Here is a 938,232-nt window from a genome sequence, read left to right as displayed (position 1 = left end):
AAGAAACGCTGCAAATAGAATACATAGTATTAAGATTTGATCAAAAGAATCTGAGATACATGAAAAAAAAAAACACTGCTGCCACTCACCTCCAGAGGGTCCGATTCAGCTTTGCTGTGAGTACATACAACACTTCATTCTGGTGCAGCAGAGCGATGATGTCCAAAACAGACAGGAGGGTCACACGAAGTGACTCGGTTGTTTGTTGCGATGCGGACAATTTTGTGTTTTCTCGAATGCTGTTTCTCTCTGTTGTGTTCAGAAGGTCAAGGAAGTCTCTAATGACCTACAAAGAAAGCAAAAATTGTGCGGAACTTATTGACAGTGATGGTAATGTATTCGAGTGAAATCGCATCTCTGTATTTTACACGAGAAACGTATGGAAAAGGATAGAAAAGAATGCCACAAGTCAGCTTTTCAGCCTGCCTGTACTGTTTAAAAGTTTCAGGTACAATAATCATAGAACAACTCACTTTTATCTTCGGAGAGTTCCTCCGAATGCCTTCAATGGGACACTTAGCATTTAGAGCATATCAAACAACTCATTCATCAGTAGCGTAAACTTCTCTGCGCCCTCTGTCCCTTCAAACCCTGGTTCGCGTTGTTCTCTGCAGAACTTCAGTCCCATGGCAACGCTCCTACTGAAAAGCTGAAATAAAATTCAACACAATAAATTTTCTTAAGGCATTTGATGAGTAAATATCAAGTAAGATTCTCCTATACTAAAGAATTAAGGCATGCAAAGAAATATTAAGAGGCAAAAGCAACACACCTGTGTTGCGAGCCACACATTCATTTTTTCCAATTTTCCCGGATCGACATGGGAGGCGGTGAGCTTAGGGACCACTTCCTCTTTTTCTCAGTTTCATAAAGTTGCTGATAATGCTTGTAATTGATGCAGTCAGGGCCCGCCTAGAAACAATTAAACAAAAACCGAAAAATGCACAGTACATTTATGCAGTTCCAAATTCTCAGCAAGTTTTGTGACTATTACCTTTGCATATGTATGCGACAGGAGATGGTTTCTCACACACTTGATGATATGCGGCACATCAGAGAGAAAGTGGAGAAAACGTCCATCTTCGAGGGTAGCGTGCGGGATTTTGTTAACTGGACTGGCCAGCTTGCCTGAAACTCCAACATGGGTCCACATTGATCTATTGTTCCCTGCACCATCACTAACGACTGCAATAATTGATGCACTGTGCCGTTCAAGCTGCAAGACACATTCTAGAACTAGCTTAGCAAAATTAAGCACAAAACCAGGAGCCGCTCCTCTTGTGGCAAAACTTGCCACTGGCTGCACCCATTTGTGAAACAGAGGGATGAACATAATAACTAATGCATGGCCAGCAGATATGGCTCTGTTTTGTCCTGCTGTAGTCGAAAAGTCGACAAATCCATCGAACTTGTAAGTTGACCTGTTGAAGTCAACTGACTCTTTTAGTTTGGTTTCATCTAGCACAAATGTTCCACACCTCTGCACAGCAGAGGTGTGGAACATTTGTGCTAGATGAAACATTTGTGCGCATGCCTGTGTTTTTCCTATATTTGCTGAATTTTCGATGAATAAAGTTAGATGAAGTTGGCGCTTGTCCTGTGTCGTTCTCCCCTCTTGTGATCGTCTTAGTTGGCGCTGTTCCTTCCTAATTCTGCACAGCAGGCTTGTCCTTAAAGAAGCCGCGAATTGTTTCAAGGGCAACTGCGTTGTAGCCATACTCGCAAGGTACGCCTGAAACTATCTGATTGAGTCGACTGCTTGTGGGAAGTGGGAGAAGCTTCATGCTGCGCAGCAAGCCATATGCTTTCGGACTTGCAATTCGAAGTAGCAGGCAGTTCATCACCCACATCCTAGTGTACCGCATCCCTTGTGGGCCTTGGGTTTGCACTTGCTTCAGAGATGTCTCGAAAGCCAGTCACCGTACTGGTGGAAGTGATCCAAGTGCGTCTTTCAACTGCACTGAATCCTTAGCTGACAACTGCTCTTTCAGCTTCTTGATATTGTCCAAAAACGCAATTCTTGCAGCTGCTGCCCTCATTGCCTTCCTCTTGAGATTTTTCATGTTTTTTTTTGTATCCGCGCTTGTCGTTCCTTCTTTCTAGACGCGTCTCCTTGCATGCGTTTCTTCCGAGTGCGGCAGAAGGCGCAAATTGCCTGCAACGAAAGGACCTTGCACTTGCGAGACGTGCAGCAGCTGCTTCTATGTGCATCTTCTCCTTGACAAACATGAAGTCTGTCAACGGCGCTTAGTAGGTTTCGCAGGTCGTCAATAGTGGTGATGCTGACACGCGAGTACACCTCATGCGCGCCCGCGTGCGCTTGCTGTGGCCAGCTTCTCGTCTCCTATGCAAACGCATTTTTCTATTTGTAAAATCCGGCTAGTCGAGCTGACCGTGAAAAATGCAATGAAGGCACCACTGCTGTCTCCAAGCGTTATTTTCTGCCACGAAGGCGGCAGCTCAACACGCTCTATGTCAATCAATGAGAGCTCTTGAATAGCTGCAGAAGCGATGCCAAGATCGAGCTCAACGTCTTCACTGTTCGACCCATTGTGCTCTCCGATACTCAATGAGAGCTCTTGAATAGCTGCAGAACTGATGCCAGGATCGAGCTCAACGTCTTCACTGTTCGACCCATTCTCTCCGATACCACGCACAGTACTTTGCAAGGTAGTTTTCCGAATGTTCTCTCTTTTTTCCGCATCCTCTGTGGAGGCTTGGAGAGGCAAGAAGGTAGGTTTGGAAAAACCTTTGGGATGGCACCTTCAGCGAGGCTCCATTTTCCACGGGGCAATTCAACAATTTTTCCATTGATGACATGCACGTAGTCTTTCAGGATATCTTGGCCGTGAAAGTGGATGTCGCAAACCTTAGACTTTGCCGAGAGCTCTTTGTCGGCTCGCGGAATGGCCCTATTCTATGCGGAACAAAGCGTCTCGTCGCTGGGAGCAGAGAAGAAATGCCGGGCTGATTTGTTGTTATCCGTCGCATAGCCGCTCTTGCAGCCAGGTACACAGCACGTCGGCATTGTTCACATGCTGACCGCAGTCAGCATCATGCACCTAGACTACGACAACCACAGAAAGCAGTGACAATGCAGCAAAAAAAAATTGGAGGACGCTTAAGCTTCGCCTTCAAGAGTGGAACGCGACAGCGTTCCCGTCGACCCGCCAAGGGGTGTAAGACAATGCGCTACGGCGCAGCGATCACTTACGAGGCGCCCCGCATCGGACTTTGCGCCCACCTATCACGCGGTGAGCGTCGAGCAACGCAGCGTTCGGCGCGGCAACGAAACGTGCGCCTGAGTAAACGGAACGAACCAAAGAACTCGGTGTCTCGGAGGGGGGAACTATCTACGCCAGCCAAACGTCGTGATCAGCACGGGCAGAGGGATAGATAGACGGTAATCCAAAGAAAGGAACGGCGCTTGATTCTGCAACCTTGATTCTGTGGGAGCACGGCGAAGCGTCGTCAGGGGAGAGGGAGTCGGGGCCGCGACGCGCCTGGCACCGGTCCCCGCTCAGCCCCAATGCGCGCGTGGCGCGCCACCTGTCGGGGCAGCGCCATACATTGAGAGGAGGGGGTCTTCTGTGTTGTTTGCCGCAAGATGGCTCTGCGTGTGCGGTAAGCGCAGAAGAAATGTAGCGGAAACGTACTTCGCTACTCGTGTAACTGCCACTTCTGTAAGTTACATGCTCATAATTACCGATATACACCGCAGTATAACTTTCTACGGTACGTTTCTAAGGCAACACCCCATTCACTAGAAGCGCTTTTGTACCTCTTTCAATCATCAAACTCGTGGCTGAGTATAAAGAAAAAAATTCGTGGCTGAGTGGCAGCGTCTCCGTCTCACACTCCGGAGACCCTGGTTCGATTCCCACCCAGCCTCTCTTGGAAGTTGTTTTTTATTTATAAAGTGCCTGCCGTGGTTTATTGCTCACGGCCAACGCCGCGGACGCCGATGACACCGGCTTTCCTGCGACACGAGCTGCTTAACGCTATCGCGTTAATAGACAGTTTTAGTGTAGCGTGCGCTATACCATTGCGTACGCTAAAAAATAGCGGGTCGTCACTGCGCCTGCGCTGAACGCTAAAGGAAATAGCGGGTATAGCGGGCTTACGCAACGCAAACGAGTTAGCGTTTTAGGCGGCCGTGGTTTGAAAACCGTACCTATTCTAGTAACGTTGTCCTAGACATACTTGGCCGAAGTGGTGGTCACGCGAACTAGCGGCGCTGCGATTGCGTCTTTTGTCACTTTTTTTTGTTTCGCTTCTGGCAGAAGTTGCTTAATTTCCGGTAGATTTCCGGTTTTCATTTTGAGAAGTAGTTATTTCACAGTTCTTAATTTTGAGCCTCTTGGTCAAAATTTGTCATATCTGATCTATGTATTGTAAATGCGTTTCTGGTAATGTACTTGAAACTTGACTTCTGCTTTCACTTCTGATTTCATGTTGGTTGCGCTGCATCGTCTGCCGCTATCCTTCTCCATTTTGTAGGTGTTGTGTGATGTTTCGCGATTTGCTCTTTTGAAAAGCTTCTTGAAGAAGCATTTCTGCGTCTCATGACAGCAAGAAGTTCCCTATGCCGTACTGTTTTGCCCCCGGCTGCACCAGCGGCCTGAGACCCGAAGCCGCGGGCTGGTCACCATTTTTTCGTGCCACTGCAAGACGCTGGAGAGTTTAAAAGTTCGGAACGCGTGCTACACCGAAAATACAAACGCCTCACAAACAAATCAAAAGTGTGTGAACGCCACTTTGAGGACGACGACATTTTGAAATACTACAAGCATGTTGTGGGTAACAAAGAAATATTGATTCCTCGCGGGATGCTTGTTCCCGGCGCACCTCCTCAGCTCTTCCCTGGGCTGCCCGAGCACATCTCAAAGCCAAAAAATGTGAAGCGAAAGCGACGTCCATCAAAAGAACGAGCGCAAGTGCCGGCAAGTGCATCGGGCGAAGCTTGTAGTGACAGCGCTTCAACTTCAAACCGGTTGTTGGGCTTGGAAGAAGGAACTTAGAGAAATATGCGCTGCACACTTTGTGCTGAACGAGCTCACGAACGTGACACTGCCTTCCGCGCTCTGGAAGTTGGAAATTTTTGAGGACGAGGCAACACAGAAGCGATGCGGAGTATTCTATATGATGCAACTGGTAGTCGGGCATCTGTGAGTAATAAAAACTGTTGTGCTTGAAAAGGATGGTACTTGCTGTATAAACGGCTACAGCAAAATTCACAAGAGGCTATTTCGAGCTGCGACTAGCATTGCAAGTGTGGAAAGAATCCTGAGAGAAGCAGACAGCTTGAACACATGCGCGGGCGTGAAAACAGGCCAGCGTGACACGGCGACATCAGATATACTCCGCTGCGTATACCTCATACCTGCGTTTACATCAGCGTATACCCTGCTGGAGTATGCACGCTGAATGAAGATCACTTTCCGAAAACATATAAGCGGCGACGCGCGTTGCCGAGACGAACCTCGTTACTCTTCTTCAGTGCCCTTGCTGTGCCACACCATCATATGTGGCCTTGCTCCCTCTTCAAACATAGCCTTGACGTGAGAGCGTCGAGATGGTCTAGGACGAATACATAGGCTATAGTCACAATCACTGTGGTGTGCGATATAGTCACAAGGCACTGAGGGACGAGCAACAACAAAAACTAACCGAAGCGGCTGAAAACGTCGAATATTAGGGGCTATAGTACGGTTTCAACCGCACAACGTGCACAATCTCAGATTGCGGTTGTCAGCGTCGGGGAGGCTGGCTTCCATCAGGAGGGACTTCGTAATTTACGTCGCTAATTCGCTGCAACACTCTGTAAGGTCCGAAGTAGCAACTCAAAAGCTTCACGGATAGTCCTTTTCGGCGCACGGGAGCCCAGACCAAACCTTGATCACCAGGTTGGAACTCGACATGTCGATGGCGGAGATTGTGCGCATCGATGCTCTGTTGTTGCTTTATGTGCACTCGAGCAAGCTGACGGGCTTCTTCCGCTCGTTGCACGAAGAGTTCGGCATCTTGGGCGAGATCGAGGTGATCGATGTTGTCGCTCGGCAGCATTGCTTCTAACATAGTCTGCACTTCACGGCCGTAAACGAGGTAAAACTGCGTGAGGCGCGTCGTTCCTTGCGTAGCAGTATTATAGGCAAGTCAGTGCCATGTCATTGCATTGTGTAAACCATTAGAAGCCTTCAGTTTCTTTTTTCAAATTTCTTTTACCATGTGTGTATGGCTTAATTTTGTTTAAAAAATAATTATGTACCAGATGTAGCCTTTATGTAACATGTTTATATATTTTTCTGTAGTGCAATGTGACCGCCGTGAGCAGTGTTTCTTTTTGTGTACCTCCTTATTATGTCACTTTGTATGCTACTGCCAAATAAGGAGGGCCGTTGCTCTGTCAAGCTGTTGAAAAACAGCTTTTACTTCGGTCCCCCTGCATCATCATGTATGACGTGATGGTCGAAATAAACTTACTTCCTTACTAAACGTTACGTAAAGGAGTATCTCGTCCCACGACTTGTGCTGTACGTCCACGTACATAGACAGCATATCAGTCATTGTTTTGTTCAGTCGTTCGGTCAAGCCGTTTTTCTGCGGATGATAGGCATGTTGTCCTTCGATGGGTCATGCAGATGAGTTTAAAAACGTCTTCAGTGAGCTGTGCTGTAAAGGTTTTGCCTCGGTCTGTGATGACGTGTGATGGGGCGCCATGCCGTAAGACGATGCTCTCTCTGTATGAAAAACTGGGCAACTTCGCAAGCTGTGCCTCAAGGCAGCGCCTTTCTCTCAGCATACCGCGTTAAATAGTCCGTGGCGACTATTATGCACATGTTGCCAGAAGATGACAATGGAAACGGGCCCAGGTGAACCACGCCGACTTGGTCGAAAGGTTTGCCAGGGGGGTCAATCGGATTCAGCAATCCCGCAGGCTTCACAGCTGGCGACTTTCGGCGCTGGCATTCACGGCAGTCTTAACACACTCGGCAAGTTTCGGCCAGTAGTAGGATTTGCGCACTCTATCAAGCATTCGCGTAAAACCCAAATGGCCAGACGGAGACTCGTCATGACAGGCGAACAAAACGATCGGCACGGAGGTCTGCTGACCAAAAGGTAGATCTTGTTGGTGGCAGCGGAGTTCTTGTACAAGACGCCATGTCGTAAACAAATTAACAAGACGACAATCCTCGAGCGATGTGCCGGGGTATCGATGCGTTTCGTCCTTCCAGATGTTCGAATATAGGTCCTAGTGAGTTGTCTGCGCGCTGCCGTGTGGACAAATCATTAACGCTTACGGCCCAAAGGAAAACGCCGTCGTCCTCAATGTCTTGGTCGGTAGTGTCGATAGGGGCGCGCGGGAGTGTGTCAGCGTCTTCGTTTATGCGGCCTGAATTGTACACAATGGTCATGTCGTACTCCTGCAAACGTAGACTCCACCGTGCCAGTCTTCCAGAAGGGTCCCGCAGATTTGAAAGCCAACATAACGAGTGATGATCGGTTATAACTTTGAATGGGCGGCCGTAGAGGTAAGGTCGAAATGTGGCCAGTGCCCATACGACGGCAAGACACTCTTTATCCGTAGTGGTGTAGTTGGTCTCTGCACGCGATAGTGTGCGACTTGCGTAGGCGATCACTCTTTCAATACCTTCCTGCCGTTGTACAAGTACCGCGCCAAGACCAACGTTACTGGCGTCTGTTTGAACTTCCGTGTCCGCCTCCTCGTCAAAGTGGGCCAAAACTGGTGCTGACACCAGACGCTGTCGAAGTTCAGTGAAAGCAGTCTCTTGCTCTGAGGCCCGGACGAACGATACATCGTCCCTCGTGATTCGAGTCAGTGGCTCCGCCATCTTCGAAAAATTTTCGATGAAACGCCGGTAGTATGTGCAAAGGCCCAGGAAGCGTCGGACACCTTTCTTGTTGGTGGGTGTTGGAAATGTGGCTACAGCGGCAGTTTTCGCAGGGATCGGGGCTAATGCCTTCCGCGCTGACCACGTGTCCCAGAAACATAAGCTCCTTATAGCCAAAGTGACACTTCTGTGGCTTAAGGGTGAGGTTAGCCGATCGGATGGCTTCAAGAACTTGCCGCAGTCATTTCAGGTGGTCGTCAAATGTCGCCGAAAAAACGACCACGTCGAGGTAGACGAGGCAGGTTTGCCACTTCAGACCAGCGAGAACGGTGTCCATCATTCGCTGGAAAGTTGCTGGTGCCGAACAGAGCCCGAAAGGAAGTACCCTGAATTCGTAAAGGCCATCTGGAGTGACGAAAGCAATTTTTTCACGGTCTCGTTCATCTACCTCAATTTGCCAGTAACCGCTCTTTAGATCGAGAGACGAAAAATACTTAGCTCGCCGCAACCTGTGTAAAGAATCATCGATACGTGGTAGTGAGTACACGTCCTTTTTGGTGAAATCGTTGAGGCGTCGATAATCAACACACAAACAAAGCGTTCCGTCTTTTTTCTTGACCAGAACGACCGGAGACGACCACGGCCTGTGCGAAGGCTGAATGACACCATCATCTAGCATCTCTTTGACTTGAGCTTGAATTGCCTCACGTTCTTTCGGCGAGACACGATAAGGCTGTTGTTTGATGGGGCGTGCGTCGGCGGATGTCGTGATTCGGTGCTTCGTGATTGGCGTTTGGCCCACCTTAGTAAACCGAGCGAAGCACGCGCGGAATTCGTTCAAGAGTTCCTGCAGTGCGCTATTTTGGTCGTCCGTAAGCTCGGAGTTTACATCGATGTCTCTGAGCGAACCGTCGTCTGTGTCCACTTCAGATGCAAAGCACTCGACGATGTCGGTTGATGGTTTGGCGTAGGCGATAGCAGTGCCACGAAAAATGTGCCGATGCTCAAAGGTAAAGTTGGTAACGAGGACCGTTGTCTGGCTATCACGAAGTTCCACAAGGCTTCGCGCTACCCAAATACTTTGGGTCAGCAACATAGAAATGTTGCCTTCTACAATGGCTTCACCGTCTCGTAGCTCGTCGGACTTGACCGGGACCATAACACTCGCACGCAGCGGCTTCGTGATGCTGTCGTCCGAAAGGCGAAGTGCGGATCTGTGTCCAATGGCGTCGGTCTGTATTGTTGCCCTTTGTGTCGAGAAAGTGATGCAGCTCTCGCGGAGGTCAATAATGACGCCATATTCCCGGAGAAAGTCCATCCCAAGAATTATATCGCGGGAACACTCGCGTAGAATTAGACAAGTGGCGAGAAAAGCAGCACCGCTAATTTCTACTCTGGCCGTGCATATAGGCCAAGCGGTGTGACGACGTGGCCACCTGCCGTACGAACTGGTGCCCCATTCCAGGGCAACGTAACTTTTTTCACAACGCTCGCCAGTTTTCCACTAAGAATAGAGTAATCGGCGCCGGAATCTACGAGTGCACTCATTTTTCTGCCGTCGATCAACACAGGTATGTCCAGTGAAATCTTGTTGGCGGGAACTGGTTCTGGCTTCATCGTGTTTTCGTTGTTCTGGGGTAGGCACGATACGAGGTCTTGAGCGCATCGAGCATCAGCGGTCCCGCCTCGAAAGGTCGCTGACGTCAGTTTTCCCGGCGTGGACTTGGTGATCGCCCTTGCGTCGTCCTCGAGGTGGTATCACGAGCAGGGAAATACCGCCGCGGTGAGGGTGAGCGTGACTGTCGCTGCGATGTACCCGGCCTGCGCTGCTGTTTGATGAATTCTGCGATGTCGGGAGGCCTCTGGCCAAACCTAGGTAGAGGCGAATCGATGGAAAAACCCCGCAGGCCGAGTCATCGATAGGGGCACTCCCGATACACATGACCAGCTTCGCCGCAGTGGTAGCACAGCGGTCGTCGGTCGGGTGCTCGCCAAACCTCTGATTTCCTCGCGGGTGTTCGGCGGTCGTCGAAGTGCGGTGGCGGAGTTGAAGTGGCTTGCGCCGATTGCAACGCGACTGGCGGCGCAACATAAGTAGGTGCGAAAGCTTGGGCGGGGCTCAGTAATGTTTCTGCGTAAGTCTTGCGCCGGGGTCCGCTTGGCAGAGCTGGTGCTTCACTGCTGGAAAGAGATGCCTGCAATGCCTGCTGTACTTCGTTGCGTACGACGCTGGCGAGGGAGCTGACTGGTGGCGGCGACGTACCGTGGTGCTTCTGCAGCTCGTCACGACCCACTGAGCGAATCAGCTCGCAAAGCAAGGCGACGTCGCACCCGAAGCCTACCGACGTATCCGGAGTGCAGGCGGCATTTACTTGTCGGTTGTACATGTTCGACCGTTGCTGAAGGGTCTTCTTCATCGCGGCGGCTTCGGTGAGGAACTCCGCGACAATCTTCGGTGTATTCCGAACAAGGCCGCCAAAGAGCTGTTCCTTTACGCCTCTCATCAGATGACGCACCTTCTTCTCTTCCGACATGCTCGGATCGGCACGCTGAAAGAGACACGTCATGTCCTCCGCGTGCATCGTGACGCTCTCGTTGGGCTTTTGGACGCGTGACTGAAGGGCTCGCTCCGCTTTTTCCAGGCGATCGGAGCTGGAGTAAGTCTTCAGTAGCTTGTGCTGGAACTCAGGCCAGGATGACAGGGCACTTTCGCGGTTCATAAACCACGTGCGAGCACCATGCTGGAGGCTGAAGTAGACGTTCCTGAGTTTGGCGTTATTGTCTCACTCGTTAAACGCAGCCACGCGCTCGAACTCCGCCAGCCAGTCTTCCACGTCTTCAAGTGTGTCGCCATGAAAAGCCGTCGGCACTTGGGGGTTCAGCAGCGTTAGGTAAGTCGGTGTCACTCGTTCCGTAGAAGTCGCAGTGGTCGCAGTCATCGCTTTTCCTTGGACGTTTCCAAGTTCCGGGGCGAGGCCTTGGATTCGCCGGCTTGTGCGGTGAACTGCAGTCGACTCCAATTGTGGGGCGAGGTTCTTGCTGCCCAGTGGGGTCTCCTGCATAAGTTGAGCGTACCCGGCAAGCTCCACCAAATTGTTGCGTATACGCCCTGCTGGAGTATACACGCTGAATGAAGATCCAGGCGGTTGCACTTTCCGAAAACGTAAGCGGCGACGTGCGATGCCGAGACGAACCTCGTTCTCCTCAGTCCCCTTGCTGTGCCACACCATGTGGCAATATGCACCACAAGCCGTGCAATGTACTTACAAATCAATTAGTTTGCGCGCGTTGCCTCCGTCTACAGAGGAAACCTCGACTGAGCATTAACGATCCTAGCGCAACGCTCAATCGATATCAGAAACTACGCAACTACGCAAGAGGTTGCTTAGGGCGGCTGCAGCGCATCAAAAGCGAGAGAAGCAAATTTTGGCTCTGAAGAAAAGGCTTTCTGAAATGCCCGATAACAGAATCAAGGAAGCGTTGGCCGAACTTCCGCCTTTACAGCGACTTGCATTTATGACATCTTTTAAACAGAATTGAAAGCAAAGTTTCCGCGTGGCACGCGGTACAATGCGGACTGGCTTCTGAATTGTTTAATGCTCAGGATATTAGCGAGCCCTCGAGCATATATGCTTCTATATGACATGAACATGCTGGCCTTGCCCTCCCTGAGCCGTCTCACACAAATTTTGAAAGAAATACCATTCAAGTATGGTTTCAATCCTCTCTGTATAGAAGCTAATGGAAAACAGCTGGGCGACAGAGCATATGGGAAGAAGTTCGGCACTGATTTTGGATGAAAGTAAGTTACGCCAGGCGTACGATTTCAACAAGTCAACCTTCAAACTTGATGGTTTTGTGGACTACGGTGGTATTTCAAATGAAAGAACTGACCAACTTGCAGATCATGCGCTCGTGCTGATGTTCGTACCTCTTCTGGAGAGCTGGGTGCAACCGATTGCCACATTTGCCACGAAAGGTGCTGCGCCTGGCAGGATTTTAGCAGAGCTGGTGTTGCAAACAGTAATGCAAATGCATAAACATGGTGCTATGGTGGTCGCCGTTGTCAGTGACGGGGCTGGGAACAATCGCTCGATGTGGCAGCAGATTGGAATCAGCGGCAGCGTAACCTCACCTTCTGACAAGATTCCACATCCATGCCTGTCTGAGCGCGTGTGCCTTTATTTCCTGTGTTATGTGTCACATGCCCGGAAGTGTGTACGCAACCATTTGCTCAAGCACAAATATGGACTAGGTGAGCTAGCGTAGTTTATTTAATAATAACCTGTGCTGATTGGCGTCCATAATTTTTTTTCATGCTGGAGATTACCGCATAAACTTTGCCCACTATCAACTCCTTTATCACTCTGAGAAAAGTTTGCACCCTTTGGGGTGTATATATGCCACACAACGATAGTCGTCGTTTGCCTTGGTGCGTTGCCTTTCTTGAAAAAGCCGCGCCCGCTACTTTCCTGTCGGGAATGCAATGTCATGCGGATAACGCGCATGCCGTTCGTTACTGGAAAGTACCGGGCTCGCAGCGTTAAAGAAAGGAAACGCATCAACGCAGATGATGGTTATCGTTGTGTGGCAGATATACACTCCGAAGGGTGCAAACTTTTTCTTTACAGTGCGAAAGAAATCCTCCTCTCAATGTCGTCCCCAAGCTCTCGATAGCGCACGTAAACTTCACAACCTTGCAGGGAATAAACTTGCGACTCGCTGTACAGGTGAGCTATTAAAAATAGTAATATGCCTAAATATAGAAGGAGCTCTTTGTTGCTTTGTAAGTTTTTTTCAGTTACATGCCTTCCACAGCTGTTCAGCCGTAGTACTCTATTGGATTGCAGTTATACAGGGCAGAAAGCGTTGAAGGCCTCCACGACTCGGAGAGAACAGAAGCGTTTACAATGACCATGAATGACGTCTTTGATGCATTCAGCACAAAACATCCTGCAGAAGGAATGCGAAAGGGCCCACCGAAGATTGAGGTACGCTTAAAGCCAGTGCACATGCGTCCAACTCAGCGTAATAATATCTTAATGGAAGCCTTACAGTTTAGTGCAAACTATGAATTCATTTATTTGCGCAGATAATCAAGAAAATTCTCGACCTGCTGAACATCACGCAACACAACTACCACCATGGAAACATGCTTATGTTTGCTTCGCGACAGACAACCGGAGCTTTGCGTGTTACGCTAATGTCGGTAGGCGACATAATTGATGAGCTCCAGGAAGCTGATGTCCCCTACATACTGGCAGTGAAGCCCAACCAAGATTCCCTAGAGGTAATGCGCAAATGCTTGTTGAAAATGTGGAGAGCTGTGGAATTTTTAAAATCTACATGCATGCACAAACCGCAAATGCACAGTTTGTTATATAGTGATTGATTTTATCACTGCACGCTATAGGACCATTAACTTAAAAAGTGCGTAGGCAAAATCACACACAGAATGCTTTCTTTATTCATTTCAGAATTTGTTCGGTGTCGTCCGTTCATTTCATGGCGGCGATGACCAGTGGCGTAGCTAGGGCGTCTGGCATAGGTCTTCTGTCACCCCCCCCCCCCCTTGATGAAGGCGAAGATATCGACAATTTCCGGGTTTCAGAACCAGTACAGCCGCCTTGGATACGGCGCACGTTCCCCGGGTCCCCCTCCCCTTCGCTTTCTTTCCGAGAGATCACGAATGCAGCAGATATACACGCTATTTTTCCTGCACCAAATAACACAGGGTGCTGCACTGATAACGTGTGATAAGCCGATGTGCACATCTTCTGTCAGACTGTAAGGCTTGGCAGCCAATACAAATGCGGCATCGTGGAAAACATGACTCACGTCACAAGCAACAAAAATATCTTTATAATAAAGTTTTAATTACCAATTTTAGCGGGAATATTGCATTTGCAAAAATGAAGCCCGACATTCATATCTTGCCCAACAACAACTTCACAAAAATCTTCGTAGGTACTATGGCACGCAGTATTTTGTCTGTGGGCAGCGCTGAACGAAAACGAAAATTAAATTGTTTGTCAGTAACGCTGGTCTCCCCACCCTATTAGAAAACGCTACCTGCTTCCCCGCTGCGCGGGCGCCAATGCTATGACAATTACGAGTTCTCTTCATTCTTATCAATAAAGCCTTGTTTTCATTTGCTGCCATACGGACAAACGTGATTATCCGAGCTGCGGTACCACAGCAAGATTGGGAACAGAATAGAGCACGCGTTGCGTCGATTCTTGGCGTCACCATAAAGAAAAGAAAGAAAAGGCCGCGATGAAGCCCGTGCCAGCGAAAGCTTGCACTAATTTTGGTCTGCACTCGCAATGGAGAGGATTATGTTATCAACGTCACTGGTCCACTATTTCAGATTTATTTCGCTGCTGCTATATACTGGGCGCCGCCCGCAGTGCCAAAGTACTGTAGGTTGTAGCACCGAAAACGATTTTGTTTAAGACGTTTTTGTTGAGTTAATAATATGACTTTGAGTCCTTAATTCTCGAATTGAAGTGCTTCCTCTATAAGTACTAATTACGGGATTATTAAGGATATGGTTATTACTTATCTGCCATATTTTTCGCGCTACCGAGTTCCTAGTAATCAGAAAAAGACATAACTTCATAGAATCTCGATCGGGAAATATCCTTACAAAATTCACCTTTTTTTTTATAAAACTCTGTGCAGCTGATACAGACACTGTACTTGTGACATGAAGTCACACAACAACAGTTTTCTGAAACTTTCGTCGGTAAGAAGAAAAGCGTGAAACATAACGGCAGGTCTCGCAGCGGCTTCTCGCAGCGAGCGGGAGAGGGGAAGTAAAAGCGAGTCGGACATCGCGACGGGCCCGAGACTACAGCCTGTCGAGTCATACGCCGCCAAACTCTTCGGCCGAACCGAGTCTGAAGACGATCCAGAGAATCACATTCGCGAGTTTTGACGGCCCCACTTATGCAACGTCGCTCTCAACCAAGGAGGTTATATAAACTCCTTGCTCTCAACGAACGCTTCGCCGTAAACGGGCGCGCTGGTTGAACGCCCTCTTGCTGCTGTCTTTGTTCGTCTTCGCTGCGCGTTCTGAACGGAAGAGGGACCCAAGAGCCCCGACGCCTTACAACGCCTCACTGTATGTTTCGCGACTCCTAGCTTCTCCCAGCATGAACGCACAGCACGAGCGCACCCCACATGAAACGTTCCGCTAAGGCGAATAATTTAGCGACCATTTCACGAATTAAATTTGTTAGCCCGCACATTCGTGCAATTATTTCGTGGGGTGTTGTTAGAGCTTAAGCCGACAATTCAGCGGCGCAACGCATTGGGTGCATGAGCTCGGGCTACTGGATACCGGAACATTCTTAGCAATTTGCGCCCAGTTAAGCCGGTGGAAAGAGGGGTGTCTTCAGGCGTATATGACACCCCCCCCCCCCCTAGCCCCTTGCACCCGGGGCCCACGGCCCCCCGGCCCCCCCTGTTGCTACGCCACTGGCGATGACCACCCATCCGTAGTTCAATTCAGCCAGATTTATAGATGGTTGTCTTTGTTAACACCTGTGAAAACTGCAGTGAGATGAAATTGCTCTGGCGCTCCCGATGGTGTTCTGGTGTCTCTTCACGACAGCCTGGGGCAAAAGGCGAAGGCTGCTGCTGAGCTGAAAGGTGCAGTTGAAGCAAAGCTGTACAAGAAGCTCTGTGGGATGAGTCTTTCAGTAGGCCACATGGATGACTTGAGTGACCACGGGTACCAGAAAGCAGGAACACAAGAAATGGTTGTCTACTACCTCGCTGGATATACGTGTGCACTGAAGAAAGTTACCAAATCCGTGTCTTGCGAACGGTGTGTTGAATCACTGGGAAGTGCTTCTGTGCCACCGAGTGCGCGTGACTCCCGACCCTCGCATACCCTTTTGACAGAGCTGAGGTCATTCAAGCCACGCTGCTTACGTGAACCGTCTTTCAGAATGTTCACCGTCATCAAACACATAGAAGAAATAATTCGTCACACACTCGACAGTAACGCAGTTTTTGGCAACTTATTTTGGAGCATCCTGGACGGGCTAGACAAAGCATATGTGCCGGCACTAGGATGTGACACTGATAATCATTATGAGGAGGTGACTGCTAATGTCATCAAGTTCTATCTTGTCATGCGCATGGACTTCTTTAAAAAAAATAATCAACAGTGACACATCGCTGACAGGGCAGGTGCAAGCAGCCAGAAAGCGGGCAAAATTACTTTGAGCGAAAGTTGTTGAGAATAACTTTTTTGTGCACAAAGTAAATAAAAAGTGTTACTGTGTTTGATGTTTGTTTTGTTCGTCAAAAAGAAAATGAATTAAGCTTTGGCCTAAATATGTTCATAGTATTCAACTTCGTCCTTGCCTCTCCTCGCAGATCACTTCCAACGCATTTGCACGTCCCATAAATCCGCGGACACTTATAAAAAATACATGTGTCAATTAAATTTATTAGGCGAAGAAGAGTTGACGGGGGTGGATCAATTCACCACAGTGAGCCGTTGTTTCAAGCGACTGCTGGGCGTGATGCGTTAATGTCGCTACGTCTGCACAGGCACTCGCCGTTTTTTATTAGGATATATCTTAAGAATAAACAGCAAAAGTAAAGGCCCCGCTGAAGGGAGCACCGTGGCGCTTTAATAGGGAAGAAGTTCGTTGAAAAGCGGAATCGCAGTGCACGACCGCTCATTTGCGGTGTAGTTGCAGCCTCTAAACACTAGCTAGACATATCATTCGAGGGTCCCTGGCATAAAATATTGTGCGGGCAGCCAAAACACAGTCGTCAAAGAGCGAACGGCACAGGCCAGTTGGGGGAAACGACCCACCGCAGAGATCACTTCGCAGGAGTAGACAACGCGCGCTGCGTGAGAGATATATACTAGGGTGCCTCGATGTGCGCCCGCTCTCCGCAGAGGGTGGCGCCACTCTTTGAAGGGGTCGTCGCCGCCAAAACCAGTTTTCGGGAGGCGCCGCCGCCATTTTCTTGCAATCCGTTCCCGCCGGCACGCCGACTCGCTCCCTACACGGAAAGCGGCATTCTTCACGCAGTCCCTTTGCAGAATGCCTGGCTGCTGCGTTCCCCAGTGCACTAACAGCGCTAAGAAAGGCTGGAGAATGTTTTCATTTCCTAGAGACCAAAAAAGACGACTTCTGTGGACTGTGAAAATCAAGCGGGACAAGTGGCAGCCGACGAACTACTCGTGTATCTACAGTGTAAGTACCCAATTTCTCAGCAACGCCAAATCTATGTTTAGGCTTACGTACAGCTTGTCTGTGCAACTGTTTCTAAAAACCAGACGTACGATTTTATGTGTTCATGTTAGAGCCGTCATCATGCTTTTGCGGCCTTCTGATATTTGATCGCTGCAAACGGACGTAGCCTCTTAGAGCTGGGGGCCGACATGAAACCCCAGTCACATTTGCAGCTCTATTTATTTCGCTTGGCATCACGAAATAAGGCACAGCCTTATAAAAATGTAAACGATCTTTCTCAGCCACGCATCACGCTTGCTTCACCAAAAGCCCTCGCTACCCATATTTGACAGGCGCATATAGCAGTGTGGAGGGCGAATCCCGGAGCGCAAAAGAGCATGCGACGCGTTATGCTCGCGCTTACTCCGTGTTGTTTCAAATAAAGGTCTTTTATACTTTTTCTTGTGTGCGAAAATTATGCTATTCATGACATTTATTCCAGCTTTATATCATAAGTCACGGAAGTAACGCATGGAGGTGAAAAAATTTGTGAATGACGCCTTATTTTGTGCATGTGTGCAGATGTGAGCCCATATGTGTGCCGGTGTCAGTTCGTTCGGTTTCCTTCTTTTAATGTCATTTAATCTTATTTCTCGGGTGAATAAGGCACCTATATTAACAATACTTTTTCGTGCAGGCTCACTTTGAAGAATCCTGTTTTGAACAAAACCGAGCAGATGGATGGAAGAAGCTGAAACCAAATGCTGTACCAACGGTTTTCCCATTCAGAGGTAGGTATTTCCCGTTTGATTCACCGCCTCATTCTTTGAAAGTGCATACATTCGTTACCGAAAGAGTGGTGGTCGCTCGGAAACATTTCAGCAGTATTTGAGCCGCTGGCCCGACATGCGTCACTTATTTTGATTTTAACAGGTTATGTATGTATGTATGATTGTACGTATGTATGTACGTATGTGCGCGTGTGTGTATCAATGCTGCTTCTGCCGCTCATATCGAGAAGCATTTCTACCTAATCAGTTGTACTGTCGATCGGTTCGTGCAACAACCTTAATCTCAACGCACCCACTTAACACATTTCCTCTTGAAAAAGGGAATAAGTCGCGTTGGCTAATTAATGTGTAATTAACCAAGTCGACATTGTAATTATTACAGGGAGCGGATACCTAGTCAGGTACTTATGTATACCTATTTGCCCTCCTACCCTTAGGTTTTCTTTGTGGAAAACTGAAAACTCAATAAAGATTGCCGAGACGCTGGCCATGCCTTGTTTCCGCATTGTCTTGATTTTCCATATTCCTTGATACCGCGTTTTCCCTCATCTTAGTGCTTAGTTTGATAATCGGTTTGTGTACCTTTCTGCTTCCAGTTGCTCTAAGGAAGCGAAAGCCACCTAGAGACAGAACGCAGCCTGTTCCCATATCCACCAATGAAGAGGTAATCAACCCTGAAGTACCTCACGCCGGATCAGAGGCAGGGGAAATGCTCCCCGAGTCAACTCACACGGTATCGCAAGAGGCGTCATCGAACAACTTCCAAGTCAACAACCCAGGTGACGAAGCTTTGCACGTCAGAATTCCAAGCTCGACAGATGAAACTCCCACAGCTAGTGAGGCGCAAAGGAATTGTGCTGAGTTGAAAAAGCAGTTGGCAGACATGGAAAGAAAATACGCCACTCTTCAAGAACATCACACAATTGCTAAGAACGCAATCGAAAACCTCAAAAAGCAAGTGCAAAAGCTTGAAAGTAAGGCGGATAATTTCGCAAGAAATACGCGGTTCTTGAATTCAGATCAGATTTCCGCTCTTTCTAAAAATAGCACCCAGGGTCACACATGGTCTGCGGAGACAGTTAAACAAGGTTTGCAAATTAAGTTTGCTTGCGGAACGACCGGCTATGAGACACTGAGGAAGTTGGGTTATCCTCTTCCGTCCAGCAGGACGTTGGCGCGGAGAATCCAGGGACTGAGGTTCCTTCCAGGAATTCTTCAAGAAGTTTTTGACGTCATGAAGTGCAAGGCAGAGACTATGGAAAACGTGGAAAAAGACTGCGTGCTGTTTCTAGACGAGATGGAAATAGCTACGGCGTTTGAATTGGATAGAAGTGAAGACATTCTCCTTGGAGGTACAACACTTCCTTCAAAGCCAGAGAAGCCCGCCAATCACGCGTTGGTGTTCATGTTGGGCGGAATTAATCAGCGGTGGAAGCAAGTCATCGGATATGAATTCACTGGCCGACACGTGGAAGGTGCCCTGCTCAAAGACTATGTTCTCGACATCACCCGGCGCTGTAGCCAGATTTCCCTAAGAGTCCGTGCAGTGACATGTGACATGGGATCAGCAAATCGAGCAATGTGGCGAGAATTCGGGTTTTCGAGCCATAGAAATTCCACCACAGTGTGCTCGATACCACACCCATGTTTGGACGGTAAAGAGCTTTTTTTCACTGCCGATGCAGCACATGTGTTGAAGAACCTACGAGGGCAACTTTTAAGCTCCAAAGTTTTTACACTGAGCGCTGCCACCGTGCTCGACAACAACCTTCCGTCACCGAACGTGAAACTGGAGCACGTCCAGGCAGTGGTGGACTACGACGCAGAAAGGGAACTTAAAGTAGCCCCTGCCCTATCGGAGGTTCATGTCAGCAGCGGCCACTTCACAAAAATGAAGGTTAGTGTAGCTCTCCAATTCTTCAGAGAAGCTGCACCGGCCATCCGATTTTTGGTAAAAGAAGGGCTGCTTGACCCATCTGGGGAAACGACAGCATGGTTCATGGATCTGGTGTCAAAGTGGTATGCCTTGATGTCGTCACGCCATCCCACTTTAGCTTTAAGCAACCGGAATATGGACAAATATTATGCCGCTCTGAAAACATTGCGCCTTGCAGCAGAAACAATTCAAGGGATGAATATGGGCGCCACATCTCAATGGAAACCATCCCAAGCTGGGCTCCTCATTTCCACGACAGTCGTCCTTCGCCTCCAAGAAGTTTTCCTGGGCAATGAACGCTACGAATTTTTCCTAACGAGCAGGCTACTTCAAGACTGCCTCGAAAATCTTTTTTCTGTAGTACGCCTAAAGAAGCCAGTGCCAACGGCATATGACTTAAAATGTGCTCTGAGGCTTGTGAGCGTGAGCCAGTTTCTACACACACCGCGAACAACAAACTATGAGCTTGATGATCGAGAGTACCTCGTCGACCTCCTTTCTCAAGCAAAGAAGCAGTGCTCAGAAAATTTGTCCGAAGAAATAGACGACTCTGAGATTTTGTTCATTGAGGAGCTGACGTCAACGGAATGTTGTATTTTATACTACCTTGGTGGCTTCATCCTGAAAAGCATCGTAAAGAACGTATCCTGTTCCCAATGCAAGGATGCCCTCCTTGGAGCAGCAAGCAATGAATATGCCTCTTTGACAGTTCTCAAGGAGTATGTAAGGGATGGACGGAACTTGATCTATCCGAGCAGTGAAGTGATCCGCACTCTAAAGAACTACGAGGAGCACTTCACGGGTGTTATCGCGTGGTGCACAAACAATATACACACTATGAAGTCCCCGCTGAAATCGCTTACGGAATACCTTGCGAAGGTAGACCGGCCATGCCTGAACACATGCGCAGACCACAGGGAAGCAATATCTAAAATGCTGATAGCCACCTACACAAGACTGCGGCTACGTATCCATTTACGTCAGTACCCAGCCACACGTGCCGGAGGTCACGGAAGCAAAACTTGTGCTGGTGTTAGTTTAACTTAAAGACGCTGTATTAAGTATGAACTTTTCGTATACATGCACATAAGCATGAGAAAAAGTTAAGTGTAGTAATCATAAGCAGCATTACAACTGCAGTGAAGTGTTTTCGTTATCATTTTAAACATCACGTATTTGTGGATCAAGGTATTAAATCATTGTTTTTCCTTGCGCCTAAGCCTTCATGTTTTAATTGCATGGTCTACGCATGACAGTTTGCAGCCAGGTAATCCTATGTCACCACGGCGAAGAATATTACTAGTGGACGTAAACATGCCGTGCATCCGTAGTTGAATATGCAGCAGTTCCCTTCCTTCGCGTACTTCGCCTACTTACCGCTCTGTCCATATGTCAGCGCAACGACAGCAAGTGCACGACGGCGAGAAGTTGCCCGCCGTGCTCATCTAACGTTAAAAAAAAAAAGATATCCGATATACCTTCACTAATCGTCTCGAAATAGCGAATGCGTCACCAAATCTTTACTCCTAGTTTTCATCTACCCTAGAAAAGGTATAATTATCAAAGGTAAAGGCCCATACAAGCCCCCACTGCCAGCGGGGCCAGCACATTCAAGGCGCGTCACGCAGCCAACGCGCGCACCGCGACCAGCGTATGCAAGAAAATGGCGGCCGCGCTAGCAGACGACGTGGTTGTCCTCACCCTAAACGGAGCGCGGGCGTGCATCAGCGCGGGCGTGAATCGAGGCACCCTAATATATACGTCACTGCAGCGCCGATAGTGCACAGACACCGTGAAGTCACCGTTACTTAAGCGCGGCAGGTTTGCCACAAAACTCAGACTACGTATCTAAACTACATTTACCGACGGATAAGCGTCTACAGGCCAGATGATGCAAACGACGCGACGCAGCAGGAGCAGACGACCCGCGGCTCATGACAAAAGATGCGACTGCAGCGCCGGTAGTTTCAGTGATAGCCGTTGCGGCCCCATTGGCCAGTGGGCTCGCATTGGGAGCTGCGAAACTGAAGTATGCTTTTGCTATTATGCGACGCTACGACTGTCTAGGACGCTACCTATGAGCCGTGGATTTAGACACCACCTGTATAATTTGTAGCATCTATTCATATATTGTACAATTTAACTGAAATTAAAAAAAGAGAGATCAATTAGGAGTGCTCTAAAAGAGATAATTTTGTAACTGACAAAACCTTCGCGACACGAGCGTGTTTTTCCCTAGGATGTGACGCACGTCAACTGATCAACTTCCGGCGATCAGTCGTCTGCTCAGTGTGTTGTTGCTGCCCGCACACCAACCGGCATTGGAGCTTGCGCACTCGGTTCGTCCAGACTCGTGTGCATCGCCGTCGTTCCACCGCCCGTTCGAACCTGCGGCCTCAGCGGCAGCGTGTGCTCCCGTCCTGAGCCCGTCGCACGCTTCAAGCTGTCGAAATGGATGTGCAGAACAATTATTCTGACTTTTTTGAAGGAACTGAGAAATTACTGGAGGTGTGGTTCAGCCGCAGTGACGGAAAGGATGATAACTGCGACCTCCGCAGGATCTCCAGGTAAGCCGTTTCCGCGCATTTGAAGCTTTCTTGTTGCGTTATTTAAGCAGACCACATCGCAAATCTACTAATTAGACCTCGGCAGTTAAAGTAGGCTCACTTGAGGCGCACCGAGTGCGTGGATGCATAGGCCTACGCCACTGCTCTGAAGCCGTGCAGTGGAGAAGGCGGGCGCTCTGCCCTACGCGCCCCCCATTCATTACTGGCGTTTGCGTACCTGCACACTGCAAGGCTGGGGACCTTTCGAGTGCGCAGCCTTTCTCGTAGTTACAGTGTGCGGTTGATAGCGGACAAGACTTTCTGTGCGCGAACGTCAGGCCTTCCGCGCATATATCGCACGGTCAGTGCATGCAGCTACGAACCCGTCCGACTTGATTCACGTTTCGATGACCGTCGTATTACTACGTAGGCAGCCGAGTACTGCTATCGCGCGCTGCACGTGCAAGCTTATTTTTGAGCCATCGTTCTTATCGTCTGCGAGAGCCACACGGCCGCCTGAACAAAAAAGTATCTATAAACGTTGGCCTGAACGGCGCTGCCCGCTTTTTTTCACGCACCGGCTTTCGCCGGCCAGAGTCGAATCTGTAACTATTCGCCGGGACTCGTAATGGCCAATCGCCGACCGAACCGGTGCTGGCGTCATGCGTGGCGCTTATCGCTCGCCTATACTCACTGTGCCCAAATCGGCCGTTTCTCGGCGACACCTTGGAACGTGTATCGCGCGATTGCTCGCGAGCCTGCTGCTCGTCTCACGGCTTGCACGCTTCGTGTGGCGCTCCCGGTGCCACTACTCGCATCGTTCGATAGCCAGCAATCGCGAGCTCGCTGTATCTACGAGTGGCTTTACATGCTTGTACTGATTACGGCTATCGGCATTCTCGATAAGGAACGGCCCACCATTGTCGCACGCTGCTAGCCTTGTGCGTGAGCGCCCATCCTGAATGCAGCTGCGCATTGCTGACACAGGGAGAACCGCGACGCCGTTCTATCTCGTCGCGGGGATCATGCGCGCTGGCGGATCCCGAGGCAAAACTCAGCCCCCGCGGGTTTCGATGAGCCACGTGCCCTCGACTTGGCGCTTTTGACAGACTGCACTAAGCCTGCGCCCCAACAAATTTCAGGTCGCGTGCGCTATCAGTCTGCAACGCCAGAAAAATGCGTTTTCAAGTTGGTTCAACTACTGGATGTCTTTTTTACGCTTTCAGATAACCCCCATCTGTATTTTCCGCCATATCATTGAGTCATTTTGCTGTGGGCTTCCCTATACTGCCCTGCCTCGTCTGTAGGTCTTCCTTGCGTACCCATAGCTAGCCTTCCAGCACCCCTTTCAATAAACTCCGGACCAGTTTCGGGTATCTCCCTAGATGCGTCACGCCATCTTGCGACTGGTGGACGCCTTCTCGGGTTACCGATGAAGCAAAGGCTCGTTCGTACTGGTGACATGCGCGCCTGAGAAATACGCAAAGCGTCAACAAAGAGCAAACGCGTGGTGGTCTGCTTAGGTAATCACACGCTGGTGCGGCTACGCCATGTCTCTCATTGGCGTATACCAGACGATCGCCATAATGGATCCGTAGGAGCGAATCTGTTGCTTTCCTGGCGCGCCTTTGAGTCCGCACTTGCTCGGAATGGCCGGTTTTCCCAGCTCATCCATCTGCGCCTCTCGCACGCGCAGTCTGCGGGGGGAAGTCGCCCGCCCGGACTCGCCGACTGTGGGACGTAATGTTTGCTTCGCGCGGCGCAGGGTTGGACCAAACCGTCGTCAGAAACATGGTGCACGCAACTGCCTCATTTGAGTGCCAACCCGATGTAAACTTGCGAAGTGAAATCCTTTTCTGTATGGAATGCCCTTGTGGCGGCTGCTAGAAGGGTTTGATGTCTACTCGATGCACACGTGCAGTGTAACAACTGCTTTCTTAGGACCCTTCTTCCGCGCCGCTCGTTAGTCGGTTTACACGAACGACATGAAAATCGTAACAGCGCCAACACATGCATCCACAGAGTAACAAGGACGAGACACAAGCGCTGACTGTCAACTACATTTTACTGACGGAACACGGATACCTTACATAAGGGGAAAGGCAGAAGTAGTTTTAATGAAATTACACGAACGAGACGCAAGAAATCGCTCGCAACTATTTCTTTGCCATATTACAAACCAAGTTGATTTGCGTATTAATAAGGCGCGCAGTGCGGCACCGTGATGGGCCACAGGGGCGTAACAATGGGGTGGGGGGGGGCTTATGGAGCTTCAGCCCCCCCCCCCCCCCCCCCCCCCGGAAATATTGTGCTGTTATGCACCGCCGACAAAAACGACCCCGGCGCCGGAAATCATTCTGGGTTTTGTCTAGAATGTCTTTTTGATACTCGAAAAGACTTTTCGGCGCGAACATAGCGAACTCGGGCTGGATTTCGTCCTTGCACCTGCGGCCATATAACTCAAGGAGCCGAGCACAGTTTCAGGGGCGTTTTGATGGCGAGTGGGCTCGTCGCGGCATCCCGCAGAGGCCGCGGAATCTACGGAGGGCATGGATTTCAATTTCGAAACTTTATGGGCGCTAAGTTCTCAAACTTCTGATGCAAAAGGACCATTGACATTTCCAAAGTCGTGCTTTAGATTTTTAATTACGGAACATTGGAGGTTTAATGTTCTCATAAAACATTTGATGCCAAAGGTTGTGACTTCGGGGTGGAGGACGAAAGACGGGCTCGTTCCGCAGACGAAGAAGAAACGAAAAACTTCGCACAATAGTTACGGACAGTGGATGATAGCGCACAGGTAGCATCAGACTGACTGCGCGGCTGGAAGCGACTCTCTCTCCTCACGATGGGCCGGTTCTCCCTTAAATCCCTTCGGCGACCCCTCGTCGGCAGCAACCAGGCGGGGCAGGCTGATGACGTCGCCCGCGTCGAATTCTTGATTCGTCGCGAAGAAATGGGAGCTCCCGTCGCCTCGTGGTAGCCACGTGGTGCTCGTAGTATGGCACAAGGTCCATTGACTTTTCTAAAGTCGTACATCGGACCATACAACGAGACAAGCCAAATCAACACCCTATCAGACAAGTTGGCAAAGCACGCAGAGAGGTCCGATGAGACAAAGTGTTGTGGTGGTTCATTTGTGCCGTCATCTCACAGAAGTGAATATCATTTTTTTTTCTCCTGCGCCAAAGCATACAGCGCAATACGCTAAAGCTAGGAAAGATAACTACACTTTTTATGTATTTTTCTACTTTGACTTCTATTCGCGAGGACACATTCAGCCTCTTCAATTTTCTTGTTCTCGCTACCCGCGGCCTGCCAGAGACAGCTAGAGCACATGCGTTTTTCTCGTGTTACCCCGACCACCGCGCGGCGCACTTCGGTATGCGTGTTCCTCTGGCCAAGTGGATTTTGACCTGGCAGTGTTTTGGACGCTTTCTGGCTAACAGATTAGAAAAAGAAACAATGGTCGCTCGCCGTGGGGACAAGACGGATTGCAACGTGTTCGCTTGAGGGCATCACCTTCACTTCGATGTTATTGCAACCTCTCCGGAAGCTCTTTTGTCGTAGGGCACTCATCAGTATGCGTATGGGTCTCTGTGGGCCAAGCGTCTCTCGTTTTCTTCGATATTCCTTCGGTAGCCACATTAGGTGCCCATAGTAGGCATTCGATTGTGGCCAACATGCGTTCTTTCGCGTTTTTTAAAAATCTCGGTGTCCCCGCCTCACAAAAGAAGAAAGGACATTGTTGCGGCGCAGCAAATTGGGGCAAGGTTAAAGTTCAATTTTGTTACTTCTTTTGCGGAAGCCAATGGGGGTCTCTCCATTTGCAGGGTGCTCTTTTATTATTGCGATAGTAATTGTACGTACAGTCCAGGCGCGTTCCTGCCGTCGTGTTGAGTATAAGCTCCAAGGGCGGTACGCGCGAGTGAAATCGTTGGGGGGACGGGTGAGCCGACGGCTGTCCGCAAGAGAGAAAAATTGGAAGACGTTTGAGAGTCGCCTTTAAAAGTGGAACGCGATAACATTTGAATATCTCCGACTGCTTGGCACGCTTCCCGGCAACGGGAGCGTATGTAAGCGTAATGTTTACCGGGAAACGCTGGCCGCGATGCATCGGGGATCTCTGATCTGTGATTGCGCAACGTTTGCCTTTTTTGACGCATTATATACACTGGCTTTCGCTTAGATATGTAGGTTTATTGGAAACTTTAAATATCTTGTTGCGAGGTTTTATGTATACATGCATTAAACTTTGTTACCAGTGAGACCTTTTTGCCCTTTATCAAGCTGTATGTTCACATTTGTATATTACATTGTATATTCGCATTTCTAATGTATATTTTGCAGAATTCCTTCTTTCTATATGTGATCTCTGTTGTCACTATATTTTTGGTGCAGTTAATCGCAATACACGACCGGTGACAGCTGCTCCTGCGGAATACATTCGAACAAAGGATAGTGTCGTTGAGATCTTCCCATGGCCGTTGCATATGTACAAAAATACGAAGGGAAGTCAAAAAGTGAAGGGACTTTTGCAACTCCTCGCACTAGGGTTTGGTAACACTGCTAGTATCCAGCGCTCTGCAACACTTTTATGGAACGTGTCACTCTTATTCCCGCGTCGTTAAACATGGCGGCTCCATTGTCGATCTGCACCATGGAGGAAATGAAGGCAGTGATTCGTTTTGCGGAAGGTATTAAACCTGCGGAAATTATTCGCCGAATGCAAGCGCAGTATAGTGAGAGTTCGTTATCGCGAAGCGGTATCTACGAATGGATAGAGCGTTTCAGACAGGGAAGAACTTATTTGTGTGACGAGGAAAGATCGGGCAGGCCATCGATGGCAAAGACTGAGGACAATTTGAAAGTCGTTGAGAGGATAGTGATGGAAAACAGGCGTATCACATTCGACAAAATCGCTATTGCTTAACATATCAGTCATGGTTCAGCGTATTCCATCTTGCACGACAGGCTAAATTTTCGGAAAGTGCGTGCAAGGTGGGTCCCGAAAGAATTGTAAGCGCAGCATCAAAGGTTGGACTACTCTAGCCAACATTTGGCCCTTTATCGTGCGAGGGAGATGCAGTTTTACAGCAAATTGTCAATGTAGATGATACTTGGATACATCATCATGAACCGGGTAGTAAAGCCGCGAGCATGGTTTGGAAACACTCATCACCAGAAATCAAGAAGTTTAAACGTCGACCACCAGCGGGTAAGTTTATGCTAACACTATTCTGGGACATGGAAGGTGTGGTAGCCGTTCATTTCACCCTACTGTGGACAGTGAGAACTATGGCGATGTCTTGCGAACTAAACCGAAATTTGCAATCAGATCCAAACGTCGTGGAAAACTGCGAAAAGGTGTCATCCTGCAGCAAGATAACGGTCGCCCACATTCCACCAAATGGATGGCCGAAACAATAAAGGATCAAGTTGGGATTCGAATTGATAGAACACGCGCCATACAGTCCAGACCTGGCTGCAAGTAATTTTCGTATCTTTGGACTATTGAAGGGGACTTGAAGACGATGCAGAAGTCATTGATGCGGTGCAAAATTGGTTACAAATGCAACCAAAAAACTTTTTTCCGACGGAATAAAACATTGTGGAATGTTGGGCAAAGCGCGTTGAAATGCAGGGTGTTTACGTGGAAAAATAATGTATGTTTCAGTTTTCTATCGTTAAAGTAAATGTACCTTTTGTCCAAAGTCCATTTGCTTTTTTGCTTCCCCTCGTGTAAACAATTAAGGTCATTGAATTACAACCTTCTTTAAATATTTGTCCTCAATTTGTTCATTTCATGGCCTTCACGTTTTTCATATCAGCTTTATGCACTGCCTTGCTGGTTTCGAACTTGTATAGTTCTAAAGTTCGTGTGATATTTTGTTTACTTATTAAATAGACAAAAAGGTGGAAGCATTGATATCAGTTATTTCTAGCACAATTTTTGGGGGACGTACGAATATATTCTTCTATGAAAAAATACATATTGTACAGGTCTTGACAGTGCGTAGCGTTCAAGAATTCGTTTAGGGCATCTTTAGCAATGACGATGCAGTTATTCGTGTATTTGATCCATCGACAAAGTCTATAAGGAGCAGGCCCAGCTGGAACGTGAGCCCCCCCCCTCCCCCCCCCCCCGATCGAAATATCTGGCTACGCCTCTGATGGGGCCCCCCCGTGCCGCTGTTTCTAAACTGAATGTTTGATGTTTAATGACGCAAAAGGTGGCCAACGAGCGCCAAACTGTTTCTAAACTCGGCCAGTACGAGTCTTCACCGGCAGTGACAAAGGCGCTGATTGACACTACTCAAAAAGGGGCGTAACACAATTCGTCTGTGCGACATCGTGTCCCAATAATCGTGCAGCGTTTTGTAGGCAAATAGGACATCCGTCCAATGCCTAATTTGGGGTGCATCCCACTACAGACGTCCCCGGAACGTATTTCGGCCAACGCTTGAATAGCTGTGCTTCCAGATGGTTTGGCGTTCACTTTCTTTGTGACAGAACTGTTTTCTACCGTGTTAAAAAGCTAAACCAAAGCTATCCTTCCTGCAGATATCGTGGACATCGTACCTTGCCTATTTTTTCAACTAATTCACCTCAATTAATAACGTGAAAATTAGACATCTGCCTAATCGTAGCAATTGCTACAAAGGAAACCCATACGGGTTCCTCGAAAGAAAAGCCTCGCAGTTGAAGAAAAATTCATCCTGATCCGGTACTCGAACCCGGGACCACCGCCTTTCCGGAGCAGCCGCTCTGCCATCTGAGCTAATCAGGTGGCTAGCAGATGGCAGGGCGAAGTCAAATTTGTCAACTCGAAGCAAAGGCAAGAGTTTGACGTAATAATTATGCGGAAACGCCCTTTAAGAAGTGTTCAAGCCAGGTAAGCAAGCTATTTGGGATTCCGATAGATGCGAGTTTTTGTAGTAGGTGATTGTAAGAAACGCAGTCGAATGCTTTCGGATAATCGAAGAAAATGGCTTCAATCTGCAAATGAAGGTCCATGAATTGCAGATATAATGGGTGAACTCGGCGAATTGGGTCTCGCATGAAAATAGTTTTCTGAATCCGTGCTGGTGAGGGTGAAAGAAGTTGAGATTCCAGGTGAGGCATTAGGTTAGATGAGATTATATGTTCTAGTAGTTTTGAAGGAATGCTGGTCAGAAAAATTGGGTGATAATTTATAGCGCGGGAGTGGTCGCCAGTGTTAAAGATTGGTACGACATGGGCCTTTTTTCAGTCGTCGGGCAAGTTCTTGGTCTTTAAGGATTGCGTAAATATTATGTATAGTACCTGGCTGGATATGTTACTGGTGTTAACAAGTAATTTGGCGTTAATGCCATCACACTCAGCTGAGGTGGTTAGTGAATTAATGAGGCTACATATGCCATCAGGGTTGATCTTGATGTCTGGCATTTTTTAAACTGAAAGTGGTGGTATTGGTTCAATGGCAGCGTCATTAGAGTCACTGAGGTGAAGTAGTCGTTAAGAGCTGACACGCATTTCTTAGAGTTAATGAGATTGCCATCCGGATCTGTTAGTTGTCTGCCTAGTATGTGTCTTCACTGAAAGTAAGCGCCAGAATTTATTGGGATATGATCGTAGAATAGTCAGAAGGTCATGATTAAAGAAGTTATCTTTGGCTATTGTCAGCTCCTGAATATATTGGTTAGCGCACAGTTCGTATTTTCCCGATGTTTCTGAGTTATTTGTAAGTTTGGCTTTTCTGTAAAGCCTTTTCTTTTTAGTATAAGCAGAGCTTTGAGCCGTTTATCGAGCCAAAGTTGAAAACTACCGCCCTATAACAGTTTTACCTTGTATAACCCAAATTTTAGATAAACATATGCTGCTCACTATGAATAGCTTCCTTTATACTAGCAACATGTTATCACCGCAGCAATACGGCTTTATAAAAGGCACTCAGGCACATTTGGATGATTTTTCCGATTTCCTGAATTTCTGTTTCGAAACTAACCAGGTAGCGTGCGCATTGTTTCTTGATGTAAGCAAGGCATTTGACAGTGTCTGCCCCGACTTGTTAAGGAAGCTTTCGATGATGGGATTCCGTGGTTTGTTTCTGTCTCTTCTCGATAGTTTTCTCCGGGACCGGTTTCAGTACGCCTCAGTTCAAAACATTCACCGCAGCCTTTCGCCAATCAAAGCCGGTGTTCCACGAGGTTCAGTATTAAGCCCTCTTCTATTTAAATTTACGTTAATGATCTGTCTTATGCAGTCCGCATTAAATTATTTCAATATGCAGACGATACAGTGTTAGTTTCTCCTGCAAATTGGTATTCTGATGCAGCTTCTCATTTACAAGAAGCAGCAACGAAGGCAATGGACTGGTTCGCAACAAATTTAATCGACATTAACGTATTAAAAACGGAACTTGCCTGCTTTCGAAGTCCTTTAAAGAGAGTACACTTGACTAGGTAAGTAATATTACATAATTCAAATTGCAATCCATGTTCTTGCGATCCTATGGACTATAAATAATCCCTAACATATGTCGGTTTGAGTTTTGACAGCCATCTATCTTGGAATCCGCATGTTATGTCTGTCAGAGGATTCGCTCAGTGCTTTGTTTACTCTATAAAATCCGTCGCCTCATGCCGATATCAGTCAGGAAAACCACAGCGCATGCGTTGTGCTAGTGTTGTCCGAATCCGCCTCTTTCATGGCGCGACGGCGCATGCGCCCTGCCCTAGCGGATTAGTGAAACGTTTTGGAAGGGTCGCTCGCCGGGGAGTCCCCCGAAAGAGAAAAGCGCTCGTGCCGTGTACCGCGCTGAAACTCCACAGCTCGACGTCGGTGCGCGGCCGAAAACGCGCGTAGACCGCAGCTCCACTTTAAAAGAGAAAGTAGCCAGGGCATCGTCCGAGTTGTCCGGACTGCACCGTGAGCCAGGTAGTTGCCGCCTGTCATGAATGGCTCGCTAAGTTAACGAAAAACCCGTGCGTTACACTTGGGCGACACTTAAGTACATCACGTTGCTGACGAAGTCTTTTTGCAGAGCCGGTCCTCACGTGCTGGTGGTGGCAGCGCGTTGCTGACTGCACGTACTCGTAAGGCGCGGCAACACTGGGTCGATACGAGACCGACAAGACGCTCACTCCAACGATTGATCGACTCTTGTGCGTCACTGAAGCCTTTTTATCATACCACGTCGACAATGACGCAACAGACGAGCGGAAGTTCTACTGCGACGGGCTTTCTTGTCGAAGGCAATAGCAAAATCAGCGTGCCGACCATCGTTCGACGGAACCCCGAGCGATGGGCCGTCGAACCGACAACACAATAGCGACAGCGTCTTCACTTGTATGTATAATTAGTCGAACTCAAAATGAGTCAAGCACGCCTACCAAGTTTAAATGCACAAGATTTAACTCACTCAAGCCGTGCCCACGAAGTTTGAGCCAATGTCGATTCTGTTCAGCGAAGGTTAACCTGGCGCCGTCGAGTTCGTGCACCCGCTACCAGCGGACCTGAACTGAAATGTAACCAGTTAGGTCGAACGAAACTGCTTTTATAGTTGAATTCTGGCCTTAGCGATTTGAAATCAGCTACACTTCACTTCGCACGGCGCGTACACAATAAGCGGCAAGCGGCGACACAGCGCTGTGCCGACATCTGTACGTCACCGTACCTGCAGGCCGCATTCGCTACGTATATGGGTGGGCCTGTAGGTGTTGCTTTGCCGACACATTTCTCAATTTCAGAGATGCACTGTTTGCCTCTGCGTCAAGCGGCAAGCAAGAGACGGTGTATTCAGTGTACAGCAGCATAAACAACCGCCCCGCTCATTTATACCAACGCCGTGTGCGCGAAGGCATCCGCGCGTTTTTGTGAGAGAACAACATGGCCTGCAAATGAGCACTTATGCGGGCACAGCAAACATACGAATCTGAGAGGAAACATGCAATGAAGGATCGTTAATGTATATTAGGAACAGGCGGGGACCCAAAACTGAACCTTGGGGGACGCCTGATGTTACGGGAAGAAATTCTAAGGTAGTATTGTTAACACTGAGGGACTGTGATCGGTTACTAAAATTTTTTTATCCATGTTAGGACATTGGGGTGGAAGTTCAAGCGAGAAAGTTTTAATAATAACCGTTGATGAGCTACTTTATCAAACGCCTTTGCAAAGTCAAGAAAAATAATATCGATCACAGTGTTAGTATAGAGGTTTGAGTGTAGGTCTTGAAGAAATGTAGCTAATTGAGTGTCACATGACAGGCCTTTACGGAAACCATACTGCGACGGATGGAAAAAGATATAACTGTTTAGGAAATTAATTACGTGTGAGTATATGACGTGTTCCATTAATTTGCAAGGGATACTAGTTATGGATGTGGGACGATAATTTAAGGGTGAATTACGGTTACCTCATTTGTAGACTGGAACGACCTTGCTCTTTTTTCACTTGTTTAGGAGCGTGCCTGATGATAGTGATTGGGAATACGGCAGGGTTAAGTACATGGCAGAGATGCGCTTCGTCTTTTTTAAAAGCTTTGAGGTGATATCGCCAACATCGGCTGATGAGGATAATTTGATTATCAATGAGTGCGAATATCCCATCTGGTGAAAAAATATCCGGCATAGGAGACATGACAACAGGGAAAACCGGAAGAGGCACGTGCAGTTCGGTAGTGAGAACAGATGAAAATGCATTGTTAAGCAGTTTGGCCCAGTCAATATCAGGTAAAATTTCACCACATTTAGAAATTCTGACACCAGGGGATGACTGGGGATTGATTATCTGCCAAAAATTTTTTTGGGTTACTGCTGAGCATGCGGGGTAGGTCTGAACGAAAAAAAGCGCTTTTGTGGCCGGATAGCTATCGGGCAGGCGCGTTCAGATACGTAGTATTTTTCCCAGGAGCTAGGGCTTGGCCTCAGTTTAGCGAGGCGAAATAGACTTTTCTTTCTTTTTTTGACCCGCCGTGGTTGCTCAGTGGCTATGGTGTTGGGCTGCTGAGCACGAGGTCGCGGGATCGAATCCCGGCCACGGCGGCCGCATTTCGATGGGGGCGAAATGCGAAAACACCCGTGTACTTAGATTTAGGTGCACGTTGAAGAACCCTAGGTGGTCCAAATTTCCGGAGTCCCGTACTACGGCGTGCCTCATAATCAAAGTGGTTTTGGCATATAAAACCCCATAATTTTTTAAGACTTTTCTTTTTGTTTTCTGGTTTCCTTAGTGCGTTCGTGAACCATGGTTTGTTGCGATTAAAGCGAAGTAAGATAGTTGGTATAAACTGCGCAACGAGGTTAGTCTTCATATTTTGGAAGAGCAACCTGTTTTCTTGTACCGAGTGATTTTCAAAACCTAATTTAAATAATGATCGATAGAATGCGACTAGTTCGTTTATCGTGGCATAATCCCCTTTTTCGTACAGGCGGATTGTCTTCTGACCCGAATGGTAGGTGAAATTGAGAAAACAGCATGAATCACTTTGTGGTCACTCATTTCGCGTAAGACGCGCTTTCCGGACGAGGATGTTGGCAGCAGCGCCACGAGCTGCACGCGCTGGCTCTGTTCTCATCTGGGAGAGGTTGAAATGAAGGCGAATAATTCCCTGTCGTGCTAAAAGGGATTGTAATTGAGATCCCCTACAAGCAAGATGCAAGCGTTTGGGATTTTTTCGTTAAATGGTTCAAGGTGTTCAGATCGCGGGGGAAGTCAGGATTGCTGTTGGGGGGGTGGCGGTAACAGACACCAAGAAGTAGTAGCATGCGGATTAGTGCGAACGATAAGCCATATAATTGCTAGGTCAGTGGCCACACGGACTGTGGAGCACACTGTAAGTCGGATACAACTTTAGAAAAAAGGGGGCGTTTACTCCTCCGAGGCGGATGCACACGAACATCCACCAATGGGCGCGCACTCTGGACCGACGTCACGCGCCGGACGGCCGGTGACCCCGCCGTCGGAGAAGACCGCCGCCCGGGCTTCGAACTGGGCCAAATCGCGTCAGCTGTGCGCGTCAACGCCTCGTCACAGTGAATTTCCAAACTGTTTGTGATTGTCTATCATGCCGGAAATATTACTGCGAGCTTACGATGCGGCATTTGTGCCGCGTGCGTTTATTCCAAGCCGTGATCCGGCGAACAAACATTGCAGCGAGCATCACTGACGCTGCACTACGCTTTGCCTGAAAACAGGATCCCACGGTGACCGCTGCAAACACACATCCTGCCTGTTTGTTCCATGTCTGTTTTATTTCGCTCCCAAGGGAAGTTACCACGAGAAAAGTTTGAAAAACTCTGGTGCCTACTATCAGCCGCGGATGTGTTCGTGAACTGTGTCGCTGCGTTTCTCGTCGGACATGGTGAAGTGATGGAGCAAAACCATTCTCAGGAAAAATGGGAAAAGCGTGCGCGCGTGAAACAAACCTACGAGCGTCTCTACAGAAAATATTTGCAAAAGAAGCCTCCAACGCAAAGATTGGTCGCCGTCGACTTAGCGTGAACAATCGTTTTCAGCAGTGAGATGGCCGAGCGTCTAACGGCGGTGCTCGTGCGTTGTGTGGCACCGTCGATTGATTGCTTTCCACCAGTGCTCACCGCGCGCGCAAGCTGTAGAGTGCGTGCTGTGGTACAGTCACGCATAAGTTGTGTTGCCAGCGCTCGATATGGTTTCCCACAACATAGCTTCGCGCTGCTTTTCAATTCTCGTGATATGTTGCATTAAAAATTCCCCAGACAGTATTAAAAGAACGGTTAAAAAAAAAAACATACGAGAAGGTAGGCACAGCAGCTTGTGAACCCGCTCCTTTAATACCTCTACCCAGGTCTGTTTGTAAATGTGTGTTTTCTTGCGTTTGTCAATATTTTTTTATTTCCCACGTTTCTTTATATTTGAGTTTTTCTTAGTTTTCGCGTTTGTGTGCCTGATTCCATGCATGTTTGCGCATACTGTTATTTCTGTCCTTTTATTTTATATTAGCATTTGTCTTTGCTAGTTCTTTCAGCAAAGTCTTTACACATTTTCATTAACGAATCTCATTCAAAGCACTAACTCCTGTACACTGCAGGGATGGCCTCTTCCATCTCTTTAAAACCTTTCTCACTGGTCTACCTCGTCTTGTCAATCTGCCTACTCGCTGTGTTTTCTGTGCTTGCTTCTTCTGTTGTTGCTTCAGTGTGATTAACCAACTTGCTCAAAACAAATTTTGATCGCGTATGAAGAAAGGTTTCGAGATACATTTTCTTAAAAGCGTCATATGGGTTGAACTGCAACTTTGCCTCTTACCTCTGTTCATGTTTATGCATCAGTACATGTGGCAGCTCGCCAGAAGTGAAAGTGAAAGGCTGCATATTGCGAAGCAACGTTTTTCTATGCTGTTGCATTTTTCATGCATTCTGTCTTAGTAAACACAGTTTTGCTGCCCATCACATATGATGGTAAAAGTTTTCAACACGAATAACATTGTGAAGTGGGGTGTCATTTCCTGCCTGACGCTTTCGTCGTTGCGAAAACATTTTTCTGTGAATGGAGCCGAGCGAAGCAGTGCACTGAGAGCTTTTGGAACTTTCACCATTTATTACTTCATAAATGTCATTGTCTGAACCTGGCTGTCCATCACTATGCCCATGGCTTGTGAATTAAATAATTGCCTCAATAAAACACGTTCAACTTCACTCAGCATTTTTTAGTACAAACAATGCTAGCAGAGCTATTCAGGGTGAATAATTGTGCTTACATTTGTGTTACTTGCCCGGTCAGATAAACAAATACAACAATGGCTGTGGCATGGCTGTGATTTGATGTGCAGGCTGCGAATGGTGCCTTTCAAGCGTGCCCTTGACTACTGCTATGAATAGCCACCCAAATGAATATTTTGGGCCTCGCTAAGCTAACGATGCTTGATAATTGTTGTCCTATTCGCATTACTTGCCTGGGTCAGATAACCAGGTTAAACAATGCCACCACATGAATGTGTTTTTGCATGCAAGCTGCCAACAGTGGCTGTCATTTTCGTATTGAGTGCTGCCACTTCACCAACAGTGGCGACGGCATGACCGCGCTTCGACGTGCAGGCTGCCGATGGCGCCCTCCGAGCGTGCCCCCGACTACTCTCCAAGAAAGGTTTGCACCCTTTGGAGTGCCCCTTCTGCCACACAACAATCGTCATCTGCTTTGATGCGTTTCCTTTCTTTAACGCTGCGAGCCCGGTACTTTCCAGTAACGAACGGCATGCGCCTTATCAGCATGATAGCATTCATGACAGGATAGTAGCGGGTGCGGCACTTTCAAGAAACACATCAAGGCAGATGACGATTATTGTTGTGTGGCAGAAGGGGCACTCCAAAGGGTGTAAACTTTTCTTAGAGTGTACTGCTATGAATGGCTACCCGAATGAGTATTTTGGGCCTCACTAAGCTAATGATGCTTGATAATTGTTGTCTTCGCATTACTTGCCTGGGCCAGATAACCAAAATAAACAATGCAAACACATGAATGTGCTTTCGCGTGCAGGCTGCTAAGAGTGGCTGTCAATTTCACGTTGACTACTGCTTTTTCGTGTGAAGCTGGATAATGGCTGCCCGAACGAGCATTTTGGGCCCCACATATTTATTCAGGGTTAATAATTGTATTTGCATTCAGATTTTCCAGCATTTCAGCACGTTTCCATGCCGATACTTATATTGAGCATGATCTGTGCAGGACGTTGCTTTTTCAGAATTGAGCTTCCATTAAAAGGAATGTGTCACCAAATGAACTGCTTATTTATTTGAGAGGTCACGGGAGAATGCTTGGCTGCTGCGAACCCACCGGTAAAATTTGGGTAGGCCTAATAAGGGCTGTTCTTTCGTTAATAAGAAGCTGTTATGCTTCATCGAGTGACTCAATGCCGGACAGCTCGCAGTCGGAGTCGCTTTCTTCACTGTCATCTTCACCCAGCTGGATGATGATGGGTTGGATGTGGTCACTCCTAGATGTATCAAGCCTGAACTTTGCCTCCAGATCCATCACGTGGTGAATGTTCTCCTTCCATTCTTCTGCCGTTACATGGTTGATTTTTTTCCCTCAAGACGTCTTCGACCGTGGACAGCTTTAAATCTCTGTTGCCCGCAGCGATGCCATTTTTCACCTTTGCCCACACGAGCTCAAGAGGATTAAATTCGCAGGGGTACGATGGGAGTCTGAGTAAAATGCAACCGGACCTTTCAGCTGCATTGTCTACGATGTAGCTCAGAAAGCGCGGCTTTACAGATGCTACCAACTCAAGCAGCTGCTTTTTAACCATGCTTTCGCTGTAGGTGATGTTCTTGCTTTTGAGCCACTCCTGTATTTTTTCCTTCTTCCAAGCTGTCGTCGGTAATTTCTGTTCTCGCCAGGAATGGTAAGGTGCATTGTCCAAAACAATGACGCTACCAGCAGGCAACTTCTGCAGAACGGTATTAAACCATCCCTCGAAGCGATTGCCCTCCATTTCTTCGTGGCAGTCGCCCGTTTTTTGGCCTCGGAATATATCGAAGCACCCGTCGACGAAGCCATCCTCGCTGCCGATGTGCGTCACAATCGGGCACTGGCCTTTCCCAAGAAGGTTGTTTCAAACCCGTCGACAGGCCATTTGCTCGAGCGCATAGGCGTCCGCGCTTCTGAACACGGTGTCCGTCCACACGATCGACCGAGTGTGTCCCGCCGTCACCCATGTCTCGTCCAGGAAAAAGATCTTTCGGCCTTCCGCCCGGTAGCGCTCCACGTCACGAAGGTAGCAATTCCGCCATTCAGCGATGTCATCCCGGTCGATAAGCAGTAAATTGCGGCTCCTCTTCTCGTGCTTGAATCCGATCTCGACAAGCAGACGACGCACAGTACACCACTTCAGTGATGGGAGATCCATATGCTTCGAGAACTCGTTAGTTATCTTCTCGACCGTCGGTATCTCGTTGCGGCGAAAGAAATCGTGCACACGACCTCAGCGCACACAACGTGAAGCTGTCATACTTCGTGCTGCATCTTCTTTCTCCGCATTTCGTGGGCGCTTTCGCGAGGACGTCGACAGCTTTATACAGTAGGTCGGGGTCGACAGTTTGCCACCCGAAATATGCGACTCTTTGTCCTCTCTCCTCACCTTGAACACTGTGCTTTCGCTGACACCGAGCATCTCGGCAACAAACTTGGTCGTGGCCTCCACGCTGTGTTCAGGCTCCCTGTTACGCCAATACGTGTAGCAGTGGAGGATCATATTCCGTGAATCGATGTTGAGGGTGTGGCCACTCTTGTTCTTGTCGAGGTTCCTTGGTGGTGTGGACATCGAGGCGACACAAGGCTTGTTCGGCAACAAAGAATCGCATTCCGATGTCACCTCGTTGGGCTCCATGTCGGAAAACTCGGACGGAATGCCTTGCGCGAACTGGCGAGATTTCAGGTTCGCAAAAAAAAGGAAAATATTTGTGAAACACAAAACCAAAAAAAAATATAAATTCTATGCTATTTAACACAATGAGTGTTTATTTAATACGATGAATGAAGCATTTTTGTACCTTTCCTGCCTCGAGTATTCACGCCCCAGGTTTGTAATGGTTGCGATAAATGCATTGTTTTATATAAGTACTTGTCCAGTAGCAATTGATTCATTTTCAGCTCGGAAAAAGAGTAGTAAATGTGCCGTGTACATGTAAACAAGCGCAAAAGCCATGCCGAGCTGCTCTTTCTACTTTTGTCAATTGCCATGAAGCGAAAGAGCAGACGACAGGAAGCGTTGTGGAAGGCACGGGGTTATTTTTTTGTCGTGATCCGGCACGTGCTGTTGTACATCAGAGCTCTACTAAACGAGTCATCAAAATACAAGTCTTCGTTTATACCGAGAATTGCGCGTTTCAGAAGCACGATTTTTTGAGCGGGATTATTTTAGGCGCGGACGCAATCGGCTGTCGCCCTTCGGTCGTCTGGGCGGGGCCAGCGGGGCCTCCCCTTTTTTCTTAAGTTGTATCCGATGTTTTTTTACTGCGATAAGAACGCCACCGCCCCGAGTACCCCGCCTATCTTCACGAAAAACATCGAAATTCGGTAGTTCACTAAGAACTTCACTGTCAGCGACATCATTGGTAAGCCATGTTTCAGTTAGTATAAGTAGATCACTGCCAGACGAAGATACTAGATCTCATACTTGTTCTCTTTTCGAAAGAAAGCTTCTTATGTTAGTAAAAACAACAGATTGAAGAAGATTCGGGGGGGGGGGGGGGTGCAGGCAGAGCATGTCGAGACGAATGACAACGCGGTAGCTATAGTTCTTTTACGCATCGGGATGCTCCATCAAAAATGTAGCGTTTTGAACCTATGAATAATGTTTTAAAGCGAAGAGAAAAAGGAACTGATTGGCTTCGTGCAAAAGCGACTAGATGTTTTCGCGCGTTCTGTACCGGCTTAGAAAAACCCGTGCTGTAGGAAGTGTGTTTAAGCTTGCGGCCATTCGGCAAGATGGCTTCTTTTGTTTGAAAGAAGGAAAGTTTGACAACGATGGGCCGGTTACGACCAGGGATGTATCGACCAAGGCGTCGCGCTCGCTCGATTTCTCTTGGCTCTAGGGAAACATTTAACTGGTCAGAACACAGCCGAATGACCGGTTATTCTGGCTGAGCAAATGCTTCAGATATGTTAGCATCCGTAATGCCATAAAAGATCAAGTTATTGCGCCGACAGCGGTTATCGGCATCAAGGCGAGTTTCAGGGTTGCAAACTCGATGGGCCGTCTCAGCGGTGTTGGTTTGCACGGTTCCGAGCTGCTGCCAAAAGGGCTCAATTTGCTGGCAGTTTGTTTCAACGCTTGTTAGACGTTTACTGAGCTCGATCAGGGCGTTATTAGTTGCGAGCAGCTGATGTGTAAGATCCTGGACTTCCGAGAGACGTTTGGACTGCCCAGAAGATAATTTCTCTAGCTCCTCTAAGACTGCCGCTGTATCGAGTCCAGGACTCAGCTCAATATCGCCTGATTGCAGCACCAGGAAATGCGCAACAGCAAAGCACTCACACGCCATAGAAAACACACTGGTGGCTCGGCAGCTGTACCAAGAGGTAATTGCTCGTTCTTTTAGCATATAAACTGCGTGGCGGACCAACCTGCATGGCGAAGAGCAGCGGGTTAGTGGACACAGGGTTCGCACAGCCCCTTGAAACCCTTGAATATCCTTGATATTGACACTATAAGTTCAAGGGCCCTTGAAACTACTTGAATACCCGTGAGCTCCTTGTAATCCTTGAAAATCCCGAGGGATTTGTTCCGATAGAGAAAATTAACGACGTACCTCTGCAAGTCACGCTGAATTAAAAGGCCCTTTCGCTTACGAATGCCCATGAAAACAAGCTGTGTTGACTAAAGGTCAACATCAAGAAGTTTCGGTTTTAAATCCCGCAGCCCCTACATCGTCTAGCAACTAATATGCATCGGAAATTGAATCCAATCCAATGCGAGGCATATCGCTCGGTCGGTTACAGTGCCTAAAATATACTCTAGTGCACCGTCCACCGAGCGTCTGCAACGCGCGACGTTGGCACGGGCAGCGATGCCTGTCGGCACCATACTAAACCGTGGGGAGTTCGAATGGCGTTCGTTTGCGATGCGTTGATTGCAATGCGTAGTTCAGTTCGCGCCTTGCTGCCGCTTTCGTTGCAGTCTTTTCTTGTTGTGAGTGGGTGTTTTGCGTCTATGTGTGCGCTCGTCTGTCAAAAGAAACTTTAAACAGGTCGCGAAACTGCGATTTCCCAGACAGCCGTGGAAAGAAACGGCTCCTCTCATTACCCAGTGCGTCCGCAGACCCCGAATGTATCGCGGATTGAGACAAGAACATAACAGAGGCAGATCGCCGGGCAAATGGGGAGGCTCGCGTCGTGTCTCGCTGATGTCCGCCCATAGGCAGGTTGCGAACGTAGTTCCCGCGCCTACTAGGGCGCCCCTCGCGGCGGCGAGCGCAGAACCGGCAGGATACGACCGGCCCGCTTGCGTTCGGAAAGCCTGTATGCGCACTGTTTCGCGCGTAGCTGTTGCCTTTTCTGAGCAATGCCGAAGTGAAACCCGAGCTGTTGAGTAGTGGGCTGCAACAGCACGTACACCAACTCACTAGGAACAAAGTTTTACAGGTTTCCAAGCCGACCGTATGAAGCAGAACGGCGTCAACACTGGATAGCGCTCGTCCGACGGCATAAGCTGTTTTATGTTCCGGCGTTATGCCAAGTGCGTTATAACGCTGAATTCTTTGCTTTTACAGCAATGATGGCAGCAACGGGACACCTACAGTCAGTGGCGTAGCTAGGTCGTCTGGCACCCGGGGCCCTTAGGTCTTCTGTGCCCCCCCCCCCCCCCCCCCATACCCCGGGTTTATTGGAGGAAGGCGAGGATATCAACAATTTCTGTGTGTCTCCAGACGTATATGACCCCCCCCCCCCACTGGCCCCTTGCACCCGGAGCACACGCCCCCCCCCCCGCCCCCCCTGCTACGCCACTGCCTGCAGTGCGTACCAGGATATTGTTCCTACACTGTACCGCAGTAAAGCCGTGGAACTCTTTCCCAATCCTCTCCCATTCGAACAACAGCGCTAGGGCTTGCTGAGAGATTTGAGGAGGGGTTGCAGCCGGCTGAGCTGGCATACACTCTTCTGCGCCCATGGCAGCATATCAACGAAGGTGCAGATGAGATCACCAAAATTTTTGACAACGTGGTTTATTGGAACCTCCTTTGCACGCACTGAAAAATCGCAACATAAAAGTATCGCACTTCCAGTAACTTGGGTGAAAATATTTTCTCAGCGTAGTCTAACACAGCTGGTAAGTTCATCCCCCTTTTTTTGTGTTTGGGGAGAGCAACGTTCGAATACCTCTGGTACGTCTTACGAGTCGTTCATACGCCCCACGTTCTTGGATGAGATGTTTTGGATTCGTATTTGCCGTCATGTATGTACAGGGAAACTACCGCGGCGTCCTTGCACTTCCCTGCGATGCCAGCACGGCAATCGCAGCTCCCCGCTAGGATTTGTCTGCTGTCGCCGATCTTCAAGAATCAATTTCGCCTACAATTTCATGCGTCCACACCGTAGATAACGAAGTAAATTACGCTGAGCTTCACGCATCTCGCTGGTGCATTATTTTTCGTTTGCGGAATAAACCTAGCAGTCACTTCCGATCAGTGCGAGTTCAACACTTCCCTCACGTCGTAGACGTGCCCCACTTCAAATAGACGACTTCCTTTCCCTAGATTCTTTTCACGAAAAAAGCTATGAAGATCTTGTATTCCCAGAAACCCGGTAAAAATTAATATCGGCACGCTGTTTCGCGCCATCGCTATCGTTTGACAGGACGCCAAACACGCAGTGCGGGCTGCTGACGCCGTGAGTAATCCTACCACATTCGCGCAACTATTCGTCAGATGGCGCTAGGGGTCGGAAAGACGGGGCGCCGCCTAGCACTTGCAACCTGCCCATGCCTCAGCATGGTCCGGCACACTCGTAGTACAGCGCACCAAGCGGCCGGCGGCGGCAGGCGTCACTCTCGGTGCTACCGCGACACCCGCGCTCGGCGCACTAGTGAGTGCTCTTTTAGGCACTATAGTTGGACCGTCTGTCGGCCTCGTGCGCGCCATTTCAGCAAAGTTCGCGTTTGCGTTGTGTGTTTGCTTTGACAAGATGCCGGGCGGGAAGTGCAAGTTTCAGTCTGCCTGGCTGCAACATACGGAATATCGTCACTGGGTGAGACCGGAACCAAGCGATCCTTATCGAGCAAAGTGCGCGATATGTCAGAAGACGCTCGACATTGCAACGATGGGGGAATCTGCCTTGAAGAGCCACCAGAAAGGCGCGAAGCACCGATCCAAAACTGCAGCAGGTGAGGGCTGCTCATCCGCCGTCGCAAGTCTGGTGCAAGCGGGAAATCTGACGTCCGCGGCTCCTTGTAAGCGTGAAACCACGGCAACTTCCTCTCGGGCTGCGACACTTGACGAAGACTGCAAAAAGCACGATTCCGTGATCGAAGCCGAGATTTTGTGGACGATGAAAGTTGTGTTGTCACACTACTCCTACAGCTCCAGTGGATCCATTTCCCAGCTATTCCAAAAGATGTTTCCGGATAGCGAGGTCGCGAGAAGCTTCACTTGCTCTGAGAAAAAATGCGCGTATGTAGCGTGCCACGGTCTACGCCCATTTTTCACTTCGCGCCCATTTTTCACTTCGCAGGTACAACAAATGATGGAGAAGTCTGACAATTTTGTTGTGCTTTTTGACGAAACCTTGAATGAATACCTGCAAAGAAAACAACTTGATGTTCACGTCAGATTGTGGAACAACTGTGAGGTGGCAACCAGATACCTGACTTCGACATTCATGGGTCACAGCACAGCGGACGACCTTACGCAGAAGTTGACGGAAACACTCGCGTCTTTTCCCCTGAGCAAGATTGTGCAGCTCTCGATGGACGGCCCGAATGTCAACTGGAGTCTTTTCAACAAGTTGCAGCAGCACATGAAGAATGACTTTCAAGTTCAGTGCTTGGATATTGGTTCATGTGGCTTGCACACAGTGCATAATGCTTACAAAGAAGGAATGCATGCGACGAGCTGGCCAGTTGACACCTTTCTTTCGAGCTTATTCTCACTCTTCCATGATGCACCGGCCCGCCGTGAAGATTTTGTTGAAGAAACAAGAAGCAAGCTGTTTCCACTTCCTTTCGTACCCCACCGTTGGGTCGAGAACGTGCCAGTACTGGAGAGAGCCCTGGGTATGTGGGAGCATTTGAGGCACTACACCGAAGCAGTGAGCGAGCATAGGCTACCCTTGCCGAAATGTAGAGCGTATGAGAATGTCAGTGATTTCCTAAAGGACCAGCTTGCACTTGCGAAACTGAACTTTTCCCTAAACATTGCAATGGTTGTACAGCCTTTCTTGACTGTTTTTCAGAGTGATTCTCCAAATACATTTTTTTTTTAGCGAAAGAGCTCGAAACTGTCTTGAGGAGCCTCCTTGCAAAGTTCATGAAGCGCTCGGTGTTGACAGAAGCCACGAGCATCACGAAACTGCTGCGAATTGATGTTCATGACACTGCCAATTACACGTCACTTGAGAAGGTGGACGTTGGACGAGTGGCTGAGAAGATCTTAAAGAGCGGAAAAGCGAGTACCAAGTGTGTTTTTGAATTTAGGGGTGAGTGTCGGAAGTTCATTGTGAACATGATCCTGAAAATCATGGAGAGAAGTCCTATTAGGTACCCTCTGGTTCGAGGGTTGTCATGTTTCGACCCCAGGGAGATGTCAAAGACAGAAATGTGCCTTGGGAAGCTGAAAGTTGTTCTTAACTGTTTAATTGACTGCAAGCTTCTTTCTGAGCACAAGAGCGATATTGTGTGTGCACAGTACATTCAGTTCTGCCAAGAAAAACGGCATGAACTGCAAAACTATGAAAGAGACCAGGAACGCCTTGACGTTCTCTTCGTGCGCCTTTTGAAGCATTACCCGGCGTTCTCGATGTTGTGGGAAGTACTGAAGGTCCTTCTCTTGCTTAGCCATGGGCAGGTGTCAGTAGAAAGAGGTTTCAGTGTAAACAAGCAGATCGCGGTCGAAAATATGGCAGAGCTCTCGTATATCTCACAACGAGTCATCTGCGAGGCCGTGAAAACCCACGGTGGGCTGCTTAACGTTCCGCTGTCGAAAGAACTGAAGTCATCAGTGCGCCAAGCCAGGCATAGGTATGTGTTATACATGGACGAACAGAAGAAGCAAGCTGTAGCACAGCAGGTAACCTTGAAGAGAAAAGAACTCGAGCTAGAGCTACAGAGCATGCAAGAGAAGAAGACAAAGCTCCAAAAAACTCTTAAGTGCTTGCAGGAGTCAGCGGATCGCTTTTCAGAAGACGCCGAAGCAAAAAATGACCTGACTTGTCTTGTCAAGGCCAACAGTTTCCGTCGAACAGCCAAAACAAAAGAAGCGGAGATAACAGCTCTTGAAAGAGAAATTAATGCGAAAATAGGGCTCCTTTCCTAAGTCATGTGAGGAAATAAAATGCTAACACTCCTTGAATTCTGCCTTTTTGCATCCTTGAAATCCTTGAAATGTCCTTGAATTTTCAGTCAAATATTGTGTACGAACCCTGTGGACACGCTAGAGGCACAGCCGCTGAGCCCACGGAACGAGTCGCACAGGTGCGGTGGATTCACAACTGCCGGGACGATGGTGCTTGACTGGCCTGACCAGGAACAGCGAGGGTGCTTGGTTGTGGTGCTGATATTAGTTGCGAGAAGATGCGTCGTAATCGCCACACGGTCATCATCAGCGTGGGGCCATGCTGCGCACACAACTGGCGTGCACGAAGGTGACGGGCGTCTGGATGATGGCCTCGGTGAACACCTGCATGGCGACGGGTTAGTGGACTCGCTAGGGGCACGTCCACTGAGTCCAAGTAAGACTGCCGAAAATGATTTTAAAAAGTTTCAGTTCGTTATTTATGGCGTCAAAGTCTGCACTTTTGTAATCTTTGATTATTTTTGTCGTGGGTGACTTTTTGTTAAGCGGTATTGTCATGCAGATATGGATGAGGTTATGATCGCTAAGGTGTGGCAACGCTCTTTCAGCTATCACAAGCTTTGTGCTTCGACGTTGCCTTTTTTCCCCTGTAAGATATCCTAAGGGGATCGTGTAAAATGAATCCGACGGTTATTTTTTAAGGACGTACTTTCTGCAAAACGGTTGAGTGCGCGCCATAAGGACGGGAGTAACAGACACCTCTCCATTCAGGAAAAAAAGAGAGAACACGCCGCAACAAGACCTCGCATGATGCGTGCTTGGACTATATAGAAGCACACCTATAACCCGAACACTCGCCATTTCACACTGCATACGGAATAGCTATTTTATTTGTGGGTTGAAACATTGTCCGAAAACGAGGTAACCGCGCAGTGCAACACAAGACCACAATTTGAACGCTTGTCAGCATAAATTGTCAGCAGTAAAACAGCACAACTTATCCCGCATCAGAACGGTACTCACATGTCATCCGTTTTGCAACTGCCCATTTCTGCTAAACCACAGCATAGGTCGCATTCGTGCAGCGAATTTTCCGAAATGCACGAGTGATCTCCGAAGCTGACGCGCGCACACCCAGCAGAAACTGCCGACTTGAATCGGGCGCCTCGGTGCGTTTCGCAGAAGCGTTTCCGAGACGTTGCACGATCGCGAAAACGACTCCGCCGCCGAGCACATGCATCAATTAAGCCAGCATGCGCGGACTGCCCACAAATGGCGCCACTGCCTGCGCCAATATGGCGGCGTCCTCGAGGCCATTCTTGGGCGGAATCGTGGCGATTCGTAAAGCGAATGGCTCGCCGCTTACCAAGTGGGCCGCTCCCAAGGCGGAAGGACGCCGTAGGACGCGGCCAGGAGACGAGAGACCTTTCAACTGCGCGTCGTCATATCGCCAGCTAGTCGTTTCTGCTTGCTCACTAAATATGAAACATAAATGTTATCTGGAAAGTTTTAAGGTGTAAACGTGTGGTGCAGGCGTTTACGCAATGCTTGCAGTAATTTATTAATGTCATTCTTTTTCCTTCACATACGGTATCGCAAGCGTAAATGAGTTGATAGAGCGCAGCGCCGTCTGCTACCATGAGCTTGCACGATGCACTGCCAGCGCTTCCTGAGTAGCGAGCGCCACAGAACCGTGAACTGACATGAGCCGCCTTTACGAGCGGCCCATGTCACTTCGTTGTTCGCACGTCGGCTCGGACAGGACTTGCTCGCCGCTGCTGCGATCTGCCCCACGGCGCGTGGTAAAAGAACATGAGATCGAACCATGTACGCTGCCTGCGCCAAGTCAAATTGAAGAGCGTGGTGCTGACGGCGCGCGCTAACTGACGGCGAAAGTCGCGCATTGCCGAACTGTAGAGGGCAGCCAAATAAGAGATGTCCACAATGTTCCTGTCCTGACTCTGCACTTTTATCAGCCGAACAAATGAAACGCTGGAGCTGCCTGGGTTGACGCTGGCGATAGCACGGGCGATTCGATTTCGCCGTGCAGATATCTTCTGGGTTTCGACGCCGGGGTCACAGGAAAGCTGACCCTTCTACTGGCCGACACAGTAATTGCAGGAGCAACGTCGTGGACGACGAGTGCTTCTGACAGGCCGGTGGCGATGAACCGTAGCGCGCTATTCCTTCCTCTCCGTAAAACGGCCGCCGGTCTCATCCAGTTCGTGGCGTGTATGACCTGCAAAAGGTCTGCTTAAAAAGCCGACCGGCGCAAGTAATTTCCCGTCATCGAATGCGCCTGCCGCACTTCAGCCGACACCGAAACTGCCGAGCCACCGAAGCAACCAACGCGTGACGCCCGCGTGTCTCCGGGATCGCAGGCCAACAGCCAAACCACTGCAATCGAACCTAAAGTGAACTACCTGTTCGCTGGTTCCGCTCTTAGTCGACTATGGGTTCGCTTCGAATGGGTTCGCTATGGGTTCGCTTTGCCCCGTGCGGTCCGTTTATGGAACGCTCTACCCGATACCAAGCGAAACACAGTGCATTTCGCAATCTTCTAATCGATCAACATGCTGTTTACGCGTCCAGTAATTTCTTTTCTGCATCTTTCTGCAAGTTAAAATAATTTTAGGGATCTTTTACTATACTTATTACTGTTCGCATGCAAATACGTTTATAATGTTATTATGCTATTATGTTTACCGTTCTTTCGTCGATTTTTTAATCAGACGATTTTCTAATCATACTAAAACTTTCACTAGACAACCTTGCAGAAGTGGCTCTCGAAATTTTGTCACTCTTTTCCAGTTGCTCAAGCTAGTTGAACTTACTCACGAGCTTCTGCGTAATAGATAAATACAATTTTTAGATTTAAAGTTAGATTTTTCGTCCGCTGACCATGCTTGCTGCGCCTTCGAGCGCAGGCCCCTCCCCCCCCCCCCCAAAAAAAAAAATCTGCTGCCTTTCGATTAATCTCATTCTTAAAGCTTATAAAGCGGGGTATAGCCTCATCATGTTTGAGATCAGCGCTTTTAAAATCATGTCACCACAAACAGCTTTCTAGTTTTCAACTTGAAGTGGGACGTCTGGAAAAGGCGGGCTTTCCGAGCTTTCTTACCTTCAGTTGCCGAATCATTGCTTGTCAAGTTTCGGAAAAGGGACAAAGGACCATCACTTTCTAATGAGTAGGCTAGTGAGAAAAATTGTGTAGTACTTCCCCACTCATATAAGGTCTCTCATAATCTTAAGAATATTTCTGGATGGGTTGTCCTTTCAGCACCTTGTAAACTTTCGAAGTTGTGCAGCACGGCGGAAAAGGGAACCGCGGGCTCGGCCTCCCGTGAAACGAAGCATACAAATTCGCACGTGCCTGGCAGGACACGTGTCGTATAATTTGAGCATCCACTAAAGTGCGGCATATTGGACAAAGGTGCATTCGCCTGCGTGAGCACGAACGTTCTCTGGGGGCTGCTGCTGGAGGGTCGAACTTGCATATTCATTGCCCTAGTTGCTTGGGCTGCTCTCCTCTATTTTCCTAGACTGAGAATATGCGCAGGAGGAGGAGGATGAAAGAACTTTATTGTGTGCCCTGCGAGTTGGTGGGGAGGGTCAAAGGCCCCGCCTAGATTACGGCCAAGAGTTCGTGGGTCCTGGCGGCGTCCTCGGGCCGCTGGACGGCCCATAGTTGATCCTCGAGCGCGGGGCTGAGCAGCGCGGCTTCCCAGCGCGTGCGAAGGCTGCTGCTAGAGGCCGCGTTTTAACGCGACAGCGTTAAGGAGCTCGTGTCGCAGAAAAGCCGGTGTCGTCGGCGTCGGCGGCGTTGGCCGTGAGCAATAAATCCCGGCAGGCACTTCATGAATAAAAAAAACTTGCAAGATGGGCTGGGTGGGAATCGAACCAGGGTCTCCGGAGTGTGAGACGGAGACGCAACCACTCAGCCACGAGTTCGATGCTTCAGAGCGGTACAAAAGCACCTCTAGTGAATGCGGTGTTGCCTTAAAAACGAGCCGTAGAAAGTTATACTGCGGTGTATATCGGTAATTCTGAACATGTAACTTACAGAAGTCGCAGTTACACGAGTAGCGAAGTGCGTTTCCGCTACATTTCTTCTGCGCTTTCCGCACACGCAGAGCCATCTTGCGGCAAACACAGAAGACCCTCTCCTCTCAATGTACGGCGCTGCCCCGACAGGTGGCATTGGGGTTGTGCGGGGACTAGTGTTCCTGTATATGCTCCCTGCGGGAGCATATACAGGAACACTAGCGGGTACCGGTGCGAGGCGCGTCGCGGCCCGGACTCCCTCTCCCCTGATGACGCTTCGCCTTGCTCCTCTATCTCACTGCCCGTGCCGATCACGACGTTCGGCTGGCGCGCATCGTTTCCCCCTCCGAGACACCGAGTTCTCTGGTTCGTACCGCCTGCTCAGGCGCACGTATCGTTGCCGCGCGGAACGCTGCGTTGCTCGACGCTCACCGCGTCCGATGCGCGGTGCCTCGTAAGTGATCGCTGCGCCGTGGCCCATTGTTTTACACCCCTTGGCGGGTTGACGGGAACGCTGTCGCGTTCCACTCTTGAAGGCGAAGCTAAAGTGTCCTCCAATTTTTCCTTGTTATTTATCCCTCGGCATTCCCATAATATATGCTCCAGAGTGGCTCTGGAATCGCATGTTTTGCATTTGTCCGTAGGATAAACATCCGGATATATGATGTGCGAGAGCGCAGGATTCGGATACGTCCTAGTTTGTAACTGCCGCCATGCGACAGACTGCTTTTTTGTCAATTTTGCGTGAGGTCGCGGGAATATGCGCCTCTGTAACCTATAATGTTTCGGAATGTCGTTATATGTTGTCATTCTGTCCTCCCACTCATTTACCGCACCGTCAAGTCCGGAGGGTGTCAGGGCGTCACTTGCGACTGCGGCTCGGTCCGTAAGCCGCGTCGTGTGCCGCCTCGTTGTTGCCGTCCTCCGCGAGGGTGTAAGCGTGTGTCCAGGTGATGTATATCTTTCTTTTGTAATTTTGGCCTCCTGCAAGAAGAATGCGTAGTGCCTCCGGGGAGATTCGGCCGTTGGCAAAGTTTCTTATTGCCGTCTGAGAGTCGCTGACTATCACGGTTGCGTTAGTCTGAGCTTCTGCGAGCGCTATGGCTACTTCTTCCGCTATCTCGTTACTTGTGCGTATCGTCGCGCACGTCTTGCACCGTTTTTCCCTATCGATTACGGCTCCCATAAACCCCCGCCTGCGACTGTATCGAACCGCGTCCACGAACACTGCGTCCTTGTCGCTGCCGAATTTCTTCTGCATTTGCTTCGCTCTGTTCTCTCTTCTGTCCTTATTGTGTTCTGGGTGCATGTTCTTTGGTATAGGAGGTATTACCAATCTTTCCTTCGTCTCGGGATGTCCACCTTGACACCGTGCTGTGTGTGGTAACCTATGTGTAATCTCTCTAGGATGTGTCTGCCTGTTCTAGCCTTAGAGAGGCGTTCATATTGTGCCGTACATTGCGCTTCAATGAGCTCGCCTATCGTGTTATGTAGGCCTAATTGCAGCAACTTGTCCGTGCTGGTGCTGATCGGTAGTCCTATGGCTAGTTTGTATATTTTCCGAATGAGGCATTCTAGTTTGATCTTTTCCGCGACCTGCCATTTTAAGTACGGCGCTACGTATACTATTCTACTTATTACGAAGGCGTGTGTTAACCTGATCGTATTTTCCTCTTTCAATCCCCCTATGTTTATTTGTTATCCTTCTGATTAGCCTCATGATTTGCGCTACAGTTCCCTCCAGTCTTCTGAGGGTTGCTCCGTTGTTGCCCTTGGCTTCAATGAGGAGCCCCAATATCCTGATTCTATCGACCTTGGGTATGGGTTTCCCATCGGCCGTCTTTAACTGAATCTTCTCTCTATCGGTGAGATCTTCCCTGTAGTTGCCTGGTTTGCGACCTCTGCGAGTCGGTCTGTACAGCAACAGCTCCGATTTCTCTGCCGAGCATGTTAACCCTGTCCCCTCTAGATATTTTTCGATTGTTTCGACCGCTGTTTGAAGCGTTTTTTTCCATCTGCCCGGCACTTCCGTTTCTCACCCATAGGGTGATATCCTCAGCGTATAAGGTATGATTTAGACCCTCGATTTCTTGTAGCTTGGCTGGCAGCCCGGTTAGCGCCAGATTGAATAGCATCGGTGATAAGACCGAGCCCTGTGGCGTACCTGCGCTGCCTATCTCGATCTCCTCCGTAACTAGGTCCGCTATCGTGATCTTTGCGTTTCTGCCTGTTAGAAAATTGCGTACATAATCGTACGTGCGTTTTCCCAGTCCTAGTTCGCCTATCTAGTATCGTTGCATGTGTTACGTTATCGAAGGCCTTCTTTAGGTACAACTCGAGAATTGCCTTTGTCGATCTGCCCGAATCGACTATGATCTGATGTTTTAGTTGCAGCAAAACGTCCTGCGCTGAGAGGTTTCTCCTGAATTCTATCATCGTGGGCGGGAGCGCGTCGCAGTCTTCGAGGTAGGTAGTTATCTTCGCTAGGACCACGTGCTCCATGAGTTTCGCCACGCAAGAAGTGAGAGATATGGGTCTCAAGTTCTCAATTTGCAGTCGCTGGCCGGTTTAGGTATTAACACGATTTGTGCAGTCTTCCATTGCAGCGGAATCTGCCCTGCCTCCCAGCATTCGTTAATGTATTCGGTTAACTTAGCTATAGACTCATCGTCCAAGTTCCTTAACGTTTTATTCGTTACACCGCCTAGTCCGGGTGCCGACTTGGTATTGAGTTTCTGTAGGGCTGCCCTGACCTCTGACTCGCCGATTTTGCTGTCTAATTCGTCATTTACCTGCCCTGTCTAGTCATGGTGTATGACGGGCAGCGCTTGCGAGATGTATCTTTTCTCGATTTCCTTGAGGAAGTCCTGCTCTGTCCCTCGGTACGTTTGTATTAGCCGATCTATATTTTGCCTATGTGCCGACTTTGTCCCGTCCGGGTCTAACAAATATCGAAGGATGTTCCACGTTTTTGCCATTCTTATCTGACGGTCCATGTTGCATTTCTCCTCCCACTGTTGTTTGCATAGCTGCTGGGTGTACTGTTCTGTGTCCCTGTTCAATTTGACTATCTTTCTACGAAGCGTCCGGTTGTGTTTTTGTTTTTTCCATCTCCATTTCAACCCTGCCTTAGCTTCCCACATGTGTAGAAGCTTACTGTCTACGTTCTCTAAATGCGCCTCCGGCGGGACCGTTTTCGTAGCTGCCCCCACATCTCCCTTTAGTTTTTCGGTCCATTCCTCAATACGTTGTGTCGTGTCGTCGGCCTCCTCCCTTATTTTCCTGAATTTGTCCCAGTCGACAATCTTAAGTGGTCTACCCTTTGTCTTGCGCGGTCCTGCCCTTACCGTTATTTCTAGTATATTCTGATCGCTCCCAAAGTCGTGTTGCGTATTTGTCCACTGCGTGTCCCGTATGTTCTTGGTGAATGTTAAATCTGGCGTAGTATCCGCGCAAACGCTGGTACCTATTCTCGTGGGAACCGATGGGTCGGTCATGAGGGTCGGGCCTTCCTGTTGCGCCTCTAGCCATAGGTTCCTGCCTTTTTGAGTTTCGATTTTGTAACCCTATGCCGCGTGTTGGGCGTTAAAATCGCCTCCGATTACTACCGCTTGGTTGTCCGTTATGGCTAGCGTTTTTTTAAAGAGCGATCGAAATTTATGGTGTCTGCACTTTGGACTGCTATAAATATTTAATACAAAGAGGCTGTCCTTCGTTTTCCGCATAGGTATGAGTTATAAAAGAATGTGATCGATTGACTTCCGTGTCATGTTGAACGACCGAGTGATTTCGCTTTACCAACGTCGTTAGCGCCTTCGTCTCCCCTTCGGCAGTACCAAAGGACTTGTAACCCGACAATTTTGCCAGTCCATTTGTTTCCTGCATCATCATAATATCCGGGTTTTCTTTGTCTTTAAGGTGTTGCAAAATGTATCGTTTTCGATCGTATCCTCTACAATTCCATTGCCAAATCGTGTATCTAATTCGTCTGTCCATGGCGGCGTTACAGGTTCTCCATTCCCTCGGCGGGTACCGGGGGCCTCGTGTACGGCTTGATGGCCGTCTTAACCGGTCCCCCCCCCCCCCCCTCCCCTACTTGTTTGCGGTCCCCATATTGCTAGTTTCACTTCGAAGTCAGCCATCATTTGTTGCACTTGCTGTAGTATCGCCTTTCCCAGCGCCTCTATCTTTGCCTCAAGCCTCACTTCCAGGTTGTTCTAGTTTAGCTTCAAATTTCGTTTCGTTCTGTTTGATGCTGGTTTCGATTTTTTGTTCAAATTCCTCCTGTCTTCCTTGGAGCGTCGTGGCTGGCTTGGCTTTCTTTAATCTGGTTTCAATCGAAGCGTCCTCGGTTTTACGTTTAATGGCGGTGAGGGCTACGTCTTCCATTGCTGTGTCTTTTTGCTCCCTTATAACTCGCGAGGTTTCCTCGTTGCGTGGCACTTTCCCGCTCCTCAAACGGTCGTTTTCTTCCCCGTTTTTTTTTAAAATTTCATCCATAAACGCAACATTACTCTGCCTGCTCTGCGCCAATTCTTTCTCTAGCGTCTTAACTCTATTTTGAAAAGCAGCCTCTGCCTCCGCACGTGCCCCGGAAGCCGCGTCCGCCCAGCTCCCGCGGCGCCGTTGACGTTGCTCTTTCCTTTTGGGCTCTGGGATCTTCCTCCCCCCTGTGCTCTGGGAGATTCGGTATTGCTGGTCTTGGGTCTGGATTTCGCTCTGGACCGCGATCTCGATCTGGTTCTGTTGGACGTCGAGCGGCCCCTTTCCCTTGCCTGGAGCTTGGGGAAATCTTCTAGTCCAGATCCGTCCCTTGTCCGATGTTCCGACCGCTGTCTCCAGTCCTCCCGTCCTGGCCTGTACAGTCTTTCGGCTTCCCTTTCGTGGTACATCGCTTCTTCTTCCTCTCGTCTGACTCGCTCCCAGCGGCGCCTCTTTACCAAGTACGGTAACTTGTATCTGGCATTACATCGGCGATCCGCCGTAGGGTGGTCTTTGCCGCAGAACTGGCATTTTGCTTCGCACTCGTGGTCCTGTGGCGGGTTCTCCATCCCGCAGCCTCTGCATATCCTGCTGTTCGGGTTCGGGCAGACATCGGCTCCGTGTCCGAGGCGCCCGCACTGGTAGCATATGTCTATTTGCTTCCGGTATAGTGAGCACTTGACAAGTGCCCTTCCGCATCTCACGTAGTTTGGGACGTGATGCCCGTCGAAAAGGATGATGACGTTCGTGGTGTTTCCCATCTTTTTGGCCATGAGGACCGTCCGATTCCTTAGTGTTACAAGCATCTCCACTATTTCTCTAGGAGACACCTCGTGCGTTAATCCGCTCATCATTCCCATAGATGTATCATCCGGAGCCGACTCGTACGCGTTGGCTTTGAACTCCTTGTCTCCCATTCTCAGTCGAGTGATAGTCCTGTATTTTTCGGCGTGCTCCTCCGATGGCGTGCTGATCACTAGAATGTTCTGTTTGTAGTTGGCACACACCGTGTCATCTTCCGATTCCTTCCTGGGGATTCCCGCGGCGTTGGCGATGCAGCATTCTAGGCGATTGATCCCATAGTCGGTGACCTTGAAGCTGTCACGTGGGCGCACTATTATCTTGTACTCTGCCTTCGGCAAACTGGGCATCCTGCTTGCCGCCATGATTTGTCTTGCTTTTTGTCCCTTGCTCCACCTATTATTGAATGCGTTCTCGCTGGAGAAGCGCGCTGCCTGATCCTTGGTTCCGTGAGATTTTGTCCGCTCATTGGCACATCCTCCTCTTTTCACAACACGCCAACCTGCTTCGTCCTCACTCTTCGCTCGTTATATCATCCCCTTCGACGCTCACCGCTGCCATCTTGCAGCTCTAACCCGAAAAGAGGCGGCGCTCCAGCCACCAGATTTGTTGGGTCAGGCTTAGCGGCCGTGTCGGAGTGGCGCTATATAAAGTGGTCGATGTGCCGAAAATAAACGGTCCACCTACTTGAAAATGATATCAGGGTGGTCCGTGGAACTTGCACTTCCTTCTCGATAATAAGGCGTCGGTGAATTCTTCGTATGTATGCCGAGAATCATTCAAAATCTGCGGAGCCGACGCGACACATCCGCGCTGTGCGTCTTCTTCTTCCCATCTGGAAAGAGATGGCAGAGGCCATGCGGCGCTTTAGCGATGGTGATTGCATTTGCTCGCCGTCAGTGGCGGTTTCTCAGAAATTACTTTTGTTCCTTTCCACGTGACACACACGTGTTCGGTGCGTCAGTAGTCTGTCAGCGTTTTCTTAGCATATGTATGGCGCCCCTGTTTAAGGTACATCTGTGTTCTTTTACGTTGCTTTCCGGGTGCACACGTGTGCCCGATCTATGAAAGCTCGGCGAATCGACCCGTTGTCGGTAGCGCTGCGTGTTGTCCCTTCCTTCGTGTTTTGCTTGCGGCAAACATCGCCAATCGAGACGTTTGGCTGCGCCTCCTTCAGACGCTTCTAGCTGGCCAGTGCGCGTCCCTGGCGTTTTTCGCTGCCGGTCTTGCCGCCTTCAGCCGGTCCTCTTCTAGCTAGGCAGTGTCCGTATGGACCTGTGCATCGTGGCGCGACGGGTTACGAACCTGCACGGCGCCCATCTTAAGATTGTGGCTGTAGTATCATCTCCAGCCAGTCTGCTTCGCCGGTTGCCATTTCATGCTTACTTCTACTCTCGTAATTACGGGAGAACCAGTTTTTAGAAGCCCAAGTCTGGCGTGACTCTCGCGTCTTTGTGGACACCACAGAAGCGCTGCTGCTAGGAAGGAGGGATTTCATACGCCTCACGGTGCTGTTGTCCAGGACTGGCGTGTGGTAATCCGCCGTTAAGGACGCGGGTGGTGGTGGAACCAAGTCCTTTTCGCTGACCAGCAGCCAACGCCTCTAGCCTGCTACGCAGACACAACATTCGAACATCTGCCACTTGTGAACGCAGTTGCCTTTTGTTCTGAAAACGTTTGTAACCATTAAGCTTTTGCAAGAAGCTCACTGGTAAACGTGTTCGAAAAAGCGTCTCCCTGTGATAAAATGTGGAAGCAGCTGCGATCGATCACAATGCGAATATGTCCAGCGGGCGTCCCTCGGAGCCTTTTTCTCGGTCCTCAGATTAACGCTCTTTCGTTGAAGTCAACGAGGTGTTCATTCCATTGTTTTCGCATCCTCTGCGTAATTGTCGCACGTATTTAAGAATGCGTTGCATGAATAATAAATGTAAGCTATTTTACTCAAGTTAAAATTTTTCTGTAAATTAAAAAAAATCCTTTAAAAAAAGGACGACAGCTTCTTTTTCCCGGACATCCTTATGCAGGAGAGTGCCTGGAAGTCCTCCTCGCCCGTAGTGCAGACAACCGCGGCGTCTGCTACGGCGTTGGGCACGCGAATGGCCGATACACACGAGCGCCGGCAACGCGTCCGCCAAAGGCGACATCGAGGCACCCTAGCCTAAGGTGCTCTGTGGCGCACCCTACACTGCTTCACTGCGGTCCGGGTGGCGTTCGATTCATGTCTTCCCAATGGTGTTTCGGCGTATGGAACGGCACATACATGCCTCGCTTATGTCCGTCATATGAGAGACAGAAATCGCTGGGAACTATAATGGCAGAATTAATGCGCCCATGATATGTGCCGGGGGCATCGCTAGTCGTCACGTGGCCGCCCTGAAGACGTTGGCGCGCACGTGTTGCTGCGTGTCGCGGGGAGGAGACGCTGGCGGCCGTGTGCACCGCAGCAGCTGCCCCACGGTCTCGCGGTGCGGCGTGAAGGCCGGCGAAATTTCCTCATTTCATTGTGCGCCTGTTTCTTTGAAAGACAGGTGTTCTCGATGGCGTTTTTCTGCAGCTGCACAGTGACGCCAAGTTTGCATTCCCCAGTGGAGTAAACTGCGTGGGCATGGCCTCCGAGATTTGCGCGCCCCGACAGGTTTTGCTCCGGCCATTCGCTCCGCACCGCGGCTCTCGCAACTGATCAAAAATGGCTGGAAATTAAAACGCAGCTGAATGACCAAGTTATTAGCGTATACGTCTTGCCCGAAACCCTTCTACGACATTTGTAGCAGCCGCCTGCTATTGGCAATATTGTATGGGATGTGTGCAACACAATGACTGTGTCAAAGAAATGCGTAGGCATGCTGATTAGGCTAGGTGTAAAGTGACAAAGGCCAAGAGGCTTGTAAGGAGCCGTGGAGGAAGGAAAAAACTGAGAGGCCCTACACCCTCCACGCGCTAGTAGAAAAGTGTGGAGTAAGTGACGTGTAGTTGCTTCTTTGTGACTTCTTTTTTCTTTATTTTGCTGTATCGGCCATGTTCTCGGGCCACAATAGCGGCTTTGCTATGGCTGTATGCGCTCACACGGGTTGCTCCGTAGGTTTCGTCCGCGGCAAAGCCGTCGTGTGGGCAGGTGAAAATTTGCAGCTGGGAATGCAACTGGTTCATGGAACAATTCCCAGCTGATCCCCGTTGCAACTGGTCTCAGTTGGCCCCTTTGCAACTGGTCCGACTTAGTCCCCACCGGAACAGGTTTCAGTTGTTCCTATTGCAACTGGTATCGATTGTGCAGTAGGGATAGTGAGCCATGGCCAGAAGGAACCGCAAGTAAACGTTTACGTACAAATGGGATTCAAGCTGGCCATAGCTTGTATGCTTCTTTATGGTTGCCATCGCATGTCGCAAAGGACGAGCGGGTTTAGTGAACTTTATGCAGCCGGAGCAGCTTGGTGTAGAAACTTGACATTTATTGGAACACTTGCTGCTTTTGTTTAGCGATGAAACAACTTTAATGCTTCCTTGAAGACGTGGAACACGTTTACGTATTTCGTAGCTTTTGCACATCACCATCTGAAAGAAACGGTCGTCGTTCGCGGCCTCCACCCAGTACGGCAGCTTGCGCTCGACGCGGACGATTGCTCTCGCATCAGCTCTCGCTGACATTCTTCGACGGCACATTCTCTGCTTCCGCACGGACACGTTGTCTCTGTTGTCGACGCCTCTCCTCGTACTCGACTTGTTCTTCGGCCGTGCGCACAATGCGTGGTCTTCCCATTCTTGTTGGAGTTGCAAGTCCTGCAATAGCACAATCCTGTTCTTGCACATACCGCGCGGCGGCTACTGCGGCGCACTTCCCGCGTTTTCTCGCCACAGCTGCCGCGCACTTGCATTGAGGGCAGACGACCGCAGCTGGCAACAACGGCGGCAGCGCGGGCGCACTCCCCCACTCCGCAGGTCTGGCGCGCGGTGAAGCCACGTGCCCTTCTGTTTATTCTACGCCATACTACCGTTCATTCTACCCTATTCGGCGCTCGCGCCGCCATATTTCGTTCACTTTACGGACGTTAGCCAACCCAGATAGCCCCCTTACGAGACCACGTATGCGGCTCATTCATACAGGTCCGTCAGGTAAACAGCTTCGCTGTAAAAGGCGGATTGCTTTACTGTATTGAGAACTCCAGAAATCGTTACTTGTGGTGGTTGCACTGTCCAAATAATGACGGCATCCAGGTTCACGGCGGCTCTCTGGCTTGATGCTGTGGTCACGTTTCTCTTTTGTATCGTCTGATTGAGGTGTTTCGTGGAAACCGATAGGGTGCTTGCTAGCGAGAACCTTATTTTTGATCGCGATCTCAATTTCGCCCGATAGGCGAAGCATCTGTTGCGATAACAAATTAGCAGACAGCCATATCAAGTAAGAACAGCACTTATGTCGGCCGTATCAAGTGGTAAATATTGGCTTTCTAACTAAATTAACAAGCAAGGTTTCAGCGCGCACAGCAAACACGAACACATCATACTCGATGACCGCGCGCTGTCGGAACTCTGGTGCGAGCACGCGCGGCAGCAGCAGCAGCGAGCGCAGTGACCTCCGCCGGCGCTTGAACGCACTCGGCGCCGAGAACAGACAGCACGCGCGAAGCTTCGAGCCACTGACCAATTTAACCGACCGGGCTGCCACATGCAGGAAGTGTAACACGGCAACCGTGACCAAGTGGGATAGCGTTGAAACGAGACACTGCAATCAAATCGCCTAAATGTACCTGGCACAAACCCAGGCTATCGAGCAAGGAGAGGAATGAGACTAGGTATGAAATTTGGGAATAAGAAAGCTTACGTTCAACAAAGAAACCACTCGGCTCTGCAAGCACTGAAGAAAAAAAAACAAGAAAATCAAATGCCATATAGCACACGGTGCAAAGGTTGATGCAAGACACATGCTGATACCGCATCAGGTATTTTGGGAGCGAAATTGCACATGGCAATGTACACTAGAACATACTACTGCAGATATGTTACCATGCTACTAGACATTCAGTGGTATTAAGGATGAGCAAATAATTGGTTGACCTTTATGTTTGGATGAGGAAGGAGGATGATTTCGAATGAGAATAGGGAATGAAAAAAGCTTGCATCTAATAGAAAAAGAAATATACTTGGTACAAATGGAATAATTTGACAAGGCCAAGAAGCTGATTAAAAAAAGGAAACCGAAAACCAATAGTCATTGAAGCAAAAAAGAAAGGAAGTATTAAGCTTAGTTTTGCAAGGAGCCCTGACAACTACCTACTGCCGCTTCTTCAGTTTTCTTTTGGCAGATCATTCAAGTGCTATTGGCAATCTTAATTTGCGGTTTTTAAACCGCAAATTCCAATGAAGCCGGAGGCGGACATAGAGCTGCAGAAATTGCCGCTTGCAGTCTGAACTGCAAAATGGGGCATCGCCAGTCTCCTCGGCCACAGTGGAGAACAATTCACTTGTAACACCATGAAGGTGTGCAATAGCATCCATTGCATGTGTAAATTTGTTCTCTAGCGTCACGACATACCGTGTCGTAACTTCATGAAGTGTGTTTGTGTAAACTCCCCGCAGGGGCGTCTGCGTCAGCAGGCGTTTGGTGTGTTGCGACACCACGTACCCGAGCACACGAGGGTTGGACCCTCCCGCGTGTAGCCGTGCGCGACTTAGCCTTGTCCGGGGAAAAGGGGATCCTGGGGGTTGAGCCAATGCCGGGTGTTTGGACCTTTACGGCCCCTCGGCGGCGGCAACATACCCCTTTGGCCTCGGCTTCACGTGGACGGCACCCCCGGACTGACCCACCCGGGGGAAATCGGCAGTTGCCTCTTCCTGTCTCTTCCTCTCGAATCTTCGTCTTTATCTCTTACTTTTTGACCTTTCCTGTCGTCTCCTCTCTTCCATTTACTTCATTCTCCTCGGCGGCACGGGTTAACCTTGCGTGGGATAGCCAACCTTGGTTATAACAGATTTGGTTATAGTAGTGTCGTACAGCTGGCGCATGCAGGCCGTCTTTTCACGGTCCTGCAGCGTCCCCTTGTTGGGCTCCATGGTGGGTGGCTGGCGGCGCTGCCGAATTTTCACACATACCTATGGCAAGTTCTTTTCCAACACTTCCTCATCGCCCTCATAAACGAGGGCGCACCGAAGAAGTTTTCAAATTTTTTGGCCGAAATAATGACAATTTTCCAAGATTTCATGTACATTCAAAGAAAAAAGAAAAGGCAGCGAGCATGATCTCACCTTTTCTTGTTGCGAAGACACTTAGTGAAGCTTTTGGCCCAGGTTATAAAGTCTCTAAGTTGGCAAGTGGCGACCTCCTCTTAGAACTGCGTGATAAGACACAGTACGAGAAACTCTCTAATCTAGTATCCTTTGGGAATCTTCCAGTGACGGTCACACCACACCGCACAGTGAACACCACCCGCGGAGTCGTTTCCGATGCCGATCTCATGGAACTGACTGAAGCCGAACTACTGGAGGGCTGGAGCGATCAAACTGTGACCAATGTCAAGAGAATAAAGATCAGGGGCGATGGCAAGGAGATTGAGACAAAGCACTTAATTTCCTACTTTTGCATCAAGTATGCTACCTGAGACCATTGAGGCTGGCTACATAAAGATCCGAGTCACACCGTACATCCCCAATCCTCTCCGATGCTTTAAGTGTCAAAGATTTGGCCACAGTTCACAGAACTGCCGAGGCCGCCAGACTTGCGCAAAATGTAGTGCCCAAGAACACCCATCTGACAATTGCGAGAATGTTCCATACTGCTTGAACTGTGATGGGGAACACGCCGCGTACTCGCGGTCCTGTCCATCATGGAAAGAACAAAAAGAAATAGTCACAATCAAAGTTCAGGAAAATATATCGTTCAAAGAGGCGCGCAGGCGGGTAGCATACCTGCCAAAGAAAAGCTTTGCCGAAGTGGCGCGTCAGGGAGCAGCGTCACAACGGCCTGCGGCGGCTGTCCGACCCACAAGCAGTGAGTCGGCAGTTACGCCATCTGCCGCCATGGTGGTTGCAGCTAGCGCTGCTCCGCCAACCGAGCAGAAGGGACCATCGACCCCGAAGGTGGGCGCAGCCGAGGCTGCTCCAACCACCCCGGCCCCTTCCAGCGCTGGCAACAGCCGGCGCAGCCAAATCCCTTAGGGAGCCCCACCGACCTCCGGGCTGGTGGGCGCAGGGGTCTTGCCCTCCAAGGCGGGACTCCCTCTGAAAACTTTTAGCTCGCAAGAGCACGTGTCCGGAGCCTCACTAGAGGCAATGGACACAACACCTATCCTCAAGGCGCACCAAGCGCCTAAGGAGCGGCCATGCTCCCTCGAACGCTCCAGAAAGGGCAAAACTCCCGTTACAGGGCCTCGGGAGGGCTCTGTAATTTAATCTCTGTAATTTTCATGATCACTTCTTCTGTTTCTGTACACACGGCGCCTCATTAAAACTTCTTTCTGGGCGAGTTGGTGCATACTTGACATAACAGTTGTTACAGCGCAAACACATGCAACCACAAAGTACGAAGGACGAGACACAAGCGCTTGTGTCTCGTCCTTCGTACTTTGTGGTTGCATGTGTTTGCGCTGTTACAATTTTTATGTCAACACAGCACCTATTGACCTCCAATAAGGATACACAAATAATTCAATGGAACATCAGAGGTCTTCTTAGGAACCTTGATGATGTGCAAGAGCTTATCCAAAAACACAATCCAACAGTGCTGTGTCTACAGGAAACATACCCAAAACCACAACATACAAACTTTCTCCGACCGTATGTCAAGTTTCGCAAAGATCGCGATGATGCTGTCGTATCATCAGGCGGTGTTGCCATTTTGATTCATAAAAGTATTTCCTGTCAGTGTTTACAGCTACAAACGCCCCTTGAAGCAGTGGCGGTTCGAGCTGTTCTAAATAAACTCGTCACCATTTGCTCGCTTTACGTACCTCCACAATACAAATTAAACAAACATGAATTTCAGTCATTTATATACGAATTGCCTTAACCTTATGTTGTTCTTGGCGATTTCAATGCGCACAGCTCCCTGTGGGGCGACACTCGTACAGACGCGCGAGGTCGTCTTGTTGAACAGTTCCTTTTTTCTTCAGGTGCGTGCTTCCTGAACAAGAAGGAACCCACGTATTACTCCCTAGCAAACAGAACCTTTTCTTCAATAGATATTAGCATAGTTTCCCCGTCCATACTGCCCGAACTCGAATGGGAAGTTACGAGCAATCCTTACGGGAGCGACCATTTTCCTATAATAAGAACATCTAAAGAAAACGAATATCCTCCACAAGCTCCTAGGTGGAAGATAGACACAGCCGACTGAGAGAAATTTCGAACTCTCACTAACATCTCATGGGCCGACATGCCATCTTTAGAAATTGATGCTGCTGTGGAGTATCTTACATCATTCATAATAGATGCCGCATCAAAATGCATATCCGAAGTGAGTGGTCTGGCATGCAAACGACGTGTACCGTGGTGGAACAGCGAATGTAGGAACGCCCGTAAGAATCAGAACAAGGCGTGGGGGTTGCTACGCGCTTCTCCTACTGCAGAGAATCTTATGAACTTTAAAAAGTCCCAAGGCAGGCGAATTCGCCGACAGGCCAAAAGAGAAAGTTTGCACAAGTTTTTATCTTGTATCAACTCGTTCAGAGGTGAGGCCAATTAAAGCCTGGAACAGGGTTAATAGGATTAGAGGGCGGCAAACATATTCACTCCCTCTGGTAAACACACAGGGTGATACACTGCAAGACCAGACAGACTCACTTGGGGAGTATTTTGAGAGCGTGTCAAGTTCAACAAATTATTCACAATCCTTTCTCAAATACAAACAAATAGAAGAATGTAAGCCTTTCATCAGAAAATGTCGTCAGAATAAACCATACAACCGTCCTTTTAGTATTGCGGAGTTTAGAGCTGCCTTGAACGTATGCAATAGCTCTGCACCTGGATCTGACAGAATAATGTATGAAATGATCAAAAACCTACACTATGACATGAAAGTTACACTAATAGCACTTTTTAACACTATTTGGGCTGTGGGATACCTTCCAACCGCATGGAAACAAGCCATTGTGGTCCCTGTTTTAAAACAAGGCAAAGACCCTTCCTCAGTGGCAAGTTACCGCCCGATAGCACTCACAAGTTGCCTTTGTAAGGTATTTGAAAAAATCGCAGACTCATACATTACCTTGAACTGAACAACATACTTGATCCCTATCAGTGTGGCTTCAGAGAAGGGCGCTCCACAATTGACCATCTTGTGCGCATCGAAGGAAACATCCGTGACGCATTTGTGCACACAGTTTTTCCTATCCATATTCCTCGATATGGAGAAAGCATACGACACAACGTGGCGCTACGGAACCTTAAGAGACTTGGCAGAAATGGGCATTCATGGTAATATGCTAAACCTCATAGAAAGCTATTTGTCCAATCGCACATTCCGTGTAAAAGTCGGCCATGTACTGTCACGTCCTTTTACACAAGAAACTGGTGTACCCCAGGGAGGCGTGCTTAGCTGCACGCTCTTTATAGTGAAGATGAACACGCTTCGTGCTTCATTACCACCGGCCATTTTTTACTCTATATATGTGGACTACATTCAAATAGCTTTTAAATCCTGTAACCTCGCAGTGTGCGAGAGACAGGTACAGCATGGTTTGAACAAAGTATCAAAATGGGCAGAGAAAAACGGATTTAAAATCAATCCTCACAAAAGTTCTTGTGTACTTTTCGAATGAAAGAGAGGCCTGGTCCCGGATCCTTGCTTAGAACTGTGTGGGCAACAAATTCCTATCAACAAAGAACACAAATTCATAGGTATTATACTTGACGATAGACTAACTTTCATTCCACACATCAAATATCTGAAAGAAAAATGTCTAAAAACAATGAACTTAATGAAACTTCCATCTAAAACTATGTGGGGTAGTGACAGAAAGTGTCTAATGAATCTCTACAAGAGCCTGATACGGTCACGATTGGATTATGGGGCCGTAGTGTATAACTCTGCCGCCCCGAGCGCGCTAAGGATGCTGGATCCTGTCCATCATCTAGGTATCCGCCTAGCCACTGGTGCTTTCAGAACAAGCCCGATCGAAAGCCTATATGCCGAATCGATTGAGTGGCCGCTACACTTAGAGATCATACGTCAGCTTTACTTAGTTCCTTAAAGTGCATTCCATTCCTGAACACCCATGTTTTAATACCATTACCGATATGACGTATGCTACTTTTCCGCAACCGTCCGTCTATAAGACAGCCTTTCTCGCTGCGTATGAAGGAGCTTAGTGATGAAATGCATGTCCCACTCCTGGAGCACCGCTTAATGCGTCCAACCAAGCTAATAGAGAGTTTTAGAATAGGGGCCCCAAACGTTTTGGGGCCCCAAAGAAATAGCGTCGAATCCACTGCGCATGCGCTAGACGCAAACTGCCTTTGGGTTTTGCGTTGGGAACGCTGTTTCACCGATTTAGCGGGAGCCCAAATAGCGGCCCCAAAAGTTTTGCGTCGGCAAACATGGCGGCACCCATCGAAGCGACGGCTCTAACCTAGCACCAAACTGCGTTCGATTCGCGGTAACGCGTGAAGTTCGCAAGCTAGGAGAAGTGACTGCGGTTATCGCTTTCTCTCAACTAGCGTGTGTTATGAAGATTGACTCATTAGACGCCGCTGATTTTGAATTCGATTGTGGATTTTATGGCTCGTAGGCCTAACACGGCTAAGCTTGGCTGGTGAAGGCTAGTAAAGTTGGTTTGCTCAAAACTAAACGCAACTAATTGTTTGTTACTTACAGAATAGCCTCTAAATTGTAATTAAATGCGAATAAACGCAAGTCAAAATTATTATTCCTATCATAAAATGGTATATTTTATTTAATTATTTCTAATAGCTTTTCTTTGACGCCGTAGTGGCGCTGTCAACGCAAGACGCTATCGCAAACGTAAAACCCTATTCCAAAACTCTTCACTCCTACGTGCCCCAACGCTAAAAGCTCTTTGGGGCCCCAAACTATAGGGGCCCCTATTCTAAAACTCCCTATTACCTCCTTGGGACTAGCAGGTCACAGAATGTGACGTATCCTTTCTAAAAGTTTCAAAGCATGGTCCAGAGGTAGAAATTCGAATGCATTTCCTAGAACTTCAGTACAAGCACTCATGCACAGAGTTCTACACAGACGCTTCCAAGTCACATGCCGGAGTATCCTATGCAGCCGTCGGTCCTTCTTTTTCGGAATCCGATGTACTACATCCAGAAACAAGTATCTTTACGGCAGAGGCCTACGCTATATGGTCGGCTGTAAAGCATATAAAGAAATCAAAACTCCAAAAAGCCGTTATATATACGGACTCCCTAAGTGTGGTGAAGGCCTTAATGTCACCCTACAAACATAAAAATCCTATACTTACTGAGGTCTATTCCGACCTGTGCAAAGCTTATCTAACAAGCAAATAATCATATGCTGGGTACCCGGCCACCGGGGAATCGAAGGTAACGTTTTGGCCGACGAGATGGCTACGTCAATTGCACTCCTTGATGTTAATAATACTGCTTTGATGCGTCTCACAGATCTGAAACCTTACATACGAAAGAAACTGCGAAACCACTGGCAACGCATGTGGGACGCAGAGATAAATAATGAACTGCACGTTATAAAGCCACAGTTAGGTTTTTGGCCCTCCCCAACAAAATCTCGGTAAACAGATGCCCTATTCCGTCGCTTCAGAATAGGACACACATTTGGCACCTATAATTATCTGCTTACTGGAAGTGAACCTCCAATCTGTGGTAGATGCGGTGAGAGGCTTACCGTCCTCCACGTGCTCCTGGAGTGTCGGGAAGCCGAAACAGAGATAAAGAAACATTTTCCGCTTGCTTACAAACATCACATCCCTCTACACCCGGCTATGTTTCTTGGTAAGGAACCGCTTTTTGACACCAAGGCAGTCCTCAGCTTCTTAAATGATGTCGTACTACACGTTATATGCCCATTAAATTCGTAGAGCATCCTCGCTCCAGAGGATGCCGCTGCGATAACAGTTTTGCATAGCACATGCCTCCAGGCCCTTGTTTTTCAAGGGCTCTAAAGAGGCAGTAGTGCTGTAGCATATCTCATAACCTTATATATTTTTACGCATCGTATCATTCTATTTAAATGCATCTTAATGTTCATAGTACACGTAATAAGTCATCGCCATAATCTTATTATACAGATTTTGCACACTTTAGCGCGACCATTTTTAAGGCCCCTCTACAGCCACGTCACACCAACTTCATCGAACTCATGATTTCACTGCAAACTCATTAACACGGACATGGCGCTCTTTGGCCATACTTGGCCCTTGCGCCATTCATTCATTCATTCATTCATTCATTCATTCATTCATTCATTCATTCATTCATTCATTCATGTGTTTGTGTAAACTTGCCGTACTTACCAATTAACGTCTCGAAGAATTTGGTCTCTGTAAGAACACTTGCGAAGCGCCAAATTCGGGAAGGGGGGTGGGATGCGATGACCACCCATTAAGGAACATTCCGCATAAACGCAGGATAAATATTGTATTCCTTGAAAACCTTCAAAGTCTGCGTCTTCCGACGCGCTGTCAAAGGAATTCGCCGACGATTACGATACTCATTAATGCGAATTTTGAGCTCAGCTGTTTTGAATTCGCGATATGTTGTGGCAGAGAATTTGATTCTGAACGACAGAGTCCGCTTGGGAAGATAGTTTAGCAGCTGCGGCAGGCGAAGCACTTTCACCGGTTGTGTCGCTCATTGTTCAGAAAGAACCGGCTGACACTATTTTGTATTATGATTATATTGACACGTGATATTGAAAGTGAAGAAAGGCAGTGTCGAAGCTTTGGGTTAAGAATTGATCTCTTTATTGGGCGAACTTGTGCCCAGCAAGACAACACTCAAGCACAGCGATAGCGGCACGGCGAGCAGAGTCGGCAATCGTCGGAAATCCGATCTGCAGGTCAAGTGCGTCGGCTTTTATACATGAATTGTTGAAGGTTCCAGTGTAATCGATGGTGCCCGCGTGGCTTCCAGAAAGTACTAAACAATTCGCTTCGTGTATACAATCAGATTACAAAAATCGCAAACCATGTCAATCGAAACAAGCCCGCACGGTATCCAAACCAAAAGAAACGCGAGCAGACGATAGTACGAAACCAGTGGTCGGTCGAGTCCGCATGACATCAGTTTCCAGTTACTGGGCTTCGATTTTCCACTTCTGGCTATCCGCGGGCTGCCAGAGCCAACCAGAGCGTCTTCGTTTTTCTCGGGTTGCTCCGCCCACCGCGCTACGCACTTCCGCCGGGCGTTTGTTTTGCTTGCGCTGGACGGTTCTGGCTACCTGCGGGCTGCCAGAACATGCCAGGACGATTTTGGTCTGGCTGCTTTCTGGAAGTTCTCTGGCTAGGAGACGACTAAGAGGCGATGGGCGCTCGCCACCATCTTTACGGGGACTTCACGGATTGCAACGCGGGCGCTTGAGGACTTACATTTACCTCGCTCAGCCAATTATCTACGCTCATCTTCGGATTTTCTTACTTCTCGCTTTATCTTTTTAGGTGCTAACGCTCCGTTCCGCATCGCGAAGCGGTGTAATACGAGCCGTGGTGAACCGTTTGAAGTTTTTGTGCGTGTCCCCTGATTGCTTCTTCGCGGCGGTGAACAGCGCGCCGCGGTCTCATGCGTGCATGTTATCTGCATCGTGTTCCACGCAAGTTGTTGACGCTCATTTACACATTGCGGTACATTTTGGGTTCGTCCTTCTGTGGTGGCGTTCCTTTTCACATATCTCGCGTATGTATATCTCCTTTCTCTGCAGTTAGCGAAGGCTTTGCAGCTTGCCCGTGTTCGCTCCGTCTCTCCGTCGTATGTTTGGGTGGCAGCTCGAAACCGATATGTGTTCGAACTGCAGGCCGTTGATTTAAGAATACATGATTGCACTCGGTACATTTAGACACGTACATTGGCTTATTGCTCTCATGATTGCGACCAATGTTGTTTTTCGTGTGAAACTTCTGGCTGGTCATAGGCGACGTGCATTTGCACGCGACAGCCGCGTCCCCAGCTCCTTAAATGAGAAGCACCATCAGCCACAACAAACTTTCTTAAATCGAAGCCCAAGCAGGTCGGCGCGAAATTTCATGCATATGAGACGTACACGATAACCTGCTCTTTCATGTCTTGCCAACTCGTCAATGTCGCCGGTGTTCGACGTGATCGCTGCCAGCAGGGATACTCCAGCTATCGCTTTCGAGTATACAATAAAGATTTCGCGTCTTGTCATCCGCCTCGTCGGAGGCCATCTGTTGCGCTGCGCAAGGCGAGCTTGATCCGAGTACGCGTCCTGCGCCGAGTCGCGCGAAAGTGATCGTATCCCTGAATGCAACTATATATATTTTGAAGCTGGCAACGCATAAATGGGCCGACTACGCCGAGCGCGCGCCGGCCTCGCCGGGCGCTGCCATGCTGGTAGCATGTTTACATTTGGCCAGCTGTACCGGCGTTCGATTTTGCAAACTTCGGCCAGGTTCGGGTTGTCTTGGGATCCCACCCCACGTGACTATCTGTCAGAACCGGAACTAGCTGGCTGCCATCTGGCTGCCAGCGGGCTGCCAGAACTCCGAAAATCGAAGAGGCCCACTGAAGGTCGGTCTCCGCCGTTCGCGGCTGGCGCCTTCCACCCACCGCTCTTTCATCTCGCTGCGCTCATTCGCGACGCCGCCGACGCTCGCCGTAGGAGCGGGCGCTGCACTGGGCCCGAACGACGGCATGCTGCAGCGCCGGGCAGCCGCCGTGCTCGCACCGCCTGCCGGCGCCACCTACAAGTGAGCGGGTCCCCCTTCGGACTTGACGTTCCGTAGGCGCCACCACCGATGTGGACCTGCTCGCATGATGTGTGTGGCCTCGGGGATAGCGGGTCCATGTCGTGTGTCGCCACTCATGTCGACCTCGGCAATGCGGGTGGCCATCGCCTGCTTGAGTGTCGCGGAGATGGGTCGATTGTCGTGATCCTCGTTGGCCGTGGCTCCGAATCGGAGCCCTGGGTGTTGGTCCTCATCCACGAGAGAGCGGCCGGAGGTTCGAGTGGGCTGTGTCGCAGGTTAAGGTGGTCCATTTATGTTCGTCACAACCGTACTCGGACATAAGGAAGCCGGAGAAAGCTTACTGCTCGACAATTCATCCTCGACCTCCACTCAGGATTTCGGAACAGCCGGTAGCGACCTCATATTGAGGTCGGGTCTTCAACCTCATTTGAGTCCACTGTCCTTATTGCAGGTAGGCCCAAGGTCATGATACATTCTTTGACCGGGCGCCTAATCGAGTATACGTATCTAAATGTGTACGCGTATATTTCTAAAGATGCGAAAATGTACAGCATTTAATATTGTCTGCACCACCGACTCGTACTTAAAAACACGATATCGCTGAGCTGCCTCCCCAAAGTCGAAATTGTTGACCTCACCCTTCGAGGTTGCACGGCTGCTTGACCAGAGCGGAGCACGCCTGAATGCGCGATGGAACAAAAAAAAAAAAGAAAGCGTATCGTGTAAAATAAATGCCGCCGTTGTACCCGCAGTCACAAAGGGATTGGTCTAACTGCCAACGCTTAGATCATAAACGATATCATTGCAGGCTTTCGTGGTAAACAGCGCGGATGGAACAAGTTCTGGCACGTCCAGTCATGAACCCCGTGACAGTCCATCCTCGTGGCATCAGCAGCGACTGTGAAGCGAGTCGGAAAGCCTCCTCTTATCGACCGTCATAGAGTGCGCCACTTGCGCCTGCCGGTCGATGGTTGGCATTTCGAGGTTCTTTCATTCACGACAGCTGTGCGCGTGTCGAGCAGTCGCGCCGTGGTTGCCTCACAGGCGCGCCACTGTTGCCACGCGGCCGTCGTGTGGGCGGGAGCGTGCACGCCGAGGTGTACTGTAGGAGATATGTTTTTACTTGTTTTAGAGCGCAGCTCTTTGGCGTCCGTTCCTGGGTTTCGCGTCGGCGTTGTCGTCGGCCTCGTAACCAGCTCCGCCCCCCTTTCATCCCCCCAGCGCTAGCAGCGACCGACTGATACCGCTGGATGCCGCTGACGCCGCTAGAGAGTCAAGATAACGTGACTGCATAGAACACCGTCGCCGCCATGCAGAAAGAGGAAAAAAGGGTCCCCCCCCCTGGTTCTTAGCGCTGCGGAAGCGAGGGTATCATATTGTTTGTGTCGGCATCGGCGGCGTTGTCCCTGAAACCAACTCCGCAGCTGGGGTTGACTCACTATCGGCGTCAGCGGCATCAGTCAGTCGCTGCTATCTCTTCCCTCCTCCCTTTATCGTGTTGTCCGCTTGCTGCACGCGCTTCTGCCCCCATCGTTTGCCGCTGGGTGTACACGCCGCCCCCCTCCCACCCCTTCCGGCGAGTCTCCGGTTGTCAAAGCGCCGGCTCGAACTTTGAAGTTGGCGAACTGTGCGCCGCAAAGTTGCCCAACGGCTTGCTGGTAGTAGCTGCCTACTTCGCCCCTACCGCACTCACGAAAGACGTCGTGCACTTCCTGCAACTCGCATTAACCGTCCATCGATCCACACCGATGTTAGTAGTGGGGGACTTTAATGTTGACATAAAGACAAACAGCAATTTCCTAACACTTATGCGGGAGAACATCCCGTTCCTCTCGCTCGTAACGCGTCCCACGGCTGTGACAACCTCGCGAGGCACTTGTATAGATCTCGTCTTTGAGAATCAAGCATTGGTGTACCAAGTCGAACATATATCAGTCTATTTCTCCGACCACAAAGCTTCCTTCATGACTGTCAAGAACTGTTAGTGGAGTCTTTGTTAAAGGAATACGTGTGAAAAATAAAAAAAAATTCTGTGATAGCGCATACATGTGTTGCTCGATTTCTTTGCCTCAATCTATCGAAAAGGTGAAACAGCTTATTTGCTGCGCTCAAATTTCGCATTAGGAAGTAACGTAATCGTCGGTAATTTTTTTACTTGGAAAATACTGGCAATGTGGCCAAAGCGGCGTGCAAATGCCTGGGGCAGCGTTTTCCGATAAACAGCCGCCACAGGTGCTGCAGTGTCAAGTCTGTTTTTCAGAGAGATAGGAAATTCCGTTTGCGTTGAATTGTAAGGGATGGGGAGCGAGAAGCAGCTTGATATCAACAGGGGACTGAGGCAGGGGTGCCTTCCATCCCCACCGCTGTTTATGATGTACACGGTAAGGATGGAAAGGGCGCTAGAGGGAAGTAATATCGGGTTTAATCTCTCATACAAACAGGCGGGTGCAGTAGGAGAGCAGCAGCTTCCGGGTTTGTTTTATGCGGACCACATTGTGTAGCTAGCTAACAAGCAAAGTGATTTGCAACGTCTGGCTAATGTCTGTGGACAGGAAGGCAACAATTTAGGTTTGAAATTTAGTGTTAGAAAATCAGGTGTTATGGTATTCAATGAAAACAGTGAACAGACAGTGTAGATAGAGGGCCAAGAAATACCTCGGGTAACAGAATATAAATACCTTGGTATACGGATAAACGAAGGCAATGGATATATGGAAACACGGGAAGAAACCGTAACAGTAAAGGGGAAGAGAAATGCAGCCATAATGAAGCACAGAGCGCTATGGGGATACAATAGGTACGAGGTCCTCCGAAGTATGTGGAAAGGTGTATTGGTTCCAGGACTTACTTTTGGAAATGCGGTTGTTTGCTTGAAATCAGGGGTACAATCAGGACTCGATGTGATCCAAACGTCAGTGGGTCGCCTCGCATTGGGTGCTCACGGGAAGACTACAGATGAAGCTGTGCAGGGTGATATGCGCTGGACTGGTTTTGAAGTGCGGGAAGCTCGCAGCAAAATTGAGTATGAAGAACGGCTGAGGAATATGGAAGAAAGTAAATGTGCTGGGAGAGTGTTCAGGTATCTGTACAGGAAAAACATTGATTCACAGTAGAGGGGAAGAACTAGGAAGCTTACCAGCAAGTATGCGGCCTGCAGGGTGGGCAATACAGCAACAAAGAACGTCAAGCGGAAAGTCAGAGGCTGCAATAATCTCATGGGTGGCGGCAGTGGAAAAGAAACCTGCCATGAGTAACCACTTAAGAGGAAAAAACGAAATTGGCAAAGAAACAATTTATGATAACTCAAAGGGAAGATCATTACTTTTCGAAGCGAGATAAGGATGCCTTAGAACACGCACCTATAAAGCGCGTTACGAGGGAGAAGAATCTGCTTGGTGCAGTAAAGCTAGGGAAACTACGGAGCATGTTTTATTAGAATGTGAAGACGTCTATCCAGCGGTCGATTTAGGCACCACTGGCCTCCTTGAAGCACTTGGGTTCACCGGGAGCAGTGGAAAAGTAAACATGTCCGCAGTGGGCATTAGTAAGAGGCAATTGGAGGATTGGTGGACGAAAAGTAGGGAACCGACAAAAAACGGAGACGTACAAAAGCAAAGTTTGCAACGGGGGGTCAAAAAGTTGGTTGTGGGAGTTGATAGTGTTTTCTTTCCTTTTCTATTTTTTCCTTCTTTTTAACACAGGTAGGACGTTAGGCAGTATAATAAGAGCCTGGTGGCGCAACCCATTGCCCCGTTGCAAAGGGGACGCTCATAGCATACATCCATCCGTGCAGGTAAGAGATTGATACGACCGGATCCGTTACAGGTATATATATCGGCACACGGTAGATAAAGGAAGTTAAGGAGATGAATACAAAAATGTATACAAAATGAGTACACAAAGCAGGCTAGGTGTCACCGCCTCGTTTCAAATGCGGTGCCAGTAAATCTAGGCACTGTAAATGGTAACTTATTTTAGGTCAGCTGATCTGAATTAAATTTGCTGAGTGCGGGCACGCGTCCGTAATGTCTTGAAAACATCAGGCTGTAGTTGCGCAGGTTTTTTTACGACTGAATTTCGTTGATTCCCTCGCTGCCTTGCCTGCTTCTCAGTTATTGACCACATTGTGTTATGACGTACAGGCGGTGTGCGCAGAGAACGCTGGCAATGAATGGCAGACAGCGGGGCCCAGGAGTGAGGTAACGCGGCACTGCCAACTGATGTGTACCCCCGCAGGTAAACGGGCGTCGCGAGCGCCAGGTTATATCCCCTGGTGGACGCGAAAGAAAATCCCGCTGTCGCGGTCTGGTTGACGAGCGCCCGTTTTTCTCGGCAAACTTAAAGAAAGCGTTTGCTGTTGCAGTCTGTCTCGTTCTAACAGCTGTCATTTTCAGCCTGTTTCGTGTTGTAATGAGTTTTTGTGTGTGTGTTTATGGTTTCAAATACAAGCAGCGCAAGCGTGCCTAATTTGCCCCTTCGAAAGCAGCGCGCCATTGCGTGCGGCCTTCGGCGGGGCATTTTTAGGAATGTGCTTTATTCTCGTTTTTATTGGCAAAGGTTGCACAGCAACACATACGATACACAAAACAATATTGCGCAGCTGGCTACTCTGTCTCTACAGTACCAACTGCACATTTTATAGGCGCATCAGTACATACAAACTTGTTACAATTTCTGGGTAGCCAAGTATATTATTTTGCTTTGCCTGCGAGTCCTACAAAAGCAAATAGTTTGCCGTAACACTTGTTTGTCATTACTTTTTGCAAAAAATTATCAGTAAACAAGACGGGTTGAAAGGCTGGAACATTTCGCATATCCAGTCAGACAAAAGATTCAGGGCACGTGCAGTTGTCCGTTCTGGGGCTGCGCTCTGAAATAAGAAACAAATGGAAGTAATAAGTTACATATGCTTAGACTCAATACGATTGCTGGAATGAATTTCAGTGCTGTTACCACAAAATGGGGCTTTCAATTCGTGCAGGTAAACTCTCATTATATCTTGTGGGCTGAAAATGAGGCACAAAAATTTAACCAACCAAAATCTCATCTCCTAGAATATTGAAGTAACATGTTTGCTAATGCTGCTTTCTGTCTATACAAATATGCAGATGAGCGTTGTAAATGAGGCACTGGCGCAGGCACTTACCCAAGGGGGGGCCTGCCCCCCCCCCCCCCGACATTAAGTGGCATACCCCCCCTCCCCCCTATCCGCCCAAGGCAGAACTCCTCACGCATATTCCTAAAGCGTCGACAAATCAATCTACTCGGCGGTCAACATTTTGCTGCCTTTTACTGCGAAAGCAGTGTATGATCAACTTCCGTAGTTTTTTTCGGTCTCCGTTAACAGAAAAAATCACCAAGTGGGCCGATCTTGGTGATAGCGAAAAAAGGGTCCAAGATCAATGACACATACCCCTGTGGACTCAGGAACCTATAACGCGCCGTTTGGAATCTTCGGAATGGGCCCACATATGGAAAGTGCTTAATGCCTGCTTCACTTCCACAGCTAGTCGGCCCGGCATTGTACCAACTTCGGATGGACCCACGTGAGGGGAGCGCTTAACGCCTGCTTCACCCCCTCCGCGGGTGGGCCCGGTATTGCAATATCTTTGGGATTGGCCGACATATGGGGAGTTAATGCCTGCTTCACCTCCACAGCTAGTCGGCCCGGCATTGTACCACCTTCGGGATGGACCCACATGTGGGGAGCGCTTAACGCCTGCTTCACCCCCGCCGCGGGTGGGCCCGGTATTGCAATATCTTCAGGCCGACCCGCAGCGGATGTGAAACACTTTGGTTTTCGTTTGAGAGCCTTGACTGTCGTCAGCTTTTTCTGCCATTCCGTTTTCACGGAGTGGAATGGTTGTAAATATTTTCACTCCTGTTGGATGGCGGTAGTTATCGGCATCTCTTGCGGTGTGGAGGCCTGTGTTGTAATCGATTCGTGCCCGCGCAATTAACTCAAGATGAATTCAGTTGTCGCCATCTATTGCAGCAGGCAGGGCGTAGTTTGTTGTTTTAGTTATATTTTATTTTATTTATAATGCCCAACACAATTTTTATGTCACGATCTATTCAACGATCACACGCATCCCTTTTGCTTCGTTAGTTCAACCTTCTTTGTTTAGACTGATCCAGGGGGCCAGGAAAGGGATTCGGTTCATAGTCGGCTGGTCTGTATGCTCGTGGAACGAGTTGTGGCCGGAGAAAACGTCAGTTGCGTTTAACTTTTCCTTTTGCTTCAGTATTTCCTCGAGTGACAGCTCGCCGCGACGCTGGCAGATCCTCGGAACCATATATCCGTGATATGGGTTAGATAAGGTGGAAAATAAAATATTGCGAAACAGCGTCGATCATCAGACACTGCAATAAACCTTAAACCCATAAGAAATATGACTGTCATCCGTTACCTCGTCTGGTTTTTCCCCTTATTGTACAGCACTCTTCGTGCAAAATTGGCAACCGGAAACAAGAGTCGCAAGGAGATTAGAAGTTGAGTGAGAAAGCCAAGGCAAGAGCCAAACAGGAGGGAAAAGCGAAAATTGTTTGTGAGAGTATTTTTGGATCAACATATGTTTATTTAAAAAGGAAGTAGACAAAACGCTGCCGGAATTAAAGAATAATTGCGTGTGTTTTAAATGACGCTTCTACAGTTATCAATCGAGCAGCCTGACGTAGCCACTTCCCTGCTGTGCTAATGGGGGAGGAGTTGTAACCTTCCGCGGTGTGCGCAGTACGTCTAGAACCGCAGCGTCCTGCGCTCTACGCTGTTGTACGGGACTGGTGACGACGCATTGTTTCGCAACTTCCCAAATAACAAGAGTCGGTTTGGCTACTTGGTAGAGCAGTAAACGAGGGATACAAAAGAACTGTAGCCATTCCGCAAATATACATTTCTCCAATATTCTTCCAGAGCTAATTTAAAACACGTTACTAGAAATCTTTATTTGGCACTTTCGCTTGTTAACTTGTTCTTGGCAAGGTTCTTTCTGTGCATCTTTCATGCGCGAGTCCATTTGATGTGGTGCTTTGTTTGCCAAGTAAAGAGGAGGTGTATCGCACAGGCGTACCTGTGAGGTACAGGTTATTTCAATTCTATCTTGCGGTTTTACGCGTCTTTATGGCAAATGGTGGGCATTATTCACATTTGTACTAGTAAAAGTACCCTCCACCTCATTTGCATATAGTTAAGTTAGCTTGGGTTGCCCCCCCCCCCCCCACCCCCGTAAAAAAATCCTGCGTGCGTGCCTGCACTGGCGGATTAGTTGGTTGTTGAACTTTCCTCGTTTGGCGAATGCCAATTACAGGAAGACTGGCTTGCAAGCCGTGAGCCTCTACTACACCGAACAACGCATGCTGACCAACAACACACCTGAGCGCGTGGCTCTTTCATGGGCGTGTGTGCAGCCATCACTGAGCGGTCGCATCTGGCGATGTTCGTTTCTTTTTCAGATTTCGCTCCACAACGTAAAATGCGCCCGGCGTCGGCAGCAGACAACTGGAAGCAAATCGTGCTTGCAGTGCTTTTTGCGTTGCGCAGGACTCCTTCGATTGGTTGTTGAGAAAAGCTTCAGGCATATAAAGACAGGCGGTTTGCGACGTCGAACCAAGAACAGGCAAGCACAGTGTTTTCTAACCTAACGGCCTCGTCCGTGCAGCACGTATTCAGCAAAGACAAATTATCCTTAAGAAAAGAAACGCGAGCGAAGCGCAATTTCCGTCATTTAGCTCTAGCACTCGCTCGACATGGCCGGAGTTGCTGCCGTCAATAGCTTCGATGTCCACACCACCAGCAAATATACCGCGTACGGTAAACTCCTCATTTCGTCCTTTAGCCGTTTCAATAAGGCTATTCGCTGCATATAACGACTGCTATAAAGTGTGCTTACCTTTCGTTTTCTTAGAAACGAAAAAAAAGGGGGCTTTGCTGTCCCGTGTTGGCGCCCGTCACAAAGCCGCGTGCACAGGGTGCCCCACGTAACGAGAACCAAACACTACAGATATGCAATTACCACGTAACTGGACAGAACCATGGTAATGTTGTTTGCCATCGCTTGGAGATGCAGAGATTTTTTTGCATTCCGCCTAATTAGAATGTAAGTCTTAATTAGATAATCAACTTCCGAATTATTATAATTAGATGAAAATTGTCAATGAGAAAATTTTAGAGAAACGCAAAAAACTCCTGATACAGCTTTCTATTGCTCGATACGCGCTACATAAAAGTGTTTCCATCACATCACCAATCATGGCATCACTCCACTGCCTGACGAGGATCAGGCCATCGCCGACTACCCGCCACCAAAGTCCACACGTAGCTTGCGACGTTTTCGCGGACTCAACTTTTATCGCCGTTACATCCCTGCATGCTCTTAGTGCAGCCTCTTGAAGCACTCCTCTCCATTTGGAAAGCTGAGCCTAGCGCACTTCCTTGGGACACGGTCGTTAATCAAGCTTTTGCCACCGTTAAAGGGACCCTGAAACGATTTTGGCGATTTTCTACAAACGTACTGAGTCGTTAGAGTAGGTCCTTCTGATCATTAATTGATGCATCTAAATGCTCTGCGTAAAGCGTGTAATTTATTATAAGGTTTTAAAAATACACATCGCTGCCGATCGTAGCGCACTGCTCGGCGGAGTTTTAAGCCGCCCCTACCCATATGATGCAAATAACCCATATGACGTCACGTGGGCGAGCTATCTGATTGGCTGACCAGGGCGCGTGGTCGATAATTTTTCCAACTGTATGGTAAACAAATAATCTTCGTAATAGTTGGAATGTTAGTTCATTTGTTTTTATAAAAAGAAAGTAACATAAAGAGAATGCACAAGAACAATTTTTCAGTACACTTCAGCACTTCCGGCACACAGCAAGTGTCGTCTGCTTGTGTTACAACGTACTCCATTTTGACGAGAGCTCCGCGGTCAGAGTCGGTCTCAGTCTTTTCGCGAGCACTATGATTCGACTTTGTTGCCTTGTGGACTGCAAACCTAGCGACTGGCAATATGTCAAGCTGCGACATCGTGTCCCTCTGCAAGGCAGTATACAAGCGAACTGGCTGCTGCGCATGGGACTGCCGGTATCCGATCGGCGCCACGCGTTTGTGGCCGTCACTTTACACCGGAAGATTCCTAACGCAATACCGTTTCGCGAGTCCAGTATTAGGGCAAACGCAAGCGCAAGGGGACAGGGTCTGGCCGCTTGACTGTGCCGGGATGAGTCACGAGATGAGCAGAAGGGCAAATGCGAATGGTCTGCACGGTGCAGCCACCTGGTGGCACAGAGCTCAACCATACATAGTAGCAGCAACGAAGTGTATTCTTCATTGCTGCTGGTGTGTATTTTTCGCAGGAGTGTAATCATCAACACGTTGATTTATAAATGTTTAAAATGCTTTACACTTGGTTAGAGCAATATTAGCGCTTTGTTTGACTGGTTAAGCGCTGCGCCAGCAAGTGTCTGGACCGTGCAGACCGATCAGGCTGCTCACGTACGTCTACGCTAAAGTTCCTTCATCAGCTTGAGTTTATGCCTCCAGTCATTTGCCGAAATGACCAGCTTGCCTATTTTTAGCGGAGTACCGGACACGTTCGGCGCTACGACAGAATGCTCGCAACGCACGCTGCTTCGATAGCTCTCGGTCGACGGCCAAGCGGCTAGCGGATAAGGTCTCGCGCGGGAGGGGGCGTGCTCCTAAACAACCGGAAGTGAGCGATGTGACGTCGCATCTTGACGCTGAACCAGTGAAGGCGGAGCTTAGAGCCGCTCGCTCGGCGAGCGAGTTGAGGAGGAAAAGCATAGCTAGGGAGGAGGGTAACTTCTAATCGCTTGCAGCTCCATTAATACGTAACATTTCACTTAAGTTGTGGTGCGAATGTTCTACTTAAGCTGTACCCTACGCGCCTACAAAATTTGTCCGAACCGTTTCAGGGGCCCTTTAAGACCGAACTTGCACAAGCCGCCCTTCTGCGTCATCCTTCACAGACCGCTCCCACTAGCCTTATGGGGGACGCTTCTTTGGAAGCAGTCGGAGCCGCTCTTCATCAGTGGTGCATCGGTCCCCATCTCCTTTTTTGCCGCTAGTTGCATGACACTAAACGCCGATACAATGCTCTGGGACGTGAGACAAATTATAATTCTTGCCGACCACAAACCACTGTTTCGGCTTTACGTTCCTGCAGTGCCACCCATACTCTTAGAGAGCTCCGGCATCTTGCTTTTATTGCCCATTTCACGACAGCCATATGCTTCGTCAAAGGCAGCCTTAACAGGGCAGCGGATGCTCGCATTACGGCCGCCACAAGTTCTGTCCACCTTTCCACCGCTCAAGCATCTGACAAACTCTGGTTCACCTAACAGTACCCGCATTTATGTTCCTGCTCTTCTTCGTCGTGCTGTTTTTGATACACTGCACTCAATGTGCCATCCAGGCGTACGTTCCATGCAACATCTCACCACCGAACGTCACGTTTGACCGCGCGTACGCGCTGATATACGCGACTGTATTCGCACTTGTACACCGTGTCAACATATCAAGGTACAACAACACACCAAGCCTCCATTGGGCAAATTCCCTCTCCCCGATACACGTTTCGACACCATTCATTTGGACATCGTTGGACCTTTGCCACCATGCCGTGGTTATACGTATTTGGTTACGTGTATTGAGAGGTGCACACAGTGGTCTGAAGCAGCTCCAGTGCTTGACATAACGGCGGGGACAGTTGCTCATACTTTTCTGCCTACCTGGATTAGCCGCTCGGGTGTTCCATCAACGGCGAACACTGATGGAGGCAGCTTGAGTCTGTAACACCCCTTCTGTGTAGTGCGCGCATTCGTACAACTGCTTACCACCCTGCATCGCAACGGCATCGACACGTCAAAGCTGCACTAGCCGCTCGGCCTCACGCAGAGGGTTGGGTATCGCACCTTCCAATCGTGCTGCTAGGCCTTCGGTCAACTATCAGACCAGAACTCGCCTGCTCTTTAGCGGTTTACGGTGGCACCCTCCTGGTTACCTCGGCAACCCCGTATCTACACCGAATGTTTCGGATCCATCATTCGTCCAGCGTCTACGCTGGATGAATGATGGATCCGAAACAGCGTCCAGCGAAACAGATCCGAAACAGCGTCCAGCGTCTACGCTGGCCCTCTCCCCTTGCGCTATTGCATTAGTAATCTTCCGGTGTAAAGTGACGGCAGCAAACGTGCAAATCCTGGCGCCGATCGGATAGCGGCAGTCCGATGCGCTGCAGCCAGTCTGCTCGTCTGCTGTCTTGCAGAGGGACATGATGTCGCAGCTTGACAACTGCCAGTGTCGGGTTCGTCGGACGATCCTACCGCTGTCAAGCAGATGTAGGAGTCGTCGGACTAACTTGCCGCTGCCACCATTTGAAGGAGTCGAAGGTCGTATAGATGAATTCGGTGAACAGGATTTATTTACAGATTAACATATTAAGACAAGATACATTGGCAGTGTAGCGCGACTCCCATATGGAGCCCGCAAGATTAACATTCAGCAAAACAGCATTCGAGCACACAGCTCACTACTACATTTTTAGCATAACAACGAGCACTCAGCTCCTTACGACGAGCACGACACGAGCACGCTCTAGCAGCCGGCAAACGCTGCTTATAAGCCTCCGCTTGACGTCATAGTTCGACGTCATCGCTCGGCGTGGGCGGAGTGCGAGTGGTCGGAAACGTTCGTCCATTCATTGTAAACTTGCCGCCGCCCCGCAGTACAGCCCCCTCACACTAAGGCACACACGTTCGAGCCTACACACACAAAGGCTAACACGTTCGAGGGCCCCGTGGACGGAAATGTTCGTGTTGCACACACACACAGCTCTCAGTGCTGCACAGCTCTCAGTGCTGCACAGCTCTCAGTGCCGCACAGCTCTCGGTGTTGACGTCAGCGGGCTTCGTGGAACTCTTGGTACAGCATAGCCCGCGGTGTCGTCGACCGAGGGCCTCGTAGAACTGTGCGCCGTCCCGGGTGGCGCGGCGGCGCACCACATTCCAGAGCTGACCGCGCGCCACGTGGCCGCCGGTCATCCGTAGTTCTCAGAAGGCGCCTCGTCCGGGGGGCTTGGAACACGCGCAGCGCGCTGAAAGCTGGAACGTTCCTAACACCTAACACCAGTCGCTACGTTTGCAGTCCACAACGCAACAAAGTCGAATCATAGTGCTCACGAAAAGGGACAGACTGACCGCGGAGCTCTCGTCAAAATGGAGCACGTTGTAACACAAGCAGACGACGCTTGCTGTGTGCCGGAAGTGCTTAAGTGTAGTGAGAAATTGCTGTTGTGCATTTTCTTTCTGTTACTTTCTGTTTATAGAAAAAGTTAACTTTCCAACTATTACGAACATCATTTGAAGTTCAGAGTTTGACGGAAGCCCGTCTGGTCGGGATGAAACATGGTTAAAAGGGTAAACAAATGCTGTCGAACGACAATTGGCACGTCCGCAGTTACCCCATGCTGCCTCTAGTCAAAAGCGCGCCGGAATACCCTATATCCCGTCCACGAGTGAGGCTCTAAGCCGTATTCTGCGTTCATACAATGTTCAAGTGGCACACATTCCAAACCAGAAACTACGGCAATCACTCGTCAATGTTAAGGACAAGTTACCAAAAGAGAAATTCCCAGGTGTTGTGTACGTTGTCCCATGCGCGGATTGCGACTACGTGTACATTGGCGAAACTGGTGACTTTGAAAGGCGTCTCAAACAGCACAATTATGACGTCAGAAAAGAAAATGTGAAATCCAGTGCCTTGGCTGAGCATGCCACTTCAAGCGGCCACGCAATCGACTGGGGGAAGGCACGTGTCCTTGCCAGGAAAAAGGGCTATCTCGACGCCTTTATCTTGAGTCCCTCATGATCCAGACTACGCCACACACTCTGAACAGGAGCGATGGCAATCTGCCGTCAGTGTATGCGCGCTGCCTGCGTCACGTGTTCTAGACTATTTAAGCGAGCTGCTCGAGCACCTTTGTTTATTTTACCAGTGAACAAGGCTCCCGTGTGGGAGCCGAAACGTCTTCTTTTCTTTTAAATCTTTATTTGGTCGGCGAAGTGCCCCGGGTTTTTGTTTACCCTTTTAACCACGAACATCATTTGTTCACCATAAAGGTGGACAAATTATCGATGACGCGCCCTGGGCAGCCAATCGGATAGCTCGCCCTACTCACGTCAATTGGGTGATTTACGTCATGTGGGTATACGGGCGGCTCAAAATTCCACCGAGCAGTGTGCTGCGATTGGCAGCGATGATCATTTTTAAAACAATAAATCGCACGCTTTACGCGGAGCACTTAGATGCATCAATTAACGATCAGAAGGACCTACTCCAATGACTCAGTATGTTTGTACAAAATAGTCAAAATCGTTCCAGGGTCCCTTTAAGAGACGATCGAAGAGGAGTTAGAAACGATGAAGCAGATCAAGTGAAGGAACGTACAAATAAAAGCCCTGTGATCTTAACTATGCTTAGTTGTTCCACACTAATGAACACACCTGACCACCGTGCCATCAGGCGAATCCTAGGGTTGCCTGCTGGGCGTGATGATTTCTCAAATAACGTCGGCGCCCCCATGGACCGGTATGGAATGAGTTCTTTCAGAAGGAACGTTGACGTCTCCGTCGACTGTTATGCAAAGTACGGCCACAACAGCACCTCAGTATCTACTTCAGAATGTACAAGTGCCGATAATGTTCCACGGAGATATCTTCGAAGATATCTCCAGAAACTGAGCCAACCAGAAAACTTGTTGGCTCAGTTTGAGCGCATTGCAGATATCAACGAGTGTAGCGACGTGACGAAGTTGAGAAACGTGTACTTCAGCTGGGAGGACCCGGTGCTCGCACTTGGTACGAGAACCGGAAAGCGCTCATCAAATCGTGGTTCTCGTTCTGCTGTTCCTTGCTTGAAACGTACTGATCGCCGCAGACGGGCCAAACCGGCACGTCCAATGAGAGCATAATGTCGTACGTGGAGGATATGATGCGCCTCTTTCGTCGGCTGGGCGCCCAGAGGAAAACAAGCTGCGCCATTTGATGCGCGGAGTTAACATACAGCTTTTTGCTAGCCTTATTCGCGCGAAGCCCGTGGGTTAATCCTTGACCAACGCCACCACGATGGAGAAGATGCTACAGCAGCGCTGAGCTCCGAACGCTGCTTCACCGACGGACGGGATTGCCTTCGGAACCTTGTACGCTCTCTGGTGCGTGATGAGCTTCAAAGATTCTGCTGTCCGCTTCAGCCCCCGCCTGGGTTCCATTTCTGCTCTCGTGAGAAATGAAGTTCAGCAAGCCACCCAACGCCCCCTCCAAGCAGCTACACGCCGCCTGTGTGAGCACAGCGTGCATCAAACGCGGAAGTTTTGGGGCGAACCTTTGTCCCCGCTCCGAAGCCCTTCTTCGCCGTACGTCATACGGCCCGCTCCCATCAGTGCAACCGGCGCACCGCACGGAGGATCGGCGCCCGCTCCAGAGGAAAACTGACGTCATGTACACCGCCATATACTGCGGCCTCGGACTCGAAGGTTTTGCCGCAGATTCACAAACGCCCCGATATGTCGAAAGGCCTAGGGTCATTGAGGAATACTTGAACCAGAGTATGCCAATGTTCCAACGGCGTCAGTTGCGCTCACGGTCTCCCAGGCGATCTTCCCCAGCACCTCGAATGCGCTTCGGGTTTACGCCGACTGTTACGACCACGCATCCTGGCAGCGGTCGTGTGCGACGATCCACGTGACGGCGAAGCTGAGGGCAGTTTCTCTCTTGTGCTGACTCGTGGTGTGTATGGGCAGCTCGCTGTCTCGTCGCGCTTGCACGTTTTGCGCTCCTCGTGACGAATTTCAGCCAGGAACATGGGCACCTATTTCTTCATACTGCTATCGCTGAGCCAATAGCAGACGCTACTGAATGCTTTGCGTCTACGACAGTGGACAGCCTAGCTCCAACACTCGGCAATATCGACATCAGACGTTTCGCAGGAAAAGCAGAAAGCGCCGCGCGTATTGCTACTTTGGTGCTTCGCATCTTCTAAGGTGTGCGAGATGCCCATCGCGATACACTGAAATAATCACGTACGACGACTCGTTCTATACAACTGCTTTACCGCGTTCCGGCGAAGGAGCGCAACGTGATTAATGCACAAGTTAAATAAATTCTTGACGGCTACAACCATCCCAAAGCCCTTGGTAGTTGCCGGTCAAAAAGAAAGACTGAGCGCTTCGGTTCTGCATTGACTACAGAAAGTTGAATAACGTCACACACACACACACACAAAAATGTTTATCCGCTTCCGCACATCGACTGTGGCTAAAGATGTTTCTCATCCATAGGTCTGAAGAGTGGATATTGGCAAATCGAAGTTGACGAACTAGATCGCGAAAGAACTGCTTTTCTTAGCCCAGACGGACTGTAAGACTTTACAGTAGTCCCATTCGGCCTGTGTTCTGCACCGGCCACATTCCAGAGATGATGCACACGCCACCGACTGTATATATACCTAGAACGATACGCTGAGACGATAGGTGTACAACGTGCCATGGCCTACGAAGTCGCCCAGTTTTTTATAGATCTCATAGTCCTCGGACATGGAGCGCCATTATACGTCACCACCGACAAAGGAACTGCTTTACAACCCAACTGATCGAGGACATCTTGAAGTTGAGCTGCACGCAGCATCATCCACAGACCAATGGACTGACGGAGCGGTTAACCAAAACCATTGCTGACATGATGTGTACGTGTGTGTGTCTAGACGTTTAGCGTAAAATATCGGATCAGGTCCTGCCGTACGTCACATTCACGTACAACACCGCTGTTGAGGAAGCCACACGATTCACGCCGTTCTGTCTTGTCCACGGGCGCGAGGTCCAGACCATGCTAAGCGCAATGCTTCCGGACGACATAATACTTCCGACGCCGAGCTACTTATTCAACACGCAGAAGCAGCTCGTCAACTCGCGCTTACACATCACAAGCAGGTACAGACACCCGGCGCTACAAATTTAGCCAAGTCGAATGCCGGCCAGGCGACCAAGTCTGGTTGTGGACATCGCCGGCCTGACAAGCTGCTTAGTCGATACTTTAGATCTTCCAAAGTGCTACGCCCGCCGTTAGAGAACGGCGTCGACATTCCGGCGTCGACAGCATAATTCAGAGATGGTCCACGTTGTTCGCCTTAGACCGTATTTAGACCGCCTTAGACCGTATGTGGGCGCAGTCTCGCGCGACTTCGCAGAATGGCGCTTCCTGTGCGCGCACTGCTTTGTGCTTTCTAGTTTAGTAAGCATAGGGTCGATGCTTTTCCTTTGGTGGCGGAATAATGCCACCAGGTGTCATGAGCCAGTTACGACTGAGGACGCAGGCTCTAGCGGCGTATGTGCAGCTCTAGTGACCCGTGATTTAGCTAAAGCGTACGACAGTGTCATACTCCTTAATGTTTTGAATAACACCAAGTCTTCCTCGGTATAGTATAAATTGGATATGAATTTTTAAACGATTGGAAATTTTATTCTTATCAACGTGGCTTATTGACGCAAAAATACAATAAATCAAGACGAGTTCCCCATTGATCTGTCCTTTCTCCTATTTTGTTTAACGTTTTATTAAGCTCAGTGACATTGTGCGATACCGTACAAGTATGTCTATGCAGGTGACACAGCATTCTTTGCGTCTGCGACCCGCCGTGGTTGCTCAGTGGCTATGGTGTTGGGCTGCTGAGCACGAGGTCGCGGGATCGAATCCCGGCCTCGGCGGCCGCATTTCGATGGGGGCGAAATGCGAAAACACCCGTGTGCTTAGATTTAGGTGCACGTTAAAGAACCCCAGGTGGTCAAAATTCCCGGAGTCCTCCACTACGGCGTGCCTCATAATCAGAAAGTGGTTTTGGCACGTAAAACCCCAAAAATTATTATTATCTTTGCGTCTGCGAGCGATATTCACTCATTACAAAGAACACTGCAGTCACACTTAAGAATTGTTTGATCCGCACCGATGGCACCGGCTGTTGGAATCTCAGCGCTGCCACCAGCTGTTGGAACCTCAGTGCTGACACCCGTTGTTGCAACCGGACCGTTGGCGCCCGTTGTTGCAAATGGGTCGCAAGCCCCAAGGGTAGCGTTGGCCTGGCGGCCTGGGGCACACTGGAAGCATCCGAAGGTCCCAGCAAAGCATGAGGCGACTGCTAACAGAACAACTTGTTTATTCTAGCATCGCAAAGAGCGGGCGGTCAGGTCGACCGAAGTAGAGAGACGGGAGAGCACGTTACTCAACAGAAGAAATCGGAGCCTCTCTCCTGGCGTCCGGGGGCAGCTGCTCTTATACTCTCGGAGTTGAGGGCAAGAGGGAAGGTCACGAGATGACACCACGTGACAGCGGCGACGGACGGACTGAGAGACACGTTGGGACAAGGAGGTGACGCATCAGCCGGGCCGGCGCCGGTCAGACCTCCTCGCTTCACACTGGGGGAGCTCCTCTCCCCGGCTGCCGCGCTTTGACAAGCGTGGGCACACACACACACACGCACACACAAAGACACGTGGCACTGAACATGCCGGGACGCGCTCGGCGGGGATGCGTCGCGGCCGCTCCGAACGGGCCAAAATGTCCGCCGCTTTGAACGAAGCCCAGACGTCCGTTGCATCCGCGCCGGCTTTAACCGCGTGTCGTAGGCGAAACGTAACAGAATGCTTGAAGCTTGGTTCGCAAATATTCTGACATCGCTTAATGTTAAAAGTTCCTTGATTGTGTTTCCATTGAATGTACCGGTTTATATCTCTCCAATACCGTCGGGAAATCATTCCGCAAGTTGACTTTATCACATATCAATAGGTGTAATATACGACGCAAAACTGAGCTGGCGGTATCGCATTGACCATGCCAAATCCAGGTTAGCACGCGCCGTTGACATAAGTAAAATTGGCCATCACCACCTTGGGCTACGCAGGGAAACTCTAATAATCACTTATTGCATGTACGTTCTTCGACCAATACTGTAATTTGGGTGAGTGCTATTCCCTGATGGGCCAGCCAACAAAATTAACCCCCTGATTCTTCTAGGCTCTTGGTATACAATTGTCTCGGTATACCAAAATTTGTTGCTAACAATGTCTCAAGAAGCCTGACTGCCTAATCTTCCCTGCCAATTCCGCATTCTAACAGTAAACGCGTATTTAAACATTTACGAATCTTCTTTAAGAAGAGTGAGATGAGTGCATTTTCCGATTAGCATTTGACCAGCTCACACAAGCTGAGCTGTGTAAGCGAGAGAAGCCAAGCAGATCCACTTGAGATCATTTGCCCATACAATCCCTTGCCTAGTAAAGGTTGAATTCCATCGAATGTCAAACTCCTGCCCGCTACATAACATGCTGCAAGATCATTTCAAGCAATTGGGAATAGATCATGTGATCGTCACTGACGCATCAGTGAGTGAGGAGAAAGCGGGTGTGGGTATTTTCACCAACTCACTGACCTCGTCGTATACATAGCACCTTCAGGATCCATATTTTTGGCTCAACTATCGGCTGTTATCTTAGCTCTTTGAAAACTTCATTCAATGTATTCAGCAGTGGTTGTAGTGACTGATTCACTGTCAGTGTGCACATCACTCACTTAATCTTCAAGCACTGCTGTGGCCAATAAATCATTAACTCCTCCAAACTTAAGCCTGGTGCGGTTAGTATGGGGTCCAGGTCATCGTGGTGTATTCTTTAATGAAATGGCACACACTTACACAGTTATGTCCATTATGCCTACTTCGGCTTATGTCACTGCAGTTAGGTTTCTTTCTTCAAGTTTCTACAAAAGTGAAAATCAATGTAAGAATTTAATAATTTGTCCTTTTCATGGGGACAATAAATGGTGTCCCACACGTCAATTATAAATCTCCATAAGAAACTTACGCTGCCGCATCCCACCATTAAAGGGACCCTGAAACAATTTTGACGATTTTGTAGAAATGTACTGAGTCGTTAGAGTAGGTCCTTCCGATAATTAATTGACGCATCGAAGTGCTCCGCGTAAAGCGCATAATTTATTATGTTTTAAAAATGTGGAAAATGCGGCACATCGCTGCCGATCGCAGCACACTGCTCGGCGGAATTTTCAGCCGCCCGTATACCCATCTGACTTAAATCACCCAATTGATGTCAGTAGGGTGAGCTATCCGATTGGCTGCCCAGGGCGCGTAATCGATAGTTTTTCCACCTTTATGGTGAACAAATGATGTTCGTAATAGTTGGAAAGTTAGTTAATTTGTTTCTATAAACATAATGTAACAGAAAGAGAATGCACAACAGCAATTTCTCACTACACTTAAGCACTTCCGGCATACAGCAAGCGTCGTCTGCTTGTGTTACAACGTGCTCCATTTTGACGAGAGCTCCGCGGTCAGAGTCGGTCTCTTTTCGCGAGCACTATGATTCGACTTTTTGCGTTGTGGACTGCAAACGTAGCGATTGGCAATATGTCAAGCTGCGACATCATGTCCCTCTGCAAGACAGCAGACGAGCGGACTGGCTGCAGCGCATCGGACTGCCGCTATCCGATCGGCGCCAGGATTTGCGCGTTTGCTGCCGTCACTTTACATCGGAAGATTACTAACGGTTTTGCGAGTCCGGTATTGGGGTAAACGCAAGCGCAAGGGGACAGGGCCTGGCCATATCGCCTTGCATGGCGTTGCACGGGAGGAGCAGGAGCGCAAATGTGAGTAGTCTGCAGGGTGCAGGCATCTGATGGCACAGAGCTGAACCGCACAAAGTAGCAGTAACAAAATGTATTCTTTGCTGCTGGTGTAAATTTTTCGCAGGAATGCTATCGTTAACACGTTTTTGTAAATGTTTAAAATGTTTTACACTTGGACCGTGGAGACCTATCAGGCAGCTCACGTACGTCATCAGCTTGAGTTTATGCCTTCACCGTTCCATCGAAACGGCCAGCTAGCCTGTGCTTACCGGAATACCAGACGCGTTCGGCGCTGCGACAGAATACTCGCAACGCACGCTGTTTAGATAGCTCTCGCTTGGGGTCGACTGCCAAGCAGCTGGCGGAGAGTTTGGAGAGGCTTCGCACGCTCGCTCCTAGAGAACCGGAAGTTGACGACACGACGGGCCGTCATGATGCAGTACCAGTGAAGGCGGAGCTTAGCCCCGATCACTCGGTCAACGAGTTGAGGAGAAAATGCATGACTATGGTAGAGGGCAACTTGTAATCGTCCGTAGCTCTCTTAATATGAGACGTTTCACACAAATTGTGGTGCGAATGATTAACTTTAACTGTACCGTACGCGTCTACAAAATTTGTCCGAACCGTTTCAGGGGCCCTTTAAGTTTCTGCCTGTACAGGTCCTGTGTAGCACTGTCCCCTCTGTCTCTTGCCTGCTTGAGAACATTGATCACTTTCCGCTAGCATGCCGGTGATTTAGGAATCAAAGGAATTGGAATTTTCATTCCGAAAATTCGGTATTTAACTGTTCAAAATAATCCTCTCCTTCGGGGCTTCTTCACTGAGCTTTAGCCAAAGGAACATGTCCGTCACCATTTGCGACTCTCTGACACAATAATTGGATAGCTCATTAAATCGCTGATTGTGTGATCGAATCAATCTAATACCACCAACCCCCCCCCCAAGGTTTGCTGTTTAAACATATAATTAAAGATATCTTTCTGTTACGCCAGGTAAATCTATTTCCTAATTTTCATAACCTTCACCCTGATGTACTTCATTTCGGTTTTCCTCTCTTCCCTTTAACCTCTAACCATCAGCTTCTTGGCACTGTAGTGGGTACGCGCCACAAATGGAGGCACAAGCAAGGAAGTATCCACGCCACCTAGTCTGTCTTGCCGGCGCTGTGCACATCTTCAAGTGTCATTTCGTGACCGTGTACCAAGCGAACGAGGAGCGGTCACTGTACCCGCCGATATGAACAAATGTAACGGTCGGTGCTTTCGGCTAGGCGTTCTTGAGGCATACAATTCTGAAAGTCGGGCTCCACAACGCCTTGTATGCGAAGCGCTTCCATGAGAAGGGGTAAAACACCTAAAATAGCAAGTGGCACATATAAGATCGGTGGTTACCCTTGGTCTTCATGTTGCGTGTGGGCCCTGGCTCCCGTGGTGGTGGGTCGAATGCGAACAGCGATTTGTGGTGATTAAATTCGTCATAATCGTAGGTGTCACTCTTCGACAGATCCGAAGAGCTGGTGCAGTCTACATTGTCACCCGAAGGTGCGGCGCGGTCACAAATCGGCTGAGCGCCTGTTGCAGCGTACGCATGGTAGCGAAGCTGCCACAGAAGCCTGTATGTCCTGCAATGGCAGCTTGATGATTTATTGGCATCCCCTTGGAAACGGGGTGGAGACAGTCACCTAGCCTGCTTGAGTTACTCAGGTACGCTATACATCGTTCTAGCATTTTATTGCGACAGCAGTTACATGGACGCTCTAGGCGCAATTCTGCCGTCGTCGCCGTGATGTTCCGCATAAAGTGCAACACCGTTGACACGCGCCCTGTGCTGTGTGTGCATGCGAGGGCAGCCAATGATAACGGCTCAATCTCGCCCGTGCGAAAGGGAGGAAAGCGGGGAGGAAGTGCGCAGTCTTCCATCGCGCAGGAGGCACCCAAGGTTTCGAGGCTCCGGGAAGAGTGAACGAGGGAGGCGGCGCCCTACTCCAAGGAGGTTTCAAAAAACTCCGTGCCCTTCCACTCTGTAAAGAAGCATGACCAGACAAGATGTATATGTGGGCCTCTTAATGGCGAACTGCACCTCCACCGCGGGTCGGCCTTCATTGCACTACCTCCGGTATCGGCCCACGTGTGGAGAGTGCTTGCGTCTCCTGCGATAGCTTACCGGTATCCTGTCTAACGAAGTTACCACCGACTTCTATCGCACACTCCTTAATGACGCCCATAAGATTGTCGTTCATTGCTTCAACACTAGGGTCCTCTTCCTGAGTTAAAGCCGAATACTTCTGTAGCTTAATCCGAAATTCCTCTATTTTCCCTCTTACCGCTAACTCATTGATCGGCTTCTTATGTACCAGTTTCTTCCGTTCCCTCCTCAAGTCTAGGCTAATTCGAGATCTTACCATCCTATGGTCACTGCAGCGCACCTTGCCGAGTGTAGTATAGTGTCGCTCCCTGTCAGATCTCGGTGTCATCGTACATGTATGTTTTGTAGTTGTTTAGCTAGATGGCGCACCCCCCCTTCTGTCATGTGACGAGCTTGGGCCAATCTGGAGGTGTCATCTGGCGTGTGAAGCCTTTATTAGCAATAAACGGCCGCGGGTCGGCCAAGTCTTCGTTCCGGTTTTCATCGGAAGCAGTTAGCTCCGAGTCTCCTTCACTGCACCGGCGCTCGCGCGCGTTCGCTGGCCGGGGGATTCCCGCAGCGGTTCCGACCGAAGCCCCGGGAAACCAACGAGCTTCGTAAGTGAAGCGTCCCTTCCTGTGTCCGCACGGCACGCAAACGCCGCCGACGCACTTGGCGACGCGAGGCTTCCAAGCCTAGGCCTTTTCGACCCCCTTTGTTCTTCCTTGCCTATTCCTGCGGCGAGCTCCGGCTTGCCTCCTGCACTGTCTCCTGCACGCTACCCGGCATGGCTTTTACGGCGAACCTTCCCATTTTTCTTGAAGTGCCCGGCCCACCGTTAATTCCCTGGTATCGCTGGGAAAAAATTTTTCAGGCCCACCTCGAAGCGGCCGGCGGTGGCGACTGGACGGACGCGCGACGAGCGTCCGCGCTCGTCAGCGCTCTCGGGCGTGAGGGACAACGGAAGTACTTAGCAGACGAGGAGCAGGAAGCAGCAAGGCAGTTAACCAGCGCAGCGTCAGCTTCAAGCGAAGCAGCAAGGCAGTCGACCGGCGCAGCGTCAAGGTCAATTAAGTGATGCGGTCCCGCCAGCGTCAGAGTTTCCGAGACTCTTGCAGCGGCTTGACCGGCTGTTCGCCGCGTCAACAAATGTCCCGGCGGAAAGACACGAATTCACCAGTCGAAAGCAGTTCGAGGGAGAAGGATTCCTGGAATTCGTGACCGCATTGAAGGAGAAGGCGGTACAGTGCAACTTCGGCACAACCTATGACGAGCGCGTCCGAGACCGAATCATACATGGGGTAGCGAACGTCAGCGTTCGCGAAAAGTTGCTGGCTCATGGCGAAACCCTGTCCCTGGACAAGGCAGAAAGAAATTGGACGCTCGTTAGAAGCCCTGCATCGAGCGAACCGCGCGTTCGACTCGGAGAAAATACAGAGTCGAGGCAGCTCAACTTGGCGCTCCGTCGACGAACCAAGATGGCCGACTTCTTCCGGGGAGCCGCCAAGATGGCCGACGTAGTCCGAAAGGCCATGAAGATGGCGGACTTCTTTCGGGGAGCCGCCAAGATGGCCGACGTAGTCCGGGAGGCCATGAAGATGGCCGACTTCTTCCGAGGAGCCGCCAAGATGGCCGACTTCTTCCGAGGAGCCGCCAAGATGGCCGACTTCTTCCGAGGAGCCACCAAGATGGCCGACGTCTTCCAAGTGGCCGCCCAGATGATCGACATTTTCCGCGAGGCTCCTCCGGGACCCGCAATGAAGCACAGGATGCGAAGGACCCTAATTTCGACCGTAGTTCATGCGATCGGTGTGGCAGCACGAAGCATATTGCCACATACAGGAATTGTCCCGCAAGGAACCGGCGGTGCAACGCCTGCCACACGTTGGGCCATTTTGCATCAGTATGCCGAAAAACCCGTACTGTTCAGCACGTCTCTTCCGCAGAGACGCTGTCTTCAACTTCCGCAGGACAGCCATCCGCGTCTGTCTTGACGGTGAGCACTTTGGAAGCTAAACGGGATTTACAAGTCCCGGTCGTGGTTGACGACGTCGCCATGCGGCTGCTCGTGGACACAGGAGCGTCTGTCTCATTGATGATGGCTGAGGATTTTGGAAAGCACTTTGGTCGACAGCACAGACTGTCAAAAACAGCTGTGGACTCTAGGAATTTCTCCAAGCAACGCATCGACATTCAAGGCCTTTTCCAAGCCACTGTCCAGTTTCTTCAAAGGTGGTGCTCAGTCACGTTCCATGTAACGTCTACAGGAACATCAGTGCTGGGTCTTGACGCCATCCAGCGCATGGGGATACAAATCGACGGTACGTCGCTGACATGCTGCCTGGCTACGCTTCCTCCAGTACAGAGCCCCACAGGTGTGCCTCCAGGTTTTGATCACCTCTTCAGTGGCGAGTTGGGACTCGTCAAAAACTTCGTGCACCGAATACATCGGCGGCAAGGTATGAAACCGGTATCCTCAAAGTTGCGCTGACTACCCCTGGCTCTCCGTGACCAGGTGACAAATGAACTGCGATGTCATCGAGCACGTCGAGGCTTCTGAATGGGTGTCTCCACTCGTCGTGGTGCGCAAAAAGGATGGAGCCATCCGGCTCTGTGTAGACCTACTGGAACCGAATAAGGCAATTGTCATTGATGGGTATCCTTTGCCGCACGTTAGAAGAGTTATTGCAAATGTTTCATGGTGTCACATATTTTTCTAAGCTGGATCTAGCATCTGCTTACCACCAGCTGTTACTGGAAGAAGGTAGTAGAGATCTCACTACATTCATAACTCATGAAGGCTTATTCAGGTTCAAGCGTGTCTGTTTTGGCTTGGCATCCGCGCCAGCAGTGTTTCAGAAAATGTCGCAAATCTTGCAGAGTTGTAAGAATGTTGTCTGTTACCTTGATGACATTTTGGTATTGGGTCGGACAAAACCTGAGCATGATGCTAACTTAAGAGAAGTCTTGCTTTGCATTTCAAACAGTGGTATGAAACTGAATGAAAAATGTGTCTTCTCTGTGAGAGAACTGACTTTTCTGGGCCATAAAATTTCAGCTGAAGGCATTTCGCCTACAGAGAGCAAGGTAAAAGCAATCCTGAATGCGCCTGCTCCTACAGATATTAAGTCATTGCAATCCTTCTTAGGATTAGCTGGTTACTATGCCAAGTTCATTGATCATTATGCAGAATTTGTAGAACCGCTTCGCCTCATGCTCGGGCAAGGGCAAAATTTTGCTTGGTCTGATGATGCACAATGTAGCTTCAATCAGTTGAAAGCTCGTCTTACATGTTCCCCTGTCATTAAGATTTTCAACCCTGAATTGCCTGTGGTAGTCACGACTGATGCATCTGATGTGGGTGTTGGTGCTGTGTTACAGCAACCGTATGGTTCTAAGCTAGAAACTGTAGCTTTTGTACCTAGAACTTTGTCTGTAGCTGAACGAAAGTATTCTGTAGGAGTGCGTGAAGCGCTAGCATGTCTGTCCGCATGTGAAAAATGGCATGTTTACCTCTGGGGTAGACGGTTCACTCTTCGAACTGACCATCAAGCAGTAGTTGCATTACTGTCCGCTGGCGACTCAGGTCGTCGACCTCTTCGCATTTCAAGATGGTCAGCCAGGCTCCTGTATTACAACTTTCAGATTGAATGTTGCAAAGGATCAGAAAACCTAGTCGCTGATGCCTTGTCTAGACTTCCAGCAAAGGAGTCGCAGAATGTAGTCCAGGAGGAAGAAATAGTATCCTTAGTCACATCAGTCGTTGACAAGGAAACAGTGCAACTTGCAACGAGTGCAGATGAGACTCTTCAGAAGGTCAGTAAATGCCTAGCAGAGGGTTGGCCTTCTAAGGAAAACATGGACAATGCTTTAATAGCTTACTTTCATGTGAATGAAGAATTGTCGTTTGTAGATGGATTACTCATGCATGGTGATTGTGTGGTAATACCCAGTATCCTAATACCTACATTTCTACAGCTCGCACATGAAAATCGTCAGGGCATAGTACGTACTAAGCAGCTTCTTCGTGAACGCTATTGGTGGCCCCAGATGGATAGCACTGTTGAACAATATGTAAAGCATTGTCATGTACGTAAGCTGGCAGACAAGTCTGCAAAGCCTCATGTAGCTCCATTGCAACCAGTTGCAAGGCCGAACGGGCCTTGGCAGAAATTGGGAATGGACATCGTTGGCCCATTAAACACGTCCTCCCCTAGGTATCTAGTCACCCTTGTTGATCACTACTCAAAGTGGCCAGAAGTACTTGGTACTAATTCCATCTCCACAGATGATGTCATTGGGCTTCTTGACTGGGCTTTCAGCCGTGAAGGGTTGCCAGACTCTATAGTTACAGACAATGGTCCGCAGTTTGCCTCAAAACAATTCCAAGATTACCTGAAGGAAAAAGGAATCGCTCATTTTTTCTCCTCCAACTATTATCCTCAGGGAAATGGTCAAATAGAAAGGTTCAACCGAGTCATTAAGGAACACCTGCAGGTAGCCAGGCTTGAAGGTCGAGATGCTTCGAAAAGCATTTCAGAATTCTTGGGTTCTTATAGCATTACGCCACATGCTACAACGGGTCTCTCCCCAGCTTTCCTACTTCATGGTCGTCAACCTCGTTCAAAGATAGATATTAGCAACTTCAGGTTGCATAAGCACATAACGGTTCAGGACAGTTTCCTTCCACAAGTTCGCGAGAGAGTCTCGCAGAAACAGCGGCAAACTAAACAGTATGTAGACAAACGTAGAGGTGCTCAGGCAACTCGTGTCAAGGTGGGAGACACCGTCAAAGTAAAACTTGCCAAGAAAGGATTCTTTAAGTACAGTATGCCTCGTACAGTTAAAGCCCAGGTAGGACCATCCTCTTTTGTACTTAGTGTGATGGGAAGATGTGGAATGCGTCTAAGTTAACCACAGTAGCAGATAATTCAAGCCATAGTACATTGTCCATGACCGATAAAGATTTTTTGTACTCGTATTCAAACCTGGATAGTCATTCCGATGACTCGTCTGGCGTGACATCGTCCTTTCCTAGGCATCACTTAAGTAATGCATCTGACTGTATCGCTTCCGAGTCTACACAGTCAGCAATCGTTTCTGATTCCGTGGGGGAATCGGTAGCATCCCAGGACTTGTTGGGACTTCGAGAGGAGCTTCCTGGGCAACCCTCTCCAGCTTCGAGCGACAACCACATTCAATTTTCTAACCAGGGGGAGGGAAATAGTAGTGGGACGACTGGGTCTTTAAAGTCGACCGATACGCGTCGCAACCCCCAAAGTTCTTCTGAGGTATGCACGCATCCTCATCGTGTAAAAAAACGGCCTCCGTGGCTTGACGATTATGTTTCTTGAATGTAGAGCGTTTTGCCGTCTTCGAAATGCCACGGCTAGGGGCCTCGTTGTGACATTTAGGAGGCAGTTTACATTTTTCGTTCACACAGGTAAAATGTGTTTCTTGTTGCGGGGCAGTGATTTTTGTGCCGTGTTCCTTGTTGGACTTTGTTTGAGTGACTGCCTGTGTTATGGTGCCCAAGACTGGTGCGCGTGTATGTGAACTTGGGTGGGGACGGAATGAATTTGTTGTGGACTTAAGTGCGTGCTTTGTGTGCGGCTGGCGCGCGTGTGTGAACGTGGGGGGGAACGAACTGAAATCGCCTTTGGACTTAAGTGCGCATCTTGTGTGCGCGTTTCACTGTATGTTTACGTTGTTTCCAGGGGGGATGATGTAGTACAGTGTCGCCCCCTTGTCAGATCTCGGTGTCATCGTACATGTATGTTTTGTAGTTGTTTAGCTAGATGGCGCACCCCCCTTCTGTCATGTGACGAGCTTGGGCCAATCTGGAGGTGTCATCTAGCGTTTGAAGCCTTTATTAGCAATAAACGGCCGCTGGTCGGCTGAGTCTTCGTTCCGGTTTTCATCGGGAGCAGTTAGCTCCGAGTCTCCTTCACTGCGCCGGCGCTAGCCGCGCGCTCGCTGGTCGGGGCCCCCCGCTTGCCTGCCGCTGCTGACACAACACCGAGCACGTCCACATCTTGTATGATGCCAGGGTGAGCGCAGAGTATAAAGTCTATTTCATTTCTAGTCTAGCCGTTCGGGCTCCTCCACGTCCACTGTCAGTTATTCCGCTTGCGGAAGAAGGTATTCATTATCCGCAAATTATTCCATTTTGCAAACTCTACCAATAACTCTCCCCTGTTATTCCTAGAGCCTATGCCATATTCCCCCACTGACTTGTCTTCAGCCTGCTTCTTGCCTACCCTGGCATTGAAGTCGCCCATCACTATAGTGTTTTGTTTTCACTTTACCCATCACCAATTCCAAGTCTTCATAGAAGCTTTCGACTTCCTGGCCATCATGACGATGTAGGGGCGTAGACCTGTAGGACCTTCAATTTGTACCTCTTATTAAGTTTCACAATAAGACCTGCCACCCTCTTGTTAATGCTATAGAATTCCTGTATGTTACCAGCTATATGCTTATTAATCGGGAATCCGACTCCTAGTTCTCGTCACTCCGCTAAACCCCAGTAGCACAGGATGTGCCCGCTCTTTAGCACTGCATATGCTTAGTTTGTCCTCCTGACTTCACTGAGCCCTGTTATATTCCATTTACTGCCTCTAATTCCTCCAATAGCACTGCTAGACTCGCCTCACTAGATAACATTCTAGCGTTTAGCGTTGCCAGGTTCAGATTCCAATGGCGGCCTTTTCGGATCCAGAGATTCTGAGCACCCTCTGATGCATCACAGGTCTGACCGCCGCCGTGGTCAGTTGCTTCGCAGCTGCTGGGGACTGAGGGCCGGGGTTTTATTGTTGTATTCATATAGGAGGTTGTGGCCATTCCTTGCCCTGGTGAGGGAGCGCGCGTTACCGGTTCTGGTCACTGGGATCGGGCCGCACTCCAGGCCTGTTTATGCAGTTTTATTACTACGCGGATTTTTTACAAATCTGGTGGAAGATTGTGCGGCGCCGGGATTCGAACCACGGTCTTTTGCACGCGAGGCGGATGCTCTACCTCTAAGCCACCGCTATATACAGGAACACTACTAGTGGCAGGGGACGGGACGCGTCGGCCGACCGGACGCATTTTCTACGATGATCCCAGTTAATCAGTCCCGGCTCGTTGTGCCGCGTCGGATGACACCGTTTTCGATGCACGCGACCGGTCGCTCGTTTTTAAATAGCGAAGCTGTATACGACTAGGTTTCCGTTTCCTCTGCGTGCGTATAAGAGGTTCGCGTAAACCAAGAAATCGATATAGTTAAATCCAGCACTCGGAGGGCTAGGAGGCCCCAGTCCCCTCCGGACTTTTCTAGGGGGGGGGGGGGGCATGCTGGAGCCCCGTTACCCCCTCCCAGTGACATTACGAGAGCTTTGTCATCCATCATTTGAGGTTTCGTTTGACTTTCCTCGACTTTTTCACTTTAAATTTTATTGGGGCTAATAGCTTACTGCATCATTGTTGACACGAACGTTCATGGCTTTTAAAGCATACTTTAGCTTCATTTCTGCAAATCCTCATAATAGTAAGGCAAGCGCAGCATTAGAAGCACTAGCGGCGGCTGCCTCATCCATACTTTCTAATTTCTACATTGTTCTAAATTTCCACTGTAAATACCATGCACGTATACAATGTATACTTAATTATACACACAGGACAAAATTTATATTTTTGAAAGAGATGGAAGTAGCCAATCAAAAATTGTCTCTACAGGTATGGATAGCCTATTCCTAGAGAATGAATATGTTCCTCTATGTCCACCACGCTTCATATTGCTTTGCATGCTTTTTTTTACCATGAAAAAAACCTATAGGCTTCAGTGACCCCTTCGGCAGAGTCTTTTATCAATGGCATGTGAAATGCACGTGAATGTTGTGTGTCTCAGTATTGCTCCTTTTTCCTGTAAGCAATGTTTACGACTCATGAAAAAAAAAAACATTTCTAATAATGTACAACATTTATTAGGGATGGAAACATCGTCAGTAGCATGCAAAGGTCATAAATATATACAGGGTTTTCCAATCAACTGTCATGCACCAAAATATAAAAAAGAGCAACGCGTTACTCAAAGAAAACCTAGTGCATATTGTTTACGGTACAGTGGAGTAGCTGCCAGTAACTTTTTTCATTACTGAGATTTAATTATGTAATTGTAATTATGTATAACTTGACATACTATCCTAATTATCAAATTGTCAATGAAGCAATAGCCAGACACTCCTTTCTCTGGGATGGTGTAGTTCCGCTCAGCTGGAGAAAGTGTTCGGCTGGCGTATGCTATAACTTGCTCTTTAGAGGCCGCGTTACATTGCAGAAGTACTGCTCCAATACCTTGTCCACTTGCATCAGTAAGGAGGTATGGTCGGGGCTCTTTCATGGAAGTTGCGAAGCACTGGTCTGGAAGTAAGGTGTTGCTTGAGAGCTTGAAAAGCAGACTCGCAGTCTCCAGTCCATGTGAAAGAGGCACCGGTAACCAGTAGTTTGTGTAAGGAGCCACTATTGCAGCGATGTTGCGGATAAATAGACAAAAATAGGATGCTAAGCCGAGGAAACTACGTAAGCTTTTCTGCTGCTGTGGGCAAAGGAACTGGAGAACCTCAGTAATCTTTTTGAGGTCTGGCTGGATTTGAGATGACGTGGCCCAATACATTTATACTTTTGCTTGCAAATGTGCATTTTTTTGTGTTGATCTGGAGACCAGCATTTGCAAGGGAAATTCTGCCATTTCATCACGGCAACACTGTGGGAAAAGGCCCGCAAGGCACGCACACACAATGAACCAGAAAAGCAGCGAGACAACTTACACTTTCGCCATCTTGTCCGACGACGGCATAAGAGCCTCTGATTGGCTGTCTGAACAAGTGGTGCGGGCGGGCTGGGATCATTTTTTTGCAGGGGGGTGTCGACGGTTCGCTCAAGGCAGCGCAGTCACAGTAGGGAGAGTGGTTGCATGGAGCCGCGCCACCGGATTTCCCCACCGCCACGAGGGAAAGCCAACTTCTGGGGGAACTTTTCCGCCGCTTGTCGTTCAATATATCGTGAGTCGTGGCTATTTATGTTCGATGTAAGCGTAATTTTTGCTCTATATACTCATTGTAACCATACAATGTCCAGGAATGGTTCGATATATAGAGTAATTCGATGTAAATGGGTTCAATATAGTCGGGTTCGGATGTAATAGCAGAACCATCGGTTTAGATGCGGTTTGTGGCCACAGAAGTCTGGCTCAACACAGGAACAGCTATCGAATCAGGCTTTGTGCTGTGCCATGATAGCCAGTAAGGCTTCGGACTGAGCAGCTGTTAGGTCAGAATCAATGGCATCTGGGAGAGGGGAAGAATCATCCAAACCTGAAGTTGGTGCTGGCGATCAAGAAGGGCAAAGCGTGACAATAGGGATGGGTTGAGGGTCAGTGAGGGTTGCCACAGTCATCCTTTAGGGCAACATCACCGGATCTGGGGTTGTGTTGCAGGCAGACAGAAGAGCACGGCCACACGAACACCAGATGAGGCAAGCGGCGATAAGAATCCTGTGAGAAATAGTGGGGAGAAGGGTTGACCAGAGTGTCTCCATCAGCAAAGTGACTGGACGTGATGGCTACAACGTCTTCGTGACCAGGAGTTAGGACATAGCCTCCAGCGGCAGCCGAATTCAAGCATGAAGATGAAGAGTCCGAAATAGGTGCAAGCGCTGTATGTGTGATATGTACAACTTTTTCTCTACATGGATGACGGTTGAAGCAGAATGTACAAAGTCCGAGCTCAGGATAAGTTCATGAATACATGTAGGAAGCACAATAAACTCAATGTGGCGGCGAATGCCATCTATAGAAACCTGAGCAGTACACTGCCTGTTGGAGTAAACGAATGTATTATTAGCACCGCACTAAATAGGTCCAAGATAAAGCGTTTTGACTTTTTGGAGCCGCGAGCACAAATCACTATGAACGTACACGGCGGCACCGGTATCAACGAGAGCTGGCATGGGAACACCTTCAACAGTTACAGAAAGCATGCTGGCTGGGTGAACAGGAGAAATTTGTGAAGACCGATATGCAGCAGTTTCCTCTCCAAAAACTGCAACAGTTAGTTTTCCGGGTGCTGGGCTGCAAGATGGGAGGTGGGGCGAAGCCATGACAGAGCGCTGGTAGGGTGAAGGAGAACGTCTGGCTTAACGGGAACTGTGAGGTGGAATTTATTTATTTTTATTTATACACTACTGCGGACAAGAAGTCCAAGCAGGGTGAGCAAAGAACAAAGATGATATACACAGAAGAACAAGATGAAACAAGTCTGTAACACGTTTTTCACACAAATTGTTTGGTCGTAAGGTAGACGATTAAGAAAAATTTAACTTGATTGCAATACAACTATAATTAATTCATGAAATAACAAGATTATTTACACAAACGATATACAGCTCACAGGCGCTGGGGGTATGCTTCAGTTAGTTTATTCCAATCATCTATTTGTGGAAAAAATGAGTACCAAAAAGTGTCGGTTGTTGCGAAAATAGGTGTTAGAGAATGAGGGTAGTGGTGTCGAGTGGGTCTGCTTATCAAGAGGGATACATATTTTGCGGTGTCTAAGGCTATTTTATGATTAAGTTTGAAAGAAGCTCTAGTTGACTTTTCTTTCTTCGAACTTGTTATAGTTAAATGCCGTTATCGGTTAGTAATGCAGTGGGGGAGTCAGTAGCCTTAAATTTACTGTAAATAAATCGTACTTTTTTTTGAATTCTTTCTAGGTTCGCAATGTTCATTATTGTGTGAGGGTCCCAAACTATGGAAGCATACTCAAGTTTTGGCCTAATTAAGGAAAAGTAAGAGAGTAGTTTAACACTAGACGGAGCAGTCTTGAGTTTGTCACGCAGAAGGCATAGTTTCCGGAAAGCGGCAGAGCAGATGGTATTTATTTGCAAGTTCCATGATAAGTCACTCGTTAATGTTAAGCCTAAATATTTATAGCATGTTACTTTCAGTAAAGGTGCTGCAGCTAAATTGTAAGTGTAGTCTAAGGGGACTTTTTTGCACGTTATGGGGAGATACACACTTAGTTGCATTAAGAAGCATTCCCCATTGCTCACACCATTTCAACACATTGTCTAAGTTGGAGTTAAGGTCACATTGGTCAGTAATGCAGGTAACTTCTCTCAACAAAACACAATCATCAGCAAATAGACGAATCTGAAATGGAATGTTAACAACATTGACAATATCATTAATATATAGTAAAACAAGTAGAAGGCCAAGTACGCTCCCCTGCGGAACGCCAGAAGTTACTGGAAGGCAGCCAGAGACTTGTTCTCCCACCTGAACGTACTGGTTCGGTTGTACAGATAGGCTGAAATCCAGGAAATGAATAATTCTGGTATGAGGGCAGCTGGGGGACACGGTGAATGATGCTGAGGAAACGAGTATGGCTGGGGATTGTACCTGTCAGATCGGCGGGTACGGTCGCTCTCAGCATAACCTCGTATTTCATCCTGCTGGCAGTGGTGACAGAAGCGAGATACATGGCCTTGTATACCGCAGTAAACACAAACCCGACAAGGTTGACACAACTGACGGTAGGATGGCACAGCAAGCACCCAGGTGCCCACCGAAGCCAAATGGCCATAGGTGACTTCAGTAGGCACACAGGTCACAGTAAGGGGTGGTAGAGAAGCAACAGCCACGTACATGGGTGTTGTTTGGTGCACTATCGGAGTAAGCAGCATCATGGGTGTAGTCATCACTGATAACTCTTGTTTGATGACCTTGCGCAAATCAAAGGTTGGGGGTTGCGATGCAGGCAGCAGAACGCCGCAGGTCTTGTGCTTGAAGCACTTCGTGGATGATGATGCAGGTGAGAGTACACAGATCAGAAGAATAGGAAACTTGAGGATCACTGCTCTCCTTTTGAAAACGAAGACTGCAGCTCATCTAGGCGTTGACACGTGGAAGTTATGCCATGGATGAAAGCTGGATTTTGCATGATTAAGTCGTTCAACGTTACAGATCCAATGCCTTTTAATGTGTTGAACACATTTGGCTTCCGTCATGCTAGAGTTTGCACAGTGGCACAGAGCCATGACATTCTCTGTTGTCGCGTATACTCTGCTGAAGTATACACACTGAATGGGGATCCAGGCGTTTGTCCTTCACGAAACGAAACCGTTGATGCGCGATGCCGAGACAAACCTCGTCCTCTTCTTCTTTAGTCCCCTTGCTGTGCCACTGCATGTGGCACTACCCCCTCTTCAAAAAAATAATAGTAAAAGAATGAAAACATACATAGGCTTGACGTGAGAGCGCTGAGATGGCCTAGGACGAACACATAGGCTATAGTCACAATCACTGTGGTGTGCGATATAGTCGCAAGGCACTGAGGGACGAACCACAACAAAAACTAACCTAAGCGGCTGAAGACTTCGGACTTTAGCGGCTATGATACGGTTTCAACCGCACAACATGCCCAATCTCAGATTGCGGTTGTCGACGTCGAGGAGGCTGGCTTCCGTCAGGAAGGACTTCGTAATTCACGTCGCTAATCCGCTGCAACACTTTGTAAGGTCTGAAGTAGCGACTCAAAAGCTTCTGGGATAGTCCTTTTCGGCGCACAGGAGTCCAGACCAAAACTTGATCGCCAGGTTGGAACTCGACTTGTCGATGGCAGAGATTGTAATGTTGTGCATCGATGCTCTGTTGTTTCTTTATGTGCACTCGGGCAAGCTGACGGGCTTCTTCCGCTCGTTGCACGAAGAGTTCGGCATCTTGGGCGAGATCTTGGGCGATGTTGTCGCATGGCAACATTGCTTCTAACATAGTCTGCACTTCACGGCCATAAACGAGGTAAAATGGCGTGAAGCGTGTTGTTTCTTGCCTAGCAGTATTATACGCAAACGTTACGTATGGGAGTATCTCGGCCCACGTCTTGTGCTGTACGTCTACGTACATAGACAGCATGCCAGTCATCGTTTTGTTCAGTCGTTCAGTCAAGCCGTTTGTCTGCGGATGATAGGCAGTTGTCCGTAGGTGGGTTGTGCAGCTGAGTTTAGAAATGTCTTCAATGAGCTGCGCTGTAAAGGCTTTGCCTCGGTCTATGATGACGTGCGATGGGGCGCCATGCCGTAGGACGATGTTCTGTATGAAAAACTGGGCAACCTCGGAAGCTGTGCCTCGAGGCAACGCCTTTGTCTCAGCATACCGTGTTAAATAGTCTGTGGCGACGATTATCCACCTGTTGCCAGAAGATGACAATGGAAACGGGCCCAGGTGAACCACGCCGACTTGGTCGAAAGGTTTGCCAGGGGGGTCAATCGGATTCAGCAATCCCGCAGGCTTCACAGCTGGCGACTTTCGGCGCTGGCATTCACGGCAGGCTTGGACGTACCGCTTAACACACTCGACAAGTTTCGGCCAGTAGTAGGATTTGCGCACTCTATCAAGCGTGCGCGTAAAACCCAAATGGCCCGACGGAGGCTCGTCATGACAGGCGAATAAAACTTCGGCACGGAGGTCTGCTGGAACGACCAAAAGGTATGTCTTCTTGGTGGCAGCGGAGTTCTTCTTGTACAAGACGCCATGTCGTAAACAAAAAGACGACAATCCTCGAGCGATGTGCCGGGGTATCGATGCGTTTCGTCCTTCCAGATGTTCGAATATAGGTCCTAGTGAGTTGTCTGCGCGCTGCCGTGTGGACAAATCATTAACGCTTACGGCCCAAAGGAAAACGCCGTCGTCCTCAATGTCTTGGTCGGTAGTGTCGATAGGGGCGCGCGGGAGTGCGTCAGCGTCTTCGTGTATGCGGCCTGAATTGTACACAATGGTCATGTCGTACTCCTGCAAACGTAGACTCCACCGTCTTCCTGTCTTCCAGAAAGGTCCCGCAGATTTGAAAGCCAACATAACGAGCGATGATCGGTTACAACTTTGAATGGGCGGCCGTAGAGGTAAGGTCGAAATTTGGCCAGTGCCCATACGACGGCAAGACACTCTTTATCCGTAGTGGTGTAGTTGGTCTCTGCACGCGATAGTGTGCGACTTGCGTAGGCGATCACTCTTTCAATACCTTCCTGCCGTTGTACAAGTACCGCGCCAAGACCAACGTTACTGGCGTCTGTTTGAACTTCCGTGTCCGCCTCCTCGTCAAAGTGGGCCAGAACTGGTGCTGACACCAGACGCTGTCGAAGTTCAGTGAAAGCAGTCTCTTGCTCTGAGGCCCGGACGAACGATACATCGTCCCTCGTGATTCGAGTCAGTGGCTCCGCCATCTTCGAAAAATTTTCGATGAAACGCCGGTAGTATGTGCAAAGGCCCAGGAAGCGTCGGACACCTTTCTTGTTGGTCGGTGTTGGAAATGTGGCTACAGTGGCAGTTTTCGCAGGGATCGGGGCTAACGCCTTCCGCGCTGACCACGTGTCCCAGAAACATAAGCTCCTTATAGCCAAAGTGACACTTCTGTGGCTTCAGGGTGAGGTTAGCCGATCGGATGGCTTCAAGAACTTGCCGCAGTCATTTCAGGTGGTCGTCAAATGTTGCCGAAAAAACGACCACGTCGAGGTAGACGAGGCAGCTTTGCCACTTCAGACCAGCGAGAACGGTGCCCATCATTCGCTGGAAAGTTGCTGGTGCTGAACAGAGCCCGAAAGGAAGTACCCTGAATTCGTAAAGGCCATCTGGAGTGACGAAAGCAATTTTTTCGCGGTCTCGTTCATCTACCTCAATTTGCCAGTAACCGCTCTTTAGATCGAGAGACGAAAAATACTTAGCTCGCCGCAACCTGTCTAAAGAATCATCGATACGTGGTAGTGGGTACACGTCCTTTTTGGTGAAATCGTTGAGGCGTCGATAATCAACACACAAACGAAGCGTTCCGTCTTTTTTCTTGACCAGAACGACCGGAGACGACCACGGACTGTGCGAAGGCTGAATGACACCACCATCTAGCATCTCTTTGACTTGAGCTTGAATTGCCTCACGTTCTTTCGGCGAGACACGATAAGGCTGTTGTTTGATGGGGCGTGCGTCGGCGGATGTCGTGATTCGGTGCTTCGTGATTGGCGTTTGGCCCACCTTAGTAAACCGAGCGAAGCACGCGCGGAATTCGTTCAAGAGTTCCTGCAGTGCGCTCTTTTGGTCGTCCGTAAGCTCAGTCTATATCGACGTCTCTGAGCGAACCGTCATTTGTATCCACTTCAGAAGCAAAGCACTCGACGATGTCCGTTGATGGTTCGGCGTAGGCGACGGCAGTGCCACGAAAAATGTGCCGATGCTCAGAGCTAAAGTTGGTAACGAGCACCGCTGTCTGGCTATCACGAAGTTCCACAAGGCTTCGTGCTACACAAATACCTTGGGCCAGCAACATAGAAATGTTGCCTTCTACAATGGCTTCACCGTCTCGTAGCTCGTCGGACTTGACCGGGACCATAACACTCGCAAGCGGCGGTGTCGTGATGCTGTCGCCCGAAACGCGAAGTGCGGATCTGTGTCCAACAGCGTCGGTCCGTGTTGTTGCCCTTTGTGTCAAGAAAGTGATGCAGCTCTCGCGGAGGTCAATAATGACGCCATATTCCTGGAGAAAGTCCATCCCAAGAATTATATCGCGGGAACACTCGCGTAGAATTAGACAAGTGGCGAGAAAAGCAGCACCGCTAGTTTCTACTCTGGCCATGCATATAGGCCAAGCGGTGTGACGACGTGGCCACCTGCCGTACGAACTGGTGCCCCATTCCAGGGCAACGTAACTTTTTTCAGAACGCTCGCCAGTTTGCCACTAAGAATGGAGTAATCAGCGCCGGTATCTACAAGTGCACTCATTTTTCTGCTGTCGATCAACACAGGTATGTCCAGTGAAATCTTGTTGGCGGGAACTGGTTCTGGCGTCATCGTGTTTTCGTTTTTCTGCGGTCGGCACGATACGAGGTCTTCAGCTCGTCTAGTATCAGCGGTCCCGCCTCGAAAGGTCGCTGACATCAGCTTTCCCGGCGTGGACTTGGTGATCGCCCTTGCGTCTTCCTCGAAGTGGTATCACGAGCACGCAAATATCGCCGCCGTGAGGGTGAGCGTGACTTCCGCTGCGATGTACCCGGCCTGCGCTGCTGTTTGATGAATTCTGCGATGTCGGGAGGCCTCTGGCCAAACCTAGGTAGAGGCAAATCGATGGAAAAACCCCGCAGGCCGAGTCGTCGATAGGGGCACTCCCGATACACATGACCAGCTTGGCCGCAGTGGTAGCACAGCGGTCGTCGGACGGGTGGTCGCCAAACCTCCGATTTCCTCGCGGGTGTTCGGCGGTCGTCGAAGTACGGTAGCGGAGTTGTCGGAGCGGCTTGCGCCGATTGCAACGCGACTGGCGATGCAACATAAGTAGGTGCGAAAGCTTGGGCGGGGCTCCGTAACGTTTCTGCGTAAGTCTTGCGCCGGGATTCACTTGGCAGAGGTGGCGCTTGACTGCTGGAAAGAGATGCCTGCAGTGCCTGCTGTACTTCGTTGCGTACGACGCTGGCAAGGGAGCTGACTGGTGGCGGCGATGTACCGTGGTGCTTCTGCAGCTCGTCGCGAACCACTGAGCGAATCAGCTCGCAAAGCAAGGCGACGTCGCACCCGAAGCCTACGGGCGTATCCGGAGTGCAGGCGGAATTCACTTGTCGGTTGTACATGTTCGACTGTTGCTAAAGCGTCTTCTCCATTGCGGTGGCTTCAGTGAGGAACTCCACGACAGTCTTGGGCGTATTCCGAACAAGACCGCCAAAGAGCTGTTCCTTTACGCCTCTCATCAGATGACGCACCTTCTTCTCTTCCGACATGCTCGGATTGGCACGCTGAAAGAGACGCGTCATGTCCTCCACGTACATCGTGACGCTCTCGTTGGGCTTTTGGACGCGTGACTGAAGGGCTCGCTCCGCTTTTTCCCGGCGAACGGGGCTGGAGTAAGTCTCGAGTAGCTTGCGCTGGAATTCAGGCCAGGATGACGGCACTTTCGCGGTTCATAAACCACGTGCGAGCACCATTCTGGAGGCTGACGTAGACGTTCCTGAGTATGGCGTTGTTGTCTCACTCGTTAAACGCAGCCACGTGCTCGAACTCCGCCAGCCAGTCTTCCACGTCTTCAAATATGTCGCCATGAAAAGCCGTCGGCACTTGGGGGTTCAGCAGCGTTAGGTAAGTCGGTGTCACCCTTTCCGTAGAAGTTGCAGTGGTCGTAGTCGTCACTTTTTCCGGGAGGTTTCCAAATTCTGGGGTGAGGCCTCGGATTCGCCAGCTTGTGCGGTGAACTGGAGTCAAGTCCACTTGTGTGAGGTTCTTGCTGCCCAGAGGGGTCTCCTGCATAAGTTGGGTGTACCTAGCAAGCTCCACCAAAATGTCGCGTATACTCTGCTGAAGTATACACACTGAATGGGGATCCAGGCGTTTGTCCTTCACGAAACGAAACCGTTGATGCGCGATACCGAGACGAACCTCGTTCTCTTCTTCTTTAGTCCGCTTGCTGTGCCACTGCATGTGGCACTATGTATGAGATGCAAGACTCATGTGGAAGTAGGAGTCGTGTGTCTACCTTATGTTTTGCAACTTGTGCATGGTCACATGAGGATGCGAAGATTTGCCGCAGCTGGGTGGTAAACGTTGACCAATCCGTGATGTTGTATTCGTGGTTAAAACAACCCCCTGAAAGGCGAGTGCCAGTTTCAGTTTCAAGGAACATGTGCGCACCAAGTGGTTGCTGGACACCCTAACTTATCTTATTTCTCTTTTTGTGAGCTTTAAATTGGGTGAAGTGCGGGAAGCAGTCTTCATGGGTCCGGTGAGCTTACCTTCACTCAGCAATATCACAAGTCTAATTGCACTTGGTCATCTGCTTCGGTTGTCTTCCCAAGTATGAAGAAAGGAAAGATAAGACAGAAGCTTGATCAGGCATGCAGCAAATGGAAGACCCAGGAAACCAGGTCAACCAAGCATTAGATGAAGATGGCTGAATCGGGGCCTCATTCTGCTTGCTGTTTGTACAAAGGATCAAAGAGAGACACACGTGCGTAAACTTCCATCTGTTTATTCATCGCTAGCGCACGTCAAATATATACACAAAGGGTGACGGTGAATAAAAAGAAAACAAGATCAAAGACGAAAAAAGAAGCCAATTTAAACACATCTGATTTAACAATTACAAGTATGGCTTGATCTAACATCCGTCTATGAATTTAAAAGCCGTTTCTCCCAGTGCCACAAAGGTGTGCTAACATGTTCTCCCGAGTCATTTTTGAACATGAAATACGCTTCCAAAATTTCACGCGCTTTTTTAGCATCTAGCCAACGCCTTCGTTTCTTTCAAGATAGACTAGCAGCCGCATCGTGCGCACTGCGTCGCCAAATGTCCTGGTGACTGTAGCATTATTGTCGCATACTCATGTTCTCATATCTAAATATTAATAAATCTGCCTGTCTGGCCTATGTATGATTTTCCACATGTGAAAGGTATCTTGTACAAAGGTTGTTAATGCAATCCAAAAACCTGTTTTCTTTTGTGTGCTTTATTTTGCATTAGTTTTTCTCAGATTTTGTTTCGTTATTTACTTCTTTACACAAAGCTTTCATCTTTAAAGGAGCTGAAAAAATAATGCGACCAAAGCATCAACAATAGTATGCAGCGGCATGTCTCGAAGCTTAAGAACAGTGATTATCCTGCAACAATTATAACGCCCATCGCTGAAAAAGTTTTCAGAGGCTTAAATAACAAAGAAAGTAGCTACAACGGGCGGCGAGGATCAGAAGGTAACTGTCATACCTCATATGCATAAAATTTCACATGGTCTCAACATTGTTGGCGAAAAGCACGGCTCCAAAGTTTTTTTTTTCAGCTCCTTTAAAGATGAGAAGCTTATGCAAAAAAGTAAATAATGAAGCAAAATCTGAGAAAAACAAGTACGAAATAAAGCATGCAAAAGAACAGGTTTGTGGATTGTGTCGACAACCTGTGTACAAGATGCTTTTCACATCTGGAAAATCATAGGCCAGACAGGCAGATGTATTAGTATTAAGTTAAGAGAACACAAGTATGCGACCAAAATGGTACAGTCACCTGGACATTTGGCTACGCATTGTGCAGGATGAGGCTGCAAGCCTATCCTCAAAGAAACCAAGGGGTTGGCCACATGTAGATCCAAAATATCACATAAAATTTTGGAAGCGTATTTCATGCTCAAAAATGACTTGGGAGATCATGTTAGCACACCTTCTGGGGTGCTGGGAGAAACAGCCTTTAAATTCATAGACAGATGTGAGATCAAGCCATACTTGTCAGTGTTAAATCATATTTGCGAAGATTGGCTTCTTTTTTTCGTTTTTCTTCCGTTTTATTTTTATTTAGTCACCCTTTGTGTATATATTTGACGTGTGCTAGCGAATAATAAACAGTTAAAAGCTTGTGCACATATGTTTCTGTCTCTTTTTTGTCCTTCGTATAAACAGTAAGAGCAGCAAGCAGAACGATGCCATACCAGCCCCAGTCGAAGCTTTATTAAATTGGGACATCATGTGTCGCGCGTCTCTGTTGTGCTCTAACACCGGGAATTCCAGTTCTGCAAAGTTTTTCAGGTTTCCTAATGACAGCTGGTAAGCACAAATATTTTACTTTATTTTCTGAGCAGGTACTCATTTTGCATGAGTAGACCAGTTTTATGCAAGCCTGGTGCAGCGATGGCGTAGAGGTAGAGCATCTGACTCTTGTGCAAGAGGACCGTGGTTCGAATCCCGGTCCTGCGCAATTTTACACCGGATTAAAAAAAAAGCGTGTTGATAAAATTGCATAAACAGGCCTGGAGTGTGGCCTGATCCCAGTGACCAGAATCGATAATGCACTCCTTCACCAGAGCAGGATTTGCCACCCTGGTGCAGTACTTGGCCACAACCTCCTATATGAATACAACAAACCCTGGCCCTCAGTCCCCAGCAGCTGCGAAGCAACTGACCACGGCGGCGGTCAGACCTGTGATGCAGCAGAGGGTGCTCAGAATCTCTGGATCCGAAAAGGCCGCCATTGGAATCTGAACCTGGCAACGTTAAACGCTACAATGTTATCTAGTGAGGCGAGTTTAGCAGTGCTATTGGAGGAATTACAGGCAGTAAATGGAATATAATAGGGCTCAGTAAAGTTAGGACAAATGAAGCATATACAGTGCTAAAAAGCGAGCACGTCCTGTGCTACTGGGGCTTAGCGGAGTGACGAGAACTAGGAGTTGGATTCCTGATTAATAAGAATATAGCTGGTAACATACAGGAATTCTATACATTAACAAGAGGGTGGCAGGTCTTGTTGTGAAACTTAATAAGAGGTACAAAATGAAGATTGTACAGGTCTACGCCCCTACATCCAGTCATGATGACCAGGAAGTCGAAAGCTTCTATGAAGACGTGGAATCGGTGATGGGTAAAGTGAAAACAAAACACACTATAGTGATGGGTGACTTCAATGCCAGGGTAGGCAAGAAGCAGGCTGAAGACAAGTCAGGGGGTGGATTTGGCATTGGCTCTAGGAATAGCAGGGGAGAGTTATTGGTAGAATATGCAGAACAAAATAATATGTGGATAATGAATATCTTCTTCCGCAAGCGGGATAGCAGAAAGTGGACATGGAGGGGCCCGAATGGCGAGACTTGAAATGAAATAGACTTTATACTCTGTGCTAACGCTGGCATCATACAGGATGTGGACGTGCTCGGCAAGGTGCGCTGCAGTGACCATAGAATGGTAAGAACTCGAATTAACCTAGACTTGAGGCGGGAACGGAAGAAACTGGTACATAAGAAGCCGGTCAATAAGTTAGCGGTAAGAGGGAAAATAGGGGAATTACGGATGAAGCTACAGAACAGGTATTCGACTTTAACTCAGGAAGAGGATCTTAGTGTTGAAGCAATGAACGACAATCTTATGGACATCATTAAGGAGTGTGCAATACAAGTCGATGGTAACTCCGTTAGGCAGGATACCAGTAAGCTATCGCAGGAGACGAAAGATCTGATCAAGAAACGCCAATGTATGAAAGCCTCTAACCCTACAGCTAGAATAAAACTGTCAGAACTTTCCAAGTTAGTCAACAAGCGTAAGACAGCTGACATAAAGAAGTATAATCATGCTCTCAGGAACGGAGGAAGCCTAAAAGCAGTGAAGATGAAACTAGGTATAGGCAGGAATCAGATGTATGCCTTAAGAGACAAAGCTGGCAATATCATTACTAATATGGATGAGATAGTTCAAGTGGCTGAGGAGTTCTATAGAGATTTATACAGTACCAGTGGTACCCATGACGATAGTGGAAGAGAAAATAGTCTAGAGGAATTCGAAATCCCACAGGTAACGCCGGAAGAAGTAAAGAAAGCCTTGGGAGCTATGCAAAGGGGGAAGGCAGCTGGGGAGGATCAGGTAACAGATTTGTTGAAGGATGGTGGGCAGATTGTTCTAGAAAAACTGGCCACCCTGTATACTCCATGCCTCATGGCCTCGAGCTTACCGGAATCTTGGAAGAACGCTGACATAATACTTATCCATAAGACAGGGGACACCAAAGACTTGAAAAATTAGACCGATCAGCTTACTGCTAGTTGCCTGTAAACTATTTTCTAAGGTAATTGCAAATAGAATCAGGAACACCTTAGACTTCTGTCAAGCAAAGGAGCAGGCAGGATTCCGTAAAGGCTACTCAACAATAGACCATATTCACACTACCAATCAGGTTGTAGAGAAATGTGCGGAATATAACTAACCCTTATACATAACTTTCATTGATTACGGGAAAGTGTTTGATCCAGTCGAAACCTCGGCAGTCATGGAGGCATTACGGAATCAGGGTGCAGATGAGCCGTATGTAAAAATACTGAAATTTATATGGTTACGTGTAGAAAGACAGAGGAAAGAGGCTATTTACAGGCTGTTTACACTGGACTGGAGCCAGAGCGCCAGGCCGACATTCACTCGCGCCAAGGGCACAGACCCACTTCGTCGTCTTTCTCGCGGCGGCTCGTCCCTTGAGCATCGCTCGATGATATCGTAATACTATCTGTAGCGGCTCCACAGCCACCGTAGTCCTCCATAAAGAAGGCAACAAAATCCCAATAAAGAAAGGCGTCAGGCAGAGAGATACGATCTCTCAAGTGCTATTCACAGCATGTTTACAGGAGGTATTCAGAGACCTGGATTGGGAAGAATTGGGGATACGAGTTAATGGAGAATACCTTAGTAACTTGCGATTTGTTGACGATATTGCCTTGCTTAGTAACTCAGGGGACTAATTGCAATGTATGCTCACCGACCTGGAGAGACAAAGCAGAAGGGTGGGTCTAAAAATGAATCTGCAGAAAACTAAAGTAATGTTTAACAGTCTCTGAAGAGAACAGCAGTTTGTGATAGGTAGCGAGGAACTGGAAGTGGTAAGGGAATACATCTACTTAAGACAGGTAGTGACTGCGAATCTGGATCATGAGACGGAAATAATCAAAAGAATAATAATAGGCTGGGCTGGGGTGCGTTTGGCTGGCATTCTCTGATCATGAACAGCAGGTTGCCATTGTCCCTCAAGGGAAAATTTTATAACAGCTGTGTCTTGCCAGTACTCATGTGCGGGGCAGAAACCTGGAGGCTTACGAAAAGGGTTCTGCTTAAATGAGGACGACGCAACGAGCTTTGGAAAGAAGAATGATGGGTGTAATGTTAAGGGATAAGAAAAGAGTAGATAGGGTGAGGGAACAAATGCGAGGTAATGACATCTTAGTTGAAATCAAGAAAAAGAAATGGGCATGTGCAGGACATGTATGAGGAGGGAAGATAACCGATGGTCATTAAGGGTTACGGACTGGATTCCAAGGGAAGGGAAGCGTAGCAGGGGGCGGAAGAAAGTTAGGTGGGTGGATGAAGTTTGCAGGGACAACATGGCCACAATTAGTGCATGACCGCGGTAGTTGGAGACTATGGGAGAGGCCTTTGCCCTGCAGTGGGCGTAACCAGGCTGATGATGATATGACGCAAGCCTCAGTGGACTAACGTAGGAGCAGTGTGGCTCAACCCATTCGTCATGATGGTAGCCCATCTGCTGTCAGTGAAATACTTGTAGTAAAGGGCTCGAGTGCGTGTTTTTTCCGCTATACATGTTATGCACTCTTTACTTTGTCAACACATACGGCCAAGGCTAAAGTAAAAAAAAGACAGCTGTGAGGTTTTATCAAATCTCAAGAGCGATGACGGCAAAAGGATGCTTGCACATAAGTTCTTGTTGCGTTTTGATGCATGATTACTAAGATATCGTACTGAAGAAGGTTGAAGCTTTTTGATCTAAATTTTGGAGCTTAGACGGTATTGTAGGCTTCATTAGCTTGCTTTAGGCTCAGCTTCGGTGTGGGCAAGTTTTTGAGCACCTGTATTATAGAGGAGGCACAATGTATTTGTTTTACCGTCAAAGTCTATTTAATCATACCAGTAATAGATATATAGAGTATTTAATGCTAATTAAGTACGAACTGGTAATCCTCCTTGCAGTGAAGAGTGCTATTAAGTTTTTTTTTTTAAATTGTCAGTTTCTTGCATTGCTCTAGTGTCAAAATAGCATCCTAATACTCGCCGTGCATTTCTGTATACAGTAAAACCTCATTAATTCGAAGCCATCGGAACCGCAAGGTAATTTTCGAATTAAGCGGGTTTTTGAATTAACTGAACACAAAAAAATATTCAATCCAGGCCTGTAGTTCGAGGCTCCAAGGGTCATGTTTTCTAGTTTACCAACTACGTGCAGCATTTGAGAACTTCCACCATGGCACTCAATAAAACTGCGGATAACGTTTGGCGATCCGATAACGTCCTCGAGAGTAGGTGCTCAGGAGGGCTCGTTAGCATCGTCGTCACTATCATCACATATGGTCGCATCAGCGGTAGCTTCACTCTCCAAGTCTGAGTAGCACGTTTGTTGATCATTTTCAACGTCCAGATACTTGGCGAAGCTGACTGCACCGGATTCGCTATTCTCTGCGCAGAGTGCATTGATGTGGTCACAATACTCAGCTCCTTCATCCAGCACATATGAATACTCAGCTTTAGCATCGACAATGCTTTCATTCGAGAAGCCAGCGTGTTCAAAACACCACATGATCAAAGTGGGTTCGACTTGCTTCCATGCATACACAATAAGACATGTGGCCCCGAGGAGGTTGATGGAGTACTCCTTGCTGTTGTCTTAACAAAGAAACATGCGCTTGAGCAGGTGGTGGCAGTAAATCTTCCTTTTGTGGTGAATGACGCCTTGGTCCATTGGCTGTGTGATCGACGTGGTGTTCGGAGGAAGAAATACCATCCTGATAGCTTTCAGGTGTGGGAGGTCACCATGCGCCAGGCAATTATCAACAACGAAGAGTACATTCTTGCCTGTGGCCGTGAACTTGCGGTGAAGCTGCCGAACATGATCTTCAAATATTGCACCTGTGACCCAGGCTTTCTTGTGCTGGTAGATAAGCTCATCCCTTGGCGGCAGCCGTGCATTTGTACAGCAGCGAGGCTTCCCACTCTTTCCAACTGCGAGTAGCGGCAGCTTGTGCTTACCACACATGTCCACGCCGAACGGATTGGCAATTCTTTCCTTGCCGTGCTTTCGACCCTTGACCGCGGTGCCCTTTGCTGCGAACGTTTTTGTGGGCAACATCTTGTAAAAAAGCCCTGCCTAGTCAAGGTTGTACACATCGTCTACAGCGTACTCGCTAAGCAACGGAGCCAACGTGCATTTCTTCCAGCCGTTGATGACGCTCTCGTTTGCGCTGCCATTTTCGCCACAGACGGCTATGAAGGTCAAATTACTGTGCTCTTTAAAACGGCTGGACCATCCATTGCTACACTTGAACTCTTTGTTCCCAAGTTGTTCACCTTTTACCGCAGTATTGTTCCATTGACAGGAAGGTGGGCTGTGTTTGCTTTTTGCAGCCAGCGAAGTAAAGCTGATTCCACATCTTGGTGCGTGGGAGCCCGTACTCACGACCGCTTCGAAGAATATGTCTTGCTGTGGGCCTCCAGTACCCTCGACTTGTTCTTTTATATTGTGGACAACGTCGAGAGGGGCACGCCATGCCTTTCAGCCAACTCGGTCTCGGCACACGTGTTCTAACCCGCTTCTTGGATCAAGCAGCACTTCTGCTGCAGCGGTGAAGTCTTATACTTTGGCATCTTCGCTCACTGGCACTTCTGCACAGTTCAGAAAAAAAAACACCACGCTAGCTGCAACACCCCTAACCACCACACACAAAGAAACGGCGCAGACTGGCATTGCGCATACATGTTGGCGCAGGTGCGGAGAGAATGGACGAACGGCAGCCAGTGGCAGTGGCACGGAACACGTACTAACGCTGCGACAGCTGCAACTGCGAGGAACGTGTGGAATGGGGAACGAGAGCGCGCGACAAAAACCGGTATTCCCGCTGTGTTGCAGGGAAGCACGACTTCTCTGCAGGCGTGCGTTTCAGTGGTGCGTGGGGCATACCGTGGACTGACTTTTGTGCTAGCAGTACTATGGGTAGGGCGCTTCGTTTATCAATAATTGAGATTGCTATGTGGCGTCGCCTCGCGGCTCCGAATGGTCGTTTCGTCGGGTTTGCGGGGAAATGGGGATCGGGAATTGCCGCATAGCACCCCAAATCATCGAATTAACCGGGTTGGCCTAGGCCGCCAGTTCAAATCATCCAGTCAAATTTGGGAAAATACGGGACCGCAGAAAACCTTCGAATTATCTGGTATTTCGAATTAACCGAGTTAGAATTAACGAGGTTTTACTGCATATGAATATAACGCAAAGTATGACAACAGGCAGATTATATGCACTTGTAACCGCTATATAGAAATATGCTCCCTCATTTGGCATGTAGTTCAAATAGTGAGAGCAATCATAGGCTAGTTCCTGTTCCTGCAGATGCATGTAGACAGTTTAAAATTCCATGGGTCCTTACTTCTCATACCATCAATGAAATACATGTATTGTACACTACCTTCTTTCTGTATGCCACAAAATGTGTCTGTCATAACATACGTGATAGTCAAGTTCCATGTGAGCAGTCCGTGATGGTTAATTTTCGCATTGGTTTAGTTCTTCTGGAATCTGTTTGCTCATTACATACAAATTTCAGTTGTGAATGAAAATTGCTTCTGCAGATTGACACTTTCAGACTGTGTGGTGGTCAGTCTTCTTCCAGTACGGAATCTGTGAATAACAACAAAAACGTTCAACTTTTACTTGTGTTGAGTTTTGGCTGACTGAAAAATTGGCCAGCTTTAGTTGACCCACTTCGCCACGCGTGAACAAAATTAATGATTGATGGTGCCAGGAAGTTACTTTATTTATACTATCCCCCGCTATATCTGTGGACTAGTTGAACTGTTTTTGAATTCCCCAAAAGTTGGGAATTTCAAAGTGACTACTTTCACAAAATGTCGAAATGTAATCTATTACCTGCGAATATTGGTAATGACGGTTTGCTATATAAATATTTTTCTTTATAATTGCTTGGCACTGGTGTGTATGAACGCTGCCCCAGTGCTTTAATATATTAAATTAGGCTCCCAAGGTAAACGTGGCAGAAAACAAGCGCACTTTAGTAAAAACGGCACACTTCAGCGGGTTCTGCTTCGCGATTTGGCCAATGTCACCAGGCGGCCAGCAGACCTGCAAAAGAGCACGAACACAGCCTGCCTGCATGCGAAGTGTGAAAGGAGGGCCTCACGGCAAGCTTTCCCCTTCCGGCTGCGCGCCCTCTCCCTCTACCTTCTGACTTCATCAGTGATGTTATGGGGGCATTGTTTTGTTTGTGAACTATTTCCAATTGTATATCCGGCAACGACAATTGGTGGAAGCGGCGCTGCCGCTGCGTATTGGCATGGGACCGAGTGTGCCAAGGGAGGTATTAGTGTTCCTGTATGTGCTCCCGCAGGGAGCAGAGTAGTGCATAGGTCTGCCGTTATGTTCCAGCTCTGCAGTGAAGCAACTTGTTCCACTTTCACTGCATTGTTTTCCAGCCAGGCCTATTGAGTGGTACGGCAACGGCTACGTGCGGGAGAGGGCGGCCACTATTTTGCAAGCTGCCTATCACTCAATCGTGCTTTTGGTGCTTTGGGCATGTTGTATCATTCTAGATTTTAAAAAACGGGAGCAAAGCGTTGCACTAGAACTTCGATAGTATCGTATATGCAAGTTTCATTCACTTTTGGTGACCTACTGGCTGGCTTGTTTGAAAAGATGCTTGGATGTAACTTGTGATCATGGTATTATAGTCGTCACGCAACGCATATTGTTACTTGATCACACTCGGGAACTCATGCGGCAGACAGTCCGAAGCAGGGCTGCTTCCTGCTTAGAAGCCTTGTTGAAAATTCTGGCATCCATTGTTAACAGTAAAATTAAGGGCCAGTGTGGCCACGCCTTTTATACTTTTTATAACATCTGTGATCCTTCCAAAGTAGTGCCGCGCTGCGACTGGTCCATGCAAATGGATCACGTGGAGCATGGCCTCTGAGATCGCAATCTAGGAGCACTTCAACTGAGACTGGTTCGTTTGGGAGGCCAGCACCCCAGATTACAGCTCCAGTAATGGCCAGGATGGGGCTCTGTCATTTTTCGACCATTTAAGAGTGCAGCTTTTACATCAGAGTGTCTTTTGAGTCATGGATGCACAAGTTTCCTCAGCTAGACATTCGGCTCAGATTGGTGCAGCACATCTTGCTCTTTCAAAACAGTCGATAGTATTGATGATGAAACATCAAATTTCATGATAGTGTTAAGTTTAGGGCAGTCACCTTTTTCAATGTCGTGAATTAAGGCTACTTTCTCTTCAAGGGACAAACATCTTTGCAATGTCTTTGGCAATGGCTTGGTGTCGGCTTGACTGTTCTCATAAAAAGCAGGCAAGCTGTGTCAGGTTACATTTTAAAAGTGTACATAGTATGTGGCCAAACGTGTCTTTCAAATCAGTTTAAATTGTGCCTCTTAAATCCCATAAAAAAAAAAGTACAAAGAGAAAGAGGAAATGGATTGGCACCGCTTGCACTATTGTAAAAAAAAATGAATAGGCAAGACTTCATTGTCTGATATGTAAAAATATACAGTACACAAAGGAACCAGTGTTAGAGACACCTCCCCCCCCTGCCCCACTCACACTCCCACTCACACTCACACACACATTGTGTGTGTGTCTCATGGGTGATGTTGGTCAGTTTGCAATAACTGGGGCCCCTGCCAGTGCACTTTTAAACTTTGTTTGAGACCATATATAATTTAGATTAGTGACAATTTCAGTAAAGTGGTTTCAGTGTAGTTAGTGTTGTATAAACATTTGAAGCTTTCTAAAAAGAATCAAATAGTGCCTTGTTCGATCTGCTCTTTGAATCGAATGCACTATTTGTAAATGCAAATATCTTTCTAAAAGTTTTGAAATATTTCTTGACATCAACTGCGCCCAAATAAACATAAAATTGCAACAAAAGTATGGTCAATTTTCACGCCCGCGGGCATAATGGAGAAATAAAACATGAGAGCTTGAATACTGGAACAGGCTACGTCATTTAGCAGGCTGAAAAGTGATCATTCGCACTCTGAAGAGCCCCGTGCATGTGAAGAAACTACTTGTTTGCTCCTAATGCTCCATTTGTGCTTTTAATAAACAATGCTTCAATAACATACTTTGTAATGACAGAAACTTAACTTAAATATAGTACTGCAGTGCGAACATATTGTGATAATGGCTATTCATTATTCGAAAACTATTTGAAAAGTATTCGATTCGATTCACTTCTGGCGCTATTCGATTTGTGTTCGAGTCAGTCTCAAAAGTGACTATTCGCACATGCATAGTTATAATGGATAAATGTACAGTGCTCAGCGATTGAAACGCGATACTCGTACAGCATGGCAGCCAGCCCTTTATGCAGTTATGATGCTGAATGCAGTTACGATGCGTCAAAGCTTCTAACTTTCATGTGATACAAAAATGCATAACCGCAGTGTCGCCAGCACCTACCTGTGGCATAAGAAAGTACTGGCCGCCATGTTGTCTGCGTATCGTTTCAATTGCTGAGCGCTTTTCAAGTGTTCTTGTTATAGTAATGAAAATATCTTCAGCAGCTATTGGCACTCAGTTTTTTTGGGCCCTTGGTGAATGTCTGCTTCTATATTGTGTCATGAGATTGAGATTGGGCTTGCATGCATTCTTTAGAAAAAATGCTATGTGAATTATCCTTGTGGTGTGCATTTCAATAGTTGGATGTTACATGGTTGTGGATAAACTTTGCGGGAATTGTGTTAAACTACAGGTATACAAAGTTCTTGTTTTTGTGTAACCGTTTTACTGTGGCGTTCTAACACCTACAGAAACATGCACTGACTGATCCCCCCCTCCCTTCTCTCTTACACTAGAGACCATTGGGAGTCGCTGCTGCAAGTGGTCAAGTGTGAGATCATCAGCTTCAAGAAGAATGAACATCTTGACTCGTATGTGCTTAGGTATGTCCATCCACAAAGACCCACTGAGCCATATATGTCATCTCTCCTAGACTAGCCTTTAAGCAAGCCTTCACTTCATTTCTAGTTTGCCACAAAGCAAATAGGTGCACTCCCATGCTGTATTCATCCCTGGTTATTCCTGTCATTTTTGCCTACTGTTAGTGACAAATTATGAATGCAGGCCAACAACAGCACTCTTGCAGGCTCACAACAGCACTTGAATGCAGGCCCACAACAGCACAATAGTCTATGGCCATTAAGTGCTACTGGAATGGCAAGGGCCAGTGCTGTTGTGAATAGTGTATTCATCCTTTGTTCTTGTAATCAATTCGTCACAACGTAAAATTAAGCTGTGGCAGTACATGGGTGACTTCAGGGTTCAATCTTGTTGTACCATCATTGGTCATGTATGCCAACCTGCTGCATGAAATGCATTGCATGTCATTTTTGTAGATCCAGAGAGAAAGTTACCTGTGCATATAATGCATTCTAAGGTAAATGAAGTGTTGGCCACTGCTGCAAGATAAACACAAAGCAAAGAGGGCAAGCAGCTCATACATTCAGCCTAACTGAATTAGTCTACACCTGAAAATTGCTACCACTACTTATCAGTATATTTGCTTGGTGATTTCTTTGATACTTCCTTTCGAAGCATTTTTTTTTTGCCAAGTTCGATATAGCTGTCATGTGCCTATTACTCATGCATTGGTTTTTCATGTCTTGTGCCTCCATGTCATGTGTAACAGATCTTGGGGGCAGGCGGATGTTACGGGAGATGGGGTTAGGAGACGCAGAGCAGCACAGCAAACAGATTTTAGTTACCCTCTACCCCAAACTCAAAATAGAACTCACTCAAACCAAAACACAAACATGAAATACCAACACTTTTGCAACCTACTTAATAATTACTAAGCATGGCCTTATTACTGGCTACGTTAGTCCTGGGCATTTGCTACGCGAAAGTCGGGACACCCTAGCCTATGGCTGCGGTGCTACTAGAAAGGATCGTTCTTACTGAATTTTGTTGTCGCATGTATCTTCAGAGTCCGAAGTGTGTCTGATCTTCATCATAGTCGGTGTTCCCGCCGACTACGTAAACGTTACTGCTTTGGTGTTGGTCAGTCAACTCATCCGTCTCTAATGCCGGTGTCCCAAACTCGATCAGTGACGTGGCACCCCAGCCTACCAGTTAGTCCTAACTAATCATGGTAATCATGGTTAAAAGTGGGTTCCGCTGCTACTTCAAGTGCCAACGAGACGTCCCGGGGGCTATCATACACGCTGGTCTGCCTCCTTGCTGTAGTGCCAGGCACTGCCGTGAGAGACTGCAGCAAGTCCAAGGAGCCTCACTCGAACGTCACCGAGGTCGACCGCCACACCCTGGACCGCCAGCATCACGGGCTTGACCAAACCTCCATGGCTCCTGTCACCAGTGTGATGCTGATGCTACAACCTTCTTGGCCTAGAGCCATGTCGATAATCCCAGCTCGGTGCCACTTCTCCCGCAATCTTAGCTCGGGTCACATGCCTCGAGGGCTCGTGCCGTTCGGACCGATACATGCACATCGTCCTCTTCTTCATTTCTGCGCCGCATGCCTCTTACATATGACACTCCATGAAAGGTTGTCCCCTCTCCATTGGTCAGCTGTGCCATCAGTAAGTTGTGAAGATGGTTATCCTGGAAGCATGCCATCATGCTTGGTACACCATTGAATGAAGCTTGATGCTACTGTGGCCGTACCTTAAAGTCTGTATCATTATGTGCACTGTTTGATGCAGCTACCAGCATAAGAACATTGTAGTTAAGAAATTCATGAGGCACCATGGTTGCTGAGCAAGGCTGCAAACCTGCCAAATCTTCAGACTTTCTGTAAAGCTTCAGAATTAACAACTGGATCTACCATTCTGTGAATGTTGCATCAGGTTTTACTAAAAGTAAATACTGTTTGAAGGAATTATGTGAAGGCGTTGAAAGGTGTGGCAGTGCAAGACGGCAAAAAGTGCACACAAAAGCTTTCATTAGACGTATTATAAACAAAACAAGGTCTGATGTGCAGTGGGCACCAGTAGGAAGCATTTGAGTTGTGCCAGTGTTCCACATTGTCACTGTGATATCAACTTAACCCCTGAACAGATTTAAAAAGGCAGCAGCACAACAGACACACGAACAGAGACGAAGATGACAAGAGCGAGCCCTGAGCTTCTAACATGATTCTGAATGGTTAATGAATGTATACGTGCTGTCCGAGCAAGTGGTTATCATCTGCGCATGCGTAAATGTGCCAGCTCTTTGTCTGAAAGTGTAATGGAGGCGATGCTGACACATCGCTCCCCAAGTCTACAAATCCGTTCAGATTCTGCGATTTCCTGTGTCACACACGTTTTACTCTTCTTGATAATGGAAGTGTTTTCGAGGACAGGCAAACAGTCCTTGCAGGTCAGACAATGACTTGCCAGAAAACCTTCAAAATCCTTTCCTTCACGCGCATTTCTTTAGGTTGTTTGCATGCTCCCTTAACCTATTAATTATGCATGTCCCAGTTTGGCCAACATACACTTTGCTTCACCTTGAAGGAATTTGATAGACTATACCTTCTGCGCATTAAACAAAAGACTGTCTGTGCTTTGTGCCGCAGTCACGCTGCTGGGTTGGTGCCGGGTCGGTCAACCTGCAAAGCTTTGAAAATTTGGGGGGTAGGGGGGCTGAGAACATGACTTTCACATCGCAATGCTGGGCCACTGTCAAGGTCTCAAGGTGTAATAGACAACGCAATGAACATTCAAACCAGGAAAAGAATTTATGGAGCATGAACGTAAAAAAAATATATCGATCTACAAGGAACACACACTACAAACCAAATAGCAAAACATACCAAACAACAAACTATATACAGAGCGTGTTAATTAAACGTCTAGTAGACCCTTTAGCAAACTTGTGAAGTCCCAAAAGTGTGTACTTTGAGATTTTATACGTTATTTATGTTAAATAAACTTTCGAACTTTAAAAATCCTCACACACGATGGGTTAGGAAGTTCAAAATATTTACATTGCATCCATTGATGTGGCCACGTCGCCTCATCATCACTGCTTCTCACAACACATTGATAGGCCCGCCAATGCGCCATGGATTCGACGCCTCTGTCCGATGTTCGGCCCACGGGTGACCTGGTCAAGCGGTCAGGTTAGCGTGGTGACAGAGGCACCTGGATCGCCCGGCCGGCTCTGCTAGCCTGCAGGTGTAGTTGCAGGGAGTCTTGAAGACGGTGCCGTCAGCCTGAAGCTGCGTGCTCTAGTGGGGCACCCACTTAGCTCACGAGTCATAGCTGCGGCAGCTGAAATACAGCTTCCACTAGGTTGCCGCTGTCTCCACAATCCCTCCACTCCGTTCGGCCTCCAGCTCCTTCTTTCCCCATCATTCCAGAGTATAGCTGTGCTGCTCTCTCTTTTGTTAAGTGTCCTTTTTGTCTGTTGTCCACATAGCTCCGCATACATGTTTGTGCTCCTTCTTCTTTCATATATACAATTCTATATATTCGGACACTTTCTTTTATTCTCAGTGTTTTTCTTTTTTTCTTCCACAGCCTGCTCGTGCTTTCTTGTCCTCTTCATATCTCCTGCTTTTCCTTCTTCTCCCCTTCTTTCTTGGCTCATGACAGCCACCTTTTTCAGATTGTGCAATAGCACAATCTGAAAGTCAACCTCCCTACTAGCTATCGACTCTTCCTTCATAGCAACTTACAGACAGAAGTCTCTTGTCCTTGATCTGTCTTAAGAGAAGGTTGCGATGGCTATTTTGGATAGCAGACGCCGGCTATGCCATCTTGGGGGCTGATTTCTTGAGCCATTTTAATCTGCTCGCAGATATGAGCCACTGCAGTGTACATGAGCTTCACTCATTTGCAGCTTTGTGCACATCTTTTCTAGAAGGCCCTTGGCGGCCGAAATGAGGTGGTTCTGAGGATACCCGGCGCTCGGCAGTCTTTCAGCTTTATTATTGACTGCAACTGAGATACGATGCAGGCAAGATCTGCCAAGAACGTTCTTTAGAGACAATGCTGCAATAGCTTGTTTAATGAGCTTAGTGTGGGCAGACTTGAAAGGCAGAAGTGGTTTGTTGGCGTGCAGTCATAGCTCCAGCAGACACCAACACATTTGATGGGCATGTGGTAAACTTTTCTTCTTCTGGTGCCTCACTAGTGTTAGGCATGAGCGAGTAGTGGGGTATGGCTTAAGAGATGAGGAAGAGAAGTTAAAAACGATGAAGTAGAGCAAGTGAAGAGACTTACAAATAAAATCCATGTGCTCTTAACTGTGCTTGGTGGTTCCACATTAACTGGTGACCCACACTTCAAATGCGACCTTCAGTGGATCAAACCCAGACTCCAGACGACCTCAACTCTGCTCCTACTACCTCTGTAATCCGTCAGGTACCTTCTACAGGTGTTATAGGAGATACAGCTACCATTACGCTACTACAGCTATGGCTCGCCAATCCCTTTGCTGTAGGTCATACAAGCTGACAACAAGTTCTAGTCATTGTGTCACGTTTGAGTTTCGCAAAAAGGAACTCCTGCTTGAAGCTTTGCCATTGCAGGCTATGGCCGAGATACATCCGACATCATGGCCGACATCCTTGTTTAGCCACATCAGGAAATGCCATATATGACAATCAAAGAGGTTCTTCTTCGCCGTCTCGTCCCGCCTGTGCATTGGCATATTTAGCAGCTCTTGAACAACGAAGAGCTTGGTGACCGACGTCCAACTAAGTTTCTATGTCACCTGCAATACCTCATTGGTGACCAACTAGACTCCTTCGACATGGCCGTATTACGCGAGTTGTTTTTACTTCTTCCAGCCAATGTACACATGGCTCTCATCACAGCTCAGCATAAGCCCTTGTCAAAACTTGCCGAACTTGCCAAACTCGCCGATGATATGGACGTCGCTGTGGCAGTCATAGAAGTTGTGCATAGCTCGCCACTTCCTGAAGTGGATTCAATTCAGGAAACAGTAATGGAGCTTGCTACTCAAGTTGCCGACTTGTGTCAGGAATTGCACAACACTCGCAATTTCAATGACCGACCCTATCCAACTCGTCAGCCACTCACGCTGCTTTCTATGCAATGCCTGTTTCAACAAACTGAGCGCAGTTTTCCTCACAGGGCCTGTGTGACAATCACCACCCTTTCCATGCCACGGTTCGTTGGTGTGTGGCACCCTGTTTGTGGCACATGGGAAACGCTCAGGCCGGTCGTGAATAACATTGGCGGATGATCATGGCCATACGTCAGGCCGCCTTCTCCATATAACCGACCGAACCACAGGACTGCATTTGTTGGTACACACTGATGTAGAGGTCAGCATAATTCCTGTGTCCAAAGCTGACTGGCGTCTCTGCGCAAAGTCAACCTCCCTACTAGCTATCGACTCTTCCTTCATCGCAACTTACAGACAGAAGTCTCTTGTCCTTGATCTGTCTTAAGAGAAGGTTGCGATGGCTATTTTGGATAGCAGATGCCGGCTATGCCATCTTGGGGGCTGATTTCTTGAGCCATTTTAATCTGCTCGCAGATATGAGCCACTGTCACCTGGTGGATAGCATCACGGGCCCATCAGTGAAAGGGTTTCTGTCGCACGCTACTGCTGTCAACCTTACTTTCATCAAACTGGCTACCTCACCATATACAGCTATAAACAACGAGTTTCCAGAGATTACTACACAGTCTTTGATGGCTAAAACCCCTCAACACACTGTAACCCATTGTATTGTTACTGCCCATTCACTGCCGCCCCCACCGAGTCGGTCCTGATAAACTTCGAGTTGCCCACAACGAATTCAAACATATGTTGCAACTAAAAATCATTCATCCGTCATCAAGCTCGTGGTGGTCAGCAATACACATGGTGCCTAAGAAGAACAATTACTGGTTGCCCTGTGGTGATTATTGTGCACTGAATGCGGTCACTGTTCCTGATTGATATTCCCAACCGACCCAATATTCAGGATTGCGCTTCCTTTGTAACTGTCGCAACAATATATTAGAAAATCGATTTTGTGAAAGCTTATCACCAGATACCGGCTGAGCCAGCCGACATTTCAAAAACTGCTATAACTACTCCATTAGGCCTTTTTGAGTATTTACGCATGCCTTTCAGTTTGCACAACGCAGCTCAAACCTTTCAGCGTTTTATAAAGAAAGTCACCAGAGGCTTACCATTTTGTTTTGCCTACATGAATGATCTTCTTGTCACCAACAGCGATGCTGAAACCCACGAAGCACATCTACGTCAACTTTTCACTCAACTTGCGATTATGATCTCATCATCACTGTTGACAAATGTCAGTTTGGGGTTCCGGAGATTGATTTTTTTCAGACATCACATAACCAGTCATGGCATCACTCTGCTGCCTGACAAGGTTCAGGCCACCATCCACTACCCGCCACCAGAGTCCACACGTAGCTTGAGACGTTCTCTCAAACTCGTCAACTTTCATCACCGTTTCATCCCTGCATGCTCAATGTTGGTGCAGCCTCTTGAAGCACTCCTCTCCATTTTGCAAGCCGAGTCTACTGCACTTCCTTGAGACAGTCATTGATCACACTTTCGCCGCCGTTAAGAGTGCACTTGCACAAGCCGCCCTTCTGCATCACCTTCCACAGACTGCTCGCATTAGCCTTTTGGTGGATGTTTCTTTGGAAGCCGTGGGAGCCATTCTTTATCGGTAGATGAATGGCACATGAGCCCCCATCTTCTTTTCCCACAAGTTGCGCAACACTGAATGCCAATACAGTATTTAAGACCGGAGATTCTCACAGCCTACCGCACAGTGAAGCATTTCAGGTACTTCCTCGAAAGGCAACAATCTATAATTCTTGCCAACTACAAGCCGCTTATTTCGGTTTTACGTTCCTGCAGTGCCACCCATACTCTTAGAGAGCTGCGGCATCTTGCTTTTATTGCCCAATTCATCACAGACATACGCTACATCAAAGGCAGCCTTAACAATGCAGCGGATGCTCACAGTCGCATTACCACCAACGCCATGACAAGTTCTGTCCACCTTTCCTTGTTTTCACTCACAGTGGCTCAAGCATTTGACAATGAACTTCCACAACTCTAATCTTCTATGTCCCTCTGCTTGGAGCAAGTCAACTTTCCTGTCCATGGCGTCGCACTGTGGTGCGACGTTTCACCTAGCAGTACCCGCATTTATGTTCCTGCTCTTCTTCATCGTGCTGTTTTTGATACACTGCACTCAATCTGCCATCCAGGCATATGTGCTTCGCAACACCTTATAACTAAACATTTCATTTCCGACCCTCAAACCTTCAAACATCCTTGTACATTTTTGTCCGTGTTGACACGCGTCGTCGTTCTCTTCAGCCCCGCTACAACGGTCTTTTCTCCGTCATTAAACATTCTGAATACCACTTCACAATCCTGTGCAATGGGCGTAAAGACACTGTTGCTTTCTCAAGGATCAAAGTGGCTCCCATTATAAACACCTCCGTCTGACCATCTCTTCATGTGACCACAGCCACTTGTCCGCAGGGGAGGCCCACTTGTGGCAAACTTTTCTTCTTCAGGCGCATTGCTGGTTTTAGACATCGGCAAGTAGTGGGGTACAGCTTACTAGATGAGGAAGCTGTAAACGTTTGAAGCTCGCGTACAGCGTAGGCAGAAGGTAGCTGATACCTTACGTTCACACGCTATCGCGCAATCTGAAGGTGACCCGGCATTACAACCTGAAAGTCGTGTTCTCTGCCCCCTGCAAGCTGAACCCAGCAGCGTGACTGCGGCACACAGCACAGGCGGTCTTTTGTTGAATGCACAGAAGATGTAGTCTATCAAATTCTTTTATAGTGCGGCAAAGTGTATGTTGGCCAAACTGGGAGATGCATTACTAGTAGGTTAAGGGAGCGGGCAAACAACATAAAAAAATGCACGTAAAGGAAAGGATTTTGAAGGCTCTCTGGCAAGCCATTGTCTGACTTGCAAGGACTGTTTGCCCGACCTTGAAAACACTTCTGTTATCAAGAAGAGTAAAATGTGTGTGACATAGGAAGTGCTGGGCAGTACAAAAATACATGTATCTTAGATACTCTTTGGGTATCTTGTATCTGTATCGTGATATGTCTGGCAAGACTTGTATCAGTATACAACCTGCACTTGTATATAGGACTTGTACCTTAAGATACAAGATACTGCTATCGCGACATCACGGTGCAAAACTATAAACGTTGGCTGAACTCTGTTTCTCAAGCTAATACTGCTACCACTAAGCCGCCTGAATTTCCACATGCACTGCATCTTCTATTGCCTGACCTTAACAGGTAAGATGACAATACTGCATGCTTAAGTGTCATAGCTATTATTGGTGCTGCCTGTATCGTGTTTCTATGTATTCACTGTGATATTGCAATATGGAACCGCCTTTCTGTTTTATATAGATATGCTTTTTTTAGCTCGCCTTAAATTTCTTAATCGGTAATCTTAGGTAATCGGAGCTACAAGTGGCAGTAGTGTGAATAGCGGCGGTATCCTGCAATGCTTTGCGCCACTACAATACGTATAAAACGTTTTTTGGCTGCACAAGTTCTTATAGTAGAAGAAAAATCATAGGATTGCACATTAATGAATATGTCCCTAACAGACGCTTTACGCCAGCAGATAAGTAGAATACGAAAAGTAATTGCAGCTTTGTGCTCTTTAGATACACGATGAGTCACAAAAAAATCATGCAGAAACTCCTGTGGGAGTTGTCTAAGTATGCATAAGCATTCTGCCACTTGCTAATCTCTACGCAGCCTGGTGTCATTATCAATGTTATGAAACTTGATCCGGCCAGCGCAAATGACAGCGCTGCAGTGACATGAACCGGTGCGGACAGCGGCACAAGGTGCATTAATAACACAAGGAAGGTACTGCAAGTGGCGGCGCCTCATGCACTGATGACGTTTTGATCATTATATAAGCCGTCATGGAGGAAGGAAAAGCTACCTTGCCCTATCCCACCCCCTCCGCACGCTAGGAAGAAAGAATGGAGGAAGTCGTGTGGCACTTTTTTTGTTGCTTTATTTCTTTCACTCTAGTGGCCATGCTCTCGGGCCACAATGGCTGCTTTGTTATAGTTGTGTGCGCTCGCACATATTGCTCTGTGGGTTTAGTACGGTGGCAAAGGCATAGTGTGTGCTGGATTGCGTTAGTCTCCGTGTTTTGTACCGCTGTGGTATCTAGATTGTGCTCTCCCAGCTATTGTGGCCGGGTGAGACTGGTAGAAGCAAAATGCGTGGAATGAACTTGCATGCAATGCTGTACACCACGCTACGGACGAAGGACGTGGTAATATTGTTTCTGTCTTCAATGGATTCATGCTAACCTGTCATCACAGACTGAAACCACTGTGCTTCAAATTATGTACGACAAACACCTTGTACGTCTGTGACAGCTGTGCAGTGTTCCTGCTTTAGACAGCGGATGATGCATTTGTGGCACGTAAAACAGCCAAGTGGAATGATGGGAAAGAAGCAGCTGCTGTGAGTAACAAAGGGAGGAACTCCTTTTACTGCAGTAATCTTATATGTGCACTCAAGGGGCGCAGGGAAGTGAAGGTTGGTGGACAAGAGTGAACAAGGCTCGACAGCAGAGTGTACCCGTGCACGTATGGAGGAGGGGGGGAGTGCAGCGCTGCCATCTTGTGACACTAAGCTCTGCTTTACCCGTCACACTTTTACTGTGAGTGGCCATCCGAAACGTGTTCAGTAAAGCAAAACGATTCTGATGAAGTGACAACCAGCACACGTTTGTTCTCATAAACTGCAGATGGGCTTGCCATAGGTTGTATCACAATGGAATACACCGCGATTGGACTGTTAGTCAGATTGCTACAGTGTGCAGCCCGGCGTGGTTACACCTGTGGCAGCAAGCTGAAGGCGAAAAACTTAAATAAGAGAGGAGAATCTGACCCGATTTGATGGCAGAGTAACGCAGACTTCCGGCATCACTTTGCTTCACAAAGAGTGACGTCAGGGCCCCTCTTTAGATTTTTCTTCCTCCATGTAAACCACTATCGCTCTTGAGTCCCTTATCCATCTTTTTCGAACCATTATAGTGTTTTAGTTTGGAGTTCTTATGCTCTGCTCAGCAGCTAAGCGGAGCGGTAGTGCGAATGCACATGCAACCTCCATTTAGCTGCAAACGGGCTTGTGGAGCGACAAATGTGGTCCGCTTACAAGCTGCCTGAGCGGAGCGGGCTGCGCAGCAGGTTGGCTAGCGTTGGCGTCGGAAAGGATTGGTTTCAATGCAGAAAGCAAGCTCACTGGCCATCACGTGGCGTTCCCCAAGATGGCGCTTTATTTTCCGCTGGATAAAATGGACCGGTAACTCATTACAAGCGCACGTCTAGATGCTTCATGGACAAATAAGTTATATATATATGTATGTTTTACTTTATAAAAGTGATCAATGGGTGTTTTTATTTTCTTTCATTACCCTGAATTTGGCCAGAGGCTGCTGCAACTATGAAAGGTCCTTGAGAAAAGTCCTGCAAAGGTTCTACAAAAGGGTTAGCTTGAGATTTTGTGGCATAGACGTGCTTTTCAGGGCTGTGTGGCGGCGATGAAATCATAAGTTTTTGCTGTTTTTGTGCATGATTTGAGCTTGCTTTTGTTTTTAATTTCCTGATTTTTTTACCCTTTGAATAATAATTGGGTAGTTTTTCTTTCTTTTGTCTCTCTTTTCGTGTGCACGGGTGTGTTTCGTGTACACTTAGTTTTGCAGGATAGTGAGAGCGTCCTCTCGTGCCACGCGCTTCAACACGTGCAACCGGGTGGGACGTTAAGTCTCTATAGTCTTTAAATAGTAGCTTGGAAGTGGCAAGACTAATAGCTATTAGCGGTTTTATTTTGTCTGTTTTGGTAGGAAAGTGAGAGCATGGCCGCGTGGTTGAACATGTGTGAAAATGTCATACCTTAAGTCTCTGTTGCATTAATTGCTTTTAAAACAATGGGGACGATTTGCGACATCTTAAGGATTTAGACCCGTATGTATTTAGACCCGTATGGGGGGCGTTCCTCAAGGCAGATGAGGGGACAAATGAGAATGAAGAGGGAGTCGAGTCAATCGGCACACGCTGTGATGTCGATTCTAGGCTTAAGAAAATGGAGGCTTTCTAGGAAGAGCTTGTCAGACAGGTTGAAGAGCTCAAAAATGAGCTAAATAGGGAGAAGGGATGCATGGGAGGTAGTGGGAGAAAGACTTGAAGCAGCTGAGGAAAAGCTGAACAGGGGCGCCATTGTGAATGAGAATGGTTGTGACAATGCAATGCACTCTCCCGACGTGACAGGAGCGGGAGTGCCAGCAAAGTACGTGGAACGCATGCAGTGTGGCGAGGGGTTAGCTGGAAAGAGCGGCACCCACCTTGAGGCCGCCATGGAAAAAAAGCAGGAGCACAGGGGTCAATCCCCCTTGCCGAATCTGAATCACACGGAAAAGGACGAAGAGAAGCAGGGAGAGGTAGGAGAGTAAAATGGTGAATGTCGCCAGCGACTGCTAGACGCTCAGAAGCAATTGTGGAGAGGGTGAATGGCGATAAAAGAGTGGTGGTAGGGACATTTCCAGGGCGGACACTGGGTTCTGTCATGGAGCGAGCAAAAGAAAAGCTTGCGGAAAATGCCCATGTGTGCAACCTTGTCATAGTAGCAGATGGGCTAAATAACGTCCTAAACAAGAAAGGGACAGGACTAGCCCAGCACTTGGCGAAGGGGTTAGACGACTTGCGCGAGCTATCCTCAGAGGTGCAGATTGTGGTGTGCATGGTGCCAGAAGTGCCCGTATGTAACAGTCACGCATAGAGAGCTGTAGTGGCTGCTAATGAGGTGATATGGAAAATGAGCCTAGAGAAGGCTTTGAGGTTGTCGAAGTAAACAGGGAAGTGAGAAGGTGTGGTGGTTCTCAACGAGACAGGGTCCACTTCAATTACAGGCTTGCACAAGAAGTGGGCTGGCGACTTGCTGGTCGTGCTGTTGCTTTTTTAGGGGGCCCACACGTGCTAAGGAGGCCCCTAAGGGAACCTCAGAATAGCATCGCTGTCAATAACAGAAAAAGGAGGAAAGCAAGAAAGAGAGCTCGCTATGCAATAGGCTACATAAACATACAGGGCGGCAGAAGAAAGGAAAAGTGGGGAGAGATTGAGGAGCAGTTAAATAAAAAACATAGGGGTGTATGCGATTAGATACCCACCTTAGAGACTCAAGAGCCGCCAGTGATCGAGGATTGTTTGGAAAAGGTGCAACATAACTAAGTTCGAAAGAAAGGGAGGGAGAGTCAGAATGCTCATCCATCAAGGAGACAAATGGAAAAGAGTAAATTCAAATTATCAAGAGCATCTTTGGTTATCAGGTACAATGAGTGGGGAAAAAACTTAGCTGGGCGTTACATAATTGTGGACTGAAAATAATTGCACAGAGAAGAATGAAAAGTTAGTGGAATGCAAAAGTGTTCATATTAAGGATTTCAGGAATGACGCTGAAATTATCCTAGTAGGTGACACGAATGCCCACATACAGGATTTAGATCGCTATACTGACAACAATGGGGAGTCAATGCTATACCTTTGTGAGCAACATAACCTCGTTATTGTGAATACAGGGACTAAGTGTGAAGGGCAGATCACGTTAAAGAACGGTGTACCATATGATATTCTTGAGACCGAGAAAGCTATGGAAACGGTCTGGATCAAAACAAAGTTGGGTGAACATCAAGTCCTTATTGGTTGTATTTACAGGGCACCTAACTCACCCGTAGATGTTATTTTGCATTTAAGAAAATTTATGGAGTCGAACATGCATCAAGGCAATAACATTATACTTTTAGGTGATTTTAACTTGGCCGGCATTGATTGGCCGACACTTTCACCGGGACAGACTGAGGTTTCAAGTTGTGACCAGCTTTTGGAGCTAGCTTTCTGTTTAGGCCTAACCCAGGTAGTGACAGATTATACAAGAATCTGTGAGACTAAGTCATCAATACTTGATTTAATTTTTCTGTCAAATTCTTTAATACCACATCTAGAAATATGTAAAACGGAGGATGGTCTTTCGGACCATAAAATGGTGCAAGCATTTCTAAACTTAGGACCTGTACCATACCCATGTGCTCTTCATGAAACATTTTTGAAGTTTTCCTCTGCCAACGATGTTGGTGTGTTAGACTTTTTAGAGCGTTCTTTCGATCATTTTGTTCATCTCGTTGAGTCAAATACTAGTACAGATAATTTATGGGACTACTACTTTGCAACGGTCATGGATTGTATTAAAAACTACATACCAAAGTGCTATAAAAGAATTAAAAGGAAAAATCCTTGGATTACAAGGGAAGTTATACATCTAAAGAGAAGATTAAGGCGAAAACGTGGGGACTGTTCGAGGAATCCAACCCCCGATAAGAAAATCTCAATTCAACACATGAGCCATGACCTGAAATGCCTTATAAAACAATCTAAAGACAAGTTTTATAATGTGACACTTACGAAGTTCCTTAAAGAGGCACCGCAGAAGTTCTGGCGGTACGTCAACCCATCTACAAAACCGTTATCCTCAGAATCCTGCAGTACTGCTGCAATGCAAGCTGATAATTTTAATACTTACTTTGCATCCGTTTTTACTAAAGATAATGGTCATACACCTCATATAGCCTACACAGCTGCTAGACCACCCATTGCAGACATTGAAATCAATGAACAAGGCGTTTTAAATCTTCTCCTGAATATTGATGTTAAGAAGAGCCCTGGTCCTGACGGCATTCCAAATGAATTTTTACGTAGATATGCAGAATGGAACTCTAAATACCTAACTAAAATTTTTCAGTCCTCTGTTGATAGTGGTTGCTTCCCGGTAGCATGGAAACGCGCAAAAATCATACCTATACACAAAAGTGGCAGTACAGCAGAAGTGGCAAATTACAGACCAATTTCTATTACAAGCGCGTGTTCTAAGCTCCTTGAGCACATTGTTAATAAACAATTAGTTTCTTACTTGGACCAATACAACTTGTTTTTTCCTGGACAGCACGGTTTCCGAAAACGGCTTTCAACAACTACCCAACTCATTGAAATTGTACATGACCTCTCTGAAACGTTAAACTCCCGTGGTCAAACAGACATAATCTTCCTCGACTTTGCGAAAGCATTCGACAAAGTGTCCCATCCGAAGTTAATCATAAAAATTGATTCTGTATTTCAGAGCCCCGCAATCACTCAGTGGTTTTCATCTTACCTTTCTTCTAGAGAACAATACGTTGAATTCGGGGGGTGCACATCACGCCCTTCCTGTGTTGTGTCCGGAGTTCCGCAAGGAAGTGTCCTAGGTCCTCTTTTATTTCTGATCTTTATAAATGACTTGCCCAGTAATATTAGTGTCCCTGTCAGACTGTTTGCTGACGATTGTGTGATGTATAATAAAATTCGGGATAGTAATGATCAGGCCAATTTACAGTCTAGTTTGCAAATAATTAAAAAATGGTGTGACGACTGGCAGATGGAACTAAACGCAGCTAAGTCTGTTGTTATGTCCATAACGAGAAAGAAAAAATTTTGCGTTACCCTTACAATATAAATAGTATAACTATTAGCAGAGTCGATAAACATAAGTATCTAGGAGTAACGTTCACTTCTGACCTCAGATGGAATCAACACATTGACGCTGTATGTGGTAAGGCCAGCAAAGCGCTCTGGAGCCTAAGACGGAATATAAGTGCGTCGACACCTGAGGTCAAAATTTTAGCCTATAAATCGTTAATACGTCCTATCTTGGAGTATGCTAAAGCTGTATGGGATCCCTACACTAAATCCAACCAACAAAAGATTGACAGAATCCAGAGGTTAGCCTCAAGGTTCATATTTAACAAGTATCGCTACTGCCAATCCCCCACTGAACTTTGTAAGCTTGCCGACTTACCTCCGCTAGACTTACGTACCAAGTATGAGCGACTGAAACTAATCTACCTTATCATTAATGGTCACTTGCTTGTCGACAAACACAACTTCTTCAAAATCTCGACAAATGAAACATCCAGACATCGTCATAGCCAGTACATCACACCCCCTCAGGTCAGAAATGACTGTTTTAAGTACAGTTTTGTCCCGAGAGGCATTACGGAATGGAATGCGCTTCCCGACTCTGTCATGTCGGCCTCATGCACTGAGGAGTTTTTGCAATGTGTACATGTTATTCTTTTCGCCGCTAACTAATATGTAACTTTGTCAAAGGTGTATCTGTTCATTTCGTTTCTTATTTTGGGGGGGAAGTTTGTAAGGTGCATAAAATCCAAACCGATTCGCGTCCCTGCTGAAATGTCTGCTGCTGTTCATTTACTTGCTTTTGTTGTCATACTGTATCCTTGTATGTGTTTGTATTTTCCACTCCTGTAAAGGCCCTTCATGGGCTGACAGTATTATTAAATAAATAAATAAATAAATAAACGTGGGAAATGCGAAACTGACAATCACCCATTGATTACTGTTTGATGACAGAAGGAATTGAGGACAAGTTGAGAGAAATGGTCATTGACAAGGAAGGGTATAGCAGTATAGGGAGTGACCATAAACGCATCATTTTAAAATGGGATATGTAGTTGGGAAAGAGAGCAAGGAGAGCAAAATGGCCAGTCAAAATTTGAATACTGAACAAATAGCAAATACAGTCACTAGAGTTGAGGAAGAACTTGGCAAATGGCCAAGAGTGGGAATGTGATGAGCTTCTAAGTGTAATAATGACAGAAATACGGAACGAGAAACATGTTCGTTGGAAAGGAAAAAAGAAACCGAAAAGCTGGTGGAACAAAGAGATACGAGAAGCGATCACCGAACGACAGCAAGCATCTCGAGAGCACAGGCAGGCAAAGAAGGCGCAGTTGCTGCACGATGAAGTAACGAGTAAATGAGAAATATATTGGGAGAAAAAGTCAATGGTTCAAATAGTAGTGCAAGCAAAATTAAAAGGTGAAAATGAACGTTGGTTGTCAGAAATATGTGAGAAAAAGAAGGCCACACCTAGAATATTTTGGAACATAAAATTATTAGGCAGGAAGTCAACAAACGTACAACAACATATCCTAGACGAAGATGAAAACAAACTGGAAGGGGAAGCGGCAATAAATTACATCCGAAAAATAAGAGCCGAATCTTTCCAAGGCAATGACGATGTTGTATTTGAAGAAAAGAGCATGAAAGAGACACGGGTGAAAAAGGAGCTGGTGCTGACAAATTTCAACTGGAAGAAAGTGGAAGAAAAAATCCCTTAGCGCACAGCCACAGGGCTAGATGAGGTTTATCGAACTAGGACCAAAAAGTAAGGAAGCTCTGCTGAAAGCAGTGGAAAAAACTTTAACAAATACAAATACCAGACAGTTGGTGACAAAGTAGAATGAATTTAATTTATAAAGGTAAGGGGGAGAAAGATGGAATTCACTCGTATAGACCGTTGACCATTACATCAGTAATGTACAGGCTAGCAATGCAGGCAATCAAATTAAAGCTGCAAGCATGGACAGAGAATAATGGCATTTTGGGAGAACTTCAGAATGGCTTCAGAATAGGTAGGAGTTTAGATAACTTATTTGTTCTTACTCAATGTATTGAAATATCAAAAGTAGAAAGCAGACCATTATATGTGGCCTTTTTAGACATTACAGGAGCCTATGACAACGTAGATCGCAACATTTTGTGGGATATGCTGAACAGGGAAGGCTTAGGTGACGATTGTCTATAGCTTTTGAGAGAGATTTACCTAGAAAATACCGTTTGCATTGTATGGGAAGGGATGAGAAGCGAGGAAAAAGTTCATATCAACAAGGGACTGAGATAGGGGTGCCCTTTATCCCCGCTGCTGTTTATGATGTACATGGTGAGGATGGAGAGGGCTCTAGAAGGAAGTAATGTCAGGTTTAATCTCTCAAACAGGCAGATACAGTAGTTGAGCAGCAGCTCCCAGGTTTATTTTATGCGGATGACATTGTGTTGCTAGCTAACAAGCAAAGTGATTTGCAACATCTGGCTAATATCTGTGGACAGGCAGGCAACAATTTAGGGTTGAAATTTAGTGTTAGAAAATGAGGTGGTATGGTATTCAATGAAAACAGTGAACAGACAGTGGAGATACAGGGCCAGGAAATACCTCGAGTAACAGAATATAAATAGCTTGGCATATGGATAAACGAGGGCAATAGATATATGGGAACACAGGAAAAAACAATAACAGTGAAGAAGAGAAATGGAGCCATAATGAAGCACAGAGCGCTATGGGGATACAATAGGTACGAGGTCCTCCAAGGTATGTGGAAAGGTGTAATGGTTCCAGGACTTACTTTTGGAAATGCGGTTTTTTGCTTGAAATCAGGGGTACAATCGGGACTTGATGGGACCCAAAGGTCGATGGGTTGCCTCGCATGATGGGTTGCCTCGCATTGGGCACTAACAGGAAGACTACAAATGAAGCCGTGCAGGGTGATGTGGGCTGGACTAGTTTTGAAGTGAGGGAAGTTCGCAGTAAAATTGATTATGAAGAACGACTGAGGAATACGGAAGAAAGTAAATGGGCTGGGAAGGTGTCGAGCTATTTGTACAGAGAACATATTGATTCACAGTGAAGGAAAAGAACTAGGAAGCTTACCAGCAAGTATGCAGCGTGCAGGGTGGGCAACACAGCAACAAAGAACGTCAAGCGGAAAGTCGGAGGCTGAAATAATCTCATGAGTGACGGCAATGGAAAAGAAGCCTGCCATGAGTAACTACTTAAGAGGAAAAAATAAAATCGGGAAAGAAACAATTTATGATAACTGAAAGGGAAGCTCATTACTTTTCGAAGCCAGATCAGGATGCCTTAGAACACACACCTATAAAGTGAGATACAAGAAGCATGTGCTTGCTGTGGTAAAGTTAGGGAAACGATGGAGCATGTTTTATTAGAATGTGAAGACCTCTGCCCAGTGGTCGATTTAGGCACCACTGGCCTTCTTGAAGCCCTTGGTTTTAGCGAGAGCAGGGGAAAAGTAAACATGTTTGCAATAGATTAGTAAGAGGCAATGGGAAGATTGATGGAAGAAAAGTCTGGAAACGTCAGAAAACTGAGATGTGAGGAGTTTGCAACAGGGGGTCAGAAAATTTGGGTGGGGGAGTTCATAGTGTTTTTTTTTCTTTTTTTTTTCTTTCTTAGGTAGGACATTAGGCAGTATAATAGCAAGCTCTTGGTGGTGCAACCCACCGCCCCAATTCAAAGGGGACGCTCATAACATCCATCTATCCGTCCATCCGTCCGCTCCGCTAAACGCATAGAGTTTCTCGTTATATTACCTAGAGAGAAATCTGGCGCTGCTGCACTGTGGCATGCATGGGAATGCCAGTATATTGTTACTTTACTTCGAATTGGCTTTGTTCTCGGAGAGCAGGACACCTGCCTGGCAAGCACCGTTCCGTCTGTCACAATAATTCAATCTGTACTAAAACAGCACATAAAAAGCTGTTTTAGCTTTATTATTACACAAAAACGTGTTTTGTTTAACTATGAGAACTTGTTATTGCATGTACAATTAGACGAAACGTAAAAACTATCAGCGGGCCGCTAAAGTTGGAGGACAGACAAGATTCCCACTTGCTTTGGAATAGTTTATCGTGTGTTCGTGCTTTTTTTCGCTTGGTTATGCATTGTAGGTGAGTAAACTTCACTGGAAGATGTAATATGCATGAATGAACACCTTTTATGAAAATTTTACTTTAAGAAAGCGTTATTTGTGTAGCCATATCCACGTTTTAGACGAAGCCTCTTGCAACCCCAACCAACACAATAAGACGTTCATTTGGGGGATCGCCAGCCGTTTGTGCACAGGCGCAAGTAAGAGCGGCGCAAGAGAGAAAATCTGGGGGCTTTTGCTCCTTGAATATACGGCTCTGCCTAGGCACTACCGATGAGGTTTCTTAGTGCGTGTTGTAGGCATTTGTCTCTAGGCATGCCGGCATTGTGTAGTGGGGTCAAGTTTCTTTATGCTCAGACGCTGGCTGCCAGCGTGGTGAGGCAGTGGGCGCGGACGCCCCTTGGTGATCGCTGTGTCTTAAGGGGCAATGTCCTGTTTAGTGTTGTATAAGTCACAGGTCGCTTTTTTCGTCGCGACGATAGATTGTATTTTTTACAAGCACTGCTCCAGGAGGGCACATGTAATATGGAAGTAGCATGTAGCCGGCATTCGAGCTGAACGCATCAAACTAAGAGCATTCTAAGAGCTACAGGGAAAGAGAAACATGAAAGCAGTGTCTGCTCTTCCATGAACTATTGATACTGCCTGCAAGCATATGCCTGCAAGCGCTGCCGCGAATGGAACAGTGGCACTTACATAAACTATTGACTCCCCCCACCCCCCCCCTCCCATGAGTGTTGTGTGTGCTGTAAAGCTCTAAAAAATGTTGAAAAACCCTTCTGAGAAGCGAACACACGCGGGATAGGAAAAACTACGGGTAGGGTCATAGAGCAAACATAAAATTGTAACTACGTTGTAGTTCCACTGATAATCTCGTTGGTATTGCTTTTTTGCCAGTGACATGTTTAGGTTTCGATTGTAAGTTGACCCCCTACATCAGATTTTCAAATTTAAAAAAATAGGTCGACTTACAATCATGTATTCAGGTGGCGGCGGTGGCTTCGTATGGCTCCGTCGCGTGGGCCATACCTACAAAGCGATCTGCAATGCTGACAAACAGTGCCGACTGCTCATAGCTTCACGTGCTGTGTTCTCGTCACTTACTTGGTGTTGAGAGATATGCGGGCACATATCTTGAAAGTGATCTGTGCAAGTGGTAGTGTGTGACACCTGCTGAGAGCTCCGTGATCCCTGTGTTCTCGCTGCTTCGTCGCTGTTGGAGCAAGATGCAACAGGAAGGTGAATTCGCTTGCTGCTGTGGGTGCTATCTTGAACGTGGTCATTTTACGAGACGGATGGAGGGACGGCTTTTCTCATTAGGTAGGCATAGAAATGCTTATGAATTCAAAATGTTGCTACCAGCGTTGCTGCTGTACACCTGTCTGTTTGGTGATCTGGCATTGTGTAAATTGCATTAAGTTTTGGGGCAAGGTAAAACTCTCCAGCGGTATTTGTGCCATTGTGCGGAGACTTCTTATAGACTTCAGACTCTGCCCAGGCGGCGCTGCGGAAAAACCTGTCACCAGCGTCCCCTCGCCCATCGCATCTTTGGCATGAACTGAGTAGTGCAAGAAGAGCTGTCCGCAAGCGAAGGTACATAGGCCACAATGGACCCTCCTCTTTCTTTTGTGTTGAAGCACAGTTTCCTAAAAATCAAGGACCTGGAAACCTTCTTCCACCCATCAACGCTTCGGAAAAGAAGCTCAGCAGGGCGAAGTACGTGTGCATTATAAAAGAAGTCTCGGGTGTTATTTTGGCTTGCTGCAACTCGCAAGTATAGAGAGCATCAGGTTTGTTTATAGACATCTCAGCCTAAAAATCTAAGTGTTTCAAATTGGTGCATGTTGAATATGTCCTTAACAGAAGACTTAAGTATCTCCTATATTTTTATGCTTTTTATCGTAATGTTTTTTCTTGCAATTATTTAGAGAGTAAATCCTTCCATAGCCTTTTTCAGGGCAGCAAACAGAAAACGTTTTCCAAGGTAGCAAACAGCATGCAAACATAACGAAAGTAAGCTTCCTAAATGCTTGCGCGCTGCATCTTTCTGTCTCGCAGGAGCTACAGCGTCGCTCAGTACCTTTGAGCTTTTCACCGACTCTCCAAGCAACACGCGCACAAGTAAATGTAAATAAAGGCGACATGTTTTTTTTTACACACGTGCGTTACTTCGCAATTACTCATCCAGTGCTCCTACAGCAACTTTATTGCTCATATTTGAAAAACGCAGTCGAGCAGGCTCAGCACATTGCGAAACATGCTTGTTGTATTGGTGCAGGACATACAAAATACCGAAACTAGCAATGAGCTCGCGATACAGCAATGCTTTAGAACAGCATTTTGAAGTCGTAAACGAACCAATATATTTGGTTAAACTGACCAGCCAAATCTCTCCGTTCCACTTGAGTCAAGCATAGGTGGACGGAAAATATTGATGGCCTATACGCAGGATGGTTCATGACGTTGTTTTTTCTGTTGCCAATGAAGTGGTGGCTGCAGATTCTTGAGTTTTTGCTTGGTTGCCACGGTCCTCCATCAGGGCTACCCAATGCAATTACAGCAGGACAACAGTATCGCGCTTTCTCATGCGAGTCGCTGTGTGGCGGGGATTGCAAGTAATTTGATTACCCAACATATTGAACGACCCGTATCCAGCGCTTCGCCTTTCTCCTTCATACGATTGTGATGGAAATCGGTAAAACTGAACGTTGTTATTCAGTCCTTCACGTTTATGGCAATTTACAACACAACAGTAACACCAATTGTGGCGTTTCTTCGTAGCGAGCGAAGCTATCAAGGATGCCGTTGCTTCCACCATCAGTCTGACGATTGATACAGCAAGCGCTTTATGGCAGTTCGGCGGTGCGTCCGACTAGCGGAGAAATTTATAGCTCTCTGTCTGGGTGTTAAATGTGCAAAACACTCGCAATATGAACCAAAATCTAGTTAAATCGTTGTTTTGCAGTCGCTAGCTGCATAGGCAACTTAGCAAGAGAGTCGGGCTTCGCACTACTCAATTACTGCCTCTTCGCACCGGTAGGTGGCGCTACGTGTCTTGCAAAACTCGAGTCTGACGTCTATTGACGTTTTTGTAATTAGATGGCAACCCACTAGCTGGTCGGCCGGCAGAGCAGCGACTCCCATCAGTAACAAGCGTGACTGATAAAAACCGCTGCCAGCGCAGCGTATAAAGAGCTTTCATGTTAAACAGCTAAAGCAATCACAATAAGTTGCTTCAGGATAAAAATATACTTTGAGCAAGAAAGACCAATATTGAGATGCTAACACAAATGTCATTCAAATGAGTCAAAATTGGTCAGTGCTAGGAAATTTCCAAGCAAACATTTTTGTGCATACACATTTGCTAAAACGTTATGTAGATCTGTAATAAGAAATTTGCTAATGTATCGAAGTATCTTTACAAATGGAAAGTATCATATCGGATACAATAATTGCAGTAGTATCTTGTATCTATCTCGTATACGTGTTAGCAGAGTATCTTGTATCGTATATCATGATAGAATTGTAGGGTATCTTTGTCCAGCCCTGGACACGGGAAATCGCAGAATCTGAATGGATTTCTATGCTTGGGGAGAGATGTGTCAGCATGGCCTTCGTCATGCTTTCAAAGTGCTGGCATACTTACCCATGTGCAGATGGTAACGCCGGGCTCAGACAGCATGTATATATTTGTGAACCATTCACATTGTGTTGTTCCCCGCAGGGGGACCTGCGTAAGCGGGCGTTTGGTGTGTTGCGACGCCACGTACCCGAGCACACAAGGGTTGGACCCTCCCGCGTGTAGCCGTGTGCGGCTTACCTGTGTCTGGGGAAAAGGGGATCCTCGGGGTTGAGCCGATGCTGGGTGTTTGGACCTTTGAGGCCCTTTGGCATAGGCAACACACCTCTTCGGCCTCTGCTTCGCATAGACGGCACCTCCAGACTGACCCACCTGGAGGAAATCGGCAGTCGCCTTTTCCTTTCTCTCTCTACCCTCATCTTCACCTTTCTCTTCCACTTTTCTATCTTTCTTGTCTTCTATTCATTTCTTTTACCTTCCTATTTTCTGGGCGGCAAGGGTTAACCTTGTCTAATATATCCCGTCTCGGGTATTTCTATATTAGGTTATAGTGGGAACGTACCGCTGGCATACGCAGAATAGAATTTTTCTAATCCTGTGACGTCCCCAAGTTGGGCTCCGAGGTGGGCGGCGGGCATTCCTGCCGAATATAGTAATCCGATATATGGCTTCTAGTTTCCCCTCACTCCCTGATCGCTCACTGAAGAGGGGGTGCACCGACGAAACGTTAAACTTTCTGATGAAACCAGAAGAAATATTTCCCAAGTACCACGTAATACATAGTCAACATGAAACCAAGACAGTCCGTAGAATATCCCCATTTGTGGTCGCAAAATGTCGTACAGAAGCAATCGGCTCTGGTTACAAATTAACTAAGATGGGAAGCGGTGACCTTCTGGAAGTGTGTGACAAGCTTCAATACAGCAAACTGACTAAACTTGTTGTGTTTGGTGACATTCCTGTCTCTGTGGGCCCCCGCTGGTCAATGAACACTGTGCGTGATGTCATTTCTGACGACGACCTCCTTGAACTCAGTGAAAGTGAGCTGTTGGATGGACGGCAAGACCAAAACGTTGTAAAGGTGCAACGAATTAAGTTAAGACGTGATGACAAGGAAATCCCAACAAAGCATGTAATAATAACGTTCAGAACAAGTGAACTGCCTGATTCGATAGAGACCGGATATTGTAAACAACTTCGCGTACGACCATACATCCCCTTCGTGCCGATGCTTCAAGTGTCAGCGTTTTGGGCATGGGTCTCAGAGCTGCCGAGGGCATGCTACTTATGCAAAATGTGCATCTAAAGACCACACATCAGATAACTGTTCTTCCGCAACCCACTGCGCTAACTGTGACGGAGACCACCCTGCCTATTCGCAATCGTGCCTGTCATGGAAGAAAGAAAAAGGAATAATCGAACTGAAGGTCAAACTAAACATTTCTTTTCCAGAAGCGCGCAAGCGTTTTTCTGTCCACCACCAATCGAATTCGTCCTAGTGATGTGACGCGCCGGGGGGCAGTGCCACATCCTCTGGCGGCCGCGCAAGTCACACGGAGTGTGACGGCAGTTACACCATCAGCCCCCCTGGCGGGAGCAGCCACTGCTCTTCCGCCCCCTACCACGAAGGGCCAGCAGACCCCCGAGCCTGCCGGTCCCAGGGCCACTGCTCGTGTAGACAAGCCCGAAAAACCCCCGAGAGTGCCTGCTGAGCGGGCGTCATCCAGCACCTCTGAAAAGGTGATGGATGTAACAAAAACTTCTCTGGCGTCTCAGACGCCGAAGGAAGGGCGTTGCTCCCTGGAGCGCGCCAACAAAAAAGAAATACCCCGCATCAAGGGGCCTGCAAAGGTCTCTTGAGCCAACCTAATTGATCTCTTGACACACACCATAAAACACTTCCGATATGGACACACAGATAATGCATTGGAATATGAGAGGTTTAATACATAATAATAATAATAATAATATAATAATAATAATACCTTTATTGCCAATGATCAGAACAGTACATTCATACAGGCCTGCCAAAGCCTTTGAAGGCTTGAGCGGCAGCGCCTGGCAGGCAGCAAAACCATACACGGTACATTGATATACCACTTATAAGCAGCGAACACAAGTATAGAACACCAAAAAAAAGGTTATTAGAATTTATACATTGTCTATGAAAAGAAATTTCATTGAGCATAATGGAACACAGAAGTACAGCAATGCGTGTGAACAAAAATTACCATGAGATAATGCATAACCATATACCAGACTGACCGTCATGGTGCAAAGGAATTGCATAGTCACATGCACGAACGCAAGCAATAACGGCAAATTAAAGGAACAAGTACGCCTTTACGAACAGATACGCCTTAGCAGTCTCCTTAACTTATATTTCGTGAGATGTTCCTTAATATCTTGATGATATTAAGGAACTCCTTCGCAAGTTTAATCGAAGCGTGCTGTGTGTACAAGAGACGCACCTCAATCCTTCACATACTCTCTCAAACAATATGCCATTTACTGCAAAGATCGCAGTGACGCTCTCGCCTCGTCAGGTGGTGTTGCTATTATAGTTGATAAAGGTGTCGCCTGCCAACATTTACATCTACAAACGCCCCTTGAGGCAGCGGCAATCAGAGCCATGCTATTTGATAAGTTAGTCACGGTTAGCTCTCTGTACATCCCTCCATGCCATCAACTTTCCACAGCGGAATTCCAGAGCTTTATCGCAGAACTCCCCAAACCTTACATTGTAGTAGGTGATTTAAACGCAGATAACACCCTCTGGGGAGATTCTCGTTATGATACGAGAGGGCGCTTATTAGAAAAGTTCCTTTTATCCTCCAATGCATGCTTACTAAACAAGAAAGAACCCACATTCAACAGCGTGGCAAACAAAACGTTCTCATCCATTGGCTTAAGTATAACATCAAGTACACTAGATCCATACCTGGAGTGGGACGTGATAAAAAATCCATATGAGAGTGACCATTTCCCAATTGCCTTAAAGTTAACAAAAGGCGATAAGTGTTCCCCACATCTGCCACATTGGAAGGTCGACTGTGCTGACTGGAAACGATACAGAGAGCTGACACATTTGATCTGGGATGACAACTGTACTCTCTCAATTGATGATAGAGTATCATATTTGACGGCATTTATAACTGATGCTGCATCAATATGTATCCCTCAAACGAATGGATCACCCTCTAAACGGCATATTCCTTGGTGGAATGAGCAGTGTAAGGAAGCCCGCAAAAACCAAAATAAGGCTTGGAGTCGCCTTCACGACTGCCCAACTACCGAGAACTTGATCAGCTTCAAGAAAATAAAATCGGAAGGTAGAAGAACGCGCCGCCTTGCCAAAAGAGAAAGCTGGCAAAAATACATCTCTTGTATTAATTCTTATAGAGACGAAAGAAAAGCCTGGAACAAGGTAAACAAAATAAAAGGGCGCGAAACTTATCCTCTACCATTGGTAAGTACACAAGGAGACACACTCATTGACCAAGCTGACTCTCTAGGGGTACATTTTGAAAGGATTTCTAGCTCATCCCACTATTCAGATACATTTCTGAGATACCGGCAGCAAGCGGCACGACTGCCTCTGGGTCGGAAAGGAAATAGCAGCCAACCTTACAACCGCCCATTTAGCATGGTGGAATTTCAGGCTGCGCTCAATGGCTGTAACAAGTCCGCTCCAGGAAGTGACAGAATATTGTATATAATGATCAAACACCTACACGCTGAAACCCACATAACACTACTGTCACTTTTCAACTGTGTTCCCTGCAAGGAAGCAATAATTATTCCAATACTAAAAGACAGCAAGGATCCAACTTCGGTCAACAGCTATAGGCCTATAGCGTTGACAAGTTGCCTATGTAAACTCTTTGAAAAAAATGGTTAACCGGCGTCTCCTCCATTTTCTTGAAAGTAACAAACTAGTAGATCCCCTACAGTGTGGTTTCAGGGAAGGTAGATCCACAACTGATCACCTTGTCTGCATCGAGATGAATATTTGCGATGCTTTTGTGCATAAGCAGTTCTTTTTGTCAGTATTTCTTGACATGGAGAAGGCTTACGACACCACGTGGGTGGTTCGGAATTCTCCGTGACCTGGCCGAAATGGGAGTCCGAGGTAATTTGCTGAATGTCGTCCAAAGTTACCTGTCTAAGCGCACGTTCCACGTCAGAGTTGTTAATGTGCTATCTCGTCTATTTACAGCAGAAACAGGTGTACCACAAGGTGGCGTGCTTAGCTGCACTCTATTCGTTTTAAAAATGAACTCGCTTTATACTATCATACCACGTACAATGTTTTATTCTGTGTATGTAGATGACATACAAATAGGTTTTGAATCGTGTAGTCTTTCCATCTGTGAGCGAAATGTACAGCTTGGGCTAAAAAAATTGTCAATGTGGGCTGACGAGAATGGGTTTAAATTAAACCCGCAAAAAAAGCATGTGTGTTCTCTTCTCGAACAAGAGGTATATTACCTGAACCCTCTATTTACCTTAATCGACAATAGCTCCCAGTGAGCCATGAACATAAATTTTTGGGCCTCATGTTGGACACTAAATTAACATTTATCCCCACTTTAAATATCTGAAGGCGAAGTGTATGAAGACAATGAATCCTGGGGAAGTGACAGAGATGCCTTTTGAGCCTGTATAAAAGTCTGATAAGGTCATGCCATGACTATGGTGCTATAGTTTATAGCTCTGCTACGCCTAGTGCCTTGAAGATGTTAGATTCGATTCACCACTTGGGTATTCGTCTTGCTACAGGTGCCTTCAGGACTAGTCCCGTAGAGAGCCTGTATGTTGAATCCAACGAATGGTCTCTTCATCTACGAAGAGCATATTTATCTTTCTCTTACGCCTTGAAAGTTAAATCAGATATTCAGCATCCATGTCATTTTGCAATTAGCGACTTGTCCACTGCCAGGCTATTCCATAGCCACCCAGCCATCAGGCCTCCTCTGTCCCTCCGAGTGGAAGCACTGTCAGAAGAAACAGGCGTCCCTTTTCTAGAAAATATCCCAATGGCTCCTACTCGGTTCCCACTGCCTTGGGAGTGGCGAACTGTCCAATGTGACGTATCTTTCTTAGAAATATCGAAACGAGCGCCTGAGGTGCACATACAATCACATTTTCTTGAACTAAAAGAGAAGTATTCCTGTGCTGAATTTTACACGGATGCTTCGAAGTCTGCTGATGGTGTTGCTTATGCAGCTCTTGGACCATCATTTTCAATATCTGGGACACTAAACCCACACACAAGCATCTTTACAGTGGAAGCATACACTATACTCTCGGCTATTAAACATATCAGGCTCACAAACGTAGCTAAGGCTGTTCTCTTCACAGACTCATTAAGTGTCGTGAGAGCACTAATTAGTTTATAAAAACATAAGAATTCCGTTTTGAATGAGCTGTATAACTTATTGTGCGCCCTATATATGTGCGATCAAGTGATTGTTATATGCTGGGTACCCGGTCACAAAGGTATAAAAGGGAACGAAGCAGCTGACGAAAGCGATCAGTAACTTTTAGCAACAGAGATGGAAATATTCCCATCCCTGCCACAGACCTAAAGCCTTTTCTGCGCCATAAATTAAGGAATCATTGGCAAGGCAAGTGGGATACACAAGTAATGAATAAGCTTCACATAATAAAACCAAAACTGGGGAACTGGATAAGTGGGAAAACAGCACGTTACAAGGAAGTAATTCTTTGCCGATTAAAGATAGGCCACACATACAGTACTCACTCTTATCTCTTGACTGGAGGCGATCCCCCGATTTGTGGTAAGTACGGCAATAGTCTGACAGTACTCCATGTCCTTATTCAGTGCCCTGCAATAGAAACAGAGAGCAAAAAGTATTTTCCTTCTGCATATCGTGAAAATACACCTCTTCACCCTGCATTTTTTCTTAGTGATGAACCACTTTTTAACCTGAAATTAGTCTGTTTTTATTGGAAACAGATACTCTCAAAATCATTTGGACAGGTAATTTTTAGCACACGACTAACAGCCCTTCTAATAAAATGGCTCTTTTCAGGTTCTAATCACTGTGATGTGTTGTCTTGTTCCATCATGTTTTTAACGAAACCCAATTGCCATCGTCCATGCCCTAATCAGTGTCATTATTTTAGTACCTATTTATTTTACGCCATTTACAGCGACAGTTTTTAGGCCTTTCTACAGACATGTCACATTTACCATGATGAATCCACTGCCCACTGCATTCACAATACATTTTTAAAATTACCTTTTGGCATGGCGCTCTTTGGCCATACTTGGCCCTTGCGCCATTGAACACCACATATCATCATCATCATCACATTGTGTTGTTGGAAGTTCAGCACTTGTCGTCTTGTCTCTGTCCATGTCTTTTTTGCACTGCCGCCTTTTCAAATATGTACCAACATGCCCAATTTGCCACATCAATCCCCGAACAGAGCTTTGCTCATGTGATGGGGAAAGAGGGGTGCTACTTATGTGCTAAGCCTACAGGTAAATCTTTGCTAATAAAGTGTGTGTGTATTTTGCAAAAAGTATGTGCTCAGGGCAAACATAAAGGTGTGCTTTAGTCGCCTACCATGGTTGTCAGCCGAGCAAAGTGCACAGTGGCATTTTGCTTGGTGTAGGGCACTACTACATACATTACGATGAAATACTTGAAGCTCGCACATGCTGTGTTTAAGCTGCGTGCTTTGGCCCATAGCTAGCACCTCAGTGCAAGAGTCAATGAATACCTTTGCATTTAGCAGTTCCTTTTTAATGTGATGTCTTATTGGCTCTTGCTGGGCAGTGAGTGAACAGAGGTGCTGGGAAAATTGGTTGCTCTGAACTCGCTGCTTTTGGCTGTTAAAGAAAACGGCATGAAATAGTGTGGTGCCTTATTTCAGTGAGAGCAGCATGTTTGTGTCCAAGAGGTGCTTCATTCTCAAGACTTGTGGCTCCACCACATTGCTGAATGCAGTCCAGCCTCTGCTCTATATTGTCCAGGAGCTAACAGGCTTCAATGAAGTGCTGGTGAGTAGGATAGCCTGCGGTATTCCTTGTCCCAAGTTTTACAAGTTCACCATGAGATGCCTAATTTTTAGGGTTCCCTTACAATGGTCGTATGAAACTAATAATTCTAACAATTTTCATTTGCATCCAGTTTAGGGTAAGACTGATTTCAATTTGGCCTACACTGATTTTTAAAGAATAACACTCTTTGACTGGCTTTTAGAGCCTTTCTTTTCTTTTTTTACTTGCTCGGTTATTCTGACCTAATCGTAGCAGCTCTACCCGCAAATAGAAATATATCAACTGAAATTTCTGCTGTTGTGTCAATGCTTAATGCATAAACTTAATGTTTCTGTTTGTCTGTGGCACAGATTCAGGGTGTGCACCAACCAGGAAAACCGGGAAGTCTCGGGGATTTCGAATAGTCCGGAAATACTCTGAGAAAACTCAGGGAATTTGTGCTTGTATCAGGGAAAATTGGGTGTAATCTTTTTGAAATAGAACGAAAGTTGTGGTATTGCTGGCTCGAGTAACAGAGAGGAATTGTGAAGAACCTACTTTGACGCCTTTTTGTCGGCTGGAGGAGTTTCCAGTGTACAGTCAACGACCGGCTTTCCGGATGCCCGATAATTCGGACAGTTTCACGGCACCATCACCTACCCGATAGTCAGTGTGTAAGAACATCTGAAATTCCAGATGCAAGAACCCCTAGAGTTTCTAAATAAATACCCCAGAGGGAAATGGAGTGCTAGTGTCTACGGGGCTTTCATGAGTATGGTGTCTAGATAGATATCATGAGCGTTGCCTCAACCTACAGGGCATAGAGTTTCTAAAAATACCCTAGAGGGAAATGTGGCGCTAGTGTCTACGGGGGTTATCATGAGCGTCGCCTCAACCTACATGGGAATGATGGGAAGTACAGGCTTCGGATTGACTTCGGTCTTTAGACTAGTGGCGTTTGCTTTTGGCGCAGTAAACAGCGCTATACTCAAATATTATCGCGTAAAATCTAATTATATTTCTGCAGTATGTTACATAATGCACAACACGCTACATAAACTTTGCATGACTTTGAGATGGAAGCATGGTTTACTATAGTTTGTCAGCAGGACACACCAGGGTATGCATACTTGTGCAATTCTGTTCCCAATTTAACGCCAAAGAATAATTATTTATTCACTTTTGCAACAGCAAAACAACCGTGCATGTACTTATATAAAAATACTCATCAAGTAGTTCTGGAAATAAAAATGTTGTATTGTGACAAAGCGTTGCGCCCTTGAGAGGAATGCCAAGGTCGGGAATGCTACAAGTGTCGTCTGCTACGACGCCTGCTCGCTGCAAACGCGAGACTTTTCTCGCAGACGACAGGCACTTGCGAACTCTCTCGCTCTTTCGAAAGGTTGCGTCGGCTGTCACAATTGCTGAACGTCTTCAAGTACTTTTAAGCAGATCTGCTGCAGTGCTAGCTAGGACGCTAGTGGCGTCCTACGAGTATGCTCCATCATATTTTATATTGGCGTACCGCTTCCGAAGCGTTACAGCGCGGCTTTGCGGGTACCCATTGTGCGACACTAGACTACAGCTAGGAAGCAGCTATCTTTTCTACCACAAGTAAGTTTGTGTTCTCAAAGTCCTAAAACACGCATTTCAATGAGCACATAATGAAGCCCTCAATAAAATTTGATTGTCAAGCCACTAGAAGTACAATTGTATATGTCTTGTATCAGTAGTGCCTTCTTTGTTCTATTCTGAAGTTTCATAAAGCACGTAACGCTACAGTGCCAACCTAACACACTTAACAAACAAAGGTCTAAACGCTCAAAACATGTTCTTTCAACGTTTACGATGCCGCCGCTTTCTCGTCACGGCTTCGACGCCACACCGCGACCCAAGCATCGTCCCAGTCACTGACCCAGCGCGCTATCGCCACTCCGAGCAACATAACAAACGCAGAGAGCTTTGCGTTGCACTGTCGAACTGCAGGTTATAGCAATTGCAGTTGGAGCGAAAACGAAACTTTTAAAAAAATACTTGTGCACTAGTTCGCCAGTCAACAGAATGCCAATCCGAAGCCTGTACTTCCCATCATTCCCATGATGGTTGAACGATCGCAGCGCCAGATTTGCCTCTAGGTATACTAATATGAAACTCTATGCTACAGGGGAATGATGGGAAGTACAGGCTTCGGATTGACTTCAATTTTTAGACTAGCGGCGTTTGCTTGTGGCGCAGTAAATGAACCTATACTCAAATGTTATCGCGTAAAATGTAATTTCATTTCTGCAGTGTCTTATGTAATGCGCAACACGTTACATAAACTGTGTATGACTTTGCGATTGAAGTAAGTTTACTATGGTTTTTTTACCAGGACACACAAGGGTATGCATTCTTCTGCGATTCTATTCCAGATTTAGCACCAGAAAATAATTATTTATTTATTTTTACAACAGCAATAACAACCGTGCATGTACTTATGTAAATATACTCATCAAGTATCTATGGAATTACAAATGTTGTATTGTGAGAAAGTGTTGCGCCCTTGAGAGGAACGCTACAAGTGTCGTCTGCTACGACGCCTGCTCGCTGCAAACGCAACTTTTCTCGCAGATGACAGGCACTTGCGAATTCTCTCGCTCTTTCGAAAGGCTGCATCTGCTTTCACGATTGCTGAACGTATTCAAGTACTTTCAAGCACATCTGCTGCACTGCTATCAGGGATGCTTGAGGCCTCCTACGAGTATGCTTCATATTATTTTATGTTGACGTACCGCTTCCAAAGTGTTACGGCGTGGCTTTGCACCTAACCATTTTGTGACACCAGACTACAGCCAGGAAGCAGCAACTTTTCCTACCACAACTAAGCTTGTGTTAACAATGCATATAATGAAGCCCTCAATAAAATTTGATTGTCAAGCCACTAGAAATACAACTGTTTATGTCTTGTATAAGTAGTGCCTTTTTTTTCCATATTCTGAAGTTTCATAAAGCATGTAACGCTACAGCGCCAGCCTACCACACTTAACAAACCAAGGTCCAAATGGTCAAAACATGTTCTTTCAACGTTTACGATGCCGTCGCTTTCTGGTCAGGGCTTTGACACCATACCGCGACACAAACATAATCCCAGCCACTGGCCCAGTGCGCTATCGCCACTTCGAGTAACAGAACAAAAGCAGAGAGCTTTCCGTTGCACTGTCCCACTGTAGATCATAGCAACTGCGCTTGGAGCGAAACCAAAACTGCCAAAAAATACTTGTAGACTAGCTTGCCAGTCAACAGAATTCCAATCCGTTGCCTGTACTTCCCATCATTCCCATGATGGTTGAACGATTGCAGCGCCAGATTTCCCTCTAGTTACTATACTAATATGAAAATCTATGCAAGAACCCTTTGCCATCCGGTTTCACGGACTTTTTGCCGTGACTGCAGGCCTGAAATTGCATTAATCATAGCCACGACCAACTGAACTCCAGACCTGCACAGATCTTCCTGCTACAGCACGCCTAGTCTAGTTCCAGGGTGTCTACCAACCGGGAAAACCGGGAAAACCGGGAATTCTCAGGGATTTTGAGTAGTCTGGAAAAACTCGGGGAGAACTCAGGGAATTTGTGCTTCTATCAGGGAAAATTAGCTGTAATTTTTTAGAGGGTCAAAAGTCGCGGTAATGCTGGCTCGAGAAACAGATAGGACTCGTTACGAATCGTCGTCAGCTGGAGGAGTTGCCAGTGTACAGTCAACGACCGACTGTCCGGATTCCCGATAACTCGGACGGCTTCGCGGCACCACCACGTACCCGAAAGAGTAATGTATCATTACGTCTGAAATTTCAGACGCAAGAACTCTTCGCCGTCCGATTTTCTAAACGTTTTGCGTGATCGCATGTCCGAGACGGCATTAATGAAAACCACCACCGTTGCTATTTTGATTACCTCGCCGCCTTAAACCGACCGGTGCTCTCGCACGCGGATCCGCTGGCAGCCGTAGCCACCACTGCGGCAACGCTAGGCCTAGCTGCTTCGACGTTCGCTGTTAAGCTTCTTGTCGTTCGGTGCCGCGTTTCTTCATTTCTTCGCTGACAGCAATAATTTTGTCTTCGAAGCTCGGAAAGCACAGCGCATTGCATAATGCTCTTTCCCGAAAGTCTGCTTCGCCTCATTAGTCGTGTAACGCGGTGAAGCGTAACAAGCGTAGGAAGGGGCAATTGTCGCGGGACACTGTATGTATTCCTTAATTTTACACGTGTGCAGTCGACCTCGCCTGTCACAGTAGGAGCACCGATATGCCTAATAAGTGCACTGACAGGCATTCAGAGCTTTTTCAGACGTACATGTGTCGATTTTAGCCCTTAAGGGCAGTAAAAGACATGCATTTATTTTTTCGGACTGCCTGATTTTTCGGAAGCTTTCGCGGCCCCTAGGGGGTCCGAAAAATTGGACGTTGACTGTAAATTGACCAAGAGTATTCTTCAAATGGTCCGTGGGGCGAACGCGCGGCGAAAGGAGGACGAGAACAGAAAGGATCGACGCACTGAGGAATGAACGGAAAATTAAGTATGCGACCGCTTCTTTGAAGGAGCCTGCGCTCAAAAAACAAATTGTTGGCTGATGCTGAGATGCAGGTGTCCCTCATCCAAACCAAAATAAACTCTTTAAAGCAGTGAAACACAACACTGAGGCGTCTTGCGCGAGCTGAGAGTATGTCAGGACAGTTGCATGACACTGAGCATGCTATCAGTTGATAGAAATAGCTCATATTCGAAAATATTTGCTTCTGTATGCATCTCCTTTTTATTTGTACTAGAGAATGTCCAACCCGATTTGAAAAATTTTTCGAAGACATTTTATTTGCTGTGCATTTTAATAACCCCTCCCTTATGTTCTTTTTTTGAATAACATAAACACTACTCCTTAGTATTCAAATTTGATTAAGTCGGTTATCTTTAAAAAATTTTTCATATAAGCTTACTAGAGATTGACAGCATAGGGTGATAGGGTTTCAGCGCGACTTGACATAAAACATAGTTCTGTATCACTCAGGGAATTTTGCAAAAGCACTCAGGGAAAACCTGGAAAACTCAGGGAATTTGGAAATGTCAACTTGGTAGACACCCTGAGTTCGCCCCTTTTGCCGCTAGAGATAGAGTGTACGAGCAGAGTGGCGCTTGTTATAACCTGTTTGCTGTAGTCTGCTTCTGCGTTCGTGCTGCCATTTTGGCAAGCGCAAAGAGCTTGTATTGTTAGTGAATGAATAAATTCACAAATATAAAAAGAAAACAAAAATGTGCCAATGCCCTGCATTTGAATAGTGAAATTAGAGGAGGGGAAGGAGGAGCGGTGCAAGAAAGGTAAACGAGCATAGGTGGTGGCTGCAATGCTAGATGGCCTAAATTTCCCTTTCCTAGTCTCCGTAAGAGACTAGAAAAAGTGTTTTAAAAGATTCATAGGATAACCTAGTTTTCTTGAGTTCATTACAGATAGCATAATGTCGTAGACGACATTAGAATTTACTGCGGTATGCTGTAGTGAAAGGCAGATGATCAGGTAAACGTATTCGCAAGCAAGACCTGCGCCCGATATGTGCAATAGGTTGATCGAGTCTGTTTCAAGGAAAGGCGAGCATAGCTTGTTTTTAATGTTTTTGGGTGTCTAGCTCAGTAGAAAGCTTGCAAAAGATTCATCCCAGTGCTTTAAACCTACTACACCCGTTCTCTGTCACATTTTGGCATAAAAACGACTTGCGGCTCTTGCCCGCTTTTAGTGTGACCAACTAACTTGTACGGGTACCGAAACGCCGGTGTTATTTTCACCTTGACTTGGTCAGTGACCCCAATTTCTTCATCATCGTGTTACCTGACTAGACGAACTTTCATCGAACTCTTTACTACTGCTTCGGATGTGCCTGTGGCGATTTGAGTCCTAAAGGACTCCTCACCATGTCTGGCCATCTTGAGTTTTCAAGCTTCACACCGCAGCAAGAGAGATGCACTTTCATTTCATCTGCTTGTTCCCACATCGTGCAATCGCCCACACAGGCACCAAAAGCGCGGGATCATGCTCTGTGATCTGCTTGTCTGCCTCAGTATTCGTGTAGCACTGACTTGCACAGCTAGTCGGGTCTCCTTGTACACAGTGCGCAAAATCGTGCACTGCACGAAACGAGACAATCGCAACAGCTCACACGCGATACTGTCGACGCAAGTGTGCAGCGTCGCACACAAAAACAAAAAAATTGAGGAGAAAAAAAAAAATGAAGGCGCGGCCCTTGTCGTATGTGTCGTGCAATCCTCGAGGTCCGGTATGGGAGAACGCAGGGAAGGAATTTTTCTAGCAGAGGTTAGATAGGGTGAGCAGAGAGAGTGTCTTGCTTGGCAGTGGAGCTCACCTCTTTAAATCATTAGTTGGCAGTACTAAAATATTTGTCGGCTATTAATGAGCAGATTTGAAAATTCTTTTGCAGCAGAACGCTCCCTAGAGGACATGTAACAACTTCTAGCATATAACCAAAATTTGTTAGCCGGTGTGGGAGCACGCAGGGAAGGAATTTTGCTTGCAGAGGTTAGATGGGGGTGAGTGGAGAGAGTGTCGTGCTTGGCAGTGGAGCTCACCCTCCTGAAATCATGGGTTGGCGGCACTAAAATATTTCTATCTCAGCTATTAATGAGCTGATTTAAATATTTCTTTGCGGCACAACGCTCCCTAGAGGACACATAACTTCCAGCGTATAACCAAAATTTGTTATGGGACCTGGTGAAGGGCATTTTAAGGGCAGTAAAATACATGCATTCGTTTTTTCGAACTGCCCCATTTTTCAGACGTTTTCATGGCCTCTAGGGAGTCGGAGAAATCGGACATTGACTGCACAACTGACCAGGAGGATAGTTCAAATGGTCTGTGGGGTGAACACATGGCAGAAGGAACACGAAAATAGAAAGGACCTACACATGAAGAATGAACGGGAAAGGAAGCGTGTCACTGCTTCTTTGAAGGAGCTTGAGCTTTCATAAAAAAAAAATAAAATGTGGGCTGATGCCGAGGTGCAGGTGCCCTTCGTGCAAACAAGATACTCTTTGAAGCAGTGAAACGCATCACTGAGGCATTGTGCGTGGGCTGAGAATATGTGAGAACAGTTGAGGTTTACTTAAAAGCTTTTGTGAGAGGGAATATTACGTGAGAAAGTTCTGATCTCATACGAATGAGCTTGCTATCAATTGATAGAAATAGCTCGTATTGAATATATTTGCGTCTACATGCATCTCCTTTTATTCGTATTTTAGTATGTTCAAGTTGATTCGCAATGGATTTTACCTTTTTTTTTGAAGGTATTTTATTTGCTATGTATTTTACTAACCCCTCCCTTCTGTTTTCTTTACACTTCTCCTTACTGTTGAAACTGGATTAAGTAGTTTTTCTTTGTTTTTAAGATACTAGAGAGTGACAGCATCGGGTGACATGGTGTCAGCACGTCTTGAAATAAAACAGTTTTCTGTCACTCTAGGAATTTGACGAAGCCACTCGGGGAAAACCTGGAAAACTCGGGGAATTTGGAAATGTCAACTTGGTAGACACCCTGCAGATCATTCTTGCTGCAAACAGAATACCTGTTCATAGCGTCTGCACAGAAGAAAGTCTGCAAATTTTTAAATAAATGGCCATTTGAATCGTGAAACAATATTAAGTGTTCTGTCTACAAATTTTAGTACTTCTTGGCTTTGACTGCAGTATTTTACAGCTGCTGTGGTTACTAGGTCTGCTTTAACAACAGCAGTAATTTTCCAGTTTATTATTTGCATTCACTTCAGGGAAAATCTGAGTTCAAAAGAATACAAACACAGTCCCGGAGTAATTTTCAGGGCAACTTTTTTTTTTTCAGCTATCGGTATTTTCCACCAAGTGCTTCTTGACTTCAACTGTTAAGGTTGGTAGGTCTGCTAAGGCAAAGTTAGGCACCCCATCACTAATGGTCGTCAGAATAGTTTAGTGTAGTGCAGTGTGTGTGTGTGTGTGTGTGTGTGTGTGTGTGTGTGTGTGTGTGTGTGTGTGTGTGTGTGTGTGTATATATATATATATATATATATATATATATATATATATATATATATATATATATATATATATATATATATAGTGCAGGTACAATGTAGCTTCAGTGTTAAGAACATGAAAAAAAGAAAACAAATGTAAAGTTGAAATGCATTGATAGCACTGAACAGTGCCAGAAAGCAGTTACAAGGGAACAAATGCTGGCAAGAACTTCAAACTGAGCATGCCAAAGACGGCCACAAATTTCTGTCATCACTGCATCAGAAAGTGCTTTGAAATTGAAGAGTTGCTGTTTGTTTGCTTGTGCCAATTTCTTTAGTTACATCAGGCTTTGCTTCGTATAAGCAAAGTGTAGGAGTCAAGCAAGCGTTTGAAAACCTCATTATTTGTCCACCTGCATGTTGGTTGCATAATTCGTTGCTGCATTTTTTCGCAATAATTTTTTCAATGCTGCAGAACGGTTCGCGCAGCAGGCTCTCGTTTCCGAGAGTGTGGCAGTTTGTTCGTGAAGTTTGTTGTCAAACTCTTGCAGGATATTTTCTACTCCCGCAAGAACTTCATGAGACCAGAATTGCAAACCAAGCCACACACCAGCTTTGAGGATGAGGTGAGGCACTTTGTGGCTAAAAAATGAGTGCATCACTCACTTCTATCCAAGTTGTTGCCTGGATACATATGCATGCAAGGCACCATTTGAATACTGGGTTACTTGCACAACTTGAAAAGCATATGCACGCTTTTTTTTAATGCTAACCAGAGAGAAGGCTTCAGCACATGCAGCGAAATATGCGTACGCACTGGGTGCTGTCATAAAGCAAAACTGTTCTCTTTTTCATGACAGGTTGAGGTTTTGGATCGCCTTTTTCAGGGTAAGTTGATTTTGCTTCATGATGCTGTAGTTCGGACTGATCTGATGACCTCCATGTCGCAGATGGTGCAGCCTACTGCATGGGCAGAATAAACCACGACTGCTGGTGAGTGCTGCTGTTCTCAGTGCTGCAATATCAACGTTGGTGCCACAAGTATGATTTGCAGTACCTTTTGCTAGGACTTGAATTTATGTTGCAGTGATGAAGTGAAAGATATGAGCAGTATTGTTCTTGGCAATGCATTAGTGAGCTTCCGCGTTTAGTTGCTGCTCCGTGAGCATGCTCCTTGTTCCCACGGGCGGGGTAGTTCCCACGGACGGGGTACCACTACATTGACAGGGTCAGTGTAGTGGTAGTTTGTTGTGAAACCAAGGTAGGAAATAAAGGGCATCATAGCTGTCTCACTTCTCAGTGGGCACCTGAGCTGTCCTGTAGAGATAGAAGAAAGTTGCAATGAAATAGATGCATAGACAAAATAGAAAATAAGCGGAAAGGGGACTTGCGTATAAATGCATGACTATACATGAAAGAAAGAAATACTCAGAAATGTAGCTGGTGCTCTCCATAATGGCCTTTAACTTTGAGAGTACATTTGGCTGAATGTAGAATCAGGGTGTCTACCAGCTGGGAAAACTAGGAATTCTCAGCGATTTTGAGTACTCTGGACAAACTCAGGGAAAACTCGGGGAATTTGTGCCGCTATCAGGGAAAATTAGCTGTAATTTTATTGAAAGGGTTGAAAGTCTTGTAATGCTGGCTCGAGTAACAGACAGGAATTGTAATGAATCGTCTTTGACACCCTGTTGTTGGCTGGAGGAGTTGCCAGTGTACAGTCAACGACTGACTTTCCAGATTCTTCATAATTTGGACGGCTTCTTGGCACCACCACGTACCCCATAGAGTCAATGTATCGAAACGTCTGAAACTTCAGACGCAAGAACTCTTCGCCGGGCGTTTTGCCATGGCCGCATGTCCATAACAGCGTTAATCAAAGCCACCACACTGCCATTTTGATTACCTTGCTGCCTCGAACCGGTGCTCTTGCACGCAGATTTGCTGGCAACCGTTGCAACCACTGCGGCAACACTAGGCCTAGCTGCTTCGACGTTCGCTATGAAGCTTCTTGCCGTTAGGTGCCTTGTTTTTTATTAAAAGAACTCGCTGCTGTCAGCAATGGCACGGACTCCACCTTTGTGGTACTCGCGATTGGCTTAGAAGCTTGGAAAGCACGGTGCATTGCATAATGTCGGTTCCCGAAAGTCAGCTTCGCCTCTGTACAGAAATCTTGGTGAAGCATACGCAAAAGTATAACAGTGAAGCATAACAAGCATGGGAATGGCTATTGCCACTGTACACATTATGTATTCCTTAATTATACACGCATGCACACGGTTTTTCCTGTCACAGTACGAGCACCGATATACCTAATACGTGTACCAACATGCCTTCAGAGCGTTTTTGAATGTGCCTGTGGCAGTTTGAGCCCTTAAGGGCAGTAAATGACATGCATTTATTTTTTCCAACTGGCTGATTTCTCGCACGTTTTCGCGGCCCCTAGGGAGTTTGAAAAAATTGGATGTGGACTGTGCAAAGGACCAAGAAGATGCTTCAGATTGTCCGGGGGGCGAACGAGTGGCGGAAGGAGGACAAGAAGAGAAATTAAGGTCTTGCGCATTGAGGAATGAACGGGAAAGGAGGCATGCTGGCGCTGTTTTGAAGGAGCTTGAACTCGGAAAAAAAAAGCAAATTGTTGGCTGATGTCGAGATGCAGGTGTCCCTCATCCAAACCAAAATAAACTTTTTAAGGCAGTGAAACACAACACTGAGGCATCGTGCACGGGCTGAGAGTATGTCAGGACAGTTGAGGTTGACTTACGAGCTGGTGAGAGAGAATCTCAATTGTGACAAAGCTCGGGCCTAATACCACTGAGCCTGCTATCAGTTGATAGAAATAGCTCATATTCGAAAATATTTGCTTCTGTATGCATCTCCCTTTTATTCGTATTTTAGAATGTCGGACTCGATTTGAAATTTTTTTCAAAGACATTTTATTTGCTGTGCATTTTACTAACCCCTCACTTCTATTTTCTTTTTTAATAACATAAACAATACTACTGAGTATTCAAATTGGATTAGGTCGCTTTTTCTTTAAATTTTTTTTATATGCTTACTAGAAAGCGACAGCATCAGGCGATATGGTTTCAGCCTGTCTTGACATAAAACATAGTTCTGCGTCACTCAGGGAAAACCTGGAAAACTCGGGGAATTTCGAAATGTCAACTTGGTAGACACCCTGAGAATGTTTTTCCAGCCACTGTTGCATGTGCAGGCAACTGCCTCAAATAGTAGGGATGCAGTCAGGCTGTTGCAGGTTTTTTTATATCTGCAAGTAATAAAGGCCAGCACTTGTCTCAGTCCTGCAGAAGCATGTTTGTTGCAACATCATGGCCTGGAGCCTTTGAGCCATTTTTTGGCTTAGCATGTTGGGGGGGGGGGTGCCTGGTTGTTGAGCCAATGATAGTATAGCAGTTTATTCAAACATTGCTAAAATGTCCAAGAGCACAGCTTTGCCTGACGAGGCCCTTTAAGCACTCGCGCAGTCATTCCTAGACTCCTGAAGGTGTTGCAATGATTGTGACCAACAGCGAGAGCCACATTGCAAATTGTTATCATAATGTGAGAGTCTGATAATAAAGAGTATGGTTTTATTACATTTAATTTGGAGATTTCATGTCATGAGACACAATGTGTGCAAAAGGGAAATGGTCAGGAAAGATAGCCATTGCACGTTTGCTTGATTGAGAACCATGCTGAATTGCGGTACAATAAACTGCGCCTCCCTGAAGTGTTGAGCATTACGTTCCACATTTATGCATAAATGCCCGAGGGTTGGTGTAAATTCGAGTGAAAAACAATCCTAGATCAGTGCTGTGTATTTTAAGTCATCAGAAATATTGGTTGCACATGATGCCTGCTGCGCCTTTAGTATGCAAACATGTGAGAGGCCTTACTGTAATCACCATTATCAGCCTTGTTACGCCCACTGCAGGGCAAAGGCCTCTCCCATACTTCTCCAACTACCCCAGTCATGTACTAATTGTGGCCATGTTGTCCCTGCAAACTTCTTAATCTCATCCGCTCACCTAACTTTGGACCCTTGGAATCCAGTCCATAACCCTCAATTACCATTGGTTATCTTCCCTCCTCATTACATGTCCTGCACATGCCCATTTCTTTTTCTTGATTTCAACTAAGATGTCATTAACTCGCATTTGTTCCCTCACCGAATCCGCTCTTTTCCTATCCCTTAATGTTATACATTTATGCTTGCACAATGCTTGCACAATTAAATTCTGCACTGAAAAGTGCATTTCACAGGCCTCCACTGTAACTAAATGTGCCAGTGAATGAAGAATTCCTAGGCATCATATTTGATGGGATCTTGTGTTGCACTGTAGCTGCTACAGATTTATCTACTTCTAGTGTAGCTATGGTGTTCAGCTTTGATTTCTAGTCATTGTGCTTTCTTTTGAATAGAGGCAGAGTGCTAATTTACTCATGCAATCAGGTGCACATTAAAGGTGGTCAGAACTGATCTGGAGCCTTCTAGCCTCTATTTCTTTAGAAGCTTATGCGCACTAACAATAACAGTGCTGTAGTTTGTGGGTTAGCAACACATCTGTTAAGTGCACTACATCGGAACTACAGTTGTCAACTGGTGCCTCCTTATGGCATCCACAGATGACAGCGTACATCAACAGTGCTTGAACAAGAGACAACACCTGTGTCAGGGCAACCACTGCCAATCATTTCAAGTCCTCCTGTGAGCTCTGTTACACTTTGAGCTGTTTGAAAGACTTGTTGTTATCAAGACAACAAGGTCTTGCTCTGCAGGAAGTGGAATTTTGTGTGCATAAGTTGTCGGGGAGTTGTGTAACTAAGTGGTGGATTACTACTATTTCTACAGCCGAGGTATGCACACTATGGCTTGGAGTAACCACACCTTTGCATTTGTGAGTTCAATTGGGCTGGTTTGTACATTACTGAACTTGAAGGAAACACTGCAACGAAACAGGACGTGATCAGAGTAGACAAACTCGGTGCTGACAAACAACCAATTTTTATTGCATGTCAGCATTGATATATACTGGAAGTACAATCTGTAGAAGGGGAAAGAAAGCAAGGGCATAAGATATCGTAATCTTGGTCTGCTCGTATTCTTAATCTGTGCTAGTAACTCACCCCTGCATGTAGCCTGTAATACTATATGCACATTTGCCTATAAGTGTATTATCATACGATACTCAATGCCATCATCTCAGAATGGTGTAACACTTAGGTAGAGGAACTAATTGTTAACAAATGCAAAACCATGTTTATCTGCAGTCCCAATTCTCTCAGGTTTTTGTATTCAGTAAATAGGCTCCCTCTGGAATCAGTTGATATGTGCATGTTTCTAATACCACTTTATCTGCTGCCAAAATGCTAGGCTTCCAGAAACATACGCAACAGTCCAAAACATGCCTGCACTTGTATGACCTAAACTGGAATATGCCTCTGCACATGTCATTGACATTCTCGAATCGGTTCAAAACTGCATTGCTCGTTGATTTTCTTAATACTGGCATGACAGCAATGATGCATCACGGAAATTAGTATTTGGTCTTCCAACACTGTCTCTCCATCAGTGCATTGCTAGCCTTTGTTTTTGTGACAAATTATTTTGCAGTACATTGACACCCTGTATCACCCTCACATTGCTCATATCGTTTTGGACCTGCAGATAGTTTTGTGGCCACAAGTTGTGGGGAGCACATGCATGTTATGAGCGCATTAAGAACTGGCATAGACACAGGAGAGGTGCACTAGCTATGCCCTCTCCCAGTTCTATCCCATGCTGATGCACCCTTCCCCCGGCTTGCAGGAAAGGAAAAGGTCCCCGACACGGGAGGGCATTCCTCTCACAAAGGTAGAAAGGTATAAAAAGCGTCGCCAGGGGAGACGCTCTCTCTGGCGCCCCAACCTTGAATCTGGCCAACAACCTCTGGGTATACCTGCTATAACCCGTTAAATGACCTTGTTGCCCGACTATCATTCGCAATGATGCAAGCGTATTACCTATTAGAGAGTGGACTTTCCCTCTGTAAGTGTTACTTTCAAGCAGTTACTTTCAAGTTCAAACATTCTTTGCCTTTTTTCCTTCATTTTTTGGCTTGGTGGCAGACTGGAATGGCCTCCCTTTTCCCATTGTTGACATCACCTGCCCATCCTTATTTTAATTTGTAAGCATTCTTTGCCAAGTACCCCAGCCCTGTCACGTAAAAAGTGTAATGCCTTGTATCTGCACAAAAATGCATGATTTGCAAAGTGAAGACATTTAATTGTTATAATAGTCTAAATGTAGATGATTGGTAGCTTTGTAAGTGATAAGGAACGATTTAAGCCAAACATATAAATAAACAGAGAATACCTATAGGGATACATAGGGCTCCTTAGAAAATGCATGGGGAAGCTTGTAGTAGGGTTGGGCCAACTTGAAATTTGCGGGTGGATCAGCTAATAGCTTGAGGGTGGGCCAACCAGAAGTTCGGGGTATGCTTAGGCAACCACAGTAGAGCTTCTGCGTTCTTTTTACTTTTTAGATTGGCAGTTGTAGGCAGATTTACATTGGTTGTGCAGGTACCTGTACACTTTGAACACTCCTCTGGGCTATCGTGGATTTCAAGTGGCTGATCAGACCCTGGAGGTGATCATGCAGGACTTGGATCAGAAAGTGATGAGTATCTTCACCCGAGAGGGATCTTCAAGTGCCAGGGATGCGACACAGAAGTCTGGCATTGACCGGCTGTACCCAACAGCCACACTTGACGAGTATCTCTTCACTCCCTGTGGATACTCGGTTAATGGTATTCTCAAAGGAGTACGTACACCTTGTTTGCTTAACTGCACTACCTATTGCAAATGGTGGCAGCTGCAGTTTGAATGCATGCCATGCGAATGTTTCCCACATACAAGTGAGGGATTTTTACTGGCTCATGTCCAAAGAAAGGATGGACATTTCCCATGATTCATCAGCTGACCTCTCTATCCAAGCATGGTGACAATACGGAGACTGTTGTATGTCATCCTGTTGAACAATGTGTGCTCCTACAAATGTAAATTTGAGTGCTGAAGTTCAATCAAGCACTGTTGTTCCAAAAAGAAAAGCAGTCCTGCCAAGGAAATTCATTGTAGAATTAGCAGATGTCAGATCTCTCCAATCGCACCATATGCAAAACATCCCATGGGCCACGTGCTTCAAAACCCAGACACGTTGATTAGCAAATGCAAAACTTACTGGCTGTTGTGTCCTCTTTTTGACCACAACAGAATAAGATGTCTGCACACACTGTAAGCAAATGCAAATATTTTCAGTCTGTATAAATTGCTGATCAGTACGAGTATCAATTTTCAATCGCCCATAAATTCTCAGCGTCTGAGCAGACTTTTAGAAGTGGCCATGGTGTATGTTAGTGAATTCCCTTTCATAGTAGCTCGTTGGCTCACAAATTTAAATGCAGTTATGTTCGCATGCATGATGACTCATACTGTTTTTCAGTTTGCACAATAATGCATACCAAACCCACATTCGTACATTGTGCTAGCATTCACTGCAAATGCTTGAGGCAATCGTGGAAAGACAGCAGGGATTGCTGGCAACAGACATCCTGCTGCACAATATCCCAGTTGGCAAGTTTCACATTGCCCAGGCTGCCATGTGGAAATGCAATTTGGGAACGGATCTGGAAAGCAACCTCAAGGTTTCTAACAATGGGCCGCAGCTTAAAACTCGCTGAACGTAGAAGTGATTCAGCAAGCAAGAGGAAAGTTTTTTTTGCTGGGTATCCGAAATGTTGCAGACAAATAAAGTAAGTCAGTGTGTTTGAATAGTGCCATTTTCTTTTCCACTACACAAATATTTAATAATAATTACCTTGGAATGTTGAATCAAATACCAAACATTTTCTACCTGTCTACACACTGATATTGGTGAACAAAAATTGATTGGCCAGCAAAGGGTACCTGCGGATATAGTGTCTTCTTTTTGGCTTGCTGTGCCGATACCTGGCAGGGGGACATTAAATTACATTGGATTTGTATCATTGCTAATATGCAAGAAGGATCAATTGTTGGGCTAGTTGGTTCTGCATAGTTGAGCAGGTAAATTAGCGGGATAAACATCATAAGAAAGGGAGACAAAGACGAGCATAATCAGAGCTGTTTAATGGCAAGGAAAGGTTCTACATACTATATATCCTCTGGTCAAGCTTGCACATACAGAACAATATGAATGGGCAAACGTACATCAAGGGCAGTTGTGCAAGAAGTAGAATTTGGAATCAAGTAATGCGATAAATGGCTCTCGCACACCATTCTTTTTGATATATATCATGTCATATATCAGCTAAACCGAACATTGTGTGAATGACCTCTTAAGGGAACGTGTGCAGAAAAAAAATGTTAGGCAGCATGTTATGCTGCTGTAGCACGTGAAGGCAAAAGCCTGCTGCACACGTGGTAGTGCATTAAGTTATACGATCAGCGGGATCAGACTTCTTGCGAGGCATTACGAGTGGCAGTGTGGTGTAAGAGAATGGCGCCGTAGGTCGAACCCCTCAACTACACCATGCACTATCTAAAGGTTCTTTCTTTCTTCTTTCATTTGTTCTTTTACAGCAAAGCTGTTTGTGGCTAGAGTTCCGTGCATTTTTTGTGTCTGTCAACAAATCTGTAGTGACTATGCATGTTCAGTCGTATTGGCCTCTGCATTTAGATTGCTGTATAGATTGCTTTGCAATGTAGGCCAATATAAAGGCAGATAAACTGGCATAAATTAGAAAGCCACAACCACGAATATTGTCAGACCATCCCACGTAGTACTATCCATTTGTATTCAGCTGAAGAATTGCAGCTCTAGAGTTCCCTCTAGTGAATTTGAGTACAGGAAAGTCAAGGGATAAGCCACAGGGGAAATCTACATCATTGCATAGGTCTGAAAAAATGAGTTGGGGAATATATTTGCAACTAGAATACATCTTTTGAGCCACATGCAAGCCAATATTTCATGATCATCAGCAGCAGCGGCCTATTTTATGTCCACTGCAGGTCGCCAATATTTGCTTTGATGTAACTGATCCCACATCGTCAGCATTGCTACAGTGGGAGTCATTATTTCTAGCAGCATAGCAGCAGGCTAAATAGGTGTAAATTGAGCAATAAATCTTAATGATGAGCCCCCCAAAAATTTATGTAGTATCCATTTATGAGAAATGTTCAAATTTGATTTTAAATGTTGGTTTCCATGAAAAATTCGAGGGAAATACAATTACTTGGTCATATGTTATATTACTGCATTTCTTTATTACATGGTTTGGCTGCACATACAATTCGTAAAAAGTGCAATTTTCCATTGCTTGTACCTCTTGTGATCGAGGAAGAACTCTGCTTTGTCAGAAAAACGAATTTATAACTATTAGAAGATGCTTTGTAATTCTGCAATTATCCTCTTGTCTGGCATAGGGGCAGGCATAGGCCAGATATGATGTGAGGTATGTTCGTTAAGTCATAATTATACTAATTTGTACTGTCATTGTAGCAATAACTATTCTAATCTTTTAATCGAACATGCCCTACCTCAGTGTAACAAATGTTTCAAAGCCCAACTGTCTAGAGCATTACCTGTATGCAAACTAACACACATCACATCTACACCAAGCATAAAAGTGGTGCTTTGATTGACATCTGCTTATGGCATTTGTTACAGCCTGCAGGCAGGAACACATAATGTGTCAATCACTTGCATGACAGCTAGTATGCAGAAAGTGAAACTTTGGGTACAATAGTTTAAGTTTATCGTGCCTTGTTTTCTTTAACGCGACCTTTAAAGTTATGCTTGCCTCGAAGAAAGCCATGATTCTGAAACATTGAAATAGAAAAGCATCTTTCCCCCTCGTACTGCAGTTGGCTTGTTACATTTAGTATTTCAATTGAATGCAATTTCTTTTCAGGGTTATTACTTTACGATCCACATCACGCCCGAGCCACACTGCTCCTATGTGAGCTTTGAGACCAACGCTCCACAGGTGAGCTATAGTAGCTTGACAAGAAATATACAATACCTTTGACAATTGTATAATCTTTTGCATAATCTTGATATAATAGCTCCATCCTATAGAAGCCGTAAATGAAATAATAAGTTCACCTAGATTACAGTTGTGGAATCCCAAATAGGCTGCACAAGTCTGGAGGAATGCTGAAAGCAATACAGCAGTAGTGGTAGTGCTTACATCATTGTCATGTACCGCATTTATTTGAATCTAGGCCGTATGCCAAACTCTAGGGTCGGCTTAGGTTCGAGAATTTTAAACAAACGCGCCAGGTTGTAACTTAAGATGATAAATATGGTGCATAGCTAGTATAATGAACTAGAATATTTCTAGTTTACTAGAATAGCCAGCATCATCTAGAAAAGTCAGTATCACAGCCGTTATTAGCTGTGCCAGTAACCAACTGAACTACACGAGCAACGTCGCTATTTTGACCTGCGTTGTATCGGTGTGTGGTGTGGCCCATAGCGTGGTGTTATTGTAATGGCACCAAACAGGCGATGTCACTGTAGTGCCGCTTTCAAACCAAAAGTTGTGTTAGCCGCAAAGGCATCGTCAAACGTTCCAGCCCGGCGAGACTTCAGCATCGATGAGAAAAATTTGGAGGACACTTAAGCTTCGCATTCAAGAGTGGAATGTGACAGCATTCAAAGAACCCCGACTACTTCTCACGCTTCCCGGCAACTGGAGCATATGTAACCGTAATGTTTACCGGGAAGTGCTTGCTGTGAACGCTATGCATGAAGGCAGGCTTTGTGGTGGAACCACGGCCTCTTGTGTGGGCCGCAATGTGGCAGAGGCAAGCCCCAGCTGGAGTTATTGCAAGGAATCGGATACACCGCTCTGTGGGCCCCAAGACACCCATCACGCCTGCACACGCAAAATGTGAAGGGGTTTCTTTGAGTTTTTACGTAACAGAATTATCTTTTCTCGTATAGTCAAATTACAATCCGAGAGCTATCATGTCTGTAGGTTGTGTGCAAGTCGTAGTTTACGATTTTTCTACGTATTGTCACAGTGCCACGAGAGGGACAAAGACGACGATCACTAACAAGACGAAAGAGACGATGTAGTGGGGCTAACCTTACGTTCGGCCATACTGGTTGTACTGGCCATACCTTCTGCAGAGTAAACATGGTCCCATTTAACCTTATATATATGCCCGTTTCATTTTTGGTGGAGGTGCTGGGTATTGCACAATACGGAACTCCGCAGTGGGCCCGTCCTCGGCCGTCCTACCATGCTGACAGACGACCAGGCTGCTGGATTAAGTATGGCGTCGGCACCCGGTGCACGCGGGCCGTCAGCATCAGCGACACCGCAATTGTCAGTTGTCTGGACCCATCCGCGCGAACTCGGCACCTTCTCTGGTAACGGCACTGACAAATTCGACATCGAAGAATGGCTTGGCATATACGAACGCATCGCTGCACACAACCGATGGGACCCGACAGTGATGCTTGCGAATCTTCTCTTCTACCTCCAGGGACCAGCATGCACCTGGTATGACACACTTGAAGAAGGGTTGTCCAGCTGGGACGTATGCAAGCAAAAACTTCGCGACCTCTTCAGCAAGCTCGTTGGTCGTAAGTGCGCCACTGCGAAAGACCTATCCTGTTGAGCTCAGACAGCTACCGAGTCGTACGTTGTGTACATCCTTGCTGTCCTAGCTCTTTGCCACCGCATCGATACCAGTATGCTCGAGGGTGACAAAGCGAGGCACATTCGGAAAGGCATCACCGATGATGCGTTTAACTTGCTCGTTTTTAAGGACTGCTCGATGGTAGATGAAATTACCTGTGAGTGCAGACGTTTCGAAAACTCGAAGCCGTCGCACTGCTGGACAGTTCATGCTGCTTCCCATCACCGGCGCCTACCTGTCACTGCCCTGATCAACACTGGAGCACACATCTCGGTCATGAGCGCTGATCTCTGGAAGTGGCTCAAGAAAGCGCTCACTCCTGCCGAGTCCCACGTCGTACGCGTCGCTAATGGGGCAACTCCCACTGTGCTGGGAATGTGTGCCGCTTGTGTCAGCATCGCCGGTCGCCATACATATATATTGTTCCATGTACTTGACCATTGTCCTCACGGCGTGATCCTTGGCCTTGACTTTTTATCTGCCCACTCGGCTATAATTGACAGCTCGGCTGGTGTAGTCAAACTTGATTTCCCTGATGTTACTGACACCGTACCGATCCAGCTCCGTTGCACTGACTTTGTTCGTCTATCTCCGCAGGCACTAACCTATATGACTGCATGACTGCTGCACCCAACCCCTGTGTACCGGATGGTGACTATGTCGTCACTCCCTGTGTCAGTGCCTTACTTTCACACGGCATGCCATTTTCTCACGAAGTAGGCACCGTATAGGCTAACAAAACTTACCTTCCGCTCCTGAATTTGCCCTCAGGTAAATTGTGGAATTGTAAATTGTGGACAGTGTGACGACAGAGGTCCCAAAGGGACCTCTGTCGTCACACTGTCGTTGTCATGCGAGTACAACCTTTCTTCCCTCTTGCCCACCCACCGTGGTTGCTCAGTGGCTATGGTGTTAGGCTGCTGAGCACAAGGTCGCGGGATCGAATCCCGGCCATGACGGCCGCATTTCAGCCCCACTGAAATGCGAAAACACTTGTGTACTTAGATTTAGGTGCACATTAAAGAACCCCAGCTGGTCGAAATTTCCGGAGTCCCCCACTACAGCGTGCCTCATAATCAGAAAGTGGTCTTGGCACGTAAAACCCCATAATTTATTTTAATTTTTCTTCCCTCTCACCCCTTCCATCTTCCTCCAACTCTTTCGCCGCCTGCAATTCACATTCCGCCACATCGCCTCCAGCGTGCGACAACATTACTAAGATGATGGCCCTGGACCTTACCCCCACACAAAACCAACGATCTTCATCATCTGCTCACATCTTATTCCGACATGTTTTACCTTGACGGTTGGCCTTTGGGACAAACCTCCTTAGTTCAGCATCGCATGCATACTGGCGATGCACCGCCTATTCACAGACAGCCCTATCGCATGTCACACGCCAAGCACAGATCATAAGAAGCCAACAAACACAGAGTACTAATACAACAGGAAGTTAAGATGCTTGCTAAAAGCATTATATTAAGAAGGGTAAAAAGAAGCACGTCCTCGATTTCATTGTGAAAAAGGCTCCCGTCAGGGGTGCCGAAACATTTTTTCTTGTATTCTTTCAGTGGTCGGTGTCCTTCTTTTTACCCTTCTTCATGATGCCTCCCGACCAGACGGGCTTCCCTCAAAACTTTGACTTCAAGAGCATTATTGAACCATCGTTGAGCCCGTGGGCTTCTCCTGTTGTCTTGGTAAAAAAGGATGGCACCTGGCGATTCTGCATAGAAAACTGCCATCTAAACAAGATCACAAAGGATGTCTATCCACTGCCATGCCGCCTGTGTGTTGACACATTCGATTGCCTGCAGGGTGTGACATATTTTGCATCGATAGGCCTGTGCTCCGGTTACTGGCAGATTGCCATCGATGACATCGACTGTGAGAAGACTGCATTTGCTAAACCAAATGGGCTTTATCAAATTCAAGTCATGCCACATTCGGCTTGTGCAACACTCCAGCCACCTTCGAGTGCATGATGGACACGCTCTTGCACAGCTTTAAGTGGTCTATATGCCTTTGTTACCTCGACAATGTCATCGTGTTCTCGCTTACCTTTGCGACACCTTGAACACCTTTTGTCTATTCTTTCCATCTTCCATGCTGCTGGGCTACAATTAAATTCTTTGAATTGCCACTATGGTCGCTGCCAAATTACTATCCTCGATCATTTCGTCGACTCATCTGGCGTCCGCCCCGATCCCGCAAAAGTTTGTGCTGTTGTCGATTTTCCTGTGCCGACCTGTGCCAAAGACGTCGGCAGCTTTGTAGACTTATGCTCTTATTTCTGGCCATTTATCAGAAATTTTGCCTAGATTGCTCGGCCTCTGACTGAACTGCTGAAGAAAGGTGCACCCTTTTCATGGGGTCCTGACCAAGCTGCTGTCTTCCATCGCCTTATCACCCTGTTCACTACTCTGCCAATTCTTGCTCACTTCGACCCATCTGCCCTAACTGAGGTCCATAGGTCCATACGGATGCTAGTCGCTATGGGATTATCGCGGTTTTAGCTCAATGTCAATGTGGGCGTGACAAAGTTATTGCATACGCAAGTCACCTGCTTTCACACGCTGCATGCAATTACTCCATTACAGAGAGCGAGTGCTTGCACTCGAATGGGCAGTGAGCAAATTCCAGTCGTGCTTATACGGTCAACCTTTCACTGTTACCACGGACCGTCACGCTCTCTGTTGGTTCCCGACACTTAAGGATCCAACGGGTTGTCTAGGTCGCTTTTCACTACATCTTCAAGAATTCACCCTACACAGTGGTGTACAAATCAGGTAGGCATGCTAGCATGCCGATTGTCTGTCTCGGCCCCCCATCGATGCTCCTGACTTCAGTGATGCAACTGCTGGAATATTTACGCTCCACCTTTCACCATGTCGGCGAGGAGCAAGCACGTGATGCATCCTTGCGTGACCTCATTAGCTGCCTCCGTTCTGGCCCGTCAGACCCCTCGCTTAGCTTGTTCCTCGTCTTGGATGGCATCTTATACTGTCGAAATATGCGCACAGAAGGACATGAACTGCTGATAGTCGTTCCTTCTCATCTCCGGACAACTGTACTCGTGCAACTCCATGATGACCCCACCGTTACCTGGGTGTTTCCAGCACCTGCGACTGTGTCTAGTAACCACTTTCTGGCCTGAACTCTACTGTACCATACGACGTTATGTTGCTGCTTGCTAACCATGCCAACGTTGTAAGAAGCCTGCTTTGCTTCTGGCTGGAGCTCTCCAGCCAATTGTTATACCCACCGAACTGTTTTATCGTGTTGGCCTCGACCTGCTGGGTCCTTTCCCTACCTCCAGAGCTGGAAATAAGTACATCGCCATTGCAACGGATTATTCAACTCGCTGTGCCATCACACGAGCGATTCAGACCAGTTGTGCTGCCGACGTTGCAGACTTCCTGCCCCAAGATGTCATCTTGCACCATGGAGCTCCTCGCCAGCTTCTCACAGACAGGGGCCGCTACTTTTTATCTCCGATTATTGAAGATCTACTTTGCTGTTGTTCCATGAAACACAAGTTCACGACAGCATACTACCCTCAAACAAACGGCCTCACTGAACGCCAGAACCAAACACTTGCAGATATGCTCTCGATGTATGTCTCCTCAGACCAGTGTCACTGGTACTCTGCGCTTCCGTTTGTGACGTTCACGTACAACCTGTCACGTCTCTACACTGCTCTCTACTCCCCCTTCTATCTCCTCTTTGGTCGTGACCCGACATTGCCTTTCGACACTCTCCTGCCAACTGCTCTTGCGTCCCCGTCTGAGTATGCTCGCGAGAGTATAGCTACAGCTGCCCAGACACGTCACATTGCCCACCATCGCCTTTCTGAGTCTCAGACAAGATAGAAGTCTTTTTATGACAACCGTCATTGTGTTGTCCAGTCTGCTGGCGACCTTTGGACTCCTCCACGAAGTGTGAGCCTATCGGGAAAACTGCACCCTCGGTACTCTGGCCCTTACCGCGTCATCTACAGCTCAGTGACTGATGGAGTAGGACTTATGAAGTAGCTCCAGCCGATGCTTTCCCATCATCCATGTCAACTGATATTGTCCATGTGGGTCGTCTCAAGCCATATCATGCGGCCGCCATCTAGAAAGTGCCGGGTGGGCGCTTTCACCACCGGGGGTTATGTCACAGTGCCACAAGAGGGACAAAGACGACAATCACTAACAAGATGAAAGAGATGACATCCATATCTTCTGGCCATATCTTCTGCAGAGTAAACACTGACCCATTTAACCTTATATCTCTGCCTGTTTCAGTATTTTAGCTTCAGAAATTCAGTTAGTGCAATCAATTCCATGCGTCACATGGAAGGTCTGGGTATACGTGGTGGTCCCATATAACCTTATATCTCTGCCCGTTTCAGTATTTTAGCTTCAGAAATTCAATTCCTGCAGTCAATTCCATGCGTCACATGGAAGGCCTGGGTATACGTGGTTCGAAAATCTTTTTACCGAAACGACGCCGGATGCCGGCACAGGATGCCGCCGCCACATTTTCTGTTACATTAGCTCCTCCTGGTGAGGGGCCCCCTCACCAGACCCCATAGCAAATTTTGGTTATACGCTGGAAGTTGTTACGTGTCCTCTAGGGAGCGTCCTTCCACAAAAATTTTTAGGATGAGCTCATTAATAGCTGAGGTAGGAATATTTCAGTGCCGCGAACCCATGATTTCAGAAGGCGAGCTCCACTGTATAGCGAGACACTCTCTTCACTCGCCCCGGCTAACATCCGCCAGTGAAATTCCTTCCCTGCGTTCTCCCATACCGGACCTTGAAGATTGCATACGTCACGGGCCCTGCCTTCATTTTTTTTTTTTTGCTGCTCGCTTTTTCTTTTTTGTTTTTTTATTAATTTTTTTTTGCCGCTGCGTGTGAGCGGTTGTAATTGTCTGGTTTCGCGTTGCGCACGATTTTGCATGCTGTGCACAAGGACACGTGACTAGCGGTATAATTCAGTGCTACATGAATACTGAGGTAGAACAAGCGTATTGCAGAGCATGATCACGCTCTGGAACATGGTAGAAAATGGCATAGTTTGGGTACCTGTGCACATGACTGCACGACCGTGGCAACAAGTAGATGAAGCAGAAGTACATCTCTCTTGCTTCGGTGTGAAGGAAAACAAAAAATACACAGATATTCCATTTGTGTGTGTGTTTATTTCTCTAAACTTCAATTCGTCAATTCAAGCAACAGATCATACAAATAACAGATGTTCCCTTCAATAATTCTCGAAGTCACTTGTCACCACGAGCGATGTCACACTGCGGACATGACTACGGAGGCACAGGGATGCGACTATGTCACCGTCCGGCTTGGAGTGCGGTTCCCACGAAGGAAAGGGAAAACTGCATCTGGATTGAAATTTCAGACCTTCTCGCGGTTCGTAGCGATGTAATTCTTTGCAAACATGATTGTTAGTGTGCATTGTATGCTCTGCGCTTGTAAGCTCAAAATGGCCAGACCTGGTGAGGGGCCCTTTAACAATCTCGCTTTAAAATGTTGGTCGTTGGAGGGGGGCAACGGGAAATGCTTTTTGCGTGTGCTGCAACAAGAAAATGGCAGCGATAAGGAAAATAAGCGCGTGATAACAGAGAGGAGCTGTTCACAGAGATTGCGCGACATTTTGATGCATGCGAGCCATGCCACACCTGCGTTTGCGCATGCATGGGCGTGTGAACGCGAGCTTGTGCCCATCCGCAAGCGTGCATGTGGTTTGAGCTACAGGCTACCTTCAGTGGTCGGCAGGTGCAGCGATCAGCTCAGCCGCCAGCGCCGCCGTGTTAGTTCCGCAAAACACCGAGGTGGCCACTGCTACAGAGGTATGCTTATACGGCACTCATTTGAAACGTATCGATAGTTCTAAATTGGGGTTTTAAGGCAATCGAATGCTTTGAGGCCCATTTTGGACTACCGATGCTTCAGAAAGGATGTCAAATTTACAACTGCAACCATGTATATTTTGCGAAAGAAGTAAACAGCACGAACATCGCAGTGAAGTGCTTAAATTAAATTACGGGGTTTTACATGCCAGAACCATAACCTGATTATAAGGCACGCTGTAGTGGGGGACACCCGAATAACTTGGACCACCTGGGTTCCTTTAACGTCCACATAAATGTAAGTACAGGAGTGTTTTTGCATTTTTCCCCCATTGGAATGCAGCCGCAGTGGCCCGAACTTGATCCTGCGACCTCGTGCTTAGCAACCCAATGCCACAGCCACTAAACAACCACAGCAGGTCGCGAAGTGTTTGTCACAACAAAGCAAGCATGCTTTCGTCGTTGAACTCAAAGGAAGCTAACAAATCGTTATTTTATTCCACTTAAGTGAGCAAATGCAGCCGTAGACATTTTTCACCTTGTAACTTCATTTCATTTCATTTCATTTATTGAAGCCTTAAAGGTCCGGAGGCATTACATAAGGCGGTGGCAAACAAAGTATGAGGAACTCTTCATCACGCTAAAGAGGGAAAAGAGGAAGAAAAGATAGATGAAGAATAGAAAAGGAAACAACGCTCAGGAGGGAACCGAGCAAGCAGTACTATCATCAAAATCACTGTAAAGAAACCATAATATACAACAAAATACATACTACATAAATACTATTAAAAACATATTATGCGTGCGAACGAATCACTATCAATTAATTACTTAAAAGGGGTCAATAAGCAAATGCATTTGAGACGAACCATTCTAGGTGTAGTGGATTGTTAGTTTCTCACGGAAACTCGTGTGGTCAGCGGAAGGGAGAATACAGTCTGGCAGAGTGTTCCACAGCGCTATTGCATTTGGAAAAAAAGAATCCTTCATCGAAGACGTACGGCATTGAATGTGCGCGATTGGACAGCTGTGGTTGAGGCGGGGAGAGATTCTAGGCGGGGGTTGTAGTCGAGGGTGTCTGGCTATTGGGTGATAGTAGTAAGAGTGAAGCATGCAGAGACGCGAGATGATATGACGTGATTGGAGACTGGGAAGATCGAATGTGCGTTTTAGTTTAGTTATGCTGGTTTTACTTGAGTAGTTTGACATGATAAAGCATGCAGCACGATTCTGTGCTGCAGCACGTGCAGCAAGTCTAATTCGTAGGCGAGATATGCTTGCAAGGGGTGCCAGATAGATGATGCGTACTCCAGTTTCGGCCAAACGTATGTCTGATATGCAAGTTTTTTTATAGCGGGCGATGCAGATTTCAGATGGCGACGCAAGAAACCAAGTGTGCGCGAGGCGTTTGCGCATATTGTTTCAATGTGAGTAACCCATGATAATGATGTCAAGTGAACACCTAGATACTTATAGCAGTCTGTTCGTGGTATTGTAGTTGAGCTTATGTGGTACGCGTAATTTGTTATGCTGCGCTTACGTGAAAAGGACATACATTGGCACTTATTAAGGTTAAGAGGCATGAACCATTTTTCACACCATGAAACGATAGTGTCTATGTCTTCTTGTAAGTCAATGGAATCACCAGGGTTATGGATGGCATTGTAGATGACGCAGTCATCAGCAAAAAGACGAAGTCTAGTTTTTGTGTTACATGGCAGGTCATTGATATAGATTAAAAATAACAGCGGGGATAAGCCTGCTCTCTGGGGGACACCGGATGTAACATCAGAAAGGTGTGAGTCATGAGAGTTAGCGGATGTGTATTGTACGCGTCCTTTTAAAAAATGTTCGATCCAAGTAATCAGTGATGGGGGGGATTCCAAGAGTAGATAATTTGGCAAGTAGGTGATTGTGAGGGACGCAGTCGAAGGCCTTCGAAAAGTCTAAGAAGATGGCGTCAATTTGTAGGTGATCGTCCATGTGTTGCAAGATTTCATCGGTGAATTCAGAGAGCTGAGTTTCGCAGGATAATAGTTTTCTAAAACCATGCTGATATGAATAGAAGTTAATTGATTCAAGGTAGTGCATTAGATTGGTTGCTATGATATGTTCCAGCAGTTTAGAGGGGATACTGGTTAGAGAAATTGGACGATAGTTACATGCTTTTGTTTGATCACCAGATTTATGGACGGGAATGATTTGAGCCTTCTTCCAATCGTGGGGAACTTCACCAGTACTGATTGATTGCTGGAAAAGTAAGCTAAGTATTGCGCTTGACAGGGAACTGGTGTTCTTAAGTAATTTGCTGCTGATTTGATCGCAACCAGCCGAGGAGGATAATTTTAGAGCCCAGCTTAATTAATTAGCCCAGCTATTCCATCAGCGTTAATCTGGATATCGGGCATTGTGGACAGCGAGTGGCATGGTAATTCGTCAGAACTGAAGTTTATAGCAGGAGAAAATACTGATGTGAAGAAATTATTAAGGGCTGTAGCACATTTTTCAGTGTCAATTAGTACATTGTTGTCGTCTGATAGTTGTAGCCGAGTTTGGCGCTTAGGCGGGGAGATAATCTGAAAGAGATTACGAGGGTTGGACTGAAGGATTGATAAGAGGTCGGTTGAAAAAGATTTGTTTTTGGAAGCATTCAATTCATTGATGTATTTTTTGACGCTTAGTTCGTACCTATCCCAAGCTCTGTGGTTATTAGTTAAATTTGCTTTTCGATAATGGCGTTTTTTCGTATTAAGTAGACGTTTTAGGTGTTGCGTAAACCACTGGTTATTTTTGTCAGTATTTATAAGGATAGTAGGGATATATATGTTTTTTAAGTTTAGCATAGTGTTTTTATATAATTCCCAATTGGCGTTGACCGAGCGAGCAGAGTATGACTGTCGAAAATCTTCGTAGAAGAGTGCAAGTTCGCGGTTAAATGCATCGAAGTTAGCTTTCCTGTAATCAGTGATTAATTTTTGCGTTGGGGCTTTCTTTCTTAATGGTAATGAAATGCCGATATGAAGTACGTTGTGGTCGCTAAAGCCAGGGAGCGAAGTCAAATTTTTAATGTTTTCCAGGCTAGATGTTAATAAGAGACCCAGGGTGATGTCGCCCCTAGTTGGGCATGTTATTGCTTGGTCGAGGTTAAAGTCTAGTGTTAATTCAAGAAACTGTTTGGGTTCACTACAGGGTGTTCTGTTGGGTACTGAAAGTAGTGGCCAATTGATGCTGGGATGATTAAAGTCTCCAAAAAGGAAGATAGGTGAAGCGGGCATATCTTTTTTTATTTGTTCTAAAGAGAGGCGTAAGAAATTGCAAAATGTGGGGTTACTGTCTGGTGGACGGTAACAGATTCCAAACACTATTTTGCCGATTGTACTCTGCAGGCTTACCCATGTTAGTTCGATGTTGTCGTCGTGATTTATCAGGGATGATGGTAAGCTGTCTTTAACGGCGATTAGTACACCTCCTTCACGCCTATCATGCCGATCGTGTCGGTAAACTGTAAAGTTGCGGTAGGATGGAAAAACTTCGTGGTCGCCGATGTCCTTATTTAACCACGTTTCCGTTAGTAAAATCATATCGGCTGTGGTGTCGTCTATGAAGCTTTCGAGTTCGTCACGTTTTGGAATTACACTGCGGATGTTAGTGAAAACCACGCTAATGTTAAAAAATGAATCGGGGCGATTTTTGAATGAAGCAGGCACGGAATTTCTTGTTTGTCACTGCGGCTGGTCAGATAAGGTATCAGTTGGAGCTGGCATTTGATTGCTGTTAGTTGTTGTGGTATGTTCAATGACTCTATCGGATGTAGTATCAAAAATAGCATGTGCTGCCTACATGCAGCTTATCCAGGCTGAGCTTATACGGGCATTTTTGGGGCTTGATAAATTTTAACAATTTTGAGCGTGCAAGGCGCGTACTTGGGGCAAAATCTTCTGACGGCAAAACGTGTACCTTTTAGCTTATGCCCACATGCCAATATGTTTTCTTTCGTCTTGAAGTGGGCCAGTTTTACTACTATAGGACGTTTTTTTGTTTCGGAGAATCTTCCAAGTCGGTGTGCACTCTCAATATCGCTGGCTTTCAATGTTAACCCAAAATTATTTTTGCATAGGTCTAGAATTTTGTTCTCTGAATCACTCCAAGGTTCTTTATCGGAATCGTCAATGCCAAAGAAGAGCAGGTTGGCTCGCCAGATACGGTTGTTGGCGTCAATGTTCGCGGCTTTCAGGGTAGTGATGTCGTGCTGTAGTCGGCCGATAATGTTAACAGCGGTTGAGGTGGTTGGATCTTGTTGGTCTGAATCTAAAATGTTTGAGTGGCTCATAATTTCAGCTATAAGTTTGTCTTGGGTAGTTTGGGTTGATTTGATTTGCTCAAGCTCTACACGAATTGCGGCTTGAACGCTTTTTAATCGTTTGATAGCGTCGAGGATAGGCAGGAGTTCAGCAGTACGGGATGGACTGGGGTTAACCTCAACGTCACCGGATAATAACAACATAATTTCACACAGAAAATCGAAGGCAAACGCATCGCGACAAAACAACACCACACCGCGACACTTCAAGTCGTAGGGGCATGACACCGCCACTATACATCTATTATCACTTCTAAATTCCTTAGAATGGGTTAGATAACAAACCTGGAAAGTTAGGAGCGTTATGAACATCGTTGTTCTGGCGGTGTTGTGCCTTGTATAGTCGGCGATTCCTTGCTGTTTATATTGCGCGCAATGTGGTTGCTGACGTAGGAGAGTTCCAAGGTTGCCAGGCAGTGTGCCGGGCTCGTGCTGGAAACAGGCGGCTGATGCCATTAGGCTTGATAGGAGGCAGGGGGGTTGGCGGAGAACTTGTTTCGTGCAGGTAGGCGGTTCCAGGCGGGCTTTCGGCGGTCAGGGAAGGGCATACGGGTCCAGGTATCAGGTACATCAGTACCTGGAAAGTTAGGAGCGTTGTGAACATCGTTGTTCTGGCGGTGTTGTGCCCCCCATTTGTAGCTTCATTACTTGGAGCCTGTCTTGTACTTCACGAATGTAGAGGTTTTGGCAAATTGGCAAGTGCTTTTTCTCCATTGACAAAGTGCCTCGAGCATATTCTCTTATTGTCGTTTGGGCTCCAATGTGAGAGGTCGTCACCACTTGAAAATAAGAGAGAAATTAGCTGAGACTAAACAACCTGAAGATTGAACAAATGTGCACTAGCATGCGTGAGAGAAATGCTAATTTGCAAACACTTGACATCTGCTACGGTGCATTCCAACCTTAATTCGGTTGTTTTAAGGGCGAGAAAACATCGGCATGAATGATCCCGGTTCCAGCATACACGTCTTGATCTTGGCACAGAAAGAAGCTCTGCATTGACTTACTAATGCACAACAAAAAGCACAGTGCATTTAAGTTCCAACACGGAGTGCTTTCGAAGCTGGATTTGACACAACAACCACTGCACATTTGTATCGGAGCAAGATGAGCTAAAGAACTATTCAAACCAATTTGCAACGGCGGGAATCAGTTCTTGCATTTTTATGCAGTTGTCGCTTTGTTGCGCCTTTTTACGGATGCTGCCTGCTGTTTTTCTTTTCTTTTTGCATTTACGTCTTAGTTAGTTCAACAGAAATTCGCAAGAGCGACACGAACTGCGATGATCCACTTCAGCCGCCAGGTTGCTTCCCATATGGTTTTGACAGGAAGCGGCAACATTTGATGCTGACGTGCATCCCCTTTGCGACTGTAACAACCCTTAACGCAGCAGTATCTACGCTTGTTCTTTCTGTTCACACTTCTCATGGAGGAGCTGCCGATAGGCTGCGGTGAATCCATTAAAAAATTGGAAAAGGAGACTTTCAGGCGGGTTTGAGTACAGTAGGGTTAATGGTGAAATGGCGGGAGCGGCCTACTCGCGGGTGCTAACCGCTGCTGTTAAGTGGCGCGACATGTACAGCCAAACTTTACTGCAGTGTGCCTATAGTGACGAGGATAGCAGTGATGATAATGTTGAGTGAGCTCGGCATGTTCATATTAAATACATGCTGTTTCCTTTTGTGAACACTGTCCTCACTTTTTTGTTCAGCCTATATTTGAGGTAAGTTCTCTTATTCGGCGGTCGGCTCAGAATTGGGGCTGGCCTGGATTCAACTAAATGTGGTATGCTTTGACAGTGCATGCTCTACACTAGCCAATTGTTTACTGAAACAGTAATGGTCAGAGCGGGTTCAGAAGTAAGCAAGGACTCAGTGGAAGCTTCTAGAAAGTGTGTGCACAAAAACGTTGTAAATGTGTGAAAATACAATGAAATAGGTGCAGATATAGGCAATTCTATAAGGTGTACTTGAATATCAAGATGATGATTGGCCATCACATCCTGCATTAATAGCTTACTTCTCCTCCTCCCCCCCCCCTAAAAAAAAAAGAGATGCAACAGCAGTTCCAAAATGATTTTACTAGTCTAAACTGATTTAGTGTTTCTTTTTAGAGTAGTATGTTGAAGACACATGCCAGTTTCTGATTTTGGCACGCTAGCAGCATTTCAGCACCGTTGTTGCTGTAACCTTTAATTGTCACTTTCATGTGCTGTCGTGCCATCCTTTCACTGTTGATCTGTTCAGTTAACTGCTGAAAGTTCACTGGACTGTGTAGGGCAGACGCTTTTCAGTGGGACAGCTTCTTGGAATGTTGCATATTTGTCACTGAAACCACTCTGCACAGACATAACACGTAACCTAAACCCCTATACTGTTCAACATAATCTTGCATTCAGGGTGTCAAACTGGGGCAACAGTTTCAGTTTCACTTCACTCTGCTTTGGAGAAATGAAACGGAGAGTGAACAAGTTCAGGGCAGTGCACCTGGTGCTGAGCCTCCAAGAGTGGCATGTTATACTCTGCACACGGTGAGCAGTGCAGTCATGCAAACACAGACTTCTTCCCCTGCTTCTCTTCTGCATCCGTGCCATTCACTGGTAATGTGATGTGACAGACAGCAACATTTCCTAGGTCATTCTTAGCAGCCATGCACTGCTTTTGGATGCAGCATAGCTGGCACATTTGTTGCACTGTAACCAAGCTCCTGCAGTCGAATAATGTGTGCTGTGCTTTAAATGTGAATACCCGAGCGCACTGACCATAGCTGAGTTGTGCAGAACATTTCAGTCCTAACTCCATTTTATTTCGCTAGAGTTTTGGTTTGGGTTCAAGCACATTCAAAATATCAACTCAAGTTCAGTTTGTGGAGATGGGTTTACGCAAGGTTCACCCTACGAGTGGGAATGAGGAAAGGGCATGATGCTCCTCCACTCTTCAGTGCACAATGGATGCTACAGCTTGGTTTGTCAACTCACTGAAACAGTGCGGAGAATTCTCCGGAGTCAGAGGGCCAACAGACAGCCTTGTTAACCTAAGGAACACCACACTGCGACAGTCGCGGCTTGGATCGAGTGTGTACACCCACTGTGCAGCCTGTGTTGGGTACACCAAGCACTTTGATGTAATAGTTGTGCGGAAACCCGCATGGTGGAGAGAAGTAATTAATTAAGGGAAAATGAGACATCCACCCAATCGTAGCAATTGCCACAAAGGAAACCCGTACAGGTTCCTCAAAAGAAAAGCCTTGCAGTTGAAGAAAATTTTTTTCTGGTCTGGGACTTGAACCTGGGACCACTGCCTTTCTGGGGCAGCCGCTCTACCATCTGAGCTAACCAGGCAGCTTTCTTTCTTTCTTTCTTTCTTTCTTTCTTTCTTTCTTTCTTTCTTTCTTTCTTTCTTTCTTTCTTTCTTTCTTTATTCATTTATTCAAGACATTCCTTACAGAAATGCCTTGGGGGACGCGACAAAAGGCACTGAACGTGGCCTGACTGGGCCTCGCCACCCTTGGCAGCAGCAGTCACACAAGAACAATAATAACAAAAGTATTGACTACAATAGGCTCAATTTGGAACACGGTAGAACTTAAACATCAATAAGTGTTCCTTATCAATAACATAAATCAATAACATAATAACATAAATACACATACACATCAATAACATAAATGCACATATAATTTGATACGTTGTACATGTATGTCGCAACTATCGTCCTAGTACAGAAAATATATCGGACTTTAACAATGAAAAGCCAAGACACAGAGTAAGAGGAAACCAACTGGGATCAGTCCGGCACGATTTTTAGTCTGTGTTAAGGAAAAAATTTTTGAGCATTTTTCTGAAAATGTGCACTGAGGTAGCTGTAACGAGCGCTTCAGCAATTTCCGGATATTCGTTGAGAAGGTCTGGTATCATAAAGCTTAGTTTTTGATCGCCATATTTTGTACGAGAACGTGGCCTGGGTATTAAATTCTTTCGTAGGCAGTACCGACCAGGTTTCACTTGATATTTGATCGCAGATAGCAGCTAGCAGATGACCGGGCAAATTTGTCAACAATTCGAAGCAAAGGCAAGAGTTTGGCATAGCAATTTGTAACAATTGCTACGATTGGGTGGATGTCTCATTTTTCCTTAATTATGTCCACCAAGCATGATAAGTCGCGGGAGTCCCACGTAACCCACTCGTCAGCGGGCCGGTGAGCAATTTGCAGTGACGAGGAAGCACTCTACAGTGGCCAATCGGGGTATGTCCCAGTGGCATGTGCTTTCACGTGTGGCTCAATGCCAGGAGGGAGGATTTGTCCAGGAACATGGCACTGTAGGCACTAGCCGTTTTGCCACCAGGGCACCTGGAGCTTCGCAAGTCGCCATCGCCACACTGCAGAATGTGGCATGGGGAGAGAACTTGTTTGCCACAAGTTCCGACTAAAACTCCACTTTAGGTTAAACACTGTGCTTATGCATTGCCAGCCATCTGCAATGCTTGACTTGCTCAGGCAAGTGTACCAGTAAAATTCTGTTTGCCTGTTTACCCTGCCTGTAACTGGCCATCAAGTGAGAACAACCTGCAATGTTTTCACATCTTGCAGAAAATATATCATGTGTGAGTCATAACTACATTGTGTTAGAATGGTACTGATAAATCATTGCTATTTCTTTTAGGACAACTACCATGACTTGGTTACTACTCTGCTGAAGATGTTTCTTCCAGGCAAATTTGTGATGACACTGTTTGCAAACAAGGTAAGTTGACACAGGAGCAATACTCTTTCTAGAACAAACTTCTACGTGGAGCTGTGCATGGTACAAATGAATGTCAGAATGAGGACTTTGCACCAAACCCGGTTTTTGTGAGCAAAATCCATAAGAAGGGAGGCAATAATTTGGAGCTTTATAGACCCATTTAGCTGGCTTTCTGTATTATGCGACAGTCAGCTGACCCTCATGCTGTTTGCGAAGCATTGTGTCCACATGGGGACTTTGGGAAGTTTTGGTGTAATCGAAGAGCTCTGTTAAAAGCTTGGTTATTGCTGGAAAAGAGGGGTTAGTTGTCGGAGAAGCAGATATGGGGGGGCTTGTTTTAGTGGCTCTTGAACTTCTGGCTCATCTGAAGCAAGGAAGATCAGGAAGAAGATGCATAAACAGCACTTGAGCTGCGTGCAGTAAACAGAAGAGAAGCAAGACAGACCAATGTTTACACTCATTTTGTAAAGAAATACGGGAAATATAATTAGGCAGAATATAACTGTCAAATGAAGACAGAAAAACTATTCATGTTACAGAATAGAGTTCATAAAACAACTTTTGTTCTGACCAGAGGGCATAGGCACTCTGGTATACATCTTCATCATTAGCAAAAGAAAGATTCCCAAGCTTCCTTTGAAGCCTGTTGATTGCAAGGTATTAGAACTTGTGGGTAGGGCACGGCTATACTTTCTGTGGCTAGGGAAATGAGTTCGTCAGCAGGATTTAATGTATAGGGATTCCCATCTAACTTTCGCCCAGCTGTCCAATGAAAAAAAGTACGAAAAATCACAGCACAAGATACGATTATAAGACCTACGGTTGTCAGAACGACCAACCACCGTAGGTCTTGAAATCGTGTCTTGCACTGCATTTATTCAATCTTGCAGCGAATGCAGCAGAAATAGGGCAAACTTAGATGTCACCTGTATGTTTGTTCGAGATACCTGCAGCTGATGGATAGTGCATGCTTGCAGCCATATCACGATTTCAGTGATCCCGACAACTTCACAGACAGGCTGTGTTGTGCTGCATTCAACCTGTATCATGTGATAACAAAAACGTCGGCCAACAATGACAAAATATACAATGCAAAAACTTATGCCGGGAACTAGCAGCATATCCTGTAAGAAAGTTAGACGAAAAAAGGCATGTTGTGTTGAAAAAGGCAGGCCAACTAAGCTGCTTATTTCCGGGATGCTACTCAAGTGTTGGTACTGCTTTGTTGCAAATCTTGCTGTGCAGTTTTGAATGACTTCCAAGTTCTTCTCCAGTACTTTAGTATGTGGTTCTCAACCTACGCAAACATATTCAAGAATGGGCCAAGAAGAGTGTTTGAAGTTTATTTTAATAAGATTCACAACTCATCCAGCTTTAGCAGGTTATATATAATGTCCATGTGTCCAATGTGTAATGTCCATGTATAATGTGTCCATGTATAATGTCCAATGAAAACATTGCATCTAAATAAGTTGTATGGTTAACTTGTAGAATTCTTCTATTACGTGGTCTGTTTGCAAGTGAAATGTGCCTATTTACACTTCTGTTTAACTTCATGATCCATTTTTCGCACCATGTACAGATTTGATTGAAATTGAACTGTGATGTTGTATCAGAGTAATCCTTAAAGTTGCCCTGAACTACTTTTTATCTAAGTGGAGAAAGGCACTTGAAGTAACAGTAGGCTACTTTTACTTGCGTTACCACAAATACGTTACTACAAGAAGCGCACCAATGCGTTCAGTAGAAGCGGAGTTGTTGGTGGTCAAACACTGCCTCTGCCATGCTCCCGCTCTTTCTTCAGTGCCTTGCACTGCGACGGCAGAGGGGGGCATGCCCACACAGCTCTTCCTCCTAAATGTCACCACGGGGCGCAGTTCAAATTTCATTTATGATGCTAACGTAGACACCATGACTTACGCCTTTGGTGCCTATGACGTGCTAAACATAAGCCAAATGCGGTTTGTGGTTGTCCCCAGTGAGCCGCAGTGCGCTTCGCCGATGGACTCGTGGTGGCACCCCGTGGCGACCACAGTATCTACGCCATGTAGCCGACCGCAGCTTGATATCAGCTATCGGACAGTAGCAGTCGTGTAAGGGAATGACGAAATAAAGCATCCAGAGGGGAGTGAGGACAAGGATTTGAGAGAAAGGGGACTTCACAATCCACTTGTGAGGTCCACGCACCGCGTACCGCAGCAAAATTTGGCTGAGATGTTCACAGCAGCGTATGCTACCCGTGGACTATGTTATTTGACCAAGCCCAAGGGCTGGTTCAGGGCCACTTTAATCTCATGGTATACAATGCAATCATCTGCGTGTAGCCTAATCTTTGAGGCAACTTTTTGCTAATATTGTTACGTTAATATAATACAATATAATTAAATTTATAATATTTTTATACAATATAAACTGTGTGTGTGTGTGTGTGTGTGTGTGTGTGTGTGTGTGTGTGTGTGTGTAAACATTAATATAAACCACGAATAACAGTTTACCGAGCAGGTATTCTCACGGGACGCCAGAAGTAACTGAAACGGAGTCAGAATGGGTACCATTAATCAGTACCTTTTGAGATCTATTAGATAATTATGGAGCTGAGAAAGAATGCTACTGGGCAGACAGATAGATTCGGTAAAAAATGGGTGCGAGACCCTTGATCGAAAACTTTATGAAAATGCAGAATAATGCAGTCAGTGTGTAAGTGGTTATCAGATGAACAGGATATGTTGTGTGGAAACTAGGGGTGTGCGAACATAAAAATTTTTGGATGCGCATCGAATAAAAATACTTAGTCGGGTACAACTTTAGAAAAAAGGGGGCGTTTACTCCTCCAAGGCGGATGCACACGAGCATCCGCCAACGGGCACGCACTCGGGAGTGATGTCATGAGCCGGACGGCCGGTGACCCCGCCGACGGAGAAGATGGCTGCCGCGCTTCGAACTGGGCCAAGTCGCGTCAGCTGTGTGCATCAGCCCCTAGTCACAGTGAATTCCCAAACTGTTTGCGATTGTCTATCATGCCGGAAATATTACTGCAAGCTTACGATGCGGCATTTGTGCCACGTGCATTTATTCTAAGCCGTGATCTGGCGAAGAAACGCTGCAGCGAGCATCGCTGATGCTGCGCTACGCTTTGCCTGAAAACAGTATCCCACGGCGACCGCTGCAAACACACATCCTGCGTGTTTGTTCCATGTTGTTTTATTTCGCTCCCGAGTGAAGTTACGACGAGAATAGTTTTCCAAAGACTGGTGCCTACTGTCAGCGGTGGGTGTGTTCGTGTAATGTGTCACTGCGTTTTTTGTCGGACGGGGTGAAGTGATGGAGCAAAACCATTTTCAGGAGAAATTAGAAAAGCGTCCGCGCATGAAACAAACCTACGAGCGAGTCAACAGAAAATATTTGCAGAAGCCTTCAACGCAAAGCTTTGTCGCCATCAACTTAGCGCGAACGATCGCTGTCAGCAGCGAGATAGCCAAGCGTCTAACGGCGGTGTTCGATCGTTGTGTAGCACCGTCGATTGACTGCTGTTCACCAGTGCTCACCGCGCTCGCAAGCTGCAGAGTGCGTGCTGTGGCACAGTCACGCATAAGTTGTGTTGCCACCGCTCGATATGGTTTCCCACAACATAGCTTCGCGCTGCTTTTCGGTTCTTGTGATATGTTGCAATTAAAAATTCCAAAGACAATGTTAAGAGAACGGTAAAAAGAAAAAAAAAACATACAAGAAGGCTGGCACAGCAGCTTGTGAACACGCTCCTAATACCTCTACCCATGTGTGTTTTCTTGCATTTGTCTAATTTTTTTTATTTCGCACATTTCTTTACATTTGAGATTTTCTTAGTTTTCACGTTTGTGTGTGAATGTCCATGCTTCCATGTGTCTTTGCACTTACTCTTTACTTCTGTCCTTTTATATTAGCATTTGCTTTTGCTAGTTTTCTTTCGGCAAAGTGTTTTTACACATTTTCATTACCCAATCTCATTCAAAGCACTAACTCCTGTGGACTGCAGGGCTGGCCTCTTCCATCTCATTAAAGCCTTTCTCACTGGTCTACCTTGTCTTATCAATCTCCCTGCTCGCTGTGTTTTCTGTCCTCGCTTGTGTTGTTGCCGCAATGTGATTAACCCACTTGCTCAAAACAAATTTTTATTGCCTGTGAAAACAGAAAGGCTTACAGATACATTTTGATAAAACCGTCACGTGGGTTGCACAGTAACTTTGCCTCTTACCTCGGTTCATGCTTATGCATCAGTGCATGTGCCAGCTCACCAGAAGTGCACATGAAAGGCTGCATATTGTGAAACACCTTGCTATGCTGTTGCATTTTTCATGCTTTCAGTTTTAGTAACCAGATGCTTTCGCTGCCCATCACATATGCTGGTAAAAATTTTCAACACGAATAACATTGTGAAGTGGGGCGTCATTTCTTGTCTGACGCTTTCATCTTTACAAAGGCATTTTTCAGTGAAAGGAGCCCAGCAAAGCAGTGCATTGAGAGCTTTTGCAACTTTCACCATTTATTACTTCACCAATGTCATTGTCTGAACCTGCCCGTCGATCGCTATGCTGATGGCTTGTCAATTCAATAATTGCCTCAATAAAACACATTCAACTTTACTCAGCATTTCTTAGTCCAAACAATGCTAGCAGAGTTATTCAGGGTGAAAAATTGTGCTTACATTTGTGTTACGTGCCTGGTCAGATAAACAAATACAACAGTGGCTGTGGCATGGCTGTGATTTGATGTGCAGACTGCAAACGGTGTCTGTCAAGCCTGCCCTCGACTACTGCTATTAGAGCTACCCAAATGAGTTTTCTGGGCTTCACTAAGCTAATGATGTTTGATAATTATTCTCTTATCTGCATGACTTGCCTGAGCCATTTAACCAAAATAAGGAATGCGACCACATGAATGTTCTTTTGCATGCAAACTGCTAAAAGTGGCGGTCAATTTCGTGTTGATTGCTGCCGTTTCACCAGCAATGGCTACGCATGGCTGCGCTTTGACGTGCAGACTGCTAATGGTGCCTTTTAAGCGTGCCCTCGACTACTGCTATTAATAGCTGCCTGAATGAGTATTTTGGGCCTCGCTAAGCTAATGATGCTTGATAATTGTTCTCTTATTCGCATTACTTACCTGAGCCAGATTACCAAAATAATGCAACCACATAATTATGCTTTGGCATGCAAACTGCCAACAGTGGCTGTCAGTTTCGCATTGACTGCTGCTATTTCACCTACAATGGCTACGCATGACTGCACTTTGAAATGCGTACTGCCAAAGGTGCCTTTCAAGCGTGCCCCGATCCCGGCCACGGCAGCCGCATTTCGATGGGGGCGAAATGCGAAAACACCCGTGTACTTAGATTTAGGAGCACATTAAAGATCCCCAGGTGGTCGAAATTTCCGGAGTCCTCCACTACGGCGTGCCTCATAATCAGAAAGTGGTTTTGGCATGTAAAACCCCATAATTAAAATTTTTTTTTTAAGTGTGCCTCGACTACTGTTATTTCATCACAGGGCCCATCATGCTCGATGGTGGCTGCCCAAGAGAGTATTTTGGGGCTTCTGACAATGGCATTATTCATCTCAGCAGGCTGGAACAACTACCTGTAAGCAGGCCTGCCTAACAGGGGCATGTCACTCTGCATTGCTCTTAATTTCATCAAGCCATTTGAACAAATAAGTGACTGTGTGGTGGAGTAAACCAAGCCGACAGTATGTTTTAGTTATTGCTTGGTTGCATGTATTGGCCTTTAGGGGCATATAAACTTGACGATGGCTCCAACACGACTGCTATTGTTTTCCTTTCGACACGCAGGCTGCCGACATTGGTGGTCAATTTCACCTCGGCTGCTGCTACTTCACCATAGGGCCTGTCAACTCGAGAATGGCTGCCCTAGTGAGCACTCTGGGCCTCGCTAAGCCAATTATGTTTTATAACTGTTCTCTTATTCACATTATTTGCGTGAGCCAGATAACCAAAATAAACAATACAACCACATGAATGTGCTTTGGTGTGCAGGCTGCAAAGAGTGGCTGTCAATGTCACGTTGACTACTGCTTTTTCGTGTGAAGCTAAACCGTGGCGGCCCAAATGAGCATTTTGGGCCCCACATAGTTATTCAAGGCTAATAATTGTATTTGCATTCATATCTTCCAGCATTTAAGCAAGTTTCCATGCCAATATTTATATTGAGCACAATCTGTGCAGGACGTTGCTTTTTCAGAATTGCGCTTCCATTAAAAGGAATATGTCGTCATATGAATTGCTTATTTGAGAGGTCGCGGGGGAATGCTTGGCTGCTGCGAACCCACTGGCAAAATTTTGTTAGCCCTAATAAGGGCTATTCTTTCATTAATAAGAAGCTGTTATGCTTTGAGTGGCTCAATGCTGGACAGCTCGCAGTCGGAGTCGCTTTCTTCACTGTCACCCTCACCCATCACCCTCACCCAGTTGGATGACGATGGGTTGGATGTGGTCACTTCCAGACGTATCAAGCCTGAACTTTGCCTCCAGGTCCATCACGTGGCGAATGTTCTTCCTCCAGTCTTCCGCCGTTACGTGCTTGATTTTTCCTTAAGACGTGTTCGACCGTGCACAGCTTGAAGTCTCTGTTGTCCGCAGCGATGCTATTTTTCACCTTTGCCTACACGAGCTAAATAGGATTAAATTCAGTGGTATGGTGGGAGCCCGAGTACAATGCAACCTGCCCTTTCAGCTGCATTGTCTACAGTGTAGCTCAGAAAGTGTGGTTTTACAGATGCTACCAACTGAAGCAGCTGCTTTTTCACCATCCTTTTGCTGTAGGTGATGGTTTTGCTTTTGAGCCACTCCTGTATTTTTTCCTTTGTCCAAGCTGTTGTTGGCATGTTCTCTTCTCGCTGAGAATGGTAAGGTGCATTGTCCAAAACGACGACGCTACCAGCAGGCAACTTCTGCAGAATGGTATTAAACCATCCCTCGAAGTGACTGCCGTCCATTTCTTCGTGGTAGTCGCCTGTTTTTTGGCCTCGGAATATATCTAAGCAGCCGTTGATGAAGCCGTCCTCGCTGCCGATGTGCGTCACAATCAGGCGCTGGCCTTTTCCAGAAGGTTGTTTCAGACCCGTCGACAAGCCCTTTCCTCGAGCGTATGGGCGTCTGCACTTGACTGGGTGTGCCCCGCCGTCACCTATGTCTCGTCCAGGCAAAAGATTTTCGGCCTTCCGCCCGATAGTGCTCCACGTCACGAAAGTAGCAATTCCGCCATTCAGCAATGTCATCCCGGTTGATAAGCTGCGAATTGCGGCTCCTCTTCTCGTGCTTGAATCCGATCTCGACAAGCAGGCGACGCACAGTACACCGCTTCAGTAATGGGAGATCCATACACTTCGAGAACTCGCTCATTATCTTCTTGACCGTTGGTACCTCGTTGCGGCAAAAGAAATCGTGCACACATTACCTCAGCGTGCACAACGTGAAGCTGTCTTACTTCGTGCTGCATCTTCTTTTCTCCGCATTTCGTGGGTGCTTTTGCCAGGGCTTCTACAGTTTGCCACCTGAAATATGCGACTCTTTGACCTCTCTCCTCATCTTGAACACGGTGCTTTCGCTGACGCCGAACATCTCAGCGACAAACTTTGTCGTCGCCTTGACACTGTGTTCAGGCTCCCTGGTATGCCAATACGTGTAGCAGTGGAGGATCATGTTGCGTGAATCGCTGTTCAGAATGTGGCCACTCTTGTTCTTCTTGTCGAGGCTCCTTGGGGATGTGGGCATCGAGGCGACAGAAGGTTAGTTCGGCAACAAAGGATCGCATTCCGATGTCACCTCGCTGGTCTCCATGTCAGAAAACTCGCACAGAATGCCTTGCACGAACTGGCGAGATTGCAGGCTTGGAAAAAGAAAAAAAAAAGAAGAGAAGGAAAAAAATTTGTCAATAGGCAAAACCAAAAAATATAAATTTTACGTTATTTAAAACCAAGAGTATTTATTTAAAACGATAAATGAAGAATTTTTGTACCTTTCCTGCCTCGAGTATTCACGCCCAAGATTTGTAATGGTTGTGATAAGCGCATTGTTTTATATAAGTACCTGTTCAATAGCAACTGATTCATTTTAAGCTCTTAAAAGGAGTATTAAATGTGCCGTGTACATGTAAGCAAGCGCTAAAGTCATGCAAAGCTGCACTTTCTACTTTTGTCACTTGCAATGAAGCTAAAGAGCAGACGACATGCAGTGTTGTGGAAGGCATGGGGTTACTTTTCTGTTGCGATCCGGCATGTGCTGTAGCACATGAGAGCTCTACTAAACCAGTCATCAAAATAGTCTTTATTTATACCGAGAATCGCGTATTTCAGAAGCATGATTTTTTGAGCGGGATTATTTTGGTCGCGTAGGCAATCGACTGTCGCGCTTCTGTATTCTGGGCGGGGGCTCCCCTTTCTTCTAAAGTTGTACCCGACTATAGTATCGAATATAGAATAATGATATGCACATGCATTTATTAGGAAGTTGGTTTATTTTAACATAATGTTGGAACATTGCAAATACATAGTCTTTGATAAAAAATTAAACTAGTAAGTTGCTATGCTAAATGATGGTATATTTGGCTCATGGTAGCTTCGGAAAATTGAGTAATTTCCGCTAGTTGCCTGTTTCCTCTAATTTGTGCCTTATTATACTGCATCTGTTTCCCATAAACTGAGAGGCATTTGACTCTACGTCATGCATCGCATTCGCTGCCAAGCGATAAGCTCAGGAATGGGGGGTGGAACTTTAAAAAAAAAATATGCACCCTCGCTGTTTGCAAACTCGTGCTCCTTGCTACTGAGAGGCTGCTTTGTTTGCGGAGCCTAAGTGCCAGTGGCTAAGCCTGTTTCACAGACAAAATTTTGTCAGCAGCATGAAATTATTGTAAAATACAGCACAAAATCAAACACACTAGACAGTTTTAGTTTAGTGTTTGCAATCGAACGTAAAAGCATTAGGTACGTAAAGCAAGAGCGTTGTCCTAACTGTGCATGCTCTGAACGTTTTTGGGTTTCGGCAGTTTATGTGCGCTATGGTGACTTGTGTTATTTGGCGAGTTTAACATCTGTAATGTTTACAGACGCTAAGAAATAATGTTGTCAAACATGGTGGCACCCATGGCTCCCACTTCAGTGTGAATTCTCATGGCTACGTTCTCACTCGCGTTGATTGCCAGTAACTATTGTAATGAGCTTTCGCGTTCTCTAAATTCACCTAAAAGGTTAATTATGAGCGTATAGTATGTCCATTTTCTGAGATCGTTCGGCGATTCTGGTGCCCATACGCCTAATGAGACGCGTCCGCATAGCAACAGCAGGGTAGTTGTTAATGGATCGTCTTGGCTTGGATACGTTTGGCATGAGACAGAGCCCTGTTTTATAGCGTTTTTTTAATGTTTGTGTTCCTATAAGGTAAAGTAAAAGACTTGAAAGGACACGCACCGTAACGTCCCGCAAAGGTGTTACATTTAACGCACGTAAGGCGACGAATGCTATTCTAAAGCTGTCTACTTTGTTAGGCCGGCACTAGTTCCTACCTGTGCCCCTAACCCTTATGAATGGGCGCTGCATTCACAATTTCCCATCAAGAGACTTGTGAATTAACTTGCACCGCAGTCATATCTGAATTCTGTCAGGCATGGGAGAAGAGTTGTTTTATTTCTTGAAGTAACTTGTATATTCCATTGCTAGGTAACAGTAATTTCGGAGATGGAATGAAAAGTGCAACTGGAATAATTCGGTAGATCAGTTGCCCCAGAAGTAATGAATACTAACACGTGTACTTAACCCATTGGACCACCAATGTCCCGCAAATGTCGACCACATGTCCCATATGGGACAGTTCAACATCCCTAGGACATGCGTAAGAAGCCTGTGGACGATCCTTGGATGTCCCTGGGATTTTCAAGGGCAAGGCTCTCCCTTCGCTTGTCAAGGTGGGCAAGCGAGGGGAGAGCATACCCTGTGCGACCATTTCTCCCAAGGCCACTCCAATGCCGCAATTGTATGAGGCTGGGACACCTGAGTGCCGTGTGTAAGAACATGAGAGTTTGCTCATGCTGCAGCGAGCCCCATGCTGCAGACTCCTGTGCAGCCACAGTTCTGAAATGCACCAATTGCCTTGGGTCCCATGATGCTTCCTCGAAGGAATGCCCCAAAACGAAGGAGGGAAAGGCGGTCTTGAAGCAGATGGCGAGGGACTGCTCGTCTTGTAGGGAAGCTGTTGCGGCCGTTAGAAAGCGACATTCCCAGCACCGTCAGACTTCAAAAAACGCTGTTGCCTCTGTAAAGAGTACGCCCCATCCGACAACGCCATCTCCTTTGCCCCCTAGGCCTGGTGGAATTGAATCTAAATCTGGCAAAGTCATGGCGGAGACTCGTACAACTTAGTCTGCCCTACTAAAGCCACAGCGAAAGCCACAGCGAAAGCCACAGCCAAAGCCGCAGCCACAGTGGAAGCCACAGTCGATGCCACAGCCAATGCCACAGCCGGAGACACGTCAAGTGATACAGCTGTGCACCGCTGTAGAGTGCACAGCGCGGGTTCCTGACAAATTGCCTGAAGAAAGCCGGCGAGTGGTTATGATGTTCTGGTCTCTGATTAATACTTTTCGAATGCTCTTGAATAACCTGCACACTTCGTTAGTGCGAAGTGCAATGCAAGTGCTGGTAGCTCTCAATTCAGTACTTGCAAGTCTTGAGTAGGCACATGGCTCACCTGCAGCATTCTATTCGCACTGAAGTCAAGAAAGCTGTGTTTTACTTTAACGATGTACTGCCATGTACAGCAACATACTGCTGATGACCAGTGGCTCCTTGGTCTTCACAAGTGACTTCAACATACATCACCAGCTATGGGGAAGTACCAAGATCAGCTTCAGACATGATGGCAGCCTAAAGTATCAGCAGGGCACTTGCTTGGGCTTGACTGATTTCCAGGCGCTTTGGTGTGTGCACACACAGTGTTCCCTCTATCCCGCTTTCCTCTTTCTTTTCCCCTTTCCCAGTGTAGGGTAGCAAACCAGACTTTCGTCCAGTTGACCTCCCTGCCTTTCCTCTCTTTGCTATCTCTCTTTCTCTCCATGGGATCATCTCATGCACACGAATCAACATTCCTAGAAATGTCTCGTGAATGTCATAATGGGATATTGGGGCATCCAAGAGGTGTTTAAATATAGATTATTCTTACTGTATAATCCAGAGTACATCTTAAGGACATTTTTGTATGGATGGAGGACGCTTCTGGGACATTATGTGTCAGCAATTGTACAAAGGACGTTTCTTGGACATTTGGTTGTGGATTTAGGATATCCACAGGGGATCCATATTTACTATAAATCAACATAACAGAGACCTTCCTCAGATTGTACACTAGTAGTGCAGCAAGCCTGCTGCATTTTTACATACCATTAACAAAGTATGCTTGGCCTGGTTTTGTGTTGGCTTGTGGGGCAATGATGAAACGGAACTGCATGGCTCATGAAGATCCATCCTAGCAGTCCAATAAGGCGACCAAACATTTTTGTCATTCATAAGCTGAAGTACCGAGAAAGGCCAGGAATGCAGCCTACCGCATCTCAAAGCATAATAAAGAAGGCTGCAGTGAATCTAAGCACTGTACATAATTCCCTGCTACGGTAAACTAATACATCACGTAGAAATTGATAAAAATGCATATCAGAACATATAGTATAAAGTATAATCAGTCGGGACATGCAAGTTGTACCTTTTTTGTTCTAACACAAATGAAGCTACAGAACTAACTTCCGCAGGCTGCTGAATCATTGAGTCTCTGTAGAAGTACAACATTTATTTCAATAAAACAGCTGCAGGAAGATCACAAGTTTCACTCCAAATGCACTCATTTGTTTGCATTGATGTGCTTAACTAAAAACTGCTAAGACTCAATAATTTGATCATACAAGCTCAGCCATTAGAAGTTACGGCACACCATAGCCAGTAAAAGAGTGAAGCAATTCAACTTACAGATGCACTTTGGCTAGCAAGAAAATTTAAAAACTCGCGGTAAGGCCACTATGGAAGTTATCACGAGGCTTGCTACAGGCTCACTTCAGCGGTCGTAGGCACATCAACGAAAAATTTGCTGGAAAGTTCAGATATGTTCAGGAAAGTTCAGTTTTGCTGCTGCAAAACTTTAGAACACATCATAGTCACTTACCTGAATAATTTTTTGGAGAGAAATAATATACTCACGACTAATCAGCATGCTTTTAGACAAGGTTACTCCACAACCACACAGTTAGTAGTCACTGTCCATGAGCTCGCTTCCGTGCGGGATGGGGGTGGTCAAGTTTATGCTATTTTCTTAGATTATTGTAAGGCGTTCGACAGAGTCCCTCATTCGAAACTAATATATAAAATGAAACTTCTCAGAATACCACTACAGATCATAAACTGAATAAATTCATAGCTGACTGGTCGTAAGCAGTATGTAGAAATAAATGGATCATGCTCCCAGTTTTTGGGGGTAACTTCAGGCGTACTTCAGGGATCGGTGCTAGGTCCAGTACTGTTTAATATTTATAATAATGACCTAGTTAAAATTGTGGAATCGCCTGTTTGTGTCAAATTGTTTGCAGATGATTGTATTATGTATTTAGCAACATTCGAACGGTCTCTGATCAGCTTTTGCTGGAGGAAACCTTGGATAGGTTGGCAGAATGGTGCAAGGAATGGGATATAGTTATGACAAAACAGTGCATATGTGTATTACAAATAAGTTATGAAAGCTAGAATACTTGTACAGAATAAAGAATAAGATTAGGAAAGTAGAAAGCTGCAAATACTTGGGGATAACTTTAACTTCATGTCTATCCTGGGTGCCTCAGACAATATAACCTGTGCAGCCCGAAAAAGATGAGGATTTCTAAGTTTAAATTAGGCGACTCCACATCCTCATTAAGATTGAAAGCCTATAAAACATACGTTAAACCTCTCTTAGAATATTCGAGTATCGTTTGGGATCCTCACACAGTGGTAGGTATTGAAAAACTAGAAAGAATTCAAAGGTTAGCCGCGCTTTTCATCTATAAGCGCTTCAAACGACGTGATTCCCCAACGAGTATGCTGGAAGCCGCAAACTTGGAACCACTAACTGATCGAAGAAAGACTGCCAGATTAAATTTCTTTCGCCAGCTTTATTACGGGAAACTAAGAATACAACCGCATGACTATATTATTAAGGACACATCTCGAATTTCCTGCCGCAAACACAGCCAGTATTTAAAACCGATCTCTGCATGAACAAACCTTTTCAAAAACTCATTTTTTCCCACTGGTTACAGCCACCCACTTGATGAATCTTGTTGGCTGTAACCCTTGTATATATTTGTCTGTTTTTTTTTGTATTTGCTCACGTAGCCCCCTCCTGCTTAGACAGATGTCTGCAGTATTGTGAAAATAAAAATAAAATAAATAAATAACATATGTCAGCCACTATACAGAACTTACAAGAGCCTTTCTGCAGGCTGTCTTCAGTAGTTACACACAAGTTATGCTCAAGATGTCACCACCACATTAGGTGATAACGAAGTTACTTGATACTATTTCAGCGGTAGTAGAAACACAGCTGCTGCGTGGTCACCCATTTATAGTGCAAATTCACTCTGCATCCCTGACACATTCCGGTGAAGGTAACCAGAGAAAACATTTTGGAGTAGTGATGAGACTATTCAGTTGAGCTAATATTTTGCAGATGAACCTTGGCCAGTAAAAGAATATTAATCTCTTTGTAAGGGTGGAGAACAAAGATAGTTTATAGGAGGCCTACCGCAGGCTGGCTCACTTCAGCGTTTGAAGGCATATACAGTCGACGACTGATTATTTGAACTCCCGAGAAAGGCTTCAAAGTGGGGCACCAGGATGGACAAACATGATCATTGGAACGTGAAACCATTCACATGACTGTACATGCAAATGATTAGTCGCTGGTGTCCATGGTAGTGAACATATTAGTTCGCCAACATGGACGTCTGACTTTGATTTGTTGTGCCCCCATCAGGATGCAGGATGTTCGATGGGTAGTCATTCGGCTACCAGGCATTAGTGTATGAAAAGTGCAATGAATGCCCTTTTCATTGTTTGCACTACTGTGTTGTCGTTCCTTTGTCCCAAGAGCACGTTTGACACCCACAAATTAAAGGCAGCATGCAAAGAACGATAAAAAAGTACCAATGACTTGTCCTTCCAGTGAACGTTGGGCATGTTAAAGTCCCCTCTAAACAGAAAGTAGTCTGTTGGTACCCTTTGTGGCAAACCAGAAAGCAGATTGGAAGACTCACCACTACAGTTGCACCCACTTACAATATTCAAGTGCCATGAAAATTGCATTGTTATAGCCAGTAAATTTTGTAGCTGGTTGCATGAAAAGAAAGAAAAGGAAAATGGGGGATTGCAGGGCTGTTGTGAGAAAACTATAATAGCGCTGAGGCCCGTGGCCCTTCCCCAGCACCTTCCTCCATCCGGCTGCTGAATGTGTTGACTAATTTAACTGCTTAACGCTGCTTCCTGCATGCTCCAGTCGCATGTAACAAGCCTTCGCGGCTGTTGGTATTAAAAAAATGGCACTGCTTTAACAACTGCAAAGAGGTGTCATGGGCGGCAAGCGACATGCAAGCTTTGCCATGGTATTGCTTTGGGGGCCGCAAAAGTGGCCCTTTAAGAAATGTAAGAAAGTTGCCACAGCAGCCTCTCAGATCGAGAAATGCAGAAGAAACGCTGGGGAAAGATCACCACAAGCACTTCGCCATGTACTCCTCACTGGCTTGCATGAAAAAACCCCATGGCCTTCGAGCTTGCTTGCTTTGTGCAGAGCTTGCCAACATCCTTCTTCCAAGGCTTCCAAATAGTCCATGTAGTTCCATGCTCCATGTAGTGCAGCGAAAGGTCCCCTCGTAAGACGAAGCCCCAGAGGGACTGAATCATCTACAACTCTGAGTCCTCGAGCATCCTCATTGACTGCAGACTGAAGTTCGGGCATCACTTCATCGGTGGAAGCTCCACATGCTTTATATAAGCCAGTGCTGTCTTAGACAAAGTGTGCTTTCCTAAAGCAGTCCCACACCGTAGACTTCGGACCATGCACCGAAGATAAACTGAATGGCCATCAATAGCTTGATCTTCGTTTGGTTGCTCCCGGCTTATGTGGCCATGTTCATAAACAAGACTAGCTTAACTTGTTCAAGAAATGGCGATGATACATGATCTCAAAATTGGTGATCACGCCGGCATCCATGGGCTGCAAGCCTGCAGTCGTGTTCAGTGGCAGGAAAAAAAACTTCCACGCTTAAGAGCTTATGGCCATGGAACGGTGGGCACTACAATGATCTAGGATGAGTGCCACCTTCATCTTAGATCGCTCAACATGTTGGTTGAACTCGAAGAGCCACTTGCGAAACAGTTCTCGCATCATCCATTCCTTGTGGCTGTGAACGGTAGTGTACCGGTATCCTGGCAGCAGTGGGTGTTTTTCTTTTTCCAAATGACAGATGCGAGTCACTTGTCACTCCCGTTCACGTTGGTGCACAAAAACAGCAAAGCACAGCTAGCTGTTTCTTGCTGCCCTTGCACATTTCCTGTAAGTGCATGCGTCTTGGAGAGCAGCATCTGGAAAAAGTCCTGTTTTGTTGCCATTATATTCGTCGGTGTCAACGTAGATGTCGAGAATGCAGGGTAGCGTTTCCTCCATTCACTTCTGCTTTCACCTCTATGTCTAGCGAAGCTCCCTCACCATTACAGCTTCGATTGAAGCGCTGTACCCAACCACCAGCTGGCTGGAAGTCCACATTGTTGATGAATAAGGGCAAACAGCTTTGCCTTTGTGGCCAGAATTGGCCCAGTGATCGGCAAGTTCATGGGATGGGCACCAAGAAACCACTCGCGCAGGGCCTTTTCCAGCTCCTTATAGGCACCTTGTTGAACGTGTTTGCGCCTGTTGTCTATCGAGCAGTTGGTCAAACTTCTCTGCTGAGCAGATGATTGTCGACATTGTTGGTTGCGATAGTCCGTACTTCAAGTCAGGCACCTTTTTACCGTCTTTGTAATCTTTCACGATACTGCACTTTGTCCCCAAATGTATAGCAGTGCACATTATTTTCACTGGCAATGTCGTGCATTGCCAATGATCAGTGGGCAGATCAGCCATCTTTCATTTCGGCGGTGATTTAAGCGAGGCAGAGGGACCACATGGCCAGGAATGACTTCAACACAACCAGCAAAGACGAGCACAAGCGACTTAATCTGTTGACACAACTGTGCAAAATGAGGAGCGTGCAATCTGGGAGTGGCGCTGTTGGCGCAGTACATGGGTGTTTCGGTGGGCAGCGCACATCACAGAGCTATGGGCCCAGCCCATTTGTTTTCTGAGGGGTGAAAGGGCAATGGAAGAGAGGCTGGAAATGCGGAGAAGGTTGGAAAAGAGGTTCTATTGGAAGAGTGCGCGGCAGCCATTCGGTCAGCGGGCGAGGTTCTAGCGGCTTGAAATTCATTCTCTTTTGAAGGATTTCGCATTCCATCACCTCTCCGCACAGACACCCAGCAGCCAGACTTCATTGTTACAACCGATAATGTGCAGGGTGTCTACCAACCGGGAAAACCGGGAATTCTCAGGGATTTTGAGTAGTCTGGAAAAACTCAGGGAAAACTCAGGGAATTTGTGCTTCTATCAGGGAAAATTAGCTGTAATTTTTTTAGAGGGTCAAAAGTCGCGGTAATGCTGGCTCGAGAAACAGACAGGACTCGTAACGAATCGTCGTCGGCTGGAGGAGTTGCCAGTGTACAGTCAACGACCGACTTTCTGGGTTCCCGATAACTCGGACGGCTTCGCGGCACCACCACGTACCGAAAAGAGTCAATGTATCATAACGTCTGAAAATTCAGACGCAAGAACTCTTCGCCGTACGATTTTCTAAACGTTGTGCGTGATCGCAGGTCCAAGACGGCATTAATGAAAACCACCACCGCTGCTATTTTGATTACCTCGCCGCCTTGAACCGGTGCTCTCGCACGCAGATGCGCTGGCAGCCGTGGCCACCACTGCGGCAACGGTAGGCCTAGCTGCTTCGACGTTCGCTGTTAAGCTTCGTGTCGTTCGGTGCCGTGTTTCTTCATTTCTCCGCTGACAGCAATAATTTTGTCTTCGAAGCTCGGAAAGTACGGCGCATTGCATAATGCTCTTTCCCGAAAGTCTGCTTCGCCTCATTACAGTCGTGTCACGCGGTGAAGCGTACAAGCGTAAAAAGGGGCAATTGTCGCGGGACACTGTATGTATTTCTTAATTTTACACGTGTGCACTCGCCCTCACCTGTCACAGTAGGAGCACCGATATACCTAATAAGTGCACTGACAGGCATTCAGAGCTTTTTCAGACGTACATGTGTCGATTTTAGCTCTTAAGGGCAGTAAAAGACATGAATTTATTCTTTCGGACTGCCTGATTTTTCGGAAGTTTTCGCGGCCCCTAGGGGGTCTGAAAAATTGGACGTTGACTGTAAATTGACCAAGAGTATTCTTCAAATGGTCCGTGGGGCGAACGCGCGGCGAAAGGAGGACGAGAACAGAAAGGATCGACGCACTGAGGAATGAACGACCACTTCTTTGAAGGAGCCTGCGCTCAAAAAACAAATTGTTGGCTGATGCTGAGATGCAGGTGTCCCTCATCCAAACCAATATAAACTCTTTAAAGCAGTGAAACACAACACTGAGGCGTCTTGTGCGAGCTGAGAGTATGTCAGGACAGTTGCATGACACTGAGCATGCTATCAGTTCATAGAAATAGCTCATATTCGAAAATGTTTGCTTCTGTATGCATCTCCTTTTTATTTGTACTAGAGAATGTCCAACTCGATTTGAAAATTTTTTCGAAGACATTTTATTTGCTGTGCATTTTAATAACCCCTCCCTTATATTTTTTTGAATAACATAAACACTACTCCTTAGTATTCAAATTGGATTAAGTCGGTTTTTTTTTCAAATTTTCTTCATATGCTTACTAGAGAGTGACAGCATAGGGCGATATGGTTTCAGCGCGTCTTGACATAAAACATAGTTCTGCATCACTCAGGGAATTTTGCAAAAGCACTCAGGGAAAACCTGGAAAACTCAGGGAATTTGGAAATGTCAACTTGGTAGACACCCTGATGTGGCTTGGGCGCATGTAATAAGCAGGTTATTCACCATAGAAAATATACAAACGTTTATGCTGCAGCAGCTTTCTCATTGTTATGACCGATATGTTGTTAAAACCAGTATCATTATATAAGCGGGTTCAACCGTAGTGTCACTGTGTGGACAAACGAATACAGCAATATTAAGGTCTTCTGAATCTATTTGGCACAAAGTAGTCCTGGGAAATGAAGATTTGACGTCGCTAAAGTCTAGTGGTAAGTCCTTCGCAAGCAAGAAGCCTCTGCCACCACCATGCAGATTGCCGTCAGTCTGAAATTTTTTTTATTTATTTCAATACCCTAAAGACCCAGAGGGCATTACATAAGGGGGGGGGGGATTATTATACAATCAAAAGGTACAACAAGATTAGACACCAAAAAGAATAACAACTATAATGAGTACAATAGAAATGGAGCATTTACAAATCAAAGCAGAAGAGCACTACAGATGTCGTCTCGCAATCAAGAGGTATACCATATAAAATATCGATTTCATGCATATTGACGGATTAGGGTTACTCGACCCAGATACATCAGCAATTCTGTGTTAAAGTATGACACATCAGTAAGAATAACTATTTGTTCCAGCAGATCATTCCGCTCTTTTACCGACAACACAGTTGGCAAGTTCTGATATTTCAATGTTCTTGCAAAAATTAGTTGTACTTTCGGACGATCTCTGCGTGAAGAGATACAATGCACCAGGAGAATATTCCTAGTTACAAAATCTGTATTGCTGTAGTACATTGACTATTAGAAAGCCAGAAAGCTGAGCTGGTTGGCTGAGCTGAGCTGTCTAGAAATTTCTAGACATTTCCTTGGTCTTCAAACAAAATCACGTTTGTTGGCAGTACTCCCCAAGATCTTCGACGCCGTTGTTAAACTTTCAATTGAAGCATTCCAAAGTAGTAAAAGACTGAATTGCCATGTCGTGCTTTAAGTCTTCTCTCACCAGATCCTGCATGCACAAAATGAGTGCCAGTTTTAATGCACAGGTCTGGCGTCTATTAGAAGTACGTTTTCCTAGCGTAACAGTGGCCACTGTGGCTGAAAGCCTAAACAAGCCGGTTTCGAGGAGAACGGACGTGATTACAGAAAGCAGTAATAGCAAAAAGAGAGTAGTGGCTATTCCATACATTCATTCAGTATCGCACAGGCTTAAAAAAGTTGCAAGTAGATGTGATGTTAATGTTGCTTTCACTGCTCCCAATAAGCTAGGTAAGATATGCGCTGCCATGCAAAGGAAACAGGAGCAGGTGAAAGGCAAAAAAAAAACAAAATTTTGTCCAGTGCAGCACAATAAGAACAACAGTTTTACTGACTGTCATATGGGTGTGATTTATAAAGTTCCCTTTAGCTATGGCCAGTTCTACGTAGGGCAAACGGGGGGGTGTATCAATCGGAGGCTAATGGAACATAAAAGTTCGTTAACCGGTGGATCGCCTTCTAATCTTTCCTTTCATTGCCAAGATTGTAACTGCATGGCAGAGTTAGATGAATGCGCGATATTGTACTGGCATAAGAATGAAGATGCACGTCTTATGGTAGAGGCATGGCATATCTATAACGGTGGAAGTGCGTGCGTGAGTCAGCCTTCGATTACTTTACATAAAGAAGAGATTAAGTGCCTTAACAGCTATCTCTCTCGTGGACCGGTACATGTACCTGACCAACATGTGGTGATACCATTCCAGAGCTTGTGCAGATGAGTTTTGTGTCTTCCTTCTTTTTTCACCTCGGTGCTCCCTTCAGTTGACAGTCGGCGTTCGTGTTGTCCACTTCTCTTCTCTTATGTCCTGTCTGCACGCCTCACCTTTTTTGCATGATGAATACATTGACTCATCGCGTGCAAAAGTGACAAACGAGATACCCTGCGTCGGGTGTAAAGCTCGGAGAGTTTTTAGAATAAAAACCAGAACAGCGCAGCATAGGACGAGCTAGTAAAGAGCACAGGGCAGAGTGCTGGCTAGCTAGTCATCGCTCTGTCCTATGCTCTTTACTCACTCGCCCTGTGTTGCGCTGTTCCTGTTGTTAATATAAAGATGAACCAAGCAGCCCCATTGAGCACACTGCCAAGATTAGAGAGATTAAGATCAAAAGATTAAGATTAAGTGTAAAAAACAGACTTTGCGAAAAGCAACCGCGTTTTACACTACGATGCAACAAACTACACCTTCACAGCAAGACTTACACATCGGATGCGCAGTATTCAATGCACAGTAGAAATAAAAAACGGTAGAAAGTTATTATCCTCACCAACTTCTGCAGCATACTCCCAAAAACTGTTTTAGTAAATTCAATGACAAACAGGTGTTCTGCAGATATCATTATCGTAACTGAAACGTGGCTTTCGGCAGATGTTGAAAGCAGCGAGCTATCTCTGCATGACAGCTTCTCAATATTTCGTAAAGATAGGAACAAGGGTAGAGGAGGTGGTGTGATGGTTGCCATTGTGGTTTGCCTCAATATCACCAGTGCGAAGAAGTAACAAGGCAAAGCAAGCGGCTGAGAGCAGAAAGCATGGTTATGGCAGTAGCAAACTAACAAGTGGGGCGGCTACGTGACACTGATTGATTCCAGTGCCTTTGCCGCACTGCCATAGTCCATGGGGAAGACATCTTTGGTTCATACTGATTCGTCTAACCATGTCTCGCAGCCAATAACAACATAAAGATGTAGGGAAGATAAAAATCCTTCAAGTTCATCTGTTTTATTTCTGATACTTCGAGAGTTTATCTATAGTACGCTAATATTGACGGCATGACTTAGAGAGGGACAGCGGAAATGTGATGTTGGATGAGATGCAGAGGCTGCTTTTGTGATAAAACAACGAAGCTCGAAGAAGCGCCATATGTGTAGCGGTGGCTGCCAACAAGAACCTTGTAAACACGCAGTTTGAACTGCAAAAACTGTCTCTTGCCAAGTTCAAACAGTTCTTCTTGAGTGTAGCAAACTCACTTCGAAAAGTAGTTGCATACAGAAAAATCTGTTCCCTTCAATCTATCGCAGGTCACCAACACCACTTGCGTTTCTTTAAATCTGATTTTTATTTCGCTTTAATGTGCCAAGTCTGTATGATTATTGTTAAAGGGATCAATCGATACTTCAAGAGTGGTTTCCCTTTTTGCACCATCTGAAGTGGCCTTCAAAACAAATATTTCTGCTTGCTTGTCATGGAAAATGATGGCGCCAGTGATTACATCATTGCCTTGCTCTAAAGCAATCACTCTTTCGGTAAGGTTTTTAGTCTTGTTGAACAGATCGCATGTTAGATAGGTGACATAAAATTTTGACTTGTCCTGCCTCAATCGTTGCTACAGCCAATATAAAAGCAGGTGTATCAGATGATTCGGTACAGCAAAGTATGGTGTTTAAGTGCAAAGGTATGATGACAACACAAGAACATGTGCTGCTTTTCTTTACAGCTTTCAGTGGCTGCCAAAGGGATGAAGGAGAGCTGCAACACCGAGTTCCGCAACTACAGCCGCAAAGAGCTGCAGGTGTGCCGCTTCAATGCGTACGACCTGACATATGCACTGTTTGCCAAGGCCCCTAGTTGAGGCCCATTGAGCCACCTTGTCTGGACATGCCTCTTAACTGCCAGGTGGCAGCCTTTTCTTGTCACCACAGCAGATGGGTGGTGAGTGTGTCACCCTGCTGTTCCAGCTGTAAGCGACAAGCACTGGCGTTCCTCACCCACCCCAGAAAGACCCAGGACCATGTCCGTAGGATTTTGGACGCCGTGCTTCAAAGACAGGGCGGGCCTTGGACAGGCTCGGCCTCATTCTCTTCTCGGTCCTTTTCTCCTTTTGCGATGTTACTTTCGGGCATTCCATTTTGGCTCTGAAGATGCTTGGCATGGTAAATGAATTGGGCATTCGTGAGAATGTTCATGATGCCCAGTTAAACCATCCCGTGGTCTTTCACTAGGCTGTTTATAGCAATCTGGCCCCACACTTTATGTAGTTTCTCTGCATGTGTCTAATGCGGGTTTCTCTCCAGCCACAATGTGCTGGCTGTCGTGCTGACAGGGACTGCTGCACCCCAGTCCCACGTCGGAAGCTCCTGCGTGTGAGCAGCCTTCTACTATAAAGATCTAAAAACCAAAGAAGTTTTTATGTGTCTCATGCCAAGCTCTCTGTGCCAGTTACAAAACATTTGTTTCTCTACAGTGTATCTTGACATCCCCCCCCCCCTTTTTGGTTTTGTTTTCTGCATCCAAGCTGTTTGTGTGTGTGTGTAATATATATATACACACACACACACACACATATATATATATATATATATATATATATATATATATATATATATATATATATATATATATCCTGCACCAAACTTTCTTTATTTACGTGTAACACCTTTACTTTCTTTGACTTTTTTTAATGAGCGCAATTTTTGCCCCACTAAAGCTGTTCCAAAGGTTCACGAGGAATGGCTTGCAGACAGCAAGGCAAGCATTGTGTGGCTGCAGCCAGCATCATCCCATTTGCTCACCAATTACCTTTCAGTCTAACTTGAACGAGATGCAGGTGCCTGGCTCACGAGGTTGCCAGGTCATTTTGCGAGCGCACTGCTTCCTCATCAGTGCGAACAAAGCAAATGATGGGGATCCACATAAAAGCCAGAATTAGCATTGGTTGGGCATTATTAGCAGGTGGACTCTCATATAGGGATTTTCCACAGGATACATTGATGGATGCAGCCATGCACTGTCAGCATTGACCAAACTACTCAAGAGGCACGGCTTTTTAGATGAAAACCTGTGGAGGATGTCAGCAGAGCAGTAGGGGCCTTGACACAGTCCAGCACAAAAACAATGCCCACAAGCGTAGCAGTTGTTTTCCAGGTTTTTCTGCTCAGTCTTGACGACTTATAGCTGCATCAAAGCTGTTCCTAGGAACACTGTCAAGCAATAAAACATAACATACAGGGCATCTTGATGCTGACTGTGCCGACATTCCTCCTGACACTTCTTGAGATCATTGTTCCTAGATTTTTAGCTTGTGTGTTTGTCTGTTATATTTTCAACGTGAGTGTTCTGAAACGCGAGGCATGTCCAGACGAGGTGATGAGGCTGATGAGGCATTTTCGGGGGAGCTTAATGTGTTCTTCCTTCTCGAATAATTCTCTTACTCTTAATGTGGTATTTTTATTTTCTAGTGATAGTGCATTGGGCCTGTATATGCATAATGCATATACACAAGTGTAACCTTGATGATGAAAATCAAAAATGTTCTCCATGGTACTTGTATGAGCCTTGTGTTTCAATAAATGACAAAAGCAACTCTGTGCAATTTTTTATGCTGCAACCCAATACGGTATTGTTAGATTAATTGCATTGTACTACAGGTTTTCCTGCTCAGTTTAATCCAAGCGCCATTGAAAATCCATGTGCCAGCGAATTTAATCTGAGCACCAGCCTTTTTAATCCAAGTGCCAACAATATAATCCAGATGCTACATTTAATCCCAGTGGCCTCCGAATTAATCTGCGTGCCAATTGATTTGATCCTTGCACCAGCCATTTTAATGCAAGTGCCACTGGTTTTAATCCCAGTTCCAGTCAATTTGATCCTGTTAGAAATTAAGGAACAAATAATTCTTGCTAAAGAGGTCGTAACAGCCGTCATGAATGCCATTTGATGTCTTCACTGTATTGATGTCGGCACTATAGGACCACAGTACCCACGCTACCAGTGTTGTCATGGCTGCCTTACAAACACTTCCATGTGGTGTCTCGCTAATTTCGTCCTTTTGTAGTCTTGTTTCCAAGTGACAAGAGTTACTCGCATTGTGTGACTTGGGTTGCAATCGTTGCATGCGATTTCCTTCCGTATCGTCATGCATATTGATCAAAATGGTTCCCAAGGGTAAAAACTTGCTCATCCTTACTCAGGCACTTGACATAATCGCTAAGCGACTCGCAATGGCTCTCTAAGCTTTACCTTAGCATGCACTCCTATGCTTCTGACACGCATATCAAACTAGATGTCTCCGAGTCTAACATTTTATTCTTGAGTGACATGATTGGGTCACTAGTGACTCGCTCAACATCGCCACCTTTGCATCTTTGCTAGCCTCTCCAACTAGCATATCAAACGAAATTACTTTCGAAGCTGAACAACCTGTTCACTATCAAGCAGTCAAGCGACATAATCGCTAGTGACTCGCGTGACGCTGTCACGGTTCTCACCCTGGTATGCACTGTCCTGACCTGCTGATGTGCATAATGGCTTTCAAAGGATAACAACAGGCTCACTATCGCTCCCATGACATGATCGCTAGTGACTCGTGTGACGTCGCCACAGTTGCACGCGAGCATTGCTCCTGTTACCTGCAGATATGTATATCTAAAGAAATGGTCTTGAAAACACGGGTAGCTGCTCACTTGCTCATTAACGTGACATGATCACTAGTGACTCGTGCTGCGCTATTCCGGGCACTCGCTTGGGACCGGGCTAGAGAAGAGGCGAATTGACAGGTGCAATCCGTATTATGGGGACTCATGTGACGTCACATTGAATACTTGGCATGCACTCTCCCATTAGGGTGGCATTGATATAAAACTAAGTTATTTAAAGGGCAACATGCATGCATTTAGCCACACGTTTGTCTTACAAATGACTTGGTTATAAGAGAACCATTGTTTTAATATGACCAGTAACCTTTATATGCTACCAACCTGATATCAAAGCTGTAAAATGATATTTTGTTGATTGCCGTGCGTTAGTCAACTACAAATGAAAAATTAGCTGAACTAGCTGAATCTTGGATGTGTGGGATTGAGTGCGCATTCTTGCAAAGCTCAAGGATGGACTGCAAGAAGGTCGACCTGCAAAATAGCGTCGTGATGTGTTTATCGAGACATCTCCCTCGATACCAGATGTACAAAAATATGGTGAGGTCTCCTGAACCGAAACATGTAAATTATTAAATGTGGTATTTGATTGCATGAGAGACCAGGACACTTTTATTTATTTATTTATTCATTTACCTCACAGGCTCCCGAAGGAGTATTGCGTGAGGGGAGGATACAGGGAATTCAGCAAAAAAGTTCCTGGATAAGTTTATACAAACAAACTAAAAACGACTATGTGTCCTCCTCTCTGAATGCACCCTGAACAAAAGAAAAGTGCTTATCGAATGCCACGCAATCCACGCATTGAACAAGTGTCATTACGTGTTGTGCAGCATTCACAAGCAATGAGCACTTGTGCTCCTTTTGTGCGACTCCTTGTGGAGTCACCAGCACTGCGTCGCGCTGCTCACTGAGGTACTCTTTCACTTGGCATTTGAATTTGGTGAAAACTTCAGTTGGATTAAAAAAGGACTGCATGGCGGTAGGTGCTTGATGGAATGGTTCGAGTCTGCCAGGTTTGCCTGTCCTGCACGCTTGTGAGCAGGAGCGTTGTTGAAAATGAAGACAGTCTCTGTGTCCAACTCCTCAGAATCAACATGGGCAGACACGTCGGCGAGAAAGTCATTGAATGCAATCCAACAGACCCTTTCAACAATTTGCCAGTGCAGCACACTGTTAGCCGACATGTAGGTGATGATATTGATGTTCATGCTTTTTGTCAAAGTTGTCATCTGGAGCACTGCAGTGCCCTTTTATTTTGCGGCCGAGATTTCTTGAGCACCATATATTGTAATTTCTACCGTCTACATAAAAGCAGCAAACGCGGAGCCCATCCGTCTGTAACCATTGCGCATACTTACGTCAGATCGGAGCAATTGCAGTCCGCCGGTCTCTGAGTGGCTAATTTTATGGAGTATGTGTGTGCGTCGAAGTGGAGGTCGGCTGAACTAGTGCCGATTGTGAGGCCAGGTATTTCTTGTTAAACAATTCACGTTATCTGTTTTAGTGTGAACGCGACAACCAAACGTTGTCGTCGACAGTTCTTGTTACCACGGTGACAACGTTGAAGCCAAACTTTTCTGACAGAGCCCCCAGTTTTCAGAGGCACTTCACTGTCTGTTGTGTCAATTGACCTGGCAGTTTTTACATTTACACCGAGCGTCTCGGCGAGTTCTTCCGCATATCTGCCGCACCTAGAAGCATCAACGATTCTTGCTCAGTCAACATCGGACACCCTGCTGTTTTTCTTTCGCAGCTCATTTTGGTCCTTGAACGGAGTATCCCGCTTTCGTGCGACGCTCGCATGTTTGTCTGCAGGAGTCCCATCTTCCATGGTGGTCAGCTGAGGCAAAGAGCAAGCACAGAAGTAGCACCGGGAGTACAAAAGTAAATGTCAGACCCCCACTATTACAGAGGCACCATGAACGCCATCTGACAACTCCCCTGTTTTTGTCTGAATGCCATCGCGGGAGAATGGCGGGTGCAGTTTTGTCTGCAGTGACGCAGACAAGTTCCCAGGAAGCTCGCAGCTAGCTAGTAGACGTCTACCTGCCAGCTTGATCTAGGCAAGGCCATAGTCAGTAGCCACCTTTTGTAAGCTATACTCTACACCTAGACATATACAAGCCAGCTGGTAGCTCAGCTAATGCTCCCTCCACATATGGCTAGCACCTTGGGAAGCATTGCTGTAGCTGCAGTGTAGACATTCAATATGCAGGCTTGTGTTAGCTTCACAGGTGCTATAATTAGCTCTGCTTACCATGTTGACTATCCTGAAAGGTTGAATTATTATTTTACATGACACTACGATAGCACAAGAAAGGCAATGCATGGCCACAGTAAAATTTTCACTTTGTGGTCAGTGTCTTTCTTGTGCCAAGTTCATTCCCAACCAGATGAGCTGTTGTTCGGTTCTTGATTTCATGCCGCTGAAATGTTACCCAAATACCAAATTTATAATCATTTAAAGGAATAGTACTGAAATAGTTATCCCAACGTCCCAAAGAAATATATTTGTGTATTGTTCTCCCTCCTTGTAAACTACAGGACAACAGTTCTTGCTTAAGTTCGTGCAAGTATATGCATTTCTAGTGGTCAAATGTCGTAAGCACTAACCAACTTTAATGTGTAGCAAAGTTGCTAATGAAACATAATTGGAGGTCTTCATACAAAGTATGACATCTGCCGCCACACATGTGCAGCAGAACAAGCGACTCTACATTATGCTCTCTTAAGGGGAGATGCGGGGCTAAAATGCAGATTTGGGTGAAAAAAAAATGTGTTTCTTGTTCTGGGTTCTGAATTGCTTGTTTAAATAAAGAATCTTCTCACCAAGCTTGGTAGTTATCTGAGCAGTAGAAAGGAAGAAAACGTATTTTTTTCATAAGTTGGTGGTGCGCATTTCCCGTCGAACGCGACTCTGAACGCTGTTTTTCCAGACGCGGTCGCACAGTGGGCAAGAAACGAAACGCAAAGTGAATGCAGACGTTAGGAAGTTTGTTTTTCGCCCTTTTTAGGAACGGAGGACCTTCTATCGAGAGTACACCGGAGCACCAAAGAATAGCAAAAAAAGAAAAAAAGGCATATTTTTAGCCGCGGCAACTGTAGAGTGGCTGAAAAATCGAAACCGAAAATCCGATTGGCGGAAACACGCCACGTGACCAGGCAGCGCTGTTTTCTAGCCATTCGGCTTCTCTCTCGCGTTGGATGCGTTCTGCGCTGGTTGTATGCTTCTTTTTTCCTCCTACGGCTTTGTTGGAATGAGTGAGTGGTTGGTGGTTTGACAGAGATAACCGTAGGTAACCATAGGGTAACCATAGTCATATTACGTCATATTACGTCATAGTCATATCACGGCCGGTCTCGAGGGGTGCGCGCGCTCCTCTTGCGGCCTTCGCAATGGGGTCTGTTTCCGCCTCCCACCGCACCGCGGTGGGGTCGCCACTGCCCCACTGCTCCTAAAGTCCCTTGATAATTTGAAAGTAGCGACACTCTTTGAACTCTGCCGCCGCGACCTCCTCGCCTCCTTCTCGCCCCTTGCGCGTTCCCCCGCGGCAACCAGTTTTGCCCCCGTTTTTCTACACCACGATTGGTCTCCCTGCCTTTGCTCTTGGAAACGCGCGGTTCTTGAGTTTTGCTTGTGTTTTTCTTTTTCGTTCGCGCGATTTTCCTCCAGAGCACGGCTGGCTCGGCGCTTTAGCTCGGCGTAGCGAACGTTGTACGCTCTGTTTCCTGCTCTTTATGCTAACGCTATGCCGGGCTGTTGCGCATATAACTGCAGCAAGAAGCCTGAAGATTGTTATGCCGTTTTTATGATACCACAAGGAAAGCGTGATGGCTTGCGGAGGAAGCAGTGATGCATGACATTGGCCGAAAGAATTTTGTTCCGACAAAGAACAGCGTTGTTTGCGAGCTGAAGGCGCCTTTCTTATAGCTCGTGGCAAATTATCCCGTAATGCTGCATTTTTTTTCATTCTCGTTTTTGTTGCGGTTGTTTTCAGTATGCTTAATATTCTGGGGCGGCTCCATCACCTCCGACGTCGCTACTAACTGTTATTCAGTCGGAAGTGCAGCATTATGGATTGTGCTTTGCGCCCTGAAAAAATTAGTGGCAAGTATACCCGTGGTATTGCAGGTGAACAGCGTTAGCTAGTCAACATTGAGTTTTTTTAAGTTTTAAGGCGAAAGCCTTTAGATCTCCATGCTTCAAACTGGAAGTATCACGTGACCCAAGGAAGGCCAGAGGTAACCCAAAGCATGTCCACCCCTTTATAAGAGAATGATTACCCAAGTTAATTAATAATTAGTGATTGACATAAGGTCGATTAGGGAGGATTGAGGTTGATTAGAGTGTAATAAAGAATGTTCAGGTGGATTGGAGTGTATTAGGAAGGATTACGATGCATGAATAAAGATTAAGATGGGTGGAGGAGGATTAAGGTGGATTGAGGTGAAGGGTTGATGAAAGGGTATTAAGATTGATTAGGGCGCATGAACAAGGATTAGGGAGGATTAAGGTGGGTAAAGGTAGATTAAGGACGAATAATTTGGATTAAGGTGAATTAGGGTTGACAAAGGAGGATTAAGACCGATTAGGATAGATTAAGGTGGATTAGCAACCATCGATCTCGATTAGGTTTGATAGAGGTGGATTAGGGTATATTAAGGTAGATTGGGACTATTGAGCAGGATTAAGGTGCATGAGTAAGGATTAAGGGTACCTTAGCTTACCGTATAGGGTAAGCTAAGGTGCATTAGGAGCGATGTAGGTTGATTAGATTGTGTTAAGGTGGATTGGGAGTATTAAGCTGGATTAAGGTTGATGAAAGAGCATTAAGGTGGATTAGGGTGGACTAAGGTGAATTAGGGTTCATTGAGTACTAAGACCGATTGCTCTACCATAATCCTCCTATGCACATCAATCCACCCAATCCACATTCATCGACCTTAATCCCCCTGCATTCACTTTAATCCACCATAATCCACGAAAGTCTTCCTTAATGCACCCTAATCCACCTTCATCGACCTTAGTCAAAAGCGTGGCAGTTTGGGCGAGTTGGTATGTCTAATACAGTCATGACCTTAGTCAACTCTAACCCTCCTTAATACACTTTGATTCTCCTTAATCAACCCTAATGCTTCCTCATTCACTTTCATCCACCCTAATCCACTTTATTCGTCCTTAATTCACCTTAATCCACCCGAATCCACATTCATCTACCTTAGTCGACCCTAATCATCCTTAATCCACCCCAATCCTCCATTCACTTTAATTCACCCTAGCCCACCATAATCCTCCTTAATGCACCTTAATCCTTCCTAATCCACCCTTATCCTTCATGCACTTTGATCCACCCGAATCCACTATAATTGTCCTTAATGTAGCTGTTACACTGCAGCTGTGATGCCACGCTCACTTTTCATGCTTGTGCACGTGTTGATGGCGATGCTCGGATCACCGTCGGCCGTCGCACTACAGCACCTGGGTTATCCATCGGAATATACCGGACCTAATGAAGACACCGAGCTGAAAGGCTTGCGTTGGATGCGCAGTCAATCGTCGAGTCCGTCATCGGATTAACCACCAGTTCTGGATACGACTGCATTACGCGGCTGGCAACATTGAACCTTATCTTCGACAAGCACAGTACTAATAAAGCACCCCCCATTTCGACAGCACTTCGGGCCACGACACTGCAGCTGTGATGCCACGCTCACTTTTAATGCTTGGGCAGGTGAGCCTAAATGGTGCTTATTCTTTTCGTAACAACGATGTGTTCTTATTAGCCGTGTCGTGGCCACCCGGTTCAATGAAGTGTTTTCGTGATTGTGTATTGCATCTATGGCGCTTTTTGCTGCTTGGGGGCGACGTAGAGGCAAATCCGGGTCCGATGACTAAACCACATGAAGAAAAACTTGAATTTGTATTCAGCACTGTTCAGAGACTAGATTCTAATAGTATAGGTATTTTAGAATCTGTTAATAAGGTACTGCAAATCCATATCGGCATAAAAAGTGACCTAGACCAACTAAGTCGACGTGCTTCTGAACTTGAAACTAAAATCCTGTCCAATGTTTCTGAGAAAGCAGCACATAACTGCGAATAACGCTTTTCTAAAATGCAGAATCAACTCGATGATTTCGAGCGAGAGATAACGCCAGGGCTTTTGTAAGGGGAGGCCAATGGGCACTCACCTCCAACCCACAAAGTGAACATCTTCAATATAGAAGATAAGGTCAACGCTTAAGAAAACCGCTCCCGCTGGTGTAATTTACTATTTTACGGGCTTTCTGATTGAACAAAATGAGAGATGGGAAACTTCTGAGTGCCGGCCTGGTTCAGGAATTTCGCGACAATCATCTTGCTATGAAAGTGTCCTCCATAGCTCAATAGCAAGAGCCCACAGATGAGGTCGTTTCTCTAACGATAAAAAGCGACCGATTATTGCAATGCTTTTCAATGACAAAGAAATTTATGCACTACTTGGCTATGGTTACAAACTGAAAGATAAACCTTTTAGCATTTCCCGTGACTACTCTGAAACAGTGCGAAATAAACGCCGCAACCTTCTGCTATTTTCCAAAACAATACGAAAGGAAGGCGATCGTGTGCGACTCGTGTTCAACAAGTTGTTTATTAATAATGACGTTTATATGTGGGATAGCCATCAGAAACGCGCGAAGCGAGTGTCTGAACAAGCTACAGAATGACGAGTGCCATGTGATCGCACCAACTATCAATGCACTGGACCGACGTCAAGGGAAAATGACGTCCAAGACTACATTCCTTTTCTTTACATGACATAAGAAGTGTTATTTCTAAAAAAGTACAGCTATCATCCATCACTGACTCATGTTCAGAATCGATAGTGATACTAACTGAAACATGGATTACCGATACTGTCCCCGATACCTGCATTTTGGAAAGCTGGACTTCATTTAACTACTTTCGATGTGACAGGAAAAATCGAATAGGTGGTGGCGTTTCGGTGGCAGTGCGAAAAAATCTTTTCGCCACATCTATTCACCTTGACACTTTTTTAGAGTGTGTGTGAGTTTCAATAAAACAAAAAGCAGGCCTTGTAATCATTGGTGCTTTTTATCGGCCTCCTGACATGGGCAATACGTTTTCTCGTGAATTCCAACGGGTCCTTGAAATCATTACTGTTCGTTTTCCTAAAGCTCTAGTACTAATTTTCGGCGATTTTAATTTCTCCGAAGTTGATTGGGCCAACCTTTCAACAGCAACCTACCTATCTGAGGCCCACAGTTTCCTGCAGTCATGTCTCGACTTTTCTTCAACACAGCTTATCACCCGTCCTACGCGACCTTCGGCTACATCCGCTAATATTTTAGATTTAGTATTAACCGCCGATCCTGACGTGTGCTTCGACTTCACTCATCAAGATGGGCTATCTGATCATGATATCATAACAGGTAGTCTTGCAGTTTCCCTTCCAAGACGTCCGCGCTCTGATAAGTACACCCGTTGTTACAATAGAGCGGATTTTGACAGCATAAACTCCGCGCTGTCTGACTTCTCTTTACATTTCCTCAATAGATGCCAATTTCAAACCATCGAACATAACTGGGCTGAACTTAAAAGCACTCTTAGTGAACTAATTAATCGATTCGTCCCTCTAACAAAAATAGCCTGCACCCCGACAGCCCCGTGGTTTACTGGAAAGCTTCGGCGCCTTAATAATACGAAAAAGCGTTTATATCGTAAAACCGATAAAGCCCGTGACTCAGATTCCTGGCACCGTTATAAGACCTGCGATAAGCAATATCAGTCACTGCTAAAATAATCTAAACGACATTTCTTTGCCGATGACCTATATGCTATGCTCACTAACAATCCTCAACGTTTTTGGCGCGTAATGAACCCGAAGAGCTATCCCTATTTAACACTATTCAATGAGCACGGTGATATGGTCCACCACTCGGAATGTGCCGATTTATTGAATAGCGCATTTTCATCTGTATTTACACAGGAAGACACCACATCAACACCAACCCTTGACAATCTCAGTAAGATACCAATGCCAGAAACAATTGTTAGCGACGCAGGTATTTCTTCTTTACTAAATAAACTTAATGTTTCTTCCGCATCTGATCACACTGGCATTATTAATAAAGTGTTAAAACATTTGTCACCTAGTTTATCACCTATATTGTGTGCACTCTTCTCGCAGTCTTTATCAACTAACACTATTCCGCACGACTGGAAGGTGACAAAAGTCACACCCATTTTTAAGTCCGGAGACCGAACTCACCCAGTAAATTACCGTCCAGTCTCCTTAACTAGTACTATTTGTAAATTACTTGAACACATCTTGTATACAGAAATCATTACCTTCTTAGAAGACCACAAAATTATTGTTGATTACCAACATGGCTTTCGTCGTGGTTATTCATGCGAAACACAGTTAGCCGGCTTTTTACATGACCTACATTCATCCTAGACCTAGGGTTTCAAGTTGATGCTATCTTCCTGGATTTCTCTATAGCTTTCGATCGCGTTGCTCACCATGGACTAGTACTGAAGCTAATGAACCTTAGCATACACCCAACCGTTATTGGATGAATTAAGGATTTCCTCTCATTCAGAGTACAATATACGTCTGTTAACAACAGTAAATTCTCTCTACCAAAGTAACCTCCGGTGTTCCGCAGGGCAGCGTTCTTGGCCCTTTACTTTTTTTAATCTATATTAATGACCTGCCTAACTGTGTGTCTTCCCACATCAGACTTTTTGTCGATGACGGCGTAATATATCGATTAATTTCATGCGACAATGACAAAGAGATTCTTCAAACCGATCTTAACGCTATTAACACATGGTGTTCAACATGGTTGATGACTCTTAATACAGCTAAAACGAAGTTATCATTTACTAGGCGCTACCACCGTATTCCAACATCGTATGTAATATATAACAACATAATTGAACTTACAACTTCATATAAGTACCTTGGTGTTCACTTACAGTCTGATCTAACGTGGCATCATCACATCGGCCTGACGTTGGCATCAGCTAAACCGCTCCTTAGGCCTCCCCTAACGCAACCTTAAACATGTTCCTGCTAAACTACGCAGACTAGCATACATCACATTAGTACGCCCCAAAATCGAGTATGCATCAGCTATCTGGGATCCTTCTCAAACATATATCCCCTAAGAAATCGAATCACTGCAAAACCGCACGGCTCGTTTCATTTTTTCTGATTATTCACCCTATACTAGCATTTCAGCACTAAAAGCTCGCGCTCAGCTTGACGTCTTATCTCATCGCCGCAGAATTGCCCGCCTCTCGCTGCTGCACAAACTTTATCATCACCCGCACCGTCACCGTATCTTCGAACTAGCGACAGCCTTCTTTCCACGCACAGACCATATATTCAAGATAAAGCGCATCAGTTGTCGCTCAGCTAACTATGCTAACTCCTTCGTTCCCCGAACAATTGTTGCGTGGAATAACCTACCATTACACATTGCTACTCAAACCGATTTCACAACCTTTCAGGAACTTTTACGCAATACGCGCCATGCACGCCGACGGACGCGCCACTGGTGGCGGCCTTGCGCAGAACACGCGGGAGCGGAGCCTGGCGCGCGCCGTAGTTTGTTGTGTCGTTGATCGTGCTTCTCTGTCTTATTCACCTTTTCAAAACAAGATAGGCAACACCATTCGCACGTGTGGGGTGGCGAAAGCTTCAGGGAATGTCGAAGAAGAATTGTTGCAGGGTGGGGGGCTCAAATACCGGTGAAAACGTGCCGGCGATACGGTTCTAATCATTCCCGGCAAAGCCTCATCAGCGGGAGCAACGGTAGCAAAAATGGATCGTCGCATCGAATGGAAATTTCTTGTTCTCATCCTTTCCTTTGTCTCGTCGGTGTTTTTTTCCACTAGATCATAGACGCGTGAGCAACGAAGTTCGTCTACAGTGCAGCATGAGGTTTAAAGGCATTTCGCTAACGTTTACGGCGTTGCGCTAGCTAGGCAGCACTAATGCACGAGCGCATTGCGTTGTATGTTAAAGCTACTGAAGTTTGCACGAACTGAAATTGTTGGTTTCATGTGGCGCGGTAAATACTCGCACCAGCTGTCGGCACTTCATGTTTTTACATCTATTTTACGCGTGGCTTTGCACATGTTTAACTGTTGCTAGTTGCTCCATGCATAACTCTTGTCGATTCTTTTGAGCTGCGAAGTTTTCACCCTGCCTTGTTTGTAAAGGGTATAAATCACGCTGTGTCTTATCGGAATGATACCAAGGAAGTGCTTCTTTAACAGCTTTATTCTTTTCGCCCGAGGGCATCTTAGATATTTGCATTTTTGGAAATGTGTTTAGAAAATAGGTAGTTCTGGGCGAGAATTGCTAATAGCTGCTGCACATGGTATTTTTGTTCCATTTCTCGCTGAAAAGTTCGCGTCCCGTTTGGGAAGTCATCACACCTCGATACTGCCTGAGCAAACTGAACACGCCGAGAGATTTGTTTGTTTCAGTCCCTTCTTGCATGTGAGTTTTGTACACAACTGAATTCTTTCTTATACTTACGCTGCAGACGACTAAACCGGGCCTTGCCGCCAGCGCTCATCTACTTTGACTGGCGCTGCTCAGCCTTTAAATATATTATGTGGCACCTCTCTCTAGTAATATAAAAAGTACTGAAAAGTCAGTCAGTCTTTAGCTTTGTACGTTTCCAAGCAGCTCCCTTGGGGAATTTGAAATTGCAAAAACTGCAGCGGTAACGGTAGTTCATCGGCGTATGCAGCAGAATTGCATCGGCGGTACAGTACTAACACGCGCTTTTATTAACCCGTGTATTTGGCGACTTTGTTGGCTAGTGTACGCGTTTCCATCAATAAATTGGCAATTACTCTTCTTGAGGCGACTTCGATGCACTTATTCGGCGATGTCGCATGTATTCATCGGCAGAAAAATCACAACGGCATATGCAGAGATTGCACCGTGCGGATTTTTTTTATATAAGTCTGCACTAACGACGGGTGCTTAATATTCAGGTACAGAAGCAGCATTGCGGCAAGGGTAGAATAAAAAAAAAACCATCGAGAGATCGCATCACTCAACAAAATTTATCGGCTAGTGAACATGAGCTCCCCGTCATGTAAATGGGGTTCATGGCGTTTGTCTGCGGGACACACCTTGCACGTATGTGGACCATGTTGCCCCCAACACCGGTAACATCGTGTTCGTACCTGCTCGCCCAGAGGTCAGCATCTCCCCTACAGCTGTCACCTCAGAAGAAGCAGCCTGGAACCCGAACAAAGGAGAAATCGCAGCCGCGAACTTCAGCCGTCCTTGCTGCAAAGGGTTGTCGTCTGCTACTGCTCCCGCGTGTACTGTTGGAAGCGTCCGCTAGGTGGCTTTCAGTGGCGCCTCTATAGGCCGTGCACGAGGCGTATAGTTACGTGTAAATATCCATCATGTACTGTTTCTTCATACGTTGTTCAGTGCATATATTGTTTTGATCATTTGTCTTACCGTTCTGCGTGCACATTGTACAAGTGTATTCATGTCTCATCAATATGTTAAGGTGGCAACTGACGCAGTTTCGAGCAACACCTCGTTTTACTTCTTTTACATTGTGCTTATTTAATTCCCTTAATTTGTTTTCTCAATCAGTTTTCTATTTTCTATCTGAGTTTCACTTGACTAATGCATTTTGTATATTGTTTTACTTGTGCATTTTGCTAGACACCTTATTTTTGTATAACTTCTGTGTTTTTTTGTAAAAATGTATAACTTTTGTGTACTTTAGTTCATTTTTTGGTAACGCGCAAAGCTCGCATTTTTTCATGTATCGGTTCCGCCTATGTAATACCCTTCGGGGGCCTTTAGGGGTATTATTAAATAAATAAATAAATAAATAAATAAAATGCACCTCAACGAATCTTCATCCACCCTAATTCACCTTCATCGACATTAATTCAACCTAGTCCTCCTTTATACACCTTAATCTAATTTCACTCAACCTAATGCACGTTCATCGACTTTAATCCACCTTAATCCTCCTTAATACACCTGAATTCATTTTAATCCAATCAGTAATCAATCATTACTTTGCTAATCATTAATCATCGCTTATACGTGGCTGCACATGCTTTGGTTCGCTTCCCGCCTTCCTTCGATGAAGTGATATTTTCTGTAGCTCACAACGGGACCTTGAAACAGCTAGGTCTAAGGCTTTCGCTTAAAAGCCACACGCAAAGGGATGTGTCCCAAGCAATACTAGATCAGACGCACGAACTAAGCCATCTGATCATGTGGCAGAAAAATTTTCTGGAGTATAGAGCTCATACAAACTGAGATACATAGCGCAGGAAAGACACAGGGACAAGCAGGAACACGGGACTTGCGCGGTATAGAACTCGCCTCAAAACTCCCTTTTCATCAGTATACCCCGTTCATACGGCTTTAAGAAAAAGCAACCTCCTCATAAACGTTGCCTCCAGCATTATCGATGCTGTTATTAACATTTCTCCAAATTTTCAGCCCCACTAGGACGAAGCTTCCCCTCAAGTCTGAATATTTTAAGGCAGCTTGTCGTGTGCGTATCGTGGCCACGCATGCATATATCGCCTTCCGTTTCTCTACCACGGTTGCGCTTTAAAACCACGGCGCTGCAAGTTTGCTTCAGAGACTTTCCTTTCCTTCCCTCTTCTCCGCCCTTATACTGGCTCTCTTAACTACTACACGCAGAGACAAAGCAACAGCGCGCGCGTTAGATCCTGTAGATGAGATGAATATTTACAATTATTATTAGGGTTATAATTATATTCGGGTGCTGATTGTCGTGTTATAGTTTGTTAACGAAGCTTCCCCTCAAGTCTAAATATTGTAAGGCAGTTTGTCGTGTGTGTATCATGAACACGCATGCTTATATCGCCTTCCGTTTCCCTACCACGGTTGCGCTTTAAAACCACGGCGCTGCAATATTGCTTTCCTCTCCTTCCTTCTTCGCCCTTAAACTGGCTCTCTTAACTACTACACGCAGAGACAAAGCAACAGCGCGCGCATGCGATCCCATAGATGAGATGAATACATATATATAGAAAAGTATCAGTCATAGCTCTGGTGGTATAGCCTTCTGAGCCGTTTCCTTTTTTTTTCTTTGAAAGAAGTCCTATTAGGGTTATTATAATTACACGAAGGTATTTCGCCCTCCCAGCAGCAGTACTTGAGATAGCTATTCTGGCGGCTAGCTTCCCACGCTATGCGTGCCGCCCTCGCACCTGTTTAAGCTTTTCCTAGACGCTAGAGCTATACTATGCCCGCGCAACCTTGAGCGATCGGAAAGCGCGTTTTCCACTCTTGGCCGGCGGAGAGGGGAGGCTTCGTTCCGGCCGTGAAGCTCTCCACATCTCAGTAAGGTGCCTGGTGGTGGTCTCGTGCTGACGATGCCCTCTTGGTGAGCGCATATTTCCCCCCTCATCTTTTAAGAGGTTCAATACATACAAGCATTTGTCTCGCAGACCAGATTTATTTCAAGGGAATTTTCCACGTCTCAATAATTTCTCTCGTCGCATTCGAGTGCTCATTGCCGTGTTATGGTGTGTTAACGAAGCTTCCCCTCAAGTCTAAATATTTTAAGGCAGTTTTCCTAGTCTCTAAAGCCGCTCGAGTTCATGCTACTCCTCTGGCGGCCATTTTTCCAAGAAATTATGCCTTCAAACCACTCAGAATTAGCAAAACTCGACTGTCGCGGACAACATCAGTTCCTTTCCACATAAGTATGAGGCTCGGAGCAGGAGCTATGGCGCTCGAAAGTAACCGTTGGCTTGACGAACCAACCGACTGAGCTACCTTTCCGGGCAACATTGAAGGGTCAGGAGTTCAAATCACATGTTATGTTCCTTTTTTTCTTTTTTTTCTTTTTTCTTTCTTTTTAATGTCTTTTCCTTCATTTTATCACTGTACGGAAACCCTCCTAAAAAAATTATATATCCTCAATTATGTGTGGCCACACATGTGCAGGTCATAAATACCAGGTTCTCTAGCCGAGTGCCATCCATGCGGTATAACCGAGCTCAGATTGGTCCACATTGACTGATCAAATAGGGCACCACTGTAGGTTAAATGAGGCGTACAACTCCTGCGGGACCCGCCGTGGTTGCTCAGTGGTTATGGTGTTAGACTGCTGAGCACGAGGTCGCGGGATCGGACCCCGGCCACGGCGGCCGCATTTCGATGGGGGCGAAATGCGAAAACACCCGTGTACTTAGAATTAGGTGCACGTTAAAGAACCCCAGGTGGTCAAAATTTTCGGAGTCCTCCACTACGGCGTGCATAATCAGAAAGTCTTTTTGTCACGTAAAACCCCATAATTTAATTTTTAATTTAACTCCTGCGGGGACGGTAGAGTATCCGTCTCCAGTGCAAGAGGACCGTGATTCAAATCCCGGTGCCGCACAATTCTCCACCGGAAAATACAAAAAAAGAAACCGTTTGTTGAGAAAATTGCACAAACAGGCCTGGAGTGTGGCCTGATCCCGGTGACCAGAACCGGTAACGCACTCTCTCACCAGAGCAGGATTGGCCACCCTGGTGCAGTACTTGGCCACAACCTCCTATATGAATACAACAATCAAACCCCGGCCCTCAGTCCCCACCAGCCGCGAAGCAACTGACCACGGCGGCGGTCAGATCTGTGACGCTGCAGAGGGTGCTAAGAATACCTGGCTCCGGACAGGCCGCCATTTGAATCTGAACCTGGCAACGTTTAACGTTAGAACGCTATCTAGTGAGGCGAGTCTAGCAAAGTTATTGGAGGAATTAGAGGGTAGTAAATGGGATATAATAGGGCTCAGTGAGGTTAGGAGGACAAAAGAAGCATATACAGTGCTAAAAAGCGGGCATGTACTGTGTTACCGGGGCTTAGCGGAGAGACGAGAACTAGGAGTCGGATTCCTGATTAATAAGGAAATAGCTGGTAACGTACAGGAATTCTATAGCATTAACGAGAGGGTGGCAGGTCTTGTTGTGAAACTTAACCCCTTACTGCATGAATTTCTTTTTTCGCGTGAAAGAATTTCAGTAGCCTTGACTTGTAACACAAACACCCAAGCTAAACTTAGTTTTTAAAAATTAGGAGCGGTTTAGATTTATTAGAGCTTTTTCTTCGCGTATCACATATGATACACCATGCAGTTAGGGGTAATATTTTTGGACGTGGAAAAAAACAGGATACGAAGAGAAAAAAGAAGCGGCATTGAAAAACGAATAGAAAATTGGTGAAATACCATTTATTGCACAATGGTGTTGCAGCTTCCCTCAAATGTCATCGCTAAAGCAAGGGTGAGGATATCATTTGCTTGCATGATTAGTACACCTTGCCCTCCTAGTGAAACGATGCGAAGCAGTTTCTCTCCCTGTTGAAACAGAGGGCCGCATTGCACTTTTTGCATGATACATTTGTGAGGTGCTTGCAAGAGGGCAGCCTGCAGCGCACTCGCTTGTCAAGCCAATGCGGCATGTGGTCCATTTTATCGAGGCGAACATCAGCAGTTGGCAGTGGCGCCAGCGTCGTCCTCTTCTTTGCTTGAATGAGTGACTCGATTTCAGTACTGGGTCTCCCTGCGCGCTTCCTTTCATGTAACTTCCCTGCCCTGCAGAGTCCTTCTGCGACAGAAGACTTGAACTCAAGCAGGGGTGTCTTGGCACTTTTTTGCCTTCGCCAGAGTAGCCAGGCATTCACCACAGTGAGATCCATCAGGTGAAAAAATATACGGTGATACCATTTCTTTGATCGAATCTTGATTCGGTAATAGCCTAGCATCGAGTCAAGGAGGTCTACACCACCCATATGTGTGTTATACATCAACACAACATTTGGGCAGGGAACCATTTTGTGCGCTTTTTCTTTTGCGAAGTACCGTTTTACTTCGCCCGCTGGTTCACTACCGGCGAACGTGGAAAGCAATGTGACGGTTTTATTGTCGTGCCACGCTACTGCAGACAGCTTGGTTCCTGACACTTCGCATACCCTTTCTTCATATGTTCCTCTCTCTTTCTTTTTCGTTTCTTTCGGGAGCGTGCAGCCAGGTAGACGGTTTCGCCGCACAGTGCCAAGGCAGTGAATCCCTTCGTTCTCTAAAAATACTTGCAGAGGAATAGAAGTAAACCAGTTGTCAAAAAACAACTGGTGACTATTTTGCCTGGTAATGGTGCGAGACAACCTGACGACAACATTGCTACTTGCGCCTAGGTCAGGCTCACCTGGTAGCTGCTTGTTTTCCGCGGCGCCACTGAAGACCTCAAAATCGTAGCAGAAACCCGACACCCCACTCAGAGCAAAAACTTTATATCCCCAGCGGTGTGGTTTCTTCGGATTGTATTGCTTCAGGGAGCTTCGTCCCTTGAACGGAACAATTTGCTCGTCGATGCACAGTTTCTCTTCTCGCGGAATTATCTTCAGCTGCTCAAGCAATTTGTTCAAGAGGGGTCTGACCTTGTGCAGCTTGTCGTGGCCAATTTCTGCAGGGGCAACAAAAGTCTCATTATTATTGAAGTGAAGAAACCGTTTTAGTTCTTCCCAGCGGTTGAGGCACATCACGTCTGCAACCTTGTGATGTCCGATGCTGGAGCTCCAGTAGTCTCGGGTGCTTGGCAGCTGAATGATTGACATGTAAAGAGCCATTCCGACGAACCTTTCGAGTTCCTCTACGCTCACCGTAAGAGGCTTTTCAGGACGACACTGAACTGAGTAGCGCAACGATTCCTCGCGAATCATCTTGAACACTTCAACGGGACAGAGGAATTTGAAAAACTGGAAGGGAGTGTCAAGGTCCTCGATAGTCGATGGCATCACGGTGCTCCCAGTGAACTCAATTTCCTTTGGGTCTCTTTCAAGGCATGTGTTCGTCCAATTTGGTGTACATTTCGCAGGTCCTTTCTTGCCTCTAGAAGTCGATGTTGAAGGAGGTGCTTTATCTTCACTATCATCCTCGCTTTCAGACGACTCCTCTGCTAGCGCAGATGGAGCCCGGCACGGCAGCAGTTCCTGCCCATCGTCGTCCGAGAGCTCGCTATCGCTGCTTCTGTCACCATCACCGGGAATGGGCCGAACTCCCCGTCTTGTTCCACCGTAAAAAGTGCCGACATCCATTGCCTAGGACAAAAAAGGATACTTCACTTTCCAGCAACAACAAAGCACACAAAAATGCTCCATTACATTGCAAATGTAAGTTTTGTGTGATGACGACACCGACGTGCTTCTGAAGAAAAAAATTACCCCTAACTGCATAGTGTATCATATGTGATACGGGTCTAAATGTAGTCCTCGCGGTGCATTGCAAAGGTGTCGGGCGTTCAAATTGTCACAAGAGGAAGACAAGAAGCCATATAACGCGCTAATAATTTTTTTGAAAGGATAGTATATGTCAACAGCACGAAAAAAAATTCATTCACTTACCTGTTCGAAGCCTTGAGAACGCGACAATGCGTCCACGTGTTGTGGCATACAAATGGGATTCAAGATAGCTTCGGAAGAAGGAGCCACTGCGGGTGTAGTTGCCAGATAGGATATAAGATCAAGCAAAATGTGGCAGAACGTTTTTTGTTTCACTCTCTCTCCGTGAGAAAAAAAAGTTTGGTGCGTATCATATATGATACGCTATGCGATAAGGGGTTAATAAGAGGTACAAATAGAAGGTGGTACAAGTCTATGCCCCTACATGCAGTCATGATGACCAGGAAGTCGAAAGCTTTTATGAAGACGTGGAATCGGCGATGGGTAAAGTCAAAACAAAACACACTATACTGATGGGCGACTTCAATGCCAGGGTAGGCAAGAAGCAGGCTGGAGACAAGTCAGTGGGGGAATATGGCATAGGCTCTAGGAATAGCAGAGGAGAATTATTAGTAGAGTTTGCAGAACAGAATAATATGTGGATAATGAATACCTTTTTCCGCAAGCGGGTTAGTCGAAAGTGGACGTAGAGGAGCCCGAATGGTGAGACTAGAAATCAAATCGACTTCATACTCTGCGCGAACCCTGGCATCATACAATATGTAGACGTACTCGGCAAGGTACGCTGCAGTGACCATAGGATGGTAAGAACTCGAATTAGCCTAGACTTGAGGAGGGAACGGAAGAAACTGGTGCACAAGAAGCCAATCAATGAGTTAGCGGTAAGAGGGAAACTAGAGGAATTCCGGATCAAGCTACAGAACAGGTATTCGGCTTTAACTAAGGAAGAGGACCTTAGTGTTGAAGCAATGAACGACAATCTCATGGGCATCATTAGGGATTGCGCAGTAGAAGTCGGTGGTAACGCCGTTAGACAGGAAACCAGTAAGCTATCGCAGGAGACGAAAGATCTGATCAAGAAACGCCAATGTATGAAAGCCTCTAACCCTACAGCTAGAATGGAACTGGCAGAACTTTCTAAGTTAATCAACAAGCGTAAGACAGCGGACATCAGGAACTATAGTATGGATAGAATTGAACAGGCTCTCAGGAACGGAGGAAGCCTAAAAACAGTGAAGAAGAAACTAGGAATAGGCAAGAATCAGGTGTGTGCGTTAAGAGACAAAGCCGGCAATAACGTTACTAATATGGATGAGATAGTTCAAGCGGCTGAGGAGTTCTATAGAGATTTATATAGTACCATGCAGTGGCACCCACGACGATAGTGGAAGAGAGAATAGCCTAGAGGAATTCGAAATCCCACAGGTAACGCCAGAAGAAGTAAAGAAAGCCTTAGGAGCTATGCAAAGGGGGAAGGCAGCTGGGGAGGATCAACTCAACAATAGACCATATTCACACTATCAATCAAGTGATAGAGAAATGTGCAGAATATAACAAACCCTTATATATAGCTTTCATTGATTACGAGAAAGCGTTTGATTCAGTCGAAACCTCAGCAGTCATGGAGGCATTACGGAATCAGGGTGTAGATGAGCCATATGTAAAAATACTGGGAGATATCTATAGTGGCTCCACAGCCACCGTAGTCTTCCACAAAGAAAGCAACAAAATCCCTATAAAGAAAGGCGTCAGACAGGGAGATACGATATCTGCAATGCTATTCACAGCATGTTTACAGGAGGTATTCAGAGGCCTGGAGTAGGAAGAATTGGGGATAAAAGTTGATGGAGAATACCTTAGCAACTTGCGATTCGCTGATGATATTGCCTTGCTTAGTAACTCAGGAGACCAATTGCAATGCATGCTCACTGACCTGGAGAGGCAAAGCAGAAGGGTGGGTCCGAAAATTATTCTGCAGAAAACTAAAGTATTGTTTAACAGTCTCGGAAGAGAACAGCAGTTTACGATAGGTAGCGAAGCACTGGAAGTGGCAAGGGAATACATCTACTTAGGGCAGGTAGTGACCACGGATCCGGCTCATGAGACTGAAATAACCAGAAGAATAAGAATCGGCTGGGGTGCGTTTGGCAGGCATTCTCAAATCATGAACAGCAGGTTGCCACTATCCCTCAAAAGGAAAGTGTATAACAGCTGTGTGTTACCAGTACTCACATATGGGGCAGAAACCTGGAGGCTTACGAAAAGGGTTCTGATGAAATTGAGGACGACGCAACGAGCTATGGAAAGAAGAATGATGGGTGTAACGTTAAGGGATAAGAAAAGAGCAGATTGGGTGAGGCAACAAACGTGGGTAAACGACGTCTTAGTTGAAATCAAGAAAAAGAAATGGGCATGGGCCGGACATGTAATGAGGAGGGAAGATAACCGATGGTCACTAAGGGTTATGGACTGGATTCCAAGGGAAGGGAAGCGTAGCAGGGGGCGGCAGAAAGTTAGGTGGGCGGATGACATTAAGACGTTTGCAGGGACAACATGGCCACAATTAGTACATGACCGGGGTAGTTGGAGAAGTATGGGAGATGCCTTTGCCCTGCAGTGGGCGTAACTAGGCTGATGATGATGATGATGAGGGCGCGCAACTGGCCCAAAATAGCACGCCTCCATTGAATCCTGCAGCCCGTCCGCGGGAGCCCAGGAGGAAAAGCGCGCCGTGCGCAGCCGGCGGGCGAGGAGAATAGCGGAGGAAAGCGCAAGGGGTTTTACAGGATGGATGGTTGTATGGATGGATGTTATGAGCGTCCCCTTTGGAACGGGGCGCTGGGTTGTGCCACCAAGCTCTTGCTAGTGTACTGCCTATTATCTTACCTAGCTTAAAGAATGAAAAAAAAAACACTATGAACTACCACGCCCAAATTTTCTGATCCCCTTGTGAACTGTGCTTTTGTACGTCTCCGTCTTTTGTCGTTTGTCTACTTTTCTTCCACCAATCCTCCAATCGCCTCTTACTAATGTCTATTGTGGACTGGTTTGCTTTACCACTGCTCCCTCTGAACCCAAGGGCTTCAAGGAGGCCAGTGGTGCCTGAATCGACCGCTGGATAGACGTCTTCACATTCTAATAAAACATGCTGCGTAGTTTCCCTAGCTTTTTACCGCAGCAAGCGCATGTTTCTTTTTCCTTCTTATACCTCGCTTTATCGGTGCGTGTTCTATGGTATTCCGATCTCGCTTCGAAAAGTAATGAGCTTCCCTTTGAGTTATCACAAATGGTTTCTTTCCTGATTTCGTTTTTTCTTCTTAAGTAGTTACTCATGGCAGGTTTCTTTTCCATTGCCGCCACCCATGAGATTATTTCAGCCTCTCTGACTTTCCGCTTGACCTTCTTTGTTGCTGTGCTGTCCACCCTACAGGCCGCATACTTGCTGGTAAGCCTCCTAGTTCTTTTCTTCCACTGTGAATCAATGTTTTTCCTGTACAGATACCTGAACACTCTGCCAGTCCATTTACTTTCTTCCATATTCCTCAGCCGTTCTTCATACTCAATTTTACTGCCAACTTCCCTCGCTTCAAAACTAGTCCAGCCCGCATCACCCTGCACAGCTTCATTTGTAGTATTCCCGTGAGCGCCCAATGCGAGGCGACCCACTGACCCACAGCCCATGTTCCTACGGCGCCATCTTGTGCTATCTACATGCATGAAGCGTCTCAGTGGCGAGCGCTTCCTCAACACACTGGCCCTATTCTAGTACAACCTACATGGGAATGATGTATAGAGGCTAGAAGGTTTCTAGCCTTCTAGAAGGTTTCTAAAACCTTCTAGCCTCTGTAAATGATGGGAAGTACAGGCTTCAGATTGACTTCGATCTTTAGACTAGTGGCGTTTGCTTGTGGTACAGTAAACGAACCTATACTCAAATATTATCGCGTAAAATGTAATTTTATTTCTGCAGTGTCTTATGTAATGCGCAACACGTTACATAAACTGTGTATGACTTTGCGATTGAAGTACGTTTTCTATGGTTTTTTTTACCAGGACACACCAGGGTATGCATTCTTCTGCGATTCTATTCCAGATTTAGCACCAGAAAATAATTATTTATTTATTTTTACAACAGCAATAACAACCGTGCATGTACTTATATAAATATACTCATCAAGTATCTATGGAATTACAAATGCTGCATCGTGAGAAAGTGTTGCGCCTTTGAGAGGAACGCTACAAGTGTCGTCTGCTACGACGCCTGCTCGCTGCAAACGCAACTTTTCTCGCAGATGACAGGCACTTGCGAATTCTCTCGCTCTTTCGAAAGGCTGCATCTGCTTTCACGATTGCTGAACGTATTCAAGTACTTTCAAGCACATCTGCTGCACTGCTAGCAGGGATGCTTGAGGCCTCCTACGAGTATGCTTCATATTATTTTATGTTGACGTACCGCTTCCAAAGTGTTACGGCGTGGCTTTGCACCTAACCATTTTGTGACACCTGACTACAGCCAGGAAGCAGCAACCTTTCCTACCACAACTAAGCTTGTGTTCTCAAAGTGCTAAAACACGCATTTCAATGAGGACATAAACGAACAATGCATAATGAAGCCCTCAATAAAATTTGATTGTCAAGGCACTGTCCATGTCTTGCATCAGTAGTGCCTTCTTGTTCCTATTCTGAAGTTTCATAAAGCACGTAACGCTACAGCGCCAATCTGACACACTTAACAAACCAAGGTCCAAACGGTCAAAGCATGTTCTTTCAACGTTTACGATGCTGTCGCTTTGTCGTGAGGGCTTCGATACCACACCGCGACCCAAACATCCTCCCAGCCGCTGGCCCAGCGCGCTATCGTCACTTGGAGGAACATAACAAAGGCAGAGAGCTTTGCGGCTTTGCGTTGCACTGTCCCACTGCAGGTGATAGCAATTGCGCTTGGAGCGAAACCAAAACTGCCAAAAATACTTGTAGACTAGTTCGCCAGTCAACAGAACGCCAATCCGAAGCCTGTGCTTCCCATCATTCCCATGATGAACGATCGCAGCGCCAGATTTCCCTGTAGTTATACCGCGGCCGGTCTCTAGGGGAGCGCGCGCTTTCCGTCTTACGGCTGTTTCACATGCTGCGACTGCAACGACGAAAATCGGTGCTGTAGCACGCGTTGCAATGCGATTTTTAGAGGGCTCATTTCAGATGAGTGCGATTTCAACAATGCGATGGATGGATGGTTGGCGGCTATACCCTTTGTAACGGGCGGCGGCTGGCGCCGCCTAGCCTGTTGCTCCCCCTCCTATTTTATTATTATTATTATTTTTTCCTTTCTTTATATCCTCTTTTTCTTAACCTAGTTTTTACTCCGTTCCTCCCCCCAAGATAACTATCTAAAACAGTACAGGAAACGTTATCTCCCCGATTTATGGTATTATCTATCCCTGGACTTCCTCCACCAATCCTCTAGCCTCCTCTTCGTTACTGCCACTCTTTTCTCGTCTATTTGCCCTCGTTCCCCGGGAAAACCTAATGCCCCTTCCATATCTGCCACTGTTCCCTCTGCCAGGGTCGGGCGAAAGTCTGTGCATCTCAGCACTATATTCCCAGTGGTCTCTATTTCGGCTCCGCAAGCTGTGCACCGAAGGTCCACGTCTTCAAATTTAGCCCTGTATGTTTTCGTTCTCAAAACCCCCGTCCTAGCCTCGAATAATAGTGAGCTGCCCCGCGAGTTATCAAATAAGAGCTCTCTCTTAATCTCCTGTTTTTGTGACCTATACATTGATAGCGCTGGCTTTCCGAGCATTCTTTCTTCCCACATTTTTCTTTCCGTCTCCTTCACCTCCTTTCCCACACTAGAACTGCACTCCCTCAATTGAGGTGTTCCCGTGTGCTCCTAAGGCCAACCTGCCTACACTTCTCTGTCTCGTTTCCATGCATGCCTGAACTTCCGATTTCATGCACAGTACTGAATTTCCGAATGTGAGGCCAGGTACCATAACCCCTTTCCATACGCCCCTAACCACCTCGTACCTATTATAGTTCCAAAGTGCCTTGTGTTTCATTACAGCTGAGTTCCTTTTCACTTTTTCAATCACAGTTTTTTCCTGTTCTTCCAAGTACGTTTTGCCCTCGTTTAGCCATATGCCCAAATACTTGTATTTTTCAACATGATCAATCTTAGTGCTTTGTATTTCCAATGGTTCCCCCCTTTCTTCATTGTATACTATTATCCCAGACTTCTCTCTACTGAATTGCAGTCCCAATTTTTCTCCCTCCTCTCCACATATGCTCATTAGTTCCTGTAGCCCTACTCGGGTGTCAGCAAGCAGTACAATATCATCTTCATACATCAGTCCGGCTAGTACTTGAGCTACCTTCTGCCCTTCCAGCATATAGCTTATGTCAGTTCCTGTTGTGCTCTGTTCTAGTCTATTTTCCATTTGGCTCATGTAGATTATAAAAAGCAGAGGTGACAGTGGACAGCCCTGCCTGAGACCTCTTCTTATTTTAGCTGGCTTTGTAGTTTCCCCCTCCCATGTTATCTCTACCTCATTATCTGTATAAACTTGTAGGAACTCAACCATCTTTCTATCTAGACCATATGCCCTCAACTGGCTCCATAACTTTTCTCGGTTTACATTGTCATAAGCTCCTCTAATGTCTAAAAAAGCTATCCATAGCGGTTTCTGCCTGGCTGTCGCTATCTCTATGCACTGTGTTATAACAAATAAATTATCATCTAGCCTTCTGTTCCTTCTAAATCCATTCTGCAGTTCTCCCAAGATCTCTTCACGTTCTGCCCATTCCTCCATTCTCTCCTTCACCATCTGCATTGCTACTCTGTATATGACTGATGTGATAGTTATTGGCCTGTAGGATTTAATGTTGTTCTTGCTTCCCTTACCTTTGTAAACTAATATTATTCTGCTTGATTTCCAGTCCTGTGGAACATCTCCCCCTACTACTATTTGTTCAATAAGTTGTCCTAATTTTAATTTACTTTTCTGGCCTAATATGCTTATCAATTTCATAGGTATGCCATCAGGTCCTGTCGCTGTTCCCACTGGGACCTTGTGTTCAATTATGTCCCATTCCTTACTTGTCATTCTTCTGTACTCCTCCTCTAATTCTGTCCTGCTGTTGTCCTTGTTTCCATTTCGCTACCCACTGGCTCTGCAAATGCTGCCTCTATTGTTAACCTAATATATTCCTGCGCTTCCTCTCCCTCTACCTTTGTTCCTTCTGGTGTGGTCAGTGAGTGCTGAACCACCTCTGTCTTCTTACTCTGTTGCCTAATGTGTTCCCAAAATTTCTTAGAGGCATTTGTCTTTTTTTCGTATCTCTAACATCCACTGTACCCCAACTTTTGCTATCTTGGTTTGAATTAATGCCAATGCTTCTCTTTTAATTGCAAGGTAATCCTCCCATTTTGTCTCCACCTCTTCTGGTGTGGCTCCCCTTTTCTTCGCTGCTCTGTGTTTTCTGCACGCATCTCTGCGTTGCTCTATGGCCTCCTTAACTTCTCGGTCCGACCAGCTTTTCGGTTTATATTTTCCCTGCTTACTTCCTAGTTTCCTAATCTGTCCCTTCTCTAGCTCTCGTTTAAAAATACCTATTAACTGGTGTGACGCCCAGGGTTGCTTACTGCCAGGTTTCATGGCACACGCTGCATAATTCTTTTATTGTAGTGAATAAAACGTTTACACTATAATATTATTGACTGCTCTTGATTAAAAGCAAATAATGTGTACGTTTACTAGTTTAAAAACGTTAGTTAAGATTTGTCTTGGGGTGCGCGACGGCGGTTTCTGTAGTTCAGTGCGACATCGCGCACGTAAACAGCTGTTCGCAGGTGGTTCAGCGATTCTTTATTCTATGGTTCAGCGCTGTGTGTTGTCTTATCTACCTTCTATGACCGTTTCGTTCTGCCTGCGCTACAACAATCTACAAGATGACCTATCGACAAGTTCATATAGCTACCCTCACCGTATATGCAGTATTTGGAATTCGGCTGCCACGAAGTTGTCGTGTCAGCCCAACAAGATCCTCGCGCTACCCGTGCTCGGCGTCAGCTTCTGGATAAATGATGCGTGTATATTGCCCGTCATTGCGCATATGTGGTGCTTGCTCCTAGCCATATTCTTACGCCAAACGCAACAAGAAGCACCAACCCGAATGCCCGCGTGTGCTTCTGAACGAAGCCTCAAACGATCTGTGTGATTACGACGTGGAATGAAAATTGTGTCGTGAAATTCAACCTTGGCGCTAGCCTGGTTCGTCCATCGCCGTGCTTGCGCTGCGAATATATATATGGGAGCCCTCTCTAAATATTTCTAAAGGCGCAAAAGCCGACGCATCAAATGTTTCGAGCAGTTACCGTCACTTTTGTAGAAACCTATACGTTGTAACATAGCATTCTAAAAGACACGCTTCTCGTCCACTTTGTTGTCCCGTGTCTCGCGCCGGTAGTACACTCGGAACTTCTAACAAGAAGACCATATCAATGCGCGCTATTCATAATGCAGGATCGTAGGCCCACGGCAGGCGCACTTGCCGTAGAATTTTTCAGCTTTCTGCTCAGCCTCGCACGCCTCTCACGGTTAGCCTGTTTTGTGGAAATAAATATTATTATGATATTGCTACGGCACAATATGTGCGATCACGAAAGGCCAGCAGTGTGAAGACGACGACGACGGTTAGAAGCTTGCGCGGGCTGTCGCCTCTTGGCCAAGCGCAGCGTATTTTCCTTGTAAATATATTTGTACATAGCTTTTCGTCTGCGTCTTCCTACGTAACATATCTGGTGGAGGTGGACGTTCCCTGTACCTCGTCACGGAGCTTCGCAGTGGACGGTACGTCGAGCCTTCCTTCATGGCTCCCGGTGACGACAACCCGACTCCGCCGGCTCCGACACCTGCTGCCACTTCGCCGACCTACATCACTCTCCCCGCTCCCCGTGATCCTGGCGTATTCTCGGGCCACGATGGGGAAGACGTCGATGACTGGATCAGCCTGTATGAACACGTCAGCCGCAATAACCGGTGGGACCCTACTATTATGCTCGCCAACGTAGTCTTTTACCTCGGTGGCACACCTCGAGTTTGGTATCGTACGCCCGAAGATGAGCTCACCAGTTGGGATTCACTTAAGACACAGCTTCGAGACTTGTTCGGCAACCCCTACGGTCAACAACTTGCCGCGCAGAAGGCGCTTTCCGGCCGTGTGCAGACGTCAACAGAGCCCTATGTCACGTACATTCAGGACGTCTTGGCTCTGTGCCGCAAAGTTGACACCCACATGACTGAGTCAGACAAGGTTTCCCACATCCTCAAAGGCATTGCCGATGACGCCTTCAACTTGCTCGTTTGCAACAACGTAGCCACGGTGGACGCTGTTATAAAAGAGTGCCGCCGCCTGGAACTCGCCAAAAGCCGACGTATTGACCAGCAGTTTGCCCGTCTGCCCAACACCCCAGCGACATCTTCCTGTGCCGACGCTCCTCGTCCCAACAACACTGCCGATGTTACCAGGATCGTCCGGCGTGAGATCGAGGCCGCCTATCCGGCTGCCTTCGACTCCAGTCCCACCAACACTTCTGCAGTCACGGTCTCACTGATCCAGGCAGTTGTCCGCCAGGAGTTTGAAAACATGGGTCTTCACACCATCTGCTCGGCCCATCGCCCTGATACCCGCCCGGCTTCTTCGATTTCGCCCCGTCCCGCATCTTCTTACCTACCATGTTTCCGCAACCCATCTGAATGGCGCACTGCTGACGACAAGCCTATTTGTTTCCACTGCCATCGAATCGGGCACATTTCTCGGTACTGTCGTAGTCGCTGGAGTTCCCCGATCCGGTCTACTTATCCTGCCTACTCTCGCCCCTCAGGTGGCCCTTCTCGTCCCTATGCCGCACGCTCCGATAATGCCGCCACTGATTCTCCTGCAACGAACCGCCCCTATTCTCGTTCGCCTTCGCCCCAACGACGACAATCTCGCTCTCCCCAGCCCCGTCGCTCCTACTCGCCGACTCCCTTCGGACGCCGCTCCCAGCCGGAAAACTAGACGATGCAGCGCCTCGAGGTGACGCTGCATTGCTCCCTACGCCGCCAAATCCTCTACTGACTTTGCCCACTCATCTGAACCTTCTTGACGTGCAAGTCGACGGTGTTTCTGTGTCTGCTCTCATAGACACTGGAGCGCATTTGTCCGTAATGAGCGCTGACCTTCGTAACCGGCTCAAGAAAATTATCACGCCCGCCACGACGCCTGTTGTCCGTGTCGCCGATGGCGGATCAGCCCCCGTAATTGGTATGTGTACCGCCCGCGTCTCCTTCGCCGATCGCTCAACAATCGTGCTATTCACAGTCATCGCCCACTGTCCCCACGACATCATCCTCGGCTTAGACTTCCTCTCCGCACATTCTGCCCTCATCGACTGTTCCGCCAGTACTCTCCGCCTTGACCTGCCTGTTCTGGATCCTGCTGAACCCCACCCCAGTCGCCTCAGTTCCGCCGACTTCGTTCGCTTGCCACCTTCGGCACTGACCTACGTTGACCTAGTGTCATCCCCACCAGTCCCCGACGGTCACTACATCGCGGCTCCTATGCAAGACGTCCTCCTTACACACGGGATCACAGTACCCCATACAGTTTTATCTATTACGGCGAATTGCGTCTGCCTGCCAGTGGTCAACTTTGGCTTGACGACACAAGTGCTGCCACGTGGGATGTCTTTGGCCCAGCTTTGTTCATTCGAGGGTCACTCAGTAGCATCCATTGCAGTAGACGACACTTCATCCGATACTCCTCTACCATCGCAGTCGCCAAATTGTACCATCGCTGACTTACGGAAAATGATTGCCCCCGACTTGCCCTCCGAGCACGCTCGTGAACTCTACCGCGTTCTGTTTTCCTACCACGATATTTTTGACTTTAACGATCGTCCTTTGGCCCAAACTACAGCTGTTAAACATCGCATTAATACCGGCGATGCCCCTCCTATTCATCGCCGCCCGTATCGAGTGTCCCCAGCTGAGCGTCAAGTTATTCACGCAGAAGTTCGCAAAATGCTTGCCAAGAACATTATTGAACCGTCATGTAGTCCTTGGGCGTCACCGGTTGTGCTGGTGAAAAAGAAGGATGGCTCATGGCGCTTTTGCGTGGATTATCGGCACATTAACAGGGTTACCAAAAAGGACGTGTATCCCCTACCTCGGATTGATGACGCCCTTGACTGCCTCCACGGTGCTCGCTATTTCTCCTCTATTGACCTTCGCTCCGGCTATTGGCAGATTGCCGTCGACGATCTCGACCGCGAGAAGACTGCCTTTGTAACACCCGACGGTCTTTATCAATTCAAGGTGATGCCGTTCGGCCTATGTAACGCTCCTGCCACTTTTGAACGCATGATGGACTCCCTTCTTCACGGTTTCAAATGGTCCACGTGCTTGTGCTACTTGGACGACGTTATCGTATTCTCCCCAACGTTCGCTACGCACCTCGAGCGCATCTCAGCAGTCCTGGACGTTTTTCGGCGAGCCGGTCTGCAACTCAACGCATCGAAGTGCCAATTCGGCCGTCGCCAGATTACCGTCCTTGGACATCTCGTTGACGCGAACGGAGTGCAACCGGACCCAGGCAAGATCCATGCTGTTACGCACTTTCCTGTTCCGAAGTGTGTCAAGGATGTGCGCAGCTTCATCGGCCTTTGTTCGTACTTCCGCCGTTTCGTGAGGAATTTCGCCGCCATAGCAGGACCACTAACCGACCTTTTGAAAAAAGACGCTCCTTTCCAGTGGGGCGATAACGAGGCCTCTGCATTCTCTCATCCAATCGACATTCTCACAACGCCTCCCGTTCTGGCCCATTTCGATCCTTCTGCGCCTACCGAAGTCCGTACTGACGCCAGCGGTCACGGAATTGGAGCAGTACTGGCACAACGCCAGCGTGGCCACGACCGTGTTATCGCTTACGCCAGCAGGCTCCTCTCACCCGCGGAGCGCAACTATTCCATCACTGAGCGTGAGTGTCTGGCCCTAGTTTGGGCGGTTGCGAAATTCCGCCCATACTTATATGGCCGATCCTTTTCCGTTGTCACAGACCATCACGCGCTTTGTTGGTTATGCTCATTGAAAGACCCTTCAGGAATACTTGGTCGCTGGGCCTTACGCCTCCAAGAATATTCGTTCTCTGTCACCTACAAATCTGGCCGACTGCACAAGGACGCTGACTGCCTGTCTCGCTACCCGGTAGACGAGCCTGACGACGCCGACAGTAGTACCGCCGACGGCATTTTCTCTGTGTCTGCCTTCGCTAACATCGCCGATGAGCAGTACCGAGACCTATCGCTGCGAGTACTCATCGAGCGTCTGCGCTCTACACCTACCGACGCATCCGTTCGCCGATATGTCCTCCAGGGCGGCATTCTGTACCGAAGGAGCTTCCTCCCTGATGGCCCTGATCTTCTTCTTGTCGTGCCACAACATCTACGACAGACTGTGCTCTTTGAGATGCATGACGCACCCACTGCAGGACATCTTGGGGTAACCCGCACGTACGACCGCGTCCGCCGCCGCTTCTATTGGCCTGGTCTCGCTCGCTCCGTTCGACGCTATGTTGCTGCCTGTGATCCCTGCCAGCGTCGGAAGACACCTCAGGTGCTACCTTCCGGTCATCTCCAGCCGATCACCGTCCCTGTGGAACCGTTCTTTCGTGTTGGATTAGACCTGCTCGGTCCCTTTCCCACGCCATCCTCTGGGAACAAATGGGTAGCCGTCGCGACTGATTACGCCACCCGATACGCTATCACTCGGGCTCTCCCTACCAGCTGCACCACTGACGTCGCGGACTTTCTCTTGCGTGACATTATCTTGCTTCATGGCGCCCCGCGACAGCTGCTTACTGACCGCGGTCGAAACTTCCTCTCGAAAGTTATCGCTGACATTGTGCGTTCCTGTTCCATTCAACACAAACTGACTACTTCATACCATCCTCAAACCAATGGCCTGACAGAGCGGTTAAACCGTACTCTTACCGTTATGATGGCCCAGTACGTTTCCAAGGACCACCACGACTGGGACATTTCCCTTCCTTACGTAACATTTGCGTATAATTCTTCCCGGCACGACACCGCCGGATTTTCTCCCTTTTATCTACTGTACGGTCGCGAACCTACCTTGCCCCTAGACACGGCACTTCCTCCTGCTGCGGTCTCAACAAGCGAGTATGCGCGCGACGCCATCGCCCTCGCCGACCATGCACGCCAGCTTGCCCGTGCTCGACTTACGGCCTCACAGACCACTCAGCAGTGTCAGTACAACGCCCGCCATCGTGACGTACAGTTTTCACCTGGTGTGCTCGTGCTCCTGTGGTCGCCCTCTCGTCACGTCGGACTTTCAGAGAAGTTTCTTTCGCGATACACAGGGCCCTACCGCGTGCTGCGCCAGGTGACGCCTGTGACTTACGAAATTGCTCCTGTGGGCTCAACCTTGGCCTCTCCTGTGGCATCTAGTGATGTCGTACACGTCAGTCGGCTCAAGGCCTACTACACTGCTTCCGAGTCCGATCTTTAGTCGCTCCGGGACGGCGCTTTTGCAGCCGGGGGTAGTGCTACGGCACAATATGTGCGATCACGAAAGGCCAGCAGTGTGAAGACGACGACGACGGTTAGAAGCTTGCGCGGGCTGTCGCCTCTTGGCCAAGCGCAGCGTATTTTCCTTGTAAATATATTTGTACATAGCTTTTCGTCTGCGTCTTCCTACGTAACAATATTATTAATGTTATTAGATATTATAGTTTTTCACTGTAATTTATAGCAATCATCCAGATTTCTTAAGCTAGTCATGAATTTAACCTGTATTAGATGAACATTGTTACGACATGCTTATGGGAGTCATTTCAAGCTAGATTGCTCAGCCAGAGAAAAATAAAAATCCAAGCCTCAATGTTTATTCCAATTTAGTATTCCTAAACAGATTATATTGGCAGAATTTTATGCCTGCTTGCATTTCCTGCAATTCAATGTTCAGAACTGGAAAAACTGATTCCTTTTCTTGCTGTCGAAAGGCTGCTTCATTGTCGATAGCAAGCTATAATTGTTCATTTCGAAAGTGTTAAGCAATGACTATATGTCTAAGCTTATCAATGCGTTTTTGTTCCACGAACAAAATGAATGAATGACGTGCTTATGTACTTATTTATTTATATACCTTGCAGGCTGCAAGGTTGGAGTATTATGTAAGGGGGAATAAAAAGGTGTTACACAAGGAAGAAGGGCACAACATTAAGAAAAAAACAGCAAAAAAGCAATACCAATACATTGCATCAACTAGCCCAACCTGTTTTACTGGCACAACATTATACAATACTTAACAAACAATAACAGAAAAAGTTACTGCCCATGCACCCTGTACAGACGGCTAACCAGCGAAGCTGAAATGTGCAGCCCCGGTGTTTATCACTGGGTTAATTCCAATGGTTTATTCAAGTCTTTCTATATTATTGGTTATGTCTGTGTTTCTTAATGAGGTTATGCACATGTTTGGCTTGGGTTTATCACATTGTTTATTTGGAATGCCACACATTGCACTTTGCAAGATCACCATCATGGAAAGTGCAATGAGTGGTTCATTGTGTTAATCCGAAACGTCTTTTAGATTTTTTTCATTTTTTAGCACTTCTATGTTGGTCGGTGTCCGTTTTACTTCTTCAATTAATCCAGCGGGTCCATCAAAGTCTTTCTGAAATATGTTACGCACTTGTGTTTTGTAATGCGTTAATCATAATGTTTATGACTCAGTTATGCACTGTAGTTACGAAGTGACACACCGGTGCTGCACATTTCATTTAATTAAATACAGGGACACATTTTCGAACCTGGTGGGAAGTCGGAGAGGCTGAAGCTCTGCTGCGAGAGAGAAACGACATCACTATCGGTGTAGCCAATGGCCCACCACACCTTTGCTGCGAGATAATTATGACATCATGATCTTGTCTTAACCCCGTCCCACTCTGTGTCCCTTCCTTGCAATAATGCGTAGATAATTTATACGTTTTAAATGCATAAGCATTTCTATGTCTACCCAACAAGAAATTTCTTCGTCCATCATGTCAGATGAATAGTGGCTCACACACCCCAAAACAATGGCGCATACCCCTACAATAGGGTTTTTGGGATTCGACCATGAGTGTTTCGCTTAGGCATATACAGCTTCACTGTAAAAAGAATGAACACCTTTCTGCTAGAGGCCAAGACAATCATGAGGTGTATTAACAAATGAAAGTTTATTGAACATGCCGAGTTAATGCTGTTCGACAAGCAACAAATCTAATTTACACAAAAAGCAGAAGCAAGATCTGATCTGTGTCCATATTGATCCCAACAGGAAACGCATCCATCTCTGAAAGTGTAACAGCGGCCACGCTGACACAAGATTCTCCTAGTGTATTTGCATGTACAGCATCCATAATTTCTCTAGGCAGCCGATCTCCACAGAATGCTAGCTTCTTCCTCTACAATGCACTCTCCACATCTGAGCGTGCATTGTAGAGGAAGGAGCTAGCATTCTGTGTAGATCGGCTGCCTAGAGAAATTACGGAAGCTGTAGATCTAAAAATGCTGGGTTAATCTTGTCAGCACGGCCTCCGTTAGAAATGGATGCATTTCCTGTCAGGAAACGCACATGAATTTTTCTTCTTTTTGTGCATGTTCAGTCTATTGCTTGTCAGCGAGCATTTACTCGGTGTGTGCATTAAAGTTTTGGTTGTTAGATCATCTCGGTTTTCTTGTTGGTCCTATGTGTTCTCTGGTGCCATTTTCAGCCAGGCTATTCACTTTTGTTTTAGACTTAGACAAGTCACTTTAATGGCACTCATGATACCTTATAAAATCTTTTATTTGGCCAATGTAACAAGAATGTACAGTATGAAGCAGTAAGAGCAGGGTATGCTAACTTCTAATTAAAAGGTTTATTGTGAAAATGCAGTGATCTATAAAGGTTACCACAAAGTAGTACAGCAATAAAGCCTGGTAAAGACTAGTGCTTGATGAAACCAAACATAAAAGCAGGAAAGGGAGAAAATATATAAAGATATACAAGTCCAGGAAAAAAAAACATTGTGATCACCAAGTGTGCATGTGGCTACTTTCCAGGAAACTCATTTTTTTCCCAATGGCATGGAACTGGAAGAATGTGCTTGCATAAGCAAGCTGTCAGTCTGTCTATTGGAATAACAACCGTGTTTCTCGAAAGGTGCTGGCATGCAGGATTGGCAATTGTAATGATTTTTTCCTGCACTTGGAATTTTTCTCTATTTTCTTTCTGTAGCATTTTTATTTATGTTTGGCTGCATCAAGCACCTATGTTTATCTATCCTTCAAAGATGTCTCTTTTTCTGGGGAAAACTCGGGGAAGGCAGGAGATGGAAATTCAACACGATGAGCAGCACGAGAACAAGGTGAAAGTAGGAGCCAACGTTTCCACACGTGGACCTTGAAGAAGACAAGTCCACTTGTCGAAACGTTGGCTCCTGCTTTCACCTTGTTCTCGTTTTGCTCATCGTCCTTTCTTTTTCTGGTAATTTATATAACTCCCCACATTTTTACAAATGAACCTCAGTTGAAAGTTAGTCCTCATCTATAACTAGTGTCATCCTGTTGATACTGCTTCATGCTATGCCCTCTTGAAACATTTGTGTGAGTGTGTGTGCGCACGCATGGATTTGCATGCGGGATCGGGCCCTTGGGCAGAGGTATCATTCTTCGCCTGTGCAGGCTTATGAATTCATTAACTATAGTGAAACAGAAATGCGATGGACAGGAACGAAGTGAACACACAGGGCGCTTCGTTCTTGTCTGTTGTCTATCTGTTGCACTTTAGTTAATAATGAATACACACAAACTCATCTAGTTTTCAGTTATTATGTTGGGCTTATAAGCCTGCTTGTGTCCTGGAATATCTGCATGGCTATGTATCCTGTAATTTAATTTCTAGCCATGTGCTTACAAGCCGCGTGTCAATCTCCTGATTTTCCTGACAATTTTGTGTGATGTGCAGGCCCAGACAGTTTCTGGTGAATCCATGCAGGGTGTTGTGCAGGGTGTATTCTGCACTACAAGTGCTGCTTTGATTGCTTTCAGTTCAGCTTTTCTAGGTGTAGGATGGCCTGTAATGGTACTCACTTATATGGGGTTTAGTTTTATGTAGTGTCATACTACTGTTACACTGCTATTACCAGATCAGTGTACTATATGTGCCTTATGTTTGCTTGCATCTTCATGATTAGCAACCTGCGCTGTGTATTTGGCAGTTGCATATAGTCTCCTGGCCTTATTGTTTGCCCCTGTATTTCACGGTATGGGCCTGTTGTGTTTCAAGTTCAGGTATTCTGGAGGTTGTATTTCTGAAGGGAGGGGTAGTCGTCTTTGCATCTCACATGCTAGCTGGCATAGTATCTTGGGACGAGGTTCTGAGCTCTTGAGACAAAGAATTTGTGCTGCAGGCTGCAACTATACTGTGTCTAAGTGCTTGTTCATTAGCTCTTTCTCATAGAGGTCTTCAAGCATGGTAAAGTTGGAAAGACCTGTTATTACTACCCGATGCCTGTATTCGATGGGTTGTCTTTTTTGTGTGCTGCTGGTAATTCATAGTGTACCATACCTTGGACACAAGCACAGCATCTGCGATTTTCGATAGTATCCACTTGTCCACCCCCATGATTTCGAGATTATTCTTTTCACCAGGTGTGGAAGTTGCGTCCAGGCATTGCATAATTGTTTCACCCACGTGCTGGCTCTGTCGTCATTGTCTTATACTAGCTGAGGATTTGTGGATGTTGACTTGCGGGCATATTTGTCCAGCTATGTGGATCACAACGTGCAATCTGGGGTAGTTCTTGATTCTAGTCTTTCTTTTTTTTCCGACATCAATATGAGCTGACTTATCAGAAAGCGAGAGGCCAGACTGGCCAAGAAAGTCTGCAGTGTTGTCAAGGGCTTGTTGCATCATTCTTGATTTCTATAGACGATAGCTTTCCCATAGACTGTAATACACCATAGGCTGTAGTGTTTCTTGTAGTATGCCCGTGTTGTTGGTGTGTGTGGGCCGAATGTACCTCCAACTCTCACCTGGAATTTTCTGTCTTTCAGAAAGTTGCTGTTTAAGTGCTCTACGAGAAATTTTTTTGCTCATCTTTCCTCTTATTAGAGTAGCATGAAGCAGTACTGCTGTTAAAAGCCTCTTCACTCTCTTCATTATTTCATAAGCGGTATTACACAATGTCCTGCAATAAAGTTTCTGCTGCTTATGGCCCACTCATATCTGCCAGAAGGGACAACTCTTGAAAATGGTTTTCTTTGTGCTATGTGTGCGACGTAGTATGAGCATTCATGCCTTGACATTTATACGTCTGTAGAACCAGCTTCCTGACAGAGTACTTGCTATACCTGATTATGCTTATTTGTGCAGAGCTGCTGAACAATACATATTGATGCAATGAATATTTACACACTCGAATTATCACGAAAGATGGTTCTTTTACAATTCTGCCCTTTGCTTTCTATTGGTGTTAGATTTTGCATAAGTATGCCCCCCATGCAATAGTGTTTTGAAGTTTAAGGGTTCAATAAAACGTGATGAACTAAATCTTAGTGCAAGAGCTTTTCTTTTACCTATGACTCCCATCGAAATGCGACTTCCATGGCTGGCAAATCAACCCCTCGCCTTGTGTTAGCAGCAGAATGCTATAACCGCAGTGGCAGGTGAACAAATTGAAGAACAATATTTCTGTCTATAATTTTTTATCTTGCCTGTATGTAAGTAAAGTTTGGAATAAGTTTGTCATTGCAAAAAAAGCCCAGTTTGTGGTCCTTTATTAAATAAACCACATATTGTGTATAGTTGAAATGCAGAAATTTGTTCTAAGATCCTCAGGTGATATATGATCTTGCAAGTAGCATGGTATTTCATTACTTATAAAGATAGTAATCGCAGCGGATATCGCTATGTGGGTTTACACACTAATATATGTGATCACAAACTTATTATAAACTTACTAGAAACATGTAAGGCATGAATGTTTCTGCACACTTGATCAGCTCTTAACGTGCAAGGACTGCTTGTACTGGCTGACTTCACTGCACAGTTTTGATTTAATTTTCTTCAGCGTGTCGTTTTATACTGATTTATCCCCACAAGAACAGGCCGTTTGCCTGCTTTTCGCATTGTTGCACGAGTTCTACATGATTGTGCAGGAGGGTACGTTGTCACTGTGCCACTATAGCAAGCAATTTACTTAATCTACTAGCTCTAGAGTTAATTGCCTTTCAAAGCAAGTTTTAATACAGTTGCAGTAAGGATACAAAGTCCGCAACATAGTCAATGTTTATTGGTTTCTGTGCAAGAAAAAAAACTATTCTCCAGAGAAGAGCTGCAAGTTAACGTGCATGTAATAATTTATTCAAGCCATGGATTTAATGCTATCGTAGCAAATTCGTTACGATAGCCGACACTTTTGCTCTGTCAAATTTAATAAGAGGTACGATAAGCTTTCAAGATGCATCGCGAAATTCACGCTTGAAAACCGACAAGAAAATGCAACTGAACGGTACCGCGTTCAGCGCAACATTGAAACTTCGGGTACTTCAAGGGTGCGATCTTGTACGCGTTCCAAAATAAAACGGAGGCGGTCCGTTCCATCGAGCCGTACACGATTGGTCAATTTGAACCGCGACGAATGCCATGACGTCAATTGTCACGTGAGCCGTGACGTCTTGCTGCTCATAATTATTCCGTGTCGTCTGCTAACGGACGAACGCCACGGAACGGATGGAGAGTCCGTCCGCACCGATAGAACGGATTAGAATGGCTACCAAACGGCTTGGATTGGATTAGAACGTAAGTGCTTGGGACAGTTAGCATCTTTCGTATCCGGTTCAATCCGATTCCGCGCTCCCAACAGTTGGAGAACGTGGCGTTTTTCTCTGCCGTGCCTTTTCGTGTCGCCTGTGCGGCTGCTACAGTCGCGCAGAGACGACGACCCGAGGTAGATGATGCATTTGAAGAGTTGACGGAAGAAGAGTTCCGGCAGTATTTTCGTCTGTCCAAACGAACAGTGCGTAGCTTGTGCGACGAGCTTGACCCTATCATTGGATGCCAGCGAGCGAGTGGCCTTTCCACAGAAAGGAAGGTGTTGTGCGCGCTGCGATTCTTCGGCACCGGAAGCTTCCAGAGGAGCGTTGGTCGCGAGGAACACGTAGGCATGGCACAGTCGGCCATGAGCAGCACCATTCACGAGGTGACGGAGGCCATCATTTCCGTGTCTGCCCGGAGAAAGTTGGTGGACTTTCCCTTCGCACCGTCTGCCAAGGATGAGGCTAAGGCGGCGTTCGTGCGACGCGGCGCCATCCCAGGTGTGCTAGCGTGCGTCGACGGCACAGAGGGACTCAGCCCGGCCGACACGGCGAGCTTCATGTCGAGAAAGGGTTATTACGCCCTAAACGTCATGGTCGTAAGTACCGTTGGAATGTTTTACTTCAAACTGTTGTCGCCATTTTTACTCGCCCATAGGTGCAATTGTTCAGTTTAATGCCCAAGCTGGCATTACAAGTAATGTAACGATTAAAAGAGGACATGCGGGGAACTGTTTACGAGCTCGTTGAAATCTCACATGTCGGGAGTAATGGTGAGTGCCATGTGCTGTGCATAATCAGTCTGCCGTTCCAAAATTATGTTTTAAATGGGCAGCAGTCGTAGCAGAAATGGATACACTGTAGGGAAGACATGATGGAAGCATTTTGAACACGGAAGTACTTACAACCATTGCATGGGCTGGCTTTGGCTCGTATGGGGTTTCTTGCGCAATATCGGCCCTGAGTTTTCATTTAGCTACCAACTAGTGCGAACCGTAGGCGTCCACACAAGGGGGGGGGCGCATTGCCCCCCCCCAATTTCAAGACCCTGTGTACGCCTATGGCTGAAACAGTCTGCTACTAGTACCAGCGTACGTGTATTCTTTTGTGCATATGAATGGCAAAACGGATTTCGAGCATATCTGCAGCGGTATTTTGTATTGCTCCCCATTGCAGGTTTGCAACGCGGAACTTCGCATTCTTGTTGTGGACCCCCGGTTCCCTGGTTCGTGCCATGACTCTTGGGTGTGGCAGCATAACCCACTGCGTGCACGCCTAGCCGCACAACTGCAGCCTAGCGAGTATCTGCTTGGTTAGCATTCGTAATGCGTACCCCTAACTAGGGCAGAGCACTCAGCTGTCACTTTCTGTAATAGGAAACTCAGGATATCCTCTCGAGCCATGGCTGCTTGTTCCAGTACCTGGCAGCCATGCCGGCACCACCTCTGAAGGCCACTACAACCAGGAGCACGCATCCATGCGCAATGTTGTGGAGAGATGTATCGGGGTGTTGAAAAGCAAGTTCCGCTGCTTGCAGCGCTTTCGGACACTGCTATACAGCCCCGACAGAGCAGCGCGAATCATTTATGCATGCGTTGCTCTCCATAACATTGCCTTGGACGCGGGCGACTGGACATAGGACGATTATGGTGGGGAAGTGCCACCAGCTGAGGAGCCAGAGGAGCCAGGAGACATCCAGGTGCTGGCACCACGCGACGTGTTCCTCAGAGGAAGGCAGCAGCGCAGCGCCGTTGTCAACCTTTTCTGAAGGAGACGGGAATGGTGAGCTTTCATAATACATAATTTATTTATACAAAGTGCAGTGCCCTTAGGCTATCACAGGGCTGTGTTTGTACAGCGGAAAATACATTAAAAAATTTGTATACACAACAAGTGCACCTCCATACGGATGGTCAATGTTCCCAATCCACACATCCGACAGATTATGATAATTTAAACACAAACGAAGTACACTTCCTTTCGCCAAAGACTTGAAAAATTATAGACCGCTCAGCTTACTGTTCGTTGCCTACAAAGTATTTACTAAGGTAATTGCAAATAGAATCAGGAACACCTTAGACTTCCGTCAACCAAAGGATTAGGCAGGATTCCGTAAAGGCTACTAAACAATAGACCATATTCACACTATCAATCAGGTGATAGAAAAATGTGCGGAATATAACCAACCTTTATATATAGCTTTCATTGATTACGAGAAAGCGTTTGATTCAGTCGAAACCTCAGCAGTCATGGAGGCATTGCGGAATCAGGTTGTAGACGAGCCGTATGTAAAAATACTGAAAGATATCTATAGCAAACAGACAGCAAGCTTATCGGTCTATAATTTTTCAAGTCTTTGGCGTCCCCTTTCTTATGGATTAGGATTATGTTAGCGTTTTTCCAAGATTCCGGTACGCTCGACGTTATGAGGCATTTCGTATACAGGGTGGCCAGTTTCTGTAGAACAATCTGCCCACCATCCTTCAACAAATCTGCTGTTACCTGATCCTCCCCAGCTACCTTCCCCCTTTGCATATCTCCCAATGCTTTCTTTACTTCTTCTGGCTTTACCTGTGGGATTTCGAATTCGTCTAGACTATTCTCTCTTCCATTATCGTCGTGGGTGCCACTGGTACTGTATAAATCTCTATAGAACTCCTCAGCCACTTGAACTATCTCATCCATATTAGTAATAATATTGCCGGCTTTGTCTCTTAACGCATACATCTGATTCTTGCCAATTCCCAGTTTCTTCCTCACTGTTTTTAGGCTTCCTCCGTTCCTGAGAGCGTGTTCAATTCTATCCATATTATACTTCCTTATGTCAGCTGTCTTACGCTTGTTGATTAAGACAGCTGAATAGCTGAACGTTGAATAGCATCCCTTTATTTTCAATTCTACACCGTCACCGCTAACACACCTAGGTCATCGCCTCGCCCACCCGCCTTAACCCCTCTCCCCTTTAGAAAAACCCTACCTATATATACTATGCCGAGGAAATCCGAGGAAGTGTTTTTCATGATTAGACACCCTGATCAGTAAGCTTTGTTGCACTAAAGGAAATAGGTACCATTTAAGCTAGGTAAGATAATAGGCAGTACACTAGCAAGAGCTTGGTGGCACAACCCAGCGCCCCGTTCCAAAGGGGACGCTCATAACATCCATCCATACAACCATCCATCCTGTAAAACCCCTTGCGCTTTCCTCCGCTATTCTCCTCGCCCGCCGGCTGCGCACGGCGCGCTTTTCCTCCTGGGCTCCCGCGGACGGGCTGCAGGATTCAATGGAGGCGTGCTATTTTGGGCCAGTTGCGCGCCCTCATCATCATCATCATCAGCCTAGTTACGCCCACTGCAGGGCAAAGGCATCTCCCATACTTCTCCAACTACCCCGGTCATGTACTAATTGTGGCCATGTTGTCCCTGCAAACGTCTTAATGTCATCCGCCCACCTAACTTTCTGCCGCCCCCTGCTACGCTTCCCTTCCCTTGGAATCCAGTCCATAACCCTTAGTGACCATCGGTTATCTTCCCTCCTCATTACATGTCCGGCCCATGCCCATTTATTTTTCTTGATTTCAACTAAGACGTCGTTTACCCACGTTTGTTGCCTCACCCAATCTGCTCTTTTCTTATCCCTTAACGTTACACCCATCATTCTTCTTTCCATAGCTCGTTGCGTCGTCCTCAATTTCATCAGAACCCTTTTCGTAAGCCTCCAGGTTTCTGCCCCATATGTGAGTACTGGTAACACACAGCTGTTATACACTTTCCTTTTGAGGGATAGTGGCAACCTGCTGTTCATGATTTGAGAATGCCTGCCAAACGCACCCCAGCCGATTCTTATTCTTCTGGTTATTTCAGTCTCATGATCCGGATCCGTGGTCACTACCTGCCCTAAGTAAATGTATGCCCTTGCCACTTCCAGTGCTTCGCTACCTATCGTAAACTGCTGTTCTCTTCCGAGACTGTTAAACAATACTTTAGTTTTCTGCAGAATAATTTTCAGACCCACCCTTCTGCTTTGCCTCTCCAGGTCAGTGAGCATGCATTGCAATTGGTCTCCTGAGTTACTAAGCAAGGCAATATCATCAGCGAATCGCAAGTTGCTAAGGTATTCTCCATCAACTTTTATCCCCAATTCTTCCTACTCCAGGCCTCTGAATACCTCCTGTAAACATGCTGTGAATAGCATTGCAGATATCGTATCTCCCTGTCTGACGCCTTTCTTTATAGGGATTTTGTTGCTTTCTTTGTGGAAGACTACGGTGGCTGTGGAGCCGCTATAGATATCTCCCAGTATATTTACATATGGCTCATCTACACCCTGATTCCGTAATGCCTCCATGTCTGCTGAGGTTTCGACTGAATCAAACGCTTTCTCGTAATCAATGAAAGCTATATATAAGGGTTTGTTATATTCTGCACATTTCTCTATCACTTGATTGATAGTGTGAATATGGTCTATTGTTGAGTAGCCTTTACGGAAACCTGCCTGGTCCTTTGGTTGACAGAAGTCTAAGGTGTTCCTGATTCTATTTGCGATTACCTTAGTAAATACTTTGTAGGCAACGGACAGTAAGCTGATCGGTCTATAATTTTTCAAGTCTTTGGCGTCCCCTTTCTTATGGATTAGGATTACGTTAGCATTCTTCCAAGATTCCGGTACGCTCGACGTTATGAGGCATTGCGTATACAGGGTGGCCAGTTTCTCTAGAACAATCTGCCCACCATCCTTCAACAAATCTGCTGTTACCTGATCCTCCCCAGCTGCCTTCCCCCTTTGCATAGCTCCTAAGGCTTTCTTTACTTCTTCTGGCGTTACCTGTGGGATTTCGAATTCCTCTAGGCTATTCTCTCTTCCACTATCGTCGTGGGTGCCACTGCATGGTACTATATAAATCTCTATAGAACTCCTCAGCCGCTTGAACTATCTCATCCATATTAGTAACGATATTGCCGGCTTTGTCTCTTAACGCACACACCTGATTCTTGCCTATTCCTAGTTTCTTCTTCACTGTTTTTAGGCTTCCTCCGTTCCTGAGAGCCTGTTCAATTCTATCCATACTATAGTTCCTGATGTCCGCTGTCTTACGCTTGTTGATTAACTTAGAAAGTTCTGCCAGTTCCATTCTAGCTGTAGGGTTAGAGGCTTTCATACATTGGCGTTTCTTGATCAGATCTTTCGTCTCCTGCGATAGCTTACTGGTTTCCTGTCTAACGGCGTTACCACCGACTTCTACTGCGCAATCCCTAATGATGCCCATGAGATTGTCGTTCATTGCTTCAACACTAAGGTCCTCTTCCTGAGTTAAAGCCGAATACCTGTTCTGTAGCTTGATCCGGAATTCCTCTAGTTTCCCTCTTACCGCTAACTCATTGATTGGCTTCTTGTGTACCAGTTTCTTCCGTTCCCTCCTCAAGTCTAGGCTAATTCGAGTTCTTACCATCCTATGGTCACTGCAGCGTACCTTGCCGAGCACGTCTACATATTGTATGATGCCAGGGTTCGCGCAGAGTATGAAGTCGATTTGATTTCTAGTCTCACCATTCGGGCTCCTCCACGTCCACTTTCGACTAACCCGCTTGCGGAAAAAGGTATTCATTATCCGCATATTATTCTGTTCTGCAAACTCTACTAATAATTCTCCTCTGCTATTCCTAGAGCCTATGCCATATTCCCCCACTGACTTGTCTCCAGCCTGCTTCTTGCCTACCCTGGCATTGAAGTCGCCCATCAGTATAGTGTGTTTTGTTTTGACTTTACCCATCGCCGATTCCACGTCTTCATAAAAGCTTTCGACTTCCTGGTCATCATGACTGCATGTAGGGGCATAGACTTGTACCACCTTCTATTTGTACCTCTTATTAAGTTTCACAACAAGACCTGCCACCCTCTCGTTAATGCTATAGAATTCCTGTATGTTACCAGCTATATTCTTATTAATCAAGAATCCGACGCCTAGTTCTCTTCTCTCCACTAAGCCCCGGTAGCACAGGACGTGCCCGCTTTTTAGCACTGTATATGCTTCTTTTGGCCTCCTAACTTCACTGAGCCCTATGATATCCCATTTACTGCCCTCTAATTCCTCCAATAGCACTGCTAGACTCGCCTCACTAGATAACGTTCTAGCGTTAAACGTTGCCAGGTTCATATTCCAATGGCGGCCTGTCCGGAGCCAGTGATTCTTAGCACCCTCTGCTGCGTGGCAGGTCTGACCGCCGCCGTGGTCAGTTGCTTCACAGCTGCTGGGGACTGAGGGCCGGGGTTTGATTGCGTTGTTCATATAGGATGTTGTGGCCAAGTACTGCACCAGGGTAGCCAATCCTGCTCTGGTGAGGGTGTGCGTTACCGGTTCTGGTCACCGGGATCAGGCCACACTCCAGGCCTGTTTATGCAATTTTATCAACACGCTGATCTTTTTTTTTCTTTTTTCTTTTTTTTAATCCTGTGGAAATTTGCCGGCACCGGGATTCGAACCACGGACCCCTTGCACGCGAGGCGGCTGTTCTACCTCTACGCCACCGCTGCACCCGTAGTCCTCCATAACGAAAGCAACAAAATCCCAATAAAGAAAGGCGTCAGGTAGGGAGATATGATCTCTCCAATGCTATTCACAGCATGTTTACAGGAGGTATTCAGAGACCTGGATTGGGAAGAATTGGGGATAAGAGTTAATGGAGAATACCTTAGTAACTTGCGATTCGATGATGATATTACCTTGCTTAGTAACTAAGGGGAGCAGCTGCAACTCATGCTCACTGACCTGGAGAGGCAAAGCAGAAAGGTGGATCTAAAAATTATTCTGCAGAAAACTAAAGTAATGTTTAACAGTCTCGGAAGAGAACAGCAGTTTACGATAGGTAGTGAGGCACTGGAAGTTGTAAGGGAATACATCTACTTAGGACAGGTAGTGACTGCGGATCCAGATCACGAGACTGAAATAATCAGAAGAAGTAGAATGGGCTGGGGCGCGTTTGGCAGGCATTCTCAGATCATGAACAGCAGGTTGCCATTATCTCTCAAGAGAAAAGTGTATAATAGCTGTGTCTTACCAGTACTCACGTACGGGGCAGAAACCTGGTGGCTTACGAAAAGGGTTCTACCTAAATTGAGGACGACGCAACGAGCTATGGAAAGAAGAATGATAGGTGTAACGATAAGGGATAAGAAAAGAGCTGATTGGGTGAGGGAACAATCACGAGTTAATGATATCTTAGTTGAAATCAAGAAAAACAAATGGGCATGGGCAGGACACGTAATGAGGAGGGAAGATAACCGATGGTCATTAAGAGTTACGGAATGGATTCCAAGGGAAGGGAAGCGTATGAGGGGGTGGCAGAAAGTTAGGTGGGCGGATGAGATTAAGAAGTTTGCAGGGACTACATGACCGGGGTAGTTGGAGAAGTATGGGAGAGGCCTTTGCCCTGCAGTGGGCGTAACCAGAATGATGATGATGATGAAGTACACTTATACAAAGAATCCTTTAAATAGAATGCCACAGCCGTGCAAACAATTGTACCCTCGTCACTATGCAAGAGTCTCCAAGGCTGCCACTTTTTAACAGTAGTACTCGCGAAGCAGTCGTAAGGCAATGCTTCATGCCCCTTCATCTGTGAAGAACTGCATTCGCTGCTGCTCCCAAGCTAGCATTGTCTTATGCAATATGCACATCACAAAGTACTTCTTTCCTAGTGGAACATGAAACGCGGTAGCAACGTGAAAGTGCAGCTTTTCTTTAAATATCACATGAAATGTGAAACAAAAACTTCCCTTGACCCATCATAGTCATGACAGACTTGATGGAAGCAATACATATGATTGGCACTCTGTACTCATGGTCACCATCAGCAAAAGGTGCGAAAAATGTTCATAAAACACATCAGAATGAACGCAACTGCCGCATCCTGTGCATTTTGACGCTCAGTGTACGCTGGTAGGAGTGAGGAAATATGCTTGCTAGCCATCTCTTGTGCTAGGTGTATCAAAACGTCTGTGCAAGCATGAATACGCAGGCGAGGCAAGCAAGTAACGCGTAATGAATGAGGATTCAAACACAAACAAAATGTAACGCCGAGTGTAGTGACAGCATTACACTCGTCACATCATGTCGAAATGGGTAGATGTAAATTAACGTAAAAGCGCAAAAAATAGATAGGTCAACTTTATCACACTCTGTGATGACAAGTACATCACAAACCTTGAAGTACAACATGCTTCAGGTAGCAAAGCATGTGACAACATTGCAACATGAGCATCACACAATTCGTTTTCACCACGGCATGTAAAACTTGCAGTTACATTTACGTGACCTTGCAAGAAAGTATGACTATCCCAGGTATGTCCATTCCCTTGTGAGTGTTATGAGTCACTGACTAGAAGCATTCATTTCTCGACAGCAATTGTAGCGCAATGCTAAACAACAGGTGAATCATAATTGTAAAAAGGTGAGTGCACTTGCCAGCTCTGATGAAACATGTTACATAAAACATGAATAATTGGCTCTACAATCTCACAGCACCCAGAAAGTGTCACGCGTGAAAGTTATTCTTGCAATGACTCCCTTGGAATGAAGACTAGAGGAAACCAATCACTGGTGTGGTGCAATGATGATGGTCATTTTCATTTGTAGAACTATGCAACTTAAAGAGTGACTGTTTGGTGCTCTGAAAAAAAGACGACACTGTAGTCGTTGCACCTTAGCCTCACTGTGCGGAAATGAAAATATCACAGTGCAAACATTATGCGGTAACGCTTCATAATGAGTGCAGTAAGGTACAACACAGTCAAGCAATATAAATATCGTAGTACAAAACCCATGCACAGAAATCGACAACTATTTGTAACGATTCCAGTGTGAATGACTAGGCGCCTTCGAAATGTGTAAGTAAAAAAAGCACGCTGGCATTGCAGCTGTATAAGCATAAATAGAAAGAGGCAAATACAACAGAACAAAAATGGGTGCGCGCATTGCACCTCTTAACCAAAAAATCCTCCTCTATTACTCAAAGTAAACTCAAACAACAGAACAAAAATGGGTGTGCGCATTGCACCTCTCAACCAAAAAATCCTCCTCTATTACTCAAAGGAAACTCGAACAATATATAAACAAAACAAACGGAACTGGTGAAACAAATGAATAAAATGATAAAAATATATAAATAAATATAAAAAAGATAAAACAAAAATAATTTCTCGCTTGCTGCAGGTGCTCAGCGATGTCCTGCGCTATGGCGCGCACCTCCTGCAGGATCCCCTCCTGGGCTGCTGCCGTCCGCTCTGCCGCGACAGCGAGGCGGGTTGTGGAGGCCTCGATTCTGCGCAGCACCTGGAATGAATAATCATGGTGGAACTGTTCGCATCAGTTGCTGATTCCTCGCAACCAGCTCACGGCTGCAAGCTGCTGTTGTGAAGAATCGCAACGTGCACAACGATTCCCTCTCTGCTGAAGAGCCACTGGTCTGATGGCATCCTTTGGAAGTGTCAAGCGTCGCGTACAAGCTATGCCCTCTTCGTTTGGACAGACAAAGACCTGCTGGAACTACTCTTCCGTCATCTACTCTAATGCATCTCTCACCACCAAACAGCCTTTTTCAGGGCTAACCAACCTTTTGTCCGGCGGCTGATCGGTGGCAAGACACGTTACCGAGCCCTCTATACAACGCATATTTCTTGTTTACATCCCAAGCTGATTTGTTTGTCAGATTCATGATTTACTTATAACAAAGCATAGAGAATATTTATGTCCTTCATGTAAAATGACACCAAAGGGCCTACCAACCTGCAGCACCTCGTCGCCCTGTTCCAGGCTGCGGGCGCACTGCGACGACATCGTCGTCAAGGTATCCACCCGTCGCGGTCGCTGTCGACGTGGTGGCCGAACAGGGTGCTGCAACACTGAAAGCATACAGCATTTTCTACAGTTGCACTGCATTTTATGGTACGAATAAAAGTGGCTATGGCCACGTTATGGCTTATTGGGCTAGTTCAATAAAATACAAGAGCTCATTTTATTTAACAGCTTGAGGATCAATAACTTACCAGGTGCAGCGGCCACCCTTTCGGCAGGCGCCGCGCCGCGCGGTGGATCCTCTGCCGCTGTAGAGTAAATACATTAATGTTTACGAACTGCACACACACGGCGATAATTACAACACTCATTACTCTGATGCTTACGTGTCAATGTGCTCACGCCCGCAGCCTCGTCTTGGACGACGACTTCCATCGCGTAGGTGGGGACGTCAGCCTGCTGGAAAATGTCATAAGCGTGGCTATTCGTTACAATGCCTATGTTACAAGTTTTCGTACTAATTTGCGAAAATATTGTGCAATTATTGAGTGCTTAATGATGCCATGTGTTACCGTCCTCGTGCACTTCCGTGAAGGCATTTTAATTCTGTGTTAATCACTTAACCCCCCTTTTCCCGAAAACGCAGCCAACTGGGATTCTAGTTGAATAACCTACCTGCTTTTCCATTCTCTCCTACGCTATTTTCCTGTTCACCAACGGTGTCGCGTTCTGCTAAAGGTAGCACTTACAGATAATGGCAAACTCTAAACCGGCACCATTCAGGAACCCATGATATTACGGCGGCAGTGTGCTTACCTCTTGGTAGGGGAGGTCGGTCACGCCGTGGAGGCGGACCGTCCCGGTCAGCTGCAGTATTCTGCCATGGAAGCCATGTAGCCGTCCCCCTCCTGCGCTTCTGAAAATACACGCCAATGTCGAAGGACAAATCGCCCAGGCCATTGGACGGTCACTCACCTTTGTTCTTGGACAAGTGCGGCAGCGTTGCGGCGGGCCTCGAACACCTGCTTCCGCCACCACTCTTGCCACTGCTCCGTGGTTTTCACGACGGGGCCTTGCGTGTTGAGCTGGTCGGCTAGCTGCTGCCACAGCCGTCGGCGGTCGCCAGCAGTGAAGCGCGGCCCCAGCTCGCTGGATCTTATAGCCAGCTGGGGATGCTCTTGCATGAAGGCGACCACCGTCTCCTTCTGAGCCTCCGACACGCGCGGCCCCTTCGCCGGTGCTTCAACGTTAAGCGCCATGGCTTCAACTGAACGACTATCCACCGCTTCACTGAACCAACCGACTGAACCAACCGCTTCAAAATTCGCGCCGTGTGCTTGAAACGGGGTGGTAGCTAGCGCCACCACTAAACGTTTCGCAAAACTGCGACACCACTTAGCGCCATTTGAAGACATTAACCGCAATATTTTCTTTCAGTCGTTTTGCATTCCAAATTGAATCTTTGAAAAGCAACACCAACACATATTGCTACTCACTCATACTAGCAAAATATTTCTCAACATGCTGCAAACGCTTCTGAATATATTATACGGTCCCCAAGCAGACGTCAAAAGCGTGACGCAGGCTTCCACTTCGCTCATTGGCTGTTTGCTTCCTCTCGTTCTCGCGAACACTGCGAACCGCCTATTTCGTGACGTTTAGAACGGAGGCGGTCCGTTCTATTTTGGAACGCGTACAAGATCGCGCCCCTGCTGTCTTGTCATTTGCCTTTGCCGAGATTGAAATAATTCAAGCTGCTCCGTAAGCGCGATTTTTTGCATGCTACTCAACAAAAGAAAATTGTGACGACCTCGTCGTTCTGCTGGGGATCGAACACCTCCTAGCACTGACAACTCGCAAAGGCGTACGAAGCAAACGTGAAAATGCACTGTATTTGCTGCGTAGCGTGTCAACAAACGCACATAAATGGGAGAATCGAATATGCGGTACAAGTTATTTATACTCCCTTCGCGTACGTACCGAATTCGACGATCCATGTCTCCGCGCATTGCACTCGTCGTGCGAGACGCCATTTTCCAAAACAAACCGGCGGAATAGCTCCGTTGACAGCTCTCCGCGCAATTTCGACGGAAAATCGCAGCGATCGGTGCGACGGTGCGACTGTGCGACCAACCGGTTGGTCGCAGCCGAAAATCGGTGGGTCGGCACTGCGACTGCGATTTTCATCGCAAACGACGGAAATCGCACTTCCGGTGCGACGAAAATCGCATCATGTGAAACAGGCTTTACGGCCTTCGCATTACCTCAATCCACCATAATCCGCCTTAATCCTCCTCCACCGACGTTAATCCTTATTCATGCATTTTAATCCAGCCACTGCTTCCTGCGCAAGCCGTCACGCTTTCCTTGTGGTATCATAAAAACGGCATAACAATCTTCAGGCTTCTTGCTGCAGTTATATGCGCAACAGCCCGGCATAGCGCTAGCATAAAGAGCAGGAAACATGCGTACAACGTTCGCTACGCCAGCCAGCCGTGCTTAGGAGGAAAATGGTGCGAACGAAAGAGCAAAACACAAGCAAAACTCACGATCCGCGCGTTTCCAAGGGCAACGGCAGGGAGACCAATCGTGGTGCAGAAAAATGGGGGCAAAACTGGTTGCCGCGGGGGAACGCGCAAGGGGCGAGGAGGAGGCGAGGAGGTCGCGTGATGGCGGCAGAGTTCAAAGAGTGTCACTACTTTCAAATTATCAAGGGATTTTATCCATACGTGTGCCGAACCCTCAAATAGATATGCAATGCCGGGCAGATCTACGGGCAGGCGTTGCAGTGTCCACGCTAGCCATCCTGCGCCACTAACTACCCCATGCTTACGAAATCTACGCTCTAAAAAGTTTAGACCCATTGAGGCTTATCTTGTCCCCAAACAATAATGGTCCTATGTCTTGTTTGCGGTTCCTCTTTAGAAAACTCGGCGCTCGCTCCTCTCTTGTCGATAGATAGATAGAAACTTTATTGAAATGGAAAAGTTTCGAGAATGCTGTGTAGAGCCGACCACGCGCAAGCCGTTCGTGACTAGGAAGTAGTGGGCTCGCAGCGTTAAAGAAAGGAAATGCGGGCAAGTGAGATGACGATTATTGTTTGGGGACAAAGTACAACCCATAGGGTGTAAATTTTTTTTGACTGTAATACTTCACAATGCAAGGGGTCCCGACTTGTTGTTCGGGCAATGTCCTGGCTTGAAACTTGCATTGATTGCAACCACATTGAATAAAACGTGTCCTTTATTTATTGTGTTTCATCTTTCACAATCTATATCGGGAGGTGCGAATAGATATCAGCTTCAGTGTTCTCGGTTGATCTACTGAAGATAGGCGAATGCCGGTAAGCTGATAATGTGCCAGCCCAGCGCTGCAAACGCGCTGCTGCGATGATCCGAATGCCGGTTGTCGAGCCCAATATTGTTTGAAGCTTTGAAGCAGTTTATGGTCGGTGACTAATGGGAACGAACGACCGTAAACGAAGAAATGAAACTTCTTTACACCAAATATTGTTGCAAGGGCCTCTTGCTAAAGCTGGCTGTATTTTTTTGGCATCGGTGAACGTACGCGATGCGAAAGCTATTCGCTTTGTCATGCCATCATCCAATAAATGAGAAAAGACCGCGCTTAAACCATAGTGCAATGCGTCGCACGACAGCTTCAACCGTTTGCACGGGTACTTGTGTGCCAAAGTCGGCGGAGATGCTAGCAAGCTATTTATCTTGAACGCCCCCTGGCAACACTCATTATAGCACCACGGGGCCTTTTTACGTAGCAATCTGAAAAATGATTGCGCCACCGTTGCTAGGTTAGGAAGGAACTTGCCGTAGAAATTGATGACTCCCTGAAACGACTGTATCTGATGCCTGTCTTTAGGGGCTGGAGCCTCAAGCAGTGCATCAAGCTACACCGTCATTGCCGAGATGTGCGCCAATTCTGTGTCCAAGGTAGGGAAGTTCCTGTTGGAAAAATGAACACTTCTCTTTCTTGACACGGACGCCTCTTTCAAAAAGTCGTTTTAAGACAGCTGTGAGACTGATGGAATGCGCTTCGTTAGTTTTGCCATTTACCACAATGTCGTCTGGGTAACACCAAACCCTGTGTAAGCCCTAAACATGGGGTCAATTATTCTTTGGAAAATCTCAGGTGCGGATGAAATTCCAAACGCGAGTTGATTAACCGCAAAGAATCCTTTCTGCGTATTCAATGTGAGGCATTGTATTGACGACCCTGACACGACCACTTGCTGGTAGCCCGGTTGAGATAAATCCTCGAGAACTGCCTACCTCCCGACAAGGCTTTGAATAGGTCGTCCATCATCGGTGTTATTATCATTATTATTATTGTTGGTTTTGAAGAGATATACACATTGAACCGGAAAGCCAAAGCGAGGAGCAGGCTCGAAACTACTATAGGAAAGGGTATATTGCCTGCATACTCTTCAGAAGGAAGGTGACCGCCAAGCAGAAATGGAAGATAGGAAGGAGGGGAGGAAAAAGGAAAGAAAGAGCAACAGGACAAATCTAAAAGAATAAAGTATAACACACAGAACAGATCAAACACAGTGGGGCCGGTCACTGAAAGTCACACAACTGCATAATGGTAAATAGAAAAAATTATACGATACTACAAACGTGAACCTAAGTTAACTCTAGAAAATTATGTAGAGCGCGATGAACATCATCACGTTTAGATGCACAACCACTGGGGAAAAACATTCGTCAAGTGCCGTACACCGCAGGCCAAGGAAATGATAGTCTCTTACTAGCGACATGCGCTGCCCACTGAAAGCGGGACACTCAGATAGAAGGTGCTGAAGTGTCTCGCAGAAGCCGCAAGACGTACACTATGGACTGGCCACATGTCCTTGTCTGCATGAACGTCCTGTTGGCAATCAGGAACGACGTAAGCCGCTCCTCGTACGAAGCCCAATCGCTGGTGGATTCGTCGAAAGGTTCAAGCTGGCCCAGTCGCCCGGCGAAGTGCGTCTCTGCTGCCTTGACCGCAGTCACGACGTCAATCACGGGTTTGCACGCTGCACAAAGACGGTATTATTCACCTAGCAAATTTCGGAAACACTTGCTTTCCAAACTAAGAACGACGCCCTCATATCCCATCTCCGGCGCCAGTTGTGTTCATGTGAAGGAGCACACAAGTTTTCAGGGGGCGAGCGATGTTTATTGCCATATGTTCGTTGCTGCGTGGCTGGCCGAGATAAAGAGGCTGGCTAGTCGCGGCGCACGCCTTTTATTCGTTTCGCGCCCTTGCGCATTATCGACCTGACGACAAACTGCGGCGCTAGGCCGGACACTACAGTTGACATTTTTCATGTCCGTCCGTGAACAAAAAAAATCTCAGTGCCATTCCACTCTGTGAAGAAGGATGACAAGCGAAGCTGTGTATGTGGGCCTCTTAATGACGAACTGCCCCTCCGCCGCGGGTCGGGCTGGTATTGCACTATCGCAGGGATCGGTCCACGTACGGGGAGTACTTAACGCGTGCTTCACCCCCGCCGCAGGTCGGCTCGGCATTACACTATCTTCGAGATCGGCCCACGCATGGGGAGTGCTTAACGGCTGCTTCAGTTCCGCCGCGGGTCGGGCCGGTATTGCACTAGCATCGGGGTTGGCCCACGTATTGGTAGTGCTTAACGCCTGCTTCACCTCCGCCACGGGTCAGACCGGCATTGAAGAATCTCCAGGATTGGCCCACATATGGATGGTAGAGTTAGTCCTAATTTCCTTGGACGATAGACCTATACAGCTTCGCTGCAATTATCATCATTACCGATTTATCATGCCACCCAAAACCAGCAAAAATGCAATGGCTCAATGCTCTCGTAATGCAGAAGCTGCAAGCGCTCAGCAAAGTATGGAGCAGTGCCTACATTCATTGGAATCACGCATACAACGTACAGAACATCGTACGTTTCAATAAAGAAGCTCAAACCAAGCATCTGTCATCACTAGCAATGGTTGATACCCGCTAAGAGAGAGGCTACAAGCGCTCAGCAAAGCAAAGCGAGCAGAGCCTGAATTCATTGAAATCACTCATACAATACACGGAACAGTACACGCTTAAATAAAGAATAAGCTCAAGGCAAGCACCAAAACCATCAATAAAGCTTTGAATATCTCCCTCAGTAGCTGTAGTGGTGGTTTTGCAGAAGCTTCACTGGGCATCTACTTTCCCAGAGCGGAGATAGTGAGTCACTTTTGCAGCGATGCTATTAGCCTCAAGGTGGTCGGAATTTTTGTGTGTCCGTGGGCAGAAATTATCATCATCAGCAATGGCTCGTATCCCCTAAGCAAACAAAAAGATTATGGATCATGGCCCTCGTAAATGCGTAGTGTACAAGCGCTCAGCAAAGAGAAACGAACAGTGAATGCATACATTGAAATTACGAACACAACGTACAGAACAGCGTGCCTTTCATTTAGGAACAAGTTCAAGACGAACATCTCTAATCATCAGTAATGGCCCATACATCCGTAAGCAAGCAAAATGGAATCGCTCATACTCCCTAAGCAGTAGCGCATACCCCTTGAAGCAAAAGAAAAATACAATGGATCATACCCATGTAAGGCAGAGGCTACAAGCGCTGAGCAAATTGAAGCAAACAGTGCATACATCCGATGAAACCACCCATAAACATACACACACTCACAAACACACCCAGAACAGCGTACGTTTTAATAAATAAGCTCAAAACAAGCATCCGAACCATCAGTAAAGCCCTGCATACACCCCTCTGCAGTTGTAGTGGTGGTTTTAACGCGAAAGCGTTAAAGGGCCCGTGTCGAAGAAATTCCAGCGTCGGACGCCGCTTCGGCAAAAATAATTTCGAACCGAATACCAAAGCAGGCATACTGAACCACTCTTCTACCACCAAAGTTGCTCATACCTTTTGCTGGGCATCCACTTTAGCATGGTCGCGATGGAGAGTCAACTTTTTTATTAGGGGAAGCAGTATCTGTGTTGAGATCACAGACCAGAATTATGTTGTCTCGTTTCTGTAGTGTCGCTAAGAGGTGCGGCAATTCATCCAGGAATGCGCCTGTATTTTTTTCTGGTGGCCTGTAGATTGTAGATCGCCGAGTTCATAAATGATGCAGGTGCGCTTTCGATTGAAACCAGCAGTACCTCTGTTTCTTTGTTCTGCACGGTCGTTCGCATAGCCAATTGTTTATGGCAAATGTTATAACGACTCCTCCTTTTTATTCACAGCGGGATTATTTATTTGATATAATTTACCATTGGTATCACCTACATTCACCGAAGTCACAATAATCGCATCTAATGAGCTTTTGTAGGGCTCTAAATAAAGCTACAGCAGGTCCGAACCTTTATGTTAATATGAATCGGATCAAGGCATCAACCTTTTTTTCTTCTCGCAGATGTATATCTGCCGATAAGTTACCAGTTTGACTGAGCTGCAGTATACTTCCATGTCTATGGCATTTTGGTTAAACTCACTTCAGTTTGAATTCTGATAACCCCGGCTCTTTCTTATTTTCGTACAAATACATTCTTCAGCAAGAAGAATGGGAATGAAAATCTCTTCGAAGGAATCGGGAATGACCAGTCCCTTTGAGGTGATGTGTTGCTGCTTATTACGGGACGGGTTATTGCGACGATCTTCGTGGTTCTCGAAGATCGTCGCAATAACCCGTCCCGCCGATATCACCTTAATTCCGAAACCCGGGAAACCGCTGTCCCTCCAAAATCTCAGACCCATTTCCTTGACTTCGTGTATTGGCAAACTCTCCGAGCACGTAGTTCTAAATCGCCTCCAGCCTCACCTCGAAGCGAACCAATTCTTTCCCAATACCTTATTCGGCTATCGACCAGGCCTGTCTGCGCAGGACATACTCCTACAACTTAAGGAGGATGCTGTGGATGGTCCAGGTAAAGCTCAAACAAGAGCCATTCTGGCGTTGGACCTCAAAGGAGCCTTCGATAACGTCTCGCATGACCTCATTCTGAACAACATTGCATTCTCCCGATGCGGAAAACGCATCTATGATTATATCCGAGCCTTTTTATCTGACCGCACAGCCACCATCGGTCTAGGTGATATTCGGTCGGATATCATAAAACTTTCCGGCAGAGGGACTCCCCAGGGTTCGGTTCTCTCACCCACCCTGTTCAACGTGGCGATGGCAAAGCTACCACCGCTCTTCGACAAACTTCCGAACGTGCAGCACGCCCTGTACGCCGATGATATTACAATCTGGGTGACCACAGGGTCAGACGGCGCCATTCAAGACGCACTACAGGAAGCCGTAAATATCGTTCAAGAGTATGCGGCAGCTGGAGGACTCACATGCGCAGCTGAGAAGTCGGAGCTCCTGCTTGTATTCACAAAACGGAACAAGGACGATATTCCACTAGCCATCACATTGCATCTCAATGGCAACGTTATTCCAAGGGTAGACAGACTACGTATACAAGGACTTCACATACAACACAAAGGGAAGGCCACACATACCCTACACGTGCTTTGCCAACATGTTACCCAAATAACGCACATGATAAAGCGCATTAGAAAGCGCCGACAAGGACTGAAAAAAAAAGACGTACTCCGAATCGTGCAAGCCCTCATAATTAGCCGATTAACCTACCACCTCCCCTATCATAATCTGACTCAGACTGAGATGCACCAGATGGACACCCTCCTCCGTACGGCACTAAAGGCAGCGCTGGGACTACCCCAACATGCGTCTACGCAGCTCCTACTACGCCTGGGGGTGCACAACACCATCCGCGAACTAGTTGAAGGACATTTTAACAGCCAATTGCAACGTCTGCAACGAACAATGCAAGGGTGCCACATTCTATCCCGGCTAGGATACCAAATACCAAGAAAACCACAACAGGAAAACCGCAAACTTCTTCCGCTTAGCATTCGCAACAAAATTCACGTGGCCCCAATTCCCCGGAATATGCACCCTGACCGTTATAAAGGTCGACGAAAAGCAAGAGCACAAGCCCTGGCTCGCCTATTTGGCGATGACAAATCAAACACTCCAGTCCTATACACCGACGTGGCCCGCTACCCAAAAAAACGTGCCCTATGTCTAGTCGTACTAGATAGTGCAGACATACTGAGAGCTTCGGCCACGCTCAACACTGCGGACAGTGGCGCGGCGGAAGAGGCTGCTATCGCCCTAGCCATCGTACACGCTTCAACCATGCCGGCGCCGGATGGACCTATCACAGTGGTCACTGATTCTCAGACCGCCTGCAGGACTTTGGCACAAGGGAGGGTGACACCCTACACGCACAGCATCCTTACATCATTACACCCCTCAGCGTTACACAGGGTGCGTATCGTCTGGACACCTGGACACGCCTCTCTCCATGGTAATGAACGCGCTAATGCGGTAGCCCGAGAGCTCCCTAACCGGGCGCCATTGGAAGAGCTGTCCAACCCAGATGACGCACCGACAGAACCACTGAACTACACTGAAGCTCTACAATATTACAGAGATACCAGGAGACACTTCCCTCCACCACATAATTCCCTTAATCGAGAAGATGCCGTCGTGTGGCGACGGCTTCAAACTAATTCATTTCCCTGCTTCTATTATCTTCACCTCTTCCACCCCACACAATATCCCTCATACTGTCCCAATTGTGGAGCAAAGCCCACAGTATATCATTGCACCTAGGAGTGCCCACACCCTCCGGACTACTCCCCTATTCCTTCACCTTCCCCTTCCTCCTGGGAGACTGCGCTGACCAGCTCAGACCCGCAAGAGCAGCGACGGCTGATCCGGCGGGCACGCGGAGTGGCGCGAGCCAATGGGGCCCTGAACTAAGGGCTCCACCCTGCGAGGAAGTCGCCCAAACTCATGATAAAGAAATGTTTTCTCTCTCTCTCTTGCGACGATGATTGCCAGTGAACTCCGCTCGATCACGAAGATCGCTGTGGAGAACCTGATTTACGGTTTTTATTTCTTTGTTCCGCGGCGTGAATTAAATGATCGCGGGAAATTCGAAAAGATTACCATAATGCGGCACGTTGTGGCCCACCTATGTGGTCCACCATGTGGAACGTTGTCACACCCGTCGTCCTCCTCTTTAAGCGCATTTACACAATCGTAACTTGTGGCACACACGTGAACCAATGTCTAGGAAAGCTGGATATAATGCAGGGCGCTTCATTCTATTATACAACTTTATGGAGTACAACTACTTAGGCGCTCTTCTAACAAAAACAAATTGTTCTGCAAACCTTACGTTGACAGCAATGGCATGCCGTGTCCTGAACTTTTTTTCGTAACTTCAGACAAGTGCCTGGCAGTGAAAGAAAAACTGAGTATGATTAATGTAAGCCCCATCTTTCGCCGGCTGCAGGCGGTATCCTTCAGCGATCACGTGTGTTGATGCGCTGGAGCGGGTTAAGAAGCGGACAGCTGAGTTTGTAACGTGAAACTACAAATATTGAAGAAGCTAATTAAATATCATCAAATCAACAGGCTTGCTCTTGTTCTCTGAAAGGCGCAAATTCTTAGGGGTGACATTGTCTTACAATATAAGAAACAACAAAACTTATATTGATAAGGTCCAATAATTCAAAAAGCCTACTTAGGTGTCCTAAAGTGTGGACCATGCTTTTAAATTAAGAGAGTATAACTGTCGCATTAACGCATTCAAAGTACGCATTTCCCCCGGTATTGCGCATGACTGCAACTGCTTACCCGAAGAAAATGGAACTGTACCTGCTTCGTCTTTTGCAGCGAAGCTTTGTATGGCTAGCCGATTTGTCCGTACGTCTGTCTGTAGCCGGTACGGCAAAAACTCCTACGGCGGAACCCAACGCGCATACGCGAAAGAAAGGGAGAGATGCGTGCGATTGGCTGCGCCAGTAGTGATGTTGCTCTCCGTCGCAGCCGGGCGTGCGCTCAGCAGTGGCTGAAATGTGGCTCCGAAATGGCTCAGTGGCTCCGAAATGTGTAGGCCACGCGTCATAGGTACTCCTGAGGAGCAGGTAGCTTTCGATGAGCAACGCCGCGAGGACAACCGGGAACGAGCTCGTCTACGCCATGCCGATACTGCACTGCATCATTCCCAAGCTGTGTCGAAATTGCAATTCAGGCGGGTGCAGTGTAAAACTAACGTACACGGATTGATGTTACGAGCTCGAAGACGACGCTTGTTGAATGAAGAATAGTGACGACAGGTGTATGCACAGAAAAAAAATATCAGCGCCCTTCCACTCTGTGAAGAAAGATGACAAGTGAAGCTGTTTATGTAGGTCCCTCCTCAATGATGAACTGCACCTCCGCCGCGTGTCGACCCGGCATTGCATTATTTTCGGGATAGGCTCACGTAACGCCTGCTTCACTTCCGCCGCGGGTCGGCCCGGCATTGCACTGTCTTCGGGATCGGCCCACGCATGGGCAGTGCTTAAGGCCTGCTTCACCTCCGCCGCGTGTCGTGACGGTATTTCACTATCTTCGGGATCGGCCGGCGTATGGGAAGTGTTTACCACCTGTTTCAGCTCCGCCGCGAGTCGACCCGGCATTGCACTATCTTCGAGATCGGCCCACGTATGGGGAGTGCTTAACGCCTGCTTCACCTCCGCCGCGGGTCGGCCCGGCATTGCACTGTCTTCGGGATCGGCCCACGCATGGGGAGTGCTTAAGGCCTGCTTCACCTCCGCCGCGTGTCGTGACGGTATTGCACTATCTTCGGGATCGGCCCACGTATGGGAAGTGTTTAACACCTGTTTCAGCTCCGCCGCGAGTCGACCCGGTATTGCACTATCTTCGAGATCGGCCCACGCATGGGGAGTGCTTAACGCCTGCTTCACCTCCGCCGCAGGTCGGCCCGGCATTGCACTGTCTTCTGGACCGGCCCACGCATGGGGAGTGCTTAAGGCCTGCTTCACCTCCGCCGCGTGTCGTGACGGTATTGCACTATCTTCGGGATCGGCCCGCGTATGGGAAGTGTTTACCACCTGTTTCAGCTCCGCCGCGAGTCGACCCGGCATTGCACTATCTTCGAGATCGGCCCACGTATGGGGAGTGCTTAACGCCTGCTTCACCTCCGCCGCGGGTCGGCCCGGCATTGCACTGTCTTCGGGATCGGCCCACGCATGGGGAGTGCTTAAGGCCTGCTTCACCTCCGCCGCGTGTCGTGACGGTATTGCACTATCTTCGGGATCGGCCCGCGTATGGGAAGTGTTTACCACCTGTTTCAGCTCCGCCGCGAGTCGACCCGGCATTGCACTATCTTCGAGATCGGCCCACGTATGGGGAGTGCTTAACGCCTGCTTCACCTCCGCCGCGGGTCGGCCCGGTATTGCACTGTCTTCGGGATCGGCCCACGCTTGGGGAGTGCTTAAGGCCTGCTTCACCTCCGCCGCGTGTCGTGACGGTATTGCACTATCTTCGGGATCGGCCCACGTATGGGAAGTGTTTAACACCTGTTTCAGCTCCGCCGCGAGTCGACCCGGTATTGCACTATCTTCGAGATCGGCCCACGTATGGGGAGTGCTTAACGCCTGCTTCACCTCCGCCGCGGGTCAGCCCGGCATTGCACAATCTCCGGGATGGGCCCACGTACTTCCACGTACGGGCTTACAAAGACACGACAATTTCCTTGGGCGGTAGAGGTATACTGCTTCGCTGTAATACGACACGTATGAAGCAATATTTATGGATTATGTACCCATTGTTGTGACAGTGGGACATCTATCTATTTGTGTCACGTTTAGACATCGTTTAGATACCGTGGTGGTCAAAATTATTCCGTAGTTCTCCACTATGTCTTGCCTCATAATGAAACCGTGGTTTTGGCACATGAAACGCCACAATTCAGAATTCACATACTAATCCTGGATGATTAGCTAAAAACGGGCACACGAATAATGACACGTATTGAGGGGCTAAATGAAACCAATGAAGTAAATAAAATTATCGCTTAATTCATTTTATTAACAGATTCGTGCACTTTAGAGATTTCAGAAAACAATTTGCATAGATGTAATCCGTGAATGGTTACGTGGTGACCCACTTCGTCTAGAGAGTGGTGATGCTATCGGGATTGATCTTGCAACTGTGGGGCACTAAAAGACCAGAGACGACAGAAGCAACATGGGCAGGCGCCTCCCCAGTTAGTGATGTCAAAGAATCCGGACGAGAGCTGCAGCGAAGCTCTCCTCGGCGATGACATTCGCGTAGATGCTGTAAAAGGCTAACTGCCTCCCCTGTATTGAAAAAAAAAATTTGCGTGCCCCACAACTCTCATATCCAATCACGCAATGTGAACCATATAGGATTCCATAATATAAAAACCCATTTTTCTCATATGATGTTATTGGATATAGAGGCTGTGGGGTACGGGGTCTTTTCAATAGGGACACCAACTGACTTCCAGCACAAGCTTAGTAAACGTTCATGTCGCTAAACCTTGTCGAGTCGACATGTAATTAAACGTTTTGCTACGACGTCGCCCACCCTCTGCTGCAGGGTAAGCTGCAGACAATTGGGCCGACGGTAGCTCAACGGTCCTACGTGTCCGTCCGTAACATCCTGAAGTGTATTGCTGGTCCCTTGCCATGTCGTCATGATGGGTCGCAGTTAAGCTCAGCGTGGATATTTTCAGCAATACGACAAGCCAAAAGACTGGCGCGCCCTTTCCACGAGAAGAATGGCATGATTTGTCCACGGAAATATGCTTGCGATGAGAAGTTCGAGAGTTACCGTTGTCTCCACTTTTTCTGGCGAAAGGTAGGGGAGGAAGGACTTAGTAATGGCTCTCTTGCTCAATGTATATTGATGTGACCCGAACAAAGCCATTACAAATGGCCGAATTGCCTGTGCTTGCATTTGCGTGAATAAAGCGACAACAGTAACGCAGGGAATGGCCAGCAATGCCCATTGCATGCAGTGTAATCATAATTTTTCAGTCAGAGACACAGAAACAAGAAATCAAGTAGGCAGGCAGACACTGAAAGCATGGCCTTTGTAATATATATGACAGCCCATGTGGCTGTCGCAACTATAGTGAAGAAATTTTATTGCAAAATGCGGTAGCGGTGAAATTCACTGAAGCCTAGAGATAGGCATGAATTTTATATCAGGTACCGACGCATCTCATCGCCGCGCAGTTTATGCATTGCATAATGAACAAGCTGAAGATTTTGTAGCCAGCACTTTGTGGCGGGGCGGGTTTGCAATTGCATCGCGTTGAGTCTCAGTCATCGAGCTCAGCTCGTGCGCATTTTACTTAAACAATCCAGGAATCTCTGACGCTGGCTTTCACATCCGCCCACCAGGTGAGGACCATGTGACGTGGACTCGGCTACAGCCAATGTTGGCAGGGATCGAAATGATTGCGAAATTTATCAGTGCGAACGTTGATTGGATGAGAGGGCTGGCGGCTCCGGTGGGGTTGCCGACATGCGCAGCTCACGAGGGTGCCAGGGGCTCGTTGCGCATCCTGCAGGCGCCGAGAAAGAACGATAGTTTGCCACCAGTTTACAGGGTGTCTCACATAATTTGAGCCAAGAATTTAATGATGATAGGCACGTTGGAAGCGAACTGAACCGAACGCATACTATTCGCAATAGCCTATACTAACTCAGACATTCTTTTGCTTTCCCCTTAACTCACTAGTGAATAAGGTTTAATTGCATAACTTTTTAATTATTGGCTGAGGACCCCAAGTATGATCGCAGATTTGTAGAGCACCTTGAGAGACCAACGATGGAGTTGTTTACTTTACGAAACGTCTCACGTGGTCCTTTTTCCCGAGTTCTAAAGAAAGTCCGCGAGATATGAAAGAAGAAAAACCACGGCACGGAGCGCTTGCGCAGTGGCATCGTGCTGTTCACAAGCGTGGGTTCCGTAACAAGGTCGGCTCCCGTCGACGAAAATGCATGCTGTTGGCCGAGCGCTGCCGATGAGCGTTGCCCTGCTGCTTCCTCGTCGCTAGTCACGATGCAGCCGGCCTTGTTCACGGAACGCACGCTTGAGAGCAGCACAATACCACTGCGCAAACGTGGCTGCGTCACGTGGCTTTTTCATATTTCATGGGCTTTCTTTGCAACTCAGAAAAAAGGACTACGTGAGACGCATCGTAAAGGAAACAAATCGAACGATGGTTTCTGAAGGTGATCTACAAATTTGCGTATCATACTTGGCCTCCTCAGCCAATAATTAAAAAGTTGGGTGATTAAACTGAATTAATTAGTGAGTTATGGGGAAAACAAGAAAGTTGTCTGAATTACTATTTTAATAGTATGTGTTTGGTTCAATGCGCTTCAGACGCGCCTTTCTTTTGCGAATTCTTGGGGTAAGTTATGTGGGACACCCTGTATATAGTTTAACTAAGAAACGTAAATACAAAACCAGGAGAAAATGCAATTGAATGTATTGCTAACTCCTAGGTCCATTTAAAAAAGAACAGCATAGGGAGAACGGAAAAACAAATGTGGTAGGCATGTAACGAGCGTGCATGCGCCGGGAGAAGATAAGCGAGGCAGTGACGTCACATCCGCTCTGCTATGCCCAGTCTGTGCAAGGCAACTGTTTTACGATGTTTAGCTGGTTAAATGTCATGCCACCTTGTTGTGTGTGATGACATTAGTGACGTCATTACTTCCGCTTTCTATTTCCGGCTTTCCAAGAGTTTAGCCAAAGTCGTGCTCACGTGGCGGGTTTCTAAAGTATACAATTCCGTGCTTTGGTTTGCGGTAATTATTAATTTATAACTATTTATAATAATTCCGGACACTTCAGCAACTCAACTTGTAGCTAAATTTATGGTCTGATATATCTTTAATAAAACCCATGAATTTTGTACTGCACTATTGTTTTGTATTTTTTTTCATTTATTTTGAATTTCGTCCACAGGAGATGAAGGGCTGCGAAGGAGATACGAGTGTCAATCGACGTTCGTGCCACTAAAAGACTTTTTTGCTTTTTGCGGGAAGAAAAAAAGTGAACTCTGTCCTGCTGTCTTTTTTTTTCTTCTGGTAAATTATTTTTCTCGCTCTAGAAGCTATGTCGCAGGAAATGATACTAGCCTAGAAGGTCAGTTTACAAAGGGTTGTCTGATGCTGGTTATCTCAGGCATGTTAAAAGAGCAGATGCAGAGTCAGTGCTTAGAAGAAAGATGTTCCACAGAAAGTTCTACGAAGCCCCACGTAGATAAGCAGAAGAGAAATGTAGCAGTTATAATACATTTTCTCACATTCTGAAGCAAAGACGATAGCTGATTGATTCAGAGCTAATGTTCTTTCTCTGCCTTGGTAATATGAGCCAGTTGAGGATGTGTAGTAGTAAAAAAAATTATTTATACAGAAACACCAAGTGAATTTAGTAGGCTGTATCTGTAATATCCTGTAGAGTTAGAGCTATTATATGTGAAACGGTATATAGGTTTCACGAGTGCCTGAAGCAATGGCCGCCTCAGAGAACATGCAAATAATGTTAAAAGCATTTGACTGCTGGCACGCGCATCATAGTAGCATCATAGACTTTTTGTCGCTGTTGTAAGCCATCCTTTAATGCATGCACCATTGTTAATGAGGACGGTGGCAAGCTGATGAGTGAAACTGCTCAAGTTAAAAACATGGGTCAGCTTATGTGAGCTGACCTTCTGTATTTTTGAAGTTGAATTTTTTAGAATGTGACGCAAGCAATCATGTCACGGGTTGTCGTGGAATTGCATAAATAGCTGCATCCAGAAATAAAGTGCAGATTGAACTTAGCGCGCTGTCTTCTGAAAAATTTCTACTTTTCCAATCTAAATGCATTAAAGAAACTTTTCTTAGGAGCTTTCACGTACTTGTCATCGTGGTTATATTGTATGGTGACCGTCTTCATTACATCCCCGCTGATGTCTTCTCGTCGTCGTCGCAAAAACAAGTTCGCGCTGCACACACGTTGCGCCTTAAACGGACACGCTGTGCCATTTGGTTACTGAAGCTGTTAATTCGTGCACGCTGAAGTTTCATTTGCCATTTCCAATAGTGACATTCAAAAGGCGGATACAGGGCGCCATGCACTTGAATGTCATCTTTCAGCGCCGAGACAGGAGACAGGAGACAGTGGTCGTGAGTTCTGCGGCGCGGGCTTAAGCGGTGGTGCCGCGCTGTGTGACCAAGCCGGCCATCGAACACTGTTTGATGGGAGAAGCAATTTGCGATAAATTGAGAGAAAGGGTCATTGACGAGGAAAGGTATCGCAGCATAGGGAGTGACCATAAACAGATCACTGTGAAAATGCGATATGCAGTTGGGAAAGAGTGCAAGGAGCGCAAAATGGCCAGTCCGAATTTGAACATTGAAACAATAACAAATATTGTCAAAAACGTGGAGGAAAAGTTTGGCAAATGGCCAACCAGAGCTGCAATGTAATGAGCCTATAAGTGCAATTACGACAGAAATACCGAAACAGAAGCAACATGCTCGTTGGAAAGGAAAAAAGAAGCCAAATATCTGGTGGGGCAATGAGATACGAGAGCAATTGCCGAACGACAGAAAGGATCACGAGAGCACACGCAGGCAAAAAAAAAAGCGTAGTTGCTGCAAAATGAAGTAGCCAGAACATGAGAAATATACAGGGAAAAAAAAATCTGTGGTTCAAATGCTGGTTGCAGCAAAGATAAAAGGTGAAAGTGAACGTTGGTTGTCGAAAATAGGGGAGAAAAAGAAGACCGCACCTATAATATTTTGCAACCACATACAAATATTAGGAAGGAAGTCTGGAAAAATACGACAACATGTCCTAGAGGAAGATGGAAACGAATTGGGAAGAAACTCGGCATCCAATTACGTACGAAAAATAACAGCCGACTGTTTTTAAGGCAATGACGATGTTGCACTTCAGGAAAAAAAAGACTATGAAAGTGAACCAGATGGAAAAGGAGCTGGTACTGACAATTTTAACTGAAAGAAAGCCGAAGAGAAAATTCCTAAGGGCACAGCCATAGGGCTAGATGAGGTTCCCATTAGGCTGCTTAATGAACTAGGAGCAAAAAGTAAGGAAGCTCCGTTGAACGCAGTGGGGAAAAATTTCATAGATGAATACTGGTGAGTTGGCGACAAAGCAGAATGAATTTCATTGATAAACGTAAGGGGGGGGGGGGCGAAAGAATTCACTCTGATAGACCACTGACCATTACATCGGTAATATACAGGTTAGCAATGCAGGTGAATAAATTAAAGCTGTAAGCATGGACAGAGAACAATGGCATATTGGGAAAACTTCAGAACAGCTTCGGAATCGGTAGGCATTCAGGATGCTAAATTACCTGTCATTACTCAGTTGAAATATGTACAGTAGAAATGAGACCGTTATAAGTGGCTTTTTTAGGCATTACATGAGCGTATGGCAATTTAGACGGCAACATTTTGTGGATTATTCTTGAAGGGGAAGGCTTGAGCGACGATCGTATACAGCTTTCGAGAGAGACTTACCTAGAAAATACCGTTTGCGTTGAATGGGAAAGGCTCAGGAGCGAGGAGAAAGTTGATATCAACAAGAGACTAAGACGGGGGTGGCGTTTATCCCCATCGCTGTTTACGATATACATGCTGAAGATGGAAAGGGTGCTAGCAGAAAGTAATATCCGGCTTATATTTCTCATACAAACAGGCGGGTACAGTAGTAGAGCAGCAGCACCCAGGTTTATTTTATGCGGACGACATGGTGTTGCTGACTAACTAGTATGCTGCAGCTGATTTCACCGACGGGAAGGCGTACAACGGGGACTTGAAAACAGTTCTGCGGTGGTTACTTCCAGTGACGATGGATTAACGAAAATGCCCGGCACTGACGGACTTTTTCTCGCTGTTCAACTGCCAACAATGGACGCTGGGCGGCCCTGACAAAGCTGCTGGCATTCGGCTACAAGTTGACCACAGCGGCTCACTGTCAACGGGGCATGGAACCGGAGACATGGCAGTGGTCCTTATCTCTTTCTTGCTTCTTACGCAGGTTGGTTTTTCGCACCACATTTGGAAATGGTACCACTCCATTACGCTGGTTCTACCCCAGTGTCCCATTTTTTTGTCTTTGAAGTGCTATTATGGCGAAATGCCACGCAGGGTAATTCGCAGACGGCAGTTCTTGTAGTTTCGAAACGCTGCCTTTTATTTGAATATTTTGCTATTGTGCGGGGGAGACGTTGTGGGAAACCCAGGGCCTTCTACTGCACAGATTGAACAGTTGCTCGAAGTACAAACTACAATTGTTTCTAAATTGTCACCAGTTGAAGATCATCATCAGCCTGGTTACGTCCACTGCACGGCAAAGGCCCCTCCTATACTTTTCCAACAACCCCGGTCATGTACTAATCGTGGCCATGTCGTCCCTGCAAACTTCTTAATCTCATCCGCCCACCTAACTTTCTGCCGCCCCCTGCTACGCTTCCCTTCCCTTGGAATCCAGTCCGTAACCCTTAATGACCATCGGTTATCTTCTCTCCTCATTACATGTCCTGCCCATGCCCATTTCTTTTTCTTGATTTCAACTAAGATGTCATTAACTCGCGTTTGTTCCTTCACCCAATCTGCTCTTTTCTTATCCCTTAACGTTACACATATCATTTTTCTTTCCATAGCTCGTTGCGTCGTCCTCAATTTGAGTAGAACCCTTTTCGTAAGGCTCCAGGTTTCTGCCCCGTATGTGAGTTGAAGATACCCAAAGGCAAACCGATGCTGATATAACTGAGTTGATATCCCGTCTGGCTTCGTTAGAAAGAAATGCCCCGAACATAGAAGAAATGCGAACAGTAATAGATAACATAAGAGAACAGCAGAAATGAGACGAAGATGCGATCTCCTTCGTTCTCGAGAAATTAGATGATCTTGAAAACCGGGAAAGGCGTGCGAATTTGGTTTTCTAGGGATTACAGGATTCAACGGCCGGTGAGACTAGCGCTTATTCTGAAGATCTGATTCTTAATTTGTGCCGCACGAAACTTGGGCTTACTTCCGTAAATATTGAGCGTGCCCACAGAATAGGGCCGGATCATGCAAATAAAACACGGCCAGTAAACGTCTGATTTGCTTCCTTCAAGACGCGACAGCAGTTCTTGACGAAAGCGTATAACCTAAAGGGGACGGCGTACGGAATACTAGAAGATTTTTGACGTACAGTCAAGGAAACAAGAAAGCAACTTTGGGCATTTGCAAAAAGAAATAGGAAGGAGGGAGAGAAACCGGTTCTAAGATTTTATGCCTTATACCGCTATAAACGATATCCCATATAAAGCACAACTAGTGACGTAGTCGAAACGTGGCCGTTGTCGCAAACTGTGGTGACGCATCAGCTCAGACTCCTGATTGTCAATTGTAGAAGCCTTAGAATAGAAACAAAGTTGATTATTGTCTTTTACCATTAAATTCTCTTGAGCCCGCAGTATTGTTAGGAACTGAATCATGGCTCGATTCTACGGTCCTCGATAGAGAAACATTCCCTCTCGCCTATCACAGTTTTGTGCGGTACTACTAATAAAGGGGAGGAGGCGTATTCATTATTGTAAGATCCCTCTAGCCCTGTGTTCGAGTTGATTCTGATTTGGAATGTGAATCGGTATTTTGCAAGGTGCGGGCCGAAAATGGTAAGATTTCTTATTGAATCTCATTAGCGACCTTCTGGTGCTTCTTATCACGAGTTTGCACAAATGATTACATTTCTTGAGACAGTTCAAAGGGATCACATTATATTGGAAGGAGATTTAATGTTCGCGGTATAGATTGGGGATCGGGCAATATACTTACACGTACTGCCACAGGCAGTTTATATAGAGCTTTTTTTATTTTGTGCACGAAAATATGCTCCATCAGTTCGTAAGAGGCCCTTCGCGTAATGATGGAACTGGTAATGTGCTTGATCTGTTGTTTTGTGATACCCCAATCATTGTATCAAATGTATGTGTTTTGCTTGGTGTAGCGATCATAATGTTGTAACCGACACTATCTTTCCAAGTGTTTGTGTATCAAAGAAACCTCCTAGAACTGTGTATGCAAATAATAGGGCTAACTAGGCTGAACTAAAATAAGGGCTTGAATCTTATTTTCCTGCTTTTAACACGTTGGCCAATGAATTAAACGCAGAAGAGTTATGGGGGGTACTTAAAAACAAGCTTTTGGAACTGCGAGATGACTTTCTTTCCCCGGAAACTCTGTTTTTCAAACGTGCAAAAGATAAACCATGGTCTCACTGTCGACTCCGTTCCTTATTACGAAAGAGAGAGAGAAAGCACTTTATTTGCACCCGTCAGGGAGTATGGGTGATCGGGGTGAGACGCCGCTCCCCTTTCTACGCCTACCTCCCCCCTAGACGTCGGCGGGAATTAGTTGGCTAACGGCAGCGGCCTAGGCTTGACCGATGACTTGGTTTTGGGCTTGTTCTTCATGGCTACGGAGGGAGGATTCCCGTGACTCTTTATTGGCATGTGGACCGTTTAGTGCTGGGCAAGCCCAGAGCATGTAATTTAGGGTCGCTGTGCCTTCACAGTTTTTGAATTTGGAAGAGTGCACCTTAGGATGCCATTTATGTAGGATAAACGGGTTCGGGACGGTACCCGTCTGGAGTTTTGGCCAGATTAATTCTTCCTTCTTTATGAGAGACCTACGGGGTGTATGTGGTTAGGTCTCGCTTTTTGGACAGGGAGCAGTCTGCCTGCGGTGGGGACCGGTGTGTCAGTCATAGGGCGACCTCGTTGGCGATCTCATTCCCTGTGAGTCCACTATGGGCGGGCGCCCATATTATTCCAATTAGGTCGCTGGGTACGTTCTTCTTGCCTACCTGCAGAATTTTGCCGGCATCGAACAATAGAAGAATCTATCGGCAGATTAAAACTAAGAAATCGGATAGTCGTCACGTACAGTTAGTCGAGTTAAAATGTAGCTTTAGAGAGCTCGCTGGATCTGCTAAACGCACATGCTTTGCGAACTTGGGGCAGAGATTAGTGGACGATCCTGAGGAATTTTTGAAATATGTTAAGAAAACGGTAAGGATGACAATTCTGTTCCACCCTTGCACTCGTTCGACAGAAGTGTTAATGATGACTCAAGCGAGGTGGAAATTTTTGTTAATGACCTTTCATCAGTATTTCAGTCTACTCATTCAAACGTTAGTTGGGTTAATAGTGTCGATTATTTGGTCGAAGCCGACGAAATATCTGAGGTTCTGTTTAACGTGACGGGCATCAACCGATCATTTATTTATTTATTTATTTATTTATTTATTGTACATACTTTCAAGGCCGGCAGGCACAACAGAAAGGAGTGGTAGAGTACATTATTTGCAGAACGAGAGAAAAATAAAAAAAATAATGAAGGAACTATAAGGCACTTTGAACAGCAAGCTTGAAATTGGTGCTGTCACAAATGGTGACTAAGGAGGCGGGAAGGCGGTTCCATGCAGTGGCGGTTCTTGGTAAGAATGAAGAATGGTATAAATTTGTGCGGCAAGTTGGCACTTCAACTTTGTGTTGATGATCGATGCGAGATGAGATGTAACTGGGTCTGGTGAAGAGATTTTCTTTCAGGAAAGGATTGAGGTAGTATATTTTATGAAAAAGGCAAAGGCGAGAATGCTTGCGACGTAGTGAAAGGTCAGGTAGGTCTAATGTTTTTTTCATGGATGTTGCGCTAGAATGACGTGAATAATTAGAGAGGATAAAGCGCGCTGCACGGTTCTGAATGCTTTCAAGTGAATTAATGAGATTGGAATGAGTAGGGTCCCATATGGCACACGCATATTCCAATTTTGGACGGACGAGCGTTTTGAACATGGTAAGCTTTAGTGAGGTCGGAGCGGATGCAAAGTTAGGTCTTAGATAACCTAATGTTCGGTTAGCATTGTTAGTGATATATTCAACATGTATGTTCCACGAAAGATTGCTAGTAATATGCAGGCCAAGATACTTATAAGAGTTAACAAACGACAGGACAGTACCATTAATAGAATAGGGGGGTGGATCAGAAGGGGTAGAGCGGCAGGAGACACGCATATGTTTGCATTTATTTGTGTTAAGCTGCATTTGGCATTTGTTACACCAATTTGATACACTAACTAGATCATCTTGAAGCTCACTGGAATCATTAAGGTTAGTTATTTTGTGGTAGATGACGCAGTCGTCCGCGAACAGCCTAATGATTGAGTTAGAGATACAGTCAGGAAGGTCATTAATATAGATGAGAAAAAGCAGGGGCCCCAGTACGGATCCTTGCGGTACACCGGAGGTAACTGAACAAGGTCTAGAGGTATAATCATTAGCGGTTACATACTGGGTCCTGTTAGAGAGAAAATCCTTAATCCATGCAAATACGTTTGGGTCAATATTAAGAAGCGAAAGTTTGAAAATAAGTAAATCATGAGAAACAGAATCAAAAGCTCGCGAGAAGTCCAGAAATACACAGTCAGTATCAAGTTGCTGATCTACATTAATAAACAAGTCATTGGTAAAAGACAAGAGTTGGGTTTCGCAGGAAAATAATTTTCTAAATCCATGTTGTGCGTTGTTAAAGAAAGAATTCATCTCGAGGAAATTAATGAGGTGTGAATAAATTATGTGCTCTAATACTTTACTTGGAATGCATGTCAATGAAATTGGTCGATAATTATTGGAGGAATGAGTGTCACCTGATTTATGGACCGGAACCACGTTTCCCACCTTCCAGTCTTTGGGCAGCGTAGAAAGCTGTAGGGACTGGTCAAAAATCTTTGATAAAATAACACTTGAAAAAACTTCAGTACACTTTAGCATTTTTGAAATAATGAAGTCGGGACCACAGGATGAAAAAATTTTTTGATTTCTGATAAGTTTGCCGATGCCAATCCAGTCAAGCGAGATAGGATCCATAGGCGGAAAAGTTGGGGACGATAAGAATGGAAAATTTGGCTGTACTGATCGCTGAAAAAGTGACGAGAAGGTATTATTCAGAATTTCGCAGCACTCGTGAGTTGGAACTGGCACGTCTGATTGGATTAATTGAAGAACATTCTTTTTAGTACCTGCAACAATAGACCAACACTTCCGTGGGTTAGAAACCAGAAACGAGGGCAGAGTATTATTTAGGAATGTGTTTTTGGCACTGGCTATTGCCGAACAATATTCACTGGCAATGCGGTGATATCGAGACCAATGATCAAGATGATTTGTAGCTTGAGCGCGGCGAAACACCCGTTTTTTTTTTGTTGCGCAGGCGCTTTAGTGCATTATTGAGCCATGGTGATCGGGGGTTAGAAGGTATTAGGTTAGAAGGTAGAAGGTTTTAGGTATGTAGCGGTCGATTATCGATATAAGTTTGTTTTTAGAGAGACCAGTTTTCATCAACTGTTCGTTGCGAAATGTTCATTAAGTAATTCGTAATGAAAGACTCAAATTCGGCTGTTATTGACGAGGCATCAGCTCTGTTGTAATCTAGTATAATCTTTGAGCTTTTTTTAGTAGTAATATGCGCGTTAAGAGTGAAATGGATCATTACATGGTCGCTTATACCTTGCAGGAACGTTAGAGGTGAAACCAAGTTGGGTAAGAATGAGATCCAGGATATTGGCAGAAGTCAGTGTAGTGCGCGTGGGGTAGTGCACAAGTTGAATAAGGTTAAAATCGCGGCACAGGTCCAAAAATTCTAAAAATTGAGGACAACTCTGTTTCACAACTACGTCATCCTTCGACCACACAACATTGGGAAAATTAAAGTCCCCTAGTATAAACAAGGGTGATGTGGGGTATCTAACAATGAGGTTATTAATCACATCATGAAGTTCATGGCAAAACGAAATAGGGGCAGCGGGTGGTCTATAACAGGCACAGAAAATAAACTCGCGATTGGAAATGACAACCCGTACGCACACAAGTTCTAATGACGATGTAATCGGAATGATGTGAGAAACAAGAGTATCTTTGACACCGATAAGAACTCCCCCTCCTGATCGAATGTCGCGGTCATATCAGTATAAACTATAAGTGTTTTCGCAATCCAGTATTTCACTGCTGCTTATTTTTGCTGACAGCCACATTTCCGTAATGATAACAATGTCAGCAGAAGAGGAATCAATGGCTGATGATAAAGCTACGCGTTTGTTAAGTACACTTCGTGCATTAGTGAATAGTATTGATAGGCTTTTGACGTTTTGGTGTACGGCAGATAGCTATGAAGAATCATTCACCTGGGCGGCAGCGGACTCATGTACGGCGGCTGGCATGTGTGAAGGGGGATACATTTCACAGATGCTATCGGTGGCTGCGCAGTAAACGTATGTTTTTTTATTAATGATTAGTTTATTATAACGAAGTGTAAAATTCTGTTTGCTGTCGTTCCCGAAGTCTGTAAGTCTCTTACGCAACTGCTTAGTTTTTTTGCAGAAATCCTCACCTACAGATACAAAAGAGCCCTTTAGCTTTGCCCTCAAGGAAAGGATGCTTTCTTTAATCTTAAATGCCGAGAACATAACAATTATGGGGCGGGTTTTATTCGCAGAAAACGACACCAATCCGTGCGCTCTAGATACAGCCGTGTCTGGAATAGATATATCGAAATGCGTTGACAGTATGTCCCGAACATGGGTTTCAGACTCAGCCCAAGTCTCTGTGGGACTGTCAGTGATACCGTAAAAGAGCAGGTTATCCCTCCTTGATTGATCCTCAAGGTCGTCAAGGCGAGAGGCAAGGACACTGTTCTCTTTTTTGACTGCTTCCTTGATTGCTTCCTCTATTTCGGGCATAGGTGGCGAATTCTCGAAATTCTCTACAAAGGATTCTACTTTAGTTAGCCTGGTAGTTAAATCAGATACGGTTTGAGCGAATGCGTCTTGTTTTTGTTTAAGTTCACCTAGTGCACCCATAACTTCGGCATGTCTTGAGTCAATTTTAGACGACAGGTCGCTGATTACCGCAAGTAATTGTGTATACTGTGCACTAGAATCATTGAGAGGCCCGGGATTCGTCTAGACATCGCCACAAACCAGGAATGCCGTTGTCACTAGTACACAATCACAAAAGCATTGGAATAACACACTTGGGCACGGGATAAGCAGCAGACAGAGATTGTTCGATCGCTTGATAAGAAGTGATGGTTTTTTACCAACCTGCATGTAGAACAGAAACGGGTTTGTGAGCGACGAATGCATTGTCGCCGCTATCCCGTGCCCACTGAAGGCCGAAGTCGGATCCGCCGCCCTTTTGTACTCTTCTGATGAGACTGTCGGTGACGATGCCGCTGGCCAGCCGCTGACTGAAGGGACGCCGTAATCCAAGTAAGGAAGATAGCATGCTCAATCATGGTCGGAAGTTGGCGCCGATGGCGGCGTTATCGGTGAAACTGCTGATGCTTCGGACGAGAGATATGCTCCCAGCAAAGTGACGATCTGCATGTAGAACAGAAACGGGTTTGTGAGCGACGAACGCATTGTCGCCGCTATCCCGTGCCCATTACAGTGTTCGGAACCAACAAAAGTGTGTGGTCCGGATGATACCTCTGCATCATTCCTTATAAATTGCTCGGGCATTTTATGTTTGAAGTTGTGTCGCTTATTTCAAAATTCATTAAATAACAGCGTTGTTCCTGGTGATTGGAAACTAGCGCGAGAGGTGCCAAATCATACGAGCGGACAGAGGGACACAGTTGAGGACTACAGACCAGTATCGTTAACTAGCATTGTATGTAAGGTTACGGAACAAGTTATTTATAGCTGCACCATGTCTCATTTTGATAACAGTAACCTTCTTCATTCTAGTGAGCATGGGTTTCAGCAGGGTTTTTCGTGTACTGTTATGGAATAGGAGACGGAGAACTTTAACTTAACGAAAAATGACAGACATTCGTTCGCTTCGAGCTCATCAAGAAGTCTCATCCTTTTTTGACTAGATGGTATGGGAAAGGGGAGAGAGCAGAAAGAAAGGGAAAGTCACAATACACTGTGCCAAACCGGCTTTCTTGCACCCTGCACGTGCAAGCAAGCCGCTCCAAACCTGAAAGGCACTACCACCCCACCGGTCGCTGTTCGTAGAACGCGCCCGCCAGTAATTTGCACCCTGTTTGAGGGGTGTCCAGTGCCCGGTGCTTCTGCCACAGCGATCTCAGCAGTGCCATACTAGGTGGGGGAGTCACCCTCGCCACATCATCAGCGGCCCGCAGCGCCGGGTGCTTTGGCTCCAGAACGGAGGATATAAATAAATAAATAAATAAATAAATAAATAAATAAATAAATAAATAAATAAATAAATCTTATTTACCAGAAAATAAAAGGAACTGGGGGGACACTTGGGCAAAAAGCTGTCGCATCAGCTTGACGGAGGTCCAGGGTGCCTTACGTGGCAGTAGCACTCACGTGATATATACACTGAAGGCTTTATTTTATACACAGCAAACATTACACATCGCACGTATGCATAAAAGTGACAATTTACACTTGAATGAAATATACTGAAGTGTCACTATAGAGAAAGAAAGTAGTCACGCAAACCATTTTTATTTAGCGGAGCTGTGTGCTTATATTTGTTTAGTACAGTCGGTATATTATGTGTTAAGGACTGTAGGCAGTAATTGTTTCGAAACCATGGTATACCTTCCACACCTCGGGGTTTCGTGTGAGTGCAGAGTTCTAGCTGAGCAAGGGATGTAAAATAATTCTTAACATACTCAGATGAGAAGTAAATTGTTTCTAGTAGTCTATGTTCGTATAATTTATCTACGCGGTTTAGTCTGCATTTGAGAATTTTATTATCGGTTGGTGAAAGCTGATTAACGTTCTCTATATAACGAACGATTTTCTTTTGAAGTATTACCAGCTTTTGCAAGTTAGATTTAGATGTTGTAGCCCAGACAAGGTAAGAGTAATTTATATACGATAAGAAGAGACCATAGTATATTTGAGTTTTGCCCTCGTAGGTAGAAATGTGCGGCAACGTGCCATAGCACCGGTAACCGCCGAGAGTTTGCCGCAGAGATGTTTGATATGGGCATCCGAACGTAAATGAGAAGAAAAGTATACTCCAAGAATTTTAAATTCTTCAACCAGTTCACTGCGTTGGCTCTGAAAATAAATAGCATGAATAATGTTAAGCGGTTTATTTTTTGCGCGAAATATTAGAACTTTTGTTTTCTTTGAATTTCTTTTAAGCTTATTTGTCTCTGTCCAATCGGACAAACTTGCCGTACTTTTATGACATTTTTGCACAAGTTCATTCGCATCAGGGCCTGAGGCACACAATGTGCAATCATCCGCGTACATAATGAATTGAACCTCACTGTTTATGGTTACGATGTCATTTATATAAACGTTAAACAAAAGCGGCCCAAGAATACTTCCTTGAGGCACACCACATACAATACTTAAGAGGGACGAGTTATGTTTATTAATAGAAACGTACTGACGTCGATGTTTCAGATATGATTTGAGTAATTCTAGCTGTTTCCCACGAATTCCATACAAACAAAGCTTCCGAATAAGGGTCTCGTGATTGAGGCTGTCAAAAGCTTTACTAAAGTCTATAAAAATGCCGACTGTGTAGTAGTTATTTTCAAAGCTCTACAAAACGTATTTTTTCCGCTTAAGAAGAGCCATTTCTGTGGATCTGTTTTTCCGAAATCCATATTGTGAACCAGTAAGCACACTCTTTTTATTGAAAATTCCGTCATCTGAGCAAAAATAAGCTTTTCCGTTCCTTTTAAAAAAAATTGGGAGCACCGATATCGATCGATAGTTAGACGCAGTATTTAGATCACCACCTTTATAAATAACCGACACTTCCTCGTGTTTCATTGCATCTGGAAAAACTGCAGTCTCGAAAATGAAATTGTAAATGCGCGCAAGCGGAAGTACAATAAATTGCAAAACATGTTTTATAGGGTTAATCTGCAAATTATTTACACCTAAAGTTTTACTGTTTTTCAGCCCCATGCCCACACTTCACATTCATCAGTAGGCACGAAGAATGCACTTTCGCGAACAGCATCGCTATGACAAGCCACGCTATCATTGCCGTCAGCTACATCGCTTTGTGCATTTACGAAGTGGTGGTTAAAGTAATCGGAAAGCGCTGTTATCTCACGTGAGCACAGCTTCATAGATGTCAGATGCGTATCGTCCTTACGGTGACCTAGAACAAGATTAATCGTTTGCCACGCATCCTCTGGGCGTTGTCTAGAAAAATTTGCAAAGAAGTTCTCATAGTACGCCGCCTTTGCCTTTCATAGTTCTGCATTTAGCCTGTTTCTAAATTTTTTTGAATGTTTGTAAGGCTAATTCGCACCGCGTGCGCAAGAAGAAATGATAAAGATTATTTTTTGTTTCGATCATTTTCGCAAGCTCATGAGTACCCCAAGGCTTTCCAACTTTTTTTGGAATATTTAGCTCTCCGCATTGGAAAATTGCTGGCGTACAAATGGGTAAAAGCTCTAATAAATTCGTTATAAGCCTCATTTGCATCTCTTTTGTCATTCTTGTCATTTTTGAACTGATCTAAACTTGCTTGTGTTGTACCCTGATAAGTGAATTGTTGACAGTCATCAGCTGTTTTCTTAGAGTCATCGGTGTAGATTAAACATATAGGGCAATGGTCGCTTATGTCAGACACCAATGGGCATCTTTTGCTTACAGTAGTAGAAATATCAACAATGAGTAAGTCAAGTAAAGAAGATGTATGACTTGTAATGCGTGTTGGTGTGGTGATTGTATTTACAAAACCTGCAGACTGGAGGCACGTGTTCAGTCGGAAGGATGAGTTACTCTGCTTAAATGCATCTGTATTAAGATCGCCGCCACACACAAGCTTCAAATTGTTCATGCTTACATAATCTAGGAATGGTTCAAAAAAATCTAGAAAAGGGACAACATTGCCGCTCGGTGGGCGATACAACAGAGATATTATCCTGTTTTTACACTTTACAGTGAGTATTTTGTAGTTATCTGTTACTGTCGTATAGCCTGGTATTAATTCATATTTTTCATGGCTTTCAACAAAAAGTGCAACACCACCGCCTTTTCTGCTCGGCCGATTAACAAAAAAGCGGTGACAACCTTGCAAAGTCAGCATAGCACAGTTACTGTAGTGCCATATTTCCGATATCATGATCACATTAACTTAAAAGTAAATTGCGCAAAAAATGGATGATATCGTCACTCTTGTTGCATGCTGAGCGCGCATTAAGATTCAAAACAGCCGTGGCCGATGCATCCTGCTTAGCAATGAGATGCGGGAGAGCAAGCGCTTGACAAGCCATTTTGACAATGGTGAGCAGCCAAAGTTGTGGGCTACACAAACTCGCACTGCTCCCTCACCTTACACCTGCGCCTGCCCGTTATCTTCTCGATGTCACTCTCGTTTCTTACGTGGAGAACGGACGTGTCGTCCGTTTGTCTTGAAAAAATTTTGCCGTTAAACGATCACACCAATTTCCCGTGACGCGCGTGTTTTTTTTTCACGGCCATCGCGAGAAGCTTCTTCAGGGCAGGGCAAAGGTGTTCATTCGCATACACGGAAGAAGAGCCTTTCAACCCAATATCTGTGTTTGTAAGACGCATTTTTCTGGCTTTGCGGAAAACGCCATCCCGCTTCGCGCGACTCTTGAACTGTACGATTATATTTGTCCGATCACTACTGCGTGTAGGTACACGATGGCACGTTTTAATGTCCGATACAGTGATTGGTTCATTGATCGTAGAGCCAAGTTTGGAAAGTAGGTCGCTCAAGCCCTCATTCTCGGTCTTCAATACACCCTGAATTTCTAGGTTGGTCTTACGAGAGTATTGCTCAGTTTGCACGAGTCGGTTTTCTAAGCTTTGAACAGTGCTTTCTAAAAAGGAACACTTAGCGTGCAGAGCCACGTTTTCACTCTCAAGTTTAGCATTCTTTGCAGTACATTCCACCAGTTTTGTTTTCAGTTCATCAATTGCGTGAAGTGCAAAATCCAGACTTTTTGCCGTGTTATTCTGCTCATTTTTGAGCTCACGGTTTTCTGTTCGTAGATCCCTTTCTCAACATCACGAAACAATTTCAGTTCATGCCGCATCTCGGCTCTTATTTTAGCAAAGTCAGACTTTAGTTCATTCTTCATCTTGGCCAGTTCTTTCGACATAGTTTGGCAGTCGTACTTAGGAATAACGGGCGAGAAAAATAGAAATTCAACAAGTAGCCCCAATAAACCTCACGATACTTGGCAGCAGCGACGAAAGAAGCACGAATATATGCAAATACAGTAGCTTTGCACTAGCCTTAACCTCCTCAACCTAACAACAACCTCCCCCGGATGAGCGCACTATTATTGAGCTCATTGCTCCACAGTCTCTAAGGGATACATCAGCTGTATAGGTCGCTTCACCTCTGTTCCCTCACTTAATACCAATTTGCAGGACCACACCCTGCCGTCTCAACCCGTAAATGTTTCCTTAATTCTGGCGGTCTTCCACATGTGGCGTTTCAAGCGGTCTTCCCTCAGGAGCACTAAGGCGTCTTTCTTCAGATCGCTCGATGTCGTTGGTCGGCACATATGCGCCGATCTGAGCTCCAATAAGTACTCTTTCCGCCACCGTCTTCAGAAACCATCGGCCATGGCAGTCCGGTACTTCCAGCGTCGTGAGATATGCATGCCATCACCAGGAATTTCGTCCGGCAGCAGGTGCGGAGGAAGGGTCGTCAACTTACTTCCGACAAGGAAGTGCGCCGGTGACGGTGGTTCTGGCTCTTGAACATCATCATATATGAAAGTCAAAGGGCGTGAGTTGATCACGGCCTCCACCTCATAAAGAACGGTGGTCAGTTCTTCGAAGCTCAAGCTGCTCCGACCTGAAACCTTTCGCAATGCTACGTTCACAGATCGCACCATCCGTTTCCAGACTCCACCCCACCAAGCTACCCGTTCAACAATAAACTTCCATCTGATCGGGTTTCCGGTGAAGTATGACTGCAATTCCTCGACTTGCCACAGCATGAACATGGCCTTTAGATCCCTGGCTGCACGCTTGAATGTGAGCGCATTGTCCGAATACACCGTCGAATGGATTCCCCAGTGTGTCACAAAACATTTAAAGAACAAGAGGAAGGCTGTAGCCGACAGGTCGCACACGAGCTCAAGGTGGACGGCGCATGTCACCACACAGGTGAAAATAGCAATCTAGCATTTTTTGCTGTCGCGTAACTCTTGACAAATCAAGGACCCTGCAAAATCGATGCCAACGATATCCAACGGGTTACCTTTTGTCACTCTGTCAGCTGGAAGTGGTGCTACTGGTTCCGTAACTGGAGGGCAACTTTGTGACAGACGATGCACTGCTTGATAACTTTCTTTACTGCCTGACGTCCTCTGATAATCCAATACAATTCTCGCAGCTGTGCTAGCGTGTCGCGTACGCCCATGTACAGAATTCTCAAGTGTTCCTTCCACAAGAGCAGTGACGTGAGGAGGTGATTGCCAGGGAGAACGTAGAATGCTTAGTCTTCTCGCTGTTATCACTGAAGTGCAAGCGTCCACCAACTCGCATGAGTCGAAGTACGGGTTGAAAGGCAAAACTGGAGAGCTCTTGTGCAGCAGTCTTCGATTCTTCAGGTTTTAAATGTAGCCGCTGAACGCATCTCCTTGAGCTTTAGCCAACCAGTCTCTTTCGGCGCCGACTACTTCTTCAGCTCGTAATGGGCCGATCGTCTTTCCTTCATTGTTATGGCAGTTGTGAACAAAGCGGCGGACCCATGCGGTTACTTATACGACATTGCTGAATGAACTATAATTCTCAACATTGAGAATTGCCATGGATAATGATGATATCATGGGCATCACTGTCACCTTTCGCTGTTGCATTTTGAACTTCCCAACCTTCGAGCTCGGCTCACTTATCGTTGGCCAATGCGTGTCATCCTCCTGATGCCGACGGGGTTCTCTCCACCACAATTCGCTTTCCCGCAGAGCTGATGGGAGAATGCCGCGAGTGATTAGGTCAGCGGGGTTGTCAGAACCTGGGCAGTGTCTCCAATCCTTGGAATCTGTCAGCGCTTATAACTCAGACTTGATTTGCTACGAAGTGCTTCCATCTGGCATCGTTTCCCTTGATCCAGTGCATAGCTACCGTAGAGTCAGTCCAGAGGATGGTAGCAACGTTCTTCAGGTTCAAGGCTTTGGTTACGTAATGTCATAGTCGCGTGCCAACAAGGGCTCCCATCAGCTGCAATCGGAGTAGCGAGAGGTGTTTCAAAGGAGCCACTCTTGCTTTGGCCATGACCACGCTTACATTAATAAGTCCGAACGGAGACTTGGTAACAATATATGCGACAGCACCATATGCCTTCGGGCTTGCGTCACAGAAAATATGCACCACTTTCTCCGTATCATTGTTTCTAAAGTTTGCTGCTATCAGTGTTGAATAGACACTTCTTCAATGCATGGAAGCTCCTTACACCAGCAGTCCCACTCAGGCTGCAATGTTTCAGGCAAGGGATCGTCCCAACCACTTCCCAACTCCCACAAATTCTGGAACATTACAATTACGCACAATGTTGTGGGAGCAATAAATCCAAAAGGGTCGAAAATTCTTGCCGAGACCTGCAGCCCAAATCTCTAGTTGTCGTCTCTTGCGGAGAGGAAGTCGATGAGTGAAGGTAGGTTGTATTCAAATTGTTCAGTCTGAGTATTCCAACCAACTCCCAATACCTTTGTACCAGCAGCACGTCCAGCATCAGCGTTCGTTCTTTCCACATCGCCATTTTCTGAGAAGTCGACGAGATCGTGGTCGTTAGACATTCACTTGTGTAGCCGCATCCATGCTTGAGACAATATATCTTTTGATTCTTGGCACAAACAACACTTTACTATAGTGAAGGCTGTCAACCCCAGTGACAAGGTCGTCCACGTAAAGATGCTTGCGCAGGATACCCGCAGTCTCAGCATACTGTTCCGGCAGGCCTTCAAGATGATGTTGCAACGTTGCAGCCAAGAAAAATGGGCTCGACGTGACACCGAACGACACGCGAGTCATCCGATAGGTCACCACAGTTGGAAGTTCTTCCCCTTTTCTTGGCGTCATAGCGTACCAGAGGAACTGCACAGCGTTCGGATCGCCCTCTGATAAAGATATTTCGAGAAAGGCCTTTTCGATATCCGCAACGATGGCAATGTTGTAAGTGCGGAAATTGATCAGCAGATCAATGAGCTCTGGCTTTAGGTTTGGACCACTTTCCCAAAAATTGTTCAGTGACAAGAGATTTTGGGCACTTGACGATGCATCGAATACCACCCTCAGTTTTGTCGTCTCGCTTTTGTGACGAACAACTGCTTGATGTGGTATACAGTACACGCGACCTTCCGAGAGAGAGAATAAGAGAATAAACTTTATTCAAGAACCCCGGTCCGGGTTCGCCCGCTTTGTTCTAGTTGTCTGCCAAGCCGAGCGTCGTGATGAGCTCGATCATGGCACGTACGTAGTCGGAGGAGGAGTCCGCCAGCCACTCCTCAAGTGTCGTAGGTTTACGGGTGGGTGAGAGTTTGGCAAGGCTAGCCTGAATAGCGAGACGGCTCCCCGGACAATCCCACAGAATGTGAGCATTATCCGGGAAGCCGCCGCATGCTATGCAAGCAGGTTTACCAGGCAAACATTGCATGTAGTGTTGGAAGTGTGGGGACAAGAGAGAGTGCGTCTGTGCACGCCTCCATAGTACCGCCTCTCTTCGATTCATGTGTGTATCCGCTTGTGGATACTTCATGGAGTTGTTTAGTAAATCATCAAGTTTTTCGCGCCTTTCCGCTCGCGCGAAGGCATATTGCTCATTCAGACACAGTGAGACCGGCCACCACAGAGGAGGGCCCGGGAGATTCGCGCGGGATGTGGCATGTGCCACTTCGTTCCCTCTGATCCCTGTGTGACTCGGAATCCACTGAATCCGCACTCTAATGTTAGCGTGTGCGTTGAGGTGCGTTGTTAATGCTGAGTGTAGTGCCGCGGAAACGTTTCTGGCGGCGAGTGCCCTGCATGCAGCCTGGCTATCTGTTCGAATGAGCAGATTTCGTTCGTGTGGATTTGGCATGGTCGCGGCTTACACGACAGCTGTAAGTTCCGCTTGATGTTGTGACGGAATATTGCAGTATAGGCCCCATGATAAAGGTGTAGAGCCGGTTGCCACCACTGTGCAGAAGCCTCGATTATTTGGAGAGGCATCCGTGTATATGATCCAGTCTTCGGTGTCGTCCTTGAGGTGTAGTGCTCGACTTTGTCGTCTTTCTGGTTATGTGTCTGCCCCCATATTTCGAGGTATTGGGTCGACGGTAATATGGTCTAGCGTGTCCCACGGGGGATATTGTTGTTCCCTGTCTGGGCATTGTGGGACATCGTAGCCTAGATCACGCATAAATGCCCGTCCCTGTCTAGATAGCTTCAGGCGACTAAATTGTGCCTCTTGGTGGAGTTGTTTCAGCTCATCCAGTTTAGGCAGCACTGCCGTCTCATCAACTCGGTTGGATCGCGAATATGCAGAGGTGCCTAGAATAACTCTCGATATCTGCCGGAGCATGGTTTAAAGTTTGCCTTTTTGTGTTGTGGTGACTTGTAAGTATAGATATTGGTACATTATTCATGGTATAGCCAAGGCCATGGTGAGTCTTCTGAGTTGGTACTCTTTGATACCTCTCACCCTTTGTGTTGTTCTTGTAAGTAGCCTCTTGACTTCATGGAGCTGCCGAATTGTTTGCCGCACCCAAACGTCGGCCTTACCATTGTCCTGCAGCCAAAAGCCCAGGACCTTGATATGCGTTTTTCTCGGGACAATATGTTTGTTCACTTGTAGTGTTATTAGTTTTCGTTCCTCTTCTGCCTGCGGTTCTCTTTGGTTGGTTACCACTATGTGCTCGCACTTGGCACTGGAAAGGGCGAGGCCCCTTTTTTGAAGGTATAGCGCCGTGACATTAATACCTGTTTGCAGTGTCTCTTGAATTTCAGCTGGAGATCCTCTGCTGGCCCAGAGCGTAATGTCGTCCGCATAAATTGTAAAGTGAAGGTCTTCTACACGCCTCAAGAGAGTTGGCAGCTTGCTTAATGCTAGCGAGATTAGTGTGGGTGAAAGAATCGGCCCTTGGGGTACACCTCTTGTCAGGTACCTTTTTTCGGACTCTTCTTCGTTTACCTTCACGGTAACTGTGCGGTTTGTAAGAACCCCTTTTACGTAGTTGTAAAGCTTTTGACCTGGTTGCATGGTTTGCAGTCCTTCGAGTACCGCTTCATGGGTAACGTTATCAAATGCTCCTTTGATATCCAACCCCACTACGGCTCTGAGTTGGCTGCTGCTCTGTGCTCTGTATATTTCTTGTATGGCAAGCATCGCATCCTGTGTGCACATGTGTTTTCGAAAACCAATGACTCGAGGATCGACAGAAGTGCAACTTTCCTGCTGCCATAGGGGTCGTGTTAGGGCCATTCGTTCCATAATCTTTCCCGGACATGATGTTAAAGAAATGGGGCGCAGGTGGCCGATGGCGCTTGGGGTCTTGTTGGGCTTTGGTATTGGGATCACAGTAGCCATTTTCCAGGTCTCCGGTATGTCACCGCTTTCCCAAGCTTGGTTTATGATAGCCAGGAGCTGTTCCAGTTGTGTGTCTGGCATATTGCGTAGCATCTTGTTTGTGATGCCATCCGCTCCAGGTGTCGTGTGTCTTTTGCTTGCATTAATGGCTGCTTTAAGCTCCCCAATTGTAAATGGCTGGTCTGCAGGTACCTCGCTGCAATCTTGTGTGGATGGTAGTTGTCGCTGATCTTTCTGTAGGGTGGCCGAAGGGAAGAAATGGTTGGCTATTTGTTCTGCAAGATCATGCGCTCCGATTTCCTCCCTTAGTTGGATTGCCTCCAGGTGGTTCTTTCTCCTGGGTTGCCCAAGAAGCACCCGAAAGAGCGACCAGGCTCGGCTTGTGTGCATGTTGTTTCCGGCTTGCTCGCATATCTGCATCCAGTTGTCAGTTGCGAGTTTGTCGGCGTATTCTTGCGCCTCCTTGGTGATGCTATCTATACGGCATTTTAAGCGCTTGTTCAGCTTATTCTTTCGCCATTTTCTAAGTAGCTTGTGCCTATTGTCCCATAGATTAAGTAAGTGTCTGTCTATTTGCGGGTGGTCTTCAGTTCTTTGTACGGTCTTGGTTGTGCCCTTGTCCACGGTGCGTAGTGTTTTCGCCCATTCTTCCGGGTTATCAGAACGCGCTCCTTGGAGAAGACTCCTGAAAGCATCCCAGTCTGTGATAATTGTGGCTGTAGTGCGATTTCCTTTAGTCGTGCATTGCTTCTGTGGTACGGGAATGATTATTAACGCGACAGCGTTAAGGACCTCGTGTCGCAGAAAAGACGGTGTCGTCGGCGTCGTCGGCGTTGGTCGTGATCGATAAATCCCAGCAGGCACTTCATGAATAAAAAACAACTTGAAAGATGGGTTGGGTGGGAATCGAACCAGGGTCTCCGGAGTGTGAGACGGAGGCGCTACCACTCAGCCACGAGTTCGATGCTTCAAAGCGGTACAAAAGCGTCTCTAGTGAATGCGGTGTTGCCTTAGAAACGAGCTGTTTCTAAGGCTCAGGCGTGCGTCGCTTGCTCAGGCGCACATTTCGTTGCCGCGCCGAACGCGGCGCTGCTCGACGCTCACCGCGTCCGATGCGGGGCGCGTAGTCAGTGCGCCGTAGCCCACTGTCTCGCACCCCTTGGCGGGTCGACGGGAACGCTGTCGCGTTCCACTCTTGAAGGCGAAGTTTAAGCGTCCTCCATTTTTTTTCTATGATGCTGTGATCACTACCCAACGTTTCCCCGGTGTTTTTCCGCTCCACTTCCTTAGCTGTCCGGCCCCAGGTCAGGTCTGGGTTTGTGTCTCTTTCCACTGAATTTCCCATACGAGTAGGAGTTTCTATGTCATTCAGAAGCGATAGGTGGGCATCACTTGCATTTCGTAGGAGCTGCCTTCCATTTGGCGTACTATGATTGTAGCCCCACGCCTCATGGTGGCTGTTAAAGTCGCCTACCCATAGCAAGTCCTTCTTGCCATGCTCTTTGAGCAAGCTCGTCCATGCTTTGCGATAAGCCCCTCCTTTAGGAGTACGGTAGGTGTTAATAATGGTTAAGTCGTATCGTTTGAAGAAGCGGCATTTAACCAATACGCTTTCCTCTTCCCCGTTGTTCATATGACTGAGGTCCTCGTGTAAGGCCGTATGTTGATTCGCCACCAGTGTCACCGTCATTGTAGGATAACTAATCGGATCATCATTGATTCGCCTTCGGGACCGGTGTGTAATACTTGGATTGTGGTAGGCCGTGTAACCCGGTAGGGAGATCGGTGCATTGGTCTCCTGAAGAGTTATTACGTCCGGCTTATGCGCAGTGTGTGTGAGGTATTGTATTAGAGAGTTCTTTTTACGGCGTATTCCTCTACAATTCAATTGCCATACGGTAACGGCCGTTTCGTGTAGTGAGTTACGTTTGCTGTCATTAATCTCCATAATTGCTGGAATGACCTTGTTTATAGGGGTGCGCTTCCTCCCTGGCGGGAATTCGCTTTCTAAAGGTTCGTTGTAAAGTTTCCACGCTTTGCGTTAGCGCGACAAGTTGTTGTGTAATAGCAACGAGTTGTTTTTGCATTTCCGCTACTATTCTGTCGCGTTCTGCATCTTCTTTTTTGAAATCTACATGTTCTTGTCGAATTTCTGCTATCTCATTGAGAATGTAGGCAAGCGTGCTGTCATTGGTTGTTTCGTGGGTTGGGTTTCGCTGTGTGTTCCTGTATGCAGCTTTCCTGACCATGATTCTTGTCTTGCATGTGACTGAGTGGGGTTATGGGGAGGATTAGTTTTGTTTTTGTCGTCAGTACGGCTCTGAGGAGTAGGAGCTGGCGGACTTACCTCTGCCCGTGACCTCCATGCTCCTTTGACTTCTGCACTGCCTTGTTGAGGTTTCTTGTTTGCCTTAGTCTTGGCGTTGTTCGTTGCTGGTGTAGTGCCCTTGTGTGGTTGTCGCCTACTGAGGTCAGGTAGGCTACCGTAGTTTTCGGAGCGCCTCAGGACGTTCTCAGGTGATGGTTCTCTTAGGCAGTCGAAGCGATTCTGTGTCTTCAGCGGTGGGTAGTTGGTGTCGTTTTTAGGGGGTGGCTTATTGCGGTATGCTTTCGGGTGTCGATTGCTCGTGTTTTCTTTCCTTGATGTGTGTTGCTTGCGTTTTTCGGCCGCCAATCTGGCCATGTGGTCTGCTTGTTGTTTCTTTGGACAATCGGGATCTCTTGCCCCATGAGGCCCGCCACAGTTCGCGCACTTCATTTCGCACTCGTGCAGTGTTCTGTCCGGTCTTTGGTCCGGTGGGAATTGAAGCCCGCATTGTTCACACCGCACAAAATTCCGCGCGTTGGGGCAGACGTCGGCTCGATGCCCAATGGTGAAGCATGTTGTACACTGGACCGCCTTGGGACGGAATGGTTGTATTTTGGTGACTGATCTCCCAAGAAGGGCTCTCTTGGGTAGCTCTGGTCCCTTGACAGTGATGAGTATAGCTGTTAATCGGCCCAGTCTTCTCGCTGCTAGAAGTTCCCGATCTTCAAGAGTTATGACTGTTGTCAGTTCGTCGTCCGGGACGTCAAGTGGGAGCCCTTTAACTATACCCCTTGCGTTGTCCGGCTCATGCGCCACGTATGCTGTTATTTCGTGTTGTTCCCCTCCGAACTGCAACGTCTTGAGTGCGGCGAGCTTCTGCATCGCAGCCATGCGGACATCATGCTAATTCCTAAGCAAGGCAAGCCACTGTCCCTCCAGAATCTCCGACCTATATCCTTAACTTCATGTGTAGGTAAACTCTTCGAGCGCGTTGTACTTTCGCGGCTACAACCCTTCCTCGAAGACAGCCAATTCTTCCCTGATACACTCTTCGGCTACCGCCCTAACCTCTCTGCGCAAGACATTTTGCTGCAGCTTAAGGAGGACGTTGTGGATGGCCCCACTGCGGCACAAACCAGAGCTATTCTGGCCCTGGACCTCAAAGGGGCTTTCGACAACGTCTCCCACGATCTAATTCTCGACAATCTGGCTTCTTCCCAATGCGGCACACGTACCTATAACTATGTCAGAGCTTTCCTGTCGGACCGCACAGCCACTATTGGCATAGGAGAGCTCCGGTCGGACGTCATCGCACTCTCAGGTAGAGGAACACCACAGGGCTCGATCATATCGCCCACCCTCTTCAACGTGGCTATGGCTAAGCTCCCCCCCTTACTAGACCAGATACCCACCATCCGGCACGCTCTCTATGCCGACGATATTACGATCTGGGCAACCCAGGGATCTGACGGGGCCATCCAGGATGCTCTCCAGGAAGCTGTACGTGTCGTGCAGAACTATGCAGCCACGGGAGGCCTTTCCTGTGCAGCCGAAAAATCCGAATTGCTCCTCGTGCACAGGCGGCGCCGCAGAACCGACGAATCCCCTAATATCTCCCTGTTCTTACTCGGCCGCCCCATCCCTCAGGTCGCAGGACTCCGCATCTTGGGCCTCCACATTCAGTCGGATGGCTAAGCCTAGCACACTACGCACCTTTTGAGTCAGCAGATAGCACAAGTCACACATATGATAAACCGCATTACTAATCGTAGAAGAGGCCTTCGCGAGAAAGACGTCCTACACATAGCACAGGCTCTGATAATCAGCCGGCTCACATATCACCTCCCCTATCACAATCTCACCCTCACTCAAACTCAGAAGATGGACGCCCTTCTGCGGAAGGCAGCGAAAGCGGCTCTTGGGCTGCCTCCACATGCTTCCACAAAACGGCTTCTTCAGCTTGGTATCCACAACACCGTAGGCGAGCTTTTGGAGGCTCATCGCAATGGTCAGCTCCAACGTCTCAGACGCAGCCGTCAGGGCTGCGCTATACTTTCTCGCCTTGGCTACCCTGTCCCTGAGACACCCACACACGTCCCACAATATCGCCTCGCTCCTGCTCTACGCGCTAGCATACAAGTAGCTCCAATTCCCCGCAATATGCATCCCGAGCGACACGCCGGCCGTAGACGCGCCCGAACTCAGGCCCTGGCACGCATTTTCGGAGACCGCACCACAATTACACCGGTTTTGTACACGGACGCGGCCCGCTACCCAGAGAGGCGGGCCATGTGTTTAGCTGTAACTGACAATACAGACTCGCCAAGGGTGTGTGCCACAGTACTAACAACGCACAGCTGTTCAGCAGAGGAAGGGGCAATAGCCCTGGCCATTGTCCATGCCTCGACCCTCTCCGCACACGACACCCCCATCACCATAGTGACAGACTCGCAGGCTGCCTGCCGGGCCTTCGCGCAAGGACTCGTGACTGCACACACACATCGAATTCTCCCCTCTGTCCCCCCTCCCACGTTACACAGGGTGCGTATCGTCTGGACTCCTGGACACGCCTCTCTCCATGGTAATGAACGCGTTAATGCGGTAGCCCGAGGTCTGACAGGCCGGGCACCATCGGAAGAGCTGTCCAACCCAGACGACGCATCGCCAGAGCCCCTACAGTACACTGAGACGCTCGAGTACTACCGACAAAGTCGCCATAACTATCCCCCTCCTCATCCTTCGCTTAATAGAGCAGATGCCGCTGTCTGGTGGCAACTGCAAACCAATTCATTTCCTTGTCTCCACATGCTACATATCTTTCATCCCACCCTGTACCCTTCCTATTGTCCCCACTGTGGGGCCAAACCCACGGTGTATCACTCCATATGGGAATGCCCTAACCCTTCAGGTGTTCCTCCTATACCCAACCCTACCCTTTCCTCTTGGGAGTCTGCGCTGCTCAGCACAAGCCAGCAGGAAACTGCAACGGCTGATCCAGCGCGCTCGCGAAGTCGCGCATGGCAATGGAGTCTTGGACTGAGGGCCCCACTCATCGAGGAAATTTTCTACTCGCTTTATGAAATAAATGTTTATTCTCTCTCTCTCTGCGTCGCAGATTCCCGCCGGCTTTCCGCAACTACAAGGTTCTGCAGCTGTCTAACTTGGGTAGTGACGTCCCGAGATTCGGTTGTGGTAAGTCCAGCTGCTGCCGTGATGGCAGCGCTAACATGGTAGGGCATGGCTTCTCTTAAGTTGATTTTAGTCCCCAGCCGCAGAATGACGATCTTGGGCTTGGCGTGTCGTATCACGGTTGGAATAGTAATGAATTCTTCCTCGCCGTTTTGATCGTGCGGTTCCATGGCTGCCTCTTCGTCCATGACGCTTCAGCAGTCGACGTGCCCAGCCGCCGGCGAGGCTCCGGTGGTTAGGGTTAGCGACTCCTTTACACGTAGTCTTCGGAGGAGCAGCCGTAGAGCTTCGAAAAACCATTCAACTCACCCCAAATTGCGTCCTGAGGTGCCGGTCCACTACGCGTTGCTTTGTGCCGAAAATGGCACCAATGCTGTTGATATTTCTGGTGTTTCAGGTGATTTCAACGGAGCCGTTCCGTCGCGCGTCTTATCGCCTCGAGCCGGCGTCCATCCTCTCGGACCTTCCGAGGTGCCGTAAAGGCCCAACCACACGCGGTGAATCGTGCGCGCCTGGCTACGCGTCACGCGTCTGCGAGGCCGTACACGCCTGTCCTACGCGTCTAGAGAGGGCAGACGCGCAGCAATCGCGCGCGTCAAGGAGGTCTTGATCTTGGGCGTCATTTTGAGCGTACGCGACGGAAGTGGCAGCTTGTGCACCGACGTCACGTGGGCCGCATATACACTTCCGGCGGTTCGGAAAGGATGTTGAAGTTTCAGAATCGTGCGGAGACGCCGTGAGTCACTGCTGGTTTCGTGTCGATAGAGCACAGAGGCTATGGAGGCGATCAACAACGAAGCGCTGATCGCCTGCGTTGAGGCTCGACCTGCGCTTTGATAGCAGGCGAAACACAAGCGCCACTACAACAAGCACTTGACGAGGTGGTCGTGGATCGGCATGCCCAATGCTGCCGAACAGGTGAGTGCTCGGAATTTTATACGTACGTCATGCCGGAGCAGTTTCAATCGCGATCGAGCCCGATCGGGGTCGGATTTTGTGATCACGATTGCCTGTACAGCGCAATCTGCGTAGAACCGATCGTGATCGAGAAATTTGATCGCGCTCGATCGCCATCGAAAGCCTAGCTGTGTGGCACTGGTATAAGCTGCCTCTCTCATCAGCCGACTCGCAGATGTCCAAAACGCGTTTCATCTGCGCAGATGACGTTATCACAGCGCTGCAGAAGTGATGGAAGTCCTTGGGGAATCAATTTCGGCACCTGGGAAGACGTTTCAGAAAGAAAAGAGCCGCGCCGTGCCAGTCGACGTTCACGACGACGTCATCTGGCTGTTTTTCGACCAGATGATGTTTCTGCGCTACACAATGGAGTGTAGACCGTAAGTGATCTTGAAGTTTCCATCTTAGTCGGCGTGTTAAAAATGAAACACGGGATTCTAGTGCTTTCCCTTTACCACTTTGACCGGCGATGCCGTATGTTCGTATTATGGCTGGCAATGCACCGCACTTATGGGAATCGACTCAAAATTGTGCTTACACAAGTCGACGCACAGTATGCATTATATTCAGCTTTGTCTAATTGGAGATAAAATATTTGTGCTGCATCGCCACTCCGATTGTCGCATATTTCGTTAAATGCGATCCGGTAAGGGGACATACAAGCAGTACAAGGATAGCTTTGTATATTTATTTATTTAGGTACCCACAAAGCCAGTTTGGCTTTGCAGTGGAGAGCAGAGAAAGCAGAAATACAGGTACAAAATAACAAGTAAAATAGCACTTAAAGACCTCCCAATAAAGCATAAGACAGAAGTACAGCGAATATCACATACAAATTAGCAGGATGAATAAAAAGAAAAGGGCTTGCATGATGTACACACAAAAACAAAACACAAAACATGCAAGTAGTTTTTTTTTATTCTGTGCACTTATCCTAGAAAGCAGCGTGCAAGTCAATGGCCAGTATTTAACCGAGTATTGAATGTTGCTATATTCACGTGTACCTTGGGCACTGCAATGCAGAGTTTTAATTTTGTATTTTGCTGCTTGCCAGCAGTGCGCAAATCGGTGCTTCATCAAAGGCCCTCAAATATTACCTAGCTTGCTTAGGGATTCATTCAGTGTCATCATGCTGTAGGAATAAATGCACCATAGTACTGACGACATTGTCAGCTGTGTAATTGATAATTCTTTTTGTGTCTGCTCAGCAGTGTCCTTACGTAATTATCAGCCTGCGGTTATTCTGCAGATCCCAGGTGCTGTGGTTACTGGTTTAAGCGAAGCTTTCACGACGTTTCTGGAGAACGCTGTTCCTGCTTAGCAAACTTTCCAAGGAAAGACTAGATGATCCAGTTAAACACATTCGCACTGTGCAAAAAATTATTATTGAAATTTTACATGCCGAAACCACGATCTAGTTACATTATTTTAATTGGCATTTGCATTACGTCCGGTACTGGTCACTCGTGCAAGACAGTACGCAGTAGTCAGCTGGGATGACAGTGGTTCAACGACTACGTTAATATCAGTATGAGGCATTCAGTAAGAGCTATTTGGCAAGACAGTAGGAGCAGCGGTAGGAAAGTCCAGAGAAGAGGCAAAAAAGCTTGGCTGTAAGAAACCTTCTGGAAGGGTTTGCTCGCTAAGATCAGCTTTGCTGGGCCAAAACACCCTTTACGAGGCAGATGGCAAGGAGACAAACATTATTACACGTAACTTCCTAAATAGAAACAACAAATGCACTGACTACTACGTACACAGTTTCACACTGTGTTTAGACATACATTCAGTTAAGAAAAACAGTTTAGAATGACATGAAGTTTACAAACAAGTGAAAGGAAAACAAAGTTACAAGCCAAGAACGTTTCAAGTAGAAAAACTTGAACAGGAGAGAGCCTTATGCTAAAGCAAGACCAAACAATACTACTACTCTATGTTTAGAAAGTGCAAGCATAGGTCTTTCAACATGAAATTTATTGAGTGGTTTTACTGAGTAAATGTAGTGGAATGCTTCCTGCTAATTATTTCAAAACTGAAACATTCCAAATATCATGCACTGTTTTGAGTAGAAGTAATCACTAGGCTTTAGGCATGCAGATCTCGTAAGAACTGCTTAAATGCATCACAAGCAAAAACAGAAAAAGATACAAAAGCTACACTTAGGCGCATGCAGAAACTGTTCATTCTGGTTGTGTAGGCAAGCCACTTTTGTCCCTACAAAACTGATTCGATAGCTTCAGTGTACTCTAATAAAATCACACACTAAAACAAATGTGGACGGATTTGAGCCTTCATAATTTTTTGCATCCAGACTGGCACATTATTTACACATTGACAATATGTGCAAATCTTATTACGCTCACATGCAGGATGTCCGCCAACCTTCCACTAGTGCCACCGTCGAGTCTGCAGACGCCTTAACAAAAGTGCAACAGAAGTGCTGCAGACGCCTTAACAAAAAATGTGCCAGTTTTCCGATCTGGCAACACTTGAAGTGCCATCACCGTCAAGTGAAGAGTCACAAGCGCCAGCATCAACTCTGTCTTCGGCGTCGCATGAGTCTGTGGAGTCTCAGGACATTTGGGAATCTCTTGAATCACCGATGTTTCAAGTTCTGGTTCCTGAGGATTCTGAGGCACACCACAGCAGGCCGCAATCACAAGCATCGCTGGCTTCAGCAGGCAGTCCTATGCTGGATACGTTGGGAAGCATTGCTTCTGACGCAAAGTCAAGGGGAGGAAAAGTAAAAAAGGAAAGATTAGAGTCAGTTATATTAGAGGAATTAGGCAATGTTTCAAGTGCAATCAAAAGATGCAAACTACAGGACGACCTCGAACTTTTGCCATCTCTCTGCTCAAACACATTAGAGAGGTCAGTGAGAATACGCATCTCAATTTGAAAATTAAATTGATGCAAGTAGGAGGGTAATTCAAAGATTAATGTTTTTTAATGTATACTTTTTGCATAATAAAGCCAAGAGACAATGAAACAAAAGGAAATCATTGATGAATTTATTTACTTTATATCGAAATGGAAAAATAAGGAGGAAAATGAAAGTATATGAAAAGGTAACTTCCCATTGATGGGAGACGAACCCACAACCTTTGAATTATGCTTGCATTACTTTACCAGTAGAGCTGCAGCAATGGCTGTCTCTCTGCAAACTTTCTTGGGCCTGTATGTGCATGTACCAGATCTCACCCTGGTAGTGTTAGCCAGTGTTACTCGTGCAAGGACACTCCAAGAGCCTAATCTGGTACACATAAACATTCGAAGAAATTGATTGTGGTATAGCCTCCAGCTCAATTGGTTTTGGTTTTAGCTCCCACCAGTGGCAAGTTATATTTTGTCCACTTTCATTTCCCTTCTTCTTGTGATGTTGACATTACAAATAAAACGACAGTTATTTTCCTTTATGCTTTATATACGTTTCCTTGTCTGTTGTTGTCAAGTCAAAGCCCCTCAGCTCTTCTTTTTTGTTCATTTTACATTGTGTTGTGTCCATATTTTTGTGCGGTATTCAAGAATTTCATAAAGTTGGTATCTGTGGGCCTGGTTGGCTGGCCATTGCTGCTGTAGAGATGTGTGAACATGTTTTAGTAACACACCTACGATAAAGAAGCACTGACTTGCAACTAAAGGTTTGTTGTTGCAAGACAGATGTTTATCGCTTTCATCTATGTTTACTCATTCAGCCTGTCTTGCAGCAATGAACCCTTTTGAGTTCACCACCTGTGCATGTAGAGTTTGTGCATGCGTCTAGAGATGCCTGTACATGCCTGTAAATAAAAAGAAATGTAATGAACCTTTAACCAGACCTCATTGAAAATTTCGGTTATATGCTGCCAGCTGTAAAGTCTGTCGGGTCGTTCTAGCAGCGCAAGCATTTTTCAAATTGTTTTATTATTCTTAGAAGAGGTATCAGAAAGGGAAAAGTCTTGCCACCACATAGCCAGGAGGCGAGGTTCTCTTCCAACATAGACAACCTCTACCTCTGCCACAACTATCATCCACAAGCCACAGTCCTTGCATTTTTTTTGTGTTCCGTGGCTCAGTTCCAGAGTTGGTTTTGCATGTTCTGCATTGGATGTTTGGCTAAAGTCTTTGTACGTAATCAGTGACATTGAAGGCAGTGTGTAAATGAGACATTTATACGTATGACCCTGCTTCTCTGGCAGGAAGCAGGGCTACCTGACGGGAGCCGTGAACAGCATGTGAGCTTTGAAAAAATTAAGCTGAAAAAAATGTAACAAATTTCTGCGGCTGTCGTGCTGTTCTGCAGTTGTTTAATATTTTGCAGGCACGATCGCCACTATATGACTTACACACCACTGCAGAGTCTAGCCACCTCAATCCCCACACAGTAAGTCAAGGCAACGTCTTTTATGTCTTACCGGGATGCCAAGTAGCTTGAATGCAAGTTGAAAAAAAATTAGTACGAATGTCTCAATTGTTTGAATACTAATTATGATGACATGATTTTTCTTGACAATGATATACATGGCTGTGGGGGCCCTTTTCGGGTGACATACGATCAAAATTCATTTGTGTAGTTAAGCTACCACCTTTGTTTAATACTACATGTGTGAGCATACCTCAGTGCATGTTTTACAGGTTGCGCAAGGTCAAAAGCACTGAGGTAGCGTTTGTGCGATGCCATTCGATGGCAGTTTTTTTCAGGTTAGCCGTATCTGCTACACTGGTGATGCAGTAAGTGAAAACTTTCAGTCTCTGTGATCATGCGATAATTTTTTTCTTGTATTCCTTTTCACGCGCATTGTCAGTACCATCATTACTATTTCTCGTTTTGTATCAGCATTTTGTGTCCCATTTTTTTATTTGTTTATGAGTTAATAAATATTTAGTTGCGTATATTTCTGTATTCCGTGGAAACAGAGAAATAAAGATTATTATTATTATATTATTATTATGTATTAGTATTTTTTATGCATGCTCATTGTCATTCGTTTCCTTCTTTCTTTTGTTTTGCTTCATTGTTTTGTGACCCCTTCCTGATTTGGCTCCCAAAAGGCGGCGGGCAGTAATATGTAAATAAAATTAATGATGCATTAAATGACAAAGAAACGGTGTTTTGTATTCCTCCAATCCCAAATTATTACTCTAGGGGCAACTGTCCTTTACAAACCTCAATGCTACAGCAAGTCGTTGTCCAGGCTCCAGGGGCTTCTCGAATGTGGTGCTGCCATGTGAGGCCCTCTGCGACAAAGCTCAACAGCTTGTCCAAGAGCTGTGGCGCCTTGCGAAAGAACTTGTAGAAAAATCCCTGGTCATCCTGACGTATCCGTTGCATCTATAAAAAATGCTGCATTATTACCTGGCAGCAAGACCATGCCCTGCCCACATACACGCGCAGGTATCAGGAGCTGTACACTTTTCACTGACACACACGTATAGCCACTAGCCATCATTAATTTTACCCCCTGATTTGTTTATATGCTTGAATACATACAGTGGTTCGGCAAAACAGGAGAGTTAGTGAACGGTGTATTAGAAATCGTGCGGCCACTGCCAAGAAACATCCGAAATTAGTCGCACAGAATTTTAACCTGCCCCCAAGGTAACAATTTAAATACATTACACTTCATATTCTACAGTCACACTTCTGATAGACAGGAAATATAGGAAATCGTATCTTGTCCACAAGCTTCATATAAGACAACCAACACGTGTAAAAAGGTGTTCTTGAATCTATGTGCTATACTAATGGCACATATATAACCAGCAGTCCTTAGCTTTTTGTAGGGATGTGCTAATACCGAAAAGTAGATTTAGAATCGAATATCAAATCAAATGAAGAAAAAATAATCTGGATATCATATAAAATATCGAATAGCCGAAAATGTATTACAAAACTTAATCCTTACAAATTTTGTGCAAGAAAAGAGGGTGTAACAAGTATGGTCCACTGTTAATAATGAAGGGAGCTCCAAATTAGTATTACAGAGTGTCTGTTAAATAGAATCAAGTGCTTCTTCCCCTCTGAAGCTGAGCAGCTATTGACCGTATGTTGTACGGCATACACGGGTTAGGCAGACGGCTGTTGAAACGTCGTGAGGTGTCGTCACCACGTATCCAATATACGATCTGTATGCTCCCGACGGCTAATCAGCCCGATCTTCGCCTATGCTTTCGCGTTTTCCGAACTTCAGCCTGCTCTTGTCGTTACCCCTGTTCGCGTACGTCACGTTATCGTTTCGATCGGTGCTGTCAACCTGGACGAACCTTGCACTGAAGACGCGATGCTGTTCTGCGAATTGGGCGTTCGCGCGCTGCGAGTACGAACCCCGCATTACTACTTTAACCCTTTCACTTATGCGCGCACTTAAAAACGCTGATAAGTAATTGCTGTCCTAACGAAGATAAGTCCCCATGTCGAAACACTGGCTCCTAGTTCTACCACTGTAGATAATTGAAAGGAAAGAAGTTACTCACAGCCGTAAAGTCCTTCTTCTTTAGGCAGTTGAAAGACTGGCCGGACCCACCAACGTCGCCGCAGAGGCCGCAGACGCTTTCTGCGCTCCCGCCGCCTTTGCAAGAGCATCAGCAGCAAAAGCTTGTTTCTCATGTGGCACATTGCGGGAAGAGAACGCTGCTGACGGCGAAGCAAGCGGCTAAGCAAAAGCTCGGCAGCAACGTCGTGCGTGGTCGCGCGCAGATGTCAGCTGCAGTCGTGAGCAAGTAGACGCTATCGCGCGTGATGTTGATAATTGATGTAGTTTTTCTTGCCATAAGGATGTGTAGATACGAACATCGTGCATTTCTCAACTTAAAAACACTGTTCTAGCTCTAACATTGATAAATTAAATAAAAATGGCTAGCCATGATGAAATTACAGATAAACTTTGCTCAAAGCCAAAGGCGACCGTTTCCGCCATCGCTGGGCCGCTGGTATGTCAGCCCTGTGCTACGCACAGCGAAGCGCGCACGTGTGCGCGTATCATATGGCTGGACGCCCTTCCCTTCATCACCCGCGTACGCGCACGTCCCGTTTGTACAACGCACAAAACGGGACAAAATTCTGCAAAAAGCAAGAAAGCAAAGGATGACTACAAAAGATCTTGATTATGGTGGAGACGGCACACCCATCTATGTGAACGAGCACCTGACCCGCTCAAACAAGATAATTCTGGGTGCTGCGATCGCTCAGAAAAAAGTAGCAGGATGGAAGTTTGTGTGGGTGACTGGCGGGAAAATTTTTGCCCGTAAGGACGAGCGAACCACAAGCCACAGAATTAGCAGCGTTGCTGACATAGAGCAGATAATTGTATAGAAAAACTGTACAGTCGCCCAAATCTTTAACTGGTGTGCGGGAGCGGCGACTTTTCCGGGCGTCAGCGCCGTATGACGCGGCGAGGCTGGAAACAGCCTAGTAGACGATGGGCCCAGCTGAGCGCGCTTTGTCCGCATGCGCTTAGCCTCAGACTGTTTCCAGCCTCGCCCCGTCAAACGGCGCTGACGCACGGAAAAGTCGCCGCTCCCGCACACCAGTTAAAGATTTGGGCGACTGTACAAGCTGTACAGTGCACAACAGCTCAAATGGAAGACATACCACAGGAATGCCACTGTTATAAATGTGATCATTTCAATGAAAAATACAAAAAAGGCGAAAGAAAGTTTTCAGCAATTAATCTAAATATGAGAAGCCTTAAAAAATAGGGTTCAAGATCGTGAAATGTTTCTGCAGTCATTTAGCTTAAAATTTACCGTTATAGTACTCACGGAAACTTGGCTGTCAGATGAAATCGAACCCCCTTACCTTCAAGGTTACAAATGGGAAAGCATAAGTAGAAAAAACAAAAGAGGTGCTGGGATAGCCATTCACCTAAAAGATAATTTACCGCATAAGGTATTAGACAGCATGTGCAGAATGGATGAAAATGTCGAGAGCTTATCGGTGAAAGTGCTTACCACCATTGTCTGCGCCGTGTACAGGCCACCTTCTGGCTGCGTATCTGAATTCATGTCATTTTTTTAAAATTCACTTAGCTCCTTTAGCTCGGTGAATGCGCCGTTTATGATCCTTGGAGACATAAATATTGACACAATATCCGGTAACTTACATGCTAACACATTTCGAGACGCCGTTCACCAGTACGCGTGCAACAATGTGATAACGCTGCCCACTAGGGTGGCCGTTGACACGGCCACATCCCTTGACATCTGCGTCACAAACATAGATAGCGATGGTCTTTCCGCTGGTGTAATCTTGAATGACATCAGCGATCACCTGCCCGTGTTTTGCGTAACAAATGCATCCTGCAAGAAACAACATAATGATGAAGAAAACCTCTTGCTCCGCACGGTAAACGAAACTACGCTAAACATGTTCAGCTGCCTTATCAACCAAGAAAACTGGCAGGCCGTTTATGATCAGCATAACCCCAGAACTGAGTACAAGATCTTCTTGGATAAATTCAACCAGTGCTACAATACAGCCTTCCCTCTGCGAAAGCAGAAAAAATAAAATAAAAAAGTTAGAAAACCATGGATAACTGCGGACTTATACAAACGAATACGTAAAAAAATAATTTGTACCACAGTTTCATTAGCTTTCGTAATTGTGACATATTGACAGAGTTTAAAAAATTCAGAAATAAATTAAACTTCGATTTGAAAAAGGCAAGGGATGATTATTACGAAAGAAAATTTTACAAAATTCAAAACGATCAACGTAGACTGTGGAATACAGTGAACGATTTAACTCGACGAGGGCGAAAAATGCATATTGTCACGTGGTAGTGACGTTAAAGAACACAGTAGCAGTACTGTGAAAGACAAAACTCGCTTTTATTGGGCGAACCTGTGCCCACAAAACAGGCTATACTTAAAGCGCAACGATAGTGGCGAACACAGTCGGCGATCGTCGAAAATCTGATCAGCGGGTCAAGCGCGTCGGCTTTTATACAGCAGTCGTGGAATGTTCCAGACTAATCGTTGGGACCCGCATGCTTTCCACAAAGTTCTACACCATTCGCGTCACGCGATGAAATCAGATAACACAAGGTTCGGCGACAACAGACAGCCGGGTAGAAGCATCGATAACTTTCCAGAAACGTCGGATACATGCAGGTGCATCCCTCGCTGTGCGATTACAGTTGTTAAGCGGCGAAACGTGGTCGCCCGATAAAGATAAGTACACGTGTCAATACCCCCCTCTTAAGAAGCATCGACCCGTTGCTGCAAACAAACGAAGGTAATAAACAAAAGCACTCGTAGCAAAGAAAACAACACAATAAGGGAAGTTCGTTAGCATTCGTAAAAGGGTTTAAGGCACACCACGTGGACCACTTCAGATCGTGCGCGGCGCCGCTGTGAATGCGAAATGCCGTCTGGCACGAGCTCATAGTCCAGAGCGCCAATACGTCGGATGACCTTGTAGGGTCCAAAATAGCGTCGGAGTAATTTCTCACTGAGTCCTCGTCGGCGTATCGGGGTCCAGACCCAAACACGGTCGCCAGGTTGGTACTCGACGAAGCGTCGTCGGAGGTTGTAGTGTCGGCTGTCGGTCCTCTGCTGGCTCTTGATTCGCAGGCGGGCGAGCTGTCGGGCTTCTTCGGCGCGCTGGAGATAGCTAGCGACGTCAACATTCTCTTCGTCAGTTACGTGCGGCAGCATGGCGTCAAGCGTCGTCGTCGGGTTCCTGCCGTAAACCAGCTTAAACGGCGTGATCTGTGTTGTTTCTTGCACCGCCGTGTTGTACGCAAAGGTTACGTACGGCAGGACCGCGTCCCACGTCTTGTGTTCGACGTCGACGTACATTGCTAACATGTCGGCGAGGGTCTTGTTCAGGCTCTCCGTGAGACCATTCGTCTGCGTATGGTAGGCAGTTGTCCTCCTATGGCTTGTCTGGCTGTACTGCAGAATGGCTTGGGTGAGCTCTGCTGCAAAAGCCGTTCCTCTGTCGGTGATGAGGACTTCTGGGGCACCATGTCGCAGCAGGATGTTCTCCACGAAAAATTTCGCCACATCGGCTGCGCTGCCTTTTGGTAGAGCTTTAGTATCAGCAAAACGGGTGAGATAGTCCGTCGCCACGACGATCAACGTATTCCTGGATGTTGATATCGGAAACGGCCCCAACGAATCCATCCCAATCTGCTGGAATGGTCAGCGAGGAGGTTCGATTGGCTGTAGTAATCCTGCTGGCCTTGTCGGTGGTGTCTTGCCTTGTTGACAGTCTCGGCATGTCTTGACGTAACGGGCGACGTCGGCGGTCAGACGCGGCCAGTAATACCTTTCCTGTATTCTCGACAGCGTCCGGGAGAATCCGAGGTGCCCAGCGGTTGGATCGTCGTGTAGGGCGTGCAGTATTTCTGGACGCAGCGCTGATGGTACAACAAGAAGGTAGCCGGCGCGGACTGGTAAGACTTCACGAGCAGGTTGTTTTGTAGCGTGAACGAAGACAACGCGCGCCTAAATGCCCTAGGGACAACGTCGGTGTTCCCTTCCAAATACTCGATGAGGCCTTTTAGCTCCGGGTCGGCTCGTTGCTGTTTAGTGAAGTCTTCCGCGCTTATTATCCCGAGGAAGGCGTCGTCGTCCTCGTCGTCTTGCGGCGGCGGATCGATGGGGGCGCGCGATAAGCAGTCGGCGTCGGAGTGTTTTCTTCCGGACTTGTATATTACCGTGACGTCATATTCTTGTAGTCTGAGGCTCCACCGCGCCAGCCGTCCTGAAGGGTCCTTTAAGTTAGCTAGCCAACACAATGCGTGATGGTCACTGACGACTTTGAATGGCCTGCCATAGAGGTAAGGGCGGAATTTAGCTGTAGCCCAAATGATGGCGAGGCATTCCTTTTCAGTCGTAGAATAGTTGCTTTCCGCTTTTGACAGCGACCGGCTAGCATACGATATCACCCTTTCAAGTCCTTCTTTCCTCTGGACTAGGACGGCACCGAGGCCTAGGCTACTGGCGTCAGTGTGGATTTCGGTATCGGCGTCCTCGTCGAAGTGTGCAAGTACCGGCGGCGACTGCATGCGTCGTTTGAGTTCTTGAAATGCCTTGGCCTGCGGTGTTTCCCACTTGAACGCGACATCACATTTGGTTAGATGTGTTAGCGGCTCTGCGATGCGTGAAAAGTCTTTGACAAAGCGCTAATAGTAGGCACACATGCCAAGGAACCTACGCACTGCCTTCTTGTTGATGGGTTGCGGGAACTGTGCGATTGCAGCTGTTTTTTGCGGGTCTGGACGGACACCAGATTTGCTGATTACGTGGCCTAGGAACAAAAGCTCATCGTAAGCGAAGCGGCACTTTTCCGGCTTCAGAGTGAGCCCTGATGACTTGATGGCTTCTAACACTGTCGCAAGCCGCCTAAGGTGATCGTCGAAATTTCCGGTGAAGACAACGACGTCATCCAGGTAGACAAGGCACGTCTGCCACTTCAGTCCGGCTAACACCGTGTCCATGACGCGCTGAAACGTTGCAGGCGCCGAGCACAGTCCGAATGGCATGACCTTGAACTCGTAGAGGCCGTCTGGCGTGATGAAGGCAGTCTTTTCGCGATCTCTCTCGTCGACTTCTATTTGCCAGTAGCCAGACTTGAGGTCCATCGACGAGAAGTATTTAGCGTTGCAGAGCCGATCCAATGCGTCGTCTATCCGTGGGGGGGTACACATCCTTCTTCGTGATCTTGTTCAGTCGACGATAATCGACGCAGAAGCGTAGGGTTCCGTCCTTTTTCTTTACCAGGACTACAGGAGAGGCCCACGGGCTTTTAGACGGCTGGATGATGTCGTCGCGCAGCATTTCGTCGACTTGTTGTCTAATAGCTTCACGTTCTCGCGTCGAAACACGGTAAGGGCTCTGGCGGAGTGGTCGAGCGCTCTCTTCGGTTATTATGCGATGCTTTGCAACTGGTGTTTGTCGAATCCTCGATGACGTCGAAAAGCAGTCTTTGTATCGTCGGAGAAGACTTCTGATCTGTTGCTGCTTACTCATAGGAAGACTTGGATTCACGGCGAAGTCTGGTTCGGGGACAATGCTCATCGGGGTAGATGCGGCTGAATCCGAGAGGACAAAGGCATTGCTGGTTTCCAGAATTTCCTCGATGTACGCGATCGTCGTGCCCTTGTTGATGTGCTTGAACTCCTGGCTGAAGTTGGTTAGCATAACTTCCACTTGCCCTCCGTGGAGTCGAGCGATCCCTCTTGCGACGCAAATTTCACGGTCGAGCAGTAGGTGTTGGTCGCCCTCGATGACGCTTTCTACGTCAGCGGGTGTTTCAGTGCCGACGGAAATAATAATGCTGGAACGCGGCGGGATGCTCACTTGATCTTCGAGTACACTCAAGGCATGGTGACTACGGCAGCTCTCCGGCGGTATCGCTTGATCTTGTGACAGCGTTATCGATTTCGACTTCAGGTCGATGACTGCGCCATGTTGATTCAGGAAGCCCATGCCGAGAATGACGTCTCGTGAACACTGTTGGAGGACAACGAAGGTGGCAGGGTAAGTCCGGTCATGAACGGTAATTCTTGCCGTGCAGATTCCAGTCGGCGTAATGAGGTGTCCTCCAGCGGTCCGAATTTGGGGGCCCTCTGATGCAGTCTTAACCTTCTTCAACTTGGCGGCGATGTGTCCACTCATTACGGAGTAATCGGCCCGTGTCGACTAAGGCAGTGACTGCGTGGCCGTCGAGAAGTACGTCGAGGTCGGTGGTTCTTTGTCTGGCGTTGCAGTTGGGTCTTGGCGTCGGATTACGGCTGCGTCGCGTTGAACTGAAGCTGGAACGTCGCGTCGTCAAATCGTCTTTCATCGGTGTAGTCTTGACTTTCTGATTTCGTCGGGACGGCGGCGTGTCGTTATGTCGTCGAGGTAGTTTCTTCGGTGTCTTCGTCGGCGGCGGAGGATCTTCGTCAGTTCGACGAACAGCAACCGCACCTCCATCGGTTGCTGCTTTTAGTTTTCCGGATATGGGCTCACTGACCGGCCCCGGGCAAGGCTAGTGTATGGTCGGCGCTGCGGCGACAGGTAGCGGCCTGGTGATGGCGAACGCGACGGTCGTCGAGAGTTCCACTGAGTAGCGGCGAGGTAATCGGCGATGTCGCGTGGGCGCTCGCCAAGCTTTGGACGCGGCGCGTTGACGGGGAACCCTCTCAGTCCCAAGTCGCGGTATGGGCATTGGCGGTACCCATGGCCGGCTTCTCCGTAGTGATAGCAGAGCGGCCGGTGGTCGGGGGCTCGCCAAATGTCGGTCTTCCTCGCGTAGGTGCGCTAGGCGACGGGTGGGTGTGCTGGTGGCGGCGGACGACGGAATTGCGGCGTCACAGGGCCCTGGCGCGGTCGCGGAGGGGGGCCTTGACGGCGTGCGACGGCGGCGTAGGTCATCGTTTCCGGCTGAGGCTGTGGTGATTCTGGTTGCACCTCAGGAACTCCAAGCGATCGGTGCTCCTCTTCTTTCACGATGTCGGCAATCGAGGCCACTTGAGGCTGCGACGAAGGCAAGACCTTGCGCAGTTCTTCGCGCACTATGGCCCTGACGGTGTCGCGCAGATCGTCCGTGGCCAGTGATTGAATTCATGCGTAGTGGGTAGAGCTTGTACGGCGGTTGAATTGCCGGTTCCGCATTTCGAGTGTCTTTTCGATGCTGGTGGCCTCGCGAAGGAACTCTTCTACGGTCTTCGGTGGGCTTCGTATCATTGCGCCGAAATGATCTTCCTTCACACCACGCATGAGAAGGCGGACTTTCTTCTCCTCGGGCATATCAGGGTCGGCATGGCGGAACAGACGTTTCATTTCTTCCGTGAAGATGGCAACGTTCTCATTAGGTAGCTGCACTCGGGCGTCCAGCATGGCTTCGGCCCTTTCCTTGCGCACGACGCTCGTAAAGGTGCGCAGGAAGCCGGTACGGAAGAGGTCCCATGTCGTCAAGGTCGACTCCCGGTTCTCAAACCACGTTCTGGCGGCATCTTCTAAGGCAAAGTATACATGCCGCAGCTTGTCGTCGGTGTCCCAGTTGTTAAAAGTCGCGATTCGTTCGTAGGTCTCCAGCCAGGATTCTGGGTCTTCAGTCGCTTCTCCATGGAAGGTCGGTGGGTCCCGAGGTTGTTGTAGGATAACGGGGGACGCTGGGGCAGCCATTGGGGTTGTTTTGACCACGATCTTCTTTGTCGACTCAGGTAGAAGTCCGTGCTCTGGGCGCAGTCCTTGCAGTCTGCGGCTAGCACGCTGGTCTTCGGCGATGTTAGTTTTGTCCTCGGGCTTGGATCGCGGCTTTGCGGGGGCGTTTGGTACATGAACGCACAAGCACCTCCACCAGATGTCACGTGGTAGTGACGTTAAAGAACACAGTAGCAGTGCTGTGAAAGACAAAACTAGCTTTCATTGGGCGAACCTGTGCCCACAAAACAGGCTTCGCTTAAAGCGCAACGATAGCGGCGAACACAGTCGGCGATCGTCGAAAATCTGATCAGCGGGTCAAGCGCGTCGGCTTTTATAGAGCAGTCATGGAACGTTCCAGACTAATCGTTGGGACCCACATGCTTTCCACAAAGTTCTACGCCATTCGCGTCACGCGATGAAATCAGATTACACAAGGTTCGGCGACAACAGACAGCCGGGTAGAAGCATCGATAACTTTACAGAAACGTCGGATACATGCAGGTGCATCCCTCGCTGTGCGATTACAGTTGTTAAGCGGCGAAACGTGGTCGCCCGATAAAGATAAGTACACGTGTCAATATCGTGAATGAAATTGTAATCGATAATGCCAGTGTTGTTGGGCAACAGCTTGTTGATGAAATGAATCGACACTTTGTAAGCACAGGGGTATATAGTGGACAAGACTTGGAAGCGGATATTTTCGTGACTACAGGGCACGTTGATTCCATTACGCTTACACCAGCGACTCCTACTGAAATTGAAGCAATTATCATGACCCTAGAAAACAAAGCTGCAGGCGGAGAAAACGAAATAAAGGCCTTACCTGTGAAGTATGTCGCTCATATTATGAGTCCTGTATTAACCCGTATAATAAATGAGATGCTTACACGCGGCGAGTTCCCAGATGAATTAAATATAGCTAAGATCACCGCTGTCTATAAGGGTGGCGATGAGAAAAAGCTTACCAACTACAGGCCGATATCTGTTTTGCCGGTGTTTTCCAAGATATTTGAGCGTGTTAATAATGATAGGCTTACATCTTTTTTCATAAACAAAAAATAATTACGAAGTCGCAGTATGGCTTTCAAAAGGGTAAGTCTGCAGAACTAGCTTTAACAAACATAAAGGACAAAATAATTGAAAATATTAAGAACAAACTGCTCACTCTGGGAATTTTCTTGGATTTAAAAAAAGCATTTAACACTGTGCAGCACGATATCCTTCTTAAGAAGGTTGCTGTGTATGGTGTTCGAGGAGTAGCAATGAATTTAATTAGATCATACCTCTCAAATCGGTATCAGTATGTATGCGTCGGCAGTTGGGTCTTGGCGTCGGATTACGGCTGCGTCGCGTTGAACTGAAGCTGGAACGTCGCGTCGTCAAATCGTCTTTCATCGGTGTAGTCTTGACTTTCTGATTTCGTCGGGACGGCGGCGTGTCGTTATGTCGTCGAGGTAGTTTCTTCGGTGTCTTCGTCGGCGGCGGAGGATCTTCGTCAGTTCGACGAACAGCAACCGCACCTCCATCGGTTGCTGCTTTTAGTTTTCCGGATATGGGCTCACTGACCGGCCCCGGGCAAGGCTAGTGTATGGTCGGCGCTGCGGCGACAGGTAGCGGCCTGGTGATGGCGAACGCGACGGTCGTCGAGAGTTCCACTGAGTAGCGGCGAGGTAATCGGCGATGTCGCGTGGGCGCTCGCCAAGCTTTGGACGCGGCGCGTTGACGGGGAACCCTCTCAGTCCCAAGTCGCGGTATGGGCATTGGCGGTACCCATGGCCGGCTTCTCCGTAGTGATAGCAGAGCGGCCGGTGGTCGGGGGCTCGCCAAATGTCGGTCTTCCTCGCGTAGGTGCGCTAGGCGACGGGTGGGTGTGCTGGTGGCGGCGGACGACGGAATTGCGGCGTCACAGGGCCCTGGCGCGGTCGCGGAGGGGGGCCTTGACGGCGTGCGACGGCGGCGTAGGTCATCGTTTCCGGCTGAGGCTGTGGTGATTCTGGTTGCACCTCAGGAACTCCAAGCGATCGGTGCTCCTCTTCTTTCACGATGTCGGCAATCGAGGCCACTTGAGGCTGCGACGAAGGCAAGACCTTGCGCAGTTCTTCGCGCACTATGGCCCTGACGGTGTCGCGCAGATCGTCCGTGGCCAGTGATTGAATTCATGCGTAGTGGGTAGAGCTTGTACGGCGGTTGAATTGCCGGTTCCGCATTTCGAGTGTCTTTTCGATGCTGGTGGCCTCGCGAAGGAACTCTTCTACGGTCTTCGGTGGGCTTCGTATCATTGCGCCGAAATGATCTTCCTTCACACCACGCATGAGAAGGCGGACTTTCTTCTCCTCGGGCATATCAGGGTCGGCATGGCGGAACAGACGTTTCATTTCTTCCGTGAAGATGGCAACGTTCTCATTAGGTAGCTGCACTCGGGCGTCCAGCATGGCTTCGGCCCTTTCCTTGCGCACGACGCTCGTAAAGGTGCGCAGGAAGCCGGTACGGAAGAGGTCCCATGTCGTCAAGGTCGACTCCCGGTTCTCAAACCACGTTCTGGCGGCATCTTCTAAGGCAAAGTATACATGCCGCAGCTTGTCGTCGGTGTCCCAGTTGTTAAAAGTCGCGATTCGTTCGTAGGTCTCCAGCCAGGATTCTGGGTCTTCAGTCGCTTCTCCATGGAAGGTCGGTGGGTCCCGAGGTTGTTGTAGGATAACGGGGGACGCTGGGGCAGCCATTGGGGTTGTTTTGACCACGATCTTCTTTGTCGACTCAGGTAGAAGTCCGTGCTCTGGGCGCAGTCCTTGCAGTCTGCGGCTAGCACGCTGGTCTTCGGCGATGTTAGTTTTGTCCTCGGGCTTGGATCGCGGCTTTGCGGGGGCGTTTGGTACATGAACGCACAAGCACCTCCACCAGATGTCACGTGGTAGTGACGTTAAAGAACACAGTAGCAGTGCTGTGAAAGACAAAACTAGCTTTCATTGGGCGAACCTGTGCCCACAAAACAGGCTTCGCTTAAAGCGCAACGATAGCGGCGAACACAGTCGGCGATCGTCGAAAATCTGATCAGCGGGTCAAGCGCGTCGGCTTTTATAGAGCAGTCATGGAACGTTCCAGACTAATCGTTGGGACCCACATGCTTTCCACAAAGTTCTACGCCATTCGCGTCACGCGATGAAATCAGATTACACAAGGTTCGGCGACAACAGACAGCCGGGTAGAAGCATCGATAACTTTACAGAAACGTCGGATACATGCAGGTGCATCCCTCGCTGTGCGATTACAGTTGTTAAGCGGCGAAACGTGGTCGCCCGATAAAGATAAGTACACGTGTCAATATCGTGAATGAAATTGTAATCGATAATGCCAGTGTTGTTGGGCAACAGCTTGTTGATGAAATGAATCGACACTTTGTAAGCACAGGGGTATATAGTGGACAAGACTTGGAAGCGGATATTTTCGTGACTACAGGGCACGTTGATTCCATTACGCTTACACCAGCGACTCCTACTGAAATTGAAGCAATTATCATGACCCTAGAAAACAAAGCTGCAGGCGGAGAAAACGAAATAAAGGCCTTACCTGTGAAGTATGTCGCTCATATTATGAGTCCTGTATTAACCCGTATAATAAATGAGATGCTTACACGCGGCGAGTTCCCAGATGAATTAAATATAGCTAAGATCACCGCTGTCTATAAGGGTGGCGATGAGAAAAAGCTTACCAACTACAGGCCGATATCTGTTTTGCCGGTGTTTTCCAAGATATTTGAGCGTGTTAATAATGATAGGCTTACATCTTTTTTCATAAACAAAAAATAATTACGAAGTCGCAGTATGGCTTTCAAAAGGGTAAGTCTGCAGAACTAGCTTTAACAAACATAAAGGACAAAATAATTGAAAATATTAAGAACAAACTGCTCACTCTGGGAATTTTCTTGGATTTAAAAAAAGCATTTAACACTGTGCAGCACGATATCCTTCTTAAGAAGGTTGCTGTGTATGGTGTTCGAGGAGTAGCAATGAATTTAATTAGATCATACCTCTCAAATCGGTATCAGTATGTATGCGTCGACAATCTGGTATCACAAACATTGAAAGTCGAATGTGGCGTTCCTCAAGGATCAATCTTAGGACCCCTCTTATTTCTTGTATACATAAATTATATGACGTCCATACCAAACTCCCCTGAAATAATAATGTATGCTGACGACACTAATATCTTCTTTACTGGCACTACAAAAGAGGTCATAGAATGATCAGCTAACAGTTACCTCTTACACCTCTCCAGGTGGCTTAAAAGCAACCGGCTAAGTTTAAACACAAGCAAAACCAAATGTATAATTTTTAAGCCAGCAAATAAAAGAGACCCCTATTGTGTTCATCTGCACTTTGAGGACACGCTACTGGAACAAGTTACAGAGCAAAAGTTCTTGGGCGTATGGTTTACAGAGGACCTTACTTGGAATACTCATGTTGACAAATTAAAAAGTGAGCTCTCTCGAGTTACTGACTGCATGTATAAAATACAAAATATACTACCCACCTGGTTGAAACAAACATTATATTACTCACTTTTCTATTCAAAACTCAGTTATGGCATTTTAGTCTGGGCAACTACGACAGCTTCAAACTACAACAAACTAATCATTGTACAAAAGAAAATATTGAGAATGTGTTAAAATTATGTGGGTGACAAACGAGGACTCCGAACAAAACCGCTCTTCATTAAATATAACATGCTTAAAGCAGATCAAGTTTATTATTTCAAACTACTCCAGTGGATATATAAATATAGGCTGCACACAATACCTGTCGACAGTTGCACCTCATACCCAATACGTAACCCACACTATGTAAAGCCCGCCACAAGAACTAATTACGGAAAGCAAACATTGAATTATCAAACGATTAATATATTAAACAGTGATCACTTTAACGTACAATACACACAATCCTTCCACAGCTTCAAAAATGACTGTAAAAACCTATTAGTGGGCAGTGACATTGCATTTTCATTTTGAGTAACTTGTGCTCATCCCTGATAACACATGTAACCTCAGTTATGTTAGATTTTTCTCAGCGCTTGTAAATTATGTTTGCCATTGTTTCGGCATTTACTTTGTGTATCAGTCTAAACCTTCGTTTTTTTTCTGAAATGTTTCAATGTACTGATCTACTTACTGTATGTGCTATTTATTTTCGAGCAAGTGATTCTATGTTTTTTTTTCTTTGTTGACTTCTGGTGTAGGCCAATTTTATTGTTATATAATACTTATTGCATATGTATCTTCTGCTGTTTCGAAATCTATCCCTTTGAAGCAAAAGTAATGCTTTGGAGACATGTGTTCTGAATAATTGAATTTTTCGTTGCTGTGTGCTGTGTGTTAAAAATATGTTCGACAAATATGTATGTGAATGATATGTCATGCTGTCAAACTGTAGGGGCGCAGAGGCTCTGTCAGGCATTTTGCCTTTACCTCTGCCCCCTACACGGAGAGAATCCGTGAAACAAACAATAAAGGAAGAAAGGAAGACGCGTACGCTTACGTGTACGCGTAGCGAGACGCGTGTCCCGTGCTGCGTGTGGTTGGGCCTTATATTTGCTGGCTGGCTCTGCATAGCCCTTTTCTATGTAATCTCTTATGCGGGCGTCCTATTCCCTAATCAAGGAGGAAAGAACTTTATTGGGTCCTGAGGAACCCCTTCCCACCCACTATGGGTTTAGTGGTCGGCAGGGGTCGCGGGCCGCACCCACGTTGGGACGGGAAGCCCGTGAGCCTCCGCCCTTTCGTGAGCCCTCTGGACGGCCCGGGTTCAATCCCTAATCAACGTATCTCCTGTCAAGAAGCGCGTTGCCTGTGCTTTAAGACGCCTTGCTTAGCAGTCGCAGTTGTCGCCAAGCTCTTAAACCATCGAATTCCAAGGGAACGACACCTTATAGCGGCCATTTTCGGAACGACGGTTTCTTTATAGTGCTGAAGAACCGCGTACTGGTCACGAACTGGCTCATGTTCCGTGATACTAATGTGCTCGAGCTCCCGGTGAATGACTTTAGCTGTGCTGATATTTCCTTGTAAATTTGTCCACTCACTCCTATCCGCATCACGCTAGCAGCCTAGGAGCAGACTCCTGTTGACTTTCTTGTGCCGATCTAGCCCTGGACTGTCCATCCGAATATAGTCTCCACTGCCATCAATTTGGCGCTGAGGCGCTTATTGGATCCCGTGACATTTTCGCAGTAATGATCACCGCCTATCAAAAGCTTAGTATTTTCGCTTTCGTTACCCTGCGAGGCGTCTGCGACTTGGAAGTGAAATCTTGAAAGTTTAAGTAGAACAGAATTTGATGGAGTAGCCATGATATGTGCACAGATGGAGGGAACTTCCATCGCTTCCACTCGTACCCCTTTTCCGTGGTACTGGCTTCTGAGCCACAGTTCTACACGACGCGTTTTTGTGTGTGTTATGGCTGATTGCTCCCCAAAAGCAAATATTCTAAGCTCCTCTTCCCCAGGCACCTTTAACTGCAGCTTTTCGGACAGGTTGCGATGGATGAAGGTTCGCTGACGGCCACCATCAAAGAGAAACCTGACAAGTGTACATTCAAGTGGACCCTCTGTCCCAGCTCGGGCTGTCTGTAGGAGAAACTGCTGCGCTCCGGTGCACATCAAGTTATCTCCCGTGCCTAATGAGGACTTCAACACCGTGGCTTGCTCAATCACTGTTGACGAAGACGCATCCCCTTCATAAATGTTGCGGTGTCTTCTAACGACAGGGTCGCACATTGTCGTTAAGGGTCTGCCGTTGCAATGCGCGCACCTGAGCCACTTAGCTTTACGGAATTCTCTTGCCGCGTGCCCCATTGTTGTGCACCGGAAACACCGATTGTCACGCTTCAGCACCTCTCTCTTATCCGCCACAGACACCTTTGCGTTACAGTTGCCGGTCTCATAGCCGTTCGAATTACAAAATAGACATTCTGTGCTGTCCTTAATTGTGGTGTGCAGTGCCGCTGCAGTAGGCATGTTCGCCGTTTTAATGTTGCTGTTGCGCCTTTCCTTTACCAATTGGGCACTGTTGTCTCTCGGTGCTTCGGCCCGCTGTGTGATCTCCCGCGTCACAACCTCTATTGTAAAAAAAAAAAAAAACGCAGGAACACCTCCAGCTCCCTTCCTTCGTTCGTAGCCTAGTTTTTTGTTGCAATTTCAGACGAAGTTCGGCAGGCACCGCTTTCTTTATTACGGTAAGTAACAAAGTTCCATAAGTGCTGACACTCACGCAAAAAGAAGTGAGGCTGCGTACACCTGTCTATACTTGGTCGTAGAGGCTGCGCAGTTGACAGAGTTTCCGTGAGTCACGCACTGGCTGCATGTCAAGTAGCTGTGACATGTGGTCTTATATGATTACTTCCTTTCTGCCGAACATCTCTTTAAACAGCGAGAGAGCAACTTCGTAGTTGCCTTCCGACAAGTCAAGCCCTGCTACCGCAGCCGCCGCCTTTGCTGTCAAGTAGCTGTGGAGGTATTGAACTTGTCTACGCCTGAGAGGTTCTGGTTAGCGTTGATAGTCGACTCAAGCTGACTCCAAAACCCTTGCCACTCTCGAAGCTCTCCGTTGAATTCGTTGATCCCCAGATTTGGCAGCTTTACGGTGGGGCGTATTTGCGAATGGTTTGCTAGATTCTCTTTGATCTGAGGAGTTTAGTGTGAGATATGATAAAGCATTTGTGCAGCTCAAGTCGCGTTGCATGCGTTGTTTCTTAGTTTTCGCCAGGGTGATCTTCTCTCTGTACATTTCGGAGCATGTAACTTCCTCTTCGAAAGCTTCAACTTCGACGCTTTTTTCTATCTCCCGATCTAGCTGTTTCAGTGAGTCCTCTTTAAGATAAAGCAGATTTATCTTTTCTTCCAGCTCACCCATTGATTCGCTGCCGTTCATGGTGGATACCTCATTGAGCAGCTTGGTTTTCGATGTTCGCACCACGACCCTTCTTCGCATGGTTCTGTCGACATCCATCTTTTGACGTCCCTATTCCCTGGTTTCGGCCCCAAAATGTTGTGGAATAAGAGACGGAGAACTTTTAACTTACGGAAAAATGACAGACGTCTTTTGGCTTCGAGCCCATCAAGAAGACTAATTCATTTTTGATTAGAAGGTACAGGAAAGGGAAAGTCACAATACACTGTTCCACACAGGCTTTCTTGCACCCCGCACGTTCAAGCAACCCCCGCCAAACCTGAAAGGCACCACCGCATCGGCGGTCGCTGTTCGTAGAGTGCGCCCGCCAGTAATTTGCACGCATTTTGAGGGGTGTCAAGTGCCCGGTGCTTCTCCCACAGCGACCTCAGCAGTGCCGTTCTAGGTTGGGGAATCCAGAAAAATGTTGCTGGATGTGAAAAAGAGCGTCCATGTCATCTTTACCAGGAAGCGCTCATACGACAGCAATCATTACACTTTAAGTAAGTCTACTCTTGAACAAGTGACAGAATATAAATATTTAGGTGTATTTTTTTCTGCTGATCTAAGGCGGGACCGACATGTTACTCATGTTAGGAACAACGCTGTCGGATCATTGGGTTTCTTGAAACGTAACTGTAGTAGTTTGCCACAGAAACTTGGGGAGCAACTGTATTACACACATGTCCGCAGTAGACGGGAGTATGCGTGTGTTTGCTGGGATCCATATACTACAGAACTCAATTAACAGAAGTCATACACGATCTCGCGCTGGGTATTGACAATCACGGCCAAACGGACATAATCCTACTTGATTTTTCTAAAGCGTTTGATTGTGTTTGTCACACCAAACTAATAAATAAACTAAAAAGCATAATTGGAGACACAGAAACTGTTGCTTGGGTTCGTGGGTTTTTGTTTAATAGGTGTCAGTTTGTTATTTTCGAACATACAACATCAGATATAGTATCAGTTACGTCAGGAGTACCCCAGGGCTCCGTGCTTGGGCCCTTGTTATTTCTCGTGTATATTAATGATATAACCACTAAAATAGACTGTAAAATAAAGTTATTCACGGTTGACTGTATCATTTATAGAGAAATTAAAAATGATCAAGATCACTTCTCCCTTAACAAATCACTTAGTAGTATTACAGAATGGTGCTTAGACTGGCAGATGATAATGTAAAAAAAAACCAGCATGTATGACTATAACGAGGAAAAAAGAATCTTCAGACTTTTGCTGCACCATAAAGGGTACAGTTTTGACTAAAGTACAAAAATATAAATATCTAGGCTTAACAATAACGTCAAACCTAAGGTGGGACGAGCATATTCACCACATTACTTCATCTGCTATGCAAAAGTTATTTTTCCTTCGCAGATCACTTCAACTCGCACCCTTGTCAGCAAAACTCCTAGCACACAAAACATTCGTTAGGCCGATCCTCGAATACGCAAACACTGTATGGTTTCCTCATACCCAGACTAACATAAAGAAAATAGAAACAGTACAAAGGAAGGCCATTCGAGTTATCCATAACAAATTTAGACGTGAAGACTCTCCCTCTAACCTTCTAGCAATTTCTGGGCTCCTTACGCTCGAAGAACGAGTGAAACAGGCACCTTTGAAATTTCTTTATCAACTCTTGCATAATTATTTCAAAATTGACATTTCAAATTACATTTCTTATTCACAAACACGACCTACCAGGCCCAAACACACAAACACCTTAGTAGAATATAAATGTAAAAATAATGTGTTTAAATATTCCTTTTTTCCGGTTGCCATCCGTGAATGGAATATGTTATCGCCTCTCACCACTAACACAGAGTCACTGTCCCAGTTTGAATTAAACATTGAAAAAATTGGTTAGCAGGTTAAAATCGCTAGTGCTATTATTGATCGTGCAAACCACCATGTACTTGTGACCTGTGTATGTAGTCGGGTATGCAGCGTACAATACCTCAATTGCCATATTTTTTTTGAAAATTAGCATGTACTTGTGTTTGGTGTATACATTTTGTAGTGAAAATTGTTTATGTTTAAAGTGCAAAACTGACGTTATACATGTACTGATACTTAACATTATCAGTGTTCTTTGTATATGTACATATTGTTACGCTCTTAGGTGCATAGTGGGTTCACGAATGTGACACTGTTCGGTGCCCCCGCATACTGTTTGTTGAGGCGTGAACCCACTACGCACCTAAGAGTGTCACATTCGTGAACCCACTATGCACCTAAGAGCGTAACATTATATATAGTGCCCACCTGCTATGGTCACAGTAGAGACTGGCAGTATTGTAAATAAATAAATAAATAAATAAATAAACTAGTGGATAAACGCGAGAAAGTGCAGAACAGGGCAGTTCGGTTTCTCCTTGGCAATTATGACAGGATGCTTAGCCTGACGGAAAGCAAAAAAAAGGATTTCATTGGCATCTTCTTTAACACCGTCGTCGAAATCTCAGATTAAAATTTCTTCCTAACATATTGACACGCGTACTTGTTTCTTTATCGGGCGACACATTTCATCGCCTAACAAATGTTGTCGCACAGTGCAGGGCGCGCCTGCATGTATTGGAAATATCTGGAATGTTATCGATGCTTCCATCCGCTGTCTGTGATCGAACCTTGCGTGATCTCATTGCATGAGTGTGCGACACGAATAATGTAGCACTTTGCGGAAGGCATGCGGGTTCGAGCGATTACTCTGGAACATTCGACGACTGATGTATCAAAGCCGACGCGCTTGACCCGCTGATCAGATTTTCGACCATCGCCGGTCCTGTTCGCTGCTGTCGCCGTTATTTGACTGCTGCCTATTTTTGAGGGCACAAGTTCGCCCAGTAAAACGCTAGTATCGTCTTTCCTAATTTGACTGCTTTCTTCACCGTCACTACAACGTGACATTTGGTGGTTGTGCTTGTGCGTTCATGTACTGAACGCCTCCGCAAAGCTACGATCCAAGCCCGCAGCGCGAGGACGAAACGAACATCGCCCAAGACCAGCGTGCTACCCGCAGACTGCAAGGACTGCCACCAGAACACGGACCGGAGACGACAAAAAAGATTGTGGCGAAGACAACCCCAATGGCTGCCCCAGCGTCCCCCGTTATCCTGCAACAACCTCGGGACCCACCAACCTTCCATGGAGCAGCTACTGAAGACCTGAAAGCTGGCTGGAAACATACGAACGAACTGCAACCTTTAACAACTGGGAGTCAGGCGACAAGCAGCGGCATGTATACTTCGCCTTAGAAGACGCTGCCAGAACATGGTTTGAGAACCAGGAGTCGGCCATGACAACATGGGACTTGTCCCGTGCGCAAGGAATGAATTGTCACTGTCACTTTTTCGTCTTCATTCTTTTTTCGTGCAGCAACAGACTGGAACGGCCTTTCCAACGAAATCACAGTCATAACCTGTCCTAGCACATTTTTAAATACCGTAACAAATTATCTTACCCTGTAATAAAAATATGGCCTTCAATTTCTTTATGTATGTATGTACCCACCCCTTATGTAATACCCCTTCAATGGGGCATTTAAGGAAATAAAATGAAATGAAATGAAATGAAATTCAATCACTGGCCACGGACGATCTGCGCGAGACCATGAGGGCCATTGTGCGCAAGGTCCTGCCTTCGTCGCAGCCTCAAGTGGCCTCGATCGCCGACATCGTGAAAGAAGAGGTGCAGCTATCGCTTGAAGTTCGTAAGGTGCCACCACAATTACCTCAGCCCCAGCCAGAAGCGATGACATACGCTGCCGTCGCAGGCAGTCAAGGCCACCCTCAGCGCCAGGGCCCTCCAACGCCGCCATTCCGCCGTCCACCGCCGGCAGCACGCCCAGCCGTCACCCAGCGCACCTACGCGAGGAAGACGTACATTTGGCGAGCCCCCGATCACCGCCTGCTCTGATATCATTGCGGAGCAGCCAGCAATGTGTACCGCCGATTCCCATACCGGAAGATGGGACTGCGAAGTTTCGCTATTAACGCGCCGCGAACACAGATTGGCGAACGCGCTCGCGATATCGCCGACTACCTCACCACCACTCAGTGGAGTCCTCGACAACCATCCCGTTCGCCGTCACCAGGCCACTACATGTCGCCGCAGCGCCAACCATACACTGGCCCAGCACGGGGCCGGTCTGCGAGCCCATATCCTGAAAACTAGAAGAAGCAACCGATGGAGGTGCGGTTGCTGTTCGTCGAACTGACGAAGAGCCTCCTCCGCCGACGAAGACGCCGAAGAAAATACCTCGACGACATAACGACACACCGCCGTCCCGACGAAGTCTGGAAGCAAAGAATACGCCCATGAAAGACGACCTGATGACGCCACGTACTAGCCACAGGTCAACGCGACGCAGCCGTGATCTGACGCCAAGACCTAATTGTAACGCAAGACAAAGAACCACAGACCTCGGCGTGCTTCTCGGCGGCCATGCAGTCACCGCCTTAGTAGACACAGGAGGTGATTACTCCGTCATGAGTGGACACATCGCCGTCCAGTTGAAGAAAGTAAAAACTGCATGGGAAGGCCCTCAAATTCGGAGCGCTGGAGGGCACCTCATCACCCCGACTGGACTCTGCACGGCAAGAATTTCCGTTCATGATGGGACTTACCCTGCCACCTTCGTTATCGTATAACAGTGTTCACGAGACGTCATTATCGGCATGGACTTCCTGAACCAACACGGCGCAATCATGGACCTGAAGTCGAAGTCGATAACGCGGTCGGAAGATCGAGCGATACCGCCGGAGAGCTCTCGTAGACACCACGCCTTAAGCGTGCTTGAAAGTCAAGTCAGTATCCCGCCCCGATCCAGCATTGTCATTTCCGGCGGCACCAAAACACCTGCCGACGTAGAAGGCGTCATCGAGAGTGACCAACGCTTATTGCTAGACCGTGAAATTTGCGTCGCAAAAGGGATCGCTTGACTGCACGGAGGAAAAACTAAAGTGTTGCTGACAAACTTCAGCCAGGAGTGGAAACATGTGAGCAAGGGCACTACTATCGCGTTCACCGAGGAAATTCTGGAAACCAGTAATGCGTTTGTCCTCTCGGATTCTGCCACAACTACCCCGACAACCATATTTTCCGAACGAGACTTCGACATAAATCCAAGTCTCCCCATCATTATGCAGCAACAACTCAGAAGTCCGCTCCGACAATACAAAGGCTGCTTTTCGACGTCATCTGGGATTCGACAAACACCAGTCGCAAAGCATCGCGTAATAACCGAAGAGTGCGCTGGACCACTCTGCCAGAGCTTTTATCGAGTTTCTACGCGAGAACATGAAGCTATAAAAGAACAAATCGGGGAAATTCTGCGCGGCGACATCATCCAGCCGTCGAAAAGCCCGCGGGCATCTCCTGTAGTCTTGGTGAAGAAAAAGGACGAAACCCTACGTTTCTGCGTCGATTATCGTCGGCTTAACAAGATCACGAAGAAGGACGTATACCCCCTTCCACGGATAGAGGACGCATTAGATCGGCTCTGCAACGCAAAATACTTCTCGTCGATAGATCTCAAGTCTGGCTAATGGCAAAAAGAAGTCGACGAGAGAAATCACGAAAAGACCACCTTCATCACGTCAGATGGCCTCTACGAGTTCAAGGTCATGTCATTCGGACTGTGTTCGGCGCTTGCAACGTTCCAGCGCGTCATGGACACGGTGTTAGGAGGATTAAAGTGGAACACCTGTTTTGGTTACTTGGATGACGTCGTTGTCTTCGCCGGAAATTTCGACGATCACCTTAGGTGGTTTGCGACAGTACTAGAAGCCATCAAGTCGTCAGGGCTCACTCTGAAGCCAGAGAAGTCCTGCTTCGCTTGCGATGAGCTTCTGTTCCTAGGTCACGTCATAGGCAAATCCGGAGTCCGGCCCGACTCGCGAAGACAGCTGCCATCGCAAAGTTACCGCAGCCCATCGACAAGAAGGCGGTGCGTAGATTCCTTGGCATGTGTGCCTACCATAGGACTTTCACGCATTGCTGAGCCGCTGACACATCTAACGAAATTTGATGTGGAGTTCAAATGGGAGACGCCACAGGCCGACGCATTTGAGGAACTCAAACGACGCATGTAGTCGCCCCCCCATTACTTGCGCACTTCGACTAGGATGCCGATACCTAAATCCACACTGATGCCAGTAGCCTAGGCCTCGGTGCCGTCCTAGTCCAGAGGAAAGACGGACTTGAAAGGGTGGTATCTGATGCGAGCCGGTCGCTGTCAAAGGCGGAAGGCAATTATTCTACGACTGAAAAGGAATGCCTCGCCATCATTTGGGCTACAGCAGAACTCCGCCCTTACCTATATGGCAGGCTATTCAAAGCGGTCAGCTACCATCACGCGTTGTGTTGGCTAGCTAACACAAGGGAACCTTCAGGATGGCTGGCGCGTTGGAGCCCCAGACACCTCAGACAGCAAGAATATTGTTACGTAGGAAGACGCAGACGAAAAGCTATGTACAAGTATATTTACAAGAAAATACGCCGTCCTTGGCCAAGAGCCAACAGCCCGAGCTAGCCTCTAATCGTCGTTGTCTTCACATTGCTCGCCTCTTCGTGATTGCAAATACTGTTCCGTAGCGCTATGACGTCACGGTAATCTACAACTCTGGACGAAAACATTCTAACGCCGACTGCCTATCACGCGCCCCCATCGATCCCCCGCCGCAACACGACGAGGACAACGAAGCCTTTCTTGGAATAATAAGCGCGGAAGATTTCACTAAACGGCAACGAGCACACCCGGAGATAAAAGGCCTCGTCGAGTATTTGGAAGGGAACACCGACGTTGTCCCAAGGGCATTTAGGCGAGGATTGTCTTCGTTCTCGCTTCAAAACAACCTACTCGTAAATAAGAACTTCTCACCAGTCCGCGCCAACTACCTTCTTGTTGTTCCCTCAGGGGTACGTCCAGACGTATTGCACGCCCTACATGACGATCTGGCTGCTAGACACCTCCGATTCTCCCGGACATTATCGAGGATACAGGAAAGGTTTTATTGGCCGCGCCTGACCGCCGACGTCGTCCGTTATGTAAGAACATGCCGAGACTGTCAGCGACACAAGACACCACCGACAAGGCCAGCGGGATTACTACAGCCAATCGAGCCTCCTTGCCGACCGTTTCAGCAGATATGTACGGACTTGTTGGGACCCTTTCCGACGTCAAAAACCGGAAATAAGTAGATTGTCGTGGCGATGGACTACCTCACCCGCTTCGCTGAAACGAAGCCACTGCCGAAAGGTTGCGCAGCGAAGCGGCGAAATTCTTTGTCGAGAACATTCTGCTGCGACGTGGCGCCCCAGAATTCCTCATCACCGACAGAGGAACGGCCTTTACAGCGGAGCTCACCGAAGCCATTCTGCAGTGCAGTCAGACAAGGCTGTTGCAACTGAGTCGCAAGCCCCAAGGGTACCGTTGGCCTGGCGGCCTGGGGCACAACTGGAAGCATCCGAAGGTCCTGGCAAAGCATTAGTCGACTGCTCACAGAACAACTTGTTTATTCTAGCATCGCAAAAGAGCGGCCGGTCAGGTCGACCGAAGTGGAGAGACGGGAGAGCGCGCTACTTGACGGAAGAATTCTGAACCTCCCTCTTGGCGTCCGGGTGCAGCTGCTTTTATACTCTCGGAGTTGAGGGTAAGAACGAACGTCTCGGGATGAGGACACGTGACGGCGGCGCTCGGGCACGTTGAGACTAGAAGGTGACGCATCCGCCGGGCTGGCGCCGGTCAGACCTCCTCGCTTCACACTTGGGGAGCTCCTCTCCCCGGCTGCCGCGCTTTGACAAGCGTGGGCACCAACATGCACACAGACACACACACACGCACACACGAAGACACGTGGCATTGAAACGTGCCTGGCCGCGCTTGGCGGGGAGGTGTTGCGGCAGCGCTGAACGGGCCAAAATGTCCGCCGCTTTGAATGAAGCCTCGGCGTCCGTTGCATCCGCGCCGGCTATACCGCGCGTCGTAGGCGAAACGTAACAGACCGCCCCGCCGGGGAAGGAGATCCCGATGGACAGGGGACTGCATCCGCTGTCCGGAGGGATGTAGCTCGATGATGCTCATAACCGAAGTCGGTCGTCCTTCGGCGTTTCTTGAGCGCAGCGCACAGAAAAGGCCTCGTTCTCACGTTCAGGTTCACACAGGACACTGCAAAGTGACTTCGGGAGAGTTGCCATTTTTGTTCTCGTTCCGAGCAAGCGTTAGAACTACGCCGAAACTCAACCGCTCAGTCAGCGAGCACGACACAACCCTCACTAAGCCCTGCCAGGCTCTTTCCCCTTTTATACTACTGCCTAGTTCCTTACCGTAGTCTAGCAGCACTCAGAACGCGTCCACAAATTGAAAAATTGCACTAGAAAGCACGTCATCACTTTGAAACACTAAACAAAAGCAATATGTTAAAAATCCTGCCTCAGGAAGAAAAACATCAGTAACAAACAATTTTTAGGCTGATTCCTACGTTAGGGGCTTCGACTTAAGCCATCGGCGTTACCGTTGAGACTCCCCTTTTTGTAACGCACCTCAAAGGAATATTGTTGCAAAGCGAGACTCCAGCGCAGGAGGCGGCCATTTGTGGAAGAGATGGTCTGCAGCTATTGGAGAGGGCAGTGATCCGTCATTCATGTGCTGGGGCCTGAACAATGCGCTCATGTCTAATATCCATACGCGTTCGCCACACACTGTGCATGCACAGAAGCATTAACAGATCGACAGGCACTCCCTCTGGTTCCGCGCATGGCAGGAAGCGTATTCCGAAAGCACTTAACGGCAATTCCTTTTTAAGGCTACGTTTTTGAATATCCCACAAAAAACACTACGTCATCAATCGTCTCCGGTTTTTTGCATATGAAGCAATTCACAGACCAAGGTACAAAAATGCCTTTGCTTTGCAGCCACGGTTTCACTGGGTGAGTGCCTGTATGTAGTTGAAAAAAGAAAGATTTAACAGAAGCTCTTACCGGCATTCGTTTCTCGTTCTGAACCTAAAACAAAAACTGTACGATACAACGGTACAGGCAAGAATACATCAACAAGATCTTTGTACAACTTCGTACTAGTAACAACGGCCAGATATTCACTGGAAAATCTTGCATTTAGTATTCGGAAAGACGCGACCACTTCACGCAAAAAAGCACTTAAAGGCATTGGCCCCGTATACATGGACGACACTACATAATCAGGCAATGAATCACGCAGTCTAGCTTGAATCATTGTTCTCAGAAAAGCATCCTTTTGATCACGCAAGAAAAGAAACCTGCTTACAATCTGTTTGAGGAACAAATGTGACAACCCGAGCCCCCCATTCAACACTCTATGGAACAGATTACTACGACTTGTACGTTCCCATGTTGAGGCCGAAATGAACATCGCAAATACTCTATGTAGCTTTTGCACGGACATCCTCGTCAGACATAACGCTTGCATCACATAAAAGATTTTCGCGACTAAAAACAAATTGCACACTGTGGCTCTTGCAAACATTGAAAAGTTATGCCCTCCCCATTTGCCGGTCTGGGTTTTCATTCGCACTACTTCATTGTCCCAATATTCTTTGCTTTCTCGATAATGTTTGAGGGGAACACCTAGGTAGGTGCCTGGAGTTACCGCCCATTGCATGTTACAAAAAGTGTCAGGCTTGTATTGCCAATTCCCATGCCAAAAACCAAGACACTTGTTCCAGTTAATAGCACTTCCACTTGCAGTATAAAATTTTACAGCTTCTTGTACAACTGCTTTAACACTGTCATGGTCCTTACAAAACACTGCTACATCATCAGCATATGCTAAAACTCGAACTTCAGTTTTATGGAAAGTGTAACCCCGAATATTTGGGCTCTTGAGCAGCCGCAAACAAAAGGGCTCGAGGTAGAGAGCGAAAAGCAGGGGGGATAAAGGGCAGCCTTGTCTCACAGACGACAGCACAGGAATACCATCACTTAACTGCCTATTAATTATCAGCTTCGCTATACAACCATTGTACATCATTTTAACAACTTCTGTAATAACAGTTCCAACCTTGACATGGTCTAGGATCAAGAAGAGAACTTCGTGTACGACTTTATCGAACGCCTTGTGCGGATCTAATTGCAACATGGCCACGCGCCCATACATTCCGTCACAGCATTCAAGGACAGTTCTAGCTGTGTGAACATTGGTAAAGATTGACCTGCCTTTTATGCCGCATGTCTGATGTGGCCCTACAAGTGACCTAATAACACTTTGAAGGCGTCGAGCTAAAATCTTCATGAATATCCTATAGTCCACGTTTGTTAGACTGATGGCACGGTATGATTCAACAGACTGCAACATAATCGGATCATTAGTTTTAGGAATTAGTACTACGTGGGACGCTCGGAAGGATGGAGGACTTGCTTTCATTTCATAGAATTCGCTAATCAGCCTTTCAAGTGCGACTGCCATTTCTGTTCTAAAGGCTCTATATAGAGATGCACCGAGACCGTCTGGCCCAGGGGACTTGTTTGAACTAAGCTCCAGAATCGCTGATTCAATTTCCTCAGCCGTAATACTGGCTTCTAGAGCGTTCACAAGGTCATCCTCTAATCTTGGCATCAGCGATAGGAATTCTGTTCTGAAGTAGTCAGTGTCCGGAGTATTAAGGCTGAAAATATCTGTGTAATGTTGGACGAATGCCTGCTTGATAATTTCTCTTCGATTTGTGATTTCGTTTTGATAGCATATTTCCGTTATCTCTTTCGACAAAGCGTGCTTTTTTTCATCACTGAGCGCGCGTTTGGTAGGCGTCTCTCCGGACCACAGTTTCTCGTTACGGGCCCTTATCACTGCGCCACGGTACATTTCTTCGTCTATTGCCTCTAGCTTAGTTTTAGTCTCTATAATTTCTCTTGTGAACAAACCCGGCTCGTAGCACTCCGTACTTAGCATAAAATCTAGGGCACTCTGCAGCTCTTTAACTCGTTGTTTTTCTTTTCGCCGGAGCGCACACGATCTATCAATAGCGGCTATTTTAATATCACATTTGAACTGCTCCCATACTTGCATAAAACTTCCGGAGTTACTTCGCAGCATGTTCGCTATATAATCCTTGACTTTAGTCACGTACTCTTCATCTTGCAGTAATTTTTCATTAAACTTCCACAAGGCCCAATTAAATTTCGCAGCTATTCTCTTCGTACCGATTGTAAGCATGACTAGGCAGTGATCACTAAAAGAGACATAGATCGTCTGGTAGTCAGAACATAACAGCGAACATTCGACAGGAACATATATACGGTCCAATCTAGCATGACTGCCTCCCTGAAAGTGAGTGTACATTGCCTGGCCTTCACGCGTCGATATCAAGCCTACATCTTCAAGGTCGTGCTCACCTACAATTTCGGAAAGTAACTCGGCGCTTCGATCTCGAAAGGAACGGTTTGTTGTCCGATTCTCTGCTCTACAGACGCAATTGAAATCACCAAGCAAGATCTCCCGCCTTTCAGTAAGCAGGACAGGCTTCACCTGTCGGAAGAAACTCTCCCTTTCAGCAATTGCATTCGGAGCGTACACACACACAGCTCTCCAAGCCACTCCATCCGATTCAAAATCACACATTACTAGACGCCCACTTTCACACGAGAACATTTCTTAAAATACCATTTCTTAAAATACCATTTCTTAAAAAAATAACGCAACCACCCGCTCTTCCAACAGCATGACATACGCAAACGCTGTATCTGCTACGAAAGATCTCTACCATTCTGTCTGTTTGTTCTTCGTCCTCAATTTTAGTTACCTGAACCACGAGCAAATCTATTTCGTTTTCTAGCAGAAGGCGGCTCAGTTGCAGTTGCCTTCTACGCGCCGACAGGCCCCTCACATTAAGCATAGCAACACGTAGGCTGGACGTGAGGTTGGTAGCCATCTAAGGAAAAGGGAGACGCCGATCAGTCTACTCACACATCAAACAGGGTGAATCCACATTCATTAAGGCGTTTGAGCTTAGTACTGACCCGATCAAAGACCGGGCTTCAACCGTTGTGGCAAAAGAAGCCTCCGCTAAGGCGGGGAACGCCACCGTAGGCGTCTCGCATCGGCCGCGCGACGCATCGGCTCCGTCAACTTTTGACTGGATCCGTGGAACTTCGGATGTGACCCTCCTGAATTTGATGCTACTGGATCCCCAACATCACGAGGAACCTGTCGACAACCGTCTCGTACAGGTGGGCCGAAATTTGGACATTCTACGACAACTTGTTACTTTCGCCACGCCGCGGACAGCTAACCCTCAAGAGGGCTAGCTTTGACTCCGTCGGCGTCGGGGTTTCCCCGGGACTTACCGGCCGATGGCGACCACCAAGACGGCTGGATACGACCCTGCCACCATGGCCTGGGCAGAAATCGAGACTCATGGGCAAGACGAGGACCTGCCACCCACGGAAGATGAGTGTCTTTCCATGATGGTGAATCTACGCCGGAGACGCCAGCAGAACAAGGCGGCTACAAAAGGCGACGCCGCAGCTGCGTCTCCCACGTCAAACACGGCAGATAGGAATCCCAGCCACCCGGGTAAGCCCGGCAATGCTCGCGTTGCGCTGCCGCTGAACAAGAAGACAGCAACCACCTGGCGCCCGAAGCAGACGCCAAAAATGAATTCGGAGGATCTCATCGTGGTATTGAAGCCGCGTGTGACCCTGGACCTCAAGACGGCCTTTCGGCATGGAGAAGTGGGAGCGGCAGTGGCCCACTATGTGGGTGGGGCGGCAGGAGCTGCTCTCAACGTCTGGCCGGTCTGGGACCAAAATCTCATCTTCTGTGGAACACAAGTGGTGCAAGCAGCGGACAAACTTGCCAAGGAATTTGACTTGAAAGTGGGTGAACGCTCCTTCCCCTTTCGGGGCCATGTGAAACTAAATGGTGAAGTGTGCCGAGGTGTGGTCAGTGTACGGGCTGACGAAACCTCCGCATCGCTAAAGGCTAAGCTTGAATGGCGAGAAGGCGATATTGCCTTCATACGGAAACTTGGTGCATCCAATGTGGCGGTGGTGACCTTTGTGGGCCGGCGGTTACCACGTTACATACACTACAACTGCGAGTGTACCCCGGTCAGGGAGTACAAAAAGACGATCCCCGCCTGCTACATATGTGGCACGATGGGGCACCGCGTGGACAATTGCCCCCACCCAGTCGTAGGACGGTGGGGCTACTGCGGCCAACACGTTGGAACTGCGGACCAAGGCCTGGCAGAACACGAGTGCACCCCGACATGCATGATCTGCGGAGGGGCCCACCTCACTGGCTCCAGAGAGTGTGTAGATAAGTTTCGGAAGCTACAGCGACCGGGACAGCCTACCCAAAATGAACGGGGTCAACCACTGAAGACGGGAAAGAAGGGACACGTCACCCAGCAGGACCACGTAACCCCGGCCAACAAGAAGACGGGCAAGTCCGGGCAAGCCAACCGACATCAACCTTCTCAGAACCAACATGTGAAGTCCGGGACCAGTGCCAAGCCGCCAGCTTTCAAGGCAGAAGATTTTCCACCGCTGGGAAACAACCCTACTGCAATCCAGGTGAGCAACTGGGCGGGTGTTGCCTCTACTTACTCTCAACCCTCCCCCACCCCCATGGTACTGGAGCTGAGAAAAGAATTAGAAATTCTCAGAAGTCAGAACGCGCAACTAGCAACTAAACTCAATGCACTGGAAAAGGCTAGAGCAGAGCCGCTTGTTCCAGGTACAATGGATGAGGGGGACGACTCGGCATCTGTGTGCTCGAGCTTTGCTCCGATGTCACGCTCCCCTGTAATCGCTAACTTGGAAAGCCGCATAACGGCGCTTGAGCAAACCATGGCCGAACAAATGGCGCAGCTTCCCGCTCTGATTGCGGAGACCATTCAAGCTCGGTTGCAACAAATTGCAGCCACTATAACTGAACAGGTGACTGTACAAGTAACTCAAAACATCAAGGCCTGGATCCAGGCCAGTCCAAAATTGTTTAGGCGCGCAGGGCCTGTCAAGGAGGTGAGCCGCCCATCAAAAATGTTTCGGTCTGTCGATGACGATGAAAATGATGGTTCCCCCCTGGCAGCTTTGCAAAGTGCTGGATCAGTTGCGGCAGTGGGCGGGTTAGACCAAGCAGCCTCGAGTCAGCAACATGGCTCAGGGAATTAATCGGTCACCTCGCAAACCAAAACGGGAACCGTTATCATTAATACAGTGGAATTGTAGAGGATTCCGTGATCGGCATAAAAGAGCACACTTCAGCCTCTACCTTGAAACTCTTGAATTCCTAGCAGCCATTGTAGCTCTGCAAGAACCTGGTGCATCTGCCAAAATGTCGGGGTACAACACATTCCAGAAAGACCCATCCACCTGTATTCTTGTACACAAATCGTACACGGCACAGGAAGTGGATCTAGAGATTAATCTGGCCTACTCGTACACAATGATCACCGTGCTTCCCCTACGGTGCTCTGACTCATCAGTGCATATTCTTAATATCTATTGTCCGCCCAAACTCAAACACGTTAATTTCTCTGACATCTTTAGTCGGGCGCTGAAGATAGCGGGTCGAGACCCATTGTTGATTGTGGGCGATTTCAATGCTCCCAGTCAACTATGGGGTTACAGGAAGGAGGAAGCACGTGGGCGTAAGCTAGCGGAGCTTATCTCAATGCTAGGCATCACTCTGCAAACCGACCCGGCACACCCTACGCGTATGGGGAATTCCGTCACCAGGGACACATGCCCTGACCTGACGCTATCCAAACACGTACAAAACATTGAATGGCACAACATGGAGGACACTCTCGGCAGTGACCATTGTATCATTAACACATTAATACATGTACGACCTCTAAAGCGGCCACTTACTCACGCCCGACTCCCAAACTGGCAGGCATTCCGCAAGTCCTTACCAGCCACCGATCTCTTTGAAAATGGATATGAAGCATGGGCACGAACACTCACCTCAACCCTCAAACAATACGAGAAGCACATCCAGACAACGGAGGACTGCCCAGCTGTGGATAACCATCTACTCCACCTCTGGGAAGCCCGCCGCAGTCTTACCAAACGCTGGCATAGACAGAAACACAACCGTGCCCTCAAAAGACGAATTGTAGAGCTCACCCAAAAGGCCGCGGAATATGCCTCTCACCTGTCTGACACTAACTGGGTGGACCGGTGCAACACAGCAGCCACACAAATGTCTGGTAAGAGCACATGGAGATTTTTCCGCCATCTGATTGACCCCTCACAATCAAGAGGAGAAACACAAAGACATTTACAACGTGCACTCCACAACTTCAAAGGCACCACAACACACCTGGCCGAGACATTACGGGACAAGTACTTGTGCCAGAAACAGGACCCCAAAGGCACGGAATATCTTTATGCAGGCAAAGATAATCCGGAGTTGGACCAACCGTTCCAACTCAACGACCTCAAGGCGGCTCTGGCCAAGATGCGCAGGGGCACGGCGCCAGGTAGGGACAAGGTCACAGTCACACTGCTAGCCAACCTCCCTGACCAAGCATATGAAGCCCTGCTCGAGTACATTAATGCAATTTGGAAAGGGGAAAAGCCGGTTCCATTAGATTGGAAGACAGCACTAGTTACATTCATTCCTAAATCAGGCAAGACAATAAACACAGACAACTTAAGACCTATCTCGCTCACATCGTGTGTGGGCAAACTGATGGAAACGATGGTGCGCGATAGACTCTCAGAATATTTGGAACACCGTAACACTTTCTCGGACACGATGTTTGGCTTTCGCCCCCACAAGTCAGCGCAGGATATCCTGCTCCAACTTAACAGAGATGTATTACAGCCTATCGAGCACCCTCATAATGACAAGGTTATCTTAGCCTTGGACTTGAAGGGTGCTTTCGATAACGTTAAACACAGTGTCATACTGAGTCACCTCAGTGAGACACACTGCGGCCGCAACACTTTCAATTACATAAAAGATTTCTTGACAGATCGGGTTGCACTGATCCGTATTCAAGACACCGAACATGGACCCTATCAAATGGGCACGCGGGGCACGCCACAAGGTGCGGTGTTGTCCCCACTGCTCTTCAATTTAGCTATGCTGCACCTTCCGGCACATTTGAATGATATTGAAGGCATACGGCATGCGCTGTATGCTGATGATATCACGATCTGGGCCACCGAAGGCAACTTAGGGCACATGGAGGAGAGCCTGCAAGCAGCAGCACGGGTGGTAGATCGCTACGCGGAGCACTGCGGCCTCCAATGTGCACCAGAAAAGTCAGAATTTGTTCACTTTAGGGCTTCCCCTAAGGATAATACAAACATCCACTTATCCCTCGGCAGTGGCGCCATCCACGAGTCTAAGGAGATTAGAATTCTGGGACTCTTCGTACACCATCAGCGAAAGGTCGACACAACACTTGCAAAGCTCCGGAAGATTGGAGACCAGGTGGGTCGAATGATCCGCCGGGTCTCCAATAAGAGAGGAGGGTTACGAAGCAAGGATGCGGTGCGGCTCGCCCACGCTTTCGTAACTAGCCGCATCCTGTATTCAGTACCCTACCTCCACTTGCGGAAGCACGATGAAGACAGGGTAGAGGTTATCCTCCGCAAAATGATGAAAAGGGCTCTTGATCTCCCGGTATCCACTTCCAACGGACGATTTCTCGGTCTTGGAATGGTCAACACCTTCCAGGAGCTCAAAGAAGCTCATCTAACAAATCAATACACAAGGTTAGCCCAAACACGATCGGGCCAACTACTTCTGGCTCGGCTACACATCCAACACAATTTTCACATACAAGAAAGAGTCAGAGTGCCAGAACTATGGAGACGCGCCATCGGAGTTCGACCCCTTCCAACCAAGATGGATAGAGAAGACCATATTGGACGCCGCCAAGCAAGGGCGGAAGCTTTGGAGCGTCACTATGGCAACAAACATGGAGTTTACTATGTAGATGTCGCTGGGCCAAGCCACGGGGGATGGTATACAGCAGCAGTCATACATCAGGGAACACAGGTGGATGGGCTCACTTTTCGTGCACCAGGTACAACACAAGCAGAGGAGGTAGCGATCGCCCTAGCTGCCTCGGACTCTAATTCTAAATATATCGTCACGGATTCGCGTGGCGCGTGCCGTAATTACGAGGCTGGTTGGGTCACCCTATTGGCCGAGCGAATACTGAGAAACTGCAGCAAGGATGTCGATCCTACCACCCGCTGTATAGTTTGGACTCCTGGCCATCAGGGCCTTCAAGGGAATGAAGCTGCTGATGCGGCAGCCCGAGCACTCACTTACCGGGCGTCCCCTTTGGCCCCTGAGGTCCTGGAACAAGAAGGCGAAATTCTCTTAACTTTCAAAGACATTTCTACCTATTATAAGGATAGCCATCGCCGGTACCCAGCCCCAGCTAAGGGACTGGAGAAAGCAAACGAACGCGTTCTCCGTCGCTTATACACCAACACAATGCTGTGCCCGGCAGTAATGAAACATTTTGATCCTGCGATCACTGGCAGGTGCCAACACTGTGGCGAGGTGGCTGACACTTATCACATGGTGTGGGCCTGCCAGCAAAATTCGGCTCTCACCCCCCACCCCAACCCTACCCGAGAGGACTGGGAGGCAGCCCTGCTTGGTTGCTCAGACCTTCAGGCCCAAAAGGCCTTGGTCAAGAGGGCCAGGCTGGCGGCTTCGACCAATGGGGTCCCGGACTAGGGACTCCACCTAGTATGTAGGGCTCCTGCGTGAGTCCACACCTCTCTTTCTTAATAAATGCTTTCCACCACCACCACCGCTAAGGCGGAGGGAGAGCAGACGCAGTACTGCGTTCCGGTGGCAATTTCGTTTTGGGTTTGAACGGTCCGCGGCGCGTTGAAGGTGCCTTCGGCGGAGGGTCCTTGCCGCGTTCACCGACCAATCTCGGTTCCTGATTATCCGAATCCTCGTGAGCCCGCTTCACTGGTACATACACTTGACGCTGCGGGCATCTCGGTATCGGCGTCTTCCTGGTTGTCGTCCTGCTGCCCAGTCGTAACCAGGCTTACAGCAGTCACGCTATCCGCTTTTTCCGGAAGGAACGCTGGCTTTGATGCGACGGCCGGCTGGGTTTGGTCCTTACCGGCTTGACTGGTATCTGCAAGGGGTGCGGGTGCGGTTTCCTTGGATGTTGACTCCTTGGTAGCATCATCTCCCCCACTTCCGCGGGTTGCTTCGACCGCGTCTGCTTCATCCATGATGTGTTCGGCCGCTTCATCACTTCGTGCCTGGCCCACAACATTAGCGTAGCTACGCACGCACTGGCTCTCATCGTGGCCGAAACGCCGGCATAGCCCGCAGCGTGGCACCCGACACTCACGGCGTATATGTCCTTTTCCACAGCACCGAAGGCAGAGCCTACCAGGAACATGGACGAGAGCAACGTCCTCACCAACGCGCAACTGATGGGGCAAGTCCTCGATGGTAACAACCACCTTCAGTTTCAGAGTAACAGACCGTGTTGTTGAAGCCTTGTCGACACAGCATTTAACCTTCCATTTATCACGGGTTATTTCGGTCACTTTTCCGAACGATGCTAATGCCACGCGCACGTCGTCGTCTTGCACACCGTGGAGCAGCCAAAACAGCTTCAGCCTGACGCCTCGGTTGGTCGGGTCAATAACCACGCAGCAGTGCTCTTTCACATTGAAAGCTTCGGCCTGCAGAATCTTTGCCTTCGCTCCTTCGCTGTTGAAAGTAACGGCCCACAGGTGGTTCATCTGATATGCCCCAAGGGCAACCACATCCGGCAGCAATGACAGACGCGCTAGGGCGTCGCGAAAATGCTCGACGCGATATGGCCTGGCGGTGACATCACCATGCAGAAATACTGTGTTCAAAACACTCGAACCTGATGGCAGATAAGGGGCAACCATTTCATAATGCTGGGCAGGCATTTCAGAGCTCCTGATACCGCGACCCGGCTGGGCCGCTAAAGCCGCTCCTTGGGAGCCCATGAAGCACACGTCCGTCACGCTCGGTACAAAAGCGCCTCTACTGAGCCACGAGTTCGATGCTTCAAAGCGGTACAAAAACGCCTCTAGTGAACGCGGTGTTGCCTTAGAAACGAGCTGTTTCTAAGGCTCAGGCGTGCGTCGCTTGCTCAGGCGCACATTTCGTTGCCGCGCCGAACGGTGCGATGCGGGGCGCGTAGTCGCTGCGCCATAGCCCATTGTCTTACACCCCTTGGCGGGTCGACGGGAACGCTGTCGCGTTCCACTCTTGAAGGCGAAGCTTAAGCGTCCTCCAATTTTTTGTGCGAAACATACTAGCCGCACAACCACGCTCTTCGTTGCTGCGCCGCGCGCGGCCGCGTAGCTACCATATGACGTCATAACAGCTGCAAAAGCGGAGGCTCAATCGTGCGCTCGCTTGCGGCCGCGTAGCTACATAGCCGGGTCTCAGCTCGTGCGCTCGCCTGCATGAGTTGTTTCTTCGTCTAGCCGAACCAAATATAGCCAAGCAAGAGCAGTTCACCAGGCTAAACAGTGGTTCAACAACTAAAATAAAGGCTAGTATGCTTCGCATCCTGGGCTTAACCTTAGCTAAGCCACAGCCATTTTTTTTTATGTCTACTGTAGCGGCGTGAGCCTCTGCAGAGGTCACGACCGCTGAAACGCTGAGCGTGTCGTGAAGCGTTCGCGAGCTCAACTGAGGTAGGAAAAGGCCAGTTGGCGGACGCAAAATTAGCGTTGCAACGTGATCCGTACATTCTGAATGCTTTGATACTCGGTAGGTCCATCCATAAGCGTCGGTGACGAATTTTGGGGCCATTGCTGCCGCAGGAGTTCGAGCCTACTTGACGGTAGGCCTACTCTCCTAGCCGTTATGGCTAGTTCAGCGCCCTGTCAGGTCCGAGACAAAAGCACACAAACTCACAGTAAGTTTGTCAGATCACAACAGAAATTGGTGAGAATGTTCGGATAATATTCTAGACGAGCTGAGCTGTGTCTGAGCACTGGTCCTTGTCGAATAAGTTGGCATTCGGGTCTTTCATCTGGAGCGATGAGAAGGCACGTATGCTCGGGCAGGAGCGACGCTCGCCTGCAGCAGAATGGGAGGTCTAAATCATTTCTATGAAACGTTGACGGCAGGACATTAAAGAAGACGCCGACGAGAGGAAGTCCCACTGTAAAATAAGTTCGTGAACACTCGAGAATAAAATCGCAAACTGAATGTGGCGACGGAAGCCACCAATGATGACACGTGCAGTACATTGCGCGGAGAGTCGTATAAGTGCGTCACCAACTCCAGGCAGAAATGATACAATGTAAGGCGTCTTCACTTTTTTCACGCGAGAGCACAAGTCCGCATCCATAACAGAAATAGTAGCTCCCGCATTAACCAAAGCCAATAACCGCACACCATCCACAGACACCTATAACATACAGATAAAAGACACCGACAGACACTCTGGAGGAATTATATCAGGTCGCGAACATGCAGCTTTCCTTCCAAAAACTGAACTGGTTAGTTTTCAAGACGCAGGAGAGGGAGCTGAGAAGCCGCGCGAAGCGGAGAAACAGCCTCTGAATGGCGATGGCAAGTGGCGTCTCGAGGTACGTGAACTCGGAGACGTGTTGCAGAAGCCGACCGGAGACGGAGTTCGGTGAGTGGACGGATTATCAAAGTATCTCTAGTATGATCTTGGGGGAGAAGGCGCGTCACGCTCAAAGGCAGCGTAGCCGGGTCGTTCGTTTTGTTGTGGTGTCTGGAAAACCGGGAGATGTGCTTTCGTATGCGGGAGTAGTAGCATATCGGGCGTGACTGAAGCGAGGCAGAGAAGTCAGGTGGATTGGGCGCTCGTGTAAGTAAAGGCGCTAGCTGGCCTTGAGCCGGCACATGCAGCGTGGCGCAGAGAGATACGGGATGCATTGCAGCAGTGTGGGCGTACCAAGGCGGTGGTAGGCAAGGAGAAGTGACTGGATGGTTGGCACTGTTCAGTGAGGCCAACTTCTCTTTAACAATGCCGAGTATGCCGGTAGCAGTAGGATGAGCGTGAAAGCTGCAGGGAGGTGACAAATCGTCTCCTTGCAGTTCCTCCCGAATGAGGGCTCGAATGAGAGCGCTGAGCTCAACACTGGTTGTCAGGGGGTGGTCGGACGGGTCGGGCTGCAAACGGATTGATTGCAAGGCATCGAGGTGCTGACACACAGAGATGACGTCGTGCTTACTCGTGGGATTTTGGGCTGCAAGGGCGTTAAAAGCGTAAATCCGACGCCTTTGAGAAGGTTGCGGGCCCGGTCAGTCTCTGGCGTGGCGCTGTCGACGCGACGGGAAAGCGCGAAAACATCCTCAGTGTACGACGTGTAGCACTCGCCGTAATGTTGCACGAGCTCAGAGAGCTTCTTTTTCGGAACATCATACACATTCGGAACATTCGGTTGAACAGTGGTCCCAATTGCACTTATAAGCTTATATCTTTAGGCGGTACTGTCTCCAGGATCCGATCTACGATAAGAGACTTCTAACATACTTGATAAAAAAAAAGTTGTGATAACTCGGTAAAGAAACCTTTGTACTATGATTACACTGAAGGGTCAGATTGTATGACTCCTTTTGTGGCAAGAGCTGGTTATACTGGGCTGTTTTGCATAGACTCCCATGGTGCTGCCGTAGAGGCGTGGCCGCTTCAGTAGTAGTCACTTACGAACACATATAAGAATACACGCCCTCGACTGTTCTTTGTGAAGCCCTTTCAAAGAAAATGCCGGACCTTCTCGTTCAAAAACACATGTAGCTGGAAAGAATTTCCGTTACACGCAAGAACAAATGACTGAAGCATAGAGCAGCACAAGAGCCTGTGTGCATGTTTTTATAGCTGGTTTGCTAATAAAACGCTTATTAAAATAACCATTAAAAATTTACCGACGATTAGCAGACTCCCTAACGCGAAATTTGAGCGCAGCTGTATACGTGTTTGATTTCGCGATATATTGAGGCGTCGTACCGATCACAGCACCGAGTTGCAGAGAGAGCCGCGACATGCGGCGCTGTACTACATCGACCGGCCACACACTTGCAGTTTCGGGGCAACTGCAGCTTTCGCAACCATATTCATTACCGGGAAACGCTTGCGGCGAACGCTATGCGAGAGGCGAGCTTTCTGGTTCTTTCTTTCGTCCTGTTCGGCCGCCGCCGCCGATGTGTGGCTTTTATCGCCCACAGCGCTCCGCGTTCGCTCTTTCTTTCTTCACTGTTCTCGGTCACTCGGTCACGCCGACGGACAACGCCGACGCTTGTCGCGGGAACTAGGGCCCACGAGCTGAGCTCTAAAGGTACCCCCACACTAGCGACAAAAACGCGCACGACACGCCGCACGTGGCAAGCGCCCGCGCGGCAGACGCGTGCGGGCAAGTCCACAGCCGCGTTCTGCGGCACGCGGCAACGGCCCGTGGAGTCCCGCGTTGTGTCGTTCCATTCGATACTTCTCGTGACAACGCGCTCTCTGTTCTGCCCATTTCGTGTCCCATCGGAAGTGTCTGTGCTTTTTCTTTGCGCCACTGCCGGCCACGCTCAGGCATGTCGGATACGGACGAGGAGCTACTGGTGACTGTAAACACTGTAATACTTATTCGTTCTTTACTTGTGTGACACCGACGTGCCAGAAAGCGGACGAGAAAGTTTTGGGTGCGGTACAGTGGCACTGAGGGCCAGGCGCACACTCTGCTTCCCAGCCTTCACCAATTACTCACCTGTCATGCCAAACTGCTGTCCAATAATGTGCCAGCAGTTGGCACGCAGCTCCTTGTCCGACGTTCTATTTATCATAGAGGCACGCATATCCGCGGACGGGTTCCAAAAACACCTCCATTGCGAGGCGACTTCTTTGTCGACGTCTCGGTGGCGGTGTGGTAAGGCTCAACAAAAACAGCCCCCTTGACTGTGAGCAGCCTCTGAGGTTTTACGGCGCGCGTGTCATTGCTCAATCTCAGAGCCCATAGATTATGACCCTTTGCTTATGCGACAGGTGGCGCCACAACAACGAAAGCTATCCCCGCTGTTGTTTATGATGTACAGTCGCGGACAGAATATTATGGACCATGAAATCTAAGAAAAAGTTGAATATCTCCGCAACCTCACAACGCAATCTGGTATTTGCATTTTGGACTTCGACTAGATTATGCTAACAACGTTGTCGTGGGCAGTTTTACTGGTTACTGCTACAGGCTGCTCGGGAATTGAGCGTTTTCGGAAATCCCGTGGTCCATTTTATTCTGTCCGCGACTGTACATGGTGAGGATGGAGAGGGCGCTAGAAGGAAGTAATATCGGGTTTAATCTCTCATACAAACAGGCGGGTACAGTAATAGAGCAGCAACTCCCAGGTTTATTTTATGCGGACGACATTGTGTTGCTAGCTAACAAGGAAAGTGATTTGCAACGTCTGGCTAATATCTGTGCACAGGAAGGCAACGATTTAGGCTTAAAGTTTAGTGTTATAAAATCAGGTGTTATGGTATTCAATGAAAACAGTCAACAGACAGTGGAGATACAGGGCCAAGAAATACCTCGGATAACAGAATATAAATACCTTGGTATATGGATAAACGAAGGCAATGGATATATGGAAACACAGGAAAAAACCATAACAGTAAAGGGGAAGAAAAATGCAGCCATAATGAAGCACAGAGCGCTATGGGGATACAATAGGTACGAGGTCCTCCGAGGTATGTGGAAAGGTGTAATGGTTCCAGCACTTACTTATGGAAATGCGGTTGTTTGCTATAAATCAGGGGTACAATCAGGACTCGACGGGAACCAAAGGTCAGTGGGTCGCCTCGCATTGGGTGCTCACGGGAAGACTACAAATGAAGCTGTGCAGGGTGATATCGGCTGGACTAGTTTTGAAGTGAGGGAAGCTTGCAGTAAAATTGAGTATGAAGAACGGCTGAGGAATATGGAAGAAAGTAAATGGGCTGGGAGAGTGTTCAGGTATCTGTACAGGAAAAACATTGACTCACAGTGGAGGAAAAGAACTAGGAAGCTTACCAGCAAGTATGCGGCCTGTAGGGTGGACAACACAACAACAAAGGTCAAGCGGAAAGTCAGAGAAGCTGAATTATTCTCATGGGTGGCGGCAATGGAAAAGAAACCTGCCATGAGTAACTACTTAAGAGGAAAAAACGAAATCAGGAAAGAAACCATTTATGATAACTCAAAGGGAAGCTCATTACTTTTCGAAGCGAGATCAGGATGCCTTAGAACACGCACCTATAAAGCGAGATATAAGAAGGAAGAAGAAGCATGTGCTTGCTGTGGTAAAGCTAGGGAAACTACGGAGCATGTTTTATTAGAATGTGAAGGCGTCTACCCAACGGTCGATTTAGGCACCACTGGCCTCCTTGAAGCCCTTGGGTTCAGAGGGAGCAGTGGTAAAGCAAACATGTCCGCAATAGACATTAGTAAGGGGCGACTGGAGGATTCGTGGAAGAAAAGTAGGGAAACGACAAAAGACGGAGACGTACAAAAGCACAGTTCGCAATAGGGGATCAGAAAATTTGGGCGTGGTAGTTTATAGTGTTTTTTTTTCTTTTTTCATTGTTTAACCTAGGTAGAATATTAGACAGTATAGTAGCAAGAGCTTGGTGGCGCAATCCACCGCCCCATTCCAAAGGGGACGCTCATAACATCCATCCATCCATCCATCGTAAAACCCCTCAATATCCCAAAGTAGCGCCATTCGCTTGCCTCCTCCTCCGCTTGGCGTGGCCTTGACGGTGGCGCCGCCGGTGGTGGGCCTGCCGTAGCAGACGACGGCTAACACGCTACGGGAGGAAATTCGCAGAAAAGTTCGTTCGAGCCCTGCGGAGCAGTTTTTTTTATCGAGATCTGTCTTCGTCAGTCGGTAACTGGCCTTTAGAATTTCGTGTTGGAATTGCGGAAGAAATAGAGAAAAGGACCATTATTCAAGGTGTATTTAAGGTGTAAAGCGCGCGACGTTGAGAGTTCGTGTTGCTGAAACACGACGCAAGCACGGGGTGTACTCAAACACGCGCATAATTACCAAAGTTTCAGGTGTTGACAGCGTGAAAGTATGTGTACAGCCTCCCTGATTTTTAATAATATAGCGCGAGCGTCGACTGAACTGCTGGTGAGCGCTTTAAAACGGCGATAAGCGTGCAAAAAGAGCGTGCAACAAGGCGAGTGCAACAAGGCAACAAGGCTCGTGCGCGAACTCTCGCCTTGTTGCACGCTTATCGCCGTTATAAGCAGTTATAAGCAGTTCAGTCGACGCTCGCGCTATATTATTAAAAATCAGGGAGGCTGTACATGGTTTCGTAGGTTCATTCACGTACCTGCAGGACACTTTTGTTCGGTCGACGCGTCAGAGATTCCGGCTGTCTGCGGTCAGCAATGCATGGCAACAGGACCGCTTTTTTCATTGCGGGTGCTTTGGTAATCGTGATCATATTGACACGTGTACTTATATTTATCGGGCGACCAGGTTTCGCCGCCTAACAAATCTTATCGCACAGCGCGGGACGCGCTTTCATGTATCCGAAGTTTCTGGAAAGTTATCGATGCTTCTATCCGCAGTCTGTTATCTGATTTATTCACCTGACGCGAATGATGTAGAACTTTATGGAAGGCACGCGGGTCCCAACGGTTAGTCTGGAACATTCGATGATTGTGTATAAAAGACGACGCGCTTGAACCACTGATCAGATTTTCGACGATCGCCGACCGTGTTCGCCGCTATCGTTGTGCTATAAGTGTAGCCTGTTTTGTGGGCACAGGTTCGCCCAATAAAAGTTAGTTTTGTCTATCACAGTATTGTTGCTGTGTTCTTAACGTCACCACCACGTGACATCTGGTGGAGGTGCTTTTGGTCCAAGTACCGGACGCCCCCGACAAGCCGTGATCCAAGCCCGGAACGCAAAGACAACACCAACGCAGTCCCGGACCATCGAGCAAGCCGCCGTCTACAACAACTGCCCCCGGAGCACGGACTTTTGCCTGAGACGACCAGAAAGATCGCCACCAAGTCCACCCCAATGGCAGCCCCGGCATCGCCCATCGTGCTACAGCAGCCCAGGGAGCCTCCGACGTTCCGTGGTTCAACTTTCGAGGACCCGGAAACTTGGCTCGAGACGTATGATAGGGTCGCTACGTTTAACAGTTGGGACAGCGACGACAAGCTGCGGCATGTCTATTTCGCACTGGAAGACGCCGCCAGGACCTGGTTCGAGAACCGAGAAGCCACTTTAACGACATGGGACCTGTTCCGAAGCGGCTTCTTACAAACGTTTACAAGCATCGTACGAAAAGAGCGAGCCCAAGCACTACTAGAAACCAGAGTGCAGCTGCCAAAGGAGACGATCGCGATCTTCACGGAGGAGATGGCCCGTCTTTTCCGGCACGCCGACCCGGAAATGTCATAGGAGGAAAAAGTCCGCTTCCTGATGCGGGGCGTCAAGCAAGAACTTTTCGCAGGACTTATTAGTCACCCGCCGAAGACCGCAGCTGAGTTTTCTGCAGAGGCAACGACGATCGAGAAAACTCTGGAGATGCGCACCCGGCAATATAACCGCCAGGCGCTCACGCCGCAGTACGCCATCCAAGGACTGGATTCCGGCGACCTTCAGGAGACCGTCAGGGCCATTGTGCGCGAAGAACTGCGCAAGGTCCTGCCTTCGTCGCAGCCCCAAGTGGCTTCGATCACAGACGTCGTGAAAGAAGAAGTTCAGCGATCGCTCGGAGATCCGGAGTTACAACCACAATCATCGCAGCCCCAGCCAGAAGCGATGACCTACGCCGCCGTCGCCCGCCGTCAAGGTCCCCCTCCACGACCGCGCCAGGGCCCTGCAACGCCGCAATTCTGCCGACCACCGCCGCCGCCGCCATCGCGCCCACCCGTCGCCCAGCGCAGCTACCCGAGAACGACAGACATTTGGCGAGCCCCCGACCACCGGCCGCTCTGCTATGCGGAGAAGCCGGCCATGTGTATCGCCGATGCCCATACCGCGACATGGGACTGAGAGGGTTCGCCGTCAACGCGCCGCGTCCACAGCTTGGCGAGCGCCCACGTGACATCGCCGATTACCTCGCCGCTACTCAGTGGAGCCCTCGACGGCCGTCCCGTTCGCCGTCACCAGGACGCTACCTGTCGCCGCAGCGCCGACCATACACCGGCCCAGCCTGGGGCCGCTCTACGAGCCCATATTCGGAAAACTAAAAGCAGCAACCGATGGAGGTGCGGTTGCTGTTCGTCGAACTGACGAAGATCCTCCGCCGCCGACGAAGATGCCGAATAGGCTACTTCGACGACACAACGACACGCCGCCGTTCCGACAAAATGTGGAAGCAAAGAGTATGACGACGAAAGGCAACTTGACGACGCGACGTTCCAGCTTCAGTTTAACACGACGCAGCCGTACTCCGACGCCAAGACCTAACTGCAACGCCAGACAAAGGACCACCGACCTCGACGTGCTTCTCGACGGCCACGCAGTTACCGCCTTAGTGGACACAGGGGCTGATTACTCCGTCATGAGTGGACACATCGCCGCCCAGTTGAAGAAAGTTAACACTACGTGGGAAGGCCCTCAAATTCGAACCGCTGGAGGACACCTCATTACGCCATCTGGAGTCTGCACGGCAAGAATTACCGTTCATGACCGGACTTACCCTGCCACCTTCGCTATCCTCCAACAGTGTTCACGAGACGTCATTCTCGGCATGGACTTCCTGAACCAACACGGCGCAATCATCGACCTGAAGTCGAAGTCAATAACGCTGTCGGAAGATCAAACGATACCGCCGGAGAGCCCTCGTAGTCACCACGCCTTGAGGCTGCTCGAAGATCAAGTGAGCATCCCGCCTCGCTCCAGCATTGTCATTTCGGTCGGCCCCGAAACACCCGTTGACGTAGAAGGCGTCATCGAAAACGACCAACGTCTACTGCTCGACCGTGAAATTTGCGTCGCAAGAGGGATCGCTCGACTGCACGGAGGAAACACGAAGGTGTTGCTGACAAACTTCAGCCAGGAGTTCAAGCACATCAACAAGGGCACGACGATCGCATACATCGAGGAATTTCAGGAAACCAGCGATGCGTTTGTCCTCACGGATTCTGTTGCATCTACCCCGACGACCGTAGTTCCCGAGCCAGACTTCGACATAAATCCAAGTCTCCCCGTGATTAAGAAGCAACAGCTCAGAAGTCTGCTTCGACGATACAAAGGCTGCTTTTCGACGTCATCGAGGATTCGACAAACCTCAGTCGCAAAGCATCGCATCATAACCGAAGAGTGCGCTCGACCACTCCGCCAGAGCCCTTACCGAGTTTCGACGCGAGAACGCGAAGCTATAAGACACCAAGTCGACGAAATGCTGTGCGACGACATCATCCAGCCGTCGAAAAGCCCGTGGGCGTCTCCAGTTGTTTTAGTGAAGAAAAAGGACGGAACCCTACGTTTCTGCGTCGAATATCGTCGATTGAACAAAATCACGAAGAAAGACGTATACCCCCTCCCACGGATAGACGACGCATTGGATCGGCTCTGCAATGCTAAATACTTCTCATCGATGGACCTCAAGTCTGGCTACTGGCAAATAGAAGTAGACGAAAGGGATCGCGAAAAGACCGCCTTCATCACGCCAGACGGCCTCTACGAGTTCAATGATGATGATGATGTGTAGTGTTTTATGGCGCAAGGGCCAGGTTTGGCCAAAGAGCGCCATGACAAGTGGTAGTGTTAACGATGTAATATGGGAGATGTGACTTGGCCGTAAAGTGGCCTAAAAATAGTCGCTGTAAAGTGCGTAAAATCTGCGTGCTATAAAATTATGGCGATGACTAATGACAGATACTATGTACATTAAAATCCATCGTAAAAGAATGATGCAAAATAGAAAATATATAAGATTCTAAAATTCACTAGAGCACCACTGCCTCGTTAGAGCCCTTGAGACACAAGGGCCTAGAGGCATGTGCTACATAAAAAAAATTATCATAGCGGCATCCTCTGGAAAGAGGAGACGCTACGAGTGTGTGGGGCTTATAACATGTAATACAACATCTTTCAGGAAGCCCAGGACTGCGCTGGAGTCAAACAGCGGTTCTGGGCCTAGGAACATTACTGGATGAAGGGGGATGCGCTGCCGGTATGCTAAGGGAAAATGCTTCTTTCTTTCATGTTCGGCTTCCCGACACTCCAGGAGGACGTGGAGGACGGTCAGCCTCTCCCCGCATCTACCACAGGTTGGAGGCTCGTTTCCGGTGAGTAAAAAGTTATGTGTGCCAAATGTGTGTCCTATCCTTAGACGACAGAATAGGACATCTGTCCGGCGTGATTTTGTTACTGAAGGTCAGAATCCTAACTGTGGCTTTATCACGTGGAGCTTATTATTTGTTTCCGCGTCCCATAGCCGTTGCCACTGGTTCCGTAGTTTCCTCCGTAAGAAGGGCTTCAGGTCTGTGACAGGAACTGCAGCGGTGGGATTAGCAGAATGCGATGTAACTGACGTGGCCATCTGGTCCGCAAGAACGTTACCTTCGACGCCCCTATGACCTGGCACCCAGCATATGATGACATGCTGATTACCTATATACGCTTTACACAGAGCAGAATAAAGTTCGTTAATTACTGGATTTTTGTGGTTAGAGAAAGCCATCAAGGCCTTCACAACACTAAGGGAATCCGTATATATGACTGCTTTCTGGAGTTTTGATTTCCTGATATGCTTCACAGCCGACAATAGTGCGTAGGCCTCAGCCGTAAAGATACTAGTTTCCGCATGCAGTACATCGGTTTCCGAGAAGGATGGCCCGACGGCTGCATAGGACACCCCGTCGTGTGACTTCGATGCGTCTGTGTAGAACTCCGTGCAGGAGTGTTTGTGCTGGAGTTCCCGGAAATGCATCTGGATTTCAATCTCTCGAGCGTTTTTTGTAACTTCCATGAAAGATGTATCGCATTGTATCAACTGCCACTCCCAAGGAGGTAGCAGCTTGGCTGGATGCATTAGGCGAAGTTCGAGGATTGGAACATGCATTTCATGACTAAGCTCCCTCACACGCAGCGAGAAAGGCTGTCTTACGGAAGGACGATTACGAAATAGTGTAGCATATGTCATATCATTAATGGTGTTAAAACAGAGATGTTCGGGATTAGAGTGGACTTTCAAAAAATATGTTTGGCTGATGTATGTTCTCTGGATATGAAGTGACCACTCATTCGATTCTGCATATAAACTTTGTACGGGACTCGTTCTGAAAGCTCCTGTGGCTAAACGGATACCCAGATGGTGAACAGGGTCTAGCATCTTTAGTGCGCTCGGGGTGGCGGAGTGATAAATGACGGCACCGTAGTCTAGTCGTGATCGAATGAGGCTTTTATATAGATTCATTAAACACTTCCTGTCACTACCCCACGTAGTCTGGGAAAGAAGTTTCATTATGTTCATTGTTTTCAGACATTTTTCTTTAAGATGTTTAATGTGGGGGACGAAAGTGAGTCTGTAGTCAAGTATGACACCTAGAAATTTATGTTCTTTGTTTACAGGTATCTGTTGTCCACACACTTCCAAGCAGGGATCCGGAACTAGGCCTCTCTTCCTTGTGAACAAAACACAAGAACTCTTATGAGGATTGATTTTGAATCCATTTTTCTCTGCCCACCCTGACACCTTGTTCAAACCATGCTGTACCTGTCTCTCGCACACTGCGAGGTTACAGGATTTGAAACCGATTTGAATGTCGTCCACATAGACGGAATACAAAATGGCCGGTGGTAAGGAAGCACGAAGTGTTGTCATCTTAACAATAAAGAGTGTGCAACTGAGCACGCCACCCTGGGGTACACCGGTTTCTTGTGCAAAAGGACGTGACAGCACATTGCCTACTTTCACCCGGAAGGTACGATTGGACAAGTAGCTTTTTATTATGTTTAGCATATTACCATGAATGCCCATTTCTGACAAATCTTTCAAGATTCCGTAGCGCCAGGTCGTATCGTACGCCTTCTCCATATCGAGGAATATCGATAAGAAGAACTGTTTGTGTACAAACGCGTCACGAATATGTCCTTCAATACGTACAAGATGGTCGGTTGTGCAGCGCCCTTCTCGGAAGCCACACTGAAAAGGATCAAGCACTTTGTTTTGTTCAAGGAAATGGATGAGTCGCCGATTTATCATTTTTTCAAATACCTTACACATGCAGCTTGTGAGGGATATCGGGCGGTAACTTGTCACTGAAGAAGGGTCTTTCCCTTGTTTCAAAACAGGGACCACAACGGCTTCTTTCCATGCCGTTGGAAGGTACCCTGCGTCCCAAATAGTGTTGAAAAGTGTAAGTAGTGTTTCTTGCGTGTCATTGTGTAAGTTTTTGAGCATTTCATAGATGATTCTATCGGATCCCGGTGAGGAGCTTTTGCATGCGCTCAAGGCAGCTTTCAATTCGGCAATACTAAAAGGGCGATTGTAAGGTTGATTCTCTCGGTATTTATTGATGAGTGGCTTGCATTCTTCTATTTGTTTATATTTTAGGAAGGATTGCGAATAATGTTTTGAGCTTGATACACTCTCAAAGTGCTCCCCAAGTGAGTCGGCCTGATCTTTCAGTGTATCGCCCTGTGTATTTACTAGAGGGAGTGAATATGTTTGTCGCCCTCGAATCCTATTAACCTTGTTCCAGGCTTTGGCCTCATCTCTGAACGAGTTAATACTCGATAAAAACTTGTGCCAGCTTTCTCTTCTGGCCTGCCGGCGGGTTCTCCTACCTTGGGATTTTATTTTTTTAAAGTTGACAAGATTCTCAGCGGTGGGAGAAGCTCGCAGCAACCCCCACGCCTTGTTCTGATTCTTACGGGTGGTTCGACATTCGCTGTTCCACCACGGTACACGTGGTTTGCATGCCAAACCACTTACTTCGGGTATGCAATGTGATGCGGCATCTATTATGAATGCTGTAAGATAATCCACAGCAGCATCAATTTCTAAAGAAGATAGGTCAACCCATGAGATGCTAGAGAGAGTTCGAAATTTCTGCCAGTCGGCTGTGTCTATCTTCCACCTAGGAGCTTGTGGAGGATATTCGTTTTCTTTAGATGTTCTTATTAGTATGGGGAAGTGGTCGCTCCCGTAAGGATTTTTCATAACTTCCCATTCCAGTTCAGGCAATATACACGGGGAAACTAGGCTGAGGTCAATTGATGAAAATGTTCGGTTGGCGAGAGAATAATATGTGGGTGCCTTCTTATTCAGCAGGCATGCACCAGAAGAGAAGAGGAACTGTTCAACAAGACGACCTCGCGAATCTATACGAGAGTCGCCCCACAGGCTGTTGTGCGCATTGAAATCCCCAAGTACAACGTACGGTTCTGGCAATTCATCTATGAAGGACTGAAATTCATGTTTGCTTAGTTTGTAGTGTGGAGGTATATAAATCGAGCAAATAGTGATAAGTTTGTTTAGCAAAACAATTCGAACCGCCACTGCTTCAAGGGCCGTTCGTAGCTGTAAATGTTGACATGCTATGCTCTTTTGGATTACAATTGCAACACCTCCCGATGATGCGAGTGCATCATCGCGATCTTTGCGAAAAGTAACATGCTGTCGGAGAAAGTTTGTGTGTTGTGATTTGAGGTGTTTCCTGTAGACACAGCACTTTTGGATTGTGTTTGTGTATAATCTCTTGCACATCATCAAGGTTCCTAAGAAGACCTCTGACGTTCCACTGTATGATTTGTGTATCCATATTTAAAGTAAGTTGGTGCTGTGTGTACGGAAACTGAAAGATGTCTTAGATTACAGAGCTCTTTCGAGGCCCTGTAATCGGGGTTTTGCCCTTTCTGGAGCGTTCGAGGGATCCTCGCCGCTCCTTAGGCGCTTGGCGCGCCGTGAGGACAGTTGTAGTGTCCATTGCCTCTTGGGAGGCGCTGGACACATGCTCTTGCGAGCGAGTTTTCTGTGAGGGTCCTGCCTCGGAAGGCAAGATCCCTGCGCCCACCAGACCGGGGGTCGATGGGGCTCCCTGATGGGTCTGGCTGCGCCGGCTGTTGCCAGCGCTGGATGGGGCCGGGGAGGTTGGGGCAGCCTCGGCTGCGCCCACCTTCGGGATCGATGGCCCCGTCTGCTGTGTTGGCGTAGCAGCGTTAGCTGCAGCCGCCGAGGGGGCGGATGGCATCACTGCCGCCTCACTGAGTGTGGGTCGGACAGCCGCCGGAGGCCGTTGTGGCGCTGCCCCCTGACGCGCCACTTCGGCAAATGTGTTCTTAGGCAGGTATGCCACCCGCCTACGTGCCTCCTTGAATGATATATTTTCTTTCACTTTGATCGTGACAATTTCTTTTTCTTTTTTCCAAGATGGGCACGACCGCGAGTACGCGGCGTGCTCTCCATCACAGTTTACACAATGCAAAGAGTTCGTGCAAGCTTCAGACGTGTGTTCATGGGCACTGCATTTTGCACACGTTTGGCGGCCTCGGCAGCTCTGCGAGCTGTAGCCAAAACGTTGGCATTTGAAACATCTCAGGGGGTTTGGCACGTATGGCCTAACACGGAGCTTAATGTATCCTGCCTCGATTGACTCGGGCAGGACACTCGAACCGAAGGTGATTATCAAGTGTTTCGTTTGGATTTCTTTTCCATCTCGCCTTATCTTAATTCTTTTGACATCTATAACATTTTGTTCACTGAAGCCCTCCAAGAACTCAGCCTCAGTGAGCTCCAGCAAATCATCGTCCGAGACAACGCCCCGGGTGGTGTTCATAGTACGGTGCGGGGTTACTGTTAGTTGGTTATCCCCAAATGACACAAGCTTAGACAGTTGCTCGTATTATTTCTTATCGCGGAGCTCAAGGAGGAGATCACCGCTTGCCATCCTGGTCGCCTTATATCCGGCTCCAAAAACATCAGTCAAAGTCTTTGATACAAGGATCGGTGAAATAGTGCGCACTGGTTTGCCGGGTTTTTCCGAGTGAACTACATGGAAGCGTGGGAAGTTGTGGACTTGGCGTCCGAAAAACTGAAAAACTTCATCGGTGCGCCCTCTTTTCTGAGGGCGATCAGGGAATAGAGGAAAAGAGCTATCCATAAATATATGTGAAATTTCGGCAGTAACGCCAGCCACCCACCATGGAGTCCAACAAGGGGACGCTGCAGGGCCTGAAAAACAGGGCCTGCAAACGCCAGCTGTACGTTGCCGCTATAACCTAATATGATATAACCAAGGTTGGCTACTCACACAAGGTTAACCCTTGCTGCCAGGAAGGTCGGAAGTAATAAAGAAATGAGAAGGAGACAGGAAAGGTGAAAAGTAAGGAAAAGACGAAGGTTGTAGGTAGAGAGAGACAGGAAAAGGCAACTACCGATTTCCCCCGGGTGGGTCAGTCCGGGGGTGCCGTCTACGTGAAGCCGAGGCCAAAGGGGTGTGTTGCCGCCGCCGAGGGGCCGTAAAGGTCCAAACACCCGGCATTGGCTCAACCCCCAGGATCCCCTTTTCCCCGGACACGGCTAAGCCGCGCACGGCTACACGCGGGAGGGTCCAACCCTCGTGTGCTCGGGTACGTGGTGTCGCAACACACCAAACGCCTGCTGACGCAGACGCCCCTGCGGGGTACGAGTTCAAGGTTATGCCATTCGGACTGTGTTCGGCGCCTGCAACGTTCCAGCGCGTCATGGACACAGTATTAGCAGGACTGAAGTGGCAGACCTGTCTCGTTTACTTGGATGACGTCGTCGTGTTCGCCAGAAATTTCGACGATCACCTCAAGCGGCTTGCGACAGTACTAGAAGCCATCAAGTCGTCAGGGCTTACTCTGAAGCCGGAAAAATGCCGCTGCGCTTACGACGAGCTTCTGTTCCTAGGCCACGTAATCAGCAAATCTGGTGTCCGTCCAGACCCGCAAAAAACAGCTGCAATCGCACAGTTCCCGCAACCCATCAACAAGAAGGCAGTGCGTAGGTTCCTTGGCATGTGAACCTAACACATCTGAACAGCATGTGAACCTAACACATCTAACGAAATGTGATGTCGAATTCAAGTGGGAAACACCGCAGGCCGACGCATTTGAAGAACTCAAACGATGCATGCAGTCGCCGCCGGTACTTGCGCACTTCGACGAGTACGCCGATACAGAAATCCATACTGACGCCAGTAGCCTAGGCCTCGGTGCCGTTCTAGTCCAGAGGAGAAACGGAGTCGAACAGGTGATAGCTTACGCTAGCCGGTCGCTGTCAAAAGCGGAAGGCAACTATTCTACTACCGAAAAGGAATGTCTCGCCATCGTTTGGGCTACAGCTAAATTTCGCCCTTATCTTTATGGCAGGCCATTCAAAGTCGTCAGTGACCATCACGCGTTGTGTTGGCTAGCGAATATAAAGGATCCTTCAGGACGACTCGCGCGGTGGAGCCTCAGACTACAAGAATACGACATCACTGTCACCTACAAGTCCGGACGAAAACACTCCGATGCCGATTGCCTATCACGCGCCCCCATTGACCCGCCGCCGCAAGACGACGAGAATGACGACGCCTTCCTCGGAATGATAAGCGCGGAAGACTTCACTGCACAGCAACAGGCAGACGCGGAGCTAAAAGGCCTCGTCGAATATTTGGAAGGGCACACCGACGTTGTCCCCAGGGCATTTAAACGCGGATTATCTTCCTTCGACGGATACGGACACAAAATCTGAACATTTTACGATAATACAGAAAATGAGTCCTCGGTGTGCGAGTACACCGAGAACAAGTAGTCACTTCGCTCATTTTTCAGCGGATGGCCTTATTTTTGGCGTTTTTGTGAGCGCGCGCAACGCCGCCCGGCCCAAGCGAGTTGGAAGGCGTGACGTCACGAAACCCCCGTCGGATAGCCAGCCGGCCGACCACGGTCATTTGAGGCGCGCCGCCGCCGCAATCGCGAGCATGGATTCGGGTTCTGGTGCCTCTACCAGCGATGAGTACACGTCTGCAGACGAGGACCGTTCCAACTTAGCAAGAAATATAACCGCTTACGGTTGCGAGCCTTCCGCGTCAAGCGGCGAAGAAGAGCAGGCGGCCTTGAACGTGCCGGTCAGGCAGTCCGGGCAAGCAACATGGTAATTGCTTTTTCTAGTAAACTTGAAGTGCTGCAGCAGCAGTTTGTAAAATTATGTTATGTAGGATGCAAAATGCCTAGTTTCGTGACCCGCGTTGAGGCAGAAAGGGAGCTATTACGGTTGAAACGTAGGTTGCGTAACTCGTCGCTTTGTGCTTACCTACGCTGTCGGCTTTCGATCGCTGCACACTTCGTTTTTACGCGACGAGGCACGGCATGTGTAGAATTTTCCAGCCGTTTCATAGCCCTGTGTTTACGGCTACATTCACATTCACGCCATTAGAAGCCATTTACTGGTTGAACCCGTTGAGATAGGTGGCTGCGCTAGGGACCCGTCGACCAGATCACTTAGCTACATCGATTCTGTGGACATTGACAAAGGAAAGTCTTTTACTGTGACATTTACTAGGGAAATGCTGCGCGAACAACCAAGTCATGAAACCCGACGCATGATTATGCAGAGACCTATGGAAATCCGCAATTTTTTGCTTGAGGTTGAAAAGCAACGTGTGAAACGGCAATGTAGATAAATGTGCTGCGCATTTTAGATTACTACACATGTATGCTGTTGTCTGGCGTTCATTCACTGGCTGTGTTTTGTATATTTGATCAATTAAAAGAGCGCTCGTATGCTGTCGTTCAATATTAGACGCAGCGAGAGTGTACACAACATGACTATTTTGTTTTGTGATAAACACATGCATCCGCAGGGTAAACAATTTCTGTCACAAGCCGAGAATATCTGTTCTTGCACAGCCAATGAAAGGGTAATTTTCCTTCTTTCAACAGGCACTCCTGCTGTCACCGCTGCGGCTACATGCATACAGAAAGAGAGAGGGTCTGTTGCCAGAACAACAAAAGTTGGCGAACACAGCTAACAGTTACGAATGCATCACTAAGCACCCGCTCTTTGAATTGCATTGCCTCAACAGGAGCCTTTTGAGCGGCATGCCAAGGCTTTTGAGTACAGCCGGACTGGTCGCATAAGCATCGTCGACGAAGTGGTCCGCGCAAATGAAGCCATTTTTTAGAAGTCTCCATGCTGGGTGTAGTGGCTGACAGAGTTCACGCACCTTCTTGTCTCTGGGAAATGTGCGCGACGGCGTGTCACGACCGATAATGCTGTTATAAAAGCCGTGGGTGCAGTAATGTCTGGGCATTTTCTTCCGTCACGATGAATGCTTCAATACCGATCGACGACCGTGCGAACACGCTTGTAAGATGCACCACCTGCATGTAGCGCTGACGGGGATAATGTTTCAGACAGACCACGTGCGAACATAGCCGACGGCGATAAACAAACACTGCAAGGCACTGACACTCCGGAAAGACTGCGCCGGCTGTGGCTGACCTCGGCCGCGCGCGCCCGGGCACGCGGGGGTATCATGACGTCAAGTTTCAGCTTCTCCCGGCGGCCGCTTGGAGGCAAGGCGCAACAGAAAATCGCAAAAGAAAGGTGTTTCTCGTTCTTTTTTTTTAAGCAGCTTGTTGTATTTGTCATTTTTAACAGTTCAACTTTTCCACCAATTTTTGTGTCCGTATCCCTTTCACGCTTCAAAACAATCTACTCATGAAGAAGAACTTCTCCCCAGTCCGCGCCAACTACCTTCTTGTTGTCCCGTCAGGACTTCGTCCAGAAGTATTGCACGCCCTACATGACGATCCGACCGCTGGACACCTAGGATTTCCCCGGACACTATCAAGGATACAAGAAAAGTATTATTGGCCGCACCTGACCGCCGACGTCGCCCGTTATGTCAGAACATGCCGAGACTGTCAGCGACGCAAGACACCGCCGACAAGGCCAGCCGGATTACTACAGCCAATCGAGCCTCCTTGCCGACCATTCCAGCAGATCGGGATGGACTTGTTGGGACCCTTTCCGACGTCAATAACCGGAAATAAGTGGATCGTCGTGGCGACGGACTACCTCACCCGCTTCGCTGAAACTAAAGCACTGCCGAAAGGTAGCGCAGCCGAGGTGGCGAAATTCTTTGTCGAAAACATCCTGCTGTGACATGGTGCCCCAGAAGTCCTCATCACCGACAGAGGAACGGCCTTTACAGCGGAGCTCACCTAAGCCATTCTGAACTACAGTCAGACAAGGCACAGGAGGACAACGGCCTACCACCCGCAGACGAATGGTCTTACGGAGCGGCTGAATAAGACCCTCGCCGACATGCTAGCGATGTACGTGGACGTCGAACACAAGACGTGGGATGCCGTCCTGCCGTACGTAACATTCGCTTACAACACGGCGGTGCAAGAAACAACACAGATCACGCCGTTTAAGCTGGTTTACGGCAGGAATCCGACGACGACGCTCGACGCCATGCTGCCCCACGTCACTGACGAGGAAAATCTCGACGTCGCTAGCTATCTTCAGCGCGCCGAAGAAGCCCGACAGCTCGCCCGCCTGCGGATCAAGAACCAGCAGAGGACCGACAGCCGACACTACAACTTCCGACGACGCTTTGTCGAGTACCAGCCCGGTGACCGTGTTTGGGTTTGGACCCCTATACGCCGACGAGGACTGAGCGAGAAGCTTTTGCGTCGCTATTTTGGACCGTACAAGATCATCCGACGTATTGGTGCACTGGACTACGAGGTCGTGCCAGACGGCATTTCGCTGTCACAGCGGCGCCGCTCACGACCTGAAATTGTCCACGTTGTGCGGCTCAAGCCGTACCACCAGCGTTGACGAACTTTGGGACTTCGCGTAACTGACCTTTGGACATTATTTCTTTTCGTTGTTTTGTTACTTATGTTTAATAAGCGTCCCTTTGTGTTTCGCTCTCTTTGTAGCATCGGGACGATGCTTTTTAAGAGAGGGGTATTGACACGTGTATTTATATTTATCGGGCCACCAGGTTTCGCCGCCTAACAAATCTTATCGCACAGCGCGGGACGCGCTTTCATGTATCCGAAGTTTCTGGAAAGTTATCGATGCTTCTATCCGCAGTCTGTTATCTGATTTATTCGCCTGACGCGAATGATGTAGAAGTTTATGGAAGGCACGCGGGTCCCAACGATTAGCCTGGAACATTCGACGATTGTGTATAAAAGCCGACGCGCTTGAACCACTGATCAGATTTTCGACGATCGCCGACCGTGTTCGCCGCTATCGTTGTGCTATAAGTGCAGCCTGTTTTGTGGGCACAGGTTCGCCCAATAAAAGTTAGTTTTGTCTATCACAGTATTGCTACTGTGTTCTTAACGTCACCACCACGTGACAATATATTGTTATTTTTTTTTCAAGTACTGCTCCAGGAGGGCACATGTAATGGCTAACGGAGGCCTCTGAAGAGCACGTAACATTACACTGATGCAGGCGTCGCAGGGAGTGTTCGCATACAAAATTGGCTGTCCGCGATCTTATACCCCCTTGGCATGCACAGGCTTCGGCGAGCCCCATCCAGCCCTGGTTCTAGTTTTGGTGTTCCCGTTGCCGCTTTGGTGCCCTGGAGGCGCCGTCAATAATACGAAATAATGACAAGTTGTTACAACTAGTAAATAAAATTTATTGAACAAATACAATCGCGCCGAGGCGCCAACTTCTAAAGCAGCGCTAGCGCGCGAGTATGGTGAGACGCCAACGAGGAATTTACCGGCCCACGTACGACTCTGCGATCAAAGCGCACGTTAAACATCCCCAGGCGAGCTAGATAAAGTTATCCGGAGCCATCCACTACGACCTCCATCCTAGCTTTAGTCGCTTCGGAACGTTAAAAACGTTAATCACCACAAACCAAAGCAATACATGCGGGCGCGCATTAGAAGCTAAAAGACTGCATCGTAAGTCATAGTGAGCCTTGCAAAAGCGTCGAGAATGTGCCAACTTCTGGTGGAGCTCAAAACACACCCTGAATAGAGTAGCTTTTATTTCACAGGCCAGCTGCAGATGCGTGCATTTCACCGCAACACGAAACTACATGAAACAAAGAGAGCACATTCGAAAAGCAAAAGTAAAACAACGCGCTAAAAACCACGCAGAGCATGAACACACACTTTTTCGAAGCGGAAGGCGTGAACTAGGCTCAATATAAGAGGTTGTGAGCAGCCGTGGCCCTTACTTCACTAAGCCCTGCGTTCTTTGCCACTTCCTCGAAGTCAGCCCGGCCGATCCTGCGAATCCACACTTCTTTTCGCGTTGCGCCCGCCGGACGGTAAAGCAAAAAGCTTTTGACCCTCGCTGTGTCTGTTGCGGCAACCGAAGGCGCAGCAGCATGGCATCGCAATTAAGTTCTCGGCCCTGCACATTTTATTACACTAACGCGCTCCGTCAGTCTGCCTGCCGTACTTTCGTCGCGCAGGCCCAACAATAGAGGTCGGCGCGCGCTGGAAAGAAAAAATATACAAAAGCGCGGCGCTTGCTCCGCGCTGGAGAGAAAAAAATATACAAAAGCGCGGCGCCTGCTTCCACGTGACACAGATTGGCCAATGGGGGAGCGGAGGAGGCTGGGGCGACAGGAGGCGTGGAGGAGGACGCGCCAGGGTGAGCGGAGAATGGCGCTACTTTTGAAAAATTGAGGGGCTTTAGCGGCTCGTAAAGCGGCTCGCTTCTTATTGGTGCTCGTTGTGCGGATGCCGCGAAAAAATAGGTCTCGCACCCATTCGCACGTCGCTGCCGCTTTTCGTGAAACTTGCCGCACGCGACAGCAGCACTCACCGTGCGCGTTTTTGTGGCCAGTGTGGACGTACCTTTAAGGTTTCTGCCCCTGGGAAGCGCATCCAGCAGGGTTTGGGCAGAGATTGGACAAGCGGAAATGATGTGCTGAGCAGCGTCCACGTTATGTCGTCCAGTATGACACCACTACCAACCTGTAATTTGGGTCCATGCGCAGCACAGAGCGCAAGAGCTTGCCCGTGGTCTCCATGCGCGGCAGCGAGGCAGGGAAGTAGACGCCTCCCAGTAGCTGCTTGTACGTGGCCAGGTTTTCTGCGCAGAGACTCAGCGAGGCCAAGTGAAGGAGGCATTTTTGCTACTCTCTTAAAATACTTTGCCCACTTTGGGCTTACCTTGTCTCACAACAATAATTGTCATCTGTATTGTGCGCATTTCCTTTCTTTAACGCGGTGAGCCCGGTACTTGCAGGAGCTGTATTATAGAACGCTTCGATTTTCGAAGAATTCGCTTTGCGAGCGGCGATTGGTCGAAGCCTGGGTGACGCCATCGCCTCTGGGCGCGCCCACATATTATTTTGACGTCACGCACATGTCAATCATGCGGAAACCAAATCCGCCGTTGCTACGAAGTGAAGTGGCGCGGTGTGATCCGGAGGCGCTGTGTTCCGTGTGCAGAGCCTGTGCGTGCCATGTGCACGGGCGACATCGGCGTTGGGAGCGATCGTGGAGCCGGTGTGGTTCATTTCAGCGAGCTTTCGTGAGAGACCATGACGACACCACGCGTTTGAGATGGGAGACGACGAATTCGGAAGGCAATTCAGGCTCTCCGAAAAGACAGTGCGCGAGGAGCTGGATGTTGTTTTGGGGCCGCAACGCACCAGCGGCATTGATATCGTGGCCGAAGTGCAGTGCGCACTGCGATTTTTTGCGACTGGAAGTTTTCAACAGTGCGTGGCCAACGAGGAAACTGTCGCCCTCTCCCAGCTGCCGCATGATATTTTCTGTTGCTGAAGCCATAACAAGCGTCGGCAAATAAAAGGGGAGGGTGAAGTTCCCCAAGACGAGAAATGAAAAGGCGGCCGTGAAGCAACAGTTCTTAGAATGCGGCACACCAAGTTAGCGTATGACGTCCCACCTAGCGGCATAAATGGGTGCCGCTAAAATAAATTTTTCCTTGGTTTGTGACGTTCCCTTCTAGAGAAAGAAAGCTGTCCGCCAATTGGCCTCTGTCCTTCCTCTTGTTTTCATTATGTGAGCGGACCACCCAAATGTGACGCCACTGCCAAACTGAATTCTTCGGAAACCGAATCGTTGCAGAATACGCTACCAGGTCACGAACGACTTGCGCGCCATCAGCGTGACGTTTCGACATTAAAGCAGTGAGCGCACGGTACCCAAGAAAGGAAACGCAAGCAAGGCAATTGACGATTAAGGTTGTGGGACAAGATAAGCCCCAAAATATTCAAACTTTCAGCGCGTAGGACACGCCCCTTCCTCCCTTTTGTATACGCGTCGCTTCTGTGCGTGAACGCGACTGACTCGTTGAAGAGTGCAATGCAAGTAAAGAAAATTCAGAGGGCGCTGGGGGCTCGGTATGTCAGGTATGTCACGTCGACGCTTGTCCCATGGTATTTTCATCGCCATGTTGCCTTTGCGCTTTTGAGTATTTATTACACCCTTTGTTGTATATTCCTCATTGCATTGTTCGAGAATGCTATGTGAGTCATGCAAGGGTGAATTTTTCTGTGGTTTTACTACTGGAAATAAAAAAAAACATGACTGAAACTGTTCGAAAGAAATAGCTTGGCTGAAAACTGGGCTGTTATTCAGCAAGGTCACATAAGCATGTCGCGATTTCAGCTAGTCACATTTATTACCTTTGTGTTGTCTTTCCTCTCCTGTGCGAAAGCCGCATATTAGTTTGCAATGATTTTATTTCTACCGTGTTTCTTCTGACAGCTACTAACCTGCTTGTTCCTGTCTAGTTTACCGTTTTTTATCATGTTAAGGTACATCATGGACTTTTCAATCTATGTAGTAGTGCCTTTATTCTAACAACCAATATCCGGTATAATGCTCTGGTCGACAGAGACGACGAAATCTATTCCACTATTTGTTTCACTTATACAGGAAAGCCTTTCCCGGTCCCATTGACGTTGCTGCGTTTCTGGAAGGTGTGAATTATTTAAGTGGTTTAATTTAAAATAATATTTAAAATTACTTAAAGCTCGAGAACGTTGTCCGAGCATTTTCACAGTGTGCCAAAAGAACTGGATCGTTTTTTAGAGGTTAAGCGTGCAAAAGTAACCGCCCACCAGAGGGCACGCGTATTCTGAATGAACCCCAAGTTTAAATGTGCCTATGTTATGACTGACGTTAACCAACAATAGTAAGAACATGAAGAAGGCCAGTTTCTTGTGTAGAAAATTACCTAAAGAAGCGTTCTAGAGTTGTACAAGCGTAAATAAATAAAAAGAGACGCGCAGAAAGTTTTTGCAATGTACCGCAAGAACTAAACGTGCCGCGAATTTTATGGTTCGAGGAAAGAGGAAAAATATTTTGCATGATACGCTAGCAAGTTTCAAGAGCGTCACTTTACTAGAGCCTTTGAAAAATGATTCCCAATGCTTCAAGGGCTCGCAAACGTTATCGGCTGCAGCTATGTTACCCAGCGACCCGAGAGATCTCTACTTCTATGTCAAAACGAGGTTACATTTAGTAAAAACTGGTTGCACGTTAAGTGTAGAGCATGGCCGAACTTTACTACTTGTCCGCTAATTATATTTTTTGGAATTATGACTCAACCATCGTTTTCTCTCTATCTTTTCATGCGGTACGAGGACGATACTTCGTTTCTGCGGTGTCATTGCTGAACAAGTCTCATCGTTTATATTTGGCGACAATAAGAGGAATATTATGATTAAGGCGTAGGCGAAGTATAATTGCGTGGGTCAATTACAGCCTCCGCAATATACCACGCAAGCGTTCTGCCGGTGCATTTCACCAACGATGCGTACATTAGCTCTGTGTGTTTAGAGACTTGGCTCTCTCCAAGATGAAATTAGGTGTAAATGGGAAGAATAATATGCCATTGGCAGTGCGAAGAGAAATCTGTATGAAAGCATAACGGCTTAAACAAAAAAACTTCAGCAGATGTCTTAAAGCATTATGTCGCCGTTATCCGCTGTGTTTTCCAGTGTTATATAGGGTGAATGTAGGTGTGACCAAGATCATATTGATAACTATACTTGCTTATCTTAATCCGGAGAGAGTATTTCACCCGTTAACAAATGTTAGAGGTTATTGCTAGGCGAAAGATGCGCCTTTCCTGCATCGGAAGTTTCTCAAATGTTATCGATGGTTCTGTGTTGTGGCCGAGCCTCGTGTAACGTTATTCTGTGGGCGACTCCAACACTGGTGTACGGTACATTCTAGAACTTGCGCGAGCACAAGTTTATTTGTTGAGCCACACAAAGATAGCCGACGCGCCTGACTCACGGCTCATATGTTCGAAGATCATGCACCACGCTCGCCGCTATTGCTGCGCTTTTAGTGAAACCTGTTTCTCTGCGCACAGGCTCCCCCTCCCCCCCCCCCCCCCAAGAAAGTTGATGTCACGAATAACAGTGTTTGCTACTGTATTATTGATTCACTACAACGTGACAAATATTCAGTGGAAATGGGGCACATTTTAGGGATGAAAGCTTCTGGCTTGATCATGACTGTTGAAAATAGTTACTGAATACTCGCTGTCAGTCTCAAGGTAGTGCGTTCCACGTGGAATGTAGGCGTATATATAGGTACGCGTATGTACGCGAAGAATGATAGGTGCAACATTAAGGGATAAGAAAAGAGCAGATTGGGTGAGGGAACGAATGCGAGTTAATGACATCTTAGTTGAAATCAAGAAAAAGAAATGAGCGTGGGCAGGACATGTAATGAGGAGGGAAGATAACCTATGGTCATTAAGGGTTACAGACTGGATCCCAAGGGAAGGGAAGCGTAGCAGGGGGCGGAAGAAAGTTAGGTGGGCGGATGAGATTAAGAAGTTTGCAGGGACGGCATGGCCACAATTAGTACATGACCGGGGTTGTTGGAGAAGTATGGGAGAGGCCTTTGCCCTGCAGTGGGCGTAACCAGGCTGATGATGATGATGATGTATGTGGCGAAAATAAAGTGTCGGTAAAGTCACTATGAGTGCTGCGTAATATGTGTCGGAGGCGCTGGGTATCAACCTCAGTGCCTTTCGAAGAGCCCGTGGTCGTCTCCTGTGGTCTCGGTGAGCATGGAAGACTTCGTGCTAGTGTTGATTATCGTCGCCACAAAAAAGGTGATCTAGAAGGACACCTGCGGGTGGACGTCACACTGGACCCACTCTACATCGCAAAATATCTCAGTCGATCTCAATACTAGCTAATGGCACGTCGAAGTCCACTAGAGGGACCGAGCAAAAAATGTCTTTGTTACGCCGGACGGTCTCTTTGTATTCAAGGTCATCCGTATTCTCTTCGAATGCTTTTAGAATACAAGACGCTGTCTTCTGTTGCCCTCTTTTGTTTGCTGTGTGTTGTTTTTTGGCGCCATGAAATTAGGTAAAATGAATGAAGTTCATGCCGCTCGGCCTTTGCTCGGCACCTGCAACATTCCAGCTCGTGATGGTCCTGGCAGGGCTAAAGTGACAGACGTGTCTCGTCAACCTGGATGTCGTGTCTGCGAGAAACTTTCAAGATCACCTCAGGTGGCTTGGAACCGACCCATCTCTGCAACAAGGATTTGTAGAGATGAGTGTGTCATATGATTTCGCTTGTTTTTAAACAGAGCGAATGTGTACAAATTCAGACCATTGCTTGTGTTAAGCCTTTGTAAATATTATGTAAAAATGCCTATTTTTTGGGATGCCATCAATCAAAAGACCTGATTTCGTCCCTGCTTTCCTCTTTACAAAATAATAGTTAATTCCACACTCTGAATTTCAAGAATGAGAAAACCCGAGAATGAGGGACCGTAGGTCTGGAGTACGTGTAAGCGAAATTCAGAACGCATGGCTATATTCGGCGCAGACGTTGGCCGGTTGTTGTCGCGGAAAAAATAAAAGCAACAAAGATAACATTTTGTGAGACTCGGCGCCACATTTAGGCTGATTACATAAGCGGATAAAAATTCAAAAACATGTGTTTTATAAGAAAGCAATTATATCGTCCATAAACAGTTCCAAGAGGCGGATTTGCGAGAAAGGGGGCTGTTATTCTGCAAAGTCACACACGACTCTACTCTGTTCCTTTCTTCTCACAAGTTTTACATCATACTTCCTTTACTCGGGCCAACCCAGCAAAACAGTCAGCGCAGTGATAGCGGCGAGCACGCGCGCCGTCGAGAACAGTCCAACTAAACCTAATTTATGGGGTTTTACGTGCCCACGACCTGATTATGAGGGACGCATTCTTCGTCCACCATCGTTTTAGCGCCTTCGCTTCAGATCATGCTTAACCAACTCGCCCAACTATTCATCCTAACGCCGTAGTGGGTAAATTTCGGCCCCCTGGCATTCTTCAACGTGCACCTAAATATAAGGACACAGGTGTTCTTGAATTTCACCCCCACCCAAATGAGGTCACCGTGGTTGGTCCCCCGACCGCGTGTTTAGCAGCGCAACAGGAAAGCCACTAAGCAACCACGGTGGGTTCGAAAACAGGTCAGACCGTTCATACATAACTCGTCGAAGGTTCAAGCACGGCGCCTGCGTATACCTTCCAGAAAGTGGAACACTATTCGCACGGAGCACGTTTAGTGCCGCGCGTACCGCAATGAAAATGCACACCCTGGCCGCCCTGTTCCCGCTGCGAGCAACCTGCACGTACCGGCCACGAGCTCTTTGATGTCCTTCTCGGAGATGTCTTGTCCCGGTTTGCGAGTGACGAACGCTGTGGGCACTTCTCCGTAATCGGGATGGGGAAGTCCCACGACGCCCACCTCGGCCACTGCCGGACAGCTGGACAAGATCAGTTCCTCCAGCTCGGCGGGCGCCACCTGGTTGTCCATGCACTTGATCATCTCCTTGAGGCGCTCCACGACGTGCACACGGCCTGATTCGTCGTAGAATGCCAGGTCGCCTGGCGGGACGAGTGGTCACACAGATTCGTTGGAACCTTCCTACACAGTGTTGATCATGCCGCATAACCTATACAGCATTTGCAATACGCAGAGGGTTTGCCAGTTTTAAAGCGAAGCTTTCCTTGCCACTTTCTTTGACTTTGTCAATGCTGCTGCTGTCGCTTTCTTCCACGCCGCTTCGAGAGGTGTCTGAGAACGTGCATATACATGTAGGGGAGCGTGGCAGAGAGGAAATTTACCTGACGCGAGAAACTTGTATGAGCGTTTCCATCGCGTCTTCACAATATCCTCTTGACTGCTGTAATTATCCATTACGCCTCGGAAGAGCATTGCAGAGGCTGCAGCTCTTACCTTTGTACTAATGCTCAGCAGTCCGGAGGGGAGTTAGAATAGTGGAAAAGAGGTAGGGAGATGAGGAAGAGAATGGGTAAAGTCAATGACATTCACAAAATGAATAACATTTTTCAGTTCTTACAGTGCTCACAAAAAGGGGGCAAAGGGAAGAAGAAGAAGATGATGATGACGTTGATGAGTTTGGCACATACCCACTCACGGGGATTGGCCATGGGTCGGCAAGACCTTACGTTATGTGTTAAGGTAATAAATTTATAAATCTATACTTTTGTTGCATAAAGTGAAGCGAGGAAAGTAGAAGACGATTCAGTAGACTGTCATTCAAACAAGGGAAAAATATACTGTAAATCATGCAAGAAAGGAGGAATGAAATGAATAATACAGCCAACAATGAAATCGGTCTGATTCAATAATGAGTTTTTTTAAGGCAATGCACACATTCCTGTGTGAGTGCCCAAGCACAGACACCCCGAATTACAGCATTACCGGAGTGTTCAATGGCAGGCCGAGCTGTCGCACTGTAACTTATGTCATTTTTTTAGGGAGCATACACGCGCGCCTTCCATTAAGTAGTGTTCAGTTGTCTCTAATGAGTTGCAAAATTGGCACGACGGGGATATTGCTAGACTAGGTCAGTGCATGTATAAATTTAGGGATGGGACTCGACAACGCAGTCTCGTTAATGTCCCTATACCGTTTGCTTTGTTTTGCAAAATTTCCTGCTCTAAGGGAATTGTAAGTGGTGTAGTTCCGAAGATGATTTCAGATTTGATTTTGATGCTAAAGGGTTCACGGTTAGAAGTTTAGAAATTCAGGTTAGAAGTTTCACATCTTCTAAGCTTGACAGACGGGATAAAACTCGTCGTCGGAAGAAGGGTAACCGCCGGGCCGCTGATAGAAGCCTTGGCCAACCTGTCTGCCGCTCCATTCATAAATGTGCCTTTGTGCCCAGGTACCCATATTAATCGTAAACTCCGTAAATGACTTGGAGCCAGTGAGTACAAAGCTTTTAATATATGCGACTCGCCGGGAGCAGTAAGTGAGGTGCACAGCAATAAAGAGTCTTTGATTATTACCGCGGTTGTCCTGGAAGATTGTAGCTTCCGCAAAGCTAGGACAACAGGTAGGAATTCCGCTAGGAATATGGGAGTGAAGTCGAGAAGCCGAATAGAAAAAGACCTATCCAATGATGGTGAAAAAATTCTAGCTCTGGCCTTCTCCTCACTCTGCGACGCAGCTGTTGCTATAATTATGTTAGTGTGGAGCTGATTTAAGTGATCGTTGAGTAAGCCGTTAAGGGATGAAGTGTGCTGTCTAGGGGACTTCCCTTCTTCCTCGTCTTTGTGAGCGCTGCAAGAACCGAAAGATGAATGCGTACCATGACTAAATTTTCAATTTCATAGAGTACCAGCCTTGACGCTCTTCGCTCGCTGCTCACATATATGAGGGGAGGGCGCCAGAGGGAGAAAGACAATGTAAATAGGCAAGGAAACTCTACCACTAGACACGGCAGGAGTTGTACACAAACTAGATAAACTGAAATTCAAGGTAGGCTGCCGTACGTTTCTATGTTTGAAAAATAAACACCTTGCAAATATATCAAGGAGACAACTGACGTTGGCTAACTGATGATTGCAGCAGCGGCAGCAGAGTACAGACGGTCATCTAACGTGGCTGTGCAACGTTTCGCAGATGTTCCTCTGCTGCGCGTCTACCGGCGTGATGCCATAGCCTCGCGCTGAAGATAGAACAGCCTGAATACCTGGATGGAAAGCGCATGCGCACGATAACCTGCTACTCCCCGTGTCTAACTAGTTCATCTATCAGGCGCCTGGCTTATCCTGCAGACAAGTCACAAGGGTCCCTCTGCTGCTACTAATAAGCGTTGGGCTCTGCTTTTTTTTAACCATTTGGCAGCAGTGGCCGCGGAGTACAGACGGCCATCGAACATCGCTACGCAACGTTTCACAGGTTCGTGCTTATAACAGACGGTCTGCTTTCACTATGTACACTTTGGATGTATTACTCTTGCTCCTGTTCTGCCACTGAAGAGTTATTTCATTGAACCTTGTTCAATACTTGCTTGTGTTTTTGTATTACGGACTGCTATCGGTCGTCATGGGTCCATCACGTGAGTCAGAGTGCGGCAGATGTTGTGCCTTTAAGGATGGCCAGTTCATGGAGCATTCTCATGTACAGCTGATTATGATGTTGAAACTGCGTGTTCTGGAGTTTCGGAGAGCACTTACGTATCTAGAGGAGAAGACTACAAGAAATTTAGGCGATACTCGTCATGTTGTAAGGGCAAAATAGGGCCCAGCTTGGCTATGCCCTAGGAAACTGATGGTGCAATAGTCAAGATGCGGGTTAAAATAAATAGGAAACTTGACGAATTACAGCCCCGAAGCAAACAGTAAATGATATTGAGAAATCGCTAAATCTATTATAAGCCAAGTATGACGAAATTCTTGAGACCATCGCAAAGCATGACAATGAGATAAAGGCCCTAAAGAAACATAGTTGGCAAACTAGAGCAGCTTAACATTAGCGCAGCAATGCTTTCAGTGCGCTCCTCAGTAAAGAACTTGAATACCACAGTAGAAAAATAAACATCGAGATTCATGTTAATAAACGTGACAACAGCGAGTGTCTCATGGAGAAAATGAACGCCATTCCAGCAACCATCGTGATCTTCCTGGGCCGTCTTCCATATTGATCTTTTTCGCAAGTCAGTTTGCTCTAAAGAAACGAGATGGCGCTTTCGGCAGCATGGCGCAAGTTGCCTCAGCGAAAACGCACAAATACAAAACCATTACCTCTTCTGCCCTGCTTCTGTGCGACCTGCTGTCGGAAATCGAATTGTGTTTTCGCTAACGTACTGGCATCTATTCATGCTTCACAACATGGCGAGGTGGAGTGAAGAAGTGTGCAGTAGCTGGCTGCGAAAATTGTGACTGGCATGTTAAGGAGTGAAATAAATTTCTGTGTGTAATTTCATACACCGCTGATACCTAAGGAGTGCCAATGTTGCTGCTCTTCACGATGAACGGCTTCCCTCGAGGATAAAAAACAAGTAAAGCCAGTTCCACGCTGTGAAAGCTGTCAAAACAACGAAGCTGGTGGTTGTTGTCTCAAGTTTGAACTGTTGTTTAGCGCAGCTTTCTTGAAAGTCTTTTGGCTCGTTGTCATTGTATTCCTAGATTCAAGCTTCGGTTCCGGATTGCGCACTCTTCAGTTGCGTGAGGTTGTGATCAAACCACATCCTATCACACAGATTGAAGCGGTGGCCGCACTGATGGCCGAGGAATTTTCTCTCGAACGGTCCATCAGCACCCTCCGTGGGAAGAATCTTTCTGCGTCGATGTCTCTGTTCAGCCTCCTACTCTCGAAGTTGGGAGTTAGCTTGGCTCTGCTGGCGCTTCGCTTGGGTTGCCTTCTCATGAAAGTGGGGGTTGGCTTGCCTCTATTGGCGCTCTGCTTGCGCCTCTTGCTCTCGAAGCTCAGCATTTGCGCGAAGTCGGCGCTGCCACTCTCGTGCGAGCACCCGCTGCTGCTCGAGCCGAGCGCGATCCATGGGGCGAAAGGGCGCGCGCACTTGCTCCTATATCCCGTCTCCTCCCCCGGCGCGCGCTCTGCCCCTGTTACCCTGCGTGACACCGGACAACGGACGATGAAGGAGCAACACGATGTATAATAGCTCCGCTGTTATAAAGACTCATCCGCCACCCTTGTAGCGGTAACCTCCAATGAAAAGGCTTCGACCCCTGACAAAACACCTGTACGAGTGAGCACCGCTCGTTACACGGTGACAAAAGGAGTAGCTAGCGCCACTTCTTGGTATGTAATAAGTTTCTCGAACGTTATCTATACCCATCCCCCCAACTCACACATACACTTACGCATCGCAAACACATCAAGTAAGTGAACAGGCGCACACTTGAATCAATGCGCCGAAGCATAAATGACGGCCACTACACAAACAGCGCACTAATGTTCGAAGCCTGAAGGCTTCGTCATTCTCCACACAGAAAGCGAGTGACTTGTTATAATGCATCTTTGCTACAAGCTATTACAACTCACAGAACATCTACGTCACAAGCCTTGTGCCTAGCAAGAACAAATATATTGCAACCGAACACACCCGCGAGCAATCAGGCAGGAAACAAACAATCCGATAGTGCCCGCACGGGGAAATCTTACAGAGTCAGAAACGTGACATACCGCTGCTTAAATGTATTTGCTAAATAATGAATGACGAGCTAAAGACACATTGATTCCATTCGTAAGATGAAAGTTAGGACAACTTGGAATACATTTTAGACCCGCTTTTTACGAATACCGTATGCACTCCGAAAGCGCTTACATGCCCTTTGAAGCTGTAGCCAAAGCATCACGTGTCGGCTAACCAGGCACCGTCTACGATATCCGCCAAAACAAAGGTCTGCAGAGCCATACGGGCGTCATGTACATTCACTGTAAACACAGAGGCAACGGATGAAGTTGATACGAGCAATGCATGCGTCACGACGTGATCAAACATGACAGTGTCCAAGGGATTGCCATGAAAAGGGTCAATATGGCACGCTCCGCGCGTGCCTCGTGCCGCGATCTGCGAGGTTAGAAAAAGAAAGACAGAATAGTAAAAAATACCATCTGCCCTTGCAGTCGGTTGGAGCAATTTTAAGGCCTTCCGCTCGCTGGCTCAAATACTGTTGTAGTGGAGGTAACCTCAGTCCCTATGCCATTGTGATCCGGATGAAACCGATGAGCAGTGTGGAGGACTTCGCAATGGGGCAGATTCACCTGATGTCCTTTTGGCCATAAAATCCTGCTGCCTGGTTTACTCAGGTGGAAGCTATCTTCAACCTTCCGAGCATTAGCTTGCAGCGCACGCTCACGCTGTCACCCTCACCCTCACGCTGTCTCGGCGCTACCTACGGAGGTGGTTGAGGAGTTGCAAGACGTTGCAGACACACTCCATGTTTCCACCCCCTATGACCACTTCAAAACGTCAGTGCTGCAACTCAATTCCATGTCTGTGCGTAGGCACCTTCAGAAGCTTCTCAAGGCAGAGGAGCTCGGCGACCGTCGATCGTCACCCTGTGAACTCCTTGATAAATATCCGTAACGTCTGAGCAGCGTTCCTTAGCCCGAAAAGCATGTGCTTGTACTCGAAAAGGCCGAATGGTATCGCAATTGCAGTCTTGGGATGTCCGCTGGCTGTACGGGGATTTGATGCCAGGCTTTCTCTAAATTTATCTTCCTGAATATTACCGTTCCAGCTAGCTTGTCTGCGAAGTCATGAATGTGAGAGAGTGGGCAGTGATCTGGGGTGGGGCGCTCGTTCAGCCCACGGGCGCAATTCCCCTGGGTCATGCTTTGGTACCATGTGGACAGTTGTAGACCGACGAAGGACGGATGATGCCCAGTTCCAGAATGTTGTAGAATTCTCTCCTTGCGATGACAAGGCGTTCACCAGCGAGACGTCTGGGTCGCGAGAACACTGGGAGGCCTGTGGTGACAACATGATGCGTGACGTTTTGACGTACTGGAGGCTAGAGATTGGAAGGTTTCGTGATGGCTGGGAAGTCTGCCAAAATCGAAGCGAACGTAGATGATGGTATCTGTGGCACCGTTCTAGGGGTTGGTGTCATAGGCGCGATGACTCCATGTATAGACATCGGGTCCACGAGGTGACGAGCGTGGAGGCCAACATGAGCCATTGCGTGGAAACTGCAACTTATCCCCTTGACTGAGCAAACTGTCACCTCGGTTCACCAGTTTCAGTCGAGACGTGACAGGCTACCTGGTAGTATCATACGCTTTTCGAACCAGTCAACATGGGACCAACGGCTCAAGAAAAATAATGTTTTCTCAATTGCTCAGCATGGACTTTTTGTTATGAAAACCTGAATGCGCAGAATCGAATGCTTCTAAGATTTGTGAAATAGCAGGCCCGCGTACACAATTGCCGCCTCGCATGGCAACGCGCACGAAAAATATTCTTAAGAAAGGGTGACGGAGATCGCGAACACTAGCGGTTCTATAGTCCGGATATTCCACCATTTTCTTCGAGGTGTGACATAGGCGCGACGCGTACAAAATGGCGCTGATGGCCCCATTTCGCTTCCGTAAGGTGACGCAAACTTCACATTTTGCCTATGAAATTGAAATGAAGCTAACATTCTTAATAAAGCAGAACAGCTTTCTTCCTCAGTAAAAAAAAAAGTCGCAGTTTCACCCAAAAGGCGAAGCACCGATTGCGAAAGCAAATTATTAGATAGCTACGAATGAGAAACGAATAAGAATAGCAGGTTTATAGGCCGTATTAAATTGTAAACATTCGCCTACTAAGTGAATTAACAATGATGTAATCTGCAAGCGCGATTGAACGAGGACGCAGAAACACTGTCTGTTTGTCTGTTTCTTTTTGTAAATGTCCTCGTCCATTCGCGCTTAGACATTGTATCCTGGATTGAAACCGACCAGCCCGCCAAGGTGTTTTAAATAAATTAACAGCACGGCGTCACGCGTGCAAAGGTAAATACGAACACATCTCGCTTGATGAGAGCGGAAACTCGCTGGCTAAATGCAGGAGCGAGGAAGCGCGGCAGCCGCAGCGAACGAATCGCCCCTCGTGCGTCTCTCGCTTCAACGCGAATGAAACGTCGAAAGCACTGCGCACATGACGCTTCCAGCACTGCGCGCACTCTGCAAACATCGCAGATCGCTCGGAAGACGGGCCCGCGCGGCCGCGCACTTCGGCCACGTCGTAGATCGCTGTCAGGATGGTAAGCAGCAACCACCGTAGAAGAACAATAGCAAATGCGCAAAACAAATGCCGCCCTACGAACCTCAAATTTCCTGATCTCAAATCAAAAGAAAGAGTCCTATCCGCCGGAGCAATACTCAAAGAGAAAAATATAAGCGTTGGCGAAGACTTTTGTGCAGCCACACGTGAAGTGAGGCGATAATTATTCCAGTTTGCTAAAGACTACCAAGTGCGTTACGAAAAGCTAATCATAACTAAGAAACAATATGTCTACGACCCGATAAGTCAGTGTCAAAGAAAACGACTCGTCACGAACGCGCAGACAATACGGAGCATGCGCGCACCTTTGACGACCGGGCATTCGACGTCCACTGCTCAGACAGCGTACGCCACCTATTCAATACCTCATTTCTTTCTACTAACATGCGAAGCATTATCAACAAAGACTGCAAACGGCCATTGACACATGCGGACTTATCGCGTTAACCGAAACGTGGCTTCATCCACAAACCAGGGACCATGAATTATTCATGAACTCGCGCGATTTTTCTGTTTACCGCTGTGACCGCGATACGCGCCAAGGAGGCGGTGTACTGCTGGCGATAAATAAAAGGCCGCGATCAGATTGCGTTAAAATTACATCTAGTTCAGAGATTGTATGGGCAGTCGTAAAACTAGCATATAAAAAAATAATTTTGGGTATCTTCTGTTGTCCCCAAATTTCACTGCAACATTTGTGAGTGATTTGCACGATGCCATTCATAGTGTTTGCTCTCGTCACACCGCACTGCCAATTTACTTCCTTGGTGATTTTAATATGCCAAATATTATGTGCAACAATGATCCCCCCTTAGTGTATCTTAACCCTTCTACGGTGCAAGATTTCTTGGAATTGTACAATACCTTTTCGCTGACCCAAATCGTCAAGCAACCAACAAGAATAACCACATTTGTTTCGAATGCACTTGGCCTTGCTTTTACTACTACACCCGATCTTATTTCCGACATAACACCCTTGCAAGGCATCAGTGATCAATGCCTACTTTCATTTAAAGTTTCCCTCGAGCGACCAAAACGGATTAAAAAGATCAAGACATTAAGAAATTATAAGAAGGCGGACTTTCTTTCAATTAAGAATGAAATCGCAGTGTTCCTTGATGAGTACTTGCATAAATTTGAATGCCCTAATGTCTAGTCCAAGTGCTTTATCTTTGTTAATAAAGTGACTGAATTAACAGATAGGCAAATCCCTGTTTACACGATCACCTCTAATCTAAAAAAAAAAACATGGTAAAATCGGCAGCTCAAACGCTTGTCTAATAAAAAAAAAAGCGCATGTTTATATCAGCTAATCTAAGCCGCACCAATGCTCGCAGGTTAGCCTAGAAACAGAGCGCCGATGAGTACGCGCAGGCCCTAAAATATGCCAAAGATAATTTCCTAAGCAGCACCATACCTTCCATGCTTAAAACTAGCCCTAAAAAATTTTGGCGCATGTTTAATTTTAAAGACGATGATATAATAGCGCTCAGTGACCTTAATGGTGACGCTATACCGACCAACCAGTATCCCGTAGTCCTCAACGAAGTTTTCGCAAAACATTTTTCTTTACCCAGCAATTCCACTCCACCACACCTACGGCCATATGACCATGATGCAATGTTCCCTCTCATTATCAGCTATGATGGTGTCGCATGCATCATTAGGCCACTAAAACCATCCTCTGCACCGGGTAGTGATCAGATTAATGTGAAATTCCTTCAAAACACAGTTTGCTACCCGTAAAACATCTTAACTAAAATTTTCCAGCAATCATTGCACGATGGTTTTCTCCCATCTGAGTGGAAATCCGGAAGGTAATACAATCCATAAATCAGGTAATAAGAATCCCCTCTAAATTACAGACCAATTTCGCTCACAAGTATATCTTGTAGGATACTAGAGCATAACTTGGCTTCCCACCTAGCTACTTTTGGAGTCGCATTTATTTTTCGCACTATCACAGCTTGGATTTCGCAAATCATACTCGTGTGAAACGCGAATAATACTTTTTGTACACAAAGTAAACGCCATTCTTGACAATAGGTTCTTGGCTGAGTGCATTTTTCTTGACTTTTCTAAAGCCTTTGACAAAGTGTGTCCCAAACTGCTCCTTTATAAATTACGACTACTTAAGATCGATTCCTGCATTATAATCTCGATCGAAAATTTTCTTGCTAACCCTTCTCCGTTTGTTTCAGCTGAAGGCACAAATTCTGAAGAATTCACAGTCCATTCTGGTGTACCGCAGGGCGCAGTCCTCGGTCCTCTTATTTTCCTTGTTTATATTAACGATTTACCATCTTGCGTTTCCACATCCGTTCATTTGTTTGCCGATTATTGCGTAATTTTCCGAGAAATAACAGGTCCGAACGATGTCGCTCTTCTTCAAGCTGACATTAACGGTGTCTTTGAGTGGTGTAATACATGGCTTATGGAACTAAACATTAAAAAATGCTGATTCATGCGACTGTCTAGAAATATTACTAGCCTACCCCTATATCACTTTGCACTACTCGACAGCGTATCTTCATATAAGTACTTCGGAGTTCATATCAGTAGCAATCTAACATGGGATACTCACATCTCTCATGTTGTCTGCAACGCTAATCGCATGCTCGGATATCGTCGTCGTAACATTGCGAAATCGCGTTCGTCTTTCAAACTAATGCTATGTAAAACACTCATTCGCCCTGAGTTACAATATGCCGCTTCGGTTTGGGATCCGCATGATGATACATTCGCTTGAAATGGTGCAAAATAATTCGGTTTGTTTTATACTTTCTAATTGGGTGAGGGAACAAACGCGAGTTAATGAAATCTTAGTTGAAATCAAGAAAAAGAAATGGGCATGGGCAGGACATGTAATGAGGAGGGAAGATAACCGATGGTCATTAAGGGTTGCGGAATGGATCCCAAGGGAAGGGAAGCGTAGCAGGGGTCGGCAGAAAGTTAGGTGGGCGGATGAGATTAAGAAGTTTGCAGGGACGGCATGGCCACAATTGGTACATGACCGGGGTTGTTGGAGAAGTATGGGAGAGGCCTTTGCCCTGCAGTGGGCGTAACCAGGCTGATGATGATGAATTACAATGGAATCGCGAGCATCATGGTAATGAAAGCTAACCCCAAACTACCTACGCTTGCTTCTTGACGTACGATGCTTCGCTTAAGCCTTTTTCACACACTGTATCATCATCCCTTCCTGCGCGATTTACTAATACTTCCTACCCAACGCCTCGAACCGTCTGAATAATGCTCATAAAGTTGGCATTCCGTTGTGTAACACAATGATTCCTACAGTCCTACATACGACGCACATGAAATGATTGCAATTGCCTTCCCAAATTGGTAGCAACAATTTAAGGTCATGAAAGCTTTTTCACTTCATTAACCAATGCTTTGTAACATCTTGTTGTATTGTGCCTCTTAATCGCTGTTATTCTATAATTAGAAACATTGTGCTGCTTCTTGTAGTTAAAATGTTGTTATTTTCCGGTATTTTATACCACTCTGTATTGTCTGTTGAGCCTGAAGGTATCACAAATAAATAAATAAATAAATAAATAAATAAATAAATAAATAAATAAATAAATAAATAGACTCAAGAGTAGTGGGCACACAGCGCGCACAAAGGTATGAGCCATCTGCGGATAATTTTCAACATAAAGCGTGCGCGGCCGTACAAAATACACACTTGTTGGCGGAGTCAAAGCTACCCTCTCCCTTCCACGCGCAGGCACCAGTTCGTGCCGGCTTTCTTCCGGGAAATGTCCATTAGTCCTTCGCGTCGTCTCGCCCTCCCCTGGAGTGGCAACTATTTCTTCCCTTTGTGGCGCTTCTTCTCTGACGAGGGGAGCTCGTTACAGGAAAATTATCAGCGCCCAGCACCGCCTGCACACTCGCCCCGCCGCATGGAGCTCATATGGGTGCCTGCCCACTCTGGGAATCCTGGAAACGAGGCAGCCAACGCTTTAGCCCGAGGTTCTCTCAACCGGTCCAGGGTTCTCACGGGAGCGCATGCATTCATTCAGTGAACTGACGCAAGCCTGCAAAGCCGAGCGTCGGCTCTAACCCCCACCCCATTCCTCCCTCGACAATTATCACCAGACACTTTGGAGGTGGCTCCAAACACGCACCTTACCCTCCCCTTATATACGCTCGCGCTATCACCACGTCCACACCGACCCCTCCTGTACCCTCTGCCACCACACCAAAGACACTCTCGATCACATCCTTTTTCTCTGCCCGGCGGATCCTCCCCCACGGGGCCTGGAGCTCCTTACTACTTGGGAGGCTTGGGAGACCCTACAGCGCTCCGAGGACCCGGCCAAGCCAGCCATTGCCACAGGCTGGGCTGCCAGCGTCATGAGCCTCCGGGACATGAACGTTTGAGCGCAGTGTGGCCGTGCGGGGCCCCAAGGACCTGCGTGTGCGCAACTACCCTGTGAGCAATAAAGTTATCACCACCACAACCTGGGAACTGTCCTCCGACTATATTTCCAGCTTGACTCTCGAGTTCTAGTCTTGCGGGTGACAAGCAGCATGTCGTCTACCGCAGCAATAACAGCGGCGAGAACACAGCGCACGCAACGCTACGTTTCGTCGTGCCACATATACTGTGCTCCCAAACCAGATCGCTTCGAAGTAAAGGCGCGCGTGACCGCGCGCTGCCAAAGTACGACGCCCCCGCTCCATATACCCCTCTCCGTGCCACGGTGCAGTGCGCGCGCAGCAATACAACGCGCCTCCTGCCCTTGTGCAAGCCAGTCACCGGCAGCCTGTTCAATCAATCTCTGTGCGCGGAGCAGCCTTTGCTAATTCGTTCAACTTACATTTGAGGGCACCAAAAGCACCGAGCGTTAGACTGCAGTCACGTGGTATTTTTAAAAATTTCGCGTACTTTAAAGAAAGGCTGGAAAGAAACTAAACAGTGCAGTTATCTCAACATAGACGAAATAATCCGATGTTTGAGAACAAGCGCTACAACTTTTGTATTAAAGATGCTTCGCTAGATTTATTACTTAAAAGCTTAATGACAAAATTTTTGTTAGCTACCCAGCTTAGAGGACTGAAAAAAAAATATTGTAAGGAAGACAACGAACGTTGGTGAACAGTGAGCAGCTTCGGCAGCATCAAGCGCGCAGCAGAGGCTCGAGCTAGGGGAGTGTACTCGGTGCATCCTAGAACCGCTGGTCGCTACGAACCTCAATAAATCTCCTTTATAAGTGGTGGAGCCGTGCGGGGTAACGTTCCACTCTACCATTCTGGAACTCCATTCTCGGCAGACCTTTCCATCGCCACCCGTCCCTTGCGCTGGCACTGTTCACCAGTGGGAGCCTCCCATCTTCAGCGGAACAGACGACAACGACGTTGAAGAGTGCCTGTCGTTCTACGAGCGGGTGAACGTTCACAACAAATGGAATGACTCGGACAAGTTCGCTTTCGTATCATTTTGCCTCGCGGGCGCGGCTACTCGTTGAAAAATCATAAGAGGGATACCCGAACGTGGTCGGCGTTCAAGACGTAGATTACAGAAGTATTTGACCTACCCACCGACAGGAAACTCCGAGCCGAGCAGCGTTTGCGCACACGCGCACAGGACACGGGTGACACATTCGCCAGCTATATAGAAGATGTTCTCGATTTGTGCAGGCGCGTGAACGCTGCCATGACGGAAGCGGAAAAGATCAAGCACGTGATGAAGCGAATCGATGAGGACGCGTTCCAGATGCTTCTGGCCAAGGACCCGCGCACTGTTGGCGACGTTATGAGCTTGTGCCAGAGCTATGACGAATTACGTAAGTAGCGAGCTCTGACAAGGCGACATCCCACACCAAATGCGGGGTCACTCTGCAGCCTGACCACCGGCCCCGAACAAGCCTCCCTGATATCCCAAATCAAGGATTACGTCCACGAAGTCGCACGACAGCTATCTCTGGTGTCCATCACTCAGGAGTCTGCCAGCACTTTGCCGTCTCATCTCCGTGACGTGATTCATGAAGAGGTCGCGGGAGCGCTGCTGGCTGTTCACCAGTGTTCTGTTCTAAGCAGCAGACAAACGCTTCTCAGGCAGCAACGCAAAAAGCCCTTTATTCGAGGCAGCAGCGTACTTTTATAGATAATGCTGCATGCCGGTCAGGCACACGTCATTCACGGTACAATCTAATCATACCGACTGGCCGATACCGAACATTCCTTCCTCCTTAATTAAAGCTACACGCGTTTCTTTCCGCGCTCATAATTGGATGTTTGATAGCGATAAGGAGGACGCCTTGTGGGATTACTTCTTCGCAAAAGGGCATCTTTAGGTGATGCCATGGTTGATGCGGTGATACTTGAAGGCTGCGCTGCTGAGTGTCTGGCCTCAGGCTGCGATGCCAGTTCCTTAGTTGAAATGGAGTCATTTAAGCGAACGCCCTCAAACTGGTCCGCAGCAGGACCACTAATAGTGGACTCAGCAGGTGGATTTTCTTCTGAGGGTGTTGATAGAAAATCTCGCTGAATACGGGCACTTGAAGTGGGCTCAGGATGCGCTTCTTTTGCGACGTCCGGATGGAATGAAGTATTTGGTCTCGCAATCCAGCTGAGTCTCAAGTGGTCGATATGCCCAAAACGGAAATGGTCACCGACTTTGACTACAAACGTAGAGTCGCTTTCGCGTTGCACTACGATAGCTTCCTCCCATGACAGGGTTTCCCCACTCGTAGTCTTGACGAGAACTGTAGCACCGGCTTCATCTGCGAGTCCCAGCATTGGCCCTCGTTGCGATGAGTGGTGCCTCTGTCTTGACGGCTGCGCATATCCTGCACAAAACTTAGCTTCAGGAGTGAAAGCTTCACTCGAGGTTGTCGTTTCAGGGACAGCTCAACCCGCGTTCTTCCTGTTACGGAATTCGGGGTGTTCCTGTAAGCAAGCAAGAAGTCGTTAAGTCGTTGATGCAGAGTTCTGTTTTGGCCTGTTAGGTTATCGTGAAGCACTTGCTTGAGTAGAGTGGCTTTTGACGTTTGAACTAGCCTTTCTGCTGCCCCGTTTGATGAAGCATGGTATGATGGCGTACGCGTGTGTCGAATCCCGTGAGAACAGGTGAAATTGGAGAACTCGTGCGCAGTAAACTGAGGTCCGTTGTCGCTGATCAGTTCCTCCGGGTAGCCATACGCTGCGAATATCTCCTTGAGACAGTCGCTTGTTTGTGACGTCGTTGTAGTGCGGAGGCATTTTGCTTCTATCATACACAATGAGTGAGAGTCTACTAGAAGGGAAAACATGAAGCCATACTTCATGGCGAAATCAACATGGACTCTCTGCAAAACACGGGTTGGGTAAGTCCATGGATGCAATGGTCCTCTGCCTTTACGGGCATAGTTGTTTGGCACACCGTACATCGACGGACAATGTCTTCAATGTTCTTGTAAATCCATGGCCACCTGACAAACGACCTAGCAAGCATCCTCATTCTTTGCATTCCAGGGTGCTCTTCATGCAGCAATGTTAATACTGCTTCACTAAGTTCATCCGCAATGATAGCTCGCTTGCCCCACGTGACACAGCCTTGCTCGTACGATAGTTCGTTTCGACGAACGCAAAAGGGCTGAAATTTATCATCGTGGTGCGCGGGCCAGCCAAATAAGGTGAACTGCACGACTTTGGAATGAAAGCGGTTCCTTTTAGCCGCAGCAACCACCTGGCTCGCAGTTAGAGGCGTTGCCTCAAATACTGCAAGACATTCTTCAGTGTCGTCTTTAGGCTTGACTAGAAGTGGAAACCTTGAAAGTGCATCGGCAACTTCAATGTTTTTGCTGTTTCTGTAGCGCAAAGTGTACTGATAAGCTATTAAGGTGATAACTCAACGCTGAATCCTTGCTGCGGCCAAAGAAGAAATTGGTTTATCCGATGCCAAGATCCCCAACAGCGGTTGGTGGTCTGTATACAGCGTGAATTTGCGCCCGTATAAGTATCTATGAAACCTGCTTAGACCAAGAATTAGGGCCAGGGCTTCCTTCTCGCCTTGCGCATAGTTGCGTTCCGCTGCATTTAATGCTCTGGAGGCAAATGCGATGGGTCTTTCTGAGCCATCGGGCATGACGTGAAAAATTACGGCCCCAAGACTATAGGCCGACGCGTCGCAGCTTAAACCGATTGGCTTTTTCATGTCGTAACAAGTCAGAACTTGACTGTCGATGAGGCGCTGCTTGGCTTCCACGAATGATCTTGAGCATGCGTCCGTCCTCACCCAACTCGTGTACTTTTTGAGCAGGTCGTACATTGGTGCAGCTACTGTAGCTAAATCTTTGATGAATTTTGCGTAGAAATTCAGCAGGCCCAAAAAGGCTCGCAGTTCAGTTAAGTTGCTTGGCTGAGGTGCTTCCGTGATTGCCTTTATCTTTGTTGGGGTCGGAAAAATGCCATCTGATGTCACTTTCTGACCCAGATAAACGACAGACTGTTTGAAAAATCCAGACTTCTGTTGTTCTACAGTGACATGGTGCTTTGACAGTCGTTGAAGCACCTTTTCCACGGTTTCTTGACAGTCGTTGTCGCCTACGACGATGACGTCGTCGATATAGCAACCCACTTTTGGAATCCCTTTTAAGACTTCGTCCATTAAAGACTGAAAGATAGCGGGTGCGCTAGAGATATCGAATGGAAGGCGCTAAGGTTGAAATACTCAGAGATGAATGTTCACCGTTAGCAACGCTTTACTTTCCTCAGCAAGTGGCACACGTTGATAGGCTTGCGATAGATCCAGGACGCAAAAGATTTTGCCTCCCGCGAGCATGGAATACAAATCATCCGGCAATGGCAGAGGGTAATGGTCCGTTTTTAGAACAGGATTAACCATGACCTTGTAGTCGCCACATAACCTCAATCCTGTGCCGCCTTTCTTCGCGACCACCACCAGAGGCATTGTCCAGTCGCTTTTCGTGACCCTCTTTAGTATTCCGGCTTGCTCGAGCTTTTCCAACTCCTTTGCAACTTCCTCTTTGATAGCAAACGGTATTGGCCGTTCTTTTGAGAACACTGGTTGAGCCCCTTCTTTAACAAAGATGCGAGCTTCGAAGTTTTTGACGACACCCGGGTTGCTCTTGAAAACCTCGGGATACTTCTTCCGTAAAGCTCCTACCCTCTGCTCGAGTGGTCTATCCGTGGACAGACTGTAAACTGCTTTCCAGTTTATCTGCAGTTTTTCCAGCCAGTCTCTTCCCATGAGAGCGGGCAACGGCGTTCCGTTTCCCTGCACTACCACTATGGGCAAAGAGATCTGGCTTCCTTCCTGTTTGACTAATACGTTTGCTGTTACAAGTACCTTCAGCTTTACTTTTGTGTAAGTGCGCAACTACACCTTTGATTCCACACATATGATATGGGGAAATACTGCTTATACAACTGCTCTGGTACGATCGTGACCGCTGCATCGGTGTCAATTACCAGCGAAACAGTCTTCCCTTCAATGTTCAGATCGACTCTGTAGCCCCTTGAACTTTTGCCCGAGTAGAACACAGTTGGACAACTCAAGTCTTCAGATTCCTCGTCCGTGGTGTCGACATATCTGACAGCTTTTGCACCTCTTTTGCAAACGGCTTGCAAATTTCTGCAGGTGTGGTTCCGATACCAACATTTTTCTCCCGCATGACGCTTTCCGCAATGCCTGCACGCACTTCGTTGCTATCCCTCTCGCTTATCTTTTGACCATGCAACCGTCCTCGATTTCCTTTCCTTATCACGGTGACGTTCGCCCTGAATGGCGTTGACGCTGCATGGTTTCGTGTCAAACTCATGCATTTGCTTCGCCTGTTGCGCAGCTAGCTATTTTTCTAGCGCTGTCTTGCACGCTAGTTCGAACGTCAAGTCAGCCTGTGCAAAAAAAGCCCGTTGCGTTTCCTCGTCACGCAAACCAGCCACTAGTCTGTCCCTTAAGGCATCATTTCAAAACGTGCCGAAATTGCAATCTCTTGCAGAATGCTTCAGTTCAGTGAAGAAATCTTTGACACTTTCATTTCCTTGCTGCATTCGGTGAATAAATTTACAACGCTGTGCGATAATTGAGTGAGCTGGGCTGAAATGAGCTTCCAGAAGCTGTTTAATTTCTTCGAAGGTCTTCTGAGAAGGCAAATGAGGCACAGTTATCTTCCTCAGCTCTTCATATGCTTGTGCGCCAAGTACGTTCAGAAACAACTGCAGTTTCTTGTCTCAAGGGATATCATTTATGTCTACGTAGTTCTCGAAGCGTTCAAAATACGAGCGTATGTTTTTGATTTTTTGGTCGTATTCTGTCATTCTGCCGAGCTTCGGACCACGTCTGGATTCTGCCATAATGAGCAAATTTAACTTATTTGCCCAGCCTTGATGTACCTTTTCCGTACTGTCGGTTCTTGTTCGCTTGCTCCAGCCAGCCGCTGAAGTCCATGCAAGGGCTCCTGACGCCTTGCTTCCTCGCGACGTGCTTGCGCTTCTCCAGTATGTCGATGAAGTCGTGGTTGCAAGGGCTCCGTGTCGCCTTGCACTGTAGGCGGTTCGGCCTCGTGACTGCTGCTGGCCGGCGGTGGTTTACTGAGCGCCGAATCCCATCCTTGTCACCAGATGTTCTGTTCTAAGCAGCAGACAGACGCTTTGTGGCAGCAACGCAAAAAGCCCTTTATTCGATGCAGCAGCGTACTTTTATAGATAACGCTGCATGCCGGTAAGGCACACGTCATTGGTGGTAAAATCTTATCATACCGCCTGGCCGATACAGAACAACCAGCAGGAAGTCGTGACTACACCAGTCACGTATGCTACGGCTGCTGCAACGGCCCCTCGCAGTGTGCCCGTGCGTCGCTTCCAGCAGCGTATGCACCGCCCTCCCCCTTCCGTCCCCTGGACCACCACTGGTGTCGCTAACCCGTGGCGTACGCCGGACAATCGCCCTATATGCTTCGCATGTAGGTATCCCGGTCATATCGCAAAGGTTCTGCCACCGCCGATAGCAGGCGTTCGATGACGATCGACGGGTGCCCTATGAGCCGCCTGATCCAAATGCGCCTTACCGACCCTTCGACTCATCCCCAGCTCGCTCCGAGACTGATCGCCGTCCTTGCTTCGAACGCCTCCGGTCACCCTCCCCCGTCGCCGATCACTTTCCCCTATGCATCGACGACCCGTGTCTAGCGAAGAGAGAAACTAAACGTCGCCGTTCCCTAGGCGAGGGCTGCGCAAGTGTCGACACGCCGAAGTCCTCCTCCTTTACCTGCCAATGGCATTGATGTGTTTATCAAAAATGTCGCTACAGTCGCCCTCGTCGATACCGGTGCCGCTATTTCAGTTATGGATGCGAGGTTTTGCAGCTCGCTCCGTAACGTGACGACGTCTCCGTCTGGATTGTCACTTCGAACAGCGAGTGCTCATCCGATTCGCCCTACCGCTGCTTGTACAGTCGAGCGCGATTTGAAGGTTATCGCGCGAGCGTCAACCAGCCCAGCACTCCAGGCACCTGGCGGCCGGTTTCGGAACAGGAAAAATCATGATTTCGCACTCTTCTCTCCCTCGTTCGCTGTTACATACAACAACCATCACCCCGCGACAAACTCACCGCCCTTTCTCTCTATTCTACGCTTTCCATTTGTTGCGATAAAGTGCGGACTTGGTTACCTCGTATCTTCGCGGGCTTAAGCTAATGTTCTTGGTCACCCATTCTTCCTGGCTCAGCAGCAATGACGTTACATAGGTTAGATACAGCTTCGTAACGTCCAATTTCAGATAATACAGAAGAATACGTCGTGCGCACTGCGATCACTGCCTGTTCGCAGAACCAAAAAAAAGAAAAAAAAGAAACTGATAGCCCAGCAGGGAGTGACGGCTGCTGAAGGAACAGCAAAAAGAGTGAGGGAAGCAGGCCTGATACCACCCTCGCCTCGGCAGAGAGTTCTGGGCCATGGCGCTGTTCGCGTTCCCGGTCGACGCTCGCGCGATAACCGTCAAATCGCGCTCGACTGTACTGCCCGTGTGACCATACATGATGTTTTATATACGATTGAATTCATAGTTCTTTCATCGTGCTCCCACACCGTTATTCTAGGATGGGATTTGCTCTCACACCACAATGCCATCATCAAATACGCTCGTTCTGAGATTGAACTTTTCCGACTTATTGACCTGGCCTCGGTCGATGCTCATCCTGCCGCTAAAATCGTCGTGAAAGAAAGCACCTGTATTCTCCCGTGCTCTTCAGCATTCGTAGCAGTCGTCTGTAGTATTATATCCGACGGGATGGTCTTCTTCATGCTCTCTCATCAATTTGTTACCCGGAAAGCACTTCCTTTGGCCTTTGCAGCTCTTGACCATGCCGCCGGTGTCAGCACGATGCCCATTTACAATCACCTTTCATCGCCGCTATCTCTGCTCCGCCGCGAATGCCTTGGTTACGTCTAGTCGGTCGATTCAACGCGAGTTATCTTCGTCTTAGACGAAGTGCCTTCTACTGCCGTCCATGAACTGAGTGCCCTCTCCATACCAGACTCAACATCGACTGGTGTGTTCAGCCCATTCATCGCCGAAGATCTGACGCATTCGCAGCGATCTCAACTGCTCTCAATTCTTCAGCAATTCCGCCGTTCTTTCCACGTTGCGCAAACATCTCTTCGCTGTGCATCGATGGTCGAGCGTTACATCGACACTGGCTTTCACTTACTGCTGCGACAAAGACCATATCGCGTGTTCGCTACGGAATGTCGCGTCATTGCCGACCAGGTCGATTACATGCTCTGTCGAGGCGTCATTCAACCTTCACAGAGCCCATGGGCCTCTCCCGTGGTCCTCGTCACAAAGAAAGACGGTTGCATCCGCGTCTGTGTTGATTTAACATGGTTGAATAAAATCACGCTGAAGGACGTCTACCCATTACGACGAATCGATGATGCTCGGGACTGTTTGCAGGGAGCAAAGTTTTTTTCTTCGCTGGATTTGCGGTCAGGCTACTGGCAGGTTCCCATGGCAGAGGCGGATCGCCCGAAAACTGCCTTTGTTGCACCAGACGGCTTGTATGAATTCACCGTCATGCCTTTCGGACTTTGCAACGCACATGCTATGCTCGAAAGAATGATAGATAATGTTCTGCGTGGCCTCAAATTGAAAATCTATCTTTGCTATCGTGAGGACATTGTTGTGTTCGCCCATGATTTCGCAAGGCACCTGATCCGCTTCCAGCACGTACTCACTTGCTTGACCAACGCCGGGTTGCAATTTAACCTGAATAAGTGTCGATTTGCTGTTCGTCAGCTCATAATTTTAGGCAATGCCATGTTAAAGGAGGGCATTCGCCTGGACCCCGAGAAGCTACGTGCTGTTACTGCGTTCCCAAAACCTACCATTATGAAAGAGCTACGCAGTTTTATCGGCCTCTGCTCTTACTTCCGGCGATTCGTTCGAAACTTTGCGTCAATTATATCACCTCTCCCGCAGCTCCTTGGTGGTGCAAGAGATCTCCCATCATGGTCTCCAGAGTGTGACGACGTCTTCACAACCTTGCGCCGTCTTCTCACGAGGCCACCCCCCCCCCCCCCCCATTCTTCGCCATTTCGACCCTCAAGCGCCAACCGATATCCATACCGATGCAAGCGGTGTAGACCTTGGCGCTGTGCTGGCACAGCGTCAACCTGGCCACACACAATACGTCGTCGCCTACGCGAGTCGCACGTTAAGCAAGGCAGATACAAATTACAGCGTTGGAGAAAAGGGATATTTGGCCATTGTGTGGGCTCTTGGCAAGTTTCGCCCATATTTATACTACCGATCGTTTGACGTAGTGACCAACCGCCACGCACTATGTTGGCTGTCGACGCTCAAAGAACCATCGGGCCGCCTTGACCGCTGGGCATTCCGAATCCAAGAATGTGACATCCGCGTGGTTTACCATTCCGGGTGAAAGCACTCCGCCGCTGACGCACTATCCCGGTCACGGTTTCCTCCGAAGGCCAGCCACGACTCCTCCTGCGAGTGCACATTGTCCTCTCTGGACTTTGACACTATCGCTGCTGCGCAACGTAATGATCCCTGGACTGTATCTGTGCTCGCCCTTCTCTCGGATAGGTCGAAAGTTTCAGCGTCACGCACGCTTCGGTGCCAAGTTCCTCATTTTGCGATTCGAGACCAGCTACTGTATCGACGCAACTGTGCCCCAGAGGGACGCACCTAGTTACTCATGATTCCGATAACCTTGCAATCACAGCTCTGTTCCTCGTTCCACGTCGACCCTCAGTGTCGCCACACGGGAGTCTTCAAGACCTGCGAAAGACTTGGACACCGCTATTACTTGCGGAGAATGTACAATTTCGTTGGAAACTTCGTGCACTCTTGCCATGAGTACCAACGCCGTAAAACGCCACCGCACTACTCCGCCGGTGAATTCCAGCCTTTACAATGGCCATCCCGACCCTCCGATTGTGTGGGCATAGATCTCTACGGGCCACTTCTGTTGACTGCTACCGGTGACAGGTGGATAATTGTTATGGTAGACTGCTTAACATGTTACGCGGAGACTGCTACTCTACCAAATGCTACTGCGCAGGAGGTCGCCAATTTCATACTTCGCCGTTTTCTCCTTCGTCATGGAGGTCCGCGTAAACTTTTAAATGACAGAGGCCGCGCCTCCTTGTCTGAAATCGTCGAGCAATTTGCTTGCTGAATACGCTATTGTTCATTGTAAATGCACTGCTTAACACCTACAGAATAACGGTACCACGGAACGCTTTATTCGAACTCTTCGTTACATGCTCGCCATTTATGTCTCACCTGATCACTATAATTGGGACCTAGTTCTTCCATTTGTCACCTATTACAACACCACGACTCAGGTCACTACCGGATTCTCACCCTTTTACCTTCTTTACGGCCGTCATTCTTCGCACACAATCGACACCATTCTGCCCTACCGGCCGGACCAATGCGAATGCCTGCCGATTTCGGAAGGCGTCAGACACGCCGAAGAATGTCGCCAGCTGGCCCGCCGATTCACCTCGGATGACCGGAACCGTCAAAAAGCCGTTCACGACGCCCATAAGTCGACTCTCACTTTTCTCCCGAACACTCTCGTCTAGTTGTTAGTGCCACACCACACGCCTGGGCTCGCTTCAAAACTACTTCCCAAGTACGACGGGCGATACCGCGTTCTCGAGAGAACATCACCCGTTAATTAGGTGGTAGAGCCGCTAACGCCGCCGTCCGACATGCGACGTTGTAACGGCGGATTCGTTCACATTTACCGTCTCAAGCCGTATCACCATTCTACCGTCCTTCCAGAAAACTAAGTCGCTAGGATAGCCGATTTATATCCGCAGGGCCATTGTACGGAAGATAACGAACGTGAACACAGAGTCAGCAGCATCGGCAGCATCAAGCGCGTAGCAGAGGCTTGAGCAAGGGGATTGTGCTTGGTGCATCCTAGAACTGCCGGTCGCTACGAACCTCAATAAATCTCCTTTATATTATCATGACGTGCTCCATATGGCTCAGAACAATACTGTGGCAATGCGACACGAGTAGCGCCTATGTTTCTTTTTAAATACTTGGCCCAAGTTATTAATAAAACAAAAATAAGACATCCACCGAAACTTAGCTAAGTGCTACAAAGGAAACCCATACGGGTTCCTCGAAAGAAAAGCTTCGCAGTTGAAGAAAAATTCGTCCTGTTCAGGGACAACTGCGAAGCTTTTCTTTCGAGGGAACTCGTGTGGGTTTCCTTCGTAGCATTTAGTTAAGTGTGAGAGCATGTCTTATTTTCCCTTCTTTAATTACTTCTCCCCACCGTGTGGGTTTCCGCAGAACAATTACGTCGTTTGCTCCAGTTAGCTGAAACACCCTGCATAATTTTGCATTGATGAAGGAGAGGCTTCACTCGTTCAGAAAGGAACACGCCCCTTCGGTCACTAAGAGTTCGCCAGGAGCACCGTAGCGTAGAAGGAGCTGATAGAAGATGAAGAAAGCGACGTCGTGCGCTGTGGCCACTGGGAGGGCAGCGGTTTCCGCATGTTGCGTCAGGCGATCGCGCGCAACTATGACCAAACAGTTGCCAGCAGCCGTACATGGGAGAGGATGATATAAATAAATATCGACACGGTCAAAGGGGCAGACTGGGCATGCAAGTCGCTGCTGAATGAGGAGCCATTTTGCGAGCTTCGCAATCGGGGCACGAGCGGACATATTTGCTTGCGCAATTATACGTGTCCCGCCAGTAATATTGAAGCCGAAGGCGTGTGTAGGCCTTGGGCACACTGCCATAGCCACACTGAGGGTCGGTGTGAAATGAAGCGCAGAAATTGCTACGGAATTGGCACGGCACTACTTGCGGCCATCGCAATGGTAATTTAGACATAGTACAGAAGTCCTCTTGAACTGTGAAACGTGACGCTTGAAGGCGAAGCGCACGAGACACTGGTAGTCGGACAGGATTCTTTTGAAGGTTCAGGAGAGCGGCTATTCATGTATCTTTTTGCTGCTCTGAAGCGAAGTCAGTGATGTGCATAGGGAAGAGAGCAGGCGTCAGAGGCGAAACGCCTTCGACGTCGGGCAGGATCGGCGAACGTGATAAAGCGTCGATTCTCAGAATGTTTGCACCAAGAGCGGTAGACACGCCTGATGACGTATTCCTGTATACGTAGGGCACATCGCGCAAGGTGGCCAGAGGGGCCTTTGATGGACGACAACCAGCAAAGCACATCGTGGTCTAAGGTGACGTCGAAAGGCGGACCGTAAAGACAAAGCCGAAATTTGGCAAGAGCCCACACAACAGCTAGGCATTTTTTTGAGTCACAGAATAGTTCATTTGAGCTTTGACGAGAATTCGGCTGGCGTAGGCTACGGCGTACTCGCCAAAGCCAGGTTTTCGTTTCGCTAGCACTGCAACCTGACCGATGAGTGTGAAATTCTGTAGGGGTATTCGGCCCGAAGTGATGCAATATTTGTAGCGGGGTAGGTAGACGGCGTAGGGTGGTGAAAGCGGCGTCACGCTCTTTTGACCCGGTAGAAAGGTAATTGGTGCCGGCAAGAAGATGTGTGAGTGGCGCAATGATGGTTGCTAAATTTCGCACAAAACGGTGAAAATGTGAGCAGAGGGCTATGTGTCATTGGTTCAGGAAATTCGGCCATGGAATGGAGCTTAATAGGATCAGAAAGCACGCCATGTTTGGGTATAAAATGACCTATTACAGGTAATTCCTTTGTACCGATATAACACTTCTTTAAGTTAAACTGCAGGCCAGCTTGCGTAAGGCAGGTCAAAACTTGTTCCAAGAGTTTAAGATGTGTCTGGAAGTCAGGTGGAAACACCACAATGTCGTATAAATAACAGAAGCATGATTTTTACTACAGGTCACGAAGAATAGTGTTTATCTTACGTTCAAAGGTCGCCGGCGAATTACGAATACCGAAAGGCGCCACGTTAAATTCGTACAAGCCGTCGAATGTGACTAACGCGGCCCTACAGCGATGAGCCTCGGCGATGGGCACCTCCAGGTATCTAGAGCGAAGATTTGTTATGCTAATGGACTGCTTGATGGCTGAATAACGCTACCCGCCGTGGTTGCTCAGTGGCTATGGTGTTGGGCTGCTGAGCACGAGGTCGCGGGATCGAATCCCGGCCATGGCGGCCGCATTTCGATGGGGGCGCAATGCGAAAACACCCGTGTGCTTAGATTTGGGTGCACGTTAAAGAACCCCAGGTGGTCGAAATTTCCGGAGTCCTTCACTACGGCGGGCCTCATAATCAGAAAGTGGTTTGGGCACGTTAAACCCCATAGTTTTTAGTGAAAGCTGAATAACGCTGCCAGTGAGCATGTCGGTCCCCTACTCGTCAATAACCCGCCTCTCTGCGGCCGAAACCAGGCAAGGTCACTCCCGCCGTGGAGCATGAGATTCAGTGTGGATGGTGTGGGAGACCGCTGTCTCTGGACCCAAACTAGTTGTCCGGCAATGGATGAAGAGCTGAATTGATGAAAAGACGCAGAAGCTCGGCGCGCTGCTTCGGAATAAGGTTCCCGTTGATGGATGTAGTAAAAGGGTGCGGCGAAGTACTCGAAGACACAGGGTCTACAGCGGCGATACAAGCAGCAGGTGGGCCTCCGTGTGTATTGAAAAGTAAGTGCATCAGCTAATCACGGCGGAGGCCCTTGTAAAACACATGTGAGTGGCACCAGCACTGAAATCAAGCCCGGCGAATGGCAGGGGAACCATTATGCGGCACTCGAAGAGGTCAGATGGCATAAAAAGCACATTACCTTCACAGAGGTTGTCGAACGACAAAGGGACGACCGCAGACGGCCACAGAGGTACGTTGACTTCTTCCGTGACGAAAAGCTTGGCAGGAGGCTGCTCTTCAGGTGGTGTGTCGCAAAGAGGAAAGATCGCAACCTTGACGCCGGCGCAGTCAATGATGGCAGGATGGCTTGATAGAAAATCCCATCCCAAGATGACGTCATGACAACAAGAGGCGAGAACAAAAAACCGACGACTTGTGAAAGAGTATTCGTCCGATGGGCTCATGCATTCGAAAGGCGTAACCGGTAAAGCCCGTTGTTGAAATTCTCTGGGTGTGTAGTTGAATGTGGGTGGCCAGTAGCGAGCAGTAGGTGGCATCGGGCGCCGGCAGAAAGGCGCCTCGTGGCACGCAGTTTCGCAGGCGTAACAAATCGGCTGGCTTTCTCGTGTGCGCCATGCGTTTTGCACACGGGAATACTGTGCCACTAATTGGGCGGGAGACGGTGATACCCTTGTTGGTGCATGAAACGCGGTCATCGTGGCAACCTGCGCACATCTTACTGGTCTCGCAACAGGAATGTTCTAAAGGCAGGGATAATGCACTCGGCGTCTTGATGCTAGAGGACGTGTTGCTGCGTCGGCGTCACCCTCTTCGCGAAAGCTGGTGGGCACCCTCTTCGCGAACAAAGTGTATAACCTGCACCATCGGCGAAGAGTCGTCGGCGGAAACCGTCAAGCCAGAGGGAGAGCATACCAGTGAATACTGCATGGCGAGCTGCTGCTTGTGCAACTCGTCAGAATAGAACACGCTATCCCGCTTGACCCGAGCATCGGCCGCTCCCGACATTCAGCGGATGGCCGGTCTAAATAAACAGTGGCCATGGTGGCTACTTCTTGGCGCCGCCTTCCAGACTAATTCCAGACACAGGAATGGAGAACCTCAGCAACCGCGAACAAAGTTTAATGGGTTTTGTTGAGTTTATATGTTAGTATCCACAAACTACAGGCACCAGAACAAAAATAAAGCTCCTAAGCCATACCACTCTGTGAGGGTGATTGACCAGCGAAGCTGTTTAGACAACGACACGAACGTGACACATAAATATAAACAAAGGTACGAGCTCATTTATTGCCTTGATGGGTGGTCATTGTGACGAAAGCTATGCACACTCATTTATTGTCTTGATCAGTGGTCATTACTTCAATCGTAACGGCAATCACCTTCTTTGATGATGTCATGTTGATGCATGTACACCGCTGGGTGGTCGGTTCGGCTGCATCCGTGTGTTATCGCAAGGAATAGGTCAGAAAAACGTAGGCGTAATACGCTCCTTTTTCGGTACCGACACATATATATTGAAATTACCGACAACGACAACAGGGGTAGTGTCACCGAAGCTAATTCTGGCAAAGTGAGCTTGCGGGGCATGATGCCTACGGGACTATGAGCCATTGCATTTTGTTAGCTTAATGGGGTATGCCCGATTGATGCTGATAATTTTTTGTTCACGGGGAACAAAAATGCATGATACCCTAGCGATATACATGCTTCGCTGTAATAAATTTTATGGAGATAATGTTGTAATTAGCAAATTACAGAAAAAGAAAAAAAATGAAGCATCAATTGTACAGCTCTGCAACTCAGTATCACCATTCTTTGAACAGCATCGACCGAGATATCCAAATGATAAAATATAGGCGCACTGCTCTGATGTATACTACTACTTCGAGAGTGGGACTTTTACAAAACCTTCGTAAAGAATCTGAGAATTGATATTCACCTTTGTCCTCTGTAATTCTGTAAACTGCAAATGCAGTTTACATAATTACAATAAGTGTTCATAGTGCACAGCTATGTATTAGTAAACTTCGTGCTTCAATTTCTGAACTTGCAGATTTCCGCCAATATTGTAAAATACATGATGTCAAAAATGAAGATGACCGCTTCCTAGAACTGGTACAATTGTGCTTTCTCCCAAAATGCGACCGATTGGGACCGCAGCATCCAAGCGCTGAGTCGATGTACAGCATAAATCCCTGCTTGCTGACGGACATTTTTTTATGATTATTTATTCATTTAGTAATACTGCCTGCCGATGAAGGGCCATTACAGGAGGGGATGATACGAACACGTAACAGTATTACAGTATGACCGCAAAAACAAGCAAATGAACAACTGCAGACGTCTCAGGAGGGATGCGAATCAGTTTCAATTCTATGCACCGTACAAATTCTTCCCCAAAATCGGAAAAAGATGAACAGACACTTTTGGCAAAAGAATAACGTGCACATATTTCAAAATTCTTCGACGCATGAGGCTGACATGACGGAGTCGGGGAGCGCATTCCATTCTGTAATACCTCTCGGGATAAAGCTGTACTTAAAACAGTACTTTCTGACTTGAGAGGGTGTGATGGACTGGATATCACGATGTCTGGATATTTCATATGTAGAGATATTGAAGTACTTGTGTTTGTCGACAAGGAAGTGACCATTAATGGTCACTTGCTTCGAGGTCCTCTCCTGCGCTACCACTGAATGGCTTGACTATAGTTGCAATAGCTGCAGGCCTTTTTCAAATATGTGTAAACCCAACCTACACGTGCGGCAGCACTTCAGCTTGTCTGTCAGCCTCGATCTCACGTAAATGCAGTAAACTCTTCGCGTTATGCAGGGCATTGCTCGCACGCTCTTGTACCCCCACTGCCGGGCATCATCCTTGAAGGCGGTCAGGCGGCTCTCGTGTTCGAGATAAAGGAGAACGGAGTGTCTGAAAGCAGCTCACAACGTCCCCGCCCAGCTACCACCGCTTGCTTGCCTTCTTCGACAGCGCCTTCGCCGTCAGTGCACTGCTAACACCTGCACCGGTCATCATCATCGTCGCTCACTGCCGCGACTCCGTTCATGGGAAGGGTGCGCCGACGTCAGCCTAGGGTGGCAGCCACATGGCGACCTCCAGCGACTGCCGTGGGCTTCAACGGCTCGGAGACAAAATATTGCGACCATAAGGTTTGGCATTCTTCTACACACTGGCTTCATATATCTATACCATTTTTGTAGTTAAATATTCTGAAGTCATGCGACATCATGCGAAGTCACCATGCGACAGAGTCCTGCATAACAGGTGTTGCCATAGAGAGCACAGGAGGTGAAGCTAAAGCTGTGACTGTGATTATGTTTATAATACTTTGCTTGATAAAGTTGGGGTACACGCTAATAATAGCGCTTATGGCGCCCGACCTCCTAAAATAAAGTTTATTTGTGTTCCGAAAGCAAAGCGAACAAGTCAGCGTTAACAAAAGTTATCAGTATAGTTCGCGGTCGTCAAGCACAGCGCAGTGGCAAACAGTCGGCCTCGATGGCTTTACAGGCAGTCGCCTAAAATTCATCGGACATGTTAAGATGAAGTGTTACTTAGCGGGTTTCGCATAGAGAGGCATCGTGATGGCATCGACTGCCCTGCACCAACAAATCATCTTTTGTGCACATGATGAAAAAGGGGAAAAAATTGCACTGTATAGAGGATATACCTCGAAGAGCAAGGTTTACATGTTGAAATGCAAATCTTGATATTTAGCATGTAATTAAGGCTGGTGCATTGCATGGTTAAAACGAACCTCTGCAACGACGTTCATTACATTGAGATGTCAGTGTTTGACGTACGGCTGAAAACGATTGATTTGTTTCAACATACTGCAGGCCAATGCTTCGCGCAAGCAGAAGTGAAATAATAGATTATTTTGCACTGAAATGAGTAAAAATGGGCAATTTCATCAGCACACAGATAAAACAACACACACAAATAAATAGAAACGTACATAAAGCAAAATTTGAGATGGCAAATATACGTTCCAGTGACCCAGCAACATCTTATGAGGAAGAAAAAAAACATATGGCGGTAACGAATTCCACTCTTACACTGCTCTATGGAAAAAACTGCATTTAATACTGTTCGTTTTCGAAAAAATTGCAGCTAGTAAATACTCATCAACGTTACGGGTCCTCACTGGAGGAGGCTTAATGCGCACTGGAAGCTGGAGTTTATTTTTTCTTGATAGGCTATTACAAAGCAATATCAATCGTGCACTTTTTCTGTGGGTTTCTTGTGTTTTAATGTTCTGTAAATGCATTAACTGTGACGGGGAGTCTTCTCTTCTATATTTGCCGAATATAAACCCAACAGCTTTCATACTGATTTCTTCAAGCTGTATAATGTATTTCCTCGTGTATACGGGTCCCATACTGGTGAATCATATTCGATTAAAGGCCTTTATAAGACAAGTGTCACAAGCCAATTTATTGATGTGTGCAGGGAAGCTTTTAGTTATCTCCGTAAAACTCATGGTCAAGATGAAAAAAAGCAGCGTAATTAACCTTTTGGGCGATTCCTGAAAAATGGGAAACAAGCCCAGTGCCAATCATTACGAAAACTGTAAAGACATTATAATGATAATCTGCGTTCCCTTCAAGGATGAAAGACCATGGCTGTAATGCGACTGGAAACGAGACTCACCCGTTCGGCACCAGCCATTGGCGTCCACGATCTCTGCAGTCTCGCGCGGCAACTTGTAGTAGCCGCGCATCATGGAGGCCGTGCGGAAGGCCACTTCACCATGCTCGTGCGGTCCCAGGGCGCACCCGGTCTGGAGGCAGATGAACTGCGTTGCCATAAAATAATGTCACCGTTCAAGCGCTCTCTTGGATCACAAGAAGTTGCAAACAGATTCACCAGGCAAAGTTGCAAGACGTAAGCTTCGTGGGGCTTTCTGTGGGCTGATATGCTTTTATCGAAATAAGTAAACTGGGTTTGCGTTGATTTTGGTGCTATTGGTGATGCGTGTCGCGTTGAATCTTCGAATGCCTTCCCTATGTGGCGCTCGCCGTGAGACTACTCGCTCTACTCAACGCTTTATGGCATGTTCTGTGGCGCATTTGCCTCGTTTTCCGACTCGTGAAGGAAACATTTGCTTACTGCATCAGCGCTTTTGCATACGGCTGCACGCTTAGGGCACTGCGTCGTGATGGCTGCGTAGTATTCGCAACTATGCTCTTTTTACATTGGTGGTGGTGACAAACACAAAGTGAAGACACACAAGAATACACAACATTCGCCGCACACGCAAATACTTTATTTCAGAACACACACTTCATATTTGTATACCTGCACACCCTCAGACCTCAAAGATGAGTCAGGCAAGATTTTAAAAATTTTTAAATCATTTTTGTTTATGCGAATACCTGCAATGCCACAAGGACATTGTAGCAGGGGTACAGAGATACATTTGTTACAGAAAAGACTGAAAATATACATATTGTCACGTACCAGTTTGTGCCGCTGTAGACAAAAAGATGTTGGCAGGTGAAGCGGATGTAGTGTCTTAAAGATCGGTAGATGATTTTACCGTGGCCACTGAGCTGCATCCTTGTAACTGCATATATTGTATATACATATATTTTTCCCCCATAATGCTTAGGTGGAGGTGCTGGGTAATCTCGCCAGAAGCCGGCCCTGGATCTTCGCAGCGGGCGTTACATCGGTTCCGCTGTTATGGCTACTGCCACTGCCTCCGCCGCTCAGACGCCAGCTAAAGTAGTGCTAACCTAGCTATGTCACCCGGGAGTCTCCATCGGCACTAGCAAGGTTGCCGTCGAAGACTGCATAACGTCGTATCAGCGTGTCGACAAGAAAAACAAATGGGATGCCACACTTTTGCTGGCCAACGTGATGTTTTACTTCGCAGGAACCGCGAGGATATGGTTCGAGACGCATGAAGCTGACATTGGAAGCAGGAACTCCTGCAAGGAAAAGCTACGCGATCTTTTCGGAAGACCTGTGGGACGTCAAATGGAGGCCAAGCAAAAGTTATCGTTTCGTGCCCAGACATCAACCCAATCGTACGTAGTGTATATTGAAGACGTTCTGACTCTCTGCCATGAAGCAGACGCGGACATCAAGGAGGCCGATAAGGCGGGACACATCTTCAAGGCTGCCGCTTCTCCTGCTGTCAACCACAGCCTTGCCTCCTGGTAAAAACCGAATGCCCTTCCAGCCCGATACCATTGACGCCGCTCTGCTATCAACCGCACTAGCCCTACTGTACTGCTCCGCTCGTCATCTCCGCCTTCTGCGCATCATCCAAGTCTACGATGACGTAACCAACCACAGTCGATATAAGAAGGCGCCAGTGCGACAGTTTCTTCAGTGGGCGCGGGACCATCACTGTCAACATGTCTCACACTCCGCGCTTTTGCGCATTACAGGTGTGTAACGTTTTTTCCATGTCTGCCAGAAGGAGCGACGACCGTTTCCTATTATTGTTCCCGCTCCCACGAGTGCTCCGTAATATTGCTGTTGATTGTTTTTCAATGGGTGTTTTATTACTATGCTCTGGAGATATTGAGTCCAACCCAGGACCCCCGACTCGTTCTCAGTCCTTGGTTGAACTGCAGTCCTTGCCTGACGAGCCAGGCGAACAGATGAAGGTCATATTTCATATTCTAAAAGATCTTCAGGCTCGATCCGTGCAAGCAGCAAAAAGCCAGTCCGATATGGTCACTGACATTAAAGCCATCAAAGCCAGTCAAAAAAATATCGAAATCAAAATTGGCGCCATCGAAAAAAGACTAGATGGCCTAGAAGATAAAACGGACTCACTTGACCAAATTGATCACGGAATAGCCACCATCCAGACCTCGGTACAGTCGCTGTCAATCAATTCTGCTTCTTTGCAATCACGGCAGACCGAACTTGAAGATCAATCACGACGCTGCAACCTCATTTTTTATGGATTAGATGAGCACCGGGAATCGTGGGCTGAGTCGGAAGAAAAAATTAAAGTAGTTTTGGCTGACGCACTTGACATCCTTCCGGATACAGCCATTGAACGCGCTCATCGCCTAGGTCAATATTCGCCAGGTAAACAACGTCCGATCATTGTCAAATTTACTAACTTTAAGATAAAAGAGACAGTCCTCTCTGCGCGGAAAAAGCTGAAGGACAAAAACGTCACAGTTAATGAAGATTACTCACCTGCTACACGTCACGCTCGAAAGAAATTAACCGAGTTTGCCAAAAGTGCATCCGACGGAGGTCCGTATCAGCTCCGATAGAACAAATTACTAATGAATAAGAAATACTGCATGTGCGATCCCGAATCTGATTGCGTTAACGAGCATACGAAGCAACCGCCATCACATGATAGTCATCCTACTAACTCTGTTAAACAGCACGCGCAGAAACCGCCCTCAGCTGATAATCCCGCCAGTTCGGCTCACGGCAGTCCGTAGGGACGCGCGAGGGGATGTGGACGCTCTTTTTCGCAGATACCCGTTCTTTTTACTAAGATCCGCAGTATCATCAGCAAACGTGACTGCCTTAACTCCGCCATCGACACCTGCAGCGCTGATATCATAGTATTAACAGAAACCTGGTTACGTCCTGAAATTCGAGACCACGAACTTTTTCTTATTGCAAATAATTTCTCTATCTATCGCTGCGATCGCATTGGGCGACAAGGAGGAGGCGTACTGCTCGCTATCACGAAAAATTTCCCTTCACAGTGCATCCACGTCAACACCCCTTTAGAAACTGTCTGGGCATGCGTCGCCCTAAATCATAAGAAAGTTATTATTGGGGTCTGTTATCGGCCCCCTACCTATACACAGAACTTCGTAAATGAATTACACGATGTTGTTAACATCGTTTCATCCCGTTACCCAAACTGCCCATTACTTTTGCTTGGTGATTTTAATATGCCAAACATAAGCTGGTCTAACACTGTCCCCACGATACACCCACCTTCCACGCTAGCTAAAGAATTTTTAGAAATGTGCTCCGTTTTTTCTCTCGAACAGCTTGTAACTGAACCGACTAGAACCACAGACTCTGCTGCTAATACCCTTGACCTTGTTCTCGCTTCACAGCCCGACCTAGTTTCCAACATCACTCACGTTCCAGGAATGAGCGATCACTCTTTACTCTTTTTTCACTTAAATCTCGCACAACCTAAACATACCAAAAGGACTGTAACCATCCGTAATTATAACAAAGCAGACTTTGACGCCATTATTAGAGAATTATGTTCATTCCTTGATGTTTTCCTCCAGGATTTCGACAGCCGTACAGTAGAAACTAACTCGGCAATCTTCGCAGAAAACGTTACTTACCTAACCAACAAGTACATTCCCATTCGCATCGTAACTAGCAAGTCAGACGCTCCCTGGTATAATGCTCATATAAGACGGTTATCAAATAAAAAGAGTCGACTGTACAGGTCAGCAAAGTTTTCCTCGAGTGAAGCTCGTTGGAGTGCCTACCGATTGGCTTCAAGCGAATATGTGTCAGCGCTAAGAGACGCCAGAAACATTTTTTTATCTCACACGCTGCCGTCCATGTTAACAAATGATATCAAGAAATTCTGGCGCGTTATTAATCAAAAAGATGATGACACCATAACTCTTGTAGATAACTCTGGGAATGCGATACCCTGTGACCATATCGCATCCGTCCTCAATCAAACATTTATCCAAAACGTTTCTGTAACCTGTAATGTTTCCCCACCCACTGCACCTTGTTATGATTACCAGGCAATGTTTGCAATTACAATTGAACCCTGTGGCATCGAAACCGTGATTAAATCGCTGCGTCTCTCCTCTGCTCCTGGCCATGACCTAATTTCCGTGAAATTTTTGCACAGCACTGTTGTTTATTCATCATTTTACTAGCAAAACTCTTTCAACAGTCGCTTGACACAGGATACCTGCCCATTGATTGGAAAGTCGGTAAGGAGATTCCACTTAATAAATCAGGTGACAAGCATTCTCCTCTCAATTATCGGCCTATTTCACTAACCAGTATCCCATGCAAAATATTAGAACATATCCTGTATTCACAGCTTGCTAACTTTCTTGAGTCAAATTCATTTTTTTCAAGTTCACAGCATGGCTTTCGGAAAACATTCTTGTGAAACGCAGCTGGCTTCCTTCATACATAAGCTACACCTAATTCTTGATACTCGTTCAATGGCGGATTGCATTTTCCTAGACTACTCCAAAGCTTTCGATAAAGTGTCTCACAAACTGCTACTTCACAAACTTCAGCTCATGAACATAGACCCCAAACTTCTTGCTTAGATTGAGTGTTCCCTTAAAAACCGTTCACAATACGTGTCAGCTAACAATCTTAACTCTCACTCAAACCCTGTCCATTCCGGCGTCCCACAAGGATCCGTCCTCGGGCCTCTTCTTTTTCTAATCTACATCAACGACTTGCCTTCTACTGTTTCCTCTCATATCCATTTATTTGCGGATGACTGCGTAATCGTCAGAGAAATAACAAGCAATGGCGATGTAACCGCTCTTCAGACTGACCTGAACGCTATTTCATTGTGGTGTAAAACATGGCTAATGGAACTTAACATCACAAAATGTAAATCTCTTCGTGTATCAAGAACTTGCAACAGTATCCCCACTTATTCCTTAGGTCATGTCCTCTTAGAATCGGTAGGCTCATACAAGTACCTTGGTGTACAGATCACTTCCACTGTCACTTGGTCTGCACATATCACATACATAATTAACAATGCTAATCGTATGCTTGGTTACATCCGCCGCAACTTTTCTAAAGCGCCCTCATCCCTCAAACTGCTGTTGTACAAAACGTTAATACGTCCGAAATTAGAGTACGCCGCATCCATCTGGGACCCTCATCATGAAAACCTAATACATTCACTAGAAATGGGTGCTATGCAGGATGCGCCGAGTTTCTCGTTCACTCGAGTTTTACCCAAGTTTGCTCGACGGCAGTCAGTGAACGGAGATAGCGCGGAACGCTCCGAAGGTGCAGGCAAAAAATTATGTAGACAAAAAGCCGCATATGACAACATGAGCGCACCTTGCGCGGCACGCTGCTTCCACGTTTCAAGCCCAGAAGGCTGCACAACGAAACGCGCCAGCGCCGCGTATTGTTATCAACGGATTATCGCAACTTAGCGATACCGTGACTGTCCCGCTGTCTGTCTGCACACTTGCCGTGAGCCGCTTGCCACGCCTTTCCCGGGCGCGTCAAGGGCGTGCCTCGTCTTTCGGGCACTGTCTTTCTATCCTCCATCGAATGCGAATAGGGTACATGCGGCGCATTCTTGCACCTACACTTTCACGCAAACGAATACGTTAAAATACAACAAATAAAATAACGAGCATTTTTATTTCTTTAAGTATCTGTTTTTCGTTTTCAACGCTAGAAATTTGTGATGACAAACGGAGATCGAGCAAATTATTAAATTTTGCACTTCTTGCCGCGAGTGGCGACAGGGAGGCGAAAGCTTAGAAGCGGTACATTGAAGCGGGTCGCACGCACGAGAGCGTTCATACGGTGATAAGTCGCCTAGGGGCGCTGCAGTGCTATTCTCAATAAAGTCAGTCATGATCCATGGAAGGTCATGGCCACTCTTTCTCTATTAGGGGAATAGAAACGCAGCGCTGCTGTACGGCTGTTCATCGCAGGCGCTTCACTAGGCTATTAAGGCCCCCGCTTTACCTACTAAAAACGACACAACAGCTGTCGCTGCGAAATGGCGGTATGTTATTTTAGAGAGCGTAGTGACGCAGTTCAGTGAAAATGTACCAGTTTATCTTTGTGCGCGAAGCCTCTGCGATACATTGCGAAAAGTGCGTGCTTCCCCAGCGACACAATTCATCGCTTGTCATCGCTTGCCCAGTGAAGGCGCCTCTGAGCGCATGTACGCAATATATGAGTGTGTTGTGCAGTCGAAGGCGCTTGCGGATTACCTCTGCTGGAGCCAGCAGCGATCGCAGATGGATATCGTAATGACACCGCAGCACTCGCAATTCGGCAGGTTAGGAGTCTTGTGTGCAGTTATGAAATCATATTTCTAACGGAGGGAGGTGTTGGAACTGTTGAGTGCGCAGTGCTTGTGATGAAGAAATGCCATGGCACTGGGTCTAGAAGAGCGACCGATTCTCGGACGCTGAGCGTGTTTACGACGCTGTGGCTCCGTTTCATCACCGATGACAGAGCAGCCATCTCAAATGACGCCTGCAATACGCACTCCTCAGCATCGTCGTCCCCCTCGACGCATCGACGCCTTGCAAGCAGCTACAGTGACGTGCCGATAATTATTTACTGTGCGCTGCGCGCCACAATGCAGACAATGAAACCGTGTTGTGCGGCCATCTCAGCCCGAGATGTATGCATAAGCCAGCGACAGTCAACGCTTTGTTTTTGATAGTGGTGCTCAGTACATCACCGATGACAGTGCGTTGTGCGTGTTTTATGTCGGCGGTCAAGATTATTGATGCCTCTCGGCTCGACACCGCGTCGCTGTTGCCGGAAGATAAGTTGGGCGTGGCCCAACTGTAGTGGGTGCGCGCGCAATAGTTACATGCCTCGCGCGGGGCGTGACCTCTGGTTTTGATTGACAGGCGAACTCGTGCTAAACTCGTACATCGCGAAACCCCCTCCGAGTTCAACTCGGGAACATGGCGGCGGCAGCAGCAGCCTGTTTCATTGCATCCAGCGGCAGCAAGCGTCAGTATGACCGTCCGGACCCGTTCACCTGCATGACCGACGGGGAGTTTCAGCGTCATTTTCGCCTGTCGAAGACATCAGTGTGCTGGCTGTGTGACGAGCTAGGCGAAGACTCTCGTCTGCGGAGACAGCGTGACGGGCTTCATTCGCTCACCGTCGTAGAGCAAGTCATCTGTGCCCTCCGTTTCTACGGGACTGGGAGTTTTCAGGGAAACGTCGGCGCCGAGTGGTACATTGGACGCCATCAAACTACTGTTAGCCACTGTGTCAGAGATGTGTCTGACGCGCTTCTCGATGCGGCAGTGCGTAAGCGGTGGCTAGCTATCCAGAATACTGCGGCGGAGCGGGCATATTATAAAGAATGCTTCCTGCTTCGTGGGAACATTACGAACGTAGTCGGGTGTGTCGACGGAACGTGCGTAGGAATTAAGGCGCCTTCAATGTCAGTGTTACTGTGATGAACAGACTTTTTCACTGGTTGATCACTTTTTGCCGATTGTTCTACTTGTCTGTCAGGGTGCCTTCCAAATGGCTCACTTTCTTGGGAAAGAGGTTAATTAAGTATAAATAGATGAATGGATATCACAAATTGTGTGAAGTAACCTATGAATCCTAATCTCATAAAGAACTTGGGGTTCTTCATTGGTGAAGTTACTAAGTATGCACAATGCTGAATTTTGGTCATGCGTAATCTATCGGCCGCACTATGAAACAGCGAGGCATTGCACAATTTGTTGCAGCGCGAGATGTGGATGTTGCACCAAGCCGGTTGTGCCTATGCATTTGTGGCGAAATGAAAATGCGTTGAGGATCTGAGTGTATTGGTTTGCATGAAGAAAATACTTGAGATTGTTTGCTCTGTACACTGTCGATGCATGTGCCAGAGGTTCAGTGCATCTTCTTTTTTTTTGGGGGGGTGGCGTTATTCTGGATGGATAAATTGTATATTTTCGTCTCATAATGGGGCTTTAATTCTTAAGCAGTAGAACAATGCACATCCAATACCCTGCAGAACTCTCTGTACGTGAAGATGTCATGAACCACCAAGGCAAAATTACATATCGGGAGAAATGGGGTGCAGATGCCAATGAAAAGTGGGTCTTTCACCCACCATGATAAAAATAAAAATTGCAGAGCAAATAGATCATTTGTACAGCTTTAGAGCAATGATTACACACAACGTGATATGCCCAAACGAGTAAATGCTTGCCGCAATGCCAAAGTAGGCTGAGCGACATGCAGCATATATTGGCATTGAACATGTCTCGTAACCGTTTTTATTGTAAGCCCTCGCTGTCACACCTTTCCCTCCAGCACTCCCTTTACTGAAACGTGGCACTGTCTTTCCATTGGTGTCATGATGATAATGGTAACGGCAGCAGCAAGGCTGGTTAATGCTTGCCTCTTTGATTCCTCTGAGTTTAGTGGTAAAGAATATGGCACGTGCATACATACAGCTGTGCTGCAAAATTTAACATTTGTGATTTTTTGGAGAGCTAATTTGTGTTAGGAGATTTCAAAGATGTGCACTATTGTGGCCTAATAACTAGAGCATTGGTGAGGTTGAAGACGGTGTATTGGTATAGAAGCTTGAAGTTTTATTGCACAACAATTCGACGGGACACAAAGAGAAATACACACAGCAGAATGCTTTGCTGTGTGTGTTACACTTCTTTGTGTGCCTTTGAAATGTTGTGCGATCCAACTTCAAATAGAGCACTGGGCTTCTTTGGTGCAGGACCGAGGAAGTGTGAGCTATTTGACAACATGCCAGTGCCTTGCCACACAATTATGGAAGTCGGAAGGTTTGCAAACAAAGCTTTGCTTTCAAATCCACCTGCTCATGTAATACAAGCACTGATTGAAATACCCATCATACAAAAATAATGGTGAAATCAATGGCCTGTGAAAAGTGTAATTTGTATATAGGCACTGTTGACATAATAGGTGTCATACAGGCCTCAAAATTGTACTGGACAGAGCAGTTTGTTTCCTATGTGAAGCACAACCTCCCATTACATGCTGTGCAAATAACCAAGCTCAGTTTGTTTTGACGTGCTACACAACATTCAGTGTAATCTGTTTTTGATTCTAAAGAAGTGCCAAACACCACCTATTTTTCAAGGACGTCATGGGAATATTTGGCGAGACCTTTTTCAGCCCCTCATAATGGAAGGGTCGCCAGCCAGCTTTGATTGGATGCGTTTATAAATTTCTGTTCCAGATCATTGTGTGCTATCAAGTTGCAGAAGTCTATGGAACTGGTGCAAGGCATCACGTGTTTCTATAGTCAGATACAACTTCAGGAGGCTGCGGAATCTGCGCTTTAAGGCAGTGAACACAAGCCTGCACCAATGGGCACGCACTCTAGACTGACATCGTGCCGCCGGACAGACTAATAACTGCTCGTTGGAGAGGGACTATTTCTTTAGACGTGTAGGCAATCGGCTGCTGGGCTTTGGTCATCTGGGTGGGGCCTCTCCTGTCTTCTGAAGTTTTATCCGACTGTAAAGGATGCTGCTTTTCATACAACACAAAAGGACAAAGTGTACAATTATTTGGCCTATGAAATGGATACATCAGAAGTGTGCTATGCAAGGGCTTAAGATGTGTGAAATATGGTATATGCAATTATAAGACAATGTTAATGAATATGTGGTATCGAACATGCATGTAATGACACATTTGAATCGGGGAGTGTTGCAGTCATATGCACAGTCTATAGGTGATAGCATTACTAAGCTCCTGCTGTTTCCTGTCTTCATTGTGAATTACACACACCGTTCATCTTGTGGCTAATCAACACGCACTGTATTCGTGCACATAGGAAGAACAAACAGCTCGATGACGTGTATGCTGCATTAGTGTATTTTTTATATACATGGTCCAAGAGTGGCACAGGTTGTCTTACGTTTTTGCCTATTTTGAAGGGACACCAAGTGCATGTTACAAGTCTCCTAATATACACAGCACAATGTTTACTGCAATAATTTTATTCATGTTCTTGAATAATAAAAAAAATATTAAACTGAAAGCTCCTTTATAAGGTGCCTTCTGTGGGCTCGACAGGAGAGCAGTGAGGGCACCGATACTACTGTTGCAGAGCAGCCCTCTGGACCTCTGCCACACTCTCAAGAGCACGTGCCTGGCGCTCGCCTACTGCCACCAAGTGGTTGAGTGCCTCCAGCAGCAGAATGTTTTGCTGCAAAAAAGTGTATTGGAATGAATCAGCCGCATACAAACCATAATTTACAAAGAAAAATGCTCGTCGCACTATTAGTACTAAGTGCCCTTAACTGTGGAAGCCTCTAGTGTAGTATGCATAATAAAACAATGCGTCGGGACAACGTTGCTTTATTTTTCATAACTGGGGTTTCTTTTTCAGAGCCAATTGTGATGTTGATTAGTGTGCCAGCAGCTGAGCTGGCCCCGCACCTTCACGAGGCTCTACTGTCAGCACCACAAACTTATTTTTGTTCGCTGCAAAACAAATGCCTCACCCTACAATCCCGTCTTATACGAGCTGATTGCATCCTAAGCCTACAAACATCATATTTTTGTCCCATTACGCAATTTTCTACCATCCTCGGCTGTAGTTCTCTCTCCTTGACATCCATTCTGTCCTGCTTATGTAATCACCTGATATGAATTGGCAACAAGTGATCGAATACGGGCATGGCCTGCCCGCCGATTCCTTTCTTTTTTCTTAATCTCAACTAGCATATCAGTTGCCATGGTTTACTACGCCACTGTCTTTCTGCCTTAATGCTATCTCCAACAATTTTTGTTACTTCGCTTTCTGCACAGTCCTTGACATCTCAAGTTTCTTTGTTAACCTCCAGGTTTATGTCCCATATTGCATAACCGGTGGAATGCAATGATTCTAGACTTTCTTCAAGGATATCGGTAACGTGGCGATCACGATTCGGTAATGCCTTCCATGTGCTGTTCAACCCATGAAATTTTTGTACAAGTTTCCTGCTTTATATCAGTACTTGCTATTGATATTTCACTTGGATAAAGACACTCTTCCATAAGTTTTGCTGGCTTAATGTCACTCATGAATTTCTGTTATCTCACCAAGTTAGTGAAGGTTACCTTCATCTTTTCTATATTTTCGCGGGCCCACTTGCATGTAAAAGCACGAACACTCATTGGTTCTCACTGCCTTCTTTAAACTGCTGGACATTCATTCAGTTCGTTACTACGAAAGTGACTTAATCCGTGCACTCTTGTTATGCTAAATATGAAACAGTAGAAATATACTTATCTGCAGTTTGTCGATGTCTCCTTCACTGTGTCGGTAGCGAGATCCATCGTCGGTACCACCTCCGTGTCGCATCGCAGCTATATAGGATGTCTGCCTTTCGCCCACACTATGTAATGTTCGTGACGCTCTCAGTCACGCAGAGTGGAGGAACTCAGCGCACTCGCAGAAGCAGCACCGGACAAGTTGTTTCTTCAGCACTTCGCCGTGAACAGTAGGTGCGCGTTGCGATCTGTAAAATCGCCGAAGCTATTGGCAGTCTTACCGGGTGCACGGGAAGATTGCCCACGGAGCAACAGAACTATCCAAGAAATAGTGGCCATCGTCGAGCCTGATCACTACGTCGCGCACTGCAAGCTCGTTGTGCGGGTTTGTTTACACTGGGCCTCTCTGATGCTTAGCCGCCATGCTTGCCCGGTGAATGGATGTGATGACGCCACTACAGCGTTCCCTCGTGGTATAATGCGAAGCGTACTAAATTACAAATTAGTCTAAGACGCATTGAGTGCACATCTCGAAAGCTTCAAAATGCTTCTAAACCATGTTAAAGTAACTAATAATATTGTACTAAATGCATTTGTTTTACAACTTGCTTCTGCATGTAATGCACTCGGTGGAGCGACAAACAAGTGAAAGAAGGCACTACCATGCACCGACGGTATGATCACGTGAGCCCCAGTTTGTCGACCGCCCAGAAGGCAACGCCCAAGGAATGATAGCCAGCCAGAGTGAATCTAGATAAACCAATGAAACTGGAGGCTTGTCGAAAGATAAACTGTGTCTCGGTACCATTCGTGCTATCATCTTGGGGTGTCGCCAGAGCTCGTGAAGATCCCGAGTTTCGCCAAACTCGGCGCATCCTGCATAGCACCCATGGTCCAAAATAGCTCGGTTCGCTTCATTCTTTCCAACTATAACAAGACCGCTAGCATATCTTCAATGAAATCAAGCCTTAATCTACCATCCCTAGCCTCACGTCGCAAAGCGTTTCGTATCTGTCTGTTCCATAAGATGTTTCATCATCCACACCTGCGTAGCGAATTAATCCCTCCCCCACGTCACCTATCATCTCGATTAGATCATGCCTACAAGGTCGGTGTCCCATTTTGTAGAACTAACGCTTTCTTCCAGTCATTTTTACCTCGTACAGCAGCAGAGTGGAATCACCTTCCCGCACTGACAGCCACCATCAAAGGTTACCAGCTTTTCAAGAACGCCTTAGCTAACATTGTATAAGTAGACACACTTGTTAACTTTTATTGCAATACTTCTCTTCGTTGTATCACATTTCCTATTTTTTCTTGTTTTGTATGCCTGTAACCACTCCCCTCTCCAATGCCAATGGCCCTGAGGGTACACGAAATAAATAAATAAATAAATAACCACAAGTCTCGACTTCGTTCTACTGAATGTATTAGATTACAGTGTGATGCTTCGACTTACGACCTCATATCGCCTCCTCCACCACTTCGATATGATCCTTACGTAGGTTCCCCCCCCTTGCGACGTCCTCCTGGCACGTGAAATAGCACTACCAAGCTCAATTGTAACTCAGGTGAAAAATCCAACGTGGCTCCCTCTTCTGAACTTTGCTCCTGTTCGTGTCTGAAAGTGCTTCCTGAGGCTGTATCTATTGCTGTGCTGTCCCCTTTGGAAGACTGTGGAGTAGCTGCTCTTACGATCGAACCACGATTTGACACTGCTGCAGCTTCTGCCCCTCCTACTTCACGCAACGACAAGTTTACGACAATGATAGCTACTGATCTACGACCTGCTTACGCCGACACCCTTCGCCGCATTCTGGTGTCGCATGAAGACATCTTTGATTTTGGCAATCCCCCGCTAGGTCGCACCCGTGTCGTCACCCACCCATACCCCACTGGTGACGCTCCTCCTACACACCGGAGGCTCTAGCGTGTGTCTGCGGCTGAACGCCAGGTGATCCAAGCGGAGGTAGACAAAATGCTCTCCAAATATATTATCGAGCCGTCCTGCAGCCCGTGGGCTTCACCTGTCGTTTTGATTAAAAATAAGGACAATAGCTGGATATTTTCTATCGATTACCGTCACCTCAATAAGATTACCAAAAACGACGTGTGTCCGCTTCCGGGTATTGATGACGCGCTTGACTGCTTACACGGTGCCAGTTATTTTTCGTCGATTGATTTGCGCTCTGGCTACTGGAAAATCGCAGTGGATGAACGAGATCGCCAGAAGACGCCTTCGTCACCACAGATGGTCTCAACCAAGTTAAAGTGATGCCCTTCCGACTGTTGCCTCTGCTATCTTCGAGCGTGCGATTGACTCTCTTCTGCGCGGATCCAAATGGACCATATGCCTATGCTACCTTGCTGACGTCATTCTATTTTAACCGACGCTTGAGAGCAACCTCCACCGATTCTCAGCTCTCCTTGCTGTTTTTCGACGAGCTGGCCTACAGCTGAATTCTGAAAAAAAATGTCATTTCGGCCACCACCAAATACGAGTACTTGGTCACTTGGTTGACGCTGCTGGCTTCCAACCTGATCGTGATAAACTTCATGCCGTTGGTGAGTTTCCACTTCCTCGTACTTCTAGCGATGTCCGAAGTCCGCCGATTTATCCAGAACTTTGCCGAAATCACTTGTCCTCTCACCAACCTCCTCAAAAAGGGCACCAGTTTTCATTGGGGTCCCGACCAGGCTGCCGCATTTTCAACGCATATCAATCGCCTTATCAATCCACCCGTGTTGGGTCAATTTGATCCGCATGCCTACACTGAAGTTTTCCCTGATGCAAGCGGCCAAGGCATTGGTGCTATCTTGTCCCATCGACAGCGGGACAGGAATCGCTCAGCACCAGAGCGCAACTACTCCAAACATAACGTGAATGCTTGGCCCTTGTTTGGTCAAGTTCTGCCCTCACCTGTTCGGTCGACATTTCACCGTCGTGACAGATCATCATGCCTTATGCTGGCTATCCTCCCTCAGAGACTCGACAGGCCGTCTTGGGCGCTGGGCTTTACGCATACAAGAGTACACCTTTTCCGTGTCCTACAAATTTGGGCGGCTACATAAGGACGCCGATTGCCTCTCCGGCTATCATGTCAATCCACGCGATGGCACCGAAATTGATACACAGACCTGCGTTTTGTCGAGCTCCGACTTCTCGCGCATCGCCGATGAGCGGCGTTGTGATCCATATTCACGATCCATTATCGAACGCCTTACCTCGGAGCAACAGGACGTTTCCCTCCGTATTTTGTTCTCCAGGACGGGACTTTATACCGACGTAATATGAATCCACATGGTGGGGAACGGCTTCTCGTCGTTCTCCAGCATCTGCGCTCGACAATCCTCTCGCAATTATACGATATGCCCACCGCTCGTCATTTGGGTGTTACGATCGTGGCGATTTTTTTGGCTTAGGCTATATCACTCTCTTCGAAGCTACGTGGCTGCCCGCGAACGTTGTCAACGCCGCAAGAAGCCTACATTGTCTCCCATTGGGAACCTTCAGCCTATAGATATCCCCAGTGAGCCATTATTCCGCATCAGCGTGGACCTCCTTGGCCCATTTCCTACTTCATTCTCAGGTAACAAGTGGGTGGCTGTTGCACCGGACTATACCACGCGTTATGCCTTAACGCGGGCCCTCCCTACAAGCTGCACAACTGATGTGGCTGATTTTCTCCTCCATGAAGTGATCCTGTATCATGGTGCCCCACGTCAGCTACTTACTGATAGAGGCCACTTTTTTTTTCTAAGGTTGTCGATGACCTTCTTCGCTCTTGCTGAACGTCCGACACGTTCACGACGGCTTACCACCCACAGACAAACGGACTTATCGAGTGTCTCAATCGTAGAATCATGGACATACTCTTCATGTACGTGTCTGATGATCACCGGGAGTGGGGCTACACCTTCCTCTTCATGATGTTTGCATAAAATTCGTCGTGTCACAATATACTGGTTATGCTCCGTTACATCTGCTATATGGCGGTGACCCACTCCTGCCTCTTGACTCCCTGATCCCTTCTGATGCCAACTCTACCAAGCTCTATGCTCGCGAGGCCATTGTTTGCGCGGCCACATCACGTAGCATTGCCCGTGAACGTCTTCTTGCGTCTCAGACTATCCAAAAGCATCGTTACTACAGTCGTCGTCGAGACGCTCATTTGAGCCCTGGGTCACTTGTCCTTTGTTTACCCTCCCGTAGCGTCAGCCTCTGCGAAAAACTGCTGCCGCGATACGTCGGGCCATACCGAGTTCGTCGCCCAGTCACTACCCTCACATATGAGCTATCACCTATGACTTCGACGTCTTCTATCCCACTAAGAACTGATATTGTGCACGTTTCGCGACTAAAGCCCTATAACTCGCACACTGATTCGACACCCTAAGAAGCTTAGAAACGATGCTTCTGCCGCGGGGGGTTAATGACACGTACGAGTGTGCGCCACTGTGGACAAAAGGACGTTTGGAGGTGAAGAAGAGGTTGAAGTGCCCCAAAGATCAGTAGATCGTGTTACCCTGGCCACTGAACTACAACGTTGTAGCAGTATATATTGTAAGTAAATCTATTTTTTCCCCGTAGCAATATACGGAAAGTGCAGATAAAGAAGAGTAAGACTAGCGTCAGCAGGAACACATAAGCAAAGCCAACCGAGAAAAATAAAGCTAAAGTTAAGCTAAAGGCTAAGTTATTGCAAATAACCAAGACACAAGTGAAGAAATGGAGCAGTGTATGCAGCTTTGAAAAACCTAATAAAGATTTAAACTCGGAACACGTTTTACATTATTTCTCTTAGGTAGTCTATTTCATAGAGCTGAAGTGTGCGGGAAAAATGAATTGCGGAGACCTCCAGTGCGACAACGGAATTCAAGAACTTCAATTGAAGAACGCCCTTGCATACTCTGGCGTCAAAGCTACGTGACCTATCTATCATGGTGTCAATCCTATCTTATTTGTTGTACCCCTAACAAGCATTTTTACTACACATTTTACTTACTTTTTTCTAGTCTTCTTCCAAAAAGGCAGTCTCACCACGGCTCAGAAGAGGTGCTTGCCTCATACAACCCTCTGCTCTCTTGTGATTTTGAAAAGCTTCTACTATTTCCTTCATTAGCTGATCGTTATGGTGCGATAGAACTGTAGTGTCATTGTAAAGTGACCGGCACCCATGTTGTGAATGTTAATGTGAGAATCATTATTTCGTCCCATTTACTTGTTGTGCTCCAAAACTCTTGTGTGTACACACCGACCCGTTCGATCGATCTATACTTTTCGACAAGATATCGGCAAGCGAGATAGAACGGACGACTTGAACTTGGCAAATTCTTTCCTATGCTTGACCGTGAACCCATAACCATTTACTTGTACTTTTGTTGGAACTCTACCATCCCGTTCGGCACATATTTTACCGAGTTTGTTACGTGTTGAAAAAACTACCTGTAGGACCTATCTGCTTGCTGCGTTATTAAAGTTACGCGCATCTTCTATGCATATGATATTGACAGAATTTTTTTGCCGTCTTTCTGTATTCTATTACGCTCTTTCTCGTAACCACTGCGCGCATAACAAATTAACTTATGGGCTGATCGACATCGAACATGTTTTTCGTATCGTGCACTCTTTAGCCTGATTACTTGTTGGGTGAAACATCATCTTTTCCGGGCAAGACGTAGTTAAGGCCGCTTGCGGGCATGAAAAAGCTATGCCGCTTTTTACCACTTTTGAGTGCCCTGATTTGTAGTTGAGTAAGCGCTTTTATAATCGCAGATTGCATGACCAGCAAACGTGGCTGGGCGTCGTAGGTGACACGACGTTGCCGTTCTTTGGCAAATCAACAGTGAAATACAGTCCTTCGCTGTTGTCCTCGAACACTTGCAACACCTCCTCAGCTCTTATGTACAAAACCCATGTTCGACTATAGCCTAAAAATCGCCCACAAAGGAAAACATCCCACTGCAAGGCCGTTAAGGTTTGAATCAATTGCTTTGTCTACGCTACCTCAAAAATTGTGCTGAGTACAAGAGCTACCTTTGAGCCGATACACATGCCAGACTTTGTCTGTATACAACATTATTCCACAGTTCTAAGTTTGACTCAAGGTAGAAGGTTCAAAAAAGGTGTTAATTGATACGCCACGTTTGCTGACAAATTCATTCTCATCGTTCTCTTCCGTTATACAATGCCTGTCACTCGATGATAACGAACCATGCGGAATGTTGTAATACAGATCCTGCACATCTATGCTGAAGAAATCGCATCTTCAGACGTACTGCAGTAGGATACTAACATTTGAGTCAGTCAACGAGTTATCAGGCTAAATAATGCAGGTACAGAAAACATGAGCTGCGTGGATCGGCCTATAAGTCAATTCGTTGTGTGCGCAATGGCTATCAAAAAGAGCGTAATACAAAAGAGAATGATAGAAAAATTGTGCCGATACCATATGCAAACAAGGTAGCGCATAACCTGAAAACGTAGGTAGAAGATATGGTCTACAAGTAGTTTAGACAGTATCGTCATCATCATCATCATAATCATCAGCTTGTTTTATGTCCACTGCAGGACGAAGGCCTCTCCCTGCGATCTCCAATTACCCCTGTCCTGCGCCAACCGATTCTAACTAGCGCACGCGAATTTCCTAAATTCACCACTCCACCTAGTCTTGTGCCGTCCTCGACTGCGTTTCCCTTCTCTTGGTATACATTCTGTAACCCTGATGGTCCAATGGTTATCTAACCGGTGGATCACATGACCTGCCCAGCTCCATTTTTTCCCTCTTATTCTCAGGTACAATATCGGCTATACTTGTTTGCTCTCTGTTCCAAAGCGCTGTCTTTCTCCTAGCGTTCTGCCTAGAAATATTCGTTCCATCGCTGTTTGCGCTGTCCCTAACTTGTTCTCAAGCTTATTTGTCAGTCTCTAGATCTCTGCTCCATATGTCAGCAGTGGTAAAGTGCACTGATTGTACACCTTTCTTTTTAATGATAATGGTAAGCTTTCAGTGAGGAGCTGACAATGTCTGCCACATGCGATCCAACCTATTTTTATTTTTATATGAATTTCCTTCTCATAATCAGGGTTCCATGTGATTATTTGATCTAGGTAAACGTATCGCTTCGCAAACTCTAGAGGCTGACTGTGGTCCTGTCTGACTGCCTCGCAAACTCTGACTCTTGTTCCTTTGCCCGGCTATTATTATCTTTGTCTTCATATTATTCTTAAAACCCACTTACAATGTCTCTGTTAAAGTCCTCAATAATTTGTTGTAACTCGTCTCCAGTGTTGCTGTACAAAACAATGTGATCTGCAAACCGAAGGTTCCTTAGATATTCGCCATCGATTCTTACTTCTAAGCCCACCCCGTTTAATAGCTTGAATACTTCTTCCAAGCAAGCAGTGAATAGCATTGGAGAGATTGTATCACCCTGTCTGACCCCTTTCCTTATAGGTATCTTCCTGCTTTTCTTGTGTAGAATTAAGGTAGCCTTAGACCCCGTGTAGATATTTTTCAATGTATTTACGTACGCGTTCTGTACTCCTGGATTACGTAATGCCACTATGACTGTTGGTATCTCTACTGAATTACAATGCCTTTTCATAATCTATGAAAGCCATCTAGAGAATGCAATTGTACGCTGCGGATTTCTCGATAACCTGAATAATGACATAGATGTGATGCATTGTACAGTATCCCATCCTGAAGCCAGCCTGTTGCCCTCGTTGTCTAAACTCAAATGTTGCCCTTATTTTAATGGAGATAATTTTGGTAACTACTTTGTATAATACTTGGAATAAACTAATGAGCTTATAATTCTTCAATTCCTTAACCTCTCCCTTTTTGTAGCTCAGTATAACGTTTGCATTCTGCCAGGTTTCAGGGACCCTTGCAGGCGATAGACATATCGTATTAAAAGCAGCCAGTTTTCCAAGCGTTGTCTCCTCCGTCTATGATTAAATCGACTGCTATTCCATCTTCTCCCGCCGCTCTTCCTCGTTTCATGTCTTTCAAGGCCCTTCTGACCTCATCGCTAGTTATGTGAAGAGTTTCTGTATCCTTTTCATTACTGTTAATAATGGAGGTATCCTTACTCCTCTGGGTACTGCACAGGTCAGTATAAAATTCTTCCGCTGCTTTTACTATACGTTCGAGATTGCTGATGATATTGCCCTGCTTATCTTTCAGTGATACATCTTGGTTTGTCCTATGCCAAGTTTCCTTCTCACTGATTTCAGGCTGCGTCAATTTTTAACGACTTTTTCAGTTTTTCTCACGTTATAGGTTCCAATATCGTTTTCGCCTTGTTGATAAGCTTTGACAGTTCCGCGAATTCTAACTTATCTCTTGAGCTGGACACTTTCATTCTTCGTCGTTTAGTTATAATGTCCTTTGTTACTTCGAAGAGCTTGCCTACTGGTTACCTTGGTGCCTTGCCTGCCACTTCAATTGCTGCCTCTAAAACCAGCCTAGTCACGGTTTCGTTCATTATCTCTACCTCATCTTGATCTCTCTGTTCTAAGGCTGCATATATGTTTCCAAGTACCAGCCTGAATTTGTCTGCTTTTACCTTTACTGCCTTTAGGTTGACCTGCTTATTCGCCAATTTTACTCTTTCTCTCTTCAAATCGAGGTGAATACTAGCCCTCACTAACCTATGATCACTACACTTTACCCTACCTATCACTTCTACATCCTGCACTCTTCTCGGATCAGCAAAAATAATTATGGGGTTTTACGTGCCAAAACCACTTTCTGATTATGAGGCGCGCCGTAGTGGTGGAATCCGGAAATTTAAACCACCTGGGGTTCTTTAACGTGCACCTAAATCTAAGTACATGGGTTCTTCGCATTTCGCTCCCATCTAAATGCGGCAACCGTGGCCGGGATTCAATCCCACGACTTTGTGCTCAGCAGCCTAACACCATAGCCACTGAGCAACCACGGCGGTTGGGAGGAGCAAAAAGTCTGAAGTCAATTTCATTTCTTGTTTCAGCATTAGAGCTTTTCCAGGTCCACTTTCTTTTGATGCGCTTCTTCAAAAAGGTGTTCATTCTTTTTAGCTTGTTCTTTTCTGCGAATTATACCAGCATTTCTCCTCTAGCGTTCCTAGAATCGACGCCGTAGTTTCCAATTCCTTGTTCACCAGTCTGCTTTTTCCAAGTTTTGCATTGAAGTCGCCCATTACTATAGCATAAAGATTTTGCACTTTCCTCGTTGCTAATTCAACGTCTTCATAAAAATGACCTACTTCACTATCGTCGTGACTGGATGTTGGAGCGTAGGCTTGTACTACCGTTATTCTATACCTCTTATTAAATTTTATAACGACTACAGCTACCCTCCAATTATAGCCGTAGAATTCGTCAAGGTTGCCCGCTATGTCCATATGGATTAGGAATCCTATCCCGTATGGCTTCTTATCTGGGAGACCTCTATGGCAGTGGACTTGGCCGTTATTCAGCAATGTATAAGCCTTAGCAGTTCTAATCTCACTAAGGACGATGATATTCCGAACAATCTCTGCTAGTTTCTCAAAGAGTCCTGCTAAGCTAGCCTCACTCGCCATAGTTAGGCTGTTAAAGGTTGACAGGGTCAGTTTCTATTGGCGGCCTGTCCGGACACACAGATTCTTAGCACCATCTGTTGTATTACAGGTCTCACCGCCGCCTTGGTCAGCTGCTTCGCACCTGCTGGGGACTGATGGCCATGGGTTAATTGTAGCAGACATTAGGGAGGTCAATTCCTGTTGTGGTGAAGGAGTGTCCTTGTTGAAACTTAGTGAGTCTTCCTAATTTATTTGTGCCTCTATTAGTATAGCCCCACTCGCTCCAGGCATCTTGTTCCGGTGTCAGGCGTCACTCCAAGCGTGAAGATGTAGTGCACTGGAAGAGGTTAATTTCAAGCTCACCAACGTCAAAGTAAAAAAAAAAACATTATAGAAAGATTCAAACTTCCGACTATGGCAGCCGAGCATTCGACACAATCCAGTCAGATAATCCCGTAGGCGGCGAGGCTACCTCATCGCCGACAAGTACAGCTCAGAGGGGTTCACGTGCCTAAACACTTCTTTGATTTATCCGCGATAGATGTGTTTTGCTGATCGCGATGGGGACTGAATATAGAACCATTTGTAAACGGTTTTGGCACTGTATTTCCGGGAATCTCAGGTGCGCAGGCGGCCGTGAACTCGGCTACGCAAACAATCACAGGCGTACCGAAGACCTTTCACAGGAGCGAATACGTGGCGGGATTCACAGGACTACAAACGGAAACCCGCGAAAACGAATGTAAGTGCAAATGTGGAAGAAATGTATGGGCGCAAACTACGACCTTTTTATTTTACTTGAAAATCTTTGTGTGAATTTTGCAATTGTTCTCGTTAGGTAATTTTTTTCTTATTGTTTGGGGGATACGGCAAACCTTCTCATCACTTTTTTTCTCCTCCTTTAGCGCTACAATTTTTTTTCTAGGGTAGGGCTCTGGCTAGAAAGTCAGCGGAAGGCATGTCGGTAGAATACGTTTAAGCGAATTTAGTATATCTCATATGCCTAAAGACATGCTTGAATTATCTGCGGTATAGGGGTTTTGGTGACTGCGGCTGGTGGCACGGCATAGTATTTCTCAATGATACCAACATCGTGATTTCAGTCTCCCGTACGCATGCGGCCATGAACGCGGCGAGGTACAGGATAATGTTTCGGCGAATTTGAACAGGACTTAAAGTAGTGTAAAAAAAAAAGACAAAGAAATAACTTGCAGCGCTTACCGCGAATTCACAAGTCGCGTATGGAGGGAGGTAGACCAAACAGTTGACGGTATCGGCTGCCTGTCTGATGCATCGGAGAAGTCTTTCCGAATGAGACGGCATTGATACTGACGCGCCAAGCAAGGCTCAGAGGTCGGATATGAGGAGGGTGCATGACAGAGACATTGGCTCAAAGGCAAATCATCTGTTGCGAGACGGGCCGCCAGTGAATAGTTCTGAGCCGCGCGTAAAATAGGCGACCTTGTTCTATGGTTGGAAAACGCTTATACAACACCTCGTTTAAGCTACAGCTGACATCCTTTTTGCCACCACACTTGCGACACTTCCAATTTAGCACGTCCGAATACATGCTCGTGATCTACAGGAGTACAAACAGAAAACTGAACAACGAATACACGTACATACATGCGTGATATAAAAGGGACGATGTCTTCCATTTTGTGACGTACGCATACAATACCGCCGTTCAGGCTACCACAGGCTTTCTCACCATTTTTCCTTCTTTATGGACATAAACCATCCACTACCATCGACACCGTACTACCATATCAGCCGGATGCCTCTGAATTCACCCCTCCTTCCGAAGTTGCTCGCCATGCTGAAGAGTACCGCTAACTGGCTCGCTCGTTCACGTCGGATACCCAAGGAATCCACAAAGATCGCCACGACAACGATCAGCCCACACAGTCCGCCGTGGACTCTCACGTCTGGCTTCGGCTGCCCTCCCAAGCTCCAGGCTTTAGCCCAAAGCTTGCTCCGAAATATCAGGGTCCGTACCGGGTCGTCACGTGTACATCGCCTGTGGATTATGTGGTCGAACCGGTGACGCCATCTCCGGACAAACGCAGCCGTGGCCGCGAGACCGTTCACGTCAGCCGCCTTAAGCCGTACCACGACCCCCTTATCGTATCATCACCTGAGGTCGCCAGGATGGCTCCTCTTCGCTGCGGGGGAAGTTGTAGTGGGTAATATGCATGTGGCACAGTGCGGACTGCCACTGCTGTGGCGCGAGACTCGAGCTCGGGCTGTTGATGCGAACTCTAGGACTCGTGATCTAGAGCTACGTGCGATCCCTCGAACGAGCTGCAATAAGCCTCATTTCATCATATATATATACTTATTTATTTATTTTCACATACTGTCAATCCCTCATGGGATTATGACAGGAAGGGCAAGTACATAGGGTAGTGTTTGCGAACAAAGAATATAAATAGATTATATAATCATAAGTGTGTTATTGCAAAGGTTTTGGTTTCACTAAACACAAGAAATAAGTAGTTCATCACAAATGCAATATATGGGCACAATATACTATAACAAGGAAGAATCTGAGAAAACAAGAAACCAAACAAGAGAAAAAAACACCTGAAAGCACATGTGATATACAATACCTAACGAACATGGCAAACACTTATATATATATACATATTGTCGCGGGCAGAAAGCAGGCCCACGAATGTAAAATAATGGCGGTTATGGCGTTCAGGCAACTGCCAGACTTCGTCTTCCTCTAGTCCAATTCAACTTCTTCCTTCACTTCACCGTAACATCACCCTCCCGGTGGGGTAGCTCCGTCCCGGTGCAAGTTATAGAGCCTCACTTAATGGAGGGACATAGGGCTTGAGCATGGCGACGTGAACAGCATCGCTGGTTACGTTGGGAGGCACTGAAGGCTGACCGACTGGGGCGATCTCGTATGTCACGTCGGACAGTTGGCGTAAGATCTGGTACGGACCAGAATAACGGGAAAGTAGTTTTTCCGACAAGCCGAAGCGACGTGAAGGCGTCCTGAGAAGGTCAAGGGAACCAGGTGAAAAATGGTGGTCTCGGTGCCGAAGGTCGTAGCGTCGCTTTTGAGAAGGTTGCGAGACTTTGAGGCGATGACGGTTGACATCTCGGGCCTGGGCGGCTAAGTCGATAGCATCGCAAGAGTAACCAGTGCTGGGTGATTGTACTGCTGAAAGTAGCAACGTGTCAAACGGCAAGGTGGGGTCGCGGCCATACAAAAGTAAAAATGGCGAAAATCCGCAGTGTCGTGAGGGGACGAGTTGCACGCGAAAGTGATGTATGGTAAAGTATATGGCGAGCATTTCAGTGAGCGTGCGCTTGAGTCGCTCGGTGAGGCCGTTCGTTTGAGGGTGGTACGTGGTAGCAATCTGGTGTTCTGTAGAACAGGAGCGGAGCTGATCATCGACGACCTTCGATAGAAAGTAGCGACGGCGATCCGTCAGCAACTGGCGAAGGGCGCCGTGGTGCAGGATGACGTCTTTTAGTAAGAAGTCGGCGACATCTGTAGCGCAGCTGGTTGGCAGCGCTCGTGCGATGGCATATCTCGTAGCATAATCGGTTGCTACAGCAATCCACTTGTTTCCTTTGATGGAAATTGGAAAGGGGCCAAGGAGCTCGAGGCCCACACGGAAGAAGGGCTCGGTAGGTATATCAATTCGTTGAAGCAAACCAGCGGGAGGCATAGCAGGCGTCTTCCGGCGCTGACACAGGTCGCAAGAAGCGACATAACGGCGCACAGAGCGATAAATGCCGGGCCAGAAGAAGCGCTGCCGCAGGTAGTCGTAAGTACGAGTGATGGCCAGATGTGCAGCAGTAGGAGTGTCGTGAAGTTGCTGGAGCACGGTGAGTCGAAGGTGCTTGGGGACGACTAGGAGGAGCTCCGGGCCGTCAGGACGAACGCTGCGACGGTATAAAGTTCCATTGCGCAAGGTGAACATGAGAAGGGACAGGTCATTCGGCAAGGAGCTTAGTCGTTCCAAAGTGTTCGAAGAACAGGATCCTTGCGCTGCTCGTCGCCAATATGGAGGAAGCCGGAGAGGGATAGAACACTGATGTCCGAGTCTGCATCGGTATCGTCCGGTTGATTCACGGGATGGCGGGACAGGTAGTCAGCGTCTTTATGGACGCGCCCTGACTTCACTATATAATAAAAAAAATATATATTCTTGTAGACGCAATGCCCAACGTGCAAGTCGTCCAGTTGGGTCCTTCAAAGAGGAGAGCCAGCAGAGGGCGTGATGATCGGTTACGACGCAGAAGCTCCGACCGAAAAGGTATGGTGGAAATTTCGCGACCGCCCATACGAGCACAAGACATTCTCGCTCAGTAATGGAGTAATTTCGCTCGGGCTTGGAAAGAAGGGGGCTAGCGTAAGCGATGACACGGTTTTGGCGCTGTTGACGCTGAGCGAGGGAGCGCCGATGCCATGACCACTCACGTCAGTTCGTACTTCAGTGGGCGCAGAAGGGTCAAAGTGTGAGAGAATCGGGGACGTTGTAAGCCGCTCAATCAGGGCAGAGAAGGCTGTCTCCTGTAGTGGTCCCCAAGAAAAAGAGGCGACTTTCTTAAAAATACCAGTGAGAGGGTCAGCGATGTCGGCAAAATGTTTCACAAATCGCCAGAAATAAGAGCATAAGCCCAGAAAACTACGGACATCATTCGTTGAACAAGGTACAGGAAAATTTCGCACGGCGTGAACGTTCTGTGGATCAGGTTGGATTTCGGTGGCGTTTACGAGATGGCGAAGCATGTTAATTTCACGGCGACCGAAATGGCGCTTGGAGGAGTACCATACTCCTCGTGTTTCGCCAGCCCTGCGAAACACGAGGAGTATAATTGTGAGGCGCCGCGGGTGGCTCTCAATGTTCGCCTAAAACACAATCACATCGTCGAGGTAATACAGGCATGTAGACCAAGCCGCGCAAGAGAAGGTCCATCATGCGCTCGAATGTAGCTGGCACACTGCATAATCCAAAGGGCATGACTTTAAATTGGTACAGCCCGTCCGGTGTGACGAAGGCGGTTTTCTCGCGGTCCATCTCATCGACGCTAATCTGTCAATAGCCGGAGCGGAGGTCAATTGGTGAAAAATATTGGGATATGTGAAGGCAGTCAAGAGCGCCATCAATGCGAGGCAGGGGATAAACATCCTTCTTTGTTATCCGGTTGAGGTGACGATAGTCAACGCAGAAGCGCCACTAGTTGTCTTTTTTCTTTACTAAGACAACTGTTGATGCCCACGGGCTGCTGGAAGATTCAATGATGTCCTTGTCAATCGTCCTGTCTACATTTTCTGTATTATGAGCATGTGTTGGTGGGCTAGTTGGTTAAGCATGATTACAAAGACGGCGCCGAATAAAACAACACACGAAGAAGGGGGACACGAAACAGCACGCAGGCGCTGCTGTCTCGTGTCGAGACAGCAGCGCCTAGAAGGGGTCACGAGACGGCGCCTACGTGCTGTCTCGTGTCCCCCCTTTTCCTGTGTTGTTTAATTCGGCGCCGTCTTTGTAATAATCTTTCTGTATGATGGCCCCTTCTGTTGCGGAGACACGATATGGCCGCCTATGAATGGGGCTGGCGTCACCGGTGTTGATGCGATGCGTGACAACAGATGTCTGGCCAAGTGGACAGTCGTCCAAGTCAAAGATGTCCCGATAAGATGACAGCAGGTGATGAAGAGCTGTTGTTTGCTCGGAAGGAAGATCAGGGGTGATCATCTTAGAAACACCGTCCGCAGGCGTCGAGTACGAAGGAGTGGGTGACAAAGGTCCGTTCGTACTGAGGAGGAAGTAAACTTTATTACTCTAGAAAGAGTAATTCAGCGGTCGTGCCGGATGGCTTGATCTTCTATTGGTTGATGAAGATCTCCGGCCTGCATGGTTGGCGCCCCCTATTCCAGGGCGCCACTGAGCGTGGCTGCTCGTCGGGCATGATCCACCAGCTTCCGTTGGAGGCTAAGGTCGCCGCTGGAGAGCACGCTCTCCCACTGCTCCGCACTCGGATTTTCTATTTTGTGGAATTCCTTATTTGTATTGCACTCCCATGTGATGTGATAAAGTGTGGGTATTGCACCACACCACGGGCATGTGTCCCGGTATTGACTTGGGAACATTTTGCATAGTATATGTAAATTTGGGAAAGTTCCTGTCTGCAGCTTTCGCCAGTAAACTGCCTGTTGTTGAGTGAGTGTATTGTGGGGCGGGGGATATCTGATTCTCGTCCCTCTATGGTAATTTAGTATGTCAGAGTACGTTGGGATCACTGTCATGAAATCCTCAGGATCTCTATTTAGGTCCGCTCGGTTTGCATGCTCGCGAGCGATCCTATCAACCCTTTGGTTGCCCTCAATCTCAGTGTGCCCAGGTACCCAAAAGATGGTGTGTCTGATGCGTTTATTCCGTTGGCCAGCGCGGAGGAAGATTTGGAGCGCTTTTTGACCGATTCTGCCATTAATGTAGTTTCGGCATGCTTCCTTGGAGTCGGTTAGAATTATAAGGGATCTATTTGTGCGGTAGCCCTCCACCGCTGCTAGAGCAACAGCCATTTCCTCTCCCTCGGTTACCGTACAATCCCGTGCCGACGCGCAAGCGATTTCCCTATAGTCCGAGTCTATTACTGCCGCGACAACTCTTTGTTGTGTTTCCCGTCGTTCTCGAGGATACACCACGGCGTCCGTGTATACCGTGTTCGCTTTTGTTGCTAGGTATTTTTTCCACATATTCTGCCCTAGCGTTCCGCCTGGCTGTGTGCAAATTTGGGTCCATGTTTCTTGGTAGGGACCCTACCTTGATGGTGCTGCGATACACATCGGGTAGGTTTGCCGTTCTTTGTTCTTGTCTTTCAATTTCTTTGTGCCCCAGTTTTTTTAGGAGCTTTCTGCCCGTGGTAGTCTGCTGGAGTCTGAGTAGCTGCGACCCTAATTGTGCATCTCTGAGCTCCTCGAACGTGTTGTGGAGTCCGAGGGCCAGGAGCTTCTCTGTCGAGGTGTTGGCCGGCAGGTGAAGCGCTGTTTTGAATGCTTTCCTTATGATGGCGTCGACCTGATCCCGTTCGCCTTTGTTTGTGTTGTAATATGGGAGGGCGTACGTAATCCGGCTGATTATGAGGCTCTTAACCAGCTTGACTGTATCTTCCTCCTTCATGCCGCTTCTTTTTTGCGAGACGCGGGTGATCATACGTGCCACCTGTGCCGTCGCTTGCTTGAGTAGGTTTATGGTGTGTGTGCAGCGTTGATTGCTCTGCACCCACATTCCCAGAATCCTGACGGCTTCTTTTTCTGGTATCTTTTGTCCTTGTAGGGTGACGCTGATTTGTTCTTCCGAGCGTTTTCCTCTTCTGACTCTCAGGAGCTCTGATTTCTCCGTGGAGTAGGCGAGGCCTCTTTCCCTAACACATTCTTCCACGCATGTTGCTGCGGCTTGTAGTCGTTCTTCTTTTTGGCTGAGCGAGCCTTGGTTAGTCCAGACTGTGATATCGTCGGCATAAATAGCGTGATGTATGCCGTCGATTTCTTCCAGCTTCCGGGCTATCCCTATCATGGCAATATTGAAAAGGATCGGTGAGATCACTGATCCCTGCGGGGTTCCTTTGTTAGGCGTGTGGAACTTGTCCGTCCGCAGGTCTCCTAACCCCACCGTGGCTGTTCTGTTTGATAGGAACGCTGTCACGTAGCCGTGGATTCTTCTTCCGCTGTTGAGATCATCCAGTCCCTTGAGGATGGACGCGTGGCTGACGTTGTCGAACGCCCCTTTGACATCGAGTGCCATTATTATGTTTTCTCCGTTGTAGGGGATGTTGCGTAGAACCCCCTCTTTAATTTGTAGTAGGACGTCTTGGGTTGATAATTTGGTGCGAAAGCCGAACATACTGTGGGGATACAGATCTTCATCTGCCATGTATTGTTGTAGCCTCCTTGTCACGATTCGCTCGTACAACTTGCCAAGGCACGAAGTGAGTGATATCGGCCGTAGGTTTTCTACTAGTAGCTTTTTCCCTGGCTTGGGGATCATAACTACTTCTGCATGTTTCCATTCCTCTGGCAGTGTCCCCGCTTCCCAATGTGTATTGAGGAAGTTCGTCAGCTGTGTGACCGCCTCATCACTTAGGTTTCGGATTAGGGTGTTTCTAATCTTGTCCGCGCCTGCTGCTGTGTTCCGGGTCGATGCCTTAACTGCTGCGAAAACTTCCTCCTTGGTGATGGGTCTGTCTAGGTCGGGGTTTTTTTCGCCTCGGTATCTCTCCGGGTACGCTTCGGGATTGTCTTGCCCGTAGCACTTTACACGGACTTTTTCTAGTAGCTCTTCTTCTGTCCCTTCAAATTGGTGTACTAGTCTTTGGATGGCCTTGTTACTTTCTGACTTGGTCTTGGTTGGGTCCATTAGAGCCTTGAGGATACGCCAGGTCTTTGCGGTGCTGAGGGTTCTATTCAGCGAGTCGCTAAACTTTTGCCAACTTTGTCGTGTGAGTTGGGCTGCGTATTCCTCTGCCTCCTTGGTAACCTCTGCTATCTTCTTCTTTAGCTTGTTATTTAGCCGTTGTTTTTTCCACCGTTTGGTTAGTCCACGCCTTGCCTCCCATAACCTGAGGAGTCGCGAGTCCACCTCCGGTGTTTGCTCTGACCTTTCGACCTCCTGGGTGTAATGTTGTTGTATTTCCTTAAGTTGTTTGCACCATTCCTCTATGGAAGTTATCCCACCCTCCATGTGCTTGCATTCTTTGCGAAAAACGTTCCAGTCCGTTATTTTGGCTGTTCCTATCTTGCGCTTGACGTTCTCTGCTGACACTTGCGTTCTTATAATGAAATGGTCGCTACCAAGGTTCTCCAGCAGGTTCTCCCACGTGGCTTGCCTAGCTCCCCTGACGTATGTCAGGTCTGGGCATGTGTCGGGACTAACGCTGTTGCCTAGGCGCGTTGGTTGGTTTGCGTCCGTTAAGAGGGTGCAGGTTGTGATTTCTGCTGCGTCGCTAACTTGCGTACCCTTCTTAGTGTCTTTTTTATATCCCCAGCTCTGTCCCCTGGCATTAAAGTCGCCCATTATAAGCAGAGTGTTGGATTTCGCTAGCTTGCTGGCTCCTATGAAAAGTTTCTGAAAATCCCCATCATTTTGTCGTGGTGGACTGTATAAGTTTATGATAAAAGTGCTTTTTTGTTTTCCCTTTTTCTTTGCAATTATCTCTGTCACGATGTGTTTTATCCGCGTGTCCGGAATTTCATCGTGTGCTATGGCGACTAGAGTTTTACTAATTAAGGTGGCTGTGCGATCTTTTTCTTGGCACGTGTATCCCTTGAGTGTCGGCACGGTGTTTGTCTCCTGCAGGGCGATTATGTCAGGAGGATTTAACTGTGAATTTATGAATTGCTGCAGCGGGCCTTGCTTTCTGCGGTAGCCTCTGCAGTTCCACTGCCATATATCTAATGTGTTGTGTCTAGCCATGTTGGTTTATCGTTGGTTGTTGTTATACTTTGGTTTTCGGTGCCGAATCTTTTTTCGTGATAGAGTCTATCTCTAGCCTCATTTGTTATCTTTTGCGTATTTTGATTTTTTATGTAGTTGCGAAAACTTTGATCTTGCATTGCGATTTTTTGTTGTATCAAATTCATTTGCTCCTGCATTTTTTGCATAAAGGATTGCATTTGCATTTCTACGGTTCCCTTTTCCGGCTGCTGTGGCTGTTGCTCCATAGCTAAAGGTGGAGTCTGCTGTCGCGGTAGGCTACCCACCCTTTGCTCTCGCAGTTCCCTGATTAGTTCTTTGATACTCTCCTCTAGTTGTTTTGTTTTCTTCGTACTCTGCTCTAGTTCTCGCCTTAGAGCCCTATTTTCTTCCCTTAGTTGTTTAAGTTCGTTGTCGTTATTGTTATTATCCGAGTGCGGAAACAGTGATTTGGGAGGGCCTGCCCCCCAGCTTACCTTAACTCCGCCCTTCTTTTGTTGTTGTTGTTGTTCTTGTGGTGGTTTTGGCTGCTGTTTCCACTGCCCTTGGGCTGCAGGTGGTGGCCTCAGCGGTGGGAAGGAGCTGTCCCTGGACTGGCTCCGGTCCCGGCTCCGCGTTTGGCTGTGGCCCCGGCTCCGCGAGCGGCTCTGCTCTCCTTCCGAGCTCAGCCACCTGGGACGGCGCCTACGGCTCCGGCTCCGCCCTCGGCTTTTCTGCGAGGCTCGTCCTCGCAGCTCGTCCATGTTCTTGAGGCGCATCCGACAGTCCCTGGTACCGGCGGCGTGTTCGCCTCCACATACCAGGCACTTTGGTTGGCACTGGTGTCCTTCAATTGGGTTGTTTGCTCCGCACTGCCTGCAGGTTCTCGCTCCCGGCGTTGGGCAGACGTCCGAGCGGTGTCCTTGCGTGCCGCATACGTAGCAAAACTGTCTGGTTGGTCTATAGGGGTATGTCTTGTATTCTACTGCGCTGAAGATGACCCACTTGGGAATGATGGGGCCGTCGAAGGTGATTAGCGCCGTCTCTGACTTGCCCAGCATCCTTGCCGCTAGGATCTCCACCCCTTGAGTGCGTAGTCGCAGCTTGGATTCCAGTATTTCAGATGGTAGTCCTATCGGTAGCCCGTGGATTACCGCCCGCTTTACGTCCCCAGGCATGGCCACGTAAGCGTTTACTTCGTAATTGATGCCGCTGTATGGGAGGTACTTGATCTTCCTGATGACGTCCGCAACTTCTTCCTTCGAAGCGCTTGCGATGACGATGTTGGACCCTGGTCGGAGCCTGACCAGAAAGTCTTCTTCCTTGAATTTCATTCCGCAGGCCTCTATGATGGCTTGCGTTGCTTGGTATGGTTTCATGTCCTTGATTTTCAGCCCCCCCCCCCCCCCTGGGCCGGATGATGATCTTCGCGTCGTCCGTCGGTAGCGGTGGCAGCCTCTGCCTCGGCTGCCGCGGCGCTCCCACCTTTTGTTGTTGTTGTTGCGGCGGCGCCCCCGTCGCGCCGTCTTGCGTGATGCCGCTGCCAGCTGTGGCTGCCGGCGCCATCTTGCTATTCTCCGTGGCTTGGGGTCCTCTAGACTTCAAAATGACGTCGCTCCGTGTAGCGCGCTTGAGATTCTTTTTCTGGCGCCTGGAATGGTAGATTTGCCAGTTTCTTTTTTTCTAGAGTAATTTTTTTCTAGAGTAATTTAGAGTAATTCTAGAGTAAAAAGAGTAAATTACTCTTTTTCTAGAGTAATTTGCGTGTTCTTAGCGCGAAATAACACCGCCTTAGTTTTTTTGCGAAATAATAGTCAAGCCGTTACCAAATGATCATGTGTATAGTTTATTCAAAACTGCATTAGCTTTTATAATCAATTCGGCGAAGCGGTTAGATGAAATGAATAACGTAGTGTGATCAGCATAGATTACGTAACGCGTATCAACATCAATGTTTACTAACTCGTTAATAAAGATATTAAAGAGGAGGGGCACTGTTGATGGGAACTGTTGAGGAGGAACACTGTTTGATCCGTAGTTAGTAATAAACGACTCAAGGCATGTGGACGTATCGCTGGTAATTCTGGTAGGATTATTGATAACATTGGAAAACCCATACGTTTTTAAAAGCAATTAAAAATCACGTGTGATATTGCAATCAACTAGCATATTTCTATTGAAATCGCCACCACAAATCAATTTATACTGTAATTCAACAATGTATTTTAATAATTTCTCTAAAAAGAGAAAGAAGCCTTGGAGATTGCCTCGCGGTGGTGTGTAGGCAACAGAATAAACAGTGTGCGCTTGTAACAAAGACAATACCTTGTAGTCATTGTTAACAAAAGAAAATTCTTGAACACAGTTGACATTAAATGAATCGCACACAATTAGGCTAACCCCGCCACCGCGCGAGTTTATTCTTGATCTTGCAAAGCACTCGTACTTTGGCGGACACCAGGGGACTGTACAATCACTGTACCACGTTTCAGAAAGCATTATGAAATGAAAACGAAAGTTTAGGCTGCTGAAAAAAATGTCAAGTTCATCCTTTTTATTTTTCACTGACTGGCAGTTCATATGTATGCATCTAATCAATCCACTGTTCTGTGAGCTTGCATGCATTATCATGAAGATCCAACGAGCAAATTTTGTTCGAGTGTCCCAACATCATCATTTTAACTACAACTTACTTTCGCTCCTATGCTCAAAAAACGATCTTATCCAGATCTGCAGGCGACTTTATCAGTATGCTCGATCGCCCTCACTCTTTCTTAGAAACACTTTCTCAGCGTGGTGCCATGCAAAGCGGAAATTATTTACACGCGCCCATTCTTTCGCAGCTCTTAGGAGCATTCGGTTCTGCGCAGTCAGGTTTTCCGTAATAAACATTCCATGCTGATCACCTGACAAAACCCTCTTTTTGTTCAGCCATTGTTTCCTTGTTGACTGGTTGGAAAAGTGTATGATAATGCTGGGAGGCCTGTCGCCTTTGGTCTGAAGCTGGTGAATCGAGGTAACAGTTTGTTCAGTCAAAGAGGCAAGTTGCAGTTTTGATGCAATGACATTTATTTTATCTATAAGACGCTCGTTGTTGGTTTGATTAACGCCATGAACCTCAATATTTAGTTTTCTGCTGTGATACTTAAGTTCATTTATCGAGGAGCGCACTGAAAGCAATTCTGCGCTCATGTTTTGCTCCTCTAGTTTGCAATCTTTTTTCTTGAGCGCCCTTAGTTCATTGTCATGCTTCGCAACGGCTTCAAGAATTTTGTCATACATCGTTGATAACAGACTCACCGATTCCTCAATATCGTTTACCGTTTGCTTGAGGGGCAGTAATTCATCAAGTTCCCTGCTTATCTCGACCAGCATCGTCGATATTTTGCCATCAGTTTCCTTTGGCACAAACGAGCTCTGTCCTACTTTGCCCCGACGACATTAAGAGCAACGCCAAGATTTTCTATAGTCTTCTCCTTTACATCGGTACGTGCTCTCAGAAACTCCGGAGCATGCAGTTCCAATATGATAATAGGCTGAACACTCGAAGCAATCCATAAATTGGTCATCGTCCTTAAAGACACTGTGACACTTGCCACACTCTGACGCACTTGAAGGACCCATGACGACAAATAGTAATCAGTGATTATATAAATGCAGGAAAATAAGGCACAAGTTTCAATCACAGAGATTGTACAATGGCAGCAGCAGCAGCAACAAGAAAAAGTACGACCGAACATGTACACAATTAACAGAAAAAGACCATGTGTAAGAAGCACAAACCTGTAAAAGGTTGCAGAGCCAGGTTAGATTGCCGTCTGTATTCCTCTGCCGCTGCTGCCAAATGACAAGGAGAACACAGCGCAACCCATATAAGTAGCAGCAGAACCCTTGTGACCTATCCGCAGGATGCACGGGATTCACGGTGAAGGATAAGCCAGGCGGTAGGTAGATGAACCAATCTTTGGAAACGAGGAGTAGCAGATTATCTTGCGCATGCTCTTTCCATCCAAGTGGTCCGGTAATTCTGTCTTCAGATCAAAAAGATGGCCCCAAGCCGGTAGGCGCGCAGCAAAGAACAATCTATAAAAGGTTGCAGAGCAACGTTAGATTGCCGTCTGTATTCCGCTGCCGCTGCTGCCAAATGACCAGGAGAACACAGCGCAACCCATATAAGTAGCAGCAGAAGGGGACCCTTGAGACCTATCCGCTGGATGCGCGTGATTCACGGTGAAGGATAAGTCAGGCGCCACGTAGATGAACCAGTCTTTAGGCACGAGGAGTAGCACGTTATCTTGCGCATGTTCTTTCCATCCAAGGGGTCCTGCAATCCTGTCTTCAGATCAAAAAGATGGCCCCGAGCCGGTAGACGCGCAGCAGAGCTGTAAAAGGTCGCAGAGCTACGTTAGATTGCCCTATGTATTCCGCTGCCACTGCTGTCTAATGGCATGGCGTATTACTTTACTTCACCGCTCCTACAAGATGGAGCCATCCCTCGAATCACAGAGCATATTTGACGTGTTCGCGACGACGTCGCATCAGTTACATAAAGTTGATGATGCACCCCGGCATAAAACACTTTCGTTTCTAAAACAGTTTCCGCACATTGTTTATCTTTCGTGTCGGATTAGCCTGTGACGTCTCGCCACCTACGGAGTGCAGCTTTAATATGCATCAGCAGTGCTTACATGCTGCCTGCTGCTTCGCTTGTGATGGCACCAAGAAAACTGTGGCGTTAAGCGGCGCAAATAGGCAACAACGTCAATGGGCGAATCTCGTTTGGTCTGGCGAGAGACAGGCCAGTGTGAAGCATAATGCCTTTGTACGTTTGCGGTGCATGCTACGAACTCTGCCACTCGCATTCCTGAAGCTGAGCGCATCACAAGTGGCTGCCCAAGACACTGCGAAGCCAGCCCGAAATGCTCGTACCTTCGGTGAAGCAACTCGGCAGCAGGACGCCAATTGCCAACAGGACGCTGCAGCGGAGCCCGAGTTCACGAAGGGATTTACTAAAACACGTTCGGTTTCCCTTGTACAGCTTTCGAACGACTGCGCTTATGGCGGATGTGCAGAGTGCCCCAGCGCTTGCAATGCACTGTCTTTAGGGGATGTTTTCTCGTCACAAGTCGTTCCAATACATTCGCTTGTGGCAATTGTCGAGCAACTTAATTGCAACTACTTGCAACTTAATTCTTCATGTAGAATAAACATGCAACCGCTTCTGTGATGACATGGTTCACTTTTGTGTTCCGCTCATTCCTACGAAAAAGCGATCAACCATATTTTTGCTAGCTTTTTTTCGGCTTGCATTTCGAATGCCAAATTTTCCTTGGGTATGCTACTTTAAGATAGGCTTTTAACACAGTCATTTTTTTACTTGGCCGTAGTCACGCAGAGAATATTGTATAACAATTCATTGTTTGTGCTATTTCCGTGGTGGGCTCTTAAGAAAAGGCAGAAGGGTGAATTGCCAGAACTCTCAGATTTAACATCCACCAACACAGGCACATACAGCTCATGCTGTTTCAGGATATTTTGGATGGTGTTTATTGTGCGTGCTGAAATATAATACCTAATACAATTCTTTATATTCCAGATCAATGCTGGGAGCAACCGATGGCTCGAAAAGGAGGCTGGGGCATCTTGTTTCGGGCCTCAGTGGATTCCCTGTTTCCTACATGGCAACTGCAGCGGCTGCACGTCTACCGATAACTTACACGTGCGCTACTGCGACACGCCCCTTTGATAAGAGCTTATATACCGCGGCACCGAGCGTAACCGGTGCACTTCTTCCCAGCTTATCACAGCCGGCGGCCCAGCTGTGCTGGCGCTCGCCAGTCACCTTGTCAATCGAATAAAGCAATTCCCTTTGCGTACTTTCCCTGCAACCGCCTGGTTCCTGCCTGCCTGGAAGAACACCACATATTGGCGACGAGAATCAACGCATCGACAGCGGGACCCTGCAGCTAAGTTGGCAGTCTCTTCTTCGGAACCGACAATACTGCGAAACGGCCTCGCAGCTGGGACAGATGGAATCTTTTTCTTGTTTTCTTTCTTCTCTCTTCCTTCTCCTTTTATTCCCTTTACCCCTTTCCTCAGCACAGGGTAGCCAGCCGGTGTTTACACTGGCTAACCTCCCTGTCTTTCCTTCCCTTTTGTCTCTCCCTCTCTTGACGACTCGACCAGTGACTCGACGTCGTACGACGAGCGACTCTCATCGTACCTGAGGGCAAACAAGGTTCCAGCCGACCTTCAAGTCGACGTTTTCGTGAGTCTCATCGGTCCGAAAACCTACCAACTGTTAGTCTTTTACTGCTTCCGATACGCCTACATGGAAGTCGATAAGCGAGTTAAGGGAAGTTTTGAGCAAACACCTGTCGCCAAAGCCATCCGTTATTGCCGAGAGAGCCAAGTTTTATCGCGCCGTGCAGGGCGAAACGCAGATGATAGCTCAGTTTGTAGAAGAGATGCGCAGGCTAGCTCAAACCTGCGAGTTCGGTTCTTTTCTCGACGATGCGCTTCGCGACAAGTTTGTGTGTGGCATGCGGCGAATAGACATCCAGAGACAGCTGTTCGTCCACGACAAGCACTTAACTTTCCAGAAGGCACGTGACCGTGCTCTGGCGTCCGAGGCCGCAATGAACAATGCAGTGACAGCCCATGATTTATCAGATAGCGGTGGCTTAGTTCCCCGAATGCAGAGCGGAAAGCCGAAGAATAAGTACGCAAGTAAACGTGCCAAATCCCAGCAGTGTTATCGCTGTGGTTGTTTTAAGCACGATGCGCAAGCGTGTCCGCCCGGACGAGCTACTTGCTTCGAATGTAACCGGCAGGGGCACATACGCAGAATGTGCAGAGCAAGAGCGGAACCAAAAAGCAGAAGCAGTGTATGCGCACGCTTGAATGCAAGACCCAGCACGACTTCACTAAGCTCAACAGTGTCGACATGTCACGAACGGCACCAATAATGGTAGGCGTAAATGTAGAAGGAACTACCGTAAACATGGAGCTCGACACTGGAGCAGTAGTATCAGTCATGTCGCACCATCAGGCTAAAGTGTACCTTCCTGGTGTTCGTTTGCAACCAACAAAGATGCAACTGAAGACGTACACAGGGGAAACCGTAAAGCCTGTAGGAGTAATGGATGTGCTGGTCCACCACAATAACGAAGAGGCACGATTGCCGCTTTACATTGTTCCGGAAAGCGGCATACCGCTCTTAGGTCGCAACTGGCTACAGCACATCAGGCTAGACTGGGGTGGCATTCGAGGTCTTTGCAAGGTGTCCGCTGCGTCAGGCAGTCCACCTGCAGCACTAGAAACGCTGCTACGGAAAAACGAAGGCCTGTTTAAGGATGAGTTAGGGACCATACAAGGAGAGCAGGCAAGCCTCAAGTTTAAGGATGACCACGTGCCTCGTTTTCTAAAAGCACGGAGTGTGCCTTTCGCTCTTGTGAAAAGGGTAGAGGCTGAATTGGAAAAGCTCGAGAAGTTGAGAATCATTTCTCGTGTCGCCAGTAGCAAGTATGCTACGCCAATTGTTCCCGTAGTAAAGAGCGACGGGTCGATTAGAATCTGTGGAGATTACAAACTCACGCTGAACCCAATCCTAGATGTCGACACGTACCCGCTTCCAAAGCTGGATGAGCTTTTGGCAGCATTAGCGGGTGGTAAGAAATTCTCCAAAATTGATTGAAGTCGGGCTTATCAGCAAGTTGAGAAGGACGAGGAATCCAAAGCTTACCTGACCTTGAACACGTCCAGGGGCTTATATGTTGTTAACCGCTTGCCTTTTGGCATCGCCTCAGCGCCGGTGATCTTTCAGAAGATCATGGATAATATTCTGAAGGGCCTTGACGGAGTTACTTGTTACATCGATGACATCATGGTCACCGGAAAGACTGAACAGGAGCACCTAAAAAATTTGGTGGCGGTATTGAGACGGTTATCAGACAGAGGCATCAGGGTAAAAAAAGAAAAATGCGAGTTATTCAAAGACAAGTTGCAGTACTTGGGACATGTCATTAGCGCGCACGGAATTGAACCGGCAACCGACAAGCTAGAAGCCATCGCAAAGGCTCCACGTCCCACGGACAAGCAGCAATTGCATTCACTATTGGGTTTGATAAACTACTATGGCAAGTTTGTTCCTATCCTGTCAACCGTCGTTTTACCCCTAAACAGATTGCTGGGGCTCGATGTTCCCTGGGCCTGGAGTGACGAGTGTGAAGCAAACTTCTCGGATATCAAGCAGCTGCTGTCGCAGCCACCGGTTCTCGCTCACCACGACCCCAGTGCGCCCCTGCAACTGTCGTGTGATGCATCGGCATACGGTATAGGAGCTATCATCTCTCATGTTGAGCCAAATGGTCAGTGCCATCCGGTTGCGTAGGCATCACGTACCTTATCTTCAGCGGAGGTCAATTATAGTCAGCTGGAAAAAGAGGCGCTCGCTCTAGTTTTCGGCGTCAAACGTTTCCACTACTATCTTTTCGGGCGTTCATTTGTTCTCGTTACTGACCACAAACCCTCGCAGACAATGTTCGCTCCCAAGACGGGAATACCAACTATTGCCGCAGCTAGACTGCAACGCTGGGCTTTCTGTCTGCTTACGATTTTACTTTGAAGTATAAGCCATCGAGTCAAAACGCCGAAGCAGATTGCTTATCTCGATTGCCTCTGCCAAGTGACAGTGAAGAATGCTCGGATGACCAGTTTTATCTCCTACGCATGCAGTCCTTGCCAATCAACTGTCGCGATGTGGCACGCGAAACGGCCCGAGATCCGATTCTAAAGATAGTCATGCAGCACGCCATGAACGGTTGGCCTGAGAGCGTCGTGAGTGAAGAAATGAAGCCGTTTTTTCACAGACGCTGTGAACTTTCTGCACAGCTAGGGTGTCTTCTTCTTGGAATGCGTGTCGTTATTCCTCGAAAACACCAGTCGCAGATGCTCGAAGAATTGCACCAGGGACTTCCTGGAATTGTTCGGATGAAAGAACTAGCACGCGGTTACGTGTGGTGGCCAGGCATCGATCGCGACATTGAGACCCAAGTGCGTTCTTGCAACCCCTGTTTACCTCAACGCGCGATGCCTTGCCCGGCTCCTTTGCACCCGTGGGCATGGCCAACCAGACCATGGGAACGTCTGCATATCGATTTTGCAGGACCTTTCAAGGGTGCCATGTTCCTGGTTGTGGTCGACACTCACTCCAAGTGGCCGGAGGTGTGCCAAATACAAAACACGTCCGCGGAAAACACAGTAAACCGTCTCCACAAAATCTTCTGCAGGTTTTGTTACCCTGAAGTTGTGGTATCTCACAATGGACCGCAATTCATCTCAGCTGTGTTTTCAAACTACCTTAAGAGCATTGGCACGCGCCATGTAAAGACGTCAGCCTACCATCCGAGAAGTAATGGACAAGCTGAACGATTTGTCCATACTTTGAAAGCGGCACTGCGGAAAAGTACTGCCGCGAGCTTAAGCACCACGTTGGGAGAGTTTTTGTTGTCTTACAGGAACACTCCACATGCCAACACGGGCGAGGCGCCGGCCACTCTCCTGCTACAGCGTGGACTCCGCACCCGTCTGGATGCCGTCAAGCCCTCGCTGCAGCAGAAGGTTTCGACGCGGCACTTCGTCCAGACAGTGCGTCGCAAGCAGCGCGCACGTGAATTCGCTGTGGGTGAAAGTGTTTTTGTGCGACATTTCAGACGCGGTGCAATGTGGTTGCCTGGGATTGTGTTAGGGCGGACTGGATCTGTTTCATACAGAGTTCGTTTGGAAACGGGTCGAGGTGTGTTTGCCTGGAAGTGCCACCAGAACCACACAATTCAAGCCAGGAATATGGACTTTTACGACCCCGAGCAGCCGCGACCCGACAGCTGCGACCCGGTGCAGCCAGCTTCTCTTCCAGCCATGGCAGAGCGGCGTTATCCTGCAAGGCAGCGGCGCCCTCGAGACCGCTATGTACCATGAACTACTCTTTGTTTCAGTGCATGCGCCCGAACTACAGTAAGAACGGGGGAGTGTAGTGGCTGCACGTCTACCGATAGCCTACACGTGCGCTACTGCGACACGCCCCTTTGATAAGAGCTTATATACCGCGGCTCCGACGGTAACCGGCGCACCAAGGTAGATGTACTGGTAGCGAAGGCTTCATAGACGCCCATTGGTCCAAAAAATGGCGGCTCGTGGGCACTCCAGCGCCCCCTGGATTTTGGGGGGCAAACTACGCAAACGTGACGTAGAATGACGTCACGCATACGTATGCTTTTGGCGCGAATTATAAAGCGGTCTTTCTGTAGAATCAGAGTTTTCGAGCCCGTACCTCTCGAAGGTTGCTGCCTTTCAGCGCGCCCCAACCTTTGCCAGTCAAATGTGCTCGAGTTCCTGCTAGTTATGGCCTTGTTAATGTGCAATTGGGAACGCAATGAAAGTGACTGGTAAAGGAGGGGCAGCATAGAAAGGCAGCAACACTTCCAGACACTGGCGAAGCGTGCATGATTCGTAGTGCAAATGCTGGTGCTAGTACTTTTGAGAGCTTTTGAGTACAGCAAGGTATGATGCACAAAGCACTGGCTCAAGTGCACAGTTCGCAATAGAGTGTACGGCAAGTATGGTTTTCATAGTTTCATATTCATTGTTTATTGCAGCAACCAAACAAATACAGTCACAAAGCACACCCTTGGCACACAAACAAAAAATACATGTCACTGGCAGCACAAGCAGTATTGTATAAGTTGGCTAATCATCTCAATGGGCAACCAGCGCTGAAGCTTCGCGTGCCGACAGCAGCGCCGTAACACACAGCCTAGCGAGCGGTAGACACAGTTTCCAGTAGCACACGCAGTGATTTCGTGTCAGCAAATTCACCGATTGTCTTGAGTCACACTTTTCACGGCTCCTCAAACGGCAGGGAACCGACGTTCTAGGACGTAGCAGCGCATGCGCTCTACGCAGCGCGCATGGCCATGGACAGAACTTGGCTGGCCGCATCTGGCTAGACAAACATTGATACAGGCGCACGTTTCTTATCGCTAAATATGTCGTGCCATCTTCGTAGCCTCCCTATCGGACGGTTTCAGCATATTTTAGTAACGCATGAAAAATGTCGTAGCGCCTCCTGGCCAGCGCTGGTTCCCCATAGTCACAGTGCAGATAGGAAAAAGCCCTGAAGTGCCACGAACGTTGTCAGTTAGGAAATTGAAAAGTATAGAAAACAATGCTACGACAGCTTCAATTGAAACAAACATAACATGACATAAGTAGGCGCATCAACACAGACCATAGAGCACACTGGGATTATTCTTCACATTTAATTTCTTCAGCTGAAAGAATATAGCAGGTGCGTTTACATCTGCATGGCAATGTTAAAGCCAGCTTTAGCACCCTCAAACGTGCTCAACGTAGGAGCAAATACCATACATTGAGCCGGCGTACCATCTCCAGAGTACTTCTAGTCGTTAGCCGGATCAATTTGAAGTAATTTTACGTCAACAAAAGTACACATGAAGTACAGCGTACAGTGAAGTGCAAGGACATTCGCGGGGCAGTAAAGCATGTAATCAGTGTAGTGTACGCTACAATATAGCCAGATAAAAGTCCAGCGCTGTTCTGTTCGTTGCGCTGACAAAGATCCTACTAAAAACTCTGAGAAGCAACTAGCCTGCTAAAAGGTGGCCTGGTAGCCAGTGGTGCCGATTGGTAGTTATGATGACAATGGTTGATTTCATTATACCTGCCAGCACGGAACTGCAGGGGGGGCGAGCAGGTGGAAAAATTAATCCCAGCGCCACTGAAACTAGGTTAAAACATTGCCTAGAAAGTCTCCTTTCAGAGGCATTCGCTTTATCGGTATGGCGTTTTATCTGACAATATTGCACAAGTACATAGGTGACACTTGAACAGGCTGTACATGGCATAAAAGTACCCTAAAAGAGTGACATAGTAGAATGAACGATGAAAGATGCTACATTGTTAAACCATTGCCCCTGTGAGCAACCAGGTCACATCCTAGCAAATCAAAATACACAAGTAAAAAATAAAAGAATAAAACCAGGCTGTGAACCAGAAAAAAACCCTTTGCAACCGTTAAACCAGACTAAGCTGATTTGTTGAACAGGCTGCATAATAGCCTGCAACTTCACAAAATCTTCAGCCAACAGCTCGGGAATTGCATCCTTTTCATTTGCTTAGCCTCAGTGCTTGCTTCGTGGCTTTCCGTTTAGTAGTTTGATTGTGCAGTTCAAGATTTTTTCTGCGTGCAAGCCAATGCAGCCTCACCCTGACGAACAGGGCAAACAAACCATCATAAACGTCATCACCACACACAGTCAGCGATTTTTCTACCTTGGCATGAAGCAACATGCACAGATCATGCCCTACGTGTTCTTTTCCCACAATATTGGAACTAGATGCGACAAAAACCTGCTCGCAAGCATTGATGAAAGCTACAAACGAGGGTGTAGGAACTGACAGGCTCCCAAAGTCACCTTCTCCAGGATTTTTGACACTTAAGTACAAGAGAACTTGGCTCTGATCGGCAAAGGCGGCATTTTCTAGCCTCACCTCGCACGTATGTGGCCCTGTAACACACCTGTGATCATTCATAAACTTGTAGGCAAGCCAGCCAGCAAAATAGACAATGTTGTTCTCTAGTATTGGAGACTGATAATCATATGGCAAAACTTCTACTGCAACTGGCAAAGATGTGGCAGTTGTACAGAGAGAAGGAGCAGACGTAGATAAACACACTGGGAGAGTGGCTCGAAGGCTAGACATGTCTTCAGCACAGTTGCTGCTTTCCGACAGTTTGAAAAGGTTGCTAACTAAAAGATGCCTAAATGCTGCTTGAAACTGCCGGCAAGACGAGTTGCTGTTCGATCCAGATTTCGACCTAACAATAGCAAAGGTGTTTTCAAGTGCTTCCTGGTTCAGGTGCCTGGTAAGGAGGTATGTCAAACCATAGCGAGAGGCCAGGTGGTTCTATAACAGCAGCACAGCCCTCATAGTTTGGCAGAAGCCACGGATGCAAAGAGGCTGCCGCGCACAGCCTAGAACTTCGATGTTTTCGAAAACTGCAATACACTCTTCCAAAAACTCTTCATGCACAGATCCTGCACAAATTGCAGATGCATACGGAGACTTTCCCCGCTTCTGTGAAGTATTTAGACTGTCAAAGAGTCTATCGATCCTCTCAACAAATCTGGCTGTGTGGATAGCCTCTGATGGCAACTGTTGGAATGTTACCAATGTGCACAATGCAGCAGCGCAATGATTGCTGAATACCTGTGCTGCGAGTTTCAGAGAAATCTTCGAAGCAAAAGTTAAATTGAAGTGCCGGGCACTCATCTTTGGGATGGACCGAATTAGCATTTCTCGATCCTTCTCATAAGCCTGTCGTATGTACGAGCTTTTGATTGTGTCACTGCCCACCCTAAAGTAATACTTGAAGAGCATATTGCGCAAGCACTTGAGCAAATGCGGTGGATCAAAAATAAAGAAAAGCGGTTCACCATTCACACTTAAGTACGGCTTTTCAGGGGTCACAAGTTTCGAAAACGGAGAAACATTTTGGTTCCCCTGATCATAAACCACAGCCACAGGCTGCAATCCAGCTCCAACCAACATTTTGTGTCATTTGAAGAGAAGGTCATGCAGAACAGTTGCAAGCGCTGCCTTATCTGCAAAGAAGTAGCCAAGAGGCTGCTTCCACGGCGTACATATTCCTTTGGCCATGAACACAAGCGCCTTGTTTGCAAGATTCGGACCTTGTGCTGCACTGTACTCTTCAAGGCCTTCAAATCTGTCCGACACTGGATTGTACGACAGCTCCTTTGAAACATGCATTTCATCAAAAATTATGGTGCAAGCCCTGTCTTGCCGTAGAAAAGACGCTGCCCGTTCCTCGATCAAATCAAAAACTCCAGGATAAAATCCGACCCTCAATGGTACGCGTGCAAGCCACAGCTGCAGTGACCTAACAGATGGAAGTTTCAGGAGTTTCTTGCAATATCTGTAACCTTTTGGGCTGTGAAAGGATAAACCTAAAGCAAAGGTTTTGTTTTGGCTGCACCATCAACGGCCAAACCTGCTGACATTGTGCATCTTTAACTGAGCTTCAACAAAAGCAGCAACAGCTGGTGTTAAATGCTCACGCAGACTATCTACCAATTCGGCAGTGGTCTTCATGCGACGACGCTGAAGCAGCAGTCCTTGCAGCCTCTTGTTGCGGTTACGCAGCTGCCCGAGCTTGGCTCGAAGTTTCTGCAGTGGCCGCCTTTCATTGATGGGGCTGGTGAAAGATCCTGCAACGTACAGAGTCGACGGAAGAGCAATAAGTTGCTACGTCGGGTTTAGTCATAGCTGCATGTAGTCCTGTAGCATCAAAAAGCGCGCAATATTGCGAAAGCGTTGTAAAATTGCTAACCTTCATAAGAAAGAGGCGAACTGCTGAACGGAGCTCCTGGTGACAGATCAGCACTCGCTGACAGTGTTGCGGCCACCCCTGCCGTGCCAGGTTCCAGAGATGAAGCGCTTGCTTCAGTGCTTGGTCCTGCATATGTGTGGTCAGCTGCGCCCACAGAATATAAAGAACAAAATATAGTGACAGCACAGTTCTGACAGGGAAGCCAGCAACCCAACAATGCACAAATAATAACTAAGCACCACAGGCGGAATTAACACTTACACTGAACCATTATGAAGCCACTGGCGTGGGAACAAGCTTGGTTCAGCGTAGAACCAGTAGGGCTGGCACCATCTGCATCTGCACAGCGCACAGACAAGGAAGTGTAGCATATTTCTGAGCCATACCTCCTCAGGCTGTTCGAGCAGATACGAAATAACAATCACCTTCTTGGAAGAGTAGCAGCGACTGGGACGGCCGACTCTGGACGTACCCCTTGGAAACAGGTTCACCGGAGACAGCAGCTATCATAGGAAGCAGTCCAATGAGATTTCAGTCGTCACCATTTTCAAAAGACTTATGTCAGTTATGCATACAACCCTGCTCACCTGGTTCTCCAGCCCGGCGCACTGATGCCGAAGTTTCGCTCAGAGATTGTGAACAGTCCATGTCGCTGCTGCATTCGCTTGAGGTGTCTGAAATGGCAACATTATTGCGGAGAGAAAAGAGAATTCAGTACCTTTATAGTAAATAATTTCCAAAGAACTATAGCTTCCACAACATGCGGTTCACATTGTCATCACTCTAGAAAGAAAAATGCTTATCCAATGAAATAAAATTCTGTTTACCACCCTTAATCGTTAGGCACATTAGTTTGATGTCATCAGCAGCTGTGGAGCACCAGTAAATCATTTGCAATTTTCATATGCTATGTTTTTCTTTGAAGAGTGCGAAATTTGCCTATCACACAAACAACGATAGCTCGCAAATCAAGTAATGTGCCCCATATAGTTTACAGATTTATGCAGGTCAGCCCATGCGCTACGCAATGAGATGCAACAAGAATGAATTCGTAAGCAATTATCGCAAAAAATAAAAACCTGTACAAACATTGGCTTTCGCTAGCATGAATATTGAGGTAAAAGGCAACAACACAAACAATTATTAGTGCATTTCTATAATCGTTCACTGCGTGCTTTGATACATAACACATGAGCACACAATATCTCGAGAAGCTTTTCACCAAGCGTACCTTGCCCAAGTCGGCATAAGATTGCATCCTGATAAGACTGAAGGTGAAAAAAGAAGCTCTGCATACAAGAAAGCAAAGTTCTGGAGTACTAAAATTCATCAAACATTTAGGAAGGCTCACCCTTTTTTCCCCCTCACTTCTTTTGAGCTATCAAAGGAAGGACGAGAATGCCCTCTGGACACGACAGGGACCATTCATGAGACAAGGTTTCACGGTGAATATGAAAGATTCCACTCCCACTTGCTGCAAAACATGTAGAGTCGCCTGGTTTCCGTTGCTGAAGTGGCTAGCGGCATCAAACAGCCTGAACCGGGAGACTGACAGACTCACGTTAAGATCCTTTGGAGCCCTTTGCCATACCAGACTACCAAATATCCCACTTCCATTATCCTTTTTTTTACCGGAAATATCAGGCAAGAGTATTCACACCGTCAGTGTACTTTTTCCGCACCCGTGCCTAGAAATTCGTTTGAGCACCCTTCGCCTACTAAGCTTGTGCCATTAGCTTACCACAAGCACAAACCTAATTTTATGCTATGTTGGACATTTGTCACGAACCTCACATACAGTGTACAGTGCATACCGGGAGAAAAGAAGTTTCGATCCCAACGGCGGAAAAATACGCCTTGTACAATCTCGCACGGCATACAGAAAGTACACAAATAAAAGGGCTGGAGCACCCCCTTGTGTGAGCGTCTAGTTGATTCAAATACTGACAACTGTTGAATCGCTAAACTTGCATGCAAGATACGCAAAACGAATATTATATATATATATATATATATATATATATATATATATATATATATATATATATATATATATATATACACACACACACACGACATGTATATAATTATATGTGCTCACGTGAAAGCGATACTTCCATTTTCGTTTTCGCTTAGCAGGGTGCAGGTAAAAATTTACTGTAACTTTTAAAGCCACAAGACAGACACATAATTCGTTTTGGAAAAGACGCTAGACTGTTTACGGTTACGACAAAAAGGAAAAATTTCATTTTTTCGCAAAACCTGATATTTCAAGAGCGGCGAATGCCTTAAAAGTTTGATAACAAAAATTACCGGCAATGCTTGCTCGAGTAGGCAAAGCATCGTGTCGCAGCCTTCCTGACGGCAGATACACAGATGGTTCGAAGTGCCTCGAGCAAATCCTGAGTTCTCGTAGCTGCGACGGCGCCTTCTTCTCCAGGCTGACGTTGCGGCAGAACTGCGCCCACGCTCGGCACCTGGACGTGACACAACATGCACGTTAGATACAACTGCGCCAAAAGGAATACGCATACTCGAAACGCCAATGCGTCATTATTCCTGTCACTGCTAACTGCAGTAAATTATACTTGCATTACATCTGAACTATGGTAGTAAATGCTCGCGCCAAGCTCTCTGCGCCCCAGAGTGCGGTAACGCTCATCCTCATGCCACGCGGCTAGCTGCTTTTCTAAGCTCAACGAGTGACGAGAGTGAAGTGCGTTTAAAATTACCCTGACAGTCATGTATATGTAGGACAGCAATACCAAGGCAGGCAATAACTCCTGCTGAGCGAATCTAGTTAAAGCCTCCTCAAAGCCGCGCACATACACGAGGCTGAGTTTCGATACTCCCAGTTGCGAGGGGATCCTCAAATTGGCTTCATGGTTTTGCAAAACTAAACAGTGTCGTACTCAGAGCTGTCAGGTAGCAAACTTTGTTCTAAATGGGCCTGCCGGTCAGTAGCGTGCACGTGGTTGCTCCTGAGAGCCGGATGTGAAGTTCACGTTAGTGATAGTCAGCTGCATGAAACTCACTATAAATTAGAAAAATGTGGGCCTCTTTCGCACACCTCAGCACTGAAAGTGTGTGCCCTGTAGTGAAGTACATAAATATCCCCGAAAACATGAAGCCAAGTACGCACGAACGGGTTACAGCTATGAAACACGAGCGAACAGCCCGGCGAAAGCATATAGAAGCTATCGCGCATACCTAGAGCAGACGACACTGTCAAGAGCTCACCTGTGAAAGTCCAGCGTGAATCGGTGTAGCGTGACACCAATGGTACTATCCACGCTGTCGCAGTGTACCACGGAGCATCGTTTCTTCACATGCCGCAAGCTCATCTTGAAATGAAACGCTAAGCGCTTCAAAAGAAGAGCGCGAAGCGTGCAAAGACGGAAAAAGACTTCGCACTGGCCGCACGCCGAAGGAAACGACAAAACCGAGAAAACTGCCGCAGCGGTGCAGCGGGCTGCAAATCTTACCGAACGGTGACAAAGAAGCGACGTGCAAGGACGACGAAAACTTCGCAAAAGGAGCATTTTGAGACCGGCGAGCTAAATTTATACGCTTTACCAGGCGCGCCATCGCAGACAGCTGGCGATAAGAAATCGCTTCGTAAGCTCCCGCCACTGTGGCCGGGTTAGCCGGGTATCGAAACAAGGCCTGCAAAGACGCGCTGTAATGCATCGCACACTCATGATTAGGGGGCAGGTGAAGAGTGTTGCAAAAATACAAAATTTGCCAGGTTTTAATAAAATGACTTACCTCTTTCATAAAACAAGGCGCTAATATATTTTTTCTTTTCTATTGGCAGATTACATTCCAATTTTGTAGCTTTATCATTTCTTTATATGAGTGTTTTGCCCCCCATCCACTGGTTGTGCTCCAGTCGCGCTAAACCACTTTTCGGCCCAGCCTTCGCCACCACTTTAAATCCGCCTTGGGCGCGCTTCTTCCCAGCTTATCACATACGGCGGCCCAGCTGTGCTGGCCCTTGCCAGTCACCTTGTCAATGGAATAAAGCAATTCCCTTTGCGTACTTTCCCTGCAACCACCTGGTTCCTGCCTGCCTGGAAGAACACCACAGCAACCACTGTCTATTGGATGCCAGATCAACTGAGGCGCCGCAACATGACAGGAACGCTGTCAAATAAGTGCCGTAGAAAGGGGCAGATGTTGCCGAGGCCCGCTTTAACCCACGAGAAGGCGTTCTCACTAAAAGGTTTGCAATGTAGTGCGTTTAGATCTTATACTGTGACATGTAGTGAAATCTTTCAATTCAGCGAACTACTGTTTCAACTGAGGTGGCCGACCAGTGGACAGTTATTCAAATTTTTTAACCTTGCGATGTTCATAAACCATAGGAATTCAGTATGCTTAAATATTGGACCACGAAGCCCTTTGCATGTGTAAGGTTAGCTATGATGGCTGTGCTTTGTCAATGAACGGAACTTTCTGTATGTTTAGTTTAGCTGTGCTGTTTATCACTGAAGTAAAACCACAGTGCATGGCGCAGCTACTATAGTTTCTGCTGTAGAGCGTAGGGTCGGGGGTTCATAATGGCTGGTGCCTAATCTTCCCAATAATCACGAATCTGAAATAATTTGCCAGGAAGTAATTTTCCAGAAGTAGCCAAAAAGGCTTGTCAATATGGTGCTGCATGCAAATGTACTTGCAAGCTACTTGGCCAATCGGTATTTTGTCTATGTCATGGCATCGGTACCAATAAATGTATGCACAAAATCTGCATTCTCTGGCAACACGAACAGAGATAGACTTCTCTCAAACACTTCAGTAACCATGGGTTAGTACGCAAGAGTCATTGTCTGCCACTTTTCGCGCTCCAGTGTAGACATTAAGGGTAGAGTCAGCACAATTTAAAACTGCTTGACGACAGATTGTAACCTCATAAAAAGAAAATAACGAAGAGTGTGTTGCTATTTAACACAAATGAGCAGTTGCATCGATTCCCACAGATGTGTACGAGATCAACATAATTCTTTGAAGTGAAGATTTCTTAGTGAACCTGCGTGCACCTCTCTTACCGAAGGTGGCTGCTGCTTGTGCGTTCTCGCTGAATGGCTCGTACTTGTCTGTGGGACGGCGCATCCATGTGGGCGGTCACATCTGTGCCTCTTAGGAGTGGCTGGGTGTCCTCAAACAAATAGTGCAGAAAGCCAGCTTGCCTCTTTCAATCCCTATAACGCTGGTTGTATTCACAGGTGCATTGCATTCTTTGCCAGCATGCCACCTAAATTCACTTTGCACTCACATTGACTAAAATAGTACAAACACGTGTTATAGCACTCGAGCTTTATGCATATTTATGGAACGCTTCGCTGTATACATATACATTCCAGCTGCATTTATAAAAATGTTTTTGAATTTTCTTCTTGCTCTTTACTTGCAGCTCTCTTGGGCAGTGATATATGGGCAGCGATGTGGACGACGAAGACCAGAAAAAAAGGATGAATGTTTTAAAACACCTAGCACAGAAACCGGGCAAAGCGTGAAGGAAGTGAGTGTTTATGCCGCAAGCTTTTTTGCCGACTGTGGTACTTTCGGTAAATAAAAATAATTTCAGAAATTCAGAAAGAAAACTTATTTTATGCCAAACAACACATGGCTGTGTATGTGCAGGCCTAATAGGCTTAGGCCATGAGCTCCAACAGCCCGATAAGCCAACAGGCCGATAAGCCAACAGGCCGATAAGCCAACAGGCCGATAAGCCCACAGCCGATACGCCAACAGGCCGACACGCAAACTAGCCGATAGGCCAACAGGCCGATATGCCATAGGCGGATGAGCCAACAGGCCGACAAGCCGATATGCCAGATTTCCGCATAGCCAACAGACATGGTCTTGCTGGAATTTTTGACTGGTTATTATGTGGTCGTGAACCGAAGTGCACTGACAATGTGCTTGCAAGGAGGCTTTGACCCAATGTGCCCCCCAACCCCCAAATACACACTTCTACACCCATGATACCTTGCATTTCGAGCACCTATGCCTCGCTTCGCAATTGGCAAGCGACAGTTTGCATATCTATGCTGCACATTGTCTCTGACGACCAAAATGGCTGACGTTCATAACGCACGCAGAGGCAACCATACTTGCTCTGACAGGTTGCCTTAACATTCCTGCGGCATGAGTTAGCGGTAAAACCTTCAGTTTTGTCTTCCTGGTTGCTGGCTGGACAATGTATTGAAAAGTGTTATTACATGAAAATATGAGGAAAATATCAAGAACAATCCAAGTAAAACTGGAAGGAGCGAGGACTACACTGCGCAGAAAATGCTGCCATGCACAATATAAAAAAATGTGCCCTGAAGAAATAATGTAGCTTCATACAGCCGCAATAATTACTGCTCCTGCCTGCAAAGGCTTCTTTTCATTGTATACAACTAGATGTGACCTAATATAACGAGAGTTGAATGTATAATTATGTGGACACGCGCGACTTACACGCTGAAACCACAGGCACCATCTTTGACGCCCAATAGGGAAAACAGTGGGTGGTGGTGCCTTCTACGGCGACTATAAAAAAACTTGTGTGGTCCACTGAAGGTGACAATATTGTCACGTGGTGGTGACGTTGAATAACAGTAGCAATACTGTGAACGACAAAACTAACTTTTACTGGGCGAAGCTGTGCCCACAAAACAGGCTACACTTACAGCACAACAATAGCGGCGAACACGCTCGGCGATCGTCGAAAATCTGATCAGCCGGTCAAGCTCATCGGCTTTGATACAACAGTCATCGAATGTTCCAGAAAAATTGTTGGGACCCGCATGCCTTCTACAAGGTTCTACACCATTCGCGTCAAGCGATGAAATCAGATAACAGAAGGTTCGGCGACAACAGACAGCGGATAGAAACATCGATAACTTTCCAGAAACTTCGGATACATGCAGGCGAGTCCCACGCTGTGCGATATTTGTTAGGCGGCAAAACGTGTCGCCCTCGAAAGACAAGTACACGTGTCAATACCCCCCTCTTAAAGAAGCATCGACCCGATGCTGCAAACAAACCAAAGTAAAAAATAAGCACTCGTAGCAAAGAAAACAACAAAATAAGGAAGTTCGTCAGCGTCCATGAAAGGGTTTAAGGCGCACCACGTGGACCACTTCAGATCGTGCGCGGCACCGCTGTGAATGCGAAATGCCGTCTGGCACGACCTCATAGTGCAGTGCGCCAGTACGTCGGATGACCTTGCAGGGTCCGAAATAGCGTCGCAGTAGTTTCTCACCGAGTCCTCGTCGGCGTATCGAGGTCCATACCCAAACACGGCCGCCGGGCTGGTACTCGACGAAGCGTCGTCGGAGGTTGTAATGTTGGCTGTCGGTCTTCTGCTGGTTCTTGATCCGCAGGCGGGCGAGCTGTCGGGCTTCTTCGGCGCGCTGGAGATAGGTAGCCACGTCAAGGTTCTCCTCGTCAGTGACGTGCTGCAGCATGGCGTCAAGCGTCGTCGTCGGGTTCCTGCCGTAAACCAGCTTGAACGGCGTGATCTGTGTTGTTTCTTGCACCGCCGTGTTGTAAGCGAATGTTACGTACGGCAGGATGGCATCCCAGGTCTTGTGCTCGACGTCGACGTACATCGCTAGCATGTCGGCAAGGGTCTTATTCAGCCGCTCCCTAAGACCATTCATCTGCGGGTGGTAGGCCATTGTCCTCCTGTGCCTTGTGTGACTGTAGTTCAGAATGGTTTGAATGAGCTCCGCTGTAAAGGCCGTTCCTCTGTCGGTGATGAGGACTTCTGGGGCTCCATGTCGCAGCAGGATGTTTTCGACAAAGAATTTCGCCACTTCGGCTGCGCTACCTTTCGGCATTGCTTTAGTTTCAGCGAAGCGGGTGAGATAGTCCGTCGCCACGACGATCCACTTATTTCCGGTTGTTGACGTCGGAAAGGGTCCCAGCAAGTCCATCCCGATCTGCTGGAATGGTCGGCAAGGAGGCTCGATTGGCTGTAGTAATCCGGCTGGCCTTGTCGGCGGTGTCTTGCGTCGCTGACAGTCTCGGCATGTTTTGAGATAACGGGCGACGTCGGCGGTCAGGTGCGGCCAATAATACTTTTCTTGTATCCTCGATAGTGTCCGGGAATATCCGAGGTGTCCAGCGGTCGGATCGTCTTGTAGGGCGTGCAATACTTCTGGACGAAGTCCTGACGGGACAACAAGAAGGTAGTTGGCGCGGACTGGTGAGAAGTTCTTCTTCACGAGTAGATTGTTTTGAAGCGTGAAGGAAGATAATCCGCGCTTAAATGCCCTGGGGACCACGTCGGTGTGCCCTTCCAAATATTCGACGAGGCCTTTTAGCTCCGGGTCTGCCTGTTGCTGGTCAGTGAAGTCTTCCGCGCTTATCATTAAAAGGAAGGCGTCGTCATTCTCGTCGTCTTGCGGCGTCGGGTCAATGGGGGCGCGTGATCCTTTATATTCGCTAGGATCCTTTATATTCGCTAGCCAACACAGCGCGTGATGGTCACTGACGACTTTGAATGGCCTGCCATAAAGATAAGGGCGAAATTTAGCTGTAGCCCAAACGATGGCGAGGCATTCATGTTCGGTCGTAGTATAGTTGCCTTCCGCTTTTGACAGCGACCGGCTAGCGTAAGCTATCACCTGTTCGACTCCGTTTCTCCTCTGGACTAGAACGGCACCGAGGCCTAGGCTACTGGCGTCAGTATGGATTTCTGTATCGGCGTACTCGTCGAAGTGCGCAAGTACCGGCGGCGACTGCATGCGTCGTTTGAGTTCTTCAAATGCATCGGCCTGCGGCGTTTCCCACTTGAACTCAACATCACATTTAGTTAGACGTGTCAACGGCTCGGCGATGCGTGAAAAGTCCTTGACAAAGCGCCTGTAGTAGGCACACATGCCAAGGAATCTACGCACTGCCTTCTTGTTGATGGATTGCGGGAACTGTGCGATTGCAGCTGTCTTTTGCGGGTCTGGACGGACACCAGATTTGCTGATTACGTGGCCTAGGAACAGAAGCTCATCGTAAGTGAAGCGCCATTTTTCCGGCTTCAGAGTAAGCTCTGACGACTTGATGGCTTCTAGTACTGTCGGAAGCCGCTTGAGGTGATCGTCGAAATTTCCGGTGAAGACGACGACGTCATCCAAGGAAACGAGACAGGTCTGTCACTTCAATCCTGCTAATAGCGTGTCCATGACGCGCTGGAACGTTGCAGGCGCCGAGCACAGTCCGAATGGCATAACGTTGAACTCGTAGAGGCCGTCTGGCGTGATGAAGGCGGTCTTTTCGCGATCCCTTTCCTCGACTTCTATTTGTCAGTAGCCAGACTTGAGGTCCATCGACGAGAAGTATTTAGCATTGCAGAGGCGATCCAATGCGTCGTCTATCCGTGGGAGGGGGTATACGTCTTTCTTCGTGATTTGGTTCAATCGACGATATTCGACGCAGAAACGTAGGATTCCGTCCTTTTTCTTCACTAAAACAACTGGAGACGCCCACGGGCTTTTCGACGGCTGGATGATATCGTCGCGCAGCATTTCGTCGACTTGGTGTCTTATAGCTTCGCGTTCTCGCGTCCAAACTCGGTAAGGGCTCTGGGGGAGTGGTCGAACGCACTCTTCGGTTATTATGCGATGCTTTGCGACTGGTGTTTGTCGAATCCTCGATGACGTCGAAAAGCAGTCTTTGTATCGTCGAAGGAGACTTCTGAGCTGTTGCCGCTTAATCACGGGGACACTTGGATTTATGTCAAAGTCTGGCTCGGGAACTACGGTCGTCGGGGTAGATGCGACAGAATCCGAGAGGACAAACGCATCGCTGGTTTCCTGAATTTCCTCGATGTATGCGATCGTCGTGCCTTTGATGTGCTTGAACTCCTGGCTGATGTTTGTCAGCAGCACCTTCGTGTTTCCTCCGTGCAGTCGAGCGATCCCTCTTGCGACGCAAATTTCACGGTCCAGCAGTAGACGTCTGTAGCCTTCGATGACGCCTTCTACGTCAGGGGGTGTTTCGGTGCCGACCGATATGACAATGCTGGAGCGAGGCGGGATGCTCACTTGATCTTCGAGCACACTCAAGGCGTGGCCTCTACGAGGGCTCTCCGGCGGTATCGCTTGATCTTCCGACAGCGTTATTGATTTAGACTTCAGGTCGATGATTGCGCCGTGTTGGTTCAGGAAGTCCATGCCGAGAATTACGTCTCGTGAACACTGTTGGAGGATAACGAAGGTGGCAGGATAAGTCCGGTCATGAACTGTAACTCTTGCCGTGCAGATTCCAGTTGACGTAATGAGGTGTCCTGCAGCGGTTCGAATTTGAGGGCCTTCCCATGCAGTTTTAACTTTCTTCAAATAAGCGGCGATATGTCCACTCATTACGGAGTAATCAGCCCCTGTATCCACTAAGGCGGTAACTGCGTGGCCATCGAGAAACACGTCGAGTTCAGTGGTTCATTGTCTGGCATTGCAATTAGGTTGCGTCGGGTTGAACTGAAGCCGGAACGTCGCTTCGTCAAATCGTCTTTAGTCGGTGTAGTCTTGGCTACCTGACTTTGTCGGGACGGCGGCATGTCGTTATTATGTCGTCGAGATGGTCTCTTCGTCGTCTTCGTCGGCGGCGGAGGATCTTCGTCAGTTCGACGAACAGCAACCGCACCTCCATCGGTTGCTGCCGATGGAGGTGCGGCCCCGGGCTGGGCCAGTGTATGGTCGGCGCTGCGGCGACAGATAGCGGCCTGGTGACGGTGAACGGGACGGTCGCCGAGGGCTCCACTGAGTAGCGGGGATGTAGTCGGCGATGTCGCGAGGGCGTTCACCTTCCCGAGGACGCAGTGCGTCGACGGCGAACCCTCGCAATCCCAGGTCGCGGTATGGGCATCGGCGGTACACATGGCCGGCTTCGCCGCAGTGGTAGCAGAGTGGGCGGTGGTCGGGGGCTTGACAAATGTCCGTCTTCCTCGCGTAGCTGCGCTGGGCGATGGGTGGGCGTGCTGGCGGCGGCGGCGGTGGACGACGGAATTGCGGCGTTGCAGGGCCCTGGCGCGGTCGCGGAGGGGGACCTTGACGGCGTGCGACAGCTGCGTAAGTAATCGCTTCTGGCTGGGGCTGCGGTACTTGTGGTTGCACCTCAGGAACTCCAAGCGATCGGTGCACCTCTTCTTTCACGATGTCGGCGATAGAGGCCACTTGAGGCTGCGACGATGGCAAGACCTTGCGCAGTTCTTCGCGCACAATGGCCCTGATGGTCTCGCACAGATCGTCCGTGGCCAGTGATTGAATTCCGGCGTAGCTTGTCGGCTTGATGCGTCGGTCGCATTGCCGATTCCGCAATTCCAGTGTCTTCTCGATGCTCGTCGCCTCACGAAGAAACTCGTCGACGGTCTTCGGTGGGCTTCTTACCATTCCAGCGAAAAGTTCCTCCTTTACACCACGCATCAGTAGACGTACTTTCTTCTCCTCGGACATTTCTGGGTCGGCGTGGCGGAATAGGCGGCTCATTTCTTCTGTAAAAATCGCGGTGGTCTCATTTGGTAGTTGGACCCGGGTTTCTAATAGCGCTTGGGCTCGTTCTCGGCGTACGACGCTTGCGAATGTCTGCAGGAAGCCGCTTCGGAACATCTCCCAGGTCGTTAAGGTAGCTTCTCGGTTCTGGAACCACGTCCTGGCAGCGTCTTCCAATGTGAAGAAGACATGTCGCAGTTTGTCGTCGCTATTCCAGTTGTTAAAAGCAGTGACCCTCTCGTGTGTCTCAAGCCAGCTTTCCGGGTCCTCGAACGTTGAACCACGGAACGTCGGAGGCTCCCTGGGCTGCTGCAGCACTTAGGGGGATGCTGGGGCTGCCATTGGGGTGGACTTGGTGGCGATCTTCCTGGTCATCTCAGGCAAACGTCTGTGCTCCGGGGGCAGTTGTTGAAGACGGCGGCTTGGTCGATGGTCCGGGACTACGTTGGTGTTGTGTTTGCATTCCGGGCTTGGATCACGGCTTGTCGAGGGCGTCCGGTACATGAACCAAAAGCACCTCCACCAGATGTCACGTGGTGGTGACGTTGAATAACACAATAGCAATACTGTGAACGACAAAACTAACTTTTATTGGGCGAACCTGTGCCCACAAAACAGGCTACACTTATAGCACAACGATAGCGGCGAACACGCTCGGCGATCGTCGAAAATCTGATCAGCCGGCCAAGCGCATCGGCTTTTATACAAGAGTCATCGAATGTTCCAGACTAATTGCTGGGACCCGCATGCCTTCTACAAGGTTCTACACCATTCGCGTCAAGCGATGAAATCAGATAACAGAAGGTTCGGCGACAACAGACAGCGGATAGAAGCATCGATAACTTTCCAGAAACTTCGGATACATGTAGGCGAGTCCCACGCTGTGCGATAACATTTTTTAGGCGGCAAAACGTGTCGCCTGCGAAAGACAAGTACTCGTGTCAATATGCGGGAGGGCTTCTCGGAAGCACTAACCTTGCTCCAAAAATAAGCACAATCTGGCCACTGTAATGGACAGCATGTAATAAATGGTTAATCCAGGAAAATGTTCCTCAATGACACACAATAAAAAAGTGATGCAAATGCCACGCACTGTGGGAATCGATGTAAGCGAAGCTTTCTGTGGTGCTTGCTTAGATTGACGATAATTAGCGGTGATGTTGACGGTGACTGTTTAATTTCTTCAACGTTTTGTCGAACACAAGAGTGGTGGGTTGATGTTAAACGTGACATTGCGTGCACCACTGCTGTTTGCGTGCTACAGAAAACACAAAGGCAGAGGTGCTTGCTTGAGGCGTTGTTCTGCGCCATATTTCATACCTCACAGAGCGTTGAACATTGTCATTCCCTCACATGGCACATCGTATCGTGACAGAAGCATTAAACTTTGATTATGGGGCTGTACGTGCCAAAACCACAATTGAATTGTGAGGGAGGCCGTGGTGGCACACTCCGGAATAATTTTGGCACCGTGGTGGTCTTTACCATGTCCCTAAATCAAAGTTCACGAGCGCTTTTTTCATTTGGCCCCCGTCAAAATGTGGCTGCCTTGGTCAAATCCGCCACCTCGAGCAATACCATATCCGCTAAGCTATCGCGGCGGGCACAGAAGGGTTGATTTGACGTGTGGCCGTTACCGTTTTGTCACCTAGACACTGCGCTGCATTTTAATTCATGCGGCTCTGCTTCTGCACGCCATGCGTAAGTTGTCCGCTTGACATATTTTCATGGTTTAATTTTTCAAAAATAAAGAAAAACACCGTACGGTACCTTGAACTTAATTATATCGACCGTTTCCTTGTCTTCTGACGTCACCTTTTCCCTATCACCCCTCTGTATTTGTATAGGAACTGCGAGCGGAGAGAGGAAAAGCTGTTATTATTCAGTTTTAGCTTAGCGTACGTTATACCATTGCATCCGCTATATTATAGCCGTTCTTTAGTGCGCATGCGCAGAACACTCAAGAAACCATAGCGTATAGCGTATGCACGCTATTTCTCGGATGTAGCGTTTGCATCCTTGCGTGGTTTGCGTAGCTTGTGTGAAACATCGCTGCGGTCCCGGCTGCCTGCTTCGAATTGAATTTGGCGTTGCTTTTGTACTTCGTAGTAAATAAATGTGTAAACAGGTTTCGTTGAGTCTCAGGCTGCTTCCACGACAGAGTATTATGAATAACCTTGCGGAGTTTTCTAGATCGCTTCTCGTTTCAATCGAATCCAAGCATAACGAAAGAAACATTGGAGATGTCAGGGCCACCTATCGCGGCAGTCTTGAGATAGCCGCAAGGACGGCATATGGCCTCTGATATCCGATGATTTCGCCGAGCAACTCAAGCTGTAACAAACATGCGCTAATTAGTGTACGCTATACTATAGCGTATAGATTACGCTATAGTTGCGTACGCTATCTAACTGTCTTCAATCATTTCGCGACTGCATCAGTTTTACCCATTTCCTGCCCCCGCTCCCCCATCCTCTCTTCCATTCTACCTATGTTCCACCTCAACTTGTACGTCGGCAGAATGGTTAGCGCTTGCAGGGGGTCACTGATAATTACAGCTATGGCGACGACCCGGGAGCTCCAGAGAGCACTGTGCACATTCGACGCGGTGTTGTCCAAACGAGTTCCTCGCGTCTCTATTTTTCTCTGCTAGGTTTCTTCCATGCATAAACACGCTCTGAACCACCCCCGACGCGGTGTGCCGGACAGCAGCAGGCACAGCATCCACAACAGAAGCAGCAGCAGTGGGAAATTCGGAAGAAAATGGAAAGAGAGCTTCGCTTCAAAAGAACTAGAATCATGGCGCATGCATCAAGCCACTCGTCAAAGATATGTGCCATGCAAGTTTCGACGCAGGTAGTCGCGCTCTTTTATTGTCATTTATCAGAAATCGCACTAGCCCAGCTTTCTGCGATAGGTTCTGCTCTGGTTGGCGCCTACTTTTCGCGCCGTTAAAGATAATGTAGGGTGTTTTTTTAACTGTATGAAGTATTTTTAAAAACAGCGATGGCAGATAGCCCAACCCCAATCTTTGGACAGGAATTACTCGAAGAGGTGGACGTTACTTGAACAAGACATTGAAATATGTATTACGTAACAAAATTCACTGGTTAACGTTTTGATTATTCGCTTTATGGCACATAATGCAATTTAAGAATTATCGCCGGTGACGTCGAAAGGCTTGAATGAGTTCTCAGGATTTACATGAGACTCGGGATATTAAATCTCGAAGTTGGCGATGAAATACATTGATTGATGTCCCGGTAAATTTTTTGTTTGAATAAATAAAACGACGTTTAATGAAAATGAGTGAATTAACAGGTACATTATTGTAAGTTTGATGGCGCATATCTCAAAACAGGTGCCGTTCTCAGAGTTTGCTGAAAGTAGGTATGCCTAGCAATCTAGCAGGCTAATATTTGTAAATTGCCGTAAAATGCCAAATTAAAATTTAATTTGCGAAACTTTGCTTATGATTCAATTGCGCATGCAGATTTTCGTACGAGTAACTTCTGCCTCTTTGAGTTAATCAATTCAATGATTACAACGATAGGAAAGGTGATTTCTTAAAATTCTCTATAGCAGAAAAGAACACCCTCCTGTGTGTAGCAAATCATCGACAGTGTAAGGCCATGAACACTCGCCGCGGGAACGAGAGCGGGCCACCTTGAGCGCGACGTTGGGCGTGGGAAAGCCGACGTCCGAGCAGTTGACCTCGTCCTGCCCCGGGGCAGCCAGCAGGCCGCAGCACTCAGCGACGCCGTACAAGTTGCGCAAGTTGCGCAGGTTGGGGAACACCGCGAGCGCCTCGCGCATCAGCGGCTCGGTCACCGAACAGCCCGCGATGCATAGCTTGCGCACGGACTCGAGCCGGACGCGTGACCTCTGCATTTCCTGCATGAGCCGGTGGATGCGAGACGGGAAGCCGAACAGCGACGAGACCTGCGCGCAAGCAATCCGTCAAGTCAGGGCGCCGTCGCTGCTGCTTCGGGCTACGTCGTCACCTACCTAGAACGAGATTCGTGATGATCTAAAACCCAATGCAAATTATTGTTCGCCTCACATTTTCGCAGCACCATGACATTCTGACATGTCCCTTGCATTTCGTGAGCAGCAGCAGTAGGAGCTCTTCCGGTCACGCCTAGGAAGCATAGGCCAAATGTAGGCTTCCGGTTCAGGTCGCACGCTTTCTTCAATCTAATAATTCGCACCATGCAACATTTATGCAACCATGGCTTGATCCGCTTAACGCTGAGGGTTATGTCTGACTACTAAAGAGCGGTATGTTCTTATGTCTGCAAGAGAACAGAGGAAGAGAGCCGGTTAACTTTGGATGTAAATATTCTTGAAAGACAAAAAAATACTCTAGAAAAGTGGACAAGACGTAACTGTTAGAACACACTATAACCAGCACTATTAAGCAGTCGTCTAACAATGGAAGAGCTTCAAAAACGAGTGTGCAATTGCAGTGGTGGGGATATTTGTTGATTTTCGCAAAACTACCACAACATGAAGGTGCTGCAAACGACCTGGTACATGCCCATCCGCAAAAGTGGCCCGTTGTCGAATGTAATAAAAGTGTTCTTTAGGAAAAGCTCAAGTAAAATTAGATTGGTCACCGGGCATACCGGTAGCACATACAAACAAATATCACCCTTTAAGCAATGTAATAGATAGTGCAAGTCTAAAAAGAACGCAACGTCAGGCACATATTAATTCGTCACATCAGCGAAAACTTTCAACTAACAACCGATCATTCAGATATAGAACGCGCACACCACCTTGGACGCCATTCGCCTGATAGTGTCCGTCCTTTGATCGTAAAATTTAACTCATTTAAAGTCAAACAGCCCATTTTATCGGAAGGAAATAAATTTAAGGACACAACATACAGCGTTGGTGAAGATTTCTCACCTTCAGTCCGGCATACCCGAAAGCATCTAGTAACCTTCGCCAAAACAAAATCTACAGCATTTAAGTTGTGCTACAGAACATTGTTCATTGGTTCAAAGCGTTAGGTATTTGATGAATCCTCCCAGACAGTAAAAGAACAAACGTAGCAATCACCACGATGTCAATTATCCTCAAACACACCCCAATCAGCACCGCAAACTACCCTATATCTTTCCGTAATTTTTACGAGCATTCGCAGCTTCATTTCAAAACGTGAACTCGTGCGTAATTTTGTTCCATCCTCCAGCAGCAACTTACTCGTATCAACAGAAACATGGCCTAATAGTGACGTCACTGATCACGAGATCCTCGCTGACTTGCCAAATTTTCAAGTTTTCCGCAAGGACCGCGATGGCAGAAAGGGAGGAGGAGTGCTCATAGGGGTTAGCCAGGAACTACCACCCACTTTGGTTAATCGTTCATCCGATCTCGAGATACTATCGATAAAATGTCAAGCTACACCACAATCCGTTTTACTTGGCGTGTGCTACAGACCCCCGCAAAGAATCCCTGATTTCCCTGGCAAGCTTAATTCCGTATTAAGTGAACTTTCAACCTAGCGCCCTAATACGCATATTATCTTGTTTAGGGACTTCAATTTTCCTAACATTGATTGGCCTAACTGTTGACGGAGGATGCCAAAGCGAGGCAATCCAGTTTATAAATGTTTGTCTTAATTTTAACCTTACTCAAATCATATCCAAACCAACCTGCGTAACCCAAGATTGTGATAGCATTTTAGACTTAATACTAACCAGTATTCCTGAAACCATAAAATCCATCTCATACTTGCCAGAAATAAGTGACCACAAAGTAGTTCAGATGCGTTAAGAGGCAAAGCCGGCAATATCATTACTAATATGGATGAGATAGTACAAGTGGCTGAGGAGTTCTATAGAGCTTTATACAGTACCAGTGGCACCCACGACGATAATGGAAGAGAAAATAGTCTAGAGGAATTCGAAATCCCACAAGTAACGCCAGAAGAAGTAAAGAAAGCCTTGGGAGATATGCAAAGGGGGAAGGCAGCTGGGGAGGATGAGGTAACAGCAGATTTGTTGAAGGATGGTGGGCAGATTCTTCTAGAGAAACTGGCCACCCTGTATACGCAATGCCTCATAACGTCGAGCGCACCGGAATCTAGGAAAAACGCTAACATAATCCTAATCCATAAGAAAGGGGACGCCAAAGACTTATAGACCGATCAGCTTACAGTCCGTTGCCTACAAACTATTTACTAAGGTAATCGCAAATAGAATCAGGAACACCTTAGACTTCTGTCAAGCAAAGGACCAGGCAGGATTCCGTAAAGGCTACGCAACAATAGATCATATTCACACTATCAATCAGGTGATATGGAAATGTGCGGAATATAACCAACCCTTATATATAGCTTTCATTGATTACGAGAAAGCAGTTGATTCTGTCGAAACCTCAGCAGTCATGGAGGCATTACGGAATCAGGGTGTAGACGAGCCGTATGTTAACCCTTTGAGGGTCGAATTATTTTGAAGAAAACTTTCCCGGGTGGTCAAATTATTTTATTGCAGATATTGAATGTACAAGATGTATAAAGTCGGGAATAAATAGTAAAAAAAAATTAGGGAACAGTATTTTGGTGTCGGCATCACTCAGAACTGCAATATGTTCAATAGTATTTTAGAGTGTGGTACTCCTTGAAACACGAGTCTCCGCGCAGCCGCAGAGCGAGAATACTTCATGAGCGGTGGTGATAAACGAGCTAAGAGCCGTGCCAATCAAGATAGAAATCAACTTTCGCCGCCCCTGCGATAGCGTGCCGACAAAGATAAAAATCACGTTTCGCGCGCCTCCGTTGCGGCGGAACCGAAACCGCGAAAGCGCGTTGCCGCTGAGAGCGAGAATACCCCGCGAGCGGCGGTTATAAACAAGCTAAGAGCAGCGCCAATCAAGATAGAAATCAACTTCCACAGCATTTGCAAGAGAGTGCCGACAAAGAGAAAAATGACGTTTCGCGCGCCTCCGTTGCGATCACGCGGCGAAACCGAAACCGCAAAAGGGGTGTGGCCGCAGTCTGCGCGACGCGCTGAAGCTTGAAGTCAGTTCTGTTTATCTCCCCAAGAAGGTAGCACAAATTTCAGACGCTTCTTGTAAGACCTAAGAGGTGGCAGCACCTCCCAGTAAGCGTGCATCGTCATTATGGCGCGAAATTTCAAACGGAGGGTCGAAACCGTACCCGTACGGCTAAGACTTTGCGGGACAGAAAACCGCCGCCGTACATGTACGGCGAAAACCGTCAAAGGGTTAATATACTGAAAGATATCTATAGCGGCTCCACAGGCACCGTAGTCCTCCATAAAGAAAGCAACAAAATCCCAATAAAGAAAGGCATCAGGCAGGGAGATACGATCTCTCCAAGGCTATTCACAGCTTGTTTACAGGAGGTATTCAGAGACCTGGATTGGGAAGAAATGGGGATAAAAGGTAATGGAGAATACCTCAGTAACTTGCGATTCGCTGATATTGCCTTGCTTAGTAACTCAGGGGACCAACTGCAATGCATGCTCACTGACCTGGAGAGGCGAAGCAGAAGAGTGGGTCTAAAAATTATTCTGCAGAAAAATAAAGTAATGTTTAACAGTCTCGGAAGAGAACAACAGTTTACAATAGGCAGCGAGGCACTGGAATTCGTAAGGGAATACATCTATTTAGGGCAGGTAGTGACTGCGGATGCGGATCATGAGACGGAAATAATCAGAAGAATAAGAATGGGCTGGGGTGCGTTTGGCAGGCATTCTCAGATCATGAACAGCAGGTTGCCATTATCCCCCAAGAGAAAAGTGTATAATAGCTGTGTCTTACCAGTACTCACATAGGGGCAGAAACCTGGAGGCGAACGAAAAGGGTTCTACTCAAATTGAGGACGACGCAACGAGCTATGGAAAGAAGAATGATAGGTGTAACGTTAAGGGATAAGAAAATAGCAGATTGGGTGAGGGAGCAAACGCGAGTTAATGACATCTTAGTTGAAATCAAGAAAAAAAAAAGGGCGTGGGCAGGACATGCAATGAGGAGGGAAGATAACCGATGGTCATTAAGGGTTACGGACTTGATTCCAAGGGAAGGGAAGCGTAGCAGGGGGGCGGCAGAAAGTTAGGTGGGCGGATGAGATTAAGAAGTTTGCAGGGACGGCATGGTCACAATTAGTACATGACCGGGGTTGTTGGAGAAATATGGGAGAGGCCTTTGCCCTGCATTGGGCGTAACCAGGCTGATGATGATGATGATGATGATGAGGATGAAAGTAGTTCAGGCCGATTTTATAGTTACTCCACTAAAACGACAAACCACCCAATACACCATACGACTCTACGATAATGGAAATTACACCGCTATAAATAGCAAATTAAATCACCTTCCAATATTCTAACAAAATTTTCATTGTCGCTCAGTGCATGAAAACTGGATGTTATTTAAGGATAAATTAGATATATTAGTCGAAAGATTCATCGCTAAATTTAGTTTCCGTGCCTGCTCTTAAAAACCATCGTTTACTAAAACACTTAAAGGACTAGAAAACAAGAAACACCTCTTCCGCTCCGCCAACCTGTGGGATAATGAAAACGCATGGATGAAATATTATACAGCTCAAGAAACGTACCTAATCGCAATTCGCAAGGCTAAGCATTCTTTTTTCCACGCTGACTTGCCGAAATGCCGACTACCAACCCAAGAAAATTCTGGCAGGTTATAAACCCAAAGCACGCATGCACTGTGGCTCTTACAAAAGAATCAGGTGAAGTGGCCACCGACTTTGAATGTGCTAATATGTTTAACACCGCCTTTTCATCCGTATTTAGGAAAAAAACCGACATGTCACCCCGTGTACAATCTAGTGTCTTCGGAACTGTTATACCACCAATTTTCTTTGTCGTATCTGGAATTTCTGCCATAATTGACAAACTTGGACTATCTTCGTCAGCCGGGATCGATAACATTTACTCAATATTTCTAAGGAACAGTCAAAACATCTGTGCATCATTTTTGTCATTACTTTACTCACTATCATTTTCCACGGGCCAGCTTCCTGCCGATTGGAAATACGAAAAGGTAATTCCAGTCTTCAAATCAGGTATCAGAGAATCACCGCTAAACTACCGGCCCATTTCTTTAACCAGTATCCCGTACAATATCACGGAGCATGCCATTTACACACATATCATATATTTTCTTGATTCGAATAATTTCTTCGATCCTGCGCAGCATGGACTTCGCAGGGGTTTTTCATGCGAAACTCGACTGGCCATGTTTGCGCACGACACACATGCAAACTTAGATTGAAGTTTTCAGACTGATGCCATTTCTCTGGACTTCACAAATGCGTTTGATAAAGTACCCCATAAGCGCCTTCTACTCAGACTTCCACTGTTAAATCTTCACTCCGACATCATAAATTGGATCGGTGAATTTCTAAATAACCGCTCTGAGGCTGTTTTTGTTAACAATGCTACCTCTGCTTCCCTTCCAGTAACATCAGGAGTTCCGTAAGGGTCAGTCTTTGGCCTGCTCTTTTTCCTTATATACTTTGACGACCTACCAACTCATATATCTTGTAATATCCGAATGTTTGCCGATGACTGTGTTATTTATCGCTCTGTTGCCAACGCTTCTGATCAATTAACCCTTCAAAGTGATCTCAACCATGTAAAGCATTGGTGCGACAATTGGCTAATGGAACTTAACCCTCACAAATACAAAATATAATCTTTCAGCCGCCGCCGCTTTCCATTCGTTTTTTTTCTTATGCGATTAGCAGCGTTCCTGTCGAAGCAGTTCAATCGTTCAAGTATGTGGGAGTCATTTGCTGCCATGACCTTTCTTGGGCTTTACACGTCACTAACGTCATATCATCTGCAAATAAAACATTTAGATTTTTGCGACGTCATCTACATAACGCACCTAAGAACGTAAAATTGTTAGCTTATAAAACTCTCGTGCGAACAAAACTGGAATATGCTTCACCAATTTGGAACCCGCGACAAGCTCATATTCAAGACGCCCTTGACTCACTTCAGAACAGTGCTACTAGATTGATTCATCGTTCGTATTCATGTGATGTGATTGTGTCATCACTAAAATTAGATTCTAATTTACCCCTTCTCTCATGTCGCCGCCATATCGCGTCTTTCTTTAATCTATAAACGTTTTCATAGCTCGATGGGTGTCCCGCCATACATTGTTCCTCCAACACGCATATCTAATCACACTGGTCATCCTCTTCATGTCGCACGCCCGCGTGCACCGCACCGCCACCGTTTCTGCGACACCATCCCTTGTCCATCCACCTTCACAGAAAGCGTCACCAATCACCTTTCACGATAGATGAACACATGGTTTCTGCCTATTGCTGTGAAACTCACCCCTTATATATACCCTGCTACGGGGTCTTTAATGAATAAAAATGAAATGAAATGAAATATCTGTCTCAAATATCAACAGAGAAGGCTTGGGCTGCGGTTTCATGAACACATCGTTCGCCGCGAGAAATGAACCGTGTATATGAAGAGGGTTTAGGCCATTCAACAAAAACCGGTTCACATGAAGTTGCCATGCGCCTCGCTCACTAAATATTTCTCCAAAAGAGAAATATTTATATGGCAAATGTGCCATACAACTCGCACACTGAGAGCCTTTTTACCAAGTACAACATAACAAAAAGCCATCATCTCTACAAACAAACCCTCCTACGCACCTACTACTTTCAGGTAAAAAATAGAAGCAACTTAATTACAAATATAGCAAACTTAAAAGAGAATAAACCCACATATGAGACGCGCAGCCATGAAAAATGGCTCATACCCTTTTGGAGGACAAATTACGGCCATCAAATGGTCGCAAATACCTTGCCACGGCTACTAAATTCTTATCTAGAAGCCTACATTGACATCCATGCCTTGACACCATCGGAGCTCATCTGTCTGGTGAAAACTGCCATTTAAATCGCTATGGTTCCGTAAAACCGAATGTATTCAATGAAAGAAATGTATTTTTTTGATGTACCCACTGCTCTTTATTTTTTTCATTTCTGAAAGTGTTCTCTGCCACCCCTCTGCCAATATGTAAAGGGGGCCAGGGACCCCTCAAGCTGCCAATAACCAGCTTTTACCTTGGCCCCCTTCATTTGCTTGTATATGGGCACAAATAAAATGAAATGCAAAAATGAAAGATACCTTGCTTGCGAGTAAAAAAACGAAGAAAACACACGATTCAACTTTTTGCATAGTCAAGTTTACAAGAGCTTTTCTTGAGATGAACCAGTAAACACAATGTTGACCCTTTCGGTTGAATAATGTAGGTAGTCGACGAAGGGATTACGTTGTGTTTGTGACTGGCACTCAACTTCAGAACGATTTGCACAGCTTGCATATAAAATAAAAAGAAGTTCAGTGGGAAACGAACGCCCAACAGGTGCTATCTGTACTAACACGCTGGTAGAATTTTGTATGTATAGGAATTTATTCTCACTAATTTTAGCTATGGTTCGCTTTATGAGGAGCACGCAGGTCAAGTCAGTCATTCAAACATAGATTGCTGAAGGAGAAGAGGTCGTTGAATGCCATCTAACATTTCGCTGTACTGTCGACATGGTAAAAGCCACTCAAAATTTACAGATAATGTTCTAGTCCTACACGACAATGAAGAAGTGCGTCTTACGGTAAGGCGTGAGATATCCCTAAGTAGAACATTCGCGTTCGCCTTCGATTACATTTCAAGTATAGGAATTGTTTTGCCTAAATCGCTAACTATGAAGAGAGCCCATACGCGTTTATTGAGGCGTTATAATTCCCTTCCAGTTTGAGTTGCCTTCCAGACTGCGTGACCTTTCAGCTGACAATCGGCGTCGTGTCTCTATTCTTTTGCGCTTAACATGCCTGCTTCTTCGTGGGAATAGGAATACAGCAATGCAGTAACACGCTTTTTTAATTGCGATTGCAATTATGTGGACGGGACAAGTGAATTCGAACCATCATTGTCGGCGACGCCATGGCGCCTCGCATATATTTAGGTAGATGTATACTACACGCTTATCCATGGCGTACTTGCGGATTATACGGCTACACTACCCCGTAACTGAAGTTCCTCGTGTCAGGTCTTACGTTCTTGACTAAATTATTCTCCAGAATTTCGACAATGACAGTCTACAAATGCCTGCATGCAGTTTACAAATTTCAAGAAACATAAGATACACAATGCATGCGTTTGATCTTAAATCTCCTCAGACAAAAAAAATATTAAAAGTGCAAACAACGTCAGTTCTCAAACATGAAAGGCGTGCAATTTTATGACGTGGTTTTTACGGGTAGCGTAGCGGAGCCGGTGCGATGTTATTAAAGGCTCACGTGTTAAAGCTTTCAAGAGGGCCAGACATTTTGACGACCCACATATGTCACGCCTGTCTTACTTCCTCCGAGAAATGCAAGCGCAACTCTAGACCTTGCCCTCACACTCAGTGAACTGCTTATATTTAAAAAGAACCCTTAATTCCTGAAGCATTTCGGATGCAAACTGAAAGGGCAGCCACTATGAACATAATGTACGGTGCAGAATCATGCTGTAAGTAACTTTCACAATCATATTCAAAAAGCTTTCTTTGATCGTTGTCACTGCTTGGTTGGCTTACGATAAATTTGCGCGAACTGCCTCACGGTGCATCTGTGTCACTGCTTTGATCCCAAAATATCTGTGGAAATGCGCTCAGTGGCAGCCTCGGCATCGGTAGGTCCCTGGTTGCAATCCCAACGCCACTGGTAACCCACTGGTAAAACGGCTACCTACCCCTACCCTGTCCGGAGCATAGATTTGATTCGAGGAATGTGCACCATGGCGGTGCCGCTAACAACTCCGTATTGTCGTTCTTGAAACTGCCTTCAAGGTGGCCAGAGGCAGGCCATTCCGTGGCTGTCCACGTGGCTCATACGCTCAGTTCACACTTATTTACCCCAAGATGTCAGGGCGTGTTATGCAGGCGAAAAACAACAACAAAGAAAATTGAAGAGTTACAACGGAAAGGAGAATTCAGGTGCTAATTAACAGGGCGGCGTTCGGCGCAAGCGCTAGAGAGCCATGCTGTATGATGAGTATGCGTAGTAACGGTATCAAGGAGGGTACTACTTGCTCGCCACACTCAGCAGAAGGGTAAAAAACTACCTGGTACTTGTTGCATACGTCGAGGAACTGGTTGTAGGTGAGCGCGGGCGACACGACGACGCACGTGGATCCCACGCAGGCTGCCAGCATGGTGAACAGAAAGCCGCACGTGTGCGTGATGGGGTTCCACGCCAGCAGTACGTCAGTCTCGTCCGAGGCTATGCAGTTCCTGCGTACGTGGAGCGACATCTTAGGCCTCATTGGTAGCAAAGGGGCCAGCTCACCGCTAGGCTAGCGTCACTGGGTAACCCCCGCGGTGACATCCCGCTTGCTTGCAAATGCCTATCGGGCGTTAGCACATCGTTACTGCTCTGCCATTATAGCGCTCGTCATCTTCACTTATTATGGTGGTTTATAGGCAATCCAACTTGTACGCAAACTCGGGAAGGAATAGTTAGCATGCGCAAAGTTGACAAGCAGATTAGGTGGTACCAACATCCGCATAGTAGTAGAGATATGTCAAATGACTGTCGAATGCAGAACAGAAACCTCTCCAATTGATATACAGTGCGTTCTGCGCCAGCAGACTTCACCTTGCCACTCTCATAATCTCATTCCACCGCATACGCTACACTGGGAAACTGAGTGGTGCTAAAAGGATACGTTCCTTTAGCGCTACAAAATTTTTTCACGCAGTATGACAGTCAAATAAATAGTCCGAATTACTAGCTTGGTCAAATGACCTGCCGTTCTTGACCCTCTTCTGCCTTCTCTTTGCATTCGTACTGCTGCTCTAATGCACCAGCGTTTACTTACTGTACGCATTTCATGACGCGCCGACATCTGTCAGTGGTTGACGCACACGATGGCACGACCGATGATCAAAAGTAATTGGATTTATTAGCGATGGGTGCAGATTCCACGACCAGCTATCGGCCAGCGCGTCTTCATGCTTCGAATGCTCGTCCTCACGTAACGTATCTGCCTCCACCTCGCTCGCCAGTCGCTTGCCGTACTTTTCCCGCTTGCCCTACATCTTGCGCTTGCCGAGGTGCCGCTACTCCCTTAGCTAACACAAAACCCCTTGAGCTTCATAAAGTAGCGACACTCCGCCTCCGCCTCACTCCTCCGCCTTCACTCCTCCTCGTTTTTCCTCTCTTTCACGCTCCCTCCTCGACCGTGGCGCTGCCTACACTGCTCGAGCGTAGCAACGGCGCCAACATGCGCTCCTCGCCACTCCGTAGACGCTTCTCGAGCAAAAATGGCGCTGATGCACGGCTCGAGAACCCACGTGATGCTATTAGGCCAATAGCGACGTGGCCTTGGCCTAGGCCAGAGCGCGCGAGGAGGAGGCGGTATTCTTCAAAGCGTGGCAGTACTTTACGAAGTTTAAGGGGCTTTAAGCTAACACGGCCGGGTCTTTAATCTAATGCGTCCTCGCAATAGTCTTTGACGTAGTCTTCGAGCCACCGCGGCGGTTTCTTCCGACGTGGCCGACCCCAAGCTGTTCGAAACGGCATCTGTTCACCTTCGTTTAGCGGTAGTTGACACACGTATCCCACTGGACTTGAACGTCATAATGCCCGTCGCAGTACGTGGTTGCTTCTGAACATGCGGCTTGCGACTGTGTCCGGCTGAAGTCAGGTTTGCATGGAGATGCTTTAGCTGCCTGGCTGTAGCCAACCTCCTTTCTTCTGTTCCCTTGGAGATGGCGTACGTTTCGTAGTACATTGGCCCTAGTTTTGTTGGTCTTGTACCTTTGGGATACCAAACTTCATCACCCACATTGAAAGGTGCTGGTTTGTGTTTGGAGTCGCACTTGCGCTTGAGCTCCTGCGAGTAGTCGATCAGCGTAGTTCGTGCTTCTTCGTGCTTAGCTTCTGCTTGGTCTTGTGGTCCCGTCGGTGCCGACAGCTTATTGTGGATGGTTCGACAGGGCACATAATTGTACAGCAGTTGAAACGGTAACATGTGCAAACTAAAGTGCGGCTGGTTGTTCCCCTGGAACGTTGCTTCCTTTAGGTATTCGCTCCAGTGGTCCATTTTGCCATTTAAGTTCTTTCTGAGTGCTGACAAAATTTTTCCGTTTCCGCGCTCGACAAAGCCGTTCGTTTCGGGCGCGTATAGGGTACGGTCAACCTGTGCTGGATGCTCTTCTCTCCGAAGTAACATGTTGCTGCTTGTGAAGTGAACACTCTGCCATTGTCAGTTATCATAGTTTGCGGCATCGGGAATGTGAATAGGATGTCCTCTTCAAGAAAATGTAGCACGTGTTCCGTTGTCTTGTCTGGTACAGCACGTGTAGCGATTATTCTCGTGGTGACATCAGCAGCCGTTATGAAATAAATACTTGTTGGTGTCCTCGGTAGCGATTGGCCCAACGTGGTCCATGGCAATTGTGTTGAATGGTGCCTGCCCTGACGTGCGCGGGTTTAGCGAACTGGTTTTGTTCCTGTCTTAACCTTGTACCTTTGACACGTTTTGCATCCTCGCAAGTAGTCGTCAACATCACGGTTCATGCTGTGCCAGAAGTAGCGTTCCTGGACTTTTTGGAGTGTCCGAGAAGCATCGCCATGGCCGCCCTCGTCGGGGTACGACATCAGAACTGCCTGCTTTAGGCTTTCTGGTACCACTATGCGATTTTCTCTGGTTCCCAATCTGTGGTCACGTTTACAAGTCTCTCTTGTACGATCCTGTACGGTGTAGCCTTCTTTAATGCACGAGCTTGATCGATGATCTGAGCAAGCGTAGGATCATCCTTTGCGGTCTGCTGAGCCGATTGTTTTCAGCTTTCAGGACAAAGACCTTCCGTGTCTTCCCTGGGACTCGTGATAGCGCATCTGCGAAGATATTTGTCTTGCCTGACGTGTGGCGAATCGTGAAGTTGTATGACATCAGGTCGAGAACTATGTGAGTGAAACACCTCTGCTGATTCTTCTTTGACGTGGTGCCATTATATCTCTATGCCATTGATCTTCGTTGGTACAAGGATTATGTTGTTCTCCGAGCGCTCTTTCACGATGCGGTTGGTGCGCTGCTCTCGCGCCCCTCTTTCGTCTCTTCGTCGTGCGGCGGCTACCTTCTCCTCTTTAGTGCGTTTGTCGGGTTTGGGCAATCCTTCGCCCGGTGCCACCGCTGAAGGCAGCGAGCGCAGATGTCCGCGGGAAGTCTCGTGCACTTGCCTGGCGGCTCGTCACCTTTCAGTGCGTTCTTCGGTGCCTCGTTTCGTGGGAATGACTGCTCGTGTGTGCCGTCACTTCTCGTCGATGCCATGCGCCTGTCGAAATGTCGTGCATAGTTGATGAATTCCAACACGCTCCCTTTACTCAGGTCCTGGAACGCCGCGAGCACAGGCCTTGTACTTTCCGATTGCACACTCTGAATTAACCAGTCCACAATGTCATAGTCGCTTAGGGCGTACTTGCCGCGTTTTATACGTTGCAGATGGCAGTACACCTAGTCAGTGATGGTTTCGTCTTCCTTCTGTCGGCGCGCGTTGACGTTCTCCACCCATTCACAAAACAGTGGCTGCTTGTTAAACTCCTTTCGTAGAGCTGCTACTCACCTTGTTCAACTCTCTAGGCTCACGCCATCCGTGCAATACCAAGCTGCTGCGCGTCACCGAAGTCTGGAAATTCCGGCGTTTAGCGTACCCATGTCGTTCCATGAACATCTCTCACGCATGCTGTCCACGGAAGTGATCCATTCACCTAAATTGTCGTTGTGTGTTCCGGAGAACGTTGGGAGAGTTGCTGTGAGGTCAGACATTGTAGTGATCTGGATTGCAGCACTTTCGTTTAACGGTCGTGTGGCGTCGTCACCGTCAGCCGTGTTGACTGGGTCACCTTGTGATCTCATTTGTCGTTCCAACAGTCGGGCCATCATTTGCATGGTGGCGCGGTATGTTTTCCGAAATGTTTTCCGGTTGCTTGTGCGCGCTGGTGTCGTTAACGGATCCTCGTTGCCATGTCAGTGGTTGACGCACACAATGGCACGACCGATGATCAAAAACAACTGGATGTATTGGCGATGGTTGCAGATTGCACGATCAGCTATCCGCGAGACCGTCTTCTTGCTCCAACCGCTCTTCCTCACGTGACGTGTCTTGCGCCTCGCTCGCCAGTCCCTTGCTGTACTTCTCCCGCTTGCCGACAGGTGCCGCTAGTCCAGGCCCCGTACACTCTCAAGTTCAACAAATGGCCACAGAGGGCGAAAAAATCGACCGCGCGCTGCTGCTAACAAAGCCACCATAGTAGAATAACTTCGGGATGCTTACGTTAGTTCGAGCATTTTCCGCTAGTGGCGCCGTAAAAAGCGCAATTTTATCTTACAAACTTTCTCTTACAATTACCGAAGCATTTTTATTACATAAAAAAGAGAACGAAATTATCATTGCCATATAGGTATTGTACTCTTTGTAAGTAAGTTTGTTTGTTTGTCACTATAAACGCAAATAGCGTTCAGCATCATCGATCTTTTACGTGACCTCTGGCATGGATTTAAAATTTTTACCGGTATTTTCGAGTGCATGGCGGCACGGATTCATTCGTTCGTGCACTCACACTGGTTCCTTCTTTTTTGCTAAAACTAGTTTATTGTGCTTCGATGTCTCGCGTTACTTAACCTGGGGTGAAGTGACGTGTTTGCAAGCGGACATGTAATACCGAACGTTGGGTATCGGTCGTGAGCCATTCGGAACACGTCTGTATCGAAACGGGAGCTGGATTCTGGTGCGGCTGACAACGGCAATAACGGTGAGTCGTTTAACACCGCTGCTTGAATCGTTATATAATATTCGTCTCATTAACTTACAGGCGGAAACAAGTTAACGAACTAGATCCTGCACAACATATGGATGTTGAGATCCTCCGTTGCTGTTTCCTAAATAAACCGTTACTTGCGAGGCTGTCGTTATACACACACAATCGGGAAAGAAAGAGCGATATCGGAACGCGCGTCTCATTTTTCATCTTATTGTAGCCGTGGCCATAGGTGACTGGGTAGCCATAACAATATACACATAAATCTTTTTTTCGAGTCCGCCGGCAACTTCTTTCGTCCACGAAACCGAACATTTCTTTGTTAAAATGATGTGAATGTACACAATTTAATGTAATAAACAGTTGCAAGCCTGATAATTCACTCATATTTCGTATTTGTTGGTTCCACATGTTCTTGCTGTTCAGTTTGGTTTACCGTAGGGCATTTATTTTTGCAGTAGTGAAGCGGTGCATCACGTCCGTGGAGAAAAATAATGCATCAGTTCTAATAGCTTCATGACTTCCATGCATTTGCTTGTGGAGCCAGCAGTGTGATCTCTTCCAGTGTATAAATGAACGCACAAATGTTATTTCTGATCTTAATAATACTTAAGCTGTTTACATGCATTGTATAGTTAGGCAGACATAAATTTATGGACAATAGCAGTATGTATTTGACGTGTGGCTTAAGCACCCTAGAACAGACGGTACATTTGCATATGTTCTGTAGTCGCAAACCATTACAATATATATGTCACACCTTTTTGCATTTTATATTGCAAAATTTTGCTTTTTCGATTTCTGATTCAGTCAAAATTTCTGTTCCAGACATGCAGCAATGAGGACGGCACCAGCATAAAGCAACACATTCCACGCACTAAACAGAAGCTGCTGCCTGCTACAACAAGGTCATTGTGTGGACGTTGGCTACTACTACAAGGTAAACAGCACATGGTTCCGAAATTAATATGTTTCATATATGCTGTATTGGCTTGCTGTTTGCAGCAGATATGAATGTCTGTTCATATTTATGGTTCAGTATAATTGGTTCGAACATAAAAGAAAACACACAAGAGTTTGGCTAATCTGTGCTGTATCTCATGTGTCACCGTTCTGCCCCAACAGAGTCCATGCCGAGCATATCTTGGTCATCACAGGAGCTCCCATCCACACCAACAGAAAGGGGCCGGAGCCGAATTTGCAAGGCTTTTACACCACGAACAAAGAAGAGCATGCAGAAGAATTTGTATGAGATATCAAGTCTGCAGATCACTGTGTCAAGACTGAAAAGAGCTTCAGCTACCATTCCACCAGCATGGACAAATTGGCTGAGTCATCCAGGTAACTCAAAAAGGACTTCATAGAAATTCTTCGTCTTCAGATGCACCTGCGAAATCCGACCAAGCACCGACGACGCTGGCCAAAAGAGTTCCATCAGTTTGCCCTTAATCAGCTTCCTGGTCATGTCAATTCCATTTGTGCCAAGTGTAATTTTTCTTCTATAAATGCAAGCTTCTTCATTTCCAATTCTCGTTAGAGATCATTCATCCTCATACAAACATAGAGGTCAACCGATTCTTCGCTGATACTTAGTAGCAATCACTGTCTAGTACCATAACATATCTGTAGGAGTACCTTTTAGCGTATGTTGTCATGCACAATTCCTCTCCTGCAATAGCTGATGCAACATCGACATGTGTCTTGCATTAACCTACGCACCATTTGCTATGCACCAGCTTACTTTTCTTGATGTTTTTGGCCTTCAATGCTTGCAGAGCAGAGTGGCTTCTCTCTTCAATGCAAGCTTTCTAATTTTCCATATTCCTAGTCTCGTTGATGATTGCTCTTCTTCCTCGATAGCCTGGGTCTTTGCACAAGCTACACTGAATGAATGATTGCAGAATCTGGTTTTGCTACCCCACTTGGTTGTGGTCGCCGTGTTACATTTCTAGGATGTGGGGGCCTGGTCAGTTGCATTGGTAACAGTCTCTCGAGGTAAGCATTTGCTCCTGCAGTCCGCACAGCGACATAGACTCCCAGTATACACGCACCGTAACTGCTGCTCCCGTTCGTTCTTTCCTGCCACAGCCATAGGCAAATTGTACTTGTGGCCTGCCTCGGCCATGATTTGTTCAGAATGGAGACCAGCATATGTGCTTACATGGTCCGACGTGTTTGAAGTTGATAGCCACATGGGTGGAAAGGCCCGCAAAAATGGCTGCCGAAGGTGATGCTCACGAAAGCGACTTGTCCACGTTGAGACAAAGTGGGACACCAAATGTGAGCCACACATTAGCGGTCCTCGACAGAAAAGAAACGTGCAGGTTGGAAAGGAGTTAACGCTAAAATGCCGGATAGTCCATTTCGCTGTGTTGGTTGCGGCAGCAGATGCCTGCATCACCTGATTGCTTCGCAATGGAAGCTGCTCATCTTCAAAGGCAACTGTCGGTTAAAACAGGTGCAATGCTCTGTCCAATCTGTTTGTACTGCTGGCTGTCGCTCGTTACCAAACCACCACATGCGACGAAGGCAAGCATTATGCCTGTAAGTAGGCGGCTGAATGTATCCTAAGAGACCCATGTATGTGAATGCTCACTGTTGCCATATGGTTCGTAGCCAATGTATAATGCATTCTCTGAACCTCATGCATTGATTGATTGCTGCTTCACCCGCCGTGGTTGCTCAGTGGGTATCGTGTTGGGCTACCGAGCACGAGGTCGCGGGATCGAATCCCGGCAGCCGCGGCCGCATTTCGATGGGGGTGAAATGCGAAAACACCCATGTACTTAGATTTAGGTGCACGTTAAAGAACCCCAGGTGGTCGAAATTTGTGGAGTCCTCCACTACGGCGTGCCTCATAATCGGAAAGTGATTTCGGCACGTTAAACCCCATAATTTAATTTTTTAAATTGCTGCTCAATTTCGCTGTGATCTTACTTGGTTATGGTCGCCATGTTATGTTTTTCAAATATGGCAGCCAGGTCAGTTGCATTGGGAAGCAGTCTCTTGAAGTAAGCATTTGCTCCTCCAGCCCACACAGCGACAGTGGCTCCTAATTCACACACACCGTGATTCATGCTCCCTGTTCAGCCTTTCCTGCTGCAGCCATGGACAAATTGTGCCTGTGGCCTTTCCCGGCTGCGATTAAGCACGAACGGAGACTAGCACATGTGCTTACATGGTCCGACGTGTATGAAGTTGGGTGGAAAGGCTCGCAAAAGTGGCTGATGAAGGTGATGCCCGCGAAGGCGACTTGTCCATATTGAGACAATGTGGGACACCAAGTGTGAGCCACACATTAGCGGCCCCCGAAAGAAAAGAAATGTGCAGGTTCGAAAGGAGTCAACGCTAAAATGCCGGGTAGTCCATGTAGCTGTGTAGGCTGCAGCAGCAGATGCCTGCGTCACCCGATTGTTTCGCAATGCAAGTTGCTCATCATAACTGGCGACTGTCCCTGCAAACAGGTGGGACACACTGTCCAATCTGTTTCTGCTGCTGGTTGTCGCTCGTTACCAGACCACCACATGCGACGAAAGCAAGCATTATGCCTGTAAGTAGGCGGCTGAATGTATCCTAAGAGACCAGTGTATGTGAATGCTCACTGTTGTCATATGGTTCGTAGCCAATGTATAATGTATTGTCTGAACACTATGTGGTGAATGATTGCCGTTTATTTTTGCTGTTGTCTCACTTGGTTACGGTCGCCGTGTTATACTTATCAGATGTAGCGGCCTGGTCAGTTGCATTGGAAAGCACTCTCTCGAAGTAAGCATTTGCTCCTGCAATCTGCACAGCGACATGGACTCCCAATTTACACACCGTGATTCGTGCTCCCCGTTCAGTCTTTCCTGCTGCAGCCATGGGCAAATTGTGCCTGTTGCCTTTCTCGGCCGCGATTAAGCACGAACGGAGACCGGCATACGTCCTTACATGGTTCTACGTGTGTGAAGTTGGGTGCAAAGGCCCGCAAAAGTGGCTGATGAAGGTGATGCCCACGTAAGCGACTTGTCCATATTGGTACAATGTGGGACACCAAATGCGAGCCACACATTAGCGGCCCGCGAAAGGAAAGTAACGTGCAGGTTGAAAAGGACTTAAGGCTAAAACGCCGAGTACTCCAGGTCGCTATGTTGGCTGCGGCAGCAGATGCCTGGTTCACCCGATTGCTTCGCAATGCAAGTTGCTCATCTTTAACGGCGACTGCCGCTGCAAACAGGCGGGACACTCTGTCCAATCTGCTTGCGCCGCTGGTTGTCGCTCGTTACTAGACCGCCATGTGCGACAACGACGAGCCGTTTACGAGCTCGCGTCAAAGATTCCAGCGTATCTCGACATACACATTTCATTTCTACCATCGCACGAGAATGTACACTGCTTGTTTTCTGCCAATAAAGTCGCACGTTCTGTTCACTCACTTGTGGCTTGTTTGTATGGGCGTCAATAGAGGCTCTTTGGTCTCCTGACAATTAGAACGCACCGGCTGCGCGGCAGCCGAGGTATCGAGGCATGCCGCATAGCCGGCGGGGCGAATACGGCGCGTACGAGCGGATACAAGCGTACACAATGGGCGAAAAGCAACCATATTTGATAATGCTCTAAAAAAATGCGCATTTCCGCTTCCTGTTTTAGCAGCGTCATCTGGCGTCCACCTTGGTAAGTTCCATGCGCTGCCGCTGCTTATTTTCGAACCACTGCCAAAGGTACAGTTTCCCTTCTCTAAAGTTGTTCTTTATTCTATGGCTAGTCCCTCAGCTAACACAGGAGTTGGCTTGAGATTTTGTGGCGAATTGAATTGACGTGCTTTTTGGGGCTCCGTGGCGGCGACGAAATCATCAGTTTTTTTGTAGGGTGTAAGCTTGATTCTGTTTTTTATTTGCCGGTTTTTCGGCCTTTATATTGTAATAGGGTGGTTTTCTTTCCTTTTTTGTCTCTCGTATTTCGTGGGCGCGGGTGCGTTTCATGTACATTTAGTTTTGCAGGATGCTTTGAGCGCCCTTTCGCGCCACCTGCTTCAACACGTGTAGCCGGATGGGACGTTGAGTTATTGGAGAGAGTAACAGCTATTAGTAATATTCGAGACTATGAATAGTTGAGTTGACTACTAATAGACTGCTAATAGTAGACTAACATTTCCAGAAGAGGGTTGTAGCGCCGAAAAAAGACAACACATAGCAAGCGAGAAGGGACAGGCGCCTGTCCCGTCTTGCTTGCTATGTGTTGTCTTTTTACGGCGCTACAACCCTCTTCTGGAAATATGCACCAACTAGCCCCCAACAAGTGTTACTCAGTTGACTAAGAGTTTAGACCAATAGCTATTAGTGGTTTTACTGTGCGTGTTTTGGTAGGAAAGTGAGAGCTCGGCCGCGTGGTTGAACGCGTGCGAGAGCGTGTCGTATCTTGGGTCTCCGCAGCATTGATTGCTTTTGAACAGTGGCGAGAGTTGCTTTGCGACATTTTGAGTATTTCGATCCTGGGCGTATCGGGCTTTGCTAAAAGGCACGTGCTCTGCATTATTATATTGTTGTAGTATTTGCATCAGAAAAAGCCATGCAATACATGGCAAGAAAGCCGGGAAAGCAGGGAGTGCGTGGGCGGTCGCTCAACGCAGTGAGGGGACGGATGATAATGGAGAGCGAATCGAGTCAACCGGTACCCACGGCGATGTCAATACTAGGCTAAATAAAATGGAAGCCTTCCACGAAGAACTTCTCAAGCAGGTGAAGCAGCTAAAAAATGAGCTAAACCGGAACGTGATGCAAAAAAAGGTAGTTGAAAAAAGACTTCAAGTAACCGAAGAAATACTGAACAGGGCCGCCATTGTGAACGAGAATGTGCGTGACAGTGGAACGCACTCCCCCGACGTGACAGGAGAGGGTGTGCTACTAAAGTACGTGGAATGCGTGCAACATCGTGAAGGGTTAGCTGGAAAGAGCGGCACCTACCTTGAGACCGCCAGGCGGAAAATGCAGCGGCACAGATGACAGTGCCCATTCCCCCGTCCGAATCACGCGGAAAAGGACAAAAGGCAGCAGGGAGAGGTAGGAGAGAGTGAAAGGGTGATTATCGCCGGAGACTCGAATCTGGCTGGGTGCTCAGAAGCAATTGTGAAGAGGATGAAAGGCGTTAAAAGAGTGACGGTAAAGACATTTCCAGGGTGGACACTGGGTTCTGTCATGGAGCCAGCAAAAGAAAAGCTCGCGGAAAATGCCCGCGTGCGCGACCTTGTCATAGTAGCAAGTGGGCTAAATGACGTCTTAAACAGGAAAGGGACAGGACTAGCCCAGCGCTTGGCGAAGGGGGTGGACGGTGCCGGAGGTGCCTGTACGTGACAGTCACGTACAAAGAGCCGTAGTGGCTGCTAATGAGGCGATATGCAAAATGAGCCGAGAGAAAGGCTTCGAGATTGTCGAAGTAAACAGGGAAGTGAGAAGGTGTGGATGTTTTACACGAGACGGGATCCACTTCGATTACAGGCTGGCACGAGAAGTAGACTGGCGCCTTGGTGGTCACGCTGTTGTTTTTTTGGTGGGCCCACGGGCGCTCAGGAGGCCAAAGTAGGTAGTAATGAAGAAGGTCGCCTAGGGGAACCTCAGCAGAGCATCGCCGTCGGTAACAGAAAAAGGAGGAAAGCAAGAAAGAAAGCTCGCCATGCAGTAGGCTACATAAACATGCAGGGTGGCAGAAGAAAGGAAAAGTGGGCATATATTGAGCAGCAGTTAAATAGAGAACAAATAGGAGTGTATGCGGTGACAAAAACGCACCTTAGAGACTCAAAAGAACCCCCAGTGATTGAGAATTATGTTTGGGAAGGGTGCAACAGGACTAAGTCGGAAAGAAACGGAGGGGGAGTCGCAATGCTCATCCATATGGGAGCCAAATGGGAAAGAGTAAATTCAAAATGTCAAGAGCATCTTTGGTTATCATCTACAATGAGTGGGAAAAAAACTTGGCTGGGCATTACGTATTTATGGACCGGAAATTGCACAGATAATAAAGAGTGTAATGCATAAGCGCTGATATTAAAGGTTTCGGGAATGGTGCTTAAATTAACCTATTTGGTGACATGAATGCCCACATACAGGATTTAGATACCAGCGGGAAGTCAATGCTTGACCTTTGTGAGCGAACATAACCTCGTTATCGTGAATACAGGGCCTAAGTGTGAAGGGCAGATCACGTGGAAGTGGGAAACCGACAATCAACCATTGATTACTGTCTGATGACAGAAGGAATTAATGACAATTGAGAGAAATTATCATTGATGATGAAGGGTATAGCAGCATAGGGAGTGACCATAAACGCATCATTTTGAAAATGGGATACGTAGCTAGGAAAGAGAGCAAGGAGTGCAAAATGGCCAGTACGAATTTGAACGCTGAAGAAATAACAAATATCGTGACTAGAGTCGAGGAAGAACTTGGTAAATGGCCAAATAAAGAGTGGGAATATAGTAACCTTCTGAGTGTAATAACGAAAGAAATACGGAAAGAGAATCATGTTCCTTGGAAAGTAAAAATAAACCGAAAAGCTGGTGGAACAGGGAGATACGAGAAGCGATCACCGAACGACAGAAAGCATCCCAAAAGCATAGGCAGGCAAAGAAGGCGCAGTTGCCGCAGGATGAAGTAGCTAGTAAATAGAAAATATATCGGGAAAAAATATGTGGTTCAAACACTGGTGCAAGAAAAACTAAAAGGCGACAGTGAACGTTGGTTGTCAGTGATGTGAAGTCAACAATTCACGCACGCCACGAGCGCATGCGTCAATGCCCGAGTGACATGACGTCACGTCAGAGTTTACTACTTAAACGACTAACTCAATAAACGTGCGTTCATTTCTGTTCCTGCGTCCATTACTTCAGTGGCGACGAGGATTAACCCCCACGGCCAGAGTAAAGCATGGCGACGCAAGCCGGGCCGCCTATTTTTGACGAAGGGAACGACGAGTGGGACGCATATCAGGTGCGATTAGAAGCTTTTTTCGAAGCCCACGAGATTGTCGATCCGAAGAAGCGTCGGGCCTTACTTGTTGCCGCCCTTAGTACCAAGACTGTAGATCTCCTGGCAGGCCGTTGTGCGCCTGACAAAATTCAGGATCTCACGTACGAAGCAGCAGTTCAAAAACTGGCTGAGTACTTTGCACCGAAAGGCAACGAGATAGCGGAGTCTTATCAGTTTTTCACAGGGAATCAGCAAGCTGACGAGTCGACAAGCGACTTCATTGTCGAGCTACGGAAAATGGCTAATAGGTGATATTTTGGCCACGCGCTAGAAAGAATGCTGCGTGACAGGCTTGTCTGCGGTCTACGGGATGCTGGAGTGCGTCGTAATCTGCTAGCAAGGCACACGCTCACACTGCAGGAAGCAGAGGATGTGGCACTAGCCGCTGAGATGGCTGCACGCAACGTACAACAGATGGAAGATGGGCCAATCAGAGAGGGCGTCCACGCAGTGCGAACGAAGCAAGAGCGGCAGAAGTTCTCCAGAACACCACAGCCAGACAGGATGGAAAATTGGAACAATGAAGTACAGACCGGCTGCCTTTGCTGCGGAAGCGACACCCACAAGACCGCCAAACGCAGGTTCCGCCGCGTTGAGTGTTTCTCTTGTCGGAAGAGGGGACACCTGGCTTCAATGTGCAATTCCAAGCCACGCCAAGAAAACGTAGCTCACTGTGAGGGACCATCCTCGGACAGCGAGGACTACGGCTAGAACTAGGACAGTTGCTGTTACACCTCCGTGAGTCGTCGACAGGACTGGTTCGGCCGATGTGGCGAACGCTACAGTGGAAAGGGGTGCCTGTGAAAATGCAAGTATACACAGGGTCACAAGTGTCAATAGTGACATGGCCAACTTATGCCCAGCATCGCCACCGCTGGCCCAGGCTCGACAAGTCGTCGTTTCAACTGAGTTGCTTCCTGGGGAGACTACCGGTGAAAGGCCAGCTGAAAGTTCCTGTCACCTACGATTGGCAAACCGCCAACGCGACGCTAGTAGTGCTAGGCTACTCAGGCCCAAACCTGTGTGGGCGAGACATAATTGAAGCATTCCAGCTGACATGAGGCTCAGTGCTTAACGTGGGCGTCAACGACGGTAAGCCGCGAGCTGCTGACCAAATTGCCGTTGCTGCTACGCTAAGGGCGGAATATGTCGATTTGTTTTCGCCAGGGCTAGGATTAATCAAGGGGCCTCCGGTTCATCTACAGTTACGTGAAGGAACCGTACCACGATTCTGCAAGGCCCGTTCTATACCGTACGCGCTACAAGAGCCTGTAAATGCAGAAATCGAAAGGTTGGCTGACACGGGCATACTGACGCAAGTCGCCAAGCCGAGTGGGCGGCGCCACTCGTTCCCGTCGTCAAGAAGGATGGCTCCATCCGCTTGTGTGGCGATTTTAGAACGACAGTCAACACAGCATGCCACACAGAACAATATCCGCTGCCAAAGATAAGGGACATATTTGCGAAGCTCAGCGGAGGGGAAGTATTCAGTACAATAGATTTGAAGGATGCATACAACCAGCTACCAATAGGTGACTTGACAAAGAAGCTGCTGGTGGTAAACACCCCAAAAGGGTTGTAAAGCTTCAACCGGCTACAGTTTGGGGTGGCGTCAGCACCAGCAGTTTTTCAGAAGCGAATGGAAGCACTGTTGCAAGGTCTACCGTGTGTGCAACTGCACTGAGACGATGTGGTGGTCGCCGAGAAAAGAGGAAATTGTGACACGTTGCGCAAGGTGTTCCACTGGTTCAGGGAGGCCGGTGTTAAACTTCATCCGCTCAAATGCAGATTCCGTCAGTTGGAGGTGGAATTCCTTGGTCACCGCATTATCGCAAAAGGCCTAAGACCAAAGAGGGAAAACATCGACGTGCTCTTACGAAAGCCACAACCTACGTGTGTAACGCAACTTCGCACGCTACTAGGTCTCGTTACCTATTACAACGCATTCTTGGGGAAACTTGGCTGCAGTTCTGGCGCCATTATACGAGTTATTAAGAAAGAACAGGCATTGGCATTGGGAAGCTAAGCAAGAAAATGCATACGAGGCAGTGAAGGTTGATAAAGGAGTTGCAGATTTTGACCCACTATGACCCCACAAAACCACTCATCTTGGAGACGGACGCATCCTCGTGCGTTATCGGGGCAGTCTTGTACCACAGAGTGGACGGCGTAAACCAACCAATCGGGTTTCGATCCCGCACCCTCTCTTCAGCCGTGCGAAATTATGCTCAGATTGAGCGCGAAGCCTTAGCGGTGGTATTCGGCGTGACGAAGTTTCGCGAATATTTGCTGCGAAACCAATTTACATTGGTCACAGATTATAAGCCGCTTATGCGTCATTTTAGTCCCGATAAACCAATATCACCCTTGTCAGCAGCAAGGATACAGCGGACATAATTGTGGCCGACGCATTGAGCCGTCTTACCGTGCAAGCGCCACATGATGACAAGACAGTGAAGTCAATGTTAAAAGATGAACGGGAGTACGTGCTGCTAACAGACCATCTGAACAGAGGGGTGGTGTCGTCGCACAATTTGGCTGAAATGGCGGCACGTGATGGCACGCTCATGGCGGTTATGCGTTATGTTCGGGAAGGCTGGCCAAGGAAATTGCCGGCAACACAAGAAGCATTACGGCCTATGTTTGAAAAGAAAGACGAGCTGACATGCCGCCATGGTATTGTTTATTGGGGCCATCGGGCCGTGATACCGGCCGCAGCTCGGGAATCAATGCTGCAGCTGCTGCACGATACCCATCAAAGCATGTCGACGATGAAAAATCTAGCACGGGCACTTTTCTGATATCCCGGACTTGACAAGGATATCCAGAATATTGTAAACGCATGTGCAGTGTGCCAGCAAAACTGCAGCATGCCACGCGCGCAAGAGCCGGTTCCATGGCCAGACACATTTGAGCGATGGTCTAGAATCCACGTTGATTTCGCAGGACCAGTCGAAGGGCGAATGTTGATGATCGTAGTGGATTCGCATACCAAATGAACCGAGGTTGTTGCGCTGAAAGTATCCAGCGCAGATAACACTCTTGAAGCGTTGCGGGTCATTTTCAGCAGATCTGGGTTGCCATGAAGAGTTGTCTCCGACAACGGGGCCCAGTTCACAAATAGACAGTTCCGCCAGTTCATGGAAGATAATGGCATAGTACACCTATGGTCTCCTCCGTATCATACGCAATCCAACGGGCTGGCAGAAAGGGCAGTGCGCACTGCTAAAGAAGGTCTGCGCAAAAACGTGCATGGTACCCTTGAAAGACGCCTGGCCCGATGGCTACTGCGTTATCTACGCACCCCACTCCGAAACGGAAAGACACCTGGCTTCTTACTTCTTGGTTTAGAACCACGTACTCTGTTGGATAATGTGGTCTGATAATGTCTTTCTGCTGCAGGAGTAGTTCCGCGCAGACATTCGCCTGGACAACAGGTCTGGTGCAAGGACAGGTACGAGCTGGAGACCCGGAGTGATACAGAATACCAGGGGCGCCCGCCTGAGCACGGTCAAGACGGAGCATGGGGAACTATGTGAGCGTCATGAAGATCAGCTACACTCTAAGAACAGTTTACACCCTTTGGCTTGCCCCTTCTGCCACACAAAAATAATCGTCGTCTGCCTTGATGCGTTTCCTTTCTTTATCGCGGCGAGCCCGGAACTTTCCAGTAACGAACCGCACGCGCGTTATCAGCATAAAACAGTTTACACCCTTTGGAGTGCCTCTTCTGATAACGCGCGTGCCGTTCGTCACTGGAAAGTTCCGGGCTTGCAGCGATAAAGAAAGGAAACGCATCAAGGCAGATGACGATTATTTTTGTGTGGCAGAAGGGGCAAGCCAAAGGGTGTAAACTGTTCTTAGAGTGTACGACACCGCGCGGAGGCTCAGCAACCAACATCGTCGGACGAGGAAGGCGCTGAAAGGAACGGAGGGTACGAAGATGCAGACCCTCTGGCGTGCTTTTCGGGTACCAGCCCCAATTCCTCGGCTAGCGAAGAGCACGGAACGGGAGCTGCCAACACTGGAGTCCCGGAAGAGCACGACACGGATACTGCCAATGCTGGACCTCTGGCAGTTCCAATTCGCAGATCAAACCGGCGTCGCAAGGCGCCAGACCGTTTCTAGAGCTCCTCCTAAGCGAAAGGACTTGATGTGAAGTCAGCGATTCACGCACGCCACGAGCGCATGCGTCAATGCCTGAGTGACATGACGTTACGCCAGAGGTTACTACTTAAATGACTAACTCAATAAACGCACGTTCATTCCTGTTCCTGCGTCCATTACTTCAGTCACAAATACTTGAGAAAAAGAAGGCCGCACGTAGAATATTTTGGAACCACATAAAATTATTAGGCAGGAAGTCAACAACAATACACCAACATATCCTAGATAAAGATGAAAATAGACTAAAAGGAGAAGCGGCAATAAATTCTGAAGAGTAACAGCTGAATCTTTCTAAGGCAAAGCCAAGGTTCTAGTTGGAGAAAAAAAAAGAGCATGAATGAAACCCAGGTGGAAAAGGAGCTGGTGCTGTCAAATTTAAACTGGAAGAAAGCCGAAGAGAAAATTCCTAAGTGCACAGCCGCTGGGCTAGATCAGGATCCCGGTAAGCTGACTAGGAGCAAAAAGTAAGGAAGCTCTTGTGAAAGCAGTGGAAAAAAACTTTAAAAGATAGGCGAATACCAGCCAGTTGGCGACAAAGTAGAGTGAATTTAATTTATAAGCATTAGGGGGAAAAAAGATTGAATTCACTCGTATATACCGTTACCGATGGGTAATATACAGGCTAGCAATGCAGGCACTCAAATTCAAGCTTCAAGCATGGGCAGATAATACTGGCACTTTGGGAGAATTTGAGAATGGCTTCAGAATAGATAACTGTTTAGATGATAACGTATTTGTTCTTACTCAGTCTATTGAAATATCAAAAGTAGAAAATCCACCATTATATGTGGCCTTTTTAGACATCACATGAGCCTATGACAACGTAGACCACAACATTTTGTGGGTCATTCTGGAAGAGGAAAGCTTAGGTGATGATTCTCTACAGCTTTTGAGAGAGATTTAGCTAGAAAATACCGTTTGCGTTGAATGGGAATGAATGAGGAGCGAGGAGAAAGTTCCTATCAACAAGGGAATGAGTTAGGGGTGCCCTTTATCCCCACTGCTGTTTATGATGTACATGGTGAGGATGGACAGCGCGCTTGAAGGAAGTAATATTGGTTTTAATCTCTTATACAAACAGGCGGGTACAGTAGTAGAGCAGCAGCTTCCAGGTTTATTTTATGCGGACGATATTGTGTTGCTAGCTAACAAGCAAAGTGATTTGCAATGTGTGGCTAATATATGTTGACAGGAAGGCAACAATCTAGGTTTGAAATTTAGTGTTAGAAAATCAGGTGTTATGATATTCATTGAAAGCAGTGAACAGACAGTGGCGATACAGGGCCAGGAAGTACCTCGGGTAACAGAATACAAATACCTTGGTATTTGGATAAACGAATGCACTAGATATATGGAAACACAGGAAAAAACTATAACAGTGAAGGGGAAGTGAAATGGCCGCCATAATGAAGCACAAAGCGCTATGGGGATACAATAGCTACGAGGTGCTCCGAGGTATGCTGAAAGGTGTAATGGTTCTAGGACTTACTTTTGGAAATGCGGTTCTTTGCTTTAAATCAGGGGTACAATCAGGACTCGATGTGAAGCAAAGGTCAGTGGGTCGCCTCGCATTGGGCGCTCACGGCAAGACTACAAATGAAGCTGTGCAGGGTGATATGGGCTGGACTAGTTTTGAAGTGAGGGAAGCTCGCAGTAAAATTGAGTATGAAGAACGACTGAGGCATATGGAAGAAACTAAATGGGCTCGAAGGGTGTTGAGGTATTTGTAAAGGAAAAACATTGATTCACAGTGGAGAAAAAGAACTAGGAAGCTTACCAGCAAATATGCGGCCTGCAGGGTGGGCAACACAGCAACAAAGAACGTCAAGCGCAAAGTCAGAGAGGACGAAATAGTCTAATGGGTGGCCGCAATGCAAAATAAACCTACCATGAGTAACTACTTAAGAGGAAAAAACAAAATCAGGAAAGAAACAATTTACGATAACTCAAAGGGAAGCTCATTACTTTTCGAGGCGAGATCGGGATGCCTTAGACAGCGCACCTATAAAGCGAGGTATAAGAAGGAAGAAGAAGCATGTGGTTGCTGCGGTGAAGCTAGCGAAACAATGGGTCATGTTTTATTAGATTGTCAAGACGTCTGCCCAGCGGTCGATTTAGGCATCACTGGTCTCCTTGAAGCCCTTGGGCTCAGCGAGTGCAGTGAAAAAGTAAACATGTCCGCAATAGGGATTTGAAGATTGGTGAAATAAAAGTAAGGAAACGACAAAGAAAGGAGACGTACAAAAGCACAGTGCGCAATAGGGAACCAGAAAATTTGGTGGTTGGAGTTCATAGTGTGTTTTCTTTTTTGTTATTTAACCTGTTATTTGACCTTGACATTATGAAGTGTAATAGCAAGAGCTTGGTCGCGCAACCCACCACCCCGTTCCAAAGGGGATGCTCATAACATCCATCCATCCACACATCCATTTCTTGCCCGTAATTCCAAAGCTGCACCACATTTGCATGCTGGCCTGACACATACCTTCGTAACCCAATGCCCTAATTATTTTACAATAGGGTACTTCAGCCCTTCCTAGGTGTCATGCAGGGGTGAATACGTGGTTGACCTGTAGAAAATAAAATAATGGACAAAAGATTACCACAGCGTTGGAAATCAGACAAATAAATGACGAGAAAAAAGAAATGGGCGATGACAGAGGAAAAATTACCGTGAAGAAATTGCCTAATAACATTACTATGTATGATGTATCATCTAGATAATAAGCAGATTCATAGACAGACAAAATGTGGAGTTAGGAACAGATCACATATAATCGTCTTAAAGAGTCTTGGTTCAATAGGAACCTACGTCTGCAAATAGCAACAGTAATAATTCTTACAGAAAAGTAAAAGAGACGTCAAACACAAAATTTCTATAATGTCCCAAAAAAGGTTGCGGTTCACGATGTCATACGAACAGATAATGTCTAAAACGCCATATAATGTTCTCCTTTCTTCTATGGATATTTCAGTACACTGAGTAAGAAGAAATAAGTTATCGCCCAGATGCCTACAGATTCTAAAGCCATTCTGAAGTTCTCCCAAGATGCCGATGCCATTATGTTGTGCCCATGCTTGCCGTTTTCTCTTAATTGCCTGCATTGCTAACTTGCGTACTACCGATGTAATTGTGAACGGTCTAAATGAACGAATTCTATCTTTGTCCCCCACCCTTACCTTTATAAATTCAGTTCATTCTACTTTGCCGCCAACTGTCTGGTATACGACTACCTCGTAAACTTTTTCTACTGCTTTCAACAGGGCGTCTTTGCTTTTACCCTAGTTCATTAATCAACCTAACGAGAAACTCGTCTTACCTTGTGGCTGTGCGCTTAGGAATTTTCGCTTTCTTCCAGATGAAATTTCTCAGCACCGCTTCCTTTTGCCCCAGCTCGTTCTGGTTCACGTTTTTTTTTTCTCCCAGTAAGCACCTCCCCATTGCCCGGAAATGATTCGGCTGTTATTTTTCGGATGTCATTTAATACCGTGTTCCCTTCAGTTTGTTTCCATCTTCGTCTAGTATAAGGTGTATTGTTCCGGACTTCCTGCGTAATAAGTTCATGTGGTTCCAAAATATTCTAAGCGTGGTCTTCTTTTTCTCACGCATTTTGACAACCAACGTTCAGTTTAAGGCTTAATCATTGCTTGAACGCGCATTTGAACAACAGCTGTTTTCTGCCGGTATATTTCCCATTTTCTGTCTAGTTCATCTTGCGGCCACTGCACTTTATTTTTCTACATAAGCACTTATGATGCTTTCTTTCGTTCATCGATCGCTTCCCGTATGTCCCTGTACCATCAGCTTTTCTGTTTCCTTTTCGCTTGCCAAGCCATGTGTTGCTTCTCTTTGTTTATTTCTCTCGTTATTACACTTAGAAACTCACTATATCCCCCCCTCCTTACTTGGCCATTTGAGAGGCTCTTTCTCGACTCTTGTGACTATATTTGTTAGTTTTCAGCCATTAAATTTCGATTGGCCATTTTTCGCTTCTTGCTCTGTTCCCTAACTCTATATGCTCTTTTCTAAATCATGCCTTTATGGCCATTCTCTATGCTGCTTTACCCTTCCTCGTAAGTGGCCATTTCTCCCAACCTACAGAAAATTGCTTCTGTCATCAGCGAGTAATTAATGGTCGATTGCCTATTTCTGACTTGCCATGTGACCTGGCCGTCACGTTTAGGCCCCGTATTCAAATATAATGAGATTACATTGCTTACAGAAATCTATAATTACCTTCCAGTTGTCGGTATGGCCATCAAGGTTCTTTATTGTGCGCATTCAGGTCACCTAATAACATAGTTAAGCATTATTGTCGAATCCCTTAAAGTCGGCACTTAGGCATTGTGATAACTCTTGATTCGGCTCCCTGCAATTCCTTCTTTTCCACAAATATGTTACGCCAAGCCAAGTTTTGTTTCCACTGACTCTTCGTGAAAGCCAAAGTGTCGTATCGCGTCATCGCAAGCCCGCCTATCGCGTCACGAAGTGCGCATGCACCTACTGATTCGTACGGAATAAAAGCAGCCACGCTATCTTCAATAAACCATTCCATTGCTTGCACCTACTGCGTCTGTTGTTATCCGCTCTGCAGCAGTGGCGACGAGGATGGGATGATAGCATCTCGCCCACCGGTTTTCGACGAGACGGTGAGCAGCTGGAGCACGTACATACACGTCACGGACGGATGCTTATTTTGAGGGCAATGGAATTACCGACACGGCCAAACGCCGAGCTCTGCTGATGTCTTCATTGAGCGATAATGTCGTGCGCATGTTGCAAGGTCGCCTTCCAACTGTGTCGGTTAACAGCCAGACTTACGATGAAGACGTTGAATACCTCGAGGAGCATTGCAATCCTCAAGTTAATGAAATAGCGGCGTGTTTCTAGTTCTTCATGCGCAAGCAAAGGGACGGAGAGAGCATTCGGGAATACATTGCCGACCTTCAGAGACTGGCGCAAAGTTACAACTTCGGCGACTCGCTGCACCGCATGCTGCGAGACCGCATAGTATGCGGAATCGGGGACGACGACGCACGACGCTGCCTATTAATGCGGAAGAAGCTAACTTTTGAGGAAGCAGAAGAATTTGCCATAGCTTCAGAGAAGGCGCTAGGCGACGTTCGTGACATGCGAGGTGCACACCCAGTGACTACGGGAACCAGCATCAATGTTGTACTGTCGCAGCGAGGACGACGACCCTGGACAAAGTGGAACACTGCAAAGGATAACCATTGATGTGAGCGTTGCGGCGGCCCCCACGCAACACACATGTGCCGTCATCGAAACACCAAGTGCCACCATTGCGGCAGGAAAGGTCATTTGGCGAAGGTTTGCAGCAGTGGCCGCCCTCGAGAACGTGGTGCCTTTGCCGTCGATGAAATGGAAGGTGAGAGCTAAGACGAAATGTTGCTTGCTCTTGTCGCTCACAGCTCCGCCGACAGAGCTACGTTGAAGCCTCTCCAGGAAGAGTTGACATGGCAGGGCCGGAAATTGCGAATGATTCTAGACACGGGTTCTCCGGTCAGCGTCATACCGAAGAACTTATTTAAGAAACGTCGCAAATGGTGGCCGGCACTAGAAAAAACGTCTCTCCGCTTAACATGCTTCGTTGGGCCATTGCCAGTTGTCGGGGAGATAACCATGAGGGTTCAGTCTGGATCGACTGTTGTGACCAGCACGCTAATCGTGGTGGCATGTAACGGCCCACTGCTCTGCGGCTGGAACACGATAGAGGCCTCCCGTAAGGCGGGTGTGTCCTTCTGGGACACTAAAACCACCTCAAGTGTAAATGTTCTTCGTGATAACAAGATGACGCCGCTGCTCGATGAATTTTCGGATCTTTTCGAGAACAAGCTTGGCTGTTGCAAGGGCCCCCTGTGCAATTACACCTCAAAAAAGGAGCCCGCCCACGTTTCTGCAAGACACGTACAGTGCCTTACGCCATGCACTCCAAAGTTTCGGCCGAATTCGACCGTCTGGTGCAAGACGGAGTGCTTTCGCCGATAAGCATTTCAGATTGGGAAACACCGGTGGTTCCGCTAGCAAAAAAGAACGGCGATATACGATTGCGCGGCGACTTCAAGTTAACAGTCAACCCGGCGTCTCACTTGGAACAGTATCCCCTGCCCAAAGTTGAAGACATATTTGCGGCGCTTTCGGGAGGCGAAGTCTTCAGCACTTTGGACTTACGCAACGCGTACAATCAGCTGCCACTGGACGACGAAGCCAGAAAGACGGCGGTACTCAACACACACCGGGGCCTTTACTGCTACAATCGCCTAGCATTTGGGATTGCTTCAGCCCCCTCCTTGTTCCAGCGACGCATGGAATCCATTTTGCAAGGTTTGCCGAATGTTCAAGTGTACCTCGACGACATCATTGTGGCGGAAAAGGAAAACGGCACATCAGTACTGCGGCAGGTGTTTCAGCGGCTTCATGAACACAACCTGAAGTTGAACAAAGCCAAGTGCCGGTTTAGGGAAGCATAGGTGTCGTTTCTGGGGCACCGCATCGATGCCAAAGGTCTTCATCCTCTGCAAGATATATTCGAGGCGGTACTGGCCGCGCCGATGCAACATCGGTAAGCCTGCTGAAATCATTCTTGGGCTTCGTCACTTATTATGCTAAATTCTTGCCCAACTTGTCAACGACCCTGGCTCCCTTATATCGCTTGCTGGCAAAGGGGGTGTTGTGGCAATGGGGGCCGTCCCAGGACAGCGCATTTAGAGAAGCAAAGAGTGCCTTAGGCAAGGCTAAATTTCTGGTCCACTATGACCCGCGAAAACCCCTTCGACTGGAATGCGATGCCTCATCGGTCGGCTTGGGCGCAGTGCTGTCCCACCACATCAACGGCGAAGACTATCCGATAGCTTTTCGCTCTAGAACCTTGACGCCGGCGGAGCGAAATTACTCGCAACTGGAAAAGGAAGCGCTCGCCCTAGTTTTCGGTGTGACAAGGTTCAGATACTATCTTTTCGACAATAAATTTTGTCTGATAACGGACCACAAGCCGTTGACAGGGCTGTTCCATCCCGAGAAACCAATTCCGCAGATGGCAGCGGCCAGGATACAGCGTCGGGCGCTCCTTTTATCAGCGTATCAGTATGACATATAATTCCGGAAAGGACCACTACACGCGAATTCCGATGCTTTGAGCCGCTTGCCGCTGCCGCAGCAAGGGCACCCTGGTGAAGATGATTCCGTCGAAGATGTGCTGTATGCGCAAGCTTTGACAGATTTTTCTCTTAGCGCAGAGCAGTTGGCAGACAGCACAAGCGAGGATATGCTCCTCCGACAGGTGAAGACATGGATCCTTTGTGGTTGGCCAAACCAGCTGGGACCCGAGCAATATAGCCTTCAGCCGTACTTTACCCGCAGATACGAACTCACTGTGAGTAAAGGACTAATATACTGGGGTCATCGCGTAGTTTTGCCCGAGACCATGCGGGTACTTATTCTGAGAGATCTTCATGACACCCACGCAGGCATGACTGCAATGAAGCGCCTGGCCCGTACGATGTTTGGTACCCCGGATTGGACCACGACATAGACAAGATGGTACAAAGCTGTCAGCAATGCGTGCAATGTTGGCCCATGCCAGCGGTACAGGTCCCTTCAAGTTGGCCTAAAACCAACAAACGTTGGTCCCGCCTGCATATCGTCTATGCAGGGCCAGTGGAAGGTCACATGATCTTGGTGGTGGTAGGTGCGGAAACGAAATGGATAGAAGCAGTACCTCTTAAAACAGCAAGTGCAGGAACTACAGTCGAAGTACTGCGAGGGATCTTCGCGCGTTTCGGTCTGCCCCATACAGTCGTTTCCGGCAATGGGCCACAATTTAGCAGTTCAGTGACTGAAATGTTTTTCAAAGATAACCATGTCTGTTATGTCACCTCCGCTCCATACCCTCTGCAGTCAAACGGATTGGCGGATCGTGCAGTGCGCACCATTGAGGAAGGTATCAAGAAAAATAAGGATGGAAGTCTGCTCAGCCGTATTTCCAAGTTCTTGCTAAGCTACAGGGCAACACCTACTCGAGATGGCAAGACGCCCGCGGAGAAGTTGCTGAGTTTTCAACCCACGACCCGACTAAGTGCACATTTTCCAGAGGAAGAGGTGGCATGGGATTCCACGGTGAGCAGGCCCCCGGCACCGTTGCCGCAAATCTTTTCACCGGGAGCGCCTGTTTGATCGCGGCAGTACAATCAGGCTCGCCAGAGATGGTTACCCGGCACGGTGACGTCAACAAGAGGTATGGTCACGGTGGGCACCACAGGAGGGGTGCAGCGCCGTCACGTAGACCAAGTGCGGTCACGACTCGCAGCGGATGAAGTAAAGCAAGAATTCTGCGCAACTCGACCTGGAGACAACCAAGTCGGAGAGTGTAATCAACCCTCTGCAGTAGAAGACGCTGAACCATCGTCAGACGGATCACTTGGTACATCCCGCGCTTCCAGTGAAGCAACCTCAATTGTACCGGTGGGCTTAGGGCTTCCTAGGCGTTCTACGCGCACAAGGAGACCACCCGAGAGGCTGGGCTTCTAAGGGGGAGGAAGTGCCGTATCGCGTCATCGCAAGCCCGCCTATCGCATCACGAAGTGCGCATGCACCTACTGATTCGTACGGAATAAAAGCAGCCACGCTATCTTCAAGAAACCATTCCATTGCTTGCACCTACTGCGTCTGTTGTTGTTACCCGCGCTACAGCACAAAGCTGCTCTTGACACTTTGAATTTACTCTTTTCCATTGGACTCCCAGGCGTAGGAACATTCCGACTCCCCTTCCCGTTCTTTCCAATTTAGTTCTGTTGCACCCTTCCCAAACATAATTATCAACCATTCGCGGCTCTTCCAAGTCTCTAAGTTTCGTTTCTGTAGCCGCATACACACCTATTTGTTCTATGTTTACCGACTTTTCCTTTCTTTTGCCGCCCTTCATGCTTGTGTAGCCTATTGCACGGTGAGCAAACATGCTGAATGCAAACATTATACAATTCCACAAAAAGGAAGGCGTTAAAGAATTGAAAAATTATAGGCCCATTCGCTTACTCCCAGTATTATATAAAACATTCACCAAGATAATTTGCAATATAAAAAGGGCAACGCTGGACTTAAGTCAACCAAAGGAACAGGCTGGCTTCTGGAATGGATACTCTACAATGGACCACATCCATGTCATCAATCAGGTAGTTCAGAAATACGCATAGTGCAATCAGCCTGTCAATATGTTTTTCATAGATTAAGGAAATGCATTTCATTCAGTAGAGGTGCCAGCAGTCATTGCACGTGTCTGTCTTTTTTGACCTTCGTATAAGCAGTATACCACAGCAAGCAAAACGAAGTCATAGTGCCAATAGATAATCACCACTATGCATCACCGAAGCTGCTGACAGAATTCTGCGGAGCATATTTCTGTACGGAGGAACCCACTGAATTTATTTTACTAGTTTACTGCAACATTTTCTATTTGTGCCGTTTAAAACTTGGTCTGTTGTCCAGAGCGCAATGTCCTCAAACACAGAACTCGCAAAACGAGGGGAGCAACTCGAATCTAAGCTTGAGAATTTCAGTTCCGAGTTTCTTGATAACATGCATGGAAAATTCTAAAAAAGCGCTTCTGGAAAGCGCTTCTGGAGTAGACGTTCTTGAAATGAAAAAAAAATTGATAATTTCTTTTTAAAACAGCGCCAAGAAAAACGGACGAGGGAGGACACAGGACGACCGTTGCTGTCAACAACACTTTTATTGAAGCCTGCGCAAATATATACAATTCGCAATGGGCATAAAGAGGGTAAAAGAAGAAAGGGAAAGCGAGTTATCGTCGGTCAACTCCTGCTGCGCATGCGTCAATAACATTAAACAATACAAATGTAACCATACACATAGTGGGCACTGCCAAACTGATGAACTTCTAAGGAACTTACGTTCTTAGTCACAAAGAGCTATGGAAGGGGAAGTAACACAGGTGGCTCCTAACAGACACATTGAAAATGTCTCAAAGATTTCCCTGGCCATCTGATTGCTGTACCTTTTCAACACACGTGTGTCGTCCAAGAATGGTGAACAGCCACACTTTGCACAGTGAACAGCCAGATTACTACTACTCTTCATCTGGATACAGTGCGCATGCTCACGCAAACGATCATTGATACAACGTCCTGTTTGCCCTATGTAAGTGCAGCCGCAAGAGGGGGGAATGGAATACACTACATTGGTACTGCAATCTACAGGCTTGGCGACATGTTGCTTATTGCACAGTCCAGGTGTTCTCCGGCTTTCATTGACTTTTTTGTGTTCTCCGTTGTCCGCGTTTCTTGGCGCTGTTTTAATTATGAATGATCCGTACTAACTAGAGCGCTCCCAAACGCTTCTGAGAAAATGGATAATTAGGTGAGCGTTCCTCAACAATCTGGTAGAGAAAATGAAGGATGAGAAGGCTACACTGGTAGCTGAAAATAACGCACTGAAAGCTAGCAACAGTACGTTCCCAAAAAAAGCGAGGGATCTAGAACAGCACTCGAGCCTGAACGGTGTTTCTTGTACACAAGGAGAAGACTGCCTGGTGCTGATGCAAACCATTGGCGACGACATTGGTTGCCCTGTATCGCCAAGTGATCTCAACATGGTTCACCGTGTGCCTATCAAAACTGACAACAAAAAACATCACTGCCCGTTTTATTTTGCGAACGAAAGAGTTTGACATCGTGACAAAAGCAAAAAAAGCGCGTCTAACTCTAGGTGACATTGGCATATCAGTAAGTAAAGTCCGCTCTACGTAAATGACCACCTAACACCTGAAAATTAGGCCCTCTTTTCGAAGGCCTTAACTCAAGAAATCTAAGAAATGGCAATTCTTATAAACTGACAAGTGCCAAATAAAGGCTCCCAAAACAACTGGCAGCCGCGTTTTTGGGATCATCACGGAGGCTCATCTTTCTGTGATCACCTAGCTACCTTCGCTTTTGACAGATCGCATCACCAGACAAATTCACAATGTCATCATATTTTACAACCAACCAGCTAAATAATTATATATTCAATAATGACAAATCTGTCATTCATTTTAACGCACGAAGCATACGCAGACACTAGGATGACTTTTTGATTGCAGCACTTCACTTCTAATGTTCAATAACTGGGATCTCGGAAACTTGGTTAAGTGACCACGAAAAGAACCTGTTTTGCTTTCCTAACTATGAAGCAAATTACTTCAATCGTCCGCACAGCTGACATGGCAGTGCCGCAATTTATATGAATTTATTTATTTATTTATTTATTTATTTTACAAGCACTGCCAGCCTTGTTAGCAGGCGTTAGGCAGGAGTAGGCATTTGGACCAAAAGAACAACTATGAAGTAAGATCAAACAAGATAACAGACGCTGAACAAGAATCTGCGTAACAAACATAAGAGAAACTTTTTCACAATCATGATTTGACTGGTAGAAACGAGGGGTGAACGCTATGGTTTATTCACAAAGTGCAGAAAGAAAGGATGAAACCATTGAACAGTCGACAGTTGTGGCAGGTAATGCGTTACATTCGGAAATCGTGCGCGGTAAAAAATGAATTTTTAAATGCGTTGGTCCAGCAGGAAAAATCTCTCTTTTTGTTGTGATAAGAGCGCGTGCAGCGGTGGCTAGCCGGTAGAATATATAATGTTTTATCTCTACATAATTGACTGTTATAGAGTAAGAAGAAATATTTCATTCTGTCCTAGTAACGCCTTATTGCAAGGTTTTATTTAGGTACTCATTTAAGCACTTTAAGTACTTTATTTAACTACATATTTTAAGTACTCTTACGCACAAAAGAACGGACGACCTTCTTCTCAGCGTAGGTGACTGTATCAGTATGGGTTGAACTTAAGAGTGACATTATTATGTGGACAACAATAATCTAATAATAGGTATTGCATATCGGTCGCCTTCATCGTCTATGAATGATTTCTGCGCCGCGCTTCATAACGTGTTGCGTATTCTTGCAGACGAAAATAAAATAATTATATTTATAGGCATTACTAACATTAACCTCGCACGCAGCTCGTCTTCCTACGCCTTACGATATTCAAATTGTTTCTATAGCTTCAGTTACGAATGCCTAATAAAGGTGCCTACGTGGTGCGCTAACTATGAAGATCGAACTATAATCGATCATGTGCTTTCAAATTAGCTGTCTCTACCAGACGCAGGCGTCCTGCAAGAAAATATGACTGATCACTACCCGATATTTTTGCGCTTTCAGAATAATGAAAACTCTGTCAAAGCCACTTAAACAAAGCTAACACTTGACAAAGAAGCTTCCATTTATTCAATGAGCCAAGCTGATTTGTCTTCTATAGCAGATATGAAAAATCCACAAATGACCTTTTCGTTATTTATATCTGTACAAATATGGTGTTTTGACTGCCGCATCCGCGAAGTGAAATGCAAAAAGAAAAGTTTACGTCCACACAGAATCATTGGTTGTCAAAGAGGCTTCTAGCCTTGATGCGCAAAAAAGACAATCTGTCTTAGAAAAAACGAAACTACGGCCATAGAACGGCAATATGGCTAGGATGTAGAAACGAATTTTTCAACTTTCTTCTTATCAAACTAAAAAAAAGAAACTTTATTACAAGAAAAAAGTATTACAACGCGGGAAAGACTTTAGTAAGAAATTGAAGATGGTAAATGATTTTTTACATAGGCGAAACAATCGCGATATTTTGAAGGGAATTATTTATAGCTAGAGAGCGTACACCTCATCACAGGTCATTCCTGATTCCGTTGCAGCATTTTTTTTTAGCAGCGACTCGCATATACCCACGTAATTTAACCATTTAATGCGACGCCTACGTCACTTATTTTTGTTTCCAACCACACCACAGGAAATAGAAAACATAAGAAATTTTAAACCAACAAGTGCAGGTCTTGATAATATGCCTTCAAATCAAATCAAGCTAATAGCGCACCTAATCTTAAAGGTTCTTGCAAGTATCATTAACGTAATATTTAAGACTGGAACCTTCCCACAAGAACTAAACAAGGTAGAATTTCTCCATTATTTGAAAAGGGTGACCGTGCCTTGATTACTAATTACAAGCCAATATGCATTCTATCCTTCTTCAGCAAAGTTATTGAACGGCTGGTAAGAAAGTGCCGAGCCATGTACCTATCTAAATTTAGTATTTTTTCACCATTCCAATTCGGCTTCCGCAAGGGCTATTTATTTATTTATTCATTTTATTTACACAATACTGCAGGCAGCAACGCTGCCCAAGCAGGAGAGGGTTTACAAAAGATGCTTTGTCACCATATTTTCAAATGAAACATAAGAAGTGCACTCAAGAACACATTCCGGTAAATGATTCCATTCTTCGCTCGTAAGCGAAAAAAAAAAGAAGATTTCTGAAAGATTTTAGTTCGAGCAAAGTATGACCGAACTACTTTAGGATGAAAAATACGCGACGACCTTTGTGGAGCATGGTTAATATATGTGGCATTTGCTAAACCTGTTTGTATAGGAAACAACGAGTAAAAAAATTCAGCCTGGCGATTTTACGGCGCACGTAAAGAGGATCCAGTCCAAGGTGGCCTAACATGCCAGAAACTGATGAAGATGTTTCGTAATCGGAGCAAATCAACCGTGCAGCCAGGCGGTGAATTCGTTCAAGTGTGTCAGTTTCCTTATTAATGAACGGGTCCCACACTAGGAAGCATACTCTAGGACTGGGTCTACGATAAGCCTGCAGCTTGACACATGAAGGGGACTTCTTTAGCTTTCTACACAGAAAACAAAGTTTTTTGAAAGCTTTGTTGCAAATGTTGTTAATATGGATGTCCCATTTGAGGTTACTGTTAATTGTTATGCCTAAATGTTTAACACAGGCAATAGATTCAAGGTTCCGATTGCCGATGTGGTAAGTATAAAGTAGTGGTGATTGTTTCAATGTTATTGTCATAGACACAGTTTTGGAAAAGTTTATCTGCATTCCTCTGTTGTCGCACCAGTCCGCGAGTTTACAAATACTATTGTTAAGTGTATCCTGGCATGAAGAACTCCTTACAGTGGAATAACTGACACATTCATCAGCAAATAATTTCACCTTGACGTTAGGATCCAAATATTTAGCAATATCATTATATAGATGAGAAACAGCAGCGGTCCCAACACTGACCCCTGTGGTACACCGGATAAAACAGGCAGGCTATTAGATTTCACACCATCGATTTACACAAACTGAACACGATTAACTAAATTAGCTTGAATCCAATGCACTATATTTTCTGGTAGTCCAAGTGATTTAGGAATTTCAATTAGATTTGCATGTGGCACACGGTTAAATGCCTTTGACAAGTCTAGGAAAACTGCATCAATCTGCAGGTGGTCATCAATGGCACTGGCAAAGTGATGTACAATGGATAACAATTCAGTCGAGGTTGAAAACTTTCTACGAAGCACCATGCTGAAAATCAACAAAAAATTATTCGCTTCCAAGTGGTTAGATATGTGATTAGCGATAATGTGCTCCAAGAGCTTACAACATGTGCTTATGAGGGAAATATGTCTGTAATTGTTAGGAATAAGTTTATCACCTGATTTAAACGCCGGGATTACTTTGGCCGTGAGCCAGTCTTTCGGTACTGATGTCTGTTTAAGATATGGATTAAAAATAATGCATAGGAATTCAGAAGTTAGTTCGGAGTAGCGTCGAGGAAAGTTGTTAGGCAAACCATCGGCTCCAGACGATTTTTTTACGTCTATATCCAGAAACATAGTAAGAATTCCTTCTCGACTAATTGAAATGTCAGGAATTGAGATGTAGATAGCGTATATGATTTGTTATGGGTGCTAAGAAGTGAAGGTCGAGTGAATGCTTTATAAAATGTGTCATTTAATTCATTGATGATATCAATAGAATTACAACTTACGAAGTTGTTTATTCTTAGCTGCTGAATACTACGATTAGAGTCAGACAGGAAACGCCAAAACTTGTCTGGGGAGATGTTTAGGAATGTAATCATAGTCTGATTATGAAATTTGTCACGGGCGTTACTTAGTTTGATGAGTAAAGCATCCCTTAAAGAGCGGAATTCGGTAGTTTGAGCTACCTGATACTTGCGTTTGCGCTTTATTCTACGTTTGAGATGAATGATTTCACGAGTGATCCATGGATTATGAGGTTTAGTTTTCTTTCTACGCGTCGGTACGAATTTATCAATCCAATACTTAACAACAGAGTTGAACTCCTCCCAGAGACGCATGACGTCATCATCGCGTTTAAATTTATCGAGGGAAAGGTGTAAGCAATCCAAGACGGATTCGTCACCAGCCGATGAAAAATCTAGAAAGGACTACTTGATGGGTGTAACTTGGACGCTTTTTTGTATTTCTAAGTCCACATGTGCAAGTTTGTGGTCAGCTGTACCTTCAGTCAAGACAACAGTAGGATTTTCCGACAAGCCTTTGATAAAAACAAGATCAAGAATTGATTGGGTGAGTTCTGTGACACGTGTGGGATGTAGCGCAACCTGTTTAAGACCATGAAAGAATATAGTATCAAGAAGAACGTATGTACTGAATGAATGTGTGTGGTTTAGTGGCGCAAGGGCCAGATATGGCCACAGAGTGCCAAGACAGTGTTAGTGATTTCGCGGTAGAATGATGAGTTCTGTGAAGATTTGACTTGGCTGTAAAGGGGTCTAAAAATAGTCGCTGTAAAGTGCGTAAAATCTACATGCTATAAAATTATGGCGATGACTAATGACGAGTACTATGGACATTAAAATCCACGCAGAAGAATGATGCAAAATAGAAAATATATGAGATGGTAACATTACTTGGAGCACTGATGCCTCGCCAGAGTCCTTGAAACACAAGGGCTTAGAGGCATGTTCTATACGAAAGAGCTACCACAGCGGCATCCCCTGAAGAGAGGACCCGCTACGAACATGTGGGGCTAACAACATGCAAGACATCTTTCAGAAAACTTAGGACTGCGTTGGTGTCAAATAAAGGTTCTGGGCCGAGTAGCATTACGGGATGTAGGGGGATGTGCTGCCGGTATGCTAGGGTAAAATGTTTCCTTCTCTCAGATTCGGCTGCCCGACACTCCAGGAGGACGTGGAGGACGGTCAGCCTCTGCCCGTATCTACCGGAGGTTGGAGGATCATTTTCAGTGAGTAAAACGTTATGCGTGCCAAATGTGTGTCCTATACTGAGGCGACAGAATAGGACATCTCTTCGCCGTGATTTTGTTATGGAGGGCCAAGAACCTAACTGTGGCTTTATCACGTGCAGTTTGTTATTTACTTCTGCGTCCCACATACGTTGCCAGTGGTTTCGCTGTTTCCTTCTTAAGAAAGGCTTCAGGTCTGTAACAGGGACCGAAGCAGTAAGATTAAGTGCATGCAACGAAATTGATGTGGCCATCTTGTCCGCTAAAACGTTACCCTCGATGCCCCTATGTCCAGGCACCCAGCATATTGTTACGCGCGAAGGAGACCGTTTATAGCCCTTACGGATGAAGGGGACCGTTTACTTTAGGTCGCGAAGGTGAGCGCAAGAGCGGCCAGCTGGTTAATCAAATGAGGGTCGTCCTCTTCTTTCTTCCTCCACTCGGGACCGCAAGCACGTTCACTGGTTTTCGTTTTCTTCATGCGTAACATTCCTCTCGTCGCAGACGAAGCCCGCCGGGCGAGTCAATTCATGTGTCTTGACGTGAACAATTTCAAGCGGGCGACATGGACCACTTGTGTCTTGGCAGCTCTTCTACCACTCGCCGTGAGGCGAGCTATGTTATACGTGACTTCCGTGAGTCTGTTAATAATAACAAACGGTCCATCGTAGGTGGCCAAAAGCTTTTGGAATAACCCGCGTTTTCGTACTGGAGTCCACAGCCAGACTAAATCACCAGGGCGATAGGTTACCGGACGGTGGCGAATGTCGTAGCGTGCTTTTGATCTGTCCTGCGATGCCAAAGTGCGCAAACGAGCAATACGACGAGCTTCTGCGGCGAGGCAGAGAGTCTCGGCGACAGTGGGATTTTCGTGACTGCAGAAGGGGAAAACAATGTCGATTGTGTACCGGGGTGGCCGTGGGTTCAGCAGGAAGAAAGGGCTATAGCCGGTGGTCTCGTGCTTGGCGGTGTTGAACGCGTACGTGATAAAAGGCAGTACGTTATCCCAGTTCTTGTGGTGGGATGAAACATACATAGATAGCATGTTTACAATTGTTCGGTTGGTGCGCTCCGTAAGCCCATTCGTTTGTGGATGCTATGGTGTCGAGTGACGCAGGTTGGATTCACACAAACGAAGCAGCTCCTCTACGACATCCGCTGTGAATTGTCGTCCACGGTCGCTGATGATCACGCGAGGCGGACAATGTCGCAACATCACATATTGCAGCAGGAATGATGAAACGTCAGTGGCAGTGGCGGAGGGCACGGCCGCCGTCTCACAGTAGCGTGTGAGATAGTTGACGCAAACAATTATCCAACGGTTTCCCTAGGCTGATTTTGGAAATGGGCCTACGAAGTCAATGCCCACTTGTTGGAAAGGCGTGCTTGGAGGCGGGATCGGCTGCAGGGGACCAGCTGGAGCAGTAGATGCCCATTTGTGGCACTGACACTGCATGCAGCTGGCCACGTACGTCTCAACAGACTGTCGCATTCCAGGCCAATAAAAGCGTTCCTGAATCCGGTAGAGCGTCCTCGCCGAACCTAAATGGCCAGACGTAGGGTCGTCGTGCATAGCACGCAGAATCGCTGTGCGAAGGCTCTCCGGTACCACTAGGAGAAAACGTGCGCCAGTGCCGGAAAAGTTCTTCTCATACAGGAGTCCATCACGTACACAGAAATGGTTTGCTGTTGTCGAGGCGAAGAGCGGTGTTGATTTATCGTCTCTTCGCTGTTCGGCTTTGAAGTAGTCGAAGTCTGGAAAACGCGGCGACACAGGAGCCACGAGGTGATCGAAGTCGTGGGCGTCACAGTCCGTAGTGCTAAGTGACATACGCGAGAGGCAGTCCGCATCAGGGTGTCGTCGACCGCTCTTGTAAGAGACGGTGAAGCTGTATCCTTGCAGTCGGAGCGCCCAGCGAGCAAGGCGGCCACAAGGGTCACGAAGATTCACAAGCCAACAGAATGAGTGGTGGTCGGTGACAACTGTAAAGGGGGGTCCATACAGGTAAGAACGAAACCGCTGAACCACAAATATTACCGCGAGGCATTCTTGTTCCATGACAGGGTAATTCTGCTCGGGCCTACTTAATGAGTGGCTAGTATATGCGATCACGTATTCGCGGTCACCGTAGCGTTGAACTAGGACGGCACCAATGCCTATGCCGCTGGCATCCGTATGGAGTTCCGTCGGAGAAGAAGGAGTGAAGTGTTGAAGAACCGGTCGTGACGTCAACAGAAACTTCAACTGACGAAAAGAAGAGTCGCACTCCGGAGTCCACTCAAAGGGGGTGTCCTTTCGTTGCAGGCATGTCAGCGGATACGCGACGCCGGCGAATTTAGGAATAAATCGGCCGAAATAGGAACAAAGCCCCAGACAACTACGGAGCTCCTTGACAGAGCGCGGTGCACTGAATGCTTCAACGGCTGCTGTTTTCTGGGGATCAGGGCGGATGCCATCCTTGTCAACGAGGTGCCCAAGCACAAGGGTTCAGTGGTCACCGAAGTGGCATTTCTTAGATTTTAAAACTAGACCAGCGTTTCTGATGCAGTTCAGGACAATATCCAGACGCGAGTTGTGTTCGCTGAAGGTTCGGCCAAAGGTGACGACGTCGTCGAGGTAGCACATGCAGATTTTTCACTTCAAGCCGCGCAGAGCAGTGTCCATAAATCTCTCGAAAGTTGCCGGAGCGTTGCACAATCCAAATGGCATCACATTAAATTCGAGGAGCCCGTCAGGGATTACAAAGGCAGTCTTCTCCTTGTCGTCAGGATGCATCGGAATTTGCCAATAGCCGGATCGTAAATCTACTGACGAAAAGTAAGAGGCGGAATGAAGGCAGTCAATTGCGTCATCAATACGTGGGAGTGGGTACACGTCCTTGTTTGTTACAGCATTCAAATGGTGATAGGCGACGCAAAATCTCCAAGATCCATCTTTTTTTTAACAAGAATCACTGGAGCTGCCCACGGACTCACTGACTTTTGCTCGACTCCCTTTTTCTTCATTTCGTGCACCTGTTCGTTGATAATCTGGCGCTATGATGGTGAAACACGATATGGCTTTTGTCTAATCGGATTTGCGGAACCCGTGTTGATGGTATGGCGCGTTCGAGACGGAGGGATTGCAGGTGTTCTGTCCTTCTGCGCAAAGTCGAAAACCAAAATGTGCTTCGAAAGCACACCCACTAACGTTCGGCGTTCACTCGTGCTGAGCGATTTGTTTACCATCGACAAAAGGGCCGTTTCCGAACTGTGGCCATCAGGTTCTTCCGGCACATCTGTAAGTTCAGCCACTTATAAGGATGCGTGTTCCCTGGCGAAGGCTAATTTCATGCCGTCTGGTAGTATAACAGGCTCCTTAGAACAGTTTACGGTCCACAAGCCAGTGCGTCCGCCTTTGATCGACAGCACACAATGTGGCACCAATACATTCATCTTCACACAGTTAAAGTGTATCGGTTCTACGGTAGCTTCGAAGCTGTCGGAATCGGCGCCGCAACAGACAACGGGAACGCAAACGGTAGGTGATGCAGGTATGACCGTGTCACCACAAACACACAGTGTAGCTTCGCGATCTACAGGGTTCTCCAGCAGTCCTGATGGAATCATGCCACTTATATATACCTTCCCTGTGCGGCAGTCGACAGTAGCACCACGCTCCCGCACGAAGTCCATGCCGAGAATAACATCATGGGTCGGCCGAGGAATAATTACAAACTCTGTCGTAATAACATGGCCTCCTAAAAACATGTCAGCACTACACACACCAATAGGTCGCAACGGCTCACCACTCACTTCACAGAACTTTGAATCTTTGTTCCATTTAAACAAAACCTTTCGCCCTAACACGTGTTTAAACGAGACACTCATGACCGAAATTGTTGCGCCTGTGTCCACCAGAGCCATCACAGGGACATTATCTACAAGAACGCGCACTTTGTTTTTCAGCATCAACACAGGAGGTATTTCTGTCAGTAGCACGTCTCCAGCGACCTCACCTCCATCGGCCGCGCTAGCTAGTTTTCCGGTGACGAAGGGGACGTGGTGCGACGCAGCGGTGAGGGAGAACGGGGAGCACGACGCTGCGGTGGGGGTGTCAAACTCCTGTCAGATGCCGGGGAGCGATTCCGGGAGCTTCCCGGCCAATGCTCGTCGCCAGATGATATGTGTGCTGACTATGGGGCACCGTGTGGCCGTTCGGACGGCCGAGAAAACTCTGAGCGCTGGTCATACCACGTGGTCATACGCTCATAAGCTTGGTTCTTCGTCGATGAAGTGGATATTATCATTTTCCCGCGTGTAGTGGGTTGGTTCGTGGTGTGTGTCACGACGATACATCGGGCGTCGAGCAGGCGTGCGCTGAGCGCGTTGGTCATAGCGCGGAGTCGAGAGGGCGTGTTGTTATCCTCGACTGTGGGGCTGCGCTGTACTCTACGGCCGCTGCGGTAACCATCGGTTGCCAAGGGGCCGAATGTGGCGCCGCCTTAGCCTCACGTGATGTGTACACACCATGGTGGTCAGCAGTCCAATGCAACAACTCTTCGCGGCGGGAAAGTTCCTCGTGAAATCTGTCGGATCGTCGAAGGAAGGTCGAGGCAAGGACTCGTGTCCACACTGGCAACCGTCGTAACGTTTGCCAACCGGCCAAACTTCGGCGCAATCCGACGCATCTTGAGCGTTTCAAAACTTCTGCAGTGCCGGATGACGTCGGACACAGAACTGAGGCTCTCCTTTCCAATTAGAAAATTGTACACATCCTCAGCCACTCCATTCAGCAAATGTCCAACTTTATCTTCTTCCGACATGCGAGCACTGACCACCTTGCACAGCTTTAGCACTTCTTCGATATATGTTGTGCATGTCTCTCATGTCTCTCCTGGTAGCTGCGCCCATTGCAACAGTGTCTGCTCCGCACGCTTCTTTTTGGCGACTGAGTCCCCAAAACACGCCTTTAACTCGTCGACAAAATGTTCCCACGTCGTAAGCGCGCCCTCGTGGTTCTCGTCCCACACGAGGGCGGTATCGGTCAGGGAGAGTACCACATTGGTGAGCTTAGCGGTTGCATCCCACCCGTTGGACTTGCTCACTCGTTTGTAGTGGATGAGCCATTCGTCGGCATTCTTCCCCCGCTTTGCCTCCGAAGGTGGGTGGAACTCGATAGTATGACAGTGGACTGCTAGGCGCTGCCCTCGGAGCGGCTACTTCTTCTGGCATCTCGAAGACGGTCACGACTGATGGCGGGAGGCCGGCAAGTCGACGGCTTCGACGAAGCTGCGGCAGTGACGGTTCCGTTGTTGTGAGCGGTACCCCGCACTTCCACCACTTTGTTACGCGCGAAGGAGACCGTTTATAACCCTTACGGATGAAAGGGACCGTTTGCTTTAGGTCGCGAAGGTGAGCGCAAGAGCGGGCAGCTGGTTAATCAACTGAGCATCGTCCTCTTCTTTCTTCGTCCACTCGGGACCGCAAGCACGTTCACTGGTCTTCGTTTTTTTCATGCATAACAATATAATCACATGTTGGGTAGATATATATGTTTTATACAGTACGGAATAGCGTTCATTAATTACCGGATTTTCTGGTTACAGAAAGACATCAAGGCCTTCACAACACTAAGGGAGTCCGTATATATAACTGATTTCTGGAGTTTTGATTTATTTATATGCTTTACGGCCGACAGCTGTGCGTAAGCCTCAGCCGTAAAGATACTAGTTGCCGGATGCAGTACATCGGTTTCCAAGAAGGATGGACCGACGGCTGCATAGGACACCCCGTCGTGTGACTTCGATGAGTCTGTGTAGAACTCCGTGCAGGAGTGTTTGTGCTGGAGTTACCGGAAATGCATTTGGATTTCAATCCCTGGAGCGTGTTTGTAACATGCATGAAAGATATGTCGCATTGTATCAGCTGCCACTCCCAAGGAGGTAGCAGCTTGGCTGGATGCATTGGGCAAAGCTCGAGGAGTGGAACATGCATTTCATGACTAAGCTCCCTCACACGCAGCGAGAAAGGCTGCCTTACGGAGGGACGATTGTGAAAGAGTGTAGGATGTGTCATCTCGTTTAAGGTATTATAACACGGATGTTGAGGATTAGAATGGACTTTCAGAAAATATGGTTGGCTGATGTATGTTCTCTGGAGATGAAGTGACTACTCATTCGATTCTGCCTATAAACTTTCAAAGGGACTTGTCCTGAAAGCGCTCGTGGCTAAGCGGATACCTAAATGGTGAACAGGGTCTAGCATCCTTTGCGCACTCGGGGTGGCAGAATGATAGATCCCGGCACCATAATCTAATCGTGAACGAATCAGGCTCTTATAGAGATTCATTAAGCACTTCCTGTCACTAGCCCACGTAGTCTGGGATAGAACTTTCATTAGGTTCAGTGTTTTCGGACATTTTTCTTTGAGATGTTTAATGTGGGGGACGAAAGTGAGTCTATAGTCAAGTATAACACCTAGAAATTTGTGTTCTTTGTTTACAGGTATCCAGGTATTTATTGTCCACATAGTTCTAAGCAAGGATCTGGGATCAGGCCTGTCTTTCTTGTAAAAAGAACACAAGAACGTTTGTTAGGATTGATCTTAAATCCAGCTTTGTCTGCCCACATTGACGCTTTGTTCAGGCGATGCTGTACCTGTCTCTTGCAGACTTCGAGGTTACAAGATTTGAAAGCCATTTGAATGTCGTCCGCGTAAACAGAGTAAAAGATGGCCGGTGGTAATGATGCGCAAAGCGTGCACGATAAAGAACGTGAAGCTGAGCACGCCTCCTTGGGGTACACCTGTTTCTTGCGTAAAAGGACGTGAAAGTACATTGCCGACTTTTACCCGGAAGGTACGATTGGACAGATGGCTTTTTATTAGGTTAAGCATATTACCATGGATGCCCATTTCTAACAAGTCTCTTAAGATTCCGTAACGCGACGTTGTATCATACGCCTTTTCCATATCGAGAAATATCGATAGGCAGAACTGTTTATGTATAAATGCGTCCCAGATATTTCCTTCAACACGTACGAGATGATCAGTTGTGGAGCGCCCTTCTCGGAAGCCGCCCTGATAAGGATCAAGCATTTTGCTCTGTTCAAGGAAATGAATGAGTCGCCGATTTGTAATTTTTTCGAACACCTTACAGATGCAACTTGTGAGGGCTATCGGGCGGTAACTTGCCACTGAGGAAGGGTCTTTGCCTTGTTTCCAAACAAGGACCACAATGGCTTCCTTCCATGCGGTTGGAAGGTACCCTGCATCCCAGATGGTGTTGAAAAGTGAGAGTAGTGTAACTTGGGTATCATTGTGTAAGTTTTTGAGCATTTCATACATGATTCTATCAGATCCTGGCGCAGAGCTCTTGCATGCTATCAAGGCAGCTCTCAATTCGGCAGTACTAAAAGGTTGGTTGTAAGGCTCATTCTCTCGACTTTTTCTTGTTAATGGCTTACGCTCTTGTATTTGTTTATATTTGAGAAAAGATTGCAAATAATGGTTTGAACTTGACACGCTCTGAAAGTGCTCCGCAAGTGAGTCTGCCTGATCTTGCAGTGTATCGCCCTGTGTATTTACCAGAGGGAGTGAATATGTTTGTCGCCCTCTAATTCTATTTACCCTGCTCCAGACACTGGCCTCATCTGTAAATGAGTTAATACTCAATAAAAACTTCTGCCAGCTTTCTCTTCTGGCCTGTCGGGGGGTTCGCCTGCCTTGGTATTTTACGTTTTTAAAGTTGATAAGATTCTCCGCAGTGGGGGAGGCGCGTAGCAACCCTGGCGCTTTGTTTCGTTTCTTACGAGCGATCCTACAATCGTCGTTCCACCACGGGACACGCCGTTTACATGCCAAGCCATTTACTTCTGATATGCATGTAGATGCAGCACCTATAATGAAGGCAGTAAAATACTGCACAGCAGCGTCAATTCCTATAGAAGACGTTTCATTCTATGAGATAATAGTGAGAGTTCGGAACTTCTCCCACTCGGCTGTATCAATCTTCAGCCTAGGAACCTGTGGTAGATATTCGTTTTCCTAATGTGTTCTTAGCAGTATGGGGAAGTGGTAGCTCCCGTAAGGATTGTTGGTAACTTCCCATTGGAGTTTAGGCAGTATACACGGGGAAACTAGGCTGAGGTCAATTGAATAAAATGTTCTGTTTGCGAGAGAATAATATGTGGGTGTCTTATTCAGCATACACGCACGGGACGAAAACAGGAATTGTTAAACGAGACGATCTCGCGCATCGATACGAGAGTCTCCCCATAGGCTACTGTGCGCATTGAAATCGCCAAGAACAACATAAGGTTCTGACAATTTATCTATCAGGGACTGAAATTCATGTTTGTTTAGTTGGTAATGCGGGGGTATGTGAAGCGAGCAAATGGTGATGAGTTTGTTTAGTAGGACGTACAACTCGAACCACCACTGCTTCAAGGGGCGTTCGTAGCTGTAAATGTTGACACGCTATGTTGTTTTCAATTACAGTTGCAACGTTACAGTTACAGTTGCAACAATTACAGTTGGGAAACGTAACATACTATGGGAGAAAGTTAGTGTGTTTCGAATTTAAGTGTGTTTCCTGTAAACACAGCACTTTTGGATTGTGTTTGTGGATGAGTTCTTGCACATCATCGAGGTTTCTAAGATCTCTGACGTTCAACTTAATAATTTGTGTATCCCTTTTAAAATCAATGGGTGCTGTGTCTACGGAAACGGAAGTGATGCCTTAGATTACAGAGCTCTTTCGAGGCCCTGTAACCGGCCTTTTGCCCTTTCTGGAGCGTTCGAGGGAGCCGCGCCGATCCTTAGGCGTTCGGTGTGCCTTGAGGACAGGTGCAGTGTCCATTACCTCTAGTGAGGCTCCGGACACGTGCTCTTGCGAGCGAGAACTTTTCAGAGAGAGTCCCGCCTTGGAGGGCAAGACCCCTCGCCCACCAGCCCGGAGGTCGATGGGGCTCCCTGAGGGATTTGGCTGCGCCGGCTGTTGCCTGCGCTGGAAGGGCAGGGGAGGTTGGGGCAGCCTGGGCTGCGCCCACGTTCGGGGTCGATGGTCCCTTCTGCTTGCTTGGCGGAGCAGCGCTAGCTGCAACCACCGTGGCGGCAGATGGCGTAACTGCCGACTCACTGCTTGTGGGTCGGACAGCCGCCAGAGGCCGTTGTGACGCTGCCCCCTGATGCGCCACTTCAGCAAAGCTTTTTTTGGCAGGTATGCTACCCGCCTGCGTGCCTCTTTGATCGATATGTTTCCCTTAACTTTGATTATGACTATTTCTTTTTCTTTTTTCCATGATTTTTCCATGATGGACAGGACCGCGAGTACGCGCCATGTTCCCCATCACAGTTCACGCAGTGAAGAGAGTTCTCGCAAGCTGCAGAGGTGTGTTCGTGGGCACTGCATTTCGCATAGGTTTGGCGGCCTCCGCAGCTCTACGAGCTGTAGCCGAAACGTTGGCATTTGAAACATATCAGGCGGTTTGGCACGTATGGCCTAACGCGGAGCTTAATATACCCTGCCTCGATTGACTCGGGCAGGATACTTGAACCGAAGGTAATTATCAAGTGCTTCGTTTGGATTTCTTTGCCATCTCGCCTCATCTGAATTCGTTTAACATTGATCACATTCTGTTCACTGAAGCCCTCCAAGAGTTCCGCTTCAGTTAACTCCAAAAGATCACCATCTGAGACTACGCCACGGGTGGTATTCATAGTGCGGTGCGGGGGTACGATTACTTGGGTTTACCCAAATGACACTAGTTTTGGCAGTTTCTCATACTGCTTCTGATCGCGGAGCTCCAACAGGAGATCACCCCGCAGGGGCGTCTGCGTCAGCAGGCGTTTGGTGTGTTGCGCCACCACGTACCCGAGCACACGAGGGTTGGACCCCCCCGCGTGTAGCCGTGCGCGGCTTCGCCGTGTCTGGGGAAAAGGGGATCCTGGGGGTTGAGCCGATGCTGGGTGTTTGGACCTTTAAGGCCCCCCGGCGGAGGCAACACACCCCTTTGGCCTCTGCTTCACATAGACGGCACCCCCGGACTGACCCACCCGGGGGAAATCGGCAGTCGCCTTTTCCTGTCCTCCTTTCCAATCTTCGTCTTTTTCTCCCACTTTTCCATCTTTCCTGTGTTCTCATCACTTCTTACTACTTCCGTATTTCCTGGCGGCTAGGGTTAACCGTTTGTAATATATCCTCCCTTGGGTATATATATATTAGGGTATAGCGGCGATGCATGGCTGGCGTCTGCAGGTATTCTTCCAACCTTGTAGCGTCCCCTTGTTGGCCTCGGTGGTGGGTGGCCACCGTCGCCGCCGAATTTCCCTACTCTATATGGCAAATAACTTTCCTCCGCTACCTGATCGCTCCCTGAAGAGGGGGCGCACCGATGAGACTTTCACTTTCTTTATGCAGCCAAAACAATCTTTCCCGAAATACCACGTTGTACATAGTCAGAACGATAAGAAAACAGTCAGAATGATCTCACCATTTGTTGTAGCTAAATCTCTCACTGAAGCAATTGGCCCAGGCTATAAAGTAACGAAGATGGGAAGTGGCGATCTTCTTCTGGAACTCCGCGACAAAGTGCAGTATGACAAACTGTCGAAAGTTGTAGCATTTGGGGAAATTCCCGTCTCAGTGGGCCCACACAGATCAATGAACACAGTGCGCGGGGTCGTCTCAGAAGATGACCTCCTTGAACTGAGCGAAAGCGAACTGCTTGAAGGATGGCAAGACCAAAACGTAGTCAAAGTTCAAAGAATTACATTGAGGCGAGATGACAAGCGAATTCCTACCAAACACATAATCATTACTTTCGGAACCTGCAACCTACCTGAAACAATAGAAACCGGTTACTGTAAGCTTCGCGTGAGACCGTATATCCCAAATCCACGTCGATGTTTCAAGTGTCAGCGCTTTGGGCATGGGTCACAGAACTGCAGAGGACGTGCTACTTGTGCGAAGTGTAGTTCTTCTGAACACGCTTCGGACATCTGTACATCAACAAACCATTGTGCCAACTGTGAAGGAGACCACCCCGCCTACTCTCGATCATGCCCTACTTGGAAAAAAGAGAAACAAATCATAGAACTGAAAGTAAAACTGAACCTATCATTTCCAGAGGCACGTAAGCGTTTCGCACTCCAAAATCAGTCCAGTCCTTCCTACACCGATGTGGCGCGCCGGGGGGCAGCGCTACATCTTCAGGCGGCCGCGCAAGTCACACGGAGTGTGACGGCGGTTACGCCATCAGCCCCCCTGGTGGGAGCAGCCACGGCTCTTCCGCCCCCTACGACGAAGGGCCAGCAGACCTCCGAGCCTGCCGGTCCCAGGGCCACTGCTCGCGCAGACAGGCCCGAAAAAACCCCGCGCGTGCCCGCTGAGCGGGCGTCATCCAGCGCCTCTGACGAGGCGATGGATGTAACAAAAACTTCTCCGGCGTCTGAGACGCCGAAAGCACGGCGTTGCTCCCTAGAGCGCGCCAACAAAAAAGAAATGTCCCGCATCAAGGGGCCTGGAAAGGTCCCTTGAACCAACCTAAGTGATATCTCTTGACACACAGCACATAAACACAAACAAGATGGATACACAAATATTACACTGGAACGTGAGAGGCCTGATCCACAACCTCGATGATATCAAAGAACTCTTACACAAATACAATCCAAAGGTGCTGTGTGTTCAGGAGACACATCTTAAATCTACGCAGACAAACTTTCTTAGGCAATACGCTATTTTCCGGAAGGACCGAGATGATGCTGTTGCATCGTCCGGTGGTGTAGCAATAATAGTGAACAGAGGCGTTGCTTGTCGGCAACTGCAACTCCGAACTCCTCTTGAGGCAGTTGCTATCCAAGCAGTTCTATTCAATAAACTAGTTACCATCACGTCTGTATATATCCCCCCAAGTTATCAACTCTCTAGCGCAACATTTCAAAGCTTTATTGATGAGCTTCGGCACCCTTACATTGTCGTCGGTGATCTAAACGCGCATAGCACACTGTGGGGGGATTCGCGCTGTGATGCGAGAGGACGGCTTATAGAAAACATCGTGTTCACTTCAAGTTCCTGCTTACTTAACAAGAAAAAGCCAACATTTTACAGCCCTACACATAAAACATGTTCTTCGATAGACCTAAGCATAGCGTCTAGTACAATTGTGCCATATCTCCAGTGGGATGTCATTAATAACCCTTATGGCAGTGATCACTTCCCCATCGTTCTAAACCTTAAAAAACAAAGTGATTGTCATGCACATCTTCCTCGATGGAAAGTCGACTCAGCCGACTGGACAAAGTTTCGCGAACTAACGCAGCTGCCCTGGAATGATATCTCTGAACTTAGCTTAGACGACGCAGTAGCGTACATAACAGCATTCATTATTGAGGCTGCATCGGTATGCATTCCCCAAACAAATGGTTCGCCCTCGAAACGACGTATCCCATGGTGGAATGAGGAGTGTAGGGAAGCCAGGAAAAAGCAAAGCAAGGCTTGGAACCTCCTCCGTAACTCACCAACCACAGAGAATCTGATTAACTTCAAGGCGATCAAGTCGCAAGGTAGAAGAACGCGCCGCCGCGCTAAACGCGAAAGTTGGAAAAACTACATAAACAGCATCAACTCGTATACAGACGAACGAAAAGCCTGGAGCAGGGTTAACAAAATAAAAGGCCGCGAAACTCACCCCTTACCTTTATTGAATACACAAGGAGACACTCTGGAGGATCAGGCAGATTGTCTAGGAGCACATTTCGAGCACATTTCTAGTGCAGCCCATTACACAGAAACATTCCTAAAATACCAGCGACTAGCAGAACAGCTGCATTTGGGTCGGAAAAGCACATCAAACGAACCATACAATCGTCCATTTAGTATGGCTGAGTTCCAGGCCTCACTGAACTGTTGCAACAAGTCCGCTCCAGGAAGTGACAGAATAGTGTATGAGATGATCAGACACTTACACCCTGAAACCCAAGAAACACTACTGTCACTTTCCAATTCCATGTTCTCTGCCGGCTACATTCCTTCTGCCTGGAAAGAAGCAATCGTGATTCCTATCCTCAAAGAGGGCAAGGACCCCTCCTCATGCAACAGTTACAGGCCCATAGCTCTGACTAGTTGTCTATGCAAACTGTTTGAGAAAATGATTAACCGTCACCTCATTCATTTTCTTGAGAGCAACAAGATACTCGATCCATTTCAGTGCGGTTTTCGGGAGGGTAGATCCACAACAGATCACCTTGTCCGCATCGAGACAAATATCCGAGATGCCTTTGTCCACAAACAATTTTTTCTATCAGTATTTTTAGATATGGAAAAGGCATACGACACAACCTGGCGCTATGGAATCCTCCGTGACCTGTCTGAAATGGGAGTTCGAGGCAACTTGCTGAACGTGATTCAGAGTTACCTCTCCAATCGCACGTTCCGTGTTAGAGTAGGTAACGTCTTGTCTCGTCCATTTACGCAAGAGGCTGGTGTTCCACAAGGTGGTGTGCTGAGCTGTACTCTTTTTATTGTCAAAATGAACGCTATCCAGACTGCCATACCACATACTATGTTTTATTCCGTATATGTGGATGACATCCAGATAGGTTTCAAATCATGTAACTTAAGTATCTGCGAGCGACAAGTACAGCTTTGCATAAATAAATTATCTATGTGGGCGGACCAAAACGGTTTCAAACTAAACCCACAAAAGAGTACATGCGTCCTATTTTCTAACAAGAGAGGCATAATTGCGGACCCCGCAATAGATCTAAATGGAGAACGGCTATCTGTGAGCCATGAACACAAATTTCTAGGAATCCTTTTAGACAGTAAGCTAACTTTTGTACCACACTTGCAGTATCTGAAATCAAAGTGCCTCAAGTCTATGAACTTGCTGAAGCTCTTGTCACGTACATCTTGGGGAAGCGACAGGCGGTGCCTTGTAAAGCTCTACAAAAGTCTAATATTAACTCGCCTTGACTACGGAGCAATAGTCTACAATTCTGCCGGACCTAGTGCTCTGAAAATGATTGATCCCATTCACCACTTAGGTATCCGCCTTGCTACAGGCGCCTTTAGGACTAGCCCTGTGCAAAGCCTCTACGTCGAGTCAAACGAATGGTCGTTGCACTACCAAAGGACATATTTAACGTTCTCCTACGCCCTTAAATTTAGGTCAGATGTTAAACATCCTTGTCATTTCACTATATGTGACTTGTCCACTGCTAGGCTGTTTCGTAACTGCCCAGCCACTATGCCTCCTCTGTCCCTCCGGTTGGAAGCACTATCAGAAAAAACAGGGGTCCCTCTTTTACACAATGACTTAATGGCTCCTACACGGCTTCCACCGCCTTGGGAGTGGCAGACTATCCAATGCGACATCTCTTTCTTAGAAATATCGAAACGAGCCCCGGAGGCACACATATATTCGCATTTTATAGAACTCAAGGAAAAGTACTCATGTGATGAATTTTACACAGATGCTTCGAAGTCTCCAACTGGTGTTGCTTACGCAGCTCTGGGACCCTCACTTTCAACATCTGGACCACTAAACCCACACACCAGTATCTTTACAGCGGAAGCATACGCCATACTTAAGGCTATTCAACACATACGGCTAAAAAATATCGCTAAGGCTGTTGTATTTACAGACTCATTAAGTGTAGTGAGAGCCCTAATTAGCTTACGAAAGCATAAGAACTCGGTTTTTAATGAGCTGTATAGCTTGTTATGTTCCGCATATATGTGCAATCAATCGATTATAATATGCTGGGTACCTGGTCACAAAGGTATAAAAGGCAACGAAGCTGCTGACGAAAGTGCTAGGTCAGTAATTTTTAGCGATGCAGACTCAAATATCCCCATCCCTGCCACAGACCTAAAGCCCTTTCTACGCAGTAAATTGAGAAATCACTGGCAGGGCGAATGGGATACACAAAAAATGAATAAGCTTCACATAATAAAGCCAAAACTGGGGAACTGGATAAATGGGAAAATAGCAAGGTACAAGGAAGTACTTCTCTGCCGATTAAGGATAGGCCACACATACGGCACCCACTCTCATCTCTTGACTGGGGGCGATCCTCCAACTTGTGCTAAGTGCGGCTATAATCTCACTGTCCTCCATGCTCTTATTGAGTACCCTGCAATAGAAACAGAGAGGAAAAAGTATTTCCCTGCTGCATATCGCGAGAATTTACCCCTTCACCCTGCATTTTTTCTTAGCGATGAACCTCTTTTTAACCTGCAAACAGTCTTAGAGTTTTTAGCCGAAACGGACACACTGAAAATCATCTGGCCAGGTAACTTTTAAGCACACGACTAACAGCCCTGCATTCAAGGGCTCTCTTGAAACTCTCTTGTCAGTGTTAAGTTTTATTGCACCATGTTTTAACGAAAGTCCATTGCCATAGCCCATATCACACCCTAGTCATCATCATTATTTTAGCACCTATGTATTCTACTCCACTTACCGCGGAAGTTTTAGGCCCTTTTACAGCCATATCTCACCTACCATGATGAGTTCATTACGCACGTCACCCACAACACATCGTCAACATTACCACCTGTCATGGCGCTCTTTGGCCAAACCTGGCCCTTGCGCCATTAAACACCACTCATCATCATCACCAACAGGAGATCACCGCTTGCCATCTTCAACGCCTTATATCCTGGACCAAAAGTTTTAGTTAACGACTTTGAAACAAGAAATGGTGAGACGGTTCGCACTAGTTTGCCTGGGTTTTCAGAGTGTACTACATGAAAACGGGGGAAGCTGTGGACTTGGCGTCCGAAAGATTGGAAAACATCTTCGGTGCGCCCTGTTTTCTGAGGGCGATCAGGTAGTGGAGGGAAGGAAGTAGCCATGTGTAGACGTGTAGTTTTCGGCAGCAACGCTAGCCACCCACCATGGAGTCCAACAAGGGGACGCTGCAGGGCCTGAGAAACAGGGCCTGCAAACGCCAGCTGTACATTGCCACTGTAACCAAAAATGACATAACCAAGGTTGGCTACTCACACAAGGTTAATCCTTGCTGCCAGGAAGCTTGGAAGCAATAAAGAAATGAGAAGGAGACAGGAAAGGTGGAAAGTAAGGGAAAGACGAAGATAGTGGGGAGAGCGAGACAGGAAAAGGCAACTACCGATTTCCCTCGGGTGGGTCAGTCCGGGGGTGCCGTCTTCGTGAAGCAAAGGCGAAAGAGGTGTGTTGCTTCCGCCGGGGGGCCTTAAAGGTCCGTACACCCGGCATCGGCTCAAACCCCAGGCTCCCCTTTTCCCCGGACACGGCTAAGCCACGCACGGTTAAACGCGGGTGGGTCCAACCCTCGTGTGCTCGGGTACGTGGTGCCGCAACACACCAAACGCCTGCTGACGCAGACGCCCATGCGGGGAACGTGTGTACTGTCAGCATCATGAGAGCCAGAGATTGATAACTGTTACCAATCAACGCTAGGTAGATTGATGTCACCGGCCATCAGAAATTTACGATTAGGTCGGAGCATGCGCTCTAGGTAGACAGCAAGAGATTCCACGAATGACACTGGGCTTTTGGGAGGCCTGTACACGACACCGACTAAAATAGAAAAATCTCGATATTTAACGTCACAACAAATGCTTGTTTGGAAGCTGGACACAATTTATCTCCCTTTTTGCGATCAAGGCAATGCCCCCTCCTCGCCCAGTGCGGTCATGCCGAATTATTTTGTGGGATGGGGGAATTATTTCGGAGTCATTTATCTCCGGTGTCAACCAAGTTTCTGTGACTGCCAAAATGTGTGCGTCATAGAGGATGAGGATATCTTCTAATTGGGTTGATTTCTTGTCAAGGCTTCTTGCATTAAGCAAGATAAAACGGAGCGTCTCTGTTTGCAATCAAGGACCAGTTCTAGGGAAATAACTCTGAGGTAGCATAACTGGCTGCGATGTGGCCTCATCCCAAACGTGAACGCTATCGTCCACCCGAAGTCGCTCATAGTCCAGAGAAACTTTATGGCCTTATCAAGTGCTTCGTTTGGATTTCTTTGCCATCTCGCCTCATCTGAATTCTTTTAACATTGATCACATTCTGTTCACTGAAGCCCTCCAAGAGGTCAGCTTCAGTGAACTCCAAAAGATCATCATCTGAGTCCCGAAGTCGCTCATAGTCCAGAGAAACTTTATGGCCTTTAGCTGTAAACTGTTTGCCATGTTGCCATAGTTTAGAACGTTTCTTTAATGTAGCCACACAAAAGTCGTGGCTAACAGAAATAGTTGAGCCTTTGAGTTTGAATGAATTATGTAGGATGCGCGATTTCTCATTGTAATCAAAGAAGTTCATTATGACTGGTCTATGTTTATCAGGCCGTTTTTTTCCTATTCTTAGCACTCTTTCTACGGTACTGACCGATTACGAACAACTGACCAACTACGAACACACTGGAGCCTATAAAAGCATCGCATCGTGTGCTACTCTTCAGTGGGCCCGGCGGCCGCATGGAATGCACTCGCTTCTAAATCTTATGTTCTGCTTTGAAGGTAAGCTTGAAGTACAATTTCAAGAGCTATAGAAGTGACAATCATTTTCTATTGCTGCTGCCGACCCCCCTGCAGTCCTCATGAATGTGTTTCTTTCGCTCATAAATTCCTTAAAGATGCTGTGATGTGGAAACTAACCCTGGCCCCGACTTTGAAAAAATGTTGCTCGTATTACTCTCAGGAGAAAAAAAATTAGCCAAGAGCTAGCGGGTTTTTCCTCTAGGGTTGCATCCTTCGAAGAGCGATTACCTGGCATAGAGCAGTCTATTGCACCAATTGCTGATGTTGCATTGCGCGTATCTGAGCTTGAAAAGGCTGTAACTGACCTTCGAGAGATCGTTAATAAATTGGATCGTAAAAACGATGATTTAGAAAACAGGTCCCGCAGAAATAACTTGCTTTAATTCGGTCTTGCAGATAGCTCCCGTGAATCTTCAGAGGAGTTGCCGGAAGGGGTAACTGAACTGATTACATCGAAACTAGAAATTAACTGCAGCGATATCGAGCGCTGTCACAGGGTGAAAATGCGAATAAGCAATAATCCAAGACCTGTAATTATCAAGTTGCTGCATTTTAGTACTAAGGTCCCTATATTAAGTAATGCAAGAAAGTTGAAGGGCACAAAAATATTTATAAAGACTTCTCTGTTCGCGTGAGGCAGCTGCGCAGGGAGCTGTGGCAGAATTCAGCTGAGATAAGGAAAGATGCGCAAAAAGCCCGGTTGCACTATGATCATCTGTTGGTGGACAACGTTAGGTACTCTTGGGATGATAGAAAAAAAGCTATCGTTAGAGAAAGCCGCCGCTTGAGCGCTATAGACAATGATCGACAGTTTCGAGAGCTATGCTTCACGCTTCTGAATTTATATGTACGTAGCCTCATTTTTAAAATTGAAAACTTTAACTGGCTAATTGAATGTCATATTCCATCAATTACATGTGTGACTGAGACTTGGCTAAACGAATCCATTCTTGACCATGAGTTCTTGCCTCCTAGTTACACGGTTCTAAGAAAAGACAGGCCTTCTGGCCGTAGTGGCGGATTAGCACTTTTTATTAAAAGTGGTATTGAATTCTTTTTACTACCTCAACTCCCGAACGTTGAATCAATATGGTGTAAAGTAAAACTTGATGGTCTCGCTATTGGTATCGGTGCTATCTACCGTCCCCCAAATTCCGCCCCTGACATTTTTTCGGCTATCAGTGATTATATTGTCGGACAAAAGCTTAAATGTTCTAAACTGGTACTAACCGGTGACTTTAACGCACCCGCTATAGACTGGCATTTGTTATCATCAACTGACCGTGATAGGATAATTTGTGATTCGTTAATTGATGTGTGAGTAGCTTTAGATCTACCGCAGTTGGTTCTCGATACAACGCACGAAGATTCTGTCTCAGATCTTGCTTTTGTCACTGATGACCTGGTAAAGAATGGATATCAGCGCCATGTTGTTGACGGAATTTCCGACCATCAGGCTGCTATTGTTTATATTGACACATGTACTTATATTTATCGGGCGACCACGTTTCGCCGCCGAACAAATCTTATCGCACAGCGCGGGGCGCGCTTGCATGTATCCGAAGTTTCTGGAAAGTTATCGATGCTTCTATGCGTAGTCTGTTCTCGCCGAACCTTGTGTTATCTGATTTATTCGCCTGACGCGAATGGTGTAGAAATTTGTGGAAGGCACGCGGGTCCGAACGATCAGTCTGGAACATTCGACGACTGCTCTAAAAAAGCCAACGCGCTTGACCCACAGATCAGATTTTCGACGATCGCTGACCGTGTTCGCCGCTATCGTTGTGCTATAAGTGTAGCCTGTTTTGTGGGCACAGGTTCGCCCAATAAAAGTTAGTTTTGTCGTTCACAGTACTGCTACTGTGTTCCTTGACGTCACGACCACGTGACATCTGGTGGAGGTGCTTTTGGTCCATGTACCGGACGCCCCCGACAAGCCGTGATCCAAGCCCGGACCGTAAAGAGAGCACTAACGTAGTCACGGACCATCGAGTAAGCCGTCGTCTACAACAGCTGCCCCCGGAGCACGGACTGCTTCCAGAGAAGACCAAGAAGATTGTGGCCAAGGCAACCCCAATGGCAGCCCCAGCGTCCCCCATCGTGCTCCAGCAGCCCAGGGAACCACCGACGTTCCGCGGTTCCACATTTGAGGACCCGGAAAGCTGGCTGGAAACGTATGAGAGGGTAGCTACGTTTAACAGCTGGGCAAGCGACGACAAGCTGCGACATGTCTATTTCGCATTAGAGGACGCCGCCAGGACGTGGTTCGAGAATCGAGAAGCCACCTTGACGACGTGGGACCTGTTCCGAAGCGGCTTCCTGCAAACATTTACAAGCGTCGTCCGAAAAGAGCGAGCCCAAGCTCTGCTGGAGACCAGAGCGCAGCTGCCGAATGAGACGATTGCGATCTTCACTGATGAAATGACCCGTCTGTTCCGCCACGCCGACCCGGAAATGTCAGAGGAGAAGAAAGTCCGCCTACTGATGCGTGGTGTGAAGGAGGAACTCTTTGCCGGAATGGTAAGAAGCCCACCGAAGACCGTCGACGAGTTCCGTCGTGAGGCGATGAACATTGAGAAGACACTGGAATTGCGGAACCGGCAATTCGACCGACGCACCAAGCCAACAAGCCACGCCGGCGTTCAATCAGTGGCCACCGATGACCTGCGCGAGGCCATCCGGGCAGTCGTACGAGAGGAGCTTCAGAAAATCTCTTCATCGCAACCTCAAGTGGCCTCAATCGCCGAAGTTGTCAAAGAAGTCCAGCGATCGCTCGCAGTTCCCGAGGTACAATCACAGTCAGAGCAGCCCCAGCCAGAAGCGATGACCTATGCCGCCGTCGCCCGCCGTCAAGGTCCCCCTCCACGACAACGCCAGGGCCCTGTAACGCCGCAATTCCGCCGACCACTGCCGCCGTCGCCAGCACGCCCACCCGTCGCCCAGCGCAGCTACCCGAAGAAGACAGACGTTTGGCGCGCTCCTGACCACCGCCCCCTCTGCTACCACTGCGGGGAAGCGGGACACGTCTACCGCCGATGCCCGTACCGGGAGATGGGACTGCGACGTTTCGCCGTTAACGCGCCGCGGCCACAGATTGGCGAACGACCTCGCGATATCGCCGACTATCTCGCCGCTACTCAGTGGAGCTCTCGACGACCGTCGCGGTCGCCGTCACCAGGCCGCTACCTGTCGCCGCAGCGCCGACCATACACTGGCCCAGCCCGGGGCCGGTCAGCGAGCTCATATCCGGAAAACTCAAAACAGCAACCGATGGAGGTGCGGTTGCTGTTCGTCGAACTGACGAAGATCCTCCACAGCCGACGAAGACACCGAAGAAACTACCTCGACGACATAACGACACGCCGCCGTCCCGACGAAATCGGGAAGCCAAGACTACACTGATGAAAGACGACTTGACGACGCGACGTTCCAACTTCAGTTCAACACGACGCAGCCGTGATCTGACGCCAAGACCTAACTGTAACGCAAGACAAAGAACAACCGACCTCGACGTGCTTCTCGACGGCCACGCAGTCACCGCCTTAGTAGACACAGGGGCCGATTACTCCGTCATGAGTGGACCCATCGCCGCCCAGTTGAGGAAAGGTAAGACTGCATGGGAAGGCCCTCAAATTCGGACCGCTGGAGGACACCTGATTACGCCGACAGGGATCTGCACGGCAAGAATTACCGTTCATGACCGGACTTACCCTGCCACGTTCGTTATCCTCCAACAGTGTTCACGAGACGTCATTCTCGGCATGGACTTCCTGAACCAACACGGCGCAATCATCGACCTGAAGTCAAAGTCAATAACGCTGCCGGAAGATCAAGCGATACCGCCGGAGAGCCCTCGTAGTCACCACGCCTTGAGGGTGCTCAAAGATCAGGTGAGCATCCCGCCTCACTCCAGCATTTTCATTTCGGTCGGCACCGAAACACCCGCTGACGTAGAAGGCGTCATCGAAGGCGACCAACGTCTACTGCTCGACCGCGAAATTTGCGTCGCAAGAGGGATCGCTCGACTGCACGGAGGAAACACGAAAGTGTTGCTGACAAACTTCAGCCAGGAGTTCAAGCACATCAACAAGGGCACGACGATCGCATACATCGAGGAAATTCAGGAAACCAGCGATGCGTTTGTCCTCTCAGATTCTGTCGCATCTATCCCGACGACCGTAGTACCCGAGCCAGACTTCGACATAAATCCAAGTCTCCCCGTGATTAAGAAGCAACAGCTCAGAAGTCTGCTTCGACAATACAAAGACTGCTTTTCGACGTCATCGAGGATTCGACAAACCCCAGTCGCAAAGCATCGCATAATAACCGAAGAGTGCGATCGACCACTCCGCCAGAGCCCTTACAGAGTTTCGACGCGAGAACGCGAAGCTATAAGACACCAAGTCGACGAAATGCTGCGTGACGACATGATCCAGCCGTCGAAAAGCCCGTGGGCCTCTCCAGTAGTTTTAGTTAAGAAAAAGGACGGAACCCTACGTTTCTGCGTCGATTATCGTCGATTGAACAAAATCACGAAGAAAGACGTATACCCCCTCACGGATAGACGACGCATTGGATCGGCTCTGCAATGCTAAATACTTCTCATCGATGGACCTCAAGTCTGGCTACTGGCAAATAGAAGTCGACGAAAGGGATCGCGAAAAGACCGCCTTCATCACGCCAGACGGCCTCTACGAGTTCAAGGTTATGCCATTCGGACTGTGCTCGGCGCCTGCAACGTTCCAGCGCGTCATGGACACGGCATTAGCAGGATTGAAGTGGCAGACCTGTCTCGTTTTCTTGGATGACGTCGTCGTCTTCGCCGGAAATTTCGACGATCACCTCAAGCGGCTTGCGACAGTACTAGAAGCCATCAAGTCGTCAGGGCTTACTCTGAAGCCGGAAAAATGCCGCTTCGCTTACGATGAGCTTCTGTTCCTAGGCCACGTAATCAGCAAATCTGGTGTCCGTCCAGACCCGCAAAAGACAGCTGCAATCGCACAGTTCCCGCAACCCATCGACAAGAAGGCAGTGCGTAGATTCCTTGGCATGTGTGCTTACTACAGGCGCTTTGTCAAGGACTTTTCACGCATCGCCGAGCCGCTGACACAGCTAACTAAATGTGATGTTGAGTTCAAGTGGGAGACGCCGCAGGCCGACGCATTTGAAGAACTCAAACGACGCATGCAGTCGCCGCCGGTACTTGTGCACTTCGACGAGTACGCCGATACAGAAATCCATACTGACGCCAGTAGCCTAGGCCTCGGTGCCGTTCTAGTCCAGAGGAGAAACGGAGTCGAACAGGTGATAGCTTACGCTAGCCGGTCGCTGTCAAAAGCGGAAGGCAACTATTCTACGACCGAAAAGGAATGCTTCGCCATCGTTTGGGCTACAGCTAAATTTCGCCCTTATCTTTATGGCAGGCCATTCAAAGTCGTCAGTGACTATCACGCGTTGTGTTGGCTACCGAATATAAAGGATCCTTCAGGACGACTAGCGCGATGGAGCCTCAGACTACAAGAATACGACATCACAGTCACCTACAAGTCCGGACGAAAACACTCCGATGCCGATTGCCTATCACGCGCCCCCATGGATCCGCCGCCGCGAGGCGATGAGAATGACGACGCCTTCCTTGGAATGATAAGCGCGGAAGACTTCGCTGCAGAGCAACGGGTAGACGTGGAGCTAAAAGGCCTCGTCGAATATTTGGAAGGGCACACCGACGTTGTACCCAGGGCATTTAAGCGCGGATTATCTTCCTTCACGCTTCAAAACAGTCTACTCGTGAAGAAGAACTTTTCACCAGTCCGCGCTAACTACCTTCTTGTTGTCCCGTCAGGACTTCGTCCAGAAGTATTGCACGCCCTACATGATGATCCGACCGCTGGACACCTAGGATTTTCCCGGACACTATCGGGGATACAAGAAAAGTATTATTGACCGCACTTGACCGCCGACGTCGCCCGTTATGTCAAAACATGCCGAGACTGTCAGCGACGCAAGACACCGCCGACAAGGCCAGCCGGATTACTACAGCCAATCGAGCCTCCTTGCCGACCATTCCAGCAGATCGGGATGGAATTGCTGGGACCCTTTCCGACGTCAACAACTGGAAATAAGTGGATCGTCGTGGCGACGGACTACCTCACCCGCTTCGCTGAAACTAAAGCACTGCCGAAAGGTAGCGCAGCCGAAGTGGCTAAATTCTTTGTCGAGAACATCCTGCTGCGACATGGAGCCCCAGAAGTCCTCATCACCGACAGAGGAACGGCCTTTACAGCGGAGCTCACTCAAACCATTCTGAACTACAGTCAGACAAGGCACAGGAGGACAATGGCCTACCACGCGCAGACGAATGGTCTTACGGAGCGGCTGAATAAGACCCTCGCCGACATGCTATCAATGTACGTCGACGTCGAACACAAGACGTGGGATGCGGTCCTGCCGTACGTAGCATTCGCTTACAACACGGCGGTGCAAGAAACAACACAGATCACGCTGTTCAAGTTGGTTTACGGCAGGAACCCGACGACGACGCTCGACGCCATGTTGCCGCACGTCACTGACGAAGAGAATTTTGACGTCGCTACCTATCTCCGGCGCGCCGAAGAAGCCCGACAACCCGCCCGCCTACGGATCAAAAACCAGCAGCGTACCGACAGCCGACACTACAACCTCCGACGACGCTTCGTCGAGTACCAGCCCGGCGACCGTGTTTGGGTATGGACCCCGATACGCCGACGAGGACTCAGTGAGAAACTACTCCGACGCTATTTCGGACCGTACAAGATCATCCGACGTATGGGCGCACTGGACTATGAGGTCGTGCCAGACGGCATTTCGCTGTCACAGCAGCGCCGCTCACGACCTGAAATTGTCCACGTTGTGCGACTCAAGCCGTACCACCAGCGTTGACGAACTTTGGGACTTCGCGTAACTTTCTTTTGGACTTTGTTTCTTTTCGTTGTTTTGTTACTTACGTTTAAAAATTGTCCTTTTGTGTTTCGCTCTTATTGTAGCATCGGGACTATGCTTTTTAAGAGGGGGGTACTGACACGTGTACTCATATTTATCGGGCGACCACGTTTCGCCGCCGAACAAATCTTGTCGCACAGCGCGGGACGCGCTTGCATGTATCCGAAGTTACTGGAAAGTTATCGATGCTTCTATGCGTAGTCTGTTGTCGCCGAACCTTGTGTTATCTGATTTATTCGCCTGACGCGAATGGTGTAGAAATTTGTGGAAGGCACGCGGGTCCGAACGATTAGTCTGGAACATTCGACGACTGCTCTATAAAAGCCGACGCGCTTGACCCTCAGATCAGATTTTCGACGATCGCTCACCGTGTTCGCCGCTATCGTTGTGCTATAAGTGTAGCCTTTTTTTGTGGGCACAGGTTCGCCCAATAAAAGTTAGTTTTGTCGTTCACAGTATTGCTACTGTGTTCCTTGACGTCACGACCACGTGACAATATAAATGTTGCTTGTGTACCAGTTTGCCCAACGTTTATAACTGTCCTGAATTTTGAGCGTGCTGACGACACTTATATTATTGCTAAACTTGCATCACGTTTTGATGATATTGTGTCTTGTAGTGAACACTACAGTGTTGATATGTGGACGAACCAATTTTATAGTATGGGTAATGAGTGTATAGCGCAATTTGATCCTCAAAAGAGTATAAAATGCCATGCTACGCACCCGCGGTATACCAGACCAATTATACAACTCAAACGTCGCATTAAGCGACTGCGAAAACGACGGAATGCACAAAATAATGACTGAGAATCCCTAAATAAGTTACTTAAATCTGAACTAAAAGCCAAATGAGTGAGGCTAGAAAGTTCTATTTCCATACCACATTATCCTCTTTTATAAAAAATAATCCACTTAAGTTTTGGAAAACCATCAACCCTGCTACCTCTTGCCTGTCATCCTTCATAATAAATGATGTGTCCTGTTCGGACCCTTCGACAATCCCGGAGGCGTTTAATGGCTATTTGAAATGTGTGTTTGGAGATGACAATGGTACCAGCCCCGACATTCGTGTTATCCAGGAAATGGCTCTGTTTCTAAGAATTAAAATTAGCTATACCGGTATTTATAACCTTCTCTTGAACATCGACATTACTAAGCGTGCCGGACCGGATGGTATACCAAACACGCTTTTGAAGCGCTATGCAGAATGGAATGCTCATTACCTAACCATAATTTTTTGTAGGTCAATAAAGACTAGTACTGTACCGGCCATTTGGAAAATCACCAACGTAATTCCTGTGTTCAAGTCGGGTAATAAGCAACTAATTTCCAACTACGTACAGGCCTATCTCGTTAACAAGTACTTGTTGCAAACTCTTAAAGCACATAATTCACCAACATGTGAATTGCTATTTTATGCTGCGTCGTGTGTTCACTTGCATTGCCTTGTATATATTATTGCTTTTTTGCGTCTTTTTCCATGATTATAACTTCAAGAATTGTACTCTCTGATATGTTCATCTTTTGTGTATTTTACTTTCTAGTATTAATGCCTTACGTTACGTTTTACTCATGTTGTTTCCTTAAGTGTACCTTTGCGGCCTTTCATTACTTCAGTTGTTCCTGTTTCATGTTTTAATCTTGGTAGTATTGTTGATGAGGCCTGTATTGAGGTGTATATTTTGTGTACCACGTTAGAAGGATGCTTACTCTGTAAACCCCCCTTACACAATGCCCCCATGGGGCCTGTAAGGTATTTTAAATAAATAAAAAAATAAATGTCCTTCAGTATTTAACTACTAATAATATATTGTCGCAGAATCAACACAATTTCCGCTCTGGTTTTTCTACAACTACTCAACTCATTGAATTCACTCATATCATCGCTTCGGCTCTAAATAATCCAGGTCAGGTTGACGCCATATTCATAGATAATAGCAAAGCGTTTGATATGGTGTGTCACAGACAACTTCTTCTTAGGCTCATTAAAATTATTAGCGATGACAAAATGCTCGGCTGGATAGCTGATTGGCTACATTTAAGATCTCAGTATGTTACTTTTATTCACGCGCACTCATCGTCGGCCACAGTCCCTTCCGGGGTACCACAGGGCTCAGTCCTTGGGCCCCTGCTGTTCATTATTTATATTAATGATGTCACACAGGTCATTAGGGACACACCAGTGAAACTGCGATTGCACGCTGACGACTGCGTGCTCTATACCAGAGTAACTAACAGACGAGATCAAGAGGTTCTTAACAATGTATTTTCGTCCCTTTGTGGTTGGAGCAATGCGTGGCAAATGAGTATTAATTACCAAAAAACTGTACAAATGACTTTCACTAATAAAAAGCAGCCGTTCAATTTCAGTTATAGCTACAATGGGCACTACCTAAATTCTGCGAATACCTTCAAATATCTCGGAGTTACCTTCCTTTAAAACTTAAAATGGCATCTTCATATTGAAACAATTTACGCTAGGGCACTTAGGAAACTGGGATATTTAAAGCGAACCCTCAAATCCTCAACAAAGGACTGCAAATTAACAGCTTATAAATCCCTCGTCAGACCATTACTAGAGTACGCCTCAGTGGTATGGGCACCATACACTGCACTTGACATTAGGCTTGAAGCTATACAAAAGAAAGCAATACGGTTCATTTTTCGCCGATATGAGCGCAACTTTTCTCCCTCATCTCACGCATGCGCATTATCAATAGAAACCTTGGCTCATCGACGCACACTTGAACGTATCACTTTGCTACACGAGATTGTACACGGCCAAAGTTGCATTAATGCCCCGAATTCCTTCATTCATGCCACTGGGCGTGCCACCCGCCGTTCGCACCCACTTAATATCGTTCCTTTCCAGTCTTTTGTAAATTGCTTTAAGTATTCGTTTTTTCCAAGCACTGTTGAAATTTGGAACGATTTAGCTGGTCCCTCGCGGGAAAAACCTAATGAAGAGTTTTTGAAAGAATTGTCTACCCACATTTTGTAATTACGTTTCAAATTCATTGTATGTTGTTTTGACCTAATCTCTGCTGTATCCACTCCTGTTATCTCTCATGTATCGAGACAGCAGTATGTGTAAATAAATAAATAAATAAATAAATAATCGCAGCTTTACGCGGATCAGGTCTTCAGTAATTGCTTGCTTTAAAGTGCTCGGACTCTCGTGATCAGATTGAGGAAGGCGAAAAACAACACTAAATTGCGGCGCCGGCTTCTGTCTTCAAAATCGTCCAATTTCTTTTGTTGCGCATTGATCACCTTCTTAAGAGAAGCAACTTCAGATTGCCATTGGCTGATTGCTTCGATATGCTGCGCGAGCACCTGTAGCGTATCATTTATTTCATTGAAACGGGCGGTCATCGATTTTTCGATGTCAAAATGCGATGTAGATAGGTTATTAATAGATGCTTGTAAGGATGAGGACATGTCGGAAAGAAGAAGCCGAATCTCATCCCTAGAAGGTCCGGGATTTTGCTCAATATCACCAGCAAGCAACAGCAGGCACACACTCCATGCATCATCAATAAAGAAAGGCACTGTTCAGGGCACGGCAGGATGATAATACACCCGTCATCACTAGGAAAGCAGCGACAGGAATAATAAGGACGAACCTGTACAAAGAGCATAAGGCGGTTCATGGCTGCATCAGCGATGGCCTCGCCATGCCCTCTGAAGGTGTGCTTGAGTTGCCCGGGTACTTGTACTGTCAGTGGTGGCGCTGAAGGTCGGGGTTGATGAGCAGATTGCGTGACCAAGCCTCGGTTGATATCGGCCGCCACGTGGTGGACAAAAAGTATTCCGTCATCAAGACTGCAAGATGAGTTGACCAATGGTGCGCGCAGGATTGAAGGGGACAGTGTGACCTGTACAGAGCATAAGGCGGTTCATGGGTGCATCAGCGATGGTCTCGCCGTGCCCCTGAATGTGTGCTTGAGTTGCCCGGGTATTTGTACTGTAAGTGGTGGCGCTGAAGGTCGGGGCTGATGAGCAGGTTGCGTGACCAAGCCTCGGTTGATATCGGCAGCCATGTGGTCGACAAGAATTCCGTCATCAAGCCTGCAAGATGAGTTGACCGATGGTGTGCGCAGAATTGAAGGGGACAGCGTGACCTGTACAAAGAGCACAAGGCGGTTCATGGCTGCATCAGCGATGGTCTCGCCGTGCCCTCTGAAGGTGTGCTTGAGTTGCCCGGGTATTTGTACTGTCAGTGGTGGCGCTGAAGCTCGGGGCTGATGAGCAGATTGCGTGACCAAGCCTCGGTTGATATCGGCCGCCACGTGGTCGACAAGGATTCTCTCATCAAGACTGCAAGATGAGTTGACCGATGGTGCGCACAGGATTGAAGTGGACAGCGTGACCTGTACAAAGAACATAAGGCGGTTCATGGCTGCATTTGCGATGGTTTCGCCGCGCCCATAGTTCAACCGAACTTACTCTTCTCGCCCTAACTGAACAATTGAAGATGGCAATCGACAAGGGCATGTATGCTGGACCAGTGTTCGTGGATCTAGCTAAAGCCTTTGATAAAATTAACCAACGTATTTTATCCTTTAAACATGAATCTATCTGAATAACGAGTCCTGCTTTAACTTTGATAAATATTACTTAAAAAATAAAACATAGAAATTTAGAATTATTGGCGTTCTTTCTAAATCAATAATAACAAACATTGGCGTATCTCAGGGATCCATACTTGGCCCGCTCTTGTTTTTACTATATTGTAACGACGTGGGATCAACGAGTATGCGCAGCAGCACCACCAAAAAATACACTTTATCAGTCGTCCAAGAAAATCAACAACGTCTTCTTCGTTTCCACGTTTAACCTAAAGATCCACGCTACTTCAGCACTGGCGCATATCCGCAGCAATATAGTTGTGCCAATAATAGTTGTGTCATTTGCTCCTCCTTTAGAAAAGATCATCGTCCCGATGATAGAGGCTTGGAGAGCAGCGGTAAAGAACTGCTAAGCCTTGTTAGTCCTGATAGTACGGATTGATACTAAGCACGTGGACGACCTCGGGTAAATGCTGTCGGCGCTTTGAACAGTGAGAGCTGTCTGGAACGACTTCGTAGCTGATGTCACTGAGGCGTCGGATAACTAGGGCCCGAAGTATTTGCGCAGGCGCTTTTCAGAGAGCCCACGCTCTCGAATAGGTGTCCAGACCCACACTTTGTCTTGAATGTTGTATGTTACGGCTCTGTGCTGAAGATTGTAGCATCTGGCGTCACAGTCCTGTTGTTCGTGGATTCGCAGACACGCAAGCTGCCTACTGCCTTCGCTCGGTGTGTTACCTCTTTACACCCGTCTCGTTGTTGTCAAATTCATAAGGGAGCATTGCGTCTAATGTTGTAACTTCTCGGCCGTATACGAGACTGAAGGGTGCCATGCGAGTGGTCTTGACGAGCCGTATTGTACGCGAATGTAACATAAGGTAAAACCTCGTCCCAGTTCTTATGCTCTACATCTACGTACATGCTTATCGTATCAACCAGTGTCCTATTGAGTCGTTCTGTCAGTCCGTTTGTTTGAGGGTGGTACGCCGTTGTCTTCCGGTGGGCGGTACCACTTAGACGTAGAACGATATTTAAAAACTTGGCCATGAACGCAGTACCTCTGTAGTGTGAACTACTGCGGAAGCGCCATGTCTTCAACGATTGACTTCAGGAAAAATCGTGCCGCTTCATCTGCTGTTGCCCGTTGCAGCGCACCTGCCTCGGCCTATCTATTGAGATAATCCGTGGCGACGATAATCCACCTATTGCCAGTAGTAGACGTTGGGAAGGGGCCCAGAAAGTCCATGCCAATTTGTGCAAATGGTGTGGCGGGTACGTCAACAGGGAGCGCTAGGCCGGCTGGCTTGACGGATGGCGGTTTTCGACGTTGGCAATCCAGAGATGTCTGAACGCAACATTTAACGACCGCAGTATATCTCTACCAGTAATAATTCTGCCGATTCCATGCCAATGTGCGAGTGTAGCCCAAGTGCCCAGCAGTCGGCTCGTTGTGGTAGGTGTGTAAGATTTCACGTCGAAGCGATGATGGAACCAGTAAGTAGTTGCTGCCACTAGGTGAGAAGTTCTTCTTGTAGAGGACGTTGCGACGCAAGCAGTACGATGCCAGCGCTCTTGCAAAGAGCCTCGGCACGCTGTTGGTTCATCCTTTCAGGTAATCAATAAGTGGCAGCAATTCAATGTTATCCCTTTGATAGCGTGAAAGATCCGCAGTGTCCACGAGTCCCAGAAAGACCGCGTCATCATCGTCTTGTGCTGCCGGCTCAACAGGAGACCGGGAAAGGCAGTCGGCGTCTGCGTGCCGTTTCCCCGACTTGTATGCAACAATAAAATCGAACTCTTGGAGTCGAAGACTCCATTGTGTGAGCCGGCCGGAAGGATCTTTCAGATTATTGAGCCAGCAGAGACAATGGTGATCGCTAACGACGGCGAAAGACCAACCATACAAATACGGACGAAATTTCAGAAGTTCCCATACCATAATGAGGCATTCTTTTTCAGTGGTGGAGTAGTTGCCTCGGCTCGGCATAGTTTCCTACTGGCGTAAGCAATCACTTTCTTGCTGTCGTCCTTTCATTGTACTATCACCGCCCCTAGACCGACATTATAGTAGCGTCTGTATGCAATATCGTTGGGCTTCTTCATCGAAGTGTGCTATACGGGAGGTGCTTGCGTGCGTTGCCAGAGCTCGTGAAATGCCTGCTGCTGGTCTTCGCCCTAAGTAAAAGGCATATCTTCTTGGGTGTGCTGTGTTAACGGCCATGCGGTGTGCGAGAAATTTGCAACAAATCGCCGGTAATATGCCCAGAGTCCCAGAAAACGTCGTAGGGCCTTTTTCTCTGATGGAATGGGGATATTAGCGACGGCAGCAATTTTATGCGGATCAGGTCGGACTCCTTGGCTACTGGCGGCGTGACAGACGATCTGGAGCTCGTGAAAACCAAAAGGGCACTTCTCAGGCTTCAAAGTGAGACCGGCAGAGTGTATCGCTTCAAAAATGGTTTTCAGCCTTCGTAAGTGTTCGTCGAACGTTGCGGAAAAGACAATCACGTCATCCAAGTACACCAAGCATGTTTGCCATTTGAGTCCGGAGAGCACAGTGTCCATTACACACTGAAATTTTGCTGGCGCCGAACACAAACAGAAATGAAGTACCTGAAATTCATAAAGTCTGTCAGGCGTCACCAAGTCTGTTTTCTCATGCTCTCTCTCATCCACTTCGATCTGCCAATAACCGCTTTTCAAGTACATCGACAAATAGTAGCAAGCGTTTCGCAACCCATCCAAGGAATCATCGTTACGTGGTAGTGGATAAACGTCCGTCTTTATGACCTGATTGAGCTTCCGATAGATGACGCAGAAGCGCAGGCTACCGTCCTTCTTTTTCACTAAAACTACAGTTCCTGCCCAAGGACTACTACATGTACAGTGTACTGGAATAAGGGCTCTAGTACACTGTAATTAGATGGCCGAATAACGACATCTTCCAGCATCGTCTTCACTTGTTTTTGTATTTCTTCTCGCACGTTTGGGGCCACAGATAAGAGTTTTGTCGGATGGGTCTGGCGTCGATATCATTAATGATGCGGTGTTTGGTAAGTGGCGTTTGACCAACTATTGACGCAATTGAGAAACAGCCCTGGTACTGATTGATGGGCTCAAGAAGACGGTTGCGCTCCACGGCCGTTATCTTCGGATTAACGTCTACAATAGGCGCAGCTGTGTGGACTGCAGAGGCCGCTTCCTAGGCTAAGTGGCAGTCTTGCGTTTCTGTCACTTCATATAAATAGGCAACATCACTGCCTCTAACGACGTGTCGACGCTCTTTACTAAAATTCGTCAGCAAGAGTTCGGCGCTTCCCTCGATTACATTGATAAGTGATCTGGCAATGGAGACGCCGCAATTCAGTGCAAGCGCACTGATGTGTTCAGCTACTCCGATCCCATTCTGCAGGCTGTCACAGTGCACCTGTACGAGAGAGCAACTCCGCGGCAAAAGTATGACGTCGTCCGCAGCAATACGTAGGCGAGGTTGTTGTATCTTCTCATGGGTGACATTATCCGAACTCGTGGCAAATGTGTCGCTTCTGTCACGGATGGTAATCACGGCTCCGTACTCACGTAGGAAACCTACTCCCAATATACGTTCTTTATGTAATATGTGGATTTTTTACGGGACACTAGGCACAGTCAAGTTGCACCGGCAGTGCACAAACGCTGATCGCGCGCATAGCAGCACAAGAGCCGTTTTCTTCGTCCTCCTCTTTACTACAATGGCCCCTGGGAGAGAAGAGGAGCCATGCTGGAGACTTGCGGCGTAGGTACGATTAGGAGGTCATAGTACAGCTTAAGGCGGTTGACATGAACCGTGTCACGCCCACGATGCCTAAGGCCGGGTGATGGTGCCACAGGTTCTAAAACGTAGGTGACAGCGGAGGTACGGTCTGTGACGCGGTAGGTGCCATCATAGCATGCAAGAAGTTTAGTTTAAAGGCCAGGGCTATGAGGTGGGATCCACAACCAAACAATGGAACCAGTCGGAAAAAGTGGTGTAATCGCGCCACTGTCATGCCGCAGCTTTTGACGACCTTGAGCAGCGGTCGTAAGGGTTCGCGTGAGCTGCCAACAGTCCTCGGCGTATTTGGCGGCTTCAGACACAGGCGTGCATTCGGAAGTGTCGGGTCGGTATGGTAGCAGTGAGTCCATAGTACACGAGGACTCTCGTCCATACAGCAGAAAAAAGAGAGAAAGCCAGTGGTAGCTTGTGTGACCGTATTATAGGAATACATGATGAACGGCAAAACAGTGTCCCAGTTACTGTGGTCCAAGGCGATGTACATAGTCAACATGTCACCGAGGGTGCGGTTGAACCTCTTTGTCAAGCCATTCGTTTGCGGGTGGTAGGCTGTAGACTTGCGTTGAACGATGCTGTATGCAGCGAGAAGGGCTTGGATTACTTCGGACAAGAAGACACGTCCCCTGTCGCTGAAAAGTTCGTGTGGTGCGCCATGTCGAAGCACGAAGTTCCGCACGATAAAAAACGCAACTTCGCGCGCAGAGGCTGCCGGGACTGTGGCAGTCTCAGCGTAGCGGGTCAAGTGGTCGACACCTACAATTAGCTAACGGTTACCCGATGAGCTGCAGGGAAGTGGACCGTATAGGTCTATGCCGACGCGGTCGAATGGCCGAGACGGGCAGGGCAGCGGCTGTAGCTCACCAGGAGGGCGCTGTGGAATTTTACGTCCTTGACACGGCGTGCAAGCGCGTACGTACTTACGGACGAAGTGATACGTGCCGTGGCAGTAGAAACGCTGCCTAAGCCGAGTATACATTTTCAAGACACCGGCGTGACCATTGTGAAGAGCAACACGAATATGTCAACACGAATATGTCAGAACGAGCAACACGAATATCTCAGAACGCATGTGTCGTGGCATCACGAGGAGACATTTGCGACCATCAGGCAATTAATTTCTGCGGTAGAGTACGTTGTCGCGTACCGCAAAGTCAGCGGCTTGTCGACGAAGTGTTCGAGAAGAGGGTGTGGCGGATGGGTCGTGGAGGAAATTCAGCATAGTTGAAAGCAGGGGATCCTTACGCTGCTCGTCCAGCATATCAGCGACGTTGAAGGCTGACATGGATGCGAAGAGCGGAGACACTGAAGCCACATCAGAAGGTAGCGGTGACCGGGAAAGCACATCGGCGTCAGAGGGCTTTGTGCCCGATCGGCAGACAACACGGATGCCATATTCTTGTAAGCGAAGTGCCCATCGGCCTAAGCGACCTGACGGATTCTTTAACTAGGACAGCCAGCGAAGGGGATGGTGGTCGGTGACAATGTCAAAAGGGCGACCATATAGGTATGGACGAAATTGACGAGCCCAAATAATGACCAAGCAGTCCTTTTCTGTTAGAGTAGTTGGCTTCTGCCTTGTTTAAAGTGCGGCTCGATTACGCCACGACGTACTCGTCATAGCCGTCTTTCCGTTGTGCGAGGACTGCACCAAGGCCGATGCCGTTGGCGTCCATGTGTACCTCTTTAGGCGCTGTGGGATCGTAGTGTCGAAGAATCGGTGGCGAAGTGAGTAGTCTACGTAGTTGCTTCAAGGCGTCATCACAGAAATTTGACCGCGCGGAGATGCCGTTGTTAGCGGTAAGCAAATTGGTCACTGGTGCGATGATAGTTGCGAAATTGCGCACAAAACGCCGAAAGTAAAAGCAGAGCCCTATAAAGCTGCGGAGTGCCTTAAGAGTAGTGGGCATCGGAAACTCTGTGACCGCGCGAAGATTGGCTGGGTCAGGAAGTACACCGTCCTTCGATACAACGTTCCCCAATATTGTTAACTTGCGGGCAGCAAAGGGGCACTTTTTGATGTTGAGTTGGAGGCCAGCAGAGGTGAGGCAGGTGAGGATCTCACGCCAGCGAACGAGGTGCGTCGGAAAATTTGGCGAAAACACCACGATATCTCATGGTAGCAGAGACGTTTTCCACTTGTAGTTACGAAGGATGGTGTCCATCATACGCTCGACAGAAGCGGGCGCGTTGCAGAGCCCGAATGACATTACGGTAAATTCGTACGAGCCGTTGGGCGTGATAAAAGCTGTCTTCTCACAGTCATCTTCTGCCATCGGCACTTGCCAATAGCCGGAGCGAAGATCCAAAGATGAGAAGTACTCCGCGCCTTGTAGGGAGTCCAGGACGTCATCTATCCGAGGCAGCGGATAGACATCTTTACGAGTGATCTTATTGAGTCAACGGTAATACACACAGTAGCGTATTGACCCGTCCTTCTTGCGTACTAATACTACAAGAGACGCCAAAGGACTGTGGGAAGAGCGAATGACGATACGATGCAGCATATCGTCGGCCTGCTCGTTGATGGTCTGTTGCTCGGCTGCCGACACGTGGTATGGTCGCGGGCGTAAAGGAGAATGGCAACGAGTGTGGACACTGTGAGTGACGGTTGCCGTGCGCCACAGAGATGGTTGTTCACAATCAAACAACAAGCGAAAATTCTGAAGAAGCACGAGGACTTGGCGGCTATACGGAGGTGGCAGATCGGCGTCTACGACAGATTCAAGAACGTCTGAAGACGACGACGACAGTGATGATGATGACATGCACAGCACGGGAGAAGTGAGGGTGTCGAGCTCATAACAGGCCTTGTCGTCGGAGGCGTCGAGAATGTGAAGAGGGTCAAGGGGCTGAACACGACCTAGTCATTCGCCGCACAGTAAGGTAACAGGGTAGTGAGACGGGTTACGCAAAAGCATAGAGGATAATACAGATACAGTGGTGAGGACAGCAAACGGGAGAGGTAGGGTCTTGTGACGCAGAAAAATAGGCGATGGTGTAAAAATTACTGTAGCGTTTGGCACGGTAGAGCAAGAGATGGGCATAAGCACAAACATTTCGGATGATATGTCCGTATCGGATACAACGGTGAGCTTGGAGGCTTTATCTTCGGAAGGGTCAGGCAGCGGGGAATCGGCAAGCCGGAAAAGCGCCACTTCGGCCCGGGCACAGTCAATGATGGCACGATGGTGAGACAAGAAGTCCCAGCCGAGAATTATGTCACGTGAACATGAACACAGCACTGAAAATTTCAACAACATAGACAATGCCGTCTATGATCGCCCTTGCAGTACATTAAGTAAGCGGGGCCATATGCAGCGCAGACGCGGTGCGTAGAAGCATACCAGACAACGGCGTTGTGACCTTGTGGAGGTTACGACAGAAACTGCAGCCCCACTATAAATAAGCGCAATTGCGACGGTTCCTTCGACCAAAACTTTTGCGTGGCGACTGTGCAGGCCTTGTAGAAGTCGCGAAGCTCGCAATGCGTGCCTGCGGAACTGCAGCAACTAGTTTCCCTCGCTAGGTGACTGGCGGTGACGTAAGGGGGAAAGTGAGTGACGACGTGGGGATGGCGACCGATGGGTGCTGACAGGGCGTCATGGAGGCGGCGAGAACACTGGATTGGGAAGCATCGTATGCCCGGTAGTATCATCGCAATATCCATATCCAGGCGTCGTGACAGCAGCATTAGCAGGTGGCATGCGACGATGGCAGAAGCGCGCGACATGGCCGCAGATAGCGCAAACGAAGTGTATGGGCCGGTTGTCGCGTGTACGCCAAGGGCATCGAATCGTACACGCGCCTTTGCGCGTGTACGACTGGGCGTCGAGACGGAATTGGGGGCGACGCGGGAGGAGGTGCAGCTTGAAGTCGCATTGGCGCAGGAAACGCGAACGTTGGCGGCGCAGGTCGCGCGGCGACTTCGGCATAGGTCAGAGGTGCAGCCACGGCAGGGAAGGGTTGAACTAAAGGTAAAGACTCAGCAAGTTCCTCGCGAATGGCTCGCCTAATGGGAGCAGGCAGAGATGTGTCAGGCTGGGGAGGTCGGCCATTGAAAGGCAGCTTAGACAGTTGGCGCGCCACCTCCTCACGAATGAAATCTTTGATCTCCACAGAGAGCGATGCTGTAGGCGTGGAGTTGGAGCGAAGCGCGAGGCCCGAGAGAGAGTCGCCAGGTGCAACAGAGCTGCCCGCCAGGACCCTTTGTCGACGCAGCTCATCGAAGCTCTGGCAAAGAGTGACGACAGCAGTGACAGAAGTAGGGTTTCGCGCCAGGAGCATTTGAAATGCGTCGTCTTCGATTCCCTTGAAAGATGTGCTTCACCTTGTCTTCTTCACTCATGGTGGAATCGACGCGGGCACAAATATCCACGACATCATCTATGTAGCTGGTGTAAGTCTCGCCGAATTGTTGAGCGCGCTGGCGTAGGCGCTGTTCAGCCCGGAGTTTTCGCAAGGCTGGGTGACCGAAGACTTCCGCGAATGCTGTTTCGAAAGAGGACCAGGTTTGCAGTTCCCTTTCATGATTGTGGAAGCAGAGGTTCGCTACGTCAGCAAGACAGAAGATGACGGTACGTAGCTTCGTCGAGTCATCCCACTTGTCGGTATCACTGACGCGCTCGTAGGTAGAGAGCCAATCTTCGACGTCAGTCTCACCTGACCCGCTAAAAACAGGAGGGTCCCGCTGCCGCTGGACGGCGCCACACATGATAGGAGCGACGGCTGCTCCAAGCGGATCGTTGGGAGCCCGTTTATGGTAGTGGCTGCAGCAGTCGTCAGAGTTCGGCTGCGAAGTTCCAGGATGAGGTCGGGGAGTGCAGCACCTTCCACCAACTGTAGTATGTGGATTTATTACGAGACACTAGGCCCAGTCTAGTTGCACAGGCAGTACGCGAACGCTGATCGCGCGCACAGCAGCACAAGAGCCGTCTTCTTCGTCCTCCTCTTCACTACATTTACCACACTCAGTAATTAAGGATGACGAGGGTGGTGATGAAGGTTGAACCGGCGATTAAGAGCCGCGCCGTGCATGTCCCGACAGGTGTCATCAACTGACCACCGGTGGTTCTTATGTTGACCCCGTGCCATGGTGTCTTCACCTGACTTAGTTTGGCGGCTTCTTGGTGGCTGCCAATGCGAACTATGAGCTAGCGCTGATCAGTTGCGTCTTTTGTACTTGTATCCGTCGTATTAGTCATATCCGTCGTTGTACTGTGCGTCATTTGCGTCATCGTAGTCTTCACGCCGTCGTTCGTCAATTACGGGGAATGTGTACAAGATCGAGTAATGGCAACCTCACCCCAGGCAGTCGCTGCGGCTAGTTTCCCCGTCGAGGGCTAGGGGAGCTGCCTCTAGTGATGTCGATAAAACCGTGACGAGTCGGCGAATTGTAGCGCGCAGGAGATGGAGAAAGAGAACGTGGTCGGGGCGTCGTCGTATTTTGTGACTCACTGTTCACAGGAGTGTCGATGTACACGGGTCGCCCGTTATGCGGAGAATAAGCATAGTTGGCAGGAAAGCTTGGATGTTGAGCAGTGTGATAGTTCCATTCTTGGCAAACTCGATAGACGTGTCCAGCTTCGCCCCAATTGTAGCACACTCGTCGACGGTCGACGGTGCGCCACAAATCGGTTTTCCGACGCTGATAGTTCATCGGTAACTCTCCGTGGAGCCGAGGAGAGCGTGCGCAAGTCAAAATTGTTTGTGCTGTCTTGATGGGCGGGATCGGTAGAGTCGACGGGTATGATAATATCGGCCCTGTTTGTGGCATAGGCGGTGTTGTAGTTATCGGTGTCAACGGCGTTGAAGTTGCGTTTAATGGACGGCGAACAGCCTCCGCATAAGTGAGGCGCCGCGGAACGTTCCCACAGTCTGGCGCAGAAAAAGCTTGCCGGGCTTCTTCCCGGACCTCATCAGCAACAAAAGATTACGCTGCGTCGGTTCCGTAGGCACAACAACAAATCCGCGCTGCCGAATCTTTTCTTGCACAACCTCTCGGATAACTTCACGTAGAGACCTGTCATTACTCGCAGCCAGTACAGAAGTGTTCGACGCCGAGTTGCTCATGTCATGCTGGCGGTATCGTTGCTGTAAGGCCCGTTCAATGGCTGTAGCCTCTTTTGTGAACTGCGCCACTGTTGTCGATGGATTTCTCACAAGGCCAGCAAACACTTGCTCCTGCACTCTTCGCAAGAGATACCGCAGCTTTCTCTCCTCGGGCATGTCGGGGTCTGTGCTACGGAAAAGACGGCCCATGTCTTCTGAGAGCATAGTAACACTCTCATTGGGTTTTTGAACGCGGATTTCAAGGAGACGCTGCGCGTTTTCCCTCCTGTCGATGTTTGAACAGGTATCCAGCAGCTGTGCGTGGAAGTCGTCCCACGTGGCAAAGCTCCTCTCCTGGTTGATGTACCACGTACGAGCAGTGTCCTTCAGGTAGAAATAGACATTCGAGAGTTTGTCCGCCGAGCTGGTCTTATGGTTGTACTGGGCGACATGCTCGAACTGGTCCAGCCAATCTTGGACGTCATCAAAGGCATCACCATGAAAGCTCTCCAGCACTATAGGATTCTGCAGTGTTACTTGCGATGGAGCTGCGGTGGCCATGTTATAAGTAGGACGCAAACGATTTCTCGAACTTTCTTGCAGGGGAATGGACACGGGCGCAAAGCCTAGCAGGTGACGACTGAACCGGGGCACCGGTGTTTCGATGCGCGATGGTGATTGCGGGCTCAATCGTCGGTTCCGCGAAGGGGTGCCAAGCAAGAATACACAGCACCTCCACCAGTGTAACGATGTGGGAACGACGAGTATGCGGAGCAGCACCACCAAGAAATAAACTTTATCAGTCGCCCAAGAAAACCAACAACGCCTTCTTCGTTTCCACGATTAACCTAAAAACCCGCGCTACCTCAGCGTCGTCTTCACTGGCGCATACCCGCGGCAATATAGTTGCGCCAAATACAGTTGTGTCAATATTGTCACGTGGTAGTGACGATAAAGAACACAGTAGCAGTACTGTGAAAGACAAAACTAGCTTTTATTGGGCGAACCTGTGCCCACAAAACAGGCTACACTTAAGCGCAACGATAGCGGCGAACACAGTCGGCGATCGTCGAAAATCTGATCAGCGGGTCAAGCGCGTCGGCTTTTATACTGCAGTCGTCGAACGTTCCAGACTAATCGTTCGGACCCGCGTGCCTTCCACAAAGTTCTACACCATTCGCGTCACGCGATGAAATCAGATAAGACAGGGTTCGGCGACAACAGACAGCCGGATAGAAGCATCGATAACTTTCCAGAAACTTCGGATACATGCAGGCGCATCCCGCGCTGTGCGATTACATTTGTTAGGTGGCGAAACGTGGTCGCCCGATAAAGATAAGTACACGCGCCAATATGTTAACGACATCCCTAATTGCCTGCTTTCCACATTCTTTGTGCAGATGACACAGCTATTTTTAACTCTGGCATTTCTGCAGGGAACCTAGTTTTGAAACTTAATACTGACACAAACGTGTTAAATAGGAGGAATATTAACCAGCTCAATATAAACACTTCTAAAACTAAATTTGTTTTATACACGTCCCACGAACGCTCATCTGCATTCATTCTTCCACTGTACCTTGGTAATAATCTTATCGGCATAGTACTTCCACTAACTATTTGGATGTAGAACTTGCTTCTAACCTCAAATTTTCTCAACACATAGCCAACATTAGGCACAAGGTAGCATATGCAATAAGGACACTTTTAAGAGCTTGTATGTATTTAACCAGAAAACACTACTGTCTTTATACTAGTCATTTATCCATTCACATATAAAATTGCATGCTGGGACAATACGTATCCTGCTCACTTACAATCATTTCAGGTATTACAAAACCAGCCTGTTCGAATAATTACATTTAGTCCTAACCATTTCAATTCCAAAGAGATATTACATAACTGCTTGGAAAGGCATTACGAACTTATTAACTTTAGTCTTGGTTCGTTTTTATATCGACAACTAAATAACGCTCACCGCAACAGCCTCATGCCTGAATCTCGTCTAATAAATACTGATCTTACGCGCTTAACACTAAACAATAATTTTATTCTTCCCAAGGTACGCACAAATTATGGTAAGCAGACTATCTATTTTTCGTCCGTTTCCTTCTGGAATACACTACCTCCTACTATAAGGTAACGTAAATTATTTCAATTTAAACGAGAACTTAAACACATTTGATAATCTGCAACCACTTTGTTAAGTATTTTCCCCTTTTCTCCCTTCCGAATGTACATTTCGTTACGCTACCCAAATAAAGGTTCGGTTGTTTATGTCTCATTATGCATTTACTTTCATAACGGCCTTATGGTTCTGTTTAGTCGAATGCAATAATAGTTATTCTACGTTTTTACTGCCATGTCTGCAGCTGATTTGTATTAGTACTGCCAAACCTAAACAAATACAGTGATTGCTATTTTTTTCAAAATTTTACATCATTTGTTGCAACTGTTGTTTATATTTTTACTTATACGTTGTACGGGAAGTCACATTACTGCCTTTGACCGCGACACCTCCTCCTGTATAATATTCTCTTGTACTGTATACTGTCCATTAATAAAACCTCATTCACTCAACGAGTACAGGCCACTTACGTAAATATCTTGGAAATATTTACAGAGATTCCACAGCTACCTTAATTCTACCCAAGTAGGAAGATACCTATAAAGAAAGTGGCAAGACAAGGAGACACATTCTCTTTAATGATTTTAACTGCATGCTTGGAAGAATTATTCAAACTATTAAACTGGGAAGGCTTAGGAGTAAAGATCGACGGTGAATACCTCAGCAATGTTCCGTTTGCAGATGACATTGTCCTGTTCAGCAACACGGGAGACGAGTTACAACAAATGATTGAGAACCCTAACGGAGAGAGTGTAAGAGTGGGGTTGAAGTATAATGATGACAAGACAAAAATAATGATGAATAGCCGGGCAAGGAAACATGAGTTCAGCATCACCAGTCAGTCTCTTGAGTTTGGGAAGGAGTACGTTTACATAGGTCAATGAATCAGACAATCGTGATCATGAGAAGGAAATTCAAAGAAAAAGAAAAATGGGTTGGATTGCATACGGCAGACATTGTCAGCTTCTGACTAGAAGCTTACATTATCATTGTAAAGGAATGCGTATAATCAGAGCATTTTACCGGTGCTGACACATGGGGCAGAAATTTGTAGACTGACAAAGAAGCAGAGAGCAAATTAAGCACCACGCAAAGAGTGATGGAATGGAGAATGCTAGGCATAACGTTAAGAGACAGGAAGAGAGTGGTTTGGATGAAAGGGGAAACGGGTATAGCCGATATTGTAATTCACATTAGGATAACAAAAATGGAGTTGGGATGTCGTGTAATGCATGCTTTAGGCAAGCGGTGGACCATTAGTGTTACAGAATGGGAGTGAAGAGCAGGTAAGCGCAGTCGAGGACGGCAGGAGACCAGGTGGAGCGATGACATTAGGAAATTCGCGGGTGCTACTTTCAATCGGTTGGTGGAGAGCAGGGGTAATTGGAGATCGCAGGGAGTGGCCTTCGTCTTGCAGTGGACTTGAGATAAGGCGATGATGATGACTGCATGATGAGCACTCGTGTTTCTTCTATTCCTGCTTTTATGGCGATAGAAGTTATATGGACAGTACAAGCGCATTTCCGCTGTGGGCGTCACCATCACTGTAAGGTTCCGTATAAAGTCCAAGGGTGATAACAGTGTCGCCGCGCGCCCTACGCTGTATGCGCGAGGGAAGGCTCGGGAGAGGGCCGGACGATCCCGCCTCAATCTAGTCCACGCGAATAAGACGAAATTGGGCAGGAAGCTCGCCATCTCCCGTCGTGCGCGAGACACCCAACGTTACGAGGAACCAGTGGGAGCAGAGTTCTGCTCCGGCTGCAACTGCGCATGTCGCGGCTGAATACGGGCAGTGAAGAACTTTCCCGTACCAACATGTGCCAAGGACGTGCGCAGTTTCTGGAGCCTTTGCTCCTACTTCCGTCTGTTTGTCCGAAATTTTGCGGACGTTGCTCGCCCTCTTAATCAGCTCCTCAAGAAAGACGCTGCATTCATTTGGAGCCCTGAGCAAGCTGGTGCTTTCGCCGAGATGATTGGGCTGTTTAGCTCAACGCCCATTCTCGCTCACTTCGATGCGTCAGCTCCAACAGAAGTATGTACCGATGCCAGTGGCCACGGTATTGGAGCTATCTTGGCACAGAAAAAACAAAGGCGAGAACGTGTTATTGCCTACGTCAGCCGCGTTCTTTCCCCTGCTGAGCGCAAGTATTCTATTACCGAACGAGAGTATCTGGCTCTCGTTTGGGCAGTGGAGAAATTCCACCCCTATTTGTACGGCCGGCAGTTCACAATCATAAGTAATCACCACGCTCTGTGTTGGCTTTCGTCCCTGAAAAATCCTTCAGGGCACCTTGGCAGCTGGGCTCGGCGCCTTCAAGAATACAACTATTCAGTTGTATACAAGACCGGGAGGATCAGGTAACAGCAGATTTGTTGAAGGATGGTGGAAAGATTGTTCTAGAGAAACTGGCCACCCTGTATGCGCAATGCCTTATGACCTCGAGCGTACCGGAATCTTGGAAAAACGCTAACATAATCCTAATTCATAAGAAAGGAGACGCCAAGGACTTGAAAAATTATAGACCGATCAGCTTACTGTCCGTTGCCTACAAACTATTTACTAAGGTAATCGCAAATAGAATCAGGAACACCTTAGACTTCTGTCAAGCAAAGGACCAGGCAGGATTCCTTAAAGGCTACTCAACAATAGATCATATTCACACTATCAATCAGGTAATAGAGAAATGTGCGGAATATAACCAACCCTTATATATAGCTTTCATTGATTACGAGAAAGCGTTTGATTCTGTCGAAACCTCAGCAGTCATGGAGGCATTACGGAATCAGGGTGTAGACGAGACGTATGTAAAAATACTGAAAGATATCTATAGCGGCTCCACAGCCACCGTAGTCCTCCATAAAGCAAGCAACAAAACCCCAATAAAGAAAGGCGTCAGGCAGGGAGATACGATCTCTCCAATGCTATTCACAGCATGTTTACAGGAGGTATTGAGAGACCTGGATTGGGAAGAATTGGGGATAAACGTTGTTGGAGAGTACCTCAGTAACTTGCGATTCGCTGATGATATTGCCTTGCTTAGTAACTCAGGGCACCAATTGCAATGCATGCTCACTGACCTGGAGAGGCAAAGCAGAAGAGTGTGTCTAAAAACTAATCTGCAGAAAACTAAAGTAATGTTTAACAGTCTCGGAAGAGAACAGCAATTTACAATAGGCAGCGAGGCACTGGAAGTCGTAAGGGAATACACCTACTTGGGGCAGTCAGTGACGGTGGATCCGGATCATGACACGGAAATAATTAGGAGAATAAGTATGGGCTGGGGCGCGTTTGGCAGGCATTCTCAGATCATGAACAGCAGGTTGCCATTATCCCTCAAGAGAAAAGTAAATAATAGCTGTGTCTTACCAGTACTCACCTACAGGGCAGAAACATGGAGGCTTACGAAAAGAGTTCTACTCAAATTGAGGACGACGCAACGAGCTATGGAAAGAAGAATGATAGGTGTAACGTTAAGGGATAAGAAAAGAGCAGATTGGGTCAGGGAACAAACGCGAGTTAATGACATCTTAGTTGAAATCAAGAAAAAGAAATGGGCATGGGCAGGACATGTAATGAGGAGGGAAGATAACCGATGGTCATTAAGGGTTACGGACTGTATCCCAAGGGAAGGGAAGCGTAGCAGGGGGCGGCAGAAAGTTAGGTGGGCGGATGAGATTAAGAAGTTTGCAGGGACGGCGTGGCCACAATTAGTACATGACCGGAGTTGTTGGAGAAATATGGGAGTGGCCTTTGCCCTGCAGCGGGCGTAACCAGGTTGATGATGATGATGATGATGATAGAAGACAGGCCGCTTACATCAAGATGCGGACTGTTTGTCGCCCCATCCCGTTGATCCACCTGACGTTTCTGCGACCGGCATACATGTGGCCGTTCTTTCTCCAGCTGCTTTTCGCAATATTGGAGCGGGAATGCGCCGGGTCGCCTCCTGACAAGACCTTATTCAATAACTCACTTCAACGACGCCCGATCCTTGCCTTCGCATGTTTGAACTTCACGATGGCATATTGTACCGCTGTAAACAGATAGGGCTTGGCATTAGCACTTCGGGAACGATGCTTCAAAATCCGTTCTGCTTCTCGGTGCAGGTTCTCGGCGCACCATGCTTGTGCATCTGACGGACTTCACTGCCACAATCTTGGTGACAGCGTTATCGGGGTATCAGTGGGCGGTGACATGTGCGAGATCAGCGAGAACATCACGCCTTTCGTCCTGACATCTGCGCTTTCGCCTTCATCTGTGACGTCTTATCACGTGGGGCTTCCAGTGCCCTTAAAATGGGTAGCACTGCAAGTTGCCTCCTGTGGGCTTGGCAGCAGCGCTTCGGGAACGATGCTTCAAAATCCGTTCTGCTTCTCGGTGCAGGTTCTCGGCGCACCATGCTTGTGCATCTGACGGACTTCACTGCCACAATCTTGGTGACAGCGTTATCGGGGTATCAGTGGGCGGTGACATGTGCGAGATCAGCGAGAACATCACGCCTTTCGTCCTGACATCTGCGCTTTCGCCTTCATCTGTGACGTCTTATCACGTGGGGCTTCCAGCGCCCTTAAAATGGGTAGCACTGGAAGTTGCCTCCGAACGATGCTTCAAAATCCGTTCTGCTTCTCGGTGCAGGTTCTCGGCGCACCATGCTTGTGCATCTGACGGACCTCACTGCCACAATCTTGGTGACAGCGTTATCGGGGCATCAGTGGATGGTGACATGTGCGAGATCAGCGAGAACATCACGCCTTTCGTCCTGACATCTGCGCTTTTGCCTTCATCTGTGACGTCTTATTACGTGGGGCTTCCAGCGCCCTTAAAATGGGTAGCACTGCAAGTCGCCTACTGTGGGCTTGGCAGGAGCGCTTCGGGAACGATGCTTCAAAATTCGTTCTGCTTCTCGGTGCAGGTTCTCGGCGCACCATGCTTGTGCATCTGACGGACCTCACTGCCACGATCTTGGTGACAGCGTCATCGGGGTATCAGTGGATGGTGACATGTGCGAGATCAGCGAGAACATCACGCCTTTCGTCCTGACATCTGCGCTTTCGCCTTCATCTGTGAGGTCTTATCATGAGGGGCTTCCAGTGCCTTTAAAATGGGTAGCACTGCAAGTTGCCTCCTGTGGCCTTGGCAGCAGCGCTTCAGGAACGATGCTTCAAAATCCGTTCTGCTTCTCGGTGCAGGTTCTCGGCGCACCATGCTTGTGCATCTGACGGACTTCACTGCCACAATCTTGGTGACAGCGTTATCGGGGTATCAGTGGATGGTGACATGTGCGAGATCAGCGAGAACATCACGCCTTTCGTCCTGACATCTGCGCTTTCGCCTTCATCTGTGAGGTCTTATCATGAGGGGCTTCCAGTGCCTTTAAAATGGGTAGCACTGCAAGTTGCCTCCTGTGGGCTTGGCAGCAGCGCTTCGGGAGCGATGCTTCAAAATTTGTTCTGCTTCTCGGTGCACGTTAGTTCGTACCTACGAAGTGTTATCGTAGTGACAAGCGTTTCCTGATGCTGCTGCCATGCCCACTGCTGTTGCCTGATATCCTTCCGTTTGTGTTGAATCTTTTATCTTTGGACGATATTGAGGCAAACCCAGTTCCAACTGTGAAGGAACTCTTGATGAAGCTACTTGATGGGCAGAATAACATGACGACCACCATGAATAGCCTATTGTCGAATCAAAATAGAATTGAATCAGATATAACAGATATGAAGGAAAGACTAAGCGGCTTAGAGGCTAACTCGTCTGTTTTGCAATCTTTAGAACAATTATTTTAAAATTTGAAGTATTCTGTCGCTACATTGCAAACACAGATGTCATATTTACAGAATAAGTTAGATGACCAAGAAATTAGAGGTAGACGGACCAACTTGATCGTTTACGGGATACAGGAACGTGACAATGCAACAACGGATACCCTAACAAAATACTACAAAACAATCTTTTCAAGGATAAGCTGCGATTCAGTGTTAGTGGCATAGAGAGGTGTCCCAGACTAGGAAAAAATAGCGGAAAAGGCCGCCTAGTGATAATTAAAGTATTGGATTACCGCAAGAAACTAACCATTCTCAGGTCTTGTTCAAAGTAAAAAGGAACAAACCTTTCCGTAACAGAAGACTTTTCATTCAGAGTGCATCAAATAAGAAAAAAAACATGGCTAAGTGCGAAACAGCAAAAGAAAGTAATGCTAAGGTGAAGTTGGTCTTTGATAAGTTAAGCGTGGACGTAGTAATGTTTGGCTGGGACGAAGCTAAAGAAAAGCTCTTAAAACTTACTAAAATGAACTGAAATGACAAGATAAGCAGTAGGCCCTTCACAATTCTTAACATGAATTGCCGCAGTGTCGTCAATAAGACTGTTCAGGTTGAGAGCATGCTTTTTTCACTAGACCCCGCCGTGGCCGTACTAACCAAAACTTGGTTAAGCGATGATATATTTGACAATGAATTCGTACCAATTAATTATAAAGTGTTACGTAGGGACCGGGATAGAAGATGGGAAGGTATTGCTGTACTGTATAAATCTTCTATTATGCTGCAGACAATGCCTGATGTTCCGGATGTAGAAAGCATATTTTGTAAATTATACGTGAATAATTTTAGATATATCCTTCCAGCTTTGTGCAGACCTACTAACTCCTCTTTTGATAACTTGGAGGGCTTGCCAACTTAAATGCATTCATATGTAACGCGAGAAAATAAATTAATATTAACCAGAGATTTCAACCTGCCAAATATCACTTGGGAAACTTTTTCTTCCTATTCAATTCCGAGTGCGAAAACTGTTATGACTGACATAGCTTTTACCTTTGATCTACTAGAAATTGTGAAGCATTTCACAAGAATTCAAAATGATTCAGAATCATTCTTGATTTGTTTTTTGGTAAGTGGCACTATAAAAGACTGCATCTCATGTACAGTAACGTCTGGCATTTCTGATCATAAAGCAATTGTCCGGAAGTTCAAGAGTCCTTTAATCAATTGAACCTACAAGGTTCAATATTTTCCAAATTTTTCAAGGGCACAGGATGACTGTATAATAGATGCGCTAGCTTTTAACTACGATCACTTTCAAGGCCTTGATTATAGTGTAAACGACCCCTGGCTTTCTTTCAAAGGCCTCACTTTTGATTGCGTGGAACGCTTCATTCCTAAAATAGTGAAGAAATTCGAGCGTCGCAATCCATGGATTCCGCGGGAGACGTTACAGATGAGGCGGAAACTTAAGCGATTAAAAAGGAAACGCGCCATAATAAAGGACGGCGAAGAACTGAAAGCCGATAATGACAACTTGTCCGAAAAACTTCAGGAAATGATTGTCAAAGATAAGGAGTAGTAGAGGTAGAACACCCGCCTCGCGTGCAAGAGGTCTGTGGTTTGAATCCCGGTGCCACGCAATTTTCCACCGGATTAAAAAAAATCCGCGCGTTGGTAAAATTGCATAAAACAGGCCTGGAGTGTGGCCTGATCCCGGTGACCAGAACCGGTAACGCACTCCCTCACCAGAGCAGGATTGGCCACCCTGGTGCAGTACTTGGCTACAGCCTCCTATATGAACAGAACAATTAAACCCCGGCCCCCAGTCCCCAGCAGCCGCGAAGCAACTGACCACGGCGGCGGTCAGACCTGCGACGCAGCAGAGGGTGCTAAGAATCCCTGGCTCCGGACAGACCACCATTGGAATATGAACCTGGCAACGTTTAACGCTAGAACGTTATCTAGTGAGGCGAGTCTAGTAGTGCTATTGGAGGAATTGGAGAGCAGTAAATGGGATATAATAGGCCTCAGTGAAGTTAGGCCAAAAGTAGCATATACAGTGCTAAAAAGTGGGCACGTCCTGTGCTACCAGGGCTTAGCGGAGAGACGAGAACTAGGAGTTGGATTCCTGATTAATAAGAATATAGCTGGTAACATACAGGAATTCCATAGCACTAACGAAAGGGTGGCAGGCCTTGTTGTGAAACTCAATAAGAGATACAAAATGAAGGTAGTACAGGTGTACGCCCCTACATCCAGTCATGATGACCAGGAAGTCGAAAGCTTCTATGAAGACGTGGAATCGGCTATGGGTAAAGTCAAAACAAAATACACTATACTGATGGGCGACTTCAATGCAAAGGAAGGCAAGAAGCAGGCTGGAGACAAGGCGTAGGGGGATTATGGCATAGGCACTAGGAATAGCAGGGGAGAGTTATTAGTAAAGTTTGCAGAACAGAATAATATGCTGATAATGAATACCTTCTTCCGCAAGCGGGATAGCCGAAAGTGGACGTGGAGGAGCCCGAACGGCAAGACTAGAAATGAAATAGACTTCATACTCTGCGCTAGCCCTGGCATCATACAAGATGTGGGCGTGCTCGGCAAGGTGCGCTGCAGTGACCATAGGATGGTAAGCATTCGAATTAGCCTAGACCTGAGGAGAGAATGGAAGAAACTGGTACATAAGAAACCAATAAATGAGCTAGCGGTAAGAGGGAAAATAGAGGAATTTCAGACCAAGGTACAGAACAGGTATTCAGCTTTAACTCAAGAAGAAGACCTTAGTGTTGAAGCAATGAACGACAATCTTGTTGGCATCATTAAGGAGTGTGCAATAGAAATCGGCGGTAACTCCGTTAGACAGGATACCAGTAAACTATCGCAGGAGACGAAAGATCTGATCAGGAAACACCAATGTATGAAAGCCTCTAACCCTACAGCTACAATAGAACTGGCAGAACTTTCGAAGTTAATCAACAAGCGTAAGACAGCTGACATAAAGAAGTATAATATGGGTAGAATAGAGCATGCTCTCAGGAACGGAGGAAGCCTGAAAGCAGTAAAGAGGAAACTAGGAATTGGCAAGAAGCAGATGTATGCGTTAAGAGACAAAGCCGGCAATATCATTACTAATATGGATGAGATAGTTCAAGTTGCTGAGGAGTTCTATAGGGATTTATACAATACCAGTGGCACCGACGACGATAATGGAAGAGAAACAATTCGAGAGGAATTCGAAATCCCACAGGTAACGCAGGGAGAAGTAAAGAAAGCCTTGGAAGCTATGCAAAGGGGGAAGGAAGGCAGCTGGGGAGGTTCAGGTAACAGCAGATTTGTTGAAGGATGATGGGCAGATTGTTTTAGAGAAACTGGCCACCATGTATACGCAATGCCTCATGACTTCGAGCGTACCGGAATCTTGGAAAAACGCTAACATAATCCTGATCCATAAAAAAGGGGACGCCAAAGACTTGAAAAATTTTAGACCGATCAGCTTAACTGTCCATTGCCTACAAAGTATTTACTAAGGTAATTGCAAGTAGAACCAGCAACACCTTAGACTTCCGTCAACCAAAGGACCAGGCAGGATTCCGTAAAGGCTACTCATCAATAGACCATATTCACACTATCAATCAGGTGGTAGAAAAATGTGTGGAATATAACCAACCTTCATATATAGCTTTCATTGATTACGAGAAAGCATTTGATTCAGTCGAAACCTCAGCAGTCATGGAGGCATTGCGGAATCAGGGTGTAGACGAGCCGTATGTAAAAGTACTGAAAGATATCTATAGCGGCTCCACAGCCACCGTATTCCTCCATAAAGAAAGCAACAGAATCCCAATAAAGAAAGGCGTCAGGCAGGGAGACACGATCTCTCCAATGCTATTCACAGCGTGTTTACAGGAGGTATTCAGAGACCTCGATTGGGAAGAATTGGGGATAAGAGTTAATGGAGAATACCTTAGTATCTTGCGATTCGCTGATGATATTGCCTTGCTTAGTAACTCAGGGGACCAACTGCAATGCATGCTCACTGACCTGGAGAGGCAAAGCCGAAGGGTGGGTCTAAAAAGTAATCTGCACAAAACTAAAGCAATGTTTAACAATCTCGGAAGGGAACAGCAGTTTACGATAGGTAGTGAGGCACTGGAAGTGGTAAGGGAATACATCTACTTAGGAAAGGTAGTGACTGCGGATCCGGATCATGAGACTGAAATAATCAGAATAAGAATGGGCTGGGGTGCGTTTGGCAGGCATTCTCAGATCATGAACAGCAGATTGCCATTATCCCTCAAGAGAAAAGTTTATAACAGCTGTGTCTTACCAGTACTCACGTACGGGGCAGAAACCTGGAGGCTTACGGAAAGGGTTAAACTTATATTGAGGACGACGCAACGAGCTATAGAAAGAAGAATGATAGGTGTAACGTTAGGAGATAAGAAAAGGGCAGATTGGGTGAGGGAACAAACACGTGTTAATCATATCTCAGTTGAAATCAAGAATAAGAAATGGGCATGGGCCGGACATGTAATGAGGATGGAAGATAACCGATGGTCATTAAGGGTTACGGACTGGATTCCAAGGGAAAGGAAGCGTAGCAGGGGGCGGCAGAAAGTTAGGTGGGCGGATGACATTAAGAAGTTTGCAGGGACAACATGGCCACAATTGATACATGACCGGGGTAGTTGGAGAAGTATGGGAGAGGCCTTTGCCCTACAGTGGGCGTAACCAGGCTGATGATGATGATGACACAACTACCAGACTTTATCAGACCATCTCCCGAGAAATCCTGGAGGTTTGTGACGTCGGCCTCTTCGTCTTCCGACACCTTTTTTATAAATGGTGAAAGTGTGCGGAATGAGAAAACTGTGTGTTCTGCTTTTACTAACCATGTTAGGAGTGCATTCACAAGTGATGATGGCTGTTTACCATGCTTTTCGGCTGAGCAGCCTTCCCTTCCCGACATTGATATTTCGGAAGAGGGTTGTCTAAATTTATTGTGAAAGCTTGACTTTAAAATGTCTCCAGGGCCAGATGATATCTAGAAGTGTTTTCTAAAGCGTTGTGCTAAATTGTGTGCAAAATACCTGTACATTCTATTTGTGAGGTCAATCAACGAATGATCATTACCGGAAGACTGGAAAATTGCTAGAATAAAACCTTTACATAAATCGGGGGATAAATCTCGCAGCAAAAATTACAGACCGATTTCATTACCATGAACATCTTGTAAGCTCTTAGAACATAAAATTCACAAACACATAACTGACTTTCTAGACGAACATCACGTATTCACAAGCATGCAGCATGGTTTTAGAAGTGGCCTTTCGACGACTGCTCAACTAGTTGAAACCATACATGACTTTACTAGCACTGTAGACAAAGGAAACCAAACAGACGCGATATTCATGGATTTCAGCAAGGCGTTTGATAGGGTGTCTCATGTTAAATTGCTTCATAAGCTTGGAGCTGTGCTTAAAAATCGTAAAATATTGTTACGGTGAAGTGAAGGAAGACGTTGAGATGGACTAGAGAAAGACGAAGTCTGGCGGTTGCCTGAACGCCATATCCATCATTTGTAAATATAAGTTATTTTACACTCGTGGGCCTGCTTTCTTCCCGCAACATTTTGGTGGAAGGTGCGGGGTACCACCACGGAACTTCGCAGCGGACGTCATCTACCTGCTGCCACAATGGCAAATCAACCGACACAAGCGACAACGCCTCGGCAGCCCGTGCCCACGGTCATCCTCACTCACCCACGGGACCCGGGAACATTTTGTGGCACGGACAACGTCGACGTCGAGGACTGGCTTACGATGTACGAGCGAGTGTGCGACAACAACAGGTGGGATCCTACAATGATGCTTGCAAACGTAATATTTTATCTGAAGGGAACTGCGAAGCAATGGTATGACACACATGAAGCTGACCTAACGAGCTGGGATGTTTGCAAAGAAAAAATGCGAGACCTGTTCGGCAGACCTGTCGGTCGTCAGCTGGCAGCTAAAAAAGAACTTGCGTGCCGCGCTCAGACGTCCACAGAATCCTATGTCGTGTACATACAGGATGTGCTGGCCCTCTGTCGCAAGGCTGATGACAACATGACCGAGGCAGACAAGATTGGCCATATATTGAAAGGTATTGCAGACGATGCCTTCAATCTCTTGATGTGTAAGGATTGTGCCACTGTGGATGCAATTATTAAGGAGTGCCGGCGCTTCGAACAAGCGAAGGGCCGCCGCGTCACTCAAACTTTCGACCGGTTGCCCAATACCGCCGCGACATCTTCTTGCGAAGACCCGCCGCGGTTCGTTCAGCCCGCAGGACCGGAAGAAATAACGCGCATCGTTCGCCGTGAGCTTGAGGCCATGGCCCCGGCTCCCGTTCGTTCAGACTGTCGGGAAAGCGTACCCGCTATCTCCCTTATACAAGCGGTCGTTCGGGAGGAAATAGCAAGTTTGGGCATTCCATCTCTCTGCTCAGTCCGCCATACCAACACCTACCAAATTTCTCCGACCGCTCGCTCCCGGACGCAAAGCTTTCCACCACTCCGCCGCAACCCAGCTGAATGGCGCACAGCGGATGATAAACCCATCTGTTTTAATTGTTCCGGTATTGGACACATCGCCCGTCATTGCCGCAACCACTGGTCGTCGCCTCCTCGGTGGTCGTCTCCGAGTCACTACAGCCAAGTACCCGACAATCGCACTTTCTCGCCCTATACGCCGACTAGGAACATCAACGCCGACAGTGCTCCACCAAGATCCAGCCGATCCCCGTCTCCGCAAGGTCGTAGGTCCCGTTCGCCTCTCGTTCACCGCTCTTCGTCCCCTTCTGCAACCGGTCGCTTCGCTTCGGGAAACTAGGCGGTGCAGCTCCCGGAGGTGAAGCTGCAACTCCGACCCGGCCCACAAATCCTCTATTGACCCTGCCTACATGTGGAAACCTGCTGGACATTGAAGTCGATGGCGTTCCTGTTAGATCTCTCGTTGATACAGGAGCGCAGCTTTCAGTTATGAGCGCTGCTCTCCGCCGCCGGCTCAAAAAGGTTCTGACCCCCGCCGTACCGTGCACCGTGCGAGTCGCCGATGGGAGTACGTCACCTGTCCTTGGAATGTGCACAGCACGTGTGACCATTGGGGGCCATTATACCGTTGTTCTATTTATCGTCCTTGAACACTGCCCACACGACCTCATTCTCGGCCTCGACTTCCTTTCGAAACACTCTGCCCAAATTGACTGCTCCGCAGGTGTTGTACAGTTGGACCTGCCGCTTCCTGCCGACGCAACCACTTGTGCTCCACACCGCTTATGTGCTGCTGAATTTGCAAGGCTGTCTCCACAGGCTGCTACAAATGTCCTGCTGACGCCCTGTCCTCCCGTACCTGATGGCGAGTACGTCCTGTCGCCGCTTACTGACGTGGTTTTGTCGCGTAATATTGCCCTACCGAGCACCTTAATACGGATCCGCGAAAACTGCGCTCGCGTGCCCATCCTCAATTTTGGGTTCTCGTCACATGTTTTGCCACACGGTATCGCCATAGCGCATATCACTCCTTTGGAAGAATTTCAGATTTCTTTTTTGACCTCTGAATCCTTCCTCAGTACGAACGGACCTTTGTCATCCACTCCTTCGTACTCGACGCCTGCGGACGATGTTTCTAAGATGATCGCCCCCGACCTTCCTTCCGAGCAAACAACAGCTCTTCGTCATCTCCTGTCATCTTATCGGGACATCTTTGATTTGGACGACCGTCCACTTGGCCAGACATCTGTTGTCACGCATCGCATCAACACCGGTGACGCCAGCCCCATTCATAGGCGGCCATATCGTGTCTCGGCAACAGAAAGGGCCATCATACAGAAAGAAGTAGACAGGATGATGGACAAGGACATCATTGAACCCTCCAGTAGCCCGTGGGCATCACCGGTTGTCTTAGTAAAGAAAAAAGATAACTCGTGGCGCTTCTGCGTTGACTACCGTCACCTCAACCGGATAACAAAGAAGGATGTTTATCCCTTGCCTCGCATTGATGACGCTCTTGACTGCCTTCACGGATCCCAATACTTTTCATCAATTGACCTCCGCTCCGGCTATTGGCAGATTAGCGTCGATGAGATGGACCGCGAGAAAACCGCCTTTGTCACACCGGACGGTCTGTACCAATTTAAAGTCATGCCCTTTGGATTATGCAATGCGCCAGCTACATTCGAGCGCATGATGGACTCTCTCTTGCGCGGCTTGAAGTGGTCTACATGCCTGTGTTACCTCGACGATGTGATTGTGTTTTCGCCGAACTTTGAGAGCCACCTGCGGCGCCTCACAACCATACTCTCCGTGTTTCGCAGGGCTGGCCTTCAGCTAAACTCCTCCAAGTGCCATTTCGGTCGCCGTGAAATTAACATGCTTGGTCATCTCGTCAACGCCGCCGGAATCCAACCTGATCCACAGAAAGTTCACGCCGTGCGAAATTTTCCTGTACCTTGTTCAACGAACGATGTCCGTAGTTTTCTGGGCTTATGCTCTTATTTTCGGCGATTTGTGAAAAATTTTGCGGACATCGCTCACCCTCTCACTGACCTTCTTAAGAAAGACGCCTCTTTCTCTTGGGGACCGCTACAGGAGAAAGCCTTCTCTACCCTGATTGAGCGGCTTACCACTTCCCCGATTCTCTCCCACTTTGACCCTTCTGCGCCCACTGAAGTACGAACTGACGCGAGTGGTCATGGCATCGGCGCTGTCCTCGCTCAGCGTCAACAGGGCCAAGACCGTGTCATCGCTTACGCTAGCCGCCGCCTTTCCACGCCCGAGCGAAATTACTCCATTACTGAGAGAGAATGTCTCGCGCTCGTATGGGCGGTCGCGAAATTTCGCCCGTACCTTTTCGGTCGGAGCTTCTGCGTTGTCACCGACCATCACGCCCTCTGCTGGCTCTCCTCTTTGAAGGACCCAACTGGACGACTTGCACGTTGGGCATTGCGCCTACAAGAATATACATTTTCTATTATATATAAGTCAGGACGCCTGCATAAAGACGCTGACTGCCTGTCCCGCAATCCCGTGGATCAACCGGACGATACCGATGCAGACTCGGACATCAGTATTCTGTCCCTCTCCGGCTTCCTCCACATTGGCGACGAGCAGCGCAAGGATCCTGTTCTTCGAACACTTATGGACCGCCTAAGCTCCTCGCCCAACGACCCGTCCCTTCGGATGTTCACCTTGCGCGATGGAACTTTATACCGTCGTAGCGTTCGTCCTGACGGCCCGGAGCTCCTCCTAGTCGTCCCCAAGCACCTTCGACTCACCGTGCTCCAGCAACTTCATGACGCTCCTACTGCTGGACATCTGGGCGTCACTCGTACTTACGACCACCTGCGGCGCCGCTTCTTCTGGCCTGGCATTTATCGCTCTGTGCGCCGTTATGTCGCTTCTTGCGACCTGTGTCAGCGCCGGAAGACGCCTGCTATGCCTCCCGCTGGTTTGCTTCAACCCATTGATATACCTACAGAGCCCTTCTTCCGTGTGGGCCTCGACCTCCTTGGTCCGTTTCCAATTTCCATCAAAGGAAACAAATGGATTGCTGTAGCAACCGATTATGCCACTAGATATGCCATCGCACGAGCCCTGCCAACCAGCTGCGCTACAGATGTCGCCGACTTCTTACTAAAAGACGTCATCCTGCACCACGGCGCCCCTCGCCAGTTGCTGACGGATCGCGGCCGCTACTTTCTATCGAAGGTCGTTGATGATCTGCTCCGCTCCTGTTCTACAGAACATCGGATTGCTACCGCGTACCACCCTCAAACGAACGGCCTCACCGAGCGACTCAACCGCACACTCACTGAAATGCTCGCCATGTACGTCTCCAACGATCACCGCGACTGGGACGTCGCTTTACCATACGTCACTTTCGCATACAACTCGTCCCGTCACGACACTGCCGGATTTTCACCATTTTTCCTTTTGTACGGCCGCGACCCCACCTTGCCTTTTGACACGTTGCTACCTTCCGCAGTACAGTCACCCAGCACTGCTTACGCTCGCGAGGCTATTGACTTAGCCGCCCAGGCCCGAGATGTCGCCCGTCATCGCCTCACAGTCTCGCAAGCTTCTCAAAAGCGACGCTACGACCTTCGGCACCGAGACCACCATTTTTCACCTGGTTCCCTTGTCCTTCTCTGGACGCCTTCACGTCGTGTCGGCTTGTCGGAAAAATTACTGTCCCGTTTTTCTGGTCCGTACCAGATCTTACGCCAACTGTCCGACGTGACCTACGAGATCGCCCCACTCGGTCAGCCTTCCGTGCCTCCCAACTTAACCAGTGATGTTGTTCACGTCACCAGGCTCAAGCCCTATGTCCCCCCAATAAGTGAGGCTGTTTAACTTGCACCGGGACGGAGCTCCCCCACCGGGAGGGTGATGTTACGGTGAAGTGAAGGAAGACGTTGAGATGGACTAGAGAAAGACGAAGTCTGGCGGTTGCCTGAACGCCATATCCATCATTTGTAAATATAAGTTATTTTACACTCGTGGGCCTGCTTTCTTCCCGCAACAATATTAAGCATGGATTAAAGCCTACCCTAAAACCGCCATCAGTTTGTAACTCTAAATAAAACAACCTCTAACATCATCATCATCATCAGCCTGGTTACGCCCACTGCAGGGCAAAGGCCTCTCCAATACTTCTCCAACTACCCCGGTCACGTACTAATTGTGGCCATGTTGTCCCTGCAAACTTCTTAATCTCATCCGCCCACCTAACTTTCTGCCACCCCCTGCTAAGCTTCGCTTCCCTTGGAATCTAGTCCGTCACCCTTAATGACCATCGGTTATCGTCCCTCCTCATTACATGTCCTGCCCATGCCCATTTCTTTTTCTTGATTTCAACTAAGATGTCATTAACTTGCGCTAGTTCCCTCACCCAATCTGCTCTTTTCTTAACCCTTAAGGTTACACCCAAAGTTGAACCCTTTTCGTAAACCTCCAGGTTCCTGCCCCGTGCGTGAGTAGTGCTAAGACACAGCTGTTGTACACTTTTCTGTTGAGGGATAATGGCAACCTGCTGTTCATGATCTGAGAATACGCACCCCAACCGAATCTTATTCTTCTTATTGTTTCAGTCTCGTGATCCGGATCCGCGGTCACTACCTGTCCTAAGTAGATGTATTCCCTTACCACTTCCCGTGCCTCATTACCTATTGTAAACAGCTGTTATCTTCCGAGACATTTAAACATTACTTTAGTTCTGCAGAATAATTTTTAGACCCACCTTGCTGCTTTGCCTCTCCAGGTCCGTGAGCATGCATTGCAATTGGTCCTCTGAATTGGACCTCTGATATAGCTGCTGTCAATTCTGGCGCCCCACAGGGATCTGTTCTTGGCCCCCTTTTCTTTTTGTTATTTATAAATGGTATTGCCACTGACCTGTGCTAAAATCAGGCTTTACGCTGACGACTGCGTTCTGTACGATAAAATAGCAACGGGAGAAGATCAACTCAGGCTAAACAGGGACTTTTATAAGGTAGTTGAGTGGTGTAAACAATGGCAAATGTACATTAATTTCGAAAAGATATTATATCTGCGGATAACTTTAAAAAAGAAGCCACTGCTATATTGCTATGGCACAGAAAATGATTTTTTGTCAGAGGTAGCGCAATATAAGTACATTGGCTTGTACATAGCAAAGGAGCTTTCATGGTCAAAACACCTTGACAAAGTAATAGCAAACTGTCACCGCAAGTTGTTTTTTCTAAGACGCGTAAGCAAATCCTCCCCACCAACAGTACGTCTATTTGCAAACAAAACACTCGTCCGCCCCGTTTTAGAATATGCTGTAGTTATATGGGACCCGGTCACTAAAAGATATATTGGACAGTTAGAAACCTTACAGAATAAGCAGTTTGATTTATCTACAATACATATGGGCGTAGTTCTATTACTAACCTTTTATATGTATATAGTCTAAAATTATTTTTCCAACTAATAAATGGTCACTACAGCATCGACACGCCTCACGTTATCACCTATACAACAGGTTACGCTACCAGACAGCGACACTCACCAGCTGTAACTCCATTACAGCACGTGCCAACTGCTTCAGGTATTCCTTTTTTTGAAGAGCTGTAGTAGATTGGAATAAGCTGGCCGCAAAAACTGTAACACAGGACTCATTGCCACAAAAACATTTTTTTTGCACTTGCTGAGATTGGTATTGATAGGACTGTTTGACTGTATGATTAGGGAAGGTCGCTAAAGTAACGATTGTTTTTGCACCTGATTTTTGCGCTTGTGTGAACAATTTTTTTAGTGCAGTTCCCCAGTTTTGTATTTATTTGTTTTTGTAAACTTACTCGTGTACCACGCTGCTAAGATCTTGTTTAAGATCGCAGGATTTATAAATAAATAAATAAATAAACACATGTGCCCGGACGGCACTGACCGACTTTTCGTTGTGTCTGGGCAACTGCGTCAGACTGTTCTCACCCAGCTTCATGATGTACCGACTGCCGGTCACCTTGCCATGTCACGGATTTATGACCGCGTCCGCCGGCGCTTCCTTTGGCCTGGTCTATACCGTGACATCTTCTATTATATCGCTGCGTGTTACCTTTGTCAACGACGCAAAAAGCCAACCACACTCCATGCCGGCCGTCTTCAACCACTTGACGTATCATCCAAACCATTCTTCCGTGTAGCTGTTGATCTTTTAGGCCCTTTTCTTACGTCTGCTTCGGGGAACAAGCAGATTCCTGTAGCAATAGACCACGCCACCCGATGTGCAATCACACGGGCTATTCCGACAAGCTCTGCAACCGGTGTCGCTGACTTCCCTTAGAGAACGTCATCCTTCACCACGATGCCCCTCGACAGCTCCTCACCGACCAAGGCCGCTACTTTCTTTCTAATGTTGTCAATGACATTCTACACTCGTGCGCGACCAAAAACAAACTTGCTAATGCTTTACCATCCACAAAGGAACGGTCTAACCGAGCGCCTTAACCGCACCCTTACTCACATGCTATCCGTGTAGGTCTCCGCTGACCATCGCGACTGGGAAGTCGCGTTGCCGTTCGTTACTTTCGCTTATAATTCATCCAGCCATGACGCCGCAGGCTTTTCTCCGTTGTTCTTCTTGTTTGGCCGTGACGCTGCGCTGCCTTTCAACACCGTTCTGCCTGCTAGTCTGAAATTCACATCCGAGTACGCCCGTGAAGCCATACTCAAAGCACAAGAAGTGCGCCATATTGCCCGACGTCGACTTGTGGAGTCGCAGGAAAATCAGCGCCGCTTATACGACGCCCGCCATCGTGACGTCCATTACACACCGGGCGTCGTGGTTTTCGTTTGGTCACCACCGCGACACGTTGGCATCTCGGAGAACTTACTTTCACGCTACTGTGGCCCTCTCCGTGTCTTGCGTCAAGTAACTGACTTCACGTACGAAAGTGCCCCTCTTGAGCCCACCATGACTCAGCATCGCTCCGACGTGGTCCACATCGCGCGTCTTAAGTCGTATCACTCGCCCGCCTCCTAACCAGCACCGAGCCGGTGCTTGAACCGCCAGGAGTCATGTGACATGCAGACGAAGAAGACGTTTTAAGCTTGGACGGAAGAAGGCTTCGCGCGCTGTCTACCATCTTGTAAGCTGCTAAAATTATCTTAAATATCCTGCAAATATTTGTCTCACTACTATAACCCCATAACAATATGTTGACGTGATAGTGACGGTTAAGAAGTAAGCAAAACTGTGATTAACTAGCACCTGTTGTAAAATGTTCGAACACATTATCTTTAAGGCAGTTATTACTTACTTAGAGAATAATATTTCGCGTTATCCGCAACAGCACGGCTTTAGATCTGGTTTATCTACTGTAACACAACTTGTTGAAATAACTGATGAATTAAAGGGAAGCTGAAGAGTCTGTCGAATTCAATAAGACGCTCATATACGGATGCGGGAACCTTATAAACCATGTAGGTAAAATTCGTTTTTTTTTTCAATTAGGAGCGACGTATTCGACGGTTGAAATTGCACTGTAACTCCGCCCCCCGTCGAATGCCGCGCGCTGACGCTGACGATGCGAGCGGAGACCGGAAACTGCGGTTTTGTGGCGTCAACTCAAGTGTTTCGTTCCTTCGTAGCCTCCGCGACCATGCCTGACCGCGCTTGTTTCTGCGTGCGCGCCATGGTAATCTGCTTCGATCGACCCTGCATTCCTTTGTTGGTGCGTCTGCGTGTATGTAGAGTGGTAGTCAACGTGCGTGGTAGTCAACGTGAGTGGTAATCAACGTGAGTGGTAGTCAACGTGTTAGTGAGCAGATGAAGGTCACTACACGTACTGCATGAACCGGGAAGCTTTTAACGCGTTTAAACGGTCTTTGTAGATTGCCCACAGCTTTAGACAGCGCACAAATGCCGACGATCGCATCCCCGCTTACGTTCCACGAGGAGGCATGCAGGAACAGAACACTACAGTTGTTTGACCGGAAACGAGCTCACTAGATCGGCAAAAGATCAGCGAGATCACTAGATCGCTTTGCAAAAAACATACTCACCAAAGAGCATTTCCAACACGAGGAGATTCCAAGACTTTGCTTTCGTTCGCGTCGAAAGCACTGCTCGCACCAACATCGTTTGCTTCTTCGAGAGGCCGGCTCTTCGCAATCGGCTCGTACATGTAGGGAGTAACGCCGAACTCCTCCGAAAAACGCAGTCTCTCTAAATTTCCCATTACCCTCTCAGAAAAACAGCACCAAACTACCTGGCACCGCGCTTCATGTGTAGCGGCAGCGGTCGGTTACTACAGTTGAGGTCATGAGGCGCCGACCAATCACAGGCGGAAACGAGACGCGCGAGCTGGGCGTGTCCGCTGCTGCACTTTTCGTCGAAATAAAATATATTTGCGCTTTCTTTCGCTCAATTTCGATACGATATTCGAATTCGGAGGGTTAAAAACCTATATGTACAGATGTTCACTCATTTTTTCTGGAAAGCCTTTCAGCTTCCCTTTAATTGGTACACTCAATATAAAAGGCCAAACTGCCTCTATTTTTTGGATTTCTCAAAGGCGTTTGATGTTGTTCCTCATAAAGATTTATTAACAAAACTAAAGGCAATTGACATTGAACAGAAAGTAGTGGCATGGCTTGAATCTTACTTAAGGGAGAGAAAGCAGTGTGTTGCCATAAATGGGGCTGTCTCCGAATATTTGGGTGTGTACTCCGGTGTTCCGCAGTGCTCGGTCCTCGGGCCTCTCCTTTTCTTGGTATATATTAATGATATTCACCTTTGCATCGAAGCACCAATCCAGATTAGACTATTAGCAGACGATTGTGTTGTATACACAGCCGTAAATAACCGAGATGACCAAATTAAATTGAACAATTTTTACACTCCATTGATGCATGGTGCGCAAGGTGCGGCTTAAGAATGAACCCTTACAAAACAGCTTCCACTACGTTTAGCAACAAAAAGAAGCCCCTTGACTTTACTTAGTCTTTAGGCCACGTTACCATCACAAGAACTGACAAAGTTAAATATTGAGGCATCACGCTTTCCAATAATTTCAACTGGGAACCGCATGTTGAAAATGTCTGTCGGGGTGAACTACACACTAAGAAAAAAAGAGCATCTTTTACTCTTTTCTGAGAGTCTGGACTCGACACGTATACGACACACTTTGTGGCAGACACCCGAACGCTCTTTCGGCAGAGTGTCCCGAGACCATCTGTACTCGATACAAGGTGGTTACGTGACTCCACACACAATAGTCATGCACACTCTCTTGTAGTAGTCTCCTAACCTTCTCAAAAGGGTTACACGACTACTGCTGAGGGAGTCCGTTAACTATTCTGCATGAGTCAGACGACTCAAGATAAAGAGTCACATGACCACTGCTGAAGGATTCCGGTAACTATTCTTGATGAGTCTGATGACTCCAGCAGTGTGTGTCAAGTTACCCTTAGTGCGCGGTGCAGGAGTCTTACAAATAGAGTAAAATAACTAATCCATGTAAGGCGTTTGACTCTCGGATGGCAGTGTCGAGCCGCTTTTCAAAATGTGTCATTAACTTTTGCTGTAAGTACACATGACTACGGCTATTTCTCAAGATGACTACTGTGAAAAGACAACATATAAGAAAGAACCCATACCAAACTTCCCAAAAAGGACGTGGCAGGTTAGCAACAAAAAGTAAACATTTCATCAGCCTTTGTTGTCTTCTGGAAAATTTAAATGTATTAGTCAGCACAGAATCACCATGAAAGCAAGACAGTTCTCGTTACTATTAAACTGGAATCAACAGCCAACCAAGCAAAACAGTCTTAAATAAACATCCAATATGTAGCCTGCAGGTGCATATGCATGAAACTGCAATGCAACTCAGAACCATAATGAGACCCCAAAATACTATGTAACTCATGTAGAAGCTCAATTCAGCACTGCACAAGTCTATAATGTCAAAACATTTATAAGTTAAACCTATTTCACTGTTCTTCGAGACGTGTTTTTATTTAGAACTTACGATTTAACATACTGAGCAAGTAAGCTACACATAGCAAATAAAGAAGGCCGCACTTATGTACAAAAGAGACACAGATAATCAAGTGCAACAAAAACAATATTCGAACTTAGATTACATAATCTATGCGCAATACTATGCTTGCTGAAAACAACTGGTTGGCAATTGATAATCCAGTCTAACAGTAGGAACAGCTGTCTTACCTTATGGTACTGTTGTTGGCACTTTTCCCCCACAACTTGTGCGTGTTAGCGTCAGTTGAAAATTGATCTGAAAAATACCACATTAAAAAGCTGTACATCAATTTTATTGTCATACAACATGCAACAGTGTATAAAAGCTTCACAACAGCTAACATTACAAAAATAAACACAGCAAAATTTATACTAATTCTTTATTTATGTTGACAAACATACTTTTCCAACACGAAGTATAATAGCTGACACAGACAATTTCACAGATTGCAATAACCACTAATACAAAACTTCCCATAATGCACACACGCTAACAAAATATGTAGCACAGGTAGCTGTATTTTGTTACGGCAAAGATAGCACATGAATAATGAGGACAAGAGAGGAAGCAGAACACATAAACAAACTATGCCCAGCTGCATGCATGCAGCTGTAACAATACGCATGGTGCACCAAGGTCCAAAATAAACAAAGAGGAAGATGTGAGGAAGGCTTCTTTTACTCATCACAAGCTATCCTGTAAGAGCAGATTATGCACTGCCTGTAATCTACCCTCAGCAGATACGTAAATAAGTTACATTAGGTGCCACATTTACAAATCACTCATACAATGTTCTTGTGATTGTCCTTATTCCGATTTTCAACTTGGAAAGCATGACTGAGTTACGTAAAGCTTCCCTACGGCTTGGCACATATACAGAAATAAGTGTTTCTATAAACAGTGGAGGTCATGGAAGGATGACTGACACATACCTCTTTTAATTCTTGTCTTTGTCATTACGATTATCTACCACAGTAGTCTTTTGTAGAGTGAAACACATCCAGATAATACACTGTGGGCAACAAAGTGTGAATACCTGTTCTTGATTTCTACCTTTCTCTGGTGTCCCGCTAAGGTAAGATTGGTGCAAAAAATTTTCTTCCCATTGTATGCGTTCCTACAAAACAAAACAGGAGCAGATGATAAGCTACATTATTGGTGCATGAAATAAAACATGTGTTCTTAACTTACCACTGCCATTCCAATCTGGTGCGATTTTCTGCTTTGTTGTGTACTCTAGCACAGGTGCTATGCAGTTCACTTGGTGCCCAAAGCAACTCTCACACCACAGCAGGATGTCAATTTTGTTTTTCAAATTCTAAGCGGAACTCTGGTTATGGGGGACAATTGCAAACTTATAGTTCATCTTTGTATCTTCATTATGTTGTAGAGCAGGGTAGAAAGCAAGAACAGATATTTATAATTTGAGTTCCCACTGTGCATTGCATGGATATGTTTCAATGAATGATAAAACTACTTGGTAGATAAACATATGAAAGACAAGCTCGTAGTCTACCATATCAGCAACTAGGAATTTTATGTGTAAATGAAATTTTGTGATTCCCAGTGATGAAGAAACAGTTTTGACAATATGTGCCAAGGCAAAAACTCACTAATGCTCAGAAAGGAAACAAAATAAAAACAAGCAAGATTACCAGAAGTTCGAACTTGCAACCTAAAGTGAGACACCTCACATGACTGATTTATGCATTTACTGAGCATAAATTACATCTCGTGCATAATCTGCTTGTACAAGATGACGAACAATCAGTTACTGTTGCTTTCTCTCTGGGGCATTTGGTTCTGAACACATGCACATTGTGTGGCACAGCTGCGTGGATGTAGCTGGGCACAGTTGTGAATCAGCATCAATCTGTTTTTATGGTCCTGCACTATCATCGTTATAATTTATAATTAGCAAATAGCCAAACTATCGGGTTGATCACCTGTATTTTATACAAAACATACTGATAGATTTCCCTGTTTATTGCTAACATAAGGAGGCGGGTACATCATTTCAGATTTCAAGAAACAGCTGTGGAACAGAATAAATGCTGAAGACAGAAAATCTACAATGACTAGTACCCTTATTATTAAATGCCATGTACTAGCTCTTTCTGCAATGAATACCATTTTTGCAAAAAAATTGTAGCTTGAAAAAATAACTGTAAAATATATACGAAAGTGACAGAGATTCAAACTGCATGATAATTGCAAATGTCTTCTTAAACAGGATCACAATAATTGAAGTTTCATTAATTTCACAAAATGCTGACATCCCATTATTGAAGCTAGTCAGTGCCGAAGGTATTGTTAGTTTGTAGGAGTCCTCAGACTGGCAGCTCTGAAATATTTGTCACCATGCTTGGTGGAACATGCTTTGCTCTTTCAGATATTACTTTGCCAAAAAGCCTTCTGTAAGCCTTGTGGGACAATTCTGTGTGGAAATATATTCGATGATTACTTTTTGGGTATATGTATCTCAGAACTGGTGCTAGTCTGAGTTCTTACAAAGTAGACGTTATTGAGTACTGTAATTCTAATGCCTGCCACTGCTATAAATTTCTGTTAGTGGAAATTGTCGCACTGTCATGAAGTAGTTATGTTCAATAATTAGTGGCAGTCACCGCTGAAACACTCAGTACAAAACACAAAATAAGTATATGGAGTCAAAATTTAAATGTACAACAAAGTCACGTCTCAAGTCTACATTTCACAGAACTTTTTTTTTCTGTTAGTGTGCCAATATTACTTGCACATTCACAAACATTTTAGTATTGCACTTCTGGCAAATGCAGGAAAATTCACCGTCTTTAACAGAAGCCCTTGGGAAGACAGCCCAGATTCGCTTCGACAAGAGGACTTGCCTTAAGCTTTGCGTCGCTATGTTGTAGGTCACTGTAGCAAGGGGAACGTTTTGCTTATTGAATATTACTCGAAATATTTTTATTATTTTTGCTAGAGGTTTGAAAAGAGGCCCAATGGTAGAGTTCTTCCTGCAGATTTCATATATTCCATTAGTTTTTGTTTAGCTGCTTCTTGAGTTATGTCCTACACAACGGCAATATACATAGTGATATTTGCGGGCACTTTCTTGTGTATTATATTTTCACAAAAAGCAGTGTGCTGCAGCTAACTCAGCTGCCTGTAGACTGCAGGGTGCCGATATCTCATCAAACAGCACGTAAAGTTACTAGAAGTATGCAGGATTAGTAGGCAGGCAGGCAGGCCTGCCTACTAATCTTGCATTCCTCTCATGCACTCTAAAAAAACTTATTGAGAATACTTCAATAATTTTTTCTCACAATAGCATTAGAATGACCTTGTGCACTTCTAATTGCCCTATACAAATTAAATTTGGCATACATACTCTTCAAGATATGCAGAATACCAATATCTAATTGAAATTGCAATCTGTAAAAAATTATATAAAGTGGCCTAATATTTTTTGCATAGTTCCAGTAATTGTACAAGCTGTTTGGATAGGTATCGCTACTTTGCGTTATACAACTAGCTAAATAAGATACAGCATGAAACTATTTGGGAAACCTTTATACACAAGTGCTCATAAAGATATATTGCCACTATGTAGGACATAACTAAAGAACACCAGCTACACAAAAACCAATGACAATTCAAATCTACATAAAACTCCCTATGAATGGCAGTACATTCAAATTTCTAGTAGAAATAATTAAAAAAAGTTGTTTCGAGGAGCATTTCCCCTTAATAAGTGAGTGTCAGTGTTTCTACCAAAGGGTTACAAAATGCCTTGAGGCATACCATAGGGAGTTTTATAAATAGCACATGCACGCATCTGCCTAAAAAGCCCCATGCCCTGCTTGCATTTTAGACATTTTTCTGCATTCTGTTGTATGTCACCGGTTGCATCCCTTAACACTGAAGGTGCAAAACCAAAAGCAGCCTATTAACACACTTAATTTTTAGCCTGTAAAGGGGCTGTATGCGAATGGGGGCAGCCAAATCTAGCATGAGAATAAACAAATATTTGTTCTCGCATTAACGAAACCAGTCAAAATATAATCTCGCAAATCTGGAAATGAATGCACAAAGAACCTTGCTGATTGTTACATTAGTGTCCCGAACAAGATCTTTTGATGTTAATAATTCCTAGTTTAATTAACTTTACTCTAGTAGCCGGGCTCTGAGCTAGAATACTCAGTGTAGGAGACTAACCCAGGCCTGGAAGCCAATACTTAAATCCTAAATAGACATTCATCTCCCGACCACATGGCACTGCTACGTCATCAGAAGAAGCATGCATCCATGGACATATAGTCTGTAAAATTATTTTTATATGATCTGGAGCGTTACTCTAGCATTAACAAATTCTGAAAATTAGGAAATACATCTGATGTTTAAAGCACTGCTGCAAACCCGTGTGTTTGAGAAATGCAATACTCAAAAGTTGTAATACAACCAATGTGTGCATGAAATCTATGCTGCCTTTGACATTCCTCAGTGTGGCAAATGAGCACTGAGAAATGCCAAGGGTATCATAGCTTTCATGTCTCAAACCTTGTATGCGAGTACCAGTATCTTTGCAGTGAAAGGAAGTCACATTATTACGAGACTTATGAGGGGAACCCATGTTTCTCTAGTCCAATATTTTCTATCTTGTTCTGCTATATCCTTGAGTTTTTCAAAAATAACGGGTGCTTCATGTAAGCACTCTATATTGCTCTTAAATTTATCCTACACTACAGCCCGTGTTATGTTACATTTCTTGAACACATTGCAGTGCTGTAGATTATCAAAGGAAGAAAAAATGTCGTCAGTTTGCATTTTAGCCTTCTGTACAACAAGAATTAAGAACCTATCAATTACATCCACAAGTACAAAAGAACTACGAGAAACGGGGCTTAAAGGCAGGTATACATTAGAATAGCAGGAGCGGATAGTGAGAGTTCTAAGAGAAAGGAACTATTAAAAACTAGGTACTAAAGACACATGAATTATAATAACAAATTTTTGCAAAGAATTCAAAGAGACAAATAGAATGTCTTTTCAAATCACTCCACCCCAACATTCATCCATGGTGCGATAAGTGATCACAGCCAGTAATGCTGTTTAGATAGATGGAAGGTGAGGCACAGCTGTGAAATAGGTAGCACATGTAGAGCGGTCATCAAAGGTTGCACGCTGGTTGCACAGCCGGTTGCCTTGATATCCGGACTCCCTCGACCCTGATGCGTTGAGCCTGGTTATACGTCATTCGCAAGAGGCCTAGCCCGAGTGTGCGTGATGGCTTGGGTAAAATTTCGAGGCAACCTGAATAACACAGATCCATATATTTAGCACCAAATTATTCTGTACCATATGGCAAATCTGAAGTTTACCATCTGCACATAGCAGATGATGAAAACAGACACAAGTCGCCAGACTCAAGGTATATAAATGTGCAAAAGTTAAAATGAATGTGAAGAGCTGCTTATAGGATGGAATCCTTCATTTTGTCTTTTGTGAATCAATAATAGTATCTTAACAAAGTCAAGTGTACATGACCCTCCCTATTTGTGTAAGTAGGCTATTCCATGCCAGCTGTTCCAACCTGGCACACGACTACTTGGAATTTCTTTTTGAAAACTTAGGGCCCTTCAATATAGAACAAATCTCAATTTCACGCAATACTTAAAGCAAAAAAATTTTTTACTGGCATAAACATTATGTCAAATTTTGTGTAACGCACCAAAGTATGCGTCATAAAATGGCATAGCCAAAACTTGGTTCCTTCATTAAGAGGGCCAAATTTTTAACGACAATGAAGAGAGGCCTTACACCAAAAACTTAACTGCTTATTAGCTACTGCTCAGTTTATTATGGCTGATTGAAAATGGACAAAATGACTTAATAACTTTATTTACAGCAAAAGCTGCAGATGTATGCAATCCATGTGTTTAGGATTTGTGCTGTGTGCAAGAATGGTATCAGAAAGATACATTGTGCAGCAGTGGAGAGAGAGGAGGATGAACTTGGAAAATAAGTCAGTTTTGGTGTACGTTTATCGGCCTACTTGCCATTGAGGCAGCCCTAGTACATTTATGCCAAATACCATGTATGAGAGTACATTGTATAGTATTTAAATTGGTAAAGCTTTATCAAAGTAGTTTTTGTGTTAAGCAAGAAAACAATAGTGCAAGTGCTCTCTTGCAGTTTCAAAATGTGCATCGCATTTCGTCTAATACACATAGCCTCTTGGCGGCTAAGACAAAATGCATGGACTTGAGAATCCCTGCACAGATAGCAGGGAGTCTAAACTGCTTCGAAGTTACTTCTTTCATTGCCGAGTGACTACAAGCCATTTCACTCAAAAAGACGCCACTTAATTACAGAAGTACAGTACAGTAATTACAGTACTGCCAAAAACCTGAATCTTTCTGTCGGCTGTCAGCCTGCTGGCATCATCACTAAGGCTGCCAACTCCCTAGTGGACATAGTCGGGACATAGTGGCGGCAGGATGCAGTGGCAGAAGCCGCCAAAGGCTCCCAACTACCTAGTGGACGTAGTTAGGACAGGGTGGTGGTAGGACACAGGGGTAGGAGCCGCCAGAGTGTACCTGCAACAAATTTGCACAAATGTTCTTAGTCCTACCATGTCACGATTTACAATAAAAATTGAGCTGCCTGTGTAACATGGCTCCCAATACAAATAAAGGTGAACAGTTAGGACCTACGACACAACCAGAAGCCCGACAAAAAAGAAATGGTACTTATGTTTATGAAAATCCAAACAATGAAACAAAAAATGTGTAACCGGTTTGTGCATGGAAGCGCGGTTGAAACCTTAGCTCATACCATCAAGTGATCTGCTAGTCAACTGTAAACCTGCCACCTGTTACGTTTCGCCTACGACGCGCGGTAAAGCCGGCGCGGATGCAACGTACGCCGGAGCTTCGTTCAAAGCGGCGGACATTTTGGCCCGTTCGGAGCGGCCGCGACGCATCCCCGCCGAGCGCGTCCCGGCATGTTCAGTGCCACGTGTCTGTGTGTGCGTGCGTGTGTGCGTGCCCACGCTTGTCAAAGCGCGGCAGCCGGGGAGAGGAGCTCCCCAAGTGTGAAGCGAGGAGGTCTGACCGGCGCCGGCCCGGCTGATGCGTCACTACACTCGTCTCTACATGTCTCAGTCCGTCCGTGCCTCGCTGTCACGTGGTGTCGTCCCGTGACCTTCCTTCTTGCCCGCGACGCCAAGAGTATAAGAGCAGCTGCCCCCGGACGCCAGGAGAGAGGCTCCGATTTCTTCTGTTGAGTAACGTGCTCTCCCGTCCCTCCGCTTCGGTCGACCTGACCGCCCGCTCTTTGCGATGCTAGAATAAACAAGTTGTTCTGTTAGCAGTCGACTCATGCTTTTCCGGGACCTTCGGATGCTTCCAGTGTGCTCCAGGCCGCCAGGCCAACGCTACCCTTGGGGCTTGCGACCCATTTGCAACAACGGGCGCCAACGGTCCGATTGCAATAACGGGTGTCAGCACTGAGGTTCCAACAGCTGGTGGCAGCGCTGAGATTCCAACAGCCGGTGCCATCGGTGGGTTCCAACAGCTGGTGGCAGCGGTGGGATCGCGACAATGGAGGCCAGCAGCGAAGATATGCGGTTGACTGTATGCTGAGCAGCACAACGACCATCCGGGAGCAGTGCAACGAGCCCTGTGTGATGACTGGTTGCCTGCAGCGGAACGACTGCGCTGAATTCTTGGCTGCGAGGTTTGGTGAGTGCGGGACTTTCTTCTTCTGAGTTTTGCCAGGCTTTTGTTAGTGTCAGAAACAGAGCTGGTAATTGTGGTTGTCGTTGCTGCCGGGTTAGTTTGCGGCAAGACAATAGTAGGCAGTAGAGAAAGCAGCATTCAGAGCAGCCATGGATTTGAAGTCGTTGCGCAAACCGAAATTGCTGGAGCTTGCAAGGGAGTTGGGTCTGGATGTCTCAGACAAACTCAGAAAACCAGAACTGCTGAGGGCTATTCTTGAGTTGGAAGCTGAGGATGACGAGCTTTCGCAATGCCTTGAGACCATTGAGGAGAGGGAGACGGCAATAAGACAAGAGCGCGACCGTCAACACGCTTTGGAAATGAAGCGTCTCGAGATAGAGATGGAACGCGCTCGTAATGGAAGTCAGGCACACGGTGCAGGAGAACGAGTATTGTTCAAAATGACTGACCTGATGCGGCCGTTTAAGCTCGGAGAGGACATTGTTTTGTTCTTGGTTAACTTTGAGCGAACGTGCGAGAAGCAGGGGTTCTCTCGGGAAACGTGGCCACAGCGCTTGCTCACTTTGTTACCCGGCGAGGCGGCCGAAGTAGTCGCTCGCTTGAATAGAGAGGAGGCAGAGGATTTCGACCAAGTGAAATCGAGTCTGCTAAAAAAGTATAGGCTGTCAGCGGAGGCGTTCCGTCGGAAGTTTCGGGAAAATGAGAAAGGCAAAAGTGAGTCGTATACAGAGTTTGCCTACAGGCTTATGTCAAACATGCAGGAGTGGCTCAAAGAAGAGAAAGCGTTTGGTGACCACGAGAAAGTTCTGCAGTGTTTCGGGCTAGAACAGTTTTATAGTCGGTTACCTGAGAACGTGCGGTACTGGGTCCTGGATAGGCCAGACGTTAGTACGGTGGCTAGAGCCGCTGAGCTAGCCGAAGAGTTTGTGACGCGTCGGGCTCGCGGAGCTAAGGACGGTCAAAAGGGTGAATTTAGCTCCAAGTTTGAGAGGCCGAAGTTCACGCCCATGAGAGCAAAGGGGGACACACATAGTGCGGATGCGAGTGAAAGCAGTCCGACCGAACGTAAGGAGACGGCGGCAACCGAAGCCGAACGCAGAAAGCGGTTCGAGGCGAGGCAAGCGCGCGTGTGTTATACGTGCCAGAAGCCGGGTCATTTTTCGGCGCAGTGTCCAGAAACAAAAACAAAAGTCGTGTTTTTGTCGTTATGCAGCACTGACGAGAACATGAAGCTTCTCGAGCCTTACATGCGAGACCTCCTCGTGAACGGGAAGGAGTGCCGAGTGCTTCGCGATTCCGCAGCTGCGATGGATGTAGTTCACCCCTCTTACGTAGAACCCGATATGTTCACGGGCGAGTGCGCATGGATCAAGCAAGCCGTGGAAGCTCATAGCGTGTCTGCCCGTAGCAAAAGTGCTTATTGAAGGACCTTTCGGAGCGCTTGAGACGGAGGCGGCAGTGTCATCTATGCTACCCCCCCCAGTACCCGTACCTATTTTCGAACAGGTCCGATCACCTCCTGCGCGAGAAGGGGCTTTTGTTTGGTGAGGCTAGCGTTCAGGCCTTGACCAGATCGAAGGTTCGGGAGCTCGCTGCAAAGGCGGTAGTTGCGGGGCCGACGTTGTCGAACGATGAGAAAGGGTCAGAGGCGCAGCAAGCTGATATTCAGAGCACGCCCGAACTGAATAAAATTGAGCCTGTAGCCTTAAAGGCACCAGATACTGGAGAGGAAATTCCCGATGCGGGAAAGTTAGAAGAGCTATCTGCAGACTTGCTCATCGCGCCTACGTCAGACGGACTTAATAGGTTGCTAAAAGTCAGCCATGCGGCTTTGATAGCCGAGCAAAAGAAGGATGGCAGCCTAGAAAACGTACGCTGCATTGTCAAGGAAGGTATCGCCAAGAAAAATGCTCGCTTTGTGGAAAGAGGTGGGGTCCTGTACCGGAAGTATCTAGACCGCAGGGGAGTGGAGTTCGATCAGCTGATCGTGCCTCAATGCTATCGTCAGGATCTGTTGCGCTTGTCGCATGGGGGTTCGTGGTCCGGACACCTAGGAGTTAAGAAAACTAAGGACCCTCTCTTGCAAGAGTACTATTGGCCAGGGTGTTTTCGGGACGCAGACCACTTTGTGAAGACATGTGACACCTGTCAGCGGGTGGGCAAACCAGGGGACAAATCGAGGGCGCCGTTGAAGTTGGTACCTATCATTACGGAGCCTTTTAGACGGCTCGTTGTTGATACAGTGGGATCTCTGCCGGTAACAGCCACGGGGTACAGACACATTTTGACTGTGATCTGCCCAGCGACAAAGTTCCCTGAAGCAGTGCCGCTTAAAGAACTCAGCTCAGTTGAGATAGTCAATGCACTACTGTCCATATTTGCGCGAGTTGGTTTTCCTGCGGAAATCCAATCAGATCAGGGCACAGTGTTTACTAGCGCTTTGACGACAGCCTTTCTCGAAAGGTGCGGGGTAAAGCTGCTACACAGCTCAGTGCACCACACCCAGTCGAATTCCGTTGAGAAGCTCCACTCCGTCATGAAGCGCGTGTTGAGAGCATTGTGTTTTGAACACCAAACTGACTGGGAGCTGTGTCTGCCTGGGGTGATGTTTGCATTACGGACCGCGCCGCATGCGGCTACGGGGTTTTCGCCAGCTGAGCTGGTGTACGGTCGCTCGCTGCGGTCTCCGCTTCGCATGCTTCGAGAATCGTGGGAAGGCAGGGGCGACGACCCAGTCGTGGTGGAGTACGTGCTTAAGCTCCTCGAACGCTTAAGAAGGGCGCAGGAGTTGTCAGGTGAAGCAATGGCAAAGGCCCAGCAGAGGGCCAACGTTTATTATGATCGGACAGCCAGGGCCCGTCGCTTTGAGGTGGGCGATGAGGTCATGATATTGCGCACATCGCTAAAAAACAAACTCGACGTGCAGTGGGAGGGCCCAGCACAGATTGTTCAAAAACTGTCGGACGTTAACTACGTGGTGAGTCTGCCAGGAAAACGGAAAGCACAGCAAGTTTACCACTGTAACCTGCTCAAACCCTATAAGCAACGGGAAGCAGTGGTGTGTATGATGGTAAACGTTCCCGATGAGCTTCCGGTCGAGCTTCCGGGACTAGGCTCAGTGACGAACAGGGAAGACACCGATGAAGTCATTAGTGACCTAATGAGTAAAGCACCGCTGTCGCCTGAGCAGAAAACCGAACTGCGCCAGCTCTTACTAGAGTTTCAAGGTCAGTTCTCTGAGAGGCCTGGTAGGACTTCTGTCCTTACTCATGATATAGAACTTACCTCCCCAGAGCCAGTGCGATCCAAGGCGTGCCGGGTGTCACCCCGCCAGCACGATATTATGGAGGCTGAGGTAAAGAAGATGCTACAGCTCGGTGTTATTGAGGCGGGTGAGAGTGATTATACCTCCCCTTTGATTTTAGTTGAGGTACCGGGCAAGGAACCTCGTCTTTGTGTCGACTACCGCAGGCTAAATTCCATAACTAAAGCACAAATTTATCCGATCCCTAACATCGAGGAGCGCCTTGAGAAAGTTAGTAGCGCTCAGTTTATTTCCACCCTAGATCTTGTCAGGGGTTATTGGCAGGTTCCACTTACAGAAGAGGCTAGTAGGTATGCGGCGTTCATTTCACCAATGGGAACATTCCGTCCTAAAGTGTTGAGTTTTGGTTTGAAGAACGCGCCATACTGTTTTTCAAGCCTCATGGATAAAGTGTTGCGGGGACAGCAAGAATTCGCTTTACCGTATCTAGACGACGTAGCGATATTCTCCGCATCCTGGTCTGAGCATATGGCACACTTGCGGGCAGTGCTAACCCGCCTGCGCGAAGCGAGCTTGACAGTCAAGGCTCCCAAGTGCCAGTTAGCACAGGCCGAGGTTGTCTACCTCGGTCACGTGATTGGTCGGGGTGGTCGCCGCCCCTCTGAAATAAAGGTGGCCGCTGTGCGAGACTTTCCGCAACGCGCACGAAGACCGATATTCGGTCGTTCTTAGGTGTCGCCGGCTACTATCAGAGGTACATCCCCAGGTACTCTGATATCGCGGCTCCCCTGACGGATGCTCTAAGAAAGACAGAGCCGCAAACAGTCGTCTGGGACGAGACAAAGGAAAGAGCTTTTAGCGCCCTAAAAAGCGCCCTAACAAGCCAGCCTGGGCTACGATCGCCCGACTACACAAAAGGGTTCGTTGTTCAGTGCGATGCTAGTGAGCGAGGCATGGGCGTTGTACTGTGCCAACGGGAAAATGGAGAAGTAGAACACCCCGTCCTGTATGCTAGTCATAAGCTGACCAGTCGTGAGCAGGCGTACAGCGCCACCGAGAAAGAGTGTGCGTGTCTCGAGTGGGCCGTTCAGAAATTGTCATGCTACCTAGCCGGCTCGAGGTTTATCATTGAGACGGATCACTGCCCTCTCCAATGGCTGCAGACCATCTCTCCCAAAAATGGCCGCCTCCTGCGCTGGAGCCTCGCTTTGCAACAATATTCCTTTGAGGTGCGTTACAAAAAGGGGAGTCTCAACGGTAACGCCGATGGCTTAAGTCGAAGCCCCTAACGTGGGAATCAGCCTCAAAATTGTTTGTTATTGATGTTTTTCTTCCTGAGGCAGGATTTCTAACATATTGCTTTTGTGTAGTGTTTCAAAGTGATGATGTGCTTTCTAGTGCAATTTTACGATTTGTGGACGCGTTCTGAGTGCTGCTATAGACTACTGTAAGGAACTAGGCAGTAGTATAAAAGGGGAAAGAGCCTGGCATGGCTTAGTGAGGGTTGTGCCGTGCTTGCTGACTGAGCGGCTGAGTTTCGGCACAATTCTAACGCTTGCTGGGAAAGAGAACAAAAATGGCAACTCTCCTGAAGTCACTTTGCAGTGTCCTGTGTGAACCTGAACGTGAGAACGAGGCCTTCACGGTGCGCTGCGCTCAAGAAACGCCGAGGGACGACCGACTTCGGTTATGAGCGTCATCGAGCGACATCCCTCCGGACAGCGGATGCAGTCCCCTGACCATCGGGATCTCCCTCCCCCGGCGGGGTGGTCTGTTACGTTTCGCCTACGACGCGCGGTAAAGCCGGCGCGGATGCAACGTACGCCGGAGCTTCGTTCAAAGCGGCGGACATTTTGGCCCGTTCGGAGCGGCCGCGACGCATCCCCGCCGAGCGCGTCCCGGCATGTTCAGTGCCACGTGTCTTTGTGTGTGCGTGTGTGTGTGTGTGTGCCCACGCTTGTCAAAGCGCGGCAGCCGGGGAGAGGAGCTCCCCAAGTGTGAAGCGAGGAGGTCTGACCGGCGCCGGCCCGGCTGATGCGTCACTACACTCGTCTCTACATGTCTCAGTCCGTCCGTGCCTCGCTGTCACGTGGTGTCGTCCCGTGACCTTCCTTCTTGCCCGCGACGCCAAGAGTATAAGAGCAGCTGCCCCTGGACGCCAGGAGAGAGGCTCCGATTTCTTCTGTTGAGTAACGTGCTCTCCCGTCCCTCCACTTCGGTCGACCTGACCGCCCGCTCTTTGCGATGCTAGAATAAACAAGTTGTTCTGTTATCCAGTCGACTCATGCTTTGCCGGGACCTTCCGATGCTTCCAGTGTGCCCCAGGCCGCCAGGCCAACGCTACCCTTGGGGCTTGCGACCCATTTGCAACAACGGGCGCCAACGGTCCGATTGCAATAACGGGTGTCAGCAGTGAGGTTCCAACAGCTGGTGGCAGCGCTGAGATTCCAACAGCCGGTGCCATCGGTGGGCTCCAACACACCCTAATATGTCATTGTAAATTATTTTTGCATGCATTATGTTAAGCTGCAATAATACAAGTTCAAAATCTCTTAATTTAAGTAAATCACCAAGCTAATTCAAGTAACGAATTCCAGTGGTCGTTAATGCAACAAAGTGCAAGCCCGGAATGAAGCTGACCAAACTGGGCAGTGAAAAATAACAGTGTGGTTCTCTACATCTTGTTTTCCTGGCTTTCGCTCTATCATTGGAATATACAAGAATTTTGACTTTCCTGATATTTAACCCTGCTAATTTTTATGCCATAATGCATAATACTTCAGCAAGAGTAATAATGTTTTCTTTTAACCGTCAATAGTGATAGAACAAGAAAATTCATTGGAGCCAACGTTTTGAGAGCAATCGCCTTCTCCATGTCGAAATATTGGCTCCAGCGATCCTTGTTCTATGGCTCTTCATCAGTTCAAGTCTCTGTATTCCTGTGTACCTCTGTACTTTCAATGTTATGTCAATGAAGCTGTTATAACGGATCATTATTAAATGTAGCTGATGAGAAACTTGGGCTTGTTGGTAGATAACGACAGAGTAACTGTGCAACATAGAGATACGGACAAAGGAGGCTTGTGTGTGTTGTCTCCTCCAGCCATGTCTCCCCTTTGGGCGATTACTCTGTCTCAATGTAAAACTGTTACCCTTTGCACGATAATATAAAATGCATAAAGACAGGAAAGTGGACAGAAAAATTACAACAAATACCATCTTATGCTAATGAGATATGCAATAGTGCCTGCTACGATTTGTCTCACCCATAACGTGCTGGATAAGACGGTAGCTTCTGGCTGTTGCCTTTTCTTGAATACCTAAAATAAAATACATTTCAAAATTATAAAAATACCCAGGACAACAGCAGTAGCCGAGGACATAACGCACTGTTTAGTACAAGAAGGTGAACTAATCTCCGATACAAGGCAGACAAAATTTCCTTTATTAAGTTAGTAGAAAAATACAACACGCTTCATTTCATTCAATACTGTCAGCGTTTCGTGCTACAAGAAAAAAGGTATTTCTGCATGGAAGCAGCAAAATAATAAATTACCTTCTACTTTTACAAAATATGCCGCAGCGACTAAGCTAACTACAGCTGCATATAATTAAAATTGTTTTGTGCACATTACATTAGCCAAGACAGGATAAACTTGGGTTGATATGCAGCTCACTGGAAGGTACAACTTTGCAATCAACTCATTTCTGCTGGGCAAATATACCCACTAACATAAAACTACACATAAAAGGACCTTTTTTTTATGAAGCACCGGACTCAATATAAAAAAATCCAGTAGCAAAATTACAATTTCACCACATAACATAGCCAGGTTTTGTAAGCCTAGTAGGATTTACTATATAAATGTTGCAGCACATTGATGCTTTCAAATATCTACAAACGTGAAAATAAAGATTACGTAAAAATAATACATTCTATATAGGCTTAGATTGTGAGCTAATGTGTTTTATACGTACAGCCAAATGCACAAAAAATTTGTTGTCTTTCAGCGCTCTTAAAACGCTGTGTCTGTTCGTTTGCGCATGCAGCCGCTTTACCGCTCTTAAAATATCTGTGCTGCCACATCGCCTGACACTGCCATACAGCGTTGTAGCGCTTTTATTATTCGCGGTAATATACCTAAAGCACTAGTAAATCGTCAGTATACACAAGCAGCCTTTTCGACTACCTGTCTTCGCCATGCGAAGGTCACACTGGTGCTAGTATTGTTCTACACTTCAAGTTATGCAGTATTTGATATTCTACGGATTTTTCCATGCGACAGGCCACTCGTCACTAGAGTCGTTAAGAACGGTATTTCTCCTGGCAGTACAGCGCTACAATAATTCCAGATGCTCTCCTGAGGCTTCCGTCTGTCAGTAGTATTTTCGCATACATACGCGCACGCATGCCTAAGAAACGTCTGTGAACTGCCAAGAGAAACGTGGCGCAAAATGTAGCCATACCGGAAGGGCCGTGTACGCGCCGTTTGTAAGCTCGGAACAAAAGCTGATATGCTTACCTGAGACGTTAAGAGAAATATGGCACAGGTCACTCCCCGCTGGTAGTCGTTCGTATGCATCTGGTCGTCTCTGTCCATTGCAATCTCCCATATCACAATGAAAGATGCAGTGCAAACCACAGCACTTCGGGCACTTGTAATGGTCCGGCGAGCTGCACTTTCTCGATGTCGGCAAAGACGAAATCGGCGACACGCTGCTGCTGGCGGCGGTCCCCCTCGTCGCAATCACACAGCACGGACAGAAGCTCCCACCGTGACTTGCCGCAACGCCTTGTTGCAGTCGCCCCTAACGCAGCGATTGCAGAACCACTCAACGACAACGTACTCGCGCGTGATCATAGAATAAAGAACAACTTTAGAGAAGGGAAACTGTACCTTTGGCAGTGGTTCGAAAATAAGCAGCGGCAGCGCATGGAACTTACCTAGGTGGACGCCAGATGACGCTGCTAAAACAGGAAGCGGAAACGCGCATTTTTTTAGAGCATTATCCAATATGGTCGCCTTTCGCCCGTCGTGTACGCTTGTATCGGCTCGTACGTGTCGCATTCGCCCCGCCCGCTATGCGGCATGCCTCGATACCTCGGCTGCCGCGCAGCCGGTGCGTTCTCATTGCCAGGAGACCAAAGAGCCTCTACTGACGCCCATCCAAACAAGCCACAAGTGAGTGAACAGAACGTGCGACTTCATTGGCAGAAGACAAGCAGTAGTGTACATTCTCGTGCAATGGTAGAAATAAAATGTGTATGTAGAGATACGCTGGAATCTTTGACGCGAGCTCGTAAACGGCTCGCCGTTGTCGTCGCACATGGCGGTCCAGTAAAGAGCGACAACCAGCGGCGCAAGCAGATTGGACAGAGTGTCCCGCCTGTTTGCAGCGGCAGTCGCCGTTAAATATGAGCAACTTGCATTGCGAAGCAATCTGGTCAACCAGGCATCTGCTGCCGCAGCCAACACAGCGACATGGACTACTCGGCATTTTAGCCTTAACTCCTTTCCAACCTGCACGTTACTTTCCTTTCGCGGGCCACTAATGTGTGGCTCACACTTGCTGTCCCACATTGTATCAATATGGACAAGTCGCTTTCGTGGGCATCACCTTCATCAGCCACTTTTGCTGTCCTTTGCACCCAACTTCACACACGTCGAACCATGTAAGGACGTATGCCGGTCTCCGTTCGTGCTTAATCGCGGCCGAGAAAGGCAACAGGCACAATTTGCCCATGGCTGCAGCAGGAAAGGCTGAACGGGGAGCACGAATTACGGCGTGTAAATTGGGAGTTCATGTCGCTGTGCAGATTGCAGGAGCAAATGCTTACTTCGAGAGACTGCTTTCCAATGAAATTGACCAGGCCGCCACATCCGATAAGTATAACACGGCGACCGTAACCAAGTGAGACAACAGCAAAAATAAACGGCAATCATTCACCACATAGTGTTCAGACAATACATTGGCTACGAACCATATGACAACAGTGAGCATTCACATACACGGGTCTCTTCGGATACATTCAGCCGCCTACTTACAGGCATAATGCTTGCTTTCGTCGCATGTGGTGGTCTGGTAACGAGCGACAACCAACAGCAGAAACAGATTGGACAGCATGTCCCACCTGTCTGCAGCGACAGTCGCCATTAAAGATGAGCAACTTGCATTGCGAACCAATCGGGTGACGCAGGCATCTGCTGCTGCAGCCTACTCAGCGACATGGACTACCTGGCATTTTAGCATTGACTCCTTTCCAACCTGCACGCTTATTTTCTTTCGAGGGCCGCTAATGTGTGGCTCACACTTGGTGTCCCACCTTGTCTCAATATGGACAAGTCACTTTCGCGGGCCTTTCCACCCAACTTCATACACGTCGGACCATGTAAGCACGTGTACAAGTCTCCATTCGTGCTGAATCGCAGCTGGGAAAGGCCACAGGCACAATTTATCCATGGCTGCAGCAGGAAAGGCTGAACGGGGAGCACGATTCATGGTGTGTGTAAACTGTCGCTGTATGGACTGGAGTAGGAAATGCTTACTTCGAGAGACTGCTTCCCAATGCAACTGACCAAGCCGCCATATTCGATAAACATAACACAGCGACCGTAACCAAGTGAGATAACAGCAATCAATTACCGCATGAGGTTGAGACAATACATTATACATTGGCTACGAACCATATGGCAACAGTGAGCATTCACATAGGACACATTCAGCCGCCTACTTACAGGCATAATGCTTGCCTTCGTCGCATGTGGTGGTCTGGTAACGAGCGACAGCCAGCAGCAGAAACACATTGGACAGAGTGTCCCACCTGCTTGAACTTACAGTTGCAGTGGAAGATGAGCAACTTCCATTGCAAAGCAATCAGGTGACGCAGGCATCTACTGCAGCAACCAACACAGCGACATGGACTACCCGGCTATTTAGCGTTAACTCCTTTCCAACCTGCACGCTTATTTTCTTTCTAGGGCCGCTAATGTGTGGCTCACACTTGGTGTCCCACTTTGTCTCAATATGGACAAGTCGCTTTTATGGGCATCACCTTCGGCAGTCATTTTTGTGGGCCTTTCCACCCATACAGCTATCAACTTCCTACATTTCGAACCATGTGAGCACATATGCTGGTCTCTGTTTTGAGCAAATCATGGCCGAGGTAGGCTACAAGCACAATTCGTCCATGGCTGCAGCAGGAAAAAATGAAGGGGGAGCACCAATTACGATGTGTGTATACTGGGAGTGTGTGTCGCTGTGCGGACTGCAGGAGCAAATGCTTACCAATGCAACTGACCAGGCACCCACATCCGAGAAACGTAACACGGCTACCACAACCAAGTGGGGCAGCAAAACCAGATTCTGCAATCACTTCAGTGTAGCTTGCACAAAGACTCAGGCTATCGAGGAAGAAGAGCAATCATCAAGGAGACTAGGAATATGGAAAATGAGAAAGCTTGCATTCAAGAGAGAAGCCACTCTGCTCTGCAAGCATTGAAGGCTAAAAACGTCAAAAAAAGTAAACTGGTGAATAGCACACGGTGCTAGGTTAATGCAAGATACATGTCGATGCTGCATCAGCTATTTCAAGAGAGGAATTGTGCATGACAACATACACTAGAAGGTACTACTACAGATATGTTAGGCTACTAGACAGTGACTGATATTAAGTATCAGCGAAGAATCGGTTGATGTTTTGTTTGGATGAGGATGAATGATCTCTAACGAGAATGGGCAATGAAAAAGCTTGCATTTATGGAAGAAAAATTACACTTGGCACAAATGGAATTGACATGGCCAGGAAGCTGATTAAGGGCAAACTGACGGAACTTTTTTGGCCAGCGTCGTCCGTGCTTGATCAGAAGTTGCGGGTGCATCTGAAGACGAAGAATTTCTATAAAGTCCTTTTTGAGTTACCTGGATGACTCAGCCGATTCGTCCGTGCTGGTGGAATGGTGGCTGAAGCTCTTTCAGTCTTGACACAGTGCTCTGCAGATTTGATATCTCATGCAAATTTTTGTGCGTGCGCTTCTTTCTTCGTGGTGTAAAAGCCTTGCAAATTCGGCTCCAGCCTGTTTTTGTAGGTGTGGATAGGAGCTCCTGTGATGACCAAGATATGCTTGGCATGGACTCTGTTGGGGCAGAACGGTGACACATGAGATACAGCACAGATTAGCCGAGCTCATGTGTGTTTTCTTTTATGTCCAAACCAATTATACTGAACTATAAACATGAACAAACATTCATTTCTGCTGCAAGCAAATGACATGCATCTCAAGACTAGCAAGCCAATACAGCATTTATCAGGCATATTTATTTCTGAACCACATGTTGTTTACCTTGTAGTAGCAGCCAATGTCCACACAATGGCCTTGTTGTAGCAGGCAGCAGCTTCTGTTTAGTGTGTGGAGTGTGTTGGTTTATACTGGTGCCATCCTCATTACTGCATCTCTGGAATAGAAATTTTGACAATCAGAAATTGAAAACGCGCAGTTTTGCAATATGAAATGCAAAAAGGTGTGACATATATATTGTAATGGTTTGCGACTACAGAACACATGCAAATGTACCCTGTCTCTTCTAGGGTGCTTAAGCAGCAGGTTAAATAAATATTGCTATTGTCCATAAATTTATGTCTGCCTAACTATACAATGGATACAAACAGCTTAATTGTTATTAAGATCACAAATGAGAACACTTGTGCGTTCATTTATACCCTGGAAGAGATCACACTGCTGGTTCCACAAGCAAATGCATGAAAGTCATGAAGCTATTAGAACTGATGCATTATTTTTCTGCACGAACGTGAAGCACTGCTTTAGTTCTGCAAAATAAATGCCCTACGGTAAACCAAACTGAAAAGCATGAACATTTGGAACCAACAAATACGAAATATCAGTGAATTATCACGCTTGCAACTGTTTGATACATTAAATTCTGTACTTGCACATCACTTTACCAAAGGATTATTCAGTTTCGTGGACGAAAGAAGTTGCCGGCGGACTCGAAAAAAAGTTTTATATGTATATTGTTAAGGCTACCCAGTCACCTATGGCCAGGGTTACAATAAGATGAAAAATGAGACGTGCGTTCCGATATCGCTCTTTCTTTCCCGATTGTGTATAACGACAGCCTCGCAAGTAACGGTTTATTTAGGAAACAGCAACGGAGGATCCCGACTGCCATATGTTGTGCAGGATCTAGTTCGTTAACTTGTCTCCGCCTGCAAGGTAATTAGACGAATATTATATAACGATTCAAGCAGCGGTGTTAAACGACTCACCGTTATTGCCGTTGTCAGCCGCACCAGAATCCAGCTCCCGTTCCGATGCAGACGTGTTCCGAATGGCTCACGACCGATACCCAACGTTCGGTATTACATGTCCGCTTGCAAACACGTCACTTCACCCCAGGTTAAATAACGCGAGACATCGAAGCGCAATAAACTAGTTTTGCCAAAAAAGAAGCAACCAGTCTGAGTGCACAAACGAATGAATCCGTGCCGCCATGCACTCGAAAATACCGGTAAAAATTTTAAATCCAGGCTAGAGGTTACGTGAAAGATCGATGATGCTGAATGCTATTTGCGTTTATAGTGACAAAGAAACAATAAACTTACTTACAAAGAGTACAATATCTAATTAGCAATGATTATTTTGCCCTCTTTTTCATGTAATAAACGTGCTTCGGTAATTGCAGGAGAAAGTTTGCAAGAAAAAATTGCGCATATTACGGCGCCTCTAGCGGGTTAGGTTCAAACTAGCGTAAGCATCCCGAAGTGATTCAACTATGCTGGTTTTGTTAGCAGCAGCGCGCGGTCGATTTTTTCGCCCTCTGTGGCCATTTGTTGAACTTGAGAGTGTTCGGGGCCTGGCGCGATCAAGGCAATTTTTATGTATCCTCCTTGGGCGCGATGCAGCGCAACTTCAAAATGGCATCATGCTATTGACGGCTTCGGCTTTGGATCATTTTGTATCTGCACAACTGGGCAAAACAGTTGCGCTAGTTTCGGTTTTGTTTCCTTGCGTTGAAATAAAAACTGTTTTGCTCACTGATAATTTTACGTCACTTAAGTCATGTTCACAAATGAAACAGCCATTTAACACGCGTCTTCAAATACCCGCTACGTTCACTTGGCAGAAGCAAAATTTGCTCGTCCGAGTGTGGTTGTGTTTGAAATATCTATCGCTGGGCTGTCGGAGCGTGCTCGAAATGTGAAGACGCGGCGTAATTGTCCTTAATTTGCTTAGCTATTAGCCCCGAGAATTAGGAGTGGCGCCCTCTCGCGAGTGACGTCACGGCCAGGACGCCGCTCGCTCCGGCTTGCTCGGCTGCCGCGCGCGCTCGTTCCCTTCGTGTATGCTCGGGGTATGGGTACCTCGAGCCGTACGTATTGAAGAATACGTCGGCTTCTTTCAGCTGCCGTACCTTAACCACAGTTTCCTCTTCAAAGGCGTGTGAGTCGAGAAATTTTGCGGCTTGGATATCGCAAGCTAAGTAGCGTTAAAGGGGTCTACTAGGTTTTGCAATGCATATATGCGCCGTGTCTATCGGTAAATTTTGACTAAAAAAAGAATATCTGCAAATTCAACGCGCGAAGTTGTGTATGATGCTTCGATAAACACTTAACATTCCTTTAGTATTTAGCTATGAGAGGCATTGCATTTTACGTGGAAGAAAAATTTGGTAATTGGCGTCAACATGTTATCCGATGTTAGAAAGACACTGCCCAGCGAAGCTGTCATCACGATTCCTATTACTCTGGTGTGTTGTTCTATTCAAATATGGCCATTCATTGTTGCGTAAAAAAATTGTTAGGCGCGCATTTCTTATGAAAAAGTTTGCTCCTACTTTCATCCCCCTCTGAAACAGGCCTCCAAAAAACGAATTACTCATGGCTGCTAACACGACGGCGCGTCATGTAGAGTATTTACATAGTTAATTCACAAACACCATAGTAGCAATCACCTGAGAGAAAAGTTTCGTCGTTAAGATCGAGAGCCACTCAATTGAAAGTGATGAAATGTTTCATAGTGGCCCTCAGTAGCCTTTATCGGCAATATGGCACACCCCTGATCACGTAACGATAGCAATCGACTGTCCGTATGGCGAGGCACGCTATGTTCGCGAAACCCATCAGTTCACTACAACTTCGAATTAAAACCATAAAGCATTTTTTACAGCGCCAACTGGAATGGCTAAAGTATTCTCGAGCTACTACACCGCAGCTTAGATTGCCTACAAAAGGAAAATTCAAGCACCTTCTGTCTCACGATGTCTCGATCCAGCGTTATCTAATTATACAAACGGATAACAATTCGCTTCGTCGGTACATAAATTAAGGCTAAATTAAGTTTGCTCCAATCCAGCCGCAAACATTCATAAAGAAAGCACCACAAGCCTTGCATATACTTTCACTTGATTTCTGACCCTCCACCGGGGGAATTTCGATATCTTGAATATGTCCCATACTACTAGTCATTGACGCTTCGACGTCTTTCTGGCTGCAGCTATGCAGTCCAGCAGGCATGCTTCACTAAAAAAATTTGGCCGAGCAGCCTGTGTCAGTTCGCCAAACAGATTCGTCATGTATATTCCTCAAGCAACAAGAACCAGTAAATTTCTCAAGTGAGTTTGATTTGATTTTATTTATTAATTTCCATTTACACACACACATGTGCAGAGGAGTGGTAAATGGAGGTGGATGAGGGAGAAAAGCCGCACAGACGCGGCTTGAGGTAACCTCACCCCCTTAGGTACAATATGGCTGCATGGGGTAACACATCAAACGCCATATAAATTACATTTATATAGTGGCCATAAAACATTGCAGTTATACAATATATGAAAGAACAGTAAAATATTTCCATAATAACAATGCAAAACACACTGCGGCATTGAAATAAATAAATGATATACACTAGGTAACATAGACAAAAAAAGAGGAACATAACATACATTATTAATCATTAACAAACGCTCTCTAAAGAGGTGAGTTGAACGTGTAGCACGGAAAAGGGAATATATATTGGTACATTCCTAATTGTACTCTGTAAATAGCTGTAAGCCTTCATTAACTTTACTTCAAGTTTCCGCCGCTTAAAAAAAATAAACACTTGAAGAACCACCTAATGTTGACAAGCAGGTAAAGAAGCAAGTGAGGCGTGTAGAATCTAAGCTCCAGTATTAGTTAAGTCCCCGTGCTACTGCCGAGCGTTTCTGTGAGGAAATGCAAAAATTCGATATTATACCATGAACTACTCGTCGTGAGCAAACCTGTTTTAGCGGAATAAAATCAACGTGACTGCTGTAGAAGTCGTATATAGCCAACTTTGTGACATACTTGTTGCAGCGCGGCAGGTATGGTATCATAACTGGATTCCTATAGGCTATGCTTTTGCGATTGTCTATGCGCGTATGAAAAACCCGCAATGGGCTGGTCTGCGTCGCTTCGGCTGGCACTGTAGCGTTGCCTTCGAGAGCTGCATTGTTGTCTAAGAAATTAGCTCTTTGAATAAATGTTCGCAAAGGAAGACGTCGTAAAAATATATTTGAGACGACCACCATAAGTATACAAGCAGAGAGAACGAGGGTGAACAAACGAAAACACCGCAGAAAGCGCCCGGACAACGCCCGAACTGTAGCAGACGACAGGCGCGAGTCCGTGCCCTGACGTCACGCGAGCGGCGCTCGCAGCGCCGCTCGTGTGCGTTCTCGGGGCTAATAACGGTGCGGCTGCCCTTGATTTTTGTAGAGTCCAGTTTGCTCTGATCTAAGGCAGAACTACAAAGCCGCCCATGTTACTGAATGATCTAGTGCACCTGAAGCTGCCAGAACTCCGGTATTTCATCCACAAGTTCTTGCGACTGTGTGCCGCTGTCACCAAATGCGAGCGTAGTCATTTGGCGGAGATTTAGCAACACATTTTCTAGAACTATCGTTCACCGCTCTATCACGACATGGAGAAGCAGCGTGGTTGGTCCTTAGTAAAATTTTCTATTTATTGCGAATTTTGCGATAGCAATTATATGGACACAACCGCCGAAATAAATCTGTCGGTGTTGCCGTCAGCTTACGTATAAAGTCAAGTGAGATAAGATCCTATCTTGCGCCGTTAGCTGTGCGCGTTAAAGGAAGTGTACGAGGGCGAGCCGAGATGTATCGTACCTGGATGGGTGCCCCAAGTATCCATAGGTGGTCACGTGATAAAACGCGCGCAAGCCGGGGAAAGGGGGCGCTGGTTTAGCACGCTTCTCCTCTGGCCGTTGCTCTAGCCCGGTCTGGCGCCACTCACGCTCTGTCTTGGAGATAATTTCTGATGGATGCAAAGCGGGGAGGGGGGGGGGGGAGAGGGGAAGGGCGCTTTTATAGCGCCATTTCAAGTTTCGGAGACTCTTTGAAGGACGAGGCAGCAGAAGCGTTCTGTCCGCTCTGTTCGCGCCCTTCATCACGCCGACGCTGTGACAGCGAGTGTTCGCGGTCATTGAGTGAAATCAGTTCATGCTTGCACGTGCGCGCGTGACCCCGTGCTTGCTAATTTGCGGAGTAAGTGATTGTTTACTGCAGTTTATTCAGGCGATGAAACTACGAACCTTGGTTCGTGCAGTTGTTTGTGCAGTGGTTCATGCAGCATGGGGGGAAACTGCTACATTTTTGTTTTTTAAATTTCTAGGGGGTTTAAAAGCAGTGCTGCGTACGCTAATGTTTGTTTATGGTCGCGGAACGCAACGCACTGCGGTAGCCCAGTGGCTTTGGTGTTGCGCTGCTGAGCTCGAGTTCACGGGTCCAATCACAACCGCAGCAGTCGCATTCCAATGGGGGTAGAATGCGAAAACGCGCCTATATTGTGCATTCCGTGCACGTTAAGTAACCGGAGCTGCTGAATATAAATCTGCAGTTTTCCATTACCGTGCGCCTCATAACAACATCTTGATTTTGGAACCTAAATCCTCAAAATTTAACTTTAGGTAGTGCAATTACATTTACAATCGACACTGTTGATAGCGCCTACTGAAGTTGTTATCTCGTTGCTGTGCTCTCTTTAGTAGCCAATGCTATATTTTTATATTTACTTATGGTCAGAATCCAGTGTGACAGATCCGGGTCTTCCTTAGCATAGGAAGCCAGCTATCGTTTAACCCATTAAGACCAGCGTGACCATAAGGTCACGTTAGTCTGCACAGTGGATTTCAAATAATTAAGAATAACAAAATGGCACCAAACTCGCCTATGACATGCCGTTAGACAGAAGAGAGTTCACTTTATGGATATCAAGTGGCAGCAGGTGTCAGTCGTTTTGTGGGAGCCCCTCACAAAGGCGGGAATAAGTGTTGTTGTGCGAGTAGCGTCGCCATGCATCACTCCAAGGGGTAATGCGTTTTTTTTTCACTACTTGTTTTAGCAATAGTCAGATATCCTTATCTCCATATTGCTCTTTGAATATGTGATCTTCGATGAGCTTTTGTGAAAGATTAATGTTTGATTTATCCATGAGCGAGCGTGTTATCTTGCGCGTTGCCATATGGTCACGCTGGGCCTTTAGGCTACCTAACTTTTTATTTTTTTAAACTGCATTCTCATCTCTTGCACGGCTGCTGGCGCGTTCCCACAGTGGTTATTTCTTAGTTTATTGTCTGAATAGGTTGATGTTGGAATAAATAGCGAAGATACTCGAAGAAGACGATGACGACGTGTCAGTGATTTATATTGACCTGCGAGAGGCTAGCACCTATTCGGATGAAGAGTCGGCCGATGAAGACTCAGGCGGGCTCATTGACAATCTAATCGGGCTAGCCGGCGCTGAAACTGTTTTCTCTGACAGACGCCGCATTGGTGGATCCGACTAGGACGATGACGGCCCCGGCAGGCAAGGTGACGAAACATGAGATTGTTCGTCTGCTGTAGTTGATGCGGCCATTCCTGCGAAATTATCCACTGCTTCTAAGTGGACGAACGGTGATCTCCAGAGAAGCCTTGACATATTTCCCTACCCAAACTTTGCTGCTTACAGGAACTTTTCACCTGTTGAGTTGCTCAAAATCTTTTTTTGACGAAGCCGTCGTGGAGCTGCTAGTCAAACAAACAAGAAAGTATGCGTTATTTTTCAATACGCCCGATCCGGAGGTTACCAAAGAAGAATTAGGTTTTCTTGGAGTGCTCGTTTTGTCCGGCTATAACCGCTTGCCAGGGAAAAAGTGCTATTGGGACAGCGGCTTGGATATGCGTAACACGATGGCTTACAATACTATGCGAAGAAATCGCTTCGTACAGATAATGCGATTCCTGCACCGTGCGAAATGCAAGCCTAACGCTTAGTGACAAGTTGGCAAAGTTGCGTCCATTGATGGCACTATTGAAAGCAAGGTTTCTGGAGCACTTTCAAACTGTGCGTTACCTGAGCTATGACGAAAGTATGACTGGGTATTATGGTCGTCATGGCTGTAAACAGTTTATACATGGAGAGCCTATCCGCTTCGGGTATAAATATGGTGCCTAAATGCCAAGAACGGATACCTTGTAAACTTCAAAGTGTACCAAGGCAAGCAGGGGATCCCGGAACATCTGAAAAATATGAAAAGGCCTTCGAAAAAGCAACGGCGCCACTTCTTCAAATGGTGGATGAACTTGCAGCAGAGACGCACGACCTTCCTTTCTTTTTCTATTTTGATAATTTATTCACAGGCATGCCGCTACTCAGGCATTTCAAGGCACAGGGCTACAAAGGCACGGGCACAGTGAAGCAGAACCATGTTCCCAAATAGTGCCCTATCGCTCGACCACAATTCGTCAAGCGCCAACCTAGCGTGCACGAAGAGCCCGTGCTGAGCGACAATGGGATAATTGTTGTCCACTGGATGGACAATTCTATAGTAACAATCGTAAGCACCAGAACAAGCAAATCAAGGTGGCCCGCAAGAAACACTGATGCTCAGTACAAGTTTCATGGGAGGTACGGACCAGATGGATGCAAATGTGGGCACCCACAGGGTTGTAATCCATGGCAAAAAGTGGTGGTGGCCGATTTTCACTTGACTTTGTGGTGTATCTATCAGCAACGCTTGGGCGCTAATTCGTAGTACAGGGTTCAACGTCACGCAGGTGGAATTCCGCAGGCAAAGTGCACAAAGATACCTGATGCCATGGGACAATAAGCATAGAGGACCTGGTCAACACAGAATCCCAAAGACTGGTGTGTCCTGACTGGTACACGGTATTACCAAGTGGCCCACTTTGTTGCACCAATACCTAATGGCAAGAGGCGGATGTGTGCATGAGATAATTGCAACAGCGCAGTGCATACACAATGCACAAAGTATGACGACAGCATGTTTATTCCATAATTTAAACCATGTCACACTAAATAAGCGCTCGACTGTTCGCTATGTATGTTTTTTGTGATGTTTCATGGCTTGAAATAAATGTTTTTCACTTCGCGTATTTTGCTGTAGCGTAAGGGCCCAGTGTGACCATATGGTCACGGGCTATATTTCAAAAGCTAATTAGGCAAGAGTAATAATTTTTTGCATGTGAATTATTAGTGTAAAGGTAAGTTAATATATTAGATTTATTTCAAGATAGCAAGAAAAAAAGAAACCGGTCCCTAATGGGTTAAGCGTGTGAGATATCAACAAACATGTTCAAGGAAAATCGATATTTAGAGTTAGATGTAATTGCAGAACATGACAAGCTTGACGAAAGAATGATACACCGCATTACAACCAGGACAGGAACCCGAGGGCCTGCCAAAACAGAAGACGTTATCTGGTATTTCTTCTTCTGCATTTTAATCTTTCTCTCGCCAGACTCATCTCGAATATCAGAGGAGTCGCGATCTTGCACGACGACTCTTCGCGTGCTATTAAGAGTCAAACGACCCACACACAAATGTTGACCCTTGTTTTGTGACTCTACCCGCGCGAAAATGGGTCTTCGTAAAAAAAAAGAGAGTCAAGTTGCCGTGACTCACTTTTACTCTCTTCTTTTAGAGTGTACAGAAATTGTCGTTTTTGAAAAGGAAACTGCGTTATACCCCTCCTGCAGTAAAACTAAGTGCATAGAAAGCGCTAATAGGAACAAAATTGGAGTATGCATAAGTTATTTGCAGCCCTTGCCAACAATACTTCGTTGACAAAATGGAAAGAGTACAGAATTTAGCTTTGCATTTTATTTATTCTGTTTACTCCCGTCACTCTAGTGTCAGCAACTTACGTAATAGGGCCAACCTAGAAAAACTTGAGCAGCGCAGGATAATATCTAGATTAACATTTATTTACCAACTTTATCACGAGAACTTTAAGCTATCAAGTGAACGATATCTTCAGCCCCGCAGGGGCGTCTGCGTCAGCAGGCGTTTGGTGTGTTGCGACACCACGTACCCGAGCACACGAGGGTTGGACCCTCCCGCGTGTAGCCGTGCGCGGCTTAGCCGTGTCCGGGGAAAGGGGGATCCTGGAGGTTGAGCCGATGCTGGGTGTTCGGACCTTTAAGGCCCCCCCGGCGGAGGCAACACACCTCTTTGGCCTCTGCTTCACGTAGACGGCACCCCCGGACTGACCCACCCGGGGGAAATCGGCAGTCGTCTCTTCCAGTCTCTTTCTCCCCAAATCTTAGTCTTTATCTCTCACTTTTTGATCTTTCCTGTCCTCTTCTCTCTTCCATTTACTTCCTTTCTCCACGGCGGCTAGGGTTAACCTTGTGTGGCTATCCTACCTTGGGTACACCATATTTGGTTATAGCGGCGGCGTACGACTGGCGTCCTGCAGACTTGTACACAAGCTCTGCCGCGTCCCCTCGTTGGGCTCCATGGTGGGCGGTCGGCGCTGTTGCCGAACATACACATTTTTCTCATGGCAGCGCAAGCCTCTATTCTCTATGATCGGCGTCTTAAAAGATGCCGCACCGAAGCAACGTTCCAGTTCTCTTTTCAGAGCAACGCTCCATCATTTCCTAAGTTCTATGTACTGCACAGTGAAAACAACGTACCAGTGAGAAAGCTCTCTCCATTCCTAGTGGCCAAGTGTCTAAAAGAAAAAGTCGGACCTACATACAAAGCCTCAAAAATGTCTAGCGGGGACCTCCTCCTAGAACTCAATGACAAAGACCAAGCGCAAAAGCTCACAGAACTTACCAGTATTGGTAACGCAACAGTGACAATTTCACCGCACAGAACATTAAATACAAGCAGGGGTGTAATATCAGAGGAAGATTTTGTTGGCTTAAGCGACGAAGAACTGCTGGAAGGTTTCCAGGAACAAAATGTTACCAAAGTCCAAAGAATTGTCATCCGCAGGAACGACCAAGAAATCCCCACAAAACATGTAATACTTACCTTCGGCACGAGTGTAATGCCTACCTCGCTGGATGCAGGTTATGTAAAGGTATATGTTAGACCATATATTCCGAACCCCAGACGGTGTTTCAAATGCCAAAGGTTTGGACATGCTTCACATGCATGTCGAGGACAAACGACTTGTGCTAAATGCAGTTCGAACGATCACCAAACTGACAATTGCACCTCTTCGCCACTTTGTGTCAACTGCAAGGGAGATCATCCCGCTTATTCGCGGTCCTGCCCTTGCTGGAAGAAAGAAAAAGAAGTAATCGCTCTAACAGTCAAAGAAAGAATCTCGTTCTATGAAGCCAGAAAGCGGCTGTCGTACCTTCCGCGAAGAAGTTACGCCGATGTGACGCAGATGGGGGCAGCGTCACAGAGGCTTCAGGAGTCCTCCGAGCCCACGCGCAGTGGTCCCGCAGTGACCCCTCCCGCCCCCGTGGTGGAAGCAGCCGACGCTGCTCCATCCTCTTCAAACGCCTTGCAGACACCAGTCCCGCAGGGCCCTAAGATCAAGCGAACCCCAAGGCCCGAGACACGTATCTCGGCGCCTAACTCTCGATCCTCCAGCGCCTCAGAGAGAGCGATGGAGGTCGACGCAAAAACCCCGGTGTCATTGACACCAAAAGACAAGCGCTCTCTTGAGCGCGGTAAGAGGGACAAGATCCCGATAACCACTCAGAATAAGAAAGCGATAACGTAAAGGTTATCGCTCATTTGTATAAGCCTTTTAAATTCCATGTCACCTAACATCTCACCCCTTATTCATTCCATAGTGCCAATTCTTACCTTTCAATTTTAACATGGCTTTTATTATTCATTGGAATTGTAGAGGTCTCATGCACAACCTAGGTGACATTAAAGACATCATCAACATCTTTTCACCAGTTGCCGTATGTCTTCAGGAAACAAATCTCGGTCCAAAAATAGTCAAATTCTCAAAGGTTTCACTGTTGTCCGAAAAGACCGCGATTGTTCGACCCGTTTGTCAGGCGGAGTGGCTATAGTCGTTCAGGGTGGCACTCCTACCCGAAACGTCCAATTGAATACATCTTTAGAAGCCGTAGCTGTCACCATTCTATCTTACAAAACCATCACCATTTGCTCACTGTATATACCACCCCACACCCACTTCATTACTAAACAGTTAGAAAATTTAACAGAACAATTACCGGAACCATTTGTTTTAGTTGGGGATTTTAATGCTCATAGTACTCTTTGGGGTAGCGTCAAAACTGACCAAAGAGGACAGCTGGTTGAAGATTTTATCCTATCCAATGATATCTGCCTTTTAAATTCAGGTGCGCCAACTTACTTCTCACCGACTTCCCGCACATTTAGTTGTTTAGATTTAGCTTTTTGTTCGCCCTCTCTTTTTACTGATTTTAAATGGGAAGCCCTCGACACCTCATATGGTAGCGATCACTTACCCGCTCTCATCAAACTCCTACCATCACCACAAACATTAGTAACAAGACCACGCCGATGGAAAATACAGCTCGCTGACTGGCAGGTTTTTATGGAAAACGCAAAAGTGGAAACTGTCTTTTCGCCAGGGCTTAGTATTGACGAACTTAATCAAAAAATCACCGAGGTTATAATCTGTGCGGCAGAAAAGGCCATACCCCTGTCATCGGGCATAGTGCACAAAAAGCTAAACCCCTGGTGGACGAAGTAGTGCACCAACGCTAAAAAAGAGCAAAATAAGGCCTGGGGAATCCTACGGAGGTACCCCACCTATAGCAACATGTTAAACTTCAAACAAGCCAAAGCCAAAGCACGATTCATTCGAAGACATGCTGAAAAATCATCATGGCAAAAATACATCTCTTCAATTAATAGTACGGTAACATCGAAACGAATGTGGGACCAGGTTAGGAAATTTAGAGGACAGTACTCATCTTACACAATACCGTTACTTACAAGCCCTGGCACACAAACAATAATACAAGAACAGGCAGATATACTTGGAGAACATTTTTGTGATGTATCCAGTTCAGGGAATTATACAAAGGAATTTTTACAATACAAACAGTCTTCTGAAAAACAGAAGCTGCCCACAACTGGTGCATCAAATGAACCATACAATTCCCCCCTCACACAACAAGAAATAAACAGAGTTCTTTCTGCAGGGAAACACACAGCGCTAGGTCACGACCGCATTCACTATGCCATGCTGGCTCATCTGTCTCAGGCATCTCTAGAAGCTCTCCTTAAATTTTTTAACTTAATCTGGGAATCTGGCATAATGCCCGAGGAGTGGAAAAAAGCAATAGTAGTTCCGTTTCTAAAAGCCGGTAAATCTCCAACATCCGCAAGCAGCTACAGACCCATTGCCCTCACGAGCTGTTTGGCGAAATCATATGAAAGCATCATCAACATAGGACTTTCATTTATTTTAGAATCAAGAAACCTTATTGACCCCCATCAGTGTGGATATAAAAAGGGTTGTTCAACCACTGACCATCTTGTCCGTCTAGAAAATGAAATACGATATGCATTTTTACACAAACAACACTGTCTAACAGTTTTCTTCGATTTAGAAAAAGCCTACGATACCACATGGAGATATGGAATTTTAAAAGACCTGGCTGACCTCGGCATCCGGGGTAAAATGCTGAACTGCCTAGCTGATTTTATGAGTAATAGAACATTTCAGGTACGTCTGGGCTCAGTACTGTCTCATACATTTAAACAGGAAAATGGTGTTCCACAAGGCTGTGTTCTCAGCACGACACTTTTTATAGTAAAAATGAATACAGTTAATAAGATCATACCGTCGTCTCTTATGCACTCCTTATACGTAGACGATCTCCAAGTGGCTTGCCGTGCCTCAAATGTGCTAACCTGTGAGAGGCAGCTCCAGATAACAATGAATAAACTTACACAATGTGCTAACAAAAATGGTTTCCGTTTCTCCACACAGAAAACAGTTACTGTTTTGTTTTCTCAGAAACGAGGGCTACACAGCGATCCAGTCCTAAAATTGAACGACTCCATACTGCCGGTGAAACAAGACCATAAGTTTTTAGGAGTAACCTTTGACACCAAACTTAACTTCCTAAGTCACATAAAAGCACTGAAGATTAAAGCAAATAAAGCTCTAAGTATCCTTAAAATTCTGTCTCATAAGCACTGGGGTTCTGACCGAACGTGCCTTTTACGTGTCTACCGGTCTCTTGTGCGTAGCCTTTTAGACTACGGCTCCGTGGTTTACGGCTCAGCCAGACAGTCCTACATCCAACAACTTGACCCGGTACATAACCTTGGACTGCGACTGGCAAGTGGTGCCTACCGAACTTCACCTATTCCAAGTTTATACATCGAGTGTAATGAACCCTCCTTACAGCAACGCAGAGCTTTCCTCACTTTTTCCTACGTACTAAGAATTCAGTCATCACCACAACACATATGCTACAACATCCTCACACAATGCAACTCACGCCTACACTATACAAATAAACCGAACATGATCAAACCGCTCGTCCTGCGATATGAGGAATATGTCCGGGATTATGACATTCCTTGCGAAGTCCTCGAGGTTGCCAGAAAGCCACAGCGTTTGCCCCCATGGTACGATTTTGAACCGTTATGTGACTGGACATTGACACATTTAAAGAAGAAAGACACCCCACGCGAACACATTACACAAGAATTCCGTGAACTTCAGGAGAAATATAAAGATAACGTGCAATATTACACTGATGGCTCCAAAACGAAAGAACACGTGGGTGTGGGGGTCATAACGGAAAATTGGGGAAAAAGTATTCGATTGCCACAACACGCCTCTGTTTTCACGGCCGAAGTTTTCGCCATATGGGTTGTAGTGAAAAAAATTATCGCTGATAAACACACAAATGCAGTCATATACACAGATTCTTTAAGCACACTGAAGGCACTACATCTGAAATCTGAGTGTGAACCCCTGATTGGAGACATTTTAAACATGGTGGCTTTTAATGAATACGGGAGGTCAATTCGATGCTGCTGGGTCCCAAGCCATGTTGGGATACCGGGTAACGAAGCAGCTGATACATATGCATTGATGGCAGCACACGAAGACATTACCCACACAACACTCCCATACAAAGATAGCATCCGTGCAATTAGAAAAGCCTTAACGGTAAAATGGCAACGCGAATGGGACCGTTGCGCCGACAACAAGCTACATCTCACGAAACCCATAGTTGGGGAGTGGAAGTCATGCTATCATCAGGAGCGGTTCATCGAAGTAGTTTTGTGCCGACTACGCATCGGGCACACACACCTCACGCACAATTACCTACTTAGGAAAGAGGACACACCAACATGCGAGAAATGTCAACAGCCACTAACAGTTATGCACATATTACTCACATGTACGCAGATTGAAACACAGAGACGAGCACTCTTGAAAAAATTATATGAACAACACATACCATTACACCCTGCTCTAATTTTAGGCGATGATCCACTGGTCCCATTTTGTGACGTCCGTAAATTTTTAGACGACACTGGATTTTTACATAAGATATAGATTATTAACAGAGCCTTTTCCTTCATTCACTGGATTTTAAAACACCTCGTGTTTGGCGCAGCATAGCCTCAGCCGCTTTTGCGCCATTAAACCCCATTTAACTAACTAACTAACTATCTTCAGGATCCTTTCAAATGATCACAGAGCACGCACCACAGTAAAACTATTAGACGGCCAGTCAGCCACATCAATGCTCCCAAGTTCTCTTTATTTCTTCGCACAATTTATTATTGGAATACATTATCTGAGGAGGCAGTGAACTCCGCCTCGTTGGAATCATTTGTTCAACGTATTAGTAATATCAACTTTAGTTGAAATTCGAGTCCAAGTGGTGTACACTGTGAGTTGATAATATTGCCTTGTTCCAGTATTCATTTGTCATTTATGTCCAGTATATTGCCATCTTTTTTTCACTTTTGTATGTATTATATGTTTGCAATTATATCAACCCGCCGTGGTTGCTCAGTGGCTATGGTATTGGGCTGCTGAGCACGAGGTCGCGGGATCGAATCCCGGCCACGGCGGCCGCATTTCGATGGGGGCGTAATGCGAAAACACCCGTGTGCTTAGATTTAGGTGCACGTTAAAGAACCCCAGGTGGTCAACATTTCCGGAGTCCTCCACTACAGCGTGCCTCATAATTAGAAAGTGGTTTTGGCACGTAAAACCCCAAATATTATTATTATTGCAATTATATCAAGTAATTAGTTTAAATTTACTTATCTTGTTTGTATTCTCAGTATCCACTCCTGCATGGGCCCGAGAAGGGCCTGCAGTCTCTGTATATAAATAAAATATTAACGAAACGAGCGTTTTATTGGGCGCACTTGTGCCCTCAAAAACAGGCTACACTCAAAGAACAACGGTAGCGGCGAACACGATCAGCGGTCGTCTAAATCTGATCAGTGGGTCAAGCGCGTCGGCTTTTATACAGCAGTCGTCGAATGTTATATGTTATAATGTTATACAGCAGTCGTCGTCGCTGGGACTCGCGTGTCTTCCACAAAGTTCTAGACCATTCGCGGGACGCGATAAAATCAGATAACACAAGGTTCGGTGACAACAGACAGCGGATAGAAGCATCGATAACATTCCAGAAACTTCCGATACATGCAGGCGCGTCCCGCGCTGCGCGATAACATTGGTTAGGCGGCGAAACGTGGTCGCCCGATAAAGACAATTATACGTGTCAATATCTACTGTATCTACCACTAATTATTTGTATCTAACTAATGTATCAACTGCACAAATATATATATATATATATATATATATATATATATATATATATATATATATATATATATATTTATGTGTGTGTGTGTGTGTGTTGTGACGAACAGTGGCGAATGCAAAGGCGTAGTGAGGCTGTGCTAGAGTCTCTCCTGTCGCATTGAAATCCCTGCTAAAACATGAGTGCCCTGCGCAGTCTTGACTAGCCAAGTGCTGGCTGTTTACTGTTAAGTGAATACTCTCCATAACATCTTTTTTGGTGGAGGTTGCAGGCTCTATGGCTCCTCTTCCTGAATTTTTCAGAGCGGATGCCACCTTTCAGGTGCCTCCATGGCAGCAGACAGTACGCCGTCGTTGCAGCCCGCACCAGCCACTCATGCAACCGAGGTTCTTTCGCATCCCCTTGGCCCCGGCACATTCTGCGGTACGGAGAACAGTGACGTGAACGATTAGCTCCTATTGTACGAGTGCGTCAGCAAGCACCCCAGGTGGGATGAGATGCTAATGCTCACCAACATCATTTTCTAACTACGGGGCACAGCTCTCCTGTTGTTTAACACGCACGAAGAAGAACTGACAATTTGAGATGCATGCAAGGGAAAGATGCACGAATAGTTTGGCCGAACAGTTGTACCATAAATGACAGCCCGGCATGAACTCACGGCCAGAGCTCAGACATAGATGGAATCGTACGTTGCATATATGCAAGACGCAATAGCCTTGTACCGCACCATTGACAAAGACATGCCAGAAGCGGACAAGGTTGGCCACGTGTTGAAAGGCATAGCTAACGATGCCTCCAACATACTCATGTGTGAGTATTCCAGCGCTGTTGACTAAATTATAACAGAACGCCGTTGGTTTGAACAAGAAAAAAGCAGGTGCATGACTCACCGCTTTACCTGACTCCCAAATACGGCTGCGACATCCTAATGCAAAGATACCGCGACGCCACCTCCATTCTTAGTGCCTAATAACCTAACCCGGATTATTTGCTAGGAGCTAGAAGCCATGGCTCCAGCCGCTTATCAGGCACCTGCTCACGACCGTTTGGCGAACATATTCCTCAGTGAAGCCGTCGCACGTCAAGAGGTTGCGAATATGGCCGTTCCACAAGCCACCGGTCACCCACCTCAGAACATGTGCGCATCCCGTCGTTACACTGAACAATAAACCGCCCCAAGTGTTGCTGCATTCGCTTCCCCTTCCCGGTTCACACCCCACTGACGCAATCGTCGGTATTACCGACCAAGCTTCCCCGTTGACCGCTTCAAGATCGAAGCCCGTCTTCTAGCACATCTGTTTTGGAGACCCGCCGTGGTTGCTCAGTGGCTATGGTGTTGGGATGCTGAGCACGAGGTCGCGGAATCGAATCCTGGCCACGGTGGCCGCATTTCGATGGGGGCGCAAGGCGAAAACACCCGTGTGCTTAGATTTAGGTGCACGTTAAAGAACCCCAGGTGGTCGAAATTTCCAGAGTCCTCCACTACGGCGTTCCTCATAATCAGAAAGTGCTTTTGCCACGTAAAACTCCATAATTTAAATCTGTTTTGGACGACCACCTTCTGGCCCGTGAACCTCACAGTCTATCTTTGCGCTCTCCACCGACGTACGCCGATATTGCCGCTCCGGGACATTAGTCTAGACAGTCGCCGTCAGCTCAGAGTCGCCAGTCGCGCTCCCTTCAACGCCGTCGCTCTCCCTCCCCCGCATAATCTGGCCACCACACCAGAAACTAGCCAATGCAGCTCTGGGAAAATAGGCTGCACTGACGACAACGGCTGAAAAACTGTTATTGACCCCTACATCAAGACGCGATTTTCTCGGTGTTCTCGTCGACGGCGTGACAGTTACTGCTCTCATTGATACTGGTGCCCACATATTTGTTAAGTTCAACGCTCCGACGCCGCCTACGAGAAGTGCTGACACCTGCCATTTCCTACTGTTCGAATAGCTGACGGCACCCGAACACCGGTTCTTGGTACGTGCACGGCCCGCTTCACTGTTGCCGACCGCCACACTTCCGTTCTCTTCGCTGTTCTCGACGCTTGCCCACATGATGTCACTCTTAGCAACGACTTCTTGACCGCGCACTGTGCCCTCATCAATTGTTCCACTGGCATTTTGCGGCTTGAACTGCCATTGTGTCCTGATGACGACGCATCACGTAATACCCGCGTACATTCTTTGGAGTTTCTACGACCACCTGCTCATGCTGCTACCTACGTACTTGTGTCCCCGTTTTCGCCAGTCCATGGTGGTGAATATGTAGCCGCTCCCCTCACGCATCTCATCCTCTCGTGCAACATCGCACTTCGCACCATAGTGGTTTTTGCCAACAACAGAACGATGCTTCCCGTCTTCAGCATTTCTACCTTGACCCGTATTTTTCCTCAAGGAATTTCACTAGCCGAACTTTCACCGCTGGAAGAATGTAGAGTTTCAACATCCGCTGCTGACGCTGAGACCGTGCGCCAACCTGTCATACCGGCGCCAAACAAGGCACTTCTAAACAAAATGACATCTCCCGACCTCTTACGCTCCCAAGATGAGGTGCTCCGTGCTGCCCTAATTTCTTACCTTGACTGTTTTGACATTGAGGACAGTCCACTACGCCGTGCACATGTCGTGGCCCACTGCATCGACACTATAGACGCCAGCCCCCTCCACAAGCACCTTTGCCGAGTGGATCACTATGAGCACCAAGTCATCAAAAAGGAAGTAGAGAGAATGCTTGGCAAAGATGTGATGGCGCCTTCTTAGGCCTTGGGCATTCCCTGTGTGGCTTGCGAAAAAGAAAAACAAACAGCTGGCGGCTTCGCGTCAATTATCGCCATCTCAATCGGGTAACGAAAACAGATGTGTATCCTCTCCCTCGAATTGCTGATGCATTCGACTGCCTCCATGGTACCAGATATTTATCATTGCTAGATCTAGATCTGATCGCTCGTCGCTAGATCTTCACTCGGGATACTGGGAAATCGCCGTCGATGACCGTGACCGCGAGAAGACCGCTTTCATCACACCCGACGGCCTTTACCAACTTCGGTCATGCCTTTTGGGTTGTGTAACGCACTTTCATTTTGATAACGCATGATGGACACTCTTCTACGCGGTATTAAGTGGTCGACCTGTCTTTCTTATCCAGACAACATCATGGTTTTTTCGCCCAGCTTGGAAAGCTACCTCCCTCGTCTGTCGGCCATGCGCACTTTGCAAGTGCTAGGAGGCGCTCTGTCTTTCCGACCCCTAGCGCCATCTGACGAATAGTTGCGCGAATGCGGTAGGATTACTGACGGCGTTAGCAGCTCGCGCTGCGTGTTTGGCGTCCTATCAAACGGTAGCGAAGGCGCGAAACAGCGTGCCGATATTAATTTGAACCGGGTTTCGGGAATTACAAGATCTTGACAGCTTTTTTCGTGAAAAGAATTTAGAGAAAGGAAGTCGTCTATTTGAAGTGGGGCACGTCTACGACGTGAGGAAAGTGTTGAACTCGCACTGATCGGAAGTGACTGCTAGGTGTATTCCGCAAACGAAACATAACGCACCAGCGAGATGCGTGAAGCTCAGCGTAAGGTATTTCGTTATCTACGGTGTGGACGCATAAAATTATAGGTGACATTGATTCTTGAAGATCGGCGACGGCAGGCAAATCCTAGCGGGGAGCTGCGATTGCCATGCTGGCTTCGCAGGGAAGTACAAGGACGCCGCGGCAGTTTCCCTGTACATACAGGACGGCAAATGCGAATCCAAAAGATCTCATCCAAGAACGTGGGGCGTACGAACGAATCGTAAGACCTACCCAAGCTATTCTAACGTTGCTCTCCCCAAACACAAATAAAGGTGAGGAACTTACCAGTCATGTTAGACTACGCTGGGAAAATATTTTCGCCCAAGTTACTGGAAGTGCGATACATTTATGTGTGATTTTTCAGTGCGTGCAAAGCAGGTTTCAATAAACGACGTCGTCACAAATTTTGGTGATGTCAACTGCCCCTTAGTTGATATGCTGGGCGCAGAAGGGTGTACGCCAGCTTAGCCAGCTGCAACCCCTCCTCAAATCTCTCAGCAAGCCCTAGCGCTTTTTGAATGGGAGAGGATTGGGAAAGAGTTCCACAGCTTTACTGCGGTACAGTGTGGAAACAAACAATTTTTTTGCTGCATATCCTGGTACGCACTGCAGGTGTCCTGTTGCTGCCATCATTGTTGTAAAAGCAAAGAATTCACCGTTAACGCATTTGGCATAACGCCGGAGCATAAAACAGCTTATGCCATCGAATGAGCGCTATCCAGTGTTGACGCCGTTCTGCTTCAGACGGTCGGCTTGGAAACCTGCAAAACTTTGTTCCTCGTGAGTTGGTGTACGTGCTGTTGCAGCCCACTACGCAACAGCTGGGGTTGCACTTCGGCATTGCTCAGAAAAGGCAACAGCTACGTGTGAAACAGTGCACAGACAGGCTTTTCGAACGCAAGCGGGCCGGTCGTATCCTGCTGGTTCCGCGAGGGGCGCCATAGTAGGCGCGGGAACTACGTTCGCAACCTGCCTATTCTCGACATATTTCGCCGAGGTGGCCTCCAACTGTATTCCTTCAAGTGTGCCTTTGGGCGCCACCAGATCAAATTACTTCGACTACTAGTTACTTGGATTACCTAGTTGATGCTACTGGCGTTCAACGGGACCCTGAAAAAGTGCGTGCTTTCCGTGAGTTCCCATGTCTGCGGTGCACGCACGAACTGCGCAGCTTGCTCGGGCTCTGCTCCTACTTTCACCGCTGTTTTCAACTTCGCGGACATTGCTAGACCCCTCATGTAATTTTCCAAAACGGATGCGGCCTTTTCTTGGGGCACGGACCAAGCGACTTCCTTTGCGTCGCTGATTTCTCTATTCACACTACAGCCTGTGCTGGCTCATTCAGACCCTGGTGCTCGAATAGAGCTTCCCGCCGACGCAAGCGGCCCTAACATGGATGCTATTCTTGCCTAAACACAGAGCCGAGCTAACCATGTGATAGCGTATGCTAGCCGCCTCCTGTCGCAGTCGGAAAATAAATACACCCTTACTAAGCAGATGTGCTTAACTCTATTCTGGGCTGTCGCGAAATTCCGTCCTTACCTATACCTATATGGACGGCCATACGGGGTCAGTACAGACCATCACGCGCTCTGCTGGCTCTTAACACTTAAAGACTACACAGAAAGTTGCGATTACACGAGTACACGTTCTCGGTTGTGTATAAATCTGGCAAGTTACGCACTGACGTCGACTGCCTCGAAAGAAAAGCTTCGGAGTTGAGGAAAAATTCGTCAGGTTAGGGACTAGAACCCGGGACCGCCACCTTTCGGGGGCAGCCGCTCTACTCTCTGAGATAACAAGGCGGATAGCAAATGGCAGGCAAAGTCGAATTTATCAACAACTCAGAAGCAAAGGCAGGAGTAATTGTTCTGCGGAAACCCGCAAGGTAGAGAGAAGAAATCAATAAAGCGAAAATAGGGCATCCAACCAAACGTAGTTAAGTGCTACAAAAGAAACGCAAATGGGTTCCTCCAATGAAAAGCTACGCTGTTGAAGAAAAATTTGTCGTGGTCCGGGCCTCGAAGCCGGCTCTAGGCAATGCCTAGAGCCGAGGCCGCTCGCTTCGCCATGGTCCACGTGCATGGTTCTTTCGCTTCAAGTACGGTTGAGAGCACAGTCACCTGGCTTTATTTAACACTTCGCGGGTTTTCTTTAAACGCCGAAAGAGATCACCAAGCAGCATGTGATCAATTATGAAAAATATCCGAGATCATGTAAATGATCAGAGGGCACAGCAGCATCGCAAAGATGCCGATCCGTTCCTGTTTATTCTACAGAAAGGCATCCTGCTGCTCCCCATGAGCCCTACGCCGGCGTGCTATGAGCTGCAATGATCGCCTACCAACCCGCCTACAGCGGAAGCTACCGGCCCTTCTATGATGGCGCTGTTGTTACATCGACAGATGCGCTGAGATCTTCGATAACCACAGCATGGAGCGACCCTATAAAGCAGAGCGCATACGGAGCATTTGGCAATGGGCACGGCAGCATCGCAAAGATGTAGCCTTCAAACCCGTTCCCGTTTATTCTACAGGTGAGCTGCCTAAGTCTGCTGCCGTGCGCACGGTCGCTTCGTGAACCCTTTTGCAAACTGATTGTTTTCATGCACTTTTTACTTGTAGGTGGAGATGTTGAGTCGAACCCAGGCCCTACACTACACGGTATAGCAGAACAGTTAAAGCTAATTGCAGGAGATATTCAAGGAATTAAAAAAGAAATATCTATAATGAACACTAGGCCTAATGCAACTGACAAGAAACTTGAACAGATAGCTGGCATAGAAAAACAGATCTCAGGGAAGAATAAATGAATATCTAACTTAGAAAAAAAACCTAATTGTTGTGGAAGCGAACGTAGAGGATCTGGGAAACCGCAGCCGTCGGTCCAACCTTGTCATTCACGGTGTTCATGAACAACAAAATACATCATCAGACATGCTTCTTGAATTGGTCGAAAAGATGTTCGATGGTGTACTTAAGATAAAAATCAAGGGAATTCAAAGAATCCACCGCCTAGGTAAAAAGAAGCAAACTGATACTTCTAGACCAGCACCAATGATGTTTAAACTACTCGACTGCCGAGACAAAGTTTCACTCCTCAAGCACTACACGATGCTCAAGTGACCAGGTTTCTCTATCCGTGAAGATCTTTCCCGCAATATTTGAGACACTAGAAAGAAACTGTGGGATCGAACGGAAGAATACCGGTATAGGCGGGAAACGGCGTCGCCACTATACGATAAAGTGTGTATAAATGGTGAATCTTTTGTTTGGGATAGTGACCCTGAAAATTGGGTTGCGGTCTAAAAAAAAACGAAGAAAAAGATGCCTTACAAAAGCGATATAAGAAGCCAACAAACACTGGCACCAAGGACAACATAGTGAACCATTACTTGGGGCAACATATACAACATAGGGAACAAGGGAACATTACTTGTGCTTAAAAAAATGAAATAAGAAACTAAATGGTAAATAAAGTGGATGAAAAAGCAACTTGCCGCAGGTGGGAACCGAACCCACAAGCTTCGCCTTTCGCGTGCTCATTGGTAGCTCAATTGGTAGAGCATCGCACGCGAAGTTCGAAGGTTGTGGGTTTGGTTCACACCTGCGTTAAGTTGTTATTTCATCCATTTTAATTCGCATTATTTTATTGTTTCTTCATTTCATATATTAAGCACAAGTAATTTCCCCTGTGTTGTCCTTGGTGTCAGTGTTTGTTGACTTCTTATGATATGACTAATAAAAATCGGGCCCTTCGGTCTTCTCGTTTGTTACAAAAGCGAGTCACTCGAAGTTGAGAGAACTAACCCTGTTGAATGTGAACGCGCGGAGTCTTGCAAACAAAAAAAGGCCAATTGAAAGCTGCTGTTTAAGAAATTAGGCCTGAGTTTATTGCTGTCACAGAAACATGGCTTCACTCGGATATCTCAGACCATGTGGGCACGGGATAGCGGCAACCATGCAGTCACCGCTAAACCCTCTTTGCTTCTTCATGCAGTTCATCGTGCTTCTTAGAGCATGGCTGTATCCCTCGACCTGCGCATGTGCGGTTTCACCAGTGCTCATCTATAATGACTCACCGACACCACTGCCAGTCCTGCTATCTGACGCAAGTCAAGATCTTTGGTGCCAGCAAGTAATCCAGGGCGCCATCTTCATACCTTTTCACACGAATTCACAGCCGCCAGGAGCGACATCTCCCTTCTGGCTCTACTTAAGCAGCTGCCTTCGTCCGGCCACTTTCAGTGGGCACGGTATAGCGGCAACCATGCAGTCGCCGCTAAACCCTTTTTGCTTCTTCATGCAGGTCTGTGAAGCTCCGTCTCTTTACTCTAAACGTACGAGTAACGTCTGTCTGCTGCTTTTCCCGTGTCCTAGTGTATTTTTTGCCTCACTGTGTGAATGTGCGTTTGTTGCAAGGCTACTCACCTTATGTGGTGACGTTGAACTTAATCCGGGACCCGCAACTGACACGCAGTACAAAGAACTTCTTGACGAAGTAGTTCTGCGGAAACCCGCAAGGTGGAGAGAAGTCTCCCTTTATTCAAAGAACTTCTTGCAGCCATTTCTGCCCTTTCAGCAAAAATAGATTCACGACACACAGAGGTAATGAGTGGTCTCACCAAATTAAAAGAAAAAAAGCAAGCTCAATTAACTAATGAAGTGTCCGATTTAACCACTAGATTAACGACAGTGGTATCGCTTGTTGAATCACTTGAGCTTAACCCGTCGTCAGCTGACATACCTGCAGTTGTAGCTCACGCCGTTAAAACTGAAAATGCCGCCCTCCTGACACATCTCGATGATCTAGAAGATCGCTCCCGCCCGGATAGCTTAATATTTTATGGTATTTCTGACACTCCATCAGAAACATGGGCGCAGTCCGAAAAATTGGTATGTGAATTTTTATCTCATCACCTTAAGTTTGAGGTCCCCGAGAATATGGTATGTAGAGCCCACCGACTTGGCTCGTATACTGTTAATAAGACTCGCCCTATTGTAATGAAATTTTCTTGCTTAAAACTAAAGGATGAAATTCTGGCACTAAAATCTAATCTGAAATCCACCGGGGTATCTGATGGCGAAGATTTTTGCCGAGCAACGTGCCAGTCTAGGAAAAAGCTGCATGATTTTGCTAAGGCATCGGGCCAGACATACTCATTACGGCTAAATAAGTTATTTTTGAACAAGAAGTGCTACGTTTACTGTTCTACCACGGACAATGTATGCGAAGCCAACATGCCACGTGCAGCACGCTCTTCTGCTCGGTCGCGTCAAGCTATCGAAGGAAATGGTTCGACATAGCTAGCACATGCGCCATCTCATAACACCATATCTGTTTTTTTCACTAACGTGCGAAGTCTACTAAATAAACGTGCTGCGGTGTCCTTACTGATTGATTCATGCGCTGCTGACATAGTATGTCTCACTGAAACATGGCTCTCTGCTCGGATAAAAAATAGCGAAATTTTTGATTGCGAGAAACTGTATTCATGTTATCGCTGCGATCGTGGTGCGTGATCAGGTGGAGGTGTCTTGATTACAGTTACTGAAGCGCTCAATTCGACCTCAGTTTCCATAGAAACACCACTTGAACTTGTTTGCGTGCGCGTTGTACTCGACAACAGAAATGTTATTTTTTGCACATGCTGTCGCCCTCCTACTGCTTCGACATCATTTTTGCGATGACCTTCACGACGCATTGAACAAATTAGGTGTCAGATACCCTAACGCGCCCCTTTTTCTTCTTGGTGACTTCAACTTTCACGATATCATTTGGAATATTGACACGGCAACGTCCCAGTCTTCTCAGAGTATCCTGTTTATAAACACTTGTTTGGATTTCCACTTCACCAGCTTGTACTGAAACCAACGCGCGTTTCTGCCTCTTCATCTAACATACTAGATCTGATTCTCACTACGAACCCTGACACAGTTTCCCCAATTCTTTACATAAAAGGTTTAAGTGATCACCTTGCAGTCACTTTTCATATCCGCACACGGGCTCCTGGTAAAAAAATTACGAAGGTGATCCGCGATTACAGCAAAGCCGACTTGGCTTCCATTACCGCTGAAATGGAAAATTTCCGCAACTTCTTGCATCGCTAATTGCGATCAGCGCTGTGTTGAAGAAAACTGGTGCGTTTTCAAAAATAAATTGTTGTCACTAATCGAACGTTTCGTACCGCAAAGAACAGTCGCTTGCAAGTCACGGTCACCTTGGTTCAACCCCTTTTTGGAGCGACTACGTAACAAAAAAAGCGGTTGTTTCGTCGCGCAAAAGCTTCAAGCAGTGACGTTGCTTGGTCCACTTACTACCTCACTGACAGTGACTACAACGCAGCCGCCGCTAGTGCGAAACATTTTTATTTTGTTACCCTTCCGTCCATCTTGCAAACTAATCCTCGTAAATTCTGGACCATAGTTAACGATACCCCAAGCAAAATAATCCAATTAACATACCCAAATGATCAACCTGTTGCTCCTGAAGAATGCTGTAATGTATTCAATGTTGTGTTCTCTTCCCATGTTTCCACAATGCCACGTAGATTACCACTTGTATGCGATTCTGGTTTTTCGCCCATGGATCCACTCTTTATTGAGTGGGTTAGTGTTCATTGCCTAATTAACAATCAAAAAACGTCCTCCATTGCCGGCCCACACTGCCTGAACTAAAAAAAAATGGCTGTGGCTTAGGTAAGGTTAAGCCCAGGATGCGAAGCATACTAGCCTTTATTTTAGTTGTTGAACCACTGTTTAGCCTGGTGAACTGCTGTTGCTTGGCTATATTTGGTTCGGCTAGACGGAGAAATAACTCATGCGTTACTCTGCTTCGCCTTCAAGAGTGGAACGCGACAGCGTTCCCGTCGACCCGCCAAGGGGTGTAAGACAATGGGCTACAGGGCAGCGACTACGCGCCCCGCATTGGACGCGGTGAGCGTCGAGCAAAGCAGCGTTCGGCGCGGCAACGAAATGTGCGCCTGAGCAAGAGACGCACGCCTTAGAAACAGCTCGTTTCTAAGGCAACACCGCATTCACTAGAGGCGCTTTTGTACCGCTTTGAGGCATCGTACTCGTGGCTCAGTTTTGGGACATTCTCCAACGCACGATTAAAAAAGACTTACCGGTTGATGCTTTCGGAATTAGATTTCTGCCCGTTGAGAGTGAAGACGGGATTCCTTTTGACATGATTATGATATTGGGCCTGCACAGTATTTGGCGATCCAGGATGGCGGCCAGCCACGCAGACATTGATGCCAGGCCCATAAGACAGTATTTTTGTGAATCTGTTAGCAGAGCTATTGAAGGCTACAAGATACAAGACCCAGTGCCTGAGTGGCTTCCAAGAATGGAAGCTTTGCTACACATGCGTGAATTTTAATCTCATCACGTAACCCCAAGTGAGGGTGACGTTTTTTTTAACATACGTGTTGTGTTCTTCGCGCGGACTGATTTGTAAACTGACGTGTTGAAGTCGGCAATAAAGAAAAAAAAAATACTCGTGGCTCAGTGGTAGCGTCTCCGTCCCACACTCCGGAGACCCTGGTTCGATTCCCACCCAGCCCGTCTTGCAAGAGTTGAGCCAAAGCCACTTCTCCTCTGTCGTGACGTCACGGTGTCACGTGATTTCATGGCGACACCGCCGCGCCTGAGGAGCTGGGTTGAGCTCTCGTAATATGCTTCGCATAAAAGTTTGAAGTGTACTAATGTATTTTCTGCTGTTATTTTGTCGCACATTTTCACTCAGTCATTACAGCAGTCTGTTCTTCCACACGACTGGTGCGTGGGAAAGGTGATTCCAGTTCATAAATCAGGTAACACACTTACCCAGCAATTACAGGCCTATCTCACTAACAAGCATTTCATGTAAAATTCTTGAGCATATAATATATTCACATTTGGCTGAGTCTTTAGAACCAAACTCCTTTTCAACCCCTGTCGACATGGTTTCCGTAAGTTCTTTTCCTGTGAAACACAGCTCTTAACATTTACTAATGATCTCCTTGCAATTTCTGATCTAGGTACCGACGTTGACTGCATATTTCTTGATTTTGCCAAAGCCTTTGACTCTGTGACCCATGATTTACTTCTGCTTAAGCTGACTCAACTTAACTTGGATGCAAATGTACTCAAGTGGATAAAAAAACTTTCTTTCTAACAGTACGCAGTTTGTAAACACTATTAACTGTAATTCTCGGTTTTGTAACGTACCAGCAGGTGCTCCTCAAGGGTCAGTCCTGGGTCCACTTCTCTTTCTAATCTATATTAACGATCTTCCGAACTGCGTTCTTTCCTCTTCCATAAAGCTTTTCGCGGATGACTGTGTTCTTTACCGTAAAATTAGTAATCCTTCAGATTCCCAAGAACTGCAGGACGACCTTAACCGCGTAATTGAGTGGTGTTATAATTGGTGCATGCAACTAAATTCAAATAAATGCAAGGCCATGCGTATATCTCGTAACACTGCCACGCACACCTACTTTATTAATGACGCACCTGTGACGTCAGTTAGCTCTTACAAGTATCTCGGCCTTCACATATCAAATAACCTTTCTTGGTACTCACATATTGACTATGTTACTAAAAACGCTAATAGCATGCTTGGTTACTTACGCCGTAATTTTAGCTCTGCCCCTTCTTCCCTGAAGCTAACTCTTTATAAAACTTTAGTTCGCTCCAAATTGGAGTATGCTTCAGCCATTTGGGATCCGACTCAGTCTTCGTTAGTTTCTACTCTTGAAAGTATTCAAAACCGCAGTGCACGCTTTGTCTTATTTAATTATTCTCGCTATGCAAGTATTTCTTCAATGAAACGAACTCTTAACTTACCTTATGTTTCCTTACGCCGCAAATCTTCCCGCCTCTCCCTTTTTCACAAAGTTTTTCACTTGAACCCCCTTTTAAAAGAGACCCTTCTTGCCCCTCCGTCTTATATTTCGGCCCGCACTGATCACAGCCTTAAAATCGGGGTGTCATTGTGCCGTACTAACCGGTACAGTGACTCATTCATCCCCAGGACAAGCACGGACTGGAATCGCCTCCCCGCCTCAATCGCACTCATCATCGAGCTTACTAACTTCAAGACCGCCGTTCAGAATGCCTTTTGTTGATATTTTTTGTTAATACTTTTTGTTTGTACTTTTTACTGCATTACTTCTTGTTTTGACTCCACTCCTTTCTGTAACGCCTTCGGGCCTTGAAAGTACGTGAAATAAATAAATAAATAAATAAATAAATAAATAAATAAAGTCTCGCGGCCGGAATACGTGATTGTGCCCAGAAATAGGGGCACTAGAGACGGGGGTGTCACACTTTTCTTTAGGAAAGAACTACAATACATCATTTTACCAGATAACCAAGAAATTGAGGTGGTGTGGTGCAAAATATAGTTGCAGAAAGGCTGCATATTTTTAGCAGCTATCTGCAGACCGCCTAACGCTTAGAAAAGCTTTCTGGAACTACTTCTCGACAATATCCACGATCACATGATGGACGGCAAGATTGTCATGGTTATTATCTTAACCTGCCTGAAATAGAATGTTCGTCAAAAAAAGTACGAGGTGCTGCGAATGACGTCATATCGGATATGTTGAACTTTAACCTCAAACAACTGGTGCACGTCCCCCCACGTATCCAGGGCAGATCCAGTTCTATCCTAGACGTTACTCTTGTCAGTGACAATTTCCTTAACGACCAGGCATGCACTGAAATCTTAGACGGCCTGTCCGATTATCAGTGGACACGGCAACACTGCCGTGGCAATGCCCGTGACATTCCCGCTCCTTGTGCAGGCTCTAGCTGGGTGTTTTTGGATCAGCGCTGCTGCAACATTCATCGTGAATGGACGCTGCCAGCTTGCATCGCCTTTGGCTTTGGCGGACTGCGTCTTAGGCGCACCCTTCGGTGTTACCGTCACATCGCGGCTGCCACACGTGGACTATGGCCACAGCGCATCATCAACATGCACCGTGACGTCACCTGACTGTCTCGGTCCTGCTGACTTTCCGGATTTAATTGGGACGCCCATTTCAGCAAACATCAATGAACACGGCAACACTGACGTGGCAATGTCACCGACTTTCCCGCTCCTTGTGCAGGTTGGTGATCGAAAATTTGGTTTTCGTAGTGATGTTCTATGCTTAGTTGTGTTGCCGTGTCCTCATACTCTGTTATGTTGTATAACTAAGTGTTTTGCTGTTGCTCGTCTGTTAATAGCCCGCTCGGAAGATGAAGAAAATGCCGGACCTATCACTGAAGACATGTGTAACGAGATGAGTAAGACACAGAGGGCGGTCTTGGAAAAAATTTTTGAGGCTCGAGTTGAGGGTACGCTTTCAAAATTAGAGGAAAAATTAGAGATATTGGGCGAAGCCCCAACAAGGCTTGCTAACCTTGAGAAGTTTGCCAATGAAACTTAAACTGCAATGGCAACTTTTGGTAAAAGGGTTGACAACTTGGACAATAAATCAAATTCTGACAGTAATGCTCTTGTCAAACGAATTGATGACCTCGATAATTGCTCTCGGCGAAATTTCATTATCAGAGGCATAAAGGAAGATGTAAATGAAACTAACGAGGCATTACGTAAGAATGGGAACGTTGATGTTTTCCATACAGTATTAAAACTTAAAATTGATTCAGTTGAATGGATTCATCGCGTAGAAAAGCGACAGGATGGTAAAGATCGGCCAATCATTTTGAGACTCAGATTTCCGAGATGAAGTTAAATCCTGTGAAACTGCTTTATGCTCCGGGGTAAAGTTTTCAGCATTAACGAAGATCTTTGCAAACCAATTGTCGAGATCCACAAATGGCTATGGTATTCTAGTTCTTAGGAGAGGAAAAAGGGGATAAAGATGACACTTAAGATGAAAATAATTGATGTGGTGTATGGTTAGAATGAGGCTTTTACATATGTACTTGAGGTACTTATGTAAAGGCACCTTCCTATGGAGATGACGGGCCCGGTAACAACGATTGACGATGTTACAGTGCTTCTGAACAGTGCAAGATAATGAACATATACGTAAGAAACATTTTAAATGAAGTTGCAGATATTGAGGCTCTAGTACTGGAACATCATCCCGATATTCTGGTAGTTATCGAAACATGGCTTAAAAAGACATACTAGATACTGAAGTCGCACACCTCCGGCATACAAAATCCTGAAAAGAGACCGCGAAACGAGAGGAGGAGGCATTGCCCTGCTATTTAAAGAATGCATATTGTTCAGTATTCTCCCGCATGTCACGGATGTTGAAGCTATTTGGATTAAAACCAAACTTAATAATCGTACAGTATTCATTGGTGCTATGTACAGACCACCAAACTCCTCAGTGAATGTGCTTAATAACTTATGAAGCTTTATGGACGCACACCTAAAACACGAAGTCAATATTAATTTATTAGGGGAGTTCAACCTTCCTGGAATTAATTCCTTGACACTTTGTGTAGAGGGACGTGAAGTCCATAATTGTGAACAACTACTTGAGATTGTTTTCTGTTATTATTTAACTCAGGTCGTCCCAGCTTGTACCCGTGTGGGTCCAACTGCTTCCTGAATCCTTGATCTAACATTCTTATCTGGTTGGTTGCTCCTATTTCATAACTTGTGTGAAATTCAAGGTCTCTCTGATCATAAAATGGTTATGATGTAACTAGATGTGTATGTAAGTATGCGTGAGAATGAGAAAATTGTGATTCCAAACTTGAAAGCCGCCAATGACCTGGCAATGCTGGAACATCTGGAGGAGTCATATTATTCTTTTTTAGAATTGTACAGATCATCTGGTACTACCGGAGAACTGTGGAATGTTCTATGATATGACAGCGTTTCGCATACATTTCATTCATCAGCGTACTAAACGTGCAGGAAAAAGAAACCCCCGGGTAATTAGGGAGATAATAGGCACTAAAAGAAAGCTTAAACGCATGCGAAAGGCTTGCACCATCAGTCCTAGTATTGAACAGAAACATGACACTCATCTTTTAGGTAAAAACCTCCGGAATAGCCTGAAGACATGCAATGATAACTTTTTATAACTCAACGCTAAAATGACTTCTCAAGAAAGCCCCAGATAAGTTTTGGATGTATTTGAACCCAACGGCTATGTCGTGTAGCATGCACACAGACAAAACTAGCTGGGATGAAGCGGAAGCATTTAACTCACATTTTTCCCTCACTTTTTCCTATCGACGACGGTATCTTGCCTACCATCAATGATTGTGCGAACAGACTTCTTATTCAGAATATCGGAATTACAGAAGAGGGCGTTTTTCAATCTGTTCCTTCATGTTAATATAAAGTCCTGGTCCTGACGAAATACCCAATGAATTACTTTATACATATGCCGAATGAACATTCCATGTTATTAACACTAATTTTTCAATCATCCATTTCTAGTGGCTTGTTTTCCACTGCCTCGAAGCGCGCTAAAATTGTGCCCTTGCATAAAGGTGGGCCAACTTCTCGCAGTAGCAGCTACCGACCGATATCGCTGACGAGCACCTGCTCTAAAATGCTAGAACACAGTGTATCAAAGCACCTGCTCACCTATTTAAATGAACATAAATTAATTTTTCTAGATCGACATGGCTTTGGCAAAAGATTGTCCACCGTTGCTCAGCTTATTGAACTTGTACATGACCTTTCCAGCACGAATAATGCCCGCAGCCCAAACTGATAAAATATTCTTAGATTTTGCATAGGCCTTTGATAAGGTTTCCCACTAAAAGCTTTTACTTAAAATCAGTGTTACTTTCCAAAATTCTGGCCTGACGGGGTGGTTCACTTTCTACTTTGCGCACAGAGAACAATATGTTCAACTTGGACATCAGCAATCTAGTTTATCTCGCGTGGTATCTGGGGTACCCCAGGGTACCCCAGTCTAGGGCCCCTTTTATTCTAGTTTTTATGAATGATCTGCCAAGTGACATTGCTACCCAAATAAGAATGTTTGCCGATGACTGCATATTCTACAAGAGAATGGAGCCACCATGTGATCAGGCCGACCTTAATCTTAACTTACACAAAATAAGAACTGCTGCGATGGGTAGCAAATGCAGCTTAACCCAACTAAGTCGGTTTTTATGTTAATCTCTAGAAAAAAAGGAATGTGCTAAATTTCTCAGACAGTATCAACGGACGTGAACATGTTCGAGTTAAACAATATAAATACCTAGGTCTTATATTTATGCCGGACTTGCATTGGAATCTTCACGTAAATGAGCTTTGTGCAAAAGCTCACAAAGTATTGTGGGTTCTGAGACGTAACCTGCACTGTGCCTCCGCTGAAATTAAAGTTTCAGCTTACAAAACCTCGATAAGACCCACAATTGAGTACGCAAAAATAGTATGGGATCCCTTCACTGAAAGTAGCTGTCTAAAACTAGAGACGGTCCAGCGCCTTACTTCTAGGTTAATATTTAATTATTACCGCTGTTTTCACTCTCCAACTGAATTATGTAAAGTTGCACAGCTCCCACTTCTACAAATACGTACCAAGTATGAAAGGCTTCAATTCCTGTTGTTAGTAATTAATAACCATGTCAAAATAAAATTCGAAGAGTACTTGCAAATCAAGACACAGGAAACTTCACGGCACGGACGCAGTATGTATATACCTCCTTCCTCAGTGCATAATGACTGCTTCAGGCACAGTTCTTTTCCCAGAGCAATTCAGCAGTGGAACTCTTTGCCTTGTTCAGTTGTCTAAATAAAATCAGTTAATGCATTCTTGGAAGCAAGACATCGCCTTATGTACCCTGACGCACCCTGATGTTCTGTACTAATATTGTGATATAATAAGTCAAAATGTGCTCTGTAAATATATTGTTAATGTGTTTCATATCAGAAGCGCTGGTTCTTTTCTTTTTTATTCCTTTTAGTACATTGATCAAGTGCACGCACTTCTCGGTTCATCTATGGTAAATCCACTCCTGTAATAGACCATCATGGGCTAACAGTATCAATAAATAAGTAAATAAATAAATAAATAAGTTGTACTGAATAAGAACGAGCAGCAGGCGCTGCTTAGAGAAAGACGACGCCAACCAGTGGTTGGAAGCCTTGTGCCTGTGTTGCCGAAGCTCTGTGTCCTCTAGCTGCGGTGCTCTGCTATCTGAGCGTTTTAGCAATCGAACTATAACGCCTCTTGACATTTGGTGGAGGTGCTGGGCCATCCCAAACCTGGAACTCCGCAGCCGGACGCTCCCTACCGCTTCTGCCATGCCTCAGGACACCACGCAGCCCGATCCTCCCCTGGCATCGCCTGTCGTCTGCTCCGGTGCTCTACGCCTACGAGATCCTCCGCTCTTCAGCGGCAACGACGACCATGACGTGGAGTATTGGCTCTCGTGATATGATCGCGTGAGTGCGCACAACAAATGGGATGACAAAGCTAAACTGACTAACGTTATCTTCTATTTTTTTGGAGTCGCTTATCTCTGGTTCCGGAATCACGAATACAAACTTTCCATCTGGACAGCATTTACCCATTCTTTTAAAAAAGTCTTCGGTCACCCTGCTGTGCGCAAGCTTCACGCAGAACAACGCTTGCGTAGTCGCGCTCAGCAAAAGGGTCAAAACTTCACAAGCTACATTGAGGACGTAGTTGACCTTTGCCGGCGCATTAATCCCGCCATGCCCGACTCTGAAAAGATCAAGAATGTCATGAAGGGCATAGAGGATGACGCCTTCCAAATGATATTTGAGTGCTGTACCGCTCTGGCCGTAAACATTCTAACGCGAATGCCTTGTCTCGCTCCCCAGTGTCAGGCCATCCCAATCATCAGAAAGTACAAACATGCGAGTCCTCCCTCACCGCCACAGATATGCTTTCGGGGCAGCAGAAAGATCCATGGATTGTTGCTATGCTGGCTTTTCTGTCAGACCCATCAGGACCTTCTACTGGCCGTGCATTGCGTCGCCAAGCACACCACTTTGCTGTTCGTGACGGGCTCCTATACCGCCGTAACTACCTCTCGGATCGGCGCAAATGGTTACTCGTGGTTCCTCGGCATCTAGGTTCGGATATATGTGCAGCGTTTCACGATGACCCGCAATGAGCACATGCAGGAGCAATCAAAACATACGCGCGCCTGCGAATTCGTTATTGCTGGCGCGGGATGTACCGATTCGTCCGCCAATATGTCCGCTCCTGCCTCGCTTGCCAACGCCGCAAGAATACCCCTCATCCCTTAGCTGCTCCACTGCAACCATTGCCTTTTCCAGGACGGGGCTTTGACAGGGTCGAAGTTTATCTTTAGGGGCCCCTTCCGTGTACTTCAGGTGGCAACCGCTGGGTGATTGGGGCGATTGACCATCTAACACGCTATGCCGAAACTTCGCCTCTGCCCAACGCATCTGCGCGGGATGTTGCCTGGTTCTTTCTGCGTAACATCATACTTCGCTACGGAGCCCCCAGAGAGTTGCTGAGCGACAGAGGCCGCGTCTTTCTGTCTGGTGTTATAGAAGCCCTGCTCAAGGAATGCAACGTAATTCACCGTACCTCTACTGCATACCACCCGCAAATCAATGGCAGTACTGAGTGCTTTAGCCGCACTCTTGGCGATATGTTAGCCATGTACGTCGCATCTGATAAACACAATCGGGACCGAATTCTACCCTTCGTGACGTACGCTTATAATACCGCCACACAGACCACTACAGAATTTTCCCCCTTCTTTCTTCTTTATGGACGTGAGCCTTCCTGCACAATGGACACCATCCTTCCGTATCGCCCTGACACAACGGAGGCTACTACCTTGTCCGAAGCTGCTGCACACGCGGAAGAGTGCCGGAAGCTCGCCCGCACATTTACTTCGGAAGATCAGCAGGGGCAGAAGCACCTTCGGGATATTCCCTCTTCTCCGGCACCCTGTGCCCCTGACTCACTAGTCTGGCTTTGGGTTCCTGCTACCAGCCCTGTACTTTCACCCAAGCTTGTGTCCAAGTGCTAGGGTCCCCACCGTGTCGTCAGTCAAACGTCTCCTGTGAACTATTTGGTAGAACCCCTTGTGTCGCCTTCCGATAAGCGCCGCCGAGGGCGCGAAATCGTGCACGTTCAGCGGCTCAAGCCGTCCTTTGACCCACCTGTGCTATCTTGCCCGTAGGTCGCCGAGACGGCTCCTCTTCCCCGGGGAGGCAATTGTACTGAAGAAGAACGAGCAGTAGGCACTGCTTAGAGAAAGACGACGACAACGAGTGGTCGGAAGCCTTGTGCCTGTGTTGCCGAAGTTCTGTGTCCTCTCGCGGCGGTGCTCTGCTCAGAAGGCTTTGGGTGCGAGCTAGTTGGTACGTATCATTCATATTTAACACAGCGCCAAAAACACGGACAAGGGAGCACACAGGACGAGCGCTGACTACCAACACCTTTATTGGAGCCTGCGCAAATATATACAATTCGCAACGGGCATAAAGAGAGTGAAAGAAGAAGGAAAAGGCGAGTGATCGTCGGTCAACTCCTGCTGCGCAAGCGTCAGTAACAATAAACAACATAAAAGTAACCATACCTTAGTGGGCACAGGGCAAACTGATTAACTTCGAAGGAATTTAAGTTCTTCATCACAAAGTGCTATGGAGGGGGAACTAACACAGATTGCTCCTAAGTGACACATTGAAAACGCCTCAAAGATTTCTCTGGCCATCCGATTGCTGTACCTTTTCAACACACATTAATGCCCACCCTAATGCCCACCCTAATGAAGCCACAACCCTGGTCGACCAAGTGTTTGAAAAAAAATTCAGGAGCATCTATCGAGGTTTGACGTTCACAAGAGAATTACCGGAAGAAGGCCAAATCCACTTTCTTGACCTTGCATTACACCTCCAGGAAGGGTACACGTGTTGGATGTATGCCCCACTTTCCAAAAAGCTTCTCCCCTACACATCCAGCCATTCTAAAGTGGTGAAGCGCTCCATCGCCCTAGAGGCCCTTAGAAATGCGGTCGTTCGCTCTTGCCACCACTCGATGTCCAGCAGCCTCTCCAATCAAGTCCAGCGGCTTAAAGGAAGTGGCTATCCTGCACAACTGCTGTCATCCTTGGCGGAAGTTTTATTGCAAGAGGCTCGCTCCCACGAGAAACAGCGCGAAGCTGGTGCTATATTGACCAAGACTGTTGCGATCGCGTATATACATGGTGTCTCCCATCGCATCAAGAAAGCCGCAGGCTGGGCCAGTGTAAAGGTCGTGTTTACTGCGCCTAACAAGTTGGGAAGGATGTGCAAAAAGGTCAACGAAAGCCGGAGAACACCTGGACTGTGCAATCAGCAACATGTCGCCAAGCCTGTAGATTGCAGTACCTATGTAGTGTATTCCATTCCCATGTCTTGCGGCAACACTTACATAGGGCGAACAGGACGTTGTATCAATGAAAGTTTGCGTAAGCATGCGCACTGTGTTAAGATTAAGACTGGCAGTAATCTGGCTGTTCATTGTGCAAAGTGTGGATGTTCACCGCTCCTTGACCACACACGTGTGTTGAAAAGCTACAGCAATCAGATGGCCAGGAAAATCTATGAGGCGTTTTAAATGTGTCAGTTATGAGCAACCTGTGTGAGTTCCCCCTCCATAGCACTTTGTGATGAAGAACTTAAGTTCCTTCGAAGTTAATCACTTTGGCCTGTGCCCACCATGCTATGGTTACTTTTATGTTGTTTATTGTTATTGACGCATGCGCAGCAGGGGTTGACCGACGACGACTCGCCTTCTCCTTCTTCTTTCGCTCTCTTTATGCCCGTTGCGATTTGTATGTATTTGCGCAGGCTCCAATAAAGGTGTTGTCCTCCCTTGTCCGCGTTTTTTTTGGCGCTGTTTTAAATATGAGTGCTCTGCTACCTGAGCGTTTTAGCAATCGAACTATAACGCCTCTTGACAAAATAAATAACTAAATAAATAAATAAATAAATAAGACCTATGCACACTGCCTCTACCTTGTGTAGTACGACACCACGGTCCTGTAAAATGTGTTCTTGCATTCAACAGAGCAGACAACGCAACACTAATCGCATATCTCATGCACAAATTTCTCGATTTTCTTATCTTTGCTCCGATAAAAACTTGTCGATAGATCATATATGTTTGCAATTCAAGGCACACGTCATGCATTGTATTGATAATTTTGGCCCATTAGAGCTCAAAGTTATAAGAAAATATAATCCATCGATCACAGGCGAAATAATTCACGTGAAACGTAAAATCAATAGGCTGGTAAAAGCTAGGACGTCTAGCCCCAGGGGTGAATCTCCACATGGGTGCCATTGGCTGTTTTTAAACAGACTCCCTTGCGACGTTAGCGCCAAGGTCCCCTTCCCTTAGGGTCCTAGCAGGAAGGCGATACTTTGGCAAAATGGCGGCGCACACGATTGTTCTCATGGCAACAGGAACAGCAGCCGCGTGACACCTCCTCTCCCTAGCGCTCTTTGTTTTTCCCTTTGTTTTTATTATGACAACCCGCTCCGCCCCTCTCCACCCTTCTCCATGCCCCGAGTACCTTCACTTTTGCTTTCTTTTTCCTGTGCGCGGTGGGTATTTTTTTTATCGGGAGCACGCACTACCCCAGGCATTGTTTGCGAACTGTCGCGTGGGGTGCCGTGGGTTCTTTATGCGTTATCACGCACGCAGTCTTGTCCATACTTTGAGTATGCGAGCGTATGCCAGAACATATATAAATTCCACTTCTAACACAACAGATCTTTGGCCTCATTTTATTGACTTCCGCTTCCGAAAACAAAAATATTTTCGCATAACTCGGTGTGATACACGTTTACAAAATGAACAAAAGATAAAAATGCATGACATGTACACGACTACTATACCGCACAAAAGTTCACAGACAGTGAAATAACAAAATAAAATTAAACTCAAGGATCTTAGCACGAAGGCGCTTCCAGTACATACAATAAAAACAATTTTATATAATGCCCTAAAGGCCGAAGTGTAGACAAGCTTCTGATAAGCGCACTGGGAGCTTCTGATATACTCACTGAGATATTACACAAAACTGGGCGACAAGTATAGCTAGTCATGACAACTAAAGAAAGGGAAAATTCACTGGTAATGGCAAAAACAATGACAGAAAATACCTTAAAAGTTGAATAAAATGTGAAAATTGTTTCATTGACAGCCATACCTAGAAAAAAAACAAGAACCTACTTATTAGCCGGCACAACAGTATATGAAATGCATGACATGTTTATTACTACTGAACAAAATGAAAAAAGCCCTACTGAAAAATTTGTATAAGAATTCCATGAGGAATGAACGAGATTATGCATGTCGCACAGATTGGACGAGAAATGAACGATATGCTAAGCATATTGAATGAACTCTCGTAGAAGATGAGCGAGATCTGTGTGATGTGCTATGCAGACTTTTACGAAGTGCACTAGACTTATGCGATGTGCTATAAGAATGCGCAGAGCGTGTATGAGATGCGTCCAATGTGATGTGTGTACCGTGCACACTACGCATGCGTCGCACGTATCAGCTTGAACTCACTGACACCACGAAGATTATGGCAACACGTGTTTCTGAATGCCGACGACTATATATACCGTGGGTGTTTCCTGAATAAACCTTCTTTTCCTTATTGGATTCCGTCCAAACGATACATGATGTCAGAAGTGGGATCGCTTGATGAACGTAACCATTCCGAGCAATGGAGCTAGTAAAGCCACCGGAGCATCTGAAGCTCTTCGGCTCACCCGACAAGATCGCGAAAAATTGGAACCTCTTCATCCAGAAGTTCGAACTGTTCCTACACGCGACCGCTGTCGGATGTTGTCGGATGATCTCGCCGCTGCCACCAGTTGTAAGGGTTGTAAGTCGTCGGGAGGAACTTGGGAGGAACAAGGCGTACATAATTTATTTACAGATATTTACTTTAGGACAAGGGATACATTCGACAGTTTCTCGTGGCTCCCAAATGGAGCACGCAAGACGAAGCATACAGCATGCGATCATGAAACTCTAAACACACTGCTTGTCGAGCACGAGCACACAGCTCAGGAGCATGATCACAGAGCACACTGACAAGCACACTCTAGCAGCCGGCAATCAGCTGCTTATAAACACTCCGTTCTCCCTAGATCGCTAGGTGAGGGAAACGGCAGTTTACCGCCACTTTGTAGCAAAGTTCACCCGCCTTTTCGGAGGAGGAGGGCTCACACACACACGTACGCACTTTGGATTCTCAGAACCCGAGTTGAGCGCGTCCTCGTAGCCAGGTGGTCACGCCTGACCCCAGCCGGTGCCTCTAAATTCCAGGGCTGCCTTTCTCCGGTAGTCACCACGAGTGTCAGCAGACTGCGACGAATCCTGGGGCCCGAGGAAAACGTGCCGCAAAGGACCCTTTTGTTAGGGAAGCTCTCCTTGCTGCAGAGAGACCATGAAGACCCGGCAAATCAACCAACAATACACGGGGCGCCGAACGTGACCAGCCCTGCTGCCGTCGCCGATTCTCCGAATGAGGCTCATGGTGGAATAACGCTGTCGTGGTCTCCAGATCTCCGAAGGAAGTTCATGGTCGGTTAGCGCTGTCGTCGTCGCTGGTTCTTTGAAGGGCGCCACCACCGCGGGTCGATCAAAGCACCTGCAGCGGGCTGAGATAGTTTTGCAGAGTAGTACCCCTGCAGGCAGATCCTAACACCGCATCTACGAAAGAACCAAGGTCAGAAGCTGTGAATGCTGCGCTGCTGCTGAGTGCAGCTGGCGACGATGCACTTGAGGTGATTAACCGCTACACCTTTCTAGACGCGGAACGCAAGGATGATTACACGACGGTTGTGCGGAAGCATAAAGAGTACTGTCAAGGACAGTAAAACGAAGCCTATGAGAGATACACTTTCCGGTCAAGAACCCACGATGAAGCTGAGCTCTTTAAGCATTTCCTGCACGACCTAGGAAAGCTCTCCCAAAGCTGCAACTTCGCTGAATTAACCGAGTCAATGATCCGCGACCAGGCTGTGTTCGGTGCACATAACACCAAGTTGCGGGAGAAGGTCATCAAAGTGAAAGACGTTCCGCTAGTCAAGACCAAACAAATCTGCAGGGCTGCTGAACTGACCAGCCAGCAGAATGAGGCATTGCTCAGGTGGAAGACCAGGTCGTGTCGATAAAGAAGCGTCCTTTTAAATGCATGAAATACAACCAGTCGCGCGAACGTAGTAGGTGTCCGGCGATCGCGAAGATGTGTTTTGTATGTGGTGGCACCAATTATTTTGCAGCGTGTTGCAAGAAAGGGTCTACAGAAGGCGAAGTGGTCAACGTGCAGAACACTTTCGGCATCCTTGATGTAAAAACTTGAAAAAAATGTTTCATAAGCCAGGGGACCTCATGCTTCAACGTGTTCTTTTCACTGGCTTTACTCAACAATAAAATAACAAAAACATAGACGTTTCGCCACCTATGCGGGTGGCATCGTCAGTACACAAATGGCAGCAAATGAGAAATACATCCTATTTATGTATGATACTGCCGTAAACATCCGGCAGGCGGCTACAATTAGAACTGCATGGAGATTGATTGTGACAGATGAACCATGATTCCACAAATTTTCTCGCGTCCCATTGGTGTTCCCGAGCTAACATGGCTACATATTAAAAATTGAACATATGTCCCTTTGTTAAACAAAGATCAACAAATTCCGTCGGGGCACATGTGGCATGGGTGGCTTTCGTAGCATCCCTTAAGTCTACCTTGATTCGAGTGCGACATCGCCGCCCCGTCTCGCCAATGTAGCTGGCACCACAGTCCGAGCAGTCGACCTTGTAGACGACACCATTTTGTTCGTCCAGAGGTATGCGGCCCTTTGGCTTCAGGAACACGTTTGAAGATGTGTACGAGGGTTTGAACACAATTCGAACCCCTGAAGGTCAAGCCCTGCGCACTGCATCTCATACACCGCGGACATACGGAATGCGCACAAAGGAAGCTGGCCTTTCGGCCTTGCTCTCGCGGGGTCTCTGCATGCGGCATCGCGTATCATTGACAAAGCACTCAGGGTAACTCAGTTTCTGCAAAGGAGCGGCAACATTTGTTAATTCTTGCGCCCTTAAAGTTTGCGTTGACGAGAGCGCATCGCAACGGGACAAGAGCGTACGTACCATGGCAGGTTTGTGTTCTATAGGGTGGTGAGAGCCAAAACTCAGCAGACTCCCGCTATCGCGAGATTTGCGATATACGGCTGTCTCCACTAAACCTCCTTAGCTCCATCGTACCAGCACGTCTAGAAAAGCTAGGCTGCCACTATTCTCCGTCTCGCATGTAAATTGCATGGCATGATGGACGGCATTAAGCGCCTCATGCATGGCATGCATGTTTTTCTTTTCGACAATCTTAGAGTGTCATCTACATAGCGACAGTAAATTTTGACGAGAAGGGCAAGGACGTCATCGCAGCCATTTCCACGAGTTGCATTAACAGATTATCCACGATTACAGAAACAGGACTGCCCATCGGGACGTCTTCTGTCTGGTGATAAATGGTTCCGGCAAACGTGAAATATGTTTGCTTCAAGCAGAACCTAAGCAGAATCATGATGTCGTCGACAGTCAGGGAAGTGCGGCTTTCTAACGTCAAGTCATCCTTCAGGCGTTTCTCAATCATATCCGTAGCCAATGCTATCGGCACATTTGTGAACAAGGACACGACATCGTAAGATACTATAACATCGTCATCCCGAAGCTGCTGCTGAGGTACCGTGGTAACAAATTCTTAAGAATTCTTGACAGTCAACGTGCTCCCTTCCGAAAGCGGCTTCGAAATATCAACCAAAAGCTTAGACAAGTTGTATGTCGACGAGCTATAGAAGAAACAATAGGGTGTAGGTGGCAGCCACCTTTGTGAACTTTTGGCAGCCCGTAGGCTCTCGGCGTCGCTCATTTTGTCAAATGCCCAGACGCCTCAGCCGAATTTAACCAATAGAGAGCGCGCTGCGCTTGATGACCTGAAGTCTGATGCATCTGTCGTGGTCCTCGAAGCTGATAAGGCAGAGGTATTGTAATAATCAACCGCAAGGACTACGATAGAAAAATGCAGCGGTTTTTGGATGATCCTCTGCACTTTCAGAAGATGCAGCATGACCCCACTTCCAATTGCGAAAGGCAGGTGGTCGACTATTTGAGGAGGGTAAAAATGAAAGGGAGGGTCGACCAGACACTATGCCGTCGACTTTTTTCGTCTGATGGAGCGACGCCGAGAGCCTACGGGCTGCCAAAAGTTCACAAAGGTGGCTGGCCCCTACACCCTATTGTTTCTTCTGTAGTTCGCCGACATACAACTTGTCTAAGCTTTTGGTTGATATTTCGAAGCCGCTTGCGGAAGGGAGCACGTTGACTGTCAAGAATTCTTAAGAATTTGTTACCACGGTACCTCAGCAGCAGCTTCGGGATGACGATGTTATGGTATCTTACGATGTCGTGTCCTTGTTCACAAATGTGCCGATAGCATTGGCTACGGATATAATTGAGAAACGCCTGCAGGATGACTGTACGTTAGAAAGCCGCACTTCCCTGACTGTCGACGACATCATGATTCTGCTTAGGTTCTGCTTGAAGCAAACTTATTTCACGTTTGCCGGAACCATTTATCACCAGACAGAAGACGACCCTATGGGCTGTCCTGTTTCTGTAATCGTGGCTAATCTGTTAATGCAACTCGTGGAAATGGCTGCGATGACGTCCTTGCCCTTCTCGTCAAAATGTACTGTCGCTATGTAGATGACACTCTAAGATTGTCGAAAAGAAAAACATGCATGCCATGCATGAGGCGCTTAATGCCGTCCATCATGCCAATCAATTTGCATGCGAGACGGAGAATAGTGGTAGCCTAGCTTTTCTAGACGTGCTGGTACGACGTAGTGAAGGAGGCTCAGTGGAGACAGCCGTATATCGCAAATGTTGCGATAGCGGGAGTCTGCTGAGTTTTGACTCTCACCACCCTATCGAACACAAGCCTGCCATGGTACGTACGCTCTTGTCTCGCTGCGATGCGCTCTCGTCAACGCAAACTTTGAGGGGGCAAGAATTAACAACTGTTGCCGCTCTTTTGCAGAAACTGAGTTACCCTGAGCGCTTTGTCAATGATACGCGGCGCCGCATGCAGGAGACCCCGCGAAAGCAAGACCGAAAGGCCACCTTCCTTTGTGTGCATTCCGTATATCCGGGGTGTATGAGACGCAGTGCGCAGGGTTTTACGGCCTTTGCGTGTTCGAAATGTGTTCGAACCCTCGTACACATTGGAAAACGTGTTCCTGAAGCCAGAGAACCGCACAACTCCGGACGAACAAAGTGGTGTCGTCTACAAGGTCGACTGCTCGGACTGTGGTGCCAGCTATATTGGCGAGACGGGGCATTGACGTCGTACTCGACTCAAGGAACAATTAAGGGATGCTACGAAAGCTACCCATGCCACACGTGCCAAGACGGAATTGGTGCATCATTGTTTAACAAAGGGACACATTTCGATTTTGATAATGCAACCACGTTAGAACGGGAACACTGATGGGGCCCAAGAAAATTTCTGGAATCATGGTTCACCCATCGGAATCTACCTTCATGCAATTCTAACCGTGGCCTCCTGCCGGATGTTCACGACAGTATCATACATAAATAGGATGTATTTCTCATTTGTTGCCATTTGTGTACTGACGATGCCACCCGCATAGGTGGCGAAACGGCTATGTTTTTGTTATTTTATTGTTGAGTAAAGCCAGTGAAAACAACACGTTGAAGTATGTAAAAACATGCATTGTGAGAAGCTCGTCGGACTGGATCGTAAACGCTGGCGGCGAGGATGCCTTCTTGAAAGTAGACACAGGCTTCCAAGCTAACTTGCTGCCTTACTCTCAGTCTATCGTAAGTGCAACAGGATGCAAATTTTTAAGCCTAGCAGTTCCATTCTGCGGTCATATAGCGGTGACGCCATCAAACACTTTGGTGTTGCGACGTTACCAGTGTCCATAAAAGATCAGGCTTGAAGTTTCGACTTCTTTATAGTAAAAAAAGGCTACCAGGCAATACTCGGACAATGTGCAAGTGAGGCGCTCGGACTGGTCGTGAGGTCGGTGGATGCAGTCAACGGTAGTACTGCCGATGAAATACCGCAACAATTTCCTCAACTCTTACAAGGAACAGGCTGTGTTTCCCGTCAGTATCGGATAGTATTACACACTGGCTCGATACCTGTAGTACAGCAAGCGCGGCGCGTATGCTTGACACCACAAGAACCACTGCGGGAGAAGCTGGACCGCATGGAACGGGGCGCCATCATCACGAAAGAGACAGAACCAACGGACTGGGTCGCTTGTTATTGTACGTAAAAAGGACGGCACACTACGTGTATGCATTGATCCTAGGCATATCAATAAATGCCTGAAACGTAAGCACTATCAGATGCCTAAGCGTGAAGACATTGAGGCTGAGCTCGCTGGCACTCAATATTTTTGCCGCCTCAATGCAAATTCATGCTTCCACCAAATTCCTTTGGATGAAGCCACACCAGCAATCTGCACATTCGGCACGCCCTTTCGTCATTACCGCTTTCTGAGGCTGCCCTTCGGTATCGCCTCGGCTCCTGAAGTCGTTGAAAAAACTTTGCGCGGAATTTTTTACAGGGCTCCGGGGGTACGTGTACATGTAGATGACATCCTTGTCTGGGCCGTTACTGAACAAGAACATGACACACGCCTTAAAAACTGATTGCTACTGAAAGAAAAACGCTGGGTGAACTTTTAACGCAAGCAAGTGCAAGTTCGGGCCTACTGAAGTTGACTTTTTGGGTGATGCCTTCAGCCGAGACGGAATAAGGCGAAGTGCCACACTGACCATGTCTCTTGAAGAAATGCAACAGCCAACGGACGAAGATGCAGTGCACAGAATGTTAGGTGCTGCCAGAAACTTTGGGAAATGCATTCAGAATCTGGCAGAAAAGACCAAACTTTTGCGCAGTGTCATCAAAAAGGACACCAAGTTTGAATGGTCGGCCAACCACACAAATGAATGGACAGCCATCTGCACATGGCTCAGCAGCGTACCTCTGTTAGTTCTTTTCGATGCTGCCAGGGAAACAAAAATTTCTTCTGACGCTTCTAAAAGTGGACTAGGCGCTGCTCTTCTACAGTTTCATGGTAACAGCTGGCGGCCTGTTGAGTATGCATCACGCGTGATGAATGAGACTGAGCAACGATATTCGCAAATTGAAAAAGAGGCAATGGGCATAACGTTCGGGTGTGAAAATTTTCACCACTTGGCATAGGGGCGTAAGATAATCATAGAGAGCGACCACGAACCACTGCTAGCCATTGCATTCAAAGGAATCGGTGACATGCCGCCGCGTCTTCAGTGTTTCTTCGTGCGCTTACTGAACTACGACTATGTGCTTGAATTTGTACCAGGGAAGCAACTGCTGCTGGCCGACATGCTCTCACGATCAACACCCTCCAACCACCCAAGGGACACGAGTGGGTCGACAGAAGAAATAGAGGTTCATGCACTTGGTGCAGTCTCGGACCTGGTAAGCAGAAAAACCCTGAATTGCCGCAACTGCAAGTGACCCGAGTTACAAACAGTGATGCGCTACATCAGTGGCAGCAGCAACCTTGATTGGTGAATGAAATGTTTTGCTACTGAGATGTCATAAATAGAGGGAGTGGTGCTAAAAGGAACCAAAGTAGTTGTTCCAAAGTCGATGAGGGACGAAATGCTTCAACGTATACATGAAGGACACTTGCGCATAAACAAATGCAAAGCAGGAGCTCGACGATTGGTGTTTTGGCCCGCAATTAATGCAGATATTGAAGGTATGTTGAAAAGTTGCGCCGTCTGCCGAAAGTACGCGTACAGGCAACCAAGCGAGCCTTTTATGCTCAGACCAACACAGGATCACGCTTGGTACAGAGTCGGCGTTGATGTCTTTCACCTTGGGGAAGCTCGTACTTGTGCGTGTTCGATGAGCAAACTTCCCGGAAGTGGAAAAACTGGGCGACACCACGTCGAGCATGATCATTGCCAAATTGAGCTGCATTTTTGCGTGATATGGATCGCAGTCGAGGTACGCAGTGACAACGGCCCCCAGTTCACGTCTCACGATTTTGCCACCTTTGCCTCCGGGTACGACTTCAAGCACGTGACATCTAGTCCTGACTTTCGACAGCCTAATGAACTAGTGGAGAAAGGCGTCCAGATAGTAAAACGGATCATGAGAAAAGACACAAGAAAATCACGACGACTTTTGGCTGGGCCTACTCAGCTACCGATCTTCACCACTGGAGGACGGTCGTTCCCCGGGTCAGCTGTTGCAAGGCAGGAGACTACAAACCAGGCTTCAGCTCGCAACCTAAATATTTTGTGTCTAAGCATAGAAAAATTGGTTTCCACAAAAAGGACCTACCAGTACTCCGAAAAGAGGATGTGGTGAGGATCCGAAATAAAGCATAGACCCGCAAAGCGCAGGTCTTGGGACCGGCAGCGCCGAGGTCCTGTCGCATTGTTACTAAAGATGACCAAGTACTTCCTCGGGATTGGGGACGCCTGATTCCAACGCGTGAGCCATTTCGACATAATAACCTCAACAGCGATGTGCCCGAAAGTAAGGACGACCAGCCGGTGACATCCCCAACTGAAGTGCACGCAAACCCGACTAAATTTACAACAGCGCCGCCAAGACGGTCTAAGCGGAAAACTTGACAGCCAAGACTGCTGCAGTACGACCACAATTTCAATCAAGTGCATCGTGTATCTCAGCTTTAAAAATGATTAAACACAGGAAGATGTATCATGCATACTACGTATGCATCGCACGTAAAAGCTTGAACTCACGATAGCACGAATATTACGGCAACACGTGCTTGTGAATGCCAAAGACTACATATACCCTGGGTGTTTCCTGAATTGACGTTCTTTTCATTCTTGGATTCCGTCTAAACGATGCACTGTGTAGACCTCACGAGATTATGTATGAGCTGTGCAAGGTGGCGTGTGATGTGTACGTACTGTAGTCGAATGAGCTACACGATCATTGAGGATGACTGTGAACTGCATACAAAGTACGTGCGCTTAAGTCGTAGTGCATACAAAAGCTCATTAATGACAGTGAGATTTATGATGAGTTGTTTATAGTACATACAAGACCATGACGAATCTGCTGTCTGATGACACTAAACCATTGTGACACATATACAAACATAAATTACAGAGCAAATTAGAGGTTCAGAGTTCAACTTCTGAAATTTCATGCAATGAACACATACATCGCCATCAAAGCTGGTGTCGGTACTTTTGATGCAATGATTTCCACTTGTGGGCATATTCTTCGGTGTACACTTATGGAGATACCACTGCCTTTGCATGACGCATTCCTCGACCAGCCAATCAGCACTGGATAGCACAATGCTATATGTTACGTAAGAAGACGCAGATGAAAAGTTATATACAAGCATATATACAACGTAATGCGCCGCACTTGGCCAAGAGGCAACAGCCCGCGCTAGCCTCTAATCGTCGTCGTCGTTTTCTTACTGCTCGCCTCTTCGTCATTGGAAATACTATTCCGTAGCACTACCTCCGACGGCAAAAGCGCCATCCCGGAGTGACTAAAGGCCGGACTCGGACGCAGTGTCGTAGGCCTTGAGCCTACTGACATGCACGACATCGCTAGATGCCAGAGTAAATGACGAGGTTGAGCTCACAGGAGGAATTTCGTACGTCATAGGCGTCACCTGACGCAGCACGTGGTAGGGCCCTGCGTATCGCGAAAGGAGCTTTTCCGAAAGTCCGACGTGACGAGAGGGCGACCACAGGAGCACGAGCGCACCAGGCGAACACTGGACGTCACGGTGGCGGGCGTTGTACTGACGCTGCTGAGTGGTTTGCGAGTCCTTCACTCGAGCACGGGCAAGCTGGCGTGCGTGGTCGGCGAGCGCGATGGCGTCGCGTGCATACTCGCTTGTTGAGGTCGCAGCAGGAGGAAGTACCGTGTCAAGTGGCAAGGTCGGTTCGCGACCGTAGAGTAGATAAACTGGGGCAAATCCAGCGCTGTCGTGCCGGGAAGAATTATAAGCAAATGTGACGTATGGAAGGGCAATATCCCAGTCGTGGTGGTTCTTGGAAACGTACTTGAAAAGCATATCGGTAAGAGTACGGTTTAACCACTCTGTCATGCCATTCGTTTGAGGATGGCATGAGGTAGTCAGCTTGTGTTAAGTGGAGCAGGAACGCACAATGTCGGCGATAACTTTCGAGAGGAAGTTACGACTACGGTCAGTAAGCAGCTGCCGCAGGGCACCATGAAGTAAGATAATGTCACGCAAGAGAAATTCCGCGACGTCAGTGGCGCAACTGGTAGGGTGAGCCCGCGTGATAGCGTATCGGGTGGCGTAATCAATTGCTAAGGCTACCCATTTGTTCCCAGAGGGTGACGGGGGAAAGGGACCGAGGAGATCTAATCCAACACAAAAAAAACGGTTCCACAGGGACGGTGATCAGCTGGAGATGACCGGCAGATAGCACCTGAAGTGTTTTCCGACACTGGCAGGGATCACAGGCAACAACATAGCGTCGAACTGCGCGAGCGAGACCACGCCAATACAAGCGGCGGCGGACGCAGTCGTACGTGCGGGTTACCCCAAGATGTCCTGCAGTGGGTGCGTCATGCATCTCAAAGAGCACTGTCGTAAATGTATTGGCAAGACAAGAAAAAGACCAGATGCGTCAGGGAGGAAGTTCCTTCGGTACAGAATCCCGCCCTCGAGGACATATCGGCGAACGGATGCGTCGGTAGGTATAGAGCGCGGACGCTCGATGAGTGCTCGCAGCGATAGGTCTCAGTACTGCTCATCGGCGAAGTTAGCGAAGGCAGACACAGAAAAAATGCCGTTGGCGGTACTACTGTCGGCATCGTCAGGCTCGTCTACCAGGTAACGAGACAGCCAGTCAGCGTCCTTGTGTAGTCGGCCTGATTTGTAGGTGGCAAAGAACGAATATTCTTGGAGGCGTGAGGCCCAGTGACCAAGTCTTCCTGTAGGATCTTTCAGTGAGCATAACCAGCAAAGCGCGTGATGGTCTGTGACAATGGAAAAGGGTCGGCCATATAAGTATGGGTGGAATTTCGCAACCGCCCAAACTAGGGCCAGACACCCAGGCTCAATGATGGAATAGTTGTGGTCCGCGGGTGAGAGGAGCCAGCTGCCGTAAGCGATAACACAGTCGTGGCCGTGCTGGCGTTGTGCCAGTACTGCGCCCGTTCCGTGACCGCCGGCATCATTACGGACTTCGGTAGGCGCAGAAGGATCGAAATGGGCCAGAACGGGAGGTGTTGTAAGAAGGTCGATGAGAAGTGAGAATGCAGAGGCCTCGTTATCGGCCCACTGGAAAGGGGCGTCTTGTTTCAAAAGCTCGGTTGTTGGTCGTGCTATGGCCGCGAAATTTTTCACGAAACGGCGGAAGTACGAGCAAAGGCCGATGAAGCTGCGCACATCCTTGACACACTTTGGAACAGGGAAGTGCGTAACAGCATGGATCTTGCTTGGGTCCAGTTGCCCTCCGTTCGCGTCAACTAGATGTCCAAGGACGGTAATCTGGTGACGGCCGAATTGGCACTTCAATGCGTTGAGTTGCAGACTGGCTCGACGAAAAACGTGCAGGACTGCCGAGAGGCACTTGAGGTGCGTAGCGAACGTTGGGGAGAATACTATAACGCCGTTCTAGTAACACAGCAACGTGGACCATTTCAAACCGTGCAGAAGGGAGTTCATCATGCGTTCAAAAGTGGCAGGAGCGTTACAAATACCGAACGGCATCACTTTAGATTGGTAAATGTCGTCGGGTGTTACAAAGGCAGTCTTCTTGCGGTCGAGATCATCCACGGCGATATGCCAGTAGCCGCAACGAAGGTCAATGGAGGAGAAATAGCGAGCGCCGTGGAGGCAGTCAAGGGCGTCATGAACCCGAGGTAGGGGATACACGTACCTTTTGGTAACCCAGTTAAGGTGCGGATTATCCGCGCAAAAGCGCCATGAGCCATCGTTCTTCTTTACCAGTACAACAGGTGACGCCCATGGACTACATGACGGTTCTATAATGTTCTTGGCAAGCATTTGGCGAACTTCTGCGTGAATAACTTGACGCTCAGCCGGTGACACTCGATACGGGCGGCGATGAATAGGAGGGGCATCGCCGGTAATAATGCGATGTTTAACAGCTGTAGTTTGAGCCAAAGGACGATCGGTAATGTCAAAATATCGTGGTAGGGAAACAGAACGCGGTAGAGCTCACGAGCGTGCTCGGCGGGCATGTCGGGCGCAATCATTTTTGTAAGTCGGCGATAGTACAAGTTGCCGTTTGCGATGGTAGAGGAGGATCGGCTAAATTGTCGTCTACTGCGATAGATTCTATTTAGTGATCCTCCAATGACCAAAGCTGGGCTAAAGACTTCCCGCGTGGCAGCACTTCTGTCGTCAAGCTAAAATTTGCCACTGGCAGGCAGATGCAATTCGCCGTAATAGATAAAACTGTATGATGTACTGTGTTCCCGTGTGTAAGTAGGACGTCTTGCATAGGAGCCGCGATGTAGTGACTGTCGGGCACTGGTGGGATGACACCAAATCATCGTAAGTCAGTGCCGAAAGTGGCAAGCGAGCAAAGTCGACGGAACGGAGGCGACTGGGGTGTGGTTCAGCGGGATCCAGAACAGGCAGGCCAAGGCGGAAGGTACTGGCGGAACAATCGATGAGAGCAGAATATGCGGAGAGGAAGTCTAAGTCGAAGATGATGTCATGGGGACAGTGGGCGATGACTGTGAATAACGTGATTGTGGAGCGATCGGTGAAGGAGACACGGGCGCCACACATACCAATTGCGGGGGCTGTTCCGCCATCGGCAACACGGACAACAGGCGTCGTGCCGGGCGTGATTATTTTCTTCAGGCGGTTAATAAGGTCAGCGCTCATTACCGACAAATGCGCCCCAGTGTCTAGAAGAGCAGATACAGAAACACCATCGACTTGCACGTCAAGAAGGTTCAGATGAGTGGGCAACGTCAGTAGTGGATTTGGCGACGTAGGGAGCAATGCAGCGTCAGCTCGAGGCACTGCATCGTCTAGTTTTCCGGCTGGGAGCGGCATCCGAAGGGAGTCGGCAAATATGAGCGACGGGGCTGGGGGGAGCGAGATTGTCATCGTTGGGGCGAAGGTGAACGAGAATAGGAGCGGTTCGGCGCAGGAGAATCTATGGCGGCATTATCGGAGTGGGCAGCATAGGGACGAGAAGGGCCACCTGGGGGGCGAGAGTAGGCAGTATAAGTAAACCGGTTCGGCGAACTCCAGCGATTGCAACAGTGCGGAGAAATGTGCCCGATTCGATGGTAGTGAAAACAAATGGGCTTGACCTCTGCAGTGAGCCATTCAGATGGGTTTCGGAAACGTGGTGGGTTAGAAGATGCGGGATGGGGCGGAATCGAAGAAGCCGGGTGGGTATCAGGGCCACTGGCCGAGCAGATGGTGTGACGACCCATGTTTTCGAACTCCTGGCGGACAACTGCCTGGATCAGGAAAACCGTGACTGTAGGCGCGTTGGTGGGGCTGGAATCGAAGGCAGCCGAATAGGCTGCCTCAGTCTCACGCCGACGATACTGGTAATATCGCCAGTGTTGTTGGGACGAGGAGCGATGGCACAGGAAGATGTCCCTGGGGGGTTGCGCAAACGGGCAAACTGCTGGGGACGTATTCTGAAACGTTCGCCACGGCGAAAGTTTTGCACTGGCCACGCCTCCGCCATTGCGGCGCGCGCTGAATGGCTACTTTGACAAAATAGGAAATTCACTTGCGCCACCTGAATTTCCGGTTTTGTCAAAGCAGCCATTCAGAGCGCGCCGCAACGGCGGAGGCGTGGCCAGTGCGAAACTTTCGCCGCGGCGAACGTTTCAGAATACGTCCCCTGGTCGATACGTCGTCTTTTAGGGAGTTCCTGACTGCGGTACTCCTTTATAACTGCATCCACCGCCGCCACGTTGTTACGGACGAGCAAGTTGAAGGCGTCATCGGTAATGAGGGAGAGTATGTGGGAGACTTTTGAGGGCACGGGTTCGCCAATAAAACGATAGTTTCGTCATTCACTGTTTTGCTGCCTTCTTCACCATCACTACTACGTGACATTAATTGTTAAGGGGAAAAATACGCTTGAAAATATTGAAAAGATATATACAACGGGCAGAAGACAGGGATACGAGATGGATCCCGTGCGCACGACTATCGGCGATTGTCGTCTTCGTCAGTCCTCTCATCAGAGTTCACTCCTACAGCGCCTAGTAGCATGACCCCCGGTGGCGAAGGTGCTGTCCCGGCGGCGTTTTTACAATAACTAGTATGTACAGCGGGGCATGTTGCTTTTGACGGCGCTCGACGTTTCTGCACAGGCGCGAGTAAGAGCGGGTGCGAAAGAGAAAATCTGGGGGCCTTTGGTCCTTGAATATGTGACTCTGCCTAGAAACTACGGTGGAGAAGTTTCTTTGTGCGTGTAGCGTGCGTTTGTCCCTAGGCGGGCCGGCATGGCGGAGGGGGGTCGAGTTTATTGACGCTCCGAAGCTGACTGCCCGCGCGGTAAGTCGCGGGTCACTTTGTGAGTCGCAGCGATAGATTGTATTTCTTACAAGAACTGCTCTAGGAGGGCACATGTGACCGGCAAACCGAGGCATCAGGAGAGCACATGAGGTTATATTAAAGCAGGCAGCGCAGGATCTCCGGGGCACCCAAGCGGTTGCGGGGGCTCAAAGCTGGAAGCAGGGCGGCCCGTGGGTTGAAGTCGCGGAGGCTGAAGCGTGCCAGGGGGTGCTCGCATAAAAAATCGACTGTCCGCGATAGCGGACAGCCGATCTTTTACTTCCCTGGCACGCGCAGGCCTCTGCGAGATCCAACCCACGGACCAGTCCAGCTTCTAGCTTTGATGTCCCTGTTGCCGCTTTGGTTCCCTGGAGGCGCCGCCAATATTGCGAAATATTGAAACATTGTTTTAATTACCGAACTACACGATTGAATAAATATGATTGCACCAAGCCGCCAACTTGCGGTGATAGGTTCAGCACTACCGCGCCCCGCGACTTCTGCCAGCGAGCCTAGGGACTAGCACGTACAACACGCACTATGAAGCTCCTCCGTAGTGTCTAGATAGAGTTTGAGTTTGAGTTCATTCAACCACATGGCCGGTACATGAAAGTGCACATGAAAGTGGTTAGGTGTGATGGGAAAAAAGCTGCATTTAACAGCTTGACTGGCCCCATCACTCGGAAAACAACATTTCATTACAGGCAGCGGAGAGCGACAATACAAAAGGAGCACACATGTGGCACGTCACAGCAAAAGCGAAATAAAACTCTGAAATATATAAAAAAACATTAAACAACAACGCAAGAGATAATTGCATGACAATAATTAACCATCAGAAAAGTGACCTGATATTACATCAATAGGATATTCAGGACATTCTATGTAGTATATCAGTATTGGACAAATTACGTAAACTTTCAATTGTTAATTTCCATTTGTTCAGTAAACTCGGAAGGCAGAAATGTAATGTTTGCAGTCCATAATTAGTACGAGGACATGGTACATACCAATTTTCTGTATGTCGGGTGAGGCGACTGGCCGGATTTGGTTGCAAATCGGCCAACGTATGTAAGAGGGTACCTCCTCTGCGTATTTCTGATTTAAAAGTTGTCAAGAGCTTGTATTCGCAATAACTGTTCACTCTAAGAATTCTATGCTTTACAAATAATGAAGTGGCGTGTGCGTTATACGATACACCTTTAATACACCTCGGGGCATTTTTTTGCAGCACGACCAGATTATTTAATGATGCTTTAGAGCCTGTGGACCAGACCAGATGACAATAGAGTAAATGCGAAGAAAAAAGGGCGTTATAAAATAATAGCTTTTGTTTTACAGGTAATATACTGTGACACCGGCGCAACACGCCTATAACTCTGCAAAGTTTATGGCTAATGTGTTCCGTATGGTGATTCCATGCCATATGTTCATGGAAGAGAACACCGAGAGTTTTAACAGTTCGGGAAAATTCAATTTAGTTATTATTAAGGGTTAGCTTGAGAGTCGTTTCGTATAATTTGGATTTCGCACGGAACAGTACAGCCTTGGTGTTAGCGCAGTTCATATGTAGTGAATTTGCTATAGTCCATGCATATATTTTATTTAGCACTGCATTTGCAGACACGATGAGGTCATCAGCCATTTCACCAGAAAAAAATAGACTGGTATCATACGCGTAGATTACATAATGTACAGAGCTGTCAATTTGTACAATATCGTTAATAAAAGTATTAAATCCCAGTGGTCCTAATATGCTTCCTTGTGGTACCCCATTTTTAACTTTCATGGGTGATGATAGCTCTCGGTTGACTGAGACGCACTGTTGCCGATTAGATAAATAGCTTTTGATTAAAGTTAAAATGACACCACGGACTCCATAACATTCCCGTTTTTCTAACATAGTAGAATGATTTATCCTGTCAAATGCCTTGGAGAAATCTAGGAATATTCCTAGGGTAAGTTTCTTTGCCTCCATATTCCTTAGAATCAATTCCTTTTAGTAAAGTAAGGCACTTTCGGTAGACAGGCCCGACTGAAAGCCGAACTGTGACGACGTAATAAACTTATGTCTATTAAAAAACTTAGACAGTCGAATGAAAATAAGTTTTTCGCAGCCCCTAGAAAAAACCGGCAAAATTGATATGGGTCTATAATTACCTAAAATGCCCTTGTCTCCGCCTTTGTATATAACCGTTACCTTAGCAGTTTTCATTCTTTGCGGAAACACTCCTGTGGTAAGCACGAGATTATAAATGTGAGCTAAGCAGGCACATATAAGATCAAGGACAAATATTACAGGTTTCAATTTTAGGCCATCTATGTCCTCACTTTTACTCATTTAGAAGTTGCAAAAAACACTGATAACTTCCTGCGCGTCTGTGGGATTCGCAAACAAAGAATCCATCAGTGGGGGAGGCAAATAATCTGATGAATCACTATTTGGAGTACTGTCAACCAACGCGGTGAAATACTCATTGAACTTGTTTGCTAGAACGGCTCCTTTATATAATTCATTGTTGATAGAGAGCTCACGAATATCGTTAGTAACTTGTCTAGGAGATATGATAGAATTTAGTTTGTTCCACATTTGTTTGGAATCAGTGACTCCATCAAAGATCATGAAGTAATAATTACGTTTAGCTTGTTTCTGTATGTGAGTTTGTTTCTGTATGCATTGAAAGCTTTGAATTTATCCGGGTCTCGCTTTATCAGAAACGCTCGATATAACCTATTTTTTTCTTTTATCATATTAAGTATTGCTGAAGAAATCCAAGGTTTGCGAGCCCGCCTCGGTCTCTTAAAAGCATTGTAAGTAAAATGTTTTTTATACACAGAACATAGGGCATCAATAGAACCATCATATGCGACGTCAGAAGAGCAGCATGATAGAACACTACTCCAATTTATTCTGCTAATTTCGTCTCTGAAAGCCGATAAGGTTCGTGGTTTTATTTGTTGAAAATAAGTGGCAGGAAACGTTTGACTCCCCTTATTAGTTATGTTGTTAAGGACTGAGTATATGGGCAAATGATCGCTTATTGGGGCATCAAGGACGCCTGCCTGTATTGTACTATTTGTACTATTCGTAATGAACAAGTCTAGCAGAGTAGAACTGCTATCGGTAATATGCGTTGGCATAGTGATTACGTTTCTTAAGAAAAAGGATGCAACAAAGTCTGAAAACCTCATCTGCTTAGGTGTATTGCTCAACATATCTATGTTTATGTCTCCTCCCAGAACCAATGTATAGTTAAGCTCATTGACAATGGAAAATAGATTTTCTAAATATTGTATAAATGAATCAATATTGCCATCAGGTGGCCTGTACATCACTACAAACGTATAGCTTTGATACTTTAAGGTAAACGCCTCGATGTCCTCTGTACACACAGACAAATCTTCAACATATTCGTACACAAATCCAGCCTTTACATGTATGCATACACCGCCGCCAATTTTTGTTTCGTATGAGTCGTATATTCAAGGAGCAAAAGTCCCCACATTTTCTCTCTCGCAACCGCTCTTACTCGCACATGCGCGCAAAAGTCTGTCGTCTCCACAAGTGCCATGCTCCGCTGTACCTACTAGCAATTGGAAATACGCGTCCCCGGCGCGTAGTAGGTTTGAGTGATATCGCTTCAGTTCGAGCGGTTCTATGTCGTAGGTCACGTCTGTCACTTGACGCAGGACACGGTATGGGCCTGAGTAGGGTGAAATCAGCTTCTCACAAAGACCAGATCACCATGCTGGCTTCCAAAGAAGCACGATGTCACCAGGGTTAATGTGCACCTCGCGGTTACGAGCGTCATATATGCCTCGTTGTTTTCTTGGGAAATGGTCAGACGGAGGCGTGCAATCTCACGCGCCTCGGTCGCTCTATATATGGCATCTTGGGCATATTGTGGCGTTGTATCGGGAACGGCTGGGATAATCGTGCTAAACGGTGGTATATGGCCTCGTCCATAAAAGAGAAAAAGAATGGAGGGAAACCAGTACAATTATAGCGGGAGGTATTGTAGACGAATGTGACGAACGGCCGAGCGGCATCCCAGTCACAGTGGTCGGTGGAGAAGTACATAGCGAGCCTTTCTCTTATAGTTCTATTTAGCAGCTCTGTGAGGCCTTTGGTCTCAGAGTGAGCATCATCATCATCATCAGCCTGGTTACGCCCACTGCAGGGCAAGGGCCTCTCCCATACTTCTCCAACTACCCCGGGCATGTACTAATTGTGGCCATGTTGTCCCTCCGAACTTCCTAATCTCATCCACCCACCTAACTTTCTGCCGCCCCCAGCTACACTTCCCTTCCCTTGCAATTCAGTGCGTAACCTTTAATGACCATCGGTTATCTTCCCTCCTCATTACATGACCTGCCCATTCCCATTTCTCTTTCTTGATTTCAACTAAGATGTAATTAACTCGCCTTTGTTCCCTCACCCAATCTGCTCTTATACCTTAACGTTACACCCATCATTCTTTCCATAGCTCGTTACGCCGTCCTGAATTGAAGTAGAACCCTTTTCGTTAGGCTCCAGGTTTCTGCCCCGTACGTGAGTACTGGTAAGACACAGCTGTTATACACTTTTCTCTTGAGAGATAATGGCAACCTGCTGTTCATGATCTGAGAAGCCCTGCCAAACGTACCCCATCCCAACTGAGCGTGATACGCCATTGAAAACTTGTATTTTCTAGCGGAGGTGTGCAGGATGTCCTCGACAACCTGTGAGAGAAAGTAGTGGCTCTGGTCGGTAAGGAGTTTTCGGGGAGCGTCATCCTGAAGTATCACTGTGTCGAGAAGGAAGTCAGCGACGTCGGTTGCACAACTGGTAGGGAGAGCCCGCGTGATCGCGTAACGGATGGTGTAGTCCGCAGCCACTGCTATACACTTGTTCCCACTAAGCGAAAAAGGGAAAGCGCCAAGGAGATCAAGACCAACTCGAAATAATAGAGAAGATGGTATTTCTATGCATGAAGACCGCCACCTGGTAGGGCTGCTGCTTTCTTGCGGTACTGACAAGATTTACAGGAGGCGACGTAACGGCAAACGGAACGGTAAATGACGGGCCAGAAGAAACGACGCCGAACAGGGTCATACGTCTTTGAGAATCCGAGATGACCAGGGGTTGGGACATAATGCAAATGTGCGAGCACAGTCTTACGCATATGCTTGAGAACGACCAGTAGCAGTTCAGGGCCATCTGGGTGCATGTTGTAACTGTACAATATGGCATCTTGCAGCACAAACATACGCGAACAGGGTGACGTTGGCAGGTCCATCAGACTGAGAACGATGTGTCTCACCTAAGGATCACGTCGCTTCTCATCTGCGATGTCACGAAACGTGGTAAGCGCGAGGACACAAGTTGACTCGCTGTCCTCAGGTTGGTCTGGTGGGTTTACTGGATGACAAGGAACGCAATCAGTGTCCTAATGGAATCCGCCTGTATTATACACCACTGTGTGAGAGTCGTCTTGGAGCCGTATGGCTTACCGACCGAGACGTTCAGCTGGATCTTTTAAACGCAGAAGCCACCATAGGGCATGGTGATCGGTGATGACCGTGAAAGGGCGTCGCTAGAGGTAGCCGCTAAATTTACTTGCTGCCCAAACAAGGGTGAGGCATTCCCGTTCGGTGATCGAGTAATTGCTCTCGGCTGGTGACAGACAACGGCTGGAGTACACAATGACGCGATCGCAACCGTGCCGTCGTTGTGAAAAAAAACAGCGCCGATACCATGGCCACTGGCGTCGGTGCGAACCTCTTTTGGGGTGGACATGTCGAAGTGGCCCAGAATCAGTGGCGACGTGAGTCGCGTCGTCAGTTTAACGATTGCACTAGCTTGGCCAGAAGCCCAGACAAAAGTCGCGTCTTCCTTAAAAAGTCCCATTAGAGGTTCTTAGGCTTCTAGCGCAGCACAGAATGAGTAAAAAAGGAAAGTGGAAGTGGTAATGAAAAGGAACGGAGAACAGGGTGAGCGCTAACTTCCAACTGATGGTTTATTTCGTGACCCAAAAGACTACTTATACGCACGTCTTCTAACTTCAGTTGGAGCGCATGCGACAGCAACAAAATTTCTCACGAATCGGCGGAAGTAGGAGCAGAGGCCTACAAAGCTTCGAACGTCGGTTGCGCACGTGGGAACAGGGAAATGTTTGACCATGCGAAGTTTCTCCGGGTCGGGAGGAACACCGGAAGAATCGACGAAGTGTCCGAGCACAGTATGTTGCCGGTGTACGAAATGAAAATTCATCGAATTGAGCTGAAGTCTCGCCTTGCGGAAATCTGAAAGAACTCTTGAGAGACGTTCGAAGGTCGAGGTAGCACAAGCAGATTGACCGCTTCAAGCCGAGAAGGAGGGCTTCGATTATTGGTTCGGCTGTGGCGGGAGCATTGCATAGGCCGAATGGCATCACCTTAAACTGATAGAGCCTATCAGGTGTATCAACGCAGTCTTTTCACGATCCATATTGTCAGCTGCAATATGCCGATACCCGCAACGAAGACCTATCGAAGGAAACACTTGGGAGCACTGACAAAGTAAACGGCGTCATCTGTCCGGTAAGGGGTACACGCTTTTTCATAACTTGGTTAAGAGTCCGATAGTCTATACGGAAGCGCCAGCTGTTGTCCTTCTTTTTAACGAGTAGGACCGGAGATGCCCATCGGCTTGAAGAAGATGTGGTAATATCACGGGAGAAGTACCTTCTCATGTTCTGTTTGTTTAACCTGGCGCTCAGCGGAGAATACACGATAATGACGTAGGTGTATGGGTTTGGCATCGCCGGTGTGAATCCGATGCTTCACGACTCTTGTTTGGCCAAGTGGTGCGTCATTGAGATGAAAAATGACCTGGTGCGACATGAGTAGACCCAGAAGCGCGTGTACGTGGGCAGCCGGTCAGTGGCGATGATCTTGGTTATGTTATTTAACATTGTGGGGTTCGAACGAATGGCAGCAGAAGACGGTCCAGCAGGATCAGTTAAAACGGAAACATGATAGTCGCAGGCTGGAGCTAGGGTTGCAAGAAAGATACCCTGGGTTATCACATGAGGGAATTGTCCAAAATTCACAAAATCAAGGGTTCGACGAAAGTTCGTCTAGTCAGGCATAAAAATGAAAAGGATCACGGTCACTGACCTAGTCTTATGTATAATCCATCAGACTGGTGATTACATGATGATGATACATCAGACTTGGACAGTGACCGTAATCCCCTTCAAAATTCACAATAGGGAAACATGCGGCATTGCGCTTTATACTAATGACGAAGTGCGGGAACATGACATTCTGTGAACAGAGTCGTTGGGCCACACGATGTAATCACCATCGTCCGTATGAGGATCAGGTGAGACGTCAAGGAACATCCCGGGTAGATGTGGGAGACGAATGTAATCGGCGCAACACAGCCGACTCGGCGCAGGATCAGACGGCTCAATGGCTTAAGGTAAGGCAAACTGGATAACCCATGCAGAGCAGTCAGCAAGAGCCGAATGTGTCAAGTCATTAGATGATTGCATGTGGGCACTGATCCAAGACGTAAAACAAAACTGAAGTGTGGCATCCGGCAACAGTGACACGGGCAGTACACAACCCAGCAACAGCCGGAGTCGCACCATCGGGTACGCGGACTACAACGATTGGAGCAGGGGTACGAACTTTCTTCAGACGAATACGGAGGTTTGATTTCACGACCGAAATGTGGGTGCCGGTGTCAATGAGTGCAGTGACAGCTACTCCGTCCACGCCTACGTTGATGAGATTGGGATGTCCAGGCAGTGTGAGCAGAGGACCTTAGGGTGCGGTCGTCGTGGCAGGCTCACCTGACGGAGCTGCAGCCGTCAGATTTCTGATGAGCGGCCAGAGAATGAGGAAGAGCGATGACGCAGAGCTGAGCGGGGCAGATTTCGGGATGATGAAGGGGAGCGGGTTCATCGTGCTGGCGATGATGGCGGAGGATTCTCATCGTCATTGTGTACCGGCACTCGGGAACTACCACCTTGGACGTCGGAGGTTTTGACAGATCGGCCAAGGCTGCTAGTTCCAAGCACTGCGACGATGGCAGGAAATGTGTCCAAAGCGTCAGAAGAAGTGCGCCATTGTGCAGAATTCTGATAACGAGCACGAACGGTTGGGGGTCGCTATAACTCAGGTGCGGTGAGCGGTAGTCAGGTCCCCTAACTGGGCAAAGCGTCTGTAACTCTGCGTGTGGTAGTTCTTGCCGCACAACGCCAGGGATAAGCAAAGTGGTTGTCTAGTGGACAGTATTAATTGTGCCCCGTGGTGGAAGAAGAAACTGGACTAGGGCCATCATGCATACAAGCTCGACGATGATAACCGCGACATCATCGGAGTCATTTGATCAATAAATGGCAGTTCTTTGTAGGCCTTCTGTTCCTATGAGTTGGTGACCCGAACGTCGTACTACATCACAACTGCATACGTCTACCAAGTTTCTTCTCGACGCCATGGAACCGGCTGCCGGAAAACAACGTCTCGGAGAAAACAGAACGTCTTGCGTCACCGCACTCAAACTTCCCTAATTCTGGCCCTTTGACTGTGAACTCTGGTTCGTCCCCTCGAGGCACAGTTTCGCCGTCACCACGTCACGTCTCAGGCAGCCAAGTACGATAACGTCATCAGTGCGTTTAACGCTACTACTGCAGCTTTGGTCCGCGACATTTTGCTAGCTCCTACGCCCGGTTATCAGTACCACACCCTTAGGCGGTGGTTACTACGGCGCACCACCAACTCTAAGTTGTGACGGATTCAGAAGCTCCTCTCATCGGAGGAACTTTGTGACAGAAATCCCACTGCGCTGCTTCTCCGCATGTCACAACTCCTGGGAACCAGTCCATCATCATCAGACGCGAAAATCCTTCGGGAGCTCTTCGTACAGCCTCTACCGAAACAGGTAGGCATGATTTCATGTGCCTCACCTACTACGACGTCTGTCGAAGCCTTAGCGACCATGGCAGACAAGATTATGGATTCTTTCCATCATGTGATAACCGCTGTTGACCGTTGTAATGCACTCGTTGCGACATAACCCGAGTTACAGCAGCACCTTTTCAAACCAGAGAGTTGGAGCACGCACATTACTGCGCAAGTAGAGGATTTAACTGGCCAGTTGGCTGCATTAGGCTTTCGGGAGAATAACCATCCGCAGTGGCATCGCTCGCATGACGGAAACGTGCCACGCCCTCCGTCTCCTTATATTTGTTGGGTTCACGCCAGATATGGTACTCGCACAATGCAGTGCCGTCCACCTTGCAACTTTCCAGGAAACGGTCGGGCTGATGATGGCTAGTGCTACTGGCTCTGCATCAAGCCGTCTCTTCTACGTCACCGACCGTGCCACGAAAGTTCCCTATTTTGTAGACACTGTTGTGGAAATTTGTGTCATTCCCCCAATACTCTTCAAGACAGCAGAAGACACTTTTCTCACTGCCGTCAATGGTTCCAACTTTAAAACCTATGGCCAGAAATCTGTCACTCTCGACCTTGGTCCACGATGCCCTTTTCGATGGGCATTCACCGTCGCTCACGCCCATGGTCCGATAACCGGCGCTGATTTTCTGTCGAAGTTTAACCTTCTCGTTGACCTTCGAGACTGCCGCCTTCTTGACTCCTCAACAAACATGTCTGTCCAAGGTATCACCACATCTGCACTAGCCTTGCGTCTCGTGCAAGCACACACCCAGTTACCGAAACCCTGATCCACAACCCTGCTAAAATTTTCAGAGCTGTTCGAACCACCCTCGCCAGATCATTCAATAGTACACAACGTCACGCACTACATTGCGACTAAAGGACCACCACTCTACGCTCGACCTCGCCGCTTAGCACCAGACCGTCTGAAAATTTCAAAGCAAGAATTCGAACATATTGTCACGTGGTAGTGACGTTAAAGAACACAGTAGCAGTACTGTGAAAGACAAAACTAGCATTTATTGGGCGAACCTGTGCCCACAAAACAGGCTACACTTAAAGCGCAACGATGGCGGCGAACACGCTCGGCAATCGTCGAAAATCTGATCAGACGGTCAAGCGCGTCGGCTTTTATAGAGCAGTCATCGAATGTTCCAGACTAATCGTTCGGACCCGCATGCCTTCCACAAAGTTCTACACCATTCGCGTCAAGTGATGCAATCAGATAACATAACGTTCAGCGACAACAGACAGCAGATAGAAGCATCGATAACGTTCCAGAAACTTCGGTACATACAGGCGCGTCCCACGCTGTGCGATTACTTTTGTTAGGCTGCGAAACATGGTTGCCCGATAAAGATAAGTATACGTGTCAATACCCCCCTCTTAAAAAGCATCGACCCGATGCTGCAAAGAAACGAAGGTAATGAACAAAAGCACTCGTAGCAAAGAAAAGAACAAAAATGGCGAAGTTTGTCAGCGTCCGTAAAAGGGTTTAAGGCGCACCACGTGGACCACTTCAGATCGTGCGCGGCGCCGCTGTGAATGCAAAATGCCGTCTGGCACGACCTCATAGTCCAGAGCGCCAATGCGTCGGATGACCTTGTGGGGTCCGAAATAGCGTCGGAGTGGTTTCTCACTGAGTCCTCGTCGGCGTATCGGGGTCCATACCCAAACACGGTCGCCGGGCTGGTACTCGACGAAGCGTCGTCGGAGGTTGTAGTATCGGCTGTCGGTCCTCGGTTGGTCCTTGATCCGCAGGCGGGCGAGCTGTCGGGCTTCTTCGGCGCGCTGGAGATAGCTAGCGACGTCAACATTCTCTTCGTCAATGACGTGGGGCAGCATGGCGTCGAGCGTCGTCGTCGGGTTCCTGCCGTAAACCAGCTTAAACGGCGTGATCTGTGTTGTTTCTTGCACCGCCGTGTTGTAAGCGAAGGTTACATACGGCAGGACCGCGTCCCACGTCTTGTGCTCAACGTCGACGTACATCGCTAGCATGTCGGCGAGGGTCTTATTCAGGCGCTCCGTGAGACCATTCGTTTGCGGATGGTAGGCAGTTGTCCTCCTGTGGCTTGTCTGGCTATATTGCAGAATGGCTTGGGTGAGCTCTGCTGTAAAAGCCGTTCCTCTGTCGGTAATGAGGACTTTTGGGGCGCCATGTCGCAGCAGGATGTTCTCGACGAAAAATTTCGCCACCTCGGCTGCGCTGCCTTTCGGTAGAGCTTTTGTTTCAGCGAAGCGGGTGAGATAGTCCGTCGCCACGACGATCCACTTATTCCCGGATGTTGACGTCGGAAACGGCCCCAACAAATCCATCCCAATCTGGTCGAATGGTCGACGAGGAGGTTCGATCGGTTGTAGTAACCCTGCTGGCCTTGTCGGTGGTGTCTTGCGTCGTTGACAGTCTCGGCATGTCTTAACGTAACGGGCGACGTCGGCGGTCAGACGCGGCCAGTAATACCTTTCCTGTATTCTCGACAGCGTCCGGGAGAATCCGAGGTGCCCAGCGGTTGGATCGTCGTGTAAGGCGTGCAGTACTTCTGGACGCAGCGCCGACGGAACAACAAGAAGGTAGTTGGCGCGGACGGGTGAAAAGTTTTTCTTCACGAGTAGGTTGTTTTGAAGCGTGAACGAAGATAGTCCACGCTTAAATGACCTAGGGACAACGTCGGTGTGCCCTTCCAAATACTCGACAAGGGCTTTTAGCTCCGGGTCCCCTCGTTGTTGATCAGCGAAGTCTTCCGCGCTTATTATTCCAAGGAAGGCGTCGTCATCCTCGTTATCTTGCGGCGGCGGGTCAATGGGGGCGCGTGATAGGCAATCGGCATCTGAGTGTTTTCGTCCGGACTTGTATGTTACAGTAATGTCGTATTCTTGTAGTCTGAGGCTCCACCGTGCCAGCCGTTCTGAAGGGTCCTTTAAGTTAGCTAGCCAACACAACGCGTGATGGTCGCTGACCACTCTGAATGGCCTGCCATATAGGTAGGGGCGAAATTTCGCTGTAGCCCAAACGATGGCGAGGCATTCCTTTTCCGTTGTGGAATAATTGCCTTCCGCTTTTGACAACGACCGGCTAGCGTAAGCTATCACGTGTTCATGTCCATCTTTTCTCTGGACTAGGACGGCACAGAGGCCTAGGCTACTGGCGTCAGTGTGAATTTCGGTATTGGCGTGCTCGTCGAAGTGCGCAAGTACGGGCGGAGTCTGCATGCGTCGTTTGAGTTCTTCAAATGCGTCGGCCTGCGGCGTTTCCCACTTGAACTCAATGTCACATTTAGTTAGCTGTGTCAGCGGCTCAGCGATGCGTGAAAAGTCCTTGACAAATCGCCTGTAGTAAGCACACATGCCAAGAAATCTACGCACTGCCTTCTTGTCGGTGGGCTGCGGGAACTTTGCGATGGCAGCTGTCTTCTCCGGGTCGGGGCGGACTCCAGACTTGCTGATGACGTGGCCTAGGAACAGAAGCTCATCGTAGGCGAAGCGGCACTTTTCTGGCTTCAGAGTGAGCCCTGATGACTTGATGGCCTCGAGTACTGTTGCAAGCCGCCTAAGGTGATCGTTGAAATTTTCGGCGAAGACAACGACGTCATCCAAGTAAACGAGACAGGTCTGCCACTTCAATCCTGCTAAAACCGTGTCCATGACGCGCTGGAACGTTGCAGGTGCCGAGCACAGTTCAAATGGCATAACCTTGAACTCGTAGAGGCCGTCTGGGGTGATGAAGGCGGTCTTTTCGCGATCTCTTTCGTCGACTTCTATTTGCCAATAGCCAGACTTGAGGTCCATCGACGAGAAGTATTTAGCGTTGCAGAGCCGATCCAATGCGTCGTCTATCCGTGGGAGGGGGTATACATCCTTCTTCGTGATCTTGTTCAGTCGACGATAATCGACACAGAAACGTAGGCTTCCGTCCTTTTTCTTTACCAGGACAACAGGGGATGCCCACGGGCTTTTCGACGGCTGGATGATGTCGTCGCGCAGCATTTCGTCGACTTGTTCTCTTATAGCTTCACGTTCCCGCGTCGAAACTCGGTAAGGGCTCTGGCGTAGTGGTCGAGCGCATTCTTCGGTTATTATGCGATGCTTTGCGACTGGTGTTTGTCGAATCCTCGATGACGTCGAAAAGCAGCTTTTGTATCGTCGAAGCAGACTTCTGAGCTGTTGCTGCTTAATCACGGGGAGACTTGGACTTATGTCGAAGTCTGGCTCGGGAACTACAGTCGTCGGGGTAGATGCGACAGAATCCGAGAGGACAAAGGCATCGCTGGTTTCCACAATTTCCTCGATGTATGCGATGGTCGTGCCCTTGTTGATGTGCTTGAACTCCTTGCTGAAGTTTGTCAGCAACACTTTCGTGTTTCCTCCGTGCAGTCGAGCGATCCCTCTTGCGACGCAAATTTCACGGTCGAGCAGAAGACGTTGGTCGTCTTCGATGACGCCTTCTACGTCAGCGGGTGTTTCGGTGCCGACCAAAATAACAATGCTGGAGTGAGGCGGGATGCTCACTTGATCTTCGAGCATACTCAAGGCATGGTGACTACGAGGGCTCTCCGGCGGTATCGCTTTATCTTCCGACAGCGTTATTGACTGTGACTTCAGGTCGATGATTGCGCCGTGTTGGTTCAGGAAGTCCATACCGAGAATGACGTCTCGTGAACACTGTTGGAGGATAACGAAAGTGGCAGGGTAAGTTCGGTAATGAATGGTTATTCTTGCCGTGCAGATTCCAGTCGGCGTGATGAGGTGTCCTCCTGCGGTGCGAATTTGAGGGCCTTCCCATGCAGTCTTAACCTTCTTCAGCTGGGCGGCGATGTGTCCACTCATGACGGAGTAATCAGCCCCTGTGTCCACTAAGGCGGTAACCGCGTGTCCGTCGAGAAGCACGTCGAGGTCGGTGGTTCTTCGTCTGGCGTTGCAGTTGGGTCTTGGCGTCGGATCACGGCTGCGTCGTGTTAAACTGAAGCTTGAACGTCGCGTCGTCAAGTCGTCTTTCGTCGGTGTAGTTTTGGCTTCCTGACTTCGTCGGGACGGCGGCGTGTCGTCATTAGGTCATCGAGATGGTTGCTTCGTCGTCTTCGTCGGCGGCGGAGGATCTTCGTCAGTTCGACGAACAGCAACCGCACCTCCATCGGTTGCTGCTTTTAGTTTTCCGGATATGGGCTGACGGACCGGCCGCGGGCTGGGCCAGTGTATGGTCGGCGCTGCGGCGACAGGTAGCGGCCTGGTGACGGCGAACGGGAAGCTCGTCGATGGCTCCACTGAGTGGCGGCGAGGTAGTCGGCGATATCGCGAGGTCGTTCGCCAATCTGCGGCCGCCGCGCGTTAACGGCGAAACCTCGCAGTCCCATCTCCCGGTATGGGCATCGGCGGTACACATGGCCGGCTTCCCCGCAGTGGTAGCAGAGCGGGCGGTGGTCAGGAGCGCGCCAAACGTCTGTCTTCCTCGGGTAGGTGCGCTGGGCGACGGGTGGTCGTGCTGGCGGCGGCGGCGGCGGCGGACGACGAAACTGCGGGGTGACAGGGGCCTGGCGCGGTCGCGGAGGGGGGCCTTGACGGCGTGCGACGGCGGCGTAGGTCATTGCTTGCGGCTCGGGCTGCGGCGATTCAGGGGCTACTCCAAGTTGTTGTTGGAGTTCCTCACGCACGACATAGGCAATCGAAGCCACCTGAGGCTGTGATGATGGGAACAGCTTTTGTAGCTCCTCCCGCACGACAGCTCGGATAGTCTCGCGCAGGTCGTCGGTGGCCAGTGACTGAAGTCCGGCGTAGTTTGTCGCGTTCGTGCGGCGATCGAATTGCCGGTTTCGCATCTCGAGTGTCTTCTCGATGCTGGTTGCCTCGCGAAGGAACTCTTCTACGGTCTTCGGTGGGATTCGTACCATTGCGCCGAAAAGTTCTTCCTTCACACCACGCATGAGAAGGCGGACTTTCTTCTCCTCGGGCATATCCGGGTCGGCGTGGCGGAAGAGACGCTTCATTTCCTCCGTGAAGATGGCAACGTTCTCGTTCGGTAGTTGCACTCGGGCGTCCAGCATGGCTTCGGCCCTTTCCTTGCGCACGACGCTTGTAAAGGTGCGCATGAAGCCGGTACGGAACAGGTCCCATGTTGTCAATGTCGACTCCCTGTTCTCGAACCACGTTCTGGCGGCGTCTTCTAGGGCGAAGTATACGTGCCGCAACTTGTCGTCGGAGTCCCAGTTGTTGAAAGTCGTGATTCGCTCGTACGTCTCCAGCCAGTATTCCGGGTCCTCAGTTGCTGCTCCATGGAAAGTTGGTGGGTCCCGAGGTTGCTGTAGGATAACGGGGGACACTGGGGCAGCCATTTGGGTTGTCTTGATCACTATCTTCTTTGTCGTTTCAGGCAGAAGTCCCTGCTCTGGGGGCAGTCTTTGCAGTCTGCGGCTAGCACGCTGGTCTTCGGCGATGTTAGTTTTGTCCTCGGGCTTTGGGCTTGCATCGCGACTTTGCGGGGGCGTTCGGTACATGAACGCACTAGCACCTCCACCAGATGTCACGTGGTAGTGACGTTAAAGAACACAGTAGCAGTACTGTGAAAGACAAAACTAGCATTTATTGGGCGAACCTGTGCCCACAAAACAGGCTACACTTAAAGCGCAACGATGGCGGCGAACACGCTCGGCGATCGTCGAAAATCTGATCAGAGGGTCAAGCGCGTCGGCTTTTATAGAGCAGTCATCGAATGTTCCAGACTAATCGTTCGGACCCGCATGCCTTCCACAAAGTTCTACACCATTCGCGTCAAGTGATGCAATCAGATAACATAACGTTCAGCGACAACAGACAGCAGATAGAAGCATCGATAACGTTCCAGAAACTTCGGTACATACAGGCGCGTCCCACGCTGTGCGATTACTTTTGTTAGGCTGCGAAACATGGTTGCCCAATAAAGATAAGTATACGTGTCAATATGCTCGAGTTGGGCTTCGGTCGTTCTTCCGCCAGCCCTTGGTCATCTGCTTTACACATTGTGCTTAAGAAGATGGGTGATTGGCGGCCGTGTGGTGATTACCGCGCCTTAAACAAAGAGACGATTTTCGATAGGTACCCTATACTCCACATCCAGGATTTCACCTAATCGCTTCATGGTTAATGCATAATTGGCAAGGTGGATCTAGTAAAAGCCTGCCATCATATTTCTATGGAACCTTCCGACATTCCTTAAACTGCAATCATTATCCATTTTAGCATGTTTGAATATGTGCGCTTGCCATTGAGCCTCCGTAATGCCGCTCAAACATTTCAGCGGTTCGTCGATCAGGTGCTCCGTGGCCTGACTTGTTGCTTCGTCTATTTAGACGACATTATTGTATTCAGTAGTTCTGCTGTGGAACACGAATCTGACCTACGTAATGTGTTTGAATGCCTCCGTCAATATGGCCTAGTGTTGTAAACATCTCGAAGAGTGAGGTTGGCGGTGCTTCTCTCTATTCCCTGGGTCATCGAGTAGACGAGCACGGCAGCGAACCCGTCCCATCCCGCGTCAAAGCCATTATTGATTTCCACGTCCCTCTTCCACCAAGCAATCACGGGCATTTTTCGGTCTCATCAGTTTCTATCACCCTTTCATTCCTCGTTGTGCTTCAATTTTCCAGCATCTGCACATTCTCCTCTTTGGCACACAACGAGCTAGCACGCCTATATCATGGACTAAAGCTGCTGAATCTGCTTCTATCTCTGCCAAGAATGCCCTTGCTACCACCACTATACTGGCATACCCACAACCAGACTCTCCAATGTCCGTTCTAGTAGACGCCTCTGACATAGCTGCTGGCGCCGTGTTTCAACAGCTGGTTAGCGAGACATGGCAGCCTATATCTTTCTTTTTAAGGCAGGTGACACCGCGAGAAACCCGCTTCAGCACTTTCCGTCCCGAATTGCTAGGACTCTACCTCGCAGTCGGCCACTTCCCTCGCAATCTCAAAGGACGCCAGTTCTTTATTATCACTGACTACAAACTGCTCATGTATGCTATTGCGTCTAACAGTTCCTCCCACACAATTCGCCAGCTTGCACATATCTCCCAATTCACTACTGATATTCGACATATCAGTGGTTCCAATAATCCCGTCGCTGACGCGGTGTCACAGATCCGTATAAATGTAAAGCCAAATCGGTGCGCCATTGACTCCGTCCGCCGCGCTACCGCTAACCATAAACTTCAAGTACTCCGGACTGCCCACTGTTTTCTGCGCTTCGAAAATATCTTGCTGCTTGGCTGCAACATCACAGTGATATGCGGCATGTTTACGGGTCCTCCTCGACCGTACGTTGCACAACAATTTCGGCAGCAGGTTTTTGACGCACTACATTCTTTATCGCACACTGGAGTACGTGCCACACAACATCTGGTCACTTCCCGCGAATCTGTGGGCGCGTATGAACGCTGCCGTCTGTTGCCGAGCACGGGCATGCATACAGTGCTACCGCGTCAAGGTCAGTCGACACACTCTGAGAGCGCCTGGTCATTTTTTCACCACTAGACATTCGTTTCCGCCACATTCACATTGTTATCGTTGCTCTGCTACCACCATTCTCGAACCAACGATGCATAATCACTTGCATCGGCCTCTTCACACACTGGCTTGAAGGAATGCCACTCTCTCACATTACTGCAGAGTCTGTAGCCCAGGTCATACTAAATACCTGGATTTCTCTTTATGGCGTGCCACACACCATAACGTCAGACAGAGGAAGACAATTTGACTCAACCCTCTTTCAAGCTCTTTCCCGTCTTTTGGGTGCAACGCACATATGACCGACAGCTTATCACCCAAGTTCTAATGGCATGGTAGAACGATTCCATAATCCACTAAAAGCAGCACTTCGTGCCCATGACTCCATGATTCCATGGACAGAGCGCCGACCTTTGGTTCTACTAAGTCTTCGCACAGCTCTGAAAGCACATACACAGTGTTCCTTAGCAGCACTCGTTTTCGGCACGACACTTCGCGTGTCCGGTGAGTTTTTCGCCTCGGAATCGTCATCTGTTGTCCTACACTCTTACGCCGATCGCCATCGCATTACAATGGCCACTGTTCTACCACCGCCGCTTCGTAATGACCGCAGAAATCTTTACATGAGCCCATGTTTACGTCATAGCAGTCACTTATTTACCCGTCACGACGCTACTCGCGGTCCTTACAAGCTCCTTACGGTGATCCCTTCAGAGTCCACAGGCGTGACGCAAAAGTTTTTCACACTTCTGTAGATGCGAAGAAAATTTCGACCGACCGCTTGAAGCCAGCTCATCTAGTCCCTGGCAGTGCCATCTCCAGAGCTTAAACTGCTCAACGGCAGCGTCTTCATCGCTAAGGGGGAGCAATGGAGTGGACAGTATTCATAGTGCCTCGCGGTGCAAGTAGAAGAGACTGCACTTGCGCAATGAGGCGTATATGCTCGACGATGGTAGCCTTGACACCATCGCACTCACCTTGATAAATAAATGGCATTTCCTTGTGGGCCTTCTGTTCCTGTGGTTTCATGGAACTCGTTGGGGTTACGCACCTGAAGGGGAACTGGGGAGGCGGCTTCAATCTCGCGGAGGATTATGCGCACAATATTGTCGGATGCAGCAGGAACGGGTGAAATGGGTGGTGGACGGAGGCCTACGCAGGTAGACGTCGCGGCCGTGTTCGGAAGACATGTGAAGTTCGGAGTAACACGGCGGTATTTTGCTTCTTCACAGCATCGGCGTTCATTGATGATTTCTTGCAATGTCGATGAGTTCTAAAAAACCGGAAGCGTAAACGCGTCATCGACGATACCATTGAGCATATGCGCAACCTTTTCCGTTTCCGGGATCGTGTAATCGACTTTGCGACAAAGCGCGAGCACGTCCTGGATGTATGTCACATAGGACTCGGTGCAAGTCTGAGCTCGGCATACAAGTTCTTTCTGAGCAGCCCGATGGTGTCCGATGGGCTTGCCAAACAGACCCATGAGCTTTTGCTTACGTACCTCCTAGCTCGTAAATTCCAGTTCGTAGTTCGGAAATCTCACTTGTGCCGTGCTCGCCAGGTAAAATAGGATGTTCGCTAGCATGAAAGCCAGAACCCAGTAGTTGCTAGTGCTCACCCGTTCGTACAGCTGAAGCCAGTCTTCAGCGTCGTTGTCGTGAGAGCCGTAAATGGTACCAGGGTCACACGGTTGTGTGAACACGACATTAGTGGGTGGCGGCGGATGGTTGACGAGTGGTTGGTGAGCTGCTCGAAGCATTCTCGACTCCGCCGTGCGCTGGCATTGTAACTCCGCCAATGTGTTATGGGGCGAAAAGACGCCTGACAATATATATATATATATATATATATATATATATAAAGAGATCCGCCGTGGGGGCGTAGTGGCTTTGCCATTGTGAGGGATTATATCACGGACCTCCCGGCCGTGATTTGACAATGGGTGCACGTTAAAGAACCCCAGGTACTGAGTGACTAAGTGAAACAACTTTATTCGGTCAACATTAGATGCGAGTAAACTCAATGTCACCTGGCTAGGGCCTGCTCAGGGACCATCAGGTCAAACCTGACGGCCTTCTCGCGGGCCTTCTGGATTGCCAAGATTTGAGAGGTCTGGTCCTCGTCCTGAATAGGCTTCATCATTTCCTCTTGGGTGAAAGGCAGAGGCATAGCCCAACAGCACATGCTCAAAGTCCACATAACCACCACACAGGGGGCAGTCCGGGCTTGGGAACCGTTCGGGGTACATTGTGTGCAGAGCCGCGGGACTCGGGTGAGTGCTTGTTTGTAGAAGTCTGAGAGTGACTGCCTGGGTCCTGCACAGCGAGGAGTCCGGCAAAGGGAGGACTCATCTTGAGAGAATATTATGCTTGCAGGTCTCTTTGTACGAGCAGAGAGGCTCGGGTCGCCCCGGAGAGGACGCGTTACCCGGCGCATGGTCAGCCAAACCTCGGCCGCCGAATGCGCCTCCTCATTGGGGTTGAGCGAGGCACCCTCAATGGTTGCAAGGTTCACAGGGAACCAGGCCAGGTAGTCAAAATTAATGCGGAATCCACCACTATGGTGTGACTCATGATATTTTGCTTTTCACACAAGAAACACAGCAATTATATATAGGGAAAGTAGGAATAAACATGCCCCCCCCCTCCACTGCAAGAATAGTTGGTGCGCCAGTGTCTTCATCGTGTGCGTCTTGATAGAAATAGTCGCATACATGAACAAAGACGAGCTGGCCTGCATAGTGCTGTTTATTGAATAGTGGCGATAAGACTTCTGAGAAAGCCTAGCTTCCCCTTTCTGAGCCCCAAAAGAAGAGGAAGAAAAGCTCACTTGTTCTGCACCATGTTAGCGACGAAGGAGTAGTGCGTGACCTCGATGCCCTTGGCGAGTCCGCCGGTGCCTGAGCTGTAGGCGAGAGCGGCCAGTGTGTTGCGTGGGTCTGGCACGGCCACCTCGCGGAAGTCCTTCTCCTCCATGTGCTCAAATCCGAGGATTGAGATGAAGCCCGCAGCCTCCCCCAGCACGAAACGGCTCTGTCGTTAAAACGGAAATGCGGCGCAAAAAAGTGGACCGCCTTTTCGTGGTTCCACCTATCTGTGTTTCGTGAAGGAAGCAATATAAATACGTGCGATAACTTCGAACACCATTGTGGTGGCCATTGTGTAGGGCTCTCTTTTACGGGACAATGGGCCAACTGGCATTTTGTTTCCTATTTTTAAGGTTAGAGGGCCCAATATGCTTGCCATATGAAGGCTGTCCTGCTGAGTATATGCATAAGAATTGGTCACCAGCTCTTTTTTCCAGGTATCTCAGCACTCTGTTTGTAGCTCAGCGGGAAAGAAATTTGGGCCATGTGGTATTCACTGAACGTGATGTGCTCTAACGCGATAGATGTGACAGGACAGATCGTTTTGTGTTACCTCTGTCTTTTTTCACGTCTGCCGCGCAATGTTTTATCCTGTTTCGTTTGTTTTCCCGATATCGGCAGTGTGGTAGCGCGAAAGGCACGGCGACACAGAGAAAAGAGCTACGCGTGATAAGCGCCTTCTTGATTACCCATTTAAGACAGGAGGCAGTCTCTTCCGCACTCCCTTAATGAGCTCGAACCAGCCAGCCCAATTTTACTGCTTACTGCAATACAGAGCCACGCACCTTTTCAGGCATGCTGACTTCGTCGCACACTTTACCAATCTTCTCAGCGTTCGGGGGGTCTGTGACTACGTGCGTCGCCTCACTGTTGGTCATCCGCATCAACAGCTCACCTGCGCAATTGGCAGAGAAAATGCCACTTCAGAGAGCGGGATGTGCTTTGCCACTGCGCGGAAAAGCCACCCATTATCACATAAAGGGTATCCCATAGCTAACATTAGCCATATATAGTTTGAAGATATGTAAATGCCGCGTAGCTTAACAGAGCGAAGGTAATGTTGTTTGGCGTCGCTTGGAGATACTCAAAGTATTTTTCTCATTCCGCCGACTTAGATAACTGGTATTAATAAACTATTCAATTTCTACATTATTGTTAATTAAGGGAAGGAAGAAGCGTACCGCTTTTCACAGATAGCTTTTAGTGGCTGAGCCAACCTGCCTAGAGCAACGAAATAAACTCAACTCTTCTTCGTCGTCTCCAAGACCATCATCAGTGCCCTCTTCTTTCCACATTACAGTCTGTGACATCACCCCCGTCGGACAAAGCACCTTATTGATCCGGCGCATTGGTCCGAGAAAGGTACGGTTTGAGGCAGCTGACGTGGATGATGCCAGAGAGGTCAAGGCACGGTGGCATCCAGTGGAGATACTTCATATAAGACGGGGGTCACCTGGCGAAGGATGCGGTAAGGGCTGTAGCATCGCGAGAGGAGTTTCTCTGAAAGACCAACACGCCTAGTTGGAGATCAAACTTGCACAACAGCAGCTGGTTTGTACTCCACGTGGCGATGGCACTGGTCGTAATGGCACTTCTGGCGTGTCTGTGAAGCAGAAAGGCCAATGCGGGCAATCTGGCGTGCTTGGTTCACATTGGCTATGACATCCCGAGTGTACTCTGTCGGCGAGTCGAGTATAGTAAAAAAGAGAGTCTCGAAAGGCAAAGTCGCATCACAGCCGAAGAGGAGATAGTGTGAGTAGTCAGCTGTGTCGTGGCGCGAGGAATTGTAGGCGAACGTGACAAATGGTACAATGGTGTCCCAGTCGCGATGACTGAAAGAAACATACATTGCTAGCATGTCAGTTAATGTATGGTTCAGGCGTTCGGTTAGACCGTTAGTTAGAGGACAGTAAGCGGTAGTAAGCTTGCGTTTAGTTGCACATGACCAAAGCAAGTCGTCTATGACTTTGGCAAGAAAGTATCTTCTGCGATCAGTAAGCAGTTGGCGAGGTGCGCCGTGGTGTAACCGAACGTTGACAGCAAGAAATCAGCGACGCCTGTAGCGCAGCTGGTCGGTAGGGCTCTAGTAATGGCATAGCGAGTTGTGTAGTCCGTAGCGACGGCAATCCACCTATTTGCGTCAGTTGAAATAGGGAATGGCCCGAGAAAATGAACGCAACGGATCAACGCAACGCAATCAATGCAATATCCAAAGGCTGCAGCAGGCCATCAGGATCCACAGCTGGCCTTTTCCGGCGTTGACACGACCCACACATGGCAACATAACGCCGGACGGAGCGGTTGAGACGGGGCCAGAAAAACCGTCGCCGAATTAAGTTCATAGGTCCGAGTGACGCCAAGGTGTCCAGCGGTGGGAACGTCATGCAGTTGCTGGAGTATAATCTTTCGAAGATGAGACGGAATGACGGTTAGGAGCTCGGGCCCGTCGGGGTGCACGTTGCGGCGGTACAGGATGAAATTTTTTAGCACGAACATGTGAAGGGATGGGTCAGACGGATCAGAGAGCAGGTTTCCGATGTGCCGTAACGATTAAACGCGTCGCTGTTGAGCACCGATATCTTTCAAGGCGGAGAGCGAAAGAACGCTGATCGGGGCGACATCCACTAAACCGTCCGGTGCATCGATGGGATGACAAGCCAGGCAGTCGGCGTCCTGTTGTAGACGACCCGACTTGTTGACCACAGTGTGTATTTATTCCTGCAGCCGTACGGCCTAGCGACCGAGGCGTCCAGTGGGATCCTTCAGGGAAAAAAGCCAACAAAGGGCGTGGTGACCGGTTGCGACTGTAAATGTTCACCATATATGTAGGGTCAGAACTTGCCCACCGCCCAAATCAGGGCGAGACACTCGCGCTCGGCAATCGAGTAATGGCGCTCGGATGGATAGAGGAGGCGGCTGGCGTAGGCGATAACGCAGTTGTGCCCACATTGGCGTTCAGCTAAAAGTACGCCGATGCCGTTGCCACTGGCATCAGTGCGAATTTCTGTCGGAGCGGAGGCGTCAAAATGTGTAACAACAGGAGATGTGGTGAGCAGCGTGATGAGCTGCGAGAAAGCAAATTCTTGTTCAGAGCCTCAGCAGAAACGAACGTTTTTCTTGAGGAGGTTGGTCAGGGGACAGGCAACATAGTCGGAATTTTCCACAAACCTGCGGAAGTAAGGGAAAAGGCCAAGAAAGCTTCGAACATCTTTGGCACAAGTTGGTACGGCGAAGTTCTGCACAGCATGAACTTTAGTGGAGGCGGGGCGAATGCCCGACGAATTGACGAAATGTCCGAGCATGGTTATTTGGTGGTCATCGAAGTGACACTTGGACGAGTTCAGCTGCAAAACAGCGGTGCGAAAAACAAAAACAACAGATGAACGTCTTTCATGATGGGTCGCAAAAGTTGAAGACAATAAGATGACGTCATCCAAGTAGCAGAAACAGATGTACCATTTGAAGCCACGCAAGAGCATGTCCATGATCCGTTCAAAGGTCGCTGGGGCATTGCACAAGCCAAAAGTCATTACCTTTATTTGATATAGGCAATCTGGAGTTGACGAATGTGGTCTTTTCACGGTCCATTTCCTCCACTGAAATTTCCCAATATCCAGAGCGAAGGTCTATCGATCAAAAATAAGCGGCACCATGGGGACTATCCAGGGCGTCGTCAATGCAGGGAAGTGCATATACATCTTTCTCGGTGATCGTGTTCAGACGACGATAGTCAACGCAGAATCGCCAGCTCTTATCTTTCTTTTTGAGAAGAACAACAGGGCAAGCCCACGGGCTGGAAGAGCGTTCAATAATCCCTTTGTCAAGCGTTTTGTCAACCTGGCTCTGGATAACTTGTCGTTCAGAGGGCAGCACCCGGTATGGCGATCGGCGAAGAAGTGCTGCATCACCGGTATTTATACGATGCTTCACGACCGTAGTTTGACCCAAAGGGCGATCGTTCAGTTCGGAAATGGCGGAGTACGACACGAGGAGGCCACGGAGCTCTGTGGCTTGTGGGGTTGAGGGGTCTGGTGCAATAATCTTTGTAAAGTCGTCGAGCGGGGCAGATGCAGAAGGCGGAGAATAAACACTTGTCGAGGACGGCGCAACAGGAAGAGAGGAAATGTGGCAGTTGTGTAACGGTGACAAAGTGGCAAATGATACGCCTAGAGGAAGTACTTGTGGACACTGTCCGAAATTTAGGATGGGCAGAAAAGATGTGTGGGAAGGAGACATTGTGAGAAAGCAGAACTGAAGTCATGGGAGTAAGGACATAGCCTCCGTCAGCTACAGGTGAGCAAGCTAAAACAGTGATGCAGGTTGCTGCTAGAGACGGGAGGCAAATAAAATAAGCAGAACGAAGCTGAGTGGCAGATTGAGCAGGAAGGTCAACGGGAAGGGGTAGGTCAAACTGTACAACACCGGCTGAACAGTCGATCAGTGCAGAATGGGTGGTCAAACGTGGCATCCGAGGATCACATCGTGAGGGCAACGTTCGACCACACTAAACAAAACGGACGTGGGATGGCTGGCTACACTCACACGTGCAGTATACATTCCAAGCACAGCCGGAGTTCCACCGCCGGCGACCTGGAGCAATCGCGTTGGAGCAGAAGTAAGTACTTTACTTTCTGCAAGCGCGTTCGAAGCTCCGCACTCATGATAGAAAGTGGCGCTCGATTTTCGATGGGTGCTGTAACGGGAAACCATCCACGTCCACATCCAGAAGTTTCCGATCAGTAGGCAGGGTCAGCAGGAGAATTTCAAGCCGGGGTGCTAGAGCAGCGTCACCTCCCGCTGCTGCCCCAGTTAGTTTCCCGTCGGAGAGCGGCGACGCTAAGCTGGGAACGGGGAGCGACGCAGCTGGGGCGAACGGGAGTGGCGCCTGTTGGCGAGCGGCTAATCGCAATCGCTCGAGTGTTGTCAAATGCGTCTTCAACCTCAGTGGAGAGTGCAGGTGGCCGATGATTCAGGGAGGAGCGGTGGTAGGCAGGGAAGCTTGGTCGAGAGTGGGCTCACCAGAAACTTCGGCAGTGACGAGAGATGTGGCTCACACGTCCGCAATAAAAGCAGATGGGTATCTCATCATGTATGCGCCATTCGGCAGGGTTGCGATGTCTTGGATATGGACCACTGAACAGGGGCAGAGGCAGCAGACGAAGCAAAGTCAGGATGGTTGGCTGAGCAGATGGCCGGAAGACCTATATTGCCAAGTTCTTGGCGAATGATCGACTGAATAAGAGACACTTGCGGCCGAGAAGCGTGAGAGCAGAGAGAGGGAGAGAGAGAGGGCTCTTTATTACAAAAACAGATAATTTTGCCGGCGCCTATATAACCGCTGGCATGCTACTCTCTGGAGGGATGGGGAATGGGATTAAATGATTCCAGAGGAGAGTGGGAGAAAAAGAGGATAAATATAAATATTAAATGTCCGAGTAGACCTGATACTAATATTTACAGTGACATGGCGGGTAAATTTAGCCTGTTGTATATGAAGTGGGCAATCTTTAAAGCTTTCATATTAAATCAATTCTTGACAGGTATTTGAACAATAAATCCAAAACCCGTCGCTGTTTTAAAGGGCCGGGGCATTGGACCTAAGATGCTCGGTAACGTTAACGGTTCATAGCAAATCGTGTCCATTTGTTGCTCAAAAAATTGTTTCTCGTCGCGGTACGCGGGGCATCATAGTAATATGTGATCCATTGTCCCTAAGCTGCGACAGTTATCATAGTATGGGTTAGTGGTAAGCCCTATGCGGTACCGATAATTGTTCGTGTATGCCACGTTCAGTCGAAGACGATGGTACAATGCCTCTAAGTGACGAGGAAGTGGTCGTGGAATGTTCGGTCTCATTTCTGGGTCAATGTAACGCAGGAAGTTATCTTGGTTAAGCGGCAAATTCTAGAAGCGGTCTTTTTCTTGATAGGCATATTTTTTTGCCATGTTTGAAGCGTCGGCTTCTGTAAAAAATGTTCTTTTGAACTTGCGATAGTGGAATCCATTTCTGGCAGGATCATCCGCTCTTTCCCTTCCCGAAATGCCGGCATGGCCAGGTATCCACTGGGGCAATGCCCAGTAATCTTAGCCCTGTGGTGAAGATAAGCAATGTCAAATGCTGTAGGTTGATTATTGCAACGCTCACGCCTGTTCCACATACTTTGTAGGGCTGCCTTTGAATCCGTGAAAATCACCCATGTCTTTGGCAGCTGCTGTCGAAATACATACACAAGGGCCTTCTTATAGCCGTATAGCTCCGCTGAAGTAGATGATGTTGCTCGCTCGCGTCAAAGCACTGCGTCACTGGCGTGGCAAGAGACGCTGCTTCAATTTCTCGCCGGACAATACGTACGATGTTCTTGGAAGAGGTGGGCTCATGCTGTATACAGGTGTCTTCGCACGTCGATGAAGCTTCGGTATTTTGTAGACGCGTGAACTGCTGAACTATGCGGCGGCTCTTCGCGTCTTCAAAGCGGTGACATTTGTTGATGATCTCACTGACCGTTGTTATATTCTAGTAAACGAGCAAGTTAAACGAGTCGTCCACGATGCCTTTTAAAACGTGGCTGACCTTGTCTGCCTCTGCCATATTATTATCCACCTTGGGGCAAATAGCAAGGACGTAGCAAGGGTCCCAAGGTCTTTCTTTGGAGCACGTTGGCGGCCGACCGGCCTTCCGAACAAATCCCTAATCTTCTGTCTGCACTCGTCCCAACTTGTAACCTTCTTCATGTGTCTCGAACCAGACCCGTGTTGTTTTTTAGGTAGAATATTATATTAGCCAGCATAAGCGTGTTATCCCACCTGTTGTGTTCGCTGAACGGTTCGTAATTTTGCAGCCAGTCATCGACGTCGACGTTGTCAATCCCGAAAAGCATGCTAGGGTAGCGAGGCTGGGCCAGAATTACTGTGAGTGGCGACGATGGGGCCGCTGTTGAAGACTCTCTTTCAGATAACATGGCGGCCAGGTTAGGTCCACAGCGGAGCTCCGTCCTGCGCAAGTGATTACCCCGCACCTCTACAAATGATGTTACGGGAAGAAAGAAGCTTACGGATATTCACAGATAGTTTTTAATGGCGGAGCCAACTAGCCTAGATCAGCGAAAAAAACTCATCTCTTCTTCGTCCTCTCCAAGGCCATCATCAGCGTCCTCTTTTTCCACATTACAGAGTGTGACGATTGTTTACCTAGATGAAAAGTGTCAACGAGAAAATTGCAGAGTGACATGAAAAAGTAAACCGCGTTCCACGCAATGAAGGTTGTCAGAACAGCGAAGCTGATGGTCGTTTTTTCAAGCTTGAACTCGTGTTTAGAGTGATTTTCATGAGTTTGCCTCGTCGTTTTTCTAGATTCGAGCTTCTGTTCCAGACTGCGCGTACTCTTCAATTGCGTGAGGTTGTGATCAAATCAAAGTCTATCACACACCTTGCAACTATGGCTGCACTCACGGTCGGGGCATTCTCTCTTGAACCGTCCATCGGTGCCCTCCGTGGGAGGAATCTGTCTGCGTCGACATCTCTGCTCGGCCTCATACTCGCGAAGCTGAGGTTAGCTTGCCTCTGCTGGCGCTTGGTTTGGGTTGCCTTCTCTTGAATGTGGGAGTTGGCCGGCGTCCACCGGTGATTGGCTTGCGCTTCCCGTTCTTGATCCGCGGTGGTAGCTGCTTCCTTCTGCTGGCGCTTTGATTGTCATTCTCGCTCTCGACGCTCGGGATTTGCGCGACGTTGCCCTTACTGCTCGTGCCGAGCGGAATCCACGGGGAAAAGGGCGCGCACCGGTGAAGCCCGTGCTCCTATACGCCTTCTCCTTCCCCTCCCGCGGCACGCCCTCTGATTAGTCCGCTCCCATCCAGGCGGACCCCGGATGGATCGATGCTATGAGCGTCCGCTTTGGAATGGGGCGGTGACTTCCGCCACCAAGCTCTTGTTAATATATCGCCTAATGTCCTTCCTATGTCAAAAAGAAAAAAAAATAAGAAAAAGCCCCTACTTTTGCTCCTATTTTCTGCACGCCCTATGGCGGTGAGCTCCAGAACCAGCCCCCTTGCGTGACACCTGAAGCGCGACGGCGAAGGCTCGAATTAGAATGGCTTCGCTGTTAAAACTTCCGATACAGATTTCCGTTTCTCAATTCGAGCTACATAAAACTGTCTTTCCGAGCCTTCCAGAAGCCCGCGAATGCACGCAATATTGCCGCGCGACTGGCCACTCGAGGCATTTTGCGTCTATTCGCGGGCTTCTTTCGCGCTCGGAAAAACACAATATGTAGCACGCATTGAGGAACAGAAAGCTTTATGGGCACATTTCATGGCGCTCTACAATTTCCTCATAAGAACTTTTCATCTAATTATATTATTCGATCAACTGAATAATTAAGACTAGTTATCTGTTTAGGCACAATGAAAACGTAGTTTGAATATCTCCAAGTGACGGCAAACGACATTACCTTTGATCTGTCCAGCTACGTGGCGTTCGCATATTTTTAAACTCTGACTAAAGTAAGCTGCCTGTACATGTCGCGTATGCAAGAACACTGCTCGACAGAGCACCGTTTCAAGCGCTTAGCGATACACCCAGTCTAGAGTACGCATATGCAGACGACTGCGTTACGGTCAAGCCCAGTTTGCGGGAACCTTGCGCGGAAGGACTGACCCGCAAGGCGCGAAAGGCATGCAGTTTCAAACAATAACTGCTACGGAGAAGTGTGGCGATAGTATCTACAGGAGCTGCAAGCGAGCCGATTCATCCAGCATGGGAATGAGTAGAAGTACGTGGATTTGCCTAATTTTCGTAATTATGCTTCAAACGGCTTGGTGACTTTCTAATGTCGTCGTTTTATGCGATGTACTATGTAATAGGTAATTAAATAAACAATATTGATATTGTTCGATGCTAGGATTCGAAGACAGACAGACAACCCCAACAATGAAATCATTACGCCACGGCGCATGCATCGACAAGCGGCATAAAACGCCTTTATGAATTTCTCGAGCACACGCCAGTGCGTTGAGACTCTTGGTGCGTTTACATTTGGCCACCTCGACAAGCATAACCGCTGCAATTAGTAGCGACTGTGCTTGTTCCTAATGTTTCGTACATTTATACAAGTATAGGGTGCTCTGCAATTCAGGACAATAAGGGTAGATAAAGCCCAACAAACAAAACCATAAGAACGTCTGAGTTCAGAAGCACGAAGATAAGACAAATTCATGCACTACTGCTCATCATTCCCATGTTGGCTAAACGATTGCCGCACCAGAGTTCCATGTAGTAATTATTGCACGAAACTCTCTGGCAAAAGGGATATTGACAGGTGTGCTCGTTTATCTTTATCGGGCGACCACGTTTCACCACCTCACAATTGTTATCGCACAGCTCAGGACGCGCCTCATGTATCGTACGCTTCTGGAGTGTTATCGATGGTTCCATCCGCTGCCTGTTACCGAACCTTGTGTAATATGATTGCATGTATGCGTGATGCGAATAGCATAGAACATTGGGGAAGACATGCGGGTCCCAGCGATTACTCTTGAACATTCGACGACTGATGTATAAAAGCTGACGCGCCTGACTCGCTCATCAGATTGTGGCGATCGCCGACTGTGTTCGCCGCTGTCGCCGTTCTTTAAATATAGCCTGTTTTGTCGGCACCGGTTCGCCCAATAAAAGTTAGTTTCGTCTTTCACAGTATTGCTATTGTGTTTTTATACATCAATACCACATGACAATATTGTTAATTTGCCACCACTTCACCATGCAACGTGCTGTTGCGTCACTGGGATATGTTTATTTTCAATATTTTCCTTTATGAAGTCATAGCTTTACGGTTTTTGGTTTTCAGCTCTGGGCATAGTATTGTAAAAGCGAGTATTGGCACGAAGCCTACGTTTGCAATTCTACTCATAATTTGCCACGATGCTATAGACGCCCCGTGTCAGGCTAGATGTACGCACATGAAGAATAATCAATGCAGTGCACGTCAGCGCACGTTCCCGCGTCTCTTCGTTTAGCCCAGCTGTGGCTGCATATTGCTGTCCGCGCGGCGGACTGATGGATGGATGTTATAAGCGGCTCCTTTGGACCGGGGCAATGGGACGTGTCACCTACCTAATGTTTTACCTAGGTACAAAAAGAACAAAAGGAAGGAAAACCACGATCAATTCCCATTGCGACGAAGAAGATCGTCAGGCTTAAAAGCCCCGTTGCGCCCTTATGGCGTGACTCGTACACAGGTCACTCTCTGGCTGAGCACTCTTGCTGGTGCTACGTTTGCTGCTACTGCTTTACGACCAGAATAAGCCCATTTTACAACTGGTGGACGTGCTGGGTACAACAAGAATTCTGTAACTTCAAAATCGGGCTCAGTATCCCGTCTTCATTATGCCGGAAGAAGGATCACCCCAACCACAGCCCGCCGCCCCGGTGTGGGGGTCTGCCCTGGCCCGTTGCGTCAGTGCGATCCACCCATCTTCAGTGGTACCGAATATCATGACGTAGAAGACTGGCTCGCTGACTACTAGCAGGTGAACATCCCCAAACCCTGGGACGACACCGAAACCTTACTTGCGTGAAGCCTTATTTGAGCGGTGTCGCCAGCGTGTGACACCGCAACCAAAAATGTGATATCGCGACGTGGAAGGCCTTCAAAACTAACGTGACGGAGGTACTCGGGCGCCCCGCCCTTCGCAAGGTTTGCGGCGAGCAACGTTTGCCTGGTCATGCGCAACAGTGCGGGAAGACATTTACGAGATGTTATCGACCCCTGTAACCGCGCTGAAGTCACAATGGCTGATGCGGAGAAGATCCACCATATTTTAAATGACATTGAAAACGACGCCTTCCAGATGCTGTAGGCGAAAAATGCAGCGGTAGTCTCTGAACTCCTTAGTTTCTGTCAAAGCTTCCACGAACTAGGCAAACGACGCATACCCACCCACCACTTTCCTCCTCAGGCCAGTTCCATGTCGAGCTTGGCTGTTGCCACGGATAACGTTTCGCTGCTGCTACAGATCAACGAGTTCTTCCGTGAAGAGGTGGCTCGCCAGCTTTCTCTGATTCTACTTACACACGGCCACTCGCGTTCTCCGTTGGCGCCTGCTCCCCAATCTGTCATCAAGGTGCAGGTAGCCGACCGCATTTCGCCTTCTCTCCAGCAGGCTCCGACTCCCGCTCCCCTGGCTTAGGCCGAAGTCGCTACGAGGCCTGCACCACAGACCTACGGTCGCCTTCGCCCGCCTGTATCCCCTCCAGCACGGCCACGGGTGCAGTATGCACGACCTCAAGGCCATTGGCGCACGGAATACAATCGTCCCATTTGTTTTTATTGTATTCGTGCTCGACACATGGCACGTCACTGTCGCCTCCTTACACCGAACGTCCCCAACAATGTGCGTCCATATGCGCCACATTTCTAACAACGCCGCAAATATTCACACATCTTCGAATCTCCTCCTCCCGTAGACACCGCATTCTCCGCTCGCCGTTCACCGTCTCCTCGCGACCGCTCCCTTTCCCCCATGCACCGTCGGTGGAGCCCTCTGCGCCAGGAAAACTAAAAACGGCAGTTCAGGAGGCGATAATTGCGGTGTCAGCGAAATGTATAAGGCCTCACACTTCCCCGAAAAACGTTGTTGATGTCGCAATAGACGGAATATGAGCGTAGCACTTGTCGACTTCGGCGCTACATAAATCTACTACATAGATCTGACTGAAGAGCGAAGGTACGTGGGTTAGTCACTACACAATAAACTGCACAATCGTGAACAAATAATATGATAGTTATACAAACTCATTCAGGTAAGTCATTATTATAAATGAGAAACCCTATTGGCTCCCCGACAGTGCTCTAGGCAGTGCAGATGACGGTCGACGATGGTAAACTGTATCAAAGACTTTATGAAAGTCTCAAAATATGCAGTTTTAAAAAAACTAATGCAAACAGACAAAAGCAGTTCGTTAGTACACAAAATAAAATTGAGTTTTGCAGTGTATTTCCAAAACCATGCTGGCTGCTACTGAAGAAGTTGCTTGATTCTAGAAAGGCCACTAGGTTCGAGTAAATAGTATGCTCAAGAGTTTACTAGGTAGGCTAGTTAGCGATATCGGCCTGTAGTTTATTGAGTTAGCTGTGTCTCCTTGTTTGGGTACAGGCATCACTCTACCCGCTTTTCTGTAACCGGGTAACACTTCACATTCTAAAGACTGGGAAAAAGGTGTGCAAAAATAATTGAACATGTAGCGGTTTGTTAAATGAATTTGGGAGGTAATTGCGTCAGCTCCAGGCGCAGAGTTATTCAGTTTTTGTACCAGATCAAATAGTCCTGATGCACCAATGATGATAGGATCCATAATCGCTAAATCAGGGCAATCAAACTTAGACAAGACGATGCTAATGTCATTAGAAAGTGATAATTTGAATACATCTTGAAGGGGCAGCGCAATATGACGAAGACAGAAGGCAGGAACACACAGGACACAGGACGAGTAAGAGAACCCGATGGAATAGAAACATGCTGTAGAAGGAATTTGAATAAAGTTTGCAATATGCCAAATAGCCTTTCTATGATCGTCACGAAGCACAATCTTGTGTTTTTTGGGACCGTTGATGACATATGCCAAAATTTCCGAGGATCACTGAACAAAAGAGAAGGGACGGTTTTTCTGAAAAAGTTTGTTTTGCTATGTCACTCTTAATTTTGTACTGAAAGTTTGCGCAGCGATAAGCTTCCTGCCCTTCAGGGGCGTGAGGTGATAATGCCTTACGGTAAAAGCGCTTTTGTTTATTTCGTAAACGAAAGAGTAATGACGTGAACCACGGAGAGCGAAAGGCAGCATGAATAGAATGAGTTGGCACGTATTTTTGAATAATTGACAATATCTCAGTTTTGAAAATTGCCTACTTTATGTCCACATTCTAATGCAGCGGTTGCAACATACAGTGATCAGTGAAATATTCAAGTGGGGTATGAATGGCACCGTAATTTGTGATGGCTAATCTCTTATTCAAGTAGAGGATGTTCATCGATTCGATTGAAAGGTACAAATAAAGTGTAACACAGGATGGTCACTTGACTCATCTCAGTAATGAATCGAAAACACTAAGTCAAGATCAGAAGTCCAAACAAAATCTGAGATATTAGAGCAGGTAACAGTAGTTCATGCAGCATATAGGTAATCTGAGACAAATTGAAATAGTTGCAGAGTATCATAAACGCTTCACTCTCCAATGCACGGCATATAACCATGGTGCCGCCACTCTGCCAAATAATGTTCGGCGAATTAAAATCACCATGCACACATACAGGAGAAATCGGGTATCCAATCACAAGGTTATGTATGGCGTCATGCAATTCATCGCAAAAAGATTCAGTAGAATGAGGGGGTGGTGGCAAGCACGCAGAATTATATCAGCGATCTGCGTGGATGCATGGGCAGACAACTTCCAGCATAGAATTTGTGGGGATAAGACATGACTGCAACTGAAGTGATACTGCAACAAGGGCGCTACGACCTGTTCTAGTGGTGTGATCAGATCTGTAAAAGTTTTATGTTTATTTTCACAGAAAAAATTTCACTATTTCGAATTTCGCGTCTCAGCAACGTTTCAGTTAGCACGCCCAACAATGTCGTGCGAACGGGTATCCAAGTGAGAAGAAAACGACTAGGCGTCGCTTTGTTGATTTGTGGCAGCACAGCAAAGTTCTCCTTATATTGTTCACTGGACAATCAGTACCATTGTTGCACTCTACGGCCTTCCATCATAGAGTCTATGCAGCCGCCTCGCAACTATAGGGTAAAAAATATGGTGGACGCGTTTCTGCCACTTCACTATGCATTTTAAGCAAAAATTATAACAAAAAAATGGCTGTTGCTTAGGTAAGGTTAAGCCCAGGATGCGAAGCATACTAGCCTTTATTTTAGTTGTTGAACCACTGTTTAGCTTGGTGAACTGCTGTTGCTTGGCTATATTTGGTTCGGCTAGACGAAGAAACAACTCATGCGTTACTCTGCTTCGCCTTGGACGCCCCGCATTGGACGCGGTGAGCGTCGAGCAACGCAGCGTTCGGCGCGGCAACGAAATGTGCGCCTGAGCAAGCGACGCACGCCTGAGCCTTAGAAACAGCTCGTTTCTAAGGCAACACCGCATTCACTAGAGGCGATTTTGTACCGCTTGGAAGCATCGTGCTCGTGGCTCAGTGGTAGCGTCTCCGTCTCACACTCCGGAGACCATGGTTCGATTCCCACGCAGCCCATCTTGCAAGAGTTGAGCCAAAGCCACTTCTCCTCTGTCGTGACGTCACGATGTCACGTGGTATTCAAGGCGACACCGCCGCGCCTGAGGAGCTGGGTTGAGCCCTCGTAATATGCTTCGCATAAAAACAAATCTGAAGTCAGAATGCTTGCCTTGGTTCGATAAGCACCAATCAAATTTATCATACAATAGTACTGTTTCAATTATTCAAGTTCAGGAAGAGAGTACAGACAACTATAAGGCACGGATGACGAATAAGACACGGATGAGGACAGGACAGGCGCCACAGTTAGCTGTGAGAATCCTTCCAAGTTCGAGCCATTGGGCTTTATTTAGCTCAAAGTTAACAATAAAGGAAGAAGAAAGAGCAGGCCTATGAGTGGCACACTGACGGTGTTTGAGCGAGGTGTTGCATAGGACGACCGTGGCACCGGCAAACACGAGCGCAAAGGCAGTGACGAAGGCGTCGACCGAGTTGCGCAGGTGAATGCACACGTGGTGGCCCTTGCGCACGCCCAGTGACTGGAAGCCAACCGCGTAACGTTCGATTACCCGCAGCAGCTCTTGGCGAGTGTAGCTGCGGTAGTAGTCCACCTGCAACAAACCGCGCGGCTTGCTGTAGGACAATAATGCATAGATAAGGCACGCCGAGATACTCGACCTCTCGTTAGTAAATAGGGCGAAATTATTTCTTTTCAAACGCCGGACAGCTACAGTACCGCTCTCTATGATCGTTTAGACGGAAAGCGGCGCGAATTATTTACACAAGCAATGTACCATGATTGACAAAAAATCAACGCGGCAGAATAGTTCTGGCAGTAATTGAAAGATGGAGATGACCAGCTATAGGAAACATACGTACACTCCACGGGAATTTTCTCCACTGCTGTGATATCCGTAATAGAGAGTTTTAGTTTAGGGGACCCAAGGTGGTGGGGCCCCTAGTGCTTGGGTACGTTTGCGTTTGCGTACGGAAGCAGAAGCACGTTATAGGTTAGCGACCCTAAACGCAAGCCGCAGTGAGGTCACATGGGCTCGCAGCGCCATCAACGTCTGATCGTTGATGCGTTATCATTTCTGAAAATATGAAATCAAGCAAATAAAGTAAAGCACATTAAACTACTTTTATCAAAATCAGTTAACAGAGAGGTTTCGCGTGTCCAGTATTCGGGTAAACGCATGCGGACGGGGCGGACCCGTAAACGGCAGTGGCCAGCACTGTGCAGCCACCTGGTGGCGTAAAGCTCAAACAGGCAAGAACAGCTAATATTGCAATAACGAAGTGTATTTTACTATGCTGCGGGTGTAAATTTTTGCCCACAACACGATTACGCCAGCGCCACAAATTTACGCCAGCAGCGAAATAGAATAGACTCGGTTACTGCAATATCAGCTGTTTTTGCCTGTTTGACCTTTCCGCCACCAGGTAGACCGAGCCACTGGAAGAAATTCAAAGTACCGCAAAGGTGGGGATTTGACTGGCAACACTGAGGGGCCACCGCCATACACCTTCCAATCCGACTGCGTCGCGGAGATGCCGCCGTGTTGGAAGAGCTTGATAATCGGTGACACATCGGGTTGAGTGTCAACGGAAGTACAAATATTTTGTGCCCGAAAATAATGGTTGCTAAAAACGAAAACAAAATGTTATCTTGTGCGAAGTAATGCAGCCGATGGTTGTTTTGCACGCCGATCGTGTTTACTTCTGGAACTGTGCTACGACTGTGGGCAGCAGCTTAGCGCTGCTATCGGAAGCTTATGCACGCGTTTTTTGCCTTTCCCCAGAGCTAGCTACGAAGGAAACATTTCGTTACTTCGAGCCGCAATGACGCAAGCTTGTGCGTTTGGGCATGAACATCGTGAACCACCGTCGGGTTCTTTTGAATGTTTCCAAGTGGGACGAAACTAACTCCTCACTGTGTCACAGGTTCATTGTATAATTTCACAAGCTAAATCCAATACATTTAATGTAGTTTGTAATCGGATACCGCGAGTTCTCGACTCTGCCGGGTGACTTCGTCCGTCGTATACGCACGACACACTGCGACTGCCGTGTGCGCACCGGTGTTTGGCCGTGATCGTAAGACGATCTGTGCAGAGCAGGCGTAAAAACCAACTTCGATGACCATTTTGCTCACTAAATCTTGTGGAAGGCCAATATGAGCCATCTGCGTGATTACAGCAACGTATATGCAATTCTGTACAGATAATGAGCGAGAATTTCCTACACTGCGATTTATGAACGCGGATGTCTAGTGCGTTCATGAGCGGCTACTCTTCTAAGGTTATTTATGACTGTTTTCTAAGACTGCCAAAATTTGCTGCCTGTGTAATAAAAAATGCAGGAACGCCCGCTGGTGATGCAGCACTTTTTTTCTAACTTACATGGGCGATGTATCAAATTCTTGTGCTTTTAGAGTGGTTTCTGTAACATGCATAGTGACAGAATGAAACTGAAGTTAATGGGTGTTCTGTCGTTTTATATTTCTCGTTATGCTATGCATCAAGCACAACATATTTCGGGTATGCACAGTAGTGTTTCAACATAAACCATATGTATGCTGACTTCAGTTCATTGCATGTGATCGGCTTACAAGCTCAAAACTTGAAGCATGTGTTGCGAGTATCACCTGGCCGTTGGTTTCACGCTCAAAATGCGTATGCATAAATCAGCAAAGGATAAGTGGAAAAAAGGAAGTATCATGGGCCTCGTATTGACCAAATTTTAAGAAAGGACTGCAATGTGCCAGATTCTGTACTGTTGTGTGTTGGTGACCAAAGGACAAAAATCAAAAGATGAGTTACTTGATATTACATGCATGCAGTGTTTGGCAATATTTTGTTAAATGTCATGTGTATCGGTCAGTTTCATTTGCAAAATAGATCCATGTACAAATCACACGTTCAATGAAAGCAAGAGCAAGGCAGTAAACAATATGGCGCTTTTTGTACGGTAAGCGATAGCCACCTTGCATATTATAGTTATTGACATCATATATAACATATTGTCGCGTATACCCTGCTGGAGTATACAAGCTGAATGAAGATACAAGCGGTTGCACTTTACGAAAACGTAAGCGGCGACGCGCGATGCCGAGACGAACCTCGTCCTCTTCTTCTTTAGTCCCCTGCTGCGCCACACCATGTGGCATTACCCCCTCTTCAAAAAAAGAAAACAAAAGAAGAGAGAAAGCATTCATAGGCTTGACCTGAGAGTGCCGAGATGGTCTAGGAAGAACACATATGCTATAGTCACGATCACTGCGGTGTGCGATATAGTCACAAGGTACTGATGAACGAGTAACAACACAACCTAATCGAAGCGGCTCAAAACGTCGAATATTAGGGTCTATAGCACGGTTTCAACCGCACAACATGCACAATCTCAGATTGCGGTGGTCGACGTCGGGGAGGCTGGCTTCCGTCAGTAAAGACTTCGTAATTCACGTCACTAATTCGCTGCAACACTCTGTAAGGTCCGAAGTAGCGACTCAAAAGCTTCTCGGATAGTCCTTTTCGCCGCACGGGAGTCCAGACCCAAACTTGATCACCAGGTTGGAACTCGACATGTCGATGGCGGAGATCGTAGCGGTGCGCATCGATGCTCTTTTGTTTCTTTATGTGCACTCGGGCAAGCTGACGGGCTTCTTCCGCGCGTTGCACTAGAAGTTCGGCATCTTTGGCGAGGTCAAGATGATCGATGTTGCCGCACGGCAGCATTGCTTCTAACATAGTCTGCACTTCACGGTCGTAAACGAGGTAGAACGGCGTGAAGCGTGTTGTTTCTTGCGTAGCAGTATTATAGGCAAACGTTAGGTAAGGGAGTATCTCGTCCCACGTCTTGTGCTGTACGTCTATGTACATAGACAGCATGTCAGTCATCGTTTTGTTTAGTCGTTCGGTCAAGCCGTTTTTCTGCGAATGATAGGCATGTTGTCCTTCGATGGGTCGTGCAGATGAGTTTAAAAACGTCTTCAATGAGCTGTGCTGTAAAGGCTTTGCCTCGGTCTGTGATGACGTGCAATGGGGCGCCATGCCATAGGACGATGCTTTGTATGGAAAACTGGGCAACCTCGGAAGCTGTGCCTCAATCGCCTTTGTCTCAGCATACCGCGTTAAATAGTCTGTGGCGACGATTATACACCTGTAGCCAGAAGATGACAGTGGAGGCGGGCACAGAAGATCCATGCCGACCTGGTCGAAAGGTTTGCCAGGTGGGTCAATCGGATTCAGCAATCCCGCAGGCTTCACAGCCGGCGACTTTCGGCGCTGGCATTCACGGCACGCTTGCACGTACCGCCTAACACACTCGGCAAGTTTCGGTCAGTAGTAGGATTTGCGCACTCTATCAAGCGTTCGCGTAAAACCGAAATGGCCAGACGGAGGCTCGTCATGACAGGCGAATAAAACTTCAGCACGAAGGTCTGCTGGAACGACCAAAAGGTATGTCTTGTTGGTGGCAGCAGTGTTCTTATACAAGACGCCATGTCGTAAACAAAAAGGCGACAATCTTCGAGTGATGTGCCGCGGTATTGATGGGTTTCGTCCTTCCAGATCTTCAAATATAGGCCGTAGGGCGTCGTCTGCGTGCTGCCGTGTGGACAAATCAGTAACGCTTACGGCCCCATGGAAATAGCTGTCGTCCTCAATGTCGTGCTCGGTGTTGTCGATAGGTGCGCGCGAGAGTGCGTCAGCGTCTTCCTGTATGCGTCCTGACTTGTACACGATGGTCCCGTCGTACTCCTTCAAGCGTAGACTCCACCGCGCCAGTCGTCCAGAAGGGTCCCGGAGATTTGCAAGCCAGCATAACGAGTGATGATCAGCTACAACTTTGAATGGGCGGCAGTAAAGGTAAGGTCGAAATTTGGCCAGCTCCCATATGGCGGCAAGCACTCTTTCTCAGTGGTGGTCCTGCTAGTAACAACGCAAAATGTAGACAAGAGACGAGACAAGACACCACAAGCGCTGTGGTGACTTCTTGTCTCGTCTCTTGTCAACATTTTGCGCTGTTACTAGCAGGATGGAAAACCAACAAGCCCAAGCTGCTATTCAGTGGTGGTGTAGTTGGTCTCTGCACGCGACAGTGTGCGACTTGCGTAGGTGATCACTCGTTCAATACCTTCCTGCCGTTGTACAAGCACCGCACCAAGACCAACGTTACTGGCCTCTGTATGAACTTCCGTGTCCGCCTCCTCGCCAAAGTGGGCCAAAAGTGGTGCTGGCACCAGACGTTGTCGAAGCTGGGTGAAAGCAGTCTCTTGCTCTGAGGACCAGACGAAGGTTTCAAAAACAAACCATCCTCATGAGGTGAGTCAGCGGCTCCGCCATCTTCGAAAAAGTTTCAATGAAACGCCGGTATTGTGCGCAAAGGCCCAGGAAGCATCGAACACCTTTCTTGTCGGTCGGTGTTGGAAACGAGGCTACAAGGGCAGTTTTCGCGGGATCGGGGCTAATGCCTTCCGCGCTGACCACGTGTCCGAGAAACATCAGCTCCTTGTAGCCGAAATGACACTTCTTAGGCTTAAGGGTGAGGTTAGCCGATCGAATGGCTTCGAAAACTTGCCGCTGTCGTTTCAAGTGGTCGTCAAATGTCGCCGAAAAAACAACCACGTCGTCGAGGTAGACGAGGCAGCTTTGCCGCTTCAGTCCAGCGATAACGGTGTCCATCATTCGCTGGAAAGTTGCTGGTGCTGAACAGAGACCGAAAGGAAGTATTCTGAACTCTTAAAGGTCATCTGGAGTGACGAAAGCAGTTTTTTCGCGGTCTTTTTCATTGACCTCAATTTTTCAGTAACCGCTCTTTAGATTGAGAGACGAAAAATACTTAGCTCGCCACAACCTCTCTAAAGAGTCATCGATACGTGGTAGTGGGTACACGTCCTTGTTGGTATCATCGTTGAGACGTTGGTAATCAACACAGAAACGAAGCGTTCCGTCTTTTTTTCTTGACTACAACGACTGGGGAGGACCATGGACTGTGCGAAGGCTGAATGACCTCTAGCATCTCCTTGACTTGGGCTTGAAATGCCTCACGTTCTTTCGGCGAGACACGATAAGGCTGTTGTTGGATGAGACGTGCGTCGGCAGGTGTCGTTATTGGGTGCGTCGTGATTGGCGTTTGGCCCACCTTAGTAGTCCGAGCGAAGCTTGCGATGGCCTCAGAAGGCTACCGAGGCATTCACTCAAGTAAAAATTCTGCTCGCCAAGGCCACACTGCTGGCACACCCCCAGCCTGACGCGCCAACCTCCACTATGACCAATGCATCCAGCACAGCTGCGGGTGCTGTTCTACAGTAGTACACTAACGGAACATGGCAACCGCTGGCCTTTTTTCAATGAAGCTGTAGCCGAAACAAATACGGTACAGCATCTATGCGCTGCAGCTCCTGGGTGCCTACCTCGTCGTAAGTATTTTTCCTACTTCGTCGAGAGTCAACACTTTGTGATCATCACTGACTACGTACCCTTCGTCTATGCGTCAATCGGTCGGCATCGACCAACAGTCAGAGAGAAATAGGTCAGCTTTCTCTCATCTCGGAATTTACGAGTTTCCGACATGTCAAGAGCACAGAAAGCATTCCTGCCGATGCAGTGAATATCGTGGGCGCTCTTAGGAATGCCACCACCACAGCACCTCACTCGGTCACAGAATGTCTAGCTCACTAGCAGCGCGATGACATGGAAATCGACCTCCTTTGCCGGTCATCCACAGCACTGCAACTTGAGGGCGTTGGCTTCCCGGGGGCTTCAGCACCATGTGGACACCTCTACCGGCTAACCCGGACTATTCGTGCCTCTTCAGCTACTTGGTCATCTTTTCGAAGCTTTCCACAACCTCTTTCCACTCAGCATTAGGGTACTGCAGAAATTACTGTCTAGCCGCTTTGTCTCGCCTCAACGCTCAAATCCGTGACTAGGTGCGTTCCTGTCTACCATGCCAACAAACGAAGGTCCACCCTCATCCTGTCCATCCGTCAAGGGCCTTCTTTCCACATGCCGCCGGGTTCGTCAAGGCTCATTGTCGGCCCACTTCCTTCCTGCCTAGGTCATCATTCATACTTTTCCTGCATCGGTAAGAACATACGATGGCCAGAAGCTAAGCCGATCATAGAGATCTCGGCGCCTAACATGCCGGCAGCTTTCTTGTCTATTTGCGTTTCGCGCTTCGGTGGCCCACTTTCCATAACCAACCGAGGTCGACAAGTTGAGGTCAGCCTCTTAATGAACAGCTTCGCCTTCTCTGCACTACGAGACCACGTATAGCAGCCTATCACTCACAAACCAACTGCCTGGTCGAGTGTTTTCCCCGCCACCTGAAGAGTGCTGTCACGGCTCAAGATTCGCCTTGAGATTGGATTTACCACCTGCTTTTTTTCCTTCGTGGCATACACATGGCGGTGAAAGCTGATTTAGGCTGCTGAAGTGTCGAGCTTGTTTTTGGCAGCCCCCTTCGTCTTCCCTGTGACTTCTTCGAAGCTACAGCTGCATTGCCCTCAACCACTGATCATGTTACAGGTTTGCCTAATGTGTTGATAACCGTCGGCCTAGTTCCTATCAGAACACCTGCACCTCGATTTATCCTGTTTCTGGGAAACATAATCTTTGTGCGACATTCTACCCATCTTAAGGCCCTTCAACCACACTACCTTATCTTGTAGTCGAACGCTACAACTACACCTTTCTCATTTACATTAAAAACCATTGCACTAGACCGTTTCATACGAGCCCATATTGACGAGGCCTCAGTACAATTACTTTGCTCATCGTACTTCTCGTAGCATCGCAGGAGCAAACATGACAAAAGGAAGAAAAATGCAACACGGGGCTCACTCACAAGTGATATTTTACTCGGGAAGTTCACACACGTATGTAGAAAAAAGTACTATGAATGCTAACCAAATCGTCCCCCTTGCTCAAATTTCAAATCACTCAACGGTACCGCCGCTTCTCTGGGGGCGGAGTCCACTGTAGCAGATGCACCTCGGCCAAGGCAGCGTCATCGTTGCATCAGGAGAAACGCACGTGCTCGCGCTGCATGAGGTCGGGCGTGGGTTCACCGGTGCTCCGGGCACCTCCTTCAGAATAAATCTAGTTTCGCCCTGACATGCCTTTTCTACGCTCAGCTTCGTTCAAGGCCTCAGAGCGGGAAAGACGCTCATTGAAAAACGGCACATACCCGTTGCATTTGTGGTGTCTAACAGCCGGGTTGCTGTCCTCCAGAAACGCTTGTGACTTTGTGGAACTTTGTGGAAGGCACGCGGGTCCGAACGATTAGTCTGGAACATTCGACGACTGATCTATAAAAGCCGACGCGCTTGACCCGCTGATCAGATTTCCGACGATCGCCGACCGTGTTCGCCGCTATCGTTGTGCTATAAGTGTAGCCTGTTTTGTGGGCACAGGTTCGCCCAATAAAAGCTAGTTTTGTATTCCACCGTACTGCTTCTTTCTTCACTGTCACTACCACGTGACATCTGGTGGAGGTGCTTTTCATTCATGTACGGGACGCCCCCGACAAGCCGTGATCCCAGCCCAGACCGCAAACAGAACACCAACGTAGTCCCGGACACCGAGCAAGCCGCCGTCTTCAACAGCTGCCCCCGGAGCACGGACTTCTACCTGAGAAGACCAAGAAGATTGTGGCCAAGGCAACCCCAATGGCAGCCCCAGCCTCCCCCATCGTGCTGCAGCAGCCCAGGGAACCACCGACGTTCCGCGGTTCCACATTTGAGGACCCGGAAACCTGGCTGGAAACGTATGAGAGGGTCGCTACGTTTAACAACTGGGCTAGCGACGACAAGCTACGACATGTCCATTTCGCATTGGAGGACGCCGCCAAGACGTGGTTCGAGAATCGAGAAGCCACCTTGACGACGTGGGACCTCTTCCGAAGCGGCTTCCTGCAAACATTTCAAAGCGTTGTGCGAAAAGAGTGAGCCCAAGCTCTACTGGAGACAAGAGCACAGCTGCCGAATGAGACGGTCGCGATCTTCACTGAGGAAATGAGCCGTCTGTTCCACCACGCCGACACCGAAATGTCCAAGGAGAAGAAAGTACGTCTACTGATGCGTGGTGTAAAAGAAGAACTTTTCGCCGGTATGGTAAGAAGCCCACCGAAGACCGTCGACAAGTTTCTTCGTGAGGCGACGAGCATCGAGAAGACACCGGAATTGCGGAACCGGCAATTCCACCGACGCACCAAGCCAATAAGCTATTTCGGAATTCAATCACTGGCCACGGACGATCTATGCGAGACCATCAGGGCCATTGTGCGCGAAGAACTGCGCAAGGTATTGCCATCGTCGCAGCCTCAAGTGGCCTCGATCGCCGACATCGTGAAAGAAGAGGTGCACCGATCGCTAGGAGTTCCTGAGGTGCAACCACAATTACAGCAGCCCCAGCCAGAAGCGATGACTTACGCCGCCGTCGCACGCCGTCAAGCGCCCCCTCCGCGACAACGCCAGGGCCCTTAACGCCGCAATTCCGTCGTCCACCGCCGCCGCCGGCAGCACGCCCACCCGTTGCCCAGCGCACCTACGCGAGGAAGACGGACATTTGGCGCACCCCCGACCACCGCCCGCTCTGCTACCACTGCGGCGAAGCCGGCCATGTGTACCGCCGATGCCCATACCGCGACCTGGGATTGCGAGTCTTCGCCGTCAACGCACAGCGCCCGAGGGAAGGTGAACGACCTCGTGACATCGCCGACTACCTCGCCGCTACTCAGTGGAGCCCTCGACGACCGTCGCGTTCGCCATCACCAGGCCGCTACCTGTCGCCGCAGCGCCGACAATACCCTGGCCCAGCCCGGGGCCGGTCAGCGAGCCCATATCCGGAAAACTAAAAGCAGCAACCAATGGAGGTGCGGTTGCGGTTCGTCGAACTGACGAAGATCCTCCGCCGCCGACGAAGACGACGAAGAAACGATCTCGACGACATAACAACGACACACCGCCGTCCCGACGAAGTCAGGAAGGCAAGACTACACCGACGAACGACGACTTGACGACGCGACGTTCCAACTTCAGTTCAGCACGACGCAGCCGTGATCCGACGCCACGACCTAACTGCAACGCCAGACGAAGAACCACCGACCTCGACGGGCTTCTCGACGGCCACGCAGTCACTGCCTTAGTCGATACAGGGGCCGATTACTCCGTAATGAGTGGACACATCGCCGCCCAGTTGAAGAAGGTTAAGACTGCATGGGAGGGCCCCCAAATTCGGACCGCTGGAGGGCACCTCATTACGCCGACTGGAATCTGCACGGCAATAATTACCATTCATGACCGGACGTACCCTGCCACCTTCGTTATCCTCACACAGTGTTCACGAGACGTCATTCTCGGCATGGACTTCCTGAATCAACATGGCGCAGTCATCGACCTGAAGTCGAAATCGATAACGCTCTCACAAGATCAAGCGATACCGCCGGAGAGCTGTCGTAGTCACCACGCCTTGAGTGTGCTCGAAGATCAAGTGAGCATCCCGCCGCGTTCCAGCATTATTATTTTCGTCGATACTGAAACACCCGCTGACGTAGAAGGCGTTATCGAGGGCGACCAACATCTACTGCTCGACCGTGAAGTTTGCGTCGCCAGAGGGATCGCTCGACTCCACGGAGGGCAAGTGGAAGTTATGCTAACCAACTTCAGCCAAGAGTTCAAGCACATCAACAAGGGCACGACAATCGCATACATCGAGGAAATTGTGGAAACCAACAATGCCTTTGTCCTCTCGGATTCAGCCGCATCTAACCCGATGAGCATTATCCCCGAACCAGACTTCGACGTGAATCCAAGTCTTCCTATGAGTAAGCAGCAACAGATCAGAAGTCTTCTCCGACGATACGAAGACTGCTTTTCAACGTCATCAAGGATTCGACAAACACCAGTTGCAAAGCATCGCATATTAACCGAAGAGAGCGCTCGACCACTGCGCCAGAGCCCTTGCCGAGTTTCGACGCGAGAACGTGAAGCTATTAGGCAACAAGTCGACGAAATGCTGCGCGACGACATCATCCAGCCGTCTAAAAGCCCGTGGGCCTCTCCTGTAGCCCTGGTAAAGAAAAAGGACGGAACCCTACGCTTCTGCGTCGATTATCGTCGACTGAACAAGATCACGAAGAAGGATGTCCACGAATAGACGACGCATTGGATCGGCTCTATAACGCTAAATACTTCTCGTCGATGGACCTCAAGTCTGGCTACTGGCAAATAGAAGTCGACGAGAGAGATTGCGAAAAGACTGCCTTCATCACGCCAGACGGCCTCTACGAGTTCAAGGTCATGCTATTCGGACTGTGCTCGGCGCCTGCAACGTTTCAGCGCGTCATTGACACGGTGTTAGCCGGACTGAAGTGGCAGACGTGCCTTGTTTACCTGGATGACGTCGTTTTCTTCGCCGGAAATTTTGACGATCACCTTAGGCGGCTTGCGACAGTGTTAGGAGCCATCAAGTCATCAGGGCTCACTCTGAAGCCTGAAAAGTGCCGTTTCGCTTACGATGAGCTTTTGTTCCTAGGCCACGTGATGAGCAAATCAGGAGTACGCCCCGACCCACAGAAGACAGCTGCCATCGCAAAGTTCCCGCAGCCAACCGACAAGAAGGCAGTGCGCAGATTCCTTGGCATGTGTGCTTTGTCAAGGACTTTTCACGCATCGCGGAGCCGCTAACACATCTAACCAAATGTGATGTCGCGTTCAAGTGGGAAACTCCTCAGGCCAAGGCATTTCAAGAACTCAAACGACGCATGCAGTCGCCGCCGGTACTTGCACACTTCGACGAGGACGCCGATACCGAAATCCACACTGATGCCAGTAGCCTTGGCCTCGGTGCCGTCCTAGTCCAGAGGAAAGAAGGACTTGAAAGGGTGATGTCGTATGCTAGCCGGTCGCTGTCAAAAGCGGAAAGCAACTATTCTACGACTGAAAAGGAATGCCTCGCCATCATTTGGGCTACAGCTAAATTCCGCTCTTACCTCTATGGCAGGCCATTCAAAGTCGTCAGTGACTATCACGCATTGTGGTGGCTAGCTAACTTAAAGGACCCTTCAGGACGGCTGGCGCGGTGGAGCCTCAGACTACAAGAATATGACGTCACGGTAATATACAAGTCCGGAAGAAAACACTCCGACGCCGACTGCTTATCGCGCGCCCCCATCGATCCCCCGCCGCAAGACGACGAGGACGACGACGCCTTCCTTGGGATAATAAGCGCGGAAGACTTTACTTCAGACTTCAAACAGCAACGAGCCGACCAGGAGCTAAAAGGCCTCGTCGAGTATTTGGAAGGGAACACCGATGTTGTCCCTAGGGCATTTAAGCGCGCGTTTCCTTCGTTCACGCTACAAAACAACCTGCTCGCGAAGAACTCACCAGTCCGCGCCAGCTACCTTCTTGTTGTACCGTCAGCGCTGCGTCCAGAAATACTGCACGCCCTACATGACGATCCAACCGCTGGGCACCTCGGATTCTCCCGGACGCTGTCGAGAATACTGGAAAGGTATTACTGGCCGCGTCTGACCGCCGACGTCGCCCGTTACGTCAAGACATGCCGAGACTGTCAACGACGCAAGACACCACCGACAATGCCAGCAGGGCTACTACAGCCGATCGAACCTCCTCGCCGACCATTCCAGCAGATTGGGATGGATTTGTTGGGGCCATTTCCGATATCAACATCCGGGAATAAGTGGATCGTCGTAGCGACCGACTATCTCACCCGTTTTGCTGAAACTAAAGCTCTACCAAAAGGCAGCGCAGCCGAAGTGGCGAACTTTTTCGTGGAGAACATCCTGCTGCGACATGGTGCCCCAGAAGTCCTCATCACCGGCAGAGGAACGGCTTTTACAGCAGAGCTCACCCAAGCCATTCTGCAGTACAGCCAGACAAGCCACAGGAGGACACCTGCCTACCATCCGCAGACGAATGGTCTCATGGAGCGCCTGAATAAGACCCTCGCCGACATGCTAGCAATGTACGTCGACGTCGAACACAAGACGTGGGACGCGGTCCTGCCGTACGTAACCTTTGGGTACAACACGGCGGTGCAAGAAACAACACAGATCACGCCGTTTAAGCTGGTTTACGGCAGGAACCCGATGAAGACGCTTGACGCCATGCTGCGGCACGTAACTGACGAAGAGAATGTTGACGTCGCTAGCTATCTCCAGCGCGCCGAAGAAGCCCGACAGCTCGCCCGCCTGCGAATAAAGAGCCAGCAGAGGACCGACAGCCGACACTACAACCGCCAACGACGCTTCGTCGAGTACCAACCTGGCGACCGTGTTTGGGTCTGGACCCCGATACGCCGACGAGGACTCAGTGAGAAACTACTCCGACGCTATTTCGGACCCTACATGGTCATCCGACGTATTGGCGCTCTGGACTATGAGGTCGTGCCAGACGGCATTTCGCATTCACAGCGGCGCCGCGCACGATCTGAAGTGGTCCACGTGGTGTGCCTTAAATCCTTTTACGGATGCTAACGAACTTCCCTTATTGTGTTGTTTTCTTTGCTACGAGTGTTTTTTGTTTATTACCTTCGTTTGTTTGCAGCATCGGGTCGATGCTTTTTAAGAGGGGGTATTGACACATGTACTTATCTTTATCGGGCGACCACGTTTCGCCGCTTAACAAATGTAATCGCACAGCGAGGGACGCGCCTGCATGTATCCGACGTTTCTGGAAACTTATCGATGCTTCTACCCGGCTGTCTGCTGTCGCCGAACCTTGTATTATCTGATTTCGTCGCGTAACTCGAATGGTGTAGAACTTTGTGGAAGGCACGCGGGTAGGAACGATTAGTCTGGAACATTCGACGACTGCTCTATAAAAGCCGACGCGCTTGAACCGCTGATCAGATTTCCGACGATCGCCGACCGTGTTCGCCGCTATCGTTGTGCTATAAGTGTAGCCTGTTTTGTGGGCACAGGTTCGGCCAATAAAAGCTAGTTTTGTATTCCACCATACTGCTTCTTTCTTCACTGTCAGTATCACGTGACAATATGCTGCCACATACTAAGTGACCAAAGTTGTTTGAAAGGTTGGTATCCAACCCAGTTTCCTAAACGCAGCAGGCCGATGAGCTACCCACTCGACCATGGACGGCTCAGTGGCCCAGGTGGCGAGAAAACGGCTAGAGACAGGTGCATACATACATACATACATACATACATACATACATACATACATACATACATACATACATACATACATACATACATACATACATACATACATACATTACAACGGGGGTGTTTGCCTAGCAGCACTAGTGCTAGCTTATAAAAGTAGGCTTAAACAGGTCGATACTATGGCGAAACGGGAAAGCCAGAAATTCTCGTCGTCTTCACTATCACAAGCACTATGCCCACTGCCCAGTCCCTTCAGTACAATCACTCGCCAGCGAAAGAGTTGCCCTCGTGGCGACCTAAGGGCAGGAAACACAGGGGGGTCATGACACTGCTTGAGCCGGGAGACGTGAACAATTTCCTGGCCGCGACGACGCTGGTCGGAAGGCGCTTTCATTGGCTCGATGAGGTAGTTGACCACGGATGTTTGTTGCAGTACCCGATAAGGACCGTGGTACTTGGAGAGCAGCTTGGAGGAAAGGCCTGAAGGGGTAGAGGGCACCCACAATCAGGCCAGGAAACCAGGAGAAAAGCGCGTAGTTGGATGAGTCGTGGTGATGCTTTTGGCGCCACTGGTCCTGGGATGTGAATGAACGAGCGAGCTGGCGACATTTTTCGGCATAAGCAGCCGCTCTAGAAACAGTCGTCCACTCTGAAGCATACAGCCGGTAAAGTAAAATCGTGTCCATAGTACATGAGGGTTCGTGTCCATAAAGGAGAAAAAAAGGGAGAATCCAGTGGTGCTTTGCGTGGTGGTATTGTAAGCGTAGGTGGCGAAAGGCAGAATGCCATACCAATTTGAGTGGTCAGATGAAATATACATGGCCAACATGTCACCAAGGGTGCGGTTGAAACGTTCTGTCATTCCATTAGTTTGAGGATGATATGCTGTGGTAGTGGGGTGAATGATGCGACACTCCTTGTGCAATGCTGAAATGACGTCGGAGAAGAATACGCGACCACGGTCGCTCAGTAACTCTCGAGGTGCTCCATGTCGTAAAATCAGGTGTTGAAGGATAAAACTGGCGACATCTTTTGCTGTGCCAGATGCAAGGGCTGAAGTTTCAGAGTACCACGTGAGGTGGTCGATAGCAACAATAACCCAGCGATTGCCGCTTGGAGTGTTGGGAAGCGGACCGTATAGGTCAATGCCGAGGTGGTCGAACGCGCGCGCGGGGCATGTTAAGGGTTGCAAGGGGCCGGAGGCATGTGTAGTTGGCCCCTTGCGTCGTTGACATATGAGGCATGACCGGACATACCGGCGAACGAAACGGTACATACCGCGCCAGTAGTACCGAAGCTGTAGGCGAGAGTATGTCTTCAATACACCAGCGTGGCCACCTTGTGGGTCGTCGTGGAACGTGGCGCAGATGTCCGATCGGAGATGTCGGGGTATAACAAGCAGCCACTTGCGGCCGCTCCAATTGTAGTTGCGGCGGTACAGCAGGTTATCCCGAAGGATGAAGTGCGTGGCTTGGCGACGAAGCGTCCGAGAGATCGGTGCTGGCGACTGGCTAGACAGGAAGTCAATAAGCGAAGAGATCCATGGGTTTTTGCGCTGCTCTTATGGCATGTCGGAAACGTTGAGGGCGAAGGCACCGCAGGCGGAAATAGACGAGTGGACAGGACAAGAGGGCAGGGGTGAGCGCGATAGAGCGTCTACGTCTGAATGCTTTCGGCCTGAGCGATAAACAACGCGGATGTCTTACTCTTGCACGCGCAATGTCCAACGGGCGAGCCGACCAGTTGGATCTTTTAGAGAAGATAAACATAGAGCATGCTGGTCGGTCACGATGTCAAATGGACGCCCGTACACATAAGGACGAAATTTTCCGATAGCCCAAATGATGGCCAGACATTCCTTCTCAGAAACAGAGTAGTGCGCCTCGGCTTTGGTAAGGGTGCGGCGGGCATACGCGACGACGTACTCTTCGAAGCCATCCTTGCGTTGTGCGAGAACAGCGCCGAGCCCGACACCGCTAGCGTCCATATGGATCTCAGTTGGAGCAGAGGGATTGAAGTGTCGCAGTACTGGAGGAGAGGTGAGAACGCGTCGCAGTTCTTGGAATGCGTCATCGTACGCCGGGGTCCAGGCTGACAGGTCAGAACTTCCGGTGAGAAACTGCGTCAAGGCGGCGATGATAGAGGTAAAGTTACGGACGAAGCATCGGAAATATGAGCAAAGGCCGATGAAGCTGCGAAGCTCTTTCATGGTGGTTGGTTTAGGAAACTCGGATATGGCGTTAAGTTTTGTGGGGTCCGGGAGGATACCACAAAAAAACTACATGGCCAAGAATAGCAAGCGTGTGAGCGCCGGAGTGGCATTTCTTCAGATTTAGTTGCAGGCCTGCAGTGGAGAGGCACGTAAGAACTTGCTCAAGGCGGCTGAGGTGACACGAAAAGTCGATGTAAAAAACCACAACGTCATCTAAATAACGGAGGCACGTTTTCCACTTCAGCCCTCGAAGAACGGTGTCCATCATTCACTCGAATGTGGCAGGCGCGTTGCAGAGGCCGAACGGCATGACGGTAAATTCATATAGCCAATCAGGTGTCACAAAGGCTGTCTTTTGGCGATCGGCCTCTGCCATCGGCACTTGACAGTACCCGGAGCGCTGATCCAGCGTGGAAAAGAATTCCGCTCCCTGCAGACTCTCCAAGGCATCGTCGATGCGCGGCAGCGGATATACATCTTTGCGCGTTATTCGGTTAAGGCGGCGATAGTCGACGCAGAACCGAATGAAGCCATCTTTTTTTTAACGAGGACAACCGGCGATGCCCAGGGACTGTTAGATGGCTGAATGATGCCACGCTCCAGCATGTCGTCAACATGCTCGTTGATGATACGGCGTTCAGCAGCTGACACACAATACGGACGCTGGTGCAATGGTGTTTGTTGAGCGGTGTCGTTACGGTGAACGACTGCGGACGGTCGGCCCAAGGATGGTTGGTCAATGTCAAATGAGGCACAATAACGTTGGAGGAAGTTGATGATTTCTGTGTGCAGCGCATGTGTGAGTTCTTGGTCGACAGCACGAGCTAAGACGTCTACAGGGGCATCGGTCGTGGTGGGAGGAGTGACGGCGCAACTCGGAAGTGATGCCACATCACCAAACATGGTGGCTGAGAGAACGCAATCGAAAGTCTCAGAGGTACCCAGGCACTCGCCGCGGAGGAGGGATGATGGGCAGGTGGACAGATTGCACACGTAAAGGGCAGCAGAGCCTTCGCGAAATGTGACGGCAGCAAACGGAAGCAGAAAGTTCTGGCGGTGCGCACAAGTGGCCGACGGCGTAAACAGAACAGATGAGTTCGCAGCAGAGTTACATGACACAGGGACAAGAGCGGCGGAGAAAGGTGCGATATCGATGTCAGAGGCGGCAACAACTTTAGGAGAAGAATGGTCGTCAGGGTCAAAGCGCGGTACGGATAACATAAGTTCGGCACGGGCGCAGTCGATAAGAGCTTGATTGACAGATAGGAAATCCCATCCAAGGATAGCGTCTTGCGAGGAACGAGATATACGACAAATTCTATAACATACATAAAGCTTTGAGTGTCGACCCGGGCTGTGCATGACGCTGAAGGCTGAATGCGATTCGAAGTTGCCGTACGCAGAGAAAGAGAGGTAAGGGGAATGGTCACTTTGTTCAAATTGCGGAAAAGCTTCTCACTAATAATAGAAACGGCGGCTCCGGTGTCGATAAGTGCGTGTACGGTGACACCGTCTACGGACAGTTCAGTTTCGTCCGCCGGGGCAGAATGAGGCCTTGAAATGTTCGACGTGAACGCAGTTCTTGCCTCTGGAACTGCGACTGTTAGTTTTCCTCTCAGGCTGGGCTGGGTCGGCGAACCATCGGGGAAATGGATCGGTGACGTAGGGAAGGCGACCGGCGTGAATCGAAGGGGTGGCGACTGTAGGACGAGTCCGGAGGAAGGTTAGGCGGGTTCTGGCGCGGAAGTCGAGCAGGCCTGTAGCTTGAGGCACCCCCACTGTCATGTAAACTGAGGCTGCGACAGCGGCAAAATCAGGCTATGCGGCCCGCGAAATGGCAGTAATAGCAGATTGGCCGGTAATCCGGTGTACGCCATGGGTAGACGACAAGGGTTCCAGCGGCCGAGTAGGGAACGGCAATCGGACGGGAAGAAGGCGGCGGCACATGGAAGGTGCCGTTGGCCCGATAGGCATCAGGAGCCAGAGGAGCGTAAGGCCGGGCGACCACGTCCGCGTAAGTTAGCGGTCCAGCGGCAGGCTGTGGAGGAGGGGCAGAAGATAGCGCCGCGGCAACTTGCGCCTGAACGACATGACGAAGCGAAGGAGCCAAGGTCGTCGACGGCTCAGGTCGGCTATTCGCCAAAGAGAGTTGGCGGGCGACTTCCTGACGGATGGACTGCTTTATCTCTGGCAATAAAACAGAGATGTCGACACCCTCGCGGCGGAACCCAACGGATATAAATTCGCGGTGTCCTGTTGAGCAGCGCGTGTTGAAGCACGCTGCTTGCGCAGCTTGTCGTACTGTTGACAAAGCTATATGACCTCGGCAATCGTGCGGGGACTCTTCGCGACGAGCATCTGGAAGGCATGGTCATCGATGCCTTTCATGACGTGCTTGATGTTGTCTACTTCGTCCATAGATGAGTTGACGCGCTTGCAGAGCGAGAGCACGTCTTCAATATAACTGGTGAAGGTCTCGTCCTCGCATTAAGCTCGGCCACGCAAGCGCTGCTCAGCGCGAAGCTGGCGAACGGCGGGACAGCCGAAGACATCTGTCAAAGTTGTCGGGAAAGCCGACCAGGTGGTAAAATCAGTTTCATGATTGCACAACCACAGGTTTGCCACGTCAGTCAAGTAAAATATGACATTTGTGAGCTTGGCGCGGTCGTCCCATTTGTTATAGGCGCTTACATGGTCACATTCGGCAAGCCAGTCTCCCACGTCATGGTCATCTGTGCCACTAAATTAGCCGGATTGCGCTGCCGGATGACGCCAGAGCAAACGATGGCTGTAGGCATGGGAGCAGCAGCCTGGGACGGTCCCGGTTCATCCATTGAAATAGCTGGTGGTAGCGTCCGACTGCGGAGAATGTCGAAGAGAAGCCCCAGCAGCTCCACCAAATACAACGGGGGTGTTTGCCTAGGAGCACTAGTTCTACGTTGTAACGGTAGGCTTAAACAGGTCGGTACTATGGCGAAACGGGGAAGCCAGCAATTCTCGTATAGTCTTCACTTTCACAAGCACTATGCCCACTGCCCAGTGCCTTCGGTACATCATACATGCATGCATGCATGTATGCATGCAAGCATACATACATACATACATACATACATACATACATACATACATACATACATACATACATACATACATACATACATACATACATACATACATACATACATACATACATACATACATACATACATACATACATACTTACATACATACATACATACATACATACATACATACATACATACATACATACATACATACATACATACATACATACATACATACTGTTAAGAATGGCGAGCTGCGGTGTAGGATAGCCACCCAATTACGACTGGGGAACAAGACGCGCATCCCCCACTCTCCATCGCTTCAGCTAGGATGCGTTCGATGAAGCGGGCTTTGTGCTGAAACCGCCACCATCCTCTAGCCCCATCGCCGTTGTGACGGAATGAGTTCGGCGGGCGAACTATTGTGCCCGAACTCCCCAGCGCGGACCTGGTCTGACCGCGGGAAAGCGGTTTCTTGTTGCTTCCCATGCGCCGACCGGGACGCAGGACAACGAGCTACCCAGAATGGCTCCGAGCTACCCGTAACGGCTCCCCTCTGACGTCGGTTCCGGACATTCGCCCGTGGGTGCCTTTGTGTGTGTAAACTGTCCTACGGGGCGGCGGCGAGTTTACAATGAGTAAACGAACGTTCGCGTCACCTTGTATCGCGGGAGGACCGAGTGTTTAAAAACTGCTGTGGTGCGAATGCTCGGGACACTTCTCTTGAGCAGTCATGTTGGACTGACACTCTTTTTCTTAAGCAGTCATGTTAGACTGATTTAAATACTGTAAATAAACCCATATTCCTCGTTATCGATGAGAAGCAGTTCTTCCCTTCATCAATGTCCTCAGCGTGGATAAGTTGGACGACGGCATGGGCCAGCTAATTTCGAATTCATGCCGGACTCCAATCTTGACAACGGATCACGAGCGATGGGATTGAGCCCCCAATCCTGACAATACATACATACATACATACATACATACATACATACATACATACATACATACATACATACATACATACATACATACATACATACATACATACATACATACATACATACATACATACATACATACATACATACATACATACACCACGGCGGCTGCATTTCGATGGGGGCGAAATGCGAAAACACCCGTGTGCTTAGATTTAGGTGCACGTTAAAGAACCCCAGGTGGTCAAAATTTCCGGAGTCCTCCACTACGGCGTGCCTCATAATCAGAAAGTGGTTTTGGCACGTAAAACGCCAAATATTATTATTACATACATACATACATACATACATACATACATACATACATACATACATACATACATACATACATACATACATACATACATACATACATACATACATACATACATACATACATACATACATACATAGCGAGCCCCCAGAAAGTGTGTGAGGGTATAGAAAGATAATGCATCAAGATTCGTGCTGCGCCTATCTCAATGGTATGGCCTTCCATTCGCCGAAGTGTATCATTTTGGCCATGTTACTTTGGTACTTCGTCGGCATTTATAGTCGGTGTTTCGGCGAGTAGACCCCATATGGTCTTTTTACACAGCTGAGGTACACGAAGAGGTGCGACCTTACTGTCGAAGAATTTGACAAGAATTCACTTGCGTATGGTAACGCTGGTTTAAACGCCACAAATGACGTTTTTATAGCTCAGTGCAGCCATAAGCACACTTCCAAACTTCTCGAGCGTGAAGTACAATTGATTATTGAACGTGAAAAATGACCATCACACATATCGTTCAAGGAATAAAGTATGCTTAGCATTGAATCACCGTCACATAGCATCTACGTAACGTCAAAAATTGCATCTGCATTGGTTAACACATTGCACAGCGATACATAACGTGATCACATTTAGCATCAACGTAATAATTTACACCAAACAAGATTGACGTCCACCTAATCTCACAATGTATTGGGCCTCCATACTGTTTTGTTAAGACTTTTTTGTACCGAGTGTCTTTTTAGGTATCTCCAATAAAGAAAGTTTTGCTGGTGACAGCAGTTCAGGCTGTTTGGCTAGCTTACATGAACAGGCATCGTTGGGTGCCAGAAAGAAACATGGTTAACTTGAAATTTAAAGAGCTTCATTAAGTTTACAAAAAGTGACTTTGGGACCCAGGTTGCACACGGAAATTGAAGCCAGTAGCTGCAAGAGACGAGTTTGCCGAAACAAAACGCTTGGGCTTACGCGATGTTCGATATGGCATATGTGTGCCAAAATACAATAACATGAACCATCAAGCCCAAATTTCCACAATCTTGTAATAACTATCAGGCATCAGGGTACAGCATTTCTTGCTATTAAGCCAAAATTTTTGTACAATGTACAAAGCAGTCAATGAAACCATAATAAGCAGCATATGTCATCTGGCTTGATGGACGAAGCCGCATAGCAATTGGCTTTATTTAGCGTCAAACAATATCAGCTGTACCTTGCAATTTTCTAATCTCATTACACCAGCTATTTCTCTGCGGTTCACGTCCACTTTTCACTTCCTTAGGCATCAAGTGCGTATTATTCATAGACTAGGGGTTACGTGCTGAACGAGTGATACATGAGCTGTCAAACACGATTTATAATCTCAGCCGGGACATCGGCTTCTTACATTCGTGCTCTCAATGAGGCAAATGATGCTTCGTATTAAAACCTCTGAGTGCAGAGTCTTGCATTTCACAGTACGCGTTATCTTGGTCATCTCTCGTTGTTGAGAGATGAAATGAAGTTTTCACTTGATTTGATTTGTTTTAATGGCCGTTGTGTATTGTGTATAGTTCGCTGGTACAACCTACTGCAGAAACTTCAGGCACTCTTTAACGATGCTGCTCTCTGTTATGAGGGTGGAAACCAGCACACGTGTGCTCTCACCACGGCAAGCTTGGATCCGGCTGCGCTGAGGAACGCCTTGACGGCCGAGTATATCGAGCAAACCGGCACGTTGACTTTGGCATGAGGCGAGTACAGCACGTTGTTTTCGATGTGCGGCCTCAGTTTCTCGGCGCCTGCATGTAGAGCAAAGACGTGCTGAAGCTTTGCATGGCACTGGGCGCAGAAAGACCACGGGGAGAGCTTAGGTAGCGGCGAATTCTAATGTAAAGCCTAAAACCCTCATAACAGCGGCCAAATCTGTGACGCACTAAGCTGAATGATGAAAAGAAGACGTTTTTATGGCTGCTTTGCCCGCGTAGTATATGTGGTCTATCATTGTCATCATTATGGCCAACAACAACAACCTATTTCATGTCCACCGCAGGACAAAGGTCAGCATCCACAACAACATCCGTAATATTGCCTAGTACGTCGTCGTACAAACAAGCGTTATTTATAGCGCGCATATAGACAAGTCACACACAGACAAGCACATATAGCTGTAAGTCAAGTTTGCAATGGAATACCAACTAGCCCATACTCAAACCCGGCTTCAGTACAAATAAGCCTGGCTCCAACATATTCAAATGGAATCAAATAAAATCAACCAAATCACAGCTTTGTTTACATCGGAGGATGCTTGAGGTCATACACAAAAAGCCTTTACACAGGCTTGACTAGGGATCTGTGCCCCGTCCCTCCAAACAAATAGCAGCACTTAGTCTTCGGTGTACATGAGATGCATATTGGTACAAAGACCTGACAATAGGCAAGATTTCTGCAAAAGTGGCACACACGGAAAGGTAGAAGAATACACAGAGCAATAATGAGCGTTAAAAAGTAAGACCAACAAGAATCATAGAAAATTTGATTCACGATACGACTGCAAATAATAAAGGCCCGCAGTCATTGCACTAGTCACAGGCGGCGAATACGGGACGGCTGCAGGGCTGCAGCCTCCCCCCCCCTCGCCGCCTGAGATTAGCGATGGGTCAGGCGGCATCATGTGTTCATTTGTACGGTTTGGGCCAAATCGACTGGCGAACTACATTACAATAAAAGTTGCAAGAGCAGCGCAGTGCTAAATTGTGGCGGCCACATAGATTTGTCTCGCACCAACAAAGGAGAAGGATGACAACACCAAGAGTTTTAGATCCGGTTCACAATCAAGGATTCCGACTGGCAACGGCAGCTCGCCGAATGTCTACTATTGCAAGTCTCTGTGCCGATTCAAATGAACGGCTACTTGATAAGTTCAGCTAATTCCTTCGTGCGCATTGTCAGACTTCCAGCTCTTCTCGAACACCCAACTCTACTCTTTACTCGAAATATCAACTATGAAATTACCTCAATAAATAAGCCTGGCAAAACCTACACGTCATAATTGCGAATGTAAATAAAATGTTTATAGCATAGCGATTGGAACTCTGGGCCCCGAAAATAAACTCCACAGTATTAAAGCCATCTTGAGCGAATGGCGGAGTGCCAGACACTGGGAACAGTCCAACGAGGTGGTCTTTTGCGGTCCGAGAATCGGCCACGCATGCTTAACCCACATCCACCTCTTAAGAAAAGGGGCTTATCGCTGTGTCAAGATTGTTCTGACAGCTAATCATCTATGCACTCTGGTGAGATCTTACCACGGTCTCTATTGGAAGCCGTTATCTCTCCCCTTCACCACTGAGACAAAGCAGACTGTTACTTAACAGTTACGGCGCTTATTCTTCTTCTGCATCGGATATCGAGAATAGGTGACAATCAGCACAATTGAAGTTTCCTTGAAAGATGCCGCCAGCTGCCGCTAACGGACCAGTTTCTGACGGGGAATGGATACACCTGTTGAAGATCTACGGGCGAGACTATGAGCCTGAACCGCTCAACGTTTACCGTAGTAAGCTCATATATAGCAAGCCAGCGCTATACACCCTTGAGAACGTTACAGGATGTTGTAGAGATGCTTTCGGGCGATAACTGAACAGCTGCGAGATATCTTGCTCGCCGTGAGTAAGCTTGTCAAAATTGCTTTGGTTATACTAGTCATGTCATGCACATCTGAGAGATCATTTTCATGCCTCCGTTACGTGAAAAAGTACCTGAGGTGAACAATCGGACAAGCCAGGTTAAATCATATAGCTGTTTTCCATGGGCACAAAGAGTTTGCCTACAAAGTTTATCACAGTGGCATCGCGGACGAAATTATCCAGAGATCAACTGTGCGTAGAAACTCGTCCTAGATTGTGTGGTAGTATTTGTATAAAAGGACAATTAATGTCATCACAGTATAATGCGACAGCTTAATTCAAGCTTTCCCAGCCCCGGACCTTAATTAACCACTGCAATATAATCTGCATTCTACCACTTCGTTATTACAGCCTTTGCCCTTTGAATTGTTCTTCTCCTTTTGTTTTGTCTCGAGTTTGGCAGTTAGTTTACATTTTTGACAAGGCGAAGAGTTTAGGATCTGACTTTCGATTTTAGATTGTTAGCTCATTGTGTAGATGTTTGTACTCCTCAGTGTTTCTTAGACAGGAAGACCTTAAAATATCTTTTTAATTTATCAATTGCCAGCTTAAAATCGAAATGTTTGCATTGTACAGTAGTTCTTACGTACAAACGAAGGGTTTCTAATGAGTTCGTAGTATTTAAATTGTTAGCTGGCTGAGGAAATGTTTCTGTTGTCCAGTATTTCCTATGACTTTGACCAAGGGCGTTAATAATTAAATTATCGGGTTCTACGACCACTATCTGATTATGAGGCGTAGTGTGGGGCTCCAGATTATTTACTTTGGCACCTGCCGTTCTCTAATGCGCGCCTAAATCTAAGTACACCGGTGTTCTTGCATTTGGCCCCCATCAAAGTGCGGCTGCCGCGGCGGGAATATTATCCCGTGCGCTTGTGCTTATCAGCTCAGCACCAAAGCCACTAAGCCACTACGGCGGGTGACTAAGGGCGTTATTATTGTCCACAAAGAGTTTCCGTGTTTTCAGTTTCTTTCTTCATTTATTTGTGTAGTATATTAAGAACCATGCGGCAATTCTTGCTGTATATTCGCTAGACTTTATAAAGAAATTAAACTGACGCTCACATATATTGCCTCTCCGCCTGCGTATATCTCTTGTCAAGGAGCATGCGTGGGTGAGGAGGGTACGAATGGAGAAAGAGTGTGTGCTAATTTACGTAACCGCCGGCGCCAGCATCGGCGTTGACCAGCAGCGTTGCTTGAATAGCCCTATCAAACACTCTCCTCGCCTATAGGAGGTCACATTTCTTTAATTTAAAGCGAATTGCATTGCCTTCCTTAACAGGTTCTTCTTATCTAATTAGCTGACAAGGGCGTGAGCAACACACAGAAGCGGACAGCGTTCCGGTGCGGCCGAGTCGGGCAGTGCGATTAGATAACAAGATAATGAGACGGCTGCCGGCGTCTGCAATTGGCCCGCTTCCATTTATATACCTTGCGGTTGCGTGTAGAAATTCGCGGCGGCGTGCAACTAAATGCTGCTTTGAACTAGTCTTCAGCGAAAAACACTTGGCAATGCCGTAAGCTTGTTGAAAGGCCTTGACAGCGTTACACTGTCATGCAAACATTTTTATTATACACAAATAATTCCATTCTCTTTTGCAGCCCCAAATACCAGGAGCTGCTGAAGATTGGAGGGCCAAAGAGCGAGCGGCGATCCCCTATCCCTTTCGGAGCAGAGCTGTCCTCGGCTTTTCCGAACAAAAGAAAAGCAAGCTCAGTTTTGTAGGGCATATCAATGGCTCCTTTAGTGCGTAGGCGTCAGTTTGACTCAGTGAATTTTCACGGTTTTCTGACATTGCGTTACACAGATGAAGTGAGCTAATGAGAAGAAAAATGCTGACTCAGAAATAATTATTATTCTTATGAACCGCCTAATCATGCATATTGAGTGTATACGCGTCATAGCATAAGAGTTTTTGGCGGTTTTTGTGAGGTCGCGTGACACACAACCGAAACCGGGGCAGAGCGAAATATCTTTGACGAATCGCAGAGGTCTGATTGCAGAAATGAAATATAAATGATCGGAATAGCTTTACATTAGAGCGCCTCTGGGGCGCTAAAATGTAAAGCTATTCCGAACTGCTGCTACGCCACCTACACGGCCAGCCGGACTCGTACCCATTGAACCACCGTTACCATTCCATTAAACAGGAATGGACCTACCTGGCCCCTTTCCTACGTCAGCTTCAGGTAAGAAGTGCATGGTGCTCGCAACAGACAATCTGACGCGGTTCGCCGAAACAAAAGTACTGCCGTCTGGAGTTGCAGTCGAAGTGGCCCGCTTGGAAAACCTAGTTGCGCGGCACCTGACGTCCTCATCAGTGAAGGGAGCACGGTGTTCGCCCCAGAGCTGGCACGGCACATTTTGCGTTTCAGCCACGCCAGCCATCGCCGAACCACCGCGTACCACAACCAGACTAATGACCCCACCGAGCGTTCAAACAATATTCTTGCCGATATGCTCGCTTGTGCTATCCTGATCAATATGAGCGGCAACACGCGAACGCGTGGAAAATAGCCTCAAAACCGAGTTAGAGCGATACGCGGATGGCTCTGTCAAAAACAGAGGGACAGGGGGCGCTCTTACGCTGGCTGTTGGCACTCCCACCACGCCTGCATTTGTCGAACATGGCAGCTTATGGCATTTCACTGGCCGCCGATAGGACGTGCGCAGTGGCTTACAGCGAGTGGCTTTTTAGCCACGCTTTTTTGAGAGACCCGTTCTTAGGCGCACGTTCATGCGTTCAGCGTAAAGTATTTTCATATATATCGTCATACGACTTCATGTGTATGTTATGGAGGGCATAGTGTCATGTGTCCCAGACGGACGGACAGATTTGTCTGGGAAGTATCTCTCGAATGTTTACGCTTCAAACAGTGCTAGCCATTGACCAAGCCTCGGTGCACAAACTTATCACTAACCACAATATGAAACCGCTTTATCAATGTGCGCTGGCGATGCGAAGTTCGGCACATTGTATGAAGAGATGCATGGTGGGTGTGTCAACAGTTATTAGAACAGTGCCCTTCTTTCCCTTTGTTTGTGACGGCGGCCGCCGCGTATCGCACATAGCAGGGTTCGAGGCTATCTGAATGCAATAACTGGGACGATGTTCTTCCATACGTCGCGTTACGTTCCGATACAGCGCCGGAAGAGACTGAGGAAATGGCTCCATTCGAGCTACTTTACGTCGACCAGCAATAACTGGTCGACGATGAGTGCAATGACTGGGACGATGTTCTTCCATACGTCACGTTACGTTCCGATACAGTGCCGGAAGAGACTGAGGAAATGGCTCCATTCGAGCTACTTTACGTCGACCAGCAATAACTGGTCGACGATGAGTGCAATAAACGGGACGATGTTCTTCCATACGTCGCGTTACGTTCCGATACAGTGCCGGAAGAGAATGAGGAAATGGCTCCATTCGAGCTACTTTACGTCGACCAGCAATAACTGGTCGACGATGAGTGCAATGACTGGGACGATGTTCTTCCATACGTCACGTTACGTTCCGATACAGTGCCGGAAGAGACTGAGGAAATGGCTCCATTCGAGCTACTTTACGTCGACCAGCAATAACTGGTCGACGATGAGTGCAATGACTGGGACGATGTTCTTCCATACGTCACGTTACGTTCCGATACAGTGCCGGAAGAAACTCAGGAAATGGCTCCATTCGAGCTACTTTACGTCGACCAGCAATAACTGGTCGACGATGAGTGCAACGACTGGGACGATGTTCTTCCATACGTCACGTTACGTTCCGATACAGTGCCGGAAGAGACTCAGGAAATGGCTCCATTCGAGTTACTTTACGTCGACCAGCAATAACTGGTCGACGATGAGTGCAATAACTGGGACGATGTTCTTCCATACGTCGCGTTACGTTCCGATACAGTGCCGGAAGAGACTGAGGAAATGGCTCCATTCGAGCTACTTTACGTCGACCAGCAATAACTGGTCGACGATGAGTGCAATGACTGGGACGATGTTCTTCCATACGTCACGTTACGTTCCGATGCAGTGCCGGAAGAGACTCAGGAAATGGCTCCATTCGAGCTACTTTACGTCGACCAGCAATAACTGGTCGACGATGAGTGCAATGACTGGGACGATGTTCTTCCATACGTCACGTTACGTTCCGATACAGTGCCGGAAGAGACTGAGGAAACGGCTCCATTCGAGCTACTTTACGTCGACCAGCAATAACTGGTCGACGATGAGTGCAATAAATGGGACGATGTTCTTCCATACGTCACGTTACGTTCCGATACAGTGCCGGAAGAGAATGAGGAAATGGCTCCATTCGAGCTACTTTACGTCGACCAGCAATAACTCGTCGACGATGAGTGCAATAAATGGGACGATGTTCTTCCATACGTCACGTTACGTTCCGATACAGTGCCGGAAGAGACTGAGGAAATGGCTCCATTCGAGCTACTTTACGTCGACCAGCAATAACTGGTCGACGATGAGTGCAATGACTGGGACGATGTTCTTCCATACGTCACGTTACGTTCCGATACAGTGCCGGAAGAGACTCAGGAAATGGCTCCATTCGAGCTACTTTACGTCGACCAGCAATAACTGGTCGACGATGAGTGCAATGACTGGGACGATGTTCTTCCATACGTCACGTTACGTTCCGATACAGTGCTGGAAGAGACTCAGGAAATGGCTCCATTCGAGCTACTTTACGTCGACCAGCAATAACTGGTCCACGATGAGTGCAATGACTGGGACGATGTTCTTCCATACGTCACGTTACGTTCCGATACAGTGCCGGAAGAGACTCAGGAAATGGCTCCATTCGAGCTACTTTACGTCGACCAGCAATAACTGGTCGACGATGAGTGCAATGACTGGGACGATGTTCTTCCATACGTCACGTTACGTTCCGATACAGTGCCGGAAGAGACTGAGGAAATGGCTCCATTCGAGCTACTTTACGTCGACCAGCAATAACTGGTCGACGATGAGTGCAATAAATGGGACGATGTTCTTCCATACGTCACGTTACGTTCCGATACAGTGCCGGAAGAGAATGAGGAAATGGCTCCATTCGAGCTACTTTACGTCGACCAGCAATAACTCGTCGACGATGAGTGCAATAAATGGGACGATGTTCTTCCATACGTCACGTTACGTTCCGATACAGTGCCGGAAGAGAATGAGGAAATGGCTCCATTCGAGCTACTTTACGTCGACCAGCAATAACTTGTCGACGATGCGTGCAATAAATGGGACGATGTCCTTCCATACGTCACGTTACGTTCCGATACAGTGCCGGAAGAGAATGAGGAAATGGCTCCATTCGAGCTACTTTTTGTCGACCAGCAATACCTGGTCGACGATGAGTGCAATGACTGGGACGATGTTCTTCCATACGTCACGTTACGTTCCGATACAGTGCCGGAAGAGACTGAGGAAATGGCTCCATTCGAGCTACTTTACGTCGACCAGCAATAACTGGCCGACGATGCGTGCAATAAATGGGACGATGTTCTTCCATACATCACGTTACGTTCCGATACAGCGCCGGAAGAGAATGAGGAAATGGCTCCATTCGAGCTACTTTTCGTCGACCAGCAATAACTGGTCGACGATGAGTGCAATGACTGGGACGATGTTCTTCCATACGTCACGTTACGTTCCGATACAGCGCCGGAAGAGACTCAGGAAATGGTTCCATTCGAGCTACTTTACGTCGACCAGCAATACCTGGTCGACGATGAGTGCAATAACTGGGACGATGTTCTTCCATACGTCACGTTACGTTCCGATACAGTGCCGGAAGAGACTCAGGAAATGGCTCCATTCGAGCTACTTTACGTCGACCAGCAATAACTGGTCGACGATGAGTGCAACGACTGGGACGATGTTCTTCCATACGTCACGTTACGTTCCGATACAGTGCCGGAAGAGACTCAGGAAATGGCTCCATTCGAGTTACTTTACGTCGACCAGCAATAACTGGTCGACGATGAGTGCAATGACTGGGACGATGTTCTTCCATACGTCGCGTTACGTTCCGATACAGTGCCGGAAGAGACTGAGGAAATGGCTCCATTCGAGCTACTTTACGTCGACCAGCAATAACTGGTCGACGATGAGTGCAATGACTGGGACGATGTTCTTCCATACGTCACGTTACGTTCCGATACAGTGCCGGAAGAGACTCAGGAAATGGCTCCATTCGAGCTACTTTACGTCGACCAGCAATAAGTGGTCGACGATGAGTGCAATGACTGGGACGATGTTCTTCCATACGTCACGTTACGTTCCGATACAGTGCCGGAAGAGACTGAGGAAACGGCTCCATTCGAGCTACTTTACGTCGACCAGCAATAACTGGTCGACGATGAGTGCAATAAATGGGACGATGTACTTCCATACGTCACGTTACCTTCCGATACAGTGCCGGAAGAGAATGAGGAAATGGCTCCATTCGAGCTACTTTACGTCGACCAGCAATAACTCGTCGACGATGAGTGCAATAAATGGGACGATGTTCTTCCATACGTCACGTTACGTTCCGATACAGTGCCGGAAGAGACTGAGGAAATGGCTCCATTCGAGCTACTTTACGTCGACCAGCAATAACTGGTCGACGATGAGTGCAATGACTGGGACGATGTTCTTCCATACGTCACGTTACGTTCCGATACAGTGCCGGAAGAGACTCAGGAAATGGCTCCATTCGAGCTACTTTACGTCGACCAGCAATAACTGGTCGACGATGAGTGCAATGACTGGGACGATGTTCTTCCATACGTCACGTTACGTTCCGATACAGTGCCGGAAGAGACTCAGGAAATGGCTCCATTCGAGCTACTTTACGTCGACCAGCAATAACTGGTCGACGATGAGTGCAATGACTGGGACGATGTTCTTCCATACGTCACGTTACGTTCCGATACAGTGCCGGAAGAGACTGAGGAAACGGCTCCATTCGAGCTACTTTACGTCGACCAGCAATAACTGGTGGACGATGAGTGCAATAAATGGGACGATGTTCTTCCATACGTCACGTTACGTTCCGATACAGTGCCGGAAGAGAATGAGGAAATGGCTCCATTCGAGCTACTTTACGTCGACCAGCAATAACTCGTCGACGATGAGTGCAATAAATGGGACGATGTTCTTCCATACGTCACGTTACGTTCCGATACAGTGCCGGAAGAGACTGAGGAAAGGGCTCCATTCGAGCTACTTTACGTCGACCAGCAATAACTGGTCGACGATGAGTGCAATGACTGGGACGATGTTCTTCCATACGTCACGTTACGTTCCGATACAGTGCCGGAAGAGACTCAGGAAATGGCTCCATTCGAGTTACTTTACGTCGACCAGCAATAACTGGTCGACGATGAGTGCAATGACTGGGACGATGTTCTTCCATACGTCACGTTACGTTCCGATACAGTGCCGGAAGAGACTGAGGAAATGGCTCCATTCGAGCTACTTTACGTCGACCAGCAATAACTGGTCGACGATGAGTGCAATGACTGGGACGATGTTCTTCCATACGTCACGTTACGTTCCGATACAGTGCCGGAAGAGACTCAGGAAATGGCTCCATTCGAGCTACTCTACGTCGACCAGCAATAACTGGTCGACGATGAGTGCAATAAATGGGACGATGTTCTTCCATACGTCACGTTACGTTCCGATACAGTGCCGGAAGAGAATGAGGAAATGGCTCCATTCGAGCTACTTTACGTCGACCAGCAATAACTCGTCGACGATGAGTGCAATAAATGGGACGATGTTCTTCCATACGTCACGTTACGTTCCGATACAGTGCCGGAAGAGAATGAGGAAATGGCTCCATTCGAGCTACTTTACGTCGACCAGCAATAACTGGTCGACGATGCGTGCAATAAATGGGACGATGTCCTTCCATACGTCACGTTACGTTCCGATACAGTGCCGGAAGAGAATGAGGAAATGGCTCCATTCGAGCTACTTTTTGTCGACCAGCAATACCTGGTCGACGATCAGTGCAATGACTGGGACGATGTTCTTCCATACGTCACCTTACATTCCGATACAGCGCCGGAAGAGAATGAGGAAATGGCTCCATTCGAGCTACTTTTCGTCGACCAGCCGATACCACACCCGATGCCACATCGCGCCACGTCGACGACAACGACGTCACCACGGGCGTCTTTCTCCAACGAGCCAATGAGGCTGGCCAGCTCACCTAAATGTGAATTACACAAGTACGAACCTATGTGCGCCATTAGGTCCTACGACATCGAGACCAAGAAAATGCTCCCGGTGAACTTGTTTTGGTATGCACGAACGATCTGCCACCCGGAACAGACCGAGAAGATGCTTCGTAAGACCGTCGGACCCTACAGTGTTAGCCGTTGAATAGGACCACTCGTAGATGAAGAGACCCAGACCAAACGACGTTGTGCGTGACCTAAAGCTCTCCACGTCGTACACAAAAAATTCATGAATATATATATATATTTATATATATATATATATATATATATATATATATATATATATCATCAGCCTATTTACGCCCACTGCAGGGCAAAGGCCTCTCCCATACTTCTCCAACTACCCCGGTCATGTACTAATTGTGACCATGTTGTCCCTGCAAACATCTTAATGTCATCGACCCATCTCACTTTCTGCCGCCCCCTGCTACGCTTCCCTTCCCCTGGAATCCAGTCCGTAACCCTTAATGACCATCGCTTATCTTGCCTCCTCATTACATGTCCGGCCCCTGTCCATTTCTTTTTCTTGATTTCAACTAAGATGTCATTATCTCGCGTTTGTTCCCTCACCCAATCTGCTCTTTTCTTATCCCTTAACGTTACACCGATCATTCTTCTTTCCACAACTCGTTGCGTCATCCTCAATTTCAGCGGAACCCTTTTCGTAAGCCTCGAGGTTTGTGCCCCATATGTGAGTACTGGCAACACACAGCTGTTATACACTTTCCTTTTGAGGGATAGTGGCAACCTGCAGTTCATGATTTGAAAATGACTGCCAAACGCACCCCAGCCCATTCTTATTCTTCTGGTTATTTCAGTCTGATGATCCGGATCCGCAGTCACTACCTGTCCTAAGTAGATGTATTCCCTTACCACTTCCAGTGCCTCGCTACCTATCGTGAACTGCTGTTCTCTTCCGAGACTGTTAAACCTTACTTTAGCATTCTGCAGATTAATTTTCAGACCTACCCTTCTGCTTTGCCTCTCCAGGTCAGTGAGCATGCATTGCAATTGGTCTCCTGTGTTACCAAGCAAGGCAATATCATCAGCGAATCGCAAATTGACAAGGTATTCTCCGTCAACTTTTATCCCCCATTCTTCCCACTCCATGTCTCTGAATACCTCCTGTAAACATGCTGTGAATAGCATTGGAGAGATCGTATCTCCCTGTTTGACGCCTTTCTTTATTGGGATTTTGTTGCTTTCTTTGTGGAGGACTACGGTGGCTGTGGAGCCGCTATAGATATCTTCCTGGATTTTTACATATGGCTCATCTACACCCTGATTCCGTAATGCCTCCATGACTGCTGAGGTTTCGACTGAATCAAACGCTTTCTCGTAATCAATGAAAGCTATATATAAGGGTTGGTTATATTCTGCGTATTTCTCTATCACTTGATTGATAGTGTGAATATGGTCTATTGTTGAGTAGCCTTTACAGAATCCTGCCTGGTCCTTTGGCTGACAGAAGTCTAAGGTGTTCCTGATTCTATTTGCGATTACCTTAGTAAATACTTTGTAAGCAACGGACAGCAAGCTGATCGGTCTATAATTTTTCAAGTCTTTGGTGACCCCTTTCTTATGGATTAGGATTATGCTAACGTTCTTCTAAGATTCCGGTACACTCGAGGTTATGAGGCATTGCGTGTACAGGGTGGCCAGTATCTCTAGAACAATTTGACCACCATCCTTCAACAAATATGCTGTTACCTGATCCTCCCCAGCTGCCTTCCCCCTTTGCATAGCTCCTAAGGCTTTCTTTACTTCTTTTGGCGTTACCTGTGGGATTTTGAATTCCTCTAGGCTATTCTCTCTTCCACGATCGTCGTGGGTGCCATTGGTACTGTATAAATCTCTATAGAACTCCTCAGTCACTTGAAGTATCTCATCCATATTAGTAACCATATTGCCGGCTTTGTCTCTCAACGCACACATCTGATTCTTGCCTATTCCTAGTTTCTTCATCACTGTTTTTAGGCTTCCTCCGTTCCTGAGAGCCTGTTCAATTCTATCCATATTATAGTTCCTGATGTCCGCTGTCTTACGCTTGTTGATTAACTTAGAAAGTTCTGCCAGTTCTATTCTAGCTGTAGGGTTAGAGGCTTTCATACATTGGCGTTTCTTGATCAGATCTTTCGTCTCCTGCGATAGCTTACTGGTTTCCTGTCTAATGGCATTACCACCGACTTCTATTGCGCACTCCTTAATGATGCCCATGAGATTGTCGTTCATTGCTTCAACACTAAGGTCCTCTTCCTAAGTTAAAGCCGAATACCTGTTCTGTAGCTTGATCCGGAATTCCTCTAGTTTCCCTCTTACCGCTAACTCATTGATTCGCTTCTTGTGTACCAGTTTCTTCCGTTCCCTCCTCAAGTCTAGGCTAATTCGAGTTCTTACCATCCTATGGTCACTGCACCGTACCTTGCCGAGCACGTCTACATCTTGTATGATGCCAGGGTTCGCGCAGAGTATGAAGTCGATTTCATTTCTAATCTCACCATTCGGGCTCCTCCACGTCCACTTTCGACTCACCCGCTTGAGGAAAAAGGTATTCTTTATCCGCATATTGTTCTGTTCTGCAAACTCTACTAATAACTCTCATCTGCTATTCCTAGAGCCTATGGCATATTCCCCCACTGACTTGTCTCCAGCCTGCTTCTTGCCTACGCTGGCATTGAAGTTGCCCATCAGTATAGTGTATTTTGTTTTGACTTTACCCATCGCTGATTCCACGTCTTCATAAAAGCTTTCGACTTCCTGGTCATCATGGCTGCATGTAGGGGCATAGACTTGTACCACCTTCAATTTGTAGCTCTTATTAAGTTTCACAACAAGACCTGCCACCCTCTCGTTAATGCTATGGAATTCCTGTATGTTACCAGCTATTTCCTTATTAATCAGGAATCCGACTCCTAGTTCTCGTCTCTCCGCTAAGCCCCGGTAGCACAGTACGCGCCCGCTTTTTAGCACTGTATATGCTTCTTTTGTCCTCCTAACCTCACTGAGCCCTATTACATCCCATTTACTACCCTCTAATTCTTCCAATAACGCTGCTAGACTCGCCTCACTAGATAACAGCCGCGAGCCAACAAACCACTTCTGCCGTGTACGTCCGCACATTCTAAGCTTGTTAAGCGGGCCATTGTCAGTTTGTGCTTCAAGAATGTCCTTAGCAAGTCTTGCTGCCATGTTCTGGACGTAAGCTTAGAAGCGCAAACTTTACGGTTGTCCTTGGCTAGATAACGTTCTAACGTTAAACGTTGCCAGGTTCAGATTCCAATGGCGGCCTGTCCGGAGCCAGGTATTCTTAGCACCCTCTGCAGCGTCACAGATCTGACCGCCGCGTGGTCAGTTGCTTCGCGGCTGCTGGGGACTGAGGGCCGGGGTTTGATTGTTGTATTCATATAGGAGGTTGTGACCAAGTACTGCACCAGGGTGGCCAATCCTGCTCTGATGAGACAGTGCGTTACCGGTTCTGGTCACCGGGATCAGGCCGCACTCCAGGCCTGTTTGTGCAATTTTCTCAACACACGGGTTTTTTTTTATTTTCCGGTGGAGAATCGCGCGGCACCGGGGTTTGAACCACGGTCCTCTTGCATGGGAGACGGATACTCTACCGTCCCCGCAGTAGTTAAATTAAACAATTAAATTATGGGGTCTTACGTGCCAAAACCACTTTCTGATTTTGAGGCACGCCGTAGTGGAGGACTCCGGAAATTTCGACCACCTGGGGTTCTTTAACGTGCACCTAATTCTAAGTACATGGGTGTTTTCGCATTTCGCCCCCATCGAAATGCGGCCGCCGTGGCCGGGATCCGATCCCGCGACCTCGTGCTCAGCAGTCTAACACCATAGCCACTGAGCAACCATGGCGGGTCCCGCAGGAGTTGTACGCCTCATTTAACCTACATTGGTGCCCTATTTGATCAGTCAAGGTTGACCAATCTGAGCTCGGTTATACCGCACGGATGGCACTCGGCTAGAGAACCTGGCATTTATGACGTGCACATGTGTGGCCATACCTAATTGAGGATATATATAATTTATTTTTTTAGGGGGGTTCCCGTACAGGGATAAAATAAAGGAAAAGACATTAAAAAGAAAGAAAAAAAGAAAAAGAAGGGGAGAAAAAAAAGGAACATGACAGGTGATTTGAACTCGTGACCCTTGGATGTTGCCCGGAAAGATAGCTCAGCCGGTTGGTTCGTCAGGCCCCAGGTTACTTTCAAGCGCCAAGAAGGAAGGGAAGGAAAGTCTCTGAAGCAAAATTGCAGTGCCGTGGTTTTGAAGCGCAACCATGGTAGAGAAACGGAAGGCGTTATAAGCGTGCGTGGCCGTGATATGCACACGACAGACTGCCTTAAAATATTGAGACTGAGGGGAAAGCTTCGTTAACAAACTACAACGCGGCAATCATCACTCGAATACGACGAGAGAAATTATTGAGGCATGGGAAATTCCCTTGAAATAAATATGTTTTGCGAGACAAGTGCTTGTAAGTATTGAACCTCTTAAAAGATGAGGGCGGAAATATGCGCTCACCGAGAGGGCATCGTCCGCACGAGACCACCACCAGGCACCTTACTCTCTCTCTCTCTCTCTCTCTCTCTCTATATATATATATATATATATATATATATATATATATATATATATATTTGAAGAAATGAAGTAGCACACTTACAAAAATTGCCTTTTAAATGTTTTAGCATGTCGGGCCGTGCCCAGAATACACTACGTAAACTAAGATAAAATATTCTGAACAATGCCGTGCCACGGCCGAAACGTTAAACCGTGAAAAATTCACTTTTCGTAAGCGTTCTCCGTTTCTGCAGCTGCGTGCATCGGACCCATGGAAATTTTCCCTTGAAGTATATATATATATATATATATATATATATATATATATATATATATATATATATATATATATATATATATATATATATACAGACATATATTTTGTCGTCGATGCCTATATATGTGAACCTCAGTCGTCCGGGACGTGCGAGCTCGAGATTGCCTGAGCTGGTCTGGTTGAGGCACGCTGCCTGCTGCTACCTTGTACTGTTTTCATATTAAATTCTGGTGGAGGTGCTGCGGTTTTCCCCAACCTGGAATTGCGCACCCGAACTCTGCCATCCGTCAAGCCTAATGATCCCAGCCCGACATCCCCACCGGTTACTCCAGCCATTGTATGTGCCGGTGCCCAGCGTCAGCGAGATGCTGATATCTTCAGCGGCACTGACGAGAAAGACACTGAAGATTGTCTGGAATCGTATGAACGTGCGAGCAACACCAGCAAATGGGACGATCCTTTAAAGCTCGGCAACGCGATCTTCTATTTATCGGGCGTCGCCAAGCTGTGGTTCAAAAACCACGAAGCCGATCTCCGCACGTGGGCTAGCTTCAAAACCTGCATCACAGCAGTTTGCGGACGCCCTGGCGTGCGCAAACTTCGCGCTGAACAACACCTATGAAGCCGATCCCAGCAAACCGGTGAAACGTTCACCCGCTACATAGAGGACATCGTCGACCTCTGCCGGCGTGTCAGCCCGACGATGGCGGAGGCGGACAAGGTACGTCACAACATGAAGGGCATTTCCGACGATGCCTTTCATATGCTGCTGTCCAAAAACCCAGGCACTGTTTCTCAGGTCATTGAGCTTTACTTTGCCTGAGTTTCGACGAGCTCTGCAGACAGCCCCTTCTCACGCGGCGGCCTCCTGCGTCCGACGAAAGCCTCGCTAGCATGACCGCGGCTCCTGATATGTTCTCCCTCCTTTGCCAGATAAAAGAGTTCGTCCGTGCTGAGGTTGCTCGTCAGCTTTCGCTGCTGTCCTCAACCACGCCACCACCTTCGCCTTTGCCGGCCAACCTTCGCTAGGCCATCCAGGAGCAAGGTAGCGCAGCTGTCCCTTCTTCCCGCGAGACTCTGCCGCTGCCGACTCCCATTGCTTTTCCCGATCCTCTCAGCTATGCCGAGGCTCTCGCGCGGCCACCACCTCTGACCTTTGCGCCATTCCCATCAGTCATGCCACTGCGTCCAGCTCCTCACTTCGTTCAGCCGCGGTACCCACACAGCTGTGGACAATGGCGCACTCCCGACAACCAGCCAATATGTTTTGCGTGTGGTCTACCTGGCCACGTTGCAGGATTTTGTCGTCGACGCACAACCTCCCACCGCCGCAGCTTCGACACCGAACCATACATTTCCCCATACCCGTCATCCTCCGCGTCTCGGAACCCTGATGAGATGTCTTCCTCCTCGAACCACCACCCTCTTGTTGACCACCGTTCGCCATCGCCTCGACGCCGCTCGCTTTCGCCGATGCATCGTCGTCCTTCTACGCCGGAAAGGGAAAACTTTAGTCGCAGTTCCAGAGGCAAGAACTGCGTCACCCACGAAGAGTCCAAGACCTCTACCTTCTCCGACTAATGTTATTGACGTATATATGGACGGCGTCGCTGCACTCGCCCTCGTTGACAGTGGTGCTGCAGTTTCAGTTATTAGTTCCAAATTTTGCCGTTCACTCAGGAAAGTTACGACGCCACTGCCAAACGTGTCACTTCGTACTGCCAGCGCAGCCCGCATCACGCCTGCAGCTGCGTGCACTGCTCGCGTTGTGATCAACGGCCTCCTCTACATCGAATTTTTGGTGCTGTGTTCTTGTTCCCTGGATATTATATTGGGCTGGGACTTCCTTTCCGCTAATAAGGCCGTCAACTGTTTTCGTGCTGAAGTGGAATTCCAAACACTGTGTCATGCCCCACTCCTTGACGCTCGTGAACCTGAAGATAAAGTATTTGTTGCCGAAGACGTTACAATTCCACCGCACTCATCCGCCCTTGCTGCAGTGTCATGCAACAATGTTGCTGATGCCTGCGCACTTTTTACGCCATCTGCAATTTTCGCTCGTCGCAAATCTTCCCTGCTACCTTTCGCTCTTTTGGACGTTCATGCTGGCGTCGGCAGACTGCTCGTCACCAACTGATTGTCTTGTCCACTCACTTTGCTTCGTGGGGAGTCCGTTGGCCATGCCCAGTGTGTCGACGCTGCTGCCATCATTGACATGCCAACTGGTTCCCTCACCACTCATGAGGTCGCCGGACTGACCTGTAACCCCGTGCAGGAGCCGACTTCGCCCGATGTTTTACATAGCTGCATCGCCGACACGTTGCCTGTTTCTCAACTCACCTATCTTCTACGCCTTCTCGACAATTTCCGTTCGTCTTTCGACTGCTAGCATGTTCCCTTGGGCCGCACGTCAATTTTTGTCATCGCATCGACACGGGTACCCGTGCGCCACTGCGACAAAGACCATATCGTGTATCCGCGACAGAGCGCGGTGTTATCGACGACCAAGTAGCTGACATGCTCAAGCGCGGCGTCATTCAGCCTTCAGATAGCCCTCGGACATCTCCCGTTGTTCTTGTTAAGAAGAAGGATGGATCGATTCGATTCTGTGTCGATTACCGTCGTCTTTACAATGTAACTCTCAAAGATGTTTACCCTCTTCCGAGAATCGACGACGCCCTTGACTGTGTCCAAGGCGCGGAGTTCTTCTCTTCTATCGACTTACACAGCGGCTATTGACAAGTCCCCATGGCACCCGAAGACCAACCTAAAACGGCCTTTGTAACACCAGATGGCCTATATTAATTTCGTGTCATGCCTTACCGGCTTTGAATCCTCCCCGCAACACTTGAGCGCATGATGGACAACCTTTTGCGTGGTCTCAATTTCAATTTCAATTCAAGTTTATTTGCATCTATATTTGTACAGATCACAGGAGTACAGACAAAAAGCCAAATAAATTTGGCTTGACGGGGTCTTTACCCCCTACAGAAATGGCACTGTGCACAAGAAAGAGAACACAAACATACAACAATGGATAAACGAGAAAAAAAAAGTGAACATGGGTGAACATTGTGGAACAGAAATGCATACGGGTAAAAAAATCAACAATAGACTGCTGCAAGAAATTATATTACAGAAAGCGCATAGTATAAAATGATAAAACTAATACAGCCTTGAAATTCACATCAATAAATAATAAGTTATTGACAAGCAGAGAAAATTGGTTAAGCATTCATGGCGTCAGTGTATACTCAAGTGGAAAACGCGCCTATGCTACTTAGATGATGTGATTATTCTTTCGCCCGATTTTCCCACCCACCTCTGTAGACTGGAGGGAGTGTTACAGTGCCTAACTGGCGCCGGCCTTCAGCTAAACCTGAAGAAATGCTACTTTGGCGCAAGTTAGCTCACCATCCTTGGCCATATAGGATCTGTGGGCACGGCGGCGACGAGTGGGCTATGTGCTCAAACAAGTTTCTGCTTTTCCAACAGGCGCTTCTCATTTGTGCTTCCTTCCATGGGAGTGCACGGAGCATCCGCCTGACCGATCCGGCTACTGCTAATGATTCTGCCGGATTGGAACTTCGCCCGTAGATTATAAACAGCCTCGACTCCAGGAACCAAGGTGCAACAGCGCCGTGGGAAGACAGTATAAAGCAAGCACCCTTGCATCCAGTGGGCACGGCGGCAGCGAGTGGGCCATGTGCTCAAACAAGTTTCTGCTTTTTCAACAGGTCAGTTCATATTCGAGCTATAGGAGTGACAATCGCTTTCTCGTAGTGCTGCCGTGCCCACGGTTGTTGTTTTTTACTTTTGCATCACCGTGTCTGCTGTTGTCGGGGGACGTTGAGACTAATCCTGGACCTGAATTAAAAATACTTGTATAAGATTTGTGTGAAGGCCAAAAGGCCATTCAGGCCAACCTTAGCGGCCTAAGCGAGAGACTTCAGGCACTGGAAAAGATTGTACAGCTTTTCAAGGACCAAGCGGCAAGTCTTGCTGAGCTAAAAGAGACAAACGATAGGCTGAATTCAACTTTGGAAAAACATGAAGAAAAACGTGCTGACTTAGAAGATAGAATGCGGCGAAACAATCTAATGGTGTTTGGGATATCGGAGAATGGCAATGAAACCTCAGAAGAACTTGAAAAAAAAGTTGTAGAATTATTCAAGAAAAAGCTCGGTCTTAATTTGAAAACTCTAGAGCGGATGCACAGAATCGGAAAGCCGCATAAGAACAAATCAGCAGAAGAAACCCTGAAGCCTCGTCCAGTGATACTGAAGCTTTATAATTATAGGGAAAAAGAAAATGTTTTTCAAAAGTGCACAAAATTGAAAGGAAGTGGTATTTCTGTTGGCGACGACTATTCAAAAGACACACTGAATAAGCGCAGGCTACTCTGGAAGTCTCCCTTGAAAGAAAAAGAAGGCTCGCGCGTGCGCCTGAAACGCGACAGGCTTACTGTAGATAACACAGTCTACGTATGGGATTATTCCAAGAGTAGCCGTGTCAAGATACGGCAATTTCCGAAAACCAAATTGACGCACTCAAAGACTACACGGACAAATAGTAACCAGTGAACCAATACCGTCTCCCAGGAAACAGTGTTTTGACTTATAAACCTTAATGCTGGAAGCCTCACGAATGAAGTCGGCGATATAGAACATGTGCTAGCCAGTTATGACCCCCACGTAGTTATTGTTAGCGAAACATGGCTGCGACCAGAAATACAAGATAGCGAGTTGTTACCTCCAGGTTTTAAGATAATACGTAATGATAGAGAAACTAGAGGAGGAGGAGTTGCAATAATATTACAGGAAAATATTGAATGTGTAAGGATGAACGGTATCCCTAATCACGAGAGCGGTTGCGAAATCAAACTGGGAACTACTTCAGTCATAATAGAAGCAATCTATAGATCCCCTAACGCATCGATTGAATATTTAGAGGCCATCCAACACTACTTACAAAAACAGAAGGCGCGAAACCAAAGGATCATAACTGCCGGGGATATTAACTTGCCAGGGGTTGATTGGAACTCGATTACTATACAGCACGGGAACGAGCTAACTGCGAAGTGTTGCTCGATATTGCTTTCGCTAACGATTTAACACAGGTAGTACAGGAAAGCACTCGAAAAACAGGAACAGTACAGTCCATATTGGACTTAGTATTTCCTGATGGACGGTTTGAAAATTATCACGTAGCAGTTGAAGCTGGCATATCAGACCGTCATCTTGTATTTGTACAAATCAAAACCAAGGTTCCGGCAACAAATCCTAAAGAATGCACTACGCACGTTCCCAATTTTGATAAAGCTGACGACACGAGCACCATTGATTATTTGTCGTTTCATCTAGGCAGTCTGAGCTCTGACGATGACTTCAATGTGTTGTGGGCGAGATTCAAAACCATTATCTTGCACTGCGTCAGCTCATTCGTACCAGTAAGGAAAAAGAGAAGAAATAAAAGAAACCCCTGGATAACGCGAGAGATTGTTCGCCTGAAGTGAAAAATAGGAATACAAAGGAAAGTAAAAAATCGTGGAAAGATATCTAACTTATCAGCACAGCTGCGAATAAAGCTTAGGCAAGCAAAAAAGAAATACTACGAGGAAACCCTTCCTAACTTCATGGTATCTTCTCCGCAAAGTTTTCGCGTCACTTGTCGCAAACCACTCAAAGCCAATACAGCATTGTTGTTAACAACGAAATCATAACTGACTGTTCAGAAATTGCGTATTACCATAACCAGTTGTTCCAGACTGTCTTTTCAAATGTTTCTAATTCTACTGCTCCAACTACAGTAACATCATTTTCACACGTGTCAGATATGCCAAAAGTACGAATTAGTTATGAAGGATCACTATCGCTGTTGCTAAACATCAGAGAACATAAATCTGTAGGCCCGGATGGAATTACAAATGCCTTTTTTGCGAAGATACGCTGAATGGGTTGCTAGATACTTGAAGTTATCTTTAATGCATCCTTGCAACAAAAACGGGTCCCAGATGACTGGCTTGTTGCAAAAGTAATCCCGATACACAAAACCGGTGACAAGCAAAAATTGAAAATTATCGACTAATTTCTTTAACCTGCGTCTGCTGCAAACTCCTCGAACATATAATATCGAAAGCAATATATAAGTGCCTAGAAGATAAGAAAGCACTATATTCGAACCAACATGGCTTCCGGCAAAAACTGTCAACTGTCACACAGCTGGTTGAAACCATCCAGGACTTTTCAAAAGCAATAGATAACGGAAAACAGGTTGATGCAATAGGCCTTGATTTCTCAAAAGCTTTTGATAGGGTCCCTCATAATGAATTAATTATCAAATTGAAACAGCTTGGAATAAATAACAATATAGTGGAATGGGTAAGGTCATATCTATCAGGTAGGACGCAGTACGTGGACGTAAACGGCTACCAGTCCGATCGTTTATTTGCAACTTCAGGCGTTGCTCAAGCGTCTGTCCTTGGACCGATATAATTTCTCACCTATATTAACGATATTTGTTCAGATATTAATGAAAACGTAACTGTACGACTGTTCGCAGACGTCTGTTTAATTTATCGAGATATATGCAACCACAAGGATAAAAAAAAATGCTCAGCGAGGCACTGGCGTCTGTTGAAGAATGGTGTGAAACATGGAAAATGCAAATAAATAAAGAAAAAACTGTTGTTTTACGTGTTACAAACAAGGTTAAGCACGTCCTAAATTTTGATTATCAACTAAGTTCAACTGTGCTAACTACCGTTAACGAATGTAAATATTAGGAGTAACAATATCTGATCACCTCAACTGCACTCAACATATCACTAATATTTGCTCTACCGCTGAAAAAAAGTTATGGTTCTTAGGTCGCAAATTAAAACTCGCTCGAACCCCCGTAAACAGAACAGCGTATTTCCCAATAGTAAGGCCTACACTGGAATATGCAAGCATCATTCGGACCCCTATCAAAAAGAATTAATTCAGAAAATTGAGCGAGTGCAAAGAAGGGCAGCTAGATTTATTCTTTCAAGGTACTCCCGTACTGATTCTGTGACAGAGATGTTGCAAGAACTAAATTTACCCCCCACCCCTCTTGGAACGCCGTCGCATAGCCAGACTTAAATTGTTGTTTTTGCTTTCTCAAAATTTATTTAACTTTGATGCAGCGCAGTACCTAATTCCGCGACAAGTTCGGAGCCTATGAGGTGACCCCCACAGAAACTTTCTAGTATGTCAATCTCGTGTGAATACATACGCATGCTCTTTTTTCCCTAGAACCACAAGAGACTGGAATAATTTACCGAACGCCATATTTGATTCTCAAACTGTTGAACATTTTGAAACCGAAGTTACAGAACATCTTCTAAATGAATCCTCATGATCTAACATTTCTCGCGTAAGTTGTAGAATCTAGTACGGTTATATGTATAATGTTGCGATCTATGTGATGTAATACGTATCAAGTAAGTTGTAGTATGTAGTACGTGATGCATTTTTCGGCTACACATTGCAGCTTTATGTTTCACATAACGGTTGTTAAGTCATATATTGTATTATATTTATGTATAATGGCACACTGTGACTAAGTATAAGCTATAAAGTGCTGCTTTATGTAAGCCGTGATGCGTTTTGTCCCTTATTTGTACTCCAGCCCTGTAACGGCCTAATCGGCCAACAATACCTGTAAATAAATAAAAAATAAAAATAAACACGGTATTCTTCCTGACGCCGCCACGCTCCCTGTAGTTGCTGATTTTCCCAAACCTTCCTCCGTAAGAGAACTTCTCGGCTTCCTAGGACTGTGTTCTTACTTCCGGCGCTTTATTCTGAATTCCGCGTCCATCACCACTTCCTTGAATCAGCTTCTACGGAGCGACTGGAACGATTACGCCTGGGCTTGTGACGCCTTCCAAGAGTTGCGTTGTCTACTGACTTCGCCGCCTATACTGCGTCACTTCGATCCGGCCGCTCCGACCGAAGTACACACCGACGCCAGCGGTGCTGGACTCGGTGCTGTGCTTGCGCAGCGCAAATGTGGATTTGACGAGTACATCGTTGCATACGCAAACCGCACCCTCACACAAGCCGAGAAGATTTACTCCGTTACGGAGAAGGAATGTTTGGCTATAATATGGGCACGTGGTAAATTTTGACCCTACCTTTATGGCCGCCCCTTCGACGTGATTACAGACCACCATGCACTTTGCTGGCTGTCCTCGTTGAAGGACCCCTCAGGTCGATTAGCTCGCTGGGCTTTGCGGTTCCAAGATTTGAACGTGCGCGTTGTCTACAGGTCTGGCCGCCGCCACACCGATGCCGACGCGCTTTCCCGTTCGCCCGTATCAACCGAAAGCGATGCCTGCCTCTCTGCCGATGACCAAGCACTTTCGTTCCCAGGAAGCTGCGACATGGCTTCGGAGCAACGCAAGGATGCCTGGATTAGTGCTCTTATCTGCTTCCTTTCAAGCCCGTCGGTTGTTGCTTCACCTTCCCGAGCTTTGCGCCATCAAGCATCCCACTTCCAAATTTGGGATGGACTTCTCTATCGCCGAAATTACGTCTCTGATGTCCGCGAGTGGTTGCTGGTCATACCTCGACATCTTCGTCGTGAAATATGTTCTGCCTTCCATACTGACCCGCAGTGTGCACATGCGGGTATCTTCAAGACGCGCACCCGGCTTCGCTCCAGGCTCTACTGGCGTGACACGTACACCTTTGTGTGCCAGTAAATTCTGTCGTTCCCTCAGTGCCGACGCCACAAGGTTCCTGCTCAGTATGTTTCTGGTCCACTGCAGCCAATCCCGTGTCCTGCCAGGCCCTTCGATTGCATTGGCATTGATCTGTATGGACCCCTTCCGAGCACGGCTTCCGGAAACCGCTGGATAGTCGTTGCCATCGACCACTTGACGCGATACGCAGAAGCAACCGCTCTGCCTGCTGCCACCGCTCGTGATATAGCATCCTTCCTCCTGAAAAACTTTATTCTCGGTCCCGGCGCACCTCGCGAACTTTTGAATGGTGGAAGACGTGTCTTGCTCTCTGAAGTCTTAAACGCGCTCCTTGCTGAATGTCGCATCGTTCATCACACCACCACCGGCTACCATCCGCAAACTAATGGTCTTACCGAAAGATTCAACCTCACCCTTGGCGACATTCTCTCCAAATACGTCACCTCTGATCAGACTGATTGGGAACTCATTTTGCAATTCATCACGTTCGCCTACATCACTGCACCACAGGCGACCACAAACTTCTTCCCATTCTTCCTCTTGTATGGCCGCGAACCTTCGACTGCCCTCGACACCATTCTTCCATACAGACCCGACTCATCCGAATGTACGTCCATCTCTGAAGCTGCCCGCCGTGCAGAGGGACGCCGTCAGCTCGGCCGTTCCTTTACAGCCGTCGACCAAAGGCAACAAAAGTATCGACGTAACGATGATCACCCGCCTTGTCACTTTCTTCCGGACTCCCTTCTGTCGCTTTGGGTTCCTGCGGTTCGTGCTGCACTCTCATCCAAGCTTGTCCCCAAATATCAGGGATCCTACCGTGTTGTAACTCAGACATCGCCTATGAACTATATTGTCACGAGAGGAAAAGCCAGTCAGACAGTTCTAAGCGAACGGCCGTTTACAGTTTGTTTTCGCAGCAGCTACCACGCACACTTCTTCTTCCTCGACAGCTCGCGTAACTAGCTCGTGCCATTACCCCTCCCTCCAAAAAAAAAAGAAAAAACAAACAAATAAATAAATAAAGTTGGGGAGATGTGAAATGCCACAAGTAAAAAATAAAAGAAATGAGAAAGACAGCGGACGAGACGACAGGGGCCGAATCACAAAGTTTGTGGATGAGAGTCAGCGCGAATGGTAGGGCTTCATCCTGGTAACGTGAACAATGTCAGAGGAACGTGGTCTACGGGAGTGGTGCGAACTGTCGGCTGGAATAACTTCGTAGTTGACAGCACTTAGACGACGCAAAACAATGTAGGGTCCAAAGTATCGGCGCAATAATTTTTCTGACCGGCCTCTGACGTATAGGGGTCCAAACCCATACAAGATCTCCCTGGTTGTATGTGACGTCTCGATGACATAGGTTGTATCGACGAGCATCTTGACGTTGTCGGGGTAGAATTCGTTCCCGCGCAAGGTGCCGCGCTGCTTCGGCACGCTGAACAAAGGCGTCTGTATCTGGTGCGGTATGTTGCGACGAAGTTGGTAGGAGCATCACGTCGAGCATAGTGGTGACGTCGCGTCCGTAGACCAGACGAAAAGGAGGAAACCCGGTGGTTTCTTGTAGGGCAGTGTTGTACGCGAATGTCACATACGGGAGCAGTTCGTCCCAATTTTTATGGTCCGTGGCAACATACATGGAAAGCATATCCGCGATCGTTTTGTTGAGACGCTCAGTTAAACCGTTAGTCTGCGGGTGATACGCAGTTGCCGTACGGTGCGTTGTCCCGCTCAGCTGCAGGATATTTCGGACCAACTGGGCAGTGAAGGCCGTACCACGGTCTGTGATGACGACAGCGGGAGCACCATGTCGAAGGACGATATTTTTGATGAAGAAGTTAGCAACATCTGAAGCAGTAGCTCGCTGAACGGCTTGTGTTTCGCAGTATCGAGTGAGGTAATCGGTGGCGACGACGATCCAGCGGTTATCAGCCGAAGACTTGGGAAATGGGCCGAGTAAATCCATCCCAACTTGTTCAAAAGGTGAGCAAGGAGGTCGGACAGGCTGAAGCAGACCGGCTGGTTTCAGAGGTGGAACTTTGCGACGCTGGCAATCTCGACAACTTCTGACGTACTGCTTCACGGTTTTTGTGAGTTTTTGCCAATAGTACTTCTGCTTGATCCTCGCGAGAGTACGCGTGAAACCAAGATGCCCAGCCGTTGGTTAGTCGTGGCATGCACGTATAACGTCGTCGCGGAGAGTAGCGGGAACAACGAGCAGGAAGGCGGTTGCCGTAGGGTGAAAGTTCTGCTTGTATAGGATGTCGCCACGTAGGCAGAAAGATGACAAGTGACGCGCGAACTGCCGTGGGGGTTGTGGGCGGCTTCCTTCAAGGTATTCAATCAAGGGCTGGAGCTCGGAATCTTGGCGTTGCTGTTGAGCAAGGTTTAAAGACGGAAGAGTACAAAGAAAACCCGAATCGTCGTCAGTATCTAGTGGTGCGGGTTCGACGGGGGCGCGAGAGAGACAGTCGGCGTCAGTGTGTTTCTGGCCAGACTTATAGACGATGGTCACATCAAATTCCTGCAACCGAAGGCTCCATCTTGCGAGACGGCCTGAAGGATCTTTGAGATTCGCCAGCCAGCAGAGAGAGTGGTGGTCGCTGACGACACGGAAGGGGCGTCCGTACAGGTATGGGCGGAACTTCTGGAGAGACCATATGACTGCCAGACATTCTTTTTCAGTTGCTGAGTAGTTTTTTTCAGCAGCAGACAAGGTTCGGCTGGCATACGCAATAACGCGCTCAACACCAGCTTGAAACTGTACGAGTGTCGCTCCGAGACCAACGTTACTAGCATCAGTATGCACTTCTGTGTCAGCCTCGGTGTCAAAGTGACCAAGGATCGGTGGTGTCTGGAGACGTTGCTGAAGGTCGTGGAAGGCGTCGGATTGTGCCTGGCCCCAAACAAATGTGACGTCGTTCTTGATGAGTCGTTGCAAAGGTGCGGCAATTTCACAAAAATTGGGTACAAAACGCCGGTAATACGCGCAAAGCCCTAAAAATCGGCGGACATCGTGTTTTGTCTTCGGTATCGGGAACAGAGCGACTGCCATGGCTTTGTCAGGGTCAGGGCGCACACCGGTGCTGCTGACAATATGACCTAGAAATTTGAGCTCCTCGTAGCCAAAGTGACATTTTTCGGGCTTCAGGGAGAGGCCGGCGGTGCGGATAGCTTGAAGAACCGCCTCAAGCCGCTGGATGTGTTGTTCAAACGTGGTGGAAAAAACAACTACATCGTCTAAGTAGACTAAACACGAGTTCCACTTGAGGTCAGATAAAACTGTGTCCATCATGCGTTGAAATGTGGCCGGAGCGGAACACAATCCAAAAGGGAGGACCTTAAATTGATAGAGACCGTCGGGTGTTATAAACGCCGTTTTTTCCTGGTCCCGTTCGTCAACTTCAATTTGCCAGTACCCACTACGCAGATCCATTGAAGAAAAGTAACGGGCATGTCGCAGGCGATCCAAGGAGTCGTCAATTCGAGGAAGTGGGTAAACGTCTTTTTTCGCGACCTTGTTCAGTTTGCGGTAATCGACACAGAAGCGTAGTGAACCATCTTTATTTTTAACTAATACAACAGGTGAAGACCAAGGACTTGTCGATGGTTGAATGACATCATCGTCGAGCATTTGTTTAACTTGATGACGAATAGCATCCTGTTCTCTTTGCGACACGCGATAAGCGTGTTGGCGAACAGGTTGGACGGTCGGTTCAGTGATGATTCTGTGTTTGATTAAAGGGGTCTGTTTGACCTTCGACGTGGTGGCGAAACAGTCGCTAAATGACGATAGCAGAGTGAGGAGCCTCTGCTTCTCATTTTGGTCTAGCTGTGGGTTGACGTTGATGTGACTGGTCAAGTCCACATCGCTGGGTTCCGGAATCGAGATTGTCGTTACCGAAGCACAGGCGTTGGAATCGGCCACCGTTTCAAAGTAGGCCATGGTAGTATGCCTCGCAAAGTGCTTGTATTCGCCACTGAAGTTGGTAACTAGAATCGTGGTTTGCCTATGTTGGAGCTCTACGAGACCTCGTGCGACGCCGACTTCGCGATCCTGCAATATGGCGAGGTTACCTTCGGCAATGCCTATTCCTAGTTGTTCTTGGGGGCATTCAACGAGGACGAAGATGCTACTTCGAGGCGGTAACGTCACGCAGTCATCGACCACGCGTAAAGCCGCGCGGTGATGTTCATCCTCCACACTCGAATCCGAAGAAACGTAGTTAGAAAAAGTCACGAACAAGTCACGAAGGTTAATGATCGCCCCATACTCCTGGAGAAAATCCATGCCCAGTATAACTAGTCGAGAACACTTGTACAGCACAAGGAAAGACGCTACGAAAGTCGAAGTAGAAATTGCAAGTCGGGCGGTGCATCGTCCAATGGGTGACACGAGGTGTCCTCCGGCCGTGATCAGATGTGGGCCGTCCCACGCTGTCAGCACCTTGCGTAGCCGAGTGGCCAGTGAGGCACTCATAACCGAGTAGTCAGCTCCCGTATCGACAAGTGCAGTTACCGGATAACCGTCGATTGAAGCAGTAATAACAGCAGAAGTTCTTTTTGCAGTTTCGAATGAAGGCGTCAGCGGTACGTCGCGAGGGGATGGCGTCGGCGGAGGATATTTGACGGTTCGCATGACAGCGCCCTCACCCCCGGAGGTCGCCGTTTTCAGTTTCCCCGGCGCGGGCTTCCACCGTTGACTCCAGCGGAATCAAAGGCGGGTCGAGCACGGTTTGGTGACGCGTACCGACGAGGTGAAGGCGACCGTGACTGTCTTCGCTGTTGGGCAGGAGGAAGCCGGTTACTTTCTAGGTATTGCTCGATGTCGTGCGGGCGTTCGCCATAGCGCGGGCAACGGGCGTCCGGATGGTATCCCCGCAGACCAATCCGTCGGTACTGGTAGTCGCGATACATGTGACCGGCCTCCCCGCAGTGATAGCACAACGGACTGTTGTCGGAGGCGCGCCATACTGTAGATTTGCGCGGACCAGGATGAAAAGGTGCTTGCGGGTTCGTGCGGTAGATCGGACTTGGGGAGCGTCGAGAAATCCCAGCAGGCGGCTGCGAAAAACGGCCCGTCGACGGCGCGGAAGCCCGAAGAGCATCCGCGTACGAGAACGTGGGAGGTTCGGGTCGTGTTGGCGGCGAGGGATGAACCACTTTGCCGATTTCTTCCCGAATGACATCCGTAAGAACCGCGGCACTGGGAGGTGCCGGAGCTGATGCATAGGACTTCTGCAGTTCTTCTCGAACGATTTGTCGTATTAGCTCGGTAAGGGACTCCCTGTCATCATTTGCAGGTACGAGAGAGCATGCAGCAGTCATGGTGGTCTGGCGTTCATACTGCGAGAGCCGCTGCCGAAGCATACGTTCCATGACTGTTGCCTCACGAATGAACTGAGAGACTGTTGTAGGAGGATTGCGCACGAGGCCCGCGAAAAGCTGTTCTTTTACGCCTCGCATTAACAGACGCACCTTCTTGTCTTCTGGCATTAGTGGATCGGCCCGACGGAACAATCGCGTCATGTCTTCGACGAACATGGCGACGGTTTCGTTTGGCATTTGGAACCTCGAAGACAGTGCCTGTTCGGCTCTTTCTTTCCTTTCGGGAGTGCTGAAGGCTTCGCAAAGCAGTCGGTAAAACTCCTGCCAGCTGGTAAATGAGGCTTCGTGGTTCTCGTACCATACTCTCGCCGCGTCTAAAAGGGAAAAGTAGACGTTCTTCAACTTACGGCGATCGTCCCAGTCGTTAAAGGCGGCGACCCGGTTGAAATGGTCCAACCAGTCTTCAACGTCCTCAAAGGCGTCGCCATGGAACGGGTTAGGCGTGCGAGGCGCGTTGAGAATGCATGGTACGGCAGCATTTGGCATCCCCTCGGTTTGGCTTGCGGTAGTTGTTGACATCTTCCTCACGGAGCTTGCCAGGGGGCTGTATTGCGGTGGAAGACCTTGGAGGCGACGGATGCTTCGATAGATTTCTGCCGTCCCCGAGGTACTGGCGTCGGTAGCTTCTGGTTGAGGACCCGTAGGCATACGATGGATGCGTACCCAGCACGTCCACCAGTTTGTCACGAGAGGAAAAGCCAGTCAGACAGTTCTAAGCGAACGGCCGTTTACAGTTTGTTTTCGCAGCAGCTACCACGCACACTTCTTCTTCCTCGACAGCTCGCGTAACTAGCTCGTGCCAATATTGTCGAGCCTGTCACGCCACCTAAGAACGAACACTGTCGTGGTCATGAAACCGTCCACGTACAACGCCTGAAGCCGTATTACGACCCCATGATTCTATGTTCACCATGAGTGGCCAGGATGGCTCCTTTTCCTATGGGGGGGCGATTATAGTGAAGAGGAATGTCCCGCGCTGCAGTAACATCGCCAGTCGTTCGGGAGGCGCGAGCTCGAGATTGCCTGAGCTGCTCTGGTTCAGGCCTGCTGCTCTCTTTTACTGTTTTCATATTAGAACATATTTATATAGTTAAATGTAGTTATGCTGTTATGGGTGAGGAAATAACGCTGTCCCAGGTAGTAAAATGAAGGAAAAGAGTACGACATACGCTGAACTAGCACAGTATATTTCACTGACATTTCAGCTGGTGGACCAGCCTGTTTCGAAGTAAAATGTACAGTCTGTTTCACGCTTTGGGGAAAACTCGGACTGCATTGCATCGCGATGCGGCGAGGGCTTGAGTCAGGCGGCGGGAGCAGCTCGCGCAGGCGCAGGTACTCGAGGGGCGGGGTTTGAACGGCGTCGTCTGCTACGGCGGCGCGCGCTGGCCGCATTGCTGGGAATCGTGCTACTTACTGTCGGGAGCGGCGCGCGGATATCGTTCTTACTGCGTGAAATGACCCAGTATTCTTCACTAAGCGTTGTGCGATGCCCACTGATACGCCTCGAAGGTAAGTTCATAGCTGAAAGGTGCAGGGCAATCATAGACGACGTACTGATTCCATACGTTATTGACGGCCCGTTCCCGGAAGGCGGTTATATATTCCAACACGATAGGCCGCCGATCCACACTCATCTTGTTGTGCAACAACTGCTTGAAGAGCGCGGTCCCTTCCCTGGAGCGGCCGCCCCAATCTACGGGCGTCAACACCTTTTAAAATGTCTGGGGCTCGTTGAAAGTATCACTGGCGCACCATCCTCTGTATCAGTCACCCGAGTATAGGCTTCGGTCCACCATCGTCAGCGACTGAGACGTGCTGCGAATGAACACATCGCTGATCAAGTCACTCTACACTTCACTGCCTTCCAGGATGAGCACTGTCATCACTGCCGCTGGGGACATGACGAGATACAAAGTGAAGTTCGGAGCGAGACGTGTCCAATACCCCGCCGGCGGGCAGGGCCAGTCTGGTTCAGTGTATGATAGTAAAAAAAAATCACTTCCAGCTCATTGTCTTAACGTAAAACATTCCGTTATTCGTATCCGTTTGTTTCATCGTGTTTGACCCCATAGTTATCATTGTTGAGTGCTTCGTTTTCCTTGCGAGTCAAATAAAGACTGACCACGTTGCGCGCACATCTTGGTGCGTCTTGTCGCTGCGTATTACGGTAGCACACACAGTAAAGAAATATACGTCCACGCGCTGAGTACCCTGGCCTTTCTGAAGAATAAACAAAGCATGCTGTCAAAAGAAGTTTGTGGAACTCTATTATCACCAGTGAAGGCTCATAGTTTGGCGTTGCACAACATTTAGTAAAGAGTATCAGCCTAGTTACCGCAGTAACAATGAAATCGGTGGACTGCCCCTGACAGTGGCACGCTTCCCAATAATGGGGCCAGCGCGCGCTGCCGTAGCAGACGGCGCAGATGACGGCCCCTCGAGCGTCTGCGCCCGCGCGAGCTCCTGCAGCCGTCCGACTCCAGCGCTCGCCGCATCGCGATACAATGCGTTCCGAGTTTTTCCCTAAGTGTGAAACAGGCTCTACATGCCTCTGGGCTTCCTTATAAACCCGCGATACATCAGATAAAGTTATGTGCAATAATAACAACAACAAAAACAACATAAATATAGTGATACCACCGGCGATAGCGATACCACACACGTGACGCACAGTACAGAAATAAATCGTTCGTTTATTCAATATTACAATGTAACCCACATGAAATCCACAAAAAATATGAAAGTAATACAATAAGAAGTAACATGGATATCATAAAGCCCCGCGCAACAGCACATTCAGGTTGCAGGTGAAGCGCACTGCTCAGTAGTCGCCATAGCGAGCAGGATGAGTGAGCAAGGCTTTTATTGGCATGTGTACGGTGGAATACAGTGTCGTGTGCAGACTATGGACATTATGTGACACAGAATTGACGCAACAGCGAAACAAAGAGGGGAAAATAATAGAGGGTTCTTGAAAGAAAGCTGCGTCTCATGGCATACATAAGGAGTCACGGCAAATGTCAAGGATGCTTAGTAGGCACGCTGGTTAGTGTGCCTGTGCTTTCGTTAATGCCAGATGACACGGTGTTAAACTTATCGATATGGTAAGACTCGCGGACTTCGCGATTGTTATGGGAATGAAAGCCTGATTCAAGTATAGTGTCCCTGAGTTTTTCGAAAGAATGCCCTGGTAAGCGAAAATGTCTTGATAATGGTAGGTTAGGAAGCGTATTAGCATGCGATGTGTGGTTACTAAAGCGTATTCGAAACGAGGCTTCTGCTTGGCCAATACACTTTCTGCAGACTGTGCACTCAAGCATCTATACAATATTCGAGGTATCGCAAAGTGGGCTTGGGGGCATCGTTCAGCGCACGACGTTAAACTTCGTGTTCTTCTTTGTCCAGGTGCTCGTGGATGTACGCTGGCCAACCAGTGACACCTTGCTGTTGCTCTTGGATCACACAGTTCACCAACCAGCTATCAACCGGTGATGCCTCGCCCAATAGTCAACGGGATGCCTCTATTGACACCATCACATCACGAGGAAGTGCTGCAGATAACTTCCCGATTCGACCCGCGCTTTGGATCACCAGCGGCATCGATAACATCGTGAGGAAACGCATAAAAACAGAGAACAGCGGAACTGGCAGGCCAGTAGACTTGGCGGCATCGTTCGGCGCACGATGTTAAACTTCGTGCTCTCCTTTGTCCAGGTTAGTGACAAATGGTCTTTTTCCAATTGCATGAAAAGCAACTGCGTAGGCCTTATTGCGCTGTCAAGCCCACAGTGTCTGCTATGTTATTGCTACGAGCCGATCTGTGTTGTCCAATTGCTTTTACAACTTACTGGTGATATCGAGAAGAATCCCGGTCCGGATAAGCTGGACCAAATTCTCGCCATGGTCACTTCAATTAAGACATCACAGCCTACTCTAGAAAGTGGACTCGAGAGTGTACATCAAAAGTTAAGGCAAGTAGAAAGTGCATTGTCTACATAAAGACAATGCCATCAAAAAGTAGAGTGCGTAGCAACAGTCAAAGCGATGCGCGCAGATGTGAACCAAATTAATAACAGAGTTTGGGATTTAGAAAACCACAGCCGAAGAACTAACATCGTGGTATACGACTTGAATGAAACCATACGGGAAGATTACGCAACACTTGAGCAAAAAGTTGTGAAGGACGTTATGAGGGATAAATTGGGCGTTGAAGTTCGTTCGCTGGATCGTATTCACAGAGTTGGCTCTAATAAAGATAATCGAGAGCGTCCTGTCACCTTGCGCTTGTATGATTTCACAGCAAAACTGTCAAGCTGAAAGGCAGTTCGCTACCGATATCGGAAGATTACTCTGCCGACGTTTACGAGAGGCGTAGAAAGCTATGGCAGTCAGCCAAAGACAATCATGAAAACGGTGATAAAATTACGCTTGTATTTGACAAACTTAACGTTAAACTTAAGATCAGCTATACGTGTGGAATGATCGCGAAAGTAAGCGAGTCCAAGTAGGTCGGGCAAATCGAGACATTGGGCGCAGTGGTACGACCGCCTGACGGAATGGAAACCCTGCCTCGCTTTCGTTGCTTTGTTTCAGTGCCCCTGTACTATTGTTAATAAAGTTGATAAATGTGAAGAATTATTACTACTGTACTCTCCAGATGTTATCATAATCACAGAAACCTGGCTCTATCCTGAAATCCATGATTCAGAAGCAGTCCCCTCCTCGTATACATTATTACGCACAGATCGTGACGGGCGTGGAGGTCGAGTGGCTGTTGCGATAAATAAGTACCTACCATTTCAATGAAAAATATGCATAGCAAATCACGAGAGTACATAGTGTAGAGTTAATCTTAATGAGAACTCGCTCTTAATAGGAGCTATTTATAGAAGTCCAGGAGCGCCAGATAAATATCCAGCACAAGTGCATGAGTATCTACAGACCGGGACAAACCCACGCACTACGATAATGCTAACAGGGCATTTCAACTTTCCAGACATAAATTGCGAAGAGCCAACGGTGGGCACAAAAGGAAAGCATAGTTCTGAGCAACTTTTGGATATAATGTTCAGTTTTTCTTAATCCCAAATTCTCAAAGAACCCATACGTGTGCAGGGAGAGACGTCGTCGCTGCTAGACCTGGCTCTCGTGTCAGGATCATAAGCAACAAGTATTAGCCGACGATGGTATCTCGGAGCATAGGATGTTAGTGCTGACAATACCCGACACAAATGTGGGCCTAAACCGTTACACAAACCGCTCGCGTATTGAAACTAAAGACTAAAAGCGGGCTGCCGACGAAATGTGATAGATTACTTAGAGGAGGCGCTATTCAATTGAGTCTTCTGGCACTGTGAATTAGCTGTGGGTGAAATTAAAAGAAGATATTGCGCACTGTGAAAAAATCTTCGTACCTACAAAATTAAAGAGAATTGGTAATATGCCTCCTTGGATAACACGCCACACAATCCACCTTAAACGGAAATGAAAAAAAGAATGAGGAATAAAAGGAATACCTGCAATGGCATACGTGAACTTCTGCGGACGTTAAAATCGGAGAACAAGAACTGCGGGAAATAACTTCTTTTCAAATATCCTAGTTTACTTTATGCAGAACCAACCACAAAGTCGTGGAGGTATCTATGAAAACCAGAGGATCGTGCTAGTAACTTAGAAAAATAATGGCTGTCTGTTAACAAATGAAGGCACTCTAGCAAATACATTTACTAAACTTTTTCAGTCGGTATTCACTCGTTAACCTATAGTAAGCAGATTCTTGGCTGAGCCTGCAATCGTTAGGCCAGAGCTTCCTGGTAACAGAGTAAGGCGTGTGGAATCTGCTTTTAAAAATTGATACCAAGAAAGCGCCTGGTCCTCATGACATATCTAGCAGGTTTCTGAGATAAAAAAAATTATGGGGTCTTACGTGCCAAAACCACTTTCTGATTTTGAGGCATGCCGTAGTGGAAGACTTCGGAAATTTAGACCACCTGAGGTTCTTTAACATGCACTTAAATCTAAATACACGGGTGTTTTCGCACTTCGCCCACATCGAAATGAGGCTGCCATGGCCAGGATTCAATCCCGCGACCTTGTGCTCAGCAGCTCAGCACCATAGCCACTGAGCAACCACGACGGGTACGTTTCTGAGATGATAGGCACAACAGTTAACACCCTTTTCATACACCTTATTCACCGAGTCGATTAGTACAGCCACATTACTTGCAGACTGGTTATGCGCAAAGGTTGCTCCTATTCACAAAAAAGAAAAAACACACTGCTAGACAAATATCAGCCGATGTCACAAGTTACTGTTGCAAATTACTCGAGCATATAATTAACAAGGCAATCATGACACACTTAGAACAAAATAATTTATTATGCCCAAAGCAACATGGCTTTAGAGAAGGATTATCTACTGTAATACAACTTTTAGAGATTACAGAAGACTTCGCTTCAGCAAAGAATGATAGGTCACAAATTGATGCTATATTAATCAATTTTTCAAAAGCATTTGACCTCCTTATACATATTAAATTAATTGAGAAACTTAGGTCTATTGGTATAGAACCAAAATTATTAACCTGGATCACTGCCTATCTGTCGAATCGCACGCATAATAACGACGATTAATAATACTAATTCTGATTTACTTGAGGTATACTCCGGAGTACCACAGGGATCAGTGTTAGGGCCACTATTATTTCTTATTTATATCAGTGACGTTGCTAATTGTGTTGAGAAGGCGTGAAAGTTCGGTTATTCGCTGATGACCTGGTTGTGTACACCTGTGTGCGTGATACTGATGATCAGAAGCTCTGAAATGCCTCCTTAGATAAAATTACTCAATGGTGTGTGACCTGGGGCATGGAAATTAACGTCAAAAAGACAAAGTGCATGACAATTAGCCATAGCAAGTCGTTTATTACGTTTAATTATAGAATAGCTGGCTCCGACATAACACGAAGAGATGCTGTAAAATATTTGGGCTTAACCATTACAAGTAACTTAAAGAGGAAGGTTCACATCGAGTATATATGCGCAAAAGCTTTTAAAACACTCGGGTGTCTACGAATAATGTAGGCTGCGGCTCCCGCTTCCGTTAAGTTGATAGCCTATAACACTCTAGTGCGTCCCATTCTCGAATATGGCACGGTAGTTTAGAACCCTCATCAGGTATACCTTATAGACAGATTGGAAAGAATCCAAAATAAGACATTACGTTTCACCTATTCAAAATATTGCCGTCAGGACAGCGTAACTGCTCTTCGAAATGCCGCAGGTATTCCTACACTTGCTTGCCGGCGGCGTGTGCCAGCAATGAAGTTCCTTTTCTTGCTTTATCATGATCGCATAAAAATAGATAAACACGTCCACTTGAAACCACCACATCCTCATTCCCGTAGAAAGTGTCATCAATAAGATATCAGGCAATACGTCACACGCTGCGACACATTCAAATTTTTATTTTTTCCTGCTACCATTGAAATCGGGAACGCTTTGCCCCGGAAAATTATTGGTATGGATAGTGTAGATAAATTTTTGGAGAGGGTAAGAATACCTTCTTATGCTATAACATTGATTTGTTGTACTTGGTTAAATGATGTCCACTTATGTTTTATGCTTACTTATGAGGCTTGTGATTTGTTTGTTATCAGTTCTATAGGATCTTGTATCAATTGCTGTTGTATCGGTTATGATTACTGATGTATAGTTCATACATTGTACTTCTAATACCCCGCAACATGGACCCCTAGTTCCATCATGGCCGTCCGCAGGCTCGTAGTGAAGCCAGTTGGCGGCGCTACGGCTCGCAAGATGGACAGACGCAGCGAGACACCCTCGCGGCGACCTCATGACCACGGTGGTAGCGGATCACAACGGAGGATTGATAGAACACACAACAATCACGGCTGGCCGAGTGATGGAAGCGGAGGAAACCGCGATTGCCATGGTCATGCATGCGGAAGCGAATACCGTCGTCCGCGATAGAAAGCAGGCCATCGGAACTTTCGTCCGCGGTAGAATTTGCAAACAGGCAGGCAATGTCCTCACGCGGCGCCCCCTAAGCGGCTTCAAAACCCTCGTGTGGACCCCCGTTCACGCGGCTGTGCCCGGCAACGCGTCGGCTCACAGTTTGACTCGAGATCTCGTGCGCCGAGCCTCGTCCGCGGATGCGGACGGCCTGAGTGAGAAGGAGAGACACGAGGAACTTTGCGAGAATTATCGTGAAATAGCCCATATAGTATCGCTTGAGGCGTCGCGCGCTCCCACCACCGGCAAAACAACTCGATAAAACGCACGCGGTCGGGTTTAGGCGACTCCAGACAAACACATACCCACACCCAAAGTACAATAACCAAATCACAGGGGGCAAGCAAAGCGACCAATGTAGGCTATGTTCACAAACAGGAACACTCACACACATCATGTGTGAATGCACCTCGCTCCCGTTTTCTCATGCCCCCATCAGCAGCGAGACTAACTGGACAGCCTGGCTCAGTTCCAGGGACGTAGACCGACAGCTTGAACTGGTGGACTGGGCGAAGGCCAAGCAGACCCAGGGCCTTACTTGAGCCCGATCCCTCAGCCAAGTCCCCCTTTACCCTTCCCCCTTTCAATAAAGTGTACCACCACCACCTACGTGTACCGACCCCTCTACTCCCTGTAATGGCCTGTGTAAGGCTGACAGTATTTTTTAAATAAAGAAAAAAACAATAACAAGATCCGCGTAATTTTAGGGTGAAGTCTGAGGACGTACTAACCACTCTCTCTGTGGTTTGCATGTGTACACAAACTTTGTAACGTGCTTTGTTGCATGGGGCGCAGCCAGACATCTTGATGTGCTCATTTAATTTGGAGGATGTTAACATATCGCAGAGGTTCTTGCACCGAAGTACACGACGCGAGGCGATTGAGGAAAGATATCGAGAAGATGCTCACATTGGGAAAGGATATTGTGGTGGCGTTTCAGAATAAAGAAAAGACTGCTGGCGCTGATGCCGAGATTGTTAGTACAAGTTTGGTGCTGTTAAATTTTTCGGGTAACCGGTTTTCGCTAAGAATATCGGCTCTGTTTAATTGATCTGCTCGGCACATGGCATCGCCAATTAACTTTGACGGATACTTCTGTTTTACGAGAGCAGTTTAGAATGGTTCGCTATTAGAAATAATATCTTTGCGGTCCGAAAACAATCGCTTGAAGCGGTGAGCCTGACTATATAGAGGATACCGGTTTTGCAGTGTCGCACATGGCTGCTCCGGAAATGTAGAAGCTGGTTTCTATCAGTAGGTTTGCGATAAAGTTTTTTCAGTAATTTACCTTGCGATAGCGTAACTGACGTCCAGAAAGTTCACCGAAGTTGACGAGTAATTGTGCGATAAATTTGATGTAAGTGATTGAACCCTTCTATGAACTTTAACAGGCTAGCCTCCCCGTGAGCCCAAATCAAGAAGATATCATCAATAGAGCGCTTCTAAAGGAAAGGTTGCAGGTTATTCCTGGATAAAAAATCATTTTCTAAACCATACATGAAGATATTAGCGTAAGTTGGGCATAGTCGAGTTCCCATTGATGTATCAATAACCTGAACGTGGTGACAATAATTAAATTCAAATTTATTGAGCTCAAGAACAAGCTTTACCAACTTTCCCAGGGTGCCTTTATCAACAAGTTTCTCGAAATAAGAATCTTCAGAAGTCTTCAGGACTGCTAAAATTCCATCGGCATGCGGTGTGTTAGTATAAAGAGAGGTGACGTCAAGCGTTACAAGGATTTCGTTACGCGGAATGGCAAGATTGTCTGGTATCTTTCGCTATATAATCCTGCTTATTAAGGAGAACAATTGCTCCTCCCTTATCTGCAGGTTTAATAACAATGTCATGGTTATTGCCTAATTGTTGTAGCGCTGTTTTTTCTTCCTTCGTCAGGTTTGGTGGGTAAGGAACACGGGTCTTGTATTCCTCGAGGATATCACGTTGTGCAACATTGATGTACATATCTAAACATATATCGCGTTGCGGTGGTTGTGTCCAGTGCTTGTGCTTCGGCACAAGTTGTTTAGTCTCGCAAGCATTTTCAAGGTTATGAAAGTGCTCTTTAAGGCACCTGTTTCGAGCAAGGTTTTGCAGGTCTTTTAAAAGCTGAAATTCACTTAATCCATCCGAGGCTGGGCAAAACGTAAGACCCTTCGATAAGGCAGTTATGTGAGCATTCGAAAGAGTAACCGTGGAAAGGTTTAAAACATTGTTGCTCGGTTCAGTGGACTTACTTATAAGCGATGTTTCGACGAGCTTGCCTCAGTAGCGCTGACTTCGGTAGTGCTCTTCCCAGAAGAGGGAAGTGGTGGGAACTGCTCATCTTCCAAGCTGTCTGGAGCTTCCGAGGAAGACAGGCGTACTGAAATTTCGTTGCGGCGGGATCCTTCGGACGAAGCCTGACCATCGGGTTCCCGATTGTCTTTGGGCTGGCTTTTGGGGAACTCATCATGCTCTGGTTGGTCGCCGTGTTCTTCATTGCTGACGGGAATGTTAGTGTTTGCGGCTGCAGCGGCATAGGACCAGGGCAGGAAACAGTCCACTGTGACGTGGTTCCCGGCACAGCGGCGACAAGGCGACGTGCACTTGGTGGTTTTGTGACCGAAGACTTCGCACCTTTCGCAAAGCGGTGTCTCGCATGCCTTTCCTAGGTTTCTTTCTGACCCACACCGTGAGCACACATTCTGAATTTCTATGTAGTTGAACATGATGGGATTACCTTAGATTGACATAAAATTTGGAACGGGCTTCGCAGTTCTCACATGAATGGCCCTTACGGTGGTAGGGGTTTTGGGTCTTCCTTTGAACTGCGATTTTTGAATTACAAGGAATGTTTCATAGGGAGACAGGACTGGTGCAAGTGCGGTGCCTCCCGCGTAGGGGGAGACCCGGAAGGCAGAAATGGAGAGGACCTGTAATCCGACTTGGGCGAGTGTGACCGAGGCACCATTCAGAACGAAGGGGCCCCGGGGAGATAGTTCGACAGCGGCTGCTACGGACGCGACAGCTGCGATGAATTTTACTCCTGCACGGTGGTGTTAGAGGGTCTCAAGGCCTCCTTGCCCTACGGTTTCTTCGTTCGCCTCGATTATTTCATCGGGGCTTGCTGCCTGTGGCCGCCCAGAAGGTGAAGCAGTGCGCCTTCGGTGGGGGTTCATGGAACGTCATCCTCGCTGAGTTGGACGGCTAGGTGTAGCCCTGGCTACCACGGCAGAACATGCGGCCCCTGGGCGTGGCTCACGTTGGTCTATCGCTGGAAAGGCATTCTTACTGAGTGCGAGCACGCGCTTATCTCTGGACTAAACTCCCGGTGTCGGCGTCCAGTGCCGATCACCGGTTCAGCAGAAGTCGTGCGGAGCGATGCAAACCAAACCACGCAGACCCTCCATGTAGCGCAGTGAAGCTACTGGACTAATTGAATTTTTCAAAGTAAAATACATCAGAAAAATAGCAAAAAGCGACTTACACACAACCTACAAATACGATATCATCTGTTTGTACTTTGAATAAATGATGAAACCAAATTATGTTACGCCAAAACTCAACCAGACCCCTTTTCAGGCGTTTGCACCATTCATGGACCAGCCACAGCCTCTGCCATTAGCGCGTGCCCCGGCGCACGCTTATCTTGGATCGTACGCAGCGGTGCGCCTGGTTCCTTGCAACAGCTCTAGATGGCACTCGTCTCCTCTGCATCTCATTTAGGCACCACTGGCCTCCTTGAAGCCCTTGGGTTCAGAGGGAGCAGTGGTAAAGCAAACATGTCCGCAATAGACATTAGTAAGAGGCACTGGAGGATTGGTGGAAGAAAAGTAGGGAAACGGCAAAAGACGGAGACGTACAAAAGCACAGTTCGCAATAGGGGATCAGAAAATTTGGGCGTGGTAGTTCAAAGTGTTTTTTTTGTCTTTTTTCATTGTTTAACCTAGGTAGAATATTAGGCAGTATAGTAGCAAGAGCTTGGTGGCGCAACCCACCGCCCCGTTCCAAAGGGGACGCTCATAACATCCATCCATCCATCTCAACCCAGGCAAGAGGCTGCGTGGGCGGAGATGCAGTGAGAACCAGAAAGCTCGCCTTCATGTATAGCGTCACGCGCCAGCGTTTCCTGGTAAACATTACGGTTACATAACCTGAATTGCCGGGAAGTGCAAGAAGCAGTCAGGGATCTTTGAAAGCTACTGCGTTCCACTCTGATAGGCGAAGCTTAAGCGTCCTTCAAAATTTTCATGTCGCCCAGCAGGATTTTCACTTCCCTTAAGTAAAAGCCATTCCAATGGTCACGGGTTTTCAAATAAAAGTCTAAGTTAATGAAAATGAATAAGTATACTGGAATGACTTGCCTAGGAGCATAGTAATAATTATGCAGAAAGCTTAAGTGGATTATTCAATGAGCGGTGTAGCGCAATAAACTGCGCCATGGCTTCACATATTGCAATTGCCATGTTGCTTCAGAGGTAACCTCTAATGAAATTCAGAAACACCCTTGAACCAACAAATAAGTGAGGATTATACGGATTGATCATTTTTCGTTTTACGGAAATTTGAAATAGCGCCTGTGGCAGATAGCATATTTCGTGTTTCTAACCTGGGTTCTTCAAAGCCGGACATACGAGCACGAGGAATTGAAACACATCTTCAGCTAATTCGCAAGAATTCAGCAATTCGCTTGTCACTTACAGCACACATTGCCATTTACAGATCGTAGTCGGTGAGTTTGCAACACGCATCTGCTAAAAAGAATTTCCAGGGTAACACTAGTGGGCAGGTGATATTTCAAAAATACGGGGCAAATATCGAGTGCGCGAGGTAATTCAGAACACAAAGTTCGCTTCAGACAGAAAATAATACTGCTACGTAGGGACGCGCAGATGAAAAGCAATATACAAGTACATTTACAAGAAAATATGCCGCACTTGGCGAAGAGGCAACAGCCCGCGCTAGCCTCTAATCGTCGTCGTCGTCTTCACTCTGCACGCGTCTTTGTCATCGCAAATACTGTTCCGTAGCACTACCCCCGGCTACAAAAACGCCGTCCCGGAGCGACTACACGCCGGACTCGGAAGCAGTGTAGTAGCCCTTGAGCCTACTGACGTGCACAACATCACTAGATGCCAGAGTAGAGGACGAGGTACAACGCACAGGATAAATTTCGTACGCCACGGGCGTCACCTGGCGCAGCACGCAGTAGGACCCTGTGTATCGCGAAAGGAGCTTTTCTGAAAGTCCGACGTGACGAGAGGGCGACCGCAGGAGCACGAGCGCACCAGCCGAAAACTGTACGTCACGGTGGCGGGCGTTGTACTGACGCTGCTGAGTGGTTTGCGAGGCCGTCAGTCGAGTATAGGCAAGCTGGCGGGCATGGTCCGCGAGGGCGATGGCGTCGCGCGCATACTCGCTAGTTGAGATCGCAACAGGAGTAAGTGCCGTGACTAGGGGCAAGGTAGGTTCGCGACCGTATAATAGATAAAATGAAGAAAATCCAGTGGTGTCGTGCCGGGAAGAATTGTACGCAAATGTGACGTAAGGAAGGACAATGTCCCAATCGTGGTGGTCCTTGGAAACGTACTTGGACAGCATATCGGTAAGAGTAGAGTTTAACCACTCTGTCAGGCCATTGGTTTGAGGACGGTATAAGGTAGTAAGCTTCTGTTGAATGGAGCAGGAACGCACAATGTCGGCGATAACTTTCGAGAGGAAGTTACGACCACGGTCAGTAATCAGCTGTCGTGGGGCGCCATCAAGTAAGATAATGTCACAAAAGAGAAAACCACGACGTCAGTGGCACAACTGGTAGGGATAGCCCGCGTGATAGGGTATCGGGTGGTGGAATCAGTTACGACGGCTACCTATTTGTTCTCAGAGGATGACGTGGGAAAGGGACCGAGGAGGTCTTATCCAACACGAAAGAACGGTTCCACAGGGACGGTGGTCGGCTGGAGATGACCGGAAGGTAGCACCTGAAGTGTTTTCCGACGCTGGCAAGGATCACAGTCAGCAACATAGCGTCGGACAAAGCGAGCGAGACCAGGCCAATAGAAGCGGCGGCGGACGCGGTCGTACATGCGGGTTACCCCAAGATGTCCGGCAGTGGGTGCGTCATGCATCTCGAAAGCACAGTCCGCCCTAGATGTTTTGGCACGCCAAGAAGAAGATCACAGCCGTCAGGGAGGAAGTTTCTTCGGTACAGTATACCGCCTTTGAGGACATATCGGCGAACGGATGCGTCGGAAGGTGTAGAGGGCAGACGCTCGATGAGTACTCGCAGCGATAGGTCTCGGTACTACTCATCGGCGATGCTAGCGAAGGCAGACACTGAGAAAATACCATTGGTGGTACTACTGTCGGCGTCGTCAGGCTCGTCTATCGGGTAGTGAGACAGGCAGTCAGCGTCCTTGTGTAGGTGGCCAGATTTGTAGGTGACAGAGTACGAATATTCTTGGAGGCGTAAGGCCCAGCGACCAAGTCTTCTTGTAGGATCTTTCAGTGAGCATAACCAGCAAAGCGCGAGATGGTCTGTGAACACGGAAAAGGGTCGGACATATAAGTATGGGCGGAACTTCATAACCGCCCGATCTAGAGCCAAAAACTCACGCTCAGTGATGGAATAGTTGCGCTCCACGGGCGAGAGGAGCCGGCTGCCATAAGCGATAACACGGTCGTGGCCGTGTTGGCGTTGTGCCAGTACTGCGCCAGTTCATTGACCGGTGGCATCAGTACGGACTTCGGTAGGCGCAGAAGGATCGAAATGGGCCAGAACGGGAGGCGTTGTGAGAAGGTCGATGAGAAGCGAGAATGCAGAGGACAAGTTATCGGCCCACTGGAAAGAGGCGTCTAACCGAGCTTTCAAAACCTCGGTTATTGGTCGTGCTATGGCCGCGAAATTTTTCACGAAACGGCGGAAGTGCGAGCAAAGGCCGATGAAGCTACGCACATCCTTGACACACTTCGGAACAGGGAAGTGCGTAACAGCATTGATCTTGCCAGGGTCCGGTTGCACTCCGTTCGCGTCAACTAGATGTCCAAGGACGGTAATCTGGTGACGGCCGAATTGGCACTTCGATGCGTTGAGTTGCAGACTGGCTCGACGAAAAACGTGCAGGACTGCTGAGAGGCACTCGAGGTGCGTAGCGAACGTTGGGGAGAATACTATAACGTCGTCCTGGTAACACAGGCACGTGGACCATTTGAAACCGTGTAGAAGGGTGTTCATCATGCCGTTCAAAAGTGGCAGGAGCGTTACAAATACCGAACGGCATCACTTTGGATTGGTAAAGGTCGTCGGGTGTTACAAAGACAGTCTTCTCGCGGTCGAGATCATCCACGGCGATATGCCAGTAGCCGCAGCGAAGGTCAATGGAGGAGAAATAGCGAGCGCCGTGGAGGCAGTCAAGGGCGTCATGAACCCGAGGTAGGGGATACACGTGCTTTTTGGTAACCCAGTTAAGGTGCGGATTATCCGCGCAAAAGCGCCATGAGCCATCGTTCTTCTTTACCAGTACAACAGGTGACGCCCATGGACTACATGACGGTTCTATAATGTTCTTGGCAAGCATTTGGCGAACTTCTGCATGAATAACTTGACGCTCAGCCGGTGACATTCGATACAGGCGGCGATGAATAGGAGGGGCATCGCCGGTAATAATGCGATGTTGAACAGCTGTAGTTTGAGCCAAAGGACGATCGGTAAAATCAAAAATATCGTGGTAGGGAAACAGAACGCGGTAGAGCTCACGAGCGTGCTCGGCCGGCATGTCGGGCGCAATCATTTTCTGTAAGTCGGCGATGGTACAAGTTGCCGTCTGCGATGGTAGAGGAGGATAGGCTGAATTGTCGTCTACTGCGATAGATGCTATTGAGTGATCCTCCAATGAGCAAAGCTGGGCCAAAGACTTCCCGCGTGGCAGCACTAGTGTCGTCAAGCCAAAATTTGCCACTGGCAGGCAGATTCAGTTCGCCGTAATAGATAAAACTGTATGATGTACTGTGATCCCGTGTGTAGGTAGGACGTCTTGCATAGGAGCCGCGATGTAGTGACCGTCGGGCACTGGTGGGGTGACACCAAATCATCGTAAGTCAGTGCCGAAAGTGGCAAGCGAGCAAATTCGACGGAACGTAGGCGACTGGGGTGTGGCTCAGCGGGATCCAGAACAGGCAGGTCAAGGCGGAAGGCACTGGCGGAACAATCGATGAGAACAGAATATGCGGAGAGGAAATCTAAGTCGAAGATGATGTCATGGGGACAGTGGGCGATGACTGTGCATAGCGTGATTGTGGAGCGATTGGTGAAGCAGACACGGGCGCCACACATACCAATTGCGGGGGCTGTTCCGCCATCGGCAACACGGACAACAGGCGTCGTGCCGGGCGTGATTATTTTCTTCAGGCGGTTATTAAGGTCAGCGCTCATTACCGACAAATGCGCCCCAGTGTCTAGAAGAGCAGATACAGAAACACCGTCTACTTGCACGTCAAGAAGGTTCAGATGAGTGGGCAACGTCAGTAGAGGATTTGGCGGCGTAGGGAGCAATGCAGCGTCAGCTCGAGGCACTGCATCGTCTAGTTTTCCGGCTGGGAGTGGCGTCCGAAGGGAGTCGGCAAATATGAGCGACGAGGCTTGGGGGAGCGAGATTGTCGTCGTTGGGGCGAAGGTGAACGAGAATAAGGGCGGTTCGGTGCAGGAGAATCTATGGCGGCATTATCGGAGTGGGCAGCATAGGGACGAGAAGGGCCATCTGGGGGGCGAGAGTAGGCAGTATAAGTAACATCTTGAAGGGGCAGCGCAAAAAGACGATGACAGAAGGCAGGAAACACACAGGACAGCGCGATCCTTCTACAGTATAAGTAAACCGGTTCGGCGAACTCCAGCGACTGCACCAGTGCGGAGAAATGTGCCCGATTCGGTGGCAGTGAAAACAAATGGGCTCGACCTCTGCAGTGAGCCATTCAGACGGGTTGCGGAAACGTTGTGGGTAAGAAGATGAAGGACGGGGCGGAGTCGAAGAAACCGGGTGGGTATCAGGGCGATGGGCCGAGGAGATGGTGCGAAGGCCCATCTCTGCGAGCTCCTGGCGGACAACTTCTGGATTAGGGAAACCGTGACTGCAGGTGCATTAGAGGAGCTGGAGTCGAAGGCAGCCGGATAGGTGGCCTCGACCTCACGCCGGACTATTCTGGTAGCATCGCCAGTGTTGTTGAGATGAGGAGCGTCGGCACAGGGAGATGTCGCTCGGGTGTTGGGCAGGCGGGCAAACTGCTGGTCGATACGTCGGCTTTTAGCGAGTTCCAGGCGGCGGCACTCTTTTATAACTGCATCCACCGTCGCCACGTTGTTAAAAACGAGCAAGTTGAAGGAGTCATCGGCAATGCCTTTGAGGGTGTGGGAGACTTTACGGACTCAGTCATGTGTGCGTCAACTTTGCGGCTCAGAGCCAAGACGTCCTGAATGTACGTGACATAGGGCTCTGTTGACGTCTGCACACGGCCGGAAAATGCCTTCTGCGAGGCAATTTGGTGACCGTAGGGGCTGCCGATCAAGTCTCGGAGCTTTTGCTTAAGCGAATCCCAACTGGTGAGCTCATCTTCGTGCGTCCGAAACCAAACTGGAGGTGTGCCACCAAGGTAAACGACTACGTTGGCGAGCATGATAGTAGGGTCCCACCGGTTTTTGCGGCTGACGTGTTTGTACAGGTTGATAGAGTCCTCGGCGTGTTCCCCATCTTGCCCGAGAATACGCCAGGATCACGGGGAGCGCGGAGAGTGATTTAGGTCGTCGAAGTGGCAGCAGGTATCGGAGCCGGCGGAGTCCAGTTGTCGCTGGGAGCCATGAAGGAAGGCTCGACGTACCGTCCACTGCGAAGCTCCGTGACGAGGTACAGCGAACGTCCACCACCACCATATATGTTACGTAGGAAGACGCAGCTGAAAAGCTATATACAAGTATATTTACAAGAAAATGCGCCGCTCTTGGCCAAGAGGCAACAGCCCGCGCTAGCCTCTAATCGTCGTCGTCGTCTTCACCCTGCACGCCTAATTGTCATCGAAAATACTGTTCCGTAGCAATATCTTCAGCAAAAGTAGATGTATTTTCACCAAACATTGGGAATAACTTCTCTTACATTTTATTTCCAGAATTACTCAATGAATCCGCCATCCGCAGCAATAACCGATTCAATTCGGCTTCAGAAACGGATGCATGCACGGATCAGTGGTTCTTAAAGCTGTTTGCCATTGAGACAGCAATGGTGGCCTTCAACGAGCCGTTTTTATTATGTGGCTGTTTGTTGTCCTCGCTTTCAATGACGCCCCAGACATAGCAGTCGAACGGATTCAAATGTGGAGAACAAGGCGGCCAGAAGCTGGGAGTGATGTGGTCGCAGAAGTTTTCAGCATGCCAATCCTGAGGACGCAGGCGTTGTGGGTGGGAGCCGAAACAGCCTCTAGCGAGGGCTTTTCAACGGTCGCAAGCGCCTACACGTACGCGGAATCATTACTGCGGAGTCATTTTTGCAAAAAAGTGTGGTGACATGACGTCATCCTCGTTGCTTATTACGGTCAACACCATCAGAGACGACGGAAATTTGGTGTGCATCACTGTAGGTACCTCACCAGCGCGTGCTACAGGTTACCTGTCGTTACGGCGGTTGATTTTTTGGCCTTAGTCAAAGTTCATTGCATCTGAATAAAAACAGCATTCGAGGCGTCTCAGGTCTGTTCAGCTTGCTTAGCAATCGCTTGGACCGGATCAGACGATTCTCCCTAGTTTTACTGAACATGAATTGCCCCTCCTCACAACACAGAAATGGTACCTCAAGTCCTCGTGCACAACAACCTTCACAGTCGGCTCTGCGGCTTGGAGCTCCTTTGCAATGGCCCACATTTGCTTTCATGGGTAGTCACTCACAAAGACTTGCAGCCACTGAAGAAAATTAGGTGTTATAACGACGTCTGGCCGCTGACTGTGCTTTTTCATTTTCGTCATAGATGCCACGTGACCGCCAGAGCATATCAGTTCTTTCCGCATCTTCCAAACGAAAGGCTTCGCTACATTCGGAAATATGGCAATTTCCAAGTCGCTGTGGTTTGCGGCCAGGGCGGCGAGGACTGTATGGCGTTTCATTTCCTACATAAGCTATACGCTTCCATCTTTGAAGAAATTGCGCAGTGGGAACCATAAGGTATCAACCAACAAGAAGCCGTATGCCTAGATAGTTATGACACGGCCGCTCGATCCAAAAGCACAAGGTGCGGCCCGCTGCGTCGCGCCTGAACGGCGTCTCGATGTTGGGGCTTCCTCCTGAGCTGCCGCAATTATCGCTTACCTCAACTACTGTGTGATCAGTAAAGTTTCTTCCATGGCGCTTTTTGGGCTGCACATTCTCTTTTTGCAGGTACTGTGGATATTTGCAAAACATGGTCAGTACCGCATTCGGAAGCAGGAGCCCAAGTTTCGTGTTCTTTTTAAAGTCACTTTCTGTAAAGGGCAGGGAACATACCAGAGACCTGTCGCTCGGTTCCCACGTGCTTCCTTTTCCCGACACTCCTTGGAGAGATATAGTTTTAGCCACGCTTCTCGACGCACCAAGTCGCAGGGGAACTCGTGATATTTCATAGTCGGGTCCTCTGTGGCATTTGTGTCGCAGAGTGGCACACAACAGTTGCGCGGCATCGCGCCCATTGAACGAGGCTGGCTATGGCACACACGCACACCGAAGAGCCTTAACAAAGCACAGCAAGCACAGGCAAACTTGCTCACACACACGCACGCAAAAAAGCACGAGATGAATGCATATCGCACGAGGCAAACACGTTCTGATGCGAACCAACTTGCTCACACACACGCACGCGAAAAAGCACGAGCTTAATGCATAGAGCACGAGGCAAACACGTTCTGACGAGAGAACCAATTCCCGCTTAGCCCCGGCGCGAAGTTGCGAAAGCATCCCCGAGCAGTGGCGCCCTCACCAAGAAAAGCGGTCGCAACTGTAAACTCGGCCGAGACGCGCCTGCTTATTGTCCGTGGCGTGACGTAGCTGGCCACACCTTGGTTTGCATCGAGCGGCCGTGGTTATGATGAGCCTGTTGGTGTCTATGGTGATAAGCAATAGTGCTCCGAAATACCTTGTCCCCCAGGTACATGGGCGTTCCAGTTACGTTTGTGCTTCAGTGCATAATAGAGTGTTTTATAGAAAAATAAGGGGAACAACAGTGCCCTTTTGCAGCGAGTTTCATGGCGCGCATCATGAAACTGACGTCATTTGGGAAGGTATTTTGAAATTCATAGGTCTTGTAAACTCACAGCCTACAATTCTTAAATTGCAATATGTGACATAATATAATTAAGAAACAACTAATTACTGAATTTCAGTCAATTAGTTGAATATGTGCTTCTATTACTCATTCTACTAATGTCCGCCGCTTTGACTAATCCATCTTAAGATCTAGAATTACGTTAGCTGCAAAAGCCGATTTTTAAAAAAAATCCATACAACATTATAATGATCAGCTCGTATATCAGTGTCCGCCGTGGGCTCACGCAAATCATGCCATCGTTGCTGTGCCGTGGCTATTTAATGAAGAAAGCAAGCACCTTTTCTCAGCGTTCTTGCTATTGTCTGCAAATACATTTATCTATTTATTTATGCACATACTTATTTATGTCGCTACTTATTTATATTTTGGGAAATGGGTTTTACTTTAGAGCCACGCACACTACATCTGCCAGTACTCGGCTTTTGTATGCCGTCAAGCTTTAGATAGCTTGTACTTCGCAATACCTTTCAAGGAGTTGCTGATGTTCTCAAGCTACATGTGTGTGTACATTTATGGAAATATTTGGTTAACAATGAACACTTGACATAGAAAATGGTTTTTGTCCACATTGATCTTGCAATGTTCAGTTCGTGAAGGAGCATTAACTTTGCTGTGTTAGGTGAATTGAGAAGTTCGTTAACAGCTCGGTTAGCAGGTTTACAATATGGTTTATTACTGGTTGTATACATGGTTTGCCGCCAGAACAGAAGTGCTTCCACTTAGACTTGCCCCAGTCATCTCGTAAGCGAGGGCTATATATAAACGTGAAATGAACGGACTAACTATGTAACACAACGTAGCTCAGGAATAATTGAAGAGAAATCCAGTGCAGTTTTCAACTCTACTAAATGTACATTGGGAGTATATTTCAATAGGCATTCAACATCACTTCAAAAGAAATATTAAAGATAGCATAGTTCAATGGGTTTTAATTATTGGCTGTTAACACATAACATTAATTCAATAGGCTTCAATATTGTCACGTGGTCGTGACGTCAAAGAACACAGTAGCAATACTGTGAACGAGAAAACTAACTTTTATTGGGCGAACCTGTGCCCACAAAACAGGCTACACTTAAAGCACAACGATAGCGGCGAACACAGTCGGCGATCGTCGAAAATCTGATCAGCGGGTAAAGCGCGTCGGCTTTTATAGATCAGCCGTCGAATGTTCCAGATTAACCGATGGGACCCGCGTGTCTTCAACAAAGTTCTACACTATTCGCGTCACGCGATAAAATCAGATAACACAAAGTTCGGCGTCAACAGACAGCCGATAGAAGCATCGAAAACTTTCCAGAAACTTCTTTTACATGCAGGCGCGTCCTGCGCTGCACGATAACATTTGTTAGGCGGCCAAACGTGGTCGCACGATAAAGATAAGTACACGTGTCATTACCCCCCTCTTACAAAGCATCGACCCGATGCTGCAAAAAAAACGAAAGTAATAAATAAGCACTCGTAGCAAAGAAAACAACAAAATAATGGAAGTTCGTTAGCGTCCGTAAAACGGTTTAAGACGCACCACGTGGACCACTTCAGGTCGTGCGCGGCGCCGCTGTGAATGCGAAATGCCGTCTGGCACGACCTCATAGTCCAGTGCGCCAATATTCGGATGACCTTGTAGGGTCCGAAATAGCGTCGCAGTAGTTTCTCACTCAGTCCTCGTCGGCGTATCGGGGTCCATACCCAAACACGGTCGCCGGGCTGGTACTCGACGAAGTGTCGTCGGAGGTTGTAGTGTCGGCTGTCGGTACGCTGCTGGTTTTTGATCCGTAGGCGGGCGAGTTGTCGGGCTTCTTCGGCGCGCTGGAGATAGGTAGCGACGTCAAGATTCTCTTCGTCAGTTACGTGCGGCAGCATGGCGTCGAGCGTCGTCGTCGGGTTCCTGCCGTAAACCAACTTGAACGGCGTGATCTGTGTTGTTTCTTGCACCGCCGTGTTGTAAGCGAATGTTACGTACGGCAGGATGGCATCCCAGGTCTTGTGTTCGACGTCGACGTACATCGCTAGCATGTCGGCGAGGGTCTTATTCAGCCGCTCCGTAAGACCATTCGTCTGCGGGTGGTAGGCCGTTGTCCTCCTGTGCCTTGTCTGACTGTAGTTCAGAATGGCTTGAGTGAGCTCCGCTGTAAAGGCCGTTCCTCTGTCGGTGATCAAGACTTCTGGGGCGCCATGTCGCAGCAGGATGTTTTCGACAAAGAATTTCGCTACTTCGGTGGCGCTACCTTTCGGCAGTGCTTTAGTTTCAGCGAAGCGGGTGAGGTAGTCCGTCGCCACGACGATCCACTTATTTCCGGTTGTTGACGTCGGAAAGAGTCCCAACAAGTCCATCCCGATCTGCTGGAATGGTCGGCAAGAAGGCTCGATTGGCTGTAGTAATCCGGCTGGTCTTGTCGGTGGTGTCTTGCGTCGCTGACAGTCTCGGCATGTTCTGACATAACGGGTGACGTCGGCGGTCAGGCGCGGCCAATAATACCTTTCCTGTATCCTCGACAGCGTCCGGGAGAATCCAAGGTGCCCAGCGGTTGGATCGTCGTGTAGGGCGTGCAATACTTCTGGACGCAGTCCTGACGGGACAACAAGAAGGTAGTTGGCGCGCACTGGTGAGAAGTTCTTCTTTACGAGTAGGTTGTTTTGAAGCGAGAACGAAGATAATCCTCGCTTAAATGCCCTAGGGACAACGTTGGTGTGCCCTTCCAAATACTCGATGAGGTTTTTCAATTCCGGGTCTGCTCGCTGCTGTTCAGCGAAGTCTTCTGCGCTTAAAATGCCAAGGAAGGCGTCGTCATCTTCGTCATCTTGCGGCGGCGAGTCAATAGGGGCGCGTGATAGGCAATCGGCACCAGAGTGTTTTCGTCCGGACTTATAGGTTACAGTGATATCATATTCTTGCAGTCGTAGGCTCCACCGCGCGAGCCGTCCTGAAGGATCCTTTAAATTCGCTAGCCAACACAAAGCTGGTCGCTGACGACTTTGAATGGCCTGCCATATAGGTACGGGCGAAATTTCGCTGTAGCCCAAACGATGGCGAGGCATTCCTTTTCGGTTGTAGAATAATTGCCTTCCGCTTTTGACAACGACCGGCTACCGTAAGCTATCACGTGTTCATGACCATCTTTTCTCTGGACTAGCACGGCACCGAGGCCTAGGCTACTGGCGTCAGTGTGTATTTCAGTATCGGCGTGCTCGTCGAAGTGCGCAAGTACGGGCGGCGACTGCATGCGTCGTTTGAGTTCTTGAAATGCGTCGGCCTGCGGCGTTTCCCACTTGAACTCGACGTCACATTTAGTTAGCTGTGTCAGCGGCTCAGCGATACGTGAAAAGTCCTTGACAAATCACCTGTAGTAGGCACACATGCCAAGAAATCTACGTACTGCCTTCTTGTCGATGGGCTGCGGGAACTTTGCAATGGCAGCTGTCTTCTGCGGGTCGGGGCGAACTCCAGACTTGCTGATGACATGGCCTAGGAACAGAAGCTCATCGTAAGCGAAGCGGCACTTTTCTGGCTTCAGAGTGAGCCCTGATGACTTGATGGCGTCTAGTATTGTCGCAAGCCGCCTAAGGTGATCGTCGAAATTTTCGGCGAAGACGACGACGTCATCCAAGTAAACAAGACAGGTCTGCCACTTCAATCCTGCTAACACCGTGTCCATGACACGCTGGAATCTTGCAGGCGCCGAGCAGAGTCCGAATGACATGACCTTGAACTCGTAGAGGCCGTCTGGCGTGATGAAGGCGGTCTTTTCGCGATCTCTCTCGTCGACTTCTATTTGCCAGTAACCAGACTTGAGATCCATCGACGAGAAGTATTTTGCATTGCAGAGCCGATCTAATGCGTCATCTATCCGTGGTAAGGGGTATACATCCTTCTTTGTGATTTTGTTCAGTCGACGGTAATCGACGCAGAAACGTAAGGTGCCGTCCTTTTTCTTCACCAAGACAACAGGGGATGCCCACGGGCTTTTCGACGGCTGGATGATGTCGTCGCGCAGCATTTCGTCGACTTGTTCTCTTATAGCTTCACGTTCTCGCGGCGAAGCTCGGTAAGGGCTCTGGTGGAGTGGTCGAGCGCTTTCCTCGGTTATTATGCGATGCTTGGCGACTGGTGTTTGTCGAATCCTCGAAGACGTCGAAAAGCAGCCTTTGCATCGCTGGAGCAGACTGTTGAGCTGCTGTTGCTTAAACATGGGAACACTTGGATTAATGTCGTAGTCTGGTTCGGGAACCATGGTCGTCGGGGTAGATGCGGTGGAATCCGAGAGGACAAACGCATTACTGGCTTCCAGAATTTCCTCGATGTACGCGATCGTCGTGCCCTTGTTGATGTGCTTGGACTCCTGGCTGAAGTTTGTCAGCAACACTTCAGTTTTCCCTCCATGCAGTCGAGCGATCCCTCTGGCGACGCAAATTTCACGGTCTAGCAGTAGACGTTGGTCACCCTCGATGACGCCTACGTCGGCAGGCGTTTTGGTGCCTACTGAAATGACAATGCTTGAGCGAGGCGGGATGCTGACTTGACTTTCGAGCACACTTAAAGCAGGGTGACTACTCGAGCTCTCCGGTGGTATCGCTCGATCTTCCGACAGCGTTATGGACTTCGACTTGAGGTCAATGATTGCGCCGTGTTGGTTCAGGAAGTCCATGCCGAGAATGACGTCTCGCGAACACTGTCGCAGGATAACGGAGGTGGCAGGGTAAGTCCGGTCATGAACGGTAATTCTTGCCGTGCAGATTCCAGTTGGCGTAATGAGGTGTCCTCCAGCAGTCCGAATTTGGGGACCCTCCCATGCAGTCTTAACCTTCTTCAACTGGGCGGTGGTGTGTCCACTCATTACAGAGTAATCGGCCCCTGTGTCGACTAAGGCAGTGACTGCGTGGCCGTCGAGAAGCACGTCGAGGTCGGTGGTTCTTTGTCTGGCGTTGCAGTTTGGTCTTGGCGTCGGATCACGGCTGCGTCGTGTTGAACTGAAGCTGGAACGTCGCGTCGTCAAGTCATCTTTCGTCGGTGTAGTCTTGGCTTCCCGACTTCTTCGGGACGGCGGCGTGTCGTCATTAGGTCGTCGAGAAGGTTTCTTCGTCGTCTTCGTCGGCGGCGGAGGATCTTCGTCAGTTCGACGAACAGCAACCGCACCTCCATCGGTTGCTGCTTTTAGTTTTCCGGATATGGACTCGCAGAGCGGCCCCGGGCTGGGCCGGTGTATGGTCGGCGCCGCGGCGACAGGTAGCGGCCTGGTGACGGCGAACGGGACGGTCGTCGCGGGCTCCATTGAGTAGCGGCGATGTAGTCGGCGATGTCACATGGGCGCTCTCCAAGCTGTGGACGCGGCGCGTTCACGGCGAACCATCTCAGTCCCAAGTCGCGGTAAGGGCATCGGCGATACACATGGCCGGCTTCTCCGCAGTGAAAGCAGAGCGGGCGGTGGTCGGGGGCTCGCCAAATGTCTGTCTTTCTCGGGTAGCTGTGCTGGGCGACGGGTGGGCGTGCTGGCGGCGGCGGCGGTGGTCGTCGGAATTGCGGCGTTGCAGGGTCCTGTCGCGGTCGTGGAGGGGGACCTTGACGGTGGGCGACGGCGGCGTAGGTCATCGCTTCTGGCTGGGGCTGAGATTATTGTGGTTGTAACTCGGGAACTCCGAGCGATCGCTGAACTTCTTGTTTGACAATTTCGGCGACTGTGGCCACTTGAGGTTGCGATGAAGGGAAGATCCTTTGAAGCTCCTCTCGTACGACTGCCCTGATGGTCTCGCGCAGGTCGTCGGTGGCCAGTGAGTGAACTCCAGCGTAGTTTGTCGAGCTCGTGCGGCGGTTGAATTGCCGGTTCCGCATTTCGAGTGTCTTTTCAATGCTGGTGGCCTCACGAAGGAACTCTTCTACGGTCGTCGGTGGGCTTCGTATCATTGCGCCAAAAAGTTCCTCCTTTACACCACGCATGAGCAGGCGGACTTTCTTCTCCTCGGACATTTCCGGGTCGGCGTGGCGGAACAGACGGTTCATTTCCTCAGTGAAAATAGCTATCGTCTCATTCGGCAGCTGCGCTCTGGTCTCCAGTAGAGCTTGGGCTCGCTCTTTTTGCACGACGCTTGTAAATGTTTGCAGAAAGCCGCTTCGGAACAGGTCCCACGTCGTCAAGGTGGCTTCGCGATTCTCGAACCACGTCCTGGCGGCATCCTCCAATGCGAAATAAACATGTCGCAGCTTGTCTTCGTTTGCCCAGCTGTTAAACTTCGCGACCCTCTCATACGCTTCCAGCCAGCTTTCCCGGTCCTCAAATGTGGAACCGCGGAACGTCGGTGGTTCCCTGGGCTGCTGCAGCAGGATGGGGGACGCTGGGGCTGCCATTGGAGTTGCCTTGGACACAATCTTCTTGGTCTCAGGTAAAAGTCCGTGCTCCGGGGGCAGCTGTTGAAGACGGCGGCTTGCTCGATGTTCCGGGACGGCGCTGGTGTTGTCTTTGCGGTCCGGGCTTCAATTTCGGCTTCTCGGGGGCGTCCGGTACATGAACGTAAAGCACCTCCACCAGATGTCACGTGGTCGTGACGTCAAAGAACACAGTAGCAATACTGTGAACGACAAAACTAACTTTTATTGGGCGAACCTGTGCCCACAAAACAGGCTACACTTAAAGCACAACGATAGCGGCGAACACAGTCGGCGATCGTCGAAAATCTGATCAGCGGGTAAAGCGCGTCGGCTTTTATAGATCAGCCGTCGAATGTTCCAGATTAACCGATGGGACCCGCGTGTCTTCCACAAAGTTCTACACTATTCGCGTCACGCGATAAAATCAGATAACACAAAGTTCGGCGTCAACAGACAGCGGATAGAAGCATCGAAAACTTTCCAGAAACTTCTTTTACATGCAGGCGCGTCCTGCGCTGCACGATAACATTTGTTAGGCGGCCAAACGTGGTCGCCCGATAAAGATAAGTACACGTGTCAATATTGACATTCGATGGTTTCAACAATAAACCTATGACTTCTTAAACTGAAATGCCTCAACGATGTTCAGGCTTCGTTTTTTCTTATACCCGTCATGAGATTGCCTGTTGCTGCTCCGACAGGCTCTTTGAATGTGTCCTTTCTTCGAACACTTACAACAGGTATCGTTAATGTGAGGGCATACTGCATGAGTGTGGCTCGAGGAACCGCAGCGGTAACAAACTAGTAGCGGCTTACCAGCTCTCGCTTGCACCTCGTACAGATCAGCATGTGCTTCTCTACTATCGTCTTCAACTTTGTGCAGCTGTGTGGCCAATGATTCCACGACTCGAGTCTCGGCGACATTCTTCCGGGCTGCTTCCATGGCCAGAGCGCGGTCCACTGCTCTCGAGAACGTCAATGTGTCGCCCTCGGTAAAAAGTACTCGCTGCACGTCCTCACGGAGCAGTCCGCACACGAAACGATCCCGCAGCGCTTCGTCTAAACTGGCTCCAAACTGGCAGGTCTGAGACAACTTGCGAAGTTCGGCAACATATTCCGGCAGGGGCTCACCTTCATGCTGTGTTCTGAGGTAAAACTTGGCTCGTTCGCCGATTGTGGACGGCACTGGGGCCAGGTGGGAGTCCAAGATGCTCTTCAGCTGTTCGAAACTTTTAGCCGACGGCAGGTCAGGCGCCGTCAACGACTTCAGCAGCCCATACGTTCGCGGGCCGATGATGCTGAGGAATGCGTGCACCTTGTCGCTGTCAGGAACCTTGTTGACAATCAGAAAAGATGTCAACCTCTCCTTGTATGCCGTCCAGTCACTTGCGGTAACATCAAATGACTCCATCTGGCCAAGCTGTCCAGTCGACTGCATTGTCGCTTCTTTGTTATCCATGCACAGACAGCCGCAAAATCAGCATTCTTCAAAGTCCAACTTGGAACAGAGGCTGACTTTGAAAAGACTTGCCTTCTTCACCAAAGTGACAGTGGCCTTCGGATCCCATCTTCGTCGCCAGTGTTGTATCTCATGTCAGTGGGTGACCAGGCAAGGGATCAACAGGAAAAGGTGTTTATTGCCCGCAGCTTACGGGCTCCTGATTACATCTAGAATCAACGGTTCACGCACATAGCAAGACATTATAAGTACTTGTGCGCACATGCGCACTAACAGCAGTCTGCTTATCAGGCGCGCTATCGCCGACACAACAGTAATGCTTCTTGTGTTGCCGGCAATTTCCACGGCCAGCCTTCCCGAACACAACGCATAACCGCCATGAGCGTGCCATCACGTTCCGCCATTTCAGCCAAATTGTGCGACGACACCACCCCTGTGTTCAGATGGTCTGTTAGCAGCACGTACTCCCGTTCATCTTTCAACATTGACTTCACTGTTTTGTCATCATGTGGCGCTTGCACGGTAAGACGGCTCAATGCGTCGGCCACAATTATGTCCATTCCCGGTTTGTACTCAATGGAATGCTTGTAACCACCGAGTAAAAGTGCCCAACGCTGTATCCTTGCTGCTGCCAAGGGTGGTATTGGTTTATCGGGACTAAAAAGACGCATCACCGGCTTATGATCTGTGACCAATGTAAATTTGTTTCCCAGCCAATATTCGCGAAACTTCGTCACGCCGAATACCACCGCTAAGGCTTCGCGCTCAATCTGAGCATAATTTCGCTCGGCTAAAGAAAGGGTGCGAGATCGAAACCCCATTGGTTGGTTTACGCCGTCCACTCTGGTACAAGACTGCCCCGATAACGCACGAGGATGCGTCCGTCTCCAAGATGAGTGGTTTTGTGGGGTCATAGTGGGTCAAAATCTGCAACTCCTTTATCAACCTTCACTGCCTCGTATGCATTTTCTTGCTTAGCTTCCCATTGCCAAGGCCTGTTCTTTCTTAATAACTCGTATAATGGCGCCAGAACTGCAGCCAAGTTTCCCCAAGAATGCGCTGTAATACGTAACAAGAACTAGTAGCGTGCGAAGTTCCGTTACACACGTAGGTTGAGGCATTCGTAGGAGCGCGTCGATGTTTTCCGTCTTTGGTCTTAGGCCTTTTGCGCTAATGCGGTGACCAAGGAATTCCACCTCCAACTGAGGGAATCTGCATTTGAGCGGGTGAAGTTTAACACCGGCTTCCCTGAACCAGTGCAACACCTTGCGCAATGTCACAATTTCCTCTTTTCTCGGCGACCGCCACATCGTCTAAGTACACTTGCACACCCGGTAAACCTTGCAACAGTGCATCCATTCGCTTCTGAAAAACTGCTGGTGCTGACGCCACCCCAAACGGTAGCCGGTTGAAGCTATACAACCCTTTTGGGGCGTTTACCACCAGCAGCTTCTTTGTCAAGTCACCTATTGGTAGCTGGTTGTATGCATCCTTCAAATCTATTGTACTGAATACTTCCCCTCCGCTGAGCTTCGCAAATATGTCCCTTATCTTTGGCAGCGGATATTGTTCTGTGGCATGCTGTGTTGACTCGTTCCAAAATCGCCAGACAAGCGGATGGAGCCATCCTTCTTGACGACGGGAACGAGTGGCGCCGCCCACTCGGCTTGGCGACTTGCGTCAGTATGCCCGTGTCAGCCAACCTTTCGATTTCTGCATTTACAGGCTCTTGTAGCGCGTACGGTATAGAACGGGCCTTGCAGAATCGTGGTACGGTTCCTTCACGTAACTGTAGATGAACCGGAGGCCCCTTGATTAATCCTAGCCCTGGCGAAAACAAATCGACATATTCCGCCCTTAGCGTAGCAGCAATGGCAATTTGGCCAGCAGCTGGCGGCTTACCGTCGTTGACGCCCACGTTAAGCGCTGAGCCTCATGTCAGCTGGAATGCTTGAATTATGTCTCGCCCACACAGGTTTGGGCCTGAGCAGCCTAGCACTACTAGCGTCGCGTTGGCGGTTTGCCAATCGTAGGTGACAGGAACTTTCAGCTGGCCTTTCACCGGTAGTCTCCCCAGGAAGCAACTCAGTTGAAACGACGACTTGTCGAGCCTGGGCCAGCGGTGGCGATGCTGGGCATAAGTTGGCCATGTCACTATTGACACTTGTGACCCTGTGTATACTTGCATTTTCACAGGCACCCCTTTCCACTGTAGCGTTCGCCACATCGGCCGAACCAGTCCTGTCGACGACTCACGGAGGTGTAACAGCAACTGTCCTAGTTCTAGCCGTAGTCCTCGCTGTCCGAGGATGGTCCCTCACAGTGAGCTACGTTTTCTTGGCGTGGCTTGGAATTGCACATTGAAGCCAGGTGTCCCCTCTTCCGACAAGAGAAACACTCAACGCGGCGGAACCTGCGTTTGGCGGTCTTGTGGGTGTCGCTTCCGCAGCAAAGGCAGCCGGTCTGTACTTCATTGTTAGAATTTTCCATCCTGTCTGGCTGTGGTCTTCTGGAGAACTTCTGCCGCTCTTGCTTCGTTCGCACTGCGTGGACGCCCTGCCCTCTCTTATTGGCCCATCTTCCATCTGTTGTACGTTGCGTGCAGCCTTCTCAGCGGCTCGCGCCACATCATCTGCTTCCTGCAGTGTGAGCGTGTGCCTTGCTAGCAGATTACGACGCACTCCAGCATTCCGTAGACCGCAGACAGGCCTGTCACGCAGCATTCTTTCTAGCGCTTGGCCAAAATTGCACCTATTAGCCATTTTCCGTAGCTCGACAGTGAAGTCGCTTGTCGACTCGTCAGCTTGCTGATTCCTTGTGAAAAACTGATAAGACTCCGCTATCTCGTTGATTTTCGGTGCAAAGTACTCGGCCAGTTTTTGAACTGCTGCTTCGTACGTCAGATCCTGAATTTTGTCAGGCGCACAACGGCCTGGCAGGAGATCTACAGTCATGGTACTAAGGGTGGCAACAAGTAAGGCCCGACGCTTATTCGGATCGACAATCTCGTGGGCTTCAAAAAAGGCTTCTAATCGCACCTGATATGCGTCCCACTTGTCGTCCCATTCGTCAAATATAGGCGGCCCGGCTTGCGTCGCCATGCTTTACCCTGGCCGGGGTTGTTAATCGTCGTCGCCACTGAAGTAATGGACGCAGGAACAGGACTGAACGCACGTTTGTTGAGTTAGTCGTTTAAGTAGTAAACTCTGGCGTGAAGTCATGTCACTCAGGCATTGACGCATGCGCTCGTGGCATGCGTGAATTGCTGACTTCATATCAGGAACAATGGCAGGGCAAGTTTACAAGCAAAAAGTGAATAACTAAAGTGACAGGGTAACCACACAAGCGAAAACAAATAATTATTATACACCAGTACAAAAATAATAGTACGTTGTACGTAGTAATAGCAGTTTCGCAGTATCGAGTGAGGTAATCGGTGGCGACAATGATCCAGCGGTTATCAGCCGAATACTTAGGAAATGGGCCGAGCAAATCCATCCCGACTTGTTCAAAAGGTGAACAAGGAGGTCGGACAGGCTGAAGCAGACCGGCTGGTTTCAGTGGTGGAACTTTGCGACGCTGGCAATCTCGACAACTTCTGACGTACAGCTTCACAGTTTTTGTGAGTTTTCGCCAATAGTACTTCTGCTTGATCCTCGCGAGAGTACACGTGAAACCAAGATGCCTGGACGTTGGTTCGTCGTGGCATGCACGTAGAACATCGTCGCGGAGAGTAGCGGGAACAACGAGCACGAAAGCGGTTGCCGTAGGGTGAAAGTTCCGCTTGTATAGGATGTCGCCACGTAGGCAGAACGATGACAAGTGACGCGCGAACTGCCGTGGGGGTTGTGGGCGGCTTCCTTCAAGGTATTCAATCAAGGGCTGGAGCTCGGAATCTTGGCGTTGCTGTTGAGCAAGGCTTAAAGACGGAAGAGTACAAAGAAAACCAGAATCGTCGTCAGTATCTAGTGGTGCGGGTTCGACGGGGGCGCGGGAGAGACAGTCGGCGTCGGTGTGTTTCTGGCCAGCCTTATAGACGATGGTCACATCAAATTCCTACAACCGCAGGCTCCATCTTGCGAGATGGCCTGAAGGAGCTTTGAGATTCGCCAGCCAGCAGAGAGAGTGGTGGTCGCTGACGACACGGAAGCGGCGTCCGTACAGGTATGGGCGGAACTTCTGGATAGCCCATATGACTGCCAGACATTCTTTTTCAGTTGCTGAGTAGTTTTTTTCAGCAGCAGACAAGGTTCGGCTGGCATACGCAATAACGCGCTCAACACCAGCTTGAAACTGTACGAGTGTCGCTCCGAGACCAACGTTACTAGCATCAGTATGCACTTCTGTGTCAGCCTCGGTGTCAAAGTGACCAAGGATCGGTGGTGTCTGTAGACGTCGCTGAAGGTCGTGGAAGGCGTCGGATTGTGCCGTGCCCCAAACATATGTGACGTCGTTCTTGATGAGTGATTGCAAAGGTTCGGCAATTTCACAAAAATTGGGCACAAAACGGCGGTAATACGCGCAAAGCCCTAGAAATCGGCGGACATCCGTGTTTTGTCTTCGGTGTCGGAAACAGAGCGACTGCCATGGCTTTGTCAGGGTCAGGGCGCACACCGGTGCTGCTGACAATATGACCTAGGAATTTGAGCTCCTCGTAGCCAAAGTGACATTTTTCGGTCTTCAGGGAGAGGCCGGCGGTGCGGATAGCTTGAAGAACCGCCTCAAGCCGCTGGATGTGTTGTTCAAACGTGGTGGAAAAAACAACTACATCGTCTAAGTAGACTAAACACGAGTTCCACTTGAGGTCAGATAAAACTATGTCCATCATGCGTTGAAATGTGGCCGGAGCGGAACACAATCCAAAAGGGAGGACCTTAAATTGATAGAGACCGTCGGGTGTTATAAACGCTGTTTTTTCCTGGTCCCGTTCGTCAACTTCAATTTGCCAGTACCCACTAGGCAGATCCATTGAAAAAAAGTAACAGGCATGTCGCAGGCGATCCAAGGAGTCGTCAATTCGAGGAAGTGGGCAAACGTCTTTTTCCGTGACCTTGTTCAGTTTGCGAAAATCGACACAGAATCGTAGTAAACCGTCTTTCTTTTTAACTAATACAACAAGTGAAGCCCAAGGACTTGTCGATGGTTGAATGACATCATCGTCCAGCATTTGTTTAACTTGATGACGAATAGCATCCTGTTCTCTCTGCGACACGCGATAAGCGTGTTGGCGAACAGGTTGGACGGTTGGTTCATTGATGATTCTGTGTTTGATTAAAGGAGTCTGTTTGACCTTCGACGTGGTGGCGAAACAGTCGCTAAATGACGATATCAGAGTGAGGAGCCTCTCCTTCTCGTTTTGGTCTAGCTGTGGGTTGACGTTGATGTGACTGGTCAAGTCCACATCGCTGGGTTCCGGAATCGAGATTGTCGTTACCGAAGCACAGGCGTTGGACTCGGCCACCGTTTCAAAGTAGGCCATGGTGGTATGCCTCGCAAAGTGCTTGTATTCGCCACTGAAGTTGGTAACTAGAATCGTGGTTTGCCTATGTTGGAGCTCTACGAGACCTCGTGCGACGCCGACTTCGCGATCCAGCAATATGGTGAGGTTACCTTCGGCGATGCCTATTCCTATTTTGCCTTGGGGGCATTCAACGAGGACGAAGATGCTACTTCGAGGCGGTAACGTCACGCAGTCATCGACCACGCGTAAAGCCGCGCGGTGATGTTCATCCTCCACACTCGAATCCGAAGAAACATAGTTAGAAAAAGTCACGAACAAGTCACGAAGGTGAATGATCGCCCCATATTCCTGGAGAAAATCTATGCCCAGTATTACTAGCCGAGAACACTTGGGCAGCACAAGGAAAGACGCTACGAAAGTCGAAGTAGAAATTGCAAGTCTGGCGGTGCATCGTCCAATGGGTGACTCGAGGTGTCCTCCGGCCGTAATCAGATGTGGGCTGTCCCACGCTGTCAGCACCTTGCGTAGCCGAGTGGCCAGTGAGGCACTCATAACCGAGTAGTCAGCTCCCGTATCGACAAGTGCAGTTACCGGATAACCGTCGATTGAAGCAGTAATAGCAGCAGAAGTTCTTTTTGCAGTTTCGAATGAAGGCGTCAGCGGTACGTCGCGAGGGGATGGCATCGGCGGAGAATATTTGGCGGTTCGCATGACAGCGGCCTCGCCCCCGGAGGTCGCCGTTTTCAGTTTCCCCGGCGCGGGCTTCCACCGTTGACTCCAGCGGAATCAAAGGCGGGTCGAGCACGGTTTGGTGACGCGTACCAACGAGGTGAAGGAGACCATGACTGTCTTCGCTGTTGGGCAGGAGGAAGCCGGTTACTTTCTAAGTATTGCTCGATTTCGTGCGCGCGTTCGCCATAGCGCGGGCAACGGGCGTCCGGATGGTATCCCCGCAGACCAATCCGTCGGTACTGGCAGTCGCGATCCCTGTGACCAGCCTCCCCGCAGTAATAACCCAACGGACTGTTGTCGGGGGTGCGCCATACTGTAGATTTGCGCGGACCAGGATGAAAGGGTGCTTGCGGATTCGTGTGGTGGATCGGACTTGGGGAGCGTCGAGAAATCCCAGCAGGCGGCTGCGAAAACCGGCCCGTCGACGGCGCGCAAGCCCGAAGAGCATCCGCGTACGAGGACGCGGGAGGCTCGGGTCGTGTTGGTGGCGAGGGATGAACCACTTTGCCGATTTCTTCCCGAATGACATCCCTAAGGACCGCGGCACTGGGAGGCGCGGGAGGCGATGCATAGGACTTCTGCAGTTCTTCTCGAACAATTTGTCGTATTAGCTCGGTAAGGGACTCCCTGTCGTCATTTGCAGGTACGAGAGAGCATGCAGCAGTCACGGTGGTCTGGCGTTCATGCTGCGAGAGCCGCTGCCGAAGCATACGTTTCATGACTGTTGCCTCACGAACGAACTGAGAGACTGTTGTAGGAGGATTGCGCACGAGGCCCACGAAAAGCTGTTCTTCTACGCCTCGCATTAACAGACGCACCTTTTTGTTTTCTGGCATTAGTGGATCGCCCCGACGGAACAATCGCGTCATGTCTTCGACGAACATGGCGACGGTTTCGTTTGGCATTTGGAACTTCGAAGACAGTGCCTGTTCGGCTCTTTTTTTCCTTTCGGGAGTGCAGAAGGCTTCGCAAAGCAGTCGGTAAAACACCTGCCAGCTGGTAAATGAGGCTTCGTGGTTCTCGTACCATACTCTCGCCGCGTCTAAAATGGAAAAGTAGGCGTTCTTCAACTTACGGCGATCGTCCCAGTCGTTAAAGGCGGCGACCCAGTCGAAATGGTCCAACCAGTCTTCAACGTCCTCAAAGGCGTCGCCATGGAACGGGTTAGGCGTGCGAGGCGCGTGAAGAATGCATGGTACGGCAGCACTTGGGATCCCATCGGTTTGGCTTGCGGTAGTTGTTGACATCTTCCTCACGGAGCTTGCCAGGGGACTGTATTGCGGTGGAAAACCTTGGAGGCGACGGCTGCTTCGATAGATTTCTGCCGTCCCCGAGGTACTGGCGTCGGTAGCTTCTGGTTCAGGACCCGTAGGCATACGATGGATGCGTACCCCGCACCTCCACCAGTTTGTCACGAGAGGAAAAGCCAGTCAGTCAGTTCTAAGCGAATGGCCGTTCACATTTCGTTTTTGTAGCAGCTACCACGCACACTTCTTCTTCTTCGACTTCTAGCGTAACTGGTGCGTGCCAATATAGCATCCTATTTGCATATAATAAAGCGAGAAGACAAATGGCATCGTTGGTATCTGCTTAGTGAAAACATAATGACCCAAAGCAATACAATTTAAGGAATGCAGCTACAAACACAAACTAGTTACATTGGTGGGGTTGAGTGTTTTGATTTAAATGTCTTGCTGCTCATATACGTTAAGAGTGCTTGGTAACGTGTGGCTAAGCCTTTGCCTTCCGTAAATAGTGCGTGAGATCGGAGTTTTCCAGGGGCGTTTATACCGATGGAAGTAAAGACTTTGAGTAACTTCAAGATTTGCAAGTGTGAGAAATGTGTCAAGATTCCCGCGATTTGCAATATGATTGTATGTATGATTGTAGCAGCCTGCATCTGTATATATCGTTCACCGTAGTAGTTTTATGCCTAACGAAAAGATGTCGGGTGTGTTCAAGGTATCACATGTTCTCTATTGCCCTAATAGATCTTTTCTCACGTATTTTTAGCTTATTCAAATTGGTTAATGTAGAGGTTCCCTATATTAATGGTTCAAGTGAGCATGGAAGAGAGCTTGATAAATAAGTCGCTTTATGGTAAGAGGCAAAAGATATCGACAATGATTTAAAGCACCAACCACGCATCCCAGCTTTAAGGTAATCTGATGTATTTGCTCTTTTCATGGTACAGGTTCATTAAAAAAAATACCCCAATCGTCTTAATTGATATTGTTACTGCAATTATGTAAGGGCCTTGGGTACTATGGTAAGGTAACTGTAGAGATGTGCCAAGGGCTCGAAAAAGGACACGTTTGGTTTTGTTTCATTTAGTGTTAAATTGTTTTTAGTACAGCAATCGCGCAGTTTATAACAGGTGTTTGTTGCTAGCCGCCTCGGGAGTACCTAACTTTTTTTCCAGTAAAAAATAGTGTGCATTTGTCAGCAAAAATTATAAATTTGCAATCTTCGTCAATGTTGATTATGTCATTGATGCAATATAAAAATAATACTGGCCCTAGAATGCTGCCTTGTGGCAGCCCGGTTGTAATTGGTTGTGGGCGAATGCGACTGAATGCGACTGACTAAGTTTGAGTGAGACTCCTCTAAATCCGCAGAATTTTAATTCATTTATAATTATTCATTACTTACTCTATCGAAGCTCTCATTGAAGCCCAAATATAATGCAAGTGTCAAAAGCCTCGTTTCGATATTGTATAATATGATTTCTTTCTGTGCTAATAGAGCACTTGCAGTTGAAAATTTCTTTCTGACACCGCATTGACATTCGGTTATAAGATTTTACTTTCTTGAGAAGATATTAATTCTATCGTGTATTATTTTTTCAAGGAATTTCGAGATAGTGAGGAGAATAGATATTGGGCGATAATAGCTTAAATTGTTTTTATCTCCTGTTTTGTATATTGCGGTAACTTTTCCAGTTGCATGATCCTTGGAAAAATACCTGTTGATAACGCCAAGTTGTAGATATGTGTTAGTACTTCTGCTATGACGTCTAGTACATAATTTATTAGTCGCATATCTATGCCATCAGGACCACAGCTGGGTCTATTTTTTATTCTACTAAATAGCGTAATTACTTCAGATCTGGAAGTTAGAATAAGAAAAAGTGTGTTTGCTGCCAAATTTATGCCAGTTGTTCTTTTTGTGCTGTGACTGGCATTTCCTATTTTCGCGAAGAAATCATTAAATTGTTCGGCAAGCTGAATTCTGCTTAACATTTTTCCATCTATTTCCAGAATATCGATATTAGTCGGAGCGGCTCCTTTATTCAGTACTTAATTTAGTTTTTTCCACTTGGTATTACCTCGCTCTGGACGTTGTGGATCGATGTAGCAGTAGTAGGCCCTTTTCGCCATTTCTTCTTCTTTATTCAGCTTATTCCTTACTCTCTTCTATTCAGCTCATAAGTCCGCATTAGGTTTTTTAATGGACTGCTGGTAAGGCTTATTTTTATGGTTTATCTGTACCTTTAGATAGTTTGTTATCTATGGTTTCCGAGATTTGTTTGGTCTGTGATACGTCTTAAGAGGAAACGATTCAAAATAAAGTTACTTAAATGTTATGAAGTTCTCATACGAGTTGTTTGCATCTCCATTGGCCAACATATCATTCCAATCCGATTGCTTGATACGCTGCGCAAAGTGCTCTAATGTTTTAGGTTTCACTGAGCGGTACGTGCATTCCTCTGGTTTCACGTACGCCGGGTTATTGTGCATTTTTAGGCATATAAAAATAGGCAACCTATCGCTTATGTCGCATTTTAGCACCCCTGAAATTCTTTCTTCTGCTATAGAATTGGTAAAAAACACGTCCAGCAATGACATTGTTGATTCAGCAACTCGTGTTAGCATAGTAATGACATTTTGAAAAACGTTGCACTCATGCAGGGATAAAAATCTCATACTTGTTACTGAGTTTTTCAAAACGTCTATATTAAAATCCCCACCGACAGTAAGCCTATAATTAATAACATTTGCATGTGACAAAAGACGATCATTAAATGTTAGGAAATCAGCCGTAGAACTGCTAGGAGGGCGATAGAGAACAGCGAATACATTGGTACCCTTCTTGATACATAAGGCTTCGTAGATTTTTGTAATAAAGCTATATTCTTCAATTACTTCACAAAACTCAAGTGTTGTTAGAATGGCAGCGCCACCCCCTCTACTCTCCGTGCAGTCTAAAAATAAATGGTTGAACCCCGGCAGCACGAAATGCTCAAACTCACTAGTATACCACGTTTCTGTGAACATTAAAAGTTCAAAATTTATGCCACATGATTCCAACAGTAAAGTGATATCATCTTTTTTGGTTGAAGTGACCGTGCGTTTGTGTGCACCACTTTGAACAACTTAATGCCGTTTTTATTTTTGTAATAAAGCTATATTCTTCAATTACTTCACAAAACTCAAGTGTTGTTAGAATGGCAGCGCCACCCCCTCTACTCTCCGTGCAGTCTAAAAATAAATGGTTGAACCCCGGCAGCACGAAATGCTCAAACTCACTAGTATACCACGTTTCTGTGAACATTAAAAGTTCAAAATTTATGCCACATGATTCCAACAGTAAAGTGATATCATCTTTTTTGGTTGAAGTGACCGTACGTTTGTGTGCACCACTTTGAACAACTTAATGCCGTTTTTCTCAATTTCACAACGTGCTGAATGTCCTCAGGGGCAATATAACATGACTATAGACATCATGCAATGCTTCAAACAGTACAATTTTTAAGTGCTGCTGATCTTTTCTACGTCACTTCCGCGACAGATAGCAGTGATAGGTGACATCTCCGCGCGACAGGCAAAGATGTTCCCATTCCTTGTCCAAACGAACTTCTAACCGTTTTCGTGCTTTCGGGGCATTGCCATCCCCAGGATTCTTTTCATTGCCGGGCACAAGTGCTCATTTATATAGATTGGAGCGTCGTTTTGCAATCCGATGGTAGCCTTCGTTATCTTCTTTTTTCGAGCGACGTTGAGAACCTTGTCACGTTTTTAGCGGCGTTGAAACTGGACAATGATGTTCGGTTTATCTTCATCTTCAGTGTGTACCTTGTGACACATATCGACGTCACAGGCTGATATGGGTTCTCCGATAGCTCAGCACATTTCATCAGGAGCTGCGCAAGGTTCTCATCATCTGCTTTTACTATACCCTGGATTTCAGTATTTCAATTTCGCAAGTATTGCTTCGATTTTAGCATGTTTATTTGACACTCAGCAAGATCTTTTTCGAGAGCGTGGATCCTGAGTTTGATAAACGTAGCGCCCAATTTATTGATGAAGCAACTCGCTCTTCAGGAAATTACATTGTTTTCTTTTGGTCGTTTCTCGCTTATGTCCCTCTTTAAGAAGGCAGCACCTCATTCCTTGAGCATTGTTATTGTTTCTGATAGTGTTCCCCCTTCATATACTTTGTGGTCAAGTACCATCGGTTGGTTTATCTTTTCTTGATTTTGTTTGTTCACTCACTCCTTCCGGGTAATAGTTTTCGGTGCAGCATCTCCTTTAAGTTTTCTTTATTTAGATTTTATTGGTTGGTGCTACTGCACATGTGGTTTAACCTACCTGCACGTATATTTAGAAGTGAGCGTTGTGTGGTGATAATCTCTATTGTACCTAATCACCTGTGGTATACTGGACCGCACAGTTCTCTCATGGTAAATGATTATATGCTGCCTTTGACAATTTCTGACTTTATGAATGTGATACCCCATGCTGGTATCATGCTGCACTTATAAATATCAGGTGGCATCGATCAATCTCAGTTGTAAGTAAGCGCCAGTCCTGTGTATTCGTGTTCTCCTTGTTTCTTTCGCACTCCTGTTTTCCTACTCAGATGTTAAACCAAGCAATAAAATGATCAGACATACCCTTCCTATCGCTGACTAAAGAGGTATTAGCTCATATTTCGGAACTAGTATCTCTGTCTAGCTGAAGTAGCTCCAGAAATAATGCTAAAGTAAAACTCTTGCTTGGGCTAGTTGGTTCATGCTTCAATGAGTAATGGCAAGGCGCAAAATGCAAAGACTGAAAAAGGACTGAAGAAGGTGCTGGTCCTGTCGTTTGTGTTCTTCTACAGTCCTCGTCTTTTGCGCCTTGCCTTTACTCATTCCAGAAATAATGCGGGTTGCTCTTAAGTTTGATGGCGAGGTATTCGAATGGTAATTATTTTCTTACCTAGTGTACGGTCTATGCAAGTTTACCTTGCACTGACCCGATGATGTTAGTAAAGGTACGCTTCAAGTGAATAATATCCCGTGACAGCAAAGGCCTTTGATTGCGAAGTTGTTTTCGCTTGCTTCGCACAAATTTATCCAAGCAGATGATGCAAATGGCATTAAAAAATGTTTTAAAGTATAAGACATCTGTACCCACCAAATACGCAAGACATGTTTCCGAACAAGGTATGTAATACGCCTGCGTCACTGGCACATGAATAGCCCTCAAAATAGCAAAAAAATGTAATTTTCACGAAAGAGATTAAACGTAATGAGAGGCTCGAAAGTTGCGATCAGAGACGTTGCTCAATTATTACAACAAATGTTGATCTAAATATTGCTTGAATAAAACTAGGAAATTGAATAATAGAACCGAAGTCGTTACGGGAAAGGGTAACTGTACTCTAGAGTTGTAAGTTTTAAGGAAGAGTGAGAAGATTGATGAGATAGGCGAAATACTAGACTGGTATGCTCGTATATAGGACTTCTGAACATTGATCTTTATGCAACACAAAGAGAAAAATACTCCAAACTGACAACATGAAGAAACAGCGCGCCACTTTTTTCTGACAGAGAAGCAGCGCACAGATGTAGACAAAATAGGTATGCTTTATACACTACCCATGATAGCTACAAATACATATTACATAGTACATAATAAACAAGAAGCAACCGAAATGCCCGCATGTCAAAAGCACGCGACATGAATTAGCAAAGAATGCATCATGCGAAAGTAAATGTAACCTAAAAATCTGAATATTACAATTAAATATTCTGTAGAAAACACCATATACGGCAAGAAAGGGAACATATAAATAAAGGTCTAACACCGCATAAAAAACGTGGCAGGGAAACCCAATCTTTATCGACGTTACAAAAGCTACATTATAGATGGTATTTTAGCCAATATTGCGTATTTTTGAAGAAAGGGTTTCAATGTATTTTCCTCTGCTCTAAATGTTATTATTAGTCGAGGAAGTATGTTTCGCACCATCTGAATACCGCATGCTGCTCTGAATGTTGCGACTATCCCCTGGTCGACGCCACGTGCATGATACATTGCAATATTTTCTTGCAGGTTTGCGGGCTGTAAAAAAATCATCTAGTTTTCTTCTTTCTTGTGTGAACACTTCGCGAGGCGATAGTCGTACGTTTTGAAAGCAGGCATTAAATTGTGTTTACTGAAAAATTTCCGACTTCCGGAAGCTTGATGTCAAATTTTTTATTTGACATAAAAGTTTTTTTTGTTTTTATGCATACTGTATCAATCATCTTTAGTCGTTTGGCCCCATACCAGGTGACAGTAGTTAGGCCTAGAGTTAAGAAGGTTAAACAACGTGTTCTATATTACCAATATAACACTGTTTGGTAGCATCTAAGGATTGCCGTATATCAATATTCGCCGATTTTTTAGAGTTGGTTTACGACAAGATCTACCTGCTCATCCTAGGATATGCTTTATTGAAAAAGAACAGCTGAAGTCTTAATCAGACAGTTTAACCGCAAGAAAATGCCAGTTTTGAGCCGGTTCAGATTCTGCGCGCTCCAATTTCGTTCCTGTTTGGTTCCGATTCAGAGAAATAAAATTTTCTAATGGCGTACGAAGCGCTTCGCAACACTGAACCGGTTCGCAAACCAGTTGGGCCCAGGCGATTTTAACATCTCCCATGGCGATGTGCTGCTTAGTACTAACGAACTATCGACATGGCGCATGCCGATGTTTGACTTAGAGTACGCAGAAAATTAGGACGGAATTATAAATACGGGGGAATGTTCATGTACGCATGAGAGACAAAGGCAAGTAGTGAGAATCTCTGCGTCAGCCTTAGGTTTGCGTAGCTTCCACACTCGTTACTTTGACAGCAGCAGAGTCAGGCAGTTTTCCTTTTGCTTCAGGCTTTGTAATATAGAACTGGTGGTGAGCGAACTGTGACATATCATTTATGGTTCCGAAGACAGCGCAAATTACAACTCTGAACTTGAAGTCTCCATAAAAAAAGAAAAGAAATCAGCATTTGACATTTTGTTCGCTGTATTTTGAGAAGGTGTGTACACTGACATTTCCGAGCGACGAACAAGGGCAGTTCGTGCTCAACCATGCGTTGCTATTTCTTGCGTCAACATTTTGGTCTGGAGTCGAAGCCAGGCGCCCGGAATGCGAGACGCTTCCCTGCCGGCACGGGTGCCTCCGTGGTCCTGGCTGAGAAATGGCGTACGTTGGCGAAAGCATTTGGTAAGCACGTTCCTGAAGTCTCGAGGTGCACAATGCTTTCGCATTCCACACCTAACGCAGCTTTGAGTGTCTCTGCCGATTTTGTTTGATTACAAGAATGCCATCATTTGTAAGCTTTGTAACACCGACCTGCAGTGTCTGATAGCTGTTTTTACTGCTGTCGCACTGTAAACGGGATGCAAGCCTTGGTCGAGCCTTAGACATCTTGCTTACATACCCCACGCACCAACTTTCCAAATTGTTTTCTATTTTGGGGCTGAAATGATGTGACAAACATTTCATTTATGCGATTGGCTGTCTCAAAGTGCTGTGTGCGTTCATTTGCGGACTGGCACAGTGCCACTACCGCGAGACCACTGTTCAAACGATTCGGGCCCTCGCCCAATCCTCGGACACTTTCAGCTACTTTTCCGTTGTAATTTTCTGTATAGCATAACCATGTAATGGCATTTATGCAGCGCAGGTAACATGTTTATAAGTGGGCCTGCTACACTCTAAGAAAAAAGAGAGTAAAAAGTGAGTCACGCCAACTTGACTCTGTTTTTTTCTTCCGAAGAACCACTTTTGCGCGAGTAGAGACGCAAAACAAGAGTCAACTTTTGCGCATGGGCCGTTTGACTTTCAATAGCACGCGAACAGTCGTCGTGGAAGATCGCGACTCCTCTGATATTTGAGATGAGTGTGGCGAGAGAAAGGTTAAAATGCAGGAGAGGAAATACGAGGTTAACATCTTCTGTTCTAGGCAGGCCCTCGGGTTCCTGTCCTGGTTGTGATGCAGTGTACCATTCTTTCATCCTTGTCATGTTCTGCAATTACTTCGAACTCTATATATTGATTTTCCTTGAACATGTTTGTTGATACCTCACACGCTTAAGCGATAACTGGTTTCCTATCCTAAGGAAGACCTGGATTTGTCACAATGGATTCTGTCCATAAGTAAATCTAAAAAAATGTATTGGCTACTAAAGAGAGCACAGGAACGAGATAACAAGCTCAGTAGGTGCACTCAACAGTGTCGATTTTAAATGTAATTCCGAGACGTATTATAAATTTTGAAGATTTAAGTTCCAAAATCAAGATCTTGATATGAGGCGCACGGTAATGGAAAGCTACAGATTTATTTTCAGCAGCTCGGGTTATTTAACGTGCACGGAATGCAGGGTATACGCGCGTTTTCGCATTCTGCCCTCGTTGGAATCCGACTGCCGCGGTTGTGATTGGACCCGTCACCTCGAGCTCAGCAGCGCAACACCAAAGCCTGCCTGAGTTTTGCTTTGCTCATGCTTGTCGATATAAATCTCGTTCTTAATATATATATTTTGCTTTTGTGCTACGCTAACCTATTTTGTGAATTCATTGCTTTATATGAACTCAGGACGTGTATACTAAATGAATGTGTGTGCGTATGTGATTATGGATATGTCATATCGGTATATATCTGTATATATGTTGTACAAGTAAGAGGATATGGATTGCATTGTACACATTTTTGCATTTTTCTTTTTTTCTCTCTCTTTTTCTTGTACGCCTATATTATTGTATCAGATCATGTATCACTCACTTCCCACTCTACTAATATCCCGATCAGGGATTCCAGTATCTATAAATATATAGAAATGAACGGGTTTTTCATGTTGTGTTTCCATAAACGGTAAGCGATACCATATGGCACACATGTGTTGCAAATGCACTTGGCTCTACAGTGAAATATGACACTCAGTTAAGTTCAGTTCGGTTTATTATCCTTAAAGATACCCCTTAGTTCCACGTTATGCATGCATCATTAGCTGTATGGAAAGTGATCAATCGAACGCTGCCGGAACAAAGACGGGCAAGCGATGTCAACAATGCCAGCAGGAAGGTCTTCGAGTCTTTAGCTGCTCAAGAAATGAACGAAGCGGAAAAATGAGGGGTTCGGGCGCGTGGGCATGTGACTTGCTGCGGACGACTGGTGCGGTGAGAGATTCGTGCTGCAGGAACCATGTATGGCGCTTGCTTAAGGGTGCTGAAAAAGAACTTGTGATAGAGCTCAAGACTAGTAATGCGTCGGTGATTAGATAGTAGTGTTAATGCGGGCTCTTCTTTAAGTGCAGAAATACTGACATCGTATGAATATTCTGAGTGAATGAAGCTATTAGTGCGGATGAGAACATATTCAAGTGAGTTGATAAGACATGCTTGATGTGAGCTCTAGATTAAAAATGCATATTCCAGTTTTGCTAGAACAAGGGATTTGTATGCAAATAATCTTACGTTTTGTGGAGCCTGACGGAGATTAGGCTTTAAAAAGCATATGGCTTATTAGCAGAGGATATAATGTTAGAAATACGTGTATATCAGGACAGATCATTGCACACACTGACACCTAGGTTTTGAAGTTTGAAGTCTGAAATTTATTCATTACTTCATTACAGAAAGAGGAAACAAGCGCTAAAGACCATAAGGCCTGACAGGGGAGGAGCTCTTGCTCCTTGATCCTAAGGTCCAAAATCAAGAAAGGGTCTGACAGATGGAATGGCACACACTGTGGTATAAAGTTTGTAAACAGGGATAAGGTGCCTCAGAAAGGCTGGCGAACGTTTCGATAGGAGGACCTATCTTCGTCAAAAGCCTTTGACGAAGATAGGTCCTCCTATCGAAACGTTGGCCAGCCTTTCTGAGGCACCTTATCCCTGTTTACAAACTCGATCCTAAGGTAGTTAGATGACTCGAATAGTTCGAGAAGCATGCTTTCAATTTGGTGAAAAAGTACCAGTGGATTACTGCTACGAGTCACTGACATAACTTTACACTTTCTGGCATTAGGTGTCATTAACCAATCGCCACACCATGTTAGTATGTTGGCGAGGTCTTTCTGCAGGGCTGTTTGATTGAGGGTGCTACGAGTAGTGCGGTGAATGACACAATCATGGGTGAAGATTCGGATCTTAGAGGGCACATGTGAAGGTAGCTCATTATTATACATAAAAAATTACAGAGGACCAACAGATCCTGGAGGGATGCCTTATGTTACGGTACAGGGCTAGATAGGCGACTATTTAAAAGTACAGATTGGGATCGGTTATTAAGAAATTACATCATCATCATCATCATCACCATCCAGCAGCAGCAAGCAGTAGTGTTCCTGTATATGCTCCCGCAGGGATCCCTGCGGGAGCATATACAGGAACACTAGCAAGCAGCAGCAAGAAGCGCCAACAGCGGCGGCAGCGGCGGCAGCGGCGGGAGCGGCAGCAGCGGGAGCAGCAGCAGCAGCGCCAGCGGCGGCGGCGGCGGCAGCCTGTTGTTTTATGTCCACTGCAAGGACAAAGGCCTCTCCCTGCGATCTCCAATTACACCTGTCCTGCGCCAACTGATTCCAACTAGCGCCCACGAATTTCCTCATTTTATCGCTCCGCCTAGTCTATTCTCCTTCTCGTTTGCGTTTTCCTTCTCTTGATGCCCATTCTGTAACCCTAATGATCCGACGGTTATCGAAGCGGCGCATTACATGACCTGCCCAGCTCCATTTTTTCCTCTTCTACTAAATTATGATATCATCTATAGCCGTTTGCTCTCTGACCCAAACCACTCTCATTCTGTCTGTTAACGTTATGCCTAGCAATCTTCGTTGCATCGCTCTTTGAACGGTGCTTAACTTGTTCTCAAGCGTATGCGCTCCAAGCCATTTTTATTTTTCTGTGAATTGTCTTCTCGTGGTCAGGGTTCCCTGTGTATACCTGATTTAGGTACACGTTATCCTTCACAGAGTCTAGAGGTGGACTGGCGCTCCTGAACTCTTGTTCCTTTTCCCGGCTATTTATCACTATCTTTGTCTTCTGCACATTATTCTTCAACCCAGCTCTTACACTCTCTCTGTTAATGTCATGAACCACTTGCAACTCGTCTGCATTGTTGCTAAGTAGAACAATGTCATCGGCAAACCGAAGGCTGCTGAGGTATTCGCCGTCGATGTTCACTCGTAAGCCTACCAGGTTTAATGGCTTGTATGCTTATTCTAAGCACGCAGTAAATATAGCATTGGAGATATTGTGTCTCCCTGTCTGACCCCTTTTTTATAGGTACCTTCCTGCTTTTCTTGTGTAGAATTGAGGTAGCTGTAGAACCTCTGTAGATATTTTCCAAGGTATTTTCGTAAGCGTTCTCTACTCCTTGATTACGTAATACCTATAAGACTGCTGGTATCTCTACTGAATCAAATGCCTTTTCGTAATCTATGAAAGCGATATAGAGAGGCTTATTGTACTTTGCGAATTTCTTGATAATCTGATTAATGACATGGATATGATTCATTGTACAGTATCCCTTCCTGAAGCCAGCCTGTTTCCTTCGTTGACTAAAGTCCAGTGTTGCCCTTATTCATTGAAGATTATTTTCGTAAATGTTTTATATAACGCTGGGAGTAAGCTAATGGGCCTATAATTTTTCAATTCTTTAACGTCTCCCTTTTTGATCATTTGGCAGCAGCTGCAGCTGGACGTGAACTCGTCTCTCACGAACGCTGCTTCCATTTTTTCAGGTTGGTGTCACAACCCTATTGCGTAAACCCGAGGTCTATTTTCTGAAGAGCGCTCTCGCTGCTGCTGCTGCCATCTTGCATTTGTTAGTCTATGCGTTCGTAATATCCGTGTTATTCTGTGCTTTTTTTGCGTATGCTTGTTGCTGCCAAGGGAACTGTTGTTGATCGCGCATACATCATGTTACGCTGCTGCGCGTGCCGACAGCTTATTGCAGACGGCTGTCCTTCGATACGCTGCTCTGAGTGTGATTTTGTCTTTCATCTTGGACCCTGTAGTGGCGTTTCGGAGGATATACACAAATCGAAATGAAGAAACGCACATAAATCCTGGAAGTGTGAGTCATGCAAGGGTGGCAGCAAATCCCATATTGCACGTGAAGAACAGCCATCCGGTCGAGAGCTAATCACTCGGCTTCTTGCAATGGAAAGTAAGATTGACTCTCTCCTGGCCTTGTCTGCCAAGCTTGAGCCTCTTGAATCATCCGTCCAACTACTCTCTGATAAGTTTGACGACTTTCAAACACGTCTTCTAGCCCCAAGAAAAGTTAACCAAGGAAGTTACGAAGCGAGTTGCACAGCTCGAGAAGGGGGAAGGGGCCAGCGAAATTGCACAGCTCAATCTGGATATACATAATCTAGAGTGGCGCAGTGGTCTTCTGAACATTGAATTTCACGGCATCGCGGAGTCTGATGACGAAGATTTGATGAAGAAGGTTAACGATATAGGTACGACACTGGAGCTTAAGCCACTGCGCTCGAGCGACATAACAGCCATTCACAGGCTTCCTGCTAAGCCGGGTAAAACACGGGGCGTAATTGTTAGCTTCGCAAAATCAGAAATTCGCGACGCTTGGCTGGAAAAAAGGAAGGCGTTACGAGATGCCAATACCAACATGTTTATCAGTGAAAATCTGACTCGTTTCTCTCGTACTCTTCTGGCAAGTGCAAAATGCTCGGCGAATGAATCTGGCTACGCGTTCGTTTGGCACGCGAATGGAAAAGTACTTGTAAGAAAAAAGGCCGGCGCACGTGCAGTTGTTGTCCGTGATAGGGACGATCTTGCAAACCTGAAATTATAGCATAGTCCTCTGCTATACTTGCATTAAAGCGCCACTCCATTCATGTGAAATATCGCTTATCATACTGTGCAGCTGAAGGATGAGCAAAAGCTTTCATTATTTCATTTGAACTGCCAAAGCTTCCGAAATAAATTTGATGAGGTTACCTTATTTTTATCGAACCTAAACCATGAATTCGATTTCATTTGCTTTAGTGAGACATGGTTCACACCGGATGACCTTTTTTTTACTACCTGGATATGACTGTGTGTCAGCCTGTCGTTCATTGAAGCGGCGGCGTTGCCCTGTATGTCCGTTCGGATCTGCCGTATCAAATTCCAGCAAATTATAATATCGTGAACGAACATTTTGAGTGTCTTTTTATTCACTGCTATAACATAATTCTTGCTGTCATGTAACGACCGCCATCTGGGTGTATAAGTGAATTTATGCAGTTTGTAGAAGAAGTATTTGTGCGTAGTATTGAAATCAAACGTGAATGTGTTTTTGTCGGTGACTTTAATATAGATGCTTCTGAAAATAATACTACCTTCTTGCATTTCAGAGAACTTTTCGAATCATATGGTTGTACAAATGTAATTAACGAGCCTACCCGTGTCACCTCAAGTAATGTAACGATATTAGACCTGTGCATTACAAGCTTTTGCCCTGATGAAGTGAAGTCAGGTGTAATCACTTGTGACCTTACCGATCATTTACCAATTTATTGTCTAATAACATCGCAACAAAAGCGTACATTAGTAAAAGAAACACTGGTTAGAGAATACTCGGAACAAAACATGTCAAGGTTTAAAGAACTCATGGCACAACAGAAATGGGATAGTATCATAAAACAAAACGGTCCAAATGTTCTTTTAATGTCTTTCTTAAGTGTTTTACTTCTGCCTACAATGCCTCCTTTCCGCTAAAAGCTCCTAAAAAACACAAAAAAAAACAAGAACACCTTGGATATCACATGAATTATACACCAGAATTAAACAAAGGCAGATACTTTTCCAGAAGTTTTTAGAAACGAGATGTGAAGGTGATCTTCAAATATTTAAGGAAATGAGGAACAAATAAATGCTGATATCAAAAAAGCAAAACGAGAATTCTACATGAAAACATTTTCTGAAATTGTTGGAAATTCTCGTCTTGTATGGAAAGCGATCCGGGATATTATAGGAAAGACAAGTTCGCCAAAGCGTGTTTTGTATGAAAGTGAGTCTATGAGTGACATCGAGGTCGCAAACTTGTTTAACGAACACTTTATTAATGTGGGTGCTTCGGCAGATGACCGCGCCAAATTGCCTTGTGAACATTTTGTGAAACCACACTGTCAAAATACTATATTTATGTCACCCACTGATCAATATGAGATAACTGATGTCATATTGGCTTTGAAAAACGATTGCGCCGCTGGAGCTGACGATATTAAAGCTAGACCACTGAAAGCTGTCGCGCCGATGGTAAGCATCCTGCTTATGCACATTCTCAACCTTATTCTTTCAACCGCAGTGTTACCAGACGCAATGAAGCTGGCCCGTGTGGTCGTAATACATAAAGGTGGTTCCGTTAAAGACAAGAACAATTACAGACCAATATCAGTGCTTCCTATCTTTGCAAAGATAGCGGAAGACATATTACATAAAAGACTTTCTGGATTTCTGACGGCAAACAATATAATAGTAAGCGAACAATTCGGGTTTAGAAAAAACAAGTCGTCCGAAAGTGCACTTCTTGAAATAAAGGAGCACATACTAGACAACATCGTAAGGAAAATAGTTACCCTGGGAATATTTCTGGATTTTAGAAAGGCTTTTGACTGTGTTCAACACGATGTGCTCTTAAAGAAATTGCCATCGTATGGAATACGCGGCAAAGCTTGGTCTTTGATAAAAAGGTACTTAATTTCGAGAGCTCAATTCGCACGCATAAATGGCGTAAATTCGGACTTAAACTTTGTATTATTTGGCGTACTACAGAGATCATTACTAGGACCAACGTTATTTCTATTATACATTAACGATATTGTAAACATTTACAAAAATACAAAGTTAATTTTATACGCAGACGATACGAATGTATTCTTCACAGGTGCTCATGTAAGAGAGAAATTTCATCGAGCTAACGAATGGCTAACAGGTCTGGATTTGTGGCTTCAATCTAACAGACTTCAATTAAACATCAGCAAAACGAAATACTTACTCTTCCGGCCGCGAGGACACCACCCGACTGTAAACTTGGATTTAAAATTTCAAAACCTTACCATTGAACAAACTGTATCAGTTAGATTTTTGGGGGTGACATTTCAAGAAAACCGCTCATGGACGCCTCACATTGACAAGCTCCGAAGTGATCTAGGGCGAGCTGCTGGAATCTTAAATAAAGTGAGATATTATATCCCGTCTGCGGTGAAAAGGCAGATATACTACGCGCTATTTCATTCCCGGTTATGTTACTGTTTCTTAGTATTGTCAACAACGACTAAGACCAACCTAGACGGTCTTTTTTGCTTGCAAAAGCGAGCGGTGCGTGCAATCAGAAATTTAGAACTTTCTGAAGACACTACACCCTTTTTGGAATCAAATAAAATACTGCCTATTCATAAATTGTATAAATATAAATTGGCCCTGGAAATATTGCATCAGCACCAAACAACACCTATCCAAACCAAATATCAAGTGAAACCTGGTCCGTACTGCCTACGAAAGAATTTAATACCCAGGCCACGTTCTCGTACAAAATATGGCGATCAAGAGAGACAGAGAGAAACAAAGAGGAGGAAAGACAGGGAGGTTAGCCAGTGTAAGTACCGGCTGGCTACCCTGTGCTGGGGAAAGGGGTAAAGAGAATAAAAAGAGAAAGAAGAAGAAGAGGAGAAAAAAATAAGGAAATTCACGCAGTAACGCGATATTACGCGATACTACGCGATACTACACTCAAAGGCGATTGCACAATTCGCATGTCCATAAAAACTTCAGCAAAGCCCTTAAGGCCTTGAGTGCCGAAGCCCGTCTGGACCAGTGTCCTAGAGCTTTCTCCTCTGTAAAGGGGCGATTGTCCAGTTTTTCGAGCGCGGTTACGAGCACTGTTCTTGGCACTTTGTAGATGGGACAGTCACAAAGGAGGTGCTCAATCGTCTCCTCGCAGCCGCAGGTGCCGCAAGTAGGGCTGTCGGCCATTCCAATGCGGAATGAATAGGAGTTCGTGAATGCCACGCCGAGCCACAGGCGGCACAGAAGTGTTGCTTCCTCTCGTGGTAACCCTGGTGGTAGGCGGAGTTGCAGACATGGATTCAATTTGTGGAGACGTGTGTTCGTGAACTCATTGGTGTTCCACAGATTCTGCGTAAGCTCGCGGGCGAGGGAGCGAAGACTTGTGGCTGCGTATGTTCGTGACAGTGGTAGTGGTACAACGTGGGCACCATCGTGGGCCGATCGGGCGGCATCATCCGCATGATGATTGCCCGAAATTCCGCAGTGACCCGGTATCCACTGGTAGATGATGTTGTGCCCCTTGTTGATTGCGTGATGGTGAAGTAGTCAGATGTCTGCCACTAGTTGCATATTTGGTCCGTGGTTGAAAGGGGACATCAGACACTGGAGAGCTGCCTTCGAGTCACATAAGAGGGACCATAACTGTGACGATTTGTGACAAATAAACTCTAGAGCAGCACGGATAGCTGCGAGTTTTGCAGCCTTCGGTGATGTTACGTGAGACGTCTTCAACTTGAGGGTGACAGACTCTGCGGGAATTGCCACTGCTCCAGCTGAACTATTAGAGCAGACAGAACCATCCGTGTAAACGTGGATGCGTTCTTTGTGCTTGTCATGCAGGAATGAAAGCACGGTTTGTTTGAGGGCGAAAGATGACATCTCCGTTTTCTTTTTGATACCGGGAATATCAACAAGAGCCTGGAGTGGATGGAGACACCACAGCGGTAGAGATGGCCGTGCTGCAGGCGTGAAGTTTGATGGTAAAGTTCCGTGATTGGCGGCAATAATCCTGCTAAACGCTAATCGAGGTCGAGCGGCAGGAAGGGAGGCGAGATGATGCGATGGAAGTCGCGCGAAGTGCCTGATATGCATCCTTAAAGCGTCGACTTGAAGATACGTATCGATGGGGTGGTCATGCGCGATGGCTATTGTTGCTGCCGTGGATGCACATCTGGGAAGTCCTAGGCAAATTCGTAGAGCTTGAGCTTGTACAGACTGGAGGGCACGGAGGTTGGTCTTACTGGTCCCACCCAGTACAGGTAAGCTATAGCGCAGGAGACCGAGGAACAATGCAGTATAGAGTTGGAGCATCGCACTCACAGACGCACCCCATGGCTTTCCTGCAAGAAATCTGAGCACGTGGGTTATCATGAGTAATTTTCTTTTTAGGTACGAGACATGAGGACTCCAGGAGAGGTCTCGATCTATTATCACTCCTAGAAAGCGGTGCGACTTCTCGTAGGCAATCGGATGTCCATTAATTCTGACAACGTACGGTTTCTTTGCTTTGCGCGTGAAAGCGACCATAGCGCACTTCTCGGAGGACACCTCCAGACCTCGCGCTCGGAGATAACCTGATGTTAGTGTGGCCGCTTTTTGAAGTCTGGCGCGCACCTGGGGACGGGTCGGTCGCTCCTGATGACCAAATGCATATATCGTCTGCATAGATCGACACATGAACGGATTGCGGAAAGATGTGAACCAGGTCGATAAGCACGAGGTTAAATAGAGTGGGGCTCAAGACTCCGCCTTGTGGTACGCCACGACAGGTGTTGTGTTGTGATGACGCACCATCCTCTGTTTGCACAAAGAATGACCTGTCCTTCAAGAAGCTGAGTATCCACCGAAAAACAAGGCCGCCTAGGCCGACATTGCCCAAAGCGTCCAGTATGACTCGATGGGTTACGTTATCATAAGCGCCTTTAACATCCAGGAACATTGCCGCTGACAGCCTCCTTAGGCTTTTTTCGTGCTGAACAGACGAGACAAGGTCGATGACGTTGTCTACAGAAGAGCGTCCGCGTCGAAAGCCTGCCATAGCGTCAGGCTATAACCGGTAGTATTCTAGATACCACTCTAGGCGCGTCAGCACCATCCTCTCCATCACCTTTCCGAGACAACTGGCCAGAGCAATGGGACGATAAGACGCCACGTCTAGGGGTGATTTACCGGGTTTGAGCAGAGGCACAAGGCGGCTGGACTTCCATACAGCAGGAACCACTCCTTCACGCCATGAATTATTGTACACGCCTAGAAGAGCATGCCGGGCTGTTTGACCGAGGTGTCCGAGAGCTGCGTATGTCACCCCGTCAGGCCCAGGCGATGAGGAACGTCTGCACGCTGCCAACGCCGCCTACAATTCCTCGATGGAAAACGGATTGTCCATACGAGAATCCCGCGAGATTGGAACATCACAGGGATAACCACGTACTCGTTACAGCTACCTCAGTGCACATCTTCAGCAAAATACTCAAACATTTTCCCTTAACACAGACTAAAAATCGTGCCGAACTGATCCCAGTGGGTTTCCGCTTACTCTGTGTCTTGGCTTTTCATTGTGAAAGTCCGATATATTTTCTGTACCTGGACGATTGTTTCGACATACCTGCACAATGTATCTGATTGTATGTGTATTTATGTTATTGATGTAAAAAAAATAAAGAACACTTATTGATGTTTAAGTTCTACCGTGTTCCAAATTGAGCCTATTGTAGTCAATACTTTTTGTTATTAATTTATGTTCTTGTGTGACTGCTGCTGCCAAGGGTGGCGAGGCCCAGTCAGGCAGGTTCAGTGCCTTTTGTCGCGTCCCCCAAGGCATTTCTGTAAGGAATGTCTTGAACAAATAAATAAAGAAAGGTATAATGTTTGCATTCTTCCAGTTTTCTGGGACCCTTGCAGTCGATAGACACTTCATATAAACAGACGCCACTTTTTCAAACATTCTCTATCCTCCATCTTTGAATAAATCGACTGTTATTCCATCTGCTACTGCTGCTCGTCTTCGTTTCATGTCTTGCAAGGCCCTTTTGATGTCATCGCTAGTTATTCGAAGAGTTCCTCTATGCTGTTCATTACTGTTTCCCATTGAGGTGTCCTGACTCCTCTGGGTACTGTACAGATCAGTATAGAATTCTTCCGCTGCTTTTACTATATCTTCGAGCTTGCTGATGATATTACCCTGCTTATCTTTCAGTGCATACATCTTCGTTTGTCCAAGGCCAAGTTTCTTTCTCACTGATTTCAGGCTGCGTCCATTTTTTACGGCTTCATCAGTCTTTCTCACGTTATAGTTTCGAATATCCTTTATTTTCGCCTTGTTGATCAGTTGTGACAGTTCCTCGAATTCTATCCTATCACTTGAGTTGGGCACATTCATTTTTCGTCATTTCTTAATTAGGTCCTTTGTTACTTGAGAGAGCTTCTCTACCGGTTGCCTTGGTGCCTTGCATCCAACTTCAATTGCTGCCTCTGATGCCAACCTAGTTGCGGTTTCAATCATCAGCTCTATGTCATCATCATCTCTCTGTTCTAAGGCTGCATATTTGTTCTCAATACGAGCCTTAATTTGCCTGCTTTTACCCTTAGTGCATCTAGGTTGACCTGTTTCTTCTTACTTTAAGAAATTCTATAATCCAATTCAAAACATCAGGATGTAAGTCAAGTTTTATGTTTCAATATTAGACGCTGATGAGGGACTCTAATGAAGGCCTTAGAGAAATCCATTAAAATTATGTCAGTTTGTATGTTAGTGTCAAGGTTAGTGTGAACATCGTGCGGAGAGTTGGCCACTATTGTCTCACACGAGGAACCTTTGCGGAATCCGTGCTGAGCGGGATGGAAACAGTGACTGGAGTCAAGAAAATCCATCATAAGAGGGTATATGACATGTTCCATGATTTTTCAAGAGACGCTTGTTAAAGAGATGGGGTGGTAATTTAGCGGTTAGTTTCTGTTGCCTGATTTGTGGAATGAAACGACCTTGCCAATTTTCCAGTCATCTGGAGTGAAATCTGGAGAAAGAGACTGGGCAAATATCAAAGACACAAAGACAGATATGTAGTTGAGCAGGATGCGTTGTTGGGCAAGTTGGTTCATTGTAATTGGAAACATTGGTTGCGCCTGTCCTGTCTTCTTACATGTAATTGTCTAGAAAGCGCAACCAATGTTTCCAAAGATAGATATGCTGCGACAATATGCTTCGTCTTTTTTTTTTAGTTAGCCTCGTCCATGCCGGAAGATGATGAACACTCGATTTTTCAGTGAACGCACAAATACCATCTACATTGAAAACAATGGCTGCAATTGAAGAATATATACTAAGCGATCGCGAAATTGGAGTTGTATCACATTCTTCAGTGAACACAGTAGCGAATGCAGAACTAAACGCGTCAGCGCAATCGTAATCAAAAACATTTTCGTTCAATTTCTTAGTGATCCAAATGGTGCGCATATAGATACATATCAAGCATAGACAGGGCGCTGCGCTTGTCCTGTGTGTCTCTGAGTAGTGTTCCTTAACACAACGTGCAACTTCGGCGAAAATTTGCCAACTAGCTTGACAAGATGTTCTCATGATGTGTGTGTGTCTTTATAGGTGCTACACCACCGTAGCGAGGCCAAAATAGAAAAATATACTCACAAGGGACGGCAGGCATCATCAAACGGTTGAGACATAATGCAGAAGGTATCGCAAGTCAACGAAGTTAGAGCTGCCGAAAGATTACCACGAGCGAAGCACTAGAGAAGTTGATGTATCATGTGAGCCCAGAGTTCGACCAACTTCTGCAGTGCCAGGTGAAGCTTCCTTATTACTAGAGAAAGGGAAGGACATGGAGAATCCAAGTTTTCCGGAGCATGCTGGCGTGGTCGTGCAGTTGTGTGGTGTGTTTACTGTACCAAAAATTAAGCTAAATAAGCTAAACAGCAGTCTGCTATATGAAATCGTTTGGTCCAGTGATCGAGCTTCGCATAGACCTGCTGCGGTAGTTCTGCTATGCGCTGTACGTAAATGACATTGATCTGGATCTGAAAAAATAGCTTGAGAGAGACCCTTCTGCAAAATAAAATTGTAACTGCTTGAAGATAAAAAACATTTCTTACTGATATTTTATTCTTTCTTTAAATCGAATAGCTCTGATTAGCCTACCTTTAGAAATTATTCCGGCGCATTTCAATTTTGTATAAACATCGATAAATGTATTCTTTGTAGGGACAGTCATTGCTTCAACACTTGCACCCTCCTCTTCAAAGATTATTACATAGCTACAGTACATGGATCTTGGGATGCTATACTCTTCTTGAGCTTACTTCAGTAAAGTTGTCCACGTACTAATGTTGCTTGACCCTCGTGACTTCATTGGTTTTCTTATTATGGCAAAAGTGGAAGGGTGGGGGCGAGGTCTCCTTTCGGTAAAGTCACGGATAATCTTCATAACCAAAGAAAACATGCTCTGCCAGAAACAACTCTTCTAGAACAGTTGAAATGCTTAACCTCCTTATAGTGTCGACTCCGAAACTTTCATGACGGATGATCTCCTGCCAATGATGAAGCTAGTAACATAGCTCTAACACCTGTCCTATGCTTCAAAAAGAACGCAAGAAACTGAGCCTATAGGCTCTGTTAATTTGCGTGATGTACATTCAACGTACTAGAAGAAGTTCTTGAAAACCATTCGAAATAGAATAGTTCTGAGCAGCTTGCGCTTACGCATTGAATGTAGCCGGCTTGCATTCCAAATCGAAATTATTTCTCCAGTTCCCGAAGCTACGCGTTCAATAATACGTTTGTGAATCATCGTGTCCATGCCCAACCTCTCCTGACGATGAAACGCCGATTTACACATGCTTCTCCTGCCTTTACTGATTCTCAAAAAAAAAACTTTGCGCTTCTTGTGGTTATTGAGCTATAACTGTGCCATTTATGCCTAGATAACGATAGAACAAACAAAGTGCGTTTCAAATTTTAAGAAACATGCAATATGCTCGCCAAGAATTTCGTATTGATATCTTATTCGCTTTGTTATAGATCTGAATAAAGCTCTAGTGGCCTTAAATGTTGTATCACGAAATAAAACTAGATATTGAGGAACACTACAAACATTCTCGATTTGCTGGATAGCTATCGGCACATTGGCACAAGGAGAGCTATGCAGAAAATTAACTAGGTATAGCATGTTGTTTGGACTAGCAAGTATACTCGTATAGAATGAAAAAGGGTGTCTTTCTGAAGGCTACACCTCAGGAGAGCCATTTTCTACGCGACGGCGATGAGCGACGGCTTCGAGCAACGAAATGGGCCATCGCATGAACAGATATCTCGGTTCTGGAAATCTAGAATTAGTCTTTTGTCACCTGGTAGGGCTATGAGTAGCTAGCAAGATAGTGAGAAACCGGAAGTGGATGTTCATTACTCAAATACTACTGATTGTCGCAGGAAACGAGCAAACAATTGAATTTTTATGCATGCAAGTATAATAACTTGCTGTAAGACCTTCAGAAATGTGTTACGCTGCTCCTTACAGTAAAACACATCAAGCTCAATTAATAAAGCACGCGTCACGCCAGTTCGGGCGCGTATTAGCTGCCCTCATTCGGCAACACCAGCTAAATGTCGTTTAAGGTCGTCGTTCGCATGGGGTGTGACGTGTAGGCGACGAGTGAGCGCGACAGCCATCTCCATCGCTTCGCCTGTAGCTGTCGCGCGCAAGATTGCTTGCATGGGGTTTATGCTTTAATGGTATGCGCAAAATCTGCATCTGATGCTTTGAATAATCTTTTCATTATTCATGAATAAATGTTGCGACAAAAATTCTATTACTAGAGTTGCGTTGTGACAGCAAGCCAACATGACCTCTGTGGCAATATTCTGCAATATGAGAGATCGTACGAAGCTGCCTTACGCATTTATAATCGCAGTGCAGAATGCGCCCATTTGTATTGACTAATGATACATTCTGCTCTGCATTAATGTATCTTGTGTTGAATGTCTTGTTCTGCGATAGGCTGCTGTAAAGCAGCGAATAAACGACATTTTGCTGCCTACATATGTTTTGTCGAAACAAATTAGTGGCGTGGCATGGCATACTGGCTTGTGCATCTTGAACAGAAAAAGATAAGTTTTCGCCAGATACATGGCACATAAGTTGTAAGAAAATTAGAAGCCGAAGGGTATTGAAAACAAAGTCTGAAAGAGAAAGCAATCTGAGAAAATGAATGCGAGCGGCTTCCGTTTGCTCGTGCAGAGCAAGACGTGTGCCCGTCGAGCGCATAGCGGGATGGCGTTTCCTCCTCGCGACAAGACCGTTGCCATGGAAGCAGGCTGCATTCGTTCTTTGTTTTTTCCTCTCGGAGTTTCGCCTACCAAGCACCGGGAGAGAAATTGCCGCTCGTGACACTATTCCCGTTTACATGGGGGGCATAGCAGCTGACCTAGCCTGAATCAGACGTGATGACTGGCTCACCGTCACAAGCTTTCGCTCACACATACACCATATGCCGCGCGGCAACGATTTCGTCACCCTGGGACTAAATACGGAAGGTCCCAGCGACGGCAGAAATGAGCTTGAAAAGTCCATCGCAATAAAACGAGCAGAGGAGGTAGGCCGACAGCATGAAGCTGCCGTAACCTAGGGAGCGCACGTGCGGCGCCATGACGGAGTCCGCCCCATCCCTTACGTCACACGTGAGAGGGCGTTACCGAAACATCTCGTGGTTATTAGCTTTTGATTATCTGCTGCACACAGATTTGAAGATGTTCGTTGGATCTGCCTAATCTCCCTTTTTGATGTGAATTCCTTCCTGATGGCTTTATATTGTTACGGAAGGATGAACGAAGAGAGGAAGAAGAAGGTCGTGAGACGCTGGCTGCAGCGGGTTGTTGGTGGTCAGCCGTCTTAACTACTCAGGCTCATTTTGTGTATATATATATATATATATATATATATATATATATATATATATATATATATTGTAAATATAATTTCCTATGCTACCAACATCCCCGTAACATATTGGTGAGAGGTGCGGGTACCACGGCTGGAAACGGAGCTCCGCAGTGGACGTCGCATCACCATCCGCAACATGAATGACCGTGAGCACTCGGGATCAACGTCAGTGCCACCTCATACGTCACCGTCACATGCTACGTCGCTGTCACCTTCACTTGTCGCTATCCGACCCAAGGTTCGTGGAACTTTCTGCAGGACCGATGGCGCCAACATCGAACAGTGGGTGGCCATGTGCAAACGCGTCACTGGAATCAACAAATGGGACCCTATGCTTGTGCTAGCTAAACTATTATTGTACCTAAGAGGCACGGGAAAGGTGTGGTACGAAAACCACGAAGAGGAGATACCAAGCTGGGACCAATGCAAAGTCAAATTGACAGAGTCGTTTGGAAGCAGCCGGCCGGAAAATTGCTGCAAAGCAGGAACTGGCCTACCGTGCCGAATCCCCCCCGTAGTCCTATGTCTTGTACTGTACATCCAGGACATGCTGGCACTTTGTCGTAAGGCCGATCACATGACAGAGGTTGAGAAGGTCGGGCACGGGCTTTATGGTGTGGGATGTCGTGTCTGCCGAAGGACGAATCCCAACATAAAAACGTAACGACTCTTTAATCGACTAACCATGGCAGCGGACGGGCATACCAATGCTACGTTCGTCCCAGCAGCGGAACGTAGAAAGCGGTCCTTCTCAGCCAGGCAGCCTGTTTTAATAGCCACTGTCGGTGACGTATACCTCGAGTGACGCGGCGGTGGCGCTATGCTGTATCGGCCACGCACTCCAGCGTGCAGCTGTGTTATGCTGGGTCGGATGATAGGAAGACGGAGGGTACGCAGAAATATGCGTGGAGTGTGTCGCCACATCACCCCCCCCCCCCCCGCGGAGTGGGGAGCCCTCGCGGCTTGTAAAAATTTGGGCAGCGTACCTGACGTCCACTGCATGTAGTAACAGAAGCAGGCTGCCATGTCGGCGGTCGTGGATGGACATCTGTGGGTGCACTGGTATTCCCTGGTTTGGCGGAATCGGTGTAGACCGGCTTCAGCCGGTCGATAGAGACGCAGACGGAGTTTCCTGCAATGCGCAGGGTGAATGTTTTGTCGTCGCGACGGAGAACTGGGTAGGGTCCGCTATAAGGTGGCTGTAAAGGCCGGCGGATGGTGTCGTCGCGGAGAAATGTGTGTGGCACGTTGCCAGATCCTTGAAGACGAAGGGGGCGGTCTTACAGTGGTGAGCTGCAGGTGACGGGTGGAGGGCAGCGATGGTGCATCGGAGCCGGGCGATGAAATCGGTGGGATCTGACGTCGTGGTGGTAGATGGCGGTGCAGCACGAAATTCGCCTGGGAGACGTAGCGGTACACCGTAGACGAGCTCTGCGGGTGTAACCTGAATATCAGGCTTGAAGGTGGCGTGAAGACCTAGGATGACGGCTGGGATGGCTTCAGGCCAGGTTGAGTCCCGGTGGCACGTGATGGCTGCTTTGAACTGTCGGTGGAAACGCTCGATCATCCCGTTGGCGCATGGGTGGTAGCTGGTGGTCCGCGAGCGTTCGAACCCGATGGTCAGCCCCAGCAGCCAGAAAAGGTGCGATTCGAACTGTCATCCTTGGTCGGTGGTGACGCGGCGAGGGGGCCCGAAGCGGGCAACCCAGCCGGCAAAGAAGGCCGAGGCGACGTCTTCCGCAGTGATTCCCTCGAGCGGCCATGCCTCAGGCCATCGAGTGTACCGATCGATGGCGGTGAGGCAGTAGCGATAGCGTCCAGCTGGAGGCAAGGGTCCTATGATATTAAGGTGGACGCGTTGAAACCGACCAGAGGTCTGGGGAAGTGCACCGAGTGGTGAAGTGACATGCCTCGTGACTTTAGCGCGCTGGCATTGAATGCAGGAGTGTGCCCAGGTGCGGCAATCCCGCTGCATGGAGGGCCAGACATAGCGGTCTGCCACGAGGCGTGTAGAGGCGCGTATGCCGGGATGGCTGTGATTATGTAGCTGGTTGAAGAGGCCACGGCGATGAGAAAGGGGCACGTAAGGCCTGCTTCGTGCTGTTGACATGTCGTAGTAGATAGTCGTTGTCGATTCAGGTATGGGGACTTGCTGCAGCTGTAGTGAGGACCCGACCTTAAGAACCTACTGCAGTTCGGCGTCTGTGGTCTGAGCCTCAGTGAGGACATCAGCTGTTATCTGCGAAGGACTAATAGCTGCCACACGTGAAAGCGCGTCGGCGACCACGTTGTCCTTCCCGCTGACATGTTGGATGTCGGTGGTAAAATGGGCAATGAACAAGAGCTGGTTCGATCTGCTGGACCGGCGGGAGTTTGTCGCGGCGTTGAGAGAAGGCGTATGTCAGAGGCTTATGGTCACTGTAGATAGTGCAGTGCTGTTCTTCGAGAATGTGGCGAAAGTGCTGTAGTGCTTCATATATTACCAGAAGTTCTATGTAGTAAGCTGGTGAACACGACGGGGCGGGGGTCGTGGTTTCGTCGGTGCGACTGGCCGCAGAAGGGGTTGTTTTGCGAGCTGAGAGTTTCTTGGAGAAGAACGCCAAGAAATGCCAGGTGTTGTCTACGCGCTGCATAAGGGCGGCGCCAACGGCGATGCTAGAGGCGTCTGTGAAAAGCCCCAAGGGAGCGTCTGGCATAAGATGGGAGAGAAGTGTGGCGGTGCAGAGAGCAGCTTTGCATTTTTCGAAAAGTTCCGTTAAAGCTAATGTCCACGTGATGGGTTGGTTTCCTCGTAGGCCAGCCAAGGCATCATGGAGGGGAGCCTGGTAGTCGGCTGCGTGTGGCAAGAAACGCCTGTAAAGGTTCAGCATGCCGAGGAAACGGCGAAGGTCTTTAGAGATGGTTGGTTGAGTGTAATTTAGCATGTCTGAGATGCCTTGAGGTAAGCGTCGAGTTCCCTCGGATGAATCTTCATGGCCGAGGAATTTTACGACTGAAGCGCCGAGCGTGCTCTTTGGGACATTGACGAGTAGGCTGTGGTCATCGAGGCGTTGGAAAAGCAGACGGAGGTGCCTGTGGTGTTCGTCGGTGTTGCGAGAAAAGACCAATATATCGTCAAGATAGACGAAGCAGAAGTCGAGGCCATGGACGACTTCATCGATGAAGCGTTGAAAGGTTTTTCCAGCGTTCCTCAGGCTTCATGACGTTCCTCAGCGTTCCTCAGGCTCAGCGTTCCTCAGGCTTCATGAAGTGAAACTCGAACAAGCCGAAAGGAGTAATAATTGCAGTTTTCGGGACGTCGTATGGATTGACGGGTATCTGCATGTAGGCCTTGACCAAGTCTAGCACGGGAAAACGTGGCAGTCCGAAATGCAATGGGCGAAGTCCTGTATGTGGTGAACGGGGTACCTGTCCGGAATTGTGCGGGCGTTGAGGGCACGGTAGTCCCCATAGGGCTGCCAGCCTTCGGTCTTCTTGGGGACGAGGTGAAGTGGCGAGGCCCATGGGCGGTTGGAGGGGCGGGCGATTCCCTCCCACAGCATAGCTTCGAACTTTGCTTTGGCTATGCGCATGCGGTCCGGGGCAAGGTGACGGGCACGACAAAAAACTGGAGCGCCTGGGGTGGTCCAGATGTAGTGCAAGGTGGTGTGCTGCATGTCACGTGGCAACCCGCTGGGGCGCGTCAAACAAGGAAATTCGGCGAGGATGGCGTATTGCGGTGAATTATGTTCCACAGTGAGTACTTTGATGCATGGCTGGTGGGTAGTCGTTCACTGTCCTGGCGCAGAATGACCCCTTGTCGCGTCGATGAGAAGGTCGTGGCGGCAGTCCGGATGGAGGTTGTAGTGCGCCAAGAAGTCTGAGCCGATGATTGGCTCTGTGACGTCGGCGATGACAAAATTCCTATGAAGGTGACGGCGTAGGTTTTTAAGCTGGACGTGCAAGCGAGCGAGCCGTAAGTTTCGATAGCGGACCGGTTTGCCGCACTGAGCTCGAAAGACGTAGAAGGACGGGGACATTGAAGGTGGGCTCGTGGGTACCAGCAAATATTTGAACCGCTGTCGACAAGGAACTGCTGCATTGTAATTTGGTCGGTAACGAAGATGCGACGGCCTCCAGGTTGGCAGCTCGCAGCCATGGCTACGAGCTCCCGTTGGCGTTTCCTTGATTTCTAGCGGAGCAGGGTGGTCGACATTGCCGTGCTTTGTCCCCGAAGCGTCGAGGGTAGTAGCACCGGTCGTCGTCACCAGGCTGCTGCGACGGGGTAGTGTTCTGGCCACGGCTTTGTGAGTGGCCAGTCGGCAAGTGTTGATGCAGGCGTCGTTGAATGAAGCTGAGCTGTCGGTTGATATCATCGATACGGCGCGCAAGCTCTATGGTGTTCAGCGGTGCGACGAGAGCCTGGACGGTGGGTGACAACGGCGGCAAAGAGACCTCGATGACGCTATCAGCGATCCCGGCGAGTTGGTCGAGAGGTAGCGTAAGCTCAGCCTGCAGAATTGCCTGAACGTGCGGTGGAAGTCCTTGAAGGCAAAGTGCTCGCAGTAAGGAATCCTGGACTTCCATGTTGCCCGCGAGAGCATGCATGTGGCGGAGGAGCTGCGAAGGCTTGCGCTCGGCAAGTTCTGCGGACTGAAGTTGTTGCACCTTCTGGTCTTCCGAGAGTGACAGGCGGGGAATGAGTTCCGTCTTGAGGTGTTCGTAAAGGTTGGCCGTTGGTGGGTTGGCAAGGATATCCCGGACCTCGTTGGCGTAGCGGGCATCGAGGTGGGCGACGACATAAACGTAGCGGTTCCGGTCTTGCGTGATGTGCGTGAGGGAGAACTGGGCCTCGACTCGGGTGAACCATACCTCGGGCGAGTCGGCCCAAAACGGCGGAAGCTTGACAGCGACACCCCAGAAGCCGTGAGGGCAGCGTGCGGGATGCCATCTGCCGGGGTTCTGACGTCCTCGGCAGAGCAGGCAGGATGCTGCTGCACGGAACCATTGGGTTGGTCGTGACGTTCTTGAAGCTGTTGCTCTTGCTTCTCGATCACCCCTTGCTGCGCGTGAAGCTGTCTGTTGAGAAATTTCAATTGTCGTTGAAGGGCGTTTTGTTCGTCCATGGCGATGCGTTCTTGTTCGTTGTCCGGGTCACCAGATGTGGGATGTCGTGTCTGCCGAAGGATGAATCCCAACATAAAAACGTAACGACTCTCTAATCGACTAACGATGGCAGCGAACGGGCATACCAACGCTACGTTCGTGCCAGTAGCGGAAGGTAGAAAGCAGTCCTTCGCAGCCAGGCAGCCTGTTTTTATAGCCACCATCGGTGACGTATACCTCGAGTGACGCGGCGGTGGCGCTATGCCTTATCGGCCACGCACTCGAGCGTGCAGCTTTGTTACGCGGGGCCGGATGATAGGAAGACGGAGGGTGCGCAGAAATATGCGTGGAGTGTGTCGCCACAAGGGCATTCCTGACGACGCGTTTAATTTGCTCATGTGCAAAAGCTGCTCTACAGTTGAGGCAACCATTCAATAATGCCGACAATTCGAGCAGCCCAAAAGCTGACGTGTCTTGGGACCATCCACCAGATTTCCCAATACTGCCGCAACGTCAACCTGTGAAGATCAACCATCGCAGCAGCATGCGTCGCCAACAGAGGACGTGGTGCGCATCGTTAGACGTGAACTGGATGCGATGGCGCCCGTAGCTTTCTGTTCGCGTAGCCCTGATGCTACCACATTTCGATTCCTCTCGTACAAACCATACTTCGCCAGGAACTTGAAAACATTGGTTTACATTCTGTGTATGCTGTCGCCCATCCCAGAGCTAACGAACACCCTTCTACTATTTTCGCTCCACCCCAATGCTTCTCTCCGCGTTACCGCAACCCGACTGTGTGGAGAACTGCGGACGACCAACAGATAGGTTTCACCTGTCGCCGCATTGGTCATGTTGACCGATACTGTCGCAACTCGTGGCCCTCAACACCTCACACGCCGACCAACCTGAGCAGTTTTGATGGATATGCCCGCAATGTTTCGCCCACCACCGAGTCTGACAGCGCCGACAAATCTGCTAGGAACACGGGGTACAGCCGCTCACCATCGCCGCGTGGACACCAGTCTCGTTCACCGCAAACACGTCGCCTTTCGTCCCCGGCGGCGTTTGGCCGCATCCTTTCGGAAAAAAAAAAAGCAGCGTTTGGAGGTGGTGCTGCATTGCCTACTACCGCAGCAAATTCTTTGTCTGTGCCACAAAGAGAAGTGTTTTTGACGTTAAAATAGACGGCATACCTGTCCAAGCACTCGTCGACACTGGAGCCCACGTATCTGTGACGAGTGCTAGCCTACGTAAAAGTTTAAAGAAGGTCCTCAACCCAGCAACTGCCCGAGTGCTTCATGTGGCCGACGGCGGCGTGCTGGTTGTTCTTGGAATGTGTACTGCTCGTTTAATTATAGCCGGCCGCCTTACTTCTGTTCTCTTTGCAGTAATCGACAACTGCCCTCACGACATTATCCTTGTAATGGACTTTTTATCCACGCATTCTGCTCTCATCGACTGCGCCACCGGCATTCTTCAGTTGGAACTGCCTCAACTGACCGATGCTCCGAGCACCGCTCCGCCGCACTTGTGCTCGCTTCAAGATGTGCGTCAACCGAGGCAGTTACCCGCATCACCCGAGGCAGTTACTCACGTCACTTGGGCCGCCCCGCTACAGGTTCCTGACGGTGAATATGTGCTTCCCCCCATCATCAACGTGCTTTTGTACTGGAACGTTCCTGTTCCGCATACGTTGGTCACGGTTACTAACGACGTCGTTCTACCACTTCTAAATTTCAGCCTGTGCCCTCGAGCGATTTCGAGTTTGAAATTGAGATTCTGAATGCCGAGATTGGCTTATTAGCGCCAGTTTCAGCTCAGAGCTCTGGTTCCTAAGCAGGTGACTTCGCAAAAATGATTGCACCTGGCCTCACCTCTGCAGAGGCCACAGACATACGTCACCTGCTTGAATCGTACAGCGACATCTTTGACTTTGGCGACATGCCTTTAGGCTAAACATCTGTCGTTCACCACCGTGTAGACACTGGAGACACGAATACTATTCGTCGGCGTCCCTATCGAGTATCGCATGCTGAACGTCAAGTCTTCCAATCAGAAGTGGAGACAATGCTCCGCAAAGGGTTTATTGAGCCATCAGCCAGCCTCTGGGCTTTGCCTGTCGTCCTTGTGAAAAAGAAAGATGGTACCTGGCGTTCTTGCGTCGATTATCGCCACCTAAACAAGATCACGCGCAAGGACGTCTATCCACTATCACGTATCGATGACGCCTTGGACTGCTTGCACGGAGTTAAATACTTGTCGTCCATCGATCTTCGATGTGGCTACTGGCAGATTTGAGTTGATGAAATAAACCGCGAGAAGGCCTTAATCACGCCAGATGGCAAATATCAGTTCAATGTCACGTCCTTTGCCCTATGCAACGCTCCTGCGACAATTGAACGTATAACGGACTCTCTTCTGCGAGGCTACAAATGGACTACCTGTCTTTGTTACCTTGACGACGTTATTATTTTTTCTCCCACGTTCGGCAGCCAAATTACCCGACTCGCCGTCAGACTGCACTGTTGGGACACCTTGTTGACGCATCCGGTGTCCATCCAGATCCGGACAAAGTTCGCGCTGTACGCAGTTTCCCTATGCCACGTTCTGCTTCTGACGTACGCTGCTTCGTCGGCCTGTGTTCTTACTTTCGCCGTTCCGTCAAAAACTTCGACAACGTTGCTCGGCCTTTCAAAAATCTTCTAAAGAAGAATGCGGCAATCTCATGCGGCCCGAAGCAGGCTAACGCGTTCGCCGCTCTCATCGGGTTTCTGACCACCCCTCCCATGTTTGTCTAGTTTGATCCATCTGCTCCCACCGAAGTCCACTCTGATGCAAACGGTCACGGAATCGGCGCTATTCTCGCCCAACAGCAGAATGGTACCGAGAGCGTGATAGCTTACGCCAGCCGCCTGCTGTCACCTGCCGAGAAAAGTTACTCCATCACCGAGCGGGAGTGCTTGGCTTTATGGGCTGTCGCCAAGTTCCGGCCATATTTGTACGGCCGCACGTTTTCGGTCGTTAAAGACCACCACGTCCTCTGCTGTCTGTCTTCCCTCCAGGACTCCACAGGACGGCTTGGTCGCTGGGCTTTGCGGCTTTAAGAATTTTTATTTGGTGTAAACTGCAAGACTGGACGTCTGCACTAGGATGTTGACTGCCTCTTGTGTCCCCTCATAGATCTCCTGATTCTGTTGCGCATGATCCGGTGACCTGCGTGACGGCTTTGACTGGCATGACCGACATGTGCACTGAACAACAACGCGACGCATCCTTACGTTCCATCATCGCCTGAGTGCAATGTGGCAGCACCGACGGCGGGACACCTTGGAGTCTCGCGTACATACCACCGGGTACGACGCCGGTTCTTCTGGACGAGTCTCTACCGCTCCGTGCGTCGTTATCCCGCAATCGCTATGTCGCAACTTGCGCATTGTGTCAGCGCCGGAAGAAACATCTCCTGCCACCTGTCGGACGACTCCCTACAACTGAACTTCCCTCTGAGCCGTTCTTTCGCGTAGGCCTTGAACTGCTTGGCCCTTTTCCGATGACGACTAGGGGGAATAAGTGGATCGCCGTCGCTGCTGATTACGCGACACGCTACGCGATAACAAAGGCGTTGCCGACTAATTGCGCAACAAACGTCGCCGATTTTTCTCCTTCATGACATCATTCTCCAGCACGGTGCACCTCGACAGTTACAGACCGCGGCCGCTCGTTCTATCACCCACCCGCAATAGAATGGTCTTACGGAACGTCTCAACCGAACACCCACAGAAATGCTGTCAATGGACATTTCGAACGATCACCGCCACTGGGACGCCACGCTGGCCCACGTGACATTCGCTTATAACTCGTCCCCACATGACACGGCATGATATTCACCCTTTTACTTTTGTATGGTCGCGACCTCACATTGCCCTTTGATACCATCCTACCTTCTGTGCCCCGTGTTGCCACTGAGTACGCTCACAAAGTCGATCGATCGCCCTCACATGGCGCGTAAAATCGCCCGATCTCGCTTATTAGCCTCACAGCATCTGCAGAAAGAGCGTTACGACCGGTGACATCGCGACGCTCTCTTCACCCCAGGTGCTTCGGCCTCTCCCAGAGGCTTCTGTCTCGCTACACAGGGCCTTATGAAGTCCTACGTCAAGTTAATGACGTCAATCACGAGATCGCCCCGCTACAGTTTGATCCATCCTCAAATCTGCCGCCTGTTGACGTCGTGCACGTTTAGCGGCTGAAGCCATTTTTCGCTCGCAGGTCTTCGCTTACCTTGCGCCGAGACGGCGCTTCACCGCCCGGGCGTTCTGTTAAGGAAGGACGAACGAAAAGAGGAAGAAGAATATCGCGAGACGCTGGCTGCTGCGGTTTGTTGGTGGTCAGCCATCTTAACTACTCAGACTGATTTTGTGTATATATTGTAAATATAGTCTTCTATAGTCCCAACATCCCCGTAAGAATATGGCACTCGTGGAAATAAATCACTTGTTAATCAGTGCTCTGTCCTGTGTCACACCGTGTAAAGCTGCTGCTTAACAAGTGTACCGAGCAGCCCAAAGGAACACGCTGGAGAAGCTTAGTTTCGAGCAGGCACGTACCCAGGATTTTTTTTTTTGGGGGGGGGGGGCCTCCATCATCATCATCATCATCATCATCATCATCATCATCACCATCATGTTTTATGTCCCCTGCAGGACGAAGGCCTCGCCCTGCGATCTCCAATTACCCCTGTGCTGCCGCCAACCGATTCCAACTAGCACCCGCGAATTTCCTAATTTCATCGCACCATCTATAGTTTTCTGCCGTCTTCTACTGCGCTTCCCCTCTCTTGGTACCCATTCTGTAACCCTAATGGTCCAACGGTTATCTAACCAGCGCATTACATGACCTGCCCAGCTACATTTTTTCCTCTTGATGTCAATTAGAATATCGTCTATACCCGTTCGCTCTCTGATCCAAACCGCTCTCTTTCTCTCTCTTAACGTTATGCCTAGCAATCTTTGTTCGATCGTTCTTTTCGCGGTTCTTAACTTGATCTCAAGTCTCTGCCCCATATGTCAGCACTGACAAAATGCACTGAGTGCACACCTTACTTTCCAATAGTAATGGTAAGCTTCCAGTCAGGAGCTGGCAATGTCTGCCGTATGCGATCCAACCTATTTTTATTCTTCTGTGAATTTCCTTCGCATGATCAGGGTTCCCTGTGATTAATTGACCTAGGTAAACGAGCTCCTTCACAATCTCTAGTGGCCGATTGGCGATCCTAATGTCTTGTTCCTTTGCCCGACTATTTATCATTATCTTCACCTTCTGCATATTAATATTCAACCCCACTCTGACACTCTCTCAGATAAGGTCTCCAATCATTTGTTCTAACTCGTCTGCACTGTTGTTGCACAGAACAATGTCATCGGCAAACCGAAAGTTGCTGAGATATTTGCCGTCGATCTTTACTCCTAAGCCTTTCCAGTTTAATAGCTTGAATTCTTCTAAGCACGCTGTGAACAGCTTTGGAGAAATTGTGTCTCCCTGTATGACCCCTTTCTCTATAGGTATCTCCCTGCTTTTCTTATGTAGAATTAAGGTAGCTGTAGAACCTCTGTAGATATTCTTACGCGAAGGAAAAGTCAGTAAGACAAGAAACTATTTGCAGATTATATTTACAACAACGGTTGCGGCGCGCTGACCGGTTAGATTCACAGCGCGAGCCCAGTTCGTTCCTCCTCTTTTCTGGAGTGATGGTGCCCACGCGCCTCGTTAAAACGAACAAATACCACACGCGTAGCAATATTTTCCAAGCTTTTTACGTGAGCGTTCTGTGCTCCTTGACTACGTAGTGCCTCTATGACTGCTGGTATCTCTACTGAATCAAATGCCTCTTCGTAATCTATATAAGCCACCTAGAGAGGCTTATTGTACTCTGCGGATTTCGCGATAACCTGAGTGATGATATGGATGTGATCCATTGTAAGGTATCTCTTCCTGAAGCCAGCCTGTTCCCTTGGTTGACAAATCCAGCCCTTGTTCTATTGGAGTTTATTTTGGTAAATATTTTATATAATACTGGCAGCAAGCTAATGGTCCTATAATTTTTCACTTCTTTAACGTCTCCTTTTTTGGATTAGTATAATGTCTGCATTCTTCCAGTTTTCTGGGACCCTTGCAGTCGATAGACACTTCGTATAAAGAGCCGCCAGTTTTCCAAGCATTATGTCTCCTCCATCTTTGATTAAATCGACTGTTATTCCACCTTCTCCTCCCGCTCTGCATCGTTTCATTTCTTGCAGGGCCCTTGTGACCTCATCGCTAGTTATAGGAGAGGTTCTGTATCCCGTTTATTACTGTTTCCAAGTGAGGTATCGTGACTCCTCTTAGTACTGTATACAGGTCAGCTTAGAATTTTTCCGCTGCTTTTACTATATTGACACGTGTACTTGTCTTTATCGGGCGACAAGTTTTGCCGCCGAACAAATGTTATCGCACAGCGCGGGACGCGCCTGCATGTATACGAAGTTTCTGGAAAATTATCGATGCTTCTACCCGCTGTCTGTCGTCGCCGAACGTTGTGTTATCTGATTTCATCGCTTGACACGAATGGTGTAGAACATTTTAGAAGGCATGCGGGTCCCAACGTTTAATCTGGAACATTCGACGATTGCTGTATAAAAGCCGACGCGCTTGACCCGCTGATCAGATTTTCGACGATCGCCGACTGTGTTCGCCGCTTTCGTTGTGCTATAAGTGTAGCCTATTTTGTGGGCACAGGTTCGCCCAATAAAAGCTAGTTTTGTATTCCACCGTACTGCTTCTTTCTTCGCCGTCACTACCACGTGACATCTGGTGGAGGTGCTTTACGTCCATGTACCGGACGCCCCCGACAAGCCGTAATACAAGCCCGGACCGCAAAGACAACACCAGCGCCGTCCCGGAACATCGAGCAAGCCGCCGTCTTCAACAGCTGCCCCCGGAGCACGGACTTCTACCTGAGAAGACCAGAAGATTGTGGCCAAGGCAACCTCAATGGCAGCCCCAGCGTCCCCCATCGTGCTGCAGCACCCCAGGGAACCTCCGACGTTCCGCGGATCAACAATCGAGGACCCGGAAACCTGGCTTGAGACGTATGAGAGGGTCGCTACGTTTAACAGTTGGGACAGCGACGACAAGCTGCGGCATGTCTATTTCGCACTGGAAGACGCCTCCAGGACCTGGTTCGAGAATCGGGAAGCCACCTTAACGACGTGGGACTTGTTCCGAAGCGGCTTCTTGCAAACGTTTACAAGCGTCATACGAAAAGAGCGAGCCCAAGCACTACTAGAAACCAGAGTGCAGCTGCCAAACGAGACGATCGCGATCTTCACGGAGGACATGGCCCGTCTTTTCCGGCATGCCGACCCAGAAATGCCAGAGGAGAAAAAAGTCCGCTTCCTGATGCGGGGGGTCAAGCAAGAACTTTTCGCAGGACTTATCCGTAACCCGCCGAAGACCGTAGCTGAGTTTTCTGCAGAGGCATCGACGATCGAGAAAACTCTGGAGATGCGCACCCGGCAATATAACCACCAGGGGCTCACGCCGCAGTACGCCATCCAAGGACTGGATTCCGACAACCTTCAGGAGACCATCAGGGCCATTGTGCGCGAAGAACTGCGCAAGGTCCTGCCTTCGTCGCAGCCTCAAGTGGCCTCTATCGCCGACATCGTGAAGGAAGAGGTGCACCGATCCCTTGGAGTTCCTGAGGTGCAACCAGAACCAACGCAGCCGGAAGCAATGACCTACGCCGCCGCCGTCGCCCGCCGTCAAGGCCCCCCTGCGCGACCGCGCCAAGGTCCTGCAACACCGCAATTTCGTCGTCCACCGCCGCCGCCGCCAGCGCGCCCACCCATCGCCCAGCGCACCTATACGAGGAAGACGGACATTTGGCGAGCCCCCGACCACCGCCCGCTCTGCTATCACTGCGGAGAAGCCGGCCATGTGTACCGCCGATGCCCATACCGCGACATGGGACTGAGAGGGTTCGCCATCAACGCGCCGCGTCCACAGCTTGGGGAGCGCCCACGTGACATTGCCGATTACCTAGCCGCCACTCAGTGGAACTCTCGACGACCGTCCCGTTCGCCGTCACCAGGCCGCTACCTGTCGCCGCAGCGCCGTCCATACACTGGCCCAGCCCGGGGCCGCTCTGCGAGCCCATACCCGGAAAACTAAAAGCAGCAACCGATGGAGGTGCGGTTGCTGTTCGTCGAACTGACGAAGATCCTCCGCCGCCGACGAAGACGACGAAGAGACGATCTCGACGACATAACGACACGCCGCCGTCCCGACGAAGTCTGGAAGCCAAAACTACACCGACGAAAGACGACTTGACGATGTGACGTTCCAACCTCAGTTCAACACGACGCAGCCGTGATCCAACGCCAAGACCTAACTGCAATGCCAGACAAAGAACAACCGACCTCGACGTGCTTCTCGACGGCCACGCAGTCACTGCCTTAGTCGACACAGGGGCCGATTACTCCGCAATGAGTGGACACATCGCCGCCCAGTTGAAGAAAGTTAACACCGCATGGGAAGGCCCTCAGATTCGCACCGCTGGAGGACACCTTATCACGCCGACTGGGATCTGCACGGCAAGAATAACCATTCATTTCCGGACTTACCCTGCCACCTTCGTTATCCTCCAACAGTGTTCACGAGACGTCATTCTCGGTATGGACTTCTTGCACCAACACGGCGCAATCATCAACCTGAAATCGAAGTCAGTAACGCTGTCGGAAGATAAAGCAATGCCGCCGGAGAGCCCTCGTAGTCACCACGCCTTGAGTGTGCTCGAAGATCAAGTGAGCGTCCCGCCTCGCTGCAGCATCGTTATTTCGGTCAGCACCGAAACACCCGCTGATGTAGAAGGCGTCATTGAAGGCGACCAACGTCTACTGCTAGACCATGAAATTTGCGTCGCAAGAGGGATCGCTCGACTTCATGGAGGGAAAACTGAAGTGTTGCTGACAAACTTCAGCCAGGAGTTCAAGCACATCAACAAGGGCACGACGATCGCGTACATCGAGGAAATTCTGGAAACAAGTAATGCGTTTGTCCTCTCGGATTCCGCCGCATCTACCCCGACGACCATGGTTCCCGAACCAGACTACGACATTAATCCAAATCTCCCTATGATTAAGCAACAGAAGCTCAGAAGTCTGCTCCGACGATGCAAAGGCTGCTTTTCGACGTCATCGAGGATTCGACAAACACCAGTCGCCAAGTATCGCATAATCACCGAGGAATGCGCTCGCCCACTCCGTCAGAGCCCTTACCGAGTTTCGGCGCGAGAACGCGAAGCTATAAGAGAACAAGTCGACGAAATGCTGCGCGACGACATCATCCAGCCGTCGAAAAGCCCGTGGGCATCCCCTGTTGTTCTGGTAAAGAAAAAGGACGGAACCCTACGTTTCTGCGTCGATTATCGTCGTCTGAACAAGATCACGAAGAAGGACGTATACCCCCTCCCACGGATAGACGACGCATTGGATCGGCTCTGCAACGCTAAATACTTCTCGTCCATGGACCTAAAGTCTGGCTATTGGCAAATAGAAGTCGACGAAAGAGATCGCGAAAAGACCGCCTTCATCACCCCAGACGGCCTCTACGAGTTCAAGGTTATGCCATTCGGACTGTGCTGGGCGCCTGCAACGTTCCAGCGCGTGATGGACACGGTTTTAGCAGGATTGAAGTGGCAGACCTGTCTCGTATACTTGGATGACGTCGTCGTCTTCGCCGGAAATTTCGACGATCACCTTAGGCGGCTTGCGACAATACTAGACGCCATCAAGTCATCAGGGCTCACTCTGAAGCCGGAAAAGTGCCGCTTCGCTTACGAGGAGCTTCTATTTTTAGGCCACGTCATCAGCAAATCTGGAGTCCGCCCCGACCCGCAGAAGACAGCTGCCATAGCAAAGTTCCCACAGCCCATCGACAAGAAGGCAGTGCGTAGATTTTTTGGCATGTGTGCCTACTACAGGCGATTTGTCAAGAACTTTTCACGCATCGCTGAGCCGCTGACGCAGCTAACTAAATGTGACGTCGAGTTCAAGTGGGAAACGCTGCAGGCCGAGGCATTTCAAGAACTCAAACGACGTATGCAGTCGCCGCCCGTACTTGCGCACTTCGACGATCACGCCGATACCGAAATCCACACTGACGCCAGTAGCCTAGGCCTCGGCGCCGTCCTGGTCCAGAGAAAAGATGGACATGAACACGTGATAGCTTACGCTAGCCGGTCGTTGTCAAAAGCGGAAGGCAATTATTCTACAACCGAAACGGAATGCCTCGCCATCGTTTGGGCTACAGCGAAATTTCGCCCTTACCTATATGGCAGGCCATTCAAAGTCGTCAGCGACCATCACGCCTTGTGTTGGCTAGCGAATTTAAAGGATCCCTCAGGACAGCTGGCACGGTGGAGCCTCAGACTACAAGAATACGACATCACCGTAACATACAAGTCCGGACGAAAACACTCAGACGCCGATTGCCTATCCCGCGCTCCCATTGACCCGCCGCCGCAAGATGACGAGGATGACGACGCCTTCCTTGGAATAATAAGCGCGGAAGACTTCGCCGAACAACGAGCGGACCCGGAACTTAAAGGCCTCGTCGATTACTTGGAAGGGCACACCGACGTTGTCCCCAGGGCATTTAAGCGCGGATTATCTTCCTTCACGCTTCAAGACAGTCTACTCGTGAAGAAGAACTTCTCGCCAGTCCGCGCCAATTACCTTCTTGTTGTCCCGTCAGGACTTCGTCCAGAAGTATTGCATGCCCTACATGACGATCCGACCGCTGGACACCTCGGATTTTCCCGGACACTATCGAGGATACAAGAAAAGTATTATTGGCCGCGCCTGACCGCCGACGTCACCCGTTATGTCAGAACATGCCGAGACTGTCAGCGACGCAAGACACCGCCGACAAGGCCAGCCGGATTACTACAGCCAATCGAGCCTCCTTGCCGACCATTCCAGCAGATCGGGATGGACTTGCTGGGACCCTTTCCGACGTCAACAACCGGAAATAAGTGGATCGTCGTGGCGACGGACTACCTCACCCGCTTCGCTGAAACAAAAGCACTGCCGAAAGGTAGCGCCGCCGAAGTGGCGAAATTCTTTGTCGAAAACATCCTGCTGCGACATGGCGCCCCAGAAGTCCTCATCACCGACCGAGGAACGGCCTTTACAGCGGAGCTCACCCAAGCCATTCTGAAATACAGTCAGACAAGGCACAGGAGGACAACGGCTTACCACCCGCAGACGAATGGTCTTACGGAGCGGCTGAATAAGACCCTCGCCGACATGCTAGCGATGTACGTCGACGTCGAACACAAGACCTGGGATGCCGTCTTGCCGTACGTAACATTCGCTTATAACACGGCGGTGCAAGAAACAACACGGATCACGCCGTTCAAGTTGGTTTACGGCAGGAACCCGACGACGACGCTCGACGACATACTGCCGCACGTAACTGAGGAAGAGAATCTTGACGTCGCTACCTATCTCCAGCGCGCCGAAGAAGCCCGACAGCTCGCCCGCCTGCGAATCAAGAACCAGCAGAGGACCGACAGCCGACACTACAATATCCGACGACGCTTCGTCGAGTACCAGCCCCGCGACCGTGTTTGGGTATGGACCCCGATACGCCGACGGGGACTGAGTGAGAAACTATTGCGACGCTATTTCGGACCCTACAAGGTCATTCGACGTATTGGCGCACTGGACTATGAGGTCGTGCCAGACGGCATTCATAGCGACGTCGCGCACGACCTGAAGTGGTGCACGTGGTGCGTCTTAAACCATTTTACGGACGCTAACGAACTTTCCTTATATCGCTTTTTTCTTTCCTATGAGTGCTTACTTATTACTTTGATTTGTTTGCAGCATCGGGCCGATACTTTTTTTTAAGAGGGGGGTATTGACACGTGTACTTGTCTTTATCGGGCGACAAGTTTTGCCGCCGAACAAATGTTATCGCACAGCGCGGGACGCGCCTGCTTGTATCCGAAGTTTCTGGAAAATGATCGATGCTTCTACCCGCTGTCTGTTGTCGCCGAACGTTGTGTTATGTGATTTCATCGCTTGACACGAATGGTGTAGAACATTTTAGAAGGCATGCGGGTCCCAACGTTTAATCTTGAACATTCGATGATTGCTGTATAAAAGCCGACGCGCTTGACCCGCTGATCAGATTTTCGACGATCGCCGACTGTGTTCGCCGCTTTCGTTATGCTATAAGTGTAGCCTGTTTTGTAGGCACAGGTTCGCCCAATAAAAGCTAGTTTTGTATTCCACCGTACTGCTTCTTTCTTCGCCGTCACTACCACGTGACAATATCTTCGAGATTGCTGATGATATTATCTTTTAGTGTATACATCATGGTTTATCCCAAGCCAGGTTTCTTTTTTACTGATTTCAGGCTGCGTTCATTTTTTACGGCTTCTTCAGTGTTTCTCATGTTATAGTTTCGAATATCAGTTATTTTGGCCTTGTTGATCAGTTTTGACAGTTCCGCGAATTGTGTAACACTGTTCGGCCGCCAGTCCCATACAACCGCGTAGAGCGCAGGACTCTGCGCTTCTAGATGTACTGCGCTCACCGCGAAAGGTTAGAAAAACACCCACATAAGCACAGCAGAGAAGTGGCTACGTGAGGCGGTTCGACCGATAACTGTAGAAGCGTCATTCACAGCAAGTAATTGTTCTCCACTTCCGGCAGCGTTTTCTCTATATACTTCCTTTTTAAATAAATAGAGGTTGATCCATAAATATTCTCATAAACAACGGTTAACGTTTTTTATTATTCGCTTTTCCTTGCAGTTTGGTTGTTGCCTTGGCTCTCTCCCTTAGTAGATCGATTCATTTCTCAACTCCTTGCGATTTTTGTTTCCAGTTGCCAATTTTGCACGGAAAGTGTTATACAATTAGGGAAAAACAGACGAGGTGACGGGCGACATTCATCTTGATTATGGTTTTAAGGGTTATTGCAGGGTATCATGATGGACGCACTTTCACATATTTTATTTCCCACCTTATCTAACCCATATTACGTGTATATGGTTGCGGGCATCTGACAGCCTCGCGGCGAGCCATAACTCAAGGATATAATGAAGCAAAGGAAACAGTTAAACGCAATTGGCGTTTTCTCCGGCCGCAACTCGTTCCACGAGAGTACAGACCAGCTCAGTAACAGCCGCATCCCTTTCCTGGTCCCAGGATCAGCCTAAACAAAGAAGGTTGAACTAACAAAAGCAACAGCTATGCGCGTGACGGTTGAATAGATGGTGACAGCTGAACGCATCTCGAGTTAATCGCATGGGTGCGGAATCTATGAGAAAACTTCCCTTCACATTACAAGGGATGCCGATAACTACGGCCATCTAAAAGGAGTGAAAAAGGCAGCATAATGCTGACCGATTAATAGCTGCCAAGTCTCAACATTGATCTGGCGGCGCTTTAGGAATGTGTGAGGAGTGGTGGCGTGGTTGGGGAGTGGGGGGGGGGGGTATGCCACTTGATTTCGGGGGGGGGGCCGGGCCCCCCCGGGCCCCCCCCACCCTGGGTACGTGCCTGGTTTCGAGTCAATATATTCTGTACTGTTCGTACTCCGTAGTTTCGCATGGTATAGAAAACTGGACAATGTTTTTCGCCATAAAACAGACAAGTAATCTAGCTGGCATGATGTTCAAGCCACGTGGAGTTTTAAGTGTGACTCACTTGAGCTTCGCCGTAGCCGGGACAGTGGTGGAGCATCTCGAGGACTCACGGTTATGGGAAGCCCGGCCATGGCACCTGCGTAAACGGACCAGTTGTCTCGCACTGTGCACTACAAATCTAGGCTGAATGCTTTGTTAGAGTCTCAAGCACTTATGCCAAATCATTCTTGATAAGACAAACTTGTTATAGAGAATGTTTATCGAAGCAACAACAGGAATATGTGCAAAGCTTCTAGTTTATTATCTGGTGAAACACCACTTACGGTTCACAAGCGTGATGCACTGTGCAGTCCAATAGGCTCATCTTCTTGCGATGTCTTACCACTAACAGAAACAAAGCTTAACACATCAATCGATGATAGCGAAATTCTCCCTTACCTCTCGCACTTTGACATTTTTCGGAAAGGTACACCCGATAACTCGCGCGATGGGGTTGTATTACTCGCCACTAAGCGGAACCTACATAGTCTACTTGTACACCTCTCTTCACAAGTGGAAATGATTTGGATTCGATGCATTGCTAAACTCGCGCATTCTGATTGGTATTGCTATCGGTCCCCTAGTGCCGACAGTTCTTTCAAGCCTTTTCTTCATGAAGCCTTAAATACGTTAACAAAAACATATCCTAACAGTCTTGTCCTTCTGTTTGGCGGTTTTATTTTCCAACTATTCATTGGTCCGATCCTGCTTCTACATTATCTAAAAGCAGCCCCGCTAGCGATTTCTTAAACACGTGTATAACATTCGGCTTGATGCAGCTCGTCACTGACTCAACAAGCGTTACTTCTCAATCTTCCAACGTTTTAGATCTTGTGTTAACAACTCACCCTGATAACTTTACCCCTGTCACCTTATTGCACGATATTAGCGACCACCTGTCAGTACACATTTCGTTTCGTTGCAACCTACTAAAGACACAAAAGAAAATCGAAAAACGCTTACACTCTATGGTAAAGGGGACTGTGTCAGCATGAACTGAGAATTATCTTACTTCCATACATTCTGCGCTAACTTTCCACGAATTATCTCGAATTGAACTGGCTGCTTTTCAAAGCAGAGATGCATCGCCTTATGCGTCTTTAAATTCCCATCATTAAAATAACAAAAAGAACAACATCTCCATGGTTTAATGTATCCCTCAAACGACTAAATAATAAGAGAAAAAAAACGGCTGTTTCTATCAGCCAAACGATCTATTCTTCTTCCACATGGTAGAAGTATTACGCAGTCGAGAAAGAATGTCGCAATTTAACCTCTTAAACTAAACACAAGTTTTTTCTATCACTTTAGCAGCTATGCTACAAACTAATCCGAAGCGATTTTGGAAAACTTATAATCCTAATCAATGCAATGAGATCTCACTTAACAATAGCTGCGGACTTCCGATCCCTAAGACTGAGGTTGCAGATCTTCTTAACACAACATTTAGTTCGGTTTTTACTAATGAATTACCTGACGGCTTGCCCGATCCACCATACTTCACGTATCCACTCATGCAAAATATCACATTCAATCCCATCGGCATTGTCAAAGTGATTGGATCATTGAGGAACTCGTCATCTACGGCAATAGATGGTAATGCCAAAGTGCTAAAAATACTAAACATCTATATAGCCTGTTTTTATCACTCATGTTCCAGGAATCACTTAACAGCGCTTCGATTCCATATGACTGGCAGGTGGGCAAGGTCATTCCAGTCTTCAAAAAGGAAGCCGATCATCACCAAGTAACTACCACCCTATTTCCACAACAAGCGTCTTGTAAAATCCTAGAACATATTTTATACTCGCATATAGCTAACTTCCTAACATCCGTCATCTTTTTATCACCCAAGTCAACATGGTTTCCGCAGAAATTATACCTGCGACACTCAGCGTGCTCTTTCCTTGCACGACACACATTTAAACCTAGATCGTAACATCCCGACTGACACAACATTTATAGATTTTGGAAAAGCATTCGATCCCTCATGGCAGTCTCTTAATTATGTTATCCCGTCTTAACATTCATCCTTGTGTTCTAAGGTGGATTCGTTTTTTTTTAACTAACTGTCAGCGGTTTCCATACGCTAACTCACACTCTTCACTTTAACACCAGTGCTTTCAGGTGGACCTCAAGGTGCCGTACTGGGTCCCCTGCTTTCCTTAAGGTACATCAATGACCTGCGTTGTAATATTTCTTCTCATATCCGACTCTTCGCAGATGATTGTGTGGTTTACCGAGCAGTTACTAACCCCACCGACCATTTAGCGTTACAAAATGATCTATCGCGAATACGAAACTGGTGTAACACTTGGTTCATATCACTAAATGCAGCTAAAACGTGTTAATGTCTATTCATAGTCATCGTAACCACGATATGCCTAATTATAGCATCAATAACAAGCAGATTGCACCAACCGATTCATTCAAATATATTGGTGTGTATATCTCGCGTGACTTAACATGGACCTGTCATGTTTACCACATAATAAATTCTGCTAATCGAACCCTAGGTTATAAAAGCCGTAACGTTTTCCTTGCTCCTCCTTCTATTAAACAACTTGCTTTTCTGACCTTTGTACGGCCCAAGCAGGAGTATGCCGATGCTATTTCTGAACCCGACCCCAATAACCTTATTAACCCCCTCGAGTCGGTTCAGAACCGCGCGACAACATTTGTTCTGTGAACTTATCCCTAGAAGTCCAGAATCTCAGCACCAAAAGCCCAAATAAGCTTACCCACTGTAGCCTCACTCCGTAGAATAGCACGCCTTAACCCTATTCATAAATTTTTCCATTCTTTGCCTTTTGACAACCCATACATAAAAAGAGCGCATCGTATTGCCAGCACCAGTCACTCTAACACAGTATATCTGCCACAAGCCCAGACCGTGATTTTTCAGCAGTAATATTTCTGTGCACAACACGAGACTAGAATGGCCTGCCCACCGAAGTTCCCACTATCATCGACCCACTTGCATTCAAGCGACGCATCGAAAATATCCCTTTGCAGTTTGTAGTATTTTTCATTGTCACCAAACACCACTCCCTCATGTTATGTCTCAACAAGAGACCTTTGAGGAAATAAATAAATAAATAAATAAATAAATAGTGCAGAGCTTTCAATGTTCTGACAGCATGGAGAGAAATACGCGACTTCTCAATATTTATTTAAAGAAAGCCCTAAAGGCCCTCACAACGAGGGTATTACATAGGGAGGTGACAAAAATTCTACAAACATCAAGAGAAGCATAGTCAAGGAATAGGCAACAAAAATAAAAAAGCAGAACAGCAACCCTCTATGAGACATAATGGAAAAACGCAACGTATTAAACAAAATGTGTTTATATATATATATATATATTTATATATATATATATATATATATGGTCTAGGCCTAGTGCAGCGTATTTTCCTTGTAAATATATTTGTACATAGCTTTTCGTCTGCGTCATCCTACGTAACATATCTGGTGGAGGTGGACGTTCCCTGTACCTCGTCACGGAGCTTCGCAGTGGACGGTACGTCGAGCCTTCCTTCATGGCTCCCGGCGACGACAACCCGACTCCGCCGGCTCCGACCCCTCCTGCCACTTCGACGACCTACATCACTCTCCCCGCTACCCGTGATCCTGGCGTATTCTCGGGCCACGATGCGGAAGACGTCGACAACTGGATCACCCTGTACGAACACGTCAGCCGCAATAACCGGTGGGACCCTACTATCATGCTCGCCAACGTAGTCTTTTACCTCGGTGGCACACCTCGAGTTTGGTATCGCACGCACGAAGATGAGCTCACCAGTTGGGATTCGTTCAAGCAAAAGCTCCGAGACTTGTTCGGCAACCCCTACGGTCAAAACCTTGCCGCGCAGAAGGCGCTTTCCGGCCGTGTGCAGACATCAACAGAGCCCTATGTCACGTACATTCAGGACGTTCTGGCTCTGTGCCGCAAAGTTGATGCACACATGCCTGAGTCAGACAAGGTATCCCACATCCTCAAAGGCATTGCCGATGACGCCTTCAACTTGCTCGTATTCAACAACGTCGCGACGGTGGATGCTGTTATCAAAGAGTGCCGCCGCCTGGAACTCGCTAAAAGCAGACGTATCGATCAGCAGTTTGCCCGTTTGCCCAACACCCCAGCGACTTCTTCCTGTGCCGACGCTCCTCGTCCCAACAACACCGGCGATATTACCAAGATCGTTCGGCGTGAGATTGAGGCCGCCTATCCGGCTGCCTTCGACTCCAGCCCCACCAACGCACCGGCAGTCACGGTTTCCCTCATCCAGGCAGTTGTCCGCCAGGAGTTCGAAAACATGGGCCTTCACACCATCTGCTCGGCCCATCACCCTGATACCCATCCGGCTTCTTCGATTCCGCCCCGTCCCGCATCGTCTTACCCACCACGTTTCCGCAACCAAGCTGAATGGCGCACTGCTGACGACAAGCCCATTTGTTTTCACTGCCGTCGCATCGGGCACATTTCTCGGCACTGTTGAAGTCGCTGGACTTCCCCGACCCGGTCTGCTTATACTGCCTATTCTCGCCCCTCGGGTGGCCCTTCTCGTCCTTATGCCGCACGCTCCGATAATGCCGCCACTGACTCTCTTGCGCCGAACCGCCCCTATTCTCGTTCACCTTCGCCCCAAGGACGACAATCTCGCTCTCCCCAGCCCTGTCGCTCCTTTTCGCCGACTCCCTTCGGACGCCGCTCCCAGCCGGAAAACTGAATGATGCAGCGCCTCGAGGTGACGCTGCATTGCTCCCTACGCCGCCAAATCCTCCACTGACGTTCCCCACCCATCTGAACCTTCTTGACGTGCAAGTCGACGGTGTTCCTGTATCTGCTCTTATAGACACTGGGGCGCATTTGTCCCCACGACATCATCCTCGGCTTAGACTTCCTCTCCGCACATTCTGCTCTCATTGATTGTTCCGCCAGTACTCTCCGCCTTGACCTGCCTGTTCTGGATCCCGCTGAACCACACCCCAGTCGCCTCAGTTCCGTCGACTTTGTTCGCTTGCCACCTACGGCACTGACTTACGTTGACCTAGTGTCATCCCCACCAGTGCCCGACGGTCACTATATCGCGGCTCCTATACAAGACGTCCTCCTTACACACGGGATCACGGTACCTCATACCGTTTTATCTATTACGGCTAATTGCGTCTGCCTGCCCGTGGTCAATTTTGGCTTGACGACACGAGTGCTGCCACGCGGGATGTCTCTGGCCCCGCTTTGCTCATTCGAAGATCACTCAATAGCATCTATTGAGGTAGACAGCAATTCAGCCGATCCTCCTCTACCATCTCAGTCGACAACTTGCACCATCGCCGACTTACAGAAAATGATTGCGCCCGACATGCCGTCCGAGCACGCTCGTGAGCTCTACCGCGTTCTGTTTTCCTACAACGATATTTTTGACTTTAACGATCGTCCTTTGGCCCAAACTACAACTGTTAAATATCGCATTAATACCGGCGATGCCTCTCCTATTCATCGCCGCCCGTATCGAGTGTCACCGGTTGAGCGTCAAGTTATTCACGCTGAAGTGCGCAAAATGCTTGCCAATAACATCATAGAACCGTCATGTAGTCCATGGGCGTCACCGGTTGTACTGGTAAAAAAGAAGGATGGCTCATGGCGCTTTTGCGTGGATTATCGGCACCTTAACAGGGTTACCAAAAAGGACGTGTATCCCCTACCTCGGATCAATGACGCCCTTGACTGCCTCCATGGTGCTCGCTACTTCTCTTCTATTGACCTCCGCTCCGGCTACTGGCAGATTGCTGTGGACGATCTCGACCGCGAGAAGACTGCTTTTGTAACTCCGGACGGTCTTTATCAATTCAAAGTGATGCCGTTTGGTCTATGTAACGCTCCTGCCACTTTCGAACGCATGATGGACTCCCTTCTTCACGGTTTCAAATGGTCCACATGCCTGTGCTACTTGGACGACGTCATAGTATTCTCCCCAACGTTCGCTACGCACCTCGAGCGCCTCTCGGCAGTCCTGGACGTTTTTCGTCGCGCCGGTCTGCAACTGAACGCATCGAAGTGCCAATTCGGCCGTCGCCAGATTACCGTCCTTGGACATCTCGTTGACGCGAACGGAGTGCAACCGGACCCAGGCAAGATCCATGCTGTTACGCACTTTCCTGTTCCGAAGTGTGTCAAGGATGTGCGCAGCTTCATCGGCCTTTGTTCCTACTTCCGCCGTTTCGTGAAAAATTTCGCGGCCATAGCACGACCACTAACCGAGCTTTTGAAAAAAGACGCCCCTTTCCAGTGGGGCGATAACGAGGCCTCTGCATTCTCGCATCTAATCGACGTTCTCACTACGCCTCCCGTTCTGGCCCATTTCGATCCTTCTGCGCCTACCGAAGTTCGTACTGATGCCAGCGGTCATGGAATTGGCGCAGTACTGGCACAACGCCAGCGCGGCAACGACCGTGTTATCGCTTACGCCAGCAGGCTCCTCTCACCCGCGGAGCGCAACTATTCCATCACTGAGCGTGAGTGTCTGGCCCTAGTTTGGGCGGTTGCGAAGTTCCGCCCATACTTATATGGCCGTCCCTTTTCCGTTATCACAGACCATCACGCGCTTTGTTGGTTATGCTCATTGAAAGACCCTTCAGGAAGACTTGGTCGCTGGGCCTTACGCCTCCAAGAATATTCGTTCTCTGTCACCTACAAATCTGGCCGACTACACAAGGACGCTGACTGCCTGTCTCGCTACCCGGTAGACGAGCCTGACGACGCCGACAGTAGTACCGCCGACGGCATTTTCTCTGTGTCTGCCTTCGCTAACATCGCCGATGAACAGTACCGAGACCAATCGCTGCGAGTACTCATCGAGCGTCTGCGCTCTACACGTACCGACGCATCCGTTCGCCGATATGTCCTCCAGGGCGGCATTCTGTACCGAAGGAACTTCCTCCCTGACGGATCTGATCTTCTTCTCGTCGTGCCAAAACATCTACGACAGACTGTGCTCTTTGAGTTGCATGACGCACTTACTGCAGGACATCTCGGCGTAATCCGCACGTACGACCGCGTCTGCCGCCGCTTCTATTGGCCTGGTCTCGCTCGCTCCGTCCGACACTATGTTGCTGCCTGTGATACCTGCCAGCGTCGGAAAACACCTCAGGTGCTACCTGCCGGTCATCTGCAGCCGATCACTGTCCCTGTGGAACCGTTCTTTCGTGTTGGATTCGACCTCCTCGGTCCCTTTCCCACGTCATCCTCTGGGAACAAATGGGTAGCCGTCGCAACTGATTATGCCACCCGATACGCTATCACGCGGGCTCTCCCTACCAGTTGCGCCACTGACGTCGCGGACTTTCTCTTGCGTGACATTATCTTATTTCATGGCGCCCCGCGACAGCTGCTCACTGACCGTGGTCGTAACTTCCTCTCGAAAGTTATCGCCGACATTGTACGTTCCTGCTCCACTCAACACAAGCTGACTACCTCATACCATCCTCAAACCAATGGCCTGACAGAGCGGTTAAACCGTACTCTTACCGATATGCTGTCAAAGTACGTTTCCAAGGACCACCGCGACTGGGACATTGCCCTTCCTTACGTAACATTTGCGTACAATTCTTCCCGGCACGACACCGCCGGATTTTCTCCCTTTTATCTCCTGTACGGTCGCGAACCTACCTTGCCCCTTGACACGGCTCTTCTTCCTGCTGCGGTCTCAACAAGCGAGTATGCGCGCGACGCCATCGCCCTCGCCGACCATGCACGCCAGCTTGCCCGTGCTCGACTTACGGCCTCAAAGACCACTCAGCAGTGTCAGTACAACGCCCGCCATCGTGACGTACAGTTTTCGCCTGGTGCGCTCGTGCTCCTGTGGTCGCCCTCTCGTCACGTCGGACTTTCAGAGAAACTTCTTTCGCGATACACAGGGCCCTACCGCGTGCTGCGCCAGGTGACGCCTGTGACTTACGAAATTGCTCCTGTGGGCTCAACCTCGTCCTCTCCTGTGGCATCTCGTGATGTCGTACACGTCAGTAGGCTCAAGGCCTACTACACTGCTTCCGAGTACGATCTTTAGTCGCTCCGGGACGGCGCTTTTGCAGCCGGGGGTAGTGCTACGGCACAATATGTGCGATCACGAAAGGCCAGCAGTGTGAAGACGACGACGACGATTAGATGCTAGCGCGGGCTGTTGCCTCTTGGCCTAGCGCAGCGTATTTTCCTTGTAAATATATTTGTACATAGCTTTTCGTCTGCGTCATCCTACGTAACAATATATTAAAAATCAAACACATTGCGGTAACGGAAGAAAACTAGAAGAAAAGCTACTCATCGCATTTCTTTTTTAGAAGTTCATGAAATTTAGACGAATTCATTTCAGTTGCGATTGAAGCAGGCAGCTGGTTCCACTCAATTATTATTTTGTGTATGAATGATTTCGCAAAAGGTGAAGTGCGGCAAATGATGCGTTTGATCTTGAAAGGATGGTCACGGCGTCGAAAGACCGCCAATGGTGATTGAAAGAAATCGTCACGAAGCAACGGATGATGGTCAATTTTGGACCCGCCGTGGTCGCTCAGTGGTTATGGTGTTGCGCTGCTGAGCACGAGGTCGCGGGATCGAATCTCGGCCACGGCGGCCGCATTTCGATGGGGGTGAAATGCGAAAACACCCGTGTACTTAGATTTAGGTGCACGTTAAAGAACCCCAGGTGGTCAAAATTTCTGGAGTCCCTTACTACGGCGTGCCTCATAATCAGAAAGTGGTTTTGGCACGTAAAACCCCATAATTTAATTTTTTTTGTAAATTTTGTGAAAAAGTGTTAAGCGAGCAAGTTTGCAACAATGGGAAAGTTTATCAAGACCACCACGAGCCTTTAACACTGTGACGCTAGTGAAATGTGAGTAATCTGAAAAAAAAGTGAATCGAGGAGCACGGTTCTGCAGGGAACCCACCGTGGTTGCTCAGTGGCTATGGTGTTGGGCTGCTGAGCACGAGGTCGCGGGATCGAATCCCGGCCACGGCGGCCGCATTTCGATGGGGGCGAAATGCGAAAACACCCGTGTACTTATATTTAGGTGCACGTTAAAGAACCCCAGGTGGTCAAAATTTCTGGAGTCCCTTACTACGGCGTGCCTCATAATCAGAAAGTGGTTTTGGCATGTAAAACCCTATAATTACAATTATTATAATTATGCAGGGATTCGATGTTATCTATGAGGTAGGTTTGATCTTGGTCCCATATGGCTGAAGCGTACTCGATTTTAGGTCGGATTAGGGTGATATAAGCAATTTTACGCACAGGTGCCGGAGCGTGTCGAAGGTTACGTTTTAAGAGGCCAAGAGAACGGTTAGCAGCTGCTAGAATCAGATCAATGTGATAGTTCCAGGTTAAGTCGGACTGAAGGTGAACTCCTAAATATTTATAAGTAGAAGCTGTCTCAACTGTTACGTGATTATTAGTGTATTACGGTTGGGATGCGGGAAGAGTTTCTTGTAAAGGAGACCAGCTTTGTCTTAGAGTGGTTTAGGATCATTAGCCACGATGAACACGAAGTGTTAATTGAATCGAGGTCAGTTTCTAAAAATTGGTGGTCAGTTTTACATTTAATGGCTCGATACACAACACAGTCATCCGCGAACAGTCTAATTTGGGAAGATACACATTGGGGTAAATGAATAATAAATATTAGAAAGAGCAGGGGACCAAGCACGCTCCCCTGGTGTACACCGGATGTGACTTGAGCCATTGAAGAGTTAGAACCATTAATAGCGGTGAACTGAATGCGAGATGAGAGGAAGGCTTTAATCCATGCTAAAACCTGAAAGGGAACATTGAGATGCGATAACTTGAGTAGCAGTCTATGGTGGCGGACCCGATCAAATGCCTTAGAAAACTCGAGAAACAAAGCATCGACTTGAAAGCCGACGTCTACTAAAGTAAATAAGTCATTAGTAAATCCACCAAGCTGAGTGTCGCAAGAAAATACCTTGCGAAAACCGTGCTGATATTTAAATATGATGTTGTGATCTTCAACATAATTAATGATATGGGTGTGTATGACATGTTCAAGGAGTTTTGAGGAGGTGCAAGTCAATGAAATGGGGTTATAGTTCAGAGGATCAGAGCGGCTGCCAGATTCGAAATTTGGCATTAGTTTAGCTACTCGCAATATGCACCGGCTTTCTTTGGTGATTACCAAAATTTGCTACGTATTGACAAAAACTCAATTCAGAGCCATACCTGCAGCTAATGCAGTGATTCAAATCACAGGTTGGCGTACTCGCTCATAAATATTCTAAGTCCTACTAACACTCAGAGCCCTCAGGGTGAGTTGAGTCTTTCAGGGTGAGCTGTAGTGAGGAAGTGGGCAAAGTGAATCTTAGTAAACCAGCGCTTCTTTCAGCCATTGTAAGGTCAAGTAAGTCTGAATCACGTGTGTGATCTTCTGTTTGTGAAACTATATGTAAGACTCAGAATACGCGGATATGAGTCGATGTAAGTACATACGCCATATGTATAAAAATATTTATTTACTTTATATACCATGTACTGCAGTTGTAGGACCAAGCAGGTGGGCGTACAAGACAAACGAACATAGTGGACACCAACATACAAAGATATGTGCAGAAGAAAAAGAGGAAAAGGGATAACCATAGAGAAAACACAACTTTGGGGTAGATGTAAAAATACATAAATGTAAAGAAAAATGTTTTATTTGCACACTTTCAAATGCTTTCAGCTCACAAGCAATTAGCATACTTTTACGCAACTCGTTCCATTGTGGTATAGTGCGGGGGAAATACGAATGTTGAAAAAGCGTAGTGCGAGCAAAATATGGTGCTATCCAAATAATACGAGCGTGCCGTGTTGTTCACGATAAACGGGGGCGTAAGAAGGAGTTGGGGTTGATATTGAATTGATTAGGGAGCAATAAAAGGAAAAGTATCATACTAGTGGCAACAGTCTCTTCTCTAAAGACAAAATGGCGTTGTTAGCCATGAGTTCAGCCGGTGAAGCCTTGCGACGATATTACCTTAAAAATCAAATGAAGTGCCTTTCTTTGAATTATTACATGCTTGGTAAGGCCTTTTTTTGTATGAGTTGCATGCTGAGCTCGCGTATTCTGTTTGGGGCGTCTAGAGTGCATTTTGATGAGATACACAAGCATTTTGATGAGGTGGTTCAGCTTTAATTTTCTGTAGAAGAAACGCTAGTTTTCTCAAAGCAGACGTACAAATTTTAAGGTGACTATAGACCATGACAGTGATGACTGACAGTATTTAACCCTTAAATATTTGCACTCATGTAGTTGGTTTAGCGAACCCGCATTATATTTATAATCACCGAGAGACCATTTTTCTTTCTAGAAACCTGCATAAATACAGATTCGGTGTCAACTATTTTATCTACGAAACCTGGCCCCACTCTAAAACAGTGTTAAGGATAGCCTATAAACATTCTTGGTCACCCGGGGAAGTGACAGTTTTAAAGAAAATGCAGTTGCTTACAAATAACCTGAAGCTTTCTGATGACGTGTTGATTGCTGTAATAATATGATATAGGTGAGGAACAGTACAGGGCTAAGAACACTTAGCGGCGGGACTCATGATATATATATGGAGGCCTCCAGATGAGCAGCCCTGCGCTTGAACAAACTGAATGAGAGGTAAGAATGAATCCATTTTACTAGAGTTAGAGAAAGACCAATATTCTGAAAGTTTAGCGGAAGTTTACGGCGGAAAACCTGATCAAATGCTGTACTGAAACCCGAAGAGCAAAACGGGAACAAGGTGAAAGCAGGAGCCAACGTTTAGATAAGTTTGTCATTTTCAAGGTGACATAGGCTATCCTCAGTACAGCATATATATATATATATATATGCGTGCGTGCGTGCGTGCGTGCGTGCGTGCGTGTGTGCGTGCGTGCGTGCGTGTGTGTGTGTGTGTGTGTGTGTGCGTGTGCGTGTGCGTGTGCGTGTGTGTGTGTGTGTGTGTGTGTGTGTGTGTGTGTGTGTGTGTGTGTGTGTGTGTACGGTTCTTCCAAAGGGGTGAGGGTAACGCGGGTTGGCGAGGCAATGTATGATCGTATTTATTTCCAATACTGTGAGCCCTGCCGGGATGTTACAGGGTGGGAATACACAGCACAGTCAAGAAGGCAGTCAAGTTTTCTTCAAAAGAGTCAACGATGTTATTGCTCGGAAAAACACAAGAATTCAAGTTATTCCACTCAACAATTGTCTTGACAATGAGATAGTGCTTAAAGACATCAGCTCTTGGCACATAAGGCATTAGAGCGTAATTGTGATTAGTTCGTGTTGAAACCCTTCCAAGAGGCTTCAAATACAAACTGGAATTCAGGTTCAGCTTATTGTTATAGAGTTCATATAAAAACTTCAGGCGTGCCATTTTCCTGCGCACAGCCAATGTAGTGAGACCAGCCCTGACGAGCATGGAGGATACCGAGTGAGTTTTGTCGCAATCAGAAAAAATAAACCTAACCGCCATTCGCTGAATGCGCTCTAATTTATCTGTTATGTATTGTTGATGAGGCTCCCAAATTATACAAGCATACTTTAAATTTGGTCTAACAATGGCAGTGTATGCCTTAAGTTTAATGTCTGGTGCAGCATCTCTCAATTTACGCCGTAACGAACCAAGCTTGCGCTGGGCTGATCCACATACGTTTTCGACGGGTTCATTCAAGTTGAGATTACTAGTGATCGTTACGCCAAAATATTTCAGCTTTGTGGAACGCTTAAGTACATTATTATTTACAGCGTACGAAAACATCAATGGAGTTTTCTTATTCGTAACTGTCATGCAAACAGATTTATCAAAATTGATTTGCATATACCATTTCTCACACCAGTTATAAATTTGACATAAAGCATCATTTAGTCGTTCTTGATCAGAAACCCTCCTAACGCGGCAAAACAAGAGGCAGTCATCGGCAAACCGCACTTCAATCATAGGATGTACATCAGTTGCGATATCATTAATATACAGTAGGAACAAAATTGGACCCAAAACCGACCCCTGAGGTACACCTGATGATACAGGAAGGAAAGAGGAGCACTCGCCATCAATTTCAACAAACTGTTGTCTGTTTTCTGTTGTAAGTAAGCCTGAATCCACCTAACAATTTTTGAATTTACATTATATCCATAAAGCTTTTCTATTAGCTTGCTACGGCTAACCCTATCAAATGCCTTTGATAAATCCATAGCGATGCCATCAACATGTTCACGACAATTAAGGGCTTCTGCAAAACTGTGTATTGTTTCAAATGATCGCGTGACAGTTGACAGACTACTTCAAAAACCATGTTGTTGTTTTTTGTAAAAAATGTTATTGTTTTCAATATATTCTATTAACTGTTTACTAGTTATATGCTCTAAGATTTTGCAAGCCGTACAAGTTATGGATATCGGACGGTGGTTCCCAATGTCTAGCCTGTCTCCAGCCTTATAAACAGGCACAATCATCGCTAATAACCATTGACTTGGTAATGCAGCATTTATTAATGACAGAGAAAACATTTTAATCAAGAAGCATGTAATCCATTCACAGTATCGCTTTAAATACCCATTCGCTATTTTGTAAGGACCAGGATAGTTTTTTACGTCCAATTTTAGCAACATGTCGACTATACCTTCTTTAGAGATAAAAATGGTATCATGAGTATAGTCCTCGAATTCTAAGTATATTGCTGCACTCTCATCTCTTCGGCTGAACACAGAACCAAAAAAGCGTTGAATTCTTGGGCAATAATTTCGGGATTGTTGCACACAGCATCATTTACAACTATTCCATTGATTGTAAGCTTTGATCGGGCAACGTATCGCCAAAACTTTAATGGTGACGTTTTAAGGTAATTAGTGTTGTAGCGAAAAAACACGTTTTAGATGCTCTTAATTTCTGGCGAACTTGAGTGCTAAGGGCAGATATTCTCTCGGGATTTTTCGATTTTCGTTGCCGCGCACGATGTAGATGACGTTTTAAATGTATTAACTCACGAGAAACCCATAGATTGCTTTTATGTTAACGCTTAAGTCTTTTTCGAACAAACAGAGATAATAAACTGGTCACCACCTCTGTAAGATACCTCCATGATTCATCTACATCATTTTCTTCCGGCATACGGTCTAAAGCCAATTTTAATAATCTAAGACGGCCGTATCATTGGCTTGGTTTAAATTATAGACATGAGCTATCCGATTTTTACTTAAACATTTTATATTTTTTAGAGTGGCTACGACCATTTTATGGTCCGAGATTCCTTCGCCCACTTCAATATTATATTCGAAGGTACTCTCTGATTAGAACAACAGGTCTAAAACGGCGCTGGAATTTCCTTGAATTCGCGCAAGTTTCTCGACCACTTGAACCAAGCCATGTGTCACCATGATTTCCAGCATAAGTTTCGCATGTGGCCTCTCAAGTGTACCAGGGATTTTTGCGTCCGGTAAGTTGAAATCACCCGCCAAAATAAATTTACTTCGATCTGTAGTCATTGTTGTTAAATGCTGATCAATCTTCTCAAAGAACTCAATAAGACTTCCTGGGGGTCTATAAATTACACCGATCACCAACGCGAAATCGTGAAAAAACAACTTACACCATACGCTTGCATGGCATAAATTGACGGCAGAACCACATATCTAAGAAATTGTTTTGCCTAACAGTGCAACGCCTCCACATCTCGACGCCCTATCTGTACGCAGCACGTTATATGCGCCGGGAAAAACTTCAGCCTTCGCGATACCCTCATGCAGCCACGTTTCAGTTATTGCTAATAGAGAATTTTAGCTCAGCGGGCTTACGTTTCGCTCCGCTCGTGGTGTCCACCGTTGTTCCAGCGGAGCGGCGCACGAAAGAAGAGTTTTAGCCCGGCGGATCACTCACCCGCTCGAGCAGAATAGGAGTTACGGAGAAATGAATATCAATTACGCTTGCTTTTATAATGCAAGAGATGTTGAATAAAGATGTATTACATGTTGTCAGTACATTATTTGTTAATAATGTACTGAGTACAAATGTACGGGTCAGCGCAGCAGTCGCCGTCGTCGATGCAGAACTGCCGGTGTTCATGTTCCCGGCTGCCATCTTGCATTTCCCATACACGCCCGCGCGCGCTTAGGCACGCTCGCGCGCTCCCTATTGGCCTCGAGCTCCACCACTGGAAAAGCTGGCGCCACCATCGGCGGGACGTGCAATTAGGGATCACGTGGACATAGTGGCCGCGTCGCTGCTTCGGGAGCGCCAAAGCGAGCTCAAAAAGGAGAGTTTAAATTCCCTCATACGCTGCGGTCCTCATTTAGTGGTGATATTTTACAGTTTCGAGTGTCTCCTTTACAACGATTGAAAGCACTACAATAGGTAGTGGCTGCCTTTGAAGGCGCGCCACATGGTAGGCTACTGCTTGGTGCCTCAGTGCCGGACGTACGCAACGAAGCCTGGTGTCAGCTTTATTCATACGTAGCCGCAGGACAAGAAGCTGCTTGAAGCTTGGCTCGCGAAGCATAAAACTGACAAACAGTCGTCGGCTACAACTCGGGTATGCAGCAAGCACAGTCGCGAGGAAGATTTCTGCTACGGCGCCGGCACTGCGATGTTCGGAAAACGCGCACTCGGACGCTCGCTCGAATCCGCTGCCCGACTAATGTCATGACGGTTTGGTCGATGAACTTGAGAGTGATCTAAAGAAAGGAAGGGGCGCTTGTCGATGCTATAGAAACTGGCAAGTTCACTGGAGTGGAAAGGGAGCAGTAAGAAGCACATTAAAAAAAGCATGGCATATGGTCATGTTTGTGTTATGAATTAATGCACTGGATTACAAAAAAAGAAGCAGCGGGAAATCACACGCTGAGAACACCGGTAAACATACAGTTCGACGCAACTCGAGAAATAATATTGAAACGTCCAAGAATTTAAAAATAAATAATTGAATCGTCGTGACGGCACATCACAGTCCCCGTAGGCGTCGAAGTCTCTACAATGAAATTATTTTTGGACAGCTCTGATAGCGCCCACTGTTTGCTTGTATACTGTCAAATGCTCATATTCTGCGGCCTAAAGCTCATGGCACGGTGCGAAAACGCGCACGCGGCGAAAGCGAAACATTGCGCGGACAAGCATGCAGACGCGCAGTCGGTCGCTGCGAACTTGTGCGATCGCTGCATTGAGGCTTCAGTCTATTACGCTCCATTTAGTTATACAAACACTATAAGAACATATTTCACATAGTTTGCTCTCAGCGTTTGCCTACCTTTCACGCAAGAAGCTGGTTCGAGAGCGAGAGAGAATAAGCATTTATTTCATAAAGCACGTAGAAAATTTCCTCGATGAGTGGGGCCCTCAGTCCAGGGCTCCATTGCCATGCGCGACTTCGCGAGCCCGCTGGATCAGCTGTTGCTGTTCCTGCTGGCTTGTGCTGAGCAGCGCAGACTCCCAAGAGGAAAGGGTAGGATTGGGTATAGGAAGAACACCTGAAGGGTTAGGGCACTCCCATATAGAGTGATACACCGTGGGTTTGGCCCCACAGTGGAGACAATAGGAAGGGTACAGGGTGGGATGAAAGATATGTAGCATGTGAAGACAAGAAAATGAATTGGTCTGCAGTTGCCGCCAGACAGCGGCATCTGCCCTATTAAGCGAAGGATGAGGAGGGAGAGTTATGGCGACTTTGTCGGTAGTACTCGAGCGTCTCGGTGTACTGCAGGGGCTCTGGTGGTGCGTCGTCTGGGTTGGACAGCTCTTCCGATGGTGCCCGGCCAGTCAGACCATCGCGGTGACCGCGCGCAGTGGCGTTCACTGTACGTATTCGGTAAAGAGATAGCGCCTGTAAACGATTCTGTGCTTTCAGTTTGCCCAAGATTATTAGTTAGACAGTGCGAACTTCTCTCGTTTCCAAAGTACTTACAGACATGTCCTGGAGATCTCCCGCGTGATGTTTTCAGTGAGCGGTGACAGCAAAACCTATGGGGAGTGCGCCGCGTGATCCCTCATACTACGGCAGCGAGGCGCTTCCGATAGATGGCGACTCCGTAACTCCTCGCCGCCAATACCCTCCGCTGGGGAGTGCTTTCGAGCGGGCGTAAACGCTGCTCCGTAAAAGCGCTGGTTGCCTCAGCGTTGTGCGCATGCGCAGTCGCGGCTCCGCAGGCCGTAAACCCACTGGGCTAAAGCTCTCTATTATATGTTTATTTATTTATTGAACATACCTTACAGGCCCCTTTACAGGGCATTGAGTAAGGGGGGTAATAAAGAAAGTACAAAGTAACTTGTCGGTGTACAACGTACGGCTCAAATTTGCAGGTTAACATAAAGGAGAGGAATCGATGATAATGTGGTATGGAGGCAAGTACAAGGTCGGGCGGGAAAAAGGATAACACGAAGAGAGAAAAAAATAATAAAAAATATTGGCTGGCATTATACATATGGAAAAACTGGATACAATAACTATAAAGTATACCGATAACAATGACAACAGTAACAAGAAAAGAAACTACAACCAAAGACAGACTGACAAATATGCGGATTATGCAAATATGCGTGTCGGCATTCCATGTGGACCATGGAATACCGACACGCATTCAATTTCGTCAACCTTTTTCACAATGCTGCGAGCATTTACGTTTATCAGCCTCAGCCCATGCTCCTTTCCTTGTCAGTCTTGGCCACGGGGGCTGGTTTCGGCATTACTGCGCATCCTTGCCCTACAGTTAGACTGGGCATCCATTGTATAGGGGATGACGTTAATTAAAAGCTTCTCATAAACAAGCCTTACCTTATATCTTTCATTTTTATCAGTTTTAGCCAATTGCCACAGCAACTTTCTTTTTTGAAGCGTTTCGTACGAGTAGTCGTCAGCTATACTTATCTTCGTGCCTTTCAGTTTCTTGTTGTTTTTGAAGATAGCATTTTTTTCATTGTAGTCGTACAAGCGTAAAATAACGGGTTGATCACGGTCATCCCTTCTTTTACCAAGTCTGTGAATTCTTTCGACAGACGTCGGTTTGACACCAAGCAGTGTGAAAAATATGTTCATGATGACCTTATCTTCTAAGTCTTCTCGCGTTTCGTTAACACTTTACACCAAACACAATCAGAGTGTTACGCCGGGCTCTGTCTTCAATATCTCGTATTTTTTTGTTGGCGCTGAACAGTGCTTTCGAGTTTTTTAACAGTAGCCTCGATATTTGCCAACTTCACACCTTGCTCGGCAAATAAATCAACCTTCCCTTCAATATGCGTCAGCCGTGCTTCTAGTAGTGTTTGTTTCTGCAACATTTTTTCAAGCATTTCTTCAATAGGAGGGCACGGGTTGCTTTCTATGTCCCCGGCCAAAAGGAGTTCCAGGTGCGACCATAGTGCATGCAAAACATCAGGGCGCTTCATGTTAGCGGTGATAGCGTAGAATTGAAAACAAAGGTGTGCTACCGAACATCGCTGGAGAAATATGAGGCAGTGCCATGTGTCGACGGAAGTCAGTGGGGGTTCCCGCCAGCCAGTTGATACACAGCGCTACCTCACCTTCCTCCAGCGAGGTTCAGTAGCACATCCTTATTCTCAATTCTACACCCTTAACGTTAATACACCATTGCTCATTGCTTCGCCCACACGCAATACCCTCACCCCTTTTAGAAGGACCATGTCTATATATAAGAGAGCATAGGTTGACTTGAAAAGGACAAGCCCACTTATTGAAAGGTTGGCTCCTGCTTTCACCTTATTCTCATTTTACTCATCATCTTGATTTTCAATCTCCCGCATTCCCTGTGTTTTGCATGGATTTCTGAAATATGAAAATGCATCAATTTTTTCACCTTTATCAAGTGCTACAGCCAAATCAGGAATGGTTTAACTAGTTGGATGGGGGTAGGCAAAAATGTCCTGAAACCGTGTTGGAGGTGAGAAAGAATGTTGTTTTATGTAATGTATTGTAAACCAAATATTCCATGAACTTGGAGGCAGGAGATGTTAATGAAATTGCCCAGCACATAGACGCATTGAGTCGAATACCTTTTCCGAACACAAGAATTACGTGAAATAGAAGGCCATGTGTTGCGATGAAGCCTCCAGTAAAAAAATATCTGAATGGGTGAGTTGGATATGTGCAAATGGTCTAGCATAGTGACGCAGGAACATATTTGGAATTTTGATCTGCACCAACGTAACTTTTAGCCTTAAGTATCATATAAAGCACGCCTTCGTGGCTCATATAATCTGCAGAAACAGTTGAAAGAAAAGAGGTGAATGTGACGGTATATAAAATATAAATTATAAGATTTTCGTCGGGCGATGGAGCGCCGGGCACCAACATCAATAACCGTTGGACAAATAAAGTTTATTCCTATCCTATCCTATGGGGTTTTACATCCCAAAAGCACTTTCTGATTATGAGGCACACCGTAGTGGAGGACTTCGGAAATTTCCACCACCTGGGCTTCTTTAACGTGCATCTAAATCTAAGTACACAAGTGTTTTCGCATTTCGCCCCCATCGAAATGCGGCCGCCGTTGCGGGGATTCAATCCCGCGACCTCGTACTCCGCAGCCCAGCACTATAGCCACTGAGCAACCACGACGCGCAAATGTGACGGTATGTTGATCTGGTGAAAAGATGGAGGCGAAGTAAAGGTTAAACTGGTTTGCCATTTCGGTACCTTCCGTTATTACACCGTAATTAAGCGAAATATCAAACATTTTTGTCAGGCCCATTTAGGCGGCGCCAGAGAACTTGTTAGGGTTATTCTTTAAAAAGTTTCGTAGCCTCCATACCACGGCTCCCCTGAGCGGTGATTCTGAATCCCAGTAACCCTACCTGGGTCTTACTTCTGGAGTACGAGTAAGTGAAGCTTCGTGAGTATGAAACTGAGTGATGTAATTTGTGTTTTGCGAATGAGCCAGACCAAATCGTATTTATTTTGCCGGCGTATGTTTGAAAGTGACGACTTTTTCAGTTGCATAAGTTCCTTGTCACGAACAGTTAAAACTCATTTGTCCGAGTTGGTAGCGCGTTGTTCTATAGCTGATGCAGGGCGTCCAGCCAGCCCGGCATGCAAAATTTGCACTGTGATTCATCATCATCAGCCTAGTTACGCCCACTGCAGGGCAAAGGCCTCTCCCATACTTCTCCAACTGCCCCGGTCATGTACTAATTGTGGCCATGTTGTCCCTGCAAACGTCTTAATGTCATCCGCCCACCTAACTTTCTGCCGCCCCCTGCTACGCTTCCCTTCCCTTGGAATCCAGTCCGTAACCCTTAATGACCATCGGTTATCTCCCCGCCTCATTACATGTCCGGCCCATGTCCATTTCTTTTTCTTTATTTCAACTAAGATGTCATTTACCCGCGTTTGTTGCCTCACCCAATCTGCTCTTTTCTTATCCCTTAACGTTACAGAGATCATTCTTCTTTCCATAGCTCGTTGCGTCGTCCTCAATTTCAGCAGAACCCTTTTCGTAAGCCTCCAGGTTTCTTCCCCGTATGTGAGTACTGGCAACACACAGCTGTTATACACTTTCCTTTTGAGGGATAGTGGCAACCTGCTGTTCATGATTTGAGAATGCCTGCAAACGCACCCCAGCCCATTCTTATTCTCCTGGTTATCTCAGTCTCATGATCCGGATCCGTGGTCACTACCTGCCCTAAGTAGATGTATTCCCTTACCACTTTCAGTGCCTCTCTACCTATCGTAAACTGCTGTTCTTTTCCGAGACTGTTAAACATTACTTTAGTTTTCCGCAGATTCATTTTCAGACCCACCCTTCTGCTTTGCCTCTCCAGGTCAGTGAGCATGCATTGCAATTGGTCTCCTGAGTTACTAAGCAAGGCATTATCATCAGCGAATCGCAAGTTGCTAAGGTATTCTCCATCAACTTTTATCCCCCATTCTTCCCACTCCAGGTCTCTGAATACCTCCTGTAAACATCCGGTGAATAGCATTGGAGAGATCGCATCTCCCTGTCTGACGCCTTTCTTTATTGGGATTTTGTTGCTTTCTTTGTGGAGGACTACGGTGGCTGTCGAGCCGCTATAGATATCTTCCAGTATTTTTACATATGGCTCATCTACACCCTGATTCCGTAATGCCTCCATGACTACTGAGGTTTCGACTGAATCAAACGCTTTCTCGTAATCAATGAAAGCTATATATAAGGGTTGGTTATATTGTGCACATTTTTCTATCACCTGATTGATAGTGTGAATATGGTCTATTGTTGAGTAGCCTTTACGGAATCCTGCCTGGTCCTTTGGTTGACAGAAGTCTAAGGTGTTCCTGATTCTATTTGCGGTTACCTTAGTAAATACTTTGTCGGCGACGGACAGTAAGCTGATCGGTCTATAATTTTTCAAGTCTTTGGCGTCCCCTTTCTTATGGATTAGGATTATGTTAGCGTTCTTCCAAGATTCCGGTAGGCTCGAGGTTATGAGGCATTGCGTATACAGGGTGGCCAATTTCTTTAGAACAATCTGACCACCATACTTCAACAAATCTGCTGTTACCTGATACTCCCCAGCTGCCTTCCCCCTCTGCATAGCTCCTAAGGCGTTCTTTACTTCTTCTGGCGTTACCTGCGGGATTTCGAATTCCTCTAGGCTAGTTTCGCTTCCACGATCATCGTGGGTGCCACTGGTACTATATAAATCTCTGTAGAACTCCTCAGCCACTTGAACTATCTCATCCATATTAGTAACGATATTGCCGGCTTTGTCTCTCAACGCACACATCTGATTCTTGCCTATTCCTAGTTTCTTCACTGTTTTTAGGCTTCCTCCGTTCCTGAGAGCCTGTTCAATTCTATCCATATTATAGTTCCTGATGTCCGCTGTCTTACGCTTGTTGATTAACTTAGAAAGTTCTGCCAGTTCTATTCTAGCTGTAGGGTTAGAGGCTTTCATACATTGGCGTTTCTTGATCAGATCTTTTGTCTCCTGCGATAGCTTACTGGTTTCCTGTCTAACGGCGTTACCACCGACTTCTATTCCGCACTCCTTAATGATGCCCATGAGATTGTCGTTCATTGCTTCAACACTAAGGTCCTCTTCCTGAGTTAAAGCCGAATACCTGTTCTGTAGCTTGATGCGGAATTCCTCTAGTTTCCCTCTTACCGCTAACTCATTGATTGGCTTCTTGTGTACCAGTTTCTTCCGTTGCCTCCTCAAGTCTGGGCTAATTCGAGTTTTCACCATCCTATGGTCACTGCAGCGTACCTTGCCGAGCACGTCTACATCTTGTATGATGCCAGGGTTCGCGCAGAGTATGAAGTCGATTTCATTTCTAGTCTCGCCGTTCGGGCTCCTCCACGTCCACTTTCGGCTAACCCGCTTGCGGAAAAAGGTATTCATTATCCGCATATTATTCTGTTCTGCAAACTCTACTAATAACTCTCCTCTGCTATTCCTAGAGCCCATGCCATATTCCCCCACTGACTTGTCTCCTGCCTGCTTCTTGCCTACCCTGGCATTGAAGTCGCCCATCAGTATAGTGTATTTTGTTTTGACTTTACCCATCGCCAATTCCACGTCTTCATAAAAGCTTTTGACTTCCTGGTCATCATGACTGCATGTAGGGGCATAGACTTGTACCACCTTCAATTTGTACCTCTTATTAAGTTTCACAACAAGACCTGCTACCCTCTAGTTAATGCTACAGAATTCCTGTATGTTACCAGCTATTTCCTTATTAATCAGGAATCCGACTCCTGGTTCTCGTCTCTCAGCTAAGCCCCGGTGATTAGCATGATTAGCATGTGATTAGCATGATCGAAACTGTCAAAGATAGGTAAAATTTTGCTCTCTAACACAAACATAACTGGCATCTTCCACAGCATTTCGCTGCTTTCACACTTCAACCGCCGCTGTAGCCCATTGCGTTGCGCAGTGCGTCGCGCAACTAAGCTCAAGGTCGCAGGTTCGCTTCCGGCCGCAATTCGATGGGGGTAAAATGCAGAAACGCTCGTGGGGTGCCGACCACTATGTGCACGTTGAAGAAACCTAGGTGGACAATATTAATACGGCGTCCCCCACTACGAGGGAGCCTGATAATGACATCGTGATTCTGACACGTAAAGCCCCAGAACTCAGTTCAGTCCGAGTAGACATGTATGTCTGAAGATCTCTGGAAACAGGAGGTCGATGGCCATTCCCTGCCGGACGGCAATACGCATTTCATCGTGTTGCACTGAGTGAGAATCAATGTGTTTTGTCTTTCTTTACCTTGCAAAACAGTTCAGGATATACTATCGAATTTACTCCCAGTGTGTTCATCAAGAGCATACGCAGGAAGCAGCAGTATCCCAATAAAAAGGATTGTAAACATGTGGCACTTACAGAACTTTACAAGACTAAATGAACTTATGCAGGCACTGTTTGAGTTCGATGAAAGTTTGTGTGGTTAGGTAACACGATGAAAAAATTGTGGTCACTGACCAAGTCAAGGTTCTTAATTGTTTAGGTTTTTTGTGTGTTGCGCACTCTGCTTTTACAGGCGCCGTTTTCTGTATTAATACAGATATTCACAGGAATATGGAGATTTTAAGTGATTAAGAGGCTTAGAACACTATCAGTTCCCTTGCCAAAACGTGAACTCCACTGAGATCCCTTGTTCGATGGCTGTCAGCAGCTTTCAATTATAAAGTCTCACCTTTTTCTGCATCCCTTTCTGCGCCATTTGTCCCTGCCAATTTTAACATCTATACAGCAATTCCAATTAAAACCGACTCTCCGTTAAGATATATCACTAAACACTTTAACTATTTTATTACCATAGCAATAATGGTATTGTGAAACATAGTTCCAGCGCACAATTGAACAACGACGAGGAGAGAAAGACAACACGAACGCCGGTACCCAAGTCAAGTCAAGTCCAGCTCGTAGTTGTTTTGAAGCTTTAGTACGGATTTTCTATTGAGCATATCATGATCCTGAGACTAACAAGCTCGATACTATTAGACTCCTAAAAAGATTTCACTTTCAACTGTGTATATTTCAGCAAGACATATTGGGCTCAATAGGTGATGTAATTTGCGAAAAACAAAGTTTGCTAAGAAGTACAAAATATTTTGCCAATATTGCAGTGATAACATAAGAGTGAAAAACGAAAGAAATACTATGTGAAAAATGTTTCTGTTTCAATCAGCTACAGTGCATAAATGCTTCCACCTAAGAAGTGATGCAAGTTTGGCAGTTTCGCAATGCTGCATGGTGATGGAAAAAGAACACGAAGGAACATGCGAACTGAGAAATGAAATGCACGAGCGCAGTGCAATATTCCAGCTCATAAAGGACATAAGCGACAGAAAAAAAATGTCCCCGTAATGAAAGCTGCCTCTTTATGATAGGTGCCACATCAAGCTAACATAAGGGCGTGTTCTGATTCCATTGTCGTTAACGCTTTATGTTAAATACAGAAAGACAATTGAAAAGCAGTCAATTAGGTTTTGATCTATCTTACATTCGTAAGTGACAAAAAGTGCAATTGAAGGTTTATCCGCCTAATGCACATCTTGCCGGTGAAAGTGCAGGAACGAGACAGCGCTTGGGCTCCCAAATGGGGAGAGTGGATTAGAAAAGCTCAAAACACACTAGCAGGAATGAAAAGAGCTGGGCACTCCTGAAACGCGCACGAAGATGAAAAAGATGAAAAAGATGAAAAAAGATGCCCATGCAGAGAAACAACATGGATAATGAAGAAAACAAAGCCATGGGGTTTTAAATTAGCATTTGAGAGGATTATCGCATCAGTATATTACAACGGAATATACTGCACCCAGGAGTCCGATGCCTGAAGAAGTGTCAGTCACGTGCTAAGCACGAAGAAGAAGCACTGCAAGTCAACACAGTTCATGCTTAATTAACAGACCAGTTATGAATATGTTGGTTTAGATTGTAATAACTCATGTCTCAGTGACAAATTTGCTTACTGCGAAATGAAACAATGGTAGACGCGAAATTTGACTTCCTTTTTTTTTGAACGCCTGGCTGGGTGTAGTGTGTACAGTACTCGTTGCCAAAGCAAAGCCATATATGCCGGCTTCTCCATTCTTTTGTGAATCGCAATGAGTGGTCAAAGCGAAACGGTACTCGTCACTTCTTACGTTAGAGGCCTTATCCGCACACGTGACACAGGGCTTACACGGCAGGCGGGTACCGATGGAGAAACATGGCTGCACGCGATCTTCTGCGTGTCTATGTAGTTAGTGTTATAGTTAGTTTATAGGGCTCCCTTCCTTTAAGGAGCCACATTTATGGCATTGTTTTTGGCACGCTGCTCGAAGCAAAAAGTGTCTCTAAACGATGGCTCCCACCGGCTTGAATGATTCTAGCGCCACTGTTGGCCAAAAGCCATCACATGGTCAAAACGAGCTTCACTGCGTTGCAGAGAAGCTACCACTTCACAGGCGTTACCAACACTTAAGAGGACCCAGCCAATGACGGGGTATAGCGTGCCTTGCTGTCGCAACCACAGGAAAATGTATTTTAAACGCAAGCTATGCTGCACGTGATAGGGCTATTACGTGAATGTCCATCTGTCAGTTGTAGGACACAGTGATCATGCATATGAGTGCCTAATACATATAGCTAATCAGTAGCCACGTTTACATGAATACAACTGGCACATCGCATCGCATCAACTTTCTAGGACAAACTCGGTACGTGACAATGGAGTAAACGTGGCTAATGCGCGAGATAGGGGTGGATTGAAACGAGCAAGTCGATTTTGAAGGGCATGTTTATTTGTTTAGTTAGGTAAAATGGGCTTAATAATAATAATAATAATAATAATCTTTATTGCACGAAGGAATACAGAATACAAGAAACGGGCGTGTCAAAGCCACAAGTGGCTTGAGGGACTTGGCCCGGCAAATCAGCTGACGAGCGTGCAATATCTACTTTACCAACAACATCTGGCAAGATAATGCCGGAGGACTAACAGTTGGGAAGCATAGGACGAACAAGAAGCCAAACATTTAGCAAGAATCAATAAGCGACACCAAGACGGCAAGCTCTACATTTTTTTCAAATGATGAACACCATTTGTTAGAAATGTTGAAGCAATCATGTTACAGTGAATAAATCATGTTTCTCAATGCCTTTTTTGATGTAATGGCGAATGCCTTATTTGGCAAATGGTTCAGCATTTTAGGCACATAAACACAACACCTAGCTTCATCATATCTTGTTGGGGATCCCGGAACTATAAAGCGAACAGTACTACGAAGGTTTCGGGGGGCTGTGTAACATACTATAAAATCATCATCATCATCAACATCATCATCATCATCATCAGCCTGGTTACGCCCACTGCAGGGCAAAGGCCTCTCCCATACTTCTCCAACAATCCCGGTCATGTACTAATTGTGGCCATGCCGCCCCTGCAAACTTCTTAATCTCATCCGCCCACCTAACATTCTGCCGCCCCCTGCTACGCTTCCCTTCCCTTGGGATCCACTCCGTAACCCTTAATGACCATCGGTTATCTTCCCTCCTCATTACATTTCCTGCCCATGCCCATTTCTTTTTCTTGATTTCAACTAAGATGTCATTAACTCGCGTTTGTTCCCACACCCAATCTGCTCTTTTCTTATCCCTTAACGTTACACCTATCATTCTTCTTTCCATAGCTCGTTGCGTCGTCCTCAATTTGAGTAGAACCCTTTTCGTAAGCCTCCAGGTTTCTGCCCCATATGTGAGTACTGGTAACACACAGCTGTTATACACTTTCCTTTTGAGGGATAGTGGCAATCTGCAGTTCATGATTTGAAAATGACTGCCAAACGCACCCCAGCCCATTCTTATTCTTCTGGTAATTTCAGTCTCATGATCCGGATCCGTGGTCACTACCTGCCCTAAGTAGATGTATTCCCTTACCACTTCCAGTGCCTCGCTACCTATCGTGAACTGCTGTTCTCTCCGAGACTGTTAAACAGTACTTTAGTTTTCTGCAGATTAATTTTTAGACCCACTCTTCTGCTTCGCCTCTCCAGGTCAGTGATCATGCATTGCAATTGGTCCCCTGAGTTACTAAGCAAGGCGATATCATCAGCGAATCGCAAGTTGCTAAGGTATTCTCCATCAACTTTTATCCCCAATTCTTCCCACTCCAGGTCTACCTCCTGTAATACCTCCCGTAAACACCTGTAAATACATCCTGTAAACATGCTGTGAATAGCATTGGAGAGATCGTATCTCCCTGTCTGACGCCTTTCTTTATTGGGATTTTGTTGCTTTCTTTGTGGAGGACTACGGTGGCTGTGGAGCCGCTATAGATATCTTCCAGTATTTTTACATATGGCTCATCTACACCCTGATTCCGTAATGCCTCCATGACTGCTGAGGTTTCGACAGAATCAAACGCTTTCTCGTAATCAATGAAAGCTATATATAAGGCTCGGTTATATTCCGCACATTTATCTATCACCTGATTGATAGTGTGAATATGATCTATTGTTGAGTAGCCTTTACGGAATCCTGCCTGGTTATTTGGTTGACAGAAATCTAAGGTGATCTCCCCTGATCTGATCCTCCCCAGCTGCCTTCACCCTTTGCAATGTTCCTAAGGCTTTCTTTACTTCTTCCGGCGTTATTCGTGGGATGTCAAATTCCTCTAGACTGTTTCCTTTGCCATGGGCTTCAAGTGGGGTATAATTTGAGGGGGGGGGGACAAATTTGGGGTTGAACAGGGAGTGTTTGAACATTGTCATTTGAACATCATTATACAATCATTCAACATCATTCAATCAACATCATTATACAAACAAACTGAAAAATGGAACGAAGAACACACTGCAAAGCTGAATTCTGCATATTTTATGTTTAAAGATAACGGCGTCACTGACGTGAACAATGCCGTCCTTAAGACACCCCCAATGAATGATTGCACGTGGTAACGCTGATGAGTTGCATGCGGTGGTTTATCGCGACAGACATTTCAAACTGAGGTGAATGTGCAATCGGTACGACGTGCAATTTGGCTGTTTAATGTTTAGGGTACATGGATGTTGGCTATAAACAAGCTTATAGAAGAAGCAAATCATGTGATTGTTCTACGAGATTCAAAGGACAGAATGAACAACGATGTCTGGGTGTTAGTTATGCTGGAACTCCGGCTGTAGCGTCGTGCAATAAAACGAGGGGCACGATATTGCACGCATTCAAAGAAATGAATGAGGCATTCTTGCTGAGGTGAACAAATAAAACAAGCACGTTCAAGTTGAAGCGAACAAATGTTTTGTAGATGAGTTACCGAGTCGAAATGGGCACGCCTCTGAGTTTGCGCTTTGAAAACATAATGTGGGGTTAGACCTAACAGCGCCATTTTCTATTGGAGTTGCGCATGAAAGATTAGTTAAAACATGAACGCCGAGGTACTTACATGAGGCGAGAATGACTGGACTGCTATTAAGTGAATGAGTATAATTGGATGATTTGCGGCTAACTGTCAGTAATGGACATTTATCAGCCTTAAATGACATTTGCCATGATGAGCACCAGGTATTAATGCAGTCGAGATCTTCCTGGAGCGCTATATGGTCGTCCACAGAGCGCATTTTGCGATATATAATGCAATTGTCCTCGAACAATCTGATTGTCGCGGTGAAGTTTAATGATAAATCATTTATATAGCGAACAAAGAATATTGAGCCGATTAAACTGCCTTGGGATACGCCAGATGATAGACCATTAGGGGAATATGAATAATTATCCACTGGAATGAACTGTTTACGAAAGGATAACTTTCTTATCCTATAAATTGTTAAGCAAGAGAGGCTCAAGGAAGACACTTTTGCGATTAGAGGACAATGTGAAACGAGATCGAAGACTTTCGTAAAGTTGAGGAATAAACAGTGCACTTGAAGACTTTCATACATTCCCAGGAGTAGTTCGTTAGTAAGCTGTAGTTATGGCTCACATGATAGCCCCTTCTCAAACACATGCTGTTTTCATAAAAAGAAACCGTCGCTTTGTAAATGTAGTGTCATATGAAATGCAATTATATGTTCGAGAAGTTTCCAAGGTATGCGTGTCAGCGATATTGGGCAATAATTAGCAATGTAAGTTCGATCCCCTGATTCGAAATTTGAAATAAAAATTTCAAATTTTTCACTCGTATGGTATCTCACCTCTAGAAAGTGTCGAAAAATATGTCTGAGTATGACGCTGGAATGAAACACACTATGTTTAAGAATTTTCGAGTTAATAACACCGATACCGCATCAAGTCGTTATCTTTAAATTATTAATCAATTATACGATGCCTTTAATAGTAAGTCTGTGGGGCTCCTGTAGGCAAAGTCATAATAAGGTGCCGATAGAATATTCGAATAGTGTTGCTTCGTAAATGTATTAGAGAAAAAGTTGAGAGTCTGAGGCCGTTCATCTTGAGAGATATGGTCATCACTCTCATTAACCACCAAAAAATATTCGGACGTTTGCGTAGGTGAAGTCGTTTTCCAAAAAATGTTGGGGTTGTGTTTAACGAGCGAATGAAGATCTTGTCACAAGAACTTCTGCCTTGCTTTTAGGAGGCCCGCACAATATTCTCTGTCAGCCTTCCTGTGTTTTTTCATGATGCCGGTGTTCCGAGCCGTTTAGCAGTTCTGTAAATTGGCTTTTTTGTTCATTAACGTACAATAGTTCCTGTGGTATTACGGTTTGATGAGCTAGCACGAAAGAATATGCGAGGTATATGCTGTTTACCAACTGAGGTAATTCCACTTTAAAATGACACCAATTTTCATTAACAGATTGCTGGAATAAGCATTGTGGAAAAAAATCGCGAAAATTCCGCAACTCAAGGTTAATTGCACCTTTGTTTACCCTGTTATAATTGAAGATGTGTTTAGACGTAAAGTTGCGTTGACCAGAGGACATCTTATTACGGCGAAATGAACTGGTTCGGGTTACTGAAACTGTACAGGCGGAGGTAATCGGGCTTACATTGTTGAGAGTTGTGAAGAGAAGATGTAATATGTTAAGACCACGCGTAGGTTCATGAACTAGTTAAGGAAATGTCTGAGGTTATTTTAAAAAATTCTTCGAGTCACGAGAGGGTGCAGTTAAGGTGCTCCAGTTGATATTTGGTTAATTGAAATCACGAACTAAAGATATTTCGGCTTTTCAGAAATTTATTCTTATATCTGCGAGGTTGGCATGCAGAGCGGTCACGAAAGTGCCTGAACTATCGGGCGGTCGGTAACAGATTCCAAGAAAGCATGGATGATGATGAAGACGTGATCCAAACTCATAATATTTCTAGGGGTGATAAAATGTTAACCATAATAGAAGAAATATTTTTTGTGGCTACCATTACCTGACCACCAATTTTGTTAGGTCTGTCATTCCAATAAGCAAGAAAATGGTAGGAACCAGATAAGATTTAGTCGTCTGTTACATCTGGGTGCAGCCACCTTTCAGTCCAAATTGCTACCTTGTTGTAAAGGAGTGTATTTAATAATTCAACTGGTAGCAGCAAGCGTAACCGAGAAGCCAGGCAACGCAGCGGAGTGGTTCATGCCGAGCACTGGCGATCCGGCTGGCTCAGTGGTTGCACTGCAGGCACCGCACAGACGATCTGGCTGGCCCTGTCCGTGTGCTCTTCTTCCTTAGATTGTACAAGTGAGCACAGTTCGGCATGCTTTGTAAGAATGCTGCTATGTTGTTAAATGGTATGGAAAGCCAAAAGTGCGTACTACCACCAAAGTAAGGCTGAGGATAATTGTCCTAGTTGTGTGAAACCGCTCTATGTTTTTGCTATCGGGTACATTCTGTGGCTTTCAGAAACAGGGTCATACGTGTGTGCTGAATCGTTCATTCGCACTTTATCAACGCGAAGCTTTAGGAATCCGGCCCGTGATTTTGGAAAAGTTTGTATTTTTTTTTCTGGCCAGACTTGTCTGAAAAGAAAAGCCTTCGCGCACAGCATGCTGCGTGTTTTTCAACTTACACCTTTTAGTTCCTAAGCTTTACTATTATTGGCCTAAATTTCTCCATTTATATTGACCAAGCCGATGGGCTAATTCAATTTGTGTTGCTCCGCACGAAATTCTAACACTTTTTTTCCGAGGTAGACCGTTTCTTGAACTGGTCGTCTGGTACACCAAATAAGAGCTTATTTGAGCGGTGGAGTCTGTTTTAGGCGTCATCACAACGAGATTTAATTTTCTTTAATTGGTCTGCTATATTTGAATGCCCCAATTCAGACTATTGTGTAGACGGATTAGCAATCGTTGATTTCGTTGGCTCCATGTCAACCTCAATTGCGTGAATTTTGGAAGATAGCTGTTTCAGCTGTACGTCTACCGAGGCCTGCCACTGCTTTAGGAGCATAGGTCGCTCCTGATACCATGTTGCCTAGATTCAATCCTCTGGACTGTCTTAGGTACAGTTGCTAGTATGGTTTGCTGACTGGTGTCAGAATTACCAGGGTTAGATTCTACATCTCCAGAAAGTGCTAAGGGTATGCTGCTGATAGAAAATGGCATTTTTTTTTCCGCCAACACCCTAGAACATGCGACTAGTGTGCAGGGCATCACACCACGGACAGAAAAGGATCTGAGCTTTTAGTGAATAATGAATCTTTGAGGTAACTGACTTGAAAGAGCAAGAACGGTGAGTGCTTCATTCTGAAAGCTGTGTAGTGTCCCAAGAAAATGTTGTCCGGTTGCAGCTTATATCCCGCGCGTCCAATGCCAATAGCTCTATCGCATCGAATTAACTTAGACCCGATCGCATCGCATTAGGAATTTGGGGAAGCTAAATTGCTGTCGATGTGCTGCACTTTTCGAGGTGCGGGACAGCAAGGACAGTAAGAAAATGTGGACCCCGAAGGTGGCGCCGGAAGCGCTGCCTGCGCTGCGATGTGCGACCACGTGTCCCGCTACTATAGCACCAGGGGCGCTGCGCGGTGTGTAAACGCTGGCGGATCGCATTACTCGTGATGTGCTGCTTTCGCATTCTGTGGCATTCATGTAAACTCGGCAGATGAAAGCTGAGAATTATATGCAGCGCTTCGCATCGAACCTATAAAGGTTCAGAGACGCTGCCACCATTCGCCGATGTATTTGTCTCATGTTGCACTTTCAATAATCATTAGATACTAGGACAAGTAGGTGTAAAATCCAGGCTCATAAACGGTTGGTGAATCATCGAGTTGCGGTCGCAACATATTAAAAAAAGAAAAAGAAAGCGGAAAAATAAAAGCTCTGCTGCTCCTATGCGCGGGGTGCGCGGTTACTTCGGCTACGGGGAGTAGCTTTCTCGCAAAATGTTCGAGCCCAAAATGCCGGACTTTAAAGCCAACTCGGGCTCCCTGAATGGCGCGATATACAGTAGCACTATAGTTAGTGCTTTATTCAGTATTGGGTCACTCTGCCGTATAGGGCTGCGGTATCCTGGTAGTCTATGAGATTGAGTGTATTAGGGTGGCGTGAGGTGGAGAGGCTTACGCTATTTAGGTGGAGGAGACTACGCTGCTGAGGTCAGTCCAAGGTACCAGAGTGTGAGACGGCAATCCCTGCTACTACAAGGGGCGATGGAGAGTGGCTACGAGTAAGGTTTGATGTGACGCTCCCTTGGGTGTTGTCGCCGCTAACACTGCTGGCACTATATCGCCGCTACGAAGGGCCGCTCTCGTCGCTGGTGGAACCAAAGCGTGCGAAGCGCTGCGCCATGCAAGACGGGCTGTACGGCGACAATGGCTACGTTATGGCGTTAGAGTAGCGTGCGTCGTGATATAAAGATGCAGCGACTGGGTGCAGAAACGTGCATGAGCACGAATTCCTCTACGCCTATTCTTGCGAAGAACGACTTCACACACGTTTTGTCTCATGTTTAAGCTTCCCTCAGTTTTGTTTTCTAGTTCTTGATTTATTGTTTCGCATTCAGAAACACTTTGACCCGTTATCCAGCCCCTCCTCCCCCCCCCCCCCCACGCTGTTAGCCGTGATTTCTTCTTCGGAATCTTACAAGGCTGACTTGTCTATATGTGGCTAAGACGGCAACATTAAGGTAGAATTATTCCCGATTACACCGAGTAAAGAGCAGCTTTGAGGATACAGGTACTCAATGTGATGTCACAAATTTACCATATTGTCACGCTACTTTTTTCCTGCAGGTCGGAAGCTGCAGCTTGAAAGCAAGCTATGGATATGTGCCGCTGCGCTCACTCACGACCTGCTTTGTATTGAAATCTGACTTTATATTAGGGCGAAAGCCTTAAGTGGCTCATGGGTAAAAAAAACGATGTCTAATGTTATCGAAAATTGTACTTCTGGCGTTATGGCACCCAAATTCGATGGTCTAAAATTGGTGGCAGACGAACCCACGATGATTGGTGGGAGTGGAACCCAGGAACTTCGGTGTCATTCAACGCGAACGTATGTCAGGCACAGTTATTGAAGCGAAGCTTTCCATGCTCCTTCCTTCAACTTTGCCACTAATGCTGCTCCTGCTGGGGCTGCTGTGGCTGCTGCTGTCCGGCACGTCGCGTCGAGGAGGGGGATCAGAGTGTGTGTATGCATAACAGGGGCCAGTCAGAGAGGAAAGGCGACGCGAGAAACTCATTTTCACCCTACCGCGTCGAACGTGCAGAATGTCCACCGGAGCTCCCTGGGCGTCGGCACATTAGCCTCATGAAAGCTCTAATTATGCGTGACTCCACTCGGAAGCATTGCAGAAATGGCAGCGCTTCCCTTTCTACTAACGTGCGAGTCCTTATGGGACCTAGATATAACTGTACAGAGGACGGAGGAAAAGACAAGATAGTGGGGGAGGAGGTGACGTGAGAAGGTAAGCAAACCCTACTAACATACAACGGTGGTTGTGGAGAAACTGGATAAGCTTCAGTTCAAGGTACGGCACAGAGCGTTGTTGCTATTTCTGAAAATTAAACACAACGCAAATATATCAAGCGGACAAACTACGCAAGGCGTGCAGAAGCAGAGCCGCATTAATGAAAGCACACCGCAGGGTCCAGGTGACACCACGGAAGTGGCCGACCATCAAATCAACACTTCTGTGCCCACCGCGGTAGCTTTGCGGCTATGAGATTGCTAGAGGTCGCTGATTTTATTCCAACCGCAGCAGCCGCATTTCGATGGGGGCGAAGTAGAAAACACACGTGCACTTATATTTTGGGACACGTTAAAGAACATCACGGTGTCAAAATTAACTCGGAGTCCGCCACTATGGCCTGCCTCATAATCCGATCGTGGTTTCGGCACGGACCGCCCCATAATCCAATTCAATTTTAATACTTCTGCCACGATGCGATATGTCATGTGAGGCAATGACAATGCTTCACCCTCACAGAGGTTGTGAATTATGGTGCACGACAACGCCTCAAGGAAACACCTCTCCCTGTGTGTTCTGTTTACTACGCAAACAGCAGTGGTGCGCACAAGGTAACTTTTCCCACTAACTCACCACTGTCATGTTACACTAAATTCGCCGTTCAAACCACTACTAATTATCGTCCATTAAGGCAACCAGCACAGAAAGCTCCGCTTACGTCGATTCCCACACTGCGCGGGATGTGCGTAATGCTTTAAGATATAGTTATTAGGGGACGCGAACCCACGGCCTTTCGTGAAAGTCGAACCCACGAACTCTGTTGCTAATTAAGGCAAAGTTAATCAAGGCACCGTTAATTAAGATGTTAATTAAGGTATTCAAACCCACGACCTCTGGTGGGAATTGAACCTTGGCCTTTGATGGGACCAAATTTAATTGGACCAAAATTTATGGTGCCATTATTGATGACCGAAACCACGACCACTGTTGTCACTTAAGGCGGTTTATTAGGGACTCAAACCTACAATTTCTGAAGGGAGTCATACCCAGGCATTTGATGTTAAGGCATTAAGGCGAAGTTAGTCTAGGCACTGTTAATTAGGATAAAGTTAATTAAGGCACTTGAACCCATGATCTTTGGTTGGAGTGGAATCCTCGACCTCTGGTAGGAAATCAAAACAGGAAATCTGGTGTTAATTTAGGATCAGTTCATTAAGGCAAACGAACCAACGACCTTTCGGTGGAGTCAAACCCTAACATTTAGTGGGAGTTTGAACCTAGGGCTTTTTGTGTTAAGGCAACATTGACTAGGCTATAATATAACCAAACCTTATGTATAATGTAATAACCAACCGTTATATATAGTTTTCATTGATCACGAGAAAGCGTTTGATTCAGTCGAAACCTCAGCAGTCATGAAGTCATTACGGAATCAGGGTGTATACGAGCCGTATGTGAAAATACTGAAAGATATATATAGCGGCTCCACAGCCATCATGGTTCTCCATAAAAAAAGCAACAAAATCCCAATAAATAAAGGTGTGAGGCAGGGAGATACGATCTCTCCAATGCTATTCATGGCGTGTTTACAGGAGGTATTGACAGACCTGGATTGGGATGAATTGGGGATAAAAGTTAATGGAGAATACCTTAGTAACGTGCGATTCGCTGATGATATTGCCTTTGTTAGTAACTCAGGCGACCAATTCCAATGCATGCTCACTGACCTAGAGAGGCAAAGCAGAAGGGCGGGTCTAAAAATTAATCTGCAGAGAACTAAACTAATGTTTAACAATCTCGGAAGAGAACAGCAGTTTACGATAGGTAGCGAGGCACTGGAAATAGTAAAGGAATACGTCTACTTAGGACAGGTAGTGACCGCGGATCTGGACCATGAGACTGAAATAATCAGAATAAGAATGGGCTGGGGTGCGTTTGACAGGCATTCTCAGATCATGAACCGAAGGTTGCCATTATCCCTCAAGAGAAAAGTATCTAACAGCTGTGTCTTACCAGTACTCACGTACGGGGCAGAAACCTGTAGGCTTACGAAAAGGGTTCTACTTAAATTGAGGACGACGTAACGAGCTATGGAAAGAAGAATGATAGGTGTAACGTTATGGGATAAGAAAAAAACAGATTGGGTGAGGGAACCAACGCGAGTTAATGACATCCGAGTTGAAATCAAGAAAAAGAAATGGGTATGGGCAGGACATGTAATGAGGAGGGAAGATAACCAATGGTCATTAAGGGTTATGGACTGGATTCCTAGAGAAGGGAGGCGTAGCAGGGGACGGCATAACGTTAGGTGGACGGATGAGATTAAGAAGTTTGCAGCGACAACATGTCCACAATTAGTACATGACCGGGGTAGTTGGAGAAGTATGGGAGAGGACTTTGCTCTGCAGTGGGCGTAACCAGGCTGATGATGATGATGAAGAACTAGGCTATAGTTAAAGTCCTCGGGATCCATGACCTATGGTGGACGAAAACAAGTTTTAGGAATTAACAATTTATTCGATAGAGAATGTCAAAGAATTCAATTATTGTCTCTGAGCGTTGAGGATTTCGCGTAATAATAATAATGGTGATGATACTAACAATATAAAATCAATAAGGATCATAATAATGCTGTTATAAGACACGCTGCTACCGAATTTATTAATAAACAGCGCAGAATTATGACATCGACGATGCTGTGGATCGCGAATATACGAAATAATTCATTCCAACTATGCACCTTTAGAAACAGCGCAGTTTATGCCCTAGTACCTACCTGTAGAGCAAACACAAACAAATAAAATAACAAGCAAACAGCGAAGCAAACGCTTCATGCGCAAGCTTCACTAGCGGTTTCTTTTGGGCGACGTAATTTACTCAGCGTCATTAACACCTCTTTAGTGTATGACACTACTGCGTGAAATTCCTTGTCAAACGGGCGAGACGTAAAAAATAAAGTTTGACTGCTTGTGGGGTATGCGAGTGCGTAATTCACATATGGAGTTGAGGAATGGGCCCGGAATACCCATGCTGCTACATTGCGGAAAGCGGCTGACTCTCGAGAGGAGTCGCGAAATGGGTAGATCACTGCTCAGCCTCTTCGGCTACCTCTCCTATTCTACGACCGTGCATGAGGAAATCGGCGTATATATAATAAATAAATTATGGGGCTTTACGTGCCAAAACAACTTTCTGATTATGAGGCACGTTGTAGTGGAGGATTCCGTTGATTTAGACCAGCTGGGGTTCTTTAACGTGCACCTAAATGTAAGTACTCGGATGTTTTCGCATTTCGTATCCATGGAAATGCTGCCGTGAGCGGGATCCGATCCCGCGACCTCGCGCTCAGCAGCCCAACACCATAGCCACTAAGCAACCGCGGCGGGTACATGCAATCAATAAACGCCATGTTCGGCGAAACCCGTACCCCGAAAAAGCCGCTTCTGCTTCCGCTGGCTTCGTGCCGGGCCCACCATTCTTCTAAATCACCCCGTCGGCGCTCTCGGGTGCGACTCTGCCATTAGGCTTAGGATGGTTAGAAAACCGAACTAGCGATATCAACAGTCTGCGGCCTGGTAATAGGTGACGCGTACCTCTGCAGTTGACTCGGCCGCTGTAGCACAATTTTACGTCCGCGCTCCGCAACCGTCCCTTGGGCCGGTAACCATGGAGCTGGCCCCGCGAGTCTGCCAACGGCGGTGCCTGCAAATACCACGGCAGCCCACAGCACTCCAGTGGCCGCCTTCCTTCTTGTCTTGTAACCCAAGTACTGGCTCATACCCACTATGGGGGATTGGCCAAGGAGCTGGTGGTTTGAAGCATGTTTATTAGATTCGAAACGAAAGCAATTTCGCATAGCCGGGAAAGGATCAAAGAATTATAATTTGGAAATGAAAAAAGATGCTGTCAAGAATTTTGAGATAGGCTAAATTAAATAAAGAAGTGAAATGAAATTATTAATTGGTAATTTTAGAAATTTTGGAAGGTACTCTTTTTGTGCGTCTCATAAAAATGTACAGTGCTACGAAAGCATCCCTAGGGCGGGATTCCATTGAAGTCGCCCAAAGAGAAAGAATGGGTGGTGAGGTTAACGCATGTCCAAGTTCTCCAAATGAAATTTTTATGAGTTTTCTTAGTCTGGAAAATTGGCGGCACCAAGGAAATATGTTCGATAAATTCAGATGCGTTGCAGAAAGAACATAGAAGAGACACAGTGAGACCAGACCAGGGGCCGTTTACCGTAAAACTAGTCCAATAGGCCTTATTCTAATCTCCCGACGTCAAACTTACGTAACCGCTGACGCAAGCATCAGGCCGTGACCCACTGCGTTGCCTGAACAGGCCAATCAAACGCTATCCTCGTTTACAGGAGTTCACTTTTATTTGATTTCAAAACGAATACCATTGCCTACATTCGGCGTTTTTTGTTGTCTAATAGACTGACAAGAGGTGAGGAGCACGCTCAAGTGGAGAGGCTTCAATGGGGCAGAGACACAGCACTGAAAATAGATAACCGGATAAGAGGGAGGTGCAGGCGCCAGCGATTGGTCCGCTTTCCCTTACTTAGGCTGCGGTGGCTGGTCCAAAATTGCGGTGGCGTGCAACGGAAGGTAAAGAATGCATCCAAAACGAATCCTCAGCAAAGAGTTGGCAGAGAAAGGTCGTATACGTGTCGAAAAGGCTGATAACATTATAGTGCCACCCAAAAAGTTTGTCATGCGCGAATAAACCCATGCTCCATGGCAGGCGCGAGTATCCAGTGCCCTAGCGATCGGCGGTAGCCATCTTCTATTGCTTTCAAGACGGGACAGTCTCCGGCTATTCAGAAAAAAGTCAAATTTTGTTCAGCATATTAATGCGTCTTTAGCGCGTACACGTCACCTTGAAGAACTGAGTTTTCGAACTATAGTGACGTCGAGTGACAGACTGCTGAAGTGGGTGCAGCCTGAGACCTTTTAACCAATAGCAGATAGTTAATGACAAAAAGGCGTCGAATCATAAATAATTATATTTATTTTGTTCAGTGATATAATGCATAATCATGCATAATCATAATCACAAAATGCATAATCACACGTCATGTAAGATAGGGAGTTATCGCGGTTCTCGTCACGTCGCATGACAGACAGGTGAAGTGGGCGTGGTCCAAAAACTTTTTCATAAGTCCCAGAGCACTGATTGTAAAATCGGAAAAGAAAAGTTTTGATTACATTTACAACACAGCGCTCCTGTGTAAATAAATATTCCGAGGCGGAATACGGCATTTCGGTTTTGTACAGTAAACTTCACATTGCCTTGACGGACACCAATTGTTTTTCCACGGCAAGGAAAGATGGTGAAATCCCGAAATCGATGTTACGATATTTGCCGCAGAATTTTGCAAGGTTGTGGAATTTCTGTACCTAGCCGCGGTTACATGAATTGGGGTGCTATGCAGGATGCGCCGAGTTTCTTGTTCACCCAAGTTTTACCCGACTTTGCTCGACGACAGTCAGTCAACGGACATAGCGTGGAACGCGCAAGAGCTACAGGCAAAAAAAAAATATGTAGGCAAAAAGCCGCGTATAACAACATGAGCGCACACTGCGCGGCACGCAGCTTCCACGTTTCAAGCGCAGAAGGCTGCACAACCAAACGCGCCAGCGCCACGTATTGTTATCAATGGATTATCGCAACTTAGCGATAGCGTGACTGCTCCGCTCTCTGTCTGCACAGTTGCCGTAAGCTGCTTGCCACGCCTTTCCCGGGCGCGTCAAGGGCGCGCCTCCTCTTTCGGGCACTACCTTTGTGTCCTCCATCGAATGCGAACAGGGTACATGCGGCGCATTCTTGCACACACACTTTCGCTCAAAGGAATACGTTAAATACAACAAATAAAATAACAAACATTTTTATTTCTTTAAGTATCTGTTTTTTGTTTTGAATGCTAGAAATTTCTTATGACAAACTGTGGTACACCAAATTATAAAATTTTGCACTTCTTGCTACGAATGGTGACAGTGAGGCGAAAGCTTAGAAGCGGATGCATTGAAGTGGGTCGCACGCACGAGGGAGTTCATACGGTGAGAAGTCATCTAGGGGCGCTGCAGTGCTATTCTGAAAAAAGTCAGTCATGACCCATGGAGGGTCCGGACCACTTTTTGGCCACCGCTGGGTGCACGCACGTGGCAGCAGACGACCCCAAGTGGATTGATTGATTGATTGAAAACTTTATTGTTCCACCGAGCTGGGGTGCCTGCCTCTTAACCTACACGTAGGTAGGGGAGGAGGACGAAGCAGTCCCCGCGCGTTGAGGACGGTGAGTCTCCACGCCCTCAACGGCCAGGCGGATTGCTCGACGCTGGTCGTTTTCAGCCTCACTCTGGAGCAAGGCCTCCCAGGCTTCTCTACTGACAATGTTTTCCTTGGCCCCTGGGGAGCCAGCACACTCCCATATTATATGGTCTAGCGTACCTTTTTGCTTACAAATTTTGCAGAGGGCGTCGTTATAGACCCTCGTCTGTGTTAAGTAGATCCAATGTGGTGATGTATAATTGTTTCCCTGGAGGCGTCGCCAAATGCGAGCGTCCTCCAGAGAGAGAGACCGATGCGGAGGCGGAAAGATTCTTCTTTCGGCTTTGTAGTGATCGACAATTTCCCTGTTCGTGATCATGCCATCTTTTATCCCTGGAACTGGCTGCTCTAGAGTTGCCCGGTGGTAGAGTGCTCGGACGAGCTCATGAGCGGCTTCGTTGCCTGGGACTTCTTCATGGGCTGGTACCCAAATAAAAGTCATGTCTCTCCTGGGAGGGTTTTTGAGTAGAATGTGGAGGGCTTCTTCCGAGATTCTCCCTTTGTTAAAATTTCGGATAGCTAATTTGTTATGGCATAATATGACTCCCGCTTTTGTTCCCGCACAAGCGAGCGCAACTGCAACCTCCTCGGCTGTACAGGCGTCCCTCGTGGACGTGGAGCACGCTATCTTAACGCACCCGTCGCCATCAACCACCGTCGATACCGCAGCCCCGTCTCTGCCGCAAGCGGCGTCCACGTACGCTACGTTATGCGCCGGTGTGTCTTTAAGTTTATTTACTAGAGCCTTAGCCCTGTGAGCTCTCCTCTCTTTGTTATAGATAGGATGCATATTTTTAGGTAGGGGCGCGATTCGGAAGCGCTTACGCACGTCGCACGGAATGTCTTGTCAGTCGGGGCACACCTGTCACATTGAATTCCTACTCATTCCATGATTTTTCTCCCTGTTTTAGACTGGCCTAATCTTTCCAACTGAGACACTCGTACTGCCTCAGTGAGTTCAACTAGCGTGTTGTGTACCCCCATTTTGAGGATGAGGTCTGTCGAGGTCGAGTCTGGGAGCCCTAGGGCTCTCTTAACGCTCTTCCTAATGATCGCATCTATTTTATCCTTTTCTTCTCGTCTAAACACAAGATACGGTGTGGCATACGCTATACGGCTGGTAATGAAGGCTTGCATGAGTCTGAGGAGGCTGTTCTCTTTGAGGCCCCTGCCTTTGAGTGAAATTCTCCTAAAGATCCCCGTTACCTGAGCCGCGTATCCTTCTAGCTTTTTGATTGTCGTGAGGTTGCATCCATTTCTCTGGATATACATGCCCAGAATTCTTATTTCCTCCACCTTGGGAACCAAGTGGAGTCCGCTGCTGCCACGCATGATGACGTCACAAAACAAGTTTAATAGAAAATACATAAAATGCTAACATTCTCGTCCTGTCGTTAAATGCACTACGCATAAATATGTAAGGCATTTATTTTATGCTGCGTTTTAAAATCGAAAATGACTGTCGGCGCCTACAGGTGCGCTGTGGCCTACGCGGGCGTGCACGCAGTCAGAGGATGATTGTGGTTCGTTGTGGCTGTGTGGTGAGTACTGTAGTACTGGAGCACTGTGTAATATCTGCGAGTACGAATAACGTTGCCGCTACGAAGCTACAGAAGCTTCGAACGAACTGTACTGCATCCACGAAACAGCACGACATGTCGCCTGATTTGCACTGTCGGTTTCGAGGAGACATGGTAACACAGCGCCGACTGCATATGGTGCCAACACGGATAATGCATATTGCAGGGTGTGTCATTTATAGCGCTTTCGTGAGTTTCGTTTGCGCCTTCTGATAAAGCCGGATGCCTGTTTGGCCTTGGACACCACGTCGACACACTGCTCACGAGCTCGAAAACGCAGAAGTGGCGCGCGCCGGCATTGACGTCGATGTAGGGTGCATACACATTTCCAAATCGCTTTGCAAAGTCAGGGCGCCTTTTGTCGATGAACAAAGTGCATTCACACATTTCGCGTCACCTTACGCACGCAGAAGCCTAGTAACGAAAGCCTGGACGTGAAATGTCAATCTAAGAGAAAGGCCTGTTCCCACCTGAAGGCAGTGTCAGAAATTGTCCGACACGAGTTTTAAGTGATTCACACGAGGCTGGGTATTGAACACTGTGTGGAGTGCCGCTGCTTCAGTCTGGCCAGTGCCCAATCCGCTTTCGTGAACCATTTGAAATGCCCAGTGTATTAGTTGCTATAGATTGTGGTGCAGTGAGACAGCCATTCCATAGCAGCGATGAAAATTAGGTGTAGAAGTAATAGTAATGCGATAGGTTTTTGTGGTGATTGGCAGTATGTATCACACGCATGGGAATGCTATCATTTACACCCTGTTCACTTGTTTGTATAAATGCTTTATCTTCTGAAAATATGGTACAGCACCTGGATCTTGAGTGGATCTTTCACTGCACAGGCTATACGAAACCTCTCTACTTTTGTGTGCTTCATTTTTGCCAACAGTCTTTGCTCTACAAAGAAGGCCAAGTTCCTCTCACTGAGTTACTCACTAAGGGAACAGGCTTGTGCGACTTACCTGGACTTGAAGAAATCAACAGGGGTCAAACACATGTGGTAGAGCTTTAGTGGTACAATTTTCAATTGGGGGCCATTGTACATGCACCCCTAGGAAATCATTTCCTATGGCAAATACTAACGTAGTGGCAATTCTTTTTTAAGTTTGTATGCCTCAATAATATTGTTAAAATATAGAAGTATGTCTGCAAATTTAAGAAATGTGGAGTCCCTGACGTAATTCCTAATGCATTTTGGTATATTATTTATTTCCAATGGACTCGTCAGTATCACTGTTATTTCTCAGCATTCTCTCACTACAGGTATTCTTTCATCTTTGAAACAAACGAAAGACCTCCCTCTTTTTGAATCTGGTGACTAAGGTATTTGTAGCTACATATAGATTGATCTTCTTAGAACCTTATTCAAGTAAAACGTTAGAATACGTCGTTTTCATAGAATACACAGTTAGAATACATAGATTACATAGAAGCATGGCTTTCTGCATGAATTTAGTACTATGTCGCAGCTAACTCACGACGTCACTCATGCTTGTGTTTTTTAGCAATTTCAATCATGATTAATAGTCTGCACTTCATTTGCTTGCTTCTTTCGCATTGTCTGGTGTGTGCATATTGTTCTTGCATATATATACCTGAATAAAAAATTCAGTTGCAAGTCACTGCTCCTGTTGCGTTTTCACTGTCCTTCATACATCGTGAACTGTTTCTAGTCTTTCAAAAATGCACTCACTCGCCCAGATCTCAGTGTGGAAGTTTAAAGTTGGCCGTTAAAATGAGAATCCAATAAACTTGAAAACTGTCTGTAGGACAATAGCAATGATTTTACTGTTTGCAACATGCAGTTTGTACATGTTGGTACAAGAAGATTTCAAAGAGATATACAGAGTGTTACATTGTACCAGGTTGAATGGTCCCGTCTCTGCCATGCATACGGCAATATCATCATAGGTGTGCACATGTCTCGCACTGCAAGCAAGAGGGCTTTCTTATTCTATTAAGTGTCAGCCGCTTGCATTCGTAATGTGGTTGGTAAATTGCTTACTTATTTCCCATCTAAGTCCCTGCATTTCATTCTGCTGTATTCACCGAAATATTCTCACCACCTTTCTTTCAATGACATGAGGGGTTACATTCATTTTGTGTCAATGTGTTTTCTAATGCACCAAGATTAAAGATTCTGACGTATTCAAGGCTGACGCAATAGCAAAAATATTCTCAGCCATAAAGTGTGCTCATTGAGACAGCAGGCACCTTGTCCCACAAAACATCAATCAATTATATTTTTAGATAAAAGCACATCAGTTTCTTACTTGCAAAGCTACATCTCTACGCCAGTAGGTGCGACACGGTCTCTCCGAATAGAAGGTAATACAAGTATTTAAATACACTTTTTAATAGTTTACTGTTAAGACCTGTGTTTCCTTCATTTCAGTTGAAATATTCGAAGAAGGTAGCAAGAGCGTGTAGCTTTAGTGCATCTTCTGTTGACAGAGCTAAGCTGACATGAAGGTGAATGGGCATCCCTACATATATCAACCCAACATAAAGGTATGTCTTGAGAAAGATATGTTGTGCTGGAAAAGTGAATTAAAGGTGAGCAGGATTCTCTGGCAATGTGGCACAGATAATACAGCTGGGATACATTATGCAGATTACTTTGCAATTACTCGTTTGCTTTCTTGGTGTTGCATGGCAGGAAAGAAAGCAGCAACATAAGTGTGCATGCTATAGTGTTATTTATCTTCATACCATCATAAAAAATTGTAATTCATTGCTGCACCAAAGGCACCATCAGCCAGCTAAGCCTTTCTTGACATAAAGCTTCTCAGCCTAGTCTGTACATATGTTAGCTTTGAGAATGTCTTTTCACACAAACTTATCGCAGGAACTGTGGAATGGAAGTCAAGAACGCAACATAAATCTTTGGAAACTGATTTGTCCAGCCCAGTATCATTTTACGATCCTGACTTTCTTGATGCCAGTTTGGGACTTAAGAAGCTGCAGCTTAGGTGTTGAATTATATATATTTGAGAGGAGCTAGACATAAAAAGCGATCTTATTATCCCTCACATAAAGGTTCAAAAGTCGCTACAGAAAAACTATGAGATAAACTTGCGTAAATCCCACGCAATGTGGGAATTGATGTTATGTGAAGTAGTTTACAGGTAGTTGGCAATGCCAAGGTGAAGTGTTGCTATCGGTCGTTCCGAAATGAACACTCGTGTGAAACTTGCTTTTGAATCTCAAACGGAGGCAACCAACAACGGGTGGGTGTGGTGCTGCTGAGACAACCGGACCTTTTCATGTGAGCCATCTAGTTCCAATGCAGGTAGCGTGAGAGTTGCATGACAAAGCCGGAATGACGACAATGACACGAACACGAAGGCATCACAAACACAACCACACATCCAGTGGCACAAGCTAATATACAACTTGGGCTACTGGGTTGGCATAAATACATGTAAGAGTAACAGCCCCCATTATTGAAATCTTTCAATACGAAATATAACAAAAAAATTAGTGCTTTGTTGCACCTATAAAACTACATAAAAAATCACGTACTAACATAAGCAAATACACAATAAAAAGTCCATTACAGCAAAAGCAATGTCGTATTACTTATGCGACATTATATTATTGGTGAGGCCATGAAAGCGGAAATGCCAGGTGATAACACTTTGCCAAAGCTCAAGCAAATGTCTCGTTTAGTCCGCTTCCATTTTCGTGGAGTTTAATTTGCTGGTCATTAACGCTTGTACATGCTGACATAGCTCCTGCCAGTCATGGCAAAAGCTGATTTTATTATGATTATGGCATGCAGTTTCTCAGCTCCAAGCCCTGCTGCTCTTTTTTCAGCACAGCTTCCTTCAGTTGCAGCAATAAGATAAAGTTCATATGGGCTGGGCCAATGTGCAGACGTTTCTGTAATCTTGGATGTCATCCTATTTGTTTACGTCTCCCATTTCTGCCCAGAATTATGCAGTTCATTCGATTTCCAAGGTTACTTTTGCATTGCTTGTTCATAAGCATGGAAGGCAGCATTCTCCACTCTTTTTCTGTCCTTCCTGGATTAGGCAACAAGCGAGAATACTGCTTCAGGTGGCACAGTGGTTGCTTTATTTTTTCTTCCAATGTAATAGCAGTTGCTAAGAACTTAGCAAGAACATGGTCCAGATGCCAGCAGTTCTTTCTTCACTTTCGTTACAGATGTCTGACAATGCAAATTATTGGCAGAAAATTTGCAGGTCATGCACTTCAGCTTGCTCACCAGCTTTAAGGCATTATGCTATGCAACGCTTGCAGTAGTTTGCCCAGGTAACGTATTCCACTGCCAACAAAACTTGATTGTTCATAGCCGCATCACTCCTTTCTCTGGTATTTGGTCGGATGAAGTTCTGCAAGTTCTGCAACTATGTCGTTATGCAAACGACATAGTTGACATTCTTTCAATTCTTCCGCATTACCCCGTGCCATTCAGCATTGGGATGGCCTGCCAAACGACATAGTTGACATTCTTTCAATTCTTACGCGTTACCCCGCGCCATTCAGCATTGTAATGACCTGCCAAACGACATAGTTGACATTCTTTCAATTCTTCCGCGTTACCCCGTGCCATTCAGCATTGGGATGGCCTGCCAAACGACATAGTTGACATTCTTTCAATTCTTTCGCGTTACCCCGTGCCATTCAGCATTGGAATGACCTGCCAAACGACATAGTTGACATTCTTTCAATTCTTCCGCGTTACCCCGTGCCATTCAGCATTGGAATGACCTGCCAAACGACAGAGTTGACATTCTTTCAATTCCTCCGCGTTAACCCGTGCCATTCAGCATTGGGATGGCCTGCCAAACGACATAGTTGACATTCTTTCAATTCTTCCGCGTTACCCCATGCCATTCAGCATTGGAATGACCTGCCAAACGACATAGTTAACATTCTTTCAATTCTTCCGCGTTACCCCGTGCCATTCAGCATTGGAATGACCTGCCAAACGACATAGTTGACATTCTTTCCATTCTTCCGCGTTACCCCATGCCATTCAGCATTGGAATGACCTGCCAAACGACATAGTTGACATTCTTTCAATTCTTCCGCGTTACCCCGTGCCATTCAGCTTTGGAATGACCTGCCAAACGACATAGTCGACATTCTTTCAATTCTTCCGCGTTACCCCGTGCCATTCAGCATTGGAATGACCTGCCAAACGACATAGTTGGCATTCTTTCAATTCTTCCGCGTTACCCCGTGCCATTCAGCATTGGAATGACCTGCCAAACGACATAGTTGACATTCTTTCAATTCTTCCGCGTTACCCCGTGCCATTCAGCATTGGGATTGCCTGCCAAACGACATAGTTGACATTCTTTCAATTCTTCCGCTTTACCCCGTGCCATTCAGCATTGGAATGACCTGCCAAACGACATAGTTGACATTCTTTCAATTCTTCCGCGTTACCCCGTGCCATTCAGCATTGGAATAACCTGCCAAACGACATAGTTGACATTCTTTCAATTCTTCCGCGTTACCCCGTGCCATTCAGCATTGGGATTGCCTGCCAAATGACACAGTTGACATTCTTTCAATTCTTCCGCGTTACCCCGTGCCATTCAGCATTGGAATGACCTGCCAAACGACACAGTTGACATTCTTTCAATTCTTCCGCGTTACCCCGTGCCATTCAGCATTGGAATGACCTGCCAAACGACATAGTTGACATTCTTTCAATTCTTCCGCGTTACCCCGTGCCATTCAGCATTGGAATGACCTGCCAAACGACATAGTTGACATTCTTTCAATTCTTCCGCGTTACCCCGTGCCATTCAGCATTGGAATGACCTGCCAAACGACATAGTTGACATTCTTTCAATTCTTCCGCGTTACCCCGTGCCATTCAGCATTGGAATGACCTGCCAAACGACATACTTGACATTCTTTCCATTCTTCCGGGTTACCCCATGCCATTCAGCATTGGAATGACCTGCCAAACGACATAGTTGACATTCTTTCAATTCTTCCGCGTTACCCCGTGCCATTCAGCATTGGAATGACCTGCCGAACGACATAGTTGACATTCTTTCAATTCTTCCGCGTTACCCCGTGCCATTCAGCATTGCAATGACCTGCCAAACGACATAGTTGACATTCTTTCAATTCTTCCGCGTTACCCAGTGCCATTCAGCATTGGAATGACCTGCCAAACGACATAGTTGGCATTCTTTCAATTCTTCCGCGTTACCCCATGCCATTCAGCATTGGAATGACCTGCCAAACGACATAGTTGGCATTCTTTCAATTCTTCCGCGTTACCCCGTGCCATTCAGCATTGGGATTGCCTGCCAAACGACATAGTTGACATCCTTTCAATTCTTCCGCGTTACCCCGTGCCATTCAGCATTGGAATGACCTGCCAAACGACATAGTTGACATTCTTTCAATTCTTCCGCGTTACCCCGTGCCATTCAGCATTGGAATGACCTGCCAAACGACATTGTTGACATTCTTTCAATTCTTCCGCGTTACCCCATGCCATTCAGCATTGGAATGACCTACCAAACGACATAGTTGACATTCTTTCAATTCTTCCGCGTTACCCCGTGCCATTCAGCATTGGAATGACCTGCCAAACGATATAGTTGGCATTCTTTCAATTCTTCCGCGTTACCCCGGGCCATTCAGCATTGGAATGACCTGCCAAACGACATAGTTGACATTCTTTCCATTCTTCCGCGTTACCCCATGCCATTCAGCATTGGAATGACCTGCCAAACGACATAGTTGACATTCTTTCCATTCTTCCGCGTTACCCCGTGCCATTCAGCATTGGAATGACCTGCCAAACGACATAGTTGACATTCTTTCAATTCTTCCGCGTTACCCCGTGCCATTCAGCATTGGAATGACCTGCCAAACGACATAGTTGACATTCTTTCAATTCTTCCGCGTTACCCCGTGCCATTCAGCATTGGAATGACCTGCCAAACGACATAGTTGACATTCTTTCAATTCTTCCGCGTTACCCCGTGCCATTCAGCATTGGAATAGCCTGCCAAACGACATAGTTGACATTCTTTCAATTCTTCCGCGTTACCCCGTGCCATTCAGCATTGGGATTGCCTGCCAAACGACACAGTTGACATTCTTTCAATTCTTCCGCGTTACCCCGTGCCATTCAGCATTGGAATGACCTGCAAAACGACACAGTTGACATTCTTTCAATTCTTCCGCGTTACCCCGTGCCATTCAGCATTGGAATGACCTGCCAAACGACATAGTTGACATTCTTTCAATTCTTCCGCGTTACCCCGTGCCATTCAGCATTGGAATGACCTGCCAAACGACATAGTTGACATTCTTTCAATTCTTCCGCGTTACCCCGTGCCATTCAGCATTGGAATGACCTGCCAAACGACATAGTTGACATTCTTTCAATTCTTCCGCGTTACCCCGTGCCATTCAGCATTGGAATGACCTGCCAAACGACATACTTGACATTCTTTCCATTCTTCCGCGTTACCCCGTGCCATTCAGCATTGGAATAACCTGCCGAACGACATAGTTGACATTCTTTCAATTATTCCGCGTTACCCCGTGCCATTCAGCATTGCAATGACCTGCCAAACGACATAGTTGACATTCTTTCAATTATTCCGCGTTACCCAGTGCCATTCAGCATTGCAATGACCTGCCAAATGACATAGTTGGCATTCTTTCAATTCTTCCGCGTTCCCAGTGCCATTCAGCATTGGAATGACCTGCCAAACGACATAGTTGGCATTCTTTCAATTCTTCCGCGTTACCCCGTGCCATTCAGCATTGGGATTGCCTGCCAAACGACATAGTTGACATCCTTTCAATTCTTCCGCGTTACCCCGTGCCATTCAGCATTGGGATTGCCTGCCAAACGACATAGTTGACATCCTTTCAATTCTTCCGCGTTACCCCGTGCCATTCAGCATTGGAATGACCTGCCAAACGACATAGTTGACATTCTTTCAATTCTTCCGCGTTACCCCGTGCCATTCAGCATTGGAATGACCTGCCAAACGACATAGTTGACATTCTTTCAATTCTTCCGCGTTACCCCGTGCCATTCAGCATTGGAATGACCTGCCAAACGACATTGTTGACATTCTTTCAATTCTTCCGCGTTACCCCGTGCCATTCAGCATTGGAATGACCTGCCAAACGACATAGTTGACATTCTTTCAATTCTTCCGCGTTACCCCGTGCCATTCAGCATTGGAATGACCTGCCAAACGATATAGTTGGCATTCTTTCAATTCTTCCGCGTTACCCCGTGCCATTCAGCATTGGAATGACCTGCCAAACGACATAGTTGACATTCTTTCCATTCTTCCGCGTTACCCCGTGCCATTCAGCATTGGAATGACCTGCCAAACGACATAGTTGACATTCTTTCAATTCTTCCGCGTTACCCCGTGCCATTCAGCATTGGAATGACCTGCCAAACGACATAGTTGACATTCTTTCCATTTTTCCGCGTTACCCCGTGCCATTCAGCATTGGAATGACCTGCCAAACGACATAGTTGACATTCTTTCAATTCTTCCGCGTTACCCGGTGCCATTCAGCATTGGAATGACCTGCCAAACGACATAGTTGACATTCTTTCAATTCTTCCGCGTTACCCCGTGCCATTCAGCATTGGGATTGCCTGCCAAACGACATAGTTGACATTCTTTCAATTCTTCCGCGTTACCCCGTGCCATTCAGCATTGGGATTGCCTGCCAAACGACATAGTTGACATTTTTTCAATTCTTCCGCGTTACCCCGTGCCATTCAGCATTGGAATGACCTGCCAAACGACATAGTTGACATTCTTTCAATTCTTCCGCGTTACCCCGTGCCATTCAGCATTGGAATGACCTGCCGAACGACATAGTTGACATTCTTTCAATTCTTCCGCGTTACCCCGTGCCATTCAGCATTGGAATGACCTGCCGAACGACATAGTTGACATTCTTTCAATTCTTCCGCGTTACCCCGTGCCATTCAGCATTGGAATGGCCTCCCAAACGACATAGTTGACATTCTTTCAATTCTTCCGCGTTACCCCGTGCCATTCAGCATTGGGATGGCCTGCCAAACGACATAGTTGACATTCTTTCAATTCTTCCGCGTTACCCCGTGCCATTCAGCATTGGAATGACCTGCCAAACGACATAGTTGACATTCTTTCAATTCTTCCGCGTTACCCCGTGCCATTCAGCATTGGAATGACCTGCCAAACGACATACTTGACATTCTTTCCATTCTTCCGCGTTACCCCGTGCCATTCAGCATTGGAATGACCTGCCAAACGACATAGTTGACATTCTTTCAATTCTTCCGCGTTACCCCGTGCCATTCAGCATTGGAATGACCTGCCAAACGACATAGTTGACATTCTTTCAATTCTTCCGCGTTACCCAGTGCCATTCAGCATTGGAATGACCTGCCAAACGACATAGTTGGCATTCTTTCAATTCTTCCGCGTTACTCCATGCCATTCAGCATTGGAATGACCTGCCATACGACATAGTTGACATTCTTTCAATTCTTCCGCGTTACCCCGTGCCATTCAGCATTGGAATGACCTGCCAAACGACATAGTTGACATTCTTTCAATTCTTCCGCGTTACCCCGTGCCATTCAGCATTGGAATGACCTGCCAAACGATATAGTTGACATTCTTTCAATTCTTCCGCGTTACCCCGTGCCATTCAGCATTGGAATGACCTGCCAAACGACATAGTTGACATTCTTTCAATTCTTCCGCGTTACCCCGTGCCATTCAGCATTGGAATGACCTGCCGAACGACATAGTTGACATTCTTTCAATTCTTCCGCGTTACCCCGTGCCATTCAGCAATGGAATGACCTGCCAAACGACATAGTTGACATTCTTTCAATTCTTCCGCGTTACCCCGTGCCATTCAGCATTGGGATGGCCAGCCAAACGACATAGTTGACATTCTTTCAATTCTTCCGCGTTACCCCGTGCCATTCAGCATTGGAATGACCTGCCAAACGACATAGTTGACATTCTTTCAATTCTTCCGCGTTACCCCGTGCCATTCAGCATTGGAATGACCTGCCAAACGACATAGTTGACATTCTTTCAATTCTTCCGCGTTACCCCGTGCCATTCAGCATTGGGATGGCCTGCCAAACGACATAGTTGACATTCTTTCAATTCTTCCGCGTTACCCCGTGCCATTCAGCATTGGAATGACCTGCCAAACGACATAGTTGACATTCTTTCAATTCTTCCGCGTTACCCCGTGCCATTCAGCATTGGAATGACCTGCCAAACGACATAGTTGACATTCTTTCAATTCTTCCGCGTTACCCCGTGCCATTCAGCATTGGGATGGCCAGCCAAACGACATAGTTGACATTCTTTCAATTCTTCCGCGTTACCCCGTGCCATTCAGCATTGGAATGACCTGCCAAACGACATAGTTGACATTCTTTCAATTCTTCCGCGTTACCCCGTGCCTTTCAGCATTGGAATGACCTGCCGAACGACATAGTTGACATTCTTTCAATTCTTCCGCGTTACCCCGTGCCATTCAGCATTGGGATGGCCTGCCAAACGACATAGTTGACATTCTTTCAATTCTTCCGCGTTACCCCGTGCCATTCAGCATTGGAATGACCTGCCAAACGACATAGTTGACATTCTTTCAATTCTTCCGCGTTACCCCGTGCCATTCAGCATTGGAATGACCTGCCAAACGACATAGTTGACATTCTTTCAATTCTTCCGCGTTACCCCGTGCCATTCAGCATTGAAATGACCTGCCAAACGACATAGTTGACATTCTTTCAATTCTTCCGCGTTACCCCGTGCCATTCAGCATTGGAATGACCTGCCGAACGACATAGTTGACATTCTTTCAATTCTTCCGCGTTACCCCGTGCCATTCAGCATTGGAATGACCTCCCAAACGACATAGTTGACATTCTTTCAATTCTTCCGCGTTACCCCGTGCCATTCAGCATTGGGATGGCCTGCCAAACGACATAGTTGACATTCTTTCAATTCTTCCGCGTTACCCCGTGCCATTCAGCATTGGAATGACCTGCCAAACGACATAGTTGACATTCTTTCAATTCTTCCGCGTTACCCCGTGCCATTCAGCATTGGAATGACCTGCCAAACGACATAGTTGACATTCTTTCCATTCTTCCGCGTTACCCCATGCCATTCAGCATTGGAATGACCTGCCAAACGACATAGTTGACATTCTTTCAATTCTTCCGCGTTACCCCGTGCCATTCAGCATTGGAATGACCTGCCAAACGACATAGTTGACATTCTTTCGATTCTTCCGCGTTACCCAGTGCCATTCAGCATTGGAATGACCTGCCAAACGACATAGTTGGCATTCTTTCAATTCTTCCGCGTTACTCCATGCCATTCAGCATTGGAATGACCTGCCATACGACATAGTTGACATTCTTTCAATTCTTCCGCGTTACCCCGTGCCATTCAGCATTGGAATGACCTGCCAAACGACATAGTTGACATTCTTTCAATTCTTCCGCGTTACCCCGTGCCATTCAGCATTGGAATGACCTGCCAAACGACATAGTTGACATTCTTTCAATTCTTCCGCGTTACCCCGTGCCATTCAGCATTGGGATTGCCTGCCAAACGACATAGTTGACATTCTTTCAATTCTTCCGCGTTACCCCGTGCCATTCAGCATTGGAATGACCTGCCAAACGACATAGTTGACATTCTTTCAATTCTTCCGCGTTACCCCGTGCCATTCAGCATTGGAATGACCTGCCAAACGACATAGTTGACATTCTTTCAATTCTTCCGCGTTACCCCGTGCCATTCAGCATTGGAATGACCTGCCAAACGACATAGTTGACATTCTTTCAATTCTTCCGCGTTACCCCGTGCCATTCAGCATTGGAATGACCTGCCGAACGACATAGTTCACATTCTTTCAATTCTTCCGCTTTACTCCATGCCATTCAGCATTGGAATGACCTGCCATACGACATAGTTGACATTCTTTCCATTCTTCCGCGTTACCCCATGCCATTCAGCATTGGAATGACCTGCCAAACGACATAGTTGACATTCTTTCAATTCTTCCGCGTTACCCCGTGCCATTCAGCATTGGAATGACCTGCCAAACGACATAGTTGACATTCTTTCGATTCTTCCGCGTTACCCAGTGCCATTCAGCATTGGAATGACCTGCCAAACGACATAGTTGGCATTCTTTCAATTCTTCCGCGTTACTCCATGCCATTCAGCATTGGAATGACCTGCCATACGACATAGTTGACATTCTTTCAATTCTTCCGCGTTACCCCGTGCCATTCAGCATTGGAATGACCTGCCAAACGACATAGTTGACATTCTTTCAATTCTTCCGCGTTACCCCGTGCCATTCAGCATTGGAATGACCTGCCAAACGATATAGTTGACATTCTTTCAATTCTTCCGCGTTACCCCGTGCCATTCAGCATTGGAATGACCTGCCAAACGACATAGTTGACATTCTTTCAATTCTTCCGCGTTACCCCGTGCCATTCAGCATTGGAATGACCTGCCGAACGACATAGTTGACATTCTTTCAATTCTTCCGCGTTACCCCGTGCCATTCAGCAATGGAATGACCTGCCAAACGACATAGTTGACATTCTTTCAATTCTTCCGCGTTACCCCGTTCCATTCAGCATTGGGATGGCCAGCCAAACGACATAGTTGACATTCTTTCAATTCTTCCGCGTTACCCCGTGCCATTCAGCATTGGAATGACCTGCCAAACGACATAGTTGACATTCTTTCAATTCTTCCGCGTTACCCCGTGCCATTCAGCATTGGAATGACCTGCCAAACGACATAGTTGACATTCTTTCAATTCTTCCGCGTTACCCCGTGCCATTCAGCATTGGAATGACCTGCCAAACGACATAGTTGACATTCTTTCCATTTTTCCGCGTTACCCCGTGCCATTCAGCATTGGAATGACCTGCCAAACGACATAGTTGACATTCTTTCAATTCTTCCGCGTTACCCCGTGCCATTCAGCATTGGAATGACCTGCCAAACGACATAGTTGACATTCTTTCAATTCTTCCGCGTTACCCCGTGCCATTCAGCATTGGGATTGCCTGCCAAACGACATAGTTGACATTCTTTCAATTCTTCCGCGTTACCCCGTGCCATTCAGCATTGGGATTGCCTGCCAAACGACATAGTTGACATTTTTTCAATTCTTCCGCGTTACCCCGTGCCATTCAGCATTGGAATGACCTGCCAAACGACATAGTTGACATTCTTTCAATTCTTCCGCGTTACCCCGTGCCATTCAGCATTGGAATGACCTGCCGAACGACATAGTTGACATTCTTTCAATTCTTCCGCGTTACCCCGTGCCATTCAGCATTGGAATGACCTGCCGAACGACATAGTTGACATTCTTTCAATTCTTCCGCGTTACCCCGTGCCATTCAGCATTGGAATGGCCTCCCAAACGACATAGTTGACATTCTTTCAATTCTTCCGCGTTACCCCGTGCCATTCAGCATTGGGATGGCCTGCCAAACGACATAGTTGACATTCTTTCAATTCTTCCGCGTTACCCCGTGCCATTCAGCATTGGAATGACCTGCCAAACGACATAGTTGACATTCTTTCAATTCTTCCGCGTTACCCCGTGCCATTCAGCATTGGAATGACCTGCCAAACGACATACTTGACATTCTTTCCATTCTTCCGCGTTACCCCGTGCCATTCAGCATTGGAATGACCTGCCAAACGACATAGTTGACATTCTTTCAATTCTTCCGCGTTACCCCGTGCCATTCAGCATTGGAATGACCTGCCAAACGACATAGTTGACATTCTTTCAATTCTTCCGCGTTACCCAGTGCCATTCAGCATTGGAATGACCTGCCAAACGACATAGTTGGCATTCTTTCAATTCTTCCGCGTTACTCCATGCCATTCAGCATTGGAATGACCTGCCATACGACATAGTTGACATTCTTTCAATTCTTCCGCGTTACCCCGTGCCATTCAGCATTGGAATGACCTGCCAAACGACATAGTTGACATTCTTTCAATTCTTCCGCGTTACCCCGTGCCATTCAGCATTGGAATGACCTGCCAAACGATATAGTTGACATTCTTTCAATTCTTCCGCGTTACCCCGTGCCATTCAGCATTGGAATGACCTGCCAAACGACATAGTTGACATTCTTTCAATTCTTCCGCGTTACCCCGTGCCATTCAGCATTGGAATGACCTGCCGAACGACATAGTTGACATTCTTTCAATTCTTCCGCGTTACCCCGTGCCATTCAGCAATGGAATGACCTGCCAAACGACATAGTTGACATTCTTTCAATTCTTCCGCGTTACCCCGTGCCATTCAGCATTGGGATGGCCAGCCAAACGACATAGTTGACATTCTTTCAATTCTTCCGCGTTACCCCGTGCCATTCAGCATTGGAATGACCTGCCAAACGACATAGTTGACATTCTTTCAATTCTTCCGCGTTACCCCGTGCCATTCAGCATTGGAATGACCTGCCAAACGACATAGTTGACATTCTTTCAATTCTTCCGCGTTACCCCGTGCCATTCAGCATTGGGATGGCCTGCCAAACGACATAGTTGACATTCTTTCAATTCTTCCGCGTTACCCCGTGCCATTCAGCATTGGAATGACCTGCCAAACGACATAGTTGACATTCTTTCAATTCTTCCGCGTTACCCCGTGCCATTCAGCATTGGAATGACCTGCCAAACGACATAGTTGACATTCTTTCAATTCTTCCGCGTTACCCCGTGCCATTCAGCATTGGGATGGCCAGCCAAACGACATAGTTGACATTCTTTCAATTCTTCCGCGTTACCCCGTGCCATTCAGCATTGGAATGACCTGCCAAACGACATAGTTGACATTCTTTCAATTCTTCCGCGTTACCCCGTGCCTTTCAGCATTGGAATGACCTGCCGAACGACATAGTTGACATTCTTTCAATTCTTCCGCGTTACCCCGTGCCATTCAGCATTGGGATGGCCTGCCAAACGACATAGTTGACATTCTTTCAATTCTTCCGCGTTACCCCGTGCCATTCAGCATTGGAATGACCTGCCAAACGACATAGTTGACATTCTTTCAATTCTTCCGCGTTACCCCGTGCCATTCAGCATTGGAATGACCTGCCAAACGACATAGTTGACATTCTTTCAATTCTTCCGCGTTACCCCGTGCCATTCAGCATTGAAATGACCTGCCAAACGACATAGTTGACATTCTTTCAATTCTTCCGCGTTACCCCGTGCCATTCAGCATTGGAATGACCTGCCGAACGACATAGTTGACATTCTTTCAATTCTTCCGCGTTACCCCGTGCCATTCAGCATTGGAATGACCTCCCAAACGACATAGTTGACATTCTTTCAATTCTTCCGCGTTACCCCGTGCCATTCAGCATTGGGATGGCCTGCCAAACGACATAGTTGACATTCTTTCAATTCTTCCGCGTTACCCCGTGCCATTCAGCATTGGAATGACCTGCCAAACGACATAGTTGACATTCTTTCAATTCTTCCGCGTTACCCCGTGCCATTCAGCATTGGAATGACCTGCCAAACGACATAGTTGACATTCTTTCCATTCTTCCGCGTTACCCCATGCCATTCAGCATTGGAATGACCTGCCAAACGACATAGTTGACATTCTTTCAATTCTTCCGCGTTACCCCGTGCCATTCAGCATTGGAATGACCTGCCAAACGACATAGTTGACATTCTTTCGATTCTTCCGCGTTACCCAGTGCCATTCAGCATTGGAATGACCTGCCAAACGACATAGTTGGCATTCTTTCAATTCTTCCGCGTTACTCCATGCCATTCAGCATTGGAATGACCTGCCATACGACATAGTTGACATTCTTTCAATTCTTCCGCGTTACCCCGTGCCATTCAGCATTGGAATGACCTGCCAAACGACATAGTTGACATTCTTTCAATTCTTCCGCGTTACCCCGTGCCATTCAGCATTGGAATGACCTGCCAAACGATATAGTTGACATTCTTTCAATTCTTCCGCGTTACCCCGTGCCATTCAGCATTGGAATGACCTGCCAAACGACATAGTTGACATTCTTTCAATTCTTCCGCGTTACCCCGTGCCATTCAGCATTGGAATGACCTGCCGAACGACATAGTTGACATTCTTTCAATTCTTCCGCGTTACCCCGTGCCATTCAGCAATGGAATGACCTGCCAAACGACATAGTTGACATTCTTTCAATTCTTCCGCGTTACCCCGTGCCATTCAGCATTGGGATGGCCAGCCAAACGACATAGTTGACATTCTTTCAATTCTTCCGCGTTACCCCGTGCCATTCAGCATTGGAATGACCTGCCAAACGACATAGTTGACATTCTTTCAATTCTTCCGCGTTACCCCGTGCCATTCAGCATTGGAATGACCTGCCAAACGACATAGTTGACATTCTTTCCATTCTTCCGCGTTACCCCATGCCATTCAGCATTGGAATGACCTGCCAAACGACGTAGTTGACATTCTTTCAATTCTTCCGCGTTACCCCGTGCCATTCAGCATTGGAATGACCTGCCAAACGACATAGTTGACATTCTTTCAATTCTTCCGCGTTACCCAGTGCCATTCAGCATTGGAATGACCTGCCAAACGACATAGTTGGCATTCTTTCAATTCTTCCGCGTTACCCCATGCCATTCAGCATTGGAATGACCTGCCAAACGACATAGTTGACATTCTTTCAATTCTTCCGCGTTACCCCGTGCCATTCAGCATTGGAATGACCTGCCAAACGACATAGTTGACATTCTTTCAATTCTTCCGCGTTACCCCGTGCCATTCAGCATTGGAATGACCTGCCAAACGACATAGTTGGCATTCTTTCAATTCTTCCGCGTTACCCCGTGCCATTCAGCATTGGAATGACCTCCCAAACGACATAGTTGACATTCTTTCAATTCTTCCGCGTTACCCCGTGCCATTCAGCATTGGAATGACCTGCCAAACGACATAGTTGACATTCTTTCAATTCTTCCGCGTTACCCCGTGCCATTCAGCATTGGAATAACCTGCCAAACGACATAGTTGACATTCTTTCAATTCTTCCGCGTTACCCCGTGCCATTCAGCATTGGAATGACCTGCCAAACGACATAGTTGACATTCTTTCAATTCTTCCGCGTTACCCCGTGCCATTCAGCATTGGGATTGCCTGCCAAACGACATAGTTGACATTCTTTCAATTCTTCCGCGTTACCCCGTGCCATTCAGCATTGGAATGACCTGCCAAACGACATAGTTGACATTCTTTCAATTCTTCCGCGTTACCCCGTGCCATTCAGCATTGGAATGACCTGCCAAACGACATAGTTGACATTCTTTCAATTCTTCCGCGTTACCCCGTGCCATTCAGCATTGGAATGACCTGCCAAACGACATAGTTGACATTCTTTCAATTCTTCCGCGTTACCCCGTGCCATTCAGCATTGGAATGACCTGCCGAACGACATAGTTCACATTCTTTCAATTCTTCCGCTTTACCCCGTGCCATTCAGCATTGGAATGACCTGCCAAATGACATAGTTGGCATTCTTTCAATTCTTCCGCGTTACCCCGTGCCATTCAGCATTGGAATGACCTGCCAAACGACATAGTTGGCATTCTTTAAATTCTTCCGCGTTACCCCGTGCCATTCAGCATTGGAATGACCTGCCAAACGACATAGTTGACATTCTTTCAATTCTTCCGCGTTACCCCCTGCCATTCAGCATTGGGATGGCGTGCCAAACGACATAGCTGACATTCTTTCCATTCTTCCGCGTTACCCCATGCCCTTCAGCATTGGGATGGCCTGCCAAACGACATAGTTGACATTCTTTCAATTCTTCCGTGTTACCCCGCGCCATTCAGCATTGGAATGACCTGCCAAATGACATAGTTGACATTCTTTCAATTCTTCCGCGTTACCCCGTGCCATTGAGCATTGGGATGACCTGCCAAACGACGTAGTTGACATTCTTTCGATTCTTCCACGTTACCCCGTGCCATTCAGCATTGGGATGACCTGCCGAACGACATAGTTGACATTCTTTCAATTCTTCCGCGTTACCCCGTGCCATTCAGCATTGGAATGACCTCCCAAACGACATAGTTGACATTCTTTCAATTCTTCCGCATTACCCCGCGCCATTCAGCATTGGAATGACCTGCCAAACGACATAGTTGACATTCTTTCAATTCTTCCGCGTTACCCCGCGCCATTCAGCATTGGGATGACCTGCCAAACGACATAGTTGATATTCTTTCAATTCTTCCGCGTTACCCCGCGCCATTCAGCATTGGAATGACCTGCCAAACGACATACTTGACATTATTTCAATTCTTCCGCGTTACCCCGCGCCATTCAGCATTGGAATGACCTGCCAAACGACATAGTTGACATTCTTTCAATTCTTCCGCGTTACCCCGCGCCATTCAGCATTGGAATGACCTGCCAAACGGCATAGTTGACATTCTTTCAATTATTCCGCGTTACCCCGCACCATTCAGCATTGGGATGGCCTGCCAAACGACATAGTTGACATTCTTTCAATTCTTCCGCGTTACCCCGCGCCATTCAGCATTGGAATGACCAGCCAAACGACATAGTTGACATTCTTTCAATTCTTCCGCGTTACCCCGCGCCATTCAGCATTGGAATGACCTGCCAAACGACATAGTTGACATTCTTTCAATTCTTCCGCGTTACCCCGTGCCATTCAGCATTGGAATGACCTGCCAAACGACATAGTTGACATTCTTTCAATTCTTCCGCGTTACCCCGTGCCATTCAGCATTGGGATGACCTGCCAAACGACATAGTTGACATTCTTTCAATTCTTCCGCGTTACCCCGCGCCATTCAGCATTGGAATGACCTGCCAAACGACATAGTTGACATTCTTTCCATTCTTCCGCGTTACCCCGCGCCATTCAGCATAGGAATGACCTGCAAACGACATAGTTGACATTCTTTCCATTCTTCCGCGTTACCCCGTGCCATTCAGCATTGGAATGACCTGCCAAACGACATAGTTGACATCCTTTCAATTCTTCCGCGTTACCCCGTGCCATTCAGCATTGGAATGACCTGCCAAACGACATAGTTGACATTCTTTCAATTCTTGCGCGTTACCCCGTGCCATTCAGCATTGGGATGGCCTGCCAAACGACGTAGTTGACATTCTTTCAATTCTTCCGCGTTACCCCGTGCCATTCAGCATTGGAATGACCTGCCAAACGACATAGTTGACATTCTTTCAATTCTTCCGCGTTACCCCGTGCCATTCAGCATTGGGATGGCCTGCCAAACGACGTAGTTCACATTCTTTCAATTCTTCCGCGTTACCCCGTGCCATTCAGCATTGGAATGACCTGCCAAACGACATAGTTGACATTCTTTCAATTCTTCCGCGTTACCCCGTGCCATTCAGCATTGGAATGACCTGCCAAAACGACATAGTTGCCATTCTTTCAATTCTTCCGCGTTACCCCATGCCATTCAGCATTGGAATGACCTGCCAAACGACATAGTTGACATTCTTTCTATTCTTCCGCATTACCCCGTGCCATTCAGCATTGGAATGACCTGCCAAACGACATAGTTGACATTCTTTCAATTCTTCCGCGTTACCCCGTGCCATTCAGCATTGGAATGACCTGCCAAACGACATAGTTGGCATTCTTTCAATTCTTCCGCGTTACCCCGTGCCATTCAGCATTGGAATGACCTGCCAAACGACATAGTTGACATTCTTTCAATTCTTCCGCGTTACCCCGTGCCATTCAGCATTGGAATGACCTGCCAAACGACATAGTTGACATTCTTTCCATTCTTCCGCGTTACCCCATGCCATTCAGCATTGGAATGACCTGCCAAACGACATAGTTGACATTCTTTCAATTCTTCCGCGTTAACCCGTGCCATTCAGCATTGGAATGACCTGCCAAACGACATAGTTGACATTCTTTCAATTCTTCCGTGTTACCCCGCGCCATTCAGCATTGGAATGACCTGCCAAATGACATAGTTGACATTCTTTCAATTCTTCCGCGTTACCCCGTGCCATTCAGCATTGGGATGGCCTGCCAAACGACATAGTTGACATTCTTTCAATTCTTCCGCGTTACCCCGTGCCATTCAGCATTGGAATGACCTGCCAAACGACATAGTTGACATTCTTTCAATTCTTCCGCGTTACCCCGTGCCATTCAGCATTGGAATGACCTGCCAAACGACATAGTTGACATTCTTTCCATTCTTCCGCGTTACCCCATGCCATTCAGCATTGGAATGACCTGCCAAACGACATAGTTGACATTCTTTCAATTCTTCCGCGTTAACCCGTGCCCTTCAGCATTGGAATGACCTGCTAAACGACATAGTTGACATTCTTTCAATTCTTCCGTGTTACCCCGCGCCATTCAGCATTGGAATGACCTGCCAAATGACATAGTTGACATTCTTTCAATTCTTCCGCGTTACCCCGTGCCATTCAGCATTGGGATGGCCTGCCAAACGACATAGTTGACATTCTTTCAATTCTTCCGCGTTACCCCGTGCCATTCAGCATTGGAATGACCTGCCAAACGACATAGTTGACATTCTTTCAATTCTTCCGCGTTACCCCGTGCCATTCAGCATTGGAATGACCTGCCAAACGACAAAGTTGACATTCTTTCAATTCTTCCATGGTACCCCGCGCAGTTCAGCATTGGAATGACCTGCCAAACGACATAGTTGACATTCTTTCAATTCTTCCGCGTTACCCCGCGCCATTCAGCATTGGAATGACCTGCCAAACGACATAGTTGACATTCTTTCAATTCTTCCGCATTGCCCCGCGCCATTCAGCATTGGAATGACCTGCCAAACGACATAGTTGACATTCTTTCCATTCTTCCGCGTTACCCCATGCCATTCAGCATTGGAATGACCTGCCAAACGACATAGTTGACATTCTTTCAATTCTTCCGCGTTACCCCGTGCCATTCAGCATTGGAATGACCTGCCAAACGACATAGTTGACATTCTTTCAATTCTTCCGCGTTACCCCGTGCCATTCAGCATTGGAATGACCTGCCAAACGACATAGTTGGCATTCTTTCAATTCTTCCGCGTTACCCTGTGCCATTCAGCATTGGAATGACCTGCCAAACGACATAGTTGACATTCTTTCAATTCTTCCGCGTTACCCCCTGCCATTCAGCATTGGGATGGCGTGCCAAACGACATAGCTGACATTCTTTCCATTCTTCCGCGTTACCCCATGCCATTCAGCATTGGGATGGCCTGCCAAACGACATAGTTGACATTCTTTCAATTCTTCCGTGTTACCCCGCGCCATTCAGCATTGGAATGACCTGCCAAATGACATAGTTGACATTCTTTCAATTCTTCCGCGTTACCCCGTGCCATTCAGCATTGGGATGGCCTGCCAAACGACATAGTTGACATTCTTTCAATTCTTCCGCGTTACCCCGTGCCATTCAGCATTGGAATGACCTGCCAAACGACATAGTTGACATTCTTTCAATTCTTCCGCGTTGCCCCGCGCAGTTCAGCATTGGAATGACCTGCCAAACGACATAGTTGACATTCTTTCAATTCTTCCGCGTTACCCCGCGCCATTCAGCATTGGAATGACCTGCCAAACGACATAGTTGACATTCTTTCAATTCTTCCGCGTTACCCCGCGCCATTCAGCATTGGGATGACCTGCCAAACGACTTAGTTGACATTCTTTCAATTCTTCCGCGTTACCCCGCGCCATTCAGCATTGGAATGACCTGCCAAACGACATAGTTGACATTCTTTCAATTCTTCCGCGTTACCCCGCGCCATTCAGCGTTGGGATGGCCTGCCAAACGACATAGTTGACATTCCTTCAATTCTTCCGCGTTACCCCGCGCCATTCAGCATTGGAATGACCAGCCAAACGACATAGTTGACATTCTTTCAATTCTTCCGCGTTACCCCGCGCCATTCAGCATTGGAATGACCTGCCAAACGGCATAGTTGACATTCTTTCAATTCTTCCGCGTTACCCCGCGCCATTCAGCATTGGGATGACCTGCCAAACGACATAGTTGACATTCTTTCAATTCTTCCGCGTTACCCCGCGCCATTCAGCATTGGAATGACCAGCCAAACGACATAGTTGACATTCTTTCAATTCTTCCGCGTTACCCCGCGCCATTCAGCATTGGAATGACCTGCCAAACGACGTAGTTTACATTCTTTCAATTCTTCCGCGTTACCCCGCGCCATTCAGCATTGGGATGACCTGCCAAACGACATAGTTGACATTCTTTCAATTCTTCCGCATTACCCCGCGCCATTCAGCATTGGAATGACCTGCCAAACGACATAGTTGACATTCTTTCAATTCTTCCGCATTACCCCGCGCCATTCAGCATTGGAATGACCTGCCAAACGACATAGTTGACATTCTTTCAATTCTTCCGCGTTACCCCGCGCCATTCAGCATTGGGATGACCTGCCAAACGACATAGTTGATATTCTTTCAATTCTTCCGCGTTACCCCGCGCCATTCAGCATTGGAATGACCTGCCAAATGACATACTTGACATTATTTCAATTCTTCCGCGTTACCCCGCGCCATTCAGCATTGGAATGACCTGCCAAACGACATATTTGACATTCTTTCAATTCTTCCGCGTTACCCCGCGCCATTCAGCATTGGAATGACCTGCCAAACGGCATAGTTGACATTCTTTCAATTCTTCCGCGTTACCCCGCACCATTCAGCATTGGGATGGCCTGCCAAACGACATAGTTGACATTCTTTCAATTCTTCCGCGTTACCCCGCGCCATTCAGCATTGGAATGACCAGCCAAACGACATAGTTGACATTCTTTCAATTCTTCCGCGTTACCCCGCGCCATTCAGCATTGGAATGACCTGCCAAACGACATAGTTGACATTCTTTCAATTCTTCCGCGTTACCCCGTGCCATTCAGCATTGGAATGACCTGCCAAACGACATAGTTGACATTCTTTCAATTCTTCCGCGTTACCCCGTGCCATTCAGCATTGGGATGACCTGCCAAACGACATAGTTGATATTCTTTCAATTCTTCCGCGTTACCCCGCGCCATTCAGCATTGGAATGACCTGCCAAACGACATAGTTGACATTCTTTCCATTCTTCCGCGTTACCCCGCGCCATTCAGCATAGGAATGACCTGCCAAACGACATAGTTGACATTGTTTCCATTCTTCCGCGTTACCCCGTGCCATTCAGCATTGGAATGACCTGCCAAACGACATAGTTGACATCCTTTCAATTCTTCCGCGTTACCCCGTGCCATTCAGCATTGGAATGACCTGCCAAACGACATAGTTGACATTCTTTCAATTCTTCCGCGTTACCCCGTGCCATTCAGCATTGGGATGGCCTGCCAAACGACGTAGTTGACATTCTTTCAATTCTTCCGCGTTACCCCGTGCCATTCAGCATTGGAATGACCTGCCAAACGACATAGTTGACATTCTTTCAATTCTTCCGCGTTACCCCGTGCCATTCAGCATTGGGATGGCCTGCCAAACGACGTAGTTCACATTCTTTCAATTCTTCCGCGTTACCCCGTGCCATTCAGCATTGGAATGACCTGCCAAAACGACATAGTTGCCATTCTTTCAATTCTTCCGCGTTACCCCATGCCATTCAGCATTGGAATGACCTGCCAAACGACATAGTTGACATTCTTTCTATTCTTCCGCATTACCCCGTGCCATTCAGCATTGGAATGACCTGCCAAACGACATAGTTGACATTCTTTCAATTCTTCCGCGTTACCCCGTGCCATTCAGCATTGGAATGACCTGCCAAACGACATAGTTGGCATTCTTTCAATTCTTCCGCGTTACCCCGTGCCATTCAGCATTGGAATGACCTGCCAAACGACATAGTTGACATTCTTTCAATTCTTCCGCGTTACCCCGTGCCATTCAGCATTGGAATGACCTGCCAAACGACATAGTTGACATTCTTTCAATTCTTCCGCGTTAATCCGTGCCATTCAGCATTGGAATGACCTGCCAAACGACATAGTTGACATTCTTTCAATTCTTCCGTGTTACCCCGCGCCATTCAGCATTGGAATGACCCGCCAAATGACATAGTTGACATTCTTTCAATTCTTCCGCGTTACCCCGTGCCATTCAGCATTGGGATGGCCTGCCAAACGACATAGTTGACATTCTTTCAATTCTTCCGCGTTACCCCGTGCCATTCAGCATTGGAATGACCTGCCAAACGACATAGTTGACATTCTTTCATTTCTTCCGCGTTACCCCGTGCCATTCAGCATTGGAATGACCTGCCAAACGACATAGTTGACATTCTTTCCATTCTTCCGCGTTACCCCATGCCATTCAGCATTGGAATGACCTGCCAAACGACATAGTTGACATTCTTTCAATTCTTCCGCGTTAACCCGTGCCATTCAGCATTGGAATGACCTGCTAAACGACATAGTTGACATTCTTTCAATTCTTCCGTGTTACCCCGCGCCATTCAGCATTGGAATGACCTGCCAAATGACATAGTTGACATTCTTTCAATTCTTCCGCGTTACTCCGTGCCATTCAGCATTGGGATGGCCTGCCAAACGACATAGTTGACATTCTTTCAATTCTTCCGCGTTACCCCGTGCCATTCAGCATTGGAATGACCTGCCAAACGACATAGTTGACATTCTTTCAATTCTTCCGCGTTACCCCGTGCCATTCAGCATTGGAATGACCTGCCAAACGACAAAGTTGACATTCTTTCAATTCTTCCACGTTACCCCGCGCAGTTCAGCATTGGAATGACCTGCCAAACGACATAGTTGACATTCTTTCAATTCTTCCGCGTTACCCCGCGCCATTCAGCATTGGAATGACCTGCCAAACGACATAGTTGACATTCTTTCAATTCTTCCGCATTGCCCCGCGCCATTCAGCATTGGAATGACCTGCCAAACGACATAGTTGACATTCTTTCCATTCTTCCGCGTTACCCCATGCCATTCAGCATTGGAATGACCTGCCAAACGACATAGTTGACATTCTTTCAATTCTTCCGCGTTACCCCGTGCCATTCAGCATTGGAATGACCTGCCAAACGACATAGTTGACATTCTTTCAATTCTTCCGCGTTACCCCGTGCCATTCAGCATTGGAATGACCTGCCAAACGACATAGTTGGCATTCTTTCAATTCTTCCGCGTTACCCCGTGCCATTCAGCATTGGAATGACCTGCCAAACGACATAGTTGACATTCTTTCAATTCTTCCGCGTTACCCCCTGCCATTCAGCATTGGGATGGCGTGCCAAACGACATAGTTGACATTCTTTCAATTCTTCCGTGTTACCCCGCGCCATTCAGCATTTGAATGACCTGCCGAATGACATAGTTGACATTCTTTCAATTCTTCCGCGTTACCCCGTGCCATTCAGCATTGGGATGGCCTGCCAAACGACATAGTTGACATTCTTTCAATTCTTCCGCGTTACCCCGTGCCATTCAGCATTGGAATGACCTGCCAAACGACATAGTTGACATTCTTTCAATTCTTCCGCGTTACCCCGTGCCATTCAGCATTGGAATGACCTGCCAAACGACATAGTTGACATTCTTTCAATTCTTCCGCGTTACCCCGTGCCATTCAGCATTGGGATGACCTGCCAAACGACATAGTTGATATTCTTTCAATTCTTCCGCGTTACCCCGCGCCATTCAGCATTGGAATGACCTGCCAAACGACATAGTTGACATTCTTTCCATTCTTCCGCGTTACCCCGCGCCATTCAGCATAGGAATGACCTGCCAAACGACATAGTTGACATTGTTTCCATTCTTCCGCGTTACCCCGTGCCATTCAGCATTGGAATGACCTGCCAAACGACATAGTTGACATCCTTTCAATTCTTCCGCGTTACCCCGTGCCATTCAGCATTGGAATGACCTGCCAAACGACATAGTTGACATTCTTTCAATTCTTCCGCGTTACCCCGTGCCATTCAGCATTGGGATGGCCTGCCAAACGACGTAGTTGACATTCTTTCAATTCTTCCGCGTTACCCCGTGCCATTCAGCATTGGAATGACCTGCCAAACGACATAGTTGACATTCTTTCAATTCTTCCGCGTTACCCCGTGCCATTCAGCATTGGGATGGCCTGCCAAACGACGTAGTTCACATTCTTTCAATTCTTCCGCGTTACCCCGTGCCATTCAGCATTGGAATGACCTGCCAAAACGACATAGTTGCCATTCTTTCAATTCTTCCGCGTAACCCCATGCCATTCAGCATTGGAATGACCTGCCAAACGACATAGTTGACATTCTTTCTATTCTTCCGCATTACCCCGTGCCATTCAGCATTGGAATGACCTGCCAAACGACATAGTTGACATTCTTTCAATTCTTCCGCGTTACCCCGTGCCATTCAGCATTGGAATGACCTGCCAAACGACATAGTTGGCATTCTCTCAATTCTTCCGCATTACCCCGCGCCATTCAGCATTGGAATGACCTGCCAAACGACATAGTTGACATTCTTTCAATTCTTCCGCGTTACCCCGCGCCATTCAGCATTGGGATGACCTGCCAAACGACATAGTTGACATTATTTCAATTCTTCCGCGTTACCCCGCGCCATTCAGCATTGGAATGACCTGCCAAACGACATAGTTGACATTCTTTCAATTCTTCCGCGTTACCCCGTGCCATTCAGCATTGGGATGACCTGCCAAACGACATAGTTGACATTCTTTCAATTCTTCCGCGTTACCCCGCGCCATTCAGCATTGGAATGACCTGCCAAACGGCATAGTTGACATTCTTTCAATTCTTCCGCGTTACCCCGCACCATTCAGCAATGGGATGGCCTGCCAAACGACATAGTTGACATTCTTTCAATTCTTTCGCGTTACCCCGTGCCATTCAGCATTGGAATGACCTGCCAAACGACATAGTTGACATTCTTTCAATTCTTCCGCGTTACCCCGTGCCATTCAGCATTGGAATGACCTGCCAAACGACAGAGTTGACATTCTTTCAATTCTTCCGCGTTAACCCGTGCCATTCAGCATTGGGATGGCCTGCCAAACGGCATAGTTGACATTCTTTCAATTCTTCCGCGTTACCCCGCACCATTCAGCATTGGGATGGCCTGCCAAACGACATAGTTGACATTCTTTCAATTCTTCCGCGTTACCCCGCGCCATTCAGCATTGGAATGACCAGCCAAACGACATAGTTGACATTCTTTCAATTCTTCCGCGTTACCCCGCGCCATTCAGCATTGGAATGACCTGCCAAACGACATAGTTGACATTCTTTCAATTCTTCCGCGTTACCCCGTGCCATTCAGCATTGGAATGACCTGCCAAACGACATAGTTGACATTCTTTCAATTCTTCCGCGTTACCCCGTGCCATTCAGCATTGGGATGACCTGCCAAACGACATAGTTGATATTCTTTCAATTCTTCCGCGTTACCCCGCGCCATTCAGCATTGGAATGACCTGCCAAACGACATAGTTGACATTCTTTCCATTCTTCCGCGTTACCCCGCGCCATTCAGCATAGGAATGACCTGCCAAACGACATAGTTGACATTGTTTCCATTCTTCCGCGTTACCCCGTGCCATTCAGCATTGGAATGACCTGCCAAACGACATAGTTGACATCCTTTCAATTCTTCCGCGTTACCCCGTGCCATTCAGCATTGGAATGACCTGCCAAACGACATAGTTGACATTCTTTCAATTCTTCCGCGTTACCCCGTGCTATTCAGCATTGGGATGGCCTGCCAAACGACGTAGTTGACATTCTTTCAATTCTTCCGCGTTACCCCGTGCCATTCAGCATTGGAATGACCTGCCAAACGACATAGTTGACATTCTTTCAATTCTTCCGCGTTACCCCGTGCCATTCAGCATTGGGATGGCCTGCCAAACGACGTAGTTCACATTCTTTCAATTCTTCCGCGTTACCCCGTGCCATTCAGCATTGGAATGACCTGCCAAAACGACATAGTTGCCATTCTTTCAATTCTTCCGCGTTACCCCATGCCATTCAGCATTGGAATGACCTGCCAAACGACATAGTTGACATTCTTTCTATTCTTCCGCATTACCCCGTGCCATTCAGCATTGGAATGACCTGCCAAACGACATAGTTGACATTCTTTCAATTCTTCCGCGTTACCCCGTGCCATTCAGCATTGGAATGACCTGCCAAACGACATAGTTGGCATTCTTTCAATTCTTCCGCGTTACCCCGTGCCATTCAGCATTGGAATGACCTGCCAAACGACATAGTTGACATTCTTTCAATTCTTCCGCGTTACCCCGTGCCATTCAGCATTGGAATGACCTGCCAAACGACATAGTTGACATTCTTTCCATTCTTCCGCGTTACCCCGTGCCATTCAGCATTGGAATGACCTGCCAAACGACATAGTTGACATTCTTTCAATTCTTCCGCGTTAACCCGTGCCATTCAGCATTGGAATGACCTGCCAAACGACATAGTTGACATTCTTTCAATTCTTCCGTGTTACCCCGCGCCATTCAGCATTGGAATGACCCGCCAAATGACATAGTTGACATTCTTTCAATTCTTCCGCGTTACCCCGTGCCATTCAGCATTGGGATGGCCTGCCAAACGACATAGTTGACATTCTTTCAATTCTTCCGCGTTACCCCGTGCCATTCAGCATTGGAATGACCTGCCAAACGACATAGTTGACATTCTTTCATTTCTTCCGCGTTACCCCGTGCCATTCAGCATTGGAATGACCTGCCAAACGACATAGTTGACATTCTTTCCATTCTTCCGCGTTACCCCATGCCATTCAGCATTGGAATGACCTGCCAAACGACATAGTTGACATTCTTTCAATTCTTCCGCGTTAACCCGTGCCATTCAGCATTGGAATGACCTGCTAAACGACATAGTTGACATTCTTTCAATTCTTCCGTGTTACCCCGCGCCATTCAGCATTGGAATGACCTGCCAAATGACATAGTTGACATTCTTTCAATTCTTCCGCGTTACTCCGTGCCATTCAGCATTGGGATGGCCTGCCAAACGACATAGTTGACATTCTTTCAATTCTTCCGCGTTACCCCGTGCCATTCAGCATTGGAATGACCTGCCAAACGACATAGTTGACATTCTTTCAATTCTTCCGCGTTACCCCGTGCCATTCAGCATTGGAATGACCTGCCAAACGACAAAGTTGACATTCTTTCAATTCTTCCACGTTACCCCGCGCAGTTCAGCATTGGAATGACCTGCCAAACGACATAGTTGACATTCTTTCAATTCTTCCGCGTTACCCCGCGCCATTCAGCATTGGAATGACCTGCCAAACGACATAGTTGACATTCTTTCAATTCTTCCGCATTGCCCCGCGCCATTCAGCATTGGAATGACCTGCCAAACGACATAGTTGACATTCTTTCCATTCTTCCGCGTTACCCCATGCCATTCAGCATTGGAATGACCTGCCAAACGACATAGTTGACATTCTTTCAATTCTTCCGCGTTACCCCGTGCCATTCAGCATTGGAATGACCTGCCAAACGACATAGTTGACATTCTTTCAATTCTTCCGCGTTACCCCGTGCCATTCAGCATTGGAATGACCTGCCAAACGACATAGTTGGCATTCTTTCAATTCTTCCGCGTTACCCCGTGCCATTCAGCATTGGAATGACCTGCCAAACGACATAGTTGACATTCTTTCAATTCTTCCGCGTTACCCCCTGCCATTCAGCATTGGGATGGCGTGCCAAACGACATAGTTGACATTCTTTCAATTCTTCCGTGTTACCCCGCGCCATTCAGCATTGGAATGACCTGCCAAATGACATAGTTGACATTCTTTCAATTCTTCCGCGTTACCCCGTGCCATTCAGCATTGGGATGGCCTGCCAAACGACATAGTTGACATTCTTTCAATTCTTCCGCGTTACCCCGTGCCATTCAGCATTGGAATGACCTGCCAAACGACATAGTTGACATTCTTTCAATTCTTCCGCGTTACCCCGTGCCATTCAGCATTGGAATGACCTGCCAAACGACATAGTTGACATTCTTTCAATTCTTCCGCGTTGCCCCGCGCAGTTCAGCATTGGAATGACCAGCCAAACGACATAGTTGACATTCTTTCAATTCTTCCGCGTTACCTCGCGCCATTCAGCATTGGAATGACCTGCCAAACGACATAGTTGACATTCTTTCAATTCTTCCGCGTTACCCCGCGCCATTCAGCATTGGGATGACCTGCCAAACGACGTAGTTGACATTCTTTCGATTCTTCCGCGTTACCCCGTGCCATTCAGCATTGGAATGACCTGCCAAACGACTTAGTTGACATTCTTTCAATTCTTCCGCGTTACCCCGCGCCATTCAGCATTGGAATGACCTGCCAAACGACATAGTTGACATTCTTTCAATTCTTCCGCGTTACCCCGCGCCATTCAGCATTGGGATGACCTGCCAAACGACATAGTTGACATTCTTTCAATTCTTCCGCGTTACCCCGCGCCATCCAGCATTGGGATGACCTGCCAAACGACATAGTTGACATTATTTCAATTCTTCCGCGTTACCCCGCGCCATTCAGCATTGGAATGACCTGCCAAACGACATAGTTGACATTCTTTCAATTCTTCCGCGTTACCCCGTGCCATTCAGCATTGGGATGACCTGCCAAACGACATAGTTGACATTCTTTCAATTCTTCCGCGTTACCCCGCGCCATTCAGCATTGGAATGACCTGCGAAACGACATAGTTGACATTCTTTCAAATCTTCCACGTTACCCCGCGCCATTCAGCATTGGGATGACCTGCCAAACGACATAGTTGACATTCTTTCAATTCTTCCGCGTTACCCCGCGCCATTCAGCATTGGAATGACCTGCCAAACGACATAGTTGACATTCTCTCAATTCTTCCGCATTACCCCGCGCCATTCAGCATTGGAATGACCTGCCAAACGACATAGTTGACATTCTTTCAATTCTTCCGCGTTACCCCGCGCCATTCAGCATTGGGATGACCTGCCAAACGACATAGTTGACATTATTTCAATTCTTCCGCGTTACCCCGCGCCATTCAGCATTGGAATGACCTGCCAAACGACATAGTTGACATTCTTTCAATTCTTCCGCGTTACCCCGTGCCATTCAGCATTGGGATGACCTGCCAAACGACATAGTTGACATTCTTTCAATTCTTCCGCGTTACCCCGGGCCATTCAGCATTGGAATGACCTGCCAAACGACATAGTTGACATTCTTTCCATTCTTCCGCGTTACCCCATGCCATTCAGCATTGGAATGACCTGCCAAACGACATAGTTGACATTCTTTCAATTCTTCCGCGTTACCCCGTGCCATTCAGCATTGGAATGACCTGCCAAACGACATAGTTGACATTCTTTCAATTCTTCCGCGTTACCCCGTGCCATTCAGCATTGGAATGACCTGCCAAACGACATAGTTGACATTCTTTCAATTCTTCCGCGTTACCCCGTGCCATTCAGCATTGGAATAACCTGCCAAACGACATAGTTGACATTCTTTCAATTCTTCCGCGTTACCCCGTGCCATTCAGCATTGGGATTGCCTGCCAAACGACACAGTTGACATTCTTTCAATTCTTCCGCGTTACCCCGTGCCATTCAGCATTGGAATGACCTGCAAAACGACACAGTTGACATTCTTTCAATTCTTCCGCGTTACCCCGTGCCATTCAGCATTGGAATAGCCTGCCAAACGACATAGTTGACATTCTTTCAATTCTTCCGCGTTACCCCGTGCCATTCAGCATTGGAATGACCTGCCAAACGACATAGTTGACATTCTTTCAATTCTTCCGCGTTACCCCGTGCCATTCAGCATTGGAATGACCTGCCAAACGACATAGTTGACATTCTTTCAATTCTTCCGCGTTACCCCGTGCCATTCAGCATTGGAATGACCTGCCAAACGACATACTTGACATTCTTTCCATTCTTCCGGGTTACCCCATGCCATTCAGCATTGGAATGACCTGCCAAACGACATAGTTGACATTCTTTCAATTCTTCCGCGTTACCCCGTGGCATTCAGCATTGGAATGACCTGCCGAACGACATAGTTGACATTCTTTCAATTCTTCCGCGTTACCCCGTGCCATTCAGCATTGCAATGACCTGCCAAACGACATAGTTGACATTCTTTCAATTCTTCCGCGTTACCCAGTGCCATTCAGCATTGGAATGACCTGCCAAACGACATAGTTGGCATTCTTTCAATTCTTCCGCGTTAGCCCATGCCATTCAGCATTGGAATGACCTGCCAAACGACATAGTTGACATTCTTTCAATTCTTCCGCGTTACCCCGTGCCATTCAGCATTGGGATTGCCTGCCAAACGACATAGTTGACATCCTTTCAATTCTTCCGCGTTACCCCGTGCCATTCAGCATTGGAATGACCTGCCAAACGACATAGTTGACATTCTTTCAATTCTTCCGCGTTACCCTGTGCCATTCAGCATTGGAATGACCTGCCAAACGACATAGTTGACATTCTTTCAATTCTTCCGCGTTACCCCGTGCCATTCAGCATTGGAATGACCTGCCAAACGACATTGTTGACATTCTTTCAATTCTTCCGCGTTACCCCATGCCATTCAGCATTGGAATGACCTACCAAACGACATAGTTGACATTCTTTCAATTCTTCCGCGTTACCCCGTGCCATTCAGCATTGGAATGACCTGCCAAACGATATAGTTGGCATTCTTTCAATTCTTCCGCGTTACCCCGTGCCATTCAGCATTGGAATGACCTGCCAAACGACATAGTTGACATTCTTTCCATTCTTCCGCGTTACCCCATGCCATTCAGCATTGGAATGACCTGCCAAACGACATAGTTGACATTCTTTCAATTCTTCCGCGTTACCCCGTGCCATTCAGCATTGGAATGACCTGCCAAACGACATAGTTGACATTCTTTCCATTTTTCCGCGTTACCCCATGCCATTCAGCATTGGAATGACCTGCCAAACGACATAGTTGACATTCTTTCAATTCTTCCGCGTTACCCCGTGCCATTCAGCATTGGAATGACCTGCCAAACGACATAGTTGACATTCTTTCAATTCTTCCGCGTTACCCCGTGCCATTCAGCATTGGAATGACCTGCCAAACGACATAGTTGACATTCTTTCAATTCTTCCGCGTTACCCCGTGCCATTCAGCATTGGGATTGCCTGCCAAACGACATAGTTGACATTTTTTCAATTCTTCCGCGTTACCCCGTGCCATTCAGCATTGGAATGACCTGCCAAACGACATAGTTGACATTCTTTCAATTCTTCCGCGTTACCCCGTGCCATTCAGCATTGAAATGACCTGCCAAACGACATAGTTGACATTCTTTCAATTCTTCCGCGTTACCCCGTGCCATTCAGCATTGGAATGACCTGCCGAACGACATAGTTGACATTCTTTCAATTCTTCCGCGTTACCCCGTGCCATTCAGCATTGGAATGACCTCCCAAACGACATAGTTGACATTCTTTCAATTCTTCCGCGTTACCCCGTGCCATTCAGCATTGGGATGGCCTGCCAAACGACATAGTTGACATTCTTTCAATTCTTCCGCGTTACCCCGTGCCATTCAGCATTGGAATGACCTGCCAAACGACATAGTTGACATTCTTTCAATTCTTCCGCGTTACCCCGTGCCATTCAGCATTGGAATGACCTGCCAAACGACATAGTTGACATTCTTTCCATTCTTGCGCGTTACCCCATGCCATTCAGCATTGGAATGACCTGCCAAACGACATAGTTGACATTCTTTCAATTCTTCCGCGTTACCCCGTGCCATTCAGCATTGGAATGACCTGCCAAACGACATAGTTGACATTCTTTCAATTCTTCCGCGTTACCCAGTGCCATTCAGCATTGGAATGACCTGCCAAACGACATAGTTGGCATTCTTTCAATTCTTCCGCGTTACTCCATGCCATTCAGCATTGGAATGACCTGCCATACGACATAGTTGACATTCTTTCAATTCTTCCGCGTTACCCCGTGCCATTCAGCATTGGAATGACCTGCCAAACGACATAGTTGACATTCTTTCAATTCTTCCGCGTTACCCCGTGCCATTCAGCATTGGAATGACCTGCCAAACGATATAGTTGACATTCTTTCAATTCTTCCGCGTTACCCCGTGCCATTCAGCATTGGAATGACCTGCCAAACGACATAGTTGACATTCTTTCAATTCTTCCGCGTTACCCCGTGCCATTCAGCATTGGAATGACCTGCCGAACGACATAGTTGACATTCTTTCAATTCTTCCGCGTTACCCCGTGCCATTCAGCAATGGAATGACCTGCCAAACGACATAGTTGACATTCTTTCAATTCTTCCGCGTTACCCCGTGCCATTCAGCATTGGGATGGCCAGCCAAACGACATAGTTGACATTCTTTCAATTCTTCCGCGTTACCCCGTGCCATTCAGCATTGGAATGACCTGCCAAACGACATAGTTGACATTCTTTCAATTCTTCCGCGTTACCCCGTGCCATTCAGCATTGGAATAACCTGCCAAACGACATAGTTGACATTCTTTCCATTCTTCCGCGTTACCCCATGCCATTCAGCATTGGAATGACCTGCCGAACGACATAGTTGACATTCTTTCAATTCTTCCGCGTTACCCCGTGCCATTCAGCATTGGAATGACCTGCCAAACGACATAGTTGACATTCTTTCAATTCTTCCGCGTTACCCCGTGCCATTCAGCATTGAAATGACCTGCCAAACGACATAGTTGACATTCTTTCAATTCTTCCGCGTTACCCCGTGCCATTCAGCATTGGAATGACCTGCCGAACGACATAGTTGACATTCTTTCAATTCTTCCGCGTTACCCCGTGCCATTCAGCATTGGGATGGCCTGCCAAACGACATAGTTGACATTCTTTCAATTCTTCCGCGTTACCCCGTGCCATTCAGCATTGGAATGACCTGCCAAACGACATAGTTGACATTCTTTCAATTCTTCCGCGTTACCCCGTGCCATTCAGCATTGGAATGACCTGCCAAACGACATAGTTGACATTCTTTCCATTCTTCCGCGTTACCCCATGCCATTCAGCATTGGAATGACCTGCCAAACGACATAGTTGACATTCTTTCAATTCTTCCGCGTTACCCCGTGCCATTCAGCATTGGAATGACCTGCCAAACGACATAGTTGACATTCTTTCGATTCTTCCGCGTTACCCAGTGCCATTCAGCATTGGAATGACCTGCCAAACGACATAGTTGGCATTCTTTCAATTCTTCCGCGTTACTCCATGCCATTCAGCATTGGAATGACCTGCCATACGACATAGTTGACATTCTTTCAATTCTTCCGCGTTACCCCGTGCCATTCAGCATTGGAATGACCTGCCAAACGACATAGTTGACATTCTTTCAATTCTTCCGCGTTACCCCGTGCCATTCAGCATTGGAATGACCTGCCAAACGATATAGTTGACATTCTTTCAATTCTTCCGCGTTACCCCGTGCCATTCAGCATTGGAATGACCTGCCAAACGACATAGTTGACATTCTTTCAATTCTTCCGCGTTACCCCGTGCCATTCAGCATTGGAATGACCTGCCGAACGACATAGTTGACATTCTTTCAATTCTTCCGCGTTACCCCGTGCCATTCAGCAATGGAATGACCTGCCAAACGACATAGTTGACATTCTTTCAATTCTTCCGCGTTACCCCGTGCCATTCAGCATTGGGATGGCCAGCCAAACGACATAGTTGACATTCTTTCAATTCTTCCGCGTTACCCCGTGCCATTCAGCATTGGAATGACCTGCCAAACGACATAGTTGACATTCTTTCAATTCTTCCGCGTTACCCCGTGCCATTCAGCATTGGAATGACCTGCCAAACGACATAGTTGACATTCTTTCCATTCTTCCGCGTTACCCCATGCCATTCAGCATTGGAATGACCTGCCAAACGACGTAGTTGACATTCTTTCAATTCTTCCGCGTTACCCCGTGCCATTCAGCATTGGAATGACCTGCCAAACGACATAGTTGACATTCTTTCAATTCTTCCGCGTTACCCAGTGCCATTCAGCATTGGAATGACCTGCCAAACGACATAGTTGGCATTCTTTCAATTCTTCCGCGTTACCCCATGCCATTCAGCATTGGAATGACCTGCCAAACGACATAGTTGACATTCTTTCAATTCTTCCGCGTTACCCCGTGCCATTCAGCATTGGAATGACCTGCCAAACGACATAGTTGACATTCTTTCAATTCTTCCGCGTTACCCCGTGCCATTCAGCATTGGAATGACCTGCCAAACGACATAGTTCGCATTCTTTCAATTCTTCCGCGTTACCCCGTGCCATTCAGCATTGGAATGACCTCCCAAACGACATAGTTGACATTCTTTCAATTCTTCCGCGTTACCCCGTGCCATTCAGCATTGGAATGACCTGCCAAACGACATAGTTGACATTCTTTCAATTCTTCCGCGTTACCCCGTGCCATTCAGCATTGGAATAACCTGCCAAACGACATAGTTGACATTCTTTCAATTCTTCCGCGTTACCCCGTGCCATTCAGCATTGGAATGACCTGCCAAACGACATAGTTGACATTCTTTCAATTCTTCCGCGTTACCCCGTGCCATTCAGCATTGGGATTGCCTGCCAAACGACATAGTTGACATTCTTTCAATTCTTCCGCGTTACCCCGTGCCATTCAGCATTGGAATGACCTGCCAAACGACATAGTTGACATTCTTTCAATTCTTCCGCGTTACCCCGTGCCATTCAGCATTGGAATGACCTGCCAAACGACATAGTTGACATTCTTTCAATTCTTCCGCGTTACCCCGTGCCATTCAGCATTGGAATGACCTGCCAAACGACATAGTTGACATTCTTTCAATTCTTCCGCGTTACCCCGTGCCATTCAGCATTGGAATGACCTGCCGAACGACATAGTTCACATTCTTTCAATTCTTCCGCTTTACCCCGTGCCATTCAGCATTGGAATGACCTGCCAAATGACATAGTTGGCATTCTTTCAATTCTTCCGCGTTACCCCGTGCCATTCAGCATTGGAATGACCTGCCAAACGACATAGTTGGCATTCTTTCAATTCTTCCGCGTTACCCCGTGCCATTCAGCATTGGAATGACCTGCCAAACGACATAGTTGACATTCTTTCAATTCTTCCGCGTTACCCCCTGCCATTCAGCATTGGGATGGCGTGCCAAACGACATAGCTGACATTCTTTCCATTCTTCCGCGTTACCCCATGCCCTTCAGCATTGGGATGGCCTGCCAAACGACATAGTTGACATTCTTTCAATTCTTCCGTGTTACCCCGCGCCATTCAGCATTGGAATGACCTGCCAAATGACATAGTTGACATTCTTTCAATTCTTCCGCGTTACCCCGTGCCATTGAGCATTGGGATGACCTGCCAAACGACGTAGTTGACATTCTTTCGATTCTTCCGCGTTACCCCGTGCCATTCAGCATTGGGATGACCTGCCGAACGACATAGTTGACATTCTTTCAATTCTTCCGCGTTACCCCGTGCCATTCAGCATTGGAATGACCTCCCAAACGACATAGTTGACATTCTTTCAATTCTTCCGCGTTACCCCGCGCCATTCAGCATTGGAATGACCTGCCAAATGACATAGTTCGCATTCTTTCAATTCTTCCGCGTTACCCCGTGCCATTCAGCATTGGAATGACCTGCCAAACGACATAGTTGGCATTCTTTCAATTCTTCCGCGTTACCCCGTGCCATTCAGCATTGGAATGACCTGCCAAACGACATAGTTGACATTCTTTCAATTCTTCCGCGTTACCCCCTGCCATTCAGCATTGGGATGGCGTGCCAAACGACATAGCTGACATTCTTTCCATTCTTCCGTGTTACCCCGCGCCATTCAGCATTGGAATAACCTGCCAAATGACATAGTTGACATTCTTTCAATTCTTCCGCGTTACCCCGTGCCATTCAGCATTGGGATGGCCTGCCAAACGACGTAGTTGACATTCTTTCAATTCTTCCGCGTTACCCCGTGCCATTCAGCATTGGAATGACCTGCCAAACGACATAGTTGACATTCTTTCAATTCTACCGCGTTACCCCGTGCCATTCAGCATTGGAATGACCTGCCAAACGACATAGTTGACATTCTTTCAATTCTTCCGCGTTGCCCCGCGCAGTTCAGCATTGGAATGACCTGCCAAACGACATAGTTGACATTCTTTCAATTCTTCCGCGTTACCCCGCGCCATTCAGCATTGGAATGACCTGCCAAACGACATAGTTGACATTCTTTCAATTCTTCCGCGTTACCCCGCGCCATTCAGCATTGGGATAACATGCCAAACGACGTAGTTGACATTCTTTCGATTCTTCCGCGTTACCCCGTGCCATTCAGCATTGGGATGACCTGCCAAACGACTTAGTTGACATTCTTTCAATTCTTCCGCGTTACCCCGCGCCATTCAGCATTGGAATGACCTGCCAAACGACATAGTTGACATTCTTTCAATTCTTCCGCGTTACCCCGCGCCATTCAGCATTGGGATGACCTGCCAAACGACATAGTTGACATTCTTTCAATTCTTCCGCGTTACCCCGCGCCATCCAGCATTGGGATGACCTGCCAAACGACATAGTTGACATTCTTTCAATTCTTCCGCGTTACCCCGCGCCATTCAGCATTGGAATGACCTGCCAAACGACATAGTTGACATTCTTTCAATTCTTCCGCGTTACCCCGCGCCATTCAGCATTGGGATGGCCTGCCAAACGACATAGTTGACATTCCTTCAATTCTTCCGCGTTACCCCGCGCCATTCAGCATTGGAATGACCAGCCAAACGACATAGTTGACATTCTTTCAATTCTTCCGCGTTACCCCGCGCCATTCAGCATTGGAATGACCTGCCAAACGACATAGTTGACATTCTTTCAATTCTTCCGCGTTACCCCGCGCCATTCAGCATTGGAATGACCAGCCAAACGACATAGTTGACATTCTTTCAATTCTTCCGCGTTACCCCGTGCCATTCAGCATTGGAATGACCAGCCAAACGACATAGTTGACATTCTTTCAATTCTTCCGCGTTACTCCGCGCCATTCAGCATTGGAATGACCTGCCAAACGACAAAGTTGACATTCTTTCAATTCTTCCGCGTTACCCCGTGCCATTCAGCATTGGGATGACCTGCCAAACGACATAGTTGACCTTCTTTCAATTCTTCCGCGTTACCCCGCGCCATTCAGCATTGGAATGACCTGCCAAACGACATAGTTGACATTCTTTCAATTCTTCCGCGTTACCCCGCGCCATTCAGCATTGGGATGACCTGCCAAACGACATAGTTGACATTCTTTCAATTCTTCCGCGTTACCCCGTGCCATTCAGCATTGGGATGACCTGCCAAACGACATAGTTGACATTCTTTCAATTCTTCCGCGTTACCCCGCGCCATTCAGCATTGGGATGACCTGCCAAACGACATAGTTGACATTCTTTCAATTCTTCCGCATTACCCCGCGCCATTCAGCATTGGAATGACCTGCCAAACGACATAGTTGACATTCTTTCAATTCTTCCGCATTACCCCGCGCCATTCAGCATTGGAATGACCTGCCAAACGACATAGTTGACATTCTTTCAATTCTTCCGCGTTACCCCGCGCCATTCAGCATTGGGATGACCTGCCAAACGACATAGTTGATATTCTTTCAATTCTTCCGCGTTACCCCGCGCCATTCAGCATTGGAATGACCTGCCAAACGACATACTTGACATTATTTCAATTCTTCCGCGTTACCCCGCGCCATTCAGCATTGGAATGACCTGCCAAACGACATAGTTGACATTCTTTCAATTCTTCCGCGTTACCCCGCGCCATTCAGCATTGGAATGACCTGCCAAACGGCATAGTTGACATTCTTTCAATTCTTCCGCGTTACCCCGCACCATTCAGCATTGGGATGGCCTGCCAAACGACATAGTTGACATTCTTTCAATTCTTCCGCGTTACCCCGCGCCATTCAGCATTGGAATGACCAGCCAAACGACATAGTTGACATTCTTTCAATTCTTCCGCGTTACCCCGCGCCATTCAGCATTGGAATGACCTGCCAAACGACATAGTTGACATTCTTTCAATTCTTCCGCGTTACCCCGTGCCATTCAGCATTGGAATGACCTGCCAAACGCCATAGTTGACATTCTTTCAATTCTTCCGCGTTACCCCGTGCCATTCAGCATTGGGATGACCTGCCAAACGACATAGTTGACATTCTTTCAATTCTTCCGCGTTACCCCGCGCCATTCAGCATTGGAATGACCTGCCAAACGACATAGTTGACATTCTTTCCATTCTTCCGCGTTACCCCGCGCCATTCAGCATAGGAATGACCTGCCAAACGACATAGTTGACATTCTTTCCATTCTTCCGCGTTACCCCGTGCCATTCAGCATTGGAATGACCTGCCAAACGACATAGTTGACATCCTTTCAATTCTTCCGCGTTACCCCGTGCCATTCAGCATTGGAATGACCTGCCAAACGACATAGTTGACATTCTTTCAATTCTTGCGCGTTACCCCGTGCCATTCAGCATTGGGATGGCCTGCCAAACGACGTAGTTGACATTCTTTCAATTCTTCTGCGTTACCCCGTGCCATTCAGCATTGGAATGACCTGCCAAACGAAATAGTTGACATTCTTTCAATTCTTCCGCGTTACCCCGTGCCATTCAGCATTGGGATGGCCTGCCAAACGACGTAGTTCACATTCTTTCAATTCTTCCGCGTTACCCCGTGCCATTCAGCATTGGAATGACCTGCCAAACGACATAGTTGACATTCTTTCAATTCTTCCGCGTTACCCCGTGCCATTCAGCATTGGAATGACCTGCCAAAACGACATAGTTGCCATTCTTTCAATTCTTCCGCGTTACCCCATGCCATTCAGCATTGGAATGACCTGCCAAACGACATAGTTGACATTCTTTCTATTCTTCCGCATTACCCCGTGCCATTCAGCATTGGAATGACCTGCCAAACGACATAGTTGACATTCTTTCAATTCTTCCGCGTTACCCCGTGCCATTCAGCATTGGAATGACCTGCCAAACGACATAGTTGGCATTCTTTCAATTCTTCCGCGTTACCCCGTGCCATTCAGCATTGGGATGACCTGCCAAACGACTTAGTTGACATTCTTTCAATTCTTCCGCGTTACCCCGCGCCATTCAGCATTGGAATGACCTGCCAAACGACATAGTTGACATTCTTTCAATTCTTCCGCGTTACCCCGCGCCATTCAGCATTGGGATGACCTGCCAAACGACATAGTTGACATTCTTTCAATTCTTCCGCGTTACCCCGCGCCATCCAGCATTGGGATGACCTGCCAAACGACATAGTTGACATTCTTTCAATTCTTCCGCGTTACCCCGCGCCATTCAGCATTGGAATGACCTGCCAAACGACATAGTTGACATTCTTTCAATTCTTCCGCGTTACCCCGCGCCATTCAGCATTGGGATGGCCTGCCAAACGACATAGTTGACATTCCTTCAATTCTTCCGCGTTACCCCGCGCCATTCAGCATTGGAATGACCAGCCAAACGACATAGTTGACATTCTTTCAATTCTTCCGCGTTACCCCGCGCCATTCAGCATTGGAATGACCTGCCAAACGACATAGTTGACATTCTTTCAATTCTTCCGCGTTACCCCGCGCCATTCAGCATTGGAATGACCAGCCAAACGACATAGTTGACATTCTTTCAATTCTTCCGCGTTACCCCGTGCCATTCAGCATTGGAATGACCAGCCAAACGACATAGTTGACATTCTTTCAATTCTTCCGCGTTACTCCGCGCCATTCAGCATTGGAATGACCTGCCAAACGACAAAGTTGACATTCTTTCAATTCTTCCGCGTTACCCCGTGCCATTCAGCATTGGGATGACCTGCCAAACGACATAGTTGACCTTCTTTCAATTCTTCCGCGTTACCCCGCGCCATTCAGCATTGGAATGACCTGCCAAACGACATAGTTGACATTCTTTCAATTCTTCCGCGTTACCCCGCGCCATTCAGCATTGGGATGACCTGCCAAACGACATAGTTGACATTCTTTCAATTCTTCCGCGTTACCCCGTGCCATTCAGCATTGGGATGACCTGCCAAACGACATAGTTGACATTCTTTCAATTCTTCCGCGTTACCCCGCGCCATTCAGCATTGGGATGACCTGCCAAACGACATAGTTGACATTCTTTCAATTCTTCCGCATTACCCCGCGCCATTCAGCATTGGAATGACCTGCCAAACGACATAGTTGACATTCTTTCAATTCTTCCGCATTACCCCGCGCCATTCAGCATTGGAATGACCTGCCAAACGACATAGTTGACATTCTTTCAATTCTTCCGCGTTACCCCGCGCCATTCAGCATTGGGATGACCTGCCAAACGACATAGTTGATATTCTTTCAATTCTTCCGCGTTACCCCGCGCCATTCAGCATTGGAATGACCTGCCAAACGACATACTTGACATTATTTCAATTCTTCCGCGTTACCCCGCGCCATTCAGCATTGGAATGACCTGCCAAACGACATAGTTGACATTCTTTCAATTCTTCCGCGTTACCCCGCGCCATTCAGCATTGGAATGACCTGCCAAACGGCATAGTTGACATTCTTTCAATTCTTCCGCGTTACCCCGCACCATTCAGCATTGGGATGGCCTGCCAAACGACATAGTTGACATTCTTTCAATTCTTCCGCGTTACCCCGCGCCATTCAGCATTGGAATGACCAGCCAAACGACATAGTTGACATTCTTTCAATTCTTCCGCGTTACCCCGCGCCATTCAGCATTGGAATGACCTGCCAAACGACATAGTTGACATTCTTTCAATTCTTCCGCGTTACCCCGTGCCATTCAGCATTGGAATGACCTGCCAAACGCCATAGTTGACATTCTTTCAATTCTTCCGCGTTACCCCGTGCCATTCAGCATTGGGATGACCTGCCAAACGACATAGTTGACATTCTTTCAATTCTTCCGCGTTACCCCGCGCCATTCAGCATTGGAATGACCTGCCAAACGACATAGTTGACATTCTTTCCATTCTTCCGCGTTACCCCGCGCCATTCAGCATAGGAATGACCTGCCAAACGACATAGTTGACATTCTTTCCATTCTTCCGCGTTACCCCGTGCCATTCAGCATTGGAATGACCTGCCAAACGACATAGTTGACATCCTTTCAATTCTTCCGCGTTACCCCGTGCCATTCAGCATTGGAATGACCTGCCAAACGACATAGTTGACATTCTTTCAATTCTTGCGCGTTACCCCGTGCCATTCAGCATTGGGATGGCCTGCCAAACGACGTAGTTGACATTCTTTCAATTCTTCTGCGTTACCCCGTGCCATTCAGCATTGGAATGACCTGCCAAACGAAATAGTTGACATTCTTTCAATTCTTCCGCGTTACCCCGTGCCATTCAGCATTGGGATGGCCTGCCAAACGACGTAGTTCACATTCTTTCAATTCTTCCGCGTTACCCCGTGCCATTCAGCATTGGAATGACCTGCCAAACGACATAGTTGACATTCTTTCAATTCTTCCGCGTTACCCCGTGCCATTCAGCATTGGAATGACCTGCCAAAACGACATAGTTGCCATTCTTTCAATTCTTCCGCGTTACCCCATGCCATTCAGCATTGGAATGACCTGCCAAACGACATAGTTGACATTCTTTCTATTCTTCCGCATTACCCCGTGCCATTCAGCATTGGAATGACCTGCCAAACGACATAGTTGACATTCTTTCAATTCTTCCGCGTTACCCCGTGCCATTCAGCATTGGAATGACCTGCCAAACGACATAGTTGGCATTCTTTCAATTCTTCCGCGTTACCCCGTGCCATTCAGCATTGGAATGACCTGCCAAACGACATAGTTGACATTCTTTCAATTCTTCCGCGTTACCCCGTGCCATTCAGCATTGGAATGACCTGCCAAACGACATAGTTGACATTCTTTCCATTCTTCCGCGTTACCCCATGCCATTCAGCATTGGAATGACCTGCCAAACGACATAGTTGACATTCTTTCAATTCTTCCGCGTTAACCCGTGCCATTCAGCATTGGAATGACCTGCCAAACGACATAGTTGACATTCTTTCAATTCTTCCGTGTTACCCCGCGCCATTCAGCATTGGAATGACCTGCCAAATGACATAGTTGACATTCTTTCAATTCTTCCGCGTTACCCCGTGCCATTCAGCATTGGGATGGCCTGCCAAACGACATAGTTGACATTCTTTCAATTCTTCCGCGTTACCCCGTGCCATTCAGCATTGGAATGACCTGCCAAACGACATAGTTGACATTCTTTCAATTCTTCCGCGTTACCCCGTGCCATTCAGCATTGGAATGACCTGCCAAACGACATAGTTGACATTCTTTCCATTCTTCCGCGTTACCCCATGCCATTCAGCATTGGAATGACCTGCCAAACGACATAGTTGACATTCTTTCAATTCTTCCGCGTTAACCCGTGCCCTTCAGCATTGGAATGACCTGCTAAACGACATAGTTGACATTCTTTCAATTCTTCCGTGTTACCCCGCGCCATTCAGCATTGGAATGACCTGCCAAATGACATAGTTGACATTCTTTCAATTCTTCCGCGTTACCCCGTGCCATTCAGCATTGGGATGGCCTGCCAAACGACATAGTTGACATTCTTTCAATTCTTCCGCGTTACCCCGTGCCATTCAGCATTGGAATGACCTGCCAAACGACATAGTTGACATTCTTTCAATTCTTCCGCGTTACCCCGTGCCATTCAGCATTGGAATGACCTGCCAAACGACAAAGTTGACATTCTTTCAATTCTTCCATGGTACCCCGCGCAGTTCAGCATTGGAATGACCTGCCAAACGACATAGTTGACATTCTTTCAATTCTTCCGCGTTACCCCGCGCCATTCAGCATTGGAATGACCTGCCAAACGACATAGTTGACATTCTTTCAATTCTTCCGCATTGCCCCGCGCCATTCAGCATTGGAATGACCTGCCAAACGACATAGTTGACATTCTTTCCATTCTTCCGCGTTACCCCGTGCCATTCAGCATTGGAATGACCTGCCAAACGACATAGTTGGCATTCTTTCAATTCTTCCGCGTTACCCCGTGCCATTCAGCATTGGAATGACCTGCCAAACGACATAGTTGACATTCTTTCAATTCTTCCGCGTTACCCCCTGCCATTCAGCATTGGGATGGCGTGCCAAACGACATAGCTGACATTCTTTCCATTCTTCCGCGTTACCCCATGCCATTCAGCATTGGGATGGCCTGCCAAACGACATAGTTGACATTCTTTCAATTCTTCCGTGTTACCCCGCGCCATTCAGCATTGGAATGACCTGCCAAATGACATAGTTGACATTCTTTCAATTCTTCCGCGTTACCCCGTGCCATTCAGCATTGGGATGGCCTGCCAAACGACATAGTTGACATTCTTTCAATTCTTCCGCGTTACCCCGTGCCATTCAGCATTGGAATGACCTGCCAAACGACATAGTTGACATTCTTTCAATTCTTCCGCGTTGCCCCGCGCAGTTCAGCATTGGAATGACCTGCCAAACGACATAGTTGACATTCTTTCAATTCTTCCGCCTTACCCCGCGCCATTCAGCATTGGAATGACCTGCCAAACGACATAGTTGACATTCTTTCAATTCTTCCGCGTTACCCCGCGCCATTCAGCATTGGGATGACCTGCCAAACGACTTAGTTGACATTCTTTCAATTCTTCCGCGTTACCCCGCGCCATTCAGCATTGGAATGACCTGCCAAACGACATAGTTGACATTCTTTCAATTCTTCCGCGTTACCCCGCGCCATTCAGCGTTGGGATGGCCTGCCAAACGACATAGTTGACATTCCTTCAATTCTTCCGCGTTACCCCGCGCCATTCAGCATTGGAATGACCAGCCAAACGACATAGTTGACATTCTTTCAATTCTTCCGCGTTACCCCGCGCCATTCAGCATTGGAATGACCTGCCAAACGGCATAGTTGACATTCTTTCAATTATTCCGCGTTACCCCGCGCCATTCAGCATTGGGATGACCTGCCAAACGACATAGTTGACATTCTTTCAATTCTTCCGCGTTACCCCGCGCCATTCAGCATTGGAATGACCAGCCAAACGACATAGTTGACATTCTTTCAATTCTTCCGCGTTACCCCGCGCCATTCAGCATTGGAATGACCTGCCAAACGACGTAGTTTACATTCTTTCAATTCTTCCGCGTTACCCCGCGCCATTCAGCATTGGGATGACCTGCCAAACGACATAGTTGACATTCTTTCAATTCTTCCGCATTACCCCGCGCCATTCAGCATTGGAATGACCTGCCAAACGACATAGTTGACATTCTTTCAATTCTTCCGCGTTACCCCGCGCCATTCAGCATTGGGATGACCTGCCAAACGACATAGTTGATATTCTTTCAATTCTTCCGCGTTACCCCGCGCCATTCAGCATTGGAATGACCTGCCAAACGACATACTTGACATTATTTCAATTCTTCCGCGTTACCCCGCGCCATTCAGCATTGGAATGACCTGCCAAACGACATAGTTGACATTCTTTCAATTCTTCCGCGTTACCCCGCGCCATTCAGCATTGGAATGACCTGCCAAACGGCATAGTTGACATTCTTTCAATTCTTCCGCGTTACCCCGCACCATTCAGCATTGGGATGGCCTGCCAAACGACATAGTTGACATTCTTTCAATTCTTCCGCGTTACCCCGCGCCATTCAGCATTGGAATGACCAGCCAAACGACATAGTTGACATTCTTTCAATTCTTCCGCGTTACCCCGCGCCATTCAGCATTGGAATGACCTGCCAAACGACATAGTTGACATTCTTTCAATTCTTCCGCGTTACCCCGTGCCATTCAGCATTGGAATGACCTGCCAAACGACATAGTTGACATTCTTTCAATTCTTCCGCGTTACCCCGTGCCATTCAGCATTGGAATGACCTGCCAAACGACATAGTTGGCATTCTTTCAATTCTTCCGTGTTACCCCGCGCCATTCAGCATTGGAATGACCCGCCAAATGACATAGTTGACATTCTTTCAATTCTTCCGCGTTACCCCGTGCCATTCAGCATTGGGATGGCCTGCCAAACGACATAGTTGACATTCTTTCAATTCTTCCGCGTTACCCCGTGCCATTCAGCATTGGAATGACCTGCCAAACGACATAGTTGACATTCTTTCATTTCTTCCGCGTTACCCCGTGCCATTCAGCATTGGAATGACCTGCCAAACGACATAGTTGACATTCTTTCCATTCTTCCGCGTTACCCCATGCCATTCAGCATTGGAATGACCTGCCAAACGACATAGTTGACATTCTTTCAATTCTTCCGCGTTAACCCGTGCCATTCAGCATTGGAATGACCTGCTAAACGACATAGTTGACATTCTTTCAATTCTTCCGTGTTACCCCGCGCCATTCAGCATTGGAATGACCTGCCAAATGACATAGTTGACATTCTTTCAATTCTTCCGCGTTACTCCGTGCCATTCAGCATTGGGATGGCCTGCCAAACGACATAGTTGACATTCTTTCAATTCTTCCGCGTTACCCCGTGCCATTCAGCATTGGAATGACCTGCCAAACGACATATTTGACATTCTTTCAATTCTTCCGCGTTACCCCGTGCCATTCAGCATTGGAATGACCTGCCAAACGACAAAGTTGACATTCTTTCAATTCTTCCACGTTACCCCGCGCAGTTCAGCATTGGAATGACCTGCCAAACGACATAGTTGACATTCTTTCAATTCTTCCGCGTTACCCCGCGCCATTCAGCATTGGAATGACCTGCCAAACGACATAGTTGACATTCTTTCAATTCTTCCGCATTGCCCCGCGCCATTCAGCATTGGAATGACCTGCCAAACGACATAGTTGACATTCTTTCCATTCTTCCGCGTTACCCCATGCCATTCAGCATTGGAATGACCTGCCAAACGACATAGTTGACATTCTTTCAATTCTTCCGCGTTACCCCGTGCCATTCAGCATTGGAATGACCTGCCAAACGACATAGTTGACATTCTTTCAATTCTTCCGCGTTACCCCGTGCCATTCAGCATTGGAATGACCTGCCAAACGACATAGTTGGCATTCTTTCAATTCTTCCGCGTTACCCCGTGCCATTCAGCATTGGAATGACCTGCCAAACGACATAGTTGACATTCTTTCAATTCTTCCGCGTTACCCCCTGCCATTCAGCATTGGGATGGCGTGCCAAACGACATAGTTGACATTCTTTCAATTCTTCCGTGTTACCCCGCGCCATTCAGCATTGGAATGACCTGCCAAATGACATAGTTGACATTCTTTCAATTCTTCCGCGTTACCCCGTGCCATTCAGCATTGGGATGGCCTGCCAAACGACATAGTTGACATTCTTTCAATTCTTCCGCGTTACCCCGTGCCATTCAGCATTGGAATGACCTGCCAAACGACATAGTTGACATTCTTTCAATTCTTCCGCGTTACCCCGTGCCATTCAGCATTGGAATGACCTGCCAAACGGCATAGTTGACATTCTTTCAATTCTTCCGCGTTGCCCCGCGCAGTTCAGCATTGGAATGACCTGCCAAACGACATAGTTGACATTCTTTCAATTCTTCCGCGTTACCCCGCGCCATTCAGCATTGGAATGACCTGCCAAACGACATAGTTGACATTCTTTCAATTCTTCCGCGTTACCCCGCGCCATTCAGCATTGGGATGACCTGCCAAACGACGTAGTTGACATTCTTTCGATTCTTCCGCGTTACCCCGTGCCATTCAGCATTGGGATGACCTGCCAAACGACTTAGTTGACATTCTTTCAATTCTTCCGCGTTACCCCGCGCCATTCAGCATTGGAATGACCTGCCAAACGACATAGTTGACATTCTTTCAATTCTTCCGCGTTACCCCGCGCCATTCAGCATTGGGATGACCTGCCAAACGACATAGTTGACATTCTTTCAATTCTTCCGCGTTACCCCGCGCCATCCAGCATTGGGATGACCTGCCAAACGACATAGTTGACATTCTTTCTATTCTTCCGCATTACCCCGTGCCATTCAGCATTGGAATGACCTGCCAAACGACATAGTTGACATTCTTTCAATTCTTCCGCGTTACCCCGTGCCATTCAGCATTGGAATGACCTGCCAAACGACATAGTTGGCATTCTTTCAATTCTTCCGCGTTACCCCGTGCCATTCAGCATTGGAATGACCTGCCAAACGACATAGTTGACATTCTTTCAATTCTTCCGCGTTACCCCGTGCCATTCAGCATTGGAATGACCTGCCAAACGACATAGTTGACATTCTTTCCATTCTTCCGCGTTACCCCATGCCATTCAGCATTGGAATGACCTGCCAAACGACATAGTTGACATTCTTTCAATTCTTCCGCGTTAACCCGTGCCATTCAGCATTGGAATGACCTGCCAAACGACATAGTTGACATTCTTTCAATTCTTCCGTGTTACCCCGCGCCATTCAGCATTGGAATGACCTGCCAAATGACATAGTTGACATTCTTTCAATTCTTCCGCGTTACCCCGTGCCATTCAGCATTGGGATGGCCTGCCAAACGACATAGTTGACATTCTTTCAATTCTTCCGCGTTACCCCGTGCCATTCAGCATTGGAATGACCTGCCAAACGACATAGTTGACATTCTTTCAATTCTTCCGCGTTACCCCGTGCCATTCAGCATTGGAATGACCTGCCAAACGACATAGTTGACATTCTTTCCATTCTTCCGCGTTACCCCATGCCATTCAGCATTGGAATGACCTGCCAAACGACATAGTTGACATTCTTTCAATTCTTCCGCGTTAACCCGTGCCCTTCAGCATTGGAATGACCTGCTAAACGACATAGTTGACATTCTTTCAATTCTTCCGTGTTACCCCGCGCCATTCAGCATTGGAATGACCTGCCAAATGACATAGTTGACATTCTTTCAATTCTTCCGCGTTACCCCGTGCCATTCAGCATTGGGATGGCCTGCCAAACGACATAGTTGACATTCTTTCAATTCTTCCGCGTTACCCCGTGCCATTCAGCATTGGAATGACCTGCCAAACGACATAGTTGACATTCTTTCAATTCTTCCGCGTTACCCCGTGCCATTCAGCATTGGAATGACCTGCCAAACGACAAAGTTGACATTCTTTCAATTCTTCCATGGTACCCCGCGCAGTTCAGCATTGGAATGACCTGCCAAACGACATAGTTGACATTCTTTCAATTCTTCCGCGTTACCCCGCGCCATTCAGCATTGGAATGACCTGCCAAACGACATAGTTGACATTCTTTCAATTCTTCCGCATTGCCCCGCGCCATTCAGCATTGGAATGACCTGCCAAACGACATAGTTGACATTCTTTCCATTCTTACGCGTTACCCCATGCCATTCAGCATTGGAATGACCTGCCAAACGACATAGTTGACATTCTTTCAATTCTTCCGCGTTACCCCGTGCCATTCAGCATTGGAATGACCTGCCAAACGACATAGTTGACATTCTTTCAATTCTTCCGCGTTACCCCGTGCCATTCAGCATTGGAATGACCTGCCAAACGACATAGTTGGCATTCTTTCAATTCTTCCGCGTTACCCCGTGCCATTCAGCATTGGAATGACCTGCCAAACGACATAGTTGACATTCTTTCAATTCTTCCGCGTTACCCCCTGCCATTCAGCATTGGGATGGCGTGCCAAACGACATAGCTGACATTCTTTCCATTCTTCCGCGTTACCCCATGCCATTCAGCATTGGGATGGCCTGCCAAACGACATAGTTGACATTCTTTCAATTCTTCCGTGTTACCCCGCGCCATTCAGCATTGGAATGACCTGCCAAATGACATAGTTGACATTCTTTCAATTCTTCCGCGTTACCCCGTGCCATTCAGCATTGGGATGGCCTGCCAAACGACATAGTTGACATTCTTTCAATTCTTCCGCGTTACCCCGTGCCATTCAGCATTGGAATGACCTGCCAAACGACATAGTTGACATTCTTTCAATTCTTCCGCGTTGCCCCGCGCAGTTCAGCATTGGAATGACCTGCCAAACGACATAGTTGACATTCTTTCAATTCTTCCGCCTTACCCCGCGCCATTCAGCATTGGAATGACCTGCCAAACGACATAGTTGACATTCTTTCAATTCTTCCGCGTTACCCCGCGCCATTCAGCATTGGGATGACCTGCCAAACGACTTAGTTGACATTCTTTCAATTCTTCCGCGTTACCCCGCGCCATTCAGCATTGGAATGACCTGCCAAACGACATAGTTGACATTCTTTCAATTCTTCCGCGTTACCCCGCGCCATTCAGCGTTGGGATGGCCTGCCAAACGACATAGTTGACATTCCTTCAATTCTTCCGCGTTACCCCGCGCCATTCAGCATTGGAATGACCAGCCAAACGACATAGTTGACATTCTTTCAATTCTTCCGCGTTACCCCGCGCCATTCAGCATTGGAATGACCTGCCAAACGGCATAGTTGACATTCTTTCAATTCTTCCGCGTTACCCCGCGCCATTCAGCATTGGGATGACCTGCCAAACGACATAGTTGACATTCTTTCAATTCTTCCGCGTTACCCCGCGCCATTCAGCATTGGAATGACCAGCCAAACGACATAGTTGACATTCTTTCAATCCTTCCGCGTTACCCCGCGCCATTCAGCATTGGAATGACCTGCCAAACGACGTAGTTTACATTCTTTCAATTCTTCCGCGTTACCCCGCGCCATTCAGCATTGGGATGACCTGCCAAACGACATAGTTGACATTCTTTCAATTCTTCCGCATTACCCCGCGCCATTCAGCATTGGAATGACCTGCCAAACGACATAGTTGACATTCTTTCAATTCTTCCGCATTACCCCGCGCCATTCAGCATTGGAATGACCTGCCAAACGACATAGTTGACATTCTTTCAATTCTTCCGCGTTACCCCGCGCCATTCAGCATTGGGATGACCTGCCAAACGACATAGTTGATATTCTTTCAATTCTTCCGCGTTACCCCGCGCCATTCAGCATTGGAATGACCTGCCAAACGACATACTTGACATTATTTCAATTCTTCCGCGTTACCCCGCGCCATTCAGCATTGGAATGACCTGCCAAACGACATAGTTGACATTCTTTCAATTCTTCCGCGTTACCCCGCGCCATTCAGCATTGGAATGACCTGCCAAACGGCATAGTTGACATTCTTTCAATTCTTCCGCGTTACCCCGCACCATTCAGCATTGGGATGGCCTGCCAAACGACATAGTTGACATTCTTTCAATTCTTCCGCGTTACCCCGCGCCATTCAGCATTGGAATGACCAGCCAAACGACATAGTTGACATTCTTTCAATTCTTCCGCGTTACCCCGCGCCATTCAGCATTGGAATGACCTGCCAAACGACATAGTTGACATTCTTTCAATTCTTCCGCGTTACCCCGTGCCATTCAGCATTGGAATGACCTGCCAAACGACATAGTTGACATTCTTTCAATTCTTCCGCGTTACCCCGTGCCATTCAGCATTGGAATGACCTGCCAAACGACATAGTTGGCATTCTTTCAATTCTTCCGCGTTACCCCGTGCCATTCAGCATTGGAATGACCTGCCAAACGACATAGTTGACATTCTTTCAATTCTTCCGCGTTACCCCGTGCCATTCAGCATTGGAATGACCTGCCAAACGACATAGTTGACATTCTTTCCATTCTTCCGCGTTACCCCGTGCCATTCAGCATTGGAATGACCTGCCAAACGACATAGTTGACATTCTTTCAATTCTTCCGCGTTAACCCGTGCCATTCAGCATTGGAATGACCTGCCAAACGACATAGTTGACATTCTTTCAATTCTTCCGTGTTACCCCGCGCCATTCAGCATTGGAATGACCCGCCAAATGACATAGTTGACATTCTTTCAATTCTTCCGCGTTACCCCGTGCCATTCAGCATTGGGATGGCCTGCCAAACGACATAGTTGACATTCTTTCAATTCTTCCGCGTTACCCCGTGCCATTCAGCATTGGAATGACCTGCCAAACGACATAGTTGACATTCTTTCATTTCTTCCGCGTTACCCCGTGCCATTCAGCATTGGAATGACCTGCCAAACGACATAGTTGACATTCTTTCCATTCTTCCGCGTTACCCCATGCCATTCAGCATTGGAATGACCTGCCAAACGACATAGTTGACATTCTTTCAATTCTTCCGCGTTAACCCGTGCCATTCAGCATTGGAATGACCTGCTAAACGACATAGTTGACATTCTTTCAATTCTTCCGTGTTACCCCGCGCCATTCAGCATTGGAATGACCTGCCAAATGACATAGTTGACATTCTTTCAATTCTTCCGCGTTACTCCGTGCCATTCAGCATTGGGATGGCCTGCCAAACGACATAGTTGACATTCTTTCAATTCTTCCGCGTTACCCCGTGCCATTCAGCATTGGAATGACCTGCCAAACGACATATTTGACATTCTTTCAATTCTTCCGCGTTACCCCGTGCCATTCAGCATTGGAATGACCTGCCAAACGACAAAGTTGACATTCTTTCAATTCTTCCACGTTACCCCGCGCAGTTCAGCATTGGAATGACCTGCCAAACGACATAGTTGACATTCTTTCAATTCTTCCGCGTTACCCCGCGCCATTCAGCATTGGAATGACCTGCCAAACGACATAGTTGACATTCTTTCAATTCTTCCGCATTGCCCCGCGCCATTCAGCATTGGAATGACCTGCCAAACGACATAGTTGACATTCTTTCCATTCTTCCGCGTTACCCCATGCCATTCAGCATTGGAATGACCTGCCAAACGACATAGTTGACATTCTTTCAATTCTTCCGCGTTACCCCGTGCCATTCAGCATTGGAATGACCTGCCAAACGACATAGTTGACATTCTTTCAATTCTTCCGCGTTACCCCGTGCCATTCAGCATTGGAATGACCTGCCAAACGACATAGTTGGCATTCTTTCAATTCTTCCGCGTTACCCCGTGCCATTCAGCATTGGAATGACCTGCCAAACGACATAGTTGACATTCTTTCAATTCTTCCGCGTTACCCCCTGCCATTCAGCATTGGGATGGCGTGCCAAACGACATAGTTGACATTCTTTCAATTCTTCCGTGTTACCCCGCGCCATTCAGCATTGGAATGACCTGCCAAATGACATAGTTGACATTCTTTCAATTCTTCCGCGTTACCCCGTGCCATTCAGCATTGGGATGGCCTGCCAAACGACATAGTTGACATTCTTTCAATTCTTCCGCGTTACCCCGTGCCATTCAGCATTGGAATGACCTGCCAAACGACATAGTTGACATTCTTTCAATTCTTCCGTGTTACCCCGTGCCATTCAGCATTGGAATGACCTGCCAAACGGCATAGTTGACATTCTTTCAATTCTTCCGCGTTGCCCCGCGCAGTTCAGCATTGGAATGACCTGCCAAACGACATAGTTGACATTCTTTCAATTCTTCCGCGTTACCCCGCGCCATTCAGCATTGGAATGACCTGCCAAACGACATAGTTGACATTCTTTCAATTCTTCCGCGTTACCCCGCGCCATTCAGCATTGGGATGACCTGCCAAACGACGTAGTTGACATTCTTTCGATTCTTCCGCGTTACCCCGTGCCATTCAGCATTGGGATGACCTGCCAAACGACTTAGTTGACATTCTTTCAATTCTTCCGCGTTACCCCGCGCCATTCAGCATTGGAATGACCTGCCAAACGACATAGTTGACATTCTTTCAATTCTTCCGCGTTACCCCGCGCCATTCAGCATTGGGATGACCTGCCAAACGACATAGTTGACATTCTTTCAATTCTTCCGCGTTACCCCGCGCCATCCAGCATTGGGATGACCTGCCAAACGACATAGTTGACATTATGTCAATTCTTCCGCGTTACCCCGCGCCATTCAGCATTGGAATGACCTGCCAAACGACATAGTTGACATTCTTTCAATTCTTCCGCGTTACCCCGTGCCATTCAGCATTGGGATGACCTGCCAAACGACATAGTTGACATTCTTTCAATTCTTCCGCGTTACCCCGCGCCATTCAGCATTGGAATGACCTGCGAAACGACATAGTTGACATTCTTTCAAATCTTCCACGTTACCCCGCGCCATTCAGCATTGGGATGACCTGCCAAACGACATAGTTGACATTCTTTCAATTCTTCCGCGTTACCCCGCGCCATTCAGCATTGGAATGACCTGCCAAACGACATAGTTGACATTCTCTCAATTCTTCCGCATTACCCCGCGCCATTCAGCATTGGAATGACCTGCCAAACGACATAGTTGACATTCTTTCAATTCTTCCGCGTTACCCCGCGCCATTCAGCATTGGGATGACCTGCCAAACGACATAGTTGACATTCTTTCAATTCTTCCGCGTTACCCCGCGCCATTCAGCATTGGAATGACCTGCCAAACGACATAGTTGACATTATTTCAATTCTTCCGCGTTACCCCGCGCCATTCAGCATTGGAATGACCTGCCAAACGACATAGTTGACATTCTTTCAATTCTTCCGCGTTACCCCGTGCCATTCAGCATTGGGATGACCTGCCAAACGACATAGTTGACATTCTTTCAATTCTTCCGCGTTACCCCCTGCCATTCAGCATTGGGATGGCGTGCCAAACGACATAGTTGACATTCTTTCAATTCTTCCGTGTTACCCCGCGCCATTCAGCATTGGAATGACCTGCCAAATGACATAGTTGACATTCTTTCAATTCTTCCGCGTTACCCCGTGCCATTCAGCATTGGGATGGCCTGCCAAACGACATAGTTGACATTCTTTCAATTCTTCCGCGTTACCCCGTGCCATTCAGCATTGGAATGACCTGCCAAACGACATAGTTGACATTCTTTCAATTCTTCCGCGTTACCCCGTGCCATTCAGCATTGGAATGACCTGCCAAACGACATAGTTGACATTCTTTCAATTCTTCCGCGTTGCCCCGCGCAGTTCAGCATTGGAATGACCTGCCAAACGACATAGTTGACATTCTTTCAATTCTTCCGCGTTACCCCGCGCCATTCAGCATTGGAATGACCTGCCAAACGACATAGTTGACATTCTCTCAATTCTTCCGCATTACCCCGCGCCATTCAGCATTGGAATGACCTGCCAAACGACATAGTTGACATTCTTTCAATTCTTCCGCGTTACCCCGCGCCATTCAGCATTGGGATGACCTGCCAAACGACATAGTTGACATTCTTTCAATTCTTCCGCGTTACCCCGCGCCATTCAGCATTGGAATGACCTGCCAAACGACATAGTTGACATTATTTCAATTCTTCCGCGTTACCCCGCGCCATTCAGCATTGGAATGACCTGCCAAACGACATAGTTGACATTCTTTCAATTCTTCCGCGTTACCCCGTGCCATTCAGCATTGGGATGACCTGCCAAACGACATAGTTGACATTCTTTCAATTCTTCCGCGTTACCCCCTGCCATTCAGCATTGGGATGGCGTGCCAAACGACATAGTTGACATTCTTTCAATTCTTCCGTGTTACCCCGCGCCATTCAGCATTGGAATGACCTGCCAAATGACATAGTTGACATTCTTTCAATTCTTCCGCGTTACCCCGTGCCATTCAGCATTGGGATGGCCTGCCAAACGACATAGTTGACATTCTTTCAATTCTTCCGCGTTACCCCGTGCCATTCAGCATTGGAATGACCTGCCAAACGACATAGTTGACATTCTTTCAATTCTTCCGCGTTACCCCGTGCCATTCAGCATTGGAATGACCTGCCAAACGACATAGTTGACATTCTTTCAATTCTTCCGCGTTGCCCCGCGCAGTTCAGCATTGGAATGACCTGCCAAACGACATAGTTGACATTCTTTCAATTCTTCCGCGTTACCCCGCGCCATTCAGCATTGGAATGACCTGCCAAACGACATAGTTGACATTCTTTCAATTCTTCCGCGTTACCCCGCGCCATTCAGCATTGGGATGACCTGCCAAACGACGTAGTTGACATTCTTTCGATTCTTCCGCGTTACCCCGTGCCATTCAGCATTGGGATGACCTGCCAAACGACTTAGTTGACATTCTTTCAATTCTTCCGCGTTACCCCGCGCCATTCAGCATTGGAATGACCTGCCAAACGACATAGTTGACATTCTTTCAATTCTTCCGCGTTACCCCGCGCCATTCAGCATTGGGATGACCTGCCAAACGACATAGTTGACATTCTTTCAATTCTACCGCGTTACCCCGCGCCATCCAGCATTGGGATGACCTGCCAAACGACATAGTTGACATTATTTCAATTCTTCCGCGTTACCCCGCGCCATTCAGCATTGGAATGACCTGCCAAACGACATAGTTGACATTCTTTCAATTCTTCCGCGTTACCCCGTGCCATTCAGCATTGGGATGACCTGCCAAACGACATAGTTGACATTCTTTCAATTCTTCCGCGTTACCCCGCGCCATTCAGCATTGGAATGACCTGCGAAACAACATAGTTGACATTCTTTCAAATCTTCCACGTTACCCCGCGCCATTCAGCATTGGGATGACCTGCCAAACGACATAGTTGACATTCTTTCAATTCTTCCGCGTTACCCCGCGCCATTCAGCATTGGAATGACCTGCCAAACGACATAGTTGACATTCTCTCAATTCTTCCGCATTACCCCGCGCCATTCAGCATTGGAATGACCTGCCAAACGACATAGTTGACATTCTTTCAATTCTTCCGCGTTACCCCGCGCCATTCAGCATTGGGATGACCTGCCAAACGACATAGTTGACATTATTTCAATTCTTCCGCGTTACCCCGCGCCATTCAGCATTGGAATGACCTGCCAAACGACATAGTTGACATTCTTTCAATTCTTCCGCGTTACCCCGTGCCATTCAGCATTGGGATGACCTGCCAAACGACATAGTTGACATTCTTTCAATTCTTCCGCGTTACCCCGCGCCATTCAGCATTGGAATGACCTGCCAAACGGCATAGTTGACATTCTTTCAATTCTTCCGCGTTACCCCATGCCATTCAGCATTGGAATGACCTGCCAAACGACATAGTTGACATTCTTTCAATTCTTCCGCATTACCCCGTGCCATTCAGCATTGGAATGACCTCCCAAACGACATAGTTGACATTCTTTCAATTCTTCCGCGTTACCCCGCGCCATTCAGCATTGGGATGACCTGCCAAACGACATAGTTGACCTTCTTTCAATTCTTCCGCGTTACCCCGTGCCATTCAGCATTGGAATGACCTGCCAAACGACATAGTTGACATTCTTTCAATTCTTCCGCGTTACCCCGTGCCATTCAGCATTGGGATGACCTGCCAAACGACATAGTTGACATTCTTTCAATTCTTCCGCGTTACCCCGCGCCATTCAGCATTGGAATGACCTGCCAAACGACATAGTTGACATTCTTTCCATTCTTCCGCGTTACCCCGTGCCATTCAGCATTGGGATGACCTGCCAAACGACATAGTTGACATTCTTTCAATTCTTCCGCGTTACCCCCTGCCATTCAGCATTGGGATGGCGTGCCAAACGACATAGTTGACATTCTTTCAATTCTTCCGTGTTACCCCGCGCCATTCAGCATTGGAATGACCTGCCAAATGACATAGTTGACATTCTTTCAATTCTTCCGCGTTACCCCGTGCCATTCAGCATTGGGATGGCCTGCCAAACGACATAGTTGACATTCTTTCAATTCTTCCGCGTTACCCCGTGCCATTCAGCATTGGAATGACCTGCCAAACGACATAGTTGACATTCTTTCAATTCTTCCGCGTTACCCCGTGCCATTCAGCATTGGAATGACCTGCCAAACGACATAGTTGACATTCTTTCAATTCTTCCGCGTTGCCCCGCGCAGTTCAGCATTGGAATGACCTGCCAAACGACATAGTTGACATTCTTTCAATTCTTCCGCGTTACCCCGCGCCATTCAGCATTGGAATGACCTGCCAAACGACATAGTTGACATTCTTTCAATTCTTCCGCGTTACCCCGCGCCATTCAGCATTGGAATGACCTGCCAAACGACATAGTTGACATTCTTTCAATTCTTCCGCGTTACCCCGCGCCATTCAGCATTGGGATGACCTGCCAAACGACATAGTTGACATTCTTTCAATTCTTCCGCGTTACCCCGCGCCATCCAGCATTGGGATGACCTGCCAAACGACATAGTTGACATTATTTCAATTCTTCCGCGTTACCCCGCGCCATTCAGCATTGGAATGACCTGCCAAACGACATAGTTGACATTCTTTCAATTCTTCCGCGTTACCCCGTGCCATTCAGCATTGGGATGACCTGCCAAACGACATAGTTGACATTCTTTCAATTCTTCCGCGTTACCCCGCGCCATTCAGCATTGGAATGACCTGCGAAACGACATAGTTGACATTCTTTCAAATCTTCCACGTTACCCCGCGCCATTCAGCATTGGGATGACCTGCCAAACGACATAGTTGACATTCTTTCAATTCTTCCGCGTTACCCCGCGCCATTCAGCATTGGAATGACCTGCCAAACGACATAGTTGACATTCTGTCAATTCTTCCGCATTACCCCGCGCCATTCAGCATTGGAATGACCTGCCAAACGACATAGTTGACATTCTTTCAATTCTTCCGCGTTACCCCGCGCCATTCAGCATTGGGATGACCTGCCAAACGACATAGTTGACATTCTTTCAATTCTTCCGCGTTGCCCCGCGCAGTTCAGCATTGGAATGACCTGCCAAACGACATAGTTGACATTCTTTCAATTCTTCCGCGTTACCCCGCGCCATTCAGCATTGGAATGACCTGCCAAACGACATAGTTGACATTCTTTCAATTCTTCCGCGTTACCCCGCGCCATTCAGCATTGGGATGACCTGCCAAACGACGTAGTTGACATTCTTTCGATTCTTCCGCGTTACCCCGTGCCATTCAGCATTGGGATGACCTGCCAAACGACTTAGTTGACATTCTTTCAATTCTTCCGCGTTACCCCGCGCCATTCAGCATTGGAATGACCTGCCAAACGACATAGTTGACATTCTTTCAATTCTTCCGCGTTACCCCGCGCCATTCAGCATTGGGATGACCTGCCAAACGACATAGTTGACATTCTTTCAATTCTACCGCGTTACCCCGCGCCATCCAGCATTGGGATGACCTGCCAAACGACATAGTTGACATTATTTCAATTCTTCCGCGTTACCCCGCGCCATTCAGCATTGGAATGACCTGCCAAACGACATAGTTGACATTCTTTCAATTCTTCCGCGTTACCCCGTGCCATTCAGCATTGGGATGACCTGCCAAACGACATAGTTGACATTCTTTCAATTCTTCCGCGTTACCCCGCGCCATTCAGCATTGGAATGACCTGCGAAACAACATAGTTGACATTCTTTCAAATCTTCCACGTTACCCCGCGCCATTCAGCATTGGGATGACCTGCCAAACGACATAGTTGACATTCTTTCAATTCTTCCGCGTTACCCCGCGCCATTCAGCATTGGAATGACCTGCCAAACGACATAGTTGACATTCTCTCAATTCTTCCGCATTACCCCGCGCCATTCAGCATTGGAATGACCTGCCAAACGACATAGTTGACATTCTTTCAATTCTTCCGCGTTACCCCGCGCCATTCAGCATTGGGATGACCTGCCAAACGACATAGTTGACATTATTTCAATTCTTCCGCGTTACCCCGCGCCATTCAGCATTGGAATGACCTGCCAAACGACATAGTTGACATTCTTTCAATTCTTCCGCGTTACCCCGTGCCATTCAGCATTGGGATGACCTGCCAAACGACATAGTTGACATTCTTTCAATTCTTCCGCGTTACCCCGCGCCATTCAGCATTGGAATGACCTGCCAAACGGCATAGTTGACATTCTTTCAATTCTTCCGCGTTACCCCATGCCATTCAGCATTGGAATGACCTGCCAAACGACATAGTAGACATTCTTTCAATTCTTCCGCATTACCCCGTGCCATTCAGCATTGGAATGACCTCCCAAACGACATAGTTGACATTCTTTCAATTCTTCCGCGTTACCCCGCGCCATTCAGCATTGGGATGACCTGCCAAACGACATAGTTGACCTTCTTTCAATTCTTCCGCGTTACCCCGTGCCATTCAGCATTGGAATGACCTGCCAAACGACATAGTTGACATTCTTTCAATTCTTCCGCGTTACCCCGTGCCATTCAGCATTGGGATGACCTGCCAAACGACATAGTTGACATTCTTTCAATTCTTCCGCGTTACCCCGCGCCATTCAGCATTGGAATGACCTGCCAAACGACATAGTTGACATTCTTTCCATTCTTCCGCGTTACCCCGTGCCATTCAGCATTGGGATGACCTGCCAAACGACATAGTTGACATTCTTTCAATTCTTCCGCGTTACCCCCTGCCATTCAGCATTGGGATGGCGTGCCAAACGACATAGTTGACATTCTTTCAATTCTTCCGTGTTACCCCGCGCCATTCAGCATTGGAATGACCTGCCAAATGACATAGTTGACATTCTTTCAATTCTTCCGCGTTACCCCGTGCCATTCAGCATTGGGATGGCCTGCCAAACGACATAGTTGACATTCTTTCAATTCTTCCGCGTTACCCCGTGCCATTCAGCATTGGAATGACCTGCCAAACGACATAGTTGACATTCTTTCAATTCTTCCGCGTTACCCCGTGCCATTCAGCATTGGAATGACCTGCCAAACGACATAGTTGACATTCTTTCAATTCTTCCGCGTTGCCCCGCGCAGTTCAGCATTGGAATGACCTGCCAAACGACATAGTTGACATTCTTTCAATTCTTCCGCGTTACCCCGCGCCATTCAGCATTGGAATGACCTGCCAAACGACATAGTTGACATTCTTTCAATTCTTCCGCGTTACCCCGCGCCATTCAGCATTGGAATGACCTGCCAAACGACATAGTTGACATTCTTTCAATTCTTCCGCGTTACCCCGCGCCATTCAGCATTGGGATGACCTGCCAAACGACATAGTTGACATTCTTTCAATTCTTCCGCGTTACCCCGCGCCATCCAGCATTGGGATGACCTGCCAAACGACATAGTTGACATTATTTCAATTCTTCCGCGTTACCCCGCGCCATTCAGCATTGGAATGACCTGCCAAACGACATAGTTGACATTCTTTCAATTCTTCCGCGTTACCCCGTGCCATTCAGCATTGGGATGACCTGCCAAACGACATAGTTGACATTCTTTCAATTCTTCCGCGTTACCCCGCGCCATTCAGCATTGGAATGACCTGCGAAACGACATAGTTGACATTCTTTCAAATCTTCCACGTTACCCCGCGCCATTCAGCATTGGGATGACCTGCCAAACGACATAGTTGACATTCTTTCAATTCTTCCGCGTTACCCCGCGCCATTCAGCATTGGAATGACCTGCCAAACGACATAGTTGACATTCTGTCAATTCTTCCGCATTACCCCGCGCCATTCAGCATTGGAATGACCTGCCAAACGACATAGTTGACATTCTTTCAATTCTTCCGCGTTACCCCGCGCCATTCAGCATTGGGATGACCTGCCAAACGACATAGTTGACATTATTTCAATTCTTCCGCGTTACCCCGCGCCATTCAGCATTGGAATGACCTGCCAAACGACATAGTTGACATTCTTTCAATTCTTCCGCGTTACCCCGTGCCATTCAGCATTGGGATGACCTGCCAAACGACATAGTTGACATTCTTTCAATTCTTCCGCGTTACCCCGCGCCATTCAGCATTGGAATGACCTGCCAAACGGCATAGTTGACATTCTTTCAATTCTTCCGCGTTACCCCGCACCATTCAGCATTGGGATGGCCTGCCAAACGACATAGTTGACATTCTTTCAATTCTTCCGCGTTACCCCATGCCATTCAGCATTGGAATGACCTGCCAAACGACATAGTTGACATTCTTTCAATTCTTCCGCATTACCCCGTGCCATTCAGCATTGGAATGACCTCCCAAACGACATAGTTGACATTCTTTCAATTCTTCCGCGTTACCCCGCGCCATTCAGCATTGGGATGACCTGCCAAACGACATAGTTGACCTTCTTTCAATTCTTCCGCGTTACCCCGTGCCATTCAGCATTGGAATGACCTGCCAAACGACATAGTTGACATTCTTTCAATTCTTCCGCGTTACCCCGTGCCATTCAGCATTGGGATGACCTGCCAAACGACATAGTTGACATTCTTTCAATTCTTCCGCGTTACCCCGCGCCATTCAGCATTGGAATGACCTGCCAAACGACATAGTTGACATTCTTTCCATTCTTCCGCGTTACCCCGCGCCATTCAGCATAGGAATGACCTGCCAAACGACATAGTTGACATTCTTTCAATTCTTCCGCGTTACCCCGCGCCATTCAGCATTGGAATGACCTGCCAAACGACAGAGTTGACATTCTTTCAATTCTTCCGCGTTACCCCGCGCCATTCAGCATTGGGATGACCTGCCAAACGACGTAGTTGACATTCTTTCGATTCTTCCGCGTTACCCCGTGCCATTCAGCATTGGGATGACCTGCCAAACGACTTAGTTGACATTCTTTCAATCCTTCCGCGTTACCCCGCACCATTCAGCATTGGAATGAGCAGCCAAACAACATAGTTGACATTCTTTCAATTCTTCCGCGTTACCCCGCGCCATTCAGCATTGGGATGGCCTGCCAAACGACGTAATTCACATTCTTTCAATCCTTCCGCGTTACCCCGCGCCATTCAGCATTGGAATGACCTGCCAAACGACATAGTTGACATTCTTTCAATTCTTCCGCGTTACCCCGCGCCATTCAGCATTGGGATGACCTGCCAAACGACATAGTTGACATTCTTTCAATTCTTCCGCGTTACCCCGCGCCATTCAGCATTGGAATGACCTGCCAAACGACATAGTTGACATTATTTCAATTCTTCCGCGTTACCCCGCGCCATTCAGCATTGGAATGACCTGCCAAACGACATAGTTGACATTCTTTCAATTCTTCCGCGTTACCCCGCGCCATTCAGCATTGGGATGACCTGCCAAACGACATAGTTGACATTCTTTCAATTCTTCCGTGTTACCCCGCGCCATTCAGCATTGGAATGACCTGCCAAACGACATAGTTGACATTCTTTCAATTCTTCCGCGTTACCCCGTGCCATTCAGCATTGGGATGACCTGCCAAACGACATAGTTGACATTCTTTCAATTCTTCCGCGTTACCCCGCGCCATTCAGCATTGGAATGACCTGCCAAACGGCATAGTTGACATTCTTTCAATTCTTCCGCGTTACCCCGCACCATTCAGCATTGGGATGGCCTGCCAAACGACATAGTTGACATTTTTTCAATTCTTCCGCGTTACCCCGCACCATTCAGCATTGGAATGACCAGCCAAACGACATAGTTGACATTCTTTCAATTCTTCCGCGTTACCCCGTGCCATTCAGCATTGGAATGACCAGCCAAACGACATAGTTGACATTCTTTCAATTCTTCCGCGTTACCCCGCGCCATTCAGCATTGGAATGACCTGCCAAACGACAAAGTTGACATTCTTTCAATTCTTCCGCGTTACCCCGTGCCATTCAGCATTCGGATGACCTGCCAAATGACATAGTTGACCTTCTTTCAATTCTTCCGCGTTACCCCGCGCCATTCAGCATTGGAATGACCTGCCAAACGACATAGTTGACATTCTTTCAATTCTTCCGCGTTACCCCGCGCCATTCAGCATTGGGATGACCTGCCAAACGACATAGTTGACATTCTTTCAATTCTTCCGCGTTACCCCGTGCCATTCAGCATTGGGATGACCTGCCAAACGACATAGTTGACATTCTTTCAATTCTTCCGCGTTACCCCGCGCCATTCAGCATTGGGATGACCTGCCAAACGACATAGTTGACATTCTTTCAATTCTTCCGCATTACCCCGCGCCATTCAGCATTGGAATGACCTGCCAAACGACATAGTTGACATTCTTTCAATTCTTCCGCATTACCCCACGCCATTCAGCATTGGAATGACCTGCCAAACGATATAGTTGACATTCTTTCAATTCTTCCGCGTTACCCCGCGCCATTCAGCATTGGGATGACCTGCCAAACGACATAGTTGATATTCTTTCAATTCTTCCGCGTTACCCCGCGCCATTCAGCATTGGAATGACCTGCCAAACGACATACTTGACATTATTTCAATTCTTCCGCGTTACCCCGCGCCATTCAGCATTGGAATGACCTGCCAAACGGCATAGTTGACATTCTTTCAATTCTTCCGCGTTACCCCGCGCCATTCAGCATTGGGATGGCCTGCCAAACGACATAGTTGACATTCTTTTAATTCTTCCGCGTTACCCCGCGCCATTCAGCATTGGAATGACCAGCCAAACGACATATTTGACATTCTTTCAATTCTTCCGCGTTACCCCGCGCCATTCAGCATTGTAATGACCTGCCAAACGACATAGTTGACATTCTTTCAATTCTTCCGCGTTACCCCGCGCCATTCAGCATTGGGATGACCTGCCAAACGACATAGTTGACATTCTTTCAATTCTTCCGCGTTACCCCGCGCCATTCAGCATTGGAATGACCTGCCAAACGACATAGTTGACATTCTTTCAATTCTTCCGCATTGCCCCGCGCCATTCAGCATTGGAATGACCTGCCAAACGACATAGTTGACATTCTTTCAATTCTTCCGCGTTACCCCGTGCCATTCAGCATTGGGATGACCTGCCAAACGACATAGTTGACATTCTTTCAATTCTTCCGCGTTACCCCGCGCCATTCAGCATTGGAATGACCTGCCAAACGACATAGTTGACATTCTTTCCATTCTTCCGCGTTACCCCGCGCCATTCAGCATAGGAATGACCTGCCAAACGACATAGTTGACCTTCTTTCAATTCTTCCGCGTTACCCCGTGCCATTCAGCATTGGAATGACCTGCCAAACGACATAGTTGACATTCTTTCAATTCTTCCGCGTTACCCCGTGCCATTCAGCATTGGGATGACCTGCCAAACGACATAGTTGACATTCTTTCTTTCTTTCTTTCTTTCTTTATTATTTCCTCAGACACAGTCTAAGAGGGGGCGGAGGCTAAAGGCGACAGAGCGCCTGACAAGGGCCCCGGCTCCCTTGCACAATAAACACAGACCAAATACATCAAAGTTCAGTCAGACAGACATAGGTTCAGACAGTGGGCAATATTAAAAAGGGAGACTAGTCACTGCTCGAATATGAAGTCAGCAAATAATTGGTAAAAAATATTTACATGCGCAACATAATGGCTGCAACGTAAATACAGAACAAAGCAATTTAGTTATCAGTCGGCACGTTCAACAACATCATTCATAGCCATGGCACTCATCACAAAACCAAGACACAATAACCAAGCACAATTTCACAGCCGTGTATAAAAATTGCACTAGTTGAGAGAAGCATGGCAAGGAGAACAAAGTGCACTTTGTGAGGTAATTTACAATAATGAAAACATAATGTCACTGTTCACAAGAAACTTCCTACAGTATTTCTTAAATGTATGTACATTTTTATTAAAGTCGACTTGCATGTCTCTTCTGTTCAGAGCATTGGTTATTTGAAAAGATAATGCTTGCCTTCCGTAGTTGGTTCTAACTTGCGGCATTTTTCGTTTTGGGTTTCGGGTACTGTATGAATTTGAGCTGGGTACTGCGGAAATATGTAACTTGTATTTATTGATCCATTGCAATAGCTTAAAGTAGTACACCTGGTCAGCCTTCAACATGTTATATTTGGTAAATAATGGATGTGTTCTCAATAACTGCTTGTTGCCTTTAAAATTTTCCAGTATGCGCAACATTTGCTTTTGTAATACATTAAGTTTGTAGTAGTTGGTAGCCGTTGTTGTTCCCCAAGTCAAGATTCCATAGCTCATTCTAGAGTAAACCAGTGAATAGTATAGTGCCTGCTTTAAACGTTTGGGTATTAGATGTTGTACTTTGTAAATGCACCCAATGGTGCGAGAAAGGCTTGATTTTAGGTGAATAACGTGAGTATTCCATGAGAGATTGTGGTTAAACCAGACACCTAAAAACTTTTGTTCAGTAACCTGTTCCAGCAAGCGTCCTTCAAATCTAATGTTAACCGGGTAGCAGTCATGTTTATTGATTGGCTTAAAAGTGACGTACTTTGTTTTATTTATATTTAGACTCAAGCGATTTCTTTGAAGCCATGCAGATAACTGTAATAAGTAGTCATTAACAGACGTCTCTAAAGATTGCATGGTTTCTCCGGTGAAAAAAACATTGGTATCATCTGCATACATTATTAATTGCGGGGATCCATGTATTGCTATAATATCATTTATATAAATAAGAAAAAGTAGGGGTCCCAGAATAGAGCCCTGGGGAACGCCCTGTTGTACTTCGAGTCTGCTGGAGGACCAATTGTTAACACGTACACATTGATAACGTTTCTCTAGATAACTCCGGATTAGTTTTATTGCTACTCCTCTAATACCATATTTTTCTAATTTTCTTAACAAAATGTTATGTTGAACAGTGTCGAAGGCTTTGCTGAAATCTATAAATAAGCCAAGAGTGAGCAACTTTTTTTCTATATTTTCAATTATCTTATCTTTTATGTCAACGAGAGCAATCTCTGCTGATTTGTTTACTTGAAAGCCGTACTGAGCTTCTGTTATTACTCGGTGTTTATTAAAGAAACCGCTTAGCCTGTGATTGATGACGTATTCAAATACCTTTGAAAACACTGTCAGAACTGAAATGGGCCTATAATTATTAATGTTGGTCTCACCACCGCCTTTGTAGACAGGTGTAACTTTTGCGATCTTCAAATCATCTGGAAAATCTCCGCTAAGAAGCATCTGGTTTATTATATGCGATAATATGGGGCTTATCAAGCTTACCACATGCTTAATAGGCAAAACTTTTATCCCGTCGTCTCCACAAGCGACTTGGTTTTTTAGATTTCCTATTATTGTTTCGATTTCATGAGACGTTGTAGGGGCAAGCATGATTGACTCCATCAAGCTATTTATATGTACGCAGTCACTGGAAGTGCCATGCTGTCCTGAATAAACACCTACTTTAACGAAATGTTGGTTCATAGCTTCTACTAAATTGTTCCCAGTTAGAAGCACATTGTCAATGCAGATTTCCTTCACACCACAGTCAGCTTGATTTCTTGCTAATATATTGTTTAGTAGCTCCCATGTCTTTTTGCCGTCATTTTGAACATCCTGGAATTTAGTTTGGAAATAATTAGACTTTGCGTATTTTAGATCCGAGTTCAATTTGTTTCTCAGTTGTTTGAATTCATTCAGTACACATGGATCTCGGGTTTTAAGAAACTGTTGAAATTTTCGGTTTTTCTCTTTTATTCTTCTGTGCAGCTCCCTAGTAACCCATGGTTTTCTAATCCGTTTACTTTTCTGAGTACTTTCTCGGAGTGGAAAGGCCAAATCGTAGCAATGTTGAAATTTCATCAAAAAGACCTGGTAAGCCAGTGTGGCGTTACGTTGCTTGAACACATCATCCCAGTTCTCTTCTGCTATATAGTTATGAAACGTCATCAAGGTATCATTAGTTATTGCTCGATACAAAATTTTTTCTTGAGGAAAAACATTTTTCTCGGAAGGAAAGCCCAAGCAGAACACTGGCAAATGATCGCTGATGTCATATCTGAGAACACCAGCCGTAACATTTGCATCATATATGTTGGTAACACACACATCCAGACACGTGGCAGTATCTACTGTGACCCTGGTTGGCAGTGATATCAGATTAGAACAGGCATAGGAATTTAGTATGTCATGAAAGTCTCTTGCGCATGGACTATCTGATATGGTGTCTATGTTGACGTCACCGAGAAGCATAAATGATTTTGTTACAGTCTGTAAAGTGCGAAGAGCATTGTCGATGAAGTCGATAAATTCCATCGATTTGCCTGCTGGCGGTCTGTAGATCGCGCCAACAGTGACGTTCGACAATTTGACAAACAGGCTTTCAATAACTTGATCGCATCTAGTCAGGTCGCTCAGCACTTCGTAATGTACACTCTCCTTTATAAAAATTGCTATACCACCGCCCCTTTTTATATCCCTACTAAGGCTTGCGCACTTGTAACCAGGAAGATGCGGTGCCGTGTCTGTGTGTGTTAGCCAAGTTTCTGTTAATACAATTGAAGAAAAATTAATGTGTAGGGACTGAAGAAGTATCTCAAGACTATCCACTTTGTTTTTTAGGCTTCGCATGTTTATATGTATAACTGAAAATTGTCTTTTGTTTGACCTGTGCTTTTGATTAAAAGTTTGGCAATCGTAGTACTGGCAATCATTTTGTACTGCCATCATTTTTCTGAAGTGTGTCGAACAGGTGGGTGCACCATTATTCTTAGTTTATGTTCTCCAGATCAGACTGTCTAGCAATTCTGATAGCAACCGAGCCCTCGTCTTTTCGAGCAAGAATTTTCCCTCCAGAGCACCACACGAACTTCCATCCTGCAGACTTTTTCTTGGCGATCGCAGCCCCCAGAAGCCTTTTGTTTAAGACAGTCAAATGTTCATTCACATATACCGGAGAAGCTTCTCCTCCGTAGTCAAGGTCTTTCGTATTTATCCTTTGTTTTTTGCTTTTTTGCAGGATTACATTTCGCTTGGTACGCTGTACAAAACGAACTACTATGTTTTTCTCCTCCGAGTTGTGTACAGCGACGCGATGACAAATGTCAATATCTGTGTCAACGATTGGCTCACCCAAGAAGACGCCAATTTTCTTAACGACCTCTGTAGCATCTCCTTCTGTTGGCACACCCTTGATTTCCAGATTGTTAGATCTCTGATGCTGTTCCAGCTCTTCGACTCTGTTGCTCAATTTGCGGTTCTCGGCTACAAGTTCTTCATTTCTTTTCACTAACCCTTGAAATTCTTTTCGCAATTCCTTTAACTCTTGCTTGATATCATTTACACCATCACATGTGTCACTGCAGAATTTCACACTTTCTTTCAAAGCCCTTAGGTCAGCCCGAAGTTCGCGCTTCAAGTCATCAAGGGCCTTAAAAAAATCTTTGGCGTCCTTAGTCATAACTAGGTCGAAAGCGGGCAGCTAAGAGAAGTGGGGTAAGGATACAAGCACAGCACACAGTAGGCTCTCGATCAACGAGAAACAATACGACACTCGTGGCGCACGTTGTGTTCGGCAACAGTGCAAGGATAGTAAGGATTTGTTTGAGGATAGCAAGTAGCCTCACCTGCAGAGTAACAGGAAAAAAATTAAGTCCGTGTTCCCTGTGCACTGTCGCCGAACTGTAGTCGCAGTTGGCTGTCGTCCTCCTTAAGTACGCTGGTGTGGCGCCGCCGTCGTAGCCAACTTCTCTATGGAGCACGCATGCGCCAGGTAGCCACCCGACCGATGTCCGAAGATGATCAGATAGCAGCCGTCTTTGCTGGACGAATCGGCCTTTCACAGCAGTCGATCCGTGGCAGGGACTGCAGAGTAACAGGAAAAAAATTAAGTCCGTGTTCCCTGTGCACTGTCGCCGAACTGTAGTCGCAGTTGGCTGTCGTCCTCCTTAAGTACGCTGGTGTGGCGCCGCCGTCGTAGCCAACTTCTCTATGGAGCACGCATGCGCCAGGTAGCCACCCGACCGATGTCCGAAGATGATCAGATAGCAGCCGTCTTTGCTGGACGAATCGGCCTTTCACAGCAGTCGATCCGTGGCAGGGACTGCAGAGTAACAGGAAAAAAATTAAGTCCGTGTTCCCTGTGCACTGTCGCCGAACTGTAGTCGCAGTTGGCTGTCGTCCTCCTTAAGTACGCTGGTGTGGCGCCGCCGTCGTAGCCAACTTCTCTATGGAGCACGCATGCGCCAGGTAGCCACCCGACCGATGTCCGAAGATGATCAGATAGCAGCCGTCTTTGCTGGACGAATCGGCCTTTCACAGCAGTCGATCCGTGGCAGGGACTGCAGAGTAACAGGAAAAAAATTAAGTCCGTGTTCCCTGTGCACTGTCGCCGAACTGTAGCTTTCAATTCTTCCGCGTTACCCCGCGCCATTCAGCATTGGAATGACCTGCCAAACGACATAGTTGACATTCTTTCCATTCTTCCGCGTTACCCCGCGCCATTCAGCATAGGAATGACCTGCCAAACGACATAGTTGACATTCTTTCAATTCTTGCGCGTTACCCCCTGCCATTCAGCATTGGGATGGCGTGCCAAACGACATAGCTGACATTCTTTCCATTCTTCCGCGTTACCCCATGCCATTCAGCATTGGGATGGCCTGCCAAACGACATAGTTGACATTCTTTCAATTCTTCCGTGTTACCCCGCGCCATTCAGCATTGGAATGACCTGCCAAATGACATAGTTGACATTCTTTCAATTCTTCCGCGTTACCCCGTGCCATTCAGCATTGGGATGGCCTGCCAAATGACATAGTTGACATTCTTTCAATTCTTCCGCGTTACCCCGTGCCATTCAGCATTGGAATGACCTGCCAAACGACATAGTTGACATTCTTTCAATTCTTCCGCGTTACCCCGTGCCAATCAGCATTGGAATGACCTGCCAAACGACATAGTTGACATTCTTTCAATTCTTCCGCGTTGCCCCGCGCAGTTCAGCATTGGAATGACCTGCCAAACGACATAGTTGACATTCTTTCAATTCTTCCGCGTTACCCCGCGCCATTCAGCATTGGAATGACCTGCCAAACGACATAGTTGACATTCTTTCAATTCTTCCGCGTTACCCCGCGCCATTCAGCATTGGGATGACCTGCCAAACGACGTAGTTGACATTCTTTCGATTCTTCCGCGTTACCCCGTGCCATTCAGCATTGGGATGACCTGCCAAACGACTTAGTTGACATTCTTTCAATTCTTCCGCGTTACCCCGCGCCATTCAGCATTGGAATGACCTGCCAAACGACATAGTTGACATTCTTTCAATTCTTCCGCGTTACCCCGCGCCATTCAACATTGGGATGACCTGCCAAACGACATAGTTGACATTCTTTCAATTCTTCCGCGTTACCCCGCGCCATCCAGCATTGGGATGACCTGCCAAACGACATAGTTGACATTCTTTCAATTCATCCGCGTTACCCCGCGCCATTCAGCATTGGAATGACCTGCCAAACGACATAGTTGACATTCTTTCAATTCTTCCGCGTTACCCCGCGCCATTCAGCATTGGGATGGCCTGCCAAACGACATAGTTGACATTCCTTCAATTCTTCCGCGTTACCCCGCGCCATTCAGCATTGGAATGACCAGCCAAACGACATAGTTGACATTCTTTCAATTCTTCCGCGTTACCCCGCGCCATTCAGCATTGGAATGACCTGCCAAACGGCATAGTTGACATTCTTTCAATTCTTCCGCGTTACCCCGCACCATTCAGCATTGGGATGGCCTGCCAAACGACATAGTTGACATTCTTTTAATTCTTCCGCGTTACCCCGCGCCATTCAGCATTGGAATGACCAGCCAAACGACATATTTGACATTCTTTCAATTCTTCCGCGTTACCCCGTGCCATTCAGCATTGGGATGACCTGCCAAACGACATAGTTGACATTCTTTCAATTCTTCCGCGTTACCCCGCGCCATTCAGCATTGGAATGACCTGCCAAACGACATACTTGACATTATTTCAATTCTTCCGCGTTACCCCGCGCCATTCAGCATTGGAATGACCTGCCAAACGACATAGTTGACATTCTTTCAATTCTTCCGCGTTACCCCGCGCCATTCAGCATTGGAATGACCTGCCAAACGGCATAGTTGACATTCTTTCAATTCTTCCGCGTTACCCCGCACCATTCAGCATTGGGATGGCCTGCCAAACGACATAGTTGACATTCTTTTCATTCTTCCGCGTTACCCCGCGCCATTCAGCATTGGAATGACCAGCCAAACGACATATTTGACATTCTTTCAATTCTTCCGCGTTACCCCGCGCCATTCAGCATTGTAATGACCTGCCAAACGACATAGTTGACATTCTTTCAATTCTTCCGCGTTACCCCGCGCCATTCAGCATTGGGAAGACCTGCCAAACGACATAGTTGACCTTCTTTCAATTCTTCCGCGTTACCCCGTGCCATTCAGCATTGGAATGACCTGCCAAACGACATAGTTGACATTCTTTCAATTCTTCCGCGTTACCCCGTGCCATTCAGCATTGGGATGACCTGCCAAACGACATAGTTGACATTCTTTCAATTCTTCCGCGTTACCCCGCGCCATTCAGCATTGGAATGACCTGCCAAACGACATAGTTGACATTCTTTCCATTCTTCCGCGTTACCCCGCGCCATTCAGCATAGGAATGACCTGCCAAACGACATAGTTGACCTTCTTTCAATTCTTCCGCGTTACCCCGTGCCATTCAGCATTGGAATGACCTGCCAAACGACATAGTTGACATTCTTTCAATTCTTCCGCGTTACCCCGTGCCATTCAGCATTGGGATGACCTGCCAAACGACATAGTTGACATTCTTTCAATTCTTCCGCGTTACCCCGCGCCATTCAGCATTGGAATGACCTGCCAAACGACATAGTTGACATTCTTTCCATTCTTCCGCGTTACCCCGCGCCATTCAGCATAGGAATGACCTGCCAAACGACATAGTTGACATTCTTTCAATTCTTGCGCGTTACCCCCTGCCATTCAGCATTGGGATGGCGTGCCAAACGACACAGCTGACATTCTTTCCATTCTTCCGCGTTACCCCATGCCATTCAGCATTGGGATGGCCTGCCAAACGACATAGTTGACATTCTTTCAATTCTTCCGTGTTACCCCGCGCCATTCAGCATTGGAATGACCTGCCAAATGACATAGTTGACATTCTTTCAATTCTTCCGCGTTACCCCGTGCCATTCAGCATTGGGATGGCCTGCCAAACGACATAGTTGACATTCTTTCGATTCTTCCGCGTTACCCCGTGCCATTCAGCATTGGAATGACCTGCCAAACGACATAGTTGACATTCTTTCAATTCTTCCGCGTTACCCCGTGCCAATCAACATTGGAATGACCTGCCAAACGACATAGTTGACATTCTTTCAATTCTTCCGCGTTGCCCCGCGCAGTTCAGTATTGGAATGACCTGCCAAACGACATAGTTGACATTCTTTCAATTCTTCCGCGTTACCCCGCGCCATTCAGCATTGGAATGACCTGCCAAACGACATAGTTGACATTCTTTCAATTCTTCCGCGTTACCCCGCGCCATTCAGCATTGGGATGACCTGCCAAACGACGTAGTTGACATTCTTTCGATTCTTCCGCGTTACCCCGTGCCATTCAGCATTGGGATGACCTCCCAAACGACTTAGTTGACATTCTTTCAATTCTTCCGCGTTACCCCGCGCCATTCAGCATTGGAATGACCTGCCAAACGACATAGTTGACATTCTTTCAATTCTTCCGCGTTACCCCGCGCCATTCAGCATTGGGATGACCTGCCAAACGACATAGTTGACATTCTTTCAATTCTTCCGCGTTACCCCGCGCCATTCAGCATTGGGATGACCTGCCAAACGACATAGTTGACATTCTTTCAATTCATCCGCGTTACCCCGCGCCATTCAGCATTGGAATGACCTGCCAAACGACATAGTTGACATTCTTTCAATTCTTCCGCGTTACCCCGCGCCATTCAGCATTGGGATGGCCTGCCAAACGACATAGTTGACATTCCTTCAATTCTTCCGCGTTACCCCGCGCCATTCAGCATTGGAATGACCAGCCAAACGACATAGTTGACATTCTTTCAATTCTTCCGCGTTACCCCGCGCCATTCAGCATTGGAATGACCTGCCAAACGGCATAGTTGACATTCTTTCAATTCTTCCGCGTTACCCCGCGCCATTCAGCATTGGGATGACCTGCCAAACGACATAGTTGACATTCTTTCAATTCTTCCGCGTTACCCCGCGCCATTCAGCATTGGAATGACCTGCCAAACGACATAGTTGACATTCCTTCAATTCTTCCGCGTTACCCCGCGCCATTCAGCATTGGGATGACCTGCCAAACGACATAGTTGACCTTCTTTCAATTCTTCCGCGTTACCCCGTGCCATACAGCATTGGAATGACCTGCCAAACGACATAGTTGACATTCTTTCAATTCTTCCGCGTTACCCCGTGCCATTCAGCATTGGGATGACCTGCCAAACGACATAGTTGACATTCTTTCAATTCTTCCGCGTTACCCCGCGCCATTCAGCATTGGAATGACCTGCCAAACGACATAGTTGACATTCTCTCCATTCTTCCGCGTTACCCCGCGCCATTCAGCATAGGAATGACCTGCCAAACGACATAGTTGACATTCTTTCAATTCTTCCGCGTTACCCCGCGCCATTCAGCATTGGAATGACCTGCCAAACGACATAGTTGACATTCTTTCAATTCTTCCGCGTTACCCCGCGCCATTCAGCATTGGGATGACCTGCCAAACGACGTAGTTCACATTCTTTCGATTCTTCCGCGTTACCCCGTGCCATTCAGCATTGGGATGACCTGCCAAACGACTTAGTTGACATTCTTTCAATCCTTCCGCGTTACCCCGCACCATTCAGCATTGGAATGACCTGCCAAAAACATAGTTGACATTCTTTCAATTCTTCCGCGTTACCCCGCGCCATTCAGCATTGGGATGGCCTGCCAAACGACGTAATTCACATTCTTTCAATCCTTCCGCGTTACGCCGCGCCATTCAGCATTGGAATGACCTGCCAAACGACATAGTTGACATTCTTTCAATTCTTCCGCGTTACCCCGCGCCATTCAGCATTGGGATGACCTGCCACACGACATAGTTGACATTCTTTCAATTCTTCCGCATTATCCCGCGCCATTCAGCATTGGAATGACCTGCCAAACGACATAGTTGACATTCTTTCAATTCTTCCGCGTTACCCCGTGCCATTCAGCATTGGGATGACCTGCCAAACGACATAGTTGACATTCTTTCAATTCTTCCGCGTTACCCCGCGCCATTCAGCATTGGAATGACCTGCCAAACGACATAGTTGACATTCTTTCCATTCTTCCGCGTTACCCCGCGCCATTCAGCATAGGAATGACCTGCCAAACGACATAGTTGACCTTCTTTCAATTCTTCCGCGTTACCCCGTGCCATTCAGCATTGGAATGACCTGCCAAACGACATAGTTGACATTCTTTCAATTCTTCCGCGTTACCCCGTGCCATTCAGCATTGGGATGACCTGCCAAACGACATAGTTGACATTCTTTCAATTCTTCCGCGTTACCCCGCGCCATTCAGCATTGGAATGACCTGCCAAACGACATAGTTGACATTCTTTCCATTCTTCCGCGTTACCCCGCGCCATTCAGCATAGGAATGACCTGCCAAACGACATAGTTGACATTCTTTCAATTCTTGCGCGTTACCCCCTGCCATTCAGCATTGGGATGGCGTGCCAAACGACACAGCTGACATTCTTTCCATTCTTCCGCGTTACCCCATGCCATTCAGCATTGGGATGGCCTGCCAAACGACATAGTTGACATTCTTTCAATTCTTCCGTGTTACCCCGCGCCATTCAGCATTGGAATGACCTGCCAAATGACATAGTTGACATTCTTTCAATTCTTCCGCGTTACCCCGTGCCATTCAGCATTGGGATGGCCTGCCAAACGACATAGTTGACATTCTTTCGATTCTTCCGCGTTACCCCGTGCCATTCAGCATTGGAATGACCTGCCAAACGACATAGTTGACATTCTTTCAATTCTTCCGCGTTACCCCGTGCCAATCAACATTGGAATGACCTGCCAAACGACATAGTTGACATTCTTTCAATTCTTCCGCGTTGCCCCGCGCAGTTCAGTATTGGAATGACCTGCCAAACGACATAGTTGACATTCTTTCAATTCTTCCGCGTTACCCCGCGCCATTCAGCATTGGAATGACCTGCCAAACGACATAGTTGACATTCTTTCAATTCTTCCGCGTTACCCCGCGCCATTCAGCATTGGGATGACCTGCCAAACGACGTAGTTGACATTCTTTCGATTCTTCCGCGTTACCCCGTGCCATTCAGCATTGGGATGACCTCCCAAACGACTTAGTTGACATTCTTTCAATTCTTCCGCGTTACCCCGCGCCATTCAGCATTGGAATGACCTGCCAAACGACATAGTTGACATTCTTTCAATTCTTCCGCGTTACCCCGCGCCATTCAGCATTGGGATGACCTGCCAAACGACATAGTTGACATTCTTTCAATTCTTCCGCGTTACCCCGCGCCATTCAGCATTGGGATGACCTGCCAAACGACATAGTTGACATTCTTTCAATTCATCCGCGTTACCCCGCGCCATTCAGCATTGGAATGACCTGCCAAACGACATAGTTGACATTCTTTCAATTCTTCCGCGTTACCCCGCGCCATTCAGCATTGGGATGGCCTGCCAAACGACATAGTTGACATTCCTTCAATTCTTCCGCGTTACCCCGCGCCATTCAGCATTGGAATGACCAGCCAAACGACATAGTTGACATTCTTTCAATTCTTCCGCGTTACCCCGCGCCATTCAGCATTGGAATGACCTGCCAAACGGCATAGTTGACATTCTTTCAATTCTTCCGCGTTACCCCGCGCCATTCAGCATTGGGATGACCTGCCAAACGACATAGTTGACATTCTTTCAATTCTTCCGCGTTACCCCGCGCCATTCAGCATTGGAATGACCTGCCAAACGACATAGTTGACATTCCTTCAATTCTTCCGCGTTACCCCGCGCCATTCAGCATTGGGATGACCTGCCAAACGACATAGTTGACCTTCTTTCAATTCTTCCGCGTTACCCCGTGCCATACAGCATTGGAATGACCTGCCAAACGACATAGTTGACATTCTTTCAATTCTTCCGCGTTACCCCGTGCCATTCAGCATTGGGATGACCTGCCAAACGACATAGTTGACATTCTTTCAATTCTTCCGCGTTACCCCGCGCCATTCAGCATTGGAATGACCTGCCAAACGACATAGTTGACATTCTCTCCATTCTTCCGCGTTACCCCGCGCCATTCAGCATAGGAATGACCTGCCAAACGACATAGTTGACATTCTTTCAATTCTTCCGCGTTACCCCGCGCCATTCAGCATTGGAATGACCTGCCAAACGACATAGTTGACATTCTTTCAATTCTTCCGCGTTACCCCGCGCCATTCAGCATTGGGATGACCTGCCAAACGACGTAGTTCACATTCTTTCGATTCTTCCGCGTTACCCCGTGCCATTCAGCATTGGGATGACCTGCCAAACGACTTAGTTGACATTCTTTCAATCCTTCCGCGTTACCCCGCACCATTCAGCATTGGAATGACCTGCCAAAAACATAGTTGACATTCTTTCAATTCTTCCGCGTTACCCCGCGCCATTCAGCATTGGGATGGCCTGCCAAACGACGTAATTCACATTCTTTCAATCCTTCCGCGTTACGCCGCGCCATTCAGCATTGGAATGACCTGCCAAACGACATAGTTGACATTCTTTCAATTCTTCCGCGTTACCCCGCGCCATTCAGCATTGGGATGACCTGCCACACGACATAGTTGACATTCTTTCAATTCTTCCGCATTATCCCGCGCCATTCAGCATTGGAATGACCTGCCAAACGACATAGTTGACATTATTTCAATTCTTCCGCGTTACCCCGCGCCATTCAGCATTGGAATGACCTGCCAAACGACATAGTTTACATTCTTTCAATTCTTCCGCGTTACCCCGTGCCATTCAGCATTGGGATGACCTGCCAAACGACATAGTTGACATTCTTTCAATTCTTCCGCGTTACCCCGCGCCATTCAGCATTGGAATGACCTGCCAAACGACATAGTTGACATTCTTTCCATTCTTCCGCGTTACCCCGCGCCATTCAGCATAGGAATGACCTGCCAAACGACATAGTTGACCTTCTTTCAATTCTTCCGCGTTACCCCGTGCCATTCAGCATTGGAATGACCTGCCAAACGACATAGTTGACATTCTTTCAATTCTTCCGCGTTACCCCGTGCCATTCAGCATTGGGATGACCTGCCAAACGACATAGTTGACATTCTTTCAATTCTTCCGCGTTACCCCGCGCCATTCAGCATTGGAATGACCTGCCAAACGACATAGTTGACATTCTTTCCATTCTTCCGCGTTACCCCGCGCCATTCAGCATAGGAATGACCTGCCAAACGACATAGTTGACATTCTTTCAATTCTTGCGCGTTACCCCCTGCCATTCAGCATTGGGATGGCGTGCCAAACGACACAGCTGACATTCTTTCCATTCTTCCGCGTTACCCCATGCCATTCAGCATTGGGATGGCCTGCCAAACGACATAGTTGACATTCTTTCAATTCTTCCGTGTTACCCCGCGCCATTCAGCATTGGAATGACCTGCCAAATGACATAGTTGACATTCTTTCAATTCTTCCGCGTTACCCCGTGCCATTCAGCATTGGGATGGCCTGCCAAACGACATAGTTGACATTCTTTCGATTCTTCCGCGTTACCCCGTGCCATTCAGCATTGGAATGACCTGCCAAACGACATAGTTGACATTCTTTCAATTCTTCCGCGTTACCCCGTGCCAATCAACATTGGAATGACCTGCCAAACGACATAGTTGACATTCTTTCAATTCTTCCGCGTTGCCCCGCGCAGTTCAGTATTGGAATGACCTGCCAAACGACATAGTTGACATTCTTTCAATTCTTCCGCGTTACCCCGCGCCATTCAGCATTGGAATGACCTGCCAAACGACATAGTTGACATTCTTTCAATTCTTCCGCGTTACCCCGCGCCATTCAGCATTGGGATGACCTGCCAAACGACGTAGTTGACATTCTTTCGATTCTTCCGCGTTACCCCGTGCCATTCAGCATTGGGATGACCTCCCAAACGACTTAGTTGACATTCTTTCAATTCTTCCGCGTTACCCCGCGCCATTCAGCATTGGAATGACCTGCCAAACGACATAGTTGACATTCTTTCAATTCTTCCGCGTTACCCCGCGCCATTCAGCATTGGGATGACCTGCCAAACGACATAGTTGACATTCTTTCAATTCTTCCGCGTTACCCCGCGCCATTCAGCATTGGGATGACCTGCCAAACGACATAGTTGACATTCTTTCAATTCATCCGCGTTACCCCGCGCCATTCAGCATTGGAATGACCTGCCAAACGACATAGTTGACATTCTTTCAATTCTTCCGCGTTACCCCGCGCCATTCAGCATTGGGATGGCCTGCCAAACGACATAGTTGACATTCCTTCAATTCTTCCGCGTTACCCCGCGCCATTCAGCATTGGAATGACCAGCCAAACGACATAGTTGACATTCTTTCAATTCTTCCGCGTTACCCCGCGCCATTCAGCATTGGAATGACCTGCCAAACGGCATAGTTGACATTCTTTCAATTCTTCCGCGTTACCCCGCGCCATTCAGCATTGGGATGACCTGCCAAACGACATAGTTGACATTCTTTCAATTCTTCCGCGTTACCCCGCGCCATTCAGCATTGGAATGACCTGCCAAACGACATAGTTGACATTCCTTCAATTCTTCCGCGTTACCCCGCGCCATTCAGCATTGGGATGACCTGCCAAACGACATAGTTGACCTTCTTTCAATTCTTCCGCGTTACCCCGTGCCATACAGCATTGGAATGACCTGCCAAACGACATAGTTGACATTCTTTCAATTCTTCCGCGTTACCCCGTGCCATTCAGCATTGGGATGACCTGCCAAACGACATAGTTGACATTCTTTCAATTCTTCCGCGTTACCCCGCGCCATTCAGCATTGGAATGACCTGCCAAACGACATAGTTGACATTCTCTCCATTCTTCCGCGTTACCCCGCGCCATTCAGCATAGGAATGACCTGCCAAACGACATAGTTGACATTCTTTCAATTCTTCCGCGTTACCCCGCGCCATTCAGCATTGGAATGACCTGCCAAACGACATAGTTGACATTCTTTCAATTCTTCCGCGTTACCCCGCGCCATTCAGCATTGGGATGACCTGCCAAACGACGTAGTTCACATTCTTTCGATTCTTCCGCGTTACCCCGTGCCATTCAGCATTGGGATGACCTGCCAAACGACTTAGTTGACATTCTTTCAATCCTTCCGCGTTACCCCGCACCATTCAGCATTGGAATGACCTGCCAAAAACATAGTTGACATTCTTTCAATTCTTCCGCGTTACCCCGCGCCATTCAGCATTGGGATGGCCTGCCAAACGACGTAATTCACATTCTTTCAATCCTTCCGCGTTACGCCGCGCCATTCAGCATTGGAATGACCTGCCAAACGACATAGTTGACATTCTTTCAATTCTTCCGCGTTACCCCGCGCCATTCAGCATTGGGATGACCTGCCACACGACATAGTTGACATTCTTTCAATTCTTCCGCATTATCCCGCGCCATTCAGCATTGGAATGACCTGCCAAACGACATAGTTGACATTCTTTCAATTCTTCCGCGTTACCCCGTGCCATTCAGCATTGGGATGACCTGCCAAACGACATAGTTGACATTCTTTCAATTCTTCCGCGTTACCCCGCGCCATTCAGCATTGGAATGACCTGCCAAACGACATAGTTGACATTCTTTCCATTCTTCCGCGTTACCCCGCGCCATTCAGCATAGGAATGACCTGCCAAACGACATAGTTGACCTTCTTTCAATTCTTCCGCGTTACCCCGTGCCATTCAGCATTGGAATGACCTGCCAAACGACATAGTTGACATTCTTTCAATTCTTCCGCGTTACCCCGTGCCATTCAGCATTGGGATGACCTGCCAAACGACATAGTTGACATTCTTTCAATTCTTCCGCGTTACCCCGCGCCATTCAGCATTGGAATGACCTGCCAAACGACATAGTTGACATTCTTTCCATTCTTCCGCGTTACCCCGCGCCATTCAGCATAGGAATGACCTGCCAAACGACATAGTTGACATTCTTTCAATTCTTGCGCGTTACCCCCTGCCATTCAGCATTGGGATGGCGTGCCAAACGACACAGCTGACATTCTTTCCATTCTTCCGCGTTACCCCATGCCATTCAGCATTGGGATGGCCTGCCAAACGACATAGTTGACATTCTTTCAATTCTTCCGTGTTACCCCGCGCCATTCAGCATTGGAATGACCTGCCAAATGACATAGTTGACATTCTTTCAATTCTTCCGCGTTACCCCGTGCCATTCAGCATTGGGATGGCCTGCCAAACGACATAGTTGACATTCTTTCGATTCTTCCGCGTTACCCCGTGCCATTCAGCATTGGAATGACCTGCCAAACGACATAGTTGACATTCTTTCAATTCTTCCGCGTTACCCCGTGCCAATCAACATTGGAATGACCTGCCAAACGACATAGTTGACATTCTTTCAATTCTTCCGCGTTGCCCCGCGCAGTTCAGTATTGGAATGACCTGCCAAACGACATAGTTGACATTCTTTCAATTCTTCCGCGTTACCCCGCGCCATTCAGCATTGGAATGACCTGCCAAACGACATAGTTGACATTCTTTCAATTCTTCCGCGTTACCCCGCGCCATTCAGCATTGGGATGACCTGCCAAACGACGTAGTTGACATTCTTTCGATTCTTCCGCGTTACCCCGTGCCATTCAGCATTGGGATGACCTCCCAAACGACTTAGTTGACATTCTTTCAATTCTTCCGCGTTACCCCGCGCCATTCAGCATTGGAATGACCTGCCAAACGACATAGTTGACATTCTTTCAATTCTTCCGCGTTACCCCGCGCCATTCAGCATTGGGATGACCTGCCAAACGACATAGTTGACATTCTTTCAATTCTTCCGCGTTACCCCGCGCCATTCAGCATTGGGATGACCTGCCAAACGACATAGTTGACATTCTTTCAATTCATCCGCGTTACCCCGCGCCATTCAGCATTGGAATGACCTGCCAAACGACATAGTTGACATTCTTTCAATTCTTCCGCGTTACCCCGCGCCATTCAGCATTGGGATGGCCTGCCAAACGACATAGTTGACATTCCTTCAATTCTTCCGCGTTACCCCGCGCCATTCAGCATTGGAATGACCAGCCAAACGACATAGTTGACATTCTTTCAATTCTTCCGCGTTACCCCGCGCCATTCAGCATTGGAATGACCTGCCAAACGGCATAGTTGACATTCTTTCAATTCTTCCGCGTTACCCCGCGCCATTCAGCATTGGGATGACCTGCCAAACGACATAGTTGACATTCTTTCAATTCTTCCGCGTTACCCCGCGCCATTCAGCATTGGAATGACCTGCCAAACGACATAGTTGACATTCCTTCAATTCTTCCGCGTTACCCCGCGCCATTCAGCATTGGGATGACCTGCCAAACGACATAGTTGACCTTCTTTCAATTCTTCCGCGTTACCCCGTGCCATACAGCATTGGAATGACCTGCCAAACGACATAGTTGACATTCTTTCAATTCTTCCGCGTTACCCCGTGCCATTCAGCATTGGGATGACCTGCCAAACGACATAGTTGACATTCTTTCAATTCTTCCGCGTTACCCCGCGCCATTCAGCATTGGAATGACCTGCCAAACGACATAGTTGACATTCTCTCCATTCTTCCGCGTTACCCCGCGCCATTCAGCATAGGAATGACCTGCCAAACGACATAGTTGACATTCTTTCAATTCTTCCGCGTTACCCCGCGCCATTCAGCATTGGAATGACCTGCCAAACGACATAGTTGACATTCTTTCAATTCTTCCGCGTTACCCCGCGCCATTCAGCATTGGGATGACCTGCCAAACGACGTAGTTCACATTCTTTCGATTCTTCCGCGTTACCCCGTGCCATTCAGCATTGGGATGACCTGCCAAACGACTTAGTTGACATTCTTTCAATCCTTCCGCGTTACCCCGCACCATTCAGCATTGGAATGACCTGCCAAAAACATAGTTGACATTCTTTCAATTCTTCCGCGTTACCCCGCGCCATTCAGCATTGGGATGGCCTGCCAAACGACGTAATTCACATTCTTTCAATCCTTCCGCGTTACGCCGCGCCATTCAGCATTGGAATGACCTGCCAAACGACATAGTTGACATTCTTTCAATTCTTCCGCGTTACCCCGCGCCATTCAGCATTGGGATGACCTGCCACACGACATAGTTGACATTCTTTCAATTCTTCCGCATTATCCCGCGCCATTCAGCATTGGAATGACCTGCCAAACGACATAGTTGACATTATTTCAATTCTTCCGCGTTACCCCGCGCCATTCAGCATTGGAATGACCTGCCAAACGACATAGTTTACATTCTTTCAATTCTTCCGCGTTACCCCGTGCCATTCAGCATTGGGATGACCTGCCAAACGACATAGTTGACATTCTTTCAATTCTTCCGCGTTACCCCGCGCCATTCAGCATTGGAATGACCTGCGAAACGACATAGTTGACATTCTTTCAAATCTTACACGTTACCCCGCGCCATTCAGCATTGGGATGACCTGCCAAACGACATAGTTGACATTCTTTCAATTCTAACGCGTTACCCCGCGCCATTCAGCATTGGAATGACATGCCAAACGACATAGTTGACATTCTCTCAATTCTTCCGCATTACTCCGCGCCATTCAGCATTGGAATGACCTGCCAAACGACATAGTTGACATTCTTTCAATTCTTCCGCGTTACCCCGCGCCATTCAGCATTGGGATGACCTGCCAAACGACATAGTTGACATTATTTCAATTCTTCCGCGTTACCCCGCGCCATTCAGCATTGGAATGACCTGCCAAACGACATAGTTGACATTCTTTCAATTCTTCCGCGTTACCCCGTGCCATTCAGCATTGGGATGACCTGCCAAACGACATAGTTGACATTCTTTCAATTCTTCCGCGTTACCCCGCGCCATTCAGCATTGGAATGACCTGCCAAACGGCATAGTTGACATTCTTTCAATTCTTCCGCGTTACCCCGCACCATTCAGCATTGGGATGGCCTGCCAAACGACATAGTTGACATTCTTTCAATTCTTCCGCGTTACCCCATGCCATTCAGCATTGGAATGACCTGCCAAACGACATAGTTGACATTCTTTCAATTCTTCCGCATTACCCCGTGCCATTCAGCATTGGAATGACCTCCCAAACGACATAGTTGACATTCTTTCAATTCTTCCGCGTTACCCCGCGCCATTCAGCATTGGGATGACCTGCCAAACGACATAGTTGACCTTCTTTCAATTCTTCCGCGTTACCCCGTGCCATTCAGCATTGGAATGACCTGCCAAACGACATAGTTGACATTCTTTCAATTCTTCCGCGTTACCCCGTGCCATTCAGCATTGGGATGACCTGCCAAACGACATAGTTGACATTCTTTCAATTCTTCCGCGTTACCCCGCGCCATTCAGCATTGGGATGACCTGCCAAACGACATAGTTGACATTCTTTCAATTCTTCCGCGTTACCCCGCGCCATTCAGCATTGGGATGACCTGCCAAACGACATAGTTGACATTCTTTCAATTCATCCGCGTTACCCCGCGCCATTCAGCATTGGAATGACCTGCCAAACGACATAGTTGACATTCTTTCAATTCTTCCGCGTTACCCCGCGCCATTCAGCATTGGGATGGCCTGCCAAACGACATAGTTGACATTCCTTCAATTCTGCCGCGTTACCCCGCGCCATTCAGCATTGGAATGACCAGCCAAACGACATAGTTGACATTCTTTCAATTCTTCCGCGTTACCCCGCGCCATTCAGCATTGGAATGACCTGCCAAACGGCATAGTTGACATTCTTTCAATTCTTCCGCGTTACCCCGCGCCATTCAGCATTGGGATGACCTGCCAAACGACATAGTTGACATTCTTTCAATTCTTCCGCGTTACCCCGCGCCATTCAGCATTGGAATGACCTGCCAAACGACATAGTTGACATTCCTTCAATTCTTCCGCGTTACCCCGCGCCATTCAGCATTGGGATGACCTGCCAAACGACATAGTTGACCTTCTTTCAATTCTTCCGCGTTACCCCGTGCCATTCAGCATTGGAATGACCTGCCAAACGACATAGTTGACATTCTTTCAATTCTTCCGCGTTACCCCGTGCCATTCAGCATTGGGATGACCTGCCAAACGACATAGTTGACATTCTTTCAATTCTTCCGCGTTACCCCGCGCCATTCAGCATTGGAATGACCTGCCAAACGACATAGTTGACATTCTTTCCATTCTTCCGCGTTACCCCGCGCCATTCAGCATAGGAATGACCTGCCAAACGACATAGTTGACATTCTTTCAATTCTTCCGCGTTACCCCGCGCCATTCAGCATTGGAATGACCTGCCAAACGACATAGTTGACATTCTTTCAATTCTTCCGCGTTACCCCGCGCCATTCAGCATTGGGATGACCTGCCAAACGACGTAGTTGACATTCTTTCGATTCTTCCGCGTTACCCCGTGCCATTCAGCATTGGGATGACCTGCCAAACGACTTAGTTGACATTCTTTCAATCCTTCCGCGTTGCCCCGCACCATTCAGCATTGGAATGACCTGCCAAAAACATAGTTGACATTCTTTCAATTCTTCCGCGTTACCCCGCGCCATTCAGCATTGGGATGGCCTGCCAAACGACGTAATTCACATTCTTTCAATCCTTCCGCGTTACGCCGCGCCATTCAGCATTGGAATGACCTGCCAAACGACATAGTTGACATTCTTTCAATTCTTCCGCGTTACCCCGCGCCATTCAGCATTGGGATGACCTGCCACACGACATAGTTGACATTCTTTCAATTCTTCCGCGTTATCCCGCGCCATTCAGCATTGGAATGACCTGCCAAACGACATAGTTGACATTATTTCAATTCTTCCGCGTTACCCCGCGCCATTCAGCATTGGAATGACCTGCCAAACGACATAGTTTACATTCTTTCAATTCTTCCGCGTTACCCCGTGCCATTCAGCATTGGGATGACCTGCCAAACGACATAGTTGACATTCTTTCAATTCTTCCGCGTTACCCCGCGCCATTCAGCATTGGAATGACCTGCGAAACGACATAGTTGACATTCTTTCAAATCTTACACGTTACCCCGCGCCATTCAGCATTGGGATGACCTGCCAAACGACATAGTTGACATTCTTTCAATTCTAACGCGTTACCCCGCGCCATTCAGCATTGGAATGACCTGCCAAACGACATAGTTGACATTCTCTCAATTCTTCCGCATTACTCCGCGCCATTCAGCATTGGAATGACCTGCCAAACGACATAGTTGACATTCTTTCAATTCTTCCGCGTTACCCCGCGCCATTCAGCATTGGGATGACCTGCCAAACGACATAGTTGACATTATTTCAATTCTTCCGCGTTACCCCGCGCCATTCAGCATTGGAATGACCTGCCAAACGACATAGTTGACATTCTTTCAATTCTTCCGCGTTACCCCGTGCCATTCAGCATTGGGATGACCTGCCAAACGACATAGTTGACATTCTTTCAATTCTTCCGCGTTACCCCGCGCCATTCAGCATTAGAATGACCTGCCAAACGGCATAGTTGACATTCTTTCAATTCTTCCGCGTTACCCCGCACCATTCAGCATTGGGATGGCCTGCCAAACGACATAGTTGACATTCTTTCAATTCTTCCGCGTTACCCCATGCCATTCAGCATTGGAATGACCTGCCAAACGACATAGTTGACATTCTTTCAATTCTTCCGCATTACCCCGTGCCATTCAGCATTGGAATGACCTCCCAAACGACATAGTTGACATTCTTTCAATTCTTCCGCGTTACCCCGCGCCATTCAGCATTGGGATGACCTGCCAAACGACATAGTTGACCTTCTTTCAATTCTTCCGCTTTACCCCGTGCCATTCAGCATTGGAATGACCTGCCAAACGACATAGTTGACATTCTTTCAATTCTTCCGCGTTACCCCGTGCCATTCAGCATTGGGATGACCTGCCAAACGACATAGTTGACATTCTTTCAATTCTTCCGCGTTACCCCGCGCCATTCAGCATTGGAATGACCTGCCAAACGACATAGTTGACATTCTTTCAATTCTTCCGCGTTACCCCGCGCCATTCAGCATTGGAATGACCTGCCAAACGACAGAGTTGACATTCTTTCAATTCTTCCGCGTTACCCCGCGCCATTCAGCATTGGGATGACCTGCCAAACGACGTAGTTGACATTCTTTCGATTCTTCCGCGTTACCCCGTGCCATTCAGCATTGGGATGACCTGCCAAACGACTTAGTTGACATTCTTTCAATCCTTCCGCGTTACCCCGCACCATTCAGCATTGGAATGACCAGCCAAACAACATAGTTGACATTCTTTCAATTCTTCCGCGTTACCCCGCGCCATTCAGCATTGGGATGGCCTGCCAAACGACGTAATTCACATTCTTTCAATCCTTCCGCGTTACCCCGCGCCATTCAGCATTGGAATGACCTGCCAAACGACATAGTTGACATTCTTTCAATTCTTCCGCGTTACCCCGCGCCATTCAGCATTGGGATGACCTGCCAAACGACATAGTTGACATTCTTTCAATTCTTCCGCGTTACACCCGCGCCATTCAGCATTGGAATGACCTGCCAAACGACATAGTTGACATAATTTCAATTCTTCCGCGTTACCCCGCGCCATTCAGCATTGGAATGACCTGCCAAACGACATAGTTGACATTCTTTCAATTCTTCCGCGTTACCCCGCGCCATTCAGCATTGGGATGACCTGCCAAACGACATAGTTGACATTCTTTCAATTCTTCCGCGTTATCCCGCGCCATTCAGCATTGGAATGACCTGCCAAACGACATAGTTGACATTATTTCAATTCTTCCGCGTTACCCCGCGCCATTCAGCATTGGAATGACCTGCCAAACGACATAGTTGACATTCTTTCAATTCTTCCGCGTTACCCCGCGCCATTCAGCATTGGAATGACCTGCCAAACGACATAGTTGACATTCTCTCAATTCTTCCGCATTACCCCGCGCCATTCAGCATTGGAATGACCTGCCAAACGACATAGTTGACATTCTTTCAATTCTTCCGCGTTACCCCGCGCCATTCAGCATTGGGATGACCTGCCAAACGACATAGTTGACATTATTTCAATTCTTCCGCGTTACCCCGCGCCATTCAGCATTGGAATGACCTGCCAAACGACATAGTTGACATTCTTTCAATTCTTCCGCGTTACCCCGTGCCATTCAGCATTGGGATGACCTGCCAAACGACATAGTTGACATTCTTTCAATTCTTCCGCGTTACCCCGCGCCATTCAGCATTGGAATGACCTGCCAAACGGCATAGTTGACATTCTTTCAATTCTTCCGCGTTACCCCGCACCATTCAGCATTGGGATGGCCTGCCAAACGACATAGTTGACATTCTTTCAATTCTTCCGCGTTACCCCATGCCATTCAGCATTGGAATGACCTGCCAAACGACATAGTTGACATTCTTTCAATTCTTCCGCATTACCCCGTGCCATTCAGCATTGGAATGACCTCCCAAACGACATAGTTGACATTCTTTCAATTCTTCCGCGTTACCCCGCGCCATTCAGCATTGGGATGACCTGCCAAACGACATAGTTGACCTTCTTTCAATTCTTCCGCGTTACCCCGTGCCATTCAGCATTGGAATGACCTGCCAAACGACATAGTTGACATTCTTTCAATTCTTCCGCGTTACCCCGTGCCATTCAGCATTGGGATGACCTGCCAAACGACATAGTTGACATTCTTTCAATTCTTCCGCGTTACCCCGCGCCATTCAGCATTGGAATGACCTGCCAAACGACATAGTTGACATTCTTTCCAATCTTCCGCGTTACCCCGCGCCATTCAGCATAGGAATGACCTGCCAAACGACATAGTTGACATTCTTTCAATTCTTCCGCGTTACCCCGCGCCATTCAGCATTGGAATGACCTGCCAAACGACAGAGTTGACATTCTTTCAATTCTTCCGCGTTACCCCGCGCCATTCAGCATTGGGATGACATGCCAAACGACGTAGTTGACATTCTTTCGATTCTTCCGCGTTACCCCGTGCCATTCAGCATTGGGATGACCTGCCAAACGACTTAGTTGACATTCTTTCAATCCTTCCGCGTTACCCCGCACCATTCAGCATTGGAATGACCAGCCAAACAACATAGTTGACATTCTTTCAATTCTTCCGCGTTACCCCGCGCCATTCAGCATTGGGATGGCCTGCCAAACGACGTAATTCACATTCTTTCAATCCTTCCACGTTACCCCGCGCCATTCAGCATTGGAATGACCTGCCAAACGACATAGTTGACATTTTTTCAATTCTTCCGCGTTACCCCGCGCCATTCAGCATTGGGATGACCTGCCAAACGACATAGTTGACATTCTTTCAATTCTTCCGCGTTACCCCGCGCCATTCAGCATTGGAATGACCTGCCAAACGACATAGTTGACATTATTTCAATTCTTCCGCGTTACCCCGCGCCATTCAGCATTGGAATGACCTGCCAAACGACATAGTTGACATTCTTTCAATTCTTCCGCGTTACCCCGTGCCATTCAGCATTGGGATGACCTGCCAAACGACATAGTTGACATTCTTTCAATTCTTCCGCGTTACCCCGCGCCATTCAGCATTGGAATGACCTGCGAAACGACGTAGTTGACATTCTTTCAAATCTTCCACGTTACCCCGCGCCATTCAGCATTGGGATGACCTGCCAAACGACATCGTTGACATTCTTTCAATTCTTCCGCGTTACTCCGCGCCATTCAGCATTGGAATGACCTGCCAAACGACATAGTTGACATTCTTTCAATTCTTCCGCATTACCCCGCGCCATTCAGCATTGGAATGACCTGCCAAACGACATAGTTGACATTCTTTCAATTCTTCCGCGTTACCCCGCGCCATTCAGCATTGGGATGACCTGCCAAACGACATAGTTGACATTCTTTCAATTCTTCCGCGTTACCCCGCGCCATTCAGCATTGGAATGACCTGCCAAACGACATAGTTGACATTATTTCAATTCTTCCGCGTTACCCCGCGCCATTCAGCATTGAAATGACCTGCCAAACGACATAGTTGACATTCTTTCAATTCTTCCGCGTTACCCCGTGCCATTCAGCATTGGGATGACCTGCCAAACGACATAGTTGACATTCTTTCAATTCTTCCGCGTTACCCCGCGCCATTCAGCATTGGAATGACCTGCCAAACGGCATAGTTGACATTCTTTCAATTCTTCCGCGTTACCCCGCACCATTCAGCATTGGGATGGCCTGCCAAACGACATAGTTGACATTTTTTCAATTCTTCCGCGTTACCCCGCACCATTCAGCATTGGAATGACCAGCCAAACGACATAGTTGACATTCTTTCAATTCTTCCGCGTTACCCCGTGCCATTCAGCATTGGAATGACCAGCCAAACGACATAGTTGACATTCTTTCAATTCTTCCGCGTTACCCCGCGCCATTCAGCATTGGAATGACCTGCCAAACGACAAAGTTGACATTCTTTCAATTCTTCCGCGTTACCCCGTGCCATTCAGCATTCGGATGACCTGCGAAATGACATAGTTGACCTTCTTTCAATTCTTCCGCGTTACCCCGCGCCATTCAGCATTGGAATGACCTGCCAAACGACATAGTTGACATTCTTTCAATTCTTCCGCGTTACCCCGCGCCATTCAGCATTGGGATGACCTGCCAAACGACATAGTTGACATTCTTTCAATTCTTCCGCGTTACCCCGTGCCATTCAGCATTGGGATGACCTGCCAAACGACATAGTTGACATTCTTTCAATTCTTCCGCGTTACCCCGCGCCATTCAGCATTGGAATGACCTGCCAAACGGCATAGTTGACATTCTTTCAATTCTTCCGCGTTACCCCGCACCATTCAGCAATGGGATGGCCTGCCAAACGACATAGTTGACATTCTTTCAATTCTTCCGCGTTACCCCATGCCATTCAGCATTGGAATGACCTGCCAAACGACATAGTTGACATTCTTTCAATTCTTCCGCATTACCCCGTGCCATTCAGCATTGGAATGACCTCCCAAACGACATAGTTGACATTCTTTCAATTCTTCCGCGTTACCCCGCGCCATTCAGCATTGGGATGACCTGCCAAACGACATAGTTGACCTTCTTTCAATTCTTCCGCGTTACCCCGTGCCATTCAGCATTGGAATGACCTGCCAAACGACATAGTTGACATTCTTTCAATTCTTCCGCGTTACCCCGTGCCATTCAGCATTGGGATGACCTGCCAAACGACATAGTTGACATTCTTTCAATTCTTCCGCGTTACCCCGCGCCATTCAGCATTGGAATGACCTGCCAAACGACATAGTTGACATTCTTTCCATTCTTCCGCGTTACCCCGCGCCATTCAGCATAGGAATTACCTGCCAAACGACATAGTTGACATTCTTTCAATTCTTCCGCGTTACCCCGCGCCATTCAGCATTGGAATGACCTGCCAAACGACAGAGTTGACATTCTTTCAATTCTTCCGCGTTACCCCGCGCCATTCAGCATTGGGATGACCTGCCAAACGACGTAGTTGACATTCTTTCGATTCTTCCGCGTCACCCCGTGCCATTCAGCATTGGGATGACCTGCCAAACGACTTAGTTGACATTCTTTCAATCCTTCCGCGTTACCCCGCACCATTCATCATTGGAATGAGCAGCCAAACAACATAGTTGACATTCTTTCAATTCTTCCGCGTTACCCCGCGCCATTCAGCATTGGGATGGCCTGCCAAACGACGTAATTCACATTCTTTCAATCCTTCCGCGTTACCCCGCGCCATTCAGCATTGGAATGACCTGCCAAACGACATAGTTGACATTCTTTCAATTCTTCCGCGTTACCCCGCGCCATTCAGCATTGGGATGACCTGCCAAACGACATAGTTGACATTCTTTCAATTCTTCCGCGTTACCCCGCGCCATTCAGCATTGGAATGACCTGCCAAACGACATAGTTGACATTATTTCAATTCTTCCGCGTTACCCCGCGCCATTCAGCATTGGAATGACCTGCCAAACGACATAGTTGACATTCTTTCAATTCTTCCGCGTTACCCCGCGCCATTCAGCATTGGGATGACCTGCCAAACGACATAGTTGACATTCTTTCAATTCTTCCGCGTTACCCCGCGCCATTCAGCATTGGAATGACCTGCCAAACGACATAGTTGACATTATTTCAATTCTTCCGCGTTACCCCGCGCCATTCAGCATTGGAATGACCTGCCAAACGACATAGTTGACATTCTTTCAATTCTTGCGCGTTACCCCGTGCCATTCAGCATTGGGATGACCTGCCAAACGACATAGTTGACATTCTTTCAATTCTTCCGCGTTACCCCCTGCCATTCAGCATTGGGATGGCGTGCCAAACGACATAGTTGACATTCTTTCAATTCTTCCGTGTTACCCCGCGCCATTCAGCATTGGAATGACCTGCCAAATGACATAGTTGACATTCTTTCAATTCTTCCGCGTTACCCCGTGCCATTCAGCATTGGGATGGCCTGCCAAACGACATAGTTGACATTCTTTCAATTCTTCCGCGTTACCCCGTGCCATTCAGCATTGGAATGACCTGCCAAACGACATAGTTGACATTCTTTCAATTCTTCCGCGTTACCCCGTGCCATTCAGCATTGGAATGACCTGCCAAACGACATAGTTGACATTCTTTCAATTCTTCCGCGTTGCTCCGCGCAGTTCAGCATTGGAATGACCTGCCAAACGACATAGTTGACATTCTTTCAATTCTTCCGCGTTACCCCGCGCCATTCAGCATTGGAATGACCTGCCAAACGACATAGTTGACATTCTTTCAATTCTTCCGCGTTACCCCGCGCCATTCAGCATTGGGATGACCTGCCAAACGACGTAGTTGACATTCTTTCGATTCTTCCGCGTTACCCCGTGCCATTCAGCATTGGGATGACCTGCCAAACGACTTAGTTGACATTCTTTCAATTCTTCCGCGTTACCCCGCGCCATTCAGCATTGGAATGACCTGCCAAACGACATAGTTGACATTCTTTCAATTCTTCCGCGTTACCCCGCGCCATTCAGCATTGGGATGACCTGCCAAACGACATAGTTGACATTCTTTCAATTCTTCCGCGTTACCCCGCGCCATCCAGCATTGGGATGACCTGCCAACCCGCCGTGGTTGCTCAGTGGCTATGGTGTTGGGCTGCTGAGCACGAGGTCGCGGGATCGAATCCCGGCCACGGCGGCCGCATTTCGATGGGGGCGAAATGCGAAAACACCCGTGTGCTTAGATTTAGGTGCACGTTAAAGAACCCCAGGTGGTCAAAATTTCCGGAGTCCTCCACTACGGCGTGCCTCATAATCAGAAAGTGGTTTTGGCACGTAAAACCCCAAATATTATTATTATGACCTGCCAAACGACATAGTTGACATTATTTCAATTCTTCCGCGTTACCCCGCGCCATTCAGCATTGGAATGACCTGCCAAACGACATAGTTGACATTCTTTCAATTCTTCCGCGTTACCCCGTGCCATTCAGCATTGGGATGACCTGCCAAACGACATAGTTGACATTCTTTCAATTCTTCCGCGTTACCCCGCGCCATTCAGCATTGGAATGACCTGCGAAACGACATAGTTGACATTCATTCAAATCTTCCACGTTACCCCGCGCCATTCAGCATTGGGATGACCTGCCAAACTACATAGTTGACATTCTTTCAATTCTTCCGCGTTACCCCGCGCCATTCAGCATTGGAATGAGCTGCCAAACGACATAGTTGACATTCTCTCAATTCTTCCGCATTACCCCGCGCCATTCAGCATTGGAATGACCTGCCAAACGACATAGTTGACATTCTTTCAATTCTTCCGCGTTACCCCGCGCCATTCAGCATTGGGATGACCTGCCAAACGACATAGTTGACATTATTTCAATTCTTCCGCGTTACCCCGCGCCATTCAGCATTGGAATGACCTGCCAAACGACATAGTTGACATTCTTTCAATTCTTCCGCGTTACCCCGTGCCATTCAGCATTGGGATGACCTGCCAAACGACATAGTTGACATTCTTTCAATTCTTCCGCGTTACCCCGCGCCATTCAGCATTGGAATGACCTGCCAAACGGCATAGTTGACATTCTTTCAATTCTTCCGCGTTACCCCGCGCCATTCAGCATTGGGATGACCTGCCAAACGACATAGTTGACCTTCTTTCAATTCTTCCGCGTTACCCCGTCCCATTCAGCATTGGAATGACCTGCCAAACGACATAGTTGACATTCTTTCAATTCTTCCGCGTTACCCCGTGCCATTCAGCATTGGGATGACCTGCCAAACGACATAGTTGACATTCTTTCAATTCTTCCGCGTTACCCCGCGCCATTCAGCATTGGAATGACCTGCCAAACGACATAGTTGACATTCTTTCCATTCTTCCGCGTTACCCCGTGCCATTCAGCATTGGGATGACCTGCCAAACGACATAGTTGACATTCTTTCAATTCTTCCGCGTTACCCCCTGCCATTCAGCATTGGGATGGCGTGCCAAACGACATAGTTGACATTCTTTCAATTCTTCCGTGTTACCCCGCGCCATTCAGCATTGGAATGACCTGCCAAATGACATAGTTGACATTCTTTCAATTCTTCCGCGTTACCCCGTGCCATTCAGCATTGGGATGGCCTGCCAAACGACATAGTTGACATTCTTTCAATTCTTCCGCGTTACCCCGTGCCATTCAGCATTGGAATGACCTGCCAAACGACATAGTTGACATTCTTTCAATTCTTCCGCGTTACCC

The 938,232-nt window shown here is 47.4% G+C and overlaps 5 protein-coding genes, 1 long non-coding RNA gene and 1 pseudogene across 6 annotated transcripts; 4 read left to right on the top strand and 3 right to left on the bottom strand.

The window, feature by feature from the left end:
* The first annotated feature begins 22,071 nt into the window (after nucleotides 1-22,071).
* Nucleotides 22,072-208,222, top strand: SamDC (S-adenosylmethionine decarboxylase). Its single transcript, XM_065451714.1, has 10 exons — nucleotides 22,072-22,353; nucleotides 120,710-120,796; nucleotides 149,974-150,100; nucleotides 158,654-158,728; nucleotides 158,963-158,990; nucleotides 159,053-159,095; nucleotides 164,670-164,910; nucleotides 168,038-168,112; nucleotides 184,653-184,733; nucleotides 206,358-208,222. Exons 1-10 carry the CDS (start codon nucleotides 22,238-22,240, stop codon nucleotides 206,490-206,492), a joined length of 1,008 nt encoding a protein of 335 aa, XP_065307786.1. The 5' UTR covers nucleotides 22,072-22,237; the 3' UTR covers nucleotides 206,493-208,222.
* On the top strand, nucleotides 42,783-45,391 carry LOC139059970 (uncharacterized; annotated as a pseudogene).
* Nucleotides 208,223-211,012: 2,790 nt separating the features above from the next.
* LOC139060254 (piggyBac transposable element-derived protein 3-like) lies at nucleotides 211,013-226,816 on the bottom strand. The gene is made up of 3 exons (XM_070539349.1): nucleotides 226,735-226,816; nucleotides 224,929-226,431; nucleotides 211,013-211,138 (listed from the first exon to the last, which is right to left on the bottom strand). The coding sequence occupies exons 1-3, from the start codon at nucleotides 226,780-226,782 to the stop codon at nucleotides 211,013-211,015; spliced, it is 1,677 nt and encodes a 558-aa protein (XP_070395450.1). The 5' UTR covers nucleotides 226,783-226,816.
* Nucleotides 226,817-246,549: 19,733 nt separating this feature from the next.
* Nucleotides 246,550-256,568, top strand: LOC139060392 (putative nuclease HARBI1). The gene is made up of 4 exons (XM_070539494.1): nucleotides 246,550-247,074; nucleotides 247,652-247,787; nucleotides 247,852-248,257; nucleotides 255,684-256,568. The coding sequence occupies exons 1-3, from the start codon at nucleotides 246,826-246,828 to the stop codon at nucleotides 248,112-248,114; spliced, it is 648 nt and encodes a 215-aa protein (XP_070395595.1). The 5' UTR covers nucleotides 246,550-246,825; the 3' UTR covers nucleotides 248,115-248,257; nucleotides 255,684-256,568.
* A 13,670-nt stretch (nucleotides 256,569-270,238) lies between these two features.
* LOC135918042 (uncharacterized) lies at nucleotides 270,239-837,726 on the bottom strand. The gene is made up of 12 exons (XM_065451709.1): nucleotides 837,560-837,726; nucleotides 800,197-800,271; nucleotides 692,744-692,877; nucleotides 670,821-671,022; nucleotides 656,963-657,072; nucleotides 656,141-656,343; nucleotides 467,279-467,447; nucleotides 457,805-458,080; nucleotides 397,965-398,109; nucleotides 367,812-368,063; nucleotides 362,149-362,266; nucleotides 270,239-270,719 (listed from the first exon to the last, which is right to left on the bottom strand). The coding sequence occupies exons 2-12, from the start codon at nucleotides 800,264-800,266 to the stop codon at nucleotides 270,689-270,691; spliced, it is 1,710 nt and encodes a 569-aa protein (XP_065307781.1). The 5' UTR covers nucleotides 800,267-800,271; nucleotides 837,560-837,726; the 3' UTR covers nucleotides 270,239-270,688.
* LOC135918043 (uncharacterized) lies at nucleotides 419,420-434,204 on the top strand. The gene is made up of 2 exons (XR_010569519.1): nucleotides 419,420-419,544; nucleotides 433,824-434,204. It is a non-coding gene; the product is annotated as an uncharacterized lncRNA (long non-coding RNA).
* Nucleotides 441,992-446,340, bottom strand: LOC135918047 (uncharacterized). The gene is made up of 7 exons (XM_065451712.1): nucleotides 445,899-446,340; nucleotides 444,972-445,135; nucleotides 443,246-443,332; nucleotides 443,084-443,161; nucleotides 442,920-442,997; nucleotides 442,659-442,802; nucleotides 441,992-442,536 (listed from the first exon to the last, which is right to left on the bottom strand). Exons 1-7 carry the CDS (start codon nucleotides 446,198-446,200, stop codon nucleotides 442,307-442,309), a joined length of 1,083 nt encoding a protein of 360 aa, XP_065307784.1. The 5' UTR covers nucleotides 446,201-446,340; the 3' UTR covers nucleotides 441,992-442,306.
* Nucleotides 837,727-938,232: the final 100,506 nt, after the last annotated feature.

Source organism: Dermacentor albipictus, chromosome 5, assembly GCF_038994185.2.
Source record: "Dermacentor albipictus isolate Rhodes 1998 colony chromosome 5, USDA_Dalb.pri_finalv2, whole genome shotgun sequence".
Lineage (NCBI taxonomy): Eukaryota > Metazoa > Arthropoda > Arachnida > Ixodida > Ixodidae > Dermacentor > Dermacentor albipictus.
Note: the sequence above shows the minus strand (reverse complement) of the source record. Positions and strands in the feature narration are given on the sequence as shown.

Excerpts from the sequence above, each read along its gene's own strand:
- LOC139060392 (XM_070539494.1), top strand. The coding sequence starts at position 246,826 with ATGGCACAGTCGGCCATGAGCAGCACCATTCACGAGGTGACGGAGGCC. Across the intron at positions 247,075-247,651 it reads ACGCCCTAAACGTCATGGTC|GTTTGCAACGCGGAACTTCG; the intron begins GTAAGTACCGTT and ends TCCCCATTGCAG. Across the intron at positions 247,788-247,851 it reads GCCTAGCGAGTATCTGCTTG|GAAACTCAGGATATCCTCTC; the intron begins GTTAGCATTCGT and ends TTTCTGTAATAG.
- LOC139060254 (XM_070539349.1), bottom strand. The coding sequence starts at position 226,782 with ATGCCACAACACGTGGACGCATTGTCGCGTTCTCAAGGCTTCGAACAG. Across the intron at positions 226,432-226,734 it reads GTTCTCAAGGCTTCGAACAG|GCAATGGATGTCGGCACTTT; the intron begins GTAAGTGAATGA and ends TTTTTGTCCTAG. Across the intron at positions 211,139-224,928 it reads TCGCAGAAGGACTCTGCAGG|CTGACCACCATGGAAGATGG; the intron begins GCAGGGAAGTTA and ends TCTTTGCCTCAG.
- LOC135918042 (XM_065451709.1), bottom strand. The coding sequence starts at position 800,266 with ATGGCCGGGCTTCCCATAACCGTGAGTCCTCGAGATGCTCCACCACTG. Across the intron at positions 692,878-800,196 it reads CCGGCTACGGCGAAGCTCAA|GCGCCGAGAAACTGAGGCCG; the intron begins GTGAGTCACACT and ends CTCTACATGCAG. Across the intron at positions 362,267-367,811 it reads CATCAAAGAGCTCGTGGCCG|AAAACCTGGCCACGTACAAG; the intron begins GTACGTGCAGGT and ends GTCTCTGCGCAG.
- SamDC (XM_065451714.1), top strand. The coding sequence starts at position 22,238 with ATGGATGTGCAGAACAATTATTCTGACTTTTTTGAAGGAACTGAGAAA. Across the intron at positions 159,096-164,669 it reads AGAATAAACCACGACTGCTG|GTACCTGTACACTTTGAACA; the intron begins GTGAGTGCTGCT and ends TTGGTTGTGCAG. Across the intron at positions 164,911-168,037 it reads TTAATGGTATTCTCAAAGGA|GGTTATTACTTTACGATCCA; the intron begins GTACGTACACCT and ends ATTTCTTTTCAG.
- LOC135918047 (XM_065451712.1), bottom strand. The coding sequence starts at position 446,200 with ATGCTCCTTTTGCGAAGTTTTCGTCGTCCTTGCACGTCGCTTCTTTGT. Across the intron at positions 445,136-445,898 it reads TTCACGCTGGACTTTCACAG|GTGCCGAGCGTGGGCGCAGT; the intron begins GTGAGCTCTTGA and ends TGTCACGTCCAG. Across the intron at positions 442,537-442,658 it reads TTCGCCTCTTTCTTATGAAG|GATCTTTCACCAGCCCCATC; the intron begins GTTAGCAATTTT and ends TGTACGTTGCAG.